At 35.8% G+C, this 1,132,997-nt stretch overlaps 129 protein-coding genes, 4 long non-coding RNA genes and 3 pseudogenes across 208 annotated transcripts in view; 60 read left to right on the forward strand and 76 right to left on the reverse strand.

Annotated features, from left to right (window-relative positions):
• Nucleotides 1-9,775: 9,775 nt before the first annotated feature.
• LOC114521413 lies at nt 9,776-13,629 on the reverse strand. The gene is made up of 2 exons (XM_028541860.1): nt 13,375-13,629; nt 9,776-12,009 (listed from the first exon to the last, which is right to left on the reverse strand). The coding sequence occupies exon 2, from the start codon at nt 11,977-11,979 to the stop codon at nt 9,928-9,930; it is 2,052 nt and encodes a 683-aa protein (XP_028397661.1). The 5' UTR covers nt 11,980-12,009; nt 13,375-13,629; the 3' UTR covers nt 9,776-9,927.
• A 231-nt stretch (nt 13,630-13,860) lies between these two features.
• On the reverse strand, nt 13,861-20,738 carry LOC114521378 (aldehyde dehydrogenase, dimeric NADP-preferring-like). The gene is made up of 15 exons (XM_028541803.1): nt 20,362-20,738; nt 19,730-19,873; nt 19,194-19,251; nt 18,179-18,352; nt 17,379-17,464; nt 17,144-17,307; nt 16,825-16,906; nt 16,453-16,548; nt 16,274-16,326; nt 16,059-16,185; nt 15,718-15,788; nt 15,530-15,645; nt 15,223-15,352; nt 14,533-14,671; nt 13,861-14,187 (listed from the first exon to the last, which is right to left on the reverse strand). Exons 1-15 carry the CDS (start codon nt 20,374-20,376, stop codon nt 14,155-14,157), a joined length of 1,488 nt encoding a protein of 495 aa, XP_028397604.1. The 5' UTR covers nt 20,377-20,738; the 3' UTR covers nt 13,861-14,154.
• A 117-nt stretch (nt 20,739-20,855) lies between these two features.
• Nucleotides 20,856-25,536, forward strand: LOC114521379 (dehydrogenase/reductase SDR family member on chromosome X-like). Of its 2 annotated transcripts, none has more exons than XM_028541804.1 (8): nt 20,856-21,595; nt 22,412-22,519; nt 22,623-22,691; nt 22,800-22,901; nt 23,004-23,118; nt 23,199-23,291; nt 23,599-23,806; nt 24,033-25,536. In XM_028541804.1, exons 1-8 carry the CDS (start codon nt 21,469-21,471, stop codon nt 24,210-24,212), a joined length of 1,002 nt encoding a protein of 333 aa, XP_028397605.1. In that variant the 5' UTR covers nt 20,856-21,468; the 3' UTR covers nt 24,213-25,536. The 2 variants fall into 2 exon arrangements, with proteins under 2 accessions (XP_028397605.1, XP_028397606.1); XM_028541805.1 differs by lacking the exon at nt 20,856-21,595 and adding an exon at nt 21,602-22,034.
• Nucleotides 25,537-26,013: 477 nt separating this feature from the next.
• LOC114521596 (protein inturned-like) lies at nt 26,014-42,321 on the reverse strand. 4 transcript variants are annotated; one of them, XM_028542084.1, is made up of 21 exons: nt 42,239-42,321; nt 40,987-41,245; nt 33,847-33,990; nt 32,046-32,551; nt 31,474-31,559; nt 31,123-31,320; nt 30,804-30,919; nt 30,634-30,723; nt 30,441-30,518; nt 29,976-30,153; nt 29,699-29,749; nt 29,522-29,581; nt 29,153-29,278; nt 28,988-29,077; nt 28,727-28,776; nt 28,337-28,438; nt 28,059-28,198; nt 27,596-27,812; nt 27,203-27,371; nt 26,903-27,045; nt 26,014-26,590 (listed from the first exon to the last, which is right to left on the reverse strand). In XM_028542084.1, exons 3-21 carry the CDS (start codon nt 33,948-33,950, stop codon nt 26,479-26,481), a joined length of 2,616 nt encoding a protein of 871 aa, XP_028397885.1. In that variant the 5' UTR covers nt 33,951-33,990; nt 40,987-41,245; nt 42,239-42,321; the 3' UTR covers nt 26,014-26,478. The 4 variants fall into 4 exon arrangements, with proteins under 4 accessions (XP_028397885.1, XP_028397886.1, XP_028397887.1 ...); XM_028542085.1 differs by lacking the exons at nt 40,987-41,245; nt 42,239-42,321 and adding an exon at nt 37,672-37,859; XM_028542086.1 differs by lacking the exons at nt 40,987-41,245; nt 42,239-42,321 and adding an exon at nt 37,240-37,256.
• Nucleotides 42,322-45,870: 3,549 nt separating this feature from the next.
• LOC114521586 (serine/threonine-protein kinase PLK4-like) lies at nt 45,871-53,653 on the reverse strand. Its single transcript, XM_028542070.1, has 19 exons — nt 53,427-53,653; nt 52,770-52,868; nt 52,280-52,375; nt 52,079-52,193; nt 51,840-51,952; nt 51,650-51,738; nt 50,904-51,000; nt 50,737-50,795; nt 50,566-50,614; nt 50,263-50,290; nt 50,088-50,182; nt 49,769-49,980; nt 49,201-49,344; nt 48,057-48,844; nt 47,651-47,933; nt 47,146-47,300; nt 46,921-47,057; nt 46,446-46,552; nt 45,871-46,053 (listed from the first exon to the last, which is right to left on the reverse strand). The coding sequence occupies exons 1-19, from the start codon at nt 53,481-53,483 to the stop codon at nt 45,957-45,959; spliced, it is 2,820 nt and encodes a 939-aa protein (XP_028397871.1). The 5' UTR covers nt 53,484-53,653; the 3' UTR covers nt 45,871-45,956.
• Nucleotides 53,654-59,615: 5,962 nt separating this feature from the next.
• On the forward strand, nt 59,616-63,277 carry LOC114521371 (RYamide receptor-like). Of its 2 annotated transcripts, XM_028541798.1 has the most exons (3): nt 59,616-59,785; nt 60,081-60,144; nt 61,717-63,277. In XM_028541798.1, the coding sequence occupies exon 3, from the start codon at nt 61,755-61,757 to the stop codon at nt 62,763-62,765; it is 1,011 nt and encodes a 336-aa protein (XP_028397599.1). In that variant the 5' UTR covers nt 59,616-59,785; nt 60,081-60,144; nt 61,717-61,754; the 3' UTR covers nt 62,766-63,277. The 2 variants fall into 2 exon arrangements, with proteins under 2 accessions (XP_028397599.1, XP_028397598.1); XM_028541797.1 differs by having other exon boundaries at nt 59,616-60,311.
• A 680-nt stretch (nt 63,278-63,957) lies between these two features.
• LOC114521369 (neuropeptide FF receptor 2-like) lies at nt 63,958-82,877 on the reverse strand. 3 transcript variants are annotated; one of them, XM_028541787.1, is made up of 3 exons: nt 82,704-82,877; nt 81,291-81,414; nt 63,958-65,178 (listed from the first exon to the last, which is right to left on the reverse strand). In XM_028541787.1, exon 3 carries the CDS (start codon nt 65,166-65,168, stop codon nt 64,056-64,058), a length of 1,113 nt encoding a protein of 370 aa, XP_028397588.1. In that variant the 5' UTR covers nt 65,169-65,178; nt 81,291-81,414; nt 82,704-82,877; the 3' UTR covers nt 63,958-64,055. The 3 variants fall into 3 exon arrangements, with proteins under 3 accessions (XP_028397588.1, XP_028397589.1, XP_028397590.1); XM_028541788.1 differs by lacking the exon at nt 82,704-82,877 and having other exon boundaries at nt 81,291-81,462; XM_028541789.1 differs by lacking the exons at nt 81,291-81,414; nt 82,704-82,877 and adding an exon at nt 65,540-65,614.
• Nucleotides 82,878-85,772: 2,895 nt separating this feature from the next.
• On the reverse strand, nt 85,773-113,421 carry LOC114521370 (neuropeptide FF receptor 2-like). 6 transcript variants are annotated; one of them, XM_028541792.1, is made up of 3 exons: nt 113,355-113,421; nt 93,178-93,235; nt 85,773-88,243 (listed from the first exon to the last, which is right to left on the reverse strand). In XM_028541792.1, the coding sequence occupies exon 3, from the start codon at nt 88,126-88,128 to the stop codon at nt 87,046-87,048; it is 1,083 nt and encodes a 360-aa protein (XP_028397593.1). In that variant the 5' UTR covers nt 88,129-88,243; nt 93,178-93,235; nt 113,355-113,421; the 3' UTR covers nt 85,773-87,045. The 6 variants fall into 6 exon arrangements, with proteins under 6 accessions (XP_028397593.1, XP_028397596.1, XP_028397595.1 ...); XM_028541795.1 differs by lacking the exon at nt 113,355-113,421 and adding an exon at nt 110,866-111,049; XM_028541794.1 differs by lacking the exon at nt 113,355-113,421 and adding an exon at nt 105,527-105,589.
• Nucleotides 106,516-107,699, forward strand: LOC114521373. Of its 2 annotated transcripts, XR_003686801.1 has the most exons (4): nt 106,516-106,681; nt 107,103-107,183; nt 107,327-107,420; nt 107,633-107,699. It is a non-coding gene; the product is annotated as an uncharacterized LOC114521373 (long non-coding RNA). The 2 variants fall into 2 exon arrangements; XR_003686800.1 differs by having other exon boundaries at nt 106,516-107,183.
• Nucleotides 113,422-115,614: 2,193 nt separating the features above from the next.
• LOC114521372 (nuclear receptor subfamily 2 group E member 1-like) lies at nt 115,615-137,387 on the reverse strand. The gene is made up of 5 exons (XM_028541799.1): nt 137,303-137,387; nt 118,968-119,204; nt 117,670-117,971; nt 116,214-116,439; nt 115,615-116,001 (listed from the first exon to the last, which is right to left on the reverse strand). The coding sequence occupies exons 2-5, from the start codon at nt 119,065-119,067 to the stop codon at nt 115,739-115,741; spliced, it is 891 nt and encodes a 296-aa protein (XP_028397600.1). The 5' UTR covers nt 119,068-119,204; nt 137,303-137,387; the 3' UTR covers nt 115,615-115,738.
• Nucleotides 120,380-128,677, forward strand: LOC114521368 (allene oxide synthase-lipoxygenase protein-like). Of its 2 annotated transcripts, none has more exons than XM_028541785.1 (8): nt 120,380-120,641; nt 124,173-124,261; nt 124,766-125,029; nt 125,303-125,796; nt 125,875-126,132; nt 126,786-127,190; nt 127,706-128,053; nt 128,264-128,677. In XM_028541785.1, the coding sequence occupies exons 2-8, from the start codon at nt 124,183-124,185 to the stop codon at nt 128,441-128,443; spliced, it is 2,028 nt and encodes a 675-aa protein (XP_028397586.1). In that variant the 5' UTR covers nt 120,380-120,641; nt 124,173-124,182; the 3' UTR covers nt 128,444-128,677. The 2 variants fall into 2 exon arrangements, with proteins under 2 accessions (XP_028397586.1, XP_028397587.1); XM_028541786.1 differs by lacking the exon at nt 120,380-120,641 and adding an exon at nt 122,435-122,452.
• Nucleotides 130,115-136,255, forward strand: LOC114521367 (allene oxide synthase-lipoxygenase protein-like). The gene is made up of 8 exons (XM_028541784.1): nt 130,115-130,223; nt 132,584-132,672; nt 132,854-133,117; nt 133,306-133,799; nt 133,882-134,139; nt 134,518-134,922; nt 135,194-135,541; nt 135,886-136,255. The coding sequence occupies exons 2-8, from the start codon at nt 132,594-132,596 to the stop codon at nt 136,063-136,065; spliced, it is 2,028 nt and encodes a 675-aa protein (XP_028397585.1). The 5' UTR covers nt 130,115-130,223; nt 132,584-132,593; the 3' UTR covers nt 136,066-136,255.
• Nucleotides 137,388-139,246: 1,859 nt separating the features above from the next.
• Nucleotides 139,247-148,717, forward strand: LOC114521569 (protein inturned-like). 2 transcript variants are annotated; one of them, XM_028542043.1, is made up of 5 exons: nt 139,247-139,395; nt 145,582-145,742; nt 146,449-146,954; nt 148,029-148,114; nt 148,328-148,717. In XM_028542043.1, the coding sequence occupies exons 2-5, from the start codon at nt 145,639-145,641 to the stop codon at nt 148,385-148,387; spliced, it is 756 nt and encodes a 251-aa protein (XP_028397844.1). In that variant the 5' UTR covers nt 139,247-139,395; nt 145,582-145,638; the 3' UTR covers nt 148,388-148,717. The 2 variants fall into 2 exon arrangements, with proteins under 2 accessions (XP_028397844.1, XP_028397843.1); XM_028542042.1 differs by having other exon boundaries at nt 139,247-139,387.
• Nucleotides 148,718-149,464: 747 nt separating this feature from the next.
• On the forward strand, nt 149,465-159,197 carry LOC114521443 (very long-chain specific acyl-CoA dehydrogenase, mitochondrial-like). The gene is made up of 27 exons (XM_028541897.1): nt 149,465-149,631; nt 149,796-149,856; nt 151,737-151,809; nt 152,116-152,180; nt 152,286-152,378; nt 152,464-152,505; nt 152,870-152,977; nt 153,378-153,404; nt 153,487-153,552; nt 153,715-153,782; nt 153,904-153,949; nt 154,159-154,244; nt 154,337-154,385; nt 154,605-154,650; nt 154,804-154,907; nt 154,986-155,090; nt 155,284-155,370; nt 155,443-155,478; nt 155,577-155,603; nt 155,686-155,787; nt 155,902-155,999; nt 156,164-156,236; nt 156,347-156,419; nt 156,500-156,572; nt 156,843-156,918; nt 157,251-157,397; nt 158,884-159,197. The coding sequence occupies exons 1-26, from the start codon at nt 149,564-149,566 to the stop codon at nt 157,386-157,388; spliced, it is 1,890 nt and encodes a 629-aa protein (XP_028397698.1). The 5' UTR covers nt 149,465-149,563; the 3' UTR covers nt 157,389-157,397; nt 158,884-159,197.
• Nucleotides 159,198-159,585: 388 nt separating this feature from the next.
• Nucleotides 159,586-168,073, reverse strand: LOC114521299 (sterol regulatory element-binding protein 1-like). The gene is made up of 16 exons (XM_028541684.1): nt 167,912-168,073; nt 166,140-166,632; nt 165,753-165,816; nt 165,356-165,583; nt 164,923-165,037; nt 164,544-164,798; nt 163,966-164,219; nt 163,422-163,695; nt 163,083-163,249; nt 162,807-162,969; nt 162,461-162,668; nt 162,138-162,314; nt 161,655-161,832; nt 161,320-161,493; nt 160,944-161,064; nt 159,586-160,834 (listed from the first exon to the last, which is right to left on the reverse strand). The coding sequence occupies exons 1-16, from the start codon at nt 167,997-167,999 to the stop codon at nt 160,635-160,637; spliced, it is 3,159 nt and encodes a 1,052-aa protein (XP_028397485.1). The 5' UTR covers nt 168,000-168,073; the 3' UTR covers nt 159,586-160,634.
• On the forward strand, nt 167,211-174,703 carry LOC114521300 (tetratricopeptide repeat protein 29-like). 2 transcript variants are annotated; one of them, XM_028541686.1, is made up of 10 exons: nt 167,211-167,608; nt 170,295-170,508; nt 170,869-171,092; nt 171,569-171,754; nt 172,019-172,164; nt 172,435-172,501; nt 172,844-172,929; nt 173,019-173,110; nt 173,333-173,456; nt 173,685-174,703. In XM_028541686.1, exons 2-10 carry the CDS (start codon nt 170,321-170,323, stop codon nt 174,066-174,068), a joined length of 1,497 nt encoding a protein of 498 aa, XP_028397487.1. In that variant the 5' UTR covers nt 167,211-167,608; nt 170,295-170,320; the 3' UTR covers nt 174,069-174,703. The 2 variants fall into 2 exon arrangements, with proteins under 2 accessions (XP_028397487.1, XP_028397486.1); XM_028541685.1 differs by lacking the exon at nt 167,211-167,608 and adding an exon at nt 168,255-168,357.
• Nucleotides 174,704-175,717: 1,014 nt separating this feature from the next.
• LOC114521360 (sequestosome-1-like) lies at nt 175,718-178,355 on the forward strand. Its single transcript, XM_028541776.1, has 5 exons — nt 175,718-176,086; nt 176,192-176,287; nt 176,498-177,037; nt 177,170-177,261; nt 177,471-178,355. The coding sequence occupies exons 1-5, from the start codon at nt 175,918-175,920 to the stop codon at nt 177,705-177,707; spliced, it is 1,134 nt and encodes a 377-aa protein (XP_028397577.1). The 5' UTR covers nt 175,718-175,917; the 3' UTR covers nt 177,708-178,355.
• Nucleotides 178,356-178,742: 387 nt separating this feature from the next.
• Nucleotides 178,743-185,302, reverse strand: LOC114521361. The gene is made up of 2 exons (XM_028541777.1): nt 184,203-185,302; nt 178,743-180,271 (listed from the first exon to the last, which is right to left on the reverse strand). Exons 1-2 carry the CDS (start codon nt 184,537-184,539, stop codon nt 179,289-179,291), a joined length of 1,320 nt encoding a protein of 439 aa, XP_028397578.1. The 5' UTR covers nt 184,540-185,302; the 3' UTR covers nt 178,743-179,288.
• Nucleotides 185,303-186,792: 1,490 nt separating this feature from the next.
• LOC114521644 (putative Ras-related protein Rab-33) lies at nt 186,793-189,248 on the forward strand. The gene is made up of 3 exons (XM_028542144.1): nt 186,793-187,315; nt 188,056-188,159; nt 188,800-189,248. The coding sequence occupies exons 1-3, from the start codon at nt 187,142-187,144 to the stop codon at nt 189,212-189,214; spliced, it is 693 nt and encodes a 230-aa protein (XP_028397945.1). The 5' UTR covers nt 186,793-187,141; the 3' UTR covers nt 189,215-189,248.
• A 1,311-nt stretch (nt 189,249-190,559) lies between these two features.
• LOC114521469 (WD repeat-containing protein 64-like) lies at nt 190,560-201,246 on the reverse strand. Its single transcript, XM_028541932.1, has 37 exons — nt 200,864-201,246; nt 200,074-200,127; nt 199,715-199,798; nt 199,554-199,619; nt 199,227-199,295; nt 199,037-199,138; nt 198,839-198,892; nt 198,649-198,731; nt 198,472-198,564; nt 198,270-198,315; nt 197,937-197,983; nt 197,747-197,833; nt 197,500-197,530; nt 197,253-197,322; nt 196,961-197,167; nt 196,707-196,749; nt 196,505-196,610; nt 196,277-196,352; nt 196,042-196,120; nt 195,776-195,875; nt 195,042-195,148; nt 194,668-194,747; nt 194,515-194,569; nt 194,387-194,432; nt 194,109-194,168; nt 193,600-193,680; nt 193,422-193,497; nt 193,198-193,290; nt 193,051-193,109; nt 192,903-192,972; nt 192,744-192,809; nt 192,627-192,666; nt 192,394-192,482; nt 192,112-192,317; nt 191,841-191,890; nt 191,700-191,765; nt 190,560-191,486 (listed from the first exon to the last, which is right to left on the reverse strand). Exons 1-37 carry the CDS (start codon nt 201,191-201,193, stop codon nt 191,333-191,335), a joined length of 3,225 nt encoding a protein of 1,074 aa, XP_028397733.1. The 5' UTR covers nt 201,194-201,246; the 3' UTR covers nt 190,560-191,332.
• Nucleotides 201,247-201,638: 392 nt separating this feature from the next.
• LOC114521526 (influenza virus NS1A-binding protein homolog A-like) lies at nt 201,639-202,418 on the reverse strand. The gene has a single exon (XM_028541995.1). The coding sequence runs from the start codon at nt 202,416-202,418 to the stop codon at nt 201,639-201,641; it is 780 nt and encodes a 259-aa protein (XP_028397796.1).
• A 2,678-nt stretch (nt 202,419-205,096) lies between these two features.
• On the forward strand, nt 205,097-216,516 carry LOC114521587. 2 transcript variants are annotated; one of them, XM_028542071.1, is made up of 6 exons: nt 205,097-205,215; nt 211,170-211,273; nt 212,166-213,116; nt 213,711-213,905; nt 214,649-215,014; nt 215,386-216,516. In XM_028542071.1, the coding sequence occupies exons 2-6, from the start codon at nt 211,219-211,221 to the stop codon at nt 216,000-216,002; spliced, it is 2,184 nt and encodes a 727-aa protein (XP_028397872.1). In that variant the 5' UTR covers nt 205,097-205,215; nt 211,170-211,218; the 3' UTR covers nt 216,003-216,516. The 2 variants fall into 2 exon arrangements, with proteins under 2 accessions (XP_028397872.1, XP_028397873.1); XM_028542072.1 differs by lacking the exon at nt 205,097-205,215 and adding an exon at nt 208,356-208,394.
• Nucleotides 216,517-225,469: 8,953 nt separating this feature from the next.
• On the reverse strand, nt 225,470-227,701 carry LOC114521498. Its single transcript, XR_003686808.1, has 2 exons — nt 227,554-227,701; nt 225,470-225,995 (listed from the first exon to the last, which is right to left on the reverse strand). It is a non-coding gene; the product is annotated as an uncharacterized LOC114521498 (long non-coding RNA).
• A 16,047-nt stretch (nt 227,702-243,748) lies between these two features.
• LOC114521527 (collagen alpha-1(XXIII) chain-like) lies at nt 243,749-245,028 on the reverse strand. Its single transcript, XM_028541996.1, has 6 exons — nt 244,883-245,028; nt 244,722-244,742; nt 244,510-244,554; nt 244,307-244,426; nt 243,987-244,226; nt 243,749-243,822 (listed from the first exon to the last, which is right to left on the reverse strand). Exons 1-6 carry the CDS (start codon nt 244,929-244,931, stop codon nt 243,749-243,751), a joined length of 549 nt encoding a protein of 182 aa, XP_028397797.1. The 5' UTR covers nt 244,932-245,028.
• Nucleotides 245,029-252,781: 7,753 nt separating this feature from the next.
• Nucleotides 252,782-254,862, reverse strand: LOC114521607 (collagen alpha-2(VI) chain-like). The gene is made up of 6 exons (XM_028542098.1): nt 254,718-254,862; nt 254,558-254,578; nt 254,346-254,390; nt 254,142-254,261; nt 253,819-254,061; nt 252,782-253,078 (listed from the first exon to the last, which is right to left on the reverse strand). Exons 1-6 carry the CDS (start codon nt 254,764-254,766, stop codon nt 252,864-252,866), a joined length of 693 nt encoding a protein of 230 aa, XP_028397899.1. The 5' UTR covers nt 254,767-254,862; the 3' UTR covers nt 252,782-252,863.
• Nucleotides 254,863-279,799: 24,937 nt separating this feature from the next.
• On the forward strand, nt 279,800-290,800 carry LOC114521405 (mitochondrial ornithine transporter 1-like). Of its 5 annotated transcripts, XR_003686804.1 has the most exons (8): nt 279,800-280,428; nt 281,366-281,538; nt 282,176-282,267; nt 282,611-282,680; nt 282,894-283,027; nt 289,079-289,097; nt 289,238-289,339; nt 290,361-290,800. XR_003686804.1 is itself a non-coding variant. In XM_028541850.1 (6 exons), the coding sequence occupies exons 1-5, from the start codon at nt 279,905-279,907 to the stop codon at nt 283,013-283,015; spliced, it is 981 nt and encodes a 326-aa protein (XP_028397651.1). In that variant the 5' UTR covers nt 279,800-279,904; the 3' UTR covers nt 283,016-283,027; nt 289,079-289,152. The 5 variants fall into 5 exon arrangements, 2 of the variants coding, with proteins under 2 accessions (XP_028397651.1, XP_028397650.1); XR_003686803.1 differs by lacking the exon at nt 289,079-289,097 and having other exon boundaries at nt 289,143-289,339; XR_003686805.1 differs by lacking the exon at nt 289,079-289,097.
• Nucleotides 290,801-301,706: 10,906 nt separating this feature from the next.
• Nucleotides 301,707-303,682, reverse strand: LOC114521450 (regulator of microtubule dynamics protein 1-like). The gene is made up of 2 exons (XM_028541906.1): nt 303,581-303,682; nt 301,707-302,739 (listed from the first exon to the last, which is right to left on the reverse strand). The coding sequence occupies exons 1-2, from the start codon at nt 303,680-303,682 to the stop codon at nt 301,897-301,899; spliced, it is 945 nt and encodes a 314-aa protein (XP_028397707.1). The 3' UTR covers nt 301,707-301,896.
• A 3,605-nt stretch (nt 303,683-307,287) lies between these two features.
• Nucleotides 307,288-312,939, forward strand: LOC114521568 (methylthioribulose-1-phosphate dehydratase-like). Its single transcript, XM_028542041.1, has 9 exons — nt 307,288-307,475; nt 309,207-309,307; nt 309,578-309,626; nt 310,163-310,221; nt 310,869-310,927; nt 311,443-311,578; nt 311,695-311,755; nt 312,086-312,192; nt 312,589-312,939. The coding sequence occupies exons 1-9, from the start codon at nt 307,434-307,436 to the stop codon at nt 312,689-312,691; spliced, it is 717 nt and encodes a 238-aa protein (XP_028397842.1). The 5' UTR covers nt 307,288-307,433; the 3' UTR covers nt 312,692-312,939.
• A 47-nt stretch (nt 312,940-312,986) lies between these two features.
• On the reverse strand, nt 312,987-322,826 carry LOC114521528 (restin homolog). Its single transcript, XM_028541997.1, has 14 exons — nt 322,643-322,826; nt 318,924-320,768; nt 317,728-317,848; nt 317,053-317,465; nt 316,312-316,399; nt 316,070-316,228; nt 315,762-315,817; nt 315,355-315,460; nt 315,145-315,218; nt 314,899-314,997; nt 314,543-314,662; nt 313,877-313,974; nt 313,405-313,654; nt 312,987-313,297 (listed from the first exon to the last, which is right to left on the reverse strand). The coding sequence occupies exons 1-14, from the start codon at nt 322,643-322,645 to the stop codon at nt 313,283-313,285; spliced, it is 3,447 nt and encodes a 1,148-aa protein (XP_028397798.1). The 5' UTR covers nt 322,646-322,826; the 3' UTR covers nt 312,987-313,282.
• A 3,599-nt stretch (nt 322,827-326,425) lies between these two features.
• Nucleotides 326,426-335,302, reverse strand: LOC114521457 (ankyrin repeat and SOCS box protein 13-like). Its single transcript, XM_028541915.1, has 3 exons — nt 334,604-335,302; nt 329,248-329,414; nt 326,426-329,087 (listed from the first exon to the last, which is right to left on the reverse strand). Exons 1-3 carry the CDS (start codon nt 335,165-335,167, stop codon nt 328,733-328,735), a joined length of 1,086 nt encoding a protein of 361 aa, XP_028397716.1. The 5' UTR covers nt 335,168-335,302; the 3' UTR covers nt 326,426-328,732.
• A 398-nt stretch (nt 335,303-335,700) lies between these two features.
• LOC114521306 (transcription factor SPT20 homolog) lies at nt 335,701-349,460 on the forward strand. Of its 5 annotated transcripts, none has more exons than XM_028541696.1 (21): nt 335,701-335,770; nt 341,213-341,277; nt 341,655-341,716; nt 342,987-343,053; nt 343,427-343,553; nt 343,642-343,670; nt 343,868-343,903; nt 344,084-344,122; nt 344,357-344,467; nt 344,583-344,773; nt 344,878-345,085; nt 345,253-345,479; nt 345,844-345,876; nt 346,021-346,406; nt 346,752-346,864; nt 346,989-347,177; nt 347,469-347,543; nt 347,754-347,819; nt 348,088-348,250; nt 348,355-348,479; nt 348,802-349,460. In XM_028541696.1, the coding sequence occupies exons 2-21, from the start codon at nt 341,245-341,247 to the stop codon at nt 348,955-348,957; spliced, it is 2,436 nt and encodes an 811-aa protein (XP_028397497.1). In that variant the 5' UTR covers nt 335,701-335,770; nt 341,213-341,244; the 3' UTR covers nt 348,958-349,460. The 5 variants fall into 5 exon arrangements, with proteins under 5 accessions (XP_028397497.1, XP_028397496.1, XP_028397494.1 ...); XM_028541695.1 differs by lacking the exon at nt 335,701-335,770 and adding an exon at nt 335,909-336,141; XM_028541693.1 differs by lacking the exon at nt 335,701-335,770 and adding an exon at nt 335,909-336,102.
• Nucleotides 349,461-349,534: 74 nt separating this feature from the next.
• On the reverse strand, nt 349,535-353,609 carry LOC114521307 (exosome complex component RRP43-like). Its single transcript, XM_028541698.1, has 11 exons — nt 353,587-353,609; nt 353,463-353,499; nt 353,024-353,087; nt 352,546-352,619; nt 352,416-352,461; nt 351,960-352,065; nt 351,695-351,740; nt 351,346-351,442; nt 350,904-351,024; nt 350,644-350,747; nt 349,535-350,258 (listed from the first exon to the last, which is right to left on the reverse strand). The coding sequence occupies exons 1-11, from the start codon at nt 353,601-353,603 to the stop codon at nt 350,146-350,148; spliced, it is 825 nt and encodes a 274-aa protein (XP_028397499.1). The 5' UTR covers nt 353,604-353,609; the 3' UTR covers nt 349,535-350,145.
• Nucleotides 353,610-353,672: 63 nt separating this feature from the next.
• LOC114521454 (transcriptional adapter 2-alpha-like) lies at nt 353,673-355,120 on the forward strand. The gene has a single exon (XM_028541910.1). The coding sequence runs from the start codon at nt 353,778-353,780 to the stop codon at nt 355,077-355,079; it is 1,302 nt and encodes a 433-aa protein (XP_028397711.1). The 5' UTR covers nt 353,673-353,777; the 3' UTR covers nt 355,080-355,120.
• Nucleotides 355,121-355,659: 539 nt separating this feature from the next.
• LOC114521275 (mothers against decapentaplegic homolog 1-like) lies at nt 355,660-360,196 on the reverse strand. The gene is made up of 5 exons (XM_028541647.1): nt 360,060-360,196; nt 359,416-359,866; nt 358,984-359,172; nt 357,092-357,208; nt 355,660-356,938 (listed from the first exon to the last, which is right to left on the reverse strand). The coding sequence occupies exons 2-5, from the start codon at nt 359,807-359,809 to the stop codon at nt 356,310-356,312; spliced, it is 1,329 nt and encodes a 442-aa protein (XP_028397448.1). The 5' UTR covers nt 359,810-359,866; nt 360,060-360,196; the 3' UTR covers nt 355,660-356,309.
• A 1,169-nt stretch (nt 360,197-361,365) lies between these two features.
• On the reverse strand, nt 361,366-365,673 carry LOC114521278 (dolichyl-phosphate beta-glucosyltransferase-like). Of its 2 annotated transcripts, none has more exons than XM_028541650.1 (11): nt 365,565-365,673; nt 365,306-365,486; nt 364,794-364,840; nt 364,636-364,704; nt 364,410-364,502; nt 364,208-364,309; nt 363,828-363,890; nt 363,657-363,740; nt 362,959-363,026; nt 362,500-362,585; nt 361,366-361,714 (listed from the first exon to the last, which is right to left on the reverse strand). In XM_028541650.1, the coding sequence occupies exons 1-11, from the start codon at nt 365,625-365,627 to the stop codon at nt 361,605-361,607; spliced, it is 966 nt and encodes a 321-aa protein (XP_028397451.1). In that variant the 5' UTR covers nt 365,628-365,673; the 3' UTR covers nt 361,366-361,604. The 2 variants fall into 2 exon arrangements, with proteins under 2 accessions (XP_028397451.1, XP_028397450.1); XM_028541649.1 differs by having other exon boundaries at nt 361,368-361,714; nt 364,196-364,309.
• Nucleotides 365,674-365,984: 311 nt separating this feature from the next.
• Nucleotides 365,985-369,196, reverse strand: LOC114521276. The gene is made up of 3 exons (XM_028541648.1): nt 369,009-369,196; nt 367,199-367,513; nt 365,985-367,102 (listed from the first exon to the last, which is right to left on the reverse strand). Exons 1-3 carry the CDS (start codon nt 369,108-369,110, stop codon nt 366,485-366,487), a joined length of 1,035 nt encoding a protein of 344 aa, XP_028397449.1. The 5' UTR covers nt 369,111-369,196; the 3' UTR covers nt 365,985-366,484.
• Nucleotides 369,197-369,296: 100 nt separating this feature from the next.
• Nucleotides 369,297-386,432, forward strand: LOC114521280. The gene is given in 8 exon segments (XM_028541652.1): nt 369,297-369,416; nt 370,653-371,181; nt 371,363-373,056; nt 373,176-373,315; nt 373,414-375,110; nt 375,112-383,541; nt 383,544-385,346; nt 385,748-386,432. Coding segments are annotated over 7 exon segments (14,400 nt in total). The 5' UTR covers nt 369,297-369,416; nt 370,653-370,677; the 3' UTR covers nt 385,880-386,432.
• Nucleotides 386,433-387,906: 1,474 nt separating this feature from the next.
• LOC114521279 (cannabinoid receptor type 1A-like) lies at nt 387,907-389,580 on the forward strand. The gene has a single exon (XM_028541651.1). The coding sequence runs from the start codon at nt 388,013-388,015 to the stop codon at nt 388,880-388,882; it is 870 nt and encodes a 289-aa protein (XP_028397452.1). The 5' UTR covers nt 387,907-388,012; the 3' UTR covers nt 388,883-389,580.
• A 728-nt stretch (nt 389,581-390,308) lies between these two features.
• LOC114521529 (zinc finger protein 91-like) lies at nt 390,309-397,478 on the reverse strand. Its single transcript, XM_028541998.1, has 2 exons — nt 394,831-397,478; nt 390,309-393,763 (listed from the first exon to the last, which is right to left on the reverse strand). Exons 1-2 carry the CDS (start codon nt 397,360-397,362, stop codon nt 391,157-391,159), a joined length of 5,139 nt encoding a protein of 1,712 aa, XP_028397799.1. The 5' UTR covers nt 397,363-397,478; the 3' UTR covers nt 390,309-391,156.
• Nucleotides 397,479-398,540: 1,062 nt separating this feature from the next.
• Nucleotides 398,541-405,492, reverse strand: LOC114521554. 2 transcript variants are annotated; one of them, XM_028542019.1, is made up of 10 exons: nt 405,432-405,492; nt 405,237-405,349; nt 403,881-404,173; nt 401,055-402,614; nt 400,186-400,637; nt 399,804-399,834; nt 399,673-399,719; nt 399,509-399,562; nt 398,972-399,144; nt 398,541-398,552 (listed from the first exon to the last, which is right to left on the reverse strand). In XM_028542019.1, the coding sequence occupies exons 3-10, from the start codon at nt 404,170-404,172 to the stop codon at nt 398,546-398,548; spliced, it is 2,616 nt and encodes an 871-aa protein (XP_028397820.1). In that variant the 5' UTR covers nt 404,173; nt 405,237-405,349; nt 405,432-405,492; the 3' UTR covers nt 398,541-398,545. The 2 variants fall into 2 exon arrangements, with proteins under 2 accessions (XP_028397820.1, XP_028397819.1); XM_028542018.1 differs by lacking the exons at nt 405,237-405,349; nt 405,432-405,492 and adding an exon at nt 404,499-404,651.
• Nucleotides 405,493-405,832: 340 nt separating this feature from the next.
• On the forward strand, nt 405,833-406,613 carry LOC114521488 (thioredoxin domain-containing protein 9-like). Its single transcript, XM_028541956.1, has one exon. The coding sequence runs from the start codon at nt 405,850-405,852 to the stop codon at nt 406,519-406,521; it is 672 nt and encodes a 223-aa protein (XP_028397757.1). The 5' UTR covers nt 405,833-405,849; the 3' UTR covers nt 406,522-406,613.
• Nucleotides 406,614-406,756: 143 nt separating this feature from the next.
• LOC114521583 (lysosomal Pro-X carboxypeptidase-like) lies at nt 406,757-412,750 on the reverse strand. 2 transcript variants are annotated; one of them, XM_028542066.1, is made up of 14 exons: nt 412,391-412,750; nt 411,742-411,879; nt 411,544-411,645; nt 411,372-411,446; nt 411,030-411,087; nt 410,726-410,774; nt 410,408-410,462; nt 409,978-410,080; nt 409,363-409,479; nt 409,123-409,178; nt 408,710-408,874; nt 408,518-408,583; nt 408,080-408,201; nt 406,757-407,437 (listed from the first exon to the last, which is right to left on the reverse strand). In XM_028542066.1, the coding sequence occupies exons 1-14, from the start codon at nt 412,574-412,576 to the stop codon at nt 407,212-407,214; spliced, it is 1,518 nt and encodes a 505-aa protein (XP_028397867.1). In that variant the 5' UTR covers nt 412,577-412,750; the 3' UTR covers nt 406,757-407,211. The 2 variants fall into 2 exon arrangements, with proteins under 2 accessions (XP_028397867.1, XP_028397868.1); XM_028542067.1 differs by lacking the exon at nt 412,391-412,750 and adding an exon at nt 412,008-412,068.
• Nucleotides 412,751-412,918: 168 nt separating this feature from the next.
• LOC114521592 lies at nt 412,919-419,381 on the reverse strand. Of its 2 annotated transcripts, XM_028542076.1 has the most exons (10): nt 419,292-419,381; nt 417,506-417,629; nt 417,274-417,333; nt 416,712-416,975; nt 416,278-416,441; nt 415,900-416,073; nt 415,342-415,588; nt 414,980-415,137; nt 413,379-414,509; nt 412,919-413,154 (listed from the first exon to the last, which is right to left on the reverse strand). In XM_028542076.1, exons 2-10 carry the CDS (start codon nt 417,624-417,626, stop codon nt 413,122-413,124), a joined length of 2,352 nt encoding a protein of 783 aa, XP_028397877.1. In that variant the 5' UTR covers nt 417,627-417,629; nt 419,292-419,381; the 3' UTR covers nt 412,919-413,121. The 2 variants fall into 2 exon arrangements, with proteins under 2 accessions (XP_028397877.1, XP_028397879.1); XM_028542078.1 differs by lacking the exon at nt 419,292-419,381 and having other exon boundaries at nt 417,506-418,499.
• Nucleotides 419,382-421,147: 1,766 nt separating this feature from the next.
• Nucleotides 421,148-424,491, forward strand: LOC114521322 (calmodulin-alpha-like). Its single transcript, XM_028541724.1, has 5 exons — nt 421,148-421,776; nt 422,938-422,965; nt 423,463-423,606; nt 423,765-424,007; nt 424,159-424,491. Exons 1-5 carry the CDS (start codon nt 421,771-421,773, stop codon nt 424,182-424,184), a joined length of 447 nt encoding a protein of 148 aa, XP_028397525.1. The 5' UTR covers nt 421,148-421,770; the 3' UTR covers nt 424,185-424,491.
• LOC114521319 lies at nt 424,488-427,431 on the reverse strand (annotated as a pseudogene).
• Nucleotides 427,432-427,590: 159 nt separating this feature from the next.
• LOC114521320 (ras association domain-containing protein 1-like) lies at nt 427,591-431,655 on the reverse strand. Its single transcript, XM_028541723.1, has 9 exons — nt 431,087-431,655; nt 430,237-430,367; nt 430,034-430,147; nt 429,766-429,921; nt 429,457-429,534; nt 429,284-429,371; nt 428,962-429,077; nt 428,726-428,803; nt 427,591-428,592 (listed from the first exon to the last, which is right to left on the reverse strand). Exons 1-9 carry the CDS (start codon nt 431,469-431,471, stop codon nt 428,524-428,526), a joined length of 1,215 nt encoding a protein of 404 aa, XP_028397524.1. The 5' UTR covers nt 431,472-431,655; the 3' UTR covers nt 427,591-428,523.
• Nucleotides 431,656-432,147: 492 nt separating this feature from the next.
• LOC114521401 (inverted formin-2-like) lies at nt 432,148-444,746 on the reverse strand. 4 transcript variants are annotated; one of them, XM_028541840.1, is made up of 17 exons: nt 444,656-444,746; nt 444,176-444,578; nt 437,707-437,822; nt 437,260-437,419; nt 437,150-437,183; nt 436,825-436,963; nt 435,487-436,494; nt 435,318-435,379; nt 435,141-435,243; nt 434,821-435,007; nt 434,536-434,606; nt 434,246-434,353; nt 433,936-434,006; nt 433,638-433,758; nt 433,227-433,391; nt 432,814-433,075; nt 432,148-432,541 (listed from the first exon to the last, which is right to left on the reverse strand). In XM_028541840.1, exons 2-17 carry the CDS (start codon nt 444,573-444,575, stop codon nt 432,507-432,509), a joined length of 3,042 nt encoding a protein of 1,013 aa, XP_028397641.1. In that variant the 5' UTR covers nt 444,576-444,578; nt 444,656-444,746; the 3' UTR covers nt 432,148-432,506. The 4 variants fall into 4 exon arrangements, with proteins under 4 accessions (XP_028397641.1, XP_028397644.1, XP_028397643.1 ...); XM_028541843.1 differs by lacking the exons at nt 444,176-444,578; nt 444,656-444,746 and adding an exon at nt 441,810-442,548; XM_028541842.1 differs by lacking the exons at nt 444,176-444,578; nt 444,656-444,746 and adding an exon at nt 440,180-440,694.
• A 661-nt stretch (nt 444,747-445,407) lies between these two features.
• LOC114521490 lies at nt 445,408-447,382 on the reverse strand. The gene is made up of 2 exons (XM_028541958.1): nt 447,251-447,382; nt 445,408-446,573 (listed from the first exon to the last, which is right to left on the reverse strand). Exon 2 carries the CDS (start codon nt 446,552-446,554, stop codon nt 445,634-445,636), a length of 921 nt encoding a protein of 306 aa, XP_028397759.1. The 5' UTR covers nt 446,555-446,573; nt 447,251-447,382; the 3' UTR covers nt 445,408-445,633.
• A 3,121-nt stretch (nt 447,383-450,503) lies between these two features.
• On the reverse strand, nt 450,504-452,304 carry LOC114521426 (guanine deaminase-like). The gene is given in 2 exon segments (XM_028541877.1): nt 450,504-451,594; nt 451,597-452,304. Coding segments are annotated over 2 exon segments (1,344 nt in total). The 5' UTR covers nt 452,179-452,304; the 3' UTR covers nt 450,504-450,832.
• Nucleotides 452,305-453,971: 1,667 nt separating this feature from the next.
• On the forward strand, nt 453,972-464,225 carry LOC114521531. The gene is made up of 21 exons (XM_028541999.1): nt 453,972-454,091; nt 454,732-455,024; nt 455,326-455,360; nt 455,685-455,957; nt 456,272-456,313; nt 456,409-456,538; nt 456,965-457,066; nt 457,184-457,499; nt 457,789-458,088; nt 458,336-458,614; nt 458,903-459,178; nt 460,151-460,428; nt 460,824-460,858; nt 460,955-461,221; nt 461,547-461,582; nt 461,964-462,096; nt 462,194-462,295; nt 462,576-462,891; nt 463,017-463,310; nt 463,390-463,674; nt 463,922-464,225. Exons 1-21 carry the CDS (start codon nt 454,081-454,083, stop codon nt 464,202-464,204), a joined length of 4,086 nt encoding a protein of 1,361 aa, XP_028397800.1. The 5' UTR covers nt 453,972-454,080; the 3' UTR covers nt 464,205-464,225.
• A 23-nt stretch (nt 464,226-464,248) lies between these two features.
• LOC114521383 (ruvB-like 1) lies at nt 464,249-468,383 on the reverse strand. Its single transcript, XM_028541812.1, has 15 exons — nt 468,243-468,383; nt 467,603-467,689; nt 467,347-467,479; nt 467,074-467,157; nt 466,886-466,953; nt 466,705-466,794; nt 466,570-466,614; nt 466,387-466,491; nt 466,117-466,180; nt 466,026-466,051; nt 465,840-465,905; nt 465,488-465,594; nt 465,142-465,333; nt 464,927-464,976; nt 464,249-464,645 (listed from the first exon to the last, which is right to left on the reverse strand). The coding sequence occupies exons 1-15, from the start codon at nt 468,381-468,383 to the stop codon at nt 464,536-464,538; spliced, it is 1,368 nt and encodes a 455-aa protein (XP_028397613.1). The 3' UTR covers nt 464,249-464,535.
• A 302-nt stretch (nt 468,384-468,685) lies between these two features.
• On the reverse strand, nt 468,686-474,227 carry LOC114521264 (arginine--tRNA ligase, cytoplasmic-like). Its single transcript, XM_028541633.1, has 14 exons — nt 473,973-474,227; nt 472,944-473,078; nt 472,501-472,686; nt 472,265-472,354; nt 471,877-472,118; nt 471,553-471,673; nt 471,070-471,199; nt 470,869-470,973; nt 470,320-470,498; nt 469,991-470,100; nt 469,806-469,911; nt 469,520-469,633; nt 469,302-469,360; nt 468,686-469,166 (listed from the first exon to the last, which is right to left on the reverse strand). Exons 1-14 carry the CDS (start codon nt 474,135-474,137, stop codon nt 468,809-468,811), a joined length of 2,100 nt encoding a protein of 699 aa, XP_028397434.1. The 5' UTR covers nt 474,138-474,227; the 3' UTR covers nt 468,686-468,808.
• A 67-nt stretch (nt 474,228-474,294) lies between these two features.
• On the forward strand, nt 474,295-497,795 carry LOC114521263 (TBC domain-containing protein kinase-like protein). The gene is made up of 30 exons (XM_028541632.1): nt 474,295-474,615; nt 475,004-475,073; nt 475,229-475,346; nt 475,946-476,019; nt 476,557-476,635; nt 477,013-477,057; nt 477,139-477,226; nt 477,298-477,359; nt 477,461-477,522; nt 477,623-477,683; nt 477,802-477,895; nt 478,336-478,357; nt 478,542-478,652; nt 478,965-479,064; nt 479,589-479,641; nt 479,823-479,895; nt 480,327-480,362; nt 480,659-480,757; nt 481,669-481,731; nt 481,916-482,042; nt 482,200-482,250; nt 482,611-482,694; nt 482,929-483,014; nt 483,966-484,002; nt 493,014-493,175; nt 495,560-495,690; nt 496,066-496,168; nt 496,319-496,388; nt 496,794-496,953; nt 497,497-497,795. Exons 1-30 carry the CDS (start codon nt 474,423-474,425, stop codon nt 497,599-497,601), a joined length of 2,619 nt encoding a protein of 872 aa, XP_028397433.1. The 5' UTR covers nt 474,295-474,422; the 3' UTR covers nt 497,602-497,795.
• On the reverse strand, nt 488,398-490,749 carry LOC114521265 (cytochrome P450 1A1-like). The gene has a single exon (XM_028541635.1). The coding sequence runs from the start codon at nt 490,398-490,400 to the stop codon at nt 488,898-488,900; it is 1,503 nt and encodes a 500-aa protein (XP_028397436.1). The 5' UTR covers nt 490,401-490,749; the 3' UTR covers nt 488,398-488,897.
• A 1,634-nt stretch (nt 497,796-499,429) lies between the features above and the next one.
• On the reverse strand, nt 499,430-501,070 carry LOC114521532 (cytochrome P450 1A1-like). Its single transcript, XM_028542000.1, has one exon. It carries the CDS (start codon nt 501,068-501,070, stop codon nt 499,430-499,432), a length of 1,641 nt encoding a protein of 546 aa, XP_028397801.1.
• Nucleotides 501,071-507,163: 6,093 nt separating this feature from the next.
• LOC114521459 (cytochrome P450 1A1-like) lies at nt 507,164-509,180 on the forward strand. The gene has a single exon (XM_028541919.1). It carries the CDS (start codon nt 507,171-507,173, stop codon nt 508,668-508,670), a length of 1,500 nt encoding a protein of 499 aa, XP_028397720.1. The 5' UTR covers nt 507,164-507,170; the 3' UTR covers nt 508,671-509,180.
• Nucleotides 509,181-510,859: 1,679 nt separating this feature from the next.
• LOC114521456 lies at nt 510,860-516,246 on the reverse strand. 2 transcript variants are annotated; one of them, XM_028541914.1, is made up of 6 exons: nt 516,131-516,246; nt 514,389-515,391; nt 513,835-514,143; nt 513,283-513,490; nt 512,757-512,950; nt 510,860-512,379 (listed from the first exon to the last, which is right to left on the reverse strand). In XM_028541914.1, exons 2-6 carry the CDS (start codon nt 515,387-515,389, stop codon nt 511,536-511,538), a joined length of 2,556 nt encoding a protein of 851 aa, XP_028397715.1. In that variant the 5' UTR covers nt 515,390-515,391; nt 516,131-516,246; the 3' UTR covers nt 510,860-511,535. The 2 variants fall into 2 exon arrangements, with proteins under 2 accessions (XP_028397715.1, XP_028397714.1); XM_028541913.1 differs by lacking the exon at nt 516,131-516,246 and having other exon boundaries at nt 514,389-515,682.
• Nucleotides 516,247-517,329: 1,083 nt separating this feature from the next.
• On the forward strand, nt 517,330-521,345 carry LOC114521595 (zeta-sarcoglycan-like). Of its 3 annotated transcripts, none has more exons than XM_028542081.1 (7): nt 517,330-517,455; nt 518,414-518,479; nt 519,125-519,348; nt 519,759-519,860; nt 520,009-520,216; nt 520,635-520,828; nt 521,006-521,345. In XM_028542081.1, the coding sequence occupies exons 3-7, from the start codon at nt 519,148-519,150 to the stop codon at nt 521,171-521,173; spliced, it is 873 nt and encodes a 290-aa protein (XP_028397882.1). In that variant the 5' UTR covers nt 517,330-517,455; nt 518,414-518,479; nt 519,125-519,147; the 3' UTR covers nt 521,174-521,345. The 3 variants fall into 3 exon arrangements, with proteins under 3 accessions (XP_028397882.1, XP_028397883.1, XP_028397884.1); XM_028542082.1 differs by having other exon boundaries at nt 518,414-518,474; XM_028542083.1 differs by lacking the exon at nt 518,414-518,479.
• Nucleotides 521,346-521,735: 390 nt separating this feature from the next.
• On the forward strand, nt 521,736-525,167 carry LOC114521439 (tumor suppressor candidate 3-like). The gene is made up of 11 exons (XM_028541894.1): nt 521,736-521,830; nt 521,911-522,080; nt 522,649-522,766; nt 522,970-523,052; nt 523,205-523,262; nt 523,637-523,777; nt 524,122-524,211; nt 524,418-524,481; nt 524,621-524,695; nt 524,799-524,889; nt 525,042-525,167. The coding sequence occupies exons 1-11, from the start codon at nt 521,750-521,752 to the stop codon at nt 525,055-525,057; spliced, it is 987 nt and encodes a 328-aa protein (XP_028397695.1). The 5' UTR covers nt 521,736-521,749; the 3' UTR covers nt 525,058-525,167.
• A 698-nt stretch (nt 525,168-525,865) lies between these two features.
• Nucleotides 525,866-541,093, forward strand: LOC114521420 (C2 domain-containing protein 3-like). Of its 2 annotated transcripts, XM_028541870.1 has the most exons (39): nt 525,866-526,012; nt 526,326-526,518; nt 526,877-526,977; nt 527,148-527,256; nt 527,785-527,867; nt 528,033-528,115; nt 528,568-528,628; nt 528,942-529,089; nt 529,186-529,387; nt 529,560-529,688; nt 529,841-529,967; nt 530,089-530,221; nt 530,420-530,535; nt 530,718-530,836; nt 530,912-531,082; nt 531,163-531,412; nt 531,584-531,795; nt 532,030-532,131; nt 532,211-532,297; nt 532,461-532,565; nt 532,804-532,868; nt 532,967-533,016; nt 533,160-533,312; nt 533,411-533,643; nt 533,821-534,090; nt 534,177-534,454; nt 534,655-534,803; nt 535,161-535,541; nt 535,708-535,822; nt 536,031-536,189; nt 536,459-536,555; nt 536,906-537,156; nt 537,498-537,639; nt 537,870-537,909; nt 538,011-538,147; nt 538,450-538,509; nt 538,597-538,766; nt 539,036-540,418; nt 540,619-541,093. In XM_028541870.1, exons 1-39 carry the CDS (start codon nt 525,979-525,981, stop codon nt 540,932-540,934), a joined length of 7,014 nt encoding a protein of 2,337 aa, XP_028397671.1. In that variant the 5' UTR covers nt 525,866-525,978; the 3' UTR covers nt 540,935-541,093. The 2 variants fall into 2 exon arrangements, with proteins under 2 accessions (XP_028397671.1, XP_028397672.1); XM_028541871.1 differs by lacking the exons at nt 525,866-526,012; nt 526,326-526,518; nt 526,877-526,977 and having other exon boundaries at nt 527,248-527,335.
• A 4,384-nt stretch (nt 541,094-545,477) lies between these two features.
• LOC114521342 (plasma membrane calcium-transporting ATPase 1-like) lies at nt 545,478-555,418 on the forward strand. 2 transcript variants are annotated; one of them, XM_028541750.1, is made up of 9 exons: nt 545,478-545,823; nt 546,126-547,585; nt 550,993-551,484; nt 551,663-551,845; nt 552,264-552,458; nt 552,643-552,834; nt 552,963-553,382; nt 553,555-553,788; nt 554,007-555,418. In XM_028541750.1, the coding sequence occupies exons 2-9, from the start codon at nt 546,134-546,136 to the stop codon at nt 554,205-554,207; spliced, it is 3,369 nt and encodes a 1,122-aa protein (XP_028397551.1). In that variant the 5' UTR covers nt 545,478-545,823; nt 546,126-546,133; the 3' UTR covers nt 554,208-555,418. The 2 variants fall into 2 exon arrangements, with proteins under 2 accessions (XP_028397551.1, XP_028397552.1); XM_028541751.1 differs by lacking the exon at nt 545,478-545,823 and adding an exon at nt 545,951-546,020.
• A 2,591-nt stretch (nt 555,419-558,009) lies between these two features.
• LOC114521460 (probable thiopurine S-methyltransferase) lies at nt 558,010-562,486 on the forward strand. Its single transcript, XM_028541921.1, has 8 exons — nt 558,010-558,194; nt 559,436-559,528; nt 559,966-560,092; nt 560,659-560,711; nt 560,850-560,927; nt 561,621-561,709; nt 562,127-562,171; nt 562,284-562,486. The coding sequence occupies exons 1-8, from the start codon at nt 558,100-558,102 to the stop codon at nt 562,394-562,396; spliced, it is 693 nt and encodes a 230-aa protein (XP_028397722.1). The 5' UTR covers nt 558,010-558,099; the 3' UTR covers nt 562,397-562,486.
• A 437-nt stretch (nt 562,487-562,923) lies between these two features.
• LOC114521629 (TPR and ankyrin repeat-containing protein 1-like) lies at nt 562,924-578,995 on the forward strand. Its single transcript, XM_028542128.1, is given in 13 exon segments — nt 562,924-563,161; nt 565,617-565,885; nt 566,148-566,363; nt 566,711-566,959; nt 567,490-567,720; nt 568,152-568,305; nt 568,824-569,267; nt 569,649-570,151; nt 570,153-571,553; nt 571,555-572,931; nt 573,212-573,850; nt 574,216-577,414; nt 578,349-578,995. Coding segments are annotated over 12 exon segments (8,811 nt in total). The 5' UTR covers nt 562,924-563,161; nt 565,617-565,633; the 3' UTR covers nt 578,495-578,995.
• A 93-nt stretch (nt 578,996-579,088) lies between these two features.
• Nucleotides 579,089-583,787, forward strand: LOC114521628 (protein PIH1D3-like). 3 transcript variants are annotated; one of them, XR_003686816.1, is made up of 7 exons: nt 579,089-579,375; nt 579,460-579,544; nt 579,760-579,850; nt 579,979-580,075; nt 580,163-580,248; nt 580,369-580,636; nt 583,769-583,787. XR_003686816.1 is itself a non-coding variant. In XM_028542127.1 (6 exons), exons 1-6 carry the CDS (start codon nt 579,307-579,309, stop codon nt 580,502-580,504), a joined length of 564 nt encoding a protein of 187 aa, XP_028397928.1. In that variant the 5' UTR covers nt 579,089-579,306; the 3' UTR covers nt 580,505-580,916. The 3 variants fall into 3 exon arrangements, 1 of the variants encoding a protein (XP_028397928.1); XR_003686815.1 differs by lacking the exon at nt 583,769-583,787 and adding an exon at nt 580,848-580,925; XM_028542127.1 differs by lacking the exon at nt 583,769-583,787 and having other exon boundaries at nt 580,369-580,916.
• On the reverse strand, nt 581,017-587,120 carry LOC114521627 (N(4)-(Beta-N-acetylglucosaminyl)-L-asparaginase-like). The gene is made up of 12 exons (XM_028542126.1): nt 586,983-587,120; nt 585,562-585,670; nt 584,973-585,020; nt 583,869-583,981; nt 583,538-583,598; nt 583,188-583,239; nt 582,734-582,789; nt 582,580-582,638; nt 582,207-582,282; nt 582,020-582,127; nt 581,682-581,815; nt 581,017-581,202 (listed from the first exon to the last, which is right to left on the reverse strand). Exons 1-12 carry the CDS (start codon nt 587,116-587,118, stop codon nt 581,087-581,089), a joined length of 1,068 nt encoding a protein of 355 aa, XP_028397927.1. The 5' UTR covers nt 587,119-587,120; the 3' UTR covers nt 581,017-581,086.
• A 3,986-nt stretch (nt 587,121-591,106) lies between these two features.
• LOC114521396 lies at nt 591,107-616,420 on the reverse strand. 7 transcript variants are annotated; one of them, XM_028541829.1, is made up of 6 exons: nt 616,339-616,420; nt 599,652-599,734; nt 595,840-596,023; nt 595,100-595,345; nt 593,676-593,882; nt 591,107-593,189 (listed from the first exon to the last, which is right to left on the reverse strand). In XM_028541829.1, exons 1-6 carry the CDS (start codon nt 616,384-616,386, stop codon nt 591,537-591,539), a joined length of 2,421 nt encoding a protein of 806 aa, XP_028397630.1. In that variant the 5' UTR covers nt 616,387-616,420; the 3' UTR covers nt 591,107-591,536. The 7 variants fall into 7 exon arrangements, with proteins under 7 accessions (XP_028397630.1, XP_028397636.1, XP_028397634.1 ...); XM_028541835.1 differs by lacking the exon at nt 616,339-616,420 and adding an exon at nt 614,261-615,309; XM_028541833.1 differs by lacking the exon at nt 616,339-616,420 and adding an exon at nt 612,238-614,210.
• A 924-nt stretch (nt 616,421-617,344) lies between these two features.
• On the reverse strand, nt 617,345-621,008 carry LOC114521399 (four and a half LIM domains protein 2-like). Its single transcript, XM_028541838.1, has 3 exons — nt 620,900-621,008; nt 618,203-618,406; nt 617,345-617,832 (listed from the first exon to the last, which is right to left on the reverse strand). The coding sequence occupies exons 1-3, from the start codon at nt 620,909-620,911 to the stop codon at nt 617,485-617,487; spliced, it is 564 nt and encodes a 187-aa protein (XP_028397639.1). The 5' UTR covers nt 620,912-621,008; the 3' UTR covers nt 617,345-617,484.
• Nucleotides 621,009-621,818: 810 nt separating this feature from the next.
• On the reverse strand, nt 621,819-629,560 carry LOC114521397 (four and a half LIM domains protein 2-like). Of its 2 annotated transcripts, XM_028541836.1 has the most exons (8): nt 629,413-629,560; nt 626,244-626,332; nt 625,597-625,765; nt 624,801-625,002; nt 624,447-624,694; nt 623,798-624,067; nt 622,747-623,001; nt 621,819-622,544 (listed from the first exon to the last, which is right to left on the reverse strand). In XM_028541836.1, the coding sequence occupies exons 1-8, from the start codon at nt 629,470-629,472 to the stop codon at nt 622,197-622,199; spliced, it is 1,641 nt and encodes a 546-aa protein (XP_028397637.1). In that variant the 5' UTR covers nt 629,473-629,560; the 3' UTR covers nt 621,819-622,196. The 2 variants fall into 2 exon arrangements, with proteins under 2 accessions (XP_028397637.1, XP_028397638.1); XM_028541837.1 differs by lacking the exon at nt 629,413-629,560 and having other exon boundaries at nt 625,597-625,788; nt 626,244-626,325.
• A 1,201-nt stretch (nt 629,561-630,761) lies between these two features.
• Nucleotides 630,762-639,458, reverse strand: LOC114521533 (protein PFC0760c-like). The gene is made up of 3 exons (XM_028542001.1): nt 631,347-639,458; nt 631,123-631,270; nt 630,762-630,882 (listed from the first exon to the last, which is right to left on the reverse strand). Exons 1-3 carry the CDS (start codon nt 639,340-639,342, stop codon nt 630,762-630,764), a joined length of 8,265 nt encoding a protein of 2,754 aa, XP_028397802.1. The 5' UTR covers nt 639,343-639,458.
• A 1,909-nt stretch (nt 639,459-641,367) lies between these two features.
• On the forward strand, nt 641,368-646,533 carry LOC114521388 (probable serine/threonine-protein kinase DDB_G0291350). 2 transcript variants are annotated; one of them, XM_028541821.1, is made up of 10 exons: nt 641,368-641,502; nt 642,102-642,154; nt 642,332-642,367; nt 642,527-642,652; nt 642,896-643,042; nt 643,142-643,230; nt 643,803-643,859; nt 645,438-645,532; nt 645,697-645,763; nt 646,358-646,533. In XM_028541821.1, exons 1-10 carry the CDS (start codon nt 641,412-641,414, stop codon nt 646,374-646,376), a joined length of 780 nt encoding a protein of 259 aa, XP_028397622.1. In that variant the 5' UTR covers nt 641,368-641,411; the 3' UTR covers nt 646,377-646,533. The 2 variants fall into 2 exon arrangements, with proteins under 2 accessions (XP_028397622.1, XP_028397621.1); XM_028541820.1 differs by having other exon boundaries at nt 646,090-646,527.
• A 143-nt stretch (nt 646,534-646,676) lies between these two features.
• LOC114521390 (ubiquitin-conjugating enzyme E2 T-like) lies at nt 646,677-649,387 on the forward strand. The gene is made up of 6 exons (XM_028541823.1): nt 646,677-647,151; nt 647,442-647,511; nt 647,626-647,731; nt 647,818-647,916; nt 648,559-648,663; nt 649,003-649,387. The coding sequence occupies exons 1-6, from the start codon at nt 647,043-647,045 to the stop codon at nt 649,180-649,182; spliced, it is 669 nt and encodes a 222-aa protein (XP_028397624.1). The 5' UTR covers nt 646,677-647,042; the 3' UTR covers nt 649,183-649,387.
• Nucleotides 649,388-649,903: 516 nt separating this feature from the next.
• LOC114521389 (protein unc-50 homolog) lies at nt 649,904-652,460 on the reverse strand. The gene is made up of 7 exons (XM_028541822.1): nt 652,203-652,460; nt 651,613-651,638; nt 651,434-651,499; nt 651,116-651,236; nt 650,864-651,009; nt 650,598-650,696; nt 649,904-650,386 (listed from the first exon to the last, which is right to left on the reverse strand). Exons 1-7 carry the CDS (start codon nt 652,454-652,456, stop codon nt 650,250-650,252), a joined length of 849 nt encoding a protein of 282 aa, XP_028397623.1. The 5' UTR covers nt 652,457-652,460; the 3' UTR covers nt 649,904-650,249.
• Nucleotides 652,461-652,950: 490 nt separating this feature from the next.
• Nucleotides 652,951-658,874, reverse strand: LOC114521465 (substance-K receptor-like). 3 transcript variants are annotated; one of them, XM_028541928.1, is made up of 3 exons: nt 658,784-658,874; nt 657,898-658,032; nt 652,951-654,130 (listed from the first exon to the last, which is right to left on the reverse strand). In XM_028541928.1, the coding sequence occupies exon 3, from the start codon at nt 654,106-654,108 to the stop codon at nt 652,993-652,995; it is 1,116 nt and encodes a 371-aa protein (XP_028397729.1). In that variant the 5' UTR covers nt 654,109-654,130; nt 657,898-658,032; nt 658,784-658,874; the 3' UTR covers nt 652,951-652,992. The 3 variants fall into 3 exon arrangements, with proteins under 3 accessions (XP_028397729.1, XP_028397728.1, XP_028397727.1); XM_028541927.1 differs by having other exon boundaries at nt 657,898-658,647; nt 658,784-658,871; XM_028541926.1 differs by lacking the exon at nt 658,784-658,874 and having other exon boundaries at nt 657,898-658,664.
• A 451-nt stretch (nt 658,875-659,325) lies between these two features.
• LOC114521358 (leucine-rich repeat-containing protein 74B-like) lies at nt 659,326-663,740 on the reverse strand. The gene is made up of 5 exons (XM_028541773.1): nt 663,510-663,740; nt 662,576-662,774; nt 662,069-662,500; nt 661,271-661,753; nt 659,326-660,708 (listed from the first exon to the last, which is right to left on the reverse strand). Exons 2-5 carry the CDS (start codon nt 662,751-662,753, stop codon nt 660,395-660,397), a joined length of 1,407 nt encoding a protein of 468 aa, XP_028397574.1. The 5' UTR covers nt 662,754-662,774; nt 663,510-663,740; the 3' UTR covers nt 659,326-660,394.
• A 1,865-nt stretch (nt 663,741-665,605) lies between these two features.
• LOC114521359 lies at nt 665,606-672,663 on the forward strand. 2 transcript variants are annotated; one of them, XM_028541774.1, is made up of 4 exons: nt 665,606-665,735; nt 667,954-669,429; nt 669,674-669,815; nt 670,459-672,663. In XM_028541774.1, exons 3-4 carry the CDS (start codon nt 669,790-669,792, stop codon nt 671,747-671,749), a joined length of 1,317 nt encoding a protein of 438 aa, XP_028397575.1. In that variant the 5' UTR covers nt 665,606-665,735; nt 667,954-669,429; nt 669,674-669,789; the 3' UTR covers nt 671,750-672,663. The 2 variants fall into 2 exon arrangements, with proteins under 2 accessions (XP_028397575.1, XP_028397576.1); XM_028541775.1 differs by having other exon boundaries at nt 667,954-669,419.
• Nucleotides 672,664-673,029: 366 nt separating this feature from the next.
• LOC114521484 lies at nt 673,030-684,957 on the forward strand. 2 transcript variants are annotated; one of them, XM_028541950.1, is made up of 15 exons: nt 673,030-673,432; nt 673,911-674,090; nt 674,697-674,870; nt 674,952-675,356; nt 675,658-675,912; nt 676,379-676,587; nt 680,090-680,129; nt 680,300-680,508; nt 680,808-680,856; nt 681,190-681,270; nt 681,504-681,658; nt 681,961-682,093; nt 682,191-682,331; nt 682,884-683,416; nt 683,511-684,957. In XM_028541950.1, exons 1-15 carry the CDS (start codon nt 673,369-673,371, stop codon nt 684,711-684,713), a joined length of 3,831 nt encoding a protein of 1,276 aa, XP_028397751.1. In that variant the 5' UTR covers nt 673,030-673,368; the 3' UTR covers nt 684,714-684,957. The 2 variants fall into 2 exon arrangements, with proteins under 2 accessions (XP_028397751.1, XP_028397752.1); XM_028541951.1 differs by having other exon boundaries at nt 676,382-676,587.
• A 748-nt stretch (nt 684,958-685,705) lies between these two features.
• On the reverse strand, nt 685,706-692,047 carry LOC114521417. The gene is made up of 11 exons (XM_028541867.1): nt 691,839-692,047; nt 689,617-689,701; nt 689,347-689,490; nt 688,906-689,012; nt 688,735-688,793; nt 688,392-688,543; nt 687,327-688,055; nt 687,135-687,244; nt 686,936-686,994; nt 686,379-686,524; nt 685,706-685,891 (listed from the first exon to the last, which is right to left on the reverse strand). Exons 2-11 carry the CDS (start codon nt 689,678-689,680, stop codon nt 685,851-685,853), a joined length of 1,611 nt encoding a protein of 536 aa, XP_028397668.1. The 5' UTR covers nt 689,681-689,701; nt 691,839-692,047; the 3' UTR covers nt 685,706-685,850.
• A 1,128-nt stretch (nt 692,048-693,175) lies between these two features.
• On the forward strand, nt 693,176-697,457 carry LOC114521514 (cathepsin O-like). 2 transcript variants are annotated; one of them, XM_028541983.1, is made up of 12 exons: nt 693,176-693,933; nt 694,261-694,369; nt 694,483-694,582; nt 694,701-694,757; nt 695,034-695,211; nt 695,445-695,530; nt 695,838-695,876; nt 695,988-696,085; nt 696,358-696,432; nt 696,572-696,664; nt 696,966-697,017; nt 697,366-697,457. In XM_028541983.1, the coding sequence occupies exons 1-11, from the start codon at nt 693,745-693,747 to the stop codon at nt 696,998-697,000; spliced, it is 1,059 nt and encodes a 352-aa protein (XP_028397784.1). In that variant the 5' UTR covers nt 693,176-693,744; the 3' UTR covers nt 697,001-697,017; nt 697,366-697,457. The 2 variants fall into 2 exon arrangements, with proteins under 2 accessions (XP_028397784.1, XP_028397783.1); XM_028541982.1 differs by lacking the exon at nt 697,366-697,457 and having other exon boundaries at nt 693,179-693,933; nt 696,966-697,057.
• Nucleotides 697,458-697,985: 528 nt separating this feature from the next.
• LOC114521513 (dihydrolipoyl dehydrogenase, mitochondrial-like) lies at nt 697,986-707,175 on the forward strand. The gene is made up of 21 exons (XM_028541981.1): nt 697,986-698,055; nt 701,060-701,243; nt 701,316-701,400; nt 701,908-701,987; nt 702,099-702,167; nt 702,340-702,409; nt 702,795-702,895; nt 703,260-703,304; nt 703,746-703,844; nt 703,979-704,080; nt 704,341-704,429; nt 704,734-704,798; nt 704,873-704,906; nt 705,086-705,122; nt 705,331-705,396; nt 705,481-705,551; nt 705,812-705,873; nt 705,954-706,036; nt 706,148-706,192; nt 706,461-706,688; nt 706,900-707,175. The coding sequence occupies exons 2-21, from the start codon at nt 701,094-701,096 to the stop codon at nt 706,963-706,965; spliced, it is 1,647 nt and encodes a 548-aa protein (XP_028397782.1). The 5' UTR covers nt 697,986-698,055; nt 701,060-701,093; the 3' UTR covers nt 706,966-707,175.
• An 18-nt stretch (nt 707,176-707,193) lies between these two features.
• Nucleotides 707,194-717,899, reverse strand: LOC114521512. Its single transcript, XM_028541980.1, has 27 exons — nt 717,311-717,899; nt 716,631-716,689; nt 716,437-716,494; nt 716,155-716,208; nt 715,109-715,297; nt 714,654-714,976; nt 714,464-714,503; nt 714,208-714,343; nt 713,795-713,887; nt 713,626-713,675; nt 713,278-713,463; nt 712,963-713,032; nt 712,667-712,849; nt 712,276-712,521; nt 711,855-712,081; nt 710,794-711,639; nt 710,392-710,690; nt 710,014-710,179; nt 709,668-709,766; nt 709,330-709,562; nt 708,976-709,063; nt 708,752-708,891; nt 708,556-708,613; nt 708,423-708,450; nt 708,151-708,346; nt 707,914-707,990; nt 707,194-707,775 (listed from the first exon to the last, which is right to left on the reverse strand). The coding sequence occupies exons 1-27, from the start codon at nt 717,716-717,718 to the stop codon at nt 707,564-707,566; spliced, it is 4,764 nt and encodes a 1,587-aa protein (XP_028397781.1). The 5' UTR covers nt 717,719-717,899; the 3' UTR covers nt 707,194-707,563.
• A 236-nt stretch (nt 717,900-718,135) lies between these two features.
• LOC114521516 (mitochondrial carnitine/acylcarnitine carrier protein-like) lies at nt 718,136-722,220 on the forward strand. Its single transcript, XM_028541985.1, has 11 exons — nt 718,136-718,341; nt 719,155-719,247; nt 719,372-719,499; nt 719,712-719,802; nt 720,053-720,173; nt 720,540-720,612; nt 720,796-720,836; nt 721,225-721,293; nt 721,392-721,441; nt 721,752-721,826; nt 721,998-722,220. Exons 1-11 carry the CDS (start codon nt 718,222-718,224, stop codon nt 722,058-722,060), a joined length of 924 nt encoding a protein of 307 aa, XP_028397786.1. The 5' UTR covers nt 718,136-718,221; the 3' UTR covers nt 722,061-722,220.
• A 514-nt stretch (nt 722,221-722,734) lies between these two features.
• Nucleotides 722,735-729,625, forward strand: LOC114521515 (mitochondrial carnitine/acylcarnitine carrier protein-like). The gene is made up of 11 exons (XM_028541984.1): nt 722,735-722,996; nt 724,037-724,129; nt 725,906-726,036; nt 726,406-726,496; nt 726,642-726,762; nt 726,930-727,002; nt 727,710-727,750; nt 728,409-728,477; nt 728,827-728,876; nt 728,971-729,045; nt 729,456-729,625. Exons 1-11 carry the CDS (start codon nt 722,877-722,879, stop codon nt 729,516-729,518), a joined length of 927 nt encoding a protein of 308 aa, XP_028397785.1. The 5' UTR covers nt 722,735-722,876; the 3' UTR covers nt 729,519-729,625.
• A 1,041-nt stretch (nt 729,626-730,666) lies between these two features.
• Nucleotides 730,667-731,645, forward strand: LOC114521517. Its single transcript, XM_028541986.1, has one exon. It carries the CDS (start codon nt 730,679-730,681, stop codon nt 731,258-731,260), a length of 582 nt encoding a protein of 193 aa, XP_028397787.1. The 5' UTR covers nt 730,667-730,678; the 3' UTR covers nt 731,261-731,645.
• Nucleotides 731,646-737,171: 5,526 nt separating this feature from the next.
• On the forward strand, nt 737,172-738,919 carry LOC114521318 (neuropeptide FF receptor 1-like). Its single transcript, XM_028541722.1, has 2 exons — nt 737,172-737,258; nt 737,363-738,919. The coding sequence occupies exon 2, from the start codon at nt 737,445-737,447 to the stop codon at nt 738,591-738,593; it is 1,149 nt and encodes a 382-aa protein (XP_028397523.1). The 5' UTR covers nt 737,172-737,258; nt 737,363-737,444; the 3' UTR covers nt 738,594-738,919.
• Nucleotides 738,920-748,682: 9,763 nt separating this feature from the next.
• On the forward strand, nt 748,683-750,350 carry LOC114521296 (hydroxylysine kinase-like). Its single transcript, XM_028541681.1, has 2 exons — nt 748,683-749,319; nt 749,667-750,350. Exons 1-2 carry the CDS (start codon nt 748,816-748,818, stop codon nt 750,279-750,281), a joined length of 1,119 nt encoding a protein of 372 aa, XP_028397482.1. The 5' UTR covers nt 748,683-748,815; the 3' UTR covers nt 750,282-750,350.
• A 58-nt stretch (nt 750,351-750,408) lies between these two features.
• On the reverse strand, nt 750,409-758,999 carry LOC114521295 (amiloride-sensitive sodium channel subunit gamma-like). The gene is made up of 13 exons (XM_028541680.1): nt 758,829-758,999; nt 756,630-756,971; nt 755,632-755,749; nt 755,246-755,414; nt 754,910-755,037; nt 754,350-754,513; nt 753,882-753,992; nt 753,404-753,521; nt 753,022-753,086; nt 752,552-752,609; nt 752,173-752,237; nt 751,495-751,570; nt 750,409-750,728 (listed from the first exon to the last, which is right to left on the reverse strand). Exons 2-10 carry the CDS (start codon nt 756,939-756,941, stop codon nt 752,562-752,564), a joined length of 1,233 nt encoding a protein of 410 aa, XP_028397481.1. The 5' UTR covers nt 756,942-756,971; nt 758,829-758,999; the 3' UTR covers nt 750,409-750,728; nt 751,495-751,570; nt 752,173-752,237; nt 752,552-752,561.
• A 135-nt stretch (nt 759,000-759,134) lies between these two features.
• On the reverse strand, nt 759,135-782,682 carry LOC114521293 (adhesion G protein-coupled receptor E1-like). 9 transcript variants are annotated; one of them, XM_028541670.1, is made up of 40 exons: nt 782,588-782,682; nt 778,440-778,531; nt 776,745-776,864; nt 776,063-776,185; nt 774,770-774,892; nt 774,491-774,613; nt 774,120-774,242; nt 773,881-774,003; nt 773,510-773,632; nt 773,271-773,393; nt 772,900-773,022; nt 772,657-772,779; nt 772,401-772,523; nt 772,167-772,289; nt 771,755-771,877; nt 771,497-771,619; nt 771,058-771,177; nt 770,749-770,808; nt 770,428-770,550; nt 770,081-770,185; nt 769,531-769,625; nt 769,141-769,338; nt 768,831-768,899; nt 768,396-768,540; nt 768,175-768,297; nt 767,680-767,749; nt 767,190-767,328; nt 767,057-767,106; nt 766,678-766,801; nt 766,307-766,416; nt 766,063-766,162; nt 765,826-765,982; nt 765,509-765,575; nt 762,948-763,014; nt 762,359-762,450; nt 761,900-762,026; nt 761,772-761,813; nt 761,150-761,272; nt 760,724-760,828; nt 759,135-760,090 (listed from the first exon to the last, which is right to left on the reverse strand). In XM_028541670.1, exons 2-40 carry the CDS (start codon nt 778,501-778,503, stop codon nt 760,052-760,054), a joined length of 4,233 nt encoding a protein of 1,410 aa, XP_028397471.1. In that variant the 5' UTR covers nt 778,504-778,531; nt 782,588-782,682; the 3' UTR covers nt 759,135-760,051. The 9 variants fall into 9 exon arrangements, with proteins under 9 accessions (XP_028397471.1, XP_028397473.1, XP_028397472.1 ...); XM_028541672.1 differs by having other exon boundaries at nt 773,881-773,997; nt 782,588-782,665; XM_028541671.1 differs by having other exon boundaries at nt 773,271-773,387; nt 782,588-782,665.
• Nucleotides 762,975-764,918, reverse strand: LOC114521297. Its single transcript, XM_028541682.1, has one exon. It carries the CDS (start codon nt 764,276-764,278, stop codon nt 763,352-763,354), a length of 927 nt encoding a protein of 308 aa, XP_028397483.1. The 5' UTR covers nt 764,279-764,918; the 3' UTR covers nt 762,975-763,351.
• LOC114521298 (translation initiation factor IF-3-like) lies at nt 782,631-784,457 on the reverse strand. Its single transcript, XM_028541683.1, has 2 exons — nt 783,718-784,457; nt 782,631-782,698 (listed from the first exon to the last, which is right to left on the reverse strand). Exon 1 carries the CDS (start codon nt 784,444-784,446, stop codon nt 783,727-783,729), a length of 720 nt encoding a protein of 239 aa, XP_028397484.1. The 5' UTR covers nt 784,447-784,457; the 3' UTR covers nt 782,631-782,698; nt 783,718-783,726.
• A 726-nt stretch (nt 784,458-785,183) lies between these two features.
• On the reverse strand, nt 785,184-786,724 carry LOC114521509 (bone morphogenetic protein 7-like). Its single transcript, XM_028541976.1, has 2 exons — nt 786,444-786,724; nt 785,184-786,321 (listed from the first exon to the last, which is right to left on the reverse strand). The coding sequence occupies exons 1-2, from the start codon at nt 786,703-786,705 to the stop codon at nt 785,504-785,506; spliced, it is 1,080 nt and encodes a 359-aa protein (XP_028397777.1). The 5' UTR covers nt 786,706-786,724; the 3' UTR covers nt 785,184-785,503.
• Nucleotides 786,725-786,845: 121 nt separating this feature from the next.
• LOC114521507 (nucleoporin p54-like) lies at nt 786,846-792,381 on the reverse strand. Its single transcript, XM_028541975.1, has 13 exons — nt 792,078-792,381; nt 791,242-791,463; nt 790,785-791,002; nt 790,478-790,665; nt 789,944-790,046; nt 789,305-789,398; nt 788,779-788,833; nt 788,600-788,693; nt 788,300-788,407; nt 788,131-788,198; nt 787,989-788,040; nt 787,580-787,690; nt 786,846-787,383 (listed from the first exon to the last, which is right to left on the reverse strand). Exons 1-13 carry the CDS (start codon nt 792,217-792,219, stop codon nt 787,270-787,272), a joined length of 1,569 nt encoding a protein of 522 aa, XP_028397776.1. The 5' UTR covers nt 792,220-792,381; the 3' UTR covers nt 786,846-787,269.
• Nucleotides 792,382-792,499: 118 nt separating this feature from the next.
• Nucleotides 792,500-794,224, forward strand: LOC114521271 (protein POLR1D-like). The gene is made up of 4 exons (XM_028541645.1): nt 792,500-792,603; nt 792,932-793,006; nt 793,232-793,326; nt 793,472-794,224. The coding sequence occupies exons 1-4, from the start codon at nt 792,563-792,565 to the stop codon at nt 793,816-793,818; spliced, it is 558 nt and encodes a 185-aa protein (XP_028397446.1). The 5' UTR covers nt 792,500-792,562; the 3' UTR covers nt 793,819-794,224.
• Nucleotides 794,225-794,472: 248 nt separating this feature from the next.
• On the reverse strand, nt 794,473-796,327 carry LOC114521273 (cytidine deaminase-like). Its single transcript, XM_028541646.1, has 2 exons — nt 795,891-796,327; nt 794,473-794,779 (listed from the first exon to the last, which is right to left on the reverse strand). The coding sequence occupies exons 1-2, from the start codon at nt 796,239-796,241 to the stop codon at nt 794,771-794,773; spliced, it is 360 nt and encodes a 119-aa protein (XP_028397447.1). The 5' UTR covers nt 796,242-796,327; the 3' UTR covers nt 794,473-794,770.
• Nucleotides 796,328-796,415: 88 nt separating this feature from the next.
• LOC114521272 lies at nt 796,416-797,865 on the reverse strand (annotated as a pseudogene).
• Nucleotides 797,855-800,252, forward strand: LOC114521270 (nudix hydrolase 24, chloroplastic-like). The gene is made up of 8 exons (XM_028541644.1): nt 797,855-798,115; nt 798,209-798,447; nt 798,517-798,580; nt 798,683-798,813; nt 799,194-799,312; nt 799,383-799,515; nt 799,607-799,703; nt 799,873-800,252. Exons 1-8 carry the CDS (start codon nt 798,046-798,048, stop codon nt 799,938-799,940), a joined length of 921 nt encoding a protein of 306 aa, XP_028397445.1. The 5' UTR covers nt 797,855-798,045; the 3' UTR covers nt 799,941-800,252.
• A 1,736-nt stretch (nt 800,253-801,988) lies between these two features.
• On the forward strand, nt 801,989-807,133 carry LOC114521269 (glutaredoxin domain-containing cysteine-rich protein CG12206-like). The gene is made up of 4 exons (XM_028541642.1): nt 801,989-802,756; nt 802,834-803,061; nt 805,623-805,688; nt 805,960-807,133. Exons 1-4 carry the CDS (start codon nt 802,094-802,096, stop codon nt 806,152-806,154), a joined length of 1,152 nt encoding a protein of 383 aa, XP_028397443.1. The 5' UTR covers nt 801,989-802,093; the 3' UTR covers nt 806,155-807,133.
• Nucleotides 807,134-807,580: 447 nt separating this feature from the next.
• On the reverse strand, nt 807,581-816,219 carry LOC114521334 (calponin homology domain-containing protein DDB_G0272472-like). Of its 2 annotated transcripts, XM_028541740.1 has the most exons (6): nt 815,939-816,219; nt 815,445-815,516; nt 812,292-812,743; nt 811,919-811,997; nt 809,511-811,657; nt 807,581-809,199 (listed from the first exon to the last, which is right to left on the reverse strand). In XM_028541740.1, the coding sequence occupies exons 2-6, from the start codon at nt 815,485-815,487 to the stop codon at nt 808,774-808,776; spliced, it is 3,147 nt and encodes a 1,048-aa protein (XP_028397541.1). In that variant the 5' UTR covers nt 815,488-815,516; nt 815,939-816,219; the 3' UTR covers nt 807,581-808,773. The 2 variants fall into 2 exon arrangements, with proteins under 2 accessions (XP_028397541.1, XP_028397542.1); XM_028541741.1 differs by lacking the exons at nt 815,445-815,516; nt 815,939-816,219 and adding an exon at nt 814,388-815,431.
• Nucleotides 816,220-816,816: 597 nt separating this feature from the next.
• LOC114521338 lies at nt 816,817-817,766 on the forward strand. The gene is made up of 3 exons (XR_003686797.1): nt 816,817-817,037; nt 817,120-817,211; nt 817,671-817,766. It is a non-coding gene; the product is annotated as an uncharacterized LOC114521338 (long non-coding RNA).
• Nucleotides 817,767-817,939: 173 nt separating this feature from the next.
• On the reverse strand, nt 817,940-825,097 carry LOC114521336 (tryptophan 2,3-dioxygenase-like). Its single transcript, XM_028541743.1, has 16 exons — nt 824,465-825,097; nt 823,016-823,082; nt 822,461-822,554; nt 822,125-822,192; nt 821,851-821,916; nt 821,525-821,586; nt 821,245-821,320; nt 821,115-821,149; nt 820,772-820,853; nt 820,367-820,474; nt 820,032-820,088; nt 819,824-819,878; nt 819,323-819,380; nt 819,075-819,154; nt 818,426-818,516; nt 817,940-818,325 (listed from the first exon to the last, which is right to left on the reverse strand). The coding sequence occupies exons 1-16, from the start codon at nt 824,482-824,484 to the stop codon at nt 818,154-818,156; spliced, it is 1,191 nt and encodes a 396-aa protein (XP_028397544.1). The 5' UTR covers nt 824,485-825,097; the 3' UTR covers nt 817,940-818,153.
• Nucleotides 825,098-825,833: 736 nt separating this feature from the next.
• Nucleotides 825,834-836,794, reverse strand: LOC114521332 (protein Shroom4-like). 3 transcript variants are annotated; one of them, XM_028541735.1, is made up of 9 exons: nt 836,468-836,794; nt 834,192-834,340; nt 833,783-834,097; nt 830,981-831,139; nt 830,452-830,661; nt 829,089-830,255; nt 827,360-828,308; nt 826,739-827,017; nt 825,834-826,617 (listed from the first exon to the last, which is right to left on the reverse strand). In XM_028541735.1, exons 1-9 carry the CDS (start codon nt 836,603-836,605, stop codon nt 826,336-826,338), a joined length of 3,648 nt encoding a protein of 1,215 aa, XP_028397536.1. In that variant the 5' UTR covers nt 836,606-836,794; the 3' UTR covers nt 825,834-826,335. The 3 variants fall into 3 exon arrangements, with proteins under 3 accessions (XP_028397536.1, XP_028397538.1, XP_028397537.1); XM_028541737.1 differs by lacking the exon at nt 836,468-836,794 and adding an exon at nt 835,302-835,699; XM_028541736.1 differs by lacking the exon at nt 836,468-836,794 and adding an exon at nt 834,554-834,829.
• Nucleotides 836,795-836,846: 52 nt separating this feature from the next.
• LOC114521337 (deoxycytidylate deaminase-like) lies at nt 836,847-838,138 on the forward strand. Its single transcript, XM_028541744.1, has 3 exons — nt 836,847-837,235; nt 837,468-837,681; nt 838,018-838,138. The coding sequence occupies exons 1-3, from the start codon at nt 836,914-836,916 to the stop codon at nt 838,118-838,120; spliced, it is 639 nt and encodes a 212-aa protein (XP_028397545.1). The 5' UTR covers nt 836,847-836,913; the 3' UTR covers nt 838,121-838,138.
• On the reverse strand, nt 838,110-845,906 carry LOC114521335 (protein Red-like). The gene is made up of 22 exons (XM_028541742.1): nt 845,817-845,906; nt 845,667-845,739; nt 845,110-845,211; nt 844,865-844,924; nt 844,623-844,692; nt 844,331-844,434; nt 843,974-844,085; nt 843,669-843,748; nt 843,327-843,403; nt 843,063-843,136; nt 842,856-842,945; nt 842,430-842,538; nt 841,872-841,941; nt 841,482-841,602; nt 841,140-841,161; nt 840,701-840,753; nt 840,310-840,395; nt 840,119-840,182; nt 839,728-839,816; nt 839,242-839,350; nt 838,910-838,950; nt 838,110-838,508 (listed from the first exon to the last, which is right to left on the reverse strand). The coding sequence occupies exons 1-22, from the start codon at nt 845,824-845,826 to the stop codon at nt 838,466-838,468; spliced, it is 1,659 nt and encodes a 552-aa protein (XP_028397543.1). The 5' UTR covers nt 845,827-845,906; the 3' UTR covers nt 838,110-838,465.
• Nucleotides 845,907-845,985: 79 nt separating this feature from the next.
• On the forward strand, nt 845,986-846,447 carry LOC114521534 (annotated as a pseudogene).
• A 508-nt stretch (nt 846,448-846,955) lies between these two features.
• On the reverse strand, nt 846,956-853,884 carry LOC114521333 (ankyrin repeat domain-containing protein 50-like). Its single transcript, XM_028541738.1, is given in 8 exon segments — nt 846,956-847,522; nt 847,869-848,264; nt 848,584-848,880; nt 848,961-849,044; nt 849,111-849,341; nt 849,526-849,729; nt 851,633-852,346; nt 852,349-853,884. Coding segments are annotated over 8 exon segments (3,582 nt in total). The 5' UTR covers nt 853,478-853,884; the 3' UTR covers nt 846,956-846,995.
• Nucleotides 853,885-854,014: 130 nt separating this feature from the next.
• LOC114521497 lies at nt 854,015-855,517 on the forward strand. Its single transcript, XM_028541967.1, has 4 exons — nt 854,015-854,200; nt 854,644-854,709; nt 854,867-854,992; nt 855,077-855,517. The coding sequence occupies exons 1-4, from the start codon at nt 854,072-854,074 to the stop codon at nt 855,140-855,142; spliced, it is 387 nt and encodes a 128-aa protein (XP_028397768.1). The 5' UTR covers nt 854,015-854,071; the 3' UTR covers nt 855,143-855,517.
• Nucleotides 855,518-855,961: 444 nt separating this feature from the next.
• LOC114521366 (late histone H2A.2.2) lies at nt 855,962-856,768 on the reverse strand. Its single transcript, XM_028541783.1, has one exon. The coding sequence runs from the start codon at nt 856,707-856,709 to the stop codon at nt 856,299-856,301; it is 411 nt and encodes a 136-aa protein (XP_028397584.1). The 5' UTR covers nt 856,710-856,768; the 3' UTR covers nt 855,962-856,298.
• A 1,184-nt stretch (nt 856,769-857,952) lies between these two features.
• LOC114521348 (transcription initiation factor TFIID subunit 1-like) lies at nt 857,953-875,097 on the reverse strand. The gene is given in 48 exon segments (XM_028541760.1): nt 857,953-858,538; nt 858,801-859,059; nt 859,190-859,257; nt 859,370-859,454; nt 859,583-859,675; nt 859,771-859,827; nt 859,958-860,020; nt 860,185-860,252; nt 860,523-860,607; nt 860,748-860,840; nt 860,912-860,968; nt 861,083-861,124; nt 861,281-861,327; nt 861,532-861,584; nt 861,718-861,923; nt 862,024-862,120; nt 862,351-862,410; nt 862,679-862,812; nt 863,025-863,056; nt 863,059-863,070; nt 865,614-865,635; nt 865,739-865,810; nt 866,054-866,177; nt 866,511-866,607; nt 866,999-867,077; nt 867,161-867,292; nt 867,518-867,667; nt 867,935-868,012; nt 868,300-868,430; nt 868,570-868,711; nt 868,962-869,076; nt 869,192-869,277; nt 869,571-869,678; nt 869,909-870,082; nt 870,218-870,391; nt 870,467-870,516; nt 870,682-870,757; nt 870,834-870,893; nt 871,197-871,322; nt 871,573-871,751; nt 871,836-872,058; nt 872,464-872,658; nt 873,347-873,591; nt 873,834-873,926; nt 874,075-874,125; nt 874,211-874,324; nt 874,664-874,781; nt 874,891-875,097. Coding segments are annotated over 48 exon segments (5,277 nt in total). The 5' UTR covers nt 875,014-875,097; the 3' UTR covers nt 857,953-858,209.
• Nucleotides 863,327-865,642, forward strand: LOC114521347. Its single transcript, XM_028541759.1, has 2 exons — nt 863,327-863,779; nt 864,958-865,642. Exons 1-2 carry the CDS (start codon nt 863,533-863,535, stop codon nt 865,488-865,490), a joined length of 780 nt encoding a protein of 259 aa, XP_028397560.1. The 5' UTR covers nt 863,327-863,532; the 3' UTR covers nt 865,491-865,642.
• Nucleotides 875,098-875,598: 501 nt separating the features above from the next.
• Nucleotides 875,599-891,035, reverse strand: LOC114521424 (protocadherin Fat 4-like). The gene is made up of 5 exons (XM_028541874.1): nt 878,551-891,035; nt 878,331-878,392; nt 877,907-878,205; nt 877,443-877,660; nt 875,599-877,332 (listed from the first exon to the last, which is right to left on the reverse strand). Exons 1-5 carry the CDS (start codon nt 890,563-890,565, stop codon nt 875,770-875,772), a joined length of 14,157 nt encoding a protein of 4,718 aa, XP_028397675.1. The 5' UTR covers nt 890,566-891,035; the 3' UTR covers nt 875,599-875,769.
• Nucleotides 891,036-891,226: 191 nt separating this feature from the next.
• On the reverse strand, nt 891,227-894,536 carry LOC114521472 (putative glycerol-3-phosphate transporter 5). Its single transcript, XM_028541936.1, has 4 exons — nt 894,233-894,536; nt 893,078-893,664; nt 892,776-893,005; nt 891,227-892,594 (listed from the first exon to the last, which is right to left on the reverse strand). Exons 1-4 carry the CDS (start codon nt 894,500-894,502, stop codon nt 892,443-892,445), a joined length of 1,239 nt encoding a protein of 412 aa, XP_028397737.1. The 5' UTR covers nt 894,503-894,536; the 3' UTR covers nt 891,227-892,442.
• A 763-nt stretch (nt 894,537-895,299) lies between these two features.
• On the reverse strand, nt 895,300-898,571 carry LOC114521471 (sugar phosphate exchanger 3-like). Of its 2 annotated transcripts, none has more exons than XM_028541934.1 (4): nt 898,181-898,571; nt 896,773-897,362; nt 896,468-896,697; nt 895,300-896,098 (listed from the first exon to the last, which is right to left on the reverse strand). In XM_028541934.1, exons 1-4 carry the CDS (start codon nt 898,448-898,450, stop codon nt 895,947-895,949), a joined length of 1,242 nt encoding a protein of 413 aa, XP_028397735.1. In that variant the 5' UTR covers nt 898,451-898,571; the 3' UTR covers nt 895,300-895,946. The 2 variants fall into 2 exon arrangements, with proteins under 2 accessions (XP_028397735.1, XP_028397736.1); XM_028541935.1 differs by lacking the exon at nt 898,181-898,571 and adding an exon at nt 897,508-897,671.
• Nucleotides 898,572-899,194: 623 nt separating this feature from the next.
• Nucleotides 899,195-901,835, reverse strand: LOC114521357 (fibroblast growth factor 1-like). Its single transcript, XM_028541772.1, has 5 exons — nt 901,056-901,835; nt 900,626-900,704; nt 900,112-900,203; nt 899,883-899,986; nt 899,195-899,684 (listed from the first exon to the last, which is right to left on the reverse strand). Exons 1-5 carry the CDS (start codon nt 901,072-901,074, stop codon nt 899,310-899,312), a joined length of 669 nt encoding a protein of 222 aa, XP_028397573.1. The 5' UTR covers nt 901,075-901,835; the 3' UTR covers nt 899,195-899,309.
• A 909-nt stretch (nt 901,836-902,744) lies between these two features.
• On the reverse strand, nt 902,745-917,827 carry LOC114521355 (THO complex subunit 2-like). The gene is made up of 45 exons (XM_028541771.1): nt 917,753-917,827; nt 917,606-917,673; nt 917,429-917,520; nt 916,734-916,782; nt 916,533-916,600; nt 916,145-916,272; nt 915,847-915,977; nt 915,600-915,766; nt 914,946-915,041; nt 914,490-914,588; nt 914,275-914,328; nt 913,884-914,059; nt 913,141-913,330; nt 912,943-912,984; nt 912,411-912,541; nt 911,925-912,026; nt 911,704-911,788; nt 911,506-911,599; nt 911,140-911,220; nt 910,686-910,900; nt 910,067-910,249; nt 909,781-909,945; nt 909,387-909,440; nt 909,215-909,315; nt 908,663-908,789; nt 908,157-908,301; nt 907,773-907,930; nt 907,556-907,616; nt 907,352-907,419; nt 906,900-907,022; nt 906,367-906,435; nt 906,167-906,282; nt 905,850-905,934; nt 905,671-905,742; nt 905,551-905,599; nt 905,390-905,417; nt 905,204-905,305; nt 904,845-904,955; nt 904,406-904,563; nt 904,092-904,150; nt 903,981-904,013; nt 903,821-903,895; nt 903,520-903,577; nt 903,273-903,334; nt 902,745-903,079 (listed from the first exon to the last, which is right to left on the reverse strand). The coding sequence occupies exons 1-45, from the start codon at nt 917,812-917,814 to the stop codon at nt 902,948-902,950; spliced, it is 4,524 nt and encodes a 1,507-aa protein (XP_028397572.1). The 5' UTR covers nt 917,815-917,827; the 3' UTR covers nt 902,745-902,947.
• Nucleotides 917,828-917,905: 78 nt separating this feature from the next.
• LOC114521407 (GPI mannosyltransferase 4-like) lies at nt 917,906-920,273 on the forward strand. 3 transcript variants are annotated; one of them, XM_028541852.1, is made up of 3 exons: nt 918,082-918,162; nt 918,317-919,449; nt 919,773-920,273. In XM_028541852.1, exons 2-3 carry the CDS (start codon nt 918,454-918,456, stop codon nt 920,049-920,051), a joined length of 1,275 nt encoding a protein of 424 aa, XP_028397653.1. In that variant the 5' UTR covers nt 918,082-918,162; nt 918,317-918,453; the 3' UTR covers nt 920,052-920,273. The 3 variants fall into 3 exon arrangements, with proteins under 3 accessions (XP_028397652.1, XP_028397653.1, XP_028397655.1); XM_028541854.1 differs by lacking the exon at nt 918,082-918,162 and having other exon boundaries at nt 918,565-918,630; nt 918,708-919,449; nt 919,773-920,272; XM_028541851.1 differs by having other exon boundaries at nt 917,906-919,449; nt 919,773-920,272.
• Nucleotides 920,274-922,811: 2,538 nt separating this feature from the next.
• Nucleotides 922,812-926,617, forward strand: LOC114521579 (fibroblast growth factor 10-like). Its single transcript, XM_028542059.1, has 3 exons — nt 922,812-923,171; nt 925,579-925,682; nt 925,920-926,617. Exons 1-3 carry the CDS (start codon nt 922,943-922,945, stop codon nt 926,139-926,141), a joined length of 555 nt encoding a protein of 184 aa, XP_028397860.1. The 5' UTR covers nt 922,812-922,942; the 3' UTR covers nt 926,142-926,617.
• A 5,624-nt stretch (nt 926,618-932,241) lies between these two features.
• On the reverse strand, nt 932,242-938,688 carry LOC114521617. Its single transcript, XM_028542114.1, has 9 exons — nt 938,462-938,688; nt 936,657-936,942; nt 935,865-936,192; nt 935,488-935,542; nt 934,806-934,909; nt 934,472-934,564; nt 933,678-933,791; nt 932,745-932,930; nt 932,242-932,505 (listed from the first exon to the last, which is right to left on the reverse strand). Exons 1-9 carry the CDS (start codon nt 938,511-938,513, stop codon nt 932,422-932,424), a joined length of 1,302 nt encoding a protein of 433 aa, XP_028397915.1. The 5' UTR covers nt 938,514-938,688; the 3' UTR covers nt 932,242-932,421.
• Nucleotides 938,689-939,710: 1,022 nt separating this feature from the next.
• On the reverse strand, nt 939,711-941,648 carry LOC114521394 (putative uncharacterized protein DDB_G0271606). Its single transcript, XM_028541826.1, has 3 exons — nt 941,316-941,648; nt 940,822-940,990; nt 939,711-940,572 (listed from the first exon to the last, which is right to left on the reverse strand). The coding sequence occupies exons 1-3, from the start codon at nt 941,556-941,558 to the stop codon at nt 940,424-940,426; spliced, it is 561 nt and encodes a 186-aa protein (XP_028397627.1). The 5' UTR covers nt 941,559-941,648; the 3' UTR covers nt 939,711-940,423.
• Nucleotides 941,649-941,813: 165 nt separating this feature from the next.
• On the reverse strand, nt 941,814-953,721 carry LOC114521393 (neuronal PAS domain-containing protein 2-like). Its single transcript, XM_028541825.1, has 15 exons — nt 953,518-953,721; nt 953,265-953,420; nt 949,697-949,772; nt 948,759-948,916; nt 948,199-948,275; nt 948,009-948,098; nt 947,787-947,877; nt 947,430-947,546; nt 946,803-946,980; nt 946,528-946,634; nt 945,692-945,839; nt 945,273-945,398; nt 943,167-944,995; nt 942,489-942,526; nt 941,814-942,222 (listed from the first exon to the last, which is right to left on the reverse strand). Exons 3-15 carry the CDS (start codon nt 949,741-949,743, stop codon nt 941,908-941,910), a joined length of 3,321 nt encoding a protein of 1,106 aa, XP_028397626.1. The 5' UTR covers nt 949,744-949,772; nt 953,265-953,420; nt 953,518-953,721; the 3' UTR covers nt 941,814-941,907.
• A 1,692-nt stretch (nt 953,722-955,413) lies between these two features.
• LOC114521317 lies at nt 955,414-959,661 on the forward strand. Its single transcript, XM_028541721.1, has 7 exons — nt 955,414-955,616; nt 956,875-957,037; nt 957,340-957,496; nt 957,769-957,922; nt 958,323-958,387; nt 958,479-958,544; nt 958,755-959,661. Exons 1-7 carry the CDS (start codon nt 955,529-955,531, stop codon nt 959,049-959,051), a joined length of 990 nt encoding a protein of 329 aa, XP_028397522.1. The 5' UTR covers nt 955,414-955,528; the 3' UTR covers nt 959,052-959,661.
• A 293-nt stretch (nt 959,662-959,954) lies between these two features.
• Nucleotides 959,955-969,909, reverse strand: LOC114521315. 3 transcript variants are annotated; one of them, XM_028541715.1, is made up of 27 exons: nt 969,485-969,909; nt 969,239-969,269; nt 968,899-969,015; nt 968,593-968,710; nt 968,408-968,473; nt 967,908-967,973; nt 966,743-966,884; nt 966,636-966,675; nt 966,483-966,559; nt 966,277-966,350; nt 965,871-965,981; nt 965,668-965,714; nt 965,337-965,541; nt 965,096-965,157; nt 964,717-964,776; nt 964,309-964,420; nt 964,178-964,225; nt 963,840-963,953; nt 963,550-963,600; nt 962,931-963,425; nt 962,501-962,623; nt 962,290-962,407; nt 961,984-962,134; nt 961,605-961,667; nt 961,344-961,416; nt 960,809-960,862; nt 959,955-960,644 (listed from the first exon to the last, which is right to left on the reverse strand). In XM_028541715.1, exons 1-27 carry the CDS (start codon nt 969,789-969,791, stop codon nt 960,483-960,485), a joined length of 3,087 nt encoding a protein of 1,028 aa, XP_028397516.1. In that variant the 5' UTR covers nt 969,792-969,909; the 3' UTR covers nt 959,955-960,482. The 3 variants fall into 3 exon arrangements, with proteins under 3 accessions (XP_028397516.1, XP_028397517.1, XP_028397518.1); XM_028541716.1 differs by lacking the exons at nt 959,955-960,644; nt 960,809-960,862; nt 961,344-961,416; nt 961,605-961,667 and having other exon boundaries at nt 961,987-962,134; nt 962,276-962,407; XM_028541717.1 differs by lacking the exons at nt 959,955-960,644; nt 960,809-960,862; nt 961,344-961,416; nt 961,605-961,667; nt 961,984-962,134 and having other exon boundaries at nt 962,315-962,407; nt 962,501-962,565.
• Nucleotides 969,910-969,974: 65 nt separating this feature from the next.
• LOC114521316 lies at nt 969,975-976,663 on the reverse strand. Of its 2 annotated transcripts, XM_028541718.1 has the most exons (12): nt 976,506-976,663; nt 975,459-975,498; nt 974,668-974,898; nt 973,698-973,943; nt 972,890-973,380; nt 972,647-972,775; nt 972,000-972,142; nt 971,651-971,836; nt 971,408-971,515; nt 971,157-971,242; nt 970,994-971,082; nt 969,975-970,645 (listed from the first exon to the last, which is right to left on the reverse strand). In XM_028541718.1, exons 2-8 carry the CDS (start codon nt 975,475-975,477, stop codon nt 971,752-971,754), a joined length of 1,344 nt encoding a protein of 447 aa, XP_028397519.1. In that variant the 5' UTR covers nt 975,478-975,498; nt 976,506-976,663; the 3' UTR covers nt 969,975-970,645; nt 970,994-971,082; nt 971,157-971,242; nt 971,408-971,515; nt 971,651-971,751. The 2 variants fall into 2 exon arrangements, with proteins under 2 accessions (XP_028397519.1, XP_028397520.1); XM_028541719.1 differs by lacking the exons at nt 969,975-970,645; nt 970,994-971,082; nt 971,157-971,242; nt 971,408-971,515; nt 971,651-971,836 and adding an exon at nt 972,271-972,417 and having other exon boundaries at nt 972,056-972,142.
• Nucleotides 976,664-976,732: 69 nt separating this feature from the next.
• Nucleotides 976,733-998,958, forward strand: LOC114521633 (calponin homology domain-containing protein DDB_G0272472-like). Its single transcript, XM_028542131.1, has 16 exons — nt 976,733-976,852; nt 992,813-992,865; nt 993,503-993,534; nt 993,730-994,069; nt 994,215-994,297; nt 994,561-994,701; nt 994,849-994,921; nt 995,019-995,092; nt 995,198-995,298; nt 995,756-995,849; nt 996,401-996,562; nt 996,634-996,702; nt 996,832-996,880; nt 997,100-997,860; nt 998,021-998,092; nt 998,325-998,958. Coding segments are annotated over exons 1-16 (2,175 nt in total). The 5' UTR covers nt 976,733-976,850; the 3' UTR covers nt 998,394-998,958.
• Nucleotides 998,959-1,000,672: 1,714 nt separating this feature from the next.
• LOC114521625 lies at nt 1,000,673-1,006,502 on the forward strand. 2 transcript variants are annotated; one of them, XM_028542122.1, is made up of 6 exons: nt 1,000,673-1,000,816; nt 1,000,932-1,001,010; nt 1,002,603-1,002,655; nt 1,003,109-1,003,200; nt 1,004,321-1,005,142; nt 1,005,343-1,006,502. In XM_028542122.1, the coding sequence occupies exons 1-6, from the start codon at nt 1,000,791-1,000,793 to the stop codon at nt 1,005,852-1,005,854; spliced, it is 1,584 nt and encodes a 527-aa protein (XP_028397923.1). In that variant the 5' UTR covers nt 1,000,673-1,000,790; the 3' UTR covers nt 1,005,855-1,006,502. The 2 variants fall into 2 exon arrangements, with proteins under 2 accessions (XP_028397923.1, XP_028397924.1); XM_028542123.1 differs by having other exon boundaries at nt 1,005,346-1,006,502.
• A 286-nt stretch (nt 1,006,503-1,006,788) lies between these two features.
• On the forward strand, nt 1,006,789-1,014,771 carry LOC114521545 (ELKS/Rab6-interacting/CAST family member 1-like). Its single transcript, XM_028542010.1, has 14 exons — nt 1,006,789-1,007,219; nt 1,007,306-1,007,694; nt 1,008,222-1,008,791; nt 1,009,081-1,009,248; nt 1,009,564-1,009,731; nt 1,010,230-1,010,487; nt 1,010,665-1,010,805; nt 1,011,069-1,011,235; nt 1,011,471-1,011,606; nt 1,011,880-1,012,151; nt 1,012,525-1,012,666; nt 1,012,901-1,012,981; nt 1,013,211-1,013,384; nt 1,013,812-1,014,771. Exons 2-14 carry the CDS (start codon nt 1,007,395-1,007,397, stop codon nt 1,013,938-1,013,940), a joined length of 2,706 nt encoding a protein of 901 aa, XP_028397811.1. The 5' UTR covers nt 1,006,789-1,007,219; nt 1,007,306-1,007,394; the 3' UTR covers nt 1,013,941-1,014,771.
• A 1,957-nt stretch (nt 1,014,772-1,016,728) lies between these two features.
• On the reverse strand, nt 1,016,729-1,029,409 carry LOC114521380 (protein KIBRA-like). The gene is made up of 19 exons (XM_028541806.1): nt 1,029,205-1,029,409; nt 1,027,912-1,027,952; nt 1,027,028-1,027,099; nt 1,026,156-1,026,250; nt 1,025,728-1,025,784; nt 1,025,417-1,025,605; nt 1,024,845-1,025,117; nt 1,023,364-1,023,630; nt 1,021,804-1,021,976; nt 1,020,639-1,021,557; nt 1,020,440-1,020,511; nt 1,020,286-1,020,372; nt 1,020,117-1,020,197; nt 1,019,702-1,020,001; nt 1,019,371-1,019,538; nt 1,019,087-1,019,233; nt 1,018,841-1,018,981; nt 1,018,644-1,018,747; nt 1,016,729-1,018,316 (listed from the first exon to the last, which is right to left on the reverse strand). Exons 1-19 carry the CDS (start codon nt 1,029,333-1,029,335, stop codon nt 1,018,235-1,018,237), a joined length of 3,399 nt encoding a protein of 1,132 aa, XP_028397607.1. The 5' UTR covers nt 1,029,336-1,029,409; the 3' UTR covers nt 1,016,729-1,018,234.
• A 28,044-nt stretch (nt 1,029,410-1,057,453) lies between these two features.
• LOC114521467 (protein Wnt-5-like) lies at nt 1,057,454-1,064,083 on the forward strand. Its single transcript, XM_028541929.1, has 5 exons — nt 1,057,454-1,057,709; nt 1,059,481-1,059,553; nt 1,060,971-1,061,239; nt 1,061,744-1,062,039; nt 1,062,282-1,064,083. Exons 2-5 carry the CDS (start codon nt 1,059,483-1,059,485, stop codon nt 1,062,753-1,062,755), a joined length of 1,110 nt encoding a protein of 369 aa, XP_028397730.1. The 5' UTR covers nt 1,057,454-1,057,709; nt 1,059,481-1,059,482; the 3' UTR covers nt 1,062,756-1,064,083.
• Nucleotides 1,064,084-1,066,261: 2,178 nt separating this feature from the next.
• On the reverse strand, nt 1,066,262-1,077,503 carry LOC114521580 (protein Wnt-7b-like). Of its 3 annotated transcripts, none has more exons than XM_028542060.1 (5): nt 1,077,262-1,077,503; nt 1,073,435-1,073,479; nt 1,070,420-1,070,649; nt 1,069,450-1,069,724; nt 1,066,262-1,067,626 (listed from the first exon to the last, which is right to left on the reverse strand). In XM_028542060.1, the coding sequence occupies exons 1-5, from the start codon at nt 1,077,309-1,077,311 to the stop codon at nt 1,067,141-1,067,143; spliced, it is 1,086 nt and encodes a 361-aa protein (XP_028397861.1). In that variant the 5' UTR covers nt 1,077,312-1,077,503; the 3' UTR covers nt 1,066,262-1,067,140. The 3 variants fall into 3 exon arrangements, with proteins under 3 accessions (XP_028397861.1, XP_028397863.1, XP_028397862.1); XM_028542062.1 differs by lacking the exon at nt 1,077,262-1,077,503 and adding an exon at nt 1,073,617-1,073,691; XM_028542061.1 differs by lacking the exons at nt 1,073,435-1,073,479; nt 1,077,262-1,077,503 and adding an exon at nt 1,070,749-1,070,859.
• A 5,292-nt stretch (nt 1,077,504-1,082,795) lies between these two features.
• On the forward strand, nt 1,082,796-1,084,875 carry LOC114521618 (F-box/LRR-repeat protein 14-like). Its single transcript, XM_028542115.1, has one exon. The coding sequence runs from the start codon at nt 1,082,953-1,082,955 to the stop codon at nt 1,084,273-1,084,275; it is 1,323 nt and encodes a 440-aa protein (XP_028397916.1). The 5' UTR covers nt 1,082,796-1,082,952; the 3' UTR covers nt 1,084,276-1,084,875.
• A 393-nt stretch (nt 1,084,876-1,085,268) lies between these two features.
• Nucleotides 1,085,269-1,090,293, forward strand: LOC114521620 (ubiquitin carboxyl-terminal hydrolase 35-like). The gene is made up of 7 exons (XM_028542116.1): nt 1,085,269-1,086,267; nt 1,086,580-1,086,681; nt 1,086,945-1,087,106; nt 1,087,267-1,087,481; nt 1,087,978-1,088,074; nt 1,088,223-1,089,392; nt 1,089,644-1,090,293. The coding sequence occupies exons 1-7, from the start codon at nt 1,085,302-1,085,304 to the stop codon at nt 1,089,785-1,089,787; spliced, it is 2,856 nt and encodes a 951-aa protein (XP_028397917.1). The 5' UTR covers nt 1,085,269-1,085,301; the 3' UTR covers nt 1,089,788-1,090,293.
• On the reverse strand, nt 1,090,288-1,094,053 carry LOC114521623 (malignant T-cell-amplified sequence 1-like). The gene is made up of 6 exons (XM_028542121.1): nt 1,093,972-1,094,053; nt 1,092,270-1,092,422; nt 1,091,619-1,091,716; nt 1,091,108-1,091,241; nt 1,090,822-1,090,889; nt 1,090,288-1,090,435 (listed from the first exon to the last, which is right to left on the reverse strand). Exons 1-6 carry the CDS (start codon nt 1,093,980-1,093,982, stop codon nt 1,090,351-1,090,353), a joined length of 549 nt encoding a protein of 182 aa, XP_028397922.1. The 5' UTR covers nt 1,093,983-1,094,053; the 3' UTR covers nt 1,090,288-1,090,350.
• A 37-nt stretch (nt 1,094,054-1,094,090) lies between these two features.
• On the forward strand, nt 1,094,091-1,100,188 carry LOC114521535 (protein MRG2-like). Its single transcript, XM_028542003.1, has 11 exons — nt 1,094,091-1,094,192; nt 1,095,455-1,095,537; nt 1,095,966-1,096,058; nt 1,096,593-1,096,689; nt 1,097,130-1,097,240; nt 1,097,391-1,097,500; nt 1,097,682-1,097,983; nt 1,098,382-1,098,551; nt 1,098,856-1,098,985; nt 1,099,135-1,099,219; nt 1,099,796-1,100,188. The coding sequence occupies exons 1-11, from the start codon at nt 1,094,091-1,094,093 to the stop codon at nt 1,099,860-1,099,862; spliced, it is 1,350 nt and encodes a 449-aa protein (XP_028397804.1). The 3' UTR covers nt 1,099,863-1,100,188.
• Nucleotides 1,100,189-1,102,177: 1,989 nt separating this feature from the next.
• Nucleotides 1,102,178-1,113,719, reverse strand: LOC114521624. The gene is made up of 3 exons (XR_003686814.1): nt 1,113,520-1,113,719; nt 1,102,816-1,102,918; nt 1,102,178-1,102,472 (listed from the first exon to the last, which is right to left on the reverse strand). It is a non-coding gene; the product is annotated as an uncharacterized LOC114521624 (long non-coding RNA).
• LOC114521621 (signal peptide, CUB and EGF-like domain-containing protein 2) lies at nt 1,103,121-1,120,967 on the forward strand. Of its 4 annotated transcripts, none has more exons than XM_028542117.1 (11): nt 1,103,121-1,104,062; nt 1,112,439-1,113,103; nt 1,116,812-1,116,940; nt 1,117,028-1,117,162; nt 1,117,562-1,117,678; nt 1,117,918-1,118,052; nt 1,118,259-1,118,381; nt 1,118,639-1,118,761; nt 1,118,847-1,118,972; nt 1,119,478-1,119,600; nt 1,119,793-1,120,967. In XM_028542117.1, exons 2-11 carry the CDS (start codon nt 1,112,563-1,112,565, stop codon nt 1,119,915-1,119,917), a joined length of 1,677 nt encoding a protein of 558 aa, XP_028397918.1. In that variant the 5' UTR covers nt 1,103,121-1,104,062; nt 1,112,439-1,112,562; the 3' UTR covers nt 1,119,918-1,120,967. The 4 variants fall into 4 exon arrangements, with proteins under 4 accessions (XP_028397918.1, XP_028397919.1, XP_028397920.1 ...); XM_028542118.1 differs by lacking the exon at nt 1,103,121-1,104,062 and adding an exon at nt 1,104,101-1,104,174; XM_028542119.1 differs by lacking the exon at nt 1,103,121-1,104,062 and adding an exon at nt 1,107,799-1,107,892.
• A 136-nt stretch (nt 1,120,968-1,121,103) lies between these two features.
• On the reverse strand, nt 1,121,104-1,124,621 carry LOC114521577 (palmitoyltransferase ZDHHC15B-like). Its single transcript, XM_028542058.1, has 10 exons — nt 1,124,374-1,124,621; nt 1,124,071-1,124,097; nt 1,123,862-1,123,956; nt 1,123,739-1,123,780; nt 1,123,597-1,123,666; nt 1,123,431-1,123,500; nt 1,122,968-1,123,121; nt 1,122,374-1,122,506; nt 1,121,860-1,121,989; nt 1,121,104-1,121,651 (listed from the first exon to the last, which is right to left on the reverse strand). Exons 1-10 carry the CDS (start codon nt 1,124,489-1,124,491, stop codon nt 1,121,444-1,121,446), a joined length of 1,047 nt encoding a protein of 348 aa, XP_028397859.1. The 5' UTR covers nt 1,124,492-1,124,621; the 3' UTR covers nt 1,121,104-1,121,443.
• Nucleotides 1,124,622-1,124,671: 50 nt separating this feature from the next.
• LOC114521403 (CCR4-NOT transcription complex subunit 7-like) lies at nt 1,124,672-1,127,760 on the forward strand. The gene is made up of 7 exons (XM_028541846.1): nt 1,124,672-1,124,794; nt 1,125,205-1,125,374; nt 1,125,600-1,125,793; nt 1,125,879-1,126,040; nt 1,126,480-1,126,657; nt 1,127,018-1,127,095; nt 1,127,457-1,127,760. The coding sequence occupies exons 2-7, from the start codon at nt 1,125,264-1,125,266 to the stop codon at nt 1,127,580-1,127,582; spliced, it is 849 nt and encodes a 282-aa protein (XP_028397647.1). The 5' UTR covers nt 1,124,672-1,124,794; nt 1,125,205-1,125,263; the 3' UTR covers nt 1,127,583-1,127,760.
• Nucleotides 1,127,761-1,131,546: 3,786 nt separating this feature from the next.
• The window catches only part of LOC114521402 (progesterone-induced-blocking factor 1-like), a 7,510-nt gene continuing 6,059 nt past the window's right edge, over nt 1,131,547-1,132,997 (reverse strand). The window contains exons 12-15 of the mRNA XM_028541845.1: nt 1,132,953-1,132,997; nt 1,132,304-1,132,388; nt 1,132,083-1,132,220; nt 1,131,547-1,131,711 (exon numbers count right to left, since the gene is read on the reverse strand). The exon at nt 1,132,953-1,132,997 is cut by the window's right edge and continues 86 nt beyond it. Of these exons, the coding sequence (XP_028397646.1) occupies nt 1,131,655-1,131,711; nt 1,132,083-1,132,220; nt 1,132,304-1,132,388; nt 1,132,953-1,132,997 (325 nt within the window). The 3' untranslated portion in view covers nt 1,131,547-1,131,654. The remainder of the gene's footprint in view (nt 1,131,712-1,132,082; nt 1,132,221-1,132,303; nt 1,132,389-1,132,952) is intronic.

Below are 1,132,997 nucleotides of genomic sequence, written 5' to 3' on the forward strand. Positions count from 1 at the left end.
ATTTTGGCAAGAGATAAAACGGCTTTTGTTCATGTGCTGCGGTTCTCTTCTTAGCGGTCAGATTTTCTAATCTTATAGTTAGGGTATTGAAGCAATCAAAAATTATTTTAAACTATTTCAGCGTGACTCAGTTCAATGAACCTTATGGAAACGAAGTATGTTTCAATATTCATTATTTATATGACGTCATACACGTGATAACGAGTCATTCAATATTCGACTTACAGTTTGTTAACTGTTCAATTATTTAAACTCTTGATAGTTTGATTGTTATTTTCACGCATGACCGTTTCTAGAAGCCCAAGGTAAAAATTCCCATATGCTCATGTTCATACCGGCCATGAGGCGAATAATATATAATTATGCACCGCCCCGAATAAAACTTTTTCGAAATCGCAGGTTGAGATTACAATTAAATTAGAAACAATTCTGGAACTGCTACAATCTACTGGTATATTATTAATTGTGGTGTAGGCAACTTGATGGATTTAAACCCGCTGTGCCAATTTGAAGCTGTAATCAAGATTTATTTCTTCAGTTCAGAAATTGGTTTTCTTAATACTTTAATGAACACCCAAATATTAGCATAGAGCTGAACTAATGAGTAGGCATAGACAGATTGCGCTGGTATTGGGAGGTTTTTCAAAAATTGAAAAATTTACTAAAATCGATGAAAATCGTAAAGGGCGAAAGGGTACCCTTACTATATTGGCCAAAATTGACGATTTTCGAAAATTTTAAAAAATATCTAAATATGCTGATGTTCTTGAGCACATTTGGTAGTTTTTTCGAATATCAAAAAATTTATTAAAATCGCGAAAATCATGAAGGGGAAGGATTCCAAAACTAGCATTTTGTTAAAAATTGACGATTTTCGAATATTTTCAAAAATGTCTTAATATGCTGAAAATGACTTAAAATATTTACTAAGACAAATTTATTTCGTTCTTGTGCATATTTGGTAGGTTTTTCCAAAATTGAAAAATTGATCAAATTAAGGGCCAAAAGTTAGCGATTTTTTGCTCGAAATTGACGATTTTCAAAATTTTCAAAAACGTCTTAATATGCTGAAAATGACTTCAAATATTTACTAAGACAAATTTATTTCGTTCTTAAGCATATTTGGACAGTTTTTCGAAAATTGAAAAATCATCAAAATAGGCCGAAATGGTAAAGGCCAAAGGTACTAACCATTTCGGCCAAAATTGACGATTTTCGAAAATATTAAAAAGTCTAATGTGCTGAAAATGGCTTCAAATATTTACTAAGAAAAATTTATTTCGTTCTTGTGCATATTTGGTAGGTTTTTCGAAAATTGAAAAATTGATCAAATTAAGGGCCAAAAGTTAGCTTTAGCATTTTGCTCGAAATTGACGATTTTCAAAAATTTTCAAAAACGTCTTAATATGCTGAAAATGACTTCAAATATTTACTAAGACAAATTTATTTCGTTCTTAAGCATATTTGGACAATTTTTCGAAAATTGAAAAATTCATCAAAATAGGCCGAAATGGTAAAGGGCCAAAGGTACTAATTTCGGCCAAAATTGACGATTTTCGAAAATATTCAAAAATGTCTTAATGTGCTGAAAATGGCTTCAAATATTTACTAAGACAAATTTATTTCGTTTTTGTGCATATTTGGTGGGTTTTTCGAAAATTGAAAAATTGATCAAATTAAGGGCCAAAAGTTAGCTTTAGCATTTTGCTCGAAATTGACGATTTTCAAAAATTTTCAAAAACGTCTTAATATGCTGAAAATGACTTCAAATATTTATTAAGACAAATTTATTTCGTTCTTAAGCATATTTGGACAGTTTTTCGAAAATTGAAAAATTCATCAAAATAGGCCGAAATGGTAAAGGGCCAAAGGTACACTTACCATTTCAGCCAAAATTGACGATTTTCGAAAATATTCAAAAATGTCTTAATGTGCCCAAAATGGCTTCAAATATTTACCTTAACAAATTTATTTCTTCCTTGAGCATAATTGGTCGGTTTTTCGAAAATTGAAAAATTCATAAAAATAGGCAAAATCGTAGAGGGCCAAAAGGTACCCTAAGCATTTTGGCGAAAATTGACGTGCTCTCCGAGTTTAAAGGCGGAAAACTTTTCGAAAAGGGTTAGGTCAAATAAAGAACAATAGGCTTTCGACAAATGACGCGGTGGTCTAGTGGTTAAGACCGTGATCTCTCAATCCCGGGACAAGGGTTCAAGTCCTGGCAATGCAAAAAAATTAGCCTTGAAAATTTCGGTATGATTTGTAAGCTTGAAAAAGCTAAGACTCTCAGCTTTCAGGAAGGCTGTAAATTTGAAAGAAATTGGAAGTAAAAAAAAATGAGAAACATTTGAACAATTATCGCTTCATAAAAGTACGTGAAAATTGACAAAAAAACGCAAGTCAAAAAATATTTAAAAACATTTGTCCCTTGAAAAGACTCAAAATTAGAAAATGTCCGACTAAAACTTTAAAAAAGTCTAAAAATTTCCCGTCTTTAATGCTAATGTTTACTTACCTGAATAATTTTTTTTTCACGAAAATTTGACAGGGTGATTTTCTCGAGACTGAAAAAATTTACTTTTTTTCACTTTTTTTAAATTCTCTTAGATTATTTTTTTTTCACGAAGAAGTATTTTGTCTTGGGCTACCTGTGTTGGTCTTGGGCTACCTGTGTCAAGACCAACACAGGTAGCCCAAGACAAAATACTTCTTCGTGAAAAAAAAAAATCTAAGAGAATTTCAAAAAAGTGAAAAAAAGTAAATTTTTTCAGTCTCGAGAAAATCACCCTGTCAAATTTTCGTGAAAAAAATTAAGGTAAGTAAACATTAGCATTAAAGGCGGGAAGTTTTTAAACTTTTTTTAAAGTTTTGGGTCGGACATTTTCTAATTTTGAGTCTTTTCAAGAGACACATGTTTTTAAATATTTTTGACTTGCGTTTTTTTTGTCAATTTCCACGCACTTTTATGAAGCGAAAATTGTTCAAATGTTTCTCAATTTTTTTTTACTTCCAATTTCTTTCAAATTTACAGCCTTCCTGAAAGGCTGAGAGTCTTAACTTTTTCAAGCTTACAAGTCATGCCGAAATTTTCAAGGCTATTTTTTTTGCATTGCCAGGACTTGAACTCTTGTCCCGGGATTCAGAGATCACGGTCTTAACCACTAGACCACCGCGTCATTTGTCGAAAGCCTATTGTTCTTTATTTGACCTAACCCTTTTCGAAAAGTTTTCCGCCTTTAAACTCGGAAAGCACTGCTTTAACCAGAAGAACACAACCTGCGGTGAAAGGCCACACTTTTTTATATTACTTAATGTGCTGAAAATGGCTTCAAATATTTACTAAGACAAATTTATTTCTTCCTTGAGCATAATTGGTCGGTTTTTCGAAAATTGAAAAATTCATAAAAATAGGCAAAATCATAGAGGGCCAAAAGGTACCCTAAGCATTTTGGCGAAAAGTGACGTGCTCTCCGAGTTTAAAGGCGGAAAACTTTTCGAAAAGGGTTAGGTCAAATAAAGAACAATAGACTTTCGACAAATGACGCGGTGGTCTAGTGGTTAAGACCGTGATCTCTCAATCCCGGGACAAGGGTTCAAGTCCTGGCAATGCAAAAAAATTAGCCTTGAAAATTTCGGTATGATTTGTAAGCTTGAAAAAGCTAAGACTCTCAGCTTTCAGGAAGGCTGTAAATTTGAAAGAAATTGGAAGTAAAAAAAATTGAGAAACATTTGAACAATTATCGCTTCATAAAAGTACGTGAAAATTGACAAAAAAACGCAAGTCAAAAAATATTTAAAAACATTTGTCTCTTGAAAAGACTCAAAATTAGAAAATGTCCGACTAAAACTTTAAAAAAGTCTAAAAATTTCCCGTCTTTAATGCTAATGTTTACTTACCTGAATAATTTTTTTTTCACGAAAATTTGACAGGGTGATTTTCTCGAGACTGAAAAAATTTACTTTTTTTCACTTTTTTGAAATTCTCTTAGATTTTTTTTTCACGAAGAAGTATTTTGTCTTGGGCTACCTGTGTTGGTCTGACACAGGTGCCAGACAACACAGGTAGCCCAAGACAAAATACTTCTTCGTCAAAAAAAAAATCTAAGAGAATTTCAAAAAAGTGAAAAAAAGTAAATTTTTTCAGTCTCGAGAAAATCACCCTGTCAAATTTTCGTGAAAAAAAAATTATTAAGGTAAGTAAACATTAGCATTAGAGACGAGAAATTTTTTGACTTTTTTCAAAGTTTTAGTCGGACGTTTTTTAATTTTGAGTCTTTTCAAGAGACACTTGTTTTTAAATATTTTTTGACTTGCGTTTTTTTGTCAATTTCCACGTACTTTTATGAAGCGAAAATTCTTCAAATGTTTCTCAACTTTTTCTTACTTCCAATTTCTTTCAAATTTACAGCCTTCCTGAAAGCTGAGAGTCTTACCTTTTTCAAGCTTACAAATCATACCGAAATTTTCAAGACTAATTTTTTTGCATTGCCAGGACTTGAACTCTTGTCCCGGGATTGAGAGATCACGGTCTTAACCACTAGACCACCGCGTCATTTGTCGAAAGCCTATTGTTCTTTATTTGACCTAACCCTTTTCGAAAAGTTTTCCGCCTTTAAACTCGGAAAGCACTGCTTTAACCAAAAGACCACAACCTGCGGTGAAAGGCCACACTTTTTTATATTACTTAATGTGCTGAAAATGGCTTCAAATATTTACCTTAACAAATTTATTTCTTCCTTGAGCATAATTGGTCGGTTTTTCGAAAATTGAAAAATTCATAAAAATAGGCAAAATCGTAGAGGGCCAAAAGGTACCCTAAGCATTTTGGCGAAAAGTGACGTGCTCTCCGAGTTTAAAGGCGGAAAACTTTTCGAAAAGGGTTAGGTCAAATAAAGAACAATAGGCTTTCGACAAATGACGCGGTGGTCTAGTGGCTAAGACCGTGATCTTCCAATCCCGGGACAAGGGTTCAAGTCCTGGCAATGCAAAAAAATTAGCCTTGAAAATTTCGGTAGGATTTGTAAGCTTGAAAAAGCTAAGACTCTCAGCTTTTCAGGAAGGCTGTAAATTTGTAAGAAATTGGAAGTAAAAAAAAATTGGAAGTAAAAAAAAATTGAGAAACATTTGAACCATTTTCACTTCATAAAAGTACGTGGAAGTTGAGAAAAAAACGCAAGTCAAAAATATTTAAAAACAAGTGTCTCTTGAAAAGACTCAAAATTAGAAAATGTCCGACTAAAACTTTGAAAAAAGTAAAAAAATTTCCCGTCTCTACTGCTAATGTTTACTTACCTTAATAATTTTTTTTTCACGAAAATTTGACCTGGTGATTTTCTCGAGACTGAAAAAATTTACTTTTTTTCACTTTTTTGAAATTCTCTTAGATTTTTTTTTCACGAAGAAGTATTTTGTCTTGGGCTACCTGTGTTGGTCCTGACACAGGTAGCCCAAGACCAACACAGGTAGCCCAAGACACAATACTTCTTCGTCAAAAAAAAATCTAAGAGATTTTCAAAAAAGTGAAAAAAAGTAAATTTTTTCAGTCTCAAGAAAATCACCCTGTCAAATTTTCGTGAAAAAAATTAAGGTAAGTAAACATAATTAAAGGCGGGAAGTTTTTAAACTTTTTTTAAAGTTTTAGGTCGGACATTTTCTAATTTTGAGTCTTTTCAAGAGACACATGTTTTTAAATATTTTTGACTTGCGTTTTTTTTGTCAATTTCCACGCACTTTTATGAAGCGAAAATTGTTCAAATGTTTCTCAACTTTTTCTTACTTCCAATTTCTTTCAAATTTACAGCCTTCTTGAAAGGCTGAGAGTCTTAACTTTTTCAAGCTTACAAATCATACCGAAATTTTCAAGACTAATTTTTTTGCATTGCCAGGACTTGAACTCTTGTCCCGGGATTGAGAGATCACGGTCCTAACCACTAGACCACCGCGTCATTTGTCGAAAGCCTATTGTTCTTTATTTGACCTAACCCTTTTCGAAAAGTTTTCCGCCTTTAAACTCGGAAAGCACTGCTTTAACCAAAAGACCACAACCTGCGGTGAAAGGCTACACTTTTTTATATTACTTAATGTGCTGAAAATGGCTTCAAATATTTACTAAGACAAATTTATTTCTTCCTTGAAGCATATTTGGTAGGTTTTTCGAAAATCGAAAAATTCATCAAAATTGGCAAAATCGTAAAGGGCCAAAAGGTACCCTTACTATTTTGGCCAAAATTGACGATTTTCGAAAATTTTCAAAAATGTCTTAATGTGCTGAAAATGGCTTCAAATATTTACTAAGACAAATTTATTTCGTCCTTGAGCATATTTGGTAGGTTTTTCGAAAATTGAAAAATTCATCAAAATTGGCAAAATCGTAATGGGCCAAAGGTACCCTTACCATTTTTGCCAAAATTGATGATTTTTGAAAATTTTCAAAAATGTCTTAATATGCTGAAAATGACTTCAAATATTTACTAAGACAAATTTATTTTGTTCTTGAGCATATTTGGGTAATTTTTCCAAAGATGAAAATATCATCAAAATCGCAATGGGCCAAGGGTACCCTTATCATTTTGGCCAAAATTTACGATTTTCGAAAATTTCCAAAAATGTCTTATTATGTTGAAACTGGCTTTGAATATTTTCTAAGACAAATTAATTTTGCTCTTGATCAGATTTGGACAGTTTTTCGAAAATTGCAAAATTCATCAAAATCGGCCAAAATCGTAAAGGGCCAGAGGTACTCTTACCATTTTGTCAAAATTGATGATTTTCGAAAATATTCAAAAATGTCTTAATATGCTGAAAATGGCTTCAAATATTTACTAAGACAAATTTATTTTGTTGCGTATTTGAAAATTTAAAAGTTGATCAAAATTGTAATGAACCAAGGGTACCCTTAGCATTTTGGCCAAAATTGACGATTTTCGAAAATTTTCAAAAACGTCTTAATATGCTGAAAATGACTTCAAATATTTACTAAGACAAATTTATTTCGTTCTTAAGCATATTTGGACAGTTTTTCGAAAATTGAAAAATTCATCAAAATAGGCCGAAATGGTAAAAGGCCAAAGGTACACTTACCATTTCGGCCAAAATTGACGATTTTCGAAAATATTCAAAAATGTCTTAATGTGCTGAAAATGGCTTCAAATATTTACTAAGAAAAATTTATTTCGTTTTTGTGCATATTTGGTGGGTTTTTCGAAAATTGAAAAATTGATCAAATTAAGGGCCAAAAGTTAGGTTTAGCATTTTGCTCGAAATTGACGATTTTCAAAAATTTTCAAAAACGTCTTAATATGCTGAAAATGACTTCAAATATTTACTAAGACAAATTTATTTCGTTCTTAAGCATATTTGGACAGTTTTTCGAAAATTGAAAAATTCATTAAAATAGGCCGAAATGGTAAAAGGTCAAAGGTACACTTACCATTTCATCCAAAATTGCGTTTCGATTAAAAAATGTCTAAATATGCTGAAAATGGCTTCAAATATTTACTAAGAAAAATTTATTTCGTTCTTGTGCATATTTGGTCGGTTTTTCGAAAATTCAAAAATTGATCAAATTAAGGGCCAAAAGTTAGCTTCACCATTTTGCTCGAAATTGACGATTTTCAAAAATTTCCAAAAATGTCTTATTATGTTGAAACTGGCTTTAAATATTTACTAAGACAAATTAATTTTGCTCTTGATCATATTTGGTAGGTTTTTCGAAAATTGAAAAATTTATCAAAATCGGCCAAAATCGTAAAGTGCCAAAGGTACCCTTACCATTTTATCAAAATTGATGATTTTTGAAAATATTGAAAAATGTCTTAATGTGCTCAAAATGGCTTCAAATATTTACTAGGACAAATTTTTTTCTTCCTTGAGCATATTTGGTTGGTTTTTCGAAAATTTACCTGTTTAATTGTACCCTTAGCATTTTTGCCAAAATTGACGATTTTCGAAAATTTTCAAAAATTTCTTAATATGTTGAAAATGGCTTCAAATATTTACTAAGACAAATTTATGTCGTTCTAGAGCATATTTAGTTCTTTTTTCGAAAATTGAAAAATTCATCAAAATCTGCCAAAATTGTAAATGGCCAAAGGGTACACCTTTACATTTTTGCCAAAAGTGATGATTTTCGAAATTTTTAAAAATGCTTTAATATGCTGAAAATTGCTTCAAATATTTGCTAAGACAAATTTATTTTGATCTCGAGCATATTTGGTTCGCTTTCCGAAAGTTGAAAAATTCATCAAAAATTGGCAAAATCGTAAAGGGCCAAAGGTACCGTTACCATTTTGGCCAGAATTGACGAATTTCGAAGATTTTCAGATTTGACACGAAACAAAATTTTGAAACGAAAAAAATTTTTTTAACACAACAAAAATAAGTGAAACGAAAAAATTTGGATTGAAAAAAATTTGGACAAAATAAAAAATTTTGACACAAAAATTTTTGACAAATCAATCAAAGTTGCTGACGTTCTCGTTACCCATGTGGGTTCATTATAAACACACGAGCTAAAAATGCAGTCTACACGTGAGAAAATCAGGAGGGGAGTTACTAAAATCGCAATTTAAATCACCCAAAAGTAACGATTCTTTGTCTTCTAAGTCCCGTCTACTTAGAAAAGATTCGAAATCATCAACAAGCGAACATCTGAATGATGAGGTCAATACCATGTAGTCACTAGCAATGGACTACTGCACGGTCTATTATTTTCTATACATATCATTTGCAAGGGCCGTGTAAGTCATTTCGTTTGCTAAACGGAATATAGACTCCCGAATATACATTAATAATACGCCGCCTCCATATGTTTTACGATCCTTTCGAACAAGGTTAAAACCATGAAAACTTATTTCATCATCCGAGACCAACCCGTTAATTTTGGTTTCGTCGATGGCTAAGATATCTATAGGGTTGTTTAATATAAATACTCGAAGTTCGTCAATGTGTTTTAGCAGAGTATTAATATTTAAGCATGCGATTTTTAACCCTTTAAATTTATTAAAATCAGCGGAGAAGAATTGATGATTATCGTCATTACTTATCTCAATTGGGTCATTCCATATCCCAAGTCAGTCATGTCCTCCTTGGGCGGTTGTTGGGTGTTTGAAGGCTCAGTATTACACTCAAAATATCTTCCAGGAGGCTCAGCCGAGCCAACACGTTAAGAAAATCCTAGCTGTGACCTTGTCTTTGCTGAACTAGGACCAGGGGCGACATTTCCACGTAAGAATCGAATGAATTTGGCTGCTAAGTATGCAGTACTTTATTTAATGTTATAGACTACCATTTACATGAACTATCCTGGTTCCGTTTGTTGGTGAAATTAAACTCATAGTTCTTGCAAATTTCTTCTAGCGCGTCCGGTTGACTTTCACAACATGCTCATCCACTTTTAAATCAAGCCTTAACGTGATACTGCATGGAAATGCCAATTGTAGAATTAGGAAACTTTTTGCCAATATTTTTTAACACAAACACTATGCGATTCCGGCCAGAATTCCCGACATGCACTATGCACGAGCTACTAATTGTTTCTTTGGTGCGGGTTCCTGCTGCATGGTGAGGATTTCATTGCTCGTGCAAAGTTTCAGTGAGAATAGAATGTTCTGCAACGTTTGTGTTGAAAAGAAAACCAGAATACTAGAAATCCTTTTTTATGTTATGTAATACATTTATTGATAAGATGTACATTATACATTCACGGTCAATTCTTGCATCTTATTCACGAAGACCGGCAAGATGTATTATTGGTTGTATAATAACAGCGTTTTGGTAAACTTGATGACTATAGGACTAAACTAGATACATATCAGGTTCAGTTTACATTTATAATTCGTGATTATTTTAATTCATACAAGTTGTAACAATAGAAATATAGCAATCAAGAAAAAAACATTACTAATTTCTTTAAAATCATTTTCGCTACTAAACCTCTCCATTCATATTTTTCATTTGACCTCTTTCTACACGTTTTGGGAATGACAATGCGATGCTCACCTTGATCATAATTTCTGTAATTTTTCCGAGACGAATGTTTGCATAATTATACAGCTCGTCAAAACAACTGTTTTTAGACAACTCTCTTGCCTGGGAAGCGAGATCATACGCTTCTTTTAAAAGATTCGGAATTTCTTCCGGGATAGGAAACCCGACACGCTGAAAATGTGGTTGTCGTTGATTCATATGTTCCTGATACCACTGAGCTAAATGCAAATCACATCTAGCAAAAAGACTGTACGTCTTCCTGTACTTTGACGGAAAAAAGCCGTCAAGGACCAGACTTTCGTAGCAAGAGAGATCATCTTTGGCTCCTTGAATTTTCGCTGGCGTCACGTGGTGCAAATCTGTACCTTCGTCAAAACGTCCCAAAATGGTAATGGCGCGAAATATATGAATCCTTTGTTCCAGATCAGCGATCATAGCAACGAACTCATTTTCAACCTCTGAGGCTTTTACGTGTTGCAGAGCTTTTATGTAGTGATTTAACGCTGAGTTCTCCATTTCGAAATTCTCATCGTTTTGTTGTTGTGAAAGAACCTTTTCAAGAATGGCTACATGGTTGAAGAATGAAGCAGTAAGGACACCGGGGGGAATAAGAAGAGCCACTTGTTGAGCTTTCAAGGCAAAATTATAGCTCGATTTGTATTCACCTTTGGCGCGTTGGATTGCACTTCGGGCATACAACATTCGAAACAAAGTAATGTTATGGTCTTCACTATATCCAGGACCTTTCCATTTTTGTTCCATTTCAGCGACAATTTCTTCAGCCTTTTTCATCATTCCACGTTTATACGCAACAACACTCTCGATGGCCATGACGAACAACTCTGTTGCTGTTCCTCGAACATTGGGTTGATTCTTGGTTGACTTTGCGAGTTCAGTACACTTCTGATACATCGCATGGTTGTGCAAATCATTAAGCTGAAAAATAATACTAATATTGTGTCTTTGAGATGTTGCGGAACTCCACTGGATACGTGTAACGTTTTTTGGAAAATTTACTGGTTTCAAAGGTCTGACGCTATATATGGCCCTACTACACCAATCCTCAAAAGACATTTGCTCTACATTGTTATTTGAACCAATATGATAACTCTCAGGTGGCTGAACAAACACTCCACCAGGCAATGCTTTAACCCAAATCCTGATGATAAAGAGCGAAGCTACCTCGTTATTTTCATCATCTTTTACTGGCACAAATTCAATATTCCACTTTTCATTCTTCTTTATTGCGCCTTCCCGCCAAATCATTTTGCCAATCACTGTTGAAACTTTCGCATTAATTTCTCTCTTGTCTTTTTCAGTTAACCATTGTCCTTTAATTATACCATCATTTGTTATGCCGTACAACAATGTACCTCCTTCATGGTTGGCAAACGCAGATATAGTCATTGTAAGTTTATTGGTTTTATTAATGATTCGATTTGCAATTCTTGTCTTCTTCGTCTTCTCTTCTTTTAAATACTTAAACTGGATTGAATCTGATTCTGTCACTGGTATTGATTTGTCCAGAATAAACTGATTCACTGTGGGAAGATGGCTTCGACCGTCCCCAGGGAGATTGGACATATCCCGAACTTTTTCCAGAGCTTCAGGTGGTGGAATTTCCTCAACTTGCTTAAGTTGTGGAAGATAAAGGTGACTTTTCATGCAAAATACTCTATCAGAACTACTTATCTCATATATAAATTGCTTGCTTGGTAGTTTTGGTAATTTTATCAATTTTTTGAACCAGGAGAATGACATAAATCCTCTTAACCGTTGCTCTAGAGCGCGTAAAACGTTATCAAGTCTAACTTCAGAATCAGTCACGTCTTGATTTTCGATTATGATACACAACTTGCCACCAAAGCTGTTAAGGAGTGCACATGAGCATTTTGCGATTTCGTCGCATTTCGATTTCCAGTATTTTTCGTTTGTTTTTTTGCACATTTTCTTTAAGTCAACAGTGACCTTTAAAAATTCGCCTGGTTCCATGTCGAGATTTTAACCAAGATTAGTCAGTGTCTATCAATAAGAATTGAAAAATTGTTTGAAAAGAAATTCAATCAAAGACAAAGAAAATGTTTGAAAGAAATTTATCAAACTTATCTACTCAGCAATGACACAGCTAGACTCTATTTCATTAATCATATCATCATCAAAGATGCAGATCATCATCAATATACAAAATCTTTGTTTACATTTTCAATTTGTTTTATTTTTTGAAATACGACGAACTGTCTGCGTACCTCACAAATTATTGCTTCGCTATGGTTTTAATAAATGCATGAATACGAGCTAGACTATATAGAGTCTGTGTAAACACGCGAAACCTTTATTCGCAAGACTGTAATCCCTGAAATGCAAAAACCTTTATTAGTTCGCGAGTTACAGTGGGAAAATCCCTAATCACTCTTTTTAAATTTATAAAGAAACCATTTTTTGTTTAATCATATATTTACGAGTTACAGCGGGTAAATCCCTAATAATTTATTTATGTAATGATCGTTTGTTATTATAATATATTCTATAGTTACATGTTTCAAGAGCTTATAAACAGTTCACTTGACATTGATAAACTGTTGTTTTCCACGGCAAACTAAAACCTTGACTGCATTGTAAATAACAATAGTTCTTGTCAATTGCTATATATCATGTAATCATCCCATCACGATATACTTGGAAAGTGTATCAAAAGATTTCTAAGAGAGATTCCTTGTATAGTCAGGTCATGTTTCTTTGATCGTCACATGCGATTGCGCAGATAATAAATTCCAACAATACCCAGGCATATTTAGTTGTTTTAATCTTTTAAGCAGTTTTACTGCAGCATGTGTCAGCGAGATGCGTAAGCAGAAAGCGCGATCAGTCTTCGCTTTAAGAAAATGAAACAAATTAGAGACATCCTTTGCAACACTATTACTAAATAGTAAATATATTAATACCAGGTAGATCAATCACGTAAGCCTTAAAACGCAGCAAAAGCCTTTCATCAAATTACAAGCGTAAGATAATTTCGAAGTAGTTAACTTTGACTTTATGAAACAAAACCATCACATGCTATATATTGTCGGGATGACTACACCACTTCCTTGAGGTCATATTACGCTTCGTTGCATCTCGAAGAGGCCATGCAACAGGCTCTAAATACAGCAAATAGATGGCTTATTTAACTTTATATGGCCTGACGATTTCACTTAGAATGTGACGAAGCTAAGCGTTACTCAATGAAACTTTAATTTATACCTTTTTTGGCGTATTAGCTACTTTTTAGGTATTGATATTGTTAACTTATAGTCTTAGAATGTTGGGTTCTCTACAATTCTCTGCACTATGTAAAAGTGAAAAGCAAAAAGATGTTAATAACGGGTTAGACCATGCAAGGCTCACCTGGCTTTCGTTAATTCCTATTCAAAACTCTGATATACATGCACGTATATTCTGACCAAGATAACCCAAGATACAAACTATGATCTTTCCAAGATGACAACTGTGATTTTGAGCTGGATGACCCGACGATTCTGCTACAAAGGACTTCCAATGCTGACTATTAATAATGCACGCGATAAGGGAAATCCCGGCATGCACCTGATCACAAACATCCAATCACAGCACAGCCGGGAGAATTTACAAAATTAATGATACAAACATTATAGCAAACGCTCTTTATAAAGGCCTGGCACGATTCTTAGGACAAACTGAGAACCAGTCCTGATGCTCGTGGGTGTGCAGGAATTTAACATTTATATTCGTTGAATAAAATTAAAAGCGTTCGTTCTGAAGTTCATTCTGAGATCAAAGTAGTATTTTGGTATGCAGATTCCGTGGTTGCGTTATATATACATATATATAATTATATATAGAATTAAAATTATGAATCGTTCAATGTTATTTAATCCGAAAAAGAATTACATAATTATATCGATACCATTTATGACCATGCGGTCTTATGCCCAGACCCGTTAAAAGTGGCCATTTTGGCAATTAAGTTCGAATATCTTTCCTACAAGCCTATAGTAATTATAGTTAATAGTTATCACTATAGTATGTACTCGATATCCCTCGTTAATTCTTTGGCAATACATCTATTTATACAAGAAGATAAACAGCCGTAGTTACATATCAATTTCCCCTAAAACAATACGGTTATTATATAAACCTGGAGATTTTTTAACTTAAAAAGTACCGTGGTAGTCCCAAAATCTAAAAGGAATTAATTATAAAAAATCATTAATAAAATCAACTTAACTGCTATAACACCATGATAACAGTTAACTCTCTTAGCCAAGATTCAATGAATCGTGAGATAGGCTACCTTTGAGGTATTGAAATGAATATAGGTATAACATAAACATGGCAGTGCTGTAGTAATTCCGACACTAGTATGTCTTGTTTGGTCTCATAAAGACTTATTTCAATACTTCACAATCATATCGTGCTTTATTGATATTAAATTTAACGGCTGATCTATTGCTATAATGTGGGATAAACTGATAATCTACTGAGCGAAATTATTGAAAACTAACAACAGAATTTATGAAGCTATACCTTCATTGCTATATTGCCAAGAAAACCAAATACTAAACTTGGGATATACAGAAGGCCACTTGGTGTTTTCTTCAAAGTTTTACCCAAAAGCCAAGTCATTCTGTTTACACTTGTATCATTATATGGTGGGTAGCGCATCCTGATGAGAAAAAATACACTTTTTTTAATCTAAAAGCTTGGAGTCTCTCAGGTTGAGACCAAAGTATCAACCTCGTATCGTACCTAGGGTCCATGGGCGTCGATCAAACGTTAATTGAGGGGCACCATATTCAAATATTTTTATTCTAGGCTGATTTCTATTGAAAGTGATATTGTTTTCAAAAGAAATCAGCCGGTCAGGTTAGGCAGAGCAGAATATATGAATATGGTCCCTCTCAATTAATGTTAGCATGACGCCAATGCTAGGGGCCATATGAAAAATATAGAATACTAATGTAAAATAGATGAAAACTGCCTATGTGCCCTTGGCCAAAAAGAGCTCCAGCCAAATATAGAAATATAGATATTTAATAGAGCCTGGCAAGTTGTATAGGTAAATTTGTAGGTAGTTGTATAGGCAAAGGGTTTATTCTAGCTATGAGTTCGGTATACGTATGATGAATTGTACTAAAAGTTTATACTACGATAAATACTGAAGAATCTTGGCGTGATAAATATTTTGTATGTAAAAATTGAGTGATCAAAACGTACGAATTTAAACTTTCCAACATTTGTGCAGTGACAAAGACAGGTTTCTTATGAGAGAATTCCTCGAATCCAGCCTTCCCATGGTACGACCCAGCGCCGCTGTGACCAACGCCACCAAAAGGTAAGTGGTCAGCTAAAAAGAATAATTGAAATGTTATAGAGATTCATATATCAAGGCGGCTTTTGAAAAGGGTAAACTTTAATTTCGGTCCAGAGTTATAGTTGAAGACCAATTACAATGTTAATGTGAATAGATTATGTGTGTAATTGCATTAAAAATTAAACTCCAGTATAGAACAAGTGACGATACCTGACGCATGTAGGAGTGTATCATTACCACACACACCACCACTGGACGTGTTTGCTATGAACTTTTCGATTATCTTTTTATCATTTGCAAAAACGTAAAGAGCTAGCGGCTTTTCGCTGTCGAAGAAAATAAGAAGTTTCTTTATACACCCGATATAGAAGTGATGGTAAACAAAATATAAAATATACCGAGAATTAACAAAGGCAATGGCTTCATCTTCGTCTTCTACATTGATGATTGGTAAAACTGGTCCAAAGATCTAAAAACACACATTGAACCCTATCACAAACTAGTCTTAGCCACACTTATTCGTGAGAAACATGTGACCATTGTATAATATAATGAAAACAGAGCAAGGTTTTTACTAGACGGCGAGTGGAGGTTATATATATATTCTTCCTGCAGCTTGCTTCCATGAACTTTCAGACGTTTCAATTTAATAAATGTAGCGGGAAATATCTCTGTTGGACTTTGGATTCAACGAGGTATAGCTGTTGTAATTATTGAAGAGAGCTGCTATTTTTTTTACCTCTTCTTGCATGATTGTATCCGATGGAACAACATCCACAAGAATCGTGGGCGCAATATATCTGTCGTCTTCATCCGTTTCTCCTCCGATCGCGATTTCGCCACTTTCCATTAACTTTTTCAGTCGACTGAAAGTGATTAATGTTTAGATCTAAGTTTTAATAATGTGTGTTGGAGTAAATAATGCAAAAATAAATAATCTGACGACTGACGTACTTGAAATGTCTACTATTGATAATTCTCCCAAAATGCTCAGATTTCTTGGGGTCCTATAAGTTCATGAATAAACATACGGTTAGCATTATTTGTCATCAATACATGTAGTACGACGTAGAACAATATAATGCAGAAAATCTTTAACGATTTGCCTGTATTACTCAGTTTCGAAAGCATACCTCGCCAAAAAATTCTTTTATCGTGTCCTTCATGTTCTTGACAAGTTCATCTTGGACGCTGGGGTGACACATGACGTAGTCTGGTGAAACGCAAGTCTGCATGGCAACATATCATGTCACATGTGGAAGAACACGTACATGCAGTAATAAGTAGTTATTTTACGTATGCATATGGTAGCCATGCAGTGGGATAGACGAGGACGACACGAAAAACAATGAATATTTAAATTGTTTAGATTAGCACTTTTTGGGGAGGGAGGAAACTGAGAGGCGGAAACATTCCATGCAGAAATGTACATGCTCTGTCCCGTGTCTAGCTTTATATAGTTTCATATGAGAGCCAATATTTTTAACAATACTGCATGTAAATACCTGTCCAGCATTAGCAAATCTTCCCCAGAGCACGCGTCGGGACACAAGTTTAAGGTCGCTATCTTTATTTATGTACACTGGACTGTAAAGAAAGATTATTGTGAAAACACTAACTCTTCAGGTCTGTTCACACGATCCAATTTTGTTGGATCCAATTCACTTCTGATGAATGTTTTATAGTCTATTGTCTTGTAATGTATATCAGCAGCGAATCCACTAAAGCCAATGCACTATTGCATATTGGATCCAACAAAATTAGATCGTGTGAACCGACTTTTAGATTAGGTTATCAGGAGCGACAATGACAGGTTAACGTCACCTTTTCCCGCCAAGTTCAAGGGTAATCTTTGATAAATTTTCAGCTGCAGCTTTCACAATGATTTTCCCAACAGCAGAGCCACCAGTGTAAAAAATATGATCAAATTTGCACTTTAATATTTCAGTTGTTTCTTCCACCCCACCTTGCATGACCGCATAACAAGCCTTTAAGATAAAGTCAACCTTTTGTAAAGTGATCATACTGCTACCGCGGTAAGGAAAAATAAGTCTCGTACCTTGTCCAGGTACTTTGAGATCAAAGATTCAGCCAAAGCTCCCGTTTTTGGAGCAAGTTCAGAAGGCTTAATTAGTACACAATTCCCTGATACAGAAAGAAAATAGTTGCATATTTATATTATAAGCAAAACTAATTGTGCATGATTTTATAAAAGGCCCGCTTGTTGTTCAGCTCCTTCGCTGCTGATAGAAACTTCTCGTAAATGCTTTACACAGCTATGAATATACATAAAGATGACAAAACAATATAAATTGTATAGCTATGCTTTAGAAGATCAATTACATAGAAGATTTCTACAGTAATTGCAATTCTCTTGATGAAAAAAAATATTAAAAATTACCTTTAAAGTGTATTCTTTACACGCGAAAAAAGATCAGGTTGCTGCAATATTAGTTAATTAGCTGTTGCATACTATGCTGCAGGAATGAGGTTTAAAAGTCGAAACAACGTTAGATGTTCAGCCGGCAAACGTTAATGGAACATAACCGTTACGACACTGGCATTGCTGTTTACATAAAGTACATAATTTTTGCAAGTTGTTTGCAAAAAACATGTCATGAATGATATGTTGATTTGTCCCGTCTAAACAATGTTGTTCAGCATTGTTCATTTATCAACCGACAACAACATTGTTCGAACAATCACGAACAACAATGCTGCAAGTGGGCCGCACAATATTGCAGCATCCTGCTTAGAACACAGTTAACGCAAGTTAATGCAAGTGTTGAGAGCTCGCATCAACCCGAGGCTCGGCGATTTGCGCGTGCATTTAATTCGTGTCCAGTTAATGTCTCCTACCTGCAGCGATGGCGGCTACGAGGGGCATAAAAATGATCATTATTGGATAATTCCATGGCGTGATGATCAATGAGACTCCAAGTGGTTCATAAATGTTGTAGATTGTGTTCATTTTGTTAAGTATATCTTTAGGAACATAAACAGGTTTCACCCAATCATCAATATTGTTTAGAGCTAAAATAATGTTTTTAAAATTTATATATTTATCACAATTACTACAATTCTTTGAGTGTAGTCACCGCGTAGTGGACACCTCGAAAATGTACATATTTTAAAATATGATGTGCGCAATAATGAAATAAGAGGTGGATAATTAATAATAAGTCCACGTAATTCACATTTCTGTGCCTGACCTCAGCAAAACGCACGAAAGAAAGGTATTTTCACATTGCCATTGGATAATTTGGTTGTATGATTTACCCATTCTTATTTGAAAGCTTGGCAGCATCGTGTGCTTTTTGACCACATGGTCTGGACGTTACGGAAAGATTTTTTGTTGATTAATGTGAAGAAAGACTACCATTGTGCAGAAATTGTGCAGAAATTACTTCTGCTCAGAAATTTTGCAATTAAGCAATAGGTTTTTTAATGGCTGCATAAAGTGCATCTCTTACTGGCTATTTAGGCATTGACAATATACCTGTATAAAAAATCTGCAAGTATATGGTTCGTCATCGGTGTATTTAGGATGGAAAAGCCTAGCTGTCAATAATGATTTTATATTTGTCATTGTTTTTGACCATGCAATAACACTATAAACCTCATATCTTCATATCTCAATGTTATGAAGATTGTGGATGAAGATCAGTGATACAACGCCTCATCCAGCATAACCGATATAGCATCGTGATGCTTGGTCTATGGTCGTGTTATTTTGTTTTTCAACTGAACTGTTGGGTCATGCTTCTTGTGCATTATTATACGCATATATCGCTAGTAAGGCAGTGAGTGATATAATATATCAATCTCATTGCCCAAGTAAGATCAGGTCAAATGTAGAACTGACACCACTTACCATCGCATGTTTCACTAAGTGCAAACTGGACTTCAAATAAAATGGACTCTGCCAATGGCTAAACAGAAAACAATCGGACAATCAGAAAATGTTTCCAGAGATTGCATAATATACATAATTCTGAAGCTATAGTCTACAAACTCCTTAACAATATCATTCTTACCCATTCTTACTTTGACCAAATAGCATATGGGCTGAATGATTTTTTATAGTAAATTTTACGGCTTATTTATGCAGTAACTTCCATCATATTCAGAAGAATTAATTAGCACAAAAGCAATGCAAAGGGATAGGGCAAAGGTGGAATTTGCTGGTGTATATATAATATTTTCCTCTTTATATGGTTTAAACCAAAACAAGAGGGTTAAGCACATTTAATTATTAACCATTCAACTTTAAATATACATGAAAATCTTACAAATTATTATGGACAAGAAAGATGGTGTACAGCAAAGATATTCAATTGTACACAGATTTAACAATCACGTCAACTCCCAGAGGGTATTGTCTTGACTTAATTTAGTTTCAGGTCCTACCTTCCGTAGATCTTCTTGTAAAGCATCTAAAAGTTCATCTTTATTTTCACTCAATAGTTTATGCAACTGGTGCAGCTGCTGCTTACGAAATTCCAAAGATCTTGTCTTACCACTAAGAAATGCTGCATGCAGCTTTCCCACCACCTAAAAACAACATTAGCTAGTATATTATCATATGGCTGTAAAAAAGGCTGATTGCCTAATTATTCTTTATTTGAGATAGGTATACAAAAAATGTTCTTGGCGGTAAAAATTTGAAATAAAAGTATTGAAGTTTCAGTGCAAATGGTTTATTGAAGAATGCACTATTAAATAAATGACATATGATATGTGTCAATTTCATCAAAGTAGCAATCTGCATTTTTATTTTAAATAAACCATTCGCCATTTGGTGGCTGCCCATGCCCAAAGCAATTTTAGGGCCTGTTCACATGGAACGGGTTATCCCGGTTTGCAAGGTGAAAACTGCGTATAATATTAATGAACGCGAGGTTAAGCCTTTGATGTGGTGCGCTTTTTACTTCGCCTTAGTAGCCGGGATAACTCGCTTGTTGACCACTGAACCGAACGATAGCAAAGTTTGCAGAAGAACATTTTACGATTCTGATATAAATAACCTCAAAAAACCTCACCGTCTTTGGATCCATGCTCTGATATCACAAGAACTCTTTATTCTATTTTATAGGGTCGAGAATTCTTTGACACCATACTCCAAAATATGGCGACCGAACAGAGGGGCCGAAGAATAATACAATAGGGCTTTATTTAATTCCAGAGCAAATAATACAGGTTTCGATCAGTGGTTTCGATACTTTCTTTAAAACCTCAGTATTGATAATCGATAATTTTGAATATTTCAGTTCGGTAATTGAAGAGAGATCAGCAAATTAGCCGAAGAAAACCTAATAATTCGTGATCTGATAAGTCGCGCAAATTTGTTCGGATTAAAAATAAAACCAGATGATCGCACAGCTTTTTTGCGACTAGGATCTGTGCTGGGATAGGCGCGGACGCGCGCGCCTGATTTTCCAGGTTATGTCATAATGATGCTTAAGGAGGCTTATCATCTCATTATCTATTGTTTGAATTGCATTCGACCATTCGACGCGACCAAAATGCGACGTATAACCTAGGCCTCAGTCTAATTTACACACCGGTGCGTTAATCGTGCATTCAAATCCAACTAAAAGCTTCATTTCAATAGTATAATTACAAGAGTAATTATTGAAAATTCTGGCCTCTGATTGGTCGAGCGACTTCGTGTTATTACGCGATCGATAATAGCCTTAAAACTACTTTGCAGGATGCTTTCAATTTTATTTTACCAAAACATTGTTTTATTTGAATCGTCATGAAAAGTGTCGAAACATTTGTTTATGTTTGTAAAACATGCATTTTCTACAACAGATTTGAAAACCACTTTTTGTAATAATACTAAAAACAATTATTCACCTCAGGCTCAGTGAATATCCCTGATATTCATCTCACCTTCGGCGGATAATTGTTACATATTCGCTTCTTTTCAAATAACAAAATATCGTTGGCCACTAGGAATTATCAAAGTTGCGTGTTTTTACATCTGTATAGTGTATACAGGGAAGCGTGTTTCGATCAATGGTTTCGATTGTTTTCGAAGATTTTCTTACATGAAGTTCTTCTAATTAACAACTAATAGTTTTAATTTTTATAAATTATATAATGTTTCTAATTATTACACAGGAATGAAGAGATTATGAGTTATGAATATGGCGAATGTCAACAATCAAGGAAGATCGACTGCTCTACAATCTGGAGTATATACCACATATTTTGGAGGTGTTAAAAAATTACTATCAGAATATTTTAGTACACTGGTCATTCCTCAAGGTACGGGTGAATAAATTTTGCTCTGGTTACTGGCTCGTATCTTTGATTTGCCGACAGTTCGTAGTTCGTACATCAGTCAGATTTTTGTTGTTAAACTCAGAAAAGTGAAAAACAATACTAATATAAATGAGACTTTCTATAATGTAACTGTAGAGGAGAAAAAAGGTGAATATGTTCTATAGAAATAATGAGCTAATTTCGAGCTAGCTCATTGAATTCAATTCAATACAATAATTTATAATTGAGCTACAGCGATAATTTATAATTGAGCAAGAACGATAATATGAATGATAACATAGCTGATAGCAAACATGGCTTCACCTGGTTATCTGTTAGCTCATAAATATCTCTCTCTATATATATGATTGCTAAATATTTTAGTAAGTTTATCCCCTGATCTTTGATGTCAGCATGGTTGTGATTTTATGTACAATACATGGTATGTAGTGTCTCATTTTTTCTCTGCCCTAATAGGAATACCAGATTCCACCCCCACCCCTCCTGCTAAAATGTAATTGCTAAAGTAAAGCCTTTTTATGTTCTAGCCCATGCAATTCTTTTTTGACAACAGTAGGAACAATATTATTTGTAGATGATTTTCAATGATCAGTTGTGCCGGAACCACAGGGGCAGCCCGGTAAGCAAAGTGCCCTTTGCTTACGGGGGTGAGCGGGGGTAGCCCTGTGGCGTTTGGGAAAATTGGAAACTGAATTTGCTCTGCTCATTGTCTATCATAGTCTTTTTGTCTCATTTAGTAATTAGTTTTACCTTGATACCTTGATAGTTTTATATGAAAGAACAAAATCTCTTTCATAGATCTTCCAGATCAACATGAAAAGGTTGCAATAGTTACAGGCTCAAATAAAGGGATTGGATACGAAACTGCCAAATCGTTATGCAAACTAGGAGCGCATGTTATCATGGGTAAGGCAAGGCTGAAACCATAACTCATGTATAAAATAGCCAAAACTTTAGAACATCCCTCAATAGTGTAACATGGTTTTGAATGAAGTTATTTCATTATCAGCTTGCAGGTCAAGTGTGTCAGCAAATTTAGCAATAGAGAAAATCAAGAAAGAAATACCAAATGCTCAAGGTACTCACAATCAATTTTGTGTTGAAAAAAATATCAATTAATCTATTCAGATGTTTGTGACCACAACCATATGGTACATAATAAATAGAATATTATTTTGATTTGCAGTTGAATTTATTAAACTGGACTTATCAAGGTTATCATCAGTCAGGGAATTTGTTACACTGTTTAAAAAAAGGAAACTTCCACTACATATATTAATCAACAATGGTAAGAACTAATGAAATAATCACCATATAGAATCACGAGTAAAGAACCAAAAACGTAAATTTTCTACAAAAAGCAGATGACATGATATGCTAAATATTTTAGCGGGCGTTATGATCACACCTTATGAAAAAACAGAAGATGGTTATGAACTACAATTTGCCATAAACCATCTTGGTCATTTTGCTTTGACACTACAACTTTTGGATATTTTAAATGAGTACGTATATAAATGAAATTAAAAACGAATGTTGTTATTACCTGTATATTAAATTAGTAATCTGATATTCTCTTTTCCAGTACTGGATGTCCCGATAGTTTTGCACGAATTGTTAATGTATCCTCAGACGTTCATCGTTATGGAACATTGAATTTTGAAACTCTCAACAGCAGGTGTGAATTACGCACTCGTTAGTCTCGTTTTGTTCGAACTTTATTCACTGACTTTGCTTGATGAACTGACAGCCTGAGTGACAGGGCCGCCCTGAGAATTTTAGGCCCAGGGCAAGTTGCCCCTTATGACCCCCCTCTGCGTGGCCGTGCTGCACAAGTGACATTCCTCTGTTTCCAACGGGTTTTCAGGCTTTTCAGCGCACATTCATGGTCACTATTTTTTTACAAACATTCTGCTTATCGGTTAATTACATTTAAACTAAACATTAAATTTGTTTGCTATAAATAATAAATTGTACTTTTGTAGCTGTGGATATTGTCCTTACACTGCTTATCAACAAAGTAAACTGGCGAACATTCTCTTCACGTACGAACTACAAAGGCGGTTATCAGCTGAAGGTTGCCAGGTTACCGCAAATGCGCTACATCCAGGGATTGGTGATACAGAGTTGTTTCAAAATGTTCCACCGTTAGTCCTAACTATGCAAAAATATTTGGTATCTTGGATGTTTAAGGTAATAAATAATCAATAGTTTTGTAATCCGTGTGGTCAGTTATATCGTAGAAAATATTGTAGTTAAACATTTGAAGGAAACAGCTCGGTCAGGTACCCCGTGCCCTGGATAAGTTACAGGTAACTTTTACAAGTAAGATTAGCTTAGTTTATGAATTAATGCAGTGGTTGACTCTGAATTATTAGCGAAGGTAAACTAAATTCGATAATTTTGATTTATACTGCAGCCGCCGTCAGAATGTGCTTATACAACATTATATGTGGCAACCTCCTCCTGTCTTGAAGGTCTTGGTGGACGTTACTATGATAACAGTGAAGAAGTTCAGTCAAGTGAAGAGTCTTACAATCAGGAAGTACAGCGGCGTTTGTGGGATATTAGTTGTGACATGACAAAAATCAGCCATTAGTAGTATTATTAAGGGAATACAATAAATGTACAGTGGCAGTGCGAACTATGCGGCGGCGGGTCCCAATACAGATTGTCGGGAAACGTGCTTGAATTTGCGAATGCATGATGACTCATGACTTGTTTTTCATTGAATCAGGACGTTTCTCATCATTTGATTAATCATCTTTTTGTTAATCATCTTTTTATTAATCATCTTTTGATTGATCATCTTTTGGTGCAAAAAGACTGCATGCTGCATGATTCCAAGACTCTATAAAGAGATCTTGTTTCCAACAATATCAGCGTCTTCTTATGTCGTTCTTATGTTAAGATTAAGTCTATACGACTAAGCTAACCAAGGACCCTGTTTAAATCACTGAAAGAAATCATATTTCCAACAGCTGGTTGTTTATTGGGCGGCGACGCCGATACATTTCAGGGATGTGAGAGAGGCACTCAAATTTAATTTAAGATTATATGCATGCATAGTGAATGTACAGTAAACTTGCATATATACAACATGCAGGACTTCACAGGAGGCCTTTATGTAGTTATAAACATCGTTTTATTAACGTTTCGAAATCGAAACTATCAACACTTTGTCATAAAAAACAGCTGCTGTATGTTTGGCGAAAAACAGAAAGTCAATATATATATATCGTCATAAATAATATCTTATATAATAATACTATAGCATAGATATATATCTTATATAATAATACTATAGACAATGTATTCGTATATATATATCAATGCAAACGTCTGAAGACTAAATAAAATTGGAGATATATTGAGAAAAATGAGAATTATTTACATGCAGAAAACATTCAAATTTTAAGTTTATAACAGGTATAATTGTATTTATATAGTCTTATAGAGCTATCGTATAGACTGCTGTCTGCTGTTGTAATTATTAATAAACAATTATTGAATTCGGTTCTCGCAGGATATGAGGAATTATTAAGGCCGAGGTTTGTGTTATCTGCCGAAGCCGAAGGCTGAGGCGGATAACACAAACCGAGGCCTTGATAATTCCTCATATCCTGCGAGAACCGAATTCAATAATTGTTTTATTATTTATTTGCAAAAATTTACCTTTCCTTTGATTTAGCCATTCGTATTTTCCCGCTTTTAGGTTTTGGCACAAGCCGCATAAATTAGCGTGACGTCATACCGTGCAATAATTTTTTTCATATCTGACGAAGTGACGTCAAACGTGCAATAATTTTTTTCATATCCGACGAAGTGACGTCACTGTCCAAATTTGGGCAGCTGCCGAGCGGATATGACGATTTCGCCAACAGCTGCTGGCCAATCAAAACTCTTGACTCATTTTCAATAAATAATAAATTCTTTTATTATATAATATCGTATAATATGCAGTGTTTTATTGACGAATCCGCCATTTTGAGAAGCGATAATAACACATGTGCGATTATTCATGATAATACGGTGAAAAATTGTGTTTACGTGATTTTAATAAATGTCCATAAAAAATATCTCTTGCAGTCTCGTATTATTCTAACGATCAAAAACACATGTTCGTTTTATTATCAAGTGTATTTTTAAATTTTTTCCTCCCTGACGTTGTGTTTGTCTAAACCTGCATACCTTTACGTTTGTATAATCACAGTTATAAAAACCTTTTCGGGTATTTCCTATATACTCAATTGTATTTTTTTAAAACTATCCTATAAGGCTCAACACGACCGGCGATTACCGAGAAGACATGCGTGATGAATCGATCCTCCTGCTCTTCAATACCGTTGTGCAGCTAGGCAAAAAGCGCGCTCTATACTATAGTTAAATATACTATAGGCTACCATCGCTCCACAGGCACAGTAATCACCATGCACCATTTATTAATTCATGTCTACATAATATCGCATAAAAATATATTCTACATTTGTGTACAAGATTAAGGTTTTTAAAAATATAAATCTTTAACTTTGCCTAATTCACACTAGTTAATGCATGTTTACAAAATATATATTTATATTGTATAGACAACTATATACTATAATATATATTAATATACAAACTCTATACGATGTTAAGCTTATATATATGTACATAATATGAGGATATTCTTCTGTATCATTTAATGTGCGATGAACAGCTTTGGTATTCAGGTACTTCATTGCTTCCACTTAGTATCCGCAAAGAATAGCGGACTCACACAGTTTCATTGGTTTTTTTATGCGTTACAATAAAAAAACATCGAGATCCTGTATATTCACAAGGTGCGTTCCTCCAGGATTCCTTTCGAAAATAAATTCTCTGAATCAAAGTGGGGAACCAAATCCTAGTTTAAAAGCAAGTTCAACCGAATTTTGAGAAGCAGAATCTTGATAGCATACATAAAATTCTTTTGGGCCACCGCTGAATATTAACCTCCTGGGAACAAAGGAATAAAAAAACTTTAGTTTCGTTTTGGCTACGAAATCTAGAATTACAAGATTTTTTGACTGAATATCTGCTAATTATGTGCAAAATGTGCGATAATCACATTACTTGAGATGCTGAAAACGTAAAAAGGTGCATTTCCTTTACGAAGTAATTTTGCAAAATTTTTAGCGACGCCAGAAATAAAAAGAAGAGAAAATTAGTATAAGGTGCACATGTGATTTTATCACAATCATTCAATTTACTATGTGTATACATCTATAACTCTTCATATAATTCCAGTAAAAAGGGAAACGAACTTACCCTTTGACCCAATACTTCAATAATGGTCCTTGTCGTTTGGTATCTGGAACGCAAAACTGTATTCCCATCTCAGCAATTGTATCTGAGGATGTCGAAGAAAACTTCTCTTGGGGTGAGCATGACTTATTTTTGTTCAACATGGACTAAAATAATGACATTTAACTTTCAGAAGTGGTCATGGTATAGTTTGTTATATAAAAAAATAGTTATTCAAAACATTCAATATTGGTATGCGTATGGCTTATAGCTAACAAAGTTGTTATTCCGTAGAATTCGATCTTCACGTCAAAATGCACTTACATTGCGACGGAAATGTCTTTTAATTTTTAGACAGGCTTTGTTAAAATTTTCCAATACAGCATCATGTAGCTTTCCTCTTGACGCAGTCACGAATGGTGACATGATTATTCCATGAAATATATTGTGTATGACGTAATGAAATACAGTATTCTCTTCACCCGAGTTTAATCTAAAAAATATTCATATTTATAGAAACATATTCCAAACTCGATTTGAAAAACTTTAAATTGAAATGCATAGAACAAAAATTTCATGCAAAAATTACACTCACATTAGTCAATTACACAGCCTTATTTTCCACCGTGATCGTTCTGACCCCAAATCATAAATAAGTTAATATTTCCTACTCTCCTCTTAAATACCATCTCTGACGGTCACTAAAAATACACGTACTTGTTCAGATAATTGAATTTTAGATCTCCAGTATTCTCGGTATCTTTCCTCAATTTTGCCAAAGTCAGTGGGACAGCGGTTGCACTTCTTGATGTCTTAATGCTACCTGTACTTTCTTTAGAAGCATCTGAGACATTCGAGCTTTGTCTTCTACGACGGTAAGGCGATAATGGACCTCCACTCATCCCAGAATGAACCGATTCAGTTTCTTCCACACCTAGCAAAGGTTTGTTTGAAGAACATTGAACTAAAGCAGTTCTGTCCAAAATATTACAACGTCAACGGTTCCACGACGTGCTGTATTACACTTGAACACTTCGGAGGTAATATTATTACAACTCTAGCACACAGCACTGTACGCACAACTTCGCTATTCAGTACACTACCTTCTACTGTACTTACAGTAGACACAACTCTGCGTTAATACACAAATACAGTATATTAAAACAAGCAAGTTACATACCTGATGACTTTATATTTTCGACTGAACCAGTACTCGCCCTGGCTTTACCATCATGACTCATTTTCTCCACAGAAACTGACTTACTGCGCAAAACACTCTGGTCAGCGGTTACAGTCGGGGGACCACTGGGGTTTTCAAATCTGAAACAAATAAATATAAAATCAATTTTTTAATTTAAATTAATTTAAAAAATTTAAAACATTTCGAGTTTTAAAAGGTAATGTTGTATATTTGGAAATGCAGGCAGTTTATAGAGTATATAGCTATATTTACTGTACCTTTCATCACATACTGCAGGAATATCTAAACTCTCTAATTCATATAAGATATTCTTAGCTTGATCGATATAATATGGGTCTGGACCAGGATTACCGTTCGCTCTGGAAAATATAATACAAAAAATCATTTATTTTTTACAACGCAAAGTCATTTCTTTATTTGTATAAAAACTGGTAGCAACCATGCGGGGTCTCACAATCATGTTCCATGTACCTCATGTACAATAGCAAACCTCGTGAAATAAATGGCGTGACACGCCCTTAAATAGGCAGATAACGCCATTCACTTGTCATTTTACGTCGTCTTTGCCGTGTTCCGCACTTAATGTCTAATTTTCCTTATATAAACATTTCTTTTCAGCTCTGTATAAAATTGATATTTTAACGTACCTTTGTGAAATGACACCAGCTTCGAGAATGATACAAAACAAGAAATGTTTCTGAACAGAAAATTAAAACAATGTTAGCAAGTGAAGAAAAACATCCGTCGTTTATCTTAGAACAATGAACAAAACAACAGTATCATCATGGATTTACGCAACAATCGACTGTGAATACATGCTCATATGCTACATCTAAACGTTCTTCCACAGTCAGTATGTACTTCATTAAGTTCATTTATTCTTTAGTACATCATGCATTTATACATACCAATCCCACTACCAGCAAAAATGTTCTAGACTGGAAGTTTGCTTTCAAAGGAGCATCCGAGCATTCTTTTCTCTCTTTCGTTAAAAATATCTGTGTATATTAAAAAGGAAAATTATTAAAAAAAAATTTGAAATGAATGAAACTACTTTCGACGCAAAAAATTACCTCTCTCCAGATGACTAACTGCGCCAAACGTTGCTGCTTTGAAGTTGTGAACAAACAATGAAATCGACAGTAGTGAACAAGATCTTGCAAATCTTCAATAGGAAGATGATTTCCAATCAAAACTCCCTGCAAATAGTTTAGTTAGAACTATGGTAAAATATAATATCTCTAGGATTATGTTGTATAAATTTGGAACGTGGTGTATAGGGAGAGAATATTTAAATATTGAACAACAAAGAATCACATGTATGATGCATTTTTCTGCAAGCTTGTGGGCTAGGAGGTGATCTTTGGAAGCATTCGCTCTCCAATTTCCATTATTGTAAGGAACGCAGTTATAATAGTGTCAAAGGGTAAACATAAACATACTTTGTAAAATAAACATGATCCCAGGACTAAATATTGCCTTCTCATTGTAAGCAATTCAGCCTGTAAAACATTTTGTTAAGAAAACAGGTTTGTTGGAGTGAACTATCATTAAAATATTGCCAATAATAGTATGCAGGCAATAATCAACAGCCATAAATCAACTTGTTTTAAACTCACCCATTCACAGTCATTAGCTTCTAATTCGTTTAAACACGTATCAATGTGAACCTTTAGTAGAAACAAGAAAAATACACAATTCTTCAATACAACTACAGGGTATCTATATATCGCTAGCGTATTAGCTCATTTTTTCCCATAAAGTAGAGAATGTTATTCAACAGCAATAAGCCTTTATTCAATTATTAAAAACTGCCCTAGTTGATCAAGTTATCTAGGCATTCCAAATTCGCTTGTTCAAGTTACAATAACAATTTGATAACCCTGTATACTGTACCTTTGACTCAGAGGGAAGATCAAGCCATCTTGCTCCCTCAATACAGTTTAAAAACCCATCCAATGGATCTACACTTTTACTTGAAGTAGCAAATATCGATCTTGTGCCAAGAATGTATTCAAATATCAAAGAAAAGAAATGTTCCAAACGTAAAGTGTTGCAATCATCACAGAAAGCCCTGAGAAAAGAACAGATTTTACAATAATTACTTTTCATATCCAAATACACAATCCAATCTTTGTTTTTCATTGCATATTCCATACAGGCACATACTATACTGTACGTACTCTTCCTTTTTGAATTAAGCCCACAACATGGAGTTTGACTCAGACAATTTAGACTATTCATGATAAACTACAAGGGTTCCTTATATAAAATAAAATTATTATGGAATGACAGATACAGTAATGGATTGAGACCTCAAGTTATATTTAGAAAATTGACATAAACCTGCAAAGTACTCACCTATGAAGGGATCCAAACATCAAACAAAGAAGCTGATTCAGATTCTGCATCAAGATTTCCATGTGAAAAAGGCAAGCCCTGAGATATTTACAAATACCACAAAGTCAGGTATAGAAAATTCAAAACAACCTCAAACATCAACAGAACTCGAATGGATGGGAGAGATATGTAAAGAATGTCTTATATGTCATACCGTTTTGCTGGTAAAGCCAATACGAGGATTTCTTGTTTGAATTTTTGGTACCCGATATGAATTAATTCTCCATCAATAACAACACTTGTGCTGTAAATTAAATTTCCCAGATGATGAATAGGAATACGCCTTCATTTTGAAGCTTACAAGATTTTGATTTATTTTCTTACCTACGTGGAGACGAGCCAGTCACAGATGTTAACAAATCACCCAATGTTAAAAATATTCCACGCAATGAGACAACTTTATTTGTCACAGAATCTTTCGGGAATTGGAATATGATATCCTATAATAAAATAAATTAAATGTCTTCAGCATATGATTATAATACTATATTATCATACTAGCCCAAAAAGTAGTTACACTGCAAGACTTGTGTGCCAATAAAATGTACTACTGTATATCAAAAATATGGGCATTTCTTGTTTTGGTTACTTAATTTTACCCCCATCAGAGAAAATCTGAGAACAACAAATAAACTTTTCAAACCTTTTCAACCTCATCTTCACTGGATATATCAAGGGAAAGAAACATAGCAGCATGAGGAGTATTTTGAAGTTCATCAAGATGATCACTCTTCTTTTTTCCATTGATTATTCTCAATAAATGATTGTCATTGGGAATAAACCCATTTACAAAAGGAGACTGAGCTGGTGGGGGAGAATGTTTCTGGATTTTTAGTGTAACCTAATAACAAATGAAGAACATAATTAAAAATACTGTATAAAATACTGTAGGATACTGAAGTTGCATTATATGTACCATTTTTATTCACCCTATGTGCACTAGTGAAAAAAGAGCTCAACGACTATGGTATTGTGTTAATTAAATGCAGCGTACCTCTACAGATCCAGGAATTGCTCCCAAAATAGCATTAACATTGTTTATATTTATCTCCAAGCCATTCAAGGCTAAAATACTATCACCTAAAAGAAAAAAATGTTTGTGTTCCAATTTATTCAAAATCTGATTTTATCATTTATCCACTATAGCTTATCTCTATACATAAAAGTTAGGCTAGCTTAATGATCCTTCAGTAAGAACAGTGATGTAACATGTACGTGATATACTGTGTATAGTTCATATATAATATGTACACATATATTCAGCTCTGTTCAACTGGTTTCTATTGCATGCACTTCCAAAAAATCTGTTGCATAAAACTGAATATATATCTAAAAATATTTATAAATGCACACTCATCAATTAAATAGTGCTAGTTAGTAGTTACTGTACATCTCTGAGTAGTAATCACAATACTAATTATCAATTAAAGCCAACTGGTATTTCTCATCCAAGAAGCATTTATAAAAAAATTACATTAGTGTAATCTTCTGGCTCATCCTCAACTGAAATTGGATTTAACAAACTATAACAGCATAAATCTTTATGGTACCATAAATTGTACTTACCAATCTCCAGTTGGTGAGATCTGATAGCAGGTCCAGTGGGTGTAAAACCAGCGATTACAATCCTTGAATCTCGTCCGTATTCATGAGTAAAACTAAGTTCATCTCTGTCATTTGCGGTTACAGACTTGAGTGGAATAATGCCCAGCACACTTTCCAAATCATCTCTTTTATAGGGACCAATCCTCGGTGGATGAACACGTAATTTTACCTCAAACTTCATGTCTTTTTCTTTACCAGCTCTATCTTGATCTTGATTAGGATTATCTTTTTGTGATATACCAATATCCGTCTTCTTTGTCTTCTTCATTTGCGATATAAAATCCAGCAATTTATTTCCAGTAAGTCGCTTATCTTTTATCACTTGACCGCCATTTTGTTGATATTGTTCAGATGTTTGTTTTTGTTGAGCAGTTGAATGTCCTGTATTTGGATCATCAACGTACTGTTCAACGTAAAATAAGTCTCCCTTGTCTTGTATTTCGGATACCCATGGAGCCTTTTCATAGCTAGAGAAAATTACATTGTAATTTATCATCAAATAAAGCGAACATTAATATCAGTAAATAATTTCATGTTTGATATTCCAAACACAGCCTGTCAGTTGATTATTATTGCTCTATTAAAATACCATCATACAGTTTGTTAATATTTGTTATGAATCAATCGAAAACGTTTTACAGTCTCACAGTTGGTGGGTGTTTCTTGGACTATGATTTAAAAGGTAAAATAGAAGTTAAGTTACAACAAAAACACCGAAAAGTATTGGCATTCCAAGACAGGACATAAAATATTTAAATACACGTATCGGCCATACCTCGCATGACGCCTTGGCGCGTGAGTTGACATCGTCAAAATTTTACGGTAACTTTACGGTTAGAAAAATTGAAATAAGTCGGAGCAGAATCAAATTCATGATTTTGCCTTTTTAATAGACTTGACCTTGCTTTTTCGAGTTCTGCAAAGGTGAAGGCTATGAATTCGTGCGTGCAGGTATTGTTGGTATCTTGGTTGGTATTGGTGATTGCTGAGCTGTGGCTGGGGTTAGAGAAAGGTCAGTATCGCGTGGTAGCCCGCGGGATATACACGCATTGATGCCGACAGAATGTATTTTAGAGAGTAAATTTTTACTGAGTAAAAATATCAATCACGAAAAAAAAGCTGAATTATCATTTCCTTCATTTCATATGACTTTGAGACTTGAACATTTTGAGAAATGCTATTATTTCCATGCGGGCTGAGCCAACGGCCACGCGTGGTCATGAATGAGGTCATCAGCTCAGCCGAACGTGTTCACCGCACACAATGAGGAAATTTCATACTGCGAAAATTGATGAAAAACAACTTTTATTTTGCTCTACTTTTTATTTTGCTTACGCGACGAAATGCCGAATTTTTATTGGTTAATTCTTTCAAAAAGCTGAGCATTTAGCTCTTACTGCGCACAGACTTTGAGGCTTAGCCTTACGTTATGATCTCAGATCAGCTCGACGTGATTTCACGTGACACGTAAATGAGCTAACGTTTTTACGTGATCGGGGATAGCCGTATATGGGACCCTCTAGAATGTTTTCAAATACTCAAACACTTTACAATGAACTTTCGTTTAATGCTCAAGTTTGTAGAGCAAGGAATGATAAATACGTTAATGACGATCACCACGGCGCATTTGTTTACCAACCACCGGGAAAGTGCCTCCCTCGGTGAATTCAGCCAGCGGAACGTAGGTCTGTGTTCAAACTGGCGTATCTAGGGTGTTTTATTTAAAGCGTCTCGTAGTTAACATTGAACTTTATTTATTTACCTTCGTAAAAGATTATTTTTTACTTGACGAAATTCTTTTCTCCTTAAACGTTTCTTTGGTGTTGGCCAACGAGAGACGTCGCTCTTGCATATTCTTTCAGGCATACTTGCATTTGCTCTGACTTTTCAACTTTGTCTTAGGATTCTTTAAAAAAGGAGTTGAAATAAACTTAAGAATTGCGCTAATCGTTTATTCAGTATCTTCTTATAGTAGTGAGACAAAGCGGTGCTTTTAGGTCAAGCAAGTAAACAAAAAAATCAAAGAAACAAAAATCTTTTGATAACTTTTTCCAGCCTGTGTGTCGACATCGTCTCTGATAAAAATTTACACCGACCATAAAAAACAAAAATTTTATCACGAGCCAAAGCTTACCAATTAAGGTATACATCGTTTTTATATCGTCTTACAGAGTCTGAGTTCACAATTCAATTGGTGCTGAAGACTATGATGAAGTGTGACAATTTATTCCTGCAGATCGATTTTAAATGTACAAATCAAATCAGGGTAATATAATTTGCATTTGCGTACGTTATAATAGTGTATATACGTGTTATTTTCAACTTTCCAGTAAAACAAACATGCAACCACGTAAAACCGAAACGCAGAATATAAAGAAAATAGTTTGAATCCCCACACTTATCGCATTATATAGCCATGTAGGCGTCATCGCCCGCGCCATAATTCTTGCCATGCAGTCGATGACATATTAATGAAGTTTTTTAGCTATAATGAGCACGCCGTAAACCTGATTGTCCAGCGCAGCGCTTAATTACGTTGCCCAGTCGATTGCAAAAATATCCCTAATACTGGGAGAAAAGGGACTTATATAAGATAGTCTTAAAATGAAGTACCCGTTCAGCTTCAACAAAGCAAGAATGAAATAAACAAAAAACTTCTCATTTTCATGTAGGCGTAAAACTTACGCCATATATTTCCGCAATTAAGGTAAAATTGAATAGACATATAGGATAATATCTTCATCAATTCATTCCTGAGTAAACTCGGTCAAATACTATTCATGTTAGAGAATATAGCATGTTGTCTTAAGGTTTAGCATCTTGGAATTCTTTTTAATCCCACCCTATTACGATGGACCAAAATATTAGTGCATGATTGGCGTGTCCTGTCTATTGGCATGTTCCAAATGTACTAAGAATACGTCGAGGCATTGTTCCCCAGCCTCCGTGTCTAAAGTGATGTTAGAAAAACACATAATCAATTTAAACGTGCGTCAATATTTTCCCTAGTTCGACGACTATTTGACCATGCAGTCCACTAGCGTGAGGTGTTTTCAAACAATGGAGCATGTTTTGTTGTGTGGTTATTTGTTGTACTGGCTGTGGTGTGTTGTTCCAGTATATGGACGTGCTGTATTGTGCAGTTGAGTATTGTTTAAGGGTGTTTTGTAAAGTTCTCCTATGGCAACGGTCGTGCTCTGGCATTTAATGCTCAAATAGATAGAGAATATTCTTTTTATGCAATTATTTAAAGACCCTGCAATAGTATACACTATACACGGTATATACTTTTAATGCAATTCTACTTTTGAGAGATATGAATTTGGAAATTACCAAATTTTGTTGTTTTTACCACAGAATAGAAACCTTTCAGAAAGTCATCTCTATTGTTTTCTGCGTAGGTGTGACTTGCGTCATCGATTCGTCACACAGCAAGTGACTTTCTATTTTAAGTCACTCGCTGCGTGACGAATTAATGACGAATGTCTACTGATACGGGTTCCTATTCTGTGTTAGTACACTCCATGGATGTTTCGTACACTTACATGTTGAAGACTCTTCGATAATTTACATCTCTTAAAAGTATAATTGGATTGCAAGTTGCGAGGAAAGTTCGAGAGAAAGGTGAAAACGAGAACTACATTCCAAAGTCCTCAGTTGAAAAAAAGGTTTTTTTACAACCGTTCGTGTCAGTCAGTCCTCTCATCAACTTAGGGTCATCTACTATTGGCAAATAACCAAATCAATTTTTCATCGAATTTGCGCTCTGGATAACATAAACTTTCCAGTTTCACTTTGATAGGTGTCATTCAATGCAAACGAATTACTTAATTGCCTTCCTAACATGTTGTTCTCCATTATAACAACCTCAAATAATCTTGAGCTTATAACCTCATGCAAAGACATAAAATTAATAAGTCAGTGCCTCAAATTTCAGTTCGACTCTCAGTGCAAAACCCATAGTAAATACATTTCTGACTGCAATAGCCTGTTAAAAAACGTGCAAAAATATTACATGGACGTTGTTAACAATGTTATCACGTGGACAGCACGATAACATGTGAAAAGATTTCTCTAATTACACATGACCTATTAAATGTTATAAGAACCGAAATAGATTCATGTCAAAACATAGGAAGTTGTTTGAAGTGAAAAAATTAAGTATATAATAGATGAAGTAGTATTGACGAAATTAAGCGATGGTCTGTTCGTGAGTGTTTCTTGCCGACGCCAGTCACCACCCCATGTTGGGTAGCTGGGGGTTAATCTGGGAGCATGAGAGATTAATAGTAAATACAGAACTTTTATAAAAACCGAATTCTAGTCTTTCTTTCTTTTGACAAAAACAATATAGACATATAGAAGAAAAAGGTCATGATATAAAATATATCTAGGAAAGATGTTCAATCTTTTACGAAACCAAAGTTTTCAAATGAATCTTTCAGCATCAATATATATGGAATATAAGAGGAAAATATTTGCATGTATTAAATAAATCAGATTAAAACACCTGAGAGGCATCACGCAGAGTTTCAGTAAAGTTAGTTAGTCAAATATGCCATATATTTTGCCCTGTCAACCGTACTGATATTTTATACCCTATATGCTTTATCATAATAACTATATCTATCTATTATAGTCTATGTTACAGAACGCTGTATGTTGATATGGTATAGCATGTGTATGCGAGTCATGAGACACATTTCTCAATCTCAATAATACGATATACTATTCCGTAAAGTTCATGACACACATTTTTTTCGGCGATGTCAATAATATTCTCTACAGTTTTTATCTGACACACATTCACACTTCCAAAATAAGAAAAAATATAGAGTCTGCAGCACAAATCAGAATTGCATGCATCTAAACGCGGAAACTTTCTAATGACAAGGCAATACCTGTAAGTGTTTTCTGATGAAACTTGGTCATTCGAATTCATTTTCCTAGATCCAGACTGCGCAATGCATTATTGTCAAGAATAGTTTAAGGAAATGAGCTAAATTTTGTTGAAAAAGTTGCTACTAATTACGCTAGTTTTCTATATATGCACACTAAATCATACCAATGTGGGTCGACCAATGTCACGAGCCACATATATACCGAACACATTTGACTTTACGGCTTTACGATTTGCACTATAAAAATCACTCACATAATATCACCAGTTGACATCCAAGCGGAAGAAATACTGACTTACTGTGAATACTGAAGTAAATTAGATATGGAGGTATCATACATTGAAGTTTCTAGTCTTGTCTCAACGATACTATGGCAGTTTTAGATAGATGAGGGGCACAAGACGAAGTTAAGTGTCACTCCAAATTTCTGGGTGTTAAAAGACAAGGAAGTTCATGTGGATGGAAAATTTCTGGTCCTCGTCAGCAAAATGTAACAATTATGTAACATAATGGCGGATACGTGATGCAGGTGATTTGAATTTACCAGTCCATGTGAAGTGGAATACAACTCACTACAAATCAGTATTACGATACTTCGTGTATTTGTTAATCGATATGAATTCGTTTTATTATAAACGTAAAGTGACTTCATCAACAACATGCAAACAAATATTGCCAAAACATACCCTTTGGTAGAAACAATAGCCGTTCCATCATAGAATGAGATAAAATCCCGAGCGAAAAAATATAACAAATTACTGCGTGGTGAACAATTCTACTTGTCGCTATCTTGATTCTTTTGGTGCTTGTATCCTCAGTCAAACCAATGTTTTGAGGCAATTATATCATTTTAGCCAGACTGCGTGACATTAACGGGAGTGTTGATAGATTAGAGTAGAGAAAAGCCGGCCACCTCGCGAGAAATAAATCAATGCAAAAACAGTAAATATAACAATGCTTAGTTCTACATCAAATAACTTTCATTGTGACCAGTGCCTTGCCTTGGGATCATAGAGAGAGCTTTACGAGTAATTACAAGGTATTAACTGAGATCTCAGTGTTTATTTTACCCAGTTGTTTTTTCAATCAATCGGAAGAAATTTGATAGTTATATGGACAAACTTGTCTCCTAGAGCGCCAACATCAGATAAATAATATAAAACAAAGATTTTTTTTTAAAGTTCGAAGTATTAACTATCATTCTAAACACATTTTTACTTTTTAGTCCGGTATTAATCAGCGTATAAAACGACATTAAAGGATTGCACATGTTATCTCTGCGTTACTGCGTATAACTAAGTTTCAAAATGTAGGGAGGGTTATATACAGCTTGCCGCAAACAATTAAATCCACCTGGAAAACATTGACGTTCTTCGCCTGAATGTTTATATAAGATGTTTCCGGCAAAAGAGCTTTTGTTAATACGATCTCCCACCAATGACCGTGCTTCCTAGATCATTATGAAGCTTCACGAGGTCCCGTATAACGCCAGAGTAATCATAATTTAATTTTTTTTCTCATTCATTCTTGGTGAGATCAAACATTAGCGAGACTCATCAACATATTTTCGAATCAAGTCATTATCTCACACATGACAACCTTGCAGTTGCATACTTAGCGACACGTGGACTCTATGATAACATCGACATTTTTTTCACCGGAGTTTTGCATGAATATTCGGCCATGTTTGACCGTCGCTGCACTGGGGCGTAAAGAAGAAGCTCGTTAACTGGACGTTATCTGAGAATGAGTATATTCGGATTTCAACTTTCAATGTGAACTTAGCTACTGTCATAAGACGATCTGACATGAACAATGTTGTCAATGTTGTTTGTATGTTATAAAAGTGTATACAGATCTACATCATCTACATGCGTATTAAAACCAAAATGTACATCACATTCATTCAGAAGAGATTCAAGCAACATGATATTTAATATTTTGTAGGCCTTCGTGATGTTACTATAGCCTGTCTTTCTGACATCAAACTTTAGTTTTATGCCTATATGAAAGACAATCAGTTCACCTTTCCGTACCGCAACTATCGCAACTATATAAGACTCTTGACCTTGTCTGTTTTAGCCAGTTTTTATACAAATTTGACTAATGATAAATGGTGTAAAAAGTCGTTAGTAAGTACTTAAAGTTGTTGTCGGCTACCGGCTACGTGGAGAAGACAAACTGTGTTTAAAAATTTTTTCGATAAAATAGGATGTTCCTCGCATAGGCGTTAGGGAGTGGGCGTGGCATAGGCGTAAGGAAGTGGGCGTGGCACTGGGGAGAATGAACAGCGTCCATTTCTCGTGAAGACTCCAACTCATTCTGTTGGAGAGTTATCACCAGTGCCGGCAGTGAAATAACTCTTGCCAATGCATGTCTAAGGACTGTTTTCCATGCACTGTTGCGTTTTTTGTGCGTACGTACACGCACGTAAAAGTTTTAAATCATTTAACTGAATCAATTATACTTATATGAAATCAACGATCGAATAGATGCATAGGGTTGCATTCTGATGATTTGATGGGTTTTTCTGGCATAAAATTAATTATACAACAACTTCGAAGGTTTTAAGCTTTTACGTACGTGCAAAAAACGTTACAGTGCGTGGTAGACAGTGCATGGAAAACAGCCCCAACTGACAGTCAAAGTGACAACGCGACGTCGAGTGAAATGCACCGCATACGCAACTGGTAATATCCGATTTTTAAACCCGGAAAAACTCCCCCAACTCGATAAACTTATTACATTACCAACGTTGACTTTCTATAATTAATCCCCGAATATTTTCCCCAAAATATAGGCGCTTCGAATACACTGCATACCCGGAAACTCGCGAAAAACTTAAAGTCGAGGCGGAAATAATATGGTGGGATTCGATCGACGTTGCGACCATTGCATGATGGTTGAAGGCAGCTCTGTATTACAGCTTCCAAGATAAATCTTTGTAATGTGAATATTAATTAACTGAGGATTTTAGACAACTGAGGACAACGTTTGGTTATTAGTAATGACTAATGAGCTATAGTCATATTTTGAAATATGTTTGAAATGATTAACCCTTGCGTTACCGCAAATGAAAAGGATTGTCTATTTGTAAGCCCTTTGAGCATAAGCTTCTTGTCAGTTTAAGACCCTTTGTGGGCTTATCATTAACGTGATCTAAGGCCTCAAAAAACTATCCATAAATATTTCAGAGCACGTTCGTTAAAAGAGGGCCGTGTATTTAAGTGTTTTCAAAAGTGAGGGCACCTGCACCATGCCCCGCTAGTGGTGCATGGCTACCCTAGTCTTGCGGCCCTGTAGGGTTAGACATTTTTAGCATGGCGATCAATATCCAGTTTAAACACGAAACAGTCGCGTCTAACACTTTATTTTTTTCTGAACGTTTCAGGTCGACCTTTTGATCAAAACACACTTTATTCCATGAAAATCAGGAAAATTAACCTGACATAATTAATTATCACGTCCACGCTAGCATTAACTACATAGTACATTATTGTTATATCAGAGAGTTTTTTATATTTATTATGGCATCACCAGAGCATGGGGACAGGCGACTGGGGCTTTAATGGTCGCTGAATGGTCGCTCAACTAGATGAGTATAATATATTCCGGCACTTCAAAAAATGACATAACAATGAACGTTTAGACTGTCGTAATAATAATGCGTGTCATGTTCCAGCGTGTCACAACTGCATCAAGAAACTAGTTGACGAAAGCATATTAGGATTTAGGAAAGAAATATTGGTGATGCAAGGGAAGACGGGCAAGTAGTACTGAACCAATGATCAGCGTGCAGCCAGCGTCTTCCAACAACTTCGCATCAGTATAATGTCGTTTAACAACTCACTAAAATAGACAAAAACACTTTTGACGTTTTGACCCAAGAGCATATATACTAACTCTCCTATTGCAAGTGTTTTTGTATAGTTTATGGAATTGCTATACCACATTTGATGCGAATATCTGCATATTTCAATACAATGCATATACAATAATACCTCTTTCCTGTCAAAATAGCTGTTAACATCTCAAAGCACCGTACGAGTTCCTATACTTTAAGGTTCTTCAGCTTCGTACGTGTCTTTGTAAGACAAACTTCAGACGAACAAAACAAATGTTGAATTCAACAAGCAAAATATGTGTTTTTTAAGTAAAAATCCGATTTGTTTTTCAGGTTTATTCACACATTCTGAATACATGAGGCTTGGTTGGCAGAAATCCGCAGGATATGACGATTGTGAAAAAGCTGTGATAATTCTGTAAAGGAAGAATTAATGAATTTCTTAACACATTAGTCATTACAAGGAATAATTCTTTCAAATTTTCATGCAATGAAACATGCCACCAGCGTTTTGTTCATTGTAGTCCACCTTTCGCTCCACATTCCACCTCATATGACATGCAGACCTCACAAGATGATAATAGTTGGGCGGGTCGAACATTTTGAGCATTTCGTTTGCTTTTATCGCCTTCTGATATAAACCAGACAATCGGTCGTGTAACTACGAAAATCAGTGTCTTATCATCTGTTATTTTCTCTTTTTCTCATATTCCTATCATGCAGGCTATCGCGTAATTCAATTCAATGGATCATCTAAAATTTCCCCGTGAACGTATTAACTAAAAGGCAGCAGACATTTCTAAATATTTGCAGAAAAATGTTCAAATTTTTGTTTATATATATTCTATCAGCTTCCAATGTTTATACTTCATCGACTTTTTAAGAAGCCTGATTTTTGGATTTCGTGATGAACGCTGCATATTATAATATAATCACTAACACTGTAGAACGGCAGTTAACTCAGGCTTCAAACTATATATGCATTAACTAGATATATACATGCAATGACGGTCTAATATCGCAAAAAAATTGCGAGCCGCCTAGACTCTAGTCTAGATATTATTACAATAGCTATCCTTAATACTGTATCATAATGTGCGACTGTCATGTGCTTTTAACTCTTCTTTCGTGACTTTGACAACAAGAAATGTACATTACAATTTATAAATTTAACAAGTAACTGAGAAAGGTTGAGACTTTTCAGGCGCCGGTTAATCAAACCAACAAGACTGTTCACTTACAGTTAAAAATTATTGTTTTAATGAACTTGAAGCACTAACGTCGACAAGATCAAATTACGGAAATCTTCACAACATATTTGTAAACTGGAAGAATTTTCATGTTTCAAGGAAGATTATATACATATTACTGAAATAAGATAAAAAGAATATTTTCTATAGTTAACTTACAGTTTATGATACTCGAGCTGACGTGAAGACTGTCGTCAAGTCTTCAGAGCAGTACACGAATTCACATATGAAGAAATATCAAGAAGAACGACTGGAGCATGCAGGAAGCGAGACATGTATTATGTATATATAAGACTATAAGTGCAGTGTATATATATAGTACAAGAGTGTCAAATATGGTTTCAAATTTCCATATACCGCGCAATGATTCGTCGTGTTTTTATTATTTATTCAATCAAACTATGGTCAACTGCCAATTCTTTTCATATCTTCATAGATGTTTATCAATAGAAAATTAATAGCATTGTTCAATTCTTTCACAACAAGAATAGCACCTTCTCTGCATACATGACGTGTTCAAGGCAGTTGTTGATATTTATGATTTATGGAGTTTTTTTTTGGAAAATACATTTCAGATATTGTTCTTTTAAGATGGAAAGAAAGATCAGTGAAACAGACATACGACATGGCTTAATCCTAAATAGAATTTCAATAACTTTCATCCTCATCGACTTTGCAAAATTGATGTCATTGTGCAATAAATAATGCATATATGCACAGCATGAATATACGACATTTCGGCAAATTTCTCTAGCCAAAAATCGATGCACTGTATACGAATGGGAGCTATTTAGCTTAAAATTCGTTAGCTGGGAATGGCTCTGTTTTAATCTAATCTAGTAGCAGTGTCCAAAATGCAAAACAGATTCAAACGATCTTGGCAACTTAAATCATTCCTATGTAAAACATGCAATGTCAATGAATATAGATTTAACTCAACCCTTAAGTCAATATCGATATTGAAAGATGCGTTGTGTGATTAGGAAGACTACTTGAAAAATATCACTGTGAGAAAGCATTTTTAGAAAAGATTGTATTACTCAGTAGTAAAGTATACCATTCTGAAAATCACTTTATTTTCCGCGAATATCTTACATTACAAAGACCTCAGCAGGACATCGCTTTAAAAAAACTGGGTAAGCGAAAATCTTTATATACGTTTTACAATACTTGGTCTTCGGGCTCTTACAGTGCACTTGGTCTCTCCGTGTATGTCACTGTCAGAATTCAATTGTTGGTTCGGAATTTGCCTAGCAGTTGCATTATTGCATGTGATGTATGAGTGTTGTTTTAATCAGTTGACCATCCCAAACATGTGTGTGATGTCATGCCTCCTACAACTTTTTCAATACTAAAATTATGTCAAAGGTTTTCCACTCAAGGCTAAGACTATAAGATTAATGAATCCCCAAACAGCTCTCTGGCCTCCGAATATTCTTTGATTAATGGGCGATATCCTTGGCATGGTGACATGCATGCAAAAGCATTGAGCTTTTCATGCATGACATATAAACTAGAAACTACATAAAAACAAGAATATGTAGATAGTATCTTTCTGTGTTCTGTGTTATCTTTTTGGGATAATGTTTTAATGAGTTACAGCTGAACATATGCAGCCTATATATACCATGATTACAGTACTTTATCAAATTGTCTTTACTTGCCTTCGAAATTGTCAATTATTTAATCGTATACGCGGTATACATACATATTTATAAACTATAATGACTAATGTTCTAGAATAAGTCTATATATAGAGAAAGACTTAGTTTTCACCTTATCGTAATATTGTTATCGACGTTAATGCATACTTTGCAGTGCATAACAAAAGATGAATACAAGGCAAACATGTCGATAACATTGTTTATGTAAGTTGAGTGGGGAGGCGTTGCATGCAGACGCACTATATACCAATGAACACACATGTTTTTGTATGATCACCACTTAATTCACTCTTTCACTGTCTGCCCACGGGTCTGACTTATTCTATAGAACATCACGTTTGCAAATAGTTTCCATTTCGTCTTAATTGACTTAATTATTGGAAAAAGCGAATGCTGAGCAGTACAGAGCAGTTGTCCCACTCATCCAGAACCATTATACAAACCTTGCGTGTTGTTATTAATTAAATATTTCAACATATATATCACACAATTGATGAGGTCATTAGATTCATATTATTTTTACATTGCGAAAGCGGTTTGCAGATGTCATGCAGGTTCTGTTTGTTCTATACAAGTTGCAAGTTATGTTTACTGATCGAGGATCTCAGGACCCTATACATGCAGGATTGGCCCAAAACGAACCCCGATCAAGTTTCCAGGAACCCGAAAAAAAAATCATTTTGCAGTCGTGAACCCAACTTAACACCGCTGGACCTGATCCAATTTTGAAGCAGGAATGGTTTTTAAAAAACTGTATCAATTCCTGAACAAGGGTAAATTCTTTTGATTTTCAAGCCGGAATGATTTTAGGTGGGGTGGGATGAAATGTAATAAAATGTCAAGCATTGTCATTGGACGAAGTTACACGTAGCAAGCTTGCGAGTTGCTTTCTGCGTCGAGTGCGTGGGAACCGTTGTTATTGAATTTAGTCTTGTTCATACGGCGGCAGTGTCGGTGGAAGTTGAACTCGTATACGTTTCGTTTTCCCTGTTTTATCTTGTTTCGCTCTGCTTTGTTTTGTCTCATTTCGTTGTTTCGTTCTGTCTTGTTGTATTGCATGTGTGTATGGCTGCGTTTCGTGGTAAATGTACTCTGTTTTATTGTAAGGGCCCAGTGTAATTGTTGTACACAGTACACTGTTGTGGTGTCCCTGCTAATTGTTTTTACAATAGACGAAGTTCAATAAATTGATAAATTCAATTAAATTCCCAGCTTGATGAAAACAATGTTAGCCGATGCCGATGGTTGATCGGATTAATCGTAAAACGAAAGCAATAATAATTGACAATGTCAATGGACCGCGTTATTAATCGATTGCAAGAGAGCACTTAATTTAATAATACTTTCCATGTTTAGGAGTGAAATTTGATGAAATATAACGAAGTGGGATAAAAATATTTAAATAGTTTGCAATTAAGTCGGGAGTGGACACAGGAATTTGAAATATAGCAGATTGTCACGTCCCACGACTCAACACACCAAGAACAATTTTAAATGCTCTGATACAGCCTTAGTGCATGTGTTTACAGCTCCCTTCTGGGGATGTTTGTGAAATTGGGAGATAATTTACAAAAGCTTTAACGTTTAGAACCATAGCCTATACAGAGTATGCTGTAGTAATTCAATATATGCTACTTATATTCATCACAGACACAGTGCTTTTGAAGTTTCTTTTTTCATCGCCTTATTGGCTCAAATTATGGGCAGATCCTATCAGCGGAATTTTTTTAAAAACCAAATGATAAATTAGCTTCAATTTATAGTCACGTTTACCACAGGCATGTGGAATTCGGCCAATTCAAAAAATTGTTCTTTTTTAAGAACGCTAAACTTTAAAAATTATACCGTTTCGGATGCAGAATTACAGACATGCAAGTGTAATGCAACTGATGCAATAGGTGCATGTCATTATTTTATAAGTATATGTTTATTACAAGTTGTCATGCAGCAATCTTCTCTAATAACAAACACATATAAATTGATTATAGAAATAACACTTGCCACTTTTCTAAAACTAACTATATATTTTTTATATATTTATCAGTGTTTAAAGAAATCGTACATGAAAATATAGACTATATATTACAAAATGTAAAACTAAAAGCTATAAATAAAAATTTACGAGATTAAAATCTATAGTAGCTATTAAATATTCGGCTATGACCTCTGCATATCATGTATATCATGTTATATATTATATACAATATCAATAATTAACAGATTGCTGGGGATATAAACAACTCAATTATATCAGGCAGGCCTGCAAGTTTGGTTTTAATGTTATTTGGTATTCTGTCCTTTTTAGCAAATCTAAACAAATAAAATAATGAATTTAAAAAAAACACGTAAGCAACACTGCATGGACTATTTCTGAATAAATTGATTTATCCATGCTCAAAATATGCAGTTTTTATAGATGCAGAGGCTTGGAAATTTTTCCGCTCAAACATGGTGGTGCCTCTCAAAGCATCACCCCATGCCATTGGCTATAATGTTGACTATCTTAATCCTACACGTGTATACCGTTGTCTGACTCGTTAGTCACGCCCTGCCACTAAAAAGTAAGGCAATGTTTTTGGGAGAAAGAGTGGGGCAGTCTTTCGAAAAAGCTGTTGCATTATATATTAAACCTATTAGCGTGGCTTTAACCTTTTTTCTATTTCAGAGAACAAACTTTGTACATCATATGCATGCATACATACTTTGTTATTGCGCCATATTCATCCGTATATTTTACAAGACCAGCTTCAGGGTTGACAAGTAGTTGTGAACCATCGTTATATTGCATCCAGATTTCACCATTTGAAAGCTGAATAAATAGGAAATGCATGTGAAATGACGACTATATATACATATACACGCGCGTTTTTACGCAATGTCTTGTGCAAATGCAGTTTAAATGTTTATGCATGAGGTGATTTATATGCATTGCATTCTAATGAGAAATAGGTATTATCCTGGATGTTTAGCCGTAAATATGTTAAAAACCTGGAGCCGGTGGTATAGAAAGGTAACATTGGCAAATCATGCAGAATCATGTAATTCTGATTTAGTTATATGACTTATAACTGCACCGTTTTGTACTGTTTACGTGCTGTGCTTTAAGATCAGTCTCATTTTCACAATTTAGTAAAACACAATTTAGGTATGAAAATATTTTCAGGTGTTAATTTGTACCTGTGAAGACCATCCAACATCAGCAACGAAAACGCTTTTGAGGACTTTCGCTTCGGGTTCAGATATTTTACTCCTCGATTCCCACGTTGATGAATTTGCTATCAAATGGTTTTTTCGTTGAGGCGACACTTCAACCTCTAAAAGTTCAAAGGATTGCTTTTGCTTCTCTACCTGTTCGTGCAAAAAGAAAAGTCTCCTCGTAGATAATAGGCTAGCTTAACTTACCATTGTTATGAGACATGGTGGGACTGGACTTCGTAATTGACATCGTGCTGAAATCATGAGTCGTCCCAATCTTGCCATTAAATGATTTCATTGTAGATAATTGTGCCACAGTGCATGGTGATGTCGGCGTGCTCGGACCGTTTGCTGATGAACGACTATAGGAAATACAATACTGGTTTAGTTAAAATTCGATCATTGCATTCAAAACATTGCAGGCTTTGGTCGGCGAGGCGTTGTAATCAATTGAAGGCCATGCAGAGTCCATTGCTACATATGTTGTACCATAACAAACATTCAACGTTTTGTGTTGAGTTGTTGTATTTCCACTAACATTATCTAATACTCTGCTTCTCAAGTAGGTTCGCTGATGTTAAATATGAATCATGCATGGGAGGTTATGGAAATTTTTTCCATGAAGTTAAACTTCAGAATATTGTACGCAACAATGGTATTGTTCACTTGATGCATATTATCTCAAAGAAATGCCAACTGGTGACATGCATACCTGTTGCTGTTTCGTTGTGAATGACCACCTGGAGTTGCCTGTGAAGATACTGCTCGTCTGCAAAGAATGACTGGGAAGAACTGAGCTTCCTGACATTCTTCTTCTGCTGCTGTTAACACGCGATCTAGATGCAAACACTGTTCATAAACAGACTGCATGTGTTCAACTGAAGATCTCATATCGTGAGGAATGCCATCTTTTCCTCCTATCGATTCCAAGGTATACGACACTCCGCTAGGATTAATAATTCGAGTGCATTCCCGTGATTGGTGGATCTTAGCTCCTAAAAAAGGTGAATGCATGTAGATCAATATTAAGCTTCTGCAACCACCATTACAAGACGATTTGGTTAAAATACTATTCAAAGAACTATCATTACTTTATCGAAAAATCTAACATAGCTCACCGTCATAAAAGCAAGCTTCGAAATCAGCGTTCGGCGAGTTTTCCATGAGCATAGATTTGGCAAGCTTAGTATATATTGTAATTTTTGGAGTCTTTTTACGAACAAGATCGACAAACCGTGCCGCATATTGGTATTTTTTCCAGTACTTGAAAGGCAGTGAACAGTAGAGATACGTAGCTGCTGATTTAGAATGTGATTGAGGAGGTTCTGATGTTAATAAAACGCCTTTCTTGCCATTCGGGAAGAATGTTGTGATCTTCATTCCATTACTTGATATTCTGATCACTTCTATAACATAACATTGTTGATCTCTTTGTTGAAGAAACTCCAAACAAACATCATTTGTTTCAGTAATGCTTACAACAGCATTTCTTGCTTTTTGCCTGATCGGCTTTAAACGTTGTGCGTTTAATGGTTCAACAATATCACTAATAGATTTTGTTTTCTTTTGTTTTTCTTCATGTTGATCACTAACACGACGACTGTAACTATCACATGACCTATTCATAGCATTCTTGCTGGTCGAAACTGCTTCTCCATGATTCGATCTTGAATGATGATTTTCATGTCTCTGTTTCTCTGTTTCATGATCATATCTGTAGCTATCAATATCATCCTTGCGTGAACTACTCCATTGATTACTTCTTCTTGATAAATCGTTATTATTTGAGCGAGGAGCGTGTTTATTTGCAGAAAATGTTTTTGACCAATGCGAAGACGACGCTCCTTCATCGTGTGAAACATGCTGTAGTTCAGGTGCTGAGGAATGGTTGTGTGACGATGTTACCCTTGCAAAAAAGCAACGAAATACAGTGTAATGAAATGGAAACACAATCATTGATGAAGATAAATTTTATTTATAGCTATTAACAATCAGGGACACTATACTATTGCCAATGCAGTACAGTCACAGGTGTAGTGTTGTGCAGAAGTGTATGATTCAGTTGACCCAAACAGCTGATGCAAATAATTACCATTATCAAATCTTAAAACCCTGTATAGCAAGGTCACTGCATGTTATATAATATAACTATACGTAATTATAATTTGTGTGGCAAGGAAGGGACTTAATACAGTACTAAAAAACTAAAAACACGATAAAGAACCGATAACTGCATGACAATGTCCCTAACAGCAAACTTACTTATTTTCTGTTGATGGTTTACATTGTTTTTTCAATTTTTGAGAGATATCACTGAGCCATGAAGTTGAGTGCAGAGGTTGTTTGCACGTAGGAGCCGTGTCACAATCATATGAGAAATGACTGGCAGATGTGCTGGAGTTATGGCTGAAAGAGGTGAAATGTTCTACCGTTATCAATAGTTACGAAAAACTACGACTATTACGATACTTCCACATGGCAATGCAGTGTATAATTAAGTTAATTCTGTTTGAATAATTGTATATTGCTCGCTCTATTTTGTTGTAAAAGTAATATAATATTCGCTATGCAGTCAGACTGTGAAATCTCACCAGTTTTTCAAGGTCTGAATATTACAAATGAAATGCATACCATTAATGAAATAGGCATATACAGGTAGATCATTTCCATGAAAATCTGTTACGGTATGTTTTTAATAGGGTTATGAATTGAAGAATAAATGCACAACCCCAGTGTCCTTTACACGTCCCTATGTAATTCACTATGCAGAGGTAAATTTGTAATAATGCGAATGTTTTACATAACATCCTACAACTGAACCTTACTGTACCTTGATCGTTCTCTTACAGGGGGTGACGAGGGATGAAAAGGGTTACGTCGTGGCCAGTCCTCCTCACTTCTAGCACGAGGTAAAATATACACTGGTTTAGTGTTTGAATGAAGGCTTCCTCTTGACTGATTAGGGTTGGTAATACCAGTTGGTATGCCATACATGGTCGCCATTGTACTGTTGCCACTATCAATGGAACTATCAAATCGTTTCTAACATAAGAACAAGAACAAAGTAAGTGGCACTGTTATACAGTATAAACACCTATAATGACCTCCAAGAGCCGTATCTGCGTGTCTAAAAATTTACTATATCTTACTTTTCCGTTGCTTGACTGCGATTTCAGTATTTCCGCACTTAGATTTTTCTCCATTAAATTACGTTTTCCAAGTATAAATGGATGATCCAGTATACCTGAATAAGTTTGTTTACATCATTCAGTAGAAGGCAAGAAACAAGCGTCTGGAGAAGGGCTAAACAAAGAATGAACTCACCTGACAGAGGCAGCCTATCGCCAGGATTCTGAAAGATAAAAAATTTAGACAACTTCAGGTAGAGCTGAATCAAGAGTTATATTGCTGGTATAAATTCAAACGAGCTCGTTTTTAAATCATTCGAAAAAGAAGATGTAAAAAACACGTAAATCGACTGGATTCATAGCATATCGTTCAGCATTTGATTTTGAGCCAGGTATTGTTTTACCATAATACCATATATACATTATGCACGAAACCAGCATTCCACAAGCTTAGATGGATTTAAAAGGTCGTAAATCTATTTAATAAGGATAAAAATACCTTCTTCAGTAACTTGGTAATCAAATCACGTGCTTCGGGAGAGATATTACTACATATAATAACAAATTACAATTTTGTTTATCACCACCAACGGAAAGTACTGCTCCAGCTATATAATTATAGCCAGTTATCGCGATATGATGTTTAGAAATGAAGGTTACTATGACTTACTCTGGAATGCTGTAGTCGCCCAGGACAACCTTGTTGAGGGTTCTTTTTACTGCCTCTGTCTGAAAAACATGTTTGTTTCGAAATCAGGGAGTCGCAAACATCGTTCACGATATGATTCATGCACTGCTTATAAACTACACATAACTGATAATGAAACTATGTCGAACCTCAAAGGGAGGTTTTCCCACCAGCAATGTATACAACATGCATCCAACGGACCATACATCAGACTCCATACCATGCGGACCTCGTGTTGCAACCTCTCTACAAGAAGCAAGTGCACACGCATAATAATAATTTAATATTATGTCTTAAACACAGGAAGTCAAAGCTGTGTTGTTGTATCTATAATCCTACACTACCTAGAAAAGATAACGAAAACTTCACGAGGAAAGCTCTTTGCCTGAAAAATGTAGTTTCAGACGGCTACTATTTCTCACAACATTGCTCACTTCGATCGATGACAACACCCGAAGAAAGAATTCAAGACCTAGTTCAAACAACATCGTCATATGTCGAACACATCAACGATAATAGATAATGCATGGGAGCATCTCATCTACATTAATCTATCCTTTCCAATATTTTCGGCATAAAATATTAGATTTTCAAAGAATTAGTCCCTCGTATTCCAAAACTATGTTAACTTCAATACATAGAACACGATAGTAAACATTACACAAGTACAAATTCTCCTTGGGCCGGTTTATCTACTGCCCGTATAGTAACTGAAAACGCACAGTAAAGCGAAGAATAAGAACCTTAATTTAATAATATACTAACTCATTAATAAGCCTAAGGTTTTATCTGAAATTACAGTCAGTACAAGCAATTTCATAGCGTTTTTTAAAAAACGTTATCCCTGATCTACAGCAAACTTGGTTTATATACAGTACATAACACGGGAACTTACGGAGAAATAAAATTCGGTGTTCCGCACATAGTATAGTGTTTCTCATTCGGCAATTGCAGCTGGGTAGCCAAACCAAAATCTCCAATTTTCTAAACAAAAATTCAATTAATTTTTGGACAAAATGAAATTTATGGCATCTTCACGTTGATGCCATATATGGTTCTTCCACATTACATTGGAATAAACTTACGACACTCATATCTTTGGTGAGTAACAAGTTTGCCAACGTAAGATCACGATGTAAGATACCATGAGAATGAAGGTAGAGCAATCCATTTACTACTTGCGACATGATCTTACGAACTAAAAATGAAATGGTCATTGAAGAGAGTGGAACGTATCGAATAGAGTGGGTTTGAACTGGCCTGATCATCGCTCACGTCAATTGCACAGCAGTTCTGGAATCAACGACAATACAACGTATTTTACCTTGTGATTCAGAGAAGGGTTTCCCAGTTTTTTTCATAAATCTGTTCACCTCGCCATTTTCACAAAGCTCAACAACCAAATACACATAATTTGGGTCTTCAAAAAAACTGAAAAGCTGGAAAACGATAATCAATTTTTTAATGTCTGTTTGAAGATATTCACACTCAAATGTGACAAGTTTCATATTATGAAGTGAGTTACCTCTAGTATGGAAGGATGCTTCAGTTGACAATGAATCTCAACTTCATTTTTCACTCTTTTTACTAATCCGCTATCTTTCATGTGCTTCTTATCAATCTAGACAATGAATTGTTTTACAACTTACAAGTACAGTACATATGAGGCAGATGTCAGGAAACAAAGCCCTGTATGTATACCAAGTATAGCTGATAGTTTTTTATTGATTGCTTTAACATTTTCAGTCATTTACTCTCATTATCTTCTAAAATATTCCTGCAAAGACCTAATAACTTTGTGTATTACAAAAATATTTTTGCTCTGGTCACAGAAAATTTTTATTATATCCCAATTAATGTTTACTAAATAATATTTTTATTATATCCCAATTGATGTTTACTAAATAATACGGTATGCTAAAAATATATTTAACAATTTTCTGCTGACTATCCTTTATTTTCTAAATCCTGCATATTTGAAACTGCTATGTGAATTGCTAGAAAGCAAACATTACCATTTTGATGGCCACTTCCCCTTGTGATGTTGAAAGACATCTTGCCCTGTAAACACATGCAAATCCTCCCCGACCTAACAGATCCAATACCTCATAATTCTAAATAATACAAAAACATAAAAAATACACATTTAAATAATAAAATTCAAACGCAGGCAATATTATCCAAATCAGATTAACAGAATCAGAGGGGAATCTAATAATTAATATTATATTTAATAATTTTACATATGGTCAATATTAGAGATATTGGATTGTGAGGTTTCCCCTCCAAACTTTTATCAGTTCCACAGCATTATATAAATTCCATGATGATCTAGAGCTGTTTCTACTATAGTACTATCCAGAAAAATACCACTGTGAGAGGCCATCAGTCATGCATTATCCACTAAATTGTGCTTTCATGTATGTCATTTATTGGGGGGAACATCGACTTATACACGGTAGAAATCATTATATACTAGGAATATTCAATATATGATTATATGTATACTACAGCAGAAATTCATGGACAACAGGTCAAATATGTATCATAATATTAACAATGTTTTATTTGAATACGACATTTTTTGTTTATTTACCATGAAAACGTAAGATACGTTAGGTACAAAATATATGTATACTATAAAATCCTCAAATATTATATATAAAACTTGCCTCAATGGAATCACGGTCACCAGAAGTATCTGAACCAGAACGAGAACAAGGGTTCATTTCTTAAATCGTTTGACTATTTTACTCCTCGGCAACTATATTTCCGTATTTTGCTTTCCATATTACAAAACTAGTATTGCAGTGAGCGAGTAGTTCATCCAAGTTGTAAAATATTGTGTATAAAACTCGTGTAAACATTTCACTCTGATCAATCTTTGATTCTTTGAATCATCGCGCCATTAACGGAAACAAATTAAAAAGCAAAGCATTTTGGGCCATGCCACTGATCTCAAAGTAATCTGATTATGCTATTATGGTTTCGTTTGGTTTGGTAACACTGGGTATTACCACAGTACACTCCATGGTATGACTGACTCTGTTTTTGTCGAGGTTTTAGCTTCTGACTGGCATTTTACAAATCGTTCTATACATACACACCTGTATACATGCATGGGTATTGTACTTCCTTCGCAGTACTCGAAGATAAATTAAAGCCAGTTTCCAACTTTCTACCAGCGAATTTTTTCAGCGGTCTCTCCAAAAGCAAATTTATTCTTTCGTATTTGAGCAATTTCTTCCAGGTCTTCCTGAATGTCGCTTCGCGTGAAAATGATCACTAGTGGATTTGTGGATAGTGGTTTTGGGAAAGGCAGAGCAGCATGGTTGAAGTTTTTCACTGTGTATAACAAATGCGTTATCACGGGTGGAATTCGACAATTCGTCAAGTGTATATAAGATCTATACGTGGATTAAATAGATAGCACGAGGATTTTCCAATGATAGCTAATATCTTTGGGGGTTATCTTGGTGTTCATGACAAGAGTCGGATTTGGAGAACCGTACTGATCGCGGTGGTGACGTAAAAATTCAGGCCCCAAAATTATATGATCGTATTTTTATGGTACCGAAATCCCTAGATCTGATTTCTAAATTGATTTGCAAATTCACGACAGCGTTAGAATATGTAAAATTAAATTAATATTTCTTATGAATTCGAGGTCTATTTGTTTTCTCCATCAACTGTCGGTGTAAAATGTCCTGCCAACTTTCAATGAAGAACTATATCGGCTATACTGATCGAATTTAATTATGTGCCTTTTTGCCGGCAAATAAAATGCAGATTTTGTTTGAATAATATATATACACATGTATATATATAGTAATTTCAATCTACAGCCTAATAAACGATTGATTGCTGCATGCAAATTGTTGAGCCGTCGAAATAGCTGAAAAGTAGTCAAACTGAGTAGTATAGGCTGCCATTTTCAAATGCTCGTGATGGCGTGAATGAACCGGCATTACTATATATAAAGCCTAATTGCATGATATACAGCTAGTCAGCAATCTATAGGTCTCCTCTATCAATATATAGGTGCATTCATAATGCATGAAGTTTCCTTAAACTGCAAGCAGACATTGGCGGTCAACCAGCCCAAGACAATCGATGCCAATTTAAAAAAGACATAAAATAATCATGTTTCTTGTCGCCAAGAACAAAAGAAATAATAAGCAGAAAAGGGATTTTCAAAACTTTAATATAAAACTTCACAACCACAGTGTTCCAATAAATGCCGACAACTTGTGTTGTTTGTGCGGCATATCTGCACAAATTTCATATTCAGTCATATTTTTTTTAAATACGCAATGCCATGCAATATGGCTTAAATATGACGTCGGTGGTGGACAAGAATGTATTTATATATACATTCAGAAAAAAATGCTTTATGTTATTGAAATGAGTATAAATTAAACTAATGAGATTTAGGAAAATTTCTTGTCTAGCAATCTGGCACAGTACTAATACTCCTTTATATATTATATATATACACTTATTCCTATATATATATATATACATATACACTTATTCCTATATATATATATATACACTTATTCCTATATATATATATATATATATATATATATATATATATATATATATATATATATATATATATACACTTATTCCTATATATATACACTTATATATACACTTTATAAAGCGATGGCAAGGCAATTATACTAATTAGGAATTAATTATTCCCAACAATTTGGAGTGCTTTGATAAAACATGTAGTTCCTCTTCAGAATTTTTTATACTGAATACGTTTGAAAAATAATAGACCCAAATGTGTATGAAGATACTTTAAATCTTGCTCTAACTTTTGTGTATGCAGTTCGTTAAGGCTGTATTTTGTCCTAATATTTTACACTTTACGCATGACATTGCGTTAAAAATTGATGTGTTTGAATGTCAAATACCCATCGCTAATACAAATCAAAGGCGTCGAACAATAGTCAGAGTTAATTAAACTGCTGTTGCTGGCGATAAGTTTTAAACAACTCACGTATTGTTGTTAACTAGCACTATATATACAGAAACATCGCGGTTCTATATACCAAATGGGTAAAAGATTTCTATATTTGAAGATATGTATATTTGATATCTGAAGTGTTATTAACAGAATGATGCACTGTGATCTTATTATGCAAAAAATGCATTTCTAGTGGTTTTTCTCTTTTCTTTTGCCCTTTGGAGAAACCCGTTGTATATTGAAGTAAGTATAATAATGTAGATATATCTGCAGTGATATTTTGTTGCAAAGAGGTAATCTTATTACCAGCATTCTAGATCAATTTATGTGCATTATATTATTTAAAAAACGTTTGAGAGTATACATTCAGTGTACATAGCTGTGTTTTTAAATTTTTTTTTCACTGCCGTCTATACTATTTACGACATGCATGTCTATCACTCGTACTGTACATGCAGGTCTAGACTGTACCGTCTGTTGTACATAGCAATGGATGCATTTGCACTGTACCAATTTTATGAGCATTTAAATATGTCAATATAGTGCATGTGAATGATGTGATCAGTGTATGTATGTATGTATGCTATGGTATTTCGCCGTCATTTTCAGTCATGCGTGCATGTAAGCAGCATATTGCTACATTAAACAACGAAGCGAAATGTTTCAATCTGCATCACGGTATAAAAAGTTATAGTACAACCACAGACACCAAGCGTTTTATTTGTGGATTTTTCGGATAAATTATAGTGTTTTTGAGAAACGGCAACCGTCATTAAAAGACCTGTCTATTGATGTCGGCAATTGAGTCAGACAGGAGCCTATTTACATGATTATAGTTGTAGACATTATACAATTGCTTTCCAACATCCCAAACATGTCTGATGTAATGATGGTGATGCCACATTTTTTTTGTTAAATTCTAAACCGAAAGTAAAGGTGAAATTTATAAACAGACTTTTATTTTACGAAAGTTTTTAAAGAATAATTTTGCTACCACGCGGTGAATCCACGCGGTGAGAGCCGTTAAATATCGTGAATGGCCATAATTTATAATTATTATCATAATATTATATTTTACGATTCCTCGAATTCGCGTTCATGTCTTCAAGCCATATATTGATATACTGCATAGTCATATATAAGGCAATGCCCATACTGCATGTGTTGTGTTGTGTTGTTTTTTGATTGCGTGATTTTGATCAATAAGAACACATACTAAATCTCATAAATATATACATAAAGAGTTGCCACAAATCACTGATATTGGCGAGAAACCGACTAAACCCGCCCCGTTTTGCATTAGGACGAACCACAGTTACCGGGCGCGACACGAACAATTTTGAATTTTGCCGAATTTTGAAAACAATCAAAGAATTTTGCCGATCCTCAAAAGTATTAATTACTTCTCCGAGACAAAGGCTTGTCTTCCATGTTCTCCAAAAAATGTCGGGAATATCTTATGAAAAATTAGCTAAGCCTTTGCGAGCACATGCATGATATTGATAATATAAAATATAGAATACGTTAATCCTATACGCAATAGATTAGTGCCGGAGAAGAAACAGTTTTATGGCACCAAAGTTTAAACATGCATCACTAGAACTATTATTTTTAGAGGCTATACCCAGCTAATTACGCTAAGGACGTAGAGTATAAATTGTTATAGCAATATCATCCATTTTCTCTCTCTATATAAATATCATCACTGTGTGTCTGATATTTTTTTTGATATTTGCATAACCACTGAGACCACCGACCATATGATCATATCAAGACTGATATTCAGTAAAGTCATTATTGAAAATTTTTTGACACGAATCAACATTTGTTGAACTGATTAACGAGACGCAAATGTGTTTTTAGAATAATGCATTAGTTATGTGCATCTTCACTTTAATATAGAATTTCAATCTAATTGCAAAGTTTGATATACTGAATAATATGGTTCATTATTAAACGAGACACTATTAATTGTCTAGAAGTTATAGTAAGGCTTATTACTCCATGAATAGAACAAACTATACTATAGTTCATCGCCACACTCTGTATGTCACACTTGCATGGCTATATAAAGGCTATATAAAATTATAATTCCTGGTTATATACATGCATTTATCAGGTTGGTCATACGTTATCGGTGGTTATATAGGAGATTATTGCAAGATTTTCTGGAGTGAACTACTTTTTATGTGAATTGTTTGCATGCATGCATGAATGCATGATTTAAGAGCAATTTGCCTATATATATACGTGCATGGTAAAATTGGTATACGGTGTGGCTATATTTTCAAAAATTTAGCAGGTCTCTGCAATATTATATGCATGGCCTGATATCGTAGATTACTAGCTAGAGTAAGAAGAAACTGCATGGATTGAGCTTCACCAGAAAATTCAATTGTTCCAATTTTATTTCTATAAGAAACAACGATCGTGTCACGCGCCATGAAGCTTTAGTTATACTTTATCTCTGTAATGCTGTCAGCAGTCATCAGTTTAGGTAAAAATCACGACTATAGATGTTTACAAGGTGTATGAAAAAGTTAAAAAATGTAAATTAATCGTAGAAGAGATGTAAATGTACTGCATTATCTTCTGATTACTGCGGGGGGAGATTGTTTCAGTTGCATGCTTGTTGACAAAAAATAAAGACTGAAAACAACAGCTTCCACACTATAATTCTTTTTTAACGAAAGCTTCATTTTCTTAATTTTATTATTTCTATCAGCGGAAAGGCGATACAAGATATTTCCTTGGCGGCTTGGACAAGATATTCAGCTTTACTTTGAGTTGACTTACACGAAAGACCAGCCATATCCTGGCATTAATCATGAATAAATTATGCATGAATTGGAGGCTATGCTCGGCAAAGAGCAACTGAGAACTTTGACTTTGTTCGTGTCTTCCCTATCAAGCCGTTTCGGTTCGACTTCGCTCCGGTTCAATTTTCCCAACTGCTTCTTGTTAGGTCTTTTTATTGCGTTTTATCGTTGTTTAATTATTTCAGTGTTTGTCAGTGTTATATTCAGATGAGAATGCTTCGATCATTGACTCGCTGCCAAGTACAAGTTAAAATATATATGATTGCCACTCTTCACACAGTAAAAAATCATGTCTGGTCTGCCGATCATATACCAGCATTTAATTAATATTTTCTACTCGAACTGTAAATATGCATGAGTTATTGAGTTTCTTATCCTTTTCGGAAAATAAATAAAACAGATAAGAGTCGCATGCTTGCATGGGAGTGAATTAATTGCCTCAAGACTAAGACGAGAGATTATACAGATTTATTGCTTCCCGTCGGTTTAAAGATCTATATTTTACAGTACAGTTTAACTGTAACATAACAGCACTTGCCATCAATCAATCCAATCGTTTGTCATGCATCGTTTGCGTTAGGCTGGATACACATACAACAAGGTAAACTAGAAATTAAATAATACGTTGTGTGGGTATAAAAAAATGACTTTTTAATGAACGATTTTAATGAGCTAGTTGTATTATATACATAATTCATGTCGAAAGTTTGACTGAAACAGAGACAATATCGTTTTGCCGCGTCAATAATTTATTTATTCTTTCCTGATTAATAACAGATATTTAGCACATATCATATAAGTTTTTACAGCTTTACTTCCAAGATGTGTTTTAATGAAGCGCCAGCTATAGCTTGATATATATCCACAATGTTCAATCTCTCCCGGCCACCATTTCATTTTCGTTTCATGAGAATAAATGCTAATACAGAAAATACCTTTCACAAGTTATAAGAAAACGTTTCTAGAACAGTCTCATGCACCTTTTTTACACATGCATGCATGTGGCAATTTATGCATGATGTTCTTCGACAGAAACGTTATTATCGCCTACGGCATACGTCATTGGTTTAGATCGTGCGCTTTAGCGGCTTTCGCTTCTTCCATAGTTAACGGTCGTTCATGAAATCATTTACATATATTGTTCGCACAGGAATTAAATGATATCAAGCTAAGCAGATAGCCACTGTATATTTCTTCACCATCAAATAGAAACCAGACGAGACCAGACCAGGTTAGCGCGGTATTTGTAAGGGCAAGATGATAAATTATTCAACGATTATGAATTCAGAAGATCGGATGCTAAATTATTAAAACAGTGAAAAATAAATGAACAGTATAGAGATAAGATATTAATGCGTGAATATACATATCATATCGTTCGTAGTTAAAAAATAATTATGCATTTCTAATGAGAGATATATACAGCAGGTGCTTTTCCACTTGAGCCTTCGCATCATATAACATCGTGTTTTATTGTTTCATTTTTCATATTTAGCCATACTGACGGCAAGCTAGTATTCTTTCAGATACCTCAAAACGCGAGATGCGTACCTGATTGCTGACGATTGGAAAAAGAGAATCCGTATACGCGTAAGTTCATACTTCATTTACCAACTTATTCTTATGGAAATCCTCTAAAGCTGAAGAGCGAGCGGATAACAATAAAAAAAAACATATATGCATGTATTGAACATTCATGCATGTACCGGCTTTTTAGCCTTTCAAAGTTTCAGTAGTCATATAGACATGATAAAAAGGTACGTAAATGCGAAATTTTGAGGGATGACTATAATTAATGTCTATAAATGTATTGTAGATCAATCTGAGGGAACCAAAACAGTACCGAGCGCATTTTCAATTAATCACTCACTCCTTATACAAATCCTTCACAAAGTAGCTTAAAAAAACTTATCTTTATCTACTATATGTCTTTATGATTTAAACCATGCAGTATTGACAGTATTGTAAACCATGCTTTATCGAATGCATACAATGTGCACGATGCCGGATACTGATCTGAACACTGAAGTCCGCGGTTATAAGGCTGTGCAAACTAACCGATCCGGGATGTAATTCAGTTTTTTTATGTGCAAACACGCTTCAATTTCACCCCGGCAAGACTAACCGAAGTCTTAAAGAGAGATTGAAACTAAGCCAAAAAAATCATACTTGAAACAAAGTGATACAAGTTGGTTTGTGTAATGCAGAAGGGGCTGTATATGTATTCTGACTGTTGATAAAAAACTTTCTATTTTGACAAAACTCGAGTAAAAAGCAACAGGGGTCGTTATATTAAGCCCGTTTAGCTTAAACGGTGGTTAAGATGAAAATAGCAATTCTGTCGTTTTATTCAACAAGGTAACTAAAAGCTTTTGATTTTAATACAACCATACTGTTTACAACTACATATTCGGTGCATAATATTCAAGTTGACTCATTCAAGAGAGATGTAAGAGTGTTATATATTTAATTTTGACTTATTCACCGTTTAAGCTAAACGGGCTTGATACAACTGGTCCCAGTGCCATAAAGGTGATAGTGTGGTTTAAATTCTTGAGCGTTCCGGAAAATTAAAACGAGACCGGCCGGACGTTTAAGGCAAAGGTTTTCCTTTAAAGGTTATACTATATAAGTCGGAGAAAAAATACATACCTTGCATGGTTGTTAATACATAGAGACAATGACTTTAAAAAAAATCACACCAGGTGGATTTAATCAAAACAAATTACGCAGAATAAACAAGAGTGGAAAATATGTTGTTAGAAAATAATTGCGTCTAATAGAAAAATGCAAAAGCAATAAAAAGTGACAAAGAATGCATGTATAGAATATTACCGACAACAGTTCAACATTTAAAACTCAAACCAAACTGACTTCAAAGCTGAGAGAAACTCAGTCAGTAATTATACACCACGGTATATGCTCTGAACTCCGGAAATGAGATGTCGCATCTCCCATCCGCGGCTATCATTCATTTCTAGCAATTTAATAGGAAAATTTGATAAAAAATAATTAAGAGCATTAAATTTAGCTTCGGTTTCAGTTCATGAGGCTCTTTCCCAATATCGTTTCGATAATTCGTTACCTCAAGTAGAAATATAAAATATGACGTATATAATCTACTCACAATCACAAGATTAATATGAATAATCTCCTTTATAGGTTAGACGCCGTTCGCTTTTCAAGTGAGGAACGACACGATGAATTTGACAGGCAACGATACATTTCCAAAATCAACACATCGAAATGCAGACATACCATTGCAAGATCAAGTCTGGTTTAGCGTCATTGGATACATTCTTTTTGGGGCAGCTTTCATTATTAGTATTTGTGGAAACTCTCTGTGTGCCTATATCATATCAACCCGATTTAGAATGAAAAGTGTCACAAATCTTTTTATTCTTAATCTAGCAATTGGAGATCTAATTTATACTTTTTCAATACCATTTGATTTGGCCATTACAGAAAATAACCAGAAGTGGATATTTCACCGGTATTTTTGCCATATTTTATCACCAGTTCAAACTATCTCCATGTTCTCTTCGCTTTTGACGCTAACAATATTGAGTTTAACAAGATACAGGGCAATCATCCACCCATTGAAAAGACAAATTGAGGCAAACACTGCGAAATTTTGCATTGTTCTAATTTGGGTGGTTTCTGCGCTTACAGCCCTACCTCAGGTTTACTATCAAAGAGTTAATGATGATGGTAAATGTGAAGAAGAATGGGAAAGTCATCAATCGGCAAAGAAAGTTTACACTGCAGTTTTGTTTGGTGTACAGTATGTTATACCTTTGACCATCATGTTAATAGCATATGGACGTATTGGGGTGGAACTCTCGAAACCATCGCCGGGTGAGAATACTTTGATACAAGAAGAAAGAGGAAAGGAGGCTAAGAAAGTTGTTTCTATGCTTATTACAGTGACGGCAACGTTTGCTATTTGTACTTTACCGACTTCGATTATGTGGCTTTGGTTGGACTTTGGAAATGCTGACGACACATTTGCTGATTTTTGGAATGTCTTGCAGATCTTGTACTTCTTCGATTTCGTGAATCTGGCGGCTCATCCAATTATTTATGTGTATTTCAGCAAAAATTTCAGAAGTGAAATGAAGGCGACGTTTCAAAGAAAAAAGCACCAAGCAGAACATGTCGGAACAATAGGACATTTAACAAAACATTCGCTGATGTCAACCAATGTTTAACCTAAACTCCGAACAAAGAGAACAAATTTGAACCATATGAGGGCAATGCATGCATGTTATCTGCCATGCAGGCAGTATAGAAGTATAGAACCAGAAGATCGAGACAATCAACTAATTAATGTTACTTCGTGTCACAAGATCTATGCAAATGGTAATTTAACTTGTGCTGCCATATGCCATGTTATTGTCAGGTCAGCGTAACAATCTCCGAGTTGAACAGTTTAAACTAGCGATATTGGCGGTGGACGCTGTAGCTGCCTTAAGACTGAGATAATAGCTTTGGACACTAGTTAATAGTTTTTGCTTACCGATTACGGATTATATCCACTCCTTATTCATGCATTTAATATTAATACGAACATTCTGTTCGAGTTTCCCACACACATTTATTAGGAAAAAAAATAGTTTAGAATTGCGTGCTTCTGTAGTTCACCAGGGGCAAATACCGCATATTGTACGCACCAAAACTAGTGTAATGTTGTGTCGATCAAGTGAAATAATGTAAATATAAATTTGCGTACATTGTTGTATGAATAAAGGATATGAACATTGGTTTTGTGAAATTTTACAAATGATTATCAGCAAATCAAGAGAAAAGAGCGATATGTTCACCTAAAGTGTTAGCATGCATGTATAGGAAAGTGTCAAGTCTTCCTAAATGAGCTGAAACTAGAATAAATTAGACCGTTCAAACAATAAAAAAACCCCGCGAATTAATAAGGACTTTTGGCGGTATTATTTAACAACAAAGGCTGAGAGCGTTTATTCTCCAAATTTTGTTAATTGATCTCAAAATTTTTGCCGTCGCTTTTGGCTTTATTTTAACACAAGCTGCGACATGAAAGGAGTTGTAATGATTTAAAATGTTCTTCTCGCGGTAGCGTTAATCGGTCAAAAACAATGAAGAACTGAGAACTATCAAAACGACGCGTGAATTTCTCCGGCTGTGCCGACGTGAACGTGAATGGGTTGTTGACTTGTTGTGCGCGGCTCCGACGTAAACACAACCGTTACATATATACTAATAGCCAGCTATACATTTATCATTTTTCTTCAACACATGCATGCAGCTCTAGTCTTGTTATTTAATTATCTTTTGAGTTTCTTAACTTCGTAGAAACTATTCTTTGGCCCAGAAAGATCTTTTCCTGTCACCAAGCAAGAAAACATAAACAAAAATTAAAGAGCTCAATACTTGATTTGTGAATATAATTAAGATTAATTATTTTCATTCCAGGAGGTCTGAACAGATCATTGAATATACACAGTTTTTAAACGGTGAAAATATGTTTACATACACGATTCATGTTTTAAAAGTATCGAGGAAGATGGATCAACTGTTGTTTTCTCAAGACATGGTTCTTCACCCGTCTCATGCCCTTCATGACTCGGGGCTGAATCTGCGGAGAAAGTCCTGTCTGATGTCCAAAATAGTTTTATTTTCATTTTGCTGAGATAACGGCAAAATTCTCGTCGAAAATCTTCGTTACATGAAAGGTATATACACGGGTTTACGGCTGCGTTTCCAAAATCCAAAATATTGAAAAATACAATAATATCGTCGAATTGCGATGATTTTGCGGAACCGAAGTCTTTAATCAGCCACAAAATTGATGTAGGCAAGTTACAAAACGCAAATGCTGCTGTTATGACAATCAACATTCGGATTACTTTAGTTGATTCCTCGTTTCTTGTTCGTTCCAAGATGCGATTTTCACTTCTGTGACTTCCTTTCTTTAATTCAATTCCAACCATTGTGTACGCGAGAGTAATTGCAGTAAGTGGAAGGACGAATTGTGCGAAAAACAAGACCAAGGTGTATGTTTTCCGTGCATTTTCAGTTGGCCAGGTTTCATTACAAATATGATCCTTTGTGATTCTAAGATATATTGCATAGGGCAGCACCACAACTATCCCTAACAACCAAATAACTACAAGTGATACTTTAACTTGAGCAATAGATAGTTGACGACGTAAAGGAAAAACCACGGCCCAAAAACGAGACAAGGCCAGTGCCATTAATGTGAAAGCAGACACACAAATAGACAATGTCATAAGTGGATACAATAGGTTACAAAAGAAATGTGCAAACGGCCATGTTGTTGTTTCAGTTATGACAATATCCAAAGGAACGTATAACGTATATAAAACATCGGAAATAGCTAGGTTTAGGATGAGAAAATTTGTGATAGTCTTCATTTTCCTTCGGCGAGTTATTATTAAACAGACCATAATATTTCCTGGCATACTTATGAGGAATATTAATCCATACAATGTATATTTCAACGCTCGAAACCACGCCACATCTGCTATGCTACTTGGTTCAATGGTGGTTAATGTTCCACTGATGGTGGTTGATGTTTGGTTATTCAGATCTCCATCCATGGTACTTGTAATATTCATCAAAAAGTTTCTGTGAAGAAACGAAATAGAGCATGGAATTACATGTTATCGTGAAATTGTGCAATATACGAGTATACTGTTTAAAACAAATCTTGCGTTACGACGGTTACGTCGGGCCCAGCATGCATTCCAGCTAAAAATGCATATATATACGGCAATTATGTTCGTTATTAGACTAAGTATAAGAAAAGATACAACAAGATAATGAGTATATTGTTAATAAAAATTTTAGCCAAAAGCATTCGGATATATTAGTAGTTGTGGCAGTCAATTGCATAGCCTATATACATGCAAGATGGAGATCTTTTTATAACCGAACATTATTTAACTTGAAAAAATGAACAGCAGATCGAAGGAATATTTTTACTCACCATGCAACATTTCACTCTAAATTTTCATGACATTTATATTATGATTTTTTAGAATCCCATTGACATTGTTTCTGGTTTTTTCTGCATGGCAAAACCAGACTGAATATTGAATATATATCCGTTCTCTACTCACTCTAGCTCACCGAGCTTAACAAACACGAAAAACACATTTCAGTCTATATATCGTCATGCAGATATATACGTTAAAAGGTCATTTTAAATGACGTCAAAAACCTGACAATTGTATATAATTGTACACTATTTGCGGTTTTAAAAGCGGTGGTATATATACTGAGTTAATTTAATGATTTGTTTGACGCAATATTGACCGTTTTTAACTGTATAGTCTATTAGGATATTGATAAATAATATCGCACTGGCCACGATTTCATTAAGAATATATACCTTAAATTGAAAATAAACACTAAAGCTAGCTAAATAGTTATATAGCTATGATATATATGGTTAAACCACAAAAATAAACGGTTATAGCAATAAACAAACTACGATTTGTCCAACAGCCTACGGTGCAGTAATTGACAACACTGATCGTCCATTATCTTACATGGCTCAAAAATCCATATGGTCACAACAGGGTGTGGAAACTGTTTGTTTTTTATATATGTTTGGAAATGTAGAACGATTTTTTTTTCTCGTTTCGGCATGATTATAAAACATTGTTTATGTATATCATGATAAGAATTTTTTTTTTGAAACTGTATCTTGAAAACATGCACACAAACATCTATATTAGAATATTAAGTGTTATAATACAATGATGTGAGACGTGACTTATTTATTTATAACAAGGAATTTTTGTTTGAAATTTGTTATAGCAAGCATGCATTCAGTGTATAGTGCATGAGACATGCAATTAAGCGACTGCTTAATTGTTACTTATCCAACCCTTTACTATAAGTATAAGCTCTATATTTATAGGGTCCAGAAGTGTATATACCAAAATATATTGAACCGCAGATATCTATATCTGTATGTCATACATGCATGCATGCAATAAACCTTCAAATTGGAAAAGAGGTCTATAGACAATCCATATGCTTTTTGTCTTTCAGTGCCAGCAAATTGACTTATATGATAGATATGAATGTTTCCATATATGCACATGCCGGAAATCGAAGCGCGGAATATTGAGTTAGTAATATTTGTTTCTTCGAAAATAAAAGACCAATTTTCATTTTTATTCTTAGACGGCTCAATATATATAGGCTACAGCAACAGTATAGTGCATGACACTTGTTTTTTATATTGAGACGCATTTCTTCACAAAGTTGTATATACAGGCATGTTGTTATCAATAGTGTTTACGCCAGCGTGCATTAGACACTTGTAAGATTTTGATGCGATTCCAGTAAAGACAAGACTGTAAAATTCCATCATGCGTAAAAAAACTACTGAGAACATGAGAAAGAACGCGTAGCCGGGGTGCGATTATGCGGGTTAGTCAAACTGAACTCGATAGTTTTGTTTCTTTTACTCATGCAGCCTATATTACAATATATAACACCGGTCAGCCATGGAGTGTTATATTGCAATTCAATCTGCGTGTTCCGGTCGATTTGAATATTCTAAAAAACAACGGGTCGAATACCGGCTTGTCTATCAAGGACAAGGTTGACATAAAGTAAAACGGAATATACTTACAATTTTCTTTGAAACATGAATTCGTTTGTAAATATATTTGAATGTAATATACTCAGCTCCGTTCTTAGATAAACGAAAGTATAAATTTCTACAATCAACTTGATTCAAACGAGGTGAACGACTTCACATGCACACATGTGTCTGTTAATTACAGTACACATACATGAGTGAATTTAAATTTAGGATAAAAAGTGTTTCCGGTGTCACTAGAACTTCCTTTCGTCTCGTCTAGATGAATATTAACAGCATGCAAATAAGGATTGATACGCTTCGATCGTGGCCATCTTGCTCTCGCTTTCCAGTTTACAATAAAAACAAAACAAGTAAAAAAGTGCATAAATAATTATTGCATGTATAGCCCCTATGGCTATGGCTCCACGCGACAATTGATTGACAATAAGGTGCATGCTATTCAATTTTATCCATGGCCATCAGTTATTTCTATGCAAGCGACTGCTTTGTAATTAATTAAATTCTAAAATTTTTGTTGGAAATTTAATAAATAAATGAATGATAAAATTAATAACTGCATGTCGCAGAAAGGCGTCGAAAATAATAAAGTAATAATAAGCATCGAATGCTACGAAAATCCGCAAACCACTTTCTGTCGTGATCGTGGAGAATAAATGTAGTAAGTGAATGAAAGCAGTGGAGATTGAACTTATCCCGACCAGATTCCCTGACAGAATTTAAAAACAACGAAGTGAATATATTTTTAAAACAATTTTCAGAATAAATTAAAAAGTTGTTTGTTATATATTGAAAAAGTCAGTTTAGGTTGCTATTCTATTTTGTTTCGAGGAATATGTCATTCTCGTTCATCTGTTTTGCCCGATAATTTGGGTAATTATTGCTTTCATAGCAGGCGTTTGTCATGTTGCACTCACCACGTCTCACCTTTTGGCTGTGACGGCGCATGTTTACGCATGCATTAAGCTCCTCTGAGTCAACTTTGTGAAATTACGTTGCCCTGAAGCTATACGAAAATGTAACCTAACTTATACCATAGGCTTCGTCTTTGAAAAGCGATAATACACGCGTCAACACACCTAATTTCATTTTTCAAGACAATTTTATCTAGATCTTGTATACGTAAAATAATTAGTATTTGCACCTGCATGCATGGCAAAAAAAAGAAATGTTTTTTGTGGACCCCAAAGGGATGTCATTAGTATATTTGCATTGAATATAGATAAATTGAAAAGCATCAGCGTTTTCCCAATTTACTAATGGAAAACCTGCAGTAGTTGACAATATACTATATGTAGTTGCATGTAAACATAGCTATATACCTGCTATAAAATGAATGGATACTTTTTAGGTAGAAATCAAATTGAAGACTTGAGAAGATTGAGACTAGAGAAATTAAAAATATTTTAGCATTTAGACAAGATGCGTGTTCTATTGTTTATGGCTATATATACTATTGCAATGATTCAGGTCTCTAAACAGTTCATACGCTGGAGCCTACAGTAATTGAAGAGTTTAATATATGCCCATAGGCATAGCTGGAAAGGTCGAGCTATTAAAAGTTGTAGCAAAATGTAGCTAACCAAATAAATATATGTCAACTACTTATGGCGTCTCAACTACCGGGGCTAAACGGATAAAGCGAAAGCCCGGGTGAATATAGAAACACTAATTTTCGAACCCTGAATAAAAAAAATATCGCATGGCATATACCATGTAACATTAAAGTCAGCATTGTTTCGAATAAATATCATTTACAGAAAACGGTTGTGGGTTCCCGCATAAGTTGAACTGTGGTTTAAATTGAAATTAAATGCGACTCTTATACGCAAACAAATTTAATGTTTTTAAATGTTTTTTTTTACCATTTCTTTATAGTTTGCAGTTTAAAAGACCTATAGTCTACATGGAATTGCTTTTTATGAGCCAATCGCTCCACGAAAACATATCTATACATGTATTTAAGTAAAACGGCAGTAGATTTGTGGCGTCTAATTTTTTAAGTTTGCATGATTTAGTATAGATTTATGTATCGTAATTAAACGCGCACGGCGCACGCATAAATCCATTTAGCTTATGTCGTATACACTCCTCGAGAAAATCATTTAACTAAAGCGTACTTACATAAAAACTCGAAAAGCCCAACGCAGATTTTCAAATTGGCTGCCTTCAGTATAATATTCGAAGTGTGTCAGATAGTTTAAATAACATGAACGTACGGTGTTATGAAAAGCAAATAATACCAAAGAAGACAATTTAAACTTGGAATTATACGGGTAACATGCTTAGAATGTTCCACCTGATAGGTGGAAAATTAATAAAATTAATGAAATTAAACTCTTACGTTTGACGTCAGAAAACTAGAAATATCCGTATATTCTGACTGGGGATGGGGTGGGGAGTTACATGGAGTGTATTTGTGATAACCGGAATTATAGGGCTTGCAAGGTGAAAAGATAGAAGATTCGAAAATTCGCAATAACCTTCTTTAATAACCGCAAGTCGTCAGGATAGGAAGCCGGGAGGGAAGGAAGAAGAGGATGCTCTAGGTTTCCGATTAAAGGTTGAAATTTGAGGTTGAGAGAAATACTCATATTACACGCATAGGTAGACGTCTTTTCCATGCAGTAGTGACGTACGTGTCACTGGAATTATGCATAAATTGTATGAGCGAATCCGGAAGATGTTGTTTATGAGCACATTTTTTTAAATGCAGGAATTTAAAACCAATTCATGATTGTGTCGTAAATCAAGTGCACAATATTCACAAATATAGGAAGGTGAAAGTGTCAGTATATACTTATACTATTTGCTATGTAGGAAGATGAAAAAAATGAAAGCTGAATAGTTGCAGGAAAGCTAGCGGTGAGCTAGACATCTATAATCTCACCTAAGGTTGGTTTTCTGTTGAAATTTGCACGTGGAGCCGTCGCTATAACGCATGTATAGACAGTGGCGTAACTAGAACAATAATTGGGTGGGTGGGTGGGTGGCTGGGGGTTTTGGGGGTTGGTAAATATTTATATATCCACTTCTGCCCGATGGATTTCTTTTGTAAGTGCAATAGCTTAAAATAGAAATCCGTCAGGCAGAACTGAATATATGAATATTAACCCCCCCCCCCAATTATCTTTCTAGTTTCACCCCTGTGTTTATAGGTCCTAATCTGCATGTTTACATAAAACGTGCTTTGATCCTGCCAAAACACAAGGATTTTCATGTCGAATGTGAGCTGATAGTAATTTTAGGGAAGCAAAACTGCCAGAACTAAAGAATATTTGTAAAGGATAAAAAAAGCAGCTTTTATAAGATAAGTATGAGACAGTAACATGCATGTGATATATATGCTATACGTTTTAAACGGCTCCTCATTACTACCGATTCAACAATTATTTTATTAAATGGGACGTTTTGTACATTCAATTAGGAACATCAACCAAACATTTGAGTCTCCGCGTAAATTAATTAACATAACAAACGCCAAAACATTTATCAATAAGATGCGGTAAAAACAGTGTAAGATAAGAATACACATCCTATATTTTTGATATTTTGTCTACATCAGAAGTCATAGATAATGAATCAGCTGGTGCAAAAATTAACAATCTATGAAGCAGGCTTTCTGGCTAGCATAAATCGAGTAGATGCATTTTTTCTTGGACTGAAAACTGAAAAATTGCCGCTATTAGATCTGGGATGACAAATATCTTTGTTGTCCATATACTTCTCAGTTTTTGAAAAGAGAACAAGGCGTGATCCCCAACTTTCAAACGGACACTTCATTTTTTTGCCAATTTTTTAAGATTCAAAGATTTTACCCCTTTTAAAAGAGTCGAGAACCTCTTGCCCAGGCTAATAAAAATTGTTCACATGCATGCAAGCTCTTTTTTGTGCATATCAAACTCTGTGTAGACAAAAGGTATATCGTGTTTCAAGTTAGCGCGCTTCCAGCTGCGCGGCTATATTATTTGACTCAAAATTCGTGGTTTTTTCCTGCTCGTGCGTTGTGCGTAAAAAATACATCTTAGTTACCAGCGGGATTTAAAAATTTCACCTTCGGCACGTCTGGTAATGCAATTTTCATACAGATTCATCACGTTCTAGACCTGGACTTTGGGGTTTTTTAGTACGCCGCTATTATAGAATTTCACCGCTGAGTGACCTACTCACGGCGGAAGTGAGAGGGAAACTGGAGCTAGCGCTGTTGCAATACATTGTGACGTCTAGTTACTTCCATTTTTGGAATCTACATGATTTGGCGCAAATTTTGATACCAAATTCATACATATTCAAAGCGAATTAAGAGTGGACCAATGGCTCTATATCTTCGGTTTTTCGGGGTTTCTTTCTCGATTTTGGTTTTGTTTACCTCATAAATTCATTCCGTCGAAGGGATAGAGCATGAATACGAACAAAGTACGCCTTTTCTACGGACTACAGTTCCTTCTTTTAATTACGAAATAAGCAAGTAAGTATTAAAATTATAAATTTTTGATGATTGTCCATATTAAAAGTTTAAAATATCTTTGTTCGGAGTTGATAAACACTCTGTGTCTATATTTCAGCTTACTCATATATACTTTATCAAAAGAGAGGCACTGAGCAAAAGAACGGAGAAACCTATGGCTATGAATCTTCTTTTAGTTGACGTGTTTGCGGACGAAAACTCATTATTATTAATGTATTCATCGGCAAAACGCCGAGATGGGCCGGCTTCAAAATTCGCTTCATGAATTCGCTTCGATCTCAACGCCATCTTTGTTTATGGCCGCGCGGTATTGCTCTCAAAAGAGACTAGACTCTAGCTAGGGCAAATGTCCCAATTTGTACTACAAGAGTTTGATATGTAAGTTCTTTCTCTAACAGAAATTTTCTGTTTTATATAGCTAGCCATCAATCATCAGTCGTCGAATACGCCATTTTCTGGCGGACTCAACCATGGTCGAATACTCCATTTTCTGGCAGACTCAACCATACTCCATTTTTTGGCGGCTCGACCATGGTCGAACAAGCCGTTTTCCGCCGGACTCGACCATGGTCGAATTACTCGAATACGCCGTTTTCTGGCGGACTCGACCAAAAACGCCGAAAAACGGTGTATAGGCACTATTGAGAAGGCACTAACGAGAATGCAAAGTTGACTGTCTGAATGTCTTTTTTGCTGTTTTACTGCTGTAATGTTTATGAAAATGCTGATAATAAATGTTTGATGTTTATGAATGATCTCTGTTATTGTTTATTTTAGAGATTCGGCCATGCAGAGACTGGGGAGAGTATTCAGGGATAATTAAGGTAGTTTTTAGTCGATATACATTTTTTTTTCGAACCATATCCGGTCCATATATGTTTAATAGCAGTATTTTTTTGTATGTAAAAGAAAAGTTTGGAAAGCACGCCAAAAAAAAAAATTTGGAAAGAACGTAAAGACGCCCAAAAGAGATCATCCAGCTCTATGCCACAATCTAACCGGTGATATTACAACCAGCTGCGATATTCAGCATAGATTACAACTACGAAAGGTGCAAGGACAGTTGCTATAGGAAGAACTCCCCCCCATAACTCACATCTTAACGGCCGTCTAAGGGGGAGATGCACTACGGCCCCCAGACCATGATGTATGTGCACCTAACCGTTACGTCTCAGTGAGAAACAGAGTGGGCTGTATGCCACAAGCCTAGCGTCATAGACGAATCAGCTACAGTGGCAAGCCTTGAGAGCGAAGATAAATTTAACGTATTTAAACTTTTCCTGGTCTTGGGAGGCGGTCCCTAACAAGTATATGCACAGAAAACGACAAATGATGCACACGCTTGGAAATGTCAAGACTTAAACGCCTAAACGTTTTTTAAGTGATTTTAGCGGGAAATTTTAGTGTTTTGATATTCTTTTAGAAATTTTAGTGTTTTTGAAACAATCCTTGCTGGTTTTAAACGTCAAAATAGTAATTTTCTCGAAAGGAAACTCACTATAAATGACTGAACGACTTAGTTTACTAAAAAGTTTTGTTTATTTTGTGTTTAGTATACGACCATGGTCGAGTCCGCCGGAAAACGGCTTATTCGACCATGGTCGAGTCCGCCGAAAATGGCCGACTCGACCGTGGTCGAATACGCCGTTTTCTGGCGGACTAGACCATGGTCGAAATCAGAATCATAAAGCGAGAATGAATTTTGTGGTTGTTTTTACGTAGCTATGAACACAAAGTCGTAAAACCTTTGTAAGTACATCTCAAACTGTACGATTCGTAACGTCCTATAGCCAGTGAACAAATCAATAGTCAATAAACTTCAACTGTTATTGTGTCAAATTAATACTTCGTAGCTGTGCGAAATAAACTTATTTCCTGTTTTTTCTTCGGTCACTAGAATAATGTTAAATTTGGTAGCTCAAACGCTTAATGCATGTATACAAGTTGAAGTAAATGCTCTTGAATTATTATAGATAAATGAGAAATACTTCTCAAGCTTTGCTCTATATTTATGTTTGTCACTTCACGCAGATTTTTATTAGCGCGTTCTAGGTCAGATTGTGAATGAAATTGAATGACTTTGAAGTCATGTCTATATATACTAAAAATTAATTACGACATGGGTATATATATAAATATATGTATATATACATAAAATGAATTTTTAGCTAATTGATTCTATGCATCTGTGTCGTGATGGTGTAGAGGGGGGGTCAAATTAAATTGATTAAGAAGTAATACAGAGAAATTGCACGTTTGTTTAATATATTAATTGCTGCATGTTCATGCATGCAGTATAATCTGCACATAACATCGTCATGTCAAGAAGGGAAGTGACATTGAAAGCTGATGATCGATTATAGTTGATAAAATACTTAAAGCATACCTTATTTCCCTATTTATTTACTATTATTTATGCACCGTGTTGCCAGTGTGATTCCTCAACATCTTGCAATGACTATATAACTTTGAACAATATGGTTCGACTTTAGCTAGTTCCGGCAAGAAATGGCTGAATCGAGCTGCATTATAGTGTAAGGTATGCATGCATGTATATTAATTATGTATTGATATACCAAGTTTAAAAGCCAATATAACCGGACGCCTTTTCATAAAAGAAAAAGATAAATTATAATAGAGACATGTAGTGTGTCTGGTGAAGAAATCTGAAGTAGCTTGCAGTAGCACGAAACGTTTCAACCTTTTCCAAGTGAAGGCTAAAATCATTAAAACCTTCATTAAAATATTTCAACACGCTCCAGCACTGCCCTAATAGTTTCCTGTTGACGGTTACGTGGATGGTACACGGCTTGCATGATGTCAGATCACGTTGCTAACTTTTACCAATATAGAAATTGGCCTGGAATTTGAAACAATAGACACGTGACTGACATCATTGATTTGAAGCCCGCGAACCAACTGTTAGCAAAGAAAATTCTGTTAAATCTTATAAATTTGGTGTAAGGATTGGAATTGTAGGGAATGTATAGTTGTTCCTTTTTCCGCTCTAAAATTAACGCAAATATGATCATGCAAGTAGGAATAACTAATAAGCATACGTTAAGATGTCTGCATCAAACTGTATCTGCATAACTCTCATACTCCACAACTAAGGCTAGTTCTATATTTTTATGAAAATTGGCTCGAAAATTGGCATAAGACATGAAACAAGATGGCAAAACAGTGTAATATACACGTCTAGCTAATATACCTGTCTACTAGATCTTTCGTGTACTAAATTTCACTTTAAATAAACTAGCACCGAAACTGATCCCGCGCATTTAGCGTAAATAAATTGTAACAAAATTACCCCCCGCCTGTAACACGTGAATTGAATTTCTGCAGGGGGTAACAGGGGAAAAGAGGGAAATTTGAATGTGACAGGTGGCAGGAAACACCTGCACAGTGTAGTCAGAGAGTTTAAAAAAATCTATCATGGAATACATAGGGCGATCTGAACACAGTTTTGCCTCACTTGGCCTCACCATACAACATAAATTGCTATTCGTTGGTTTAAAATTAGTGAATTTGCAAGGAATATACGACATATTTCTTTAATGTTATTGCTTATAGCTAGCTTACGCAATGAAATTTGTATCAAGTGCAAATAGTGCGACATGTAAGTCAAACTCAACAGATTAATGGATGAGACAGACACATTTGTATATATACAGCACTACCACTCTGTATGGAATGGTTGACATGCAGAATTTGGTCTAAGCCTATAAATAAACAAGTCTACTTTAGAATTCTGAGTCTCACAAAGTTACATCTTCCCTTAATTTCAATAATTTGGGGCATATACATCTATATCCATTATATAACTAAGGAGAATTAAAAGATATACCTCATTATTACTTTCTATATATAATCCAAAATGAACACTGTTGTTACAGCTTCATGTTTTATGCTTCTTCTCTGGCTGATTACGCTCCTCCGATTCAATCTAGTCAACTATCTTCTCTTTATACTATGTATATAATAAAACTAATAATTTATTCTAAGTATATAGCAATAACGCCACCCGTCGTGACAATGATAACTTGGACTCTATTTATATTAGAACACATGCATGCATGGGCAGTAATTGAGTTACCAGTTATTCATAATTATCGTGTCTAAGTTTAGAGTCCCTCACATGCATCTGCAGTAAAGAGTCTATTATTGTCGGTCCTTTCACGCTACTACAGATAAAGGCTAGTTTCCACTCCGGAAAAATCTCCTTTAGATCGGAACGGACAGGAAAATTTCCTTTGTCGGTGAGTTCTCAGGCGGTGTTTATACAAAGGAAACTTTCCTGTCCTGTCCGATCCTTAAAATGCCATTTTGCGACGACATGACTTTATACAAAACATGCATTTCCCGCCGACATGGCACTTCGGAGGGGAGGCTGCGCATGCATGGGTCTCCATGTAACGTGTTTAAAATCGAACCTGCTACCTAGCCACATAAGCTCGTGTGCAGCTTAACAACAAAAATAAATACTGGCTTATAAAAGTTATAAGCAAATAGCGTATGTAATTAATGGTTAATTTTTCATCTCAGTTCAGCTAGTTCAAGGCCTATATAATTATATATATGCATATATAATAATGCAATAAACAACAGCAAAAAATAATTGAAGAATATTAATATTGCGCAGCAACGGATGATTTTTTTAGGTGCAGTAATATATAAACAATTAGTTTCTACACATAAATGATTTAGTCGCTCTATTGTGACGACTGCATGGGGCATGCAAACATCCGACAATGCATGCATGGTCAACCAATATATTTTTATTTGAAAGTGCAAATATTTATACCAAAACGCGAGATATAAACGTTTATTAGCCGCAACATAACCTAACATCAGTTAGTGATGCCGTACGAATGTCTACGTCGGACTACGATTAAAAAGTTCCTTTAGTTTATATGCATGAAATCAAAAACTACGAAATTAAAGATGAAAGTTAAAAATGGCCGATGAATTACTGCATGCATGAGCAATAAATTAATTAATTATTGTCTTTCAACTTATAAATGCATGCAGATTTCAGTTTTCTACAAAATGCTGCATGTATACATAACAAATATATGCAGTATACTGCCATCATGCATATACGATATTGTCATAATCGACGTTGTAAAATAATGTTGAATTTCCTTCTTTTCCTTCCTTCTTTAACGCTGCATGCATGCATGCTAGGAAAATAAATCACATCTCAGCTTCAGGTATAATATATATATACGTATATGCATCTTTGGTTGAAATTTTTTTTATTTCGAGAATGTTCTCACAAAAGAAGGAGTTATTTCAGTTTCAGAAATGACATGCCGCTTTTAGTTCATGAAATATATTTTGACAAAAAGCGACTAGCTGTCCGCTAGCTCTCTTGGATAAACCTCTACCCTTATTAATTACAATTTTGATGATGCATGTCATTATTATCATGTACCTATGCATAGTTTGTTCAATCCTCGAGAGAAAATTAGTGTTGAATCAAAAATCACAGGTGTCAAAAAGTCTTCGAGATGTTCACAGAAATGTGACGTATCGTGCATTAATCCAAGATGGCGGAGTCTCAATTTCCTTCAAATGACATATTTAATGAACCAATTAAGTCGTAATTCTCGAAAAAAAAATTAATGCGGGCTCATTATGTCATGATTACAGCAGAAAGATTCCTAGTTCAACCGCCTTTCTAATACAATAACCTTATGATAAGAAATTAAAGAAAACTGAAATTACAATCCGACACACAATTTGGCTGCATGCATGATTCAGTTGATTTTGTGAGTGATTCAATAAACTGTCGTTTATGAAGTTTACTATATAGACAGCTAGGACAGGACTTCCAAGAAAGGAAATTCATTCCTGTTATATGGTTATATTAATTGGTACGTTATGTAATCGTTAATATGATGCCACATCTTGAGCCTGGATTTCTATACTTGCATGCAACGATATTTGCACTGTCTTGCAGAGATATATATAATAGGAGAAAAAGTTGGCTAGCGAAATATTTGCATATTTCTCTGATTGTGCGCCCAAAGTGTGTGCAACCATTATTGAATATCGCAATAAATTTTAAAATATAAATTGTTTTTAAAGATTTCTCTAAAGGTATACCCGACCATGCATGCAAGAAGGCCATGCAGTGCCAAGCCTCTTTAAGAGTAAAGCCAGCAATGGTGTAAAAGCGGTATGTTTATTTTTTTTGTCAAATATTTTGATTCAGTTTTGAAAAGAAGATGCCATGCGTAATTTTACTTATAGAATCTTGTAATCCAACCCGCAGGATGTATTACAGCGTGTAAAATAGAAAAGTGTGTAGTATATGTTGATACGAACAAGTATATGAAGCATAGAAATTCAGATAATACGTAGCAACTCGGGGGGTGCTGAAATACTTTTACCTCCCCAAATATTGGCAATTTGAATCAGTAAATATTTTACTGAAATATCTGTGTTGGATATCGTAATAGCGCACAACGAACATTTTTCTTAATGTTTTCACCTCGTTGCCTTGGCGGTTACCTTGAAAATCGGAATATGTTACGTTGTTGGTTGTTACAGCCTTGTGTGTGACTATTATATAATATATATTATATATATTATATTATATATATATATATATATATATATATATATATGAAAAATCATTCATGTAATATTTATATATAAGATTGTTTACTTGGATAAGGTAGTAAAGAGCATCAACAACATCTGCTTTGCTACTTACTAAAAAGTAATTACATATTTATGTAATTAATTAGAGGTTTATATACCTTAACGAACTTAGCTGTTGTGGATTATCTTTATTCAATTCAGATGCTCGTGAAAGACAGTGAAGCAAATCAGAATGTTCCAAGGACTGATATGAAATTGTATCTGTTTACTTATATTTATTTGGTAAATCAGTTTTTCAAGCAAGTTAATTATTTCCAATTTTCAAACCGATAGATATACTAATAATGTTGGCAGGTTTTCCACTAATTAAAATCAGCGGTAAATGACCGTGACATGCATTAATAATTTTTGTTTACTCGTAAAAGCACATGCGATTTTAGAGACCTGTGGCAGGTTGTTCGAAAGGCGTTTAGCTTAAACGGTAGATGAGCCAAAACTAAAAATTGTTCAATATATATAAGTGGATAATTTTGTTTTCCATTCTTAACTAATCTTGCACCGTTTAAACTAAACGCCTTTCGAACAATCGACCCCTGTCATATGTTGCAGGTTACAAGAAAACGTCGGACACTATACTGGGCATATTATAGCGATATATTTATCTCGTGAAATATGTAGTTTCACGTCTTAAAATTTCGATGTTTTAATTGTTATATGAAATCATAAATATGAAAGTCAGAAAGACTTTGACCTAGCCGATTTGACGAAGGTGATTATCACTCCAAAGAAGCCGTTCAGACATCTCGACTGAGCCCTAAAAATCTATATTAAATGCCCTTAGATAACATTAAAATGAATACCAATTATTTCACGTCGGTGAAAGATATTGTTAATTATTGAAACTCGGAGTACGATTATAAACGATACTTTCTTTCTATAGTACCGTTGTTAAAGACATTTACTTTGCATATATTGAAGTATTGCATGAGTACCATGCATTATGAAAAGCATCAAGAGAAGTAGCCGAGCTGTGAAGGACATGCGCTTTTTTAGTTGAGCATCATTGAGCACCACATGAAAGACATTTATTTACCTTCTATTTTTATAAGCATATAGAGTATCGTAATGAAAGACATTAACTTCGAATTCAAAACAAAGAGTACCGTTGTGAGAAAACTGAAACACATACAATTGTACAGTTGTACTTAAAATGTATCCGCATGCATGAGGATAACATAATAATATCAAAGATTTTGCATCATTGCATGCACATTCCATATATGTCGCCGTATATACTACAACCACAACAAGTCTAATTTAAAAAAAGTTCTTATCTCTGACGTTGAATCTTTGAATTAATGTTTTTTTTTTCTTTCCAGCATACGACAAACACGCGAACTTAATACGACATACGACGAACACGCGTAATATGAAAGTGAGTTTTTCAATTTCCATTTATCACGGAGATGGATGGTCGGTTGGTTAACTTGGACCTTATGGCTATAGTATATATAAAGTAATGAAAAAGGTCTATAAGACTATATTCATACCGTACGATTGACCAAGTATATAAACATTTAGCTTTTGGCATTTATTTATTTTGGCATTATATAGGGAAGAATAATAATTCTTTTCATGGCAAGATGCTTTTGAGTGTTTTACATATTTGGCTGACGACGTAATTCAGACCTCGAATCAATTCAGACATCTTATCAGTGCAGATCTGTCTTGCGAGATTTCATTGAAAAAACCATGAAGACTGCAGTCTGCAAGGTAGACTAATTGTGCAGCCGTAGTTCTTTTCGAACGACTATAATACCGATTAACAACAGTGAAAACCCATAAGCCAATACGAGCGCAAAGATTTATTGGGAATATAACTAAAATGCATGGAAATAATTACGGTTCAGTACACTGGAAATTGGAAAATATCACATTATCACATGGTCACCTTAAGCTAGAGTATGCTTGAGTCTAGACCTATTATTTTATTTTACAACCCTCATGTACATGCATAATAATACGTTTCACATTTATTTTGTGGCAAGCATTTCTGAAGTAAATGACTTTATCTCTTGCTAACACTCTCGAGACTGACAAAATAAATTATGTGGAATTAACTTATTCGAATTAACACTTGCATTGAAATGAAGACCGCCCACTTAAATGACTTTAATTTAGGAAACCACTATTAATTCAATCATGGTCTCCTGGTAGGTGCTTAATTGAAAATGTTGAACTTGATTTACCCGTAGCCACTAGTCAGGCGTTCACACGAAATACACGGAAAAAATAATCGAAAAAACGGTTGGATATTATAAGATAAGGAACTACAAATATTCACGCTTAGCACAGCCACAGGTAATCACACTTGCGCCACTTAGTGATAAGAATGAAAGGTTAACTGAATTATAAATAAAATTACAAAAATTTAACCCTTTGGCTATATATGCATGAGAAAGTTCATCCGTCTTTTTTATATATAAAATCATGGCTGTATTGCGTTCCTTAAACAATCCTCGCAATGTAAATCATGCATGCATGGATGTAAAATTACTAAAATACGTCTTCCTGACAATTCTACATCTAATATACGTACGAGATTATATCACAAATTTTGGCTAATTAATTTAAAGGGCATGACATGCATTGTCATTGGTTGTACAGGCCAGACGTAATTCAGGCAAAATGTTTGTTGTACTTGCATGTGTCTGGTAATTTCTACGTGATTCATTGTGCTTGCTTGCAGCCGTTTTGACGTGCGTTTGCGCGTAAACATTAAATAAAAAAAATGTTGCCTAATATTTTCCAGCTGTGACATTGCATTGGAATTGCATTTAAACATATCTTGGCTCTTCCTGCTTACCACCGGATCCCGCAATTGGCCGAACGAGGACCGAGCTTAATTCATGCAGTGGCTAGCTGTTATTAAAACGATTGCTATCGGATTTTAAATACTTTGTAAACATTCGTGACTAATATTACTGAGATGCAATCGAGGAAAGTCTATCATATTTAAATAATTAATGCTCAACATACCAGGGAATTTGGAAATAGAGCTCTTCAGCACAAGATTCACATCTCAGATTCGCCTTTGATTTTCGTCGTGAAATTGAACAGGTGAACTTTGTATGACAATTGATTTAATCCAAACCTATATATCCTAAAAGGAAAGCATTTACTGAACTCTTCTTCCCATGCACTTGACGCAATCAAGACAAATGTCTTTCTACTCAAGTGTCAGTGATTGCTCACAGATGTATAGCTACGCGTGATTTTTTCCGGATATGACGATTAACAAAAATATCAAAACCACGATCCAATAGCAGGATGTTTATTTTGATCTTTTAAATTGTTATTTCATAATCATTCTGGCTAGAGTTGGTTTGCTTAAAATATTTTCAGTTTTAGTTTTTCTTTCAGCAATTTAATTAACTTTTATTTATTCAAATATCAGCGTGCAAGTATAAGTAAAAACTTTGAAGAGAAACAAATTTGGAAAAACAGAGTCATTGTCAATGAAGATTTGGATTAAAACGATTACTGATGAGAAAGGCGATTTCGGGATTGCTTTATTCTTCGTAATTCAATAGTAATTCCTGTATAAAATTGTCACCTCACTCGAATGCTGTATACCAGAGCGATTTTAAGGCAGTTCAATATTGGCAGTAATATAGATTTTAGTCATCATTTTAAGACATATTTGATTCCGACGGAAACGACAGTGATTACAGGTTGTAGGCACGTAGCTGGGCTTTCGATTGGTATTTTAAGCGAGACTTCATGACTGCTTGAGAACAGCTCTTAAGATCACGTTTATTAGCTGGGATTTACGTGGAATGCAGTTCCCAATTCTGCACATGCAGACTGCATGTTGTTCTGATTGTTGTTTGTTTACAAGATACAATAGCAACCGGTTAACAACACTGGAAAGTAAGTGAAGTATTTGTTGCTTTTTTCTCTGAATATAATTAAGTTGGTTTTTATCATTATTATTTGAATAATTCCTTAAAGTTGTTATCTATGACCAAATTACTCATGCACCACCGAAGGAGTTCAATAGTGGCATTAATTTATGCACTATATAGATAAACAGACATCAGGAAGACTGGTTTTTGTTCTAGTGTAAAAAGTTTATGATATCTTAGTAATGTTTATATATAAAAGAAAAGAAAACCTTTTTACAGAAAATCTTTCTCAAATCATAACAACAAGAAATGGCTATATTCTGAAATCATCATTCCATATTCAAATTTTGTTATAGTTCTTGTTATTATGATTGAATATAGCTATATATAAAGAGAGATATCTTGGAAAGTCAGCTTAAAAACGGTTCTTTCTACTGAAATTACAGGATGTTAAATAGACTATATACTATAGATTATGAATTATGTTCCAGTCGTGTACGTATTATTAACACAGTCTCATCAGAATCAGATAACAATGATTTACCTCAACCTCGATAATTCCTGATACCGGCATATCAGTATTACAAACACGTCATCCTCCAAAATTCGTTGAATAAAACCAATTTAGCAATTTAATTTTTATCGCCCCGTCTGTATGATAACTCAACTGTCAGAATTTTGCGAGAATACATGGTATTAAACTTCTTCAACATATTTTTTCACGAATTCCAGTCTAATAGTGCGTTTAAACCTCATGTCAATAAGCACTCAATCAAGTACCTTAATTGTTACGCATATTTACTTTCGCTTATTATCATACCATCGGTATTAACTTTGGCCATAGATGGGAAAAAATGGCAGTATTTGTTAACAGCCGGTAGTATTATTAGCGTATATAAAGGTGTAAAAAGTGTGTTTTCAGATCAGATTAATCAAATTCCCCAGGGCAGAAGCTCTGCGCTCGGCTCTGCGTGTTTGAGGGCTTTGAGCGTAGGCTTGCTTGACCGCCATTCACAGCTGGACCGAGCTGGTTGTATAACACATTTTGCATAGTTAAATCCGATCTGTCCTTAACTACAGTGAAAAGTGAACAAGTCTTTTATACAATTGGCCCCTGATCTGCATTTTAATGATTTTGTACGTTACAGTCGGTAGCCGTCGGCATATGTCGACAAGTGTTCGCCGGTTTGTCATTGTATGAGGACATTATGTTTTTGAACTGGTGTTCAGTTCAATTTCGTGAGGCTCATGGTTTTTCTTATTACGTTTCTAGAATTCACACCCTTCATTATAATTGGAAAGTTCATTTCGAATAATAGTGCGTAACATAATAATATTAATTGTCAATGCCGTAATGTGCTTGCTTAGATTACCGTGTTTGAGTGTTACCCACCACTGTACTAACCACTGTGTGATGCCCGTTTCAAGAAAAAAAATAATCATGTTAAGGGACGAGGGCAGTGGAAAAACGAAAAGGCGCGACAATGAATGTTTTTATGACCACCTAACGACGAAACCATCGACTGTTCTCGAATGATAATTATGAAAGAAATAACGTACGAACGCCAACAGTAGCCGCCCAGACCTAAGATTCATTTGATCATCATTGACACCCGAACTGGTTTTCGTAAAGCTTTTATGGAACTGTAAATTGGGATGAATAATCCTGAGAAAGATTAGATTAGTTCAGGACAAAGAATAGGTACGTTATGCGAACTTGTTACTGCGCATGTTTCCAGTTCCCCTTTGTTCCATTGACGACAAATTGACACACGCGCCGTAAAAACGCAAGCTTGAACTACGTCTATAAGCAAATCTGTGCATAACAAAGAAGCTGGTTTTCTTAGGAAGGCTTGTTCCAAGTTGTAGCAAATTTTAAACAAGCTGTCGGCTATACCCCTGTTACAAGTCAGCCATGATATACTAGTGAGCATAAAATTGCCATTTCGACACGCGTCGAAACTCAAATTTGAACGAAGTCTACAAGAAAGTCTGTGTATAAGAAAAGAATGAAGTCCGAGATGAAGTTTAGTCTTGCAAACTTCAAAGAACTCAAGCTGTTGACTATAACCTGATGCCATCGAACGTTAATCGAGGGAGATCATATTCATATATATTCTGTTATGCCAGGCTGATTTCTATTGAAAGTGAAATTGGATTCAAAAGAAATTAGCCAGGTATAGTAGTATTATGAATATGGTCCCCCTCAATTAACGTTCGATTGATGCATGTCGCCATGATATAATATCATACATGTATAATTATAGGATTATAGGCCATCATCTACGTATTTTCTAAAACTGAATGGTATATTTGTTGGAAATTCTTATGTTGCTGTAAAAAATATTGAAGAAAATATGATTTAGGATCGCACACTTACACATCATGGAAACGGTTCATTTGGTGAACATGCAATAACGCGTGTGTACCGCTGTAGTTACTCTGGTTTTCATCATGTCCGTATATACCGTGCAAATAATATGCCATACAACGTTTGAAGGGAAAGGCGGAGGAATATTAATTTATTATATTTTATCAAATTCTAATGCTCCAATGAAAAAACAGTTTTTGCACCACATGACCGGTCAGTCGATTTTCATAAATGTTTCGTCGTATCCCCTAAGAGTTTTTAATGAAACGTGAAGAGGAGTCAAATTCTGTCAAAGCCAAGTTCAGTTTAAGCTCACTGCAGCTTTGGAGGGTAAAAAACGTTATAGTAAAACACTTATTGCAGGAGTAAAATCTGAGATGCAGTGCAGGTGAAAATAAACGCAAGCTGCACTTCTTCACATATTAATTAATTGAAGACTTTAATTAGAACATATGCATGGACACGCTAATCTTCCGCGTTGTTTACTGTCTTTTGTGTAATCTGTGCAGCTAAAAGGAGAAGGTAAATGAGGAGGAGTTCTCAGAGCTTTAGAGATAATATTTTCAATTGACATCTCAGTGATGTTTTTCATTATATTATCTCGTTTAAATCACCAAGCATGATGTTGATAAAGATCATTAATAACGAATAAAGAAGCACGGTTTGTTATGTATAATAATGAAAAATCGATCGTGCTACCCGCACTTGTTTGGCGAAACATTCATATACGAATAACAAGTGCAATTTTCTTTTATATCATCTTCGTCGAGTGGAAGCTAATGCGAATAAAACATAATAATGCAAAGAAAGACGCTGGTCCACGTACGCGAGATTTGGTGACGAATTTTAAACATCTTCATTGTGTTTAAATACTGATCTCAGTCTGATCTTCATTGTAAATTATATTCATTTACTATTCATGCATGTAAAAACTGTAAAAACATCTTCATTGTAATATATCTTCATGCGTGCATGCATTTCATCAGTTTAGACGTCGTTAGTCGTTGAAATATATAGAATTCGTACATATGCCTGGATGACAGTGTCATCACGACACAAGCTATAGACTTTTGTAGCTATAGACTGTAGCATTCTTTGCCGTAAACCCAGCAGCAGAACCGTGATCGTCGAAGGTTTGTTCATGCAAATTATCACGGCACGATTTGAGCTAAATAGAAACTATTATAGTATTTTATTTAAATATGAAAATACATCCGTAAACACTATTTGACTTATCAACATCTTAGTTATCTATAATTTATTAAAATTTCCATAGCGTGACTTCACATAAGTACGTTTACTAATGTTGGTATCTTTTTTCAATAGTCAAGACTGTAATTACTGATTTTTTTTTCAATAGCCGGAACTGGAATGTTACAATTAATATTCAAGTGAATACAAATATATACGCTTAATATCTCAACACATGAAATTGTCCACCATTATATATATGTCTCTGCCTCTCTGGGTCAATCGAAGAAACTGCAGCTTGTCCGCCCATGCATTACTCTGCATGTCCATGCAGTCGAATGCATAGAAAAATTGGAGCCACGTTGTATGTATGGCTGTGTGATCCTATTGTATGTAATATAGTTCCTTCAATACTGTCATGGCAGCCATTGATTCACCCACGGTTAATTTAATATCTAAAATAACAGTCTGATTAACTTTGTAGGTGGATCATTATATATAGATCAATACGCATGCGTCGTTTTATGCAATAGCGAAGCGGCTTTTTGGCAAAGTTCGCCCCGATATTAACCGTTTTGCCTATGCAGATAATGTATGACTAGGAAGCGCTTGTAATTGGTTAAAGCTTTGAAAATACACGTACCAAATGCGTAACTTGGAGCAATACATCAATTCCCTCCCAAGTTTACCATGGGAAGGATGACTACCTCTAATAGTGAAATTCTTTCAAGAAGTATATATATATGAATACGAATAGGTTTATTTTTCTGTAACCATCATGCAATTACACATGCATGACCTTGGATATAGGATAAAATTATAGAATGCGAGTTCAAATCTCGCTCGAGGCAAGGAATTATTTGTTGGCATTGTTGCCTTATATGGCAATACCAGTTTATTGAAAAACCATGCAGTTTAATTGTTTCACTTATAGCCAGCTAAATTTAGTTAGATATTCCAATTCACAAGTAGGCAATCACCTCAATTTTTCTCATCCTACAGGCCTCGTTATGCTCGTATAATCCACCACTGGTGAAACGTCATCTATCAATATCTTACCAGCCAGATTAAATTATTTCTACTGAATATTATGTTCATATTTTAGGAAGTGTAGTCTGTGTGCATCATTAGAGTCTTTTTGCCACGAGGGGCGAAGAGCACGTACTTATTATTGTACAGATAATGTAGGTAAAAAATTAAAAGAGTATTGCTAGGAAATATTGATATATTTCAAAACTGAAAAAAAGCCATTTTCTTGTTCTCAGCCATTGTACTTGATAACTGGACCCAGGTATCAAAAATCCAGTATGCATGGAAACCCAGTTCACAAAAGAGTCGCACGATCTGCATTCTGTTCCGTGTTTCCATCTTTTGATAAACTTTCTCGAAGTGGCGTTGCATGTCCGTTGCCAGGCGACGATGATCCAAATGCTGTGGTAACTTTACCTGACTCGAAACTATTATTAGACGTTGTGCTCGGAACTGAAACAACGCATCCCAACTGTCGTCGAAACTCTCGACTAAAACTTTCGTTGCAAAACGAGTAAATGATTGGATTAGACGCACAATTCAAAAAATCCAAAACATTTAAAACATCCATAACATCCCAAAAATTAGGAAATTTATCGACGACAGCGTTACCGAAATCTAACCACATCCACATAATAGATGAAGGTAATGTTAAAAAAGCGAATACTAGAGTCACTATAACCAACATCTTAATAACTTTTCTTGCTTCTTTTCCTCGAGCTTTTGCTAAAGTCCGATTAGCTGTTTTTGCTTGTCCCTTAGTTAACTCAAGTGCAATTGAAATATAACATACTGTTATGATAAATAATGGTACTGCATATTGGATAACGAAGAGTGAAGCGGTATAAATCCTTCTTTGTTCGTGATGTGGCCATTCCTCTTCACAAGTTCCTTCTAATTTGAGGTAAATAATGTAAGGAATTACCGTGCTTGTAGCCAATACCCATAAAAGAGCGATCACTGAACTAGCCTGTTTTACAGATAGTTGTCTCCGTAACGGCTTTAAAACAGCCCAAAATCTTGTCACACTCAATGCAGTCAATGTAAATCCTGACACAGTAATTGTCGCAGTCTGTGCAGGATATAAAACACGACACATGATTGCTCCGTAGGGCCAAGCGTCATTAACTGTTGCATATACGTCAAATGGAATACACAATGTGTATAAGAGGTCACTAACCGCCAGGTTCATTATGAAGTAATTTGTGACAGTTTTTACTTTCATTCTTCGGCATATAACGAAACAAACCATCGTGTTTCCAATTAAACTTATCAGGAATATAATGCAGTATATAGAATACTTAAAGATAATAAACCATTTACGATCTCCCAATCGAAGGTCCTCTCCTTCGGTACCATTACTAGCATTTGCCGTCATAGTTGTGTGAAGATTTTCAGTTGAGATAATACTATCCACGTTGTGACAATCTTTATCAGTATCACGCTTTCACTTTGCCAATTCTTCTAGAAAAGATCTTGCTTTAGATACACACCTGAAAGATATTTATGACTTGGTGAAGACACGAATTGAAATGTCGTTGTTTTGACAACTAAGTAGACACACACAATATTTATTCGGGTATATATAAACTAAGCACTCTTATTCCATTTCAATGAAGAATCTTGAAATGACAGCTGCATAAATATCAACATACGAGGCATATCCATCTTTGCTGTGAATGGACAGTTGTAAATCAAATTTACTATGGCAGGAAGACTATACATGCATGTGGCATGTCGACTTGTTTTTAAGTCTGTTCTGATATTTACATGAGAACAACTCACATTACTACTGCTACCAACAACATTCGTTACATTCGTATATACATGTCATGATACTGATGAAATACTCGCTATGATAAAAACAGGCTGTGTTTTTAATATTTGAATGCTCGGTATCCTATCAAACAAAATATTTTTAATAACAAAACAACACATTAACAGGTGAAATTCAAAACATAAACAAATATTATTAAACTTATTGCCGCTGTATTGCCGCTGTTCTTCTTGCCGCCTCAGTTACAATTAAAAAATCCGAACTAATGGCCGACGTGAATGAAGTCTACAATCGTCAAATTTCAACACAGCTATATAGAAGATACAATGATGTTGACCAAAATTCTACTTTGTCAATACCAAAAATTTGAATGTGCAATACAATTTATTTAAAAGCACACTATCATAAGGAAGTAATTCATGTATGCCTCCCTACCCCTGTAATCTCTAATGACATGAATACATTCTGGCCTGGCCTTAAGCTGAGACAAAGGCAATGCACACAATTGAACGTACATTATATATATGATATTATTTCTGTAATTTAATCAACTTTCTCTAATATTTTCATGAGTTTAATTCATGGATTTGCATGATTCAACAAAAGTAAAGCCTATATAAATAAATATATATACTTAATATGTACAAATAAAAGCCAACAATAAATTATATAAGGTTATTGATCTATGAAAATAATTTTTCTACATTGACATGCATGGAGATGCTACGCCTGAAGCAGCTAGTATATGTAGACCTCGCATGATACTGTGACTGTGTGCATGTGAACATCTTAGGCGGCGGCCGTAATTAAATAAACGTCCCAGCTGGAAAACTCAACATGGGCGTATCAATTCTTTGACATAAGGTTGTAAATCTTATCTACTGAAGTCATATTTTATAGCTATTTTATTATATAACAATAAATGCTTGAATGACAAAACATTTCTAACGAAATAACTTGGTGTCCCGCAGAGGTCTGTTGTGCGTCATAAGTGCTTGTGTTATGGCCACGAATTTATAACCGCAAACTTATTGTTTAAAACCGAAAAGTCGGTGTTTATATCAGTATCGGCAGCGTTGGCAAAATATTTATAATATTGCATTTCACGTAACTAGGTAATATATATATTTATTATATAATATGCAGTGTTTTATTGACAAATCCGCCATTTTGAAAAGCGATACTGAATAACACATTCATGATAATAACACATGTGCGATTATCGTGTTTGATCCACCAATTTTGAATCAGGCAGGGGGATAAAAAACGTTTCAAAAAACAGTTTTTTATTATTACATAATAAACATGCGCTCACTCGTTCGATATCATTCTCAAGTTTCGGAAATAAATTCCATATTTCCAAGCATCCATGTATATTCTAAAATTCCAGAATTCGGTTGAAACTGCATGACGTCATTGTGGTTCACTCAGTTAACTCACTGCATTCAATGACATCGATAAAGATTTTTACAACGACGACGTGCATGCATGCGTGTATTAAACTTTTACAGGTAAAATTCTATATTCCTTGGCGTGATGGACAATTCGTCTCAGCCAATCACAGGACTCTATTTTACCGAACGTGATGATGCTTTCCTTATCAATAGTAAATTGGTTTTGAAATTTGTGCCTGACTCATTACAGGAAATTTTTATTTGCATATAGATAGATACATGCATGTTTTATAGATGTAGGCCGTTTCATAGTATTCTAATGCAATCTAAATTAATAACAGTTGGCTTGTTTGTATTCATTTTATATTTCTATCCATAGCTATATATAGTGTATACCGCTGAATTTGACGAAGAAAACGTTTTCTTAGTGCAATATATATGATCATTTCAGTAGCTACTCAACATACAAAAACATAATTTTTCATCAAACCCATGCTCGAGTATTACAGCACATAGCAGAAACAGAATGGCAGTAATTACACCATATGGCATGAATTCTTATAGAAATCATGAAGGCCCTTACAGATGGAGACGTCGAGAATTTTTTTGCTTTTTTTCAGACTGCATGATAATTCTTTCTTTGATGAGAATTTCTTTGAAGGGTTTCACACGCTGTTCCCTGGTATTTTAAAACGCGCGCGTCTTTACCTAGTAACTGTCTCGCCGGTAGGTGTTTATCATGCAGTACGTCTTGTAATGTGGCACTCGAAAATTACTTCTATTCCGAAAGTTTATTCTAATGATATTATACAGCTATGAATTATATATAGAACCAGGGATTTATCACCACAGGTTACCCCAATTACGGTCACCCCAAACAACAATAAAATTAAAACAACACTATATACAACACTACAAAAGACCCTATCACTACAAAATGGGAAAGTCCAATTGATTTACAACTTCAATTTCCGATGTTGCATCCGCCATCGAATTTTCGCCCAATGTTTAAAGCTCAGTTATATAGGGTCTTTGAGGAACGTGAAACCGATTGAATACATTATACTCAAGTCTATAGCTATGTAGAATCATGGGTAGAATCACGTTAGAATGGCAGTCAAACAAGACTGGTTTTAATATCATTAAATATATGTGAAACGAATAATGAAGCAACAGCGAAGTTTTGGCATCGCGATAGCGCGCTGGTCTCGAATTAACAAGAATAATAATTAAACTTTTGCAATAATAGCGACAGCAGCATCCAGACTTTTTACATAACATATGTTATGTTGGCAACAATATAAAGACAATAGTATTCAAATTTTCTAACTTACCGATAATCTCAGGACCCGAAATATATACATGTGCATCAGTGATTGTCAGTTGTCACTCGATTTCCATGCAACAAATGAAGGTTTTAATTCAAATGAAATGTTTTTGATTACTTATGGAATTGGAATATCTAAATATAAATTACTTGTAAAATTGAAAAACGCGTATGAAATGTTCGATAAAATCAACTATATGTGACGATTTTCTAGTGAAGATTATAATTAATTAATTTTCCACCCACATGCAAACAGCCCAACAGTTATCACACGCCGAGAATAGAAATGCATGCATGCATAGTCTTTCACGTCGACATTGCATGTTCTTCCTAGCTTTCCGCAGCGCACGCTAATTTCAATAGTTTTTCATTTTGAGAGATTTTGCGTCTGCGAATAAAGTGGGCAGTCTTTCATCGAAATATATTTAACCATGCAAGTATGCACGTGGAAAAATACGTCTTTTTCAGTATTGCCTATATACTCATTGCTGTACCTATAGCCGATATACATCAGTATATAAGTGAGATTTCTAGCACGGACATACAAAAGAGAATCAAACACAGTCACAATGAAAATTTCGCTCACGGCAACGCGTGCCTAATTCAGATGCAGGTATAGTTGTACAAGTCCATCCCCCACTAAACGCGACAGCAGTTTGATTCTATATTAGATGCCGATATTTTAGAGCCAATGAGGAATAAGGCTTTTTGCCACGGGCACTGGGTATAAGATAAATGCATTAATTCTCTAACCAATTGTGTAATCAGCTGGTCAGGTGGACCAGCTAAAAAGTATAGCAAGAAATTAGAAAGCAATAAATATACCATAAACATATCCGCAGTCGCAAACATCTTATATATGAGCAAGTGTTATTTTGTATAATAGAAAATAAGAACTGAATATTATATATATTATATATATAATCCTTGCATTAATCTATGTCATGGACATAAGAATAAAATCGATATTCGGCGTCGTTCAAAGTATTTGGTGTAAAAATTTATAATCGTTCATATATAGACCTATATAAGCAGAAAGAGACTTCTATAAAATTCTGAAATGATTAAATCACTCTAATATTATTATATTATCGCGGATTCCATTAGGCCTATAATCGTCAGGAATTCTGTGACAATTTTTTCATCAATTGTCGCCTTTTTGCGTTTGGTTTGGTTCTCACTGCATGTAGATTTGTGAGAAATCATGATTTTAACCTGCCTGAAATTCATCAATAACTACAGCAAACAGAAGATTAAAAAATTTACAAAATAAAACAAACACCGAAAATAAACATCTTGCATGTGTTCTTCAAAATAAAACAATTAGCTATAAGAGTGCAAAGATAGAGTCGGTGAGGCTTCATCTTTATCCCAAAGACCAATACCGGCTATGGAAATAAAGACGAAATGTGACTCTGATTTACACTCTCAGTTTTTATGTTCAATATCAAGAATCCAAGATGTCTATTTTCGGAATTTGTTTTACTTTCAAATTAATCAAACACAGCGTTAACTCTACTTTGAATATAATTAAAATCCTAACACACGAACCATGCATATTAAGCCGGACAAAGTGTAAATAATTTCTAGATGCAAAAAAATATTTCGCAATAAACTTGAGTTTACCGTCGATATTTTATTGCCGGTGCAATATAATTCTTATTTTATACCTGCGATATACAAAATATTCTGCGCTTTAATTTAAGAAATGCATGCATACATAGGCACAAGTGATGACATTGATTCTCTATAACATCACGTAGCTCGCTATAATCAGGATAGAATAATACCGCCACGCATGCAGTCCTTTACGAGATTCAATGCCAAGCTATATGCCGGTATACATATAGTATTTTTTTTTAAAAGAGAAGCGGCTATACTAGCCGTACGCCCTCGCTCAATTGCTCGTTCATGTTTCGTTCAACTTACTTGATATTTTTCGTTGATTTGTATTGAATTTTCCTCTTGCAAATTCACAGTTTCAATCCTGAAAATAGAAACACTGGTTAATAATTATCCAGTCCACTAAGGTAGAAGATAAACATTCATTTGTTTAAATTCTATATAGCTATATTATAGAGAACCACCTCGTCAAGTATACAGCTCACGTATAGTGCTGTTATTTGCATGATTAACGCGAAATAATCACACGGAATTAGGACAATAAATATTCTTACTGATCGAGCTGCCTGCTATATGCAATTATATATTGACGTTTCTTCAGTCCAGTCGGTAAGGCAACTGTTCAAACAATTCTATTTCTCAGCCTAATCATTATGCCAAAAATATTGCAGTTATAGTATCAAATTTTGATTGTATGTAAAACTTACGCAAATATCGGTCTATAAGACACATAAATGGCAATGACAACGAAATTAACCCCAGTAAACTGATGAACCACAAAGTAATGAACTGATCTCTTGTTTCGTTTGCAACTTTATCTAATATTAATTTTGTTTTTGTTTTTTTCCCTCGCCTACCTTCACCTACATTCATGCATGATTATATAAAGTTTGACATTTCAATATTTAAAACCTGCAGCTGGATTCGCTATCATCACTAATTTTCTTCACTAAAAGCTCATGCAACGTAAGATATCTTCCAGACAACATACGCAAACGTGACGTCATTCCCCTCATCTACCTCTCCACCACTGCATGTCTTCGTACAATATCGTGTTTGATGCCATTATATTCGGCCTGGGCAACCCATGAATGCAACCTGCATGATTGTTTCCGATGCAAAAGATGATATATAATCAAACATTCTTCCTTTTTTGACTGTATAGATGTGAAGTCTGACGTTATCGATATATTATGGCTAACGATCGACATTTTGCATGTTTTGTATGTTTGTGGGATGAATGACGTTTATGAGGCGTTATAAATTAATCAATCACTTACAATAACTTGAATTTTGTGTCAAACTCGGCAAGTGCCTGATCTAAAATTCATGCCATACTATTTTGTATATATATGATAGTGTAAGGAAATATTTTTTGCCAGATTGGTCTGTCAGACCTCTTTAATTACATCGGCTTTACGCATCTTCAATTTCGGATTCTGAACTGCAATTCAATTTGCAATTATTTCATTTACAGTATATGATAAACTTGATCAAGAAACAATATTTCTAATCTCATTAATAGACTATTGGCTAGTCACACACTTAATAGTCATACCAAACCGCTCTCAATTATCTTAATTATTTTACTGCCCAACCGAACAACAATCTGTTGGGTATTCACGTTTAAAACACAGGAAAGAAAAGACGAAAAATTATCTTTCTTCTATTTCAATCTATGTTCTTTTGAAAATAAAAGAGAAATAAATGATAATGCATTGCCTTTCTTGTATGATTGCGACAGCTGTCTGAGAACCGAAACGAAAAATTATAGGTTGCATGGGAACATGCTTGCATTAAGCTAAGAATTTAAACCACATGCAAGATGGCGGCATGCAGCAATCATCCGGTTCTCTATATCTCTAGTCAAACATATATAGATCAGTGAACACAGCTGGTTTTACTATGAGTGTTGTTCAATTATCGTTATATTATATTTTGTCTGTAACAAGTAACAACGCGGTATTCCCTCATCATATCGGTGACATATACAATGTAAGTCAGCAACATTGACTTCATTACCTTTGTATGATGGAAAAGATTAAGAGTTCAACAGTACTCAGGCAAAAATATAAATTTTAACGCTTTTTAACGTCATGTAACGTTTAAAACGTTGTACGTTGTTTAACGTTGTAAAAAGCAAATATAACCTTCGTAGTTTACATGTAGAAGAAACCTCAAAGATCGTAAACAATGTGTAATATACAGTTTTGTTATATTCAACAGATAAAGCACAACATGTGTGTGAAATGAGCTCAATGACGTCACCGGGGAGAGAAGTGACGACCGGGAAAGTTACCCTTGTACGTTATCGCAAAATAAGTATTGTTCTAAAACAGTCGATCTCACTTCTTTTTTAAATTTAATTGTTTGCTGCACTTGAAGGCATTTTATTACGCGATGTATATTTGCGTGACGAAATTTCAGGAACGGGCAAAATCAGTTGGTATACTTCTCTCCCTCCGTGGACCTATTTTACTTCTTATTTCATCTATTGTGCCATACTTAGACCCTTTAGGCCTGAGAATTTTCCATTTTACTACTCTCCCAGGGAAGCTGTGCAAATATTCAAACTATGATGAGAAGACGTGTTGTTATGACGCCTGACATTAGACATGCGTGAATATGAAACATGCCGCTAAAACGGCACACGATCAAACACACTGATGAACATGAAAACTTGTATTTGAAGAAAAAAACTGAATAAATCTCAGTATATACGAGTTTAGGTTTCAAAATCTGATAAGGATTACTTATCACCAATTGCCCCAACTGCAAAGAAAGCCTTCAAAAGCAATCATGATTATGACGAGCCGAACAACGCATTTTTGCTTAGTTATTAGGTGGAATTATTAGGATGCGAATGAAATCAAGTTTGGAAACAGATTCTGTCAGTCTAAAGATGTAAAAGAAATATGTTTTGACGTAAATCTCTTTCAACATATTCAAATGAAATGAAATTGTTTCCATACGACAAACATTTACGCTTGGTAACTAACAAATTCATCGTCACTAATATTTCGTGAATGGCGATCAGGATCATACAAGGCTTTGTTGAGATAATTATCTATTGTCAATTAATTTTAGGCGTCTAAAAAGAAGTTTTATAAAATTGAGTTAACTGAAGTGTACTTACATGAATAAAGTCTTAATTTCAGCCATATTTTTCTCATTATAAGAGACAAAAATAATATTTTACTATGATATAAATCCAATCCATATATATACTGCTGAATAATGCTACCAAGAAACGTCTAGAGAAAACTTAGCAGTGTGAGCCTCATAAAAGATGTCAACCCAAGCAGGGGCACATTGGAATTATTTATACGAAAAGGGGATAAGCGCGATCAAAAGGACCGACTAATGCCCAACCAGAAGCGAGTGGTCGATTGTTGGGTAAGCCACGTACGTAAGCCTCATTTGCACCTCGCAACTTCACATCAATCAAAACAGATTATAGGATAACTTCAGGTAAAGGATACAGGTTCGTTTTTGCTGTTCCACAGCTGGCGCAGAACCTTATGGAAACTTTAAATTCCTTCGTTCCAGCTTGAGAATTCAAGAGCATGGCCTAGGTGAATTTTAAAACTTGGAGAGAGAAGTGTTTCGCCGTTTTTTGTATGGGCCATTTTTTTTACATATTAAATCTATTTTAGCAAAAATTTCCCCATCCTCAAGTACAATTGCATGGCTTATGGCTATAGTCTTATCATGCATCAACTCTGTACTCAGCCCTCGGAGGTTTACACACTTTACATCCAGATCCCTCAAGTAAGAAGGAGCTTTCAACAGTGTGAAAGATAATATTATTTCGTTGCCAGGGAAACGTCTGTCGCGGCTGGTATGAGGAATCAAAACAACTTAATAAATGTTTTGTTGTGGAGGAAATGCCTGATCTCAGCGGCTACTGAAGTGGAATAAAAACAACATAACAATGTTGCGTTGTCGAAGGAATGCTTAATTAACGTGGCGGGTTAGTGGGAGGAAGCCAAATATAATCTTTAAACCAGAAAAGCTGCTATGGCATGAAAAACGTTGCCTATGTCGTATAGCAGGATAAGCAGACCCTTCACCGGTCACCGTTTTCATTAGAATAAAAGACAAGATCGTTAACATTTTGGAGCATCGATATTTCTTCAGCAGTTTCGGTTGTTTAGGGAAGTAACAAGGTGTGCGGCAAAACTGAAAGTGATGATAAAATTTGTCAAGTAGCCTTGTCAGAACGACAGGAATTAACCATGAAAAATGGTAAAATAAAAAACTCATCATCAAATTAGAATTAAGTTCTATATAAAGCCGATCATGGAAAAATTTTAAACCCGACCTCCTCTTCTAAAAGTACTGAAAATATTGTAAAAATACATGCATGCTCATCGAGTCAGAAAATTCGCAAAGATATCACAACTGATTATAGCTAACCTCGTTCCCAGGGTCTCGATTAGCTAAACATGTTTACTAACGTAGCAACTAGCAATGATTAGACAAAAGACATATTGGATCATGGTGTCTTTTGGATTGCCTAGAAATTTAACTTACGCAAGCGATCGTTGGTACGGTGCTTCACTTGTTTCGAACCGCATAAACCTTTCACAAAACCTAATGACTTTACTATAAACGAAATATAATACATTACAATTTAGTAATCCATGTGTTTGCGCATGCACGCTTCCATACCACACCTCCAGTATGGAGAGCCAAGTTTTCAAACTTTGGAAAACAAGTCATGATTACATTCCCTTTCGTCTTTACGAAAACACGCTGGTTTTTTTACCGAGGGTTAATTGCAAGTACATTTACGAATCAGCCATCTGCGAAAGTAAAGTGCTTGCGTAATGACTGATTAGAATTGTTATCAAACAAGTATTTTTGCTTGACAGATTCATACTATTATAATAATAGGGTTTTACCAAAAGAATCATGTCACCTATAATAGTGTTTTAAAATGAACCTCAGGCGTGATATCTACGACTTCATATGTCTCATTGCTATTTACTTAAAATTGTAAGTTCAAAGTGTTTATATTTGAATTTCCCTAAGGTTTTTTCCCCAAAATGACGACCACTTCGACACAATCTTTTGCACTTTCAGAAGATCATCTGGTGAAGTCGCTCGGATCCGCTTAGCTTACGACGGTGTTTTTGAAAGGAAATATAATACTAATCCACCTTTCTGAGTTGTTAAAAGGTAATAACCATATGAACATACACATTTGGCTTGGGCTTGTTTTAATTCATCATCAAATCAATATACTGAAAACAATTCCACAATACTTAGTCATGCACTTACCCTGATTGATGTCACTTATATTTCACGACACAAATTGAACACTTTCCCTTTGAGATTTAGAGTGCATTTTTGACAGCGTTGATACAGCGCTAGCCTATGTCACAAACTATTTTTTTAAATATGCTGCGGCCGAAAAATTCCAAAAAACGTCATTGTGTAAAAGTAAACGATTAGGGCTAATCTTAAATAGTCTTGGATCCTTAGTTGTAAATATAGTACTATATATTATCGCTGTACTATATATTAATTGTATTGCTTAGTAATGTTTTCAAATTTCAGAATTTCAGGAATAAATGCATGGATACAATGTCCATGCCCAAAGTAGCCTAAAAATTTGACAAGATCAACCGGATGCATCATTGGAAACAGATCAAAGGAAATCTCTTTAGAAAATCTCTAGCGGCAATCTGGCATAATCTGGCGTAGAATGGAAACTAACAGATATTAGGGAGTTTTAGTTTGACGTTTACAGCAAACCGCAAACCGCAGTTTCACGTTGCCGTTGTTACAAATTTGACTTTTAGTTCGCAGTCATTTACCTATACCTTATATTAGTTATATATGTTCGAACGATACAAAATTGGCATTCAATAAACAGTTTCGATGTTAGATTGCTTTTAGCTATTTCTAATGCTTCGATTTTTTTTAAATCAAATGCAATATGTCTACTAGCAGTGTTCATATGTGAAACGAGACATTATTGCAATGACAATTCGCTGAGGTAAATGAGCTACGTGAAAATACACCTCCAGCGATCGAAAACGTGAACCGCAAGCGTCAAACGGCAAAATTTTAACGTCAACTCGTCAAGCCGCCGTTTGCGGTTCGCGGTTGAAAAAAACACGTCAAACTAAAGCTCTCTAACATAATTCCCAAATTCCTAACCGAAAAAATGGTTAGATTACGTCAATAATAATTTGATAATAAAATTAAAAATGTCGTCATTGTTCTGTGTTTAATACGATGTAAATAATTGTACTTTTACCACATGATGCGGTACCAGGCAGGCCGAACGACATGCTTCCAACCATGCAGTGTAAATGAAAATATTGAATATTATGTCATGGAGCCTTATTTGTTTTCATCGCACATCAGAAGAACTTCAGAAGAACAAAATATTATTTCCATATGCACTAATATATATGTTACAACAGATATGATGGTATCAAATTTGCGTGACAATTAATTATTGCGCCAATTATTTCTTAAACATTCAATACGACAAACCAGGGTGAGAATATTTTGGGAGAACGACCTGGCTAAAATATCCATAACATGCATATGCATAGTACTAAGAATTTCTTTCTCGGTGGCCCAATCACTTTATATAAATCGTGTTCAGTTCCCCTACACCGCAGTCTGATGATTGCTATTTTCACACCATGCTGCAATCACAGGAAATCTAAAATTATATCACACTTCTCCGACACTACGAAAAAACTAAATTTAAACCGATTTATAAGAAAAAAATATTAAGGGGATTGAAGACAGGCATGCAGGATCATGTTTATTATAAGATTGACTGGCCAATAAAATTCTCTCCACACCTTTGCTCATGCTATTGTTGGTTCACATGGTTTTCAAATAAATAACATCATCATTTATACTATTACGAAGATAATTTGTCGTCAGCTTTGGGATCGCACCAAATAAGAGAACAAACAGAGATTAAAGAGAGCAAACGCTGACGCATGCAAGTGATCTTTAGCACTTTAGAGTTGCCGGTAATAAATAAATTACATTATTATTTTAAACCCAACATTTTGTCCATAAATCGGCATCTGTAAGAGGAAGTACTCATGCACAGATAATAACAGCCTCTGCTCTACATCATATGATATGAAATATATATAGACAAAAAATTCGGATGTACTATTATTGCATGTTATTGCTATTAAACCATTCAATTTGCGGCCGAGATTTACCGTGTTGATACGTTATCTGTTGATTTTACAGCATTCTTTCCGGCAGGCGAAGGTGTAAACACATTGCGTGCATGCGAATGAATTATTGAACACAGGAGTATAATTAAGTTAGAAGACCTATAGAAGGCCTATGGAGTTACACAATTACATGCACTGATTGATGAAATCAAGCCAGTGAATTTCAAAAGACTGAGATGAAAATAAGGATCGATATTAATATATTGATGTGGTTTGAGAAAACACAACACGTTTACACAATATTAATCATGTTTTCTTTATGTGGTGTAATAGCCACCATATAAACACTCAAGGTAATTAACCTATACAAACTAATGAATGTCTGTTTTCGACATTTTCGAGTGGTATGGGCAAAGACGTGTCTCATCATAAACTTTCATGTTTCATCATGGAGAATGAAAAACATAAAACTATTGATACAAAAGATAAAATCATAAACCCACACAGAACGAAGTTGATCTTCGATGTTCAAAAAACCTTTGATCTGTTGTTCATTGGATAATTGATATAAAAACAATAGCGACTTAAGGACTTAGGCACAATTTAGTGAATTCCTATTAGGCCAAAATTATTATAATGTCGTGCGCTTTACTCAATAAACAGTTTGTCAATATTTATTTAGTAAGTTTGTCTTACCTCGAGTGTTGTCGAGTATATTTTGTAGAAATCTTCTTTCGAGACCGACTAGGATGAAATGTTCACACATTGCTTCTTACTGGCAACTATACTGATCTATTATATTGCGGCAAATCTATATCTTTCAACAACAATGTTCCCGCCTCCAATAATGTATGCGCTGCCAAACATCAAATGTATAATACTAAATCATTTAAGTAAATGATGCCAAACAGTTCAGGTATATAGTGTATAGTAAGTAAAAACTGGGTAAAAGACTAGTCACTAACTCTGCATTTCTTATTTTTATTCATAATGGGTTAGGAGGAAACGATTTTCCTGTGTCCGAACTATATATGGATACATGATCACGCGATTAATTTTAATGTCATCCTATCTCGACACCACAGCTACGTTGCATATAATCGAGACACCAGACCCTAGAGAAACTCGCCCAATTATATCACAGGACGCTTCCTGATCAACATCCTATAATTGTACCATGAATAGTTTACATAAATTAATTCTATACTGGGTATCTGGATTGTACTTTTCATTATATTTCAATCATTTTTAATACCATATGGTTTCTCCAAACATTTTTTACAATAATTTACGACTTGTTCTATAACTCAAATTTATGGAAAATTTAAAGAAGAGTTTTAACATCGGACAAAAAATTCTTTGAATGAAACTTTATACGGTATCCATCGGCTAACCCGTAACGACCCAAATGTTCACACGATAGATATAGCTACTTTTCACAGTTGTCGCTAGGAATCCCGTTTTCCATTTGTGCAGTCACTGCAGTGGCAAGTGCAACAAGGAATATGTTTACTGCGTTAGAAAGACAGTTTATTTTTGCTATATTTCATTGGCTGAGAATATCACATGACAAACGACCACCAAACCTATTGTCCGCGGCATCGTATGATTTTCTAAATTTTGGTGGATTCCTCGACTACACAAAGCAACCTCAATTTACGCCACCTTAATTTAAAGTCATGCATCCTTCCAGTTTTGATGAAATTATGCAGAGTTAGGAAACTATTAGTGCGCGGAGCCTGGAGATGGGCAATATGCCAGCTCATTGTGTCTAGTAGCACGCCAGACCTCTCAGAAGGATATTGCGCACCAGTTTACATGAAACGCGAGAATCCTACCATTTCTCCTTCTGGATTAGGTCGGTACTGGAACTTGTTAATTCTTTAATTTAAAATCCAAGTGACTACAAATTTTGGTAACCAGGCAGCTATAGGCCCTACAATCTTTGCGCGCATGGTCATCCATATGGCTGGTACGTTATTTTACTGGAAACTTTAATTCCATTTTATTGATGGACTATAAAAGTGAACCACAAGGAAGCCACTCGACTGACTCCAGACACCGCCGCGGAAGACAATCAGACGAAATTAATCCGGTTTTCAATATGTTAAGCATTGCGAAATCATATGGCAATTTATTTACAATCATGAAATATCTTTTCAACCAATGTGTTGAAAAATTGTGTCTCGCCGAAGATCATTCCAGAGTGAAAAAAAAATTAATTTCATTTCTTTTCGTGGCAACCTCTAGTGGCAACCTAAAAACAACCTGGAAGTTTTTCTGATAGTGATGGGTCCATACTGGCGGTTTAGATCGATTTCAATGCAGGCTACATGCATATGAACCATCGTAAAAATTTGAAATCATGATTAGTCAGCCAGCTTCGGAAGGTGGCCTGAGATCTATCTGAGGTTTATGTCTAAACGCTGATGATTGGATATCAATCTATCACAGCCTCGCTCTCACGTTCTTCCCACCAATCACACTGCTATTGAAGGAACTTTTATTACTACTGAAACAGAGAGGAATTCATGACTGTAGTTAGTAGGTGTCCAGGTCACTAGGATTTACTATTTTACAAGGATTTGTTAGGTTACTAGGGTTTATTGGATGACCAGGGTTTACTAATATAATGAATTTGCTAGATTACCATTTGCAGGATTTACTATAAGTTATTATAGGGTTTACTATTATAAGTTACTAGGGATTACTAGGTTAACTGCTAGGGTTTACCAAATAACCACGGTTTACTATAGTCATCAGAGCTTACTGAATTACTAGAATTACAAGATTAATTTCATATAAAGAGCTTTAGATCTTTACTAATTGTGATCGTAACACGAAAGGTCAATTATCAACCTAGATTTCCAGCCGCAATTCAGTGCATGGCAATAATTTGGAAACAAGACTTACAATATATAGAAATTACGCAATTAATGCACGCGATATTGTGATTATGACGTGAACGCCTGCGATAATAAATAAGGTGTCACCGAAAATAAAATCTCTGCTAGATCTTGACTCATGGCTGCCAGACCGATCCGTTAGCGAGCTAAGTGTAAACAAGCCCCAAAGATGGACTCGGGTCGATCTGGGTGACACGGATTTTGTCTTTTTTTTAATGTGAAGTTAGATCCTTTGCAATGTCATAATGCATGCATGCAGTCGCTAAACAGTCAGAAAAATCGAAAAAATAGCAAAGTAAATGGATCTAAAGTAAAAGGATGGAATGTATAAAATTTTGTGATGTTAAAAAATATACACCCTCTGGATTTTAAGAATTTTCAGACATTTTCAAAAATTATTCTTTCTTTGACAGTAATACTACATATCAGTTCAGTATATCTAGAGTATCTTAACAACATGAGTCATGAAGGCACACTGGAAAACACCAGAATGGCCAAAAATAATTAAGCTCCTCAGAAAGGTACTCAATAAGATTAATCTCAATTTACAGCTGATTCCAAAAAAAGTGATCGAATTTTTCCAATTAGGGCTGTGAGCCTGACGGTATAATTGGGGTTATATGAGTGAACGAAGCGAGAAATATATGGGAATACAAGCCGTATGGCATACCTATTTGTGCTTCGGATCACCTTTCAACACTTTGAGGTACCCCACAAAGCAAAGAAAAAGTCAATAGCATACCCCCTGAACCCCTACGTCCCATAATCCTCCAGTGGGTATTTCACCTTGTGCTTCGCTCACCAATAGGTAGGTTTTTTAAGCGTGATAGGAATGATGGTTATCCATCATACCTTGCACGATCAATCAGTGTCTAAAATTTTCAATAGCCAGGACTATACCTTTTTTATAATTATATATAGCTGTATACCACGATAAAGTGATTATCTATATAGCGCGATAAGAATTAGAGCATGCACAAAATGAAGTCAAGCATAGACAAAATTGTTATCTAGATCAAGTAGGAGAAATGTATAGAAGCAATAGTTACATAATTACATTGCTGAATTCAATTCGGTATTCTTATGCCTGACATTTTGTGAAGTACGCGCATGCAGAGCACTGTATATAGTGGGGACTCTGGGGATTTTAAGCGCTATACTGCCCTTATAACATACACAGGTATAGCTGCATAAAAAGTTGTGAAAGATAAAGCTTTGTGAGTGGATCAAATAATTATATAAGCACCAGTATGGAAGATTCTGTACATAGTGTTCGAGATAAAAATAAAAAGGCGTCCAAGATGAAATGGGTAAAACAACTGCCTCAAATATACAAGAAAAGTTAGAAAACTACGTTTCAATCTCATGCAGATCCTGGGCAAATATATGAGAAGTCGCCACCCATGCATGCACGTCGCCATTCATTCCAGTTATGGACTTATGGTTATCTTAGCATGTATCTATACATATTTCTCTATATAGATAGTGACAATGGTCTCTCTTAATCCAGGGTACTTACGTTTAACCTTTGCAGAGAAATGTTAAGTTATGTTATTCTCGGTTCATACACTAAATTGCTTTCCTTGGCTTTCCTTCATATTTCGACCATGTCCTCTCAAAAATTGCGCATTTTCTCTATAGTCACACGGTTTAAAAGTCATTCCGTGACTGGCTGTCTGCAGGATATTTTTTTATATGACATGAGACGCAAATTCCCAGTAAATCTGCCCCAATTTGTACATTATGGAGAAAGATTAATAAACACGTGCAGCGTTCATGCAAATGTGGTAAGTGGATGCATCATGCAACGATGCAAATGATACGCTGTCATTTCAACGCTTGCTATTGCGGTTTTTCTCCCTTCGCATTGATTTGACGGAAAAAACTGGGAATGGCGAACATGATCACGTACAAAACGCGACCTTGTAACATGTTTGTCTGCAACATGTTTCTCCCATTATTATTTATTGCGGTCATTTTTTATGGTTTATTGATGCATGATTTTCATCATTAATTAACTTTATAGCTTCATTTAAATTGTCGGCCAACGCGCAGTTTAAATATATGTCTGGCTATATATACCAATTGCCATGACGAAGGCTTTTTAATACAATAATAATTATTATCGTACTTTGTGACCAAGAAGGCAAGATGTCACTGCACGAATAATGGCTTTGCAAAGATTTCATGATGCCCGAATGGCTGCTGGACAATCGATTTCATTTTCGTGCAGTAAGAAAATCACATTTTAAGTTACGCAAGCATGAAGCAACCTAACAAATATTTTGAACGATTTTGCAATATGCATAAGAGAAAACGTGAAGAATAAATAGCTACATCATCGACAGGAGCGGACATCATCGACAAAACGTTGATGGCACTAAAAACAAAAGCTATTCTTTCTAATATATATACTGATATATACACGCTTTGATTCATTAATATCAAATATCCTGCATTTGGTTTGAACACACAAAGCGTCAGTATTATAGTTTAAACTCTTTGCATGCATCAATAACTTATCACATTATCAAATCTATAAACCGTTTATAGAAACAATCAAGATCCTGTTGAACTAACCTTACTTATTTTGTACCAATACTGACTTTGGTCATTTGGAACTGGAATCCTGTATTTTGTAATTTGCCCTTGATCGATAAATTGGCAATAAAATAATTATAGAGCTTTACAAAGCAGTGTCATTTTACATGGTTTTATTAAGAGCTTACTATTATAATAATATTCTAAGAATGTTTCCTGCAGCGAAAGTATTAAAAGGTCATGATAGGTTTTATGATGATGCATAAATATGTATTATAACATGCAGTCTTCTTTCCATTCAGTAATCTATAGAGGACAGGCGTAGAGTTATTCAAACCATTGGGATGGCAGAAACCTCAGGGGCCAGTTGTATAAAGCACTATAGTTAACTTTTAACGGTACACTCTAAATTTCGAAGTGTCCGACAAACACCAAATAAGTGTAAATACACACAATTTTGGTGTAAATCAGTATGTTACATCCACAAAGTGCAAATTTACCCTTCGAGGTGTATTATTACACCAATATTGTGTTTCCTCAACACCGATTAAGTGTATAGCTAAAGTTTACCTTCTTTGGCGTAAATTTACGCCAAAAGTCGGTAAATAAACACCGTTCTTGTGTAATAAAGCACCACTTTGGTGTAAACATTATCGCTATAATTTTGTGTTGAGTGAGAGCTTGGGCGTGCATGCATTGGAAGCTTTTGTCGGAAAAAAATTGCAAATGGATTATCATTTTTTATATTCCTAAATAACTGGGCAAAGAGTCCCAAGTCAGGAGCAAAAAGCAATTGTTTTCTTAAAATAAGCAAAGCTAATTCCAAAGTCTTGTTCAAAGAAAAATGATTTGTTCTTTGTTTATATCTTTCTTTTCATATTCAGAAGAGATGACGGTTTTGATGCAAACGCGACGGTTTTGACGGTTTTATTTCAACATTCTGAATAAATCCCGTAACGCCGTAACTCGCGCAGAGAAATGTTGATAGGATTGCACCACGCTCTCGATGCATGCCGGGATAGCGTCGCTTCGCAGTTCGCACGACGCACGTTGTTGTTTGTTCCTTTGCAAAGTATAAATCGAGAAGTATTTTGAATGTATATTAAATTTTACTGGACATTATGATACAAGATTGCCTGGAGAAGATCGAGGATATTGTTTTAAAAGTGACTGGGAATCTCAGTCATCTCAGAGGTAAGGTTTTAAAATTATACGCGCAAACAGACGAAAGCTATATATTTTGAATTTCGAATTTGCCGCGTAAACAGTGTACGTATTTAACAGAAATATTCACAGTTTTGCTACTCATTCCCACCAAAAAAAATGAATGATTTATAGAAATATGTTATGCCGTGGTTATACTATAGGTACTATGCCATATTAAGTGTGATATTGATGTAATGATGTTGGCTAAACCATGGTCAAATACATGAATTTATGTTATATATTAAAATATGAACATGAAACTGATTGAAACATCTGCCATAACAGACTTACTCAATCTTAGGATTATGATGTACGGAATCTTAGGATCTACATTAATTTTGATTAAGAATTTGAATGACATAGCTGTTATATTGCCTTTTAAATAATTTTTATATGCATCCTTTATTAGATGGTGGATTAACAAGTGCCAAGTGGTGATGTTTATAAGTCTAAGTCATCTAAGTCTGTAATGAACGAGCAGGAAAGTATGGTAAGTAATGCATTATAAGGAATTGTGCAATGCTGTTGGATTATTCACCAACCATATGGCTCAGTTTTAATTGTATAATAATATAATAATAGCACCAATATGATATATGCCTAAAATACCTGTGTTGTATTTGTATTTTTAAGGTGCCAAGGTCTTTCATTTGATGAAAAATATCAACTTGATATTAGTTCAGTGAAACAAGAAAAGAAGCCATTTGACTTGGTTTAAGGAAATAAGGTAAGGAAAAGATCAGTTCAATGTTCATGTGTCATACAAATTGCAAATTCATTGTGTATTAATTTCACCTCCATTATTTGCTTCTTATTTATAAACAATTGGTTATATAGTTAGTTATCATGTAATAGATATATCAAAAATCATTGACAGCTTACCAGATGAACATTTGCTATCTAAATTTTCTAATATGCTTGCTTTTTGTTTTTTTTTAGGAACATGGATTAATTGAGGTAGTACTAGTGTGCGAGAAACTCAGTGGATGAGTGGAAAGTCTCCTCTTTAATGGTTAATTGGATTCACAGTGTTGCAGAACTTAATTTTCCAGGACAAAAATACTCCAGGTGATCTTATAAATATGCTCATATTTGGGAGGACATATACCAACTTTACAAACAACTAGTCAGTAATCAAAGAGGAACATTGCTCAGGAGTTAATTACTTTAGCTTACGGTATGTGTTAATAACAATAATTGAAGACATGCAGTGAGTTTGCATAGTTCTAGATGCACTTGTCTTCTTTCATAAATATTTTTATTCAATTACCTCTGGGTTCATTATACAGGGGCTTAATTTCAATAATTTGAGTTGTTTCAGCTAGTTTCATAAACTTGCCAATTGGCAATTTTTAATTAAGTCCTTGAAATACTTGTTTTTTTGAGCAAGGTATGCACAAACCTAGCAGTACTTTGAACTATTTCTACATGTAAATATTTAGAATTTATTCATTCATTCATATGGGCACTAAGTAAATAGTTTTAATATTTTGGACTGATAAGGAATAAGAATAATGTATAATTTTGCCTATGTGATATTTCAAAGCCTACTAATAACTTAATTTCATTGCTAGAAATGAAAGAAATGTATAAGTAGGTTAGAGGGCATATTTGTCCATTCAATTTTGTAATTTTTTATGCTTTATTATGTTCCTGCTTATTGTGCTCATAGGTTTTTAAACAAATACATAATTTATTTATCTTTAATAAAATTGTTTGTTCAATATAGAAGTTCACGTCTGTTCATCATGTAACGATCATTACATCAGTGAATGCAGTGGTTATCAAATACACCTTATGGTGTATATTGACCCCATAAAGTATAAATATACACTTTTCGGGGTAAATATACACTTATAGTGTTCCCCCCAACTTGGTGTATAAATACACTCATGGTGTATATTGATACTGTAAAGTGTAAATATACTCCTTACAGTGTAACTATACACTATTCGGTGTACATACAGAGGCAAGAGCATTTACACCAAAATTGGTGTAAATATACCCGGTTGAGTGTATATTGACCTTTAAGAAGGTGTATATTTGCACCTCTTTGGGTGTTTGCAGGGAGGCAGGAATTTACACCTTTTTTGGTGTTTGTACAACACTTGGAGATTTAGAGTGTATAGTTAAGGGCAGAATTGGCCAATCAGAGTCGTGTATTTCGGCGTTAACTAGGATTTAACTATGCAAAATGTAGATAAAGAGTTTTATACAACCGGCCCCATATGCTCTAAGCGCCCAAAGGCATGTGCGTTATAGTTATAGTGACTGCATGTATTGCGTCACTCTTTTGACGGGGTTGCATGCATGGGTATACGAAACTGCCATCTTACACATGAGGGTTATCACTCACAAGTGCAGTTTCTCTAAAATAAGAACTTCGGTGATTTTCGGATTACCTGAAAATTGTAACGAAAACTTTGAAGTTTCGAGCAAATGCATTTCGTCTTTATTGAAGTTATGGGAACTGCAGGAATATTCAAATTTACTTTTAATGACGTTTATATGCCCACTGAAAAAAGTAATTCAATTGAATTTTACTATTGGTTTTACTTTGAAAGTATTTAGAGTGAAACCAGGGGGCGAACATAAAGAAAATAACTTGGGGGTGTCCTACATTCTGGGACTCGACTTTTGTAGTGTTTGTAATCGGCGGTTTTTAAAACTAATTTCACGAAAGCTGGCGGGATGTCACCCCCTCCCCCTCCCTCAGCGCAGTCTTGTCTAAGACATTTAATTATGCGTCACCCCCTCCCCCAGCGCAGTCTTGTCTAAAACATTTAATTAGTATGCAAAATATAAATATGAGTAGAAAGAGTGTCATCGCGGCCACATCGATTAACACGAGAGAGTAAAAGTGATATGATCTGATAGTTGATCTAAACGTTATAATAACTTACTCCTGCATGAATAATTATCATTATATTTGTAAGCAAATTATTTGAAAGCGTCACCCGGAAGAGCTAAACACTGATCCATATTTCGCCACCTTAATTTTCTGCCGCAGACCAATAAATTCCCTTCTAATTTTGTCGATATCTGTGTAATCAAAATATATCCTGATGTTTTTTTATATTATGTTTTTTTTTAAGGCCCTCATTTATTTCATCCGGAAACCATAAGCAGCAGGTGACCTGAAATCGCACAAGTTGTCAAATAAAATCCATTTCTTGGAAATGAAATATACCTTAATTTGGTTTCAAATTTGTCAGAGATATTATTACCAATAATTACAAAATTTTGACTATAGTACTTTTGACTATACTCCGGGTACTGTAACTCTGTAACTACCGGAGTCTGAAAATGCGCATTCTTTTTTCTTGGGCGACGCAAGTGTTGCCCATTCATAAAAAACAACAAATATAACAAAACATAATTTACGAAATAGCTTTGTAGGTCGAAGCAAGTAGTTTTTTCACAACTATATGTATTTGCTTTCAATTATTACTGAATGGATTGGTTTTCGGGCTAGATCAATATTAACGAAGGCAAGGGGCAAATATAAACGACAAAATGCAAACATTTCACTGATTTCAGGCTATTGTAAATTTGTGTTAAGCATATCTACGGCATACAATGAAAGCGCAGATATACTAGGAAGGAATGACAAGTCAATAGTAAGTGAGCCTTATAGGTTAGAGCAAGCGATGTGTTTACAACATATTTGTTTCATTATTATTATTTTTAAACTCTGGGCAAACCATCCAGAAATACTGACATGTAGTTGTACTGTACTGTACATCTGATTTCAAACCAAATGTCATTAAATATTTCTTTCAGTGACTGTCATATTAGTGCCATTGTTAAATATTATATCTTTACTGAAAGGTATACCTTTCCATTTTGTTTAACGCTATCGTACCTGCGGAGTGAACGCCTGACGCGGCACCTTGTTTTATAAAGAAGGCAAATATAAAAATGGTTCATTTTCGACAACCCTTAATTTTGAGCACTGATTGAGGGCTAAAATATAAGCGCGAGATCACCTTGCAGGGTCTCTTAAAATAGTTTATGCCTCTGAAGCCGGCCGTATATAAACTTTTCGTTTCGTAAAATCAATCACTTAATCTATAAACCATAGCTGCCAAAGTTTCCTCAGCACTCGTAAACACATGATAAGTAACATGCATGACTTGCCTGAAAGATTGAATTATATAACTGAATTATACCCTTTGTCTCCGGTTGTAAAGTCTTTAAATTCCTTCCTTATACAATAATACAAGTGTTAGGTTTTGTGTCATCTTTGCTATGATTGGCGTGGATGCATGAAGCGGGGATCTCTTTCGGTCTTTCACAAATCTTCTCTTGGCAGCAGGTAATTAATCATTTACATACGTACAAGAATGATCGAGTATTTTAGCATCCAATTTCCTCACATATAAAATAATGGAAACTACATGGCTATTACAAAATATTAGACACCTTGATCAAATGATCTTGATACTGAAGGATTTGCCATCCGTCGGTTAAAAAAAGTGCATGTTTATAAAAAGCGTTATTAGTCCAAATATTCATTTCAACTGACAGTATACTCGTGACATATTAAAAAATGCCGTTTAATTCTCGGATATCAGCATGAGAATGTTTGATATATTCAACTGGTATTGACCCATCTCTGCATCTCTATCTATGCGACGATTGAGTTCTACGTTATGTTTTAACTAAACGGCGTATATTTTTAGGTTGCGTTCATCATATATTTAATGAGATGATGTGATTGATATAATACATGAGGCTTATCATCTGATCTTTTTTAGGAATTTTTACCGTATGCGAAATGCACTTTATAAGGGTTTTGATCGAGCCTTATGCTTGAGAAGAGATTTTGAACGAAAATCCTGATTAAAGAATTAATCTTTATCATGCAGTCACGTTAGAAATAGAAATAGATCTCACACACAGACGAAGAACTTTTTATGTGCCGAATGGAAAATAAATTAATCTAAACAAAGACTTCGTGGTCATTAGCATAAGGCTCGGCACATGAAAAGTTCGATGTCTGAGACGGGCCTTAGCAGTGGCAATTAAGGCTAACGCAATTAAAGTTACTACAGCTCTAACTTTTTCTCATGCAGATAAATATGGTTAGAGAAACGTAACCACTGAATTTCCCAAGAAATCCACTTTTTTCTTAAAGCACGAAAGATATAAAACTGGCCTGGGAAACACAACAAATGTCGAGTTGCTAATTTATGCATTTTTTTATCACATAAATTATATCTATAAGCTCTGAAATGCCACTGAAACGCCGCTAAAACGATCATTTACAAGCTATTATTAAAAAATAATAAGCCTACTAAAACATTCTTGCTTCATGCACAAAGTGGATTTCTTTGGGAGAAGAAATTTTTTTATCGTTTTTTTCTGTATAACCTATATCCTTTAATAGAATAAAGCTAATAGATTACTTTACACCAATTGCCCGAGTTGGTCTAGGTTGCATTGGAAATATTTACATTTTGGGCAGATCAGAAACAGTCAAACGGAAATAGTTTATTCATGCGATCAAAATTCAAGGAAAACATGCAAATATTTTGTCGGACAACCATTTCCTGGAGGGGGAAATTCAGCCTTTATAGCCGGAGTATTTCACACAAGCAGCTGGAACAAACAATTACATATTTGACTGACTTTGTACGACAATATTATTGCTTGACAGATCGCCAGTTTTGGTCATAGTTAAGGGCCTGTTTACATGGAGCAAGTTATCTCTGCTAGGCGAGGTAAAAAGCGCATCACATCAAAGGCTTAACCTGATTAGTCTTTCATTATATGCAGTTTTCACCTCGCCTAGCCGGGATAACTCGCTCCATGTAAACAGGCCCTTAATCAGAAAAATAATTTGAATTATCCTGGTTGGGTTATTTCAGTTACCGTGGTTACAATATATATTATAGGAAATCAATCCTTCAAACACTGAAGATTTGAAATAAATATCCCGAGAACGTTTATAAACCTAACTAAATCCATGCATGGTGATTTGCAGTCTATATGCAATTATTTACCTCTACTCTAGATACACTTTAATGAATAATATTTCTATCAAATATTATCGTTCCTCAACGCAATATAATTAAAAAAGGTATGATCGAGGGATGGTTTTTGATTGCAGCCTCGCAATAACTCATATATAATATCCAAGTTGGACTGAATACATGCATGATTTATGGATTATTTAATTAAAAGTAATTAAAAATCGAAAATATTTGATGAAAATATGATGTTCTATTAAACCAGGTTCATGTCAGAACTTGCACAAATTCGAGTTCCGCTTGTTTCAGTCAACACTACAGTCTAGTTTATCATCTGGACTTCGTAATGAATAACATGAAATGCAACAATCGCGCGTCATGTTTAAGTGTTTATCTCATTATTATATAATTTTAGTTTATCGTCTCTGATTCAAGATGAACAAACTACCGCTGTACTGTAGAGTCGAAAATTCCCGAAAAACTTACGTGGGTTTTGTCATATAAATGGTGAGGTATCATTACGCATACCTGCGGCTATTTGAATGGGGCATAAAATTTGAAAATATTATGCTATACTATAGCCTATAAATATGTATTTTATTTGTACTTTTCATAGTTCCAGTAATTTTAGTACATAATTCAATTATATTTTGACAAATCCGAGACGGATATTAGTGTTAACTAACCTGCTAACGATTCATTGATAAGTTGATAACCAGCGACAACCAAATTTCCTCACTGCATGCATGCATGCCAAAACGCATTTGATTCGTTCTGTCTCCTCCTGAACAATCGAACGATGTTGGGGTCTTGCCTACTCAAATTACACGTTTAAAAAGTACACTTAATTAACTTACACACGTAATTTTTGTATAAACATGTTATAAATTCTAATCAAGCTTATAAAAGTAGAAATGTTTGCGAAAAATAGTCTCTTTCGAAGCCTTGCACATTTTAAGAATGTTTAAACATATATATTAGCAAGTCATTGACCTGGTTAATAATTTTGTTCATCGTGCTTGCACAAACATAGATTTCAGTACACAGTGTCACCCTGCAGATCCATTAAAATACCACGAAAGAGAAAGAATTTCAAATTAAAGTTAAAGAATCTTAATTCCGCAATTTAAAGCCTGAGTAAACGTCAAATCCTTCTTAATTTAAACTAATCCTGATTAATGCAAACAGCTCTTTTAAAACAGAGAGTATATATGTCTTAGTGTTATTTAGGAAACGTAATATGACACCTATATAGACAGGGCCTTAGCCTTATGTATTTACCTTTGTTTAATCGGATATTTTTTATTTTTTCTAAAACATCAAAGCAGGAGTAAATGTTTTTTGTCGTTCCGATATCATGTAATAAAGAGAAATATATACTTTTACTTTGGTATATTTATAAACACGAGGGATATGTGTGGGCTAAAATATGAGAAGGAATGATTAAGATTAGAAAGCTATCATAATGTTTTCTTTATATTAACCAAAATAAGATATTGATTATACTGATAAAACATCTGTGCTCTATCTGGGTGCTTTTCAGGTAAACGTTTTTCGTGAGAATAGATGCATTTCTTTCTTTTATAATTAATATTGTTCTCCGGTGATTAATCATTGACACGCGATGAAATATTAGTTTAATCAGTTTTCAAGTGTAACCTATAGCTATGCGTGGTCGATCCACACCGGCATCGGTTTGGTTTTCAACAAATCACATCAACATTTATTGTCAAATGCCGTCAGAGTTCAAGAAATATTACCACGCGTTATTTCAGTCGGTGAATACAAGTCTACGCGCTGCCTTGGATTGGCTTGGGGGCGTTCAGGGTGTCTCTTGATTTATTTATATAAATTTGTATAATGCAATAATTTCCTATTGCTAATTAACGTTGTTCAACAGCTGGATAAAGGAAATTTGCATGACATTGATCCAAGGATTATTTCTACGTTTGGATAAGCCGATTCAAATACAGCCGATTTCAGGGGCGGATCCAGCACTTTGGCTGACCAATGTGACGTTTTGAACGATACTTTAACACCTCTGTGGGGTCTATATTTCAGTATAGTCGACAATGCAAAATACCAAGGTGTAATATACCATGTTTCGATGTATTGGACAGTACCAAGATCAATGTCAAATATACCATGTTGCGGTATATTCAACCATGCAAAATTCGAATATACCATATTCCGATATATTCGACCATACCAAGGTTGAAAATACCATATATCTCGCTATATTGGGCCATGCCAAGGTCGAATATACCATATTCCGGTATATTCGACCATCACCAAAACCGAATATACCATATTCCGGTACATTCGACCATACCAAAGTCAAATATACCATATTCCGGTATATTCGCCCGTCACCAAAATCGAATATACCATATTCCGGTACATTCGACCATACCAAAGTCAAATATACCATATTCCGGTATATTCGCCCGTCACCAAAATCGAATATACCATATTCCGGTACAATCGACCATACCAAGTTCGAATATACCATATTCCGGTATAATGGACCATACCAAGGTCGAATATACCATATTCCGGTATAATGGACCATACCAAGGTCGAATATACCATATTCCGGTATAATGGACCATACCAAGGTCTATACCATATTCCGGTATAATGGACCATACCAAGGTCGAATATACCATATTCCGGTATAATGGACCATACCAAGGTCGAATATACCATATTCCGGTATAATGGACCATACCAAGGTCGAATATACCATATTCCGGTATAATGGACCATACCAAGGTCGAATATACCATATTCCGGTATAATGGACCATACCAAGGTCGAAAAAAGTTTTTCATTTTGTCTTACTCAACTGCACGTGTCACTTTCAAAATGTAGCTATATTATGTTTTCAAAAATGCAAACTATTAATTGCTTTTAGAACTATTTGACGTCCCTCAGTAAATATATAGAAATATTGCGTAAACTACGGTATTGGTTTCTGTGGACATTTCCTATGCATGAAGTTGTGATGTCCTGAGTTTGATCCAACAATCTGGTATCTGATAACCTAGCTTGTAGACCCGTGGGTAAACTAAAAACATTCCATGGTTCCATAAACGTCGGATAAATGCAAATTGTTGAGAATGTTTGCAACAGGAACACAATCGATATCTGGCTTAAAGAAAAGATCTTCTATAATTTTCTTTTGCACACGACCAATGCCCGCACCAGCGAGAAGAATTCTACCAAAACGATCACCATCGCCATGTTGTCTTTCCTCGTACTCATGTAACATTTCTTGCATTCTGTCTTGTAATGATTCGATTTTCATAACATCCTGCAATCCACGAACAACTACGAATATTAAAAAACATTTCGTCTTATTTTTGACAAAATATTCTTCTCATTTGTCCAGTTGTCCTAGCTAAAGGATTAAAATGTTGCTAAATCATTTAAGAGGTCAGAACGGGCACACTTTGTCGGAATACGAAGAGTGTTCAACCCTCTTCTACCCTGACTTTAAATATAATTATGTAGCTAGTAAACATCAATTATTTTATTCTTACCAGGTTTCAAAAAGTATATGATTTTGAGGAAGAGACATTCAACGTGATCCAGATCGAGTGATTGAAGACGATCTAATGGTGCTTTCAAAGTTCTGACGTGGAGATTTCTGATGTCATCACTATCACGTGATTGTTCTATGAACACGAGAAGACTCTCAAGAAGCTGAGGATTCTGGGAGATGTTCAGGATATACAGTTCACTCCATGATTGCTCCAACAACAAAACCTATAAATCATGCATTATTATTTTAATATTTCTTACAGACATGATGGTCCAGTTGGATTGGACCAATAATGTAGTTTCCAGAACTGCAAATCAAATATCAGTAAGCACCCTTCCGATACTACCTGCTCCAAATTCTTTTGACTGGAACGAACCACCGTCCACCAGACCTCAATCCACATCAAAACTAAAGGCGAAATGGAGGACAATCCTCGCAATGAAACTCACCGCTGAAAGTCCCGAAATTCAGAAGAACTTTCAACATCTCCAGTCGCATCGTCAACAACCCGATGTCCAGCTTAGGGACTTGAAACTCGGTGACGTCGAATATATTTAAAATTACATTTTACATTACAACTATTTTACATCATTATTTTCTAAACTCAAAAATAGTTTAAACAGTGCTAAATTATTGCACTCCTCAGCTATATTTTTCCTGTTTTTGCCAGCATCAAATAATTTCATAAACTAGTTCCTAGCTCAGAAGATCCACTTCATCCATCTTTTTAAAAATTTTAAATCAAGTGGGACACTAAAGTTACTAAAGGTTTTGTTTAAATCAGCATTTGTTTATCATCGATTTTTCTATCGATATACTTGCCATGCAAGTTACGCATGCGCACATTGGGCAAAAAAACGTGAGACCCAATTGGGTTCAGTTTCATATCTGTATATATCTCATCTGTGTTTAACAGTGCACTGATAAATTTTATTACGGCACTGCCGTGGCGTTGTTGCTATACAAAATTCACTCACGTGGTGCAAAAAGTGAATATATGGCAAGCGTCGCTTCCCGTGAAATGGAGCTCAGTGATTGACTGAGAAGAATTTTCAGCGGCCATTACTTTCCCGTAATGGACCGGCACTTTCCTGTAATGGACTGGCATTAGCGGCAATCCATTACGAGATGAAATTAATTGCTTTTAAAATTAATAAGACGTCTCCAGACAGTTTAGGTAAAGTAAATAATTCAATATTTTGTTTTGTTTTTGTCAAATGCGTGACAGGCTAATAATATGAATTCATGCATTTCTTTTTTGTTTCAAGTGCAAATACATGACTTAGGCCATATAATAAACTTTTTATTAACCTCGCTTGCTCGGTCTTTACCGAGAAATATCGGACCTCGATCTTTTTGTACAAACCTCGATCTTGATCTCGGTCTGATATTTCACGGTAAAGACCTCGCGCTCGGTTATTAAGAAGTTATTAAATTTCTCCAAGCTCTATTACCTGATCGTTAAAACAAATACCAAGATAACTGGAGAGGTTTTTTATCCATCCAACACCTTTAAACAACAATCTGGCAACGATTTCGCTGAATATTTCTGGATCAGACAAGTGGTAAGAGTCACCATCTTCGTGTAAAGTTGACAATATGGTTATATCTGGTTCTGCTGAACGTAATTTAATAATAATCATTTCCAAACACACATCACCAGGTTTGAATGAAGAGGAACCTTGAATGATCTTCGGGTGAGGTAGTTTTTGTTTTTGGATCGCTGAATTTCTTGGACCACGTTCATGTTGAACGGCTATCAAGATATAAAATTAAAAAAATTATTTGTCTGAAAATAGTAAAATTAAACGAGAATTGAGTTTGAACCAGACTTCTGTCAAAAAGCGACCATGCATGCTGGCAAGTTTTTCTATTTAGTTAACATTTGCCGCCCTGCTAAAATTTCACTATGTAGACGTACTCCCCTACTTACAGCTTTTTTTTCGTTTCATATATTTCGATGATTACCTTCATTTAATTGGCATTATTCAATATTCAATATCAACCATTTCGTACAGAAATATAGCTACTATTTTGTTTGAAGACATACATATCTGCTGGCGCTAATAAGTCAGCTGTTAAACGAAATTATAAATTTAAATGTGAAATATATTTTGTTTATTTCCAAATTATGTACACCTGCATGCACGTGATCATACAAATACGTTATCTCAATAATACAATACATGTTACACTTTTAATGAGTTTCATTGTTAAATTTGTGCCATACATAAATCATCAATTTTTTAATTGTTTTAATTTCGGACTCACTTTTGACTTATACATCATTGAATGGAATAAAAAATAATCCTAATGGAAGGTATAGAATTAGTATAGAATACCGGTTACATATAATATAAAAAAAATCAAATTTTTGAATGTCATAAAAATACAGACAATCAATTAACGAAGAATATTCTACATTGTTTTATTTTCAAAAACTGATAAGAATTGTGATCGAGTTTTTATCGATTTTAACTCAGAGAGAAGGAAAATGATACACGCAATGTTTTTTCTATAGATATACTCATATTTTTGGCTTGAACCAACCCGCTATGGTAAGCATGAGGCAAACTATATGATGTATTAACTTTCATAAGATATTTTAGGTTTATTATTTTGATCATGCATGTAACATCACTCATCAGTGATGAGGAACGAAATAAACGGCCTTGACCTTGTTCTCAGTTAACAAAAGCAAAGCGAGTTCGCCGGGTAACTAACTGAATACATCTCCAGTTATACTACTTACCATCTTTATTCATATTGACCTGAAAACAGCGTTTCAGCCTGCAAGCTCGACACTGATTTCTATGTAATTTATCAACTGGACAGTTTCCTTTGTTGACCATTGCTTGGCAAGTGTATCTTCGCTTACGACGAATGCTGCGCTTGAAGAAACCGCTGCAACCATCGCAGGCGTATATACCATAATGTTTACCAGTCGAAAAATCTTTGCAAACTTCGCATAAAACGTCTAATGTGCGACCTGAAGCGGAGAACAAAAATTAACACAAAAGAGGGACAATTGAAATTAGCTTTAAAAGTCAATAAATTACTTCCTTGCATGCAAACACACATTAGCTACCATTTTGCTTTTGTGGCATGCCATTTTCGTTCATTTTCTTTACGTTTTGCTCTGTATCGCTGCGTAAACCCGTATTATCTTGCTTTCGAAAAATACTAACCGTATACAATGTCTGAATATGTATAAAGACCCCTGAGCGTCATCGCTTGAGATTATTTTTCAATTGGCTGGTGAAATCAGATAAATACGTCTTGATTGTTATTGTCATTTAGTTGCTAAATATAGGCATCCTCCCACCAAATTTTGTTCTTTTTACATTTTAGCTGCTGTAAAAATATCTAATCTAGCAATCTCGTCATTTAAATATAGTCAAATATAATAAATAAATATAATCAGTACTAGATCTTCAAAATAGCTTTAGCTATACTAATAAATGAATTTAATACATAAACCTAAACACCAGAATAAACGAGTTATATTCAGAATGAATGTTTTTGTCTTTCTGTCAATATAACTGAAAGCTAACTCCGCAGCCAGGGAAAGCTGAGGTGAATGATTTTGCGAGTTTTGACTTGACCCAGAGCGCTCTAAAATGCGTGATACAAACACGCGCAGCCTCGAGATGAGAACACGCGTCTCGCGTGACTTTTAATTCATTTGAGTCCAAAATTGGGCGTTATTGCAAACAAATTACAATATACCTTATAGAGATGCTCACGTCAGAAATGAGGTTAATTTTTCCTACATGTTTCCCACATTGCATTGCAATTTATTGTTTGACAGTCCCGTGACGTATGCACCTCTGAGGTCTATTAGTAATGAGCGTTGTATCCATTTCAACGGCCTCGGTCTGATATTTCACTGTACAAACCTCACGCACGGTCAATAATCAGTTAATATAGCTTGTATCACAGTGAAGAAATTAAAATAATATAGGCTGTCGGAACTGTTTACAAAGTCCATGGCGCCGTTTTTGACATTTTCTGAAGTGTTACGATCACCAACATACCTCTTAAGCGTTACGTCACACTGAATCATACTTATTGCATCAAATAGTGTAACGTATAAAAGATGTCAGGATTTCAGCCTTTTTTGACGAGTGGTATACTGTAGGATTGCAACTTAACTGCATGTTCAACTTTATGTTCACACCAGAATGCATGTATTCGTGATGCATGCTTGAAGGGTTTGTTGAGGATCTGTCTATACCATGATCTGTCATTGACTGGAAATACTCCAGAAAGTCGTAAAAAGCCGCGGCGTCAGGAAAGGATTTATGAAAGATGTTTCCGAGCATATTTATGCCATTGCCGTTGTACATTCAAATCAGTGTTTACTGATTGTCCACAAAACTAGCAGTAACATATAAACGACGAAACTCGCTGTGAATATTTCCAGGTAAGTATAATAAATTTAATATGAATGCTTTTATTTAGGTAAATAACGAAGTAATACATATGCCAGTTTTTTAATGGCTCCATTTGCATAAAATGATAAAGAGAGCCGTGTTGATTAAACGATTCTTAATACATTCGCTCGATTCGTGTATCGTTCGATTCTTATACAGATCGATATATAAGAGATATATATGTTTATAATGAGAACATGCAGTTAGATTGGTAGGCACTGCAAAAAAATCGCAGGTTATAGCTTTTAAAATAAACGACGTCTATCTGTAAGTACAGTAGTTAGTTTTGATCGAATACACAAAAAATGTGTACATTCGTTTAGCTTAATCAAATACACAGGATATGTGTACAGTCGTTTAGCTCAAACATCCCAAGAGATAATCCTATACACCTCTGACTGCTTAATCCGTGATTGTTTGATAATCACTCCCTCTCCAAATGGAAGTTTATAAGACACCATTAAATTATTTTGAAATATGGCTACTCATATAACGATAACTATATCTTATATTCTTTATTTAACATATCACTGGATGTGTATCGTGTCCTTTTTAACTCAGTGACCTTGCATGCATGCATGGCACAAAGTTGTTTCTGTTGTTAATAAAACTTCCCACACGGAAGTTGTTATTGCGTTATTGGTTTTTTAACAAAACTTCCCATATCCACGCTCTTCACTGTTCTGTATTCTTAAACTGTACAAAAATTGCGTTGCTGTCGAGAATGCTTGATGTACTTAGTGGTGACCTGATTAGAGGTTGCTGCGTCATCAATGAATGCAAGAACTAGATGAATACGATGATAGTATACGATGTTAATTTACCAATAATTACAAGCTCTTTAAGGAAAAGTACATAAACCAGTCTTTGAGAAGATATTTTTACTACAGTCACGAAGTACCCATTACTTGGTTTGAACACTATTTATCAAAACAAACTTTTAAAACTTTGAAATGGAGCGTTTGAAGGTTTGGGGGAAAAACTCGATTACGATTTACGATGACGTGTTATTCAGTGCAGACGTGACCTATTATGACATATTCAGGATGTTATCATTATAGCATGATTAACATCCTTTCAAAAAATACCAAAACTTCTCCTGCATGTGATTTTACGGCTTTAAAACTGAATTAATTTAATACTCATTTATATTGCATGGAAGCGAGGTGCGTAAAAGCTGCATGTGTTTGTTCGTTTCCCAGTTCTTTCGATCTGGAATTTCTTTTCATCGCAAAGCACTACATATGGAATTGGCCTAACACACCAACATTATCGAAGCCTTTATACAATATGAGTATGAAAAATAATAAGGGGTCTCTGCCCCTATTCTTGATCGAATGACTCTAGACTTTGCATGAGTCCCCTCCCAAAATTCTTTTATATTGGGTGTATACGTCAATATTGAGCCGAACAAATAACGTCCATAATATCATTACAAGCTTTTGAGATCTGGGAAGAAATCAAAACATTCTCTTTATAGGCTTACAGTTTTGGATGTATACGTGATAGGATTTTTTTGACCCTTCGCCTTTTATCTGGCATTGATTAAGCTGACAGAAATTAAAATCACCCACTTAAGTTTAACCCACTTAAAGTTTATATTACAAAGAACTTGCGTAGTTGCATGCGTCAGTATTCCGGAGCCGCGCGAGTATATAAAAATGCGACAATAAGCCTATTCGCTTATTTCAGTGTTTTTGGCTTGAGGTTCAAAAATATTTGATAAAAGTTCAAAAATACGCAGAATTGGCAGCCTAGACTACAAGACTTCTGATTATCCGGAAATATAAACTACGTACATGTAAGTATGAGCACTCTTTACATAAAATAGGGCAGATGGATTAAGAGCGCTTTTCGTATTTGAATCAGCTTAAATATTTTCCAACCAGCCGAACCAGGACACTTTTAATTACGATATATTTGCCCAAAAGGATATTCTAAAGACTAAAGAATACTCTGCAATATCTACTTCAGGAAAATAGCTAATTTGCTATAGTATAAATATATGCAATAACGCAAATACCTTATACCCTAAAGCGCAAGTCGTCCATTGAACTCATGCTTAGAGTCTGAAGTGCTAATCATTACACCACAGAACCGAAACATCTATCAAAGTTACCGACTGGAAATGCCTGGGTGCATAGTATAGTTTAATACGCGCAAATTAATAAAATAATTATAATCGCGGTAGCTTGCACATGCGCCTTATTAGCTCATGCAGTGATTACAACACTGGGCTTGTAAACCAGGGGTCCAGAGTTCAACTCTCTTATGAACCTTTTTTTCATATTTTTTATATAATAGGCAACTATGGCTATTAACTATGGCAACTATTATGTAGGCTATTCAGAGTCCGAAGTGCTAAACACTACACCACAGAATCTAAACACGAAGAAAAGTTACTGAGAAATGTCTGGCTTTACACGCACATTATTTATAAGATAAAGTAATTATATTCCCTGAGTTACACTCCCTGCTGTTCATACCTTTGTGACGCTATTCTCTTAGATACATGTAAGAACATTTCCGCTGTTCTTAACGTATTCGGAATAGCACAAGTGAAAAGATAATATATATCAAAGTATATATTTATGGCATAAGAGCAGTGTGTAGCAAGCAGGGTGGCGCATTGGAAGCGTGTTGGGCCATAACCCAGAGGTCAATGGATCAAAACCATTTCCTGTTAAAGTTCTCATTTCAATAAAAAAGATCCCTTCAATGGACATTCCAGTTGGAATTAAATTAAATTATTTTTTCTTACATGCATGGAGTATAACTGGAAAAACCTGATCTCAAAAACTTACATAAAGACATATAATGAGTGGTTTAAGCGAGGTTCTACCGAGAATTGAACTCGGATTCTCGGATTCAGAGTCCGAAGTGGTAACCATTACATCACAGAACCTAAATATGTACAAAAATTTACTGAGAAATGCCTGCCTGCCTAGTCGATACACGTACATTTTTAAGATAAAGTAATATCTCAAAACAAGATAGAGACCTTTGAATTTCCTGAAAAAAAGGCATTGTTATGAGAATTCAAGTGTTGAATTGTATATATAAAAGCCAAGGCTATATATACTCTTTATTTGCATAAGAGCCAATATAATATATCCAGGATATTATATCATTATAACATCCTCTTCTTGATAATAGTGAACTATACATAGCATGCATCGAAAAGTATAAACAAAGTATCTGTATAACCAACTAAATATTCAGTGCATAATATTCAAGTTGACTCATTCAAGAGAGATGTAAGAGTGTTATTTAATTTTGACTTATCCGCCGTTTAAGCTAAACAGGCTTGATACAACCGGCCCTTGTAACCGTGTTTTTACTAACGAATCAAATATTTCCTTTATCATTGAGCATATCTTATTCGGGGTGAATAAATAAAGGAGTTGTCTACTAAATTGACCCATCAAATTTGAATTTGTGTCTTAAGCTATATAGCCATAAGCCATCTAACAAACCTCTGCAACCAATTGTCGAAAATTAATAATATTTGTATATTTTAGTAAATCCACAATGAAATACAAGATTACAGTCGAAACCGGGGATCTCCGTGGCTCAGGAACTAACGCAAGTGTTTCAATCAAACTGATTGGTAATAATGGCTAAAACATTTTCCACTTACAGCCACGCTGAGGCTGAGGTGGTGTCGGACCTTTCGCCAACTTTCGTTCAGATAAAAACTGAAGAAAGAATGTTGGGGGTCCCATCACCTTGTCTAACCTCACCCTTTTAGTTCAGCACTAGCCTACATGTATACTGTGTATTTAAAGATTGAACTGACTCATTTTAGGCTTGCCATGGCTGTGCAGAATTATACTTTGTAATTATTATGACCGCAATATGGATGATAGGATAATTAGGGTTGTTCATTTCTAATGAGTGTATTTGAAAGAAACACTGCATATTGATCTATAAGCTGCCGGACGACATAATGATATTGTCTAGTTTGTGCAAGAAAGAAAAATTCACAACGATTGAATCAGAAAATTGACTGCATGATTGAGCGCAATGAACAATGGATAAAGTATAGAAAATCTCCGGCTTGAAACGAGGCTCGTCTGTTACTGGATGTAAGACATGCCAAAAATATTTTTAGGTAATGATGGAAGTGAAACATCCAAATTTACTTTGGACAAGTTTTTTCACAACGACTTCGAACAAGGTGAAACCGATACCTATGACGTAAGTGGCGATGACGTTGGTGACATTATCATGGTCTCTTTGAATAACAATGGAATGGGCTTTAAGAGTAACTGGTATGTGGCTAAGGTTGTCATAGAGAAAGAGACAGAGGAAAAGAAGTACATATTCCCTTGTTATCGCTGGGTTATTGATCAATTAGTTGTTTATGAAGGAAAAGGTACAGTATATACAAAATATGTACAAATATTAGTTCACTCGACTGAAGAAACATTTGCGGATTTTTAATGCATTTTTAATGAATGTGTCTATTTATACTGCACGTTTGCCATTCCTTTAACGTCCTTTTTAATTCGTCTGACGTTCATCGTTACAAAAACGTCTTTGTTAAACATATTTATTTGTTTGAGGCCTTTCGTCCTTCGTGTACAATTTAAGTATGACGTGCGTAGTCTTAGTAACATTTATTTTGTTCTCTCAACACATAATTTAGCGATTGTGCCAAATTCTGAAGACGATATAAAACCAATAGCTGAACAGAGAAAGAAAGAAGTGAGTGAAAATCGAGAGTTGTACAAGTGGGGAACCGATTCAAGATACAGTCAAGATCTTCCTGGATTCATTGAAGCCGAAGAACCCAAGACACTTCCAAAGGACGTACAATTCACCGATGAAGCCACGTTATCTCTTTTCAAAGTTGGCTTGGTAGATTTTAAAAACCTTGGATTGAGTCATATCTGGGGTTTGTGGGACTCTTGGGATACTCTTGATGACTTCCGCAGCTTGATCACCAAAGCTATCGATTCTGGCCTTCCCCATGCTGCTGAGTATTGGAGAGATGACGTGTGGTTTGGTAAACAATTTCTCAACGCCTCAAGTCCTGAAGTGATCAAAAAATGTAAAAAACTCCCAAAAAATTTCCCTGTGAAGAATGAAATGGTGGACAAGCTGCTGGATCGGGGTTATACTTTGGATAAGGCCATCAAGGTAATGTCAGTCATAATTTCATAAACTAATGAAATAGTGTCGTGCGTAGAGTTTGAGGTGGATTTTGTTACTTTACAGGAAGGCCTCGTTTACATTGTTGACTACGAAATTCTTGAAGGAGTGGCAACAATGGACACAGACGAAGATAAACGATACATCACACCAGCTATGGGGTTGTTCTACTTGAAGAATAATGATGACTTGATACCTATAGCTATTCAACTGGGTCAAAAGCCTAGCAAGGAAGTTCCAATATGGACACCTTTGCAAGACACCGATTGGGACTGGATTTTTGCAAAACTCTGGCTTCGATGCGCTGATACCCAATATCACCAGGTTATTACCACGTTTTCTACAAACTGATGACAGCATTGCATCTCTCTCCTCCGCAGAGCTGCATGGATTGGATTGCGAAAAGTTATTAGCATACTAATATGTTTGAGCATAAATAAAGTATTGCTGTTAATAGAAAGAAGTGGCTGTGCTTAAATAGTGCAAGCGTCGTCCCCTCCTCTTTCCGCGCCTGAACTACTTTAGTATATTAATAACTTTTCACAATCTAAAATAACCTCTGCGGAGGAGAGAGGCATTACATTACGTAACTAGTATTTGATAATCAGATTATCAGCTTCAGGTTTCTAAAGATGTTAGCAACATACAGCACATAGCATAAAAGTTAAAAAGTTAAAGACGAATAATAGGAGGAGTAGGAGGAAAATTTTCCAAACGTTTTGAACATCGCGACGAGAGAACAGGACCGTGACTAGACAGCTCTATTTGGTGGGGTGTATATTCATATATATTACTGTTTACATATCGTAGAAACAAGCGCGTCCTAGATACGGCACTACGAGAGAGATTATCCGTCTATCTATCTAGCTACACACCCAGAACTGACCATTCAAAAAAGAACAACTTCAAAAGTAATTTTAAAACTGCGATTCATATAATGCAAAAAGCTAATACATAAAATTTGATTGTAACTTTAGATGATAACACATCTTCTTCGTTGTCATTTAATGATGGAACCAACTGCTGTATCTTCTTGGCGAAATCTTCCATCAGTTCACCCAGTGTGGAAGCTTCTGTATCCTCACACAAAGGGAATTTTGGCCATCAACACGCTTGGACGAAACGAATTGATTCCTCCAGGTGGTGTTGCTGATAAAGTGCTTAGTATTGGTGGTGGTGGTCACGTTACCTTGATGCAGAAGCACTACAGAAGGGTTACATTTGATAGCTATGATCTGGTCAAGAATCTTACTGAGCGAGGTGTAAAAGATCTACCAAAATTCTACTACAAAGATGATGCTTTGCTTCTCTGGGAAGCTATCCGCCAATTCGTGCAAGAAATCATTCAAATTTACTACAAAGATGACAAATCTGTGAAAAATGTGAGTATATTATGCATAATAATAGAGTAATATGCATTATTATATATAATAATAATACATATTACTCTATTAAAATATTATACATTTCGTGTGTAAATATTCTGAATCATATGTCGACTCGTAATGACGTAATCACACAAAAATTGTTTGTTTTTCGGATTATGAAACGCTAACAGCAAGTGCTTTCGTTCACTACATCCCCGAAGGCAAAAATCGAAATATGAAATTGTACAGATCCTACATATGACCCAGTGGCAATGACCCGTGGCTATGAATGATAGGCTAGTGCAGTTAGTGCGTGTACGCTGTTACCTTGGTTTATAGTAATGTATTGCATCTTATAATATTTATTGAAGGGTTGATTGTTGGCCTTTACTAACAAAAAATATGACATGGCTTACGTATATTTTATTTCATACATTTATTTTTAGCATGCACTCATGACTCATAGCTAGCTAATAAATGGAAAAAAGACATTAGATAAGTATATTTATCGTAGTTGTTCGTGTTTACAGGACAACGAAATTCAAGACTGGATTCATGATCTTCGTGAGAACGGATACCAACCTGGAAGCGACAACGTGGATAAGAAAGTCCCCAAATCTTTCAACAAGCGTGATGAATTAATTCATTTTCTGACAATGGTGATCTTCACTTGTTCCTGTCAACATGCAGCCGTCAATTTCTCTCAAATGGCCACCTATGGTTACCATCCTAACTCTCCTAGTTTAATGAGACAACCACCACCAACAAAGAAAGGAAAGACTGACCTTGCTATTGTTATGGCTTCCCTTGCCAATAAACACCAGGCTGGTCAGTTGGTTTCCATTGTCAATGCTTTGGTTACAATTTACCCCACTGAGGTATTTTAATTAAATCAATATTATTAGCGCCGCTTTATTAAATTTAACTCATTATTTACATCTGTCTCGCCTTGTGTCGAAACCTTTCGTCACTGATTGTACAACTTTACGTATATAAATTTTTAGGCCACCTAATGGTGCTTCATCTAATTCTTTACACTTCTGCATTTCACTTCACACTATAATGATCAATTAATACTTTGAACCTAGAAATTTCTTGGAGATTATTCTGATAATCTGTTTGGTGACGCTTCAGCACAAGCAGCGTTGGCGAAGTTCAAGAGTGAGCTTGCAAATATTACAGAAAAAATCAATAAAAGAAACGAAGGCATGGTCACACCGTATGAATGGCTTTTACCTGGTCGTATTCCTAACAGCATTGCTATTTGAGTTTCATAAAACTATACATGCATGTATAACATAATGGGTTAACTCGCTCATGGAGGAAACCTGCATTTCAAATTTAAAACCTTAGCTTTCGGCAAGGTGAAGATAATTAAAATATGATTTATGCAAGACAAAACTTCTTATTGGTTTTTATAGTTGACTAACTTCTATATTGCATTATTAATTCTGATTTGTAGGCGAATGTGTTTACTGTCGCTGATCGATTAGTATTTTTCCTGGGTTATAAATAAAATTATCTTACATTTCTACTTAAGCGGTCCAACATGCGCATCTATAGTAAAAATGTAATGACCTTCGAGAGTTCAAGGACTGGCTTGCATGCAGACTCGGAGGTTCACAATGTTCTTCAGTCGTTTCACTCAGATCTCGACTTCAACAAATGTTCCTCGTAATCCTGGGTCCCACTTCTTCCAGTGAACAGAAGCTGCCTGGGCGCCATGCACGTCAAACTCAGTTTAATTAATGAGGGCGTGTCTACACAAACAGGCGAATAAGAGTTTCTGAATAAACGTGACGTCACGGCTAAATGCTATCACGTTTTCGATGCTAACATGCTTTAGGGCCTTAAGATAGGAATGTTGGAGTTTGGTGAGTCATATTCAGTATATGGCATGCAACGATGCACAGTGTAACAAAAAAGCTTCAAGTACAACATCTCCAGCAATGCTTGTGCAACTAATAAGCATTGTTGCATAAGGTTTTTGAGATCAGACATAATCAAAACCTGCAGGAAACTGAGTTCTGGCCATGCGCAAAGCAAATGCTGTAGTGAGCAGTGTGGGTCCCAGACACATGCTGTGCTATGGAGTAAACTTAATAAGCATTTATGTCTGTCATCTTGCGCGAGTAATCTTTGTACTATTTCCACTAATGTCGCCCTAAAGATATTGCATTTCCGCAGCTCGTTACTGGCCATTTTCCTGCGGTCTTAAATATTGATTACAATTGAAAGAGCCAAACACGAGTTTCGGATATTTTTAGCTAGGGATTACAATTACCCCTAGTCATTTAATTTTTATTAATACAATAACGTTATATTTATTATTTTAACAGAACTGATTGACTATATCACTTTTACATCTGTATCAATATTGTTTTGCTACATAACTTTCACAGCTGTATCAACATTATAGGTGAGGGTAAAATTTACGATTAAACCACCCTCCCCCCCCCCCGAACCCCCAAAATGAAATTGCTTCAGAACAGTTTGACTTGTCTTGCCAGCTCACTTTAGGCGACTAACTTGAAATGTTTGAGTGTGTCTTATACAGCACCCTGTAAATTATCTAATTGTTCCATCTGTTCAATTATTGGCCTACAGCTAAAGTTTTATCTCTTCAGAGCAGAGTTCCTTCACCCCTTTGGCAGAGTTGCCCATTATGAAAAAAGAAAACAAGATGACAGACATAAAATTCCTATTCGGAAGCAAATATTACATTTTTCAACTTGTACGTATCGAGGTACGTGTAATAAAAATGTGATTCACGTCATACCAGCCAGGAAATGACGAATGGAAGTTGATTTACATACAAAACACAAAGAGGGGTGCGTGATATTACTGAAGGTGCTGTTTGAAAAAACCCGATATACCAATATCATTAACATTCCATTTATCATGTGACTTTCAGCCGTAAACAATATATAATACACATTTCCGTCACACACAACCACTGAGTTGTTGACACGCAAGGTATAAGAGAGAAGAGTTGAGTCAATATCTCTAGTGTAGTCGCCCTGAGAGACGCTTGGAAAAGTTCAACATGTAAGTACCAATTAAGTAAAAACTTTAGTACCATTGACAGTAGATGCAAGAACCAAGATACTTGTTGTTCGTAGCCATTACATAAATTTCGTAATAAAACGGTCAAATTAACATATCCATAATCCATATATACGGCGGAATTAACGTCAGTGATTTTCTCTGTCAGTCATTTTGCAAATTGCTTTTGCTGCATTTGTGTGTGTGCAGCATATGCCAATAATATAATAAATCTTTTCGATGCTGCATGAGACAACGATCCATATATTTCACAGCTGGAGAGCTACGCCACGTAGCAATTTTCTTGCCAGACGAATATTAATATTAGTTATATTACGATTATTAAACGTGTTATTTAGCAATGATTTCATACATATACCGGGCGTATCAAAAGAACGCAACACTAATCAAAGCGGATATTCATGAATATTAAGCGAAAATAATTTAAACACCCTGTATATTACTACCTTACTTTGCCGCTAGTGTTAGTTTGCATCACGTAGTCATTGAAATGCATTGGCGGGGAGCGATGAATAATTGGATATAACTAAGCAAAAAAAACGCTGGGTGTGTTAATTCCGTGCAGTGAAATGGTTTGAAACATCTAAGTTCAATTGTAATCACTGAATGCAGAGGGCGTTACTGGACGTGGAATGTCTTTGTCTCATCTCATCTCACGTCCGACTAATTTCTTTTCAAATATGGACTTCAAAGTAACACCGAAAGATGTAAGGCTGGATCATAAAATATGGTGAGCACAGTATTTTGTTGAGTACTAAATCTGGAGATAGTGCTCTGGAGGTAGTGTCTTGGGCACCGCGCTCAATTTCATTTGGAAGCATCATGAACACAGCCTAAGTAGAAAGTCACAAGTACTTCCCTGACATGGCGTTGTGAACTTGAGTGTTGTTTTTAAATATCTCGTGTTTCCTGAGAGAAACATTCGCCGATCATTAACGCAATTAACGCGTTTTCTGTCGAGGGTCAGATCGAGGGTCGATTTTATGATTTTTATCGCAATTTTTGATCGGCAAAGTCTTGGGTAAAGTCGGTGTGTGTGTGTAACAATTCCTCTCGTCCAGTTGCTTATGCGTCGCGCTCTCTGATAATTTCGATCACTACTTAAGGTTGCAACAATCACGATGTCTTAACCAAACGCCTGTACTCTCAACCTCGTACCCAGGGTTTTGTACCCTCGACTCGAGGAAGTACAACGCGCGACAACAAACGATAAAATCATACAAGCTCCCTCTTTCCCTTACCGCACTCCAGACCGGTGATTGGGAAACACATCTACTGACCTGTCCTTCTGTCATCGCAGCATGAGCACATTCCTCACATGCTGCATTGCCTCTGGCAAAACGGTCGCACTGTGATCCAGCATCGAGTGCTGACGCTCGCACACCAGGGCCATCAGGGTCCAGGGAGGGCATTGCCAAAACAAAAGCTCACGTATGAAGTGGCCCGGGATGTCAACACAATTTACGCAAGCAGATTGTCAAGACGTCTATAATTGCCACTCTTGCTCGCTAGCTACAGAGACACCTGCACCTCGTTTCATCCCACCAAAACCCACCTGCCTGCACGGACGTTTTAGCCGCCCGTTTACCCACAGGTTGTTTTGAAGGCCATCACTGATTGGCTGCTAGCCTTTACACCCAGCGGACGTGACGTTTGCAGGCCTTGTCAATGACAAGCTTCCATCCCTCTGTTCATCATCCCCCATTGTCGTTCATTTAAAAAACTGGGAGTTTACGATCTACACGCGGTTTGCTCAATGTCGCTAGTCAAATATTTTGCTTGAAATAAACTGCTGCAAAGTATAATTATGCTGCCAGGCCTTTGAAATAATCATACAAATGTTTCAATTGTGCTAAAAACCACCGATATCTGACTGATATTGCAAGTTCAGTATAAGCTATCCGTGAAACCGCAGCTATCACTTTGCAGCTGCTTTCAATGTCGTCGAGAAGCCGTGAAAAGCCTCATTTGAAGGCGTCGTAAGAATGACAACGCTGTCAGCGGGACCACAAATTATGCATACCTATTGGCTCGCGTGTGGCGTTTCTTTGTTTTGCAAGCTTTGGAGGCATAAGAAAAGTATAAAGTACCATTGTACCAACAATAACCAAAGATGCATCGACCAGACTATTATGGCTTTTAACTTAATTTGCAAAGAGAAAAACGAACACGTTTTGAAAAATCTAGTGACTAGCGATACAGCTGATTCAATGACTCGTAGGGGGGGGGTTCTTTTACGGTTTTTGATTCATTGTGTGAAAAAAAGTAAAAAACACACGCAGTATATTATTGCGAGAGTAAATTTACACGTTCTATATACATAAATATATTTGTTATTTTAGAAAATCCACAATGAAATACAAGATTACTGTCGAAACCGGGGATCTCCGTGGCTCAGGAACCAACGCAAGTGTTTCAATCAAACTGATTGGTAATAATGGCTAGTAAAATGTTCCATATCTACTAATCATTATCGCCACGTTATTTGAGGGAGACCATGCATGCGCTATGTCAGTTTTGATAAAATAAGATAAACCAACACAAGAGCGAATCTCTTTTAAACATTCATATTTAACTAAAATTAAATTAAAATAAAATCAAAATATTTTTAGGTAATGATGGAAGTGAAACATCCAAATTTACTTTGGACAAGTTTTTTCACAACGACTTCGAACAAGGTGAAACCGATACCTATGACGTAAGTGGCGATGACGTTGGTGACATTATCATGGTCTCTTTGAATAACAATGGAATGGGCTTTAAGAGTAACTGGTATGTGGCTAAGGTTGTCATAGAGAAAGAGACAGAGGAAAAGAAGTACATATTCCCTTGTTATCGCTGGGTTATTGATCAATTAGTTGTTTATGCAGGAAAAGGTACAGTATATACATAATATGTACAAATGTTAGTTCCCTCGACTGAAGAAACATTGGTTTTGAAATTATAACGTCATTTTATAATGTATCAGATTAGACATACATAAATGATGACACACACATTAGCTTGAGGATACTTTCGTCGTCTAGAACATTTCACTTCACTTTGTTGTCAACACGTATTTTAGCGATTGTGCCGAATTCTGAAGACGATGTAAAAGCAATAGCTGAACAGAGAAAGAAAGAAGTGAGTGAAAATCGGGAGTTGTACAAGTGGGGATCAGATTCAAGATACAATCAAGATCTTCCTGGATTCATTGAAGCCAAAGAACCCAAGACACTTCCAAAAGACGTGCAATTCACCGATGAAGCCACGTTCTCTCTTTTCAAAGTTGGTTTGATAGATTTTGAAAACCTTGGATTGAGTCATATTTGGGAGATGTGGGACTCTTGGGATACTCTTGATGACTTCCGCAGCTTGATCACCAAAGCTATCGATTCTGGGCTTCCCCATGCTGCTGAGTATTGGAGAGATGACGTGTGGTTTGGTAAACAATTTCTCAACGCTTCAAGTCCTGAAGTGATCAAAAAATGTAAAAAACTCCCAAAAAATTTCCCTGTGAAGAATGAAATGGTGGACAAGCTGCTGGATCGGGGTTATACTTTGGATAAGGCCATCAAGGTAATGTCAGTTATAATTTAATAAACTAATGAAATAGTGAATGTCGTGCGTAGAGTTTGAGGTGCATTTTGTTACTTTACAGGAAGGCCTCGTTTACATTGTTGACTACGAAATTCTTGAAGGAGTGGCAACAATGGATACACCCAAAGATAAACGATATATCACACCAGCTATGGGGTTGTTCTACTTGAAGAATAATGATGACTTGATACCTATAGCTATTCAACTGGGTCAACAGCCCAGCAAGGAAGTTCCAATATGGACACCTTTGCAAGACACCGATTGGGACTGGATTTTTGCAAAACTCTGGCTTCGATGCGCTGATACCCAATATCACCAGGTTATTACCACGTTATCTACAAACTGATCGTTGCATTGCATTACGTAACTAGTATTTAATAATCAGATTATGAGCTTGCATGAGGTTTCTATAAGATGTTAGCTTAGCATAAAAGTTAAAAAGTTAAAGATGAATATAATTGTTTTAGATAAATACTGGAAGGAGGAAAATTTTCATATTAGTCTTGTCTTTTATTCTTGTTTAAATATATTAAAGACTTAGTTAAGACTTAAAAATAATAATTTTATTACGTTCCAGGGCCACGCTCCTTATATATAAACACATATATCATGTGATCGATGTATATTTAAGAGTGATTGAAAACCACGATTCAGATAAATCCAAAAGCTAATTCATAAAATTTAATTGTAACTTTAGATGATAACACATCTTCTTCGTTGTCATTTAATGATGGAACCAACTGCTGTATCTTCTTGGCGAAATCTTCCATCAGTTCACCCAGTGTGGAAGCTTCTGTATCCCCACACAAAGGGAATTTTGGCCATCAACACGCTTGGACGAAACGAATTGATTCCTCCAGGTGGTGTTGCTGATAAAGTGCTTAGTATTGGTGGTGGTGGTCACGTTACCTTGATGCAGAAGCACTACAGAAGGGTTACATTTGATAGTTATGATCTGGTCAAGAATCTTACTGAGCGAGGTGTTAAAGATCTACCAAAATTCTACTACAAAGATGATGCTTTGCTTCTCTGGGAAGCTATCCGCCAATTGGTGGAAGACATCATTCATATTTATTATAAAGATGACAAATCCGTGAAAAATGTGAGTATGATTATACATGATAATAAATAAAATGTATTATTCAAGTCTTTGCGATGGCCTCTATAACGTTTTCCAATTTTAAATATCAATATTATTTAATTTATGAATGATAATAACATATTTGTTGACTTACAGACTTACAGTTAAAAACTTAAAATCTTATTACCAACAAGAAACAGAATTCTTCATATTTTTGCATGCACTCATAACTCATAATCTATACTTAATTTGTGGAAAAAAGTATATTTATCGTAGTTGTTCGTGTTTACAGGACAACGAGATTCAAGACTGGATTCATGATCTTCGTGAGAACGGATACAAACCTGGAACAGACAACGTGGATAAGAAAGTCCCAAAATCTTTCAACAAGCGTGATGAGTTAATTCATTTTCTGACAATGGTGATCTTCACTTGTTCCTGTCAACATGCAGCCGTCAATTTCTCTCAAATGTCCACCTATGGTTACCATCCTAACTCTCCTAGTTTAATGAGACAACCACCACCAACAAAGAAAGGAAAGACTGACCTTGCTATTGTTATGGCTTCCCTTGCCAATAAACACCAGGCTGGTCAGTTGGTTTCCATTGTCAATGCTTTGGTTACAATTTATCCCACTGAGGTATTTTAAATCATTATTTTCTTTGTTTTGAACCTGATTTTCTGAAATGACGCATACTGGCATGTTTGTTGTTAAACTTTGAATCATCGTTTTTCTCTTTGTTTCCTGATTTCAATGTTTCCAGGGGTTTTTCCATGGGACGATGTGCTGTTGGCTGTATTTTTGCTATTTGCCATTTGCCTCTTGCTCCTGCCAGTAGAAGGCAAGGGAAGCAGATGCCCCTACCTCCCCCTATACAGTCTCTGACAACGCCGACCTTATTCCGAAATCTTTATGTGACGTTTACTTCTAATTTCTTCTATTTTTCACTTCTTACTAATGATCAATCAATACTTTGAACCTAGAAATTTCTTGGAGATTATTCTGATAATCTGTTTGGTGACGCTTCAGCACAAGCAGCGTTGGCGAAGTTCAAGAGTGAGCTTGCAAATATTACAGAAAAAATCAATAAAAGAAACGAAGGCATGGTCACACCGTATGAATGGCTTTTACCTGGTCGTATTCCTAACAGCATCGCTATTTGAGTTCTATGAACTATACATGTTCACGAAAATGTTTCAGTAGTTTTAAAGTACTTTGTAGTTACTAGTGTTAGTGTGTTTCATGAACACAATAACAAAATAATAACATAGTTTTAATAACCAAAAATGGAATTTCACATATTTTCGCATGTATTGAAGAATCTGAATGATCGTCATGCAAATATATGCCACTCCTTACTAAAGAACGAGTTTCCAGTTTTGTCTATTAATTGATTACCTCCCATTTCTTTCAGTCCCTCCGTTGAAAATATTATACATCTATAGGTAGAATGACCTTCATATTGTTCCCTAACTAGGGTCATGGGGAGAATGATGAGAGTTGATTTTAATTTGTCATCATTATATTTCACAACCTCGTACCCAGGGTCTTTCTCTGTGCTCACTCGGGGGGGGGGGAAGTGCAGTCTATATAGCCGTTATACCCATTTTGTTGGGTAAAACAACTCTTTGACACAATTAAGTGTAAGAGCCAGGGGCTGGTTGTACGAAAGCTGCGGATAGCGCTAACTGACCGGATAATCGTTGTTCAGTATAATCCGGAATAAACTCTCGTATTTTTAAATTCCGCGGTTTTCTTAAGTGACTGTTATTTCCAAATCTGTAATCTTATTGCCTTTCAGGCGTGTTTACATCGGTTGCAGAAATCACTATACGCCGTGGACATAGCGCTATATCCAGCATTCGTACAATAGGTCACGCACTTGAAAGTTTTTTACAGTTCAGCTATATAGTAGTCCATCTGAGTCAGCTGACTATACCTTCAAACCTTTTGGTTTACGTCTAGCGCCGACATCCCTGTTCCCTTCTATTTGTATATTCTGATTTAGTTTCTTATATGTGTGTATGTTTGGTTTGAAACGCTTTTTATTTCGATGGGTTAAAAGCTAATTCGTTGAAAACACTGATAAGCCAAGTGCAGCACTTTTCGCTCATACTTAATTAGTCGTTTTTAAATATTCTTTGAGAGAAATTAAACGCAAAAAAAAATTAAAAGGAAAAAAAACCCCAAAATATTTGGAAAATTTTAACTTTAAAAGCTCTCGGTCGGTCACAATCGACATTTAATACGCACAATGACGTGGATCACGTTTTTTATAACAATTAAAAGCCATTTTAGGTATAAGGTATCGTCATTGACTTTCAACACCATAGCAATAGCATTCAGTAACAAAGCTCTTTTGTCTGTCTATGAATAAACTTACAACAATTGTGTACTCACCGCCAAGGGACAGTTAGGCAACCCAGAATGCTATTTAGAAAGATGATCCAATATAGTCATTTGGAAATTGACCATTATTGTCAATGTTTACCTAATCAAGAAGGAAACAAAAGTATAATTCAATACCTGGCAATGTACTTTTTTACTACTGTTTTTTACTGATATCAGTATCTGTTCAGGGTACCTATAAGTCGCAACGTCGCGACGTTTAATTTTCTCGTGTTTTTTTCAGCAGCTTCTTAACCAAAAGACCTCCATGACTATTTATTCACATCTCACGCAATGGCCTCGTTTTCGTGTCAAGTACTCATATGACTCATGTCAGTTTCTGTTAAGGTGCTTGAAGCTACTTTTCAGGCAAGCATAAAATAGCAAAACTATTTTCGACCGATAGGTTAAAATAAAAATATTAACCGAAGTAATCGCTAAGGTCTATAAGTTTTATCGTATTTTGGTTGATTTTTTTTTCTTCACTTTTACCGAGTACAGTTTAAGTAGCAAGAAAAAACATCAACCTATTCCAACTATAAAAGGCACGCAAAGTTAAAAGAGTTCTGATGCGGTAGTTTTTGCGACGTTTTATTACACGAAATATTCCCTCTGTCGTTGAATATCGTAAGCGAATGAGTTCTGAAGAGCCTCCTTCAGGCGACAAAATCATTGTTTGAAAGATTTTGCTTTAAATCCTGTCGCTTACGTAAGCAAATGGATGAGGTAATGAAAACAAGTGTTGACAGCTTTGCAGAAGGCAATGCGCAAGGCTCTTTTTTACGCGTTTTTGGGGCTAATTGGCAGGTGGGGAAAAATTTTATTGTGAATGTTCGATTTTTGATCCAACCTCAATGAAAACAGGTTCTTTTCTCGCGTGGTTACATTAAATCATTGCATGTGTATTTCAGCTGAGCCAAAGTATCTCCCCAGCGGGAAACATATCGATCTAAGTTGAGTGCGTTTGTACGTTCATGACTTCATGTCCTTCATTTTCAAACCACCTCTGATCTCATCAGTCATCATTCTTAAGAAAAGACTCTACCACTCCCAACCCAGAGGGGCAAATCAATTCTATTAAAGTTTCTCTCATTTAATAATTGAGGTATACGCGGGGATAATTGAACTTTAGATAGCACTAGTGCATCCACGTCCCCTTCTTCCTATCCAGGTGGCAGCCAACCGCCTCACAGCTATAAGGCCCTAAAATTTAACGCAACAGTATTTCTGCTTCTCGTTTAAGGTTTGGGAATTCAGAATTCGCACTTTTTATTTAAAAGTTTTGCTGCATCCCTAACAATTCCATATAATGTGTTTCCTTGATTGTAGGTTACTTTTCTAAATATATGCGCGCCATGGACATTTTTTGTCCCTGCTTAAATTCTATTTTTTTTAATAGAACGGCCATAAGGAAGCCGGGTCACTGACTAAATCGTCTGTAATTGTAATTGTTCAAACTGAAGTACATCTAATGTTTAACGTGTCAACATAATTTATGGATTGCTTGAGGGTAGTAAAGCTGTTCTTAATTTAAGTCAGCAATAATGCGCTAATAATAGAGCGTGATCACTGGTCACGTATTTTTCCAATATTTCAGTTACATTATCACTTTTCTAAGACAAACTGCATATTGTACAATAACGTTTTAGCACAAATCACTCAATTTTAAAGCATACAAAATAGGAAAAAACCCTTTTGATTGAACAGCGCGAAGTGCCACGCATGTCATAAGTACAGGCATGCATGTTGTGGTAATTTTGCGTATGTCGGTTTCAACCAAATTTCCAAAATGTATACGTGGTGCATCACGAGTGACGATCGCCAGTTAATCTGTCATTAAGCTGTCGGAAATACGTCAGTTATTTATTGAAAGCAAGGTGTGAGTCAGTTGTTCTCGCAATACCTATGAACCTGTGAACGATCATATTCATTTCAGTGCTATTAGCGCCATGACATCAGCCTCATATGGAATGGTTTACATACAGGCGGAAATAACATTCGACCATCTATAACCTGCTGAACAAGGAATGGAAGGTTTTGAACACTTTTCTCTCTTCTTCCAGCAATAGCCTTTAATAGACAGAAATCTCGAAGCAGGTAATTAGGTAATTCTACTTTCAAAATATTCGTTGAATTATATTTTAGTTCCCACCCATGCATCCAACTTCAAATTTTATTCTTTTCATAATGTTTTCATCACATTTGTCTATAAACAACGTTTTAAAAAGGAGGATGGAGTCATGGAAACAACATGTTCTAGGCATAAATTGCAATTGTTAGTACCTGGATAGACTTAGTTTTTCATTCTGCGATTGCAACAAATTCCAAACAGCCTCTTATTGTCAAGAAATATTGCTGTTTACTTCATTACTTAACGTTTACATAGAAGTCATTTCTTAAAAATCGACATACAAATTGGGATGTAGATAAAAAATGTTTGTGAGTTGTGACTTCTTACCGTGTGATCATTTAGTGAGAAGGTATATGTGTCATAAATCTGCTAGACAATTCTCCAATTTCCTTTACAGTTAGCTAAGTAAAGCTAGAGCATGCATAAGAGTTGATCAGAGATGAACACGAATATATATCAACATTTTAGCAATAATTTCTTTTATCCTTGCAAACAACTATCATGCATGCAAAATAGTCTCACTCAGGAGTTATTCTTACTGAGGAACATACTGAGGAACATACTGAGGAACACACTGAGGAACATACTGAGTACAATACTGAGGAACATACGGCTCCCCTAATGCGCATGGAATGAGTAAAAATTTCAAGAATCAGAGAATTTAACAAGGTCAGATTGTATTCATCATTCGTTCGTTGGGGTTGCTGCGACGACATATAACATCCCACGGTGGCAGGCAATATTCTCCAAGTCTGATCGTGAATTAAGCCCTCTTTATTTAATTCACATCGAAGGACAATTAGACAGCTAATGCATCATGCATGCATTTTCGAGAGTCGAGATGATAAGTATAGAATAGTATTTGGACATTCCGATCGAATGAGAATAGAAAAATTCTGCATCTTGGTTCTGTTTTAAGGATAATCTTTTTTCATGCTCATACACCAAAACAGTCCTATCATTCTGTTATTTTATAGTCATTATTAACGCTATGTTAATGAATCTCGCGTTTTTGTAACCCAAACGCATACTACATGGTAACCAAATTTGAGATCTATATATATAACTGAAGCTTAATCTTTCAGGATTTTGGCAAGTTGGGATAAGATCTGACGGAGGTCATTATTCATTATCTCCCCATATCATCACTGTCATTCTTTACACTTTTCAACAAGAGAAACAAGACTCATGTTTTTAAAGTGTTGGATCTTCACATTGCCTGACCATGCACCACATGCAATTTCATGTTAGAAACTACAAAAGCTATATAGGTCATTGTGGTATTGTTTGAGTAGCCATGCTACTGAGAATCTTTTTACTTTAGACAGTACTAGACACGTCAGTTAGCCGTCAGAAGTTTCTCGGCAAGTTCAGATAATAGTGCTTTTCGAAGCAGTTTGGTATGTACGGCTGCACTGCCGTAAAAAGCAAATACAGTTTTAACAATTCAGTATTCAGTGGCAGTTTTAACAATTCAGTATGTGCTTGCATGAGCTCGGTTACCCGAGATTCAACAAAGCCTGGAATGATTTTGAGATATTGAAATAAGACTTTATGAATTATGAAACCAAACAAGCACATTTTATGGTGTATGTCGGGATAACTTTATGACGACTGCTTTACTAATTTCACGCTTCGTTAAATTCCTGGCTAAGCAGGATCATGCATGTAAACAGCTCGATCTTCTTAATTGTTTGATTAATTGATTTGATCATTTTCATGTACGAAATTCTAACTCCTATAATGTAGATCGAATGTATGGATCTAAAGAACCAGACAGCTTCAGTCTTAGAAATAAGATTTTCCACTCTCGCCAAAAAGGCTTATTATCGAGCTTCGAAGCTTATATTATCCGAAGAGTGACGCACTCTGGATTATTTTTCAGACAGACTCTTCTAGAAATTTTATTGTAATGGAGAGAATGGTTTGTCCGCTATAGTCCAAAATGCTTAATTGATTTTACAATCTTTTACCGAATCTTCCGCTCTTGCCAGTGCATATTCAAGAGGCACTGTTCACTGATAGTCCTCACAGCATCTGGTTGTGGCTAATTAAGATGGCTTTTGAGAGGGTCGCATCTTCGAGTCCGGTTATTGCTATATTTGTACAGATCGATTATCCTTTCTAATACGTTAGACTGAGACAAGTGTATAACAATTTGACTTCTTCAAATAATGCTTTATAGTATATAGATTATACCAGGCTTAACTTTAGTCTAGAGCACTTACGAGCGGTAAGGTAATATTTGGAAATTAATTAATGATTAAGATATGTTACCTGTTGAATTATGATTTTGCAGCACTTGATGAGAAATAATTTCTAGATGGATACCAGTCTTAATTTCGAGTTGAACTACTTGTTTATGCGCAATTCGATTTCGAGACAGGAACCCGTTGATTATTTTTCTCAACTGTTCTGTTCCTGAATGAAATTTGAAGAAAATTCCACTCAAATTAAGACCTCACCTGTTGAATGATACGTTTTAACGAGTTCCATCAAAAATAATTGTGAAAATTAATCGCATATGTTCACCTCAACGAATTCTGTTAAAAACTATTGTTAAAGCCTATATGGCGCGTGCAGGAGACAAGAATTTCAAAGCTAGCTTCACGTCGCAAAGTCAGAGCACCTGCTATGAAACTAATTTACCAATCTTTGCTGACACACGACTACGGTTCACTGAATGTAGTGAACTAAATCAGAATTAGTATAGCTAGGTCCTTTTGCACCAAAATATCTCAATTTTTTCCTAGTTAAATTTCTGTGTTTTTCGTCCTTTAACGACATGTTTGTCCTTTTAGATTCTTTCTTATTTTTTCATCACTTGACAGGAATTTCACTATTTTTAGTATTAATACCATTTATGCAAAAGAATGCAAAAATTATGTTTGCTGTCAATAGGGTATAACCTCATTCTGTAGGTGTATCAAAAAAGTAGACAGTCTTTAATAGCCATGAAATTGAATTTTCGTGTTAATACATGCATGGGAATTTAAAAGGGTTTTTTTACAAGATTAACTAATTACTTTACTAAGATTAACTTTTGGTTAAGAACTTTCCATTGGTAATCGTACGTTGGATTGTATTTATAAGACGGGGAAAAGTCAATCATATCTAATATGAATTGCAAAAATGCGCACTTACATAAATCACATAAAGGCGATGCCGCAGAAGTAGATGAGTTTGGTGCCACCGTGTGAGAGACCTATAACCTCGATTAAGTTTTAAGAAGTTTTTGACAGTTGATAAAGAGAATAACAAACTATAACGTCATGCATTTATGGAGATTGCCGATTAGGCTTCGTGATTTTGTACGCGAGCCAATTTTACGTCGCTCCGCCCTGGAAGAATATATTTCTAGAATAATTATTTTAACGGATTGGGAAAAGCTCAATTCACCTATATTTTTCAGTGTACGTAAAAAAGATAAAGTCATGCTCAAAGATCTATACATGCTTGCATTATATATGTACAGCTAATAATATATTTATGGGAAATTTATAGCTATATTCTTTAAAAATCGCTTTGTTTTTTTAATTTATCCTTGGTCTCAAATTTGATGTATTCCTTATAAGATGTACACGCGTTTCTTAACTTTCTTGCACGTCATGTAAGGTCATATATAGCTGTTATCCAGCGGATGGTTTTTGTCAGGTACATTTCTTAAGAAGCCGACGATCACATTTCTCAAAGAATGTAAAGATTAAAACAAATTTCTGAAATATCAAAATTTACTCATGCATATACCATCTGTTATTGATCGATTTTATAAATCCCTGGACAAAAGTGGGTCTGTTTCTATGAGCCAGGCTATCCCAGCAGACCCAGCTAACCCAGGCTGATTTCACGAAATTTTCATATGCACGCCGTGTGGCAAAAGACCCTATAGCCATCTGGTCGTTTGGTAATCTATGATATTGATATGCTCAGATGTTCTCCTAATTGATCATTTAATCCCGATTCACTTAGAAACACATTGAAAAGGTACAGACCACTGACACCTCTGAATTTTCCTTCGTTCTACCTTCACACGTTGTTATTGCTATAAAAAATAACTTGCTAGCTGTCTGACTTCTCCTCTGCAAGAAGCTCACATAACAACAGAATATCAACGTGATGTGAGACTTATAAAGGTTTCAGTTTTCCACCAAGCAGTAATGCTTCACGTTTTCGAATGTTTCTGAGGGTATTTACACGACATTTGCATTTAAATTGTAAAACGTTTAAATAATTCTCCAAAATTTTCTTATTCAACGCTTTTTTCAAATGTTCGTGCAACAGCACGAGTTGCATTAATACCTCTAAAAACAGGGTGTCGTGCTGAGATGAGTTTAGCAAGTGTTTGATGATATCAGTCGCGTTGGCCGATACTGACGAGAGACATATTCCATACAATCTTACAATATTCCAATACAATATTTTTTTTATATCAATATAGGATTCCTGGTGCATGGCAGTGTGAAAACTGAAGAATGAAATTAAGTGCATGTACCCCGGCATAGTAAATCACTTTGATTTATTGCTGTCTCATTTTTAATTGTCATATAATTATGCCTCGGTATACACCAGTAAATTAAATAAAATTTTCGTTGCAAAAAAAAAGCACAATAGGACAGTATCGACGGCTTAACTGTAACCAAGACACATCTTAGAGGGTCCTTCAGTCGAAACAGCCCATGCACTGATGGAAAAAAAGAATGAATTTGCATGATGGATAGGTATGGGATGCATGAGATAAAACACTTCAAAATTTGTTTTACAAAAAAAAATATTGCTTTAAAAGGTCAGAGGGTGGGATCTTTTAAGATCTCAAAGGTTGTCTTTAATATCTTAATTGAATAGATCTTTAAACACCTTGACTGAAAAACTTACGACAGTCTTTATATTTAGGTTAAAATTGACAGCTTCAGATTTTTTCTATATTTTGCAATACAATGAAACATTTTTAAAATGTCTCGAAATAGAATTGTTTATAACGTCTAGAGAGATTCATAGTCATACTAGAAATGATCTAGGCTTTGTAACCAATATATTATATTCTCTTGTGACTTGTGAACACGAATGCTGTGCATGCTTGCCGAGTGCATATCAGTAGTGGCGTGCGTGATTTTGGCCGCAGTCCAAAAACGCTCAATTTTGTGCAATAACATACACATAGGATATAAATTATGAATGAAATACTGTAGATAGGTTTATACGTATATTACGTTTATACGGTATTACACCGACATTGCGTGACATTCATACAACTATAGTTGATGTGGAGCTCGATACAGAACGATTGATTGAGTTTAACGTATTGTATTGCAATAACAGGATTTCAGTAGAAGGTCGAAAGAGGGCGTCTACATAACAAAATACTCTCAAACAAACGATTAAAACTGGCTTAATTCTACTGACTGCGCTGTAGCAATCAATTATCATAAGGTGGTCACTTTATGGCAACTAAAATAAACAACGATTTGCCTTATATACCGCTGGATTTTTCCCGTCATAGTTGCATACCTCTGTTTCGTTCATGCCCCAATTACAATATCCACAATTCTGCCTTTGTCTACACTGATTAAATTATTTTCATTTTAATCAAAAATACGATGGCGATTAGTGAGACGCTCTTTCATTTCAGTTACATCGATCCTTGAGTTGAGTATTTTATTTTGGCCCCAATCGAGAGGAAAAGAAATTAATGAGGGCTCTTTTTTTTAGACACGCGGTATAGAAAGTCCAAAATATCCCTAAGGGTGGATTTCCACTTGCAGAGAAAGAGTTTGCTAGTGAAATATTTCATATTTTCTTTTCAAATTAGTTCGGCTTGATTGCTCTCATATCAAAGAAAATATGCAAATATTTCGCTAGCAAATCATTTCTTAGAAAGTGGAAATCCAGCGTAATTAACTAAAAACGTGAACAAGCTATAGAAAATTCTATAACAAAAATGGTTTCATTCTTGTGTCGCTTTGCTTATTGAAAGACTAACCAAACAACTTTTCAGAGAATTGACCACACTAGTTACTTCTCACGAGCAAGTACACTTATTAATTACTGACAATTAAGATAAAAAATACGTATACTAGCTGAAAACAGATGCAGCTACTGAGGCAGGAAATATCTTGATGCTAATGAAATGAAACCTAGCTCACTAAAATTTTTATCATTTAAGAATCCGGAGACAAGCCGAAGCAAGCCGAAGCAAGCCGAAGCAAGTGAGCTTTGAAGTATGTCTGAGAGAATATGCAAGAGTGACGTTTCTCGTTGGCCACCACCAAAGAAACGTTTACGAAAAAAAGAGCTTCACCAAATAAAAAATCACCTTTCAAGAAGGTAAATAAATCAACCTTCAGAGATGCCAATTTGTCATCCACCAACATTTCATCATGAGGAATGTGAAGCATGCATGAGACTGAGAGGATCATTACATGTTCTCTGCAGAACGCTCTGGCTCCACTGGAAGATCTGCAGTATGACTTATACAAACACTAACTCTCCTGCAGGGAGCATCAGTTTACAACCATTTTGACTATTCGCGGAAAGTAGTGTTACAGGACGTTTAGATGCAACAACACGAGGGGCAGTGTGTCTTTCCTGCCCGCCTTTTACGAGCAGTGGCAAGGGGGCAAAGATACCCTTCCATTTTAGATGGACTTCCATTTAACATTCCATAAGACCATATCGATCGTAATTGACGTGTAACCGAAAAAATCTTTGAAAGAGAAAATACGATGAAGCAAAGTTCAACTGAAGATGTTTTGCAAACATGCATTCTCTTGCATGCATCGCTGCGGAAGTGTTCTTTCATAAAACCTGCCTGCCTTTGAACATGACCGTAAAACATTGTCGATTAATTTATAACAAATATTATTAAACTCGATGGTTATTTTCATGGAACTCTAGTCTATAATATAGTGAACATTGTTATCAACAGGTCCGTGTTTGAGATATTAGGATAATTAAACCTGAAATAATTTACTGATTGTTTTTATATTTTCTTTATTTGATAATAAATTACCATGCATGTAATTTTCTCTAGCTATGAAAAGGCTCCATGGGTATCCGAAATACAAGACAAGGGAGACTTATTTTACGTTGAACAGTACGTTGATGATCCAAATACAGGACATTTAACTGCTCAACAAAAACAAACATCTGAACAATATCAACAAAATGGCGGTCAAGTGATAAAAGATAAGCGACTTACTGGAAATAAATTGCTGGATTTTATATCACAAATGAAGAAGACAAAGAAGACGGATATTGGTATATCACAAAGAGATAATCCTAATCAAGATCAAGATAGAGCTGGTAAAGAAAAAGACATGAAGTTTGAGGTAAAATTACGTGTTCATCCACCGAGGATTGGTCCCTATAAAAGAGATGATTTGGAAAGTGTGCTGGGCATTATTCCACTCAAGTCTGTAACCGCAAATGACAGAGATGAACTTAGTTTTACTCATGAATACGGACGAGATTCAAGAATTGTTATTGCTGGTTTTACACCCACTGGACCTGCTATCAGATCTCACCAACTGAAGATTGGTAAGTATTCAGACTGTACATTTCTACAGCATGTATGTATGCTATTTAAATCTTAATTGTTTGAAGATACCATCTCTTATACGGGGGAAAATTGTACCCCAATTATTATAATATATATTGACCAAATAATAGCCTGTTCGATAAAATTGTTTACAAAAAGATTTTAGCGGTGTTTTATGGCCATTTATACTTTTACTGCGTTTTTACTCTAAGTAAGATTAAGTAAGGCACCTCAAACTTAGTCTAATAAAATCACTGTTTACCTTATTTCGATAGCCACCTATAACCTATTCAGTTAAGCCGAATTTGCATTAAAAAGTTCTTTATCTAACCCATGAAGAAACTACTACTAATGTATACAAAAGCGGTAGCTTTAGCTATCGCTTACTGCAAATGCGTACTTTTGGTATATAGGTACATGCAAGGACACCGCGGAAATTGGTATAGGCTTAGCCGCAATTCTCGATACTTAGACTTCAAACTTGGTGAGGAAAAAGATTTATAAATATTCAAGAAAATATGTCTTGCACAAAAGATTTGAAGCTTGCTCACGGTAAAAACGAATCGTCTGAATTAATAACCTTGTGTATACTTTAAGCCTCAAAATGGCCATTTCACAGCGGTCAGATGTGTATGATAAGCTGTCAAAAGATTGCAGAATGCGTATTCAGAAGAAAAATTGAACTTTTTTAAGATATTCAAAAGGTTTCTCTTTGATAGGGCGATACAGAAATGCACAATTGTGAACCAGCGATTAGATTTTCGGGTTGAAACGTCTTAAACACCAATTTCTGCGGTGTCACATGCAAGTAGGTATTTTTACTAGGTACTTCCCGTATGATGCCTGCTGGCTGCTGTGTGCATGTTTTACATTATTTATGGCAGTCCTCTAACTCGTTGAAGCATGCAGTCCAAACTGTGCAATGTGATGGACTATCCATATACAGTATATGTCAATAAACACCCCGTATCGCCCATGCAATACGTTAATTTTTGCCAATTCCTTCGAAAGCATGCTGTAGTATAGCTAAAGATTTATGGAATCATAAAGTTATAATGAGGTTTTTCTTTTAGGTGATAGTATTTTAGCATTGAATGGCTTGGAGATAAATACAGACAATGTTAATGTTATATTGGGAGCAATTCCTGGATCTGTAGAGGTATACAATGCTCTAGAGAATTGTGAATACTTAGTAAACCAGCGAATTTTTTTATGATCGTCCTAATTTTGTTGTCCTATGTTTGGCTAAGGCTTATATGCTACATTTGATTAAAAAATAGTTAGAAAGGACTCTGTTGCTGCCTGCTGCTGAAACACTAAGGTCCTATCTAAAAAGTGTGAAGTCTCTTACGTTCTTTATTTTTCATTATAGGTTACACTGAAGATCCAGAAACATTCACCCCCACCTGCTTATATTAGTCTCCTATTGTGAATGGTTTTAATCCCGATGGCAACCATTTGTTAGGAATAATCAGTGGAAAAAGAGTGCGATGAAATAGATTATCGTCAAAATACTCCTCATGTTGGAATGTTTCTCTTGTTGTCTCCAGTGAAGGCGAATTCAAAGTTGACTGAGAAAGTTGGAGAGACGTCCTCAGATTTTCCACCCAGTGTAGCAAATGTTGTACACACTATAAATGGCACATTTCTAAGACTATATACCAGTATCAAATGCTATCTAGTGTAAGCCGGCGCACGCCATCCTAACAATGTACAAAAGCGCATTTGGTTTTTGCAAAATGAATTTACAATGCTGCATATTTGCTGGAATATAGAATAATGAAATAAAGATTTGTAATAATAAACGCCATATTAGTCTAACAAGCTTGTAGATTCAGAGAGATTACCATGCAAGGTAACAGGGCCAAAATTTGAAATAGGGGACAAAATCTTAATTTTTTTTGCATAGGGTGTCTTAATTCCTTGCCTAAATCCCATTCATTCACCGATTATGTGTTTTCGATATTCCCACGGATAATAACAATGCCCTGGAAATGAGGTTGGGATAATATCTATCTAAAGTAGTTTGATTAGGAACCATTTTAGCAGAATGACTGGTCAACCATTTTTCCTGGCAGTTGTGTACCCTGACCAACCATGCACTGTGACAGGGTAAGTAATATTAAGCTTTTCCATTTCGCTTGCCTTAATTTTGACGAAGTGCAGACGCTTTCGCAGTAGGCAAGAGAAATGTAAATCTGGAGGCTGAAACATGTACAGATCATTAAAAATTTTGAAAAGCTGGGGTGTCAACCCTCCCTCGCATTCACCCTATTATGTCCATGTCCATGGTTATATTTATTGTTCTCGTTTTTGCTATTCTGATCTCGTATTAAAATACGAGACAGCGTCTTAGGATAATCAGAATTCTCCCCTCAAAACTGAAGTCAAATTGAAAACAGGAGCAACGTTGCTGCGTGGGATGAAAGTAGGCAGGTCTCACTCCCAACTCCCCGTCGTCAAAGCTTGTCTCACATTAATGTTATGACGTAATCAATGTTATGATCGCAGCCAATGTTATGTCAGCCATTCACTTCTGGAAATACTCTTCACTATCAACTCGTTGAGTTTATTTAATTGTTTATTTTATACTGTAAGAAAGAAAACCATGTTTTCACGGACAATTTATAGAATTTCAATGAACCATGTTAAAAAGGCGAGAATTCCTATAACGAGGTAAAATATGTATATATCTTTATCGACTATTTTGGATTTGGTTTGAATTTGATACAAATTACAAAATGATGATACAAGATGACTTTCATAGGCTCATAACACTTGGGCTTGGCAACATCATAGCGTAGGGAAGTCTGATTGAATAATTTATTTCTCCTGAGTAGATTTCCTGCGATAGCAGTAACAAATCAAGAGAGACGACGACACATTGCCACATCACAACGTGTGAGTACAGAGTACTTATAAAATATAGCCAAGGTTTCTGAAATAGAGCGTTACATACATATGTGTAGCTCTCATTTCATATCTTTATTCTTAAATACTAATATTAAGCTAACTTTGGTTAATTAGACACAAAAACCTCTCTAATGTTAGTATATATAACAATCTTTCAAAGTGTAAACTCTTTGAGTATTGACCTTTGGACTTTGAATAAAACATAACAGTAACACAATGTCATATTCAGGATTTGTGCTTACTGCACAAAAATGTTTTATATTTGGATGGTCTTCATAGCTGACAATGAGCCCAGGGTGATCTTGCTAAATAGTACCATAATATTGTTATCATATATAGACCATGTATCGTATATAGACTATAGAAGTACATTGGAGCTAGGTCTTGAATTTATATAAAAAGGTTATAAAATTAAAAAAGTAAATGTTGTCAATTCATATTAAAATTTAGTATAAGACACAAATTTCAAATTAGCAAACTGTAGCCTATTATTAAGATGAATTCAATAGACCTTTCCCCTTTTAGCTTTTGAGCATGCAATGCGTGACGGTAGTTGATTATCAAGCGACTTTGAGTTGCGATATTGCTCTGCTTAGAAGCGATTTTGTTTGTAAGAAAACCTTGCCGATTCCTTTTGCTTCTTTGTTAAACTAAATTGCTCCTGAACATGGTGAATATCCCAGCATATGTAGGATAATGCTATCTGAGGGTATTATATATTAATAAATCGAGAGTTTATGTTTAAATTAAAGCTACAACGCAATTTGCTAAATGCAATATTCTAAAAATTCCTGGAATGAGCAGAATTGATCAGAGTTGAGCCCAAAATACAAATTCCTCTAGGGTTTTGCCAGAAACGCAGAGGCACTACATAATAGTCATCCAGAGAACTGCCTACACAGAGATTCCATCTAACTCATTACATACAAACTGCATTGACCAAAAAATATTTAGTGATTTTTTCTCAGCTTGTCATTGACAATTATGAATGACAATTGTTACCTACATAATTAATTGAGGTGAATCATTAAATCTTCAAATTTTACATTAGATAAAGTACATCCTATTGTTATATTATCTAGTTGTTCCAACTTTTAAAGAGTACAAAACTAAGAAGAAATTCCAACTCCTAAAAACTCCTAAAATCTCAACACAGCTTACGCAAAAAGCGACTCACAGACACAGAGTCATTCAGTTCTAGACTTCGTTTACCGGTCACCCATAAATCAAAAGTTGTATTCACGCTTTCGAAATTTAAACCTTTCCATCACAGCAATCGCCAATTTGATCTTCATGGGTAAAGCAGTGACGGGTTTCCACTTAGTAGGCAGATTCTTCGATCGAACGAAATTTTTCACTTGAATTTCCATTGTGGGCATTGATTTGACGTCCCGTACGTAGCGTTTTTAGCTACTTGAATAACCCCAAATGGAAAAAAAAAACAAGCGAAAGATTTCCCTCTGCATACTGTATCTCTCAGCAAACATTTCACAATGCCTCATGATTTAAAAACCTTCCTAAAGGCTAGAGCCTCCTTCATCATTCATTGAAATCTTTCACTTTCCCGCTGATCTAAATGATCTTCGATCATGACGTCAGATCATTTGTCCCCGTTCTTAGAGACGCGCGAAATTATAATTCTAAGTTCTGCATAAAATAAGAGAATTACTCAAAATTTTATATGAAATGAGAGAAATGATCATTCTTGAAATATTTATGATTTATTTTGTGCGCGACTTTTATGTACTTAATACAACATGATCAATATAGATGATTGGTTCACCAAATAGGTTGTTATAGCTTTTGTGGTATACGAAATACACTGTCAATATTTTAATAATAATTAATAATGGTAATATTTTATACAGGACTCGCAATCCTTCGCCATGGGATTGTTTAGTGGTGAGGCACGAACTGACGAAGTATTTCCCTATCCAGAAGGTAACACTTAGCCTTAGGCCCAATTTAGTTATACGTCGCATATTGGTTGCGTCGAATGCAATTCGAACAATAGATAACGAGATGCTAATGAGGCTTAATGAGGTTTACCACCTCATTATCTATTGTTTGAATTGCATTCGACGCGAACAAAATGATGCGACGTATAACCTGGGCCTTGTTGTCTGACTCAACATTTCATGCGAGGGCTGGTATATTCTCATGATATTTAAACATGCTAAGTTTTAATTAATACACCGCAGAATTACATGCTTTCATGTTGAAGCAAATGTTATAATTTCATTCTAGTTTTGACAGAAGAACAACGTGAAACTCTGGAAGGTTTGGTTGACCCTACTAGAAAGTTCTTTGAGGTAAATATACAATCATATTATTCATATATACTCATGCACGCTGTTGAATATGTTTATGGATCTTTGATTCGAAGAGTATTACAGTAAATGCCGTATTCGTTACAGGAATGCAATGATCCAGCAAAGAATGATGCGATTGAGAAAGTGGATGATGAAACAATGGCGGGACTTAAGGAAATGGGCGCATTTGGATTACAGGTCTGTAATTCATGCTCTTATATTACACATGTATGTATTATTTTCTTACTTAGAAAATTAAAGTTAAGTTTTCATGTTGTTTTAGGTTCCTGAAGAACTTGGTGGTTTAGGTCTCAGTAATACCTCAGTAAGCAAAAATTAGGATGTGTAGTTTCAGCCGGTTGAAAAATTCCTTGATGACATGCAGCGTTTGTTATGTATTTATGGGTATTTCCTGTTAGCGACATATGGATACCCCCTATATTGACTCTTTTGTGGTTTCTATTACACTGTGAAGAAATAGTTTTGATTTTTCCTCGGAATAATACATAAGTGTCCATCTTATAACCTCGTGAATCATCTGAAAGTATTTGAACATGCATGAATTCTAAAAACTGAACTACTCATTTGGGGAACATACATATCGCACGAGCATAAAACATTGCTACCTACTATGAATCTATGATCCCCACTGGACTTCAATGGTGCTCATATGATGTTCGTTTCTTTAGTATTCCCGGTTAGTTGAAATTGTTGGTTCTCATGATCTCGGCGTTGGTATAACGCTTGGTGCTCATCAATCCATCGGTTTTAAAGGGATTCTTTTAGTTGGCAATGAGGTAATGAACTTTAGAGATATACATGCATCACATTACTTTCTACTTTTAGAACATTAACTTTTTGGCATTAAAGTTATCCATTACGGTTGCTTTACTAATATTGAATTGATATATAGTTTTCTAAATAACAGCCTAGTCATGCTAGTTTCTGTCTCCATACATACATGCATCAGCTTTTAAGTAGTGAAAACTGGTTCTATATAGTTTAAGTAACTTAGCTAAGCTATCAGTGCAATTGATGAAGGCCCCGGTTAACGGACCGAAAGCTTTGCAGTATTAAATACTTACGTGCATGGTGTACCTACAAGCTAAGTTACTTATTGATGTCACTATGCAAACATTCAAGAATATTATTAGTTCTAGTTTATTACGACTGTATCTTCTGTACTTTTTCTTTAAGGAGCAAAAGAAGAAATATCTACCCAAAGTGAGTGCAAAGTGTGTCACATGCGTCATGACATCCATAAAACGTCTTGAAATAAGAATGAATCGATCTTTTATTTTTATAGTTGGCTTCTGGTGAAACCATTGCAGCATTTTGCTTAACGGAACCAACAAGTGGATCAGATGCTGCGGTAAGTTCATTTTGATTGAGCGATATTTGTCGAGAGCCATTCATGTAGCCATCATTTGACGAGAAATGAATGAGTAAGTTTTTAATGTTGGCCGTATAGAATGTCATCAGTTGTAACTTTGTAGAGCCAAATTACATGTAGTAAACTTATTTTATCATTTAGTCCATAAGAAGTCAAGCAGTGTTGTCTGAAGATGGGAAATATTGGACTCTGAATGGTGGAAAACTTTGGTAAGAGTCAACATTATTAGGAAGTATGAAATTTAAAAACTGAATAAATCTGTTACTTTAATAAGAAACTATACACATGCATGCATGCAGGTGAAATTTAATATTGTTCCTTCTTTTTTAGGATCAGTAATGGTGGGATTGCAGATATATTTACTGTTTTTGCAAAGGTGTAGTAGGCTATATGCATGCTTGGGTTCCAGCTAGCTGATTGTAGTCACTTCAGTGAAGAAATGCATGAATACGTTATATTTGAAATACTACAAAAATACGCAAAATGATCTTATATATAGAATCATTGCTGTACAAGTCATGCATTGATGCGCACAGCGATGGTCTTTCTAGTTTGCTATACAACGTTTCCCAATATTGTTTGTAGACAATGGTGGCAGATGGAAAAACGGGAGAAATGAAGGAAAAAATCACCAGCTTTATCGTGGAGAGAAATTTTGAAGGAGTTACAAGGTATGTTGACTTTGAGATAAGTTATTTAAGTTACGGTATTTATCACTCTGTCTTTGAAATGGTTCTGAAATAATAATACTGTATTCTTAAAGTGGACCTCCTGAAACGAAGATGGGGATCAAAGCATCTAACACAGCTGAGGTACGATATACTGTGATGATGACGTATTCCATAATCAGTTTTTGCTTTCGTGCAATTCAACTGAATTTGTCTTATTGTTTACTCTGCATATGTGCATGTTGAGGATGATTTTTATACATTCGAACCAGTGAAACTGACTAGTTAATGACTGGTATTATAGAAAGTTGTCAACTTCTAACTATAGCTGCAAAATTGGTCAACGTCTTGTTTCCGTTTTAGGTCCACTTCGATGAAGTAAAAATTCCTGCTGAAAACGTTCTTGGAGGTACAGTAAAAATAGTTTAAAATCGAGGAGGATACTATTTTTTCTACAGTCTTACAGTCAGTTTAGTAGGGAACTTTCAGTTGTGGTGATTTGATATACAGTATGGCATATATATGCATGCATTTAGGTTATTTAATATCTCGTTATTTTAAGAAATTGGAGAGGGATTCAAAGTGGCGATGCATATTCTTAACAATGGTCGTTTTGGAATGGCTGCAGCATTATCCGGAACAATGAAAGCTTTAATCGCAAAAGCTGTAAGATTAATACTTTATTATCGTAGCTACGAGTCAAACTGCAAATTGCTATAAACATAAATATGTTTTCCTTGGTAGACTGATTTTGCAGTGAACAGAACTCAATTTGGGGACAAAATATCTCAATATGGAACAATTCAAGAAAAGATTGCGAGAATGAGTGTCCTTCAATACGTCACTGAGGTACTTTTTCTATTCACTCATGTGCAGCCCGAAATTATTTCTTATTATTATTCTGTTTCAAGTAATATTACCCGAAAACCTGTCTGCCTAAGGTTTCGAGCCAATTCCCTTCGTTTTGTTGTTATACTTATTACGTATATGCCCCGTTCTAAGCCATCCCGAGAAACAACGTGTTAATCAAGAATGTTTTTAGTCGATGGCGTATATGCTCAGTGCAAATATGGATCGTGGCGCTCCTGAATTTCAAATCGAGGCTGCTATAAGTAAAGTGTTTGCTTCGGTAAGGAATCATTTTGGTTTCAGGGAGGGGCTCCTTGAGCTTTTTTTAAATTTAAAATATTTTTTATTTCAGGAAGCATGTTGGTGGGTGGCTGATGAATGCATTCAGGTTCGTGTAAAGTGTATGAGATCTCATTTGCCACGCGATTTTCATCTTTGATGTCAACATTTGATGCTAATGATCTCTCGTTTTCTGTTATTTTGTAGATATACGGTGGAATGGGTTATATGAAGGTATTTTAGTGTTTTCGATCAACTAAAGCGAAGCTGCAGTAAATTTTATCATTTATGTTGTTTTCTTTGTAATCGTTTGTAGGATTGTGGGATTGAAAGAGTCATGCGTGATTTAAGAATATTCCGTATTTTTGAAGGCACAAATGATATTTTAAGGTTGTTTGTTTGTTTGACAGGAATGCAAGTGAGTGAATGTGGATGATATTCCATTGTAAAATTTCTAATTTTGCGTGAGTTATATTTCGATAGTAGTTGAGCTGATATTCTGCTAATTGCGTGCAATGGTTTATAACGTTAGGACGCAGGAAAAAATCTTAAAGAGCTTCAAAAATCATTACAAAATCCATTTGGTAATCTCAATGTTGTGCTGTCTGAGGGGATGAAAAGAACGCAGAGGTTGGTTGTGGTAATGAAGCCACGAGTCAGTAGATCTTGCTCAAACTTTCTCTTTAAATTGTGCATGTTATTAATTGATATACTTCTTAAAATGGTGTTAAATATACTGCATGTGCCCTTCGTGATAACAAGGTAATGCATGTGTATGTATTTTTATGCTTTAGAGCGATGGGGGTTGATTCAGGACCGTCAATAAATGATCATGTTCATTCTGAATTAGGCGAATGTGCGCGACAGGTATTTCAGTTATTTAAAGTACGACGTTATTACACATTTTATAATTGGACACGCACACGATATTCCTTGTTCCCGAATACTTGCATGAAACGCGCAATATTTTTCTTCAGTGTTCAAAATGCATTGGTGATTTTGGGGCAGCTGTAGAAAATCTTCTTGTCAAACATGGAAAGAAAATAGTTGGTGGGTCATAAATGTCGTCTCTATTAAATTTGTTTTTCTCCTTTCTGTCTATATAAGACGCATTTGTTTATTCTTTGTAGACGAACAGTTTAAACTAAAACGTCTCGCAGATGCTGCAATTGATCTCTATGGCATGGCTGCAGTTATTTCCAGGTGTGCGATTGCTTTTTGTGTATACCATGCAGTCTGACTGTAATGACGTGCATTGTGACGCAAGAAAGCGTTTGTCATGCATGTACTCTATATTGTTTTCGGAAAGAGAACATGCCGGATTTACGTGACTTCCGTCAAAATTACTCCCGCTATGGCAGCGGCAGTTTGCATAAAAAAGTCGCCAGTTTTTACTTACCATAGATTCTATTCTTTCATAAATATGCTTTTTCGGAGTATGACATCTCTCGAAAATTCTCTCACTTTATTTAGAGCATCGCGATCGTTATCGAAGAATATACCAAATGCTCAACACGAGGCTACCATGACGAAATTCTTCTGTGACGAGGTTAGCGCGAACAGGGCTATATAAACATATTTGTTTTAAGACCTTTTTAATAACACCCTTGGCTGTATTAAACACTTCACACTCAAATATATCATCCCGATTCATCCGTCAATATTAAAATATTAATCAGACACAATGTTTTATATGCGTTTTCATAAATGCTGTACATCAATCAGTACATGTCCTGTTCTAAACTTCGAAATATATTCAAGTATCGTGAGATAGGTTCGTCAGTTATTCAATATTGAAGTTGCTCACGTTTAATATAATCTCTACCTTTCTTTAATGGCTAGTGTTCTTGTGCTAAACTCTTCTGCTAAAATCTCTTGCAGGCATCTCGCAGAGTGAGCAGAACTTTACGAACATTAAACAACGCAACAGACCTGACAAACGACCAAAGAATGTTGTCGATTGCTAAAGCAGTTTACGAAAATGATGGTGTAATCCAGGAACATCCTCTGCAATTGTGAACAAGAAAGGCTAGTTTTAAAATCTTTGTTTAATATGAAGTTGCTGCTTCGATATAATCGTACTCAACACGCTGTTACATGCATGATCATGGACTGGTACATATATTATCTTTTTATACGCCTCTAAGCCTTTGTGACGACATCTTAAACGCATTGTCTTTGTTTTTGGCCCTTTGCAAATATTAACCTCAATGAAATTCTTTTTACTCATGATCCATTATTGCGCTGTTCAAAATACGCTTTGGCTTCGCACCTTTCTTTGTGATCAATTCGCCCTGACCATATGCTGTCAGTACTGTAGCAGTGCGTTTTAGTTTTCTCATGCTTAATTTTTACCTTGCCTATATCCTCAAGTGGTTCCATATTCCTTATCTTTGCGTATGGCCTCTTGGTGGATCCGCGAAATTCCGATATATCTTTGCATAATATGCCATCGCTCTTTGTCTTCGTTTGTGAGTTTACAACACAATATACAGGGTGTATCAAAAAAAACTAGAAGATTTTAAAATGTTCAGAAAACTATCATTTTATCAAGATATCTCAAAAATATATTTACGTTTAAGTATTTTAGCATCTTCTGGCTTATCTAAGAGTAAAAACTAGCAGAAAAATTGGCCTCGAAAAGCGGGAGAACGGTTTGTAAAAGCCTCATTTTTAACCGCTTGTGCAAAGAAAATGAGATGTTGAAAATCCAAGTTCAGTTAAAGAGGTGAAAGTTTGGAATCTTTTGTGCAATGTATCGCAATTTCAAAAAAATTGATAAACATTAGGTCCGCCGCGAAACGTTTCAACATTGGATTTTTTTCCCCGTTTACTCCGCTCTCTCGTAACTTTTTACACGCAAGAATGATTACATGCATGAGTGATAGTTGGAATGACGTAATTACGAGCACTCTTTGTTAAATGAAAACAATAAAACAAGAGTATTCATTGTTAGTTATGTTTAAGCACGTCATTCCAACTATCACTCATGCATGTAATCATTCTTGCGTGTAAAAAGTTACGAGAGAGCGGAGTAAACGGGGGAAAAATCCAATTTTGAAACGTTTCGCGGCGGACCTAATGTTTATCAAATTTTTTAAAATTGCGATACATTGCACAAAAGATTCCAAACTTTCACCTCTTTAACTAAACTTGGATTTTCAAAGTCTCATTTTCTTTGCACAAGCGGTTAAAAATGAGGCTTTTACAAACCGTTCCCCCGCTTTTCGAGGTTAATTTTTCTGCTAGTTTTTACTCTTAGATAAGCCAGAAGATGCTAAAATACTTAGACGTAAATATATTTTTGAGATATCCTGATAAAATGATAGTTTTCTGAACAGTTTTAAAATCTTCTAGTTTTTTCTGATACACCCTGTATAGGCAATTTGGTAAAAAGCGGCAATCTAAGTGAACGTTATCATTTAAAACAGTTCATCCTCATGGCGTACAATAATGTAGTTGATGCATGAAACTATATTAATCCATTATTCTCACTGTGGTTTCGATGTTTTAGGTAACTGCAGAAAATGTGGATGAAAACAAAAGCCGTATGAAAACAAAAGCACCTCACAATAGAACAACGATCTTTATAATGCTCTTCTCTTAACTTCTGGAGTAGAAAGGACAGATCAGATGTCCAAATAAACTGGCTTTTATCATGCAACGGTGTAAATAGATTAAATTTGGACACGAGTGGTTACGCACAAAGAAGCACTTCTGCGTATAAACTGACATTTCGATGTCTGTAATCATATTTATAGTGGTTTATAAATGCTTTGCCTTCAATAAAGAATATTTGCAGCTCTCATTCCAGTAGATATATCATTTTAAAACACATTTGAAACTTTCGTATGTTCAGATATTAATTACAACCTTAAAACTGTCAGTAATAGGCCCGTATTTCATGTTATATCTACTCTTTGAATTCCACTCACTTGCAAGCAATTCATCACATTCAGTATAAGTATTCCACCACTCTCTGCCGAAATATTTGAGTGATGACTTGGAAAACGTCCAAAGGAGCACTGGCCATATCTCTCCAAATTATTAAAATGAACACAATTTACAAATGTTTTACTTGGCCTCCCTTGATTAAACGCTGTCAACTATATGCGTCAGGTGGTTTTCGTCCATTGCGAGTTCGGAGTCTCATAGCTTACATTGCCTCTTACCACCATTGTAAATAACATAAAGAATAAGCGAGTTTTTGATGGAACGTTTTAAACGCACATTTATTTCAACGATGTGTAATCTGAACAATACACTATGATTTTCAATTTTAATATTTTTACTCGGTCACAAAAACGCCGTTTTTGAGACCTAGGGAAATATTTTCCTTCCTATATACGGACCTCCAATCCGGTAAATAACATATATAGACATATCATTCCGCAGATTTACAATACAAAGATATTGTCTGCATGAGTTTGTGTTTCAGAAACTTACCATGTTGAACCATGCATGCTATGTGATGTGATATACCATTAGTTTATATATTCCAAGTTACTATTTACAACCAATAATAATACATGCACAACTTTCTATAAAATTAAATTCTGGTACAGACAAACGAGTTTTGTCAATCTATTAAAATACGGTCCTTCAATATACATGCATACACAAATACGACTTTCTACCTGAACATGCAGACAACAAACGACAGCTGTTAACACAAAAATATAAAGGCCGATCTACACGATGCGATTAGTCGTATACGATTCTTATCCTGACGTATGAAAAAGATTGGTAACGTCACTCTGTCTGTTCATCAGTTTATAAGGAAATTTAAAATGTGACATCTTTACACGCATTTATTCGAATACATACGCCAGCATACGAATCGTATGCGACTAATCGCATCGTGTAGATCGGCCTTAAAGAAACTCGTCGGTGAAGTGTTCAGACAAATCAAATTGCCTTCAACCCACCACAAATGTTAGCCATTGTTTTTCTAAACTTCTTACAGTATATGTAAACAACAAGTTTTCTGGAAAATTCTTTTAAATTTAAAGAGGCGTGTTTAAGCAGTCGTTGTGCCGTCCATATTCATTAGCTAAATACAGCCTGTTCTTCACTAGAATAATTTATTAGCGCGATGCATCTGGTTCGTGAAAAATTGTCCATGCAATGAAAATAATTCACGCTACCTCGACGGTAATTTTCGCGTCGCGCATATAAATTCGCCTAGTGGAAACAGACGTAAAATTCCCACTTTATGATATCGGACCTCTAATAGTAGCCCACTATGAGCTTTATTTTACATTATCAAAAACTCGTGACAAGTTTTCGACATCGCGCGATGCGATCTTTTTCTCCAAATTTCTGAAAAACCTCGACTGCTTCCAAGAGCATACCTTTACGTTCAGCGTTGCTTGAATATAATGACTTAGGAAGGTGACTGCTGGCCAACATCAACGCATTTCCTCGATCTTTCTCTGCTGAAAAACTGCATTCTGAATCAGTTTCTAAAATGTGATAAATAATCGAGTAAATACGAGAGATGCAAATTAAGATTATTGCAACTGTGCGCAATAGTATTTTCATTACAAGACGCACGCAGCTGTGTGTACGTACTTTGTGGTTTTTCTCCAACGCTTCCACATGGTTGCTGCATGATACTTCTCTGTAATAATCTTTGTGTTTCCATAGGATTTGCTTCAGCCATCAGTCTACATGCTGCTTGGTACATGAACACCTGAAATATGAGGATAATTATTGCATTTACTCAAATGAGCGAAAGAAATGAGCTTGCCGAATTTAAATTCGAAGAGTTTCGTTTCCGATACTCCAAGATTGGAAAACTGGTTTGGTAGCTACATACTATATGCACTTTTGAACTTTAACAATATCACTTGATTGGCATTCTTATTGTCACATTGAAAAATTCCACAGATGAACTGCTGTCGTAAATGAGAACTCCTAGTAGGAAAAACTTTCTAGAATTACAAACCTTGGAAATAGCGTCCGGGATATAGGAAGAAACGTTCTGTAAACTTCTCAAATCTTTGTTAAAACCATTCAATCTGCTAACCACAGGTGAAATTTGGTTGCCAGCGAGTTTTTCTTTCTCCCAAATTTCAGCGCGGGTCGAAAGAAGCCAATCACAACAAAGCAAGTGCATCAACTAAAAATAAAAAAAAAACAGTATTGAACGTTACGCTGCTTGTCACCTTGAACGCCTTGTGCTGCTTGAAAATACTGTCAAGAGAATATTTTTAACTAAATTCACTTATCGGGTTCCTGAGGTCTTACAACATCTAAAACGCCAGTTTCTAATTTACTTACTTTGAGTAAATCATTCTGAGGATAAAGAGATGAAAACGCGAGACTTTCTTTTAAAAGAGCTCCACCTTTGTCACAATACTCGACAATCTCATGAATACCATCAAGACCCTTGCCAGTATTCTCTAACATGCGTGATCGCGCACGAAATGCCATCAACAGAGCTGCACCAAGTGGATCACTACATTTAAAATATTAAAACTAAAAGTAAATCACCATCCATAGACCTATTCAGGCACTGGATGGATAGGTCGAGAACATCTAAGCAATGAGTATTTGCATACAAGCATCTCTTTATCAATGCGAGCTCAATTAGAAAGCAAGACTACGGTTTATTACGCCAGTCATTATAGAACTTGCGAAGGAGAAACACAAGAAAAATATCTTTATATCATGTACATATGATTCCTAAGAACAATTATTGTAAGATGCAATCATCTGGCTGTTGTATTCTTTTCTAAGGAATATAATATTCTGTATACTTACTCATTATTTTCAATTTCATCTGGGATATTTTCAATAATCTTGTATTGTTGTTGGGCATTATCAATGTCTCCCAGCAACCAATACGCAGCAACTTTACCCAATGCAGCCCACCAACATCCGACAAGGTCAGGTTCTTCAGACGGCCATGTTTTTATGTCACCAAACACTTTCACGTTTCTAAATGGATTATCAAAATTATTATATATGACATATTATACACGTCACAAAGATAAGAATATATAGAAAATTTTGAAAATTTTCGGGGAGGAATATTTCAACGTTTTAACTTCGTAAAACTTTCAAGTGTACTAACTTAAGCTCACCTGTTGATACCAGATTTTCTGGAGTTACTAACGCATTCTGTCATTGTATGTAATAAATCAAGCGCACGATTACTGCCTGAATTTCCCTCAGGATTCCAAGTATTGGCAATATACTCATTGTGATCTTTTGACAACAGCAAAGCTGACATCGCTTGTTCCAGTAAAAATTCACAAAACTTTTGAGTAACAGTCGCTAGTGGTTTGTTATCTAACAGAGAGAAAATAAATACTGAACAATTATTAAAGAAAGAATATAGTACGCGTGAATAAGATGCGAAAAAGGCAGGCCTGCATAATACAGCGAGGGATAGTATAGCTATATACTGATTTTGAAGAATCAGCTAACCGTTGATTCTTGAACTACTCCAGATGTGCGTCTCTCTCTTGCAACTCCACTCTCCACTGACAAAGAAACGATGACCAACAGGAGTGAACAACCACCAGCATGAATACGGTAATGTCAAACTTCGACCATGACACAATTTGCGAGCGCGACTTAGGAAATATCGCTGAAATGTGAAAAAAAAGTTGATATAATTCTAATTCGTTCTACAAATATTTTGCGATAGTCCAGTACACTGAATGGTCTTAAAATGCCACAAATAAATAAGTCGATACGTACTGCAATGAACTTCAAATTCTTAGGAAATGTTGACCTAAACTGTATTGCACAATCGATGTATATATCAACTCGGATTTCTTCATCCAGACTGCTATCAGCCATATCCGCCATATTAACAGCACTAAGAGCAACAACTGCAGCCAAACATGAATTGCTGGGAACATGCCCTGTTAAAAAATAATCAACAAGTTAACGTATTGAATAATTAGGTAAAATAAACGGTTATGATAGCAGAATTATGTGCACTTGTGTGTGAAGATAATGTGATATGCTTTAATAGTGGCATTAAGGTGGTTATTTGGGTACAAAAACTACAAGAAATATGTACATGCATGATACCTGTGACATGGAGCTGATGAAGTTGATGGTAAACCAAAGCAGCTTGTTTGGCGGATTCCTGGCGATAATCTAAATCTTTTTTATCAATGCTTCGTAATGAAAACCATTGTGCAGTTTTAGCCGTCAACCATCTTGTGACTAACAGACGGTGAACAATTTGTCTGAAAGTATTCCATAACAGACTAGATGTCATATCTAAGCGAGATGTAGGAAGTGGTCGACCCAATATTTCAAGACATCTTCCAAGAACTTTGCTACTCTCAATATATTCACCCTAGAAGAAATATAATCTTTGTTTAAACTACGACCTAAACCAGGGCATCCGTTGTGAGAAACCCTTGATCCATGCAAGGCCTCACGCCACAGTGTCTAATTTCGCCTGAAGAATCCGTTTCTTTTAGCAACCTAAAACCTGACACTGCACGCTGGCCATTTTAAACTGTCGGGACTAATATAGTATACGATATTCATCGGTAATCATTTGCCTGCATGATGATCGCTTTGCATTCGCCTAGTGGAGAACAAAAACTTAAGATGCACCTACCTTTTGTAGAGTCAGGTCTGCTCGTCGTCTGAAGGCCCAGTATTTTCCTGCAATCTTAGAATCGGGTCGTAACGATGGTTCGCCGAAAACAAACAACTTCAGAAATATAAATAAGATTGCAAATAATCTGAAAAACAGACAAAGCAAGTAGGTAAAATACGAAAACTTCGACTGGTATGGCATCTCCAATGAATCTGCCGCCAAAAGAAGACGTCCATTATGTTCAGTTGATCCGCTACTTCGTGTCATGAAATCTGCAAGAGATGGAGAAGAATGCATCTTCTGTCACACACATTAAGAAGTTCATTGAAAACACTCTTCATGCACACCCCTCATGAGTAACAACTTATGGCAGAGAATATTCTGGTTGGCTAATAGGCCCTAACAACTAGAAATAACATGGGTAACAAGAAAATTGGAACAAAATACAGTTCAAATTCATTGTCAGAATAATTATCAAATAATTAGTTCACATTAGTTCGTGCAAAGCTTTTTGGTCACGGCTACGTATTAGAAACATCATTCTGGTTAGGGGAATGGATGGAGTAAAAACTAAAAAGCAATACAAAACATCTTACCTTGCTGCCATGAGAAAATGAAGTTGAAGGGATCAAAAATGAAGAAGGACATCATGAAAACGCACATGGCGAGGCGAGTTCTATCAAACATCGGAACATTTTCTGTCCGCAATGAATCGTCAGGCGACGAGGGGCAACTAGAGCTGCTGCCTGGAGACGTCAGATCCATTAAACTTTCAGGTGTTAGAGGATCGGGAAGCCCTTCAACTGAGCTAACAGACTCTGTATCATCTCCCTTCATACAGTTCAACATACCTTAAGAAATGTCAAAGATGTTATAGACAATGATTATTTATTGTTTAATATTGGCAAGATCAGGGAACATGATCTTGAACAACTTGAGATATAAAAAAGTGTAGTTTAGAAATATGCTACAAACCCATTTGTTGCAGTTTTATTTTGAATGATGCATTTTCTTGTCTCAGACGACTGTTGCTATTTCGTAACTGTCGAATATGGTCAATGGCCTTTTTTAATACACCAGATTTTTGAATCTAAATGTCCATGTAATAGAATTGTTTCAATTATATTGTATAGCAACTATCTTCACAATATTTATAATGTTTAAAACATATTAAAAGTTTTAGCCAATGAAGCGGATGTGTTAGGTGGCTGAGAAGCATGGTGGAAACTTGTGGTACCATGGCCAAAACCATACAGTTTTTAAATTTGTTGTTGAGGTAACTACATCATCTTAATGTGATATTGGACACCTGGGAATTGGCTGGCAAAACTCAACACAGAGAGAGACCTTTCCGGCCAGACGTCAGACGGCATAATTATGGCTTCTTAGGATTAATGAAACACTTTACCTTGGCATCTGAACCAAAAAGAAGGTTTTTTAGATCTTTAATCTTGTCATTGATACTAGTTCTGTACTTCTTTTCAATAGCATTATGTGCCCGGTGTCTTTCAACTCTTGGTGCTCCAACAGTACCATTGCTCACTGCCGAGACCACTGGTTGCAGATGCTGAGGATCAATCACTAGTTTGATTTGAGGTTGGGCAGAAGTTGTCTGGGGATTCAATATTACAGGTATCTACAAGTTTAGATTATAGTTTCACTATGTAAAAACATTACACAAATATACACATAGCATGGAGAGTGTAATATGGGGATAGATGGGGATACCACAATATGAGAAACATGATCCACTGCACTGGAATGTGAATTTTTGACAAATGAGTTTCATTGTGAAGATCACATACCTGAGGTTGTGCAATTGTATACTGTTGTGATACAGGAGGTGATATGACTTGGGTAGTTGAATGGCTAAAAAAAAGTCAATACTAATTATTAATACCCCAAGAGCATCTACTTTTAACTGCTAGGGTGAGTATGAAGCATCTATATAGTGTTGGCTACAAGGAGTATGGTTGCCAAAAAGCATTTACGACCACCTTGCTGTCCGACAAATGGTGGTGTAATGGCATATAGTGTGGATAAGGGTTAATTATATAATTATACACTGGAATTTATAAACTTTCTTATATGTTCATCTTTAGAAGCTTGCTCTGCAGTGCACCTGAATCACATGACTAGCTTCAATTATTTCTCTTATAATTACAAGAAGAAAGAAAAAATTGTATCAGTACCTAGGTATCATCAAAAGATTTGGAGGATTTAGGCTCGACTCTTCAGCAGATGTTGGATAAATTGGATAAATTTGCAAAGTAGGTGCAGGTTGAGGTGAAATAACAAGCTTTTGGGATGGTGCAGAAATTGCAGGTTGAATTGGGACAGTCTGTGAGATGGGATTAGGAACAACAAACTGGGTTTGTTCTGGTAACTGGGAATTGCTTGTTTTAGGTGGACAACTTGAAGGCTTGATCACACTTGGAAGTGGATTTATGGGTCTTTTTAATAATTCTCTTAGTGTTGATTTTCCTCCTGGTTCTTCTTTGACATTTGATATTGAAGAGACATCACGAATCAGCAAATTTGGCACACTCTGGGAGCTTGTAGATGGATTGGATGGTAGGATTAGAGGTGCTGCTGGCGGCAAATTTTCAAAAGAACTGGGATTTTCAAAAGGTGTAATGTTGATATCCATAAACATATTTTCCAAATCTGGTGGAAAATCAATTCCTATAATAAAAAATAAAAAGGTATTAATGAAAAATATTAGTTGAAAATCATAAAACGAGACAATAATATAGACATGTTATAATTTGTCCAAAACTACATGACTAATTCATAAGTTATTTTATGAAAACAGGACTGAGGAATATTGTTATGCAAAAAATTTTTTTTTTCAACTTGGGCTTGTTATGTATTTAGTACATGACATTTACAATTAGTTTGTTGTTGGTATGGCATAGTTCTACTAGGCATATACACTATCCCAAATTACATTCTGAAAGGATCTATATGATACTGCATGACAGGAAACACAGGTGACAATTTCACGGCTCAAACATTATTCAAATACATATATGCTTAACTATGTATTTGCCTGATTAATCATAGAAAACAAGGCAAATCCACAGGATCCTAATTTGTGTGGGTGTATTTTGAACCTACAGAAACTAATTATCTATTGTTTTGATTTCGGCTCCAAAAATATCCAAAATAAGTAGAGAAAAAGTTCAACATTGACTGACTATGACTAAAAAGTAAAAAATCTTCCATAATATATAACAAACTTACTAAAATTGGTTCACAATGTTCATATTGCACCTCTTAGTGCAAATTAGCTGAGAAGGTGTTTTCCCTAATTAGTATTTACAAATGTGCTAAGACATCGCAACACACTGAACTACTAGCAATATATAAATCGGAGGGGAATATTTGTGGTTGTTGATTTCATCTTCATGAACATTAATATTCTGTTTTAGACCCAGTATTACAGCCTACTACAGCTCCATGGCCCAACATGGATAAAACCTCATAACAATTGGAATATGATTCTCATGCAGCTGCATATTGTAAATGATGATTCTGCCTTTGCCAGAAATGAAAAATTTGTATTGGAATTTTATTCTTCTACTTTATATTAACAATTATATTTTGGTATATCCAGTTCATAGCACTTTTCAAGTGTCAGTTGGAATTGCAGTATACGGTATGTACTATACAGTAGCCATAATTGTTCAAACTGTTCAATGCAAGTACTGTACAGTAGTGTACGTACGGTATGACAGATGTACCTATGCAATAAACTAGGAAACGAGCGGATTGCTCTTTTACGTCAGTCTTAAAAAGTAAACTATTAAAATAAAACAAACATTACAGTAACAAAAAATATAACCTGAAAATATCAATTATGGTAACATATTAAAATATTTGAAAGAGCTGTAAATTTAATATACTGACTTTATATTGCAAAAGGTTCCTGTTTGTAGTCGATTATATAGTCTGTACTTACCATCAAGTCCAAAAAAACCATCAAGTCCAAATTCATTGTCGTTTGGTAAGCTCGAACGTTCACCAATTTCATCTTTTACGCTTTCCATTTTGAAAGGGAATTAACCAAGTTTGAGAAAGCAACAACAAATTTATATCAACTGGCAGCCATGTTCAATGATATTTTTACTACATCAGGAAAAAAATCCACCAATCAGAGAGCTATATTCTCTCGTATGATGTGACGTGTTCGAAGAACGTAAAATATCGTAAAATGTCGTAAAATATCGTAAAAAATTCGGTCTACTATCGTAAAATATCGTAAGGTTGTTGTCATAACAACGAAATGGCACATCAAAATGGCGAAAGTTTCCTTTTATAACAACCTGATTTATAGACAAATTTCTTTGCTCTATGTTAAAAATCGTATTGTAGCAAGAATATAGAGTAAAAGTAGAATTCTTAAAGGTACAGTATTATATTCAGTGGTATTGCTAATACATGATTTTCCCAAGGTATTTTACCCCACAAGGCCCACATGAAATGGTGGTAGTGAGTAGTCTAGTGGAAAAATTATCAATATATTATTATAGACAAGTAGATTATTATACAGAATTGACAAGTAGTGGGTGATATGCAACACCTTAATTCTTCAATTCACTTATGCCCACTTTCTGCACAGTACATGATATTGAGTTAATTCACATAAATAAAGTATTATATATAAATTATGATTTTGAAATTCTCTACCCTTTACAAACTTAAGAGGATATCTTATTCTAGCACTTGGAACTTATTTACTGTACATTAGGTGAGTGACTGAAGAGTAGCAAGACATTTGAATACTTGGAAAATCGTAAAGAATTTATAATTACATCGCACACCATAACTGTGATAATTAAATATACTTCAAAAACGAGATATAACGGTTGCAAAGCCTTTTGGTACAATTAAGTCAGGCAATGCTAATAGAATATTCTATGTTTGCATGACTATAGCTCTATTCTCCCCTGGCTTCCAAAATGCACAGTAGGAGCCATAGTAAAAATAATAATCATATTAATGAATGCTATTTTTGTGAGTATATAAGTACTGTGAACAAAACTTGAAGCAGTTTAAATAGAGCATGCTGGTCAATGCATATTGTCTCGTGTGCCGCCTACATGTGAGTGCATCATTGCAAAGGCCTCGCAAATTTGGATTATTTTTTTATCACGCGCGGAAATGTTTTTTGCCACATTTTGGCCTAGAATAGTACTGAACAACTTCTGCTCGCACACAACAAAATTTTCTTCAAAACTGATTAACTTAACTTAAGTCAATTAACCAGAACTCTGTATTTCACCCTTTACAACCTTTTTCTACAACTGACTTGTGAACTGCATCCTCCTGGCACTGCCTGAGATGAAATGAAACGCTGCGTGCGCAGTTTCGATCGCACAAAGTCGTTAAAGGTGAACTATATCCGATCCAAGCACCTAACATTTTGCAACCTTTCAAATTTGATCATTTAAATCAAAGCTCTTTTCTCTTCTTATTGCATGTGGCTCATTGCCTAGTCCTCGATGAAAAGATAGTCAACACTTCATGCGGGGTTTTCCTTGATTGGTATCAGCGATGTACCGCTGTGCACTTACTGTTTCTTTGGTTTCCTGTGGAAGTGTGATGTAATAGTGTGATAATAGTGGTTTCGGAAAGGATAATTTATATATTGAGAATTTAAAGTGCGTCACAAAGGCGTTAAAAAACCAAGTTGTCTGCGAGGTGTACCTCACTCCAAGCACATATTTCACCGTGCACATATGTGAAGCATTTAGCAATAATGATAGAACTACATTGATTGACAAAGTCATATAAAATAAGTGGTTTTAAGTTACTCGCCGTAATTATAACATGACGAATTAAAATGACGCCACGGTATTTCGAGAACACTGCATCTCATTAATGCTGGGAAGCAGAGCGAATACCCTGGAAACGAGGTTGGTTCAGTATCTTCCTGAAATATAAATAAAACCAACTTATCGATGTTCCAAACTCGGCCTTTGCAAATTGTCACGAGTGTATAATTTATTTGATGAAATAAAGGAAGAAACATTCTCGAAAAAACAACATCTTATAAACTCATGATATATATGAGTTTTATAAAATAACACAATTTGCGGTGATATTTCGACTTTATTTAAAAGTCACTCCCAAACAAATCTTTGATAAAGTTGAAATAACACCGCAAATTGTTTTTTTTTATTTTTTTAGTTTACAAGATCAGATGTTGATGGAGCATGTTTCTTCCTGTAGTTAAACAATATAGCATAATAAATAACATATTTGTGTTTTTCTTCATACAAAAACATGCAGCACGCACTCTGTTTGTCATACTGAGGTTAAGTATTTCTTTGCACTTCTAGGTTAATTCAGGTATACTGTAAATAACATGGCGTCTGTGGCTCGTCTACCATCTCTGTCAGGTGTGGGTGGTCATGTGACACAACAAGTTTTAAATCAACTGCCATCGCCACCTAAACTTGGTGTCATGGTAACCAAGAAAAGATCAAACACCAAAGGAAAACGGGATTTAGCAAAGGATGAAAACTCCACTAACGCAAAAATAGATACGGAAAGGTATTTTGACTGCGTTGACATAGCGGAGTGGTGAACGAGTCGATCAGGATTAGCGGGGTGTCGTGTAATTTTAAAAGTTTTTTTCAGTGCTTAACTGACCGCGCACAGAATATTCTAAGATTAATACAACATTACTTCTCTATCCATACCGCTACAATCGCATTCTTAACCTAAATATACTTCTATATAGTTCATGCATATTCATTTAGAATTAAGCAAAGTAAACCAATATTGTTTTACATTGATGTGCAGATAATGCATGATTTGATTACAGTTCTTCAGATCATGCATGCAACATCTAAACATTATACTCAATGGCAATGATTTTTAATAGCTGCGATTTCTCTCAATATAATACAGATACCGAAATTCCTACATGCATAACCTGTGCTTGGATATGTTGAAAGATGGCTTTCATCATTCGTTCTGTGAATTATTTAATTTATTGAAAAAAGAGAAAGAAGAACAAGAGAGGTTAGGCCCAGACTCTGGTTTGCAGGATCAACCTTTAGTTCAAGATCAACCACAGAAACTTGAACAAATGAAAGTGCATTTGACGGAAGCTGAGGCTGCAAAACGCAGAGGTAGGTTTGTTTTTATCTGGTATACAACTTGTGAAATTATTGGAAAGATAGATTGATTGTCAAGCTATGGACTCAATTGAGAAACCGCGCGTTATTTACACTTTGTTAGTTATCGCCATCGTGAAATATTAAGGTATAGGTCATTTTTGCCTCTATTTTACGCCTAGCTGATTCACTTTATTCTCCTGAGGCCAATGTGACTCGAGGAACACGCCCAGTTTTCAATACGTTCCAGGTTTTAATAAAATTATTTCAACCTGTATATTTACCATTAGATTTTAACCAAATCTGCCCTAAGTTTGCAAACCTGCATGAATGCTCATCATTTCTGTATTTGCGCTGGACCATGCATTAGGTGAATATGCGAACTTCTGAATGAACTTTAGAGCATTTGCATGGCAAGGGCCCTGAAAAACGAAAACTTCTTGGAAAACGTCTATTTCCAAGTAAAGGAACTTACCATCGTCATATTCTAGGTAAAATGGACGCAGTTTACAGTTGTTATCTGAAGCTAGCAACGTATTTTGAAAAGCATGATGACATTTCATTTTCCAATCATTTTTACAAACTGTGTTTGGAGGCAAGTATTAAAGTTCGAGGTGATGGAAGACGAAAGGAAGCCGAGGCTAACTTCAATATGGGTGTGGCTTTTGAGAAACAAGGTTTGCTTCTAATTTCTTGTTTCCCTTTTCCAAACCTCTCTTCATGTGTGCGTGCATGGAACTAGAGTGTTGGATGGGTTGATAATTGTCATCACTACGGACTGTGCACATAGAAAGTAGATGCCATTGACGATTATTTTATGCGCTGTATTTAAATTTAACAGTTCGTTTTTAGTCTGTATCGGATAATTATCACTGTTTATCATAAAAAATTGTGCAACATTAGGCCGGGATACCGATTATATTGATTTTTACTTTTGATAGGATATTACGTTAAAGCAATGGAGTGCTTTGAGAATTTCTATTCTTTGACTAATGGCCGTTTATGGAAAATGGAAGACAGTGACAGGACTCTCTTTTCATTGGCGTGTGAAAGTCTTCAAAGTGTCTACACTACATTATCAACAAAGGTATAGTATAAGAATATAAGAATATAGGTATTTTTCCTTATGTGCTTCCATGCACGTCCCGTGAAAACAAGGCTAGTCAGTTTTTCTACTTGAAGAATTTAAAAATCCTCTTATTTTCGTGTAATCAAATTAAACAAAATTATTTGAAATTCGGTGGGAAAAAATCTGTCTAGCCTCGTTTTTGCGTAAACTATGGCAGGCCTCCAATTGGCCCGTGCAGTGTTACAGTATAGGTCTTATATTTTTTATTGATGTATTACAAAATTTTAGGTAAAAGACTTAGATTCTTCGGAAAGTATCGATTACCTTTTGAAAGCTTACAAAGTTTCCAAAGAAGGTACGTTTGAATCCAATCTTTCAGTATTGCGTGTAACACAAGTGAATACTAAACTTTCGTATTCAAGCATGCGCAGCGTCTTTGATTGTCTACATGATTCTCTGCCAAAATTTATATTCATAAGATTCTTCATAAGGCCTCATTTACAATTGGTCAGCGTTTGAACGATTTCTTACATTGTTAGTAATATGCCGGTGCATGACGCTTCATCCAAGTCAAAATTACCCATTCGTCATAAATTTTACAGTGAAAACCGAATGGTGGATTGATTGATCTTAGATGTAGTGCAACAGTTCATAGTGTTAGTGTTCACTCACGTGATGTAGTTTTGCCTCTCCATAGGTGATAATATTCAGAAACGGGGTGACGCAAGTTACATACTTGGCTGTGCCTATCTGGACAACGCTGACCCCAAAACCGCTTTACTGGTATATATTTTTGTCTTGCTATAGTAATTGCAAGGTCATCATAAAACACTGAAGCATTTATTAAAACATCTCCTTATTATTCTGTTCAGTATTACAACGAATATTTAAATCTATGTCAAGAAAGTGATGATCTAACTGGAATGGGTAAAGCACACCGAGCATTGGCTAAATCTTATGAAAAGCAAGTATAAATTAAATGTTCATCCTCCACAGTATCTTCGGCCATGCACGATAGTATAACAAGAGCAGATTAATGACACATGAGAAAAAACTAAACTTGCAAAACTAAGAATGAAGTAATTTAGAATAAACTGAATTGATGAATCCAGTGTATTTGCAAAGTGTTCACTATTAACGTTTGTCATTCCTCCAAATGATCAAAACCGTCTTTTTCATCTTTCAGACAAATGGACATCGATTCTGCCGTAAAAAATTTGGAATCTTTTGTGGAACTGTCTGAGAAATCTGGTGATTTTAGAGAACAACAGAGAGCATGTTCCGCCATTGGCGAAATGCTAAACACCTTGGTAAAACTATGTCTTTACTAAACTAAACTTTTTTGCATATTATTGTAAAGCGTCCAGAGGCACTCCGGTTAGATTCCAGTGTACATTTACCCTTCCTCCGTCACTCTCCGAATAGTCGTTATTACCTAATGTTTAAAAACAGGCAAAGTTTCAAGTAATTTTATCTTTAGTTAGTTTTATTAATTTTATTAGATCTGAGTTCCTTATCCTTATTGTCGAAATTTTTAGGGCAAATACGAAGAATCATCAAGGTACATTGAAAAAGCTTATAAGCTAACCAAGAAAATACAGGAAGAAGAAAACAAGGAGTTGGTTCGTACAGAGTATGGCATTGTTATTGCCAACTTAGTCATGTTTGGTCATAGTCAAGCAATGAACACTACCAGTCCGCAGTATATTGATCAACTGTTAAATTGGAAACAAACCCGGAAAAATGTCTTTGCTGCATCTGTATCGATTCCGAGGAACTTTTCTTTGGAGAAGGTGGTTGACTATCATGGAAGTGACGAAGATATTAATATTCAACAAGATTCTCAACAGAAGCGCAATGAAAACGAGACAGGTGATGACGTCATAGAGAACGAACATACAAGAGCTGAAATCACCGAGTAAAACTTTCTCTACAGTCGGTTATTGCTTCCTCATCTTTTGATTTTATTAAATTATATTTATGTTGGGTAGAAGTGAACTTTGTAAATATAAAAACATCTAAACCAAGCTGAATTATGTATGACATGCTTTTACATATAATTATAAAGAAATTATGTTAAATCGCTAAAGAAGATCGAACTACTTGTAAAACTGCATGCCTTGTAAATGCTGCGTCATTCTCCCCCGCGTATAAACTATTAACTGTGGTATAAACTATATCAAATTTCTGAATAATAACTATGTGTACTATTTACAAATCCTCGTATGCCTTTCGAATGGCGGACTGTCAACGGTCTTTTCCACAAGGAAGAGTACTGGGACCGATACTTTTCCTTTTAGTTTTAATGATTGATTTACTGTCATAGTGTCATACGGAGGTCAAGTGGTTAAGATTACAATATTTGCCGTACAACGCTCTTGGTCCTGTTTATCTGCTAAACAAATCACTAAAAATGTCAATCGATTTCACTGAATCAGCAAGTAAACTCGCTGAAAATATTATTTTTGTAAGCAGTTACAGTCAGCCGAGTTTGATTTTGGTGGTCTGATTTATGTTCAGTTGCGTTAATAATGCAAATAATTGTGACCTACCCTCGGCCACAGACTGAATGAATGGCCTTGGTTCCTCCTTGACAATTCGTGACCACCGTCGTATCCATGATCTCAAAGACAAAAAGAGTAGTGCGATTAATTTAACTTTACGGTTGGAGTAATCGAGTTGGTCTTCTTATATTATTTTTACTGTCAATCTGGTAAATTCTAAAACCTTTAGCAGCGATGAGCTGGTCGCCACTAAATCACGCGCATGACTCGGCATTTACACGCAGTTATGATGATGCAAAATTTCGTGACAAATATAGTATCATGATGCAGAGAAATGACAGAGATGCACCATCATTGCAACGCTTGCATTTCCCTGCTTATAAGAATTTTCTTTGCTTTATTGGCTGGTACCGTTTTTTGGGATCACGAACAATTCAGTAAAATGCGTAATCTGTAAACTTCTTTCTTATTCTCCATTTAGTGAACGATTAGTGAAAAACATATTATTTTAAATATTACAGGGGTATAAATTATGATATGCAAAACGTTATTGCGCACTTTTCATATTTTTGCTGTGTCATTTTCAGAATGCTAACGTCATGCTACTCACTTACCCCCGTTTGGTGGTGTGGGACAATGCGAGTGGCCGTTTTTAGCAAATAATTTGTTAATAATATTGCAGTTCTGCTGTGTATTACATTGTTAATATGCAATACGCCAATTTTGAAATTGGAAAATCTTCGTTTTGGACTTGCTTTTCTTGGTTTTCTACGCTGGACGTAACTGAATATCAAAAGCTCTTTGCCTCTCTCCCCTAGTTGTTTCAGTTTTTGTCACCATGACCACAGAATACCTTACAGAAGTGGAACTCCTGTACTTTTTTCGTAAGTGTGATTCGTCATGATTCGTCACTTAGCAAGTGCATTTTTTTTAGGTAGTCACCCCCCTGCCAATACTAAAAATGCGCTAATTTTAGACATTGGCAGGGGGGTGACTGCCTCAAAAAAATGCACTTGCTAAGTGACGAATCATGACGAATCACACTTACGAAAAAATAGTATAGAGTTCCACTTCTGGTAGGTATTCTGTGCCATGACGCAGGAAAATTTGCAGTCATCCTGAAGACGACAACAATGACACTGCAAAATTTAGGAGCATGACACAGTGAAAATGTAGAATAACCAGTGGCCCCCTATATAAAGAGCTGTGCTGGGTTTGTTGTTTTATTCGTTTGAAACGAGAGCAAGAGAAGAGAGAAGGAATTAAAATGTCTGTGACAGTGAAGACGTATTTCAATTTTAGTAAATGCAGTGACCCCGAGATTCGTCGTTTCTCTATCGATACAGACGCATCGACCAGCTACGATTATTTAGTCGAGAAGATAAAGTCTGTGTATCCTAATTTGAAGAGAGAAGACCTTCAACTATTTTGGAAAGGTAGGCACTAGACGATTGTTAGTTACGAATCGTATCATATTTCGAATTATGTGATTATTATGTTTTGTTGTGTGGAGTGTGTTTAAAGTTGTTAATATTTTCCAGACGAGGAAAATGAATACGTTTTGTTCTCAAGTGATGATGAACTAATCGACGCATTGACACACCATGATGGGGGATTTTTCAGAGTTTATATCAAAGGTAAAAAAATTAATAATTTGCAAAGTTCTGACTATTTGGTACAATCATTTAAAGCTGGAAGGAAAGGCGGGCCAATGCATTTGAGGCACTCTATAGTTTCAGTTGGCTATGCCAAATCCTAATTATTGTTAAATATAGTAACGTCATGACAATTTCTGGGTCTGTTAAATATGAAAATTAAAATTTCATCTTGTCTATATCATATTATAGTGGTGTCAAAGAGTAGGCCAGATCCAGATGTGAGCAGTGGTGATCAGGTTCATGCACTGGTTACTTGTGATGGCTGTGAGGGTAAAGTTGTTGGATCAAGATTCAAATGTTCAGTTTGTCCAGATTATGACCTCTGTGGTACTTGTGAAAGTAAAGGTCTTCATGCTCATCATCGCATGATAAGAATACGCAATCCTGACCCATCCTGTTTCATTCCACCTTGTCCCCCATGGTTCATGCCATGGATGCATCGTGGTAGAGGAGGTATGGGTCCCAGAGGAGGTATGGGTCCCAGAGGAGGTATGGGTCCCAGAGGAGGTATGGGTCCAAGAGGTGGATGTGGACCAAGACCTGGTAGTCCTTCCCGTGGAGGTCGTGGTGGATGGGGTTGCCCTAGATTCCCTGGAAATTCAGGCACTGGGCAGAGACCAGGTCAATCTGGAGAAGGCCAAGCATTTTTCCATCAGTTTGGTGAGGCACTCAACTCTTTCCTTGGCCCATTTGGTGTTGACGTTCATACATATGTTGAAAACAGTGAAGGTAAGTCAACTGCCTTACATAACTGATTGTTGTTATTTTGGTGAATTATTTGTCTTGGACTGGTTAACCAAAGTGTGCTATAGGAGTTAAACAATTTCAACTGGCTATTACAAGGTTATTTCCTCATTTTAGGTGGTTGTGGACAACATGAAGGTGGCAAATCACCAGCTACTGGACAAGGAGAAACATCAAAAACAAGAGACAAGGATGGTGATGAACCAATGGTAAATAGTTATATTCAGCTTATCTTAGATGCCAAAAATCCTTGAGGTTTCAAAAGCCCCTAGCTTTGAAACATCAAGATGCTTTTTGTCTCTTTCAGGAAATTCTTATACAATACAATATTGGAGTCTAGTTATTTAAAAATGCTATCACACATTGATTCCTGCTAACAATCTTTCCAGTTGTAATAACTTTATGCATTTGTTCTTAGGATGAAGCAGCTGGTTCACCGCATGATGGTGACCATACTTACGTTGTTGTGGATGATGAAACAGCTCATGATGGTGAAAACCCTGAGCCTCAAGATCGCTTAGCGAACGCGCTTTCCTATATGAAAAGTATGGGTTTTGACGATGAAGGTGGATGGCTCACTCAACTGCTGAAGGCCAAAGATTTTGATATTAATAAAGTCCTTGATGCCATTCAACACCCAGAAAAGAAAGCATAACCGATGAGCTAATGGAACTTTTTATTTCAAAATTATTTCAAAAGTTAGTGGGTACAGTGCTAGATTTTTAGTATTAATGTAATAAATAATATTCAAGCAATGTTTGAAACAAATATTAATATTGGTAGCAGCAGATGATGGATAGAAGAAAATATGTTGGTGTCATAATTATATGGTGCTGGTAAAATGGGGATTCTAGTCTGATTGCAGAGGTTTAAAATAAGCAAAACACTTCTTTAACGTTTCGACCTAAGGCCTTCCTTAGGGGAGTTTATAGAACGTTCTTACACAAACTCTCATGACAAAGACCCTTAGATTGAAACGTCAAAAAATGTTTTTGTTTTAGGCAGTCGTTATACCACATTTGATGCTAGTTGTACCTGCAACATACCAAACATAGGTTATATGTTATAACTAAAGTATAAGTTATATGTGCAACATACGGAACATAGGTGATGTTCTAGTAGCCTACAGCTAGTGTACATCCACCAGCTTTTTAATAATCGTGGATTACAATGCGTATTTAGGATGTCTCATCATCGTAATGCTTGCTGCATGTATATGTAATCAGTGTGTTGCAAAAAAATTTAAAAATGTAGAAAAAAATAATTGTAATTTGTATTATTTGGAGAATTATATAAATATATTTGAAAATCGTAGTCATGTGTATTTCATACAAGTTTAATTATCAAAGACAAAGTAACTGTTAAAGTATGCCACATCTTTTTAATAGATGAACTGGATTAACTAAAGTCCTACTCATGCAAAAAACATGCAAGACTCTCCGGAGACCCGGTCCATGAGATGTGAGAAATATCGTAGTAACGACCTTATCATCTGTAGGGTTGCGTATACACGTAATTGTCATTTTTGAAAACAAACTGACATGTACAACAGTTATTCGTAATAAATATATTTATTGAAACACAATGTAATCACAAAATTCCAATGAATTGGACAAGATTACCGCCATTTAAGTTATTTCGTTGCGGGCAAATATTATGATCTGAAGTTTTATTTCCGTCAATGCTGTTGTTACTGAATGGTTTTCAACGCATTTTGTTGAGTCCGATGAAGATGAAGTTTTATCGCTTTGGTTTATTGAGAGAGTATTCATTTCCAGGTCCCCGCAAATTGCTCGAGTTGAACTGAATTTCGAGGAACAGTCCTCCCAGGTTCCTAGGTGTGATTCGTCATCCGTCGTGTCTTCTTCAGAATAATGAAATGATTTTCTTTTCAAATTAACGCTGCTATCTGAACTCAAAGAATAGTCTGAATCACTTTCGAAAGAATAGTTTGAGTCTGAAAAAGATGATAAGGAACCCTTCCTAGGTGGCGTTTGTTGCTTTTTCTTCCTCCTCGCTTCGTTCTCGTTGCTCTGAGAAGGCTTGCATTTTGTATTTTGCTCTACGACTACGGTACTTTGATTATCGCGCGAAAAGTTTGCGTTTAACCAATCAGGAGAGCGCGATTGTGAGCTGGCGTTGTTAGACGTTTTACTTGATCGTGAGGAACATTTCCTACTGCATCCTTGGAGACGGCTTTCGTCTTCATTAACATTGGTATTCTTGTGTTTCGCCGTTAGTTTCGCCGAACTCTCGGAATATCTTTTCTTGTCCAAAGGTTTGCCACTACTAATACCTCTCTCCTTTTTTTTTTCACTTTCACTCCATTCTTGCTCTCTTTTACAAATGCATTTTGCTGCTTCATTTCAATTTTGCTGGAAAGCAATTTCGCTTGTTCATTAGTCGTAATTTTATCCCATTCTTTATGACTAATATTATGGTCAAAATTATCTTCTGTTTCATCATTGCTTGTTAGTTTCCCATCCTCCGTCTTAAACAGGCGGGAAAGTTTACCAATAAAAGAATTACGTTTCTTATTTGGCTTTTTTACTTCCGTTTCATCCTGTACTGCATGTGAAGGTAACTCCTCGTAGGAATACTGTCTACGAGGTATGCAGTGATTTGGTCTGCGAATTTTTAAACTATTTGACTTTACAACTTCATTCCTTCTACCATTCCTAGTAGTTTTTCCTGAAAAACTTCGATTGTTATCTAATCTTGCTTCTCTTTTTCCTGTACACTTTCCTGCATAATTCATTTTTTTCGTTTTCAATGCTCTCTCCTTTTCCTTCCCGTTTTGATTTCTTAAATTCTGTCTTTTCGATGAATATTCTCTTGATGAGATGTAACGTTTCTCTTCCGTCGCTCTCTTCTTTGAAGAATAAGCACTTTTGGGGGGGCCCTGTGGCTCTTTATCCTGAGGAAGTGGTTTAAGAGTTGACAACTCTTTTCTAAGCTTTAAAGGGACGACGTAATTATACAAACCATTAATAAAGGTAAGTCTTTGCTCTTCGACTAAAAGATCCAAACTTTTCTTTATGGCTGTCATTGGCGGTATAACAACGCTATCAAAACTACTGCACAATCTGCTTACAATGCATTCAAAGTTAGAAGCGATTTGACATTCGTTGAGTCCTTTCACTATCTCGCATAATGTATCAGAAATAGATAAAAATTGCGACTGCAATATCTGCTTCATCTTCACCTCTGAGATTTCACCTATAAAAATAGGATGTCAATGACAATGTAAGACTATATTAAAGGCAGAGTAAATATTTTCATGTGTGTATTTTCATTTATTTAACTGGCCGGAAAGTATTTGATTGTTATAATGACCTTCTAGAATGTTAACCAACATTCTATGTTGTTACTGAGCTCTTGAAAGAAATACTTCGTACTATTCTTTTTTTCTTTTGATATGCTGGGAGGCAAATTAAAAATGCTGTTATTCGTTAATCAGTATAAAAAGCGAACAAACATAAAATGAAATTGCAGTACTGCGGCTTACATTACCGCCTACGATTCCAGAGGGGTTTTAGAGTTCCAATTAAGGATTTTTAATATAGGAATAGGAATAAGGAATAGAGACTCGTGTAACCCAAGACAGCGGGCTACAGTTGCAAGAGCCCAACATTTTGCGTCATCGAAACTCATAGACATAGATATGATATTTGTTTTCTCTACGACAGTGCAACTTGTAAACTATTTTATTTGATGAATCATCTGTTTATAATCTTCGAGATTGTTGCTGCTATTTAGGATATCTTACATAACTTTAAACATGATATAACCCAAGCTATATTTATAAAACTGGGATGAATGCTAATAAACAGACGATATAGACTGCGTGTTTACAATCGATATATATATCCGGTCATTTAGACTAAGAAGGAAGTCATTATACGTACAGCTATTCTAGCGTGATTATATTTGTGTCAATTCACTCATGGGGTAAAAGAACCTTACGATCGCAGATATAAAACGTGTAGTTTTGGTCAATAAACCTACTGCATGCATGCACTGTAGAAATCTGTATGAAAATATATGCCAATAATATGGTAAGCAACCCGTGCGTCGAATTCATTTCAAACAAACGAAGAATTTCTCTTCTTTATTGATATTGGTCTACTAATTTATTAAAATCAGATAATTTAAGAAGCTGATTTATTCGGATGCAAAAAGCAGAACGTGCTGCACACGGCGACAAATACTTGGTCGGTTCACCTCGAAATATTAAGTACCATTGAATCACTGTGAGGAATAAAATCCTACATCCGGCGCGGCGGCGCCCAATCATGCATTATATACGAGTATAACTCGTGATATAGTAGAATTTTTTTCATAGACGCATTCTATCGTTGACCTCGGTCAATATTTTTTAAAGCGCGTCGACGTGGTTGCTGGTAACAAGAACGCTATACTGATCTATAAACATGGGATGGAAGAAGATTGAAAACATGATTCAAACGTCAGGTGATTGGAGCAATTTTGTGAGAAAAATTCCCAACACAACTCCTGAAGATGCAATGCGTTTCGTTTTCGCGCACCCGAAGGAAGAGATAACTTTCTTTTTCTATGTTCGAAATACAGTCAATTTAGAAACACCACTAGCAAACGAACACGGTCCTTTTGAAACAGGAATGGCAGTATTCTTTAAAGGCCAGCCGTCTATTACCAGTTCTTGGCAATGTGATATATACGAGAAAAAGCCGATTGCTACAATCTATATCAATCCCTTGAGCAATCAGCAATTTCTTGATATCAAAAATTACGTGCTAGCAAAGATGACTCCATCCCCAGCGATTGATGTGGTTTGTATCTTTGCTGGTAATTTTGTCACCGACACTCGTCCAATGCTCCGAGCCCACAACAATCCGCACGCCACAGCCCAGTTCAACTCGAACATTCAGATGGTACTTGATTCAGGATACATAAAACAACTTCAGAACCAAGGTAAGCTTTCCACTGTCCATACACTGATGATGGTTGTCGTGCCGTGATTATATAAAAAGGATCTATTGAAACATTCCAAAACATTCTGTTTTTTAAGGTATAACTGTTTTACTGACCATCATGGCTGGTCACACTCAAACAGGTTGGTCGCAATTCGCAGATCAATCTACAGCCCAAAGTTTCGTGGATTATCTCAAAACGGAAGTTGTCACACTCTATGGTTTGGATGGAATTGATATTGATGACGAATATAGCATCGGCACCATTCATAATGATTCGTTGGCCATGGTTACAACCCTAATGAAACAAGCCATGCCTAACAAACTGATCACAAAAGCGTTGTATGATGATCATGTTTACTTCAACACCGATTGGAATGGCCATCATCTGGGTCTAAATCTGGATTACGGTTGGGAAATGACTTATTACGACGGCGATATCAATTCTCGACTACATTTACACTGGCAAAGGAATGAGTAAATCGCAGTTGTGTATCGGTTTTTCTGCTGAAGACCAATTTTCAAAGAAGTGGCAGTATACTTCCTCACAGGCATCAGAGGTGATTCGTGAGAAGTATGGAGGTGGAATGATGTTCAACTTTGAACACCAGCCCAGGAGCATCAAGTTGATGAAAACAGTGGTTAATGCTATGTGTGGACCTGGTAGCTGGAAAACTATTGGTTCTATACGTCGACGTCGATGTTCTATACTTTAACTATACAAATTATATGACTTTAAGCAATGAAAGTAGAGCTGAATGTAATTTCGTTAACTATAGTCTATATTCATATTCTTTGCTAATCACAAGATTTAAATCCAATGTAATCATAGGCTATACGTATAGTGTAGCTCAGTTGCTGGTTGACTTTTCTTTGAAGAAATTAATCCTGCACGGAACGGCTTTGAACGGCTTCTCCGTATATAAGGGAAACTATACATGCTTATACCGCCTGCTCACCTGCTTCTGTAAGTTATAACTTATAAGTGTACGATCCTTGTACGTAAACCCCCGAGGGGGAGGTTTATTTATACTTTAGTCATTATACCTCTGCGTGTTCTAGTCATTATACCTCCTCTGTGTGTATCTAGTTGCAATTCGACTTACAAAGTCGTTTGACGTAAACGGACGTAGTAAAGATTAAATGTATTTAATAGATGGCTAATGATGCCTCAGTTTAGGACGGAATAAAACTGGACCAATTAAGTGATCGACGTACAGCTAACATGAGCAATGTATATCATGGTCAGATGATGGCTACCATTGCGATTCCATGAGAAAAATGTGTATATAGTTCACTCGAGTAGTTTGTATAAGAGTTACCTGGTCAAGAGCGAGGTCAAGAGACTATACCTATAACCATGAAGAAAAACCTTAAATCTTCTATTTCGTATGTATAGTGTATGCAGCCCTCTCCCAGTTACATGATTTCGTGACATGAGTTTGAACTTGCCTGACATAATGTCCGTCACTGGTACTATGCAATGTGCTATAAAGATGTATAGTCATTTCGATATACAGTATACATGTCATGTATGGTTGCGCGGTTTTTTCTACCAAACTATGCAGGTTTTGATTTCCGTCGACAGAAAAATTAATTGTGAAAACATAAATCACAATTTATACACGAATAATTACAAAATTATAATCAGAAGAGAAAATTTGCACATCAATATTTGCGAATTATGCACCTGGCTTGCTTTGAATGTAAAACATGCAAACTGCCTAAGCTGGTCGCTAGATGAGCCTAGATTCGAATTTCTATGCTACATTTAATCATTTAAGCCTGTGCCTAACGGCAACAACTGGCAACGTCCCACTTGATCACAAAATAAGTCTTTTTATGAATACTACCTGAGCACGGCCAGTTGAAAACACTGTTTATAGTTTAGTAATATAATACACTATATGTTGACATACAGTGAAAAATTGTGTTGATGTAAGTGATGCACAAATACGAGGTGAGCTAGTGCATGTGCACCTTCTCGTTTGCCTGTTTACTGTTTTTAAAATATTTATGATCAAAATAGATGCATGTCATCGCTAATCTTATTCTTACCCCTTTTCCGTTTATCAAACCTGATGCACTTTAAATCGGCGTTTGACAGTATTTACTAACAGGGATTAGTCTAGCCATGCTCTCAAATTTTTTCTATTTCTGTTTTTATGTTAGAAATGAAGTAAAATACGCTGACTTACCAAAATCTTTGATAAGGAAGCCAGAGGGCGGTTTTAACATCCTTCCGACCCAGGCATGTTCTATTGTATCCATATCTTCCGTTGATCCATGAATTAACAATGTGAAAGGAGAAAGACAACCAACAAATTGTATATCGTCAACAGCATCTTGTAATTGTACACTGATACTCTGTTTATTACACTGCTTGAAATCTTCAAACACCTTTTCAAACTTCTTGCTGCTAAAGCGACGAAGGTTTGTTGTGGGAACATCGGATATGGGACTCAGGATGACCACCAAGGTTCGGGGCAGCATTGAACGAGGTTTTGACGGAGAGGCTTGATTTTCTGATGCCATTATCACTTGTTAAAAACATTTATTATCAAAACACGCTGTCACAACATTCCAACCAAGGCTTCTTCTAATATAAGTGGACCGTCTTTGCATAAAAACTGAAGTCATTCCATGTATCTTGTATAATGCTACTCTTCCGTTACGTGTATTGCTACTAGCCAAATAAATCGTTCCGAAATCATTAACAAACAATATAGCATAGAAACGGTGTTGTTCGTCATTTAAATATGTAATGATATGCAGGAGAGGTTTTACATGATAAGGGAAAGGGTAGCTCAAGGATTAGCAAGATAATAAGGTAATAAGTGCCACATAATTATTTAAGACAGCTCAACGCACCAGCCGATATTTCACATAAAATCATCTTTCCAGCATCCACAATGTGTATTATAATTACAGAATGCACGTTCCTACTATGAGGATATTAAACCAATTGCGTAACTATATTAAATTTGCTCCTATTTCACTTGACCCAAAGAACACTATCGATTAATTAACATGACGTCGTCGGCGGTTCCTCAATATAGTCTGTGCATGTAAGTAGTTCACGCATCGAGGTATATTCCCATAACTTTATTGGCTTAGAAATCTTGTCTTAATATAAATACGACTTACGTAAGTCAGAATGGAAACGGTGCGTCTACCAGCCGAGAACTGAAATTAGGATTTTCAGCAAGGAATGCATTTTTATATTGGGACGATTGAAATCAAATATAATGCAGTCTACTAGTTATCATCACTAGCTAATTGTATAAACACGATTGACATAATGCAATTAAATATAAAGCCAGTTTTCAAATAACGAATTTTTCGCTTGAATCAATTTGATTCAGTTTAATCTCGTCCAGTTTGCAGTAATTCCGAGTATTAAAAGCAATCAGAATCAGTGCTAATATTCAGACCATCCTATAGTTATATTATTTTTAGCAGTTTGCTAAATCCTTGGTCTGTATTTGTCTTAATCAGGGCTTCTGCTTAATCTGGAGCTTAATAGCAGTTATGATCACAATAGTTCATGAAAAAACTTGAGTGGTGCATAAAATACTTGTTTGCATTGATTTATCCCACTGCAAAGATATTTTAAAACCACACCACAAGAGCACAGCTGTTTAAGAAATTTTAGAAACTTTGTGGTTTAGAAAAGTGAAGCCAACTAGCAGAAATTAAAGCCCCGCACAGACGAGCAAGTTTTCCTTGACAAGTTTTCCTTGACAAGTTTTATTTGCCCGTGTGTACGCACGAAAATTGACAATTTTTCCTTGACAAGGAGCCTTGTTCAAAAGCTAGTCATGCCAGCTTTTCAACAAGGAAAAATGTTCGTGTGTACGGCCGTCAAGGAAAACTTGACAAGGAAATGCGCAGTAGGCTACTGCGCATCAATATATTCATCAATATATTTACGTACTTCAGTAATGCGGACTCGTAAAACTTGCCAAGAAAAATTTTTTTACGTACACACGAACAAATAAAACTTGTCAAGGAAAACTTGTCAAGGAAAACTTGTTCGTCGTACACACGAGCAAGTGAACGTGTCAAAAAACTTGTCAAGGAAAACTTGCTCGTCTGTGCGGGGCTTAAAGGAGCTATTGCCTGTTGGAGGCCATCTTTAGTCTTAATGTTTTCTCATTCAGTTTTGACCTTTCGTACCAAAATACAGTGTGTTCCCCGAAAAAAATACCCTTAACAACAAAAGAATTGTTTCAGTTGAGGCCTGAGGGTACTTTTTTGGGACACACGGACACGGTAGAGAAAAAATGAGTTCATACAGGATCGTTGAAAAATCTTGGTGAAAATCAACATATTTCATTTTCACCTCAAACAAAAGAAAAAGCCATTAATCGTGAATACGTCGAGGGTGATTCTTGTTTCTAAACGGTGCGTGGTCAATCACAATGCATATGTCACAACAGGCGTGGGTGGTAATGATGTTCAATTTCTATAGCGTCTTTACAGGATCAGGTGAAATTTTCACCACGATTTTTGATCGAGCTTACATTTCCTTACCTTTTCTTTACATATTACTATTAAAATAGGGTAGTGTCGCAGCTCCTCGCCAGAATGATTTTCATTGTCTGAACTTTACAATTCATTTCTGTTTCAACCAATAGCATAGCTTCGTTCTTTAGAAAGCATAGAAAAGCGTTATCCAATTGGGCGAAAGCTTCCGAGCACTGCGACATGTCCCTCAGTAAAATATATTGAAAAATGATCAACAACGAAAAACCTGATCTATCAAACTGTAAAAAATTGCACTTGTTGCTCAAGTAATTTACGCACAATAGCACATTGAAGTTAGGTTACCATTTTTTATTAGATACACCCAGACCCACACCAGCCAAGTTCCAACCAGTGAAAGTGACCATGTAGAGCTCACTGGTTACTGGTTCCATTCCGTTCCAACATTTTTATGAGCCTGCATTCGAAGTGTCAGTGGAAGAATTTCAACGAGTCAGAATAAAAGGATTCATAAAAGGAAGAGGATTGTTTACTGTTTTCTTACCAGGATTGTCCTGGAAAGTTCACGATGATTCTTCAATCCTCGTTAGTAGTGTTTCAATTTCTTGAGTTAGATAGGTAGACTAGTTTTTTATGATCTAGTGCCACGATGAATAACACACAACTTCAGACATTCAAGATCGTTATTATAGGAGACAGCTTTACTGGCAAGACTAGTCTTGCTTGTCGATTATGTACTGGCAAGTTCTACGAAAAACTTGAAACAACGATTGGTGTTGATTTCTTTGATAAAACTATCGACGTTAAAGGCGAACAAGTCAAGGTAAATGAGAATAGTTTCGTGCTAGAAATGTTGTTGAATATATTTGTGATCATTAAAGCATTAAGATGAAGCTAGATTACGACAGTAATTAGCCATCAAGATAATCCATGATACTCTTGACGTTCATATAATTCTGATTCATTTTATCGAGGTTAGGTTACATTATTGGATTGACTGTGCAATATTAATCAAAATTAGTCAAAAATTTTTATTCATTTCACTGAAAACGTAATATTACACCTGGTTATACAACTTACAACACTGATAAATGTTTAGCATGTTAGAACTCATATAAGCCTGGTCTATGAAGCAAATCAGTTTGCTTAATTTACACGCAATAAGCCATGTTTATACTACAAGGCTTAGCTTTCAACTCAATTATCTGCAAGGTAAACACACTTTGGCAATGATGATGATGGCAAATAACCATGGTGATTAATTGTCTTCAAAATGGTAGTGCATAAGGACTCAGGGGCTGGTTGTATCAAGCCCATTTAGCTTAAACAGTGGATAAGTCAATGATGGTGCTTCCCTGAGTTAATAACTATAGGCAAGCTGAAACATGAGCTTAACTCTGGTGAGAATTAAACCCTCAACCTCTTGTTTGCCAGTCCAATACTCTTCCAACTGTGAAGCTATACTATGTAGGTCGATTAGGATGGTTCAAATAGGTGATATTCAGAACCCAATGTATCCAGCATATTTTCACTCGCTAATAAACTCCTTAAATTGTCTTCTAGCTTCAAGTGTGGGATTCTGCTGGTCAGGAAAGATTTCGAAAAAGTATGACGATTCATTACTACCGGAATGTTGATGCCATTGTATTTGTTTATGACATCACAAGGTTTGTATCATTTGAAGGTTGCTATCGTAACTTATGTTTTTCTTTTCATTCATTCACATTGTCTTTACCCATCATTTAATAAAGGAAGCTGCACACTCAAATATTCCATAATATTTTGTACATGTAAAACTTTAAAACTGTTTGTATAGCTTTAGCTTGCATATTGCTTTCCAACACTTTCTAGTTGTGATTTTGACAATCTGCGGGGCATTAATTGAAAGTATATTTTCACATGAAATCTGTTATTTTGCCACAACTTACTACAACATTAGTTGCGGTGTGGAATCATAAATGAAAAAGAATACACCTTTCACCTCATAATAGAGTGGAGAGGCTGGAAGGTGACTATTACATGTGTGAGATACTGATATTAGCAATCTCATTGTTTATATAGTTTAATTATTACTGCTGGGATATTAACAATGCATATAAACCTATAATATACTGAGTATAGGTCAGTGTTCTAGATATACTGTATCTGAATTTTTCAGACACTTCATTTATTCTACTCACGAGGTTTCAATGCATATACATGTAGATAGTAAACTTCTGTTTTTTAACACATGGTCTAATAGATTAATTGCTTTGAGAAATTCAGTTTAAAGATCAAGATCCAAAAATAATGGTTTTCCTTCTTTAGTGAACCATCATTTCAGAGTTTAACATTGTGGGTTGAGGAATATAAACATTATACCATTCCAGACAAAGTTGTCAAAATTTTGATTGGAAATAAAAGTGATTTAGTAACATCAAAAAGAGTGCAATCCAAAGTTGCTAAAGAATTTGCAGAACAATATAGCATGGCGTTTCATGAGGTATCAAGCAAAGATGATGATGATAAACAAAATATTGAGGCAATATTCACATCTCTTGCTGAAAAATTATACGAAGAGAAACCTGTTGTTTTAAAGCCGAAAGATTTAAGTCCGCAGACAAGTGCTGAAAGCAGAACAGGAAGTCTTCAATCAAGAGAATCTGAAAGGAATGTGGACCTTATGAAGGACAAAGAAAAATCAGGAAAGGAAAAGAAGAAATGTTGTGGTTCAGGTTCCTAGAGTATAATTTGGGACTTGTCTAGCTAATTAATACGTTTATGTCATAAAAGCAGATGCATCAATAACACCTCAAAACCACACTATAGAAAAATAACACAAGGTACAAAATAGGGAAAGTACAATTTTTGCCATAGACCGCCTACAGGAATTTGATCTACGTTATACAGTTTGTCGTTCAAACATCACAGCCGTGAAATTGGAGCAGTACTGTAGTAGGTTTTATCAACGAGGGAAACGAGGGTCATATGAACCCAAGACTTAAACTTACTGACAAGATTTAATAAAACTTTGTTTCCCGTCGTTTTCAAATACGTTTATGGTAGGAAAAACGTTCTCATGACGTCATTGTGCACTAAAAGATTATCCTCAACATTTTACAACACTGAATGCAATCGTTAAATTTAAGAAAACGTGTTTATAATTAGGGATTGGGATAGGTAATGTTAATTTGAATAGACTGTGAATATAAAAATACCAATATTGGAATAGAATTTTATTAATTTTGTATTTAATTTATACCTAGAATTTATCGTACGTAAAATTGTGTATTATGGATTTATTTAAAATTGCAATATGTTGCACGTGAGCAAAATTTTTACCTCGTCTGTTTTAGATAAAAAAAATTAGGGTTTTCTTGGTGCATATTATAACTAAAGACCATGCAAAGTGTAATTTCTTTATACCGACAAGCTGATATCCGTATCTCTATCAAAGAGAAAACTATTGAAAAACTTTAAAAAGTTCAATTTTTCTTCTGAGTACACATTCTGCAATCTTTTGACAGCTAGTCATACACTATGCCAGCTGTGAAAGTGCGCGTCATGACGTCACTGGTTCGTAAATTACCATGGTTTGCGTATAATCATGATAAACGCTTTTTTAAGAACTTTAGGCTCTCTTTTCGCACGTCTCTAAAGATATATGCCGTCATCCAATTGTGGTACTACGAAACCATCATTCAGCCGATGACCAGAAATGAAGGTCTGTAAGGAGCCCTTGAACGAAGATGAAGAGACAAAATTCCAAGCCGCTTGGAAATGACTCAAACATAAAATTTGGAATTTATTAAAACACAAGAATGAAATCGGGCTGTTTGAAAAAATTAATCGTCATACATTTTATAAGCTTGTGCACAGTCACAGTTTTAGGATTGTTATTGCATACATGGTGTGTAGTTTTTAGTTTCTCATGTTTCCAACACCTCCAACTTCGTACCCAGGGTTTGAGCTGTGGAACGGAGGTAATAAGTTACTGAAATAAGAGGAGCACGTCCTCCAGGAGTTATTATATAGTTCAGTACCATGAGCACAGTGACAGTCAAAGTTTTAGGATTGTTACTACATGGTCTAAAGTTTTTTTAGTCCCTTATCTCTCCAACCTCCAATGAACTTTTACAACTGGACTATTGAACAATAAATAGCCGATGTATCTATAATTTACATTTTTTTATATACATACACATATACATTTTTATATTTATAGCAATTAAATTAATAACGTTACCAGTTTTACTGTATGCATGGTAAGTTACCATATGTCCATATTTCTACAGAATGCATAACACTCGTGGGGTTTTTTCCTATTTTTTATAATTTTTTCCGTGCAGTAGGTTCACTATTTTGCTTGTTACCAAACAGAAATTACTTGCTGTTTTCTTGTTGACATTTATTGGTATTTCATATTTTACACTCTTTCACCAACGCAACAAAAGCCCTACTCTATAGGTTTTTTGTTGCCTTGATCAAAGTCGGAGAGAATTAAGGATAAAAGTTAAATAATCGTCATCAACTAAAGCGCCAGCAAAATAAAAAAAAAAACACGCAAACAGCGGAGAGTAACATGGTGCGTACTAATCATTGCCTATAGCAAAATGACTAACATTGCAATGCAAAATAAACGTACAATAAGTATGTAGTTCAACCCATTGTAAGATTACTTGCAGATGAGATCCATCTGCTGTATAAATAAGGGTTATATATCTAAAATATAGGGGAAGCGAGACTTAGTGTAAAAGATGTTTAATGCCCTGGCTGTGTAATTATAATAAATAATCTATTGTTTTTTGTACACTACTAATTGTTATCTCTTTTTGATTCATATTTGCTGGTACATTTTGATTTAAAATTTGATATCAAAAGGATCGTTAATAAAGGATGTATCGGGTGGTGGGGGGATAGGAGGGGTTACTTCCAGGTCATAACAGGTAAGCGATTGGTAAGCATTTGGACCGTCTGAAGCTTGAGGCTTTCTTCGTAATCTTTCGTGACGAAGTCTGTTGAAAATAAAAGGTTTTGAGAATTATAGAGTCATTAGTAAGATGAAGTTTCCCATGCATTGTAACGTCAATAAGATAGGCATTTCTGGTTGTTTTTTCAATCGAAACTCAGAACCTCATAAGCGAATAGAACCTAATAAGATACATTCCAAGGTCAGAGAACCTCTCTGAGATTCTAAAGCACTCCTACAAAATTACTACCAAACCAACCTTTTTCCCATTCCACTCTTCCAAACTCTATCTTTCAATTCCTTAGCGATTTCGTGATCATCAGGACTGCGAATTTATATGAAAAACTGTTTCAGGATTTACCGGCAAGATTAAGAAATTTGATCATAGTATATACCATACCTCTGAGCTGGATAATCACTGTTCATAGAACCTCGCCCCTGCATGTTCGCCTGAGATTTGAGAATATCATAAAATATTATAATTCATGCTTGGAAACAAATCAAAGATTCAGTATGAGTAATGATTTACGCCATTATTAGCATTGTACACATGAAGCGTTTTGTTCGATATTGAAACGAACTTATTGGTAATCAAGGCAAGCAGAACGCGTGTAGCGCAAAATTTAGAGGAATTTTAATCGATCTTCATGGTTCATACAACAAAATCTTACCTCTCTTCCAATGCCTACAGTCTCCATTTCATGTTCACCATCAAGATCTTCATTATCCTCAATGATATCGATGGACTCTTCATCACTTTCAAATATGGGTAGTTTAGGAATACTTTTAGGATCCACAAGAACATCATAGGGTACCATGGGGTGTTGATATGATATTTCTTGATGAATATCCCACATTTTAGGCTGACCAAACGTTCCTTCGCAAAACAATCACACGATTATATTCTTGTTAAAGGAATTTTGTAGATGGAACAAATAGTTTTAATTTCCTACCAATAAAATGTCCATTTAACGTCCACATTCGAACCGTGCAATCCACTGATGACGTCAGTAAAACATGGTACTCTTCTGAAATATCCAAACTGTAAAAAAATTTAGTGAAGTGAATCAACAAACTTTTCATCACTTTTAAACATCAATTTAACCATGCAATATTACACATTAAGTATTGCTACTAGCTGACACAATTTCATACGACACTTAACCTTGATAACTCGATTAAATACCTCGTGATTTCTTGGACATGGGCCCTCCAAGATTGTGTTCCTTAATTAGAAAAAGTTATTTCTACAATATATATCAAACACGTTATGATGAACTATGAAATATGTGCTGACACTTACGTTTAGGAGAATCGTCAGATTTTTCATACAAACAATAATTTTCTATGTCCCAAACAGTCACAAATCCTGCAATGAGAACACAAAAGTTGTGATACAGAACACTGCAGTTAACATGAGCGATATTAACTACAGTCTTTTCACAATGTGCAATATGCTTACCTCCATGGTCAGACGTGACTAATATCGTGTTAGCTTTATCGGTAACCATCGCAGTGACTTCAAAATTTGTCTGGAACGACAGAATGAAGAAAAGACTGAGTCAACGCACTTCATAATATAATTCGAAGTGTACTTAGGAAAGAATTACCGGTGATATCGTGCCGTAAAGTGACCCTCCATTGTAAACATTCCAGAAATGAACTATTCCTGAATAAGGCAACAAAATGATTTATATTTAACAGAATCCGGACAGATGGTTTTATTTGCGTTTGCCCTTGATGTTAATTAAGCTCACCTTGAGGTCCACTGGTAACAAGTATTGCTGACGACTTATTCCCAGCTCTGCACCTTAGGAACACCAATGAACTGACAGCATTCGCTCCACTACCTGAAAAGAACGACAACTTATAAAGTCGTCTGATATTTAATCCTCAAGCATTCAATAGTGTTTTTTTCTCATAAAAAAAACATATTAATTGGTAATTGTGACGAGCACTTTAAACCCTAAAATGTTCTTACCTTGAGGTTTATCCATTTGAAACGGAGAACGGATATGGCAAAATATATGCCCTGAAACCATATTCCAAACTATAACCTACAAGACAGTTGGTGTTGAGTTTTGTGGGTGGTAAATTTCACAAAATAATAAATCATATTAAAATTTCTGAAAAGTTAAATATAAGCTTGGACTATCAACCTCGCCATCAAAACTGGATGTTGCTAGCAAATTAGGAGGACACGACACTACAGATAAAATATCTTCTTGATGCCCATTTGTCTACGAAATTAGAAAAAAACACAGGGAAAGTAGCTATATTATTATCACTATAAGAGGAAACACAAGAGAAGACACTGGGTCTATTATAACAAACGCATTGGTACATGCATGGGAGATATCATACAGTATAACGCAGAGGAAAAGAATGCGAATGCAATGTTATTATCATTCAACAATAAAACTCAATGAAAGAGACTGCTTCTGACATGCAGAAACATTCATCTTAGAATTAAAGTCCTTTATTGAAATTCTTACTTTGCAAGACTATATTGTATACAGAAATTCAACTATGATAGAAAAAATATTGTATACATGCAGTACCCAGGTGGTTATAAATATATGATATATCATCTTATAACCACCCTGACAGCTAGCAGATTATATGAAACTATATGAAAGCTGCATGACTGTTTTTAAATTGAACTCACCAAGTCATCATCCCATCTTATATATGGTCGTTGAACATGATGAAAATCTGATGTGTCATCCTATATGTGCAATATAAGAACAAAGTTCCGATATAAATAAATTAGACAGCAGGTACATCACGCAGGTATTTAATATTGCAAAGCTTTCGGTCCGTTAACCTTCTTCACCAGTGCGGCTATACTTGTGAACACATTTTTTAAAGTTCTTTCAGTATTGCTCATCATGCACTACAAGCATGCCTGAATTAGGCTAATAAAGTATAATTATGAAGACTTACAAGAAAAACGTTTATTGTTCTGTCCCATCCTACGGATATGATATATCTAGAGCAAGTGATAAATCGACAAAAGTCTTATAAAGAAGCATCGCTTCAAAAGAATGTTCATCGGGGTCAAAAAACTTTACCTATTTCTATTCATTACAACATATGTTAATGATGCTACTTCATCAATATCTTCATCTGAAATATACCAGAGTTTGACATTTAATTTTGCAACACTTTTGCATGATTATCCATGCATGTATACGGCTGTCGGTTCTTGTTCATAATGTACTAACCTTTTTCCAATGTCCGCAGACAATGGCCATTGTTATAATTCCAAATTTTTAACCGCCCATCCCTCCCTCCGGTAATTAACCTGCATAGAAAATATTGAAAGTTTAGGACTGGGGTAATCTAGATTTTAATCAAATAAAAACAATATTTCTGGACGGCTGACGAAACGCAGTATTTAACGGAGGAGGCGTAATTTCAAAGATGAATATAAAATAAACTGATTAACTTTCTCTTGCAACTTCTTGTAAGAATTTATTATTATTGTTTTTAAAAAAACAATATTCTGAATGATCGTTAGGATTTCACGTATCTTCGCGGCTACTTTGTTCATGACCTAATTATATGGTGTTAGTGATTACATTTTATATTTTCTAACCTTCTTTCACTTGAATCAAAAGCTAAACACGTGACACCGCTACTTCCATGAGCTTCACTAAATTCAAACACTTGGTTGCCTGTTCCAATGTCCCAAACTTTAATCACCTATAACAAGGAACAGCAGCTCAATACTGTACCATCACAGTGCATGCATGTTAAATACAGTACCATCACAGTGCATGCATGTTAAATACAGTACCATCACAGTGCATGCATGTTAAATACAGTACCATCACAGTGCATGCATGTTAAATACTGTACCATCACAGTGCATGCATGTTAAATACTGTAACATCACAGTGCATGCATGTTAAATACTGTACCATCACAGTGCATGCATGTTAAATACTGCACCATCACAGTGCATGCATGTTAAATACTGTACCATCACAGTGCATGCATGTTAAATACTGTACAATCACATTGCATGCATGTTAAATACTGTACCATCACAGTGCATGCATGTTAAATACTGTACCATCACAGTGCATGCATGTTAAATACTGCACCATCACAGTGCATGCATGTTAAATACTGTACCATCACATTGCATGCATGTTAAATACTGTACCATCACAGTGCATGCATGTTAAATACTGTACCACCATCACATTGCATGCATGTTAAGAAAAGCTAAAAGATTACAACATATACAATAATTCGTATATACTATATTTTACTGATTTGTATATCCGGTACAAAATTAACATACAATATTTTGTAATGGCTTACCGATCCCTCAGAGGCAGTCACAACATGTTTAAAACTTTTGTTGAATTTTGCACAGTAAACGGGTTCTTTGTGTGTCATGGTCAAGTCCGATGACGTTAGTCTAATTAAAAAAGCAGAATAGTAATAATGCTTTTACTCTTTCTCAGGCATTGTTATTCTTTTTTAAAAATGCTTGTCAATCATTGGAATTAGGCCTATATACTAGCTATATCTAGGTAAATAGTAATTTTAACAGTTAACTGACGTAAATTTAACAGGTAACATACCTACTCTTCAGCATTAGCAATCCAACATGGTCAGAAGTTGCTATAGCAACTGTCTTATTGAAAAAATTATAATGAACAGCTATGAAACCAAATTAAGTATTTGTATTAGCAATCTTACACAGTCTAAATTATAAAACCAATTATGAACAAATTTCACTACTTTATGAATGTCGCACACCTGGGGCTGGTTGTTCGAAGTCAAAGGGAATAATAATAACAACAATTATATTCAGACCTGCTAAATCTCCCCGTATTTTATGAGCTTTTCCACCAACACTGTACAACACACTCTGATCGTTAAGATCCCACACCTAAAACAAGATCATAAACTTTCATTTTCCAGACGCTGTCATACACTCAAATTCACACTGCATGAGTTCACTACAGTCTTATCAAGCTAAACTAAACCTACTATGAGCGAAAATATCTATAGAAATAACACTGTTTATTTATAGAATAATACCTTAACGGTCTTGTCCGTAGATACACTGAAAATACGACTGTCTTCAGTTGAAACATACAGATAGCAAATGGGAGCTGTATGTCCGCGAAGTATTCCTGTTGGTTTGCTGGAATGAAAGAAAATATTATGGTTATCTAGAGTCGGTTAAATTTTATATGATATATCTTATCATTTCCTTTTTATACTCGAAGATGAAACTCACCTTGGAACATATGGATTCCACAAGCGAATAAGACGATCCATACCTACAAAAAATTAGGATATCATCAACAGAGTATAATAATAAAAACTGAAGTCGGGCAGGGCTGTAAAAGAGACTTTTCATGAGTTTAAATCTTTGAACACGCACATTCATCCATCAATTTAGATACGTTGGATATTTTAAATATTCTCATCTTTTCCTTATACGATTTTTTACAGGTTTTTACCAATTAGAGTATACATTAATTATCTCACCACCAGTAACAATGACATTCTTTTCTCGTGAAAAATCGAACGTCTTAACTCCCTTATAGATTCTAAAGACGGTTTGATCAGCATCTTGACGTCGTCTCGGTTGATTATCTCTTCCTGCTGCGCCATGAAATACTTTCTTCTGTCCTCCAACATGTCCCTGTTGATCTCGCACAGCTGACTCCACGTATGTGCTTCCGATTGTTTGGCCTGCGTGAAAGATGCACAATTGAGTGTTTCAATTCCGCTATAATGTCTCCAATAAATGACGTGACGTGTATGATTGCATACCCACCAATAACCAAAGCAGTATTTGGATCATTAGAGCAGGAAATGACAGCGCGAAGTGACTCATAGTACCTTAACTAAAGAAAAGACCGTGAACGCTATGCGTCTACCACCCTGTAGCTACAGAAACAACTACCTTTGCTAGTAGGCAGGATTACATGACCTTATATACTACTTAATGCTGTACATGCATTGCAACAGAACTTGCTCATGCATAGTGCAACATGAACCATATACTCAATCCATGCATGTACCTGGGAAACCCAATCGTCGTGAACTTTCCATCTGCAACAAATATTTACATATAACTTTATTGTGCATTCAGATCGACTGTTTCAAACCGATTATCTTTTATAGGTAGTTTATGCTGGATATAAAAGCAAGCAATAAAATTGTGGGGTTATTAAACAGCGCGGTAGTAGCAAAACCACTTTAGTTGATTAAAAAGCTTCAGTATGTACATGGTTGGCAGATTGACTCGAGACATACTATATAACCCACCTCACAAATTTTATATTTTCAGAACTAATGACACTATCAACATTAACATTCGCCATTCCATCCACCTTTGGCATCTTTTTCCACGTTCTATAATAATTCAACAGATATATATTACAATTTAAACTCCATAATTACAGGTTGATTAATGAGGAACGTAATTTTACAAACTAGTATTTTATATCTGAGTTACCTTAATGATTCACCGGTTGATGAAAGAATAAATATACTAATGCAGCCCTGCAAGGAAAGAAATCCTTGAAACTTTGAGTAACGAAACTTTATGTAAATGCAACAATGAAGTGACGGCATTGCATGGTTCGAATCATGATAAAAAATCTTTATCATTGAGATATCGAGCAGATCAGCAGAATATTATTTCACACAACAAGTATGCCTCTGTGTTTTCCCTGCGTCTTGCGTAACGAAAAAAGTGTTCATTCATTTGGACGGCATGTCTCATTCTTTTCCTTTGAAAATCAAAGGCGTGAGCTACCAGAGAAAAGATAACATTCTGTATTCCTACCTGACTATCACCATACATAATGACACATTCATCCTGGCCAGTCGAACTAAATGGAGTAATACTTAAAAATATATACGAAACACATTGCATACCGTAAGCGGTACCCATGATGCCTACACTTTTGACTTTCACTTTTTTTGTCGGAACTATACTCATTTCTCTTTAAGGATAAGTCTTATTTCATCGTTATTTGACAACTCACCAATATTCTAATTTTAGTGGAGTTGTTTCTAAACCACTTATTTGACAGTAGGGCTCAAATGTTGACAACTCGTGAAACTGTATCTCCCGGTCACTGAAGGAATAAAAAAATTAAGATGAACACGTCACAAATCAAAGGATGGTGGGGACAGATAGGAGTATATAAATATGATCCTACCCAGTGGAAATGATGAGTTTGTTATATTGAGGCATTAAAACGAAATCTGTGATCCATTTCGCTTTTTTAGAAGATGTTTCGATCTAAAGCAATGCAAGAAAACATTTTTATAGCATTAAAATTTACAATTATATTTTAAAATTTATACCGTACCATAAATTAAAATTGTATGATTTATAAAAAGACTTACATGTTTTGATCTTTTAAAATCTAGAGAAGGTGACCAAAAAGACACCATTCCATCCTGAGGAGTGAAAAAGTCACTTAATTATAAATTTATTTTATTAATCATGGCAAGAACAGCTATAACAAAACCTGATTATCTTCTGGGAAAATGTTTGGTGAACAGATGAAAAATTTCAAGAAATTATACATATCTGCTCCTAACCTGACTAACACAAAGTGAGGTGTTATCTGAAGTGTGACATATTGTCAGTACTTGCTCACGATGTGGTGAGTTCTCAGTGGTTGCCGGGATGTGAAATGCCGTCTGCCATAAAAAAAAGTAGTTAATACTACTAAGACAAAGTTAATGAAATGGCATTCCGAATATCTATATCGAAATTAGTTCAATTAACCTCTTTAGATCGAAGATATGATTCCTCTTTCTCAGCATACTCTAACTGCATATAAGTACAAAATTCATCCTAAAAAATATGTGGTTTATTATGTTTTTATTTGGTTTATACATACTTTTATACCTCATTAGTGGAATATATGATAGGGAATTGACTGTGTTGCCATTGTATTTTTTATACTATCGCCTGAATATTCAAATGACAAATGAATGCATGCTGTCTGACACATACAGTCCGCATTTTCTTAACTAGTTTATGTAGATCGCCAGCTGGCATGGCGCGGTCTGCAAGAGAATTTTATTGCAAGGTTTGATTATTTAACTGTACCCAGTTGATTTCACCATCTGATGAAGAATCAATTTTCATAAATAATTCTGTAACCTGGTCTTCGCTCTGGAAAAAGTGGACGAAATTTTCAATGACTATGAAGTCACTACTCAACCTGTAATGATTATATCACACAGTTTCTACATCCATATCAAGTATACCTTTCCCTTTAAGCCAAGAAATTGTTGGAATATAACTTTAAATTCCTCAAGGTCAAGTGTTCCGCTATTATCAACATCGCCTTCCTAATGTGGACAAAGAAAAGAGATTAAATGTGAAAACATTTGGGGATAGGGCTGAATAACACGTCACACGTTTGGCCATTGATCCAATTTGGCAGTTTTTGATACCCAAGCTTGCATGCTTGTCAAACTCTATGCTAGCTATACTCATATGTACTACGGCTCATTTGCCAGCTAGGCCTCAGGTTGAGATCTGCAGTGCATATGAGACCTAGCTCACATACATATATAGTATTTCTCCCTAATAATCACAAATACAATAAATTATAAATATTCACCTCGAATGCTTTCCTCATTTTATTCAACTGTTCAAGTGTTATTTGGTCTTCCAACTAAAATGGTGTAATTTTAATACCATACTGAATGAGTCATTGTATTATATATATATTATTGAACTCTAAAACCATGAAAATAATATTAATGTTAAATTTTCTCTTCTATGGAAGATTAACAGGTTGAATATAATAGCAGTATCACACTGACAAGGCACTATGCTCTAACTATGTAGAGTGTAGACCCAGTCTAGGAGACCACAATTTACAACATCATTTCATTTAATTGACACTTGTGATCGATTAATATGTTTGAAACTGATTTGGAGAATGTTCTATGTGCTGGCTATTTTTTTTGATAGCAGAAAACTAGCAGACTTATTGAGGAACAAGTACATATTCAACAGCCCCTGCAACCACCCCCTACCTTTGTAGTATGTATTCATGAACAACAATTAACAATCTATCAACAAGCCCAGCTAGCATGACCACCATTTGCATTTCGAACATGCAAAAATTTTATAGTGACATACTTTGTTTATTCTAATTTCCAGCTGCATGCACTCACTGCCACATCTGCTACAATCATGGATGTTATGGATATATTGTATTGTCTAATTGTCATGGATTAAATATATTCCATAACGATCGAGAACCATAACAAAGATATCTTAATGTCGTGATAACATATCAGACAAAATTATGTTTAAAATTTAGTTGAAATTACTATGAAGTAGTATTCTATGTTTGGAAACAATATGCAATGTTATATAATGCAATAGAAATAATGAAATACCTTTTGCGTTAATTTCTGACCAGCTGCTGTCAAAGGACGTTTAATTTTGTCATGATCTAGCTCAGAAAACGTTGCCCTTCTTCCAAGAACTCCTTTTAAATCATGATCTGGTATTCCACCGTGTACTTGTCGCCCTCTAACTGAGGATGAAGTCAATGTCCCAGGAACGTGATGGCGTGATGTGAGAAATGTAGGATCAAAACCAACTTCTGTTTTTACCGGTGCTGTCGTTGGACGTAACTCATCAACCACATGACTCACTTCTTTAGATTGCAATAGACCTGAAGCCGTCGAAGGACGAACTTTTTTTGTGTGTTTCATCGACGGCATTGCGATACAATCCCTATCAATAAGCAGTCATGCATTCTTCGACTTCAAGAGTCAGAAATTTCTTTCCTAATTGATAGTAATTATAGAAACAAACAAATAACTAGTTCTGATTGGTCGGGTGTTGCCAAGGCAACAGTTCTAAATTTCCCGCCATCCGCCATTTTAAATACACGATTCAATTTTGTTGATTCATTACTACATTTTATAACATTTTATGGATTTTATATAATTTTACAGTTTACTTGCCGATCTATATATATAAATATAATGGTTTGCGAAATACTAAAGAGTGTTCAATACCATATAGCCTGTTATAGCCTGTTATAGGCTTATAGCTCTGTCTCATCCTTACAGGAGTCTTCACTATATAGCTAGCTACTTGATGCGTGTAATACTGTTTCTGACAAATTCAAAAGTTTAAACTTTAAGATCCAAAGCATGGTTACTAGAAGGCAACTGCCACACCTCGTTCTCTTGCTGTAATCATGGCTGGAATATTCTGCCATGAGTAACTGTTGAAGTTGAAACATTCAACAGAGCGAAGACAAGTATTGTTCTGAGTTCGTCCTCCCATGACGAAAATCTTATTCTGAACAACAACTGCAGAACACGCTTTTCTCTTCTCATTCATTGGTGGTAAAATATGCCATCTCTCTGTAATGACATTGTAAATAACAACAGTGGATAAAGGCTTCCCATTTTGGTCTGCACCGCCAATAAGAATGACATTATCACCCCAACGTACAGTTGCCATCTCACTCATGGGGTAAGGGAGGGATGCCAGCTGTGTAACTTCATCTTTAAAATCATATGAAATAACGCTATCAAGGCTCCGTTCATATGAGCTACGTCCTCCAAATACAAATACCTTGTTATCAAATGCTTGAGCTCCGTGGAAGCATCTAGGATCTGGCATAAACGGAGTGGGTAACCAAGACTGAAACCCAGTCGGCGATATTCTGTGTTGATGAATGTTCCTTGATATATTTTTGTTTTTGTTGCATCCACCGATATGAGCAACAATTCCATCACACAGAACACTGCTGTGACCATACAATTTTTCAGGAAGTCGCGTCGAGAGCTCAGACCAAGACGAGCTTTTCATATCTGGGCTGATAGAAAGCTTCGTGAGAGTTTCAGTTGGACCATGATTGGTATTACCACCTACGATTGTGATTTCATTATTAAACACGAATGCAGATGATCCAACGCGACTCTCCCTCATTTGCTGCAGTGGCGACCACGAGTCCACGACATTCCATACAAATTGAAAAGTTCCACGTGTTTCATCTCGCCGAAGTCCGTTCTACGTCCTCCAGCCACAAGAATATTTTGAGCTTGGTACGTCTCACCAACTGTAGTCAATCTTTCTGCTTCTCTCATTGCTTCTTGCATCTCTTTTGTAGCTCGAACTTGCTCCTCTAAAGCTTCCAAACGATGTAACACTTGAACTGTATCTTTCCTTGTTTTGAAGACTTCCTCTTTAACCATGACTAAGCTTTCATTTATAGCTTTTAAATTGTTGAGATCTTTCATTTGATTGTTCACAGAAATCGTATTCACATTGATTTCATGAACAACATGCTGTAATTCAGAACAATTATAACACTTTCGAAACTCGCATAATCCTTGTTGATGACCAATTAAATCTTTTCTTTGAACTTCAGCGAAGCATCCTTCATTCGAGCAAGAAACTGGTGCAAAACCACATTCGTCGACATGGTTTTGAAGCTGAGCTAGCTGAACTATTTCTTGACAACCTTTATCAGCATAATCACAACGAATTTGTAACTCATCTAAACAGTTTCGCAAGATCTGCGGTGCTTGACTGATAGTTTCTTGCGAGATCTCCTCCTGGCATGTCGGACACGTCGACGAATTTTCCAAATGTTTACAGATGCAGCAACGACAAAAGTAATGCTCGTTTCTCCGACAGGTTACTGGTTCTTTTAATACGTTCTGGCAAATACCACAGTGGAAATGTGTGCTAACGGCGTGACGAAATCTTTCATCTTTGTACCCGTGAACATCGTTTGCCATCATGCATACTGTAACATCGGGAGTCTGTTTATTAGACGCCTGTTCTAGACTTTGATGACACATACTTGTTATTGGATCCCCGCAGTCAATATTAACTCCTTAAATAATTGCATAAATTTTACTTGTCACACGTCGGGTTTCAGATAACTTCTGAAGTCTGAACGGGCTTTCCAAAAATCTTAATGCATGAGTCACCCCGGGCTATCAGCAATTGAAGGAACGAACATTAAGGATCGATGATTAATTTTTTACAACTATTTTCGGACATGCACTAGTTTTGTGATTGTAAACTTCATCCTTCAACTTTATTTTAACACCTATACTTTCTATTCTAAACGACGCAAATTCCTTTCTTCGTCGGATCAATAGGTAACTTGCAAGATGTTATTAACATCCCCATCTTTGGATTGACATACTCCAGATTGGAGGTTTTTTGCACTGTTAAATGATGGTTCTGTGTCAAAATCTAAGATCGTTCCAACCTCGTACCCAGGGTCTTTACTCTACTCGTGGGAAGATCGTTGATGAGCATGGTGGGATTTGCGGGTGATGATTGTGATTCTTTTTTTGCAATATTCCGGCATGATATAACTTCACTGTCGTTCTCCCCGGGCCATGCAAGATTCTTTCATTCCATTATGGTAACAACAGCAGCCCCTTGCAAGTGGGTGCATGCTTTGATATGGTTATAAGGTTTTGACCATAATTAAATGATTCTTTTTTATCATGCGAAGACTGAATTTTGTAATTCTATAAATAAGAGATATTAAAAGATTTATAAAATATTGAAGACCAAATATTAAAACATACTATGATTATGTACAACCGAGACATCACATTTTTGTTGCGCGCGGTCACGTGTACCGCGCACGCGCCCTGCGTGCAAACTATTGCGCAAAGCGGATTGAAATATTGGTAGTTTAGTACATCTTGGTCTCCCACATAGATTGTATTATAATATGCCCTGGTTAAAAGGAGCTTTACAAAGCTACATAGAAAAGTGATTGACGTCATATCAACAATTGGGTGAGGCCTAGAATGTTGTGACACTTCTCATCACGACTTTGAATTATAAGAATGTCTTTACGGTTCCCTAATTCCCTTATAAGAAATATTCTTTATTTATATTGAACGAAGCAATTGATATTATCTCTTTACTACATAGTCTGCTATCACAAAGAATACAAATTATTTTAACGTTATTTAGTTGCGATAATAACATTGTTATTCTTTATAATCCATTCATGAAATTCACACCAGCACATTTGCAACATTCCTTTTTTTTACATTCCCACCTCAGTCTAAGATTGACAGCAAAAATCAAAATATCTTTTAGTTTTTATAGTTTATATAAACAAAACAGGTTCATGTATTCTTAATGTAAGAATTACTGTTTCTTTTAACATGTATATCCATCCTTGGTTTCATATTGCAATACGAATTATGAAACCAAAGATGCAGGCTTTGTTTAGGAAAAAGCGACAGTCTTTAACTCCGAATAAACTCAGCTTTTTTATGATTTTTTTCAAATAGTTGTCTGGCCTAAATTACTACAGTGTCGAAAGTTTGACATGCACCTTAAAAATTATCTGTATAACCCATGCATATGGTATGATTAGCATTCGGATTTGCCGTTAGTGTATATAGAACGCGTTCCTGTTCTTGCATGATTTGAAACATTATCGTTAATTTAAAAACATTTAGCCGGAAAATGAGCCATAAAGGTTGAAAGATTAATGGGTATTAGATAAAAACAAAGATTTTAAAAGGCTTCGTTCAAGTGGTTATGTCTGCCTTGTTTCCTATATCTCCCTGACGGACACGCAAACATGAGATAAAATTACGGACACAGTTCATCCAAGCAATGACTTGACTAAAAGCGCGACAAGTTCACACATTTTCACTCAGGAAAGTTCTCTTCCCACACTTGCCAATATAAATGTGAAAACCCATTTTGAGCAAGTTCAAGGCCATTCTTTCAGGTTAGTCTTAATAGCTCTTTTTAAAATCTCTAAGTTATAATTGAAGTGTTACTTAATATAGGCTGACTGACTTATATATCAATAATAATTTTATGCTTTCGCCATCCCAATTATCAAATACTACCGATGACGCATTCATCTATACATAATATGATCTTACTTCTTTGCCTACTTACTTCTTTACTTTATATTTGCTTAGAACTATATAATATATTATATGCAATTTATATATGTATTTATAATTCAACATTTTGTAATCTTAACTGCCGCTTCCAGTTTGTCCTGTAGCATAAAATCGTAGCCGTAGGAGACTAGAAGAGTATAAATTAAATATGTGACAGACTACTGATATTATGTTAAGATAATCTTTGTCACTGATTAATTTCCGCATCAAATATTAGATGAATCCCAGAATATACAATGTTAACTTGTTTATGATCACAAATTCATCATGCACATTCCTCGCTAAAGGCATGTAACTAGGAATAAAAATGGACATATTGTACGGTAAAAGTCGGCATATATTGAATACTTTCTTCGTGGTATTTAATAACTTTAATAATATATGAATGTGATGTCTGCGCCCTGTCTAGAAATGAAGATGTCGGATATAGTTTCGGTTAAGCTTTCGACATGATAAGTGGGTTTTAGAAATCCTGTTTTGTCCAGCTGACAAACAAATTTTCCTCGTAATTAGAATAATCACACATTTAGTATATATACACGCCATGCACGCGGGTACTTGAAATAATGAATTATCTTGTTCTTGTAGTTGTACAGTACATATGCATGGTATGGCGTGCAATACCGGATTTCATATCTTATCGGTATGCGACAAAAACATTATAGGTTGCACTAAACAATTCGTTTAGACCCTTTAAATGAAGACGTTTTTCAAAATGGAGCACTTAAAAATTTAAAAATAAGTTGCATGTCTGAACGCATCGCGTGACATTTTATTGTTTGAGTGACTTTTAGAACAAAAGAATATCAAATTTATCAGAATTGGCGAAACATGCATGCATGCACCGATTTTTATTTAATGTTTAGTCACCATAAAGAATCCTCTCGTGCAGATCATAATTTTCACCCAATCTTCCATCCAATGGAAGATTTTGAAAATCAATATATTTATTTTATAATATATATATATATGTATATATATATATATATATATATATATATATATATATATATATATATATATATATATATAGAGAATTGGTCAGTATATTTCCGTTTCAAAACAGACAAAACTTTTACATATTTAAAAAAATATTTCTGAGAAACATTAACCCCACCCCTATTTAGGGGGGATAATTTCCTGAAATTGCAGTGAACAATGTAGTCGTAAATCATGATAGACATACGCCTATGATCTATATGATATAGGTTTGCATAGGGAATTCATAAATGCAAGGTATACATGCATCTTCATTTTGATTGTCTGTCTTTCACTCATACATATACGTCTTGCTACATGCCACCATAATGCACGAATTGAAAGAGAAAAGTGATTGTCACATGTATTTTTGAAAAAAAACATTGGCATATTGGAGACTGTTAATGTACGGTTAAATCAGATAATCGTGAGCGACTTTTAGCGATTAATCATAATTATAAGGAACTTCAGTGAAGTGAATTAAATAGTGTCTAAAACTCAGAGCAGACAACGGACGCCATAAAATTTCAGAGCCAATATATGACGGAGAAGAATCATGAATAAATATATATGCGCTGCATGAGGTCAAAAAACACAGTCTCGACATACTATTCCTGAGTCGTACTAACTCTATTGACGACGAAACATCGAAAAGTTTTGGCTTTTACCGAATTGCTTCATTTCCGCAATCCATCTGTTTTTAACCAGGCAATCCTTTCGGTCGGTGCTGAATCATATAGAGCGTTATCTTTTCTATAAGATAGGAGGCTAGGAGCTGAAGCCATGCATGCATGGTGGCTGTGATGGTAGTTTCAAGCGTGATATTATAAATGAATACTGAATTGAAAATAATTGAGCGAAATTAAAAAAAAAGAAAATTTGCGAAGGACAGCAACAATTATTCCTTTTGAGAAACGAAATATTGATTTCAATTCTTTTCAAGTGTGTTGCACCGCTAGAAATTTTCGATTTTGAATTCTGATGAATCATGAATATTCTGATGATCCAACGCCGACCATTCCTCTCGACTTAAATCTTCGATGATTTGCACCTCAGGGATCCCTGTCCTATATAATAGTCTGTAAATGAATGTTTTTTAATAGTGTGGTGCGAAAAATATAATAAATCACGTTTTAAATGCATGTTTCCTGCTTTGCCTGCCTGATGGCGTTATTTGACTTTTTTAAACCGCTATCACTGTTTATATCATGCCATCGTTGAGACTTGAGAGAACCAAGATACAAGATTCTGTCGCGTGTATGAGTGAAATGTCAATCCAGCAACTCCGAGCCCGAGGTATATATATATATATATATATAATCCTGTCGTCTGTGCCTGCATGATTTGTGAATATATAAAACTACAGTTAGTTGCATCAGAACTGTCGTACATTGGTAACTTTCTAATATTCATTAATGTCATTCATCTTAATTTTTTGCTTCTATGAAATTCTAGAACTGACTTTTTCTTTGTGAGAAGAAAAGAAAATACCCGCCAAATGTCTGCTTTTTATAGCAGTCATATTCTGTCCACCAGCATACAATCACGGCATGTGAAGTGTTGGAAAGGTCGATATTTTTTCCTTTCTTTCCTTTATGCAAGAAACGGGAAATTGCTTGGCGTTTTTTTACATATTTCACAACTAAATATTTCTACGGATTACCCGCGCATTAGGTTCAGAATGTAATCGGATAAATTTATTATAACTAAGGCTTGGAGGATACTTAATATGACGCACAAAAGTACTCAAGAGGGAAGATTATAAAGTCATATATCAGACACTATGTAAACAATATTAAGTCTAAAATTCAATGATCTTAATTGTTTTGATGTTCCTCACACTGCATGCAACATTGTGTTGTTGTTTGTGAATGTTGGTAGAGTTAATCATGGATCAGTAAAGATTCAGATTTTCTCGTCAGTGACAGAATCAATCAAGCGAATGAAAACCGCTTGAGTATTAGCCATATACGTAATATACCTGATTGCCGCTGTCGACTGAGTGCAGTTTGACCAAGTAAGTATATATTTGCGATGTGTGTCGTTGATACTTTTATAGTTAGCATGCAGGGGGATTGAAATTTTGATTCAAATTAGTGATAAGTCATCTATATACGTGTTATTATCAATTTGCAAGACATGCCAAGCATGCAGTGATGGCCACATTTAATCCAAAAGCTGACCTTCATGGACATCATCTGTTCTTTATAAATAGACAAAGGTCTGGCTTAATAATATTACTTTCATGTTTCCCTCTTTATGATCTGAGATAAGATATATATGTATGTAGAATATCAGTAAATTGCCAGACAAATGTATGGTAAACTGTTATTATCTTACAATCTTCTCTGTACCATGCTATCAGTCACGCCACATCATAATGCCAGACAGAGAACTATATTTAAGGGATGACGAGATAAGCCCGGAAATCAATAAGAATGGGTCGTTTTCTGAAAAAATGATAAAATTCGCGACAGTGTTTGCAAACGTTAACCAAATAGTATATAAATGCGACTATTTTTGGACTGCATGTCATAAACGAAAGGACCCAAGGCCATGCAAGGAGCATATTCAAGCAACTTTACTCCCGAACTTATAATCCCACGAATCACGAGATATCCGTTTTTTTAAGTTAACTGCTAGGTAACCACTATTTTTTGCTTTCATATATCAAGTGTCTGTAGTGTTGGGTTTTTTGAAATTAGGGCTGCTTTCCGCTGTTGCGTTTTTCATACGCACGTACACGCACGTAAAAGTCTAAATGCTTAAGGTGGCTCCCTACAATTTTTAAAAATATTGAAAACTTGTGGTTTTGATTTAAAATTTTAGCACGAGATTTCTTGCTAAGGAAAAGAAATTTCCCAGATATATTAACCAACATTCTAACAGTCAGAAATTGCCCATAAGCATGACGTCATTATCGTTGTTATGGTAACAATGGCGATTCAATATGGCCGACATTTTACCTATTCACGCATTTTACTCGAAAACAAGTTCGGTTACCCCAATTTTTTATTTTATAAAAAGTTTTCTTACAAAAAAATGGAAAATTTGAACGAGTTAAAAAAAATTCTATGGAGCCAAAAAATTTCTATAACGAAAAATCACGTTTTTTAATTTTTAATAATTTTGGCTCCACAGAATTTTTTTTAACTCGTTCAAATTTTCCATTTTTTTGTAAGAAAACGTTTTATGAAATAAAAAATTGGGGTAACCGAACTTGTTTTCGAGTAAAATGCGTGAATAGGTAAAATGTCGGCCATATTGAATCGCCATTGTTACCATAACAACGCTAATGACGTGATACTCAAAGACAATTTTCGACTGTTAGAATGTTGGTTAATATATCTGGAAAATTTCATTTCGTTTAGCAAGAAATTTCCTGCCAAAAATTTCAATCTAAATCATTAGTTTTCAATATTCTTAAAACTGTAGGGAGCCACCTTAAATAAGTGAATAATTCGAAAGAACTTAGTTTCCCGCGTAGTTCAGTATGCATTTGTCGACCTAGATGTTATCATGTTAAATAAGAAAAATTTAATAGCATGAATTTAAACTTTTGCGTGCGTGTACGCGTAAGTGCTAAAAAAGCCATATACTCAAAGTGGAAAGCAGGCCTTAATTATATCAACTATACATGCATATAGAGGTCATCACGTTAACAAGTTAACAAGCCATGCTCATAGTCTATAGTTTTAATTTTTCCTCTCTGAATATACATATTATGTACACATGAATATAGTCATATGAGATAATTTGTTTGTACTCAGTGCCGTAAATTGGTACGCTGAGCAAATTAATATTTGTTTTTCGTTTAAATTTAAATATAGTCTATAGACTAAATATTGAATAGACGCATAGCAACAGTGAACTGCATGTGAATGTTTTATTATAGAATCCTGCATGCATACTTCCAAATTTTAATTTCATGAGACAGTGTACAACTTATAAAAAGTGGGCAGTCTATACGTACTGGTTACTGCAATTGGCAGGCAACTGCTGTTCCTTTCTTTTCATTGTCATTGGCTGCATGGGTAAATTCGGAAAGTGTCTACTTTTCTTTCATTAGGAATATCAAAAGCCCAAAAGGTAATATCATTTGAAATGTTTTGAATTATGGAGAACTCAGTTGCCGATTTTTCAATTATGGCATCTAGCTATTTGATAATATTGATAGGTATATACTGTCACTGATAAATCAAACTGTTTGTCTGAAGTCTGAACAAATACCAATTATTGTGTTATAGGCATAGTATATATAGTGAAATATGCAAGCTATATAAGACAGTCAAAGTGATAGTCAACTTTTTGATAGACAAATCCGTTTGAATGAATTTTGAACCTGGTGTGAAGATTATCCCGCATCGCGCGATGGCAAGACTACACGCCACAATATTGTTTCACTGCATGAGTGTAAGCATATTGTCCCAAGCTTTTGTTCAATATTTACGAAGTCGTAATATAAAACTAGCTAATGACATATTATAGCATATATGACCTTTTACTTAACAGGAAACAGGGAATATAATTGCTCGTATTCTTTATAACAAGTCTTTTGTCGCAAGCCAGCTAAAGGTGAATTGGAGGCGTGGAGTGATAATTGCACTTTGTCATCACCTTAATTGTACCTGATTAATTCAGCTCGGAAATTGTGAAAAGATCTTACAATAGCCTGATATTAATGCTCGTTCATTCATGTATGACTTTCGTATGATTATTATGTTAGCGTTTCTATTGGAAAGACAAACTATATAACCTTCATGCAAGTATCTTATCTTTATTTGTCTTATAGTTTATATCCGTGGTTTGCTGAACGACAGATATACTGATGATTCTATACGATGGACCCTCATAACATATACATTGTCATTGTTATTGGTTTGCTTCAAATATCAGGTATGCTAGACAAGGATATTTTAAGGTCGCTTGAGTTGTTATTATAAACTGGCTGCAATTCACAAGGCATACATTTAACAAAAATAACGTATATATAAACTGCATTAAGGTTTGTGCAATGTATAGTCCGTATACTATCGGCAGTTAATTTGCTATTTGCGATTCCGCAGGGCTTCAATGTGTAGTTGTGCATGCTTGTTTGTAACTTGTGTTCTCGTTTAATCTTCATATCAAGATTGGTCGAGAATTTCTTTGATAACCAAAATTGAGATATATTTACGTTGTTTAGAATAGAATTCTTGTCTCATTGCAAACATGCACATTATTAGCACGATTTTAGTTCATATCGCTATAAACTCGCGTAATAAAAACAGGAATTAATATTTATGCAACTATTTTGGCAATTATATAAACTGCAGATGTTTGCAGTCATCACATACAACAGTATATACCCAGGGCCGTACATAGCGGGGGGGGGATCAGGTTGGCAGCTCCCCCTAGAAAAAAAATGTAACTTACAATTTTCAGAAGTTGTATGTAATGTCCTGTTTATAAAAACACACCGTTCCCTATACAAGATCACTGTCCCCCAAGCTCAAAAATTCTGCGACGGCCTTGCATATACTGTGTATATACGCGACGCTTTATTTTTCGTTAATTCGTATCTTTCCATTTTCCATGCACACGCATGTTTATATAAAAGTAATTTATAATTCACTGTTTACAATACCAATTAATAATAATAATCCTCTGGCTGTCTTGCTCTGCCTCTGGCTCTGGCTGTGTTTGAAATTCATGTCTAAATTGAGCATCGTCGAAGAGAAATTATTTGAGCTTTCTATCGTGACAGAATCTGCTGCCTTTTTATCATATTAAACCCTTTTCATTTTAGGCTGTACTAGCAACAAGCGACTTCCTTCAAGATCCTTTAGGGTGTCGTACACTCCTTCGGTTAGGAGATTTCGTAGTTTCGAAACTTCAATAAAACTGACATTTCGGTTTGGTAAAGAACAGAGCCAGCACAACATTTCAAATCAAGTTATTAAACTGAGGCTTTTGAACAGAAATAAGCTGGTAAAGACTATCAATAAGAGTTCGCGTGAAAATCAAACACAATTGGAAATCTCGTGTGAGATATTTTCCAAGCCAGGTCGATACTTTATTGAATACTTTATACAAGGTATTACAAAGAAATTCAGGTTGTTGACATCAAAACCATTCATCGTCCGAAGCGAAAAAGTTCATATTGAAGTAAAGAAGAACCACACGGCATTTGGTGGCTCGTTATCAGCATGGTTGAACAGCAAACAAGGACGTTGCAAACCCTTTAGAGGAAACTTAAAATTGTTTTGGATAAAGAGCAGTAATGAGCATGTTTTAGTCGCCACAAAGAAAATCAAGAAAGAGAAACTTGAAAGCAGATCACGAGTGCAATTTCGCTGTGATATGTTTGACACACCTGGAATATTTTACTTGGTATATATTTCAGAGTACACCAACAAAACAATAGCGAGAAGTCATAACATAAGCGTCATCTGGGGAAAGTATGAGATTACAGCTCAATCAAAAAGTATATTCCCTTGCTCTAATTCCTTTGTGATCAAATTTTCTTCACCTGGTTATTGCGACAGAACCGAAGACAAGATTGAAATGAGATCCAAGGTTTATAATAACGTCATTGACTCTCAAAGAGCTTTCCATGGTTTCAGATCCGCATTTTTCTCATGTGCAATATTTAAAAAGCAAATTCGTGATTATTGCTTTTACTACACCACAAAGTCTTCTTTGACCAATGAAAGAAAGGTCCAAGCAACTCTGTGCGTGCCTTCAAAAAAACGAACGGGTATGTATAAATGATTGATTTGATTTTGATATATACTGACGCATTTAAAACACGTTGGTCTAAGGACATGACAATCTATTTTATCGCTAAACAAATCTCAGTCGGTAAAGTTTCGACCAATCTTGTTGTTTGACAGCGAGGAAGAGAGATATTCGCTTTTGAAGATCATGACAACACCAGATCATTATCTCACAATTACGTTCCAAGTTCATTTACAACTCATTTTTCTCCTCCTTGTCTTTGTTTCTTACATTCAGGAAACCATTTATTTAGTTGATATTACAGTAGGGTGAGAAATTTCCGCAATCTATAGAGTTTATAAAGAAGTATGCAAATGCTTCACTTCATACCCTATACATTCGATTGCCGTCAGGAACTGAGAAACGCCTCAAGTAGCAAATGCTTATTATTTAAAATGAATACGTTTTACTGTAATTAGAATTTTACAGTTTCCAGTACCCACACTTCCACCTGCTCGGTCTACTCAATGGTCTAAAATCGGGGAATGAATACCGAAATGAACGACCATTAAATCCACTGCCTAAATCCGAGAATAAATTAAGATTTTAATCGTAAAACATTTTCATGTTATAGGACCTCAATGGACTGAGTGGTCGAAATGGTCAGCTTGGAGTTCTTGTACTGCGTTTGGTGGCTGTGGCAAAGGAAAGAAATACAGACTGAGATATTGTCCTTTAGAAAGTTATCGCTTTCAAAAATCAGACGATACCTCACTTTGCGCCGGAAAGGGCATAGAGTCAAAGTCATGTTCGCTGTCGCCATGTGAAGGTAAGGTCTTGGCTTAGGGACGCAACGATCTAAACGTCCAAGACCAAGCGATCAGCCAAATGTTGAAATATAAACATAAAACCCAGATGTAGAAAGTGTAAATGGCGCCACCATGGTTGTTCGATCAAGGAAAATTCCGGAAACGCCCGTCTTAGAGTGTTTGCATTGTTCAATTTGCTGCTCTAAGATCTGTAGCACGATATCATTAGATAAGAAAAGTCTATTCTATTCAAAAGTTTTGCCAACTAAATATGAAGTTTTCAGACTCGCTGACGAGTGGGTGTTCTAGCAATGCACCGCCTTAGTCCGCCCCTGATCTTGTGAGATTATTGAGAAGACGTGATGACGTCAGGTGTGAGGTCACGTGAAATACATTTTTAAATAAGGACATTTTTTAATACATACAATAGGAACATAAAACGAATTTCTTGCTGGGTAATTTAACGAAAATCACTCGTTAAGTATAAAAGTCTAGTTAAAGGATAATTCATGACAACCTAACAAAATGAATGAAAATTATGCGACTATTTTGAGCTAGTTCTCTATGACTAATATGTTTGTCTAATGTACCGGGTATATGGAAGACCTTTAACCACCAATGCTCAACGAAACTCGTCACGCTTAATGTTTCATTCATAACTATTTAGTAATTGTTATAACTTTTTACACACCCTTTTTGTTTGTTAATTATTTAAGTTAAATTAAGGGCATACATACAATTTTTGTATAATATTTTCCTGTAGAGTGCAAATCATGTGGCTGCGTGTTCTCTATGCCTGCTGGTACTATCATATCCCCGAAGTCTCGTGTGTCTTTCATAACTAAAGAACGGTCAAATTGTCACTGGTTCATTGAGATAGCGAAACAAAAGACAATAAAAATATGGTTTGATTCCTTAAACCTTGAAAAAAACGCATCAGTGGTGATAAGAGATGGAAATAGTTCTAACTCGGAAATATTGAAGAGAATAACACATCAAAGTCAAACTCAAGTTGACGATATTTACAGTACATCTAACATAGTTTCAATATGGTATGAGAATAATGGCACTAATGGAAATTTCCAGCTGCAAAACAGTTTTGGTTTCCAGCTTTCATATTCTAGCGTCGGTAGGTAATCTGATATTTAAATAATGTGCGCATTCGGTGAAATACGAATAATACAGATTAAGTATACATGTCATATTACCTAAACCTATTATATACAGTCGCCTGAGATCGCCATTCTCCATATTAAGCACTCCTTTTTGCAGTACGGTGCACTTCGGTGTAAAAATACACAGCCTCACAGTTGATCATTGAGGCAGCGTAAAAACGAATCATACTTTTGAGGCAGACTGCAGTGTTATATTGTAGTATAATATACAAAGTTTCCAGTTAAATGTTCATTTAATAGGTTTATTTCTTTAATATTTACACATCGGCATGCAATTGTCTGTAAACGCATATTTGTATACTTGACTAAATCTTTGATTTTCTAGACGGATCAAAAACTCCTGTCTCTGCATCATCAACAAGGTCTCAGTTAAGATCAAGGCGACTTGCCAAAATGACATTTATTGGTATTCTCGTAATTTTGATTGTTATAACATTTTCCATTGTTGCAATCATTATTATAAGAATAAGACGTCAAAGGTTACATGAAAATGCAACAAAGACAACTTTAAGTCAACATCCATCTTCTCACACCAGCCATCGACCATCTTCGTCTCGTACGAGCACAGCCTGTATGTCAGAGTCAACCAACAGATCATTTTATGAGCATCCATTTTCTGCTGATGAAAGTGTAAATAACAACCCAAATGTTCCCGGAGTGAGTTCTAATCACCGAGCGGGGATGTTAACACGTATGGAACAAAGGACACCGGTGCATGTCTGTCCAAAATGTTGTTCATATGCTGAACAGCACTTTTGTGAATGTTGCCATGCAGATAGCAGAAGGATTTTGAGCACCCACCATGGGTCAAATGTAGAAAATAGACCTGGCGTTTGTCGCTCTCAACGTGTACATTCAATAATTGAACGACGAGTTAGCCTTAGTGGGGCAAGTAACGTCTCACAAGATTTTCCAGAAAGAAATTATCCATCATATTTATAAAATAGTATATGTGAAAGTAGATTAATTTATTTTAGTGGATTTTATATTTAGCTAATGAATTGTGAGGATATATATATTATCGAATGAAAGCCCATAGAATAAAATAAAAATTATAAAAGACTGTTTCCAATATGTATTAAAATTAACATTACCATTAACATTATTGTGAATACAAATCAAGTGCCTTATTCATACTAAATTGTCGTATATGTAAATATATATTTCATTCTTTCCTGTTATATACAGCCTAGTCATAGATTTTTTTTTAACGAAACATCGATAGATTATAAAACATTCCTCAATAGCAAATTAAACGTTTTTAAGTATAGTCTGACGATTAAAATTTTTAAAATATTAAATAACCTCCAATGACTTTATAATAAGCCCTCCTATAACTGCATGCGTTCATGTCAAAAAAATCTATGTCAGAAAAATTAAAACCAGGCACATTATTACGGACGGGGCCTAATTAAGAGGGGGGCTTATTTAGTTGTGCGTAAAATCTCTTGCAAAATGTAATGTATTTAACTATACGTTCATAGTATTATATATACAAAAACAAAATACAAATTTGTAAATGGTCTGCAAGTTCAACAGTTTGAATAGAGCGAGGGGCTTAATAGAGAGGCGGGCCTTAATAGAGAAAGGGATTTATTAGAGAGATGGGCTTAATGGAGAGGCGGGGCTTGATAGAGAGAGGGGCTTAATAGAGAGAGGGGCCTAATAGAGAGAGGGGCTTAATGGAGAGGCGGGGCTTGATAGAGAGAGGGGCTTAATAGAGAGAGGGGCCTAATAGAGAGAGGGGCTTAATGGAGAGGCAGGGCTTGATAGAGAGAGGGGCTTAATAGAGAGAGGGGCCTAATAGAGAGAGGGGCTTAATGGAGAGATGGGCGTAATGGAGAGAGGGGCTTAATAGAGAGAGGGGCCAAATAGAGAGAGAGGCTTAATGGAGAGATGGGCTCTCGCCATGTAATTGATATATAAACCATCAAAAATCAAGCAGTAAGATTTCCATTTTCATCTTTATTCTGAATTTGTAAGAAACGGTAACGAGCGATTTCTTTGCTATATCTCTTTAATTATACTTTCTTAACCAATCAACATTCATGTTTTAAATTTATTTGTTATGTTGGATACAATTATAAACAGGAATTAGCTAAATTATGTCGTATGACATTTTTTAAACATTTTTTTACTTCAAATGCAAATAATTCTTTTCATTCCTTAACTTCTTAAGCTTGTTTACTTCTACAGACATACACGAGTTAACAGTATTTTGACATTGAAAAAATAAATATATGTATATATATATGACAACCATTTGCAGTCCAAAATAATTAGCAATTCATTTTACAGGCATTGTTTTTCTTTGCACATTCTGGGAGACAACCTTCTTCGAAATTACAATCCTGGAAGCATCGTGCATAAGCAGTCTCACAATCAGCCCAACAATCAGCTGCACAACTTGTGATGGCGAACAACGCTAACAGCAAGATCATCAAATATACTCTTGATGACATTCCTGATATCGATCTGAAAAGATAACGAAATCCATTCGAAATTTATAGTTTCGCATGCAGAACAGAGCACTCTATAGCGAGTTCCTGTAACCTGCATTCTAATATTAGTTAAACATTATACTTATTGCTCAAAATTACGGATTATACTGCCAATATTTAAGCAGTAACGACCAATGATAATGCTTCATCGATGGATATCATCTCTAATATATATATATATATATATATATATATATATATATATATACGCGCCGCTGTCGAAAAAATAACTTTATATAAATTATCAAATAGACTTGAAGTATGCAGAAACTGCCAGAAAGATGTATAAAAACATATTCAACGGCTAATAAATACGACGTTTATATCTCCCAGACGGACCAATATTTCGGATGTTTTGACAAAAAAATGGGCAAACTTAAATGCAACGGGGGCAGATAATTTGAACTGATCATATTGTTCTGTTGTTATAGCAATTAATATTATCGTTGAGTTATGTAAACAGATTATCATGCATGTTTTAACTTTTAATCGAATTTATAAAAAGAAATTTTGAGAATTGAGTTTCAGTTTGTTTTTAGCCCAATAATATTCCGACTGTACATGTACATATATAAAGTTTGAAGCGTTGTATATGCACTCATGGTTAATATGCAGTGTAGAACGATTCGCTACAAAAATTATACCTTCTTTAAGCTTTTTAATATAATCTTATTTATAGTAACTTACCTATAAAAATTTTCAAGTAAAGCCGGTGAATTTAATGCAGAACCATGCATAGTACGTAACTAATGGTATAAATTTTCAACATGAATAATTTTTTCCTGGTATATACATGGCCTGTCATGGCAAAGAAGAGTTTTGTGTATTGTCTTGCCACTTCCAATAAGCTATACACCATCACTACGCAACATTTTTCAATTTTTCATATGATATCTATTATATTATATGTAATATGATTTATTTAGCTATATGGAAAGCCATACACTAAATTCTTTTCTATATATCTTTTGAGTATGATAATTGCTATAATCGCAATAGAGTTTTGGCGATTTTGACATATTTGTGATTTGTCAGTTGAATTAGCGATTTGGTTCAACATGTATTACACTTGTTTTATAATGGTAATTCTTTTGAAAATGAAAATGTTCACTGACAATTGTATCCCACTATTAATGTAAGGCAAATATTCCAATGTCAATTCAACTATAATCATTATAGGATATAACTACAATATATATAATAATTGGATGTCGGAAACACAATTAAAACTACTATATCGGTTAGATTATGAGCTTAACTTGTCTTTGCTTTAGCTTTAGGAATTTTTGGGAGTGACTGAAGGCTGAGATAAATCTATATACGATTGGATATATACATACATACCTTGAACTTTAGTTATATTGTCTCTTTCGTGCACTTTCTGTCTTCGTGTGAAGAAGAACGCTAGAGTGTCTTGTTATTTATACAAGAGGTGGAAAACAATTGATGCCAGAAATCGTGTCCACCAATGACTGGTTTGTTATGATTGTTTGAGCAAACATTTGCATAATTATCAGTTTGACGCTATTGTTTGAATTTATTAAACTCCGTGTGATCATAAAATTGCCGTCGCATTGTTAAAAGATGTTTCATCGTTTATGGTGAAATGAAGCCAGAGATTTACTAATCTTCTTTAATTGAAAACTATTTATTCAATTATGTTGTTGAACATCTCTTTTGATTTGGTCCAACTTCACTCTGATATCTAGAATTACGTCGAAAGATGTTTGAATAATTAATGATTAATTTTGAATGAATTGAATTTGAAAAATTGCCATCCCATGCCACAGTTGTTTTTTCTATTATCATGATTTAATCATGGTTAATATTGATATTCACGAAAGAAATACGAGATTACGCCGCTATAGTCTATACAATTTTTTACAATATCACGTTAGAATATTGATGAAAGCGTTGTCCGGCCCGGTAATTATTTTCCTCGGCATATATTGAGTTGTAACATTATAATTGGCATGTTGTAAAACACGGACTGGACTGCATTTGTAAAACACGGACTGGACTGCATTTGTAAAACACGGACTGGACTGGACTGGACTCAAAATCTGTAAAACACGGACTCAAAATCTGTAAAACACGGACTCAAAATCTGTAAAACACGGACTCAAAATCTGTAAAACGCGGACTCGACAATCAGTTGTACAACATGATGATCATTTGTTATATTTAATTTAATAGCAATCTAAATGTTTTTACGTTAATTTACTTTCCCATTGTTGAAAGGTAAATTAAATGTTACACGAAAACGTTTTCAACATCAACTCGCAACGCCGCGATAACTGATGTTTTTGAAAAAGGTTTATGCGTTGAATATGGTATATAGCTATATGAGCAGTTTTTATGAAACGTTTTTATGTTCAAATTTTTGTTTATTACTGCGTTGCGAGTTGATGTTGAAAATTGTTACATGTAACATCGCCTTAAATTCCGGTGCTGTAAACGCAGAAAACAGTTCATTATTACATACAAAATAAATTTGTTCTACTTAGAAAAGCAACTACTGAAATAGTTTGGTTACTGGCTTGCTGTACCAGCATAATCCATTGCTTCAAATGATTGCTCGGTTTAAGATCACGATGAACAATGTTGTTGTTGTTCAAATAGTCTTGCCCAGTAACTATATCCTTTACGCAAATCGGCAACAACTCCGAAAATGATGAAAACTCGAATTCAGTCTCAACAAACTGTAGAAAGTCGGCAAGAGAACTCACCATTTTCTCTAAACCAAAATAGCCAAAGTTGAAACTTGAGTATTGCATCATAATGGCATACGGCTCACTGCAAAATCCTATAAACGAACTTACGTTACGGTGGCCCTTAACGCTGTTCAGGATTTTTGCTTCTTTTACGAAGCGCGTCTGGGAGTCGATGTTAAGACTTTTAAGTTTCTTGACAACGACATTTTGTTGCGAAGTGCTACCATATGTAGCCAAATATACCGACCCAAAACTGCCAGATCCAAGTTTTTTTTCTTTGGAAATGCTTTTCCAGGCAAATCTCGGAAGCTCTAAATCCTTTTGTTTTAAAACAACTTTCGGAAGCTTAAAGCTCCCTGCCATTTTAAAGTATACCACTGAAGTAACTTGGTTTTCAGTCCAGACTATACACGACAGACTATCATACACAATCGTCGCATGAATGCAGCTGTTTGACAGTTTGTATTTCCGGATACGAAATAATATAAGCTGTTACAATTTAAGGTTACAGCCTGTACGAAACTGGTGATAGCTACTTAAAAACAAAATTTTTAAAATTGAAATAACTTGTCTATGGGTTAGAACGCATTATATAATATTTATGAATTTGGTGTAGTTACTTGGGAATCTTGCTAACACTCTGAACTGAAGTAATAGTATAGCCGACAGAAAGGTGTGAAAACTGCCAAATGAAATATGAAGACCCTGCAGTTAATTTCCTTTCAAATCAATTAACCATGCAAGCCAGACCCGCTTGTAGTTCAAACTTAGCGTTTTACAGATTTTGAGTCCGTGTTTTACAGATTTTGAGTCCGTGTTTTACAGATTTTGAGTCCGCGTTTTACAGATTTTAAATCCAGTCCAGTCCAGTCCGTGTTTTACAAATGCAGTCCAGTCCGTGTTTTACAACATGCCATTATAATTTAATATTGTAGATAAAACTCATGCATTAACGCTATACGTTTATCAAATCCTAACAGAGTTTGGCGTTCCCCAAACAACACAAATACATTATTGGGTGGCTTGACTGATATTTTCTTTTCTCAATGAGCGCATATGTGAAAAATTATCTCCGGAATCCCTCTTCATCGGTTTAACTCGTTATACCCACTCAGCACTAAGCAGCCTCTTCCTATACATGTTTATGAAGTATTCGTAGCCGTTTACACTAATATATGCATGTCTTCAATGGAATCACTAATATTCAAGATGTCAGACTCCGGAATTTAAACATTGAATTGCATGTATATTCGCGAAATTTTTGCTGTTTGCTATCACGCGCCCGACCTTAACCTTTCGAGATTCTGCAGCACTGCAGATTGGGACAATAAAACGATCATAAATATAATTCGAACGTCTACGAACAATTAATGGGTGAAGTCTAGTGAAGTCTAGTAGTCTTCTATGGAAAATATGCAATTCAAATATAAAACACATAACATGTCGTCAATTTAAGGGCACTAATATTTACACAGTAGAATCTTGAAATATCGCCGCGTCAAGAAATGAATTCGAAATTCTTCTTCCCCGCCCCTTCTCTTTGGTAATTTTCAAACATGCAGAAATGGTTTTTCTACAATTTGCGTATATATAACCAGGGATCAGAGAACTAATGTTGTGTAATGCTGGTAGATCTACCGTAGGTGTATATCAGCTTATTTATATTCACGAGTCACGACAACTAGTTATATATAAGCCGTTATAGTTCTTAAGTTCAGTTAACAACATCATCGATCTCTTGTATGTACCTCGACCACCGTGAGGTTAGAAAAGTGAAGGTGAAAGTCGCAAGTTTAGTCCCATTCTAATTTCTAACAAACAGCCCCTTTAGCTACTACTGTTTTGTGAGATAATGATGCAAAAAGCCAATTGTTATGTTAATAATTTTTACTGTTTACGATTATCGATTAATACTTCAGTGTGGTACGATGTTAACGTTATTAATAAAGGTAGTCTCGTTAAAGTTTTATAGCGTTCTGTACTCTTACGCCGACATACAATTTTTAACGCATGGCATTCTGTACATGATACATTCATCCATGCGATGTAAACATGCCCTGGTGTTGCCACACATAATATTGTTAACGCATCTTGTCACTTCTGCTTGACACATCCACCCACATTTTTTAACTCTGCTTGCAGCGCTGGTGGGAATATTGTTATGAAGAAAACACGCAATGATCAACGTCAATCCTACGATTTTCATCTAAAAGATACAAATATTCACGTGTTACTGAATTTTTACTGTTTGATGGCATAATAAGACCATGGTTGAGATTTTGTTATGGATAAGCAGGGACACTGGAACGATGCAAGGCAATAGGGGGGGGGGGGGGCAGATTGTCTTGATTGAACACTTCTGTATTGACGCACATCTTAGCACACCAACAGTAATTGGACGATTTCGATGTCTGAGAGTATTCGTGAAGTTTATAACAAATTGCAGTTTAATCATTCAAATGGAAAGAGCCGCGTCCGCTGCCTCTTGCTCCTGGCACCTACCCGTCCTCCCCCCTAGTTTTGCCGTCCCAGTAAATAGAACTAAAGGTTTTGGTATAACCAGCGGCTAAAGCCTTAACTAAACGTGTTTAATTTGACGACAAATTCTAGACTGAACTTTCGACATCAACTCAACGCACGGTCAGGGGCGTGACGAACGAGTCAGAATTAGGAGAGTGTCATGTGATTTTGACCAACTTTTACAACAATTTTCTATCCAGACTGGGCCTACGTTTTTACCGCAATTTTTTACTGAATATAAATCATCATTTTCAATTCCGCGTATAAGAACTATATACGAAAAGTCATTTCACCGGGCTTAATATACTGATGCATGGATGGCAAGTTAAGCACAATAAATAACCTGTGTAGAACTAGACATATATAGCTAAGAGCCACATGCACGAATGGCGGCATATTAAACCAATTACTCATTATTACACATTACGAATATTCTTTTTGAACTAACTAAACATTTGCCTTTGTGTGCATGTGGTACCTTGTTTAAAAGACACTGCATGCTCAGTGGTGCATGCTCAGCTGAATAATCGTCCTAACGTTTTACCGTCGGCGGTGTTTAATTACTTTAACTCATTCAATATCTACATGCTTTCCGGGAAATTAATATCACAGGATGAAGTTCTCTTCTGTTTAAACCGTTCAATCTGAAGGATTCCGGTCATTTAGCGGCTAGCGGATCATGTATGTAGTCATGCGGATATATTGAAAATAAAAATTGCACTGAACTTAGTAGCTGTATATTCAAATACCAGTGACCGAGTTGCATTATGAAATCATGTACTCACCATTTTAGAATTTTAATTTTTGATTTTTCAATTGCTCTTTCTTCCAAGATTTCCACCGTGAATTATAAAATAGCGTTCTTCCTTGCCTTTTTATAAATGCTTTTTACGAAGAACGTTGGTTTGTGGTCGTCACGCAAACTAATTATTAATTGCAATTATTTGCTATCATTATGTTGTAACATCTGCAGATATTGTACACAATCTTCTCCTCCATTTTATCAAAATTAATGAAGCGCTAAAAACAACAAATGAAACGTCATATACCCCAATAAGAGATTTAATGAGTACGCTGCATTTTGGAAATACTGGCAGACAAAATTGATAAACGTTTGTCGTCCGCTTACAAGCAACAGTTGTTTGAATCAATTTTCTTCTTTTGTCTCGATTTATTTAATAATAAAACAGTAATATCCTTCAATTTCCCTGCATCAGTTTTTTGACTCTCAATAATCTCTCGGCAATCTCATTATCAGGACTATCTCTAATTCTAATCTTTCGAGCGCTAATAATTTATAGAAGCCGCAAATTTTACAAAATCTACCGCCGTTGTCATATGCATAATCAAAATTGTTATGTTGATCTGCAGGAAAGTGTCAATCTTACATTCTAATTTGATACAATATCCCGTATTGTTCATAAGGTCCAAGTGCGTGGACGTATAACTAATGAAACTCAGAACATAAAAATGATTGTGCACTTTATTCAATCAAACTCATAATATGCATATGTATATAAATGGATGATTAGAATTTATCACAATTCGAGACAATTTGAGCTGGATCAGTATTCTGCCAGGACATTGCAACGAGGTTGCCGAACATAGCAGATTTTTTTCTCCACTTTCTTTTATCAATTATTCGAATGAAAAAAATCGATGAGAAACTTCTCAATGTTTCGAGTTTACTTCGACGAAGGGCAAAGGCGGGCCAAGCCTTGGTCGAGACATCGAGAGGAATCAGTTTATGTTTGTGCATGATGTATGTCGTGTTTCGGCCACAATGAAACTAAGTAAATTAGTTTGTAGATCACTCACGTGAGTATTTAATACTGCAAAGCTTTCGGTCCGTTAACCCGAGCCTTCAGCTTTGCAGTATTATAAATACTCGCGTTGTGTACCTACAAACTAATTTACTTATTGATGTCACCATGCAAACTTACAAGAATATTATCACAACGAAACCGTTGTCCACTCTGTGCCACCTTAAACTGAATTGCTTTTCAAGGGTTTTCTCCTTGGCTTTGGAAAAAAGAGAGACTCGAACATCTTCAAATTATCATCGAAGATATTTTTCTGATAAATATAACAACGCAGGGGGAACGGAGCCGACTACCACTCGTGCAGGTTATGCGCAGTTACTGGGTAAAATACTTTCACGCATATCAGTTTCATTGTTTTTCTGTTTTATCTTTCTTATTATTTGTAGGGAAAACTTGAAAGTCCGTTTCGGCTATCAAAACACCAGTTTAACCGCAGTATTGTATATACCTGGAAACGATTTTGGCCATTAAGTTTTCTGTTATATGTGTTAATGTATGTGGTCAAACATTTTAATTAATAAATAAAATTCAGATTAGATTTTAAAATAGATTCAAAAATTCAGATTAGAAAATAGATTAATTTTCTTTCAAAGTGTAAATGACCGTAAACGAGATAAGTGGTTAAACGTGGACTTTATAATTTTGGTTTTAGCAATTTGATCTCCTTTTGTTCGTTAAGGTTGTTAAGCATTATCAATATATCCATCAATATATTTGTCATTTTAACTGATGAGAAATACTCCAATGGTCTTTATTTCATTGGTGAAATACACATACTTGGAATTAATATTCTAATGGGACAACGTGATTGCTCAACGAGAAATCGGCTGTAAAAATTAGGATCGCTCAAGAAGTTTTGAAGATATGATTATCGATTACTTTACTATTAAAACTTCGTTATAAACAAATAATTCATTAGGCAATAACTATACAGCATCCATTTAAATATTCTTTTAATTCTAAGTTGTTCTTTTCTTCAAAAAGCCACTGGCTATGAAATTTCTAGAGAAGATCATTAGACGCAGAATATTACAAAATATCCACCGCTGCACATATATCAAGAAGAATTGTCCAAAAAACTTAATATTGTTCATTTCAAAGTGTGTTCATTTCAATTCTTTGTATATTGGTTGACATACTGGAACAGTCGTTCGTGGAGCAAATTTCGTTTTCTGGCTTGATTTTGGTTGGCACATTTGTCGAAACAAATCCGTTGACTGGAAACACAATCATCGCATTGTAATATGCATCCACGAAAACAGTCGATATGAACAATTGCACATCTTGTGTAGCAATCTGCATTCACCCCGGTTATGATCAGGAACATTATTACGATCAAGCCGGACGATAAGAAATTTCTGAATGGCGTCATTTTACCTAATAAAAAAAGCAGATAACCAGCTTAGCTAGAAATAAATGTCATATACGTTTGAAAAGAGGGCTACTCCAGTGAGTTTTGAGCGGTTACATCAGATTTCTGATATAATCATAATTGAACTTACATTCTCCCTAGTAACCAGGGCTTTAGTAGAGACGGTATAAAAGTTTCTTTCTATATAGAGATCAGTGGCTAAAAAGAGGAAGCGCCCAGAATATATATAGCAAACCACAGGAAGTCTAGATTGTTGTCTCTTATATAGCGATAAAATGTCCCTGGTTGCCAGGACAACTTTAGTAACAAAGTTTGTTCTAGACTAACAGAGTTTATTCATAGAATTAATGTGGTGTAACCGTGAGTTATAACACTGAAGCATTTGGCTAATTTTAATGTCTCATCATACACGATCATTTCGTTAGGCTTTTAGCCCTTGCAGCAATCATATCGAATAGAAACCTAAGCTATGTATGAGTCAGCAATTTAGAACCTCCAAAATCCATGTGCAGGTGTCCTGCCCACGTTCATAAACGATTCGATATGTCTGACGTAATCTTATATTTTCCAAAAAAGCATCTGGGTGAAAGACTGGCCTTTGCTCTTTATCAAAACTAGTAAACATTCAAGTCATTAAAGTTTATTGATTCACCCTATTCCTCAAAATCTATTCCCTCTGCATTTATCTGTAAGCCTTTTGTAAATGTTGTGGGCGACTAAATGTTGTAAGTTGGCGGATCGTTTCCGATCATGAAGTGAAACGTCCTTTAATTAGCATCAAGAACCGTTGCATTTTCTTTGTTTAAAAGTCATTAGTTCTCTCATGAATGATCGAGTCATAAAGAAACAAACATCGTTCCGCTAGGATACAGTTGGTAAAAGACTGAAGCCAAGGTTGAGAATATATAATCAGATGTATATTGGGCCACTAATTATTAACGGACAAAACCGCGTTGTTGCGCTTTTAGGGGTTGTTCGCTTGAGACCCGGTTACCCGAGACTTAACTAAGCGTGAGATGATTTTGAGGGATTAAAATATGTCTTTTTGAAACAAAACAAGCACATGCATCTACCAAGCACTACCAGGATCATGTCATTTACTCATTTCAATACCTCAAAATCATTTTACGCTTCGTTAAATCTTGGCTATAAATGCGGATCATGTGCACAGCCCTCAGACTTGCTTAGCAGTTAAGTTCAATTCTATCAAACATGGTAATCTTAAACCATCATTACTATTTACTACTGAAATGAATAAAATACGCACTCAATATTTATTAAATGTAGTCGTAGTCAGGCGTAAAGGATCCACTATAGTTAAATAAATACATGCTTGACCGTTTAAATGGTTCAACTGTTTTAACTTTGCATGCGTCATGAGAGATAAATACTTGATACTTTTAAAAACTTTCATATCCCAGGGCGTTCCTTCTTCGGACTGACTAGCATTGAACATAGTTGCATTTTAGCCATGCTCGCGGCTCATGGGCGAGCCGATGAACTGTATAGGAAATTTATTTATTGCTGTTTAAAAGAAATAAAATATATTCATTTACCACTTACCCGCTTTCAAGTTTTCAAGATTTGGTGTAAAAACCTTTATGAAGTGCCCTACTGTGTTCAGGGTTGCACGTCTATCTTCCACAACGCTCAACTAACGACTACCTGATAAGCTATTCAAGCATACAACATTTGAATTAGGTTATGTGCAGTCAAGTTTAACGGAGTCAAATTATTCACATGACAAACAAAATTTGAAAACACGTAGCTAAATTATGTAAATTAGCGAGAACACGAAGGAAGGCCTAGGCTTTAAACTCAGTTTGTGTGTGCGGGCCCTTACTCTGTACCAAGGGGGCTGCATGTTACTTGATTTAATCATCGTTGCTGACAGAAATACGACAGCCGGTTTATGCGTTCACAGCCTAAAAATCCACTATGTAAATTGTAATAGGATACACAGGTGTAACAATAGTCAATACTGACCAATTTTTGATCCTGTTTGTTTATATTAATGTTGCAACTAAATGATTTTTTTGTTGTAAAGAAACTAAAGCCCCGAAATTTGTCACAACTTTAAATTTGTGTGAATACACATCAGGGGCGCCGTGGCCGGGGGGGCCAGGGGGGGCCATGGCCCCCCCCAGGATTCAAACCTGTCGGAAATTTACGAACATTGCATGTTGTCGGAGTTTATCAATCATAACAGAGACTAAGCTATTTTTGCATTTGTGGCTGTGTTATGCTGAACAACCCAAAAGTATTTGAACTATCAGAAAATAGACGCGGTTATTTCTAATATTATACGGTACGACACTACCCCAAGTTTTTATTATACTGTTGTCGCGCAGGCTAAACTAGCTGTTTCTTCCGAACGTTTCCAGTTTCCGATAAACATGCATAGTTTCTATTAATATAACATTACGCAAGGAATGTAATTTTCGAAATGTCGGAGATTGGCGCGATAAAATCGCGATGAATGGCCATGTATCTTTGACCGCATTTATTGTTCAGTGAGTTTTTACAGTTTATTGCGTTGATATGGTGACCGTCCAAAGAAACACCAGCATGTCCCGTATCAGAATGCTGGAGCTACAGCAAATCCTTTTCAAGTTTATAGTACTTTTAGTCAAACGGTTCCTGAAGTTTATAAAAGATAAGGTACCACGATAGTACAGCGGAAGAAGTAAACTGATGAGAGGATGGAAGCATTTGCGAATATGTTTATATTTTGGTTACAAACAAATGTTGCGTATAGAATACGCTGTATGCTCATCCACTAAGATTACAAAGCTATAATAGAGTATCGTGAAATAACGTATCGCGTTATTTGTTAATGCATGTGGATTAGAATCTCTGTAATACAGTTTTCCCACAAACAGTTAACTGTATCAAAAATTATTCAACTACTCAATTGAAAAGCGTATGTAAAACGTGAATATTTATCGGTCATATTCATTGTGCATGAAGCGTCAATTTAAATTAGTAGACGTAGCTCGTGATCTTTGTCATAGCAAATGCCTGCGCGTCCTTACCCAAAACCCCCTGTCAGTTTTGTCAATATTCGTTACTTTTTTATTATAAAGATGTCGGAAAAAAAATGTGCTTGTCGGAATAATGTTGCCTTTGGCCATCCCTACATTAGCACACCCACGGCGCCCCTGATACACATTAAACTCTCTAACGGCTTATTATTTAACGGCTAAACCCTTCCCTGAAAAGGGTGACTTAATAGTTATGCCTCAAAAAACCCGCCCCAATATTTTCAACGTAACGGGTTTTTAGCTTCAGTGATCAACGTACTTGCTGTGCAATTTGATGTCGAGTGTGCCAAGAAACATGCAATTAAAAACAATTATGTGCATATTAACCGTGATCTTACTGTTAGGAAATAAAAAACATTTTAAGAGACTTCACAGAAACGCGGAAACTGTGACGGAGAGATGCCTGATATTTATAGTAGAATAGAAAAAACAAAATTCGTACAAACTTATGAATTTAGTGTCTCTGAAACAGTGTTTCCATTCATGTGGGTGCATGGGTGAATGGAAAGTCTATGCAAGCTTGATCACCTGTCATATCTTGAGTGTTTAGCTGTGTTTGTTATACGCGTTGTAAACTGCATGCGTCAGCCCTCCCATCATTTCAAAACTCTTAATTAATAACGCGGTTGATGATTTAAATCATCTAATCATGAATCTGTGGCTATTGTCCGCATGAATATAGACCTGTATGGGGGTTCTTCTGCTGTCTTGATGAAATAAAAGCGCACTTTTTAAATGAGGTTTTTCCATGAAGGTTTATATCTCAAGCAAATCAGTATAATTGGAAAGCACATTTTGTGTTTTGTGATCTGTTCCTTTCAGAAAAGATACTCAACCAACTAAAAAATATTTCGGCTGAGAGTTCTTTTCAGTTTAATTTTTCATGTAATTTAGCTGAAAAATAGCTTTAGGTTCAAAATGCCAAACTTGACAAATGACAGACCTGGCAAGTATTTAATAGTTATCGGTACAACTACAAAAGTGAATATCGGAAATTGTGGTTATTGATTGGTTAATACGCCTAAAATTAGTATGTGATAATCATCTTTATGGTTTTTTAAACTAGCGATAAATGACTTTGTCAAAAAGACAAATAAAGGTAATTTAGTCCTTCTCGACCTCGCCATGGTTGCATGTTGTTTAAAGATGATATAAAATTGTTTAGATTTACTCACCTCTCGTTATTCGAAACACGAATGAAAAGCAAGACATTGTGCATGTGCATTGCCAGGGGGAACTTGCATGATAAGAAATTAATTAACACCCAAAGTAAAACGGGTACCCCCCCCCCCCCCTTAAATGCAGATACACTTTCTAATGGCAATCCAACTTGTCGCTTCACTGGATGCAGGATCGAATATCATTTATAACAATGCATTCATTTCAAACTAAGTATTTACTTTTAGAAGAAGCTTCACGATTCTCGAACTCATGGCAATAAACTATAAACTATATGTTTTCGAGGGGCCAAATTTTCTAGGACACCGGCGCCCAAATTCCCATTTTCAACGGTTTCCTATCTCACCACAAGTCGATTTTAGCTCATGACTATAAGGGTGGATTTTCATTTTTCACTTGCAAACAAAAAGTTCGCTAGCGAAATATTTGCATATTTTCTTTTGAATTTTGGCAGAATAAATAAATTAGTTCAGCTTGACTGTTCTCACTTCAAAAGAAAATATGCAAATATTTTGCAAGCGAACTCACTTTTGGTTTAGCTTTCCATGCGACTTGGACAATCAGCTCGCGAACATTTATGTTTTAGCCGACTTGATATATCTTTTGGCAGTTTTGCGGGACAATCTATATTGACATTTCCCGGTTGGTGTTTTCCGTGAGCTGCTAAGTTGCTAACGTTGACCAAACCAACGAGGCAACAGTCCTTCCTGGACTACAGCAAACTCGACCATAAATGACCATGAGACCATCCGACAAACAATTCATCATGTTTCCAGATCAGTTCCAATCTCCAACAATCACAGTGGAATTTGAATCAAGCACAAGTCACCCTTGCAACAATCAGACCACAACGCATACCTTATGAGTTTTCTCATGGCGGAAATTACTAATATAAAGTGCAATATAACATATAGAAAGTGCTCTTTGCTGATGAAATAAAATAAGACGTGAGAGGCCACTTTAGCCGGTGCCAGAGGAAATAGTATCACTTATCAAAGTGCCCACATCCGTAAGTGTTGATCTACAATAATATAGCAGGTATTTGCGAACATTTTACTATATCTATAGTTCACTATTTCTAGAACAATATTTATAGTTCAACACTTCAACTGTGGGGAAAATGCAGGTCCAAGGCCAAGGGTGGGCGCAGACCTGCAGTTATTTAAGTCCCTAATACTCATTAACTAAATGCATGTCAATGTTGCTGTTAATTTATTGGTTTTAATGCCTAAACACTCCAATCGTGATTCGACTGGTATCTCACTAGCTATATATAGTAATTTTCTTTCTAGTAATTGCCTTATATTCCCGCAACGTTACTATATTTGTTTCAGTTATGTCAAATCTACGCTCAAAGCGTTGCCACAAATCATCATTCCCTGTCGGCTGTCGCTCTCTGAAATGTTTGTGATTTTCGTATATAACACTAATAATAGCCTTTTATAATATTGGACTGTATACAACAGTCTTTAATAATGTAACTTCATTTTATTCACAAAGACGTTAAATGCTTTCATCTTGCAATTTTCAATAGAATATGGAATAGAATAGAATATGTAGCAACGAGTGCATGTAGTAATTTTTAACGGGTTTGTTGCACAAATTATATCTTCCAGTGTATTTTTCCCGGCGAATGCCCTGGATACGAGTTGTTATTTTGCAGACAGCAAATTCACAACTTGCTAGACCGAAAGAAATTTCCGCAAATTTCGAAAAAAAATTAAAAATTACGATTAAAAAATCCGGCCCCATTGTTAATTACGACGAGAAAAACTCTCTAAAATTACTAAATTTAATAATAATGCAGTAATGGCCCGATCATTACCTATATCAATGCCCTCTTTCTTTCTTATATTGAAAGTTGAAACACTATAGGCAAGGATCTATACGTGTTGAAGAATTTCAACATTATATTTTGGGATAAAACTGTTATTTTTGTAATGTCTACTAATGATTTTCTTTATTATAATCGAAATAAAGAAAATTGTTGAGTGCTGCATGTGATAACTAATGGTGTGATAGTGCACTCAGGAAATGCTGTTCGAATACTCGAGAAGCGTGTAAATCACTCAGCTAGCCTTGTGTTTCACTTAGAAATACTAATTGCATTGGCAGTGCAGAAGAGCATGATTCTTGCACGCAGGAACTTTTTCGCTTCGGAATTTGTTGCATGCATTTTGCTCAGAGTTTTGGATTTAAATTCCTTAATCTAAAATCTTCAGTTCCGCCATCCATGCAAGGACATCTATTTTTTTAATTGGCCGTATTAACCTGAACTGATTTTTAACTCCTTGTCTTGGTATTGGACCTTGGCTATCATTGTTCATCTATAAAACAGACTTTATAAAAATGCCACATAAAGTAATTGCATAATTACCTAATAATTACCTAATTCCTAACATTATTTTAAGAGCTGTTAAATTAGAAATAAAAGGTAAATTAATATAGCTACCACCACCAATTGCAATAACAAAATATTTTAGGAAATTTAGGTTTTTTATATCTTATATTGGCTTTTGGTTGATATTCTATAATAAGACTTTAGTCTTTACTCTTTAGAATATATTTAATCGAAGTTAAATGACTACACTCTCATGCATCGCGAATGTTTAGTGGTCGGAATTCAGGCGAGGTTGTTAGATGTTTGTAGAATATTGTAGTGTTGTTGAAAGTTGTTTCTCGTCGAGTTTTACAGGTTTGATGACCATTCTGAAATCGGCCGCAATCTTTAAAGACTTTAAGATTAAAGCCTCAATCCAAACTGAGCAATCTTGAATTATTCATGATTTGGTGATCGACTTGAGTAACGCAATCTTTCTTAGTTTTTCTATACCATTATAGTGATCGATATATGGACCTGAATCGTGTGTTTAATTGCCATTTGGAATTCGTCTAAAAATATTATGGCAGTTAAACTATACATTTGTTTCATAAAGACAAAACACTTCTCGACGTTTCGACCTGAGGGCCTTCGTCAGGAGAGCTAGTAAGAGTTAGTAAGGGAGTTACTAACTCTCCTGACGAAGGCCCTCAGGTCGAAACGTCGAGAAGTGTTTTGTCTATTTTAGACAGTTTTTATACCACATTTGATGCTAAGTTGTTTGAAGACGCTGCCACGCTGCTCCCTGGTTATATTGGAACGTATCTATATACATTTATTCCAGTTCTGTAATAACGAATTTTGAAATATTATTTTGTTGCTATATATAGCCTGGAGTGTATAGATTTTATATTAAAACAATTGAACTGACATGAAAAAAAAACACAAAAGATGTGTAGTCTATGACTATAGATTTTTATAATGTTTATTTGAAACAGACGATAAACATTTGGTCGCACCTTCAAATTAAAAAACATCAGTATAGTGGCCGTTTACGTGACAATTGGACTGACATATATATAGGCTTTGACCACATAAAATATATTTCTTTCAAAACTCTCGAAGAGGCAGCAGGCTTATATTTTAGATTTACATAACTTTGTATAAATAGATAAGGAAAAATTTCTAATTTTGTGATTTCCGAAGTGTTTGTACAAGAAGAAACTAAGAATGTCCTTGCCTTTAAAAACAAGACTGTTAAATTATATACGAGATATTTTCTCAGTCTTGTTGTTGTATTGTATATGCGACGTAATATAGCCATATTATAGGTGTCTTTTTCTAATATTGAATTGGTAGATTTATAGATTGTAAATGTGCATGCATGCACGGCTCTCGGGAATAGCATTACTTATCGTGTAATGATGAGATTTTTTCGTGTTAAAATAAAATTTATACATTGATTATATATACATTCACGCATATCAGTACAAGCTGTCATGCATATGTCTCGCATCTCCAATGACAATGTATCTGATTCTAGGAACAATGCCTCTTATATTTCTAACCCAGACGTTTTCTGTAACTGAGGAACTATCTTGTAAACTTTAGTTTTGTCTAACTTTTTTAGACATCACAAATGATTGGCAAATTTTCGGATACACTATATAATACTGTATCAATGATAAACCTTATCAAACTGATAGGATAATCTTAGGTATAAAAATAGTTGACCTGAGAACTATATTTTGCGCTGTCATCATATATACTGATAAGGGTGAGTAACTACGTGCATTATGACTAAGAAACAATCAAATGAGGGAAAGACAAATAGAGAAAAGGATTTTTCATATGTTGTATTATATTCACCTCTTTCTTTACTTGGATAAACTAATTTTCACTAACATGCACGTCAGCAAGATAATTGTTTGATTGTCATGATACACCTAATATTTTGCGATGTCTCCCATGTGGCGCCGAATCAGCCAATTGTGCTAAAGATTTGGCAAACACTCATAAAACAGTCTTTGTTCTTTCACTGTTTCATGCGTCAGCAGTATATAATATAAGATCATAAAAGTCTTCCCAAATCTCGTAATGTGCTATTTTCACTGCATGAACATGCGTGATGAAGGCAATTGAATATTTGAACCATTGAATCTAAATACAGCTTCAGTAATAAGGATTATATTAGAACAATGAATATGTCGATAAGAATGTAACTCATGCATGGGCGAAAATTATTTATAGGCTACAGATCGTGTAGGTTGCTTGTTTCCGCAATACATTTTCTCGTGTGAATCAGTTATAACCTGGCAAAGCCCTAGCTGCGCCGACCTAGAGACGGGATAAATAAATATTTTCAGGCGTATATAATTATTTTAGCAATCAAGTCTCCGATCGTCATATCATTTTTTTATCCCTTCAGGTCATCCCATGATGATTTTACGGCATATTTTAATTAAATAATCAACATGCACATGTCTATTTTATTCTTACACCGGATCCGATATATTTCAGGCTCTCGTTACATGCGTTGTGTTTGTTGTGACAAAAACAAAAACTTAAACTTTCACTCGTTCTCCAGATAACATTTTTGTTAGTTACGATACGATGCATGGTGTTTATGGTAACAAGGTCAAGGTTGCCAACGATATATCAATATAAACGTAGATTTAATTCTATATCGTGAATACCAAGCATGCTGTGTGCATCTGAAAAAGTTCCTCAACGCGAGCAATTTCTCCATCACAATTTCTATTTCCTCTCATGTTTGGTAAAAGATGGACAAGTCTATCTACAGGGTCGGGGGGGGGGGGCTAGTTCAATGACGACAAAATCTGTCTATGACTGCTTATCGTGCAACACCAAGAAATGACGGTTTGTGTAGAGCGACAAGAGCGTCGACAATTAATGCATGCATGAAATATAGCTAAGTCGTCCGGTGAAATAATAATACCACTGAACTTATATACAAATATTTATTGGAAGAACCATTTTAGTAAAACCACTGTAAAAACAACGCATCATCCTTTCTTTCTTCTAATTAATCAGTTTATTTTCTTTATTTTCTTAAAGCATTTCATTTAAATATGTGGAAATAAATAAATTGATATATTAATATATTATTTAGATACAATATAAATATGTAACTTTTTCCCGTATAGTATCTGATTAGTTCTTAATAAATATTTTAATAAAATTTTACGTTTGTCTTTTGACAATTACAGTCTGTATTATACATTGTATAATTTCTTTCGCATAAAATTTATGCTTAACTGAAAACCTAAGAGTAAAGTATAACATGTGCCCATCGACATGGTTACTACAGTCATATAGTTATTTACAATGTGACATTTGTAAAGTTTTTGCCATGCCTATATATAATTTCTGTACAAATGTTTAAATAAGGCCTTAATTAAATACTTTTTAAATATACAGGATTTAAATATCATAACTACAATATATTGCTATGTATAGTATAATAACGTCATTCTTCAATCGGTGTATGTTTTTTATCTTCGCAGGATCACTATCACTATCACGGCGTTTACGCTTCGAACCGTTGCTTGCTTGGCCGCATATATTAAAACAATCCAGTTTATATTGAATACATGCGTTGCAGGTTTTTGGAGTGTCACAATCACGAAAGCATTGATAAAAGTCTGTTTTGCAGGCGTTTTGACAGAGTGCTTTGTTTGCGTATGTAGAAGCCACCAGGGATACAAAAACAAACACGAAAATTTTGATTAGGTGATTCATTCTAAAAGAAAAAGTAAAATATTTTGAGTACATTTACATGAACCATATTAGCAAAGACCTTTTGTTTGGACGTTTACAAAAATGTCCTTTTTTCTCGCGTTTATTAACCGGCTCCCAGACGGTGGATCTTTGCTAACTTGAAACGTCAAAGTTTCTTTGTATTTTTTTATTTCAACTTACAATCGTTTCTGATTTAATTGTTTATTATGTCTAATTTAGGTTTTTGTTTCACTCATCACGTTCAATCGTCTGATTCAAACGGCCCTTTCCATACCTTGCGCTCCGAGTCCACAGAGCCAGAGGTATTAAACGACGTTGTCGTTGTCGTAGCCGTAAGGACATTGAACACAGAAAAACAGAAGAAAAACAATGAAATTGTTTGTGTGTTAAATAGTTTGTAATGTTTAACCTCAAAAAACCCTTTTGCATGATGAAATGAATTACCAAGAGGAGGAGGGAAGAGAGAGCAAGACTGTTGGAAGGCCATTTTTTATGACACAGCTATAGAGAGTAATGCATGGTCGGCACAAAAAATGCAAATTCGAAGCAAAAATATCCTTAATCGTATGAAGGCTGTATATTTAGTCACAATGAACATGCACTTTTAGTCTGTCATTCAAGAGCGCGTACCATGCATTGCGTGGACGAATAGCAATCGCAAGTTATAGCAGCTGCTGACCTTTGAATTGAACAGAAACTTAAATTAGACGAAATGGACAATAAAATGAAGAAACTGTTAGTTCTGATGAAACGTAAAATACATATTCTCAACAGGTTTCCCTAAAATATTAATCGTCTAGCATGTATATTATCACCTATATATATATATATGTATTACGTCACAAGTATTAATTCGTATCACGTATGACTGTTCAATATAATAGTTGGACAAAATCAGATCATATAAACCTTTCATTATAATAATTATATCAAATGAAATCAATGAATATTTCCATATAATTGCTAGGAGCTCAAATTCCATGATCACCGTTATTAAAACTGAATCTCACTTTTGCGTATCATGAATTAGGATTGATATTCATTAACTTAACTTACCTTTATTTTAGTTATCGACGATTGAGACCTCTCTCTCTGTTGCGTAGCAAGCTGTCTATGTCAGGATGATATGTGAGTCACCAGCTGAGTCTGTTTTTATATGCATGGCATCACTGTAACAATTAAATTCTAACAATAAATAACCACTCAGAAGCTCCCACGGCTCCACAATAGCTTTCATTTACTCTTTTATATTTCCGCTCATTGAAACAAAGCGAAAGGAAGCGTGTCGTTAAAAAACCTTATATAGATTACCGATCAAATAACCAATTATGAATGAAGGGAAAATATTCTCTAGAAGACATAAACTTGATTATCGTGACCTCTTTGCCGTCAGATGTCCTGGCTCCAATGGCAATGATGTACATAAGACAAAATAAACAACACACCTCGGTATAATTGTTTACATTTGGCTCATTTGTTTGTTTTGTTTCTATAGGAATATTTAGCTATATATATCCTACATATGTGTAAACAATATATCCCTGATTATTTTGAAGAAACATTATTCTTTATCGTAAAATATGACTAATATGTAAGATTTATGCATGTTCGCAAGGACGTTTGAAATTGTGAGAAAAGTTCAAATAAACTCGCCTACATTTTATTGAATACTGACTCGAGTGGGCGAGGTAAAAAAGCTAAATACTATAGTGCGTAGGTGTAAAACAGTATGGCATTTGCATGAGGGACAATAAAATAACCATCATTTTAGGAATGTAGTCTTAAATCTAAAGCCATTTATATATGAACCAGGAATTTAAACATGCTAGAATTTAAACTGCTTTCAACACACTGAAGGGAGCGGCTTCGGCAAGCGACATCGGAAATGCACGGTTTGGGTCGTGCATTCTGGTAACACTATATACAGGAAACACGAGAATGTTCCGGAATACAAATGTTGCATTGTATATAGTCATAACAAAGAACTAAAAAAAACTTGCAGACTCATCTACTGTGGTCGGTTAAAGTTTCATTTTAACTTTTCATTTCAAACTCCTCTGATTGAAGGCCCTTAAGGTCGATGTCACACTAATAATATATTTAAAAATATGAAGTAAATGATACTTGATATAGAACGAGATAAATAATTATCTCTCATCAAATCAGTGCCTGGTTTTCCATCTATTTATATATGCATGTTTTGTTCAAGCTAACCTAATGTTGCTATGTAGTAGAAAGAAAGTGATTTCGCATATATGCATGCAGAAATATAAGTGAAAAAGTTGCTACTTTGTCATCAAATTTGACCTATAACATGTCTTCTAGGACAGTCATTATCAAGACGTGCAAAACAACGCATAGCCATAGGGAACTCTTAGGTTCTCAATTCCGTTCAACTCATCGTACTTATTAGGGATATAATATTAGCATCAACTATCGTCACGAAATAAATTGTATATTTCCTGCCGGAGGATGCAATGGGATATAAGTGTTCCACTTTTGAAAGCATCCTGGAAGTTGAATAGTGCTAAATTGCGCTTCTATACTGCAATATAGATAGAATTTCAAATGCATGACGTCTGTCATGTAACTTCAATTCTAAAAGATTGGGCCGGAATAGACTGAATAGTTGTCAAAAAAATTTAATAACACAACTTCGTCGTAGTAACTCCTGAAATATCCTTTTTTCAAAGTTCATATAACCGAACATAATAAAATCGACTACACCTACGGAAGAAATAAGCGATTGGATATAGAGCTAAATCAATGACCATGAATCTTTATTCGATCGTTTGTCCATTCGCAGCCGTGATTCACTTTCTTAAGCTGGTAATAAAAACCGTAATATATTAAAAGATAATCTGATTAAATATACCCGCTTAATTTTATATCTTACAGGTATAATTTTATAGTCTTTTTTGCAACGTGTGCATGATGAAACGATCATTTAATTTGGTATATCTGTATCAGGCATTCTCAAATTAACTTATTTCAACTTATTCAGTTTTGAAATGCATGCAACTTTGAAAATGTCTGAGCGAAATATTTGTTTATAATCTATATTTTGGCATGCGATCATATAGTGTTTTATTTTCCAAACATAATTTAAATACATTGATTAATTTAGTTCTTTATTTAGTGTTTTGACATGAAAATTGGCCTGACGACTATCGCACGAAAAGAACCATTTTTGTCAGAGTATCCTCAAAATAGATTTTTTTCCAAAACAGAAATTGAGAACATATATCATGGCAACATCACAACTGCATGTAATCCAATAAAAAATACAATAATAAAAAGGGGAATGGAACTAAAATAATCGTTTCTATATGCATGCCTCTTGTTTCGATACAAATTTCTGTTGGTCACGCACGATTTCTGTCTGGCTTTCCCACATGCATGCTGTGTATTCATGCACAATTCATAGACATGAGTCATAAACCAAGAAAAGCTTACACGTAAATAAAATATGCATGAACTATCTTACATACAGTTGCAAGAAAGTTTTGGAAAACGGTTATATACTGAAATATGAATAGTATTTTCCCCGAAAGTTCACCGCGAGAAAACACACATAAATGCATCTAATGCCGCAACACTGGCAAAGGAAATCATTGAATGATGATCGAGTGATTTTTGTGCGCGTCTTTCTATATTATGTAAATGACGTAATGCATATATGCAAGTATGATAGATATTTTCATCCCAATATTTGCGGTCGTTAGAGTATAATATGATACAATAATAGCTCAACTGGCAACAGGAAAGCTTGTTATTCGTGTTCGTTGCAAGAGGAAATAACACGCTGCTCGCACCGTCGTACATTGACGCCAATATAAAATGAACTCCTTTTAAAGTTAAAAAAATGCTATTCAAAATATGTGAGAATATTATGGAAATAATGCATGGAATACATCAAATATTTGAGAAATTTGTAAACTCATCGTAATTGAATATTTTAAAACATTTTTCTACAAACAGGCGATGTTCCCATGCAGTGGCAGCTAGTGCATGCATGAAAACATTAATGGTATAGCTAATACTATATTAATATATATCATAGTAATAATAATAAATAATAATAATAGTTAACTAACATTATATTATTAGGGCTATTATGACAAAAGTGAGTATACTGTATACTGTATTGGCTGCTTTAAATGATGTCGTGACCTAAATCTCGTTTTCCCGCCCTTAATCGGATCTAGCCTAAATTCATGTAAACCCACGCATACGACATGTTGAAAACATTATACTGGGTGTGGGCTAAGGTCAAAGTGAAAGAAATCTTTCGTATATTGCTAATTAACTCATACCTCGTGAGTTATGACTCAGCCAGTCAGAAACTGGCAACAAAAACCAATCTGGCATGCGAAATGCAAGCGGCAAATTAATGTACGGATTCGGAACTGACCAGAAGTATATAATATGCCCACAAATCTCATATATCCTTGTTTATAAAGAGTCTGTTCTGCAAGATTTCGCGGCAAATATAAGGCACCCGCGCAGGAGAAGCGCTTTGTTCTTCAAGCCCGTCACAGACGCATGGCAGGCAGATTTTCGGCCTTGATTTTCATTTCAATGAGGAATGATTTATTCATAATTATTGCATGGCAACGCATGCGTATATTGCGTTTATGTAAAAAGATTTGAAAAACCTTTCACGTTTATATTAAACTCACAGTAATTACGATTCAGGAATATTTTCAGGAATATTTCACGAATAAATATTTCTATTTCGCATTTTCCAGGATCTATGCGACAAATTCGGGCAGCCGGTACGTGTATCGTTCCAGGCATCTGGTTCGAGGCCATTTTGTGGAGAAGAGATTTTTTGTTGATGACGATCGAGTCATTCGAGTGACTAATGAAAGCTACTTTCATTACTTTGCATGACCTTTCCTTGCGAAGATTATCTATAGATAACCTTGCATGTGCAAGGTTACCCTTTGGATTCGCACTACGGAAAGCCCAGAATAATCCGCCCAAAATAAAAGCGCAGAAAAAGTGGGTAACTAATCACACAAAATTCTAGACGTCGTCTAGAACCTCTCGATCACGTATCTCAGATTAACTGATAAATTCGAAAATTACGTTTCACGGGCAAAACAACACCTTATATATATAGACTAGGTCTTCATGGCTCACAGGAAGCAAATATGCGTCTCAAATCACGACGGGATACTTTTAAGTCACACGTTTCAGGAGAAATTTCAAATGATTCCAGGGGCGCCGGAACCACGGGGGCAGCTGCCCCCTGCCCTTTGCTTACGGGGGCGAGCGGGGGCAGCCCTGTGCTCAATCACGTCTTATGAAAATAGTCAAAATACTTCTGCACGTTCCTTATAGTTAACAGTAAAATGACAATTTGTCGTGGTCATGACTATCCAACACAGACTATCCAACACAGACTGCTTATGACTAAAAAATCTTCTTGACTACGGCGAAATAGTACTCTTCTAGCTATAATATCTGAAGGCATGGCGGATCAAGACTGATGCATCAGTAAAAATTTCACAAGCACAAAAAATTACCTTACAGCCCTAAGGCTGAATTAATATTTACAAGATTTGAAATTACCTATACAACTGATTTTAAATTTTAGTCTAACTATTTATTAAATATAATTACGTTTTAGCTGTTATCTTAAATATAAAAGAATTCTTGGCACGATCAGTATGAAAGTGTGGTATTTCTAAGGTCATGATGCGATTGATGTAACGGTGGGAGCAAATTATGAAGTTTATGCTTCGGATCTTTGACTATATTTTTGAAGAAAGTTGTGATGTTCTTCCGTTAGTCTTACATTCAAATTTTCACAAGCTGAAGCATAATCCAATTCTGGCTTTATAATTGCTAACGTTCTTTTTTCCAAACGTACAAGGACATTCTTTAAATATTTCGGAAGGGAGTGATAAAAGGCTGGTATAGCATAATTATAGCTAATTGACCGAATACACGGTGTATAAAATAATATCAAATCTGCAGTTGGTACCTTAGCCCTCTTTAAATGAACCAAAAAGTATTTCAGAGTCTCTTATTGGCTTTTTTGATGACTCCTTCGATATGAGCGTTCCATATATGTTTATTACTTACATTTAATGCCGGGTTCTATAGTGTTACTGGATTCTGCGAGAATGTAATGCCAAGTTCTTTACACAATTCCGGTATATTGGACCTTACCAACGGTTATAACATAACGAAATATGGTATACGATATACCATATTCCGGTATATTCGACTATGGTCGAATATAATGTTCCGCGGGTATACATTCGACCTTATACCTTAAGGAATATAGTATACTCGACCATGGACATGGTCGAATATTACATAATAAATGATAGTTCAAAATATCATATCAGTCAGAATCTGAACTTGAATGCTTTTGCTATTTTTGGGATCCTAAAGAATCCATGCAATATTTGAAGCATTGAGAAATGTTTGGCATTTGAATATGAACACTAAATTATCATGCCTCTGTTGGTTTCACTGTTGATCGATGACAAAATGATCAACGCACATTATATTCTGTAAGCTTAAAGAGAAGAAGGAGGGGAGTGTCAATTCTCAATTAAAATTGACTTGAATGAAATTATACTGGTGGAAAAATTTTAGTTTTTGCTATGACATCATGTATTCGTTTTCAAATTTTATTCAGTATAGCTATAATAAATGATATTGACTATTCTAGTTCAAAGTGAGTTGCATAACAGCACGTAATGGAAGAACTTTGATTAAACTTTGCAGCAAACAGCGTAAGTCTCTTGCAGTAGTCGTTTGTAATATTTACACGGTGATATACATTTTGAATTCCCGTACATTTTTTCTGTCCACAAGGTCCCCAGCAACGAACTATGACGTAACCAACATCACAAATCAATGTTGCATTCTGGCTTCTCACGATCTTGCAGTCAGCTCGACCTGGAGGGCCAGGTGGTCCAGTCACACCTGAAATATATAGAGAACATCACGTGAAGATGACAATCGATATTTTCCTAGCGTGCGCGCAGACGTGAAGAAAGTATACGAAAAATATATGAATTAGCGCGTCCTACTCTCCAAACATGAGCTGTGCGAAATTGTGTTTACAAAATTGTAATTCTTAGCCCATCAAAATGGACTATTTAAATCAACAACTGATCAAATGACCCAGGTCATTACATTTTACACTAATATACAAGCGTATATTACCAGTGAATTTACGTCTGCATGCAGACTATAGTTTTCCAAACCGTTGTCAAGAAGAAACCGCTGTACAGAATATGCCAAATACATGTGTGCGGATGAGTGTGTTTTGAAAGGTGCATCCAATTGAGATGTGCATCTGGTTGATCGAAAGCTGATATTTATTGTGACAAAATCAAACCTAAGTTGTGAGTGACTTTTCCGATAGTAATATCTGAGTCATTTTTTGATAATCTCAATAATATCAAAAGACAAAAGTTGATGTTTAATTCGATTCTTCAGATCCGCGTTCCCCCTTCTCGCCATCTCTCCCTGGTTCACCTTGCAATCCAATCTCACCTGGTATTAGGTATAAAATTTATAAATTGTATAAACACCCGTTTTGGGAAACCCTCGCAGCGAGCTTCCGAGTTGGTCGTTGCGATTAGTAGAAAAGAGTCTAAATGAATGCGCTTTGAACATACATTGGGCTTAAACTTGAATTACTATAACTTTGTATATACCTCTATCTCCTTTCTCTCCTCTTTCGCCTTTTTCGCCGTGTTTTCCTGGATAGCCAGGCTCACCAAACTCTTTTTGTCCTGGTTTTCCAGGGAGTCCCATTACGCCAGTTTTGCCTTGTAAACCAGGTTCACCTTTATCACCTCGGGCTCCTTGAGATCCTGCAGGCCCTTGGATTCCCTCAGGTCCAGTTGCTCCCGTGTCACCTTTCATACCTTGTTCTCCTCTTTGTCCCGGCTCACCTTCGAAAGAATCAAACCGATTTAGTCGTCAAGCTATTTCTGCTAGAATTTTAAACCCGGATTTGACTGCAGGAGTATACCTTTTTGTCCCGGTGGTCCCGCAGATCCTTTTCTTCCTTGTGGTCCTTGTGGTCCTGGAGATCCTTTCTCTCCTTTCATCCCATGTCTCCTCTGTTGTTTTCGTCGACGCCTAAATAAACCTTTTACATGCACATGCCATTTTTTAACATATTGTTATAATATAATCTATCCGGCTTATTTACGAGCATTTTGATTTCCTCACCTTTCAATCTTGACCAACCAGGATCCGACATCCGCATTTCATTGTCTGCAATTGCAATTTATATCAAACTTTCTTACTGAACACGCATGCGTGAATGAGTGAGGTTAAATTTATACACAGATGTCACTGTTTTTTGGTATATAGCCTAGGTTTAAATGTATAAGTGAAATTATAAAGTACGGGAATGAATAAATTGATCGAATTGCAATTACCTTCCTCAAATGTCTCTGCAACTGTAAAATAAAAATTTAAAATCAATAAAGTATACTTCTCCGCGCGTGCCGTGCAAGCTCAACGCCAGGATTGAAATTTCATCTTATAGCTTCAGGAATATTGGAATAGTAAACATATTGAAATTTGTTTAAAAACTTACAATTCAATGCAATCATTGCTACAAAAGCTAGCGGCAAAATCAGCTTCATCTTTTCGATAGAACGATACCGTTTTGTCTAACTCCTGAACGACAATGCTACCACCTTAGCAAGGACAGCAAGTTTTATTCTCTCTTAACGGGCAAAGGAAGTGAAAATAATACTCAGCTAGAACAATATCAAATATAAAAAGGAAGTCTCGTGGAAAGTATAAAGGCTTGATATAATATTCTCATCTCTGCATGAAGTGTTAGGAAAACTGACGGAAAACGAAAGCCGAAACATGCATGAGATGGACTTTAATTAAAATGTTTTTTGTCATACTGTTCAGATCACAGAAGAGCCCGAAAACCACAAAGAGACTATTTGAAAAAACGGAACAAAAGCTTTATAGGCTATTTTAAGAGACGGAGAAAATACATCACATGCACGCTATTGTAAGAGACGAAAAATATACATCTTCACTGAATGAAAAAGAATTTGGATATTTGACAAATGCAGGTTAAATGCGTCGTTTCTTTTAGGATATACATCAGTCTGTTCTAGTCATTCCAAGGGCATGCAGGAGGGTCTTTGGTAAAAGAGGTCCTGCCAGGGTAGAGATTAGAGATTAGCGGTTTTTTAGCTACTGGCGTTATAAACAAAAGGATATTATATATCAGTAGCGATACAGTACACTGGCGTGTTTCCTACAGAGATCTGTCTCGGTCACTGTTATGGAAAATATGAAATTACTTTTAATTATTTGGTTTTTTAATTGACAAACAATCAATTATACATTGTATAATTTCTTTCGCATAAAATTTATGCTTAACTGAAAACCTAAGAGTAAAGTATAACATGTGCCCATCGACATGGTTACTACAGTCATATAGTTATTTACAATGTGACATTTGTAAAGTTTTTGCCATGCCTATATATAATTTCTGTACAAATGTTTAAATAAGGCTTTAATTAAATACTTTTTAAATATACAGGATTTAAATATCATAACTACAATATATTGCTATGTATAGTATAATAACGTCATTCTTCAATCGGTGTATGTTTTTTATCTTCGCAGGATCACTATCACTATCACGGCGTTTACGCTTCGAACCGTTGCTTGCTTGGCCGCATATATTAAAACAATCCAGTTTATATTGAATACATGCGTTGCAGGTTTTTGGAGTGTCACAATCACGAAAGCATTGATAAAAGTCTGTTTTGCAGGCGTTTTGACAGAGTGCTTTGTTTGCGTATGTAGAAGCCACCAGGGATACAAAAACAAACACAAAAATTTTGATTAGGTGATTCATTCTAAAAGAAAAAGTAAAATATTTTGAGTATATTTACATGAACCATATTAGCAAAGACCTTTTGTTTGGACGTTTACAAAAATGTCCTTTTTTCTCGCGTTTATTAACCGGCTCCCAGACGGTGGATCTTTGCTAGCTTGAAACGTCAAAGTTTCTTTGTATTTTTTTATTTCAACTTACAATCATTTCTGATTTAATTGTTTATTATGTCTAATTTAGGTTTTTGTTTCACTCATCACGTTCAATCGATCTGATTCAAACGGCCCTTTCCATCCCTCGCGCTCCGAGTCCACAGAGCCAGAGGTATTAAACGAGGTTGTCGTTGTCGTAGCCGTAAGGACATTGAGCACAGAAAAATAATAGAAAAACAATGAAATTGTTTGTGTTTTAAATAGTTTGTAATGTTTAACCTCAAAAAAACCCTGCTGCATGATGAAATGAATTACCAAGAGGAGGACTAGGAGGGAAGAGAGAGCAAGACTGTTGGAAGGCCATTTTTTATGACACAGTTACATACAGACAGTAATGCATGGTTGGCACAAAAAATGCAAATTCGAAGCAAAAATATCCTTAATCGTATGAAGGCTGTATACTTAGTCACAATGAACATGCACTTTTAGTCTGTCATTCAAGAGCGCGTACCATGCATTGCGTGGACGAATAGCAATCGCAAGTAAACAGCTGCTGACCTTTGAATTGAACAGAAACTTAAATTAGACGAAATGGACAATAAAATGAAGAAACTGTTAGTTCTGATCAAAAGTAAAATACATATTCTCAACAGGTTTCCCTAAAATATTAATCGTCTAGCATGTATATTATCACCTATATATATATATATGTATTACGTCACAAGTATTAATTCGTATCACGTATGACTGTTCAATATAATAGTTGGACAAAGTCAAGTCATATAAACCTTTCATTATAATAATTATATCAAATTAAATCAATGAATATTTCTATATAATTGCTAGGAGTTCATATTCCATGATCACCGTTATTAAAACTGAATCTCACTTTTGCGTACTATGAATTAGGATTGTTATTCATTAACTTAACTTACCTTTATTTTAGTTATCGACGATTGAGACCTCTCTCTCTGTTGCGTAGCAAGCTGTCTATGTCAGGATGATATGTGAGTCACCAGCTGAGTCTGTTTTTATATGCATGGCATCACTGTAACAATTAAATTCTAACAATAAATAACCACTCAGAGGCTCCCACGGCTCCACAATAGCTTTCATTTACTCTTTTATATTTCCGCTCATTGAAACAAAGCGAAAGGAAGCGTGTCGTTAAAAAACCTTATATAGATTACCGATCAAATAACCAATTATGAATGAAGGGAAAATATTCTCTAGAAGACATAAACTTGATTATCGTGACCTCTTTGCCGTCAGATGTCCTGGCTCCAATGGCAATGATGTACATAAGACAAAATAAACAACACACCTCGGTATAATTGTTTACATTTGGCTCATTTGTTTGTTTTGTTTCTATAGGAATATTTAGCTATATATATCCTACATATGTGTAAACAATATATCCCTGATTATTTTGAAGAAACATTATTCTTTATCGTAAAATATGACTAATATGTAAGATTTATGCATGTTCGCAAGGACGTTTGAAATTGTGAGAAAAGTTCAAATAAACTCGCCTACATTTTATTGAATACTGACTCGAGTGGGCGAGGTAAAAAAGCTAAATACTATAGTGCGTAGGTGTAAAACAGTATGGCATTTGCATGAGGGACAATAAAATAACCATCATTTTAGGAATGTAGTCTTAAATCTAAAGCCATTTATATATGAACCAGGAATTTAAACATGCTAGAATTTAAACTGCTTTCAACACACTGAAGGGAGCGGCTTCGGCAAGCGACATCGGAATGCACGGTTTGGGTCGTGCATTCTGGTAACACTATATACAGGAAACACGAGAATGTTCCGGAATACAAATGTTGCATTGTATAGTCATAACAAAGAACTAAAAAAACTTGCAGACTCATCTACTGTGGTCGGTTAAAGTTTCATTTTAACTTTTCATTCAAACTCCTCTGATTGAAGGCCCTTAAGGTCGATGTCACACTAATAATATATTTAAAAATATGAAGTAAATGATACTTGATATAGAACGAGATAATAATTATCTCTCATCAATCAGTGCCTGGTTTCCATCTATTTATATTGCATGTTTTGTTCAAGCTAACCTAATGTTGCTATGTAGTAGAAGAAAGTGATTTCGCATATATGCATGCAGAAATATAAGTGAAAAGTTGCTACTTTGTCATCAAATTTGACCTATAACATGTCTTCTAGGACAGTCATTATCAAGACGTGCAAAACAACGCATAGCCATAGGGAACTCTTAGGTTCTCAATTCCGTTCAACTCATCGTACTTATTAGGGATATAATATTAGCATCAACTATCGTCACGAAATAAATTGTATATTTCCTGCCGGAGGATGCAATGGGATATAAGTGTTCCACTTTTGAAAGCATCCTGGAAGTTGAATAGTGCTAAATTGCGCTTCTATACTGCAATATAGATAGAATTTCAAATGCATGACGTCTGTCATGTAACTTCAATTCTAAAAGATTGGGCCGGAATAGACTGAATAGTTGTCAAAAAAATTTAATAACACAACTTCGTCGTAGTAACTCCTGAAATATCCTTTTTTCAAAGTTCATATAACCGAACATAATAAATCGACTACACCTACGGAAGAAATAAGCGATTGGATATAGAGCTAAATCAATGACCATGAATCTTTATTCGATCGTTTGTCCATTCGCAGCCGTGATTCACTTTCTTAAGCTGGTAATAAAACCGTAATATATTAAAAGATAATCTGATTAAATATACCCGCTTAATTTTATATCTTACAGGTATTTTATAGTCTTTTTTGCAACGTGTGCATGATGAAACGATCATTTAATTTGGTTATCTGTATCAGGCATTCTCAAATTAACTTATTTCAACTTATTCAGTTTTGAAATGCATGCAACTTTGAAAATGTCTGAGCGAATATTTGTTTATAATCTATATTTTGGCATGCGATCATATAGTGTTTTATTTTCCAAACATAATTTAAATACATTGATTAATTTAGTTCTTTATTTAGTGTTTTGACATGAAAATTGGCCTGACGACTATCGCACGAAAGAACCATTTTTGTCAGAGTATCCTCAAATAGATTTTTTCCAAAACAGAAATTGAGAACATATATCATGGCAACATCACAACTGCATGTAATCCAATAAAAAATACAATAATAAAAAGGGGAATGGAACTAAATAATCGTTTCTATATGCATGCCTCTTGTTTCGATACAAATTTCTGTTGGTCACGCACGATTTCTGTCTGGCTTTCCCACATGCATGCTGTGTATTCATGCACAATTCATAGACATGAGTCATAAACCAAGAAAAGCTTACACGTAAATAAAATATGCATGAACTATCTTACATACAGTTGCAAGAAAGTTTTGGAAAACGGTTATACTGAATATGAATAGTATTTTCCCCGAAAGTTCACCGCGAAGAAAACACACATAAATGCATCTAATGCCGCAACACTGGCAAAGGAATCATTGAATGATGATCGAGTGATTTTTGTGCGCGTCTTTCTATATTATGTAAATGACGTAATGCATATATGCAAGTATGATAGATATTTTCATCCCAATATTTGCGGTCGTTAGAGTATAATTGATACAATAATAGCTCAACTGGCAACGGAAAGCTTGTTATTCGTGTTCGTTGCAAGAGGAAATAACACGCTGCTCGCACCGTCGTACATTGACGCCAATAAATGAACTCCTTTAAAGTTAAAAAAATGCTATTCAAAATATGTGAGAATATTATGGAAATAATGCATGGAATACATCAAATATTTGAGAAATTTGTAAACTCATCGTAATTGAATTTTAAAACATTTTTCTACAAACAGGCGATGTTCCCATGCAGTGGCAGCTAGTGCATGCATGAAAACATTAATGGTATAGCTAATACTATATTAATATATCATAGTATAATATAATAATAATAGTTAACTAACATTATATTATTAGGGCTATTATGACAAAAGTGAGTATACTGTATACTGTATTGGCTGCTTTAAATGATGTCGTGACCTAAATCTCGTTTTCCCGCCCTTAATCGGATCTAGCCTAAATTCATGTAAACCACGCATACGACATGTTGAAAACATTATACTGGGTGTGGGCTAAGGTCAAAGTGAAAGAAATCTTTCGTATATTGCTAATTAACTCATACCTCGTGAGTTATGACTCAGCCAGTCAGAAACTGGCAACAAAAACCAATCTGGCATGCGAAATGCAAGCGGCAAATTAATGTACGGATTCGGAACTGACCAGAAGTATATAATATGCCCACAAATCTCATATATCCTTGTTTATAAAGAGTCTGTTCTGCAAGATTTCGCGGCAAATATAAGGCACCCGCGCAGGAGAAGCGCTTTGTTCTTCAAGCCCGTCACAGACGCATGGCAGGCAGATTTTCGGCCTTGATTTTCATTTCAATGAGGAATGATTTATTCATAATTATTGCATGGCAACGCATGCGTATATTGCGTTTATGTAAAAAGATTTGAAAAACCTTTCACGTTTATATTAAACTCACAGTAATTACGATTCAGGAATTTTCAGGAATATTTCACGAATAAATATTTCTATTTCGCATTTTCCAGGATCTATGCGACAAATTCGGGCCGGTACGTGTATCGTTCCAGCATCTGGTTCGAGGCCATTTTGTGGAAGAGATTTTTGTTGATGACGATCGAGTCATTCGAGTGACTAATGAAAGCTACTTTCATTACTTTGCATGACCTTTCCTTGCGAAGATTATCTATAGATAACCTTGCATGTGCAAGGTTACCCTTTGGATTCGCACTACGGAAAGCCCAGAATAATCCGCCCAAAATAAAAGCGCAGAAAAAGTGGGTAACTAATCACACAAAATTCTAGACGTCGTCTAGAACCTCTCGATCACGTATCTCAGTTAACTGATAAATTCGAAAATTACGTTTCACGGGCAAAACAACACCTTATATATTAGACTAGGTCTTCATGCTCACAGGAAGCAAATATGCGTCTCAAATCACGACGGGATACTTTTAAGTCACACGTTTCAGGAGAATTTCAAATGATTCCAGGGGCGCCGGAACCACGGGGCAGCTGCCCCCTGCCCTTTGCTTACGGGGGCGAGCGGGGGCAGCCCTGTGCTCAATCACGTCTTATGAAAATAGTCAAATACTTCTGCACGTTCCTTATAGTTAACAGTAAAATGACAATTTGTCGTGGTCATGACTATCCAACACAGACTATCCAACACAGACTGCTTATGACTATAAAAAATCTTCTTGACTACGGCGAAATAGTACTCTTCTAGCTATATATCTGAAGGCATGGCGGATCAAGACTGATGCATCAGTAAAATTTCACAGCACAAAAATTACCTTACAGCCTAAGGCTGAATTAATATTTACAAGATTTGAAATTACCTATACAACTGATTTTAAATTTTAGTCTAACTATTTATTAAATATAATTACGTTTTAGCTGTTATCTTAAATAAAAAGAATTCTTGGCACGATCAGTATGAAAGTGTGGTATTTCTAAGGTCATGATGCGATTGATGTAACGGTGGGAGCAAATTATGAAGTTTATGCTTCGGATCTTTGACTATATTTTTGAAGAAAGTTGTGATGTTCTTCCGTTAGTCTTACATTCAAATTTTCACAAGCTGAAGCATAATCCAATTCTGGCTTTATAATTGCTAACGTTCTTTTTTCCAAACGTACAAGGACATTCTTTAAATATTTCGGAAGGGAGTGATAAAAGGCTGGTATAGCATAATTATAGCTAATTGACCGAATACACGGTGTATAAAATAATATCAAATCTGCAGTTGGTACCTTAGCCCTCTTTAAATGAACCAAAAAGTATTTCAGAGTCTCTTATTGGCTTTTTTGATGACTCCTTCGATATGAGCGTTCCATATATGTTTATTACTTACATTTAATGCCGGGTTCTATAGTGTTACTGGATTCTGCGAGAATGTAATGCCAAGTTCTTTACACAATTCCGGTATATTGGACCTTACCAACGGTTATAACATAACGAAATATGGTATACGATATACCATATTCCGGTATATTCGACTATGGTCGAATATAATGTTCCGCGGGTATACATTCGACCTTATACCTTAAGGAATATAGTATACTCGACCATGGACATGGTCGAATATTACATAATAAATGATAGTTCAAAATATCATATCAGTCAGAATCTGAACTTGAATGCTTTTGCTATTTTTGGGATCCTAAAGAATCCATGCAATATTTGAAGCATTGAGAAATGTTTGGCATTTGAATATGAACACTAAATTATCATGCCTCTGTTGGTTTCACTGTTGATCGATGACAAAATGATCAACGCACATTATATTCTGTAAGCTTAAAGAGAAGAAGGAGGGGAGTGTCAATTCTCAATTAAAATTGACTTGAATGAAATTATACTGGTGGAAAATTTTAGTTTTTGCTATGACATCATGTATTCGTTTTCAAATTTTATTCAGTATAGCTATAATAAATGATATTGACTATTCTAGTTCAAAGTGAGTTGCATAACAGCACGTAATGGAAGAACTTTGATTAAACTTTGCAGCAAACAGCGTAAGTCTCTTGCAGTAGTCGTTTGTAATATTTACACGGTGATATACATTTTGAATTCCCGTACATTTTTTCTGTCCCACAAGGTCCCCAGCAACGAACTATGACGTAACCAACATCACAAATCAATGTTGCATTCTGGCTTCTCACGATCTTGCAGTCAGCTCGACCTGGAGGGCCAGGTGGTCCAGTCACACCTGAAATATATAGAGAACATCACGTGAAGATGACAATCGATATTTTCCTAGCGTGCGCGCAGACGTGAAGAAAGTATACGAAAAATATATGAATTAGCGCGTCCTACTCTCCAAACATGAGCTGTGCGAAATTGTGTTTACAAAATTGTAATTCTTAGCCCATCAAAATGGACTATTTAAATCAACAACTGATCAAATGACCCAGGTCATTACATTTTACACTAATATACAAGCGTATATTACCAGTGAATTTACGTCTGCATGCAGACTATAGTTTTCCAAACCGTTGTCAAGAAGAAACCGCTGTACAGAATATGCCAAATACATGTGTGCGGATGAGTGTGTTTTGAAAGGTGCATCCAATTGAGATGTGCATCTGGTTGATCGAAAGCTGATATTTATTGTGACAAAATCAAACCTAAGTTGTGAGTGACTTTTCCGATAGTAATATCTGAGTCATTTTTTGATAATCTCAATAATATCAAAAGACAAAAGTTGATGTTTAATTCGATTCTTCAGATCCGCGTTCCCCCTTCTCGCCATCTCTCCCTGGTTCACCTTGCAATCCAATCTCACCTGGTATTAGGTATAAAATTTATAAATTGTATAAACACCCGTTTTGGGAAACCCTCGCAGCGAGCTTCCGAGTTGGTCGTTGCGATTAGTAGAAAAGAGTCTAAATGAATGCGCTTTGAACATACATTGGGCTTAAACTTGAATTACTATAACTTTGTATATACCTCTATCTCCTTTCTCTCCTCTTTCGCCTTTTTCGCCGTGTTTTCCTGGATAGCCAGGCTCACCAACATCTCCTTTTTGTCCTGGTTTTCCAGGGAGTCCCATTACGCCAGTTTTGCCTTGTAAACCAGGTTCACCTTTATCACCTCGGGCTCCTTGAGATCCTGCAGGCCCTTGGATTCCCTCAGGTCCAGTTGCTCCCGTGTCACCTTTCATACCTTGTTCTCCTCTTTGTCCCGGCTCACCTTCGAAAGAATCAAACCGATTTAGTCGTCAAGCTATTTCTGCTAGAATTTTAAACCCGGATTTGACTGCAGGAGTATACCTTTTTGTCCCGGTGGTCCCGCAGATCCTTTTCTTCCTTGTGGTCCTTGTGGTCCTGGAGATCCTTTCTCTCCTTTCATCCCATGTCTCCTCTGTTGTTTTCGTCGACGCCTAAATAAACCTTTTACATGCACATGCCATTTTTTAACATATTGTTATAATATAAATCTATCCGGCTTATTTACGAGCATTTTGATTTCCTCACCTTTCAATCTTGACCAACCAGGATCCGACATCCGCATTTCATTGTCTGCAATTGCAATTTATATCAAACTTTCTTACTGAACACGCATGCGTGAATGAGTGAGGTTAAATTTATACACAGATGTCACTGTTTTTTGGTATATAGCCTAGGTTTAAATGTATAAGTGAAATTATAAAGTACGGGAATGAATAAATTGATCGAATTGCAATTACCTTCCTCAAATGTCTCTGCAACTGTAAAATAAAAATTTAAAATCAATAAAGTATACTTCTCCGCGCGTGCCGTGCAAGCTCAACGCCAGGATTGAAATTTCATCTTATAGCTTCAGGAATATTGGAATAGTAAACATATTGAAATTTGTTTAAAACTTACAATTCAATGCAATCATTGCTACAAAAGCTAGCGGCAAAATCAGCTTCATCTTTTCGATAGAACGATACCGTTTTGTCTAACTCCTGAACGACAATGCTACCACCTTAGCAAGGACAGCAAGTTTTATTCTCTCTTAACGGGCAAAGGAAGTGAAAATAATACTCAGCTAGAACAATATCAAATATAAAAAGGAAGTCTCGTGGAAAGTATAAAGGCTTGATATAATATTCTCATCTCTGCATGAAGTGTTAGGAAAACTGACGGAAAACGAAAGCCGAAACATGCATGAGATGGACTTTAATTAAAATGTTTTTTGTCATACTGTTCAGATCACAGAAGAGCCCGAAAACCACAAAGAGACTATTTGAAAAAACGGAACAAAAGCTTTATAGGCTATTTTAAGAGACGGAGAAAATACATCACATGCACGCTATTGTAAGAGACGAAAAATATACATCTTCACTGAATGAAAAAGAATTTGGATATTTGACAAATGCAGGTTAAATGCGTCGTTTCTTTTAGGATATACATCAGTCTGTTCTAGTCATTCCAAGGGCATGCAGGAGGGTCTTTGGTAAAAGAGGTCCTGCCAGGGTAGAGATTAGAGATTAGCGGTTTTTTAGCTACTGGCGTTATAAACAAAAGGATATTATATATCAGTAGCGATACAGTACACTGGCGTGTTTCCTACAGAGATCTGTCTCGGTCACTGTTATGGAAAATATGAAATTACTTTTAATTATTTGGTTTTTTAATTGACAAACAATCAGGCTCGAAGTTGCTATTTACTAATGTCAATGCTGGAACTGAACATCTAATTCATGTCTACCGAATTAAATTCCAATATTTACGCAATGTTCATTTAAATAACCATCAATTCGTTTGAAAAAAACTTAAAATTGGTTTTGCCCTGGTGAATACAAATTTTAGTTCGCCGGTGTTTCTTTCTTTTTATATTGGCCATATTTTTTTGCATACAATACTTTTCATTCATAAACCATGTGTCTCGACAGGAAATATAGTCATATTGTTCGTTTGTTTCTTATTCTTTTTTCCGAATTTCCCCTTTTGATATCACAGACAATTGCGAGCTTTAGTTCCTCGATTCTTGACACAACATTGACACGCATTTTACCAGCGAGTATATCTTTTTGAAGCGATCTTTTTTGTGGTCATGCACAATCTGGAACTTATGATGTCACTGCGTAGTATACAATAAATCAGTATTTACCAAAAAATACTTTTAAAAATAGGCACGCAGCTACGTACACTTTGGGTGAGTGAACTAATTCCTCCTGGAGAGAAACGATATAAACTTTTATTATTAATATAAACATAGTGCATGGATTTCAGGTCTTTGCAGTACTTTTCAAAGTTTTTAGATTCAAGTAGGCAAAAGAAATATTGCTAACTAGCGACGTCCTTATTATCTAAGACAAAAGACAATGCATTTTATGTTGATCCTGAAAAGGTCGCGCTTCCTAAGAATCTGTGTCGGTTTCGCAAAATTCACACCTCCCCTAAAACAAAAAGGCCCGTTCGCCTACTACACAGACACACAGTACTTAAGATCTTGATGAAGACAAATGCTTCTAACAGACGCCGCGTCTATGAGAGAACAGCCGGTGTTTATTCAACGAAATCTGCTCACTTCGGCTATTTTTGCGCATGGAGCTATTGACTAAAGTCAAGCACTCCAACAAGTCAAGACTACTGGTCAAGACAGGAAGTCCAAAGTCCAACATGACGGGTCTATAATTCGAACGGCGTTATGGTTTCTGTCGAACGTTTTACAATTTAAATAAATTATGTTTCTGTAATTTCTTTGCAAGTTACACGGCTCAACTCGCAAGGAAAGTCAGTGTGTGAACCGCATTCACTTTTATTGGTTTTGTGATCACCTTACGCCAATCGCACTCTTAAATAATGCGTCAACTTCAAGCAACGTTTTCCTCCCAATTTTAAACGGAGTGAGTTTTCTTTCGAGAATGACGACTATTTCGACGTTAAAAACCAACAAGGATTGTTTCAAAACACTAAAAGAATATCAAAACTCTAAAATTTCTCGCTACTGAACATTTAAAAAACCTTTAGACGTTTAATTCAGAGACTCAGCCATGCCGAGACTGGGGAGAGCATTCAGGGGTTAATTAAGGTGGTTTTTAGTCGATATAAATATTTTTGCGAACCATATCCGTTCCATATTATGTTTAATAACAGTATTTTTTTGTATGTAAAACAAAAATTTGGAAAGCGTGCCAAAAAAAAAATTTGGGGAAAAACACCCAAAAGAGATCATCCAGCCTATGCCACAATCTAACCTGGTTATACAACCGGCTGCAATATTCAGCATAGTTACAACTACGAAAGGTGCAAGGCGGTTGCTATAGGAAGAACTCCCCCCCATAACTCACATCTTAACGGCCGTCTAAGGGGGAGATGCACTACGGCCCCCAGACCATGATGTATGTGCACCTAACCGTTACGTCTCAGTGAGAAACAGAGTATGCATCGCCACAAGCCTAGCGTCATAGACGAATCAGCTACAGTGGCTAGCCCTGAGAGCGAAGATAAATTTAACGTATTTAAGCTTTTCCTGGTCTCGGGGGGCGGTCCCTAACAAGTATATGCACAGAAAACGACTAATAAGGCACACGCTTGGAAATGTCAAGATTTAAACGCCTAAACGTTTTTTAATTGTTTCTAGCGAGAAATTTTAGTGTTTTTATATTCTTTTAGTGTTTTGAAACAATCCTTGTTGGTTTTTAACGTCAAAATAATCGTCATTCTCGAAAGGAAACTCAATATAAATGACTGAACGGCTTAGTTTGCTAAAATGTTTTGTCTATTTTGTGTTTTTAGTAGTATAGCCGCATGACTCGCTGGTACACGTTGGGCCTAAATTGTATAAATTTATTTCACAAGTTTTTATTTCACAAATTTTTAAATCGAAGTAAAGCCGCAGACATGCACTTAGCCGTTAAAGCCACAACCAATTTTGATGATTTGTTAGCGTTGAATCTATGTTTCTTTGGCGAGCTTTAGAAACGGAGGAGCATTTGAGATCACGTCATGAATTGAAGTTGTCGTTTTGTGGAATACTTGAGCAAGAACCGAGCTCAGAGAGCAGGGGGACAGGGTCAACGGTAAACATCGATAGTAGATCTGTACGATTGATCTTTAATCGGTTATGTTAGCGCTCTTTTAATATATCTTCTTAAATTAATATAAACACGAGTTGCCGTATAAATGGATCTGAGCGTAAAAGATCAACAAATCCTCAAAACTGTTATCCAGTTTCTTGTAGCCTTGGGTATTTGTCCCAACCTTTTTGAAGGAGTAGGTGCAGCCTTTAAACAAAGAACTAGTTTTGGTGATGCTTTGTGTGCTGAGCAAGACATCAAGTGTCCATGCAAAATGTTTGTATAAGTGTCTGGGTTCAGCTTATGTTACCTGCGTGGTTCGATTCATTGTGGCGAGGATTCGAATGGTCGCAGTTAGGTTTTTGTTGTCCACTTTCTCTACAAGTGCCGTCCCAAACTTCGAAGTTATGTATTTGAATATATATCAAAGTTGGGAATATATAACATTGAATGTGCTCTTAAAATGCCATGAACATGCCGTGTTGCTTGTTGTGGAATGAAATTAGCTACAGAAGATAATTCAGGCTGATTCATCAGATTATGGTCTATCATTGGATATTACCTGTATTACCATACTGCACTGGTCCTATACCCAACAATGGTGGAGTCTTCGTTCAAACTATCTCATGGATCAGTATTAATGAATAAGCTAAATCCAATTAGGAAAATCTTGAGTTGTTTTTCAATGTCAGATACTTGAATATGATTTGAAAACTCGCAGGGAAAGCCAGGGGATTTATCCAGACTTTTGATTGAAATTTCTCGGGCTGAAGGCACTAACGAGAACGCAGAGTTGACTGTCTGAATGTCTTTGTCGCTGTTTTACTGCTGTAAGGTTGATGAAGATGTTTGCTGTTTACGAATGATTTCTGGTATTGTACTATTGTTTAATTCATTGCCTCCTATATCATGCAGAGACTGGGGAGAGTATTCAGGGGTTAATTAAGGTGGTTTTTAGTCGATATAAATTTTTTTTCGAACCATATCCGTTCCATAATATGTTTAATAACAGTATTTTTTTGTATGTAAAACAGAAATTTGGAAAGCGTGCCAAAAAAAAAATTTGGGGAAAAACACCCAAAAGAGATCATCCAGCCTATGCCACAATCTAACCTGGTTATACAACCGGCTGCAATATTCAGCATAGTTACAACTACGAAAGGTGCAAGGCGGTTGCTATAGAAAGAACTCCCCCCCATAACTCACATCATAACGGCCGTCTAAGGGGGAGATGCACTACGGCCCCCAGACCATGATGTATGTGCACCTAACCGTTACGTCTCAGTGAGAAACAGAGTATGCATCGCCACAAGCCTAGCGTCATAGACGAATCAGCTACAGTGGCTAGCCCTGAGAGCGAAGATAAATTTAACGTATTTAAGCTTTTCCTGGTCTCGGGGGGCGGTCCCTAACAAGTATATGCACAGAAAACGACTAATAAGGCACACGCTTGGAAATGTCAAGATTTAAACGCCTAAACGTTTTTTAAGTGTTTCTAGCGAGAAATTTTAGTGTTTTTATATTCTTTTATGTTTTGAAACAATCCTTGTTGGTTTTTAACGTCAAAATAATCGTCATTCTCGAAAGGAAACTCAATATAAATGACTGAACGGCTTAGTTTGCTAAAATGTTTTGTCTATTTTGTGTTTTTAGTAGTATAGCCGCTTGACTCGCTGGTACACGTTGGGCCTAAATTGTATAAATTTATTTCACAAGTTTTTATTTCACAAGTTTTTAAATCGAAGTAAAGCTGCAGACATGCACTTAGCCGTTAAAGCCACAACCAATTTTGATGATTTGTTAGCGTTGAATCTATGTTTCTTTGGCGAGCTTTAGAAACGGAGGAGCATTTGAGATCACGTCATGAATTGAAGTTGTCGTTTTGTGGAATACTTGAGCAAGAACCGAGCTCAGAGAGCAGGGGACAGGGTCAACGGTAAACATCGATAGTAGATCTGTACGATTGATCTTTAATCGGTTATGTTAGCGCTCTTTTAATATATCTTCTTAAATTAATATAAACACGAGTTGCCGTATAAATGGATCTGAGCGTAAAAGATCAACAAATCCTCAAAACTGTTATCCAGTTTCTTGTAGCCTTGGGTATTTGTCCCAACCTTTTTGAAGGAGTAGGTGCAGCCTTTAAACAAAGAACTGGTTTTGGTGATGCTTTGTGTGCTGAGCAAGACATCAAGTGTCCATGCAAAATGTTTGTATAAGTGTCTGGGTTCAGCTTATGTTACCTGCGTGGTTCGATTCATTGTGGCGAGGATTCGAATGGTCGCAGTAGGTTTTGTTTGTCCACTTTCTCTACAAGTGCCGTCCCAAACTTCGAAGTTATGTATTTGAAATTATATCAAAGTTGGGAATATATAACAATTGAATGTGCTCTTAAAATGGCCATGAACATGCCGTGTTGCTTGTTGTGGAATGAAATTTAGCTACAAAGAATTCAGGCTGATTCATCGAGATTATGGTCTATCATTGGGATAACCTATTACCATACTGCACTGGTATACCCAACAATGGTGAGTCTTTGTTCAAAGTATCTCATGGAGTATTAATGAATAAGCTAAAGTCCAAATTATTAGAAAATTCGATTGTTTCAATGTCAGATATTTTGAAATATGAATTTAAAAAATCGCAAAGAAAGCCAGGGATTTATCCAGACTTTTGATCGACAGTTCTGGGCTGAAGGCACTAACGAGAATGCAGAGTTGACTGTCTGAATGTCTTTGTGCTGTTTTACTGCTGTAAGGTTGATGAAGATGTTTGCTGTTTATGAATGATTTCTGCTATTGTACTATTGTTTAATTCAGACTCAGCCATGCAGAGACTGGGGAGAGTATTCAGGGGTTAATTAAGGTTTTTTAGTCGATATAAATTTTTTTTCGAACCATATCCGTTCCATAATATGTTTAATAACAGTATTTTTTGTATGTAAAACAAATTTGGAAAGCGTGCCAAAAAAAAAATTTGGGGAAAAACACCCAAAAGAGATCATCCAGCCTATGCCACAATCTAACCTGGTTATACAACCGGCTGCAATATTCAGCATAGTTACAACTACGAAAGGTGCAAGGCGGTTGCTATAGGAAGAACTCCCCCCCATAACTCACATCTTAACGGCCGTCTAAGGGGGAGATGCACTACGGCCCCCAGACCATGATGTATGTGCACCTAACCGTTACGTCTCAGTGAGAAACAGAGTATGCATCGCCACAAGCCTAGCGTCATAGACGAATCAGCTACAGTGGCTAGCCCTGAGAGCGAAGATAAATTTAACGTATTTAAGCTTTTCCTGGTCTCGGGGGCGGTCCCTAACAAGTATATGTACAGAAAACGACTAATAAGGCACACGCTTGGAAATGTCAAGATTTAAACGCCTAAACGTTTTTTAAGTGTTTCTAGCGAGAAATTTTAGTGTTTTTATATTCTTTTATGGTTTTGAAACAATCCTTGTTGGTTTTTAACGTCAAAATAATCGTCATTCTCGAAAGGAAACTCAATATAAATGACTGAACGGCTTAGTTTGCTAAAATGTTTTGTTAATTTTGTGTTTTTAGTAGTATAGCCGCTTGACTCGCTGGTACACGTTGGGCCTAAATTGTATATTATTTCACAAATTTTTATTTCACAAGTTTTTAAATCGAAGTAAAGCTACAGACATGCACTTAGCCGTTAAAGCCACAACCAATTTTGATGATTTGTTAGCGTTGAATCTATGTTTCTTTGGCGAGCTTTAGAAACGGAGGAGCATTTGAGATCACGTCATGAATTGAAGTTGTCGTTTTGTGGAATACTTGAGCAAGAACCGAGCTCAGAGAGCAGGGGAACAGGGTCAACGGTAAACATCGATAGTAGATCTGTACGATCGATCTTTAATCGGTTATGTTAGCGCTCTTTTAATATATCTTCTTAAATTAATATAAACACGAGTTGCCGTATAAATGGATCTGAGCGTAAAAGATCAACAAATCCTCAAAACTGTTATCCAGTTTCTTGTAGCCTTGGGTATTTGTCCCAACCTTTTTGAAGGAGTAGGTGCAGCCTTTAAACAAAGAACTGGTTTTGGTGATGCTTTGTGTGCTGAGCAAGACATCAAGTGTCCATGCAAAATGTTTGTATAAGTGTCTGGGTTCAGCTTATGTTACCTGCGTGGTTCGATTCATTGTGGCGAGGATTCGAATGGTCGCAGTAGGTTTTGTTTGTCCACTTTCTCTACAAGTGCCGTCCCAAACTTCGAAGTTATGTATTTGAAATTATATCAAAGTTGGGAATATATAACAATTGAATGTGCTCTTAAAATGGCCATGAACATGCCGTGTTGCTTGTTGTGGAATGAAAATTTAGCTACAAGAATTCAGGCTGATTCATCGATGGTCTATCATTGGATATTACCTGATTACCATACTGCACTGGTATACCCAACAATGGTGAAGTCTTTGTTCAAAGTATCTCATGGATCAGTATTAATGATAAAGCTAAATCCAAATTAGTAGAAAATCTCGATTGTTTCTCAATGTCAGATATTTTGAAATATGAATTTAAAAATCGCAGAAAGCCAGGTGATTTATCCAGACTTTTGATCGACAGTTCTTGGGCTGAAGGCACTAACGAATGCAGAGTTGACTGTCTGAATGTCTTTGTTGCTGTTTTACTGCTGTAAGGTTGATGAAGATGTTTGCTGTTTACGAATGATTTCTGTATTGTACTATTGTTTAATTCAGACTCATATCATGCAGAGACTGGGGAGAGTATTCAGGGGTTAATTAAGGTGTTTTTAGTCGATATAAATTTTTTTTCGAACCATATCCGTTCCATAATATGTTTAATAACAGTATTTTTTTGTATGTAAAACAAAAATTTGGAAAGCGTGCCAAAAAAAAAATTTGGGGAAAAACACCCAAAAGAGATCATCCAGCCTATGCCACAATCTAACCTGGTTATACAACCGGCTGCAATATTCAGCATAGTTACAACTACGAAAGGTGCAAGGCGGTTGCTATAGGAAGAACTCCCCCCCATAACTCACATCTTAACGGCCGTCTAAGGGGGAGATGCACTACGGCCCCCAGACCATGATGTATGTGCACCTAACCGTTACGTCTCAGTGAGAAACAGAGTATGCATCGCCACAAGCCTAGCGTCATAGACGAATCAGCTACAGTGGCTAGCCCTGAGAGCGAAGATAAATTTAACGTATTTAAGCTTTTCCTGGTCTCGGGGGGCGGTCCCTAACAAGTATATGTACAGAAAACGACTAATAAGGCACACGCTTGGAAATGTCAAGATTTAAACGCCTAAACGTTTTTTAAGTGTTTCTAGCGAGAAATTTTAGTGTTTTTATATTCTTTTATGTTTTGAAACAATCCTTGTTGGTTTTTAACGTCAAAATAATCGTCATTCTCGAAAGGAAACTCAATGTAAATGACTGAACGGCTTAGTTTGCTAAAATGTTTTGTTAATTTTGTGTTTTTAGTAGTATAGCCGCTTGACTCGCTGGTACACTTTGGGCCTAGATTGTATGTATCTATTTCACAATTTTTATTTCACAGGTTTTTAAATCGAAGTAAGGCTACCGGCATGCACTTAGCCGTTAAAGCCACAACCAATTTTGATGATTTGTTAGCGTTGAATCTATGTTTCTTTGGCGAGCTTTAGAAACGGAGGAGCATTTGAGATCACGTCATGAATTGAAGTTGTCGTTTTGTGGAATACTTGAGCAAGAACCGAGCTCAGAGAGCAGGGGAACAGGGTCAACGGTAAACATCGATAGTAGATCTGTACGATCGATCTTTAATCGGTTATGTTAGCGCTCTTTTAATATATCTTCTTAAATAATATAAACACGAGTTGCCGTATAAATGGATCTGAGCGTAAAAGATCAACAAATCCTCAAAACTGTTATCCAGTTTCTTGTAGCCTTGGGTATTTGTCCCAACCTTTTTGAAGGAGTAGGTGCAGCCTTTAAACAAAGAACTGGTTTTGGTGATGCTTTGTGTGCTGAGCAAGACATCAAGTGTCCATGCAAAATGTTTGTATAAGTGTCTGGGTTCAGCTTATGTTACCTGCGTGGTTCGATTCATTGTGGCGAGGATTCGAATGGTCGCAGTAGGTTTTGTTTGTCCACTTTCTCTACAAGTGCCGTCCCAAACTTCGAAGTTATGTATTTGAAATTATATCAAAGTTGGGAATATATAACAATTGAATGTGCTCTTAAAATGGCCATGAACATGCCGTGTGCTTGTTGTGGAATGAAAATTTAGCTACAAAAGAATTCAGGTGATTCGATACCTGGATATTACCTGTTACCATACTGCACTGGTATACCCAACAATGGTGAAGTCTTTGTTCAAAGTATCTCATGGAGTATTAATGAAAAGCTAAATCCAAAATTATTAGAAAATCTCGATATGTTCTCAATGTCAGATATTTTGAAATATGAATTTAAAAAATCGCAGAAAGCCAGGTGATTTATCCAGACTTTTGATCGACAGTTCTTGGGCTGAAGGCACTAACGGAATGCAGAGTTGACTGTCTGAATGTCTTTGTTGCTGTTTTACTGCTGTAAGGTTGATGAAGATGTTTGCTGTTTATGAATGATTTCTGCTATTGTACTATTGTTTAATTCAGACTCCATCATGCAGAGACTGGGGAGAGTATTCAGGGTTAATTAAGGTGGTTTTTAGTCGATATAAATTTTTTTTCGAACCATATCCGTTCCATAATATGTTTAATAACAGTATTTTTTTGTATGTAAAACAAAAATTTGGAAAGCGTGCCAAAAAAAAAATTTGGGGAAAAACACCCAAAAGAGATCATCCAGCCTATGCCACAATCTAACCTGGTTATACAACCGGCTGCAATATTCAGCATAGTTACAACTACGAAAGGTGCAAGGCGGTTGCTATAGGAAGAACTCCCCCCCATAACTCACATCTTAACGGCCGTCTAAGGGGGAGATGCACTACGGCCCCCAGACCATGATGTATGTGCACCTAACCGTTACGTCTCAGTGAGAAACAGAGTATGCATCGCCACAAGCCTAGCGTCATAGACGAATCAGCTACAGTGGCTAGCCCTGAGAGCGAAGATAAATTTAACGTATTTAAGCTTTTCCTGGTCTCGGGGGGCGGTCCCTAACAAGTATATGTAAGAAAACGACTAATAAGGCACACGCTTGGAAATGTCAAGATTTAAACGCCTAAACGTTTTTTAAGTGTTTCTAGCGAGAAATTTTAGTGTTTTTATATTCTTTTATGTTTTGAAACAATCCTTGTTGGTTTTTAACGTCAAAATAATCGTCATTCTCGAAAGGAAACTCAATATAAATGACTGAACGGCTTAGTTTGCTAAAATGTTTTGTTAATTTTGTGTTTTTAGTAGTATAGCCGCTTGACTCGCTGGTACACGTTGGGCCTAAATTGTATATGTATTTATTTCACAATTTTTATTTCACAAGTTTTTAAATCGAAGTAAAGCTACAGACATGCACTTAGCCGTTAAAGCCACAACCAATTTTGATGATTTGTTAGCGTTGAATCTATGTTTCTTTGGCGAGCTTTAGAAACGGAGGAGCATTTGAGATCACGTCATGAATTGAAGTTGTCGTTTTGTGGAATACTTGAGCAAGAACCGAGCTCAGAGAGCAGGGGAACAGGGTCAACGGTAAACATCGATAGTAGATCTGTACGATGATCTTTAATCGGTTATGTTAGCGCTCTTTTAATATATCTTCTTAAATTAATATAAACACGAGTTGCCGTATAAATGGATCTGAGCGTAAAAGATCAACAAATCCTCAAAACTGTTATCCAGTTTCTTGTAGCCTTGGGTATTTGTCCCAACCTTTTTGAAGGAGTAGGTGCAGCCTTTAAACAAAGAACTGGTTTTGGTGATGCTTTGTGTGCTGAGCAAGACATCAAGTGTCCATGCAAAATGTTTGTATAAGTGTCTGGGTTCAGCTTATGTTACCTGCGTGGTTCGATTCATTGTGGCGAGGATTCGAATGGTCGCAGTAGGTTTTGTTTGTCCACTTTCTCTACAAGTGCCGTCCCAAACTTCGAAGTTATGTATTTGAAATTATATCAAAGTTGGGAATATATAACAATTGAATGTGCTCTTAAAATGGCCATGAACATGCCGTGTTGCTTGTTGTGGAATGAAAATTTAGCTACAAAGAATTCAGGCTGATCATCGAGATATGGTCTATCTGGATATTACCTGTATTACCATACTGCACTGGTATACCCAACAATGGTGAGTCTTGTTCAAAGTATCTCATGGATCAGTATTAATGAATAAGCTAAAGTCCAAATTATTAGAAAATCTGATTGTTTCAATGTCAGATATTTTGAAATATGAATTTGAAAACTCGCAGGGAAAGCCAGGTGATTTATCCAGACTTTTGATCGACAGTTCTTGGGCTGAAGGCACTAACGGGAATGCAGAGTTGACTGTCTGAATGTCTTTGTCGCTGTTTTACTGCTGTAAGGTTGATGAAGATGTTTGCTGTTTATGAATGATTTCTGTATTGTACTATTGTTTAATTCAGCCTCCCATGCAGAGACTGGGGAGAGTATTCAGGGGTTAATTAAGGTGTTTTTAGTCGATATAAATTTTTTTTCGAACCATATCCGTTCCATAATATGTTTAATAACAGTATTTTTTTGTATGTAAAACAAAAATTTGGAAAGCGTGCCAAAAAAAAAATTTGGGGAAAAACACCCAAAAGAGATCATCCAGCCTATGCCACAATCTAACCTGGTTATACAACCGGCTGCAATATTCAGCATAGTTACAACTACGAAAGGTGCAAGGCGGTTGCTATAGGAAGAACTCCCCCCCATAACTCACATCTTAACGGCCGTCTAAGGGGGAGATGCACTACGGCCCCCAGACCATGATGTATGTGCACCTAACCGTTACGTCTCAGTGAGAAACAGAGTATGCATCGCCACAAGCCTAGCGTCATAGACGAATCAGCTACAGTGGCTAGCCCTGTGAGCGAAGATAAATTTAACGTATTTAAGCTTTTCCTGGTCTCCGGGGCGGTCCCTAACAAGTATATGTACAGAAAACGACTAATAAGGCACACGCTTGGAAATGTCAAGATTTAAACGCCTAAACGTTTTTTAAGTGTTTCTAGCGAGAAATTTTAGTGTTTTTATATTCTTTTATGTTTTGAAACAATCCTTGTTGGTTTTTAACGTCAAAATAATCGTCATTCTCGAAAGGAAACTCAATATAAATGACTGAACGGCTTAGTTTGCTAAAATGTTTTGTTATTTTGTGTTTTAGTAGTATAGCCGCTTGACTCGCTGGTACACGTTGGGCCTAAATTGTATATTTATTTCACAATTTTTATTTCACAAGTTTTTAAATCGAAGTAAAGCTGCAGACATGCACTTAGCCGTTAAAGCCACAACCAATTTTGATGATTTGTTAGCGTTGAATCTATGTTTCTTTGGCGAGCTTTAGAAACGGAGGAGCATTTGAGATCACGTCATGAATTGAAGTTGTCGTTTTGTGGAATACTTGAGCAAGAACCGAGCTCAGAGAGCAGGGGACAGGGTCAACGGTAAACATCGATAGTAGATCTGTACGATGATCTTTAATCGGTTATGTTAGCGCTCTTTTAATATATCTTCTTAAATTAATATAAACACGAGTTGCCGTATAAATGGATCTGAGCGTAAAAGATCAACAAATCCTCAAAACTGTTATCCAGTTTCTTGTAGCCTTGGGTATTTGTCCCAACCTTTTTGAAGGAGTAGGTGCAGCCTTTAAACAAAGAACTGGTTTTGGTGATGCTTTGTGTGCTGAGCAAGACATCAAGTGTCCATGCAAAATGTTTGTATAAGTGTCTGGGTTCAGCTTATGTTACCTGCGTGGTTCGATTCATTGTGGCGAGGATTCGAATGGTCGCAGTAGGTTTTGTTTGTCCACTTTCTCTACAAGTGCCGTCCCAAACTTCGAAGTTATGTATTTGAAATTATATCAAAGTTGGGAATATATAACAATTGAATGTGCTCTTAAAATGGCCATGAACATGCCGTGTTGCTTGTTGTGGAATGAGAATTTAGCTACAGAAGAATTCAGGCTGATTCATCGAGATTATGGTCTATCATTGGGATATTACCTGTATTACCATACTGCACTGGTATACCCAACAATGGTGGAGTCTTCGTTCAAACTATCTCATGGATCAGTATTAATGAATAAGCTAAATCCAATATTAGTAGAAAATCTGATGTTTCAATGTCAGATATTTTGAAATATGAATTTGAAAACTCGCAGAAAGCCAGGTGATTTATCCAGACTTTTGATGACAGTTCTTGGGCTGAAGGCACTAACGGGAATGCAGAGTTGACTGTCTGAATGTCTTTGTCGCTGTTTTACTGCTGTAAGGTTGATGAAGATGTTTGCTGTTTATGAATGATTTCTGTATTGTACTATTGTTTAATTCATTGCCTCCATCATGCAGAGACTGGGGAGAGTATTCAGGGGTTAATTAAGGTGTTTTTAGTCGATATAAATTTTTTTTCGAACCATATCCGTTCCATAATATGTTTAATAACAGTATTTTTTTGTATGTAAAACAAAAATTTGGAAAGCGTGCCAAAAAAAAAATTTGGGGAAAAACACCCAAAAGAGATCATCCAGCCTATGCCACAATCTAACCTGGTTATACAACCGGCTGCAATATTCAGCATAGTTACAACTACGAAAGGTGCAAGGCGGTTGCTATAGGAAGAACTCCCCCCCATAACTCACATCTTAACGGCCGTCTAAGGGGGAGATGCACTACGGCCCCCAGACCATGATGTATGTGCACCTAACCGTTACGTCTCAGTGAGAAACAGAGTATGCATCGCCACAAGCCTAGCGTCATAGACGAATCAGCTACAGTGGCTAGCCCTGAGAGCGAAGATAAATTTAACGTATTTAAGCTTTTCCTGGTCTCGGGGGGCGGTCCCTAACAAGTATATGTACAGAAAACGACTAATAAGGCACACGCTTGGAAATGTCAAGATTTAAACGCCTAAACGTTTTTTAAGTGTTTCTAGCGAGAAATTTTAGTGTTTTTATATTCTTTTAGTTTGAAACAATCCTTGTTGGTTTTTAACGTCAAAATAATCGTCATTCTCGAAAGGAAACTCAATATAAATGACTGAACGGCTTAGTTTGCTAAAATGTTTTGTTAATTTTGTGTTTTTAGTAGTATAGCCGCTTGACTCGCTGGTACACGTTGGGCCTAAATTGTATATTTATTTCACAAATTTTTATTTCACAAGTTTTTAAATCGAAGTAAAGCTACAGACATGCACTTAGCCGTTAAAGCCACAACCAATTTTGATGATTTGTTAGCGTTGAATCTATGTTTCTTTGGCGAGCTTTAGAAACGGAGGAGCATTTGAGATCACGTCATGAATTGAAGTTGTCGTTTTGTGGAATACTTGAGCAAGAACCGAGCTCAGAGAGCAGGGGAACAGGGTCAACGGTAAACATCGATAGTAGATCTGTACGATCGATCTTTAATCGGTTATGTTAGCGCTCTTTTAATATATCTTCTTAAATTAATATAAACACGAGTTGCCGTATAAATGGATCTGAGCGTAAAAGATCAACAAATCCTCAAAACTGTTATCCAGTTTCTTGTAGCCTTGGGTATTTGTCCCAACCTTTTTGAAGGAGTAGGTGCAGCCTTTAAACAAAGAACTGGTTTTGGTGATGCTTTGTGTGCTGAGCAAGACATCAAGTGTCCATGCAAAATGTTTGTATAAGTGTCTGGGTTCAGCTTATGTTACCTGCGTGGTTCGATTCATTGTGGCGAGGATTCGAATGGTCGCAGTAGGTTTTGTTTGTCCACTTTCTCTACAAGTGCCGTCCCAAACTTCGAAGTTATGTATTTGAAATTATATCAAAGTTGGGAATATATAACAATTGAATGTGCTCTTAAAATGGCCATGAACATGCCGTGTTGCTTGTTGTGGAATGAAAATTTAGCTACAGAATTCAGGCTGATCATCGAGATTATGGCATTGGATATTACCTGATTACCATACTGCACTGGTATACCCAACAATGGTGAAGTCTTTGTTCAAAGTATCTCATGGAGTAGTTAATGAATAACCAAGTCCAAAATTATATAGAAAATCTCGATATGTTCTCAATGTCAGATATTTTGAAATATGAATTTAAAAAATCGCAAAGAAAGCCAGGGATTTATCCAGACTTTTGATCGACAGTTCTTGGGCTGAAGGCACTAACGAATGCAGAGTTGACTGTCTGAATGTCTTTGTTGCTGTTTTACTGCTGTAAGGTTGATGAAGATGTTTGCTGTTTATGAATGATTTCTGTATTGTACTATTGTTTAATTCAGACTCAGCCATGCAGAGACTGGGGAGAGTATTCAGGGGTTAATTAAGGTGTTTTTAGTCGATATAAATTTTTTTTCGAACCATATCCGTTCCATAATATGTTTAATAACAGTATTTTTTTGTATGTAAAACAAAAATTTGGAAAGCGTGCCAAAAAAAAAATTTGGGGAAAAACACCCAAAAGAGATCATCCAGCCTATGCCACAATCTAACCTGGTTATACAACCGGCTGCAATATTCAGCATAGTTACAACTACGAAAGGTGCAAGGCGGTTGCTATAGGAAGAACTCCCCCCCATAACTCACATCTTAACGGCCGTCTAAGGGGGAGATGCACTACGGCCCCCAGACCATGATGTATGTGCACCTAACCGTTACGTCTCAGTGAGAAACAGAGTATGCATCGCCACAAGCCTAGCGTCATAGACGAATCAGCTACAGTGGCTAGCCCTGAGAGCGAAGATAAATTTAACGTATTTAAGCTTTTCCTGGTCTCGGGGGGCGGTCCCTAACAAGTATATGTACAGAAAACGACTAATAAGGCACACGCTTGGAAATGTCAAGATTTAAACGCCTAAACGTTTTTTAAGTGTTTCTAGCGAGAAATTTTAGTGTTTTTATATTCTTTTATGGTTTTGAAACAATCCTTGTTGGTTTTTAACGTCAAAATAATCGTCATTCTCGAAAGGAAACTCAATATAAATGACTGAACGGCTTAGTTTGCTAAAATGTTTTGTTAATTTTGTGTTTTTAGTAGTATAGCCGCTTGACTCGCTGGTACACGTTGGGCCTAAATTGTATGTATTTATTTCACAATTTTTATTTCACAAGTTTTTAAATCGAAGTAAAGCTACAGACATGCACTTAGCCGTTAAAGCCACAACCAATTTTGATGATTTGTTAGCGTTGAATCTATGTTTCTTTGGCGAGCTTTAGAAACGGAGGAGCATTTGAGATCACGTCATGAATTGAAGTTGTCGTTTTGTGGAATACTTGAGCAAGAACCGAGCTCAGAGAGCAGGGGAACAGGGTCAACGGTAAACATCGATAGTAGATCTGTACGATCGATCTTTAATCGGTTATGTTAGCGCTCTTTTAATATATCTTCTTAAATTAATATAAACACGAGTTGCCGTATAAATGGATCTGAGCGTAAAAGATCAACAAATCCTCAAAACTGTTATCCAGTTTCTTGTAGCCTTGGGTATTTGTCCCAACCTTTTTGAAGGAGTAGGTGCAGCCTTTAAACAAAGAACTGGTTTTGGTGATGCTTTGTGTGCTGAGCAAGACATCAAGTGTCCATGCAAAATGTTTGTATAAGTGTCTGGGTTCAGCTTATGTTACCTGCGTGGTTCGATTCATTGTGGCGAGGATTCGAATGGTCGCAGTAGGTTTTGTTTGTCCACTTTCTCTACAAGTGCCGTCCCAAACTTCGAAGTTATGTATTTGAAATTATATCAAAGTTGGGAATATATAACAATTGAATGTGCTCTTAAAATGGCCATGAACATGCCGTGTTGCTTGTTGTGGAATGAGAATTTAGCTACAGAAGAATTCAGGCTGATTCATCGATATCATTGGATATTACCTGATTACCATACTGCACTGGTATACCCAACAATGGTGAAGTCTTGTTCAAAGTATCTCATGGAGTATTAATGAATAACCAAGTCCAAATTATTAGAAAATCTCGATATGTTTCTCAATGTCAGATATTTTGAAATATGAATTTAAAAAATCGCAGAAAGCCAGGTGATTTATCCAGACTTTTGATCGACAGTTCTCGGGCTGAAGGCACTAACGAGAACGCAGAGTTGACTGTCTGAATGTCTTTGTCGCTGTTTTACTGCTGTAAGGTTGATGAAGATGTTTGCTGTTTACGAATGATTTCTGGTATTGTACTATTGTTTAATTCATTGCCTCCATCATGCAGAGACTGGGGAGAGTATTCAGGGGTTAATTAAGGTGTTTTTAGTCGATATAAATTTTTTTTCGAACCATATCCGTTCCATAATATGTTTAATAACAGTATTTTTTGTATGTAAAACAAAAATTTGGAAAGCGTGCCAAAAAAAAAATTGGGGAAAAACACCCAAAAGAGATCATCCAGCCTATGCCACAATCTAACCTGGTTATACAACCGGCTGCAATATTCAGCATAGTTACAACTACGAAAGGTGCAAGGCGGTTGCTATAGGAAGAACTCCCCCCCATAACTCACATCTTAACGGCCGTCTAAGGGGGAGATGCACTACGGCCCCCAGACCATGATGTATGTGCACCTAACCGTTACGTCTCAGTGAGAAACAGAGTATGCATCGCCACAAGCCTAGCGTCATAGACGAATCAGCTACAGTGGCTAGCCCTGAGAGCGAAGATAAATTTAACGTATTTAAGCTTTTCCTGGTCTCGGGGGGCGGTCCCTAACAAGTATATGTACAGAAAACGACTAATAAGGCACACGCTTGGAAATGTCAAGATTTAAACGCCTAAACGTTTTTTAAGTGTTTCTAGCGAGAAATTTTAGTGTTTTTATATTCTTTATGGTTTTGAAACAATCCTTGTTGGTTTTTAACGTCAAAATAATCGTCATTCTCGAAAGGAAACTCAATATAAATGACTGAACGGCTTAGTTTGCTAAAATGTTTTGTTATTTTGTGTTTTTAGTAGTATAGCCGCTTGACTCGCTGGTACACGTTGGGCCTAAATTGTATATTTATTTCACAAATTTTTATTTCACAAGTTTTTAAATCGAAGTAAAGCTACAGACATGCACTTAGCCGTTAAAGCCACAACCAATTTTGATGATTTGTTAGCGTTGAATCTATGTTTCTTTGGCGAGCTTTAGAAACGGAGGAGCATTTGAGATCACGTCATGAATTGAAGTTGTCGTTTTGTGGAATACTTGAGCAAGAACCGAGCTCAGAGAGCAGGGGAACAGGGTCAACGGTAAACATCGATAGTAGATCTGTACGATCGATCTTTAATCGGTTATGTTAGCGCTCTTTTAATATATCTTCTTAAATTAATATAAACACGAGTTGCCGTATAAATGGATCTGAGCGTAAAAGATCAACAAATCCTCAAAACTGTTATCCAGTTTCTTGTAGCCTTGGGTATTTGTCCCAACCTTTTTGAAGGAGTAGGTGCAGCCTTTAAACAAAGAACTGGTTTTGGTGATGCTTTGTGTGCTGAGCAAGACATCAAGTGTCCATGCAAAATGTTTGTATAAGTGTCTGGGTTCAGCTTATGTTACCTGCGTGGTTCGATTCATTGTGGCGAGGATTCGAATGGTCGCAGTAGGTTTTGTTTGTCCACTTTCTCTACAAGTGCCGTCCCAAACTTCGAAGTTATGTATTTGAAATTATATCAAAGTTGGGAATATATAACAATTGAATGTGCTCTTAAAATGGCCATGAACATGCCGTGTTGCTTGTTGTGGAATGAAAATTTAGCTACAAAGAATTCAGGGGTCGATTATATCGGATAACCTATTACCATACTGCACTGGTATACCCAACAATGGTGAAGTCTTCGTTCAAAGTATCTCATGGAGTATTAATGAATAAGCTAAAGTCCAATTATTAGAAAATCTCGATGTTCTCAATGTCAGATATTTTGAAATATGAATTTAAAAATCGCAGAAAGCCAGGTGATTTATCCAGACTTTTGATCGACAGTTCTTGGGCTGAAGGCACTAACGAGAATGCAGAGTTGACTGTCTGAATGTCTTTGTGCTGTTTTACTGCTGTAAGGTTGATGAAGATGTTTGCTGTTTATGAATGATTTCTGCTATTGTACTATTGTTTAATTCAGACTCAGCCATGCAGAGACTGGGGAGAGTATTCAGGGGTTAATTAAGGTGTTTTTAGTCGATATAAATTTTTTTTCGAACCATATCCGTTCCATAATATGTTTAATAACAGTATTTTTTTGTATGTAAAACAAAAATTTGGAAAGCGTGCCAAAAAAAAAATTTGGGGAAAAACACCCAAAAGAGATCATCCAGCCTATGCCACAATCTAACCTGGTTATACAACCGGCTGCAATATTCAGCATAGTTACAACTACGAAAGGTGCAAGGCGGTTGCTATAGGAAGAACTCCCCCCCATAACTCACATCTTAACGGCCGTCTAAGGGGGAGATGCACTACGGCCCCCAGACCATGATGTATGTGCACCTAACCGTTACGTCTCAGTGAGAAACAGAGTATGCATCGCCACAAGCCTAGCGTCATAGACGAATCAGCTACAGTGGCTAGCCCTGAGAGCGAAGATAAATTTAACGTATTTAAGCTTTTCCTGGTCTCGGGGGGCGGTCCCTAACAAGTATATGTACAGAAAACGACTAATAAGGCACACGCTTGGAAATGTCAAGATTTAAACGCCTAAACGTTTTTTAAGTGTTTCTAGCGAGAAATTTTAGTGTTTTTATATTCTTTATGTTTTGAAACAATCCTTGTTGGTTTTTAACGTCAAAATAATCGTCATTCTCGAAAGGAAACTCAATATAAATGACTGAACGGCTTAGTTTGCTAAAATGTTTTGTTAATTTTGTGTTTTTAGTAGTATAGCCGCTTGACTCGCTGGTACACGTTGGGCCTAAATTGTATGTTTATTTCACAAATTTTTATTTCACAAGTTTTTAAATCGAAGTAAAGCTACAGACATGCACTTAGCCGTTAAAGCCACAACCAATTTTGATGATTTGTTAGCGTTGAATCTATGTTTCTTTGGCGAGCTTTAGAAACGGAGGAGCATTTGAGATCACGTCATGAATTGAAGTTGTCGTTTTGTGGAATACTTGAGCAAGAACCGAGCTCAGAGAGCAGGGGAACAGGGTCAACGGTAAACATCGATAGTAGATCTGTACGATCGATCTTTAATCGGTTATGTTAGCGCTCTTTTAATATATCTTCTTAAATTAATATAAACACGAGTTGCCGTATAAATGGATCTGAGCGTAAAAGATCAACAAATCCTCAAAACTGTTATCCAGTTTCTTGTAGCCTTGGGTATTTGTCCCAACCTTTTTGAAGGAGTAGGTGCAGCCTTTAAACAAAGAACTGGTTTTGGTGATGCTTTGTGTGCTGAGCAAGACATCAAGTGTCCATGCAAAATGTTTGTATAAGTGTCTGGGTTCAGCTTATGTTACCTGCGTGGTTCGATTCATTGTGGCGAGGATTCGAATGGTCGCAGTAGGTTTTGTTTGTCCACTTTCTCTACAAGTGCCGTCCCAAACTTCGAAGTTATGTATTTGAAATTATATCAAAGTTGGGAATATATAACAATTGAATGTGCTCTTAAAATGGCCATGAACATGCCGTGTTGCTTGTTGTGGAATGAAAATTTAGCTACAAAGAATTCAGGCTGATTCATCGAGATTACCTGGATTACCTATTACCATACTGCACTGGTATACCCAACAATGGTGAAGTCTTGTTCAAAGTATCTCATGGATCAGTATTAATGAATAACCAATCCAAATTATTAGAAAATCTGATTGTTCTCAATGTCAGATATTTTGAAATATGAATTTAAAAAATCGCAGAAAGCCAGGTGATTTATCCAGACTTTTGATCGACAGTTCTTGGGCTGAAGGCACTAACGGAATGCAGAGTTGACTGTCTGAATGTCTTTGTTGCTGTTTTACTGCTGTAAGGTTGATGAAGATGTTTGCTGTTTATGAATGATTTCTGCTATTGTACTATTGTTTAATTCAGCCTCATCATGCAGAGACTGGGAGAGTATTCAGGGGTTAATTAAGGTGTTTTTAGTCGATATAAATTTTTTTCGAACCATATCCGTTCCATAATATGTTTAATAACAGTATTTTTTTGTATGTAAAACAAAAATTTGGAAAGCGTGCCAAAAAAAAAATTTGGGGAAAAACACCCAAAAGAGATCATCCAGCCTATGCCACAATCTAACCTGGTTATACAACCGGCTGCAATATTCAGCATAGTTACAACTACGAAAGGTGCAAGGCGGTTGCTATAGGAAGAACTCCCCCCCATAACTCACATCTTAACGGCCGTCTAAGGGGGAGATGCACTACGGCCCCCAGACCATGATGTATGTGCACCTAACCGTTACGTCTCAGTGAGAAACAGAGTATGCATCGCCACAAGCCTAGCGTCATAGACGAATCAGCTACAGTGGCTAGCCCTGAGAGCGAAGATAAATTTAACGTATTTAAGCTTTTCCTGGTCTCGGGGGGCGGTCCCTAACAAGTATATGTACAGAAAACGACTAATAAGGCACACGCTTGGAAATGTCAAGATTTAAACGCCTAAACGTTTTTTAAGTGTTTCTAGCGAGAAATTTTAGTGTTTTTATATTCTTTTATGGTTTTGAAACAATCCTTGTTGGTTTTTAACGTCAAAATAATCGTCATTCTCGAAAGGAAACTCAATATAAATGACTGAACGGCTTAGTTTGCTAAAATGTTTTGTTAATTTGTGTTTTTAGTAGTATAGCCGCTTGACTCGCTGGTACACGTTGGGCCTAAATTGTATATTTATTTCACAAATTTTTATTTCACAAGTTTTTAAATCGAAGTAAAGCTACAGACATGCACTTAGCCGTTAAAGCCACAACCAATTTTGATGATTTGTTAGCGTTGAATCTATGTTTCTTTGGCGAGCTTTAGAAACGGAGGAGCATTTGAGATCACGTCATGAATTGAAGTTGTCGTTTTGTGGAATACTTGAGCAAGAACCGAGCTCAGAGAGCAGGGGAACAGGGTCAACGGTAAACATCGATAGTAGATCTGTACGATCGATCTTTAATCGGTTATGTTAGCGCTCTTTTAATATATCTTCTTAAATTAATATAAACACGAGTTGCCGTATAAATGGATCTGAGCGTAAAAGATCAACAAATCCTCAAAACTGTTATCCAGTTTCTTGTAGCCTTGGGTATTTGTCCCAACCTTTTTGAAGGAGTAGGTGCAGCCTTTAAACAAAGAACTGGTTTTGGTGATGCTTTGTGTGCTGAGCAAGACATCAAGTGTCCATGCAAAATGTTTGTATAAGTGTCTGGGTTCAGCTTATGTTACCTGCGTGGTTCGATTCATTGTGGCGAGGATTCGAATGGTCGCAGTAGGTTTTGTTTGTCCACTTTCTCTACAAGTGCCGTCCCAAACTTCGAAGTTATGTATTTGAAATTATATCAAAGTTGGGAATATATAACAATTGAATGTGCTCTTAAAATGGCCATGAACATGCCGTGTTGCTTGTTGTGGAATGAAATTTAGCTACAAAGAATTCAGGCTGATTCATCGAGATATCTGGGATATTACCTATTACCATACTGCACTGGTATACCCAACAATGGTGGGAGTCTTCGTTCAAACTATCTCATGGAGTATTAATGAATAAGCTAAATCCACAATTATTAGAAAATCTGAGTTGTTTCAATGTCAGATATTTTGAAATATGAATTTGAAAATCGCAGAAAGCCAGGGATTTATCCAGACTTTTGATGACAGTTCTGGGCTGAAGGCACTAACGGAATGCAGAGTTGACTGTCTGAATGTCTTTGTGCTGTTTTACTGCTGTAAGGTTGATGAAGATGTTTGCTGTTTATGAATGATTTCTGGTATTGTACTATTGTTTAATTCATTGCCTCCTATATCATGCAGAGACTGGGGAGAGTATTCAGGGGTTAATTAAGGTGTTTTTAGTCGATATAAATTTTTTTTCGAACCATATCCGTTCCATAATATGTTTAATAACAGTATTTTTTTGTATGTAAAACAAAATTTGGAAAGCGTGCCAAAAAAAAAATTTGGGGAAAAACACCCAAAAGAGATCATCCAGCCTATGCCACAATCTAACCTGGTTATACAACCGGCTGCAATATTCAGCATAGTTACAACTACGAAAGGTGCAAGGCGGTTGCTATAGGAAGAACTCCCCCCCATAACTCACATCTTAACGGCCGTCTAAGGGGGAGATGCACTACGGCCCCCAGACCATGATGTATGTGCACCTAACCGTTACGTCTCAGTGAGAAACAGAGTATGCATCGCCACAAGCCTAGCGTCATAGACGAATCAGCTACAGTGGCTAGCCCTGAGAGCGAAGATAAATTTAACGTATTTAAGCTTTTCCTGGTCTCGGGGGGCGGTCCCTAACAAGTATATGCACAGAAAACGACTAATAAGGCACACGCTTGGAAATGTCAAGATTTAAACGCCTAAACGTTTTTTAAGTGTTTCTAGCGAGAAATTTTAGTGTTTTTATATTCTTTTAGTGTTTTGAAACAATCCTTGTTGGTTTTTAACGTCAAAATAATCGTCATTCTCGAAAGGAAACTCAATATAAATGACTGAACGGCTTAGTTTGCTAAAATGTTTTGTTATTTTGTGTTTTTAGTAGTATAGCCGCTTGACTCGCTGGTACACGTTGGGCCTAAATTGTATAAATTTATTTCACAAGTTTTTATTTCACAAGTTTTTAAATCGAAGTAAAGCTGCAGACATGCACTTAGCCGTTAAAGCCACAACCAATTTTGATGATTTGTTAGCGTTGAATCTATGTTTCTTTGGCGAGCTTTAGAAACGGAGGAGCATTTGAGATCACGTCATGAATTGAAGTTGTCGTTTTGTGGAATACTTGAGCAAGAACCGAGCTCAGAGAGCAGGGGGACAGGGTCAACGGTAAACATCGATAGTAGATCTGTACGATTGATCTTTAATCGGTTATGTTAGCGCTCTTTTAATATATCTTCTTAAATTAATATAAACACGAGTTGCCGTATAAATGGATCTGAGCGTAAAAGATCAACAAATCCTCAAAACTGTTATCCAGTTTCTTGTAGCCTTGGGTATTTGTCCCAACCTTTTTGAAGGAGTAGGTGCAGCCTTTAAACAAAGAACTGGTTTTGGTGATGCTTTGTGTGCTGAGCAAGACATCAAGTGTCCATGCAAAATGTTTGTATAAGTGTCTGGGTTCAGCTTATGTTACCTGCGTGGTTCGATTCATTGTGGCGAGGATTCGAATGGTCGCAGTAGGTTTTGTTTGTCCACTTTCTCTACAAGTGCCGTCCCAAACTTCGAAGTTATGTATTTGAAATTATATCAAAGTTGGGAATATATAACAATTGAATGTGCTCTTAAAATGGCCATAAACATGCTGTGTTTCTTGTTGTGGAATGAAAATTTAGCTACAGAAGAATTCAGGCTGATTCATCGAGATTATGGTCTATCATTGGGATATTACCTTTATTACCATACTGCACTGGTATACCCAACAATGGTGGAGTCTTCGTTCAAACTATCTCATGGATCAGTATTAATGAATAAGCTAAATCCACAATTAGTAGAAAATCTTGAGTTGTTTTCGCGCGAAGCGACTTTACTACTTTGTATTTCAGCAACTTGTTTCAGATGGTTGCAGTTAAGAGCTCGGGAACAAAAGTAAAATGTCGCTTCGCGCGAAAAATATCGCTAGTGGATCGCGTCAATCCCACACCCTAGTACTCCAGTTATGCTCATTTATATGTTATAGCTCAGTGTCAAATGTCAACGTGTTGTTTTGTTCTTGACTTCTTGCATAATAAGAAAAGAGAATGATGAAACATAACGGGGTTTGAATCACCATCATTTGTGCTCTGGTGGTGTAAAGACTGAATTAACATCAAGTCTGATAAGATGAATGAAAGCGGTATTGAGGGGCGTGAAACAGCGTCACTAGAACTCAATCAGGAAGAAATGTCTGAAGTAAAAGTTTTAGATTATCGTGCAATGATAGTTGATACTATTGCTGGAGCCAATGCTGGGACAGCCTGTGTCTTTGCTGGTCAACCTTTTGATACAGTAAAGGTTAAGATGCAAGTGTTTCCTAATCTTTATAAAAATGCGTTTGAATGCTTTAAACGAACATTAAAGGAAGAAAGGTTTCGTGGTCTATATGCAGGGACTGGACCAGCACTTGTCACTCAGATAGCTGAGAATTCCATCCTTTTTCTTTGTTATGGTCGATGTCAAACAATTATTCAAAGTATTTTTCAAGTTCCACATGTTGATGACCTTAGTGTATTTCAAAATGCATGTGCCGGTAGTGTTGCTGCTTTTATTACATCATTTGCATTGTGTCCAACTGAATTGATCAAATGTAAATTACAAGCTCAACATCAAATGAGGCAGAGGGGTGGTGATAATGGCAAGAAACCTCTGTAAGTATAAGATTTGTTCTATGTAATGAATTTAGACATACTGTGACATTTATATGACAATAGAAAAACACTTTAAATAAGCATGACTAGAACAGGTAGTCTTATTATATTTAGCAATCCAAAATTCAGCAATTAAACAATTAATTAATATTTCATTGTGTCATGGCGCACAGGTTGCACCCTAGGAAATTTTAGCATTCCTAATAAGATGCAGAACTGAAGCACAAAATTCATACCACAGAATGAATTGGCCATTGACATCAATTTGGCCATAGTGCAATCTCATTGATATTTAATAGCAGCTAGATAATATATCTAAATGATTTCCTATTCATGTCTCCCTCAGTAACACAATTTTGTTCTTTTTGTGGCTTTACATTTATAAATTTCATTGCATTGCTAATCACAATACCAATGTACAGCACACACAAAAGTTTTCATTGTGGTTTAGGCATTGGTAGAGAATAGCCATACTAATGTTAAAGAATACCTTCCCTATTAGGTTGAAGATCTGCAGTGCTAAGAGGCGCTCTTAACAGAGAATTATCTACGGCAGATCCGTAAGGAAGGGGGGGGTGCAGATCAATTTTGGCCTTTTTGGGGGTGTGGTACAAGCACCAGCTGTCAAGAATGTTACAATGTAGTGAGAGATTATAAAGATGAGATAATATGGTGCTAGAATAATATTATACAAATTAAAGTATATTCACTTCAGTTTATCTTCACTTATTATTATTGATTATTCATGGGCACAACCAAACAGATCACCATAGCCTAGAATTTACTCAGAACAAAGATAACAGACATATGGATCTATTTATCTATTTAATTTAATCTGGTATAAAATGTAATATGCAAGCTTATTCTTAATATATATTACTGTAATCAACATGCAGCAAAATCTGAAACAGAACTCTTTCAACAATAATCTACATAGAGGTGGTCTTGCACTAACAGCCCAAATCATTAGAAATGAAGGACCCCTGGGCTTATATCGTGGTTTTGTGAGTACGTGTACGCGAGAAGTGGGCGGATATTTCTTCTTTTTTGGTGGTTATCAATTAAGCAAACGTCTTCTAACACCGGAGGGAAAAACAGTTGATGACTTAGGTATAAAGCGTTTTATTGTTCTTAAATTTTACTTTATAAATATTTATGACAAACAAATTGTCTTTAAAACGGCCATAACACTTTGGTAAAATTATTTTACCTCCATGCATTCGTGATGCCACGGGTGAGTAAAAGTGTTTGTTGTGGACTAATTGTCCACCTTGCGTGGACTAATTGTTCCTGAATTGAAGAAAACGTTTTTAAGATGTTGCCCCCCTCAAATTTCCTCCCTTTCTAATAAGCCCTTCTTTTGAAGAAATGTTTTAATTCCCCTCTCTATTGGCCCATCTCTTGTATAATCATTAAACAACTACGGCATGCATCTACACTATCTTCCTCGTATATTGTAATAAGACATCCCTTACCTTGTATTACATGAGGTCGATGAAATACGTACGGTACTTGACATTCAAGTGAAACTATTCGAACTGTCGAACTTGCTGAACATTTTAAAACTTGCTGTAATATTGATATGTATTTTGTCTTTTTTTTTCTTATACTATGAACGTTATAGTTTGCATTTTGCGGGAAATTACTGTGGTCGTGGTTAAGAGCAGAGAAACCGACACAACAAATGTAGTTTCAACAATGTTTGTGGTTATCATATTTAACTTTGTTTATATTTCATTCCATCAAGGTCCTCTAGAAGTTGCTATATCAGGAGGAATCGCAGGAGCATGTTTCTGGGCGTCTGTTTTTCCTACAGACGTCGTAAAATCTAGAGTTCAGGTCGGTGTAGTGTTTGAATGCTTTCATTGATACCTTGGAATTTTTCTCCCCATTTTAAAAAAGAATAAATTTCTCGTCTTAAGTCATTATATATATATATATATATATATATATATGGTTGCTATATTTACCGATTTTTTCTCCACATGCGCATTACCTTGGTGGCTGTCCAATGACATAAACTTGATTAGCAGAGAGATGATTTTGTGTTTTTTGTTTTTCCTGCCGCATGTAATTAGCCGGTCCTCAAAAATCGCAAGCTTGTAATCTGATTGTTACGTATTTTAGTCTATGTATTATTTTGTTGGTAATTTTTTTGTCAGTAATTTGGTCATAATTTTAGACTGGTAGCAATGACAGTGGTTATCCAAAAGGATTTTTGAGTCTAACCTACTCTATTTTTAAAAAGGAAGGTGAGTATTCTAAGAGTGCAGAAGTGCACACCAGCTTAACTACTTTTGTTCGCGTTAAACAGAAGACCGCTATATTCTGGCAGCACTTTCACAACAGTCGGAACTGTATAATAACAGAACCAATTGGTTTTTACAGTGTAGCAGTCTTAGTATTTTTATATTGTTATTTCAGTGGCTTCGTTGTTACAGTATTTCATTTGTCTAAAATTTAAGGTATTCGAGCATTATATAAAGGTCTTGGCCCGGCTATTGTACGATGTTTCCCAGCGAATGCAGCTTTATTCTTAGCATATGAAGGAACAGAACGGTTACTAAAGCCAAACAAATCTGCGTGAAGATTATTAATTGTAAGTAAAGCTCTTAGCTTATTTTTTAGTATCTTTACAACAAAAAAACTTGCATGATTATAATATATATATATATACACTAAACATGCATGATTATAATATATATACACTTGACATACTAGCAATACACATGCATCTATCAAAGTTTGTTTGTTTTCCGTTTTTGTAGGCTTGCGATTAATTCCTATAACTGAAATATATAGTCATCAATTATACTAATAGAAAATATTACTAATTTAACAAATACTACTTTTCCAAGAATGTATTTAGAGTGCTTTTAAATCGTGAAAATTTAAATATACAGTATATTCTGGACTATAGGTTGTACAGAAAAGGTAACCTTTAACTTTAGCGCGATATTCCACGCGTGATTGGAATAATTTGATCAATTAAGATATAGATATAGGCTTTTTTCAATTTTTCTGTTGAATGCCTGTTTTTGTTTTTTTTCATATACTGATATGAAGAAAATTTGAGCTATTTAATACGAGTTTGTTGAAAAATGTATATTGGCAAAGTAATTTACGCACAAGAGCGCGCAAGGCCTGGTTACCAGCTTTAGGTACTGCATGTAGACGTGCCATAATGTCTTAGCTTTATAAATGGTATGCTTACTTTACTGACTGGGCGAACCAGAAATGCAATAAAATCTCCGAAAATTACCCTAAACAAGATCCCTATCCGGACTATCCTAACGCATGTTTTTCACTAGGAACATGCCATAAATTGTTCTATGTAATATAGATATGCTGCATGCATGTATCTGACCGCATGCAGAATACGAATTTCTGAGATTGTTAAATGTCAGATAATAGTCTCGCGTTCTTATTTCCGCTTGCAATATTACGATATTAAATCTGCATTTGCTTACGATATTAAATCTGCATCAAGGTTTACAATTCCGTAACTTTTCCGCTAAAGTATATTTAGGGTGTTTGTTTAAAAACAGAATTTGTAGGCATTATTTAATAATATCGTTGTCATGGGCGTCGTTTGATTAGATTAGATATTGGTCGTGTGAGCGTCAAAATGCCGACATTTCGAGGAAAGACTTGCCGTCTGAGAAATAACAATGAATAATAATGAACACTGAATAAGCGACCAAGTTGCTTCACCAAGTTTGATCAATCACAACGCAGAAAATCAAACGTTACCTGGAAATTGATACTAGAAGGATAAAGAAGAACAGTTTGTCTTCTAAGTCCTAAAACGTCCAGTGTTTTATACTTTTTTAAACTTAGTCATGCAAGAGCAGTTATACTCCGTATATATATTATTATATGTGGTCAAACTTCTTAGTACACTGTACGAACCAAATGAACTATACGTTAAAGGTGCTAATTCTGTAATGTTTAAAAAACACAAACTTGCATCGTGCATGCATTACCCATGGTGATGTGGAGGTTATCCTTTTTCACTTTTTCTTCTGCATGAATGTTAAGTCTTATAAAGTGCAAACTTTGAATGTTAAATATAAATCTTAATTGATTTATCCTCTCTTGTAAAAGCGTATAAAAGTTTCCGTTCTAATTTTCATCCACAAACACCCTCTATAACTATGAGTTCAATTTAAGCTGTATGTATACCATGCAGTTAAAACTCACGTAGCTTTATGTAAACCAATATTTAAGAGTCACGTAGCTTTATGTAAACCAATATTTAACACGAAATCTTTTATTACGATAGTGAACTATATAATTTAATTTTTATATAATATATATTATGTATTAGGTTTCATTTGACGAAATAAAATAAGGCCCATTATATTATATGAATGTTAATTGGTAGAGTGTTTTCTTCAATGTTTATCTCAAGACCTGTGGTATGGGTTAGGATTCCTAGCTGTGTTTTTGTCAGTGCTGAATAACATGATTGTTTTTCATATACAAATCGTTCTTATAAAGGAACTCATAAATAGAGCGGCTATATAAACGGAAGTACTTGTGAAATTATTAAATAGGTGAAAGTCTGGCGACCATGGTCCAATTTTAGGCAAAATTTAAACATCACTCGTGTGATGGATGACGGATCTTGTATATTTTTCTTGTATATAAGTATATAGAGTTATTTAATAAGGAGGCAATCCGTGAATATCCCTGACATAATGGCATGAGACATAATCATTGCGAAGTTACAAAATAACGGTCTTAGTTTGAAACGTCTTGTTTATCTTATAACGTGCGGCATCTCAGGAAGTTTCTCAAGTGCATGTGAACTTATTTGATAAAACCATATAAAATTCTATAGGTTGAAAGAACATCGTCTCTATAAATTATGTAATAGATGTTGAAAGTATAGGACTATGAATCCGCTTGCTCTTTCATATATTTCACTACACGAACGATTCGTTTTATACCAATTAAAACAGGTGTAAACTTCCTGTTTATTTTTGGATTTCCTCAAATGTAAAAATTTCTCTCTCTAAGCGGAATACCGTTTATAATTAAGCTCTTCTGAGCCAGATAGCCTTGCCAATATTGACTTTATGCTGTCTGTAATGTCAGTTTCCAAATAAAAGGCCGGAAAATCCTTCTCATCAGGTGATGCACGATAATTGATATGTTCGGGTGTGACTTCGTTACCGCTGTTAGCATGAACAAAGAAAATAATTCAAACACTTCAAAATGTTTCAAAATCTGCACGTGCCTGCAGGAAGTTTGCATGGCCGACAAATCGAATCCTGCATGACAAGGTCAAGTTGTTGCTGGTATTAATGCTATTCTTAAATTTTGCCGAGGGCCCATGAGTCTCACACTATCAAACAATATCACTCGACCTAACACCCATATAGGTCGAAGTAGCCTAATATTTGGATATTAGAAAAGTATTTCAAATTTTTATGTTATGATGATTCGGTTTGTGTGATCCTCAAAAATCCCACAAATAACTGGGAGAAACGTGTAGAGCAGCTAGGAACCACCGGCATCTTCTGGAAGTTATCGAATACACATTACGCTATGGCCTGGTTTATAAGTTGTTTGAGTGGGTCCGGGAGTGATTTGTATAAAATCTATAAATTATGGTATGCGGCAATGTTTCTTAGCGCGCGTGTATGTATTTCCCCATGTATGTCATACATGCTTAAATTTGACCAAAAATTGAATTGTGCTCATAGGTAAATTGTGTTCATAGAAATATCATGTAACTATATAGGTACACTCAAATATATATATTTATAAGCAGTTCTGTATGTACCAAGGTCACACCAAATATATCGTTCAGTATATGATTTTTTGATGTTCAATATATATCAAATTTCAAAATGGCGGCTAGCCGTTTTCTGAAAGTTTCTTACAAAGATAAGCGAACAAATGCAGTTCTTGTGTCAATTCAGTTGTGCAAAAATTTCGTGAATATAACAAGTAGTGTTATTTAAGGTATTTAGAATTTGAAATTAGGCAGTGTAAATTATTCTCAGTGACTTACCCTAAATTTTATTTTTATTAACTTAACAATCTTATGATTGATGGTAAGGGCAACAGAACGTTAGTTCCTATTTAAGTCCCACCGAAAATTACATTGTCATTATTACATATTTACTATAGTTATTACGTTATTAACATATAGATAGAAAGTTACAAACAAAGTTATATAGAAATGCATTCACGAACAACAGTTTGACTCTTATTAAAGAACGACATACACTTACTACACCATGTTTTCCAAGTTCTAGGGCGGTCTACATCGAAGGTATTGATCAGTTTGTTCGAATAATGAATATATAGTTTAGATTTCAATAATTTCAATGAATCCGCGCCATTGCCACTGCCCATGTTCATTTTATTTTGCACTGATATTTGTTTATATTTAATTTTACTGTATCTATAAAGAATATTGATTTTCTTTCAAACTGATCTCGCAATTCTGCCGTTTCGAAATTTTGCGGCCGGTATAATATTAATTTACTGGGTCGATGAACACAGTACGTCCTTTATAATGCTGTTACTGAAGTAACTAAACAGTTGATTGAAATTGATCATTTAGATGTCAAACACAGCAATTGATAGAAATCTTATCCATCAAAATATTCTAGAAAAGTTGGTAGATCCCATGCGGCCTTTTTTCCTGTACAGAAATAGTTTTATCCGCCTGATCAATACAGTCGTGATCAGTAATTTCTCTATACATGACATGCAGAGAAACATCTCATTATCTTATAATGTGTTTTACGGTAGTTTTAAGACGTGTAGTTGAATGAACTACTGCAAAAATTATCAAACTCTAAAAATAATTTAAATACTTTGTACCATGAGAAGATCTGTCGTAACTAGCGGGTCATTCATCAGGATCATTCTTTGATATCAACTATTTAGCGCCCCGCCGTACGATAGATTGTTTGAGTGTTGTCAGTGTTTATAGTTTGAACATGTCTCGTGTCTCACAATCAAACGTGCTGAGCTATCATGTTGGGTCGCTCACAATGTAACGGAACAAATGGTCTTAACTCATTACAAAATATTTAAAATTTTTAGAACACTAAGCATAGTATTCATATAATCGTATTAATCCTCCTTTCCGTTCGGTGTCACCGCATATACAAAACCAGTAAACGCATTTTTTGTTCAAACATCATTTCATTTAAATCACTATAAGTATAATACAAGAAGGGATGCCATGCATGCATGGAATGTAGCTTTGCGTCCATCTGAAATCCCTCTTAGACTCTAATCTTTTTGCTTTGTATGAAACAATGGTTGAAACCAACTTTCTTAGTATGAAGTGGCATTCAGTAAAGTGTAAAATTGTCGCATGATGTAAGTAGTTTTTGGATAAGCGTGGGAATATGTTTTGAGTATTTGAGTAAAGACGGTTATTAGCCTAATGGTATTGATATTCTCTCCATATGTTCAAACCAAACAGTGTTTTTGATTATAGAAGCTACTGTTCCTTATCTATAACGAGAAATCCGTTGACCACTTATGGACATCCGTTGTTTACACGCGTTCTTGTTTTAGACACCTTCCTGTTATTAAATATTGTTAGTCATCTATATTATACTGTCTTATAATAAGTTATATGAGTTTTACCAGTTTTTTCTTTTACTTACTTCTTCGTCCTTTCGGCGTTCATATCTTATAATTTGGTTAGAATTCCTCATCAGAAAAGATCTCTAGACTCTACTCACTACAACACTGCGGCACTATAGATTCAATTATTTGGCAGACAAAATCAAAGACAAAGAAAATAAAAAGAATGCAGCCGACCAATATTAATGTATGACGTATTATATGTTCTGCATGCATGTCTATAATATTTTCCATAAGTTCATATATAACGGATGCTTCTGCTTTGGTAGTTGGTACAAGTGATATCCGGATTACTTTGCATTGCCAGTGTAACAATGGCTTGCTTCAGATGTATAAAAATTGAAACTTATATAATTGGCGGAAACTCAATGTATCACATTTCGCCAAACACTGCAATTTTTTCTGTAAAGCCTTTATGCAAAGCTGAAGGATCGCAAGTAACGGTTAATTATCATATAACCACCTTTGTCTTTTGTCTAAAATTTTGTCTAAAATCCATTATTTCACATAGAACAGGAAATGTTTCATTTAGAAGGTTTTAAAAGTCTAACACTTTAATAATGGGACCAGCCTTGCGGCAAAATTCTTTCTTGCTACCACAGTAATACTATCTTGTCCACGAGCACGATGTCAATACAATTTATGTCGTTATCGCCACGCCATCTAGTTTACATTTTGAAAGATTTCCAATTTCCCTTTCCGCGACCATTATTCAAATAACCAACAACAACAAAGATAGTTATCGTGCCTCATAGTAATTACTGTATAGCTTTGTAGCTATCATCATTTAGTAAAGAAGGGTTATGATTATATGATAGACAACGAATACGATAATGACGTGAAATGAGATCTTGTCTGCGAAGCAATACAAAAACAGAATTTTTTATCTATACTATCTTCGGGACTGTATATCGTCAACCACTCAGGTCAAACATAAGTGTTAAAGATTATGAGATATGATTTTTTGAATTATATGTTCCAACTTATAAACCTGATAAAAAATAATTCTATTTATTACAAACAGGCCTGAAAAGTCAAGTGCAGTAAGTATTACTTGAGATACAAAGTAAAATATTCGATATTGTTAGTGTCGCTATGTGGGTGTCATACACTCCCTGCTGCATTCCGGATGTGGCAATTTATTCGCACTATGGTGAAAAGATAAAAGGACAATTTACTACAGATCAAGCCATTCGCCAGAAGATAGTTGTGCTTGAGTCATCCTTCAAGGATCAAAAAGTTGCACATAACAGACTGGAAGAAATCGGACAGTAAACATTTTAATGTAAGTAATCGTAACTTGGGTCATTTTTTATATCCCTCGCGACTTATACTTGGTTTGCATGCCAATAACTTAAGAACAATTAATTCCTGATTGCAAATATGTTCAGGTGATCTAACAAGATTTCATAATTACTATTGACTTGCTTCATAGTACCGCTCTTTATGTTTCATAGCTACAAGTGCATGTGTAACTTTTAAATTTATGTTGTGTGAATACATGTAAATATCAATATCAACTAAATTGTCTCGTTTCATTGCGACATAGTTTCTCGTATGAGTGATAATTTTAGCGTGGGTTGTAAGTAACTGCAAGGCGACGCCGATCTTTCAGGAATTCTTTTGCGCTGTAACATATGCAATACAAGCCAATAGGGAAATATAGTGTTATCATTTAGGCTCTATAAGCGCCAAAAATCATATATGTGGGTTATATAGTCACCACATTATGCATGCTAGTATATATAGCTATTAACCTTTAAAAGTTGTAAAACTGTAAACCTGTTAACCTTTGTCAACTTTAAGCGCGACAGGGATAGTAAGTTGTAACGTATATTTTGCTATATTCAAGTAGCTAAGAAAATTACCTTATGAGCAAATATATTCTCTGACTGTAGCGAAATTAATAAGTATACTTCATCCCTCGAGCGTTTAAAGTTTAAGATCGTTTTGGAAGACGACCTTCATTGAATTTTTTGGTTAAGACGTCTAAAACCTCTTTATTTTAATCAAAGGTAATGACTTCTAAATCAAATCCCAAGAAATTAAAGAGTTAAACATTTTAAACTTGTTTTTGTTATATACGCATTGGCGCAAAAACGGAGAAGTGAGCTCATGCATGCAGTTGCATGAAGTTATTTTACAAATGCAGGACATGCAAATATACCTGCGGCTAAAGCGTATATACTATATGTAAGCTGATTTCTGAAACCATAACTAAGAAAACTGAATCCTTCGGTAATATTCTTTGGATTTTATTGTGTTACATAATACAAAACTGATCTATATCCGTTTGACATTTATAGAATGAAGAAAATTCACGTACAGACGACTTTCTTTCTTATTCTTATCCTCGTCACCGTTGCCTCGCCAGCAAGTACGAGCTGTCAACAAAAAAAGTTACGCTGTCAAACGGATTCGTTAGCTTGCCTCAAGGTCTGCACACAGTTAGCACAATGCGAGGCATGCCAGAAAACCTATAAGCAATGTTCAACAATGTGCAAGACCACGAAAAAGCATTCGAAGAAACAGAATATAAAAAAGATCAAGCGTAAAATAAAAAAGTTATTGAAACTGTTGTGACTTGTTCATTGACTTCACTAGTGAAAATAGTGCTGAAAATATTATATGGTAGTAGAAAATCACATGCAACAGCAGGCAAGAGTATATTTATTTTAGTTAATTTAATATATTTGAAAAACCTTTTGTAAATATATTTCAAAATTTTGTAATGTATATTTTCTTGTGAGTCACAAAATTAAATCTGTTGAATAAACAGAAACTATGAATTAACTTACAAAGGCGTGTTTGAAACCTCCCAGTATAAATACTATATATTCTGACCCATGCACAGCTAAAGTTATATATTCAACTGATCAAAGGTGCATTGACCACAATAAATAAACCGCCAGGCCTGGACTAATATTGCGTTTATATTATAACCATGCACGTCGAAATATTTCCATTTTCTTGTCGCATTTTCCACTCCATACTGATATACAACCATTTTAGGAAGTTCTATAGTTAACAATTATTACAATACTCGTACAATACTATTTGACCTTCACATATTTTTCTCACACTTTATTTTATCCGCTGTAAATAATAGTGAGGCTCCTAACTTAAGAAAATGGAGACGCCGATGGCCTCGATGCAGTGCACAGTAATTGTAGGTTGTTTACTTCTTTTTACCCCAAACGCGCGGTACTGTTGTCCGCGATGCATGTTATGATCGTTTTATCAAAGTGCATTAAATCTGAAGAAAGAACTCACTATAATACTGCAAATAAATTCAAAGAGAACCAAATATCTGTTGTTGTTTAACATGTTTCCAAAAGTTGCCTTTGAATTTTTTTCTCGCTAGTGTGTACAAAATGTCAGCAGCTTCGCGATTTCCTGCATGCTTTAAGGAAATACCGACTATTACAATTAAATTTAATAAATATATATTGAGTGTGAATTGCCTGTGAGAAGCGTGCCTTGTGCCATAAACCCCTGGTAAACCACGTGACGCGTTACTTTTCTCAGTGAATATTCGAGCCCGGTTGAAAAAAAGATATAATAGAGTATTTTCCAACCTTACCTACCCACAGAAGGAAGAGACATGGTAAATAACGCAGTTTGCGAACGTACCTTGCATTGCATTATTTTATCATTGAACTGAACTTGCATGATCATGGACGTACGTGGACGGAAAATTTTGGAAGGATTCCATGGTTTGTAACTTCATGAATTGCGACATTTTTTACGCTGAAATCACCTACGGCTACGCAGCTTTATTGGGCGGAAGGCCAATTCAGCCAATCGAATTGAAACTCGAAACGACGAGATTTACTAAGAGTAAATACGTTTACTATGTTTACGACAATGTTTAAGGTAAAGGAAAAGAAAGTCCCGACCCGAAAGAAAAAATGCGGATATTTACTGGTTTTAAGTGCTATAAGCCGGAATTAAGCGTGTTCACATCCACGCTAAGAATTGAACACGCTACAAGCCAGACTAATCACTATTCACTACTTATCTGGCTCCCCTCACCTTAGGGGAAATTTTACTTCGCTTTTTTAAATTGTCTAACTTGTTTACTAACAGGTTGGAACAATTAGAACCTATTACTCACGATAACACAGGCCAGCCTGCCATTGTTAAAATTGTTGTAAAAAAACAGCAGTGAATTAGCGACAGCTTGTCTAGTGACGTAGGCTTTTGTTTAACTATTGACAGTCTTGCAGATTTAAGATGCGTGTTGCCAGTTTGAATCTCATCTAAAGTAGAACACATGCATGCATATAGCATCGCTATATAAGAGCTTAGCGACCTTAACCAGCCTGATAATTTAGTCCTGCAAAGTTTTTTTTTTGAATGTCGGGACTATATAATCTCATGAACATTCATCATGACTTGAATTTTTTTTAAATTCCCATGCAGCATGCAATTTCAAACTAGTATATGTAGCTAATAGCTAGAATGACACAAAGTTACCAAACATCTATATCTTGCTAGATTGTTTTGTTGAAGTGTTTCATCCCACATTTCTAGTATGCATTTTTAATACCGCAATATACGTATACATAAAAGGCCAAAAACGCGAAAGGCAAAGGCATTATAAGGTCTATATATTATGCATAGAGCGTGTTTGTGAATATCCAGGAGAGTCTATCCTAAATACAGTTGATAAAGACCAGTAGAATATTACCAAGTGCATATATAAATACGTTTCCAATCCATAAATCGCCGCTAGTAAATTCTACGATGCCAAGGGGGCGTGATGGTCATTTATCTATGAGTTGCTGAGCAGTAAGAAGTCGTGGTTTTGATGATGGATGCCGAGATGGATGATAGCGATTATAAGGAGTTTAAGCTTGAATTTCATATATTGAACAGGAAACGTCAGGCACGCAAGATTTTTACGATATAGGAAAACATTAAAGAAGAAAATGTTTAATCTTAATTTCCTAAATCCCGTGATGATCGATTTGGCAAAACGCCTTGCGTTTGCGGACACTCTTTTTTACCTCAATTTCACTAACTCACCTAACATTTTTCGCACGTCTCAATCATATATAACAAAGTACGGAAAAAGGAAATCAATAGCACTGTTATATAGTGTCAATGTCTTATATATCAATACTATTAATAATTCACCATGGAGCAATTCAAACTACCCAATTTTTCTCCATTTTTCGTGCTAAAACTGAATTGGGGGAGTGTAAGACAGTAGGAAGGAATTGTTCATATTATACAAAAAGGAAACCAGAACAAAAGAGCACATAATTTGTGTACAAAAACAATACACAATACAGTTGTTTTTAAATTGAGATCAAAATCTGATCTGCAGGAAATGGCTCATCACTTGGAATATGCGTAATTATGTGGGCACAAATGAATTCCTGAATGCAACATTTTGAGATATTTAATTGCCCAGAAAACGCGATAAGCGACTATATTGCGATACCTCAAGCTGGATGCCTTATGATAAAAAGATTTTTCGAATCACTTCCATGCAGTCTAATACAATAATAAGGATACACCTCTCTTTCCTCTTTACATTTCACTAATAAGACAACTGATCTCGATCTCTTTTTTCATTCAACAAATATTTTCAGGAAAGGATGTTATGTGAATTACTTTCAAGTGCTGAGCCTACGTTTCACCTGCAATTACGCACGTACTAGCTTAATTCACTAATTCACATACTCACAGATATCACGTCAACCCACGCTCTAAGAAGAATTCCCACGAAACTTTAGTCTTGTCAAAATGAGAAGAAAAGCCGTCATCTGATTAAAGAAATTTTCATGATAAATTTTCTGCAATATGTTTAACTTTCAATTCATTTCTATCATTGTATCCTAGGTCATGTCGAGACTCGTGTTACTGAAGCTTTGGCTCATCACTTTTGTTCTTCTAATTTTAGTGTTCCCACGTTTAAACAGTAAACAACTTAACTCGTGTTTTTATGTAAATCATGTCTGGTCATAATGTTTGGTCATAATGTAAAAACAGATTGATGCTTCACTACCACCTCTTCAATTTAAATGCACTATTATGAAAACAACATTTGCATTCAGTTTCAACATTTGCATACCGGCGAATAAATATATAAATAATAGCACAAGACGTAGGATGTTTTACCCGGAGGGTAATTATATATACTTATTTAAATTGCCAGCTTTGAAAACGCCGCACAGAGTGGGTTCTATAGATCATCATGACATGAAAAATATTTCGTCATGACAGTCATGCCATGCAACAACCCCCAAACTAGTCTACATGGCAGGCTGTCCCTAAAATCGGGCAAGGACACGACGGCGAAAGACCGCCTGCCGGGTTTGGCTATGTATTTTAGAATCCTATTATTGATTGGCTGCGAGTCTAATCCGCTGTCAATCAAAAGTAAATATTATTAATATGTAACATTTAAATATATCAAATTACTTTACATATTCCACGCATCTGGTCCCGGCTGAATTTATTGACGATTGCGTTCGCTCCGCTGTTTCAAAACTGAACAATTCTCGAAAATCGAAACGAGAACTGGTTCTTAAGTGAGCAGAAGATAGCGGTTAGCTAGGGCGGAACGTGCAATCAATAAGCATTTTTTGATTCATGAAGAAAATTTGTATGATTATAAACGCAATGCAGAAAATCGTACATTATAACATGTTGACAAACTAGCAAAAAATTTCTGATGTTAAAATTATCAGGATGACCAACTATATCTTTGAATTAGAATAATTTAAGTCCGAATATTTTAAAATTGGTGGTTAATATCGATCATGAAAGAATATACATCAATGTATTAAAATTAAATTACGTTTATAATCTTAGAGAAATTGTATATATATTAAAATATCAAAGTTGTTGTATCTTTTGCTTCCAGAGCAGCTGTAATTCTGTTAAAATCCCTTATGAAAATTTCAAAAAAAAGAAAAATATAAATTTTTTCAGTTTTGTTTTTCTTTCAATTTACTCCAAATTTTTTTGAAAAATTTTTTACTTCCCCTTATCATTTTGTTCAAAATTGACAATTTTTGAAAATGTTCTAAAAATGTGTTAACATGCTGGGGCCGGTTGTTCCAAAGTGTTGTATCAAAATTGTTTTTCCAGACAAAATTTTTTTTCGTTTCAAAATTTTTTCCTTGTCCAGATTTTTTTTCTTGTGACCAATTTTGGGTTCTTGTAATTTTTTTTGTGTCCAATTTTTTTTCAGATCAAAATTTTTTTCCGCCAAATTTTTTTCTCCGGTCAATTTTTTTTCTTGTTTTAAATTTTTTATAGGGTCAAAATTATATTTTGTGACAATTTTTTTCCAGCTAAATTTTTTTTTCGTCTCAAAAATTTTTTTACTTTTCAATTTTTTTTCTTGTGCAAACATTTTTTTAGAGCAAGCAATTTGAACTTCTTTGGAACGATGCAGACGTTATTCATCATGGGTCATGGAGCTCTTCCGACATGAATTTTGGTGTATTTTCGATTGACAAAGAAAGGCAGTATGGTGTTTGATCATTGAATATGGAGCACTTCCGACTGGAATTTTGGAGTATTTTCAATTGTGATTTATAAGAAAGATGCAAACATTTTTTCAGAGCAAGCAATTTGAACTTCTTTGGAACGATGCAGACGTTATTCATCATAGGTTATGGAACTCTTCCGACATGAATTTTGGTGCATTTTCGATTGACAAAGAAAGGCAGTATGGTGTTTGATCATTGAATATGGAGCACTTCCGACTGGAATTTTGGAGTATTTTCAATTGTGAATTATAGGAAGGATATAAATTTTTTCCAGAGCAAGCAATTTGAACTTCTTTGGAACGATGCAGACGTTATTCATCATGGGTTATGGAGCTTTTCCGACATGAATTTTGGTGTATTTTCGATTGACAAAGATAGGCAGTATGGTGTTTCATCATTGATTGTAGAGTACTTCCGACTGGAATTTTGGAGTATTTTCAATTGTGAGTTATAGGGAAGATGCAAACATTTTTCCAGAGCAAGCAATTTGAACTTCTTTGGAATGATGCAGACGTTATTCATCATGGGTTATGGAACTCTTCCGACATGAATTTTGGTGCATTTTCGATTGACAAAGAAAGGCAGTATGGTGTTTGATCATTGAATATGGAGCACTTCCGACTGGAATTTTGGAGTATTTTCAATTGTGAATTATAGGAAAGATATAAATATTTTTCCAGAGCAAGCAATTTGAACTTCTTTGGAACGATGCAGACGTTATTCATCATGGGTTATGGAGCTTTTCCGACATGAATTTTGGTGTATTTTCGATTGACAAAGATAGATAGTATGGTGTTTCATCATTGTTTGTAGAGTACTTCCGACTGGAATTTTGGAGTATTTTCAATTGTGAGTTATAGGGAAGATGCAAACATTTTTCCAGAGCAAGCAATTTGAACTTCTTTGGAATGATGCAGACGTTATTCATCATGGGTTATGGAATTCTTCCGACATGAATTTTGGTGCATTTTCGATTGACAAAGAAAGGCAGTATGGTGTTTGATCATTGAATATGGAGCACTTCCGACTGGAATTTTGGAGTATTTGCAATTGTGAATTATAGGAAAGATATAAATATTTTTCCAGAGCAAGCAATTTGAACTTCTTTGGAACGATGCAGACGTTATTCATCATAGGTTATGGAACTCTTCCGACATGAATTTTGGTGCATTTTCGATTGACAAAGAAAGGCAGTATGGTGTTTGATCATTGAATATGGAGCACTTCCGACTGGAATTTTGGAGTATTTTCAATTGTGAATTATAGGAAAGATATAAATATTTTTCCAGAGCAAGCAATTTGAACTTCTTTGGAACGATGCAGACGTTATTCATCATGGGTTATGGAGCTCTTCCGACATGAATTTTGGTGTATTTTCGATTGACAAAGATAGGCAGTATGGTGTTTGATCCAATTACCCTATATAAAAATATAAAATAAGCATTTTTTTTCCTTTTGTCCAGAATTTTTTCAAGTCAAAATTTTTTTCTTGTGTCCAAATTTTTTCCTCTCAAAATTTTTCCAGCCAATATTTTTTTTCTTGGGTCCACATATTTTCTTGTTTTTTTTTCTTGTGTCAAATTTTTTTCTTCTGTTAATTTTTTTTCTTGTGCCAAATTTTTTTCCAGTCAAAATTGTTTTTCGTTTCAAAATATTTTGCCTGTAATTTTTTTTTTGGGTCCAAATGTTTTTTCTTGTCAATGTTTTTTGTTGTGTCAAATTTTTTTTCAAATTCCTGTCAAATTCTTTCCTTTTGCCAAATTTTTTTCCAGCCAAAATTGTTTTTCGTTTCAAATTTTTTTTCTGTAATCTTTTTTCTTCTGTCAAAATGTTTTCTTTTGTTTAAAATTTCTTTTCAAGTCAATATTTTTTCTTCTGTCCAAAATATTTTTTTCCAGTGAAAGTCTTGTTTCTTCGGTCCAATTTTTTTTTAAGTCAAAATGTTTTTCTTGTGTTCAAAGTGTTTTTTCTTCTGCCAAATTTTTTTTCCAGTCGAAATTGTTTTTCGTTTCAAAATATTTTGCCTGTAATTTTTTTCTTGGGTCCCAATTTTTTTTTCTTGTCAATGTTTTTTGTTGTGTCAAATTTTTTTTTTTCATGTCAAAATTTTTTTTCCTATCAAATTTTTTCCTTGTGCCAAATTTATTTTCCAGCCAAAAATTTTTTTTCGCTTCAAATTTTTTTTCTGTCATTTTTTTTCTTGTGTCAAAATGTTTTCTTCTGTTTAAAATTTCTTTTCCAGTCAATATTTTTTCCTCTGTCCAAAATATTCTTTCCAGTAAAAATTTTATTTCTTCGGTCCAAATTTTTTTTCCAGTCAAAATGTTTTTCTTGTGTTCAAATTGTTTTTTCTTCTGCCAAATTTTTTTTCCAGTCGAAATTGTTTTTCATTTCAAAATATTTTGCCTGTAATTTTTTTCTTGGGTCCAAATTTTTTTCTTGTCAATGTTTTTTGTTGTGTCAATTTTTTTTTTAATCAAATTTTTTTCTTGTGCCAAATTTTTTTGCTTCAAACATTCACGAACATTGAAATAGCGTCAAGCATTTACGAAGACTATTACTCTCTGTTTTTTAGCATATTTGATTTGTTATTGGAACATTGAAAAAATTGTCAATTCTGGCATGGTATGTGAGGGCTCACGTAAGGAATGATATATATATTGTAAGGTTGGTAACAACATACGATCTGGTGGCCGAGTGGTTAAGGCTACGGCCTACCAGGTTGTAAGCGTAGGTTCGAATCCTGCAACGGAAGGGTTCGATTTTTCCACCCGAAATTATTATTTAATTTATAATTCGTCGAAAAGAATTAGGTCAAATAAAGAACAATAGCTTTCGGCAAATGATGCGGTGGTCTAATGGTTAAGACATTCGTTTCTCACTCCGAGGACAAACGTTTCAATTCCTTGCAATGCAAAAAAATTAGCCTGAAAAATTTCGGTGTGATTTGGAAGCCTTTAAAACAGTTAAAAGACTTCTCGGCCTTTGCGAAAGACTGTAAATTGAAAAAAATTTGAAATAAAAAAAATGAAAACAAATTCTTGCGTTCAAAAGTACTTGAAATTTGAAAGAAAAGCACAATTAAAAAAAGTTTTAAAAACACGTGTCTTCTAAAAAGCCTGAACTTGAATGAAGAAAGTTAGACGGAAAAAAATTTAACAATTTCCCGCTTTTAAAAAACTCATGTTTACTTACCTTAATTTTTTTTTCACGAAAATTTGACAGGGGGATTTTCTCGAGACTGAAAAAATTTAATTTTTTTCACTTTTTTGAAATTCTCTTAGATTTTTTTTTCGACGCGAAAGTATTTTGTCTTGGGCTACCTGTGTCAAGCCAGACACAGGTAGCCCAAGACAGACACAGGTAGCCCAAGACAAAATACTTTCGCGTCGAAAAAAAATCTAAGAGAATTTCAAAAAAGTGAAAAAAATTAAATTTTTTCAGTCTCGAGAAAATCACCCTGTCAAATTTTCGTGAAAAAAAAAATTAAGGTAAGTAAACATGAGTTTTTTAAAAGCGGGAAATTAATTTTTTAATTTTTTTTTCCGTCTGACTTTCTTCATTCAGTTCAGGCTTTTTAGAAGACATGTGTTTTTAAAACTTTTTTTAATTTTGCTTTTCTTTCAATTTTCAAGTACTTTTGAACGCGAGAATTTGTGTTCATCTTTTTTATTTCAATTTTTTTCAATTTACAAGTCTTTCGCAAAGGCCGAGAAGTCTTTTAACTGTTTTAAAGCTTCCAAATCACACCGAAAATTTTCAGGCTAATTTTTTTGCATTGCCAGGAATTGAAACGTTTGTCCTCGGAGTGAGAAACGAATGTCTTAACCATTAGACCACCGCATCATTTGTCGAAAGCTATTGTTCTTTATTTGACCTAATTCTTTTCGACGAATTTTAAATTAAATAGTAATTTCGAGTGGAAAAATCGAACCCTTCCCTTGCAGGATTCGAACCTACGCTAACAACCTGGTAGGCCATAGCCTTAACCACTCGGCCACTAGATCGTATGTTGTTACCAACCTTACAATATATATTTATATATACAATATATATATATATATATATATATATATATATATATATATATATATATACCAAAATTGACAGTTTTTTCAATGTTCCAATAACAAACCAAATATGCTAAAAAACAAAGAGTAATAGTCTTCGTGAATGTTTGAAACTACAGGGTGTCCCAAAAAAAACGAAAACTATTGAAATCACCCATAACAATGCAATTGTTAGAGTTTGAATGCCTAAGCACTCTGTTGGGACCCACAGGGGTATAAATGTTTACCATACTCATTTTTATGCATGCATATGATGCAGTAAATTTGCTTGTTCGCACAAATGATATTTACTAACAATATTTACAATTTACAAATATGGATAACATTATTTAAATGTGCATCTCAAGGAGCATGACCTTCGATACGTCCCCTTTCTCTAGCAACACAAAGCATTTAGCATTTTATAAGTTGCATTAAATCCCCACGGGCTGAAATTCGTGAACACGGCATTCAAATTTTAACAATGAGTGATTTCAATAGTTTTCGTTTTTTTGGGACACCCTGTATTTCAATGTTCGTGAATGTTTGAAGCAAAAAAAATTTGGCACAAGAAAAAAAATTGATTAGAAAAAAAATTTTGACACAACAAAAAACATTGACAAGAAAAAAAATTTGGACCAAGGAAAAACAATTTGAACACAAGAAAAACATTTTGACTGGAAAAAATAGTTTGGACAGAAGAAATAAAATTTTTACTGGAAAAAAAATATTTTGGACAGAAGAAAAAGTATTGACTGGAAAAGAAATTTTGAACAGAAGAAAACATTTTGACACAAGAAAAAAAAAATTGACAGAAAAAAAATTTAAAACGAAAAAAAAATTTGGGCTGGAAAAGAACTTTGGCACAAGGAAAAAATTTGATAGGAAAAAAAATTTTGACACGAAAAAAAATTTTGACACAACAAAAAACATTGACTAGAAAAAAATTTTACCCCCAAGAAAAATTCTTCACAAGAAAAAAAAATTAACAAAAAAAATTTGACTTGAAGAAAATTCGAATACAAGAAGAGGTGTGTGACACAAGAAAAAATTTATATTCAAGGAAAAATTGGCGCAAGAAAAAAAATTGACAGCAAAAAAACATTTGGACAAAAGAAAAAGAATTTGGTCACAAGAAAAAAAATTGGACACAAGAAAAAAAAATTTAAAAAAAATTGACACCATCCTCGTCCCCAGGGCCTAGCCCTGTTGCTCTCCACACATAGGGAGCTAGCCCTGGGGACGAGGATGATTGGACACAAGAAAAAATTATGACAGGAAAAAGGATTTGTACACCAGAAAAAAAATTTGACTGAAAAAAAAACAGTACTTCACAGTCTTTCCTAAAGACCTAGGAGTCTTTTTACTTTTTTAAGCTTCCAGATCATACCGAATTTTTTCAGGCTAATTCTTTTTTGCATTGCCAGGGCTTGAAACATTTGTCCTTGGATTGAGGGACCGTGGTTTTAAACATTTGTCCTTGGATTGAGAGACTAAGGTCTTAACCACTAAACCACCACATCATTTGTCGAAAGCTATTTTCGATCTAATCCTTTTCGACGAGTTTTACATTAAATAGTAATCTCGAAGGGAAAATATCACCTTTGCCATGCAAGATTCGAACCTCCGTAGCCTTACCACTAGGCCACCGGCCGTGTGTTGATAACTTGTGAAAATTTTCTGAAACTGTGTTAACATGTTAAAATGTGTTAACATTCGACTCTTGAAGTCATACACACTTTTTTGGTTTCTCTGTACTTCGTGCAACCTTAAACGGGCGCTTGAGTATTTGTATAATAATATACATAATAATATACGGCTACGGCCCTACCAGGTTGTAAGCGTAGGTTCGAATCCTCCATGACAATTTAAATATGATATTATTTGAAAGCTTAAAAAGTTAAAAGACTCCCAGGTCTTTACGAAAGACTGTAAAATTGATATAAGTTTGGAAGTTGAAAAAACTGGAAAAAAAATTTAAAAAATTCTCATTTCCGACATACATATACTAGTGCTTTTTGAATTTTTTTTAATTTAATCAATTTTCATCGTGACTGATCACAAAAAATGAAATATGAGAAATGGCAAAACAACAAGCTATCTTTAATATCAGTGACTAGGTTTTGTTACAAATTGCAGGAGTCTATTTTTGGCAAAACATGAATTTAATTTTCATAAATTGAGCCATAGTTAGCAGTAATAGTTAGTAATAATAGTTCGAAAAACTAGCCAATGTCAGTATAGGTACAAAAATTTGTACAGTAAATGAATCAATGTTTTCAACAACTCTTGCGCAGTTCTTTTGCTTCTTCAACCGTTTTTGTATCTTCTTCCGTCTTTGGATTAAATATAAGAAGCTTTTCCAACCATGATCGAGCTTCTGTTTTCTTATTTAGACGAAGATAGCATTTTACAATCATCAGTTGATTCATGGTGTAAAAATTTGGCTCAAGACGCTCTGCTCGCTCAAAATAATCAAGAGCCTCCTCGTATGACGATGAAGGTGGTGTATCAAATATAGCACTAGCAATTTTTCTTTGATACCAGGGAACATCAGCAACAGTAAAACACCATCTTCCAAGCAAATGATAACATGTTGGATCTAAGGGATTAAGCTCAATTGCTCTCTTGAAATGATTTTGAATTATATAAGCATTTGAGATTTTCTGTTTTGTTCCCTCATAATCTCCTATTCTGCTCAGTGTGATGGCATACCACTTATGACAAGCGAAGTTTTCTTCATCACAGGCCAACGCCCGCTTTGCATACTCATGTGCCTCATAAGTTAAAGATTTTTTACTTGTTTCATCAGTGACAGAAAGAGTGGCAAGATCTCGAGCAGCTCTTGCTAATCTCCACAATAACCCAGCATTACTACAATCTTTATACTGGGAAAGGTAGGCGAATAGATTTTTTACAACTTCAACTTCATTGCTTTCTTTATCTTCTTTTGATTGGTATAGCTTATCAGCATGTTTTATAGCCTCCTCCTCAATATGGCCAGATTCCAAATTTGTTGCCTCCATCTTATCTTCACTTTTCCAGCCAAATAAAGACAAAGCCAATAGTGGAGGTACTGGGGTTAAAAAATGCCGAGCAAACCTTTGCAACCTTGGTACAACCTATCAACAGAACAAATAATCAGTAGGAAGCTCGTTTTTTCTGCACTTTAGCATCATGTAACACATGAATGAAGAACAATACCACATATATAGAGGAAATACAGAACTTAAAACTAATGCAGAACTTCGCTACAGGTACTCTGAAATTAATGCTGAATCCTAGATTTAAAACCCTCTGCTGTGAAAAAGCAAACAATATTTGCATTGGGGGAAGTAGTGTAATTTGATTTGATATTTTGATTTCATGTGAAATTGTAAAGTTGAAAGTTCTATTAGCAATTAACTACATTTTAACATATAATTGTCAATTTCTTATCTTTTCAAGGATGTATAACTACTAAGACACTAAGGCATAGGTCAAAAATCACACTTTTCATATGCTGAAAAACAATAATAGAAAATAAAGTGTCACACCTTGATATTTTACGATTTTTCTGTTACTTTAAAAAATCCATATTTTCCGAAGTAATGCTTTTATCAATAACCTCTCCTGATATAAGTGATATTACCCAGCCCATCCCTACTTAAGTTCTTCAATAAATTTTACCAAGCTTGCAACTACGAATTATTATTGCTATTTTTTTCCATCATTTCAATCAACTTCTATAAACATATTCACAATCACGGAATTTGTAGTTTAGCGTATAAGCTAGACGTTTGGCTAAACGTTTCTGTTCAAATAAAAGCCGTCTTTTCATCGTATAAAAAATGTAAAAATACCTAAAAGTTTATCTAAATTTTCGTTGTAACATTAAAACGATGTTTACACATAGTGGTAGCCTTTGACAAACGTTTTTGCACGACAATCGATCTTAGACGCAATAGAAATAAAATTTCATACCTGTCGAAATTTCCAATATTTCAAATATCTTGTACCTAAAACAGTGTTGTATATTAAACGAGAAGAGAAAACCACACGTTTTACTTTGTTCATCCAACTCATTTTGATTTGTCGATCACGTGTCATAATCACATAAGTTGACATAACGCCAGCATAATAACTCCAGTTTATCGCCAGTCAGGAGCATGACCACTGACCTCTAAAAACCAGTTTACCCAGTGAACCCAGTGCGTCTTTTTACCAGTTAAGTGTCTGGTTGGTTTTACCACAGTTAATAAAATATACATGGTTTGGAGACCATATAATACTACAATACAACTCATTAACTATGTTGAGGCACATTTATGCAAAAAATTGTTCCTTTCGCATCACATGTCTATTGTATTTTGCACAGATAAACCAAAAGCAATCTTATAATTAACATATTTTTAAGTCAAGGTTGATGAGCTTAGCAAGACGAATGCCATTGGTACGTTTGGCTAAAATACAATAGACACGTGACGAGAAAGAAACCATTTTTTGCATAAACGTGGACAATAACATAGTTAATGAGTTGTATTGTACTTTTATTTAGTCTCCAAACCATGTACATTCTATTAACCGTGGTTTTACTGACTATGGGCCTGCCGCCTGTTCATATGAGCCGGGCCAGCCCGGTTGAGCCGGGCTAGCTCGCTTTTGCTGTTTTCATATGAGCCCGTTAAAGGCGAGATCTCGCTTTGTTCAGGCGAGATCTCGCCAAAGCCGGGCTGGCCTGGTTCCATATGAATGCAATTTTACAAATAAAGTAAAATAATATGTGAGGCGAGATCCCGCCACTGCCGTACTAGCCCGGCTAAACCGGGCTGGCCCGTCTCATATGAACAGGCCCTATAATACTGATCCTAGGCCAACCGTCACGCGCAGTAAATTATATACATATACTAGTAATCACAGATTAGTGATGTGCGTTCGGAATGTGTTGATTTCGGTTAACGATCATTAACAAAAATGTTAACATTATAACGTCACAGGCTCACAGCGTATGTGATTCAAAAGGTTTCTCGCCAAATGAGTAATTTTGATGGCTCATATGCTTTAATAACAAAATGTCAAAATACAGTAAGCACATGGTCTCCAGTTACTATGACGACACATCAGAACGAGGGAAATCTGACATCGCAAATCTCGATATGACACGGCTAGGAAACGATCTCCTTCGTCGAACGCATTAATTATATTTCATAAAATCAGACAAGGATCTATCTATACCTTCGCTAGAAATAAGAATCGCTAGAAATTTAGATCAACAAGTAAATATCGGAAGGCTATTTCGATATTCGTCCACCCATGCACTCCAAAACCTGGAGGCACGTTCCCCTATCTCCTCAGGATTCCAGGATGGACCTCTTGTTAATAAGAGAGGAGGGTAGGAAATAAAATGCAGATAGATAAAATGTAAATCCCAAACTACCACAAGTGTTTCTATAACTGTCTAAAAACACAGGAAAAAATGGTTTCTATTTCTTTTATATATGTTATATAATATAACTCAATAAAAAGATTTTGTGTAAGGGACTGGTCATAATTTAGCAGGGGGGGTGGGGAGGTGTAATTCAATATTTTAAGGAATGATATTTTGCAACCCTGTCTTGCCTTATCCACAAAAAATCATGCCCCCTCCCCTTGTTCGAGACGGTAAAAATGCCCCCCCCCCATCCGTCAACGTTTTGATAAACACTGCTTCAAAATGAGAAACTACTGTAATCTGCACCGTCAATTCAAAATAGTAATTACACCTTCAAAAATTTTTCTGACAACGTTTATATAAAGTAATAAAATTAATTTATATACGTCCACTTATATATATTCCAAGGGTGGGTAGACTACAAGTTTTGTGTAGTTCGCTACAACTACTGCTATTTTAAAATAATGTAGTCACCTACAACTACTGCTATTGTCAAAAATATGTAGTTTGGTTCTTTTGACTACGTGTACAGCTATATCGCTAGAAAAATGTAGCGAAGTATTCGCTACTTCGCTACAACAAAATTCCTGGTATCCGTGTTTGTAATTTATATTGATTTCACATGTTTTAAACATATGAAATGTTAAGCATAATATGCTCATATATTCTGATACTATGGATTAATGGCGGATGAGCCAAAGAATTCTAGAACAAAATGTGGGTCCAAACGAGATTTGACATGGTATATTAAATGACTAGTTTTGTATTATAGTGTATGAACTATAGAGTATATAGTCGAGGGATATTAAAAAATCGAAAAGTGGCGAATAGCGATTGTTGTTGAAAAAGTAATCAACTACTTCGCTACTTTTAATATAGAAAATATAGTTCGCGACAACTTCAAACTACCAGTTTTAAAAAGTAGTCTATACAGTTACTCGCAAATTGTAGTTCGCTACAGTTGCAAACTCCAACAACTCCGATACTACCCACCCTTGACATATTCATATGTTAAAATTTGGTTTTAAACATAATATGTTAGTTATTTCTAGTGAAAGACCCTGCTATTTAAAATATAAATATTTTAACACAGTGACTTATATAACTTTTCATTTTAAATTCTATAACTAATTTTGTTTAATGTTCTAAGCAAAGCTTATGCAGTGCAACTCAAAGTCTAAGCATGTATAAAAGAAATAATTACAACCAGAAATAAGCAACCCCCCCCCCTTATAACTGTCTAACATTTTATGAACCCCCCTTTTTTCTGGCTAAAAAATATGTGACCCCCCCACTATTTCCACCTCCCCACCCCCCCTGCTAAATTATGACCAGTCCCTAAATACTGATAATTCGATTCAATCTCAAATTCACATCAGTTACATCGTGGCGAAATGGCAGCGAAATATAAAACCATATAGGTAGCCCAACAGTCAGCTGTATAGTATGAATGTACGATACATATAGTATAAAGTATATATTATAGTATATATGCATTTACCATAATTAATATTTGGCACTCGCCTAGTTAATCAATATAACATTAACAACTTTTGGCGTTGTTTTCCTCACTTGCACTTTTTAGAGATTTCAACACGGCAAACAGTTGAAATAAATTTATTTATATGACTTTATAGTTGCCTCCAAAACGACAATGAAGGATGTTGTTGTAGTCAAAACAAGTATTTGATTGACGGCATTCTTTATTTCTGATCAAAAGTTTGTTTGTCCCCCTCCCCAATTCTTGGATAGTTTGACATTCGTGTGCGCATATGACGAGAAAAAAGCAATGGGCCTCGGTATGCAGAAGCACGATGAATGTTCTCTACTCTTTTTTTAAAACAACAAGTTGTCTTCCTTTTTCAAGTGACCCTCCATTTTTTTTTCATTCGTACATGTCTAATGATATTTTTTGATTTCCTTCAATCTGATTGCCGCTGCATCCTGCAGCAACAGGCGCCGGGCTTTTTACGATATCGTACCACAAAAAAAAATAAAACCGGTTGTAGGTGGGTCCCATTGGTCGGTCCGCACTGAAAAAATATTTTCTCTCGGTTAGTTATTAGATCTTGTTGAAGACAGACTGAACCTACTAAGAAAGAAATGTACAACTCATATTCCGGCGTCTACCTTATAAGCCTGGTTTTCATATGACACCGACCTGTTGCCGACTCGTTTTCTGTAATCATCCAAGGAGAAAATGATTTCAGAAAGACAAAAGATTTCACTCATCAATAATCACCAACACTTTGCGCACGTCCTCGTCGTATGGGAACCAGGCTTTATACTGTTTGGGGTGTTCTCATATAATCTAGTCGGTAAACGTACGGTAGCCAGACGCCAGTCGGGTAAAAGAAAAACATACCCTAGCTCCCTGCTCCCTTTCTAGGTGACTTATAATTGGCCATGGCGCAATCATTATCAAGTTTATGTTCTGAATATTCTAAGGTAAGTCAGTACTCGTTTTACGTCTTCATGAAGTATAGCTGTGCTATTATTTTAGTATTACTTTAATATTTTAATCAATATTTCAGTATATACCACCGCTTTAGAGTATAATTTTAGGCCCCATTCAGGAATCCTGCTTGGGTTATGACAACATTTACGGTGTTATGTGTTATGGTGGGTTTAGTATACCTATATGAGATTATCATGTATGTAGTGATCAATGATGATATATCGGACTTGCATGTGCTTTATTTTTAGTCCACAATTTTTTTTCGCCTCGTAACTGTTCTACACGTCTTACCCGACTTAGAACTTATCGTAATAATCGTATATATGGAACGTTAATTCAAGCTGATCAGGCTAACCTTAATTGCGTGCTATGGATTAAAAACAGGCAGCTCTTTCGTTCATCTACAAAGAATAATGTAGTTTTTATGCTAATTTCTATATTTAGTGTTGGTATGAGCATTTTTCATTCTTAATAGAACGTATAGTATAAATCATCAATCATCAAACAATCATTATGTATCTCCTAATCATATAGCTCCCAAAATGTAAGACAAACAGATTGAAAAAGTTTTATCCCATACGTGTATCTCATCTTGTTCCGCAAGAATGTATACATAATTTTTAGTGTAACATATAATTATATACTTTTTAATGTAAAGGTTATTATAATTCAGCCTTCTATAAAGCTGTAAGTCATAACTTTAATAAACTATCTATCTATCTATCTATCTCATCGCATACAAGGCAAAAAACGCTCAAAAATAATGTTGTGCTACAACCCATGAACAATACTGCAACATGCATGTTGTTGACAACATTGTTCATGGGTTGTAACACAACATTGTTGAGGCCTGCTCTCATCAACCGGGAACAACTTGAGCGTTTTTTGCCGTGTATATAATGAAAAGTGAAGATATTAAGAGTGAACTTATTAATATTTTCTACATTTTTCTCGAGGAATAATTTATCAGCGTGTTGTCATATGGGTGAATACTTGTAAGACTGATTTGGAGAATTGTGTTTGTTTTAGTATAGTTCAGACTTGGAACTCTGCCAAGTATCGAGCTAAGTATATAAATTCTGCTCGATTTCCATCAACCATGAACCCTCTGAAATAATAACGTATATTTCATATACCTGCTCAAACCATTTTAACAACCAGAGTCAAAAGCGCTGCTGAACGATCAATTAATGTGGGATTTAACCTCCAATTTTAAACACATGCATACATGGCTGATTGGGTGCATGGTTTAAGATCTTTGTTTAAAACTGAGAACATACGTACGTACCAAACATCGGAATCGATGCTTTTATAGGCCTTTATACTGATGAGTAATCCCGGTGATGAATGAATAGATATCATAAACCTCGAATAAAACATTCAAGATACCCAGAGTAACCGAAACCCCGGCCCTGTCCAGGCCTAAATGATACAATCAATACAATTATTGAGTGTATACTACGCCATTCCTTCGTTAATCTGGTCGTAAAACCTTTCAAACAACGAGAAAACTCTTTATTACAACTTTTCTATATAAAAAAATTTACAGCCGTTGATCATTTTTGCATCGCACATTTTTGGTTGGTGAAAATAGAGACTCACGCACGAGTCATAGGGGGCCATAACAGCCTTGCAGTCAAATCAGCATGCCGATTAATTGGTTTCTAGTGTTTGTACTTTGTACTATAGCCGAGAAAGCTTTATTGTCTACCGATCTTTAGGATCCTGAACATCCTAGAAATCTTATTCCTGAGCTGATGCGTCAATTTTATCACATGGAATGGGTGACAGGAACAGGTGGAGGCATTAGCATTAAACATGGGTAAGCATCTGATTTGAAAAATTTTGCTTTAGTAGAATTTTTGTACAATTTGCGAAACGATATTCAAACGAATTTGGGTAAATGGAAACAATAAGTACAACAACTTACTTAATATAATGGTCCACTTTGAGTTTGGGTTTAAGTAACTGATTAGCTTGTAGGTTTGCCTTTGCGTTTATTTACCTGATTGAATATTTGTTACTTGCCATTTTAGGTATCGAGGGTATAACCATGCACTAAAATATCTTTTCAATATCTTTCTCACGATAGGGATGAAATATTCATTGCTCCTTCTGCCGTTCAGAAGGAAAGATTGAAGGTCAGTATAGCGCATGTTTAAGCCCCGTTTACACTACTCAGTCTACACTGGATTTATTGGCACGGCACGGTTAAAATGGGTACCCGTACCCATTTCATCCTTGCCCGGCCTTTTTTTAGGCAAATGCTTATAAATTCGATAGATTTAGGATATTTGTATTTTGAGAGTAAGCATGTGCATGTATGTTCTTTCTAAAACGTGATGTCTTTGAGTGTTGTTCTTATATAAGAGTATTGTGTTAAGTGCATGTATAGACGTGCACTACTTGTGCGACAAAGTTTTATGTTATAAAAAATACACTCTCAAGTTTTGACATTCGTTGAATTTGGTGCCAGTAGGCCGATATGTTACGGCTGGTAAGTTGCGTGACAACTATCAAGACGAATATTTATATTTAACCCTCTAACTTGTAAACTGATCTCCATTCAATATATACTGCATGATAGCATTCCTATGCTCCGACTTCATCGGCTTTCAATTTCCGTTCGCGTATATAAAGTGAAAATTCTCCTTTTTTCTAATGTGCTCGTGTACAGCCAGATGACTTGTTCGTGTGCGACATCACCGGAAAAGACCTCAGTTTTCCTAGTCCAGCGTAAGTTGGTTTCGTTAGAATTCAACTTGGCTTTCTTTTTAAAAAAATACCATACCGGCATACGTGATATAAAAAATATCATCGTCTTGACTTCGGTCAAGCAGGCGAAACCTTTTCAGTTCTGAGATATTGAACATGTTCTACCATGCATGCAGCGGTAATTATATATATATATATAGCCTATATATATATAGCCTATATCTATCTATATATATATATATATATATATATATATATATATATATATATATATATATATATATATATATATATATATATATATAAATAAATAAATATATATATATATATATTAATTTACAATCTTAAAAATATCGCTATATACACGGTGTTTCATGCACATGCGACGATAATCAGGCGATGTATATTTACACTGAATTAAACTAACGGTTTATTACGAGCGCGAAGACATAAGCGACACATATATATGGTATATATATATATATGTATGTATGGTATACATATCTGATGTCGCGAGGACAAAAGCGATACATATATGGTCACAGCTCACGGAAGTAGCCGTAACAAGACTATATATAGCTACATAATTATATATTAATTCTCACATGCACGCGCAGTTAGTGATTATAGGTTTAAAATAAAAAGCATACTATTTTTCCTTATATCAGGAAGAAGCTAAAGAAAAGTCAGTGCACACCATTGTTTATGAATGCTTATACTCTGACAGGTTATATAATGTCCATTTCTTTAACTGTACGTGACTGTGACATGCATGAGATACATGCACCCCTCCCCCCCCCCAATTTCAGGATAGGGACCCTTACTAAAGGCTAATTTCCACTCCGGAAAACGAACAGCGCATCGGATCGGAACGAAAGATAATCCGCGCGTGCGCCGTCTGTTGAAATTTTTGGCTTATATTGATCCGAAAGCGTCCGCGAGACCGGATAAAAAAAGTTCAAACAGTTTTAACTTTTTTTGATCCGATTCGAAATCACTTCATAGATCGGACCAGCTCGGAAAAAAATCCGATCCGATCCGCTGCTCGTTTTCCGGAGTGGAAATTAGCCTTAAGGGGGAACAAATTCGGTTTCAATCATTTTTATAGAATAAGCATATATTAGTTTTTTTCTTCTATACTAATTCACTTTTATTGCGCCACAGTGCGTACCAATATATCATGAACATCTGTAAGCCTGTAATTATCTTGCGAAGTCGTTAATAATCTTAACATTATTTCAGGAGCAGGAGCTGTGATTCACACACACTCCAAGCATTGCGTTCTGGCCACGATGTTATGCTCTGGAAAGGAATTTCGTATTACTCATCAGGAGATGATCAAAGGGATGAAGAAAGCAACAACAGATGTTAATTATAGGTTGGTAATGAGCGTATTATAGGAATGAATCTCTTTTACTAGCTGTTGAAACTTTAATTTTTTTATATTAAATCAAAGTATACACGTCTTATATTTATATACTTAATTCCCTTCAGATATGACGAAGAGCTGGTTATACCCATCATAGAAAATACACCACAAGAACAGGACTTAAAGGTGCACATGCATGCCTAAAAAACTATTTGTGTCTCTGTTTCCTTTTGGACTATCGGTGACGAAGTTCAGATAATTCAGTTCACTTCCACTGCACCTGTACCATCAAGGGAGCATGAACCAATTAAATGCGACAGGTCTATTAGATTAACCAATTCTCGAGCGTAATAGGTCAGCCAGAAGTATCGGCACTCGCGAAGTTAAATATGAAACTCGCTGTTTTCTGGTCCCTTGTAGAGAGTGACTTGTCTTCATGAATATAGTTGAAGTTAGTGGAGTCTGTTACATGAATCGAACTAAAGGTTGTCTTTTCCATTATAATTTCTTATGAAGGAGACCATGATGAAAGCCATGCTACAGTATCCAGATTCCTGTGCGGTTCTTGTTCGACGGCATGGAGTCTACGTGTGGGGAGAAACTTGGCAAAAGGCTAAAGTCATGTGAGTTCATGGCTACGTCATTTGCTTTTAAGCCGAAATCTTCATTTCTTTACTTATCTAGTTCGTAATGTCTCCGTTCATGTTTTGACTGCATGGATGCCACGAAACTATCGCTATTTTACTAAATCTTTCCATTCATGAGCCTCGCTCATGCAAGGAATAATTATAGGTGCAAGGTGCCCAGGGCGTTCCGTGAGACACCCTCCTCGAGAAAACTTTAAATTAGGGCTCTCTGAAACCCATCAATTTTAGCGGTTTGTATTTATTTTACGGCGCTGTTTATTTCGCAAAATTGGGCGATTTCATGGAGTAATTTCACAAAAGATAAGGGCAACGCCCTGAAAATATTTACCCATCAATAACTTTGAATTTACTCTCATCTTTTATCGCCTTCAGGTGCGAATGTTTAGATTACCTGTGCGACATTGCTGTGAAGATGAAACTTCTTGGTTTAGATCCAAAAGCGAAACCAAGCGAGAATATGCTCACAGGATTTTAACATGAAGTGGCAGTATTCCCATTGTAAACACCATATGCATATATTCATATCTACGCGTATGCGTACGTATCTTTTAATGTGTACGTGTCATTTTTTAGAGATTATCTTTACCACCTTTGAAGTTCGGTTTGAATTCCCGACTTTTCCGACTCCGACTATTCCCATGCAGCGACTTCAAATTTTTTTAATACATGCAATTCATTCAATAAAGCAACAAGCGTTCGCTAAAACCAGAAATAAACCTTTATTTATATAACATGTAATATGAAAATACAATTTTACTAGCGCACTATTATCATAACTCCAGTATATGAAGACATGCACACTTATTTTACTTTGAATGTGAAATGAATGAATAGTCTTTAATTTTTTCAAATAGAATATGGAGTTCTTACAGCCTACTAAACATTATACGCTTCATAAGAACTATAACTGCTTCTTTCAAGTTTCAAGATATAAAATTTATGTATTTTATTTTATTTTTTAATACGTTAATTGACAAAATATCATCTTCAACCAAAGCATTACACTTTGTAAAACACCAAAATCCTCAAAAGAGCCAGGCTTGATCAAGATGCTGACATATATTGATCAATTTTCAATTTCCTATAAATTATTGCAAAAAAAATTTAATGAGTTTCGAAGGTGATTGGTAATTATATATTCATCTTAAACTGCATGCATGGGACAACAGAGATCTAAATATATCGAACCTTCGTGTCGTTAATTTGATATTCAAAATCAGATTCCTCGATCCTCTGCGAGTAAACAGCACTATCAGGACTATTGAAGCCAGACAATCTCCAGTTGAAACGATCTGTACCCGTGGTTGGTGATGTCGGTGAATTCTGATAAGAATTTAAACGCCACGCTAACTCCTCTTTTTCTAAAGAAAGTCTTTTTGACGTCGCAACCTCTCGATCCAGGCTCAAACGCAGTTTATCTCGCTCCAAAGAAAGTTGTCTAAAAACAGATTTCTTTTATTTTTAAAATACAGTCTTTCGAAAATATTTTATAAAATAAATTAATTCATGTACGAAAACGCAAGCTTGTATAAATAGTTGACTGTTCCAATAATGGGCGGCTTAATTACACTACGTTAAATTGGAAAAGACAAACATGAATATATATATATAATATATATATAATTATATATATATATATATATATATATATATATTTTACCTCTCAAAATAAGCTTTATTCTCAACAACGAAATTCAAGGATTCCTTTTCACGTTCCAGTAAAGCTGCACGTTCCTTGATTTGTTGCAGTTCGTCAATCTGCAAAAGTCAATTACTTTTCAAACTTTCCATTCATCGAAATCCCAAATGGCAAGGCAGGTAACAGTTTAATGCATACAACGCAGTACTATATATAGTCATGAGTATGCATGAAAATGACGAAAAAGCAACTATGGATGCAATAATATAGGAGGGGTTTACAATAACCACACTGGTTTTCTAAAAGAAAATTTAAGCTCGTGAAGTTTTTTTAATTCTCTGGGGGCGGTTGTAGCTACAAAGTAGTCATAACGTTGAACTACAATTAAAGTAAACTATAGTGACAGAACATGGCTAATCAGAATCGGGGATTTTGAAGCCATGCATGCAACTACGATTTTATACTACTCAAAACGTAGTTACGTTTTCTACACCTGGCCCCCGGTGATCTTGTGTAAATGCAGCCGAAATCGTGCAAATATATTAATTCGGTGCATGCATCGATATATGAATAAACCTGGATTATGTATTTATGTATTTGGATTATGTATGTATAGGAGTGAATTTTTTATACTCCATGCACAGATCCTGTGTTGTTATAATATTAGTCAATATATACACCAGTCACCTTATGCTGAAGCTCAGCATTACATCTTCGTAAATTTTTTACTTCGGAATTTTTCATCTCCAAAACAAACTTCATACTCTCAAGTTCATCCGGAAGACTCTTGTATTTGGCAATTGCGTCCTGTAACAAAACTAAACTTATTGAGGCTGACCAAGGATGTATTTTTTCCAAATGCATGATGTCGGATTTATTCCACCGCAAATATTTTTCAAGAAAGACTTATATAGCCTGGTTCAAACACTTCAGATTTCAAAGTTTTACAATTTCCATTAACAGGAGTTTTAACGACTTAAAAAGGAAGTATGCCAGCAGGCGAAGTATATAATGAATATAGGCCACCATAATTCTTTCTTAACCTGAATTCGTAGTTCAATATCTCTCTTTGCTTCGTCCTCGGTAACTCTCAATTTCTCCTCCAGTTCATTACAAGCCTTTTCTGATTGTGATAAACTTTCCTGAAAAAAAATTTAATAATCAAACATCGCACTTCTCATGCATTGCATTCACGCATCAAAAACGCTCCGGTTCATTTTCAATTCTTAAAACAACACACTCTGGTTCAAGAGGAGGTTGGATCTACCTCATACAACATTCATCTATACCTGGATTCGTTCAAATTGTTCGTCGTAATCAGCCTTGATTATTTCAATCTCTGCATGACGTTCTTCCACAAGATCTGCATGAAGAAGATTACAAAACGTTTACTCCTATATTACCTGTTACCCAACCCATCCCCCCCCCCACGTCCAATCTCCCTTGTGAGGTCACTGGATGAGTGGATGACCAATTTCACCTGGTTATATAAAACCTACCATCGACGTGTTTTGAATGTTGGGATTCCAATTCAGCGATTACATCTTTGTGTGTTTCATTGATCTGAGCGATATCTTCCACATACGTTTCTTCAATCCTTTTCAACTAAGAAGAAAACCTCGAATATTGGTATCACCAACAAAATTTTAACAATACCAATATACAGATTAACTCGTAAACTTTATACAAAAATTTCTCGCCCACATTCATGACCGGATGGTACAATTTACAGCCCATGCAGTGATATGACGAATTCACTTAATTAAGGTTATCTTTACAGGTAAAATCTCTGCAAAACTCAAAACTCTGGCGTATTCCAAGCGAGAATTAAGGGGAAAATGCTGAAAAAAGCTTTAGATATCAAGATATGAGAGATAAATGCATCTCATGAAATGATTTATTTTACCTTTAGGTCACAACTATGTTTGACATCCTCCATTGACTTCATATGTTGTTTTCGTACTAAATACGTAATAGTTAAGAAAGTAATGATAGTTATATAGTAAATCATTATTTATTTATAACATAAATATTCTACAATACTTCTCTTTTATAAGCTTTTACGTCTTTTTATAAAATTAAATATTATATCGTGTGCATAAATGGCAGTTGTTGTTGCATATTTTGACTTCACTTGAAAAACTTTCCTATTGCACACATTCGTATAACTAGCTATAGAAATTGCTGGTAACATTATTTATTTGATATTCCCACCTTTTTCTAGATCTTTCTTATGACTTTCTTTCAGTTTAGCCTGGATTATCTCTTGCTTACGTTCATATGCTGCTCTTAATAAAGCAACTTCAACAACGCTGTCACTTTTTGCTGACAACATTTCCTCCTCAAGACGAGCTCGTTGGTTGCTTTCTTTCACTGAAAATTACAAGGCAAACAAGAGAATTATCAATGCATGCACACATCATAGGATTTCATCATGCATTTTATCATTAACTTACCCAACATATTTTCAGTCGAGTGATATCTTTCTTTCGTAAACTTTAGATTCTTTCTTAATACTGATATGCTTTCTCGTTCTACATCAACCTACACAAAAACGATGGATATAAATGGCACATTGCACAGTCAATGGGGTAATTAAAGTCAGGGATTTTGTTTGTTGTTTTATGGTATCACGAGTTTTCTGATACATTCATTGATGTAATACTGAAGCATTAATTCTATTTGAAAAAATATGATGTGCTGTGAACATTCTCACTTTATCTGACCATTTACTTTATATTAGCAAAGCAGTTATGTGTATTCATTAAAATGTCTTACTTATTCTTATGTGACCGTCTCAGTTAAATTGTTTTTGTAGTCAAAACTGAAGTAAGGCATTTTAATAAATACACAAACTGCTTTGCTAATATAAAATAAAGCGTTTTGATGTTTAAAGTGTACAATATACATTGACGTTGAAAAAACATGATTGAAACGCCCTACTTCATCTAAATATCAAAACTACGTGATGTGAACGTATAGTTGTCATGCATGTGTAATCAAAACATTAAAACGCCCTAATCATGTCAATGACCTTGTTAGGATATTGTGCATTCAAAACTTCTTAATTTATACCAACAACGCATGCAGTTAATATAATTAAGTGCATTCAAAACATTAAACGCCAAATATTGTGTCTTTTTACTATATTGTGAAACCTAGTTATAATATGCATCAACACATGCAGCGAAACTTACTTTCTGGGCATAAACTTGTAGAGCAACAAGACAAGATTCAAACTCTCGATTTCTTTTAACCAAAGATGATAACAACAAATCCTCTTTTCTTTTTTCTTCTCTCGTCTTCTGTAGTTTCTCTTCTTCATCGTGTTGCAAAGTGTCAACTTGAATTGCTATAGAATGCCTGGTAACTTCTGGAGTTTGTTTTAATATGTCAGGTGTAGCAGCTGAACTGAGACAACTTTTCAGCCCAGTGCTTGTATTTTCGATTTTTTCTTTAACAGGTCTCTTCTTAACAGATTCATCTGAGTTTTGTCTCTCTTTCACGGACAACTGTTCGCCTGGTTTTATTTTCCGTGGCTGAAGAATTGATTTACTGTTTGTTGAAATATTCTCGCTCACACTACTAACTGATAGTGGTCTTCTCAAACCTAAGAATTGTATAAAAATGCTGCCATTAAAACCCGCAGGTCAACTGCAATGTAGAGGCTAAAAAGTCAATATTTATCTAGTTTTATAAACTGGATTTTTGTATATGCATGTAAACGCTCCGGCGACATAATCGGGCTTTTGCCACCAGGTAACCAAAGCCCTGGTTACCTACACCTCCTCGGCAAGGCCACATCAAAGTATAAAATCTAGTAGTTGAAAGCTACGCCTAGGCTCGTAAACACAAATGAAATGTCCACACACGGTGTGGATTGTGAATACTCGTTCTTACTGACGAAAAGCTTTGATCATGATTCACATTTTCGCTCTGTTGTAACACTTTGAGTTGCTCTTGCCCGCCTAACCCGACTATAGCTACATATGCCTACGAGAAAGGCAGCACTTTGTAACCTTATGACATCCTAGAACGTATAGAGGATTATACATGTCCATGCTGTGTGAATGGCTACAGATCCTGATTATGCCTCGTGTGATCAAAGTATAAAACAGTCCACATTAAAAAAATTAGGAGACCTTCGACGTTTTAGACAAATACATATTTCACGAAACTGAAGAAATCCGGTTGAAACGTCGAAATTTTGTCATATATTTAAGAAAGATTATCAATCACACAATGCGTAAGACTCGCCGGGATAAACAATAACATCTGCATGTTGTACGCCACACAACCCTCGACACAACCTCCTATTTCAGATGACTACAGAAATACACATGCAGCTATATAGCCTTAGTAGCCGACTTTATCACATCCATACATAGTTTATCCTACACATAAATTCAATATTTCAACCTACGCAAAGTTCCCTCCATCTTATTAGAAAAATGAATCTCAAACGATCTTGCGTCTCATTAGTCGCTTTTAAACCATAATTGCATACACTGAATTCTCTTCTAAAGCCAGCAAAGACGTGCCGTGCTATGTCTGAAATGATGGTTACGGCAAATACGCCAATTTTTTTTTCAGTAAACGTCACAAAAATGATCAAATAAACTTTTTTGACGTTCTGATTGGACAGTAATAAAACAATTAATGAAATAAAATAACCACCGATCAATATTATGATTATCGTCGCAGTAGGTGAGAGCACAAACATTGCAGGCAACATGAAATAAGAAATATTCCATCATGAATCAAATGTTATCCAATGGTACAAAATAAACAATCTCAAAAATATATTTATTCCATCAGCTTGCAGAAAATCTACAATCTAATCTACAATCAAATGGATTCTTCTAAATATAAAACGGAATATTTTACTGTGTTAAACGCTGTAATGAATATCATGTTAATTATATAATGAATACAGCGATTGAAACAAAATATCCTAATTAACGGGTACAATCTATGGTCGACGCACACGCGCCGTATGTCCTCCTCTTAGGGTCAGAGGAAAACGTGAAGAGCAATTATATCAAAGTTATTATATCAAAGTACTTACCGTTTGGTGTTCAGCCTTTGATGTTGAAACGTTTCTTAATTTGCTCGTGCGAGGTTTTATTTCTTCTTTAATAGTGGAAGGTGTAGAAAGATTTTTTGTGGATATAGATTCATGTCCAGCTAATTTTGACACTGCTGATACCGACAAAGTCCTTGCTTTAGCAGAAAGTGATTTATTTGATGCCGATGAGGTTGACAGGTTTCTTGATTTACTCACATTTTGTTTTGTTTCACTTTCTTTCTGATAATTCTTCCGAGACGGCAACGAGGACACTGTACTTCCAACGTCACTTTGTTTATCAACACAGTTACTACCAGATAATGGACTTAATCTGCTTCTTCCACTGGTACCATTGAGTCGGGATTTTTTCTCGAGACCAACAGTTCTCTTGGTAATCGGTGTGCTGGTGAGCCGTTTGGCGGGTGCTGCGGATATTTTTGATGAGAGTGGTGTTGCAAATTTAGACGGATTCAATTTGCTTTTACCCAATAGTTGAACGTCTTTAACATCTGTTGACACACTCTTTGACTTCGATCTCATGGTGGACTTGGTCGCAGTGGCACTAGCCAGTACAGACCGTGGTGCGACGACACTGGTTGATTTTGTCCTACCCTTTTTGTCGATCACATTATTTACGCCAGGTTTATTGGTAGATTTTGAAGTTTGTTTTTCATGCGTAGTGGTTTCTGTTTCTCTTTCAATTATTTTCGGTTTTTCTTTCTTATTGCCAGATATTTTTACCAACTTTGACTTAGAACATTCAGTAGGACATGGTAATTTTCTTGGAGTTTTTGTCCCATTCAAACGACTTCTTTCCCGGTTTGATTTGACAGAACCTACAGACGAAAGACTTTCCACAGAAGACCAAGATGATTTAGATCCCGTTCTAGGTCTTGTATTTTCACCGTCACTTTCATTCATACTTGCGGAGGAAGCATTCAGATTTTGCAGATCAGTGCATGAAGGAGTCGGTTTTGTCTGCAAGTCGTCACTTTTAACTGTTTTTTCATTCAAGTCGTTTCCTGACGTTTCACAAAGTTGTTCACACTCATTCCCTGCCCCAGGACTCTTCGCACGTACCAGAAATGTCTTATTGAGGTTAGTGTCTTTATCTTTGTCTAAATTTGCTGGTGCTGGAAATCGAGCACTGTTTATGCTATCCAACTTGATAGATTGCTTGACTTCGAATTTAGGAGACAAATCACTACGAAGGTGCGAAACGTTAGGCATTTTAAATGCGATGTCCTCGTTCTTTCTCTCATCATTGAGTGTTTCATCACACACACTCCTTCGATCATTATCCTTTAAAACTGGTGAAGGACATATATATGTTACATTGTTCAGTTTTGAAAGTGATGATGATTTTGTATTTCGAATGTTACATTTAAATGGACTGCTACTAAATATACCAGGATCAGCTTTCTTTTCGTTAATTACAAGATCTGATTTTGATCTTGGTCGATACTGATCTTCAAAACAATCACTCGCGCCGTATTCCTCCCAGGCTGGAGGTGACAGCTCTTCTGTCATAGCTGATTTCGATGTAATTTCATGTAAATCCTGTTCATATTCATTCTTAACAGGAAAAACATTTTTAGGATTTACAAATATTCCATGAAGTTCTTCACATTGAAAATACCTAACTCCAGCCACAGATCCATCATTCTTACCACAAGGATCACGTAACGCTATTCCACACCAAACACCTGAACTAAATTTTGTTTCACCAATAAACTTTAATACTCCTGGTTTTCTCTGCTTATTTAATATACATATTACAGGTTCTTCTATTGCATCTTTGTAATTATGCTTTCCTGTAGCCATCTGAGTTAGGTACGCAACGCTCTAAAAAGATAAAAGTCCGTTTCAGAAACTGTAAATTTAACGTGCATGAATATATGCTTTGGTAATGAAACTGAAATAACTGTTACCATAATAAGTGAACATCGTTACAAATTCTCATGCAAATTAATTATGTTGTACTTGCACCTTATGTAAAATGTCACGAAAAATGATGTAACATAGAAGATTATGGTTGAATCTTTGCTTGATATTAATTGAAATAACTTCTCTAGAAACTTGTATCTCTGGTTACCACACAATTAATATTAAAACCTGCATGTTTTGAATAAGTAAAACATTTGATAACAGAAAATTTTCCTCTTAATAAGAAAAATTTGTGTAAAATATTGTGATCCCAATTTACTATTACTTCTCCAGAGCTATAGATTATCACACTACATGCTTAAAGACAGGCATGCAATTTACTTAAAGCCCAAAAATAAACTTAGGTTATCATACAAGACCTGCTTTTGTTAACATGTTTGGTTACAATGTAACAATATGTTGCATCTTTACATAACTAGATGTTTTTTATGATGAACATTGGTGCTGCAAAACTGCTTTCTACTTCCAAACTGCAACTATGTAAAATTGAATAAATTTGGAGCTTTTCCAATTAATTAGCTATAAAAAGTGAAACAGATTGGTTACCACTACATCCGGGGACAGGCTGATAATTAGTGAAAATAGGGAAGATACCTAGGGAGTACGTTTAGGACCACAAAACTACCTTTAATTGGGCTTTGTTGCTGTTGAGCAAGAAAATGTTTGAGATTTGATAAGATATTCAGAGATATTCAGAAATCACCATTTCATTTCAGAGTTTCACTAAAGTTAAAGCACCTAAGCACAAATATTCCAGCCCTATATAATATCTGAGATGGCAGCTGTAATAGCAAGAATTGATCAACCACTGATGTAGAAATACTAAACAGGATGTCTTAACTGTTAGAAATTTAGCGCTATACTGTTGTATTTAGGAATAGCACATTATTGAAGTCAAAAGCTTGACATAAATAATGCCTTTCAGATCTTTAGCTAGACCAACCTTTTTTTTACCAATCATGCTTTTAGACTGACTTTCTTCATCCCAAAAAGGTTTCAGACCAACAAGAAAAGATGGGGGTGTGCCCCTGTACATAAATCATATTTCTTAATTTTGAAAAGGGTTTAATACGCTATATACAAAATAAGCTTTAATACAAAAGCAAGGTCATGACCCAAGTGTATTGTTTTCCTAACTAAGCTTATTCTCTCATAGGATAGCATTATATAAGTTAAAATTAAGGAATTTCTATCATGTATGTTTTGAAGATTGTTCTTTTCATCTTTCCATGGCTTGTATGAAAGATCTAGGATGACAATTTCTTGGTATTCTTAACTATAAACCAGTATTTTAGCTGCCATCTTTGTAAAAACTATCTATAGCTAGATCTTGCATGTTCGACGTACATAATTTATGATTAGAACAAATGTATTAGCAAGTACACTTTATCTCTAGCTCATGTGATATTCAAAACGCTTCTTCCTCACATTGTTTGCACAACAGCAATATAAAAACAGTGAAATTATCCACAGTTAATAAAGATCCTAAAACATATTTTATTGTTGACAGAGATAAGCTGGGGAGCATATATTGTATATCGACCGTGTGTAATATCCTGTCCGGATATTTCATGTTGTGTTAGAAATAAATAAGTCAGTCCAATATTGAACGTCGATTGCATATAAAACGATTAAACACTTGTAATATGGACTTTTTATTTCCCACTAAACAGCAATGTTATAAATTACAACGTGAACTGCAGTTTTACGAACTTGTAATATTTTTCTCTTGCCTGTCGGCACTTCAAGGTTATTAAAAAGTGTTTGCTTACCATTTCCTGTGTTCTTTGTACCTCTGTATTATCAGAAATCTCAAGAATGATATGCAAGAAATGTAAATATTTTACTCGGCTTGTTTAATAAAAGAGAAAAACTGTGAATAAATACACTTCTTTCTTCGTATCAACGACCTGCACCAGTCACTGCATAGCACTGCTCGCGAAATACACGGTTGTTTATATATTTTCGTGCGTGGCGCGTGGGTTCACGATGTAACCTTAACTAAGACATTTAGAGCCGTCGCCAAAATCCGATTGGAAGAACGTTAACTGCAATCGTTGGCTGCCACCATAATTGAACTAAATTCACATTGTTTGCCACAATTAATTAATTTTGCTACAATTAATTATAGAGACATTCCTTGCAAACCTTTTGCCCCATGTTATTGTCGATTGGGAAATTTTCATCCGTACCAATTTTCCCCTTACCGTACCAAGCAGGGCTTTGGTTTCAAAATAGCCTTTGTATCTAGACTGACTGGACATCCAGCTTTCATCAGACACACTCACTAGCCTGCTTTTACAGACTTAAAAATAAACACTTTCTGTTTCATGCAACAGCAACACTATACGGAAATTCAAAAAAGATAACTGACCCTATATTTCCAAGCTTTGATTATGCTTTCATAGACGATAAAAAGTTGTTCCAAACCGTTTCTCACAACATTGACACAAGGCACACGCTGCGACATCTATAGCCGCAGCATAATGTTTCCACTGAGAGTATTTCTCATGTTATCAGTACATCGAACAACAATATCACACTTGGTTCTCGAATCTTGATCAACCGCAGAATACTGAGCAACAAAAAAAGCGTGCTTATTCTAGGATATGCCCAAATAAGAGTTATTACACATGATTTTGTAAAATAAAATTCATCAGTCAAAAACTCTCCCGGAATGGATGGGTGTGGGAATTTCAAATGTCCGCAATGTGTTGTTCGCCGGAGACCTGGGTGGTGGGTATAGCGCTTTTCCAGTCTAGTAAATAGTATGGTTACCGTGGTGAAAAAGCGGCGTGTTTTAAGGTGTTATATATTATATTGTATTATAGGTTATATTGAATGAAGGGAAGGATAATTTCACACGAAAATTGAAGGTTAGAAAATTGAAAATCTAAAAGTTGTCGTAAAAAAACCTGAAACACTCTAGAGGGCCGAGGATGACAGGGTCTTGGGTGGATATTGGGTGGATACATGCTTCTATGTTTTATATAACATTGCTTGTATTTTAAAACAGGGGGTTGATGACTCTGAATGACAAGGCCGATTCCTTAAAAAAAGACCCTGATAGATCAGTTCGTCGAACTTTTAAAGATAGAAATTTGGGCAACATTTTCTTTCATCCGATCGTATTGAGCTGTTCCAGTTGCAATGACATGTTGCAATGATACCAAATATTACGAGTGCAATGACATGGATTGCATTTTTTTATATACGTCGAGTAATATACATCGAATAATAATACAATAGTTAATGTTCATCATATTGCATGGATATAATGTAGATAATGGTATCAAAGACCTGCTGATATGTTTACATAACTGCGTGTAGTGATTTAAAGATGACTATATATTCACCTGACGGTCACCAATGACCATGTCACGATGCATGATAAATGATATAGAGATATACGAGGTCAGTGACAGTGAACTAACCTGAAGAATTAATCCAACGTTGAATGTATCAGATGCAAGAGGATGTGAGAATCTTTTCTCATTCATTTATTTAATTTGGAGTTCGACACGATAAGAATCTTGCTTTTTTTAATTGAAGCCACACGATAATTTATTAAATGCATTTATGCTCTGAAAACTATTAAACGCTGCCGATGGAATTGCGTGTTTAATAGCTAAAAAAACCAGTATATTCTTTCAAGGACCTCCACTCGACGTATTATTGAGTTCCGAAATTCCACTTATCAAAAAGTCAAAACTATAATCTTCTTTGACTTCATGCAGCCTGATTTAATAGAAAATCCAATCCAAAAACTCCCAGGCAAGTGCTTTTTTTTAATCGTAAAATTGATTCCATGCAGCTCAATTAGGCCCATCTTGCTAATTATTTGCCCTACCCCACTGACATTCCTTTACTGATATCTGTGGCAGCGTTAGCCAACGTCATTGACCACTCAGGAATATGGTCTACGACGTACGTTAGGACAGCGTTTACACCACACCGGTTGCCTCGTCACGATATTTTCGTGTTAAACATTAAAACAACGCGTATAGACTATAGTTGCAAATGTTTAATAATACAAATCTACAAGTCCTGCATGTGTTCATTAACTTCTAACATTAAATTTCTTACATTAAAAACTTCCTTTTTTAATAGTAGCTACAGAATTTGACCCGTTCCGATGGCAACTGGTGTAGTGTGAACAGGCCATATAACCCAGTTCCAATAATAAAAAATATTGAACACACCTTTAAAACGCTTTACGTATGAAGCAAGCACTTGCTCGTATTATCACCAAATGGGGTAAATACAAAATATATTATAATACACTGATGTTTCCATATGCTATATACCTCCTTGCATAACCCCCACAGAAAAACATTTATAGTTTATTATTCACGCTACTACATGTCTTCAGCTGAAGATTTAAGCAGAGTGTCTCAAAAGTATATAGCTTTTGAAACGTATCAAACGAAAATTGTAGTTTCATGTCAATTTCGTTTCAATTTCTTTGTATCTTCTTCTTTCTATGATTTTAATTAGAGCTTGGCAGGAGTTGGGGGTACGTTTTGGGGTTGCTAGTGCATCTTAGAGACTGTATAGGGTCAGATTGAATGTTTAATCTTCTATGTTAAATGTTAAATGTTCCAGAAATTCCAGTGGTGATGCTACAGAGCAGTGGGTGGGTGAAATTACCAGCGGCAAATTCCACATTTTCAAAATTTTAGCCGCTTTATCGATAACGTACATGATTGACCTTCAAATACCTGTCATTATGATAAATGTTCAACTTAAGATACCTGCGATTATTAATGAACACATGCATGCGACTTACCTTGAAAATACAAATAATGCTTTGAGCAATTTCGTTTATGTTCAGATTATAAACTGTTTCAGATGAATGATGATTTTGACCAAAATAACACATGCAATAACAATAATAAAGTTAACAATACTAAAGCGTTTCAAGAGAATATTCATTCTCTTATAAATCATCATTGCAAGCGTCGAATCAATGAAAGCGTTGTTTCTCCACCAGTTTGATATATAGCAAATTATACAGCACGGATTCGGAAATAGGGTGCAGCTGCGAATGACATTTAAGATTTACGAAGTGCAAATGCTAGCAGCATATTGTCATTTTCCACGCATAGTAAACATGATAAACATGCAATGTTTCTGAAACTAATTTAGTAGCAGCTGTCTTAACAAGACCCTCCCTTCCTACACCACCTTCATTTTGGCAAATCGTACAAAGCAAATAACTACTTCAATTAAGGCGGAGTATAGGAGTTAAACGTTCAAAATTTCTATACTTAAAAATAAAGAATCGCGGGGCATCTTTTGGGCTAGGGGTTAAATACCTCTGGTGGCACAGTAATTGCGTGCTAAAGGCGACATATAAGATGGATGATGACAAGACACAGCACAGTAATATATGCAGAGTCCAGTCCGTCTCCGACTGTTGGCATGCACTAATCACTTCATGCAGTTATTGAAACGAGTGCCAAGAACAAATACCATGCCATGCACATTCTGCTGAAGAATACCATGAAAAACGTTTTTTAACTCTGAGTTTGAGTCGTTGTTGGCAAAAATTATAATTTAAAATATATCTCATATTATATGAAGACAGTACGTCAACTGTACATTTAATGTCCTTTGTTTTTACAAGATTTTTGTACATATGTAGTTATGGATGGGTTAAAATTTTTGAATACATTTCTTTCATTAAACTAACCACTCATATAACAATGTCATATAACAACACAGACAATTTGCAACCCAGACGACTTCTGAATTGTGTATTGGCAAAACAGGTATTCCGAAAGACCACATATATATTCAATCCTGCCAACTCTTTTACAATCGATAGAGGAATGATTACATCACCACTTGACTTAACTGACCTCAATGAAACGCTGGCCTTAGAAGTTTGGACAATTTTCGCAGGAAGCGATCATTTTAACTGAATTATTTATGCCTCGATGTCGTCTCCAAAATATTTCTATATATAATGATATAATGAATAAGATATAATATTGAACAGTCCAGCGATTCGCGATTCATTGAGGCCAGTAGATGGGTGTCACACCTTGATGACTGACAAAAATACCGGTTTAAAATTTTATAGATATGTAAAATTACTTCTTTCATTTTATATACGCATAAAAATTGGCAGACTCTTCATACACCAACCGGAATTTGATAAATCAAACGATGTGACGATGTTGAAATGCCAAATGAGTTAAAATAATATTATAACATCAGTATAGATTTGCGGTTGAATGAAAATGAATGGTAATGACTGTAGCGTGATCATGTGATATTATAAAACATCCTAAACACGGAAATTATAGAATGAAAAATGATTTTAGACTAAATTCACTTCTTCAAGAAGTTCACATTGCGTGACATTATTGTGCCAAATATCAAATACCTGCGCAATATAAACTTTCCCTCGCGTAAAATCAGAAAGAGCCTAGCATCAAAATCAAGTGGTGAACCGGAATTTCTCTTGCACAACAAGTATAAAATGATTTTCGCATATTCAAAATGAAACCAAAGCCACGGATATTTTTAGAAGGTCAAAAATTTCAGCTAGGTAATTGTAATTATACTTCATATTTTCATAATATTTCTGAAAGATTGATATAAAAACACAAAGACACGACAAATTATATCTTTATGAAAAAATTTGTTCTTTGGCAGTACAATTTACTGCAATATAGTGAAAGAATTTAGATCAGACAAGCGTTTATCAGTGATTTTAACAACTTTTAGTATGACCATGGCACTGATGGCAGGCATATAAAGAATTTTTTAAGGATTTTAACACGCGTAAACCTCTTAAAAAGTCCTAGAAATTTTTTCTAAAGAGGCACTCCATTGTCGCCACCAAGACGACTAAACACTTTGTTGCACCTCAACAGAGGTTCAACTTATGCTTTTAAGAAGAGCCACAACGTTCATTTACTCGTAAATGGTAAAAATACACTGAACATACAGTGCTAGAGCGCGGAGTACTGAGAAATATATTGTATTGTATTGAAATATAATACATATCTTGAATAACTTTTAACTCCTTGTTTGTATTGAAAAAGACAGACAAGCAAAAGCACTCCGATATTATGGCTAGTTTCTGAAATTGTATACACAAAAAATATCGTAACAGCGTTATAATAAGAATTGTTTTGCTTTTTTGCTATTTTGTATTGTAGTTCTGCCAAGTGCCGTAGCCAGCGAGACGATTTAGGATATTTTATGTTGTTATAATTATTCGAAATCCAATTCAGAAATTGATAATTTCATCAATCAGTGATTTAACAGAGCGAGTATCACCGGTGTGTACTTATTTTCGAACAACGAAATATCATGTCACACTAAACAAAATCGCAATTACTAAAATAGTTAAGGCTCATTTTACACTTGCGGGGCTCGACTAATGGGTTCACCACTTGATTATGGTATTATTTCCACACGTATTCGGTTACTTGAAGCATTGAAGGTGATTTAAATGGAACACAAGCAAATGAGATAAGAGTTGTAAGGATGAACTACAATAGCAAACGAAATTAGTTTATTGTGTACTTCGTACTGTATTAATATTATCCATACTGAATGTCGACTGTTCCTTGCCTTTACAGTCTATGTGGTAGCTCCTGCATTTTGCCAATAAATTAGGTGGTTTCACTTGCGGTTGCGGATACACGGTGTTGGGATATAATGTCCAAGGGATACATGATGTGTATCTACACTGTGGAGTAACATTGAAATGAATGATTTTGTCGATCCTTTTTAAAGCTGCTACAATGCAGCTATTAGCGATGATGGTATCATATTCAAGTTGGAAATGGGATTCCAAACTTGGCACAGAACATTGCTCCATATTTCATTTTTCCCTCCTTTCATTCCTTTAGTATAGGAAATTTTGGATAAAGGATCTCCTTCTCCATTTCTGGTGGAATTGATAATTTTTTTACCCTCGTAACAACGTCTGGTTTGAGACTCTGACGAATCAGAGAGCAACATTGACTTTTAAGAGTCGGTGGAGTCCGTGAAATACTTTCCATATGTTTATAAATTCTTAATTGGCGCTTTCTCGCTAGGTCAATAGGAGTTTCACCATTTTGTTCGTTCCGACATTTTAACTTAGCATTAGCTTGTATAAGTCTTAATGCAGAGTCTTGAAAACAATAAAATGCAGCGATATGTAAAGGAGTGTCTTTAAAGGATGTAACCGCATTCACATCTGCACCATACCTACAACAAAATAGAGAAAGTATATAACAACATGAACCAGTTAAGCTGTATTCAAAAATATAATAAAATTATTTTATAAAAGGGATTAGCGATCCAGCCGTCTGTACGTTTGACCAGGATTACAATTTACACGTCTGCAAAAGAGAAAAATCATCCATACCTAATCAATGTTTCCACATTATGTAACCTTCCTTTAGAGACTGCAAAATGCAATGGCGTCCATCCTTTCTCATCTGTACTATTTACATTACTTCCAGCATTTAGCAAAAGTTCAATGCACGACGACTCACCAAATGCTGCGGCATGTTGCAATGGAGAACCAATACACTGAAAACAACAAAATCAATCGATGATTATATTACGATGTTTCAAATAATAACAAAATTAGCTTTTGTGACATCACATCCACTAGCATTCACTTTTTATGCATCTTACACTCGTACACAGTCTCGTTAACAAATGCATGCCACACACATACACGCACATACTTTAATAGGTTATATCGTTCACGTATGCTTCATTTTCTTTCTAATAGTTGCATTCACTTTGTTGATAATATTTTGTAGGATGATATTATATACTCTCGACGTATTTAAAAAATTCTAAACACGATGCTAACATTATATACATGTATATGACAACACGCGCATGATTTTAAAATGGTCATTCCTAAAAATAACAAGCGTGATGCAGATGAACAATCATAATAGGTGAACAAGTAACTCAATCTTAGTGGTTCTATCATAAACGATTGTGGCATAAGAATAAATAAAGGCTTGTAATAATAATAATAATAATGATAATAATAATAATAAGGGCTTTTTAAACAATAAACTATTACTTTGCGCAATGCAGGATGGAAATAAAGGTTAATTTGCAACGCTTCCAATGGACCTCTGCTAAGCAACCAAGTTAGAGAAGATGCAAAGGGATTGCCATGAACTCCATTTGCATTTGATACAGAAATTTGATAAACAGTCAGTCACTACGTTCTCGATTAGATAAAATCCCTAAAGGGAGTAAAAATTGGGGCAACGAAAGAGGAAAAAAGAAGATGAAGAGGAAAAATGTACACATATAGAATCCTGGAAAATGACAACTCTAGGACAGATCCGACAAAAAGCACTTGATATATGTGTCAGAAGGAAAATGTAAATCAATTACACACGGTAATTTGCACTGTTGCCAAATCATAGTTGTCGTCGTTCACTTGAGTGTCATATAATCATAGAGACACAAGTTCACAAATTCAAATTCTAATATATTCTGCGAGAGTGCCGCTACGAATTCAATTTCTAAAGTGTCCATTTATATGATCCAAACTGGAATATATCCAGGAAAAACTTTTCGCGTTCGGACGAAATAGCGTGCTTTTAACGAACCGAGATGAAACCATTAAGTGTTTGACGTCATATTCACTTGTGAAAACGCTATTTGCACATGGCCAGATGTTCAACGAAAATGACCTCACATGCTGAGGAAATGTGGTTATATACGCATGAAAGCGATTCTGACTATGGGGAATAATGACTGGTGATCTTCCCTTGTAATATTATACTTTTATTATATACTCTTCAAAGTGTGGTCCATTGCAAAACTGAGCATTTCAACACGAGATCAAAAAATTGCTAAATATATAATCGTTTGACCTCAACTGATTCTAAAGTAGGGGAGGAAAAACTCCTGTAAAAGACAAGAAACATAATAAAATTTTCTCTGTAATGAAGTCTGATTGAAAAAAGAGAAGATGGGAGTGAGACTGAAGTCTGGAGTAGAAATGTTCATATTGCTTATTTCACTAAGTACTGTATCTCAAGGTTTTTGCCTGAACTTTAACGAAGATTTTCTCTCTAAGACATGCAGGTGTTGATATTCATAAAACAAAAATTGGGTATTTCAAAAAAATTAGGATGAAACCACTTCCTTTTTAAGAACCACAGTAGGTATACAATAGGATAAAAGCAATTGGGTATTTAAAAAAAAAGGTGAAATTACTTTTTTTTAAAACAAGGTATACAATAGAATAATGGTAATTAGGTATTATTTAAGATCTAGGTATACAAAGGAAAATGGCCAATGTGGTTGGTAATCATGTGGTTTGGAGTTGGACACCCAGCAAAGCAAGTTTGCCAAATTCCCATCCAAATTAAATAAAAACAAATAATACAGCAATAATTTCCTAAAATAGACATCTGTAGCAATGTGAGACTATCATAGAAACACAAAGGAGAGAGCTTCTAAACACACTAATAATACTAGGCATTTTGTAATCTGAATATATAAGGAGTGATATATTATCAGCAATTGCTTATTTGCCATTATACATACTATATGTTTGGTGTTCGGGTTTGTATTATCCATAAGATTATACACAAATAAAAAACAAGACTATACCATGTGCATTCGCTCTGCTTGCAATCATGGAAGGTTTTGTTTGAATTATACATGGGGACAAGTACAATATATATTAGTACAATATATAAAACAACTACGTACTAATTGTATATAAGAGCAATATATGCTGCCTATTCATACTGTACAGCACAGAACTAATTGTTCAGATAATGTAATCCATATTGAGCAGAGGTTCTGTGACATTTGTTTCTAATATGGTAAAATAAAACTTTATGAATTTAATGTTAAATGTGGCAATGAAAGATAGATTCCCCTGCTGTTTTGACACAGCCTCATATCTCAATGGATATGAATTGTTTTAAATTGTAAATATAATTTTGACCCTGTTGTTAAACTTGGTGACATAGGGATGGTAACTATTACATAATTATTTCCAAAAAGCTGCTGCAATATGCTTACTGTCAAATTTTGGTCCTACATAATTCAGTAATCAACAACTGATGTCCATGCTTGTGACATTGTTTATACTGGTTATATTGCATGCACTAGGGTGTACAAAATATTGTTAGTCACATCTCTTATACTTTTAGTAAACACATATATTGTTGTATTCATGTGTAGAACATTATTGAAGAAGCGCTTGGGATCTAGTCTCTACTGTTCACAGCGCGTTGTTGAAACATGAACACATTTTGTATTACCTGAGAAAGGAATTCAACCCATTTTTAATTTGCATCTTGACCCTAATATTTGATTTGCTGTAATCAAACCCACAAATTTATCTAAACCAAAGTTAACTTAGGAAATTCAAAAATATGGTACAACTAACAAAACGGGATCCTAAAATAATTGTACTCTTCTTAGCCTTTGGAAATGTCTATAGTTTCTTCAAGAAGATGCATGTGTGCGTGTAGACGTCTGTTTTAACAGCGAAACATTGCTGTCAAAAATGTAAACAAAATTCCTTTTTTGATATATTGTTTGTTGAACACAAAGAGTTAGTACATATAACATAACGCTTCATTTTCATCTACGTCTCTTATTTCTTCTCCACATGAACAGGCCATTTAGACCACAGGAGAAGAGACTTGAAAATATTCAAAATTTGATATGAAAGACAAGAGAAATGTAAATAGCATTCATTATTTGATCTGGTTTAATTTAATAACTTTGCTATGCTCAACCAAATTCAGCAAGTTCATGTAATAAAGTGGCAAGGTTGGGCGTATACGCAAACAAACTATAACACAGCTCCTTTATATAACATCATTGCAATCAATAAGACATATTGATTACATAAATTTGAACGACATTGCACACATTTGAAAAGTGTCAATTCTCAACGGCTAAGCTGAGGTATTATCTGATCAAACTCACAACGGAAATGATTATGCGAAAGGTCTAGATTACTAATTTGATCGAACTGCAGGAAAAATCTTGAAAAATCCTAGACGACCATCATTCGTTTCAGATATAAACTTAAGAATGATGTACATAATCAGGTATTTTTTTGAACTTAAATGATTGGCAAGCGTGGTTTATAAAAGACAAGTGAAGATAAATATCTCGCGTGTTTAAAGAGATATTCGGAAGGATTACGGACAAACGGGCGCCAAACTTTCGCAACATAGGAAAGTAAAGCGTCCTGCACCAAAACAAATGTTTTTCACTTAAAACATATTTAAATACTTACAAAACAATTCAAGTGCGGAAAACTTTAAATTGAGTGTCTTTGTACATGCTAACATAACCATTATTACATATTGCACGAATAATAATCTATACAAGCGAGGAATGTAATGTGAACAATATATAGCACGAGCTTGCTTGTTGTTACTTTGCAATAAAATATAAATTAAATTTCTGCTAGATTGAGCTAGTTTGAGCGAATTCAGCTGGTTTATTTCGTCTTCATACTAAGTTATTTACAAACATACACACAGGGAACTTGCTGTTGTAGGCTTTACCACCAAGTGAGTAATATACGAGCAAATCTGTGTTCGATGCACGATTTGTAGCGAACGCAGCCGTCAATTCTCAGCATTTACTTCGAGATAAAACGATAAATAATGATCGCTTTGTAGCGACACACATTAGAAAACATGTTCAGCTCAGTGTGAAAGGAAAATTACATGCTTTCTATAAAAATACATGCATTCCGATAACCTGTTCTTTTCGCGACGAATCTCAAGTGCCTTGTCAAAAGAGAAATGCAAACAGAGCGAGGTCAATACTATCGTATGAAAAAACATTGAAACGTAGCTGAATGCGATTATCATGATGATAGAGATGAAGTAAAATCAATGTTTCGAATGTTTGCTTTCGGTACATTGCCAAATGTGAACGTTTCTAGTTACCTAATATGATAGGAAATGCCTTAAAAAATCACAATGAACAATTTAACCTTTCGTTCTAGTTCACAACGCGCTATTTCAACCATGCATATTACACTAGCTAGACTTGCTGTCTCGTTTGCCGTTAAAGACGTTTCTTAATAATACGAAACTGGGAAGTTGTGCGGGTAAGATAGTGAGATAAATACTCAATTATAACAAAATATGAAATGTCGCGGACATTATGGCGTCAAGCAAGATGCAGTGGGTTGGCTAAGTATTCAGATCTCATGGCGGGTGCTTAGATATAAACAAATTGGAACAAAAATAACACGCTGAAATCAAATACAATCGGCAAGACAAATCTTACATATGTTTTCCTTCGCCAATTTCCCAACTTTAGTTGAAAATAATAAGTAAGGTGTCACTATAGTATAAAGGTGCGATTTTCCACATAGGTATTATATCTATATCTGTGATTGTTCGTCGCGAATTATAAAGATTTAAGAGTAATTATTCCAATCATGTACGGCTCAAGCTATCCCTACATTTAGCGTTATTCAAACGTATTCGATGAAACACTGAGGCAGTTTAAACGTGCAGACGAGTAGATAAGTACAAAGCAAACGGCGGTGTGTAAAATGCACAAAAGATGCGAAGAATGCGACCATCTGGGTTCAAATAAGAAATGATCGACACTTGAATCGCAACAACAAGCTCCTTCAAACATTTTCCTCTTACTGTGGAAGCATTCTCACGCGCAGCATACAAACTAACATTGAATGACATAAACTTGTAAAAGTAAACATAAACGACATATGAACTTACTCTAAAAGCGCCAGTTGTCGGCGGCTCAACTTGAGCGTTGTATTGAAGCAGTAACTTGACACAAGTTGAATGTGCATGTTTCGCAGCAAAATGCAAAGGCGACCATCCTCCCGAAGCAATAGCATTTACATTACTACCACTTTGTAACAGTTTCTCAACACAATCCGAATGACCGTTTCTCGCGGCAAAATGTAGTGCAGTCATTTGATCTGTTGATACTGTATTTGGATCAGCACCGTAGTTTAAAAGCATTATCAAACACTCAGTATATCCACGCTCTGCCGCTTCCATTAGCGGTGTTCGGCGATCATACGAGGCTATATTCACATAAGCATTATGTTCAAGTAAGATTTTAACACACGAACATTGTCCACTTCTTGCGGCGTTATGTAATGCTGACTTGCCATGCATTGTAAATTCATTTATAAATTTAAAAGCGCCTGCTTTCAATAAATTCTTCAAATCCCTTTCACAACCTTTATAAGCGGCGGTAGCCAAACGAGCCAGTAAATCTTCGTCGCTCATGTTTCTTTTTTCCCAATGTCGACTATGGCTCGTTCCCATAGCTCATTCACACAACAGAAGAGAAACTGTGCTGAGAAGAGTTGAAGCGACATCTACGACATCTTGGCTCCTTGTTTCGAGTACCAGAGCCAGAAGTCTAGACAATCTTCGTGAACACTAGGCCCTGCGGCTCCATCCGTGCAGATAACAACATGGCACCCAGGGAGGGGACCCTGAGTAGCTTAATTATGATATGCACGCAACAAGTGCAAAATAAAAGGCGAATAATAAGAAACTTTAAAAAAGTACCCCGTTATAAGATTATAACTGCTTAGATACTAGAATTAAGCGATTCCTAAAATATTCAAATTCATATTTCTTAACTTGAACAACGTGTTTCCCTTGGCAAGTTAATTTAGCTGAAAAAATTTTCAAACTAAATTAATTTCACAATAAGAGGGCAGCGCGGCATTACTGAATGACTCAATAATTTTTTTTGTGCTAATATTTACTTTCTCTTATCGCTGTTGTTTTTGTCAAAATTTAGAAATATGATCCGTTTCCGGTGACAAATTGTGAATGAACGATAGCTCGGAGATCTAATTTCTTCCCTGTATTCTGAAGAAACGAAATGAATGGCGATGTTTGGAAAAATTTAGGAAGGTAAAGAATCAAAATAAAGTTTTTAAACGTAAATATTACACGACACAAAGCTTGCCGTTTCCTTTTATATGCAAAGTTTACCGTCGCAGAGACGCCAGGAAGTAATGTTGACTCCCAGCCGCTGCCATGCTTCTTTTATGTAACGTAGGCTCGCTTTGTTCGAATCTTAAATCATAAATAGTCAACTTTTTATGTCATCTTATGGCATTTATGGGCCTCGTTTTATGTTTATAATAGAGAAGTGGTCTTTTATATTACACGTAGAGACTTATTACGTACAACATGGAAATGTAGACAGTAGACTTTTTACTCAAAAACAAAATTTGATGCAAGTAAGGAACATTTCATTGTCGTTAATGTAGACTGTAGAGGTCAGTAAATTTTAATAACATATTTACATCTACATTATTTGCCGCTGAAAATCTGGTACATAAAGAGTTGTGACTGCAGTGTACGCATCAATACATCTTCGAATAATTATCTGTACTTGGGCAAAAATGATTTGCAAAGTCCATGTAGAACTTCACATGCAATTTGAATAAATTTCCACACAATATTAATAAAAGTGTTCGGTTCTCATAAATCATAATTGCCCATTAGTGGGATGTTTATTCGTACAGCTTTACTCATAATTGTTTAAAATATAATGTTAGTTCATCCCACATTACCGGCTAGACAGCATGTTTCCAGTTGTTTGTAGATAATATTCCACTTCATGCCACCTGGCACAGTGGCACCAAATTAAATTTGCTATATCATGCCCCTCCCCAAGGGAACTTCAAGCAGCAGTTGTAGAAATTCACATGGAGTACTGTTGTTTCTAGAAATCTCTAGGTACAGGACACTCCTGAGATTCAGATTCCTCCTAGTGGTTCTAGTTTATAATAAACTTTATCCTTCAGACATAGTCTCTTTTAAAAATGCAAATTCTTTAGTTCTCAACAAGGGTTGTATGTTTTCAAAATAACACCTCTGGTGTATGTTCATATAGCAGTTGTTTTCCAGTCACATTTCAAATCAGGCTTTTCTACCTTGCATGTTAGTTGCCTATTGAAGCACCAAAGTTAAGAAAAATCACATTGTTCAGAAATGAAATCTGATAAAACAACTTGGAGACCAATTGCTTTAAATATGAGATGAAACCAACAATAATATCAGGTAGTTGCTGTTAGATCAGAAAATGTCTAAGAAGGAACTGTGCATATAGAAATCCTATTAATAAAATTCCTCTGACATTTTTGGTCAAAAGCAAGATGATAAGCTGTAGTGGTTTATGTCTATCTAGGTACGGTACCTAAAAAGGTTACAAACACTTTTACCTTTTTAGAGAATGATCTTTATCAGGAGTTTTCAATGTGCACGAATGAGACTGACCAAAAATATACTTAATAATTTTAAAAATGTGCTTAAAAATCTCTTTACATAAGAAAAGGCAAAGTGGTTCCCATTTGGAACATGTGATTTTTAGTGAAGTTTGCATAAGTTACCATTGTCCTTTTGCCTAGCTAGTCAGTTTTTAGCACTACCTAATAATATATTTATATTTATACTACAGAGTTCTAATAGATGTTGCTACAATGTTTGAACACTTTGATCTATACAAATTATGATGGTCCTTAGACTCATTGGAATGCATAATTCCAATGTGGATAGTGACTAGAGTACTACATCTCTTCACATATAGACTTCCTTGAGGTTGTCAACGACTTTTAATAGGCCTCCTTCACTTGTATATGCCAGGCTAACTAAGTCAGGAAAAATGAATTTTAGTCACAGAAACATCAAACCCAAGGCACTTGTCCAATTGAAAAGTATACTTTTGCCTTTGTTTATTCTGATGAAAGACATTCTTTCATATCTGGTACTCTAGCTGTATTGTTTTCACAAAACCGCATTAAATGTACTCAACTGTCCTAAATATTTATGCACAAAATGTGCTAACAAAAGTGCTCCTAGTACTGTACCTCCACTCTTCAATTACTATAAATGAACCACTGAATTAGATCTATGAAGCTCAATTCATAACCTTCAACTAAACCTCTAAAAGAGCTTTTCTCTTTGGGGGACCAGTCTTTGAAAATCACTAGACATGGTAAAGCTAAATAATAATACGTAGGTCATGTTAGTTTCTCAACGTTCTTAAATTGATATTTACTGGAAATTTGTCTATCTATGAATTAAAACTAAACTACATACTGTGCATCCAATATCAAGTACACAAAACAGCCAATGCCACAAAGGGCTACACTTAGGCTATATGCCTGTATAGGCAAACGAAGTAGATATGGTGGTGAGTACCTTTGTAGTGAGTTGGAGAAATACCTCCTTGTTGCACCCACACTAAATCACCTTTTTCATTCCAATTACTATATAAAGCCATCATGTATTTCTAATATGACTGTAGAACTGATATGAATAATTTTATCAGCATATTGATAATGGTGTGTCAATATAGTGATTGTTTAAGTTGCCAGACATCTAGTGCCATCCAATTCCCGTCTGGTCAACATCCAGTGTCAATGAGTATTTGAGACTCTCAGGTGGCGCTCATGTGATTGTCTTAGTATCATTCCTTTTATAATATCAAAACATAAATTTAATCTAATCTGATGATTACTGGTATGCTTTGCAACCCGGAGCTCTTCCGTGTGCCTGAAAACTAGGATACATTCTTTTCGGACATTGTAGTCTGTAAACAAACCTGCATTTTTTGAAAAAAGTTGTGTCATAACATACTAATTTGCGATATATCGTAGGAGGAACATGTAGACGGTAGAACTTCAGATAACAAGATCTAGGTGCTTTGGTAAAAGTATACGTCCTGTCTGATAGTCCCGACGGCACCAGAAGAGGTTTATGGATAAAAGAATAAAACAATAAAAGAGCTGGCATTGCCATTGCCCAAGTGTTCACGTCATATCCGCGTGTACCCGCAGTTTGCACATTATTAGCCAAAGTTCTGTATATTCTGTTTGTCATTTCACAATTCTGAAATACCCATATTTGTATGCGTTGCCAGTTTACTATGTAACATTAAACATGGAGATGATCATGTTTCACGAGGCTTGTATGCATTATATATTGGGTAATGGGTATATCTTGAGTTATGTGGATTATGGAAGTCATCCAGGTTTTAGAAGTATTTTATCGACATTGAAATCTGAAATATCTAATGCGATATAATAAAAATAGAAAATGATGTTAAGCAGACAATGTTTGGTATGAAGGTAGGCAGAAGGTTAGAACATTAAGACATTTACAGTGCAACTGACGGCATTAAGTATTTCTGTTTATATTTTAATACAAAATGCTTCTATCTTTGTGTAAATAGGAATGTTTACTCTTTCCAATGTTGACAATTTGAATTATATTTTCTATATCATTATATACGTCAAAATATAGTCATTTCACAGACTAGCCTTCGATTCATCTTACTTTGGGAAATAAAGTCAAGTTAATAGAAGCAGCAACTGTTTTATAGCATATCAACCCCAGTCCTCCAGTGCCAGTGCAGAGATTGTGATACACACTGTAATGTGTTGTTTTTCCCGCTGCTAAGGCCTCTAATGAGCTCCTATATCATCAGCTTTTTTCAAGAACGTGTTGCCATAAATATCTTCGTAAAGTTTTCACCGACCTTTAATTTAATAAATTATTTGACCATGGAATTTGAAATATCTTATGATAGTCATAATTAATAAGTTCTGTTAAGTGGATTATTCTTCCCATGTTCACTCTACTTGACTGTAGACAGAACGTCTTGCGCGGAGTGATATTTCCTTCAATTGGAATGAATTAGTTCCGCTTGCACACAAAGAGGTTTATAGACCCGATGCCACCGAGCCAGGGATATAATAATAGGCATGCTCCAACTCTCGCTTCTGTTTATTTTTTTGTAGAGATCCGCTATATTGTATAGTTTCGTTAAAATTGCAAAAAATCTCTAAAAAACGTTTCTCTTCAAATTTTATTATTTTAGTCTACTAATAGCACTATAGTAAAATGATAAATTAAAGAATTAATAGTAAAAAATTAAAACACGTAAAAGGAAAATCATTTATCCAGACTAAAAGTCTCGGTTTAATTCTTTTAGCCGACCAAGAATTTCCGAAGTTGACAACCACGTTCCTTTCATTAAAGTCTTTAAATAATTTCTAATAATAAACATGGCGAGAACAATACCCGCCGTAGTAGATACATGAATGTTTCTCATCACGACTACGTGACAGCCTCGTCTAAATAAGACATGCATCAGAATGTATTTCTTAGATTCTTTTAGTTATACTCGCCCTACATACAAAACCAATCACTCTTTTCCTTATGAGGAACGAGGTCACGTTATCTGCAACGTCATAAATCGTCGCACTTGATTACAGGAAGCTAACTTACTCAATACACATTGTACATTATTTTTTCCCCATTCCTTATCTAACCAAATGGTATCGTCGAGGTTGAATTTTAGAATTTGACTTGAATATAATTTATTAGAAAATACGAAATTAAAAACTTGGTGTGGGCTGGGATCGAACATGTGGTGTGGCATACTCGACGACTTCGCCACTGAGTTCTCGCCATATTTACTTCGGCAAAGATTTAATGACAATGTTATTCAAATTGGCAAATATAGTTGTTTTCAAGAACTGTAATATTAGCGCTAAAGAAATGATTGGAATATTGGATATTTATGCCTCAAAGAGTTAAATAAATCAATGGGATTGTACAATACAATTCCTTCAAGTTCCCACATGGCTACCGATGTGTTAAACTTTTTTAATCCCCATCATTCTTTTAACGCTCATGGTACAATAGGTGTTAGCTGTATATCCTGGTAATATAAGCAATGATAAACTCATGACGTCATGCTTTAATAGTTCATTCGATGTGAGTTGAGCTCCGATTTTGATAATAGACTTATATTAGATTTAGCGAATAACAATATTTTTTCTTGTATTAAAAATACTTTTTACCTCTTAGTCATAAAATATTTTTATTTCCAGCAATTAAGAATTTTTTCACTATTCCTGACACTCAGACCAGTGAATTCCATAGCTATAGTCAGCTATAGAGCTGCATGTGCGAAAGATTGTGTTTGCAAGCAGGTTACATACTTGAGTCAGCTTCACCAACCTCTCACACTATCAATCCCAAATGGTAAAATCATCGATTTTATTTACAACTTCATTCAATTTAGAGTCTTAGACCACATCCGCTTTGAATTGCATAATTCAAAAATGAAGACAAGAGTCGTGTTGTTAGGGGCCTTGTAGCCTGAGCCAGTAAAGAGTATTAACAATGGGGTGATGTGAGAACAATCTCGGCCAACCGTAAATTAAAAACTCCACCTGGCTTGCAGTTGCATGGGGGAAGTGTTTGTCAGGATAAAAGAACGTTACAATAGACCACGTGATTTTTTTGTTAAACTATCTTTTGTATTGTTTTCAGGTTAGAACTGTATATAAGTATGTGTGATCATCATGTCTGAATGGGATAGTTCCATCAGCACCTGGGTAGGTTTATCTTAACTATATTGTACACATAATATGCACGGGCAACGTCCTCCTAGCATAGCACAGTTTCCCGTTGTAATTATACCATTATCTTTACTGGTTACGTCATGATACAATTGACATTTATGATGAAATGACATCGCCTCGTGCATAAACATTTTTCTTATTTCACCATTACTATTCAATCCAATACGATGATGGGATAATTGTTTGTTATGCCAAATCATTGTCAACATGCAGTCTTAATAGTTTGCATATTTGCACAAACATGAACAGAAATATGAAATAAATCTACGAAAATCTGATCATATAGTTCGGCTGGTATCATTCAAATTTCTAATAACGTAATGTGAAAACAAAATTAATTTGTTTTGAAGGATCTTATTGAAAAAGCCTGCAAGGAAGCTGGTAAAAGAAAGAGGGACCACCCAGAAAAAAGGTATTTTTAATAAGAACGAATTATCAGCTTATATTGTAGTTGTTGATAAATTAAAGTCGGCCAGAAAATGGATTATAGTGAATCATCATTGGCAAATAATTTTTATCATGATTTTCACAGTTTAATATCCTCCAAAGCTTTTCCTTTTTTTTGCGCAAAAATGCATTTTCTCCAAAAGTTGGACAAACTGATCTTCCTTATACAGTATAGTAGAAATCAGATATAGATCAGTGGTAGAACAAGAATTTCGCCTATACGTTTCGCGTGAAGCATGATTTGGTATTTTTTACCCGTGAAACGTGCTAATCTGTGATACATGATCATGGGTTACGTGAGTAACGTGACCGTGAATATAACTCCATATTTATGGTTGACGCATAAACTCAGTCTAGAAGCTATTGTCTTTTAGTTTTTCTAAATTAAGAGCAGAAAAACATGACTGACCTTAAATGCTGCACCATAATGTTACAAACCACTATTGCACTTAAATACGCCGGATGAAACGTTTTAAGTGAAACATGCAGCACTGAGATATTTTAGGCTAAATATAAGAATGTGTAACTAGGAGAAGGTAATTCTTGTACTTTTAATTAAAAGACGTATATTTAGTTTTTGCGTTGCACGAGTGCTGGATCTTTCGCCATAAAGAGTGTTCAAATCTTTGTCTATTCCATATTTGGCAGTAATAAATTAATGCTAATGATATAAAACGTGATGAAATTAAACCTAAGTACCAAAGGAACAAGGCCACAGACAATGAACGCTGGGTGTGATTCTAAAAAAATTGCCAATTAAGATATGTATAATTTGGATTTATCGCCTATATATGCAAGTGATGAAAACGGCATAAAAGTTATAATGCAAGACGAAAACAAACTGTTTCTATCTTCGTGCAATTGTGGAAAATTGTATTTATTCCTCAAAAAAATTGTCCGTCTGTCAGTATAATGAGCTTGTTTTAGCAGTGTGTCCCTGTAATGCAATTTTTTCTACTTGTTTGAACTTCGTATTTTGAAGCAACGAATTTGTATGCTGAGTTTTGAAGTGTTCCGCTCGCAATGCTGACATTCTTTGCAAACCCTGTTAAGGCATATTCAATATGCTGCTGATCCACACTGTCATTCTCATCTTGAGAAAGCGGAAATACTTCACATGGAATTTTGTGACTTCAAAGTATTTTGCGCGACCTTGGAAGGCATTTTAGGAATATCTCTTATTTTTGTACTTTACACACTTACATTGAAGAATAATGTACCACATTTTATTTCAGGCAAAGCTTGCTGGAACGGTTGTTAGATTGTTTTGTTGATTCAGTTGAAGGGGCCCCAAGTGACAAGGTAATATTTGTCATCAGCACCTCGCAGTGGGTCAATGTACTTATAAATCCGCTTTGACAGTAATTAATGACAGTATAAAATAACTAGCGTCGGACTAGTGTGTTGTTCAACACTAAAATTTGTCTCTAGAACAATTCAGTGTAGAAAATAAACTTAGAAGTAGGCATTTCAAACTTAAATGAATTGAACTCAAAATTATTCGTAGTTCAAAATCAGGACGCTAACAGCCTCTAAACCGTCCATTGTCCACATCCCTTCAACGACCACTCTTTGTTCATGCACAACTAGGCTCGTAAAAAGGAAACGACCCGTCCAAATTTTACTTGGAATGAAGAACACTCCCTTAACAGCTTAAACATTTGTTCTTTTGCAGCGTTTTCGTCATGGTGTTCACCTTCTTGACAAAGTTGTTTTACAAGATAATCTTTCAACATTGATCGTAAACTTTTATCCAGTTAACGAAGGGTATTCACTTATATTGAAAAGCCCTAGTGGAACAGGTACGATGAATCATTCCAGATGTAAAATGTAAAATGTAAAAGAAGACTTGATATTATAATGTTAAATTTAAAATTTATTTAATTCCAGAATCCGAAACTATTCGACTTCCATACGAAGTAAGATAATATCTCACAACCTCCTTTATTAATGGCGTTTTTTACACGCTGTACGATATAGGCGACTTATAATCCAGATTAGTAAATAATATAGGATAGAAAATATAGCAAATCTGGTTAAGAATGCTTATTAACATCCAAATTCGTCTGGATTGCAACAAATCGTTTTAAGATAGGAACTTAATTTCTTTTTCAAGGAAACAGAATTTCTTGATTATCTTGATGCTCAGCAGGTATCCATCAAAACGAAAAATATTTTTGTCAGATTCATTGATTGTTATCATAGAGATAATAGACATTTTTTCTATCATTGTTATGTATACATTTTTTACTGAACGGTGGTTGCTGAAAATGCTGAAGTGTATCTGATACGTATATGTGCAAAATACCTTTAAATAATGTTTCTTATTTAGCTTCCTCCGATGCTGGTTGATTTGCTGGAAAAATCCAAGGTAAGCACCTTTCCCATGCACGAGGCTTAAAGGTTAGAACGGGTGACTGGTGCCAGGAAATACGATCAGAAATATTAGCCCATTTCGCAATTCTTTTTAAAATGCATCAACTGAAGGCTTTGTTGAAATTTTTTTACATTCGTGATAATTTTAGTCTGAATAGGTGTTGATCTGCCGCTATAAGTAATTGTTGATATCTCGAAGCAATAATCGCTCATGGTTTTTTTCCATCAGGCGAATGTTTTCTACAATGGATGTGTGATTGTTGAAGTTCGTGATTATCGTTGTTCTGTTAATCCTAGCAGTTACGATACTTCATACGTACTATTACGTCCAACATGCCAGGTTGGTGAAGTGTTTTTAACATTAAAGTGTAATTTACACTATAGTTATCTTAACGAATACTATAGTATTAATATATACGTGTATATGAGCTGACTAATTTTCATTTCCTCTTCAGACTCTTATTGCTGATGTTAATGCCCTAACGTGTGATGGAGAATGGCTTGATGAGGATAAGATTAATTTGGAAGCAGAACTATTATTAAAAACACAAAGTCCATTATGTCTAGATCCTTCACCGGAGATCTTCAATATTGTCAACCAAATGCATTTTCACAAACACAAATATAGAAGTCAGTTATTACAAAGGTTATTTTCTAGTTTGTTTCAAACCAGTATATTAGTTTAGATAATCGTACTTTTCCCCCGATATTTCGACCGTTTCGACAATTCTATGGTTTCATATTTTTCAGAAGTCACAAACGTCGTTTTCGCGCATATATTTCTCAAAACCGGCCATCTATATCGGCTCCTTCATGTCTAAAATTGGTTGATTTCTTGGCTCATCACAAACATGCCCAACCTCCTGTTAATTTACGACTGTCAAAGTCATCGTACAGTGGAGTTGACACATGGAAACAACGTACATTATCGTTAGCACCACCAATTGAACCAGTACAGGTAAACAAAATTAAGATAAGGCGGGTAGGCATACATTACATTCACATGCTTCAGTGGTAAAATTAACTTTAATTTTGCAAATAATTTCTCTTTATTCTCATTCATTACTCTATGCACTATAAGGAATGAATTGTCTGGAAAATGATGATATATATTCTCATGCACAGGTGATGAAATTTTCTAAGAAAATAGAAGCGAGTAAACTGGATCCGAATAGCGCTCCCGAAACAGTGCAAGAGATAGTTTTAGAAGCTGAGAAAACAGAGAATCGTAATTGCCATTGTCGTGTGATGATTCAGCGTCGTCCTGCGGATCTACAGTATTTAGGTGAATTATATTTACATGAAGATGCAAGCAGTAAGGAAATCACTCAAGATAAAGGGAAATGCTGCAAGTAAGTCAACCTTGATGTATTCCCCGATTGTTTCCGCCCAACTGTGCTGACATGAAAAATTTCAATTTTAGGAATTTCGTTGTCTATTTTTATTAATGTCTTAATTGCCATCGTCCATCAGCCATCTGGCCGATGACATCCTTCATAATTGCAAGGATTTTTCACGAACGAAATTCCCAATAGCCTGTTCAGGCATCTGTTATAAATCAACCATCGCCCTTCTATATTTCAAGAGACCTCTCGATGAAGAAGTATCATATTTACAAACATGCAATTATGCCCTCGCTAATGATGAAACTATTATCCAAATAACATGAATGTGAATTACTAGAACCTAAAATAATTTTAATTCGTTTTATTTTAGGTTCTTCCTTGGCAGTAAACTGAGTGCACAGAGGTTTGTTCTATGTAATAATCATCTTCACCCATATGGAACCTTACAACCATTTTACCATAATTTTTAACCTCAAATATTCGTATACAAGTGTCCCTGGCCTATCTTTTATAAACCGCATCATAAATATCGTGATTTTTTTGCCAGATATCTTCAGCAGTTTCAAGATCTGTACACAGAGGAAGGCAGGAAGCATGTGAAAATTGCCAATTTCATCCCGAGCCAACAACAAGCTCGAATGCAAGCACAAAACAAAAACAAAGTAAAATCTGAACCAAATAGAACACCGAGTCCATGTCAAGGCCAAAAAACCGAAAATAAAACAGTAAATGGAAACGCAATCCCAAATCATCAGGGTCATCCTAATCCCGGAAACAAAATAACAGTGAATTCGGTTGTGAAGAATAATGGTAATAATGTCACTAGTCAATCGATTTCTGGCAAGATTCCAATATATAATACATCAAGTCTTGCAGGAAATAGTATGGTTATGACTGGGACGAACGCTAATCTCGCTGGAATGACAGTGCAAGGTATAATCTTTTAACCATTTGTATAATTATGGTGGCGGATATCCCCATAAAATATGTTTGCAATTATGAGGTTTATTCTAGCATTTACTATCCTTTCGTTCCTTAAACATGTACTTCAGTTAGTTTCTCGAACCGAAACTTGTAGAGTCTTGCCAAAAGAAAAGCATAAACAATCCAACTAATTTCAACGGCATGTTTTCGAGTGGCTTTCACAGGTGTTCCTTTCTTTGCAAATTAGCAATAGCAAGCAAAAGCCTTTTTGTCTTTAGTCCATGCATATATCTATATTGTAGTCCCGGCCTTTCTCTTCTCAAATTTTAATATTTTGCAATGTGTATTTCGCAGGTAAGCAATATGTCACGGCAATTCCTGTCGCGTCCTCATCAGTACAAAATCAACATGATGCAATACAGCCAGGCGCCTCATATCAACAGAATGTTGTTGGAGCATATGTTCAGGTAATCAGTGAAATGTTCATTATTGTTTCTAGGAATTATTTCTTTAGTAATACGCATATGCCTAGAATTTAGATAAAAAATCTTAAAATTTAAAGCTAATCTTTTCTTGTCTGTAAAATTCCAGCCCAAGGTTGTAGCGTTAGGAAACACAGCAATACCTGTAGTGACCACGCCTATCGCCCCAATCACCAGTAAACCAAGCTCTGGTGCCAGACCTTCCCTTCTCCAACCGAAGTTTATAACGACAACAAATATAAAAAACGTTGCTCAACCGATACAGCCTGCTGGTCCAGGATCTATTACCTTGATACAGGTATGGTGACATATCAGGTCTTATTTCAAAAGACACCAATGGAGGCCCAATGGAGAGATGAAGTCCACATCATGAAATTGCTTTAAATATAAATATAATTAGACGTATAGTTGTGATGTTTTCTTCTTCAATTTCTTCTGTTTTTTTTATCTCCATTCTGTTGATTAATCATGATAGGCAAAGGCATTGACTTTTGTGAAATATATCCAGCTGTTATCAAGATTTTCATCAAACATTTCACGTGGATTAGCCTCTCTCTAAATCTTTCTTCTTTTATTTTTTATTTTTTAGTCTGCAGGAGGTGACCAAACGCGACGTTTGTTACCAAGCTCCATCGCGTCTCGAATACTCAAAAAACAGGCCCACGTAAGACCCGATTTAAAAAACGATCATTTTAGGTTCCACATTCATGTGTTCCACACACTTTTAAATAAGGGTTTCGAAATATTACCTTGAACAACAAGATGTGTCTTGTGCATCTCGCTATAATATGACGTATATACATAGATCTATATTAAAAACATCTTGTTGAAAATATTCTCCAAAATATTGTTTGTTTCTTTTATTTTTTATTAGAACAACGTGACAATACAAGGACAACAAGTTCAGATTGCTCAAAGATCAAATAACGCTACAATTGCGGTACGTTTACACTGGTAAAAACAGAGACTATTAATAATCTCTACGAGTGTAAACTAGTTTTGTCCTTCTAGCATAACTAAACAGTTATCTTTTTCTCAAACTGTAACTTACGTTTGTTCGACGCATTGCTCAACACCAGTCTCGCAGCTGGGAATGAAATGTGAACTAGCAATTTGAACATTTTTTCGCATAATAACCTGCGTAGCGGTGCGCAGGTTAAAAATTATTTGTTTTTCAAAATTAACCTTATTTACGTTCTCCTTCACAGCAGTTGAGTGGTGCAGGTATTTTACCTCTGACACAACTTGGTATCAATGTTGCCAGTCCTCAACTATCTGGTAAGAAAGTTTCTCAACAAGCAGTAACGTTGTCATCGTCGCTAACACAGCCAATACTTCAACAACAATCTCAGGCCAGGCAACTCACAGCTGGTTAGTCTTTATTGTTTTTCCTAAAAAAAATTGTTTGATCTGCCGAACCCGAGGGCCAATCGCGAATGCCTAAATTGAAAAATATTTATTCCGTTTCAATTCAGCTCCAGTAAACACGTCAACGGTAGTAACTATGGTAACTATTGGCAATGCAGCAACACCCATTGCAACCATGACTCCAGCTGGTAATAGATCTACGTCAAATCTTGCTCCTATCGTCCCTCTTCAGGTAAAATATTTCTTAGTATTAGATATTTGTTAGGTTAACAAAAAAGCAAAAAGGCTTTCACAAAAAAGCTTAATTCCAGCGACCTTCGCGACATTGTATAGCAGTGTCGTCATTGCTTCGCCGATCTGTATTATTCTACGTTCTTCAATCTATCGATAATAGACCTTATGCATAATGACGTAACAAGCTGTGACACCTGCAGGGAATTCTGGTCTTTGTAGAATTCCCCGTAGACGTCACGGCTTGATACGTCATTATGCATAAGGTCTATTACATTGCGATGAATGTAAATCCAAAGTAAACATAATTTAATTTTTTTTAGGTTCGCATGGTACAGTTTCCACAAAGAGCCCAGACGTTGCAACCACGGCAGATCGCTCTACAACCTCAAGTGAATCCTACAAACACAGGCAGAGCGCCTGGAAGACCAAACTTAAGACGACGATCATCACATCAAAATAACACTTCACAAAAGTAAATATTTATTTCAAGGCATGGATGTGCATGGTGAAAAACACATTTCTATGAAAATTGAAATATGTATATCTCAATGGAAAAATAACCTAGAAACTTCTTGTGGTAAATCGGTATGATAATAGGAGAAGAAAATACGACAACATGTGTACTGATTTCAAAGGCTTCTAAACTCGTAGTATTTTCAATACCATAAAAAAAACAATAGAAGACAGCTTGAGATGCACCCGTGATGTACAACCGTTTACAACAAGTGTGACGGCGAGAGTGTATATACAGCCACGTCTTAGACCAATTATTGTGATCCAAGTGTTTTCTTAATGCTGACATTTTGTTAAACTTATGACATCTTTAGACAAAGTTGATAAAGTTACATGTACAACATGTCGGTCGAAACAAATGTAACTGTCCATTTGTTGGACTCAATAATCCTTAAACGTTTCTTGCAATTGAGTACTTGATTGTAATTATATAAAACTGGTCCTTTTATTTGTACAAAAAATTCTTCGCCTAATTTTTATAACAATAATATCATAAAATATTTTAGTATTTGAAAATGCATCAAAGCATTCAATTTAATACTAAACAAACTTTATGCTTGTATATATTGTTGTTATATTTCTATATTGTTCTATACTCGTTGGAAACAATAAAACGTGTTTGTAGGTAGAAGAATTAGCTACCAGACGATATCCAATGAATTAGATATTTTCACCAATTTTCTCTCAAGAAATGAGAATTGAGACATATTTCCTTGTTACTGTAAGTTGCGTTATGAGTGTTCACGTTCAATAAACAAACTCAGTAGATCCAGACACATCAATTTTGGTAAAAGTTTGGCGTTATAACCTCAAGCCGCGGTTTGCGTGTCAAAATGTTTCAGCTTGGCACCGCGGAGGATTCTGTTGTTTTTTTTTGGGAGGCAGTGGTTCATGTTTTGTGCTTGATCCTTAGCTTCATTAAATATTGGCATGTAGTTCCAGTCTTCCAGAGAAGTTCGTTCGACAGAAACACGTGAAAACTATGTGTAATTTACTCACCTCAATAAATAAATCCAAAAAATTACAGCCCTACAACACGAACAGCAACCAGAACCAGAAGACGTTGGTGACTTGATTTTCAGAGGTTATCAAGTAACGCCAATAAAAAAACCAAATGATTTCTGTAAATCCACGACTGTGCGTATCAGACATCATGATATTTCCTGCAAAGCTGTGTTAACAAGCTTCTGAACACTTTTTGCCCTTTTTTTCGCTTCGTTCGTACATTTTTTTACAAGAACATCAGATGGTAACGGAGTGCCGCCTAAACAACGCGTAAGATTCTTCATTACGACTTCACATTTTGCACTAATTCATGACGAATAGTCATTCTGGGGTGGACTATAGGATACAACCGATAGAGCTAGTATGGGCGTTTACCCACAATTAGAATAAAACGCTGAAAAAAATGGGAAACTCTGTTGCAAAAGTAGTATAGGAGAGTAAGTTTCCATCCAAGGGATGATCATATATGCGAAAGATAATCTTTTTAAAAGAAAAACATTCTCTTTAAAATGAGACCCAACTCAAACTATAACTACACAGCTCCTAGACTATCATGTTTGCTTTCTTTGGTAAAAGCGCAAGATTACTTCACTTTCGTTACTACACACGAATGACATGATTAAACTTTTAACTACTGTACCTACCTGGTTTATGAACAGAACAAACGTTTCCTTCAGATGTAACAACAATAGTCATCACTCCAGTTGCTAAACTTTCTTCATCATCCGTAGGATCAGAAATAACTGAACTACAAATGCATAAATGTAAGATCTGTGGTAAGATATACCATAACTCGAATGGCATTACAATTAAAGGCCCATACACACCGGACGCCGATAATATTATTAATATATTGCTATATATATAAAAAGGACTGCAGAGGATTGCGGAAAAGAACACTTACTTGTCAATGATAGCAAACGTTGAAGCTATTGGTTGTTGTTTCACATTCAATGGTATCTCGTTTGTTTCACTTGGTTCTGGGGTATTTGTTTCTTCGTTGATTGTAATCTCATATAATCTCGCTAGATGATGGAATATTATATTACCAACATGTTAGTTGAAAGTTTAGTTGGAACAATTACTTTTAGACCACAAAATTGTGTCGCTCCTGCACGAACCAATTGCGAAGTCATGCAGATGAAAAGTAGTCACAAAAACATTCTTTCACATGAACTAAGATTCGTAATAAAAACCATTGAAGACAACGAATATTTTATTGTTCTCTGTAGTGCCATATCACTTGAATGAAATATCTTTATGGTTGGTTTTGAAATCAACTTACAATCACACATGAAACATTTGAACAAAATGAACTTTAATATACAAAGTTAAATGTCACTTACTGTTTGAAATACCACCAAGAAACGCAATCATACTGGCATCGGCTATATTTCCGTCGTAATTTAGACACACAAGATCAACGTACAAACACCAAACAAGCTAAAAAAAACCAACTAAGTTGTCACTGTGAAGACAATGTAAAAATCAGTGTTTAAGGTCCTTTTCTTCTCTCGTTTACTGTAAAAGAAAGAAGATGACAGACTACCAAAGCGATATATTTTTGTGATAAAGTTCCTTCAAGCGCGAATGAATATATAACTGCTCGTTTTACGCCATTACTTGTCTTGTGTCACAAGCAGAAACAACTTGTTTTTAAGTGAATACATGCCACGTTTCTGCAAATTTCATTACCTGACCCTCCAGAATACATAATTCTTCCAGGTCGATCATCTCTGAACTGCAAAAAAGGATAAGCTGACGTTAATGGACAAAGAATTTATACAGACGGAGGAAGTAAAGCAAAAAAAGCCTCGTTCTTATGTTATTTGTTTCCTAGATTTGCTTGACCAGTTGAAAACGATCGAGATATGTTCATTTATGAACTGTAGCTTCGTTTAAGGTTGACGTAAGTACAATCTAGTCTTCATCCCTCATCTTAATGAAGAAGTTAACTTACTTTAATACAGTATCGGCAATAAACTGACTTAAAACTTGGGCTTGTTCACTCGGAGGTCCAGGACGAAAACGAGGACAACACAATGGAGGTAGATCAATATTAGGAACTGAAAAAGAAATTAAAGCCCAAAGTTAATGCAGTGAGCTGATCATTGAAATTTTACTGACAGCATACACATTTTTGTTTTAGTACAATTTTACTGTGATAGCAATATAATACTCATGTCTTCAGCTTATGCATAATAAGATAGAGACACACACTAGTTTAAACACTGATAAACAAAAAAAGCAGTAGTTAAACTCCCTTTATAGGCTACATGTCCCATTAAACATTGCATATCTATAACTCATCTTTTTAACAGGCATTGCTTCAATGAATAATGCTATAATGATATTCATTATAGACATATTGAAGATGTAGGGCTATTTTGCAGTATTACTTGATAATTATTATTACCTATGAAACCTTTCTTTGGGTGTTCGGGATTTGGATTAGCCAATTCCTATCAATAAAAATTACGGTCAAACTAAACAAAAATTAAATGCTTTTTGTTTCTTATATTATTATTGTTCATGATCATTCTTACTGCCTTAATTCCACAAACTATGGTTGTATTCCCCAACTTTACAATAGACGATCCTTCCGCAGTTGCAATTGATCCTAGGGTGAGACAAATTCTCTCTTATTTGTGATGCATTTCACTAGTAATTATTGGGGGGGGGAGTGTTATATATGCTTCAGTGATGAAAATGTCCAATTTATTTATCCACATACAGGGACTATGTTTTTGGTGAAAGCATAAAGGAATTTGGCTTACATTGGGGAGGCTATATCTACTAAGCACCACCACATCTTTTAAATTCAAAGCCTCTAGACCTTTGGAAACTGCCTATTATTAATATGACTAACCAATGATAATATTTAGTTTGTGTTGCATATTTGCTAAATTTCATGCTTTATTTTTCTGGCCAATAACAAAACAACTTCAGTGTTACATGCCCCACACTGCCTGTTGCCCTTGTAAGTATTCCTGCAAATTTCTGCAATATAAAAAATATTCCTACCAATATTGATGACAGTATTTCGAAACTGAAGCAAATTTCTGCCATCAGGTCGAATATCTTCCTCCTGAATCATTCATAAATAAACAGCATTATATAATAATATATCACATGTGGTAACAAGGGCTAAAAATTATACCCTTTATGTGCTAATGTGCAAATAAAGTACGGTACCATGATATTAATAAGTTGATATCTATTGATAATCTGTTTGGCAAATGTCAATTGACTGATTTATGTGTTCAGTATTCAAGTCCTTATTCATTAGACGACCTTATATCATAATGCAAAAGATGTATTAATTTGTTGTATTTTTTATACAATACGCTTAACATGCCTCGAGCAAAACCTATTCTTTGACTTTTAATTCCGATCTTAATATCCCAAATTCTAACTTCTAAAATACTAATTTGTGGATAATTTAAAAGAATAAAGACCATACCAAAAACCTTCTGTAATATTCCAAAGGCTGTGCGGCCCTATAAAATAGAAGTCATTGTCAGTAAGGAAAAAATTAGGCAGCGCAAAGAGAGGTGAAATTGAAAATACTAAACGCAAATTCATACTTAAAATCTGCCGCCATTTTGAAAATGATTGCAGACCACAAAACACAGCGGTTTCATGCATGAAATATCTTCCTGACTTCCTCAAATGATTCACTTTTTCAGTGGAAAATTGACAACCTTGTTCCTAAGGTTTTTTTGGTATTTGTCTCTATTCTCAGCGTTATTTTCTAGTCTGCGATATTGATATTCATATGGCTTGTAAAGAAAAGTCAGTCTGCTTTGGCTGCAAAATGCATCTTCAAGCTCCTTTTATAAAATGTGTAGAATGTTCAAAATCAACATTGATATGTTTACATTGCTTTGCTCAGGGTTATGAGACTTCAACTCACCATAACGACCATTCGTATGAAGTGATCTCCTTAGACTTCTGCCTCATTGAACGTACATGGACAGCATTGGAAGAGATGGCATTGCTCGACTCTATTGCTGAGTGTGGTCTTGGCAATTGGAATGATATTGCATGCCGCATAAGAACAAAATCTCCTGAAGAATGTGAAAGTCATTATTTAGATAACTATATAAATTACCCACAACAACAACTTCAAAGAATTATGCAGCATACAAGTCCAGAAGTTAATAATTGTTATCGCATGATACCATATGAGCCAAGTGAGGATCCACCACGACCAAAGGATGACCCTGGACAAGCTACAGATATGGCTAATTATATGCCATGCCGGGGTGATTTTAATGTTGAGTATGATAATTTTGCTGAATGTGATATCAAAGATGTTGAATTTGATTGTGAAGCTAGAGAAGATGAACAACTGAAAGTTGGTGCAGTTGAAATTTATCTCTCTCGTGTAAAGGAACGATGTTATCGTAAAAGAATTATCAAGGATTATGGTTTAATAAATGTACACAAGACAGAGCTTATTGAACGAAGCTTCTCAAAAGTAGAAAAAGATTTGCGTGATAAGCTGAGGCCTTTTGCAAAACTGCATAGTGCAGAGAAGCATGAGCAATTTATTCAAGGTTTGTTATTAGAACATTACTTGAAACAAGAAATACATGAATTGCAACTTTACCGAGCTGGAGGACTAACTTTGAAAGATAGTGCAAATTTGTATCAAGTATCTCAACAAGAAAGATTGAAGCATATCAGCAAAGGTAGCATGGTGAATGATATATTAAGTTTGTTTGAAGATAAATTTGCCTGTCAGAACTGGCTGCAAAAGCAGGCAATATCACAGAGTACAGCCGCAGTTGTTCCAATGCCCTTATTAGGGCGTAAACCTGCAACAAGGCTGGACATTAGTGGAACCCCAGGTATAGAAAGATTAACAGAAGAAGAGCGTGACTTATGTGCAAAGCTAAGATTTTTACCTCATGCTTATCTTCAGTATAAGCAAATGTTGATTAAAGAAAATCAGTTATTAGGCTGTCTAAAGTTAGCTCAGGCAAGAGCTCTTATCAAAATTGATGTGAATAAAACCCGAAAGCTGTATGACTTTTGTGTCAGGCATAACTGGATTAACCAATGTGAGAATTAACTTATATCATTGTGATCTGTTGCTTCATAAATTTTAATAAATGACCATAACCTAAAATGATATAGCCTATTTCCTACATATGTCTTTATTGAGCTGTTAAAAACTCCAGTTGGGGTTGTGGTACCTCTTCAATGTTTTCTGCTCCTAACCATAGCATGAACCTCAATACACTTCTAGGTATGCTCCACCTATTTAAACAAAGGTATTCCAGGGTAGGTAGCACATAAGTAACCTAAAAACAATTTTCTAGAAGAGGGCAATGTGCCAAGTAATTCAGACCAGTAGTGTCTGTCAAGTCAAAAGGAAGCAGGGCTTATTGGCAAGTTAATAGACTGAGGAAATGTGCGTTCGTATTCATCAAATGTTCATAAAAAACGTTTGACATGAAGTAAGGTCCATTTTTGCCCGTTCCGCAAATCAAAGATTTCCATGGTTTATATTAAAACACTCCAGTGAAGTCGGGAGATCCGAGTCACACATCGCAACGTTCCATGATTTGGTGCCTCTATAACGTACCATCTCATCATGATTATACAGTATATTCAGTTGAAGAAGAGCACGCAATCAAAGAATCCATAAGTAAAATATACTGGTATATATATTTCAACTAAAACTAGGCTAAATAAAAGATACATTATCTTGAACTAAAAAATGAATTTTGGTACACATTAGTCGTAAATGTTTCGAGTTTCTAGCCCTGTTTACACTACACTCGACTTATAGGCACGGCATGGCTAAAATCGGTACCCGTGCCCATTTCATATGTGCTCGGCCTTTGTTTTGGTAGCCTGAACACTTATAAAATTGGGTACGGGTACCAATTTTAGCCGTGCCGTGCCGATAAATTGAGTGTAGTGTAAACGGGGCTTCTATATATGTACATCTCATATACTTAACATGCTCTCTCTCATCTCTAATGCTCAATAGAAGAGCTTCAAAGGATTTCAGGTCCTATGATAATACATCATAGATTATACAACACATTCAGAAACTAATTTTTAAAACCGTTGAACAACTTCAACCGCAGAAGCGATAAATTAAATCACTACAAACAACCTACAATGAAAAGGTATAGCGATGTCGGGATACCATATGCTACTATTTTTTACAAAGTTGCTTCATTGTTTCTAGTTAAAATGACAACGTCATTGTCCAATTTGTTAGTCTAAAACGCTTATCGACTCTTTAGATAATGGAAACAACACAATATGCACGTTTATGAAGTGAGGTTCATGACACTGACGAGATGACATTACCAGGGGAACCCATTTCACTGAGAACTTTATCCAACCACTGCAAAGGACCATGCAGATGGATCTCAATCCACGATGGCGTGCTCGTAACATCTTGACGATGATATTCTGCTCCCCAACCTTTAACAAAACTCATTCGGATTGTACACATTTTAGTGAGTTCATAAACCGCCTCAAATCCATGATGCACGGACTGCGAGAGTAGTTGAGCAAACTCTTGATTGTTGAAGATTTTTAAGGAACAATTTGAGGGAATTTTGCACACTGTAGTTGGATGAAAACCATGATGATGGTTACAATTACGACTTTGCACGAATATTGCACTTTCACTCAGGCACTCGGCAAATACTTCACCACCGACATAGTACAGATGAACACCTTTCCCAATGTGTTTTCTCGTATTTTCAATGGTTGAATTACGATTCACGTTTGACAATAAACCCAGACAGAATCTTTCTGAGTGGTTTGTGTTCGGGTCAGTGAAACCATCAACAACAACGCTTGTTGTGTGGCAATGAAATGGCTCACCAACTCTTGTGTTGAGCTCATAATATGCAATAGTTGCCCAATTACGTGGTTCTTGGTAATTCACAGCAGCCATATCACCTACACAGATATTTTTTAAGTAAATAACTCGCATCAAAAAGAGATTTTTGCCCGACGCAAAATGTTTACCAAAAAAACAGAGCAGAACAAGTCGCAAATTACTGGAAAGTAATTTGTAACGAAAAAGTTGTATACACATAAAGCAATCCTTACTATTTGTAGATGGTACGGGAGAAACTGGTGCAATAGGCCCAGGAATAGTTCCTAATTCCACATCCATTTGTTCTGGAGGACGAGGTGAGCCGCCATCTTCTGACATACAACAACGATCTGAAGAAAACACCATAAAAATTACATGTAAAAACATTTTGTTGGATGATGGATGAGAGTCGAAATAATTGAAGCCATGGCTAAATTTGTGACCAACGGATTACATTGTAGATCTATTTTTAAACTCTCGTTTTTTTAACTTTCGTTTCCTTTATTATTAAGGTAAAAAAGAAACTTTTGTGTTTACTTTACAAACATCAAGGACGTAGCCAGTGGCAGTAGGGAGCCGTAAGAGGAATTTGTAGTGTCAATTTATGCTTCACTTCGAAATAACTGCAGTAAAATTATTTTGCACCGTCTCTTACATGCTGTTCTTCTATATACTATACCTGGGGCCGGTTGTATAAAACTCTTTACATTTTGAATAGTTGAATCCCAGTTAACTCTGAAATACACAACTTTGATCTGCCAATTCTGTCCTTAACTACAGTTAACGGGCCCCTGTAGTCTCGCTTCATGATGCCCCTTCGTGAAGGCGTTGTCATTTTTAATGCACTGATACATCTAAAGTATTCCCTTGTGATTGGATTCAGAAAAAAATAAATCCAATATTGGAGCAAGTCTGAGCCCCACCAGAGACCTGCACTTTTTAATCATCTTTTATATCAGAGGATTTCAGATTTGAAAATTGTTTGTAATCTTGCATATGACACTGCATAATAACTCTCTGGAAAATATTTTCCTTACCAATATTCAGTACCTGTAGGAACTAAACTTATTACGAGAAATTATATCTATTATTTAACAGTTTTAAGATTATGTATTTCATAAAAATTTGTCTTCTCTGACCACACCGAAGATTTTTTGCATGACACCTCAAAGAGGACATTTTTAACTACCAAAAGAGCAAACTTTGAATACTTGTATGGTGTATGTAAAATCAAATTTTGATTGATTTAAAAAAATCCTTACGAACATCATACAAGGAGACTAAATGCAGTCAAAATGAAAGTCAACAAAAAACATCAAAAAGGGAGAAAGGAATAAAAAAACAACAACTTGTTTTTACTGGATTGTCAATTGTGTGATGTTGTGATTCAGTGCGATACTCCCACAATTATGGTATTATGTCTTTCACCACTATCAATCTTGTGACAAATTTGAAATAGTTTTACCAACTTCCCACGAGGGTTCCACGAGGGAATATAAAACATTTTAAAAGAAGTCAAAACAATCTAACGTTAATTAACTCTGTCTTTAGGTACTTAATTGTAAGTTTGAAAAAAATAGTACTCAGTTGTTTTGACTCTTGATAGTGCACTGCAGAGCCTCCAAGACAACTAAATTTAATCACAAATTCTTAAAGTGATTTCCCTGTAAGCCGGACAACTCTTTCAATTTTTAAATCAAATGGAACAACAGCTTAAAGTGACAATAAACAGCTTTGTGCCGCAGGCAATTAAGGAAAAATACACAAAGACGCAGACAACTGTCTCGCCGTGAATTTAACTTCAAAATCACCTTGCCATATGTATTTCCGTGACTTATTTGTTATCTGACAAGTAATATCTTGTTCCATTATAACCTGTTATACTATTGATACAATTCCCATTCAGATTTTCCAACAATATAGCGCCAAATACTATCTATACTTCAGTAAATCTCTCATAACATTTAAAGCATGGGATTTGAACTTGATATTAAGAAATGAAAGTAGACTAGAAGCCTGGCAGTATTAACAGAGGGAGAGAACATATAATAGAAAAAGGAAATAAAACTTGTAGAATGTGTAAAAGCGCAAATATTAGTTTCCAACAATCAGTATATATCATTACCTGGCATTTCATAATGACTGCGAAAAGGACTTGGAATATCATCGCCGGGCGTTTGTCTGAAATTTGCTGGGAATGAAGCATTGCCAGGCATACTTGGACTTTCTTGAGGAGTTGAGTGATACGGTGGTGGCAATCTTGGGTGCATTGGAGGCCATTCGCTGTGTCTCGGAACCAACACTGGAGGCAAAACTGAAGATAAAATAATATAGCTTCGTTCTAAAAAGGAACTTTATCATATTTCACTGTATTGAGAAAGGCAAATATTAGTACGATACAGTGAAACGTGGCATGAATTACTTTATGTTTAAGTTAGGCGTACAGCTCAAAAAACAATAGACAGCTTTAAATATAAAGCCGCCAAACACAATCGCAAAATAAAAACAAAGAAAATTAAAAGTGTCAAATCAGCTATGTCTCCTTGCGTTTTAATACCTGGGCTTTCAACTCTTCTGTAATGGTACGGATTAACACACACTTCTTTTTGTTTCTTGCCAAAAGCATATTCGCAAATATCCAGTGGTTTCAGCTCATGATGGCTCTGTAAATCTGGCCAACGCCACACACGACAATATATAACATGCGGAAGGCCTTTCCTGTGGGACACTTGAAGTCTTCCATCTAAACTACGTGCTATTGTTACGCATTTTGCCGGCACGTTAGGGTTAGATAACGCTTTTTCCAGTTCTTCAAGAGCCCCCTTGTTCTTCTTTAGTTTCTTGACAAGTGATTCAATGGCTTTCTCTGCCCATTTTTCCTCTTCGTCGCCTTGCTTCCAACCCAAAAGGCGTTTTACAGCTGGTGATGCAAACGCAAACAATGAAGCCATTTTGAAACGTCGTCAATATTATAGATCGTAAGTTATATCGCAAATAATCAAAGCAATCTGATAAAGAAACGAAGAAATATTGAATGAGATATGGCAATTTAATAATATAAAGAAACATAAAGCGTTTGTTGTTAAAATTTCAATGTTGTAAAATGGTGTGTTTACGTTCTATGAAGCACGCGTCTCACAAACAAAGTTTGCCTTCGGAAATCGCATGATTTTCGTAAATACGAATCAAAATATTTCATACCGTTCAATCTAAAATCCTTATTAGTTATTCAAGATTATCCAAGAAATAGTCAGTAATTTCACCAGATCTCTGGTAAACCAGCTAATATTGTAGTCTTGCCTTTCTCATGAGCGATGTGAGAGCTTCTCCCTTAGCTTGGGCATGCATGACGTCATCAAGATGGCGCCGTAATGTCTAGTGAGGTATAAATTGCTGGCTGTATGTCTCACTAGGGGGTTAACTCAATATCCTGTAATGACAAAAAAGAGCTTGAATAAAATATTCTGCCAACGGACTGTCATGGACCTACTCATTGTAGAAAGAAAAATAACATAATTAACATTCTAAGTGCGTCATTTCTTTTGCTACACAATATTAGTAATCAACGTTTTTAAACATGAAAATGTTTATAGCACAATTCGAGTATTTTTGGTGCCTCTTCAGGAAATCATCAATACTGCGGCAAAGCTTCCTATATACAGTCAAGGCTTTGCGACATCAGACCAGAAGGTGTATACATATTATTATACAAAATTAAAACAAATTAAAATAGGGGTTACAATAAACAATGCTTACAGCAGCCTTAGACTTTGTAACTCTAATGTCACTTAGCCCAATTAGCACACAAAACATTTGAGAAATGAAAGGAGTGAGGTCGGAGGATGCTCTGTATACTTCCGGAAATACACATGCCTCTTTTAGTTTCCCAATATCTATCAATGAGTAATGACGTGTGAACAATATATGTTAGTAATGGCAACGAAAAGCACGTCAAACACCGAAGTATACATGAAAAATGGCTTTTTGTATTCATGCTAAACAATTGGTAATCAATCGATCAGATTTTGGATATATACTGTGGAGTGACGCAAACATTTAGGCGATTCTGATTTTGGGGGCCCCAGAGGGCCTTATCAGCTGCCCCCCATCGCGACCGGATAGCTAAAGGAAAACGGTGCGCCAGAGCAGTGGTGACTTAAAAAATGCAGGAAAAAATTGATTGCGACAAATCTTGATATTTATTGCTCTTAAATTATTTCTCGATCGAAGCATGACAATAGAACGCCTGACTTGCAAGGTTGGACAAACAGGGCTCCAACACGAAATACATCGTAAATGCATCAGTTCGTTACGACACAGGGATACACACATTCAGGACAAACTTTCCTCACAAGGAACTTTCCAACAAAAATCTTCGGTACGAGGCTGCAGTAAATGGCCTGTACGACTGTACATACTGTATAAGAACAATATACACTGTCACGCACGCAAAACCACTAAGTTTTAGGACTGTGCGAGAAAATAGGAAAAAGAGGTACACGTGCAAGATTGATTTATTTTAGAAACTATGGAATGTCTTATTAAATATACCGACAGTTGTTTTCACAAAAATTTCCACAAGCCTGGAGTTGCTTATCCTTCTCTATTTATCGCCACTTACCTGCCAGGAGACGATTGCAATTAATTACAGTTATGATGTGTACAAATATACGCTACATGACTGTATGGCTATACCACTTTGTCACGTTATGAGTTTATTAGTGAATATTACAGTTTTATCGACCGTCAATTATTAGTGCTAGAAATTTTCCAAACTCCTAAAATATATCTAAGACGAATTAAGAGAAGATCTTTGCCCATTTGAAGCCAACTCCAGATAGGAACCATTTTTGATCCTAAAGTAAAAATATAGCTGTTCTTGCTATAAATCTTTATGAATCAGGTTAAACGGTTATAATCTCGTTCCCAAAGTAAATTTATACCCCCCCCATCAACCTTGAACTGTGAATATGACTTGCATGGTTCTCCTATTTTTGGCAAGTTCAAGATGTGCCCTCTTTTCAGCAAAGATGCGCTTTTTGTGGCGTTACGTGGCGTAGTTATTGTACTGAAATTTGTAATTATGAAAATGTTACAATGCAGTGGCAATGGAAAAGTGCACAAAACTGCGAAATCCAACCATTTTCGTGCATAATGAATTTTGAGTAGTATTTGCACGCTTTGGTAAATTTCTTAATAAATTACTCAGGCGAAAGTGATCAGTTTTGTTAGTGCAGGAAATGTCGTATCTGAATCCGCGGGGTTGACGTTGTTAAATTTTGCCTTGTCATGAATATTCGACTGCGCTCAATTGCTCCAAATATGAGCCTTATCTCGTTAGTTAAAATTATCTGAATTTGGCAGAAAAAAATTTCGCTTGGCTATTTACTCTAGCCATAACAACGTTTCACGACTCAGTATTATCGTACAACTCAAACACTATTCTGAAAAAGCATCATGAATCATCACCATTGCTAAGATCTATTATCTTAACGGTAGATACCAACTAAGAGAGGAGAAACTCGCAAGAAAAAAGGAGATATTGAAAGAAAACTGTTAAGAACAAAGGAAGACGAAAAGAGTCTTAAATTCACGAGTTTCGAAAGTTGACGCACACGAGCAGATATCAATGAGGTCATACCATCAATTTCCTGCCAATTTACTGCCACTTCAGTGATTGGAATGTTTAATCTTTGTGCAATGTAGAGTAACTCAACATCAAAGGCCCTATTTAAATAAAACAAAAACGTTTGAAAAGTCCCAATCAAACGCAGTTTTTTTTACGTTGTATTTAACCTTTGTAAAAAACCTCTGCTGGGGTTTCGAGTTTTGAAATACCGTAAAGTGTGAGAAGGAAAGATTTATAAGTTTTACTCCAATGCATCCTGGAGTGAACGGATCAAGCAGACAACACTGGTATTGTATGATCTGATCAATTGCTAAATGTGGCTCTGTCTGTATAATTTTGGTTTTATGGCTATATGTAGGCTTGCGTAATAATCTATTTCTGAACATCAAATGATGCAATTACTTCTCTAAAAATATCCATACGCCAAGGATCAAGAGTCTAAAAAAGGTGCTAGCTATATAATCAACTTACCATCTTTCAACGTGTAGAGACGTGAATGTCAAAAGAGCAGCAGGTCTTGTGAAAAGTTTGAAACCACACTAAAATACAATTTATCATCTTAACGGAATCATCTGCGGTACTTTTTGTTAAAAGGCATTTGAGATGAAGTAGAAAGAGACGTAATGTAGTGGGCCTTCATGGAGGATTTATTTGAGCCTGTTTCAACATAAGAACAATTATCTTGCGTAATGAATTCAAATATAGTCAAAATACTAACATTGGTTCTTACATCAAGCGCAAGCCCCCGTGGTCAGAATTAACTGCTGTGATTTTGTGACCATGGTAAACTATAAACTTGGTTGTTTTAAGTGTGGGCAAATTGAATACTCTGGGATTGGGAATGAGGTTTATATTGGCTGAAAACAAATACTGTACTGCTTAAGTTACTGAAAAGTCAGTAACTACGGTAAGATGAGGAAACTCAGTGAGTCAAAAAGGAGAAATTAGGTAACATATAATCTACAGATATGGAAGGGACTAGACTGAGTTCCGAAATATCAACTACTCGAACCATCTTGACCTTGTAGCTCAGTTGGAAAAGCATTGGACTAGCAAACCAAAGGTCGCGGGTTCGATTACCACCCCTGGTCAAGCTAATTTTTCAGCTTGACCAGTTGGTGACTCAGAGTAGCAACATCACATTTACATTTAACATATAATCCATTTACCTGCGTGTCTCTGATGCCTCTGACACAGAGAAACCAAACAAGAAAGTGAAAACCATACATCAACAGATTTCGAAGAAGTGTTCGCTAAATTAGTGAAACAAAACAAATCCAGCAAATTAAATTGCATTTAAAAAATGAAATGAAATTTTATTATGAACATTGTTTACAAACCTGAGCTACAGCTTCATCTTGAAGATGTGCTCTTGATCCAACTGATATGGCAGGATCACATTCCTAAATGTAAGAAAATGATAAAACTAAAGTGGGTTCAACAGTCTTTTAATGCATAGTCTTTGTCATGATTGTAGGGGTTTAGTATTTCATTATTAGATACTGGTACAACTACCAAAATACAACACAAGAGCTTTCAAAAATTCATATCAATTAAATTTATGATGATAAAAGAATCATGCTAAATGTTTAAGTCCTTTTTCTTTAAATGAACTCATGCAACATTACAAAATTAATGAACTACATTTTCCATTTACCAAACTACAGTGCAAAATCAACATGCTCAAGGCTTACTGCTCAAAACAAACCTTTCCATTTACAATTTTTTGAAGAGCATTTTGTACTTTAGTAAGATCTGAGAATTTGGTCGCTCCATCAGCATCAACCATAAGAAGTTGTTTGCCACGTGAACTAAACATCCCCTATAAACGAAAAGACATTAGTACTATGGCCATAGGAATGCTAAATTTGAAGGTTATATCAGTACAAACTGGATGAGTAAAAAGAAAAAACATTATTTACCAAACGAACAGCTCCACCTTTTCCTCTATTTTTTGTAAGGGTCAACACTCGAATCAATTCAACCCCATATTTCCTCACATACTTCAAAGCAACCTTCAGTAGGAACAGATTTGAACAAATTGACAATTTTGTAATATTATTTACTTTCATATTGAATTAGTAACTAGTAACCCGCCCTTATCAAATTTAACAACATAAGCAAACTCAATACTGCAATACATTGTACCTGGGTGGTTCTATCCTTGCTTCCATCATCAACAATAATAATTTCATATGTAAATGAAGGTTCATGTTTCTAAGACACAAAAAATAAAGAACTTAATATTTAATAATATTGATAATTACAATAATTTCATAATTTATTATCCTATTAGCTCTTCTTACTTTTCTTTCCTCCAAGTATTCAAATGCCTCATCTAGCATAACAGGTACTATCCAAAAAGATAGAAAATAAAAGTATGAAATAATTCGAAAATTTGCAAGTGACTGTGGCTTTATAGTAGTCTTTTAAATAATGCTAAAGGAAATGAATGAATAATCTTGATATGGAAGCCTTTTAAGCTACAAATCTTAAACACCATTGTTTAACCCACTTAATAAAGGACGGAGAACCTGACAAGCTGGTCATAATCACGTGACAATTAATTAAAATTTATGAAACCAGAGTTATGAAAGTGAAACCACACAAGACTTTAGATCAATGACAATATGTACAAAAACATTGTGATTTCTATCTTTAGGGATGACATTGTATGGGTGAGCTATGCTATTGATTTGCCATAGCTATTTTCACCACCACCACTTCCCCCAGCAAAAAAAATCCCCTTACGACAAACTAAATACGTGGCAATTGTAGTGGCGCCCACCTCCCTATGTAGATAGACTACTCTACTTACACCTTTCCTCTTCATTGTAAGAAGGCACAATTACAGACAATTCAACACTTGACTCTCGTTCCAGATAAGGAAACGGAATTTTAGCATTCTCTTTTGAAGGATCAATAAAATATTCTTCATCTGGATATCGTTTTATCGTTGCGAACGTATCACTAGTTGTTGCATATATAAATACCACCACCTAAGAAAGGTTTAACGAATATACTGAATATATATGAAAACAGCACATACACAGAAGAGTTAAACCGAAATAACATACCACTAAAATTCCAAGAACTACTAAAAGAACGAAAGCGCAAAACAAACTAAGAAAAAAGTCCATTAGATATCACTAGGAGATATAAAATACTATTTCATGGTTTCATTTCATCAGCAAGTTTTTGATAACGAGCCCGCCATATTTACTACTCTCTGTTGAATACTTCATGTCTTCACAACAGACTGAAAAGAGAATGTATGGAAATCAGGGTGCCAGGTTTGACGGTAGCCTACAGTCGTAGGTAATTTGGCCTCAAATATTCACAAATCTAGCAACCCTGTTTGCCTCTGACTGAAATGGCTTTTCAGCATTCTTGCGGTTGGCCGTGATATTTAACAATTTTTCTCGAAAACCTAATATTTGTAACTGTCCATTTTAATTAAGTTTTAGACGTAACTAGTAACTACACAGCTTCGAATTAGAACTCTGTTTACACGATCCAATACATTTGTCTAACTGTGATTTGTCGAATCCAATTCAGATCAAACTGTGATCCAATTCATTTCTCATGGTCATGTGAGATCGATGTTTTACGATTGGTTGACTTACAATGTATATGGGTAGCAAAAACTAAAGCCAATTAATGCAGACTATGCAGTACTACTTTACCAATAACAGACTAAACTCCAAAGCCAAAGGAGGAATACTAAATTTAATAAATTTGCACTTGATAATTAATTTTGGTTTTCACCTTTTCCACGAATACTGTCACCTTTCAAGGTTGTTTCGTATTATGACATTCCTTATTAAGTCAGAATCTTTGTTCGATTTATAGATGTATATACGGTTAAATCTAAGATTATAAGATTTATATATTATGCTATGCAATTCTAAACGAGAAATCGGCAATGGCTGATGCATTAGGCAGATGTGTTGAGTAATCAGTAATTAAAATCTCAAATCAGTCATAAAACTCATAATCATATGTAACCTTTTTCAATAAGTTTTACAACTTGTTTTTGTAGTGGGGCATAATTCATTGTATTTCCATCGGAGGGATGTTTTACACTGAAAACTTGCCATCCATTTCCTCTGTTAGTCAAACAACACATAATGATGGCTCGAGAATCAGCAGCTTGACTCATTTCATCGCTGCACAATTGCCTGTCAGGGAATTTCGCATCGAAGAACTTAAGGTTTGGATTGGGGTATTCGGAGATATTGTGAGCATTCCAAGCACTTAGTATAAACACCAATTTGTTTACGTGTGCTGGGATTGATTTCATTGATACATTGATGGTATGATGGCCACATCGCTTTATGTTATCCATGACATCACCAGAATGCTTGACTGCCGAGGATGTACTTGATGATCTATTATTATAGTCAACAAATTCTACAAAATCTGAGCCACTATAAAGCAATACAGAAGCATCTAGATAATCTTTTCCATGTTTTGGATATCCCCATTCGAGATCAAAAATGACATCCTCAAATTCCTCTGGTAAAGCATACAATAAAACCAGCAGGTATATTGTGCTATTCGGCATTACATGGTAGTCTTTTAACTTGCGCTGTTGGTCATTTTGGCTTTTTACCTAATGAAAATCAATAAAAGAGAAAAGTGTATGAATAGTAACTGGCAGCAATGACGGTGACGTAGCTTACTACAGACAACAAAAAAGTACACCTACTTTAAGTTCGACGTCATTATATAAAAGATACTGCTTGTTAAATGGTACGTTTAGTTTGCCCTCGATTTTATCTTTTAGACTCATAATTGTTTGATCAGGATTGAAAACGAAAGTAGCACGCTCTCCAGATAGCGTAGTAATGACAATGTGAGATGACGCTTCATCAACGGCTTCACCAACGGCTTCACCTCCCTGCACTGTAGGAAAAAGGAACTCTAAAGTCTCGATATGGTTTTTGTATTGGACATTTTCCTCTTGAACTTCAACATCACATTGTGAACACTTTTGTCTGTTTTCAACTGACGATGTTACACACTATAAACACGAAAATATCACAGTACTCCACTATAATATATATAGTATATATATACAATGTATACTATAAGTCAGTATGTCTACAGGGCAGAATTGATTGGGCCTGGGTGATTATTGACCAACATTGGCAATGAGGATTCAATTCATTGGCTTCATGCAACGAAACAAAATAATGACCACTCGACAGGGTCCAGGGTAAAAATGGACTCAGTAAAAAAGTGTTTCGGTTTGAAAGAGGTGCCAGGTGGAGTAAGACACTGTGGGGGCTGTTTGCGACTACTGTATCTATAGGAATAAAAGTTAACTTCAAAACTTAGAATCTTTGCACCAATTAAACTAAGCACCCACGCTTCTGTTTTTAACCTGCTTTGCCTGACTCACAGGCTCGGAAATTGTCAGGGACAACTGTCCTCCCAATGGTGGCACCACTCAAATTTTATGCCATCATGATCAATATACCAATGAGGTGGAAGTAATTCAACGTTTTAGGTTGTTACCACCGTGAATAATCTGACAATATGCACCCAGGGCCATACCTTGGTAGGGGCATACTGTGAAAAATATTCCCAACCACTTACTGCGATTTCCAGTTGGGCCTGGAAGGCTGGGATTGCAAAAGTTTGATGTCTGTTTTGTAGTTTGAAAGCAATGTTTGTGAGTTGCAAGTTGTCACCAAGTACTTTGTCAACTGAAAACTGTGACTTAAAACTATAAATAGACTACAGTGGAAATGGCAGCTGTTCATCACTTTCACATTTTCCATTTATATATAGTCACAACATTGATAATTTAAACTTGACAACTTGGTAAGCCTTGATTATAACAACATTATATTTAGATGATGTCACAAACATTGCTTTCAAACTGCAGAACTTAATAAACAAACTTTTGCAATTTCACACTTAATTGGAAATAGCAGTATCAAAGTATTTATTTTATAAAAGTAAAAAAAGAGCTCAAAAGTCCAGATAAACCCTTCACTGCACCCTGAACACCACCTAGCTGATATATTATATTCATATGTATTGGATAACAACTTCATTACTTCATCAACTTGACTCACAGATTGATCTAATTTGAGATTCTTTAAATTAACTTTTGACAATTAAAGCTAGAGCATATATTCCTTCCAAACAAGTAAAATTTTGGACTAAGGGTACCTTCCTCCCCAATTAGCTAGCATTACATCTAGCACAGCAAAATTTGAATGCACTGATAGACACAAAATAAAACTGATATACAAAAATCTCCGTGATGTATTGTCCATCTTCCTATTACCAACTGGTTTGACTATATATATGCGTGTAATAATTAATTCCTTCTGTCCCAAGATCTTGAGAGGATGAATACACATCATTATATGTTGTGGGCACACTGAATTTCAATCCATATGCAATTTGCATTGTACAATAATTTATATATAATATATTGAAATGAACTGAACAAACCTGGAACCGATATATTACTCAACTATTTGAGCTACATATATACTTACTCTCAGGCAATGAAGTAAAGCGTGTTCCAAACAAGCTTCTGTCAGGTGTTCATGTGGGAACTCTTTAGAAAGCTTGTCTTCACCGCAAAGTTTGCAGATCATGACTGCTGGAGCTAGGAGTCACTTCGATAATCACTTCCACGAAATTTCTTTCAGTAAATTGCTGCTTGCATAACTCTGGTGCGACCGACAAAACGAAAGTAAAATCGGATCAAATGTCTTAAATGATCACGTGAACACCAATGATTCCATAGTGATTCCAGGAAGAACGGAAGAAGGGAACGCGACTTCCGACGAGGTCGCAGTAAAGGAATCAAGAAACGAAAGTCTGGATATTGTTGGTTTATGTTTATCCTGAATGATACGACGGACTGTCGAACTTTTGGGTTTAGGATTAATTCCAACTGAGTATGTATCAACAATCAAGAAATCTTATAAAACTGTTCTTAAAATTAGTATATGTAATTGAATCATGAATCTCCAGATCTTGTTATTTTTGTACAATATCAAATAGATATGTTCACTGTTCTCTTTTTTCGTACAACGCTTTTTACGAAAGCTATTTAGGTGTAGAAACTACATGAGAGGACACAGTTAAAAACTGATAACACGTTTTCCTTGCCCTGCAAAAAGAAAAATATTCACCGGAAGCGTCGCTTCATAGCATGATAATGCATGATGATACTCTCAGGCAAGTGGCAACCCTGGTAGTAGCACTGCACTGGAGGTGGCAGCTAAAATATGAAAACTAATATTGCTTTTGAATATTATATATAATTTCATTAGTGTCAGTCTTAAACAAAATCATATTCAATAGATCTTATAGCATTTGCCGCATCCTAAATCTGCCAGATCTTAATTAGCAGATCACATGATCAGCCCCTGTATATATATTATTCCATTTAGTGGCCAATGTTTATATGTTTGTGATGTTGCATAGTCCTTACTAGAGAGACTGCCTACTAATATAAACAGTACATAGGAAGGTTAATTGTTTCAATAAACATTAAACAATTAGTGGGATATATAGCTCTCAACATCCTTGTCGTTCTGAAGGTGTGCATTCATTGTTTGGTATACCAAAATGCCATGTTTGTCATTTTGGAGGTACTAATTATAGTTATGGTACATTAAGGTGTGTATATTAAATATATTTACAGTCATGTCAGAAATCCACAAAAAATGTAATGATATCATTGTTGAACATGTTCAAATACAAGCACCATAAATTAAATATTTTCCCTTTTGGAATTAGTTTTGTTTCTCTTCATCATGCAGCAGAAGGATGAAAATATAAAGATTATGAGATCCATGTTAGTCACATCAAAACACAATATATTACTCAGGTTCGAGCAGTAAACTGGTGCCTTTTTTAACCACTTCTCATCAAACATGATTAAGATAAATTTCCTGTTCAGTTGATATTCATTTTTAGAATTTGCTTTCTCCTAACCATACCCCCATGGGTACATCTAATATGTTTTCGGTTATTCACTGTTTGCTGATAGTTAGTCTTAGCTGTCAGGCAGTCAGTGCTGTAGAAAATGTAGAAAAATGATTGACATCCAAAACAATCAACTTTCATCTTATCATCATTGTCTCTTTTTATTAATTTTATAATCTCCTTTTATTTGTGATCACCAGGTAATATTGCTTGTTATGAAATGAAATGAGTGCTAATATTAACGACAACAATTCTCCTGCACAAGAGCAAGAAGATAAAGGATCTCAGAAGAATGATTCACCAGAAGAAAAAGCAGCCCAGAATGATGCAGGTGCAAGGCAGCCAGAGGAAACTCGAAACACCTCATCAAATCAAGGCGAAAACAATCAACACCAAACGAGAAAAGACGAAGATACTTCAAGTCAACAAGAAAGCGATGGTCGGCGTGATATGAAGCATAACGAGACAGTTGATACATCGCCATTGGAGGAACATCAAAAGGAAGATTCGATAGTGAAACACAAAACTGGCTACACTAAGAATGAGCAAGTTAAAGTCGACCAAACCCGCCGTGACAATGATGAGAGGGAAAGTCCTCCTTCAACTACGAATGAAGAGCCTAAGCATGCTGCAGAAAGTAGCAAGCGTCAAGGAGGTGCTAGCATAAGAAACCACCCATCACTTCCGCACAACTTACGATTAAAGCCAAGTGATTCCCACAATATCTCGGTGAGACTGTTTGCTTAAAAATTCCGTTCAATAATATTCTTCAGATTTTGCATCATCTAAATCATCAATTTGTAAGAACGCAACGTGTATACACAAGGTGTTCCTAGAAATTGATGATTTAATTCAGTTCATTTAAGTTTGTAAGACATTTTTCCGTTACTGATGCGGAATTTATTTTTAGGTGGATTTTTATGTGTATGTTCACGGCAATAAACCTGTGGATAAGGTTTACCTTTTGTTTAACAATGGAAGCCATGTATTACTTCATAAGATAGATGATGATAGAAAACTGTGGCATTACCAGTTGTTTTCAAGTGATGACTTAAAGAGAGAGCGCATTGAATACCGGTATCGTGCTGTCATCAAACGTGACTCGCATTTTCCATTAGTCGGGAAATATTTCAGCAAAGATGATTTAAATATAGAAGAACTTGGTAAACGAAAAATTGACTCAAATTTGCATTATGACGTATTTCATTCCCCTCATGACCAACGTTACTATATGGAAAGCGTTGCGCAGTCCATTATATTTTACACGAAATGGCTTCTACCATCACTACACATATCAAATATTTCACGGATCCTCCAGCAAATTGAGAAAATGCGTTTTATGTATTTGGATGGGAAGAATGTGAAAGACTTTATCTCGTGGATAATAAATCACGTTATCCAACTATCAATCAATGATGTACAGCGTTTATATTTATGTGTTCTTCTCGCTCATCTTTGCGATTCTCATCATTTCAGTTTGCCAAACAAAAAAGAAACAAAGGCCGCCTGTGATCGTTTACTTGCGTGTTTTAGTGCTGATGTCAATTCTGTCTTTAAATCTCCTCCAAGTGTCAAGATTTGGGAAAAGCTTGCAATTGAACTGGTTAAACACAGCAGCTGTCCTGGTTGGCTTAATCTTGCTGCAACATTTTACTCTTATTTAGGCGTAGATTACATACTTCAGAAGAGATACTTTTTTTCTACGGCGTATAATTACAGTGCCAGGGAATATCAGAATTTGATGGACTTACTGTTGAGGAATATTGATGTGGATAGCAAAAACTACTCGTACAAACGTTTGTTGAAGGCGTTAATGGAAATGGCGCCAAATAATGACATTGTGGTGAAACTTTACGATCGACCTGATATTGATAAATTCTTCGCAAGCGAAACTGAGAAAAAAGACTTCTTTGTCGAATTTTACCAAAATATACATCATAAAAGTAGTACAAGGAAAGATGTCGGAGCGTCATTGATTGAATTAGTAAAAATTCCTCAGGAGTTACTAAGAAAAATGTATCGCCCAGTTCATTCGTCTATGTTAAACTTCTTGAGATCTGATGATGAAATGGAAGAGCAGCATATTAAAGCTTTCCTCGACCTTATGGTTCTAGATTATTGTTTGCAGAAATCTGATGTGAATGACTTGCTTATTGAAATAGCAAAATCAAAGTTGACTTCCCGACACAATCTACTATTAAATATTCTTAATATGTCATTGTTTGAGGATAATTGGCGTGACACAAGTATGGTAGAAAAGGTTAAGATCTGTTGTACCTGGATTACTACGAAAGTGGTAAATGAAAAGGGAATGAACGATGGAATGGACACAACGACTGCGGTGTATCATGGTATAGACGTGGTGATGCGTTGCTCTCTTAATAAATCCAACAACAAACTTGCTGAAGAAGTTTCAAAGACGCTGATTCACGACATTCTCAGGAATGAGCCAAGTCTTTCTATTCTTAAGGCTTTTGTTAGCATTGAGAAATATTCGACCGTTGTTCAGAATTGCTACAAAGCCAACGTGAAAAATATCTTCAGCCGAGAGCCACGACTAACAAAAAAATCAATCAAGGTGTTGGAGGAGTTTACAAACTCCAGGTAATCACCAGGTTTATCATCCCAGACATTTATCTGTATATTAGAAAGTTACATAGACAACACTAATCGTTTTTAACTTTGTAAAAAATTCACGCAAGAAAAATCACATTTATTTTCAGCTTGGGTCATGAGCTTCTATTTTACGTGCTGGATGTAATAGATATCCCGACTATTCCAAAGAGTAATGTGGTCGATGAAACCGCTTTCAGAAGCGTTTTAGAATGGAGTGATGTTTGGGCAATTTTGTTTAAAACAACTGGTAGGACTAAATTAATTTGTACTTCGTCTAGCAAAGAAGGACTATGTATAAAGATTAGATATAAACAGTGCTCACACGTCACATTTTATTTATTTCAGGATCTTTCGAGCGATATCAGAAGTTTAGAGATGGAAAACTTGTTTGTCAACAGTTGAAGACGTGCATTGAAAAAGGCAATGTATCTATACAATTTCTTCAAGAAATCGAGAGTAACATTGATAAAGTTACAATGCTATGTGCAGGTGAGAGGTTCTGCAAGTCAACCTTCTCTATGGAAGGAAGTAAGGCGGGTATGGTTGCAAGAATTTCTGAATTGAAACAAATCGTACAGGATTGTTCCGAGAAGTTCAAGTTGCTAGGGTCTGTGATGAACTACGGCAGGAAAATATTAGATGATATTCATTCCATTGACGGATTTCAAACGCTTATTAAGGAATTCAATGAGCGAAACTCTAGTTGGCAAACGAAAAAGATTAATGATCTGCAAGATGATGCGTTTTGGGGGCCATTATTTCATCTCATCCAACCTGCGAAGACGCTTCAACCATTAATGAACTCCTTGTCTTTTATGACCATTGCCAAAAAGGGTTTGGAGGAAAGCAGCTTTGATTCGCACGAAAATAAAGCAGCAGCCAGAATTAGAGATTTCTATTCGTTTATAAGATTTCTTACAAACAATGCTATTGAGAAACTTCAAGTACAATGGAATCCAGTGTTGCATGATCCTGGATCTCTCAGTGTGGAAACAATGAAGAAATTACTTGGTACCTTGAAGAATCAAAACAAGCTGGATGAGGAGCTCGAACTGCTAGCAAAATACTTTAAGCGATCCTTCTCTCCTGATGTTAAAATTTACATGGAAGACTACATGAAGTATCCTCGTGTATTGAAGCAAGTGCGACACGTTATTGGCATTTTGGGAATATTTGGATTCGCGGATTCATTAAACGAAACGTCTTCTCTTTCAGATTTCGAAACGACTTTGGTTAATATTAACAAACTCACTTTGACCGCACTACACAAAACAATCCAGGAGGTGACAAACATAGTTTCACCTTTTTCTGGAGAAGTTATAGATCACGTGATTGAGGAGCTCTCAAGATCTAGTGTACTCCTTGATTTCATACAAGAAATTGTTGACGAAGACATTCGTTTTCTTATTGATGCAGTTGAAGAGCATTCGGATCAGTTTGTATCCGAATCATTAGTTTCCGATCTCATCGATGTCCACAGGTTTTTAGCACCTTTGATTAAGACGAAAATGCAAGAGAACTGTAATGCCGAGGACTTTCTGAAAATGTTAAAAACATCATGTCTTGAACATAAAGATATAGCGTTTAAAATTCATCAGAGCAGCACGAATGTGAACAGTCTTCGTGGGTTGTATACGAGTATCGCGAACCGTGGTGAAATTACTAAGGAAATTATCGGTAATTGCCTCAGGAGAGGACTCTATCATGTCTCGATAAAAGAAGGTAAATGTGAAGCAACAATGAGTTACGAGAGTGAAGGCAAATCAGTTCCCAGCAATTATATTCTGCCAGATCTGCACGACCTTCGGAGCCGTGCCCATCTTATTGTTAGCTCTCACAAGAACTCTTTCAAGTTTCCTTCCAGCGATTCAAAAGTCAGTAGCGTGGATATTGATTTTGAAGAATTTATAAATCAAATTAATCTCTTGACGGAAATATTTACCCTGCTCTCAAAGTTGCGATCATCGGGATATGTTAAGTATCGCGATTTCGAGACGGAGATGAAAAGCACCGAGGATCTTCGAAACTATCGAGACGGTTTCCAGCGTTGATCTGGAAAAATGGGAGAATAGTTTAGCAAAATGGCGTGAAAAATGCTATTTACTCAATTACTACAGTTCTGATCAACTCTGCATTCTTTACGATTTCCTCATGAACAGATCCAACGTTAACTGCGATGAAGCACTTTCCTTAATTCATTTCGTGAACAAAAAAATCACTAAATCACAATTGGAACAACGCAGAGAGAAACCAAAGACGTTGGGGGAGTCTCATTCAGACGACGATCCTTCCTTATTTCTATCGACTATTTGCCAAGCTTTAGAAGATATCCAAATCAATTCGGAACATATCAGATGGATACCTGGGAATGATGAAACCCAGTCGTATGTTCGACTCCAGGCCACGGTTACTCCAGGGGAAATTTTTGTCGCCAGTTTGGAGCCACACAGTCCATTGACAGCCAACGTCGTGCTCACATTATATGAAAATACTTCAAATGCGTTCCCAGAACCGCATCAAATCGTTTTCTGCCGTCCCGACACGTCATGGGAAGAAATCCATCTTTTACTTCGAAGATGCTTTACTCTGTCACAATACCTCAATCACCACAGTTTGTTCTGTATCGCGAACGTTGAATTACTACCAAATGAATTGCAGTTCAAGCTTGTTAATGAAATCAAAGAAAAGCAGAATTTTTGCCAAAGCTCAAAGGATACAAAATCTAATGTTAAGTATCAACTTGCCTTGATTTGCCGCGGTGGTGCCCACCATCACATCGTGGAACAGTTTTCCGAATGTTCCCACCACATTGCTGGAATGAGTGATCATATTCTTTCTCGTCGTCTCAAATCTGGTTGGCCCAATGTCAAAATGATCACGTCCACACTTCCAGGTCTTGGCAAAACAGAACACATTAAACGGGAAGTCCAGGAAATGGACAAGAACATCGTTACCTTTTCCATCAGCGGCCCGTTTGAACCAACTCAACTCATACAACGTTTAAAAGAACTCAATCTTAAGGACTATAATTGTTTACACCTTAACATTGGCGAAGTAAGTGATCCGTTGCTATTGGATACGTTCCTATTTCAACTGGTTGTGACTGAAATGGTTTCAGCGGGAATGCAATTTTATCACATCCCGACAATTCCTGTCTACATTGAAATAGCAAATACACTAAAGGATCGCCTGAGGGAGTCGTTGGTCATTTCAAAGTTTTTCACTCGGATTCACTTGGATTGGCAGAAATACAAGGATCTTTTGGTCAGTTCTGAAATTACAAGTAACGTCCAAGTTGTTTGCCAGTATTTGGATATCTACGATCGGGGATGCATCGAAAAGGAAGAAGTTCATTTCAGTGGACCAGATAAACCAAAGCCATTGCCAGCACGTCGTTGTCAAGAACTGTTAGCCAAACATTTTTCGTCCAGTGTGGATGTCACGTTCACTGTATTGAACACTTTTCTCGGAGTCTTTGCGGACCAGTTGTTGAAGTTTTCCAAGAGTGCGTATTTCAAGATCGCAAATCTGAAATCTGTGTTAGGAGAAGGAGCTAAAGGTGTGCGCGCAAATCTTTTTGTCGCTCTTCTAGAAGTATCAAAACAGTTTGCATCGCGTGCCATAACAACGAACCGTTCGTATAATGTACAAAAACTCTCCCATGAACAATCTCTGAAAGTTTTGGACAAGGCAGTGCCTTTCTCTGCCACATCTTCGCATGATATGGTGAAACGAGTGGAAGGAATGATACAATGGCAAGACGACAATCATTTGTTGGTCGTGTTCCATGCCCAGAACTCGCAATCAATAACTGCTGTTTATCGGAACAAATCTCTCGTTCCCTCGAGTGTTAGAGAACTACTCAACAGCCAAAAAGTAGGAGAAAACAAGGAACTTGACGACTTTAAGCTATTATCTCAAGAACAACTGCAAGAAAAGTTGGAAAAAATAGCATCCACTAAGCTGCTAGTCAACCAAGACAACCTGTTTGCAACATACGCATTAACTCCAGATAATATGCTGAAGATGATATTGATCGTATTACGAGTCCGTGCAAATGTACCCGTTATCATCATGGGGGAGACGGGTTGTGGAAAGACCAGTCTTGTTCGTTACCTAGCAAACACATGCGGGGTGCAGTTCTTTGCATTTAATTTTCACGCTGGAATTTCTGAATCCGAGATCATCTCGTTTATAAGGAAAAAAGAAAGCTCAGCTAGGGATAAAGGTGGTCAAACGTGGATTTTTCTTGATGAAATAAACACCTGTGATCATCTTGGATTGATCGCTGATATCATGTGTCATCATTCTCTACTGGGACGACCTTTGTCCAAAAACCTGGTCTTCCTTGCAGCTTGTAACCCGTACAAGTTACGTCCTGAAGAACATATTACGACAGCTGGCCTTGAAGGCAAAAATGTGACTGATGAATTCTCTGGGCTTGTGTATCGTGTTCACCCACTACCTGAGGCTATGATAGATTATGTTTGGGATTATGGTTCCTTATCCCCGAAAGACGAACACGACTATATTGAGAGAATGGTGAGTGTTTTGCCGAACAAACGATATGAAGGTATGTTGGTTGATTTGCTCGCTACATCGCAAAAGTTGATCCGCGAGGCAGAGAAGAATAACTTTTGTGTCAGCTTGCGTGATGTACACCGTTGCATTCTTTTGATCAGTTGGTTCGAGGAAATGCAAGAAAAACGGAACAAAATAAGTAATTCAATGGAAGTTAACAGCAAGCCATTCACGACGGCTCACCACCTTAGAAAATACTTTATAATGTCAGAACGGTACAATAAGAAACCGATGATTAAGAGCATCGTCCTTGCCCTTGCTCATTGCTACCTGTCCAGACTACCAACTGCTGAGTTGCGGGAAAACTATCGGGATCACATGATAAAGTTGTTCTCTAAAAGTGGAGTCGTGATGAATAAAAGTAATGAAAACATCGATAGTTTCTCCGCCATTGTACGTATAGAAGAAGAAGATTATTTGGATCGCATGGAACTTCCATCGGGCACAGCAAGAAATGCGGCTCTTCGTGAGAATGTTTTTGTTATGCTGGTTAGCATTCTGAACCACATTCCCGTTTTCGTTGTTGGAAAACCTGGCTGCAGCAAATCTTTATCAATTCAGTTAATCCGAAGCAATCTGCGCGGACGTGATTCTCGAGATCCTCTGTTCAGAGAGTTGCCACAACTTTACGTCGTCTCATATCAGGGTTCAGAATCATCCACCTCCGAAGGAATCATCAAAGTCTTCGAAAAAGCACGAAAATATAAATCCCACAACCGAGATGGAAACGTTTTGCCGGTTGTCTTGCTAGACGAAGTTGGATTGGCTGAAAATTCGAAGTACAATCCTCTCAAAGTCCTACACAGCTTGCTTGAACCCGGGGAAGGAAAAATGCCTGACATTGCAGTCGTGGGTATTTCAAATTGGTCGTTAGATGCTGCTAAGATGAACAGAGCGATTCACCTCTCAAGGCCAGAACCAACAGTGGACGATTTATACGAGACTGGATATTCACTTCATTGGGCTGATGGTGGATGTGATACTCAATGCCTCAGCAAGAAAGAGTTAAAGTGCTTAGCTGAAGCCTATGTTGAATATCAGGCGAAGCAGATTCACGCTAATTTCCATGGTCTTCGAGATTATTATTCCCTTATTAAGAGTTTGACTGGCCGTAGCTCCTCTCAGCAAGTCAATGTTGCATTACAGCGTAATTTTGGCGGACTTCGTGGTGGAGTAAACGATGTTTTAAAGCTTTTCCTCGACAAGTTAAAGACGTTAATGACAACGAATGGTGAAGACATAATTCCAGTAACGAAATTGATTGAAGAGAATCTTACCGATCCCCATGCACGTCACCTTATGCTCATAACAAGCGGAGATTCAGCCATTGGTATTTTGAAGCAAAGCTTAGCTCAGTTGGAGAGGGAGACTATCACAATCTATGGTAGTCGTTTCGAAGAAGACCTCTCCGAAGAATATAACTACAGAATCCTCAGTCGTATCATTCTTTGCATGGAGCGTGATTGTATCTTGATTCTAAGAGATCTTGAAAGCATTTACGGAAGTCTGTATGATATGTTAAACCAAAATTACGCCGTGGTTGGTAACAGGAAAAATTGCCGCGTGGCCCTTGGGGCATATAGCAACCCTATGTGTCAAGTAAACGACGGTTTTCGGTGTATCGTTCTCGTTGATCAACACAAAGTAGATTTTTCGGATCCACCATTCCTCAACAGGTTCGAGAAACAGCTCTTGGGTTTCTCCGACGTTCTAACCGTCGACCAAAAGAAAATTATCACCGATCTTGATAACTGGATTAAAGATATTTCCACTGTGGAAGCTTTGGAATCACAGTTCTATGAATCAGATATGTTTATTGGTTTTCACGAAGACACTCTCCCATCGCTTGTCTTACTACACGGAAGCGACACAGATAGCTCGCCCGACGAGATTTTAAAGAGATGTAAAGATGATTTAATGTGGATTGCTTCTCCCGACGGCGTGCTTCGGACTGAGAGATGCGAACTTCTAAAAAAAGATTCAAAAGAAGTACAGGATTTAAGAGATGAGTATTTTAAGAAGCCAGTACACCAAGGCTTGGCTGCTTTAATGGAGCACATTATGGTAACCAACAATCAGGATTCATCTTTCTTTGCTAGTGATGAAATTGGCTCTAAAACTGTCGTCGTGACATTTTCCAACATTCACACCGATATTGGTCAGTGTTTAGGCGATAGTGTGCAAAGTCAGGTGGAACGGCTGAGTGCGTACAAGTCGGAAAAGCAGTTAGCTTTGAGAATTGATGAATTTTGGAATCACCCAGAAAGGCAGTTGTTAGTTTTGCAATGTAAGCCAGAGCTCGATGGCGCACATTTACTGCACGCCCGTTCAATCATCGAAGAAAAGCGAAATTCATACAAGCGGTGTTCATCAGAAAATAGTACACAAAGTCCCAAGCATGTTTGTATTGTAGTGCATCTTCAACGTGGTGAAGACACAAATAACATTCCCTGGCAATTCAGTTTCCTGTGCGGTTGGAAACAAGTATTCCTTGACGTTCTTGAATCCCCTCGAGTACCACTGAATGAATTACTTGGAAACAGTATTCAGAAACTGACATCTGATATTTGGCCTATTCGTAAGATTGTGCAAAATGATCTTTTATGGTGCTTCTCCCGCATCAAGTACACTCGTTGCCAACGGCCTCTCGATAGTGTTTTACACATTGCCAAAAGTCTTTTCAGTTCCGATGAAGTGTACAATGTCATTGAGCAACTTATCTTGAAGTCGATTGATTTTAATGTCTTTGAAGAAGCTTGTGGTGGTCGTTTCGGAGAAAGTTGGCAAGTAAAAGTTGCTTCTGACCGACAATCATTAATTAATTCATCCACTCTTTACTGTGCAATGGAACAATTCGTCTCTCGTTTGGTCCAAATTCCTCTCGCAAAGATTGTTTACTTCTTAGAAAAGGAGAATGCTTGGCCACCTCATCTAGCCAATGATAAAAATCTATCTAAATTTGAACACATTTGGTGTAAACACGTTTTGAATGAAGCCATCGTAAGGATTTCAGAAATTCCAGAGCCACGTGGAGCTGAATCATATGTTCTGGAAAGCCCAAGGCTTGATCTTTGCTTACCTTTCAGTCAAATAACTATCAGAAAAGTTGACAGCATCAAGAAGTTGTTTTTAGAAGAGTATGCAACACTCGTAGGCAACGAAGATAATTTGAATGAGAGTGGTCAATTAATGGAGACCATCCGAATGGAACAGTTAAAGCGGTTTTCTGAGATTATATCAAACTTGGCTCCAGAAATTCATAACTTTACCTCCATCAGTTGCAATTCGTATATGGAAGATCTATTTGATTTGTTGACTGCTGACTTCTGTCTTGAATTGGATCGTTCTCGTAGAGTATCTGTAGCACAAGCGGTTTTTGTATCCGAGATTAAACAGAACCTTCCAACGAACGACATGCTTGAGTTTTTTACACTGCTTCATTCGTTTGCATGGATTCATCGGGAAGAGATTTTCGCCATACTGAGAATGATTGATTGTTGTCAGTCTTTCATACGGCTTGATGTTCTTTCAAATGTAATTGATAACACCAGTTTAGAAGAAGTTGTTTTTGTGAAAACTGAACAAGAGAATATAAGCGATGCATTTGGGAATAAGCAGGTTGTTGGGTCTATGACACATTACAACAAGAAAGAAAGCGGCCATTACACGTACGATGAACAGGAGACAAACAAAATAGACGAGAAACACGAGAACTCCCTAGAAAGTGATATAAATCATGTGACCTATTACGAGACGGATGAAGCTAGCGAAGCTACCCTTACCAATATGGCCGCTGATGTGTTGGAATTTGAAGAGTCGTTGCAAAGTGCTCAAGTGAAAGACGATGACGTGAAAGACGATGACGTGAAAGACGATGACGTGAAAGACGATGACGTGAAAGACGATGACGGGAAAGACGATGACGTCATTTCTGATGGAGATTTGAACGAACCTGCAGAAATCTTTAGGGACATCTTAACCACGGTATATTGTGAAGAAATGTTTCCAACACGAGAAACTGTCGAGAAGAATAATGGCGGCCTTGACCAATGGATGCGAAATGCAATGTTGCTGATTTCTTTAGCGTCTAAGATCAGCAGCTGTTCTCCTGCCTTTTTTTACCTACGTCTGTGTATTGATTTTTCACGAATTATCCTTACTCCTGCCACTTTAATAACAAGGATTCCTTCATTGTTTACTTTGGGGAATATTGGTATTGCTCTGAAACCCGAATACCTAAATCATGATGAATCGTTTGAAAAGATAACTGATCAACTGATTACACCTTTGGAACAGGAAATGGGAGATAAACTGGTTGCACAAGAAGCTCTACATGAGTTCTCCGCCTTGTTTTATGGTCGTTGTCTTGAAACAAATGTTGATAACCCTTGTGCTGGTCTAATAGTGGAACGCGTGCTATCATTGAAACGACCGGAGTTGGTAATAACTATGCGTCTGGTTGTCCTGCGACTACTTACGGCAGAGGAAGAATATAGCCCTGGAATATTTGTCAACATCATCATCAATCCGAGTGTCATTAAGACTTGTTCTTGTCTTCAGATTATTGACGAAGTATTCAAGGATAGGTTTTCAAGTGGTTTCATGCATAATGACTCATATCCTGCTGTAATGATCTGCGATACAATTCAAACTTTGTTGCATTTTGAAGAGCGGTACAGCATCGAGGACATCAACAGCTCCGATTGCGAACTTCTCATGCTCACTAAATCTGCAACAACACTGTTGGCGGAATGCGGGGAGGATAGTTGTGGTCTAACTGTGCTCTCATCAGTCGCATTTCTTCGAAAATTCTTCACAATGTTAGCACTATTTATTGCTAAAAATCCCAATGCTCTTCAAGACGATAGCGCTCATGTCGTAACAGAAGTCAACTTGCTGTTAAATAATTCAATATCATCGCTCAAGCTATTCTTTCTCAAACAACTTTCAACGCATGCAAATCTATTTGATGTGCAGAAATGGTTTGCTGGAAATAAACATATTCCCACAATGGAGCCGAAACTCTGGTGCAACAAAGAATGTTCGTACAAAGCTGTGTTTTCATCTGTGCTAAAATACCCAGAGTATAATGAAGCAGAGGAAGCGTACAGGGAACTGGTTTCTAATGAAGCGCCTATGCAGAATTTTTTGACAGAATGCCAAAGCTCTCCTAAACATGCTTACGTCCTTCTCGGAGTCCTTGTTAACATGGTTTACTTGAAACGAGCTGTACGAAAGCTTTCTGATAAAGAAGAACAAGTAGTTAATTGGTTTGTAGGAAAACTTACACCCTTTCCGCTGTTATATCAACAACTTTTGTTGAATGTTCTAGGACGTCGTGATTTCCGGTGCTCGCAACTGCAACTGTCACCTGAATCATCAGTGGATGACGTAGAAATGGCCTTATTAATTCTTCACATCGCCTGCGTTGTTACAACAAGTGCTTTAAATGAACGTTTACCAATGTATCGATACTTCACGAACCCTCTCGAATCTGATAATCCTTATGTTCTAGCTCATGGAAATGAGTTGCATTCCGTGTTTGAACTCTTACCATCGATTAAGGGATTATTTCCCGTCACATGTACGTGTGGTTTAAGAGTGGCTTTGAAAGATGTCGTCGTTGACCAAATATGTCCACATTGTAATCAAGACTTGAGAACACCTCAGCAACACCCCAGCAACACCTCTCCGACTGACAAAGTGCAAAAACCAAGCAAGAGGGATAGAAATGAATGGGATGCCTGTCCAAAACACATGAACCCAGCCGCCTATCGTGCATTACGCATCATTGTCTACTCATCCTACTACGCCGGCAACGCTTTTTCGGAACGTCTGAAGACGCCAAACTGTCCGCTGTCTTGCGTGCGCTATGCGGAGACGATACTCAATGTTTAAACCCTGGCCATTTGTGTTTTGAAACTGTTAAATCTGATATGTCACATCTGATGACCATTCTTTGTTGCAAGAAGGAGGTTGCTATCAGAATCATGCATATGGTGGTTGACAGATGTTCAAATCTTATAAGAAGAGGCGACGCATCAACCAATAGAATGTGTCAACAATGGGAAACAACATTTACTAAGCTCACGAAACCAGTTTTTCTAAACGCGCGTGCATCTTCCAAAGAATTAAAACAAATGAAAAAGCTACAGTATGGGGAAGTTGATTCAAATCATTTTACCATTGAAGACCGTATTCTAGAACTGGACGATTACCCTTCCGAGTCAGAGGAACAAAATCAGCGACTAAAGAGACTGTATCGCCTTACGAAACAACCAAGCTTTGAAGATTTTCGTTCAGCGTTCCTACATGCTCCAAAAGCACTTCAAAGAAAACACGGTTTCTTGGCCTTCTTCTTTGCAACGTATGAGAAACTTCCGATGATCGGTCACTTGTATCACTTATTGCAATGGTGTCGGCTCGTAACCTCAGCATTAACCCATCGCATTAGCAGAAAAGAAGCACAATCGAAATCCATTGCTGATTTCATTAGCGGTCAACTTCTAGAGATACATCGAAGTCAACAAGAGATTGGCATTTTAAAGGAATCGTTCACAGGTTTCAAGAAAGCGTGGAACGAAATGCGACAGCTTGTAAATGAAGAGCTCTTGGGTGAAAAAGTAGACGAGATGCCGAGACTAAGAGAGTATGATTGTGTGGCTTACTGTTTGACAGAAAGTGATTATGGTATCTACCTGCTGACAGCTATTAGAATTCTCGTTTCCTCTCAGAATTTTATTCTGGATGAGATAAACTCCCTTTCGTCCTCGCATAAATATCCAGCTCTGAGTTTTCTTGAAAGGTACAATGGAAGTTGTATTATGGCGACCCCTATTCAAGATGTTAAAGAAAATGAAATAATAAGTTTCCAATGGTCAGATGATTTTTTTATGTACGCGCACAACAGTCCTGTGTATGGCGAGGGCGAGAGTGTCAAGTATGATTTTGAGCGCATGGAAATATCAATTTCTACTAAAGTCGCGCTGGGAAAACGTTTCTTGACAGGAACACTGAACAAGTTTATATTCGCCAAAGAACTGTTTCATTCCTGTGGCCCTATACTGGACGAGATTCGTTCACTCGTAACGCAGAGCTCAAGCTTGCCGGACGAGGTACGTAATGGTTTGTCCTATCTAAAAGAACAGACGATCAAGGCCCAAGTTCTCCTACAACATATGGAAGTGCTCATCTTCGTTCTTAAGCCCAAACTGGCAGAATTGGATGTGGATTTAACCTTGGAAGAACTCGTTGAAAAACGGTTACCAATGCTACCAAGTCCTTTTCCGGTCATACTTCTACCACAACCTAGAAGTTCCATCAAGATCAAACACATTGCAGCACTTTACGAAGCTCTTGAGGATATGTTGGCTGACGGTGCTATAGAAGGACTTGCTAAAAGATTTAGTATGACATTACCAACCGACATCAAACAGAAATTAAACACAATTCTGGACGAAAAAACTGGGCAAATGAAACCGCCTAATTTTTTGAGAGCTCTTCGTCGCTTTGTGTTCCGTTATCTCTCGTCTGAAACAGAAAGATACTGGCCTGGAGAGACAACTGCATTACAATCCTGGTTGAAAGAACCTTCTCTGTGGTCCCCATTCCAACAACCAAACTTGGATATAATCCCGAAAGAAATTACTCTTGAATATGTCTACTCGATTGTAAAATATCTTGAAGAAATAGAGATGGTAAGAATCTGTTTTGACATGTTAAAATAGTATATCCCCCCTGCATACAAAGTGTACATGATCTGGTTATGGTAATTTGAACGCCTGAAGACTATGAACCGTTTGTACAGCACATTCATGTGTGAAGTGATTATTCACTCTGTTTTTACAATATCTAACCCATGCGTTTGGGGTAGCCTTAGCGAAAAAAACTATTCATTTATGTATATGTTAGGAAATTCTCACAAGAGCCACTGACACTGCGAAGCAAACCATGCCAGCCTACATATCAAACTAATTTTTTCTCACATGCATATTCATTCTTTTAGCGCTCATATATAATATAATCGTGAGTGGGCGGTTGTTGCCTGCGGATCTTTTTTTATTTACCTAGTTAATATCGTCAAATTTTCATTATACAGAAGAGGAAAGGCGATAATAGAAGATTACAAGTAGGAAAACCTCCCGGACAGACTAAAATAGTCAGCCAACATGGTCGCACCCGAAACACGAAGGCGAAACGACAGAGAAATCTAGGGAAATCTTTAGCTTGATTTATTTTAAGCTCTTAGTTAAAGCAATGCCTTCACGTGATTTAAAATAATAACATATCATTGGAATTATTAAAACTTCGCATAATTATATGAAAAAACTATTCTGATAAGGAATTGGTAATTGAAGAATTTTGATAAGAATTGGGAGACGTGTTCATAATTATGTAATATTGGTGTTTATTGTCAGTTTAATATTGCTTTAATACAATGGTCACTAGTTTAATTTCAGCAGGAAACTCCAAAAATCTGCAATATACTGTTAAAATATTGCATATGAGAGCAGTATTTGGCGGCGTTACTAGTTTATATATAAATCATGTAATTGAAGTGCCTCAGCTGACATTGCTTAAATCGTAAGCCGCGATTTGCATTTCAATTGTCCATTTATTTCGAGAAATTGTATAACGTTCTCCTGAATTATATTAGGTTGTCTTTATCTAGACAAGTTATTGACGTTTTTGCTATCTATTCTTATTAAAATTACGCACTAGAGGCAGTCAGGGGAATGATGTTTAATTAAAACTCATAAAAATATCCTAATAGGAGTAATGCGTGTGGAACTGTGGGATGCTCCTGAAGAACTTGCGCGAATCAAGCAAATGTTTGCCAATCACACGCTAAAATACTCAATTTTCAATTAGAGTTTCCATGGTTTATATAACGCAAAAACTGTTGAAAGCCTTTTTCAGGAAATTGCAAGTGAATAGTGTATTTCATCTTTAGTTAATAATGTTGCCTTGCAATGGTATAAAATCGATACTCTTATCTTCAATGTTTAGAACGAAATTAATTGATTGGTTTCATGAAGAATTTTAATCAGTGATTTGTCTGGGGTCAGTTGAAATGTTTTGACGCTTGTGCAACACAGGAGTGAGCTATTGATATAAAATTACACATATGTATTGCGGCTAAGCACAAAGTCAACATGCGCATACAGTGAAAAACTCTGCGATGATCAAGCTAGCGGTCTCGACTTCGAGTTGACCCTCCACTAAAACTGTATATGACTTCACATGAAACCCAAGACATTGCCAAATGAATTACTGAACAATGCAGCATTTTTTAGTTCCAACTCTGTTCAACTAAAACTATATTTTTTAGTTCTACTCTAGGCATTTCATCTAATCGTTTTGTATAGAAAGTATCGACGGAAGTCAATTGAGTACAATTTAAGATCGCGCAACGAGTGACCAATTTTTCAACTCCTAGCCTGTGGGAATAGTGGGATAATAACATGTGAAGGATAATTCTGAATAATAGAATTCAATTTAGGTTACTAAATTATTTGTGACATCAATAATGTCACAATACATCGATTATGATGACATTAAATGACTTAGAAGTTATGACTTTGGCCGAAATAATTGTTAAATTGAAAATGCATACCCCCCACCAACTCACAATGAATCGCGCGTAGTCCTACTGGGGAAGTCAGACCAAGTTTTACAGTAAATTCTCAACGAAACAAAAAATGAGCATTAATGGAACTAATTTGTGATGGGAGAATACAGAAAAAATCTGAAAACAGTTCTTTTTCGATCCATTTAAAATGATCACCACATTTTATCAGTTCATTGTGTCAGAGTAGACACCGCGACGTTCTTTTTAAAATTTAATGAAACTCGCTGTGATGCGCTGTGTTCTATGAAAATAAAACGAGTAAGTTTTAATAAATTAGGATAAATTTCTTTATTTGTTTTAGCCTTATTGCACACGTTAATCCTGTCATGACAACCATGTATAAAATATGCTGGAAAGAAGATTGATAATGATATCTTGACTGGGCTTTCCAGATATGGCTGTTTTTATCAATTATATTATACAATCAATAATTTTCTCTTGTTCTCTATAAGCTAGGAAATTTTCTTTAGAAATTGTAACGCCAGGCTAATTGTTTTTATAATTAAACATTACTCATCTTATGAGAATGGAAATTAGCTAATCACTAACATATGCTAAGTAATTGTGATATTACATTTTGGGCTTTTCACTTATTTATAGCGGAACATTAACACCGGCCACAGCCTTCGACAGAGCGGTTGCTAAAAAGGCGTGATTCTATTTCTTATGTACCTGAGGCTGACATATACTTAATAACTCAGTATCTATAGTCAAAAAGAAAGCGGTTTAGAAATGGATCTGTTAAATATCATCATCGTTTCAATTGGAGTGTTGGGAACAGCGAGTAACGGTGCTTTACTACTTATCTTTTTAATCAACCCGCTAAAAACATTTAACTCCACTTCAACTTATTTCATCAAAAGCCTGACAGTTGCAGACTTTGTGACCTGCTTGATGACAATCATATGGGGATTTGAAAGTGCACCATCTGAAGGTTTTCTGCGCACATACTATTTTATCTTTTGGATGTCCATTCAAATATCTTTTTATCTCATATTTTTTATGTCGGTAGAAAGGTATATCGCTGTTCATTATCCTTTGAAGAAGCAACTAATCGTAACAAAACCAAGAACGTTGGCTTGCATTTTCATTGTATGTTCTTTCGCAGCGATTTTAGCAGGCATCTCAGAAATCAAGACAATTCGGAACTATGTACGTTTCAGCGTATTCTCTCTGTTTGATGTCATTGTCATTTGTATCTTCATCGTGTACATAAGAATTATTTTGAGCCTGAGAAAGATATCCAGAGAAACAAGAAGCAATCTTTCTATCAGCACACGAGGTTTAAGGCTGGAGAGGATAAGGGACGAGCGACAATTATTAATTGTTGTATTTGTTATGTTGACCATATTGGCTGTAACTGTCCTTCCTTACACATTTGCTTCGCAACTTCTTCTGGTCGATCGTTTGTTTTTCAAAGGCTGGTCAATCGACAAAAAAGTGTTAGTAAAATTTCTCAAATATTTTTTTCCCGTCGAAGTTGTCAATTTTGCCGTCAATCCAATAATTTATGCAATAAGGTTACCAAATTATCGGAGATCTTTGCTAGCATTGGTTTGCTCATCTAGACGTGAAACAAATCAAGAGACAACACAACCGTAATCCTGTCAGCATACTGGTATTAGTGGTATATATACATAAAAGTAGTCGCTGACAAATAATTTCTAGAACGATGAAAATTGAAATCTTAATTACTGTCTTAGAATGTAAGCGTAAAATCTAGTACCAAGGCTTTTACTTTAAATATAATAGGTTCCTTTGTGAAGTGCAAAAACCAGAAAATGACCTCAAGGTAAATAACATCAGTGATTGCTGTGTCGGGAAAATTGTGGTATACGGTAATTGCAACTTTGGAGTTGAGACTTTGGAGTTGAGAGTTGACGAAATTTGCATATCTCATTATCTCCCTATATTTTCCCTATGCTATATAATATATATAGCTCACGATATTTCGAGTATAGACCTTCAGGCTTTGCAACTCTTTGGAAGAGTTTCTGTTCAAAACGTCAAAGTTCTCATTATATTATTGAGTATGCTCTCTGTGTCTGAGAGATACTTTTGGGGAGATTGCCGTTGTTGCTTTAATCAGTTTAATCATATATAGATATGACTTGATAGAAAATAACTAAATTTCCACCAAAACCTAGCAACGATGCTCGTGATTGCATGCTAATTTTTCAATATGATAATTGCTGTAAAGTGAACGTCATAATGAATTGAGAAAATCAAATTTGCAATGTCAACGGCGAATATGTAATAAAGTTTATGTGCAACAGAAAGAAATTATTTGCACACTTAATATCCTGGTAATTCTGCATGAACAAACACATGTAATTATATAGTTGATAATCAATATAAAATTATTAGGTTGGGATTCGAACTCTGGGCCTTGTTATGTTATTATGCAAGTCACCGTTTAGACCTTTTTAGGCACATTAGCGATCGTATAGTCCATTGGCCTGGTTCGAACCTATTCAAATCACACATGCCGAGTGTTCAAATGTCGAACACGCATAACATGGTCATCTAATTGATGGTGACGCCACAATTTTGCCCCACCTCTCAACTAAACTCCCCTCCTTCTTGGATTAAGCGCCCTTTTTCGCCTTTGAAAAAGCCTTCAGAGAGGAAAGACTTGTAAGAGAAAAAACGATACAAATTAACACCTTATCGTACCTTCATTCGTAAAGTATAAAGTATGAGCAGTGGAGAATAACAAACCATTCGTGTTAGGCTATATTGTCCTTTTTAGTCGCTTGGTGTCTTACAGTATTAAAGTGCAATAGCTTACAATAGAAATCCGTCGGGCAGAACTGAATATATAAATTTCAATCCCCCCCCCCAATGATCGTTCTAGTTACACCCCTGAGGAGAAGGTATTAAATCTGAAAGTATTCCGAATTCTGAAAGTATCCTCTTGTAACGGCATCAACCCTGCCCTGGGCTGCAATAACTACACATGACAAATAAATGCACTTTCAAAATGTACTCTCAAATTAGACGTTATAATCAATATGTAATAACAGTTACACACAAAATATAATATAATGTAATATGATCAAAATGATATTAAGGCAGCTCGATACATACGATGAATCACGAACGACGGAACAAGTCCTTGTGGGTCGCTTGTTTACAACTTTCTTCTTTTCAAATAAAGTTCTCCTACTACTCACAATCCAATTAAACAATTGTGTTTTAAAAAACAAACACAAAGCTTTTGTGTTTTGTGCAGAATGATATTAACACTTATTTTGTGAATAAAAAATAAAACTACAATTTGATGCCAACGAGCTACCTTAAGTCAAAACACAATCTCTACAGACATTCATGCAGTTACACTTACGTTTTGGTATTGCAAGTTTTCAAAATAAATTCACAGTCTAAATACATGAACCTTCCCACCTACTTTGGCCTACTGTAATTTGTTGTTTTCTGGATGTGCCAAGTGTATCCTACTTTTCTTTTTACGGAAGATTGATGGATTTTTAAACCATGGATAATGAAATAGATTTATTATACTATCCATGCTACAACCGACTATATCCTAAACTGTGCCATCCTTTTCCCCACCATTTCAAGACGAATGTCAAAAAACTTTCTGTTTCATGTTATATCATCTGAATTTGGTTATACTTTGAATACGTAAATAATAAATAACCACTAACTGAATGCTTATCACACTTACAACATAATGGGTTAAAAACATGCCCATACTAAATCATGATGGCAAAGAAATGTCACTGAAAAAGTAGAGGAAATTGTATCATCAAAATCCAAAAGTTTTTATAAAAATTCTAACACATTCATCCTATGTTTGAATCTTGTTTGCATATAAATCACTTTTCTTGTATCACTATTGCAAAGATCCACATCTTAGTTTGTCATATTTGAATCATTCTGATTCGGTGTAACAATCACCTTGCTTGAATGAGTTGCATCTTCATTTTGCATATTTTGTCCCTTGGTGGAACCACCAACATCTGATGTATTAAATGGTTCACTTAGGGCAGCTTGATCTGGCACATTGATTGGCTTGTTTGGATCAGCTTGACTGGGCTCATTAGTTGCCTGGATGATATCCGCTTGATTTGGTTCTTTGGTTGGCTCAACAGAACTGCTTTGATTTGAAGCATTAGCTGCCTTGGTGACATCCTTTTGATCAGATTCATTAGTTGGCTGGCTTGAAGAAGCTTGATCTGATTCATCAGTTGGCTTGCTGAGATTGGCTTGATAAGGCTTGTTAGTTGACTTGCTTGAAGCAGCTTCATTTAATTCATTAGTTGGCTTGCTGATATCTGCTTGATCTGGCTTGCTTGAAGCAGCTTGATCTAATGCATTAGTTGACTTGCTGAGATCCCCTTGATTTGATCCATTAGTTGGCTTGGGGAGATCAGATTGATCTGCCTCATTAGCTGGCTTGCTTGAAGCAACTTGATCCAATTCATTGGTTGGCTTGCTGGGATCTGCTTGATCTGGCTTGTTAGTTGACTTGCTTGAAACAGCTTGATCTGATTCATCAGTTGGCTTGCTGAGATCAACCGGATCTGGCTCGTTAGCTTGGTTGGTCGGAGAAGATTGATCAGAGGCATTAGCTGGTTTACTTGAATCATTTTCTTCTAGTTCATTAGTTGAGTCAGGTAACTTTCGTTTTCGTGCAGGTTTCTTCTTTTTGGTAGTTTTGGTTGAATCATCAGTTGAATCATCATTTTCAACATTCTTTTCACCAGCATGTTTGCTCATGATATGACGATTAAGGTAACCTGTTTGAGCAAATGTTCTACCACAAGTCTCACAAGGATATGGTTTATCTCCCATGTGTCGTTGTCGCTTGTGATGTCCCAGGGCACTGGACCATGCAAAGGTTTTCGGGCAGAATTCACATTTAAAAGGTTTGTCTTCAACATGTTGCTTTCGATGCTCACGCAGGTTCACAGACCAATAAAATGCCTTGTCACAAATGTCACACTTATAATGTTTATATCCAGTGTGGGTATTTATGTGTCGCTTTAAGTCATATGATTGGGAATATGCTTTAGGACACTGATCACATTGGTATGGCTTTTCACCTGTGTGTGTTCTTCTATGGCAGATCAGACTTGAGAGATGGGAAAGTGTTTTATTACAAACCTCACATTGAACAGCCTTGTATGCTTTATCACAAGTATGTGTTGACTTATGGCATTTCAAACCAGGTGCTGAACCATACTTCTTATCACACATGTCACATCCAAAAGGTTTTTCTCTTGAATGTGTTGCTTTGTGCAGCTTTAATGAACTTGACTGGCTAAATTTCTTTTGACAAATGTCACACTCGTAAGGTTTTTCTCCAGTATGGGTACGTGAGTGGTATCTCAATGTAGTTAACCCTGTGAATGATTTGTCACAAACTGGACATTTATAAGGCTTTTCTCCTGTATGTTTTCTTTTGTGATATTTCAAGTCCGCTGATTTGAAATATGCTTTGTCACAGAGGTCACATTTATATGGGCGTTCACCAGTATGTTTACGTTTGTGACGGACTAAGTCACCTTTCTGAGAACAACCTTTGCCACAAATGTCACAAATATATGGCTTTTCTCCTGTATGCATGCGTTCATGGCGGACAAGCTGGTGCGGCTGTGAAAAGCTTTTGACACAGAAGTTGCAAGAATATACTTTTGAATCTTTTCTATTTGAGGAAGGCAATAGGTTTAGAGTATTCACCATCACATTACCAAAATCCGAACTAATTTCCATGTTTTGGGGAGGATTTTCAGTACTAATGTCCACATACTGGGTGGTTTGCTCAGGTATTTCATTGTTGGCTAATCCTGTCAAAAGACTTGCTTCCTCCACTCCTTGCTGACTAACAACCAAACTAGGATGTAGTTCTATTGATGTATTATTTTCATCGTTTATCCCTTGATTCAATGCAACTATTCCTTCCTGAGCTATCACTGTAAAACTCTCCCCAGTTGACTCATCAACACTCATGGCTTGGCCAACTGCCTGAACACTCTCCCCTTGTAACCTGTGATCCCCTGCTAAAGCCTCTTGTACTGCATTAACAATGTCTGTCAACCCTATATGTACTATGGTTGACCCAGCATTATTAAGTTCGCCGCTTGAATTATCTTGCTCTATCAAATGAGCGTTAGTATCAGCCTCAAGCGGCTGACTAATTTCCTCGGGCATTATACAACTTTCTACGGCTATCTCTTTATTAGGCAAAGTTTCATTTGCCATCTGTTGAAAACGAATCTCCTGTAACTTATTTAATCCTTCGTGAGAGCTGTCTCCTTCAGTTATATACATAGTTTGTGCAGTTACCTCGACATTGTCTAATACCATGTTTTCATCTGTACTTGCCTGTTCTTCAGCCACATTCTGAGTTTCTGTGAAGCCAGTATCTTCGCCGCCTGCAGGATTTCTTGTTTCACCACCACTCATATTTCGCTCAATTTTTTTGTAAAGAACTGAAAAACCGGACTTCAAAAATACTCAGATTAACGATTGATGCTTTAGGGAAATAATCAAGGACTTATACGTAAATTTTCAATGATATTTCAGCATAAAGTCAGAGTTAATTTAAAGCAATCAAACAACGGCCTTCTCGCAGAAAACCGCCATTTATGTTTGAGCGTGCGTGGCGCATCGAGATCAGTGGCGTGGCATTGGACTCACTGATCTAAAGGTGTGCAGCTGGATAGTGAGGTGTAAAAATGTGCTGTAATGAATAATAATATTGATACTAATTACTATAAAATGCTACGAAATATTCATTTTTTGGTAGCATCAAATGGTACGAAAAATACGATCAACATCACAAGTTGGTTTGTTTTAAAATAGGAAATATTTTCTCTTCCTTGACTACCGAGATATTCTATTAAATAAGCACGATAGCGTTGTTACTTTGCAGTCTCAGTTTGTTCTCTTTATACAGAGGTGAATGTACCCTGAATTAAATTGCTAGGAGGTAGTTGAGGGAACTAATCATGAGGTTTAAAATTTTGAAGATGCAAGTCAGGCTTGGGTTTGGCTTATCAAACCTTACCAACCTATTAACACAGGTGAGATGTGCAACTTAATTTAACTTGCATCAACTCACATTCTCATGTGACCACTGCCCATTTACACTGAAAAATGAAAATAAAACAATTGTTTCTTTCTATTTACATGTAAGCATATTAAACATGTGGATATGGGATTATCATATAGTAAAACAACCTAATAAATGTACCATTCTACAAACAAACTTCTGACATTACACCACCTCTAATTGCTAATATGGAATCCTTACATCAATCATACCACCAAGCCTCAACAACCAAGGAAGGAAAGTGCAAAGGCATGCAAAACTCCCCAAGTGTCAATCAGTTATCATCCTACTACAATATATAATACATTGTACTTATTCAATTCAAGCATATTGATGGTCCTTTGTTTATAGTTCTACAGTTTGTCATTAGAACTGCTTATGTTTGTCCTTTTTATCCCTGTTATATACATGAAGAATTGCCATGTCCTGCAACTGATGTATACTATTCCAGGAAAGTGAACAGCTAGACTTGTTCGGGATGGTGCTGTTTCACATGTTTACGTAAACTTTTTCGCCAAGCAAATTCCTTGTTACAAACATCACATTTGTGACTTTTGATACCATTGTGGGTCTCCTTGTGTCGTTTCAAATCGTATGACTGAGAATAAGCTTTTTCACACTGGTCACATTGATAAGGTTTTTGTTTGGTATGTGTTCTCATGTGGGCCAGAAGCTTGGATGGTGAGGCAAATGCATTCTTACAAATTTCACAGTTATGTAAATTTTCGCCACCCTTGCTAACTTCGGCTTTTTCAGTTGTAGGATTATCACCATTTTCTGAAATAGGCTGTTCTGTTGTTTCATCATCATCATTACTTTTGTTTTCATTTTGGTTAGCTAGTGCAGCTAACGTTTGTCCACACTCAAGTAGAAGTTCAGCAGCATGTTGTTTTTTATGTTGACGCAAACTGCCTGACCAGAAAAATGCTTTGTCACACATATCACACTGGTAGCTCTTTACCCCACTGTGGGTCTGCTTGTGCCGTTTCAAATCAAATGATTGAGCATAGCTCTTAGGACACTGGTCACATTGGTATGGTTTCTCTCCTGTATGTGTTCTCTTGTGGGTCTTGAGCTTAGAAGCAGTGGAAAATTTCATGTCACAAGCATCACATTCATGTGATTGTCCTGCCAAATGTTGTTTCTTGTGTTTGCGTAAACTGAATGCGTATAGAAATGTTTTGTTACATTGATCACAACTGAAATTTTTTTCTCCACCATGACTTTCCTGATGTCTCTTTAAATCAAATGACTGGGCATAGGCTTTCGGACATTGATCACATTGGTATGGCTTTTCACCAGTGTGTGTTCTTAAATGGCATTTCAATTTATACATGGTTACAAAGCTTTTCTTGCAAACATCACATTGATTTTTCGTAGGGCTAACAGCTTTATCTTGAACATCATTATCACAATTAGGACCAGCATTTTGTCCATTGCAAGTGCTTTTATGAGTATTCAGGTACCCTAATGCAGCAAATGTCTTTCCACAATCACATTTAAAAGGCTTCTCAATTCCATGAGTAGTCTTGTGTTCTCCTAATGCACTTGACCATGCAAAACTTTTGTCACAAATGTCACACTTAAATGGTTTGTCTTCAACATGCTGTCGTTTGTGTTGTCGCAAACTGCCTGACCAAAAGAATGCTTTTTCACACAAGTCACACTTGTAACTTTTGACGCCACTATGGGTCTGCTTGTGTCGTTTTAAATCAAATGACTGAGAGTAAGCTTTAGGACACTGGTCACATTGGTATGGTTTTTCTCCTGTATGTGTCCTCATATGACACTTTAGTCTTGAGGATGTTGTAAATGTTTTTTGGCAAACATCACAGGTGTGTAGTCGTCCATTGCATGATGGATTGGTACTGGGTGGTATTACTCCGTTGACTTCATCTTCTGTGTGCTTATTTTTATGTCTGTTTAGGTACCCCAAAGCGTTGAATGTCTTTCCACAAACATCACATTGATGAGGTTTATCAGCATTAGCTTCAGCATGACTTTTCTTGTGATCTCCAAGTGCACTTGACCAAGTGAAAGATTTCTGACAAATATCACATTTGAATGGTTTGTCCTCAAGATGCTGCTTCTTGTGTTCACGTAAACTGCCAGACCAGAAAAATGCTTTGGAACACAAGTCACACTGGAAAGAACGGACACCACTGTGTGTTTTTTTGTGACGTTTCAGATCAAAAGACTGGGCATATGCCTTGTCACACAAATTGCATTTATATGGCTTAGCACCAGTATGTGTTCGTTTATGACAGATTAGTTTTGATGATGTAGCAAATGCTTTGCTACACTGGTCACACTTATGAGGTCTGAGACCTGTATGTGTAGTTTCATGATAACGTAAACCAGGCAAAGTAAAAAATTTCTTATCACATTTGTCGCACTTATAAGGGGTAACTCCTGTGTGTGTTCGTATATGATTCTGTAAAGAGACAAGGTTGGAGTATGCTTTCTCACAAGTACCACATTTGTAGGGACGTTCTCCAGTATGTTTCCTCTTATGAATAACTAAATATCCTGCATCAGCAAAAGACCTTTGGCAAACATCACAGGTGTAGGGCTTGATGCCTGAATGTGTACGCTTATGACGAGCAAGGGACTTGGACTGTGAAAATGATTTTTTACAGACACCACAGGTATAAGGTTTTTCTCCAGTATGTATCCTTCGATGACGTATCAGATCACCTGACTGAGAGCAGCGTTGTCCACAGATGTCGCAAATATATTGTTCATTAGAATGAACTTTTTTGTGTCGATCTAAAGCACTTGCCTGTGAAAATGACTTCTTGCAAACATCACAGGCATACGGTTTGTCGAGGGAATCAATACTTCCATGTTGTGTTAGCAGGCTGGTAAACAGATTTCCGATATCAAAGTTGTATACTTCGTTGTCCTGAGGATGAGGCGTCGGATTCATACTGGAGTTTATAGGAACAGGGTTAAAATAGGGAACATTTCCAGGGATGTTAGCGCCATAATATTCATTCATTTTCACCTCCTTACTCCAGGTTTACGCTGAAATAATCTTTGATTTAAGGTTTTCAATATTTTAGCAAATACAACAGAATGAAATAAAGACAGAACAATTATTTTCCACAACGCGCTATTGCTATTCAGGATATTTTGAGCTATCCATCAAATATTGATCACGTGACAGGATATCACACCCAGTCACACAGTCCAATCACAGTCCGCGTTGGAAATATATGAAGTATGACGCAAGGTCGAGTATTTACGGATTGCGGAGCATGTACACGTAATTGCGGACATCTAACACTGCAACTCGTAAACATTGGACTAGAATGCGATGATTTATGACTTGAGAGATTTTAGTTTCTCACAGAGATAATTTAGCCAGCGTGGCAACCGTGATTTAAAAAACGTTTGATTCACTTGACTGATTATAATTGAAAAAGAAATCAACAACCTTGTTCCCAGGGCATTTCCCTTTTTGTAAATCAAGCGAAGAATTCTGTTCCATTAAAAAATCCTGCTCAATGAAGTAATAATGTTGTCTTGCGATGCGGACTAACAGAGCATGCCACCTTTTCACAATCATCCCAGTGGCCTGATCCAGGCGCAAAATAGCTCTCCACCTCAGCACTTTGTTTTAAAAAAAAATTTACGGTGGCCAAAGAAGATTTCGGCCATACTGGCAGGACTAACTACAAGTCATTTACTCATTTTAGTTTTGCACATGTAAGTCTTATGTCCTAAATAATTTATAACAAACATCTGGGTTAAGTAACACAAGTTGCCTTTCAGTTACACACTGTTTTATTTTAGTTCTCTGAAACTATCCTAACAAAATCCGTTAAAAGTAGTTCACAGTTCAAAATTTCAAGAACAACCCAATTAAAATGTGACGTCTTACTCGTGTACAGAAGTGGTATAGATAGTTAACGCAATACAACAGGGTGCATTATTACGCTATAACCTAATATTTAATGGTTTGCATTTTGTATCATATATGTTTTTAGCTCTGATAAAATTATATATATTATTTACAATTACAACAAAAGTCCGCCTAAAGTCAAAGGCACATATCAAGAAAACATGTGATCAGTAATTAAACAAAACTCCTTATTAGTCATATAACTATATTATAAGTTAAATATATCTTACAATATCCAGCATCTTGTGCAGCGACATCATGTCAACTTTTTCTATAATTAATCTCTAAAATATTAAGAACAAAGAGACAAACTGTAAAACACGTGAAGCCTGTGTATCACATTTGTTAAGTGGTTTTCAACGAGTCTTTAATCTTTAGTTTTGTATCATTTTTGTTAACCGAGGATGATGGAGCCTGGGCCCGTGCCCCATTCAGAATTAAATGTGAAGTCATGCTACATCTGTTTTTATTTTAGTAATTTTGCATGCACCTAAGCTGTGTAAGGCAATTTCTCCCAGACCCTACTGGCTTAAAGAGAGAAATCAGCTTCCACTCCAGGCCCCTAAACTCCTCTGTAAGGCTCTGGACGTAATCGACAGTACTCGACGAGTCAGACGCCAAGAGATTCTTTTCATATGCCCAGCATAATTTGTAATACCATGGATAATAAAAACACTATAACTATTCATGTACGAGCACTTACTTCGAAGATTCTGATAGAAGCGATTTGAAACTGATTGTACTAGAAGGTAACGAGTCAACATTATCCGAAGAACTCGATTCGTGATCATTTCCCATCTTTTTGGCCAGATCACGAAATTTCTTCACATAATCTACGCTATTTTCATCCATTATATCGCAGAACATTGGAGCAGCCTAAAACAAGTTATATATTTAGCTAGTGAAGATGTTTAATGCGAATAATTACAGTTAACATTTACAATTAACCCGCTTACACTGGAGATGTGTCACAATTTCTAATCTAGGTTAATGCCAGGTACCATGATACTCTGACATTCCTATAAGGTTTTGAATAATTCGACTCTTTGAATATTCTCCAAAGACGTGCAGCCTAACCAAATAACTACCCTTATCAAAGAAAACCACTATATATACATGTGAAATTAGGGTGCAATCAACTTTCAAACAGACTGGTGCCATGAACTCTGTACCTACATAACAACATCGCGGTCTGCAGACAAGGTTCGCAGTGAACAATAACACAGTGAAGATTACACACCTGATTGTATTTCGAGTCAGAATCACTTGCAGCTCCAGCCTTTTTAGGAGTATCCTGGAGAAAACATGATATTTACTTTTAGTACGAAATACGTGCATTTACTGTAAATATTTGCTTACGCTTTTAGCCGTTATTTTAATAGAATGTATGATTAATTCACTCACAAGAACACTGCTTGGCTTTTGTTTTACAGGTGAGGTTTCCAACTGGGCTAAAAAATACAAGACATTAAGACTTAGAGACTATTCTCGACAAAAAGATTAATAATGCTCCAGAAAAAATTGAATCAACTTACAGAAAAGTGTACCAAGCGAAAAATCAGTACTCTGAAATAGTAGAAAAAGATTTAGAAGGTTAATCTAATTATACTTTTACTTTTTATATTCTATATGCTTATAAATGTTTTTTACTTGCAGTTACTTGGCAACAAACTCAATAAGGAAACAAATATGAGCTGTCAATGTCTGCGTGATTGAAATCCAGCTAAGCATTTTTATATTTACAAACTATTGCCCCACAGGGCTTATTTACGAAACTAATCCATATAGAGGGTAAGGTCTGGCTAGCTCAGAAAATGTTTTTCTTCGTTTAAAATAGCGAGGGCATGCTGCATATGCATGTATTTCTAGTCCATATAAATTTAATACTGTGCAATGATGCGAGTTGATTCAACATACCTCTTCATTTAACCAACCCTCTGGCGGAAAATTTGATAAATGCGAAGGAGACAAAAATGTGAGCGGATCTTCATCCTCAGAAGACTTCAAGTTATCGAGCAAGTCGTCGGTTGGTTGAACATGATCTTGCTTTGTACACTCAAGATGTTTAATGGCGTCGTTCAAGTTTTGAACATCTTTAACAGTTTTCTGAGCATGTCCTGAAGCTACCCCACGGTCAATTTCCTCGGTACGAACATGACTTATGTCTGACGAACTCTTATCAAGATTTAACGAGTTCGGTAAAATTAAGCTTTCTAAATTTTCGGGTATATCTTGGCCCATAGCAAGTTTAATCAAGGAGTCGACAGACAGATGCTCAGTAGAGGATATTGTGGCTGCACTGGAACATGATTCTCCATTGGAAATATTGGTTTCTTTTGGAAGAATTCTTCGTGGTTTATTTTTCACCTCTGTAAATATTCATAAAGACAATGATAGTGCAAGAACATAGGTGAATTCATAGTTTAATGGTACTACTTTGAGTTACCAACACAACAGGGTAAAATGAAAAAATAGCTTGACCATCGTGGGAGCAAATTTTTCAGCATGCCGATTGGTGGCACCACCAGAGTGGCACCACAAGAATATTCATAGCGGGGCGTTTAACATTACGGTATTTTTGTCCATTTTTAATATTGAGTTTGTAAAAATAAATTGGCGACTATAGTCTTATTTTTAGTTTAAAGGTTCGTCACCGTAGCCATATATATATATTGCTGCAAAGCTTTCAGTCGTCTGTAAAAGCGGCATAAATTGAAAACAACCAATTTAAAAACTTCTATTTAACTGCGAAAAAAGAAGTAATACGGTAAATGCATGTACTTTACCTGGATTTGTTAAACAATTCTGATTTACCAGTCCTGTTGGAGAAGGCACAGATGGTAGGGGAGATATGGTTTTAGCAGACGGACCCACAACAGGAGCATATGGTCGTGGTAATAACGTCCTTTGAATAACAACACGAGATGATTGTCTCTTCCTTGATTTTGGCAAAATCGGCGAAGGACGTTGAAATGAGTTGATAGGAGTGAAACTAAAAGCACGATGATTGCCAGACTTTGATGAAGAGTTCGTTGAAACTTGATTAATAATTGGACTTACAACAGTTGGAATGATCACTTCTTGCGGTGGTTTTGGAGCGAGTGGTTTCTGAGTTTTAGCCGTCGACCTTGGTTTACTGACCTTTGTTGCTTTGCTTTCAATCACAGTGGTGTCTTTTGGTTTAGATGATGCCATGTTTACAGTTTCCTTTTTGTTGTTAAAACGATATTCTCCTGTGGCAAGCTTCACTAATTGCTCTAAAGCATAATTTGTTTCTTTCTTAGGTTCACATTGACACATACTGTAGCCTAACAATATCTTTCGGGGATTGTTCATTTTACGATAGATGTCAGCAATCATTAGACTGCCACTGTTTGATCTACTCCATGTTTCCTGATTAAGAGCGTCGTGTTTATCTTCGCCATTATGCTTTGCATCTGCCACATTTTCAGTTTGTGGTGGGCTGTTACTGGTGGTTTTGACAGACGATATGACGACGTCAGACTTCCCAGATGCCTTGCAGACTTTATCCTTAGATGTTTCAGTTGATCGAGAAACTTCATCAGTATTCGAAGACACTTCATTAGCTTCATTGCCTTGTTTTCCTTTGGGGATTGCTTCGCTATTATTTGTTTTACTTGCAACATTCTTAGAACACGACTGGTTAACATGGGCTGATAATGAAATATCAATGTTATCTTGTAGCTTCCACTTGCAAAGTAAAAATGACATGAGACTGGACAAAGTTTTTCGGGCGGAAACAACGGTCCGCAATCGAGGGTTATGGGCTAAGCTTTGAACCATACTCCAAGTTTGATTATCACGTGGTACTAGTTCGATCATAATTTTTTGCGGAACTTGTTCCTGATCCTCTGTTGCGTTAGTATTCAGTTTCTTCAAAACTCGACACGTGGGAGCACGGATATTAACATTTCTGCCATGATACCTAATCGTTGTTTTTCCTGATGAAATCAACTCTGTAAGCTTCTTGCCATCTTTTTCTTTCCAACTACGAAATTTTTTACGCAATTCACCATAACAGATCAAACTACGAACTTCGTGATGAGTTTTCTTCGCGTCAGATGGATCTTGAGGTTCAGGAATATACTTTGAAATTTTATTCAAAGTTCTATAATAAAAATGACGTACTTGATCTTTATTTCTAACGGCAGCTGATAAATCACCACGACGTTTTTTAAGATAGGTTTGAATTTTATCAAAATCTTTGCTGTGTTCAATCAATGCTTCAAAGAAACAATCTTTTTCTTTTGAAGCCCAGGACTCCCATTGCCGCTTTTTACGAGTACAGCCAGTTTCCAATTGTTTGTTTCCTGATTTAGAAGATTCTAAAAGTAACATGCAAATTATTGTCAATGAAGAGTGCACTGATATAAGAGCCAGTATGATAATGCAGTATGAGACAGGCAAGTTGAGACAGGCAGTGCAGACAGGCAATATGAGATATGCAGTACAAGGCAGACAGTATATGAAAAAGACAGTAAAAAACAGCTTGAGAAAGACAGTAAAAAAAGTATGAGAGAGACAGTATTAGGCAAACAGTTAACAGTATGAGACAGGAAATAAAACACACCCTGCATACAATAGGTAGTATGAGACAGGTAGTATGAGACAGGCAGTATGAGATTGGTAGTATAAGACATGCCATACAAGACTGGAATGTATGAGAAAGGCAATATGAATCAGCATGAGACCAGAAGAACAAGTCTGACCATATAATACATGAAGTACAAGGAAATAGTGCAAGAGGGGACAATCTTGCCAGTTGCATCCCATAACAGTATATTGTTAACAATGTTGTTGAACCTTGTTGAATCATCAATGTTAACACAATATTGTTAACACAACAGTATTGATGGTTCAACAAGGTTCAACAATGTAACAGTACTGTTCACAACATTGTTTACTCCTATTTTTAACAACTTCCATCAAAACTGATGATTTTTGTCCATGTACAAGTAGAAGTTTGTGTTACTATGTAGTTTGTCACAGTGCAACATGAGACATGCAATATGAATCTCACAGTAACAAGCATACAGTATAAGATAGGAAGTTTAGTATGAATGCACAATATGAAACATGCAACATGTTTTATGAATGAAGCAATGCCAAGCATACAGTATGATACAGGAAGTATAATTAAGACATACAGCACCAGAAATGTAGTATGAACACACAATATGAAACAATATGCAACATATATTATGAATCGGGCAGTAACAAGCATATATAGGGCAGGAAGTATGCGAAAGGGCAGTATAGGGAATGCAGTATGAAAATACAGAAATACAGAATGAAACGGTCAGTACGAAGAAAGCAGAATGCCCCATAATCCTGTTACCAATAGAAAATGATTGATTGCACATCTCAATTTATTAAAGATGACATTGTCATTAATGCAAGTGCAGTTCATTTGGGTTTAAACAAGTATTGGTGAAAAATGTTAAGAAAAATCCTGCCACTAACAAGGTGCTGGATATACTTTAGCATGGACTTCACAAGTTAATACTTTAACCCCTCTTGCATTCCACTCCAAATTCAACATGGCGCTTGTGAAATTACTATACAGACAGAAGTGAACTCCAGTATCATACCTGGTGTTACGCTAGGCGATCTTTCTGGAGTTTGAGTCCTTGTTCGTTTTCCTGGTCTTAAATTACTTCGTGTAATAACTCCACAAGACAAATCTTTACCATCAAAGTTTTTATCCTGTCGTGCAATCTTTTTTTTCGGTTCACCTTCGTCAACACCGTCTACACGAGGCTTCCTCTTTGAATCATTTTCAACCTTCGAGATCTCTTTGCCCTTGGCATCTTTCTGCTTTGCTTGACGACCAGACACGATGGAATGATTTTCTGGACGTTGGGAGGAACAATCTACGGTCATCCTGAAAGATAATAACAAAATATAGCTTATTCAAAATGGGTTTGTAAAAGACAACAAACTCACAAGCCTTTCAGATTTCGATGCATGCAATCAGTTTGTTTTTGGCCATATTCTTAGCTATTTTATTTCCTATTATCACTAATAAAATCATTTAATTGACAGTAGAAGCTCTAAAGAGTACGTTGAAAGCTAGGAAATAAAATAAAAGACTATAAAAATTTGTCATGTATTATTTCTGTTTCGAAGCAGAGGTGGAGTCGCTTTTGATTTCTGCATTTCGCTGGCGTCATAAAATTCTGCCACAAAAAATAAATACTACCACTTACGGACATTTTTTACTAGCAGTTGAAGACCGGGTGTTCATCAGTTTCGTGCAAGAAAGGAAAAATACTGATCTCCAATAGCTTTGCGTCTAGCAAAACCATGATCCAAAGGCAAGCAAGTAGCCTGTCAGTTGACGCAAGCGTAGAGCGAATAAATGATTAGTTCACACACCGCTGGGAGTTGAGTTACGATGAGGAATTATTTTACGAAAAAACTACCTCAAGCAAAGTAAAATGTTTAATCTTCAATGAAAATGCATTTTACTTTATACAAAACTGGTAAATCTGTGTTGCAGTAGCGCTACAATCCTAAAACCTTACCATAAAACCAATACACCAGTTTGACTAGTTGATCTCAGTCAGAATATATTATCGTTTGGTTACTATTGGTGTTTACTATTTCTGTTCACTATTTCTGTCCACATAGTTTGTTAAATGTCAGACTCAGTCATCTATTAAATAAGTGTGAACCTTTAAATATAATAAATATAATATTGCAATACAATGAAATACTAATTACGGAAGATATTAGTTAATGTAAAAAAATAAAAATATGAATAGTGAATACATCAATGAAAATAATTGATGTTCCAACTTCCAAGGTGGGTGATAACTTCGTAATTTATTTTTCTACATTTATATCTAAGAAGTAGACCAGTTTTCCTGCAAGTTATATTAATTTACAGTTATATTTCATGAAAAGGCATGTAATTTAAAATAAAGTAAGAAATGTATACGTACACAACCTCCAGTTTTCTTCCATGACCATGAAGGCTTGAGCAATACTGTGAAAGACGTTGATCAATGATATTAACATTGATTTCTTGGGTTAGGATTGACTAAATTCATTTATGCTACACAGAGAGAACATTTATTAAATAAAGCCTTTGAAAATAATATTACAAGCAAATGAAGCAATAAATCCATAGCTATTACCTATCAATAAAAATACACTTTAGGTTTCCCGCGATATTTTGTTTATACGCGCTTAAAACCTTCGAACGGAAGTCAGTGACTGACGGAAGTAGACACAAACATTACCTCGCTCCCCCCTCCCTAGCAAACTCCAGTGCCTCCTCTCCTCACAACAAACAACGAAGGATTTACTGGTAGTATAGTTCAAATGCTGTTGCTTATATCGAACTATTTGAAACATTAAGGTAATTTATTATACGTACAATACTACACAAAATTTTCAGGTTTTTGTTTCGTGAGAAGTTCAAGGCCCCGTCCACACGATGCCGGAAAATTTGAAAACGTCTCCTTAAACTTCTCCACCCTCCCGGCCCATGAAGACATTTTGTCGCTAGGTGACAGAACAATGCGAGTGATTTTGTATTTCGACAGTTTCAAAATGGCTGCTCAAGGCAACATTGAATCTCTGATAGAACAAAAAGTTTTAGAAGCTGCAAGCATTGTAGAAGAGCAGATAGATTCAGAATTAAACCGGCTTGAAAACCTAAAAGAAGACGACATCGATGTAGTTCGAGAAAGACGTCTTCAACAGCTTAAAAAGCAACAAGTGTTAAAACAAGAACTCCGAAGAAAAGGTCATGGTGAATACAGGGAAATTGCCGATGAAAAAGATTTCTTCGCTGTTTGTAAAGAAAGTGATAAGGTGATCTGTCATTTTTATCGCGAAAGTACATGGAGGTGCAAAATTGTAGATAAACATCTTACTACGCTGGCTCCTAAGCATATCGAGGCAAAATTTATAAAAATTGATGCTGAAAAGAGTCCGTTTCTTGTGAAGCGTCTTCGAGTTGTGGTTTTGCCGACAATTGCCCTTATTAAAGATTCAAAAACTGTTGATTTTATTGTTGGCTTCGATGATCTTGGAGGCAGTGACGATTTTCCTTGTGAAATGTTAGAGTGGCGAATTGCTTGTGCTGGTGTGATTGACTATAATGGGGACATTAGTCAACCACCTGACCCAAAGAACAATCAAAACTCCACGAAGAAGTTATTTCAACAACAAAAAAAGATTATACGTGGTGGAGGTGACTCTGACGAAGATTCTGACTAGCTATTAAAATATGTACTTATATACATACAGTTATGCCTTATAACATTATTTATCTTAGTTCTCTTGATAAGCAATTTAAATAAATTTTTCAATGCTTCAGCTGGTATTATTTGATGTGTTCCAATATAACCAAGCCGGAGCAGTGTTTTAGCATCTTCTAATAACTTCACATCTTTTGATGTAAGCCTGGCAAGTGGCAACTCATCTTGCATGAATGTTGGACATTTTTTAAAAATGGTTGCACTTATCAAGATTCAAAAAACAAAAGATTGCATTTATTTGATGGGTGGCAAAAAGTGAGGATGTTTGAAGAGGATGTATTAATCTCTCATAGCCACTAATATAATGTAAAATTTGTTGATGTTTTACAACAAACAACCCTCAGTACCTCACTATAGAAAACTGCATACAATTGTTCTTTAGTGGTTTGGAAATTGCATGGTACCGTATCAGGCTTTATCAATGCTTCTTTCTACTTCTAATTTACTATCAAAAATTTTAAAAAGAAAAAACTCATTTCTACTATTAAAATTCTGCAGGTCAACTGCAATTTAAAAGATTTTGCCCATGTAATTACAATAAAATGAACCTCATCGGTAGTCAAATTTAAAGCTACAAATTTTACCTAATCTTGTTACCCAAGTAATTTAAATTCTACCTTTAATAATTGGAGGGAGGAATATATATCAACTATGCTCTAACAATTGTATTGGATTTTGTTTTCTTCCACTGTACAATCCATTTTTTCATATATTTCTTCTCTAGGTTCCTGGCATCAATCACAGACTGAGGATCATCCTTATTTTTGTGACGTAAATCAAGATGATGAGCACCACCTTTAATCATAACAGCAACTAATGATTCTGAGATACTTTTAGTCACTCCTCCACCAGACCAAGGATCTAGATCACCGTTGCTGTAATAAAATAAAGAAGCCAATTCATGCTAGACTTTATCATTCTACCAAACTTTTTCTGCAAACGCAGATAGAGTGTAAGCAGTACAATCTCATACTTTATAATAGTGAACAGCTCCGCAGTGGCCGAAACACTCTGGTGGCCGCAATGTTTCAGTCAACATGGAAAAAAATCCTCTTTTGCCTCATGAATATCCTGGATCTAGTTACTAAATTATGCATTTTTATTCACAACGTTCAACACTGAACTTTCCATAACTACAAGTCTACACCTTCATAAAAAGCAGGGTGATACGTGACTATCTGGGGGTGGGGAGGTGGTGTAACATCCACGTTTCACGGACTAACATGCGTCGCTAGAGTAGTACTTTGAAAGAAATGTGCCGAAAAAAGGCCCGAAAGACCAGTGAGAAAACATGTCTGAATATCGAAAACAACTAAGCAAGTTCACCAAAATTATACCTAAACTTTTTACCTACACTCGTGAGGAGATAGCGACCAACTTCGCTTTAACCAAACACATTCCCAAAACCTGGGTTGCAGCAACCCATATCTCCCCGCACAGTGAGAAGTAATTAGTCTTATAAAGACCATGCTCAAAATAGCAGTTATCCATTTTTTAGGTTTGAAAATCATTTGTACCTGAAAACAATATTACTGTGGGACGAGATCTTCCTTCCACCATATTGTACTTCAGCCCAAAATTGTCTTGGCATCACACCCCACCACTGGTCGCATCCTTTGGCATAAGCTGAAAAATCCCACTACAAAACACGGTATACTAATTATTCTAGGACTTTTTAACCTCTAAGGAGAACATTTACGTAGGCGGCATTTGCATCTAAGCCACCGCTACTGACAATTATTACGTTTTACAACATTTCGAAACTAAAATTTTTTACTTTTCATAAGATAAGGCCTTTGCTTGCTGTGATGTTGTATTTCATGAGGCAGTTCATTCCTCCGGTTTGTACTCCTTTTTATAAACATTGTTCGACAGATATTCTTTCCATCCATAGACCATAGATTGTGTACAATATATTAACTTTAATTAAAATAGAATGCAGAAAATTTTCTTACTTTGAAAGGATAAAACATGTCGTCTTTTCCATCAGCACAAAGTGGCATAACCATCTCAGTACAAGCCTTGAAATAGGAATCATAATTATAGACAAAAGAACGAGAAATGCAGGAAAAACAACTAGAGCTAAAATTTTTTAAATAAAGAATGCCCTATTTTGGGAAAAAACAAAGAGATGAATTAATACATACTTGAAAACTCCATCCTTTATCTCCCAAATCTTTAGTAGCTTGTTGTTCAATATCAAAACACTTGGCGCCACCGGTGTAATTGTAGTAAACAGAAACAGCATCGAACACTGCTTTTAGTAATGCGTCCCCCGTGAGTTTATCATCTGTTAGTTTTTTGCAAACAGCCTAAGTACATAGAACAATTAAATAGACTATTGTAGCTATACTAGATTGTAAAGAATAAACTGTAAGTTTATTTTATCTAAAATAGATGCATAATTTCTCAATATGATTATGCATGCTTAGTTAAGACGTCAGTGCGTGTCTTGTGTCAACTCTGTCGTTGCAATCTCCGACGTTGAATATGGTTTTTACCATATGTGGTAAATGTGGTTTTTAAATTTAATATAATGTCTTAATGATGACAGAGTTACCTTAATAGGCCAAGCTGGAAGTGGTTCAAGGAAGGAGGCTGGGTATGGATAGTTAACTATAATAGAAATAAAACGTAATGGATAATTTGTTGTACTTGTAAACCCTAACTCATCCCACATTTAGAGATACAATTTTTCCATATGATATAAGTAAGCCGATGTTTATAAGACATAAATCGACTATCACCTGGGTGTGTGCATATACCTGACATATTAATTCTTCAGTTAATAATAGCTTACCCATGGCTAAGTTCACCCACGTCTCGCTCAACCAATCACGAAATTTATAAACATCCTTCTGGGTTTTTAATGGTTTGCACAAGTTAAAAATATCGCTCAACTTTTCTCTACCGGAGCCTGAAAAAGAGAAAACGTATAAACCTTGCGTGGTCTAATTTGGAATATTACCCCTATTTTAAAACATACGACTAGGTCCTAACAATAAATACACGCTGCTCTCCTTGATAATTCTGCCACAAAAACGTCCGGATCCTGAGAGCCTCGCTTTCGCAAAACAAACCAGGAAATGCAAACATTCACATTTTACTGCAGCATATTTATACATGTAATTCAGCAACAAAGGTTGACACATTTTATAAACCCAAAACTTGGTAAACATTGAAAGAGTAAGGAATGACTAACTTAACTTTATATACTTAAATACCTAAATGAAGAAAATGACTTGCAAGCGCGTATGAGTGTGACCATGGATGGGGGATAAATGTAGATTTCACGTCACCACTCAATGCATCCTTATATGCGGGTCAATACAATTGAAAGAGAATAGCAATTTCGAACAGCAGCAAAGAGAGCAAAAACTAGATAATTTTGTAGATTGAAATATCGAAAGCTTACTTGATTCACCATCATCAAAAACGATACTCCAAGATTTCTTAATCAAGTTAAAACATGTTTCACCCTCTCTTGCAAAATCATCCGAAACAATTTTATAAAAAGTCTAAAAAAAGTTATTATTGAACATGACTTACAGCCGTAGAACTTTGTGGTGCTACGATATAAAATGTTTTCATCCTTAATTCAGTGGCATGCGATCGTTTCTAATGCTTACTCGTCAAGAGTTTTTAACCGAACATATATAGAGGGATTTATATAGAAAACTAAAAAAATAGAACATACACTGCAACACAATTTATTACTCTGTTCTATATATGCAACACATGCAGTTTATCAGATGTGACCCGTATACCGACCTTCACAAATTCCTCAATATGGCAATGCGCAACAATAGCTAGTTTATAACAATGCGAGTCAATTGTTGCCATACCTCACAAGGAGTGATATTCTGGAACTGAAGAATTGGAGCTGATGACGCAATTGCACTGGAAAGTGAAACATGCATTTGAAGTTATAAGACGAAGATATATATGTTTGACACTAGCAAGCAAGATCTCGCCTTAGGTTGAACAGTATTCGTATCATTTACAAATCAAAAGCAGTTATACATCCCGGCGCGAATTTCCGATATAGAAAACAGCGGTTATTTAGCCGCCTCGCCTCGTACAGTTAATTTCGTCAGTTGACTTCGTAGGACTAAAAGTCTGAACCTGTGTCCACACAAAAAAGATCTTTAATTTTTACGAACCCAGCTATGACATTTGGAAATTTCATCCTAAACCAAGCAGCCAACATGCCTGTTAAAAAACGAATATATTATGGGGAGCTGTGACTGTGTCGTACAGTATTTTTCCACGAAGCAAAGTCTGCATGCGACTTTTCTATATTAATAAAACATGAAGTTCCCTGACCTTGGCTTGGGTTCACGTGCGCAATAACGCAATATTTAGCCTTTAGGCACATGCCTAACTGTAGAAACTTTCATTTCTTGCAAAAGGACGAGACTCTCTCCCCACTCACCCCTTGACCCCAGAAATGCTAGAATACATTACCTCCATATGATCCACCTAACGCAATTACAGGACTTTTCTTTGTACCATCACGTGTTTTCTAAAAACGGATATACATATAGATATTTATAATCATGTGAAAACCATGCCATAAATACTGTACAGCTAATGCTTTCCTTTGTTTGACAATTCATGTCATTTATTTGCTACACAAAATTTTTTTGATATTTGTACCCATTAAAACCGTATTACATGTAACATCTTTAGGGAGCCCCAAAATGTAGCTCTATGCAACCGGCCCCTGGTCTTCTGGTCAATCCTTGCCTGAATTGTTTGTAAATTTGTAATGCTGTAATTCCAATGTGTTTAGGTTGTTTAGATTACCTTGATATGCTGTATCATTGTGGCAAAGTCAGCAAGGGCCTGTTCTGATGACAAGAATCCCAAATGACTGGGACTCTATAGAAACCAAATGCATTATTAGCAACCTTGAAAGTGATAATCAAATAATTTGGTTCTAAATACCAAATTGGATAAAAGACAAAAACTGCTTTACCTTGTATGATGTATCACCAAATGGAAGTGACTCCCCATAGAATCTGTGTTCACCAAAAACTAACATTGCATTAAATTCCTCAGCAATATCCCACATGAAACCCTAAATGAGAGTGACTTCTCTAAACTCTTGTTTTCTACCCTAACTTCAACTCTATATAAGGTCTATTCTAGTGAAATGAATACATAATATACTTACTGTATTATTACAAAACCATGTGATATCCCCTTCATTGCCACAATAAAATAATATTGGTCCTCCTGGTTCCCAGTATTTATCACTTACAAGATATCTTTGCTTAAATGTTTCTTTTCTCTCATAACTAAAGTGGTCCAGCTGCAAAATTAACAAATCTATGAGTGCTCATGCAATATTCTTGGTAATGAGATGAACCCCATTTTTTTGGCTTGTCATGCACCCACTCAGATATACCCTACTTATTATTACAGTATTTTATGGTCTACCTAGGTCAATCATGACACAAACTTTACTCATTAGTGAAATAGTGAACCCAGTCAAGTGATAAGGTGTGCAGAGATTGGGAGCCTGGAAACCAAAGCACTGGATATGTCTGGAAGCACCCATATGGTTAATCATGGTTTTAAAATCACAAATCAATTATCTATGACAAATATGACAAATGATAACAATATTAGAGTAAAATGAAATTACACTGCGTCTATTTCAGTGTAAACTTCAATCAAAATTGAAAGTTTTTTCGGGTTCACTAATTCAAAGGCAATATACTTAGAAATTAGAATATTAAATTTAGTTTAGACACTTCCATAAGCTCGTGACAAGCCATTTCCTGGCAAATTTATTCTATTCAACATAAATAATGGCTGACCTTTTGATCAAAATACTTGGTTTCATATGTACAATATTTACATTCTGATTTCTTCGCGGTCCGGCTTGTCGTCGATACGGGCTGTCGAGGGAAATGAGCTTTGGGATTAAAATATCCAAATACTTCGTTTATAGATAAGGCAAGAAGGAATACACAACAAAAATATTGATAAGAAGCTGAACCCATGTCGTGAAAAGTGAAAAACAGGTACCAGCAGAACGCAATTTATTCCTGTTTGACAGAAACTGTACGCTCACAATCACAGTCACAGAACCACTGTGATTTTACCCATCCTCGGTCACCTGTTGCAATATTGTCATTTGTCATATGCACATCACGTGCGTGCGCCACTCTCTCAATCCTTTGTCAGGTGGTCATTGCATAGTAATCTGGGGATAGTAGGGAGTTTCAGTGTCGCATGCACAATGTCGTACGGGTATTTCCGCCTTCCCGTCAAAACTAGCACGTTCTACACCATTGTATTTTTTAAACACGATGGAAAATAGTCAAAATACTTAAACACTGGTTTATTTAATTTGTATTATCCCAACTTTATCGAATACGTTTTATATGATATAATATGAAAAAGAACTGTTCTCAAAAAGATTTAAAAAGATTGAAAAGTTTTACACAGTAGTCGTTCTTTGTACAATACCGCGCATCTAAAAATAACGAAACTAGCAAATATTGATACAAAATTAATTTCTCCTTCAAAGTACCATTGACTCTGTTTAAACGCCATTTTTCAAGTAATCGTCACAAGTCTAGAGAGGAAAAGAAAAATAATTATATAGTCTCGTTTTAAAACGTTGCTGCTATAAATGGGCAAGGAGCTGCGACACTACCCGGGAGGGGGAGGGGGGATATAAATTAATGTCTTATCTCTATTCTATGCGAATTAATAGATCATGCATGTGAACTACTGCCACATCCCATAGTAGTTAGAAGCTACAATAAAATAGACGTAAAAACTACGTTTTTTGCTTACCTTTGATTTAATAATACTTTCAACATCCTGCAACGAAAGCTCCACATATTTCACTATACGACCGGCAGAAAAATTATGCGAGCAATGTAGAAGGAAAACGAAGCGCTTTTCTGCATCATCAATTGCTGCTGTACAATCTTTTACAATGGTGTCGCATTGCGGTTTCAATTCTTCAATGGTTGCTAGAGGAAACTTTAGGGAACTGGCTATTGTCTTGCTGTCGTATTTTTTACACTTCAATTGTTGACACACTTCTTGCTTCTCCGAATCCTTCAAAATACACTTCTGAACACAATTCTTGATAACATCAATTACAGTCGGTAAAGGTATTTCAACCATTATCTCAATGTCACTCGCAGTCATTCCGCTGCAGAAATGCGAATAACATATCTGTGTCTTCTCGCTCTCCTTTACACTGCATATTCCACAAGATGGTATAATTTCCAAAACTTGATTCTCATTCAGTCCAACAAAGGTCGCAATTTGTTGTGTTGTTTTATAAAAGCAGTAAAAAAGACATGTACTTGCTTGGTTTTTGGGTGTAATCTTGGGTGGTGGACATCGTGTTAAGAAGTTAGAAACCATATCTTCACTTAGATCAGTTCTGTTAACATTTGCAACGATTTGAGATGGATTTACAAATCCCTTTTCTTTCTCCGAACAAACACGGTAAAGTAAATCTTCATTGTTTAGAAGACAGTTTCCATGCCAGCCTTTTTCTAAAGCTGTCGCCGTGATGATTTTCCCAAGGTCTTCTAGTGTTGTATGTAGCACAATCTTCATGTCAACACATGTCTGAGTGTTTAAATCATACATCGAACCTGCTTCATCATAAAGTACTTTGAGTGTATCTCGACCTGACTTGCAGTCATTTATTACAACTGCTATCGCGTGTTGTTTATCGGCTATACATCTGAACCATTTCTCAATTGTGTCTAACGCAATTATCAACTTTTCTTGCAAGTATAAGATGCCTGAGGTCGTTGCTGTGTTGATGTTTGCCAGAAAAGCTTCAATTGCGTTAACAGGGGAGGTGTCCGTAAAATTTGCTTCAGTTGTGAGGTTTTTAATTCCTTCCAACATGTCTAATATTGTTTCGTTTGTTAATAAATCTCGTGCTGGTTTCCAGGTCTGCATGAAAGTGAAGGGTCTATTTAGTGCCATAGAAGGAAAGTGGTAAAAGCATATTTATCTTTTTAGTATGTGATGTCTCACTACAAAAACACCGACAATAGTATATTGATGTATATCAGTACCGACTAAAATAACCAAAATGTATTTTTGAATCAATTGAATAACTCAGATTGGTGTCCAAAGTCCATAGTGAATTGAAGTAAAGGTTGATAACGCGAGAATCACATGCAGGAACTAGCTGCTGCAACTTATAGTACGTTAGTCGATCAATTTTTTATCAATGAATTTTGCCAGGTATTGAATAACAGTATAGCTCAGAATCAGATAAAGCCCGGTAAACGATATCTTATTATATTTTGCATGTTATACGCGACAATGTATGACTTATGTCTTCGAGCAAAATAACTGTTGAAAGGAGGACTTTCCGTAAATTATAGTTGTCTTGGAAATATAATTAACAACAATACCTGGTCATAAATATCCTGAAATAGTGGGTTAACCTCCGTAACGATGATTTTCTCAATTTCGTCTCTTGTACCAGTTACATTTAATGCTGTTTCTTGCATATCATCTGTTATCTTCTGGCAATCAGATATTTGCTTATAAACAGACCACACAGACAAAGCTAGAAAACAAGAGAATTTAACGTCTGTTAATTCACACTGGTCCACGTTTGTTGGATGCAATTCATTTCTGATGCCGGATGTTTTATAGCCTGCTGGCTTGCGATGTATATAGATTGGCAATTAAATCAGCTGACTCAAATGACTATTGCATGGTAAACTAGAAATGGACGTTCCTTCCATTGATGTTCGTAGTCACTTCGTACCTGTGTATAACCCATTTACCACTGGCCCAATTAATTTCGATACAAATGTTTGACTTTTGGCTGCTTGGTTAGACTTATGTACCGCTTTTGCAGCAGTTTTGATTTGAGCTTGAATCTGTTTGGTCGACAAGCCTTGAACATACGCGAATTTGTTGTGGATTCTTGGTTGATTAAGACCGTTTGGATTGGCGGCGGTTCGTTGGCCCACAAACTTGTTTTCAAAATCAACCTTCATCTCTTGATAAATCTACAATCATAACATAAGATGGGTCACTTACATGCAGAACTGACTCCAACTTTCAATAATATTCCTCAAGTTGTGCATGGCCAATTTTGACTCAAAGTTGCGTCTATTTTTGCAATCTGTTTTTACAAGTTGGCTCTTTCTTATATCCTATGGACTATAGGTTGCCTGATCTGCAGGGTGTATAATAGATTAGGCTTTTCGCTGAGTAACTATAGCTTTCTGCATGTGTAGCTAATATGCAGATCAAAATTATTAGCAAACATGCAGTAGTTCTGATAAAAAAAATCTTGGTGAGAATCTCTCACTCATACCTTATTAACGGCAAATCTTTCTTTCAGCGGTACATAAATTCCATAACCAATAGTCAATGCCAGGGAAAAAACAAAACGACCTGTACCATCCCACGTCCACTTATCAAAAATCCCTTGGATTGTTGGACTTGATACAATCTGATCCACTGTTGTCCTTTTGTCATTTACCATTGCCTGTGCGACGAAAGACATGCACAATTATTTCTACAAACGTTTGTATATATATATATATATATATATATATATATATATATATATATATATATCGTATATATATACGACGTCTAAAACACATTATAATAAAAACATTGATGACTAAAAAAATGGAAAAACATTAACATTTTAAAATTCTCTATAGATCTGCGATGAAAGACTCACCTGAATTGTAGATGACCTCTCTTGGAATTTGGCAGAAATCTGAACGTCCACGCTCTCAATCCCCTTTATGAATCTATCCACATTCCCATAGATTGTATTTATGTCATTCAGTATTCGTTCATTGTTAATGTTTGCAGATTTTCCGTCGACTTCATATTTGAAGGCTGAAAAAAACCGGATGATTGAGAAGGAACATGTTCAGTAAGAAAACGTTGAGAATTTCTGGTATACTGTACGTGGAACTTCGCTATAAGCCTACGCATAAGAATAAATAACAAAGGTCGTAGTAAATTGACGTCAATTATGATTTATGACTATAATAATTTATTGCATATTATTCAAGACGTGCGCGGTCGATCGGTCTGAAATGGTGACTGGTACTGTCATAATCAATTACAAAATATAGATTGTATTCCCATGCAATATTCATTTACCTCGCAATAATGAGGCGTCTATTTCATCTAACTGTTTCTTCATCTTCACTTTTTCTTGATCCACATAATTCTTATTATTTTCAGAACTTTGACAGAGAAAATCAGGACAAGGAGTCAAATAAAGACATCTTGGGTGTTTACATGGCTTAGGACGATAATCTTCACATCTTCGAATAGCATGGTATACGGTGACACCCATACTCGCACCATAACTGCTCCAAGATGCAAGTGTTAATCCTTTGCTGATGCCAGAGAATAGACCACCTAAATTGTAGAGTTTATTTGTTAATTTGCTGAGCGGTAGTAGCTCAAGTCTTTGCTCAAGGGTTCAGAAGTACTTTTAGTGCGCTCTTCTTCACACGGTGGAAAACAACCAGACCGGCGCTGTTGTACTTCAGTACGTACAGACAGCTACCTGGTATTTCAGGTTGGAATGGTGGTTCAATTGAATAACATTGAAGATGTACAGTTTTTAGGCTTTCTACAATGTATATATTTTAACAAAAGTCATTGCATTTGTAACTGTACTGTGAAATTGCGTCAGGCCTGTATCAATACTTACGTTTCTGTCTGCTATGAGGATTATGTAAGGCAAGTTTCCCTGTTTTTTGGGCTTGTATTTCTAGAAACAGAAATAACCAATAGTTAATATGAAGGTGTTTTGTCAACATGATCAACAAAAATTCAGACCATGTTTCTCATAAGACTTATCTTCGTGACATACATTAAGGTTGACGTACTTCTACTACGAAAAATGAATATTATATACAATATAGTCGACACCCGACACTGACCTTTATCTTTGTCCAGGCGAGGAGATTTAATTTCAATACCTCGGGCTGAACATGAGTCATAATAAAATAAAGCAACAAACGTCATGGCAAGTGCAAGTGATGTGGCCTGAAATTTTCCCATCTCCTATTAAAAAAGTATAAAATTGTAATTGGTGGGCTGTTTATTAATTATAGAAGAAATATTTTTAAAAGTTGTTGAATAATAATTCACTTTCAATATCGTTAACTGAAGACATTTAACGGGTAAAAACGCTGGTCGTAGCCGCAGGGACGCCGGACGATGCGAGACGGGGAAATATTTTCGTGAAAGGGTACAACTGTTGCTGCTTTCCTCCCTGTTCCGGCGTCTCTGTCGGTTGATGAAAACAAGAGCGAAAACTGATGTTGTGCAACTGCAGCATCCCACGAACATGGTTGTTATCATGCGATAATTATTATTTGCTATACATGGTGACTCTCTCAACATCACTGTAGCGTGACCATGAAGAAAAACATGTCTAAAACAACCATGGCTCTACAAATATTCTTCATCCAGAATTGAAATGTTCCTCCTACCAGGCAACTACAAATGCTGTGAAAACGCGCAAAACAAAGAGGATGTCCTTATTCCGTCATTTCCGTGTAAACACAACTAACACTACATTCACGACTCTCCTGTACCGTTTCAGTTAAAGTAATTATCGACATTGTGCCACGCTCTTGAACTCCTTGGAGGGGATGTGAAGCAAGAATTCTTATGGAAATACACACATGCACATATATGTAAATTATGCCGTATAGCAGCATACAATAGTGAGTTTGGGAAATACAACGGCAACGGCAACGTCCTTATCAACAATGGCATTAATCCTTTTAGAAAACAGAAAATGTTAATTACGTGGCCTTCAACGTTGCACACTGCCGTAGTTGCTGAAGCGGCATCGTGACTTACCAATTTCACGGTGCATGACAACGCGGCAACATGCAGTTAATGTGTTCGATGTTGTTTGGAGTGTTCGACCATATTTATAGATTTATAATAGTTAATAACTGTTTCAGAGAAAGAGGAAACTTGAAGGGGCAGTCCATTCTAACTCGTATTTTCTTTGAATACCACAATATTTGGTGAAAAATTTTGCTATTGCGGTTGCCGTTATCATTTCCCAAACTCACTAATGGTGACTTCGCTATACGAAGTATTGGAATAGCCTTTATCGTATTCAATAATGGGCTTATACCTCGAAATACACGTTTTTTACGGAATCATTATGCCATGTCACTTTCCCGCCGTGTTTAAAGAGGACTACAAAGCTTCATATTGTACCCGTTAGGCCCATCAGAACTGCGGTGACCCAACTAATTTTCGAGGCAAGCAAGAGTTCGCCTGTGCGTTTGCAAATGAAAATCAAGTCCTTTCCAAAGCTAGGCCTAGATCATTCCTACAAGCTTGTAGTGTAAACACAGATATAGTGACTTAGTGAATAGTTAACTCTCTACACTCGGATGTCAATTATCATTATGGCAGAGGCACGAGGTTGGGCACAGGCAACTTGGCCGTGCCAGTCGAACTGATCAATTTGAAGCGACTTGCGATGTAAGTCACCAACTTTAAAAATTTCCAATTTAAAAATATAGTTTTGTTCTACAGATTTACGTTTCTGTGTTGGCTCAGTGATTTGAATATTGAAATACAGATCAATAAAATACAGCGGTATCAATTTCCATTAACAAACGTTAACAAACGCCATCAATCTTTGCTAGCTAAATCACTGTGTTATCAGATCGCAGGTAGACAGCAGGCACATACCTTTAAGTGATTTTCTTCGACGATGAAATGTTGTAGTTAACTGCGCCAAGCTTGACGTTCTATTAGATAATGATCAATACTGACCATAGTCCATAGCTTCATTGACGTCACACGCCCCAAATACTGTAGTCATGTTAAGAGGGGAAATAAAGAAGTCGTGGGCATCCTCCTACAAAAACCAGAACCGGAAATCCCATTTCTTGCACCTTCTGACGCACTTAATTACATTGCAACTTTGGTATTATACACCTTCTGTCTATGGTTCTTACGATAATGAATGGAAGAAACGGATTGTTAGCATTCGGTTTAGCTTCTCACTCATGCCTGAGGCAAAATTTAAAAACTTGTGAGTTGCGTGAGGATCGAACTATGACCATCGACGATATTGACGTCAGCATGTGTGACAAACATGACGTAAAGCAATTGACGACAAATACCATTGTGACGCGAATTTATGATTTAAAATTTGAGACTTCTTGATATTCCGCGCTGGTGGCATGCTCAAATACAGAGCGCTCTTCGCCTCGTGTGCGGCGAGGATGTAATTAGAAATTGCCTTTACGCATGTGCGCATATTAGCTCAGTTCTGTCGTACTTGGAGATTCATTTGGTTTTTCTCATGCAGGTTTGATTACTGACAGTAGGCCTAAACCTCATCCCAAATGCTAGTCATGTGTTGGTCTTCATTTGCAAACAAACAAGGAATAAGGAATCCTTAATATAAATACGTTCTAATTTTCTATTGTCTATATCGATATGATGCGGCTCATAATCTTGAACGAAAAACTGAACAGAATTATAGCGACTTGCGGGCACTTACAATCATTTTTTTTAATTTAAAAATAAATATAGCTACATGTACATACAGTAGCGTAGCCAGCCTGCCGATTTTTTCATTTTTCCCGCTATGCTAATATTTTGGTGTCCAGTGACTGTGAAAACAATAGATTTCTAAAGACATGAATAATAATAATACCTCGAAATTTACATAGCGGGACAAAAATCGTCAGGCTGGCTACGCCACTGTGTACATATGTAATATATGTTTTTTTGACAGTCAAAGATAACTCAGAACGACCATCAATCACAAACAATGTCTAAGCGGTCGGTAATTTATATACAGCTAATCACGTCACGGTTTACAGTTGAAGTATATCAACGCTATATTGTATCTCTTATATACAATAATTATACGTACAGTAAATTCAAAATGCGTGCATGCCCAGATCCACTATGACGGCGTGGTGGTTCATATTCAATGGTTAATTGTACTAGTATATGCTTGATAACCATATGTATATATTTGAAAAAGTGTTTTGTATAAAGGTGCGCAGACGATTCTTTTTATCGTAATCTCAGATCAAAAATCGCCACTCGACGCAGCTGCGTGCATGCATGATCAGTAAATAACACAAAAGCTTCAAGTTATATATTTCATGCATATCTTGATTTATCGATGAATGATCAACTGCTAGAAATCATGATACACGTTCAGGTTCAATGACAGAATTTTATCCATCGTTTTCTTTTGATCTGCTCTGGGCAAGGAAGTTAGTTAAAGAAATTTTAAAAAAAGTTCTCGGTTAGCATTAAATGAATATTTCATAAGAAAAAAAATATTCATTTTGTCATTGACATTGTAAATTCTGCTGCCACAAAACATGCGATATTCTGCATTGAAAGGAATAATGTATCATTCATTATTAGAGAGAGAGAGTAGTTTGTATATTTTCTTGTCTTTTGTTCTTAAATCTCCTTTCGTTTTGTTGAATTCGTTGTTTTTCATATTAATCACACTCTGCAAAGACGATTGTACTAATTTCAAGACGATTTTCTTGCGGTTTCATCGTAAAAACAGTTCAATCAATACACATCACGAATGTAAACTTGAAGTATTGGCAGGCAGCTATAGTTTGAATATAGTAGGGTTTTATGATGCCAAGCAACGCCAAAGTTCTGTTTTCAGTATGTAATATAGACAATATTGTTAATCAAGTACGTTCAGACTCAAATATAACGATATTCAATTACAGTTGCAACACTCAGCCATCAGCGGTTGCCATATAGAATAAATAATGTAATAAATAGTTTATCCCCGCCAATAATCTTTATATGTCTCTTGAAAGCGTTTTAAGGCCCACTGTATATATATTCATGAGGATAAAAATTAGAAAAAAAATTAAACTGGATTATGGAGTGAATTTGAAAAGATCACATGCAAGTTCGGCAGTCATCTAACTCAGCTAAACGGTTTTGATTGCTGCTGGTTCGAAATAAAATTATTAAAATACAGTAGAAACAGCTGGCCTTTCACGACAGTGCTTTATAAATAAGACATTATTTTGGGAACAATAAATATCAGGCATATTATATTGACATAATAATACATATGGATTGCTGACTAAACCGTGTGGACACCTAGGCAATATATTCTAGTTTAATACTTCAAGAAACGGCGAACATCAGGCTTTTGTTTTCTATGGAGGTACGTCACTTTACTTTATTCTGTAATATGCCATGTTGAATTGTTGACCATGTGTAGATTATGTCATGTATCTATCTCTAAACATCTGCTTAACTCCCGAATTTCGTATTGAGTCGATCAGAGCAAAAGAATACATGTTAAACGAATTGAAAATATAGCACTGTACACGATGATTTCAAGTCAACAGGCATAGCTTATCTCTGCTCTGCCAGACTGTCATAATTATTTGAAAAACTATTTTATTTGTTGTAGAAAGTCTGCTAGATTTTATTCCTTGATGATTTGCATACGTTAAGCGTGCGTTTTACTCTTAACGGCTATATATAGGAAATATATTTTTCATGCCGACACAGGTTCTAAAAATTTTCATTTTTTTGAAAGAATTTCATCGTTGATTTGCACGTCCAACGTGCTTCACAAGTATTCTCATGATACCGCTTTTATTTCCTATACGAGACTGCATGCATGGAAAATACGAACGGAAATATATTATAACAACTTTTATGTAAAGGAGTCGCCGACACAAGTATAATTCCCTAAAATTAATTAAAGAATATAGAAAAGAAATCGTCTCGCAAGCTTTCGTTTCACAACATTTGCTTCTACTTGTCGATATATATTGACTATTGTAGTTGTACGCAACCAGATCAAAATTAAACAATAAATCTACACTGTCGCTTATTAAACAAATTTAAATATTTTCAAAGTAAGAAGCGTCAGTCACAACATTTCAAGTACGCGTCCTGATCTGAATGAATGTTTGGTCTTTGCATGTAAATGAAAAACTATATTTAAGCACAAGGCCGCAAACAGCCCGAGGTCAGAGGAATCATCAGTATATACTGATATAATACCGCATAACGGCATCAAAGTATACCGAGAATGAAAATGATTAGTGCATGATCGGTTACACGATTGTTCTGTGGGAGTCTACAAAGTAAATAGCAGTATAGTACATTACATGTATGCAGTGGGAGTCCACAGCAGTACAGTAAATAGCCAGTCCTCGTAGCCTATTGGGACGGCAATATAGGCCCGAAAAGGTAAAGCATCGTTTCCCTAAAATTGGTTTTGTGACTGTTTGATTGTATTTGTCAATTAGTTATATATATTTACCTTGCATGCAATAGTCACTGATATCATATGCTTTTACTTTTTAAGGACAAGCTCACAGAGGAGCAAGTGGAAGGTATTCAGTTACTCCCTAGGTTAACGTCTCCCGAGACTCCCCTCATCTAAGCGCTCGAGTTCAAAATTTGCTGAAATCAAAAATATTTAAACATATCAATTAGGACGTATTCTATTAGTTGAAAAGTTGCCCGTGTTTCAATTTCCGGGAACTTGCTTATAATGTTTGTGCACAGCTTTTGATTAGAGAGCTTGCATTTTTGACGCGTGGGCCTCCAAATGCGTTGCCATATCATATGCCAGTTCTGATTAGCTCTAAAACAGCACATTTTGCATTTATCAACACTGACACGTGGCGAGTTCTAATCACATCGCACTTCGACGAGCTGCCAGAAACGAGAATGTTCTCAGATACAACATTGATTCATGCGAGGTTTCATCGCCAAAGCTATAAAAACGTGAACGATGGAAATGCATGCACAGAGTAGAACTTGGTTTTCTGCGATATTCGGTATGCACTAGAGCTTAATGAGACTTACAGAACTTTATACTTCGTAGAATATCGTGATGCATTTCGATTTTTTGACAAAGATGAAAGTGGATATATTACAACAAAAGAACTTGGTTCGATCATGCGCAGTCTTGGTCAAAATCCCACGGAAGTTGAACTACAAGATATTATGAACACAGTTGATTTTGACGGTAAAAAAGACAAAGATATCTCATGAAAGAATCGTTTAAACATTCCTATTTTGCATCACACCATTATTACTCTGAGCACCATGCAATCTCGTTAGATCCATCCTCAAAAAATGCGTGGTACGTGATACTATTTTAAGCTATATTTATTGATTTTACAGGAAATGGCACAATTGATTTCAACGAATTTGTGAACATGATGATAAACATCAATAACAATACTTTGGATGAAGGAGAACTAGTTGAGGCATTTAGAACATTTGATAATGACGACAAAGGATATATATTTTCTTCAGAATTACGTTCTGTATTACGCTATATTGGAGACAATATCCCAGATGAAGAAATTAATGATATAGTTAAAGATGCAAGACATGGCTATAATAGAAAAATCCTATTTGAAGGTATTTTACTGACCATTCCCTGTCAACAAATAGTATAAGGAAGATATACTATAAGGTACCAGGTTTTATGAACCAAAGCTGCTTTTTATAGATTTTACTTTCTATATTTTTACTTTAGACGTTAAAAAACTCACTCTATATTAATTTTTAGAATTTAAGCAAATGGTTAAACCGTGACCACAGCAGTTTGGAAATCCATTCAGTTATCGTGCACTTGTATTCAAGATTGAGATTGGAAATACTGGAAATTCAATAGCTTTTTATTCCACTGAAAATGACGCGGAAGCACGTTTTATCATATCTAGCTTTGTTTCAGTAGAATATTTAACTGAGAGCAAGGAACTGCATGTCCGCCATCTTTGATTAGTTTTTAGCAGTTTATGAAATTCCTTGTAGCTCTCAGGGGTCAGTTGTATAAAAGACTATACAATAGTTAACTTTTAACTGTAGTTAAGGGCAGAACTAATTGGCCAATCAGAGTCGTGTATTTCGGAGTTAACTACGCTTTAACTATGCAAAATATAGTTAAAGAGTTTTATACAACCGGCCCCAGATTGATTTATTTCAAGCGTAAATTCAAGCATAGTTGCCTATATATATGTATAGTAGATAAAGTATTTTTGTCATATTAATCCTTTATGTATAATGCCTTTAACCCATCACAAGTGACATACATGCACTGACCCGCATCAATTCAAGATAGTGGAAATCTTAATGATTGTTTTCAGACAATATGGTATACAGGGCGTCCCAAAGAAAGTCCCCTCTATTGAAATCAAACCTTTATTAGAATCTGATTGCCTTGTGATAAACCCATGCAATTGAAAACAAGACGCTTTACTTGAATGCCTCAACCTAATAACAATGCTATTTACACAATACTGCGTTGATCATGCATTCGAATTCCAACAAAAGCTTCATTTCAATAGGGAAGATAAAAGAATGATACGACAACTCTGAAGAAGAACATGTTTCTTTCCATAGAAGTCATTCTCGCAGTAAGACCAACTCAATCTCAGTTTGGCCACATCCTAGAGGCGTAGCCAGTAGGCTGCCCATTGTATTGAAATTCTAAGCCCTATGCACCTCAGCAAAAATTAGGCAGCGTATGCGTATCCTACAAGTGTACATGCAGGTCCCTTCTTAACAAAAATTTTGACTCCGCACGTGATCCTCTCGGCGCATTAATGTAGTTGGATATTAGAAAGTTTCACCGCGCATTTGAGAGATAAAGATAGCATCTCAATTACTTCTCCTGTTAATTTAAAATTTACTCAACATGTGCGGCCGCCTGCTGCTTGGTATTACACGAATGCAACCGTATTTTAGAATAACAACTATTACAATATATTGTTTACAAATATAACACCTATGCATGCGAACAAATATGTTATGATATATACTAAATACTCAACAGTCAACACATTATAAACCGTCAACTTACAACTCTTCATTGTTAGCTATTAATAATCAGTTTTCAAAAGATAATTCAATGACGCCTATTAAATCATAACACACTTTCTATTCTTAATCCCTGAACACAACATGACGAAACATATTTTCCAAAAGCAGAATAAAAACCCTAACAAAACATTAAATCTAAAGTCACACGTATCCCAGTTCGCCTGTGGGTTCAAGCACAAGTAATTCTTCCTTTGCACCTTCTTTCGCTGAATCCCTGTCAACTGACGGCATCTCCCAATAACTTTCATCATCAAACATTTGTACTGGCCGTGGTGGATAAAATATTTTCTGCCTGACAATGAATCCAGTAATCAAACCAGAAGCAGTGGCTATACCAAGAGTGACCGCAACAGCTGCCAACTGATACAGCGATTGCTTGGCCGCTGTACGATGACTTCGGGCCTCAAATACGGTGTTTAAGCTATCGTTGTAGGTATCTCTCGATGCTAATCTTGCGCAGATAATTCCTGCAACCCCAGCTAACAGCGCAGGCATGCCATGTAAGTTGTTCACCCCACAGGTATCATGAATCTTCAAGGTGCCATTCAGGAATGGAGAAACATAGTTATAACCAAGAACACTGAGTATACCAGCCAATGTGCCTATGAGGAGGGCACCCCATGGTTGAACGACCATGTTAGCTACAGTACCAATTGCAACACCTCCAGCTATTGTAGCATTTTGTACATGAACCATGCTCAACTTTCTTTTTTTGTTGACCAAAGGTGAAAATGCAAAAGTAGTGACACAGCAGGCGACAAGGGACAAATACGTATTGATCACAGTTCGTTGTTGATCGTTAACGTTGGGTGCCAAAGCGCTGTTGAAACTTGGCCAATACATCCAGAGAAAGAGTGTTCCAATTGTTGCAAATATATCTGAATGATAGACCGAGGCTTCCTTAGGATTATTGTCAACATTGTTGCTCCTTAACATGAAGCTGACAGCCAGACCAAAGTAACATCCAAATGCATGTATTATCAACGAACCACCAATGTCTGCAATCTTTAGTTTTTCTTCAAGAACGAAAGCGTTTACGGAGTACATCAGGATCTCGAGAATACAAATAATGAAGAGCTGGAAACGACTAACTTTACCGAGGACGACACCAAACGTTATTAAAACCGCAGCAGCCGAGAAATCTGCCCCAATAAGCTTGGAAATATTAAGATCGATTGTAAATCCTGTCGTTCCACCATGTTCAATACAACCTGCTATGATTATATACCACTGTATCGCCAGAGCTGAGAGAAAGAAGTTATAACCAATTGCGCCATATCCATATTTCTTTAGAAATGTCATAAGAAAACCAAAGCCAACAAATATCATAACATGAACATCCTGAAATACTGGATAGCGGTCTATGTTAGATATAGATACACCTTTAATATCTTTTTCTGCCTGATTCGTGTCATATCTAACTAATACTCCGAATAAAATAACGAGAAGAACTTGGAAAGAGAGAGTCAGCAGAGAAACCTTCATTTTGCTAAGCCAGTTGTTTGGATATGCACCAGAGAACAGACAGTCTTAACAAAATAAGATTAGCATTATCACAAAAAGATGCAAATTGAGTTATAATTGCAGAAATTTTTTTAACCTGACATGCAACAAGGTTCTTCATTTTAACCATACTTACCAGATTGAGTTCGGTCACGATATCAAATTCAATACTTCCCAAACACATTCAAAAGTGAATTTGTTTAAGGGAAGAAAATACAAAATTCCTAATGGGAAAAATGTGAGAACGGACGCAGACCTGGTCGGGAAACGTCGGTAATTTCGTGCTGTTTCTAAACCGGAATCCCTTTACTCGACATGACAGCTCAAACGGAACAACAGAACGTTCTACATCACAAAGAAAATTCTTCTCACAGAATGCTGGATAACAAAACATGGCCTGTCGGAAAGCGTACACGAACATCGCCGGTGAGTTACGACATAACTGGCATGACTTCAAGGAACAAATAGAAAATGGAACCAGATCATTATTATGTCTTTCTTCTTTCATCTCAAAAACATGATTTCTGTTTTATTGTGATCACGAGGGTGGTAGGTCACGCGTGACGATCAAAATATCGTATCAAGGAATTTTAAAAAATAAGGAATTAAAAAAAACAATCTGCATAGCATAGTCTATAGTCTATACCTTATTTATTTATTATTATTAAAAACAACATTATTTTTGCACATTCAACCTATATATAGAGTTATACAAGTTTATCAATAATTACACATTACAGACTGTCCTCCCGTCAAGATAAAACAAAATATTTTTAAATGCCGATATATACATGACACATGTAAAATACATATAAAATGGGATATAAATGTTCTGAAGACTTCAAATATCTGCATGTCATAGTATTATACAATGATTTTAATTGTATTTTCAAAAACTTCCGCAAGAGACTGCTTTTACGAAGCCCGTTACATTTAAACGGCAAAATATTAAAATTTAGATAACCTCTCGCGTACACAAGTTAAACGTAAATATTTTGGATTAAATAATAATAAACACGTAGCTAGTTTATACATGTATAAAAACTCCATCCTTGTATGACTTGATGGTATACGAATTTTATTTTATTTTATGCTTAATAACAGCTTAAACGGATTTCATAAAACCAGCCCCTACATATATAGGATGAATGCAATCAGAAAACAGCGCGAAATATTTTGACATTTTATGAACCAAGACATGTTTCCAAAACATAGCTTGAACTGAAGCACTCTTATGTATAGCCATATATGTAGTCTGGCACAGATCTTTTCTAGCCATATATGTAGTCTGGCACAGATTTATAGAGTTGTTTAATTGAACAAAAGAAAAAGGAAACTGCACTGAAAGTCTATGAACACTGAAAAACAGTCGCGACATCTTAATTCATTAAAATTTATATGATAAATGTCTATGACTATGGTACATAAAACACAATAAATGACGTGCTCTAGGAGGTATATAGTCACCATTATACAACGGGGAAATACAACGTGGTCTAGCAAACACCTTTTCAACATGATAATTTATTGATATACATACGAACTAACTTCACTTTCCTTTTCTTTCAGCCATTATTTCCTCAAGCTGATCGCGATACATGCGATATTTCGTCAATACCTAAAACATACACATTTTAAAGCATACAAAAACTAAAAGAAGTATTGTAGAAGCTACGAGAGAGCAGTTCACACTTTTAACATGTACAGTCTTGAGGAAACAAGAAAGGGACGTACAGTATATTTATACTCACCCGTTTAACATATTCTTTTTCCTCCATTTCTAAGATCTTAATAAAGTTTTGTAGTTCAGGTATGGAGAAGGCCTCCCACTGAAAAACATATAAATAACAATTTTACAATACTAATAGGTAGAAGTAAAACTTACTCTTACATATGTAATTGCATCTAGGACAACACTAGTAGGTAGACATCAGAATTTCATAGCCATAAACTATATTATTATAAAATTAACCACCACTTAACATACCATGATATCCCCAGTTTCATTTTCTTGTAAACAGAATGAGTGACTTCTGTCAGAGCCTCCCCAAATTAAACGTAACACCAACGGTCTTTCTTCATCAGAAATCCTGCGCAATATCACTGTAGGAAAACAAGTCAAATAGCTCATTTCGCTGCTCACAACCAGGTATAGTATAGTGCATGTGGCTAACATATGGGTGTGTTGGAGAGGAGAAGGCTTTAGGGTCAAGCTTGTAGCTACCATTAAGAGCAACATTCTTAGCTACAGTATATAGTAGAATAAGATATCATATTTATAAGAGTACAGTACAAAGCTAAGACCTTACCATTATCATCATCTTGGTATCTTTCATAAAGGGCAAATTTCCTGGGATGATCAGAAATCTTGTATTTCTTCAGAAGAGCAACAATTACCTTGAAGTTTAATAATGAGGATTATAATGATTGAATCAACACTGTACTATACAAAACCATAGTGTACAATAAGCAATTAACTTACCTGTTGAGCTGTTGTATCACTAGTAATGTGCAAGGCCTTCATAGTGTTCGGAGGAAGGAAAAATGATGTTTTTGTTCGCTAGAGTGATATGATTTTCAAATTAAATACACATTGATTAAAATAATTTTATCTAATATTTATGTTGCTTTACTGCACCATGCGAAACATAAATCATATGTCATATCATTGTTGTACACGTGTATACGTAAGAAAACAAAATGTGCTGTAAAAAGCACTAATTTGAAACTTCTGGAAAATGATTACACTACAATAGAGTTGACTTAAGAGTTGACTAAAGTCTTATGGCACCTTTGATGATGAAGTAGAAGACCCTTCTCTCCTCCAAGATACAGTTTCAAAAATTGACAGTGGTCTTTCACCAGCGACAATATTGATTGGACGTAAAAGATTCATAGCAACACGTATAAAACCTTGGAAAATGACATCGTTTGTTGAGTTGTAGCTCTAAGTAAAAAACAATGTAATATAAATCCTTCTGTTTGAAATCACAGTTATAAGGTTCTGCACAGTCTGCTGCTTATGTATATGCAGATCAACCAGAATGTCAAATACATACCAGTGTCATAATCAGGCCAAGACTTGTCTTGTTAAATTCCTCAATCATTGCTAGTAAACCACTAGGTGATAAATCACTAGGTAATACAGCAGGGGCATTTTTCTTCACATTCCCCTAGAAATATCAATAGGTTTTTAACAGAAGAAGTATAGAAAACAGAAAGGGTTTAATTAATGAATACATATGCATTTCACAGTTTCTACCTGACTTAGTATTTCAAGGGTCTTCAATGTAATCTCCTCTCTGCTCATCTCTTTTGCATCATGAATGAGACCTCCGTCACACTCTAATAATACCTCATCTTTGCACCGTAAATGGCAAGTGTATTTACATCCTGAAAAAAATGGTATGTAAGTCCACAAATAAGTCTTAGTGTTTAGAAGGAATAGAGACAGGGGCACCTCTTATGCTGTATTACTATTTAACTCATTAATTTGGCTGCTATAGTAAAAATCTGACATGACACTGGAAGAGGAAGTAATTACCTAGCAGGAGGTCAGTAAAAGTATGTTATTACTATAATAGTAAATTCATTAACCATAATATTCTCTTCTTGAAACTATACCTAACACACACAGTAGGGATAGAAGAGAGTTGGGAGAAATAGGTACCTGATATAACTACCATAATAATAGGTTGGGTTATGACTTTACACTGTATAATAATTGACCCAATAATCACAATATTCTCTCTTTAAAAACACAGTAAAATAATCTTGGGGGGGAGGATAAGTTAGTACATCTCATAAGTTAGACTTGGAAATTGGAATGTATAAACGCTGTTTTATTACGATATTAAATACAGGAAGTACAAACATGTGTATATAATGTGTTAATATATAATTTCATTAATTAATTATATCTACAATTGGTATGTACAGCTGAGTGCTGTATATTGAGAAGTAAAATACTTATTACTACTTATACTCAGTAAAATATCACAAATAAGGGATAAAAAAAAAGAATTTCGCGAATTTGTGGCATAGTCGATCAATATTAACGGCACAATATTAAAACACTTGTATTTTCTAAACAGCGTACATACTATACTTACTTTGACAACGAACACCTCTCTTTACAAAACCCCACATCGTTTCACCACATAAATCACACCATGTTATATAATGATCGGTATGTGCTACAAACACATGACCACCGCCTTCAAGCCGTTTATGTGCATCTTTGACTCTCTTCACATCATGCAAGTCAAATTCGCCACTATCATTCTCAGCGATGCTTCGTTTACTCGCTAATTTTCTTCTCTGCTTGTTCGCCCGCCAGTTACCAATGTTTGATAGGAAATCTTTGATGACATTAAAAGATTGTTTTGATGCATGATCGCCAGAAATATTTTCTGGAACAGAACGAGATCGATATAAAGCCGCGGTGTTATAAACCTCTCCTGCTTTCAAAGTCGCCATTTTCATATCCTCTTCCATCTCGCAAGCATGTCCATATACAAAGACCCTTTACTTTATATCCGCTTACGAATTTCCTCTATTAATGCGAGCTTGTCTTAAATATAGAAAACAAGCGTGACAAATGCGTTATCTCTATTTATCTGTTTCTTTTCTACAGCAAATATTCTTTTCTTGAAACCTTGGAATGCAAACATTCATAATTTTCAATGTTTACGTATAAGTTGATAACGAGGCTTTCTATATTAGCCACTTGATGTCACCGCCTCAGCTCCTCCCCCAGCCACTGGGTGCTGGGACGCATATTATTCATATATTGTTCATGTTTGTTATATTATGTTCGTTAATTGTCATATGAAGAGCAGTCCTATAATAGCAAATTCAATAGTGGTGTTACCTACAATAACATCTACATTGTCATCATGTGTTCTCCTGTCTGTAACGTACAAACCGATTTGATGGGGACGAAAAATGTGTAAGTAAATGAGAAAAGCAGAACAGCGCCCATAGGGAAAGCCTTTCAAAATTCTTTTGCAGGGCCTTTGCAAGACTCTGACTTCGTGCACGTTAATACAATTGCAAACATCTTTTAGCGTCTACAATGAGATGGTCTGATGGTGCTATTGAAAACTTAAAAGCAATACTCGCTGACAATAGATCCGAAAACTGTTTTTGCACGTCATACGTGTTTTCTGATTTTTATAAAAATATTACATTACAGTTTACAATACGAACATCCTTGTCTGGCTTTATCCTTTATCTACTACATTACTAGAGTTAAATATACATGAAGAATACAGGTGTATCTTTGCAATTCTCTATACTTTTTGCAAGCTACTTTTAATAATTGTTCATTTAATTATGCATTTGATTTCTATTTATTTAGCTGCATGGTATCTTCATACAATGCAAATGCTCATTATTGGGTACTGCGGTTCCAGGCATCAAATTTAATCATGAAATATATGAAATACTCGATCAACGATGTTTATGTATAAAGTACACATTGTACAAAATCTGCCTGTCATGAAACGGCGAAACCATTTGGTTTAACCATTACGAACTGGTCATCTCAATTCCAGAACCATGTTCTAAAACGTAAAACAGCAGAATTAGCATATAGCACGCAACGCACGCACGTATGCACAAGTCTAATCGACATTCGTCGTGCCTGTATAAACCTATCAGCGACGTCCGTTGTGAAAAACTAGATTTGATACTCAAATGAATAATTTACAGTTTTTCAAAAGTGACTCAAATAATAGATCTAGCGAGACAGGAAGGAATGGTATAAATAGGACTTTACTTTATATCATGCATGGATTGCCATGCATCAACATTTAATAGTTTATTCTCACCATACCTTCAGTTGTGGCATCCGTCGACTCCATATTCTCTATCTGAGGTGAAGAATTTTCTGGATCTTCTTTATTATCAACACTCGTTCTCCTTCGTTTCTTCAAAGGAAATCCTTGACGTATCTCACTAAGAAGTTTATCAACAATACATTCGTCTTCTTGAAATTTTAATGTACTTCTTACATCATCTTTACGTTTTTTCTTGTTGTTCTTTTCGCTCTCTGCTTTTGCCCGTTTTGCCTCTTGTGCTCGTCGTTTCTCATTATCCTTCAGATGATTAAAAAAATCTTGATCATGCACGATTATTTCGTATTAGCTATTTACTATACCATTGCTTCATTCTCGCGCTACAAACACCTGCATGCATCGCATGGGTGTATAAAAAACCATGCTCGGGAACTAGAATTTGCTAACTTACCTCTACTGCTTTAGTTAAATTTAGACAAAACGTCTTGAAAGTATTTAAGATATCATCAAGTTTTAGCTTGTTTTCATCTTCACAGAGATAATGCGTTAATTCTTTTGTAAGTTTATGAACAGATTTTATTTGTCCTTGAATTTCTTCAATTTCCTTTGCACATTCCTCGGAAACAAAAAGAATTAAATGTCGGTAAACATGGCTGGGGACCTGGGGTATTAATACCGCATGCATGATAAACTCGAGATGATGTCCTCACTACATTATATTTCGCGCGTAAACTGACATGTCTCACATGCGTGCACTACTTGAGCTACTGCAATGCATCTGGTTTACATGCATCTGGTTTACATGCATCTGGTTTACATGCATCTGGTTTACATGCATGTGAATTTTCATTTGAAATAATACCTTCAAGAAGGTGTTCATCAGGTTCTTGAGGTCGCCGTCGGCTTTTTTCACATTTTTGCGAATATTATTGATTTTTTCGTTCCATTCCCGAACATCAGCAGATAAAGAATCGATAGATACTCTAATAAAAAATAAACTGGGGGTAAAAAACATGCATGTCGTAAAACCTCTGTCATGCATGTGAGGGTGACACTATCAGATGAAATTGATAGCTTTGTCAGAAGCAAATAAATACAACGAATTTATGATAGCATTGTTGTGATACCATTCTGGTTGTTAAAAAATAAAAACTACGTACTTTGAAGCCATATCTAAATGCGTCATTGCTGCTGGGAAGGAAAGGATTTGGGCACGTTTCGCTTCTGCCACCTGGAAATATAATACACATGAAAATATATCAGGCAGAAAAATATGTTCATACGAAGCAATATTCTTTTACCCAGAGAGGTTTTTCGCCAGCAGACGTAACAGGGAAGGTTGGTCCAGGAGGACAATCATCAAATATTACATCATTCGTGTCACTGATCTGACCATGATCTGACTCAGATACTCCTTATTAAATTCATATAATTAATCAATGCCCAAAAAGCTGATCTTCACCAACTTACCTCAACTAAAAAGTGCATGAGATTCATTCTTGGTTTATTTGCTTTAGTGTCTGTAAGCTTCAACAACGAAGTGATCTTGAACGCTATTGCATTTCCAGCATGCCCGTCCTGAGATAGTATATAAAAAGTTTACGATCATTTAAGGTGGTGCACATGCAGTCCGTAATGTATAAACAAACGCTTTGTTTGCAATTTAAATTGTTATATCTCTAAACTATGACGAATTTAGAATATTTAACACCATCTTCATTCGCAATGCAAATCATTCCTCTCACATAATCATGACTTACTCCATTTAAAAAGTTTCCTATCGTCAATATAAGTTGTAGCACTTCAGGTAGAACTTCGCTTTCCAAAATATCTAAATGCCATGAAATATATTTAAACCAAGTGCTAGTTAGTCATCGTTTGACTGTACACCAGGAGTCATCGGGTAAAAACTTCAGTTAGAATTGTAGTAAGTTAAATATGGCATTGAGGGTTTGCCAGTCTAATAATTGCCTAATGACATAGCTATATGTATAATATCCCAGTTCAAATGCAGAACAATGATACAAAAAATCACATAAGTATACCTGATGTAGCTTTTACTAATGCATTGAGACCAGGTTTAATAATTTGCATTGCCTCAGCGAACTCATTCTTCAGTAACATACTATTAATACGAGTCTGGTAGAATGGAACTGATATTAATCCAAAAAGGAACCTTTCTGCTGATCCTAACTTCTCTTTATCATCATTAAAATCTTTCAATGTTTGAACCTGTATCAAATAACAAACGGTTTAAAAGTGGGCAATACTCTTCCTTGTGCAAAACATTGACGACAGAAGATCACGTAAACAGCAAAATGTATTAAATTAAACACAACGGGTTGAAGTCGATTTCATTACTTACGATTGTTTTGTCTGGAACAAACTTCAACAAGCTTTTGAGGTCTTCCACATCAAATTTTTCAACGTCACATTGTCTAATAGCTTGCACTATTGTGCCAATAGGCCTGGAATACATTTATGCTTTCATTAGCAACCACCCTCTGATAGTGAAGAAATTCTACAGAAATAGGACACTCACATTTTAAAATGCCTCAGAAAAATATTAATATTCAAACTCTGTTTTGAGTCTAGGAATGTGATCTAAAAAAGATATACGGTAAGATATAATTCATTGAAATATAAAATGAAGTACAAGTATTTTTTCAGTGAAACAAAAGCTATTTGGTTTTCTTCTTCTACATTTTCACCTCAGTCTTTGCTTTCTTGTTTTCAGCTTTCGCTTTCTTTTCCACTTGTTTTTGCTTAAATAGTTCCTCCTCAAGTTGAAAATCCGCCTGTAATGGCGGGAAATTCCAAACACTAACCCACACACAGTCTTTATTTTTCGATACAATAGTTGGAGGTATTTTAACCCACTGAAATTTTCTCATTTTGGATTTAGCTTTAATTAAGGGAATAACTGAAGTATATGGGGACACGGGTGTCGCTGGACTTTGTCCTAAAGGAGTGCTAACCGATGGTGAAAGAAAAAATCGTGGTATTGGAGTGCAAATACATGGTCCCGACGATCCAGGCAATGGTGGAGGGGGAGGTGGCCCAGTTGATCCAGGTAAAGGGGGAGGGGGTGGAATTGCTGATCCAGGGAATGGTGGAGGAGGGGGTGGACCAGCAGATCCTGGCAAAGGGGGAGGAGGAGGAATCACTGATCCCAGAAAGGGAGGAGGAGGTGGTACAGGAGGACCTGCAGATCCAGGCAAAGGTGGTGGAGGCGGGACCGTTGGTGGTACAGAGCCTGGAAAGGGTGATGGAGGGATGCCTGAGCCAGGTAACGCAGGAGGAGGAGGGGGGAATGGTGGGGCAGGAGTTCCAGGAAATGGAGAAAGGAAAGAACTCGATCCTCCCACAGGTGGTGGTGGAGGAGGAGGCGGAGGAACAGTTGATGATGATGCTCCAGGTGCTGGAGTGTTCAATCCCGTTCCTGGAGGTGGCATGGGTGGGAGTGGAGTTGACGATATTGTTGTAGTGGATGCCTCCATATTCTCTACCTTTGACTGTTTTGAAATCATTGATTTGAGCATTTCTAGTTCAGAATTTAACAAAAAGCCTCCTTGTTCCTGTCTTTTCATGTTGGAACATCGCTTGATAAACTTTTCAATTGTTTCCCAAACCACATCAACCAAGTTATCTTCTTCAGTTAGTGCCAAAAGACTTTGTAAAATGTGCAAAAAGTTCGTCGCGTAAGGTTTGTTGCTGATCTAAAGAATAAGAAATTCAGTAAATTGTCACATGTTCTGAACGAGGCAACAGCTTGCTCGTTGTCGTTTTTGAACACTGCATTTTTCACAAATCTAAATTGCGTATTTGGTATATATAGTTTTGTTGCGCAGCATCTGAATCGGTGCGTTGCAAGTTCTCAATTCTTGCCATACCTGCTTTCTGTTTAAAAAAATATATAAACCATTGAAATTTCATTTCCATGCAACATTGCAAATGTTTAGTGAAATTTCCGTCAGATCGGGCATCGAAGTGAACTCTAAAACCCCAAAATTACAAAATGGAAATCATGGGACTTGGGCAAGCTGTACCTGTTTCAACAAAGCATGGAAGATATCCACGTGACTGTTTAGATCAACGCCCTCTGGTGTGGTATAGTCATCTTCATCCTTCAGACGTTCATCTTCAAATACATCCAGCTGAATTCTTAATTCGTTGTCATCAGTATGTCTTAAGTATAAATCATCATAAATCAACGCTTTTATACCTAAGGTGGACAATTTACTAAATATCCATTGGCGGTGACCAATAAAGTAAATATCTTCCCACTGACATTTTATGGGTCAATTACGGCTGACTAAAGAGCAGGCATTAGTCCATGATAGAATATAACAACTATATAACTATATCACTTACCGAATTTCACCTAATATATCCAGAAGCTGAAGACCTAAAAAGAGATTAAGATATTCCATGAGACACTAATCGTATTATGATAACTAACTAATCAGCAAAACGGAACTCACCAATAAATTCATTTCTTATCCGAACTCTCTCGTCAAATTGATCACTAGCGATAATAATTGAGTTGACAAATGCAAGACAAGTGGCTTTATACGAACTACTTTCTGCATTCTTTAACTCGTTCACGATGACACTAAAGCGATAACGTTGACCTTTTGTTGACTGTAACGAAAAACAAAGATAGATCAATATCTATACTCCTTATATCACGGTTTGTACTCAATGTTTTGTACATAAATGAGAGAGCCATATATATTATATATATACCAACCAACTGGAGTGAGATCTCCAGCTTGTTCACTGAAATATTGCGTATTTCGAGTTTGTCATGATGTCATATCAGACGAACATTTTTTCATACGACCGCCGGGACATTGAACGAAAAAGGCGCAGTCACATGATTACAAAGTATTTCATACCCCAGCTTGTATGATGTGTGGTATAATTACCTTATAGTGCGACAGAGCATCAACGGCCATCTTGTATCCCATTTCAGAATAAACACAAAGAGCAGAAAGAAGTTCAAATACTTGTTTCTTCAGCATCACATTATCTGTATCCAAAGCTAAAGAATCGACAAAAATAAAGTTCACAGTAAATGGGAAGATTTCAGTTCTAACAACTGTATAGTACCTTGAGAGCCATCGTTTGTAAATAAGTTCGAAAAATAATTAAAGTATATAGAATTTAGAGAAGGGCATGCAATTTGCACGTTAAATATATAGTCTGTAAAATGCTTATTTTTAATATTTCGTATAAAAATAATTTTGCCTAAAGCAATAGCCTTGTCTAAAGAACGAAAGTGTTCTGTAATCATATCACGCATTGAGTGTGGCAATAGCTAAAAAACAAGGAATCTTGTGGCTTTTATCCGGCATTTCGTAAATATTTGAGTAGGTTAAAAAAAATATGAAACAGACGTGATTACAATGGAACAGACGTGATTATATGCACCCTTTAATTAAGCTTCTAGCGACAGCCCTGCCAGGTAAGTTAACGATCTTAGCACATGCATGAACGCGATTTGTTTTTTTTAATAACAGTTTTTTATGGTAGGATATCAGGACAATACTAAAGATGTTACTTGTCATCAACTGTTTTCATAATTAATATGAATATATTGTTTAAACCTTGCATGAGGAGACGAGATAATTCCTTATTTTTTAAAATAAAATCCATGCCAGTTTTTGTATTCATAACACTTCGAATACAAAACATGCATTCAAGCTGCAAGAATGCATTTACAACACTGGAAATGTTTTGTCTTTTTCCAAGATTCTCAAGTGCCAAAAATAACGAGTCTAGTCCGCCATGATCTAGAAACGTTTGCACCCACACGGCAGAAGCTCCGCGAAGCGTCGTTCTCAAACCAAAATAATTTGACACACATGGCTTTTGTAAGGAACGGGCAAGGTACTTTGGATCCTTTCCACAATCGATGTTATATCCTCTGTTACGATTTGATTCAATTTCTTTAGTTTTATTGATAACAGCAGTCCATTTACTGCGATATACCGGATCACGGGAAAACATGGTAGCCACTTTTAATGTCTCACCAACTGCATGTTTATTATATTCGCTAGTTAGTAAGTTGTGACTTTATAAAATCACGTTTAGATGTGATGAAGGAATGAACTCAATTCATAGCCGTTCATGCATCAATTTGACCCACATTCAGTCACACACATGCACATGCATCATGTCCTTTATTCAAAAACGTTCGCAACATCTGTTTAAACTTACATCCTGTGGGCATATTATGCTTGTTATTTGAGCTGAAAATAGCATATTACTGTATCCATCATTTTTGAAACTAGTCGAGGCAGAAATAACAAATAAAACTTATTTCTTCACTTCACCAAGTGATGACAGACTGAAAAAAATTTCATGCAGGAGACAGTATATAGTAGTTCAAGCAGACTCTAAAATGACAATTAAAATCTGCAATATTTTTAATATAAAGTGATTGCTTTTACAGAAATAATTTCTGAATCAATAAGTTTTTCTAAAGTTTTCATCGAAAACAGCGGAAAAAATCAAGTGCAATCCATATGTAAACTAGACATGCATGCTCAGACGAACTACAGTATAAGATGAAGTTTTTCTGTTTGGCCGCGTTTGAATTTATCTTTTTTTCCAATGGCAATGTAAGTCCAGGTGAATGATCATCTCTGGTATAAAACAGAGCTAACTTCACACAGAGATCGCAGAACAGCCACATACAGACCAGGGGCGGATCTAGGATTTTTCAAACATAAGTCCAAATTATGAAATTTTGAGAAAATTTTTCAAATCGGCAGATCGGAATTTTGATTATTTCGGCTCATTTTAGGGTTCATCACAATGCCCAGGAAAGACATACTCGATTCCGCTTATTAACAGAGCTGGCGAGGGTCATATTTCAAAACACGCAACTTCGTACTCCCATATATTATCCCCTTATGATAGCAATAGTTGATTTAACACAAATTAAACAATATCCTCAAATAATAAAAACAGAAATATTTCCATTGCTTCGCGTAAGATGCATTAGGCGTACAAGAACTTTACAAAACCATGCTAATCATAACAAACATAATATGCTATAAATAGACGCGAATATTATAATATGCATCGCAAACTTGAGTATAATGCAAATTCTCAAACACTCTAGCGAGTGTTGAGTAAGTAGGCTTTATCCATTCTAGTGCATTTTACGACAGGATAAGTTTTATAACCATAATATTATGAGCATAGGAACTACTAGGAAGATTATGATATATAAACTATGTATTGATAATTGATCAGGTTACACAACAAAGCGGCATGAAATCAATAACTGTGAACGAACTTGTCACATGCATGGAACACTCCTAAATCACTATATTTTTAGGTATATTGCTATATTTGTTATATTATATCCATGTTAAACGTTTCTCTTACCAACACAGTCTTTCATGTTCAGCAGGGATATCGTGATTAACAAATTCCCTCGTCTATTGAAGTCTAACATCAACACAGTTGCTCGCATAAAATCGCTGCTCCACGATAAAGTTTATCAAGAGCCAGTTATCTTGAAAAGTCCTGCTTCGAATGTCCGCGTATCAAAATAATTTTCAACGATAAAGTTGTAATCGTTTGTATAACAGAATATTAGAAGTGGAGAGCCTGGCTTCGTTTAATAATAAATTTTGTAATGTTATCATTCTGAAGACAGAGCGATCGAACCCCGTTTAAAGTTCAAGTCAGTCCGGCCACCCCGCAAATCAGTCGAGATAAGTCCGGTAAATTCAAACTGACCAATCGCAATGCAAGAAATGGACTGATTTGGCCCCGTTAAGGTTCAAATCAGTCCGGCCACCCCACAAATCAGTCGAGATAAGTCCAAATGGCTTATCGACCAATCAAATGAGCCGGCTGACCCACCCGATTCTGCGAGTTTTTTGCGTTTTACCGCTGCTCTGAATAAAAGAATATTGCTTTTTTGAAACTGAACCCTTTAAACTGGACTATGACTTTAATTCTTATTACAATCATGAAGGGGTTAATTATTCATATTTCAAGATAAATTTGAATATTTAATTATCATTTTTACTGCCAAAAATACGTAAGTCGCGCGACTGACTGGACTTACCCTAGATCCGCCCCTGATACAGACTCTGGGAACGATTTTGCCAGGTTGTCTCACGTTTTGAATGCATGCAACAACTCTCGGGGGGCAGTCTTGGAAACACGCAGAAGTAAAAAATGTTCATTCTCGGCAGCTTCTTCCGCAGCATCGTTAAGGCTAGCTTCCACTCAGGAAAATTCTACTTTGGATCGGACAGGACAGGAAAGTTTCCTTTGTATAAACGCCGCCTGAGAACTCACCGACAAAGGAAATTTTCCTGTCCTCTCCGATCCAAAGGAGATTTTTCCTGAGTGAAAACTAGCCTTTATACGAGACAAAATTCCATGATTAAGTATTCTTGTACCGCACAGATACCCATGAGGTGCCGGTATTATGGAATGGGATGATAATGAATTATCAACTGGATAGCGTTTACTGGATGACAAACGTTAATTACATTCGCAGCCAGTGAACAATGTGGACAACCCCGGCCAGTTGATGCTGAGTTGCTTATGTCTTTATATACTGTGGCTGAAACATGTATTGACATGTTTGCAATAACTCCTTCTTGTAAGAGAGAGACGCAAAATACTTAATTCACGTTATAAATAAACTGTTGTGTACGAGTTTATACCTGTGCTTATGGCAATCCTAGTACTGCATCTTCTGAGTTTTTCACACCCATCAATTATATAAAAACTTTCCCCGAGCCACCAAAACCCTGTGCCGGCAATGACACGAAACTGTTATCTATAGACATACAGTATACCTAAGACCTGTATAAGGAATGCATGACCGTATGAGCTACTTATGTCTTGTACATAACCATAGATATTTTATTAATCTGTGGCTACGCATCCCCTGGAAGGCTAAAATGTTTAAGCAACAACAAACGTCTATATGTAAATATCAGAAATTGACAACAACAAAAAATAAACATAGAAATTAGGGTCAATATCTAACCGTTAAGTAAACTCGACAGAGTTCCTCGTTCACTGAGCACGTTATCCAGTTCAAATGAATGAATCATGGAAGTAAAACTAGAAATAAACTTTTCACTTCCATGGCTGTCAAGAATTGATTTAACTTTCCCTGAACCAAGAGTTTCTAATATAGACACAAGTATGCCCAAGCCACGCAGCCTGAGAAAATTTGTCTTCCATATTTGCGGACCCTCAGAGCAATATCGTGTATCTTTGGCAGAAGGAGCCAGCTTGACTGATTCTTAGATCAATTCTGATTATTTATAACACAAGTTAGTGAAGTTACAATCATAGGTTTCAACAAGACGAGATTTAGCTTCCAATGCCGCCTAAATCTTCCCGACAAACGTCGCTCTCAATATGGTGTACCGCAAAACAGTTAATCATTTCGAAATGCAGACAAACTTATTAGGTATGCAGTAGATTTTCGGAAACAACAAAAAAGTCCCCTTTGGGAATCAGAAAACATTTAAATTATTTCATCATGCGTGCAAACAATTAAAAGTGTGTGATTATAATTTCAATAATTTCTATAGTCAAAAGTTAAACATATTGATTGCAAGAACTAAAGTGCAAATTAACTAGGAGAAAGACCTAATATAAAAAATTTAAGCATTGCAAGTAGGGTATCTTCACAAAACGGAAGAATGTTTCGCAATATTTACTAGAGCTATGCCGGGGTTACAAGAACCGCAGTATATGGAATTAATGTAAAGAACTACGCGCAATTACGACCTCGCAAAAGGCAACCCGGCTTACTGGTGTACTTGATCTGAATCTAACCAGACCAAAACAAGTGTAACCGGCCAACTATTCAATCCTTGAGACGTTTTTAATGCGTCGGGAGGGGGGGTTTCTATAATAAAGCGTTAACCAGGCGTACATTTGCCTGGCGTATCATTGTTGAGTAATCTACGTATTTCATATTGCAACTTATTTTCCACTTTTATAAATTGATTTCAACAATATCATGGTCATGGGTGGGCTGTACAGTACGTATTTAATGGAAAATCAATATGCGTTAAGATTTCACATGTTGACCTGGCTTGTCTGCAATGAATTGTAAAGATGCCTGGTTTAAGGTTACTTTTCATGCAAAAACCAGGTGTGCATCTCATAAAAAATAACTTACTGCAAAGGTCGACATACTGCTGCACACACTATAGTCATTAACTGTGATTTAAATTATATGCAAGAATTCTATGGGCCTTGAAAATTTTAAGTGTTCTATAAACAAAAAAAGTGTGCTCCTTTTGGCTACTCAGCATTGTCAATTGAACTTAATTATGGGGTACCATATTCATATATTCGGCTATGCCTGGGTAAATTCTTTTAAAAACAATTTCACTTTCAAAACAATAGAAATCAGCCAGTCAGCCTGGCATAATAAATCAGCTAGCCCATGCTACTCAGCTATATGTTTCATGTGATCATTGGTAAATTTGGTAGTATGGTAATATGTTTTTAACTTTCATCCACTGTGTATGAATAAGTCAAGAATTCCGTTCTTGTGTGGCATGCAATTACACATGCAATACCTAAATAAAACCTTAGTTAGATACAAGATAAACAATTGATCTTCCTTAAAAATATATATATATTTATATTTCTTATGTACTAGCCCAGAATGTGAATTTCACTATTAAAACACACAAGAGAAACCCTAACACACAATCTTAGCATATCTAATACAGCAAACAATACACAAGTAAATAACAAGAAGTATTTTACTCATGCAGCTAGCTGTCACATTTCTCATGTATACTGTTAACATGGCAATTCATGTATTCATGTATACTGTTAACTTTCAGATGAACATCATGTGTAGGAGCTGCCTCCTCAAGATAGCACATTGAAGGTAATTAGCTACATACAATCATACAATGGGAGTAAAGAATTGGTTCACATCTGTACAAGGGGTGTATGCATCCAAGAGGTTCATGTACAACAGGTGTACTAGCTTGCCGACTTAGAACAAAAGCACTGTGCTTCTTCGAGGTGTGCGTACGTGGGAGCATGGAGGGGGATGTACATCCATGGTCTATTAGTTAGAAGAGTGTGAAATGTAAAACTGGTGTACAAACAAGGGTATATTTCCATTAGGTTGTAGGTGTGTACATCCTGACAGAACAATCAAATTACTTAATTACTTTCTTACATTAGTTGTGCTTGTTGTCATGTTGCCATTTTCTGGTTGATTTGGACAATTAGAACCCGGCCTGTACAAGTTTTTTTTTAATTAAATTAATTAGAATCATAATAATAAAAAATACCCTTCATTAAGCCCTGATTGGTTCTAAACGAAATGATTCTAATTGACACCCAACATTTATAAACTTTTCTCACCTTTGGCCAATTTTTGAGCACATTCCTTTCTTTCCACCATTGCCTCAAGACCATTTTTTGAGTTCATTACGGCTTTTATACACGAAACACATTCAAGAATTTCGTACGTTTCGCGAATATCATAACTATGTTTACTTGTGAGGTCTTCTAAAGCGTCAAGTAGGTAACCTAAACCTCCTTGCCTTATAAATTCTTTCATCCATTTTTTAGAACAGTCCAAAATCTTATGTTTAACGGCGAGAAATATCTCGATTCTTGTACCAATTTGAAGAAGATCGATGCATTCGTCTGGGTCGAGATCATCATCTTTTAACGATTCGTGAATGCTGGACCTGGCGAGCTTGATTAATCTCAACCATAAATATTTAAATTTGTACGTCTGTGAATGCACTTCAGCCATATCCTGCCAATACGATTATATTGCTTTTTAAGGGTTTACTTAACTTAACTAACGCTGTTATATGTTTACCTTGTACTTACCTTATACCATTTTGTCTGTTTCAAAGTAATAACAAGGTATTGACTAGTTATTGTAACTTTCTGAGTATGAAATTCTGACAACTATTGTAAGTATTTTGTTGTTAATTAATGACAAATTTTTCATAATATCTATCAATCAGGCATGACCACTGGGCGTGACGCGCACGGAAGCAATGTCGGGGGTGGGTTTGCCCTGTTAATCATTAAGATCAATGAGTTAATATTGACCTAATAGAGAGGGCACTGTTTATATGATCTCGGATACCAGGGACACCATACTCCCCGAGATACCCTGGTAAAGATGAAAGATCATCATTTTCATATTATAGCGGCTGAAACGTAGGTGTTTTATGAAAGGTTTTAAACTCGCCTCGGCTGTTAGGATCAAACTGGGGGTAGGGACACCCCCAGAAAAGAGGGTAACCCTAGTGGTAGGAACTTTTATCCATGTAAACATTTTGTCTCGGCCTCCAGGGGTAACTTTTCTAAGTGTGAACGCTGGACACTGGTGAAATTTGAGATCGTTCTTAGTCAGCGCACTTCGGATTTCGGAAGGTGGTCTGAGATCGATCTGAGCATAGACAATACGAAAGACCACTTTGAAAAGTACGTTTACAAAAGATATCTTCATATCAAACTGATGTCGGGGGGGGGGGGGTAACTCGTTTTGAAAATAATAATACACCAGATAATTATTGAACTTTATTAATATTATTATAATCACATGTTATTTGGTAAATCATGATGAGAATGTGTAAATTGCAATGCAGCATTTTACATATTTAAAGTATTGTCGGAAATTGAATGTCTACAGTGTTCACTGTTCAATGATTACATTAGATTATCATTGATCATATTTTCGCCTGGAAAATCGCTCGTGAATATACTGAATAATCGTTATATTATACAACATTAAGCTTTCTAGTTGTAGGAAAGGGTCATCCATGTGGAAAGGGGGTGGTTGGGGGGTGTACGGTTTCATGACTCGGCCACACGATGCCATTCTGCCAAAGCACGTTGTACTGTTTCTTGCTTTAGTTGGGGAAAATGGACTTTATAAGCCTTTAAAATTTCTTCATCATTTTCCAATACGGTTGTCAGCAATTTTCCATCCTCATTCTCGATCATCAACTTATTGTTAGTAATGGCCACAGCATGTTTTCTTGGAAACCAAATAGCACGTGGGGACGACGTAAACGGAGAAAGGCCAGCAACTACCGTTCGATAAGCATCTTCTCCAGGCTGTTGGGGATCGTGCGGGTTTTGGGAGGGGTCGAAAGAATAGAAACGTCGCCAATGGCCTATGAAGAAATCAAGGCCTTCTTTTGGTGGGTTATTAGTTCTAAACCTGTCACCCTCTCCGTGCATGCGTAAAATCAGTCCATTATTAAGACGAATATATTTGTATTCCAAAAAGCTATCTCTGAATATTGGAGATTCTTTGGAAAAATTTATTGAAATTGCACGAAAAGTTGGAAAGCCAGTACCACAATCAATGAGATGAATATCAGTCTGATTCTCAAGGCCAAATATTAACACTAATGCATGATTGTTTGGTGTAGTCATCGTGGATGTCACTCTTGAGTTGAGCATTTTGACAGAGAACCCCAGAGCCTTAAATAAACCCCATGTGAAAGGTGCCAACTCACAGCATAAACCACCCACACCCAAAACACATCTTTCTTTTATTTCCTTATTTGATGGTCGTTTATTTCTGTCTGAGGTACTGAGCATTGAAATACTTTGAAAAGCAACATTCTCATGGATAACTTGAACTATTTCATCCACAAGATTCTTTCTGTCATTCTTCAAACGTTCTTCAAAGTTTTTTATTCTCCATGATTCCTTAAGAAGGTCCTTTGCCTCATTATATGTGAACATTTCCTTCTCTTGGTCCATTTTTCACAAAAACCCTATGCTGTACATAGAGAAATGGTACTATATTAAGTTGTTATTCCTAGCTGTAGTTAATTCCTAGCTTTAAAAGTAAAAAAATAAACTGAAATGCAGAATCCTGGAATGCTTATTGTCCTGTCTAAATTAGCATGATATGCAAACAAGGAGGCATTTTGTTTTAAATTAATCGGTATATTTCTTTACATTTTTCAGGCAAAGCCAATCAGAATGCCTCATTTTGTAATGCTTCATGTAAAATGGTATATAATGTACCTTTTTATCGGAAGTAGTCAAATTTTATGCATTCTGATTGGGTTACTGAAAATGTAAACAAACTTGCTGATTAGCCTAAAACAAAATTCCCCCTTGTGTAATATGCATTAACCCAGGGCCCATTTTAATGTGCCGTCACAATTGGCTTTATTTCATGTGTTAGAGAGAGGTAATTTAAAGTTCTGTCAACACAAAAGGATGCCTGAAAATGCCTGAATGTTTTTGTTTTAGTGAAGGTGGTGGTGTGGTGGTGGTGGTTAAATGCATTATTATTTACTTGTTAAAAGTGATTTTATGGGCCATGCAATTGCCTATAATATAATAGGTTTTGCCATAGTGCTCAATGGATATAAATATACCAATATATATATTTATATATTGAAATATATTATGCTTGATATGGAGAACTTACAGTTTGATACTTACCGGACGAAAAGTTTTTCTCAAAGTCACAGTATATGAACGACGCCAAATGAATGCCCCTCGCTTCTGTCGGTTTCTGCTGGTGCGCTTACGGCTTATACAACACCACAACACCACCGGTACAACATCTGTCATCTGGGGCCTTTTGCGGTTTTGATTTACATCTTTTTGTCTCGACTTTTTTGTCGCGTCCTTTTTCAGCAAAATAGCTCTGTGTCATGCGTACCATAGGTCGTGTGCTAGTCAACTCGAAATCGAGACTGATCGATCATCGGAGAGAACTCTTTACTGTATGTGTTAGCTTTGTTGAAAATTCGTACCAATGGTAATCATCCCTACACTCAAATCACTGATCACGTTATGGTTTTCTTTTATTGTTATTGTATATCTTCTTAAAGTGAAGATCAAATCATTCAAATGGTGAATGTATGGTAATATCATATGATGGTTACAAATGTCACAGCTGGGAGCTGCCCTCGCTCGCCTCCGTGAGCAAAGGGCACTGGGGGCAGCAGTCCCTGCTGACCCCGTGGTTCCGGCGCCCTTAATTGCATGATGATAATAACTTAAAACTTGCCTAGAAGGTTGAAAGGTTGAGTGTTATGTGTCTGCTAAAATATATATTCATGCACCTTTTAACTTTAAGGTCAACCCTTCAGGCCAAACATGGTTTACACGAGCAAGTCGAAAAAACTGAAGTTAAGATTTGAAAAAAACATTCCATTTCAAGTTTTTTTTGGACCACCTAAACGAGAAGGTACACTGATGCACGAGCTATGAGCTAAATAGAGAGAAAAGAATACCTAGTATTCGGTATTTGTGACACTATTTGTGAATGATTTGGTACAGGTCTAGACATGCAAATAAGTCTGCGATGTTTCTTCCTTCTTTTAGTAGGGGTATAACTTCAGAAATCGTCCATAAGTCGGGGAATGTGGCCTTGTCATTAGAGAGCGATTTATTAAATGCGTAAGAGGACCAGATATGATTGGGAGACTGTCTTTGAATTTAGACGTTTGGCTATAAAAAAACAACTACATCGCCCTTGTCTTGGACTATTTTTCACACTGCAAAGTTTTCAAACCGATGCTTATGCGCGACTATTATGACCAAACACGGGCCTTTTTAGTAGAGCTCTGAAGACAAAAAATAAAGATATGGCCAATATTCTTTAAGAATTTATTCCATAAATAGCCATAGGTAGCGCGGATTTTTTAAAAAGCAATTTTTCGTCTTAAAAACGGCGTTTTACTCATTAAATTCCCTAATGACACCTGCCAAGCTCGCCGGAAGTCATCACGCGCAGCCGGCAGCCGGCGCGTATTTGTATAATTGAAGCTCATCTGCCGAAAAATTTCTCGCATTCAAATTAACACGCATATTTGGGCTGCCTATATGATCTTATTAGTGAGTTTAAGATGCACCAAATCTACGACGCGGACGTGAAGTAATACTTCTATAATTTCCACAGTTTCCCAACAGGGATGGAATCTATAGGCTCTTTTTGATAAAGAAATAGCTCAGTGTACGCCACACATTGAACTACGACACCACACATGCGACAATGACCTTTGAACCTCAACTGAATTCAGTTTGTCTTGGAATGTCTGTTAGTTTTGCCGTACAGAAGCTAGCAAATTACTACAAAAACGGCAGAAATAGTAAAAAATTCACAGGAGTGTGCATGACGTGTACATTTCGGGGAAATTTGAGCACTCAAAAATAATCCCTAGTTACACTTCTTATATTGGTTTTGCCCACGTTTTTGCCGCGTATTTTCACCCGTTGTTGCCTTTGAAACTTGATATATGAAGTAGTAGTTAAATGTTCTTTGGAGCAGTTTTATAGAAAGGAATGTCCAAGAGGTCATGATTTCTTGTCGAACGATCGTGTATGTCGGAAACTACTTCGAGTTGTGAGAGAGGCTGATTGTTTGAGGCTCTCGTGGTCTCCTTCTTCTAGTAGGGGTATAACTTCAGAAGTCTTCCATAGGTCGGGGAATGTGCTTGTCATTAGAAAGCAATTTATTATATGCGTAAGAGGACCGAGTATGATTGGAAGACAGTCTTTAATCACACGCATGCCGATTTTAACTGGTCCTGGTGACTTATTACTTGGCATGGCCATGAAAATACGTTTAACCTCTGTACAAGTAACGGATTTAAAATTGAACTGTTGATCAGATGGATAAGTTGAAATTGAACTGTTGATCAGATTGAAGTCGAACTGTCGAAGTGATTGTATTTGGAGTTTTAATGATCTGCGTAAGATTTAATTCAGTACGAAAATTTATTGCCAGATTTGCATGCATGTCCGTATTTAATATCCAATGGAGCCTCATTGTTTAACTAACGCGATTCTATTGTTGGGAAGTCATGTCTTGGGCAAGTTGCATCAGTGTTACGGTAAGATTGGCGGTGTTGCACTCCGGCGTTAGATTCGAAAGTGCTGCAGCCTTGCAAAGAATTGGTTACTGGTGTTCAGAGCCGTAACTATAAGGCTTGCCTGATGATCGTCTTCGACTAACACTATTTCATTATTTTTGCTGTTGTTTTGTTCCATACAAATTTGGTCATTAGGCTTCGGTATTTTGTAGTTAAACAGATGGCAGCGACTAATGACAGGTGATTTGCTAAGTTCAGTATTGTCGTTCATGCAGATGAACCATTTCGATATGAATGAAATATCTCAATTTCTTGTCGAAGGCATCGAACTTTCCGCTCTAGACATGAATTTCTGAATTTTTTTTCTTCAAGATCAATTCTTAACAGCGCTATTTCATTCTGCACTCTGCAGATTGGATGCAGTCGGTGTTGATACGTTTCCCTGAAACTTCATTGAGCTTTGTATACAATCCACTCTGTTTTTCAGAATTTTAATCTCCAAACTTAAATTGTTCTCACTAAGGTTAGCACTAGTGCTTTGATAATCTTCAATGATATCGTTATTACCCGAAGTAGAGGCAGCACAAAGTTATATTAAACAATTTTTCGCCTGTGTACCGACATTCCCACTAAAGGTTAGGGTGTTAAGCTTACCAGGGTATATACCATATGATTGCAAATTCAGACGAGGAAGAATCGAACCTTCTAGCACGGCCACCCATTTCATACATATTTCACATGTTTATCAAAAACAGATTTGATAAATTCTTGCAATTGTCGTGCAATTTTACTCTTTCTCTCCATCATAGGTAACACATTAAAATCTAGACACTCATTGAGATTATTGACACAAACATCAATACGACCTTGAACGTGACTATCCGCTTTCTTGTTAACGACTTAAGTAGCCCTATATGAGGGGCTATGACCTATATATCCCTAACTAATTGTCATTTTGACTATTAATTGAGGTAAAAGGAGTATGGTATGAAATAGGTTTTTGAGACTTTATATTTCATACAAACACAGCGTAATGATTACATTCATATTTCAATCCCTGTAAGAATCTCAAATTGATTGTGAAAATTGTTGATTGGAACTGTAAAAAAATACATAGGCTATATATAGCCGCGATATACTTTAGATAATAAAAAACTATTGTTCCATGTAATATATTTATATGCATTATAGTTATCTATTATCAGTTATATTGCGTTTCGGCGAATAAAAGATTCTTGACACACTTCCCCTTAACAAAAACTTGAACCAAATTTCGCTCATCTCCAAGAAAGACAAATTTATGAATCATATCTTCGACGGTTTCAAAGCCAAAGAGCCGTGTATCGTTGGAGACACTCATGCGAATTCGAAGCGCGTCAAATTGGAAGCCAATATCGAAACCCCCGACTTTATCTTCTACGCCACAAACTTTCGCCGAACCACGAGTTGCTAACGATATTACGTCGTTGTAATGGAAAGACGTTTCGCATTCTTTGGCCATGTACATGTTATTGGAGGTAGAAATGGCAAATCTCATTGCATTTATCATCGAAGGAGAGTAACCACCACTGCAATCAGTTCCAAGACCAACTTTAACGCCTTGAAGGTTAGCAGCTGCCATACTACCTGAGCGGATTGAATTATTGGAATTTGGACAGTGTGCGATTCCGGCGCCAACACTCTTAATAACAGACAACTCCGCGTGGTCTAGGAAAATTCCATGTGCTAAAATAGTTTTATCCGTAAGAATACCGGTTGCATTGTAGACATCGGTGTAGTTCTTGGACCATGGAAAACATTTGCGTACCCATTCCACTTCAGATGGACATTCGCTAAGATGTGTCTGGATTCTCAAGCCCTTCTCCTTGGCGAGTGTTCCAAGCTCTTCAAGCAGTACTCTTGTGCATGTCGGTGCGAACCGTGGTGTGATAATTGGCTCAACCAAATCGCTTTTCATCTCGAACTGTCGAACACGCGGTTGACAAACGACTTGGTAGCAGCGATATATTCTCGAGTCCCCTCACGGTAATAATCTGGCGAATTTTGATCCATATTGACTTTTCCAACGAAAGCTCTCTGACCCAAACGCGACGCTGTTTCGGCAAGTATTACCGAAGCTTCTTCTTGAATTGTTGCGAAATACACAGCTGTGGTTGTGCCATGACTTAGAGTGGACGAAACCACAGATTCGTAAACTTTTCTAGCAAAGTTAAGATCTTGCCCTATTTTAGCTTCTAAAGGATAGGTGTAATTCTCAAGCCATTTTAATAGGGATAGGTCAAGTGCAAGTCCACAATTAGGATATTGTGAGGCGTGAATATGAGTGTCAATAAAGCCCGGTAAAAGAAATTCGTCATGATCTCGCAATTCAATTACTTCGGTCACATCAAATTCCTCTTTTGCCTTGTTTAAATCATCTAAAACACCACGATAGACTATAGTTCCTTGACGGTTGATCACAAGTAACGCTTGCTGGTTAATTCTCAAATTCCTTGATTCATCAGAAGAGCAATCGACAATCGTCCCAGTGATTGCGAATGGCTCCATTTTTATGTATCGGATAAGCGTAACTTCTAGCCCTTGTTTATATGCAGGGTCGCCACATTTAGCTCTATATATATAGATATGGAGTAGTAAATTCGTTCATTTGGCTACTGTTTAAGTGAAGCCAAAGATAGGGGAAATGACCTTATGCCATAATGACGTTACACGCCGTGACACCTGCAGGGAATTCTGGTCTTACTAGTCAGTAGTCACGGCGGGAAATTTTGAAGTTTGAATTTTTGGCCGTGACTACAGCCTCACGCCGCATTTTCTTGTGGTACCAGGAGCTATCAAAAGACTCGATTTTGTAGTTTACATAACAAATTCTTTATTTAATATCAACCACAATATAATAATATATCAGCTGCCTATTCAGAAAGCTAGTCAGATCACCGAGTCGAATATATAGGTATATTGAACGTATATTTGTCCTTTTATCGCTCTCGACTCTAGTACTTCATGTCAGTGGGTGCCACACCTTGCCGACGTCACGGCTTGATACGTCATTATGCATAAGGTCTATTGAAAGAGCTGCTGTAGCAGAATTTGTGTTGTCAAGAGGTGGATAAAAGTGATGAAAAAAATGACGATAGACACATTCTCAAATAAGAACTCCAAAACATGGATATAATTCATAATGTCAACAATTCATTGGCTACCATACAATTGTCTATGTTCAGTCCATAAAGATATTATATTCTATTTGAATATTCTATTCTATTCATTATGTTAAAATAGACTTGTTAGCACACTAAAGTTGACCGCCATGTTGAGGAATAATTGTTGATCATGCAACAAAAATCCCATGATAAGCTCAATGTAGTATAAGTTCTAAAAAACATTAAAACAACTTGTAACTCTCTGCAATAATATTATAAAAGCAATTTGATACTTCAAGAAAAATATTGAAAATAGCACAAACTAGACGGGCAATTTTTCTCAAAATTATTGACACCATTCTCGCGAACGTGGATTTGAAAGCAGTCAATTCAACGGCCAATATCTCGGAAAATACCTGGGGATCACCGGGATCATTCCAGCAGATTTGAAGCTTATATGATTGTCTTTCGAATTACCAAGAATGAAAAAAATCGAACCACCGGAATTCTAGATATTTCACTTTAAACCTTGTAAACAGATTTACACCTAAGTCGTCAACCATTCATGGGGAGTCGACCAAGTTTCAAGCCTCAAAATGTTTAAAAAATAGACTGATATAACATTTACCTCTGAGATTTTTGCAGAAACCGCTCGATCTTTACTTCTTCTGTACTGCACTCAAAAATTCGCTCGAAAATATAAATATTTATATTTCGCGACGAATGAAGAAATTATAGCCAAAAGTTTTCTAAAACGCGATGAGAAAATAGGGCGATCTCGGAATGAACGATGATAATAACTTAAAAAATTGCCTAGAAGGTTTAAATTAAGGTTGAGTATTATGTGTGTTGCTAAAATATATACTCATGTACCCTTCAAGGTCAACTATTTAGGCCAAAAATGGTTTACACATGCAGGAACTACCGGCTGCCTGGGAAACTATGTACTGAGCAAGACGAAAAAATTTCAAGTTTTTTGGACCACCTAAACGAAAAGGTACAATGCACGAGCTATGAGCTAAATAGAGAGAAAAGAATATCCTAGTATTCCGTATTTGTGACAGTATTTGTCAATAAGTACAGGTCTAGACATGCAAATAAGTCTGCGATGTTATTGAGTTTCGAACCCCACGCAAAAAATAAAATAATTCTTAACTTCCTTAACAGGTTTCAGTAGGAAGTTGATTTCGTGCCTACTGTGCGCAACTTATGTTTATTTAGTTGTCTGCCATAGACATATAACCAGTTGCTTCACCAGTCGTATTCAGATCATTGAGACTGAAATTTAGTTCTCGCAAACCTTAGCATGCCTTTAAGGTGAGTTCAAGTTAATAAGTTTGAATGAGTTAGATTACATATCGATAGTTTCTGTGATTATATATTCATATTCATACCATACAAGCATTATTTCATTGTGCTTTATCAATATACATTTGCTCTAGCATGTAGATAATCTTGAGCAGTACGTCTTAACTAATCAGTTGTCCAGGAATACTTTAAGTAAATGTGCGCTTCATAAATTAATTTTTCTCCGTCTATAAACTTTGACTTGGTGGTGATTTTGTGATCTTAGGGCGAATAACTTGTAAAATAGACGATTGTTTATTTGATTCAAGACTTTGCTGATGGGAAGGAACAATCCATTAACACTTATAGTATACGGAGGAGTCTGAATGACTAATAGTTCTAAAATAGCAATATAGAAGACGTTTAGTTTTAAAGTTTCAGGTTACCGCGGTGAAATATCTTTACATGCAGGCGCATCCCTATATATACGTACATATACACTGCAATTATTGCAGCCAAAAATAGTTGAAATAGTCAAAATACTTATCCACACAGCTAAGTGTAAAGAATATTTCACTTATTTTCTAAAATATACTCGACAAAATTTTACATAAATACTGGTACTCAGATATTGCTATATCCCCTAGTTCACTTTTCATTTTTTATATAGCGCGAGAGAATTTTTTATCGTGTTGCTCTTAGTTCAGCAATCTTTCTCAATATTTCAAAGAAAATGCATGGTTGTGGATGATAAGAAAGATCATCCTGAAAGAGCTCGGATGCCGTCACAAGTTACCGAGAATGATGTGTGGGAGGACGTGTCTCCCAGAGACGTGATACCTTACCTCATATCCTGTGTAGAGAAGTACGATGTCCCTATCGCATGGCATGTTATTGTCAGTACGAATGGTATTGGTAATGTCTCAGATGCCAAAGTGCGGGAGGCTATGAAAGTTCTTAACGGTTCGTGTTGTTCTTTTCCATACAGGGAACGCTAATATGCATGGCTGCAATGCACATTATCACAATATTTATAGCATAAAACCTAAATTTTACATTTCACGCACTGCGCTAAGTTTAAACAACACTAAGATTGGTTTTCATCGTAAACTTACTAAACTACTCCCATTTTCTGTGCCAAAAAGTTTACCATACAAAAAACTGTTTCATGTGCTTTTCAGCCTACTCATGCCACATATATTATATTATGGTATAGCTATTTAATAACTTGCATGCTCGTAATATTTGGTAAATAAATTTATAGATGGATTCAAGGACAGTCGTTTACATTTTCGTCTGGTATGTTTTTCTTATTTGTCATTAAATTTTTGTTTATATACACAACCATGCATTGCTTATCATTTTCTTCATCGAGAAAAATATGTTCGTCAACCCCACATGTCAAGTCACTACATCTTATTAATCACATGATTTACGCAAAAGGGTAAGTTTGACCCCTGCCGGGAACCTTAGCTTGTTGGTATTTCTTGCAACGTTCCCAGAATGGTTTTAGAGACGAAATAGAAAGTGCATGAGATTCTATTCTTTCCTGCCCTAACAAACTATATCCACAATCCTGACATACTAATAGACGTTATCGTACTTTACTTGAATCATCCATAGCACTCCATTCAAAGAATTACTAATGATGACTGGAACAACGCATGTGTTCGTGAAAAATCATCATATATGGAAAAGCATGCTATAACACCCGCTACAGTTTTGAATTTGTACACATGCACATTTGATCTAATTAAAGATCAAATTGTGGGAAATGCTGCATTACCATGGTCTTATGATCCTGACAGTGTTTACAATGGTGTAGTTATACATCCGGAAACACTGCCTGGTGGAAGTATACAAGACTTGAATCATGGCAAAAATCTTGTTCACGAAGTAAGAACATAATATGTCATCACTATACCTTTGTCTTAATCATTTTTATTTTTTTGTAATGCGAACATGCAATGTATACAGCCATTACAAGTGAAAACAACGTTAGCCGTTGGAAATTCCATCTTAATACAGGAATAAATCGATTTAATTGAGCATTTTTTCATGTATCAAATAAACGGGAAAGATTCATGGAAGTAGTACAGCAAAGGACTCTGATTTCTGACAGACGTTTTCCCTAAAACTGGAAAAACGACTTTTTCCCCGCCTAAATATAATCACGAACAATTGTTAATTTATGTCAAATTGTACCTCAGGTTGGTCATTACTTTGGTTTGCTGCATTACTTTGAAAATCGGGTATGTTGTATCATGTTAGTTCGCCTTAGCAACTACTTCACTACCCCGGCCATGCATACTGAATTGGCTATGCAATCTTTTTTATTTTAAATGAGAAATGTGATGGGGCTGGTGATATGGTAGACGACACTCCAATTTCAAGCCGAATTTCTTACACTTGTTCTGAGGAGGAAGATTCTTGTCCAGATCAGCCTGGTTTGGATCCGGTACATAACTTCATGGGATGTAAGTATTTTGACTTATTCAACTAGCTGTCAGAAGAAAGCACTTTCAGGAAAAGACAAAGGTATCAATTAGGTTTGTCTAGTAAAAAATGAATGTCTTCAATGACATGTATAGTTAGGGTGGTCTATTTGAAACAACCATATATACGTTTGCAACCCTGCATGTATATAGCGATAAGATAAATCTAAATATGATGTATATTTGTCATATATGATGTCCATGCAATTATGTCTTTATCCGCGCCTGTGAATAGTTGTATGATGCTGGACTAAATGTTTGTATAGCCATGTCATAGTTATTTTCTATTCATCTTGCAATGCGGCAAAAACGGACATATAGCCGGACATGAAAAACTTCGATTCCATTCTGGTGCTTCATGATTAATTGACTAAAAATAAACTAAATATTGAAATATTCATTGGTTAGATGCAAAGGATGTTTGCTTGGTCAACTTTACAAAAGGGCAGTTGGAAAGAATGAGCTGGATCGTGGATATGTATAAAAAAGACTTGAAGACCATCGTATACAGTAAGTAAACTTATCATAAATTGCAAATACATGTATATGTGTTTTATTTTGTTGGTTTTCTTTCACTGAACTCCTGCCTTAAGTAACCACTAACAGCCTCACGTTTATTTATCTCAGGACCCTGCAGTATAGACTCGGTATTTCGATGGAGTGACGGCTGGATATATTTCTTCTCTGGTACCAGATATTATCGTTACAATGAAGTGACTAACAGCATTGATTCCGACTATCCACGAGCAATCCGCGATTATTGGCGAGGTGTTCCGGACAATATCGATGGGGTATTTCGCTACTCCGATGATATTACGTATTTCTTCAAGGGTTCAGAGTATTACAAATTTGACGACGTCACACTCAAAGTTGAATCAGATTATCCAAAGAAAATTAAGGACTTTTGGAAAGGAATACCGAATGATATCGGTGACGTCATAAAGTAAGTGCTATCATCCAACTATACTAAATCACCACTTCTATGACTATGACTTTTGAATAGGGAAAACTCTATACTGAGGGCATTAAATTTAGATACATTTATTTAAGATAAAACTACAAAGTAATGAAAGTATTGTCTTACATTTGTAGACAGAGACAGTTTCAGGCTGATTTGTGATAACTTTTTTTTTTAAAATGACGCTGGGGTCAATTTCACATAAATTCTGTCAAGTATGAATTTGGAAGTTTGAAATGCGATTGTGAACGTTAAATTGCGTTGTTCGTTTTAGAAACAGCAATGGTTTCACGTATTTCTTCAAGAAGGGCGAGTATTATCGCTTCAATCCAATACGTCAAAGTGTTGATGTCGATTTTCCAAAATCAATGGACGATTACTGGAAAGGAATTCCTGGAGATATAAACGCAGCATTTACATGGTATAATGGCGGGGTATACTTCTTTAAAGATGAAAAATTCTGGCTTTTTAAAATGAAGAATGGTGGTCACAATGCGATCAAGCCCTCTTATCCTAAATCAATCAAGGTTTGGTGGAATGATTTACAGGATTTTACTGGTTATTCAGTATTCAGGTAAGTCAGAAAATTTGCAAATCTTATTAAATTTTATACTAAGGAACCTATACGTCTTTATAGTCCTGATTTTAAGATTAAAAAAAGAGAAAAAACGATAGCCCAAAGTTTGAGGCGATCAATGGGAACATATTCTTTTTCTAAAAATCATTAAACGTGTCCAAGTACTATCACGTATGTACGTACACTAACATATACATCAGAGACTGAGTGATTGACTATAGATTTTGTGTTCTCCTATCTTTAGTGAATGCAAACAACGAACATATTTCGTTTCCGGTGATCAGTATTGGGAATACAATTACTATCAAGGCAATGTTGATTTGTTTTCTCCTCTTCCGATATGGAGTGGCATTCCTAGGAAGGTTGACGGGATGTTTGTATGGAGCGATAAATATCTCTATGTTTTCAGTGGAAAAGATTATTATCTCTTTGATCAAAAAACAAAAGCATTAGTGCAAGGTTATCCTCAAAAGATTGCTTCATTTTGGAAAGGAATTCCAGACAACATTGATGCAGTTTTCAGGTATTTTATCTTGCATTATTTGCAAGCTAACATTAGTTAGTTTCTTTATTACTTCATGTTAGACCATGGTGAGGTCAGGTTAGCAATCAATGAGATACGACCTTGCCGTCTTCCAAATTGGTGGTGAAAATATATTCCCGTTCCGGTTTAACACTAACATTTTGATGACGCTAAGTTAATTTTTCTCCCGGCGTCCCCCGCTATGCCCCAGAACATTTCCTATCCCATTTACGAGCATGTGATAAACAAATGCATTTATTTTCACTAATTTTGTCTTTATATTCGTAGGTCAAGCAATGATCAAACATATTTCTTTAAAGGATCTCATTATTACCGTTTCAATGACACTGTAATGCAAGTGGACTCAGGTTATCCAAGATTAATCACGGAATATTGGCATGGTGTTCCCAACGACCTGGACACCGTGTTTCATTCTTCAAACGATCAGGTGTATTTCTTTAAAGGAAACAATTATTATCGTTTTAACTTTACAAAAGAAGCAGTTGATGATGAATATCCGCGACATATTGCAGAGGGCTGGAAAGGAATGCTGTATAATCCATGACAAGTCACTAATGGCAATTTTTATACAGGCTACCTTTTTTATGACATAGCCACATAGGCTATATACCTTTTATTTCAACTAAATTTCAACTAGTTATAGAAAGTAATGATAGTAATGATAAAAGTAATAATATATCACGCAGGTGTAAACGTGTATAAGCATAATTGGCTAAAAGATGGGAACATGTGAAATGATGACACATGCAGGCTCTGTATCTGAATCATTGTAATTAATGAAAACGAAATATTTAATTATATCGCAGTCAGCTAGTAGTTGACCCTAATCACACAAACATGATCTATACTAGTAAACAAAATCTGATAATAGTTCACATCAAACTTTATACGTACTGTCATTTTTTCCTTCTATATATTTTAAACATTGTTTGTACAAAAGAGATTAAAATTTCATTTTGGGCTCGTTGTGTTTGAACAGATGGGAATTGTCAATTGATGAAGGAAAAAATTCTCTAGAAAATTTTGTTACGTTCCCATTAGGAATAACCTTTTTCTAGTTAACAGGGTGAGTACAAATTACGTCTTACATTTACTTTTACTAAATAAGTGTTGTAATACTTATTTTCAGTATACTGAAACCATTCAGAGGTGTCAGATAAAGGATTTTGAACGTAGGATATTTGAAATGTTTATCTCGATGTTGATATAATAAAACACCTGACAATATTAATTCTAATAAAGCTAAAGATGTTTGTTTCTTCTAGGTAAATACTGTAGTTCTTTTAATGATGATGAAAACATATTTTTTGACTATCTGCGTGCATAGATACTAACCGTATACACGATGAAACTCGTTATAAGGTAAGTAACATATAATTTATAATGGAACTGAATTCTCACATATGACTGCCATGTCTTTCTCTTGTAACTATTTAAAACTTCTTGCTAACTTGAAAGTATTTTAATTAATAAAGATCATTTTTAAAAAGTATGGATTAAAAAATGTGTTTTTAGGTTTGTTGGTCTTGTTCTGTCGATAATCTCAATCTCTGGACTTGAGATAAATCTGTCAAAACGACGATGTTTATTCTCTCACAATCTTAACAACCTGCCACCATCTGTGAGGGTCTCAGATCGACAAAGCCATAACTTGGTTTCGGCTCACGATCAACCAAAAGGATCTTGTCAACAAAGATACATTGTCCCTGTCGTTTGGCACGTCATTATTGATTCAAACAAACTTGGTGATGTCTCTGATGTTTTATTACAGACACAAGTCGACATTTTAAATGGTATACTTCAGATTAAATGATTTCATGGGTATATATTACACATGCAGTTTGGCTGAATATTTGCAACAGTGCTACAGCTATAACTTGCTTGAAAAAACGCTATAAATAGTTTCTATAGCAATCTTTTCTAGTTAAGAATTTAGTTGCAAAGTGTAATGCACTGCCACTGTTTTTACGCAAAAAATGCGCGAGTCCTCAGGACAACTTGCATGACTTCTTTGGAAAACTCGCGAGTGCAAACTTTTGAAATTGCATGCACAAGAAGTTATGGACGGCAATCAAACCGTTCATATCAACGACGACACATCTGAACCTAATCGTTTTCTAATGTTAAACCCACTATACATCATGCAATTATTTAAACTTTATTCTTATTATCGCTATTTTTTCAACAGGAGCATTCGAAAATACTTCTCTCATATTTAAAATGGTAAATGACGCCTTAATGAAAATCATCCAGTTATACATGTATAGGATGCAGAAAAAGACGGATCCATAACATATATTCATATTCTATATTACACAGGATTCAGTAAAACGAGTCATAAACGACACTTGGACGATGGATTGTCTTGGATATATCACACAGTTCCAAGAGATCTTAGCCGAATCAACGGATGTAAAATTGAATCTTTATACATGTCTATTAAAAGATCCTAATGTGCTTGGTCATTCCTCATATCCTTGGTCACATGATGAAGACAGTGTTTATAACGGGGTGATCATTCACCCGGGTACACTGCCCGGCGGGGACATATCACCGATAAACGAGGGAGACAATCTCGTTCACGAGGTTGGTTGTTAATTTTTTAGAGCAAAATAAGCCATTGATACGGGAAAGGTGATAAACAATTCTAAATGTCTAATCTATGTGGTATACTATCCTAATTCTTAAGTTTTCATACCTGCCCTATGCCACGACACTCTGCCGTTTTCGTACAGTTGTAATTGGTGATTTTCATAAAAACAAATGAAAATCGAGACTTATTGTGAATGTACAAGGGTTGTGTAAACAGGGTCTCAAAACAATGAAAACAACATTTAGAAACACCCCTGAATGAATGCCACAACGAACACAACATTGTCTCTGATTTTCTCTCATCGTATATATTCATTAGGTTGGACATTACTTTGGTTTACTTCACACTTTCGAGGTAATGTTTCAGTTAAAGCCTGGTTCGTATATAGGTCACTGACCGTCGGCGATGGCCATTGTCGATGATCACTGCAGAATAAAGTGCTTTGTTATTTTGTATAAATTTTCTTTATCACAAATTAACCTCACTGTCGGTGGTTAATGCGGAGAATCAGGCTTAAAGCCTGTAGCTAAAAACCTGATATATTACGACATAGGAGAACTAGATGCAATATTTCATCGTTTATTGTGTAAATAATGAATGCATGTCCGTCACAAAAAGCCAGAAAGGCTTCGTGATTTTGGGCGCATCATGAAGTGAATAAGAAAGACACTCAATAGCAAATTTTTTTCCTATAAACGATTGCCTCGTATATTCTATCATGATTGATGGCTGTAGGGTGGTTGTGAAGGAGGTGATAGTGTAGCAGACACTCCAGCAACAGGATATCCAACGTATAATTGTCCGGATACACCAGTTGATAGTTGTCCAGACATACCTGGTTATGATCCTATTCATAACTACATGGGATGTAAGTATGAACTAAAGGATGTATAAGGATATGCATGTACATAATTATACACTTTACAGGAAGCGATAGGATAATAAAACAAAACTATATTTTTCAGATAATCCAGATTCATGTATTAATCACTTTACCCCTGGTCAGGTGAAGAGACTCGAACAACTTCTTGGGCAGTACCGCGAAAATTTAAAGGGACTTAAAGAAAGTAATACGAATTCCTAGAATCGATTATTCTTTATATGTACATATGAGATTCGGTTTAGACGCCGTGTTTCTGATGAGCCACACAACTTATGTTACTTTGTTTAAAGTCATTTGAATTAAGTTCGGCTCATGACAAATGAGGTAACTAAACCAAGCCTGATTATCCAATGAACTAAGATGTCTGTAATAGGCACATTTTGCCGGCCATGAGATCCTCTCACAAGACCATAGCCAGAAAGAATGTTCCAATAAACTCGTTAATTACTTATTGAATATTACAGAACCATGTGCGGTTGACTCCGTTTTTCGCTGGAGTGATGGTTATGTTTACCTCTTTGCTGGAGCAGGCTATTATCGTTACAACGAAATATCACGTGGTATTGATTCCGGCTATCCGCGAAGAATCAGCGACAACTGGCACGGTGTTCCGAACAACATCGATGGTGTATTCCGTTATGCTAACGGTTACACGTATTTCTTTAAAGGTTCAGATTACTACAGATTTAATGACGTCACACGTAAAGTTGATGCAGGATATCCGAAGAAAATTAAATCATTTTGGAAAGGAATACCCAATAATATTGACGATGTAATAAGGTAATTCATTGATTGGATCCAAACACTAATGCAAACGCATGCACGACAAGGCTGTAAAGAAAATAGACGTGAAAAAATTATCCGCACTCTATTCATATTCCTCCACAATTTTCTCTATGATACAGATATAGCAATGGTCTCACATATTTCTTCAAAAATGGTCTGTACTATCGTTTCAACTCAACCACAGCAGCAGTAGACATAGGTTACCCAAAGAAAATCGAGCAATATTGGATTGGTGTTCCCAAGAAGGTTCAGGCAGCATTTACTTGGTACAATGGTGGAGTATACTTTTTTAAAGACTCAGAATTCTGGCTGTTTGTTCCTGGACAAAATTCGACAGAGGGTGTTTATCCAAAGTCATTGAAACATTGGTGGACCGGAGATCAACATAAATATCAAAATTATAACGCATTCAGGTAGTTTTTCCATTTTTTTTTAACAAATATACGAATGGTTTAACCTTCATCAGTGAAAATATTGTTTCTTCTTTTCCAGGCATCTGAATGCCTACACATATTTTGTTTCTAACAAACAATATTGGCGTTACAATGATTTCAAAAATCACATCGATTATACCTATCCGCATCCTTTAACGAATTGGTTAAAGTTACCAGCGACGATAGACGACTTGTTTGTTTGGTCCGATGGTCAACTTTATGCTTTTAGTGGACAGTACTATTATCAAGTTATATTCCATGTAAATTCGAGCCAATCAATCATTGTTAGAAATATTTCGTCGTTCTGGCATGGAGTCCCAAACAACATTGATGCTGTGTTTAGGTGGGTATTATGATGCATTGCTCAATACTGGCGAATATACTAGCATTTTAAATACTGGATTATGCTGTGATTTCAGATTATTTGCTACAATATGAACTTGGATCTTGTCATACGTGATGTTGGCAACAAATCTAAATTTACAAAATCAATCGACTTAATGAAATCCAACCTTTTCGAAAAAGGGGCTTTCAAAGTTTGTTGCAGATCAACACAATCATAACTTACTCTCTATATTTCTATATTTCAGGGCGAATGATGGTTTGACATATTTCTTTAAAGATTCACAATATTATCGTTTTAACGACAGCAAACGTCAAGTCGATACAGGATATCCTAAACCAATCTCTTCCTTCTGGAAAGGTATCCCAAATGATATCGACACAGTATTCCGCTGGTCAAATGGTCAGACGTATTTCTTCAGAAAAAACAACTACTACAGGTTTAATTCAACGTATGGAGCAGTGGATGATGGGTATCCTCGCAAGATAGCAGGGGCATGGAGAGGAGTTATGTACACTACAAACTCTTAATTTCGTTTCAATACAAGATGTAATAATATTACAATAATAAATGAAATTAGAAACGGCGGGAAAATGTCATCTCTGTGATTGTTTTAAAAGCTCGCGATTTTTATTATGGTGATGTTCTGAGCTACATATAAGGAAAACTAATTGTAGTCTTCTCTGTTTAAAGTACAACTAAAGCAATAATTGTCATAAGCGTAACGTTAGGGAAGAGAAATACAACTACTTGCTTCGACAAAATTTATCGAGGTCCGGTAACGATTTACGGGATTATGGTTTACAAAACAAGTAGAAAACTAGACGGAAATGATTGGCAAATAAGCAGAAAATACATCGTTTATTTCATGTACTTATCTCCTTGTTCAGCGAGAAGTTTTGCTGATGACTTCGCATCGAAAAATAGTTCATTTGTCTCATCAATATCACTCTTGTTTATTATTTCTCTTCCTAAAAGAAAATTCGACAAGTCAGATGATAGTCTGTGTGTTGGTTCTCATGAGACTTAAGGCAAGGTTACATAGTTTGTGAACAATTCTTCATTTCAAGACATGAATGAGAGATGGTTTTAGTGAGATGAAAAAGGGATTTTATTTAATGAATATTGCGATGAAGCTGCTCTGAGTCACCAACCGAGTAAGCTAGGATTTATTTACTTCAAGGGAGGGCGGGAGTACATTAACATGAATTATTACTTTGTGGAAAAAACTTTCAAGTAAGTTATGGTTTACCGTTAATTCTTGCAAGAAAATGTGCTGGTGTTAACAATTGAACAGCATATCTAAAATAACAAAGTACCTTAATTAACAGGCGCATCAGAACCCCCCTCCATAAATTATTACCTCGCTATTTGGTAATGATGTAAACAGTTGGGTTGTCAACTATACGGTTTACTTGTATCAGACATTTGTCGAACAAAAATATTTTGGAGAAGACTAAACAATACCTCAATGTTGTTTTAGTCCCAGTATCTCCCAATGATTGTAAAGATTCCTCATCAATCTGTATTCCCTCAATTTGAGCACGTATTCTAAGAATTTGTACAGTTTCTTCCAGAGCATATGGCATTGTACGAATTATCATGACGCGATCAAGTAGATCCAATGGAATACCATGTGGTGAGACTATTTCAGTGCCTCTGGAAAAAGACATATAATGTATTTAATACTGTACAACATCTTGTGAAGACTAATCGTAGATATCTGATCAATATCATTAAATATAAACAGGATTACGAGATCGCATGATTTAACAAAGGAGATCTTGTGAATCAATTGAAAAGATGGCCGTACCTTACTGTACATGAACCACGGTTGGTTGCGAATATGACAATTGGTGCAAGAGTTGATTCCAAAGCTCGATGAAGGTAAGTAAAACACTCAATATCTAACATATGAACCTAACAAAAAACCCAGAAAAGGTCAATATCCGGCATTGGCATTCTATTTCCGGCAATGGCGAACCGTTACACGACGATACATATTCTTTCAAAAATATAATCGGTTCAAAAACTAGAACTTGAATGCAGGTTCTGACCAATACTTAAACTCATCCAGTTGCGACTGACAATTTAATATTTGATCATCACAATAAATGGTGATCTACGACTGTAATGAATTATGATTATCTTATTACTGTACTTACTTCGTCAATAAAAAGGACTCCAGGTACAAGTTCTGCAACTCCCTGATCTATGTATTTATTCACAACCTGAAATATGAATAATTAGAACAAACATGATCCCCCAGCTGCGGTATTGATATTAAAGCTAGTTTGCAGTCTATCGCATTCGTTAAGTACTGTTATATGATTAAAGACTCTGGCTTTTACCTTGTTTATCTCCTTCCGTAATTTATCTACCAGTAAAAAAATGGTAGTTATTATAAATTTGAACAAATCGAAAATGCAGAAAATTTCAAACCTGTTATTTCAGTTTTCTTAGGCTTCATGAGTTGACCCATCATGGACATTATATCTGAACCACCCTAAATCATCAATATTCATTTATCACAATTAGTTCTCAACCAACCAAACAATTTATATCTTTATCTGCAAAATCATTGTAATGAAATAAGTTTATCATAAAATGCTTAATGCTATCATTGAACTGTACAATTGCAAGTACACAAAAAGTATACCATACTATTAGTGAGGCCATTTTGCTAGGACAAAAGAGAGTACTTATAAAAACCTGAGGTCTTGCATTTGCCACATCAAGATCATGTAAAGTTACATCTTGAACTAACTCTTTCTTTTTGTGAACATCTCCTTTTGGTAAAGGTACATACTCTTCAGCCTGAAAGCATCAACAGTAACATCAAAATAGGTACATATAAGAATGATTTATAAACGAGTTTAAATTTTATAATATTACCTCAAGGTCAAACTCTGTTGCAAATGTGTCTGAACGTCCTTGGCGCTAAAGAAAAGAAGATATTCAAGGTAACAGGAGACAAAACTCAAGCACACAGTGGTACATACAAAATACATACATATGGAAAATATTTACCTTCACTGCTCCACTATTGGCTTCTATATAAATGACATCACCAACTTCTACCTTTTCCTTTTGCAGCGTTTCATATATCGAAGGGTCTAACTGTAGTTAACAGAATTGCCAAAAATTTCAGTACAAAAGTACAAAATTATTAATGCATCTGAATTGCTATTAATTTCTACTATTAACAAACCTTAAGCTGTTTGGTTCCTTTGGCAGTTTTTAATCCAATAACAACATGACTGACTGTCTTGCCATATCCTAACAAAGGAGGTGTTTTTGTAAAATTGAATTTTCAAAATTTATCATTAACTTTTTTACTTTTTCTTTAATCTCCTATGGAAAACAATTTTTTTTCTCCTTGATCACTCAGATCCTAACCTCCTAAAGGATTTTCCGTCTCGCATGGAGTAAGCTCAGTCACCTCCCCCTCATAAACTTCCTTGGTCTCTTTGATTCGTAAACCTATAAAATACAATGAAGTTGACTTGATGTTTGCTAGAGATTTATTAGCAGAGGTTCTGGTAACATATTAACCAGAGGTTCTGGTAACTTATTATCTTATAGCCTACTATTCTTGTGATGAAATTAAGATGCATGAACCTCCACAATGATGGTCATCTAATTAATACTTTATAATAACTCCACAATTACCAATTGCTCGTCTGAAATTTTCCATTAAAACTTCAGTTTTCTTTATTTCTGCTGAATAGACTTCACTGCCAACCATAGGACAAAATGGAACTTTGGGTCCCAACTCTTGAGCAATAGCTAGCGCAAGGGCCGTCTATAGAAACATTTACAGTTTCTTTATGGATATTGTTAAGATTGTTTTAAATGGGTTAAAATGGCACACAAATGCAGATACATCAAATGTACAGGAAGAAATGAAGGAATACAACATTAGTACCTTGCCAGTACCAGGAGGTCCAGCAAGGAGAATTGCACGACCAGCCATTTTCTTGGATTTAATCAATTCAACGACCACACCACAAGCCTAAATAAATTTCATTTATTCTTTTTCTTCAAAATATTTTATTTCATTATGAGCTGCATGAGATAATCAGCTCTCCGTGTATGGCAATATCAAATAAACTGATAACCGTCAGAGTGATCAAATTAATATACCGAAAAAGTCAAATGACTTGAAATTTTTGCAGAAAAAAATATGACTGGTCTGATTTCTAGGTAAGGTAACACACAGTGACCTCAGATTGCTCTTTTAATAACATGTTGAACCTTGCTTTCCAAAAACCTTTTTTAACCCAACAGGCAGAACCCTTATTAGAGAAATGGCTTCAGGATCACGCTTTAAAACTCATTCACGGGGGTTAGGGAAAAAGTGGAATGACCTACAAATAGTCACCTTACAGTGTACAGAGCTATATGGAACATTGAAATATCTCCAGGAATAATAGAAAACAGAGCAATATAGCAAATACTCATTATTCACAAGTGCATTATTGAGATCACGACAATAATATACATGCAAAACAGCCGAACAGTGGTTGAGAACAAAATAGCATTAAAATATTCAAATTTTAACTTACTTCACGTGCAGTTTCTTGTCCAACTAAACCCGATCCAGTTTGATGTGCAACACCCTCATCATCTAAACCAAGACCTTTCACATGACTATGTGCAGCTATTCTTTGTGTCTTGGTTGTACTTTTTACCTCTTCGATCATCATTTTGAAATATGTAAGTGTTAAATAAATCTAAAAGAACTTTTTTTACAAACTTTCTAGGCCTTGTTTCGCTGTTGTCAAGAAATTGTCAAGATGTCCCGCGCGTTTGGTGGGTTTGGTCACATGGTTTGGTACAACCTATCACATCGCTGGCTCGTCACTCAAGGAGGGCATTCGATACTTCATCTTGCAACTGGCAGTGGGATGCAAGTTGCAACTTTTGATTTTTGAACTTGATTAAACCACACCAACGTTTTGACCAATGTTTTTCTTTTTTAACGATTTCGCAGGAAACTTAGACTTTCCACTGAGATACCAATGTATTTATTGCGCAAAAAGACAGAACTAACTTGCATTAGTTGCATATGATCGGTCGCATATAGCACATAACAGTAACTATATTTAATATTCTTCTAAAATTCTTTTGGTTACATCTTAGAAACAGGATCAATTCCTAGAATGTAGAATGCTTTTTCCATGACTCGTGCTGTGGCCTCTAGTAATAAAAGCCTGTTAATATCAACTGTCACAATCTCTCCTGTGGTTCTGTCTTTTTCCACGCAGTAACAAGCATCGTAAAACTCGGTCAAAGTCGTAGCCAACTCGTATAAATATTCACAAAGTAAATGTAAATATAAGTCATCGAGAAGCCGCAGGATAATTTCGGGGAAACGAACGAGACATTTTGCCAACTTTAATTCTTTAGGATGAAGAAGTTGAATGGACGTATTGGCAGCAAGCTCTGCAAGTTTCTCTCTCTCTATATTCGCCGTTCTTTGAATGGATCTGTAATATATAATTACAATAGTCATATTTAACAGAAGAACTTAGATTGTATGCACAAAAATGTTGACAAAGTCAAGCAAAGCAGGCCGAAAATATATATTGCTTCATCAGCATCTACCCAAACTGGTTAGTTACCTTATTCTTGTGAAAGCATACAAAAGGTAAACAGCTGTGTTTCCTTTGTCATCCAACATCTAAATATTCAGAGGTATAACTTTCTTAATTTTAACCATAAACAAAAGATAGTTTTCATTTCAACGAAATTCCGGAGTGTTAACACGCAAAGACTTTCTTAGGATCTTTTTTGTTTTTTCTAGAGTTACGTTGGCGTAACATGTGTCATGTATTCTAACCTTATCGAAAGAAAAGACATAGTCATTAACTCTGTTATGGGAAAGATCAGCATATTTGACACAGCCATACGCCACAGAAGACTGAGCAGCATTTAATTCTTCTTTCGTGAGAACCTAAAAGTTAAACACAATTTACATGAAGATTGTGTGTTAAATCACTCACTAGCTTATATTCCATTGACGTACAGATTAAAATTTTGGTTATGATTACAAAATTAGGAATCGGAATACATAAAAACAGTTTGATATTTGGCGTTTTAAATCGACCGAGTAGTCATAACAGTACCTTTTCTCTTTCTTTTTCTTTCAATTTTTCCAAAGCACGTTTCAAACCTTCATCTAACAGATCACCCAAACGAACCGTATCACCAGATCGGGTCTTGAATTTCTTCCTAAAAAAGTAAAAGAGACAAGTGAAAGATGTTTAAATAACAACAGAAGATATATAATCAAGTTTCGTTCACTCCTTACTTGTCTTCTCCGAGAACAACACCAAATCCCACATGATCAACTCTGGTATTCTGCGGATTATACCATCCTGCTTCACGAGCGACAGAAAATATTGACTGGAAATGAACCCCCTCAATAGAGCAGAAGAACCGTATATAACACAATATACAGAAAAATATCAGATGGTGCACTGGGTATAAAATTCATTTAATTTTTGTGTTCACAGAGGTTCTGAAAAATATTATCAAAATGGCTGGGAAAGAGGTCGGCATTCGACACATTCTTTTTTTTCTCTTTTGGCATAGAAAATTGGCATCCGCGGTACTGTAAAACAAGAGTCTTAGAATCACCTGTCCAGCATCAACCACATAAATCAACCAGTCTCCTTTCTCGTCAAAAAGTCGTTGTTTTATGGCTGCCAAATCTGAAGTGTCGTAGGTAAAACCGCCATCTGATTTAACGACTGTTAGTGGAAGTTTGCCATCGGCAGGGAAAACAAGTTTACGTCCTTCTTCTTCTCGAATCATTTCTGAAATAATGGATACCAAACGTGGGTAGTTACATTGTATATAACTTAATACGACTATAAGTGCAGAAACAATGTGACATCGAGATAGATTGTGCATTTAAAGCACTGGTCGGGTGTGTAAAGCAACTTTACCCTTTGAAGTACACCACATAGTAAAGAAATAATAATTCAAATCCCATTTGAAACGATGACAGAAAAACATATAAACAACGTTTATTCTACGTGCGTTCTTGCTATATCGCTATACCACACAAATACCACACTACACCACACAAACGATTTAGCGCGGAACTGTTTGTCTCACTTTGAATGAATTAAAGGGCATTGTTTAAATAAAGCATCGTATATAGCATGTTCCAAAGAAAGTCACCTCGTTTTTCCAAGTCTTCAACTACGAGCGCCATTAGTTCCTGATAAAACGATTCCCCGCGTTCTATCAATGTTACACCAAGTTTTTCGTAGATTTTAGCAAACTCTGTAAAATAAATTGATGAAAATATAAAATATGGTTATCTCAGGAGCACATGCACATACACTCTTGCAACTCTTCACGATCGACATAAAGAATGACCTTTTCTTGAGACATCACATATCATCATCCAGGCTTTTCTAACATCAGGATCTCCATTTTGTAACAAAACAACACGCTCGTAGGCACGTTTCTTAAACACCTCGTCGTTATCAAATCGTGTTTTAGAAGCCTGTAAATACATAGCTATATGTAATTAAAAATTAAATTTTGTAATGTAATAATAAACGTATATACAATGCAATTAGCCATTCCGAAACTGCTGTGGGCCCCATTAATTAGCCTTGAACATTCTGCAAATACTGTAAACTTTCTGCAAATTCTGTAAAATTCATAACTGCGTCAATGCGAATAATAAAACAGTTCGCTTCACATCCATTTTACCATTTTATGAATTTTGCCTTAAGGGACACTCTGCAGTACTTGAGAGTGCAATATGAGATTTTACTTTTAACATTTGACTTTCTTATTTCCTCTATCCTTTCCACAGTGTTCTAATATTACGACAGTATATACGACATATACCTTATAAAACGCCTGCAAATCTTGAATTGGTGGTGATTCTTTCAAGTAGTTGGGAAATTCATCTTGTAAATGTGCAATAAGCATGCCAAACTGCGTGCCCCAATCACCAACGTGATTTAATCTGAAAATAAAATGCATAAAAATAGACGTAACTATATGTACAAATATATTTATTATTTAACTGAACAGATTTATGAAAAATATCATATGACAACCTACAAACATCTTTTGGTGGAAGAGTATTGATTGCCTTCGTCACGTACGTTGCATTACAAAGTGGGGATTTATTTAAATTCAGGGACTACCTTTAAGTTTCTTGCATACCTCAAAACATCATATCCGACATATTCTAACAGCCGGCTTAAACTCTCGCCAATGATCGTGGAACGTAAATGTCCGACGTGCATTTCTTTAGCAATATTTGGAGATGAAAAGTCGATCACAACTCTCTTTTTTCCACCAACACCAGGAGGTTTAACTCCGTTTTTCAAAACATTGTCAACAAAGGAAGAGACATACGATGTTTTCACGTGAATATTGATAAAACCTGGACCAGCAACCTCGACCTAGCAATATATAACATGATTTAATAATCAATTGTGCGAGATTTATAAAATTGAAACCTTCAGTTGTCAAAAACAATAATCAGTGCAACCAAAACAATAACATAATTAACCCCACTAATTCCACAAAATAAATCAACAATAAATACCTTATCAATGATGTCATTTTCTGGGAGATTCTTCAGAATCAGCTCTGCAATATTTCTAGGAACTGCTGATTGACCTTGTGATTTTAAAACCTACAAATATTGTTCAAGGGTCAACAAGAAATGCCACCATGCACAGATCATAGGTATAGTAGCAAGACTGCCATTGCCACATGTGTTGCAGTAATAATGCAACATTATAAGAATGGACCAAGTTTATGCTGGCATCATAAAATCACCTGTGATATGGCCATAGCATTGTTACATTGATAGTCACCAAACTTTTCAGAAGTTGATTTACTTAGAGCAGCCACAGTATCAACATCTGGAAATGAATGAGATATCGCTGATGTGAAGATATTCTTGAGTTCACCAAGAAGATTTGCTGTGTATTTGCTCGATTGACTTGTCTCATTTGAAATACTCTAAAAGGAAGATTAGAAAAATGGATTAGAAAAAACATTATTTCTAATCAAATGTCAAGAGCACATATATGTAAAATAAAAAGTTCAAGATTGCAAAAAATCTCACTTCTCTGGATTATGCTTATTGATTGACTTCCTCATAGCTCATTCATTTAACAGTCACAAAGATTGTGATTTTGGTAATTTTCAATTGACTATATATATGAATATGTGCTTGCATATGTAGTCAGCTTTACTGACTTATACTTTAATTATACCTTTTCTAAATGACCAATTTGATATTTCAATTTTGAGTTCTCTGTTTTTAACTTTGTCAATTCTTTATCTTCTTTTTCAGCAATGGTTTCTTTCAAGTTTTCCATTTTCCTTTTTAAATTTACAATTTCATCCTCCTGTTGAACGACATAATTATTATTTACTTATATCTGATTTTACTTAATGGCATAGAACACTACAGAACACATAGTGCCTGATTATGACAAGATGTTGCTTTACAAAACAGGTAAAGAAGTTTGTTTCCCTTTGGGCATTCCCTTTAGAAAATGTTGATATTCAGAGACCAGACCAGACGTGATGGGATTACTTGCATTTGGGAAATAATTTATCTAAACTTTTAATATTGTATTACTATTGCATAAACAATAATTAGTTTTGATGAATAACTTAATTACCATGGAATTTGGAATTTGTCATAGAAATATACCCCTCTCTGGACACCCAGCCCTGGCCTCTAGCCAGTACTTTCTATTGCATAACTAAAAATTCTCAACTCATTGGGCTGCACCCAGTGAAGATAATTGTTATCAAGTTGCGCAGCAAGTTGATATAAGGCTTCAACAATAGGTTACTGAAATTTGATAACAATGTTTGTGGGGTTCATCACAATGATTACATTGTTTCATCAACCAGAAACAACTTGAGTGTTTTCTGTTTTCAGTCTTGTTTAAAAAGAGTCAGCATTTAAATATATTATATATAAACTGTTAATGTAGTGTGACTCATTTAATAAGCGAGTGGATGAATTTGGGACGTTCCCAAATTCGTCGCGATTCTTCATTTCTACCGTGTGAACATCTAACCGGACATGTTCCAGCACGGTCCCAAATTCGCCCAGTCCATAATTTAACAATGAAATGTGAATGTAGCCATTAACTGATCAACTGAGTACTGTACTAATATCAAATATTTTAATATTCCAATAATACATGATAGATTACACTGATGCACATTAACAGAAAGTACAAATTCAAAAACAAATAATTTAACAACACGTCACAAAGATTTACCGATAACTTTGCCTTCTTTCTGTATTCATCAATTATGTTCTCTTGAGCAGCCATTGATGTTCGTACTCCACGTGTAAGCGTTACAACTGAACAAAAATTTAAATTCGGTTTCAAAATAAACTTTACTCTTCTAAAAACACAGCTCTGCAGAATTAAACTTAGCATAAAATGTTCAATGTAAACCAACGATCAGACGTTTACCAAGAAAGGAAAAAAAGAAAGTTCAAGGGGTGATTTGGAAACAAAAGTCGTCAAGTTTATTTACATCTCCCCCCTGATATAGCTTTGTTTTTCAATATATACCGGGAGTGTTGAAAATGTTTGATGGATCACGGAAAACACTGAAACACTGACAGGAAATGATCACTATCACGTACACACTGACAGTACATTTCATTATTTTGATTTGCTGTATATATAAATAAATGAAATGAATACTACTTAAACTAAATGGCTAAGTTAAGAAAATCAGATATTGGTATATCAACATTTTTGGCCTCCGTGCATCCAGCTAACACATGTGGAACGAATGGACTCCCTCTTACACCAAACTCAATTGTTATCTATGGAAGATTTCAGAGACTGAAAACTTTACATCATCCAAATCTGTGTGAATATCTGGATATTGTCCGTGGCAAGCATGGTATAGCATAGTGGTTGTAAAGTAGATTTTTTTTCGCTGTGACATTTTGAAAATATATCATGACATTGACAGCTAGGTGCAATGGCTTGAAATATTCAGTGTGTAACTTTTAAATTTGAAAACCATAAGCATACAGGATGGGGGGGGGGGGGAGGTTGAAGCTGCCCTACCAAAAACAATTGAATTGGCAGGTTGGGCTAATTTTTAATGAACTCTACCAAAATTTGGGCAATTTTTGCAGAAATCAAAGATCAGTTAAGCAATTTTTACTTTTGAGTGGGATCATTTTTTGCTGAAATTATTTGTCAGCCTCCCCAAAATCTTTAGCCCCATAAACCTATGTGAAAATCAAAAGTACACTTACACAGAAATATGCTTATGCTTTTAGAACGTTTAGTTGTGGTGGCTGAACATCATAAAGTCTGCTTACATGATGTTCTAGAGAAAAACAGATTTAGGTATTTTCAGATTTCACTCTTTTGGTAACCTAAAACATTGCATGTCTTGGTGGACTTAATAATCCATCTAATATTTTCATATGCATCTTAAATTTTAAATAAATTTGCTATAATTGATTGTCAAACTACTTACAATAACTCTCTTTTATCTCCAGAGATTTTGACATAATTAAAGGAATTGCATGTGACATCATCATGGGGTTGGCGTTTCTGAATAAACAGAATATAGTTCATAGATCATTAACTTTAGACAACATCTTACTAGACATTAAGGTTAGTTAAATGGAAACAGCCCAAAACTTGTTAAACAAGTTATTATTTACTGTTTTTATAAATTGGATTTCAAGACCTGAAAAAATAGGTGAAAGTGACTGTTTCAAAAAAGTGCACTTCAAGATGAAGACCAATTGTTATAGCCTACAGAATGACTATAATGTCTTTAGGACTTTGCTGCAATAAATTATGAACCTCATTCTAGTTTTTTAGGGCATTTAATTAAGGCCCTGTTTGGCTGGATTGTTTACTAGCTACCACTGGACTTAATTCACCAATGCATACTAGTATCCCACAGTTAATCAAAACTGTTACTCAGCTATAGCACGGCAAAAGTTGGCGTACCAGTCAAAACGGCTCCACTCCAGCTCAATTTGAATACTGCGATAATAATGTGATAATAACGTGATATTTATGCTTCATAATGCAGTCGTTTTGAGCGTTGCTGACCCTGACGATTTTTAGTCTGTTTGTGTTTTCCAGACATCAATATGACTACGAGGGTGCACTATATTTCGCAGCTAATTTGCGAAGTTCAATCTGAACGTTTGAGGCAAAAGTTTTATAAAAAACCTGTTTAACCTGCTTTGTATTTACAGGGAAATGTCAAATTGTCTAAATTCGGACGTTTCTTTATGACTAACAATGGCACTGCTGTGGATTTTCCAATTGGGTAAAATATTATAATTTTTTTCTCTAAATCCGCAATTAGCCTTTCTCACGATGACGAATCACCATTTTTGGGGTCTTTTAAATTTTTTAAATGGGCTTAAACGATTATGACAATTAATATATGAAAAGCATTTAAAGAGTAAATTCAGCTCGCGCTCATGAAGGGCTAAACACATTACTTATTTCCATTTACAAGGGCTTGTACTTTACTTATTTCCAATCCCTCGATGTTCCACCCTGACTCAGACTGATCTCGTGAAAACCACGTTGTTCAAAACGGGAAACGTGTTATATTTACTTGACGCCATAAATTAGGGTGCATCGTGATCAGGCTGAGTTCGCGAATAAGTAAGAGAATAATCTGTAATAAGAATTGTTTGCAATCGGAATATCATGTGAGATGAACCAATTTCTTTAACACAACATGTTTTACTTCTCCTTATCTTATATAATATGCATTGTTTATCTGCACGAAATATCCACACCAGTACATGTAGCTCTTTGGTTACAGGTTTGGTTGATTATTGGTTTATTTTAGATCACCAAGATATCTTGCACCAGAAATCTTGCTACGAGGTCCGCAGTCTTCAAACCTGTCAGGTGCATGCAGCGCAAAGGTATACATGTTGCTTGTAAACTGATAGTGTTTGTTCGTTGAAAAAAACTTCATTTTCACCAACTTTGGTATGAACTTTCTACTGCTGGCGCTGTCCTCTTTTGATAAGAATCGAATTGAAATCCAAATGGCCATGCATGCAAATAAAATCGTCAATTTGATCCAGTGATTTGATCTAGTTTGACGACCAGATGCGAACCTTCTTCTATTTGTTTCTTTGCTAAATATCGTGTGAATTGTCTGACACTCTATAAACCTAATTCCCTGGTATGTAGACATAAAGAACTACGTGTCTTAAACGCGAGTTTATGCATTTTACCAAACGATATTTTCAGTATAGCAAAGAACCAACGTGCTGCCTTTAATTTCCACTAATAGGCGGACGTTTGGTCTCTAGGAATCATTTTAACTGAGCTTGTTATGGTAAGAAGTTTTATACTTCATATTTCCCGCACGTGTGGAAAAAATTATAATAATGAAGATATTGATCTCCAACTGTTTTAGGGCAAACTAATTTGGGGCAATCTGACCAAGAAATCAGACATTAAGAAAATATTAGAAAGAACACTGTCATTATTAATAAAGGAAAAGGGTATGTTGACTGGTATTTAAATTACTCAACAATTGTAAGTCACATACATGCATGGCGATTTTTTTATATAGAAACTGGCGAAAGTCCATTTTGTTTACTGCTGAAAGAGCACGATGCAGCAGATATACTAAAGGTATTTACAAATATTTATGAATATATTTAGTATACTAGTTTACAGTATATATGATAATAAGGCTAACCAACTATGGGCTAACATATTGAATGCATATTCAGGGAATTCCAGCAAACTTACGTTCTTTTATTGAATGTTGTCTTACCATTAAGCATTCCAAAAGGTACAGAATATCATTTACATAGTGTTCAATTTTTACTTGTGCATGCGTAGTATGTTACTGTAGTATACTGATTTTCACGCCTATATATCATATTTTTCAGGCAAAGTCCAATGGATCTTCTTAACCACCAGCTTTTTTCAGACTTAAATACAATTAATAAGGTAAATTAAGTCTTCAATTTTTTTTCAATCATAAGGTAAAGTTTGGTATTCTAGAATTCTAGAATAGAATAATCAGCGATGCATTGTATAGCTGTAATTCAATTATTCAATTTTTTAGGCTAGTGATGAAATTCATATGGAAGTATTTCCTGCGATATTTAGGTCTGGAGATCTTGAGCTACCTGTGGATTCTCCGAAAAAGAGCATACCTGGTAAGTAGGAAATTCACCTTTGAAAAGTCTAAAGTATTGTATGAAACAACGCATTCAGTAGACCTTTCTCATAATGACGTGACTAGTCTACTTTTTTCACGTAATTTATTATGACGTAATTTATCATTTAGTCTGAAGATGTCTTAAGTTAAGACGAAACGTTACTACCAAATATATTTTTATTATTCTCAAATGGTTTGATTGTCTCTTATGGCTTTACTGAAAGCACTATGTTGGGCTTTAATATTTATACTTCGAATACGCTTCCCGCCCGGCACGTCTCTGGCAACAGTATTGAATGACGTGAAACGTTTAGTTTGATTGGTTCCGTAAAACTTACGGTCACAGACAAAATATCTTTCCCGCGTCCGCAATATTGAATGCAGTCATCCAAACTAATTTTGCTTAATAATTTTCAATTATACGTTTCTTATCTTTAGGAGAAGATCGACTGCAGGAAAGGTATCAGTGAATAAGATTACTTCAAATATCTTTTTCCTGTGGAGTTCTATAGACGTCTTCGCTGTGACGTAGATTGCAAACAAAGCTTGCTTGCTTCTGATTAGTCAAGAAGCAAGTCATTAGTCGTGCGTATAGTACTATAAGCCCTATATCTTTCTTACTATGGTGGGATTTTGTCTTTTAGATATATTAGAGAAGTATATCATTTGTGGACGCTAGCTGGTGGGGATGTTTTTGCTGAGCTGAAAAAACACGACTTGATCAAGACATTTCCCCCTGTTTGTAATTTGCCCAAGTAAGTATGGCAAATTTCATAAATCTTAGATAAATTATGTGAAAAGGTACAGTCCTTTCTTGCTAAAAAATACATGATTAACACATGCATAGTTCTCGATTTACGGTCTGTTATAGTATTTTTAGTATTACTCTACCTAATACTTGTATTAATGTGCACGACCGACCAACAATATCCTGCTTTCTATAAAGTATATTCTCGTTTCGTGAAAACAAATGCATTCGCACATACATGCACCCACATTCATTCTCAATACATTCTTTATGACTTGTGGATATCGTGGATAACACTCCTTGTTTTTATTTTTGACAGTGTTATATTACAAGGTGGTGATACCCTTGGCGTTGCGAAAGACAGAAATCTGTTGCTTGATGATAGTGTTGTTTGCTTGTCTTTGGAAAGAGTTAGAGAGGTGATGCACCAATTGATTCTTCTCTCAAAGATACCTTGTCATAACGTACTCAATCTAACTTCATGTAACATCTTGCTTTCGGTGTTTGTCATGATAAGTAAAATCTATTCAACATTTCATTTGAAATGTTCGAGTAAAACTGTTTGATAAGAACTTGATCCAGAATATTTACACATCCATCATACAGGGGCCATCCACCGAATAGTGATTTTTTCAACCTTTCTTGAAAAGCAATGAAATTTCAGCTTTGGAACTAAAAATTACTCAAGACGATCCCCGATATAGGAATACAAAGATTTAATCAAAATTATGATAAAAAAGGGCGATTTTGAAGCGATTGAAAAAACCACTATCCGTTGGATAGCGCTAACCGGCTTTCATACAACCGACCCTTGATGTATCCTAACATACTAAACATAGGCAACGCGGTTTTAATCTTTTCTACTATTGGCAATTACATATGCATGTACGATTTCAGTTTAGGATATCTTGAGCATATAAGCTAAACTATTTTTCCGTTGTAGCGATTATCTCATGTGGAACCTAGTGCGTATTATCCACTACTAGCTCAAAAAGAGTAAGTTACTGGGAATTTTTTGTATTGATAATGTTTGCGAATAATTCATAAAGAAACCACATTCAAGAATTGTTATTATACATAAGAAGCGTTTCACTTCACTATACAAAATTGTACCTGTTATTCCAATTACATCGTACATGATAATTAAATTGTTTTTAAAGTTAAATATTTGTTTTAGTCCCTGTCCTTTTGAATTAAGTGAAATGGAGAGTTTACCAGTTGTTATCCGGGAACGTGATGTAGAATATCAGGTGATAAACAAAGACTTCTTCAACGTTGTTTACTTACAGTATCACATAAAGTGCCTCGCCTCTGCACACTAGAATTTTTCTAGACTCCTAATGGACAAGAGATCCACGCGTAGCGAGCCTAAAATCTCCACCTGTGAGCGTGATCAACACGAGCAGCCATCAAATTTCATCATTTTTCCTGGGAAAATATGCAACCTCGTACCCAGGGTCTTTGGAAAATATGATTCCTGTTGCTATGCTTTCCCTAGCAATGCGAATCTGAAAAGTTCGAAGTAGTAATTTTGTTTCTAAATGATTTTGGTTTTGTTAAATCAATATAATAACTTCGATCATATATAAGGAAATTTATCTCTTAACTTCCCTTACGTAAAATAGGAGAAAAATTCTGAACTAAATGTCTAATATCTAATGTTGTTTCATAATTTCTATAGTTTCGTCGAATTGTCATTTTCCAGAGATTGCTTGAAGTAAGTGCATTCTTAAAGCTTTGTTCTACGGAATGCCATTGTTCTGAAAGATTTAGTCCTGTGCTGGGTGTAGAAAGCAACTTCGGACGTCCAAAACACTAATGAGTATGCAGTGTCGGTAGCTAGTAAGAAGCTGTTCGTTGGTGTCATTGAATTTAACTTCCGAAACAAATTATGTTGCTGCCATACGCTCTATGATACAAATTACCGTCTCGATCAATCGTTTACCAATGAAATGAATTCTGTTTTGTGCGTTTTTAACGTTGTTAAAGTGTCGACATTGTGTTTTTATCTAGGGTTATCCTTTCACAAGAGATAAAATCATTAAAGAGGCTCGTGTTGATATCCCTCCTCTGTTACGCGCTCAGGTCTGGGCAGCGTTGCTTAATGTTACGGTAAACACATCATAATTTTATCCTTTATAGCTTATTTTTTGCCTAGGTAAGATAAGCTCTGTCCCTTGTAATAACTAGCACAGGCTTTAGTATCTCGGTCTATCGCATGTAGTCATACTGCTGATCTCCTTGAAGGCTCACGGAAGTCTGCACTATATTGTTATACATACTGTCTAAAAGAAATTTTGGAAGTCATCAATTGTACGAATTTCATTCGCCAAGCAATAGCTAAACCACAGATTAACACCCAGATGTCTCACTTCTGACTCAAAAGCGTAAGCGATTCGTCACTGCGCATCGCTTTCTGCGCACGCTTAGCAAGTGACTAGAGGCATTCACCCCCCCGAAATAAAATTTCAAAATGGAGACGAACTGAATTGAAGTGAAAAACTGCACGATGTGTCAAATGAGTCGGAATATATGTACATTTATTGATTTGTACAGGAAGTTCCATTCAATGTAAAGATATTCAAACACTTTTTAAAAGAAATATGTTTGAAATTATGGAGATTTCTACTGCTTATAATTTTCCGCTCCTATGACAATCGAAAAAAGATAAAACACTCGAACAATATTGAAAACGAGGTACTCTAAACTCACTTTTCCAAAGCGGGTATAGATGATGATGGATTCAGACACAAACTTAACTACACAGTCGCCTTTTCTAGCAAATGAGAGGAGGTTTTTTTCCATGTATAAAATAGTTCGGCTCCATTTTGAAATTTCGGGGGGGTGAATGCCTCTAGTCACTTGCTGAGCAAGCGCTTACGCTTTTTTAATCAGAAGTGAGACATCTGGGTAATCTGTGGCTAAACGCTTTGCTGTTTTTGTCTTTACCAGTTTTAAAACTTGTTTTAAAGTATTAAGTATTTGGATTGATGTAATAACTTAGGCTACATTATTTTATTAAGGGTAATGTTCCCCTTACCTATGATGACATTGACAAGGATTCTGTTACTCCAACAGATAGACAGGTAACCATAATTAGAGACATATATGACGTTATCATCCTCATTACGATATATGGATCAGCCAATATTATATTTCGCTGTGCTACTAGTATATCTTGGTTTTTCTACAGAATATACAGAAACAAAAATTAATTTCCTAAAAATAATTTTCGTGCAAAAACAACAAAGCATAATTATTTTCGTGTAGATTGAAGTCGACATTCCTCGTTGTCATCAATATCACCAGCTTCTTGCTTCACCAACGGCCCACGAGAAATTTAAGAGATTGCTGAAAGCTTGGGTTGTCTCCCATCCTGGCTTAGTTTATTGGCAAGGTTAGATCAGAACAATTCCTGTCCCATGTGTCAAAAGTCCCATGTACATGCATGTTGGTGCTTATCCTTCTGTAAACGCCCAGCCGGCCCAGGTTCTCTCTTTATCGTTTTTCGTGCTTTTTTCAGTGTATTTTGTTCAACTAAATGTTTATTCTAGGCTTAGATTCATTGTGTGCTCCATTTCTGTCACTCAATTTCAATAATGAAGGTAAGATGTTAAATATGATTTTATACTGATTTAAACTGATTTTATAACGTTGAATAAATATTTAAGACATTCCTGAATGACGAATTAATCAAGAATAAGACAATAAGAAACAAATTCTGGCATGTTTTACATACCTTATAACCGTAGAAGAAGGCAATATCACAGGATGATCTAAGGCGTGAATTCATTCATGCAAACTCGATTAGTTTGGAATAGGTGTTTTCTCATAATAACGTATGCAACAGGCGGAACGCCTGATATCATACACGAGGAATTGAATTGCACTCAAATTATTTTTGGAAAACTGATTCAGTTCTATTTAGTTATATTCTGTAAAATGAATGTCTCCTTTCCTTTTAGCTTTGGCGTTCAGTTGTCTCAAATCTTTTATTCCGAAGTATCTTTATAATTTTTTCCTCAAAGATAACTCTCACATAATTCAAGGTAAAAACATTGAATGAATGTTCATTATATATCGTGATTTAATCAATTATTGTTTTTTCCCATGACTTTTGGTATTGTTCTTGTGCTGTTGTTACGTTTATATGTTCTTAATGTACTGAGACGATTTTTGTTTTAAAGACACCAAACGCGCAAATTAGCATTCTGTGCGTCTATATAGATTCTAAAAGCTATGATTGGAAAATGATTATAAATTTTATAATGTTTCATATTTAGAATATCTCGCTGTATTTTGTCATTTGATTGCGTTCCATGATCCTGAATTGTTTAGTCACTTAGACGAAACGGGGTTTCAACCAGAGGTAATTAAATGAATTCATAATATAGGAAACTCATCTTAGACGAAAAAGTTGATAGTAAAAACCCGTGGATAAAGGCTGCTTTCCAGTTACGCGTTTTTTATACGCACGTACACGCACGTAAAAGTCTAAATCCTTATACATGTTACCTTTGAAAAAACTAAGTGAATAAATCGAAGGAACTTAGTTTTCCGCATATTTTAGTATGCACTTGTAGACCTGGATGTTAAATAATAAAAATTTAGAAGCATTTCAAATTTTCCGGGCGTGTACGTGCGTATAAAAAACGTGTAAGTGGAAAGCAGCCCTAAGTTTCTATACGTATGGTGGGTCGGATAATGCTAAAATAGATCTCGTTGCTAATTATTGCGATCATCATTTTGCATATCTTTTTCTTTCCTTGTTCCGTCCTTGACCGTGTTGATATTTTAGAATGATTGATATTTTTATGATTTATCCGTTTAAGAGTTTCTCTTCCAGACGGGCGGATTCTCGTGCAACTTACCCGTCTGTTTAGATGGGAAAGTTAAACGGGAAAATTCGGATGAGAGACCCCGCGGATGTGAATCAGACGAGTTTTCCGTTTTCGATGAGTTTCCCGTCTATCGAAGCAATACATATGTAGATATATCCTCATACTGCTCTTCTGAATGCACGTAAACCTGTTTTTGCAATTGTTAAAGACACACACAACTAAGGTCACAAGATTTGATATAGGACACCTGGGTCCGGTTCCAGGAAGCCGAACAGCGCTATATATACGTGCCTGCATGCCTGCACCGGATTGTTATGTTTTAGGTTGTCTGGTATAACCTAGATTAAACCCAAGAATTTTAACGTTGAGTTTAATTGTTTGGACCATATATGCATGTATAGTTTTATTTTTACCAAGGTTGTGCATGATCGCGATATCTGCATGGTCTTTGCTCATTCAATATACGATTTTCATTTCAGCTTTACGCCATTCCCTGGTTCCTGACAATGTTCACACGTGAGTTTATATATTTATTTATTATATGTTTATTTATAGCTGAGAATTTTTCGGTTTACGGAACTGCACGCCTTTACTATTAGTGCGGAAAAAGTCTCAGGTTGCTTAGGGCCATTTTTACTGGGATTGAGAAAACTTTTTATTCAAAACAGAAGAAACAGAGTGCACGGATTGCAATGCAGAGCGTAATGCTGCATGGTTACGACTTTCACTTTTGGTTCAACTGAATATACTGATATTCGTAGTTAGAATTTCAATGAAATAACGACCTGAGCTACAAGACTGCATGTATGCCTTTTTAGATTTGGAGTGCTATACGTTTAAAGTGTCTTTGCATGTATATACATACAATTACGAAACCATTTTAGTAGAGTTAGCCGGTTTTGCAGACATTCAATATAATAACAATGAGGAAATCCGGTGATGAAGTCGCGTGAATATGCCGTGGTCGAAGAAAAGGCTACGTTGCGTTATGTGCATGTATATATAGTGTAAAATGCACGTAGCTATAGAATGTATAACTGAGCTAAACACTATCTAACATATTATTCCCACAAACAGAAATGCATCAGGTATTATCAGAATAATCTTGACAGTAGCTGAATAATTAGTTATATATTCATTGAAAATTGCGGAAGATTTAATTTTAGTCGCCGCCAAAAAAAAGCTCTAAAGTCCGAAAAATATTTATATCCTAATTTTGTCGTGATGCACATTATGCAATCATTCGATTCCAATCGCCATATGATAGATATCATAAACATCGATGAAAAACTAAAAACATCGTTCTTGTGATGATAAATATGAATTTTTTTCATATTTCCTGTTTATCATATATATTGGATTCCACGCATGTCCTATTTTTAACCGTTATGGACTTTGCTTAGAGGACACTTGCTTGAAGCTCGTTTACACTGCACTCAATTTATTGGCACGACACGGCTAAAATGGGTATCCGTTCGTGCTCAATTTTATTAGTGTTTAGGCTACCGAAACAAAGGCCGGGCACTAATGAAATGGACATGGGTACTCATTTTAGCCGTGCCGTGCCAATAAATCGAGTGTAGTGTAAACGGGGCTTGAATTAAGCTGAAAATATTAAGCCTTACTTAGGTAGACTCTATATAAGGACACCATTGACAAAAGTCATGACTAGATGAAGATGTATCTCCAGTATACGTGAAGATGTAGTAAAAATCGGTTGTTCAAATGATTAATACTACATTAAAATTGAATTTGCTTCAGAAATGCAGCTTCAATTTTGTTTTTCAGTTTTTGAATATTTTGTAAATAATATTTAAAGTATTGATTTCTTCCTATACTGCTGTACTTCTGATATATTTATTCTCGTCAAGCTATTATTAAATTTCTGTTTACAGAATTCTGCCGCAAACAGGTTAAACCGGAATAACCAGTTAGTTCACAACTAGGCCAGGGCTCAATACTATCAGACAAAGAGCAAAAATTATTTAAGAAATTTTCGTTAGAGACGTTTTAGTGGTGCTGCATGGTGTATTTCAACCGTATTTGCAATAACACTTATGTATACGATGTCTGTATTGATGATATTTTGAAGAAGATACAGTTCATGGTTATACGTTTGTTGTTTTAGCGCTAAGTAGCAACAAGGAAATATTTACTAAAGCGACAAGGTCATTTTTTACAAATATAATACAACAATGGTCGTATGCCCAAGAGCCTCTTGTACTTAACGATCATACACTTATATACTCCTCATGTGTTGCACTTAAACACTTGTAATTGAAATACATTGGTGGTTTCCCTGCCGGTTTTAGCATAAAAGAATCTTCCGACCTACGTGTTATCGTGCTGTGAGGTCGAACCCACAATTTTGTATTGATTTTTTTTATAAGATTGTTTTCGTAAGCACAATGATGAACTTGGTCTTTGTGAACGGTTTGAAGTATCAAAGAACAAAACGGTTCACACTGGATTTGCATTGACGTATTTGCAATTTAAGATCAACCAAGTGTGAGATGATTCTCAGTAATTTATCAAAGTCTCCGTGTATTACGGCGCCAACAAATTCAAATAAAAAAACGTCACTATTGTATGTTAATCTAAGCGAGACATCTGAAAGAACAAAGTGAAGTTTATAGACACTGCAGCTTAAAATGTTGTCTAAACCATAGCAAGAGTTGGCTTAATCACGGATTAATTGAATGTCACCTATACGACACGTAATTGTGTGAAAATTGATATCTCGAAATGAGGGAGGGACAATAGTCTTCGTCCATTCGCTCCTCCCTAAATATTTTGGCACCAGTATTAGACATGGTTGGTGCGCTGCACCCACAGAATATTTACTATATTAAGTCATTTTAGTTAAACAAAGAAAACCTTCTAAAAGACATGAATGAAATAAAGCCTAGTTAATCCTTTGGCATTGAGCTGATGGTAATTTGGCGGTTAGACAACGCTCTTTGAAACAATGGAGACAATTTTGCGACTTTATTTTGTGTTTGATTCCCAGCATAGACAATTGTGTGGCGCTGTGCAGAGTTGGAGTATTGTTTAAATTATTAGTGATATATTACATGACATCTGGAAATCCATATATTTCGTAGTTAATATATAAGATCTTGTTTGATTTATTTACAGTAGCATTTTAGCTAATACATTCACTTAAAATTAGTGGTTTCTAATATATCAAGAAAATTCACATTGGCGAGGAATGTGCTTGTTCTCAGAAGCTACTAGAATATGCTTTTCATTAACACAGCTATGTAGTGTGAACTATTTTCTTATGCATCGCTGTGTGCATGTTAATCATTTGTTATTTGGGGGGGGGGACTTCATTCACATCAACCGCACGTTTCTATGACCATATGATCAATCTCTGTAAGTCAAGTGATCGATTGTAGTAAATGTCACGACAAATTTTACATGAAGACTTGTGCTGGTTAAATAGCTATAATTCAATTTATACTGTGTATATATATACGTATACATATATATATACCTAATAAGAGGATATTTTGTGATGATTGCTTAATCAGTTTTTATGATTATTGTTCATGATATTTCTTCAAAAAAATCTATGGATGTCATTGTTAGAACAAACCATGCATTGATAGAACTGTGCGTTTATAGACACGTAACGAACCTAAAGAAAAACATTTCATAACTTCCATTAGCATCGCTATGTCATTATGTCGAAAACTATGCTGACCCTATTGCTTCAGTAATATTAATCTTAAAACAGCATGAGATATTTGAACCGGGTATATACAGTCACAGCTGGTTTTGAACACAATCACCTGGAAATTATTATATCTTTAGAAATAGTTAGCTTGGAAACAATTGATATTATCACAGCAGAGACTATCAGGTGACAAATTTGGGATGAAAATTTAACACTTGCTATCAGTTCCTGATCTACCTCTGCAGGCAGAGTAGATTCGCCACATTTTCATCAAAACGAATTTCAACGATCTTGATTGTGACATCTCTATACTTGTAGCATGCTCTTCGAGAAGTCACTGGCTGTGTGCATGCATTTACCCTATATGACTTGTATGTAATAATATGGATTCATTATTATATAATTGTTTAGGCTCCCAACTAGGGCAACATCTAACATTCCAAACACCGTGTGATACAATTTTGAAAAAATTAATATGCAATGCTGGCTATATGCTTGCTATAAAACCCTAATGTTCGGCTTTTCAAATTTGCTTTTATCTGCAGCGAAATGCATAATATGTCAATACACCTTAGGAAGACTGTGAAATGTAAAATCAAAGGATATGTTTCAGTTTGTTTTGTTTCTAGTTCAATGTGGATACAATGAAGCAAAATATTCGCACGGACCTGCATGTTTGTTGCACAATGAGATTATAATATTTTCCCACAACAATAGAATGCAAGTCCACCGACCTTGTGTTTTGCACGAAAACAAAACGGCTTGGGCTAAAAATATCTTTGTTTTCTTCTCTCCAATAGGGACATGAACTATTGACATTGGAAAATTAAACTTTGCAAGCTAATTACATTTGAACTTTAGTGCACTGTAGGGTGACGTAGGTCTCATGAATGCTAGTGTTGGAATGTTGCTTGACTCGTAAAAACTAAAATCCTTCGACATTATTCAATAACTAAGATGAAATTTTTTTGAAACTCCATCCTGTCACAGTTAGTTCCTTATTTTAACCTTTAGATGATTTGGAGTTTGTAAATAGTCTTAGCCAACGTCATGTTTAACCCAAATAGAACTGACAGAAAAAAAGATTAAGCAAATCCTGTACAAATTGACGTATACGAACTCCATGGCCTTCTGTCGCTATGAAGGGATCCTCCCCCGTAAATAATGATAAAACAAAGAGGTTATCATTCAATCTCTTTGCAAACAAATATACTACAAAAATAGTCTTAGAATAATTCTCAGCGCTGTCGGAAGAGAGATTACTGGATAAAAACTTAGACTAAGTATATATTTATTACTAACAACAGAAAGCCTCTCTTCACATATGTCGCCATTGTTTACAATTTTATAGAACTTCTTGAAAAAGGTTTTATATGTGTGCATTTATGATCATTTTGACTATATTCTTTTGCTGACGTAATTCTTTGTATAAGGTCAAGGTAAATTATAGCCTAAATGTCAAGGTCCATTTGTTAGTGAAATATATGCAAACAATATACACACTATAACAGGTAATATTTGTTAAATTAATCATGTCTTCAATTCCTTTGAAGCGCAAGGCGCTTTCTCTATGATAGCTTATAGTATCATTGCGAAATGCAGGCAGTTACTATATCAAGTTGATTTAAGTTTGCATCATGAGGAGTTTTTCCCTTAACGACATTCAAAGCCTGCTGTCCACATCTTGCAACATTAGTAGACGTTTGTTATTTCAGCTGACAAACAAGCCCTATTGTCTCGGGTACACATTAATTTTAAAAGACTGTGGTCGTAGAATAAAACCAAATTCAGGTGCAAGACTTGGACAACCCGACAGTTCAATTCTATACTTGTGTACAATACCACCAAGAAGTAAAAACAACTGCAGTTGAGCAAGCAAGTGACCAAGACATTTACGAGTGCCAGTTGAGAATGGTATAGAAGAAAAACGAGCTCTGTTTACTTCACCATTTTCATCGATAAAACGACCAGGATCAAATTTTAAGGCATCTTTGAAAACTCTTTCGTCGTGGTTAACAGCCCATAAGTTCACGAAAACGATAGTGTCTTCAGGGACTCTGTAAGGTCCGACACTTGTCTCGCGTTCTGCATAATGTGGTACAGCTAGAGGAAGAACTGTGCTATATCGTAGAGTTTCTAAAACAGTTGCCTCTAAGAACGGCAAGCGATTTTTATCGTTCACGCTTAAACAGTTAACTCCAACGACATCCTTTAGTTCCTGGTACAGGCGATCTTGAATGTTTGGGTGACAAGCGAGATAAAGAACCGCCCAAATAAGACTTGTACTGGTTGTATCAACACTTGCACCATACAAATCTGTTAACAATGTAGCAACATTCTCTTCATTCAAGTCAAGTTCTTCACCAAGAGCAACCAATCTTTCATTAGTACCATTCTCATAACATCGCACTAATGCATCACCAATGCAACCAATTTTGTTTTTCTTGTTGAATTTTTCTTTCTTCTCAAAGTAAATGTGGCGGACAAAGTTCAAAAGATGAGCAATAATTTCCTTTATTCTTTTGAATGATCTTTCGAACAATGGACTTAACCATGGTAAAAAATCCGGTAAACCGCTGACGTTGAATTCGCTAAACTCTTTCAATATTTCGTTCAGTTTCTCTTTATTCTTCGGTTCAATATCCTCGCCAAAAGTATAGTTAAAATTCATTTCAGCGACTGCATGTTTTATGTCATGAATTGGATCAAATTCTTCGTTATGGTCTGAAAATCGTTTGCAAAGATTTTCCAAACCATTGTTAATTTGAGAGTCCAGTCGTTCGTGATCTGACATAAAGCTATGCATGCAAAGGTGGGCTAACCGTCGTTTCTTGACGTACATTTCATCGTAAGGTCCAAACGTTAGACTTCCTTCGCATGCTTGCAGACTGTTCAACGGCGGTCGGCTGGAAAAATCGCTAGATTTCTTCACTAATGTTTCCTTAACACAGTCCAGAGAATTCAAGACAATAACACGGCGAGATCCTAATTGTAATCTATACACATCACCAAACGTCTTGGCCAACTCTGTAAGTCGTTCATGAGGTTTGCTGCCGAGCAAATGAAGATTACCAATAATTGGCCATGAGAATGGACCCGGAGGAAGACCAGTGTTCTCTTGCAGTCGTTGATATACCAGGAGTATGCATGTTGTTGCAAACAGAACGATAAGCACCGGGCATAGATACTTGGACAGAAGCATTGCTAGAAAGCTACCAGTGAAAACATGCATCTTTATTCTTGATAAACTACACACCGTCTTATATATTTGCAAGTTAAATCTTTCTTGTTCGTCTTTACCTGACGTGTATGTTGCACTAAGCCACAAGCTAGCTCCTGCAAGCTTTTTAATCCATAGTCATTAATATTAAACAGTATCTAGCGACTCACTTCCGGTGGACTTGAAGTTGAGCACTACATAACTGTTTTGTTGAGCATTTTCATGCCCATATTTTGTAAACCATTTCAATTAAGGTTATCTTTTAATTTGGGATCTCAAGATTCCAACGATTGGGAGACAGACGGCGAAAACCTTTCTCCTGACTTGGTATTTGTCTTTCAGATTTCCAATTGTAATATGATTGGGAAGGTCAAGGCAGAGATAAAGAAAGTTTGTTAAAGATTCAAAATTTGCATTACAAAGAACACTGGGGTTTAAGACACCAGTAATTGACACACGAAAATGTTTGTCTGTAAGCAAGCAGGAATTGCGAATCATTTTAATATTCTGTAGTTTCAAGTCCTTTCTGTTACCTAGTCCAAAGAAATGATTAACAGAATTTTCTAAAATGTCACGATTGCTTTGTTTGCAGTCAAAACAGATAAGAAGCGCCATATGTTAACAATATATGCATTTAGATAGAACTTAACAGACTTGAAACATTGTATCCAACTGAATTATTTGGCAATCCCGTTGCGTAGGTGGTAAATTTAGATTTTTGGGGGGGATACCTGAACTTGACCGAACTTAAAGTTTCAAATGAACTTGACCTTTCTTGGGAACTTTGCATAATATTACAAACGAAATCTCGCACGTTCAATGAGAAAGAAGAGTATGGTAAAAGAACCATCTCAATCCTCCTAAGCTGCACTTGACTGCAAAGATTGTTAATTGTTCTACATGTACTCAGATATAGCTACATAACAATGAAATTACTCGTTGAATATTTTCCGAGGCCAAAAGAAGAACAAACGATTTTGAATTGGAACAGTATGGTATTCTCTCTCCTATAATAGCCAAAACTCAGTTTCGCATACTTACGACACAAAGTTTAAATATTGTATTGTAAAGTGTCATGGACGTTTAAATATAGTTGTTGGTCTATTGTCTAAGTTTATATTATATTTGCTATGTCGACCAGGCCTATCATCCGTCTATAGCAACGCAGTGCCCTTGCAGACTAATATTAATATCAACCCGATTTCAGATTTCGTAATTGATATTGCTATCGATCAGTAAACTCAAAATCTGTCTGACAAAGCAATATGAGTTTTACGTTGTGTAAATGAATTATGTTTGAACAACGTGCTTCTAATCATTACTAATACAAAATACTTGACAAATTACGCCACAGAGTTCAATTTTAATAACACGTACAAAAAGCCACTTCCTTTGGGTCATGACTGTGGCGACCTTGTCTAGGTGGCCAAATGATGTAACATCCTAACCATGAGCCCGCAATGGGGCTTAAGCAGTAACTAAAGGCGCGTAGACTAGACTATTCGGCAAATTACCAATTACAACATACCAAGTATACACTATAGCTGGACCTTCTGAAAAATAAGATTTTAGGAAGTTGGAATTCTTTGAATTAAGGATGTGAGTAAGCAGTTCACGCAGTCCTCGTGTACGTCATCACACAAATAAGGCGTGTAACACACTTACACGCCTAAAAACGCTCAGGTTGATGCAAGTTGATATAAACAGGATGGAGCAATGTTGTGCTGCCCACATTGTTCAGAGTTGTTATCAACATTGAACAATATTGTTGAAACTGAATCGGGTGTAAGAATAATGTTCAATATTACGCGTGTAGTTGGAATTTATTCAGCTGAGCAAGCGGTATATTCTCGCATATCTAAAGTCATTTTCCAAATACAAATCATGAAATACTTTATCAAATTGTAGCCGTAGAATTCAGAGTTGGGAAATGTTGTTACTTGTGCCACTATAGTAATGCTATAACTCCCACTTTGTTTTCCGGCGTTAACCTTGACGTCATGCAATAAGTGTTTTCACTGGAAGAGAATTTTAATATGTTGTAGAGGCTTTCTTAGTTGGGATCTTGGGGAGTGGTCTGAACGTCGGTATAGCGGAAGATGATTAATCTAGCAGATTAGACATTTGTCATCATTGAAATGTTATCCTATCCCTAAGTCTCTATTGCATGAATGGTGACTTGAGATAAATCATGGAGGTTAACTCACTGATTGTGTCAAAGTTGCTGATTGCTTCCCTATATGACATGTTCGTTATGATGTTATTAGTATTGATACAACTGCCTAAAATATGTGAAGGGTAACACTTGCATATCTACCGTCTTGTTTTTTGCTAGTTATCTAAGCATTCCTCTCATTTGTTATCTCTGAGTCAGGAATTTTGTCAGCATTAACAATTAAAATATCTTGAATGCAATGAACGTTTTGCAGCCTATATAAATATCAAGGTGTGGTTGTATATGTGCGTTCTGCCGAAAAAAGTTTTACTGAAGAAGACCAGCTCTGCTTTATACACACAATTTCGTTTAACATCCTCTGCTCAGAAGTATATTTCCAAGCAGAAAGCCGATTTATGAAATGGGACCTAATCTCTGTTCTAATCATTGTTTTTTTTATGTTCATACAGACGTGTTCCCGCTTCAGAAAATCTACCATTTATGGGATACCTTACTTCTTGGTAATTCTTCCTTTCCGCTGTATATCGGTGTGGCAATTTTGCAACAGTTGCGTGCTCAGCTTCTGACTTATGGCTTTAATGAATGTATTCTTCTCTTCTCTGATATGCCAGGTTAGTTGTGTTTATCTTGCTTTTTCTAAATAATATGATATGCCATTTTTTTTTATGGATTCATGAAGCATAAATGGAAGACTTTATTATTGTCACACGCGGGCAGAAACACCTAGTTGTTACTGGTTGAAAACAATGGCCCATGCACAAATACGATTGTCAAGAATATTGTTGTAATTTAATAAGCACAGGTTTTAACAATGTTGTTCCTAGGTATATACAATACAACAGAACATGCAAGGCAGTCCACGTCGTGCTATTTATTTTTTTGCTGGAAAAATCTGCATGAGCGTCTTTCGACTGAGTGTGTTGCTGGGTAAAAAATATCCTAAGGATATTTGGGTCCCATGCAGTCACCCTGTTTTTGCACGTGTCCTATGCGGACGGCGCGACTGCCAGGATTCAATACTATAAAAAATTCTTCAGGTATTTTTGAGGTACTCAAGAGTCTTCAGGTATTTTTGAGGTACAGGCGAAAGATGCTCTAAAATTTATGCGTAACTCAAACAACTCTAGAGTTACTGGTTAGTTCCAAAGCTCGTTTTATATATTTGATCCTATAGTCCTAGCCTAGTTTTAGTCACGCAGGTCGCACTGCATCAGTGGTTTATCCCAACTGATCATAAAACGAAGGTGATTATAAAGAAAAGACAAATATGATAGATAAGTAAGGATGACTGGATTGAAGTGGAGGAATAATTGGAATCTGTATCACCTAAAAATACATTCTATATTATTTATATACTGCACACAGACATGCTTTGTCTCGTAGTTCAATATGTGATAAAAAATGTTTGTAGTTGAAACAAGAAAACTTGAACTTGAACTGAGAATATCTATTTTTAGGTTATCGAATGTTTGTATAGTTTATATTGTCAAGCTGCAGGCTAAATAGATTGTTTTGAATGCGGAATGTTTTTCTGCCACGTGTAAAGGGGAGCTCCCACCTGTACACTGTCTAGACACAACAATCATTCTAATTAGTCCTATAGTATACACTTTTAATTTATATCAAAATTATGACCGCCTTTCAAGTTCATTGTTAATCTGCATAGTTTCATCTTCCTCGTAAACAAGTGCAGCTGATTTACCCCCAATAGATTTACCCAAACACCCTACTTCTGACATACTTCATGTTATACAGATATATACTCTTGTCTAATTTACTTATTTTAGGGTTCGTTTTATACATTGTGCCAGTTGAAGTTTGGCAAAACACGTTGAGAACTATACTGCTGTTGATTACTAGCTCTAGTTGTAGTACTCGTTTTTAACCAACATGACCATATTTGAAGCGTCGTGTTGAAAGAGAACTCCAAAACAATTACCCAGTCTGAACCCAATGCAAGTCAGCCGGATAATACTCGGCGTGGCTTATGTTGATAAACACCCTATCAAATTAAATAATAAACTATTTTTATTTATTACGATTTTTTGTGAAGGCACCGCGAAACACCCTCCAATGGGCAGGACAGGTTTTTTTGCCATGTTTTATTTGTCATTTATTATAATATCGACGAATGCTCACGTATAGTTTCTTTTCCACCGCATGCATGATATATCAGTTTTATCTTGCAAAATTGATCAGACTATAATTCACTAGGATAAATACTAGCAGTCTTTATCAGGGCAATTTAACACGGCTAGACATTGGAATGATATCTGCGTCATGATATTGATGTGTTAGCAGGGTATCTAGACAGATTGAAGAATTATTACACCCGTAATTATAGCACAACCATCATCGGAAGTTTTATGTATAGAACTCTCAACTTGTTGTTCATTGATCGAGAGATGTTATAATATGAAAATGATCAATTCCACAATTTCTGGTGGTATCATTCTGTTGCATGTTTTCCACGCTTTAGCTACTACAGACAGTGCATATAAAACAAAATCATGAATCCATCTCATTTGTCTGATTGAAGATGATGTGTCTTGATCTTGCCTATGTGATATTACGTGCCACGAAAAAACTCGAAAGACCAGGCTATAAACGAGATTGGCCTAACCTTGACTTTCTCTTTAATTCCATTTATTTATTGGTTTTAATGTAAATATCGTAAACTACTTGGGTCATTACATAAACACAACAAAAGCTATTTCTAGTCTGATTTAAGCCTTTTCTCATTTTTTTACTCTGTCACCTGATACTTCAGCGCATACGCCCAATAGTTTGTTGCCGTGAGGAGGTGATTAGAGTGAGTCATATACATAAATCACTTTCTTCAACTACAAGTTCTATTAATAACGATAAGCAAACTGCATGACGACTTCATGCTGTGGCTTGGAAGTAAACTACACTTGATGCATGCAAACAAAAGGAAGCAAGAATGATTAATCCACAACTTCTATCACTAACTCTCGATGTTTTTATTGTGTAGAGATTGACATTGAACGTTGTGTTCAAGATTCAATCAAGATTTTTCAATCCACCCCCAAGAGTATCGCGGCACGTCAACATGATAACATAACTACCAATGATATGTCTGAGGGAAAAGCCAAAGCAAAAACGGTAACGGTACACCGCAAGATATAATATTGCATGTCCCTTCGCCATCTCACATATTTAAAAACAGAATTATAATTCAGTATAGCTCTTCTTCCTTGTATTTCCTTAACACAGGCAAAATTTTGGTGTCAGGTCACAATTAGGTCAAACTGAGCTATTTTAATTTGACTATTTGCACGATTTTCAGACTACCTGCACAACAGTAACAGCTACGTTTTCGTCGAAAAATAGGGCTATCAATTGCAAAAGGTCAAATTGCCTCAGAACAGATAATATTTTTCCGCTCAACGCTTTGCAATAGTTATTAAAAATTAAATAACCACGAAAGGAGTTTTGATTTCCTAATTTAATTGATATAAATTATTATGAAACTTTTAGGAGAAGGAATTTCTCTCAGTGGAGCAGTTAAAATCGGAAAAATGTCCTCGACTCTCGTTGCAAGATATGCTTCAGATATTGGATATAAGAAATGATCAGACGGGTAAGTCCTGCATGATAGACTTAACCAGAGGCGATGCTTTAATGTGATTGAAATATTTATATTTGTGAGTGGTGGTTAATATTTGCTTGATATATTTAATGTGTAGAAAGCAACAGCTGTTAACCGTTCTTGCATAAACCGTTTTCCTAGTTTCTCCAAGTGTTCTAACATCGAAATCAAAATCGTGGGGTATTGTTGTTGATATAAGACCACCAGAAGAGTATCCTTTGCCCTAAATCTTGGAACGTAACGAATTCTAATAATGCGCTAATCCACCAAATTTTGACGAGAATGAACGACTCCAACTAAAAGTTTGTTAAAACCTTGTTTTCAAAGCAATCCGCTGAGGAATTTGTTTTATTTTTGGAATATTAGTTTGAATTTAAATTTTCATATAATTGTTTTCAAGCTTAACTAGTATAATTTGAAAAACAAATTCAGTTTAGGACATGTGGGAGAGGCCATGCATGCAACTGTTAATTTATAAAACAATTCCCAACAAAGTACATACAACTAGCGCGATGGCCTCACATGGATTTGTCTGCTTGTAAAATTGTCTACAATTGAATTTAGTCAGTATTTTTCGAATACGAGTGTCAGGAAAAATCCCTAACTCTTCATGTAGTTATAACCGTGGCCATCTTCCAGGAAGTATCAACATGCCATCGAATCAAACATTTTCTGAAGATAATAAACTAGTGCCTTGTGAGAGTGCAACAATTTTGCAAGCTTCGAAAGGGAAAATAATTATTATTCTTGGTGGGCGGTCAAACAATTCTCCCAAGGTTTGCAGCATTTGGCGCTTTCTGTGGTTATATAGTTATCACTCAGTGAATGACTCATTAAATTTTTCTTGCTTCCACTTCAAAACTCGGGAAGGTCATTAAGCAGAATTCTTCCTGGTTATAAGGCTATATAACCTAGCCCCAGTAGATTCAGAGACGTTTAAAACTATAATGTGAAGATAAACAGACCATACATTGAAGGAAAACAGTTTGAAGGAAAGCATTTCTGTAGGGGAATATCCCTGGAAGGAAGCATTCATTTAGGGGGATATTCCTGGAAAGGAAGCATGCATGTCTGTATGGGGAATATGGATGTCTGTTGGGTGGAATTTCCATAGAAGGCTTCCATGTGTGTAGGTAAAGCATGCCTGGAGGATGTGAGCATGCGTGAGTATATGCCTGCTGGGATACAAAGGGAGGGTATTCGCAGATGGAAACATGTTTAAAAGGAGAGCATGCTTCCTACTTAGTAGATTCTCTGTCCTACCTTGTGGATAGTCAAGTGTGGTATTTTTTATATTCTTATTTCCGTTTTCTGATTAGTTTGCAGAAGAACTTGTTAAGAAGCATTTTCCAAGAGTATGCGTTCTGGATGCTGGTTTGAACGCCATGCGAACTATTGGGCTAATGTCCGTCGTCCCTGTTTAGACTCCGACCGAAAAAGAATTTCATTAAAGACAATGTGTCTGAGGGAGACCAAACTATCCGTTCATTTTTTTAATGATATTTGAATAATATATATGGTTTACAATGAATACGACGATCACCCAAACAAACGATTGGATAAAAATCATTATTTTATGATTTTTTACATTGACTTTTAAATATATCTTTGCAAGTTGCGTGAATTCTTTTTGCCACAACTAATTTGCCAGCAATATTTTGTGATTTGAATCATCACAAATTGGTATAATCCTTATACACAGACGTAGTTATATAGATCAGGGGTAAAGTCAAGCAAGCGCGCAGGTAGAATATCATAATTGGAATATAAATACAAAGAACTATAGTGAAAACATCATTGTTACCACATCAACAACCATAAAAGGCAGACAGAGAATGCTCTTTCATTTACCTGACAAAATTTCAAAAACCGGTCACCTAAAAAATTATTTGGTCCAATATAACAAAGATGAAGAAATAAGAGTGCTTTATACCCATGTACTTGCAACTAAAGCACAATATTATTGTTTTGTTTGCAAGTACTCTTATAATAACTCTTGTGTTGGGCAGAATTTAGCTGAATTTTTGTGTTTCTTCAGTCAATATCATACTTAATAAAGAAGTGTGATTTCCTGGGTAAGTATGTTACCATATTTGGATGTTTAATGCTTTAGTACTGTAAAAAAACGAGCGAAAGTGTTTCATCAGCCTTTAGACCTGACAAAACACGTCTTGCGGTACTCAAGTCACGAGCGCACCTGAGATGTTGTAATATTCTTTATGTATAGAATTGTTAAGTAGGAACAGTCTTTATTTATGGATACTAAAAGAGGCCAGCTTTATCAGGTTTACAAAGACATGTGAGCACTGCACGTGACACGTGTGTGACACTTGTCGAATAGCATATGAATTGATGTAGTAGCTACTGTTGTTTTATTTTGAAATTTGTAGTCATTATACAACTCAAGACTCATTTTAGCATCATGGGACGAATCACACGAAACTACACACGTTTTCACTAGAACACTGTCTTCTTCTGAAAACAAGACTCACTCAATATTTAAGGGTACCAAAAGCACGATAACATTCCAATTTAACAAATAAAAAGAAAACTAACAACCGGTGGACAGAATTTGACACGAACTTCCTGGGTACAGAATTTCACGTTATTAGCCAATACCTGGGTGGGGTACGTAGAAAGTGCTTGGCACAATGACCATGCATGACAAAAAATATACATGACAATAACTGATATACACTTGTGCTTCTTTATTGCCTTCGTTCTTGTAACATAAATCATGAGTAACATAATGTAGATAAGCTTTTAACAGCTATGATTGTAAATGAAATTTCATCTAGCAAGTTAAGGCAAGTAGTTTAAAGACAATTTATATTTGACTCTATGAGAAATGCCCTTTTAAAGGCTTGCATTAATTAACACTTCACATCAGTCTTAAGAATTAAACTATACAAGGTAACGAGTAACGACAGTTAAATGCGCTAGCTTCGCATGTATAAACAACCACATAGAACTATAACATTTAACGTTTTAATATGCTACAAGTCTACATGCAGTAAAGTCGGTACATAGGGCAAATACATTATTAGTTTAATACTACATGACATTTTGTATTTAGTATGATAACGAATTGTGTATATGCCATTAATTAAACGCATTGGATTGCTTGCAGATGTATGTACATACATTTACACTACAACTTGCATGTTTTCATTTATAAAGTTTTATAGCGTTTCATCTTATGATTCTAATTCAGATGAAATGTTAATTCTTCCGTAACTGTAAATTCTAATTCTACTGTCTTGGATACACATTAATTTTGAAAGGTTGTGGTCGAAGAATAAAACCAAATTCAGGTGCAAGACTTGGACAACCCGACAGTTCAATTCTATATTTGTGTACAATACCACCAAGAAGTAAGAACAACTGCAGTTGAGCAAGCAAGTGACCAAGACATTTACGAGTGCCAGTTGAGAATGGTATAGAAGAAAAACGAGCTCTGTTTACTTCACCATTTTCATCGATAAAACGACCAGGATCAAATTTGAAAGCATCTTTGAAAACTCTTTCATCGTGGTTAACAGCCCATAAGTTCACGAAAACGATAGTGTCTTCAGGGATTCTGTAAGGTCCGACAGTTGTCTCGCGTTCTGCATAATGTGGTATAGCTAGAGGAAGAACTGTGCTATATCGTAGAGTTTCTAAAACAGTTGCCTCTAAGAACGGCAAGCGATTTTTATCGTTCACGCTTATGCAGTTCAGTCCAACAACATCCTTTAGTTCCTGGTACAGGCGATCTTGAATGTTTGGGTGGCAAGCGAGACAGTAAATCGCCCATAGCATCGTTGCAGTAGTTGTTTCAACACTTGCACCAAAGATGTCAGTCAATAAAGAAACTATTGTATCTTCATTCAAGTCAAGCTCTTCACCGAGGGCAACTAACCTTTCATTGGTTCCACTTTCAAAGCATCGAGCCAAAGCATCACTGACACAGCGAACTTCGACGACATTGTCATTGATGTAATTTTTCTTCTTTTCAAGGTAGATCGCTTTGACAAAATCGGCAAGTTTTTGTATAAGTCCTGCCAGGTCATCAAAACTATGTTGAAGAAATGGAGTGAACCACGGCAGAAAATCAGCAAGGTTATTGATATTATTGTTTTTGATAAATTCACTTGACGATTTCAATAATAGACGTAGTTCTTCGGTACGTTTCTCGTTCACTGATTCAACTCCGAAGATATTAATCATGTTTAGTTCGGCTATTCCCTGCGCGACATCGAACGCTGGATCGAAGTGTTGATTGTGTTTTTGAAATTGCTCGCAAAGACATTTTACGCATTCCTTAGTATGAGAGGATAATTGTTCATGTTTTAACATATAGCTGTGTAGTGCTAGAAGAGCCAATCGTCGATTTCTTTCGTACCTTTGGCTATAAGGTCCGAATGCGATGCTTCGTCCATCCATGTCAAAGGCTCGTAAAGTGTTCAAAGGTGGACGGTTCGAAAAGTCACTAGATTTTTTTACCAATGCTTCCTTAACACAGTCCAGAGAGTTCAAGACAATAACACGGCGAGATCCTAACTGTAATCTATACACATCACCAAAAGTCTTGGCCAACTCTGTAAGTCGTTCATGAGGTTTGCTGCCGAGCAAATGGAGATTACCAATAATTGGCCAAGAGAATGGACCCGGAGGAAGACCAGTGTTCTCTTGCAGTCGTTGATAAAGCAGGAGTATGCATGTTGTTGCAAACAGAAGAATGAATATTGAAGAATGTTGCAAAAACAACTCCATGAAGTTTTCTAAAGAAATATGCATCTTGTAATTCAGTTTGATGTTTACAACGTTGTTGTCTCGTTCATGCAATCTGGAAAACTGATCTGAACTTTTCAGTGTGAAGTCTCTTAAACCAGTTTCTAGCTGTTCATGCATTGTTCTTCCGGTTTAGTTTGCAAGGTCATGATTTTGAAAGCTTTTTCCAATTGGTATTGGGTCGCGTATTGATTGACTTACAAATTATCAAAGTAGATACAAAGAATTTTCCCCCTTTGATTGATGGCATTGCAAGCTAATATTATTCTTAAAGAAAGGTCAAGGTAAGTAAATAACAGTCATTCATTGTTTTTGGAATATGCATGGTTACCCCAGACATCTGGGAAGAACCAGGAATTGATATATTTAGTAATGATATTATGCATGCAAAGTTTATACTAACTTGTCAGTAACATGCAGTATATATATATATACAAAACTAATATTTTTCCAAGATAAAGTGCATGAGGATATATGATATAAGACTTTAAGTTCATTAAGTTGATTCATTAACTGTGAGTTTAATTACCCCCTTTCATGCATGTATTTCAGTTCTCCTGAACTTGGCCTATGTCAACCTGGAAAGAGCGTAGGCTGTGAACTTGGCCTTATCATCAAAGACAGGGCAAAGTTTAAATTCTTAGTAAAAGGCTTGGTACTCCAAGTCAAGGTCAGTAAGAGACAAGTCATTGTTATTCTGGCCATTTCCCACTCACGTTAGTTCTGCCCGAGTGCTCAGGAAATATAGAAATTCATCATCCACTAAGCACTACGTTTTATAACGATATGATAAAAGTAATGCAACATTATTTATGATAACATTTGTTTGTGTAGGTTATAGAATGGATGTGCATGCTTTGCATCTGGACGTAATTTATGGGTATTTGACTGAATATATATAGCGTTGAATGAAGGTTCATAATTCCTCGTATATAATCGATAATAATGAACGGTACGCGATTACGAAATATTAATTTTCCTCTATAAATTTCCGCACTTGCAGAAATCGAAGATTTCTATAAACCATATCCAGCTTAAACAAACCCGTATCACTATATGTTGTAACAGGCTTTTATGTAAAATTATGCTTATGAAAGTTAGTTTTCTGTCAGTCTCACTGCTATCACATATGGAATGTAACTAACACTGGTCAGGACTTCCACTGATATCGACTTCCGGCACTGCATGTACCGTGATGTACGACCATGCAGTCGACCACAAAACTATAAGTATCCTGTGTGCTGTAATTATTACATGGATTGCCCGAAAAATATAATAGATATTTTCTGTTTCGTGAAAATGGCTTAAAATTACTACCACGGCTATTGCTATATAGTTGCATGGAAGTGCAAACAACTTTGACAGGCTAAAAAATCTGCCTGATCCGGAATACGCGGTCTTCGGGTAAAATTGCGGTACGTCAATGAATGAATTTCTCTTTCATTTACAAAACTACATTAATAAGACTTTAGTTTAGACCACTGTAGAAAAGGATTGTCGAAGTTTGAATGAGGAGAAATACAATTCACAAAAATCGATAGAAATCAGTTTTTGATATAATTAATATAGCCGCGATATCTATAGTCATGGGCCGGAAATGGGTATCGAAACCTTGCATCATACTCCTCCCTGTTTTTTTCAGGCAATCAATCTCTTATCAAGAAACGTAACTTCAAAGAAAGTACCCGCTCTAACATTCCTAGGTGCGACATTAAATACAATTCCATGAATCATATATATCAGTTTATCATCTCGCATATCAAAGATCGCAACTGGCAAAAGAAGAAATCGTTTAAAAAATTCGGGGTTTACTTTAGTATATTCAAAGATATATGTACTAATCTGTAATCTGCAGGTTTAACCTAGTAACCCCGGTCCAGCATCACAATATTCACATGGCTATTACAATATACATTTCCTTAAAATAACCCACCCTGGCTTTATGACTGTTAATGTGTTGAAGTGATGTCAAGGTCAACACGATGTTGTTTCCCGCGAGGATTGATAAACATGATGAACTTGGCAATGTAATTGCTTTTTGAATACAGTGAAGTGCATAACATCGCCCATGACCTTGTTTTTCGGCAACTGAACAGAATTCCTTTGAGGAAGTATGACTCATTAGGTGCATGGCAAGTGAAACTTTAATGAATTTGTAAACAAACATAAAAAATCCAGCAGATCTTTTGAAGTAAAAAATGCTTAAGTTGTAATTATTGGGAAAAGTTCAGGTTCTTTTATGTCCAAGTTTTAGAGTTAGCATTTACAGAAAGCAGGACAAGTAGAGCAGTTCCTGGACACTAATCCAAATCGGAAAGAGACTAGTTATATATAGCAGGGATTCATTAGTAGGAATTTAGTTCAATTGAAGGAGTGGCCAATCTCACGAGGCGCCATGCACTATACAGCATTTTTTATAAATCAGTGTTCTTTTTTAGAAGGAAATGGCTTTCCTCGCCCCTGCCTAAAGTAGACTGAAAAGGGCATTATAAAACATTTTACTTTCCCCCAGCCCCCTCAATGTTGATGATAACTGTACACCAGATTGAAAGGACTATATTTTATTTATCCAACAAAAAAGCGGTGATAGTTTAATTACGGATATAATTATAGTTAATTAGTTGTGATATATGTTTAGTTGCAATGTTAGATGTAGCTGCACCCATTTACTACTGCTGCTCTTCAAATTCACAAGTTCAATCCTGAGTTCTCTTGTTTCACATGTGAGCTTTATTTATAATCTTCATGTTCCTGAGATATCTCATTTCGTAGTTCTAAATATTTCAAACCAGGACATTCTTGTAATATTTTACTTGTCACTTTATCACGAAAAACAGACCCAGTACAGTCGTTCGTTGGTTCACTGTAAGGCTTGGTTGCCATGTTTATCGGCTGTTTATTTATGGTTATAGCCCGGCTAACCGGGCTGATTCAAGACCTTTCGTTGATTCGTTCCAAGAGTTTCTATATGCACTTCTCAATCTGGTATCAACATGGAAATATGTCGTTCGCACCACATGATGAAAGACTCGAGGAGTTAAATGGGTTTATCAGTCACAAGTTCCTCAGATGTTGCATAATGCATATATCATGCAAGAATTTTGATTGTCGTCTATGGATATTGTTGCACTCTCCTGTTGGTCATGACTGATAAAATTACACTAATGGTCTACCTATTTTATTTCAACTTCCAAGTATTATTATTAGTCAGCATTTGTTGGCAATGAGGACCGCGTGTGTCAAACCATCCATCATCACATATAAACGAATGGAATTGTCCGGGAGATCGATCGATGCACCAGCCAGGTTCAATTTTTGGCTGCCAACTGCTCCACATGCTTAGTTGGTCCAGCAATTTGATCACAATAGTTGCAATATGGTTTTATAATATTGATCTTATCTAAGTATTTTTTTAGAAACGCCTCTATGTCTCCAAACTCAATTAAGAAGCAAAGTGCAGTGTTCCAATACAGACATATCTCTGACCCTTCACACGACTTAGAAAACAATATCAGCCATGCAAAGTGGCAAAGAAAAGACCCTTTTGACGAGCTAACCCCCTGAAAATTGGACTTGTTCAGTGCTTAGGTACACCTATACCATTCTGCGACGTATCAGTTTACTTTTTAAGTTGTTTTCCATTGGTAGTTGCAATAATTGGAATGTCGAGGGGAGGGTTTAAACTTCAGGTAAATTTAACCTTGGAAGCCGTCCGTTACACCTTCAGTTTACGTCAGTGCATTAACTGTATTTTTGTGTTTATAATTAAAACGATGCACGGCATCTGTAATATGTATTATTTGCTCTGTTGTCAATTTTTTTCTGAGAATGCCGACAAAAATATTTTGGTTAATTATCCAAACATTTTCATTATTTAGGTACAGTATTCATTACTTTGACGTAATAGAGAAATAATCGATGTTTAGTTCAATTTTGATGACTAATTAAATGTGCTTTGTTTTGAGAACTTTTGAATAATTTCCTGCTTATAGAAATTAAGATAACCAGGTTGGGCCATTTTCTCACGAAATAGTTTTACCTAAAATATCATGCAGGAAAAATTCTCGACATTTAGTGCTATCGGGTCATGAGAAATACTTACAAGAAAGCAATTTTGCCATAGTTACTTGAGTACGCTGATAGCGTCAGCTGATCACACGTTCTGCAGGCGAAAACAAAACTACGGAGAATTTGCGCGTGCAAGGAAAGCCATGTCATAAATGTATTCAAATGTGTTGAAATTCAAATTAGATAAATATTTTTATATTTCTTGACATTCAATTTGAATTTTATAGATGATACTGTGTAATAAGTTTGCAGATATTCTCACGGGACCAACTTAGCAAAAGGTGGCGCCGTATTGGATCCGATAACAAAATGGTTTAATTGAATTTTTTTTACATTACATCTCCAACATGGCAACGCCATTACTATATCTTCTGTTATCTACGTTCTAGAGCATAGTAATTTTTTCTGTTTCCATACAAGTGTTCTGCAGAAACAATACCTGGCGCCGATAATATCTCAATCACGTAACCCTAAATTTCCAATGATAATACAGAACGTGGGAAGTTTTCATTTCTGCCGTTTTTCTATGATAAGCCACGTAGAGGAGATTATCTCCGCTGTATCTATAGCCTTATCTTCACAGCGCCTATGTTCATTGTTTCATATGACGCAAGTCTTCTTTTACATTGTCTGTCAAAATTTCTGATCAACAGTTGCATATAGTAATTTCTACATTTTGAAGAATTTCTGCAATTTTTAGAAGAATCTAAATCAATTATTGTTACTGACTGGGGCGATAATTGGGGGGGATATTCATATATTCAGTTCTGCCCGATGGATTTCTATTGTAAGCCATTGCACTTACAAAAGAAATCCGTCGGTTAGTGCTAGGTTTCCCCCCCCCCCTCAATTATCGTTCTAGTTACGCCACTGGCCACTGTGTTATTTCATCCACATAATTGTTGCAAATTAATTGTTGCACAAGACTTAGCGATGCAAAATTCTAACTCCGATGACAGAAATGCTGACAGTGTAACCGATCATCCCATTTATTAATCTATACGTGCGTTACGTACTATGCGACAGCATTATTTATTATCGATGACCAAAAACGATGAAGTGACAATAAAGGTCATCGGCATGACACTCATTTTGTATTTGAGCTAAGTATGTCATTCTCGACTGGTATGCAAAGAGAAATCCAAGAATACTTAAATATCATCCGATCTTAGCTTGCACAATCTTTGTCGTTTTTTATTTTACATGCTTGAGATAATTGCCTGCGCGTTCCTCCTCCAGGATGTTTTGTGATTTCGTGTTATTTTGTGCCCACACATTCTGCAACGAAACGAGAAAACGATGAAGGAAATATATAAAAATTCTTAGTTGTTTAAGAGCCCAACCATTTCCTGGCCGGCATGATTGTTTGGTCTTCGAGAGAGGAACTCATTTGCAGCCCAAAATTTAACATGCTGTCAGAAGTTGAAGGTCAAGTTCAACACTAACAATCACCCACATATATCTTTGCATAGCTACACTGTCACGCATACACGCTGTGGGGTTAACAGACAAAAGGATAGTATTTGGTGATAATTTAATAAAAAATCACTTATTTTATTGTCTTAATACGCCACGATTCGAATTCGTGTTCAAACTGCCTACAGATTCATATCATTTAATGCAATTATGAATACACATCATAATGTCCAACACCAAGAATATTATTATATTTTAGAAAGTATTTTAAATTTCTGTCTCTGCTTGATAATAAATATCCAAACAGCGAGAAATGTTGTCAAACCATCCTTTCTTTGTTGTGTGTAAGTAATTACGGGTAGTTAAATTTTTCAACAAACACGAATTACGGTTGCCTTGACCTTAGATTTTTCAAATTCATGGAGACAATTAGGAATGTTTAATTTTCCGAAATATAGCACTGACAAAGGGTCTTCTTTCAAATTATCTGATCAACCATTTAGTTAACACCTCGGTATCTACAATATATCAGAAATCGTGAGACAAAATACTGTAAGTTTGACCTTGCATGCATCGAGCGGAAGTGATTTAAAATAAGATGGTTAAATATTAGTCACTCAGTGTATAAAACTGACGCGGGTTACCACACGAAACAGTTTAACAAACTCTTATCAAGTGATCGCAGCTCAGCAAAATTACGGCGGTAAATTCTGCTGTATTAGTGTCGACGAAAGAAATGCATATTTTCACTGGTAGCTTTCTAGCAATGCTTCTGTCCCAGTATCTATGCCCGGTGCTTATCGTTCTGTTTGCAACAACGTGCATACTCCTGGTATATCAACGAATTCAAGAGAACACTGGTCTTCCTCCGGGTCCATTCTCTTTGCCAATTATTGGTAATCTTCATTTACTCGGCAGCAAACCTCATGAACGACTTACAGAGTTGGCCAAGACGTTTGGTGATGTGTATAGATTACAATTAGGATCTCGCCGTGTTATTGTCTTGAATTCTCTGGACTGTGTTAAGGAAACATTAGTGAAGAAATCTAGCGATTTTTCCAGCCGACCGCCGTTGAACAGTCTGCAAGCATGCGAAGGAAGTCTAACATTTGGACCTTACGATGAAATGTACGTCAAGAAACGACGGTTAGCCCACCTTTGCATGCATAGCTTTATGTCAGATCACGAACGACTGGACTCTCAAATTAACAATGGTTTGGAAAATCTTTGCAAACGATTTTCAGACCATAACGAAGAATTTGATCCAATTCATGACATAAAACATGCAGTCGCTGAAATGAATTTTAACTATACTTTTGGCGAGGATATTGAACCTAAGAATAAAGAGAAACTGAACGGAATATTGAAAGAGTTTAGCGAATTCAACGTCAGCGGTTTACCGGATTTTTTACCATGGTTAAGTCCATTGTTCGAAAGATCATTCAAAAGAATAAAGGAAATTATTGCTCATCTTTTGAACTTTGTCCGCCACATTTACTTTGAGAAGAAAGAAAAATTCAACAAGAAAAACAAAATCGGTTGCATCGGTGATGCATTAGTGCGATGTTATGAGAATGGTACTAATGAAAGATTGGTTGCTCTTGGTGAAGAACTTGACTTGAATGAAGAGAATGTTGCTACATTGTTAACAGATTTGTATGGTGCAAGTGTTGATACAACCAGTACAAGTCTTATTTGGGCGGTTCTTTATCTCGCTTGTCACCCAAACATTCAAGATCGCCTGTACCAGGAACTAAAGGATGTTGTTGGACTGAACTGCATAAGCGTGAACGATAAAAATCGCTTGCCGTTCTTAGAGGCAACTGTTTTAGAAACTCTACGATATAGCACAGTTCTTCCTCTAGCTGTACCACATTATGCAGAACGCGAGACAAGTGTCGGACCTTACAGAGTCCCTGAAGACACTATCGTTTTCGTGAACTTATGGGCTGTTAACCACGACGAAAGAGTTTTCAAAGATGCCTTAAAATTTGATCCTGGTCGTTTTATCGATGAAAATGGTGAAGTAAACAGAGCTCGTTTTTCTTCTATACCATTCTCAACTGGCACTCGTAAATGTCTTGGTCACTTGCTTGCTCAACTGCAGTTGTTCTTACTTCTTGGTGGTATTGTACACAAGTATAGAATTGAACTGTCGGGTTGTCCAAGTCTTGCACCTGAATTTGGTTTTATTCTACGACCACAGTCTTTTAAAATTAAGGTTTCTGCAAGATAAAAGACTGAAACATTCCAGTTCTAAATCATTTTGATTAGTCATATTGGAAGAATTGAAATTAGCTTATAGTGGCAAACAGCACAAAAGACATATTTTGTTATTTTTGCGAATATAGTTGTATTGAATTTGACATCAGGGGCGCTGTATGAAAACCGGATAGCGCTATCCACCGGATAGTGATTTTTTTAACCGTTCTTTAAAAATGCTTGAAAAGCGAATAAAATTTCATCTTTGGAACCAACAGTTATTAAAGACGATTCTCGATTTATGAATGCTAAGAATTAAGTTATAGAAAACAATAAGGGAACTTAAGGTGAAACTATCCGGTGGATAGCACTATCCGGCATACAACCGGCCCCAGAGTTATATGGTTACCAAAAATTATATGCTACAGAATGCGCTTTTCTTTTAAGTGCACTCTTCCACAATAAAATTTGATATCTTGCCTATTTTACAAACTGCATTTGCTTACCTGCATGTTTCCACTGAACCATGTTGTGATTTATTTTTCAAAACCGAGTTTTGTCTTCCTAGCGATAGCTACGACGAAAACCGACTGCAGAAAACAAGTGTTTTGTCAAGATGAACAATAAATAAAGTATCTGTTGCAACGAATTCACGATGTGCTTTGTAATGTCGTTCTTTTCTCATTTGAAAGAACTTTTAAACATAGGAAATAACTTTTCATCAGGGTCGTAGGAACCGGGAACAAAAATTTTTCAAGGGACTAAATTAAGTGCCCTTTTTCTAATAAAAAATGCCTTTTGGAGAAGTGGAGAAGTTAATGTATTTGTTAATGCTATTTTAAAATCAAAGGTCCCCTTTTTGTTTTCTACTTATGCCCACTTACAGGCGTGTCCAAATCTTTTTGTTGAGCATAAATAGTAAAGCACTCTAGTTCAGACGTACATGTAGCGGGGAATAAGGGCCCGGATTATTCTCCAAACCAAGGCCCGAAAATTGTCAGTCCGTCCCTGCAGCAGTTCTCCACTATAGACAAAAATATTGCGTGACTCCTAATGTGACGTAACAACCAGGCATATCTTCAAAAATCCAAGCCACGACGGAAATTTGATAAAAATGATAAAAACGCATAATATACAGATTTAAATTCTTTCAAACGAGAAAAAAGGGATAATTGCCCTTTCCCATTGAAGGTTATCATACAGGCATTTTGCAATACGACGTTGCATGAATAACAAATGCAAGCCACCCCCTTAAGTCGAGATTATACATGAGTCATAGGTTAGTTTCTTTTTCTCGTATGGTTTATCTTGAGTGAATTATCATGCAGTGTAAACGATTGTATAAATTTAACGAAGTAGTATAAAGTAATCCACTCTGTTATATAGCAATACACTAGAGAAAGGAAAATTGCTGTAAAAAAATTGCCAGTGTATAGAAGGCCTTTCTATTAGGAGCTGCTTCATTGTAAAAAAATAAAAAAGTTAACGATTACGAATGACATAAAGTGCGTGGCCTCTCCTTGAACTGCAGCCTGACCTACTGATCTAGGGATTCAAAACTTATCAGTCTTAGGTATAGAGATAGTATCAGATATCCTGAGTGTTTTTGTGAGCTCTCTGTAATAGCCTTAATAGCGCTAGCGAGCTTTAGAAGTGACTACGCGTGAGTACGAGATTCGGCATTTTCAGCCCAAACTCGGTGTTTTCGCCTATATATATCTTCTGAAGAAACTCGTAGGCTTTTGAATACGAAATTAATCAACAAACTCGAACTCAAACGCTCGACGACTGCACGTTTGGGAAAATGGCGTAAGCAGTATGACAACTACGAGGAGTATATAGTGGACGCTTGTCAACCTGGGGCCGGTTGTATCAAGCCCGTTTAGCTTAAACGGTGGATAAGTTCAAAATAGAAATCAAGTCTATCGTTTTATTCAACAAGCAAACAAAATGTTTTTAGCCATAATACAAAGATACTGTTTACAACTACATATTCAGTGCATGATATTCAAGTTGACTCATTCAACAGAGTTGTAAGAGTGTTATTTACTTTTGACTTATCCACCGTTTAAGCTAAACGGGCTTGATACAACCGGCCCCTGACCTGTTTCTCGTTATATCAGGAAAATATTCTTATACCAAATGCAGTTTCTGTTGGTGTAGTTGTCTTTTTTGCTAAATGCCTTAGCCCAAAAATTTTCAAGGAATATGTTTTTATTTCACGGTGCTTCTCTAAGGTCAGCTGGTTTTATTGGCTATATTCACGCCGATGCTTTAAAACATTTCAAGTAATCCTTGAAGTTTTGAACTAGTTGTACAGTCTAGCAATACAAAACTCCCAGGAACACTGCCTGTGATTTGTTAGAATTGTAGTTTTTCGACGAGTTCCATAGCAGAAATTACCCACTCTTGTAACACATAAGACACGCTCTGTAATACATAAGATTGTGTTAACCTTGTGTACTTTGTTTGACTCTGGTTTCCGGTGAGGGTTTCTCTCCAGGTTCTCTGGTTTCCTATAGTAATCCGAACAGTGTCCGTTTTCTGAAACTGCGTTTCATGGCTGGTTTTCCATTCAAAAAACGTTTTCGCGAACGAAATTTTCTTTATTGAAAGCTAAGGTCATGCATAGCCTTTATCTTCTTTATCTATACAATATTATCCGTACATGAAATCAGGTCAAAAGTCTTGACATGCATTTTCACCTTGCGGCATAGACGCTCTTAAACGCATGCAGAAAATTCTAAAACAAACTTAATGGAATCTGACTGTACACACGGTTACTGGGTTAAATTCCCAATGCACAACTGTTCTCTTTCGGCAGCAATTAAACCAAAAGTTCGATTTAGCCTTTACAGCTAGAACCTGAATAAAAGGTTGCTAAATTTGTTAGTCCCAGTTAATCTATATCACTCGTAGAAAAGCTACTATCCTTACATTCAAATTCATTAAGTCTTTGTATTAGTATCGTATTGTCTCTTGGCCATCTTATGTTTGGATCCAGGAAACATTCAACGGTGCCATCAAGACTTGCCTTGTACCCTTCTCTATGATATACACTGAACATTTCAGGTGTGAAAAATTGATGGCTTGTAAAATGAAATGGAAATGTACCAAAGCACACAGCGGAACATCTTCGACATGACAAATCATGACAGCATTCACAGCAACCAAATGTCAATCTGTCAGTTTCATCTGCACTTAGGTCGGGTCCAGATCCCCACATCTCGGGGTCTAGATGTTGATTAGTATCATTATTGTATTCTTCCCATGAGGATATGTACTGATTGGGAGTTCCTTTAAAAGGATGACGTGGTGATAGAATTTGAATTTCACCTTCTCCTATTTTAACGTCATCTACATAACCATACGGCCTTGTAAAGTATTCAACTTTAAAACTGTAGGTGCGAGGTTGTATGCCTGGGGCCTTTAAGACGTAGTGGTCTTTTATATCTTCAATGACGTCTCGACCATTCTTGCCAGAGAAAGAACAACGTAGCCATTTTCGTGCGAGATTCAAAGCAATTATTAAATCATTTGCAATGGCTGTATCTGAGGAGGAATATCCCCCATTGACCACTAGTATTCTTTTGCATCTTCTCTTGAGCAGCGGTAATATTCCCAAGTTCTCCACATGTCCCCCGTCACTAAGACTAAGGATTGTGGGAGGGACAGGTCCATAGTTCACAACTCCGCTAATTTCTCGAATCAGACGAATTTGTTGAATATTTAGTATGCACCATCTAAGAAAAAAATATCATTTGGTAAAAAATGATTTGGATTTTGTTCGGATGATGAAAGCTTTTACTCGTATATTTCTCCACGGCATTCACTTCAAAATCTTCACACTTAAGGTTTTTGAAAAGCGAACATATATAATTTTAGTAACGACGGAAGAATAGAGCGGCTGAACGGCCTGAACCTCATATCAACCGCGTTCCCAGGGGTCCTCGTTATAGCTTTGAGGAGAGATCCGTGTCCGAACATATATTTTCTAATCAACCGGATCTTATATATTTTGGTGAACCGGTTACGACTGACATGAAAATGTTCCAAATATCCACAAACAAAGAATATCTATATCCTGTCAGCATTTTTCAAGCAAATAAAGTGAATTTACCTGATGATTTTTTCAACTACGCCAGAATTTTCCCCTCCAGTTGGGGCCAGTGCGATTAAAAATAGACACGAAACTGTAAACAAAATCAAAGCTACCAGAATGTGTTCGTACATTTCATCATAACCCATCTTCTCGATGATTGGTAGAAGAATAACTGGGGCTACAATAACACTTTGGATTACAAGTGGTAAAATCTAAAAAGAATAATTCAGTTCTTTACAAACTGTTTCTTAACAATGGAGTACAATCATTCACTCTGATTATAGGATATATCATGCATGCACTAAACCTATAATAAAACTAGTTTTTCTTGAGACTGGTCTCGTCTCAAATAGTGTTTAACTACTTTCTTTACTATTTTCATCGTATTACTATAGCAAAAACGTATTACTTTGACTGATACAGCGAAATTCTTCACCTCATTTTCTTTCTCATATAAAATTTCATATAACTTTTTTTCCGCTAGTTTGTCGTCTGTCATTTGACGTATATTTCCTTAAAGGATCACAACATGAATATAACTTACGTAATGGGACAAAAAATATGTTACACTTAGAGACGTATTCCCTCTTTTCACTGATTGGGCAACCAATGATCTTCCCATGTTAATTCCAAGAATCATCTGAATATCACGAATAGTGTCCATGTTTATTTGATACAGTCCCATGTTTCCCGACAATACAGCTGCAGATGATGCCATCATGTCAGAAACTTTAAGATCCTCTGGATGGAGTCTATAAATGGAGTTACATCAGTATTCTTTATTATAGTTAAACCTATACATAAACGATTATCATATCTACATGATCATTAAAATAACCAGACGGAGTTCCATGACAGCTTCAAGTAACTTTCCATCAAATTTTGACTATCATGTAAATACATGCAATGCAAATGTTTCGAATAAACTATAGTCATCATTCGTCTCCTGGTGATATTGTTTTACATTATTTTATCTTATATTTAATCTTGTGGATTTTTTTAATCTCCCCAGTGAACGTGGTGTTTTTGATGGTTAGATGATTAGAAGACTTTATGTAATACATTGGCCAATAGCACCATTAACGTCCACCTGTACCTGCCATAGAATAGATCTTCACCAGGTTTAGAATCGATTCTCTCAATGGTGTTTGGTGTTACTGACAGCAGGGAATAACTTTCATGCTCTTCTTTGAGAGGATCTTTCACCCAGTTGCCAACCAGCAAATTACAGATATATGCTGGATTCACTTCTTTTAAGTCGCCCATGTACAAAGCTCTGTTTTGCAAATGATGTGAAGAACTAGTACAGCAGTCGAAACTTGGGAAACAATCGGTTAACGAGATGCCAGCACATCCAAATGCCCCAATGTTGTTTGACTCGAAGAAAGCTCGCTGAAATTTCCACCTAATACGTAATAAGAAAATAATATAGCTTAGTAGTATGACAACTATAAATAATTTTCATTGCTGGTTCCGTTGCTACCCTGTTGGAGATCATCGGTCGTAAATTTAGGCCTATTTCAGTTTAACAAAGGCGGCCACAACGTTTGTGTCACGCCGTTCTCAAAATCAATTAAACTTGCAAAGTTGCATGCAAACAACTCGCACCATATCGAAATTAGTGTACCCACAGTTAATAGTGTACCTTACCTGGAAAACGTCTGCACTGAAACACGCTGTATGGCGTATACATAAGGTGTGATCCACAACAAAATAGCACTTAGCCACAGCATGACATTAAATGAATGTTCGTGATATTCAATTCCAACTATATTAGTCTTATACACTCTCCATTTGATGACGTAACTGTAGACGTAAATTAGTATTGCCCAGAATATTTTGTCTCTCATATATGGTATACATACCCAGAGAAGAATGGCAAACACCAGTAAACCAATACTAACCGATCGTGGTATCACAGAAATATACTCTTCTATCAACCATGGTGTGAAAGTAAATGCAAACGAGATTAAAAAAGCAAAGAATATAAACTTCACTTTACTGTACAAAAATCCATTGGGATCAAGCATGGTCGTGAAGATATAGAAGAAAGCTGTTGCAAGTAGAAGAACGGTGAACAAAATATAAGTGAAGTACATCCCCTCGTTTACGAACGGGACACATTCGTTACTACCTGACATGTTGGAAATTTTTATTACAGTTTCATTTAAACCTGGATTCCTCTCGAATGTTTTAGAAGAGTTAAACAATTTCGTTTCTGAATCGGGACAGATAAAACCTTGCCTAAGGATCTCACCGACTAAAAAATCAACCACAAACGCAATGGGTAAACATGGAGCAGCAACATTCAATACTGGAACTACAGCGACTACGAAAAACAAGAGCGATATTAAAACCACTGTATCCAAAATTCCTCGGAATGGATTTGTCCAGTCACATACTATTCCACAACGTTTTCTCATATTTTTAAAGAATTGTTCATGCCATTTGGGGTCATCAATGCCGTCATGACGAAATTTCCAATCCAAATAAGAGGCGCCACAAAACCCTCCGCCAGAAACACAACTCAGATAATCAATATTGACAGATTTTTCAAGTAAACGACGTAAGACTCCGGAACAAAGGGCAGCAGACCTGATACCTCCACCTGAGAAAGCAACGCCAACTGTCGTTTTGTCTTCCGAAGCCATGCCTAGAAAAATATATGGATAATTTTGCCTGGGTTGTCGCTGCAAAATAACATCATATTGTCGTAGCCATATCGGCATAGATATATTGTTGGTTTGATTCGAGAAGAAGCTAGGTAAAACCACTCGGTGAAACACACGACAAATTTAACTGAAATGGGTTGATGGATATGAAAGAACGAATAATATCGAAATCGTGCGAGTTTTCTGTCTTTTTATCAGCCCTTCGACCTTCGTCTGTGTATAAAAACTTATTAAGGTTTAGTTGAAGAGTTATGACCCAACGCGGAATCAACGCAGAAATGTTTTTTTTAATGCCACCATTATACACCTGCAGCTCATACAAATATTTTCCTAAATTCAACCGACTACATGAGAGAAAGCAATCTGACAATAATAACAATTTGTTGTTACAACTTTTACATCAAAGTACATATTCCAATCTCTATGACTATGATGAAGTTGCGTCTTTTTATTGTTCACTCATCCATATTTGACTTGAGTTGAAAATTTATTATCTTTCCCTCAAAGGGGCTTTTCAAAGATAATTACAAGAATCAATACTATAATATATACAAACTTACAAATAAATAAATACTAACAATTATTTAAGATATATATTTCTATAAATGGTCACAATTTTCTTTTTATTCAAAAACGTCAGCTTGTTTTGATAGGTTGATCAAATAAACCAGGGTAATATAGAACTTTAAAAAGGGCGGAAACGATACTACATCAACTTACCAGAAAAGCCCCAGGATAAAAGCCAGAACAGAACAAGGATAAAAAGTTGTCTTTACTCCGAAACTTCTTCAGGAAATAAAAGTTCAATAATAGGCCACACTAATTTGTTTATGAAATTGTTCCAAGGCACCTGTCAGAACATTTTAATTATTTTGCCGGTTGTGTAAGCAATATGTTGTTTTGTTGTAATAACCATTTTTTTAACCGAATGTATGTAAGAACTAAGAATTATTATTACACAGAATATAAAATTTGAAAATGCTGATCTATAATCAATCTATATAGGTTTGTTTTTTCCATGATAGAGCCTAGGGATGTGGAGTAACATAGTGCCAGGTTTGCAGGCGTACTTGACGTTACAGTTGTCAATTGTAAGACAAATTAATTGTGCAAATAACGGTGGATTTTTGGTAAAATACAGTAGTATTGTAACTAACGCTATTTGCGCGTGAAGTTGAAATTTTTAACCACCAAAGTACAGAACAAATATTCCGCCAGAATCAATGATTAACCTTCAAGACTTCTTGACCCATACTTCTTCGGTCCGCGCGTACCTTTTAATATTGCGCATGACAAAATAGTGTTTTAGCGCCTAAAATGCTGCTTGCGGGCGTCTCGATGGTAGAAAAGTACAGGGTCTTTTTTTTTCAGAACACCGTGCTAACGTTTTCAGTAAGAAAGTTAGATATAATTCATATAAAGCGAGAAAGAAGAAGCATGTTTTTATCGCGCGAAATATTGAAAATCCAGCATGACTCACTTTCAATGCGTGTTTTACTAGGCTCTAAAATTGCCAGCGGCCAGCCTGCTACTACCAGCATCCTGGAAAAGCAAAATTGCCTGTTGGACGGTCACTTGATTGGGCCTTAGATGTAACTTTGATTAAAGCTTATTCTTTACTTGTGGATCTTCTTTGGTAATTCGTAACTTCAAAGCTGTAATTTTAATGCTTTTACAGCATTTTCACTGTAAAAATCACAGTCACGTCGTCACAGGAGTAACAGGACTATTCAGCCTTCGTACAAATTATCTATCAAGGCAGTTGGTTTAGCCCAGTGAACTGGTTTAGCCATAGACAATCCAGAAGACATATGTCTTCTGGATTGTCTATGGTTTAGCCTACAAGCAGGCTGCTTGGAGCTGTGGTTGGGGTGTTAGAGTTGTTGGGTGTTGTTTATGTTAATGAAGAGTGTAAAAATCTTTGTAATCGGATTCGATCTGCTGATCGTGAGTGGCTTTGAAGAATTTTTGTGGTGAACACTGTTTAACGTTCTCACTTCTCATATCATACCTTTAGCTGAGTGCAGGACGTTTTTGTCAGTCAGGTAAGATTTGAGTTAAATTGTATCAGTATATTGTTATTTTGCAAATTCTGAAGCTCGCAAACTGATACATTGCCTGTCAGAAGATGAGAGTGTAGGATTGTTAGAATAATTGCTGTTTGCGTTATTGTTGTTAGGAATGCCGTTAAAGAACGGTATTTCTAACTTTAGTCTTGCAATAGTCAGATTTTAAACTGTCTATGTGAATAAAAGTGGGACATACACTTCTGACGCAGGGAATGCACTTGATAATTTTGACATATGGCACACTATGTTCAGTTATCGAAGAGTCTGCATGTTGGGTCAATATACCGTTCCCTGCTGTCTTTTTCTAAAGCGTTGTTGGTCGATAAAATACAAGTAAAGTCACTATGTGAAAGAAGTACGTCAGAAGTGTGGTTTTAGTTAAGAATTTTGGCACTCACTTATTCTTGTACATGCTACAGTATGCAGCGTTCAAATTATAATTCAGCAGTGGTCATATTGTGAAGTCGTGAGCGAGTGTAATAAAGCTTGGGCATATTGCAATATCGTGTTTGCAATATATCCAATTGTTCGGCATACTGTTAACATATAATTATTTCCTTTCTCATGGATTATTCTATAAAGGTATATAGCATGTTTTGATCACAGACTGGATATTTATCAGCTAATGTTAATCTGACCAAAGCTGAAACCTGTCAATAGTAATAAGCAACTCTTGGGTGATCTTTGTTCCCCTCCTGAATTAAATCATACTACACTATTTTTATGATCATTTTCATGGTGTGAACCATACAATATGGTCAAATATCAGAATTAAATTAAACTCGATTTAAAATACAATATATCAATATCAAGCCATTTCAACAGGAAAGTCATGCTTGCATTACAAAGACTGTGAGAAGAAAGTTAAGTGTTCATTCTAAGCTTACACTTAACAGGCTTAGTTTAGCTTATTCACACTCTTTTCACCTTCCAGAGATAAGCGGCAGAACATCAACTGAAAGCAGTTTAACTGGATAATAGTACTTTACAAAGCAGTTACGTATGTAGTATATGGATTTACATTTATATATTTTTAGATTATTTTACTTGGAATATTTTAACCTATTCATGATTATTAGATCACTGTTTTACCAAACTTGAGAATCTAGTAATTTATTTAAACATAGCATAAGACATTTTGTTTATTGGCCAGGGTAAAAACTTTGTACATACATATTTTTTAGTATGCAGAAGATAGTATCAAGATCAAACATTTATGCTTGAATAATATATTGGAGTATTACTTAATAGTAATCACTGGATACAGTATATAGTGGATATAATTTCCATGCTATTTTTTTTTAGTTGAATTCTCAGTGTCTAATTTTACTTACTAGTACATTAGTTTGTGTGGGGCTATATTATCCTTTTAAGAGACATTTTAAAAATGATTGACCAACCTACAATTTCAGTGGGAATAAAATATTGGTCAATCAAGCATATCATCTTGTTTAAACTGTATTTTAACTGAAATTTGTCTCATTTTTAAAATAGTTCTGATGATTAATGAGTTATCATATCTCTTGTGGTGTATATTAGTCATTCATACTGTATAGTGTGCAACGTACATGTCTTGTGTTACATTTACAGTTGTATTACATTGGTGCCTGTATTCACTGCTAATAATTGTCTTTGTTTTAATTAGGTACTCAGTAGATTGACAAAAATATGTCAAGGCGGCAAGACACAAACCAATCAAATGATGATATTGACTATACACGCCATGATCCTGTAAATATTATCTATAAAATTGGCATATATGGCTGGAGAAAGAGATGCCTTTATCTGCTCATTCTTATAATAACTGTCATTACAATAATAAATTTGGCACTTACAATTTGGATTATGCATGTGATGAATTTCAATCTGGTAAGCAATAATATAGCTATTTGATATTACAGAATAGACTGTGGTGGGAGTGAAAGTATTTTTGAGTGGCTTATTTAAAAATTTATATCCTAAGAAAAGAGGAACAGTTATTGAGAATGGTCTGCGGCTAGTTGTATTAAGCTATGAATACATTTTGATTTTTGGATAATTAATTGAATCATAGTTATAACTCCAATATGATAGCCAATAAAAATGTAAGCATAGTTACAAAATGACAGGTTTGTGCACCTAAGTACTACTTTTTTTCTAAACCTACCCTAGATTATCAATATATCTTGATTTCTATTTTTCAAGTTTTGGAAGTTGTTCTGCAGTAACATCTTATATACATAACATTTATGGAATTATAGTCTAAGCTGTAACAGCTGTGTTAATTTTTTGTTTAATAGGATGGTATGGGGAAACTAAAAATAACAAATAAAGGAGTTTTGTTGCAAGGGAATGCAGAATTTGTCAAACCATTGTATGCTGAATCAATTGAAACAAGAAAGGTATTGCATTAAACGTATTCGAAAGTACTCTAAAGTATTTTATTATATTGTATTTTATTATATTGGACATTGTTGGCTGTTGGTTGAGGCAAAAAATATGCAAGTTGTGATGCAAAGGGTCCAGGCTTATCCCTTTATTATTGTTTAGGATAAACCAATTGTTGTACAGTCAACGGCCAATGTTACAATCAATGCTAGAAACGAGAGCGGTGCAACCGTCTCTCAATTTTTTGTTGGAAATGATGAAATTGTTGCTAAACAAAAGGTTTTCAAAGTTCAATCCAATAGCGGAAAAGAGCTTTTATACGCTGATAAAAATGTGGTTCGTTTTGGATACAATCAATTGAGATTTGCAAGTACGTTTTACGATATCTTTATGTAGGAAGTGTACTGTAAGATGTTGTTGTAATTTTTACCCTTCCTATTTCCAATGACTCTGCCATGCTTCAGGGAAGGAGGGGGGGGGGGCACAAGCTTTCGAGAGCACTTTTAATTTGAATAATAAAAAGGCAGGTAAAATGTGTATTTTAAAGGGTGGTCGAAACTGCGAGGTCATCATTAATGCGGCCTTTGCCGCGTGGGCTTGTCTTCTCGTGAATGGTTCGGAAATTTAAAGGTTGAGACAATGCAATTTCTTTCTTTTCAACGCCAGTGAGAATGGTTCTGGTTTTGGTTCTGGTTCATGCACTTTGTAAAAGTCTAAATAATGATTGCAGTATTGGCAAACTTAAATCCTTCCCCTGGCGTTGTATGTGTTTTTCGTTTATACCCTAGGTGCTGAAAGCACAGTTAATTTCACTGGTGCGTTGCAAACTGAAAAAGTGCGATCGCCTCCATCGAAACATCTTGAACTTCATTCTCCAACAAGATCTGTCCGACTCGAAGCTCCTGAAATGATCGAAATTACCACAAAAGCTGGTGACATATCTGTGAAAAGCAAGTATTCCGCATCATTCACTTCAAATGAGGTATGTAGGAAAAGCAGTTGTTGTTTAAAACTAGTGGTACTATTAATGCTTATAAAAAACACAATCCAGGACTTTTTGCATTCTAGTAAAATGAGAGAAAAGAGAAAAAAAAATTTTGCATTCTGGTAAAATGAACATTACCATGTTTTATTGTCATTTCCTTCACCTATGTTTTAGTTTATTTTTGATGGGAAGAAGATTGTATTCAAAGATTTGCCAGTGATGAAAGCTGGTGGCAAAATTAACAATTCGGATGCCAAGGAAGTGTGTTTGTGTCCAAATGGACGTATGTTTGCTGCCTGGTCGGGAACAAACTGCTCAACTGCAGTGGATATTTGCAAGTGAAATATCGTCAAATTTGCGTCGTAAATGCTGCAGGTTATGAAGTTCACAAGTAGAAAACCAGCGATATTCCATGCATTATCAACTCGTGTATATTTTTTTGCATGTAACTAGAAGGTGCATGGGTCATTTAAAACATTTGTATCTATGGAATATATTAAATTTTAGTCTAGGTTTTTAGCATTATTTTATGTAATATGTTATTTTATTATATTATATTATTTTCTGCGTATTAAATATTTTGTTTTCTATCTATTTGTCGTATTCTATGTGCTTAGAAGAACCGTTAGGACTAAAGTGGTTGAAGAATGATTTGTCACACGGCACCGTACGTATGACATGCATCATTCTTCAACCACTTATGGTCACACACGTTTGCATTTATTGAACAATAATAGTGATTAGTAAGCTGATAAGTTATAATCTAATTCACCACTGATGTAGGTAAATTCCTAATTTTTATAACCTTTTCACCCGCGACCCCACCCGTTTGAGCACTCATTGATTGAACTGGACCACTTCACTTCCACTGGTTTCCGCTGAGGTGTATGTTCATGGGCGAAGAATTAGTGATACAAGATGGCGCGCGTGGTGTACTTTTTTTGTGTTCTTTTCATACTTTCCTTTCTTGCAGATGCCAAGAAAAAAGTCACTAAAGAGGTAAATTATATTGAAGATTATAATTTTATGTGCAACAATCATATTTTAAAACAAAATTTAAGACAGTATTTATACTGTAGGCGCAACTTGAGGTGAAAGTTAAGCAGCTGATGGACTGGAGTAGCAGACGGCCTGTAATACGAATGAATGGAGATAAATACAGACAATATGTGAAAGGAATACCTAGAAATTATTCTATTATATTGATGTTGACAGCCTTAGCTCCACAAAGGCAGTGTGCAGTTTGTAGGTAGGTACTGTAGTACTATATAGTTTTTATTTTCCTCTTTTAATACAAATATAATCCTGTTACAATGCACACCGTGGACTTTGTCCGCGATGATGAGGCGACGATAATGGAGTTGAATCCATGATTACAAAATATTTGGGATGAAAACTTAGTTTAGAAATACAAAAGACGTTGGAAGAAAACGTAGCACATTTTAAATAATACCTATGAATAATACACACAATGATACATCAATGTTTACATTATTTTTTGTTTATGCTATTTGAATCAATGATATAATACCATCGTAATTATCGCTACTCTGGTTTTGATAATAGCAATAATTACAATGGATTATATACCTGGTTGCGGTGAACTCATTAACTTCAATTCGTTGATATAATACCAATCTCAAATTCTCATAGACATTGGAACCAGTTATGTAAAAGAGTAGTTGATATTTAAATTTTGGTTGTTGGTCTGTGTTGGGTTAGAGGCTGGGGTTCAAACAATTGCCCCTCCCATCTTTCCCCAAAATCCTGGCTATGCCTCTGATTGCTAAATGTGCGAGTATTGTCTATATTTGCAGAGAAGCGAATGCTGAATATCAAATTCTTGCAAATTCCTGGCATTACTCACCAGGTTACTCAAATCAACTGTTTTTTGCCATGGTTGATTTTGATGAAGGATCAGATGTCTTTCAAGCGGTATGCTTTATATACTTGTTCATATGATAGGTTTACACAATGATATTGATCCATTTGTGACACTAATAAACTAAAGTACCATAAAAGTACAGTAACCAAAGTACCATACTAAAGGTATGCTCTAGTGACTTGGATGAATAATACATTGGTTAGTTCATCAAAAGATATGACTGGCATGCTTGAACTCTTTTGTGTGTTTTTAGTTGAAGTTGAATTCTGCCCCAGTGTTTATGCACATTCCTGCAAAAGGAAAGACAAAGCGTGGTGATAATTATGATATCCAAAGGTACAATAGAACTTTCTAGTGTTGTGACATAATTATTGAAATGGTTTATACACATACTTTGTGTTACTGTGATGTTACCCTAAGTTAGTTTAATCTCAATTTTGTATAAAATTTAATCTTTAAAATATGATCACAGTGTTGTTGCTTTGCAGAATGGGCTTTTCAGCTGACAACCTGGGACGTTGGGTTGCTGAACGGACAGATATTCATGTAAGTTAAATAATATTATAACAAAAAGTTCAATATTCTCATAATTTTGCATGGAAACAAGGTTATATACATGGTGTGCCTACAAACTAAAAATTCAATATTAATAAATAATCTTGAACAAATTAAAAACCTAAGAAAGTTCAGTGAAAGATTATAGACAATTTTTAAACAACCATGATAAAGGTTTTCAAGATAGTTTTGTAACATGGCATGGCTCTATTTGGATGAATTATGAATTATGTTGTTCCATGCAAGCAGTATCAACTATCTAACATCTTAGATATACCTCATTTTCCATTCACATATATAATTTATATTGACTAGTAAAACCACGTAATATGACAATTTGCTCATTTTTTCTAAAATTATATTAGATCCGCATTCTCCGTCCTCCAAACTACATGGGTGCACTTGCTTTAGGTGCTCTTGTTATTATCATTGGTGGTCTACTCTATGTAAAGAGAAAGAGTCTTGAATTCCTTTATAACAAAACATACTGGGCTATTGGTGCTTTGGTAAGGTGTTTCTTTCTGTCCTGCTCATCATCCTAGCCAACAAGGGTGCATATCTGTCTTGATTGGGGAGGGGTTAAACTGGATGGACCAAGTTGTAGCACTTGATAATTTTTTTAACAAAAAGGGGGGGGGGGCCCCATCCCCACAGGATTTGCACCCTTGTACATTAAACACACTATTAGGAATTAGTGTTTAGGGATTAGCCCACTTGCTCACAGAATTTTTTTTTCATCAGTTCTCAAAAGAATTGTCGCACTTCTTCCTTTTATCAAAAACTTGACTTTGCCCTCTTCTTTTTCACATCAGTGAGTTGCAAGATACGAGTAACCAAGTTTTGTTTTTAGACCATTGTTTTCTGTATGTTGTCTGGTCAAATGTGGAATCATATTCGTGGTCCAGCGTATGCCCATAGGAACCCTGAGAATGGTCAAGTAGTAAGTCCTGTTTTACCGTTGTTTGAAACTAAATCTCTGGTCATTTTGTTACTGCATGGCAACTGAAAGCTATTATTCCCAGTACACTGTCACTGTAATTTCATTATGAATCTTCGTTGGCCTATCAATTTACTGTCAGTCCTAAAAATAGCATCGCCAGATCTAGAAAGCGATATATAAACGAATTATTTTTTATTATCTTTTAGAACTATATCCATGGAAGCAGTCAGTATCAATTCATTGCAGAAACTCATATCATTCTTGGTCTTTGTATCTTTTGTAACAAGTGTTATACATAAAATATAAAGCTGCCTGAAATGTTTGACCGCCCTGGGGTATAAAACACGCGACTCTTAGTTTCTAGCTCTCAAAGTAGGATGTTTTTTATTCCTTGACGTATTGTGTGAAGATGCTGCCTATACTGTTGGTCTCATTCTCTTGAATGAAAAAGCAATTGAAGCTTCTGACGCTAATAAAAAGAAAAGTAGGTTATATATCCTGTCAAACTTCTTGGGATTGGCGGAACATTTTTGTCACTTTTGTCACTATGATACAAAATGTAAATAATACCGCCGGTATTTTTCTAGTTTTCACAATTGCTGGTTTGGCTTGTGTTGTGCTTTTCTTCAGTTTGCTTCTCTCGATATTCCGCTCCAAATACCATGGTTACCCCTACAGGTATTCCATCAGTTTCATATGATATTCAATCTATGTTTTTATGTGCCCTTTTTGTGTTCTTTTTTTCTAATTGATCTTAAAAAGTATTTTGTGCGGTGAAGTTATTAGTCGTAAGAGTAAACTATTATTCAATTCAATTTTCTCTTTTTAAGCTTTCTCATCAAATAGAAACCTGTTTGGATCATTATTGTTTTAACTGTGGCATTGTGTAGGTCTTAGAAATAAAAGATAGTACATTCGATCTTATTTGTTAAGGTTATATATGTTTTTGTATAGGTTTTTCATGTAGAATAAATGAAAAATGATTCTACGAGGTTGTCTCAGCGTCTTGTCATTGTAGTGCTCTCATTTTTTCTATAGGATTGCATGGTGCAACCGTAAAGAAGTGTCTTAGATTGTTAGATTCATATTTAAAATCTTGGACGTAGTATGTTAGCATATATTAAGTAGAGTATATTTAAGGCTTGTGTTTCGTGTCATGTGTTTTGGCAGTCGATAAAATAGATGATGCATTTCAAGCGTCGCTTGTGAAAAGCCTTGGCTGTGGTGTAAAGATGTAGAAAATAATTCGTGTGGGTTTCCCTTGCAAACTTTTAATTTAGCACATCTTTGACTATATGCATTTTTAGGAATTACAGCCCTCTTGGAAGTGCATTAATAGTGCTGAATCCCCGTAACTCTCGGGCCCACTCTAAAATTTACTAAAAAGCTAGGGTTTACTGGATTACTATTATTGTTTGCTGGATAACCAGGTTTACACTAGATTACTAGGGTTACAAAATTGCTATCATATAAAAAAACAAAATCATTTTTACTAGATCTATATTCGTGATTGAAACACGAAAGGTAAACCAACAGTGGTTTGGTTAACCAATGGTTATTGGTTAGATGTAGTCTGTGACAGTGATGGTGGTATACAGCCACTGCGACTGTATATATAGCTCAGTGGTTTGCGCGGTAAAAATTAAAATTCAATATGGCCGACAGTTATATAGTGGTTATATGGAAATCTAATGGAAAACCAAGGGGATTTAGCTGCTAGATTTTGTACGTTTCTATTGAATTTCTATTAATTTAAAGGCTACACAAATGCACAAAAAAATCCAAGCCGAACAGAAACAAGGTAGGTTATTTTTTGATATACTGTGGTAAATTTTTATAAAATATTAAAAACAGAAGGCAGTTTATGCTAGTTTGTAATTTAGTACATAACCTAAGGCATGAAAATTAAATAAAGTTGTTGTATGTCGTATGTATATTGTGCACAGTCATTCATTTGTTTGCATTTAAATTTAGTTTAAATTTATATATATAAGTTAATATAACCGTACAATTTTGATCGTGGCAGTTACTTCATAGACCCCTGCTGGCCCTGCAATAAGGTTGTAAAATAATATAACCATCACAAAAGAATACAAACTTTGAATTTTTTATAGAATATAAAGATCTTTGGATTAAAGATGGTAACCTTCGAATACAGAGTAGTTTACCACCGGCTGTTAAGGGCCAGATGCGATGTTTTCTTGCGGTAACAGTGGATCAAATAATATGGCAGGTGGACAATCATCCAAGAGATATTCAAGTATGTTTACAATGGTGGGGAGAAACTGGAGAAGGCACCATGTTTTGGTATGGTTATTTATTTTTCTTTGGTTATTTACAAAATATTACTGTAGGTATTTTGAAAAAGTTGTTGGCTTCATTTGCAACAACTTTGTCAAGACACAAGAGTGCAATCGCCAAAATTAACAATGCCCTCCCAAAAACAGAATGTAAAAACAGTGAAATACCAGAATATGGCATAGTAAATGATTTAGGGTCAGCAATCTGCAATCTTGATTGCCAGGCAACATTCGCTCACATACAGTGTTGGTTGATGAATGATGTGTGAACATACTTGCAGGGTTCTACTTTTGCTTCTTCCAATCTTCCAAACACTTTTCATCTGAAAACTGCATTTTGATAGCAATATATATATCTTTAACAGGCCTTTCCCTGGAAGAAAAAAGTCAAATTCGTGCACATCAGGCAACACAGTCTTGTATCCAATTTGCAGTGGGCCAAAGCAGTTTGTTTCTTATCTTAAAGGTAAATCTGCTGCATGGCTCAGCTTCTAATAGCTCATTGCTCAGGTCTTTAACCTGAGAAAACAACTTTAAATCTGTTTGGGCTTTTAAAAGTATTTTGTCATTGTTCTTTGTGGTCTAAAAAATAAGATGAAAATGCTTTTATATTTTTTTCTTCCTTATTTTGTGAAGATATGAATGTCCTTGTGTTGGATGTTTTACACTCCAAATCATTAAAAGCATTTGGCAGAGCTGAGATTCATGATATTGTCAAGTTGAATGGCACTAAACCAATTGACAAGTATGTCATTACCAACGCTGTTTCCTTACTGAAACTTTTATAGTCAGAGGTCTGCTTTCCACTTTCGCGTTTTTTGCAGGTACGTACAAGCATGTAAAAGTTTAAAATAAATTCAACGATATAACAGATGCCTAGGGTTGGATTATGTTGAAAATTTGGTGCCTTTTTGCTGCAATAAAATAAATTATGTAAAAACTTAAAAGGTTTTTAAACTTTCACCTATGTACGTGCGAAAAAGACGACAGTGCCAGTGGAAAGCCCTAAGGGACAATTAAGCCCTGCATGATATATCTGAAACATGGTGTTGCTGGTGTTAGTAGTGTCTCGCAATGTCTCACTCACAATATATCTTAAAGTGATGAATAGTCTACCTGCAAGGAGGTAGAGAACTTCAAAGTTTCGAGCAAATTAAAACGAAATATATTCTTTGTACTTTTTACGATTATATAACATTGAACAATGTGACCAAAATGGTTTCTCTGTAGTGTACATAGCTAAGGATGATCCGGTCTGATATACATTTTGTAGATGGTATCCAGTGAGTTCTCGTTCTGTACAACCTGTGGTATTTGCGAAACTTCATGTTCTTTTAAAGTTTGAACCTGTTAATGGTAAGGATTGGCGATGTATTTGCGCACATATTTTCTGATGAATTGTCGTACCAAAGGAGGTTAAATTTTGCAATCATCATGCATTATAATTTCAATGTAACCTCAGTACACCAATTCCACCGGCATTGCATAACTATTTTTACAGTATTCGGTTTTATTAAATAGTGGTCGATCAAGATTTATCCACAATTGCTCCTGAGATTGATCATGATTTTAATCATTCTGTTGCAAAAGAGATGATCAGTGAAGTAAGTTAATTAAACAGCTAAACAGTACTTCAGACATGCATATCCTCTTTTTATCAAATTTCCAGGCTGCATGGTTGGCAGATGAGTTTCGCCAGGAGGCTCTTTCATGGGTGCAAATAAGTAGAAAATAAGTAGTTAAGATGGTGCATATAAATATAACAAAGTTCTATCAGGTTCTAGTAAACTATACGTCTCATTGTGGAACAGCACAATATCTCTTTGTTGCTAGTAGAATTCAACCACTTACTGTATACTCATATTTTCGCGTCTTATACGAGATTCGTCTCGAGTGTCGCTTTTTTTCTGGTACTGTAAATGAGTCTAATGTTTGGAAAGGGGAAATGACACGATCATTTCTGATGGAGCGGGTTTATTGCCAAAATGAACAAGCAACAATTCCTCGACTGACTAAGATGATAATCACGACAGCTTCTTTACATGTTATTCTTTAGCATCGAGACACTGAAGAGAAATACGATACAAATAAATCTGGTGATTTAAAAGAAAGCAAAGGTACGTACATGTACTTCTCGAGCAAAAGTTAGAAAGTTTGGAAATTTCAGATGAAAGTGATTGGAATTGTTTAACGACACTGTATAGTCACATGTTCGTTGTAACTTCATCTTTATATGAAGTGGGAGATCTTGTGAGGCATGGTAAGGTGGGATAGGGGGTAAGGTGGGATAGGGGTTAAGATAAGGTGAGCAGATATGGTGGGATAATCTGAGATGGTGAGATATACATACTGTAATAAGGGGGGAAGATATGGTTTGATAATCTGATTGCAGTATGGTATTTGATCACCAATTACATTTTAATTTTAAAGATGTAACTAAAGATGATGTCATAGTCTCGTTGATAAAAAGAGGAAAAACACTCAGAAATTCCATTATGGAATCAAGAGCGAATGTTGAGGCCAACGCAGAAACATCTTGTGTTGTTGATCATGATGAAGAGGAACATCTGGAGGAAAGGTATGCTCCGTATAGACTTCATTGTTTATGCAATAAATGATCGCAAGTATTGAAGAGAGACGAATTGAAACCGTGTGATTTCGTTTATTTCAACAGGAGTGCTTCTGGTAGTTTGTTCAGAGAGATCCTTGGATTAGAAGAAGCAGAAGATACTGAATTAAAGACGGAAATAAGTCTACCTGTTGACCTAGTAGTCGCTGGATCAAGTGATGATGACACTAGAAGTAGTATAGGAAGTGAATCTGACGATCCCATGCATGATGAAACATTACTTCAAGATTTGTTTTATGTGAATAAGGTATGCATGCATTTTTCTAAAATTATTGTTCTTCCTAATCATTGGGAATTTATTATGGCATGTGCATGCCTGGACCTCTCCTAGTTGGTCGGTAAAAATCATTACGTTTAACATAATACTTTCAATAATGAATGTGGTAAGGTGGGATGGAATGGTACCGACTATATTTTAGGATGATTCGGCTGTTATTCCAACGTTAAATGAGCCAGCAACGTTTGATGATGTTGAAGACGATGCAAAGGAAAGAAATACAAAACATGTGTTTGATAAAGAACAAGGTGAAAAAGATCCACTTAGTGAGGTGATATATTTGTTACTACTTTAAATACTTAAAAAAATACCGGAGCGAGCTTCGTTAGAACCACGTCAGAGAAACTGTGTTTTGACCCAGATTTTCTTAATTCAGATTTAGTTCGGGATGTTACTCTTACAGCTTCGGATGTATTTATTTAGAGAAAACCAATTTTTGATTTGAAAGCTGCCTCAGTCAGAGAAGAAAAGGAGTCGCTTCCCGAGACGATTGCTGATAATAATAATTGGGATCATGTTTTTTCGACTGAAAAAAAGCCTCGCTCACCAGGTATGGTCAAAAAGATGAACGGGCAAGTGCAGATGTTGTCTACGCTGTGAAATATTTCATACAGATTTGCGTTGAAGGATCTCATATTTAGACTACATGTATGTTGCCTAAAATTCTTCAGATAACACACAGAACAAGGATATTCTTAGCTGCCTTGGTGTTAATAAATTAACAGCACTGGGAAGAGTCACTGCAGCGAAAATACATATTAACAAACTAAATCTCCTGAATGAATCAAATACCAGTGATAAAAGGTAGCTAGTAATTTGTTATAGAATGAGAAGCTATTCTCTGTATTCCTGGAACTAAATAATGCAAGCATGAAAAGTTAGACGCCAGCACTTTGTAGCTTAAAAAACACAAATAACGAAAAATATTGCTAGTTTTTCTTCTATACTAACGAACTCTATTTAATGTTATATAATCAGAACAGTATTTTTGGTATTATTTAGAACATATTTTATTGAATACGAGTTTCCTGTTGCTGCTGACCATGGTCAGGTAGGACAGAAAAATGACGTTGGTTTGGAAATCACGAGAATTGCCACAAACAAAACAACAACACACAGTATGTTTACTAATTTTCATTTATATTCCGCGTAAGACATGACATATCGAAGTGTTTATAGAAGGAATGATAGACCTAACCTTGAACTGTCCAATTTTCATTTATTGTGTGCATATAATTACCGTATTTCCCAGCACGAATCTTCTGCGGCTGCGAGTCATTTCATATCTTTGATTTTCTAGGTATCGTATTTAACCATCATTCCGTCTTTCCTATCCACTTCAATTTACCCGTCATCAGATTTTGGTGCGAGTGTGAACTAAAAATAAATATATTTAAAAGAAAATCAGGTCAAAAATCTGTAAGTATAACTTATTTATGTTTAAACGCGACCAGCTTTTATTGTTGATGATAACGTAAATTATTGCTTTTATAGCCTGTCATAATTGGACGTGGAAAGATAGCCCTTCGCAATGTGTTTGCATCTGATCATCTGCACTATGAGGGTTTAGTTCAAATTAAAGTTTACAGTAAACAAGATGGCCTATCAAGTCAATCCTCGCCAACATCATCTTCTAAAGAAGGTCCATTGTTGGGTGAACTGGAGGTGATTAACAAAGTTTCTTCTTCCTACATATATTACACTGTACAGTATACTGACTGTATTTTGCTATTCTTGTACAACAGATTAAAATCAATTTGATGAGCAATGGCAAAGACCTGGATTATTTTTCACCTGCTAAGAATCACGAAAATGTGTCATCTGAAATCCGAAGCGATGTTGGTAATAGAAAAGAACATTTCTCTTCTGGTGTTAAAGGCACTGAAAGAGTTTCAACAGAACAAATCCCCCGACAAGCTCACGTCAATGAGAAAGAAAGAGGCCAGTTAGGAAAGGAAGGTTTTGTCTTCACTCCAGCGTCCTCGTCCAATAAAAGTGAGTATAAATCAGTGATATAGATCAGTGCAGTGTAGGCTATGTCACACAGTCTATAGTACCGGCAGAATAAGGTTGAGCTCATATTTCACAAATTATTAATGATCATCTTCCACCCCTGCCATCTGAGGAATGTTCATCAAAGGTGCGTTATATTGTTCTATTGTTTAGCTGCTCAATACCATTCTGTTCCATTGACAACATTGCTCTGGGTTTCTGAAGGACGAAACATATTAAGGGATGGTCATGGTGTTGCAGTGTCTGTTCCTGAAACTATGACACGCAGTAATTATTATCTCATATCGCGCATGTTTTGGACTAGTGATATAACGCGATCATCCGTCTCTTGGGGACAAAATCATCCTAAGTTCAATTTTCGGCAGGTATGGTCAAGATATACTCAAAATAATAATCAAATTTCTCTTAAAACTGTGCCTTGGATAACGAAAAATACCTTCAAGTTGACGGGTTTTCTCAATCGCAGAGATTTAATTTTAATTAACGGCATTTATGGTTCTATAGAGAAGAGGCCTTGTGTTTAAAATTATATATTTAGTAGAATTTCTGACGAATATTTTGTTTATCAGTGCTCATGCATGCCATTCGTATACATTTAGATATTTCCAGTGTTATTAACATCAGCACTTCTCGATCGAATGCATAATAACTTCCTGACTTTGGAAGTTTGGAGTAAATCTGGTGGAACACAAGAAGATGAGGTTTGAAAATTCACTAATGTGATAACTTTATTATATGTTATCTTAATGTTTAATGTTTTTTTGTCTATTTTAACATCAGCTTGTAGGGATTGCCAAGATCCCTTTGCAGCAGCTTTATCTATCTTATAAAGAAAAACAAACCGCGAAAGCTTTACTCAAGTCCAAGGTTAGCTCATTGCACACTTTTGCTTTGCGTTGACCAATGATATTTGAGTAAATCGTACATATTACTCAAAGTTTGAGTGGACAGCTTTATACAACTTCTTCGAAAACTTTTATTGATTCGCTTTCAATAAAACATGCTTTTTATCTCTAACTCGTATATGTAGTTCCCAGTCGTTGGAGTGGATTGCTGGTTGAACATTGGCAATCCTTTCCAAGGTTCGTCTCATGGAGAAGTGCATGTATTACTCGCTATGGGAAGCGAAAATCAGGTATATTTTGTTTCTCTTAACGTATATCTTTTAAAATGTTTTCAATCGTGCAAAGATACTTTATGACCGTGCGTCCACATGCACTTGCAAGGTGACAGGCATGCACCGGTAGCCAAAGTCAAAACGAGTTCTATAAAACAGGTTGAGGAGGTAAAACCTTTTCTTAGGCACCTTTCGTTTGGAAGCTGTGTCGTGTTTAAACCGTAAGCTTAACATCCTGAATGTTTCCACATTTCAGATAAACAAACTGCTAGACATTAAGCAATGCTCTAATCAACATGATTATTTTAAACCGAAAGACAGGTATATATTCTGTTTTTCATATTTGTAGAAGATTTTCTATATATTGACTGAGACTTGGTTAATATTATACTGATTATACTTATTTAATATTCTTTCAGATTAGGAGGTGATTTTAACATTTCACCCAAATATTCAGGAGAGACTAACGGTTAGTTGACAAAATATTGTTTTTTCTCTTTGATTTTTTTTTGCCGTATTATAGTGAAAGAAATTATATCTTGCCATTTATTTAGCGGCTTTTATAATTAGAACCATGCAGTGTTTGACTAAATTTTTTTCAATTTTCTTCAGTTGAACACTGGTTCGAAATTTCGGTGCAAAATGTGAAGAAACTTTCAGCATTTGAGACAACGTCGCTTGGTGAAACAGATTGTTTTGTTCAATACAATTTTCCTTATCAAAAACCTGATTTTGACGCGGTTACGAGTGCAGGTCTATGTGAAGGTATGCAAGTTTCAGTCGTAGAATGATAGTATACTGTGGTTTTATGTTTTGATTTTAAAAACATCAATACTAATAAGAATATGCTTTTAAAAATGCAGACCTTCCTGGCTTACAAAGTCATCGCACAGCGACGACAGCTTGTGTCCCGAATACAAACTTTAATGACGTGGCACGATATCGTATTGTTTTACCTCCATCACTGCCAGTTCAGCGGTATTTACTAGCTGCATATCATGGTTCATGGTCAGGCAGTGGTATGTCTGCTGTTGTCACCTTTGAATTATGGAAAAGATATTATTATCCTAATATTAGAGACCAACTTGTTGCTAAGGTAATCTACTGTAATATGGATGGTTTTATTGTACGTCGCAAGTTCACGATAATAAATGAGAAAAATTTATGAAAAGAATCCATGATAAATTTTATGATCTGATAAAAAGCAAAGCTTTAACTCTAGAGCTGCTCTGACAACTATCCACAGTTTCTACATAATTATATTTTTCAATAGTCCTCACTTCCATTGTCCAAGCTGTGCGGTATGGTCACCATGCACAAACCAGGTGAAACCAATACTCAGAGTTTTTCCTTACCTCTTACGACATTGTCTAATTCTGCTGAGGACTGGAAGTCTGAACCTGGAGGAGTTCTCGACGTAATTATAAAATATCGTCAATCTAAAGTGGCAAATCCTAACATACATCAATTTAAAGAAAACTCTGCTGGTGCGAATACGCAAGTTTGCCTGGCGATTGAAATCGTTCGGGCTTGCGGACTCAAGGTATTTATCTCGTAAATAGGAATTTTTGATAAAATTTTGAAAAGCGTAAAGTGTATTGTTTTATACGTATCTCTCTTTTTTTCTAGTGTGCCTTGACCGAACAGGCAAAGAAGGACTCCAGCTTGACATACGCCTCAGAGGTCGGTGGCAATCCTTTTGTAAAAATCAAACTGCCGTTCAATATCAAAATGAATGAGCGAACAACAAGAACCATCGCCAAAACATTTACGCCAGAATTTGGATATAGAATGGAATTTATTTTACCCCTTGTTCTGAAACACAACCTCGTTGGTCGAGATAGTCAGGAATTCTCAGGAACGTTGGCAGAATGTCTTGAGTTTGGAGAAGCTGTGTTTGAAATATGGTGAGTTCCATGGTTGGTATTCAAAGTTGTCCTCGAAATATAACCATTCCGAATAAATTGAAATGGTTAGTTTTCAGTATACCATAAAATATCACTAGTGAAAAATTTATGGAGGCAGTATACTGTCTTCTAAGAAGACTGGGTATTGAAAGGGTTAGCGAGTTCTTAGTGAAACAATTTTGTGATGTCCCATGTTCTAGGCATCAGAGACCGCGAGAGGATTACGAAAACTGGGGTGAAGAGATTCCAATGGGCCAATCTTTTTCTCGACGTCAACTTCCGCCAACCTCTGATGTTTTGTTGGGTGTAGTTAAAATCCCTTTACAACAGCTCTTATTCAGCCATACAGGTAAATACGATTTTAAGAAGAGAAGTTTTTCCATAAAGTCTGCTTCCATTATACCCCCGCATTCCTGAGTTTTTCTTTCGTCATTTTATCACCACGCGAAGAGTTTCAAGTTTTGAGTGAAGAAATTTTAAATCCTCTGATCTTTGTGAAGAATACAGCGATGTGTTCTAGCAATTTCCGCTCTGTCAACAAGCTGCAAATGCTTCTTTGTACTGTTGGTGGGTTCATAGTTGCTCGCTATTCTCAATGGGCTGTGCAATCGAAGGTTTGAGAGAAGACCATGCATGCAGTGTTATACAAATAACAATAATTTGACATTATCAATCTTTATTCATGTGTAGTAAAATTCTTTTCCAGGTGTCAGAGGTTGGTTTCCACTTAGTTTATCCACAATGGGCTGGTCGAACGAAGATGATGCCAGAAACGGTTTGAATAAAACTGTCGGAGGGCTTGAACTAATAATAAACTTTAGTGAAAATACAACCAGAGAAGAAATTATTGAAAGTGGCCGAGCGGTAGGCTGGTGTCCACCACTATGGTATGAACTGGAAGATGGTCAATGGTTGAATGATACAGATGATAATGGTATTATGAATGTTGGTCAAGGACTTGCATTTCTTGTTAACATAAAGAAAGTCTGGGTACCAAGAGCAGTGGTTACTGCTGAACAAGCAAGAAAAGGAGTTAAAGGAATTAAACAGATTGGATGTTATATTCGATACAAATTTTATGACTCGAGTACGTAGATAGAAACATTTAGATATTCTTCCTGCGGCTATGCGAATATTCAAAAGTGCAATTAGTGTCATAAAATACTAAATGAAACTTATTTGTCAGTGACTAGGTTAATGAGGGGTAATCATCTAAATTATGTGTGGTAATTTTCACCCAATATTGATTTTAGAAGCAGTGTTTTCTCCCATCTGTGGTGTTAAGAAGGTGAAGGAGTCTGATAGTATTTTATGTGATCTCAAGCATCGTCATTCATACATAGTCAAGACAACATCTCCATTCATTTGGTTAGTGATATGTAACCTTTCGCTACTTTGCATGCATGGGTAGCAAATTCGAAAACATGCATGATGTCGTAGTTTAATATTTTATTTAGCCTACTGGGAAATATTCGCAATGTTTGCGTTTCAAAAAAACACAAAGAATGATTATAAAATGAGGCTATGATTGATTAGTCTCAAAATAGAAGGTATGATTGATTTAAAATTATTGTAGGTATATCAGAGAGGAACGCTTGGAAATTCAAGTTTGGTTAACAACAAGACAACACGATGAAAAAACGACTTTACCTCATAAAAGAGATAAACTTGTTGGCTCAGCTTTTGTTGCATTATTTCCTTTATTGGATGGAAACAAGAATTCTTCGCAAATAAGGTAAACGTTCAACACATTCATTTGACGGTACATCTTCAAACCTGGCGTACAAGTATTGCACGTACGTGTGATATATTTAAGTTTTCTCGTCTTCGACTGTATAATATGTATATGCAATCGTATGGCTGCTCTAGAATTCATATACTGTCTTTTCCCACAATTTCTAATTACCATAGCGTCATCAGTATCAAACTGAAGTTTGAGAGTGCGTGGTGTGCAGGATCATTTATAAATGACGTTAATGAAACGACAATTTCTGTATATTTCAGCGGGTTGTATCCATTATTTCGAAGCAGTGCTATAGATCTACGTGGTGCTGGTTTACATGTCCAGTTAGTACTTCAAAAACCAATAAACTCTCAACAGGTGAGAATTCGGGCATTTTTATTTTCATTTCTAAATCAGATCAGTAATATACTATTGTGAGCATCGTATACAACATACACATTGGACGATTATAATTTACAGATCTAGATAACCATAGTGAATAGAGCTATACGGCCAAAGAGTTCTCTATTCTTTTATTCATGTTTATCCAGCCACAAGCACGGTAAAGACAATGGAATTCTTGCATGGGCCATCTCCTAATAGCTTACTGCATCAAATCTCGCAACACACATTTATAGAATATTTACAGCAAGGATTGGCATGCAGGGAAAAGCCGCGGCTTGAAACAGGCGTGTCTTAGCATTATAGCTATCTTAATTCTTATGCAGACGTTGGGAGGTGAAATAGATGAGGATATTGCATCAACAGAGCCTAGTGAAAGTGTACTTCTTGAAAAAGAGAGTTTTACCTTAGTAAGTAGTGATGAAGCTGATGAACAGAAAGAAGCTGGAAAACACATGTGTATGGGAAAAACAGAAGAAATTTCCTCAACAGAAGATGATAATAATGTTATCACAGCTCATGTTGTTATAGAGCGAGCTTTGCATATTCCTCTCCTGAGAACAGATGAAAATAAAAGGTTTGTGATTATTGTGAAATATTAATCAAGCTGAGCTTTGAATTCGCGCATGACCACGAAATTATTATTGTGCGTAACACTGATTATTGCATGATGCTTTGGATCAAAGGTTGTTCTTCAAACTGAACCCAAAACCTTGAACAGGAAATATATTCAAAAAAATATAGTGTAAAATATATATGCTGTATGAAAGCCATATGTGTACTTAATGAGATTATCTATTTTCCTTAATTTGGGGCGCCTTACAATTGGTACTATGGTACAACGCGTGCAGGAACATGCCCTACCCCCATATCTTATTTTATACACATTTGGCATTATTTTTCTTTCACTTTTTTCAGTGTTCAACCTAATGTGTACGTTACCTACCAACCCAGACCTGAGGTCAAAGTGATAAAAACAAAAACAATTCGCTTATCCTCATCTCCCGTCTGGGATCATGAGAAAATCGTTAAATTTGATAAATCCAAAATAGGAAAGAAGGTACAGTAATATACGTACACAAAATTCAGTGTTATGACGCCCAAAAAACAATTGCTATATTTCTCGCATCGTTTTTTCCACTCGAAAATTTTTCATAACCATGCTGGATCAAATAGACAGAAACACTTCTCGACGTTTCAAACCATGGGCATGGACCTTTGCCTGTCAATAACTACTTTACGGTCTTCAAAATTTCTAACATTGCGTGTGGTTTCTTTCTTAATTCTCAGGTGTTAACTTTCAAAGTTTGGCACAACCAAGGAGACACTGGTATATAGTACAAAATTTTCAAATATTTTTTATTAAATATTAGTTTCTATCAAACAGTCACCTGATTAATCATGTGTCGAGTTACATGCTGTATGTTTTAGGGCAGTCAACAGCTGATGAAGATCTGCTCCTGGGATTGGCTTCAGTAGATCTGTCTCCCCTGGCCTCAGGACTTCGACAGGTTATGGGATGGTATAATATTGTCGATTTCAGTGGGCAGTGTCAAGGGCAAGTCAAGGTTGGTACTTTTTTGTTTTTTTTATATGTTTTTTCACATTTATAAGCTGCATGTGTTTGTCGAAGTAAACATACGCCAATAAAATTTTAGATTACGTGTTTTAACGGGAATTGAATCCTATTGAATGCATGGTTATAGCGGACAAACGACTTCCTTCTACATCTGATTAAGACTAAGAATTAAAATGTTTTATGATTGATCCGTGGGAAACACCACTTAATTTCTATGACTAGACCATGTAGACTGCAACACTTCTACTTAACTATAGTTCATTAAATTCTATGACCTTCTCTTAATTAAAGGTTGGTGTCGTGCCTTTGTTATCTGTTTCACCTGAAAGGCTGTTGCTTCGTCCAGTTAATGTAAGTTATACTGAAACTCTACTACGATACGTATGACGGCTCCATTCTTAAAGGTGCTTTGAGGTGTACCCTTTTTACTCTCCCAAGGCGCATTTATCTACTGCGAGTACAAGTGATGTGTTTGCGAAACGAGCTAATGGTCTATCATCAAGGCAACCCAGTGGAACAACCGCTGATACTGGAAATTATTCAGTCTCCTCGCCGCCTTTAAACGAGGCAGCGGATAGCACAAAGTCATTTCTTCTACGACAACTACGGTATGTTTGGAACAACAGAGTATTATGTATCGGTAACACTAGATGAGCAGAAACCTGTTTATCTTTTTTTATTTTATAAAAAATTTTTTTAACAATTTTCCTTGTATATAAGAGTGTTTTTGTTTTAGCAATAATCTGTCCAGCTCGCATTTGTAGGTGTAGATGGTCTCTTTCATCATAGGTCATGCTTTTTTATACTAACCTACCTCTAAACAACTCAACTATTATTTTGTGAAAGGCGACTGATTCCTTTATCCTATCTGACTCAGGCAAAACTTGAACGACCTCGAAGTGATTAAAGATAAACTGAGTCAACGATTAGTGGCTGATAATGGTGCGTTGTCTTCATGTGTGAAGAATAAATCATCTGGTTCCATGAATAACACAGATATGGTAGATAAGTGTGATGAACTTGTCAAGACTTATCCAGTAGGCGATGGTTTGACGCTCTTAACAACTGCGAGTAATCACGAGAAACCTTTAATGACACGCGTTTCCGTAGTTCAGGATCACACCACTATGAAGCCGTCCCGGCTTTTGGAAGGTGAAGACCATCAAGTTCCTCCTATTTATCAAATAGATGCCAGCAGGACTGGTTCGCCTGTGCCTCAAACAATCAGTCAACGTTGTGACAGTAACAATGACAGCGAGAACGATTATAAAGAGTTTGATTGCAGCCGTTCCCGAGATACAAATGATTATTGCGGAAATATCAAAGAACTGAACTCCGAAACCAATTATTACACTAATGATAAAGATGTTGAAGAAGAAAACAAAGTCGGCCTTAGTTATCGTGATAACGATTATGATGATGGTATTCAGGGTGATAATTATGAAGAGGATATTGATGATTGCAATGACAGTAATCATATCGATAATCGTAAACATGGTGGTGGTGATGATGATAATGAGGATGACCATTACGATGACCATGACGATGATATACATGGTGGTAATGATGATAATGGCGGAAATTATGGTGGTGATGATGATAATGATAACGACGGAAATTATGTTGGTGATGATGATAATGATGATGATGGTGGTGGTGACGATTATATTAGTGAGACTGTACCTGATCCTAAACAATATATAAATGATATAATTAACGATCGTATCAATGGTTATGGACAGAATGAAGATGCATCAGCTGTTGTTGACACTGGGCCAACTAATGTTGTGACTAAACCACCAGAGAAAACCAGCAGATTTAATGTTGTGCAAGAGAATATTGAGCAGCTTGACAATAGTAATATTGGTGATTCTGGCGATGAATCATTAGATAGTTTCTTTGATTGCATTCCTTTAAAACAGAAATTTGAGCCGAGGCATCCTGTAAATGCTACCAATGAGACTTTCGACCTTTCTGTCGAACCAGAGTTTGTTGTGTCTAGAGCAAATCTTTCAAAATTGAGAAACGTTCTGAATGAAAAAACAAAGGAAGAGACACACACGAACAAACTTGAACAGCAGACTAAAAGTAATCAACAATTATTAGGTAGCGATAAATTATCAACTCTGGAAACTAACGAGAATAAAAAGGACAGCAGACGACCAAGCGAGTTGATTCTCGACGAATTTAAAATTACGGAACAAGACCAAAACCATGTTGACAGAGAAAGCTTTCATGAACAGAGTAAACATGAAACATCGTATCCTTTTTTGAAATTTTACATCCTCTAAGTCATTTTGTTTAATTATTAAAGTTATGTTTATCGGAAAGTTTATAAATATAAAACGAATTTTGTGCACGCTATCACAAAACTTTCGTTACTAATGTCTTTATTTGGGTAGATAACGAAGCCCGCAAATCCAAATTATTTCCTTAACGCCACTGTTTAACTATAACAAGACGAATGAATGCATTAATTCCAAATTTCTTCATGTCATCGAAAGATTTGGAACAATCCATGCGATCATTAAGACTGGCAGCAACCTTCAGTAGGAAAGAACTAAGACACGATGAATCAAATGGTTTCAGAGAACAAAAGCAAGATACTGAAAATAGTGAAGATCAAGAAACATCCCAGAAAAAAATCCTCACGAAGTCTTTCATTAACTGGAAGAAAATTCAGGAAATCAGAGATACGGGCGAAATACCTCTATCATCACTTGAAACCTCTAGGTTATCCAGAATATTTTCTTCGAATTATGTCACTAAGAAATAACTGTAACATGTACATATTTGTATAGCTTATTGAAAAATTACTGTATATTTTCATGATTCCCTCCCCCCACACTGTTTGTCGTGCGAGAGATATTCATCTTTGCTGTAACCTCTCCCCATGTAAATATAATAAACGCCAGTGAAATGAAAATAAATAGGCCCAGGGTTAAAGATAATAGAGATGACTGTAGATATCTGGGTATAGGTGTGGTGCGCTACACTGTTTCTCCCCAGGAGAAACAACAACGTAGACAACCCCTCGAAGCTTGACAAATGACAACCACCACTGACCATAGATATTTTTGTCGCGCCCGCGTACACCGCAGCGGTTTTGTTGTCTGGGAAACAAAATGGCGAACGCTTCATCAGAAATAGTGAACGAAGTGCTGCCAAAGAATGGCCTGCTTTTCACTGAACAAAGACCGATGCCAGTTCTATGTAAACCTAAAATAATGCCGTTAAAATCAGTGACTTTAGAGAAGTTGGAAAAGATGCAAAAAGACGCACAAGAGACGATAAAACGTCAAGAAGAACAAGAGAAATCAGCGCAAGATATCAACAATTCAGAAAATATTGACGAACCTTCATCATATTAAATATGAAATTTATTAGGTAATCTATCTCTATTGCTTTTGTAGACAGTTGAAATTTGACATTTGGTTTATTGTCCTGTTAGTGCATGCATGTGTTTCTAGTTTAAAAATGTATATTTGTATTTGATATCCTGAAGATTATTGGAAATTGCCTTTTCAGACCTTACATATTTAACTCCTATTTCAAAGTATAAACTTATCACATCCCCAAGTTGTGGTAGTGGATGAGAGGTTAATTAATTTTATATACATGTGTTGATATTACATTTCAATTTCAGATTTGTTCACATTAAAGGCAAGAATAAATTCAAATAAGAATATACTGCAAAGAAGAAATTGATTGTCTTGTCCATCAGCCCGTAAATGGAGGGCAGCATGTGTTCTGTAGTCAAATGGCTAAACTCTATTGTATCCATCACCTACATATTGTGGTAGCTAGGTCTGCTAGCTCTAATGTGCCAAGGACCGTAACTAGATGCAATGATTGTGAAGGTGTCATTACTGGAATACTAAAAGTTAACTCCTAGCAATGGCACTTTGCCATTGAATTAAAATGTAAGATGTTTCTTGTATATTTTAGACTGTTGCTGAGAACCAATTTGCCCATATATTCAGTTTTGCTAATGATGTGTAAAGTGAATACAAACTTATATGTATGTTAGAGTTCAAAATGTTCGTCTTACAGAATTTTGGATACATAACATATTACATAATACATACACTATTGTTAATGTTATGAATTGGAAAGTATTCAATTACACACTGTAAAGACAGTAACGAATTTATAACATTGGTTACTTCTGTCTCATTGAACACAATTTTTATTCTTTGAATAACTAGAATCATTTTTAGTTCGTGTTTGTGCCAGATAAAATTGATCAAAAAGAGATGAATCTGAGAAAGACAAGTAACAAAAATGACTTCGGACTATATAGGTACAAATATAGTATATATAGGTACGATTATAGTACTGCGAACTGGGATAGTGAGGAGTTAAAGCACAGTGACAAAAACAATGTTCGTCTAATTTTGCATGGCAAACAATATCCAAGCAATATCCGTTAGTCAAAGCTTCATAAGCAATTGACCCTTTCAAAAGAAACATATATTTTTTCCAACATTGAAAGTTAATACGTGGGGCATAACTGTACCTATACAGACTGAGACTGTAATTCCAAAAAAATATTGAGTCAAAATATTGAAGAGAAGTAAAGCTGCCTTGAGAAAAGACTTGAGTATACACATGATGCAGCTCTCGTATCTCTTAAGGGTCAAATCAAAATAGCAGGATTTAGAGGTCATCAAAAAACAACTAACCGGTGCCAGGGGGCTTTCTCATCAGAGAAAACACTAGACATAACACTGGTGACAATGCTGAAGTCACGTGTGCAAGCACTACGGACTGTGCAGAATGAAATCGGCACCCGAGGGCCCGCTCATGAGCCTTATGTCATACCACCAAGTTAGTTAACGACAATTTTCTAACCTTTGCCTTTTGCATGCGTAAATTGGCGTAAATACAACTTCCTACAAAAAAAACATGACGTCATCACTTGGCATCATTCCCGCATTGCATCATTGCATTTGCCAACTATGGCATTCTTTGGACGGGAACATTCTGATCTGGAAGGCCGTGCATAGCTGACCTGTTTTATTCATATTCGTACGTTACGGTACTTTGCACGTGTTTCATCTAACCACCGTCATATGACTCATATTGTTACCTTTTGGTTTCAATATCAAGAATTGCCTGGGAAGGACGTTACTGAGATATTGCTGTTGAGAATGTATGGCAAATATATAATAAATATGAAAGTATACCGGTAGACTGAAGACAGTAGGAAAAAGGATGGAAAGCCTTCTTGGTGAAATAGTGTGACCATAGACGATCCAGATGTTTTCTGGACTGTCTTTGGTGTGACTATTCCTAATGCAGGGCAACATCATTCGTGAGTTTCACGAGTCTCACTAAGTTTCTGATTATCATTAGGAAACCTAAGCCATGGTTCAGTGCTTCAAATGCGGGGGAAAGCCCCCCGAAATTGATTTTCGCCCAGGGCTCCCAAATTCCTGGATTCAAATTACTTTACCTGTAAAAAACTAATAAGTCATACCAATATGATTGTTCCGAGTCTCAAAACATTCCAACAGCGATGTGAAAAGCATTCACATCCCTAACCAGTCGTAATGTTTACAAGATATATTTTAAAAGGATTTAAATTTGTCTGTTCATAATTTTTTTCACTGCAATTAGCCTAATCAGTTCTGCTTTTCTGCAAAGACAAGCTCATTCAATTCTATTTTAGATCAGTGCTAGCTAAATGTTAAATTCTGCACGAGTCAGCATGACCAACGCCGAATAATTTTCGCAGTATAACGCAGTATAATTTTCCAAAAAAAAATACGTCACAGACCGTTCTTGATATTGAACAAATTGCCCTATATGGTTAAATACGATCCAAGGACCATCCAAGGACCATCGATTAATAAAAAGGAAGCGGAAATTGTGGTTTTCAAATCTGTTCCAAGTATGCTTTAAGTATTTACTTTGTCCAATTTTGTTAATTTTGTTTTAGCTTTTGCATTAATTAGATCAGGGGACAAAGAACAAATGGTTGCGAAACGCCAGTTGTCGGCGGTTTTGGAAGGATGGGCATGGCTTCATTTTGCTCGTTGGGCGCAGTTGCCGCCCCTGCCCCCTGCCTCCTACGCCTATGAATATCCTTTTAGTGTGATTAGACTAATGAAATATGGTCGAAAAGTCATGCAATTTGGGCATGTTTGCCCAAAATCTGGGCGTGTTTGTGCTCACCTGCAATGCAAAAGAACACAAAAATATTGATGTCATAATATCTCATCACTGATTTTGGTTAATTACTGCACGGGTAATAAGCAAGTTGCTGATTGGTTCAACCTCGTACCCAGGTGGATTGGATTTAGGTTTGTGTACACGAGAGCACGAGAGCCGGTGTTGAGAGCCGACTAGTTGAACCAATGACCTAGGCGAAGGGGTCTCGTGAGGCAGTTTCCTCAGCAGGTTTCTTCGTAGTGTAAATAGACGAACTCTTAATAACTGGGTGATTGGAAATCTCCCGGTTCGAAGACGTAGCGTAAACGCCTCTCAATCTGAATAGTTGAAATTTGAAAAACGATGAATCTGGATAGTTTTACAAATCCTTCTGCTCTGGTGTGAACGAGGTCACCCTAGGAGACATTTTATCCCATTTATACCACCAGAATAAATATCGTGTATGCAGTATAATTATCACTAGGCGTCGTTTGATATTAACATTATTTCAGTTGGAGACATTGAGGTCAAAAACATATGACACATTTGTTTTCTGGTACGGCGAAATAAAAAATGATATCAAATTAAAAAGCGTTGTTCTTAGGAACGTTTAAGATGTTCTATTATTATCATTCCTTATATATCTTTTAACTTTATTCACAATTTATATTTTTTAAACACTTGCTAAATACACTTTCAAGGCAGAATAAGAAATCAACAGAACGCAACTGACGTCGGAGCCTTTGAAGTAGTTTCGCGCATGCATACATTTTAACAGTGGTCTGTCCAGTAAATTGCGTGTTTTGGCGAAAGAATACGCCAAAGTAGCTGTCCTCTTTTGTTTTTTTCGGTCAATTGGATAAAATATAGGGGGACACGTCTTTTCAAATAATTTTGTGCCCAAATGCAAATTATAATCAAAATATAGGGATCAAATGCAGATAAGCAATCAATTTCATAATAACATCTGGTCCAATAGTGCAGATGCCGGCAAATATATTGATGAAAATTAAGAATTTTAACCAAAATAGTTTAGCTAAACGAAGCTGTAATTCCGAAGTAATTTACCCTTCCCACGCATTGATGAGAGAGCCAATAGAATGATCAGATTTTGGGAATATTAGCCAATCACAAGTAGTAAAACGATCACGGGGTCCCTGGACAAAAACAGCTTCGCTGCAAGCGCGGACATATAATTTCAATAAAGCCTATGTCAGGTTATATTTCGACATAAAAGTGGAGGAAACCTATCTCTAGCAAAAAAAGATATTCGCATGTAGGGCAAAGGGAACTAGAGGAGTCCCATCAGCAATATTACAACGGCTGTAAAGGATTGTTTTGCAATATATGAATTTAATTCATTCGTGCTATTCGTTTATGTAAACATATATTTCCCCGTTGCAGCGAAAGGTCTGCTTAGCTTAGCACTTTATATAACCGGTGCACGTCCAATGAAGAAGTAAAAGTGAATCTTGAATTTGACGTCAAGGCAAAAAGAAGGCACTGCAGGTTAGTCTGAATACCGTAGCTTTAGATATGATTGTTGTTTTTATATTCATTTGTTCAATATAATATAACGTCGAAGGCGTTGTCGGTTGCCCGTCATTTGCATATTAAATTGATCTAGAATTGTATGTTCTTTGATGTTGGGAGATTTAGGTTTATCTCAAAAGAAATAGCTGTAAAATATTTTATCATTTAATAGGGTACTTTTCTTTATATTCCTGTTATTTTATTTGTAATCGTAAGAAATATACAGAGAATATTAACTTGTAATCATGCAACATACATCTTTTTTTTGTTTTATACAGCTTTAAAAATGGCTACTGGATCGCGAACGGGCAGTGTTAGTATGGATGAATCTGATGCCGGTCAAGTGGATTTCGATATTTCTAAAGAAGATTTGATAACATTAATGAAAGGAGGCGAGGATGGTCTGACGTTTCTTCGAGAAACGTTTGGCAGTGTAAACGAAATCGTTCGACGTCTACATAGCTCCGTTGCCCATGGTATTGAAGGACACGACAATGATATTGCACATCGCGTGAATGTATATGGTTCAAATTACATCCCTCCCAAGCCACCAAAAACGTTTTTGGAATTCTTATTCGATGCATTTAAAGATACACTTCTTATAATTCTCATGGTTGCTGGTTTGGTTTCTCTAATACTCGGAGTTACGGTAGAGGAAGACAAGAGTACTGCATGGATTGAAGGTTTTGCCATATTTGTTGCTGTAATTATTGTTGCTTTCGTTACTGCTATAAATGATTACACGAAAGAGCAGCAATTTCGTGGTTTACAAAACAAGATTGAGGGTGAACATACTTTTACTGTGATCAGACGTGGCAACTCGTCCTCAATTTTCAATGGTTCTATAGTTGTTGGTGATATTTGTCAGCTAAAATATGGAGATATGATTCCTGCAGATGGAATTCTGGTTCAAAATAATGATCTTAAAATTGATGAAAGTTCCCTCACTGGAGAGTCAGATTTGGTGAAGAAAGGGGATGCAAATCCATTTATATTATCTGGTACAAGAGTAATGGAGGGCAGTGGTAAAATGATAGTGACAGCAGTTGGTATTAACTCAAGGTCAGGACAAATATTAAAACTTTTAGTTTCTGGTGTTAATGAAGCTAATGGTGATGCCAATGCAGCACAACCACGAAAAACACAAGCAACAGATGGTGATACAGAGGATGGTGGATTGTTAGAGCCAGAAACTGACCAAACTGATAATCAAGAAGATAAAGGAGAGAAGTCTATCCTTCAAGCAAAGCTGACAAGGTTGGCTGTCCTTATTGGTTGGTTTGGTCTTGGTGCTGGTATATTGACTGTTGTTGTTATCTGGATAAGGTTCTCAATTGAAACGTACCATATTGACGGTGAATCATTTCAAAAGAAGCATATCTCTGCATATCTGCGGGCATTCATCACTGGTGTCACTGTGCTAGTTGTTGCTGTTCCTGAAGGACTTCCATTAGCTGTGACAATATCTCTTGCTTTCTCTGTGAAGAAAATGTTACATGACCATAACCTTGTCCGACATTTAGATGCATGTGAAACAATGGGTAATGCAACAGCAATTTGTTCTGACAAGACAGGAACACTAACTACAAACCGCATGACTGTTGTGCAGAGTTATTTGGCAAAACGAATAGATTATGTTTTAACTCCAGAGTTCAATCATGAGGCGATTCCTGAATATTTGCGCCGGACTTTAGTGGAAGGGATTGCATACAACAGTAGTTATGCGTCAAGAATTGAGGTAAGACTTCATCTAAATGTACCTTATTTTATTCTGTTATCAAAAGAGAGATTTAGGCATTACCTATGGTTTGTTTTTGTTGGACCAGAAATTTACATAAACTTACAATTTTGCACCAGAAATACTGATAACCTATTGTAAAACAATTCATTTTCTTCAATTGCTGCATTATGCCTCGCCAGAGATCTCCACAAACTCTCCATGATTGAGGAGGGAACAATTATTAAGACTACAAGTTTGCGATTTGTCTTTTTGAATGATATGTTGTTTGCTTATACATGTACTAATATGCAGTATCATAGAGATTAAGCTATAAGTGCAAGGATTTTGATAAATTTGATTCCTAGAAACCATATGTATATACAAACAACTACATTTGGCAGGAACAGGATGAATCCCATAGTTGAAATGATAAATTATTTTGAAGGGGGGTGCTCTAGCTTCCTCAATTGTGGTGTTTAATTACTTGTTGCCATTTTACCATGCTTAGAAATTGAAAATAATAACCAGCACACTATTTGCATGAACATTTCAGGTTGTGAGATATAAACTGGCTACAGAATTATTTTCTTCTGCTTTTTGCATTAACTGCAAACTCATTTTATTTCTGATAATACAGTGGACAAAAGCTGTACACCATTTGTGGTGATAGAGGCTCCCTGCATCATTACTTGTGCTTAAGATATATTCATAGATGCATTTGAAATCTATTTACTAAATAATATAATTATAATATATATCACACTTGCAGTAACATCAGTTTTGGTGCTATCCCACCCCAATGCACTTTGTAAACAATAAGTATATTATTTAACATAAATAAGGGAATGATAAATATAGTCCAACCAAAAACATTACGTTTAAAAATGTTTTATTCAACTATTCTCACATGTTTCTATAATTCTATTTCGTATAAAGATCTTATTTAACAAAGGGTGTCCATCATGTATGACAACACTTGAATGCACACTTTTGGAGTGTATACCATACGTATCTTCAAAAATATATACCTTTGTATAAGAATATAGGAATATCTACTTGTGACTGAGTTGTATAAGCCTGTTGAGAAGTAATCACTGACAGTTTTATCACTACTGATGCTATCAATGTCATTTTATCACATCTTTCATAGTAGAATATTGAAAAATTTATAATGTGCTGTTACCCTGTTGCTACCTAGTTTAAAGGAACACTGTATTGGTAGAAATCTTTCGCAGTTAGTTAACGCAATTGTCGTTTTAATTGTAACTTGGAACTCATCTCACTTTGTTCACCTTCATATATCCAAAGATCCTGAACGGCTTTGGACAATACGTTACAGTTGTTACCGTTCTGTTTATTGTGTGGCTGCTTGAAATAGTCGGAAGATACTTCCTTTTTTCCCCCTCAATATTTAAATGATATACAATGCCTTGTTCTCCTACGTGTATATGTCTGATTAAAAAAAGCTTGCGTTGGAGGAAGAATTCAAGTCTTGCATGTAATGTCATAACTTATATGAAATAAATTGTTGCCAAATGAAATAACGTTAGTTAAAGCTAAAAAAGATATAATTGCTTAGATATTTCCAGAGTTTTGAGGCAAGCAGTTGAATAAGCTCATGCTGTCTCGTGATCGTTATTTTTTATCAAAAGCCCAATAATGTGAACACGTGAACAAGCAGCTTTCGTTTTGAACTTTTGTCCTTAAACGGGAATGTTTTATTTATAATATGCGGCGTTTGTATCTGAAGCGGTCCAATAATTACGGTATTAATCCACGTATCATGCACCGCGCAGCATGTCAGGCCAAGCGCTTTTGTCTTCGTTTAAAAAAAAAGCTAATTTATTTTCGAGTTCTAAAATTACACGGCGATACACGGCATTCACTATCGGATACATAGACTAGCTTTGTTCAGAGTGAGTTTATTTTTAGCGTGTGAGTGACTGACCTGACCGTTGATATTATACGACTCGCTAGTTAGAGAAAGTTTCATGCAAATTTATAATCATGCAGGGCTTTGGGATGCACGTCATTTTAGACAATATTGTGGCCCATGTCTTCTTTATGTCCTTCTTTATATCTATTAAGATCCGCTATGGTTTAATTAACATGACGTAGTTAAGCGAAACCGAGGCTACTGTGAGTAAGTGTGGTTTTATATTTTCAATGCCACGTACATAAGCGTTGGCGATCAAATCAAGGACAAAGTTAATTACAGTAATGAGTGAAATTTGCTTAAAACTTATCAATTGAATGTCATTGTGGTTGTCAGATGTTTGAGCATTAAAAATTTATACTTATAGAAAAATCAGTAATTGATATTATCATTGTGAAAATAGCGAGATGTGAAAATGTTTTTGCAATATTTACTTTACAGTTTTAGCAGCTGCATGATCAGAATTTTGTCGTTCTTTTTATTGAATGTAGTTCTCTGTTTTATTGAATACGCTTTGTGTATAGTAAAAGAATTATGAAAAGCATGTTTGCCAAAAATTCAAGAAAGTAAGATTCACTGAATCTTCCCATTTGCCGTCTTGTATAATATTGACTACTGCGTAGGTTATTTGTATTTCAGTCTGTGGTTTTAAAGTGCTTATCGTCTTTGGGATGATTGCAGGCATACTCTTTCTGCATTCTTCAAGATGTAATGAATGAGGAAGATATAGACCTTTACATTCTTCAACAAACTTCGTCAATATATAATGCAATAAGAACTAGGAACTTATGTCGTTGTGGTTGCCTATTAAGTCCCCTCTTTACACGATCAAATTTCCTTGGCAAATTTGGCATGGCGATCTTTCATCCAAGATAATTTGCCGTAAAACATTCCTCACAAATTCCACAGTCACAATGGAAAAATAATTTCACATAAAATCTGTCAAAAAATATTTGCCTGTGTAAGCTACCGGTCGACTTTTATTTAATACGTGATACACATTGTTTAAATATTCATGTATTTGAAATGCTTAGTACTCCCACTGCCTCCGAAAATAATTAGTTTTCTCTGCCATATGCTGTGGCCTTCACAAATGTCGACTGTTGCAAGAGATAGTATGTGGTGTTCAATCACAAGAGTTTGCTTCTTGGGATTAGTGATGTATACATTAAAACGTCATTTTTTTACTCTGATTGTATATATACTTTTATACCGCTATATTTCTAATTAATGAGCTTTACGGTGTAGATGTGGGAGTGTTTCTGTAATGCGCTTATTAATGATTTAAACTACACGCGTGCCGTGTCAACCAAACCAAACCAAAATGAAAATATATTGGAAATGTAAGCGGGGAGAGGGGTGGCGGAGGGAGGGGTGGCGGAGGGAGGGGTGGCGGAGTGGCGGAGGGAGGGGAACACTAGACAAGAAACTGTGACGTAGAAGTAGCATTGAGAAAAGGCATGAATTTTGTAATGTTTTTCTTTTATAGCCGAGTGATACCGAAGGAGGATTGGATCGTCAAATGGGGAATAAAACTGATTGTGCATTGCTGGGTTTCGTCGGTACGCTACATGACCATTACAATTTCTACCGGGGGAAAATGCCTGAAGAACGTTTCGTGAAGGTTTTTACATTCAACTCATCCAGAAAATCGATGTCCACTGTTGTTCCGTTGACTGACGAGAAGGAACAGGTGACTGGTTATAGAGTTCATTGCAAGGGTGCGTCAGAAATAGTTCTGTCAAAATGCACGTCTATCCTTGGTCAAGATGGTCAGGTGACGCCGTTGAGTAGTGAAGAACGTCGTGGTATTGTGAAGACAGTGGTTGAACCAATGGCTGACAATGGACTGAGAACGATATGTTTGGCGTATAAAGATTTCCCAAAGGATACCAAGCAAGATTGGGAAGATGAAATGGCTGTGGTTTCTGAGTTGACAGCTCTTGGTGTTGTTGGCATTGAAGATCCAGTTAGACCAGAGGTCAGTAGGTATTCACACAGCTTCTTTTCCCTTGGTTGTGTGTGGTTGTTGTTTCCCTCACTTGTGTTTTTTCTACGTTCTCCTTTTGAAATGTGTTTCATTTTAATATCTCACGAGTTTCAAGTTAAGAGCTTGAGTCGTTTGAGTCTTGTATGATTTACTGTTGATTTTCTTTTAGGTTCCTGATGCAATCAAAAGCGTGCAACGTGCTGGTGTGACAGTGCGCATGGTCACTGGTGATAATGTCGCTACTGCTCGATCTATTGCGACGAAATGTGGAATATTGGATAGCAACGAGGATTTCTTAGTTTTGGAAGGAAAACAGTTCAATAAGAGGATACGAGATAAAGATACAGGAAGGGTATAGTTGAATCTGTCTTCTTTTAACACCATCGTTACATCTTAAAACATCTAGACAGAACAAGTGTGGATTTTTTTGCAATTAAAATCAAACAGAATGAAGAATTACTATCATGCATCTAAATTAATACGGTGAATGAATGAGGCTAAACATTAAATCAAACCTTACTGTGCAATGGTTTGTACTCATTGAGCTTTGAGCAGCCATCGATGTAGTGTTGAACCCAGTTAAGACAATTTATTTTACAACTTCCTTCAAACAAGTTTTATTTCATCAATTATTAAGAAAAACTATTGTGTATATAAAAGTAACTTTCCAACAAGACCAAATTTAAAAAAGTACCTGGTATAAATTATTGCCTTCCAACGGGGCATTTTCAAGCCATTGACGTTAGAGCACGTGTGATTTTAATTATTAGGTAAATCAAGCAAAAATAGATGAAATCTGGCCCAAACTGAGGGTGTTAGCTCGCTCCTCGCCTGAAGATAAATATATACTAGTGAAAGGAATTATTGACAGTAAACTGAGCAAGAGTCGTGAGATTGTTGCTGTAACTGGCGACGGAACAAATGATGCTCCTGCATTAAAAATAGCCGATGTTGGATTTGCCATGGTAAGAAAGCATATGTACGTTACTAATGTCTTGTTGAGCCAATCAAATTTCGTGTAACATAAGACTTTTCGCGTTTGACGTCATTATAAGAAAGGTCTATTTCTTCCAGATTCACTTCTTGACATATTTACGTGGTCGTTTTGTGGTGTTTATTTTTAATTGACAAGAAATTTGTTTCAAACAGGGCATTGCTGGAACAGATGTGGCAAAAGAAGCATCGGACATTATTTTGACAGATGATAACTTCACCAGTATTGTAAAAGCTGTTAAATGGGGTCGTAATGTTTACGATAGTATCTCAAAGTTTCTGCAGTTTCAACTTACAGTAAACATGGTTGCTATTTTCATTGCGGTCATTGGTGCTTTAGTGCACACGGTAAGTTTTGGAAACACTGAATGTGAAAGTGTTTGTAGAAAAATGAGACTGAATTAATGTTTGTAGGTTTTATTGTGTACTATAACTGCGCTATTGTTAATAAGTATTCTACAAATTTTTGCGTATAGGAGAGTCCGCTAAGTGCAACTCAACTGTTGTGGGTTAATCTTATAATGGATTCTTTCGCGTCTCTGGCCTTAGCAACAGAACCTCCAACTGATGATCTTCTTACTCGCAAACCGTATGGCAGAACAAAACCTTTGATATCTCGTACTATGGCGAAGAATATCTTACTGCATAGTCTTTATCAAATCATTGTGTTGCTTGTATTAATGGAAGCAGGTCCTGATTTGTTCGATATATCATCGGGTTTTAAGAAGCACGGTCAACCCTCAGTTCATCTTACTATCATGTTCAATACCTTCGTCTTCATGCAACTGTTTAACGAGATCAATTCCCGAAAAGTGCATGGTCAGAGAAATGTGTTCTCAGGAATTTTTGATAACTATATATTTGTGATTATCTGGGTTGGAACTGTTGTTGTTCAAGTAAGTACTTGGTTTAGTAGCCAATAATGTCCGTTAACAGTCTATTAACCTACTCTCGCATTTGCAATGTCACATTTGTTTGCATTTAAGACATAACAGACACAATGATTTTCTAGGGTTCATCAACCTCACCTTTTGTACTTTTGAGCAGGTTGAAATATTTCTCTTTTAGATCATTTTGGTTGAACTTTCTGGGTTTGCTTTTCGCTGTAAAAGTTTGACCGCTCAACAATGGATGTGGTGTGTATTTTTGGGTTTCACCGAGCTACTTATTGGCCAGGTTGTAGCTACTGTTCCTAAAGCTATTTTCTCGAAAGAGTTGTGCAGAATTGGTCGTGGAAGTATTCCACAAACAAGTAATGCTCGCTTATTGTGGATACGAAGTGTGACCAGATTGCGACACCAGGTTAGTAATATACAGAAATATTTTCAACTATAGTTTGTTCCAACTGAAAATTATAACCTTTCCTGGTCGTGAAGGGTGATGGAGTTAGCCCTTAAAATTTAACAATATATATAACCGACACCGCAAAGTTTCTGCTGAGCTTACCTCCGTAAAGTTAGTTCTATAGTGGGGCCGGGTCGTCATTGAATGATTGCATTCTGATCTATTGTATTATTTAGATTCGTGTGGTTAACGCTTTTCGTAGCAGTGTAGATAATCAAAGTCAACGAGCCCTGACGTCGCCCGTAGTATTTAATTCTCTCTTGGCTCCAGTGCGCACCGTCATGATTCCGGCCAATAACTCCACGGAAGGTTCGCGGCTTGATAGTATGTCAGACGATGAAACAACTAAAACAGGAAACGCGGAGACTCCTATGTAACTCACCAATCATGGTACTTATAGATGATTTACGATATACTACAGTATATAGTTAAGAAATAATTAACATAATTCCCGTGTTAGGTGGATATTTATTTTTAAGCACGATTTCTGCCTATAACTATTAGTTTATTTTAAGCTTTAACAAGTATATATATATATATAACTAATTATGATAAACGCCAAGCATATATACTACCTAGCTCACAGCGTCGTTTGCGTCATCATCAAGGTAGTATTACTTAGATTGGGCCTTTTACTAAATATAGCATGGTGTGAAACTAACAATTATTAGGGTGAAATGTATATGCTTCGACTTTTGTGTGGAATTAACTAGTTGCTGCTTTAGTTTTTCCCACAGATTTTCGTACTCGGGATCACAAACACTGATGACGTTGCTTTTAGTCTTGAAAACTATCTATCTAACTTAATATTGATTAATTTTCTCTGTGTATATTGATTTTTCCCTGGCAGTTCACATCACACAAGCAGTCTTCCTGGTTCAAAAGTCGGTAAGAGCAGCTTTTGAACTAGACCCACTGTATATAACTGATACGATATAAATTGTATCTATATATCACTGTCCAAGATAATTCTCAGTTTCCATTACTTTCAACTCTATTTAGTTGACTTAATACCATACAATACCATACTTTAGTAGATATTAATACCATACACGGTAAACAAATCTCTTGCTCTTGAGATAGTATAGGTATATCTTGCACCTAGGAGTTATACATTCAAGTTCTTTAGGATATATTTTTTGTCATGTTTATGTGCAGTTTCGGTTGTTGCTGAACGGTTGAAGGCTGAGCGTTGTATTTCGTAAATTTGGACGAAAATATTTCTTCTTTCCATTCGATTGTAGAATCAAATTTTAAGTAATTCTCATATACATATACTTAACATCTTATATTAAACAAGTCTGATTGGTTAGATATTTCAGTTTGAATCGAAAGTGTCATCAGTAGAAAGTAATTTTTACGATATCAGACAATATGGAAAAACAGCTCCAGGTTTAGTAATGTAGTTTCTAGATAAATATAGAATCCACAGATAACCCTTGTATGCATGGGCCCAATTGTTCTCAGCTAAACGCATTGTTGTAATCCAAGATTCTTATTTGTTATGAGTGATATTTTCATGATTACTACAGTTGTTGTGTAAGATTATTTCGATATTAAATAAATTATGTACATTGTGGAGTTTTAATCGTTATATTTGATTGATATGTGTATGGTTGATCACTAACTTTATCCTTGCCGCATATATACGGTATCTATGGCGTAGGCTACAAGTGCATTAACATTGACAAGGCCAATGTTTTTCATAAAGATCACGACGAAAAGTTAGTCTCGCTTAAAACCACTTATTCAGTTTGGTCTTATCATCTTGGTCTTATATTGTATGAGCAAACCATCATGTGTTCTGGACAGTTTGTCCTTTTTTGCCGCGCACTTCTTTACTAGAACTTTTAATTGGCTGTACTTCTAGCAGGCTCAGAATTCAACTTTGAACAGTGGTAAATACTATGGCAAATAGGAAACAAGAGAAAGATACAAGTGCTCCAGGAATTATAGTAACTGACCATAACTGACTCCTCCCCAGTCGCTTTGGTAATTTGAGTAATTTTAAATTAAAATGGCGCGCCAGCCTCGTACCCAGGCGCTTTATTGGAAAACATAAAGGCTGCACTCAGCGTAATATAGAGATCTGTGGCTGAGATGTGCAAGCGCGCAGGGGTGCTTGGGGAGGACGCGACGGGAGAACGAAGCGCCTGGCAGAATATGCAGATTTCCGGCTCCCATTTTTGCAAAAAGTGAGAAATGCGTGAAATCTACAATATGTAGATATATTTTGAAGAAGAATTGAACCTGCGATCAAAATTATGGATGATTTGGAACGATCGTTTCAAGAACTATCATTTGAAGGTAGCTTTATACTGAATTTTTTTATTTTAATACGACTATTTTGACAAATCTCGTTTCGTAAACAGTGTATGGGTATACTCCTAACTCCTCTGTGTTACTATGCAGTCGCGCAGTATTTAACACTATTTAAATTCATCTTAATTTCCTTACAAAAGTATCATCAAGCTTGGAGGAGGAAAGGTATACGTTTGGTATCGAAGAATTGAGTGTTAGAGGTGAGTGCTTACTGCTTAGCCTTAGTTGCCTTGGGATTTAAATATTTCCTCTATTGATATTAATTAAACAATAATATATTTTATTTTCATTCTATATCAAATATGCTATCAAGTTGCAATTTATATGCGTGTTACTAGTAATATACAATGACAAACTCCAGGTCAGATTGTTACGAGCACCCCACAGAAAGAGGGAGGAAAAGAATCATTTCAGCAGGGAAACATGCTTTAACCCCAATGCTTGGAGTTTGTGTGAATTTAAGAATAAACATAAGTACATATTATATATCAAGACTCAATTGTCAGAGATTGGGGCTGTTATTCATAAATTATACATATTTGTGCTTTTCATAGGTAGTGGAAGATATAAATCACCAAATTTATGCTCTGAATTAGAAAGGTTGTTGGACTATTGTGAAGACTCCAATGTCCATGAAAAACAGACATTATTAATGAGTTTACATGGCATTCTGATAATAAAAAGAATACTTTGACTCGGGGAATTAAAGAAATTTTCCCACATTCTACAAAAAAGAAAATAGATGTTGGATGTGAAAATATGTATCTTCTTTTGAGAGTATAATGTAGTAAATAGGACTATGGAACAATATAATTTATACATGTTATAGTAATTTCTTGGAATACTGTACACAACCTTCATCTACATTGTGTGATGTATATAAGTATATTGCTGTAGGGATGAATTAAGTCTAATGTTTGCTTTGTGGTACACCAGTTGAATTTCATGTACAGTACAGTGTACCAAAGAGTGTTGGTGTTATAAAGGAATATTAATGAATTACTCTCTACATAGGTTTCAATAGTTAATTTTTCTTAACATTTAATACAGTTATTTACACTAATTTGTTAATGAAACCACATGGTAGTAAACCATAATATTTCTGTAATGCAGAATGATAATATTTCTGTAATGCAGAATGAACTTAATGTAATGGAAAATGGCTTAGATGAACAGAATCAACTGCTGCTATTACTGCATTAGATGATGGAAACATTGAACTGGCTAATGAGCTTAACAAACATAGATTCAAATTAAACTCAGCATTGACAAAAACGTACCAGGTCAAAGTCAAAATTCTTAGTGTTTCTGGAGGTGTTAAAATAACAGATTCCCAAGAAAACCAAATTAATAAAGAAGTCAAGCAGATGGAAGAAATGTGCAACCTAAATCTGATGTAAATCATTGCATATTCGAGTAGATACTCTTCTTTCAGCGCTCGTAAATAACTGTTTGCGCCTTAATATTCGAAAATGATGAATAATACAACGCAGTGATAATTTTTGCACAAAATCTTTCCCAAATGTACCGCCCGGTGATAGGGTGTACGGCAATTTGCTCATTTGCATCTATGAAATATATGAATAAATCGTCCGCCGGCGCCATATTTGTTGCATATTCTGCCAGGCGCTTCATTTGTCGCGTCCTCCCCAAGCACCCCTGCGCGCTCGCACATCTCAGCCACAGATCTCTATATTACGCTGAATGCAACCTTTATGTTTTCCAATAAAGCGCCTGGGTACGAGGCTGATGGCGCGCGGAGAGTAATGGGAAGCGAAGGTATTTTTATTATTTACGCATTCCCAAGATGCAATTAGTGATTAGATATTTTCCCTAGCCACTGATCTATAGTCTATACATTAGTGCACCTCAGTTGTGCATGGCTACTGGCTACTGAGTGTACAGGGCTGCCAGAAAGAACGCTGATAGTCTGATAAGTCAAAAGTCATGGCAGAGGCAGAGCCACAAGAAAAAACACTCGAGGATTGGGCAAAGTCATGGGACGATAATAGAACAGGATGGCATTTGGATCATGTCAACAGGTATATTTGAACAATACTAGCGACCGATGAAGAATATAAATCATTTTTAAAATTTATTCCAGTGATCCAGTGTAGAGTGTTTATGAATATCAAACGTCGTTTATCGTTATCGATTTTACGACAGATAAATTGACTTTGTTTCATGATAGCCATTCAACCCCAGGTCCCCAGCTGTTTACAGCATTTTAGAGCCGGTTCAGATGAGACGGGGCAGTCCAGTTTAGCCGGGCTAAATTGTGCTGGGATTTCGCTTCACGTGTTATTTCACTATATTTGTAAACTTGCATTCATGTGGAACCGGGCCAGCCCGTCTCTGGCGAGATCCCGCCTGAACGAAGCGAGATCTCGCCTTTAACGGGCTCATATGAAAACATTAAGTGGGCCAGCAAAAGCGTCTCATATGAACAGGCCCTTTAGAGGCCTTAGTCACTGCAGTTATGTAGCTATTTTTATACTCTGCACAAATTATAATGAAATATTTTTCACTGATTTGAAAACGAATATTTCGCAATCGTCAATGGGTGGGAATAAAACGCGGACTGTGGTTGTGAAACCAGAAGTGATGAAATGCGGAAAAGGATATAACCGCGCCCTAATTTCTCCCCAAGAAAGAAGCCCCGGGTACAAGGTTGACACCATGGTGACAGTGTGACCATATCTGAATATTTTGTAACCAAAACTGCTCAAATCTAGGTAGGAAATACCCCTCCTGGAATTAATTTGGTAACTATTAAAATCAGTTTGCTGTTTTATGTGCATCATGTGCAAAAATCAGATCTGATCATAAGGGAAACTGATAAGGGAAATTATTATTGGGAATACTGACATTGCTGGAATATAGTTTCTAGAAGTTTGGACTGTTAAACTCAAATTTTGCAGACCTGAGGTTGTTTTTAGGTTATACAAGTATATTCAGCTATCCAAAAAATAAACAAATAAATATCACAATGGATAGGTCAAGCCGACTTCAATTCTAAATCAATGCTAGAAAAGATGGTAGCCCCCCCAACCAGCCAACGCAATGAAATATTATGTTTCATGTGGTAATTCTGCATGGTGGCACATCAGATGGGAATCACAATTTCCTAATGACCTGCACCCCAAAGGAATTTTTTGGAGCTTTGCCCCTCCACCTGCTGAGCTGAATATCAGCTGCCACTCTAGATTTAGCCTGCCTATCTTCACTATACAGTGCAATACTAATGAAAAGCATTCACTTTTTATTCTTGAAATTATTTTAGCAACCTAACTGAGAACATTGAGTTTTTAACTGATGGCAAACAAAACCTCAGGATATTTGTTCCACTCTGTGGAAAAACATTAGATCTATTATGGTAAGCCATTTACTTATTCTAAATAGTAATAAATATTGTGAGATTCAGGGCCTCTCCTACCCCCTACGAGAAGGCCCTGGGTACGAGCATACATGTGTTTTAAATAAACCTTATGCATATGACGCATCAAGCCGTGACGCCTGCCGGGAATTCAAACTTCAAAATTTCCCGCCGTGACTACTAAGACCAGAATTCCCTGCAGGTGTCACGGCTTAGTACGTCATTATGCATAAGGTCGATTGCCGTAATGATTGCTTTTTATCTAAAGAAATTATTTACTTCATTGGTCACTGATGGATTGTAGAACATCACCGAAGAATTACGACATGAAAACCAGGCTTAACTCTTAAGGAGTATTCTCCTGAAGTTTTTGAAAATTGATTGACGAACAAAATCGATGTGAAACGGAAATATTCTAAAAATGAAATGATTCGCAGGTTGGTGAGACAAGGACATACAGTGATAGGAGTTGAGGCTGTACCAAAAGCAATTGAAGATTTCTTTAAAGAAAACGACATTTCGTACGAGAAAAAGACACTTGATGGATATGGTCACTGTTTTATGGTAAACACATTTAGTTGAAACAGGCAATTCATTTTTTTTTTCAATTAGCTGAAAGAGAATAATTTGATAAGTAAAAGAAGCTTCGCTACACGTGGAGTTGCGAGAACTCTGGAGAAAACTAGATTAAAATCAAGAGAACGTGTGACGGTTCCAGCAAACTGATTATCACAATTCAGAGTCATTGAATTGAAAAGCATATTTTTCAAACGCTACTTCCTGTCGTTACAGTTATTCCAAAAATTTTACACTTTCTACTATGAAAATGTTTTAGGTCTTTAGGTTTTAGGTCACATCCAGTATTCATCATGACTTTCTTGGCTTTGTTGAGTACAAAAATTATCCTAAAGGTCAATACACAATGCCGGTGCACATGGGAAGCACAATTCCAATATCTATAATTAATTTGCATATATCCCAAACGTGAAAATTCTGGCTGGTTATAAAACACAACCGATTTTCACAAACTTGAGATCGAAATCATGAGATAATCAGATAAAATCATGTTTGCGAATTGCACTTGCTAGTATAAACTAAGTGACTTTATTGAACTATCATATATTCCATAGGCTTTTGGTGGAAAACTGAAAATTTTTAATTGTGATTACTTCAAGTTCAACAGGTAATGTCATCACTCTTTGGCTTTATACTTTGCAACATTCGTGTGTCGATGTACCACATTTATGTGCGGTGCAGGCGCTTCAAGTCTAAGCTTTTTCCGTAGCTCACTGGCTAAGTCAAGTTTATGCTTTTTCCGTAGCTCACTGGCAGGCGGGAAAGTTGACTGTATCTGGGATTGCAATTCATTAGGTGCAATCCCTCCTAATGATTGGACACAGTAAGTCTGATGAAAATTGAAATTTTTTAGTCAGCATCATTTTGACTTCCATCATTATATTATTAGTGCCCTAATAATTATGCGGTTCGTGACTCGTAACATGGACTTATAACCTTAATTGGCTACAATATATCTGAGGAATTGTCTCCTAAGCCTAAGAATTGGCCTAAGCCTTGTCCACACTAATGCGTTTTGATATCTCGTTTTTCCTCCGTTCAAAAACGCATCAATTTCTGTGCTTCAACGTTTTCGTGGCGTTTTTTTAAAGAGATTTAAAGTAGCTGCAAGCACGCAACTAAGTTGACAAGCAATAACATTCTAGGTTTCGCCATTTTGATTTTAGCAATTTAAGGAAATATTACGGTATATATAACTTCGTTTACGTGGCGTTTTTGACCGTCCACACTAAAACGATACGTATGCGTTTTCATTTGGCTCCACTTTCAACAGCGTTTTCCAATCGATAAAATTCCTTCACCATTCATATCCTTAACACCATGCCACTACATATTTTTTTTGGTCCGGGAACTATAGAAGAAGATATAATATACACTCGTTTGATTTTGGTTGCCCTAAATTTAATTATCAATGCTCAGACCAGAATTTTACCTCTGCTATGAAAAAGATCTGACTGATCCATCTTGCGGCTAAAAGGTATCTCGTATTCACTCACTAAAAATTATACTATTTCAGATATCTACAAATTTCATTGGAACTTCTCAACCGTTCTCATGGTCGTATTTTATTTCAAGCATTTCTTTATGATCAAGATGAATATGCCGGTATTTATTTATTTATTTATTTATAATTATCCAGGATACCCACATCATCTGAAGAGTTTTTCAGTAGAGTCCCTGCATGATCCTATTATAATTGTGTCGCATAGCACAGCACTGTGTGAAATTCTCTTTGTGCATGCATGATGTTGTTCTTGACCATTCAATTCAAGATACGATGGAAGACTTCATCTTCGTCTTGACGTTTTGACCTTAATTAGGACCTTCGCCAGGAGAGTTAGTATGGTTACATTTGAACACTACACAGTCCATACTCCACACAAACTACAAACTACACTACATACCTTGTGGACAACTTTCTTTCGAAGGAAGCTCTTTGAGCAGTTGTTCAAAAGATATCTACAACGACTTTCACTTGCATGCATAATACTGGTCGAATGGACATGTTTAATTTTTTTATAGGCCCTCCATATTCAGTTCCAATAGAAAAACTAAGCAGTTTACTTGGTGAGTTTTTAAATGTCAACAATTATCGAGAGGTAGCAGAGTAGCAGGCGTGATTTCTTTCGCACAACATTGTAGAGTTAAAAACTGTAGCTATAACCATCTATATTTGCAGGTGATTCTTACGAGTTACAGTTAGTGAACAAAAAACCAGCCGAGGAGGCTCGGTCACGTTTTGGTCAATCTTGGCTTTACAACACAGTTATCAGTGTAAAATATAAGAAGTGACGTTTTAATAGAATACACTTTACAGTTAAATTTGTTTTATCCAAATGTAAAATGACAAAAATTTACTTTAGGATTACATTTATAAGTACACAACTGAGTTATTTCCATGGCATCAACTTACTTCGGAAGAATTGGACGATGAAATTGGTTTTTAAAACTCGCGTGATGCTACTACTACTGAAAAAAACACAGTCAACAAAACCCACAAGAGAAAAGGCCCCATTGGGCTAGCAAAGCCATGTTACTATGAGTTAAAGCTCACGTCATTTATGGTGATGAAAGTTTTTCTGGAAGATGTTTTAACGACTTTAAACTCCTCAAGTAAAACGTAATTTTAAAAGCAGGATTTGCAAGAAAGTAAACAGAAGTGGCGAAGGCAAGTTATAAAGATGAAGTTACCCACTAAAATAATTAAATAAATATAAGAAAGTTAACTCAGTGCTCTCCGGATTCTCCCCTAGGTATTTTAAAAAGCCTGGGAACGAGAGGTCAGGAAACACAGAACATTACACATGTCACTCTACAGGAAGTTAGGAGTTTTTTGAATTATCGAAGGAGTTTTCTAAAATTTGCGATGAATATTTATAAATAACTCATTTACGAATTATAATATGGCTGCTCCAATTTCTTGGAATAAAGGAAGTCCAGCAGTTTCATCTTAACACTGCCTTATGGTGATGCAATATGGTTCCTTTAATAAATTATAATTGGTCGGTTTTATTTTACATCTGACGTTGAAAGAAGCTGAAGAGTGCAGTTGTCAAGGTATTGGAATTGTGTTCGTGTACTTTGTGTGGTTTTAACTTTTAAGATCTTCAAAAGAAGACACTTGGACTGATAAAACTAAATGTTTTCCTTTCGTTTTGCACACCCGGCGAATTTATATACTCATACTGCATATATATTTTGCACTCAATTCACCGATTAGATTTAGTATAAAATATAGACCTGCTACAATTACTAAATTATCTTACATGAGGCCTTAACTCTTATGAGGGATAAACTTTTATAATGACATAAACACCTGGAATTTACCCAAAACAATGCGTTATTTCTTTGTCATATTGTTATTGTTCACCAAAACGTTTCCTAACTAAAACCTTTCAGGCTTTTAGTGTGTCCCCGACAGTTAAACCGTACAGCTTAGCAAATTGTATAGCAATGTGGGAAATTGTAGCTGAGCTGGATATATTTTACCTAGCAACTATAAATTCATATTTTCACTTCCCTAAAATAGTAAAACCACTTTAAATGTCTAAGTTAACTCTATAGTAAGTAACCTTATTTTAACAATATAACATTAATATTTTGATGTTAATGAGTTCATGGCAACCAGGTATATAATCCATCATAATTATCTCTACTCTGGTTTTAATAAATGAAAGTAATCACCACACAAAGATAACCTTTCACTAATTTTTGTGTGGTGATTACTTTCATTTATTAAAACCAGAGTAGCGATAATGAGGATGGATAACAATATTTGTTGCTGCTGTCAGCCCTAATAGGACCTCCAAGTGCAGCACTTTTCTGCATGGAATAGTTAGATGTGGTAGCTACATTTCCTACAATTTTTTCTCTTCAGTTAAGTGAGAATTAACTGCATTGAAACTTGTGAAAGGAAGTATAAACATCCTGCATAGCTGATTTGATGTTGTAGTCCTAGCTACCATGCTAATATTCTGGTGTTCATTGACTGTGAATAATGCATTGATAATGTTTATAGTTTTATGCCATTATACTCATTTACTGTATGTAAAGAACCATAGAACTTGGAACCACGGAAGTGAATTTAGAACCATAGTTGAACATAGAACCATGGAGCTACAGAACCTGAACAATTCGAACTACAGAACCTTTAAGAATTATATGCAGAACTACAGAACTTTAGAACCATATGTGTTGCACTACAGAACCTAGAACCAATAGAGAAATATAGAAACTATGGCTAGAACCATAGAACTACAGAACCTAGAACCAATAGAGAAATATAGAAACTATGGCTACAACCATAGAACTACAGAACCTAGAACCAATAGAGAAATATAGAAACTATGGCTAGAACCATAGAACTAGAACCTAGAACCATATAGAGCTTGTACATCCATAGAACCACAGAACTATTATAAAACATAGAACCATAGAACTAAAATCCCTGGTCTGTTTGCCACTGGCAAAACATATTGGAAGAAGAAATGGCCCAAAAATATAAATGGGCCAAAAATTCAAATGGGCCCTGTGTGGTGTGAAGTCTCCATTACCCAATGCCAATGGTATATATTAGCCTCATGATAGCCAGCTTGATAACTGAGTTCATAATGGAATTACCTAGGACCTCAATGCTAAGTAGACTGTGCACTGGACTGCCTGGAGGCTAGTAGTGGTTTCTGTTGTTTAGTATTCTGTCACCAAAATGGCATTTTAAAATATGCAAATTATGGGAAATAGAATAATTGGTTTTGTATATCAAAATTCATGTGGTAGTCGTTTTTGTCCATCTTCAAATTCGCGTGATTTATTTTTTTCGCTGCACAAATTATTTCTTGTTTACTTTACCATTTATATTTCCTGCTGTGCTAAAATGCGTGCCCCCAACGCTTCGCGAATTCAAACATAATTCTACCAATGCATGAATCAAGATATTTTCGGGCTATGTGCACACGAGGGCCGTTTTCGAGCGTTTTCAAAATCGTTTTTGTCTATTTTATTGTTTAGACACCCTGTCCATAGGATCCAAGGAAAAATATGCTTTATATGTTATTAAATTAGCTTCAACTTCTATTGCAAATTGACGGTGTTTGAATGCGTTTTGGCATGGAAAACGAATGTGAAAACACTCGAAAGAAAACGTTACCGTGTGCACATAGCCAAGTAATATTAGCGTCCGATCGTGTCTGGCCAGAACATGATTTGATCTGACAAGTCATATCACGTCGGTCCTTAGAATTGTATCGAACTGTGGCTACCCGTCGGTAGGAAACCAGAGTCCAGATACCAAATATTCAAGACACGATATCCAACACGACAACAAGATATTGCTCAAGATTCGGGTTATTTATTTTGCTTGATAGCAATAAAACTACATTTTGAAAGTTACGTTTATTTATTATGCTTGACATTGATCACGGTTGATTCCAAATGGTAAATTTTTCACATGTATAATCACATATACTGTATTGTCGTAGCTAGCCATGCCAGTTAATTCCTTTCTTTTTACCAGGATTCAACGTACGAGTGATGGAGTATATTTTACCCATTTTTCAACATGGTCAGTTAGAAGTAGCTCATGGTCGACCTGATCATGCAATCCCCTACTTTACCAGAGCCTTAGATTTTTTCCACGGTGTTGGTCGTCATCATAATCCCACTTTTTGGTCAGACATTTTGTTATCTCGTGCTGATTGTTATTTGAGACTTCAACAATATGGTCCGGCAATAAGAGATATACAACAGGCTTTAAATGACTGTCCGAACGAACTTTATAAAGGTGTAAGTTTTAGCAATTATTATATTATTTTGGCCAGATAAATGTAATCTCTTAAAGTCAGCCAGGTAGAACTCTTTTGGGAAACAGTAAAATTTATTCGTCTTTTTCATCCATCAACAAAATTGTATTGCTTTATGACTTGTTTTAATAATAAACAAGGGTTTAGGGGCAGGGTAAGTCTAAATATTTTTGCCTTATGAAATATTCTGTTGTCCATGCTGATGCACGATTCCCGTTTTACAGCAAATAAATTTTGCCTTGCAGGATCATGCTCGTCTATGGTTTAACAATGGAAGGACTGCTCCATCGGTTGTAGCAGTATGGTGTTTTTCAGTAGCTTTGCATTTTTCAGCTGGAGATCAAATGTTCCAAAGTGAGATTTATTCTGAAAGAGCACTGTCTCACTATAATAATAAAAATCACGAAGAATGTGAAAGGGATATTGAAAAGTCGAAAAGCTTGAACAGAGGCCCGTCCGTGGTGAGTTGGCTTCGTTTGAAATATTCATTATATAAATGCAAGGTGTCCCTAAAAAAATTTCCTTTTAACATAAAAAATTTTCTCTTTTCCTAAAGTAAGGAAGATAACGACAGTAGAGTGACTTCGATAAACACGTTTATTCTTTATCGAATTTCTAAGTTCTCACTGAAAATACCATTTCTTTATGGTGTTCTAATCGGCAGCTTAGAAACGAGGCTGGCAATGTAATCTATTGTTATTGGGTTGACTTTCATTGCTTGATAACAAATTTGAAAAGTGTCTATTGGCAATGATTTAATAAGGTGTTATATAATTCTTACAGTAGCTTTTTATCTCTATATGTTTAGGGAGTAGGCAGAAACCTGCTGAATCAGGGAACGCAAATGATTCAAACAAAAAATTATGATCAAGCTGTTCATCATCTTCAACTTGCTGAAAATTATCTTCGGCCACTCAATCAAGCTGATCATTCAACGAAACGTCTTTGGCAAGAGAGCTGTAAAGGCGTCATTTATGCTGCTTGGTGTGGCAAAATGTATATGAAAGCTATACAATCAGGAAAGAAGAGACGTCGTATGGAGGAGATTACCAATGAGGTTTGTGAATTACGATTGTTATTTATTTGCACTGAAATACTAAAGTCTAAAAAACATCCTTGAAAATAAACAATGGTGGTCAATATGCAACGTAAGAAATATGGAATAAGGTAATCGTAGTTAGGAAAAATATCATTTAATTTCGGACGTCACAGATGTTGATGTGGACCGCGACTCTGGCTGTATGAGTAATAAGTTACTTGAATTCAGGTCCCCACCTAAAACTTCTGCACCTTATAAAACTAAACCGCAACTGTTCAATGGAAGACGACCGAGCTTTGCGTAAACACGAAGGGAACTCAACCACAAGAGACTACAGTACCTCTCTTACTAAACACACTTGCGTGATGTTCCTTATCTATATCCGTTCCCTACAGGGGCTACGAGCCTCGTCCCAGGCACATAGATTACCGTCTCTTCGTGCCTAGTCCGCGCGCATTTCTTACGATATTATCCATGGTTACTGCCTAACCTCATTAAGAGATCTCGATGTTGTTGTTGAATAATTTAACATACTGATTTAAAAACAGAAGGAAGCTCGTGATTGGAAGGAGAGAGGAAACGAAATGATAAGAGACAAAAAATTTACTCTTGCTATTGATTGTTACACTCTGTCCATACAATATATTCCTGACAATGATGATGAACTACGAGGAACACTTTACAGCAATCGTTCACAAGCGTATTTAAAGAACAATCTGTTTAAAAAATCTAAAGAAGATGCAGAGAAGTGCGTAAAATATCGTCCTGATTGGTGTAAGGTATGATTAAACATAAATTGGAAACTGGAATCTCTTGAGGGGCGAAGTATAGGAAGACGCACAATTTTCACCCCGTTACCTTAGTAAAATTTGTAGCTCTCCCTTCTGCTTGAATTAAAAAAAATCTAGAACTCGATTCTAAAATTGAATGGGGGCCCGTCGCGCCTGCTTGACTCCTCCCTTACCTGCGTAATTATTGGCGGTAGACTGCAGACTGTCAATACTGTGGATATGCGTGGATATTTTGTTGAGGACGAAGGATAATAATACTATGAAATATCGAAGTAAAATTTCTATGATATCTGTTTATTTATATCTATTTATATCTACTGTAGTTATATTTTTCCCATGTTTTCAAGATCCACAATACTATAATTCTGATGTAATTCTTCAGCGTGTTTGATTTTGTTGTGTTTTATTATTACTTTCAGAGTTACTACCGATTAGGCTCAGCCCTTAGTGAACTCAAAGAATATGATCGCGCCTTGGATATGTTTAGAAAATGGCTAAGTCTCGAAGATATTTTAGAAAATGACAAATACGAAGTGGTTGAAAAAATCATGAAAATTGCTTTACATTGTAAGGGTACGTATCAGCACATTAATTTCACGTGATGTGCACAGGGATATCACAGGGCTCTCGTGATTTCACAGACACGAGAATGACGTTTAGATTGGGTCATTCTTAAAGATATTTAAACACTATAACAATATCATTTTGTATCAGCCTGGTTTTCAAATATCATGTCGCCGACCATAAGCGATTTCCTCGCATTATATTTCATGATTGAATAGTTAAAATCTTTGTTCACATTGAAAACACACCATAATCTGCTTCTTGTTGATCGGCTTTGCCCTTGGATTCATTGCATGGGATCATTAAAGAAAAAACTTTCCTTCAATCAAAACTTACTTTAATCATACATGTAAATGATCATTGACAAACAACATTGAGCGATCACTTGAAAATCAGTGTTAGTTAAAGAGACTATGGAACTAGGTGCTTGGATGATCCCTAGTTAATCCTTGGTTAAATCCTTGTGTTTATGGTATCCAGGATTTTCTAAACAGACTGATTGTAATGAGTGATATATTTCAATTTAGATGGACCAATGAAGGTGAATTTTGAACTTCCTCGTGACTGTGTGAGTCGATATTTAAAAGAATGTGTTGAAAGAAATGACTGGAAGTCTTTAGAAGTTTTCCTACTTGGTGGCGGTGGTAAACGGTCGTATGGAAAAGGTGAAGGTGGAATAGCAACGGGTAATTGCGATCTGAGTGAGATATCGTTGTGTGGCATTGTAAAATCAGAACCTAAACCAAGCAGTTATTATCAACTGATCACTGTGATGATAGATCACGGTGTTTTCGTAAATGGACGGAATGAACAGGATATTCCATTAGCTCTTGCAGTGAATCACAATGATCATGATTTAGCTGTCGTTTTGTTGGAGAAAAGCGCAAATCCTGACGGTCTTACAAAAAGTAAATTTGGAAAACACGATGATATGCCTATTCACTCTGCATTCAGAATTGGTCTTAATTCAGGTTTGTTCAATATTTTACGGCACGCAACCATTAATTATATCTACATTGTAGTCTCGTTCCAATATAACCAGGAAGCAGCGTGGCAGCGTTTTCAAACAACTTAGCATCAAATGTGGTATAACAACTGCCTAAAATATACAAAACACTTCTCGACGTTTCCACCTGAGGGCCTTCGTCAGGAGAGTTAGTATGAAGTCTGCTAAGTTACATTGTAGTCTGTACTAGTTTGCCTTGCCATCAAAAAACCTACATTCCATATAAACTGAAAATTTTATACTTTTATGCTGAATCACATGGTTTGAATCAAACTCTGAACGCTATGGTGTATTATTTTAAACACGTAAACATCTCAATACTTTTTTATTATATTAAATTTCCTAGGACATTGGAAAGTTTTCACCCACTTAATGGAAAACTCTGCAACCGCAAAGCCATGTCTTGAAATTTTGGACAGAAAAGGAAACAGTCTGTATCATATAGTGGCGTCTGGTGACAGAGCTTGGCATCACGTAATTGAAGGGGTAGAATTCCTAAGGAGATACAGAATTGATCCGAGAACAAAAAATAAAGATGGAAAGACTCCGTTAATGATGATACGTCAAAACAATGACCTTAGATATCGTCTTATTGAAGAAAGTATCAAAAGCCTCGCGCCTGAAAATACGAAAAAGAAAAAGCGGAAAAAAAAGAATAGAATCAAGGAAGAAACTGCTGAGGTTTCAAAGAAATGCGATGAAGTGAAAGATACAAAGAAAGTAGTTACGCCAATCGTCGTCGAGATAGAGCCAGTGGTTACAACAGCTCATCGCCCCACAGAGATAGAAAAATTGCGTGAAAAGATTTGCTCAAGCTATCGAAGATCTTCCAGAGGATATCAAATGTGAAAATGAAACGAAAGAGTCAAAGTGTAACGACTTGAAAGAAACGGAAGAAGTTGATCAAAATATTGCTTGTGGCAGCAACGAGACTATTTCAAATCAAGAGCTCAGTGACAACACAATAACAAACGAGAACGAAATGATTCAAGGTAAAGCACCAATTCCTGCGCTAGATTTAAATCTTGAAGATAAAGATAATGAAGAGATTGATGATCAAGACTATCTATTTGATGATGCCAGCGAGGAGACATTTGACAAGTTAACTTGGGAAGTGGAATGTACATCTGACGTATGGAAAAAACTTAAAGACAAGAAATTACCACGTGACAAAAAGAAGAAAATTGTAAGAATCATCAGACAGTTGGCTAATGGAATTATGCGGGGAAACCTTGCCAAACCTTTGGTTGGAATTGCAAAGGAATCAGATATTCGTTTGTTCGAAGCTAAGCTGGATAAATCAGCTCGCATTTTATGGGAACGAGCTATTGCTTTCTCTCCGCGTTGTAGCGCGTTGTCGGATAACAAGAATGAAAACAAAGGAGAAATTTATACTGAAGTCATAAGAATTTGGGACATCGTTTTCGATCATGACACTGTGCCCAGGAAGATCAAGAGAATAGTTCGTTCATATAATCGCGGAACAAGCTGTTTTATTAAGAAGAATTTGAAAGGTACTCCAGTCGATAATTCATCATCAGCAATAGACGATCAAAAATCGGTTCCCAAATTATACGTCCTTAGAGATGATCCCAAGCAGACGGCAATCGAATACGTAGCGCCGGTTGAAAAATCACGTTCCTCTAATGAAACCTCTAAGATATTCTTTCCACCTGGCAGCCCTGAGGAAACGGAGTATCACATACTTAAGTTTTATGCCTTCTCAAATGCAATGGTTAATGCTATGCTTGATGGTCAAATTACCAGCCATTTTGATTTTCCTTTTCGCGTTTCGGAACTGGAACATTCGGTTATAAATCTGGCTCCAAAACAAACGACTTCAATTCTTCTGCTTGGCCGCAGTGGAACTGGAAAGACCACATGTTGTTTGTATCGCTTGTGGAACAATTATCAAAAATATTGGCAATCAAACACGATCAGTGAACCTAGTATTCCAAATGTCGCACAATTTATTCCTCGACAAACCGATGACGACGTTGATAACGCCGGAAACGAAGGAGAAAAAGAGAATGAAACGTCCACGTTTGAAGAGACAAGTTGTTCTTCCCTTCACCGTGCCAGTCATGCCACACAAGATGATCAAGGATGCTCAAGCTCTTCTTTACAGCAGGAAGCCTGGTTATCGATGGACGAAACGCGTGAACAAACTGAAATTATAGAATGTACTAGCCATGAATCCTCTTGTCAGAACGACAGTAATGCAGATTCGCTAACCATTGAGAAGAAAAAAAACTTTCGAACATCTTCACCAGGCATTTATCACGAAGAACGCGGTGTTGTGCAAGGAAGTCCAGAAAAATTTCACCGAGTTAAGTCACGCATGCTTTTCAACGCCGGATGATGTTACCCATCAACAATCTTCGGCATCTTTAGCATACAAATTTGATCAGGTTGAAGAGCAAGCATGGCCTTTATTTATTTGTTCTCGAGATTGGCTGTTAATGTTAGATGCATCCTTGCCTGGTGAACCATTCTTCCAAAGAAACGAAGACGGGAAGCTGGAAAGAAACGTGAAAGGCTGGGCTGAAGAGGATAACAACTTACAGGAAATACCAGAGGAGTATTCTGATGATGAAGATGAAAGCGATGATGAAATTGAAAGCAAGCCTGCAGCAGCAGCAGAAGGCGAACATAATGAACAACAAAGTGAAGGAAAACTGGATCTTAGGCGAGAAATCACGTACCAAGTGTTCAAGAACGAGTTGTGGCGGAAAATGACAAAGAGAAAGAAAGTAGATTATCATTCAAGCCTTGTGTGGACAGAGATAATATCATTCATTAAAGGGTCTGTCGAAGCACTTCATAATGAGCTTGGTTACATAACGTTGGAAGAATATCAGACCATAGGAAATAAAAGAGCGCCTAGTTTCACCGCGGACCGGGAAACGGTCTATGAATTGTTCTTGGCTTATCAACGCATAAGACGCAGTCTAGGAATGTTTGATGAAGCCGACGTGGTCCATCATATTTATCATCGTCTTGAACATCACGTACCAACCTGGTCAATTCATGAGATTTATGTTGACGAAACACAAGACTTCACCCAAGCCGAACTTTCTGTAATTATTCGCTCATGTCGTAATCCTAACAGATTATTCTTCACTGGAGACACAGCTCAGAGTATTATGAGAGGGATTGCCTTCCGGTTTAGTGATCTTAGATCACTTTTCTACTACATGAAGGAATCTGTTAAAGCTATTGGGCAAGAAGCAGACGTCGTTGTTCCTGACAGAGTTTACGAACTTACGCACAATTATCGATCTCACGCTGGTATCTTAAACTTAGCTTCGAGTGTCACTGATTTGTTATCTCACTTTTTCCCCGAATCGTTTGATCGATTAGCGCGTGATCAGGGGCTGTTTGATGGGCCTAAACCAGTTCTCTTGGAATCATGCAGTTTTAGTGATTTGGCTGTCATTCTTCGTGGTCACAAGCGAAAGACGTCACCCATAGAATTTGGCGCACATCAAGTCATTCTTGTTGCTTCTGACGAAGTTCGAAATTCGCTCCCAGAAGAACTGAGTCTTGCTCTGGTCATGACTATTTACGAAGCAAAGGGTCTCGAATTTGATGACGTTTTGATATACAACTTTTTCAAAGATTCTCAGGTAAGATACCTTTCTTTCTTTTTTCAGTACTCTTTTCTGTTTGGCGAGGGAATTTTTTTTAGAGATTTTTTGGAAATAGGACCAATAAAACGGTTGGTATATGTTGGTGTATTACTGCAAACGAGATATTGAAAGAAAATATCTCGTAAAAATGTCTTTTGCATATTCTCATAGTTCATTTGTCTGTGTAATGATTGGACAAGTCTGAATAGCACGGTTCAGTTACCAGCAGTTAATTGGAAAGGTTCTGTTTTACTTTAAACAATGTTGATTTCTTCAGGCGCTAAAGGAATGGCGTGTGGTGGGAACATACAAAGAGAATCTAGATGATGATACAAACGTTAGTGCAACTGGTATCGCTGAAATCATGGCTGACAACGTGGAATACAAGGCAAGACCACTGGAGTTTAATCCTGACCAGCACAAGATCCTCATTTCAGAATTCAAATATTTGTACACAGCTCTCACAAGAGCTAGAGTCAATGTTTGGTTATTCGATGAAAGTGAAGAAGCAAGGACACCGATGTTTGAATATTTTCAGAAACGAGGCGTGGTTGACGTGAAACACGTTCAGAAAACCGAAGATGATACAGCCTCCCTTGAAGGAATGTTTGCTCAGAAATCCGGGAAAGATGAGTGGAGGAAACAAGGTATCTTTTTTTACGGAAAAGGCTTGTGGAAGGTTGCCTCAAAATGTTTTGCAATGGCTGATGAGGAGATGTGGATGAAAAGGTGTAATGCCCATGAACATGCTGCTGAAGCTGCTACAATGACGAGTGAACCTCGGAAGCTAAGATTTGAGTTCATGAAAGCAGCCGATCTTTTTCTCGAGTGTGATATGAAAATTGAAGCAGAGAAATGCTTGTTCAATGCACGGGAACGTATTCTTTTGGCCAAATTACATGAAAAATCTAAAAACGTAAGTTCTGATTGTAACAAAAAAGGGCTTATCTCAAAATTTGAATGACCATAATGAAAAATAGCAGCATATACAGTTTATACGAACATCGATCATGCTGTCTAAAGAAAGGTGAGAAGAAAAACACCTTTGTCACAACAAAAAATCAACTTATGTCTGCCCTTGATTGAAAACACATTCATTCGTTTTTTATTGAATGATTTTGACAATATTGCATTGTGATAATATATGCATCCGCTATTTTTCTCGTTATGGTCGAGTGTGCATTTTTTTTAAGAGCACTAAAAAATTAAGGAATATTTGGAAATTAGTGATAATTTAAGCCATTTTTTTCTGATTTTTGCCATCTCTCTTTTTACCTGTAGTTCTCTAAAGCTGCCAAGATTTTTTACAAAGAGGGGAAGTTTCGCGATGCCGCGAGAAACTTCGAAAGTGCCCGCAATTTTGAAGGAGCCGTGGATTCTTTGCTCAAAATCAATCAATATAATGAAGTCCTAAACATCATTTCCCGATATAATGATTTGGTTCAGCGTGGAGAAGAAAACAGCATCGTAAAACATCTTCGCTTTGATCAAAGAGATGAGAGCATTTGCTATCAGGCTGCAAAGTTCTATCAACGTCGTGGAGACCATGGTCTAATGGAGGATGCCTTAGAAAGATTGCCGAAAGTTAAAGATCGTATCACCTTTCTTCAGAGGAATGGTTTCTTTGAAAAAGCTGCTAAGTTACTATTGAAAGAAGGAAAGGCACAAGAGGCAGCGAAGTTGATGAGATCAAAAGGAAGATTTTTAGAAGCAGCTCGTTATAGTGATGATGACAAGTTTATTGCCGAATGTTATTTGTTGGCCGCCCGTTCAACGATTCTTTCCATGAAAAGCGAAGGTCAGGTCCTCACTAAGGAGAACGAAGAACTAGTAGAAGGACTTCTGGAACGTGCTGCTGAGATGTATAAGAGATGTAATGATCTCAATGGTCAAGCTGAAACCAAGTTCGCTCGCGGACGATTCTACAAAAATGCACAAGATGTTGAAGAAGCTGGAAATTTATTTTACCAAGCCACAAATTATGCCGCTCTTACTGATTGCTTTCTTTTGTTGATGAAAACCAATCCCGAAAAGTTTTTCCGTCCCAAAGCAAGAGATACTTTAAAAGGTCTTCTTCATCTTATTTGTGCCTTTCACAAGCAGAATAAGGGAAACAATGAACATACGGTTATCTCAATGTGTTATGAATATTTTGGTCTTAAAGATACAGATGAAACTCATTCAAAGAAAGTACCGCACCTGGAAATGGTCAGGTTTGCTACCCTTTACAGTGCCGAAATGAAGTTTACCCAGGACGAAATGATACCAGTCATTGAAGTGGATAAGTTGATTAAAGATCGCCTTTACAAAATGGCGCAAGCTTTTATTGAAAAAGTTTGGGACAAACAACAACAAATAGTTGACAAATGTACACCATGCCCTCGATTCATAGCTGAAATTACGTGTGATGTTAATACATGCAAACACCACCATGGTGAAGTGACAAGACAGTATTTTGCTGACAGGTTTCATGCATTACTGTTTTTGGTTAACTTGGAGGAGATTGTCGCCAACTTCCTTAAAGAAATGAAACGCGAGTCAGCAAAGGTGAAAAATCAACTTCAAAAGACTCTGTTCATTCACCCAGAATTTACAGCTTGTGATCGTCTCTACGAACTCTTGTTTCCACGCGAAGGAAACTTTGTTGCATCGTATTTCCTATCAGAACGTGATGTCCACTTCTTACGTCGCAAAGTTTCTGGCCGTATTATGGAGTTTGCGAGAGAAATATGGTATGTTCGTTGTACTGAAGACGAAAGATGGACCAGTTCTGATCTTTCTATTGAAGTATCAAACCTGATGCGTCTTGCTGGTGGATCTGTTGATGGAATGCTTAGTGCGGAAGAAAGAAAATTTGAAGAAAGAAAATTTAAAGATCGAAAGCTCAAGGATCATCCTGGCATGTTTGTTGGCAGATATGCTGGACGTTACGATATCTTTAGCAGATCGCTTGAACGCTCTAAATATCTGTTATATTACAGAGGCGATATTCTTAATTCTCTTCAGGCTGCGGTAAAGCAATTCCTATTTTCTCCAGCTAAACGTAAAGCTTTACCTTATCCGTCCATTGCTAATGCTGTGATGATTTTGGAGCGACAACTGACCACATGCCTCATGTTATACGCTCGCTTAGTGATGAACGAGCGTATCGTCTGTCTGCCAGAAAGTTACCTTTCAATGGTTAAATTCTGGGATTTTGTTGACCGACCTCAACCAAGCCGTAAAACCATCACCTTTTACACAGCAATTCAAAACGCTCCGCAATTTTTTCCTCCAGGCCCCGAAGGACAACGCAACTTCAATCGCTTACAAGAACTAACGTGGGACGTCGTAAATCTTACCTTCGGTAAAATTATTTCGAAATATAACATCGTAAACGATGCCCTTTGTGCCACAAAAGTGGATTGCGTCGACGCAGAAAGAGTTCTGGTGCTTGTTCTTACAATGCTGTGTAACTGTGGCCAAGGTATCCCTCAGGAATGTGAAAAACTCATCCGCGAGCATCTTCTTACGTTGCAGCTTCACCAGGAACTTTCGCAAAAGCTAAAAAAGTGTATCGAAGATGCACGTAATGCAAATGGTTTCCAAGATGTTGTTCTGTGTTTACGAGAAATCTTGTCACAAAAACCTCGTCAGGAAAGGCTTGTTGACGTGAAGTGGGATGAAGTTAGGTCGAAGGACAGTCGCATAAACTGTAGGATTGACATGTACTCCAAGCAATTTCGCTATGAAATTGATGCAAGTACCGTCACAAGAGATGCAGATTCAAGACCAAGTGAGGAACCAGAAACGACAGAAGATGAAACCGACTATAATTATTCACAAGAGTTCAATGAGGAAGAAACTCACAGTCAACGTCAGGAACCCAGTGAAGAACGTAAAGAAGATGCTTGTTTAGTTCTTCAAAGAGCATATTTCAAATGGAAAGATCGTAAAGAGGCGAAAGAAAAATTTGAGGCGGAAATAAAGAACGATGTGGTCGAATCTCATTTTCAGTCATTTAAACTGGACAAATCTGGCTGCACCATTTGCGGTCGTATTCAGTTTGTTGATCTTAAACCAAAAGTCGCTGATCCATCTTCATCTGAGCCATCGTCGACACCCGACCAAGATGAGGAAGGAACATGGAAAATACACATTCTTCAGCGAAATACTTTCAAAACCCATTGCTGTGGACGAAGCCCCCACTGGAAAAAAGAGAAATCCTTTGCTCGTTTTAAAGACTTTTACAGAAAACGTGTTTGGCCAACCACAAAAAAAGCCACTCAGCTAATTGACGAAATGACAAAATCACAAGAAGAGACCGAAGTGAATTATTCCCTTGATTTAGATCGACTTAATGATGCTTTGAGCAGGCTACAAACAACGATCAAAAAGGTCGAAGATGAGTACTCGTGGGACTCAGTCAGACTGATAGAGAGTGCAGTTGAAACAGTAAACAAATTGACTCTAGAAATAAAGAGCACGACGAGCAGAAAAGGTATCAATTATTCTTGTTTATGTTTTATGATGTACCATGCTAAATAACTCTAATATTATTGTCTGACGATCTACTTTAGTATTAAAAAATTGTTCTCGTCCTTGCGAAAGTACAACCATGCAATACATATGTATTATGATTTTGTGGCACTTCACACGATGTAGGTAAACTCTAAAGGTTTTTTGAAGAGTCTTAATTTCGAGTGGAATCATACATAACTCAATTCAAGCCTTACTCAAGCCAGGAACAGTTGAGAAAAATTAGTCAAGTATCGGGCCTTCTGCAGCTCCACCCTTCAAAAAAACCTTTAGAATTTACCTACATCGAGTGAAGTGCCACAAAATCAAAAATCAAAAACCCTGACCTATTCTCGGCTTTACCATCTTAAATACACATTAACCACGCTTGCTCTTGTCAGCTACCTCTGTAGGTCAGTGGTAAGAGCACTGCACCGGCATCTCATGAGCGTAGGTGCGATTCCTGCCGGAGGACCGATAGTTAACCTTGCAATATTAGGGAGATTTAGCATGGGGACGTGAACGTCAAAGACGACGTGAAAATGGGGGGTAAATGGCGTGGCATGTCTATATTTGGGCGCATCACGCCATTTACTCGCCATTTTCACGTTGCCTTTGACGTTCACGTCCTTGTGCTAAATCACTCTCATACAAAACAAATCAAAAACGTTAGTCAACAACCAACCTTCGTCAATTACATCCAAGTAATTAATCACATATTAATAATGACTACGGTCATGCATGCTTGACCTTATTACTGATCAGATTCAGACACCAATAATCCGGAACTTAGAATAAAATTTAAGGCTGATTTTAATTATGAAAGCAGGTTTTAAGGAGATATGGTCAACCTTTTACTAATGTAGACTATGATCGAGCACTATTGTTGTTTCAATAACAGTGCATGACGTTTTTAGGCGGTGTCCAACCAAACAAGCGTGGGGTAAACGAAGATTCAGGGGAAGAATATGATCATTTGGATGAGGATGCTGTGGGCCCTTTGAAACCAGTGAATACCGTACGTCGGAAGAGAGGGGGTAATAGAAAAGGAAAAAGAAAGTGATTAATCGTTTCACGGGATCGTATATATTTGAAAAACGTTAAACTGAAAAATGCAGTATTTTAAATTCAATTGGATGCTTACGGTATTTTTAACTTCTTTTAAATTACTAAGAAAAACGGCACAAACATAATGTTCATGTCCATACAAACATAGCGAATATGCGGTGGTATTAGTTACCAATTAAATAACCATAAAGGAACAAAAACAATCCAGTATTATGGCATTTAACGGCCGGTTTTTTTTTAATTTAACAGAAGGTTTTTTTTTTAATTTCGGAGGTCACTATTGAGTACAAAACGCGTACTAGGAAAATGTTATGTTTGTGCATTTTATCAAACGCAATTTTAATAGCAATTTAGATGTTGCAAAAAACTTTAGCTATCATCATTGTTGTCATAAATTTCTTATTGGTTGGGGTTTCTGTTATCTAGGTTAGAATACTTGTTTTCAGGTTTTATTTTTTTAGTGTACTTGTTGTTAAAATATAACGCATTTGAGGTACTAATCGCAACCACTTTTGAAAAATCTGGCGATACTTTTCGACAGTGAAAAATATCGGGAAATATAATACCATCGGGTGTGAGATTGTTACCATCCGCAACAAAAATGCGCCAACCTCGTGAGAGTGGGCTCTTATGCGATTGAACGTTCAAACTTGATTACGACAACAAGGCCGCAAATTTTTCTTGCCGTCCCTCTCTTTTGTCTTTGGATCACTTGCTGCTTTCACTGCTTTGGTTTTGAAGGTAGTATATTTAGGGATAATAAGGGATAACGCATTTTGGTTGCTTGGTTTCAAAGTGCAAAACAATATGGCGAACATTTCTCAACTTTCTGCTTTACAAGAATTACTTAAACCACCGGATAACGAACCAGAAGATGTGAGTAAAATTTCCTTAAATATGTATAATATATTATGGTATAGTTTTAAGTTGGAATTTTTTTCCCTTTTCGTTTCACACTAGATTAGTTCCTGTGAATTGAAGCCAAACACTCAGACACCTGGCCATATTGGGACGGCTAAGAAAATATCGCAGGGAAGAGATAAAGGTACTGGTCGTCTTACGTAGTTTGACTATTAGTTATTTTAATCAAATTGATAAAAGCTGTCCTTTATATTTTGAACAGTATTTAGGACACACCAAAGTAGACTTTAAGTTCTCGTCCACCGCTCGCATGAGTCACATCCTTAGGAAGGGTTGCAACTCCTCCTCCAGTCTTTCAACAGTTTTTAATTCAATTTTAATCTAATGCTGGTACTTTAGATGAAAAACATTCAAATAATATCTGGGGTGAAGAGGAAATTCCAGAAGGTGAATTACCAAGTGATGACCTGGGTGGCAGAATTGTTCCTGTGTATGTTTTATGTATATAATACTGTACTAACTTTAGTCAACTTTAAAAAACTTTAGTTTCTTTGTAACAAAACTGTAGTACCTGAATACACTACATCATTTTGAAATTTTTTTTTTTTTCTCTTCTAGATATGAAATGTTATTCAAACAGAGAGTAACATCTGAAGATATTTTCCTGGGAATGGGGAATAAGAACCCATCAACAGCCTGTTGTGAGGATTTAATTGTATGTATATAATAATAGTATGTATGTACTTCTATTTATTCCTAGAATTTTTTTATGTCTTCCATTCATAAACATTACTGTTCTCAGGTTAAAATTGATTTACCAGAAACAGAATATGCTGATGTAAATTTAAATGTCACAGATACTTTTTTGGATTGTCAAACACCAAAATAGTAAGCATAACTGTTGTTGTAATAATTTAATGTAACCAAATTGTCCCATTTTCATAACCTTCCATAGTTCCGGTAACATTCTGTAACCAAATATCCTGAATTAGCATCTTCTTTTCTTAGCAAACTTGGAGTACACTTTCCTAAACATGTAGAAAGCAAAAATGGCAAGGCACAGTGGTATTCAGAAAAATGTCTATTAACAGTGAGTGTACCATTATGGAGAGAATATGACTTTCTTAATATGGATTCAAGATAACGAAATATATCCACACATAAGCTACAGTATGTAATGCTTTGTGGAACCTGGCTCACAGAGTCTTCTCACTGGTAAAAGGAAGAGACTGTGACTAAAAATGTGGCTGTGTTTAGTTCGGTGTGGTTTGGCATGGTATGTTTGTAATTTTAAAATTGTAAAACTTACTTTGCGTCATTGCAACTATTATGATATCGCTCCTTGTTTCGGGTTGTGTTAAAAAACAGCCACAACACACACATTTCTATTTCTTCACCTTTCCGCTCAGAAATATCTTGAATGAAAACGGAATACTTATCCGAATACTTAAAATCCTACTTATTCTCTTACATTTTATTATTTTAAGTGATAACTTACAAGAATATACAGCAGGGCAAAGAAACCATTTATCCTAATTCTAACTAGAACATGGCATTGATTCAACCCATATTATAGAATGATCCTTTTGAAAATCTTCAAAATCACTGACTCCTTGAATATTCAACTTAATTTCATACTTATCAATAAAGCTTGACACAATAATCAATATTGATCAATAATAATTTATCCATGATTATCATAGCCTGTATTGTCAGTGATCATATGTCATACTGTAAAGTTGCGGTGTAATACAGGTTTGACTGGAAAATGTTGACAATGAGGATTGAGTGTTGGACTGCACACTGAATACTGGAACGTTGTCCACTTGTGCGCTGCTGCACCTGGTGAAAGATATTTATCAAAGATATTAGATTACTATTCAACCACTTTTTGAACTGGTTATTCAACCCTTAATTAATTTAGTAACGAAAATGAAAGTTATATTATTATTTTTTATTTCATGTATCCGAGGGTGTAACCAGCCCCAAATAAAAATACGCAGCGCTACACATAAAAATTAGAACTATCACTAATTTGAAATTTTGTATGGACGAAAACAGTGGAAAGCGATCTCTGAGGCATACACTCAGCTGTCCTCCACACCCCCTCCCTGCCTCCGCCCTAAATTAGTGTTCAGACCTGAGGTGTTCAGAGGAAAGCTCTTGCAGGATTCAGGTGAAATGCAAATTGCAAACACAAATTGTCACACCCCTCGCCTTGTTCCCACACCTTGCTACTCTACTTGACTGCGCTAATGCGGCAATTACGCTGGCGAACTAAGTGTATTTGATATTTCTTTCTCTCTTTAATGAGTACTCACCATATTCTCCATGTATATTTGCAGCAACAATAGCTCCACTGTAACTCGGATAGTATTTGGCAATTCGTATTACTGCATCTTCAGCTGCTTTCGTTGGACTCATTCCATTGCGCATGTTTTCAACTGCTTGATAGCTACATAACAGGATACGCTAAGTCATGAAGAATTGTTCTGTTGTATCCCTGCCTATCAATAACCACCACATATCATTCCCCATTGCTTGTACAACCAGGTCACTCTTATATATGTATACTTTACTGAATGTGCAGAAATATGGTAACTTTACATATCCGTCTAAATATCGATATAGTGCAAGGAAAACTTGACTACAGTCTTGCCTTGGTAAAAATCTCATCATGATGTCCCCATCACCAGTGGCTGCCGCTCCTCCAACCTCACTATCAGCATAAGATCCAGCACCAACAATTGGCGAGTCACCTACCCGCCTATGAGATTTCATCTTGCATTAAAACAATAAAATAATAGCAAAGAAATTGATAGTTAAAACACTGCCAGTACATATACCCAGGAATTTTATGGTTTGCTCCATTTGTGCTCGTTCCAGCTGCTACCCGTCCCTCTTGATTTATCACAATCATACCTATTAAAACGGGTGTATAAACGGTTGTGGCGACTAACAAAGAGATAACTCGCACTCGTAACATTAGAAAATTCATGATTATAGCCATTTCTTTAGTTCTAGTTTTTGTTGAGGTTTCGTTACAACCTATTTAATTCTGCATGGGATGTGGCATGATTTCACAAGACGTGTACATGCGAGTGAAAAATTTAGCGTGTATCTTCTAAACTAAATCTCGAAGGCTTAACAGTGTGCATGCCCATCACTGCATGGCTACCCAATGCTGTGGTTTTCATTTTCTCTAAAAATGAAAAATACCTATTGTGTCATGATTACTCTTGGTAGCAAATGAAGCATCTTTAATCTCCTCATTTAACCTAATAAAAAGATGAAATTCTATCACTTAAACAAACGTTGCGAGATGTCAATAACTCGTGGTTAAATGCATGTAAAAAGGATTTTGGCATTATACCTTGTCTTGACAGGTTTATACGGACCACACGATTTTTTTGGATCCGGCTCTACCATCTGGATTAAGATTAATTTATTAAAGTTTATTAAATTTTTTTTCACAAGTATACCAACAGATATACCATACAATAAATAGGTCTTGTTGAAAGGGTTGACGCGTGTGTAATCCAACCGGATATTTCATGATTATCGTACGTATTTTTCGCACGAGGAACAAGTAAGTGCCAAGCTGGTTTACACGTCAAACCTTAATAAGGTTTTTATAATATGATTCTCAACCGCCATTTTGACCACAAGAAAGTCGGATTTTTCTTTGTCTAAACCGGAAAAACCGGTCAAAAGGTGCAATACCCGTTTTTTTTGTGTGGGTGCAATACTGACTCAGATTTTTCCTTTTTTCATGACATTATATAGTTTGCAAAATCATCATAAAATGATTACTGCCTTATTTATACCTTCCAAAAGTTTGGCTGACAATTATTTTCTTTCCATGACTTCCAGATATTTCTAAAAATATCCACAGCAATACAGCACTGTATTTTGTGTTCAATACGTTAACTGACTGCATTCATATCATCCTGTTCTGTTGACTTGACTACACTATACGTCGATGGCAAATACACTACACTATCCTATGACTACACTATAACTTGATTGCAAACCACTAACTTTAGTCATTACTGAATTTATTTCCTTAAATTGTTTGCAGATTCTAAATCTACCTTATAATAACGCGAGGTATAAAAAGGCCTAGACTTCGTGTTGTTGGAACTATATCTAATACTTTACTTTTATCATCACTTACAATGATCGATTAGTTTGCATTTTTTGCTCTTCAAATCCCATTTGTTTAGCAAACTGTGTGGCTGACAATAGAAACATTTTGTTTTTTATTCAGCTAGAATTAAAACACAACCAACCAACACGACATTGTCAATAACAATTGCCTTCATTATACCAACGACCTCATTAACAACTAGGTATACAAATTCTAAAGGCTTCTTCAAAATACTGCAGGAAATTATCTCATTTGTAGAGACACTTGCTTCAAAACGACCCTGTATTGAATATTTGAAAGAGGCGTCGAAACATCAGTGTTGTTTTAACGGAATGAAATCTGTCTGTCTGTAACTTACCATCCTCACCAACAAGTAATGTATGATCTGTATGTACCATAACACTACGAGCAACAGATATTGCACCACGAATATTCTTTAAACATCCTACTGAACCAACATCGAGTGAATCTCTATATGACAAAGAGAATTTACCAAGCGATAGATGGCATTCAGTATCTTTTAAAAAGCTTATGTTCAGAATTCAGGGGTGGATCCAGCACTAGTGCACTAATTTGCATTACAATACAAAATCGCTATTTTGAGCAGTTTTCTTGTGTCATGCAAATTAGTGCACTAGTGCTGGATCCACCCCTGTCAGAATTCATTCTCAATGTTATAAACTTAGCATCACTTAAATTTAGATTTTATAAGGCGTGATCAATTAACCCGCGCGCCTTCTCATCCGCGCAAGCTTGTGACTTGCTTGAAATCAAGAAAGGAAGGAAGGAAAGATTGCGACCAAAATAGCATAATTATATCACACGAAATTAAAATACATTTTTTTAAGAATCAATCGATACCCTTTTCAAGAATGATAACGTTCAACGGCCAAGTCGACAACCAGAAGTTACACTCCAAAAAATGCATTTTTTGTGTTTTAGAGTTTCACGCCATTTCCACGCGATCTTAATTAGTGTGTGCGGATCTCTTTGATGAGGTACACAACACACACGAGAATTGCCTTGTGGTAAACACGCACGCAGCCTCGGCAGCTTTTGAAATTAATACGACATTTGGATTCCTCAGTCAAATCTGAACTGGAGTAAAACCGTGTTTTAAACCTCGCACCAGTAATGGTGATTTAGAAAATATTTAGAGACATCTATCTTAGTTTCAGTTTTCTGCGCTTATTTTTTTCATAGTGTTTTTTTTGTAACCTCGATTGATTAGCGAAACTGAGCTGTATTGCAAATCCATTTCGGGAGGGACAAAAAATATAGCAACAAAAAATAATTTAAATGCTTATCCAATCTTTCATACATTTGACGCCCATCAGTTCCCTCCCCAAACTATCCCAGGATGCACTGTGATCTCTCATAGGAAAGGCTAATAAAGGATTATGACACAAATCCTCCCAGCTTTATTGTTTTCAGCTATTAACTGCAGGAAAAGCATCATTACCCATCCATAATCATAGCATCCAACGTTGTGTTACCATTTTCGTCTGGGCTAAAAATAACAATATATTTGTATATACTTATCGTAGGTAAATGATTACAGAATATTGAGATATTACGCGGAGACGTCAAATTGTCTTTGAAAACTCAATCATGGATTCAAATTTTAAAATTCTGCTAGAGCTGGCCATATTTTTACCCATACTGAGAGCAAAATTACTGTCATAATTGTTGTTATAAGATAGGCGTTAAAATTTGGAATTGAAACATAAGCTAATTGATAAATCGAATCTGATGTGTCACGCACAGTGTCTTAATTTATACCAAATAAAGTTCACTCCCACTTAGTATTCTTTATATAAAATCTCTTCCTACTTAGTATTCATAACACCAGGAACACTGATAAAGCGACATGTTTAAAGTTTAAACTCGCGAAACGTGTTGTAAAGCTGATGAAACACTTTGCTCGTTTATTAAACAGTACCAAAGACGTGCAAGGCTGACATGTCCTTGACAATCCTTTTTTTTTAATAAAAGGTAAAGAGAATTTTCGTGTATCCTCAAAAACATACAATTTGACACAAAATACCCACCTTCCTCCATACCCAACTGTACCATCGCACTGCTGAACTTCACAAAGGCTGCATCCTTGCTCAACAGCATCAAGTGAGGTTGATACACCATCATCTATTACACTCCATGCTGTAGAAGAGGGATTTGTTAAAAAGAGGTGTTTTAATCGAAACTGAAAGATGCTTTATTCTAGAGTAGACCTTTTTAAGACTCATGCAGGAGGCCTAATGTAGAGATTACGGTATTAATGTTGTTGTCACGAAATGATTATTTGATTATTGGAACAGGCCTGAAGCTTGCTCGGACATGTCATAGAAGTCGCTGTGCATTCGTTGACTTTGTTCGAGAAACGTGTCCCGACGTAGGATTGCCACCCTAGTCCGCTTTGCTAGAATTTTGTTTCATTCATTCGCGAGCCTCCATATCGATGTGTTATATCACCGTATATCCACGTTTTCCAAAAAACCGTCTTATTTTAAGGTGGCCTGATATGTATTTATTCCCGTATATAACTCATAATATAAGTATGCCATGTACCTTCACATATATCAACACTATATAACAAGGCCCACATAGCATATTGCAAATGCTGGAGCTAACTATAATACACAAATGACAGGAATTTTTTAAAGGTATACTGATACATCTTGTAGAGCCAAAAAATGGGGTGGGGGGCAGACTCTTTAGCCCTTGTCTTTGTGGTCTCTGCAATAATGGTATTAATCGTATTATTATATTTTGATTTTTTCAACAGGTTTTCTGCTGTAGTGCTTATTATTAATGTATTTGTTAAAAAATATAAGTATATTGAGCATCATGACTGTCCTCATTTTGCACTGACCCAAATTTTTGGCATGGTTGTTGTTAATACTTTCATATCATTCATATATGTACACTTGTAGTATAACATCAGGAATTTTTTAGAATAAGCTAAATTACCACACCAGATTTTTACATGTACCAAATGTATTAACATACATAAAATGAACCCTGAAGAGAAATTAGTCAAAGGCAGCAAAATTATATAAATAAGTAAGAATCATTAATTACATAGTGAGTGACAATTAATTGATAATTTTTACTATTAAATCAATACTATTGAATTCTCAAATTCCCATAGCAGAAATAAAATTTCAACTGCTTATACTACTGCTAATTTCTTTAAAATCAGTTCTGTATGCTTTAGAAATGTTGCTTTGGCTATTAATATCATCATCTAAATGATTAGGAACTTTTCCAATAGAAATCCGCAGATTTTGAGGGGAGCATCATTATAAACACGTCTAGTTTTGCCAGATTTCAAAGGCAAAGATATTTCGCGCGAAAAAATATTTCAACAACTGGAAAGAGTGTGCGAAGTCTGGGTGCCTCGATGGCTGATCAAGGCTCGATACAGTATTGTATAAATAGAATTCCAACTTTATTCGAATCTTGGAAGTACCTTTTTTGGTTGCGTCAAAAAATGGTGGTCCCCATGTACTTACGACGAGAGGGAGTTGGGCTGGCTGCGCAAAAACAATGAGTCGAAACAAAACAATTTTTATGAATACTCTTGAAACGTCGCGTCTGGACGCCATCTTTAAAATACAGCGTACCCAAGATTAAATAGATTTCGGCATCAGTCACTTGTTGCAATGGTGTTCACTACCAAAATACCACTACCAGTTGCGATAATTAAAATGTTTTGGCAGTTTTGCGACACCATCTAGATATTGTATTTGAGGTTCTCAATGGGAACTTGCAGTGAAAGGAATGTGAATTTGAATCCCTCGAAATACATCTAAGACTATGGGCCATGCATTCATTTAGAGCGCTCTTTCCACACAAAAATGCTACATATTGTGAAGTCTGAACGGTGACTGAAATGCTTATTTTTAATAACGAGTATTTCTGCAGAATACCAAAACCAAAGCAAACCCGATATTTGACGTGTTTGCGTGTTGCTTGTGTTGCTTAGCAAAGAAGTATAGTATTTTCTCAACTGTAGTGGTTGTGTAATCCCCTGCGATAAGCCTTGGTGTCTGAGATGAGAAGTAGATACTTTTTATACAACAAGAGTATTAAGTATTTGTATAAGTCATTTATCACCATCAAATATATTGATTCAGTTTGTCTGGATAGGGTTGACTAAACATCGCTGACCTCCAGAATTGATTCCGTGTTGATTGAAAATGCATTCCAGTGGAGTGTTCAGTTAGAGGCAGTATAACTGCTTGATATCGAAATCATATTATAGCTGTTGTTAAAGGCCATTAAAAAAGGCGTAGTTGTGTAATTGTAGTTCATTACTTCGACGCAGGTGAGTTAATTTATCACTTCCATACACCCCCGTATAAGGAAAGGAGGCAATGAATTTGCTGGGAGCTAGTATAGAACGAAAGTGGATTATTACACTTACTTAGAGTAATCGCATTTCCTTACCTGCTTACATTTCCTGTTCACAGTGTATTCCAGAGGAGTCAAAGGCCATATAGCACGGAAAGATGATGCATGGTCTACGTAATATTCCAACCTAAATTACGTAAAAGATTTCGACTTAATTTCATAATCCGAAATCCAAACAGATGTGGTTGGCACGTGTGTTTTTTGTGGAGGATACCCTATTTGCGGGGCCAAAAATCGAACTTGAAACCAGGCATCACGTGGATTATAATTTTAAATTACCAACGGCCTTAGCCTGGCATTTTTAGCCTACAAACTCCTTATCATTGCATATGATATCTACACGCAGACTAAAAAATTTCAGTAGGTTTTGCCAGAACCACATGATCTGTGTTATCTGTCTGTGCGTTGGCCTGCAACCTGAATTAACCCGCAAAATGCCTGGCGTTTGGCCATTTTGGACTGAAGCTATCGAAATGTGTTATCACTAAAATAATTAATGCTCGTCTGTCTGGGTGGGCTTTTTAAATGAGCTTCATTTCTCGAGAAATTCTTCGTTTTTTTGCATGTGCATATCTATCAGCAAATATGCTTTACAACTACGACTGAGATCTGGCGAATCATAATAATTCATTTCAAATTGCCTTTATAGAAAATACTCTGGGTTCGAGGTTATGTTATGACAAAAATGTCTAAAGTACCTTTATTAATCTAACCACATGATAATTTAAAACATCGATCAATTTAGAAGATCCGCCTGCCCTGAATGTAATTAGACCTAACTTAAAACTAACAAATTATCGATCGCAAACATCTCGAATTTAGAAATTGTTTATTTCGTACATGTTACAAAATTTGTACACGTAACTATATGCCGGTTGAAACTAAAACCCCGTTTACACTACACTCAATTTATTGGCACGGCACGGCTAAAATTGGTACTCGTGCCCATTTCATCTTTGCTCGGCCTTTGTTTTGGTAGCCTGAATACTAATAAAATGGGGTACAGGTACCAATCTTAGTCGTGCCGTGCCGATAAATCAATTGTAGTGTAAACGGGGCTTAAATTACTTAGTAACGATATTTACTGAGCGATAGCCAACTCGATCGTGCCCTCTTTCGTACTAAATATAACATGATCTGTAAGTTAATACTCGATACCATAATTATAAATGGATTTAGTGTAGTGGCCGGCCGCTAGATGCCCAGATCTGTATAAGCATATCCGTTTATTGTCATATTTATATGTTTTTTATTCCACCGAAAAAAACATATAAGGCTAACTTTGAAACTTATTCCTTAAATCCCACAGGGGGTAAAATTTGATAATAATATGGAGGGTTTTTATTTTTACTTTTAGCAATTACTTTGAAACTTTATTTTTACTTTCAGCAATTACTTTAAAACTTTTTTTTTACTTTTAGTAATTAGCAATTACTGACAAAACTTTAGTTTCTCTATAGTTTTGTGTTGCAAACATTTTTCACAAATATCATCGGTCTCATTAACAAGATTCGGCTAATCAATCGAAGATAATAGAATGCATTTTGAAGCCGGTTCTTAGCCTCAACATAATCAGGGCTTCAACCAGACGTTTGAATTAAAAGCGGAGTGAATATCCAAAACAATTGTACCATTTTAAAGATGAAAAGGCTTAATTATTATTCAGTTTTGTCAACCAATTTTTTTTTGTCATATGCTGCTAATTAAATTGTTTCTGATGAGTTGATATTGATAAAATGAGCTTTAGACAGGAAACAATCACATTAAATGCACATTTCATCCAAAGCTTTTCTCTGATTTACTTATATTACTTAGAGAAAAAATATCGCTGTGTTCAGTTAATTGACAGATCTACTGTAAAATTCCCCAAGTTTGTTTAATATTCTAAACGTGAGATGCTCTTCCCTGTGTCCCAGAGTTTCGTATGAAACTCTTGTTACTTACAGACCCGACTGCACACTGCATTATCGCTGTATTAACTGAATTATGCACGATTGAAAAAAGGCGATGATTCAACTTTCTCTTTCACCAAATATAGTATTATTCATTCTCGAAATTCATTTTCAGAATTTTTTTAGATACAAAATACATGTATCTTAATAAGCCTTTAAGCCATTTATCAGTCATATCAGTAAATATTGTTATTTAAGCATTGCTGCTTCGCAACATGCATTGATGACTTATTGTTAACACATATTGTTTGCAAAGAACAGATTATAGAGGTGGTAAAATTAAAATAGACATCATCCTACTTGAAACCATGCAATACTCATATTAGCAATTTTTTGAACTACTCCAAGTTGGACAACAATAATCAGATCGAAAAATACTATAAGTTTAATATTTGCCGTAAAAATTGTCATTAAAGCCGCCGAATTTTAATTTCATCTATGATTGAAAGGCTGGCTAGAATTACTCAAAGTCAATGGTTCAGGCATGCCTCACATTAATACTTCCGTTATTACTACTATCTGTAGAGTGGCTGTGAATTCCAACGCTAACATATATATCAATTGATTTATGAATAAGTTTATTACTTGGTTTCCTTGGGGCAATTCTGACTTAATTAATATAATTATCAAATTAGAGTATAATAATGATTTATGGTAACACGACGTATAAAGACTGGTTTACCATACTCGTAATTCATCGCTGATATTCCACGATCCATTGTCATTGACAATAAGGCTGAACTCTTCCTGCACATGAAAACATTTATGAATCAATAACCATCGACAATGGAGATCGCCCCAAGGGATTGCCTTTTCCATATGTCATAATTCCTCGTATTTAAAAGTAATTTGTTATAATTCGTTTTTCATTTGTCGGATTATGCAAAACAGCGAATTACAACATGTGAAAAACGACAAATTATGGCTTATGATAAAAGCAAACCTTTTAGGTCTTGATTCCTTCGAGTTTGGTACATAAAATACTTTGTAATTTGGGAGGAGAAAATCGGCTGAATTACGGCATATGAAAGTCTGGTTTAATTAACAAAGGTTGCTTTTTGAATGAAACAAGTGCAAATCCTGTGATAATCACAGCATGTTTAATTAAAGTATTTTAGGAATAGTTGTCAAATATGGGCAATACTGGAGAATATTGTTCTGAAAATGATCCAAAAGCCCGAGGGGAAATCTGGGAGGTCACAAAAAACACCGTCACACATTTGTTTTTGATCATTTATTTACTGTGATTAAATACGACCTTCATATAGCTATGAGAAAAAAACATTTCTTGAACAGCTGGACTCCCGATTGAATACGGTAAAACAACTTACATTAATCCTGTTAGGATATTCAAGATATCCTTTGTCTATCTTAAAACCATATTAGTCAGTCAAATCTTGTTATGAGCAATATAAATATATTAAAGTGTGCGAAACCTTTAGAAGAATTTCCTAAAAAAATCCTTTCTAGAGTATTTCAATCATGCACTTACCACGCACACATGTTAGTGTATGCTATATAAATTATATTTAATATTATTGTCCTTTTAAAACGAGTTCTATTTCATGAGAAATAACGTACTCAACAGAATATGTTCATCTTTCACAAGTTATATTTATATATAATTTATACACAATATTTACAAATTATTTATTATTTCATTGTACACGACATTCTTTCTTCGATTTATTCTTGCGTTCGGTCTTAGGTGTCCTGTTTCCAGACGGGCTAAACACCCGCTGTTCAGGTGAAAAGCCAACTTCGTCTACATAACGGATCCTGCGCAGGTTGGGATCTGCGAGATTAGGGTAACGGACTGGGTTTGAGAATGGATCTTCCCAAGGGAGTGTCTTTTTACCATTTGATCCTTTCCGTTCCCTTGTGCTGGATTCTGAATTAATATTTCGACTCGTTCTCCTCATAGGACCTCGGGCGTTCTCAGATGTACGAGTATATTGTCCAACATTACCATCAAGCATTTCCATCGAATGAGAGTTTATCTTATTCACTTCGACATTATATTCTCTAGGCCGTGTTTTGTGACTTGCCTCGCGAACACTACTGTACATCCGTGATGACAAAGAACCCATGGAACGACCATTTTGTTTCGCAGAATTGTTTGTGTAAACAACTTGTAACGGAGCATCACGATTAAACTCGTGGTCCTCAGGACCTCCAAGTAAATCATAATAAATAACAGTTTGGGTATTATTGTTCTTTTTTGATCGAATCAGTCTATCTTTATGTACTCTGGATGTACAAGTGTCAGTCTCATAACCTCTGCTTTCTTGTTTTCTTGATCTATATCCTCGCCTCTGGGCCCCGTCAGTTTCATAACCACGTTCGACGACATCATTATACACCCGACTTCGACCACCGTCCGTGTCGTACCCGGAACGCGATGATTGTCTCGGACGGTTAAATTTTGACTCATAACTACGAACAACTCTCTTGTCCGCACTTCGTATGGGTCTCATAGCACCATCAGTCTCGTAACCACGATCAGTACTACGTTCACTTGACTTTCGTGACACACAAGTTGTACTAGGACAATCAGTATCATACCCTCGATCACGCCCACGTCTTGTGTGCCTGTCAACACCATAGCTAGAAGACAAGAATCTATTTCTTTGGATATCTTCTTCCATGAGAGATGACGTTTCGGTTCCATAGTTACTGTCTTTGCTGTCTCCGTCCTCGACAGGAATGGCTAAAATTACGTCATCGTCACGTGATTTTTGTTTTCTTGGAGTACTGCGTGACGAATTGTTCAACTTCAAGTCACGATTACGACAAGTTTCGATAAGTTTCACATCACTTCGTACATTGTTGAACTCATCAAAAGTTGTTTCTTTCACTTTTCTCAATTTCGGAGCTACACTGATAACTTCACGCTCGCGAGCAAGGTCATCTTCCAAAAGTTTATTTTGTAATGATTGGGGTACTTTGGGTTTCGTGAGAACATGTGGGGAAGCTCGACTACACGACGCTGAACAGTATATTTCATCATCTTTAGGCATGAATGGACTGCCAACCAATGAAATACCACATGTAAAACAACTGAAGCACTTATCATTTGCATGCCAATGGAGATCACCTTTACTGAGTTGATCATCATCCACACCAATGACATCTCCACAGGAATGACAGTATTGAGCAAAACGTTGCTCGTAACAAGAACAACAATAAGGACGATCTTGTTTCATAATATATCTCTGCCCTCCTAATACACTTTCACATTCGAAACAACAAAAATGCTTTTTGTGCCAACTACGACCTTCAGCTTCTGTGAACTCCCTTGCGAAGATAAGCTGTAAACAAAACAAAAAAAGGAGTTTACAACATGACTAATTCTCCACGGGTGTCATTGAGATATTCAGTACGTTAAAATGATTAAGACGACTAGTTCGGATAAGGGGATTAAAGACAAGTTATGTATGGAGTTTAAATCTTGTAATGCAAGTATGAATGTGTCTATGTATGACATGTAGGTATTGCGTTTATGCAATGATACGTTTAACATCAAAGTACTGCAATGATGTTTGTTAAACCGCTTAGGTTTTGAATTGACGAACATCCTTATCAATTATGTCTTTATTTCTAAATAAACACATTTTTCATTGGAAAAATGTTTTTGCTTTTTTTTTGTATAGTGCAAATATTTACAGTACGATAATAAACAAACCATCCACCTGGTCTCGAGAGAGGTTAAATAATATGAAGAGTATTAACAGATTCCTCCAAAAATAAGAATTGTAATTTGTAAATATATACTGTAAGTGTCTCGATGATCTTACCTCATCACAAGCACAACAACGCGGTCGATATTTCTCAGCGTGGTGACGGCCACAATAAACCATCTCGTCTTTATAAAAGTAAACTAAATCAACCAATAACTCCTTGCAATCATTACAACAAAAACAACCCGGATGCCAGAGAGCGTTGCTGTTCTTCATTCGACTAGCGTAAACTGCGATATCGCCATGGTAGACCTCTTCATCACACTGAAAATAAAATATTTAACCTTAGTTGCATTAACCTTTGTCAGTTTTGTTTCTTAAGTTGAATAGGAAGTGAAGAAGGGGTTTCTTTCCAGCATAATTACCCTGGCGGGCCCGCCCTAACATGAACTGGAAACAGGTGTCAAAAACAGTGAATACGTAATACAAGAGTAAAAAAAGACATCTTCGTTGCCATTTAAAAACTACGTTCCTCATATTACAAAATTTGAAAAGTTTTCTCTGATAGCAAAGATGGGATCTTAGGGCTAATGCACTATAATTCTGACCCCCCATCCAAAGGGCAAACGTAAGTATGTATATGTAGCTCAGAGACGGTAGATTGGTGACAACTCTGACAAGTCACATAATATTATTACGATTTTTTTCGCAATCGACTTCAGCACGTTCCTCAAAAGGGACATAATGCTCCGTTCACACGATCCAATTTTGATGGATCCAATTAACGTCTGATGGATATTTTATAGTCTGTTAACTTGCAATATGTATATATGGTGTCTACAGTGGAGGGGGGGGGGAGGTGTATGCTCAGTGGGTGTATGCGACATATTTGGCTAAAAGCATCCAATATGGCGGACGTATTGCAATCAATGATTGCAGCCTAGCAGATGGTTTAATACATGTACGTAAGTATATTCCTATTAGTGTTTCCTCTTTCAACAATGCAATATACACTTAATTTAATGAATGTTTAAAAAGTCAAACAAAAAAAGCTGACCCACAAATAAAAAAGTTATTGTGGGGTTTGAATGAATTGACTTTTTATAGTTGTGCTTTATTTTATTAAGAATAGAATTTTTTATCAATATTATCTTGGACAGTGTAATGGTCATGGACAATAATCTGTGTTAATTAAACTACATAGTGGGGGTATCTTTTCCTCATTGTAATCCATACCATGCCTTGGGGGTAGGGAATCAGGATTTACTTCAACTGAAACACTTGTGGGAGTGAACACAATATTTGTCCAGAAATATAAAAATATTATATGAATTTGCTATCCTTTAGTCTTCAGGCTTGTATTGTAGTTAGATGTCTGGAACTTTGCAGCAAGGTTTGCTGATGATCCTATTCAGTTTCCTTTGAAATTGAACCATGGCAGTGCTGGGTTATATATGGTACAAGTACAGTAATTATATCAACAGATATTTAATTACTTTCACAGTACTACTGTGTTTATGGACTGAAAATGAACAAATTACCTCTTCGCATAGTAGCCCTTCTGATGTAACTTGTTTCACTAATCCTCGAGCAAGAGCTTCTCTTTTTCTTTGGGAATTGAAGAGCTTCAGTTCACGTTTCTCTGATTCACTCAGCTTGTTACAGTACTGTGACTCACTATCGTGGGCTGGTAGTTGGAATATGAGCTGACGATTTCTGTATTTTTCTCCAGGGCTACTGACGTATGGAATTTTGTCTTCAGGTAAGGCACTCATATAAGCAAACACCTGCATGCAAAACAATATGGGTTAAAATATGAGTTGAAGTTCAGTAGTTGAAGTGATTGTCAAGTCAAAATATAAACATTTGCTATCAGTTTTCTAACAATGTATATATACAGGATGTACTTGTTAAAAGTCCTTAAATTATACCATTGAGTATTAAAATTCTAAACTATTTGGTCCAATAAATGTAGTCTTAAATCTCATTGTTAGGGAATTCCTAGCATTTCCTGAATTACTTTCCCACCATCCATACCAGCTTGGCTATTTATTTCATCACTAACAATTGCCATCACCATAAATATCTTAGAAAAAGACAATCATGAAATCCATGTCAACACCAACAAGTGTATATAGTGACAACATGGTGTAACAAGGTCATTAAAAGCATGCGCATATTCATTAGTTACTTGGCTGAAAAGTGTATGGATATACATGCAGTTTTCATCTTGTTTGTATTATTGTAAGAGGCATTCAACACTACATAATGTATATTCTACCTGTTCTGGAGATAAGCCAACAGGAACCCAACAATATTCTTCCAATGCGCAACCGCTATCATCATCACTGACAAAACTATTCCGGTTGAATTCTACCATAAACTGACTGGTTGGTATTTGGTCTAGCTCGTCCAGAAATATGTTGTGCGCTTCTCTGGGACACTTGCAGTGACTGCAGATTTTCCTGCAAAATAGTGAAATAATTTTAATCCTGGTATCTCGGTTTATAAGATAAGAACTGATGATAAAAACAGTGCAGGTGTCGTTTTCTCGTGATCAATCGCTTTACTATCGTTTTCAAAAACAAGTGATATAAAAACCAAAAGGCATATTATTCCTGACCGGGATAAAGTTACGCTATTAAGAAACTGTCTAGTGTATACTGCATGTGTCTAGTGTATATTTGAAAGTCGATAAATACTAGTCAAAATTTATTTCTTCCGAAATATTAACAGCAGTGATAGACCGCGGTTCATCGATTACCGGCTGCTATAGTTCTTAAAGTGATTATAAAGACAGTATCTACATTCATTTATTCGTTTAACGTTTTTGGTAGGGATACGTTTTTAAAGTAAACAAGACGCCGTTCTGGCGTTAACTCCGGCGCACGTGCCAGTCTTCAATATAGAGCTTCTGAACATAAACAATACAGTTCGCGTATTGTTTCGCATACATATTCGCATTTAGATGCCTTGCGAACCTAAATGTTCGATCGCAAAATTCAGAAGCACATCGCAGTATAGAAGTTCAATTGTTCAAAAATGTAAATAAACCGCATGATACATTCGCTTCGTCTTACACTTTGCCTTTGGAATTCGCGCTTATATATAGTTGTATTAAATCTTCGATCCTGTGCAAACTACGCGACGTGTCAACGCGCCCATACACGACCACATCATCTTGTTAAACGGCGAAATAGCAGCGATATTATTAAAATAGGACCGAGTCTACATGTATTAAATATATTCTTACCCCAATTCAATCTAAACTTAATCGAACAGCATAAAAAGAACGGTTTATTTGTTCCTCTTGGAGGAATTGCCATATCATGCGAGCGAAATCGAATCGCGCATTGGAAAATTAGCCAAAGCTGTGCACCACAACTCTTGGGAGATAAGACTGGGACGTAGATAAATACGATCACATACACTATTCAAATACTAGTATATTTCGCGCCATTACAGACTTGCGACGACGAAAAATAATAAAAAAAAAAAATAAAAAAAAAAAAAACAAAAACAAAACAAAACCGGGGCGAATTTTCAACTCCGTCGCTGACGCCGGAGTAATGAAAATCTATTGAATTCGAAATTGAATTGATTTGGAACGAACTGATGTTTATCTCTGTATCTCTGACGTCTGAAAGACACGAAAGGTCGTCTCCAGTATCACACGAAGGATAGTAAGCAAAGTCAAAGACTCAAAGACAAAGTACGCGCGCGCTGTTTGTCCTATCACATCGTCGTCGTTAGAAAACATATTCGAAATGCTAGCATCTGAAATAGAACAAGCTGTTTTTCAAAATTAATCTAGTATAAAAAGCAAAATTCAATTTCATACTCAGTGTGCCTAGTATGAGTCAGCTGGAGCTATTTACACAGCTTAAAACTTCATAAGCCGTCGGATATGTAGAATAAAATATGCAAGGCAAACTTGATAACTACAAGTATACAACTACTATATAACTTCCGTGTCTTTATACTATAGTTATACTTTTATACGTTACAGACCTTCTTCATATAATCTGATCTCTGTTGTGCAAGAAAAAGTTCTGTCGTTTGACACTAATACAAAACATCAAATAATTAAGCTTTGAAAAATGAATTCTCACTTTCCATTAATCTACCACAATTTAATAACATTTTTGTGTTCACACCGGACTTTAACGAGAACTTAATAAATCTGTATATGCAAACACAAACGTGTCAAACTAATCCTCAAAAGCTGCTTGTGAAAGCAGAGTGACGGAATCAAATAATTACGTTGCTGGGCCCCACTAAAAATATGCCAGCCTTTTTGATCATTTCGATGCACTATTTACTGCATGTGTTTGCTCCGGTTAATCAGCACTAAAATATATTACGACTATCATATCACAAACATTTGGATTAAGCCATATATACAGTATTAATACGGAGCTATCTATCGTAGGGACGCGGTCCTAACCGCGTTCTTAATCAATATTGTAAACAGTGAATAAGAAAAACTGCCACTGTTGCCCAATAGTCAAGGCCAAAAGTCCATCTTCGATGGCTATGGCGATGAGAAGAGATATATTTTCTAAGGTTTGACGGTTTTATTTCATTGCTTCACTAGCGTTGAAATAAAATATAATCCAATTAGCATTCGTTTTCTTTAGAGCGAACAGATGAGATTCAGACACAGTAATACATTGAGATAGGCCAATAAATTAATCCTCTATGTCTAATACTTCATGACCCAGCAGGACTGTTTTGACGGCCACAAGAAAAGTAAATACCCAAATCAACTTAGGATGGGCAGAGAATATTCAATCTGTAACGTGGCTGTTTGAATTAAACAGTGTGTATATATATATGAGTAATCCTGCAATCTGATACACTTACAAAATAACAACTGGCCCATCACGTTCGCTCATATTAACTGCAATACGTACTTACCTAACAGAAAATATGGCCAGAAAAACTCACTTAATGCACTCGAAGTGTTGACGTTGATTTACCAGTAATGCAAAACAAGTGTATTCAGAGAGTCCCAAAATACCAAGGTGTTATTTAGGTTGTTATGAATGTTATAGCATGAATAATCAACAACTGTATGTTATTGTTTCGAAATATTGTCCATCTGCTTATTCTGCGCTTTCTTACACAGTCTTAGAAGTAGGAGAGTATTACTAAATCGAAACGAACAATCTTTTTAACATTTTTTGTTTGAACATCGGGCGATAAAGTAATGTTTGCCTGACGTGCAGTCATGTTGGTTAAGAGACGCAATATAGACGTAAAGCAAACACAGTATGGTTACCCTAGACAACACTTTATGATGATTTTTCAAGTTTCTAACAGAATTCTTACCAGACAAAGTGATGCAGTGAAGTGTCCTAATTATATTATCACCTTACGAACCACCAGGCTCCAGACATTTCACTAGCAGTGTTACATGTTAACGCTATGGTTTCTTGTAACTGCTTGACAATTAATTCTACAGGCCATCAATTTTTTGTCAATCATGCACGAATGGCAGCACATAATCTAACGTCTCTTTCGCCGAAGTGAGGAGCAAAACGCAAATAGGATCAAATACACAAGCAGCTCAAACTGTAAATAGATTAATCATATTACTACGGGAAATTTGGGAATGCGACAGCCTGCTTCGGCTACTTGCTGAATATATTAGTAAAATCGTCCCTAACTATCCTTTTTAATTAAATAGCGTAAAATCATATATATGAGTCTCAATCAAGTTATTATTTAGAAAAGAAAAGATGAGTGAGAAAACATGGTGTCTTTGTTCGTATCGTGATTTTGAAAGCATTCCTGTGAACGCGCACTTGGTGGTCATAGTATTTGAAGGTAAAACATTTGCAAGTTATGTTATTCAATATGTTAGGCTGTAGTGCTTCAAGCCGACGGGAAACCACAGAGCTCGCTGTTTCAGGAAGTCGTAAAACTTCAAATAGAAGCATTGAAAAAGTGTAAATTTTCTAATTCATTTTAGCCATAGTGAATCGATTGTGTTATAGCCATGTCTATTTCATTTACCCACACATCTAAGCCACCTGTGACAGACGCACTACTATATTTAAATAATATATGTCATAATTTCTCACTTACCTCCAATAATGCATCGAGAAACCGGGGCATCCATCGCCACAATTCGTACACGCTTTTTCTCTATCGTCACAAGCCATTACGCTCTATAGACACGAATGAAGAGAGGAAAACATTACATACCTATATTATCTCTTGAGAGATGTTTTGTTAATATCGTCAGAAGAAACGTCTGTGAGAGCACGGTTTATAAATGGCACTCGTGGAATGATATGTAACCTTACCCTGGTCTCTTTAGACCGATGATCTAGTGCCATTTTCACACACGATCAGTAAAGAAGGTTGAACGCCGAGTGCAGTGAAACACGGCTGTTTCCACGTCAAGTTATCCGACTTAAAAATACTCTTACGCTTTTGTAACACACACTAGCCTAGTCTTCTTACTCGCTTGTCCATTGTCAAACAGCTTCCGATTAAAACTGCTTGATTGACAATTATGACATTAATTAAGCGCAATAACCAATGAAGTGGCCACTTCGAAATTCCTAGCTATCATCACTATAAATCAGTTTCCCAATGAACACAGTCGAGGCTGAAATTCGTAAGTTCGCAAATACCAGCGTGGGGTACAGCCACTTGCAGGTTAACAACAATAAGTAATCATCGCATAGTGCGTTGCGATTTACTAAAGTACTCATCACCAACGCTAACTTCATCCTGAGAAATGTTTGCCTACACTCAGCAAGATACGCCTTGTCGGAAACATGACAAATCATGAGAAATTCATTTAAAATTACACGCCGTACTTATTATTTTGCTTTCCGAGTTGAAACCGGATACCGAGACCGTATCAACCATATCACATTATTTATTTTGGTAGGAAATGCCTGAGATAATTATGGAATATGGGCACTTTGCCTCTCTCGGAGAGCGCTTTGTCGGACGGAAACAAACAGTCAGACTGATATCAAACTGTGTAATACTAATATTCATTTAAAGTTAGAAATTATTCAGGACGAGAAAGAAATTTTCTAGGTATATAAAGCACTTTAAGGACAATAATATGATTTTAAACGTTTTTTTAAAAACTTGATTCATCATTGAAAGTAAGCCAAGTGACTCTCCCTAGCGGCTAGCACCATAAATTTATAGGTCGTGCACTTTACACACCGCTGAACCCGAGCATGCATGCCGATGCCAAATTCTTCTGAGACATTAGATCTAATTAGGTAGAAAGAGGTTTAAAGAAATAAATTATCTGCGTCGTCGATATGGGGAGGAACAACTCAGTGACTTTTAATTGTTTCATTATAAAGACATGAGTGTAAGAAGATTGTACGACTTCGAATACCCTCTTAAAAAACACGCCTGTAACCTGATTAATGAGTATTATATAGATTACCCCCAGCCATTTGACCCAGCAAGTGAGAAAGTCGTGCAAAATACAGGCATCATTGCCGCATGCGGGAAATTAATTACTTTCGTTGTGAATCTCAAGGTGAATCTCTCTGGATCACTTTAAAATATCTCTTATAGGCCTACGTAAAGATATTTCTGATATGGCTTACGACGTTATGATAATTATAGTCAAGCTCTCGAACTATTTGTGCCACGCAAGGCAAATTATTCAACTATTATCGGATACAGATAATTCTATTTCGGTGGCAATCAATTCATTTTTGTAAGGTGAATTTCATAAAATGGCTGAATAGCGAAGGAGGGATAGCCATGATTATGAAATTTCATGCGTGACAAAACTAAAATATGTTAATATTTAAATCGAAGTCATGATACAAATATTAACTTTTTATTGTGATTATTATTCCACTTGACATCGCATATTAACACCGTACACTGTAGAGTAGTATAGATATATAATATGCGTTGAAGCCATGGTCTTTATCGTATTTATTATTAATTGATGACATAAGACAAAATTGAGATAAATGCAAGTTTAAAGAAACTATATAGTTGTTACCTAGTTTAGCTCCGAGTGATGAAGTAAAGATGAAAATGTGCAGCAACTTTAGGGGGATATCTTGGGATGAACAAAGCTGTCGTAAAACAATACGTTGCTATCGACGTTTCTGTGTTTGAAAATAATTCAGACACGTTTCTTCGTTGTTGTCGGCAGGCAGCAACATGCTTAAGATAGAGTCGCCATGCAGTATAACCATTCACAGCTTGATCACATGCGCTCAAAAATTTGTTGTAGTTACTTTTATTCAAAGAATCCTCGCTAGGAATGTCGGCAAATCCTTTCCCAGAGAAATTTTAGTCTCAAATTCCGTGGGAAAATTGTACTTGACAACTGATGCTTTTAAATGATTTCATATTTCATAATTTCACCCAATACCGGTAATTCTGTCCGCACGGTGATGACACGACATCATTAGATTTCATCATTCGTATGTAGACAAATACGAGTGTATGCACGTTAGCGATACTGACGTCGTTTATAGTTTTTAATTAATGAATCAATTACCCTTAATTAGGAAAAACTGGATTAAGACTTTCAGTCCATATATTGCTGCTTTGGGACGAAATGAATATTACTGTTGAGACCATGTGACTCATCAAGTAGATCTTTGCATGCATGGATTTCATGGACGAAAGATCGCAGGTAGACAAACCAGTAAAGTATCTTATACCACGCAAAGCTCTACTTACTAAATTATATTCGCCTCAATATGGAAGTTAAATCTTTTAGATCGAATAATCTTTGTTATTTATGTCCATAGCTGTTCGCATTCTGCGTATATCATCACTATCGCGTTCAATGAATATGCATGCAGGTTATGAACGACACGAGAAGAGCTGAACGTTTCGGTCCACGTTATTACTGTTTGAACTTCCGTGGTTGCTCGGTATATTCCAATTATTGAAGTAAATAATTTCTCACATTAACGGACATTTAACATTTTTCATTTCTAATGAGAGAACCTTTCCCTCGCAAAGCAGTAATCATATGTAGCTAGGGTTCACTAACTTCACTGATATATAACTAATATAAGTATTTAAGTCATCAAATGCGTATAAGAAAACCTTCCGACGTTTCGACCTAAGGGCCTTTGTCTGAAGAGATAAATTTAATTCAATGTTTTTTAACTTTGGCTTCAAACTTATACAAAACATGGAACAGATCAGTTAAAATCATTATATTAGTTTGATACATCATTATTTATTATACAATATTGATTTATATTAGTTTTTTCATCAGGGTCTCACTTTTACATTTTCCGATTGTATCAGAAAAAAAAGGTAGGAATACCTTTTGAATTAGTAATTCAACTAAATACTAACTTTACATGAGAGTCAAAGGATGAATATACATCGATATGTTCGCATCAGATTCAGATCCGAACATGAAACATCATAATGCAACTGTCTGATGTTTGTGACAAACTGATAGGTAGATTTAGGCAGATAATATTTTGACATAAATGTTGAGAGCGCACACTTACGGCTGATCTAAATATTATAATCTAGTCACGAAAAGACAATACCTATATAATAATAATTAAATTGTTATTTTCTGTTGTGTAGTACTTAGTACATTATTGTTGCGTGCATTGAGGAAGATTTATCTATTCTTACAATAGAATGCTTTCTTGTAATAAGCAGAATACTAGATTTGGGGTTACTAATATGTCACATGTGTAAATCTATAATTATGACCTAATATAAGCCATTCATTAATTTCTTGTTGAGTATCAGGCAAAGGCGCGATAGGCGTGTTTAGCAACAGGTATAAAAGATGGCAAAGTAACACCCCTCTCCTGACAAAAATTCTTATCAAGATTTTACACAAGAATTATGAATGAAATTTTACCTTTGATGAAATCTTCATTACCGCTGCAATTTTGTGATGTTCTTCTTAGCTGATTATTCCTATGTGGTTCACCCAGGGCTGTTACATATTAACAACACACGGTCTAAGTGGCAGTTTTAGGTTTATTCAACATGAATGATTAATATGTTTAGATTTTAAACATCTTTGCCTTTGTCCTCGGTCCAAATTAGGTACCGCCCCCTGTATAAATTATTAATTTTCTTCATATAAAACTTCAGTTTTGCAATCTGTTTTTCTCTCAAAATTAGGAGGGAAAGTGCAACTTAGTATGAGCAATAAGATTATGCCATATTGCAATCAAACATGAGTGTTTAATCTATGAGCATGCAGTCAATTTCAGTGTTTGAACTGATATTGCTGTATAGTCCTAGATATCGAGTTTCAATTTCCCTGCATTTAAGTCAACTCCTAAAATATAATTATTATGTAAACACGAAATTACTGTAACACGAGCGTAATATAAACAGAAAATCCACAATTGGAAGAAATGCATACAATGAAATAATATGAATCCACTGATTTGCTTTTTGCTCTCGTATGTGGGCATCAGTGTTCTGACTAATTTATTCAAATGAAGTAAAGTTAAACAGTTATTCCTAGCATGGTATCTGCTTCTTATGGCCACCGACACTATTCCTGTGAGACACTGGATACTGATGAGATTGCGACGTGAAAATAAAACAACTTAACCACATCAGAGTCGAAATACCGACGGTACATACGTATATATATATGTGTATGTCAATATTTTGATCTACATCTAGCTAAGAAATGGTCTTTGCATGCAAGCAATGTTGTCTATTCCATATTTTGTCATTAAACCCCCTCAACACAACCATCCACTTGTAGTATCCGTTTCATGTTTTCTGAGACTATAAGATCTTTTAGAATAGTACAGATATAAATACTTTAATTAAGCTCGCATGGATTAAGTTGGGTGGGATAACTTATCGCAAGCATTCTTCATTTCAAACAGTATCAAAGGCAGGAAAAGAATAATGTTGTCTTTTACAACAAAACTGACTAACTTTTCAAAGCTCAACCGCTGTGAATTGGGTTCTTTGATGTTTACCGCCACTCTGTGGCAGGTCGAACCTCAAAAGCGTTAGTAAAGCAACGCTGCTTGTATGCTTTGATGACATCATTTTCGGTATGAAAGTGAAATTTTTATTACTCAGCATTCAGGAATTCATAATATAGATATAAAGTTTAGATTTTCTTCAAAATAAGCTTTGTTTTCTATAATCGTCTTAATCAACATATCTTTTCAACGTAAATTGGTAATAAAGCATTAAGGGCTCGTAATTATCGCATCTGCGGACAAATGGGTTTGTTTGGCTGACTTGCCCTATTTCTGTTTTGGCGTCAGAGACGTGACTATATTTATTATGAACATTATAAGATTTCCTGCATAGCACTTCAAACCTGAGCCCAATAAAAATAAAACGAAAAGCAACGTCGATATTTCCAATTAATTGCGAGCGTTAATTGTGCCAAAATTAAGTTGATTGTCATGGTAAAGTTATAAATCATTGAAAAAGAACGGCGGAAAATAGACTTAAATAGTTATTAGCTCCATATATATATACCTTGTTGTGAATTCCATTGAGTGATCTCGTATGTCATCAAGAATTACTAACTGACGCAGTTCATTATACACTTGTCTAAAACCAGAGAGCTTTTTGTGCACTGATATTGTTTCCCCAGTCATTATATTGGCTATATGTATGTCGGATACTTGTGATCAACACGCATGTTAATATTATAATATATATATACACATATATATTTGCCATACCTCTCAGTACTGTGTCGAAAGTTTTTCGGAAAATAAAATTTATTTATAGAATAGAAAACCTCGAAAAATTCAACTCAACCCAAGTCGAAAATATTATTAATTTTTACAAATAAGAAGTATTTCCCTAATCTCAAAAGGGGTATAAAAGTGGTAATTAATGAGTGATTGTTTTAGTTCGATTAAAAAAATGCTATATATATCTTTTGTATGCCGGACAAACCAAGGTTTCACCGGCATATTCATGTTATCTATCCTCTTATAAGGAGTATCAAACACGCTTGCATATACAAAGTTCAGACTGCAGAGGAAATTCACGTCGAGTTTCCGGCACGGCACAAAGACGAAGCTTTGCTTATAGCTTCTTATTCATGTATAGGAGATTTAAAAAGAAAGCCCAGAAAATCCCACACTTTTTGGTAAAGGTTGTCAATCCTTTACAACAATACCGCAATAATAAATCATTATCAATGAATAAAGACATTTTTCATAGCGTGGTGTTTAGTAATAGCTACATCTCGTGCTTGCATGCCATGCACCTGAAATGTATAGACGACCAATGCAGGTGGTCAAATGCTATTGAATAAATAATGATTACTTGAACCTTGGAGAGTGATACTTAACAGTGTCTAGCTGAAAGAAAAACAAAAGACCAACGTGCATGCATAAAACTTTAAATGTTTTATCTTTTAAGCTAATTTAGGTGATGAATTCAGTCACGCGTTGAAACTATAAAACATACAGACATTCAGTTTACCGTTTCTCTGTGTTCTTAATATCCCACTCAGTAAACAATCCATCATTACTCACGATCCGGCCTAATTGAGCCAATGCGCATGCACGGGCATAAATCATGCCGTTGGTCCGCGTCGGGTTGAGAAACGGACGGAAGCGTTCCCAGGAGGCCCAAAACGCCAAAACGTTTAACTGTATTATTATTAAAATATACCAAAATAATTTTTTAATCGTAAACATAAAAAGTTAAAATAAAAAAGGTATGATATTATAATGCTATAAACTGATTTTAATTCCATAGAATTATCTGGTACAAAAGGCTTCTGGTATACAAAGTTTTTACAGACGTAATGGCTTCAGATTCACTGTTTCCCGTTTACCGTTTTATACTTCATTTACGAGTAATATAGATAATAGCCCATAAAGTGGAGATAATAGCACATAATTTTTACCACGGCACCGCAAATATCTCCGAAGGGGTTCCAAACAAAAATACCATGCCTTTTATGCAAGATGCATGCATGCGCAAAAAATTAACCAACTTTGCCGGATTAACATCTTCTTCTCAAAGGTATAGTTGCAGCTGTATTCATATAGATGACTTAAAAAACATTCCTTTTGTAAGAAAAAAAATCCTTTTAAGGAGATTGTAAAAGTGCCCCTTTTCACCCAATGAGCACATCGCCTGCTTGCTTGATATTGCATGCGACAATAAGCGCGCGAATATATTCGTCATTAAATAGCTCTAAAATGCGAAGAATAATAAATTTGGCGAGGAATTATCTCACGCATGCAGTATGTTATGCACGGCAAAGTATTCTCTGCGTTTAATTTTTATAATATTAAATGGTAGTATAAAGAATATTTTACCTAACCAGCGCATGAGTGATTCAATGAATACGAAGATGAATTAATGAACATGCACAAATAATGAACCTGATATTTATCAATATATATAATAATCTGATGTTTTATAGTGAGAAACCTTCCGATACTCAAAACAACGTGGTCTTTTGTCCTTTATATCCTTTCCACGTGTTCCGAAAACTCGAACGACAAAGATTCCGGTAAACAGGTATACACTAATGTAATATATTAATTGTTTTGATATTTAGTCAGTATAACCGTACAGGCAACCGAACGTTCCCTTGCGTGTTTTCATCCATATATTGTACAATTATCTTTTATCTTGTGTCATGTGAAAAAAAAACTTTGTTTTTGCGTGTCTGAAATGAGGGTCACCGTATTCAAAAGTTCACAGTATTCAAATATACTGCATGTATAGACGTATAGCTGACCATGCGGAAAATATGTCCAATATGAGTCACGCGAGTTTTTAACTTTAGAAAAATGAATTTCAACAACTTGGATAAAATTTATAATCTATAGGTAAAGTTCATTATAACCCGAACTCGGGGAAGGAATTTATTATAGCCATTCTTTTAACTAAACCTTGACCATGTGCATAGCACTCATATAGTACCGGTACTTCTCTAAGTGAAATGCCTGTAGGCTTTCTTGTAACGGAAATTCAATGTATTATTGAAACATTTGCATGGTTTTAATAATTCGTATTAATTTCGACATTTTTCACTTAAAAAATTATACTCTTGATCAAGACAAAAAGGCAGTGACCAATCAATGGTGAGAAATTGAGTCATGCACTAATCATTTCAGAACCATTTGTTTTTGCTCGTTCACGATTCATTGTGGTTTGAATGCAAACCCTAACTAGCGTGATGTTTCTCTACTTCGTCAACACAAACCACTCCAGTAACTTTTGCGTGCATTCATGAATGCATTATTATCATACTGTTCGATATAGGACTACTGCACCCGGCCAATATTTACTCCGCTTTCATTTCATTTCAACCGCATGCATAAATAAGCATAATATAACTTAGCAGCTATTGCTATTTTTTTTAACTTTTACTGGTTCACATTCTTCAAACTTCGCTGCAATTTGTATTCATTATCTTTAGTCGTGTGTAAATTTTTTAATAGCTCATAGTAAACAATTCTATATGATGTTCATTGTCGCTCATGTAATTTAAATACTGTATTGTCATGCACATGCTCATTAGTAAAATCAATGATTCCATTTAGCGATTATATACACTAAGAAAATACGCTGAACTTCGATAGAAACAAATACCTTGGACTGAGCTATTTTGTATCATTAATTCTAACAGAGCCAGGCAAGTCTTTTTTCCGTTACATGTTTCGTAGTCTATTTTGTTTCAAAATAGACAATATTAAATGCACCCGATTGATTGGCGCCAAATATAAACTGTTTTTAATTCCGTGCACCCAAATCTACATGCAGATGAATACCTTCAGGCAAATAATGATGGTTACCGACTTACCTTCCTCCCTGTATTATTGATTTTGCTCAATATTCTCGTTCTCATTATGAACTGTTTGCGTGTTATCGTCTATTGTGTGTCGGTTGATTGTGTTTTATATTTCGTGCTTTTTAAGCTGTCCTCACGACTGACCATTAATTATGACGTAAAAGCACCAGAAATAAATGTATTTGACTAAACAAAATAACCTTGCATGAACCTGCATAGATTGACTGTTTAATCACCTAATTATGAATTATATATTGTTATTCCAAGAGCTGAAGCTAAGAGTCTTTATGTATCGTTGACGGAGTATTGGAGCAATTCTTGAGATTTATATAGCAACAGTATGTGACTATAGTGGGTAAGATTATTTATCTTTACAATTCCTATTAGTTCCTTGCTAAGCCTAAGCTGTTCCATTATACGGTTCTTTGTGGGAACAGTGTATCTGTAGAATCTGTAGAATATAGTGTCGTCTGCATAAAAGCAATTTCAGGTTGAATGAAGCCGGTAACTTGTTGACTTGTTGCATGCACAGATGAATAAAATATATGTATTGGACACTAGCTGACGTAAGCATAACCACTCGTCATCATGTTTTTTGCGAATATGACGACACGGCATTATACGTTTGTTGCGAATATGTTTCTGAGTATTTTGTTTATTTCACTATATTTTCCACACTTAAAATCAGTATAAATTGAAGCCTAGACGGTCTTGCTAGGCCAAAGTTGTTTTACAAACATTCCTCTGCTACAACATTGTTGACGACTGAATTAAGGATACATATTTTAGAGTTTGTACATTTATAGCACCGAAAAACTTTGCTAGAATTATAGGGAATATGTCTTACTATCTGGTTTAAGGGTGTGGGGTTAATAGAGGAAAATTACAGAGATTATAGAGAAATTATAGAGAAAAAATATGTCGTAATTAAAGATGTCACGAGTTACTATAGAAATATTCTGATTTAAAAAGTATTCATTGAAATTTTGACAATGCATGCAATACTGCGGGAGAGAAAAAAATTCCTCAAATTTCATGTTTTGCTTCTATCTCCGGCAAACCTCATTTTTAATAATATAATTTTATACATATAATGTGCGCGTATATAAAAAGAAGTTTTTATTAAGGACTATATGCGTGCTCTGCTATACATAGGAAGTTTTCTTGGTTTTCAAAAGATTTTTTAATTCACGTTCTTGATGTATAGATATACAAATATTCAGCTCTTTGACTTTCCTAACTATATGCATAATTAGTCTCTAACATGCAATAAATAAGTATATCAACTTACCTTCATGTATGTACGTAAGCCACTGATGTATATGCTGCATGCATGCAGTAATTACCATTGATATGTTGAGACTTGAGACTAAAATAAAACTGACTATAATTTGAAAAATTGTTGACATATATATATCTGCAGTTGTCATGCATGCGGAACTAAACCTTCTTTATCATTAAAATGAATCATAGTTCATTTGATCACACCTTTGATAATTTTTCACGAAGGCGGGAAATATGGAAAGAAAGCAACTCAGCATGCGACCGAATTATAATTTCAGTTATTTTTCTTTGATTAAGATGCAAGACAATTAAGGATATTAAACAAAATGACACTATAATTTTGTGGATGTTTCACTTTTGATTAAGAGCTTTATCTTGCAAAGGTGTAATTTATAAAACTTGATTGCGCTTATGTTATTTTGTAGGCGTTTGAAATGTTTTGGGTGTACGAAATCCGGTGCATCTTGACAACCGCTTGCACAATATTCCACAGCGCGATTGAAAGGAGCAAAGACATCTTTGTAATGTTGGATAAGTACTTTTAAAAGTAGAAACTACTATGAAACAAACTCTTTTTCTGTGTTAAAATTCCGTTGTTTACAGCTCATTCTAGAAAGCGACAAAGAGCACGCAGCTATTGGCTCATAAGAGCCAATCATCTAAAGATAACTATATTTAGCAGTTAGACAACAATTTCTTCTTTGTTTAATATCAGGATAGGCATCGTACTATACAGTGATGCTATGATGTTGAACTTCCTTCGTTTTTCCGGCTAAAATATTTATAGATGCCAGTTGCATGGTTAGGGCTAAAAGAGACAGTTTTCGTAGCTTTTTCAAATTATCAGTACCAATCTTTCATTCTGCTTCAGTCCATAGTGTATTACACTGTATACGTTTAGTCTTTAAAACCAAATTACGAACTGTACTCTACAGTCTGTACTCTGCTGAAAGCTTCAATCACTGCAAAAATGTAATGTTTCTGACAACTGGTATTCCCACGTGGATATCAAATATGTGCAAATTTTAATGAAAATCGAATGAATTTTAAGTGTATCTATAGGAGTTTTTATCGCCTAACCAGAATATATTGATGCAAAATATTTCCCTCGCCTGCTGAATACTTGTTTAAATTAAGCAATTATATTCCCACACATTCTTTTAAATTAAGTATAAAATGAGCTGATCTTGTAAGAACCATAGCAACATGAATCATTTTTGTACCAAAATAAAAGATTTTTATCTGGCATATATAAACCAGCTGTTGTATCATGTGAACTCTAATTGCGATAATTTACACTGTGAGGTCTTTAGTTTAGGTCCGTTATTTGCTTCGAGTACTATACCAAATGGTGTTGTCATAGCAAAGTTCTGGTACAGCCCAGCGCCGCCTACTTTAAAGTTAGGGTAAAACAATTATGCCTTTGGCATTTCACTCGATGCAGGAATATTCTAGAGGTTTTTTAAAAGGTCTTAATTTTTAGTGGTATTATACACACTTCAAATTCAAGCCAGGAACAGTTTTAGAGTTCGTTTAACTAAGTGTTCAACTTCGTACCCAGGCCATACGCATTTTGGAAAACATATCGGTTTTGTACTTTGTTACAATATTGAGATCAGTGCGCGTTCTCGCTTTTCCACTGATCTACTAAGTTCTAAGTAGCTGAATGCAACATGTGTTTCCAACAAAAGGCCTGGGACGGAGGCTGGGAATAGTCTCCATAAAAAATTCGAAATACGCGTATATATAGGATAATTTTGGCATGCAAAAATTCTCGCGGGAAAAGTGGCAAATTCCATGCATGCATGTCGGGATTTTTGAAGAAATTGTCTTCGTACTGTCAGTGTTCAATAATAACTAGGTCATTTATATATAACTGTTATTCAAAAATACTAAAGATTTATTTACTCTGAAGTGAAGTAGCAGAGTCATAAATCTTGGCAAAACAACCGCAAATTGATTGAAAGTGAATTGTTATGACGATTGTAAGGTGTATACTTTCTCAGCCACATACAAAGTATATAAGTACCCTTGACATTGATATTGTTTACTGATTACTAAGTTTATCCATGAGATATATGATTCATAAAACTGGTATCCATGCAAATCCAAACAAAACAACGGTTTTTAAGATAGACATTTCCGTTATAATGTGTCTGGAACATTTCCTTATGTAGTGAAAACATATTAACTTATTCTCGGCCCAGTCATACTCATGCAATTTAGCATGTCAGATGCTAACGTGATAGGCATATAAGCATAATATTATATGGAAAGAGAAAGGAACTTAAATATCCCAAAATAACAAGGAGCAGCGTGGCAACGCCAAATCGAATAAGGTCTTGTCAAATGTGGGTTATACAAACAAGCTTCGCATCATTTCTACTTGAGGGCCTTCGTTACGAGAATTGCCTACGTTGTTAGTCATACTATATATATACTCCTCAGTCTCAGACAAAATTCTTAGGTCAGAAACGTCAAGAAGTTTCAATTGTTTGTCTAGTTGTTGAATGTTGTGTTTGTTGTAAAAGTAAAAGATTGTTAGCAGGGATAATTAAGGTTGTACTATTTGTATGCTATGTATATAGATGAGTTATATACAACTTTCAATCCCATGCATGTACTTACCTTTAGGATCGAAGCATAAAATCAAGACTGTTTCTGAAAAAAATTCTGAAAGCTCTTTCTTTGTCGTTTTATTTTATCCCGACGTGTTACTTTGCTGAGTTAACTGAATGAATATTTTAAGTTTTTCTATTAAATTCACAGGCTATTGACAGCTGTTCAAAAACTATTTTATCTTGCATTTGTTTTGATTCTTTGTTAGTCAGTATAAGCTGATAATTACCTGTTTGGTCTAATCAACAAAACCATATTGCCTTTTTAACAATGCATGGAGCTTTGCTAAAACAAATAACCGAGAACAGCGTTTCATTTAATTCAATGTGAAAGTCATTAAAATCTTCAAATCACGAATGAATAATTCAGTTGAAGGCGTGGAGTTCGATTACATTAGGTATTGACTTTTCCGAAATTTTAAAAATTAATAAACTGCCAACTGTTTAGAGTATGAACTCTGTTTTCTTTCTATAAATTTTACCACATTTGAGTTTCTAGAACATACTTCAATGCGAATGAAGAAATATCGAAATTCGTGATTTAGAAAGGATGGACTCATCACTGACATATTGTATTTTATATGTATTTTACATTACAAGAAACATGATCACTAAGTTAATTTTCTCTATCACACTTAAATTATTTAAAACACATAGATTTGCCTATAGTTTTATCTTAATGCAAACTTAAAGAAAGATGCGTGTACGTTAAGGCAAACATGGACAAAAACTCAAAATGATTTCACGACTGAGTTTATGTCAATTGTTATTTCATCTTGGGTTAAATGCTGATGTGGGTTGGGAAACATTTAAAAGTGATATCCAGTCATGCATTTAGATGGTAACAATGTTTATTATGCTCCTCGTTTCTGCTCCTAACAATGCAAAGCCGGCAGATATGAAAATTGCGCATGTTTCAGATCTTTCTGGACACAGACTCTAGACTCTATAGCTCATATTCATTTAAAAGTTAAAACCATAGAGAACCAATAATCAATGTGTGAGATACTCAGACATGCAGTTGTCGTATGTAAAAAATATAACAGTTAAAAATGTAAACAAAACGTTTGTTTTCATTACGACTGGAGATCAGATCCTACAAGAGTCATATCTTTGTTGTCAATCCCGGATATGGGACATCCTTCCTTTGCGGGCTGTTTTTGAAGTCTCTCAGAAACAACTTCGTGCATGCTTTGGTCACGGCGTATCAAGATACGATTTGTGGAGGAAAATATTTTGAATCTTTTACAATTCGTCACAGGAATTGCTCCTTGCGTTACAGATGGCAATAATGTTTATTATGGCATCTTTACTCTATTTATTGATAGATCGCGACTTCACAAGCCAGGATTCTTTCCGTGACACTAAGAATCTACCCAACCTCGAACCTAGGGCCCTTCGAACGCGCCCTTTATTCTTTTATATTTCCAAGGGTATGAATAATTTAAATATCTTGCCGCAGTAAAGATCTTTACTGGGACAATTTACGCAGTAAAGATTCAGTCAAGTTACATTTTTGAGTCGCAAGACGAAGTGTGTATTGCAAAAATGATGAAATTTGAAGCATTACTTATTCCTGCTATAAGCGCGTATATGATATTCAACAATTAGGAAAGTCTGTGACATTGATATAAACGAAGACTGATTATTTCAGTGTGGATTGCATGTATGCTTGAGAAAAGAGTCAGCTGCAGTTATAAAAGCATTGTCTATATGATATTAGACTTCCATTACTTTTACATCATAGTAAATCAACCATTAATAGAGAGTCATGACTCCTGATAACACTAGCAATTTTTTCTGCGATTTTATTGCGAGCTATATATACTAGCAATATTTTCTGCGAGCTATTTTCATCAGTTGCAAACGAGTGAGGAATTTTTAGACGCTAAAAAGAGTCTAAGTAGGGTTAAAAAAAGAAAAACTGTGCCAGGGAAACATATGCCATCATCGTGCGAGAACAAGCGTATACTTTGACATGAACTAAGAAACATTAAATAATTTATTATCATTAAAAGTAGTATATTGCTTACCTGGACAGTTAAACTTAATGATATGAACAAAGTCGATGTAAAGACTATGTACAGGTCATGTCTACGTCGTAACAACAAGTAAATAATTAGGAATACGTCTGACCAAAAGTCCAAAATGACTGGAACCTCTAGCTATAAGCTACGTTCACTATAGTGCGTTGTGTTTTCCTGTAAACACAATTTCAAAGAAGAACAGCATGGTTAAAGAATGATGACTGGACTGTATTTACTCACATATATGTCCGTAGTTATTTTAATGTAGACACATTATCTAAAGCTTTCAAATCGTAATATCCTTGACGTAAGCGTTGGACCTTGGCCAATCATGGCCTCGTTTTCGCGGTGGCAAATATTCACTTATATGTTATGTGATATAGTTATATTGTGGAAAATCACTTTGTTATTAGTTGATACGTTTTGTCGAGAACATACAAACCAGTGCTGAATTTAGCGTAAGTCATATAAATTACAGCATTATGGCAAATATAATGCCTGACTCCTGGAAGCTCGAGTTGCTAAATCGGTTCTTTTGTAGATTTATAACCTTCGCATTGTTATTAATGCAGGTGCACTGAATTGAAAATTTGCCACAGTATCATTAATTTACATTTACATTATATACGCCATTGATGAAAAGGCAAAAAACTTTTTTCCGTGACTGGTTCAAGTTAATATATATATACGCTATAGAAACAAGGCGAAAATAAATACACGGTTCCATCATGCATATATAGCATAAAATCAATAAAAAATTATTATCAAAAGCTGTCTCATGCAAATATCGATTGTTGTCATTAAAATAAACACATGCAATATCACTTCTTAGAACGTGTTTCTATATAGAGATTCACTTTGCATGGGTTTGGTAATAAATATGAGGAATCATGACATATATCATAATATTAATTCATCGATGTCTATTGCATGCATGGTATCAAATGGATTGTAATTATTTAATTTATAAAGAAAATGTAGAACAAAAAGTAAACTTAGTGACAGCTTTGGAGATTTATGGACAGATTATATGATCATGGACGAGATATAGCTATACGACATCCGTTTTAGGGGATTTTTCATTCGCCCCGAAATTTTCATTCTTTCGTTACCTTTCACATGCACATAAATTGATATGAAAATGAAATATTTGTGGGCAACATTTTTTTCAGCTAAATATATAGAATTCTTTGCGCTAGATTCTAGTCTAATGTATTACGAGATCGTTTTACTTTCTTATAAGTCATGGACTATAAATTCTATGGCAAACCGGCCCATTTGGCTATTTCATGCATGCGGCCATTTATGTCGTATCGTTTTATGTCGACGATTTATCTTTGTTACTTGCTAGAGAGCTCCGAATATGATTCAATTCGTCGTTGGTAAGACTGAATAATATAGATAAAAAATGCACAGCAGTTGATATTAAGATATTATAACGTAACTTGTCTTATAGGCCGCAGTTTGTATTTTATCACTGTGTAACCATGGTTATATATGAGCTGGAATATTGTGACAACATCTTCATCATTTTACTCTTAGATGGATCGTTCTCGATTTTCTGAAGTATACACAAAGTATACATTCTGATTCACTTTGTTAGCCATAGCGAGTCCTTTGAAAAATGTTATCAATTAAAACTATACATGCGAAGTTTGGTCATATAACTGGCAACAAGCTTGTTTTGTATATCGGTCCACTCGAGGTAACGAATAAGATAGTATTAAGAAGAATATGGCGGCGTTGACATATTGCTTTGGGACAAGCACCGGTGAGACTATGTTAAATGGCGTGTCATGCAATCTTACATATTTTTTCGCACACGTAAAACCTTCCAAATTTTCAGTTCTAAACCAAATGCATGATGTTATCGTTGCTAATTATTTTGCTGCATGGTAAAAGCAACCAGAAAATGAATAAAACAAACTCATCGCAAATTTTCACTTTTATCATTGTTTCCTACTTTAGTGTGAATGTTTTCACTATATTCACCTTATGAAGCTAAAATTTATAAGAGTTGATCGCAAAAGTGTGGAAAAGACAAATAATCTATATTCCGAAATACAATGAAATGATCTACTCACGAAATGTGTACGTCCCCTTTTTGGCGTCCCTCCAGTAGAGGATACCATTCTTTCTTGGCTCCCGCGGTCCTCTCTGGCATGGGACAAGTCTTTGAGTAGTGACTCATACGTTCCTGCATGCGTGAAGTTAAAATTTCCACAAGAATTGTATAATTTATCATAGTACATAATGATTTACAGCCACTTCTGTTGTGCATGACAGACGGCGAATATTGTTAATTTATTGAATGTTAATTAACATTAGTTGTAATATAGTGAAATATGCAAGTAGTGTAACTTAATTCATTTCAGGAATATTATGTACTGGTTCCATATATATGAATTTTAATAGAACACCATATTTGTCCATGTAAAAAAAGTAGCTTATATCTAGGTGTATAGAAAACAAGAATTACTTCTTTTAATAAACTAAACTCACTCCAGTCAATCTCTCGTCATTGAATTGAATTATAGTGCTCGTAATACTGGTTCATTTAGGGCTATTTTTATATTTAAGATCTCAGCACACATGCATAAGTACAGTATGTTTACATCATTCTTTGCATGCGCATTCAAAGTTAACCTTAAGAAGAAATAACAATTAAAACGTTGAAAAAGAAAAGCAGTAACGCCGGTACAAGCTTATGAACAAAGGACTGGGAAGAGAATAGGAAAGCAGGATCTTCTAAAACTTCTAAAAAAATTCAGACGAAGATAGCAGTCAGAGCAACCACGTCAAAACTCCGGAATTAATGATTTGATTGTCAGTAGATTAGATAAGATTTGAGAATTCGTTGTGCTTGCCCATCCTCAGACATGTGATCTGATCAGATCAGCACAAGAGCTATATTAAGCATTTGAAATAATTTTTTTATTGTAAACCTGCTTCAACTTAACTGTAAGTCATTTTCAGTGCCAATGAAAGACTAATGACTTTGAATTAGCAAATTTGATTCTATGCAGATTCTATGTAATGTTACATTACAATGAATATTTGGACACACCACGCAAAAACACTGGTCAGTTATCAGAAACATTGCTTTTAATTTTACTAATTTTTGAGACGTAAATTAACAACAAATTTGTAAACAATTTAAACCTGTTGGATACAAGAAATCTTTACACAAAGATAAAAAGATACAAATCGAGTTGTTCCTTTGTAATATCCTATGCGGGACACTTCAAACAAATACGTTTGTCTCCCTTGACGTTGTATTTCTCCCCATCAATAGGTCGACTACACTTGCTGCAAGTGAAACACTCACGATGATAGGTTTTCTCATCATCCACAACAAACTTGATGTTTGCTTCGATCACTTGTTTGCAGTAATCACAAATTTTGGCGTACTTATCACGGTAACATGCTTTACAAACCAGCTTTCTTCCCATCTTATGGAACTTCTTCCCAGCCAAAGCATTGCGGCATTCACTGCATACAAAACAATCACTGTGGTACGCGTTACCTTCATAATCAACCGAAGCGGTTTTTATGGTGTCACCACATGCATTGCAAGTCTAAAAAGAGACAATTATTAGTTTGATAATGATAGTTAAAGAAGTAATATTTATTCCCTAGTGCGAAATTATGCCTGCTGTGCTTTTTCTAGCTGATCCACATGCGTAACGTCTTGTTACGGTTGTCGTGACATTGTCTGAATAATGCGTTTTGTAAGTCTCATGCGGTCTCGTACACTGTCGCTTTATTAGAAACATTGCATTCAGATACTATATAAAGATCTGTGGCGGGGAGGAGCAAACCTGGAGCAAGAGAGTGGGAAAGGGTGGTTGACTGGGGTGAACTTATTCACAAAAGTCATTCACAAAAAATTGTCAGGTTTTAGATATCTCCTAACTAACTATGTCCTAACTAACTTTAAAACTTTACCTTGGCAAAGAGGCGTTCAAAACATTTTTGGCAATAGCGTTTTTCATCTCTTTTCACGAAACTTTCAGTTCCAAGAGGATTACGGCAGTGTTCGCAAACAAAACAATCCGAATGAAAAGGTTGGTCTTGATAATTCAACTTCTTTTCTTCGGGTTGAATTTGACGACGACAGTGTGTACAACGGCTTGTAGAACCGGCACTGCTCTATTCACAGGAAAACAATTACAAGAAATAAGTATATATACACTTAAAAGTTATAACAGATTTTACGCTAAAAGTTATAACAGATTTTACGCTGTTTACATGTTGTTTGATTAGAAATATACTATGATTAATCTTATTAATCCTAAATCATGCATTTACACCGAACTTTACTGTCTTTACATCCGAACAAACAATCGCCTAGTACTGGCCGGTTTGAATGTACGAGGGTTTTTAAATTTGGGGGCGTGTTTCTGTAGTTATAATATACAGAAATGTGTTAGGTTAATTCTGAATATCTAGAGCAACTGGGGCGGGAATCAGATAAGGTGTCTTTATCGCACAACGTTTGTCTATTGCATTTCCAGTTACTTACAGTGTTTTTATTTACCACATGTTTTGCTATTTAACACGGCAGTGCATTTGGTAACACTATGCAGATGTAAGGTGTAAACAGGCGAATTATAATAAGATTTGATAAACAGGTCACATAACAAGTCTCAAGCAGACAGACAATTTATATACAACCTATTAAGGTAAAAATTCCACTGTAAACGAGTCACCATATTTCTGCCTGTCGTTTGGTTTCTTTTGAGCTGGTTTAGCAGACATATAGTGGTGGTTCGGACGTCATGAATAAAAATATTGACATTCCTCTTATATTTGCATGTTGAAAGGCCGAAATGATCATTTTACTGGTTTAGTCATGACGACATGTGTTTAAAATTCCAATCATTTCAAATACACCAAACAGGAATCTGTTATTGAGAAAAGATCATTTGTGCCTTGAACGCTGGATATTGGCCGAGCATCCGCATTTCCGTCTCCTAATAGTTTATTTCCGTCATCTAAATGACGATATTTTGTCTTGATTGCTGAGATGCGTGAAATTATATGAATTTTGGGCTATATCAATTATTAGACACGTACTCTATGCGTAATTTATAATCATGCGAAGGCTGTAAGTAACGTTTGAAATGCTAAAAATCACGTAAAGCGGTAGCATCAGCGGTAAAAATGATTTGAAGGAGTGAAGACAGCAAGGTGGAGATTACGCTGATCGCATGCCGATAATATGCATGTAATAATTTATTTATTGAAAAGGGTAACCTGCATGAAACCCTTACAAGAATAAGCTTATTTTAGAATTCTCATTGTGAACCAACATGCCAGTGATGCATGTCTCGGTATGGTTGCAATATACTGATGAATTTTATTGTTGTATAATTAAATATATTGAGCATGATCCGTGATCCTACAATAGGATAATAGCAAGGAATGCTCAGCTATTATCCTGAATTGAAAATCAGTTGCACATCTCATCAAAATATAACAATCACATTTTCATTCACAATTAATGATCTCTCTCCTTTTGTGGTTATGGAATGTTAATGAGGTTTGGAGACAGTTTCCGTATATTATTTTATGACGTTACAAGTCCAGCCTAATTGTGACACCAGAAACTAACTTTTGAATAATCGTGCTGAGATGACAACTGTCTAATTCATTTTCCCAATTGCAATGGGATACTTCAGAAGTATTTATTATTTATTACAACATAAGGAACAATACAAACTTTAAAACATATCGTGCAGAACTATGTACACAAATATGACCTCACCCATGACCTCACGCATGACCTTTAAGTTTACGTTTCGCGCCGACACTGTCTCATGTCTCCCAAACAAATGTTTTCCACATCTTTTGCTCCTTTATACAAGCCAACACCCATATCATGCGGTCTGAATAAAATTTTCCTTAATGCAAGTGAAGGTGTCGCGAAAACTGCTGAAATGCAGCATAACAAGCAAGCACGTCCATATATACCAAGAGACAGGCAAATAATCGGTGGGGGTGTTGTCATATTTACCTGATTGAGCATACGCAAGACGTGAAATACAATAACCGAGCGATATTTAGTTACTACGCATGCACTTCACACACGCACTCTACATTAATGGCCTAACATGTACATTCTCATTTTCTATTACTAAAAAGTACATTTTAAAGCACAACGGTTCGACATCCCAATACCAGATGCATATGGGAAATTTATTATGGTTGATGTAAAACTGCTATAACTGCTTCAACTGCACTAATTTATATCAAAGCCCTATTTGTTTTTATGTTCCATTCATTGTATCTGGAATGGTATAATGTCTGAATGCGCATTTACAGACTTGTCCCGAGCTTGTTATCAATGTATACGAACCGTACGACTCTCAGAACACCACCAGAGAAAGTTGACTTCTAATTTATAGAGTATTTGCACTTCTGTCCGTTATTCTATCATCATTACATCAGTATTTAAGACAAATGTTGTAGTATCCACACTTTATCAAAAACAGAACTTATGAACTGTCATGACATCACAGAAGAAAACTTTTCTCGCATTCCAATCTTTCGTAGATTAAAAAGTAGATTTTGAAGATTCTATGTGTATTGCTAAGACATAGCCTATAGGAAATAATTGAATACAACTGATAATAAACTTACTCTGTGAGACATGGTATACAGCTTTCAATGTAGTAACGTCTCTGTGTCCAGACCAATGTTGTCTTAACTCTCAAACCTCTTGCCAACTTGATACTAAATATTTACATTTCCAAGTGTCATTGGATTTCATTATTTTGCGAGACCGTAAGCGATTCTGGGTAAATTAATCACAAATATTTCAAATAGACGGAAAAGTGGGGAAGTGAATATATCGCGTACATGGGATCATCAATTATGGGGGGTGAGGAACCTTACAATTGGGTAAAGACTGCTTATATCATAGTGCCTGTATAACCAAGATAAATCATCAATGAGCGTAAAACAAAGCAGGTTGAAGTACAATTTACAAAATACCGTTAATAATTGTACAGCTCACATTAGTCTTATAATCACAATTTTTAGTCATATTCAATTCATGGACATAGAAAATACTTAACCTTACACTTAATTAAGTTACTATCTATTGCATCACAGTGTGATTGCATGAAGCAGACTGGTCAGTTGAGAACACCGGGAAAGTCCTGACAGAGTCTTTTCTTTGGAAGATATTTCTAATTCTGCTAACGAAGGCTAACAGTAAAAACTGTAAAAGTAAGGGTTGATGTTGCAACAATCCTTTAACGAGGAACTGAAATACGCCATCAACCACGTGATTTATGCAAGACTTGCATGCGCTTTCGTCGGGGCCTTGGGAAAGGTAGAACTGGTGCGTCGGGGCTCTTTTCCCCCCGATAACTAGTTCACCTATTATTAGAGCAGATGATTTGCAATACTCGACTGCATCTTTCTCTGCAGGACTCTATCAATTCAGGTTATATTATGTACATCGCAAAACCAGAGTAATTTCTGTTTGGGAGATGAAGTTATGATTAATGACCAGAAAAACAATATATTTATACATATAATTCAAATACTACGTTGAGAAAAAAATAGATAAAAGCAAATTAAACAAAAATATTGATAAAATTCCTAATTACTAGACATCAACTTATTTAGCTGACAAATTGAGTCCTGGAACTAAAATATGCTTCTATGAATTTGTCTTGTAAAACAGTCGATTATATATTCTTTTAAACTATAACGCTTATTAGCCTAAATTGGTGAAAAGCTGTTCATTGCCTAGCATGGTGACTTTTACACAGCAAAATCTTTTAATGAATATTTAACAATGGTGCATCCACACTACAAATTAATTTCCTCAAGGGGCAAGTTCCATCTTGGGATACACATTTCACAAAGAAATCAATAAAATCGGGTTTTTTTAATGTTTTTCTTCCAATAAGATGACCATTTCTGTTCATGCACATTCCATACAGATCCGCTCATTTTCATTGCGAAGACGAAACTTTTCTCCTGCCATTGGCTTCTTGCAACTATCGCACGTGAAACACTGTCGATGATAGTGATCATTATCATACACAATATATCTTTCCTGACCTTCAATTGCTTTTAAACAACCAGCGCACGTCTTGGCATGATTTGATAAATAGCAATCGTGGCATACTCGTTGATCCTCCATGCGGCAAAAAGCTTTTCCTGCCAATGGCTTACCGCACTCGGCACACACAAAGCACTCGCTGTGAAATGAATTACCTTCGTAGGTTACAGATGTCGTCTTGATCACTTCGTTGCATTGGAAGCAAACCTAAATGGAATGTAAAAGGGTGTGCTGTTCAATATGAACGCTCACTGTACAGGTCTTTAGTTGCTGCCTAAAAATTTGACTTTGCCCTGACAGCTCACAAATGAAGAGTGCAGAATTAAAACAAAGATGTATACAAAGCATATGCACTGACTGAAACAAACTTAAGTTTGAACCTATGTATAAACGTATATATATAATATACCTTAGCAACGAATTTGTTAAAGCATGGCTGGCAGTAACGCTTGTCTTCCTTGTTGATAAACTGCTCTGCACCGATCGGTTCATCGCATCGGCAACACGTGAAACAAGACTCGTGATAAGTCGCATTTTGATAGCCAACTTTCTTTTCACCTGGAAGCAGCTCTTGCTTACACTGAGCACAATTTTTTGCAGGATCAATTCCTCTACACTTATGGCAAATCAAGTCGTCTCCTTGGAAAGTGAATCCCTCATTCAACTGGAAAATGTTATGTTAAAACTGACATTACCAACTGACTTGCATGGATTGGACTGGATTTGTACAGTATAACAACAGTAATAATTAAATTCTTCAGTTTTTTAGGCCTGGTTCACACTTGTCGTAAGAATCAGGGATTACCTTTGTCTGAGGTCACTAGTGCGCTAAATGCTATCGGAAAGTAATACAGTGGATCCCATATTCTTCTGAGCTAGTGTGAACCAGACCTTACAAAGTAACATGCAGTCTTTCACACGCTTTACAAATATGTGAAATCCAACCTGTGAGTCTGTGACATTAAGAAGGTCATTTCTTGGCGCGAAGCATGCAAATAGGGATTTGCATTGCTAACTTTAAATAACAGCTGTGGCCCGTGAGGCCAAAACAAATTAACGATGTTTTTTTATGCTACGCGCTTCTTTTTCAATGTTAAATATTCGAAATATCTCAAATCACAAAATCCTAACACACTTCCTGTGCACTTTAAAACATCTGCTTTTTACCGCAATCTTTAACCCACCTTACTTTTTGCTGTTTGGGTGGGAAACCGCAATGCCCGCAAAAATTCCACGAATTTTGGCAAAGGCTGAAGCATTAAAATCGTTTCGCAAAACTCGTTTCGAGTAATGTAAAGACATGAGCACACGATGAATATCATCCCATGACATGCCCCTCAAAACTGAAACTATTGACAAACGATTGAGATTCACTATTTTTATATACGAAGCTGGTAAATTCATCTTTAAGTTTAAATGTGACTAAAAGGCGTGTTTTACAATCGGGTGGTCGCACTCACCAATTGTTTGCTACAAGAAGAACAAACAAAACAACTTTCGTGCCAATGACGATCACGAACTATAATATCTTTAGACCCAGGACCGATAGCTTGGCCACATTCATCACAGACATTGGCAACAGCTTTGTTATAACATTGGGTACAGCATGGTCTGCCATCGACCGAAACAAACTTTTCACGTTTCAAAGGCTTTTCGCAATTCACACACGTGAAGTGATCTTCGTGCCAATCCTTGTCCATCGCGTGTGAGTACTCCGAGACAAAAATCAACTAAAATACAATCATAATTTTATTACTGTACAGCAAACACGATAAGACAGATGTTTATAAAGAATCATTCATCCGAGTCACTTTAATATTCCTACGAAAGCAGTCAAGGCACTTGACTACGTGCACAAGGTAACGTTTTTTAGCATTCCCTGTCATGCAAAAACGGATGCAATCACTATCAATTAACGAGAGATGTTCAAACTTCTTTTTGGACCGTGTGAACAAGTCGTTGAAACGAGAAGAGTGAAGAAATTATTTTTTTAAACGCTCGAACACGACGCTTGTGTTCAAAAGACTATATATTTTAAGCGAAAAATACATCCCAAAATAAAAGGAAATGTGAGTGAACAAACGATCTCGAAGTTAGAGAAATACTTACTTCATCGCAGCCACTACAACGATGACCATCCAGTTCTGCATAGTGACGTCCACAGTACACGTTGCCACCACTGAAAAAGTAAATCAGGTCAACAAGAACTTCCTTGCATTTATGACAGCAGAAACATTGTGGATGCCAGGCAGCAGATGATCCAGCACTTTCAGCAAAGACGGCCATTGATCCGTTTCCAATCTCATTCCTACATTCACAACAATCACGGTCACGGCTAATACTTGGATTTACAACTCCTGAAAATGGAAAAGGTCATAGCTGAAACTTCTGACACTCAAATAGCTTCTTTCTTGAAACATGTTAAACAAAAACGTTTAATTGTGTGCAATACAGGTTGCTTACCTCGACCTAATGATTCGTTAATGGTTGATGTGACTGCATCCTCAAAGTAACCTTTCTGATCCGCCGGTAGAAATTTTGTGTAATTGTCAGAGTAATCATGCAAAGGAAGTTGAAAAGCAAGTTGTTGAGCACGATACGTAAGACCATCGGAACCAAGCCTGGGAACTTTCGAGCTTGGTAGAAACATCATGTACTGTTCAACCTTAAAACGAGAATAATAGTTTGATAAATTATATATAACTATATATATTTTTGCCTACAAAACGACATTCATATACGAAGCCTATATTAATAGTATACTGAACTATTTAAGGGTTTGGACAGCCCCCATTCCTTAGTAAGGAGCAACTTCATTACTTCTATATGTATAACAAAAATAAAAAGTGAAAGGCAAGAGGGATTAGAGTACAGTGATTTAGCAACATTTCAGAAAAAGTGCATTTACATTAATCGTATTGCTTATCTTGAGTTGTAATATTAGATCATAATGGTCGTTTGGAGGAAAGTAGGCGTATCACCAATAGGGGTTATTATTATCACGCTTAGCTTTGCCCCTCCCCCCCCAGCCAAGACTGTATCACCAATAGAGGTTATCAACCAGGGCGCTTATATATAAAATATATATATATATAAGCGCCCTGTTATCAACTATCATTGGCACGCGCTTGGCCTCACTCCTCCCCCCAGCCAAGACCTTTAATCAGGGGTGCCGAGATTTCGCAAACTGGTTAAACTAGTTTACTTCCGGTAATCCGCGAAATACACCATTTTAAAAACAACGTAGTCGTAGATTAACCTCCAAATCAGACAACCCATGCGGAACCCAAGCATATCCTTTATCTCTTGCTTCATCAATTGCTGATAATGCGTCTTCTTCTACACACATTCTGTCCACTGGATTATTGTATGGGTTGTACATCGCAGCATGATGGTAGGTTTCACAGTTACAGGAGGAACAGTTTCGTCTAAACATGAAAATAGAAACAACCTACAAAGCTTAACGAACACCTCACTACGTTGCCTTTAACATAATTTTGGTAAATACAACCAGGGATTTGGAATATTAAAGAGGTTGTTGACACATACGATAAAAAATTATGTCAGTTAGTGCCTCACGAGGTGTCTAGAATTTTTTTAGCTAATTTTTGCGCGTTCGTAGACCAAGTAGTTACTAAATACGAAGTGTTTGGCCCCACAATGCACTCCAAAAATGCTGACGTAAGGAATTATTTATTGTCTTCTGCTAATACTTAATATTACAAAGACAGTAAAAAAGACAATATTAGTTGATAGATAATTTATTTGGGTTTTCATTCGTGTGGACGCTTGACGAGACATCCAACTGGCCTTAGATTGGTTAAAGATTTAATCTAATTTAGATTGCTAAGAGAGTTTTATAAGGTGCCCCAACCACAGCATAATGAAGAAAATCCATTAGACTACCTCCATGGATGATGCTTGAAGCCAGTTAGACAGTTTGAGCAGTGTAAACAATCATCTCCAGAAGACACATCCTCTATGTCAGGGCTAAACTACAGACAACAAAGAAGAATAAAATAGTATAATGGAATTTAGTCACATTTTGTATGGGTCATTCCAAAGTGGCAGTAGAGAGTGGTGGTAATAAAGTTGACAATTCCTGGTCCCCAAAACAGCACCAAAATGCTTTGTCACTACCAGTCTTATTAATACCCACTCTGCTGCATTTCAGGAATAGCTAATTCATATGCATAGTACTTTATTGAGAAGGAAAAATGTTGAAAATATTCAATATGTCAGTTAGGTGGATGCACAATTAGGTATTTGTCGGGCGTTAAATGAATGCCCTACAATTACATAATACAAGCACCTGTCACTGATGCTTAGGTCTCAGGGCATTTTTTAACTGTATAACTACTGGGGCATTTACCCCAGTAGGCCCTGTGCCTGCCCCAGTAGTGAACCTTGATTCCCTGATAGAATGGGCCCTTTTGTCACTGTAAAGGGTTGGTAATTTATCAGTTGTAACATATGGGTCTTGAAATTTGTTCGAAGAAATAAATACCTATGTAATTACGTGTGACATCTGTATGTATAATGGACGATTTCCTTTATTGAGATTTAGTAGCGCTTTGCATCATGGTTATAGTGGTATCTTTGATTGTCAAGCCACATGTAATTTTTTTGTCTACACCTGTGCAAGAGCGTTTGGGAAAGTTAGGGCACAGGGCCGTAGCTAGAAGCTTAATTGGGGGGTGCATATTCATATATTCGTCTTATGCCCGAATGATTTCTTTTGTATGCTATTCTTCCTATGGTATATAAACATGAATATATGAAATATACACCCCCCCAATTAAGCGGTCTAGCTACGGCACTGTTAGGGCAGGTGTATAAGGAATGACCAACAACAAAATCGTGAGGAAAACATTGAAACATTCAATATTTTCATTCAAAACTGTCTTGAATGTCAGTGATAACACCATAACCATAATGCAAAGCGCTTCTAATTCTTAATAAGGGGAATCGTCTATTACATATTTGTCTTGCGCATGGGCCCTAATACACACTTTACCCCACTAGTCAAAATTCCTTAAAAAATGCCCTGTTAGGTCTTGAAAATGCATGCATATGTACTACTCTAGTTTGGATGTGATCCACAGGATGTGATCTTTCAGTGGTAATCACAGGGGTATATGCCAAGGTATAGGCTACAAATGTTTAAAGCTGTATACCTTAGTCATATATGTGTACCCATAATAAAAAGTTAAATAAGCATGAGTCAAGTAGATGTCATTCTAATGTTTACATATTTTGTTTGAAATAATTGGATAATTTATTCCAGTCTAAAAGCCTCTAGTTTTTATTCAGAATATGTCAACTGTTAAAGCAAACATTTAGCTCCAACATGGCAAAGATAAAACAGCGAACTTTATGAAGCATTACTTCCTATAGTATGGTACCCATGAAATTTGTTTTAATGTTGAAAATTTTCTGTTGCATTTTGCTGTCAGGATATTCCTAATACCTTTCCCATGACTCCACCTTTAGTATGTGCCTCTTAATTAAATACACCCACACATGGTATTTTGTAGTGTTAAGTTAATCTGACACTGTAACAGGAGGTTCATCTCATAATGATCATATTTGATGACAATTAGTAACAATTAATATTTCTGTTACTAAAATTATGAGAAATTCTAAGATACTTTTTATGCAAAACAAAAATTAAAATAATTAAGTGTAAATTACTTGAACCTGTGAAGATTATTAAAACAACAATACTATGCTAATGTTGTTGTAAGCAACACCTGTTTTGTAATGTGATATCAGTTAAGCTTCATGTAGAAGATATATGATTTGCTGAAAAGTATTTAGACTACATTCCTCTACTATGTGGGAAGCAAAAATATTTTAAAATAGAGGCTATATGACTTCAAGTCACGGTTCAAGAAGCGAGAAAGCAATTAAAATTGTTCACAGGAGGAATCAATTTTGATCTACAATGAGATAAATTAAGCGTATCAGCAGACGAAAATATTCAAACTTCATGTCAATAACCAATCACATCCAAACGCCCCAAACAACATTCCCTTCCATATAAGGTTAGGTTCTCAGCTAAAATACTCACAAAACTTAACTATTTTTGTTGATATATAACATTGGAACTAACAGAATGAAGTGACTCGGCCCTCGGGTCTTATGTTTGTTTAAATAAACAAAACATAGCTCGCACAATTTTTAGGGAATTTTGTACATCGCAAAAAATATTAATGCATAATTCCGCTTAAATTTAGCGATCCCCGTAAAAATGCTTATTTACTTATAATTAAAAGTGTAAAATATAGTCGCTTTGGCTCGAGGGGTCGAACTGATGTTTAATTAAATAACTGATGTAAAGGCCCGACAATTCATAATGTTGCAACAGCCTTTATAACCTTGACTAAAGCAAATTAGCGCCGTTATAATCCGTAGACATAATACACTCTTTCGGGAACTAACATATTTTATTTTGCATTTTAGACAATGCTGGCAAACTGAGTAGGGGTACCAAAAAAAAAGTAATATACTTTGAACAAAACACCTCAGCCTAATTAAAATTTTCATTTTATAAACATCTTTGTCGAATACTCTGGTTATGGACTTGTGGAATGCGCGTACACACGACGTGATTCCGTAGAAAACTATATTATGCCATACTGCGAATTTGATCTATTGACTAATTGCGACATATCTTTGTTACATTCGACATAAAATGCCGAATACACATCACTCCATTAAACTGAATATAACAATACAGTAAATTATTTCGGTATACACAAAACAGCAGACGAACAGATTAAAAGATAATAAATTGTTAACTCTATTCCCCACAGGGCGATAGGCATGAATTGTGACTAGAGTTTACAAATAATTTTATTAGTGTATATGAACTTCAACAATGAAATGAAGAAGAAATAAACTTAAGAACGTGTCGCGTTTTGTCCTGAGATACTACAACACAATATCATCCTGAATATTTAAAATGAAATGAGCTTTACAGTCTCAAAGCCTCATCAAGCACCTATCATCTCAGGTTCACTAGGCTTTAAATTCTGTGTTTTAACGATTTTGTAAACCATATATTACTCACTGTCTCATTTCGTTTCTTCAACTTGAACGTTGGAAAGATCAAAGTGTCAAAGTCAGTCATATCTGCACCATCAACAGTGCTTGGCCTCGATGTTCGACAATCAAGAACCGTGCCTCGTTAATGCCTAACACTGTCGGAATAGGGGGGGTGGGCTCCTTAAAGGCCAGTTGGCCCGACAGGAAACCAAAGGTCAAAGGAGCAATATTTGGTAGGATTATAACTGTCGTAATATATTCAAAATATTTCCTGAATGTAGGAATGACCAACAGACACATTGGTGTGATTAAAGCTGCGTTTACACTTCTGGCCTAGGTCAGGTCTAGGCCAAGACCGCCAAGTCTAAGTAATACGTGCTACGTTGACACTGTCTTCCTTGTTGATGATATCCGATAGCCATTAGCCAAAGTAATTGACAAAATACTTGGAAAAAGACCCAAAACACGCGGAAAAGTGGTAATACTATATGTATCCTAAACAAATCACATGCACTATGAAAGTTCAAATTTGTCAGGACTAGGTAAAGCCTGTTCACATTAACAAAATCGTGCTTCGGGTCAGGTCCAGGCCGGGTCCAGGCCACCTTCTGCTGTCGGCCCGGATTTTGTGGCCTAGTGAGCCGACGTGAAGTGAAGTTATAAGAAATAGGTTCAGATTGGTCGAGAATGACGATGACCATCGAGATGAAATCATGGATGAAATAGCAGAAATACGCCTGCAAATACCCGCCTCGTATTGACGTATTCCCACTAATATTTCTGCTTTGCAGCTATTGTAGTCATAAATAATGTCTAAAAGTAAGAGACTTACGCCTGTATTCTAAAAGCTCACTCAAACTCATCATTGAGGAAGAACTCAATCTTTTCATAGCAATTCAATGACGGTATTTGCACTCAAATAAGAGCTTGATTTTAATTGGTTTGCCAATTGTTCAATAGTATCAGAATTTCTATGTGACACTAAATGAGTGTTACAGTGTGAGTGAGCTTTTCGAGGCGTTACAGAGGAAAGCTAATCCTTAATTGTTTAGAATAAAAACAAAAGTTTCTCAGTCTTATTCATGAATGCATTTATTGATCAATTTTCTCACACACATACGGAGTACTAATGATTGTCAAATATACAGAATTTGGTTGAATTTTGTTTTGTTTTATACTTTATACTTTTTTGATTTTTTTTATAATTTTCTACTTTTTTTTGTTCTTGTTTTCGCAGTTTTCTTTGTGTTTTTGTAATTTTTTCAATTTTATGTTTTTTTTAAACTTTTTTTCACTGTCTTCTGGAGTGATTATGTAAAATATTAGTAGGAATGAATTAAGTATTTTCTTCGGTATTATAATATTGTGCGAGTTTCAGGGTATATCCACTATGGTCATGTCCTTCTTCAAGTTTTCTTCTTTCTGCTGTCGACTTGGTCCCGATACCACAATCTCAGTTAAGACAGGTTCAGCCGTGTTATTTGGATTTAGATACCTAAAAAATTAGCAGGTAAACTGATGTGTTAATGCAAAAGATTTTCCTTGAATGAAGTCATACTCATTCAATAGACTGGAGAAGGCCGGTAAACTTTGAAGACTTCCCTAGCTAGAGCTCAACCCAAACGCGATAAAGAGGGGCTCTATTTATAGGCGTCTAGGAAAAAGTTCGATACTCGGACTATCAATTTTCAGCATGTTGGGTTAATGTACTGTTGGTTAATGCAGTGATACGTACTGTTTTGCTTTCTTGTATGTGATACAAAATACAATGATTGCTATGACAGTCAACACCAAGCAAAATAGGGATCCTTTGTTTTTTATCAAAACTCTTGCTGTCGTTTTTCCTGTTGTCACAACTTTATCTTTTTTCTCAATAATTGCATCTATATAACGACAAACAAATATTGTTAATAATTATGATGATGATTATAAAAAATGAAGATGGAGATGTTTACTCACCAACATCCACAGATCGTCTTGGTCGTTTAGAAAAGTTAATTCCTTCGTCATAATTAAATTTCTCCAATAGATTTCTCTTATTCGCAGTTGCATCGTCATGTTTGTGAATATCAATATCGTTTTCTTCGATCCAATCCTCAGTCTTCTCGACATTGTTATCCTCTTGAAACTCATCAATGACTTTGTTTTCATCGCTTCCATTCGCAATTTCATCGCTATTCCCAAATTCATATCCATCTTCAAATGTATCATATTTATCTTCAAATGCATCATCCTCATTTTGCAATTGTTCGTATGGAGTCAAGTTCTTGGCATCTCCGTCAATGGAATACTTTTTGCTCCTCCGATCCGCAATTTCGTCGTTATTTTCGAATTCATCTTCATCTTCGAATACATCATCTTCATCTCCAAATGCATCATCATCATCTGTAGATTGTTTAAATGAATCGAAACCGGTGTCATCGTCGCTGTCATATTCATCCATAAAATCGTTATCATTGCTCTCATCCACAGTCTCATCGTCAATTTCGTCACCGTTTTCGAAATCAACTTCATCTTCGAATGCGACATCCTCAGTTTCATCGACAATGTTGTCCTCTTGAATGAATTTATTTTCATTGCTTTCATCCACAATTTCATTGTCATTCTGGAAATTATCTTCATCTTCGAATGCCTGATTCTCTTTTTCAAGTAGTTCATGTGAATTCAAATTGTCATCATTGTCGTCTTCGTGCATGAGATTGTTTTCTTTGCTCACATCCGCAGTCCAATTGTCATTGTCATCCTTTTGAAGTTCATCAATGAATTCGTTTTCATCGTTTTCATCAGCAATTTCGTCAATTTCATCATCCTTATTTTGCAATTGTTCGTATGGAATCAAGTTTTTGGAATCTTTGTCAATGAAATAATTTTTGATCCTCTGATCCACAATTCCGTTGCTATTTTCGAATTCATCTCCACCTTCAAACACGTCACCTTCATCTCGAAATGCATCATCATTATCTGCAGATTGTTTGGATAGATCAAAACTGGTGTCATCATCGCTGTCATATTCATTAATGAAATCGCTATCATTGCTCTCATCTGCAGTCTCATCGCCAATTTCGCCACCATTTTCGAAATCATATTCATCTTCGAATGCATTATCCTCTTTTTCAAGTAGTTCATGTGAATTCAAATTGTCATCATTGTCGTCTTCGTCCACAAGATTGTTTCCTTTGCTCTCACCCGCAGTCCAATTGTCATTGTCGTCCTTTAGAAGTTCATCAATGAATTCGTTTTCATCAGCAATTTCGTCGCTCTTCCTAAATTCATATCCATCTTCAAATGTATCATATTCATCTTCAAATGTATCATCCTCATTTTGCAATTCTTCGTTTGGAATCAAGTTTTTGGAATCTTCGTCAATGAAATAATTTTTGATCCTCTGATCCACAATTCCGTTGCTATTTTTGAATTCATCTCTACCTTCAAACACGTCACCTTCATCTCGAAATGCATCATCATCATCTGCAGATTGTTTGAATAGATCAAAACTGGTGTCATCATCGCTGTCATATTCATTAACGAAATCGTTATCATTGCTCTCATCTGCAGTCTCATCGCCAATTTCGTCACCATTTTCGAAATCATATTCATCTTCGAATGCATTATCCTCTTTTTCAAGTTGTTCATGTGAATTCAAATTGTCATCATTGTCGTTTTCGTCCATAAGATTGTTTTCTTTGCTCTCACCCGCAGTCCAATTGTCATTGTCGTCCTTTAAAAGTTCATCAATGAATTCATTTTCATCGTCTTCATCAGCAATTTCATCGCTCTTCCCAAATTCATATCCATCTTCAAATGTATCATATTCATCTTCAAATGCATCATCCTCATTTTGCAATTGTTCGTTTGGAATCAAGTTTTTGGAATCTTTGTCAATGAAATAATTTTTGATCCTCTGATCCACAATTCCGTTGCTATTTTCGAATTCATCTCCACCTTCAAATACATCATCTTCATCTCGAAATGCATCATCATCATTTGCAGATTGTTTAAATAGATCGAAACTGGTGTCATCATCGCTGTCATATTCATCGATGAAATCGTTATCATTGATTTCATCCGCATTCTCATCGTCAATTTCATCGTCATTCTCGAAATCATCTTCACCTTCAAATACGTCATCTTCATCTCCAAATGCATCATCATCATCTGAAGATTGTTTGGATAAATCGAAACCGGTCTCATCGTCGCTGTCATATTCATCCTTGAAATCGTTATCATTGCTCTCATCCACAGTCTCATCGTCAATTTCATCGTCATTCTCGAAATCATCTTCATTTTCGAATACTTCATTTTCATCTCGAAATGCATCATCATCATCTGCAGATTGTTTGAATGAATCGAAACCGGTCTCATCATCGCTGTCATATTCATCGATGAAATCGTTATCATTGATTTCATCCCCATTCTCATCGTCAATTTCATCACCATTTTCGAAATCATCTTCATCTTCGAATACATCATCCTCTTTTTCAAGTTGATCAAGTGAATTCAAATTGTCCTGATCATTGTAATCTCCGTCGATAAGATCGTCTTCTTCGCTGTCACCCGCAGTCCAATTGTCATTGTCGTCCTTTTGAAGTTCATCAATGAATTTGTTTTCATCGTTTTCATCCCCAATTTCATCGCTATTCCCAAATTCATATCCATCTTCAAATGTATCATCTTCAAATGCATCATCCTCATTTTGCAATTGTTCGTATGGAATCATGTTTTTAGAATCTTCGTCAATGAAATAATTTTTGATCCTCTGATCCGAAATTTCGTCGCTATTTTTGAATTCATCTCCACCTTCAAATACATCATCTTCATCTCGAAATGCATCATCATCATCTGCAGATTGTTTGAATAAATCAAAACTGGTGTCATCGTCGCTGTCATATTCATCCATAAAATCGTTATCATTGCTCTCATCCACAGTCTCATCGTCAATTTCGTCACCATTTTCGAATTCATCTTCGAATGCATTATCCTCTTTTTCAAGTTGTTCAAGTGAATTCAAATTGTCATCATTGTCGTCTTCGTCGATAAGATTGTTTCCTTTGCTCTCACCCGCAGTCCATTTGTCATTGTCATCCTTTTGAAGTTCATCATTGAATTCGTTTTTATCCGCTATTTCGTCGCTATTCCCAAATTCATATCCATCTTTAAATGTATCATCTTCATCTTCAAATGCATCATCCTCGTGTTGCAATTGTTCGTATGGAATCAAGTTTTTGGAATCTTCGTCAATGAAATAATTTTTGATCCTCTGATCCGAAATTTTGTCGCTATTTTTGAATTCATCTCCACCTTCAAATACGTTATCTTCATCTCCAAATGCATCATTATCATCTGCAGATTGTTTGAATAAATCAAAACTGGTGTCATCATCGCTGTCATATTCATCCATAAAATCGTTATCATTGCTCTCATCCACAGTCTCATCGTCAAATTCATCGTCATTTTCGAAATCATCTTCATCTTCGAATACATCATCTTCATCTCCAAATGTATCATCATCATCTGCAGATTGTTTGAATGAATCGAAACCGGTGTCATCGTCGCTGTCATATTCATCCATGAAATCGTTATCATTGCTCTCATCCATAGTCTCATCGTCAAATTCGTCACCATTTTCGAAATCATCTTCATCTTCGAATGCGACATCCTCAGTCTCATCGGCATTTTTGTCCTCTTGAATATCATCAATGAATTTATTTTTATTGCTTTCATCCACAATTTCATTGCCATTCTGGAAATCATCTTCATTATGGAATACATTATTCTCTTTTGCAAGTTGTTCAAGTGAGTTCAAACTGTTGTCATCATTGTCGTCTTCGTCGATAAGATCGTTTTCTTTGCTCTCATCCTCAGTCCCATCATCACCACGATTTTCGAAATGTTTGAGTGAATTCAGATTGTTGTCATCGTATTCGTCGATAAGATCGTTTTCTTTGCTCTTATCCTCAGTTCCATCAACATTGCCATCGTCTTCCAGTTCATCGATGGAATTATTTTCTTTGCTTCTATCCGTGATTTCGTCGCTATTTTCGAGTTCATCTGCATCCTTAAATGCATTATTATCTTCATGTGGAAATTGTTCGAGTGAATTTAAACCGGTGTCATCGCTGTCATATTCATCCTTGAAATCGTTATCATTGCTCTCATCCACAGTCTCATCGTCAATTTCATCGTCATTCTCGAAATCATCTTCATCTTCGAATACTTCATTTTCATCTCGAAATGCATCATCATCATCTGCAGATTGTTTGAATGAATCGAAACCGGTCTCATCATCGCTGTCATATTCATCGATGAAATCGTTATCATTGATTTCATCCGCATTCTCATCGTCAATTTCATCACCATTTTCGAAATCATCTTCATCTTCGAATAGGGCATCCTGAATCCCATCGACATTGTTGTCTTCTTGAATATCATCAATGAATTCGTTTTCATCGCTTTTGTCCACAATTTCGTTGCCATTCTGGAAATTATCTTCTTCTTGCAATGCATGATTCTCTTTTTCAAGTTTTTCAAGTGAATTCAGATTGTTGTCATCATTGTCGTCTTCGTCGATAAGATCGTTTTCTTCGCTCTCACCCTCAGTCCCATCGACATTGTCATCCTTTTGAAGTTCATCTTCATATTCATCAACTGCATAATCCTCTTGATTGAGTTGTTTGTTTGGTGCGGATTTTTTGTGCACTTGGCCATTGTCATATTTGATGATAAAATCGTTTTCTTTGCCCTCATCCTCAGTCCCATCGACATTGTCATCTTCTTCTAGTTCATCAATGGGATTATTTTCGTTGCTTCTATCCGTGATTTTGTCGCTATTTTCTAGTTCATCTTCTTCTTCAAACGCTGCATCCTTAAATGCATTATTATCTTCGTGTGGAAATTGTTCAAGTAAATTTGAAGCGGTGTCATCGCTGTCAAATTTATGGTTAAACTCGTTTTCATTGCTCTCATCTGCAGTCTCATTGTCAATTTCGTCACCATTCTCGAAATCATCTTCATCTTCCAATGCATCATCCTCTTTTTCAAGTTGTTCAAGTGAGTTCAAATTGTTGTTGTCATCGTTGTCATCTTCGTTGAAATCATCTTCAATTACATCATCTTCATCTCGAAATGCATCATCATCATCTGCAGATTGTTTGTATAGATCGAAACCGGTGTCATCATTGCTCTTATATTCATCGATAAAATCGTTATCATTGCTTTCATCCGCAGTCTCATCGTCCATTTCATTGTCATTCTTGAAATCATCTTCATCTTCGAATACATCGTCATCATTTTCGAATACATCATCTTCATCTTGAAATGCATCATCATCATCTGCAGATTGTTGGAATAGATCGAAACCGGTGTCATCATCGCTTTTATATTCATCGATGAGATCATTATCATTGCTTTCATCCGCAGTCTCATCGTCAATTCCATCGTCATTCTCGAAATCATCTTCGAATGCATGATTCTCTTTTTCAAGTGAATTCAAATTGTTGTCATCATTGTCATCTTCGTCGATAAGATCGTTTTCTTCGCTCTCACCCGCAGTCCAATCGTCACTGCCATACTTTTGAAGTTCATCAATGAGTTCGTTTTCATCGTTTTCATCCTCAGTCTCATCGACATTGTCATCCTTACGAAGTTCATCTTCATCTTGAAATGCATCATATTCATCAACTGCAAATTCCTCTTGATTAAATTGTTGTCCCGATTTGAAATCGGTGTCATCATCGTTTCCATATTTTTCGAGGAGATCGTTATCATTGCTCTCATCTGTAGTCTCATCGTCAATTTCATCTTCATTCTGGAAATCATCTTCATCTTCCAATGCATCATCCTCTTTTTCAAGTTGTTCAAGTGAGTTCAAATTGTTGTTGTCATCGTTGTCATCTTCGTTGAAATCATCTTCAATTACATCATCTTCATCTCGAAATGCATCATCATCATCTGCAGATTGTTTGTATAGATCGAAACCGGTGTCATCATTGCTCTTATATTCATCGATAAAATCGTTATCATTGCTTTCATCCGCAGTCTCATCGTCCATTTCATTGTCATTCTTGAAATCATCTTCATCTTCGAATACATCGTCATCATTTTCGAATACATCATCTTCATCTTGAAATGCATCATCATCATCTGCAGATTGTTTGAATAGATCGAAACCGGTGTCATCATCGCTTTTATATTCATCGATGAGATCATTATCATTGCTTTCATCCGCAGTCTCATCGTCAATTCCATCGTCATTCTGGAAATCATCTTCGAATGCATGATTCTCTTTTTCAAGTGAATTCAAATTGTTGTCATCATTGTCATCTTCGTGGATAAGATCATTTTCTTCGCTCTCACCTGCAGTCCAATCGTCACTGCCATACTTTTGAAGTTCATCAATGAGTTCGTTTTCATCGTTTTCATCCTCAGTCTCATCGACATTGTCATCCTTACGAAGTTCATCTTCATCTTGAAATGCATCATATTCATCAACTGCAAATTCCTCTTGATTAAATTGTTGTCCCGATTTGAAACCGGTGTCATCATCGTTTCCATATTTTTCGAGGAGATCGTTATCATTGCTCTCATCTGTAGTCTCATCGTCAATTTCATCTTCATTCTCGAAATCATCTTCGAATGTATGATTCTCTTTTTCAAGTGAATTCAAATTGTTGTCATCATTGTCGTCTTCGTCGATAAGATCGTTTTCTTCGCTCTCACCCGCAGTCCAATCGTCACTGCCATACTTTTGAAGTTTATCAATGAATTCGTTTTCATCGTTTTCATCCTCAGTCTCATCGACATTGTCATCCTTACGAAGTTCATCTTCATCTTGAAATGCATCATATTCATCAACTGCAAATTCCTCTTGATTAAATTGTTGTCCCGATTTGAAACCGGTGTCATCATCGTTTCCATATTTTTCGAGGAGATCGTTATCATTGCTCTCATCTGTAGTCTCATCGTCAATTTCATCTTCATTCTCGAAATCATCTTCGAATGTATGATTCTCTTTTTCAAGTGAATTCAAATTGTTGTCATCATTGTCGTCTTCGTCGATAAGATCATTTTCTTCGCTCTCACCTGCAGTCCAATCGTCACTGCCATACTTTTGAAGTTCATCAATGAGTTCGTTTTCATCGTTTTCATCCTCAGTCTCATCGACATTGTCATCCTTACGAAGTTCATCTTCATCTTGAAATGCATCATATTCATCAACTGCAAATTCCTCTTGATTAAATTGTTGTCCCGATTTGAAACCGGTGTCATCATCGTTTCCATATTTTTCGAGGAGATCGTTATCATTGCTCTCATCTGTAGTCTCATCGTCAATTTCATCTTCATTCTCGAAATCATCTTCATCTTCGAATGCGTCATCATCATGTGAAAACTGTTTGTAATTATCGCTAAATTCATCGATAGAATCTTGTTTGTTGTTCTGATCCGCAATGTCATCGTTATCATCGCGTGAATAATCATCATCTTCAAAGTTTTCGGAAGGCCGCACGTCATCGTCCTTTTCAGGCACACTCATGTAACTCTTTTTGCTCCTTCCAATTTCAATATCTTCATCGAAATTATTTTCAACTTTGAATGCATCATCTGTACTTTTGTGTTGCTTGAGGGATTTCATATTGTTGTAATCATTGTCAAATTCATCGATGAAATCATTTGCGTGGTTCTTATACACAATTTTATGATCGTCCTTTTCAATTTCATCACTGACATCGTTTGCAACACCATCCTCATCATACGCTGCTTCAAATTTATTGAATAAATTGTTTTCGTTGCTCTCATCATTATTCTCAAATGCGTGATCTTCGTTTGCATTTTTTTCATAAGAATCGCTGATGCCATCCGCAACGTCATCGGTAAGTAAGTCGTCTTCCTTACGCTCACCGAAGAAAGGGTTTTTACTGCTTTGCGCATTGTGACTCTCAAATGCAAGGTCATCATGCATCGTCAAGCCTATCTCATTGCTTTCGTCTGAAAGGTCTTTCCAATATTCAAACTTATCTTTGAAAGCTTTATGAGACAAATTTATTTTTTTGTGATCTTTTTTTCGAAATTTATCGCCAAACTTCAAACGTCGGCTTTTTTCAGAATTATGATCTTCATTCTTTAAATGTTTTCCAACAAGGTTTACGTCTGTCCAAATATTCCGTTCGTTGATATTTGGAAGGGTGTCATTCAAATCCAAACGGTTGAAATCTGTTTTAAAAAACATTACTTACATAAAATTCTACTTTTATAACTTTTTCAATACACGGTATACACCACCAGCATGCAAAAGGGTTGTTTCGATAATTCCACTGTCGCGTTTTTCATAACACACGTAAAAGTCTAAATGCTTATATAAGTTATGTTTAAAGAAATAAGTGAATTCGAATAAATCGAAATAACTTAGTCAGTTTCCGCGGAGTTTAGTTGCACTTGTTGACAGGTGTTAAAAAGTAAAAATTTAAAAGCATTTAAACTTTTACGCGCGTGTTGCTTATGATAATATAGACCTCAATGTGGTAATATAGGTGAAACGTTTCTAGCGATTTGAAATAAAAACAATTTATGTTTGAAAAAAAGGTAATTAAAATGAAAGTATAAAAAGATCAACTAGTTAACATATCACGCAAATTATATTTCATGAGAAGCCATATACAATTCCAAAACATTCAATGATTCAAGGGCCCTGAATGAAGAAACGTTTTCTTGCGCACGTGCAGCAAATTTCTCAGTTATTGGAAAATCATATTTTTACTCTACCATTAGAAATTTCTGCTTCAACTATAATGAACTTTGATGTAATGAACTGATTGATTTCCTTTGAAATTCATTTTTCAGTGTGTTTTGATTGAACTTACCAAGGTTTTTTTCACTGCTGAAAGGTCTTGTCAGCGGTTTGGAACCGACCAAAACAATGATCAGTCCCAATAAAGGTAATCCATACATTTTGAAACTTACAAAGAAGGTTCAAAACGAAACTTTTTACGAGCTCGGTAAAACATGTCTACATATCTTGACATTCGCCCCGAGAAATGATAATTTGCAATTACAATGACGTATGAATCGATTTCTCAGTTCTCGCTCAATTATTACATCATAAATCAATTCTAATTTGCATTCGAATTAAATGGGAATTAGGGAATTCACGAGTATACCGGATTACTGGTGAAATCAGGTCGGGGAAAGGGGTTGGGTTACCATTGCTTAATTCATAGTAACCTCCCTGGTTTTAAAAATTGTTTATAATTTCACAAAGGCGATTTCAAATTCTCCCCATAAATCTGCCGAAGAGGGAAAAATATTATTATGATTACGCGAAACTACCCATTGGCGGAGGAGTCTCAGCAATTGTCTCAGCTGACTCAGAATCAGCAAGCACTTTAAACTACAGATAATAGAATATACATGGTTTGGAGACCACATAAAACTACAATACAATCATTAACTATGTTGTGGTAGATTTATGCAAAAAATTGTTCCTTTCTCACCACATGTCTATTGTATTTTGCACAGATAAACCAATAGCAATCTTTTAATTAACATATTATTCAGGTAAAGGTTGATGAGATTAGCACGACGACTGTCATTGGTAAATTTGGCTAAAATTTACATGTGACATGTGACGAGAAACGAACCATTTTTTGCATAAACCTGGACAATAACATAGTTAGTGAGTTATATTGTACTTTTATTTAGTCTCCAAACCATGTATATTATATTCTATTAACTGTGTTTAAACAGAGGGTTAAAGGTTAATCCTACCCAACCTTGCACCCAGTGTCTTTTGAATTCTACCCTCCCTCTGAGGCTCTGACACTAGTCTTTAAAAAATTTATACAACTGGCTCCAGGGGGGTGGTTGTTCTGTGGGAGTTGCATACGTACTTGCTTAGACTTGCTTGCATGAGTTGTATAACTTCCGGTCCGACGTCTGAATTAGATGGCTGTATTTTAACTTTTTTGTTTTACAGACTTTGTGGGATAACCGTGGCAAAACCAAAGTAAAATGCATTTGACATAAATTTCGTTGATGGGTAATCTGTGTACTTCATATTTTATCCATTCGTCTATAACAATCAATGGGAAAAGGTACACGATTGTGAAAGATATTGGTGAAGGAGGTACGTTAGTTGTGAACTTTTGATTCATTCAAATTGCGAGAGATTTTCTTATAATGAATTGAATTATATATAGACTCTGATCATATATAGATTATATATGATAAATATCTCAATTCTGTTGTGGTATCTAGCAACATTTGCTGACACAAATGCTGGAAACATACATACAATTTTCACCATATTTTCTTGCCAGTATTTGTGGGCAAAATTTACAAGCCACAACAGTGTAACTTATTGGGTTTCATCTTCTCAACCTTTATAAAGTTCATATGATTTAATTTAGCGCACAACAAGTTTTTACTTTTCAACAGTCAATACTTACCATTCGCTTATATTTTTGGTTATAATTTGCTAAAAATGAAGTCAACCTTGTATACTTCATTCTGATAATCTATTCTATGCTATGCTGTACCTTTCTGCAGCTGACAGGTCTAAAGCAGAAGCTCTTGGGAATGTACGTTCTAGACACCTATGTTGTGTTTGAATTAATTTTAAAAGTATTCTCAGAACTGCAAATATTTTTGCTCACTTTTCATAGCATACATAAATTAAAGCATGAATGCTGCTATTATTTAGGCTGCTATTACTCTTATTTGTAGCATTTTCCTATGTGCAATGTTTGCGTGATAACAGGAGAAAGCTGTATGCTCTGGTAAGCTTCATCTAATAAATGTATTACAAACTTGTCATGCACCAAATTGAATACAAATGAACTTAAACAATTAAAGACTTTAAATGTGCTCATGCATTGATAACATTAGGTTAATTTATTAATTTTGTAAAGTGAAAAATCAAATTTTAATTTTAATTTTATTTGGATTATGTCCAGAAAAGAGTTCGACTTCAACTTCCTGAACAAGAAGAGGTTTGTATGTAGATTGAATATTTAGTTGGCTAAATTATATATTGGCTTTTAGTGAATTTTTTTCTCTGTAACTGCATGAGCTGTCAGGGCTTCAGTTAAAAGTGTTAGGTATGTTTCATGATGTGTTGTAATTCAGTGCTGGTTGTTATATCCTGGTAGGCTTTTACAAGAGAAGTTAATGCTCATAATTCAGTCAGTCATCCAAATGTGTTGCAACTTATCGAGTCAGAGGTGTTGCATCATAAAGGAGAGAAAGAAGGAAGAATGCTTTTTCCGTATTACAAGGTACAGTACCATATAAGTCTTTATGTTCTCTTTAAAGAATAGAGTCTATTTCATAGTTATTATAGTTTGAATTTGGCTATATACTCATCTATTTCAATTAGGGTTGTCTGTGACTATTAACTGTAGTTGAATGTTTTTTAATGTAACCAACCTTTGAAGTATATACTTTATTTAATAGTGTATATATTGTTTTATGTTTTGCATGGAAATATTTCCAAAAAGCCATTTTTCTCTTAACACCAGGAGGGAAGTGTTCAAGATATGATCGAAAATGCTTTTGGACGATACTATCTTCCTGAACTTGATATTTTACATTTGTTCAAATCATTATGTGATGCCGTTCTTGCATTTCATGAATGTGAACCACCTTTAGCACATAGAGACATCAAGGTAAAATTAATTAATGCTTTCTCAAATAATTATGACAGCATACGTAATCTCTCAACATGACATTCTATATAATTATATTGAATCTATGTGGATTTTTAGCCTCATAACTTGCTGGTATTGTCAAAAACTTCGGTTATATTAATGGATCTTGGCAGTGTTGATAGAGCAAAACATATCATCACATCAAGGTTTGTAAGGCATTCATTATGTTTATACCTGATGATGATACGCAGGTCAGCATAGCTAGGTGTAGAGAAAAGACAGTTTTCGAACAACACAAAAAACCCTATAAAATAACTTAGAGATTAAAGTTAGTATAGATAAGGACCAATCTAAATCTAGCAACAGTTAAAATTATTACACGGTTTTGTTGGCGAAAGTCCACTATTCTTTCCCCTGTAAACTACAGGGCCCTTAAGTCAGGGAAGACCTGGGTTCGCCCGGTCTGAACCCTTACTCGGTAGTTACGTCACTGGTAGCGAGAATTAGATTCGACTTCCAGTACCACTACCGTTATCATTGGAGAAACGTGGATCAATCAAATGCGATAAGTCAATCCAAAAGAGATTAACTAATCACGAGAGCAACAGATTAGCGAGAGATACAGTGTGTAGCGGTACCAGAGTCGCTGCCGTCTTATTCTACACCATTTTGTAATAAAGGGAATTAGAGAAATATGCTGATCAATGATATACGTAGCTCAGTGATATTAGCTATGTTTGTGTTTGAATTTTGATAACTTATACAAATTATCTCCAAGGCAAGAAGCCCTCGCTCTTCAAGATAAATGTGCACAGGAATGCACTGCTGCGTACAGGTGAGGTTTACTAAACTAAAAACATACTTCAGTTACTTATTGTACTTGAAATTGTACTCAAAAACGTCAAAGACTGTAAAATGTTTTTTCATGCCAGTAAAAGTTGGTGACCATAACGAAAGATTTAGGAAGGGAACAGCCATAGGCGTACGGGCCTAGAAATTTTGGGGGGGCGGGGGATATTCTGCCCGACGAGCGCCGAGACCGAGAAAAACAAGGATGGTCCAGAGGTCTGCTCCCCCGGTATTTTGGAACGTATAAACGCTGAAATACAATTTTCTGCTTGGGTACTATGACGAAACTTTAACAGCCTTCACATTATTTAGGAAATTTGATAAGTTGATTTCCACTCATAGCGAAGCGCGTAGTCGGAAAGGGAAATCGTTTTGCCGAGTTTAGGCAGCGGCGTAGCCAGAGTCAGTGTTTTGGAGAGCCGAGATGCGAAAGCCGAAAGCGTGTGGCATACTAGGGGGTCCGGGGCATGCCCCCCGAAAATTTTTGAAAATTAGCGACCTGCAAATGTGATTTCCTGCATTTTCCGCGTGAGATTTTGCAGAATAAAGTCAGGATTCTGAGGTCTATCAACTTCGATTAAATCTCGGATTAAATTTTGCACAGTTGCTATAAAAGTTAGTAAAGTTACAAACTTACAGAACGATAGATTTGTTTCGTAACTACATGGTGAGTTTTGCTGCGCCAATCAGTTGTGGCACATAGGTTAGCCAGTGGCACAAACGGAAAAGCATGTTTATTTCAATTATTTTCGTTTCCTTTAATTCGGGTTTACGCAAGCTGCAAGCATATATATTCTACCATTTTCTACCATATTTGAGGATTCTTAAAAATTTTTATGTAGTGTGGAGACCAAATTCACTTAGGGCCTGTTTATATGATCCCGTCTAGCCGGGACGGGATGTTTTCATCCCGCTTAGCCGGGAAACTCGCCTAGGCGGGATGGCGTGTTTATATGGAGTTCATTTTGTAGTGCAGGTTCCTTCGACGGCATGTTTTATTGTAGAAAACGAATATGCCAATATATACACATGCTCCTAATGTATGTTAATCGCGAATCATCCCGGCCAAGCGGGATGGAGTGTTTATATGGCAATTTCTCGTCCCGTCTAAGCGGGATCCCGGCAAGAAGTGCCGGGATCCCGCCTAGGCGGGATGGAAAAGTGGTCATATAAACACTAATTAGTGTTTGTATTACAAGCGGGATCTCGGAAACTGTCCCGTCCCGGCTAGGCGGGATCATATAAACAGGCCCTTAGGTATAAATTGCCCGACTCGTAAATACAAATTGCCCGACTAATTAATATTTCTGACTAAACTGGGGGGGCTGCAGCCCCCCAGCCCCCCCGCCTCGTACGCCTATGGCCGAACAGCTTCTCTGATGACATGAAATTCTACAAAATAAGAAAATGACCTTACGTTTGCACGTTCTTCACGAAGAGCTCAATTCTTTTTAGCGTTTCCTGAGACTGTATTGTGGAAAAATTTTACTTTGGTATCTTTTTCGATACTGAAAGTCGTTGTTGTCTCAAATGTTGCAACAGACGTGTTTTGTTTTGTTTTTAGGGCCCCAGAGTTATTTGACGTGCAATCTGACTGTGTGATTGATGTAAAAACAGATGTTTGGTCTCTTGGGTGTACATTATACGCGATGGCATATGGTACGTTACAAACTTACAGATATAGATATGATCGTTTTTTTATCATCCGATGTTACCAGTTTATGGCAACTAGACGAAACTAATGGGCGAGGAGGGGGGGGGGGGGGTTGAGAAGGGGGAAGACAGCTCGCAAAGCAAATGTTTACTATTGAATGTTATGTCAGGAAGCAGTCCTTTCAACGGCACAGCAACGGCAGCTTTAAGTGGACAAATCAAAATTCCTTCAGACAGGTAAGGATTAAATTATTGCATTTCTTGGGAAAATACGTTACCGAGATCGTTATGATCAAATGCGTTATCAAGTACGTTGGAATAAGAACACTTATTTGTTTGGAAGGCACAAGGAAATTGGATGATAATTAGGTCTATTATTTAGCCCATTAACTGTGTATCTAACCATTATTATAATATTGTAACTGGTAGAAATTAGTAAAACTAAAGACACTAATTATTAGTAATCACGACAAGTTTTGCTTGTGTATGACTTCCTGACAAACACATAGTATACTCAACTAAAAAACCCAGCAACAGCTAACCGTGCCAGCTTTTTATTTTAGTTACTACTCAATGGATTTAAATAATTTGATTGTAAGCATGATAAAAGTTGAACCGAAGGAGAGACCAACAGTGCGAGGAATTTTACAACGTTTAGAAAACCTTGCCCCGTCATCTACGGAAATCACAGACTTAATCGACGATAATCAATTTCAAATGACGAGGACTTAATTAATAATTAAATACAATGATACAACAAAGTACGTACTAATTAGTTAACTATTGACATTGCATTATACATACAGTCATAACATCGAATCTTCTTTGCAGCCTGTTTCGGGGGCGATGATTCTCGGACAGGTAATTTCGCCAAATTTTATCCAATAATTACGAAAGAATTTGTAATATAGTGAACACATTAATAATGTTAACACTGATTCAGGTTTCATGCTAATATATTCAGTATTTACAACCCAAACCATAAAAAAGGTGTGAGATCTAATTGTTATATTTGTAATCAGGGATAGATTTACTAGGGGGTGCAAATTTGAATATCAATTCAAATTATATAAAGAAATTGGTACCAAAATGTTTTGGTTTATATGAGCCTCTCACAATCGAAAAAGCAGTGTCCGTATAGAGGGTTTTTAACCAAAATTTATTCTTATGATCCCTTACATATTTTGCTTGTACCGTTCTACCTCAACCTATGGCCGGTTGCAGTGGCTGGCTAAGCTTAAGAAGCGCGCACGCCACCCCCCAAGTTATGGTTATGAGAAAACCTCGTAACCTGGTCATTTTGCCTCCACAGTCCACATTGGGGACGTCGGGTTATCAGAGCCAATTATTATTATTGAAAATCCTTATATGACGTTTGGACGACTTCGTACATACCTTACCGTGGATTCGTAATTTCTCGTATTGGCGCCTTGGCCCGGGAAATATTTGAACCTCGTGAGTTGATATTTATTTGTGTGATATTTTGAGCAATAAAAGGACGTAGAAATAGAAAACTATGCAGCGTGAAACAAGAATAAAGAAGGAGTTAAAAATACTGGGGAGTGATCCTCCTCCAGGAATATCTTGTTGGATGGTGGATGATCGCATTGATCATTTACATGGGAGTGAGTATTATCTTAATAGAAATTAGTGGTGTTGATAGTCAGAGGCACCAGGGCCCATGCAGAAGTGAGAAGTGCATTTGTTATTTAATAGATATCTAATTTATGTCTGAGTCACGTTCTTTCATCAAAAAAATGGTTGCATATTTTAGGCGAAAGGGGTATCATACTTTAATAATTAAGCATTCTAGTAATTTGAGCATGAAAACCCACAAGTATATAAAAATTGCTCTTAGAAATGGCAGTGCTTTGACAAAAGACGTATTGTTTCACAGCCCTATTATTCATTGTAGACATAATTGGAAGTGAAGACACACCTTACTGTGATGGGATTTTTAAACTGGACTTGAATATTCCAGAAAGGTATGCAATACCAAAGGAAAATACACAAAACAAATTGATCAATGGTGAACCTATATGTACACCTGAAAAATCTTAAGTACTATCTAAAAATGCCTCTTAAATATTTTTTCACAGATATCCTTTTCAGCCACCAAAAGTACAATTCCTTACACCAATTTACCATCCAAATATTGATAATGCTGGGCGTATTTGCCTTGACATATTAAAGATGCCACCAAAGGTATGTTGCATTAATATTGTGTATCTAAATGCCGTTCTGCTCTAAATCACTGTAAAAATATTCATGTAATTAATGTAATTTCTTAGGGTGGATGGAAACCCTCATGGAATGTATCAACAGTGTTGAAATCAATCCAATCTCTTATGGCAGAACCAAATCCAGAAGATCCATTAATGGCGGAAATAGTAAGTACACATGAATGTTTAACAATTATCCCGGTTTTGGAGTGCGAGTATCACAACTTCAATAATATTCTTGTATGTTTGCATGGTGACAGTCTATAAGTAATTTAGCTTGTAGGTACACCACGTAAAACAGACCAAAAGCTTTGCAGTATTAACTTAAATTACTTGTCACAATTTTGTTCACAAATAGACCATTCCCCTTGTTAAGCATGGATGTACAGCTGCAATGAGCATCCTAAAATTAGTAAGATTGAAAAATTTGGTAGCTAAATGTTGAGAAATGTTAAAAAATATAGCTCTGCAAAAAGTTAGCAGTTTTTGTATGAATTACTATTACCGGTTAGAAGAGGTTTTTTATTAATTTTTAATTTAGTTGAATTAGATCATTGCCCATTCATGCTTCTTGATCATTGTGTTACTGCTGGGTCTTAGCATCTGATCCTGCATGTTATAGCTATGCACCCTGAAGATTTCCTTAGACTTCTAAACTCTCTGCCCTTCTAAATTCTCTGCTCTTCAAAAGATGATTTCTTGAATGAAGGTTACTTCAAAGAAATTCCACTTTGTAAGCATACATACAGTAGAGCATTGCATTTCTATCTATTGCTAGTGTATCCTAAGTTTTATAAAATAACTTTGTAGTCTGAACAATACAAATATCAGAGACATGAATTTAATAAAACGGCTGAGCAATGGACAAAAAAGCACGCCATCTCAAATGTTGCAAAACCAACAACTGAATGTCAGGTAAATACGTTTACTTCTTATTAACCGTAGTAGCCCCAGTAAGGTTTACAGTCAACTCAGGCCAAGTTGACCAGCTTTCCCCCAGTACCCCAGACGTATATGTGTCCTGTTTCATATTGCGGTCAGTGACGCACGCTCGCAAGCCCACTGAGCTATATTAAAATTTCTGGAGGTAGTGCTAGGCTCAAACTAGGAAATAACTAAGGAGCAGCGTTGCAACGTCTTATAACTATTCGTCAAATGTGGTAGAATTTATATTGATCGTTACTCTTCGACTTCATCATATCTGCTGAGATATATTAATAGCTTCAAAATATGGCGTTCCCTATTTTATTAAAGGATCAGTTTAAATCAGAGATGAAAGATCCTGGTTGCAGTAGTTGGTCGACATTAAGAGAAATACCTTTAGTCGACAGAACAAACAATGAAAGAAATGCCCCTTTGTCAAAATGTCCAAGTAAAAGACTGGCGGAAAATGATGAATCTGTTCGACCTCTTAAAATTACTAAGTACAAGTAAAAAATATTTACTTGTACTTTAAATAATAGAAAAGTATATGATAAAGTGGGTGCGTACGGACTATGCGTGCATACATTGATTCGCCAAATATCTCAAATTCAAATCTAGCCTTGACGCTATAATCTCTGCTTTATATGATATATGGACAATACTAAAATACTATGTAAAAGTTAGGACTTACAATTAAATGCATGTGCCCACGTTTCTCAAACTTGTTGTTTCTAAGAAACGTCTGGGAAGATCGAGCAGGGGCATGGTGAACAAGTCCGGATTGGGGGCGTCATGTGATTTTGACCAACTTTTATAATGAAATACCCACTTTTCATTGGTACGGGACCAACTTTTTTATTATAGCCAGACAAATTCGAATAGTTATGCTCTGGTAACATTCTGTTATCTAAATGGTTTCGGTATAGAAAGTTGATAAACATTGAACAAGGGGCATGTTTTGCGAGGTACCATTATGGTATACATATAAAAAACTTTATACATATAAAAAACTTTTTTTAAATGTATCGTCAATCCGACCTGTAGTAAACATCGAATGCATGGTTATACTTCACATGCCATAGCGATATTTTATCGTTCAAAGTGGACTTTTTGTTTTTGCACCAACATAAGAAATCTAGGAAATCTGGCAATGCCATTGGCCAGAAATGCTTTTAGCTTCGATTTTTCTCAACCAATATTGCATCGCCGAATTTCGGCCATCACTTGCTCAAACAAATAAGGACTTGTGGGTATAAAACAAGTTTCATAAGGATTAAGTTGGAAACCAACATGATTCAGCAAGTCTGTTATCTTATTCAGTTTTAAAACGATGATTCTAATTACAGTATTTAATTTTCTCTCATGCATGGGCATGGTAGTTATAAATTATTGTTTTCTTTGAAAAACTGAAGAAACCATTTCTATCAGATCACCTTGAGTGTTTGTGGTTTCTCAGTTTCACTGTGAAGTTCTTGGTTAGTCAGACCATATATTTGTATGGTTAACTTGAATCTTTATACACCAACATACCGCTAACAGCGTTCAGTTGCTCTTCAACATGCAACATATATGAATTACTACCGTATCACATTTTTGTAAAAGTCTAGTACTTCGTGACCAATGTTACATGAGTACACAAATGCCAAAATATATAGAATCAGCAACAAGGGCACTGGGTATAGCATTACAACTGTCCTGCGGAGGAATGGCAAAGCTATGGAAAGAAATTAATGTCAACATTTGTATATAAGCCTGATAAACATACTGTATGGGGGATGTAGGGGGAACTTTTTATCATAACTAATAATAATATTTTTCCATATTATTGTCCCAAAACATTCTAAATATGATAGTATCTTTTTCAACACCACATGTACGTATAAATATGGTTTCACATAATTCTAACAATGTGGCTATATTCTTACCACTGTATCCTAAAAATGTTATATAGCCATAGTAAATAAAAGCAATCAACCATAATGTGTTGCACAGAAGTATTGTGAACCCATGGTGATGATCCAGAACTGTAAAGGAAAAAGAAGCTCAAGTTATTTAATATATAAAGGTGGTATGGGCCACATGGCTAATTGGGGATTCATGGAAGCTTTATTTATCGATTAGGGTATAAGAAGACATAAACAATAATTATGACATAAATAATAATACAAACATAAAATGTTATTCCACTTACACTTGACAAAAAAGAGCTGAATAACATGAAGGATTACCAAAAGTGGGAAGAAAGCATTCAGGTGCACATCAAATGCATATCCCCACTCAACAAGTTGTTTTGTTCCCTCTGCATTACGTGTTCGTAAATACTTGTTTGAAATGAACCTGAAGTAAGACAGAGTGATGTAAGACTAATATTTCATCTCTGATAATTCTATAATTAACATTTATTCAAATCTTTGTATGCAAGCTAATATAGTGGTACATTTACCATAACAAAGTGGCAATGAGTAAACCAACTCCAACAAACTCCATTAACACAACCCATAAAGTGAAACGGATGAATGCGAAAAAGCTTAGATGAAGAACAAGTGAAAAGCCAATGCAGGAAACTGGTGAAAATAAAACAATGTTATGCAATCATTAAACATTGACAACAAGCAATACATCAGTTACGGTTATCTGATGCTAAATTTGAATCCAGTACAGTAAATATACAGCAAAAGAAAATGAATACTGATTTGGCAAACAGTATAAAACTTCATGTGTATAAGTACATAGTTTGAACACTGTTGCCTGTAGTAAATACCTGAGAGCCAAATGCTCAAAAGAACAAGAAATGCAGGATCATCCCTTGCCCATTGATGTTTTGTATCTGGATAATGGACATTGAAAACCACTATTAGGATTTTCTATCTTTAGCGAGTAACTGAGAAACTGGTATTGAATAAGGTAGATTGCTTAATACTTCTATATATATACACTTACGTTTATGATATTCAAAATTTCTGTACCTGTAAATTACAACATACTAAATATGAACAACATATGAGACACTTCATAGTACAGTAATGTGTACGGTTTCAACAAGGAAGAAATCCTAAGTTTGTTACCAGCAGTCAAGCTTTGCATTTTTTCCCATCTTTGCAATATTTGCAATATTTCACTAGTGGTAGGGAAGGCTTACAACTTTAGGTTTATATTGATACAATTTATATTGTTACAATAAAGTAACATGACAAAGTTAGATACACACTAATTACTACAGTAGGCAGTAGCTATAGATATAAGATAGCACTGTAAGAATATCTTGAAGCTGCATTTTAACGATTTATGATAAAGATTGTATAGTCACACAGGTGCTAACAGTATATAGAAACATCTTCAAGTCAAAATATATATGGGAGCACATTTAAAGCAGCTTTCATAAAAGGTTAAATTAGGCGCAAGACTTGCACTGTTGCACACTGTGCAGTCTGAGAGCAGCCGTATTTGATGATTTCATGCTGAATTATTTTGCAATGGCTCATGTATCAAAATGATTACTACTGTGAGTAGAAAGACAATGATTCGCTTACACTTTACTAGGGGATATAAAAAGGTATAACATTTGCCATAAAGCGAATTCAAAATCCATTTGACGATATTTCAATATTCTTCTGAAGTACTTCCATCGTTTGCTGACGGATAAGTTTGGACACAGTTTTGATACAGCTTGATCTGAATCCGATGAAATCGTCACTTTCATGGTTATATAATAGCAAAGGTACAACTTCTCAATTACTTCTTCCAGAAAATATGTCTTCGTAAAGAATAGCCATTTTGTTGACATGTCATCGTTTTGACCGCGTGATGCGTGAAGGAATCTGAGACGAGGTTTTCAAAAACTGAACGCAAATGTTAGAGGAAAATGTCTGGAGTGCGATTGTAAATTTGTTACATTGAAGGGAAGCATACTACTTTTGTATATATTGATTTTATTTTGTTAGCATTAACACCCATTGTTTTAAAATTTAAAGCACTAAAACTGGTGTAGTCATGCATCAGCATGATTATTAAGAAGAACTTTCCTCATTGAACTAGGCTGCTTGCAGGCTGGAATTACTGCCTTTAAAAACTGTTTGAATGATATCTTTTCATTTTTTATCTCCCACTATTCGGACAATACACAGAAAATTTGACGCGGGAAATCGAATAAACTTAAAGCAAATTTCACTACAAGATAAAATATTCACTAAATCATAATATTAACGATAATATAATAAATAACCGTTTGAAATATTCACTATAATTATAATATTCACTGTTCAATATATTATTAATCGAATATTATCGAGATATTATAGTATTTATAACTTATAATTGTTATTAAACGCATTCATTTGCTTGCTGGTTTTCAACAATATAATTGTCTTCATACGAAGTTGATTTAGTTTTTTTGGACGCCTTGTCCATGTCGAAGCTTCCTTTGCTGCAGCTTATTATATTTATATGCTGACAAGGTATGCGGTTCCCACACGTTGACAAAATAACCTTCAATGATTTTCTATATAACGGTAATCGCCAGGCATAAACGACGCTATTGAACGTTACTCGAATGCTTGATATTAATGGATAATATTTCCAAAATGATTGAAAGGTGTCATTTAAAAAACATCTATCACAATTGGAAACATGAAAACAAAATGCCACGAAATATGGAATCGTGAAAGTAATCCAACAAATCGACACCACTAAAACAGTTGTTGCCAAAACTCTGGCCACCTTTAGATTTTCTTCCAACAGTTGCCTATGATTCGCGCTTGATTTTCGCAAATCTTTTATTCTCCGAAGGAACACCCAATATGTATACGGGTGTAAAGTTACGGTGGCCAATGACAGCGCAATAAAATCAACAGCAAGAATTAACGTAAATAACCAATGTACATCTTTGGTAACTGATGTGAAATACATAACTGGTAGGGCGATGACTGAAAAGCACCATGGCAGAATTAGTATCGTGACTATAACTTGCTTCTTTTCCGTTATATTTTTGTAGGTATAAGCGCGTGCAATAGCCATATAGCGATCTAATGAAAATAGCATGATCACTAGTAGGGAACATTGTATACCAATAGCATTTATACATAATGGGATGTTTTGAACAGTCGTGTTCTGTGGATGCAACTTGAAGACTTCGTCAGTAATTCCACCTGCTGCAGACAACATGTCGGCCAGACAAAGATTGATAATGAAATATGAAGTCGCATTACGAAAACGTTTTAACGGATCTTTAAACATGACAGCAAGAAGTAGAAAATTACCAATGCTAGCTGTGCAATAAAACAAGAACAAAAATACTGTTTTCACTGTCTTGTTCCCGGAAACGTTCGGATCACCTGAGGCTGAGATGTTGTCGAATGTGCAGTTTTCAAATATCGAGAAGTCGAACGTAGGTGTAAAATTAAACTTGGTATTAGCAAAGTCACACGGATCATTCGTCATCTTTGCATCAATGACAGTATTCCTGTTAAATAGATGAGAAAATGTTAACCGGAAAAAAGGAGCCGGTTTATATTCGATTTCAGAAACTACAAATGACAAGCAGTTGGGTGTGCATGGTTTTTATAAACTTAAGTGAAGACAATAGGGCCATTTATACGAGGAAAAAAAGGCGCGACTTATTTTGCCTCGTATAAATAGCCTAATATGACATGATGTTAACTTAAAAAATAAAAACTATTCAAAGACAGGTGATATCTGCAGAAAGTCATCTTTAAATGAAATGGATCGTAAAGTGTATGAAATTCGTTAAATAGTTTCTCGATATTGCCAATCAATAGATTGATCGTTTGCATAAGAATATTTTTATCGTTTGTTCCGGCTCTATATAATTCTGTATAGTTTTCAAATTAATGATGATAAGATGCCATGCGTAATAAATATTAGTCACATGAATTCGTATGTATAAAATACAAAAGTTCGAACAAAGTCTATAACCAAAAACTTTCCAATGTTTTAGTGTTTTCCAACATGTTCGCATAAAACAGAAAGTAAAACTGAGACTTATATCCATCTGTGATCTGTCAGATGTTCGACCTAAAACCTTATTGAAGCAAATTAATACGTTTGAACTGGCATGCATGAAATACAAGAATTTGCCAACACACAGACACAGTTATGATTCTATTATAACTAATTTTATTTTATACGCAGTTATTCAGTTAAAAGTATAGTATACAATTTGAAACCCACGATTGGCATATAACTGTGATTACTGCACGTTAATATAAAAATTTCAGTGTAATATTGTTCTTTTAGTCTTAAAGTTATTCTCAACATATCACCATGCGAGCGAGAATTCCCATAAATGCATCATAGCATAGATATATATACCTGGCCTAATTGTATCATCTGTGGCGATCCAAATAACTGGAGCCTCCCAATTTATATAACTGTACGCCTTTGCAGTAAAGAACTCTAGCCTTTTAATATTCTTGGAAGTGATATATTGCTCCAATCATATTTTAACGAGACAATAAACGAGTTTTCTTTGAAATGTTTACTCAGTCGATGTACTTGTATCAACATGTCACTTTCGTCAGACATTTATACCGCGTAACATTTAAATTACTGCCATATATACTGGATGGATGTACAAGAAAATAAGTGTGTAAGAAATTTCACACTTAAATCCAAGTGATATAGTTATTGCCTTATTATACCAAATATTGTGTATGGCACTAATGCATATCATAAATGTTATATTTTAAATATTCTTCTCTCTTCTATATTCTTAATAACTGCATGTACAAGAGATGCTACTCGTAGACGGCGAAGTATATTAGCATAAATAGTTGTAGGATTCTAGGACGTTGCCATGCATGCATGCAGGGATAAAAATAACACGGCTAACTCTTTAATTACGATACTTGTCAATGTGCATAGTTCAAAATTAATTACACTTAAGTAGGCCAACGCAGACCTCATTTCCACGTCAAATAGAGTCAACCCGCGTTCATATCCGAACAAATTGTTGGATACCTCTCTGCTGTATTAATAATCCAGCTATATGCACAGATCATGCAAGTTGCGATCAAGAAATTTTAATGTGCTCTTATTTTGTTCCGATGATGAGCGGTAACAACAGATATATTTATATAATTGTTTCTATAATTGCTATATGCCATGGGAACCAAACTGTTATTGTAAACAGACAGTGGCGCGTAGCCAGCCTGACGATATTTAGTCCAGCTATGCAAATTTTAAGTTTATAACTATTATATATATAGTTGATTGATTGCATATCACAGTCAATGGTCTGGCTGGCTGGCAACGCTACTTGAATCTTGATGTCTGTAAAAAAAATTTTTTTCCAGCTGAAAACATACAAATGAAAAGGAAAATATTACATGCTTAATAGCCAATTATACTTTTATAGTAACTGCGTCCACGGAATAGAAATATAATCATCTATGCACATAACTAATTGGCCCCTTTTTTTACATTTTATAGGCTAAGCCAATCAGAATGCCTAAATTTTAAATACTTCATATATGTAATACGATAATTATGTCCCTTTTTACCGAAATATTTATGCATTCAATATTGCAGACAATATTTTTGCATTCTGCATGATTACATTCTACTGAACATATAAACAAATTTTCTGATTGGTCTAAAGCGAAATTCCTCCTTGTTACTTTAACCACAAACATTTAAGTTTCACTATTACAATTGTGCAGTTCGTTTTGTCGGAAATAGAGGGACCATTTATTCTAAAACCTAAGAAGCGTCAAACAAATAACCGTCGGCGTTTTCGCCTCCTTCATATAGATTTCCTTTTGTCGCGTATACCATCACGTGAAGTAAAATTGTATCAATTTACCAACGATTATAGAAAAATAGTGGTATATCACCCCTCTTCCGTGCAACGCGTTATACGCCCCCCTGGCAGAACATCCCTTACGCGTTAAAACGTTTCTATTCTAGTTTTTATGCAGAGGCACAAGAATGAACTTTTTAATGCATGTAAATCTTCATAATCCGAGCGAAAGTTTTCAATGAAACGGACGACCTTAAACGGACGACTATTAATCCGTGAATAAGTAGTTCTATTGAAACTAATAGAATGTGAATAGTAGTTAATGCAGTAATCTACAGATCTTGGCATGCGTATGGAAGTACTGTTCATGTACTCATGACTCATCAATTCTCTCTTGCGTGGGGTAGATATGTATATCAAATTTCTTCTGAACGCTGCTGTCACAGATGGTATTCATTAAAGTTACCATTACTGAAAAGATTAATGTTAGGTGACAAAAGTCTGATTAAAGTAAATCCCATGTAAATATTTGATTATGCTAGATTCTTTCTTAAATAATAATGAAATAAAAGAAAAGTATTCGTTTCAAATCCGTTGATTGTTTTCAGGAATATATAGGGCAAAAATCAGCTGATATATAGTATAACCAATATACCCACGGCATACTATTCAGCAATATATATGCATGCATGTGTAATCACTAATGTCTGACACAGAATCTGCATGCATGTGTTCGCAACGGTTAGGTCTTCAACTTTGTAATATCCTTTTCTCTCATGCAACGAACCATTTCAAGTAATTCAGACGAAACGAAGAATTACGAATGTAGCCAAACCAATGCTCAAAAAACAACAAATTCACGGAATTAACACAGAAATTTCTTAGGACATTTCTGTTTCAGCCCAATTCCTTTTGTAAACGTTGAATTTTACTAGTACTTCAAATTAAGATGCAGTATATATGCATGCATGCAGCAAAGCACTTATAATACGTTTTCGTAACTTTATAAAAACATTTTTGAAACACACAATTTGAGAATTATTAAGAGTTCAACTGATTTATGTCGTCATCATATTGTATTCCTTTAGTATTACTCACACTCTCTGCTTTACAAATATATAAATATATATATACATGCATTCTTTCTTATATTAGTTGAGTTTACTTAAATGTGTGTGTGTGTGTGAATTTTTAGAACACAGGCGTTGGTCTGTACACTGACAATCCTTGCTCGACAGGTTCAAGTCACGACTGTCTCGTCTTTATGAGTTTCTTTAGGTACTACTATTTCATTCGACGCTCACTTTTATTTATTGTGACAAATATTGACCGCTGATTTCGGGTTTACTCTTTATAATACGACTATAATTCACCCTTATAATACGACATGCAATTTGTGAATAACATGCATTTTTAATATATATGCTAAAATTGAGATATAAAATCACAAAAATATGAAAATAGATTACCTGAATTTGTTCTGAGGTAAAACTATATTTCTTGACCTTTCTGAGATTTAATCAAACGAGATGAACAGGACCACAACAACGAGTCAAAAGCGATATTGCTTATTTCCTTGAACATTTATATCACACGAGACCTTCCTGAAAGCGAGAGTAATATGAAACCAATGATTAAACCAACGTAGTCCATTGTTTATATTTCTCGTTCCAGTCGCTTCTATATTTTCAGTTGAGAGAACTTCCACTTGCGCAGATTTTCAACCGAAGATACTTACTATACTGATATTACTATTGTATTATACTGACGATGTTCTAAAGTTTGGGTATTTTCTAGCTGCGTGGAATAGCATTCCAGCCCTCCGAGATCATGCATACACCTTAGGACATCATTAAAGCATAGTTACACTCTTAGTTGAATATGCATGCCGCTGATTGTAAAACTAGAAAATGATAACAATCAGATAATCTCAACTTCCTTTCCTCCGTATGGAATAAACTCGCCAATAAACAACAAGGTGCAATGATACACTAAATTTTCTAAACAGTAAATACTTAGCTTTGTATAGGCGTACAGCGTGGGACACATCAACATGATACATCATGCACATAGAACACTTTCCTCATGTTGCATCAGCATGCATGCAGAGATTGCGAAATAAGTCATGTCTTGGAAACTCAAGATATGGACTGATACAAGACCAACTTCGACAACAACCATGCTTAATTATACACCACAAAACACACTAATATCTCGTGCTAAATGAAATATGAAAAGTGCTCGTGAGCGTGATGACGTTTTCGATAAGGTTTTCATTTCAGTTTAGCGAATAAATTGCGTGACGACAATTACATATGTATGCGATTTGAAGCTCTACACTTTCTATAGCTACACCTGAAAAAACACCATATTCTTGTAATCCATATATATGAGGAAAACATCATATTCTTCTAGTGCTTCTTTGCGTGTTTTTTTAAAGCTGATCTGCGACGTCTGTATAGACACTGTTGACAGACCGTTAAAACATTTATAATGAATTTTTAGAACAGATGCTCTTGCGTTTAAAAGAATTATTCCAGCATGCAGCACTCATTAATTCATTATCCTTGACTTGCAACTACGCTAAATTGGGAACACCAGACGATGCAATGTCTCTACTGAAAAACAAAAAAATTGGTTTTGTTTTAATTAATTATATTTTTAGTTTAACCAATAAATATTTGCAATATAACCAGGGAGCAGCGTGGCAGCGTCTTCAAACAACTTAGTATCAAATGTAGTATAACAACTGCCTAAAATAGACAAAAAACTTCTCCACGTTTCGACCTGAGGGCCTTCGTCAGGAGAGTTATAGTATCATACTAACTCACCTGACGAAGGCCCTCAGGTCGAAACGTCGAGAAGTGTTTTGTCTATTTCAGGCAGTTGTTATGCCACATTTGATGCCAATAAATATTTGGTCCTATAAATGAATGTGGATAACCAATAACCAATTTTAAATTGGTACTGTTTTTACAGCGTGCAACCCTATGCATTAAAAAGCATGAATTGATTAATGCCAGATGCCGAGACGTCTTTCACCCCCCTTACTAAAATGTGTTAACGAGGTTACCGCTTGTTATTCACGTCCTTTTGGTAATTTGCCAATTTTGCGAATTAGCCATTTTCGCTGACCTATATATATATAGTGAAGTATACGTTTACTTTAGCTAGGATCCCCCGCCTTTTTGCATATGACCATCTCCTCATAGAGGAACAGCAGTGACAAAAATCTATATCCTATAATATCCTATCAACACAGTCATATATATCCTAATCCTATCAACACAGATCCCTCCGTCACTTTAGCATATGCATATCAGTGGCAGCTTCCCAAAGGCAAATTAAGTCGATCTGAGTATTGCCACGATAAATGCGTTGAACGGCCGGACAAAAGCATATGACACACCAATCGACAGATCAGCCTTTTTTGATCGCACATGATAGTTGAAACTTCGTATCGTACTTTCCTCCCCAAAACGATCCCAGAATGCACTTTGACCTTACCTGAAATGAGTAAGTATCATGCAGGCTCGCAATTTGGAAGAATTTTTCAGTTACGACGTCCATCTTGCTTCGCACCAGTCCCTTTGCGACTGTATTTGCGACTGTATTTGCGACTGTATTTGCGACTCTTCTTGGACTGTATTTGGAAAATTCTTCCAAATATTTTCAATGTATTTGGTACGTAGTGTACTGAAAGTATTTCTCGCAATATTATTTGCTTATTCTATTTGCCCATTACAGTCAGCAGCAGTCGCGTTACAAAATGCATATAGTGGAAACAATTATTTTGATTACTAAAATAATGCAATAGTCGTACTAAATCTTCTTACACACTCGGTTTTAAGAGAAAAAAGAAACTTTTCGAAATATCTAATGTGTATGTTCTTTATACGAACAGCGAAAGCCGTTCTTTCTTTATATGAACAAGGTGAAACATGAAAACTCGTGTCTGACAAATATTTAACTGGCGTCGTTGATCCATGTAAACTCGCTGTAATCGATTTCTCCATCTCCATCAATATCCATTTCACGTAGAAAGTTATCGAGTTGTTTATCTGACAGAGGGACATCAATAGACTTGAATCCACGTTTAAGTTCCTCTCGAGATACTGATTGACTTTTGTCTTTGTCAAACTGATTAAATAGGTCAAGTAAACGAAGATTTTTCGACTTGACATATGCTTTCAGTACCTGTATGGTGTATTCAGCGCTGTATTTTTTTGGCCGATGTCGTCTATTGTACACGTCTTGCAAATCCTGCCCAAGTTGGCCGCCTTAATATAAAGTAAATGACAAAGTAAAATGCGTTGACTTTTTATAGTCATTCAAAGGGTGTGAAATTGACACACTATAGAACTGAGGCCAAATGAATGGTAGGAGCAGCATTGAACAGAAAAGATTTCTCCCTACAACTGCATGAGTGTCAGTGTAGTAACATGCAGATTTGGCTGACAATACACCAGTCTTAGGATATTCTTCTGTAGCATTATTATTAATTTAATAGATCTCCCAAACAGGCATTTCAGATCAATTTCATGATTATGATAGCGAGAACAACAGCGATGTCAAATCGATGAATAGTATTATATATGAATAGTATTATATTTAGCAGTAAAAAACAAATACATATTTAAACATTCTAATAGTGGTTTAGTGGTTTTAAGAAGTGCATGTGGTACACTTATTACAGATACCACCTTATCACAGGATACCAGACAGAAAGTCATCTCCATTGTTTACGTAAGGACTTTTCATCATGATTTGACACTCACTGATTTGACATCGCTATTGTTCTCGCTATCATAATCATCAATAGAAACCACTTTATAATCATACCTGATTTACTGAAGCCGCAAGAGATATCAAAATGTGGTTTGCATTTCAGGAGTTTACTCAGCACTGACTGTGTTTGCTGCTCTATCACCACACCATCCATATCAACCAGCTCAATACTTGTCTCTGCATTGCCTTGTATTGCAGAAAGGAGTGCATGAGCTCCATCGCCGCCTATTTGATTTCTGCCAATTTTCAAGATCTTCAAAGATGAATTGACTTTCAAAGCGTCTGCCAAAGCAAAACAACCTTGTCGGGTGATTCTATTGTTTGAAAGATCAAGTTCTTGAAGTGTGTTGTTTTCCATTAGCGCCTTTGCTACCGCACATGCGCCGTCATCACCAAATCCATTCCAAGCCAGCAAAAGCGAATGTAAGCTGCAGTTATTCTCCAGACCCTTCGCTATGGCAATTGCACCAGAGCCTCTAAGATGATTCCAACTAAGATCCAGTGTTTTTAGACTAGTATTGACATCAATAACATTTCCTGTTATAAATGAATGCATATATAATAGAAGACTAACTTCACTTTGCAAGCCGGTGACTGATATCAATCACACCATTCTGATACAATGCAGTATGGAGTGTAGACGTTATTGTTCAACTTAAAAACTGCTATAACCAGGCTGTTTTTAACGCGTAGTACGTATAGGGTTCTAGCAACGCTCGCGCGGTGTCGCCTACTAAACAAGTACTAGCTAAGCAACGTCGTTCCCATGCAGAGAAATGACCCTGGAATATTGGCAAATGAGATATTCATACAACCAGGGGTGTGGAGAAAAAATAAACTGATATAGCTTACCTAAAGATATCCCGGCTTCTTTAGAGAACTTGTTACGACTCAAATTAAGATGACGTAATCCACCGTTACGCTTTAATGCTTGTGCTAAAACGCTGGCGTCGGTATCCTTAAAGAGGTTTTCTGCTAAGTTGATACTAAGCAAGCTATTATTCTCTTGAAATACCCGAGCGACACTATTTGCCCCAGCGCTGCCAATCTCGTTTTCGCTGATGTCTAGTTTTGTGATATTTAGGTTCTCTCGTAATAATTTTGCCAAGTAAACACTTCCTTCTGATTGTATGGCATTATCGCCGAGAATTAACTCCGTGATATAATTGTTTTGAATGAGTGCTCTAGCTACTGCTTGCATTCCTTTTGGTCCAAGTCTGTTGTGTTTTAAGTCGCACGACGCATTTTTGAGATTTGCCAGAAAATTCGATACCGGAACAACTCCTGTAAAATATTTTAAAACGTCATATATAAACCGACCAATAAAATAGGTAAAAATGAAAATGTTCAAATACTTACCTAATTCATCACATTTCCGTAAATATCGTGTCCTTCCAGTTGGATCAAACCCCTCTTTACATTCATCTTCAATTTCTATATCAGTCTCGTACTCACTCTCCTGCTCGACTTCCACTGTATTGACGTCATGATTTCCTTCGTCATCGCTCAGGCTATTACTTAGGTCTGACGCAGACATTCTGTTCAGTCAGCACATGTCCTACATTTGAAATCAATTATGTCTAGTGTAATACTGTTGGTAGTAAACACGGGCCCGTTCCGATCAACATTTCATTTGGGGATCCTTTGGAAATTTTGGCCCACTTCAAAAACAATTTATCGATTCTTGACCACCAGTGTATGTGGTCAAGCCATAGAGATCAAGCCAGGTGCAAACTACAAACTCGCCATTTAAAGAGTCTCGAGAGTCAACTCTATATCGCAATATTTTTGCTAAGCGATTTTACTCTTTTGTATATTTTAGAAATTTGTAACCTTAAATTCCTTACCTGTGCGAAAGTACCTTGGGTCAAAGGCCGCATGCATGCAGACCCGAGAAAATGTTTTTCGTTATTGGAGGATAAGCTGAGGATATCATTCAGTATTTGTTTAGATTTATCTTTGCAAGTTTCTCGCTTAAAAACGTTATGCGTTGCAATGAGTCGACCAACTGATAATTTGTAATCAACTTTTAGCGTTGAAATTTTTCATGCTCGTCCTATTAATATTTTACTTCTCAGATTAGCTGAAGATCTTGGGAGGAGAACCTGCCGGCTCTATAGCGCTGTATTATGATTAAAACGTGTCTGACCCTCTCTAAAATCTCATGATTCAAAAGACTTTCAGGATATAGAAATATATCGTATACATTAACTGATCATGCACGTATTTTCCTGCTAAATTTTCATTAGTATAGCTATATTTTATGCAATATTTATAGTGTAACTATATCTACCTTCCCAATTAACGAAGCGAAATTGCCGGAATCATCAGTAACAAAGGCAAAGCTCCGTCTACACTCAATAATATCTATTGAGCAGTTAAAATACTGGCGCGAGTCTTCAGTGTTATAAAAACCACAGATGTTGCAAACGCCATTATCAATCTTCCTTTTCACGTTGTTCGATAAACCTAACGCAGTCTTATGAGTTTCCTACCAGAATACAATATGAAGCATCTGCTCTTTGAAAGTCGTTATGACTGTGTTGCCATGGTAGAAACTAATTTGTTCTTATGAGACCTGCCCGATTACAAAGCTAATTACCTGTACAAATCTTCATTCAAAAATGCAATCGCTGTTTTAAAATGCAAGGAATCTTTTAGCGTTTGTTATGAACTTTCTAAGGGCGCTGTTAGTTCGAAAACCGGTGTAATTTTAATACTCTTCGAGTGTCGGTCAAAGTGGTGATCAAATCAAAAATTCAGGGGAAGGGAGCTAGGGCTCAAATATATTATCATATATTATATTCATGCTCACGAAATACATGCAGAATTAAAGAAAGTCTGTATTTCGTTAGCATATATATATGTGATAATATATGTGATAATATATGTGATAATATATGTGATAATATTATTAATATATGTGATAATATATGTGAGCCCTAGCTCCCCTCCCCCCCAATTTTAATAGTTGATCACCACTGAAGCACCACTGAAACAGCATCGACACTCGAAGAGTGTTAAAATTACACCGGTTTTCGAACTAACTGCGCCCTTAATTAATGAGTGTTTCCATTAGGCTGAATATTTCTATCAAACAAAATTTTCGCCTTGACTTCCTTTCCGCCTTGGAACTTGAAAAAATGGATAACTCACAAGAACGACGGCAATTCTGGTTCTTTTACAGAATTACAGCTGGTTCAATTAGGTTGCTTTTTAAAACCTCAGTAAACAGTTATCAAGCAAGGAGTGATGCATGGGCTGTCAAGACTGCTATCCGAAGAGAGATAATGACGCTTGTTCCTGGACGCATTAAAGGTTAGTTTCCGCTCAGGAAAAATCTCCTTTGGATCGGAAAGGACAGGAAAATTTCCTTTGTCGGTGAGTTCTCAGGTGGCGTTTATACAAAAGAAACTTTCCTGTCCTGTCCGATCCAAAGGAGAATTTTCCTAATGGAAACTAGCTTTAATTGATGGTTTTATATCCGCATTTCATAAAGCCTTAGCCCTGCCGACAGCCATTGTTTTCCTGCCAAAGAAACTCACAAAGAAGGGAAAATCTATGGATATTCGTCCAGTTTCACAGCCATGCATATATAACACGTGTTGTTATTGATTTAACTATCCGCGCGAAACCGGCGTTGAAGCTTGTATTTTAGCGCACTTCCAGTTTTAAAAAGCATAGTTGTTTAACCGGGATTCATAATGGTTTAAAATTGGCACTTAGGTCTGTAGTTAGACATGGTTCTCAAGAACAAAAATATTTTTTACTTTTTGTTCTAAAATTATCTTATCTTTACAATTTTGCCTAATTTTGCTGAGAAAACGATTATTGGGAGTCCCCGCTGACTGCGACGTCACGCGCCTCACGTAAACACAACGGAGAACAAAACGCCTGGGTACGAGGCTGTCGAGGCAGCCCGTCTATCAGCACTAATTTCATTTTGTGTGGTCACAAATACACGAATGGACTATAATTGCACCAAATATGACCAACTATAGTTAAAGGTTATACAACCAACCCTGGACACACTCAGCTTAAAAAGCTATTATTATACATTTCGTGTGTATTGTTTCGCTTTGGCAGATAACATTGACCTTGATCTGAATAATTCTTGATATCATGCTCAGCCTCATCCAATAATTATTTAATATAGAATCCGTTATAAAAACATCTGTAACACATCATTGTCGCTACTGCATGACTTCCTTAAATGTTTCATTTGAATGGTCAGATTCCGCATGAATATACAGGCTTTTACTTTTATTAGCGACAGTACCTTTAAATGCTAGCTCTTTGATCCTTCCACCCCCCGTATATACTGCATGATTGTCACGAGGAAGGAGTTTCCATAGATTGAGGAAACCCTGTCAGTTGAATTGGACGCATCACGCATCAGCACTTGCATGTCCATTTTTGAATTTTAGTGCCGCGGTGTGCGCCGGCTGTGTTTTGATCTGAAAGATATAGTCGATTCCTACTGCTGTGGAAAGAACGAAATAGTGAAGATTGACAAAAGGTGACTATAAATATATATATTTAGACGATATGAGGAACATATATTTAGGTCTTTCATGTTTGCATGCTGAAGACTTAAACCATATAATTATAGTGCAACCTATATTATACCACTGAGGTAGCTATAAGATATGAATGAAAAATAGCAAGTGTCTGGTGTCTTGATGCTTTCTTAGTCTACAAAAAAAGGGATTGTTGCCTCTGCATGCATTGGGCTGTTTTTATATGCAGGGAGTTGTATGCATGAGCTCGCCTGGGACGCTACATACAACATTAAGTTCGATATATATATGTAATTATATATATTATATACATTATATATATATTAAATATACATTATATATATAGTTACGTCCTTTCGAGATCTTATATGCTCGTGTTATATATTTTAGGCGGAATGATGTAGTTCTGCACAATTAAATTAATATTTTTTAGCAAATTATATTGAGGATATTTAGTAAGTCATCGTCGGCGAAGTACAAACATGTAACTCTTATTACCTGAGATGCGGCCGCATGTTGATGTCCACTTTAAATGCAGACAAGCCATTATCGGCCCTAAAATGGGAAAAGAAAGGTAGAGAGATAGTATATATACCTAGCATATCAGATTCAGTTCGAAGATAGAACAAATGAAACGGGAGATGACCGCTTTGTCATCCGGAAACTCCGACACTGCAGACTTATTTTCATAGAGCGAGGTCTTTCGAATTCTGTGCGTCAAGTGCAATGACGAGTATTTGTCTAAAAATAATATATAGGGCATTAAATATAGTGTTTTAAATCCAATTTAGTTTTACTGCACCAGCTTCAGTCTTTTAAACTTATTCAAAAAATATCTTTTTGCCATAAAACAATCTTTGTGTTGACTGTTATATTAGACATTAGGCTTTTTGTTTTCACCAAAGCGGAAAACACTCTTTGAGTTGTCCGGTAGCTACTTGAATAAGGATCCGGACTAGAAAAAGACTGTTCTTTAACGCGGTTGTCTCTTAGATTGTTAGGAATGATTAACACTATGCACGTCCTAACCTACGTAGGCCTGCAAGCCTTCTTTATAGATTGAAAAAGACCCAGGCTGGTCAGGCTAACACAGTTCCACAATATAACTTGGAAAATGGTATCTGCATGTACATCGCAACAATAAAAAAAACTGTCTCGTGCCGGTACAATATATTGCGACGGCTTTTCATCTATAGCTGCCATTCTTTGAAGAGTTTCACTGTCACCGTACCAGCAATATTGACCACCACTAGTCTATCGTCAAGTGACCCTTTCTCCCTCTTTCCTGTTTACAGACAACCCATGTCTAAATCGGGGCCAACCGAAAAGTAGATTTAACAAATTATACGTACGGTTTTGCTTCAAACATTCATCATTAGTTTAAATACGAGAACCATTTCCAAATGGAAATCAAGGTAATTTTCAGTAAGCGATTCAGCTGCAAATATTCCTAAATCTTATTTGTGAAATCAATGAAGCGGGTTTCAAATTAAGCCCCTCTAGATCTCGACATTGTATTATACAAATATGAATATGATTATTAAGAATTAAAATTACAGTAAAATTTCAACATTTCATGAGATAATACAGTCAATAGACATAGTACGTCACCGTAGGTTTGAGTATTGAGTATATAGAATTGTTCGATTGTTTCCACTATATATAGCCGAGTGGCGTAACTGCATATTCATATATTCAGCCGTCCCACCGACTTCTATTGTAAGCTGTTGCACTTACGAAAAAACCCCGAAAAAAACCGTAAAAAAAAAACATTTAGACCGAATTCGAGCCGAAGCCGCAGAACTGCATGAATATATGAATAAGCTCCCCGCCAATTATCGTTCCAGTTAAGTCAATGGCACTCAATGTATAAATTATTTAAGGAACGGCGACCGCCCCAATTTTTTCATATTTTTAGTGTATTTTTTAGTCTATTTTTTAGTGTAAAGCTGTGATTGTGAATTTCAATAAAATCGCTGTTGCAATTGTAGATTTTCAAAAACATTTATATAATACTGCATCTGCCAATCATAAAAGTTCAATCACCATATACACGATTGACAGAATCGTTATAATTTGAATGTATTCTGAGTTAAGATATTTTCACATATGATTCAGTTAAATTAGTCGATGCAATTTTAGTGTCTTTGCGACAGTTTTACTCTTACGTTTTTGTTGTAATCCATACACGTGACCACATACTTTCCGGCATACTAGGTACCAAGCTCTAGGTGAATGACAAAACTAAGTGGAGGACGACGTACAATAATGGAGTCATAATTCAGTCTGAAACTAACGATGCGTCCAACAGAAGAAGAGATTGGCAACAAAGATGTTCCTAATTTTCAGTTATATAAAATTGCAAACGGTTCCAGAATATCACCACACCGAAATCCAATATACGACCTGAAACAGTGTTATGATATGCCTATTATCGTTAATGTGTTTTCACTGTCTCAGGCATCTTATTCAAATAGTGAAGAGTTGTATAGAAAGAATATATATCAGGAAAATAACGACCAGGGAAAACCACTACGTTCACCTTCTTTTACTGAATATAGACGATATGAGAGGAACTGTTCGTCTTCATTTTATCATATGACCACTGGCTCGATTAACCCTATAAAAAATATTCATGCTTTACATGATCACCAGATAGACCGTTCCGTTGAAAATAATACTAGAGAATCTATTGAACAATGTCAGGAATCTCACAGAAAAAATCATCAAATTGAATGTCAGCAGAAGGTTAAAACAATTCAGCCTAGATTCAACGACGGAGAGAGCATCGATTATTTACCTCACCTGAAAAAGAGTTCCCCACACTGGGGGAGAACTGGTCCAATGGTTTATTCAGGTACACATTTAACCCACACAGTCACGGGAAGACGCGTATCCGCTGCTGGAAAGCATAAAAAGCCGTCAAAACCCGTGATGACTGCCCGACGACGATATGTCTTAAAAAGACTAATTGAACATATACAAAGGAATCGAAATGCACTGAAAGTAAATCATGAAAAAATGTTTATGAAAAGAAATTGATTCATGATTGCAATCCTATATATGCCGACAAACGCTAAAATATAAAGTGAATGCCCCAGGCGATTACTTATACATTGTCGGGCTAGCTACGCCTCTGAAATTTATACTAGTTCAACATCATATGAATAGTGGGACGTTTTTTGGTGTGCCATTCGGTGTTGAGCGATTAACATCGAAATTAGTTGCAAGACATGAGATATTCCCCTCCCGAAATGGTTATTTTAAAAACTTTTATCACCTCGGCGATTTTGTGACGTCAAAAAACGACTGTGTTCATAACTGTTTGTTGTTATTAAATGTTCTAATTAGGTGTATACTTTTTGGGTTAACTGAAATGCCTCTGGCATCATAATATAATAAAAATGTTCGTTTAACTTGGAGCACATCCTTGCTGCGTCAACAAACAAAGAAAATCTTTTTTTTCTTTGAACCACATGGCAACAATTATCATGCTAATTTAACGTGTTATTATCATTCCAGTCACAATGGGGTGGTGAGGCGTTTGTCAATCAAATGACCATATATGGACAAACCTCATACGTACAAGCGGATAAACTATAATTTAATTGTGCGTAGGTGTACGGCGATAAATCTAGAGCGCGACTCGTAAAAACAAAATCTTTAGGCAAAGAATCGAAAAGGTGAGGGCAGGTGAGATTTGTGTTTTGTCTTATAATATGCCGACAGGGGAAACGAGATATAACTATTTAGTACAGTATTTGAACGTGCTTCCAAACATGTGACACTCAAACTTTTGTTGTATAATAAAGACGGTTGTCGACACTTGTAATGACGTCGTTTGAATGCTTAGAGTTGCCCAAGTTTGGCGTTGTCATTGTTCACGTTATTTACGTTTTTATATGACTGTCTTGTCCACTGTCTCATCATCTCATAGAATCGGGTAAATTGACGTTCGTAGCTGTGATTGTGACATCGTCGTCTGTGTAAGTAACCCACCGAATTCATGCAACGCATTTGAAGATCATCAGATTCTATTTCATTTGGTGAAATATGAAACGTAAACAAAAAGTGCCAAGGTAAGAGCACCTAAGAGCAACGTTTAATTGTATAAACGTATATATATTGACCATATACACACACAGAGAACAATCTGGTGCAAAAATACTCGTGCTCTGGTGGATGATAAATGAAAATTGATTTAAATGTATACAAAATTTAATGAATTGTGATTAAAGTTTTCAGAAGGTACCACTAATAATGACTAACATTAATGAGAAATGGGAATGAAATTTAAATTGTACGAAGTATTGTACGGTTTCATTTATATGGCAATATGCAATCGTGAAAAAGATATAATCCACCGTTGCTAAGAGCAGGGAAAGTATATGCATTGAAGAGCATACCTATATGCTCATTAAACTCATTGTTGTGGAGATTACGAGTAAAAATTCGTAAACATTATACAAATCAGGTCTTAATTCTTTATCCAAAACTTGCGAGGACTATACAGGCAACGCTGTCAATCCAGGAGGCTATATAGAGACCCTACCCCCACCTACCTTTTGGTGATTTGTGATATGAACTGTTGTGGAATAGACAATAAATCGACAGTGAAATTCTTCCACTAGTACGGAACGTTCTTCCAAATATTCTTCCGCTAGTACGGAACGTTTAATAAAGGATTATTCAACGTTTCACTCTTTGATTCTTCAATTGTAGACGAACACGGCGACGGACCACACAGAATCCTGACGTTGAAGAACTAACGATATTTAAGACTGATAGTGTGTACGAAAATCGATGCGACACTGAAAAAGACTCAAAAAAAGAAATAGACGACCTTAAAGATAATAAAGAGAAAAGAAAATCATCTCCCAATCACAGGAGCGAATTGGAAAACATCGAATCGTCGAAAAACACAAAAACTATCGATAAAAGTCTTATTGATAAGAAGCCCCAGGCAGTCGAGTCTACCGGATGCAATCACTCTCAGACGCCTTCACGAGAACTCGATGAATCTTTAAAGGATTGTACCAAGTCTAATCGCAATTTAAAACGACCTCTGGAAGATGATACTTTAACGAAAGATGTTTTAAGGACACCTAAAGCGTTCATAAATTTCGGTGATGAATCAGGAGATAGCAACATGCCTGTTATTCTTAATGTATTTACCTTCGCCGCGCCAAATATTAGGCAGAAGAAAGCAAACAGAATTGTCGAAAACAATTTTCCGGTCACACCCCCGTGTTCGCCTCCTCTTCTAAGATATGAACACACGAACCACACAGGAATTTCCAAAAATGAAATGGTATCCTCTTTGGACCATGGTTTCAGTAAACCCAAGTTCACCAAATCTACAGTGGTGCCAAAACTGTTTGGTATAAATGATCGCATCAGACATGAGCAACCTAATGTAGTTCATCCGATGTCTGCCGCTACAGTTGGTCAGAAGATCTGTCAAAGAGATATTACAATTGAAAATGAAGCAGCAAGATTTCAAAGAAACGGGGACAATATCCGATTATCCGAAGCCAAAGTGGAGAATAATTTCATTCCTTTTTCCTCGAGATCAGTAACGACAGGGAACTTGATAATACAAGAAAACCAACTATCTACAATACCTACTAGTGGCGAAATTACAGTTGGATCAGGGTATCCTGATCAAAAGATTTTTTCAGAGTTGCTACAAGAAAGACAACGTTTTGGCAGAAGTGAAAGATCAAGCCGGACGAGCTTGGAACCAAAAAATATTGAAAATGGTAGATTGGGCCCTTTGTCAACTTGTAACAACAAACTGACATTCTATGTTAATCTTGAGTCCCCATTAGTAGAGCGTCCAATACAGAATGTCCATAAACCAAGATTTAATTCCCCAGCGACATCGTGTGACAGGGATAACGTAACAGAAGACCATTTTTACTTATCCCCCCGCGATATCAAGGTTATAGAGTTAAAGAAAAAATTGCAAGAGCAAGAAGCTGTATTAAAGAAACTAAGAAAATGTCACTGAACACTTCCGTTTGAAATGAGGGGAAGAACTGTCGATTTGGAAAAGGAATTCTAGCTAACTTGCTTTTTGATTTGTTTGTAATATAGATGTAAATATAAAAGATTTAACAAATGTTTTTTTCTTTATTTACCTCAAAATACATAAAATAACTATAACATATATATACAAGTATCTATTTCTTCTTTACAAACACGTCGTTAAAACTGCATTTAGATATTATTTTTTCACAATCTAAACTTAATTCTGTATCTATATATTTGTACAAATGTGAGCTAGAATTAATATTTAACGATAAGGAAAAAGAATATGAAATTCGCACAAATTACCAAACGTTCGCTGCATTGTAATCAACAACATTCACCATCAGCTTCCGTGCAACAAGGAACCAAGGACACAAAATACTTTAATATATTTTAGAAAATATTTGATCGAATGTTGGCCGAGGTTGGGTTTGTGTTTTCCGTTTAATATTTTGTTTTCAACTATTTCATCATAAATTGCTAAATATCTGGTGTTCCAGGAGGCAAGAGGGAAAAAAATAAACGGTTCAACGGAGGAAATAGATCTATGCCGAGGCCGTGGACGCGGTATAGCCAACTACCGCAAAGAAAGAAGAGCGGAACAACCTCGAATGAGTGGAGACGAAAGTCACAAAGATGCCAAAGAGGCAAACGATCAAAATGCTGAACATGTTGAACAAAAACAAAATATGTTTCCACAAAGAGTGTCAATGAGCCAAATCAACCTCCTCATGAATCAATGGTTCAAACAAAAAGTAAACAAGAATCAACTCAACTAAGCACTTCTGGAAAACCTGAACAAGTGCAGGGTATATTGCTGCTGGTCCAGTTGATCATTTTGCAATTTACACTATGCAATTTTCCTTGCAATCCAATTGTAATTTTGAGGGATGTTAAATAAGTAACAGAGTGTAATAAATGTTGTTCTGCCAACTTTTAAGTGCAGAATTGCATTGCAAGTTGCACGGACCCTTGGTCCAACCGTTGGTCAAAGGACCAAGTTGTGTATAGGAGCGGGGGCACAGCTAGGAGCTCTGAGAACTGAAATTCTGGATTTAATTCAAGATTAATTGTTGATGCTTTAAAAAATCTTCTGACACTATACAGCTCTACTTCCATTCTCAATAAACGAAATAGGAAACGTCAAGAAACGTCAAACGGAATTAAACATCTATTACAGGGCATCAGCGACCAATCCGAATTCCGAATTTGGCTGACTTCCTTCGATTCGTTTTCTCGCCGTAGATGTTCAACAAGCCGGCGATTCTCCCCCCCTGGCTAAACTTTGCGCAGACGTTCTGTGCAAATTGATACTTTTTATGTCTTGATTACATAAATGCGCGAAATTGTGCGCAGGGATTATCCTGAATCATAACTACCAACGATGGTTTATACAAAGATGTTCAACGAGAAGACAATTTCCTAAATCTCTTCTGTTCATTTTATATTCTACGGTCTTTCCGTAGCGCTTGGAAACATCCTGCAACGCGGTTGCTTGAATTTATGGTTTGCAGTATTGAGCAATTACACATTCTTATTAGACCGGCTAATGGAGTTATGGTTTTGAGGCAATCTTACTAAGGAAGGTTTATATGTAATATGGATATTAGATGGTTAATCTGTATGTTTTGGGTTCTTCTTCACAAACAGATAAATGCTACTGGTAGGTGTAAAAATACTTTTATATGTTTATATTTCAATAATATTTAGTTTGGTATGAAAGCATTATTGCGTCTACTTCCGTGTCTTTGTTTATATTTCCGAAACGGGAAGACGCAAAACGCGGACGGCCAAAGCGGAACTTAGAACTTAATATATATGTTCGCGGCGAAAATACATACAGCTGCTTACTTACTAATCACATTTAATCACTAATCGAGCTCGTACTGTACCATTACTATCAGACGGATTTTTTTGTACAAAACACTGAGGCCTGATATTTCTCTGCAGTTACTGGATTACTGCACAGACTTAGCAAGTGAAGTTAAAAAAAAGATAAAAAAATATATTGTATAATTTAAAAATAGTATACGATTTGCTAGTGTCTTAATTCGTTTCACGGAAACGCAGAGTAAATATAATTCACTTTAGTATCAAACAGAATTGTGAGCCTTACGTTGCTTGTTTATTTTTCTTAATAGTAAGCATACCACTAGAATCATCCTTACCAAGTGTACCTAGTGCACAGCTCTCTCACACTGATCAACTTGCCACAACTTCTTATCTACATGGAACGGTCAAAGAAAAAGTAAGAACTACACCACAAATCACTGATCAAGAAACGCGAACACAATCTCTGTTTGCCACACAGAAAATGACAGGTAACAATTCGAAATAACTGCTTAATACTTGCATGTGTGTTCTTTTTTACCACGAAGTCACAAACCAACAAATTGTATTCCTTTAAGCGAGAGATATTCAAAACCACTCCCCTCCGATTACCAGTTAAGGCCGTTTTCCACTTCAATCGTAGCAAAACGTAGCGTATCTCATTGTTTTAAAGTCCTTAGTTCTGGTCGAATATTCCGGAATCAACGAAATACGCTACGATACGGTTGAAGTGGAAAACAGGCCTTAGTCGAATGAACGTAACAGAGCTGGTAAAGCCACATTCAGCGACTATATGGAGATCAGTGTCTGAGAAGAGGTAGTGCGGAAGTGCAAGAGCATTGCGCAAGTTCCCAACTTCCAATCTTTATAAATGTATTCCTTTTGCAAGATCCGATAATCATGAATATCAAACGAGAGACAAATGTTTCAACTGTGGTGAACGATAGCTTTGCCTACACGTTGTCAGCTCGATCTTCAATTGACGGAACCACATCTGACTAACAGCTTTTTTTCTGGCTAGCTTTTTTTTAGAGCCTTTTCAATGTTCGGATAGATTTTACATGATTCTGAAGTTAATGAATTTTCTTTCATTTTAGAATTTTCAACGCTGCAAGTTACCTCTGCAATAGCAATGAAAACAAAACTATCAACCATTTACATGTCAACTCCTAGCGTTCACAGAATGACTTCTACTACAAGAATTACTACTACTACTACAAGAATTACTTTTACTAGATCATTCAACAGCACATATGTTCCAGTTATTAACGGTAGGATTTTGGTGAAGTACCGAAATTCAAGCTGTTAATTTCGTGATTTCTTTTCAATTGTCAATTATTAATTTTTTTTAGATACAGAATCAAATTCAAATGGAATACCCTTAATCATCCTTGTTCCGTCAGCGGCAGGAGGTGGCGCTTTATTAATACTTATTGTCTTGTTATGCTGTTGCTGTCATCGAATGTATAAACGGAGAAAGAATGCAAGAATATTTCAGAAATACTATCGTCCTACAATGCCAGTAAATTTAGAAAATTATCTCGAAGCTGATTTAAAAGATTCACAAATAAAACTTACACTTCAAAACAAAGAAGAGCATTTTATTGAGTCAAAACAAAGTGAAGGAGTGTCAAACGAAGCATTCTCAACATCCCATTTCCTTCCTGAAATAAACATGAATCCGAAGGCAAATTCTGATCAGTCTGCTGAAAGTCAAAATGATACAGAGCATTCTACTTCGCACAACAACGTACAAGGTTTATGCATCATGTATATTTTCTTTAAGGCGGTGTTACACTATGCAACTTTCCTTGCAACTTGCAATGCAATTCTACTCCTGAGGCATCTAAAGTTGTCAAATACGAACATTTCTATAACGATCTGCTAACGTTTACTAACATTTCGAACACTCTTTACAAATTAACATCCCTCAAAATTATAATTGCATTGCAAGTTGCAAGGAAAATTGCATAGTGTAACATGCAGCGCCTTTATGAATATGAAAGTGCATGAGAAATTCTTTAAAAGAATGCATTCTTAATGCTGCTATATTTACAGATATTCCGTCTTCTGAAGTAACAAATGATTGTGGTCCAAGTTCTCTCAATGCAGAGGAGACCATAGCAATGGAAACCATATCTTCTCTTGCTTCAGTTGGCGAGAGTTCTCCTTCCGATGATCAGCGAGCAAGTTTACTTATATTGCAAAATCTTGACGACGTGCTCGACAATGAGTGTGCTGATGATGAAAAAAAACACGAAAAAGAGACAACTGACAATGTTACAAATTTGAAAGTTAATCAGGATGACGCCGGTAATTAAGTTAGTTTCAATTAGGTCATCTCAAACCATACTTTCGCTGTCAAAATTTGACTTAAACTATGATTGCATGCAATTCTGAATTCATTTATTTATGCATATCCATGGACAGATCTCGTACTGCTCACAGCAAGTTTGTTGATGCTGAGTTTAACCAAAATTTCCTGAGGAAATTACGATGAACGAGTCTTGCTTGCATTCCTCTTGAAAATATTATTGAATTTATTATTTCCATTTTTTTATATGCCAATTTCTCGAATTTTGTTTTTTAACAAATTTCCCACCTGCTTCCTTATATATGCCAAAATTTGTCCAGTGGAAAACGGCCAGCAGGGTTTGTCAGACATATGTAGGTCGCTTTATTGGGTCTATTATTTCCGCAGTATTCTTAGTATATTAGGTTAGTACATTTTAGAATGAAGCTTTCGATTCTCATCATCTTTATTCTATATGTTTTCTAGAAGGTGACGGTGAATATTTTGTTGTCATATATCCTTTCGAATCGTCCAATGCGGATGAACTATACTTGGATGTTGGTACAACAGTATCGGTCATTTCTGGTAAACCATCTGCTTGGTCTTGGGTGGAAAATAAGGATGGTGTTACTGGGTGGTTCCCAACTCGATATTTGGTTCAAATTGATTCAGATGAAACCTCTGAAGGATCCCAGGTATGTTGTAGTAATATTATTGTAATTTTAGAGGAACTGCACTACGTTTTTAAATGTGACGTGTTGATTACACTGATGATGAAGACCCAGGCTAACGAATGAAAAGCTTAAAGCTTTGCGGAAAAAAATACGTGGTGAATTGTCAAACAAATGATCATGTATCTTGTAGTAATCATTAAAAACTCTTTATCCGGCATTTTGATGCATGACAACAACGACGACATACAAGAACGAAATATATACCAAACTAGCTCGTACTCCATCATCAAGGATATATGTGTATAGATCATAGCACTGAAGAGTGTTCGCCATTTTCGGCTGCTCTATAACTGCCTTTTTTGAAGGATGCTTCGTTTCTTCATATTTTTCGTTAAATTTGGTTATATCTCATGTTCTCTTGTCGTATAATGGGGCGATTACATGCATTACCATATTTTTAAGTGTGACATAACCAAAGATATACAAATAAAAGACAGCAAACGAGATAGTAAGCCCCCGTTTTTTTTATTTAATTCCTGGATGACCATGCATGTAACCACACGGTACGATGCATGTGAACGCTAGCTGCCACAGTCCGATATCCATCGTATTAACTTGGCGAGCAACTTCCTTTTGGTCCAAGCATGGGAATTTATACCAGTGAAATATCATGACGCCAAGTGGATTGACTAAGGACTATAACTGTATATGGCATTAACAGGTAAAAAAGGTGGTGTTGTTTTAGAAAGAATTTAACATCAATTCCAAATTCCTCTTGCATGTACCGTGAAAACGTGGGATGATTTTTTTTTTATTTTCTGTATTCCTTTCGAAATATCGTCTTTTTATACGTCGTAGATTTTATAAATATAAAATACCATTTTTGGGGACGGGAAAAAGTTCAAGTAAAGTGGGCGAGCCTGTAATTATGATGGTTTCTATATAAACCACTGATATAAACAAGATAATATATATTTGCATATTCATACGTTGTGTGTAAGTGCTCATATATAGAGACTTCCTATAGATTATTTCACTGGCTCTAAAGCTGTACACTTGTCAAATATTGAGCCAGCCCTCGCATGGTTTAACGTCGACTCGGGAGTCACCATAACCGCAATGTTTGTATGTTCTTCATTTATTTGTTATATATCGTGTAATATAGTGTTTTTCTCAAATATATTATTCTGTGCTATAATCACTGAAGTATGATGATTACCAATGTATAAGTATTACCTACTTCAACATCGGGACTATTTACATATCTGAACGGTGGCACCATTAATCAAGAGTTTTAGACTTTTCTTTATCATATGCATCTAGACAAAGGTACTTATTATATAGACACATTCACAGGAAAAGATTTGTCTTCATTGCTCTCATCATAGACGATGATCATTTTGTATAAACAAAGAAACCGAGGATTCCGAGGAAGTAAATCTTAACTCAATTTTAAGTTAAAATTTTAAATGTCCGAGTTTTCTTCTAATCTAACAAATTAATTTCTCTCAGGTTAGTCATTAATGAAGATCTTTGCTTCGTATCAACATTAAAAATTACAGTGAACGGGGCACGACACGGCGCTCAGGGATTCTATACTATACTGTATAGTGTTACAAATAAATTAACATGTCTTCGTTCGTGCATGTTCTGTATATAACATACCAATAATAATCATACAATTACGATATTTATATAATTTCAATTTCAATTAATAAATTACATTAGCTATTTAAATATAGCTATCTTTCATACTCTTAACCAACCAGCCAGCTACAATTATCATTACCGATAGCTGCATGTTTACAACCTGTTGGCTGTTGTTCCGTGTAGGTATATATATATCGGTATAGCAATGAGCAATCGTCAAGGAAGGTAAACAGTAAGCTTACATCATGGATTTGCCATTAATCCGGATCTTGTTTGTTTAAATTAAATGCGATACTGTATACAACTGGTATCATATTTTGCCTAATATTAGCCGATGCTATATAGTTGTTATGTTTGGTGTGTGTCTGTGGTTCCGCTCTATATAGCTACATCAGCATTAAACAAATCTTGACCTTTCGTCCTTCCCTACTATAGACTCTAGTTACTTTTAAATTCAGTTAAACTGTTGTACACGTATATACCGCAAAAGAATGAAATGTTTTCAAATGAGCTTGTGGTATTTTTTACTCGAAAACCTTTTACACAAATTCTGACTATATATAAACCGGGGTTGACTATTATCATATGCAATAATATATTATTTCAAGTATAAAACAAATAGGTCTTTATGTTAAAATATAGTTGTTTGACTGATTACACACAGTTCCAAGTAAATATAAGTAAGGGCCTCCACAGACTAGGGATTTAGTTGTCTACAATTATATTCGTGATTGACAACTAAAAGTTATCGACAACTAAAAAACGTAGTCTGTCGCGCAAGTTGTCGGCACCTAAACTCTAAATTATTATATAGTTGTCGACAATTAAGCAGTTTCCCTTTTTGAAAAGGGTAACGGCGTAGTTGTTGACAACTAATAGTTGTCGAAGGCCTCATTTTTTGGTGTTTTCTAGTGTGTGAAAACTTTTGTTTCAGTTGTCGACTACTTTTAATCTCCGCGCTGTTTCGGTTGCTAAATCAGTATTTGAGCGCCAGTGTGTGGAATCCTTTATCAGACTTATTTAGTTGTCGATAACTTTTAGTTGTCACAAATAGTTGTCGGCAACTAAATCCCGGTTTGTGGAGGCCCAAAGACCTTTTAGAACACCTCTCCTTTTGTATGGTCGTTAAACATTTCTTAGGGCTGTATCACACATATATATTTTTCGTATATTCCATTTGATTATATATAACTATTCAAAGACAAAAGGTTTAAACTTCAAAAGGGGCGACAGTGCAAATCGGCCCTTATACTTAGTAACACGAGGCAGTGCATGGATGGTAACTTCTGTTGCCATGTTACGCAATACGACTCTTCAATGTAGCGAAAGATCTAGATCAATGTCGAACACACAAGCGTGGTGATTTGTTTCCTGGAAACGTTATTCATGATGCAATATAGCCGCCAGCCTCAACAAAATTTTCCAAATTGGGCATTAAAATATAGGGGCCGTTTACAAAATACGTGACGTTCTGTGAGGAGGAGGCTGTCGAATAATGTCCAAAACAAGTTAATATTAACCCACTAGGAAAAAAATCTATATAAATTAAGTATAACAACTTAGCTTCATCAAATGTGGTATAACGACTGCCTAAATAGACAAAACACTTCTCAACGTTTCGACCTGAGGGCCTTCGTCAGGAGAGTTAGTATGTTTTACTTATAGAAGGTTTTACACGCGTTTAAGTACGTGCAAAAAACGCGACAGTGGAATCAGCCGTAATTCTGTTCCTGTGGTATTTTAGCTTATTTTGGGGGTACAAACCCGCTTGGGGCTCAGGGCAGATTGCCTTGGTAGCTACATATATATGATGGTAATATGATATAATAATGCATTTATGATTGTCTAAAATATTTTTTTAAATATCTTACAGGATTTGCATTCTAGCAGTGAAACCGACTATTCAATTCCAGGTATATGACAAAACTGGCTAATACAATTATTCTATTATGTATGCGTGCGTAAGCATTCCTGATAATACCATGCATATACGACCATATTGTCAAGATGACAATATAAGCTTTTGTGTTATACCATTCTGTAGACTATCGAATAACAAAATTACTCTTCTCTTTATATATAGATAAGCGACGACTTCCATTTGCAGTTTTGCAATCATTTTCTGGTTCAAACCCGGATCAAATAAGTCTTGCCCAATACGACATTGTTTCCGTGATTCAAAATAGTTCAACAGGATGGTCATGGGTATACGAGCCAGATGCTGGTTCGGGATGGTTTCCTACTAACTACTTAGAACCACTAGTCTTTTCAAAGAAGGAGTCTACAGGGCAGGTAGGTAGATCTGTATGTCGTTTGATCTGAAATTCCTCACAATTATATTATGTATACAATGATGAAATGAAACCTCATTTGATTTATACATAAATATTAGAAGAAAACCAGAGTGCGGTTAAACCGACGTTAATGTGTTTTTTGGCGTTACTAAGAACAATCGCCAAAATACAACACGTGGTGTACCCACAAGCTAATTGATGTCACTATGCAAACATACAAGAATATTATGTGCATATATTGATATGGTTATTATAATAGAGATCTTATCATGCTGTATTTTTTCCCTTGCAATTCAGAAGTCATCCAGTAATAGCGGATCAGATTACTTGGATGTCATTGACGAAGGTTGGTTGTTGATTTACGTCCTTGATTTGTTTTGTATTGTGTCCTGTGTTGTGCGCGCGCATGTCCTACGTAGTCACTACGCGATAAAAGTAAAAAAATTCGGATCAATTCATTTATGACGATCAATACAGCATTGACTTCATGAGGATCAGTCTTGCATCGGAAGAAGACTCGATCCCTTAATTAGGTGACTGAGAGATGCGAGAACTTCTGGATTTGTGTACATCTAGATCTGTTGTTATAATTTTTCAAACCCATTTAAGAAAATTGAAAGTACCCCAAAAACGTCATCGTGAGAAAGGCCATAATTGGAAACAATTTTATTTAATAAAGGTACTCAATATGTCTACGCAACTTCTGAAGAAATCCAAAAAGTGAAAAAAGAGGGCCATTACCAGGAATATGAAGCAAAAGGTTTGTGGGAATGCACTTGAAAATGAGAAACTTTGGAGTTTGGTTTGCAAAGTGAATATGTTGATAGATTGGGGTTTATGAATGTAATATAAGACCCGCTGAAGAAAGAAAACGAATCAGGAAAATGAGGCAATTTAGATTTCCAAAAACGCCACTTCCATTTCAAATTATGTGTGGCGCAAACGCATACAAAAATAGCTGGCGACCTGACAACAGGAATTTTTTTATTTCAGCATATCGGGCATCTCACGCATATACTAGATCTAATGAAGACGAGCTAACGTTTGAAGAGAATGAAACAATTCTGGTTTTACAAGAAACAGACACTGGTTGGTGGAGGGGAAGTACATATCTTGGAGAGGGATGGTTTCCTGCCACGTTTGTTGAGGTAAAAACACATGTAAGACTCCAAACATTCAAATATTGTAGTAATTTTTAGTACAGCGTAGAATTCTGTTTAGGGGGGGGTGTTTAAATCCATCGAGCAGAACTGAATATATGAATACACCCCCCTCCCAATTACCGTTCTAGTTACGGCCCTGCCAGCAAATCTGTAGTGTTTACTTTATGTTTACACACGGAAGGTTATGTCAGTAGCGGGTAAGGAATAAGTCTATAATAGTTTCTTCTTCCAAGGAATTCTCAACAATGTTCTTTTCAACAAGTCTATATTTTCTTTTTCTTTCGAAGGACCCATTGATAAATGAAGATAATACAATAACTGAAGATGTGACAAACGTAAATGCAAATCCAACCAGTCGTAACACAACTGATGACAGCTACGAATTTGTTAATCCAGGGCGCCTAAAAGATGGTAGAAATTGTAGGTAGCATAAGATGGTTTTGGACATCATCAATTTATATAAGCAAATAGAGTTGGGTCGATGAATATTGTACGAAATTTGTATGTTCACTTGCAGATTCTAAAAGTGTGTCGCCTTATAAAGTCACAGAAATAGTTCCACAGAGAAATCAGTCGAAACAAAAAAATGAGCGAGAAACTGTTCACCAGGTTCCAAAACCGATATCGATGCAGGCAGCTAAAGATCACAGATCCAGAGGTGATTAACACTGAATCTTGTTTCATAAAATATCTGGTACCGAGTATGGTCAGTCTACGGTCAAATATTCAAACAATCATCACATCAATCCATCATTAGGAAGGTTTTCATCGGTATTTCATGAAAGTCTTCAACAGGGCTAGAGCATTTGCTTGAAACGACGACGTTCTTTGTGGCTCTATTACACGTTTTAGATATTTTTACAGCTAATACAATAAAAATCGCGCGTTAGGGATGACGAGTTATAAGCTAATAGGCAGTGGTGGATCCAGGGAAGGTAGAATAAATTACTACAACTCTAAGTCGTTGGAAATCCATAACCAATAAAATAAATCCAAAGAGGATCCGCCACTACTATTATGCTCCCTTCAAGTGAGAAAATTGTCTGTGAGTAAATTTGCTATGGCGATTTGTAAGTCATTTCTTTCACTGTCTAAAGTATCCTTGCGAAGCGAAATTTTGAAGTTAACGTGTTTATAAATAAACAGTAATGTCATTCCTTAGTTTTTGAAGGGATAAACTTAGCAATGTATAAAATTTACTTCACGTTAGGCAAAGGAAGAACTATCAAACCATGTCGACCAGCGCCCTCTCCTCCGTCTGTAACACGTTCCACAGTTTCGCCCCTTCCTCCGTCTGTAATACGTTCCACAGTTTCGCCCCCTCCTCCATCTGGTTCACGTTCCACAGTTTCGCCCCCTCCTCCATCTGGTTCACGTTCCACGGCTTCGCCCCTTCCTCCGTCTGTAATACGTTCCACAGTTTCGCCCACTTCTCCCTCTGGTTTACGTTCCACAGTTTCGCCCCCTCCTTCCTCTGGTTCACATTCCACAGTTTCGCCCTCTTCTTCCACTGTTCTGCATTCCACAGTTTCGCCCCCTCCTCCCGCTAGGTCGCTATCCACAGCAGTTCAAGTTCCTAATATTTCCCAAGAGTTCCAAATCACTCCACTCACCACTAACTTTTCAAATGTTGAAACTCGTCCATTTGCTGAAACACTCCAAGCTGATTCCGCTTCCTCAATGACATGTTCAAAACCTTCTTCGATTGCTCAAACATCGCAGGACACAAGTACACATATACAGGTAACAGGCGTGAATTTCAAAATGACTTTTAGTTATATAAATAATTCAAAGACTCGAGTTTTGAAATCTTATTCTTGTTCTTATATAACACTAGGAAAATGAAATGGTCAATGAATCTGAAAACGTCGAAGGTGTTGTAATTGTCCGTCCCCAGGAGCAATCAAGCGATGCTAAATCAAAACTAATTAAAGTTACAAAGAGACGAAGTGTGATTAATCCAAACATTTGTGAACCTCCTCCTAGCAGACCTGTCCCCATACCACCTCCGCGGAAAGCTAGAGATCAAACGTCAAAATCCGTTGACAACCACCAGCGTACTCGTCCAACAAAAAGGCCCCGGAATATAGGTAATAAAAAAACAGATATACGAGACATCGGTAACTCACCGAAACATGGCCCTGAACGACCACCGCCTCCTTTGCCTCAAAATATAAACGAGTTTCGCCAAAAGCGTTTATCCAGCTGCAAAGAATCTTCCACTAAGCAAAATATGAATAAGGAAAATATGCTTTCAAAACAAGCTCATAATGAAAAAAACATTTCTCCAGAAGAAAGCGGAACCGAGCAAAATGATGGGACGATTTCAGATGTCAAGAGTGCAGCATTAACGTGTTCTCAACCGATATCAAAACAACAAAATTCTAAATCTGGTAACGATGATGAAGTACAAACTCCAGGAAATAAAACAAAAGGAACGGTATCAGCCGACACTGGGAAAGTTAGTCCAAAGCCAAAACCACGAAGACGTAGCCGTGATAATCCACAAGAATCACCAATGTCAATAACAGAAGCTGAAAGTTTGTTCAATTGTCCGCCAACAGAATGTGAAATACCCGAGAATGGAGAAAAGCAAAATATTAAAGAGGATGAACAAGAAGATACACTAACTTATCAGACACAAACCTCACAACCTTCTAGAAAATCAACTTCCCTAGATACCACGCCAGATGTGACTGCAAGATCTCGTTCCCTGTCTCAAGAAGATTCCGATGCTCACGCTAAAAGTCGTCCCGAGGCCCCCAAAATCAAACCAAGATCAAAATCGTTAGCTACTCTTTTTTCTTCTACCAGCAGTAAAGAGCAGAATAGCGAAAGTCACGCGTCTTCGAATTCCCAATTATCGCGCTCACAGGGGGATATTCCTGTAATGAGAGACACACAAGATCATGTTCAATTTGATCACAATGGAAACTTTAACAATCTTGAACCTGCTAAACGAGCATTTCCAACCCCAGTGAGGCCAAAACCAAAAACAAGAGCAAAGGCAAAACAAGATGATCATGAAATTCACACATAAATACAAAGTTACCGTTCAATTACCGTTCAAAGTTACCGTTTTAACGAGTTTTTTTTTCATTTTACCATGGAGTCCAAAGCCATATCAACACGCACGCGAGTTTTTTCTCTCATACACTTATCTAAATTTAAAAAATTGTGGTATCTAATTTATTACAATCATATTTCATGAAGAATGATTATTGTAAATAATTGTAAAGATTTTTGCGATAGAATATATCATAATATAACATCATATAAGAAACAAATAATTATACCTTTCACGAAAATAATAATTATAATAATAATAATTAATTAATAATTATAATAATAAAATAATTATAATAATAATGATTATACCTTACTCTGTCTTGATGCCAATTAATTTATACACTTAGTGATATAGTTGTTTAATCATGCAACCTTTAGTGACGGTGCTGCTAAGATGTGTGGAATATCACGTCATGAAAAAGTCGTGTTCATCCGTACGTATGGTCTCATTGGCAACGCAGAGATCGTAACGAACTGTTGATGGCAAAATAATCGTAAGATAAATAACCATATCTTTGACTACGTTGCCATACCATACAACTTTCATGCCATTTCCCTGATATGCAAATTTTATAGACCGGCGGACAAGCTACGATGAACAAAGCGACGGTACATCGACACCACGGCAAATTAATAAAGTCGACACAAGAAGTGCGTGCTAACGAAGGAATCTTGCGTCAACACGTTACTGTTACACATGATGTGGAAATTGCGCAACAAAAACTGCATACCGCAATATCACGTGACTACATCCGTGATAATGCCGTGAACATCACATCTGATCAAAAGATTCCCAGTAATCAACGAGATTTTATTCGCGCAGATTTTATTCCCACTTGTCCGCAAATGCCCTTCAGAAACATTGTGTTAAAACTGTGTGTATCTGAGTCTTGAATCCAAAGGATTAAGCGGGCAATTTTTTTCACTTCGACATAATGACAACACTCACTGATTACAATTTTCTTATATTTCAAAAACATTTAATTTTCATTAATAAATTATTTAATATGTTTGTCAAAAGTTAACAGTTCCTGAGAGAAATCAAGGTACATGACCTCATCAGATAAAACCAAATCAACACATGAGAACAGGTTTTTGCTTCTTGCTTTTACGATTGCGAGTTATCACTCACGGCCGGTTTCTTGTTATCTAAAATAAAATCAAAAGAATGATCATGAACTTTATTTAGCCGGAGGCGGGTTGGGAACGATCTAATCAAAATTCTCAGGCAACAATGCGGGAGTAATTCTGCAACCACTGGTTTTGTCATTCTCGTACCCAGAGCCCTTCTTACGCGCGGTCTGCTTTCGTGCGCCATAAATCTAATTAGCATTGTTTAGATTTTTCATGATGTTATCCAGACCTTTCTTAGCTGAAAAACTACTGGGGAATTTACCCTCTTTTGTCACTGTGAAAATCAGTCTCATCATATCGTTTGCCTACCTAAAATTCTAAAATTGGTTGTAACGTCATTCTTGATTCTTGAAATATATAGCTGTATTTAATCTGCTCGCCCGCTAATTCTTGCACATACAAGAAGCCTAATACTAACTTTACCCCAGTGGTCAAAATTTGTGGAAAAAACTGCCTGATTAGTAATTAATAGTTCATTGACTATTTAGACACGATTGTTTACCTTTTATTTCGAAAAAGTCTGAGTCAACAGAAATTCCGGCAATATCTCCGGTTTTGACAATCTTTCGTAATTTTTCGGTTGAATCTTTCTGGCCGCCATTGAACTGAAGAAGAAATTCCACTGTTGTGTGTCCTTCATCAGCTTGTCTGGAATGAAAATCAGTATCAAGGAATAGAAACGTGTTAGGAAAATGTTATTTAAAAACTTGTGATTTGTGTTGGATGTGAAATAGTGGTAGATTTTTTATTTTGATTCGTCTTGATCTTGCTTGCAGCCAGCCTGACGACTTAGTTCCGCCATGCTAATACTTTAGTGTTCATTGGCTGTGAAAAATATTATGATACTCTTAGTTTACATCCGTCATTTGTCAAAGTAAAGATAAGCAGCGACTGGATGAATACTAGGTTTCACAATGATTCGGATAAAATGTGAAAGAGGAAAATGCCCCAATGTGTGTACGGCGCAGACTACAGTGCACGAACGTCACAATATGATGCAATATCTCGCGTATGGATTAACAGTACCGGATCCAGGCAATGGTGATAATTTGTACTTACGATAAGTCCTTTACTTTGATATCTTTGATATTTTTGTCATCTTCCAACACTGATTTCAGCTAACATTACAGAAATTGCTTTAAAATGTCGTTCATTTATTATGCAACGTAGGAAAACTAATCCTATATATAGTTATCCTTAGTTTTAAGGTAGAACCTATTGCTTGCTATTACAGATTAATCAGATTATTTATACTTACTCCTTTCTCTAAGTTCCCCGCTAACATTTTATATTGTGGAGTATCGTGATTGCTAAGGAAAGGAAACCAAGCTTGATTCATTTTGATCGATATATCCCCTTCATCAGAATCTAAATCAAGTTAGAATTTTACATTATAATTAAGATCATCGTAATACTTCTACTAATTTATTCTGAACCATAATATTCTTACCCAGCAGTTGTGGTGACGTGTTTTCGACAGGTTTTGGGCTAATTTGTTCATTCTGTTTGCCATCGTTCAATTGACCATTTTGGTTTTGAGCACCATTGGCAGCAGTGGCAGACGGGTAAGGTATGTTCTGTGTTGACTGGGATGTGGATTGTTGTGCTTCTGGCAGATACGCTGGATTCTGATCTTGAGGATAATTTTGGTATTCCGTGTTTGTTGCCTCAGTTTGATATGGGCTTTGTGGTTGAGCAGACGTAGATTGGTTATCCAAATCTTGAGCATTGTCCTTATTCTGATTCTGTACTTTATCTTCTGCTTGTTGTTGCTGCTGCTGTTGTTTCTGTACTTGAGATGTTCTTTGATCGTTGGATTGCGGAGATTGTTTATTATCCTGCGCGCTTTGGATTTGCTGTTGGTTGCCCTGGCGTTGTGTAGAACCTTGAGTTTGACTTGAAGCCGGAGGTTTCGCCTCATTTTGAGGTTGATTTGAATTTCCCGTCAAAGCCGATGGTTGATTTTGAGTTTGGTAAATATCATTCGGCAGATTTTTAGGTTGATCTTTATTTTGACTGCTAACTGTCAGTGGGGTTTCATTTTCCTGTTGTTTTGTTGCAGGGTTCGGATTAGACTGTTGTGCTACGCTGGGATTATTTTTTAGGATATTTTCTACATTAGTAGTTTGCTGGTGTTGAGTTTGTGCTTTCTTGTCCTCATGTTCCTTAAATAAGGTCGCTAAAAACAACGATATTAGTATTAAATCATTCATGAAGAGACGTAGAGGACGGTACCCGCAAATCGTATCCGTACAGTCTGCAACGCTATTAACGATTCGTGAATGAAGAACATCAGCGTCACTAATTCAGTGAACGAACACTTTCAGGTTCAAAGAGCTCACAGGCACAGAATCGTGATCCCCCCCCCCCCCCCCCTTCTCGTTGGCTATGACCATTCTGTCAAGTCGCAATATTTCAAAATTTCAAAATTACTTTTATGGTGCGAGATTAGAACAATAATATAAAAAACATTGATTTGTGAATCACTGAACATATCATAAGAAACTTCTTTTACCTGGGGTTTTCATGATTTTGAAATAGTTTTTATCGACCTTCAGACTCGATACGTGACCACGTGAAACAACAAAGCGTATGTGTGATATTGGATTGTGTTCGCTCTTTCTGAAGTGGAAGCCAACTTTTGCAAGAATACCATCAGGTGTTTGCCTAAAAAGAAAATACACCGGTTTTATAACTTTAAAAAACGGATAGATCCAGCCGAAGAATTGTACAATAACTGAGTAATTATCATGCGTGCATAAATAGACGAACCTACCTAGGTCTAAAGTATCAAACAGCATCATTTTATTTACCAAGACGTTTCCCCGACCCATTTTTTAAATCTATAAAGTACTTACTTCAGATCAAGTACACGAGAATTGATAAATCGTCGATCTGCATTCATTTGCTCTAAAATCTGTTGAAGAAAAAGAATCACTACTACATGAACAAAATGTCACCAAGTCAATTAACAAACAGTGCTTGTTTGTTTTCTAGGTGAAAATCTGATAACACTTAATCACACTTACTGAATCAAGAACATTGCCCTGAAATAAACGATATGCACTTCCGTCTTTTTGGCTCATAGCAGGATTCCATTTTTGAAGAAATTTTATTTCCGCGGTGAATATATCGCCTATTAAAAAATTTAAACTTTTCAGTATAGTTTGCTGGTAGCATAATATTAAGATTGCAATAAAGAAGTGCGGTTGCCATTAAAGCATCTTCTTTCTATTGATTACAATACGCAATAGCGTCCTTTACTATCCGATTGAGTGATTGGTCAATTATTAGTAGATTACTGATAGGTCTAAAGGGTCTTCACGATCCAAATTAATTTATGTGGACTGGAGCAGTAAGATTAAGCATTATGCGCGGTCATCGGCAGACAACTGGCTAATGCGCATGCTCATTTTTCATTTAAGTGGACGGGTGGAAGCAGCACTGAAAAATGGGAACAAAAAACGTACTTTCAATCTCCTCGTCGTTAGCGTCTCTTTTTCGTCGAAATATTTTTCTTAGTCCGGCTTTATGGCGGTTGTTTATATCGTCGGACGATATGGCTAGTTTTAGACTTCTTTTTAGTTTCGCGGCATTTTTCCCCCGGCATTTTGCTGAAATAAAAAAAAATAGTAGCGTGAAGCATCAGCATCACGGCACAAAAATCGGACAAACGTGACGAGGATGTAAAATTTGAATTTTTTTTAATCAGAAAAATATTACCATGTGATAGAACGTACCTTCACAAGCACTTAAATATAAAACTCCAGTAAACAAAAATAATATGGCATTGAAATTCCTCATTTTGAGCGACTGAAGATTTTTCTGTAAAGATAAAAAACAAATGATATTGCTTTTATTCAGTACTAGTGAATTGTTTAAAGGAATGCGCATGCTCTATAGTTGCAAAGTATTGTTGGAATAAATTGTTGTAATATTGAAATAAAGTTAACTTAATAAGGGCAGTAGCGAACCCGTGCAGAAAGTTACGATATTTATTTAAACATAGTCCCCAAGTTGATTTGAGTCGTATCATAACCATAGGACTTGCATGGTGCATGTTAGTAAATTAAGATGGGTTTGTTTATAGTTTACGTTCATTTTACCAACATGTCCACTAAAGTCGCCGGCCGGTAATTAATAAAAGAAGACATATGAGGTGTATGGCTGCTCCAGCATTGTATACAAATAGATCAAAACTCACTAAAAATACGCTCTATACTTAGTCTATACACAGTGAAACAAGACAATCTTTGAATGTGACTTAGAAATTTTGTTATTATACTAATCAATGAGAAAGAAGCTACAACATTGAAAATCAAGCTATTGTTTCACTGAAAATACCGCCATGGAAAACTTATGAGAAGATTGAGATTTCCTACTCAAGGAATTTGGGTGTGAGATGAGCTTTTACAGGTGTAAGTCAGAAATTAAATTTATTCCTGTACATTCCTGTGAATGTATACGAACTATTGAATGATTTTATTATTATTTGTTATGACTTTATTATCTCTTGGATCGTGCATTTACTAATGTAGCTAGCAATAGTTTTCAATTAGACTTGTTTCGGAGAGCTCTTTTGTCAGTTGACAAAAAAAGTTTAACTGTTAATTAGGACATGTTTTCTTCAAAGAGCAAGTACTAGTAAAAAAGTGAGAATGGATAATTGCAATTGAATGTAACAAATATGAGACAAGAACGTATTCCAAGTACAAGTAATAAAGGTTCCACATGACTGCTCGGGGACAAAAGGCGTTTTTAACGGTCGATGTGGAAGCCAGCTGAAACTAAATTATACGAAAAAGATCAGGTAGTACACCCAGGGCTAAATAAATTGGTGACAGGCGAGGACATCAGCCATGCATGCATATTCGGTCATTAATGCAACTGCCTACTTGCTGTTTCCGAGCAATTTTGATTTTGCATATATTAGTATACTATGTGCCTAAATACATAATTCAGTACTACTTTTACAAATATATTCAAGTGCTGCATTCTGATTTATTGATTGGCTATATATAAGCTAAATTTATTATATATCTTCAGTGCTTGTTAGTGCGTGTACTAAATCTCAACTATTTAGCGACATTTACAGTTTACATTTACGATTACTCATAGTCTATGACTATGTATCATAATCCACACGAAGCACAACTGATGCACGGGAAGATGTACAAGAGGATCGTGCAATTTTATAATAATTGGTTTTTGGTGTTGACGTTCTCATTTTGGCAATTTTTACACCTATATGCTATATATTTTTATGCACATGCAAAAGTGCAAGCAACAGTGCCAGTAAAAAGCAGTCTTTATAGATATCAGTTCACACGCTCTGCCTCTGACTCTGGGAAATTCACTGGCAACACGGATCTTCACTTTGATTTGATTGGTGATTCTACCCGTGCCAGTGCAGCTCGGACATTAATTACATTTGACTGCTGGCATGGTCAGGAAATTCTGGATTTACCCGACTCGTATAGTTCAGTTGTATGTATTAATCAAAAACTCGATTATAACTGTTACTGTATATAGTACAACTCCTGCAGCCACTAATATAATTGCCATTGCCATTGGCATTGCTTAACAACTGCATCATTTGCTTTAGCAAGGTTTTAACGTATAATTTGTAATATGAAGTAAAATATTTTAATTGTTCACCTAAAGTATATATTAAATAATTTCCTCCGAATTTCTTCCAATAAAGTTGACGTAAATATTGACTTTGTATGTCAGGTTATATCGACACTGTTGTCAGTCCTATTTAGATAAACGATCCGTCTTAAAGTTGACAGACTTACTCATAAGTTAGTTAGATTGTTATAATAAGAAAAACGAAGCTACGAATACGGTATTATTAATTTGATTCAATATTATTCAATACAGTATTCTAATTCCTTATTACCAAACAAGAACTATTTAGGAGCTGAGGTCACAAATAAAAACATTTGAATATGATGCTTACCAATGATCCAAACTATCTACTTTGCTGTCATGCTGTATACCACATCACCAGATTTCTAACTCAGTTTAAGGAGGAACCGGTTTTGACGTACAAAATCAACTACCGAGGATAATTTCACTTAAGTTGTAATAACTGAACGCGCAGCCAAAACCAAAAGATGTCAGGAGTAATTTTGCTTGTTAAAATTTCATGTCGCAAAGAACAATGGCTAGGCAAGCAAAATCTATTTGGGTACTTGTTAGAAGACAGGTTGCGACTGGTACAATAGTAAATACAGATATTTTTGATAAGTGAACATTTAATCCCTGTTATTTCTAAATGGTCAACATATTGCATCATCCTGACGTTTCTGTTAGTGTTATATTATCTTGGTAAAAAAGACAGGATGCAACAAGGTTCTCATCTGTAAAATTTGAAGATTTCCCGAGCAATATTCTTTCTGTTTTATATAAACTTGAATTGATTGTTGTTTTGTAACCTGCTGTGGTTCAAATACTTGTTTGTTCGGGAAAAATTGCGAGAGAGTAGATTAATTGAGTTTTTGCTCTTCTGCTCTCACCACAAATGTCACAGGAAAGTCCTTATAGACAACCGTACGAAAAACATACTCAGCCAAAAAAGTTTAGACAGTTTAAGGATGCTTTCCAGTCTTGTTTTTCTCGTACCTGCCGGGCCGAGATTTCCGGCTCACCGGCTGCGTTTTCACTGGGTTAGCGTTGGACTAGGATTATAACTAGGCCATTAGGGTCAGAGTTAATGAATATGATGCGACAAATATAGCGAATAAGACCCTGGGAACAAAGGACTTTTCGCGAACAATCAGGCCTGACCAGGGCCTGACGAATGACATGACGTTTTGTAATCCCCGCCGGCGAAAACAATGCTTATTAACAGTAATGTAAACTTTAATTGTAAGACGATATTGTATGAAACTCTTTACTAGTTTTTAAAATCTCCATCTGTGAATGGTTTTTTGAACCAAAGCAGTCCTTGAAATCCGTGATGGCAAGAGGGTGTAGTCAACTTACCGAATCAACCTCGTACCCAGTCCCAGGGTATTTTCACGCCTTTGTCGAAAAGCAACAGGATCCCGGTAGATCAATAAGAAGATCCACTGGGTAGATCCACTGGGTAGATCCACGTATACTACACCTGATAAACACTTTGACATGGGAGACAATCCTTGGGTTAGGGTCGACAACTTGACAATACCTTGAAATCAAAGTGAAGGGTGACATTGCTGACATTCATAATGTTTATCAGGTGTAGAATATAATGTGCTAACAAATATGATATTATAATCATAATTGAGAAATATAATATATTAGTCTCCATGACTGGGGCAGCTATATATGACAATCAACCAGAATGCTGCAAACACAGCTGCAACTAAAGATATGCTTGTCAGGTTTCATGAGTACAGAGTTCCGTGACACAGACACAGACCGTATGCACGTATCTTTCTGTAGGAAAAATCAATTTGAATTAATTGTTTTCCTGTCTTCATTATGCTGAGAGCATATACCACATCTAAACTTAGCCGTTCTCTCCTTTCCAGGAGTTCCAGGCTGTGCGATTTCCGTCTTTTAATAGATGTGATTGAGTGGAAAAGTTACGGATGTGGAAATAGAGTTCATCAGTGATAAACACAGGACATTCATAACTACTCGATTGCATCTGCCAAAAGAAGTAAATCGCAGAAAAAATGCAACTGAGATCCGGCTTTAGGTTGTATTTCTGAGAGAGAAGTCTTCTATGACGTACTATTTAGTGCAATATTCAGTGCGTGTACCTGGTACTAGTTTTGTAGTCTGGTGTCTTTGGTCTGGTAGTGGTGACAGTTCAACTGGTATTGTTCACTCAGTGGTATTGTTCCACTGCAAAATGCATTGAGACTGAGTTAAAGATGTCGAATAACATCTGTTTGTTTTTCTGTTTTACAACATTCTTTATATTTCAAATCGGTCTTCATGTCACTGGAATCACGATCGACCAGGATGACTTGACTTTCCGATTTAAAGATTTTGTCACTCGATACAATCGATCATACATCAATAATCCAGCTGAATATCGATATAGAATGTCTGTATTTGAGGTAAGATTATTTGTTAGACACCATTGGGTAACCATTAATTCATTAGCTTTGAATTTGGACGACTAGCTAGCCTGGCTTCAAAATGTGCTCAACTCAAAAAAATGAGTCTCAGCTTGTCATGACAACATTTTTGAGATTTGGTATTATATTGGCATTGAGTGTGAGATATATTATGTGAGACAGAAGTGTGGCAATTAATGGCAGAAATTATGGGTGATGCATGTCATTGTATTTATCCATGATGAATAATATGCCAACCTGGAATGGTTCCACCATAGGATTTTGGTATATATTAGTAATGTAATTTTTAATGTGACTTGAATTCAGGCCAGTCTTAAAAGACAGGAGATGCTAAACAAGAGAGAAAAAGAGTTAAAAGGGAAAGCTGTGTATGGGATTAATAAATTTTCTGACTGGACAGAAGAAGAATTTGTAGGTGTGCCAGACAATTTGTTTTTAAATCTTCAATATATCAATATATTAATTCACAGTTAAAGATATCATGTTATCTCTGACTAACTGTTTGCTGACTTTCTCAATTATTTTCAGGCCATCTTTCAAAGTTCAATAACGGCTCATTATTATTGGATTCTGATCTACCATGTTGCTATGTAGTTGAACATGAACCATCACTTTTATCTTGGGATTGGTAAGTATAAATGATATTTCATTCAGTCTATTAAATTTTACTAATTTATAATGTTTACTGCATGTTGGTGCCTTGGAAGTGTATGCATTGTAATTTGATATTGAGTTCTAATTTTTAGGAGAAAGCATAGCAAGGTTACCTCAGTAAAAAACCAGGGGAATTGTGGAAGTTGCTGGTATGGATTTTTTTGTTCAGTTGTAAATGTAAACCAGGTTAGGGCAGGGATGGATCCAGCCTGATTTTGTAGAGGGATGCTCTAGCTTGGAGTACATGTCAGTCGGTCAATGTTTGACGGTTCTCAATTCAAAAGAAGATATATGAAAATATTTGCTTGCAAACCATTTCCTAGCAAGTGGGAATTCAGTCCTAAGGAATTTGGGGTTGTACTTGCCGTTATTCATCCAATTTGCTTTTTCCTACAATGAATTGTGACTAACCATTACATTTTTAGGGCATTTGCGGCAACAGGTGTTGTTGAAACTCAGTGGGCAATCGAAAAGAATCTCGCTTCTCCATTACAATTAAGTGTTCAAGAGTTTGTGTCTTGTTCTGGTAATGCTGGTTGTCTAGGAGGTTCAACAGAAAAGACTTTAGAGTGGCTTATGATTAGTAGATACAACAGTACTGGGGTTAGTAATTTATGAAGCCTAAGAGACAAGCTAATTAAAAGGTTCATATATTCATGTTAGCTGACCATGAAAACAATCAATTTCAAAAGAAACTAATAATACTGAACATGAATATTATATGAATAATTCAATATTTGCCCTCACTACTTGATTAAAGGCAATTTTAATTTTTATGTGAATAGGGCGAAATGTAATCTCTTTTGTGGGACAACTTTTATTGGATCTCATTACAGGATAAACCTGAGAAATACTACTTACTTCCTGCTTCAGAATATCCCTATGAAGAAGAAGAAAGTCCTTGCAGTTATGGTCATATTGAGTAAGTTAAATAATTAAGAGGTACCCTTCAATTTAATTTTCGTTTGGAACTATCACTACTATTTAGAACTACATTATGCAACTCTATTTGAAGCCCAAAAAAAATTCAACCACACAAGTAATGATCCAACTGTTTGTTGTTGCCTGGAAATACAAAATGAAAAAAATGTGCATTTGATTCAATCAATAACATATATATTATTTACATTGGTACCAATTATATACCTGTGTGCCTGTTACAATACAAACCTTATTATTGGAAAATATCTTCCTATGCATTTCCTCACTAATCTGGTATTTTATTTTAGACCAAAGACTGGGGCTCAGATCAAATGTGCATGCTATAGGTATGTATATATCTGTATTTCAAACAGTTATGCACCAATTTACGTAAAACTATTTGATTACTCGTAATGATTGATAATTACAACAAAACCCTGCATGTTTTTTTTCTACAGAGATTTTAAGGGAAAAGAACATTTTCTCGCAAACTACGTTCGTACGAATGGCTCTGTTGCTGTGGGCGTTAACGCAGTCTTGTGGCATGACTATATTGGTAGGTTGAGTCTAATGTGAATAAAATGAAAGAAAATTCAACACAAATTGCTGATTACGAAGGTATTGCACTTACAAAAGAAATTCATCGAGCAGAACTGAATATATGAATAACCCTCCACCCTCCAATTATCTTACTACTTACGGCCCTGTATTTTGCTCTCTGAAAAAGTTCACATTTGTTGAAACTGTTTCATAATTAAAAAATGATCCTAATTTGAATTCAAATCACGTGTATATTTACACTAACTCACTTTATAACATTGATCGCAGGTGGAATAATCCAGCATCATTGTACAGATCACGTTATAGATCATGCTGTTATAGTTGAAGGTTTTGATATGTCAGGTATAAATTAGCAAAATGTGTTTTATATTCTCACTGAAATTAATCTGGTATAATTCACTCCCAACCAAATAAAGTGTTTCACGATATCTGCAGTCGCTTATACAAATAATACAATATACAAATATGTTCTGATATTAAGGTGGAACTCCATACTGGATAGTTCGTAACTCGTGGGGAACAGACTTCGGGATTGATGGATATTTATACATAAAAATGTTTGAAAATATTTGTGGTAAGTAAAGTTTCGTTTCATATCTTAGGGAAAACAGTGTGTTTATTTGAATTCAAATTACATGGTGAATGGTCAGAGTAAAGCTCAAATATATTGCATCCATGGCATGTGATTAAGTTTTTTTTGGTGTAAAAACTATGACGTAAGATACCCGAAATACGAAGCCTAATTCCCAGGCCTTTCAATATGGAGTTATATTCCAATTAAGGCCATCAACAGTGAGCGAAAGAAATGATGTGATATAAAGTTCATTTTACTTGTATCTGTATTATCTATTAATATCATAAATTTGTTGTTTCAGGAATCGCTGAATTTGTTTCCTTTGTGAGAATATAACTGTGTATCCTTCGTGGGTACGTGAGTATACGTACGTGGGTACAATATAAAAGAACTTAAAAAATAGTTTATTAAATACGAAATCAAAGATTAGATCAGTATACTAATATAATATACACATCAAATTTCATTTCCATTACCACATTGCTAAAAGCAATAATCGTGACTTATACGACGTCATAGTGCCAGGGGCGTGGCGGACAAGCTAGGATTGGGGGTGTCATATGATATTGACCGACTTTTCTGATGAAAAATACTAACTTTTCCATTTGTGCAGGAGCTACGTTTTATTGACCCCCTTCCATACAGGTTTTTAGTGTTTTAGTGACCCTACCTATACTTGATTTTTCTTTATTTGGATATAGCCTGATCAATATGAATAATTAGGCTCCAGAAATCTAAAGATATCTGAACAATAAATGTGTAGGAAATTGGTCAACCAACATGACTAGCCTCGTAAATACTCCAGCACTTGTGTATTTGGTCAATTCAGTTCTTAAATATGGTGCTGTATTTTTCGTAACCAATAACAAAGCAATATGACCAACTTTATCATGGTGAATTATTGAGGGATGTGTCACATCCCTCACAACCCCCGGTCGCCGCGCACCTGCATGCTACCATCATCCCTAGTTAACTAAAGGAATGTAAATTTTACATAATTTAAACTATTGTAAATTCAGTGTTCATATGAATAATTTGGAGAGATAATGGCAGTGCTTTTTTTGGACATTTTTCAAGTCAAGTATTTCGGTAGAGAGTTGTGGAATACTTGTGAACAGTATTCTAATTGAGGTCAAATACAGGCACCGTTTCTGCCGTTTTCCGGTATACTCGGCCATGGTCGAACATGCCGGAAAACGACCGCTATATTCGACCATATATTCGACCATATATTCGACCATAGTCGAGTATACCGGAATCCTCCGTTCCCCAGTTTTCCCGCTCCCTAGTTCCCCGGTTCTCCTGTTCTCTGGTTCCCCGATTCTCCATTTCTTTTGTTTCACTGTTTTCCCGTTCCTCCGTTCCTGGCCATTTGAAGACGGTGTCTGAAGGCTATCTTTAAAATAGGGAATGGGGAATGCGGGAATGGGGGAATGGGGGAATGCGGGAATGGGGGAATGCGGGAATGGGGGAATGCGGGAATGGGGGAATGCGGGAATGGGGGAATGCGGGAATGGGGAATGCGGGAATGGGGGAATGGGGAATGGGGGAATGCGGGAATGGGGAATGCGGGAATGGGGGAATGCGGGAATGGGGGAATGCGGGAATGGGGGAATGCGGGAATGGGGGAATAGGGGAATGCGGGAATGGGGGAATGCGGGAACGGGGAATGCGGGAATGGGGGAATAAGGGAATGGGGGAATGCGGGAAGGGGGAATAAGGGAAGGGGTATAGGGGAATGGGGGAATAAGGGAATGGGGAATAAGGGAATGGGGGAATAAGGGAAGGGAATAAGGGAATGAAGGAATGGGGAATAAGGGAATGGGGAATAAGGGAATGGGGAATAAGGGAATGAAGGAATGGGGAATGGGGAATAAGGAATGGGGAATAAGGGAATGGGGAATAAGGGAATGGGGAAATAAGGGAATAAGGAATGGGGAATAAGGGAATGGGGGAATAAGGGAATGGGGGAATAAGGGAATGGGGGAATAAGGGAATGGGGCGAACAGTGAAACCGGTGAACGAGTGAGCGGGGGAACCAGGGAATGGGGGAACAGAGGGATGGGGGGAACCAGGGAACAGGGTAAAGGTATAACTATGGACTCATTGAGCAGTTAAGCTAATAGTAACAGTCTTGAGCCTGAAAGGAACAATTTTTAGTATATATTAGGCGTGTATACAGTATTATGGCTCTCTACAAATATATTTATTGTTATTAATGCCAACCTGGCAAGTGTTAATTGTTATTGTGAAACTCAGGCACTCTTGTATTAGATTTTACCAAAGTGAAAAATCAAAATATACTTGCCTTTCAGTAAAAATTAAAACTATAAATAAGATAATGGTATTGTTGTGTGCTAGTGTGTTTTCAATAGTGATATCTATTCAAAATATAATGACAAATGCAACAGCTAGAACATATGTTATATGGGAATAGCATTGCTCAAGAAACTGTTCTGTGTATATAATTTTCATGCATGTTTGCATTTGCTTTCAACAAAATCTATGAATGAACCCACTGACCCTTAACTAATTAAGGACAGTCATCCTTTATTAGTGGGTTTGGGGCTGAAGAGAAAAGGGTATAGGGTAACTGCATGAAAATGAAGTGTTATTAACAATAAAATCCTTTCATCATTAAAATCTGAAACCAGGCATGAATCAACTACTGTACAATCCTAAATCATTATGCATCAAGTGACTGACATCAGCAATATATAGTCAACATATTGGCTCTTTCCCAATCAGCATACAAAGCTTAAAATCTTATAAAATCTTTAATGAATCTCAGTCATTCCTTGGTAGGAAGTCTCAGGCCTATAGCTAGTTATATGAAAACATTATATCAGAAAACATATATAATCAAGTATATAATCAAGTAGGGCATTTAGATATTTATTGTAGTACAGGAAGTATTTATGTATTCCAATAAATGTCATAAAAAGGTAATATACATACATAGTATTTAGTATTGCAATGTTTGCATGCCAATTATAAAGTGCAAACATTGCTTATTACATGCATAATTACCAAGTCATTCACAGTAGAGTTAAATAGTATATATAGGGAAAATACTTTCTGATATAATGTTTTCATATAACTAGCTATAGGCCTGAGACATCCTACCAAGGACTGACTGAGACTCATTAATTAAGATTTTATAAGATTTAAAGCTTTGTATGCTGATTGGGAAAGAGCCAATATGTTGACTATATATTGCTGATGTCAGTCACTTGATGTATAATGATTTAGGATTGTACAGCTAGTTCACGCCTGGTTTCAGATTTTAATGATGAAAGGATTTATATTGTTAATTAATAACACTTCATCATTTTCATGCAGTTACCCTACCCTTTTCTCTTCAGCCCCCAACCTGCTAATAAAGGATGACGGTCCTTAGTTAAGGGTCATTGGGTTCATTTATAGATTTTGTTGAAAGCAAATGCAAACATGCATGGAAATTATATACACAGAACAGTTTCTTGCCAACTAAATGAACACACTAGCACACAACAATACCATTATCTTATTTATAGTTTTAATTTTTACTGAAAGGCAAGTATATTTTGATTTTTCACTTTGGTAAAATCTAATACAAGAGTGCCTGAGTTTCACAATAACAATTAACACTTGCCAGGTTGGCATTTAATAATAACAATAAATATATTTGTAAGTAGTCCTAGATGCAGAGAGCCATAATACTGTATACATGCCTAATATATACTAACAATTGTTCCTTTCAGGCTCAAGACTGTTACTATTAGTTTAGCTGCTCAATGAGTCCATAGTTCCACCTTTATCCTGTTCCCCCATTCCCCGGTTCCCCTGCTCACTTGTTCACCGGTTACCCCATTCCCTTATTGCCTCATTCCTGCGTTCCCTTATTCCCCCATTCCCTTATTCCCCCATTCCCTTATCCCCCCATTCCCTTATCCCCCCATTCCCTTATTCCCCCATTCCCTTATTCCCCCATTCCCTTATTCCCCCATTCCCTTATTCCCCCATTCTCTAATCCCCTCATTCCCTTATTCCCTCATTCCCTTATTCCCCCATTCCCTTATTCCCTTATTCCCCCATTCCCTCATTCCCCCATTCCCTTACTCCCGCATTACCTCATTCCCCCATTCCCGCATTTCCCCATTCCCGCATTCCCGCATTCCCCCATTCCCGCATTCCCGCATTCCCCCATTCCCGCATTCCCCCATTCCCGCATTCCCCCATTCCCGCATTCCCGCATTCCCCCATTCCCGCATTCCCGCATTCCCGCATTCCCCCATTCCCGCATTCCCGCATTCCCCCATTCCCGCATTCCCCCATTCCCGCATTCCCCCATTCCCGCATTCCCCCATTCCCGCATTCCCCATTCCCTATTTTAAAGATAGCCGGTGTCTGAAGACTGCCGAAATGCGGACGTTTCCGAGGATAGCCGATGTTATACCGAAGCACGAAACCTCGTAGGTCGTCAGTCGTGCCCACAATTCTATCAAGAAGTACTGCACTTTTATATCTCAAAACATATATCGTAGGTTACATAACTATGCTGGGCTTTAGGAGAATTATTTTAGCTGAATCTTTGAAGGTAAAGTTATATTTTTGGTGTATTTTATTGTTTTACATCCTGTCTCTTCATTCTGTATTTGGTCTTCCACAGCAAAATGGCTGTCGATTTCCTAAACATTGGAAAACTGTGTCTGGTCTTTGCTCTGCAGCAGTGAGAAAATTCTCTGATTCGGGTGGTAAGTATTTTTAAGTTGATGAAAGTACTCTGCATACTATCTGTTGTATTTCCTTCTCAGTTAAGACTGCACGTAGTGAAATTGAACAAACAAGTGTTTTGTAAAGAAATGTTTTAATTCTCGATGATATTACTACCATTGCACCTTTACATGCACCCAAGGTGCGAGTGTACAAACTCCTAAAAAATTTAATAGTAAAATTTTTATGAGTTTGCCACACCTGAGATCAACAATCACCTTTGAGTGACTATCAGTTTGATGTGTGCAAGGACCTAAGGAATTATCCCCTTATCATTAGAATAACCTATTCAACTCTTAACTAGACTGTTTTATAGCCAAATTTAGTTTTGTATTGCTAAGAAAATAAATTCAAAATAAAATGATGTTATACTTGTGCCACCCTCATCAAATTTGGCAAGTCCTCTCTAAAAAGAACTTGTGGCTGAGGTACACTATTGACCTTAAGAGTTAAGACTACTGTCAACCCTACAAATTTTTTTTCATCAGGTAATGTTGACTTGGTTGTGATTGGCTCAGGACCTGGTGGCTATGTTGCTGCAATAAAGGCTGCTCAACTTGGAATGAAGGTGCAAATAACGCTTTGTTTAATCATACTATTGTTAGTGTCTAACCATTCATTGTTTTGTTTATTGTAATCATTTATCAGACTGACTAAATATACTATAATCCTATTTTAGACAGTTTGTGTGGAAAAAGATAAAACACTTGGAGGAACATGTTTAAATGTTGGGTGTATTCCTTCAAAGGTAGTGTTTAATTTGTATTCAATTTCTTGGTCTCTGCAAATACATGAAAATCATTTTATTGATTGTTTAATTGTATAAAAAATGTTTGCTGCTACTGCAGCTTATATTTTTTCATTTTAATTTTAATTCATGTTGTATTTTCAATTCACATCATATCGCTATTATGTTTTAGGCCTTACTTAACAACTCACACTTGTATCATCAAGCTGTCACTAATGACTTTAAAGACAGAGGGATAGAAGGTATTTTTTGTATCTTTCATAGTGACATAACTTCATTTCCATACAAAGAATTAGCATGAGATTGCTTGTACCAAAGGTATCAAAGCTCATGCACATATTCAAGATTGGCATTTGAGTACCCTTTACCAAAATAGTTATCTGTGTTTATGAAGATGGTCTCCAGGTTGCTCTTCAACAATTGATTGATCTTCAGTGTATTAGTTCATGGTCATCAAGTTTTTGCATGTGAAGTTGATGTTCATTTTATTAGGAAACAGCTAGCTACAGAAATACAAACATGACCCTCCTATTCTACTAAGCTATCTCACTTGCCTTGGCAGATATCATTACATCATGCAACCGTACAACCACAAACTGCAAGCTAATGTTTTCTTGTGACATTTAGTTGGAGATCTAAAGCTAAATTTGGATCAGATGATGAAACAGAAAGAAACTGCTGTTAAGTCACTGACTGGAGGAATAGCACATCTATTTAAACAGAATAAAGTATGTATATTTTGCATTTGTTTCTTTTTTTATATTTTAATGTCTCTTTGTTCCTATGCCAGGTTTTTAATTGGACCAGGCCAGTCCTTCATCTCTTCATTTATAAAGAAAATTAATAATAAATAACAATGAGGTTACAATTTTCAGAGACTACATAAATTACTAATATGGATTTTAGAAGAAGAAAAGAAAAAGAAATTTAGAAGCAAAAAAAGCACTTGTTATATATTTTGTCTACTATAACTATCGTAGCCATCACGTTCCAACAAAATTATAAAAAAATAAATATTTGCTAACAAAGAGGCTGATCTATCTATATTTAATGCCTCACTCACCCGTCATATTAATATTATTCAAACACTAGGTTACAGAAATTCATGGACATGGCAAAATAACATCACCAAATGAAGTAAGTTCTACGTGACTATCTTGTTCATTAAGAGTAATAAGGCAGAATAATTTAAACTCAGTTACGCTTTCGCAGTAAATTCTTTCTTTCGCGCATGCGTACGTCAGTCTTTATCAGAGGTTTTTTCTCAAACATGACTCCCACAAGTTTTGTGTTTCCTTTTAAACTAAATAAGTGGAAATTCCGTTCAATTCCATGTTGTGGAAGATGATGACATAAAAGGCCGAGTTTTAGCAATGTTTCTCATTTTGAGATGCTTGCGATGAACGCACGACCGAAGCGATTTTTGTCTGATTCCACGCTTTTAATAAGGTTTAGTTTCCGTGGTCAATCTTACACCTGAGAATGTATTCGTGGATGGGGTTCGTTTATATACATATATAATCTTATTGACGGCACCTGTTCTACCTTAACAAACGGTCACTATTTCTGTTAAATTAGGTTACAGTGTTAAAAGATGACGGAAGTCAGGAAATAATAACAACAAAGAATATACTTATAGCCACAGGCTCGGTCGTCACTCCCTTCCCTGGTATTGAGGTAAATTACGAATTCATAATCTTGGACAAAAGCTACAGACTTAAGACTTTGACAAAGCATGTTAATGTATAGAAAAGTCACTTTCCCTCACCTCAGCATTGTTTACTATTGTTTATTATTTTATTATTATGTAGATAGATGAAGACACAATAGTATCCTCAACCGGGGCTTTATCTCTAAAGAAAGTTCCAGAAAACATGATCCTTATTGGGGCTGGTGTTATTGGTCTAGAACTGGTAACGTTTCTTTTTCATTTGACCATATCTTCACGACATTTTTCGCAAACCAATAACATCACCGGATTTCAGATATCGCTTCGCATCGTGCGAATAAATTCGCCAAGTGGAAAACGAGCTTTATAGCCCTGTTTCATATTTCCCCCGCCTTCGTACTGCCAGCCTGAGCACGATGGGATACTTAAAATGTTGGCAAATTTGCCGATTGGTCCAAAACAAAATTCCCGCTTGTTCCAATTTTTGGCTTTTGTAAACTTTAGGGTTCTGTATGGGAGAGACTTGGTGCAAAGGTCACTGCTGTGGAGTTCTTAGGCCACGTCGGGGGAATGGGCATAGATATGGAGATATCGTGAGTTTAACTCGATTTTATGTCTCTTTGACGTTTAACAAGAAAAAGTGGCTTTATCCTATTCAACCATCTATGAGGAACTGAGTTATCAAAGTTATTAAACTAAGCAATAAATATTTAAATTGAATGGTTGAAGAAGCATAAATATTCTATCAAATTTGATATCCAGTACAAATGTTCTTGTTTTGTATCATATTTAATTTTTTTTTATTCAGAATAGTACCATCACGAGAAATTCGAAACATCGATTGTTTTTTTGTCGATAGAGACCACACTATGACACTGACAGTTGTTTTTATTGTAGAAAGAATTTTCAGAGAATACTAAAAAAGCAAGGCATGAATTTCAAACTAAATACAAAAGTGACAGGTATTTGTTAACTAAGTTGTTTTGGTTCATGCATTCCTGAAATAGGAAACATAATCATACAATTTTTTTCCTAGGTGCTACTAAATCTGGTGATGTTGTAAATGTAGAGTGAGTATTGTAAACAATTCATTTTTCACTGGAAAAAGTACATGCATGGAAAACCTGATGCTATTAGTAATTTTATCGCTTTATCTGCACTTCTTGCCTTTTCTCTCTTGTTTAACTTTTTAAACGCTCCAGACCGAGGAATACACCGCATTGAAAAAAAAATTGTTTAATATTTTCAGCATCGAGTCAGTGAAAGATAGTTCTAAAAAAGAAACGGTGAGATAGGTTTTCTTGGAAAACTGAATGCATTATTAAATGACTATAAAAAATACAGTATAATGATAAATCGATTAAGACGACGATCCGCTCATGGTTATAGATTATCTCCCGACTCTCTCTTATTGTATTCTCTCAATATATTAACTATAATAAACCGAAGACTGTTGTTATATGTAATCTATCTAAATTTACAACCCCTATTTAGCTTGAATGTGATACGCTATTAGTTTGTATTGGACGGCGGCCATTTTCAGATAACTTGGGTTTACAGGTAATCTCATTTAGTGACTAGGGTAACTTTATGTATAAATTTATAGCTTTGGTTCAATTAACATGCATGTTGCGTTTTCTCCAGGAACTCGGCATTGAGCTGGATAAGGCTGGACGTATCCCCGTTGATTCTAGATTTGCGACTAAAATCCCCAGGTATATCTCATCTGCATGGGATTTCTGTCAAGATTTTACATGCTCTACTATAATTTTCATTTGAATTTAAACCGGGAAAATGAATTTCGTAATGTTCATTTACGCAATCTTCAAAGTGCGTTAATTTGAAAAGGGGACTCCATGCATATTATTGAATTGTATACCAGATTTTAACAAGATTTTCATTTGTTTATAATCTTAATATGTACAGCATTGTAGTTTTTGCATAACTAATATTTTTATAAAATCATTAACGACAGTATCTATGCAATCGGGGATGTTGTAGAAGGCCCTATGTTGGCTCATAAAGCTGAAGACGAAGGTTTGTGCATTATTTATTTTTGTGTGTTTTATCGAGCTTTGCAGGGTAGCAGACTATATGGTCCCCATATCTGGGTTTAGGTATTGTCTGCGTCGAGGGGATTGCTGGTGGTCCAGTCCACATAGATTATAACTGTGTTCCTTCTGTTATATATACACACCCGGTAAGTGAATGTCTTTGACAGGGCAATAAAACTACTTGAGTAATTTACTGTTTAGCGGAATTAACGTTTTGTATAAAACGGTCTACTTATACTTCATCTTATTAACACTAGGAAGTCGCATGGGTGGGCAAGACTGAGGAAATGCTCAAAGAAGAGGTAAACCATTATTGCATCCACTCTTAATTCTCCGATTATACTTTGCATGCAATATGTAAACTGTGTGAATAGTTATATCGTAGGCAAGATAGAATTGTAATGATTATTGGCTATCTATATAGCCGGCTGAACGCTTAAGATATTGAGAGTGTGAAGTCAACCAACTGAAAGAGTATCCCGAGAACAAAATAGCACCTGTCTGGTCGGTTTTAGCTCTTGTATGCATGTAGCTCTTATAATTACACAAAATAAAAAAAATCATTTCTAGGGTGTGAAGTACAAGGTTGGTAAATTTCCTATCGCAGCGAACAGCCGAGCACGGACTAATGCAGATTCAGATGGATTAATGAAAGTTTTAGGGGATAAGGAAACTGATAGATTACTTGGTGTACATATGATATCACCGTCAGCTGGAGAAATTATTAATGAAGCTGCTCTAGCTATGGAATATGGAGCATCTTGTGAAGATATTGCTCGAGTCTGTCATGCACATCCGGTAAATCTTTATATTATTTTGTGATAGCTTTAATACGAGATAGAGAGGTTTAGTCTTCAGTTGGGAAACTGTAGAAAAACAACAGGAAAAACAATAAACAACAATAAACAACAATAACAGACCCTCGTTGAGGCCGGGAATGCGAGTTAAGTTGACCTATATTTGGTTTGACCGCTGGTTGATTCATCTCATTCTTTTTACTTAATTTCAGACGGTTTCGGAGGCGTTCAGAGAAGCCAATACAGCAGCGTACGCCGGGAAGGCTATCAATATTTAGACAAAAGTATTGTCAAAACTGCAAGTAGAGCATTTTGAATATTCACCATCAAAAAGTTCATATGCTAAGATGTTTTGATTTGAATAGGTATTTTACTATCAAGTTATGATATTATTACCACAAGTTTTTGAATAAATATATAGTAACAAGAATTAACAGAGATATATAATTCGAATTCTTTATGAATACATTTTATCAAAATACCGTTACATTTTAATGACAGTACATTAAACATCCTATTTTAAGATCTCGGATACCGTTATTTAAAAACGAATTTAGAAAATTGTTTGAAATTTTATTGGATAACTATACCAGCTCACTTGTATGAGCCACAAATATTGACTGTTTCACAAACCATCAATATTTATTCTGATTAGAAAATATTGCAGCCAGCTGATTTAGGCGAAAGGCAACGCGTTTATCAAACGTAAGAGTGCATGGTATCACTATCAGATATAAAATAAATTATTTACGTCTTTGTAGCCAGTAAGTCGCAAAGAGCAATACCTGACACTTCAAGAATTTGTACAAATTTTATGTCTAGAAAATGTCGGACAATGCATGCACAGTCAGCAGAATAATTGATTCTTCGAAGCGATCATTTAACAGTCTCTGGTTGAACGTATGATCGCGAGGGGATAAAATATTTCTGCGCAGATCGTAAAGTTAAAAGTTCATGATGTTGAAAACTTTCGTAGATCTTTTCATCATTTTTCGCAGGAAAGGGATTTAATGTGATTGTCTTTAGACGTAATGCAATGTTGTTTACTATAATAGACGTCTGCTGGTGGATTGGTGGTAATCTAAATCCTAAAAAAATTATTGAATGATTAAATGGTATATAAAAGGATATATATTTTGTTGGATGTTCTATCATCCTTAGGAATGCTGCCGAGGTGAATATCTGAGAAATTTTTAGGATGTGACTAACATATAGATAGTTCATACCATAGGACAGCGCAGTCTCCCTTTCTGGGTGACAGTGACTGCAATGTGTTTCACCTAATCGGGCAAGACTTGGCTTCCTGAAAGAATAGAGAAAATCTTTTATCGCGAGGTCATTTGGCTGGTTTTCCAGAAAAGATAGTGTACCTTCTAGATGTATTCGGACAAAACAAAAAAATCCCAGGCACAGTTGTGAAAAATGTATTGGCTTTCTAGGAGAAGTTGGAAAAGTTGACTTACGTATGAATGGAAGGTAATATAAGTACAGTATTTCTTGCTTTTTCGTCCTCTCCGTCGGGTCGTTTCAAGGAATATCTTCTGGCTTTTGCGTTTTCTATTTCAGATTGAAGTTGCATTTCCGAGAAATAATTGATTGCGTCAATAGCATGTGCCTTGTCTGCTGCTGCGTCGCCCATTGTTTGGAAATTCCAGGAAACTAAAGATAAAGAACGCGTATGGTATGAAATGAGAGAATCATTATGGTACGGCTATATCAACAAAAAATATCCTACCTCCCGTTTGTTTTTCCTTCGTCTTTGACTAAAAGAAATCGCAACAAGATTTAACAAAAAAACACCCTTCTTTGACCAGAATACTTGGGCATACAAGTGGTTATTTTTTACTGCGAGTTTTTTCAAAATTTACCTCTCTTCCCTTTAAAATTCCTTTGACCTGTGGAGGTGTCTTCGGATTTTTAGTGCCCCTAAAATAACCGATACAAATAATTTCATCCAATAAATAATTGCATCCGATAAATGATAAATAATTGCATTCAAGAAATAATTGCATCTGAAGTGTTTATTTCCATAATAATACTCTGAGTCGAGTAATGCATGTATACCTCACAACTTGCCCACTGCGTGCACGGTTGATCTTTCCTGCCAATGATCGTATGTGTTCTTTAAATTGTGTTAACCATTTATCTAACCAGTTAAGACATTGTCTGTGAATATGAGACTTCACTGTATTTTCTGGCACTCCCTGAATATATTTGATCAAAGAATCAAGTTCAATGAGGAAATAATTTTTGCCTAATTTATTTAATAATAATGCAAGTAAACTTACCCAGGTGTCAAACTCGTCCAACTCTCGAAAGAAATAGCGGTCTGCCTCTTGAACTCCAATCTCATGGAAAATATCGGCAACGAATGCCCTAAAATGCAACAGATATGCATGATATAGCTACCCTTATCTTGGCCAGTAAATTATGTACGCACTCATGGCATTAAAGGCTGTGCAAGTAAAACTTTGAGAAAATGCATTCATAAACTAACAGTAACTATACAGTTAGTCGACCAATGGTGTTCATAATACTTTTAATATGTATTTTAAAAATTACGTTTAGCAATGCATGCATGATAGATTCCTAGCTCTTTCTTCACTCATTGTTGTATCAGTCTCAGTATAACCATAATGTACCTTATTTCTTTATCACCCAAGATAAAGTGTGACATGAACTCTGCAACAACTTCGAGTGTATATTTATTCATCATTTTTAACAGTTGTAGAGCTGATCGAACAAATTGTTTTGTTTCCAAGTTCCAGGTCGTTAGAGAACCACTTGATATGTTCAATTCTTCTATTAAAGCTTTCAAAATCTGTTTCACACACCCGTCGTCAAATGACTCTTGACCACGAAGTAAAATTATTGCCTAGAAATAAAGAGAGTATTGTCTCTATTAAATTCTATTCAATGTCCATGGGGTATTATAGCACTCTTGTAATCCATGAAAATATAAGCGATAAATAGTGCTTACAGCGCAAATATGGTGTTTCATATCGTAATCTGGAGTCTTTGATAGAAAAATGAGCAGCAGTTCAACAAACGCGTCAATTGTCCATGGTTTAGGAAACGTCTGAAAAGCATTTAGAAGGCATTTTTAGCAAAGTACTAGTCTTGTTTTCCTTCAAGTATAGAGTGTTTAAAAATTGGAAAATTCTCGGGAAAACTATTATTTGGGTTCTCATATAATCGCATTTTCTTGTACAGTAACAATTAATCGTAATGATGAATTTTGATGAATTATCAAAGTATAGATAAAGGTCGATAAGCACTAACGGTCGCCTAAACGTATACCATGCAGTATGTTTAACAAAACCCACCGATGGATTAGCATTGGGAAATAATTTATCGAACCATTTAAGCCCTTTAAACTGTGATATAAAATCTGGCAGTTGAGCTTGCTCGATAGGTAATGGTGTTGTCGCTCGGCTCACTCTGACCGCTGGCTCAGGAGCCTGTGCAAGTGGTGGCACGTCGAAACTATTGCTATGAGAAATGAAAGATATAGAACAATCATAAAGTTGAAATAAGTTGGTGCGCTTGTGTCGCGCATTGCAATACACCAGGAGGAGATTCAGGACAAAATAAGTGCAAGAAGACGCCGTAGAGAAAAGATTGCATGGGCAAAGAAATGAAAGTTTGCATCTTTTCAATCTGAGAAAAATTTCATTCTAATTCTATTTCAAGCTGTCATTTACCTTGCAATTGGTTCATCTTTGGTTTCACTCAAGAGTGAAGTACTTTTCCTTAAAACAGGCAAGGGACTTCTTATTAAAGGACTTCTGGTGGCAAAATATTCTGTTGCAGATTTTAACAGCGGTTTCTTCGTGTTCGTAGTTTCTGCTGGTGGCGATTCTGGAGGCATTATAAATTCTTCATCAGACAGTATTTCAGGTGATGGACTATCTCGCAAGACACGTCGTAACTGTTCTTCATAATCGATCTTGTTTACTGTCGGTAAAATACCATCTTCCGTACTAAACTCAGAATTTGCTTCCTGGAGAACAAAATTATATAAACTTTTCATTCTTATTGGACGATTATTGTAAATTATGGAGTCACGTATCGTTCATATTAGATATAGATAGTGCAACACGTACCGATACCGTTATCTTTGCACCTGCTTTTATTTCCAACAATTGAGCCATTGTCAACTGTGGCGGCCTGTACGGTATAATTTCCTCTTGTACTTCTGGTTCTTTCTTATTTCTCATGTCATCAAATAAAGCCGCGACAACCGAGTTAGGAATATATCCATCAGGTGCAATCAATATTGCCTCGTATTGTTTACCATTTTCGTCTTCAACCATTGCAAGCTCAGTACACTCACGAGAGACGTCTTGTAATGCGTCAACAGGAACTGGATAACTTCCTGGAGATTTTCCTACAACGATTTCCTTTTGTACACGATTTTTATATTTCTTGTCTGCGGATTTACTTTTACGTTTTGTCTTTTGTTTGTTCTTATCAATTGGTGATGGGAATGATTCAGTTCTGTCCCCTGACAACTCAACACTAGTGTCTTCCAATACAAAATTCTTCTCATATTCTAAGCACGGTGGTTCTTCATTTATGATAGGCAGGGATTGTGATCTTGACCTGTTCTCAGGTAAGTCTGTATCAGCAGACTGTGAAACGCTAGAATCGTCCTCATTCTCTATAGTATTTCTGTATTTAAATGAAGACTGATGATCAATGCAGAAAAATCCATTAGGTTTCGCATCTGGAATATAAACATCTTTATCTTGGTATAAGGGAATGTCACTCCCATTATCAGAGTTTTCTGGTAAGGTAATTGATGTTCTATTATAAAACAAAGATAGATATCTTTCAAAGGCTTCATTTTGTAAATTTTCGTCCAATTTTGGTTTCTTTTTCGAGCTATGAAGTTCTCCATCTCGTAATTTCTTTAGGTCATTTTCTCGTTCCTGGATTTTCTCCATTTCCTAAAAAACATGAAAATGCAAAAAGCCCTTCATGATATCATAACACAACAATATAGTTTAGGACATCAATATTATTTCGTCCGACTCATAACTCATTTCTAATACCTTATCTATAATATTTTCGTTCCTTATAAAATGAATGTTTGCACACTACAGTTTCTCTGCACATGCACTTGGCCGCAACTATCTTAAGCTGTATTTCAATCAGGACCTACCAATGCACGATGTTTTGCTTCTTGTTTTTTTTCTTCATTCTCACGATCTGTCAGTGGATCTGGTTCATATGCATTCCCAGAAGAATATACACGGGCTTTTGTTAAACGTTGCTGGTCCACAGTACTAAGACTTTTCAATATTGTCTCGTCGATTGAAATGACTGAATCAGCAGAAAAATCTCTGAATTCCATCCCAACCATTCTGTAGACATACGATTGAGGAAGATCTGAAAAAACAATTTCTAGTCATTAAATTGTCCTCCTAATTATAATCCATGTTATATGTAATTAGAAATGGACAATCAGAGGCAAAGCTGCCTTAAGTTTGTTTTGATTATTTTACTGAGAACCAGATAACAAAAGGAATATACACAGGCGAAGTAATGAAATCTGATAATAAGGAGTGATATTAGCGGCTCACATTTTGCATATTTGATTCGATGAAGAGAATTTCCAATAGCGACCATAATATCACCACGTTCGCTGCAAAAACACAACGCTGAAGGAGTAGCATTCAATTTTATGACTCGCTTTAAACGATTGCTTTCATCCCAAATGCGAACGGTTGCGTCTAAACTAACAGTCGCAAACAACCTCATTTTTAAACAACTGCTCACGGCTATCACTTCATCGTTGTGGTCGTCCTCAGTGGGATGGTCGAACCGCTCTAACAAACAAATAAAAAATAATAAAACTATGTACAGGAATATGTAACGGTTGAAGTGTTCCTTTCGGCTCCACCATTTCGTAGAGAAGATATAAATAGAATATAACTGATTAGGCCGAAGTCTACATGGACTCTTCAGTTGTACCTTTATGTGTTGTCTTATAAACTGTGACGGCATAATTAGCTCGTGATCTTTCATAAAGAGCTACCAGTAATCTATGATGTGATGCACAGAGATGACGTGGCAGCTCATCAAAATATAGAGTCATCAATGGAGCTAACGCCTCTTCAGCAAAAGGGAAAAGACGCCAAATTTTTACAACGTTGTCTGCAAAAAATATACAAAAAATATTCTTAATTACGATATTTTGTTCCTGTTGTATATATGTATGGAGTACGCATACGTCAATTCTCATTAGTAAACGTAGTTAACACGCTCACCCAGGCCAGATGACACAACACGATCAATTTTCGGATTCGATATCATGCCAACTATCTCATCACGATGACCCTGAAAACATTAGAAATATTGTTTGTTGAAAGAAACAAAAACACTGAATTTCACTCTTACAATAAAAAAACAAGGATCTTTGACATTTTTAACAAACTTTCACGCATGAACATGCAGTTATCTTGTACTATAGCCTACGTAATGTTTTACCCTACAAGGCATATATCTCCTGCATTTCACATTTTATTTTACAAAAAAAACTGCACATACGTTCCACTATTTCACTTGTATCTGCACATACGTACCTCAATTTTGAATATTACTTTTCCTGGGTTTCTCTTATCTTTCCAGTCAAACACGACGATGTTACCATCGACACACCCGCCCAACAACAGTGTTCGATCATCAATGTCGTTTGCTAAAGATGCACCGGCTTTCTTAACTTTAGCAGCTTGGACGACATTTTGCCACGTTGTGTCTGCCAACAGATCCTACACGTTTATAATATAAAAATTGTTTATTGTTTCGAACATTCTCATTGTTTTTGTACCAAGTGTACTTTAGTAATTATTCAGTTAATTGTACATCACATTTCATGCATGCAATGACATCGTTATATTCTTGGATGTCTTCCTTTATAGCTCTTTCTGTACCTCGATAATGTACTCATAGAGACACAAGCACGTGCAAGGACTCGTCAAGTCTAGAGAATTACACACAGCATAATAGTCAGTACAGTTTGATATCACAAAAATGTTATCGGAGTAACTTGTATATAAAGATGATATGCTTCTATTGGCTGATGTGAATCATCAGGCATACCTTTGCATTCCCAGACTTCCAGCAACGAACTAGGATTTGTGTCTGTTGAACCTTTTAATATCTTTCCATTGATAAGTAACGTAAACAGTAAATCTGAAAAAGGATTTTTTCAATTGTATGAAACTCTGACTATGGAATAGGTTACAATGCCCCGCCCTTGAAGTCTCTTTATTAAGCATAATTTATAAAAATAAATAATGCTGCATAATATGAGCTCGAATTACCAAACTTTATATTTTTTGGCATCAGGATCTCACGCGCAGATATCTTTTAAATCTACAGATAAAATAGCGCTTTTTATCCTGTCTTCTTACCCCGTCTCCATATATCCATGGAACCTGGAGTGCTATTGCGAGGTATATTAAGGTAGAGCTGCGTGCAAGCAAGTGCAAAAATTTCAACAATTCTTTTACCTTCTCCCGCCGAGTAAACTGCATCAGTTACTGTAGTAAGATCAGGAACCAGAAATGTGGTTATTATATCACCAGTTTTACCAGAAATAAGGCGAACAGCAGCATCCGCACAAACACATACAATGCGTAGTGGAAACTGTGGATTAAGAGAAATTATTGGCTAGGGCCTAGGAGGATATGAAGGGATAGGAAGGCGTATTCACCCACAGCATCTGCAGTATTGTTATATAGTCACATAGTAAAACATTGGTCGAACCTTAGGATGTGTCGTTTGTTTTAAACTCTTTATTTTGCAACTAAAACAGAACAAAGTCATATGATGGGGTTTAATGTCCATCTTTACATTGCTTCATGACATCGGCGCCAACAGGAAAAAAAATAAGGAACACCGACTGTCAATGATTAATTACCAGGCTCAAATAGCCAAAGATTAGTTAGAAAATTACCCAATTAATGTCTGCTCAGTGTGAATGTGTTTGATTTTCCACAAATCAATTCCTTGTGGCGTAAATGAATACAGATTATCTTTTCCAATGACAGTTTCAATGCCTTTTACCGGATAGTCACATTGCATTCGATCTACTTCATCTTTTGCTTCTAAACTCCAAACACGCAATGTCATATCACTCGATGCTGAGAGAATAAATTGACCAAATGGATAGATTGCTAAACTGTTCACACAACCATGATGTCCTACGAACGCAATTCCTAAACTCCCGTCATCGTTCCAGACTTTAATAGACCCGTCTCTGGCTGCTGATATTAGGAACTATCAAGAAATGAGACAACATTACATTACTATTAGTTGTTTCTAGTTGGGAATTTGGTAACATCAAGCACTTTCTGCGCAAAATCCTGCCTAATTTATAATCCGTTGAAAGAGAACTAAGACTCTGTTTACCTTGCGTGGGTTGAAATAGACCAAACAGGTTATTTCTTGAGCATGTCTATTTTTTAAAAAAGATAGACATTTTCCTTCAAGAATATTGAATGACGCGATATTTGTGCCAGTAGATATAAAGCAACGTTGACTCTTGCTTAAAGAGTCTTCTAAACATATCCCAGAAACTGAAGAGTTCTCCAAGTTCTCCTGAAAATAAACACAATTTATTAATGTATTGTATGTACAATAGTGTTAAAAGTATATATCCAACTTTATCAAGGACTGATGTTTACTCATTCTGTCATTCATATTGCATTTTACACATCAATATGCCATTTTCATAGTTTTCTTTTTGCCAGGCATTAAGGACAAAACGCGTGCAAAGTCATTCGTTGTCGCCAATGGCCGTTTTCACACTAGAGACGCATAATGCGTCTTCAATATTTTTTGTCCAGTATAAAGGCGGGACAACTAATCAGACGAATAAGTCGATGGAAACACGCGCGAATAGATTACATTAGAATTTCTGGTTTCTTTTATCACTGTCTCATTTTCCGGAATTATTCGTCTATGTGCCGTCTTCACACGGGCAGACGCATTATCCGTCTAGACGAACTATCGTTGGTTTTGCGTCTCTGAGACGAAAAACTGAACATTAATCGTCTGGACGTATTATGCGTCTGTTGTCCGTCTTTATACTGAAGACGAATAACCAGAGAAGATCGACGCATTATGCGTCTTTAGTGTGAAAACGGCCAATTATGGGTTACTATCCAGAAAACGAAAGGACGTGATTCTCGATGGAAGACGAAGCATGTTTTTTATTTCAGGCATAACAAGGAACATATTGCTTTGTCCTAAACCACATTTTTTAATAACAGTCTATGACCATAGCATTCATGCTCGAGGTCATGCTGGATCTATTTCTGGATTTTCAAAGTGCTGTTTAATTTATACAACAATTTTATTAGCGAGAATTATGATAATTAAATGCAGTCTCTAGAAATATTTTTGCCAAATTTGTGTAATTGAACTGTGTATAGATTAGGAAAATAGATTCTTACCGTTACAATTTTACGAGGCATTAGAAACTTTCCGCCATAACGGAAACTCCAACACTAAAAAAATAATTACAGTATCTAGAATTCAATGTTCTGGGCATATGTCAATCTTTCTTTAAAACATCCGCACTATACACTTAATATTATAGGCCATGGAAGAAATAAGAAAAGCTATTAATTTTATCAAAACACTATAACAAGAAATAATTTAGGAGAAATATAAAATAATAATCATCCACAGCACAACTGGAATAATTGTACAACATACAATTTCAATAAACTTACAGTAATATTACCATCTCCTGCTGTTATAACTTCATGTGTTGACTTGTTGTACACAGCACTAGACAAATAATTTTTTTTTAAAGTATATGGGTACACTGCACAATGCATTTCCCTTATTATATGCATGTGCAATTATTTGAACAATTAAAATGCAGCAACTACAGTTGTACATGAGATCATAAAAATTGACATACCAATGTATAATTGCAACTGATTGAGATGTACTGACAGGTTTAAATGATTCATTCATCAACTACACATACAAAAAAAAAGCTGAATAAATTTGATCCAGAGGAAAAAGATTACTACTGCAATAACTTCTACAACTATCCACATTTCTACAATCCTTCAATCTCTGAAAATCTAAATCCATTTATTATCTGCCATGATACCCAAGCGCCCTTATTTGGCATGAGTGCCAGCCAATTATCATCCCGCCGATGCCTGTCGCTTTTTCTGACGCCTAAGTTGAATATGACACTTCCAAATGAATTTAAGCACTGCACCCAGGAACGGGCACTACCTCCAGATGTAGTACCTCAACAAGGGCACTGTGCCCAGGAACAGGCACTACCTCCAGATGTACATAGTACCTCAACAAGGGCACTACCTCCAGACGTAGTACCTCAACAAGGGCACTGTGCTTAGCATGTTTTATGAGCACCGGGTCCGGGTGCTTTGGCACACCAGTGCTGGGCACTGATCAGTCTGAACACAGCCTTAGTGTACTGTATCCATATAGCTAATATATTTCCATTGATTGAACCCTTATTTTCTTTGGCATTAATTAATTTGAAAAAGCTCCACAAAACATAATCCACTTCCTATCAACCATATATATGCTAGCATAACATTAATTAGAACAAAATACTACCTTTAACTTGTCACTATCACCCCAGCAGATACATTGTTTTGATTTTGTCGAAAATACTATCCCTTTGAAGCATTCATCAGACTTGATTCGCTTGGTCTTTCCACTTGGAGAAACAACTGTAATCTTGCCTTCATTGTTCAAAGTAGCATAACAATCCAACAAAGACGCCACAAACTCTAACGTCTGCTCTTTTGAACTTTTTATGTTTATTTTTCCTCGATGGTGAATACCATGACTAATTATTTTTGGATATTTATCAACATCTATGCCTTTAACGTGTTTCCCATTGTCTTCATCAGTATTTATCAAGGACTTTAAGAGTTTCCAATGTGAACTAACTTTCCCAACAGCTAGAGATGGTTTATTTGCCGACGGCTCCTTCAATAGCGATGTCAAAGTGTCTGTCATGGTTGACTATGGATTTCCACCTAGAAATCTAACCACCGCAATCGCCTGTCCACATATTTATTGACAATATATTGTACCATTGTACCCTCGTGCAGATATTAGTCATGTAGTTTTCAGAAGCAAGCAAAATGCCCTAGATATGAATCCCTCCATGTCAGATCATGTTGCATTTGCCAGACATAAAAACAAAAACAACTTTGTTGTCATGGTGATCAGAACGGCAAGGAACCACAAGGAACCAAAGGGAATGTTTCTAAAACATCAACAATGTGCTTTAGGATGAAAACAGTTGAAATATGAAGAAATAATATGCAAGATATTAACTGGTTTTAAAATACACAAGTTTTTAAAAATATTTTTTAAAAACATTCAATGAATTCAATGATCCAGCAAGATTGATGACGTTTTTCTGCAGTACTTCATGTAAATTTGGTATAGTACTTTCAAAGTACATCCCCATCATTGAACACAATCGTGATATCAATTTTGACACGTAGAAAAGTATGGCAGAAGAAAAGAAAGCAGAAAGTGGCGGTAGTTCCTCCGCTTTGAAAAATTTCCTGGCTGGTGGAGTTGGTGGAGTATGTCTTGTGGCAGCAGGCCATCCCTTGGACACCATCAAGGTTTGCTTAATTCTTAAAATGTTTACTATTTCTTTACTGCATTCAGACGTAGCGCCTTGATTTGTTGACGTAAATAAATAAAAATAGTGTTTTTAAAGATTTAATTCACTGTTTTAACTTTTGTTTTTTTCCCATGTTTCTGTTATAATATTGATATATTTGATTTGTGAACGTTTTCATGCTTTGTAACATTTTGATAATATTAAAACTATGTGACTAATGTGAGTCCAAAGTCCAAAATTCTACAGTTTGCCAAATCACGTATTTATATGATTTTTCAGTAAAGTAGTTGTTTTATGAAATGAGAAAATTCGGGATTTTTAGGGCATATTTGTATTAATTGTATGTATGTTTCTGTGACCAGGGCCGTAGCTAGGCCTTTTTGGAGGGGTATATACTCAAATGTATAAATATTTGAATATGCACCCCATAATAAATAGCAGAGCAGAATAGAGCAATAGAGCACTAGAAGACTCCTAAATCTTTTTGGGTCTAGTGAAAAAAAGAGGGAATGTGGACTACATGTATGTGCCCTGAGGCCTGGGGGAACAGAAAATTCTGATCAGTTGACCTCATGAATTGACCTAGATGACTATATATGTAGGTCAGTGTTAAGGATGTCTACTTTCATCTTACTCCCTAGCTCAGTCCCTAAACAACACATTTTTGCACAAAACAGAATAAGAAAATGAGTACCAGACTATGTGGCCATATGAAAGTTGGGCTGCTATAGCAATAGCTAGCTAGTATAGCATGGCCCAATAGACCATGGACAAGTAATATATTAATCTAATCAACCTTATTACCATGCAGGTCCGTCTTCAAACCCAGCCAAAAGTTGGACCTGGAGAAACTCCACTTTTCACTGGAACACTTGACTGTTTCAGGAAGACTATTTCAAAGGAGGTGGGACTTGCATACCTCTATCTTCTCTACCATAAATAAAAACTAAAAGCTCCAATTCCATGTACACAGAGTTATAATTGATGAAGGATCATGCAGGATATTTATTATACCTACCATTATATAGGGATTCCTTGGTCTGTATAAAGGCATGGCTACACCTATAGTTGGAGTTACTCCTCTTTATGCATTTTGTTTTCTTGGATTTTCTGTTGGAAAGAAACTTCAAGAAAAGTATCCTAATGAAGAGATGAGGTATGTACATTTATAGCTGGATTACCCAGGGTGTTTCTATTAGCAATTTTCCTCCATTCATGAAAAATTTGTGAACCATGCACCTGGGCTAAAGAGAAGACATTTTGTGTGATGAAAACTTAATTTGTTCAGTGCCAACCTTTTAATTACCACTTGAATAACCTCTTTCTGGAAATATGTTATTAAATTGAAGTTTACTTAATTAATTTTAGTAATCTGCAGATATTCAATGCTGGTATGGTATCTGGTGTTTTTACAACTGGTATAATGACTCCAGGAGAAAGAATAAAGTGTTTATTACAGGTTTGAACATTACATGAAAGGATTTTCTAAATAATATCTGAATGCACTGACACATACAGTATGTATTAATTATAATTATATGTAAAGTATATATAATAATTACGTACAGTATATATAATAATTCTAATTCATGCCCTTTTATGTAAACTTTCCTCAAACATACTGTTAGTTTCACAGTGCCACTTCACATTACAGTCACTGACACCTGATTATCACTGACTGACTGACTGAAGTTAAATTTTGATCATAGATTCAACAGGCATCACCTGAGAAAGCAAAGTACAGTGGTCCTTTAGATTGTGCGAAGAAAATATTCAAAGAAAGTGGAATAAGAGGACTTTATAAAGGAACTTGTGCCACACTGTTAAGAGGTAGCTACTGTATATAAAACATTGTGTGTCTTCAAATGAGCAGGAGGTCCGCAATAGAAATACCAGACCAAAATGTTTTTATAAAAACGTTTTTTACTAAAAGGCATATTTATTGCCAGAATGGTAGAATTCTCCCTGACAAATATTCAATTTTCTTGTTTAGATATAATTTATTATTTTCCATTTCTGCTTGAGCAGTTCAACATGCGTATTTAAAAAGCATGTTCTTGACTTTCATGTGATGTGCAGTGTGCAGTGAATTATAATTTTAGAATCATTATTAATTGGCTTAAATTATCTCTGCAAAATCATTACTGCTATCACAGAATCTTTGATGGTGTTAACCCATCCTAAAATTCTGTCTAGATTTACCAGGCAGTGGAATGTACTTTATGACATATGAAGCATTATTAAAATGGTTGACCCCAGAAGGAAAAACGTAAGTTCAAATGGAGACTATGAAAACTATTGCTATGTACAGTATGTACAGTACGTATGTAGTACAAAGCGTGATGTACACGAAACTTAAATAAAAGTTTGCATTGTTACAAGGATAGGTAAGGTTAATCATGGTTTAATCGATTTATTTTTCACATGCATTATTTCTTTCTCTTTCTCACAGACGTAATGACATTAGTCCTTTAAGGATTCTCACTGCCGGAGGTATGATTATTCATGTAAATATTTACTTGTTTCTGTCAATTGCATGTGTTTCAATTGCATCATTTGCATGCCTTTTCAAGTGCACACGAGCGTCGTTTTCGAGCGTTTTCAAAATCTTTTTTATCTAGTTTATCGCTTTGACGTCTTGTCCAAACGATGTAAGGGAAAATATTAAATATGCTCAATATTTTTAATTAATTTCAATTTCTATTGTAAATTGACCGTGTTTTAAAACCGTTTTGGCATGAAAACGAAAATGAAAACGAAAATGAAAACGCTCGACAACGTTACCGTGTGCACGAAGGCATGCATAGTCAACTGTCTGTTACACTTCGCAACTTGATTATTCCAACACTGTTTCCTGATCTCTATATGACGTAATGTTTAGGTTTTGCCGGCATGGCAAATTGGACAGTCTCAATCGCTCCAGATACACTCAAGTCCAGACTTCAAACAGGTATTGGGTGTTGACAGAGAAGATATTTTCTTGACTGTAGCTAAGGTATCTATGACTGCGTTGACAGCGTACAAATCTATATGCTACTTCTTTTATAGCACCAGATGGGACCTATCCAAATGGCGTTCGCGACGTTTTTACACAATTAGTAAGTAACAAGCATAACCCGTGAAAGTCAGGTTGAAGCCATTTCACCTCCAAACTTTTCAAAGATGTCACTTTAGATCGCCGAATATCTATGCATCTATAGTCAGATCATTCAAAGTAAAACTGTACAATATAAGATTTTCCAGTCTTTTACCATACCATGGCCAAATGGCAAAACAATACTAAAATTCTACTAGATTTTCTTTGACTTTCTCCTAGCTATATATAAACGATCTTTCTACCATTTGAGGGAAAAGCCTGGAGACAAGGTTTTGTTTTTCAACAAACGTCTTGTTTTACACTTTATGTAGATGCGCGAAGAAGGACCAAAAGGTTTATTTAAGGGATTGACACCGATTATGTTAAGAGCATTTCCTGCTAATGCGGTAAGATATTTTAAAATTAACCATTAAAGAGGTTGTGGTGAACGAGCAGCTTTATGCCTAGGCTATGGTGCTGCATGTTACCTAAATGCCATGTCTGCATTTCCTGGGTTCGCCTGCAAACGACGTTGAAGACCCCCTAGTTAGATGTGTTCTTATTGAATATCATTGTAGGCATGTTTCCTTGGTTATGAAATGGCAATGAAACTGCTGAACTGGATCGCACCAAATTGGTAGCTGCAGTCAGTGAATTATTTACACCGTCATTAAACGATTGTAGGAATTATTGAATTGTGAAAGTTGAGTATTGTATAAATTTTTACTTTTTATTTAATGAATTTCTTCTATGTCAATAAATATTGTTTCATATTCTATATACAATAGCAAACTCCTAGGAATTTTCTTGAGGGTTTTTGAATCGGTTAAGTTTAACCACCCTTTCAAGTCTCAACTGGGTGTATAGAAAACTGAAATCATTCCTAACTTCACGGAGTAGTTTCAGGAACGAGTTGTGGTATTGATATAAATGGTTTAGGTGCTTATATTATGAAATAAACAAAAGAATTGGTAGGCCCTTCGGTCAATTTTCTAGACACAAGGCTAGTGACAAGCCGCGGGTACGCATGTCGCTTCCAAGGGACAGCTCAAAAATCTAAAATCCCGAATGACATGTGCAAGAGAGGTGCGCATGTTTAATGCAGCCTACAAATTGAGTGAGTTGACTTATCACAAAATGTTTCTCGTTGCATCTGGCTAGTAGCCGCCCGCCCTCACTCACTGCAGGGTTGACCATATATGAAAATCTTTTAACCTAAGCTGCTCAAATCTAGACTCCCCCTTCAGGCCCTCCTGGTGTAAATTTGGTAATTATTAAAGTCAGGTGGGAATGTTTTTGTGCATCCGACCGAGTCTGGTAATAAATCTGGTCAGTGGTCATCCTACCAGCAGTGGGGTACCTTCTTTAAAGTGACATTCCAGTAATATTTTGGTCACGGTCGAGTGATTGGTAATTAATAATTGCGCAAGGTCGATACGATCGGTTTGTTGTGTAAAATGGCGGAAGATATGGAGAGCAAAGATCACGTCAGTTCTTCAGCCTTGAAGAACTTTTTAGCTGGCGGTGTTGGTGGAATTGCTTTAGTTTTTGCAGGTCATCCTCTAGATACTATTAAGGTAAGGTAATATTCAAAATTTCTTTTTTGATGTGTTGTGTTTTATTACATATTTAATATAAATACTTTCGACAGACGACAGTAAGTCAGTACCGCAAGAACAGTTTATTTCTCAAATCCACTGCCGTTAATTTACATTTCAATTACGTCTATGAATGTTTCAGGCACTATATAAACTCTATTTGAATAACCATGTCCTTTTTAGGAGTGAAATGTTGCATATTTATTCTCGGGGTATATTGCAGCATCATTCTACAGTGTAACATTGCCTGAGGGAATAAACTGTAAAATATTCTTGTAAAATGATAAAACATTTACAGGCAGTTCCCTTGACAGTGAAAGAAACTTATTTAAATTTTCCTTAAATCAACTTTCCTTAAATAAAACTGTGACTTAAAAAACCATCATGTTTTGCATACCTATGTCATAATAATGGTAAAAACAGGGTGTGGCAATTGTTATCTCCATAGAGTGGAGCAATTGTTATTTGCAGTGATAATGTATTAGTATGCAATTTCAGCTATACCACTGTAGAGTTTGCTAAATTTTGATTGCCTTGGAAAGAGGCTTTGGCAAAAGGTTCTTGCAATTAAATTGTGTATAATCACTGACAAAATAGGCAAACCTATGGGATTAGGTTATAAAAATACAGTTATGAAAATAACATGTTATCACATATTAAAATTAAAATATACCAAATTGAACATTGACATTTACTAGGCTTTGTGCGAGGCTTCTCAAAGAAATTTAATCAAAATTAAACTGGTTAAAAGTGTCAAATTGAACAATTTCTCCACCTTCACACAAGAGTTTTAAAACTACTAAAATACAACAAAATTGATAAAGTTCTCAATAACGGAGTGATGATTATTCTTTAGAATACCTTTAAAAACTAACCTCAAAATGCTGATTCAGGCTCTCTTAGATAGGGCGGTGTTTGTTTAGGATGTTGTTTGATTGTACTATAAGATGTATTTTCTTTCCCTGACATAGCACGAGTGTTATGCAGTTTGTGTAATTTACTTTTCTGTCATTGTCCAGGTTCGTCTACAAACTCAGCCAAAAGTGGCACCTGGTGAATTGCCACAGTTTGCAGGAACCTTAGATTGTGCTAAGAAAACTGTTGTCAAAGAGGTGCTGTTACTAATACTCTACAATAACATGTCCATATGACATATAATAGCTATGTCTTATGGGGGTAATATTTTTTTTTAAATCGATCTTGATATCAGACTTTTTATTATCAGGATTTAATGTCATATCCAGATGTTATCACTTTTCTTCCCTCTTATATGGGAATACCATCTCTTGTGATACTGTAACAAGATAAAAATTAGCATGTCCATTGTCAGCTAAATGCTCTGTGCATCAAGCATTTACTAAAGGTGTAAATGAAGACTGTAATCTTAAATCATGTACATTATTTATCTGAATATGATATATGTACTTAATTAAGCAATTTTTCTAACATTATTTCCTACCCCCAGTGACAATGACGTCATGTTTAAGTCGTTAGTGTCAAAGGGGGAAGAAAATATTGTTTTATATGTCAAGGGATTAATGGACTACAGTCATTGTTGATTGTATTGAGTTGTGGTGACTTGATGGGAATCAGGAGCCAGAGTGGCTCTGGTATACAACTTGGGATGTACTTAACTTTTAAAACTAACAGTGGGAAAATCTCAGATTTGCAATTTTATTTTATCCCATGTTCACAATGCATTAAATGGTTCCCAATATTCTCCATTGCGCATTGTGTGAGTATATTATCGCCTCATCCAGCTTCAGATATTTGAAGTCTGTACTATGATAAATCATCATGATCTTATGGAAAAACTGTGATTTGTAGTCATCGTAGAGTCTGTTAACCTGACAAACAACATATTAATGAACAAGGAGCTGACATACGTAGGAGACGAATTCAGCGAAGACTTGAGAAATTTCTGATGGGTTTCAGAAATCTGTGCTGTTGCTATTCACAGGATTTTATTATTTTCATCCATCTGTCAGTATATTGTCTACCTAGCTAAAACAATCTGTTCGTTCTAACATTATTTTATACCTCCCATGACAATGACATTGCATTTCTCTGATCATTGACATTGTATGAGGGGGAAGAAAGTATTGTTTTGATTGACAAAACTACATGACATCCACACGTGCCATGGTGAAGACGAAGAATAGGATGTCTTGGCCCTTGTACAATAATGAGCTTGCGAAAGAAATGAAAGGAAAAGTTTTGAAACAAGATGATCACGCTGAGATCTAGTTGACTGAAGTACAAGGACATGATGTCATTTTGAATCATCATAAACCTTTAACATACGACTGGTGCAAGTAATGCTTTCCATAGAATCCAAATGCTGATTGATATTGGCTTGCATTGAACACCTCGACCTAGCTTGTGTTCGCACTTTAACTCAACAGTAAAGCTCGGTCTCTTTAGTTTTATGACGCCAGTGGCAGTGCTTTCGAGGTATACTGAAGATGAGATGGTCAAAAGCTTTTTATCAAGTCAATAACTACATATTTTTAATAATACTTCTAATAGTGGAATAATTATATAGGGAATGGCCGAAATTAATCCATAATAGATGCTCACTAGTCACTACTCCCACTGAGTCCCACAAGTGTATGAGCGATTCCTGAATCAATCCAATGGTATCCCTGATAATGGAAATGTTCTAACTGTGCATAGAATACCAGATATAGATGTCTAGTTCTGTAGTTCAGGCAGCATTTGCGGCCACAGTCCTCTTTACTTTACTGTCGTACCTAATATGATATTAGTCATATTACACCAAGTTAGACTGGTCATCAGTTTTAGTGCGTAGCTAATGAAATTTGGGTGATATTGCATCTCGCGTTTAGCGACATTATGAGAAATTATTATTACGAATTTTCCACTAGGGATTTCGAGGGTTGTATAAAGGAATGGCGACGCCAATTTTTCTTGCGACTCCAATGTGTGCGATGTTTTTTCTTGGATCTTCTATTGGTAAACGTCTTCAACAACCTCAAAACCCTAATGGCGAATTAAGGTACCAAATGTTATGCAGTTTTTGATAACGAGAAAAAATATGTTTCTTTATCGAAAACCTAGGGTAGTATATCCACATGACTCTCACTGCCAGACACGTATGACGAAACATTTGGTGTTGAAAAGCGAACTAAAATATAACGATTAACAATCCGTCAAAGGAGGTGCATTTTGGTTTTGAGTGATTAATTCGTGAACACGTCAAAGTTTCCGACATATTTTTGCAGAATTGCATGAAGTCACTGTATATATACTGTCACCGTTCACATGCAGATAACAACGAGAATAATTGGACTTTGTCGAACACAACTTTTTTACAACAGTTGCGGCTAAAGAAAACTATATAGCTTAATTCTCTTTGCTGTTTTAGCAATATCCAACATTTTAAGGCTGGTATGGTGGCTGCTGTTTTTGCAACTACTGTCATGGTGCCTGCTGATAGAATCAAGTGTTTACTACAGGTATAGATACGAGATATCCTGGACATCTCATACTGCATGAATTTCAAAATTTGCCAATGGAGGCAGGGCCTATGCAATGAACCTTTCCCTGCTTATTTTATGACAATTATCGCGTATATATAAATTTATAATTCATGCATTTTAGATTCAACAAACGTCACCAGAGAAAGCAAAATATAAAGGTCCTCTTGATTGTGCATGGAAAATCTTCAAAGAAACTGGGATAAAAGGACTTTATAAAGGAACTGCTGCGACATTATTGAGAGGTATACAGGATATACTCATGTACACATATATGCATTTTCTATAAACCGTTATAAGAACATGTAACGGCACTAATGCTGAGGGAATCTCTACAAAGAGTTGGCCCATGGTAAACACGTGGACATGCATGCATATAGGTAATATTAAGTTTGAGAGTTTTTGCATTTAGATATACCCGGGAATGGCGTATACTTTATGACATATGAAATATTTTTGAAATTAATGACTTCGGAAGGGGAAAGGTAAGTTGACTGGATAGGAAAATATACCAATACCAAACGAGGTCAATAAAAACTAAAAAGTTAAATATGTATTCTCATAGTATGCATTCTCATTAAAATCCGATAATAAATTGGACTCTAATTCTTATGTGAGGTAATTCAATCCAATTATTTTTACTGGGTGATAATAAAACTACTGAATAATGCAGAATATCATGATGATCATTGAGTTGCGTTTATACAATTTTCGTGCGGATAGCACAGATGACCCAAAGCATGATGACGTGTTTATTGGACACCAGTCTTCCTACCACTGAATTAAACGTGTAACGACTATCAAACCATCGACGCTTGGCTCTAATGCTAACCAAAAACAACCCTATATTAAGGTACTCGTGCTCATTATTTTCTTAGCGACTAATCCGGTAACCATAACGACCAACATTGTGTACCATCACCAAACAATAAGAATAAGACCGATGTCTTGTCCATGTCTACTCCTGGCCCTGCTATAGAATATTAGGTAACGCCACTCACTGCATGTAGTGCTTTATTTGTCCTGCAGAGAACGGACATGAAAATTTGTGTCTCAAGTTTTGCTATTTTTGCTTTCATCATTTCATGCCTTTTGATAACGGATTATGGCATAAAAAGAATGTATCATCAAATAAAGAATTCTGTCTCCGCATGAACGCCTTTACAACAAGCTTTTCTTCTTTTTGTATTAGTCGAGCAGACATTGGACCATTGAGAATTTTTGTAGCTGGAGGTAAATAACGTATATGGCTTTATCTGAAAAACTAATACTTCCTACCATCGCTATTATAATTGCTACTCTGGTTTTAAATGATGACAGTAATCATCACCCAAAATTACATTCACGAGCCAACGTTTCAACACTTCTGTCTAGTGTCTTCGTTAGGACTCAGGGATGATCTGATGTTGAAACTTTGATCCTTTTTTCTCTCAACATGACGTCATTTGCAAATGAGATGTAAATTTTTTTGGCAAGTAGCGATCGTCATTCCTATTTATAGGGCACAAAAAAAACACAACAACGCGTGGAATGATTCTGAAGTCATTACCACTGTATATACCACTTTATATCGTTTTGAACAAAGGCGTTGTTAGGAAACCTGGCATATTAATGCGAGTCCTTGACTACATGAGCCCTATATTTGGATACTAGGAATCTAGGATCTATTTTCCAAAAGAATATTTACATATTTCATTGGCAGATGACGTCATGTTGAGACGAGATCGGAGTGTCGAAACGTTGGGTCATGAATGTAATTTTGGGTGATTCTTACACTCATTATTCAAAACCAAGAGAGTAGCAATAATAGCAATGGTTATATACCTGGTGGCCGCGTAGCCTATTATATCCCAGATATTTGTTAATACTGTTTCAAATTACATTCATTTAGGATTTGCTGGGATGATGGGATGGATACCAGGAATTGCACCAGACAGCCTTAAATCCAGACTTCAGACAGGTATAAGGTTATTTTCTCTTACTCTACTATGTTCTGTATCCAGTTTCATAAAATTTCTTTCAAAGTCCATATCTTATAAAACGTCTGTGACATATAACGTATTTACGGACAAAGCATGTTTCTGATTGGACAATGCAGCCAGGTGGCCAATCAGGACTTTGCAGTGTTGACTCGTTTTTGGAACACAGAGCGAAATATAATGATATACACAGAACGAAATATAAAGATATATGCATGATTAACATAAAAATTTAACAAAATGGACTTCATTCAAACAGAATTCTAAAATTGTAATTGAAGAAAACGCCTAAATCAAGTGAGCTGAAAGAAGCATAATTTTTATTTCTAGCTCCCGAAGGAACTTATCCTAAAGGCTTGCGCGATGTTTTTAGATACACGGTAGATATTCTTGTCGTGTTTTATGAATATGTTAAGTTTTGATATTTTCGAGCATTTTCCACATGTTGTATTTTATCTTAATCACATCAATTAGATCAGAGAAGAAGGTCCAAAGGCTTTGTTTAAAGGTTTGACGCCAGTTATGCTACGAGCCTTTCCTGCGAATGCGGTATAGTCTTTTAATTACTTCAATAAAGATTGTTTTATATCAGCTTTTACTACATATTATACTGTGCAATCGCGTATATCCATGACAATTTCTTTTTTCATTTTTACAAAATACAGAACATTTAATAAGTTAGGATGCATAGTAGTTCACGATAAACTTCATGTAGTATAGCAACGTCAATTAGTATCATATCAAATAGACATACAGAATTAGGGTAGAATTTGGTCGTCTTTACGATGGGTATAGCTGCATATACGAACATCCCTGGGTGGGTGAAAAAGATGTTGTCTGTTTATCTATATTAGATAGTGTTTTATATAAATTTTATATAATATTCTTACTGTTATAATTGTTTAAACTTTCATTCTACTTGGGATAAATCTAGAGACATCATCTTTCTGTTCTTACAGGCGTGTTTTCTTGGATTTGAGATGGCGTTGAGGTTCTTTAATTGGATTTCCCCAAGTTGGTAGAGTTTCATATGCGCAAGCCTTAAGGTCTAAACAAACCTTATTGGCGCTCGTCAACACAATAAAGCGAAGGTATTGGTGACCTGTCTGTTTATAGAAAAAATGATATCAATATATATATATATATATATATATATATATATATATATATATATATATATATATATATATATATATTCAATATATAGCTAAAAAATTATACGCCTGTTCCATGTTAGGAGCAGTAGAATTATATGGGTTCTATACAACAAATGACGTTTATATTAATGAGCATTGTCAATTTTATTAAATGAAAATGAGGAAAATAAATTTTTCTTCGTCGTGATCTCTTGAACGTGGGCTGTATGCTTGCGTTGCGGTAGATTACTGAAAGTGTCAACACTTCTTGTACAAACTCATGTTCGTACAAAATGCTAAATGAAAAATAAGGTCTTATTGTTTGTGGGGATTTGGCAGGCATTAACGCTATTCAAATAAAGAAAAGAAGGAAGCCTAGTTAATCCATTTGATTTATGTTGTGTTAAAATCGTATTGGGCAAAGCGATTGATACAGCAGTTATTATAGTAAAAAATACTGTGACATTAGTCGTCTGCTGCAGTATATGTGCATGGTATCTGCAGGCATGATCGTTTGATTTTTTTATTTCTTAAAGTCAGATATTTCTATAGTTGTCCGCATTCCTAAAACACAATCAATATTGCATCAATAACACAAATTATAATAAACATGTTTTTTGCGATCTTAAATTACCTGTGATGTTTTGAAGCCTATATATACATGGTTGAGTAACAGAAAAAAAATTAGGCAGTTCAATTGAATAACATTGACCTTAAACAGTATTTGAAAACCAAGCAACTGAGTCTCAAATGTTTTATTGCAATATATATAGTGTGCGTTCATAATTATTTCATGTTTTATTTTGCACCTGCGCTCTCCATGATCATTGATGCGCTTCGAATAATGTTTACGCGACTTAGTCGGTTATACCAATCATTTGTGTAATAATTTAAGTCTTATAAGATTACTGGATTTTCACTCTTTGTGGCCACGGCAAGCTGCCGTAATCTTGTGTTGTGTAAAGGATTTTGTTCTTGGATGCACCACATGCATGTACGTAGCTATATATATATGATCTGCTGTGAATTATACTAAGTAAGGGTCCATGTACAGTCATTTCAATTACATCGACAGACAACACTCTCATGAGGCAACTGGGAACTCTGAAAAGTCTCATAAAGTGCATTGTGCGAATTGGAAGGAAGAAGTTCACTTACGTAAAGAGTTGGATGCATTGGGGAGACAAGAAAATGGCACAATAAAACGCATATATTTAGATCAGAGAATAGTGGCCAACAAATTTCGTCGCTGTGTTTCTAGGAGTATCGACATTATCAAAACTCACGACGATCTAAAAGCCAATATAAGCTACAACAGAATTTCAAAACGTAATTCACCTGGACTGCAATCATCGATGGCAAATGCTGGTAAAACGTCAGCAAAGTCTCAGCAAGTAATAACACGACCTGTCACAGCAAGTGAACTACGTGTAAGAGCATGGGAACGAAAGATAAAGACAGTCAGTGGTAAGTTGCAACGAGCACAAAGCGCTCCCACGTTAAGGACGAATGTTCATTCCGCCAAACATAAACGTTTTGAACAGTCGAACATTGCGAAAATATCTAACAAAAAGCAGTACATGGCCGTCAAATGTCATGCAGGACGTGGATATGATGAGCAGAGATAAGAATGTAGCTAAACAGCTGTGGTGAACTTCAATGACAAAATGAAAGAAATGTGCTCATGTTCATGCACCACGCCTACGGAACGGGGTGGGCCTCATCCTCTCCTGCATGCAGGTTAGGTAATATTGGTGATAACGTCATGCGGGCAATTTTGTTAAAATATTATTAGTGATAGTATCATAGTCGGACATTTTTGCGATAATCGTTAATTCATGCAGTCATCCATTAGAAAGACAAGAATAAATTAAACCAACGTCGTCCGGCTTCTCTAAATCCTCATGCATTGGTTATTGCATGGTTATAATTACATCTGTCACACAGATAGCATTTCTGATTTTTCTCATGTTCAGTTGAAGTTGTTTTCATTATATGGGGAGTTCCCTGTATACGGTGTGTCTTCTTTGCGAAAACAATGTTTTTGTTATGTTCAATTTGGCGAGGGCTGGCTTTATCAGTTCTCCGTATCCTTTTTTTGTCAACAAAGACAATTCGTTGCCAAGCGAAAAATAACATTTTAAGTTAACGTATGATATCCACCAACTCACACAAAAATTTGGCCAATTTTTGAACGACATACATTCCGCCACGATGAAGCTTTCAGCATATCTACCAACCTTGCTACCGTACTCGACAAAGGCGACGAGTTACTGAGTCAATTTTAAACTCAACAGGGTGGGGTTGTCTGGGTTGAGTCCCCCGCTAAATCCCTCTCCAGGATTGACGCTCGTAGCTCCATTAAGAAAACCACAGCACATTAATTAAGGGTGGTGTGCTGCCACATGCATGCCATCAACAAACAACAAAATCGCTCTCAGAAATGCCCCTTCACGAGAAAGGGGGAAGCAATGTATTAATTTAAAAGTTATTTGACCTCAGGCGTAGGTTTAACTTTTCTGTGTTTTCTCACACTGGAATTGCACGCATCTCAAAATTGTGAGACAAAATCAAACAATGGCGAAAGTCTATACTGTTTATCGACCCGTTTTATACTGATAACGAATAACATTTCCCGGAAAAAATCTTTTATTTTTGAAATTGCGCTCAAAAACATTCGTATGAAGAAGACTATTAAGTATTGTCGTGACCCAAAACGAAATAAACATAAATCATAATTGATAGTGAGGCGTGTAATCAGTGATGAAACTTCATTATAATACATCTGTCTGCACTTGAACTAAAATAATACTTATTTATTTGCATATTTGCTCTGACATGAGGGTGACTTTTTGAAGATAAAGTTTCAGATTTCATAAAGATTTATATTTCATAAAGTTTTATTCCGAAATAGCGCAATTATATTTTAGACAATTATATTTTGGACCGGTTTATATGTGCCGACAAAGGTACTGCTGAGGGAAATGTGAAGTGTTTTTAAAATCCGTGATTATCTGTTATGACAAGTATTTAAATATTGATGTTTTCCGCATTGTAAATATACAAGGAGATCGTTTCAAGACAACCGTCCTGTCTTGCTTGTTATTTTATATAATGATCTTGTGTAAATCTACAAATTAAGTGTCATTGTTTAATAATCTTCGTGAAGCTGATTCATGGAGTAGCGGCAGGTGCATCTCCATATCGGCATATGTCATTTCACCCAAACTGCTGTTTTTAATCAAGATACGTTTCTTTGAATATAATTGAAGCATTTCAAACAAGGTGTAATGTGGAGTAAAGGTAAGTAACTCGCTTGTATAACTGAATGTTTGCCTTGCTCTTGGCTTGGCTTTTATAAAAAATGTATCACTCGTAAATTATATATATGTTATAATAGTTTATCGAGAAACTCTTGCATAAACCGGCGTCCCCTCCTTCCATCTTTTTACTGATCCTGCGGTCGTATCGCTGATCTAGTTATATATCTTTTGTTAACTAATGAGTAATGGTTTCTTGAGCTTAGTGTTCTTGTGAATGTATCACTTGCCGTCGATCTTTATATAGCCGGTGATAGTCACCGGTATGGTAGGTTGCATATACCGGAATAAAAACAGAAAAACATGTGTACATTTGCTAGTTTAATTGCTGCTGCATTCTGAGGTTTCAAAACTCGAGAGCAAAGCAATCAGAGATTTTTAAACTGCTTTAGCCGTTAAATGGTCAACGCATACGTCCTAATTCACAGCGTGTGGCAGCTCAGCGTTTAAGGTATATTTATATTCACGCGTGGACTGCATGAGCGATGCACCGTGCACGAACTTCGCTTTTGAACAAATGTACGCGTAAATCTTGGCTTAAAAATATATTATACAAGAAAAAGTAAATGAAATGTAAACTTGTTTTAAAAAAGTGCCCAATGCTATAATGGTAACTTACGGGGCATTAGAGGAGCGAGTTAATTCTGTTTAGTTTTGTACAGAACAGTAAACTTTACAAGGGCTATATATATTCTAAGGCTAAGGATTTTTCATTGACGATAATTAAGAGTCCCTAACGCATGGGAGATATACTCTAGTGCATGAGTATATATATATACATATATATGCTTAAATTAGAAGGCACAAGTAGGCATGCACAAGTTGTATAATCCTTTAAAATATGTCAATTGCGGGTATTTTAATCCCATGATCTGAGTTGATTGGATTTTTTTGTGTTCATTTTTTAAATGCTGTTCCCTTCAGACAGTTTTGGCGGCCGGGGTGCATTTCAATCTGTGATTAGGTATATATCCCTACTTTAGCTGGTTTGACGCAAATATTACGAAATTGTACATTTGTGAATTGTGATGACCCCACCCGAACGTATGAGCCTTTCCCATGAAGACGACCATCGTACATTTTTCAAGCTTGAGAGCAAAAGACAAGTAATATAGCGTCTATTTATGATGTAAGGGTGAATTTACTCTGGAAATTGTTATTTTATTTGGAAAATTTTTTTACTTATATTTATATTTAATATATTATATTTGTGTAACCGTGCCTTCAAAATGGTGGATATATTCTTTATCGTGGTTAGGCCTTTTGAGCGTATTCTTCATGTTTCTCCCGAGTTTCGTGCAGGCAAAACTCGGTCTAATCCAAGTCGAATCAAATTACATGCGCGAGTACGTCAGAAAACACTCAACTATTCGTGGCTTGAGCAGCAGCTGAACAATGCATGCGTAAATGCCAAATTCTTTCCTAAACCACTTTTCTAATGTAAAGGACTTTGGACTACACATAATTGAAATCATTGTCCGTTTTCTGTAAATAAAATAAGGGAAAACGGATTCTAAAATCCGGGGTTATGTTTACTCTCTCAGAGAATGAGTAATCATGCAAGGACATACCATATACCCTAACGAGAAAGCACGTATATATATATATATATATATATATATATATATATATATATATATATATATATATATATATATATATATATATATATATATATATGCGACACCTTAATATACCAGCTCGTGTCAATATTTCAAAGATGCATGATTAATGAAGATTGATTACCATTCCTAGCCACAACATTGCATTTCGACAATCTCCACCTGCATTCTTTTGCCTGACTGAAATATGACCTTCTATTGAGATTGAGAAGATCGATCGTGAAACTATAAGAAATGGACTTGGACATACGTCTCTAGTCCCCATTCTTGTCCCTGAACCTTTTTTCTCGCTCCGTATCTCATGTTCCTTGTTTACATATGAACGCATGCAATCAAATATAATTAATCCTATAATTAATTATTCAGTGGGCACGTAATTTTTAATATTCCTATTTGTCCTAATATACTTTGCCTTTTAATTCGGTATTTCAGAGTTCCGAATTATAGGATTATAGAACATTTCTTTCAGGATGCATGAAATCCACAATTCAAGAATCCTTCAGATAAGACAATCCTCCAGATCTCTTCAGTAATTAACAACGTTCCATTTGACTGTTATCAACTTAGCTCGGATCCAAATCTCTGTAAATAGAATGTATTTTACATTTTCATGCACGCACTGTTGTTTAGAAGCTTGATCGAGTTTCGGTATGGTTTTTCCGAAACAGCAAAACATCTTTTTTCATGAAATAAGCCAACACGCGGAAACGATCTCGTGAAATTAAACCTTATTTACTGGCACATTTATCACCAATGAAAAATTTTTTTCTATACATAGCATGCATGCATGTGCAATAAAAGTTGTATTGTATCGTGCATATATATGGCCGCGGTGAGACTATTATCATGGGTATGGGGATATATTATTATCATGTTTATGGACGTTTTTATGCATGTTTCCTCGTGAGTCATATATAATATTACTTGTTAGCCCAAGGCTAGCCAGGGCTTTAATATATATATATTTATTCAGTTATATTTTCAGTTATAATAAGTGTGGAAGACTGAACCAGGCACGTAATCGCACTTAGTCGAATTTTTTGTTATTTTCACAACAGTTTATCCATATTTTCCTGCCCACTCAGTCATTTGACTCATTTCCTCGCATGCAACTGATCAAAAGATATTGCTTTCCCGTTGCGTCTCAGTATAACGCGCATGGTCTCATTATAGCTGCTTTCAGTGATATATTGTTAAATTCTTCCGTCGACTATAGTTTGCTGGAATATATTTTATAGATTACACTTTATTATATTTCAAAGAATAACTAAAGTAGTTCCTTACCTAAATTGTCAGGCCAATATCTCCTAAGTTTACTTTTAAAACTAATAAAATATTATTCATGCATGGTAGCGCTACTGAGAAATGTAAAAAACCCCTCGGTTTTCATGCTTTTTATGCCGACCTTTTTATGCACCAGGACTAACAAGTTATCATTGACGTGCAGTACTAGACAGTTCGTAGGAATTTGGGCAAGTGAAGCGTCCGTGTCAATGGAACGAATTGGCAACGGCTTGTCCGATAATATTCCTTAAAAAATGATAAAGTATAATCCTAAATCAAGCGTTGCAAAATGGTTTAGATGGGTATTCAATGATGAATATGAATTATATAAGATTATTCGTTAATACAAGTGAGCGTTTGGCCAGAAATAGTTGAATTTTAAAGAAAAATCATTTTAATCTCCAATTGTGATCAACAATGTTGCGTCATCACACGTGTTATGTACACACAGCAGTTATTCATAATGAATTTTTAAATTTGATTTTCTTCCGAAAAGAGGTATTATTAATTTAAAACAACGGGAAATGTAAAAACTGATCTGTGCATGCATAATAACAAGCAATTGGATGAGATTTAGGAACATGCATGAAAACAGAATTTTTTATCAGATTATCATCAACGGTTTTGAGGTTTTTTATATATATAGTAATTTTAGATTGCTGTCTGACTGCTATATACCACTCTGCATGCATGGGGATTAAACATAGCTCACGGTGATCTGTTCAAATCCCCATGCAAGCTGATTGATTTCCCACATGCCTTACGTTATCCGGGTATGTTGCCCGCGTGTTTACAAAAAGGCTAAGACTGGAACTTTCGACTATCCTATATATGCATGTATGCTAATGATTTCGAAACAATCAATTACAGGATGTTTATCTTCCATTCGTCAGTTACTCCAATTAATGAGGACGAAGCAAACATTTAAATGGCGGGAGCTATTAGAGAAAAACGTGGGTGTGAATAGAAGTTTAATTTATGAAGACATTATCTTATTTTAGGCGTCATGCAGAGTATTCCTCTTAGTTTTGGGGAGAGCATTATTATATATTTCATTTAGCTTACAAACCGCTTGAACTCGGATTACTGGAGAAATTGTCGTGATCGAAAACTCTGGGTTCTTATGTTGAACAAATTAGAAACGATTGAAGTGGAATTATTTTTTCTGGTAGTCGGTGTTACCTTAATTAGCTTCTAATTTAATTCAAAATATAATGGATTTCTGTGCATATGCAAACGCTAGCTGACTCTTATCAAATGTGATGCCATATAAAGGCCATTAACGGACAGAAGATTATAAAAGCTGTACTATATGACACGGTAGATTTGTTTCGGTAAACGTGATCAATATAATATTACAGAAAGACCTTTGTGTTAACGAAAGTGAATCAAAAGAAATGGTAATACATCCGGTTTGTTGTAAACAAGAAGTTGTTTACTATTTTTTACGAACAGAACTACTTCAGTTTAAATTAATAATCTATTTGCTTCCTCTCTTGTTTAGTTGTCCAAGGTTCAGCTGAATGAGGGATGATCGATCACCGAAGAACTTGTAAAATCTAGTGTACTTCATCCTCCCACATATAATGACACCTTCATGGACACCTTCATTGACACCTTCAGCTGCGATCGCATTTAACACTACTGAGGCAGCACCAATGCAATATCGACCATGGCTTAAAATACTACTCTGGACATTTTATAGCCTCATATTTCTTCTTGGAGTTGGTGGAAACTCTGCTGTTTGTTTCATCTTAAATCGAAGAAAATCTCTACGAACAGTAACCAATCTATTTATTCTCAACCTCGCAATTTCCGACCTAATATTCTCCTGCACAATCCCGCTCGAGTTTCCAATTATTGTGAACAATTATAAATGGCCATATGCTCCGTTCTTTTGCAATATTTACGCTCCAGTTCAAACCATAGCTTTAACCGTCTCTATTTTTACACTAGCGGTTGTAAGTGTTGTGCGACATCGGGCAATCATTCATCCGCTCAAGAGTCAGATAACTCGGACCCAGGCTCGATATATTCTCCTCGGAATATGGTTGTTTTCTGCCATACTTATGATACCTCATTCAATCACACTCAGAAGTGATGGTACAGAGTGCTATGAAAAATGGCCGGATCCGAAGTACAGAAAGATGTATACAACATCACTTTGTGTATTATTTTATGTCATCCCTTTGTCCATAATTTCGTTTGCATACGTGAAGATTGTTAAGGAATTAATCAGAAAACAAAATTGCCGCTTCACTAGTGATAACTCTGCGTTGAATAAAGCCTGGAATACAGAAGCAACGAAAGTCATTCGTATGTTTTTCAAGGCTACTATAGTTTTTGCAGTTTGTAATTTACCAAGTCAGATAATGTGGCTGTGGTTGGATTATGGAAAGGCCGATGAAACATTCAAGTATTTTTGGGATCTACTGGCGGCAATGAACATATTAATATTTGCCAATAGTGCAGCCAATCCTTTTATTTACTATATATTTCATGATAAGTTTCGAAATGAAGCCATAAAATACTTGTCTCAGTATAAATGGTTCGTTCAACTAAGAAAATCGTGTTACAGCACTTGCCGAGATAGTAACGATCGTTCATTGGTTCTTGATAAGAAAGAAGTGGCTGCAGGTAATGGAATTGGAAATGAGATGGAGAATTCTGGACATGGAATGCCATCTAAAGCATCGTCGAACTTGTTAGATAAAACATACGAGAGTTGCGTTTAAATATTTATGTAGCCTAAGCGTACTATATAAGCACGTGCATTGAATATAGAATATAGTGCATGCATGTAAGATATCATAGTCTACATTTGACGCATACCTTGCAACTGAAACAAGGCGACGATACGGAGACATGATTTGGTTTGTTTACGTTTAAGCATGTTCGATTTGCTGACAACTGTTAATCGTTTCGGTGGGAATTCTACCCTCCAATATGAAATATTCACCCGTAAGATATATTCGGAATAAGAGTCACCACTGAGCTCTGTATTATATACAATTGTGAAGTGAGTGAAATTACCATGGGCATGGACCATGAAGTGAGCTGTATATGAAAGATAAGTTAGAATATTCCGCGAACTATACTGTGAAGAAAAAATAACATAAAAATGTTTGCTGAATCGCATATTTTTACTCTGCTCGACGCCAAACAAAGGAAATAATTCAAACATAAATCAGTCACGGCTACCTTTTGAATTTTGTTGAACGTCGCCGAAAAAGAATGCTTAATAAGCATCCGGAGTCCGGAGACGAAAGACAATGAATTTCAATAGTTTCTCTCAACCAATCTGCGGGTAAAAAAATGCCATTTTGTCAAGATTTTTGGACAAACTTTTGATTCATCTATATTGAAATTTGAAGATTTCGCTTGTTGTGCAAGTCAGTTTGGCACAATTGCGTTCTGAAGTTTGATTACTTACTTGTTGAAATTGGATTATTTCTATACACCCTGTACGATGTGTCCTGACTGTCCTCCAAAAACTATTGAATTGATCTATTGTTAGAATTCTATCATCCCCACACTGGGTTAAACGTTTATATATAGTCAGACATGAGTATCCATATTTTTAATTCATAAAATTGAACACCATTTCACACAAATGGAAACACGCTTGTGAATAAACCGCTTATCTAAATTCAAGCATAGAGTCTAGTTGATAAGCAGCATCAGCTCGATTAATTTGAACCACTTTACGACCCTCTATTCGGTTGCTCAGCTGGATTCCATTTTTAACGTATGAAAAATCCTTAAGCATTGAAAAGAATCCATTTGATTAGTATAAATTAGTATCACACAACCAAATCTGTAGATATATAACATAATTGAAAACGTTTACATTTAAAAACGTTGGTCGAGAAATGCCCAATATAACTTACGGAAATGAGGCCAATCACAAATGACACATAATTCTAGGCCCGTGCGTGTGTTCACACTAATAAATCTAAATTAAAAATCACGATTCATGGCCATGGATAAGAAAATTAAAAACATCGCAGAATAAAATTTCTACATAAGTCAACAAATATTTCCATAGTTTTAATATATACATAAACTATTGCGATTGCTTTGTAGGTCATTCATAAGCTGTAGCGTTTCATTTTCTTCCGCGGTCGCTAAATGTCTATTTGCCGAGCCCGAGGGTAACATATCTCGGTATGAGTGTATAGATTATATATTTAAGGGCAATTCATATAGGTTGATCTGATCATCTTAGAGCATTTCCTAGTTACATGTTTGCTGTTCTCATATATATTTATCTTCGGACAGTCTCGATAGATTGATATCTGAATTCTAGAACATGCGCCGATGCGGTACATTTCGGGATGGTTATTTAAAAATTACGTATTTACGTATAAAACAAGCTAAATTTTGTAGGTTATCGTGACCTGCAAGAATATATTGTTGCTTAGCAACCGCGACCGGACGACAGTGTGTTGTTTGCAAAAACTTGTCATATGAAGGTTTTTAAAGATTCTAATTTTGATCACCTAACGTTCGTATAGTTCCTCACGCTTCCTTGTTGTAACATGAGAGGCACTTTTTGTCCTCTGAATGTTTTTAGCCATTAAACTTATTCTTCTTTCCCAAGCTCTTCCTTGCATCTCGCTAGCAGTAACTGGTCGAATTTTCATACGCTCCCTTTTGTATACCTTTCCACTTAGTCCAGATATCGGTCGTTCTGTTATTGAAGCTAGTCTGGGCAAGTTTGATGTTGTCGTGGAAGAATCGTTCTTCTTTTGGTCATAATTTTGGCTTCTTTGATATTTTGACTCTTTTATTTCTTCTTTCACCTTCTCAATGGCCTTTATATGCTCAATACTTTGCAAAATACGATATAGAAATTTATTAGTAATCATTCTTTGATCATACCGGACTCTTTTTATCGCTTCACTCTCTTGTCGTTTGAGTAACTCTAGTTCCTTCTTCAAATGAATTTGCTCTTTCCAATTGGCAGAGTGAACAACTTGAGACTTTTCTGAGCTGCCAACATTTGACTTTTGTCGATCAACGTAACAGAACGAAATCATACTTGTATAAAAAATTCATACATGAAAGAGTGTAATTGCTCGATGTACTGCCTGCACATAACTCTGCTGTGATACATATACGATGACAAAGGGTTGTATTAACGACGGCAAGAAGACCATAGCACGTAGTCTTACGTAATAGTGGGTTGTCATTTTTTCATCTCGCTCTCTCTCATTAGCATGTCGCCTTATTAATTACGGTAAGTCTCACTCAAGGTTCATACATACAAGAGGGAAAGTTTCGTCTGAGAACAGCTGATCGTGTAGGGAAACGTTTTTACAACAGAAGACTGTCATTTTCCTGAAATATAGATTTCTATTTGACTATAACTATATTCATATATCCCACCACATCCAGTATCAAACTTGGTATTGGTTTTTATAGTTTTGCTAAAATGTTTACTTAAATATCCTTATAAGTTTAAAGTAAAGCGCATTACCGCCCACAGAGTTTATTAATGAAAATAGACTAATCCGCAGGATTAGGAGTTATGCAATCTCAATTTTTAAAAGTAATGTAATAATTTACTGGCAACCGCCTCGAAAAACATAGGTCAGTGGCTAAACCCCTGCGCACTCACTCAGTTTTGCAAAAAAGGTTATCGTTGATTTTTTTAGCACGTATAGAACTTCACTGCTTTACATCCAGTAAGTAAAAAACCCATCAAACTAACTAACCATGCTCGTTGGCTGCTCAGCTATTTTACAAGCCTTTCTGTCCTGTCAGTTTCTCAGCTGCATTTTACTTTTAAAAAAGTGAAAAGCTCTTATGAAAAACGGTCTATCAGTTGAGCAGTAATGATTAAACCATTATACAAACAGCTTTTTCTATTGCACAGCAATGAAAACATATGGCAACCTTTGTAAATTTTAACTTTTAAATAAAATTTTAAGTGAAATTTTGAAAAATTTTTAACAATAATTCATCCAACATTTTCCCAACCTTTTCCCAACCTTTTCCTAACATTTTCCCAGCATTTTTCCCAACATTTTCCCAACATTTTTCCAACATTTTCCCACATTTTTTCCAACATTTTCCCAATATTTTCTCAACCTTTTCCCAACCTTTTCCCAACCTTTTCCCAACCTTATCCCAACTTTCTTCCAACTTTTTCCCAACCTTTTTCCAACTATCTCCCAACTTTCTCCCAACCTTTTTACAACCTTTTTACAACTTTTTACAACTTTTCCCAAATTTTTCCCAACTTTCTCCAAACTTTTTCCAAACTTTTACCAAACTTTTTCCTAATTTTTTAAAAGACTTCTCGGCCTTTGCGAAAGACTGTAAATTGAAAAAAAGTTGAAATAAAAAAGGCTGAAAACAAATTCTCGCGTTCAAAAGTACTTGAAAATTGAAAGAAAAGCACAATTAAAAAAAGTTTTAAAAACGTGTGTCTTCTAAAAAGACTGAAAATTTAAAAAGTCAAAAAAAAATTTAAAAATTTCCCGCTTTTAAAAAGCTCATGTTTACTTACCTTAATTTTTTTTCACGAAAATTTGACAGGGTGATTTTCTCGAGAGTGAAAAAATTTAATTTTTTCACTTTTTTGAAATTCTCTTAGATTTTTTTTTTGATGCGGAAGTATTTTGTCTTGGGCTACTTTTGTGTCTGTCTTGGGCTACCTGTGTCTGGCTTGACACAGGTAGCCCAAGACAAAATACTTTCGCGTCGAAAAAAAAATCTAAGAGAATTTCAAAAAAGTGAAAAAAATTAAATTTTTTCAGTCTCGAGAAAATCACCCTGTCAAATTTTCGTGAAAAAAAATTAAGGTAAGTAAACATGAGTTTTTTAAAAGCGGGAAATTTTTCAATTTTTTTCTGACTTTTTAAATTTTCAGTCTTTTTAGAAGACACACGTTTTTAAAACTTTTTTTAATTGTGCTTTTCTTTCAATTTTCAAGTACTTTTGAACGCGAGAATTTGTTTTCAGCTTTTTTTATTTCAACTTTTTTTAAATTTACAGTCTTTCGCAAAGACCGAGAAGTCTTTTAACCGTTTTAAAGCTTCCAAATCACACCGAAATTTTTCAGGCTAATTTTTTGCATTGCCTGGTGTTGAAACGTTTGTCCTCGGAGTGAGAAACGGATGTCTTAACCACTAGACCACCGCATCATTTGTCGAAAGCTATTGTTCTTTATTTGACCTAATTCTTTTCGATGAATTTCAGTTAAATTAAATAGTAATTTCGGTGGGAAAAATCGAACCTTTCCCATGCAGGACTCGAACCTACGCTTACAACCAGGTAGGCCGTAGCCTTAACCACTCGGCCATCGGATTATATGTTAATAAAAGCCTTAATAAATACGTAATTGCGGTAGCCCAGTGGTTAAGGTCACGGCCCCCAGGCTGTAAGTGTAGGTACGAATCCTGCATGGGAACGGTTCGATTTTTTCCACCGAAATTACTATTTAATTTAAAATTCATCGAAAAGAATTAGGTCAAATAAAGAACAATAGCTTTCGACAAATGATGCGGTGGTCTAGTGGTTAAGACATCCGTTTCTCACTCCGAGGACAAACGTTTCAACTCCTGGCAATGCAAAAAAATTAGCCTGAATAATTTCGGTGTGATTTGGAAGCTTTAAAATCGTTTAAAACTTCTCGAACTTTGGGAAAGACTGTAAATTTAAAAAAAGTTGAAATAAAAAAGGCTGAAAACAAATTCTCGCGTTCAAAAGTACTTGAAAATTGAAAGTAAAGCACAATTAAAAAAGTTTTAAAAACGTGTGTCTTCTAAAAAGACTGAAAATTTAAAAAGTCAGAAAAAAAATTAAAAAATTTCCCGCTTTTAAAAAACTCATGTTTACTTACCTTAATTTTTTTTCACGAAAATTTGACAGGGTGATTTTCTCGAGACTGAAAAAATTTAATTTTTTTCACTTTTTTGAAATTCTCTTAGATTTTTTTTTCGACGCGAAAGTATTTTGTCTTGGGCTACCTGTGTCAAGCCAGACACAGGTAGCCCAAGACAGACACAGGTAGCCCAAGACAAAATACTTTCGCGTCGAAAAAAAAATCTAAGAGAATTTCAAAAAAGTGAAAAAAATTAAATTTTTTCACTCTCGAGAAAATCACCCTGTCAAATTTTCGTGAAAAAAAATTTAGTTAAGTAAACATGAGTTTTCTAAAAGCGGGAAATTTTTAGATTTTTTTTCCGTCTGACTTTCTTCATCCAGTTCAGGCTTTTTAGAAGACACGTGTTTTTAAAACTTTTTTTAATTGTGCTTTTCTTTCAATTTTCAAGTACTTTTGAACGCGAGAATTTGTTTTCATTTTTTTTATTTCAAATTTTTTTCAATTTACAGTCTTTCGCAAAGGCCGAGAAGTCTTTTACATTTTTAAGGATTCCAAAATCACACCGAATTTTTTCAGGCCATTTTTTTTGCATTGCCAGGAGATGAAACGTTTGTCCTCGGAGTGAGAAACGAATGTCTTAACCACTAGACCACCGCATCATTTGTCGAAATCTATTGTTCTTTATTTGACCAAATTCTTTTCGATGAATTTTAAATTAAATAGTAATTTCGGTGGGAAAAATCGAACCTTTCCAATGCAGGACTCGAACCTACGCTTACAACCTGGTAGGCCGTAGCCTTAACCACTCGGCCATCGGATTACATATCAAACTCTCGCTATACAAATAGTCTATATCGCGTTACAAGCGATGATACCCCCAGCAGTGCGCAATACAAACTTGTCCAAAATAAGCGCTTTTTCTGTTCGTGTGCCTTAGAAACTGAAGCTATCTTTCACTTACACGCGGATTATCAAATTTAGACCTATGCCACACATTATTTATTGTTTTTGGTAAAGATTCGTCGTATCCCGGAGTCGGACTTTGGGGGTTGAATGTTGCGGGCTATATAAGAAAATTGGTCAAAAATCGCCGTTTAGAGCGGAAGTTGCGGGAAAACTCCTCGTACTGCTTCCACTATACAATATTTCTTTTCCTTACATTCGGAATTGAAATCTACATGTTTTGGCGCGTATTTTGATATGAATTTCGTACATATTCAACGTGAATTAGCTTCGGACCGATGGCCATGAACTGTAGGTATTTTGCGACATTGGTCGGCATTTACATATGTTGTTCACACATTGATTAATGCAGTCTCTGCTGTTGGTGATGTGAACACAATCGGAATGGAGGCCCGCCGTTTACTTACGAGATAAGCAGGCAAGGGAATTTTATATTTTCACCTTGTATGCTTTAATATAGTACTGTATAATACCACAGTTGTGTATATTTTGACAAATTTTAAGCCTGACAAATGCTGTCTAAATATACACTGTAAATAGCGTTGGCAATAGCCTACGCTGCTACAGTGATTTTCTTATTGATATATTGTGTATATATATATAATATGCTGGAATAAGGGACATTAATATCGTTCACATCGGCTATACCTGCGCGTGTAAGAGCGAATTTCAATCAAAAGGTTTTATTGTTGTTTATATTATCGACTCTATCGTCTATGTTGAAGCGGCGGCCAAAACACGAGGCTTTTCATGCTGAAGAAACGGGAAATATATTATCTTTGCCATAGCCTATAGGGTCGCCATTCATCAAAACGCGAATCGTATCCTTTAAAATGCGTACGAACACGTTTAGTTTTTTGATCAACCTCTTTAATCTCAACCTCGTAGAGGTTATTGTCTTTCGCCTCCCGTTTAAATGATTTTTTCCACATCGAACCGCAAATTCGTGGACAAAACGTTGAGGTTTGCATAATGTGCGCTTTGGTCTAGACACCATATTGTTTTACAAGGCGCGCATTTTGTAACAGAAAAAAACTGGACACTAGTTTGAGCAAATGTTCATCTCAATAGGGAAAGAGTTTGATATGTATGTTGAAAGCAGCCTTAATATATACGTCATTGCGGTAGCCTAGTGGTTAAGGCTACGGCCCACCAGGCTGTAAAGGTAGGTTCGAATCCTGCATGGGAAAGGTTCGATTTTTCCACCGAAATTACTATTTAATTTAAAATTCATCGAAAAGAATTAGGTCAAATAAAGAACAATAGCTTTCGACAAATGATGCGGTGGTCTAGTGGTTAAGACATTCGTTTCTCACTCCGAGAACAAACGTTTCAACTCCTGGCAATGCAAAAAAATTGTCTGAAAAATTTCGGTATGATTTGGAAACCTTAAAACAGTTAAAAGTCTTCTCGGCCTTTGCGAAAGACTGTAAATTTAAAAAAATTTGAAAAAAAAAAAATGATAACAAATTCTCGCGTTCAAAAGTACCTAAAAATTGAAAGGAAAGCACAATCAAAAAAAGTTTCAAAAACGTGTGTCTTCTAAAAAGACTGAAAATTTAAAAAGTCAGAAAAAAAATTAGAAAATTTCCCGCTTTTAAAAAATTCATGTTTACTTACCAAAATTTTTTTTCACGAAAATTTGACAGGGTGATTTTCTCGAGACTGAAAAAATTTAATTTTTTTCACTTTTTTGAAATTCTCTTAGATTTTTTTTTCGACGCGAAAGTATTTTGTCTTGGGCTACCTGTGTCTGGCTTGACACAGGTAGCCCAAGACAGACACAGTAGCCCAAGACAAAATACTTTCGCGTCGAAAAAAAAATCTAAGAGAATTTCAAAAAAGTGAAAAAAATTAAATTTTTTCACTCTCGAGAAAATCACCCTGTCAAATTTTCGTGAAAAAAAATTTAGTTAAGTAAACATGAGTTTTCTAAAAGCGGGAAATTTTTAGATTTTTTTTCCGTCTGACTTTCTTCATCCAGTTCAGGCTTTTTAGAAGACACGTGTTTTTAAAACTTTTTTTAATTGTGCTTTTCTTTCAATTTTCAAGTACTTTTGAACGCGAGAATTTGTTTTCATTTTTTTTATTTCAAATTTTTTTCAATTTACAGTCTTTCGCAAAGGCCGAGAAGTCCTTTAACTGTTTTAAGGCTTCCAAATCACACCGAATTTTTTCAGGCCATTTTTTTTGCATTGCCAGGAGTTGAAACGTTTGTCCTCGGAGTGAGAAACGAATGTCTTAACCATTAGACCACCGCATCATTTGTCGAAATCTATTGTTCTTTATTTGACCTAATTCTTTTCGATGAATTTTAAATTAAATAGTAATTTCGGTGGGAAAAATCGAACCTTTCCAATGCAGGACTCGAACCTACGCTTACAACCTGGTAGGCCGTAGCCTTAACCACTCGGCCATCGGATTATATGTTGAAAGCAGCCTTAATATATACGTCATTGCGGTAGCCTAGTGGTTAAGGCTACGGCCCACCAGGCTGTAAGGGTAGGTTCGAATCCTGCATGGGAAAGGTTCGATTTTTCCACCGAAATTACTATTTAATTTAAAATTCATCGAAAAGAATTAGGTCAAATAAAGAACAATAGCTTTCGACAAATGATGCGGTGGTCTAGTGGTTAAGACATTCGTTTCTCACTCCGAGAACAAACGTTTCAACTCCTGGCAATGCAAAAAAATTGTCTGAAAAATTTCGGTATGATTTGGAAACCTTAAAACAGTTAAAAGTCTTCTCGGCCTTTGCGAAAGACTGTAAATTTAAAAAAATTTGAAAAAAAAAAAATGATAACAAATTCTCGCGTTCAAAAGTACCTAAAAATTGAAAGGAAAGCACAATCAAAAAAAGTTTCAAAAACGTGTGTCTTCTAAAAAGACTGAAAATTTAAAAAGTCAGAAAAAAAATTAGAAAATTTCCCGCTTTTAAAAAACTCATGTTTACTTACCAAAATTTTTTTTCACGAAAATTTGACAGGGTGATTTTCTCGAAACTGAAAAAATTTAATTTTTTTCACTTTTTTGAAATTCTCTTAGATTTTTTTTTCGACGCGAAAGTATTTTGTCTTGGGCTACCTGTGTCAAGCCAGATACAGGTAGCCCAAGACAGACACAGGTAGCCCAAGACAAAACACTTTCGCGTCGAAAAAAAAATCTAAGAGAATTTCAAAAAAGTGAAAAAAATTAAATTTTTTCACTCTCGAGAAAATCACCCTGTCAAATTTTCGTGAAAAAAAATTAAGGTAAGTAAACATGAGTTTTTTAAACGCGGGAATTTTTTTAATTTTTTTTCTGACTTTTTAAATTTTCAGTCTTTTTAGAAAGACACACGTTTTTAAAACTTTTTTTAATTGTGCTTTTCTTTCAATTTTCAAGTACTTTTGGACGCGAGAATTTGTTTTCAGCTTTTTTATTTCAATTTTTTTTCAATTTACAGTCTTTCGCAAAGGCCGAGAAGTCTTTTAACGGTTTTAAAGCTTCCAAATCACACCGAAATTTTTCAGGCTAATTTTTTGCATTGCCTGGTGTTGAAACGTTTGTCCTCGGAGTGAGAAACGGATGTCTTAACCACTAGACCACCGCATCATTTGTCGAAAGCTATTGTTCTTTATTTGACCTAATTCTTTTCGATGAATTTTAAATTAAATAGTAATTTCGGTGGAAAAAATCGCACCGTTCCCATGTAGGATTCGAACCTACCCTTACAGCCTGGTGGGCCGTAGCCTTAACCACTGGGCTACCGCAATTACGTAGTGTGGTAGTTTTTCAGTTTTTATAGAAGTTTTACATGTATGTATGTGATATATTATTGATAATTGGTGATAAAGTTGGCAACCTTAGGATAAATTAATATATGCTAATCACTGAGTGGCGTGTACGCGCGCGGAACACGAGTGTTGGGCTACCAATGTTGGACCGTTACTACGGCAACGGTCTAATACTGGGGATTCCAGACCGGCAAAGAACCAATCAGTGCATGCCATTTAGTCACAAGAACGTGTGCCATATAGTGCCATATAATAACATAAATCATTAACCGGCGAGCACTCAAATGATATTTACAAATGTGATCAGCAAATGTTCTTCTGCCCGCTTTCGCAGTCTATTTTTGCCATAGTTTCCCCTGTGATATTGCAGTATCGCTCGCTATGGAACGTCCACTTGTAACACGAGTAAAAGCTATCCAATTGGCAAATGAAATATTTGGTCTTGAAGTTGACTCAAACTCGGAACAAAGTGCTAAAGAACTAGACAGCTATGATGATCGAAATTTTTACCTAAGTGGTGTGAAAGATGGCAAGGCAGGTGAATTTTTACTGAAAGTTTACAACAAATGTTATGACGAAAGGGATCTCGTAGATGCTGTGCACAAGATTATATTTTGCCTGTTAGACGCTGGGATCGCTTGCCCTGTGCCACAAAAGACCTTGAGTGGCGATTATTTAGAAGTACACAATTTATCATCAACACCAATTGCAGATGGAGCAAAAAAGCCAAAACTTGATGATAATTTATATCCTTGTATTGTGTGTTTGTTCACCTTCATACCTGGCAAGACGATGAATGAATATAAAAAGCATGGTCACTCATTCAAATACCAGCTCTTCCTTCAACTTGGTCAAGTTGTGGCCAAAGTTTCTAATGCATTAAAGGTATTATACAAAACCTGTGATAGTCAATTTGAGAGTCTCACTTGGCAGCAATCATGGTGGTGCCTCATGGGCATCACTACCTTTGGAATTGTATTGTAAATAGATTACAGGGTGTATTGAATAATTGAAAGAAAGGAGACCACTAAGCGCACAAATTCTATATAGTGGATAAAATAGCCTTTACATTGTTGGTGATTATTTAATCCACATTATTATCAACTCTATCATACTGTAGCTAAACTAGGTATACGTGAATCATTTGTGTTTATAGACCTTATATTATATATCTGCAAATTGTTACAATTGAAAAGGAAACCACCTTAATTCATTGTATTTGTTTGTTTTAGGATTTGAATTGTCCTGTCTTGACGAAATTAAAATTCCGTTGGGATCTGTATTACTTTGACACAATGTTAAGTGGTCTTGATTTTATTACATCAAAACAAAAAGAGTTAGTAAAAGATGTGCAGAATTCATTCAAAAGGTTTGTGAAGCCTCAATTGGATGTTCTCCCAAAGCAATGCATCCATGGTGATATCAATGGTGGAAATATAATTATCAGAGAAAACCCTGATTCTAAGAATTTAGAAGTTTCTGGTTTCATTGATTTTGGAGATGTCAATTACAGTTGCAGAGTTTTTGAAATTGCTATAGCCGCTGCATACATGATGAGTGTAGTTACTGTAGGCATTGCATCTGCAGATGACATAATCAAAGCTGGTGCATGCACAGTCTCTGGCTTTCATAAGAACTGTCCCCTATCTCAGGAGGAAAGTGATGTAATATTTTATTGTATTCAAGCGAGGTTGTGTCAGAGTGGTTGTTTTTCTGCCGAAACAAGCGCAATGTATCCTGATAATGCTGAGTATTTGCTAATAGAAGCAAGAGAAGTTTGGGCTATCTTGGAAACCCTAGCAAGCATTAATAAAAAAACATTTGATAAAATGTGGAGAGAACTTTAAAACTATAAATAAATATCAATATAAAAAATATAAAACCATCGAACGTCTTAGCTTGTAAAGTGAATGTACTGATCAGGTCAATAAAGGACAATATACATTTTTATTAAATATATGCATGTGTAACTATTACTATGAATTCTGTATTCGTGATTATGGACGCCATTATTATAAATTGTTGATTTGTGTCGAAGAGAAGTTAAACTTTGTAGAACTTTACTCTTTACTTTTAACACTAGACAAAATAGTCTATAAGTATATTAAAGTAAAGTTTAAATACGATGCACGTATACTAATCGTAATCTTCAGTGAAAGTTGTCAACGATTCCGTCTTTGAAAAAAGTTTCGAAAAAGTAGAACCACAAGCTCAAGCAGTTCACACATGGATATAACGCTGAGGCCAGCCCAAAGACCAACTTGACCACCAATATCAGCCAGCAAATTTGCTGTCTAAAATATACGAAAAGCAGCGGTGATGCACTATTAATGCTACACACCAGTGGCGCGTGCGAGAGACGATTTGGGGGCCGGCATATATTCATGTTGTGCAAGATTGATTTATTTTCAAATCTATTGTCTTTACAGGTCTGTTAACATCCCCCCCAATTATCGTGTCTCGTACGCCACTGCTACACCCCCTCCCTCCAATTATCGTGTCTCGCACGCCACTGCTACACCCCCTCCCTCCAATTATCGTGTCTCGTACGCCACTGCTGCGCTACACCCCCTCCCCCCAATTATCGTGTCTCGCACGCCACTGCTACACCCCCTCCCTCCAATTATCGTGTCTCGCACGCCACTGCTACACCCCCTCCCTCCAATTATCGTGTCTCGTACGCCACTGCTACACCCCCTCCCCCCAATTATCGTGTCTCGTACGCCACTGCTACACCCCCTCCCTCCAATTATCGTGTCTCGTTTGCCACTGCTACACCCCCTCCCTCAATTATCGTATCTCACACGCCACTGCTACACCCCCTCTCCAATTATCGTTATATAGTTTCCATTTTCACCAAACAGTTCATGCATACGAGATGATGGCAACAGGCGACATTCTATATCTTGTCATTGCATGTCTAATCTTTGTTAACGTTGCACAGTTAGAAGTACTATTTTACTATTGTGCTAAACTTGATACACACTGTATATAAAACTAATGATAAAACTAATTTTATCCGATGATTTTATCATCGTTCATTTGCACGCAAATACCGACCTGGTAGCTGAGACTTTCCTCAATCTTCGTTTCTCTAAATCGTTTGAAAAATATATTTGCAGCCAAAAAATTGCCTCTATAAAAATGCCATAATAAAACAAATCGTCAAAAGAAAAAACTTGCTGTTATGAGGCGTGTGAAGCCATGAAATAAAGGGGGAGAAATGGCACCCAATCAGTCGTCAACCCAGGAACTTTGTGGTCAAAGTGGCAAATTATTGATAAAGAGTGATGTCGGTCCCAAAAATAACAATGCATCATGGGGCTGTTTTTGGGATGAACCTTTTGTTTACGTCTCAAAAACAGTTAACAGTCCCTTTAATTAATGCGTTGTTAGCCTCACTATCACCAGTCCTCTACTACTACAACTTCAGAATGGCCAATTGAAAGGTAATACAGACAATAATCAAATGTCTCCGGCAATGAAACGACTCGCGGATGCACGAATAGCCGATTAGCTGTTGGCTAGTAGATAACCAGATAAACAAGTTTAGTTAATACTAAGCGCGCAAAGCAGGTTGGTCGAGTTAATTGCAGTAAAGAATGCGAGGCCGTTAGCAATGACTCCCTGATACTCCTACGGAGCTTTCGTCAAAAATAAGGCATGAAGCAGTGTTTTCACATTTTCTCACTTGGCGGCCAACTAGGCAAACTGAAAAGCACACCAGGCTATGGCTACCTTATTTCATTGATATTCCTGCCATAGTCTGAATAATTGAAACCAAGCGATTCCAAAACAGTTTCCTAAAGTAGTATAAAATTCTTCTATAAATATGGGGCTATGTGCAAGAACTTACGCACAAACTGAACATACATAGTTAATATGATGGATGTAAATTCACTAAGATCGTTGGAAAACAATTTATGCAGGAAATGTGGGCACTGATAAAAAGAACAAATTCTTTAAATTTGACTATATCCTATTTCCTGATGCGTCTCATGCAAGTCATACAATATGCTTAATGTATATATGCTACGAATCTCACTAGTTTTCCAATGAAGATTTATCTGGCTAATAGCTATCAGAGACAAAAATTTGTATGACACGTTTTTCTTACCACCGATTTTTCATACGGCCATTTCGTAAACGTCAAACTGCTTTCGTAAATTGTTTCCCTATATATGGAGTGAGTGAAATGGATCATATTAGCATGCATAGTTATAGGTAATTGTCAAATGCAACTACATTAGTCTTACTGACATCAGTCCCTACATTACTGACATTAGTCTTTATAATTATGTAGTTTCCACTTCTCCTAGCTAGGATAAACCGTTCCATACAAAATGATGACATTTCACTCAGTATTCTTTGCGATATCTAAAATATTCTTCCTAATCGGTTTCTTTCATCTCGTCGCAGAATTGCGATTCCTAAATTTTGTACATATTAACAACTCCTATAATTTGCAATTTGCTCTACTTTCGATACTACAAATCTATTAAACAAGACATTGAATCTGCATTCTTGTTAAAACTTTACGTTTTATGTGAAATTCTAATTTATCTACACAAAAAATGTCCAACTTACGAACATGAATCTCGAATCATTTTCACAAGTACTATCTGCATCTTTCCACTTATCAATGCAGGCATCTGAAATAGCAAATACGCTTCGTTGATTACTTTTCCTATATTTCCTATATTTCCTATATTATTTGTTAAGTGCATTAAATAATATCTTTTCACACGGTTTTCTATAATGAGAAAATGCACATAATGTTTGTTCTGTTGAACATGGTAGGCAGTGGGAACTAGGAAGAAATGATCCAATTTAAAGACAGATCATCTCACACTGTTTGAGTGTCACTTGTTACAATAGTAATGCTAAAAAACATAACCAACGAAAGTAGGAAGAGAGCTAGAATACGCAACTACGATCATAAATCTTGCCTAACGTATGGAATCCTTACCACTTGTCTCATCATTTTCATTACAAATTTTTCCCTTTGCAGCAGCGCCAGAGAAGGAATATTCAGCACAACCACACTTTTGGATTTGGCTTTGCGCATAACAATATTGAAGACACGCCTGTGAAAAAATAAAGACAAGGGGAATTTGAATAAAGAGAACGTGAAGTTTAAACCTATATACCAATAAAATATTACAGTAGAATTATTTCACTGCATGCAGGCAGCCGTCAATATTTAGCGATAATTCTATATGTGATATATCCAGTTCTATTTTTTACTGATAGCCAGGGACCGGTTGTATATAAAGCTCTTTAACTACATTTTGCATGGTTAAATCCTAGCTAACTTAGAAATACATGACTCTGATTGGCCAATTTCGTCTTTTAACTACAGTTAAAAGTTAACTAGTTTTTTTTTATACAACTGGCCCCAGATGCTCACATGTGACATTTTCCTTGCTTTGACATATATATTATACCTGGACACTATAGCCTGCACCATACTTTATCCTGTAAGGGTTCTTTTCCCCTAATGCCCGACTTGCTTGACAACTACCGTTTTCAAATCTGTCAATCCGTTCAATTTTTGTCTATATAGTGAAACAAAAATAAAAGATCAAAAAACTGTTTTGCTTCCAGCTTTCGTATATTTCTGTGGCGTAGCCAGCATTGACAACGGGAGGGGGGGGGTGTCAGGCGTTATTCTAAGCTGGAGTTGCTACCACTTTTTCGAATTGTAAGAAAAATTCTTGAGAAGGAAATTAGTAACATTTGTGTATCTACAGCTACTCATATAATAATTTCGTGCATATCCAGAAATTTTCTTACCATTTCAAAAAGTGGTAGCAACTCCAGCTTAGAATAACCTCTGGGGGGTGTAATCATATTCATTTTAACCGAGAGAGGGTCAATATTCCTGAAATACAGTTATATCCTCATATAGTTACCCTTTTCATTGCAATCTCGTTATTAAATCCTGGTGCGAGGCTTAGACTGTTATAGATAGGAAATGGCATCTCATCACGTTCAGTAATAGATACTTTAATACCAGCATCTTTTGTCAACTGAGGGATATACTCATCCAACTGAAGATTGAAAACCAATTTTAACCCTGAAAATTAAAAAGATTACACTAGTGAAATCAGCTGACTTAGTCCTGATATGCTAATATTTTAGTGTCGATTGACTGTGAAAACAATCAGTTTCTGAATCGTCAGGACGGCTACGGCATTGAAAAATTATACACTAACACTTTTACTGAATGTGTAATATCTCGACTTTGTGGTTACCTGGAAAATATATGCTGCGAAAGTCTGTCTGATCGAAGTTCTCATTTTTCAAATATAACAATTTTACTGCCATATGGCTATCATAATTCAGGTAAAATTGAAGTGCAAATTTCATTATGAGTACGGTAGCTAAAAAACTGCATGCAGTATTAATACTGGTACTGAGGAGTAACATTCCAGGTTTAACTAGATCAGTACTTTTAGTTTTGGCTGCTTACCGTACGAACTCCCTGGTTTATTGGCTTTAAATGACGGTATGTTGGGGTCTCTTCCAAGAAAAAGACTGTTTAATGTGAAACAATTGCCATAATAAGGATCCCAAAATCGCACCCAGTACTTCTCATTTCTATTATAGAATTGAAACAAAAATTAATTGTTTGGTGGATTGTTTATTCGATGCGATTCTTTGATTGCCAGTATTTGTGCTCTGATCTATATTTCATGTTTATCAAATCATTATAAGATCGCATAGACAAAGTCTTGATTTTTTCTTATCCGCTGTGTCTTTTTTAATAGCTATTGTGGAAACGACTTTCTAAATTATTTTTCCTCACCTGCAACGTTTTCCATTAAAGCGACAACTAACAATAAACTGACCCAGTTGATGACCACTTTTTACCAACGTCTCTTCGTCAATTGCAGATAAAATATGATCTATCTCGTTTTCAAATTCTTCTTCCTCATCATTATCTTCCTCGCATTTGCTGTTTTTACCTCGTAAATCTACATTGGTTTGACAAAAAGATGAAGCCTACGAGTATTCTGATAGTGTTTGGTTATTTGAAAAATTGATAGGAGAGCTGTAAAACTTTATTATTCGTAATATCTTTTGAAGCCAGTAAGAGGCTAGATGGCTCGATGTTAAAGAGGGCCTGGAAAAGGATTATATTCAAGAAATTCAACTTCTCAAGCTCCTGCTGAATCAGTAGAAAATGTTTACCTTCGCGGAAGCAGGTGTTGTTATCCCGTTCCTCAATTTTTTCTTTAAGCTTCGCACTGACTTCACTCTTTCTTATTGGATTTACATTACAAAAAGTGACAGCAGGAAATTCCATACCCTATGAATCATTAAAGGTCAGTCAAGTCCGAAATTGGCTGTTCTCAAAAACTTGGGGCTACATTGCAAAAGATCAATTCAATAACAGTTTTAGGTTTTAGTGTTCATTCAAAAATTTAGGAGAGAAGTGAAAACATGGGCAGCCCAATACGATTGTAACTTTATTAAACACCCATTAATCAATTTCAGTGCAAAATCGCCATCTTAGGCCCTGTATACAATACGTATTGTCACGACATCAAAATTAGCCATGTCAAAGTGAGTCTTATTTCTAAAACTTAAAAGTATGATAGCATTATTCCTTTAACATTATCTGCCATGCAAATGAAAAAGTTCTGGGGACAGAGATACGGTAAAACAACTTAAACTGCTGTCGTGATCGGCCGCCCTAAGCAGAGAAAACCCATTTAATTATTAATTGTATTTTATTTGTATTAAGAAAAAAAGCAACTCGTCGTCATAACAATGACGTCAGCGACTCAGTATGATTATATGATTATGGCGCAAATATAAGCACGTTTTCCATAGTGATTTCTTGACGTCATTTTCCTAATATGGATTTCAACGGTGGTTGGGCCAGGCTGGGCTGTTGGCCTATCCACATAGAGGTTTTTTCGATAGAAATTACTATTCACTGCAAAAATGTGTGATAACATTGTAGTGTGGGATATCTCTGCGACAGATAACGAAACCTTGGCCTTGATAATTCCTTATATTACGCTCAACCATATTCTAAAAATGCCCAACATTATCTATATAGGTTTATCGCCTGAGGGACGATATGCGTCTTAAAGAGTGCTCACGGACACTGCCATAAAAAGCAGTAACGTTTTTACTTAACTTGCTACAGTACTTTTTGCCATATGCTACAATTTTCTTACCCTGAAATATTCAATTTTCGACACAACACTCACGGGACGTGAATAAAACTGTTGCACTAGATCATAAATATCTTTAGAAAACAATGCCGCAGCACCAAGAACAACTGCAATCCAAAATAAACGACCCAATATCGTACCAGCAGATGCCAAACGTTGAAGACCATTAATTGTCGTGTAATGAAAAAATCTATTGATTATCTTTCTGGGTCCTTTTGTTTCTGAATTTTTTTCATTTGAGTCATCTGCAAGGTTGTTTTGAGATGATGCGTGAACCTTTCTTTGGACTACAGGATCCATCGAGTATGATTCCATTATGACCAGATGGAGCTAAGATCATAACATCTTAAACACAAATAATTTGAATATTGTTAATAATATTGTGATGATAATGATAAGTATACCTGCAATATAAGTTTTATTTTGGCAAAACGTCCAATTTTTAAAATATTTTAATAGTGTTTACAAAGTGACAGTTTTGTTCTGTAGATTAAGTGGCGCCAAAACTTAGTGCGCTAAAAATTTGTTAAATGAGAATTACGAGATGCAAGATGTTAAAACAGGCTCGTTGACGCTTGACCCTTTTGAGCTGCATTGATCGCCGACATGCAGTCTGCGATATTTGTAATTTTAGCAACATTCTGACCGACCAATAGACGATGTCAAAGAATTACGACACATGAAAACCATATTTTGAAGCCTAAAGTTTCTGCATGCATGGGCATGGAATTATAATCAAATGTCTTTCAAAACTGTTAACTGAGCCGGCAAGACAGCTAGCCTCTGGCGAGATCACTTAACCGTCAAACTTATGGTTCGCTACCGAACATACCAAGCTCAGTTGATAGACAATGCCATTGCAATTGTCCAATCGACTGATTACGAACAAGTTGACAAATATTTCACAGTTTGAGGGTGAGGACAGAGACACCGGGGCTACAGGGAAACAGGTTCAGTTGCCCCTCTTGCATGTTCTCTAGCAGCAGGAACGGAGGGGGGAGGGAGATGCCCTTTCCATTTAAAGAATTGCACTGCAGTTTGTTAATAAATTTGCCTTACACACATCGCTAGAAACTGTGCAATCAGGTAGCGGAAACTGAACTCCCACTCTTTGCCAAACTTTTGTCTCTAATAATCTATGCAAATATATTAGTACTCTTTGTTGTTATTACACAGTCGCCGTGTAAATGTTTTGCGGTAACTACGCTGCAGTAAACACGCTTACAATAAACCATCGCTTACAGTGAATATTTTTTTGACAACGGTTTCAATAATTTCCTTAAGATGCCCTTATTATAGAAAATGGGTTTAACGGTTCAGTAAAAGGTCATCCAAAAAGATTGTATGTACACACTGAATATAAGATTGAAGTGATGGCCGAAATTTACCAATGCATTGATAGTCATTGGGTTATATATGATTCTAGTTATTGGGTATATGCCGGTTGTATGAACGCCGGATAGCGCTATATCCACCGGATAGTGAGTTTTTCAACCGTTGTATAAATGCTTGAAAAGCAATAAAATTTCAGCTTTGCCTTTGGAACCAACAATTGCTAAAGAGGATCCTCAATTTAGGAATACTAAGATATAATCAAAGTTATATCCCAAAAGGGCGATTTTAAAGCGATTGAAAACCACTATTCATCTTTCGAACAACCGGCCCCTGGTGATATAGTCATTGACGGAATCCGGCCATTTCGACGATCCTTTAAAATACACGCCGGTGTATATACAGCTATCAGAAACTATGTGAGCCCAGTTGTGAGCCAAGGTAATATCATATCATATGAGCAAGACTACATGCAGAAAACCTTTTTCTGTTATTATACTATAGTCTACAGAAGTTACCCCATTTCTTATATAAATGACATTGCCCAATGTTATTGAATTATTATTATACTATTAACTGCAGGTATCGAAATACGTATTTAGCTGTTGACAAGACGCTTAATACGAAACACTGCATGCCTCATACTTGCATCAACAAAGTTTACCAGGATAATTACAAGATTTACAAGTTCGCTTGATTTAGATGTGAACTGATTTAAATATCCAAAAAAAGATTTGGGAATGGTTAATGTTTTACAATAGTTGTCAATACATGCCTGTTGATGCACAGCTTAAAAATTCATAAGCGATTCAGTTATCATGCAGGTTCTATCTAATGACAATATTATTAAAACCTGCTATAGTTTCTTACCTTATTTATACTCTATATCTTCGCTCATAATCTACGGCAGGAGAATCATGTGGCTTATACATCGATTATTGATCAAACATTATCTTTAAAACGTTTTAAAATATCAAATTACTCATGGCGAATACGACATATCGGTCATGATGTATGCATGGATATCCTGGTGGAGGGCCTGCGCGTTATTCTCAGCTTTTATTGCATGTCAAGTATATTTTATCTCGCTTCAGTGATTCAAACATAATTTGCATACACATCACCCCGAATTATTTCCTATTTTGCATGAAAAACAAGCAAGCAGGCAATGGTAAGAATTTCTCTTAATATGTTACGTCGTGCAAACATTTTAAACTAGTACTCTTACCCCCAATTAATTCAACTGAAAAAATAAGAAAATCCCCCTGTAGATCTTCCTGTTAGATTAAAAGACCTTAAACATTATTAGATTGTCTTAGAGATTGTCTTAGAGTGTGCAAAGTTATTATCGTTGACAATACTCACTCGCGATGTTCAATATTGGGCGCACTTATTAAAAAAAAAGCAAAAAGAAGCAAAGGTCATTATTCTTGTGTTTAGCAAAGCTAAAATTTATTTAAATAATTGCAGGAAACTTGGGCATACGCACTAAACTTGGATTGACTGACATTTCCAAGTTCATGCATCAGTTGCAAAAAGAGTTCAAACTCTCTTCGGGAAGGATTTCAAAAATCTTCATGTGACGTCACCGCACACATCAGTCACATGACTCATCCTGCCTTCCTTGGTGCTAGTTGCATTGGTAACTAACAATATAACCTAAGTCAAATGCCAACCATCATAATGTAATATTGGTTTTTTGGTACATGCACCTTCCCCTAACGAACCTCATTCAAAGTGAACCCGCAGCTTTTTTGCAACTCTGCCATGCATGTTGTTCGATATCCATGCGTGCATGTATATCCAAATTTACAGCAAATATTTTTACAACTCTATATGTGCAGAAGCTTCGAGTTGTTCACTAACTATACAACTAGTTCACAACTATATACAGCTGCTCGACAACTAGTACCTCATGCATGCAGTGAAACAATCCAGCTATAGCTCACAGATTATGAAGCTAGTTCACCTACTAGAAACTCTTGAGTCTTATAGTGCAACTGGGTGGCTATAGTTCACAGATTAGATCAGTCGATGTTGAATATTGCTGTGACTTTTTGATGACAAGCAGCAATTTTGTACGAAGTGCATATCTAAATATTTGAAGAATTTCTTGGTTTGACCTCTTTAAGCTATAAGAAAAAAACACGTTGTTAAAAAAATACGTTGATATATCTGTTCCCAAAATGCATTCTTGCTTCAAACTGCCAGTAAATCGCGAGTGAATCAAGTCTTAACTAAATATCGCAGCACTTCAGTCTTTAAATCACATTTTAAATCTTCACTTCACATTTAAACTTGTTCTAAATATATTTGGAAATTTCTAGTTTATTGTTTATTTAATTATTAGAAACTACTATACTAAAAAACGAACAGCAGGACCGCCTATAATTAATAATATAAGAGAATCTTTTGTTTCCCTTCAAGTAAAATTAAAGGGTTCAGCTTATACTAACCGAGTTTGCAAGCCTTGCCATTCAGGCATGTGTTTTGATAGATGTGTTTTTTGAGTTTAGTGAAGTATAGACGTTATTTTTATACCGAAAGAACTGTTGATACAAAATACAAGTGGGAGCGATCGAAATACTAACAATATGAACAAACTAAAGGTCGTATATTTGCCCAATTTTGATAACATAAACTAATATTTAATTAGTTTAAAAGTGAAATAGCTGTGCGCCTAACGGCTGTATGCGCACACAACGAAACCTTAATTGGTATCAACTTTTATCGACAATTATCTTCAGGAAATTTTAAATACAGACCTGAACATTACTATTTTTCGATTTTCTCATCAAAACAGCATCATCAAAATCATTTGGACCAAAAATGTTACGGTAATGAATATTTTGCACACCACGATTCTCATCCTATACAACAAAATATGCAAGAAGTCTTACATTCACAGACAATTTATGATGATTAATATCACTATTGCCATGGAAACATCTCTTCAAGCTCATTTTTGATTTGAATATCTTGTGATTTGTGATAATGGAGGTAATTAAAACTGGAATCGTATAATGCAGTGAAAATATTGTATGAAAGTGATTTGGGTTAAACCAGCTAAGTGTTCAAACAATTGATAAATGCGGAGCAGGACCAGGCGTAATTTACTGTGGATATTTTGGGTATATTCTGTTAGCTTTCCAGTGATCTATAATGCCTATATTTCAATGCATTTTACTTACTGTGAATAATGAGAGAGAAGAAACATTTTGCAGTGGTAATGGAGGAATTGATGAAGAAGAATTTTGATCAGAATGAAATTCACTGAAGCGAAGTGGCGATCTTTTGGTCCACGCTGTTTTCACCTGAAATAGAAATTCTTGATAGAACTGCCGAGATATAACAAGAATATTATAACAACTGGAAGTTTGGCGTGTTGCTGGTTATATTATAGACTCGCGATTACCCAATAACAATAGCGCAAGTTGAGATTGGTAACTTAGTATGATATTTCTACTTCACCGGATAGTTTTAAAAACTTTCGTGCACCCGATGGAATGTTAATCAGGCGATAAAGCTTCAAAGTTGCCTTTAGGCGATATTGGCGAGTGCAAATCGTATGAAATTCTAACTTGGAATTTTATAACTAACGGTCTAAGGCCAGCCTCAGACGTCGAACTTTTCATGTGCCAAATCAAATGCAAATGAACTGAAACAAAGACTTATTAACCGTAGATTTGGTACACGAACGTTCGACGATTGAAACAGGCCGAAGTGAAATGATCAAAAATTCTATAATACAGAGTTTATAACGCTCCTTCCACAGTTCCACTGATTCCTGGACCCCAAAGTGTTCTTGCTTACCTCATTATTACGCAAGCAATGAAATACGAGGAAACAAAACCCCTAGAAATGAGAATGTTTGGATAAATTAAAAAGCGCTTATAAGCGGGATATTTTACGTTGTCTGTCTATGCACTGATCGAGGTTACCTGACTTCCATTTAAAATAACGAAGATGTAAGAGAAAACTATAGTATCTCGGTTGAGTTGAAGAAATCCAAATATCCAGCAAATCCCCAATAAAGGAAGCAAAGTAATCGACGCTTTCAAGCTTGATCTGCGAGAAAAACAAAATAACTATCATCTTTCTTTCACATGCAGTCGTTACACCCCCTCACAATCTCATATTAATCTTCTTCCATCGCTTCTTCCATCACTTGCTTATGAATTTTTTCAATAAATTCAGACCCTTCCCGCGTTATGTTATTTGACTACTTTTCAAATGTCCCAGTGTGACAAAATCGTCTCCAAAAGGATGCCAAAATTTTGACAAGCCAATCAGGGGTCAAATAAAGGGAGTTATGCCTTTGGGCCGGCGGGGAGGAATTGAATACACTAAATTTTCCGTGTCCTGCGCGATCGCTTTTTGCAAGATTGTTGCATTCATACCTGACATCTTTCACAACATTGCGTTTTGTGTTTCGTAGGCTTGAAGGATGGAGAAGAACGCGAATAACCATTCCTAAAATCACAGCATTCATCTATATGAAAAAACAATAAGATTTAGATATGAATATTGCCAAGAATTGCCATGTAGCTATAGCTTTAAACACATTTTATAGTTTTAGAGCTGCTTTCCACCGCAGCGTTTTCAGCACGGACGAGAACGTAAAAGTTTAAATGCTTTTAAATTTTTATTTCAGTTCTAAATCTAGGCCAACAAATGCGTACTAAAATACGCGGAAAACTAAGTTCTATAATTTCGATTTATTCACTTATATATAGTTTCTTTAAAGATATCATATATAAGCATTTAGACTTTTACGTGCGTGTCAGTGGAAAGCAGCCTTAAATGCTATTCTCCATTACGTCAAATGGGATTGTCCGCTCCGCCCGCGCGCGCGAAGCAGGCTTTGAAAATCTGCCCATGCGACCGTGACGGCCTGAAAACAAAGTGTGCTTTGCCTTATTAGTGCAATGAATTATGCAGGCCTTAAATAGGCCTTAGTGCACTTATATAGCAATGTCTAGTTCATACCAAAATAACGATACCAAGAGGGGGAACCAAAGCTGAAATGATTACTTGTTGCGTGATCCAACATGTCCTAAGAAAAAGTGTACCAAGATTATAATCCAAAATGAATCTCAACAACATGCAGAAATAAACGATTGCCAAAAAGCATGAATTAGCATATTGCCGAGAAGTGAGACCATAATATAGGCTATGTAGCAAAGTAGAAAAAGACATAATAAAATCAAATTTAACATCAAATCGCTATATTTTTACTAAAACTCTTGTACAGTCTGAAAACAACCGACCATTTCTTTGTCATTACACTATAGTGGTTTAAATATTTCAATCAGTGCGTTACCAAGTAGTCGCAACTCTCTCAAATATATAAATAATGTTTAGCAGCGCATATCTAAATAATTGCGAGTCTTTCAGCTACACATCTCAAAGTCGATATATGACCCCTCGTCCGTTGACTCTTGTTTAAAGTATTTTTTAATCCTGCGGTAGGATTTTCTAAACCATTTACCAAACTGAAATTCTGAACCATGCATATGTTCGAAGCGACTGTTCTCTTTTAGTTCAGTATCAATAAAACTTGCTTGTCGTTCTCTAAGCTCTATTGATCCTGTTGTAAATTCCAGAATGTCCTCATCTTGAATAGCTATAGTGGCCGTTCTCTCACTAGAAGAACACTGTTCACTTTCAAAACAACATCCAACTTTACTGATTTCATCTGATTGATATTCCTCAGACAACACATAATCATTCCCATCTGAATCATCATCTTGCAACGACCTTCTTCCCACACTGCGTCTCGTTATACTAGATTTAGCTCTGCCTTTTCCTCGAGATAAACGATTGCTTGATCCGCGGTGAAATTTTTCGAGCAATTTAAAGCCAAGTTGAAAAGCCAAATTTGCTAATTCATAAAATTCGTGTGCCATGTCGTCAGTCTGACAGTAAAATACGTACGCCTTGTACTGAGAAAAGAAATTTTCTCTCGCTACGAGGACGCATGTTCGAGAGTAAGGACCTTTGTTGAGACATAACGTTACGTCTTTAACCTGAGTCAAAGGAAAGTTGACCAAAACATGATCTTCTTCTCTACTGGATATGTCAATTCTTTGACTATCAATAAATACAACAACTTCTCGAGCATCTTTTAACTTCTTTTTTTCTTCTGCATATAGACAATGGATGTCATATATAACACGAGCTATTTCATAATCTGTTCCTCCACATTGAGAAATCGTTCCTGAACCTAAGTATTGAGTTGTTATCTCAACTCCAACCAAAATTTTGTCATTCAAATGTAAACCACGGTAAGATGAGGACCTTCGACGATCGAAACGCATTTTCCCAAACTGTTTTATGGCAGAATACAACAGAACATGTTATACGTACCTAACTGGCTTACATAATAATTGCTCAATGTCATTGCTCAATGCTACAATATCCTTAACGGCTTAACTAAATACTCTGGAGGCGTAACCAAGTAAAAAAAAACATAACATGCATCATATTATAATACTTCAAAAAACGCACGTACAAAGTTCTTAATGTTTATATATAAGTTATCGTTCAAAAAACTAAGTGAATAAATCGAAAGAATTTAGTTTTCCGTGTAGTTTAGTATGCATTTGTTGACCTATAGGTGTTAAATAATAAAAATTTAAAAGCATTTAAACTTTGACGTGCGTGTACGTACGTGCTCAGAACACACAGTGGGAATTAGGCAGCGCCCTTAAAGGCTTAAAATCCGACAGGAAACTCATCGCAACGGGAAACTCATCGCAAAGGGAAACTTATCGCAAGGGGAAACTCAACGCAACGGGAAACTCGTCTGGTGTGAAGCCGGTTAAGTCATATAACAAGTTATATAACAAGTTAGCATCAAATGTGGTATAACAATTGCCTAAAATAGACAAAACTCGACGTTTCGAACTGTGGGCCTTTCGACCGTCAGGAGAGTTATCGAAAGGTCGAAACGTCGAGAAGTATTTGGTCTATTTTAGGCAGTTGTTATACCACATTTGATGCTAAGTTGTTTGAAGACGCTGCCACGCTGCTCCCTGGTTATATTGGAACTTATATAACAAGTTATATAGGCTAACAGTTAAGAGCGGATGAAGAAATGCTGAGCGATTTTAGTAGAAAAACTAATCCTAACAGTACTGCATATGCAATTATTTCCGATGCTGTAATCTAAAAGCCTACTCATGCAGTACTCACACTCAAATTCATTAAGTGGAAGATCTGAATCACGTCGTAAGACAAGCTTGATTTCATCTGGAATATTTAATTAATTAAGAAAGGCTTTTCTGATCTGAGGGCGCATTTTGAATGCGCTTTTCGAGTGAGCTTTTTTGAATGAGATTTTTAAATGAGCTTTCTAAATACGTAATATAGCCCTGTTTCGAGAATCAATACACTATATGTTGTTTGTAGTGCAAGGGCAAAGTTGCATGTGTTCAGTTGGCGAAAATATGTAAATATAATTGTAACACGGGTCTCAAATTCAGGTTAAACAGATGTACACATGCACAAAAGTTCTATATATTTAATGCATATTTAATGAAACGTACTTTTCTCCAGTTCCATATTTTTCCCAATATAATCCACCTGATATCATCACAATAATAAGAGGAATTCCTGAAACACAATAATTATGCATTATGCATGCGAAGATATATCTTCATCGAAGCACCTTGCTGAAGATGTATGGAATAATATCTATTTATGACTCCAAATACTGGTTTGTAACATGATTGTACGTGATAAGTTATTTATATAGACCCATACGGTTTGAAATAATTACAAAAAGAGGTTAGTCGCAACTCGCAATTATTTGACAACTTTTTGACAACTGGAGGAAAAGAAGCAAAAGTATAAATTTACTCACCGTATGCTAAAATGTAATATTTCTTCACTGTTCCATGTGCTCTAGCACTGAATACTCTAATGAGAGCATTGTACAGGCAAATTCCTTCAACCAACATCCAGAAAAACAATGCCAAGAGGAAAAAATGGAGACAAAGAGCGACGGCTTTGCAAAGCCACTATTTAATTGAAAATATAATTTTTTTTTACTATCTTACTACTATTAATTATTAGCTGCTGAGTTATTCTATATACTTACTTGAATATTGGTACATTGTGGAGCAATAAGGAACACCAACTGTGTAAGAAATATGTTTAACGCGAGATGCTTGTGGATCAAGATTCGATCACTATTCAACCTATGTAAAAAACACTGGGGTTTCCGATATCCAGATATACATAATATATTACCTTGCAAGCTTATTAGCCTACGCAAGCGCATTACCTTGCGATCCTGTCTAATACGCAGTGATTTTGTTGTGGCTTACACTTTGTATACCTACCTTAAAACACAAAATATGAGAACAGCAACAAAAGCAGAGATCAAGGAAATACTGCAGGTTATGTAGGATAAAACTGTCAGATTTTGATCATGTTTTAAAGACATCGTACTCTAAAAAAATTGTTGAAATATTTTTAGTCATTTTTAGTCATTTGCTAAGCCTAAAGTAACAGAAGAGTTTTGGATAGAAATTTAAACTGTTCAAATATTCCTTTTTTTTCATCACGATTATAAACTAGCCTGGTATTAAAAAGATGTATTGGGGAAAAACTGAAAATTAACGTCGTAAATTTTGGAAACGAACCGAGAAAGATATTAGTTGTGATATATTCTTTAATTGCCATGTAATTTATTTTTCTACCAAGTACCAACCTGTCTTCCATGTATATCCATCAGCAAAGCAAAGTTTGTAAGATGAGAGCAATGGCACACAGTATGAGTAATGTTTTCAGAATGAACTGAACAACCATTATTAAGCCACATGTTCCACGACTCACTTAGAATTAAGAAGTTTAAATTGCACTTTAAATAAAATCGTATGAAAAAATACATTGTTTAAGCCATAACGGGATATGATGGCACTGATATGCAGTGACTGCGAAGTACATGAATTCACAGAAATCGTGATATGAGAGTTCAAGCTTATAAGCTCCGAACGTTGGCTCTAAAAGTTGGCTCTGAAAGTTGGTATAAAGATTTACATATTTTATAACTGAAAGTTATGTAGCGATAAATTTACACATGTTCTTACTTTGCGGAATTTGTATTTAAATATGAACACTGATGTCGAATGTCTGGTTGCTAGAAAAGAAATGGAAATAATGTTTACATTTTCAACACTCCCCTTAACCCATCCTCCAATGTCCATTCTTATGCTTCTTTACCTGATTTATGTGACTGAAAACGAGTATGACAGGATCCACAAGATTATTGAATGAAACGGATTTGTTAGAAACAGCCTTTGCCGTTATGATAACCGAGTTTATGATATCCGTATCACGAGAGCTATTCATTAATATTGAGCTAAAAATATTAAGAATCACTCGTTATCCTGACAATTCAAAATTCGGCCTCGGTTTGACGTTATGTGACTAAAATATTGCATGCATGCAGTAGCTACATTTAACCAAGAAAAAAATGTAAAATAAAGAAGATATTTTCCGCTCCAGATTGAGCAGAATTGGTGATAAATCTGGCAATTTATTTATACTCGAGTGCATGCATGAATATTGTTTCTGAATTAGCAGATGTATCGTCATATGCACTTTTCATGAAATGTTCAATTAAATGTAGTTTTCGTTAGCTGTCAACTTTCCCAAATTTAAAATAAAATTGCATAAGATGTTAAACAAATATAACGGTATTCAATATTACCTGTTTTCCATATCATTTAGGATGATGGCAAGGTTTCGATAAAGTGCGTTGAATATACCTGAGCTATGGGCTAGGAAAAAATTAGGATTATAAAATTAGGATTATATTATACAGCAACTATACATAGCTACTACATGCAGAATGTATTGTGTGCACAATGTATTATGTATTATCATCATATACTCATACAATGCCAGTACATGCAATTATACAATTAAAATAGGTCAAAATCAAATAGCTAGTGGCATAATAACACATGTATTGAGCTCTTCCTAGTGATATCTTCCAAGTTGTACTTATTTTCTCTTTCGGCTAATAGGGTTAGATAATAGCAAACAATCGTAGAATGAAACTGGCATTGTTACTTCACGAAAACTCTTGCAACAAAGAACCAACGAACCGCCTTTTTTGAAATGGCACTTAAAACGATGTAGAACAGCAACGGGATACGAGTAAAATATATGTAAAATGATATACTGTACTGAAAAAATATACCTTCTTTATCCTCTCCAAAAAAACTGCTTGGGAAACTTATAGCACTATAATCACCTTCCGAAGAAGATCTACCGAATGTAAAACCCCTAAAATTTTCCACGTCTATGACTTTTGATGAAAGTTCTGAAAGGCACAATATGAAATGTCAAAACAACGAAGACATATAAAACATCACATAATAACTACAGCACGAGTTTTTATTTAAAAAATCAAATTCTCACCAATATTCTCCAAATTAACAAATACTAAAGATGATGGTAAAGCTTTTACGTCGTCTTCAGGTTGAAGAATTTCAATCTGTCTGTTTAATAATATGTCGCCAAAATCTTCCACGTTAGTTACCAAAGTTAATGCAGTCAATTTACGCTACAAAAATAAAAACAGGTCACCTCTGTGTCTATAATTATATCGTAATAATTATTGTCCCTGAACAAGACGTCTTTCCTTTCATTTGTATTAATCCTAAGAAGAAACTTTTGAATAGCAATTTGAATTTGAAGAGTAATAATTGTAAAGTGGACCAATGCTTTCGGCCACGCCCAAATAGCAATTAGAGAGTTTAAACAAACTGGTAAAAATATGGACAGATGATTGGCTTTTATTGACGATTCTATGCGGGCAAACCTCAGACGCAAATATATTTCAATGAATTTCACCTTTTTCACACCTTCCCAAGCAGGAATATTTTCAGTTTCTAGTAAGTTGTTCACGGTTTGACTGTAGCTCTGAAAATAAAATGAGGGTTTTGACAACGTGCCTAATAAAATCTGAACTTTTATACCCCCTTCTCTTTTTCACTTTTTACTAATGGGCGATATATTTAGGTATAAAACAAATGATGTAATACCTATATAATAGAATTGAATATATATAGAAGGCCAACTGCAGATATTCACAAATAAACTTGTCTGAAATCCTAATATATCCACAAAACGTTTCGAAAATTCAAACGTCCACTATACTCACAGTGGCGAATTCTTTAATATCATTTTTGGTGAAGTTTGACAACCTTGAACGATTCTTGTTAAACACCAAATGCTTCAGGATCCTTACAGAGGTTATAATGTCACCACCATACAATTTCGTGCTATTTAGTCTTGTAAAGTTGGACAGTGCAAGACTTCCTTGTAAAATATTTTGTTTTGTCACAACTTCTTCTTCGAACTAAATCATAAAAGGATAAGTAATAAATATGCGCTACCGCTACACGAGGTAGAATACAGTACAACCTATATGTAACCTCTACAGTGGATAGCACTATCCAGTTTTCGTAGCATTTCGCAGCATTTAAACACCAATTACGATTACCAATTGCTGCGGTTCAAAATTCAAATCATCTTCAGTTATGAAGATTACCTGATTATCAAGTTCAACTAACTTTGGAGAAACACAATTACTCATATCAGGAAGCTCCCAAATTGCTTTAATTGAACATTTTCTTGAACAGTTTCCTATTAACCAAAGTGAAAATATATCTAGGCATATGTCACAGACATGTTGTGGTTACTACGGTATACTCATACATTATTTGTGAAATCATACCATGCAGTAAGCCAGTGACGCAATACTGACAATGATGAGTTCTAACAAATCATACACGACCTTTTTACATGTTACGTCTTTCCGCATATTGGTTTTTACTATTCATTAAAAACGGTTCACGGGAGACTTAATCATGAACTATATTCCTGTAGAAACCATTAATAATTAATTATATAATCAAGTGTAACTATTAACATTTTCGACTGTTGGTATCACCCTCAACGCCACCTAATCGTCGGAAGTTATTTTTCAATTTTGCTGACATATCATCTTGAGTCCATTTTAACAAAGTGAGACGTATCGATTTAGTATGATGTTCAACAGATTTGCTGATCGGCTCTAAACAACATCTAATTTTTCTCACCCAAATGATTACGAGGACAGGAATATGTTTGAACATCTCCGGCTTTTGTACGCTCCCAGGTTATATCTTGACTTTTGTCTTTTATACAATACGCATTATCATCAACTAAAAAATCAAAACAACTGAACATAGACACTCGTTTTATTTATCGCATGAATTCCCTTTTTCTTCTCTTGTTGCTTTGGCGACATCGCCGACTTTGGCAACACTATCCTTTTAATAAATAGATCCTCTATTTCTATTCATACTAACTCTCCTGACGAAAGCACATGAAACCATAAGTACCATAAATACAATAAAATTTCAAATTAAATCAAAGCGTCCGAACCTACTATGTCGTTTGTTACCTGTGCAACTGAACCCATTTCCCGTGTAGCCGTGATGACATTGACAACCATAGGATCCAATTGTATTCACACAGTCGGCATCAGGATGACAACTTTTTCTTGTTGTACAACATTCGTCATCATCTTTAAATCATCGTAATAAAAACAGAAATTAAATTTAATCAAAAATTTGAGAAAAATTTTTGAGAAAATTTGAAAAAGAGAATTTGAAAAACGGATTGTCAACTAGGATATAATCATGCATGGGACTGCATGATATCATGATTTTTATAAAAAAATTTAAAACGATTGAAATTTGACTAATGCATGGAGACATTTCACCTGAGCAATTCAATCCATCTCCAGTGTAGACAAATGAACAATGATTGCATTCGTCGAAATCTAAACATCGGGGAAGGTTTCTATATCTGTCTATATTGTAACTGCATTTATCCATCCAAGTTTTGAGCTTAATTTTTTTGCATTATAAAACAATTCATGCAATGTATTGGTCCAAATCCACATTCAATATCGTAAACATATTAATCAAATTCTTCCAATTCGTGCATGATGTTCTTACATTGACACGGTTATGAACATGGATATGTAAATCCTGATGACAGAATGATAAAACTGTTCTCTACATGTTACCTGTACAGTTAAATCCATCTCCAATAAATCCTGGCAAGCAACGACATTCAAAGGAACCAACAGTATTGTTACATTCACCATAATTAGGGTGACAAAGACCTTGACTACATTCATCCACATCTATAAGAAAACAAATTATTAGGGTAGAAAAGGGCAAATTTAGAGTTAGAACACTAAAATCAGGAAATTTCTGGTTCTCATTCCGCATTGTACAAAATTGGACCACATTATTTTGATACGAAACTATGTAGACAAAACGAAAGCTATTATAATAAAAACTAGAAAAATTGTTCTTAAGTCACGTTAAATTTCTTAATTTCTAAAAGCAATTTTTAGAGGGTGTCAATCCCGGACGCCACGTCCCTGTTTGTAAGTATTGGTACTATCTGATTTTAAACCCTCGACGTGGCTTCCAACCTATATGTGCGTCTATATATACCTTGACAATAAGTGCCATTGCCAGTGTAGTTCTCGAAGCATTTACAATAATAACTTCCCTCAGTGTCAACGCACTCGGCGTAAACATGGCAACGCGAACGGTTTGTCGTACATTCATCTATATCTGCAATAGGATTACATTCAAAATTGGATTATTTTGATACGAAAACACAGACACCAACGATTGCACGTAGTAAACTCATCATACGACGGAAAACATGCATGGGAGATGAGTGTTTAGTACAGAGAACTTATTCACCTGAGCAGTTATGTCCATCTCCAGTATAACCATGAACACAGTTACAAACATAGGAACCAGGAGTATTTTTGCATGTGGCGTTGTCGTGACAGTTTGAAGCATTGTAAAAGCATTCATCTATGTCTATAGTAAAAAATGGTATGGTCATTATGATAAAAAAAAAACTTTGGTTAGCGTGTTAAAGTATGATTTTAGACTCGTGCGTGCTTTAAATCAGACCTATGTGTGTATGTATATAAGCCATTTTTAGAGTTTGAACGTTAGGCAGCTCTTTATCTTTATACATTCGTTACATGCATTACCAATGATTGCACCTGGTAAACACATGATAATATACTATAAACAGTCATATTTTAACATACGACGGAAAATATGCATGGAAGATAGTGTATAGTACAAATAACTTATTCACCTGAGCAGTTATGTCCATCTCCAGTATAACCATGAACACAATTACAAACATAGGAACCAGGAATATTTTTGCACATGGCGTTGTCGTGACAGTTAGAAGTATTGGGAAAGCACTCATCTATGTCTGGTAAAAAATAGTCTGGTCATTATAATACAAAATAAACTTTGGTTAGCTTATTAAGGTATGATTTTAGAACCTGTACGTAACTTCCAACCTATGTGCGTATATATATACCTTGACAATAAGTGCCATTGCCAGTGAAATTTTTGAAGCATTTGCAATAATAACTTCCCTCAGTGTCAACGCACTCGGCGTAAACATGGCAACGCGAACGATTTGTCGTACATTCATCTATATCTGCAATGACATTCAAAATTGGATTATTTTGATACGAAAACACAGACACCAACGACTGCACCTATAGTAAACTCATCATACGACGGAAAACATGCATGGGAGATAATGTGTATAGTGCAGATAACTTATTCACCTGAGCAGTTATGTCCATCTCCAGTATAACCATGAACACAGTTACAAACATAGGAACCAAGAGTATTTTTGCACATGGCGTTGTTGTGACAGTTAGAAATATTGGAAAAGCATTCATCTATGTCTAATAAAAATATAGTCTGGTCATTATATATAATGAAAAATAAACTTTGGTTAGCTTATTAAGATATGATTTTAGACCCTGTAGCCACGTAACTTCCAACCTATGTGCGTCTATATATACCTTGACAATAAGTGCCATTGCCAGTGAAATTTTTGAAGCATTTGCAATAATAACTTCCCTCAGTGTCAACGCATTCGGCGTATACATGGCAACGCGAAAGATTTGTCGCACATTCATCTATATCTGCAACAGGATGACATTCAAAATTGTATTATTTTGATACGAAACCATGTAAACAGAACAAAAATTGTTCTTAAGTCAAGTTTACTTATGTTTTTTAATTTCTACAATGCTATAATGGCTTTTTATAGAGTTCGAACATCACCAATGATTGCACCTGGTAAACACATGATAATATACTACCGTAACTTTTTAACATACGACGGAAAACATACATGGAAGATAGTGTTTAGTGCAGATAACTTATTCACCTGAGCAGTTACGTCCATCACCAGTATAACCATGAACACAGTTACAAACATAGGAACCAGGAGTATTTTTGCACATGGCGTTGTCGTGACAGCTTGAAGTATTGGAAAAGCATTCATCTATGTCTAATAGAAATGTAGTCTGGTCATTATAATAAAAAATTAACTTTGGTTTGCTTATTAAGATATGATTTTAGACCCTGTAGCCACGTAACTTCCAACCTATGTGCGTCTATATATACCTTGACAATAAGTGCCATTGCCAGTGAAATTTTTGAAGCATTTGCAATAATAACTTCCCTCAGTGTCAACGCATTCGGCGTATACATGGCAACGCGAAAGATTTGTCGCACATTCATCTATATCTGCAACAGGATGACATTCAAAATTGTATTATTTTGATACGAAACCATGTAAACAGAACAAAAATTGTTCTTAAGTCAAGTTTACTTATGTTTTTTAATTTCTACAATGCTATAATGGCTTTTTATAGAGTTCGAACATCACCAATGATTGCACCTGGTAAACACATGATAATATACTACCGTAACTTTTTAACATACGACGGAAAACATACATGGAAGATAGTGTTTAGTGCAGATAACTTATTCACCTGAGCAGTTACGTCCATCACCAGTATAACCATGAACACAGTTACAAACATAGGAACCAGGAGTATTTTTGCACATGGCGTTGTCGTGACAGCTTGAAGTATTGGAAAAGCATTCATCTATGTCTAATAGAAATGTAGTCTGGTCATTATAATAAAAAATTAACTTTGGTTTGCTTATTAAGATATGATTTTAGACCCTGTAGCCACGTAACTTCCAACCTATGTGCGTCTATATATACCTTGACAATAAGTGCCATTGCCTGTGAAATTTTTGAAGCATTTGCAATAATAACTTCCCTCAGTGTCAACGCACTCGGCGTAAACATGGCAACGCGAACGATTTGTCGTACATTCATCTATATCTGCAACAGAATGACATTCAAAATTGGAATATTTTGAAACGAAAACATGTAAACAGAACAAAAATTGTTCTTAAGTCAAGTTTACTTATATTTTTTAATTTCTACAATGCTATAATGGCTTTTTAGAGTTCGAACATCACCAATGATTGCGCCTGGTAAACACATGATAATATACTACCGTCACTTTTTAACATACGACGGAAAACATGCATGGAAGATAGTGTATATAGTACAAATAACTTATTCACCTGAGCAGTTACGTCCATCTCCAGTATAACCATGAACACAGCTACAAACATAGGAACCAGGAGTATTTTTGCACGTGGCGTTGTCGTGACAGTTTGAAGCATTGGAAATGCACTCATCTATGTCTGGTAAAAAATAGTCTGGTCATTTTAATCATTGTAATAAAAAAATAACTTTGGCTAGCGTATTAACCTGGTAAACTGGCAAACTCGTGATAATAATACTGCATGATCAGGAAAACATGGATGGAAGATAGTGTATAGTACAGATAACTTATTCACCTGAGCAGTTATGTCCATCTCCAGTATAACCATGAACACAGTTACAAACATAGGAACCAGGAGTATTTTCGCATGTGGCGTTGTCGTGACAGTTTGAATCATTGTAAAAGCATTCATCTATGTCTAGATAATAACAAAGGCATATGTATTAATATGTAAATATTCAAAGAAAGACGCACATAATTCAGGTCTTGAAACTGATACATTGCATGATTATTATTATTTTCTTCATAATTCACCGTTACATAATTATAACCAATATTATTGAGACGTTTAGAATTTCTATGATAGCCGCTTGTATTTTGTTTTAGTGTTAAAACTGTATGGAATTAATATTATGTAACCTACTAACCTAAGTCACGTGTAAGTCACATGTAGTTACATTCATATAAGAACTAAATCTATAGAGGCATTTCGCATTTCTATGACAGCCATTTGTGTTAAGCACTGATTAATATCCCACTAGATAAAACTACTACATTATTGTAGGAAAATATACAACGTGTTTCTAAAGGCCATTATAAAGGTATTCAACAGTAAAGAGTCATTCCTTTACAGGGTATTAGAAAGCAAAAGTCGGTTTGGGGGACAATTGGAGTCTAAAACAATTAGCTTTACTTCAGCTAGCGGTTAATTACATCAGATACACGCGTAAAAACGCACAAGTTGTAACAAGTCTGCAGCAGAGTTGTTACAAGTCTATCCACGCCTGCAACAAGATTTATTCGCACCGCTTGCTCCAATTTGTTGTAACAAGTTTGGGACAAGCTGTTAACAACTTGTAGCAAGTCCGATGGCACTATCAGACTTGTTACAAGATTGTTCTGACAAGTCTTATCAGATATGATACAACAACGTTGCTACAAACTTGACAGAAAAGGATTGTAGCAAGATTGTCAGATCATGTTTGTACCAGACTTGTTGGAACAGACTTGTAGCAAGTTTTTTGATTCAACAAGTTTGTTACAACTTGTTAACAAGTTGTCCCATCTTGTCAACAGCTTGGGACAAGCAGTGCGAACAAATCTTGTTACAAGCTTGTGAACAACTTGCTACAAGATACGATATTTTTACGCGTGTAGATATCCATTGTACTTCGTTAAATGTGACGAAGTTAACATTCATAAAGTTACAAAAACGGTTTTTCGCTACAAATAAATATATACAAGAAAAAACATGACGGGACTATCATCACAAGTACGTATATCAAGTGTGGCATATTGTCGATACAGCCTAATGGATTATAATGGATGATGATGGTATTCTATAGATATGCAATTAAAGTCTATTTACCTGAACAGTTATGTCCATCACCAAAATAACCAGGAGGACAGATACAAAGGAAGGAACCATTTGTATTGTGGCATGTTGCGTTGTCGTGACATAAAGAGATATTTAATGAACACTCATCTATGTCTATAAATAACAAAAACATACAGAAACATTCAAAGATGAGATATTATATTCCTGCCGGGTAATGAAACCGTATACAAATATCTCAAATATGACAAACTTTGTTGGGAGGATATCACCCCCCCCCCCCCCCAACGGGTCCCCACGGCCTTTTTGTAAGTATTCGTATAACACACAAGGAAAAACAAGGAGCCTGTTATTAAATCGTCCTTAATAAATTTCCCCCTAAGACTTAACGATATTTGAGGAATGAATCTGAGATCTCAACAATCGGTCTAAAAGCCACAATACACTCTTTTGCAATTTTTTTCTGCGAATTTTCCGTACGATTTTCTCCTTTTAACTGATGTGACCGTGTAATTAGTCACAAATGCTTTGATATATAAGAGCTCTTATTGGAACATCAGTAACTAATTCACTTGTTCACATCTATCAAAAGAAAAAAATCGTACTCAAAATCATAGCAAAAAGTGTTTACGGGTTTTATTAGAATCTAGAATACTGAAAACAGGCAATTCTGACAAAAAATTATCACGACTCGAACTCGAATTATTCTACTTACCTGTACAATGCATTATTCCTTTGTATCCCTCGTTACAATCACACTTGTAGTCTTGCCCCCCCATATACGTGCATTTTGCATGTTCATCAGGACAAGGATTGTCTTGACATCTACCGATCTCTAATTCAAAAATAACACATTTTCTCGATGTACTCAATATTTTCCACAAATGTAACAAAAGCCGTGTTTACACTTCAGGCCTAGACCTGACCTGGACATAATCTAGGACAAGTCTAGGTAATATGTGCCACGTTCACACTGTCTTCCTTGTTGCTGATATCGGATAGCCAAAGTAATTGACAAAATACTTGCCGAAAAGTGCTAATACTATATGTATCCTATACAAATCACATGCAGTATTAAGTTCAAAATTTGTCAGGACTAGGTAAATCCTGTTTACATTACAAAAATCTTCCCCAGGCCAGGTCTAGGTCCGGTCCAGGCCACCTTCTGCTGTTGGCCTGTATTTCGAATAAACAACGTTCACATTTAGGCCTAGGCCTGGTCCAGGCCAGGTCAGTACTATTATTATCCCTGCTGCATGTTATCAAGAGTTTCTATTTTAGGGGGGCTTTATCGTCGTTGTGTTCTCGGTGTTGGTTCTTGTTCGTTAATTGCACTCTCTCGTTCGTTTCATTTCTTAGGTTTCCTCCAACGTTCCCTACGACTTTATGATTTTGTCATTTTGAGCTGTGCGAACATTTTTATAAAGAGAGGTAAGAGATTGACACGACAATGTGCATGCGGCCTGCTTGTTTTCAGGAATAATTATGTTGGCTTTACTTGGTCATGGGCTTTCAAGTCTGTCGAGGTCTGTAAACTTTAATGACCACGACGCGACCAAGTTTACTTAAAAACAACTGCATTTGGCGTCTCTAATTCCTCACTTATGCATAGAAAGCAAAGTAATTATACTTATAGCCATGCATTTTTCTGACAAAAATTGTATCTTATTCACTTGTCCTATACTGACTTTTCTATTTTTTTCAATTTTATCATGCGTGATATAACTATAAATACATGCAAAGTGTCTCGAAAAAAATATCATGCAAAAAGATCCATATTAAATGAAGACAGATGAATTCTGCATTCTGACAATATTTTTGATGAGAAAAAATGGTATTCTTAATGTATTTTATTGACAATTTTCGAATTTCATGACATGAGTCTCCCCTCCAGCCTATAGCTTGGTGGGTTGTCAAATCCTCGCTATCTTGGTCAATATTTCAAAACACAAATCATGTTTTTATCGTTGCTGTATTGAGAAGGCCACCTGCTATATACACAGTACGGCGGAAATAGGAAGCAGTTGCAAAGTAAATAAGGAAAAAGTAAATCTGTAAGTAACTGAGTTTGTTCCTTCGAAAAACAGAAGTAAATTTTGTGAAAGCCAACATGCCCACAATATGACAGATTCTATAATAATATGACGTCATATGGAAACCAAGAATGCATAAGCACCTAGGCAAAGGTCCAGTGCGTGAAAGAGATCTAAACACTATATGTGAATGAATTCACCGTCATGGTTCATTTGCTGTAGTGATTCCTAATCATTTATATAAATATAAGATTATTAGGAGTGAAAATATTATATAGAGAAAAAAGATAATAGCAATACCTATACAATAAAAATATTTTGTCGCATGCTCGACATCATTTGTCGTATTAACATTACGGTTTTGTTCAAGAACTAACCTCCGCCGGTTGAACTTGAGACAAGTAAGAGAAAAACATTGAAAGTGATTAACTTCATTCCCATTTTTGAAGAATTCCAAAGACACCAGCTTCTGAAAGTTAGCAAAAAACGAAAATTTAGACTAAAGTTGAACCGGGATTTTTGTGTAAACATTTTGTAAATGTTAATAAGCTAGGAAATAAGTTACAGCCGCAAAAAATTTGCATGCTGTTTCCATGTTTAGTATAACTTTAAATGATGGCAGCATGTAGTCTAGTTGATTATGAAATAACAGTCATGCAGATGGCTTGGTAAATGACGTTAATTGCAATTAATGAGCTCAAAGAGCTACAGCAAATTATTGTGTAATACATTAACACAAATGCATGCATGCAGTATTAATAGAAACTGGTGAGCTTTATTTAGGAAATTTCCAATACAGAATACTAAATTAGACGCGAATATTACGATAACTGCGAGTGCGATTTCATGCGATATATATATGTAAGCCTATATCACAAAATTATAGGGGAAACATTGTTCCCAACAGTAGCTACAGTATCTCGTTGATTCAGACAAATTTTGCCAACATATGGATAGATAGCTAGCTAGTTATGACACTTAAGTACTATACTGATGGCGCCGTTATTGTCTTCTTCTATCTCTTTGATCAATGCAATCGATGGATGATGAAAATGGTATTAAAATACAATCACAGATATATTCCAAATATTTCTAAAAGGCCGGGAAAGGGAGAGAAATTTCTAGTTCTCATGCAATCTTTAGTGTAAGTCAATTATTGTGGAGTAGAAACAGATTGATCGTCCTAATTTCAGAGGCCGCGTTTACGTCGCGCTTCTCTAATCAAGGATCTACCGTCTACGACGCTACGATTAACTCGACATCGCTAGTCAATTGCTACAGGACTTTGAAATAATCATACAAACGTTTCAATTGGGCTAAGAACCTCCGATGTCTGGCTGAAATTGCAGTTTCACTACCAATCAGCTATCACGTTGCCGTTGCTTTCATATCTTCAAGAAGACGTGAAAATGACTTGATCATTTACTTGAAGGCGTCGTAAGAACTGTCGTGGGCATAAATTATGCATACCTATTGTCTCGCGTGTGGAGCCGGCCGCGTCGTGAATCATAAACTTCCTATTTATATAACAACGTAACAACAACCCCGCCAAAACAATCGCTACAGCAAATGTTATTATTGTTATATACTAAAATGTTTTGAAACAACATGGCCGCTTAAGTTGAGCCAATGCCAATGGTACTGTGGGGATGGTGCGATTGAACCATTTGCCTTTTATATAGAATAAAAGAATAAAATACAGATTCAGATATTTTCAATTGAGTTACTGTAGTCTACATGCAAATGTGATTAGAACGGGACTAGCTCCTGTTAATTTCTATTGCAACAGTCGCTGATTTAGTCACGTTTAATTTCCCACTAATTTTTTTTCTTTCTTATTCCAAAACCATGCCGCATTATAAGTTCCTCTTCTCCCATACTTTGTGTACTTTATAATACCGTTGTTCGTGTCGTTCATTAATTTTCCAAATTTGGAGCAGCAAAAAGACATGTTATTTTAAGAAAAGCTCCATGTCTATAAAAAACAACGGGAAGCCACGCAAAAACCATATAATATAGCTAAATATATATATCAATGTGTCAATATTTAGCGCAAACGCGTTGGGAATGAACGATAAATTAACTATTAATATACGACATGGAGGGTTAAAGGGTGATATTTATGTAACTGGTCATTATAATTAAAATACTTGATATCGTTATTTTTCCTCTAACCTTAATATTGTTGTTTGTTGTTTCCCTTTAATGTTGAGTACAGAGAAAAATTGTCCCTTTATGTGGTTTAATTTGTTTAACACGTTAGCATGCAAGCCAACGATCGAATGATGCAAAATGAAAATTGAATTTACTTTATAAATTATTGCACCTGTTTTGTATGAACAATGCCTGTCATGTTTCAGGTAATAGTATTTTATCAACGGTTAATGGAAATTGAGTGTTTAAACACTGTTGGGGTCGACGATCCTGAAGATATAATGCTAACTACAATTGACAATTACACTCATACATTAGACCCACAGGATGTATAAAAAAACGCAACCTAAACAATCCCAAAGGCCTACGACCTTTTGTTATTGAAAAGAAGCGAATATTTATAAATATTTAGTGTTGGGTTTTGTCAATGAAATTAAAACTTTTCTTCGTTACTGGCGACATCGGCAACTGTCGGTGACGTGTCGTATGAGAACCGGGTTAATAAGGAGAGATGCGAAGTGCATGCATGCTACGAAATACATAATTATCTCTTGAGATCTGAAATAAATGAACTGCTTGCATGGGTTAGTGTTATTTTGCTTTTATTTATATTTCAGACCTTTTCTGCCTTAGTGGATCACTGTTTCGAAACTATGGTCTACTTTGTGACACACATGCATGAACCTTGTCGTTATTAGTTATAGCCTAAAAGCATCTTCATATATAAATAAACTGTGAGGAGAGTACGACGTGACTAACCCATTAGATGATTGCTTATTCGAAAATAATCCACTTTACAAATGCACTAACAACAATAAAGTGGTCATAATGGACTGAATGGTGTATAATTTTAATCTCGAATGCATTAGACTTTTAAACTTGTCTTTACTTTTATTCATTTTAAATGTAAATAAAGGTATAAATTGTTTAAAGTTTTAATTATTTAATGTTTTTTGTAAGGCCCAATACAAAGATCGACCACAGCATATTCACGAAGTTGTAGGCCTCTCTCTATACTCATTAATTAAGCTATCTGGCAAACGAAGGTTGCAGGAAAATGATATGGCACATAAAATACTTTTCCTGAGACCAACTGATGATTGTCATGCATAATTTTCACGATAGCAACACTTCCTACACTACCGTAAATATTTATTCAGCCATCAACAATTGCATTCAATTTTAGAAAATGGAAGTCTTTATTGCGAACAAATGTCGACGAGTTGGCTCATGAAAACAGCCCTTAATCCTGGTTTAAAATCCTTTATCTATCGAAGAAAATTATACACTTCATTGATCATTGCCAATAGGTCATTGAAGAACGCCGATGAATTACGACATATGAAAGCAGGCTTTAGAAGAGCATTTGGACTAGCAAACCAAAGGCTTAAGGTCTCTAGTTCAATTGCCACTCTGGTCAAGCTAATTTTTCAGCTTTCCTGGTTGGTAACTGAAAGTAGTACCATCCAAATATATAGAAGTTCAGCTGATTCTTGTACGAAGTATATACGCCATAATTTATGCAATAATTCTTAATGACAAATGTGGTGACGAATAGAATGCATAAGAACAGGTGCATTGCCATTGTCTAAGAAGCCATTAAACCATAAATATTTTTTCTAAGCAAAATAGATCAATTCTTAGACATGCAAGCGCTGTGAAAATTCTAGAATTGCCGCAACAACAAATTTAATTTGCGCTTGGCCTATGAATTAGCATTCAATCTATTTAACCAGTAGTTACCAGGAGTCTGGACTTCTTTTTTCCAACTTAATCAAGTAATAAGTATTAAGAAATAAGAAAATTAGCCTGGTCACTAATATCCTCCGAGTTCGCTTGCAAGTTTGCCAAAACATTTTTTTCACTTCACCTTGAAATGGTACGCTTATATACATACATAAGCACATTTTCTTCAGTATATTTTCTAGCATTCGATATTTTGTCTATAAATTCATTTGCTGTAACACATTTCCTTCGCATTTCTATTCACCTCCCATAAATTATGTTCGTCACACGTAAAGAAAGCAAACGCCTCGTAGTGAATTAAGGTATACGTTTTTCGCCAGCTTTATAAATTTAGGTTCCTTTAGGCTTTACAAGTTCACGCTGTTTTTTGAAACACTGACTACTGTATATACTGTATATAAACATGTATAACCATTGTACTGAAAGAACTTAAATGTACAGAAAGTTCTTTCAGAAAGAACTTAAATGTACAGAAAGTTCTTTCAGGTAAAGATAAGTTTTGTTGAGAGTTACCAGACTCTTCTGTCTCAGCTTATCTTTCCCGTAAAATTATCCCGACTCGGCCGACCGTATTTATCTATTGGACTTAGATCTCGTTAGACTAAACATACTCTGATAAACTCACTTTCTGTTGACGTTAGTAATTCAGCAATTACTGTATTGTAGTCGGCAAATAATCCACCAGGAACGAAATTTCGCTCGCATCTCCGACTTCTTCGGCTTTCAGACCGCTCTGCTAAAACAAAATTGAATTGCACGCACGAAATACACTCGTCACAACTTCATACTTGACAAGCATATTTTTGAACATAAATTATACATAGGCTTGACACTGACAAATATTATTTGTTAAAAATTACTCGTCTGTCTCAAGCAAATGATATAATGGTTTTTACTAATGCCAGCTATTTTGACACTCAAATGATTGAGCAGCCGACATCTAAGAAGAAACAAGTTTCTTGTTGACCAGGGGTTTAGAACAGCACCTTGGCAGGATCTCAAAGGATCAAATGTGTTTTACTGTGACGAAAAGCTCATTTATGATGCCTAAGCTCATTTACACATGCTAGTTATAATCATGCAAGATTCAAACAAGCATGAGATGATTTTGAGGTTTATATAATATATAGAAGCCTACAGCCCCAAACCACTCTTTCATTTATTGATATCCCCTTTATCTGAGCAATATTACACTCACATGCATAATTGGCCATTTTGAATTTGCAAAAGGAATAATGATGCTGTTAACAGGTTTGACAATCCCTAATGGGATTGTTTTGGGGGAGTTTGCACAAAAGTTGCCCAAATATTAATAGCCCTAAATGTGTCATTACCAGTCCTAAGAAAATCATATTGACTCTAAGATTTCTACCTGCATAAACAGGGACAAAATTGAAAAATTCCAAAATGACTGACCTAAGCAGCAGGGTTTCCACATTGCAAGGAAATTTCCTTGCAATTAGCAACCACAAGGGAGGGAGGGATCTGTTTTAATATAATATTTTATGCATTCTTTTCAAAAGCTCTTTGTTTCTCTCTTTTGTCATTGCCATCCCCCTAAGAGGACAGCTATATGCAAATAAGTTGTGGAAACCCTGCTAAGCAGTTGCTCAGAGTAATTATGCTAATTTTAAAGAGTTTTCCATTTTCAGGAAAATAATGCACTGAATTTGTTTACTCTCTACCATGCATGACCTATGTTGAATTGATTGGTATTAATATTAATAGGATGGATAATCCCAAATTCAAATGAACCTCATAAACTTATTTCCTTTGAAGTGGTATAAATGTTGCTCGTACACCATTACCAACAACTTTTACTTCTCCTTGCAAACAACCCACATCACTGACAAGTTCAGCTATCCTCTGAATCAAAGCCTTTTTATCATCCACATTTGTATTTTGTAATCTTCGATGGGCGACAAACACTTTAACACTATCTCGATCTTCCAAAAATTCAACAATTTTTTTCAGTTTAATGTCTAAATCATGCTTGCATATTTTTGCAGTAACTTTCACCTCCTTTATCTTTCTAGTTTTGACATTTTTCTTTTCTTCTTTCATTTTCTCGTAAAGTTGTTGTTGACTGACCAATTTGCAAACAGTTTCTGAGGGAGTTTCACGAACTTCCACTACCAGACAATTTTCTTTCTTTCCTTTTTCAAGGGCCTCCTTCAAAGTGATAATTCCAAGATTTTTCCCCTCTTGATCAATTAAGCGAACATTTTTTGCTTTAATATTACTGTTTAAACGATATTCTTTGCTTTTTTTACTGTGTGCAGTTTTTACTGAATTACGTCGAATAAGTTTACATTGCGTCAAGGAGTTAATAAGAAAGCTTTTTTCATTTCCCGTCAGGCTGTACACTTTATACCTCTGTAAGGATTGCACGCATTGACTTACTGTATAATTATAGGAAATATAGCATCTTGACAGCAATTTGCGATGCTCTAAAACGACACGAAAATGGCGCAGATTTACCATTCTACACAAAACTGCCGCCATATTGAAATATTATTACAATACTTCATATAATTTCACCATTATTAGTATTCTGCTCAGTGGTGATGGGTCCGTGGCGGATTGTCACCACCCGACCTACCAATGTGGTAGCGTGTCCAATCACTGCCATAAATTTATGGCTCTGGACAAAAGATTGGCTCTAGAGATTCCTAACCCTAGCCCCCAGTTTGAGGCCTACGAGGGCGTCTCTCACTTTATATCTAGCATTCAGGGGCCGGTTGTTCAAAAGCCGGTTAACGCTAACCCAGGTTAAATTTAACCCAGGTTAAATTTAACCTGTTCTTGAACAACCGGCCCCTGTAGCATGCTCGAGAACAGGATTAGCTTAGAATTGGCATGATGATGATTTGGAAAATGATGATTTGGGCACTTGCCGAGCACGCGGAGCTAATCATTTTCACGCCGCCCAAGCGGGCGCATGAAAAATTTATATTGCCAGATAAGTCATATGAATGAATTCTGTTCTGCGTCTATCATCGATCGATTGATTCGATTCTACTCCGTGTAACAAGCGAGGCGGCAAACTAAAATCGAAAAGATATTGAAAGTCAATCATGCCAACCAACCAACCATCATGCAATGTGGTTCTACTAACTAATATGTAGACAACAAACTTCTGGGATTTTAATTAGTTTTCAATAATGTAAATTGGATGTAAATAAACATATTTAAACTAGTATATACCAATGCGTATCGTAGAAAAATAATCAAGTTTTGTTTGGTTTCTTCCTATTCTAATAAAGATTGTCAGTAAATATCCACCTACTGGTTGGATTTTTGCAAACGTACATGGAATTTGCATAATATCGCTCTATCACAAACACCACTAATCTTTGTGTAAATTAACAGTGATATAATTACCATAGGAATTACACTCACAGTATATGACCACAAGTCACACAAGGCTGATACGCACCACAAACTTGAATATACTTTGTACTTACATCTTCAAAGAGCCTAAAAGCTTTCGAATTTGAATTAGCTGTTATGGTTTCTGGTTTCAAACATTTTCGTAAAGCTACCTACAGCCACACGATGATACTACCATTTCCCTAAAGTGATCGAGAATTATATTTCCTTTCGTGTTTATATACAGCAACTGTAGAGATTCGAGCTCGGTAGGAACACAGCAAGCTGCCGGGATCTTCTTTTTACTTTGTAGCCGGTAGCGGTTTCGAAGAAATGAATATATTGAACCTGACAGAATCGGACATTTTCCATCACAATAATAGGCCTCGTAGCTCTTAGGTGCAATAATATTGCTCATTCCGAAGCTTTGAAAGTTGATATGCAACGATTTGCGACGAGAACACAGCCCAGTCGGTCGACCGTTCGAACTCGAAGATCGTGTAATTCGCAACTTTCCGAACTGATATAGGTTTGAACTGCTAGGCGTTTTCATTTCGGATGTCGGTGAAACTTTCTTTTGAAAAATTACCAGCATAAATGGTTGCTTGCGACCAAACTTCGCTATCGATACTGGTTTAGACTTAGCTTGATCGTTGACTGCTTTTATCTGGAGCAAAAAGCTGGGTTTCGTGGTTGTAAGTACGATATCTTGTGAATTAAGCTCGGATATTACATCAAATACCAGCCATTCACCACGTGAATTACGAACAAACCGCGAACTAATTAAATGTTTGCTTTCGCGAGAAGCATTGTGTATAGCGTTATCAAAGATTTGGTATAAATGTATGTAATAGAACTCGCGTGAATCTCGTCGTTTCGATCTTCGTTTAAACACACGTAACTGTATTTGATTAGCCTCACGAAAATTTTCAATGTAGGATAAATCAAAGGAAAATAAAGATGTTCGTTTGTTTGAAAGCAAGCGATCTACACAAACAATAATAAACAATGTTACTGTTTGACTTTTGCCATTTTGGTACCTCAAAAATAGTTTTGGTAATTCGCAATTATCAGACTTTGGATAAGTCTTGACACAACTCAATTCTCACCTTCGCTGAATGTACAAAAGACCTGTGAGAATGTGGACCGACGAGACTGCATCTTGAACAATTTCTTTAGGAAGGAAGGCACTTCTCGACGCCGGCCGACATTTTTGGATGCATCTGGAATTTTTTGCAGAAACAAACGCATCAAATCCCTTTCTTCTTGGCTTTTCAAATCGTTTCTACTGTCGGTGCTCACCACGAAATTGAGAAGAGCAGCGGTTACAAACAAAACGAAATACATCGTTTTTCTGACGCGAAAACGCATCCTTTCCTTTGCTTGTAAGGGGAAGGACAGGTTACTGAAGGCTGAACTCAAATTGGCTGGAAAAAATTTGTTTTTAAATATTCATACTTTAATCTGATTCGTCATTACATCACACACCAATTAGATCACAAGTATGATCAATGGTAATGATAGACAATAGAATTAACATGCTGTCATGCAGAACCAAATAATACAGATGAAAAACAATAGTTTTTCTAAAACCTTTCTAAAATGACGTTTCGCATATTTGAGGCGGAATAAACCGTTTTCTGTCACCAGCCATCAATCATATGAATCCAATAGCTGCTTGCTCGTGCTCACAAAATAAAACCCGTCTATTCGCCAATAATCCTGTATGCTAGGATAGTCCCATGTTTATTAGCATAACTTTAATTATGTGTATCTATAGTAGTGCGTATGTATAAATTAAAATTAATGCCACTTTCCAGTTTTCTTTTTTGTTGCCATTTCACGTTTTAGATCGTGTTCCTCGTATCAGCAGCAGTCTTGCTAGTGGATGATAATTAGCACCATATTGTATGGGGAGTTGTACGTTATCAGTTATCACCTTCTTGGCGTAGGTTCTTCCAGTCCTTGTTGAATTAATTTTAAATCCTCGTGATCATTGCGAATGACATTTGTAAGATGCTTTAAACCTTCTTGTTGCTTTTCTAAATGCTGAGCATATAATATAAACAAGTCAAAATTTCGGTTAGTTGAAAGACTACATGATGTGGGATTTACACCAAACGAAGGCAAAAACTTGAGTTTCAGTTTCGTTGGAAGTTAAATTATACAAATTTGTTCAGTAAAATAAAAACTTTGTCTATTCATGCAATTTTTTTAATGAATATTCGGTGAAAACTTCACAAACCTGTTTCAAGTCTGAATGAATAGATTTCTCCATGGAGTAACGGACGTCTAGCGGATTGTTGGTCATCTGTTGTTGAAGACGAAGTTGTGCCACAAGCTCATTTAGACGACCCTGTAGATAAGGTCAATAATAAAGTGGTTACTGACTTTTTCCTAGAAACCTGTTATGACTGCACATTGATATGGTTAACATGCACTCGGTTCCTCAAATGTATACTCTATATAATAAGATAATTTAAACATCAGCAATAAAACGTCAGACTTTGATGCTACCTAATTTCGCTTCATTTCACAATCACTATTTTCATTACATTGAAGCATAAGCAAGGAACATACCAACTTGCCTGTATATATTGACTTAATTATGACTTATCTCGCCTTACAGAAACTGTATAATTTAATTATCTAACCTTAAACTGGGTTGGCGCATTTAATGCTGCCAAATTTGACTCAAGCTGTATCCTGAAAAAGACGACATACAGATTAAAGTATTTGCAGAAATTCAGAATATATTACACCCAACTTTTTATACGTTAATTACTTCAATAATACCTTAAATCTTCTTCATTAACTTGAATAGAGCAACCAGCTTTACGCTTTACTTCCTGTTTTGATATCACCTGCAGTGCAAAGCCAACGCTTTAAAATATATTCATACATGTATACCAAAACATAATCAATGACCTTCCATATTTTAACATACTATATGATGACCGTATACCTTGAGTACTCTGTGACTGAGATCAAGGAAACGTCTTTTGTACTCTGCTAATTTCGTTAAAGTTTCAGTATGTTTCTGTTGTAAGGTGGTAATATCATCAGACAAAATCTGAAAAAAAAGTCAGTTACGCACATTGTTACACAGTTCAATGCATGCACTGATGGAAACAAATAACTAGTTCTAAATGTGGTATAACATCTGCCTAAAGTAGACAAAACTTATTTTTTGAAGACGCTGTGAATTGAGTTGTTATTTTTGAATACTTTACAAACATGTCAAAGCATGAAATGATAATTTCACCTCAAGGGCATGTTGGTGTAAAGCAGTTTCTTGTTCTTGTTGCTTTATTCTACTCTGAAGTTGTTCAAAGCCCAAAATTGGCACTGGCACAAGTCTATGGAGTAAAACAATAAATAAAATATAAAAAGCCTGATACCTATCTGAAAACATATTAGGAAACAACAATATTTGTGGTTTACCTGTGGGGTTGAGGATTATCCTTTCTGGCCTGTTCCCATAATATGGGATGGATACCTAAACAAATTTTATTGTAATAGTTCAGATTCCCTTTGTACTTGCAAAATGGCAATTATAGAAAAAAAACAAAAAATAAATTGAATAACAGCACGTTGAGAAAGAAATCTCATGATGACTTACAATAGGCATGGGTCGAGATCATTTAGATGAACAGATATTAGAACGGAATGGTAATTGATTTAGTTAACCTTCAGAGATTTGAGGAGCTGTTATACTTCAGATTTTTTTGATAGATACGTTTTGGCGTTAGGTAAATACAGTATGTGTTCGTTTAGCTATTAGTAAGGTCCAGATTAAACACTCGCTAACTTTTGCACACGTTCTTCGTTAATCTTATCGCATTTCGCTGGCCGAAGGCAGCTATTTCTTTTGGTTAAACACGTGCAGTATATTCTTTGATTTCTTTCTTACTGTATCAGGTTATACTGAATGGAGTTTTCCTTGATCTAGCATGTTCATGCCTCTCACCTGCAGGAGGATTGCTGAGGTACATATTTAGTTGGTCTTCAGTTAGATCTGCTTTAGCAATCACTTTTAACACCCCAAGCGATTGTAACTGAGTCTAATTTGTATAACAGAAAAATACTATTAGAAACAACAAAAATAATCTCCCTTAAATGTGGTTCACTGTTACATGCCTAAACAACTTAAACCCCGGTCAAACGAGGATGAGAGTTGGGAAGCGAAAGTTAACTGGATATTATCGCGCGCCTAACAGGGAATACTGTATTTTGTACTGTATTTTGCATTTATTTTGCACTGTTTTGCTGAGCCTGCTACTACGAAATGCAAACCGCTAGCTGTTTTGCAACTCTCATCGACTCTCATCAAAATTTGAACGAGTTCAAAGTCGCATGCAAGAGTTGATGAGTGTGTACTATAGAGTGTATGAGAGTTCACTGGGAAACACTAGCGAAAGTCAGCAACTCTCATCAACTTTCATTCTCGTTTGACAGGTGCTGAATCTAAACCGCATGGACAGTAAGAAATATTCGTATCATGCAGAGCTATGGTTTCTCGTCAATATTACAGACATGCAGCGTACACATGTAATCATGCCAAGTCATGTATCAAAATGTTTGAACATTTCAATATTTTATTGCTTGCCTTCATGCTTGTTTGATTTAAATACTTTGACACTTCCGAAGCAGGAAAACGTCTGGAATTTCCGCTGGCATCTCTCTCCAGTAAATAAACCACAACTTCAGTCCTAGATGACATTTCAGTAAACACGTTAAGTATACGGTACAAAAATTATTCACAATGCTTTTACAGTATCCTATTGGAATAAAATCTCCATTCAAACTTTAACACAGCAGTTATTATAACAGCAGACATGAGTTTCTTTACAATAAAGTTCAATGAAGTTCATTAGCTTGCTCATGTAGAGTACACTGTGAGTAGGAAAAATGATGAGGAAGAACATCATCAAAAACCTCCGGAATTGAAGTTCCCAGTGATTGAAAAACATTGAGAAGTTACATTGCTTGTTATTATAGCATAGAATTTACCTACTGTATATTAAAAACAATTATATAAACGACTCTTGTAGTAAATTCGTGAAAATTCGCACTAGTAAAAACATGCTCACAAGATAATTCAGCATGCAGGTATGATTGGTAATCGTCATAATGCACTTACTTATCTTCTGGTAACGGTTTCAATCCTTCAACAAACACAACAATGTTTGGCTTATTACCAAACAACTTTTGAAGTGCTTCAACAAGTTGTTGTTGATGAGTTTTTACATCTTGCTGTTTCTTATTGATAGTTAGAGCTACTAAACCAGCAGAATCAGGTTCTGATGGCTTGCAGCTATATCCCACTGACTAAAATATATACATTGAGAGAGGTTTACACCAAGTAGATTATGACCAGAAAACTGGGATGTGTGACAACACAATGCAAATCTAATACTCTCTTTGCCATACAATCACATTGTTCTCACCTTGAATCTACAGAAAGGATTCTCCATGTTGAAGGTAACAGGTGGCATACTCTTGTTAAAGTATCCTTGACCAACACCAAGGAATCCTTGCATTTTATTGAACTTTGCCAAGATTGCATCCCGATCATCATCAAATATATTTGGTACTGAGATTGCGGATAATATTACTGACAAATCATTGGGATCAGGCTGTTGCGTATTATTCAATGTTGTCGTTCCTTTTCCAGAACATATAAGAAATACAAATGAATTTAAATATATACACAAATGTGAATACATCACTATAAAGGATGCAATGCAATTTTGAGTGGTTTTAGCACTCAAAAGAAGCACCATTATTCATGACAAGCAAGTTTTTCAGTTGATGCACTTCAAATAACTATATTCAATCCCCCAAATCTAACTTTTTTGCCATGCACAACCACCTATAGTGAGCAACATTGTATAAAAACTTAACCTCCCAATCCAGTTGTTCCAAATCCACCAAATCCTTTACTGGCGGTGGTTGTTGTTGTAGCTAACCCAAAGCCACCGAAACCTTTAGTGGCTGAAGCAGTTGTTGTAGCAAAACCGCCAAAACCTTTTGTGGCAGTGGAACCTAATCCTCCAGAAAAAAGAGAACTGGTTCCCCCTGTATTGAAAATACTTGAAGCTGTCGTCTTTGTGGCTAACCCAAACCCTAAGATGTGCAGGCATAAATCAAATATTTATATGAAACACAAATCATTTATAGGCCTTGAACATGGGAATAATAATTATATAGGGCCAGATCAGAAAATGAAAAGCATACTTAGACAAATTTCCTGAACAGAGGTTATAAAGGAACTTAATGAAATGATCAGATTAAATTTTTTAGAAAGCATCATACAACTTTACATGTACCTATCATGGCATTTGTGTTTCCAGGAAAGTGCTTATGGAAAAAATATAGGCATGAGTTTTATTCAGTACAATCCATGTAACATATAAGAGAGACTGCATGTAGATTTAACTGTAATATTGGTGAATTGTAAGTCGATTGCAAACTTATTATGTATGTTATTATAATTATTAATTATATGCTATTTTTGATATTAACACACAAAAGAGTTGTTCATGTTGTTATTAATGTTATGGGAATTCTGACAGGTCACAAGAGGAGCAATGAAATAAAAAGTGAAACGTGGCTGCAAATGTATAATCATTTGTTGCTAATGTTGGATGATCATGACAAGTCAGACAAGATTTAGCAACCATGTAACATGACATTTCACTCTATTGCATCTCTTAGGATAGTTTACACACCACTCATACCTGTTGTAGCCGTAGATTTCGGTGTTCCAAATGAAAATGCTGAAGATGTAGCGGTGACGGCTGGGGTACCAAAAGTCAGTGTGGATGCCGTAGTTTTGTTACCAAAAAAACTTCCTCCAAACGGTGTTGCTGCTGATGTCATCTTGCCAATATTTCACAACATGAGGAGACGGTATAAACTGTGGTATCCTGGAAAACGTCTATTTTAATATTAATACCATTGCTTTCATAGACTTTCCACCTCACATCATTTGAATCCCACCAATGTGTTGGTTCTGGTTGGTTTATTCCGGTTTTCCTTCTAATTCCGATGTTCCCGCTAATTCTGAGCCTGCAACGTGTCTTCAGCGGCGGCAGGATCACTTATAACTATACTAAATGAAGTATTGCAGTAGTCATCACAAATTTTCAAAAAAGAAAAAAAGTGAAAGAAAAAACAGCATGAAAGCTTTGGAAAAACTCCGAAGGATTGAAAGGTAGAGAAAATGGAAAAAAAGGATGGAGGAGAGGAAGGTGATCTTGAGAGGTATATACAAATATGTAGAATGTCAATGAAGTGTATTGGAATAATAATAATAGATAACTTAATACTTTTAATAATATAATATTTCTAAAATATGCGAAAAACTGTATCAAACAAATGAATCGGTCTGAACACCGTGATATAGAGTATTGAACCAGATTTCTCACATTCACATATCTTGCTGCCATAAGGGTTTGCAAAAGATTGAAGCTGTTTGTATTGGATTGGATCAATTGAAAGAAGCTGTAAGATAATGTATATGAAAAGAAGGCAGTTGTCAGTTTGTAAACTCTAGACCATATATATGTATATATAATATTGTTTTATCTAGCATGGCACTTGAAGAGATCATAAGAGAGACACAGAGAGGCAAAGAAAGAGCAAAAACAATGGGACCAATGGGATGGTAAGTAGAAAAACACTAAGTGATATTTACAGTACTAGGATAAAGTTTTTGCATAGACATATTCATTTATATACCTAGGCAGGCTGTTTTATATTCTTAGTTTTATCCAAAATTAATGTAGTACACCTATGTAGTCTCGATTACAAAAAACTATTTCTAGATAGATTCAGTGAACAAATATGTGTAGTTATTAGAAACCATTTGTAATAAAGATGTTTTATTTAGGATAAAGTGCCCTTTGATACCAACAAACAAAAGATTTTTACGTAATGTTGTTATGGGAACTCTGACAGATCACAAGAGAAGCAATAAAAGAAAAGGTGGAATGTCGCTTTAAATGTAGTATTTGCTAGTTGACAGTATCATTTACATCCTGTACATCCTAGACTTTCCAAATTTGAAATAGAAGTGGCTAGCACCTTTGTATAGAGATCACTTGGTTATAACAGAACTTTATTTTCATAGAAAGAAAACACCACAGAGAAAATTCACAGGAAGATAATCGTTCCTCTAGCTCATCACAAAGCCCTTTGAAAGATGGGAGGATTAAAGGAAAAACTAAAGTTAAATATGAACCAACAAGGAAGTCTTACTCATCTTCAAAGTATTCAAATGAGGCGAGTGTGCGGGCAGTTTCTAAAGACAAATGTTCACAAAGTACAAAAGACAATGTTGCAGATAAGGGGGCTAGTCATAGTAAGAACCATAATAATGAGAAACCTAGTAATGAAAGGAAACACAGTAGAAAACACAAGTCACCAGAAGAACATGTAAATAGACATGAAAAGCGCAAAAGAAACAGGAGGGAGTGAAGTATTTTAAACCTAACTGCAAATCACGAAATCTGTAACATAATGATATAACCTGCCTGAGTAGCATGGAAAGAAGGTATATTATGAAGGACAATACTCCAGGCCGCAGCTATACCACCTAAATGGAGGGGGACACTCGATTTTATTTTTCAACTGGGTGAATATAAATTTAACATGAATAAAAAAACCTTATACATAATTTTATTTAAATCATTTTGCAAATCTCTCTAGAGATCACCAGGGATTAAGCAAATCCTTCCAAGGTTTCCTAGGCCATGGAAAATTATTTTTCAATGACTCCGCAATTCGTTGTTGTCAATCACAGATGAAAAAAAATATCATATCTACTGAATTTATTGAGCAAATTATATAAGATTATACATAAGCTATATAGCATTAAATAACTATGCAGAAGTTCTGTACATGAAATTGAGAAGATACCTCTTCTGTTCTTTGGGTCCAGTTTTTGTAACCATAGCTGGATAAATAACATGTTATGATATGTTGCTAACATTGCTCTATACTATAGACATCTTCATGATGACAATTCAACCCAGCCCATAAATGCACTTCCAAATGCCATTCATTACATAGCTGCTAGGTGGACGGTGGTCGGTAGCCGCCTTTACACCCATACCTATACAACAAAGTGCTTTAGCTTTAAAAGCGAGAGATTCTAAATAGTATTCAAAATTATTTAAAATGTTTTACAATTTATTAAACCCTGCCATAAATTTAGTCATTTAAATTTGCCACAGTGTAAGTTGCTGCTTTTGCAAACTACTAATTGAAAGGCATGCACCTCATTTGCAACACAAGATGAAGAATGGATCATCTTGAACTACCAGCAGAGGAAAGTATTTACTTCTTGTTGCAAACTTAAAAGTATAGGAATCAATAAAAAATAATTGCCACATATTTTTGTCTTTATCTGATGATTGTCTTTATCTATTTACCAAATCTAGACAAAAGTAAAATTTCGATCTGAATGTATACAGCGTATGAATGTACAATTATGTTGAATATGTGATAGTATATTATATAAAGAAAAATGGAAACAGCAGACCATGAAACACCACATGTCACCATTAGGAATTTAAACTTTACAATAGGGTGCCATAAGGATTGGGCCAATAAACACAAAAAAAAAACAGTGAGAGGAGTATATTAGATTTACAAACTACTGAAACTACTGAACTGTCAAAACTACATTCAAGTTAAACAATCAATAATTGATGAATGTAAAGAAATTCTTTAGCATTAGTTTATTAACTAGTACTTTCCATTATTGGAATTTTCTATTAGATAAGAATATGTCATTGTCATTTGATAATTAATACTGATATATATCAATTCAAAATGTGCATCTTGTTCTTTTAACCTGTTAAAATATTACTACAATGATGTTGCACTAAGTTACAAATAGTTTTGGCAGATTTCTTGATACTATACACAATACACAAGTAAAAATGTAAATAATAATAAAGTGGCTAATCCTACAATCTTTGAAATATGGCACAAGTATGTCTCAGATTGGACATAATTAGGAATAAGTTGGGTAATTTATACCAGATTGTTGAGCTGAAATATCCAAAGGAAATTGAATCCCAAACTGTGAGAATTTCAGAGAGGATGCAATATAATACCCTTATTTGCCATTTTTAGACCCCTAAATTTTAAGACTACATGCCTATGTAATTTTGACAGCTTGACATTTAGTCATTTTCTGCTATTAATTAATATGCACAATGCACATATACTGGCAGCAAACTAAAAAGGTTATGGCCAACCCCCAACCCACCCCAATTAGTACACAAAAGTTAGGTGTGGTGCTGACCCATGGCAATCCTATGGAAAAACAAAATATTTCAGAAATTATAACATTAGAGAAACTTCTTTAACAACTAACTTAGAAATATAGCAAATTAACATTTTTCAATACATCTATCTACTTCAGTACTTATATTAAAATCTGTAGTACTCTATAAGTTAATAAACTATTCATTCTTTATTCTTGCCAAAGGTAGATCCTCGGGTAAAAATGGGTAAGGCATTAAATCTCGGACTGTTACCTTGGTATATGTAGAGTCTGGCTTCACCATATACACATCATAATCAGTTCCAAATTCTGCCATTACCTGGCGACAGGCACCACATGGAGTGATTGGCTTCTCAATAATATCACTAGTCACTGCGATTGCTTTAAATTTACGAAATCCGCGACTGACTGCAGATACGATAGCTGTTCTTTCTGCACACCAAGTAAGCGGATAAACAGCATTTTCAACATTGCATCCTTGAACTATTGTCCCATCTTCGCACAACAATGCAGCACCAACTCGGACATTGCTATAAGGAGAATATGCTTGTTCTTTTGCTGAGTGACATTCTCTTATTAATGTTTCGATAACAGTGGAAGTCATTCTTTTATTAGCAGTTTATTTCTTCGTTCTCGATCGCGACTTCGTTGTTTCACAACCTTTAAACTTTGCAATTGTCGTTCTGTTTGGGCGCATGCTCCGAGTTAAGACCCGTTAAAAAAAATTTGCATATATATAATAAAAATAAATAATACCAGCAATATAGAATATATTATTCTTTTATCTTTACATGATTATATCAAAACTTATGTGACATTAATATTCAAGTTAATGTATAATCTATTGTCCTTGCTGATCTGTGTGCCATTGTCTAGTTGGTCTAAAGGTTGGTCAGACTAGAGAACTGAGAACATACACAGTAGTAGCTGTGTTTATCCGCAGTATTAGAGTAGTATATGGTGTGTATGTGTCAAAATTTCAATATAGGCAAGTAAATATGGGCCCAGAAACGTTTGCATTTAGAAAAACAGTGATAGGTTAAAAAATCATTTGTCCTGACAAAGAAAAATGGGCCTGTACATGAAGGTAAATCCATAGGGTCAATGACTTCAAAAGTTTCTTGGAACACAATGGGATTCACATTTGATTAACAACTGACCTAACAAAAAACTATAAAACTGCTCACCCATAACTATTCTGTAGAATATCTTCTACAGGATGGCATATATACTTTGAGTCAATGTAATATATATTTTGAAATAAATGAACTAGCGCTGCAATTAAGAAATACAAAGGACTATGTTAGTGATTTGACAATTGAGTAATACATAGTAAATTTGATGAAGAAATATTTCCAAGGAGGAGGTATAGGCAGGGATTAATATTTGTTCTCAAAACAGATAACATTCTGGTCTTCATGAATAGACCTTTCACATTAAATGATGTCAAAGCCATTATACTAATGTCACACATAGTGTGACTTGCTCTGCAAAGCTAAGATCAGAGCCAATCAAACATTGTGTAACATTGACTTTCTGTGCAACACATAATTATTAGGTTTGTTTGAACATGCCAAAGGTAGTGCATTTTACCCTAACACGCACTCTCCCCTAGAATTTATATTGATAGAATTGAGAATTCTCTTCTTTTATTTAACCATTTTCTATTTTCTTCACTGCTTGAAATAAAATTTATGTGTGCTCACAAATTCTTTCTGGAAACTTGGTTTCTAGCATTGGGATAGGAAAGAATGTTGAAAGGCACATGGCAGCAAGTCTTTGATATTACATTTCGTGTATGTGGAGTCTGTTTTGACGAGATAGATATCCATATTTTCTCCAAATTCAATGATAAATTGACGGCAAGAACCACAAGGATATGCCCATCTATCGGTGACATCTGTTGTAACAGCAATTGCTTTAAACTTTCGATGTCCTAAACTCACAGCTTGCACCAATGCTGCTCTCTCAGCACACAATCCTTGTCCATGAGATGCATTTTCAACATTACAACCCTGTACAATTAAACCGTTCTCGCACAACACCGCTGCACCAACACGAAATTTGCTGTAAGGAGCGTACGCTTTTTCTTTAGCTTCATGGCATTCTTGAATAAGTTTTTCTAATTCAGAAGTATCCATTTCTATGTACGTTTTCTTGATAATTGATTGCGACACGTCTGTGATTCTGACACAGATTCTGATATGGACCTTGTTCCTGGTACTAGTGTCTAGTTACTCTAGTAATGTGTGACGTGTGTTCCTACAGCAAATTATAACCTTGAAACCTAAGTAATTCAATTGTGATTTTTTAACAATACTAAAAGTGAAAAATAAAAACATTGATGCAAATACTAGCTGAAGTGCAATATCATATTATTGTGGGTGTTTGACTATCTTGAATCTGTCATGGATCAGAATGAATGGTCCAGTAAAATGCTGAATATTGTCCAATCATTGAACTCTTTTCACCTCAAAGGTATATATGCCTTGTATAGCTTTTATTTGCAATTTAATGCCACACTTTTAGTTATTATAATATATTATATATGTATTATTGTATATTTTTTAGATTCATCTAAAAAGCATTGTAAACCATTCATTGTTGATGGTGACATAATTGGCAGTGTGCCACCATATGTTTTTCAACAACTTGAGACTTATGATAAAGTATTTAGAGTCACTTCAGACTCTGTCAGTTTAAACAATACTTTAAACTCATCTACTGAAAGAACTTATAAGATTAACAATGTTTTACAATCTTTACGGGAGAAAGACATCTTTTATGCATTGAAAGGATGGAGAAATGAGGTAAAGTTTATAGTCTGACTAGGTCTGTAATGAATTTATACAAACGACAAATATTTACATTCTTTTTAGATGTACAATGTGTGTAAGTCGTTTGGACAAAAACCATTATTTCAGATGGAGAGATCCGCAGTGTGTGAGTTCCTCAAAATCTAATAAAAATGAAGCTAGCCTTGTCTTGTACTAAATACTAGGCAATTAATAAAATGATCAAAACAGTGGCTTTCCTTTATAACAGCTCTGTTTGGCTTACAACAATATGGTGTTCACATAAATGGATATAAACAAGATAAAGATAAAAATCTGCATATGTGGATAGCACGACGCAGTTACAAGAAACCAACATATCCAGGAAAACTTGACCAAATAGTAAGACAGATTCCTAGTCAATTTCATGTCCTACTCACTGTGGTGTGGGAATAATAATTTGTAGCTGGCCAGGTGACAAATAATTACCTTTCCATGACATAAATCCACCTTAAAGCAAAGATGTCATGCATGGAAATAAGCTCCTGGTATCAACATGGCTGCATGTTGACTCTGTCATGTGGTCTTCATTCTAAAGTTCTTTGCTGGAAGAATGTAGCTTAGCCAATTAAACCAAAAAATGGTCTTCATCATATGAGATTAATGTGATGCGCTCTCTTTTGAACTGTATGTGCCTAAGTTTGGATATACACAAACATGCCTCTATCTGCAGGGTACTTATTTGTAATGCCATTCAAACTTTAAACCCAACACTGCTGCAGGCTGCTGGTGGTATCACTGCTGGTGATGATGTTCGTCATACAATGATAAAAGAATGTCAGGAAGAAGCATCTATTCCAGAGTTACTTGCGAGACATGCTGTGTCTGTTGGTGCTGTAAGGTCAGTAAGTTCATATATTAATTATTTAGTTGTTAAAAAAATACTCTCATTAAAAAAAAACCATATATAGTTACTGTTATGAGGATGAAAGAGGAATTTTTCCAGAAGTCGAGTTTGCTTTTGATCTTGAGCTACCCAATGACTTTCAACCTTGTGTTAGCGATGGAGAAGTCCATGAATTTTATTGTTGGCCGATCGAAAAGGTAAAAGACTTTAGTAAAACTGAAAATCAAAACCAAAACGTTTATGGAGACTTCTCAGGTATTCAGATGTAGTACTGCTCGTTTCGTTAAGGTGAGGGAGAAGCTTGTGTCAGGAGAGTTTAAAACGAACTGTGCTATCATAATTTTGGATTTCCTAATTAGACACGGCAACATACAGCCAGACACCGGTAAGTTACCCACCCAGGCCATGCAGTTTAATATTTCATTTGTGAATATATTGCAAAGACAAAGAGTCAGGGTGCGAGAAAGATAAGTGTCTAAAACGGCAGACGTCAACGACAACTTGGATTTTATTAATACGTTCGCCTCTGTACTTCCTTTTCTTTCTATTTTTAGAGCCTAATTTTGTTGAATTTATCACTGGAATTCATCAAGTCCCTGCGTCTATACGTACCCATAAATAATCCCGGATTTAGAGAAAATCACGCAGTGCCAGTTATTATTAATTTGATCAGATATGAACATGTAATTTATATATTGCATACATGTATACTACTTGTTGTTAAGCAGAAACAAACAAGCATAATATATATTTATAACTAAATTGTCAAGGCAAGTCGGGATTATATAAAAATGAAGTAAAAAACTCGAGCAAGTCATTTCAGCCATGCAACTCCCAGATTAGCCTGTGTAGTATTATATGGCTATGATAATTACACGTGAAACAAATTTTACGGTCTTCTTTTAAGTGAAGTTTGTCATTAACAATAAATGCAGTTATTTGATAGTAAACAGTGTAATAAAAGAAAGTAAAAATGTTTGTTTTTCTGTTTTATAAAGTTTGAATGAGATCGTGCACGCACTGCGGTCACATGCATATACGATAATTACAATTGTCGATTTTATAACGACCCGTTCACACGAGCCAACTTTGTCGAATCCAATTCACTTCTGACGTATGGAATGTAGTTTGTCATTGGTATATTTGGTAAAGCAGTACTGGATTGACTTTAATTTATTTGCCGCAAAATTGGATCCGGTGTGAACATGCAGTCCTTTATTTTGACATCTAGAATAGTACGTAACTCACTTACGTAAGTAAAAATAAAAATTCAATGATTTGAATGGAAATAACTGATTACCTTGAATTAATGGAGCTTGTTATTGAAAATTATCCATGCTCCACATGCAAGAAGGTGCCCCAGACAGGAATATGTCCAGCAATTAATTTTCCCATCAAACTTTCCAAGATAATTTTTTATTTTATTAAACTACGATAAATCTTCCTAATTATGCCGGAACAGTTTAGATAATTTCCATCTTGAATTTTATATCATTAGGATACGATCTCTGACGTCTGTATAGACTATATATACGTTTTCCATGCAGGTGGTGCATACTTACTCTAAAAAATACCGCATTTACGTGCGAATATAAATATTGGCCAATTTTTTTATTTTGGCAAAGCGTTTTACATATAGAGATATGTTTAAAACAGGCAACACGGAACCAAACACATTTACATGCAGTCATGTGTGAACGCTCAAAAAGTCGCCTAAGCCTTGCACCAGCCTGTGATGTGGGATCCCGCTAAAACGATATATAAAAGCACCTCCATCTTGCAGGACTCGTGCAAAATATATTGCAATAGCCATGCACGACGGCATGAGTCAAGAAAAAACAAGAAGCTCGTCTCGAAAGGAAAGACCCTGGACTAAACAAATTAACTTATGCATGTTTGTGAACCTGAAGTCCATAACCTGTAGTCAGTCGACCACCTTCGATATGCTGTATACCTTAACGAGATTGAATCAAGCTATGCACTGCGAGTTTTTACCTTATAGTCTAAAGCAGTTCCAGCCTGATCATATATCTAAATACTGAAAAAAGGGGGAGAAGAATGATGGTCGGTTATGTGCAAATCCATTAGAAACAGTCAATCGCTTATATTTATAAATATTCATCTCGGTAATCACATGAGCACATGACAAGGCCGACTTTGAACTGGGTCCATAAAAGACTGAGTTGCATTGTGGCTATTTTTCAACCAGCAAATAATAATTCAAAAAGGACGCACGAACTTTACCTTGGCTGTCTCATAATGCGTGACTGTGATCAAACTATATTTCAGTTTCATATATTGATGTTATGTATTGTGATACAAAATTATTCATTTCATGCATATCGCGTTTTTTATTCTTATCAAGATCTTTTCTATTTTATCGATGCAAGTAATTTCATTTATTGATTTATCTACCACAAGCATGCAGTTAAGCTAATGAATAATAATTCGCCCACCAAAGAGAAAATATCATTGCTTTAGTATCTCAACATTGGTTAAATCATACCTTAATGTATATTCTGTGGTCAACCTATATGCGGTATCAACCTGCTATCTCTAGCTGAAGTTGACCAAGATGTGGCAGGTCACTCACTTTGACTGCGTGATATCGCTTTACTCTTAATTTGCTTACGATTTGCATATTTATGTATGTTACTCAGTTTCCTCACATTTAAATGCTTTATTAATTGTTCCCCGTTAGTCTTGTGATGTCTACAGCTGCATGCTGACACTCGCTTTTACCTATAATACCGTTATATCGTCGCTGAAGAAGAAATGAGTTACTTTGAGAAGTCGTATCCTCGAGATGGCTTTATATTAATCCCCAATCAGAATAATTCCTCGCATTACGGAGAGCAACAGAACGTCGCTGATAAATGGAATCATTTCTTCCTGAATGGCTCTAATGTTGAGGTGGATATTGAATCCAGTAGCGACTCGAATAAATCCGCTAGAAACTCGTGTTCCTCAAGTATTGATTCATCGACAAGTTTTGATGGCTCTACTGGAGCAGAACGACGCCTGAATACGAACAATAGTTCATGTGTAAGCCCAACTGGGAAAAATATTTCATTCCGTAATGGTGTCTCAAAGCAAAAATCTGACGGATTATGTCAGATAACAATGTCAAATAAGCCTTCCACATTACAGCATTTTATAAACGACCCAGTAAAAGAGTTTGGTTGTAATAAAGAAATGGAAGGCTCACGTCTTGATGATGATAACGAAGAATTAGATCACTATGAAGCACTACCGACGCACATATCATCTAGGTTAAACATTGAGAACTTCGACAGAATGGAAAGACTTAAAATATCAAACGGTGAAAATGGGATGTTAAAGAGTGTTAAGGGAACGGTAAGAGGCTACAAGAATATGGTGCGACGTTATTCAGCTTCATTTAACTCAAAAGGACATGTTATTCCTCCTTCAGACCAGGTAAACATTTCAACTTTGTCTTAACTCACTACATGCCGCTATATGTGTAAACATTATTAATTTGTTTCGTCTTCTAGGCTTTGAACGAAAATGAAGAAAAAATTATAATTTATACGACCTCTATGACAGCCGTTCGTGCCACGACAGATGCATGTTCCTATGTAAAGAAAGTGTTTAAAAATAGAGGTCTTCCCTTTGAGGAACGTGATGTATTTATTCATAAGGAGCATCAGAAAGAAATGCAAAATCATTTGGGAAGAGGGCTGAGTTTACCTCAAGTTATAATCAATGGAATTCATATTGGGGTATGTGTTTATCTCTTTGATTATTATTTAATGCTTTATGTACCAGAGTTATGTCGCGAAAAGCTTAACTGATTTGTTGAAAACCAGGGAATCGTGAGAATTATTTTCGACTCATCTTGGCTTTATGCAAATGGTGGTGTAATTTTACAATCCAATTGCTTGAATATCATAACTCATTATCCCATGTGTTGTATTATTTCACAAACAAACTGAAATTCCTTTTCTCATTTTCTTTAAATTAACCACAAAGTATTTAACATTAACAAGTGGAGATTATATTTTATGATATATACACTGAATGATATATACACGGAAATAAAAAGGACTATACTGTTTTAGCCAATATACTATTCCTAAATAATTCGCTTTTCATATTACATTACCCAAGAAGCGAGGTCGAAGACAGCTGGTTTAATCTATTTATATGTATTCGCGCAGTTTAAAAAAAGGAAACGAAAGCGAACGTCTTTAAAACGAACGCGTTACTACATAATAACGCCTTAGTTGTCTGATACCAAAAGCAATTAAACAAACTCCTATAAAAAAACTGCCTAACTATGCCCAAAACTAAGTTGGCGATGACATATCTTTTGTGTCTAACATTCCTAAAACACCAGGCGTTTTGTATGCATTTGGAAACTCTTATATAAACTGCTGACTTTCCCATGACGACCATAAACATTGTCATGTTAGGAATTAATTTGAGTTTATAGTTAAATAGTTTACACGTCCAGGAACTATTGTCATTATTTTCTAAATCATCGAGATCTTCCTTTATATATAGAAACGTTATCTACACCATTATACGATGCACATAGTTCGAAACAATTTATTTAAATTACAAATAAGATTATTTTTGGTCACCTGGTAGTACTTATATAAGTTATATATATAGTATACGTCATTTGATATAGATATATAAATGCATGTACATGCACATGAAAAGGTGATTTCGGTACATATATAATAAGTTTACAAATTGAATCAACCCGAACGGCACTGTCTAGTGTCTAACGGCACTGTCTGTCTAACAGGTAGGAAATAGGAATTGCCTTGAAAGTTGTGACCAGAAACAAACAAAAAAGCTAAAATCACCCAATGGCTATAAATCTTTTTGAGACGTGGTAAGAATTGTGATTAACAAAGCCAGCAACATAAAAGTGTACATATATAAATACAACTTTTTGTTGTCCCTAGAAATTTAGCTTTAATCCAGAATTACCATGGAAACGATGAAAATAAATCATTAAGCTGAATAATGATTAATATAAGTGCATGTTGTTGGAGTAATACATGCATCTACATGCACAAGCTCGCACCGTGAAATATCTGGCTATATCAGTTATATTGAACTTGAAGATTATATATGAAGACTTTAAGTTACAACTTTTATATAGCTTTTCAGATAGCCTTGTCAAGCGTGCTCCATCGATGAACTAATCTAGAAAACTTTGCCTCAAATGTGGTATAACAATTAACTGCCTAAAATAGACAAAAAACGTCTCGATGTTTCGACCTGGGTAACTCGCTTCAACGCTGCTCCCTGCATAGTTATAGCCCTACTGGAATGCAATCTAGAAAACGATGACTCCGCTGTCTCCGGAATATATAAAAAACTCTACGCCCACAAGAAAGGCCTATGCGTCATGCAGTTCTGTTAAGAAATATACTCCCTATACCTATATAAGGCTAAGCCAAGTTTCCCTTGATCAACGCCGCTTCAGAAACAATACCCCCTGGATATTGGAGCTCGAAAATACCCGTAAAATGTTAAACGTCGATGTATAAAATTATCATATATAACCGTAGTTCTCGAGGAAAACAGAAAATGAAACATAGGAAGATAACAACTGGCAGCTGTTTTTAAAGCTACTGTTAAAAATAGAAAAAATAATAAAATGTCCTCAAGTTTTCAAAACATTTTGGGAAAGTTGCATAGTTGCTACGTTATAGATCTTACTCTTTTCTCATGATATTTTTATTATGAGTTACTTATTAATAGGCTAATGATACTCCTACGGTATATATGCATGCATGGACACAAAAAAATGGAAATTTATTTGAGGATGTTTCAGGTCTATCATTATATATATATATAGATATAGTAGGAAATTTTTTCACATTATCCTCAGTGAAAATTTTAATACTCGGACACTTGATCAATAGAACTGACCTAATATACCCATGCATGGATTGACCACGGATTGATTTCTCCAACATTTCTTGAGCTGTACTCACCCAGTCAGATTTCTCAGGGGCTACAGCCGCTTCCTCGTACCCAACACCTCTGAATACACTTCTACGGGTGTAGATTTGGTTACAGCCTATATAGTTTCCACTTTCGCCGTGAACAAGTCATTTTCACCGATGTAAAATATGTCCGGTTCGGATGCGAATTTGTCCCTATTCTCTGTGCCAAAACTGGTTACTGCACAAAAGTGCCAAAATTGGTTACTGCACAGACTTAGCATATTACTAGATGGAAACCAGTCTTATGTAATTTTATGCATGCAAGCGGTGGTAATCAGCAGTTGTGGGATAACTGTGAATTACTCTTATAGGGGCTAAAAGAAATAGAGGAATTAAACGAAAGTGGCAAAATATCATCTGTTACTGCAGGCTATCAGGTAAGAATGAAACTAACAACGTGACAGTACATGTAAATAAAGTCGTAAGAAAGAGAATTCAAAATTACTGGATCAATCAATCACATTTCAACATTTTAGAGACTAGTCACTGATTGTATACAAGTTTAAATTGAATCTGTCAAATTATGTATTATTGGCTGGGTGGCAAATTTTTTTTTGCATTAGACCCTTGTCTAAGACCCACAACCGGCTGTTGTCATACACGAGTATTGTATTTCATGTAATTTCTGTATTTTTCATCTTATCACAGCGTCGTTATGGAATGAAAGATTGCGAAAGATGTGGTGGACGAAGATTTATAAATTGTCTTTCATGTGGAGGAAGTAAAACAAGTCGTAAGCACAGAATTAACCGAGAAATCTGCTCGTTACGCTGTACAACATGCAATGAAAACGGTTTAGTACCTTGCCCTGATTGCGGTGCTTTACACGAAAACAAAGAATGACAAGATTCCTACTTCAAACTTGTGGATCATGATAGTCGTTCTTTATCACGAACGTATACGTAAATAACCAAGGCTGGTCCTTGCTCTTGGAAATGAACAATGATATCTGATGGATTTGACATTGAACTACAGATTCTATTAAGATTACTTTCGCATGATCATCATTTTCCAAACAGATTCCTACATTTTAGTCACGGTCAGATCATGCAACGTTCTACTAATTTATTTGAAAGAATGTTTTTAAGTTATTTATAATTAAATGATTAAGTATTTTTTAATATGCAGCGCTCAATGTTTATATAATAGTGGACAATACTCAACAGTTGAGCTAACTGCTTCCATTACTGAATGTTAGCAGTTTTATGTAAAGCAAAAATAGATGTACGTTTAATTTATAATTATGGATAATTTCTGTCCCAATATTCTATAGAAGTAAATAAAACATGTAACCTTAATTGATGAGGAATACTGAATCAGTAAAATGCCCTCGCAATATAGGTTTAAATCCATGATCCATGATGCATGCAGCAATCTACTGGTTACCTGGTTCAGTCTAGAATTTACCACTGACACGTGTACAACAGTGAACACACACAACAGTATATACAAGAGTCACTGTATGCATTATCTAAATTGTAGTACAAAATATTAGTACAACGCTGACGGTGCTCCAGCAGGCGCAGGCTATTCGGCTGCTCCTAAAGCGATGTGTATAAAAATATTTATAGTTATAAACGAAAAGAATGCAATCGATGAAATTGGTGGGAAGAGAAAGCTGACTTAAAGCCCTAACGTCCCTGCAAACATCCCAATTCTTGGTCAGTATTTTTTACTGCCGAGAGTGCTGCTAGCCGTTCCTACTTAAATCTTTTGACAAAGAATTGAAAGTAAAAGTAAAACTGAATGTAGTCACAGAGATGTAATACTGCTATATTCCATGACTAATTAATCGCCTTGGGCCTACACAAATGGTAGTATATCAATCCAGGTTATACGTGTACATTTGCAAATTAAATCTGGTTAATGCATTATATGATTGATTATTGTCAAGATGTTATACATCGTAAATAATTGGAGATGTGTTTTGTTCTGTTCCTGCATGCATGGTCATTAACGCATGATCGCGAGGGTGTTTTTCTTGCGGAAAAATCTTCATTTTCAAAAGCAACGAGAATACAGGTGAAAGAGGCTCTCTGAGATAGGGCGGCAACATTATAACTCAACAACCTCGTTCCCAGGGTCTTCTGTGTACAAGGCTTGTACCCAGAAGACCCTGGGACGAGGTTGACAACTCGATTGTCCAGCCATGCACTTTTCTGTCAGGTGTCGCTGGTGTTCTAGTATTAGCCGGAAGGTTCTCATGCAGTATGGAAGATATAAACAGAACATTAATCAAAATGTTTGTGAAAAAGGAATTATACTTTACTCTAACAATGAATTTAGTGGATGCAAATATTCTAAAAATTCATGCACTTTGGCATGCTGTGACAAAAACCTATGTTATTGCTATAAGTTATAATCATACAATTTCCACAAAAGTGTTCGTCAGATACACCAAGATGAATGTTCAATCGCCTTTGCAAAACGCGTACTAAATATATGCTAAATAACTATACTCTATTGACATATAGTAACCGCTACTATACAGCCGAAGAATTCTATACAGTATATCTATATAGGTTATAATATAACTTGTATATACTTATAAAATCAATCGATCGTTACTATATAATTATTGGACGAGGTATAGGGCAGATGGTTTCATTGCTTGGGCTTAGCCTTGGAATTTTTGAGACGAGCCCGAGAGCAAGCTGCAAAAGCGGGCCTGCGGTCGCCTCAAAACCCCCAGTGCATGTTTTCTGCATAAATTGCAGGTCTGCAGTTATATAATAATGCCTGTACATTAATTCTGGCTGCAGGTCTGTTTCAAACGTCAAGCTTTTCATTTGACGAAAACTATTAATAGATGATCAGTTTGAGTTTATGATATCGTTGTTGTAAATTGTGGCATGTTTGAAACAGGCATTTCTGCCCGCCAAAATATACGTTACACCTATAAAGTACAAGCATATTTAGAGGCCTGGGATCTTAGTATGCTATCTCTCTGGGAGCAATCTGGGTAAGAACTGAACGGACATTTAGCCTTTCTCACCATGCAGATGACAAATAGCCACTATTTTTGGTGTCAATTTTTCTTTTCTTTCAATTTTCTTAAACCAGTTTTGATTAAACAGGTTACGGTCACAATTTGCAAAAAAGTCCCCAAAAATGGCAGCATATCCGTCATCACATTGTGAACCTCATACTGGACTATATATAACCAACGCTATGTTGTATTATACTATGTTATAATAATATATTCAGTTTATTACAGCATGAGGGGGTTATTCTAAAACAATGTACATTTTAAGACTATAAATCCGGCATTTTTCCTAAAACCTGCATGCCAAACACAAGGTTAGCATTCAGAAGAGCTAATTATGAGAAAAGGACGCTTGTGATTGACTATATAGAATGCACCGCGCGCGTGTATGCACTTTTAACTTAAATTGTACTGACTAATTATATTCAAAAGATTTCATGAGCGTACCTTAATTGTCCCCCCGTGAACAGTAATGTTCAGACCGTGGCTAGCGAAATAGGTACGTTTGGTTCATGTGGTTTACAGTAAATCTTATTTTGCGAAAAAATAAAGTTTCCAACAGACAAAAGACGTTTACACACGGAACATTTGATGCAACTTCTATGAACGATGTTATCTTTCACTTTGAACTTTTCCATTTGATAAACCTTCGAACCACATACAGCACAAGTGTCTGTCTTCAGTTGGATGAATGGCGTGTGTTTTTCTTTTGATTTCTCTTCTTGTGAGGAAGTGGAGGCCGAGTTGCTTTTCTGTTCCGGAGAAAAAATATTTCTTCTTGCCCAGAATGATGGTAAATCACTTTCCGCATCTTTAGACTGACCTCCAGTATGGTGTTTACCCTCCGTCGAACCCGAACATTTTACACTGCCATTCGTTACTGATTGGGTACTGTGAGCTTTCTATCAATATACGCAAATATAAAGTCAAGTTCTTCATTCATGAAGACCAATCCTACCACTCGAAACAATGGTTAGAAGTGATTGAAGAGCCAATTAGCTTTGAAATATAGTGTGAAGCATAATTTTACTTGCTACAACTTTACATCCAGGGGCCGGTTGTATAAAACTCTTGATTGGTCAATTATGTCACTAACTATAGTTAAAAGTTAACTACGTTTTTATACAACCGGTCCCAGATGTCCAAAAGTTAAATGAAGAAGCACATGCAATGAATTTGTATATATAGAAGAAGTGTCCCATACGGTACATACCTTTCTTTGCTCATTGCCTTCTTCAACAGTTTTGGTCGTTACATTTTGTGTGTTTACCTTTGGTTTAGGTTGTGGTTTCGGCAATGGTTTTGGTTTCGGTACAGGTATTTTCTTTGTTGGACTCAACAAACCATCATTTTTACTGTGTACTTCATCAGAATTTATGACAACATTATTTTGTTTTGCAGCGTTGTTCTGTGTGGTATTTGCCGTAACAGGAAAACGATAGCTTCTGTCAAGCGTCTTCGATTTGTCTGGTTTTGATGCCACCTTTGGTTTCGGTAGGACGTCAGGTTTTGTTCTGTAAGAGATGGTTTGAGACCTAGATGAACGTTCAAACGCCTGCGTCAACCTCGAAACACCAATGTTTGAATCATCCTGTGACTGATTTTTTTCCTTTATTCCCGTTGTTATTCGATTATGCATGCTTTGTGACAGCTCAGGCTGGACACCCCTAGAGTCGTCCACAATTTCTGCTTCTTTGGTTGCTATGTCAGCCATAATAGGTTTTTGATAAACTTTTTCAGGTGTTTCAATGACAAGTCTTTTAGTTCGTACAGGAGACCTTGCAGATGGAGGGCTCACTGGAGGGCTCAGCGGCGGGCTCCCTGGATGGTTGTCTTTCTTCTCGAACGTTACGACTGCATCAATTTCACCTAATTTTTTATCAACTGCAGGCACTGATTCTGGTTGTTTACCAGTCGCAATTTCTGCACGAGCTTCCTCGTGAGTAATCAACATTGGCTGAGATTCTTTTGACTGTTCGACAACCTTCACTTTATCTGTCTCGTAAATACCTTCGTTAGACGATGCAGTTGGGTTATCCACTGATAAAAATGAAGAAACAGTAAAATCCCTTACGTCCTGTGAAGAATTCTCATCAATCTTTCGATCATCAGCCGTGTTTACTACTATACCGTCAACAGGTTTTGTGTTTAGCTGTTTGATTGAATAATTTTCTTTTGTATCAACATCAACATTAAGCTCTTCGCTATCGATATTCTGGTTCCAACGGACATCGCTAGGTTCAACTTCTGAGGTTTTATTTATTTCTCCTAATTTTTCAGGCTCAGAAACTGTTCCTTTATCTTCAGCTTCGGCTCTTTTTATTGTGTATATTTCTTTAGCACCATTAGATGGTTTCAGACTTTCTACTAAATCACTAAAGTCTGTTGTTTGTAGTTGCTTTTTTTTGTCTTCGCCAGACTTTTCCTCTTCCATCTTTTTTAGTTTTTCTTCTTCCAGCTTTTCCTGTCTGCGTTTCTCTTCCTCAAGTTTTAATTTTTCAAGTCTTTCCTGTTCAAGTCTTTCTTTTTCCAGCTTTTCCTGTTCAAGTCTTTCTTTTTCCAGCTTTTCCTGTTCAAGTCTTTCTTTTTCCAGCTTTTCCTGTTTACATTTTTCTTCTTCAAGTTTTAGTTCTTTCAGTTTTTCCTGCTCAAGTTTCTCCATTTCCAGCTTTTCCTTTTCACGTTTTTCCTCTTCGAGTTTTAGTTCTCTCAGTTTTTCCTGCTGAAGTCGTTCTTTTTCAAGGTTTTCCTGTCTACGTTTCTCTTCTTCAAGTTTTAGTTTTTCAAGTTTTTCCTGCTCAAGTCTTTCCTTTTCCAGCTTTTCCAGTTTTCGTTTCTCATCTTCAAGTTTTAGTTCTTTCAGTTTTTCCTGTTCAAGTCTTTCCTTTTCCTTTTTACGCTTCTCATCTTCCAATTTTTCCTTTTCAAATGTTTCCTGTTCAATTTTCTCTTGCTCGGTTCTTTCTCTCTCTAGTTTTTCCTGTTTCAACCTCTCGTCTTCAATCTTTTGTTTTTCTAGATTTTCGTGGTCCGATTTTTCTTGGCCACTTCTTTGTCGCCCGACTTTTTTCTTAAGATTTTTCCTTTCCTTTTCCTTTTCGAGTACGTTCTCCTTACCTTGTCCACTGATATTTTCATCAGTTTGTTCAACTATTAATTTGGTGCGCCCACCAACGGATTTACTCCGTGGCATAATTTCACCATCTACGATATCCTGTCCCCCAGCGCGGACGGAACTCGCGCCTTTGCGGGTTGGTGCTCTTCTGTGGCGTGGCGCAACTCTTATTTTATCATGAGACACATTGAGACCAGGAAGTAAATCATTTGCACTAGGACTTGGAGACGCCTGCCAATCAACAGCTACATAAAATATGAAATATGTTTATTAAACTGCCGGCTCATTACATGGACAATCGAACGCTGGCAAGTAACGTCAAGTTTATATCGTTACAATTCATATTTGTTATTTTAGGTGCCAAATAAAAATACAACTATTTAAAAACAAACACAGAACGCGACTGGGGTTGAAGAACTGCTGCTAAAGTGCTCATAATTCGTTTGCAGGTTTAGAAGAGTCGTGAAAAACATCAAAATTTTATACTATCTTGAGCAGAATCTCACCTGAAGGTTTAGATGACTCTTCGTTAATTTCAACATTGATCCTTTGCTTTGAACGGAGTTCTGATAACAAACTGTCGTGCTATACAAAACATAAGTAAGTTAGTCGGGCAGGTTAAAAAAGCTAATGGTTACAAAAGGCGGAGTAGGCTTTTTCTGCCGGTTTCTGTATCTTCGCTCTCCCAATCTCAACCGTTTAAATATGTTAAAATGATAATCGTAAAATCCAGATGGAAATAATGATTTGCGGTAATCATACCCTGCCAAATTATTAAAACAACATGGTTAATGGGAAAACCTACATAGCCGATTCAGTGCCTATAATGGGGAGGGCTAAAACATCAAAACCACCACCATTAATTGAAAGCTAACTTACACTCATAGCTTTCTTTGGCGCAGCGTCTGTTTCCATTGGTGCCTCACCAACTCGGGCACCCTGCTCCAATGGAGCTACATCTGGTCTCTCCCCGGATGTGTGCGCAAGGTTCGGATCTGAGTTACTTCTCTGTGGTTGACCTTGAGGGCTCAATGAGTCGCCGAATGAAAATGATTTTGAGCCTTTGCTACTTTTTCTGCTGAAAAATCTTTTCATAGCTTTCCAAACACCAACTTTTTTACGTTTTTTAGAAGTCGACTCTGTAGTGCTGTCGAGTATTGTATCGTCAGCATCCTCGTCGGACATTCCACGTGAAGAACCTGCTACGAAACGTCCTTCACCACTCTCGTCAAAGACATGTTCTTGCTCACTTTCTTCCATCTTTGTTCTTTTATTTGCACGTTTCCAACTTAAACTACGAAGCACTGATCGACGAGGCTTTTGGTTTGATGCTTCAAAGGAAATATCACAAATTTTCATATAGCAACTGAGCAACAGCTACACAATAATTCCCTGGTTCCATGGTAGGAAACAGATTCAAACAAGAGAAGATGTTCAGTAGGCACTACCTACAAGAATGCTTCATTATTTCGTTTAATAAAAATTCTTTAATGAAAGTTTATAGAAGCTTTTGACACTTTGACACAAAAAAGATCCTGGTCAACACAGCCTAGTTTTGCACCATAAAGTATACATATGTTTCTAATGAAAGATTTTACAATTACCAAAATTATTTCACTTGAACCTTTTTAGCAGTTTTGCAAAACAGACAACCCTCATTAATAAGAAAATCTTACCATCATACTGCTTAATCTATCATATATGAGCTTGTGGGTAAAACGTTTTTCATGCTTTTGGTTTGAGTGAACAGTACGTAATTAAATATTGCATCAAACATAATATATAGGACAAATCAGGTTTGAATTAATAATGGAAAATATATAACATGACAAGGGATTTACATACATATTCCTAAATTACACACAAATACAAATTATCTTCTGTTTTGTACTTAAAAATACACTTTTGCAGGTAATAATTTTTGTAGGCTGCATTTATAACACCATGTTGGGAGCTTAAGTACAGCTTGCTTGTTCCGTGATGCAAAGGCATATGGTATTTTTAATTAAAACCTCTAGTATAGACATGCAAGTAGGAGTGTTGCATCCAAACATTTCTAAATACCAATAAGCTTATACAATTTTTAATAATCATTAAAAATGCTGTAAGGTTTACTTTTTACTTAGTTTTTTGAGAATTGCTGTTGAGATTTCTACCAAATTTCACAGGTAATAAGTAAAATCATCAGGCATTGAATAAAGTAATAAGCAAAAATGTTGGGTGAATTAGTGCACTGTTTTGAAGTTAATAAACTAGATCATCAATGATTATAATATCATATAGCACTTTCCTTATATTGTAACTAATTATATTTATATGAATGTATTGCCAATTATACCTATTATAGAAAGCAAATAATTTATCCGTTTCGTACAACTCATATGAGAGTAAGCTTCCTATAGTTACCGCATAATCTAGATCATTCTTATACTATATCATATCTGCACTCATGCATACAAAATCATCTTAAATCACCTTATAAATAAACACAGTGTGAGAGAAATACATCGGTGCACCTATAAGCATTTGTATAGCCACTTTTTACGTTTTTTACAACGTTACTTGTAACGTTATCTTAGAAAGGCAAAAGAAAGCCAGTCCATAGATTAGTGTTTTGATCACATGTTCATATACACTGTATATAAAACCAATACAGAAAAAAATTGTTGGGCATTTAAAAATCATACAGCACCTCAAAGTACCATACCTATGTTACATGACAAGGTTAAAGACTAAGAGCAATCTTTATAGAAGAATTCTTTGTACGATTGCTTTAATAAGTCAAGCTTTGGTAAACATTTCTGATACATTTATATATGATTGGACTGATATTATGGAAGTGCAGGCTTAAGACTTTATTCTCAGATTAACATATACACTAAATGGCTTCAGCATTTAATATACTAAAATGACTGTTTTAAAACATGTACTGACATGAAACACAAGGTTTAATGTGTACAATTAATGGCACTTACCACAACAATAAAAATTCCAGCTACTATCTCAGTTGAATTTCTACACAGTGTATTAGTGTAAAAGTATATATTATATATTGATCCAATTACAAAATGTATACAATATATTGCAGTAAAGATGTCTCATGATGCAAAGCCAGGACGACCTTCACAATTCACATCACCCTCTGTGTCAATATATGTAGGAATGTGGTAGAATCATTTCCATAAGAAGACAAACTGGCTTCAAGCCGAGCTTTTGTTTCTGCTTGGGGAAACACATGATGAATAAAAAATTACAAGGCGAATCCTACGCAAGTACGAGTTGTTAGGCAACAGCAAACTTGCTAGAAATCTAATAGTGGGAAAATATAAAATACTATGCCAGTTCTTGTGTCTGAACGAGCGAGTGTGCCGGTAGCAATTGTATAATTTGCCACATAAAAAAATTGTTACGTAGAAACATTGGAACAACAATATTATACACAACGCACCAAAAGTCTATATATTCAGACTATAATAAAGGCTTGTTATGTTATTTGTTGTACTTAAAAACATGTCTAAATAATACAAAGATTGGTCGAAAGTAAATATACATTCCAATTCCTGCTTCGAACATGGACCGAGAAAAATAGACGATCAAATGCGACATGACCCTCTCTTCGTTCCTACAGAAACACTTAAACTTTTCTGAAACAAGGACTAATAAATATTCTCACCTTACAAATAGTTCATACTTTTCATTTGTTTTCTTGTTTTGTATTAGGATATTTTTACTTTATCGATGAAATATTTGGGAGTGCTTCGAATATTGATGAACATCCGTTTTAGTTTCGATAAACAATGCTAATAATACACGAATGCCTGAAGTATACTTATATTGCTGGTCTTCTCTAAATAAAGTATTTACACTGGGAGCACTGTTTAATTATTAGATATTTGTACACTTCTTCAAACCGAAGACAAAATGCGCAAAATATTAAGAGGTCTCCTTGAGTATAGTCAAGGCAATTGCTAAACTTATTTCCTGTAATAACAAACAAGGTTAATACTACAATAATTATATTTTCTTACTCACATATATCTTGCTGGTCAGATTGCTTGTTAGGTGCTCTTTCCATTAATAATATCTCTCGCAAAATCGTGCCACCTACAGAGTAAATGAGCAGGAAAGTTCTTATAGATTTTGTCTGCAGTTATCCAATTATGTATATATATATAGTGTCCGCCATGCGATGTCTGTAGGATATAGTATGCAACTATTTGCGATGCTTAAAATATTTTATACTAAGATAACATAGGTAGGGTCTACGAAATACTTTTTCTCTAGAATAGAAATGAATTATCAATAATGTGGAAAGCACAAAGTAATAAAAACTATTAGCGGCCTAATCCTGGACCAAATGAACAAGCAGCCTTGTACTATCTATACATCATGTAAATATGATGCGACTTCAAAATGAAGTTAAGATGCTGCTATTTTATACAGATCTCCAAATTAAAAAAAAGGTTGCGTATAGTACCACCAGTATTGGGATCTAATAAAAGACAAATTAAAACAGCTGTTGATACCTCAAATAGTACGCTTTGTGGTCTTCACGTCAAACAGTCATAGATTTCTTTCGTTTGCAATGTGTGATAGATCGATATTATATACCATCAAGTAGGAGTTAAATGTGTGTTACACGTGTTGTTCCAATGGATGTAAACCAAACAAGAACTGGAACATATCTTTATATTAAATTGGTTATACGAAATCGTACTCGTTGACACGCTTGTTGCCGAGTTTCGTCGGGTCAGTGTCCAGTGATCACAATCACAACTGGACAATGTACAGTCTTGATTTCAGCCAATCACAACACGCAAGAGCTGGTGTTTTTTGGGCGGTGTTGTCTGGTGTCTGGCCTTGCCTAGCTTGATAATTAGTGATTTTGATGATTTTTTAGGAAGCTATCAAATTCAAACGAATTTTTAATAGCACATTAATTAAACAACATTATAATATAGGGAGTAAAGTGTTATATTCCAGTAAGACACACCAGATTGGGTTACGTCAGTATATCACCTCCATCCCTGAAAGAACCAAGGTATGGATAGGCGCGGGGTATGATACGTACGGCCGTACCGGCAGGGGATAGACAAATGCTGAAATGCAGTAAAGGCGATCGTTGATTAAATATTAAGCGCGTAATACCCCAGAGCGTCTCAATAATGCATTAAAACTATTGTTTTCGAACCTAGTCCTAGGAAAGGTATAGATCATAATAATACACCTAAGATTGTACTGCATATACTTTGGCTACAAGTGAACGCTTTCGATGTCAGTTAATTGCTCGTCTCCCCACCCGACTATTCAAGAATGAAAATAGATTTTTGTTTCTGGCGTGGTTTCGTGTTTCCTTTTTATAGTATTGGTTAATAAATATTGAAATGTGGGTGAATTGCGTTCATAATTGATTGCTTTCCCGCTTAATGCTTATCAATAATTGGTGTAACCGAGCAACCAAACCCGAGACCAAACCTCCCAAATGAATGGAAACGCGACATGAGTTGAAAGCTCCTTTAATTGAACGAATTAGGACAAATTTCTTGTGAAAATGAATACTGATACCAATGGAATCGAAAGCGGAAACGTGAAGAAAATAATAACAAATGATTGCAGACAAAACTTGTAAGTTGTAATGTATTGTCGGTAGCACTGAGTGGTTTAGTGATAATCGGGACTTTGATGTTAGGAGTTAATTTTTTCCCAGGTGTACCTGACTTTGTACGAACTTTGTTCTCAACGACAAGGTGTTTCTGTGTCGCGCTCTCGACACCACGAGGTTGGGCCTGCCTAGCCAAGGTATTAAAGCATTTTTTTCTTTGGCCATACATACATATACCTCCCGCCGAATAACGTCTGAAGCTCCCGATCGACGTAAATTGCACAGGGTGTATAAAAAATCGCCGCACTAAATATTCAATAATACTCAATCTTTGTATTCGACTATAAAAAACGACCAAAGACAAAGCGAATATTCATGAATATTAAGTGTTTTCGTTTTTTTATACACCTTGTATAATGCCGCTTTCAATCTTCGGTCGTTTTCCACTTCAACCGTATCGAATTGAAACGTAGCGTATCTCATTGACATTGTTTGGAAGTCACATAGAAACACGCTTCGTTACGTATACGCTGCGGTTAGAAAATACTAGATAATGGCATCAACAGATGTAAACTACTGCACACTTTATAAAACTGTTGTATCTTGTATACACTGTTTCTAACCAGGGAATTCTGTCAAACGATTAAAACTCATAGGAAACCAGTTTATCCAGAAAGATGCGGCCTAAAAGCAGTTTAGTGTGAGAAAGCCATCATGCAGCTATTGCTACTTCAAAATCAAAAAGGCGATGTATGCAAGAAAAAGGCACTTCAACTTTTAAAGAGGGTACATTTTCCTCTTACTGAGAACGGTGTGCTGCAACTTCCAGACCCAGAACAGATTAAAAACGGCAACACTGCATGACGGTACAATAAACAGATAAATAAAATAAATTAAATAAACATTATTATTTATAAGTAATGATATTAGCGTTATTCATCTTGCTGAAATGGAGTATTATAGTATTTCAAATTGGTAGTGTATTCGTGATTATTCTCACAAAAAATCACTCTTATGAATATGGTTAATTTGAGTTCTTCTTAGTTGTATGAAACAAGAGTCTAAAAAGGATATTCTTCCATCGGCGTCCGAATATTCGTTCGTGGCGCTCAAGGATGCATGCAAGATTAGATAAAATCCTAATTGACTGTTTCATCATTATTACTATTCTCTTCTGCCCCATCAGAGGTCACTTGCAACTTAAAGACTGACAAACGTTTTTTCATGGAAGAGTCTAGCTTGGGCATAAATGTTTGAGGAATTATGTATGAAGACAAGTTGAATAAATCCAGAAAGACTTTGTAACGGTCACTACAGACAGAAAGATACGTAATTATATAGTTGTAGTAAAAAAAACTATACTGCATGGAAACAAAGGGGAATAACATGCAGCATGCACTGGATGGATTACCTGGCAGTCGCCAGAAGATACTGATAGCCAGATGATCCTCCTGTGCCAAGCCTCCCACCAATCATTCTTTGAACCAATATGGCGTGGTTATCTTAAAAACACACGAGAATGCACGAGGGATTGTTAAAATACTACATTAAACATGTGCCTGGATAATTTTATAACAAAAAAACACTTCCATTCACTCTCAATAACCATGCAAGATTCTTTCCAGTTAAAGTTTATACTGAAGAATATCATATGGCTTTAATAAGCATTTGATAAGTCCCACATGCAGCATTCACACTCTTGTTGGCAACCCTTCCCGCGGAAATGCTTATCACAAAACAAATTAAAATCTTTATTAGATATGTTAGCACTTAGCAGCCGGTCCCTATGTATAATGAATAATTTCAATGCATGCACGTGTTCGGCGTGGCGTAAAATCAATAAATTCAGAGAGACATAATATCTAGCTTAGAAGGCACGTTTTGTTGGCTGTTGTAATTGCACGTTTGTTTGAAATCTCACCCCTTGTTACATGCGTTCGCTATAACCTATTTACCCCCTATTACAAAGGCTATTTCTTGGAAAGACGACTTTAGCGTAATCTATAGAATATTGTCAAAAAATACACAAAAATGCAGGACAAATGATAATAAAGCCTTACATCTCCATTTGATAAAAAGCGAATCTATGTCCACTAATAATGAAATGATCTGATAAGGTTGATTAAACCTTGGTTCGTCTCTTTATAAGAAGAAAAATTATATACATATTAGTATTTTTCTCCTCAATAGCTAGCTACATTCGAGCCACAAAATTTTACAATACTGCGACTACACTGCTGCTGGCACAGTATTGTTCCGGACTAAAAAGGGCACTACAATACCTGATATGATTCACTTAGACACTTACCTAAAAAAGAATATGAACAATGCTCCTTGGAAAGCTTTGAACGACAATCGTCTGTCCCCTAAAACGTAGGAAATCAATAGGCAGATTAATTTAACCATTTGCATCTTGGTGAAGCATTTCATGCACGCAAGCAGGGTAAAATCATTTGTCTCGAGTACTTCAGATACTATATATATTTTATGCAAGTTAGTTATTTACTTATTCTTACAAATATATAGCGAGTACATGGTGTATAGGGAGATTATATAAATACATGCATCGTGCTCGCGCATGTTAACCATGAAAAACCCTTGGAACGAGGTTGATTAATGGCTGTCTTCAATTGCAATGACGAAGGCGCGGATTAACGGACGAAAAGTGTTGCGACAAAATATCAAAATATCAGTGCGATAATACAAACTATAACAGTTTGGTCCCAAAGACCCAAACACTTAACAATCTAGACTACATTTAACTGACAATTTAAAATCAACACTCTTCACGCATTCCACATGCATATACCTTTTATTTTGAGCTTGTTTTGTTTTTCTTCATCAAATAAATTATTGAAGTTCTCCTAATAAAAAAATCATGAACGCAAGTCGTATGCGGTGCTATATAGTATAGGTCTACACAAAATGAGAAGTGCATATTCAAACATCGCATCAAGAAACCCAACATTTATTGAGAATGTTACTGATAAAAACGACAATGTATGTAGCAGCCTTACTCTCTTCGACTCTATTTCACTCATCAACACTTCTTTGGTTTCGACACTTTCTTCATCCTTAAGGTAGAATGTACTTAAGAGGGCATGAAACGATGCGAGAGCTTGCCACATGCTCCATTACGGATAACCAGAGATAATGGAGGAACTATTTGCGTGACATTTTTTGCCTGTGTTTTCCCGATATATAATTTTATTATAAGATAAGTCATAATGCATGTGCTGTTTTTATTTCCACACCACGCGTGCATGATGGAGACAAAATCGTGGTTTAAGAAGCAGCCCATGCATTGTATATACGGAGGTTATCGCCCATATATATCCACAAGAGTACTCACATTTGCGTTAGCTTCCAAATCTTTCAACCACATATCCACAGCATCTCTTAATTTTCCTGTGAAATCAAAGCCATCCGGTTCAAGGCCAGGGGTACGACACAACCAACTCTAAAATGAAAATATCAAGTCATTAATATATCCCAACGGGTTTTCCACTAAAGCCGTTTTTGTGCGGGGCAAAGGAAAACCGAAATCCAGCAATGTGGTTGGTCAGTGAAAAAAAAGCAGTTGAAAAAACGGAAGAACAATTTTGCCAAGTGGAAAACGAATTAAGGGTTTTTTAGGGAACCTATAATTCAGCCGGTTTCAGGCCAAGTTTCGGAAGAAAGCAACATTCTTGCTGGCATCGGCTTTTTGACTCTGACATATGGCATGAATATCACTCTGTTTCAAGTAGTTTCTTACGTCAATAAGACCTAACAAGTTAGGTTCTCTTTCAGATATCTTAATACTTTCTCTTGCTTTAGAACTAAAACCTTCAGCTTCACTAAATAAAGAAAAAATATAGCGAGCTATATTAAATTATTCATATTTCAGATATATTTCATTTTATGTATAGAAGTACAGTTTGAGCTCATACGATTTCTCATGAAAAGTTTTTGTGTCGAATCCCTGATTTAGAGCTATAGATTTAGAGAATGTATGAGAGGGAAATGCAGCAGGCCTCACATTGGCTCATTACTCTCATGCACAATCTGCCACAGCCTCGTACCCATGCAGGGTCTTTACTCTACTGAATCAGCCATACCTATAATCAGTGTTATTGTGCCTGATTCTTCTTTCCTACAAAGCAAAAATATCGCGCGAATGGTTACAGACTTTTCAACGGACTATACATAAAAAACAGTCAAATGCGAAAAAGTGAAAAACAAACGAACCTTCGGTATTCCAAGTTTGTTTTCAATAAGGCGAAACTGCCAACTCTGAAAGCCTGAAGCTGGAGACAAATACCTCCTAAAAGAGATTGATCTGATCACCCGACCTGTACTATAGCCCAACGGGCCCACAATCATAGTATATATAGGCAATTTTAAACCGATAAAACTGCTGAGATAATAAGATTTTAATGCATAAGGCTTTTACACGTGTATCAAAACAATAAATTTTACTTGTTTCGCCTTGTATATGCGGTATATTAAATAGCTAATACTTAGATACCTGAATTTATCAAAGTCATGGGAAGTCATAGTTTCCAATATGCCAAGTTGCTCTACAAGAATCTGTCGCGAAAACAATCGAACAGGTACGTTTATTGCTTAAAGCTAAATGGTGTACTTAAGCAGGCAAAGACGCTATCTCTATTAATTTAGCTATCTCAGTATTTTTATGAACTGTTATATTAATTTGTGGATATTCAAACACTGGTTTCATGAGGTTTTATAATAAACATAATTGCATGGAGGTGAGTCCAGCCTCCCGAGGTGTGTAAATCCTGGACTCACCAAACCTGCATGCAAGTATCTCACGCTACGATACGTTTGTACCTTTTGTATTTTAACAATGCGTCCCAACCTCGATACGATAAGGAGATTATTTCCTTCGTCGAGTATCTACGAAGCACATGGCAGAAAAAGCTTGTTAACTAATGCGAAGATCAATCCAGCTTAGACACCGGACAGTGGCACCTGAGAGCCATGAATTAAATTAATGGCAGAGGAGAGGGTATGAATCTAGTAATCACTCTAATTAACATAATTCGCGGTACATCACACATGTTAAACCACAGAAAAACACAGCAAATCAGCAATAATAACTCACTGGCTGTGACAATAGCTCTCTGACGGAATCTATTTCGATAATTATCAATTTGAACCACAGTTCATATGCTATAAATGAATTCAATAAAAAGATTTTGAATAGATACAGACGATTTGGGAAAGAGAAGTATAGTAATTTTGTAAATACTAAAAATGAGCATATAACAAGAACGGTTGTTCTGCGTCATATACATCAGTGCATACTAAATAACAGTATTGGCAAATCGGAGCAGCATTTCAAAATCATCCAATGGTTATACATGCAGTTATATAAGGTATACGAGTATAGACATACATTCTTGACACATGGGCAAGAGATCGTAATGCAATAACTTACTTTGATGAATAGTGATGAATAAATATTCATCATGGACCAGATTGTTGCCAATTTTTTCACTCAATGGAATCTGATATTTTATAATTTCTGATATCTGAACAGAAATGAAAACAACAGGTGTGAAGTCCAAAAAGTTTAGATTATACACGATAACCATTTGCATAGAAAATAGCAAGTGTGGCCGGGAATGCTACGAAAATTTTCATTACATATTTATCACATGTCCGTGGCCGGTTGTACGAAAGCTTGATAGCGCTATTCATCACATCAAATAAATACTTTTTTAATCAGTGCGAAAGTTATTGAAAGGCATTGAAATTGTATGTAGTGACTCCAGAATGAATAAAGAGAAACATTGCTTCAAGAATAGAGAGGTTTGGCGTGACATGGGTATTCGGTTGATAGAGCTACCCAGCCCTCGTACAACAGGTCCCAGGAGCCGGTTGTATAAAACTCTTTAAATACATTTTGCGTAGTTAAATCCTACTGAGTTAACTCAGAAATACACGACTGTGATTGGTATACAACTGGCCCCAGATGTTTATAAACTACTACCTTGAGATAATCATCATAGCTAACTTGTCCTGGCTTTAAACCATTATCTGTGTTATGGTTATGATCACTACAGAAGCATAAAGAACTGAATAAAACAAATTGGTCTTTTTCATCTACCTTTACGCCATCTTACTGCTAAATCCATGCAAGCATGATGCAACCATTTTCGAGTGGCAAAACAATTTCTAATTTTGCACCAAAAAGCAAAATTTCTTGTTAAAGCTTGGTAACATGGTGTGTACATGAAAGGCCAATTATATACCCAGTATCCTGGCTCGCTTTTTATTTCAATGAACCCTAAATGACCATGCAGTTTCTTTCTCTACAATTGACCAGCTTTACTTGTAGTACTTTTGATTGTGAAAAATCACATATCTCCTATTGGCTCTGTAACATCACTTTTAACTGTAACATCAATTTTGGCTCTGTAACATCACCCAATAGAGGGCCAGTGCTAGAGCCATGGGGGCAGATTGGTCTAATGCCACCACTGCTCTTTGCACACACAGGCTTAATATTTGCTACAATATAATAGTAACATGATATAATAGTTCACCACTTCCTAATTTTCACTGTGAAGTTATGTAAGCGTAATGATGCATACTCCTTGCATGAAAACTAAGACATGCCACCCACACTCAGACTCAGTGGTGTAGCCAGGCTGAAGATTTTGTCCTGCTATGGAAATTTCTATGGAGTTATTATAATTATTCATGTCTTTAGAAATTATTGTTTTCACAGTCAGTGAACACCAAAAAATTAGCATAGCGGGACAAATAGACAGACTGGCTACGCTACGCCCACATTACAATAATCAAAATGAGGGCAAATTAAAGCAACATTGAAATCAAGGTTTTCTTATATAATACAACTTTTATATAATACTATCTCATTAATTTGATAAAAGTTGTGCACATTCTGGATATATTATAAAACAATTATACCATTCGCTTTTGTTGCTGAAGTATATGACTCCATTGATATACCGCGGATTTGCCTCCTTGGTTATCAATTACCCATATACCACACAATATCCCATATCACATGGTGTATTGTAACCATGTAATATACATGTAATAACATATAATATACATTTAAAAATGTAATATACACTCTAAAATCACATCACATGGTATCCTCACTCCAATGTTAATGCCCGTGTGGCTTCAAACAAGCGAGTTCGGAGACAAAAGATAAAAAAAATCCGCTTGGTAATATCAGAAATTATTTATTCTAGTCGACGTTATCTCAGTAATCTACTGAAAATGTTCTGTAAATTGCGAAAAATATTGTTGTAAATAATTATCTAACATTTATTAACCAACTGAAGAAGCGCGATGATTCTCTTCTCAAGAGTAAAACAAACTACGTACATGTAAATTTAATAGTTTGCGAGAAATATTAAGTTAATGCATGCGGTGTAAATACACACTCAATGCTACAACATACCTCTGAAATGGGCAACTCATTTCCGACAATTGAAGACAGGATACAAAGGTAGAATCTGATGGTTGTATCTTCGTTGTGTATACTTCTTGTTTTCAATAACGATTGAATTGTCTTCGAGAACATAATTTTTTGAAGTAAATAATATTCACTCCCACACGCACACCTACTTTGTCAGCGAATAAGAAGCCGGTTTTGGCCATAACGGAAATCCGGGAGGAAAGCACCAAAGCCATCTGACAATAGAGCATTTATATGAAATTGTTCGATTCCTAACAGATGTGCATTTTACGCCAGTATTGAAAATTACAGCTTCAAAGTTTCCTTTGGTATCCATACAGAATTCCTTATTAAGTAAATGTATTTGACTGAACTGACAAACACCATGGGTACTGATGCATACAGCGAAAAATATTACCATAATACTATTGTATGCCGTAAGTGAAACGGACCGTAAATGCATAAACATCTTCTTTGATACGTTTTTTTAACCAAACTAGTGACATCACTTAAGTATTGTTCGAGACTTACTTGGAGCATCAATCTGGAATGCAGCGTTTTCGCTGTGTTCTCACGAACCAATTTTGTCGGTCAATTCATTTATGAATGTAGTCTGTTATTACTGAAGCAGCACTTATTGGCTTGCGCATGCTAGTGGAAGTCAACAAACTATAAAACATCCATCAGAAGTAAATTGAATCCTACAAAATTGGATTGGGCGAACAGACCTTTAAAAAGTGGAATAAGGAGACACTAGAAGAGCCACTTGGGTCGGACCCTTTGATAACCGCTGGCTGGCACAGGTACTGGGTTGGCTGCCAAGCCTTCACCTACTGGTCATACTCATACATAAAGAAATTAGCACACTTCCCACCCATGGCCTTGTTTATACTATACCGGATTCGCATGGTCACGACATCAAAATTAACCATGTCAAAGCGAGTTTTACTCCAAAAGTATGGCAAAATACGTTGGCAGTTCAAAATTTACTCTTTCTAACGTCGGGTCAGAACTCACAAATGTTTCCAAAAGCAAGGGGCAGGCTGGCCTCCGTAACGCAGGCTGATTTAACGCATTATAGTTTTACAAAGTACACAACCCCGGGTACGAGTTTGGTTGGAACCAAGGAAAGCCGGCAAGGGTATTGATAGCCAAGGATAACAAACTTCAACGACATCCAGACTGAGATTCTTTCTGATATGCTAGTCTACGATTGATTTGCAGTTCCCCACAGCACCCTATGATTGACCTACAGTTCCCCCCAGTAGCCTAAAAATGGCTAAGTATTCTATTAATTGATCGTCGTTAATGTGAACTACTTTTTTTTATACAACCGACCCTGGGAGACTAGAGTAACTCGATAAATAGAAAACTTATTTGTATCTTACTATTCATAAAAATCTCATTCTTTATAATTTACAATACATGCACTAATTAATGAAGTTACCAATTTTTTAAAAAAATCACATTCCTAAGTATAGAAGTCACTAGCAATTAAAAGGTTAATTTCTACAAAGCACTGTAAATACGAAACTATACAACTTGGTAAACATCCTACTTTTACAGACTGAGGCCATCGACTTTATACTTTGAAGTTCAATACTTTTACATAAAAGTGGGTAGAACAGTGCGAAGAATCAGCATTACAGTTTTCCTGATGCAGGTTTCGCCCGCATGTTGAAATAAAATTATATGTTCGCATTGTTTCAACCCTCATCATCCCAACTAAGGAGCCGACTCTAAGAACTATCGTCCCAAGGTCACACACGTTTTCTTAAACAGCACACTCTCATCTAAAAACTTTAAAAGTTAGAATAATTTTTCGCCACACAACGACACACGCGAATTAAAAAGAACTGTTATAAACTTGTTAGCTATTTCATACTAAGATCAAGTGTAGACCAGTCAATATGCGCTGAGGTTAAAGCATTCAATTTCTCTTCACCAAGTTTGATTTTATCACGTATTTCAGCTCGAGTGAGAGCTAGCTGGGTCTTCATATCTACAAAATGTTGAAAATCGGCGAACTTTTCGTCAGAACAATAATCTTCAACAATTTTTGACACAGTTTCTCCTCGTTTATCATTGACTTCCTTAAGTCTACATGCTTCTTCATACTGCTCTTTAACCCCGTCAATTCTCTGAAGTAAAACATCCTAGAAAAGATAATAATATTGTAATTATTCGATGGTAATTCTTTCATTACAAACAGGTCGACTAGTAAAATACTATACACATAACTGTTGTACTGCAATTGTTATAATATGATACACTTACTCTTTTATCGCGTCCATTTTCATCAGCCAGATCTATGTCCTGTAATAATATTTCATAGCGATGCATGCGTTGAGTTAATGACAACAGTAAACCAATAATGTTGTTTAACTCGCCCACAAATAGTTCAAATTTGGAGTATTCCGTTCCACTTGTGCTACTTTTCACTTCCTCTGCCACTTGTTTTCCCAAATTATCATTTTGCTTCATTTCTTCCTGTATTTCGCTTTCCTGTTCTTGTAACAACTCAACTTTTTTCTTCATACTTGAAATGAGGATTTCCTTCAAAATGAAAAGATTAATTTAAACAACATGTAAGTACGTACTTCAAGTTAGGTAAGATGAAAAAAACGTTTGAAAGCCCCACACCAGCTTCGTTTATTGATGTGGCCGGCAAACCTAAGTATCAGGTAAACCTAAGTATCAGGTAAACTAATCGATTCGCGCGTTGGTTTATAACTTCTTTCTTTCCCACTGGAATATCGCAGTAAGAAAACATTTTGGATTGGATTTCGTAGAAAAAGACGTAGGATGCGATCATCCAGAGTCCCAAGAAGTACTTGACTTGTCAGGAAGAGAGCCACTTTTGATTTTAAACAAAACGTACACTACACAAATATTTACCTTCTGCTCTTCAAGAGCCTCCAACTTTGGGCTAAGTATTCCACTATCTGGACGACTTCCACTAGATGAGAGTGATCCTGTGGACCTGTTTCCAGCACTGTCATCATCTCCTTCATTTTGAACAGCAGGCACGCTCTTCGTCAATGATTGATCGGGACCTCGCGGTGGTGTGAATGTAGACAAATCAAGTTTAGGTCTACTTCGTACAGCACGTTTCGCCAACGATTGACGGCGCATCTCACTTGCCGTATAGAAGGAATCTTCCCCATCTGGACTGCGTGTTGGTCCTTCAACTGAATAAATACTTGCGATAATTTTAGCTGATTCTAAAGTTTCTTCAAGGAGAGAAGATGCAGAATTTTCACGACTGTGGATGCTTTTTAAAGGAATATCTGTTGGGGATAAGGTGTCTGCATACTTCGTTTCAACTCGTTTCTTCACTTTTTGGCAAGCTTGGATCTCAGTAGTCTCCAGATTGTTATTTTCTGCAATAATATCACTGTTATCAGACAAATGTGACGGATAACTTTCAAGAACTGCTTCCTGAATCTCTGCTTTCACAATCAACTCAGAAAATGGAGTAACAACATCACTTTCTTCATTCTTAATATCATCAATATCATCAATATTACTTTCAATAGGTTGCCCAGCAACCATACTGCCTTGCTCAACTGTATGTTCAACGAAGACACTGTCATCAACGGAATCCATCAGGTTTGGTGATGATGATTGGTCTTTGATTGGTTGACTGATTCTAGTCTTTACATCTAAATCGTGTTCTACGTTTGATTTGGAATCATTCGTTGTTGAATGTTGAATCATATTTTGTGATATTTCATATTCTTGATTCAGTGGTTTGCTGTTCATTTTGCTTTCTTTACTTTCTTGCCTTAATTCTTCAAGCTTTGTGTTTTGTTTTAGTTTTTGATCATTCGACGCGATTTCCGACCTGAAAAGAGCGAGATTAAGATAAAGTAACAAATTCAATTTGCCTAGATTTTTTACAATTATTGCCTATTTACTTTCATTAATGCAATTGCGAAATATTTTTCCATTCCTGTGTCAATAATATCTCACAATATAATAAAAAAAAATGCAGCCTAGCCATGTGTCTGAATTGATAGGCTGTCATCCTAGTTATTTTATTAGTAAGAAAGTCGAAGCGCCGCTACTTTTAAACGATGGATCTAACCGATGCGAATATAAAAATCAGCAAACAAAAACACGCAATTTCTTACATGACATCAACCACATTGTTAATACCAAACTATAGAATAATTTCAGCACGTAACAACATCAGAGACGCTTCTCTGCATCTCTGTTATGGCGTTCTTATGCAAACATCGTTTTTTAAGTCAATAGACTTGGCACATTTAATACTATTCGATGTCTTTTGATTGGTTTGTGAAACAGATGTCTTTGTCAAAAAAACAACTTTAGTTATACGATACTAGCAAAAAAAATACTGAATACATCGTGACCAAGCGATGTATAAATGATATTATGTGAAAAAAAACATCGGAAAAAATGCAATTGAGTAAATTTCTATTTTGCGACTCAAAACAATAGCTAGGTTGACATCATTGACGTAAATGGGGAAAGGCAGAGCGAGAAACATATCTCATTTTTCCTAGTAACTCTTGTTAATCAAACTTTGTAAACACATGGAAAAAGAGACACCGCGAGAGTGTAAAATTTCTTCTGCTGTTAAAAAAATTATATAACGAACCTTCGGTGCTGTTCAACAGTTGCAGTCTTTGGGACTTCGAAACTTGACTTGACGGTTATACTCGCTTTACCAGTGCGTTGATTTATTTCCTCTTCAATGGCAGCTGCTGTGGAACGTTCACTTGATCCACCTTGACCTTGAGACTCCTGTAACAATCTTTGCATCAAGGAGTTTTCTTTCAACAAAGGTGACTCTTTAGGTTCATCTCTTTTTGTTTCATGTTTCGACGTTTCACGTTTGAGGATTGATTTTGGTTGTACTATAGGCTTAGGCTTATAAATATCTGATTTTGAATGCACTTCGGCTTTAGATGAGTAAGTATCTGGTTTAGGATGCTCAGCCATGTATTGATCTTTTTTACCATCACCTTGTTTATTCCATCTATCATTGTTCTGTCCATCTTGTTTCGGAGATGTTTTCATTCGAGTGTCGCCACAATCCGAAGCGATTTCACCAGTTCTTAAAGCCTGAATGACTCCAGTTTGGCCTGGACTACGAGACATCACGTCAGGTTTTGCTGGATACACAGGAGCTTTTGTATCGTCCCTTTGCACTACAGTCTTAACAGTGGCATCATCGCTACGACGGGATAACCTGGTCTCAGGACGCACGGTTTGAACGCTACTTGTTTCAATAACATGGGCGCGGGAGAATGATGACGACCTTGGTAACCGCTCATTTCGTTCTTCATGATTGCTATCTTCTCCTTCGTTCTTCACCCAGGATTTTGAAGAAAGACGAGTTGCAATAATCTTGGATGACGGCTCACTCTGTGTTCTAGCATGATGATAGAGATCATTCTCTCCTTGATCATACACATGGGAAGGGGTACTTGCTTTGGCAATATGGCCAGGTTTTTTATTACTGCGGAAGGAACTTAAGACTGATGACTGGCTATAACGTTTAGGAGGCTGCGGTTTATCCAGATCATCTGCACTGCTTGCCTTACGTGTGGGTGTATGTACAGTATTCTGCGTACTACTGCCGTACGAGAAGCTGTTTTGCCTGGCACCGTTGGAAGTTTGTGTCTTTTCCGGAGAATCTGTGAAAACACTGGAGGAAGAAGAGAGACGGGAGCGGAAAGAGCTTGTTCTTGATGGCGGTTTTGGCGCCAAAGATGACGATGAGCTATAAGGTCTATCAATTACTTGTCGTTGTTCATCACTCCTGAAAAATTAATTGTGACAGCATTTTAATGCTTTGTTCAGGGAAGTTAAGTTAAAAGAATAATCATCAATAAATCGCTCAACTTTTCACGTCGGTTACCGAAGATAACACATCAAGCCAATCAGTCAGCACAATCGAGCTCGCAGCACTGCCGAGAGGCAATTGAATTAACAATTTAAAAATTTTCAATTTCTACCTAGTTTTAGACATCTGCTCAAAATGAGATTTTGCAGCTGAAACAGAAAATGCTGATCCAGGCGATACCAAATGAGAGTCTTTCGATGAGACATCAGAAATGGCTACAGAGGGCCATGTCCGATTAAGATCTTCCATTGCACTCGAGTTGAATGATTTGTGTGCACTCGTGTTATAACCACTCGGCGTAGATGAGCGACTACCATCTGAGCTGAAAGTGAAAATTTTCTGGATTAAAATGACTGCGTCCTGTAACACACTGAATAGCCAGTCTCGTTCCCAGGGTATTTGTGCCACACACTTGAGTAAGGTAGCGAATACCTGGCTACGATGCCCTTTGTCAGTTAAATACATCAAAAACTAAGACTAATACATACAATTAGATTAAACAAGGAGAATGAATTACAAACATGCATGCAACAGCAACTCAAACAACTTTGATGTGGCAGAACGTGAAAATTTCGGTAATAATAGTGACCGAGTTTAGTGTCAATAATTGATGGGAAAACTATAATACAAAAATAACTTACTGTCTAGGACCATCGTCAAATGAGGCAGAGGGCGATGAATTATCATTTTCTGAAGAATATTTATAATGTCCTGGACTGAGATTCGTGCTCACTATTCGTACACGTTGTACTTTGTCAGGACTTCCTGGAGGATTATTCTGGTTCTTCCAAGGAGGAGAACTAAAAAAGTAATTTTTAAAAACAGGTTTACAGGTTAGGCATGGAAACATATAAAAAACATAACTTGTCAATCTACAAAGTTTGGGCTATACATTATATTTTATTTTTTACCGTCTTTATTTATTTGTTGGTTAAAATTAAAATTTTAATATTATACCCTTTCCCACTCCAAGTATTTTGCCTCCGGAGTCGTGGATATTCATATTTTTCATCAATCTTTCGGTTAAACGAACTAAACTGCTTTCCCCTTTTAATACTGAAGAAATTATATTTAAACGGTTAGTTATTGTGATTTAGCTTTTAATACATATGATTTATATAATTATTTATTTATTTTGTTTATTTATTTAATATTTATTTATTTATTTAATTATTCGTTGATTTCTCATTTTTTGGGATGCACTTCAACTTGGGATGCACTTCAACTTGGGATGAGAGAACTTCAATACGTAGAGGTGCTGGTTTAATGACTGCTTACTAGTAATAGGGACTTTGCATCCACGACTACGGCACTCCTTGCAGGATTTATTTCAACCATTTACTGAAAAAAGCAGTGTTAAGCCAACTATGTTAAATGACACGCTAAAATACTGGATTGAAAAAACTGTTAAATCTACAGGTTCCTAACGTTCCTTATAATAAAACTTTGGTTTCGAATTTATGGAACCTTGAAATGTAACGTAGTTTACATTACAAATCTTTTCCGCATTGGTTATATATAATTATCATCCAGTCGATGGTTAATATATACTGAGCCATGGGAGTAATTTAAAGCAAAATTCCTTGTGCAGTTTTTGCGCTTTATCAAAACACAATTCCTTATGCAGTTTTTGCGCTTTATCCATATTGATCCATTGAAGGTATCCCTTGCTACCCGAACATAACATGGAAGATCACCGAGGATGTTCACATACAAAGGAATAATGTCAGGTATGCCAAGATTGCATATCATTATAATTGGTTTGTTATGATTACCACTGCAGACGTGCGAGATGTACCTCAAGCCCCGGGGGCATTTTTACTTACATGCCATGAACACGAAATATATAAAAATACAGACAGATTATTTTGAAATTTGCCAAATAAATTGAATCGAATACGCTCTGTCAAAATTAAACGTTTCTAAAAATTTTATTCTGGTAAAGTAAAAAAACCCGGATTATTTTATATCACAAAAAAAAGCTGTGACAAGTGGTTAGATAAATCACCTGTTAAGTGCTTTCGAAAATGACGTTGGCCAATAATTAATTGACGTAGTTATAGTTAATGAAAATAGTTTGCCAGACATTATCTAATTTTAGATTATGTAAAAAATAATGTCATCCATTCTTTGTACTCTTTAAATATAGTCAAATGAAACAATTCTTATGGTTTACACTTTCACAAATACTTGTTAGACCGAAGTGCAAAGTGTATCCATAGGTCACAATTCTAACAGAGGTAAGTTAAGTAATACTTTCAAACATTCGTGTGCAACAAGTCCGCTAGCTAGAATACAGTTTATTCCACTAGACCAAATGTGAACTGAAAATTCAGGAAGGATAGGAAACATGTTCTATTTAATGACAAACTGTGCTAACAATTAGGAAATTGAAATTCTATTTATATGACATTCCATGGTCATACATATGTTTTTAATCAAAACAAAAAAGCAATATCCTCCTCTCATATTCCCTCATGAAATCTAAAAATAATTCTTGCACTCTATGACCATCATTCAGTTATTATAGTTCTAAGTGTAAAAGGTGAAAAGCATATTTATATAATTTTTATAAACTATTTAGTGTACCTAATTTACTTTTTCATAAATGACCGAATATATTGTCTTGTTGAATGTAATGTGGAACTACAAACAAACAATAAGTGAAGAGCACCTCCTTGGGAATACACACTGTACTGAGCCATTCAAGGTTTTGCTATATCAATACATATTATGCATACTGATGAAGTAACTTTTGATTTAAACCTATAAAGCTCAAAAAACTTACAATTTACACATATCAAAATCTGATTATAGAAATCACAACAGTTTTACATTTAACTATGCTTTACAAATGCAAAATGGATTATTCTCTTTTAAATTTTGAGCAAGCATTTTCCTTAACTGTTTTTTAGTGCATGCTTTAACTTCCAATTTAATCATTCTGGTTTGAAAAGCCAGTATTAATATATGTGCATCTTTTTACAATTTTATGCCTAGCTTGTTACTCTGCTGAGTGCAGTGAAGGATAGGGATGTATAGACTTAAGGATGTAGATATGTATCAGTATCTTTTACAACATAAGCGGTATAGACATCTTTAAAACTAATTACTTTTATAAGATTTTCACCTTATCTGATTTTACATATTTATAGGAAACACAGATGTATCAACCAATTTTAACAAGAAATGTAATGAATCTATATAGGCCTAACTAAATTTAAGTTTAATTATTTTGATGCTGCTGTAACAGTTTACATATACAGAATTTACTTTTCAATTCTCTAAAATCCTTAAGCTCAAGTTTAAGCTTGCTCCATTTAATGTAGCAACCCAAAAGGTTTTCATGTATGATTACTGAAACTAGATTTTTATAGAATCCAATGACATTATAACTAAACTAATAAATTATATGTGAGGCTTGTTATTGATAAGATACCAACCTTGATACATTATCTTTAAAGAACATGTCTTTGGGTTGAGTGTATTCTGACAAATCAGCTGTAGACCTTGTTAGTCTTGTGACATTTATTTGTGAGTTCCTAGACTGACCACTTGGGTAATCTATTACTGCATTAACAGTGTTGCTTCCAAAACTGTAGCTGAGATCTTTTTCATATTCTTTGCTAGATCTCTTGTTATTCGAAACCATTTCAGTATTATGGTGAGTGTACACCTCCTTTTGAAGTGGCGACTCTAGTGCTTTGGCAAAATAGTTATCAGCAAGCCTGATATTCATTCTTCTTTTGTCCTGCCCTCTGTCAAAATAGAATGATTCAATATAACATTTGTCATCATTTTGAAAGCAAACAGTTTATAACATCAACAAGATATTTTTATTATCCAATATACCTTTTAACCTTGAGAATTAGTTCTTTCTTTGCATCCTTAACATACTTTGTTGCCTGTTGTTCATTCTCAAATTCCAACCCATTTACAGCAAGTATTTCATCACCAACATGAATGTTGCCAGAGCTGTCTGCTTTGCCACCTTGTACAACCTATATTTAAACACAATGTACATTTACATAACCTATCTACACATGTGAAAACAAGTTTAAAGATGTTCTTTGGTAAAGTGGGTTGACAATGTCGCAAATATTTTGTCATTTAAGCTTAGTAAACAACAGGAGTTATGATATCCAAATCTCACAACGATGAAACAAGCCAACAGATCTTGAAAATGTGTACAGTGTTTTCATATAATGTAGTACCTTAGTTATAGAAATGAGAGAGGATAAAGGTTACTTCCATTTTCTTTTGACACATACACGAAATGCGTGTGATTCAAAACACATACCCATATGCCAAAACGTATCAGGTTACTTTCACGTTAAACACAAAAGCAACAAATATCTAGCTAATTAATAACATCTAAAGTATGCATGTTTCCATGTTAACCAAACATGTGCGATATACACTTAAGATTTATCTAAATTTCGGACAATGTCGACTTCCCTATTTACTTTGTTAGAACAAGGTATCATAGACGCTGAGATTTGGAAAGATTTTTCTATACATAATAGAAAATTAAATCAGACGGGTTAGGCGCATTTGTTATGATTAATTGCATTTTAGAATTATAAAATCAAAATTAGAACTACACTAACTCGTAATTTCTTCAACAACCGTGAAATGTTACCATATTTTTTTATACTTAAACAGCCGACATATCGTTTGGATAGATCTATGCTATGGTCAAATCAGTGAAGAAAAAAAAATAGATCTTACGTTAAATTTCGCATATTGTATTCACAGAAAGTCGGAAAGACAGAATTCTAAGCAATATACTATAACTATAGAATATCAGTGTAGCATATACAGAAATTAGTTACTCTATAAATACATTAATGAAAGCTGATAATTGATAAATTGAATGATTAGACGGGTCAAGATAAGATTTCAAGTGCAAAATAGATCACATTTTAAGTAGAACAAAAATAATTTTGAAGATAGCCATACCACTATTATATTCTTGAAACCAAAACGATAACGAGTCCCAGTTCACCTTGTGTCAACAAACGTAAAAATTTCAACACATCACTTCGAATGTGTTGAATTGTCATCAAACATGCTCAAAATAGCTGCCGCATAAAAACTTGATTAGCATCGAAAGAATAGCTAAAATACTTGGACAATCTCTAAGACAATAGCCATTCCCATTTCGTTGTTAACGATTGCTAGTAAAATCAACGAAACAAGCATGTAATCGATAAACAATCGCAGCAAGTAGAACAGAGTTTTTGAGCCTAAATCTTGCGTTATCACTGAAAATTCTCATCATTCCTAAACCATCTAGAATGCCGTGATGTCTGCGAAATTTGATCATCTATATTAAAGCGATAACAGCAGTTTCCGTTGCAAAAGATTTGAAACACGATCGCAAATAATATACGAATGTCCTGCTGTTAATACTTTACAAACCACAAATTTATATAATTTATCAAACGACTGCTGCAAGATTAGGCTAAAATACATCCAATATAAGCTAAAAAATATATCCGAACTGCTCCATTGTCTGTATATATGTAATATATTTAAACTTTTTAATGTTTTGACGCTTTATTGAAACAGATGGGCTAATACACGACATGCCTTGGGTTGGCATATTGTAAGCACAATATCGTGATAAAATATTAAGGAAATCACATTGGCAAACTTAAACATGCGCGAGTGTTCAGCAAACGAAACGTGAGAGTTTCTTCATTTTGTGTACATATGGATTGGATTACCATGAAACAAAAGTACAATAATAAAATTTTCAGGATATTCTCATTGACAACTGGCAAAATTGGGTATCATTATGTGGACCTAAATAGAATATTGGCTTGAAGCGGAAGGGTTGTGACGAGGCACAAGCTTTCGGCAAAATAATAGGGAACCTAGGAAGGATTATGTAATACGAAACCTTCAAAATAACCAAGGAATAATATCCTTCGTTAAACTATGCATTATTGTAAGTATTCGTATAATGCAAGGAATTCTTCGTAGCAGAACGACGATTATAAAATACTGTAAAAGAATCGTTAATAGTAAACACAACTGCGGACTCCAGCTATAAGAAGAAACAGATCAGCCTGGCTAGTCTAAACATGTATAAGGATAATTTATGTGTTCAATGTACAAACCTTGGCAACGATGACTCTACCGCGATTGTATAGACCATTTCCTGATTGAGTTCTAATCATAAACCCCCAAGGTGAACCTCCAGTCAAAGAGACTTCAAATTCCCCTTCTTTTGCATACATCATGCCGGCAATGTCCATACAATATCATTTAAATTATTCCATAACGCTTCATCTGTAGTCCAGTCTGCATGTAACGACGGTTCAATTACTGAACATTTATACATGATTTGAAAACGTCCGTAAAAACATGTCTACCTAATAGTAAATTTGACTAAATTTTGAAATAAAAACAAGTTTACATAAACTTTCAAGCTGTCACTTCGTTCGTCTGGTATTCGGCATAACACAGCAGCTGCGCGTGCGCAAAGTTTGTTTCACATTCTAAATACATCCATCCATGACTGTGTAAGATCTGCGGGTGGAATCATTCCCGCCAAATTTAAACAATGGCGGCAAACGGGGTTGAACACGAACGTACAAAGGATAACTCAGGGAACGAGGACGATAATCCGAAACGTTACGCCCCGAAATGTGATCAAATTAAAAAACGAGACGATTACTTGGAATGGGAGGAATATTTTATGGCTGTCGCATTTTTGTCAGCTCAAAGAAGCAAAGATCCAAACTCCCAAGTGGGGGCTTGCATTGTTAATGAAGAAAAAAAGATAGTGGGTATAGGGTATAATGGCATGCCAAATGGTTGTAGTGATGATTTGTTGCCTTGGGCAAGGAAAGCAGATGATGATTTAGATACAAAATATCCCTATGGTATGTATGTTATGACCTGGTAATTTTTAATTGTATACCAGCATCTGAGAGTGTAAACAGTCTAATTTTTGAACACACCAGACTTCTGTTGTGATTCAAGCATCGACCTCAGCTGAAAATATAGTTATTTACAGAAATTCAAAATTACTCAATTTAGAATAAATGCTACTCCCTCAAATCTGGTGGAATCACCCATGACATGAAATCATTACCTCCTTTATTTAATTTATAGTGTGTCATGCAGAAATGAATGCAATATTGAATAAAAATTCATCAACTGTAAAAGGGTGTACTATCTTTGTGGCATTGTTCCCATGCAATGAATGTGCAAAATTGATAATTCAATCTGGTATCAACAAAATTGTCTACTTATCTGACAAATACCACAACCAACCAAATATGAAAGCCTCAAGAACACTCCTTAATATGGCTAAAGTTGAATATGTGTAAGTATAAATAATCCATTATGCCATTAAGTACTACAAACAAGTACTATCTATCTTAAGTAACTTGCATACAATGTTTAGCAAGTTAGTAATCATCTCTAAGAAAGAGTACTGCCAGTTTAATGAAGGCTTAATTAGTAAATATCTTAGGTATCATTGGCAGTATTGTTTTACATCACCATGTCAAAATGGCTAGTTTCTCTGTAAAACCATTTCCATCCATAAAATCTCAACATACAATAACGACTTTAGCTCAACATAACTGAATGTTAGAAAAATAACCCTTTTTTCAATCAGTAATGTATGTGCACTGAAAGATGTTTGCTTTACTTTTAGAAAATTTGAACCAAAGAGAAAGACAATATTAGTCGACTTTACATCAATGGATCAATCATTTTTGTTAGTTTCACCTCAGAAACAGTCAAAGCTAAACCAATAAAATTTGTATGTGTGAATAGATTGCATTATTATAACAATAGCTTTTAGTTTGTGCACTCATCTTTAATCACCTCTAAGATGGCTGTAGATGTAATGAGTGAATAGGTCAAGTTATTGTAACAATAATTATTTTTATAATTACCATTAATACAAAAAACTGCATTGTATTTAGAGTATTTGGTCAGCATTTTGAGTGGGGACAACAATATTTCAATGGTGAATTCAAACCTGAATCTAACCAGCAAGATGTCCACATTTCCTTAATTAATTAATATTAAGTTTAATAATATTTGGACAAAAGCTACACATGTATTACCCCAGTTGGTTTAATTACAATATATGCACATCAATACATTCTTGACTTCTTGCTCTCTTGTTTGCTTCGTGACCTTTATTAAAAAAGACAAACTTTCACTACAAGTAAGAGCAAAGAAAGCATTTCAATCGGGATGAACCTCAAGCTTTTGACTTTTGTCACTAAAGATGTAAAGGTTCAGCAAAGTTTTCATTAGGATAAATAACCATTCGAATGTCTCTATGAATGTTGTGTCCGTAATCAGTAGCATAGCCAGCCTGATATTTGAGGAAACACTTATGAAGCAGGTATAAGGTTTTAAGAGTATGATACTCCTTTGAGAGTTTGGCGTTTTTCCATATAATACTCATAGCAAGGTAAAAGTACAGTATTAGTTGCGTAAACGTACAGTTATTAGAACCCAGCTGTCGAGGTACCCTGCAGGATTCCCCCAAAACAACCCCCACTTCTTATTCAGAAGAAATTACCACTCACCTCTCGTGATCATCTCCATCACTTTTTCGTTTTGAGATTATCTTAAATAGGACAAAAATCATAAATGGTTAAAAACCAATACCAGCTGACAATTTCAAACCCCCCCCCCAAAAAAAAATAGTGAAACCTAAAATATATATAGGTTAATGTAAGACCACCATTGATATATTGCAACTTGTTTTATTGCAAAATCATCATCAGACTAACTGATGTTGTCATGTTGATGTTGTTTTAAATGGTTAAAATCAATCTTAATGAACCTTGAATTCCAGTTGAAGCTGAATTCATAATTGATATGGTCTCAGTCATTTGAGCACAAAAAGGATTGTTACCTGACTGATTTTGTTCCAATCTCTGTCCAATTTCGCCTTCTCATCTTTTGGACCTGTCCTTCTTGTCTTCCTTCCATCACTCATTTTTACTCCAAACTGGAAAGCAGCTCTATAATATACATTTTGAATGAAATTTATTATATTTTTTCGCTGGTGTGAATTAAAAACGATCTCTGGTAATTGAAGAGTGGACAGAAAGATCTAACCTGCAACAACAACGGTTTAAATAAATATAGACTACACAGTAAAACTAAAATCGTAAGTTTTAGTAATGAAAAGTACGGGATATTTTCCGTGCTTTACGTGCATGTAATCTTAATGAAAATTGCTTTGTGTTGACATAACAACAGATTGTACGATCAACTGTACGATTGTATGACGCTTGTACAACTTGGCCCCCGTCTACACGATGGAGGGGTTTACAACGCAAAATGTTGATGTATACAAGTACTTTACTCCACAATTGTACTTTCGTACACAACTTACTTTGGTAATGCTTCTCTGTGTTCCATGTAAGCATTATAATCTTCTTCAGTCTCAAAATCCCATCTTTTGATCGGACCCTTCTTGTTTCCCTGTGAGGTACAGCGTGTAGTAATACGAAAATTAGACATATTTGACTTGATTATTGTATGTAGGTTTACATGCCATGTGAAGCGAATATCCCATAGCAGAAACACAAAGATTTAAAATTCATGACATAATCAATAGGCAACGAGTGCGATAGAAATAAACTTTTAGATCTGATTCCTGACCTAACCCAATCATACGCATTTGAAATTTCCTTGTTTTGTCACTGGGTGCTAAGTTTCCCATGGCGTATGCGATAAGGTAACAATATAATAAACCTGGCTTGCTATATCCTTAGTGTACTTACCATATCCATTTTTGAATAATCCACTTCTTCTTCACTGTCATAGTTATAGTCTGCGTCCATTCCTCTGTAGAGGATTAAGGAGATCTTATTGAGCGGACACATAATTACGAGTGATTTTGCATGCTAAGTAAAAAATACTAAATGATTACCCAAACAAAACAATCATCTTTGATGGCACATGGAATACCTACCCTGGATAGCATTCACTGTAATGATCGTAATTTTCTTTTGATTTCTGTTTGCCAGATTTTTTCTTGTCTTTTTGCTCTGACACAACCTGGGAGATAAATCCAAATGACAGGCGCATCAGGAACTGTTACTAAACCTTGATCAATGCCAAACTTTGGCATATCGCTTTTACTTGATTATTTCGTTTTTAAACCCTCTATTGGACAATAAATATTTCTGGGTAAATACATTGAACTTTATAAAGCCTATCCACAAGCTGTCAAGAGGCTAATAAATGCCAGCTTTTACACATCGTTCAACGCAAAGCCTGTTTAGGAGGCACATTTACTGAAAACCCCCCAAGTACATTCTCTAATGATCAATACTCACTGAAATGGTCTGAGGTCGACTTACCTTGTCACTGAACTGCTTTGTGACGCTCTTTGCGAAATCTTTAGCCGAAATTTCTAAACATGAAAACATATCAAATAATTTATTTTTGTCAGGCTGGACGTGTATGCTTAATATTATTGTCTGGTCCTTGAGGCTGTTCTTTATATGAACAATTGTATTGGAACCGATCCATATTGGCATGCATATACAAACATGCTGCAACAGTGAGTGTTTCAAGTTTTCTAAGAGGGAAACACCCTGTCTCAATTCCCTAAATAAGTTATTGACCAGTTAAAATTAAGCATGCAGGAATGTATGGAACGAGGTGTTCGCCAGTGATCTAAAACAATTTTAATCAAGAACACAATAAGCTCATGAAGACAAGGTCTTAACAGCCTGCAGAATGAACACAGAAGTCTATTCGCTGAGGTCTATATCAATCTGTACACTTAGGCTTTACCTGGTTTTCTGGAATCGTCGACCTTTTATCAAAACAAAAAACAAACATTAGTTAAACAAAAGAAATGAGGAAAGTCATGTCCAGGGATGCCGGGACATTGCAAAGGCAATGGGGCAACAACACCGACAGCTGAGACTATTCCTGCTGCATTTCTATCGCATGTCTAAAGGCATTTCTTAACAAATTGCAGTGCATAAATCCTTTAATCCTAATCCATTAATCCTAAATGGAAAGGACGCCTTTCGCCCCCTTATTCCTGGATTTTCTTCTGGAGGCTCAAAATAATAACATACTTGCATAGTATACAATATCACTTCTAAAGAATGACAGTCATATACTCACATTTCTTTCTCCATGAATGGGCTTCTCAAAGTAGTTATGTTTATCTTTCTTCACATCTTTAGATTTCTTGATATCTCGGGAGTTGTGATCTGGGTTATACTCAGCAATATCTTCGTAAATACTATAAAATAAATAAATAACAAACGAAATCACGAAAGAGAGCTGAGTGTATGTAACATAAGACAATGTACGAGAAAGACGATCTTTAAAACGTCTTATTAAAATCTACAAATAAGCGAAAAATTTTTGAAACGAGAAAGAAAATCGAAGTTGAAGTTAATACAAACGTAGAGAAATTTTCTCTTCAAATATTACTTATTTAGACACTATTTATTTCTAAGTTGTGAGTGAGACTATAATCTTTGTCCATCCTTGCTTGTTTTAACTAACCTGTCTAAACCTTGAACTTTTCCTCGATATCTTTGATCATTCGGATCATCCATTCCAGACTTGTTTTTACCTTGACATGAAACACTCCATGTTAACACCTGATATTGTACAATTTATCCCAATACATTGCAATCTATTATCATGTTTCGAAAAGTATGTATAGGCAATGTTTTCCAATGTTATCATTAGCAGCCTAAAAATAAGTGTGTTCTACCAATGTTTATGGAATAATAAAGGTTGATAACGCATGCTTATTTTTGGGCTTCTATGGTTATCATTGGAAAGGTTCAAAGGTTGTTATACTTCATGAAACTACTCTTTACTCTTTCTATTCTTTATGAAATTTTGTGATTTTGCTATATAAGAACTATAGGCATAGCTCTGACAAAAATTTGCAACCGAAATAACGTATATTTCAAGAGATGTTAAGTTGTTTCAACTGTGAAATGGGTTTTTATTTGACAACTAGTTCCAGTCCAGTTTAGATTACGTGGGATCACTCGGATAGATTAGTTGTACGTAGAGTAAAACCATTTTACAACCCAGGCTTCCTAATACCTCTTTCCTTTTTCTTCATCTTCTTTCCCCGCATGCCTTGTCTGAGGTAAGACAGGATTTGTGTCAATTTATTGATAACAATGTCATTTGTTGTCAATGTCGTTTGAGCCTATTTAACACACAAAATGAGAAGTTGTAATTGGATAAGAATATCTTATATTCAGACGTCGACTGATGTGAATGGAAGACAAGTAAAAAGTGATGGGTAGCATAGCCTGGGATCCCTGAAGAATCACAAAAACAGAATAGTTTTCAAAAAAATTACGTTAATAATAATACATTGAAATTTTTTACGGAAATTCATGCTGCAACAGGAGAAGTAAAACACTTAGGAGACAGGAGAAGTAAAAGGAGAAGTTACAGGAGAAGTAAAACACTTAGGAGAGTAAAAGAGTTCACTTTTTCATTAATTGGCTTTCAATTTACCTCCATTCCAGGACAATCAGCTTTACTCCTTATTAAGGTGGTTGGGATGTCACTTTCAGCATATTCATCCTCCAGTTCGAACACGTAAGCCTAGAAGTTTAGATTTGATTTTTTACCTAATAAACTTTTTCATTTAAAATTCAAAAAAGCCCATGTTCTTGTTAATTCATAATATGGTAAATATTTGAAATATAATATACTACTTACCATTCTACCGGGTTGAAAAAGTTCGTTCTTGTCAGCTGGTCTGCTCTTAAAAATTGATTTGTAGATTTTTTGTCCTGTCAAGCAAGAGAAAGTAAATTCATTTCACCCTTACGCTTTCTTACTATTATATTGATTTCATTCAGCCAGCCTTAGTGATCCTTTAAACCCCTACAGGTCACCTATGGATGGCACCACCTCTGCAAACAATGTATATACAGTAGTCATGTATTTTTTGTTGGTTTTTTAGTTTCCCAATAATTGTACCCATCACTGTTGAAAATTCCATTTCATCATCTTCATCACTGTCGTCATCATCTTCAATTTCTTCAATTTGTTTACTTCTAATTTACAAAAATATCAAAGATCACTTGTGAGTTGTGATGCTAAGAAAAACATAATATCACAGCTGCATTAGAACCAAAAACTCTACTGATTATCATGTCTGGATTTGTAGGAGCTGAGAATTTAAGTGGAAATGGATGGAAAAGAGATTGAGTGATTCAATCATATAGCTGGTTCATGCATGCAGTGATACCAAGAAAATTTAATTTTGTCTTTTGGATAAAAAGTCCAAGTCTAGTTGAATAGATATATCTAAATACATACTTTTCATTCTTAGGTTTATGTTTTCCTTTTTTCATCAAATCCTCATCTGTGTATTCTTGTGCTGTAATTTCACTCCGCACCTGAATAGATTGCACTGCACGTCAGTAACTCAACTGTCAATCGTTTTCCTAAGGGTACAGGTAAGTAAGTGTGCATCCCTCTTAAAAAGGAGTTACGCAAGCAAATTTTAAAATTTCAGGAGTTAAGAATGAAAATTTAAAACTACCCAATTTTAAATATTTTGGTGTATGAGTTTGGTACCTCACCTGAGGTCTGACAATCTTTAAATAATATGTCTAAGGTACCTTTTGTAACAAGGCAAAATCAAGACCTTTCACCAAATGTGTATGTTCCATGTCACCTCCCAAAAATTTGCTTTCTTGAATTGCCCTTTTTCTCATTTCAGCTGCAGTATTTCTAAAATGATCATTTCAAGTAATTAACTAACATCTGCTCTATTCAATTTAATAAATGCCATATGGTCCTTTATTTAATACTATTTGAACCATTAATTGATGACCAATTGATTGATGCCAATACGTTGTTTATTTGTATCATGGAAAATATCCACATTTTTTTAAGTCGCTATTGCTAACAGTGAAACGCAATGGAGACCACACCCAATAGTAATGTATATGTTAGTTGAAACAATTCCAACTTACGTTGCCTCAACTGTTGGACCAACTGCTTTATAATCTCCTGATGCTTTAAGATTCACATCTGTTCCTTGATAATCTGGATTGAATCCATCTCGTCTTTCACGTGCCTATAAGAATAAAAAACATATACAAGGTTTATAATGTTTATATTTAAACAATATTATTCATGTAAGATATTCTGCTATTGAAGGTATACTTACTGCTATAATAGGTACATTTACCTAAAACTAATTCTGTCATGTTTCAATACTTTCGAAAGATTGTCATGTATATTATATGAACAATTATATTTTACCCTGTCCCTGTACTTTGCTGCTAGTTCTTTTTCTCTCTCTTCTTCAATTTTCTTCAATTTTGCATAATGGCTTGTGAAAATAAATAATTGACTTTCATCTCTGTGACTGGGTGTTATAATTCATGTTTTGCACCAATTATATGTCAAGTCATGATTAAACATTGCACCAAAGTATATACACATAAATTGATGTAAGGCACTACTGCAGTAAACTCTTGCAAGAGCTTGAGCAACACAAATACCTTTTCCTTTTTCTTCTTAGCGAAGCAGGATTTTCATGTTCATTATATACTTTGCTTTGTCTAGAAACACAATATTGTGTATTAGCTAAACCGAAAACCGTATTTCAAACAATATTTACTATTGTGGTTTAATTTTGTTACATAATTCTATAATTTCTGGGTTTTGATGCATGGGTCTAAATTAGTTGTTTGCTGCACATTCTCATACATGCATATCAATGTACAAAACGTTATTCCATACATACGCTTTTAATTTAGCAACACTTGCAGATGGTGGGGCAACATCAGGAGCAGCTGCTCTTGGTGTCATTAGCAGTTTTCTGAAGTCATCATTAGTAAGAGCAGGACTAAAATTCAAAAGAAACTCTATATGTTGTTTCACACAGGATAATCAATGACAATATATTAATAACATTTCTTGTATTTAGTATAATATAATAATCAAATTAAAATTTTTGTGTAACTTCATCACAAGTGATTATCATGCATTCTCCACTCCCTATGGCTTGAAAATAGCACAACTGTGTGCAACTCAAGATTCCATAATTATTTCAGTCATCCTAAATCAAGCAGGATAACTGTATCTCGAGTGGTTAATAGTGAAAATGATGTGAAATATATACTGTAACATCCATTGGCTAGCCACGTGTACGCAAGCGCACCTATTTTTGGCAAAATGACACTTTATGATTAGATTCGTTTAGAGTTGAATTTTTGTATGCGATTTATCTTTAAATGCCGTGTGTTTTTGAACTGACAATTTGGCAACAGCGCAATAAATATGAATATTCTTTATATATACCCCTCATCTTCCATCGAATCCATGCCCAATGTACTACCAGACGGGGCATAGGGATTTGAAAAGACTTCTGTACCTAGAATCAGACCAAACATTTCAATATTTAAAATAAATATTCCAAAACTACAATACAAGGAGGTTGAAATACGATACCTTCAGGCATCTTACAAGTAGCAGTTTATACGATAAGATAATAAAACTCCTCCACAACTGTAAAAATTTAGATCATTTTGTATTTTCTTCTGAAAACAAATCCCAGAATTCCACAGTTGTTCAGGAATACTTCATGTAAATGCATTATTGTTTTAGTATTTGGGAGAAAATGGCGGTGTTCATAGGAGTGACAGATGAAAAACAACATATTTTCCAAGTATTTGCTCACGTAGACCACGGAAACAAAGGATTTCTAACAAGAGATGAACTGAAGTTAGCCATCATTGAGTTGTTTGGTTATAAACCTTCTAAATACGAAGTGAATGAAATATTTTCAAAACAAACTAATGTATCCACAGGAATATCACGGGAACTGTTCTATGGCATAATCAAGTCGAAGTTGTCTGGCCAAGATCAAAATGATGGGATTAGACAATTATTTTTGGCATGCGATACAAGATGCCATGGGTTCATAACTTTTGAAGATGCTAAGGGTATTTTTGAAAAAAATGCACCATTTATAAAACATTTTGACTTACAAAGAATGTTTGAAGAGGTTGACAGAGACAATGATGGAAGAATAAGCTACAGAGATTTTGAGAATATGATAAAGTTTTCACTCAGTGAATGAAAAAAGGCTGTTGATTGTGGTGTGAATTAAGCCTGCAGCTTTTTTTAGTAACTGTAATGGTCTTCCAAATGTCAACACTCAGCAGGCAAAGCACTGGTCAGTCTTGTTACATACCCCAAGCCCTTGGTGCTAATTCACCACAATAATGACAGATGGTGACATGTTATAGTGACAACTAGATCTTGGACTTAGTCTCAGGACAGTACAAAAATTGTTGCAACCTTATACCATGCACAGACTATTGTGATTTGTGATCAATGACAATACCACATTAATGCACCTCTTTTTTGAATTATAAAGATGCATTTACACCTGCAATTTCTGCTGTGTACATACATACATACATAACAAATTCACTGGTTCAAATCCATCAAAGGAGAAAATCAGCAAAAATTGCAAGTGTAAACAGCCTTTAAAATATCAGAATGGAGTACTTATTTTGTTTTTTACAAAAAAATAATCAATGATAACTCTGACTTGTTTCATATTATAAAAGTATATATCAATATATTTTATTCGTTAACATTCTGCAATGATATATAGATAGTTCATAATGTTGTTTCGGTTGATGGCATTTCTAATGCTTTTCTTAAAGTAATTGGATCACAACCGTGGTATGCAATATTAAAGTCAAATGGTATTTTATGAACAGAATCTTTGGACATAGACCTTCCGAAAAATACATCATCGTCCATTGCAAGGGAAGAACTCAACACGGTAGTTTTACTCTGCTTTAAACTCGACATTGATGACATTGTCATTGACATTTCACCAAATGGACCACAATAAGAGTGAGTATATTCTTCTTCATAAGGTGTTGAAGGACCAGTAGAACTAATACTTGTGTTTGAGCTAGCCAGTTCACCGCTTCCTTCCTTTCCACGTGAACTGGTTGTGGATGTTGTTCGTGTTATGGATTTCTTGTTTTTCCCAGAGAGAACTGGTGATGAGTTGTCCACATTTGAAGTCGTTTTTGTAAGTTTGGGAAATTGTTTTTTCAGAGTGTTGGTAAAATTAGCATCACTCACTGATAAAGAACTAAAGGAATCTAATATCTTTACCACCACTCGATTCCCTGTAAATTATGAAAACAAAATGACTATTACATGGCATATTGCCCATCTTCCAATGGTAGTTTCCAAGGGCAATGCTTTATAATTTACTGGATAATTCATGACTACAACTAGTTTGGTTATAATTGGTAATAAATTCAATAGGAATATTCAAATATTCTTCCTAGGCCCTAGCCCCATTAGGAAGGTTCAAGTTTTCACTAAACTAAATGAAACAGAAGCAGAACATCTCAACATCAATTTTGCAACTGAACTTAGGTTTTTATCAGACATAACGTTCAAACCCCCCTCCCCAGGAAATATTTCTTTGAAACGTGGATACCATAAAAATGAGCTGAAACAATTTACCTGTTTGCTGGGCAACCTTCATAGGATCTCTTCCGTATTTATCTGGCAACAACGACGCATTATTGTTTAACAACAACCTGACAACATCTTCGTGACCTTCCTGAGCAGCGATGTTGAGAGCTGTCGCTTTATCATTGCTAGACACGACATCGACCTGTGCATTCTTCTTAAGAAGTAAGTTTAAAACAGAGGTATGACCTTTCCAGGCTGCTGTCATTAATGGTGTGTATCCCATCAACCCTGAATGATTTACATCTGCACCATATTCAATTAATTTCTCCGCCACACCATAAAACCCACTCCATGCTGCTGTATGAAGAGGAGTTCTTCCATTTGGATCCTGACAATTGACCTTCGCTCCACCTTTTAACAGCATTTCACACAATTTAGCATTACCTGAAGAAAAAAATAATAAAAAAAACTAACACACTGAGATAACACTAGACTAAGTATCCTACCCGCTGCCTCCTGTATAGCCCTACTTGAACTATAGCATTAGTTTTTTACGAAACAATTAGATTACTCTTGATAAGGTATTACGTTTTATGTATAGTTGATTCAGGCTTCACTCTCATCTGTAGAAATCACTCAAGCTCATAATCATATTTTCAATAGTTTTTTTCATCAACCTTCGCAGGCCAGGCTCTTCTACCTTCGCTCCACGATGAGTCTGGCCTGTGAGGTTGACATTTCATTAGCTAAATCTTATGCATACCTTCCTTGGCGGCGTAGTTCAATGGTGTTATACCATTACTATCATATACGTTTACGTCAGCTTCTTTTTCTAACAATTTTTCAACACACTCAATATGTCCAAATAATGTCGCGTAGTGAATTGCCGTGCGTCTCTCAAGAGATTTCGCATTCACAGATGATCCTGCACAAATAAGTTGTACAACTAACGCTGTATGGCCTTCATGTGCGGCAAGCATTAGGGCGGTTCGTTTGGAGTCATCAACTTCAGCCAAAGATGCGCCGTAAAAGAGAAGTAGCTGGACAATTGACTCAAAACCTGCAAATATGTTAAGAATTATATTTCATGCGCCGACAGTGCTAAGCAAAAATCAAGTTACATTATTAGAATTCACGTACCATTGAATGAGGCAACCAGCAATGGCGTCCAGCCAGAATTGTCCTTTTTAAAAAAATTCTCTGTCGGTATATCTCTCTGTTTACCTAATAACAGAAATTATCATCACTAAATAATTGCCGATTTTATGAAAACCCAAAGACAATCTCTACCTCTTTGATTTTCCAATAATAATTTAACAACTGCATGATGTCCATTAGCTGAAGCTAGCATCAGCGGCGTCCTGCCATGTCTATCCCAATGTCCAATATCTGCATTTTTCTCTAATAACAATTGTACAACACCTTTATGGCCCAGCGTACACGCCAAACATAAGGCAGTCATACCATCGAAATCTGGGTGATTTACATCTGAACCGTTTTCCAACAAAACGTTGATCACATCTGACATGAAAAATAAAAAACAATTTTTATATCGCTATTAACATTCATTGCAACTGCGTAATTCTAGAAATGGAACAGCATTAATCGGCGTTTTTCACATATGCAACTGTTTATTCCCCCTTTTTAACGTAGCTAACTATTTAACTCAATTATAAAACCATTATAAAAATTAAGAAATTCTTACCAAGTTGGTTCTTCGAGGCTTCTGATAGAATACATACTGCTAATGCTGTTCTTCCATCGCTATCTGCATGATTTACACTTGCTTTGTGATCTAACAGAACTTCAACAGTTTTAACACAACCAGTATGAGCAGCGGCTATTAATGCTGTGCGGCCTTCATGGTCCATATGATTGGGATCAGCACCTTTCTGCAGCAACTGAAGAACTAATACAGAGAAAATCCTCATAGCTACAAGCGTTTCTCCGTTATAAAGTGTGGTGTTTTAAGACCATTTTGCAGGTGTACAATAGCTTCAGGGGATAAATTGTTCGAAAACAGTTTATTTTAACATAGAGATTCTATTTTCTAAAGTCTTGAAAAGAACAACCATCCAGAAAGGCAAACAAAAACAGCATGTAAATTAAACTTAACCCAGGGTAGCTCTTCCTTGCTCCTATGCAAATGCTAGAGTGAGGCCTATGGGAATTTTTTTCCCCAATGTGTAGGTATTGGACTAAGATGGTCGGAGTTCTTGGGGATCTCTATTAAGAGCAGCTGAGAAAGATGCAACTTCGCCTCGAAATCTGCGTTTCAAGAGCGGTACTCTAACAACTATGTAGCTAAGTTGCTTAACTTTGCAACTACTCCGGGTAGTAGGAATTTGGGTAAATATTTACACCTCAGATACAGTATATATTACGCTGCATCTGAAAACGCATGTCCGTCTATTAGTTTGAACGCTCCTGGAATATCTCAATCAACACTTGGAGATCAAACTGAAGACACGACTATTGAAAATGAGCACGAATCCTGAAGGCTGTCAGGAAAATGGACTGTTGCGTGTTTTTAATTGTGCGGCATTTACGTAAATACCAAAGTCGATGAGAAACGACACGAAGAATGGCGTTTGTTCCAACTATTATTTACCGTCTTACACCATTTCAGCTTTCACTAAAATTAAAAGCACTAATCCATTACTCAAAGTATTAATCAAAATGCCTAACAGAAAACCTTAGACTAGTGATAGCAATGGATCACTCATATTATTATACATGACCATATGTTTATAATATTGCATTCTCTGACATTACTTGTCATCACTGGCCCTGTCATCTCAGTAACATGAGAACATTCTTCCAGGCCCAGTAAATATAGCAAACAGGTTTCTTTTAATTACATTCCTCAAAATCTGAAGTTAAGGAAATGAAAGGGTTGGCAGCAAGGTTTTGCAATGACAAAAATTTTTAAAAACTCATTTGGTGCCAGATTCTCATTGTGTGGCATTCAAATAAACATTTTTTTTTGGGGGGTAGAGTATACTACTACTATAAATACTCAGTCTATATCCATATCCAGAGTTGGTCATTACTTATTAGTATTTCTCACACACTGCTAGGAGCTGCCACAGCCATCTGCCGCTGCTGAACTTTATAAAACATAACAGCTAATACATCTTGTATAACAGAACATATGCACACATTAGTAATTGATCAATCAACTTGCTACTACAATGCCAACCCTAAATGCCCCTTAAGAAATTCCTTAAGAAAAAATGGTCACTATGTCAGCTTTGGTGGAAGAAACAACAAAATGTGCTTATGCAACCTATACCACCCGCCACACCCAATTCACAATTGGGCCCCCAGGAGTGTGTAAGAAAACATTTTCTGCTTCTTTCATACCTTAGCCAGCAGAAAATAACACTTTGAGCAATGACTTGGGGGTGGTCCATAAAAAAATATTAGGAGTGAAAAATTATAGTCTTTGAAGTGCCTATGTCATTAGCTCATGATCATATTTCAACGGTTTAGGATGTTGTGAATGCTGTTCAAATATTTTTTTATAATTACTAATTCATTTACATAAAATCTTGTAATTTTAGAATGTTTTTTTTTCTACTATGGTCATGCAAAAAACTCCTATGCACAGCTTGAAAACAAGATGTGAAATGCAATTTATTGTTCTTAGAGCAATTATTGTCAAGAAAGCCAAATTGGATTGTTTATGTGTAACTTTTTTGGGGAAAAACAAAAAAAAAATTAACATTTGTCCAGTGCAATATAAGGGAATATAGACACATAATTGGATTAAAATGCACTAATTGGGCTTAGGTATTTTAAGTACTTACCAATATCGGAATGTCCACCCCAAGCTGCAGCTCTCAAAGCAGTTCTTTGATTGTTATCAGCCAGATCAGGAATAGCACCATGCTTTAACAGTAAATTAACTGTATCTGATGAACCACATCTTGCTGCTGCTCTTAATGGTGTACATCCATTAGAATCACGAGTGTTTATTTCTGCACCACAGTTTATAAGATCATGAACTATCTTTACATGGCCTTGACTGCTTGCAACACTCAGTGCTGTCTTACCACTCCTATCAATGAAGTTAACATCTGCACCTTTTTGGAGCAGGGAATGAACTTCTTTACAGTTGCCATTGTACGCTGCCTTCAAAAGAGGTGTCCAGTCCTTATCTTCTTCTTCTCTATTGTTGTTCATTTGTGTGCAAGATTCCACGCCATCATTTCTGTTGGAATGAGATTCGCCCTCACAATTTGATTTTGTAATGTTTTGCATATCTCCAAGTTTATGTGCACTCTCACTTTTAATCTCCCCAAGTGAGCCAGCGTCTTCAGCACGTACACCACTCCACTTCAACCATTGCTCAACTTTGGTTGGATCACTCGAAGGATACTGGCTTTGTAATAAATGCCATAAAAACCTTTCATTCTCTTGTAATGTTAATGTTTTGCCTCCACACATGAAATAAACAGCCAACATTGCATGACCTTTAGCAACGTTACAGAGAAAGCGTCGTGTACAGTGCTTTACATCACAAGCCATTCACTAAATGAATTGTGAACAAAATGATAGGTACCATCCTCCAAGACTAACACAGGTGATAGAATTTCTAAATTGTCCTGAACCTCCTTCTCATTAACACCATCATTCACTAACTTGATAGTTAATAGTAAGTCATTAAAACTCAAGTTTTGTTTAGCTGCTAACATTGTTTCTAATATTGGTTTCAGATGAACGTTATAAACATCTTCAGCAAACAATCGTTGACACAACCATAAATACAGGCCATTTAATGTTCCAGGTATATCACTAACATCCTCAATGGTCAAAACGCCCTTGATAACATTATCTAGTATTTGCTCAAGATATAGAATACACCCATTACTTTTGACATGGAGTAAATTAAATTGCTCAGCTGTATTGCGTGTCAAGTGTTTTCTCAGGTCAGGCTCAGCATCTAGCCTGTCTAAAATGTACTGCTGTACATCTTTCACAACATACGATTTCTTTAAATCGTCTAAAGTGATCTTTCTCAAACCAGAAAACATTTTCATGACATCTCTAGACTGTCGTCGAGCGGTGATTATTAAACGTAGCCATGGGGGTAGCAAGCTCTGCTGTAGAGCGATAACGAATAAACTACAAATGGTAATAACATCAGTGTCTTGGCTCCCACCTTTAGATAATGATTCATCAATGGAATCAACAACCAAAAGCAATTTCTGATTTTCCACTACCAGTGACTTGAGCGGATCAATAATTATTTTCTTAAAAATATTCATAAGATCTTCATTTCTGTGTTCTTTCTTCAGGATATCTTGTATGTCACCCGAATTATACCGTTGTTTATAATTTGCTAGTTTTTCATGTTTACACAACTGTAACGCAATGTCTCGTATAAAATGATCAACATCTAAAGACTCTTGATTGTCACCCTCGCAAAAATGATACGCTATTATGTTCTTAGACAATTCGCTTTGGATGCTATCACCTTCATTTGGATGAAGCAATTGCAATAATACTGAAGTCTTACCAGAACCTGCTTGACCAAGTATAGCTACACCTCTATACTTTGGATCATCCAAATTTTTGTCTTTCTTCATCGTGTCTTGAATCTTTTCGAAGAGCCATTGGCGACCATAAAATTTCCTCTTCATTTTTTTCATTAACACCCATGAACTCCCGCCGTTGAATATGGATTGAGGTACAGCGTGCAGGAGTGACTGACTCGTACACCAAGAATACGAGACCCGATTAGATTATTCCCTGCTCACAACAAGGTATCCAATATCTACAAAATATCTTGACATTCGAAACTATGGAAATTTTAATAAACGACACTTATTAATCATTTGTAAAAGGAATAATTCGTAGTATTATCCTAGTAGAATAATTCGTTTGCTTCGCCTTAAAATGTGTTGACTGAATGTTGAACCCATATCACTACCGTGCGTCCGGTCTTCATGCTGATTGGTCAAACCGCGGTAAATAACACGCGTTATTTGAATTTTTTACATGTTTCTTTTCTAACAACAGGCTAAGCAAATTTCGCTCACATCATTTCCATACAAAATCTATAGGTTGTAAGCCAAGAAGCAATTGCCGCAGTGCAACTTAATTAAAAAAAAAGAGGAAGTTAATGTGCTAAATACGTACGAGTAAATATCACTAGCACCCCCCCCCTGGAAGAACGTGAAACAACCACAACTAGTTACTAGTGTCTAGTCTCCGCAGATTTGAGAAAGTGAGAGGATGAAAGGATGGCATTCCAATCAACCAAGTTTATGAATCCCTTGCCAAGATTATTTGATCACGATTGGTTTTCTCTGGATGAAAGGCTTGACGATGATGCTTTATTGGCACAAGAAGAAGATGAATACAAATTTATGGTACATAAAATGACATCCTCATCGTATTTCAATTTTTATGTAAAACTGCAATGGATGGGCTCATGGGCAAGCTACTGTATATAATTTGTTTGGTTTGCCATTGTATGAATGCAAGTACAGAGCATCTTTATAACTAGGTCTACACTCTGCAGAGAGGCTCAGCAGTATAAATTTTTAGGAACCCTTTAAAGATTGGCAAAGATGACCTCAGCATGCAGTACTGTGTTAATCTGTAATTGGGGTTTTTCAGATTGGAGAGATTAGAGGGTTGTGCATATTCTACATTTGTTTTATGGCTGACTGATGTATTTGGAAAGTAATTGTTCCTACAGTATGCAAACATGCATATATTTCTATCAATTACTTAATAACAGTATCAAATGAGAGAGAGAAGTTTATATTTGTAACAAAATTGCATAATTATTTTTCTATTTGAATGCTAGATGAAAGAAATTGCTGATAAAGGTTATGATCTTCTTTCAATTGGAGAAACTAAAGAAGCATCTGAGGTCTTAATTAAGTGAACTATGTACAGCAAGTGCTTCTACAAAATTGTTCATATGCTATAGTATGCATAGGTTTGGCAGTGTTAAAGTCTAAATGTTAGAGTTTGTTTAATATGACAAAGTGTTGTCTTTTCGCTGTACAAATATACATTTGTTCTAGGTTGCGGAAGAAGAAATAGAGGATGGTGAAGATGAAGAATCAGCTGGAGTACTTGATGATGAAACTGATGAATATGATGGAACAAGTCCTGAGCCTGGGGGAGCAGTTCTAAATCCTGGCCAAGAAGTATTTGAGCATTTTGTTATAGTCAATTTCATCAGTTTTTCACACCTAACTTGCAGCAACACTTGAATATGTTTATTTTTGAAGGTTGAGATGGAAGAGGATACTGACGCCAATCGCAGTGAACAAGAATCCACACCTGCATGGATTTAAATTAGGATATTAACTCCCAGACTTATGACAATCGAAAAGGCTAGTTCTGTTTTCAAGAATACATCAACAAATACAACTTTTTGGCAATGTTACTGCAAAAATACACATACAAGCAACAAAGTAACACCATCTGGTAGCACATCTTGTAATAAAGCACAACTTTAAAGTCAAAGGAGTTGAATACCAATGGTCTAATGGTTGTGTATTTCTAAAAAATATAGGGTTTTGAAATTTTTATAGTACCCAAATATAGGATGTTACCACTTATTTTGACTTATGGTAAATCTGCTGTTGATAATATTATGTAAATATTAATTTTTTTTATTTATGAAATAAGTCTTGTATATTAATCAAATGAGAATATATATGCAGGGGAAGTGCTCTCAATTTTTAAAATGTTTAGGGCTTGTTTCACATAAATAAGAATTGTTGCAAAGTTTGTACACATCTAGTAAGCATGAAAAGTTCAGACAAATTTTACAGCAGTCAACCTTTGCTTGCAATAGTGTCCTTAGGAATAACCTTATTTATAGAAATAGTATGTAATCAAGACTAAAAAGGATCTTTCATGGCTATTAAAAAGAGCATAGACCTAGGCTTTTACAGGACTTTGACAGTATAACTACCCAAGCCAAGGGCTTTAATTATAAAAAAACATGTGCATGGTACCCCAATAAAAAAAACTAATGAAATCACCCCATAACAATGCAATATTTGGAATTTGAATGACTAAGCACACTGTGGGGACCAAAAAGTGAATAAATCCATGTTTGCATATGACAATAAAAACATTTGTATGCATATGACAGTAAAATTTGATAGTACCCACAAATCAACTTTTTTTTACAAATATTTACACTTTACAAATGTGGATAGAAATTTACAACTGAAGCATGGCACCTTCAACATCCCCCCTTTCTCTAGCCTGGCCATTGTCAGCTCAAATTGAAATCACAAATTTCGCTTCTTAGCACAATATTTCAAAATCGTCAAGTCACATAAAACATTAAGTGCACTTGGTCAATATGCTCGCCCGTAATCAGTGATCACCATCTTAGGCAACTCATTTAACGAGAATCTCGTTTCGTATTCTTTTAGAGAATTGTTGGCTCTTAAAAGAGCCGTTGTTTTTTTTTGGTTGCTATTAAAACAATTTTTAATATTCTTGACTCTGTGAGTTCACTTTTTTGGTGGTTGGAGCTGCGCTACCGGACTTCTTGGGCAACAGAACAGCTTGGATGTTGGGTAGGACACCACCTTGTGCGATTGTCACACCAGAGAGCAATTTGTTCAGTTCTTCATCGTTTCTAACTGCCAGTTGCAGGTGCCGAGGAATGATCCGGGACTTCTTGTTGTCCCGAGCAGCATTCCCGGCTAACTCAAGGATTTCAGCCGAAAGATATTCAAGAACCGCTGCCAAATACACCGGAGCACCAGCACCAACACGCTGAGCATAATTTCCCTTTCGTAGCAAACGATGGATACGACCAACTGGAAATTGCAACCCCGCTCGACTCGAGCGGGACTTGGCTTTCGATTTAGCTTTTCCTTTACCGCGACCAGACATCTCTAATGATCTCTTGTTTAGTTGTTTAAATATTCTTGATGTTGTTTGTCACTAGGCGAAATTCGAAATTGAATTGTAATTTGTAAAATTATTTCAGGGTTTTATTCTTAGCGCCGGATCAAAGATAGCCAATCATTACCATGCATGATAGATTTACTATCTACGCAGACGTCCGCTAAGAACTCTGACCAATCAAATCCTTCACCTGTTTGATCCTCGAATCCAGGCCTTTAGCTAACTTGTTCGAACCCAGCTTAGTCCCAGGCCTCGTAAGCGCGCGCTGTTTCGAACCACAGGGCCAAGAGTGGCCAAGCCACTGAAATGAGTCAAATGACGGAAGCCAGTGAACTCTAATAGTTCAGTGGGCCAGGCCGCCTTGTATTGCATTGTATTCTTTTGTATTCTCAAATCTCTATTCTCAAGGTAGGAATCGGTAGGAATCTAAACCCTTAGAGGTCCTGGAAATTATTGGCTGGAAATGGAAATATCCATTTCCGCCTCGAGTTCCACCGGGAACAATCGCATTACGTGCTGAACAATCTCACATCTGAGCTCGGAATAGGATTACTCAGCCACGCCACACCCGCGACGAAAAGCCGGCATAATATCAGTATACAGTTGATGTTATTGCGCATAAATGTGTTTTTGGCCCGACTCTGAACTCATTTTACGCTCGGGTTAAAATGCGTTCTGAGGAGGGTCAAAACACATTTATGCCTAAAAACATCCACTGTAATACTATTACAATAAACTTCAGCCCGGCAAATTTATCATTTTAGCCCGAAAAATACACCGCAATGCCCGCCAAAGTTAATAGAATAAAGCCTTCAAAGGACATGTTTCCTCTTCATCATGCATGTAAAATATAGTTTAAGTTTAAAGTACATTAGATTTTTCAATTTTTGCAAAACTTCTAACTAAATTCCGAACGTCCCGTCCCTATCAATAAAAAATCCCAGAGAATGAAATGGTTCAAAACTGAGTAGAATTACATTCCTTCATGAAAAAAATCCGTTTGGGCACATAAAATCATACTTTCACGAATTTCAAAATTTCAGAAAATTCGGTAAAAAATCCAAATTAATTACTCGACCCAAATCCCAAGATCTCGACCGGTAAGAACGTCAGCGGTAGGCAATCCATGAAAATAGTGTCAGTGGTCCCAAATCATTCTCCGCACTGACTTAGGATTGATACAAACTGTCCTGAGCATTTAACACGAAGTTACTCAAAAACAGATGACTTAAAATTAAACGTTAATTTGCATCGCATAACGCAAGTCTAAGCCTAAGGCTAAGGTACATGTAAATACTGTGCGTAACTGCCCAAAGATGTAACTGCCTCACCAACCGCTGCATGTTGCATTTTTACTTTTAGCTAAGTTAAGTGTTCATGTCACGTAATTCAAAGTCGGGTTGTATATGTATTAAAGTTTGATGCCACGCCCATGCAATTATATTTACAAAAGGAAACTATATTACTATATAGACATAGTAAACTTCATTCCGTGGTATCTCTTGAGGTATCTTCACCGTTATCTTCCATATCCTCAATAGTTATGTCTTGTCCTTCATCATCCCCTTCGTCTTCTACGTCATCATCATCACCATCATCAAATGGAAAGTCATCATCACCGCTGTCATCACTTTCATCATGTTGAGGCGATGTTTCAAGATCTTGAAGTAACTTCTCCAATGTTAAGCTGTTTTCACCAAGAGCTAGAACATCTGCATCTACCTCATCATTAGTTACATTACTTTGATTTAACGACTCCTCCCCAGATCCCACTACATCAACGTCCATATCGTCATCAGCTGATTTTAGGTGAACTACATAATAATGAGAAATAATGAAAGTGAAGGTGATTTCAACGCCGATAAAGCGGGCTATGATCACCCCATGTTATCATGCACTCGCTGCACGAGTGAACTCAAGAGACAACCTGAGTAAGACCTTTAAAATTCACTTAAATACGAAAAATAATCCCCAAATCTTGGCCCTCCACATATTGACGACCTTCAGTTATTTGCAAGAAGCCAACATGCATGACACATTGTAAAAACGTTTTATTTCATCTCCACATGCTCTAACCTCGTTCCGACTTCTCTGTATTAAACACTTGATCAAGGCTCTGATTACTGTTTTCTTCATTCGTATAAACACTATCCATAGTTTCCTCTTCATTTTGACCAATGCTTGGAAATTCATCTAAACTGTTGTCGTTGAACATCTCTCCACTCTCTGAAGGAGGCTGACTTGCTATGTACGACGACCTGCTTTCACTGTCCATTTCGTCGTAAAAAGGGTTTGTTGCAATGTTTTCTTCTAGTTTCCCAAACTGATCCGCACTCTGCATGTGTTAAGAAGATGTAATTAAATCCAACATGTGTATATGTAAGGTTATATATGAAAGATAGTTTTAATACTCTGTATGCATAGTAAAAACCCCTTGCATAATCAGTGTATTAACACATAAATACCTCCTTTAACAATTCTTCACATTTCTTAACCATACTATGACATGTTAAGGAAAATGGATGTTCCTCCCCTAGGTTACAATGAGATATTTAGTGTTGGAAACAGTCATGTAGAACAGTTATATATAATTATGTGATCCTCGCTTACCCCATAATTTGATTTCTTTACTGCGAATGACTTACCATTATACAAAATACAGTTATTTAGAATAAGATTGACATCCGCCATGAATTCCTCTCTATTTCTATAGAAATGATCCAGCACTCTCTGGAAAATTACAGGGATGTCTATAATTACTGCAGAGAACTTTGTTACGTTAATAAAAAAGTCCATGAGCAAAATGAACATTTGGGTTATACATTGCTTCATGTCAGATTTGGAAATAATGAACGTACATTACGTAGCTTCTCCAAATCCATTGGTTGATTAACAATTTCGTAATAATCTGGAACATTTTTGGCATTCACTGCACGGTGGAACGGCCAAGTCTAAAAATACAAGTAAAAAATATTTGAACATTCACAACTTATGTGATATGATAATGAAAATTTGAAATCTCAGAAAAAACAGTTTCGAAGCTCACGTCAGCTGAAGCTTTGATATGCATTATGACGTTTTCCAGCATCCAAGAAAATCCAGTCTACGAAAACAAAGACAATAACGTTGAACAGTTGATTAAGATATACTGCGGTTTGATTATGATTAAAATAAACCTAGCAGACAATATTACATCACATAAACAACTGAAGAACCATGTCTCGTTTGGTTACCTGAGGATCGTCACTTAGTAACGGGTTGATATCTTTTTCAATTTGTGTTATTTCCTCCTCTTTCTAAAAAGAATTGTTAATGTTCATACATTCATTGTGCATAAACATAACTGAAAATAATTAACTATAATTTCGTTTTCTTGCTGTATAAAAGAATAAAGACTACAGGGATTTGGCAACGTTACGTCATGTCAGATGTCATTATAAGCATAAATTATGTCAAATACCTCATCAATCATTGTTTTTGCCATATCAGTGATTTTCTTTGCGACTTCTGTCAACGGATGTTTGTCTCCTAATGAAAATAGAGTTGCGCACTCACTGAGAGACCTGGGCTGGAAGTATGGAGTGATTTTCATGGAAGTTTTACACTAGGCCTTAGAAAACAAATATAACTTTATTGACAAACAATACACTATTCAGAAAAAAATTCGAAATTTAATATTAACATGTACATATAGAGGCATGTGAAGTATCAGATATACTTAATCGTTATACTTAGTCAAATATGTTCCAGTATAACTGAAGCTCAGTTCCTGGGCCTTGGATTTTACACAAGACTTACCATTGTATAAAACGCAATTTGAATACAGTAAGTTTGTATCCTGTAGAAATTCCTCACGAGATCGATAGAGCCCTTTACGTACATTCTAAAGATTGGAAGATATTTTCAACATTAAAGGCTATGATCTTAGAATATGTTCACAACTCAATAAGAATTTTATTGTTATGCAGTTTTGTCGAAAACCCAAATCAAAAAGCTCCTCTCCCTGAACTGTAATGAACTGACCTCTTTAATGGTTTGTAAATCCATTGGATTCTTAACAATTTTATAGTAATCTGGAACAGTACGAATTGAAACAGGCGCGTGGAAAGGACGGCTCTAAAATGAATATAATATTTATTAGTCACAAACTATAGTCACTTTTAATAGAAGTTTCTACGTTCATTCACCTCTTTTATCTCCTTCAGTTTTGTAGAAATGTTTTCCAGTATCAGTTGTAAAGCAACCTTTAAACACGAAGGAATACAGCATAAGCAAAAGTTTAAAACAGAGAACCTACACAACGCCAGAAGGCAACGCCGCCCTTGTGGGACAGGTTCGAGACAATCACTGGTACCTACCACAGGGTTGGTTCTTCTTCGGTTAGTTTGTTTATGTCGTTTCTAGAAATAGACCAGAATATAATTGATGAATGTATGAAAACTTGAAATTGAAAGTTGCCAATAAAGGCATGCTCAGACCAGGGAACTCTATGTAACTCGGACGACAACTCGGTCGCCATCTTCTGGGTCAATAAAAACTCGATCACACACTCGTACCATTAGGTAGTCACAATGCATTACACCAGATCTTCTCCGTTTCTTAACTAAAAACAAATATGGCATTTTGAAATGATGTACATCGTTGAATGATGCAAGGTCACATATGGTGTATTCTCTCTGGTCATATGTTATTGTCTTTGTGAATAATATTGATGTGTATATAAATAAAATAAAATGCACATGTATGATTTATACCACTGATTTGTATGAACTTTTTATATTTGAAAACAACAAGCTGACACACATACCTAATTCTTTAGGAAACCGCAAAACCATTGCTTTACGTTTCAAGTCGTTGGCACTAAACGAGCGACCAACGGGAATTAATTAAAAGACATTTTCGTTGCCCCAGTCCCCTACCAACTTCTTCTATTCAAAACTAATGAACAGCAGGATGCATATTTCACATATTTAACATAAAATTATAAACTTACTGATCAAGAAACGCCTTTCCTAAGGTAATTTTTGTTCCTTCAACTTTGACTAAATCATCTTGAGGCATATTCATTTCATGTTCCGCAACTTGTTCATCTGTCATTGCGACCTGGATCGGACCAGTTGCGCCTACGGCCTCTTGGTACAGCGGACAGTTTTTATTAGTTCTCATGTGACCAATTGCCCCACAAGCACCACATTTAAGCTGGTAAAAAAGTTTAATCAATTGTCAAACAATCGTGGTAGACCGACCAACAAAACAGTTTTCATGCATACAGCTATGAAATAAAATGATTTATAATTACATTATTGGGAGCCTTCTCTTTTTTTTTCTTCGGTTGAAGAGCCTTTTCTCTTTCTTTCTCCTGGTTCCTTTTTATTCTTCGAAGTTGTTCTTGGATTCTAAAAACAAAATATATTAAATTAATACCAGTATTCTAGCTTGCACAGACCAAACAATACCGCACCGTCGTCTTAGCCTCTTCACGGGGGAAGAAGAAAGGTTTAATTTATTATACAGAAACCATGCATGAACGTGAAAATAAATGTACATGCTATAATCTCCTAGTTTCTGTGAAATGCACAACTAAAAACTAATAAATAAGATATTATCGATCACTTCAAATACAAACCTTCGCCTCTCACGCCTAATTTCCTCTTTATGAACTTCATCTTGACTGGCAAAATTTTCCCTTGAAATGAAATATATTTTAGAATATTTGTAATATAACAGCGTACGGGGCTTCCGGCTATTGGAATCTTAACTGTTATCAGTCTTAAAAATTTAACTTTCTCCATTCTTTACTGTGTTGTCTCTTAACTCTCTTTAAGATTTACCTCTCCGTACCCATCTTAATTCCATTTGAAATATTGTTGTTTTCACTTATAATTTCCAAAAGTTTTTCAAACTCCTAAACCTGCCAAAAGTTGCATTGCATATAGAAGTGATTCTTTATATACCTGTAATTTTTATCTTTAGTTATATATTTTAGATATGCATCAATCACAGGTTGATTCTTAACAACTTCTGTACGTGTATACTGCCTCCCTTCTTCATCTTTGAATGTTCTCTGGATTAACAGCCGTCTTCCAGTCTTGAAAAAAACACAATTTTAACAGTTATTAATTGTGTTGAAGCTTGTCAAGATGTAAGCCAATTGAACGTTAGAATTCCTGAATGATTTATATACTCACAAAGTCAAAAAGTACATCATATACAAGTTGATTTAAATCACGGTACACATGCAAGCAGAACTGTGAAGTTTCAAAGCAACTTTACACAAAAAAGGCCATGTAACTTACTTACCACAGATGATTCAAAACTCATTACAGAAAATATTTCCCAGTTTTATCTACAAATTAAGACCAAAAAGTTGCTTATGCTAAAAAGAGACATTCGCTTAACAATAAACTTTATTTTAAGTTAACCCCCCCCCCCAAAATATAATATGTCCGCGCCCCATGTCGTTAGGCAAAGCCTTTGTACAATTAGCATGCAATGATGATTGAACGGCACGTGTTTTGCTAATGCATATAATATAATTCATAATGTAATTCATTTTCGAATTATCATATCTTTCTTTCATTTCACTTGTTTAAAGTACCTCTTTTTGTATCAAAGATATTTTTGCTATTGTAAGACGAGCCTTCCGGCAACAAAGTTTCTTTAACTGAATAAGTGCATATTTTAAGTTAATGATCACGCTGAATCAAGCCGTCGTGTTTGTTTATCGTGTGTGATAGTGTAAACACATGTTAGAGGAGCACTTTGATCAAAGAAGCTTTGATTCGATCGTGAACGTAAAGATATCACAATGTCAGATCACAAACGCATAGCAGATTCTGAAGATATAAAAATAAAAATGCCGTGTGTTGAGAATAAGTATAAATGGAGCGATAAACAAGTGGAATTACTGATATCAGAATGGGAAAGAGAACCTTGTTTATATGACGCCACTCATGAAGATTATTCAAAGTCTGATAAAAGATTAATTATTGAAAAAAGAATTGTGGCCACACTCAATGAGAATGTATCAGGCCCTGAAGAACGTTTGCTCTCTGGTAAGATCACAATGAATAAGGCATAATTTGGTTCATATCGGGTCATAGTAGCTAGTGTCTGTAACGTATCAAAATAAATGCATGTATACGTGTAATACCGCAGCAGAGATAAGAGGGCCTGTTTTAAGTTAATTACACGAAACTATCTTAAGAAGATCAAACAAAACATTATGAATTAAGAACGAAGTTAAGCGGAGTATGGCGACTGAATGACTGTTGCGTTTATGCTCACAAGATACAGCTGAATGAGCCTCTCTCACAGACTCGTCTAGCTTTCTTGCACCACTACCGATGATATATGTTCGTAAATTTAGATATTAATGTCTATTTTTTAAAAAGATTAAAGTTTGCAAGATTTAGGGTTGGTAATCTTATTGCTAGTTTGCTTTCTCTTGTTACATCCACTATATGGCAATAACATGATGTACCATACGAATCCGAAGAGAAGGAGCTATATTTTGTAATCTTATATATGAATAACCGCGCGCCCGCCAAGAAAAAGATTCCTAAATTGAAAGGAATGCATTGTAATTCGTTCTATGTAGAGAAATGCAGCCAACGAGCTTGAAGAATAGCACAATAGCCTTGCAAAACTCCCGAATATCGAAATCATGAAACATTAATAAAAGGAAACACAATGAAACGAAATTCAACCGCTGACGTTTTTGCACTCAGATCTCAACTACACGCGTAAAAACGCTCAGGTTGATAAAATGTTGATATGAACAGGATGGAACAATGTTGTGCTGCCCACATTGTTCAGAGTTGTTATCAATATTGAACAATATTGTTACATCCGATTCAGTTTCAACATGCAATATTGTTCAATGTTGATAACAACTCTGAACAATGTGGGCAGCACAACATTGTTCAATTCTGTTCACATCAACTTGCATCAAACTGAGCGTTTTTACGCGTGTATAGGCGTCACTTGCATTCACGGAAATCTGGCCCACCTGGACTTCGCATCGTTTAGGCGTCCGTTAGGTCTGCAAGGACCCAAAATTGAAAAAGCATTGCGGGCGGCATTTATTCCAATAAACACGCGTCCTTAACTAATTCATGGCACATATGCCATATAACTAACATGAAATATAAGCTATAGTACCATTGAAAATATTACCACTAGAGAAGAGAATGAGATATTGCGAATAACTTACAGCGTTTTCTCCATACAGTTACAGATTTAAAAAAGAAAATGAACGGTCTACGAACATACCATAGAACACTTTGGAAGAAAAGCAATTCGACTGGAACTATCGATGACAACACACATTCCTGGCAATATTATGACCGACTGATGTTTCTAAATGATCATTTTCAACCCAGAGAAACTATGGCTATAACTACAGCCAAACGAAGGTTCCATATAGATGAGACAACAGAAGATTATGTTAACAACAATGATGATGGCGAGCACGAGTGTGAATATACCTCCAGTGTAACCAGTCTAGCATCATTCCCCAAATCAATGAAATTAAGTAAACCAACTAGCCACAAGAATGAGGTTAGTGGGGAAGATGTGGAGAGTACATTAAATACATGCCCGACACAAGGAAAAAGTCCTGAAATGTTGTTTGGTGAATTAGTTGGACACAGTTTATCTAAAATCGAAGACGAACGCCGGAGGGAGTATGCAAAGTTGCAAATACAGCAGGTTTTGTTTAAGGCGCGTTATCCTGAAACGAACTTTGAGGAACTTCGTTTCTAGTTGCAACTTACATCATTTGTGGCTGCTTTGATGAATAAGGCGCGCGAATGCCGAAAACGTCGTTGCTTCAGAAAATGTAAAAACGGCCAACAATACGAAAAAATATCGATCAAAGAATCCTACCTGATGATCCCTTGGAGTCAATCTATAAAAGGACAAATTGTTATGAAAATCATCGAAATGTAACAATGAAATAAGATAAGAAAAAATCCTCATTTTTGAGAGATGTTTTGGTAAACAAAACTAACGTTATCTTTGCTATCTTCATTTAGTAATCGTTGTAGTTCCAGTCTTTCAGCTTCTTCCTGTTCATGGCTTAACTAAGACAAATACAAACACTTTTACGTTACTAGGAAACGCTGAGGTATACTGCATGGTAAGGATTTTGAACAATTTTGTTTGAAAAAAGCAGACACAAATCACACGATATATTTTCCCACTGTATTTACTCTGGAAAAAACTAATTGGGGGGGAAAGAAGAGCAATTTGCCGCGAGAGACAAATAAACAAATAAAACAAATCCACATTTATGGAGAAAAATACTTCTCATGAGGAAAAAATACCTGTGAAGATGACTTCTTATTAGATAACATGCTCTCCAGATTCTTTCCCAGTTCATCGTAATCACTATCTTCATCACTACTGCTTTCCTCATCGGTCGACAAAACTTCAGTTGATGATAACACCCTGAATAAAATTGTTTCAATTTCCCAATATCTCTTCACAAACTGAATTACTACTAAAAATTTTTCGAAAAGAAGTGGAAATATGAAATGGAAACAATGACAGTTCCTATCGAATAGCAGTAAATAGTCACGTGCTGGGTCGTTTTTTTGAGGCAATATACAACACATTTCCACATAGTCACATACAGATGTGATATTGTTTTAGTATTGTTTTTAGCAATATCATTTTATGAACTTCAATTTCATGCCATATAATATATTGACACAGTATCCCATTGAAGACTGCATCTAAATAAAACTCTGTATAAAAGTTTATTAATTGAATGTATTTTACCTGTTCTGAAGTTCAAATATCCTCTGACAATCTTCTTTATATCTTTCTTGATGTTCAGCGATTGAAAAACGCGATCCTCTCGCAAACTTACTCATGCCTAGTAGGAAAACAAGATTATTGACTTTTAGCGATTCTATACTAAGAAAAACTGCTTGAATGTTATGAAGCGCCTGCATACAGTTTGGTGCTCCATGTCTTATTATGCAGCAGCCGTTCATTGCGGTAATACAACACGATGAAAGAAATTCCCTTGAAGCCTAATTTAAACGATACGATTAGTCGACTGGGGAGTATAATTGTAGCTTATTCCAGTTTAAAATCTTCATTTCTTCTCCGTGTTTATTCAATCGGTATACCCCTCGGTACGAATCGTATACAGCTATACTCGTATCGTATAAATGAGCCTTCAGAAGCATCCACCAATGAACAAGATCCAAAGAGATTTATTTCAAGATGAATGCCTGTACATATGAAAATAAAAAACTAACGTTCTTCGCCAGACTTTGCAGCTTGGGTCGATCGGGTTCTTACAACATCAATAACTTCCCATCTTGATAGCTTCTTAATCTGCAATCACATAAACATGCATCATGTCTAAACTAATGATCTTGGTAACCGTTTCATTACACGAGGATAGACAATATTGCTACCTCTTCTTCTGGTATTCCAAAATTTCGTAAAACTTTTCTCGCGTCTTTTAACGACAATCGTCGCAAATCCGCATCTGTTCCCGTTACAGTCTTCTGTTTCCGAACTGATGCACTCTGAGCGCTGTTTTCATCCTGGATGGATAAGAAAATACGCACTTTTTGACCTACAGATATTCCTCTAAAAAATACCGTATATCTCGCAAGGGAAATGAAACTTCTTGCTTAAATTGTAAACCAGACATTAATGAAACTAAATGGCAGACTTTGGACAAATTTGGACAGTTCTTCAAGGTTTGTATTAACATTGACGAGAGGTGATGCTCTGTGGGCTCATAATGGAAGATTCTTGAAGATTACCTTTGATGCAATTGGTTTATTTGGAACTCGTACGTAAGAAAATCCTTCTCCACATCCAGTTGGATCAGCAGGACCACTGACCGCTAGCTGACATTTACCTCGCATTGCTGATATGAATGCACGTGTTGTATTCCATGGTGCAGTTCGAACCTAAACATTATCAAGCAAGAAGAAGAAATTCTTTTATTTTGCGCTTGGCTCTCCAAACTTCAGTCCAGTGTACGAAATAGTTCTCGTCTTACATTTCGGAAAATAATTTAATAGTGTAGCATATTCGTATTCATGTACATGACACATTGATATCACCGTTTTTAAGAAATCATATTTAAAGGGTAACCTATTATAGGAAATGATCCTAGATAAAATTCTACGCAAGCAACCGCTTTACTCTTATTTCAGTTTGAATACGATATTAACCTCATCATCGATTTTTTGATTTTCTTCTTCATTGTCATCGTCACTTGCACACATGTTCTTTTCACCATAACCAGCATCCTGACAATGAAACAAACAAATTATAGAAGTTCTAGCAAACGATATCAACACGCAAAGCAACAAGTCTGCGGTGTGTATTGGTCTTCATACATCTTTAGTATACGCTATCTAATAATTCTACATAATTTATATAAAATTTTCCTCGGTTTCTCGTTTCTTAAGATTAAGGAAAAAGCCAGACATTTTATGGTACATCACGAGTGCCACATTAAATTGTGTTAGACAATGTTTTAATTTTGAAAAAAAAATGCTTAATTTAAATGAAGAAGCTATAATCAAGAACCGACCTTCAAACGTTGTTCTGCTGCCTGCATGCTGAGATACGCACAACATTGCTCAGGTGTTACCAAAGCCCTCATTTCATCTTCAGATGGAAGTCGAAAATCATTTTTGAGAACCCACCAGTTACAATCAACACCTACATGTATATACACAACAAGTTAGTAACGTTTCATGGAAATCTCAAACACAGATCTCAACTAGTCTCAGACCAGTCTTAATATAGCCAGCCAATAATCTCATTTATAGAAGGAATAAAAACAAATTTATGTGATTACCAGTTCTTTTAAAATCAGCGCATAATTTAAGACGTTTTCTGATACTACTTTCAGAATGATGAGGAAACGCTTTCTTAATGTCATCCATTTTGATACGTCGTGGGTTATCAGGACTTTTCCAAAATAGTCTGTATATAAATACCTGAGGATTGAGGTACGAATATATTAAAAAAGCAATCCTAGCATTATATTCTCAAGTCCAAGACATTTTTGCAATGAGAAACTGAGTGGAAAATCGGTGCTTCTTCTCTGACACCTGAGTATCACATGCACTGCGTGGCCGCGTGCAATGAATGAGGTGAGTCAAGGCACTGGGGACAAGATTGATCAGGTAGTCCAACTAAAGAATAGTGACTGACGTCATAGATAAACCATACAGTATATACACTGACCTGTAGAAAGTCACGTGCATGGTTGTTTGCCTTCTTCGAGTTAGGACCTGGAACCTCAAACTTTGGACATTCTTGACCAACACAAAATAATGTTTTCACCTCTCGTATATAATAACTAAACGGCAAAAAAAAATAAAGTCACGAAAATAATAAAATTAAGTGGTTATTCCCTAGAACCAACATTGAATTAGATTTCATTTCCACGAACTCCATCAATCGGACACAAATACCTGTTGTTAGTCTTGATAATCACAAAATCTGTGCTGGGCATGGCATGTTCATAAATAGGTACACGATACAAGTTGTTTTCCAATGCCTACGAGAGTATTTTATGTCAGTGCAATTCGGTATATTATAAAAACTCTTTACTATGTAAGCAATCTCGCTTAGTGCCTTCGATAGTGTTTGTTCTCTCTACATATCATATTATATTATACAAATAATGTCGAACTAAATTATTGACAGAACACGTACTAAATAACGCCTCTATCGTTATGGATTACTAGCTGTTAATATTCACAGCCATGATAAAAATCGATCACCATCCTATAAACTGAACTTATTTCATTTTGACACGAAGTACAGTAACAAACAATCTGAAGAATTTACCTGTAACGATTCTCCGGGTTTAAGTTGTCCTAAGAATGGCGATGTTTGATGAATATATAGTGTTTCACCGTATTCAAAGTTAGGAGCGCCTTCATCTTTACCATGTTTCTATAAAGAAATCTAATCTCTTAGTTTGCCTTGGCCATTATAGGGCGATGAATTAGGTAAATAATCTTATGCATGACTTGCTTTAACCAAAACTTCACCAAATCTAAACTTCTATAATTACTTTGAGTAGCCTCAGTGAACCATGCAGGATATTAAAGAGGAAAATAAGATGTGTAGAAAAATGCCAAGAAAATATCGAATGTTGGTGAATTTCATAAGCACAAGTTTACCCTTTTATAGTAGTTGATAATTCTCGTATTCATGCCGACAGCCATTATCAGGGGGGGATATTCTTCACAATATTCAGCTAATATTAAATCACCATCCATCCCCGTTAGATCTGTGACGTCACGCATAAAGAAAACTTCCCCACCTCCTGAAGCAAGTCGCTCTTTTTGCCGCTCCTGGAAATAATGGAAATATATTATAAATTAAGTACGATGATTAGAAAACTGTATACATATTTGAAAGAAAAAGAACAAAATTCTCTCCACAGATAAGATCTTTCTATAGTCAGCAATATTCTATTCATAAAATACCTTGGCTTTTTTCTTGATGTGTTTCAACAGCCCAGACACAGGATGCGGGCCAGGAGCAGCAAGTTTTCCGTGGGTCACTCGTTTTAACAAAGGGCGATGAAAATGTCTTAAGCTCTCTTTTGAGTTAAATGTAGGGAAGAATGGACGCTGTAACTCCATTGCTGGCGTAGAATGCTGAGAATAGGATAGAATAGAAAAGAATTGATTTTCTTTTTCATTTACAATGTATCTCTGTTTTTTTGTGAATACCTGAATTCGATTGGTGCCCATTGTAGCCTGCAGACTACTCTCAGCAGTAGCTAATGGAAACGATATTAGAAAGAGATTAATAACCATCAAGATATTTAATCAAAGTCAGGCAACAATTAGCATACACGAGCTAGGGAGAGAAGAGAGCAGAAAACCGAAGCAATAAATTCGCGAGCGAGTTTTCCGCTTACAAATATAGAAAAATAAAAACTTACTATGTTTAGGATTATAATATTTATCATTCGATATATTGAATGGATCTTTCGGAGATTCGTCGAGAAATCGCACGTCCTAAAAATTAAAATATATGTAGTGGCAAAATATCCAATAAATAGATAAAAACAATTTAATCGAAACTAACGTGTACCTCATCCTCATCTTCTGTTTTAGATTTTCCAAGCAATAATTTTGATTTATTCTTTGGTTCCTAAATATAAATATGCATGTGCTTATTGACATAAAAATTAAAGAAATTTAGATATAAGAATAAGTATAGGGGCCTTTAATAAGGTAAAGGAAAGAGAATTGTGATGTTATATCTATAAAACAAATGCAGTAAGACGGGACAGAGGTAAATTCGGATAAACAAGCTTCTTATCAAGTTAAAACGGTTTATGGTTGAAAAATATGATGATTATTTCGCCATAAAACCACAGATCAGATCAAATATAGCTACCATTAAGTATAGTTATGTTTATATAAGCTCATGCATTTATTTAAAATATTTCACCCGTCGTCGAGTTGGTTCTTGTTCTTTTCCAGTATTTACAACAACATCTTCAGGAATTCCAAGAATTAGATTTTCATCATTGGGATCTAGTTCCATGATCTCTGGATCAGGAATGTTTGGCATAGCCTATGTGAAAATTTTGACATTAAATACATATGAAGATTGTTGTGAATTTTGAATCTATTTATACTGCAATACAGTATTTGTTTTATAAGCACAGATCACAAAGATTCTATCACATGCAACTGCCTGCCTCGTCCCCTAGCGCTTGATATATAGCGACTATTTATATATCTTTCTATTATGAAGCGTCAGGGGACAAAGCAGTGCAACGGCTTCAACAATTGATATTGCCAAGCGATTGATGAAAGTTCACCTCTGAATCCCATATAATTTTATCTTCCCATTTTCCATAAATCAGTTCTTGGTTATCAACCGGAAATATGGAATACCAAGGCTTGTTTTCTTTCACATTTTCTGCCAATGCGGCGTGGTTTGCTTTGATAGCTGCTTTCGTTTTATTTATACTTTCCTCTAATCCAGACAGTTTAGAGCCTGAATAAAACATTATAGAATTATTACCAAGCAAAATATATGTTAACATGAACACCAGGCGTTCAATTCTACAAATCAGCAGACCTGACGTATGTTGGTTCGCGTAAGCCAAGGTAGTTCTAATATTAGCTGAAGGTATCCATCCAGCGATGCCTTCAGACAGAGGGTTGAGTTTAACATCTTCAGGTGACCAAATTATATCATCCTCCCATCTCTTGATAGCAACCAAATGAAAACAATCATTTGATGGAAATTCTCTCTCTTCTTCAAGAATATCAACATTTCGCTCTTCCTCTTCAACCTTCATCTGCATTAAGGATGAAATGACACTTACCAACCCAAATCTTCAAGCATTGAATGCACCAACAAAAATTAAGTTTTGAATCATTAATTTTATCTCGTTCCTAATAAAGACCAGAACAGTCATGCAGGAATTGTTCATTTAAACAACAAGTTACATCGTTCAGGTCAGTAAATATCTTTCTAACAACTCACCCAACAAGGAGATTGAGGGTTGGAGCTGTGCATACAGTACATGTTTCAAACCTTAAAATCAACTTCGTACTTAATACTACATTCCTGTTAGGTGTTTTTTTCCCATTTGTATGCTTTTTCATGAAATAGTTACGAGTATAGAAAATAAATCCTACAGTATCTGTTGTATAGGTAATCACAGCGTACTAGGTAAAAGCAGCGAATGTTGTCGTAATACCTGATCTTTCAACTGAAAACCATAATCTAAATTAGTTCCATCTTCATTAACCCCAAGCAGCTCGTACCACAACGCCGCAGGGCCATGTCGCCAGGCACATATCTTTTTTTCGTCTTCTTTATTTAAACCATCGCGTGATTGCATTGATGATTTATCAGAGATGCCATCGTTCTCTATCGGTCGCATCAATTTATCCTAAGAGAAAAATATTAGTCATCAATACTTCAGGCAATTTATAAGTATCTCAATTTTACTCTTGAAAAAAAAAGGATAAAAAGAACACCCTTCAATTACTTTTTGTCTATTGTCCATTGTATTTTCATGAAAGGAATCCGTGGCCTAATCAGAGTTGCAAAAAGAGTTCAAACCTTGCTCCGGTAGGATTTCAAGTTTTGAAAACCTTCCTCAAAATGACGTTACGTCACTGCGTCAAGTGGCAACGAGCATAATTAAGAAATAAAGAAATCTTTGGTTTTTTGGTACATGCATGTAATCAATTAGAGTGTTCAACTTTAAACCTTCCTTACAATTCACAAACCTCATTCAAAGCAAACCTTCCTCGCGGGTGGTACCCGCGTACTCGCAGCTTTTTTGCAACTCTGAGCCTCATAAACCTGATTGGGGTGTTTTATCATCGTCAAGGACAACATGGAATGAAAAATTCGACGCGTGACCAGGATTAAAAAGACTGACGTTCTTTGCCTAAAATACTCTCCACATTTGATCTAGATCAAGCCTCTAGCAGATACTGAAACTGTAATTTTTCACAGTGACTTTTTTAAAGATCGGACGATGCATGATGACGTGATATCCGAAGGGCAGATTATTGCTATATTTCCGAATGTAAGTCATATTCCACAAGATAGAAAGATGACTACTCTACCTCATCATCTGACATATATTCATCATGAATCTTAAATGATGGTGTTACTGGTGTCGTTGGTTCATCTTTTTTCTTTTTCTTTCGTCTTTTCTTGGCATTTCTCCATAACTGCGGTAACGAGGATGGCTTCGCAGGCCAAAACAGACGAGAAAATCGCAACACCTTACCAGGCCGAAACTCAGGAAAGAGGTCAAGAACTGTTTTACCATTGGATGTTTGAGGTAGAAATGAAGTATCAGACATGCCTTTGGAAAAATAATGCAACAAAAAATTTACTTTAATGATTATAACCTGCTGCATTTTAGAAATAATTGCTGGCTGTGTCACATCTAAACATTAAAAATAACCTCAATTATAATCATCTCAAGATGTTATTAGTCATTTCTAGACTTTAGACTATGTGAAAACTGAACACAAAGTTTTATTGCATACAATCTGACCAAAAAATGTAAACAACATTTGGTAATCAACAATTCCAACTTCTTACCATCTTGTTTTGTTGTTCCAACACTTGAAACTTGGTCACTAACTATTGGTGGAGGCATTGCCAATCTATCTTGCTCAGCCTTTGTGAGTGCATCTGTGTGAAGACAGTTAACATTCATCTACATAGAGCAGTCTTTAAGGGGGGACTTTCTCCTTTGGAGATTACTGATTTAAATACATGTCTCACAAGTGGTTAATATGACACACAATAGTAACTAATAAAGAGCAACAGATGAATATACCTGCTTCATGGTCACTGTCTTCATCATAGTTATCATCTTTACTAGAACGTGCTGGAAATATACATTAAAACATTTACTGGTTCAAATATACTACATCAGTTCTCTTCAATCCTAAAACAATTTCACTCTAAAATACCTTCATTATCTCTTGAAACAAATTTCAACCCACGTCTATAATTTGCTTCTTCATCATCCGCCAACTCATTAATTTCACTAAAATCGGCTGCATTATAAGCCTTGGTAGTAGAATCTATAATGATGTGTAGCAATTCTAAGTGTTTTGAAAGTTTGCATGCATGCATGGTGATATATAATTTTGGAATACAGTGAACGAAAGGCTTTGGTGTAGCAGCCCCCTGCTTTTCAGAACCTTTACAGTGATTGATTGTTAACAGAAACCATTAATTATGTAATAATCAGGCAATCATGCTAGGTCAAGACTCAAGAATGCCAGAGTGGAATATCTCCCTCATTCTGAACAGCTTTAAAAAGCTCTCAAATTATATAAACAGAGCCATGGATATTTTAACCAGTAGCCAGGCATGTGCATCATCAAAGATGGATGACATTGGTTAAACTGTAAACAAACCTCCAACTGCATCAAAAACACCAACTCTCTCAGACCTTTCCTCTAAACTTGAAATATCCTTAACCAAATTTCCTAATCCACCGAGACTTTCTAAGCGAGACAAATGTCTTCGAGATTCCTATTATTGAAAAGACATGCTAGACATGAAATAGTGCCTTGTAATGCATAACATTGTCTGTAGATGGAACAAACAATTTGCAAAAAGAGCGACTAGCTTCAAAGCTGACCTCATCCAATATAGATTCATCTTCAAGTTCTCCCTTCTCATTAATATTTCCAAATAAGAATCCAGTTAAACTCCAGTCTGAATCTTTCTCAACTTCTTCCTGGGACATTCTTATACTATCCATTTTCAAGTGTGCGTAAAGAATGTGTATAATTTAGTGAACAAGGATAAGTATCAATCATGTTGTCCATTAAACTGAAGAATGAGAATTGAGAATGTGGAGTGTTATTATTAGAAATTCCGCTGACCTAATTTAAACTTTGACCTGAAATTAACTGGACTGTCTATACACCTCCACCAAGACTGACCAAGTGGAGGTGTGAAACTTCAAACTCGTGAAAGACACTTAATAAGTAAGTAAGTAATAAACACTTGACTAAATTGTATACACTAGCAAAATATTAGCTATCATCTCATCAAATATTACATCAATCATCACCTACAATTTATAGACATTCTGTATTTGAAAATGAATCTTCACTTGAGTGTAAGGTAGTCATAACGGCCATCATGGCATCACGTGAACGAAGTGGTAAAAAAATTCGAAAACGACTGTGGTCAAACGACTCAACTAACAGACACGAAGCAGCTGATGTAATGAAAATATCGTTAAAATAAAAAACCCCTGCAAAATCAGTCAGGTGATTAGGCGAATTACTTCTAGTAATCTCACAGTCAAATTCAACGTATGAAATATATTTCCTTCTAGAATTACTTTTACAAAACAAGAGGATATTCAAATAATATTATATATATATGTATTCTCAATAATTTCTGTATAAAAAGAAATCGTTATATGCATTAGATGCAAACAGTTACAACATTTCGACATTAACAACTGATTAGAAAATTAATTCTACACCTTCGTAATTTAATGCAGCTAAAGTTTGATATGTATTTCTCTACTTGTGTTTGGTTTTCTTCCGAAAATGTCGTTAAAATCAACAGGGTCATCAACGTTCATTTCACCGTCATATTGATCACTATCATCATCGTACGACTCTGATCTACTGCTCTGTAGATCTATTTGCGCGGGTTCTAAAATTATTCTGTTGTCTCTAGCTTCTTCGTCGTCTTCCTGTTGAACATAATCTTTCTCACTCGCAGTAAATTCGCCATCTGAACTTTCCCCGGAATTATCAAAATGTGCCGTTGGTTGAAATGTATCAGGCAAGTCGTTCAACTGTCTATCAACAGTTGAATCATCCGATTCTGAAAATCGCTCTAAAGAAGGTTTATAACGCATAGGATCGTCTGAATATCGTGATGGGTTATAACTTGGGTCGTTGAAGTCACTATAAGTGGCAAAACTTGCACCAATGCTATACTGTTCTGCATTCTCGAAATCATTGGAATAATTTTGCATTTCTATACTCTCTGGCTCATCAGTGGGTGAAGTTGATCTTGAAGGTTCATACATATCTTTTAAAAACCCTCGGTTGGTGAGGAAAGGGACTTTCTTGTCATATTTCATTGATGCATTCTTTGACGGTGGGCGTCTTCTATTAAACTGCCTGTTTTGTACACGAGAAGGTAAAGATGAAATGGTGAGATTAGTTTCTTGATTCGTCATACAATATTCACTTTCCGAGTCTGTAAATCCTTTGTCTCTATCATCAGACACACTGTCATTTTGTGACGCCACAATTGTGTAATCTTCAGGAGACCCAAGTGCAATCACATTTGTGCCAGTTGAAGCAGTTTGTTTCAAGTTTTCATGTGATAAAGAACTACTTCTGTTTCTTACATCAACTCCACTGTCACTGAGACTGTGTCGTGAAGGTGTCTTACGAGAGGGCAGGGATAGTGAACTTGAACTGCCAGAATGATCACGTTCAATTGCTACGTTAGTTCTGCCAGATATTCTTGCTGCAAACTCCTTTCTTATTCTTTTCTTCTTTATTGCAATCACAGCAACGATAATAGCAATCACCAGAATGCAGAAAAAAACAATGCCGGCAATGGCACCGATACTTAACCTGTCACTTCCGTCAAGAGATGCCACGCACGAAAACGAATGCCAGTTATTTACACACCTACCATCAGAACACGGACTGGAGGAACAATAATCAGGGGACTCACATCCGTCAATCAATTTTCCTTCTTCAAGCGTCAGTACACCGTACTGGTTGCTAACATTTAATGAAATTGTTTCTCCATTTATTTTTATCTTCGATAAACAGCCTTGAAAGTTATCAACTGAAACGTCTGGTGCTTTTGCACTACCAAATGTCCAGGTTCCACTAAGAAGTATGGTTGGTTCCTTAGATTGCGTATGATTCTGACTGCCGTTGACACTTAGCACGAGAGAGTTTCTCGATGGATCTCGTGTTACAGATACGTTAAACCAATAGCCATTATTCACGTATACGTTTGATATGATCACTTGTTTCCTTTTTTTTACACTGTTCCCAAATGATAAATGAACAAGCCCAGACTTTGTCTAAAACAAATTGGCAAAATATGAAAATCAGTACGCAGCAGTAACATACGAGGTCATATTATGACATCAAATCGTTTTCAAAGTACACCAATTTACAAATATTTACGCACATGTAACTGAGTAAAATCTCCTTGGTTATTTTTAGCACGCCAAAGAAACGCATCGTCATTTCTAACTCGAACATTCAATGAAAATACTTCAAAATTTTTCACATTTCTTCGTCGGCGACTTTTACCCTGCTTTTGTAAAAACTGGGTTTGGCGCTGAAAGCTTGGACTGAAGTGAAAACGCAGTAAAGTCCCACCTGACAATGTCAGAGGTTTCATTTCTAAAAGGCAAAGAGGAGATTATTATAGAAAGTATAATAAAAACATCTCGTAGGCTATTGCTATACGACAATGAGACACTTTTTAAAGCAGTCTAAATCCAGAAATATGTTATTAAGGTGGTGAACGTATAATATGCTAATTAATTTCTTCTTTTCATCTTGCGTGAATACCATGTTCCAAACCCGATAAAAAATTTTCTCTCTTTGACCAAACATATTTTACATTTCTTTTGTATGGTAACTCACTTTGATTGCATTTTGTTCCACCAAACTCGTCATTCGTACACTGACAAAGTGTATCAAACCATTTATCAATGCATCTACTGGTTCCGTGACACGAAATTTCCTGACACTTAGGTACTCGAGGACAGCTGTTGATAATTCCATACTTTGATATTGTCATAGTTACATTGAGCTCTATGCCATTCAAGTAAATATCTCGCATACAACCAACAAAGTCGTAAGATGATACATCATTAGAAAATAAAATATCCAAGGATGGAACTCCGCCAATATACAATGATGAGTTTCCCAGATGAAGTTCCCTAAACAAAGAACAAGCAGATAGTTTTATAAAAATACACAAAAGTGTACAAACCTAGCGTCCATCTTGAAAGTATAGTTACCGTGTGCACACCATTACTGCAGGAGCTCAACAGTCATGACCTACCTTTTCTTAGTTATTTTGTCGTTGGACGAAACGACCTCCGAATCAATGAAGAGATATCCACTCTAAAGATACAAAATATACAAATTCTTAGTGCGGTTTTATTGTTTTTTTTCGTTCAGTAGGGATTATTCATGGAAAACAATGAGTCAGTTGACCACAACCAATATTATACGACCGCGTATATGAGACTTTTCTGTAATTGGAGCTCGAGATTGCTCACCTGATTATTCCTAACAGCAGAAACAGTATGCCAAATACCATCAGAAACGATCGTATCGGAGGTAATTATGACAACTTCATCACCGAGATTGAACGAGTACTTCAACGTTTCATCAATTATTTCTAAAGCAGTGAAGCGAGATGTTCCATCGTTCTTTCCCACTTGATTGTAAAAAATTAAAGCATTCCTCTCTACTGTAGCAAACTGAAGTGATATGTTAGTCTTCGTGTTTTCATCAGTACTTGACAAGCTAGGAAACGTCATGTAGGACAGTGGTTTAAAGCCAATACTTGACAATTCACACCTTTTTCCTCTCCCTCCAAAATCGCACTGACACACAGGTCCTTCACGAGTACTCAGACATTTCGACGCTTTACTGCATGGGTTGGGATCACATAAATCCAATGCAGTTTCACAATACTTTCCGGTGAAATGAGATGGACAGTTACATGAAAAACCTTCATCCGTTGGAACACATTGACCAGAATTCTTACACTGTATTCCTTCGCAAACCTTGGTGGAGTACTGACAATATTCCCCAGAGTAACCCCGATCACAAATACAGTGGAATGCAGCCTCATGATGAGCGGATACAAATACTTCAGTTCCCGAACGCAAACTCGTGCGGTTCTCTGGTGACAGATATATGCGAGATTGACAGCTCCCGTGAATGCAAGGTTCTGACGTCGAGCATAAGTTATAGTTTGTATCAACAACTGTTGCGCCAATTGCACGTTCCAGGGCGTTTTTGCAGTTTGCGAGAATTTGCGATAGTTTATCTCTGGAAATATACGCTCCATTTTGCAAGTAAGCCATCAGGACATCCGTAATGCTCGAGTTAACTTTCTGTATACTGTAAATTTGTGCATCAGGGACACAAGGCAGATTATTCATAACAGTCAAAAACTGTTTTGCAGATATTCCAGAAAGCCTTAATATCACACTTCTTTCGCTCGTTACTTCAGAAATTCTGTTAAAGGAAATGTTTAAGGAATACGAGACGTGGTAAAGGGAATCGTCAGCAAGAACATTGAGGATGTAATTTCTTAACTGAGGTTTTTTCATGTCCAATATGCACGTTTTGGGCCGAAATTCAAAGATATCCTTAAAGCGGTCCCCTTCAACTTTGCATGTATACTCGTTGATCTCGTCAAGATCACGTGGAGAGACATCACCAATGATCCCGCCGAGAAAACCTGTCGCAAGAACAGAAACTTGCACATTTAGAGTATCTCCAAACGGTCTGTTGTCGTTCACATCATCCACAATCACATCACATGAACTTTCAGAAAACTTCTTTGGGTACCCGCTGTCCTCTATCCTTATTTCTAAAACATACAGATGCACTTTCTCCCTGTTCAATATTTCGGACGTTTTAAGTTCTGAAGTGAACTTATCAATAAAAAATGGAACGGACTCTTTGTTCACGATCTTAAAAGTGTACGGATCCTTGTTTGGGTCTACGTCTTTGTCAGTCGCATCAAAACGTAACACGACAGTTCCAACTTTAAGGCCTTCTTTGACATGGCCAGGGCAGATACCTCGTTTAAGAAATGGCGAGTTATCATTAACATCTTTTACTTCAACAAACAGGTACGCAAGGCTAGTCAAGGTTTGATCAAGTATGTCACTAGCAGCAATGGTCAAATTAAAGGATTCCTTAGCTTCACGATCGAGATGTTTACTTGTTTTAATGCTGACAGATTCGCCAAACGTTTCTAGCATAAATGAGTCGTTCATATTGCCATCTAAGATTGAGTACTTAAGAGATTGAGATACAAAATCCTTTTTGGTGTCTTCATCAATGGCAGTGAAATTACCAATCACACTACCGACTGCGATGTCTTCATACACTGAAACTTTCATAAAAGCTTTTAGAAATCTGGGAGGATCATTCCTATCTTGAATTTCTATCTTTACATTTGTTTTATCCGTGTTATCTGCATTCAAAATCCTTTGTACAGGGTTCTTGGCAAGAACAGTCAGCTCAACAGTATGAACTGTTTCAAAGTCAAGTCGACCGCACACATAAATATCTCCAGTATCTTTACCAATATCGAAATTATTGTGACGACCACTCGGGTCTACTAATATGAACTGAACAAGGCCATCGATTCCTTTGTCTCGGTCAATTGCTGAAACTTGACCAACAATTTCTCCAACATCTGCATCTTCAGGAACTGAGAAAACATACGTCTTCTTTTTAAAGTATGGTGTAAACTCGTTCATTCCCAGTATATTAACAACAACTTTAGTATCTGACGTTTTTCGTGGATCACCACTGTCCTTTGCAAGGGCAGTAAGGGTGAAATTGTTCCGTGATTCGTAATCAAATTTCACGTTCGCCGTTATTTTTCCAGTATTTTGATCAATTTTAAAGCTTTTATTTTCTTCATCGAAAGTGTACGTTATGGTGTTGCCAACTGTGTCACGATCAGTTGCGGATATCGTAACAACTTCAGAACCTACTTGGTTGTTTTCTACAATATTTACATCATACAACGATTTCTGAAATTCTGGTGGATTATCGTTGTAATCTAAAACTGTAATAGTTACTGTTGCTTGATCAGTCAGTGGGTTTTGAGCGTAATCTTCTGCTTGAACATCGAACACATAAACCTTTAAAAATTCATAATCTAGTTTCACATTCGCGATTGTGAGAGACCCAGTATGGCTATCGACATTAAAATACTTTCCCTGCTTGCCTGGGAGTATATTGTATTTCACTTTACCATTGATGCCACTGTCGCCGTCGATCGCATCCACACGGAGAAACTCCTTTCCAATTTCATAATTTTCTCTTAGTTTCACATTGTATTTCTCTTCAGTAAATATCGGAGGATGTTGATTTTTTATTGTTACCGTAATGAAAACTGCGATATTTTTTGGCGAGACTTGAGGCGGTGTTCCACGATCTACAGCTTGTATTTCAAGTAGAAACAACTTATCTATTTCAGAATTAATATTGCCCGCAACATTGACGTCGCCCGTGGTAGATTCAACTGAAAATAAACTTGTACCATTTCCACCAGTAGCTTTGTAAGACACCTCACTATTAAGTCCAACATCGTATCTGTCGACTGCACGAACTGTAGTAACTTTAGTACCAGTTGCCGAGACGCTGGCAATATACGCATATTTTTTATCACTTTCAAATACAGGATGGTGATCGTTTGCATCGGTTATTTCGACAACAACGGTAGCAGTAGGTTTAGCAAACGGATGGTTAGGATTATAAGCATAAACAGTTAGATTGTATAGATTTGACATGCGGTCACCTCCTGATGGTTTCTTGAACTGAAAACGAGCAGCAGAAGTAATTAATCCACTCGAATCAACGCGAAATATTTCACTAGTTGGCGTACGCTTGAAAGAATACACAACGTCAGCATTCCGACCGATGTCCTTATCTGATATGTTTAATTTTATTACCACACTTCCCACTGGTTGTAATTCCTTGAACTTAGCTGAATAAGACGATTCGGGAAATGTTGGAGGATTATCATCAACATCTTTTATAATTATTGTCAGCAAGGCACTTGTTGAAAATTTCCCATCGGAGGCTGATACCGTAAGCGGGTAGCGTTCCACAGTTTCTCGGTCTAACTTCTTGGTGAGAATGACTTCTCCTGTGGCTGGAGTGATCATGAAAGTATTCCTGAAGTTACCTTCTCGTTTGAGTGAATACGAAATTGTCGAAGTATCATCCTGGTCATAGGCAAAGACAGTTGTCACTAGTAAATTTGGTGATTCATCTTCAAATAGGTAAACTGGCGAAATTTTGTTTAAAATTGGAGGATTGTCATTAGCATCGCGAATATTAACATGCACTGAGACATTATTCGTCTTAGTAGGCAAGCCATGATCTCTTGCTTGAACGGTAAAACTAAAAGAAGAATTCTGTTCTCTGTCAATTCTGCGATTTGTATAGATGCAGCCAGTACTGTTATTAATATAGAACCACTCTAACGCAGATTCGTTAGAAATTTTGTATTCAACCTGACCATTTACCCCAGAATCGCTGTCTTCAGCCAAGATGCATATCACAAAAGCGTTTGTGTTGTTGGTTTCTGTCATGAATGCGTCATAATGAGGTTGCCGAAAGACCGGAATATTATCGTTAGAGTCAAGAACGAATATTTGCAAGTTGGTGTACGTTGAAAAGTGTACACTTAAGCTTGCCTTCAACCACAGGCTGTAGTTATTCCTTTTCTCATAATCTAGATTTTTATTCAGTGTCAGATTTTTCGAGATAATGTCTAGCGAAAACTGTTCGTCAGGGTCTCCACTTTCGATATTCAACGTTGCCTCACCAGCCTTTACATTAAGAATATAATATCCTGGTTTTGCGTCTTCAGAAATGGTATATGAAGAAACCGGAATGTTGAATGAAGGGAAATTCTTCCTTCTTTTTGTGGTGATATTTACGATCGCTACGTCCTGCATTACATCATTTTCCACACTGATAGCCTGGATTCTAAGACTGTGGGTGATAAACGACGATATGCTTCTGGTGGTCAAAACATGACCAGTGTGTGGTTCAACTAAGAATTCTTTTGAATTGTCCTCAAGTTTGTAAATTACTTGTCCATTTATTCCTTCATCTTTATCAAAGGCCGTAACTATAGTAACAAACGTCCCAATAGGAGCTCCCAATGGAATGTAAACTGAATGCGTCTTGGGTTCAAATTTAGCTTGGTTGTCATTGATATCAGCAATACGTCCAATTACAGTAACACAAGTTACTCGATTGGGATCGCCATTATCTACTGCTTTAACAGCAAGTTCGAATTCTGAGCCTTGTAATTCACGATCTAATTCAGCGATTGTAGAAATTCTACCAGTCTTAGGGTCAATTTGAAATCGACCATTGTTTTCAACTAACGCATACGAGATGTCTGCATTGACTCCGGAATCAGCATCAGTAGCATTCATGACACAAAGTTGTGAACCAATAGGAGAGCCCTCCGGGATACTTGGTTTAAGATCTGGATTGATGAACACCGGACTGTTGTCGTTCTCGTCCTGTACTGAAATACTAAACTTAGTTTGAATATGCTGCGCAGGGCTGCCGTTATCTTTAACTTCAATTATAACTGAATAACTTGACTGAGCTTCTCTGTCCAGTGACTCCACCAAGGAAATCACGCCTGTCGTATCATTAATGTGGAGAAATGGCGTTCGTTCAGGATGCAGGATACTGTAAACAACCTCGCCGTTTCTGCCCTCATCGTCATCAACAGCCACAAATTGGATTACGTTTTCGATAAATTGAAGGTTTTCTTTAATCGGTTTTGATGATGGAGATTTTTGAAACCGAGGTTTATTGTCATTGACGTCCAGCACGTGAATATGAACTACGGTGAAGTTTTTACGTTGAGGTGAACCCAAATCAAAAGCTGTTACTTGAATTTGGTAATTCTCGATGATTTCGCGGTCGAGTGGTCTTATCACGGTAATTACTCCATCAATTGGGTGGATGGAGAATGTATCATTTACATTGCCTGCAGATATAACAAACTCAACTTTTCCATTTACCCCTTGGTCTATATCGACGGCATTTACGCGCAATAGTTCACTACCAATTGAGATATTTTCGTAAACATTTAAAAACTTTACATGAGATTCAAACTTTGGCGTGTTATCGTTTACATCTTCAACGATGATCTGAATATACTGTTGATTATGTTTCGGAGGTTCTCCATGATCCTTAGCTTCCACCGTTATGTTAATCATTTTATTCACCAGTGTTTCTCTATCTAGGGCTTGTCTCAAGCTTAATTTACCCGAGTCCTGATCAATTTGAAAGAGAGACTTTGCCAAATATCCTTGAAGCTCATACGACACTTTACCATTCAAACCTGTATCTTCATCTTTTGCTGAAACAACGGCAAATGGTATCCCCAAAACGTGGTTTTCGTTTACACTAATAACACTGTTTGATACAAAATATGGTGTGCGGTCGTTGACGTCCTCAACATGAACAATCATCGTTGTTGTAGACGAACGCCTTTGAGAGGGAATTGCAGCAGAATCTCGTACTGTAATCTTAAGATTGTATCGAGCAATGTTCTCCCTATCGAGGATTGACGTAGTGAATAACGTTCCTCGGTTAGATATACGAAATGACTTTCTGCTATCTCCCCCCGTTATGGCGTAGTTAAGTGTCGAATTAAGACCGACATCCTTATCATTCGCATACATGGTGACTACAGATGTACCAACCTCCGAGTTTTCCTTTACCGTTGCTATGTATGGGGGACTTGAATTAAATTTTGGATTGTTGTCATTTTCATCCAAAATACTTATATAAACCAAGGCTACTGAAGAAAATGCTGTTGGGCTTCCTTTGTCCGTGGCCACTACCTTGAGTAGATAAAAATCAATCGATTCTCTATCAAAGGAGACCGCTGTCCTTAATATTCCACTCTTTTGATTTATCGTGAAAAAGCGTGCGTCGTCGCCAGTCAAACTATACCAAACAACACCATTGCCCCCAGAATCGGGATCGCAAGCAACTGTTTGTCCAATTATGGTCCCAGATGGATAATTTTCTACCACAGTGAATGAGTAATTACGCTTTTGAAACTCTGGCACATTATCGTTGACATCTATTATACTAATCAGTGCAATTGTCCAGGAACTTAAGCTAGGTATACCATTGTCGGATGCTGTTATATTCAGAGTATACGATGACTGAACTTCGTGGTCAAGATTTTTAGCCACAGAAATTTGTCCGGTGCTTTCGTTGATACGAAAAACCGCCTTTTGATCTCCACTAATAATTTCGTATGTTATTGAACCATTTCGTCCATCATCGCCGTCATCAGCCTCTAACAACAGTAAATCGCCGATCTTTGCATTTTCTGAAACAGAACTTGCGTAGACATAATCACTGAACGTTGGAATATTGTCATTTAAATCAAGTATCCTAAGGTGAACGCGTGCTGACGATGAGGTATTGCTGTTTACATCTATTGCACAAATGATGAGGTTTATTTTATGTCCATGTTTACCTTCTCTGTCAATACGTTTCTTCACACTGATTACTCCAGTTGCTGTATCAAGAGAAAGAGATCCTTCACTAGTATCATTTGTCATATAATATCTGACTTTTGTATCAACAGTTCTTGGTTTTGCCACTGCTGTTACTTTAATCACAAATGTCCCGACTGGTTGGTTTTCTATGATGTTAGCATTATAAACGTCCTGGGAAAATGACAGACCACCCTTTTTATACATAAAAACTGTTAGTTCCTGTTCTGATTTTCTTCGTTCTGCACCAGAATCAGTCACAGATACATTTTGTACGTACAAAATATTCCATGAAGGTTCAATCGCAAAGGTAACACGACCACTTTCGTCAACGTTGAAATATTTTGCGTCCCTATCCGTTCCTTTACTAAATGTGAATGTTCCGTTTGATCCTAAGTCTGGATCCCATGCTTTTAGCGTTGTTATGTAGTCGCCCTTTGAACGTGATACGTCAATGCTGACTGCTGGAGGTGATGTAAATCTCGGAGAATTGTCATTGACGTCTTCCAATTCGATTGTGATTGTTCTTGTGCTCGTCAATCGAGAGGTCTGGGGTAAAGCACTATCTTCCGCCTCAATGTCGATCTTGTAAATTGGAAACTGTTCTCGATCTAATGGTTTACTGACATATAGAGTACCATTGCTATCAATTCTGAAAAAATCACCTGTTGGTTTTTGTCTTGAAATACTGTAGCGAACGAGTCCGTTATCTCCAACGTCACTGTCAACCGCTGTACATTGCATAATTGCAGAACCAACATGGACACCTTCCGTGAGTTTTAGAACTGAAATACATTCCATAAAATGAGGAGCGTTATCGTTCACGTCGGTAATATTCACAATCAAGATTTGCGTTGTCGACAAAGGCACAACACCACTGTCTACTGCCGAAATTGTCAAAACAAAACTTTGCGTTCTCTCAAAATTAAGTTTTCTCACTAACTTCACTTCTCCAGATTCATGATCAATTTCAAAGTTTCTTTCTTGATTTCCTGATGTTATTGTATACGTCAACCGGCTATTTCTGCCTTTGTCATCATCGCTAGCCTTTGCACGATAAACCTCTCGACCAATAGGAGAATTTTCACTGATATTCTTCGTGATGAAGGATTCCGCAAATCGTGGTTCGTTGTTATTAACATCAAGAATGTTGGCCTCAACAAAGCAAGATGAGTTAAAATATGGTGGCGCGATATTCATAACTTGCACTGAGAAATTGAAATAGGATATAGTTCTTTCCTCCAGCTGTTTATTTAAAATAACCATACCGCGGCCATTAACAACAACTGCCCCTGCTAGAGATGAACTAACTATAGTGTAATTAACCTTGGCGTTATCACCTTCATCGTTATCATGAGTTCTTAATTCAAGGATGACTGTTCCAACCTTTTCAAGTTCCTCAATATTTATGACATAGTTTGATTGGCTGAACACCGGTACGTTGTCATTCTTGTCTTTTACTTGAACGACAATAGTTGAAAGATCAATGGTGTGTAATCCAAAATCATTTCTGCGGGATGCTTTAGCATAAAGTACAAGATCATTACTGCCTGTTGTAAGTTTAAACTTTTCCCGGTCAATACTCTTTTTAGTTTTAATTCCATTAGTCACATGATCAAAAGCAAAATATGAATTTTCTTCTACCAAACCCACGTTTAAATTTTGAAACTTCGCCACAAAGTCCAGCTTTCCAAAAACAGTACCAGAGTTTTCATTTTCAAAGACGTAGAACCTGAAAAGATCTGTCCGAAACAGCTTTTCATGCTGTTGCATTTGTAATACAGAGATGTGTATCTGGGAAGTTGAGTTCAACTTGGGTTCTCCTGCATCTGTCGCAATTATTCTTACTGAAAAATTTGATTGGCTGGTAAGGAACAACGACTTTTTGACATACAGGTTTCCTGCAGGAAATATCCCAAATAAGTCTAATACTTTATCATCATCAAACATACGAAAATATACTTTACCATAGGCATAACCATCACCGTCTGGATCTGACGCTGTTACATTGAAAAACTGTTGGTTAACACGCGTATCTCTTAGCAACGAAATTACACCATGATTTTTATGTACATACGGAGGTTGACTATTCTCTTTAATAATGTCAATTGTGAGATTTAGCACCGAGGATAGTTGTGGAAAACCAAAATCTGATACAATGATAGTTATCATAGCTGAATTATTTTGGCCTTGAGATAAATCTTTTGCAACCATTACATCTCCACTGTCAAGAATAGAAAATAACTGATGACTATCATGGAAAATTTCATACTTCAAAATACCCCCATTGCCAGAATCAGGATCTAATGCTGTTAATATACACACAACTGAACCAACAGGAGCAGTATTCTTCACTTTTATAACTTTTTGAGGGTTTTGAAACATTGGTGGATTATCATTCACATCCTCCACAACAATAACTACAGTTGCCCAACCAATTAACACTCTTCTTTTCTGTGTCCTTGCCATAACCTGTAGCTTAAACGAACTTTGTTTTTCATAATCAACATCACCCAATGTTCTGATTTCACCACGCTTGTCAATGAAAAATACGCCCTCCTGATCACCACCGTGAATACTGTATAAGATGTCATTACATGTTTTACATGTTGCTTTGACTTTTCCTATGTAAGTCTTGGCTTGGGTATTCTCCTTGACATCAAAATTATACAGTTCATTTTCAAATTGAGGTACATCATCTTGAGATGTTATGACTGTGATATATATAAATGAAAGATTTGAAACATGTCCTTGATTATCTCTGGCGATCAAATCCAAAGTAAACACATCATTTGCATCTAGACGAGGGATTTTTGCAAAAGTAACACTTCCTGTTTCCTTACTGATATTGAATAAGGCTTTTGATGGGTCTTTAATAATGATTTCATACAAGACATTATCATTTTTATCAACATCTTCAGCAGTAACATTGACTACAAATGCATCAGTTTGATTTCTTTGAATATTCACATAATACTCCTTAGGATAAAACACTGGGTGGTTGTCATTGATGTCTAAAATTCTCAATTCAACAGCTGCTGTTGATGATAATTTTGGATTTCCTTGATCTTGAACCAGAACTGTAAAGTGATAAAAGTCACAACTTTCTCTATCTAATGGCATTAGAGTGTGTATTGCTCCTGTGGCCCTATCTATATTCAATGTGTCTTCAACTATAGGTGATGGAGACAACATGCTAAATGTTAGCTCAGAATTCTTCTCTGCATCGGCATCAAAGGCAGTCAAGTTTGCCACGACAGAATAATTAGCAGCATTCTCATAAAGACTGAGGATAAAAGTGGTGTTTGTGAATAAAGGTTTGTTGTCATTTGCATCTGTTATATTGATGCTCAATAGACAAAATGATGACAGTTTTTCATCACCATTATCTTCAACATTCACTTGCAATGTAATTGATGTATGCATTTCATAATCCAGAAGGGCAGCTGTAGTAATCAATCCAGAACTACTGACAATGCTAAACAAAGAAGAGGTGCTATGATGAGCAAAACTGTATTTCAGTTCACTGTTCTTTCCTTTATCTCTATCTTCACCTTGCACAATAGTTACAAATGATCCAATTGGTAAAGCTTCAGAAAGAAAGATGGGATCTTTTAGGAATGAACAATTTGGGTAATTGTCATTTTCATCGTGAACAGGTATGACTACATTGATATAGGATGTTAGAGGTGGATTGCCATTGTCTGATCCTTGAATTGCGATATTGTATACAGCCACTTTCTCACGATCTAATGTTCCTCTTAATTTTAAATAGAACAACTTCTGATTATTAATTCTTTCCAAATAGAATTGATTATTTGGATTTCCATCGATGATTTTCAAACTTACATTTGCATTTTCACCAACATCGTCATCTGATGCTCCAAGTATACCCAGAAATGATACATTATGATTTTCAGAGACATTTCTTATACGATGAAAAGAAAGTACAGGAGTATGATCATTTACATCGACGACATCAATCCGGATGGAAGCATAACTATGTTGAACAGGAACACCTTTGTCTTCAGCTTTAATTACAATATCAATATATGGTTTATTTTTGTCATATACCAAGCATGTTGTTGATACAAGTTCATGGTTAGAGTTAATATCAAAGAGCTTACTATACTCTGGTGTACCAGACACAGACAATGTAAACTGCCCATTTTTTCCACTATCTTTATCTGAGACATTCAATGCTAAGATGAATTTGCCAGCACTACAGTTTTCTTTAATTGGCACTCTTGACTTTAAATTATGAAACATTGGTTTATTATCATTGAAGTCAGTCACTGTGATTTTTAATATTGTGGAGTTGCACTTTGATGGAATACCTTGATCACATGCTGTGATATTTAGAGTGTGCATTTCTCTCGATTCTCGATTAAGTCTTTTTTCCAAAATTATATGCAAGGATTCTTGGTTTGAAGATATTCGAAAACAATCTGAATTCAGTATTGTATATTTCACTGTCCCATTTACTCCGCAATCTTTATCTTGGGCAGTTGGAATTTGAACTATAAATCCTGGATCAACTTCTTCAGAAATTGCCCTTGTATAAAGATCTGAAGTAAACTGTGGCCAATTGTCATTTATATCATATACTAAAACCTTAGCAATAATATCATCTTCCCCACTCTTTGTTGAACGAAACTGAACTGTTTCAAGTTCAGTACCATTCAAACACTGATTTGACAACACATCTCTGTCAATAACCTTCTTCGTGTTTACATTGCCTGATGACTTGTTAAATACGAAATTCTCGCTTGAAATAGCCAATTCATAGTTTGTGAAATTCTTTGTATATCGACCTAAATTTGCAACAATCGTGCCACGTTTACTTTCTTCCAAAACTCGCCATGTATAAATACGTGCTGACACAGCAGTAAAAAAGTACAAGGTAAAATACCCTAATATTGCCCTCTTCCATACGCCACTTGTCCGTTTCCCTGACCACGGCGTCGAATATATTTTCATGGCAAGTATCTAGGTAGATCAAACCCCAAATAACACGTACTGTGTACAAACCATGTCGTTGAAACGTATCTACGATAGCCAGATACAATATACTATTCAATATCTGCAGATTTATTTCTGCTGATAACCAGCTGATTCACATTTCACAGTAGGCAATACTTCAAACATGATCTCTCGTGGCGTTTGCCCTTTGTCCGAAAACAAACATTCACATATTTAGTAATTTAGCCTATATACACCGCGTACATTATTCCCGAAAGTATTAGAAACCAAGTACGTAATGTATCTTGTCTTTAGAGTTCTCAACCTCGCAAAACTGCGCTTTCTTGGTGCTTTTTCAACGGCCGATTCTGTCCATTCACAGCCCCCCGCAGCGGATATCTTTGGTAACGTCACAAGAGCATGGATAATGTAATTAGAGGTAGAAGGCGCATTACAGGGAACCAAGGCAACCAAAACATTCCTCCGATGACTAAGTCATTGTTCCCCTCAGTGCAACCTGATCAATAAATTGATGTTTGAAATATTTAGTAAAGGCAATCACGCTATTAAAAACAATCTGTCTTGAGGTTTCGCATGATTACGAAAAAGCCGGAAATCACCCATACACGACATCATTCTTACATTGTTATAAATTGACTTCAAAATATTTATAGCATTTCATGTGTATTGTTGTCGTATTAAATATATTGCATGTACATTATTATGTTCTTCCAGACAAGCACATATTCCTATGATATGCGACACTATCATTGCTATAAAAAAGATTTAAATAGGATTTGCATCTTTTTTCTCACTTAAATTCTACTCTGAGAGTGCACAAGGTAGTGTCAACAATTATAAGCTTAGTATCACCGAAATGTTTGCACTTCTAATACTAACTGGCTAGCTACGTCTATTGGCAAACCGTATTTAATCCCTAGTAATAATTAAGGAATGTGCAGTTTATGTAAATTTTTTCCGACTGGTCATTCTCTTCTGTGACTACATTCACCAAAATGTTCCTAGGTCAAGATTATCCTGCAATTCATTGACGAATTAGAATTTGGTGTCGAATTTTGACGAAATTCGCTGTGAAAAATGCGTCCATGAAAAAAACAAAACAAAAAAACAAAAATGTTAAAAATTCTAACAATATTGATACAGTACTGGCTTCTCGTCTATTTCTTGGGGGAATCTTTTTGTGTCAAATTTATCTTTCGAGGATAAATACGGCACAGATGAGATATATAGCTCATCTGTGATTCGGTTGAGGTTCTATTCTGCATGGCAAATCTCGTCAAAATTCGACACCGGCAATTATTATTAATTAAACTGCGCAAAGAATTACCTCAATTTACACCGCTCATTTTCTAATTACTTGTTCTTTCTAGTTTCTACAGCTCCAAATATCTATTTCCACCAGCGTAATGAAATTTATGCCCATGCAAGTTATGTTGTGGCCAGTTTCAACACATGATATCAGATTTGTGTCATGACGACATCGCGTTCAACTGCTTATTAATAATCATAACCTTGATAGTTGATTCCACACTTGTAAAATTATGGTAATTACATACTGTAAATAGAGCAAACGGTACTCGTAGCCGTAGCCGTAGGGGAAGTTCGCAAAGACTGATTGCAAAACCCTGTCGTGAACTGCAAATTGTTGTCGTCAACCAACGATATACGACTCGAAATGTAAGAGTTTCCGAGTTTCGCTTGCTAACTTGGTTAACAAATGAAACTCAGATTTGCTAACTGCAGTGTTGAAGCCAAACTTCAAACGTGAGAAACAAACTCGCAACATTTGCAAACCATAGAGAAATAAAAAAGTTTTTGGTAGAGATTCGTACAAATCGTTGCAGGATCTTGTTCTAAACTAATTGAATCATCAATCATGTTGCTGTATTACGTGACGCCTTTAATATCGAAAAGGTTGCCAGAATTGATAGAAGAACCATGAAATAAAATGCTCCAGACCATCCATAATAATCAACTATCAAACCAATTAATGGACCTTCCACAATAGCTCCAGCACCACCAAAACCTGAAAGTGGTAAAAATTACAGGGCTTACTTCATCTGCAGTTATATTATGATAATTTGTTGCTAAACCAATAATGAGGGTTACAAATTATGCAAAGAATGGCGCACTTACTAGTTGTGGCATTCCTTTAACAAATGTAATGACCTAATAACTGAAAAAATGAGAAAATCAAAATAACTTACCATTAACAACACCTGCTACAGCAGCCTGAGCATTTACTTTCTCTCCAATTTTTGCTGGTATTGAACCAGTTAAAAGAGGATCAGGTCCACAGTTACATACACCAGCAATTAACATGGAGGTTATGTTGAAGATTATACCCCAAGTGCTTGTTATTTGAAAAGCAACAAGGGCCATAGCACTTAGGAACAAAGACAAAGAACATCCATACAGAACATGACCATTTAATACTCTAAAATGTAAAATAGTGAATTTACTTTAGGTTGCACAATATTTTGGTAAAACAAGATCAGGATTAACTTACTTATTGATAAAAACACCAATTAAGGCAGATCCTAAGACTCCACCAATTTCAAATGTTGTTGACAGCATTCCTGCTTGTGCTTTACTGTATTTCAGAGCCTCATGAAGATACATTGGTAGCCACATATATAGACAATACCGGACTAATTTAACACAAATAACAGTCACCACTAGTTCTGGAACAAGATTGAGACGTATAACTTCTGAAAAACCTAAAATTTTATCACTTTTTGAGGTTGAGCCAGTCAGTTCTTCTTTTCCTGGGATTGTAATATTTAGTTCAGAAGGCATTTTCATTGTTAAAAATACCAATATACCAATAGAAAGTAAAATCAAGGATGGTGTTATGAAAATCATTTTAAGATCAGGTGAATAAACAGATTGTAAATAAACAGCTAATGAAGTGCCAATAATTCCTCCTGCAAAGGTACATGTTCCCCATAAACCAAATATAGATGCTCGATGTTCATCTGAGTACCATGAACTAAGGCATTTCACACAGTTTGGCCAGGCATTTGCTTGAAATGTTCCATTTAAGAAAAGTAAAAGAGAAAGCATTAATACATGTTGCCAATAGCCAAATGTGATCTGAAACAAAGGGAATATGACAATTAATTAGTATTTATGACCAATTTGTGCACAGTTAACTATTTATTGTTACTTTTTTGCCCAGAAACACCTGGGGCAGTGTACTATCAAGGAACGTTGAAGTTACAGACACTGCAGAAATTGGTAGGACTTCAATTCTCAATACCTTAGCTTCAAACTTGGTGAGAAAAAGAGTTATAAATACTGAACAAAATATGTCTTGAACACAAACGTTTTCAAGCTCCACACAGAAAAACCAAATTGTCTGAATTAATAACCTTGTGTATGCTTTTAATAAGCCTCAAAATGGCCATTTCATAGCTGTCAGATGAGTATGATGAGCTGTCAAAAGATTGCAGAATGCGTATTGAGAAGCAAAATTGAACTTTTTATTCATAAACACCAAGTTTCTGCGGTGTTAAGTGTTAACATTTACTGATTTACCTGGAATATCTTAGGTGCAGGTGCATAGTGCATCGTGTCAAGTTCAGTAATTATGCATGAACATGAATTTGGATTTGACCATATAGTTTATGCGTATACAACCTTAACATATCTACGAACTTACCATTGAAAAGGCTGAACCAATTAAACAAATAGTCAAAGCTTTTCTTGCACCAATTTTATCTCCTAAACCTCCAAGCAGCATTTGCATGACAGCGTAAGGGAAGAGCAAGGAAGCATCAAGCCATCCCATTTCAGACTTCTTCAAATGAAGAGTTTTTTCTAAGTCTGGTTTGATAACACCAAGAGGCTTCCGAAGAAGATATGTAGAGGCGTAAGATAACCATGTCACAATGAAAGTGAATACTTGACGAGTTTTCAAAGCAGTCACCATGATTTTACAGAAATTATTGTCATTCGCAGAGAAAACTGAGAAATATTATTATTGCAATTTGCAATTTTAATTTCAAAATCATGTATGTACTACATGAAGTACTCCATACTCTCATCACTGAACTCTCCCCATTTTTTTATTGGTTCACACGGCTCAGCTAATCAGGTTTGCCCAATGGGTTTGCCGAGGATTCCAGGCTGGGTTATAGCGGCTTATACGGTATACCGGATAACCATAAACCGATATCTGCGAGGCTAATCAGGCTAGGTGATACCGCCTTAAGCTGGTTTTCCCGACAAGCGTTATTTTTCGCGCAAAGCGACTTTATTCTTTTGTATTTGGGCAAATTTGTTCCAGATGATTGCAGTTGGGAGCTCTGAAGGAACAAAAGTAGAGTATCGCTTCGCGCGAAATATATCGCTAGTGGAAAACCGGCTTTAAACCGGTAAAACCGAGTCTGATTAGAGTATACCATAAACCGGTATCATCGACCCTATAGGATTTCCATGGTCATGTTACGATAAACCAGTCTACCGAAACCTGACTAGCACGGTCGTGTAAGTACTAAAGTCGTAAAGATCCCGAATCACTAACAGTTCAGTCCACCCCTGAGCCCTGGGGCATGCTTAAACTAACATGTTTTTCAAGCTGTAAACATTTCGTAATAACTCGTAAAACTGAAGTTGCTGAACCGAACTTATTACTTTTGTAAGAAGCATTCAAACACTGGTAATTGAATGTCTGTGAATTCAGAATTGATATTAGATCATTTATACGACGTTCATGATTTTCTCAATGTCTGTGTTAGTGTATTACATTTGCAAATTTGTAATTTTACTTTACTGTTATGCTAAGCAATGAGCAACAAAGTAACATTTCACAAAACAGTGTAATTACTTAAGTTTTGCGCACACGTACAAAAGTAGTGACGTTGATGTACATGTAGTGCCTGTCTGCCTGAGCCTGAGGGTCCGGATTTTTCTCCAAACTGAGGCCCGAAAATTGTCAGTGCTCCCTTGCATGCCCCACACACAAAAAATATGCTCTTCTCTCAAGCGAACATGCAGCTGATACATACGAGAGTGGCCTTTTTTTGTCAATGCCCCACTTCCTGAATACTTTCGCGGCCCATGAAAACACGGGAAAAATAATTTCGTTCACATACCAATACATTTCCGCAGGGCGGCAAAGAAAGAACACCGGCTTCGCTGGGACGGAGAAAAATACAGATTCTTTCACGGTCAAATTTCACGGTCAAACAATGTTCGTGTATGACCAACCATATATGGACCAACCTATATACAGTACTGAGGGCCTAAACTAAGCTCATTGGTTCTAGGCCATCTTCAATATCGCCGTAGTTTTGTCTTTCGAAAAAATGAGATGATTGATCGTTGTTCTGGAACTGGATTGACATAATTTAAAGCCCAAAGTTTCCATATAGTTAGGTGTTAACATCTTGAGATCCTTTCAATAATGACAGAGAAGCAAGGATAGATAGAAGAACCATTAAATAAAATGCTCCAGACCATCCATAATAATCCACTATTAAACCAATTAATGGACCTTCCACAATAGCACCAGCACCACCAAAACCTTAAGAAAAATATCACTGTTGTTAAACGGCATGACTAAAATCTCTTGTCAGCATTCTTGTCTTCGCTTAACATTTTCTTTCTTATAGAAAAACATTGGTTGTGTCTGAAGAAAATTTTGAGTACATTTGCTTTTTATTATTTTTTAGCCTAAAATCGCCTGGCGAAACAAAAAGAAACCGCGTGTGCTAGATTCCTTGTGAGTTTATGGTTGATGATAATTCTGTGGAATTTATATATTTTGAAGTTTAGGCTATATATTCATTAATTTGAAGCAATTGTTCCACCTTCTGATATTTAGTTTTCAACGAGCGAAATGCCCAATTGTTTCTAAAAATTCTTTGAGTGAAATAGTCGACTCATAACGTACCATTTACTACTCCAGAGACAGTGGCCTGAGCATGCACCTTTTGTCCAATACGTGCTGGAATTGATCCAGTTAAGATGGATGTGGGACCACAGTTCAACATGCCTGTGACTAATGTAAAAATCAAGTTATATACCAGACCCCAGGTACTAGTTATCAGAAACAACGAAAGTGATATTGCGCTTAGAAATACCACATAGAAGCATCCGAGCATTTCACGACCATTAAGGATTCTTGAAGATAAAATCAATAATTAATTAGACGTAGGTAAATCTGTGTTCAAATAACTTTTACCAATAATTTTTTACCTATTAATAAAAACACCAATAAAGGCAGATCCTAAAACTCCGCCAATTTCAAATGTTGTTGACAGCATTCCTGCTTGTGCTTTACTGTATTTCAAAGCCTCGTGAAGATACATTGGAAGCCACATATACAGACAATACCGAACAAGTTTAATGCATATCACTGTTACAAGTAGTTCAGGGACACTTTCTAAACGGCAAACGTCAAAAACGCTTAGCAGCTCTGCATCTTCACCTACATTTGTTTCTGTCTCTTGACTTTTACCAGGAATTTCAATGTTTAATTCGGATGGTGTTTTGAGCGTGAGGAAGACAAGCAAACCAGTAACGAAAACAATCAATGAAGGAACTAAAAAGACTTTTTCCAACTCTGGAGAATATATAAATTGTAGATAAACTGTCAGTGATGTTCCCATGATCCCACCAGCAAAAATGCATGTTCCCCATAAACCAAATATAGATGCACGGTGCTCATCTGAGTACCAGGAACTGAGAGCTTTGACACAATTAGGCCAAGCTACTGCTTGGAATGTTCCATTTAGGAACAGGAGAATGACCAGAACTAGAAATCTTTTCCAATATCCAAATGATATCTGAATAAAAACTATTGAATGATTAGTATTTTGAATGATGGTCTTTTCATTTTATGTCATTATGAGATATGTTCAAGGAAGTGATGTAATTCCTTTACTCAGTTTACTCAGCAATTTTAAATAATGAGACCATAATGATATATACCTTATACATGCAGTCTTTTTTTAACTGTCATGAATACCCATTAGCCTCTCCCTCTAGCACAGGGGCATATAGCTCCAGGGGTTGCTGTAGCCTGCACCCCACAAGTACACCTGTCGGCAAAATTGGGTTATATTCCGAGTTGTCAATAGATACAATGCTAAAGTTGAAAAATGAATTCATAATTCGAATTTCAAACAGTGTTCCAAGCATTTTATTTACTTTAACAAAAATTTAACTACACATATTTGGTAAAAGGTTTGGCCAATTAGAATTAGATGTGTAAATTAACTATGATTTAACTACCCAAAATGTAGTTAAGAGATTCATACACAATTAATGTCCCCCGCAGCTTAGAGATTCCAATTGCCTTTCCATTAGAATAGAATAATTAAACTATTAATCAATTAATTAAATGGATAAAACTAGGACTTTTTCTTCAATTAGCCCGTTAATTAAGCAAGAGAAATTTCAAGTGCCTGGAAGAATCTTCTTCAAAATCTTCTCCCTATATGCTTTAAATTTACTATCTATTTGGTAAGAGAGGAAATATGAATAAATTTGTCTATTGATGTATTTTTACCTATTGAAAAGCTTCATTCATAATTCGACACCTTTTTTGTTTTGTCTTTGGTTTATAATTAATTAAAACAGCAAAGTAAATTACTTAACATACCATTGAAAAGGCTGAACCAATTAAACAAATAGTCAAAGCTTTTCTTGCACCAATTTTATCTCCTAAACCTCCAAGCAGCATTTGCATGACAGCGTAAGGGAAGAGTAAGGAAGCATCAAGCCATCCCATTTCAGACTTCTTCAAATGAAGAGTTTTTTCTAAGTCTGGTTTGATAACACCAAGAGGCTTCCGAAGAAGATATGTAGAGGCGTAAGATAACCATGTCACAATGAAAGTGAACACTTGACGAGTTTTTAAGGAAGTAAACATATGAATGTCGGTAGAGAAATATGTTGCAAATTCATAAAATATTTGTCGTATTTTGTTTTTATTTATGTGTTTGAATTCAGTCGTATATTTTTGGGACGTCAAATGAAATATAAACTATTTTAAAAATATTTATTTAGCAACACACGTCACACAATATAATTACGTAATAAATAATAAATAATTAATTATGAATCGCAAGATATAATCAATGGGACATAGTTCCCCACTTTATTATCACTTCTTTGGTAGTTCTGTGGTTCTATATGATCCATAGTTTATTCCAATATAACCAGAGAGCAGCGTGGCAGCGTCTTCAAACAACTTAGCATCGGTTGTTATACCACATTTGATGATAAGGTTCGGTAGTTTTATGTTCCGTGGTTCTGTAGATTCTGTTTACTGTAGTTTTGTCAGTCCCAGGTATTTAATATGATGTTGTCTATGGTTCCACGGAAATAGCCTTTTGTTTTACTACAAATTTAAATAACTTTATAAAACCGGGTAAAAATTAGGGCATAATTTGATATTCGTCCCCCACTCCAGTGAGTGTAACGTGTCCCTCTCAATCCCCCCAGGTATGACGCCCTTGGGTGGAAGTGCGCTACAAGATTTTCATTGCATGTTGATTTTTTGTTTCCAACCACGATTTTCATACAAAAGTGAGACGAATAATATATACTCCTGGTCCTGGATACGGCTATACCATCGAGTTGCATATTTTACAGTGTATTGCATGATCAAAGATATATTTAGTATAATGAACTGGTACAAAGAAAAAATTTTCATTAAACATGAAAACGTTAATAAAGTACAACACTTAACAATATTGTCTTTAATGAAATGATCTCATATTCATGATTCATTGTTTTTTAGTGTAATAATGTGCTGCTCGTAATTTACGTGTCTGTACAGGTTCCTGCCGTGTTACTGAGGCAACAACACGTTTTCTTGTCGTACTATAAATAAGAGGGCTATCTGTTTGGTCAGAAAGAATTTCTGTACACTTTTTTTGTGCGTGGTCTGCAGAGTAGGCAGAGCAATAGATGAGCTGTGAGATAAAACAAAATTCACTGAATTTTGCTTGTTTTTTCCCTCGATACAAAGTAGATTCAGCTTCTCCATTCTTGCAAAGACCCAACACAAAAGGAGGTCCTACGCTTCTTGGTCGTTTGAAGATATCGTAAAAATTGCTATTGTTTGTCTCCTCAAATACACATTCGCTGTCTGCATGTGGCTAGAAAATGAAATAAACAAAAAAAGTTTTTACAAAACTACGATTTTTACCCGACTATAGTGTTACGACAGCATGTCCTGAACTGCATAACTTGCAATGATTTGCATGATTGGTTGTGAAGTAGAATGACTCTCATAAGTCATAATAGTGATAATACTAATATATTGAACTTAATTCTTCATGGGACATTGAACTTACCTTAGTCATTATATCACCATTTTGGTCAATAGCAACATACAATCCACTTTTGACATTTTGGATTTTTATACTGTTTCCTCCTGCTGGTATCAGATCAAATACGACTAGAAGAGAAATATTTATCCCCTCAATTCTCAAAACTTGAACTAATGAACGCGTAAAACGGAGAAAACTGGCCTCAATGATCATTTTAACAGCCCAATGAATGAGATAGGATAGATTTTAATACCTGTAGGATCAAATGGATTGGTTGTACCAGCAACATGCTTGTCTGCGGTAACACGAAGATACACGCCATTACGGCAAAATAACCGACGACGTCTATTAAAATAAGACGATTAATTTTGATTTTAGAATTTTGATTCAATTGAACTTGCAGGGCTATAGACTATAGTCAGCTAGCAAAAACCTTTCCGCTGCTGATATATAAGATTAGGACTATAGAAAACAAAAATATAGTCGTTTTAACAACGTCACCTTAAAACGATATAGAAAAACAAAACATTGGCGACGAAAGATAATGAAACAAGTGCAAGAGTGCCAAGACAAACTTCATTCCCAATTGCCTGAAGGCTCGGCCGGCAATGGTTTAAAACAGTATAATTTTATATTGAAAATAGTGATCATGCGGTATAGTTGCTATGACCGACAGACAGTACCCAAACAATTGACTTTCGCTTATTTCAGTCAAAAAATGTACGCTAGTATATTTGGTTGAATGAGCACTTACGAGCACTCCTTACCTCCCGTTTTTTGATAAAGGTATTTTCATAGTCTGTTCGAAGTCTCTTGGCCACCAAAACTGCCGACGTCTTGCCTGGTCTACAACAGAAAAAATAGTTCTAAATCAGTTCCAGCGACTATTTCAATCAATGAACGTCTGATTTAGCAATGATTGCTATGAATTTCTGCGCAATTTTTTTCTGCTTTCGTACATGGCGTTTATCAATATCTCGTAGTGAAATGAAAAACTCATGGGCACAGAAAAAACGTCCAGACCATTCTGTTTTATTTCAGTACAATTTTAATCATTTCAGTAGTGATTTTAAAGGGGAATTTACAAGTGCTAATATTTGCCACTCATCACAGACAGAAGGTGTTAACCTCATTCTGGCAGGGAATTCGTCACTACACATACTATCATTCATTAAATATTTTAATTATATTACTTACCACGAATTATAACTTCCATTTTCAATTATGTTACAATCTTCGATTAAAACAACTTATTCTGTTTTTTCCTGGGCTTTTAATTTCACTGAATGCGATCTCTTCAACTGATGAATTGCAATGAGACGCTGATAGACATTGACACAGAGAAACAATACGTAATATATAGTTCACACGTTCATCTTTTATTGTGAATTGTATTTGCCCTAACTACACCGGAATTAAAATACAAAAGCTAATAGAATGAAATATACTATTTTGTAGATGATAAAAAGAATTCCACAAGCGTGTTGGATTAAAACTTTGGAATGTATTTTGAAAGTAAAATGTGTACAGTACAAAACACGCTTTTAGCGAATTGCTCTCCTAAAAGAAATTTTTATGCAGTATGTTGGTGTTAAGATATGTTTTCATGTTATATATACAATTTCACACTACCAAAGGTTTAAACTTCAGACTGCAGTAATAAATAATGTTCGTCTTATACAACTCAGGATGATGTTTCGTCATGTGCGGTCTGCTTATATTTCGCGGTATTTATCTATTTTGCCATTTCTCAATCTTAAAACCTGCAGAAATGTTACCATAGCAGCATTCTGTTCACCAGGAAACTCTAAAGCAGTCATAACATAGTATGAGTCGATATCCGCTATTTAACTTCACTTCAAGTAATTTCTTCACGAGAAACATAAAGCGTTTTTACATGAAAGGCATGCAGGATTGAGAATATTTTCTACAGACATTTTACAGAAAGAAAAACTAAAAATGAGGCACAGTGTCATCTAGATCTCCTTGATTCTGAATGCGAATGTCTAAGCAATTGAAATCAAGGAAAATCTGTAAAATAACATCATGATAACGTTGTCGGGCATTAATGAAATTTCTAATGTTCTAATTTCCAATTTCTTAAGTCTGGACGAGGGGGGTGCGTGTGATAAAAATCATGTGACTGTGTCTAGTTGGTTTAAAATATCACATACTGAAGTTATTTAACCATGCATTATTAATGAGAAATAAGAAAGCGAATATCAGTCAGCCACAGGCGCATGTTTTTCACGAATCGTGCATTGATAAGCGAACATCAACTCTATTGTTATATTAGATTAGCCTGTTCGTAGCGAAGATTAATTGTCAAGGTCAACGCGGTTAGTTTATATAAGGACATCGTTCCGGATCCAACAAAAGTGATCTATATCTCATGGTTCATATATAATCCGTTGGGGAATTCTTTTTCTTTGTAAGATATATATGCACGCACTGTCAATTGTACAAAACCAATATCAAATAAAAATATTTCTTAGAGAACAGCTTTATGCGCAAGATTCTCTTATGGAGTATGATATCGTAAATTTACATAAATACGGAAGTGAAACTTGTATAAAAGGATACTGTTTCTTTTGCGACTTTTCCTCATCTTTTGCTTCTTTATCTTTACTCTTGGGCTCTTTCTAAAAACGGGAAAAATTGTGAACTAATAGTATACCCCACGCAATATGCTACAGCATCGCCCAGACAGGCCCTGGTATGTATCAGGCTACCCAGTCAGCTGCACATGAATCTTTCAGCTATTGAAGTTTTGAAATTCATAGTTGCAAAAGGCTGAATCCAGCTGCCAACAAGACACGTACAGTGCATGTAAACAGTAAACTATGATTTAACAAACCTTATTACTTTGGGATTTCTCTTCTGATTTTTTCTTTTTTTCCTTTTCTTTATCTTTGTCCTTATCTTTTTCTTTCTCCTTGTCTTTATCTTTCACCTAAGTATACGTAACTTCAATCTGGCCAGTCATACAAAGCAGAAGGTATTGAGCTATCGAATACAATCTTTATACTAGTACTAGTACGGTGTGGAAATTCGAGAATACTTTCGCGCTTCTGCTATGACTGATCACTTCAATTCACCTTTGTTTTATCTTTGTGTTTATCCTTTTCTTTTTCTTTATTTTTATCCCTTTCCTTCTCTTTCTTCACTCCATCTTCTTCCGTCTTTCGAGACAACTTAATAATTGTTGTTTTTGTTTTTTCCTTCAAATAATTAAACGTTGTGAATGTAAACGGAGCAATGTCTATATTCGGCAAACCGGTTTTAAGCTGGTGTTGGTTTTTCAATTGTTCTGCGGTCGTTAGGCTAAAGGGTATTTTTTTATTAAAACGAAACCAAGTTCGCTTGCATGAACACATCAATTTGTCCGGCAGATTTTTGCTGATAATATTTTACCTCTTGTTTCTCTTTCTCTTTCGGTTTTTCATCTACCAACTGAACTGACTTTCTCATTGGACCTGGAGTAAAAACAATGAAGTAAAATATCTCAAAACGACAAAAGGTTTCCTGGGTGCCATATTAATCATAATTAAACAACTAGACATGCAGTGACTATAGTAAAATCACAAAGTTGATGTGAACACGCAACGCATGAAGGGCAGCGTTTTAGATGCCTCATATTTACGCAAGATATTTAACTTACTTGCATCGTCATCTTCTTTCCGTTTTTTAACCTCCTTGATTTCAACAACATCAGACGTCTGAATGAAAATTTAAAACTTTCTTTAAAACTAGCTTAAATCGCCGTTCGGTTTTAGGACTAATGAGTTATACATCACTTTTAAAGTACGACTTATGTTTACATCATATTCGATAATTTCAAGAAAAGCCAGTAAGGCAGTTTCGTTTCGGTGTTTTGGCTGTATCTTGTATAATGTATTTAAGTTATGCATTTTCATTCAATTGCTGACGAAATTTTGCCAGCCAAGTTACTGCAAACTTACTCTCTTGCGATCAGACTTGTGACTTTTCTCTTTATCTCTGTCTTTTTCTTTACTTTTCGATCGTTCTTCACGACTCTACATGGTGAAGAAATTATTTTTCACAAAAACAATCATACGAAGTAATGCTGATCCATCAAATTGAAAGGATACAATATCTTACCTTCGATAAAGATCCATCCACTGGTGTACTTTCCTGTATGGTTGAAAAACAAGTTTCATATCATTCAACTACCAATCCTCCTCAGATAATAGAAATTTACAAAATAAAGACCTTGGAAGATGGTGAGGAGTTACGACCATCACTTTTCTCCATTTTCCGCCTCTTGGTTTCTAAAAAGATACGATCAAGATTACATGATGATGCCTTGTTGAGATTTTTAAACTTTTTTGTCAGGGCAACCCTCACCCACTGATCTGCTAATTTATTTATAGGGATAAATGGTCTCTAATCAGAAATATTTTCACAACTACAAAAAGTGGTTGCAATTCTATATACCTATATAATGCCTATATGAACAAAGATTTTGATGTTAAAACAGCTTTGCATCATCGTGAACAAAAAGGATCGGCCATGAGTACTAATACCTTTATCGTAGTCATCTCGGGGAGAGTCGTTCGGTGACGGTCGCTTTGATTTCTCTGCCTTATCGTAGTTCCTCGCTTTATCACTCTCTTTCCCAGCTTGTTTTTCGCGATCAGTTTCTTTCAGTTCTTTGGATTTGTTAGAGGCCGACATGGATTTGCTAAAATAAAAAGTTAAAACATTATTTAAAAGTCAAAGAGATAATGTTTCTACAAAGCCTGCATGGGCTGACTCATGAAAAACAGAGAATGAATATTTCGATAAAAAACACACAATATACCCAACAATATATAATATACACAAAGTGTGGTGCGGTGATGGTATCAAATGAAGATTTGATGCCTATAACCTAATATGCAGGGGTTCGCTTTCACAGTTTGCGTTGTTCAATGTTAGGGTATTCAAAGTTACGATCGCCTTGTTGGTCCTCTAAATATTTACCTTGATTCGGTCTTTGGCTTTACACTGACGTCATTTGACGCAACATTTGATGAAGATTTTTTAGTTGTTAAACTTGTAGACACCTTAACACCATTACTCGAAGATGTTTTTCTAAAAGTTACAACATATTTAAATATAAAATGATGAATTATTCGGTGAATTTGTTGATAAAACATACAATTATTATCAGACTATATAAACGTCACATTTTTCATGCTTCTTCAAATAGAATCCATAATTGAGATTGATCGTCTGAAAACAAAGCTCGTATCCCTAGGAAATGCCCTCGGTTTGGGGCTGAATACAAATTTGTTTTAAGGCTAGTTTGCTCTTTCATTTCGAGATAGAGCGCGACTTACTTCACTGAGTTGGATGAAGTTTTTTCTGTTGCGATACTTTGTGAAGAAGATTGTTTAATTGTTGACTTGCTCTCTTCGACATCGTTAACTTCGGCTGTGTCGCTACAAATGTTGAAAAAACTCAATGTTGACTAATCTCGGATATTATAAAAGGAAAAATGTGTCACTGCAATAAATAATTCTTACCTTGTTTTGGTCTTGCCGTCATGGTTAACTATAAAACGTACGCATTTTCGTGAAACACTATATGCATGCACCATTACTATAATTACGATATTTCTATAGACTATACTCTCTACGACCTAATACACTACAAAAGAAGTATGGCCTTTTTCATTCAAACTGACCTTGTTTTTCATGTTTCTCTTGAGAATCTCCCCCATTCCCATCCACTTCCTTCGAAAATAAATCACAGTTACCACAATCTGTAAAACCTGTGAAAAGCTTCATGTATGAAAGGTATATACCTGTTTAATATCTGGTTGAGAATTAGCATTCGACGCGTTTTGAGGTGCATTCGGCGTAGCATTTGCATTTGCCTATATTTCAAAACAAAAAAACAACAGAGAAACAACCTTATAAATATGATATAATGGATCTTCCTCTACAAAACCGACATGTTTCTGTTCTTCGTGAAAATGCTAACCTTGTCTTTAGCATCTGGGGCTTTCTTATGGAACATTCCTTCAGGAATCATTTCTGATTTATGTGTTCTTAACTTTCCTGCATATCTGTAAACAATCAAATATTTCGTTAAACAAGTTAACGATGATATTTCGTACTTATGCATCAATGAAGCATTTTATAATGCTAAAATACGAAATTGTCAGATGCAGGAGATCTGTCCTTCATTGAATTAAGGTGGAAACTATAGTTTTTCGAGATTAAGATCAGAAACGTTTCACAGCTAAATTAAAAAAAGTTTCAGGTTTTATGACTTTCTATGATATTTAATGGACATACCCGATTGCCAAAGCATAAAGGTCTTTCCTCTTGTCTTTCTCTTCTTCACAAATTCTTTCTACTCTTCTCTCCAAGGCCAGACCAAGGTTAGAAACTTTCGGATAATGAGGAAGAATCTGGAGTGTAATCGACATAAAATATTGATAAAAGCTAATGTACGTCAGTTGTTAAATATTACGAGTGAAAACACCAATACTGACCTTGATTAAGACCATTATTGTGTTCCTAATTTGAGTGTAATCTTTTGATTCCAAACAAACGACTAGAGCCTATCGTAATGAGGACAAAAGAAGATATGTTCAGTGTAAATTGTACAGTACAAAGTGTTTACAATAATATAAGGACATGACGAAAACATCGCAGGAATTACAGGCGTTACTCTTACTCTGGTAAAGAGTCGATGACGGTATTGCCGTATTTTAAACCACTCTGGACCAGTATATGGTCATGTTTGGTTTTTTGTGAATTTAAAACAGAGCCTTCCAAATTCCAATCTGAAAAAATGCCTGCAACTACTGCAAGTCCTTACGCGTTTCCCGTCCGGAGTGATTTAGAACCTTTTCGATTCTAATACTATACAAGGTGAACAATCTTTGTTGTCATCCAAATAATCATATCTTTAACTAAATCCAATTGTGCATTATTCATGCAGTTCTTAGTAGTTATTAGTTTACTATTAGTTTATTATTATATTAGTTTACCATTACTGTCTCAAAAAATGAAGATAGTGTACCTTTGTTAGTTTATACTGCCATTTATGACAAACATGGCGAAAGTTTTCGTAATCCAAATGTTCTGCTTTATCAGTATTCGTTGTTCTTAAAACCGTCACAAATCCTGGGTAGCCTCCACATTCCTTTTAGGAAAAAATATGAAAGACTAATTGTACATCACAAAGCTAACGAAAACACAATCTTTACTGTAAGAATGGTGTAACCAAACTATATAATATAATAGTATATATTTCTAGCATATTTTTAAGTGTACAATAACCAGAATAAAAAAGGTGGTTGAGAAGGCACAAGGTCTGAACAAGAGAACTAAAACATTACAAATTATAAAATGTTAATTTGACAAAATGGATTCAAATGCATTCATTTTGTCCATCCATTTTGTCCGACACCAAAAATTAATTTGCTCACTTTATTCCACTGAATGCAACAAAAAATACAACTATAAATTTACCTTTTCATAAGTCTTTTTATCCTTGTGCCAACGTACAACAATTTCCAGCATTGATGACAGGAAGCGGCCTTAAAAATATAATACAAATAAAAGGCGGGCTTTCACCAGGAGCGCCATGCAAACGTCGATATAATGCACCAAATACTTCGCGCGCTTTAAATCTTAAAATGAATCTGTGTTATTAAACTCCTTATTAAAACATACCATATCTGCTAGCCTCGCTTTCAGTCAGCGTGGTCACAGTGTAAGATATATCAGAGAAGACCTGGGAAATAGAAATAAGACAATACAGCCTCTCGATGATTACGTCATTTGGCCTGGGAGCCACACTCTCATATATGCAAGTTACACTTTATAAGTTAACACATTTTGTTGGGTAGCTTTTACAGAATACTACCTGAATCACGTGGATATAACTCACCCGATCAAAACACAACAATGTTGAAAAATTCGGCGTCTTCAAATTATGAAGCATGTGTACAAATTTAGCGCAAAAAATAGCGTCACTGGCAGTAAAAACACATCTTGGAAAGATACACAGCTGCAAAAGTTGAGTAACTGACTCGTTCTTTGATGACTCTGAAATATAACAGAAAAATAGTTCACTAATTTGAATAACCTGACGCTAATTCTTCCACTTCTCGCAGGGGAGCTACGGACCAGAGGGTAAAATTCTTACACTTTCATGCAGTAACCCAGTTAAACAGAATGTTAAAGAGTCAGATACACTTCATCTCCACCGCTGCTCCAGCACAATTTTTACCACTTTCTACCCCCCACTCCCCCTCAATACCACTGTACTTACTTGAAGGTATCCAATTATCTTGTTCATGTTTCAACCATTCTTTTATTCTTTGTGTATGTTGTTCTTGCTCTTTTTGTTCCTCTTTAAGTTTATCAATAGCACCTAAACATCGATCTTTTTCTTTTTTCTTTTTGCTTGCAGAATTCTACATCAACAAAATTTTGCGATTAAATTAGGAAACACAGTTGTTTTATTCACATGCAGGAGAAATATCAGGGTTATTGCTGGAAAATTTAAGTGGTTCGATAAACGGTAAACCGTTTCGATAAACGGTAAACCGTTTTCTAACAGCAACCAAAAATTGTTTATTACAAGAAATCATTATCTTGAATCAGTTTATCTCAACGTCTTTTTCATCTAAAACTTAGGTCTTCCCTTAAAGATCGACGGCCCATACAATCTCCGAAACTTTATTTTCCTTGTTTATTGTTGTGTTCGTTGCCTGTTCATGATTCCAGGCTTTATAATGGAATATTATAATATATATAGCTAATACGCGATCATACCAGTTCTTTGTTTTCATCCAGATTATTTAGGAGATCATTCATTTTGTTTTTCTCTGCTTCGTAACGCTCGACAGGAACATGAAGGTCGTACATAGTGAGAGACCAGAAAGCAACGTACAAATGAGGACTACAAAATGAAAAAAATTGGAATCGTATGATGAAATACTATTCGTTTTTAAGCGACTAGAATTTTTAAAATAGTTTATAAATACTGTTCATTCGAACCAACAGCTATTCCTGTCCTTGACACACTAATACCATTTGCAAATATACAAAAATCGCATGAAATACATTTGTCGTTTCAAATACATGCATGTCTCTGCATTCATCAAATATATTTTATGTCTGGTAGTCAAGTGCGTGTTTGATCATGAGTACAAAGAACGTTGGTATATAAACCAGCCGGGGAGGGAGGGGGGGCAGGGGGAACTATGCTAGGTAGGAAAGCAGGCTATGGTATATTTCTGAGGTGACAAGTGCTATGAATTATACAAAACTATTTACTAAAATTTTCAAAGCAACAATACGAAGGGTACATACGTATATAATTACCTGATATTATTCCAAACTCTTAAAGGATGGAGGTCTATGACATTTCCTGTGACTGGTTCCAACACTGAATTCACAGCACTTATATATAATTTAAAAATTTGCTAAAAGAAAGGAAAACGTTGATCATATTTTGAAAGTTATGACTTTCTGGAATTGCACTTTTATTGCTCACTTTTTGTGATAAACTCCTGGATTTTTCATTCTTTTGAGTCTCTTCAAATGTTGCCTGAATTAAGCAAAATATTTTTTGAAGGAGCTGCTTATAACAACTATACAAATGTATATAAGATATGGTTAGCATTATGATGTAAACAGGTATTGATATAAATAGATATTTGATTTAACTGAAATTTGGATTTATTGCAGTGATCGTCTTAAACCCCTCAAATAAATTGCAATGAAAGTGTTTGTTTGAAAGATGCCCTCACGAGGCCTAAATTGATATAAAACCTCATCATATCGTCGTTTTCAACAGCTTGAATATATGCTATTATATGCTGCACTGTCCTTTATTCGTATAGCCAGAATGGGTTAAGGACCTATATCCAATATACATGAATCATTACCTGTATCTTGTTAGCAAACATTGGTCTTGCTAAAAAGAAAGCAGCATCTTGAGAGAGATAAAAGTTCTTCACAAGGTCTTCTAATGGCGGTAAATTGTTATCATAATCTTCGCTATTTAATTGATTTGCTAAAAATCCACCAAACTGAACCATCGTGTCATGACACTGAAAGTAATAAAATATGTGCCTTTAGTTCACTACTAACATCACAAATTAACCGTTGTTTTAATGCAGTTGTTTTTTGTTTAACAGTTAATTTGCAAGCAGGAGCATTTGTATAACTAACCTGGTCATAGAGTTTGCCAACCAGTTTCAAGTGTCTGTTTGAAGATTCATCAAAGAAGATGACGGAATTTCGCTGCTGTGCCATTAATATACAAAGAGGAAACGCTAAGTCGCCATCCATTAGAGTGTCTCGTAACCTTTGGGAGGATTTCTTTGTGTTTCGTATCTGCCCAAACCAACCGCCCTTAACAAAATTAAAGAAGAAAGTCTGGTGAGTTCACTAATGTAGTGACACTGGAGACCAACATTTTCATGCTTCTCGTCAAAAATTCTTTCCCACTCTTTCCACTTGTTGAAAATATAACTACTTACAGTGAAGGCTTGCAACTAACCATTCTCAACACAAAGACAATTAAATTCAAAGAAAAGACTTGCTTTAAGCTTGTCTTTGCTAAGCTAAGCTAATGCCAACTATTATACGTATAGTGTACCCTTTCGTCAGACCCATAGTCAGGATAAAGATGAACAGAAACGATTCTGTAAGTTTACTAAGTGCACAAGAATCTACTTCAGCAGCCCATGAAATTGTCGGATCGATACGATTGGACGTATCATATTAGCTGCCTTGAAAACTTGTTTGTGTAAATGGTGAACTTGCACAAACACTTAACGGGTCTCACCTCGGCACGGAGCATTTCTCCTCCCGACAAAGCTTCAATCTGATCCATGGTGACCTCTTCCGAAATCTCAATCCCTGACATTTTCTGCACAACCTCTCTCAAAACAAGTAAATCCGAACTTTTGCCAGCTTTCAGTTGGTTAGCCACGTATTGAAGAAGACCAGTTAGTTCGATGCTATACTTTTTAAAAACCGTTCCACAAAAAATGGCGAGACCTGCGAAAATATATATGGACTATGTGTGAATATTTTAGAAGGGTTTGTAGCGGTACATGCATGGTTCAAAACTGCATGTTTATAGTCTATTGCTGGGAATGGTTCATGCATTCAGCTCCCCATAACTTATAGACATGGTTGTCCGTATTAACATGGAATGGTTCATAGGGTGTTCATTACATCGATATACTTCATACATCTATAATATACATCATAAAAGACTAAACGTATAAACCTACTTTTAAGCCATTCTGAAATATTCGTATCGTCCAGTTTTAGTCTCTCCTTTTCAGGATTTGCCAATGCTTCAATGATACAGTCTGAATATTTAGTTAAGGAAACATTTACAAGCATGAATACAGTGAATAAGTTGAAATCATCAGCATTGTGCGACCACATACGACGTCCACGAGACATGGCTAGAAATTCAGACTGTGCATGGCTCTACAATTAATCCCTGCTCATTGCATCACTCGCACTTGTTTTTATTCCTAAATATAAATGACGGAAGTATGACACTTGCTTTATGCATGTTAGATCACTTTTTATATAATTAGTTTTCCCTGTACTACCCCATATTGTTATGACTGGTTTAATAAGGATACAAGCCAAGACGTCATATGACATTGGAGTTAAATATTTAAGAGAATCAACAACAGGTCCGATAAAATTGTCGTACTTTTGGATTTGACTAAGAATCTAAAAGAGAAAAGTGAATGAATTTTTCGAAACATGATCACAGAAGTACCTTTATATATAGCTGTCAGTGAATATAGCAGATTCTTGTGCAAAACAAAACTCACATATTCAAAAAGAACACCGGGATTGCTGTGGCTTAATTTTCCAATCTGTCTTCCGGATTGTTTCACATTCTCTTTTGATAAACGCCTAAAATCAAGCAAGAATTTTGGGAGCTTGTTAGAATACTTCATATCTCTACCTTACTAAACAAAACGTTGTATACCAGACTATATTGTCTATGACAGATGATTGAATCTACCCTCATTTGAACACCATTACTAACTTAGCGATATATTTTGCTTTTTTTATCGTCTTCGCTTTAACTTCAATAAGTCTTGGATGCATATTGTAGGATTGGTTTTTCCACCGTCCGTAAAGACAATACCTAAAAAATCATTATTTTATTCAGCAAAGAAAATGCATTAATGAGGTTCTTCAACGTGTTCCTGGAACCCAAGATGATAAATTGGTATACGTATAGGACATTAAACATTATACCAGATCATTTTCAGAGACTATACAATGTTGCAATTATACCAAAATAATTATTATTGGTAACTAGTATGAATAATAACGGGCAATTATAGCTAAATAAACAGGAACTACTCTCGAAGATAAGTTTCCAAAACCTGAAAGAGTATTTATTATTAACACTTTTAGCAAACTCTCGGCAAAATTAAATTATATACGCTATAGCAAGTTACAACCACTCTAATATCCTCTACATAAAGACGCAATGAAAAGCCTCAGAGACCTAACGTATCCCCACCTAATGTTATATGGAAATGCTTTGAGTAAAATCCAGACTTCTTCAGCAATACTTGGATTACATTCCAATAATGACAGAGAGGGAAATAACACTTGATCAACGAGCTCGGTAAGACTATTCCAAACCGCCAGCTAAACAACAAAATTAAGAAGCGTCAAGCGTGCAATTTTGTTTTCAATTTCAGGAAATGTTGTTGACATATATACGATGAAAACGATGATAAAATTGTAGTTGGTGAATATTAGTAGGTCAATGAACATTGCCAGATCATTGTCAGCGACTGCAATGTGGAAATTACCAACATATTTAATTTTGGAAGATTTCAGGTCAAAGAATGAACAATATACATTCTTTGATGCATCTCACTTCCAAGCAGCTAATTTTGACAGGATAAATGACGATGGATTTTCAATACGCGAGTTAAGTAGCTATAACAATTGTTTTTTAACGTATTCTTCACGGATATCACTAAAGCTTGGCTTTCACGTGCAGAAAAGAGTAACAATGGGAATAACTGTAGTCAAATACGCACCAGTTTGGTATCCCTATCTTGCCCAAGAACAACGTTGGGATTCTACAAAAAAATCGATAATTTCAAATTTAATTTAAAAATATTTGGTACATTTCAATTCACTCCAAAATGATATTAACTATAACAATTAGAAAAGTATTCGGAGGCACAAAACACAAAGAAATTACTTGCTTTTTCTGAGTTATAAACAAAACTTACTTCTTTTAAAAATGCTCGACCAACTCTTATAACCTTCGCCATTAAAATAGGATCAAAAGACAAGTTCGGTCCAAGATGAAAAAGTAATGGAAACACGCAGTCTGTGAGATCGCTAAATACTTTACACTGTGAGGGTCCCTTTGTTAGTTTGCAAGGATAAGGTCGACCACGAGCCGCCTTAGATGAACATCTACAATAAAGACAAAACAAGCTGAAATTATCCACTCAAAAACATACAGTAGTAACGTAGCTGGTACGATAGTGCTTATAGGCTATAAATCTTATAAGAGAGTGAATACTTTCTGGAATGTATCACGTGAGCCCTGCTGTTAAGATGTCGCAGGTCATTAACCGGCACGAGCAAGAGAAACAATGGCAATTAATGCAGGATGATCAATGCATGGGCGAACAAGTCCCTGACAGAAAATGTCCTGATATATGATTGGCTACTTCCATGATAATCAAATCAAAATGATAAACAAAGTCTCACCAAAAACCGGTCCAACACCCTCGTTACGACCAAAAAATAACTTACTTAACTCTAAACTGGAGTTCTTCATCTTAAAAGGAGTGAATTTTCAGGCTAAAACTACACTTAAATATTTCTTACTATAGAAACGTTCTGTTGACATGATCGTAATTCGTGAGGAAAATACCTTAATTGTCTTTTTGCTGAACGTATCGCTGTCAAATAGGTTACAAGATGCATTTTTTTGACAAAGGAATGATCAAATAATACTTACTGTCTGTAAATCGGCTCTATAAGGATATGTATAAGTTTACACATGGCCACTACAACAGGCTCCTCACTCACGGCTGCAAATTTTGGCAATTTGTCCATTGCATCTTTAGCCTGAGGCCAGGCACCCACCAGCAGTAGCGTGTGGCATAAACCAAACTTCTGATTAAATGTTCTATGCTGAAAATAACGATAAATCACAATGTTGATGTATAGAAAGCATTGCATCATGAATGGAGTTTGAGTAACAGTTGGTTAATCAGTTTCATAATAATTGAATAGCTGTAATTCAAAAGGTATTCTTATCCAATCAGGGAATACTTAGAATGACGTAAAAGCAATTCAAAGAAAGGTTTAATAAGGATAGATTGCCTTGCCTTGCAATGATTTTTTACCTCTACTTTAATTTCCTTGTCATTTTCTTTATTTTCATCATTATTTGTTGTGTCCTGTTACAAAAATTTTAATTGAAGTTCAACTCCGGAATATGGATTGACAAACATTTAAAAGAAGTAAGAAATAGGAGGTGACCGTACGTAAGGTACAATGATTTGGATTAAATTCCGCAGGATTTTTCTAATTATTTAGAAGTACAAAATGATGAACATACGGAGGTAAGGATAGCAGCATTCAATTTCTTGGCTTCTTGTTTTGCATCAAGCAATTCTTGCGTATTGTCCTCGTATATTTCACCATCACTGGGACTAAGCTGTATTTAGAAAAAGATACACAAATAAGTTCTAATCGAGGAAGGTTATTACCAGGAGAAATTCTGGTCGTGGATTTGTCATAAAAGGTCTAGATGCGAGAATGTAATATTAGGGTCATTCTCCAAACTTTTTAAAATCTGGTGGAAAAACGCCTTCCACGCTGCGTGGATAACTCATTCTTTATTCTTTTCTATAAAATATTTTCTAAACTTTTCTGGTCACATGCAGTTGCACGTGTTTTACGCATGTGGGAAAAGAGGAAGGTAAAGCTGCCCATCCTAACACTCTTGCACGTGCAAACCCATACAGAGGCTTTCATTCCAGATGGTCTATACATATACTCTGTGATTACTTACATGTAAATAGATGCTATCTAACTCTAGTAAGTCATGCTTAATAAGTAAAGCAGTGAGATACAACAGAGCATGTGGTGGACGAACATCTGGTTGATCCTAAAGAAGAAAACGAAGATATTATACGAGAACCAGAGAGACTACTGAAATTATAAATCAGGGAGGAAATGGAAAAAGCGCTGCCCTTTTTAACTTAACTATATAGAGAGAGAGAGAGTGATATATTTGCCATCCAGAGTGAGAAAATGTTTGTGGCTTTCTTCAAAGAGACAACTTGGCATGCAATCGATCTAACACTGCCATTAAGGCAATTTTCAAATACCACCTTTGTTTGTGAAGCACGATGTCATGACCGCGTAAGGAGATTTTCACTCGCAGACAAAGCGAGGGAAATAGAAAACAGTCTAAACTCAATTAGGAAAGCATGCAGAAAGTATAATTAGCCATTTCCCAATCAAGCAGGGTACTGGGTCTAGTTGTGAAACGCAAAGCATCTATGTACTTGGAGGGACAAATGATTTCAGTCTTTTTTTCTGTCCCTCCAAACAGTCCATAGATGCTTTGTGGTTACCGACTAGACCCAGTACCCTGTTCGATTGGGAAATGGCTAATTGGTTCATGAACCCCCAACGTGATTGTGAAATATAATAATCTCACCTTATAAAACTGGTATTTAAATCCTAAAATATGGCACACTGTAGATTTATCATAATTCGATGAATATTCTTTTAAAAGAGTTATAAAGAAGTCTTCTTCCTCCAAATGAAATTCAAAAGCATCTAACATAATATCAAGTACCCGGTTCGGATCCAGGTTGAATCGCCCTTAAATGATAGCAACATATTTCTTTTTTAACCATTAGTTACTTAAACATCAATTACAACATTTTTAAGATAGTTCCTACCAATTAATGACTTGATGTTTTCCAGAAAAGCTGCATGATTTGCAGTGTCCATTTCCTGTCCCAATTCAGTAATTAATTTACTGTATCCTTCAGACTCTTCCCTCAGTAGATTAAACTTCTGTTGTTTGTAACTATGAAACACAAAATCTAATAAGTTGTTTTCCCAGGGTTTTACAGTCTGCTGTACATGGTCTTTTAACAATTTAAATTCAACAGACAAGAAAACATTGCTGAATTATAACTTTATCAACACATTCCAATTCTTGATTCAGTTGGTAGTTGAATTCTTTATACTTACAAAAGTTTAGTTTTGATTTTCACAAATTTTGTGTTGAAGCCTTTCGCTGATTGGATCAATCCAAGTGAATCCAAGGATTCCACATCGATTCGCTCTTTAAGAAGGTCTTCAGAAACAACAGATGTATTCTAATAGAGTTTAAAGAGTGTAAGCATTGTGGAGAAAATAGTATGGTCTTTAAATGTGGACAAGATAATCAAATTGACTCACAAAGAATGCAAATTAAGCATTTTTAAGCAATTTTGGTACTGGAACCAGAACATGCAGTAGGGATAATGTCTTAATAAGTTAGTTGCCTTTTTATCTTGATTCATTGCCCAGCATTTCATTGCTTTATCATTTCAATAACTCTGTTTTAATAGCTTAGAAATTGTAAAAATCATCTTACCACCAAAGAAGAAACAAATGTTGTGAAGCGATCTTGCTTTAGTTTTTCAGTAAACTGGACATCGACATCTGTTGAGCGTGATAGATAGCAAGAGGAACATGCTGACACTTATAACAGATTCTACACTACCATTCTAAATATTATTGAAAATTTCACAAAATATACAAGGGAATAATGTTAACAGGATCAACTCTTCCGCACCCATGATGTTAATGACATCAACCAGTATTGATCTTTTGTCTTGATCATTCTAAAACGAGGAAAAAAAGGGTATGAAAAATTGGTCAGTAATATTTTAGGAAAAAACAATGGCAAAAGAACAGGAAGAGTGTAGATATACATCTAGGTATGATATTTGATATATGCCAGTTATTGACCAGTTATGTTATTTAATTCTTGAAATAATGTTTTAATGGAAAGTTCAATCTAAACAGGTAGTTTAAAAACTTCCTCAAGAAATTAATTAGACTGGGATTGGATTTCATTATACCTAAATTGTTTAGTTGAAAGAGAGGATGAAGATCCTCTCTTTCAATTATACAATTTAGGTATAAAACTATAAAACTATATAAACTATACAATTTTGCTATCATTATTATTAGACTTTTGTTACGGTATTTGTGAAAACACCCAGATATTATTAGTTAGTAGTTCAATTGTATATAAAGTTAGATTAGATGCAATTGAGCAAGAAAATGAGAAGTTGGTGCATATCTTGTACAGGTAATTATGGTATATATTTTGTACAGGTATATTTACTTTTGTGGAACTGATGGAACTGATGGCATTGTGGCAGAACAATCAAAAGTAAATATAAGCAAATATAAGGTTTTAAAAATTATTCTATTTCAGCATTCACGCAATGAAAATTTACTAAAAATTTACTAATTTCATACCACAATTTCAGTCAGCAGTGCAACGACTTCATCATGTCCAATCTGACCATGAACCACATATGATATAAGCTCGTAAAATACTTGGGTAAAATCTACAAGTGAGTGAACATTAATTGCTGTGAGACGATCGTAATTTGAAAAATATCAGAGTAAATAAATGTAGTGTAATAAACTCACTCGATTCCACGTCTGATCCATGTGTCTCTGCTGTTTCATCCGCTACGAATGTTTGGCAAAGTTTTAATCTACATAAAGACAAAGATGAGATCAGCTGAATATATTTTCTTTGACGATTTGTTTAAATGAACAAAATCTAATTCTTACATCGCTACTTTTCCCTTTTCCCAACTTTTTAAATGTGCTAGAGGAATGAGAACAGCCGCCATATTCCATCCAACGTTTGCTCACTTTGCTGCATTATATCCCTTTTTATCACCTAATGTCTTTATATTGCCCGCAAAGTCAGGTGGTAAAATTACCAGAAATTTCACTGCATATTTATATATTTCACTTACTGTTCTAAAAATCCTCCAGAAATGATGAATTGGTACGAAAGAGATGGATGTCAACGCATTGCTTACTTCATATTAATTCCACTACGATTTCTACTGCCGAGTTTTGTTCAAAATGGCTACTTGTATCCAGATGAATTTTTCCAATCCTCAGAAATAATGGCCAAAGACATTTTTCAGATAAACTCCACAGTGACTTGGGAGTGGAATAAAGAATTTCCAGTGAGAAGTCCAATATCTGCATTTATAACTTCAGGAATTCCCTTTTTAATTCTCAGCTTCTTGTCCAAATTCGTTGATATAACTCCTCATTTATTACTCATATTTCCAAGAATTCATATGACATTAATCTCTTTAATTTCATTTGATTTGCCAGTCTATGTTATCAGCCGACGACTAAACCTCAAGCCATTTAACTGTCTGCTGGTATTATCTACATCATATGTGACACATGTATTCGCAACACGGCCATTTTCAAACACGTTGGAAACTGGTATTTTTGGCATAATAATAATGTTGCTTATAAACCCTCGTGATAAACAAGTCTCTGTTAGTAATGAGGACAAGCAACATGAGATGCCAAGCTCTATTTGCATCCTGGTTGGTAGTTTAACTTCATTGGGGTTTTTTTGCAGACAAACATTTCTTGTGTTTGCACTGGTGCCTTACTTTGGTTTTCTTATAGATCAGGTAAAAAGGCAACAAAGCTATGTTGTTAAGACTGTAGCTAAATTGATATTAATGGCACTTGGTTTTCTCATTACCAGCATGGTATTTATTTTGCTGGACTCTTGGTACTTTGGATACTTACAAGAGGGTAATTTGGTTGTTACTCCAATGAATTTTATAAAGTACAATGCATTTCATTCTCATGCCCATGGATATCATCCTTTCTTTACTCATTTTCTTGTCAATATACCATTGCTATTTGGACCAATGGCATTTCTGCTGTACTTGGAGCTTGGAACACTGATATGGAAGTTTGGTGGTGAAAACCAGAATGAACAAACTAGAAGCCATGTTAGTTACAAAAAGTTTCACGACGTTCTCTTGGTTCTTAGTATTTCTGTACCTATATTCATCCTTTCACTTGTACCACATCAAGAACCTCGGTTTTTGATGCCAGTCTTCATTCCTATGGTATTGCTATTTTCTTCTAAAATAGCTGGACCAAAAAATTCCCCATCACTACTTTTGTCATGGTCTATTTGGAATGTAATTGGTTGTATATTTTTTGGGATTCTACACCAAGCTGGTATTGTGCCCTCATTATATCACCTTCATAAAAGTATCAATGAAAAAGTACATGTTTCTGCTGAGTCATATTGTCACCATGTGGTTTATTTTCATACGTATATGCCTCCAACACATCTACTAGCATGGCCAAATGATGCCCTAATCAATACACATAAACTATATGTCCATGATCTTGCTGGAAGTTCTAGAGAGACATTTAATCTAACAATGTCCAAATTAAAGTCAGACTATTGTAATGAAGATAAAAATATGGTAAGAATATACACATGATATGTTGATTTCTTAATTGACAAATTATATTATTGATCCCTAATTCAAGAAGAAGTATCTGAGGGTCCAACTGTCAGGTATTGCCACAACCCCCCACCCCCCTTTATTTCATACTTGCTAGAACACTGCAGGTGATTCTCTGCTCAAAAAAGCATTCTAGATATTCCGAACCTAGTACCTTAGTGAGGAGAGTTTTAAACTGAACTATAGGCTCAGCCACGTACATTTCGTTACAAAATGTTAATCATAGCTTGTGCTTTTTCATGATCATAATATCTATAAATATAATATTCTGTTTTCTCTAGGTGTACATTGTCTACCCAGCAACTGTCGAAGTTCCTGTTCAGTTTAACAACGATGCTAACATGATTAAATTCTTTCCTCATTTGTCAATGGAGGATCCTCCCAATTTTCATCAACATATCACGGATCTGTTTTTCAATACGAACTACCAATACCATGACTCTGGGATAACAACTATGAATATTATAGACATATCAAGAACAGTTTGGAATCATGTTTGTAGTCAACTACAAAAAATGAAGTGTGATCTTTCTTTAAATCTTCATACAACTCGATTTTAAAATATACTGATTGTTCTAGGATTGTTGTTGTTGAGACAATACAACGCCAATTTTGGCAATTGACGATTGTGCAATTAATTGAAAACAGATCTGGACTCAATAATATATAGATGATAGTATATTAAGGTATATTATTGTACTTAAGAATACTATTACAGAAGAAACACATTTTCCCGCTGTACAAATGATATCTGTTTCAAACGTAAAAATATTGAAAGCTTTGAAACGTCCGATGCTATTGCTTTACATTTACCACGAAATATTTTTGGAGGGCCAAAGGCAAAGGAGGGGCCATCTTGGTGGAGGGACCCGAACAGGGAAATTTTAGGTCCCGTGATGACGTCGTCGGTCTAAAACTAACTGAGTAGTTTTGCATCCAGTTTTCTACGCGACGTGAATTGCTCTTTCCCACCACAGAATAAATCCTCTTTCTTTATCCAAATATAATTCAGTTTTCAGCCGTTATCAAGTTGTTTTTAATAAACAAATTATTGCTTAAATATATTGTTGATGTCAATGCAATAAAGTAAATTTAAAAAAACTGCAAAACTTTATGTGTCCAAATAATGTGGGCCTCCACCCCGAGAGCAAAGCCAAGGGCATACCGATTTTGATACCGATTGGGGTGGGAAGCAATTTGCTTCACCGCAACGGAAATAACACCGTTTATTTTCACGTAAGTGCACGAAAAACATTCTCCCGAGTGTAAAACGAATATTTGATTTTAAATTACTGTCCCAAACTGTTTTTTTAACGTTCTACCTTTTTAATGATATTCATCTGCCTCGCTCACTGACATTGCTTCCAAAAAACATGCCAACTCAGTAGCCGAGTTATGTTTTCTACATTTTCAAATATTTCACAACCAAACGTTCCAGTCTTCAGATGCTCTTTTCAAAGCCGTACTGATGAAGTTTTCTACATTTAAATTTAGTTTAAAGCGGGAACGATCCGTTCGGGTGTTAAGAATTACCACTAATGCTTCGTTCAAAATGGCCTATACCCTCAAGACAAGGTCAAAAGGAACAATTCATATTCGCAGTTGGAAGCTCATACATGGAATGACTGCATATCTTGCCAAGTTCATCCTGAGATATTGATCTCTTGCGAAGCCATTGGGGGGACCGACTCATAAGGAAACAAGGTCCAAGAGAAGAGGAACAGCAGGAATTTGAGAAGCTGAAAGACTGATTCCAATTTCTGATAACGACGCGCAACGCCGCAATCGTATTTTTCAATCCTTGACTACCCACGATACTGAGAACAGAGACAGCTATAATAAGGGGCTTTCAGCTTGTTTTTTTTTCCAGAAAACTAAGAAATGATAGCAGCCTGTAAATTCATCAATCACACGTTGAGTGATACGAAAAACAATTTAAGTAATCGAGAAGGGTGTACTGTGCAGTTAATAAACTAAGTAAGGACAGTTTTATAGCATGTAATCTGTTTCAAAATTTTTGTTGGGGCTGGGTAACATTGCCTCTTATCAACTGGCTGCATGCCAGTGGTGAATGTTTCTATGGCAAACTCGTTTCAGGCGTTTTCTATCAACTGTGAAGAAGTAATTCTTCATAATTTTGACTATTTGTGTCAACGCTACTTGAGTAAGGAAGATCTATTACATTTTACTTGAACGATATAAACTACTAAATCTTAATGATAAAATAAAAAATGATTGTAGGAATTTAAAAACCTGCTATAGGAAGTGCATGTCCATTATGCAAGATTTGAAGATGCTTGTGCAAAATCTAAAGCCCAACTTATTCTTAAGCAAAATCCTTCTATTCTATGCTTTTTCATTTTATATTTAATGCTTTGTTAGCACTTATAGTAAATTTCTTCTTGTTATACAAATATTATCGTATGCCATGCCCCAGAAGTTGTGCATGGTATAGATGTAAACTGACCTGGACATTTTTACATTTGAAAGTGGTATCCGGAACGATATCCAGTGTTTTTTGTGCTTATTTAAAACTAAATGTTTGAATAAATGTTAAACTAGGAGGCGTTTACACCTAAAATAACTTAGATTGGATTTTTGAAGTATGACCTTCGAATGCTCTATAAGTTCAATTAGGAAATCTATGAATTGTTGATAAACTAGCTATAGTACGAAAAAAACGACGATTTTTAGATCCGGCGGATTCCCGGCAGCACTTTCCTTCTGATAAGAAGCCATCCTGTAGACAAACGACGCTTGCAAAATGCAAATTAAAGGTCGCATCCGCGGTTATATGACGACGTTGAACAAACTACTGACGTGCAGGATGTATCTTGGCATGAGGTATATTACAGAACGGATATATATATTTAATTCTCTCCAAACACACAGTCAAATAGAATTATTTCCAAAAACGGTGCACCTCGTGTGTCGGTGCACGTGTATTTAAACTGGGTGGATTAAAGAAAATACGAACTAGGCTAATATTAATGAAGAATATATAACAAGCTTTTTGATTCCGCCTGAAACTATTAATATTCTAATCTATTTAATATTTTCCTGTTTGTGCTTGCAACAATAGTGTGTTAACACGAACTAGTTGGTAGTTCTGAATTCTAATAAAAAAGAGATTCAATGAAATATGAATTAAATCTGTTTAACTGTTTTAAACATTTAATAAATCACATATAATTGATATAAATATGTGTGTTAATTAGACTGTAAGAAAAGACACACAACACCTCCAGGTCAAATAGGGTCATAAGAAACTTGAGACTTCTTGCCAATAAGGAAAGATTATTTAAACCTGGCAAGCTTTCCGTTTTAACATAATAATGTTATTTAAGAGCATACAAAGACACACTAAGTGTCTATTTCTGACATAAAGAAAATATTTTCATCAACAAACAGTTGGAAAGGTTTGACTGTGAAAAGTATCAAGCAAACTAAGATGAATAGATACACGAAGTGTCTAAATCACGAATTTTCACATCGTCAGGGTTGTATATTTACAGACTTCCATGTCCATGAAGAAGTACAGCAAGTACAAATGTTTATGGGACGTTTACCACCAAATCCAAATCGCAGGATTTGCAGACTACAAAATCGTAATGATTTTTTCCTAACCATCTCTAAATCTGGTGAAATTATGGGAACAAAGAATGTAACAGACGCCTTTAGTAAGTAAATGTCCTTTTAATTGTATAGTATATCTAACGCGCTATATCCACAAATCACGCAAACTATGCGCATTTAGTGCGGAATTTATTCAGATTGCGTGCGCACTGTTAATCGTCATCGCTGAAAATTATCTCCATATACATCGGCTGGTCTAACTAAACTTTTCATCGACCTCATAAGATCTAGATTTTTTTTACATTAATTTTTCTGTTTAATGAACAATTAATGGGCTTAGTCTCACTTATTATGCCGAGTCATGTACAAACTTTTAAAAGCGATTCTGTTTGAAAATTGATAAAAATCGTATTTCATCAGCTGTGACCACGTGTTATAGAGAATATTCAGCTGTTGCATTGTTTTTCCAGGATAATAATAATATTTACTATTAGTTGACCGATAAACTTATCTTTCCTCTGGTAATATACTGATGTGTCCGACGACAAACATCAAAACTCCGGGAAAATATTTTGTGTATAAATTTGGGAACGGATAAGCTTTCCCAAAAATATCGTTTGGCACCGATGAACTCTGGCTGTCTGTCAGAAAGAATAGGGTGATAAATAATATTTTATACCTCTTCCATTTCTACTGCACTTACTCGTATAAGTCGTATTGTCATGTACTGGGCAATGTCAGTATACTGACCCTGGTCACCCTGGTATCTTCACGATATTTATAAGAATAAAGTTTAAACCATAGAAAATATAGCCTGATTCATCCATGTTTTGTGAAATGTAATCTGACTCTTCGCTTTCGTTGACGCGTCACTATGTTTTTATTAAAAATAGTACAAGAATATCACGCTATGCAGTCAACATGTTGCTATTAACACAATGAATCAAAACAACTGTGGCCAACCGATTACCCATTACCCACTATATCTATAGATCGCTACACTACCTGTAATTAGTGTAATAGGTAGAGAAAAATGGTTAATATGGCAGGCCGAGCAGAAGTGTGATATTTTGTGCTGTATGTGCGATGTATCAATATTGTGTTACTTCAAAAAAACGGCTGTACTGTAGCAAGACTTGTGGCGAGACTGGCCCTTTTTATGCAAAATCTTTATTGATATTGTTGTCATCAAAAGTTGTTGGTCAAGAACAGCCAAGCTGTCAGCACTTATGGCAGTATTGCATTATTTCTGGTCTTTTTCTTCCTACACATATGTATGTTCCATTCCACAACGTCTAGCATGTTGATTCTCCGGCTGTTGCTCGTCAGTTCCAGAATTAGAATACAATGTTTTACAACAGAATAACTCCTCTTCAAACTTCAATCATTACAGCCTCCGCATAATAAAAAAAATTAAGCGAAAGTGGTGCGAAAATACTGTTTTGCTTCATGTAGGGAGCTTAGTCAGTGGTATTTTTGGAAAAGTACGATTCTCTTGCATGTTTTGTGCATATGTTCGTGATTCAAGTATATTGACTGAATAGTACTGGACAACATGAATATCCAATAACACGAATATAAGAAGATAATGTATTAAGACTTATGGTTAGAATAATAGAACTGAGATGATTAGATAAAACCTAAAAGGTCATATAGGCACGATATATGCTCCACTTCTCTTTTTATTGCCTTTACATCTCTGAAATTTACTCAAATCATTGCCACATACCGACCATGCATGATGCAGGCTTCATTTTCTATACAAAAAGGCTTAGGAATATTTTATGGGAAAAAAAATGATCCGACATGCAAGCAATTGTTAGCAGGTTTAACAAAATATTATACAATTCAGCAAATAACTAAATATACCGAGAGTTCCATGAAAAGAACTTGCACGACTGGACCAGCTAGTGAATATGGGCATCATGCATGGGCGTAATATTGTTTACTTTTTTTATATAACTTGATTAACCTAATGACAAAATTTTTTTATATGCATGGACAATGTGCCAACACGCCTCATCTGACTGTCCTTCAACTGCTTGATACAAGTCCAAATCCCAAAATAATATTTTTTTTAAATAAAAATATGTCTGGCAAAGTCGAATGATAACTAGACAAATGTTAATACCATCATTTTTATGCATGGTTTTGCCTTTGGTTGTCGGAACAAGTCAACAAGATGAATTAGGCGCAGATGGATTTAATAAAAGTTGGCAATATAGCTTATATAATACTATTCCCAAATTGTTGGCCGTTATAGATGCGTTATTCTGGAAAATGATGCGTGAATGCATACAATATCAGTCTTTTTGAATCAACTGCATTTGAGCATGCGTTGAGCTTTTTGTGTTGAATTACTGCATGTAATCCTTAAATATAGGAAGACTAAATTATTTTTTCAAAGTATTTGCGTACGGGGAATATAACCCTGCCCGAGATTAGCCTTTGCATAACAAGAAATTAATGAACGCATCATTAATAAAAGTTGTATACCTTCACTTCTTCCAGATAAAATTCAAATTATTTCCATGGGGGAAAATCTTATTTCATTCCGTCCAAAAGATAGCTCCAAGTATTTAGCTGTTGATAAAAATGGTAACATGTTTCTCACGGTAAGTGTACATAAAATAATATTCAGATGCAGTAGCGTAGCTGGTCAGACAATTTACTCCCGTTATTATAAATATTCATTTCCATAGAAATTGATTGTTTTAACATGCAGAATAAACCGCAAAATATTATCACCAGGCTAGCTACGCTGCTCTTCAGATCAAATTTATTGAAATGCAAAATTTTCTTCAAATTTTATCAACTGATAGCTATATCTGAACTTTTTAACCGCATTTTAGAGTAAAACTAAAGATGTGAAAATTGATCAATTTATATTTGAGGAGAAAATGGACGATAAATTTTATGTTTCATACAAACTAAAAGCATATCGCGGCAAGAGAGCCTGGTATTTATCTATTGATGAACAAGGGCACGTAAGAATGGTTAGATGTCTGCCAGGAACTTTACAAGCTGACTCACAGTTCTTTCTTATTCAACTTAAAAAGCGACATTCATTGTGATTATTTATTCATTGTGGCCGCGGGCAACTGTTTGGCGGTGAAATATGATATGACGGTGAAATCATTTATCTTTGCACTATAGAAAAATATTCTAATTCTTGAGAAAAATATCGGTCATAACTCACTTAAGACCTCAACCCCAAGCTTTAAATATCCAAATATGCCTTTTGGTGGTCCAAATATCAAAGTAACAGAGAAATTGCTTCATCAACGACGGAAGAAAGAAAAGTATGTTCTGCTTTGTATAATGTGAATTTTTGACATGACAACTAGTTGATCATGAAGTGACTGGTGGTGCCATGCAGTATGTTTTCCATCAAAGCAATGTTTGCCATCAAAAATCATGCATATGCATTAATTTGGGCATCAAATTTCCAAAATTTCTTTTGAACGAAAGTGCGTACTTATTATCGTTATTATCCAGTACATTAGCTAGCTTGCGTTAGCATAGTAATCGTAAAAAGTATATGTGGAAAAAAATTAATTTTACCGTGTAAAAGTTAGTTTTACCGTACATAAATTATAATTTATAGCTTTTTCCAATGTAAGATATATTTATTAATAATATTAGTTAGTTAGTACAGAACGTTATGTTTGTAATTCACGACTTCAAAGAATTGGCTTGGCCGGGTCAATAAAGCCCAGGATTGTTCAGCCTCGTACTAAGAGTATTTATGAATATTTTTTGCGTTTTGTTCATATACAATAAACTTTTTTTCAATAGTGAGCTCAATAAGGTTCTCAATAAGTCCGCACAAACCAATTCTTCGGAGTGATGTATCTCGTTATTAGAATAAAAAACGTTGAAACTACATGCACACGGCTATATACTTGCTTTCATCGTTCGGCGTGAACGTGTAATTAAGAAAATCTATTTAGGACCTTACCGCAGTATAGATTAGCTATATACGTCTACGAAGTCTGGTTTTTATTCAAGAAACGTATTCTTTGGAGCGGCATCATCGGATCCGCCAGAAAATCATTTGAATGTGTCTATGAGTTCTCATCTGGGACTTATCTATCTATGTATTTCTATACACTGGCAAACAAAGAAAACTCTTTTGAGGAGGATAATTTTCCTTAGTGGAACCCCCCTTTAAACCTATATATATATATATATATATATATATATATATATATATATATATATATATATATATATATATATAGTATAAAAATCACGGTCTATATTTAGTACGAACGTGATTATGTAGGAAGCAGCGATCCTATGTTTTTTAATGGTAAGGGATATTTGTATTACTATAGATAGTAGTCGTCATGCAGTGAAAGGCTTGAAATACGTTTGTTAAATCGATTTGATGCCCTGTCTCAGGAGCGGAGTGGCTCAGTTTCGTCTCCCAACACTGTAGATAGGGAAAATAAACCAGGGACGTATATAGCCAGACTCTATAGAGCGGGAGGGGGGGGGGGGCGTGAGGCAGGAGTTTCAACTTGTCTTACATCAGACATGACAACAACAGTAAACACTGAGTTTCAGCCCGGACTGAATAAACAAGCATACTTGAAAGACTGAGTAGATTTAATTCTTCTTAAATAATTTAATGCATTTCGAAGTATATGTATATATTAGCAATAAAAAGGGGGGGAACCGCCGCTCCCAAGACTCCCCCTGGCTACGTCCCTGAAATAAACAACGTCTCCATGCACGTGCAATGGTGTGAAATTTCACATATTTTCAAACTTCCAGAACCTGATTATAAATTTCTGAGCGATGATGTAATTTTTTCGGAATGCATTTCTGCTTTCGTTAGTCTGGTTTTCGTGAGCACTTAAAGGATCAAACACTTAGAAAACACTAATCATATATTAATCATATGATCCACACAACGCTATGGTGAAGTGTCAGACACATAGCTACATGCAGTGTAAAACAACTTGATATTGGTGTACAACCATGGATGTAGTCACTCCAGTTTATATTGATTAATTCCGGTCACTGATTATACACTCCCATATATTGCATCAACCTCGTACCCATGTTGACTCCAGTTACCGTAGGTCGGTTTTTCCTTTTGCGTAGCGAGTTTACGAATCTTCAAACGAATCGAAATCGTCCTATGATCGTTTCTCGCGCGGGTGTCACGAACATGCCCTGTTGCTACGAGATAACTGTAGCCCGCAGGAGTTAACGCCTGAGCAGGGACCTTGTTATTACTTCATTTCAGGCTTACGAAAAGTAAAATGGTTAAAATGACTCTCGAAAGATCCAGGGCCGTGCCTCCTGGGGGGGTGTGGGGGGGTGTATCACCCCCCCAAAATAAATCCTAAGGGGCCCTGCTTTTGGGGAAGAACTTGCCTTATTTCAGTTATTTGATTTAACAACAAAGCTAAAAATAATTATATTTATGAAGAAAATAACCAACATTTTTCGATTTTCAACTGGTTTTCTCCCCTAATGTCTTCTTAAACTAGCGTTTTCTTCTCGTTTTCTCCCCCTTTGAAGCACGACTTACATGAAGTTTTTGGGTCTTATTTTGATCACATCAACTGTGGGCTCAAATGTCTGTCATTTTCATCATATTGAAAGATTCTAAGCAGGATTAAAGACAAATTAAGCCGGGTATTTATTCATTTATTCAAAACTTAAGTTTTAGTAAGCTTAAGTTTGTCAAGTCCCGCTGTAGAAATTCAATGGACAATAAAAGACTTGATTCTCTTATGCTTTTGGCATGCGAAAAAGATTTGGCTGAGAAGGTTGATCTCCAAAACCTTGGCAAGGCGTGGTCTGGAATTAAACACAGGCGCATTATTTAAATTGATATGACTGTACATTCCTTCGTTTGGGCAAAATTAAACTTGCAATGGTTAGATTCTAATTATTTGTAACTGTAAAAGATTTACTGAAACATTAAATAGGTTGCGACTTTTAAGGGGGCCCAAAAGTCGATAAAGTGTTGAGGGGCCCAAAATTTTGTGACACCCCCCCAATAAAATATCGGTCGGCACGGCCCTGGAAAGATCTCTATAAGATTCTATATTAGCACCACCATAGACCATAGTAATAGCTGTAGTTTGTAATATCACTAATATGCGATGATTTCTAAAGAATTTTCAGCAAAAATGTAGTCTATATAGTACTATTGCAAATTTGGCATTCTAATGATTCTATATTAGGGTCGCCACTTGCTATATCTAATACGATTACTCGCTCTCGGACAGACTGTTTCGCCCACATCAAATCTCAAGCTTCTAAATCTGTTAAATATCCGTACATCTAGCTTCGTCAGTTCAGCAAATAATTCAGAGACAAGCGGCAACCGTTAGAACATTTCGTGACATTAACGCCCACACATTAAAGTGCTCTGAATATTGTATTGCAGCTGTCAGCCCGCTAGGTATGTCCATCATGTACTCACGTGTATTTCTTCAGAAAACCCCATGTTGATTAATAAAACTCTTTCACTTTCAATAACTTGTTGAATGATTTTTCCCGTCAAATATATTGTCAGGTTCATACCACACTGTACAACGGAATATGATAATATACTATATATAATGACGCAACAACGTCAACGACGCTCTACTCTATAGACAAAACTAATTTTTCGCAAAATGCGTTTTCCCACCTCATATTTGTCTTTAAATAAACAGTGCATTGTTCACATTGTTAACTATAATCAATATTTTATTATAGTCGTAATTATTTAATAACTCACGCCTTGTGCTTTTCAATTAACCTCTGAACGACAGTATCAGCGAGTAGCATGTACTTAATATAATTCCAATTTATATACAATAAACACCGTTTTATAATACAATACCCAACAAGTCGACACTAAAGCACGATTTTCCGGTACAGCACATGCCACTAGTAATTTATGTCAGCGTTTGTTATAGGATTGGTCTTCTAGGGTCCTTACTTGTGTTTTCTTATAATGAATTAATACACTAGAAGAGCTCTCAACATCGTTATCACAGCCAAGCCATATGTCTGAAGTCCAATCTATCTTCCAGTCTTGTTCCACAATAACGTTTGGTTTCATTGAATGACCCCATCGTTTAATATCTTCAATCTCTTCAATGAATCTATTTCTTCTTTTGAAAACCTCCGCACTACACGTTTTACTCCCCGCTAGTTTCTTACTAAACATGCTCATTATGAACACAGCTGAAATGATAATCACTTGGTAGATACATCTCCATATGTTATTTCCTGACATGCATATAGCAGTGTAAACAAAAGAATCATGCAGTAAAGTTTCATTCAAATCTTTTTCGGTTATCATTTTTCTGCTTGCTAATAGCGATGTTCTGTTTGGATTTCGTTGTTCATATATGGTTCGGTCTTCAGAGATCCGTTCTCGAATTCTTAAGCTCCAACGTAGTGTCACGTTGTCATCAGCGGAAACACAAATAGTAAATAGTACGGTGTAACACACTACACGTTGAAACAGAGCCTCGGTGATCATAACGTTTACTTAGAGTGTTATACTATTCACCAAATAACACAAATGCGTAATTCTCGATTTATAGAGTGATTTCGATCTTGTCTGAAATCTTGCATGTCATTTGGTGTCTGTCTTAATTTCTAAACAACAATTCGCTGACGTTTTCTGTATAAGCTTTTAATGATGCACTCAGGCAAATTTCCGCCTTCAAGCCGATCATTCTTTATATTATATTTAAAATACTTTATCTTCTAAAGACTAAACGTGGAACCTTTTTGCCACTAAATGAGTCGCTATATAGAGGCTATGTTTTTAATGAAACTCGATATAATATAAAATATTTATTAAAGGAATAAAATACAAATTAATCACCCGATAATATATAAGATATGCATATTAAACTGAATTAATGCATGACTCAATAGCTTTAAAATTGTAATTCGTACCATCATTACGACATCACTACCATCTGAAATTGCCCATTGATAATACTTTGCTTTAGAGGGATATTTTTTGCAATTTTTTGCAATGTAGCGTGTTTGTCTCTCCCTGGGGCATGATATTAATAACATGTAACAAACATCTCAGCATCCACCAAAAGCAATGGCATAAGTAGGGGGAGGTAAGGGCTAATTTATTGTATGCAAACTTGGCTGAAGACGAGAGAGGCGTGAAGGCATAAGAGATTAGTCTGATCATGCACTGTGGTCTGATGGATGAGATAGCATGGGAGATCAGAATAATGGTGAAAATATAAAAGAAATTTGCCTATTTCTACAAAATTACTAAGTGTATATTCTCGATTTTTGTTGATGTTACTGTAGGTTGCTAATTGTCAAATATCTGTTTAAAAACCTTCGTTTGTCTTCGCATCTCGCCATTTTAAGATGGAAAATATATCCGAATCTGACGGACTTTTGTCCACTGCATATGCTTTGCTGCTCAACGTAATATATTCAGCAGAAGTAGCGAAGCAGAATTGTGCCATGAGCTTTCTGTGAAGAATAGGGCGATTATGGGGCTTATAAAGACTATAAACGACTTATGAAGGATGATAACGCTGACAACAATCACACATGAATATTACTCCAAAAGCCAGTTGTGATTTTTCCTGAGGCCAGGACTCGAGAAAGATTTTTCCTAAGGCCAGATTTTTCCTCTGTCTCCTCCCTCATGCAGCAACTAGTATCTGTCTTTCCGCGTGTTTTTTTTCCTATCATTTCGTAATAAATGTGCCACATTTCATATAGTTTAGGGTCCCTAAGCCTCCCCTGTTAATCGACACCCTGACATCCATGCAACCTCTTTGCCTGACATCCCCTGGTTACACCACATGTGCCGGGATCGCAGGTCCGCATGCCGTAGTATCACAAACTTACGCATCAAATTACTCGTATTTAAATAACAAAAATATACAAAAAATAAACTAAATCTACGTCGGAACCGTGTTACCAAAAAATTGCCACGCATTTTTGTGTTCAGAAGCCGTCGCAAATATAAGAAATTTGCGAACGAAAGTTTTTTGTTAAATTTTTGTAAAAAAGCTGCCAGGATCCCATCCGAAAACGCAAGGTTGGATCCCATGCCCTGCTGCAACTACGGCGCGCGCTGAAGAAAGAATGGCGCCAAAATTACACCACTGCCAAACGATCAAAAAACAAATAACAAATTGGAAAGTAAATCTGCCAATGCTCATTAGAAAAAGATTTAATACCGCCCAATTTTAAACTTAGATACGAAATAACAAGTTCATTGATAATAAAAAAATTATACGAAATTTATATTAAAAGCATGCATACAATTATTTTATCTCTATATAATAACTATCAATTACAGGCAATCATATCCATATGCTAGCTCAAAATCTTACTCTAACAATATATGCCCTTGTAACAAGTGGGTTGCTTACCACTACTGCAAACACAAACATCACAATTAATAATGTATGATCCTGGCTGTAAAAAAAAACAATTGATAGTTAGAGAAATCTATATCCTTTTACCAAACAAACAAACAAACCAATTAATTTTCCTAAAATAACGATATTGACAACCAAAGTAAAAAATTACTTATATAAATTCAGTATTACTAAAAACATCGGTATTAACCCAGTTCTTTCAAGGATAATTTTGAATAAGTCATTCGTCCTATTCCTGAATGGTAAAATGACAATGATTAATTCAATCAAACTTACTTTATATTTTTGTCCATTAATCATACAAGGACAGGCAACTTCATCCTGGCATTTTCCGTCAAGCAGAACCATATTTTCGGGGCAATAACATCCATCTTTCGGATTTTCGCACACTTTCTTATCGCAGGTCAAGTCACAACTTTTTCGGTATGTTCTTGTCGTACTGCCACATCTTACGACACCATTCTGGGAAAAATAAACCCTTATAATAATTCTGTATTTAAATATGGCATTTTTGTGGTGTATATTTGCAGTACAGGTAAAATAGACACTTTAAACAAGCGCATTCTTAGATTTATATTACGTGACATTCTTAGATTTATATTTGGCAATGTAATGTATTCCAATGTATTTCTATTGGCCCATTTTTTATCACGTGTTTTCCCCCCAATAAAAACATGTATTCTCCCCAATTTATTTCCATACTAACTCTCCTGACGAAGGCCCTCAGGTTGAAACGTCGAGAAGTGTTTTCTCTATTTTAGGCAGTTGTTATACTACATTTGATACTTATAGTTTACATTCCTTTTCATACTTGGCAGCTAAATTATGAAATTCTCTTCCAGACTGCTACAGAGCGATCACCTTTCTTGAGTTTAAACGACATATTTCAAGTTGTAAAGCTTTACATTTAAATTTGTATATATAGTAGTACTAGTAGTATTATGCAGTATTATTAGTAATCCGATTATGTTTTATATAATTATATTATAGTTACTCGGAGAAATTAGCTATGTAAGCTACCCATAAGAGTTTAAATAAAGTTCATGTATATATGTATGCATGTGAATATTAGGTGTTCTCGATCGAGGAAAAAAAGAAAAATTTAACGGCTGCATGCAGAGTTTTTTTAATATGAAAACATGTAAAAAACATATAATCTAAAACGGCAATTTGCACAGAAAACTAATGAAATATAATCTGTATACTTACATCACATCTGCATTTGTCACAGTTTGAAGTATCATCCCACGTATCACCATCAGAGAACACTTTTCCCCCTTGAACACAGCGTCGAACTTGTTTTACGCAAAAAGTATTTCCTTTCTGTAAAAAAAAGCACATTAAAAAAACAGTGTAATTAGAGTATAGATGTTTTCGCTTTGTATCAATATTTGGAGATTAAATGAGGCGTGTCTTTTCCTAACATAAAATAGAAACTAGCACTGCCGGCTGCCGCTCTTTAAATCACGATTGATTTGGCTTTCTTTTCGTGTCATTTATCACGATTTTCTATCAGATTGCTCATACGGAGGAGTTTCTCCTTTTGTTACCACACCGTGTCTAACCGGGGTTTTGATTTGTATTTCCTTCCAATCGACGATGTTTAGTTTTCTCGTGGTTTCTATTTTTTTGTATTGCTAGCGTTTTATCTCACTATTCCATTTTAGGTGAAGTCCTGCTCTAACTTGTTGGGAGCATGCATGCGTGTCTCGTATAGACGTAGACTTAGATGTTGTCATGCATGCCTTGCCTAGCTCAGGGTAGTAATCGCGTTCATGACAGTCTTATTTTCGATCCAAAACTTGTCATGTTATCAAGGTCAGGCTATACCTTAGCGATCAACTCCTATCTTCACGGGAATGGTTATGAGGCTAGTACTACACATCGTTACATTAGTTTTAACCCTTGTTTTATGCGTGATTGAGGGCCCAGGCAACCGAGCTAAGCATCGCTTCTATATGCGTGTTGAGCACAAGATTCGTAAAAACGTCCCGTATACTAACCTTACATTCGCAATCACCATTTTTCCCATCATCCCACTTTTCACCATTTTGATGTTTCTTTCCATCCCCAGGACATGTGTCATCTTTCGCAGACTTTAAAAAAGTAACGTTGAGCAATGTCAAGAAATGATTTATAAAATTTAAAAACGATTTATCGAATTTGTGTGAAAACAAATCTTAAAAGTTCAATTAAATGAGAATATAAACGCGAGGGATTTTCAAACAAGTACAGTTCTGGATTTAAGCAGAAGATATAGATTGTTAATAATTTAGCTTTAGTACGAGTAAACCTTCCTTGATAAAGGTTGTATTCTGAAGTGTTGGACATACGTACTGTTGTTGGACACTGAACTGAAGTGGGAGCTGGAGTTGTTCGCTTCGTCGCCGTTGATTGTTGGATGGTCGGCTTTACAGTTGCAGGTACTTTGCTATCATCGACTAGATAAATATGAAAATATATAAAAATAAAATTAACGCAGCTTCAGTTATGATGAAAACAGCTTTTTATGGTGAAAAGAGTTTTGGGCACGATAACAGATTTGGACACATAACTCGCAACTATATAAAAATTATATATATATATATATATATATATATATTTATATATATATATATATATACACCCGTTTGCAAAAACGTTGGCCGCAGATAGATAGATAGATAGATACCCGAAATCTAATTAGAATTGCATATGTTGTGTAATATGATTGAAATCCCATGCAAATGTATTCATATGCAATTCTAATTATCTATCTATCTATCTGCGGCCAACGTTTTTGCAAATGGGTGTATATATATATATATATATATATATATATATATATATATATATATATATATATATATATATATATATATATATACAAAAAATCTGAATTCTTATATAAGTTATCTTTCAAAAAACTAAGTGAATTAAATCGAAATAACTTTAAATAATAAAAATTTAGAAGCATTCAAAATTTTCCGAGCGTGTACGTGCGTAAGAAAAACGTTCAAAACATAGCTAACATACTTACTTAAAATAGTGCAATTAGGATCTCCAAAACTTATGATAACATCCTGTAGATTCCCCTAAATTGCAGTTATTAAATGTATCATCAGCAAAATGCAAACTCTATAAACTTCCATTATTATGTTAGTCTCGTCAATGTTGATTCCTCACGGGGGTCGGTAAGCTCTTCAAGTACCGAGAGGGCGGGAGGAGAGGCGCCCGAGAAAACACACGATCTTTGAGCTTTAAAAGTGTTATTCTCAAGTTATTATTCAATGGGTTATCAATGAAAACTGCTCCACTGTTCATTCACAAATGTTTGGGGGTAAATATGTTTACTTTTACTAGATAAGCAAGAGGTAGAGTTACGAAATACGAAAGAATGTATCGAAGATCACTTACCACAAATTGTTCTGTGATAACCGGAAGGTGTTCTGACACTGGTAAGAATTTTTGTGCCATCCTCAACGTCCCATTTAGTGGAAATGGCTCGATCGGTTGATCGATTATAGCCACATTGTCTATAATGCTGTTGCGATAAAATATGTCACCTTTGGCTGTTTTAATTTCGCATCTCAGTAATTTCTCCAGTAGGTAGATACGAACGTCAAGGTGCAACCATTCATCCTTAGGGATTTTGCTCCCTATATTTTTAAATTTACAATCAACTGTTCTGCTGGTCTTAGCAACTCGAAAAACAGCATCCACCTCAATGCTGTCAGATTTCCGCCTGAAAGAGAATTATATTACATCTAAAAATTCCTTCAATTTACTACAAGTAGTTAATGTGAATGTTCAAATCACGCATTCACTAGATTCATGTAAAACTAACAACCACATTTATAGATACTGGAGATATAAAATTAATTGCAGTTAATTGCTAGTTTTCTCTAAAAACCTCCAACCGCAATTAACCGACTTTTTGTTTTTTCTGCAGGAATACAGACATCAGAAGTGTTTTACATAAAACTCGTTATTTTTTCAAGTTCTATGGTAACCTGAGATCGAAAACAGAGCTTCAGCCCCACCAGCCTGACATCTTTTATACACAAAGAACACAGCCATGGGGAATATAATAGTATTACAGATCAGAAATGATTTTTTAAAATCATGCTGTGCTGTTCCATGAAGGTTGGTAAAATTGCATCCAAACTTATAATTCTCCAACGTAAACAGTGATAGTGTATCAATTACGTGAATTCAAGGCTAAAAGCCTCATCCCCTTGACGATTAGAGAGAAATACAATGGTTCCACCATCTGAGTCTTTGGCCACCTGAAGATAAGTCTTTACAGAAAATTGTTTGATCAAAAATGATTCCCTGGCAAATGCATAAGAAATGTTTGCTGGGGCAATCAAATCGCCAGTTGTTTTTGTGAACACATATGCTTTTGAATTTGAATGACTTCCAGGAGCTTCAGTGAGAGCAGAAAGGTCTATTTCATCAAATAACTTTATATCTTCAACAACTCTCGCATCACCTAAATAGAAAAATTAAATGTGAAATAATGTCAGCTTTGAACCCACACTATCTTGCACAATTATTGAGATAAATTGCCTAAAAAATAACCATTGTCATTGGACAAAACTACTGTGCTTTTAAAGGCATATTAATAGCCATAAAAAAAATAAGTTTGCAAATTAATAATGAGAAACATGGAAATAAGAATATGCACCCAATTATGAAGTAGGTTAATCCATAATGTTTCTAAACAATGAATTCATTAGCTACAGCGGAATCTGTAGCAATGTGACAATAAACTCTCCTGGACATTCCTTCAAAAAAGTTTGATAAAAAAGTGCCACCACTCTGGTACTTAAAAAAATAATATACTACAATTAAATTTAAAATTTAATAGAATAGATAAGACATTTCCAATGGCAAAGGCCGCTGCATATATGAATGACAAGTTGGTATCCCGAGCCTTGTTTGAAAAAGATCCAAGAATCAGAATCCTTTGCTTTTTTGCCCAAACAAATTACAAAAAATATCAGTGGACAGGTTTAATTCTGAGTCCTACATTGTGACTGGAAGGGGAAGAAGTCTGGAGGTAAGATTATATATTGTCCCCTGCATCTTGGGAAGACTTGCTTGAAATGGAAGTAACAACCCAATGGTTCCCACAGGCAATTTGTGATTTTCTTAGTTCACTACCGCATAGACATGTATTGCACAACTCTGTACTAACTGTCCCACAACTGGGTTCAAAATCATTTTAAATTTTGCTCACAAGCCCTTTTTCTTACATTTTTTTCTCAGTGAAATTTGTATTTGATGAATATGATACATTATATTTCTGTTGATAAACTTCCTGAAAACAATATTTAAGGTGCGAAGTTCCTGTATGAAAACATTTCCAGATGTTAGTTACCTGTATCTTACAAAGACAACCTTGCATTTAAAGATAACAAAATTTATTTTTTTTAGGGCTAGTTTTCACTGTTGAAGCCTTTGTGATCAAAGTCAGGATACTACTGAGGTAATTCCTACTTTTTAAGAATTGGCTGGAATTATTTATGGCAACTAAAAGACAGTGATCAACACTTGACCATTTCACCCTATTATTTGTCACATAATCGTTAAATTAAACCATATAAACTTAGAATTTACCAATGACTATGTTGATTTTTATACCTCTAAATTATGCCAGAATGTATTGGGGGTTCCATTCACAATTTTAAAAACGTGATTGTTCGCAATATATTGCCAAGGTGATATTGAATATGTCCAAAATGTCAAAACGTCAAATTTCAACTTGGTTTCGAGATATTTTCATATTTCATGTGGGTATCAGTTTATCACGATCGTCAATTCAACAATTTTCAATAATACAAAATAAGCATAATAACAAACCAATACGTAAAATGATTTGGAAAAAATTGAAAACAACGTCAAAATATTGTCGCGGTTTGGTGCTAAACAAACTCATGTCACAAACGAAAGGCTATTCGCCACCACTTATAACCTGACAATAAACAATAATTATAGGAAATACTCACCCATCAACATACAGAATGACAGGATATTTGTAATAGTCAAAACCAGCAACATTTTGAAACGTTTTAAATTCTAACAACGTTTTAGAAATACGAAAACTGCGTCTTTACTTCGGTTGTGTTATCGGATATGATGGTATGTTCACACTTCAAGCATGGAACAACAATCCCATGCTTGGTTTCATGACGTCAATTCTGTGACTGGGCACCACCCACTGAGCTGGCAGGCGCTCCCTAAAGCGCTAGCTTTTTTCAGCGAGGTTGAGAACCGAGGTTGACAACAGTCTAAAATTGACAAAAACGCTTTTCGACGTTTGTCAATACCCCAACAAAGTTATCAGGAGACACTGCTACGCTGCATGAAACTTCATATGTATGCCTCACTCGCCTCTCTCTCAACCAGTGGGTTGGCTTCCTTTAGTTGGTGTCATATTAATCTTAAAACTTCCTCACCTGTGCCAGCCTCGCTCGTTCCCAGGGCATTTCCTTTTTGTCATTGCGCCTGGGGTGCGAACAAAATAGAAGAATGGTATATGCATGTGCGCAACTGTTGTTATAAAATCTTATCTCGGGTACGCTACTTCTATACTGCCGCATTGTAACATATGAAGATATAAATCTAACTCTTTTGTAAATTTTTGCTTTATTGATTCTACACTCTGTTGACGATAATACATTATACGTAGCTTTATATATACATGCTGGATAGTGATTTTTTCGAACGATGGAGAGGAAATTCTTGAAAGTTATAAACTGACTAGAAATATGAAAAAGAAAAAGTTTGCCTTTAGAATTTATTATCTGCATGGAATATTCAGACAAAAAATCTATTACAATCATCTGGGGGCGGTTATATAAAACACATAACCACATTTTAGGTAGTTTAATTGTAACTAAAAAACAGAGGCCGCAGAAGATCAGTAAATGGCAAATATTCATATATTCACTTTCGGCAATATCACCTTCTTAGTTTCTTTTGAATTTTATTGTTTTTACAGTTTTCTAACATGAATATATATTTGCCCCCCCTGCAATTCAACGATCTTCCGCGGCCCCTGCTCCAAAACACAAACTTCTGATTGGCTAATTCTATCGCTAACGATAGATATAGCTAAAAAAACCCCACTATTAATAAAATATACATGGTTTGGAGACCACATAAAACTACAATACAACTCATTCTCATCAACTATGTTGAGGTAGATTTATGCAAAAAATTGTTCCTTTCTCATCACATTTTTATTGTATTTTGCACAGATAAACCAATAGCAATCTTTTGATTAACATATTTCTCAAGTCAAGATTGAGGAGCTTAACAAAACGAATGCCATTGGTAAATTTGGCTAAAATACAATAGACACGTGACGAGAAAGAAACCATTTTTTTGCATAAACCTGGGACAATAACATAGTTAATGAGTTGTATTGTACCTTTATTTCGTCTCCAAGCCACATATATTCTATTTACTGTGAAAAAACTAACAAACTTTCTAAACAACCAGCTCCTGGCGGATAGTGCTATCCAGCTTTTAGAAATATCAAAATAAAAATCCAGGAGCCGGTTGTATGAAAGCCGTAAAGCACTATCCACCGGACAGTGTTTTTTTCAATCGCTTTAAAATTGCCTGTTGCAATTGTTTGCTATAATTTTGTCTTGATTAAATCGTAGTGTTCCTAAATCGAGGATCCTCTTCAATAATTCTCTGTCCCAGAGATGAAATTTTATCGCTTTTCGAGCATTTTTAGAACGGTTGAAAAAATCACTATCCGGTGGATAGCGCTATTCGACTTTCATACAACCGGCCCCTGGGATATATTTGCATGGCGATGCAGTCAGCAATTCACCCAGATAGACAAGAAGTGAAGATATATATTAATTATATATAAGCACTTTACATATGGTGTACTGAAATATAGTACAGAAGTCTGTGCTCTAAGAGTCAGTAGACAAAAGTAAAATGATTTACTAACTGGCTGATGTGGGCTGATCTAATATCTCATTTGTCCATAATCCAGTTCCTATATCCTCTGCGAGCAACATATTCACCACACTGAGATCTTCCTCGCTTAGTTCGTGAGGCGATAAGGAGTTAGGATGTTCAGCTACTACACCACCTGTACAACAAAACACACGCAGTCTGATTCAAAAAAAGAACGAGAGAAAACCTAACCTTGAGTCTTAACTACCCAAGTGCATGTCGAAGCAATGAACTTGAACTTATGAGAATTCCTACCATCTACCTTAACATTATTTCAGATGTAAAAACCACGACAGAAAGAAGAATGTGTACATGCAATATTATAAAATTTGGCCGATGGAATGCCGAAAATAATTTTTTATTCAAAATAAAATATTGAGATCACCTTCCGGCAATATTTGTCCTTCGTTGTCTTGTTCTGGGAATGTATTCTCTGGTGTACGTTGTAATTCAAGTATTATTTTTTGTTGTTGTTGCTGTTGTTGCTGCCGCTGTTGCTGCTGCAATAGCAATAATTGTTCCTGTTGTCGCTTCACTAGCTGATTTCTTTGTTCCTAAAATATACATATTGAATAAAAACGCATTAAAGAATAATGTATTACTCGTCGAATGTTCATTATCCTACGCCGGCAGCTAAAACGTACGGGTTTTTTGCGGTTGATGAACGTGGTGTTGAAACGTGGAGTGCAAAAATATGTTACTAAGTTGCAGTTGAAACGTATTATCAAATAGCAGCAACTTGTTCAAGCCCAATCGCAACTTGATAACAAAAATGTTCGTGGAGTGGATCATTAATGCATAGGTCGGTTATAACCACTGACCTATATTTGGTTAAGTCAGAGGTTAAAACCAATTAGGATGGAGAGGAATTGTTCCCACCTCTTGTAATTCTAATAATCTTTTTTGTTGAAGTAAAAGAGAATCATAAGTAGAAGGCGATTCTGTTTCTTCTTTCTCAACATTATCATCTGGAGTATTTTTGTCACTCTGTGTTAAAGGAACTGAGGAACTAGAGAGAAACGTTTCCATTTCGTTTGAAGTAAACTTGGAAAAATAGTCCTTCGCTTGGTTGCTGGATTGTTTGGAACTTTCGCCCCTGTTTAGAGAAGTGTCTTCATTCATTGACAATTCATTGGTTCTGGTTTGTGACGAAACGAAGCTAACTGACGTCTTATTGTGAGGATTGATGGAGCTTACAACGGGTGTGTAGCAGTGACGTGATGATTGCTCTCTATTAGGCAGTAAAACATCACTAAATATATCTCTTTCAAAACCTTCACGTTTGTTTTCACTACCAGGACTCTTACTAGGCAATCTTTGTGGAATATTCGAAGATATATTGCCAGTTGTATTAGATGGAGTCAAGGTTCTTGATGCATTGTTGCTACCTAAGCTATCGCTTGCCACCTTTTGCAACAGCGATGACGCCTCTCTTTGTTCAGTCGTTATTCTACTTGCATGCACTTGTTCATCATGTCCATGCGACGTAAGACCACCAAGTTTTTGTTAAAAACACAGTCTTTAGCTCCTTTTGTCTGACTTTGTGTTGCTCTCGTTCAACTTCCAGATTATTTATTTGTTGTTGGAATTCTTTAGTAGATTCCAGGCCACCTATTTCGTGTAACGAGAATTGAGCCTGCGCATTGAGAATAATTTGTTCCTGTATTCTAGCAAGTTGCTCTTTTTGCTTCAGGATGGTATCATGAAGATGATCTTGTTTCTCAAGTAGCTGGTTATGGAGGATTCTTTGGGCTTGAGTGTACGTGAAGCTTTTAGCTGGCGCCATCTAGAAGAGGGACAAAATTATTTATCAACCACGTACGGTGTGATACGAAACTTATAACGATCGTGAGGTGAGGTCGACAGTCATAAGGTCGACATCTTTCCGGCATTTGTTCAAAACGTGAAAGATATTCTTACATATAATCTCCAACAGCGATAACTACTTCACAGCGAATCGTTTAAGGCTTAAGTATACACTCATACAGCTGACACTTTGTGTGGTGCCGAGAACGCAAAGATAATTATTGTTAATACATTAAACACACTTACTGAATTTAAAGTAGAATTCTTCCCATCAATAACTTGCTCTATATTTTAAAGTAAAAAAGCAAGTGAAAAAGTAAGTCGCCAAAAGGAGGAGCATCTACACAGGAGCATAATAAATTACTGTGTTTGAAAACAAGCTGCAGCTTGAAATGCCAATCTACTTTACTATACAGAAGAACAACAAAATTGCTCCTTTTTTATTAAAATAATATTTTAATTACCGAAAAGATCTAGGCTTAAAGATTGCCTAACTATATTTCTTTCAAATAATTTTTTTCAAAATTACTGAATTAGCTGTCGAAGTAAAACTTTTGAGCCGACCCCATTTGACAAAATATTTTATATTTACTCTTATATATACGTTCCTTTAAATGAGAAAACGTTTAGGTTATTGCTACCAGTAGCGTCAAGAGATGTAGAGGACGGGGACATTTTCCATGTTCAAGGTACAAATGTAAAAAGAGATTATCAAATTACGAACTAACAGCCTACTGGAAATGAAAGATATAAGCCTCTGTTTGGTTTAAAAACTCTTTTTTATATGGCTCCAACTATATTGGCAACTTGTAAGTGTGCTTCGCGCATAAAGGACCTTTGATTTTGAATAGGAACGCATACATTGCACATGCATCGTATTTTACTATTAAAAAATGCACTTATAATATTGCAAATACCAAATACCATGGGTTACTGGACATGTTTCATCCCTTTGTTTCTCCGAGTATCGAGTGCATGTATTGTCTTGAAGTTCTATAGCTTGTCCTTGAGTTTGAATTCTATTGTCGTTTTCTGGTTCATGTTGAAAAGGGAATATACTAGATCGTGCTGGCGTGAAGACAGCCGTTGCTCGACCCTCTCTATTTATCCCGGTTGTAAACTGCTCCTGGTAATCTCGACCAAACGTCGTTATACCGGGCGACGTGGAAGTTGGTGATCTGCAAGGTGTGTCACTATTTATTTGGCATGGTTTTAACCCCTCAGCAGACTTTTTTAACTGTGTCTGATGGTATATACTAGGTAAATATACTTGATTTGATTGCACAGGAAACAGGTTCTGGTTATGAGAAGCCAGTTGACTCGATTTCATTGCAAATTGGTCATTGACCCTATCATGTTGACCAACATGCTGCAATACAGGAGACCTTAGCGAATTTGTTTCGGGTGATCTGGGATTATCGTTTGTATCTTGTGGTATCGAATGAAAAGGCGTATTTGATTGGAAAAATCGTTCCTTAGGTGTAGTAGACGCCTGTGGTGATCTATCTGGGTAATCATAAGATGACTGTGAATAACTAGGGCTTGACCGAGCAGATATTGGATAACCAGTTTGTGGAGAATACCTTTCGTCTACTGACGAAGCAGGATAAGGTGCTACAGATAAGTGAAATGCCTCATTTGTTCCTTTTACAATAAATTGCGAATTTGCAGGTGATAGGCGGAATAAGGGAGTTAAGGATTGACTGGAATTGTTAGGCGTTGGTGGGGATGTAAAAGGTGATGATGAGCGTGGTGACCCAGGGGTGAGTATTGGCGACTGGGGATATCTATCCTGCACATGAGGGGATTGTGCTAGATATGGCGTAGAATAACCTCGCATCATCCTATGATGGGGGGATGTTGGTGACAGCAATGATGGCGATGGACTAGGGATTGCATTGGTAGCAGAAAATACCACAGGGGACGGTGGTTGAAGACTACCAGTTTCAATGTGGGGAGACATAACATTGGTGGTGGTCGGGGATAAAGGATAATTCTCACTACCAGGACTGGATGGCGGAAGACTGGAAGATGAGAGAAAACTCGACGAACGTCTTCCAAGATGAAAGTTTCTCTCGGGGTTCACTGGCGATGATGGAAAATATCCATGGGACATTTGAGGACTCGGCGTTGTGAAATCGCGGTCCAAGGATTGTTGTGGATGTCCAGCGGTGGTTTGCAAGACGTTCGGGGCGTTTTCATTCGAAAAATGTGGGTACTGATTAGATATCTGATAACCTGCTCCCGTTAATCCCTGTGAAGTTCTGGGGGACTGTGCGTATCTGTTAGAGTTAGGAAGGGAGCAGGTATGCCATTCGGCATTCTGTTGGGATTGAGTTTTGGCAGCTAAAGGATTTTCAAATCGGCCATTCATTCCAGCATTTTCAGATGAACTTTGTCCTGACCAATACGTCGAAAGGGATTGTCGATTCTTATCTAAGGTACTTGACGCCACTTCATGCGAAAATTCGCAGGAATTAGGTGACATAGGAATTGAGTTTGGATCTATGTAAAATTCCGCGCGTTTCCGCTGTGAAATTTCATCTTTACTTTGTGACGAGGCTTGAGACGATGATTTCTTCTGCTGCGCGCTATTTTGTGAGTAGCCTTCATTATTCCTCTCCAGTGTGGCAGCTGTTTGTAATGTGGAGTAAAGACTCGTACGTGTGTTGGCCTGGGAACTACTTGCGAGTGTCGAGTTGGGCGTATTGTTGACGTCAGGTACTGTGTTGTTCTTTAACAATGCGTTCGACCTATAAAACAGGAGAAAAAGCTTATACATTGTATAATGGATATATTTTATAGAATACGAGATTGTAAAGATATATACACGCTGTTTGCAACATTTCGTGCCAGATTACATATTCAATAATCATTGTAAGGTTGGAGAGACACCGTCGCATTCACTGATCTGAACAGATGAACAGGTTTTTTTAGAAATCACTAGTTAAATTTAATCACTCCGTAGTCATTTCATGCAGGCTGTCCCATTCCTTTCATGTAAAGTTGTAAAACAGATATTAAACATACGTTGTTTGTTCTGAAGGAACACTACTTTGACGATGTTCAGGGGATTTAGTCCATGCCAAGTCACGATCTGATCCATCCGCACTTTCTTCAAAATTTGAATTTTCATCAATCTTCATTCTACCCCCGCTGTGTTGTTATAAGAATAAAAAATGCAACAAAAATCAAATAATTGCAACCAAAAGGACGATGGCACAAAAAAATTCATTGTCGTTCAAAAGAGCAACATAGAAACTATACGTTGTTCAAAATGTTCCTACTTATTTACAAATGTTGAAATTTTATTCTGGTTCCAGCTGGTCTGAGTAAAAAATAAACTAATCAGAAATCAAATCCTCGACAAAACTAAATCATCGTTTCCTTCGTTTTATATCATCAAATTCAGCAGGTTTTTAAGTTTGAATTACTGATGAAAATCTTACCTAACCAAATGGTGGGTGCTGCAAATAAATTCTGGTTTGGAATTCCAATGATTGTAAGAAATGTAACTGCTTGTCTTGACAACTATCCATTGAGAACCCTTGGTTAGAAGACGATAATCCTCAGTTTCACCTTCGCCATCTTCAAGCACTACAGACGAAAATAAATGGGAAAAAATTCAATGAGAGATCGGTGGAAGCATTAAAATATCAAATGATATCAAAATAATCTAATCAAGGTTATAATGATCGATGTATCATATTAAGCGCACTGGTCACTGCATGCCGAAAAAGAGGTCCTCGATCGGCAAGCACGAAAACAATGAATTACTAAATTTGCTAATTGCTTAATTTGCAGCTGGTTTAGTGATTTCCGTCTATCGCTATTGCGAATGCCGCGCTTGAAACACCGGGCTGCAAAAAGTTAGTGATTGCTTTGGTGTACATTTCCAGGTGATCGATTACGAAAAAAAAAACAACTCTATATCAAAATTCAGCTCAAATTTATTATTTAAGCCAATAGTTCGCTTTCATATTTCAAATCCCAGACAGCTCTTTATTGAAGCCGGCGTTGTGTAAAAAAATTATTATTTCATCTTGAAATATTTTCCGCTACACTTTGCAGCTTGTTCAATAGTTTCACCCCAAAATTTTAATTATGAGCTAATATAGAAATCTAAATCCAATAATTCCAATTGTTGAAAAAAATCCTAATTGGCGGTGAGTCAACGAAGTCGAAGGTTATATTAATATAGAATGAAATATGTTTTTGTATTTAGCGCTATAAGTTTTGGAATTGCAATGGCGGCAGAGCTGTACTTTATAATCAACTGACTCACGTGCTCCAAAACAGAGGCTAATATTTTCCAGATCATCAAAATGAATAAACTCATATATCATTGATCCAAGAATCTCGTACGGAAGATAACCTGTGATAGGTATGCACCTGAAAGAGTAAAAAATTAGTCCATCCAAAGAGCTGACGAAGAAATGTCCCTACCTAACATTGCTCAATCTCAATGCACAAGGCGATAAATAACTTTTAGCATTTTTTTGCTGCACGAGCATGAAAAATAGGAGGAAGGGGATAGGACAATATATTCACGTGACCCACCTTGGATCTAAATACAGGAACTTTCCATCAAGACTTTGCCTTGACGTGAATTCGACATCGACATTGAGCGAACTGGTGATATCAAGTTCGCTGTTTGTTTGAACGAGACTTGCCAAGGCCACAAAACATGTTTCATTTGAATTCACAACAGTGCTCCCATCGTTTTTTGATTTCACTTCTACAAACGATTAATATCAATAAATTCAGTGCAACGAATATATACATACAAGTAGTCATTTTCAAATTGAGTCGTACTCAAAAACCACTCTAAAACCCAGGCAAGTGTCCTCGGTGAATTGTTTCATGACTATTTAGAAAATTGCAGGGGAAAGAATCGATAAGTCAACAGACAATTATACCTTGTTTGTGAGCATGCATTAAAATTATTTCATGCAGAAATTTGTGATCATGTATATAGAAATATGTTTTTATTTTTAAATTTTGCTGATATGCACCGGACGAAATGATTAGGAAGACCGTTTTGATACACCCTGTATAACGTAGATATATTATCAATATCCAACTAAAATACCCTCTTAAACCCTCTTAGCCTTCTAAACTAAAGCAGTATACTAGACTAACCTTTACCGCTTCATAATATCGTAACCAATCCATAATGGAATTTACCTTCTTTAATTATTCTAAAATTTCCACAGCAATGCAAAGTCTCGAACAACGGTTTATCAGAATATTTTGTTTTAAATCGGATGAAGAATGATGACGTTCCCGAGTTTCTTGCAACTCCTATGGAAAATATTTGGAAACATTTGAGAGAATGTTTTGCGCTCAAATAGGTCATCATGACAGTGTCTGACGCAAAAAATGTTTAATTTAACTGAAATATTTACTTTATGACTGCTTATATACGACTAAATAAGGAACGTCTCAGCTGTTTTAAATCCACGTTTAATAATTTAATAAGGGTTACGAATTTAGCATGCATGCATTACTACTATACTATTATATAGTCGCGTGTTAGCCTACCTGTCTTACTGCCGCGGGAAATTTCCTTCAGCAAAATAAGCTTATCCTCAGGACATAGATAATCAAACATGTTCTTCTCAATTAGATCATCCTAAAACGATCCGTCAGGAAATAGATCGAGTAAGCGACACTGCGTGAGCTATATAGGATATAGGAGTATACACTAGCTGGAATTTCTCATATTATGAGAAACTGTTAGACAAAATGATGCCATTACCATACCTTCGTATAGCCCAGTAGATCATATACACTCTCAGACAAGAACGTGAAATTCCCAGAAAGTGATATTGCGAACAGAAAAGCACGACATCCCTAAATAAATAAATATATATAAAATTGCTTGGAGAATTATGCATGGAGAATTAGGACTTTACGAAGACGACTTGTATTCTATTCTGTAATTTGAACAAACCTCAAGCATTAATTGTCCAAGTTCATTGCTGTTAAGATAACATGTTGTGTCTTTACGCGTGATTGCCACCGTTAAATCTATAAATTAATTACAATTATTGGATTTAGTAATTGCATTTGCCATTTCAGAAATTATGAGAGATGAGGAAAATGTTATCTGCATGCATGCCAATGCAATCATGATGATGTTAAGATGACAGGGCAAATCATATGTCAAATACTTTCATATATTGCATATTTCTCGTATCATAGCGTTTTAATAAACGAAAGGATTCAGGTCAAATTTCATTTCATGTAATAAGTTTATCCGTTTTCTTGATCAGCTTAATTATTGTCTAAATATGTACTGCATGGCACGGAACACCGTTTGTATACAAAAGAACTGTTAGATATGTGAAGTAGGTGTCAAAACACACCTGCTGTTTCATGATCTGTAAAGGTAATATAATGCACAGATGCTCATGCAATGATTTTTTGTCAGTAGATAACAAAATAGGGGAATAAAATCATATCACGCAAACAGGAATTATATAAACATGGAGCCTCTATGATAACACTTACCATTATGAACTTTCATAAAATCAACTGTATTTTTGAGTATAGTTGCTTTATCTAGCTTTTTAGACTCTGGTAAGCATCCTGGGACCAAACTAGCCAGTTCACTGATGAACGCATTTACTTTGTCCCGCCGATCTTTCTCACTTTTGTTTCGACTCGCTCTAAACATGATCATATTTAATAGCATCATTGTATACGCAAATCAACTGATCATAGAACTGATGAAATCTAACTGAAACCTAGCTTGTGTTAGTCACACTGAGAGTTCCGAAATATCAATTACTCAAACCGTCTTGACCTAGCAGCTCAGTTCGAAGAGCATTGGACGAGCAAAGCAAAGGCCGTGGATTCGACTCCCACCGTGGTCAAGCGCGCAACATCACATGCAATATTATATCAACGCGTATATACACCTGAGTCTTTGCACTATTACTATATACGGATATGCCAACGCAGACATAATATTTTTTATCGACGCATGCATGCATTGTGGGTACCTTTGTTTAATTTTCCTACACGTAAGACGACTGAAATTAGTCCATATTATTATTAAGGCCATGCAACTATCACGAGAATTCAAGAAATCTGACATTTTTATATATTTCTTCCACAGGACAATATCTAGTTCTTAGATATCTGCGCCAGAGGTATTTTTTATGTTGTCGTTTCTGTTATCTATGGAGCTGGCGTAAAACATGTCAACATCGCAAGATTTAAACCGCCTGTCGTTCTTTACTAGGCGATTTTTTTTCAGCCGAGAAAAACAGGAAATGCATGTTTCTACTTTCTTGAGGCGAATTTTTTCGCAGACCAATCACGTGAACGGATTTCACTTTTCCCTTAGCTTTGCGAGTATTCATTTTCTTTAAGAAGAATAAGCTTTTAAAGCAATTAAAGTCTATTTTCTATTTTGAAATTTTAGATTATATTTAATTGAATACCTGTTTACGTTTACTTTATTCTCTTTTTCAGATTTCTCCGATGCCATATCAGTCCTTTGAATGTGTTTTGCAGTTTCTGAAGTATAAACAATAAAACTAAAAATGCAGAAGTTTATTACAAGATTTCGTACAGGGAAGAATGATTTGAAGATTTCGAATAAAATGCCGTCGCTTTAGGTTAAGGATTTTGCACACATTAGAACTCAAGATAATGCAAGTCAATTATCTTTTTGGGTTATCGATATAAATTATTATGGTCACATAACGTAACGTTTAAAGGACCTGCAAGGTCATTAATTAAAGAACTATAGGATCTACGAAGTGCAAAGTTAAGAATTAAAATGCATGCGTTCATAAGATACAGATAGTACATGAAAGATCATAAATATCAGTTTACCAACCCTAAATATTAATATTAAATAGTGTCGTTATCTTTTTATTTGCCAAGACAGATAAATTCCTATACATACATGCATGGGAATAATAAATTGTATTATTATATGGCTTTTCAAGATCCTCTATTCTGATTGGTTGACGAGCGGTCCGTGAAAACCCATATCCGGACAGTGCATGGTCCGTATATCCCGTATCTGGACCAGTGAACTTGACCGGTATCCCGGACGTCTTGTGCAGTTCAACCATATAATAGACCGATTATTGACCTCGCTTGTTCGGTCTGTACTGTGGAATATCAGACCGAGGTTTTTGCATATTACAAATCCTCGCTATTATACTTCACAGTACAGACTTCACGCTCGATCAATAATCAGTTAATATGAGGATAATATCCTCCTGAGTAAACGAAACAAAACATTTCCCTCTTTAATTTCTAAAACTGTACAAGCATCGGGCATTAAATTTGAATGATTTAAAAAACAGATCCTTGTGGACCAGTGAACAGGTTTTTTACTTGTCTGTATTAAAATTCTTAATGTATTTTAGCCCCTTAGCCCCCCCCCCCCCCTCGGTTTCGCTTCCAATGGTCTATTTATATGCTAACGCAAATATCCCACAAGTACATAACGGTTATCACATGCAGCATTCAATCTTGCACTGCATGATACTCTCAGATTTGATGAGATCAAGATATTTTGATTGGAATCGGATTAATCCCATACTATATATAACCTTACGTGTTTCGACTCTCAAAAAAATGCCTATTATCTATACTTCTTTATTTCATGCGTTTTTGCTATTGAATTAAAAATATGTCGATCGACATTGCTTCCCCCCGTTGCGTTTTTTATATGCATAGAAATTACCAAACAAGTGCCATTTGCTATTTTTTCCTTAAGTTTACTTGGAAGGTTTTTGTGAGAGTAATATTATCTCTATGCGCACACGCACGTAAAAAACGCGTGGAAAGCAGCCCTAAAGGTAGGAACAAAGCAATTTTAAATATTCGTTGAGAATAATGAATTAACTTGAGGCAAAAAATGAACGCCGAAGACGAAGGAAAGGGAGAATTTGACAGACATCCTAGCTTTTTTCTATGCCGCATAACTGCATAAGAATAAAGCTTACACGCATATATTGTGAGTAGTACAGTTTATTGTCAAGAAGTAGAAGGAGGAGAACATTGAAATGTCTCAAGTTTCACAAGTGTGTACATAGGAAATGGTTGTTACTCATCTAATTTTTTATAGTTCCTTTTCCACCAAGAGGAAATCATGCAGAATCACATGAACTCGATATTAATTTAAAATTAAAAATAAAGGATAAAATCGTTGTACTTAGGATATTTTTACACTATGCTTTAAATTTAATACGTGTTTTCATACAACAATCGTGGCCATATTAATTATCTGATTTATAGCCACAACAGGAAATTATTAAAGACTTTCCAATTAAAAGACAGGGGTCGGTTGTTCGAAAGGCGTTTATCTTAAACGGTGGATAAGCCAAGTTTTAAAATACTCTCATACATCTTGTGAATGACTGAAACTACATCTTATGAATTAAATATGTTCTTCCATTGAAAACTATTTACATTGAAATATGTCAGCTCATTTGTTCAATAACTAGATAATTTCGTTTTCCATTTTGGACTTATCCACGGTTGAAGCTAAACGTCTTTCGAACAACCGGCCCCAGATGTGGAATAAGAAACTTATACTCCAAAAGACGATACAGTTTTCATGTTGTATTGTGGGTTGTATCTAGGAGTACTGCATGTAAATTGTAATGTTTGTTAATAAAATCAAAATCAAAATCAATAACTTAATTTTTGTGCATATAATTAACATTAGGAGTCTGACGTGATATGAAAATGCGCTGGTCAACAAACAAACAAAGACTTATTTTCAGCTGCAATTATATAATTAACAAAGGAAATAACTGAACCTGATATCTTAGCCTAAAAAAACAACTAGTGCAAAGTAATATATGAATAAACTGTGTAATTTTAAATTTCATTTGTTTTTACACCAAATAATCCTCTTTTCAGTCAAAAGTACTGAGAGTTGTTAATGAGTAACTGTCTTAACTAAACTATTTGTTAGAGACTCTGGAATTTAGCACAGTTTCTAAGAGGGTGCAAATATTTTAATTGAACTAAAGAGCAACTTGTTTACTTAATTTGTGTTACCCTATGACATACAATGTATATCCTTTGCTGTACAGCAATTGGTTTAGCATTCAATTGTGATATAATAATTCACAATATAGAAAGAAAATACTAAAAACAACCAAAGCATGGTGTTTGATCAATACCCAACTTGGCTCTGATTCAAATGATAATCGAATAAATAGTATTCAATAATTTGGAGCCATCTACTTTTATAGACTTGCGTTAAGTGTAATAGTTAGGCTAGAGTGCTATATATACACATATGTATAAATTGCCAAAGTAATACAAGGGAAACCAGACCAACCATGGTGGGAAACCATGGAATTATTTTCCAATGCATAGAGAGTATTTTTTCATGTTTTAAAGTCCAACATGGACTTTGTCTCTTTAAATCTTTTTTTTGTTTCTATTCTTTCTTAAGTTGAACAGCTGCATGGTTTTTGCTGGCAGGAGTCCATTGTCTCAAAATATATATTCAGTGGAAGCCTTTTTAAATAATTTGTAGATTGCTTTATGTGTACCATGATAGTAACATGCATAAATCTTAAGTCTTATGCTAAGACTTAAGTCGAAACATGTTTGCTGTTAAAAATGTTGTCATTTATTTCAAATACTTGATTACTCTTGTGCTTTTCAGATCAAAGTATTAACCTAAGGTATTACTGATTTCAATGCAGAATATACAAGTCTAAATGGGGTTCATCGTAATATTTAATAAGCCAGTTTTGCACCATTTAAATGCAGGCTGAAAATTTCCATCCACTGTTATACCTTTCTTTGTAAATTTCTCAAAGGAAAGGCTTCAAAACTATACAATACACAATTTCATGTATACAACCTCTGACATGTCTGCACAATAGTAAATAGAAATACTCTACAGCATGCAAAATGACATGTCTAAAATGTTTAGCCTGAAGGTAAATGGCAATGAAACATGTCATCAAACACAACTTTCAAATACACAGTCACACAACAAGTAGAGTAAAAACACTATCTTACTTTCTCAATACAGATGAATGAATGTCACGGAGCTTCAAATAATTAATACTTGCTAAGGCGATCCATCCATCCACGTACTTTTAACACAGAATCGACTGAAGCTTTATATGTTATTCTTCGAAGTGAGTTTAAACGAATAGGCGAATTGATGTGACACTGGAATAACGAAGAAAAGGGAATATATATCAAGCAGCTGAAAATTTATCATAAAAACACATCACAAGATGCGAGAAGATATCATTTATGAACTCACCAAATTTTCTATCCTTATTATTTGTCATCTCCGGCGTGTCTCCAACGATAGATTATGTTCAGTAAATGCGAAATACAATCAATAAAACACACGACTACATAAAATAAATTAAAGATTTCAGCGTCTTCCCTCTCTTCGAGTTTTCTTCGTCCCAAAATACGAGCACAGAACACAATTTAGTACACTTTAGTGGTTTAGTTTACAACATCTCCAACTGAATGACGTCATAAGAACAATTGGTATTTGAAGGTAGTACTGCATCCGGCCGGAACAGTTTCGTGATTATTTTACTCACATTAGTAACATATATCCGGGCCATAACTGTGCTAATCTGAGCAGGGTTTGAGTACTGTTTATAGACTTTTATCGATATATGAAAGTGCATTCCCGTGTATCACACAGAATTTATTTTTGTTGAGAAACTTGAAACTTATGAGCTGATGATGATTACCATAGGCGTACGTGCCTATAAATTTTGGAGTGAAGGAGGGGGGGGAGAATATTCGCAAGCGATTTCCCACATTTTGGCACGAATGTCTTTCCATGTTTTTTGAGTACAGTAACAAACAGTAACACTGTTTGATCTTTTTCGTCTTCCAAAAAAAATTGCCCGATACACGTCTATTGATTTCAATATCCAAGAAACTGGATTTTGAAATTAACTCCTATGGGGCTCAACTTGTGCCCCTTAGCTTTGTTGGGCGAATGTTTGGTACAATTATACAGAATATCAGGCCAATAGTGCATTATGTTTAAGATCTGTTAGAGGGATCAATTTTAGTGTATAGAACTGTCCCGCCCTTCAGAACACAAAGGTGTCTTCACAGTTTTCATTTTGAAATAGACACTGCTAAGCATTACGCCTACAGAAGTCTGAAGTCATTACAACAGGTTTAAATGAATGCACATATAATTCATAAGATATCGACGTCTGAAACAGGCCTTAGTTTAATTAATGTGAGCCGGGTGCCCGACAGCCACCTCGAACGTGATACAACAACGCGAAGCGATTTTTCAGTTTTTAGGACATATAAATTAAATTTCGGAAGTAAAATTTGGAACCTATGGACGCCAGACCTACAAGAATAATGTGGTATGTTAGAATCTATCTTCTTTTGTCCAGCGCGCTGCGTCAGTCTGTGTGGGCTTAAAAAAATATGAAGTACAGTGACAAACATTATTTTTAGCTGAATTGCTTCCTCTTTTTTCATATTTCTGTTCTTGTAGATATCGTGTTCTTGTAGATATCGCATCAAGGCCCACACAGATCGGACGCGGTGCGGCAACGCGATGCGAATTTTCAGTTTTTACGAGCACATAAATTCATTTCTGGAAGCAAAAATTGGAATCTATGGATGCCAGAGCAGTCAAAATGTATTATTGTTAGGTAATCTACAAAAAATGAGTGCCCTTTTCCAACAGGACAGAGGTAGTTTTTTTAAAACAGAAAAATACACTTTTTGACGTCACGCAAATGGGATTGACCGTTAAAAGTACACTACTATTTATGAATTTTGGCCTCAGTACGGTTACATAATGTTGTGAAAGGTTAGGTCGATCCGTCCCTTGCAGACTGAGACTGAATATCTTTGATTGTTGGCGTAATCAATAACTGTAGGTCAATGACAATGCATGGCATGTTCATGGCCAAATACAGCATTAAGCACCCGAATAAATGTTGAGTTTAAACGTCATATTATTAACTTTAAGCATGGATAGTTCAAAGACTTTTTAAAACGTGATTTTTTTATCCATGCTTAAAGTAAAGGATACTAGGGCGGTGTGTAACACCATCCCAAGATCCCAATGCGCATGCATGTATCATAAAAGTAATGAATTCATGCACAACAACTCAAACAACGACGTATGGAAATTAGTTTTGCGGTTACAGGTAGTCCCTATCGAACTAGTTTCAGAAGCGTCGGTCTCTTCAGCATCTAAAGCCTACTGTAATTCACAAAAGACTGTGGTGAAAAGACATTGAGTACCGAAGAAAAAAACAAGTAACACAATGGGTGTATGCGAAAAGTATACCGTGAAGGGGATGGTGAAAGCTGGAGCAACAAAAGACCAGGTTATAAAATGTCGAAAGTGTAAAGGTACGTTTGTTTTACTCAACTAAGAACCAAATCCCATTTATGACAAAAAATAAAGAAAAATACTTATATGAGAATAATGAATAACTGATAGCTGACAGCATATAGCTAGTGTCATGCATGGAAATAAAGCAAACAAGCGCTATGTAAAATATAAAATTTTTGAATGACGCGGAAGATGTGAGAAAAATCTGAGTGAAAATTGTTGCATTTCTGTAAACATAATGAACACGAAAGCGTCATAATATTTTCAATTTCGGCAAGAGAAATTCTCAATCGCATATAAACGCTGATTCATATAGCACTTTAGTATAGATCGAGTTGGTGAAGAATAGTGTCATGTCGTGTCTAACTCCTCGAAGTTAAATATACTGGGGCCAGTTGTACGAAGGCTGGATAGCGCTATCCAACATATAGTGATTTTTCCAACCGTTCTAAAAATGCTCGAAAAGCGATAAAATATGATCTTCGGAACCGACAATTATTAAAGAGGATCCTCGATTCAGAAATACTGAGATTTAATCAAAGTTATAGTAAGAAACAAGCGATTCTAAAGCGATTGAAAAACACTGTCCGATGGATAGCGCTATCCCGGGCTTTCATACAACCGGCCCCCAGATAGATAAAATTGAGTGATTTGTTAATTGTTACAGTCAGTTGCATTCACTCCATCATAAATGGCATGATTCTTAGCCTTATTCAGGTATTGTAAAATGTAAATGATAAAAGAATGAGAGCGGGGACTAAACTCATTAAAGAGAGGTTTTAGCAGCAACTCATTTCTGTTCCTACTAATCTATTCGTTAATAAGTACTGGTGGTTATTAAAATAGATGACGATGTTGGTAATTAATAATTCACATTGCACAAAATACCTGCTTAAACTGTGTGATTGCAAAAACATATATACGATTTTATTATTTTAACTACAGTATCTTCTCATAAACCATACTGCATGACCACGAGGCTTTTAGTTGAAGAAAATTGTTAAATTAGAAAGTAATGCCGAAACTGACAAAACGTTTAGTATATAGGTATCTATCGTGTTAGCCTATGAACAAAATAATTCACGTCAAAGGTTTTAATTCTTAAAGGTATAAACCACCTTAATAAAAAATCGCATTTAAACGATTGGGTGCATACATTAAAAACATCTAATCCCTTAGACTTTTTACGAATCACAGGATTAGGATAGTTCTAATCCAGTCTCCTAGCACCTAAAATGTTTACATAAGTAAGCAATATAACTTTCTTTTACACAGCCTGCTGTTGTTCATGTTGGAAGATGTATTGTATTTGTCTATCCCGGGTACCCTGTGCATCATTGGTTTCTGGTATCATTGTCGGACTTGGATTCTTTCTGTTCAGCTTTGGTTTGGTGAAAGCTTTTACTTACCTCAACACTTGGTTGAAAATGGATGCGTTGTAAGTTATCACCCGAAATTAGAGACAATATGGCTTTAAAAATGTCGTGCTTCCCATCAATCCCATGTGCCGAACAAATTAACAAAATAGATACAGTCGAGGTATCTCAACAGATTAAAAAGTCAATATAAGCTGTCAAAGACCTAATCCGATGATTTGCATCTTGTGATATTTTAAAATTTTTCAAAATCATCATTAGACGGGATTATCAACGGATTGTATATATTAATCCGATATCTTTTAAGGGCTGCTTTCAAAGTACGTGTTTGATTCAATCATACATTTTATTCCTCTTTCTTTAGGGAAATGGCAGCCACGTTTGCAATGTACTTTGGAATACTTATGGGAACATTTTCAGGATTTGGTCTTCTCATTGGTTGCTTAGCAACTGGTCGTACAAGGTTCAACGTCTGTGGGGCATGGAAAACGCGTTTTTTTGGACGTTGTTGCATAATATTAGTGAGTATACTGAAATCAAAGCTGTAACGTTGAATCTATTAGTTTAATGAAAGCTATAGTATCACATTCTTTTTATGAATTGCTATCAACTGCGGTTCAATAGACATTTCTCATAATGAAGTCAAGCGCGGAAAGCCTGTTGTTTGATTGGCTCGTTAGTTTTGTGGAGCCAATCAAGCTTCGTGTAGCATTAAGCTTTCCGCGTTTGACGTCATTATTATTAGAAACTGGCAGATTAAGATAAAATGGCTCATCAAGTTTACTTCGTTTAGCTTATTGGATGGCATTATTTGATGTGGGTTATCTGGACATTCTTGATTCCAGTATTTATCATACCTGTCATTTTCATGGCGATTTTTTATGGAGTTTGTGCTATCAAAATAACTAAACAACTTGGAAAGACCTGCATTTTCTTTGAAGAATACGGTACGAAAAATTGATGATTTTTCTTTGCGAAATGCGAAATATTTCGCCTGTTTCTTTTGAATTGTTACTTGAATATGTTAATGATATATTAATATTCTACTTGATTGCTCACAATTCAAAAGGAGCAGGCGAAATATTTCGCACTTCGCTTGGAAATTTTGCCCGTGGAAGCAGGGCTTTATAATAGAAATCAACGAGTGGATACAGTGAAGTGATACAGTGATACTCATATATTGTCTGCCAGATGGTGCATAGCTATACTCCGCCGTCGTTAATTTACATTTATTAAGAGAAGAAAATAACACCGAAAATCGTAGTAAAGTTGCAATTTTGAGCGTTAACGGGCCTAAGAAGTTCCTATATCCTATAAATAAGTACGATAATTTAACTCTGTTTTTAGCTCTTGACGATGTTTTTGGCGTTAAAGAAGTTTGTGGCAATGAATTAATTGTATTCTGCAGTGCGGTAAGCTGGCAACATGCGTCTTGTCAATTAAATGCCAAATTAGCTAGAAAAAGAAAGAAAACTGACGTGAATTTCTTTACATGATTTTTAGATGAGTAATGCAACGCCATATTTCATCTTTTGTTTTGTTGGAACAATCTTTGTCGTTATTGGCGTGGTGCGTCTCCTGTTTTTTAGACTAGAATTTCACATTAGATCTCATGAAATTTCATGACACAGTATCTCTTAGTGAGATATTTAAGAAGTCAAAGAGTATGAGATATTAGTTAAAAAAATTGAGGAGAAAATGTACTCTTGCATTATCTCTGTCTGCATGACCTGTTGCGCTTGGACTCAGAAGAGTAATAAAGCATTATTTTTTATGTAGGTGAACATGATGCTGACACTGGCAGCAAATTACGCCCATATTAAAGATCATCGTACAAGACCAAAGCAATCTGAATTATCGGTAGCGAGAAAATGTTGCCTGGTTGAAGATCCTGAGGAATATTTCACTAGTGAAGATGATGAAGAAGCCATTGAAGAACTAATCACATTGGAAAGCAAGTTGAAGAAACATAACGAAGGGTTTGAAGTGAATGGGAAGGGGCGTATCGAACATGGTTGGAACTATATGAGTCACCATGCAAGTGATGAAAAACTCATCATTGGAAAGAAATATTAAGTAATTTACACGTTGATCATACATTTATCGCCGTAAAATATGTATTGACAATTATTTTGACCTAGTCCACTACATTTATTGGGAGGCTCGAAGTTTCACATACGCTGTGAAATCAATCGTCATTCTGCCATTCGTACTAAAATGTATATTGTTTTATTTGTTTTTCACGTGGGAATTGCCTGATTATCGGTTGAATTCGATAATAATCCCCAAACTTTTCTAGATTTAACTTGGTTTGCCCCCGTCGGCAAACGTCCATGGTTGCACTAATTAACACCTTGCCCATTTAGGTTCTGCTTTGTTCACAGTTGAATTGAATATTTGTAAAAATATGTTTACTTGACCCTATTAAAGTTGATAATAATAATATTATATTAAAAAACTGCAATTTTTTGTAAATTTGACCAGTCAAGTTATGCATTATGTATGGATTAAGTTTTTGGTATACAAAGATCTCACCTTGAGACTCGTTCAAAATATTGGCAGGAATCTCATTATCATAACAATATATAGACATATTTGTTGTATAATGGTACTATAGTATATTTACTGTACTATGCGTTTTCAAATAGTAATAAATGCTGTTGTGTAACATTTTACTCGAAACAAATGGCCCTCTAACATATGAATTATAATCTTTTGAAAATTATCACTTTGCACTAAGCACAAGTTAGCATTAAGTTATGCATTTTGTTTTGGACTGTCCAGTTGTTAACTTTATTATATATACTTCCTGCTACTGGGCAATTGTCGACGAATTTCCAACGCTCGGCCCGAAATGGCAACAAATAACTAAATTCGGATACGCATGCATTCATTTAATCGAACACACTGTTTTTATGTCTGTAAGGAAACTTCTTATCCAATTAATAATCGTTTGATGAACATATATTAGACAACTTCTGAGTCAAGGTGTGATCAATAAGATGGAATTTATGATTTTTCTAAATCTTAACTAAAAAACTCCCACTGCATGCTTTCCCAGTTTTGCCAGTTTCACAAAGTATATACGGTGCGATAAAGAATCTCGGACTGTTTTCTTCAATTCACCTACTGTATGATAGACCTGTTGTTAGACGCCGTCCACACGTATCTGGATTCGTTTGTGTTCGCAAATATTTTGTTGCGGTTACGCTTAGCGTACACATGTATCTGGCGTAAACGCAGACCCTACCCGCAAGCTTACCAAACGCTTATGTCGATTTAAACTGGAATATAATTGCATTTTTCCCTTTATTCAATTAAACATCGCAATCATGGTTTTGAATACGTTTTATGCATTGTTAAAATATAGACTTTTACTCATTTGAGTGACATTCCTAGACGAACAAGATCATATGGTTTTCATATTTTCATAAAAAACAAAATGGTTGCAGCTGTGTTCACATGCACCGAAGGCCTAACTGGCGTCATAATAGCTGAAAATTTTGATCATCTACATAGAAAAGATAGTTCATCTACAGAGGATTCTTTGCTTTCCAGTCGAGTTCTTTTTCTTGCTAATAAAGGCTTCATTGCAGACTGAATACTTTTAAATAAGTTTGGGAATAGAATTTCTTGATTTGCTAGTAATTGTTTAACTCGATGGCGTTCCTATAATGAATGAAGAAATATAATACGACATGATATAAGCCAGTTATTAAAAACTATTTTGTGATACCTCACAATACAACAATAAGGGATTTAACATTAGGCAAAAAACACAAAGGACATGTATAGGACTTTATAACTGCAGATAGGTTATAAAATATTCCAACCTTCGGCGCTTCAAAACAAGCCGGGCAGTTTTCAGTGATTACTGGCAGCTTAAACTAGAAAATATAAATAACCATTGTTTACAACGACGGTGTTTTCATAGCGCAGACACTTTTGAAATACAGAGTGTTCGCACTGTACGTATGCCTATAGTGTATTATTGCCTACAAAATGAATGGATTTATGAAAATATCCGGCTTGACAAGCAATGGTAATAAACGGAAGGTATTACGCGGAACAGGATGTTCATATAACTAAATAAACAAATATCTTTATTCCTTCGTGAGAAACAGTATGATTTTAAAACAATAAATAATCCAGTTACATATTTGGCGAATTCACTTAAATTTGATGCTGTGTTTGACCAACAACAACTCGTTTTAACCAACTTTTCGACATAGCAAATTACTGTGGGGCGTCATACTCCCCACCCCTCCGGTCGCCACGCCCTTGGCTATGTAACTCTACAATCCTTCCTTTTCGATAATACTTCATGTTAGTCTGCTATATTACAGTAAATATCTATTTGTTATGCACCTTTTCTGCAAAGTCACGTAAATCTTTCTCTCTTACGTATGTCATAGGACGAATAACTCTCAGATCATTCTCACTAAAAAGTGCAAGATTGACAAAAATACATTTATAACGGTTTTTAAACATTTCTGTAATTCTGTCCTGATAAACTATGCATGCATATTTTATCCAACATTTTTAACGGCGCTTTTCAATTCTTACATTGATATCGAGCCATATCTTGTCGGTTTTCGTTTGTAAATCAAGGAAGGAAATATTGGTTACCTTACAAAATAGTTTGCCTTCATTGTTCTCAGCAGTCCATTATGAAACACAGACATTAAGAAGCTGTTTAAATAGAAAATTCATTAATACCTGCTCAAATGGTAAAAACCCGCTAAAACAGGCGAAGGTCTCCCTAAATTGCACGCTGCAACCACCGCCCCCTCTCCCGCACTAGCTTCGCCTCCAACGAGTAAATTTTTTTGGCCCCTCGTTCAACTGAAGACTAAGTTAATATTCCTCAAAACGATCAGACGTGGGGAATGCAACATGAAGTTCCCGGGATGATATTTTTAGATCTGCACGCATAATAAATCTTTCCCGAAAGGGATTAAAATATGAATGCGTGGATGAAATCAGAAAATAATGAGACACTTCAAACCTTTCAGCGATATCATCCAGATGTTGACCAATAGCAAGTACATTATACCCGTGACGTCGTGCGCATGCGTACAGACGACCCCTCTTCATTCGGGAACAGAAGCTACAAATTGATTCACACACGGCCAGCTCCGAAGCTTGTTTAATAATTCCTAAATATACGAGTAGATGCTTTATCAAGATACAATGTTACCACGATATATAATAATAAATAAGGCTGGATATTCACTTGCAGAAAAATGGTTCGCTGGGGAAATATTTGCATAAATAGTTACAAGAACTTGGAAACGCGCCTTTGGCAACTTGCCTTGAACTTCATAAAAATATTCTATTCCAAGTTCTTTCATGTAACTCTTCAGTGGACTAGGATCGTAAGCTGCTGAACCTGGGTCAACCGTCGCCGCTCCTATATGGAAATTTACCCCCTAAAATAATCAAAAATAGAAACGTTTGAAATGTCATAAATTTGTTTATTTTAATGGATTTAATAACACTCTTTTGTGATCTCATTACTTTACCTTAGTTTTGGCATAAAACTGATATTGATGAAGAGTATGCAACATCGAAAGAGAATCTTTCCCGCCTGAAACGCAGACAAGTAGACGGTCACCATCTTCGATCATGTTAAATTCCTCAATTGCCTTGGAAGCAAAAAATGAACGATAATAAGCATGCTGTTGAACGGTGAAATTTTGTGTGGATATTTTGGGTCGGCTACAAAATCCATAATCTGAGGCAGTGCACTATAAGTAAGTAGTCGGAGGGGAGATGACAAATAAAAAGAGACATCAATCTAAAACAACCAGCATCCTCGCATCTGATAGCGACCATGATTTAGTTGGTATTAAGCTTCGCAGTTTGACTCTTTAGCCAGATCAGCTGGATCACAGAGTTAATTTCTGTTGGGGTTTCTGATTTGTCCAAAATCTTTATTTTGCCTGCACTGACCTTAACTGTGAGGTTGAACACGTGACGTGGAGGATTATAAAACTTCACTTGTAAATTATGAAAGCAATGTTCAGTCTTCTCATTTTCAGCTGAGTCGCTCACATCCTTATCATCATGACGACTTTCCAATATTTCACGATTATTCACCAATGAATTGCACGCGCTATTTTCTGGCGTTAAATTGCTTTCCTCCGACTTAACTCTCTCTTTGTCGTGTTTCCCTTTATATATGTCAACCACATTCTTACAATCTGAACAATTTTCACGTTCGCATTCCGTATTTTCCAATACTTCATCAATATGTTTTGATATGTTGTTTGAGGCTCCCATTTCCCCGTGATAACAGCGACGTCGTGGTGAAAATGGGGGTATCTTTGGATAGCCATGACGTGTTTCTTCCCGAAGAAATGCGTAAGCCTCACTGGGTAGCAAGAACCATCGTAACCTTTCAGCATCCCCTAATAACAACGATTGATCGTTCGGTGTATTCTGCCCCTGTAATAACAATGAACGAATATTTTAATAACATGAATACTCTATTTTGATGTCTTTTGAAATTTTTAAAAAATCTACAGTAAAATGGATCCTAGAGAATAATAAACAATTAAGTCGCACAAACCTTAACAACCGCGGCTTTCTTAAAAATTTCCATTGCAGTAGTCAAACATTCCTGTGAAGACAAATTGATTAGTACTATATACCTGGCCTTGGATTAGATTCCAATTTCCTTGCATATTTATGGAACAGGTAGGAACATCATTACAGAAACATTCACTAGAGATGACATTTACTGCATGACGAAGGGATTGAAAGTAAAATCAAGTGAAAGGAAGAACTACAATCATTCAGAAGCGTCGGGGTTCGGATGCACTTAGTTAAGAAGTTTGCAGTACGATATAAATAACGTACCTGGTAGTTTGGTGCATAGTTTTCATTTTCTGTAATAGTAGTAACGTTCTCGGGGTATTTCATTTCTCCTGATGAATATGAAATTGAGCCAAGCCATTTACGATCTTTGAAGATCTAGAACAACGGGTCAATCATCGATACAATGTTTACTTTAAGTTGCCGTACGTATCTTTGAAACTTTTATTTAAAACAGATTGGTTTTCTCAAAAGGTCATCTCAATTATTCGCTTGAAGCTCGGTGGATATCACTGAATAAACTCGACTTCTGTCCTCTTAGTTCTTATTCGGCGATATTCTTCGTGGCTTCAGCAAATAATTAGTAAACAGCGTTCACTTACCTGATGTTGACGATGGCGCCATTCGCCAGTTTCGGGGTTGAACGTGTACTGAAAATGGAAGTAAAAAAATATTACTATTTTAGCCTATGGTACTGGATTAATTGCAAGAACAGGCAGACAATCTAATGTACCTTAGGCAAGAGTTTCCAACCATGTTCTGCGACTAAAACAATACTCTCCAAGATAAATAAAGCTTCTTCTTTTTTCATAAAATAAGGAAGATTAATTCTGGTGAAACCTGGCCTGCAATTAAATATACGAGAATGTTTTAACATGAGTGAGAAAACTTTGTGAGAAGAATGGAAAAGCATCACAATTGATAAATAAAAATACCAAAATACCCGTGTATTTACACGATTGCAAAGATATGGAAGTCTTTGAGATGGCCTAAATCAAGCCCAGCCCCCCTCCCGCACTTCCACGTTTCCAGACGAGATACAAGAAAGTGCGAGAGCCTTGCTAGAGCAAACTTGGGTGGATATTGATATTTTTCTCTAAATACTGTGACCAGGTTACTGTAACCAGAATATTGTAGTTACCTGACTAATTCCCTCTCAGAGTATTCTCCGTATCTGCGTAAATGAACTCTGTCCAAGCGACTGTAAATAAACAACATGACAACAGACTAAGGTTCGTGCAGAATGTATTATTGGAAGGTTAACTAGAATAAGAAAAACTGCCGAGCTAAATTTCACCACGATTAACATGGAAGAACTGACGCAACATGATTGTAATTTTCAAATTACCGGCTGTAAGCTCACACCGTCATCACTGGTAAAACTATTAACCTTAATATTACATAATATATGTAGTCCTTCAGTAAAACTACTGGCTTAAATCACGATTGGTAACTAGTTCTTACACAATACATCTTGATACATTACATAGAGCCACTGGGCATCCTAGTTACAATTATACCTGTCTTCCAATAATGCCGATTCAATTTCATTCGCTAATTTCTCATCAATACCAAGCAGATCCTACAAAGACAATACATCACACTCCAATTTATATGAATGAATATATATTATTGTTGCATGTTTATCTCGGGAATCTTCGTTTTTTGCAGTAGTGTAAGATAATTAAAGGATGGTTTGACTGTACAAAGTCACAAACCATTTTAAACCAATAAAACTTACAAAGACAAAAATTAGAATACCTGAGCATACGGTCCAGCACAAGCACATCCTCCACGTGACTGAATTCCAAAAAGATCATTTAACAAAGATGACACAAAGTTGTGGTGTAGAAACAAACCACTTTCTTCATGTTTGATTAAAAACGAAAAAACAGGAAGTCGAGGGGTATCATAATTCCCAAGTATTATCAATTTATTGCATCTCGAGAACACATCATTTGCAAGCCTGAAAAAGTTATAAATTAAAGTAGCTATTCACGTGACGAGGTATTATTATACGAGATATTCACGTGAGCGATTTACGAAGTGGGGTTCATTGTCTTGATGTAAACACAGTACAAGAATTTCTTACTTTAGAAAGTCGTTTTCTATTTTCATGATATATTCATGACGAACAGCCTGAAACAAAATATCTAAAGTTGCAGGACATGATCGAATATCAGGAAGTTTTACAACTACAAAAAAATATTGGTCAAAGAAGATCGTGTATTTTAGAGCTAACTAGGATTTAACTATTTCGAGTCTCACAATCTGCCGAAGCGTGGCAGAAATTACCTCTTTTAACTGAAAAACTAATCCTGCACGGATAGATTCTACAATAGCTGGCGTTCCCCCTTCTTCGCGCATTTCAATTTCTTTTAAATAGCGATGAGAATTGTGCGTTACCTGTATGGAGACCAAATTATTATTATTTATCAAAAAGCATTAGTAATGAGTGAAAAAGGCTGCATCAGAGTGTGTGCCCAGCACGAGTGCCCAAAGTCAAAACTGGTTGGTAAAACACGCTTGTTTAATACTACGTCTGGAGGTAGAACCCGCGTTCTTGGGCACCGAGCTTAATTTTATTTGGAAGCGTCGTGTTCAACCTAGGCGCAAAAAGTGATAGGCTGGACACGAGTGCCGGGCACCCTAAGCCTTCCCGTAACAAAAATAAAAGCTCACAAGAAGTACTGGTACTTACGAAGAACACAGATCCACCGCCACAATTTGAGGGAACAGTATTCTGAAACAGGTTTTTCTTTGCTATAAGTATGCCTGGAAATAAAAACGTCTTTTTTCCAGAAAAAGAAAATTGGAACGTATACACCGCAATGTTGCGGTAAACAGCACATTTTTGAAAATTTGTATATGATGCTATGAAATTGTATAAATTTACGGCAGACAAACCTGGTGTACCTACTCCGCCAACAAATTTATGTGGTGAAAGAAATACTGCATCTTTGTACACAAGACTTGAATCCTCGCTAAAAATTTACATGGAAACAAACGAGATTTACGATACGAATGGATATTGAATACGTTCAACACAGATCTAGGTACCTGGTCACAACTGGATTCATGTTTATTTCGGTGTACGGTCCTAATTAACAAATTATAATCAGAGATTTAAATTATCCAAAATCTGCAGTGAATAATTATGAATATACCTGCAGTTGCGTAATCCCAAACAGCCAGTGCACCATAACGATGCAAACAAGCAGATACTTTATTTGTATCTGTAAGAATACCAGTGATATTAGAAGCAGCAGAGAAACAGCCAATTAACTGTTTATCATCCTTTGAGTGCAACTGCAAAATCAAGAAATAAAGGAAAAGAAAAACGTTAGCTCTCCTAAGATTAATTCCTAAACTACATTATTTCAAAAACTAGAAATCGTATACCCATAATGAATTTGGGCTAGTAGGGTACTTCGCACATGAAATCGCGTTAATTCTTCATGAAATATCACAATACCTTAAATCGCTTGTACAAATATATAATTGATGACAGATTGCACCAGCAAAAATCTAAGCGATTATTGCCGAGATTTTATGCGAGACTTTTTGGATTTGAGGGATGTGAACGAGTCGTGAATAGCAAACGTTCAGGGCCCGGTTGTTCAAAGCTAGGTTAGCGCTAACATTGGGTTAAATCTTATTCCGCTGTTTTAGTTTACGTGTTTCTACACCGCCGCTTGTTTCAAAACTTTACAAAATAAGATTTCTATTAAACCAGAAAATACCCATGGTAAAAATATTCAACTTTTATGAACAAGTGATGAAAAAAATTGATAAAAAATTGCGTTAACCCTGGGTTAAGTTAACCGGCTTTTGAACAACCGGCCCCAGAAGGTCACATTTATAAACTGTTTCTTTATTACACCTGTTACTGATTAACATCTATCATAATAAGAAAATCTCACTTGAATTCTCAACAAGAAACGCCTATGCGACGCGGCATATTTATTGTCTACATTTTATTATTTTTTTCATGCAGTGATAACAGTAAAAGAAAATAATAATTTTGAAATTCTGTTTAAGATATAACTGTTTCAAATGCGCACGAGTCTGGCTAAATTCTCCGAAATTACCAAACAGGTTTTAAGAAAGATATCAAATATGCTTAGCCCGGTAGATTACAGTATATTCCGAGTGTATCAAAGTATCTGACAAGAATTTTAGATAAATATGAACCGATATTCTTCAAGGTTATTGGATTAAAAATTGTTGCCAAGAGGAACATAACATCAAATGAAATAAGTTTCAAACTTTTTTTCAACCACAACCACAACCGTTTCTTGTTTATCATGGAACAGTCATTCTTAGAATTACCTTCAACATTTCTTCAAGATGGTCAACATCAACATTCCCATCTCTTGCTTCACGTATCCAGACGATCTGTTGAATCATTTCTGTTAACTAGGTTTATATCCCCTACATCTTGTTTGACATTCTATCACTTCTTAACATACGCTGTTTTCAACCTAAATCCCATTACTCTATACTTGCTGGTTTGAAGGGTTAGGAGCAAGATTAGGTTTTCAGAGGTGGGCAAAGAAATAGCAGTTAACCCAAGAAAGCACAGACTTGCCAAACATAAAGTTGCACGATCATATACAAGTGACACTTAACTTAGTTCGCTTAACAGTAGACAACACTTTAGTTAATTTGAACATGTTCATTACTGTAGATTGCAAATGTTACCAATTCTTGGGTGGAATGTTCAATATTCGTCCGTACATTTTTGGTCTTAAAGAATGTGATGACCGTGGTGATATGTATATAACTACAAGCTCATTGTATAGTACTGTACTAATACAAATAACTATTACCTCACTTCCAATTTCTTTCCAGGGTAAAATGTTAGAATGATGTTCAAATGGGCCAACAAACACGATCTACAGTATATAAAAGAAAGTTTTAACAAAAACTGCAAAACTGGAATATAGTCAAATACAAATATTTGGTAGACATCTTTGTTGCTATCAGGTTAGGCATTTTGCTTATTAGAACGTACAGGCGCTGTCTTTATCTTCAGAGCGTGAATAAATTTATGAACAGCTGCGGTTGTACCCGATCCAGCAAATATTACAGCATCATGTTCACTGGCATTCACTGCATTACGAATGATTGTTCTAAATAAAGACCATTCATCTCTTCAATCAGTTTGTCTATTTTAATTGCCTGAAAAATTTTATATTAACTATCGAATCTAACTGTTAAACATCCAAATGTAAAATTACTAACGGCCATCACACTCTAATTTCAAATATGTAGGTAACTTATAAATGTGATACTAAAGAATCATTGAAAATAACTTTACCTGGCTTCATGACGATATAAAGTTGTCTGCAGGGATGTAACAGTTGTTGTTGTGTGGGTATTACCATAACAATTCAAAACATTGTTTGTGATATAATCTTCAAGAAACTTTAAAGACCTTCAAAGCATCAAAATGAAAGCTTTTTTATGTGACATGCTTTACTGTATCATTTTCTAACATAGCATCTAAATCATATTTATCTAATGTAAGATCATTGAATTACATCAATATGGTCGGACACTATTGATTCATGATCAGTATGGACACCATTTAGTCATGATCAGGATGGACATTATTGAGTCATGATCAATGAGTAAAACTTTATCAAAAATTTACTTACTTGCTAGATGCCACATAATCAGAGTACACAACTAAACAAAATTAAATAGGTATAAGTGAGTAAGAGCAATGATATGCACACATTAAATATAAGTGCTATATTTACATCAGAATAACTGATGGATTGTAATAATGCATATGAAAGCACACTACTGACACACTTGTACTGTAAGTACATTAGATAAAATAATGTAATAAAAGTTAAAAAATTAGAAAACAATCAAAACATTACTAGTGCCTGAACAACCTTTACGTTTCCCAAATGGTGTTGTAAATTCAAATTCTCTGCCCAAGCAGTTTCTTTCTATGTAGTCACATAATTTTCCACATTCGTCCTGGCTTTGTACATTTGTAGTTGAGTTTATATAAGCCTTAGGAATATCACAGAACTTTCTATTACCCCAAGTACAAACTTCGTCCTTTGCATCCGCCATATTGGATTCTTCGTGATATACTTCATCTAAGCTAGTACTGTAGCCTGTGACAATTTGTTGCAGTCTGTTTACCAAAAGGAGTTTATAATTTTTATCCTTGACATCCCGGGCCTGTCGCATTCTGCTTTTGTCTTCCGAATTGTGTGTAAAGGGGATCGTGGTTTGATCGCCATGTACATCTATGCTTATAAAAGATAAAATTAGAACTAGACGAATTGAATCTTGATACTTTGCAAGAGTAGGTCTATTTGCCAAATAGACCAGTATTTGCCAGTAAAGACTCTTATATTCATTGTCCTTGGTTGCCATACCAAACACAAAGAGTCTTAAAACAACAATTTTTAATATTTTGACATAGTTTAGCACATAGTATATAAGTCTACGTTTGCAGAACTTTATTTCTTAATACAGTAGTTATTTACCTTGTAATTTGTGATTTTTATTATCTCCTTGTATGTATAAATTCTATCGCAATCAATGTAGCCCTCGGGCTACAATGGCTAATATCAGTTTTCATTTTAATAATATATAATATCGTTCTTAACTAAACGCACATATTTTTGATTTTATAACAAATATTTATTTCTTATATTTCATTATATGTATATATTAATGCTTACATAAGATGCTTATACAAGATTTGTTTCTCCCAACACCACGGCCAATCATACACTTAAAAACTAAATTATTCAAGACGTATTTAAGAAAATATGTTTAAAATAAAATTTGGTCAAATCGATGAGTTTCCGAAGTAAAAAAGGATACTGACCCATAATGTATATGTTGAAAATACCTTAATAAAGATATAAAAACTATATAGTTAGTTACTTTCCCAACGAGTATAAAATGTAGGGTAATGATCAAACATTCGTTTCCATCATTTAAACTTATGCATGTATTCGCTTCTGGAGCAATTCATATACAAATCACAATCGTCAGGTCGATTGCTTCGTTGCTTTGAATGCATCTGGAGTCTAAACAACAAACATAAATTGCCTTTATTATGAAAGAAAATATTATTTGCAAGAAATTTAGGTGATTGACCATGTTAATTAAAGATGGCTGCCACAAAAATGAATGGACTGAAAGTCTAAAACACAGAGAAGCTGAAACATTTTCTACAAAATATTTTTGTTGTAGGTTAACCGTAGGTTATCGATAAATATAATATAGGAAACTTTACTAAATTGTATAAAGAAAGATGTTTTTCTTCCCTGGTCCAAAAAACTCGCATGTATAGATATCAATTTGCATCGCAACTCGCGAGTGGCACGAATTAAAATTATATCGCATATGTAACATCACGTTAAGATGGAACTTACGCGTTCATTTGACGTTTCCTTCCTGAATGCAGGTACAGATCATCGTTCTGTAGTCCTTCTAAACTCTTTTTCATATCTTTGACGAGAAGCTATAGAATAAGGAGCATACGTTTAATAATAAGTTTTTTTATTTCATTATACCTTTATAGATTTTATGCCATACTTTGCAAAATTCGTCATCCTTCGTTAAAGACTCTTGAACTCTTTTGATTTCTTTTTCCAGACGCTCGCGTGCCGATTTTAAATCACCTGATTAACGGTAGAAATCGAGAAAATTGACATAACAACGAACATTTAGCTATAACTGGAAGTCAACTAAAGCACGAAACAATAAACGATACCTTTACTTTCATGCATGCAGAGAGTGTTCGCATGCAAAAAGGTTCAAAACTCAAACAAACTAAATTGTTTTACCAGTGTCAGCCAACTCGAGCGCTTCTCTTGTAGCTTTTGTAGTCAGAAGTCTATTTCGTTGCCGATCAACAGCCAAATTCGCAACTGCTGCAGAATATTCTGCCTCAGCTAGATTTTGAAATGATAACAAAACAAACTTCAAAAAGAAACAAACTGTAATAAAAAGGAAACTTGGAATCCGTTTTACAAAATAGACCAGCTTTGCTTATGATTTAAGGAAAATCATAATTACATACAACGAACCTGATCTGTCAACTGAAAAATCTGCTGCCGAATGCTTATAACAGGAGTCAATTAGACAGAAATATCTAATTGAACATTTCAGACAACTTGTTGTTGAAGAATCAGTGGCAGGCCCAAAAGTTTAGAGTAAGCAAAACGTCACGTTCCTCTTCGGATTCCATGTCACCAAGATGCACCTCCCATTTTCTATTAAGCAAAACATGAACTCATAAGATTTTTATCAACGTTGCTTACCATGCAGTTACTAGAGGTAAATTAAATCTTATTATTGCATGTTCTACTTTACAAAAAAAAAAGACAATTAATATTGTAATAAAGAAGAGAAGCCCGACAGAGCCAGTAGACGTACTGTTTCATAACATCACTCGTGTAACTTTGCTCAGTATGTATTTCATCAATGGTAACGCCGTCACATAGTTCCAAGTTCAATTTTATATTTTGACCAAGTGTGCTCACCAGTCCCCCGAAACAATGACCAAACGATTCCGAAATCTAAAACAAAACTTATCATTTAAAATAATTCTACAATGTAAATAAAACTGCATTGCGTGGCACAGGCACAAGCCTCCATGCAAACGTCAGCTGAAGAGATTTTCAGATTGTGAATAGAATTAAACCACCTGGCCGCAGGAAATTAGCCTTCCCCACGATGACGAATAAACCGCCATTTTGGGGGTACTTTTTAGCAAAACCGTAAGCGTATGACTTCGTAACGGCGACTGTCTTTGATTTTAGGATGGAGTTATTCTTCCAAAGGTCTGTTGATTCTAAAAAAATTGCTTTTCATGTTGATATATTTTTTTAAACACATTTAAGAAAATTGAAAGTACCCCAAAAACGTCATCGTGAGAAAGGCTCGCGCGAAGTTACACGAGAATTATGAATTGCTTGAATTATGACTATATGTAAAACAACACTTGAAAAGCACTCGTTTCTTAGTATAGTCAAGTGATGGAGAAGGTTTATTAGCCCAATTGAGAAGGGACTGAAGCTAACCTGTTCCTCGTTTTCAATGAAGTAATACATTCCATTTGCTGCATCACTGATGGCTTTCAACATGTCAGGATCATGATCTCGACCAAAGCCAAATGTGTACACTGAAGCATCAGTAATCTGCACCACATTCTATATGATAATATCAGCTGCTATGCGTCAAACATGTTATTGAAATGTCCTAACACTCTGAAATACAGCGCAGTGAAATGACTATAACTTGCAACCATTGTACAATAAATCTACCTTCTCCTTATTCTCTGCCTGATTGACTGCGCCTGTGGCTGTGGCAGGTTTTATTTTCTCTTCGGGCTGTTGCTCGGCGTTTTGCACCTGCAGTGGCTGTTGTAGGGCTTGTGCAGGTTGTTCCGAACTTTTATCGATTTCAGGTTGAACTTCGGTTTCCTCAGCTGGTTGAATATTTTGTGTATCCGGTGGTACAACATTTTGTTGTATATCAGATCGGTTTTGAACTTGTTGAACATTTGAAGTATTTGAAGATCTGAAAAGATTACGCATGTGGGAGAGGAAGGATCTTCTGGGTACATTAGGGACATTAGGCTGGTAAACATTTGGAATTGCTCTCGATGATGCTGAACCACGGGACGATACTGACGCGGTAACGTTACTCTGATATTGAATTAGAGTATCATGATCTTGCGTCTCACGGTCAGAGGCATTCAAATATTTCTTTGGATCTTTCATGGCTCGAATGATCCTGTCTTTAGCGGTGATTCCTTTAGTAGAAATATTAACAGAAGGTGAGAGTAAATTCAGCTTTTGTGTTATCGGTGTATTTTCAAAAGCAGATTTGAGGCGGAGAGAACGCGCGGTAGCAACAAAGTTGAAAAAAAAACGTTGCAGGAGAATGACTTAAAACTGGTTTAACACAAGCCAGGTTTGCAAGTTGCTGCAAAAGAAATAAATACATAAGAAAACGGACAACTTAAGACGATTCATCCGGATTCACACTTATCACTTATCCAGATTCGACTGTAAATATCCATTTTTATGTGACCGTCACTGACCAAACACTCGCTATTCCCGCACTTACCTTGATTAGCGAGGCCATCAGTAAACAACAGCACAGATGCCACATCATTTTTCACATTTCCTCTATCAAGAATTGAACAAAGCCCTTGTAATAAGCCACCACAGAGGTTAGTAGATGATGCAGATTGAATCGATTCGATTTTGTGCTTGGCATATGTCTTGTTGTTCTGGTTCATCGGCAGAAGATCAAAATCAACGGTAACATCAGTGTGATATGTAATTACACTTAACCGGTCTCTCTCCAATACTGTAATGATAAGAAAAAACAGATTAACTCAATCAATTCATCGTTTTTACAGACTAGTTTGTTAACGTTGGTGTGGAGCTAGGTTATTTTTTCTGATTTGAATAAGGTTAATGATAGCAGCCCAAGATAAGAGATAAGAGAATGACGTCAGTTACTGCAACAAACGCATATGAAGTACGTAATAGCGCTGGCGCAAAAGAAGAATATATTTAGTTTGTGGTGGTTTATAGTCAACGCGTCAAGGTTAAAGGATGAAACTGAATATCAGAAACGCGAAAATGAAATGATAAAAGATAAAATTCTAATAAGAATGAAACAATGAAAACACTTCAAAACAAAAACCAAAACAGAGATGAAGTGCTGAAATGGAGCAACCCTCTCGTTTGGTGTTTGGCCTGGGCGCGAGATTAACTCACGTAATTTATAAACGTAATTTATAAATTCAGAATAAAAATTCAGAATTCAGAAAACAACACATAAACATCATATTCATTGTTTACAATATGAAACATTATGTACAAGGTGTTTAGATTTAGAGATTCTGAAAATTGTCACTATATATTATTTGAATATAATTTTGTCGTACTTAGATCATGTCCAAAATTTATGGAAGCCTTTCAAACTGTACATGTTCTTTTCTGCTTAGATCAATATAAAACAGTCAAAGAGATAGGGAAGGTAAAATATATTTTTGTTTTTAAGAAAAACAAAATAGTGTACTTACAATTCTGAACTAAAAACTTAAGGGATTTCTTCACCAGAAATAATTTTTCACCTTGCATTGACCCACTTCTGTCAATCACAGCAACAATATCTAATGCAGGTCTTTTTGACTGCTCAGGCTCATAATTTGCAGCTTTTAAGGTTACCAAACCCCAACATTTTGACACACTGTCACATTTATAAGAAGGAAATTCTGCTGTACAAGATACAGTGATGTGGGACTGTTGAGTGTCTAATCAATGATGAAAAAGTTTGTTGTTAATTATAAAGCCGAAGGCTTCATGATGTTGATAATGACAAAAAGAGGTTTGATAATTCTTCATATCATGTGAAAACTTAATTCAATTATTGTTTTATCAATTACTTAAAAGAATGAACATTACAACTTTGTTCGCTTGAATTCATATTCCCGCTCCTTTGGGACGTCAATGCCATTGGTGTGACGTCAAACCTGGGATATGACTATTTATCACATGTTATGAATTAATAGCATGAAGAAAAAAGTCGTATCACACATTATGACGTCACATGTTGGACATGACAATTTCACACATGGGTATTATAGCCAATCAGAGGCTGTAAATTATTTTAAATAAATAATAATATCATTTATTCTCTCCTTCTACATACAAAACTTATAAATAAGTGTCAAGATGAGAAACTAAGTGTCCCAAATTAGGGCTCTTCAGAGGCAAATTCATGAAACATAATGATTGAACACTTGATTATAGTTTTTATATGATAGGAACATCATATAAACAAATAGCACAATGTCACGATGATAAATATTACCTTGTGTATTTGCAGCCATCAGTTTTGGACAAGATACCAACTGAATATAATCAATAATAAGTTAATAATAAATAATTGGGAGCAAATTGTTGAGACATGTTGTGGATGCAATCTCATATGATATGTATCAGAATGTATTAATTAGTTAGATATCCTGTATTAATTTTATTAAAAGGTAGCATATTGAAGTCTAAAATATTATCATACTGCACTTTATTTGGTAACATCTAATAGATGGGCACCACAAAGCGATCCCCAGGGTTGGCCATATTCAGGTGTTTACCACAAACACTAAACTACTGACAAGCTTTGTCTTTTATCTTTACTATCTTAGAGTGTTCTTCTTTTATCTTTACTATCTTAGAGTGTGCAACAATTTCAATAAAGCATAAAAGTTCGTCATAAAATTGTTTATATATTCAGCAGTGATTGCTCCTGGATTTAGTGATGTTTTTAGCAGTGGTTGCTCCTGGATTTAGTGGGAAAGTTAGCTTAGCAGTATGTATTTACATGGCAAACATAAACCGCGAAACACACCTACGGCAAAGCTAACTTTACTGGAAAGCTAAAAACATCAGCATTGCGTACAATCCAGGTTACAGTGATGAATATCGACGAGTTTGTGCAAATGCTTCGTGCGGTTTGGCGTTTGCTGTAAGTTCTCTAAAAACATGTAAACTACTATGATCTATATATTCTATGCCTATACTATTACGTATGACTCATAATGACTCCATCTTTATACTGTACTTTACAAAATGCCATTCAGCGATGAGCGATTTTCATGTTAATACGTAAGTTAAAATATTACTGTATAGTGCAACCAATTAGGACATGTTTAAAACTTTCTATCTAGATCGGAAAACGAAAACAAATTTTATACTGCATAGGCACAGCATAGTCATCCTGAAGATTTCTTGTAGTTGTCTGTTTTATAGTATCACCACCAGTACAAAATTTATACGTTTACTGTAAAAACTTAAACCGCACATGTGGTGTATAATTGTGGTGTAAAAATTGACACTACCTAAAAGTCCTGATACTTACCGGAATTTATTTTGTCAAAAACTTAAACATTTGGCAGCTTAATCCCGCGAGAAAATACGAAATGAATTTGCACTTGTGTTTTGTTTTTCTGAATATTTTAAATTGCGTAGATTCGTATAATTGTATTAGTTCAAATTGCGTAGGAGGCGGAAGAAGGAGGAGGCGGCAGCAGCTGAAAAGCAATTTTAGAACCTCACACTACATGAAGTACCATCTATTATAATACGATGTTTATTTTCACTTGGAGACACGCTTGGTAACGCCTCGACATCCGAGAAATTTGTCTATTTTTTGTGTTTTAAAGTCGAAGCTTTAATTTCACTACTCATGAATACACATTAAAACATGTGAGTTGCTTTCCGTTTTATAAAAGTAGAAGAGATATAAGAAATTTTCAGCTGACGCAAATCTTTTTCCCTGGTCCTAGATTGACTCATTGACAGACACTTTTTGCGTCCGCTGTCCATAAGGACTGCGGAACGCTTAGTCATCACGCAGAGGCTAGACGGGGTTTATGGCAAATTATAAATGCAAAATATCTGAGCATGCGCGAAACGGATGGGGGAACCGCAGGCGCCCTAAAAACGTCATATGCTCACGTGATGACCGCAATTTCCGGTACGATCTGATCTGCTAATTTTGTCGACAAGTTCTGAGCAAACTGCCAAAGACAAGTTCGCAAAATTCGATTTGATTTGGCCGTTTTTTGCTGGTAAACGTCGCCCTACTTCATCTCATTCAAGGTACGCTAACCAGTTTCACCTTAGGCTTAGCTGTATTTATCTATAAATGTGTTGACCTTGAGGGCCGAGGCTTGTCTCAAAGTCGACGAGGTGACATGCAGTTTGTTAAGCACGCTTTTTGTTTTGTCTTTTAGTGCGATTCTCGTCGAGTCATCGCAGCAACAAACTCACTGGGGCCTTGTGTCTGCACTGACTCGTTTGTCAGGCAATTGCGTGTTGTATCGCAATCGAAAAATCTATAAACTAAACGGGGCCTTGTGTCTGCACTGACTCGTTTGTCAGGCAATTGCGTGTTGTATCGCAATCGAAAAAGCCATAAACTGGGACCTTGTGTCCGCAAAAAAATTGCTAAAAACTTGCTAAAAACTTGCTAAAAACTTGCTAAAAACTTGCTACAAAATTGCCAAAAAGTATACAAAAATATTCATCTGAAACTGGATAACAAATCAAACAAAAGACAGTCTGCACAAAACTACTGACAGTCACGTGACATCATACTAGACATGGGAGTGTCAATTGAACAATATCGAGCAAGAGTTGGTTCTCATGCAAACTTTGTGAGACAAAGAGAAGTGTCCAGACGTCTGACAGGTACTTTCTGGAACACAATGTTGATGATGTTTTATTTAAATGTATTTTACTTCCCAACATTAAAGCAAATAAATGAACAATACAGTAGATCAAATGAACCAGTAATTTGGTTTATCAAAATGGTCTGTTATCACCAAGTGTATGTGCCTGGTTTACTAAGATTGTCAAATGATGTGGAAACAAACCCAGGACCTACAGTATATGACATTGTTGATGCAACAAAAACTGTGTGTGCTGATTTTAGCCAAGGTTGTGAAGTCAGATTTGGACAAAATGCAGGAAAGCAATGTGTTGCTATGTCCTTGACTGCAATAATCTTCAGCCAAATACAAGATGTTACAACCTGGGATACAGAATTATTAAACACAATTTTAATTAATGGCAATGACCTTTATACATGTATATCCAATTCAGTGAATAAAGACTTGTTGCTATTGACTGATGTGCCTGAAATGGTTTCTGTTAATGACATAATCTATAATTTACAATACAGTGAGTCATATGCTGGTGATGTATTCATGGCATGCAATAGTCGACCATATTTCACACTTCTAAGTGCATTAAATAACATATTCCTATTTTCTGAGCTAACATACAGTTTTGCCCTGCTTACTATTGGTTGCAATACTGTGGCAATATTGAAAGTTGCAGATGGGTCTTTTAGAATCTTTGATTCTCATGCTAGAAATTTGTTTGGTGTTCCTAATGAATTTGGAAAATGTATTTTAATCACAATTAACAATATTCAAGATCTAGTTGTATATTTTCAGACTCTTTCACCTGGAGGTGTTACACCATTTGAGGTCAAAGGTGTTCAGTTTACTTCAATGTGCTCACTTCATAGTGAACATGTAAGAAGGGGAAACCCCGGGTTAAACAACCCTGCAACAAATGATGAAATGTCAAAAAAACAAAAGTATGCTAAACATAAACAAGTAGGTGAAAGTAGTGAGGCAAGAGAAAAAAGGTTATCAAGCCAAAGGGCATATAATAAACGTAAAAGAGAAAATGAAACAAATGAACAGAGAGAGAAAAGATTAGCGGCAAAAAAAATGTACAGGGAATATAAACAGAAGAATGAAACTGTAGAAGAAAGAGAGAACAGGCTTGGAGCAAGAAGACAGTATCAAAAATGTAAAAAGAACAATGAAACTGTTGAACAAAGAGAGACTAGGCTTGCAGCACAGAGAGAACAACGAAGGAAACAGAAGCAGAAAAATAGGCGAAATAATAAAAAATGTCATCATGTTGACATTAGTGATTTGATAACACAATTCCACAAAACTGTGTCAGAAGGGCCATTATATATTTGTACATGTTGTGATCAATCATGGTACAAGCACAGTGTTCAACGTGCAAATAACCTGCGACTGAACAATATCAACATGTCTAATCATTTACAAGGAAAGTTAAGTGTTAATGGTGAAGAATGGATTTGTAGATCATGTAATGACTATCTACGTAGAAATAAAGTACCTCCATGCGCAGTGTCAAATGGGATGAAATTTCCTGCCATACCTGAGTTTTTTGATCTAAATGAATTAGAATGTAGACTTGTGGCTCCAAGGTTGGCATTTCAAAAAATTATGCAAGCACCAAGAGGTAAACAATTCAAGATTAATGGTAATGTGGTGAATGTGCCAGCTGATGTGACAAATACTGTCAATATGTTGCCTAGGTTACCTCATGACACAGGTACAATTAAAATTAATTTGAAAAGGCGTTTACAATACAAAAGTTCAGCATTATCTTTAAATGTGAGACCGCAAAAAGTTTTACAGGCAGCTGCGTGGCTTGCAAACAACAGCACCCTGTATAAGGAACAAGGCATAACTTTAGATTCTAATTGGGCAAAGCACTATGCAGATAGTCTACAAAATACTTGTCCAAGTGATGGCAGCCACAATACACAAGATAGTGACACTAATAAAACAAACAATGATAATTGGACTGAGGGAGAAGCAGAAATACCTGCTGGAGTAACTGATAGTATGCTTACTGCCACAGATTTTCTTAGTGACCATGAAAGGGAAGGTATTTATAGTATTGCACCTGGGGAAGGCAACAGACCAATGAGCATATTTAGAGACCAATATTGTGAAGAACTGGCATATCCTGGTATTTTCCTAGGCCAAAAACGACCAAGCGATAAAGACAGATTAGTCAGTGCATATTACAGTGAAATATGTAAATCTGAATTAAGACGGTCAGACCGCAGGGCTGCTATGTGTGTAGAAAATATATTCTTTAAAACCAAAAAGCTCCAAATGAAAATTCTGTTAGGAAAATCCCAAATTGCATTGAGAAAATGTAAATCTGGCAATCAAGCCATAACAGCAGGTCAATTGAAGCAAAGAGGAAGCCTAGAGAACCTTATCCACCATGATGAAGGTTACAAATTTTTGAGAGGATTACGAGGTTCACCACCCTATTTTGAAAAAGCAAAAAAAGATTTATTTGCAATGATTCGCCAACTGGGTCCCGCAACATTGTTTTGTAGCTTCTCGTCTGCTGAAACTAAGTGGAACCATTTATTAAGAATACTTGGCAAACTGGTTGACCACAAAAACTACAGTGATGATGAACTTGACAATTTAGAGTGGAATGATAAATGCAGGTTAATTCAAAGTGACCCTGTAACATGTGCTAGACACTTTGACTTCCAATTTAATACATTCTTAAGACAATTTCTGATTAGCAGCACTGCACCTTTAGGAAAAATCAAAGATTGGTTTTATAGAGTTGAATATCAACAACGGGGGTCACCTCATATACATATGTTGATATGGCTTGAAAATGCACCAGTGTTTGGAGTCAGTGAGGATAAGGATGTAGCTGCATTTATCGACCAAATTATCACATGCCGGAAACCTGATTATGACCCAGGACTGCTTGATTTAGTTAATCGACAGATGCATAGACACTCCCATACATGTAAGAAGAATAACAAAAATGTTTGTAGATTTAATTATCCTCAGCCACCTATGAGGTCAACTTCAATATTACACCCACTTGAAGACACATTTTCTGAAAATCACAAAAAATCTCTTAAGCAACAATGGAAGGATATTACGACAAAACTCAATGATTTGAAAGATGGACAAGATGTGACATTTGAGGAGTTTCTCCAAGAATTGAGTATCACAGAAGAAAATTACCTTTTGGCTTTACGTTCATCGCTGAATTGTCCCACAATATTTTTAAAAAGAGAACCAAATGAACTAAGGGTTAATAATTACAACCCAGCATGCCTTAAAGCATGGAGAGCCAATATGGACATCCAGTTTGTCCTTGATGTATATGCTTGTGCCATGTATATTGTGTCCTACATTTCTAAAGCACAGAAAGGTATGAGTGAGTTATTGCGCAAAGCATGTGAAGAAGCAAGAGAAGGCAATGCTAGTATAAAGCAACAAGTACGAGACATTGGTAACAAATTCCTTAACAGTGTTGAGATCAGTGCTCAAGAAGCAGTTTATGTCACCTTACAATTACCAATGAGAAAAGCTTCTCGTAGTGTGATATTTATTCCCACTTCACCTCCAGAAGAAAGAGTTCACCTGTTGAAACCATTGAGTGAAATTGAGCATATGGAGGATGACTCAGAAGAAATTCATGCAGGGGGTCTTTTAAAACGATATGTTGAACGACCACACTCAGTTGAAAATGTTACTCTAGCTGACTGGGCAGCTTGGTATGATTCTTGTGGCTCAAAACCATATAAACCAAAAAAATCATCTAAACTTGATATTGATTGTCTACCAGAAGAAACATTAGATGATGAGAATAATGATGATGAGTTATGTGATGATATTAACATAGAAGTATTGAAAGGCAGCAATAAACCTAAGAAAAGACAAACAGCTCGAATCATCAGAAGTGCATGGTTTAACAAAGAAGCTCACCCAGAGAAACATTATCGTGAATTAATTATGCTTTTCACCCACTGGCGAAATGAAGATACAGATTTAATGAGAAACTACTCTTCCTATGAAGATCATTATTTAGCCAGAGTTGATGAAATAGCTGAACAAATGAGTCAATATGCGGTCTGCGGGGATGATTTAAATGACATTCAAAGCAGGTTAAATGAAAATGATGATGATGATGAGTTTTGTAACATTGCACCAGTTACGCAGCATAATGAACTGCAAGATCAAAATGAAGGTGATGTTGATTTACACCCTGATCTAAATGAACAATATGATTTATCAGGTGATCTTGGTATTCCATCAACCTCAGTAACTAGTGAGCCACTTGTGTTGAATGAAATGCAGGATGATGAATACAGAACAATGGTACAATCATTGAATAAAGAGCAAAAAGAATTCTTTTATCATGCTTTAAATCTCATTAAAACATCAGATAAGCCATTTTATTGTTTCTTAAGTGGTGGAGGAGGAGTTGGAAAATCTCATCTAACAAGATCAGTTTATCAAGCTGCTCTCAAATTCTATAACACACGTGCTGGGCAAGATTTCCATCAAGTTAAAATACTTTTATTAGCTCCAACTGGTAAAGCTGCATACCTTATTAATGGCAACACAATACATAGCACCCTGGCAATACCAGCTAGCCAATCACTTAAACATTATAAACCATTGGATTCAAGCCGATTGAATACATTACGGACTCAATTAGGTGGAGTCAAACTAATATTACTTGATGAAATTTCAATGGTTGGAAATAACATGTTTACAGTGCAGATAAACAATCGCTTAAAAGACATCAAAGGTAGCAAGGAAGATTTCGGAGGCGTTTCCATAATTGCAATTGGCGACTTGTTTCAATTACCACCTGTATTTGACGGTTACATTTTTAATGATATCCAAAATTCAGAATATAGCATACTGTCACCTAATCTGTGGAATAAACACTTTAAAATGTTTGAATTAACTGAGATTATGAGACAAAGAGAAAGCAAAGCATTTGCAGAAATTTTAAACCGATTAAGGGAAGGGAATCATACAGAAGATGATATTGCAAAGATAAAAGAAAGATGTGTAACTGAGGCTGACTGTCCACCAGATGCTCCTCGACTGTATATCAGAAATGACAATGTTGATGAGTACAACCAAGAAGTTTATGACAGAGCTACTGGCAACAAATATAGCATAAAGGCACAAGATAGTGTTATTGGAGCAAACACTGCGGAATTAAGAGACAAAATTTTGAATCAAGTAATGAAAATGACTTTGCGAAACACTAAACAGCTTGCCAGAAACTTACAACTCGCTGAAGGTTTAAGAACAGAGATGGTCTTGAATGTAAGAACTGATGATGGTCTCACAAATGGAGCTGGTAATATTATTAAATTAATACAGTTGCATCAAGCTAACAGACCATCTGGTATAGTATGGGCTGAGTTTGATCATGAAGATGTTGGCAAAAAAACCAGACAGGAAAACAGACACCTTTATGTGCAAGGTATTGAACGTTCATGGACACCAATCAAACCTGTTACAGCTCAATTTGCTGTTGGTAGAAATAAGGCTGCTCAAGTTGTGAGGAAACAGTTTCCATTAAGATTAGCTGCTGCAAAAACTATACATAAAAGCCAAGGAAGTACTATGTCTGAAATTGTTGTTAATCTCGACACAAAGAGAGCATTCTCGCATATCCATTATGTTGCACTGAGTAGAGTAACCTCATTAGATGGTTTATATGTCACTGACCTGTGTGAGAATAAAATAGCAGTCGATGCCAAAGTTGTTGCTGAGATGACAAAATTACGAACAGATAAATCTTTGAAACTCTGTTACACCCCATTTTATAACCTTGACCAATCTGCCTTGAAGATCTGTCATTTAAACGCGCGTTCTCTGCATAAACACATTAATGATGTCCGTAAAGACTTTAATTACTGTAATGTTGATATAGCAGTATTTACAGAAACGCGATTTAGTCCATTTGATGAGGATGAAATGTACACAATAGATGGCTTCGAACTATTCCGAAATGACGCCATGTTTAATCAACGCACAAACACAAGAGGCTATGGAGCAGGGCTTCCACAATTGATTTGCCAAATTTCCTGTTCAGACTCCAAAAAATCCTTTTTTATGAAAAAATTTCCTTGCCAAAATTGCCTAATTTCCTTGCAAATTCCTTGCAAATTACCCTGATAAAAAAAACAATTTTTTCCCATGGTGACAAATTTACAACCTCAAACATCAATTTTATATTCTATATACAAAACAACTCCTTAAAAACATCCGGAAGTATTTTAATAGTCAAGAATAGACAGTTTGCTGGTGACTCGCTCGAATCTTAGTCAATTTAATTTCAAGCGTTCTCTTCAAATAATTCGTCAAGAAATTTCTTTCTAAGCTCTTTGGCTTGTTCATCAGTTGCATTAGCTTTCATTTTATCTGCAAGACCCAAAGCTCTTTGGCTTGGTTTCAAATTCGTAGATGTTAACTTGTCATTCTTCATTGCCATTCTACATTGAAGTAACGCCACTAACGATGAGGACTTGAGAGATGTGCGGTGCTCGCTCTTGACTCGCTTCAATATGCTAAAAACTCTCTCAACTGGTGCATTGGAGAATGGGAAAGAGGCGAGAATCTCAACAAATTTGGTGAGATTGGGTACTTGGACTCTCTTGTAGGGGTTTTAGCATCTTTAACAATCTTCCAATATTCATCCCAGTGAAGATCAGGTTTGAGGCCATCTTCGAAAACATGTTCTCTCCATTCCAGATCAAGTTTCGCAGTATCCAAGAATTCGTTTAAATAAGGTAACTTCTGAATAATGTGAATCAAAGACGGTGGGACACGAGCGGCAGCGTTCTCTGGTGCAATACAAGAAACAATGTCGTGTATTTCGGCTTCTAAATCAAATCTTTTCTTGATTTGCAAGATGCTCTCGATAAGAAAATTCTTGCAGTCGCTCAGAAATTTTTGTACATCCTCCTGTTTTGCACCTGCCTTGATCTCATGCATGGTAGTAGTTGCTGCAACACCGATATAGACTTGATGCAGTGGTAGATGATGTCCGACTCTGGTTGGATCAATATCTTTTGTCTTAGTTTGCTTGACATATGCAATGGACATAAAATCGCTTGCTATTGATTTTATCATCCTTCGACTTCTTTTCTGAGGTTTTGTAGAAGGGGCCTTTCACTTTGAAAGAGATTGAATGAATTAAAACGTTCAAGCTGGTGGCTAAGGAATTCGAGGTACGCGAGGGTGAACTTATTGTGAAGCGCCTTGAGAATGTGATCATTTGAATGAGTCGGGTCTTCGTTTGCAACAAGGACAAAGTAATGTTGTAAGGCAAGGTACTGTTCTAAAATGCGGTCCACGCACAATTGTAAAGAAAGCCAGCGAGTTTGCCCGGGCGAGAGCAGTTTGCGGGGTTCAGCATCATAGAATTTTTGGAACTGCTGGTAGACTTCTTGTCGCTTGGATGAGCGATGAAAGTGGTTATATACATCGCGAACCAAATCTTCTAATCCTTTTGGCAGTTTCAGTGCAGCATAAGATGAAACTAAATGGATTAGATGGCATGAACATTTAACTGAAAAGACGTTTGGGAACTCCGACATTAAAAGCTGAGAGACGGAGTTAAATTCGCCAAACATAACATTGGTCGTGTCGGACGAGTAGCCAATCATTCTTTCCATCGGAATGTGCAGTTCGGCAAACACGTGCTTCACAGTCGAATAAATCCCTTCTGCTGTTCCTTGTACAATTTCTGCCATGTCAAGCAAGAATGACTTGTACTCAAAACTTTCCATGTCAAAGAAAGTGGTTAATACAGCAAGTTGTTTAGCGGTGCTCATGTCCGTTGTCTCGTCAATGATCAAACTGTAACTATGGGATTGCAATGCTGAAATTGCTTCATGTAAGTAGTCGAAACCGATAACTTGCCGCACAATGTTAGTCGCTTTTTGTTTACCAAGCATTACGTTTCTTAAAGTCTGGTTGAGCGGGAAAAGCGATCGAAGCAGTTTCACTAAGTCTTCAGCAAGTGAAAGTGGCAGGTTGTGCTCTGCAATGAATGCACACAGTTTAATTTCAATTGAACTCGTTTCATGTCGGTTGGTGGCCTTATTGAACAGATTGGTAATAGTACTACAGCTAGCGGTACTCGTTGCATGTCTATTCTGGTGGGACTTGCTGATTAAGTGACGTTTCAAACCTGTTTTCGAGCAAGTTACGAATTTATTGCATGATTTGCAAAATGGTTGTGGCTTTGATCAGTTCCAAGTCGCTTTGTTAGCCAGCCGCTAAATTGTTGTTCTGTCAACCATCTGTCTACAAAAGATTGCGTTTGTTTCGGTCGCTTTCGTTTTTTAGGATTTGGACAAGACGTTGACGGTGAAGTTTCTTGATATTCACTGGTTTCACATTCAGACTCACTTTCTGAGGAAGAATAATCATCCGTGTTCATGCCAACAAGTTTAGTATTTGCATATACATTAGTGTATTTGCATTACAAGTAATAATTTTTGCAAATATATTACATATTTCAATTTTCGATTCAACTTTCTTTCTAATATACAAAAATTTTTAAATTTCCTTGCAAATTCCATGTTTAGACTAAAATTTCCTGGCCATTTCCTCGTAAGTATAATTTCCTTGTCTTTTTCCTTGAAAAAGCTCAAATTTCCTTTTGCAGGGAAATTTCCTTGCAAGTGGAAGCCCTGCTATGGAGGTACAGCAGTGTACAGCAAAGTACCATATGTTCCAGGATATCCCTATTGTCACAACATGAATGGTATCGAGTTCACAGTGATCAAGGTTGCCAGCAGAGCTGATACTACCATCATTGCAGTTTATCGTTCACCAAAAGTTCCTATCAGAGACTTATGCTTAGCTTTGACAACCATTTTGAATGAGCATGCATCACTACAGAATATTGTGATCGGAGATTTCAATGTCAACTGGTTAGTGGACACAGAACGACAACCGCTCTACAACGTCATGGTAAGAGACAATGCTCATAGACAGTTGATATGTGATGTTACAACAGACAATCAAACGCTAATTGATCAAATATTTACAAATATTTCCGAGTCTGAAACAGAATCAGGTATTCTTGAAACATATTTTAGTGACCATAAGGCAATCTGGGTTTCCCACAAACCAAGGTATTAGACTTTAGACAATTATAATTACTGTTATGTAATACGTCTAATATATTCAAGACATATTACTTTTGCAAAAAAAAATGCAAACAACTTAAAAGTGAACTTAGTTATGAAATCATACAAACTATGCTATGCTATGAGAATATACAGTATAATATGTTAATTGTTATTTGGAATAGAGATTTTGGATCATTTTGATCATTGCAGTTCATATAAACAAACATAACAGAAATAATATACACAGCTCTTACTAAATTTATTGTAGTTTCATGAGTTACTTGTATGTATGCGATAATTAATGCAAAACTGTGATAAGTGCAGCCATACAGCCATATACTACACCTTATATTACATGGTGGTGGTTAATGGAGGGGGGTTAGTTTTCAAAAAAGCCAATAACTTTCTATGTTGTTGGTTTCATTTGTAAAACAAACATGCTCTCCCCTTCCATTAGCCACCAAAACCTTGCATGCATGACTACAATAGGACTAGGCCCAATTCTTGAAAATGATGTAAAATATTGTACACTCTGATATGCCCCGTCATTTTCAAGAGTTAACAGTAACAATGATTTTAGTAATATAATTCTATCCCAATTCTGTTATATGATCATATCAATAGTAACAAAATAATAACTGAAAAGCTCCTGCCATGTCTGGTTGTTGCATGTATTCCAAGAAATAATTAAGGTTTGTATACTGTCCTATGGTATTACTTGCATTAATTTACCAAGTACATCATTATTCATTGTTACTATGTTGTAGTTCTTCCATCTAGCATGCCTATTATTAACAATAATCTGTAATTCTGTTGTTTTTTCAGGATTAAAATCATTGGCCATTGAAATCTTGCCTGAGAGTCGAATGAAAATATGTACAACCCATGTACTGCACATCCAAAATTGACCATACTGGTATAACTAGCTTCTGTACTGGAGAGTCAACATCAATTATTATACTGACATACAATTCAATAATGGGTCCCATGGAGAGAAGTTTGTTAAAGACATGCTACAGGGATTATTCTATCCATTGGTGAGACTAAAGTACATTATATGCTTGACAATATCATTATACTGTACTTATACTGGATTAGTCATCAACTGCTATGCACTATGGGTGTGGTGGACCAATACACAAAATCATTACAACTGGTACCTACTGTAGTCTGCAGTATATTGCTGGTTCATGCACCCTGGCCCAACTCCTTCACGCTAGGAACTCATGGTATGTGGGCACTGGTGTGCATGCAACTGAACCTCCAACAACAATGATTGTACCAGCTTTAGCAATCAGCACAGGAAAAGCCTGGATTGTCACACAACAATGACATTGGACATTTTATTGAATATATATAAGCACTTGGAAGCTTGACTTGGAATATGGGATTTTATTTCTGAATGGATTTCAAAATAATGAAGATAACCATGCCATTGGCTTATTCTACTTGATTATTTTCATTTATCTGATGATGGTCTTCTACTGGAAACATCACCTGTTTATAACATCACTCCTCTTTCACCTTTGGTTGGAACACTCTCCATGCACCACGATGTTTTGGACAAGTCAATGAAGTCATGTTCAAGCAACAGTGTGGAAGCTATAGTACTTTGAAATGTGTAATCCATCTTCGATCGATATCTTCAAATGGAAAACATTGACTCTCAAAGCAGATGGACGAAGAGTATAAATTCAAGACATATTACCACACACCAGACTGACACTCATGAGACTAATTATTTATTACCTCTAATATAGTACTCATGTAATATTTTAGCTTAAGTAATTCACAATGCATAGATCCCATAGCATTCATTTTCTTAAACAATGCATTCATTGCATCATTATGTGCATCCATAGATCATAAAACATTTTGCTACTGTCAAACAGAAACACATCAACAAAAAATATTATTTTCATCTTTATTTAATGTTTAATATCAACCATTCATTACCTTTATGTAACAATAACTATTAACAAATTGCAAAGTATAAGTTATTAGCTAACTAAAACTTATTGAATAACTAGTAATTTTAATATTTGTGACTACAAATTCCATGTGATGAATCAAGTTGTGCCTATACTGTATACAGTAATATTGTCATACCAAGTCAATATAGAAACGAAAACACAACTTACAGTACCTATTATTACTTTCCATGGTGCAACTCTTTTTCATGAACAAAAAACGTGTTTACATAATATTAACAAAACCGTCCCTACGCCAGGCAAATCTAAGACCCTAGGCTACCCTCATTGACAATACCACCTTTTCTTCTACAGAAACAGTGAATTTCACTCTATCAATTAACAACAGGGTTTCGGTTATCATATCTTCAGACAACTTTTTAACACTTTCTTTTACGTTGTAATCATCTTTCTCAGAGACTGACTTAAACATCTCATCTATGACTGCTTCAGAACAGAAAAATCTACCCTTGATTTCTCCTTCCTCTGCTATAATAACATTTGCTGTAACAACTGACACCAAACTTCCGCTAAGCATACTTAATTTACAACATTTACACTTTATGAACTTATCACTGCAATGAACCAACTTACTTTTACAATTTACGCATAAAAACGCTTTATTAACTTCTACGCCCACAATGTTGCCAACAAATAAACTGGTTTCTTTCTCATTCGGCACAAGCTCCATTGCTGCCTTCACGATCTCCTCCTCTATACTCATCTTTTCATCGGGCAATTCTACTATGGTAGAACCAGTGTTAGTATTCAGACATTTGCTTCTATACAAGGCAACTTTGACATCTTTGAACTTGTGCACTTTTTCCACGATAACATGGGCAATAAGATCTTCCCACACCGTCAATTCAATTGACCCAGACGCATCTGCCACTACCAGATCGCATTTTCTTAGCTTCTTTCCATACGCATTCGAGAAAATAGTTGTCACTTCTGACTTGTGCAGAACAACAGCTTTCAGTGAAACCACTTCTCCTTCTTTTCCTTCCTCCAAAATACTCGCAACGTCAAGAAACTTCGAATTATGGTCCTTCCACGGGAAGGAAACATTCTTGGCATCTTCGACTTTCGAATACTTTTCCAACTTGTACTCCGTTCCCTCTGCAAACTTTCGTTTTTGTGGACTGACTTGTACTAACCGCACTGGCGACTTGTCATCTTCCTTGCGTTTGAGGTTGTTTCTTTTTCGGGAGAAAAGCACACCACGCGTCGGCTTTCGTCCCTCTTGCACGACAAAATGGAAGTACCTTCCAGCAGTTTTAGCTGGCATTGCCAGATCGGAAACCCGATGGACGAAGCCTTCTACATCCACTTTTTTAGCTGCCATGTGATAAAGCACGTGCAATTTGCAAAAAAAACAGCCGAAGGCCGAATCGCGAAAAAATCGTCCCAGTGTCCTAACACGGCGCGCGGCCGGAAATAGGTCATGTTTCAGGGCCATAATATATCATCGCGCATGTGACGAAAACGTCTCATGTGGAACCAAATATTTCCACTAGGATTTCCACTAGGCGAAAATTTTCGACCGAAGTTGGTTTCTATTGTCAAAATTCAATAGATCATAAATTAGTTCCACTTGAATGCTTCTGAGACAAAGGAAATTTTCGTTTCGATCGAAAAATTTCGCCTAGTGGAAATCTGCCTTTATATAGGTCTCTCCGTTGTGCGCCCAACGTCTGAAATTGTATCCCTTTGATATTAACTCTACTTCTGCTCCTTATCCATTAGGCCGGCCTTACACGGTCCCACTTTTCGCTCAATATACAATTATAATAGAATATCCGAAAAAAAATTATAATCTATAGACACTCAACGGACTCAGCACCAGAAGGCCAAGAACCTTTAGCTCGACAAGCCTAACATTGCACGCCTCATCAAATATTGTAAACTAGAGGAACTTTCTCATTAAATATTCGATCTAGTTACGCAGGGACGTATCCAGCCCGAAATGAGTAGGGTACAACTGACTTTTAACAATAAACCAGACAAAGTAGTACAATGCGGTGCCCCTTGCTGAGGCCTGTTGCCTGATGGCTTCACTACAGTTTTAATATGCAGCTATGTTGCCCACAATGTGGTTGTGAACGTTCATATACCATGGGCTCACCATGAAAATCAAATTTTCCTATTAATTTGTCAGTTTTTCCTGTATCGCCAATAGACGGTTCATACATACTCTACTTGTGAAAAAGAAATGAAAAAGATGGCGATATTTATGGCACAGAAATAGCGACATTTAACCAGAATGCATTGCGAGCATCTGCCTGTATGCCTGTTGCTGTAGTTTAATAATCATTTATATTTAATAAAGGGAAAGGTCACTTTTTCTATTGGGAATTTAATAATTAAATATTACTGCATATAAAATTTGGTGTATTGATGACATGATCAGTACAAGAGTATGAGAAGCAAAAATTTTAATTTCATACAGTAAAACACATTTCAACTTTACTATAAGCCACGTCCTTAATTAGTGCGAATGCAGTAATTATTTACAATGAAAAAAATAGTTGATAAAAAATAATACCTGTAATATGAACTGCTGAAAATAACGGGCAGAATCAACCTATTATTAAATATTACCCTCATCAGATGATTTTACTCACTGCCAGGAAAACTGTCAGTGAAATGTGAACTATGTACAAACAATAGTAGACTATTAGTAACAGCATACATGATATGCATCACAGGTGGTTAATACATGTAGGAATTGATGATATGATTCCCCAAATTAAAGTCTACTATATGAGAAAACAATGATTATAGTGACTATTGTGGCTATACTAGGAGGTTTAAGTGCAGGGGTTTGTGCTTTGCCTCATAACTCCTACAATAAGGACCTGTGTACTGTATTTAAATCAGGATTTATACTTCTTGGGAATGTATAGTGTCACCATAATGATAATACAGTAGTATATAATAATTCATTTTAAATTAGAATCAGTATGATATGTATTCCTATTTCTAACAAAAAATTATTACAGTTTAACAGAAAACATTACCAGAATATTGGATGAAATTGTTAAAATGACATTATAAGTCTAGTACAAACAAAAATTTGTCGCATGAAATTCTTCATTTACTTGTCTATTTGTATAATCTTCAGCAATATCACTTTCATCATCATGCTTGTCGACGTTCAATGCACGATGCCGATGGACACTTCTGCAGCCGATCGCTGTAATCTGTAGGCGTACAAAACTTGATTGCCCAAAGACAAACTAATTGCATTACACATAAGCGAAATCAGAGCTTTTTTGGCCGCAAAAATGAACTTTCCAAAATAGTGGTTTGTTTACGTGCACTGGTTCAGAAGCATGTATTTCAGCACGAAAGCAACGATTCCATATCCCCGAGTGCTTCCTCTATCTCTTATTGTACATCTACGATCCTCCAGATTCCCCCCAAAATCCGAGCCCACGGTAACTGGTCTGATCAAAATCCGAGCCCACGGTAGACGTCTGATGCGTTGTAACTTATACAATTTTGCATGTGCAAGCGGTAAATACCTATCGAAGTTGGTCGGACGGACGGACGAACGAACGAACGAACAAAAACCGAGCAATTATAATGCGGTGCTAGGGCACCGCAATTACAGAAAAATCCGTAGATAATCTTTCATTGTGAATGCCTGATTCAAAACAGACTTTGCACGCGTGATTTAATAATTAAAATATCACTATGCATTCCTATAACTTCCCACTACTGAGAAACGTTTTATTTCCTTATTAATTTCTCGCCCAATTCACAACAAAATTCAACCAAAATCTAATCAACTCTTCACACAATGTTAACCATTTACTTACGAGAAAACGAATTCCTCGCGGAACAGCGGGCGCATGTACGCATTGCGGACCTATTTTTTTAAGATTCTGTTGTCTTTTGATTTAGGTTAAACGTTACTGAAAGCGTTAATGGAAAATTCAATATCGTCCTAACCGATGGTAAGTGTTTTCCCTGTGCGTCGGTAAATAAAATACGTCCTTTCAATTAAAGTCATGGTTGAGCAGCTAGTATGTGTTATAAAAATGCCCTCCTGCTGACCTGCTGTCTGACATCTTTGCAAATATAATTATTAATACGAAACGGTATGAGTATAAAGTGTGCGAAGCCATATTGTATCATTTTATTTTGTACATTATATGTACTGTAAATTGATGATTATAGCTTTGCACCAAATAAATAAAATTGATTGATATACATATGACCATGAAATCCAGTAAAAATCAATTGACTTTACAAGTCGTTGGTAAGAGATCAATATATGTATGATATATCATATCTAACTTACATCTGACTATTTCAAGGCATTCAGTGTGTCCACCTAAAGAACCTAAACAGCTAGAATGTATTAATTATCACAGTTTCACACTTTCACTTACCCTGTTACCATATCCAACAGTTTTGCTCTGACAGGTAAAATTAATCACACTGGCTGACAGCTGGCAAAAACTGGTTTGCATTGTTGCATGGTCAGATGTCCACAAAACTTAAAACGTTTTCTATTAGTGACAGAGTAAAATGATAAAGTGAATTAGGTCAAATAATATAAGCTGATAAATGTGTTAATTTTCTTTATAGGATATAAGAGTCAGCTGCATGACAGAGGAAAGGTATTTATTTCTATTTATGATTTATAGAAGCAATAAGGAAACCTAAAGGCTTGCTAAAGGGTTTTAACTGCATTGCTTTCATCCAAATTTTTCTATTTAGTAAGCTCGAGAACCTTTTTCCAAAAAGGTGTTCACTGTTCAAGTCGCTTGTCTGTTGCTTCACAGTCTTAACTTATTTTGGTTGTTATCTTTCAGGTAAAAACTAAAAGTGGTTCAGTGAATGAAAATGCAGCTGGTAGTAAAAGTTCAAAACCAAAATTAAAACAGCAAATTACAAAAGGAAAGTCAAAGCGGAGGGAAGAACGTTCTAATGATGGTAAAGTGACTAAACCATCAAGATTGGCTGCAAAATTTAATGGAAAGACCACACAAGCGCAGGAAATTTCTGGTGATGGTTCTGAAACAGCTGATAAAACTACTGCATATGTAACAAAAGATGATTTGGCAAAATTATTGGAATCTTTGACTGGAAAGAAAATAGAGAGTGATGCATCTGTAACAAGAATGGGTGAAGTACAACAACAGTCAATGCCAGGTAACTTATAGTAATTGTAATATATATTGCATGCTAGGCTTAAAATAATTGCTTATGAATTCTTACTTGAGGACTTAAAATGATGATGTATGAAATTATGAATCATTATGATCAACTGATCATTACATTACGTTTTACTGCTTAGATGAAAAGAAGATACCTCAATCGAGAAACACAAATGATGATCATATTAAAAGTGAGGAAGCTCTTACCAATGAAAATATCCAGGTATTTAAGTGTTTTCAGTCTATCACAATGAATCGAATCAAATTTGGGCATTTAATCATAAAGTTTGCACAATACATGCAATGCATAACTGAACCCTGTTTTTTTACTGTTCATTTATTCCTGTTTTTGCGTGCACCTAAGTAAACTGTATAGTATGTATACTCTGTGTACCGTATTCTTCCCTTGATGTATATAAATATATTGCACTGTGCTACCATGTTGGGTCATATTTATATTCACAGCAGCCATTTTTTATTGTACAGGCATCTGGAAAGCCTTTCAATGAACAGGAGAATATTGAAGCGGTTGCATTAAGCCAAAGTGATCCTGAACAAAATGTCGCATCTACTGTTGTGACAGAAACTTTAAAACCTACTGCAATGAGAAGTTCCTTTGCTATCGGGGTGCGCCTTTTTTAAATGTACCAGACATACAACAAGATATGGCTTTTTAAAACCAGTGATGAAGCAATCGAATTGCAAAAAGGATGATGATGGTGATGAAGCAATGAAATCGCAAAAATGAATTTTTATGTTTTCCTTGTTTTGTAGGCACCCGGATTAGTAACCAACAATCCGCACGATGATAAAGCTGACAAGCACAGGCAATGGGTTAGGGGACTGGGTAGGTGAAAAATACTGGGATTAATCGTTTGTCGGCATTCTACAATTCATATTCTGAAACATAACTATGTAAATTCTTATGTACTGCTAAATTACAGAGCAACAAATTCAAGAAAAGAAAGAAAGAGAAATGCAGTTTAAAAGAAATCAATCTGTTGGTGTTTCACTTCAGGTTAATTTTTCAAGAGCATTTATAGGTGGCATTAAAGTTAAAGTATATCCATTTTTACATGCATACTTTTACATACTCATGCATGCAAACACTGTTGTTTTTTAGATGGAAAGGAAAAGTGAAGGGGTTTCCCTAAATAAACCGACTAACCAGAATAATCCAGTGGGAAGTGCAATTAGCACGATCTCGCAACAAGAAACTGACAGGTATTATTGTGTAAATATTTGGCCGTTCAAGGTTATTTATAATTCTAATGCATCATGAGACTCATCATCATGATATTTTAATAAAACGTCTCGTAATTAACCTGGTGTAATAGGGTTACATTCCATTGTAATTGACAATAAGGATATAAGGTAGCAGCATGTTCATTTTACCAGGATGCTTTGTGAGTATTGTACAGAAGTCAGTGCATGAAAACAAATGAGAACAGGCCTCAAAGGCCGTCAATACATGAGATTTTAATGGTACAGCGAAGCCAATAATAACCTCAATTTTTCAAAAAAACCTTAGTTTGCTATTTTTGACGATCGCTGAAGAATCAGCTTGCTATATACAGTATAGTATTCCCACTGAATGAATGACACTGATAGAATGCTTTATCTGCTTTTTGAATTTTTTTATTCGATCGCGTCATTAATATATAGTCTTATTCTTCTATAGGTCCAGTACTGGGCATGCCCGAGGCCGTGCATTGATGAATATGCTTTCAGACAATGAGACTGATAAACAAAGGAAGAAAATATTTGAACATCAGGTGAGATTATCGTGTTGTTTACTTTTGTTCTCTGCATTATTACTTGGAGTACGTATAATGCAGCAATTACTGCATTATTACTCGAATAACCAGACAAATTGCGCATTATATAGTCTTTTTTTATGTGAAATTTAATTTATGCTTTTAGCACAACTTTATGCATGTTTACCATTAAATTCGTTTAGACAGGAAACCGTTTTTTTACCGGGTAATATACTGACATTTCCCCTTCGGGCTACACGTTTTTGTTATGTCCTCGTCCAAGGTTACGTGCGCTTGTTCAAGTCCAATTAGTGATAATGAAAGCCGGATAACGCTATCCACCGGATAGTGGGTTTTTCAATCGCTTTAAAATCGGTGTTGGTTATAACTTTGATTAAACCTTAGTTTTCCTAAATTGAGGATCCTCTTCAACAATTGATTCTAAAGCTGAAATTTTATTGCTTTTCAAGCATTTTTACAACGGTTGAAATAATCACTATCCGGTGGATGGCGCTATCCAGCCTTCGTATACAACCGGCTAAAATATCGCTTTCTGTTCTGAATTTTAGAAAGCGATTGAACTGCAGGTAGAAGACCGTAGGAGACAAAAAATGGAGGAACGAGAACGGCGTCTGAGAGAAGAAGCAATAGAGGATGAACGAGTTGCAAAGGAAAGAGAAAAATTGCAAAAACAATTTGAAGAAGAGATGATTAAAATGAAGGAAAAAGAGGTTTGAGTGAATCACTTGATTGTTGTAAAATTAATTTTATACCGCAATCTAAAATCTTGATATTCTTATAGGAGCAAGCGAAACGAAGAGCTCATGTTTTACAAGAAGGAATTTCCAAAGCTTTCGAGTCAGCTCAGCAGGTTGACCGTAATAAAAACATATGAATGATAATATTAGCAGCCAATTCTTTCAAGAATGACATTTAGTCCACGATTCGTTTTCAGTAATTGTTTGACAATGTTGCGTAACCTGGATTTTATTTTATTTAGTTAAAACGTGATAAAAGAAAGAATCGCATGCTGGAATCTACCACAAAAGGTACTTGAATTTGTCATTCTCTCATTCTCTGAATTTTTACCAATCAACGAAAGCCTCATATATTTACCTGGTTTACTGACACGAAGAAATTGCCGCATCATTACTCGATCTATCTTGTCTTATCATAGTCATGTCATCAATCTGCATGGTTCGTGATAGTATACACCTCAAATTTTGTGAAACTTTGGGTACGAGAATAATGACTTGCAGTTTTTATAGGCGCAGGGAATGTACAAGAAAGTCACGAGGATGACCGCATAAATGGAACAACAATTCGAGAACAAGTCATATTGCCTGACAATGCTCTTAGACGTCACCCTGTGGTTCCTCCTCTGAACTTGAGAACCTCAATCTCTCCAGTTGACAAACCTGATAAGTCAAATGAAAGAAGTCTTTCTGATTTTACAATGAATGTGAAGCGGCATTCCTTGTGTTTACCAGATACACATGAAAAAACATCATATGCAGAAGAAGAAACAGACAAAGACAAGTCTGGGACATTGATGAATAAATGGGTTGATGAAGATTTTGGCAGTTGTACAACAAACAGAGAGATGAATTATGATGGAGATTTTAGAGCACGTTCTTCTAGCGAATTTATAGTGCCATTTCATAGAACTGCGAGTGCTACATTGTTTAGGGAAAGTTTAATCTTGCGGGAAGCTCCTGAAAGAGGAAGTATTAATAAAATAGCAGAGACTAATAGTAATTTAACAGACCGTAAGATTGTTAAAAAAGGTCGTTCAGTTCCTGAAGTACATCCGACAAGAACTTCACGATTACGAGAAAAAAGGACAGATAACAAAAACGCTTCGCTCACAAGTCGGCGAAAAAAACGTGAAGCAGAAAGACCTCAACAAATTATTCAAAAGCCTAAGTCACAGATAAAATCACAAAACACGTCTGATGATTTAGTTACGAACAAATATAAAAATGCTGCATCAATTAGTGAAGACGATCAAATGACAAATATTCCTAGCGTAAGTACCAAATATAGTGTTGTTGAACTATATTGTTGTTGCATGCAAACTAATGAATCATGTATAAACTTTATAACATGTCACTGAATAGCAGCACTTATCATGTGAAATGCTGCGCGTGCTATATTTAAATGCAACATAATCATCTCTTTCCTTTCAGCATCTTTTAGCGACTTTCACTCCCACTGCTCACCAAGAAAAGATATTGGAGCAGCTTGCAGCCCTACGAAAGGTACATGCACGTTTCTAATAATCAACAGCTATGGACGCATTTTATTATACCCGGGCGGAACAGGCAGTTTTGAAACATACATGTTTAGCTTGCCTGCATGGGTGTTGCTTGAGAACGCATCGCTTTCGGACCCATGCATGCATGATTTTGAAAACTGAATTAAAAAGGGGAAACTGACGGTTCTCTGCGGGCAATTTCTTGCGTGACTTATCGTGCCCACTTTTTCTTTTAGGGACTTCTCATGAAAGATCAAGAAATAAAAACTAAAGTATTTCAAATTGAATATGAAATCCAAGCATAGAAGTAGCCTGACAGTTGTATGAGCCTGGATTTCCACTTGCAGAAAAATGGTTCGCTATAGCGAAATATTTGCACTGCCACATTTGCTTTTAAGTTGAACTATTTATTTATGCAATTACAAGTAAAATGCAAAGGAAAATTTGCAAATATTTCGTTACATATAAACGAACCATTCTTCTGCAAGTGGAAGTCCAGCCTAATATTTACTGCAGGAATGTACAGGGTGTATCAAGAAAATGGTAGCCTAATTTCAGCATGCTGTTGTGTGTAAATTACTTTATAAACAAGTGTAAGTTTTAGATATTATGCCAGATCAGGCTTTTCCGTTCGACTAATCAAGTAATTTTCTGCACACGCGCGCTTAAATTAGGTTACCATTTTTTCACACACCCTGCATGTATTAGTTTTGTACATATCTATGTATCGAATATATACTCGCCGATAAATTGATAATCTGTTATAGAGCAGTAGGTTTCTGAAGAGCTAGCTGTCATAGTATACCTGACGATTTTCTATTCAAGATGTTTTTAATATTTTCCTGAATAATAAAATCGTGTATATAATGTTTCATGTATGTTGTTATAATAACGTAATTTTACGTTATTTGAATAGTTTGAGGGCTATCATCCCCGAAAAATACAATTCTTATACGGAGGTACAGATTTATGATAAAGTTCATGGGCGTTTGGGTCGAAATGTTTTAAAAGGGGGACGGACGAATGTCTTGACCGACGAGTGCGAATCAGGCATTTATGCTTTCGAGGCCAGCGATTTTCCATTTTTGGGCCGATTTTTCTTTGTATTTTCTGATATTTTAGAAACTCTCGACTGAGTAAAACTTAAACCAATTGTGCTCAATCTTTAAAGAATTAGACACGTTAGATCAACATTGCAAGTTGCAACAGGTACAATTTGTAGCTGTTTCCGGTTTAACATCGTTTAACATAACTTCCTTCTAGATCTGTAATTGCGAATTTCGTTTATTTGTTAGTATTGTTTGATTAGTATACAATACTATACATGTTATAAATGGTTTTTTGGCCACATTTTGTCGCATTTATGCACAATTCAACTTCTATCAACACACGAAAAGCGCATCCAAGGGAATGTTTGGGATTACGTACACACCAGGGGTGCGCAATTCGGCAGCGTGTTGCATTACATGTCAAACAGTACCACGCCCAAATTCTGTGACAATTCAAATATTCAAACGTTTTCAGTGAAATAAATCAGTAAATCCCAATTTCTTAAAATGAAAATATAAATTAAATACGCATTTTTAAATTTTACTTTTCCGGCCGTTCGACGTGACATTTCTCATATTTCAACATAAAATGCGTACGCGCATGTATCTAAATAAGCATTGCAAAACAAACCGTCGAAAAACTGTGCCCAAATGCGTTAATCTCGCACAAGAGTTCACCCGGAGAAGGGGCATTCACCCCCCTTTGCCCCTTGATTTCCACTTGTTGTTATTAATTTTCACCCTAAAGTGCCCCTCAAGTCTCTTTTTCGACCTCCTAAAAAGTAAAAACGTGATCCTTCCGGCGTTCCTGCCTTGTCATAGTCGTTGTTCGAAGCAAAATCTATGAATGACTGGTTTTGCGTTGAAAATAGACTTTACGAAGTAGGGCAGCACCTACCCTGGCTACAGGTAACTTCTACCACGAAAACTATGTTGCGCGGTGAGGTGTATTTGCAAAATCTTCAATATAAACTCAAAACAAAGTTCAAGGGATTTGCGACACTACTTCCCTGTCGTGTCTTTCACTCAGCGTCATTCCGGAAGTTTACTCTGTTGCTGTTTTATACTTGAAGGCTTTTAGTTTCTTTATGTTCAATAAACACAAAATATTACCCAATATTTTCGTGTAGTACTATAATTTGTATTTGGCAGATATTTCTAACTCAGACTTCTTTGTCACAAGATTCCGCTGATTTCTTCACCAGGCAAGTTTCCAGTGGGCTGAATTTGTTATCGCGCGTTCTTTGAGATCACGGCCGCCGCTTAAATTAAAACTTCCGCACATTTCCAACTTAAACATCCGAACATTTTCCATCTATAAATTTGCTGTCAAATGATATTTTAAAGAAAAATTTCGCAATTGTTTGCAGTGAATGTGAAAACCGGAAAATGAGGAAAAGTAAAAGTATATCTCTTTGGTAATAAATAAGCCCACGTTGCAAGCCGCATGTCCTTGTCCTAACTCCTGTTGCACTATCTGCAAAGTCTTGTGGGTAGAATTATGTAAATTTTTGCTTGTTGAAGCGTAGCTGGCAAGTAGCGAAATATATTTTGTCCGCGGCGGCTGGGTTAAACACGTACGTTGTATTTCACATTTTACACACGGTTATCCTGCCGCGTGTTTCCAAAAAGTTGGAGTAAAACATTGATAAAATGGCTACGGAAACTGAGCGAAAACGGTAGGTTAAATACCGTGTAAATATTGCGTTTCTTTATAATGTATGTTCGAAGCGAACTCAACATGACCGCGCCGCTCGCTTCACCAACACAGGCATTTCTTTCTTTATGTTTTAGATTCCACCTTGAACAAATCATTGAGCATATCAGTGAAGAGACGACATTAGAGCATAGTGTTTCATCAGGACTGACTTTGGTAAGCTTGAGACGATTTCGCAAGTGAAACATAATATATTCAGTTCGCTTCAGACTGGCGCAGCCGCTATTTAAAATAACGTTTACCTCAAAAATTCGCCCAAGCCATTTTGCGTTTGGTTTGCCAAACTTTCCTTAAGCATGTAATATGATATTCAAGATAATTTGTGTGTATCCGTGTACAATTTCAAACCGCGCGAAATATATTGTGTTCAAGACTTGACTTGTAGTTGCTTGGGTCATATTTTCTCCGGCTCTAAGCTTCAGTTGCATAGCGTGGCTAAAGTTGTGGCGCACTCTCACGATTTTGCTCTTTGTGAAGGGATTTGTTTAGCTTCGTATAAAGGTATTGCGTTTTTTTTTTGTTTTGTTGTTTGCATCATTTCTCACTTGACTTGGGGGCATTTAAAGAATGGTAAATATACTTTGTACGTGGTCAAATTTTCGCGAGAGAAACGAAAAGCGGCGTTGGTTAATATGATTACAATTTATTCAAATATCCTGATATCGTATGCAAACTAGACATTGGCAAGAATTATAATCACTCTTGTTATGCAAATTTATTGCCTTTGAGATCGGAAACACACGCGTTTTGTACCTGTGTAAGTTTAAAGTGCAAATGCGTTTGGATCTGGTTTATTACATGCTACGGGCAGTCTCTACCCTTAAATATATCATATCTTTTGTTTATAAACATATTTTAAAGTATTTGTACTCGGTAATAGCGCGCAAAAGATGATTTTTGTGTCTTTCAGACCGCGAACGTAAGTCTTTCCTGCAGGTTGGCTGATACCATCCTGACAGCGCCTAGACTATGTATTCATTTATGCAAAATGTAAATTAAGACTAATTTAAATATTATAAAAATAAATAAAAAGAAAAATAAATAAAGTAATGAAGAAGAATTTAAAACGTTCTTGAAATCTACACAAGCAAGCCAGGAATTATGCTTTTGTACATGGACCTATGAGCTATGCATATATTTTAATATTTTATTTTGAACAATAATCATGGAATGAGCTATAACATGAAAACATGGCTATGGACAATACTGACCTGGACCTTGTTTATGTGTTAAAGCTTATTTCAACATTTATTGGTCAAAGTAAATAATTTCTTTTTCAATTACATATGTTAAAGAAAGATGTTTAAATATAGCTCACAAGAGTAAAACTTGCAATCAATTTCAGTTAATTTTGCAAGTATTTGATGCTAATGTCTGAACAATATCCATGTCAATCATCACTTTTAATAGAAAATTTTAGGTGAAACACTCTAGTGGGCTATAGGAATGCAACCAATGAATTATTGGTTCTAGAAATGAGACATGACTGTAAGCAGTGGTCTGTCTGAGACTTACTACTTAGCATACTACCTTGTTGTGAAAACAAATAGTTTATCTCTTGCAAATACTGATCTTGTATTATGCAACAAATCCACAGCTCAACTACTTGCTTATTTAGTTATGTGAAGCTACAGTTACCTAAACATGACCTATTCCAGTTATTTACAATCCACATATGGTGAGGTTCCCCAATGAACTATCAGATTCTTTCCACATTAAATTAATCTAAATCACACATTCCTGTTTAGGTGACTAGTGGTGGTGATAGAGAGGACCTAGATAACGTCCCACCAGAAAAAAGGTAGTGAGTGTTAAATAATTGTATTTTAGAGAAACCAAAGTAGGGAAGACAAGTTACCCAACCATCATTGCACATAGTAGAAGAGTACATTCAATTCATGTCTTCAAAATCTACAATGTGTGTTGTTACCTGGAAATGGTGTTATTTTTCCCTACTAATTTGCCAAATAAGAATGATTCATCTCTTATTCATTAATTGTAGATTGGTTTGAGTTCATTATTAATTCAAAAAGTCACATTAATACACTCTTAACTTACTCAAAAAGTCACTAATTACTACTTCTAAGTCCCTAAGTACTCTGCTGCTCCATATCTGGGTGGAAAACATGATTGGCTGCACCTTAGTCAGCCCAAGTAGCCCAACTAGGGACCTTCATGCCTAACCTGCTACTGCTTTTAGTGTGATTGACATGTGCTTGTGTGCAGTTGACAAAACTATTTCCTGCATGTACAGGGATTTTGGAGAAGATTCAGACGGGATCAAGTCAGTTGAATCTGAAAGTACAAGTGAAGAAGAAAGTGGTAATGACAAAGACAGCAGTGCAGGTTAATTCAAGCTTTCATCGTTTTTCTATAAGAGCCTTTTCCAGGCAATTTTAATTATTTTATGATTGTATACCAAAAACATGATAGTATGAAGTATAAATACTGTACAAGAACTACAATATCCAGTAAAAAATTAACAAAATATGTTGAAAACATAATCTCTTCTAAAAAAGTTAAACATGGATATCAAACCAGTCAAATTTATGTAGGCTTGTTAAGTACTTTTGTGAGCTAAAACCCGGTCTGTTCCAGTATTCCTGCCCAGGCTTGCAGATTATATCTTGCCCAGACATAGATAGTGGAGCTGTGCCGTTTAATACACTAAACCTGGTCGTTTAGTATTCTTACATACCATTGAAAGAAACTAACACGACAGTGCCGTTGTAACCGCAATGTCAGTCGTGAATCATCGCCAAGTCGAAAGGCGCGTACGTTGAGTGTATGCTGGATTAGGCGATCAAGCGATAGTTTACAACTTTTCTGGTAACACGCAATGTCCTGTTCTTAAATCTGATCCGACATCACTCAACACCATACTCGAACGAAGCCAACCTTCAACCCAAATTATGCTGTTACGAAAACCAATCAGCTTCGTTTAAACAGCCTCTGCCCTCTGGCACCCCTCCCAGAAGTTAAAGAGCGTAGCTAAACTGCTAAACTGCTAAAGAGTGCAAGCAATTAATGCGAAGACACCAGGCTCATTCGCAGTCTTTCGCATGCAAATTTCCAGAGCAGCTAGAGGACATAATAAGCTTGTAAGAACAGCATAGCGCGTGACCATGCACCAACATGTATCGCCTGCGTTTTGCCAACGAAAAATTTCCAGTGTTAAAATAGCAAAGACAAAGTGTATGTAATTTCGTTCAAATGTTGAAAAAGATTCGCAAGTATAAAAATTACATCAGAACGAACGGGTTTCGCTGTCCTTACAGACTGTAATATGAAACGAATTTAAAAAGTGAAATGATCAGTGAATACCTTGCGTTTAGCGAGTGTTCATTGATGAATGATGCGACAATAATATAATTTGATTTTTTGACAAGTAAAGTTGAAGTCCTTCCATTACTGTTCAACTTCTCTATTTGCTTTTAGTTAATTACCGTTTGCACTTTCCTTATAGATGATATTGTAGTTCCTGTTAAAATCTCACCAAGGTGTGACGTTTGTGGGTTACTACATTTCAAAAGCTATCGATGTGTAACGAGATTCTCAGCTCCACTTTATATTCGGGAAGCATTTGATGATAATTATCAGAAGATACGCGTGTGTCGTAAGTGTCTAACGTCGAAAGAAAACTGCGTTGAAAATGTAGCTATATCCAATCTGGCACGCTATTCGGATAAAATCCGCCAAATGAAAATTCCTCTTGGCATGACGAGTGATCGAAGAACAAAACCTTTTGAGTTCGTTGTTCGTGATTTACGACAGTTGAAAAACAATGAGAAACACAGTTCTGATGATACCTCTTGGTTAAATCTGCAAGCCTCATCCCCTCCCCATGATTCGTTACCTGAAACACCACGCAAGACGTTGCTCCAGAGATTTCAGGTGGATGATCCTGTGCAAAAGAATTTATTCTTGAGGGAATTGAATCTGTATTCTACGGATTTTCTTAATAATGTCGCTAGGAATAACGAAAATGGCGTACCTCAACAGAGCGATGGAACTGAAAATCAGCAGAGCAACGGCGAAGATATGGATATCACCCAATCAGAAGACCGTGAAAAGTCTCTGTATCACGTGGCTGCTAAAAATGTCCTGGGAACAAATGTTCCAGAAAGAAAAATTGGAGAGAGTTTTGGTGCACGAAAAGGATTGAGTCATGATCTGGTGATGAATACTAAGCGAGCTTGGAAGCCTAACAAGAAATATGATGATCTCAGAAAAGTCGGCAACCCCAGTTTGAAGAAAGGAATAAAGCAACGTGTACAAAAATCTGCCGGTGAGTTGAGACAAGATTATTTGCATTAGAATACACGTGCAAAAGTCGTGCATGGACTAATATACCCTTGTTCAAATGTTCAGTTGTTTTGATCAGTCAGATTCTCGACTAAACATGCACTTGAGAATCTCTCCTGCCCACAACAAAAACAGAAAAAATCAGGAAATATTGGAATGTGCATTTTATCTTCTTTTTTTTAGCAGTAAAAAAGGAAAATGCAGGCGAAAAGACGGGTGATTCCCCTGACAAGATCCGAACATGTGGCATAAATTGTGCAGTGTGCGGAAATCATGTTCAGAAATCGTATAGCTGTTGTACACTGCAAACTGCGCCAGAAAAGTTTAAGCATCTTTTCGTCCCCGGTGTTGTTCGCTTGAAGATTTGTCGGAAGTGTATACCCTATAAGAAAGTTATTAAACTGGATGAGCCTGTTGTGGTTAAAAAGAAAGTAAAAGTGAAACAAAAACGAGGCCGAAAGCCTACAAAGATTCTGAAACCGACAACCGTTGTCAAGGCAATCCCACGTGATGCCACCTTGGTCACGACAGCAAAGGATGACGTGAAAGTCCGCGTTAAAAATGAGCCTAGGATAGATGATCACAAGCCATTTACATCCATCCTAAATCCTGAACACGCGACTGTTTATCATGGCACCTACCCCAGCCAAAACATTATACAAGTTGTGAATGGCGAGGAAAGCATGAATAGATAATGCAACCACGAATGATTTAGTAATAGCTAGTTGAAGATTATGTACATTATACTGTGACTGTAGTGTTTATATTCTATAAACAATTTATAATTTCATTATTTTAGCATTATTCAAAAAGTGCATAATTATATTATATGCAGGTCCGTGTTCAAGGAACGCATCAAATGCATACGGACTGTCTTGAAAGTGAAAGCAATGTATTCTCATATTAACCGCGATACTGACGTATTTCTGACAGCTTCAGACATATCAAGTGATTCGGGCAACTGATTAGTCTGATTTGGTGTACATGAACACTCTGGGTGTATTATATTGGTAAAAATCGTAAAAGAGATAACATAAGATAAACACGTCGTGCATAAATATATTATAATGCTGGATAGAATCATAGAAACTTGTAGCAACGTGAATTCGGTTCGAAATCATCCAGCATTACTAGAACTTTTCTGAAACCAAAGATGTACACCAACCTTTGTTAGGTGATGTTTGGCTTTATTTGATCCTCCCGGAAGAAGTGAATAACTAAGGAGTGAAAGCAATTATGCGAAAACGGGTTCTTCGCTCTTTGAAAGGCAAATTTCCATACGTTTCATAGTTCATAGATGTGCGGGCACAAAAACATGTGATTACTGCGACCTAACCTGGGACGTTGCGAATAACTCAAAAAGTCTTCAGTCATCCCTTCAGTCATTAAGTCACCACTTCAGTTCTTCTGAGGAATCGAAACTGGGCTATTTTTCTAACGTTCCTTTACATATGTAGAAAATTAATCGGTGATTAGTTGTCATTTATTAGTACAAAAAAAAAGCTTTTTCTATGGGAAGAAAATATATTCCCTATTACATCGCCGATGATATCACGCGCGTCCTGTAGTTGACATAAGTATCGGACATATGATTTGCTGTCCTGAGAACTGCGTGTTCGTCCGCGCCAAAAATATTGTTTTGTTCTTTGTAAACAAATTGGAACAACAAAATTTCAAAGTTGTTTTGGATTTTAGAATTTCACGAATGCTAACCGACACCATGTGAAATGTTTTGTCAAGTTGATATATTCTGGAAATGATGAGAACATTAATAAATATGATATCAACGACGATTTATATGACTTCCTGAACAGGCATTTGGCATTATTATTAAACAATAATTCTCGTGTCAGATTACATTCAGCAAGAAATTTTATCTTAATAACTTCGATAGCAATTTAATGGAAACGGTATCTGTCTCCTGAGATGATTTAGGATGAAATACAATAGCTTTGGCTGCCTGCTATTTCGTGATAACTTCGGTTGCCTGGTGTTGCTCTATTTTGGATTTTATATTTGCTCAGCAAACGTGTGAAAATTGAGGATAAAACTATTGAAAGGTGTATAGTATCGTATTTCATTGAAATTCCTTACACCGCATATTTCCGAAATAACAATTTCTTAATTTTCTGTCGCTCACATTTAGGAAACGAAAACATTTTTTATGAAGGTTTGCCAGAATAGCGTGTGTTCTATAAAGTAACCAAAGAAAGGAGGAAGTGCCATCATTTAAATATGGAAGAATTTGACAATTTTCAAAATTCTGCGCGAAAAATCGGCGATGACCAAATCAAAATAGATGCTTTAAGCGACGGGGATAGCCTCAAATCAGTCGATATTGTCAAAATACGTCAGGAAAATAGTGAACTTAAGAAGGAAATGCAAGCGATGGAAAGTAGACTTAAATCAAACATGAAAAGTATCAAGACATTTTGGAGCCCCGAATTAAAGAAAGAAAAAGCTGCGAAAATTGAACAAGAAAATAAATTTCTTGCCCTTCATGAACAGTATACAGCTTTGTCGAAGGAAGCACAGGTATATGAAAGATTTTTAATGTTTTTAATAGTGAAAAATAATTATCAGTTTCATGTGTTGTATAAAGTTTCTGTCAATTATATGTAAAGCACATTGCCTATTTTGGAGAAATTTTATAGGTGATTTCTTATCTCCTTGATTGTTCAATGTGTTTACAACATGCCCTAAATTAGCTTTGTAATTTAAACTTAGTTTCATATAAATGCTGACCAGTTGCAAACTCACTGTTCATATTCATTGGAGAAGAAAATAATTTATGAGCGAAACATATGTTATTTACTTGTTCTTAGCTTTGGTTAGAATAACACCAGATCAAGGTTATTTCAGATCCAATTTCCCTCCATCTAGACCAATCAATACATTTCTGCAATTTTACAACAATTTCTTTCTCATTTATGGTAAAACAAGTGAAATCACTAAAAACACTAGTGATCCAGGTAGAAACTGGATGGCTAACCATTTGATTAGTTAAAGCATTGATACTGGACCAGAAACCAAAAGGCATAAAAATGTTTCTTTATTATTAGGAACTACAAAAGGAATTAGATGCAGAAAAGGCTAAGGTGAGGGAACTGGAAGATGGCAAACCTGCTCAATCTGAGCCAGTAACTCTGAATAATAAAGAAACAGTTAGTGTATTACTAGAAAGAATCAAAGAACTAGAAAATGAGGCTTTGGTCCTGCAACAGCTTGTTGACTCTAAAGAGGTCGCAATTGACAAGCTGCAGGATACTGTTCAGAGTATGGAGGCTGAGAAAGAGACATCTCAAATGCAAAGTTTACTTGATGCACTATCGAAGGTCACTTATTTGGAAGAGCACATTGCTCGCCGTGACCAAACAATACAAGATTTAGAAAATGAGCTAGAGTTGAACAAGTCTCAAATTATTCTCAGTAATGAACTTCAAGATATTCTTTCAATGAAAGACAATGAATTACAAAAAGTTTCTGAGAATTTTAAGAAGTTAGAAGATGAGTTGGCAGAAGCCAGGAAGTCATCTAATGAAAATGCTTCAAATGAAGAAAAGAAATATAAGGAGGAGTTGGCAAAGAAAGAGGAAGTATTTGAAAGCCATTCAAAGTTTATGAAGTCAAAGGTGTAGTATTTTCATGTTTAAAAGAATTACCAGTTTAAGGGTTCAAGATTGCATATATACTGACATATAATACCGGTGTGGACATTCTCCTTCTAAAATTGTTTTTAAAAAATTGGGGTACTTTTTGTCACATTTATCATAATGTTCATTCATATGTAAATCTCAGATTTAGAAGACCTAATTTTTATTGTGTCTGTGCTCCCTGTGCAAACCATAGGAGGTGGTATCCTACCCCCTCTGGTTCCTATGCCACTGTGTATGATTTTACATGTATCATATTCTTTTCAAGTTGGATTCAAGCAAGGGAGAATTAGCAAAAAAAGACACTGAGTTGGCTGCAGTTAGAACAAAACTGGAAACATTTGAGAAACATCAGTCTGATTTACAAGAACACATCAGTGTCTTACATAGCTCCAACAAGTCAAAGGAAACACACATTCAGAACTTACAGCAAGAAGTAAGTCACCCAGCTGACATTGTCATATGATGCCTTATGCACTGAAACCACATACATACACTGCATTGTTCTAGTTTTATGAATGTTTTGCTGCTTTCACAATGACACATGCACAGAACCATACAACAGAAGGTGTTTTATGGGAATTGCAGTATTACTGGTATATCAATTACAATTGAAGTTGTCAGTGCTTAACGAGCCTTGTGTATGGTTCTGTGTAGTTATACAATGTACTTATGTGGTTCATGTTGTAGTGACCAGGACTTGTACTGTGTCATTCACAGTACATAAATAACATTTGTGTTATTATCATAGCTGCGTAATGTAAGAGATCGTTTGGAAGAGAAAGAAAAAATTTTGGACTCAAAAGAAAAGGCAGTTGTATCTCTGACATCATTGCAATCTCAGAACAGTGGAGAGATGGATGTTCTTAATACTTTGATTTGTTCCAAGGAGAAGCAGATTGCTTCGTTGAAAGAGAAGGTTGGTAAATATATTCTATTCAACACTTAAATTCGACTATAATTATTTTATGATTCGGTAATTAATGTCCATCGTCTCACTTCTCATCACCTTCATTCAATAAGTGGTTAGAGAAATTTACAAGTATTTTAACACAATGTGTGTTGACTTGTTTTCCGTGAAAAATCACTAAAGTTACTTTAACGAAATTAAACAACGAGTCTTTTTTAAATTCCGAAATGAGTATTGTGCACGTGTATTTTCAGTGATTAGATATTAGAAAGACGAGGTGTATAGGAACGCTGAGAAGAACTCTGCTTGAACATTTTGTAATAACTTTTCCCGTTTCCATTGCGCGAGGAGGCTAAGATTCAATGGACACAATGAAGCTATAAATGCATGCATCAAACAAATGTTTCAAACAACTTCCCAGGTTCCCCAGTTTAGAATTATGCAGTCTGTGAAAATTCACGGGGGCAACAAACGTGATATGTAGCTGCTATTTTGAATGTTTTTCAGTGTACAGCTTTGGAGATTGAGGTATCAGAAAAAAGTGATCTTTTATCACACAGTAAAAGCCATGCGGCAAACGTTGAAGCAGAACACGACGAAATATCGACGACAGTGAAAACATTACAGAAATCTATAAAAGATAAAGAATTAAGGATTACTAGTTTAGAGGAGAAAAATGAAAGTTTGTTGGAAGAGCATGAAAGAGAGATGAATAACATGCATCAACAAATGAAATTGCTGCAGACGAAAGTTCTAGAAAAAGAGGTATTGAGTTGTGTTTTTTCTCCCGGCCATTGTTCTATATATCAGAATAAATACCAATGCATTGGCAATGGCAAGTTACACCGTTGTGATTGTTCCCCTCCGTTTTATATTTAATATATTATTTTGTTATACAATATTTGGTGCCTGGTTATACAGTTGTACATTACGCGTGTTTAGGTGGAACTTCAAGATAAGATTGAGGAGCTGGTGAAACAACGTAGCCAAAATTCTCAGGAAGAAAACAAAGCAAGTTCTTTACAAAAATCATTAAGAGATCGAGAGAGTGAACTAGATGATTTGAAGATGGATGTTAGTAGAGTAAGTCGTCCAAGAATAAACCGTTGATCTTTGTAACTATTTGAAATGACGAAGACCGCGTACGACTTCCCACGAAATGTCGGAATTTATTTTTTATACCAATCATGTTAATAAGTATCAACATCAATGATTTCCGATGTCAAATATAAATCGCGAGTTGTTTACCTCCCAAACTTCATATAATTCTTAACAAGCTATTGCTATTTGCATGTGCAGCAACGTTTTAAAATGGAAAAGGTTTATCTACGATTCTGATTTTTCAGAAACAAGAAGAAATAACAAAGTTGACATCCAATGTATCGAGCCTGGAAACGGAATTGGGAAATTCGAAAGACGAAGTTGAACGTTTAAAGAAAGAACAAAATGATAAAAATGAAAGTTTAGAGAATGAAATTAGAGCTAAAAACGAGAAAGCGGATGAACTGGACAAGTAAGTTTGTTGTGTGGTGTGACAGTCAATTTCTCCGCCTTGCATGGTTTATCGTTTTCTGAAGAAGACACAATGTGCTTAATATCATAAATTTATTCATTAATGTGTTATAGTTATATACGAAGGTATAAAAATTCCCTATTTCTTTTTGACATATAATAATGGTATACAGTACATCTTAAGGTTATCTATTTTACTAATAATCTGATGGTGCATCTAAATTTGCTTCCTTCAGGCAATTACGTGAACAAGCGAAGAAACTTGCAAACATAAAACGTAATCAACAAATAGAACGAGAGCATCACGCAGCTGCATTGAGTGAGATGAAAAAACAAATGGATGATTCTGATGGAAAGCAATCTGAAATAAAGGTACAGCATTGAGAAAACAAGTATAATTCAGTAATATCATACACGTACATAGATTCCAGCCATAGATAGGGTATATGTTACACTGTATGTATATGAAGTGCATGGATTGGTGGAACAAGAACTTTAAAGGTGTTCGATATTTCCCGCTGACCTATTGCGCTTGTGATTGGTTAATCTGATAGCCTTATTGCATTTGATTGGTTCATGATCCGTATTGCAGCTTAAACCCCGCTATCACTTTGTGTTTAAATATTTCAATCAATTTTTCACTAGGCGGAACTTGATGCAAAAACGGAACGAATTGCAATCTTGGAAGAAGCTCTTCAGGAGACTGTCAACAGTGTTTCTGAGAATGAACGATTACTTCATGAACAAACCAACAAGAATTATGAATTGGAAGTTGAGCTCGCAAATTTAAAGATAGAAAATTCAGTGACAAACACCAAGAACGCTTCGTTGATCTTATCATTGAGCGAGCGTGATATTGCTCTATCATATTATCGGAAGGAAAGGAAAAGGATGATGGCTGAAGTCTTAGAGATGAAGTATGTTTTTTAAAGGCGCTGTTACACAGTGCAATTTTTCCTGCAACTTGCAATGCAATTTACATCTCTTAAAAATAGAATTGCATTGCAAGTTGCAAGAAAAATTGCACCGTGTAACATGGCCTTAAGTAATCGTATTTTAAAGATTATAAATTACTCAACCTGAAGTATCAGTGCTCTAAAAGATCTTTAATTATAGCTACTCTATTTAACTTGTTGATGCATGTGAACGCTTTCAACGGCAATGATTACCCTCATTATTTTCCAACTTTCTTTTCCCAACAACGAATTGTTTCAAGTATTTTTGTCTCAATTTATGAATACATAAACATCGATAGTATTTATTGATAATTTGTTATTAAATGTTTTCCAGGCAAAATGCTCTTCTTGCAACAATATCAGAAAAAGATACAAACATTGCCATCTTGGAACAAAATCCAACAATTCCGGGAGAACAAGAAGTCAGAAAATTGAAAGGAGAAAAAGATCACTTGGTCGATCAGCTTAAACAACTGGTAAAGGTTTCTATTTTGTTTTATGCATGTATATACATGCAGTTAATTCAATAAACGTTTTCATTGAATGGGGCCAAAATACTACAAAAACAACTATATTTGGAAGGTATATATAGTCCTCACTTTAAAAAAGTAAAGATAATAAATTCCGAGGGTTTTGGTAATGACATATTATTATAAGATTTCGTATGGTTTGACATGTCGCTAATATTTTTCATGTTTTCGTGATTTTAGAATCAAAAACGTGTTCTTATCCTGAGTGATGATGACAACATGACAGAGTCGAATGAATTGTCACAAGGAACAAAGGAAACAGTAAATAATTTCTTCTATATCATTTTATTCTGTTGTATGTATTAATATCACATCTATAGTGCAAGTTACTTTATGTATGTGTACAGGATTCGCATGCTCACAACATCAAAATTATTTATGTCGAAGCGAGTTTGACCCAATTATAATTCCGTTAAAATCTTCAATCACTAAATTGTTGTATAGTCATTTTTTTGTTGTGTCATTTGGTATATTTCATTTCTCGCCCTAGATAATCGAGTCCTTGCTGCTATTAGATTCCAATACCGAGAAATTGTTTTGTTACATGGATAGTTTGGGAGATGTAATGAAGGAACACTATAAAGATATTTATAAAACGTTACCAAGATCACCATCGGCAAGAGAAGGAAAGTTGATGCTAAATGATGACGCTACGCATGCTGAGGTAGGTGCTTCGCCACGTTAAACACACGTAATTTTAACTCCTGATAGGTGATGATGCAATTTTTTTACCCCATAGGAGGAACAACGATTACGATTGTGGTTGCGCCCAGCGTATATATTTTAGAATTGGGAGGGTTCTGCAAGTCGAAACAGCCTCGTCTTTGTACTAACTCTCTTAGGCACACTGTTTACCATGTTTCTTAGAGTATCCAGTATTGCCATTGGTTTATGAATTGAATATTCATTTTCATAACATTCAACTTTTGGGACGGACTATATAGTATATATAACACCTTATAAGGGACCGACCGGTGGATTACTTTGGGGTACCCCACCCCCTCATTTGTGCCCTTGCTCTGGGTTACCCAGAGGTCTTCATTAGTAATCAGTCAATAAGAGAAACCAATATGTACTTTTTTGTTCTTTAGCTTGTGAAAGAAATGGAGTTCCAAGTGTCACTGATGCATTCCGTGCAGACCTATGTTGAAGTTATGGTCGATAGTTTGGAAGAAACAGAACATGAACACGAAAGTGATCATCAAAGTAGTCATAGTTAATGTGAAAATAAAAGACACACATAAACAACAGGGGGAATGGAATCTAGACTCTGGTTGTGATCAAAAGTCCTGTAGTAACAATACAGAACAGAGTGGCATTGTCATACCTGCAGTTCTTGTCTATAGCATCCATTGATGTCGTTTTGATTTGTCGTATTCATTTGACCGTTTTGTACAAATTGAATTTCTAGAAATAAATATATAGTATATATTTATATCAGGACAAAAATAGGCTTCTTTTAGTAATTTCTTTTCTGTACATGGTATGTTAGGTATGTTACAACATATTGGAGCAAGCTTTAGTTTTAGCATTTTTTTGGCTGTTGCTTGTTGGTGAAATACATGGAATGGTTTATTCCAGCATGCAGTCACCATGCTTTTAAAATAAACGTACGCAAATGCATTAGTTGTTCATTCGCTATTTGGCGACTTATCGTCATGTGCATGTGAACTAGGGTAGAATTGATATATCGAAATTATTGATTCACACTAGGCTCTTGTTTTCTCTTTTTTAGCTTTTTGTGTTTGTTTTTTTGTTCTCTTGACGGTTAACAACAAGACTATAATGGTAATTTGGCTAGTTATGCAGTATATAAACCAATCTTGATCGAGCAGCAACATGTGTTTCCTGAAGCAGTCAAAGGAAGGAAGAATCCGACGACCGACATTGCTGCCTTAAAGTATTCTGAAAGTGGAACTAGAAAACACAAGAATAAAAGTACAATACAAATGGAAATGCATTATGTGGAACTTAATGAACTATGTTATTGTCCAGGTTTATGCTTTTGCATGGTTCCTTTCTCGTCACGTGTCTATTGTATTTTAGCCAAATTTACCAATGGCATTCGTCTTGCTAAGCTCCTCAATCTTGACTTGAAAAATATGTTAATTAAAAGATTGCTATTGGTTTATCTGTGCAAAATACAATAGACATGTGATGAGAAAGGAACAATTTTTGCATAAATCTACCTCAACATAGTTAATGAGTTGTAATGTAGTTTTATCACTGGTTTTATGTGGTCTCAAAACCATGTATATTCTATTAACTGTGGTTAGTTGTAATTATTTTTATGTCGCATATATGTACTTCGATTGTGGGATTATCTCACTTCAAAATCATTGATCTTGAGGATCAATAAGTCATCAATGATTTGTTTGATTCTAAAGTTATTCTCTTGACGATACAGCAGCAGCGGGACATTTTAAATAACGACCGACTTTCTCTTTGACTTTGGCCGACAGCTTGGAATATTCAAGGTTACAGCCGGTTAGTTATTTCTCTCATAGAACATTTTACTTTGCTCAAGTGCCATATCTAATATTTTCTCGTGAAAGAGATGTCGAATTTGGAAAAAGTTTAGACTTCAGTGAAGTCCCCCACGTGCACAGCGCTCTTGTGGCTATATTTTACGTTGTCCAAGGCCAGGTTCTCGTTTGTGGTATTTGAATACAAGGTGTCTTGTATTATTTATATAGTACGAGTATTAAAGGCTGGAGCATTTGCTGATTTCACCTTACCATTTAAAGTTTAATGAGACGGGTTTTTCAGTTCCGTCCAGATCGAGGTACGAATAATTTTATTTTTGTGCAAACATCAACTGAGATCCAATTTAATCAAATTGTTTTTTGTCACAGACATCCTTATTGTAAAGTGCGAAATCATTTAGTATGAAATAGCCATAGAATCATTCTATATATATTTTTACTGGCAAAACGTTTCAGTCATTAACACCCAAATTATTTAATTTATATTAGTTTAAAAATATTTATGCCTGGTTTCGGATTATCCGACTATTTTTCATCGGTGAAAATGACTTGTTCTCGACAATTACGATTAAACGGAAACCAGACTTTAAGGGAACAATAGCCGCCCACTGAGACAGATTTTTTGTTGATCAAGTGGAATTGGGTGTGAATGAGGAATATTTTGCTTCTGCAATGTTCCTAAACTTGATATGAATACCCCCCAGAATTGCACGAATGTTCATCTGAAAAGCGTCGGAGAATGTAAGTATGAAGCTATAATAAGTGGAACACAAGTTATGTCAATCAGTCGGTAAATATAGAGAGGAGATTAGGGAACGAGACAAGAAATCTGTGATGTCTGAGAGCGATACTGAAGATTGATATAAAGAGACTTGCTGAGAAATGAAATGAAGATACACGGAGGAGATAGCTACGATCCACAAGTCAAAATTTTCAGCTAAAGAAATCGCTGATACCTTCTGAACTCTAGTTCTCGTTTTGCAACAATCGCCGATGGCCATCGCTGGTGATCGATCACTGACGAATGAAATGCTATTGCTCAGGCTGTATTTTTTTAATCAGTTTTTTCTTCATCGACTGCCGATAATCGCTTACTGTCAGTGATGTATGAGAACTATGCTTCAGGCGCAGTTCCCCCACAAGTACAACCAAATTCTCCATAAAATACCGTTCATTTTTAAGCCAAATCCATGTTTATTCTGCTTATGGGCGACTTTAGCTATAATCATGCATTCATGGTGATTTATGGAAAGAGTGAGTAATTAAGTCGACGGTATCTAGCTTAAAAGACTAAGTCGACAGATTTTTCCATACCTTTCTTTCCTTATCAGAGTCACCAAAATACATCCAGTTCTTTTTTTAACTGTATTATTATCCCTATTGTGCCCAAAAGTCAATTCGGCGGTGGGAAAGAATGGTTTGGCTGTCAATACAGGCAAACACTCGGTACAAACGTACATAGACAAAACTGATATGCCAGGCTTCCATAAACCAAAAATTGCGAAAATAAAAGAAAACAAGATGAAACATTTTGCGTATATGGTAGTTTATTGCAATGCGAGTACAAAATACCCTTCGTTAGAGAAGATTTTGGATTAACATAGAATATGTCTAGAATATAATATGTTTTGCACTACAACAATAAACCAGGAAAACAGAACACAATATTACCACATATGTATAATTATATGTCCACATATAAAAGCATATATATATAGTATTAAACCACAATCACTAGCATAACAAGTGCACAGGTTGTTGAATACAGTCACGACGTCAACGATGCATGAACATTACCCAAAACATATTGTGATATATAGCACTCACTGAAATTTATCCTAAGATGAAACCGCAGCTAGCTGGCGTAAACGGCTTTCAATTTAAATCGAGGTTCATTTACATTTACTGTTGTGGTTAATTCGTTAAAAATACCAAAAATTAAAACAATTTGTGAAGAATCATCTCCTTATCTTTTTGATAACACCGACGAACCACAATTTCAAAACAACTAAAATGTTGAAATTCAAGCATGCATGGCTAAGTGCTACATGTATCAAACATTTTTCTGTGTGTGGAAAACATATAATAGTCTTATATAAATCCACTTAATTAACTGCCTACACAACACAAAGAAATATTTTCGTGGGAAAATACTTTTTATGTAAAATATATGCTGAGGTTCAATGTCATGATAAATTTTTGTTATATATATATATCACATATATGTTTGCGTAACGTGGAACTGCTTCATAATATGACTACATTCTCAGTGTTATACACTCATTAAAACCTGTGGCAAGAAGTTAAATTTAAACCATCTTGCAATTGGGTATAAAGTTCTCCATAACCCTGGTAACAATCTCACATACAAAAACAACATAACATGCATGCATGTAAATGTGGCAATTCAATAACCTACACATTTCTAAAATAGCGAAATAAATCCTATGGTGATTATAGACATTCCAACCATGCACTCCGGGTCTTAGAACCCACGCTTTTTCCACATCTTTCAAAGTAAGTAGAGTCACAGGGTTATATAACAGAGGGGGGTCTACAAATTTAAAGATCAACCTATATTAACCATTAAGCATTGTAATTCCATTAAGCATTGTAATTCTGCAGTGCAACACCCGGAGATTAAACATCTCTGGCATGAATACTGCAACTATCTGTCGCATAGGATTATAAAGAAATGCCACATTTTCATGACAATTTTGCTTGATACATAAAACTGTATCAATATATTTATATAATTTACAATAGTAAATGTCATTTATATATAGTACATAATTCGCACGTTGATCCAACAAATATTTTAAATAAATATTATTTAGGTGAAGATGGTGTCCCATTTTATAAATTGTCCCATCGATAATACAAACGGTTAAGTTAAAGTGTGCCTTTTTCACCAGCATTTAAATGTTTTAACTATAATTATATAAAATAATAGATATTTGGGGTTAAATTTTTTGAATATATATCGACTTTGTCAACTACTGATAATATTATTATGTACATAACTATGCTAAACTAGACAAGGTTTTTCCATGTCTGACGGTGGTTGAGGCACGCGAAGACGTAGGCTCGTTATAAAGTCCATTTTATTTCTGGAAGAAAAATAGTCATTTTTTACTCCATGGCATATGCCGAGTAAAATTATTTCTTTATAGGCTACAGAGTTAGGACAATGTTGCTAAAAACAGTATGTAAACCACTGCATGAGTACCGTACAAAAAAGCGTAATCCATTTTGGGGTGTTGTTGTTCTGATCTGAGCTAGAGCTTAGACCGGGATTATCACCAGATATTAAGCGAGGCCACTGGTGGTAATCAAACAGTTAGATATATATAATTTAATACTTCCTCCATAATACCATCACGGCGTGGCTATAAAAGGATTAATAAAAGCAGACATGAGCACATTCATTTACTTACTTGAATTTCTTCATTTCGTCCTGTTTTGTTCCCCTTTGTGGATTCTGCCCAGGTGTCGCCTGAGGGACGGAAGAAACTACCGAATCTTTTGGTTGAACAGAATCCTAAAAAAAATTAAGTAAACGTTTGTATGAAAAAGGTTAATTTATAATAATATAGGAGAACTATAAGCCGCTGAACTTATAAAAATAGAGCACCTTTTCTACTTCTTTCAAGAATTTTCTAAAATCTCTATTTTCTACAAGCCAGGGAGGTAATTCAGTTGAACCGTTCAACTGTGCTGCTTCCATTATTCTTTTCATTTCTTGCAAGCGAGCATTTTCTTTGCCCAACTGGATCTAACAAATAAGTTCATAATAAAATAAATCACATGCATAACTGATCTCAGACAGCCTAAACTAAGGATTTGGACAATCCTAGATAAATGTAAAGATCATCCTCACCTGTTTGGCTTTCGATGCCTCCAGCTCTAGTTCAATATCCAAAGATGTTCTACTGCCACCAAGATAATCACTCCCTTGTGATGGTTGAACTGGGGCTGTTGGGTTGCCTTGGATCCAAGATGGTGGCTGTTGCCAAGATACAGGTCGCTATAGATGAAAGATATAGAAGATATTTTGGGTAAATTTTGGCAGTACTTGAATACTGTGAAATATACGGAAAGATTTAAAAATGTTGAAAGTGTAAATCGGGTTGTTTACGATAGATTTTGACTGTAAATACTCACCGATTTTCGTTTGAAGCTTGATCTATCAACAAAATGTCGAATAAAATGGTTTGTTGAGCTTCCTGTCATTCTTTTTGCTGTGCAATCTGAGTTACTGCGACTGACGGTGATTTGACGTCTCTGAAATTCAGTCATGGTTGGATTCCAGGGTACCGGACCTTCTTCACACTACGCAACAAAAGCATTTTATTATTATGACTGTTAAGCCTCACACTTCATGTCAGAAAAACAAAACCATAAAAAAACAAGTGATATGTTTTAGAGCTGTTAAACATATAGCTGTGGCGACACCTAGACTCAGTAGGTTGTTTCGTATCGAGCACATGCACACCTTAATTTCGTGAACGTCCGCTTTCGGATCTGAATTCTTCCTCCTGGCTATCGCCTGAGACATCTTCTCCAACAATGAACTGGAACTATGTGATCTGCTGTCCTTCTCCACACCACTCTCTTGACTTTGTGCGCTGCTCAAGGAATCGTTACTGCGCATGCGCGATTGTTGTTTACAATTCTTGTTCATGTCGAGGAAAGTTGTAGCGCCACAGGATCTGCTTAAACCATCTTCCTGACTTAATGATCCTTCGCAAAACATTTTGCCGCTTGATATTGCTGCGTTCAAAACATCCCCGCCCTGGAGATAAAATAACGGTCGTTTTTCAGCACACTTATGTTAAGAGAAACGGTTTGGAGGTTATGATTTGTTATATATTTTGTTATAAATCAAATACAATATGACTATGACATACCCATGAGTTTGGTCTGGATCTCAAGCTCTCGTAGGTCGAAGGGGTCTTGCCTTGATGTTTAGTCACTGCCGTCGAGAAATACTGAAATATTTTTAGAAGTTTTAAAGACCGTGTATATATAATTCTAGTTTAATTTGTCCGATACTGTGAAGTGTTTCAAAATACTTACAACTGAAGTTGAACTAAGAAGATTAAACCATCTGAATGTCACCGGCGAATGAATATTGAAATCTTCTAAACCAATCTGACAACCTCCCTGGGAATAAGATACATAAATTAGACACGTAGAGTGGAGCATAACATGAAGTAATACATTATCTTACCAGCATTGACTCGTTATTTCTCTCATCAACCACCCAAACATCAACTAGTAAAATCCTGCGCGACAGTGAGATCTAGCACAAGATAAAATTGATTTACGTTAAAGAAACGAGAAGGATAAATGAACGACATTTACTTTCGACACTCATTGTGTATCTTAATATTAGTTGAAGACAAATGAAGGCAAATGGAGGCATATACCTTTGGTAGAGAAACGAAGAACTGTTCGCTGAATACAGGACGACGAAGATCCTTGCAGACTGAAGTTGAATACACATCAGCGGCTGATGCAAGTGGAAGCACACAGACCTTAGTTCTCACACCCAGACATCCATCACAAGAACCAAGTAAACGTAAACTACTTGCTTCATCAATACACACTAATAATTGTTCCTTCTCTTCCACATAACCCAAACCTATTTTTATTTGTGGTGCCTCAATTCCATCATCATCACTGCATTGTCCACTAGATCTCATACTGTTCTGACGTCGCAGGTTTTCCATAGAGGAGACAAACACACCACTATCAGCCGCCACACTTTCATCAGAAACAGCTGCAGATACACCCTGTTTTGCAACATGACTTTTTGATGGAATACCTTCAGTTATTGGCGACAACGCGGTTGTTGTATCATTACCAAAACGAAAGCGATTTAACTGTAACATTAGTGCATCCGGATTTGCTGGAGTTCGTTCGTTCATTATACTGTCTGTGTAGGTCGGTGTCAACTCGGAAGATACTCTTATATTATTTAGAGCTAAGTCTGAATTCCTTGGAGACGGGTTATATGATCCTGGTGACGTTGGTGGAGACACAGACGACATTGAGAGCGAGTCTTTAGAAGATGACGATATTTGAGAAATTGTTCCTCGCGGAGTCGCCGTTTGTGATGATTGAGTTGAGGTGGACGATATTTCCTGCAAAATATCACTAACACGTTGATGCAGTTCTCGAAAGTTAGGTTCATATTGTCCAGCTCCGCTGTCTGTTTGATTGACAGAAGACATGGAACCTCGACTTGATGATAGGGATTCACGACTTTGAGCTCCACGGCTGGAGTTTAATGAGCCTCGACTAGAACTATTACATGACGACACAGAATGGCCACTGCCCATCATGCTAGATATAACGAGGTTAAGAAAAGGTTAAATAAACAAACTGGACATAAAAAATGGCAACGATATAAGAACGGTAAAATGGGATTTTATCGGAAACATATCAGGTGATTCTTTTTTCACTCTCCAGTCCTGAATTATTTTGTACAATCGAGTTTAATATTTAGTTTTGGCAAGACACTGTCCTACTTCTTCAGTGTTCAAAGACAATGCATGATGGTCTTTCTCTCATCAATCTTAAGCAACGTACTTGCGTAAATGAGCAGTCAATAGTTTACTCCTCTTCAATGTTTCTGCAAGAAGTTTAACCAACGATTTCTTATGATCTTCAAGCCGATATTTCTCCCTAACAACGGTTTCATAATCCATCTTCGCTAATTTTAACTCGTCAGAGACATTCCTCATTTCCATGTCCAAATGCATCTAAATGAAGAATAAGTAGAACTTCACAATAATGACAAGTGATTAAGATTATCTGCTGTATCAGTTAATGTCTGTCATCGAAATCCACTAAATTCACCTAATGTTCCAGCATAAAAAACTTAAATCCTGCTGTAAATCTTCAACCATAAAGACTATACTTACAAATGTTACTAAACTAAATAACTTTATCAAGTTTAAGCAAAAAGAACAGTATTTTAAATACCCATTCGATTTCAACAAAATCTTAGGAATTGTCCACCTTCTTAATGTCTTGTCACTTTGATGTGGAAAGATAAAGCCCGGAGGCAATAACAGCTTTATAAATTCACAACATTCAATGTGATTAAGAAGCATGTTGCCTAGCAATTAAGAGATGTAATGCCAAGTTCTCATTGGAAACGGAAATTCCATAAATTATATTTTTGTCGCCTTTGACGCAGTTGGACCCGTGATATAGACCAGAAAAACTTAATATTCATTTGTGAAATGATAAACAACTCCGCGGACAAATTCACCTTAATGAACTACATTTCAACACTAAATGAAATGTTTATTCTTTACGCCAAGAATGAAAATTATAATTATCTCAATTGCGGCTAAATTACAATTTTTCACATTCCACAAGCATTTTTCATATAACGATAGATAGCTAAGTGAAATCCCTTTTTTATACTTGAATTTTCTGTTAGTTTTTAGGAAACAGCAAAAATGAGGTTTTCATTAGGAATTTAGACCAACAATATCATACGAAAATTTTTTTTATCCGCCATTGTAACGCAATAAACCAGCCGCCTGCGTTCGGAGTCTTTACTGAAAAACATCAAGATGCTCATATATATTGTAGTCCTTCGTAAATAAGTAAATAGCTATACACGATTATTAAGAGTATAGTTTCCGAAAGGATTTCTCGCAAATATCAGGATGATATAAACAAAGGAAAGCATGCACACACAGCCAACTATTTCCCAACCATGCACTATCCATATATGACGACAAATGACTATACCAACAAAAATCGCTCTCTCTCCTTGTTTAAACGTCTATAGCGGTGGTCAAAATTCAAAAATGCAGCAAGAAATGCATGGCATTGACAAATGTACATACATGCATATAATAGCAATAAGACAACAGCGTAGTTTTACTTAAGTATCGTAGGAAGCTTTGGATTTCACTAAGGTATTTTTTCCGACTTGCATATAATACCAAATTGTTATCTCTCCCAAATTTGGCACACCAAATCTATAATTACCGTTAAGCCAAGCCATAGTACAACTATGTCTACCCGAGTTTGTAGTATAGCCAACGAGCAAGACATTGAGGAATTTAAGCTGTTTTTGATCGTCTCTATACACGCGACAACTGTACGTATATATAACTGCCCACATACCTTCTTTTGTAAATCAGGCTCGATACTCGATGATCTTTCTAGCTGTAGCAGAAACTCTTCTCTTTCGTTTATAAGAAGAATGTAATCTTGCATATTTACACTCATTAATTTCTGTTCAACACTATCGAGTTCATCTTGTAGTTGAGCGACTTTTGCCAGCACCTGCTCGGATTCAATCTCCAACTGACGTCGATTAAGATCCGAATATGAACGAGACAGTGATACATCTGAACCACCACATTCGCTGCTCAATTTTGACAAACTTCCCTGCCGTGAACAACGAAAAACCGACACTTAATGTCTATAACAGGAAACATACAGGCCTACGAAAAATTTCTCAAAAATATTTTGCATACTATCACGAGCTATTAAAAGACAAACGGTCTTTTATTGTAATCATACCCCCCCTTGAACGTGTCTCAATTTCAAGTATATTTACGTGCATACCATGAATATCTTAATTGAATTTTGTCCTCGTACTTCCAAGTTCAGTGTTTTTCAATAATGTTTTTTGTACCAATTTTCACGGGTACTTCAACAAAATCTTAAATTCCCGCCAGGAAATCTTTAGGTAAATGATTTAGTCTCGTTCAATGACTGTTTTTGCTCTCTTCAATTACGACGTTTGCACCATTAAATTATCAAATTCTTTCCCGAATTAGTAAAATATTTTTGGATCTTGTATAACAACTTTACAATTTTCCCCCGCTCAGACTACGCCAGATTTTTCCGTCACGGCACGCTGGCAATGACGGATCTTAAAAATTGTTGAAATTCCTCAATGTGTAGCGCCGTACGTCTTAGATTGCGAATTTGCGCGGTTATTTCCTTACTATCTCAAGGATAATGAAACAAAAATCTTTATCATGCACATATGCACAATATTGACCAATATCACATGCTCTCGGCGAGTATGATCACGTGATCGATTGTTTATATTAATTAGATGCAAGCGCTGACATTGGGTTTGCGAATTAGTTTTGCGATGAGTGGAACTGAAGATTATTTTATATACAGGCCTACTGTCCTAGAATAGTTTAATGAGAGCCTGTTTTTGCCTGTATTTCTGGGAGAATCGCAATGACGGCAGAAATGTGAGTTGTGAAAATCCACCGAAAATAATCTAATCCGGCTGTGATATTTAAACTCTCAACCTTTTGACGGGTATTTGCAGTCAACGTCAGCAGAATGCGCATGTTTTAAACAGCTAACCGAGAAATGTCTTCACTTCAGCGAAGTTAGCGGGGGTGGCATTCTCCCACGGATGACTGTAAAACACAAGTCGCAACGTTGAGATAAAATTATAATGATTTACGAAACGTTTATTGTTTTGTATTATAATTCACAGCATGCTCAACTTTCTTGCATGTTATAGACGGATTTCATGAAAACTGTATGTTTCCCAGCCGTTTTAATTGATAATTCTACGATATGAGACTCGTTATGGAACCATATAAACCACATATAAATATAAAACAAACCTTCTCTGATCCAGACTCCTCGCTCCCAGAGTGAAATGAAAACTTCTTCTTCAATACTATAAGATCTTGAATGAGTTTTTGATGTTGTTTTTCTTCGCTGTCTACACTTTGTTCGATATTTTTTAACTCGTTAACACGACCAATTTGTACTTCCTGGTGGTCAGTATTCTCAGTTCTTAGTTTTTCATCAAACATTTCCAGCGTTCTTACACCAGACTGTTGATATAGAATTTCTTCATTGAAATTTGCTATGTCTTGTTTCAGCTTCGCAACCTTGACATGATATAGAAGAAGAACAATATAAAAACGATAGGAAAGATCGAAATGACAATAATTAGGATGTATACCTGTATATCTATACTAAATGCACAAGACCACCATTATTTTTTAAACTTTCGTTACAAAAGATTGCATCACAGACGCCACGAATACTTTAAATTTCTCGCTTATAGTGGACTGGAAATCAAGCATTCACAGCTTTTGTCTGATGCACGCATGTAGGTATAAAAAAAATTGCATTGATCTTTCTGAGCCTTAAGCTTTAAAGGAAATATTATTAGATAGGAACTTACTCTTGATCGTGAGTTTGCAATTTGCTCGCTCAATTCGTCCTGATCACAATCATTTCTTTCTTCACAAGTACGAGCAGACTGAGTTACGACTGGACGTCCGGTTGCGATTGGTTTCACTGGTAGAACAGGCAGGTTTCCACGAATATGTTGCCCGTCTTTACACGCCAGTTTCGACATGAAATACATGTACTGTAGGAAAGACATAGGAAAATATTACATTCAGTACTAACTGGTGATTCATTGCTAATGTTGGTTAATTCAAGAGTCTGTTTATCAATACGTGTACGTTCTTTTTCTGCAACAATCAATACCTCTTCTTCCGCTAAATGAAGCCTTTTCTGTTTCATATTTAACACGTCTTGCTTAGCCTATGAAAATATAATGATATTATTGGTGAATCTGTCCCGCAATTGTTGTTAAAATACGAACAGTTGTTATAAAAACCAGTGAGAGTATAATATTACAGTAAGATTTTAGTACAATGTCAATGTAAAACTACACAGTAAGGGTATAGTTAATACAGTGATATATACAGTAAGTGTACTAGTACAGTGGAAGTGTAGTTATGGTACTCTAATATAGCACTGCACAGCAGATTACCATAACAGCACAGTCGTAAGTAGTGTTGAGTAAGTGGTGTTGAAAGAGTTGTACAGTTGTTGGAACATAATACATTAAAAGCAACATAAAATTCATAAGTTAAATTTGCAGGTCATTCTGACAATCTGACTTCAATTACCTGAAGATTGTGATGTGATACCATTAAGTAATCCTTTAACATTTTCTCCTGTTCTTTCCGCCACTGTTTTCTTGGGTCCTCCACTTGCATATTTTCTGAAGACAATAAAAAATGAGTCAAAATACACAAGTGTGTTTTGGTGCGAAATACACAAGAATTTTGTAGATTTTGAACATTGCTTTATGTACGAAATGAATATATGAAATATCAAAATTAAAATCATTTTCAAGTACATGCTAGGAAACCAATCAGTTTTTAAATGTTTAACTGTCTGAACACTTGAACAAACTCTTTTGTCTGAGAGGGAAATTGAATGAATTGATTAATCCATTAACTGGAAGTGTGGAACTAATGACAAGTGAAATATTATGTTGAGAGAGAGAGAGTAGAATACCAAACTAATAGAAGGGTGGACTTGTCCAAGGTGCAGCTGTTTTAAAACTGCTTATTAAATAAGAGCATGAAAAAATAATGCTGCTAGTCATTTAGTAAGCTTGGTGAATTTGATTCAACATGCAAGGTGTAATCTCTGCTTGGTATTGACTGATTAGACAATTGGTATGTTAATCTCATTAACATTAATCACTGAAGCCATCACAGCTATTCCCAAAAAATTAAAATTTTTGAGATATTACAGTATATATATATACATTTCACTCACTTACTTTGGTAGAATACATTAGCAGAATAAAAAAAAACGAAAGTGTGCATGAATTATATGCATAATATTCTATCTTTAATATGCAATAAGATGGCTTGTATTTTTCTACCAATGCTATATACCAAAGTAATCTGATCCTAACATGGATCCTAACACACTGCTGGGAGCTGCTGCAGTGTATTGTGTACCAATGAATACAAAGTTTCTATACCTGTGTTATGATCAATATAAATGCTTCTTCCATGATGTGGATCCTTAATCTCTTCCCAGCCATAAGGTAATTCTATAAAAAATAATTCATTCCTTATTTTCATTGCAAAGGAGTTCGAATGTGAATGCTAAAAGAGGCAGGCCTGCATTACTTGTGCCAGGACGTACAAGTGCTTAAAAGAGATTTTGGCATACAGTTTTTTAACACAATTAGCAGCTTATTTTTCTACCACTAATTGTTTAGAGATAATTTTTAAAGTTCATGCATTTGTGCATTGCCAATAAATGGGATAATTTATGTTGAAGTATTCTAAAGATTTAATTAGATCTAACTAATAAGGAAGTACTTCAATTATCGGTTTCTTTATTGTTCATTTCAGCTTTTTATAAAATGAAAAATATACATGAAGTATAATATTTAGTAATATGGAAATGAGTTATGTTTTGAAATATCGACAATCAGGAAGCAGCTGCTGAGGCCAAATGTGAAACAAAGGAATCAGTTAGGGTACTGCAAAAGTGGTGACAATAAACAGGCCACAGATATGGTTCAACAAAAGTATAAGATGAGGAAACTGATTTTGCATCACAGAAAGATATGACTGAAATACAATCCTCGTCAATAATATTTACTCATTCAGGGTATAATTTCCTTTAAACGTTACAACTATCACTCATATAATAAAACAAAATATTTGTTTGCATGAGAATTTTGAGTGTTTATATGCATAAATATTTTTAGAGTTTTGTGGTTAATTTTAGCACAAACAAAAGCCATGTGTGTGTTGTGGTTGTGATATGACCTGCTGAGAGCAAGCAGCTGGTGGTTTCATTTCAACTTCATAGCAAACATTTTGATTGAGAAGCTTTATTAATTATACTTACCATCTGCAACACAATCTGCAAATGTCAGCGGCTTTGTTAACCTATGAAAGAAGCATATTATAACTGAATATATGGGTTATAAAATACTGCTTTATAGAATATTTTGAAGAAACCTCATAAACGTACAATGTTTGAACAATTTGTAATGTTTATGATGTTCTTAATGTAGATTGTGTATTATATTTCTATATACACTATTTCCCTCAACCAAGTGTACAGTCTTGGTAGTCCCATTTTACACAATTTCTTTTACACAATTTCTTTTACACAATTTGCCATTTTACACAATTACGTTGATTATCTTTTCACATACAGCACAATGTTTTAAAACATCATTTTTTTATAGTACTTCATAGTATAATGAAATTTGAGTAAAATGCATGTAATAAAATGAAAAGATGCTATAATTTATTTTCCTCAAAGCATATATTATAAGCACAAAAAGTAATAATAAACACACACAGGGAAAATATCCTTGGCTATTGTTGTAATGGTTGTTTCTGAAATTGATGTTCTCATGATCAAAGCTCGGATATTTAATTTCACATTCTATATATCATTTAATACACTGCATTTTTTAACAAAACATTGATGTAATACTTTTAAAAGCGCTGATATACAGTCTAATACAGTGTGTATCTATATTGGAAAGTTATTCTAGTCTCGACGAGTATGCTGTAAATTTTAAAAGAATTACGATTTTAAAAACCATACTTCATATTGGTATAATAATTCTACAAATTATATTCTCTAACAAAAGGCCAGTTATCATATGGTTCGTTTTCGAAACAAGTCACGAGTTTAGAGTTTAGACACCATTTAAGTATCTAGCAGGAACAAACATCCTACCTTGAAACTCTCGAATAATATAATTCCTGAGATTCCTGATGAATAATATTTTTAAATAACAATGAACGACACTTCCTGTAGAATTCACTCACACAACTTTAATTCAATTCCAGTTTTGAACTAAACTTAGACTTCAAAACAGTGTTTTAGATAAATAATAATTGAGTTTCTGTTATCTTTCATTCTTGGTATACTTCCATATACGAACTTTAAATTAGGTAGAATATATTTTATAATACACGAGATATTATATCGAACAGCAGATTAAGTATTGTATAAAATCAACCACATAAGCAGTATTTCTCAAATTTTAACACTAGAGCTATGCCAGACCAAAATAAGAGCAAAGGAATATACTACAGTAGAGGAAAGCGAAGAAAACTCGTATTATTATGGCGATATTTCTACGCATTCCATTTAACATATGGTATTTCAGACGTGTACCTGTCGCGAGGATCTATCCATGTAGTTTTCTTGTTTACATGGTCTATAAAATACGTCCTACCAGCTGAATCTACACCTTTCTCCCATCCTTCAGGTAAAGGAACCTCGCCGTGTCTACTGTTTCTCCGCATTATATAATTTCCAATGATAAACAAAACTCTCACAAGTGTCCATACTTCGCCATATTCTTACAGATATCGCGTATGCTAACTACAGCGGTGAATACATTAACGTAATTTATGCAAGCCATATTTGGCACAGCTCGCCACAGAATGAGTGACATATAACAATTAGATTAAGCCATTTAAGGCAACTGGAATGCCATTGCAACATTCCAGCTCCTCCTATCAAAGTTGTAACTAGTGTTTATATAAATTGGCCGTAATCTCCCAAGCCATTATTTCTCAAATAGATACATATTATTGAAAACCATGCAATAAATATATGTTTCCTTCTTACTACTTTTCAAACTAGTTGTTCAATGATGTGACTAAATTCTCTATTCAGGATGGACATTGGCACATTCCATTGAGATCAACAATTTGTTTTTCGTAAATGATGTGTTATCACTTACTTGTGTGCAATTAACTAAGGAATTTCGCACGTTTTTGCTTCAATAGTCGGCATGATATTTTAAAAACGTTAAAAAATTTCCCAGCTACCAAATGTTGAAGGCTTGAAAGATCAAGCAATAATTATAATTTTAGATGCTAGCTGTGTAGTTTCTGTTACGGAATACTGCGGTTGAATGTTTCGTAAGATGACATTATGATCAATCTCAGTTTGATTCCAAATAAAATAATGTTGATAATCCGACGCTTTGACGATCGAATCAAGCCTTTCGTTTAGAAAAATTAAGTAGCCTAAGTAGAAATGTCGAAATTCCATTAAATACTTTGATATGTCAAAAGATATTGCCGAACTAAGATAGAGAAAGACTGGCTGATAACCAGTGTGACCAAGGAAACACGAGCTAACACAACAGCAACAGAATTTTGTATTGGCCACTGTAATCCGTGTTTAACAGAAATACGGAATTCATGTGGTAGTACCACAGCTTCGCATGGTGTTCCCCGCAATGACACTGGTTAAATTCAAAACAGTCATTTTCCTCTTCCTCGTACGACGCCGTACGTAGATTTCTTCCTTAACAAAAATGGTATAATCGACCCTTAATTTTCACTGCTCATATATGAGCAAGAAATGGTTGGTTTACTGTAGAACAAATTTCAAAAAGGACTTTGATCCTGGTTAGCCCATGCAATCACAGCTGTGTGACAGCTTGGGTACTTGACTGTTTCTCAGTCTATAAAAGTTGCAATTATGCAAGTTTACCATACCTCATATCTAAGTACTAAATAATGTGACTAAAAAGGACATAAAAGCATCTCTTCCTATTATGTCTGCCTACGACTTTTATATCCAGGTCTGATCACTTATATCCATCCCTTATTTAGTGTTCAGTGTTACAGGACAAGAACTTTCAATGAATTTTGAGTTCCGTGTGTTTTCTTTAAAAACAATTACGACGTTTTCCCATGCATGGAAACCACCGCTGAGAGATATTTCGCATGCCTCGCACTAAAATAATGTTTTGGCGAATATGTCATATGGTTAACGAAACGATATAAAACCAAAATTTAACTGAAGGCAAAGCGTTTTTGCATTGGAATGAATATCATCAAGAATATTGCTATCCTACGGAAGCTGATATGATATCTCACTCAATAGCAGTTTTTGTTTACAAAACCTGATGGACTGAACTATTTCATTGGTATTACCGCGTTTTTAATCCATATTCATCATGCAAATTTTTGCGATCTTTTGTGACCTTACAAATTCCTCATTAATGTAGAATTTTCTGGAGATGCCATCAGCTGAGGCATTCTGTGACGTTTTGTCTAATGTATGGCGTGCAATTTGTTTGCAAATGAAGCGACATTGCGGGTTAATTCCTGTCGGCCGGTTCACTGAGAGTATTAATATTCAAGCACTTAAATCAGTTGAATGAACGTGCTTTGCCAAAGTGAGTTATTTCGTAATTTTCATTAGAATTGTGGGTGGAATTGAGCACTTACTGGGGTATGTCATTTAATGTGTTGGCTAATCTTAGGCCCTCATATTCTAAGACTCTTTGTGATCATATTAATCATTAGATATTTACATGGGTATAGTGTAAACAGCTCGTTACCAGGGTGTAAGGTGGCCGGGTACTGCTTTTACGTGCGTGTGCTTTTACGCGCGTGCACGTGTACATGCAAAAAACGTGATAGTTTACCGCCATTAACGGGCGTGACTACGTGACTGGTCTCAAAAACGTAAAACGTCAATTATACAGGGCGATAATAGCCTTGCAAACAACACTTGAATGGTGGATGCCAAAAAAAACTGGTCTCCACTCCATTCAGGATCACGCAAGTTTTCTCACGAAGACCCACGAGCCTGGAATTATCGCGGTTTCCATTTTCCACCGTTTTGATAAAAACATACGCTCATCTGAGGTGGAGCGGTCAGAGTTTGATGTTGAGGTCGAAAAGTAATGTTGATGTTTGATAGAATTATGAATTTCACGGTGTCAAGGGTATCTCTCAACCACGTCTAAATTGATGCTTTCAATTGGCTGGAAATAGAAAACTATTTTATCTAAAGAATTTCATAATCTTGCATTAGTGAAACAATATTTTTTCGTTTAGTGGTTTTGCTCTATAGACAACCCTCTCACGTTGAACAAAACAATGACTAACCATATCTTACGGCGGGTGTTGTAATCTTTCTGGCGGGAATGATTTAGGTTGTCAGCTGTTCCAATGGCGAAGTTAGGTTGCCGTCGATGGGGGTCATTCAATACATGGGCACTATTTCGTCTCTTCGTCTTTTTGACTTTTTTCATTTAGTCTCATCACGCTATTGGACTCTTGGTAGTGGCAAGTTGAACTAAATGTCAGGCTTTTCCGTCTCTTTTTTTACATTTGAGAAGAAAGTATTCTTTTATGTATTCGCTGCCAAAATCAGCAATGGTTATTGAACTCAGTTTAACTGTGCTTTGCTCTGGCACTCTCGCGAAATAGCTGGGAACGGTCATTAAGGATAATAATTTATATATTCAACTTGAGCTTCATTGATAATATTATTTCTGAATATTTTGGGCAAACCAGGTGCAAATTTGAAAGTAGAAACATATTTCCCGTTCGCGAATGGAAACATTGGTCATTATCCATTATAGAAAAGTTGGTCAATATTGACATGAACATGCTCGTTCACCTCGCCCCTTAACTTATCAAGGAGAATTGGTTTATCATAATCGTGTATTTTCAAGTTAACGTCGATTTAACAAACTTAGATGTAGTTATCAGTTTTGTACAGCCGGCCTCTGATGGATATCGTTGATTGTCTAACACAAAACCAAAAGCGTTTTGTTTTACCCTGGTTGCCGAGTTGTGTATTTCTATTGGGCATTTCTATCTGATTTTCTTTCAGTCTGAAGCCATCCTCCCCGACGAGCTCGCACCTTTTGAGCAATGTCGCCTGCACCCCAGAGCCTGGCCAACCGGAGAAAATCGTGGCTAATCATGATCTTATCTCCCGAAACTGCTCTCTTAATGTGCCCTACACCAATGGCAATGGGTCATGTCCTCTCCGGTATAAATATATACGTCGTGTTCAGCTGTGGGTTCTACAATAGTGCTCTTTGTGATCATATTAATCACTAGATATTTGCCCATCATTTCAGATGCGTCAACCTGTATGGATTCTCCCCGCCAGATATCAGTTTGAGCAGGAATCCTTGAAGTTTTGACGGTGCTTCTATGATGTTTGGGGAGGCGCAAGTCTCGACTGAGGGTTCTAGCTTGCTATGTCGTCCTAAGCAATGGTCGAGGAGGCCAAACATGACTGGTGTGGCTAAAATAGCTACGCTTCTGCTTAAATAGTTAAATGATAACTTTTCTGAATGTAGCCTGACATTATTAACACGGCAGGCGCTGACCATGAGAGGAAGGCTTGGTCGCCCTCAGTGGACCCCGAGATAATAATTTTTTGGCCATTCCTGTGGAATTGAGTACAGTCTTTTAAGATGAATATATGAATATGCCCCCCACCCATGCAATTATCTACGCCAATGTACACACCTGATTAACAGGTTCAGTTCAATGTACCAGTATTTCTTTTGTATCCACAAGAAAAAAAAATTGTGGAGTGTTGCGTGGATCTCTTTTATAGCACTAGTCTGCGGATATTGTTATTTCGATCTTTTGGATCCAGGCAGAGCCTCGCTTTTCTCTTGCCGTCCGGGTTATTTCATGCTTCCATTGGCGCCGGAGCCACTGGGGTACATGGGATGGTTGTCCTCGCTGCCCTCTACCCACGGGGCAAACAGGAGCAGCCCTGTGCCCTTTCCCACCATATACTCGTATCATACGTTACCAATATCATTCTGACGCATGTTCTGCGCAAGATCAGAAAATCTGTGTGTACTTTAAATTTAAGCTCCCTCTGGTTGCTAACGTAAAATATGTTCCCCCTTCAAAACGAATTAACTCAGTACAATTAGTTTACTCAGTGTTTCGAGAATGCTTGCTTACTACCACGCACTTAGTCAACCTGATCATTTGCGTTCATAATACGCCTATGCACTTGTGGATAGGCAAACAATTTTCTGTTTCATTGTTAGCGTCGAACCCTCGAAATGCTATAAATAGAATACAGCATGCATTTCTTACTTCTAACACTACAATCTCGAAACTTGTAGCTGGTCCTCGTATTCGAACATTGCGGAAAATGGCGTATTCGACAATGGTCGAGTCCGCCGAAAAACGGCTAATTCGACCATGGTCGAGTCCGCCGGAAAATGGCGTATTCTACCATGGTCGAGTCCGCGGGAAAACGGCTAATTCTACCAAGGTCGAGTTCGCCGGAAAATGGCGTATTCTACCATGGTCGAGTCCGCGGGAAAATGGCGTATTCTACCATGGTCGAGTCCGCGGGAAAACGGCTAATTCTACCATGGTCGAGTCCGCCGTTCCATATACGTAATACCAGTATTTTTTTGTATGTAAGAGAAAAATTTGGAAACCATGCCAAAAAAAAAATTGGGGAGAAACACCCAAAAGAGATCATCCAGCCTATGCCACAATATAACCTGGTTATACAACCAGCTGCAATATACCAACATAGTTACAACTACGAAAGGTGCAAGGACAGTTGCTATAGGAAGAACCCCCCCCCTATAACTCACATCTTAACGGCCGTCTAAGGGGGAGATACACTACGGCCCCTAGACCATGATGTATGTGCACCTAACCGTTACATCTCAGCCTAGGTTAGGCACCTAACCGTTACCTTAGGCACCTAACCAGCCTAGGCACCTAACCGTTACGACTCAGATAGGTGCTGCCTTTAAAAAAAGAACTGGTTTCGGTGATGCTGTTTGTGCCTGAGCAAGAGATCAAGTGTCCACAATGTTTGTATAAGTGTGTATAATGGTCTTGGTTAATTGTCTTGACGAGCCTTCATTAAGCGGGGAGATGTTGAAAAGTACCCCCATCCGTGTGCTGATGTTAAGTTTGGCTAACTCTGGCTTCAGTGTATAATACCTGCATGGTTTGATTCATTGTGGCGAGGAATAGAATGGTCGCAGAAGGTTTGTCCACTTTCTCTACAAGTGCCGTCCAACACTTCGAACTTATGTATTTAAAATTAAATCAAAGTTGGATTTTATATGCAATCAATTGGGAATAACAATTGAATGTGCTTTTAAAATGGCCATAAACATGCCGTGTTTCTTGTTGTGGAATGAAAATTTAGCTACGGAAAAATTCAGGCTGATTCATCGAGATTATGGTCTACCATTGGGATATAACCTGGATTACCATACTGCATTGGTATACCCAACAATGGTGGAGTCTTCGTTCAAACTATCTCATGGATCAGTATTAATGAATAAACTAAGTCCACAATTAGTAGAAAATCTTGAGTTGTTTTCAATGTCAGATATTTTGAAATATGAATTTGAAAACTCGCAGGGAAAGTCAGGGGATTTATATAGACTTTTGATTGACAGTTCCCGGGCTGAAGGCACTAACGAGAACGCAGAGTTGACTGTCTGAATGTCTTTGTCGCTGTTTTACTGCTGTAAGGTTGATGAAGATGTTTGCTGTTTATGAATGATTTCTGGTGTTGTACTATTGTTTAATTCATTGCCTCCTATATCATGCAGAGACTGGGGAGAGTATTCAGGGGTTAATTAAGGTGGTTTTTAGTCGATATAAATTTTTTTTCGAACTATATCCGTTCCATAATATGTTTAATAACAGTATTTTTTTGTATGTAAAACAAAAATTTGGAAAGCGTGCAAAAAAAAAAATTTGGGGAAAAACACCCAAAAGAGATCATCCAGCCTATGCCACAATCTAACCTGGTTATACAACCGGCTGCAATATTCAGCATAGTTACAACTACGAAAGGTGCAAGGCGGTTGCTATAGGAAGAACTCCCCCCATAACTCACATCTTAACGGCCGTCTAAGGGGGAGATGCACTACGGCCCCCAGACCATGATGTATGTGCACCTAACCGTTACGTCTCAGTGAGAAACAGAGTATGCATCGCCACAAGCCTAGCGTCATAGACGAATCAGCTACAGTGGCTAGCCCTGAGAGCGAAGATAAATTTAACGTATTTAAGCTTTTCCTGGTCTCGGGGGGCGGTCCCTAACAAGTATATGCACAGAAAACGACTAATAAGGCACACGCTTGGAAATGTCAAGATTTAAACGCCTAAACGTTTTTTAAGTGTTTTTAGCGAGAAATTTATAGTGTTTTTATATTCTTTAGAAAATTTTAGTGTTTTGAAACAATCCTTGTTGGTTTTTAACGTCAAAATAGTCATCGTTCTCGAAAGGAAAGTCGATATAAATGAGTGAACGGCTTAGTTTTATACTAAAATGTTTTGTTAATTTTGTGTTTTGTATAACCGCTTGATTCGCCGGTACACTTTGGGCCTAAATTGTATGTATTTATTTCACAAGTTTTTATTGTTTATCTTCGCTGATTCTGTTCTATTTTCGGGGAATATTTAAGTCGATCTTTCTTCTTTATTTCTTTTACTAACTATCCATGATATGACGGTGTTGGTTTTGGTTGGATCCCTCCCTGGCCTGGCCTCCCCTCCCAGCCCCCCTTTCAAAGGAAAAGTGCTGACTCAGTTGTTCCAATTCAAGATGGCGGACAAAGTGCAATTCCATCTTCCAACAGCGAGTGTCAGGAATTGAAGTTGTCGTTTTGTGGAATATTTGAGCAAGAACCGACTTCAAAGAGCAGGGAAACAGGGTCAACAGTAAACATCGATAGTAGATCTGTTCGATTGATCTTTAATCGGTTATGTTTGCGCTCTTTATATCTTAAAAGAGATCTGAAAACTTAACACGAGTTCCCGTGTCAGATGGATCTGAGCGTGAAAGATCATAAAATCATCAAGACTGTTATCCAGTTTTTTGTAGCATGGGTATTTGTCCCAGCCTTTTCGAAGGAGTAGGTGCAGCCTTTAAACAAAGAACTGGTTTCGGTGATGCTTGTGTGCTGAGCAAGAGATCAAGTGTCCACAAGGTTTGTATAAGTGTGTATATTAAACGGTCTTGGTTAATTGTCTTGACGAGCCTTCATTAAGCGGAGAGATGTTGAAAAGCACCCCCGTGCGCTGATGTTAAGTTTGGCTAACTCTGGCTTCAGTGTATAATACCTGCGTGGTTTGATTCATTGTGGCGAGGAATAGAATGGTCGCAGTAGGTTTGTCCACTTTCTCTACAAGTGCCGTCCCACACCTCGAAGTTATGTATTTGAAATTAAATCAAAGTTGGATTTTATATGCAATCAATTGGGAATAACAATTAAATGTGCTCTTGAAATGGCAATAAACATGCTGTGTTTCTTGTTGTGGAATGAAAATTTAGCTACAAAATTCAGGCTGATTCATCGAGATTATGGTCTATCATTGGGATTACCTGTATTACCATACTGCACTGGTATACCCAACAATGGTGGAGTCTTCGTTCAAACTATCTCATGGATCAGTATTAATGAATAAGCTAAATCCACAATTAGTAGAAAATCTTGAGTTGTTTTCAATGTCAGATATTTTGAAATATGAATTTGAAAACTCGCAGGGAAAGTCAGGGGATTTATCCAGACTTTTGATTGACAGTTCTCGGGCTGAAGGCACTAACGAGAACGCAGAGTTGACTGTCTGAATGTCTTTGTCGCTGTTTTACTGCTGTAAGGTTGATGAAGATGTTTGCTGTTTATGAATGATTTCTGGTATTGTACTATTGTTTAATTCATTGCCTCCTATATAATGCAGAGACTGGGGAGAGTATTCAGGGGTTAATTAAGGTGGTTTTTAGTCGATATAAATTTTTTTTCGAACCATATCCGTTCCATAATATGTTTAATAACAGTATTTTTTTGTATGTAAAACAAAAATTTGGAAAGCGTGCCAAAAAAAAAATTTGGGGAAAAACACCCAAAAGAGATCATCCAGCCTATGCCACAATCTAACCTGGTTATACAACCGGCTGCAATATTCAGCATAGTTACAACTACGAAAGGTGCAAGGCGGTTGCTATAGGAAGAACTCCCCCCCATAACTCACATCTTAACGGCCGTCTAAGGGGGAGATGCACTACGGCCCCCAGACCATGATGTATGTGCACCTAACCGTTACGTCTCAGTGAGAAACAGAGTATGCATCGCCACAAGCCTAGCGCGTCATAGACGAATCAGCTACAGTGGCTAGCCCTGAGAGCGAAGATAAATTTAACGTATTTAAGCTTTTCCTGGTCTCGGGGGGCGGTCCCTAACAAGTATATGCACAGAAAACGACTAATAAGGCACACGCTTGGAAATGTCAAGATTTAAACGCCTAAACGTTTTTTAAGTGTTTTTAGCGAGAAATTTGAGTGTTTTTATATTCTTTTAGAAATTTTTATGTTTTTAAACAATCCGTGTTGTTTTTTAACTCCAAAAAAGTCATCATTCTTCTGGCGTATTCGACCATGGTCGAGTCAGGCGGAAAATGGCGATTTCGACTATGGTCGAGTTCGCCGGAAAATGGCAGTGTAGCGGTAAAATAATTTTAGGTTCTTTCTCAAGTTGGGGGCCCCTTCAGGTTTGGGGCCTGGGGCAAAATGCCCCCTGCCCCTCTCTCTCGGCGGCCCTGAAAGTAGTAGTATTTGATGTCCTAAGTTCAGGGCCTGTTTGTCGTCTTACTTGTCTTCGTCGTTTATCAAAATGCAGATGTCTGCCCAGGGTCGATTTTCATGTTGGTTGTGTCAGGTGAATTTTTTGACAATTTTACGGTTTACCCATGTTGATATTATTTATTCGCTCTATTTTTTGCATTCATGCAAATTTGCTGTTAAAAAGTGAACGTCCCACCGTAAAGTAGACATCTAGCATTTATGCTTCGTACTTGTTTTGCTTGCTGCTGCACTTGGTTTAAATATCTGTTAATTTTGTGTTCAAGTCAGCTTACCACAACTCAGAATAACCAGGATCTTAGTTAGGGGGGAGTCGTGGGAACTACAGCTCCGTTCCCCAACGAAATATTCATTCCTAAAAAATATTTAGCTCAATATGCTCAAGTGGTAGTACATTGGTATGTATGGTAGTGCATTGTGCTGAAGAGTGTAAGAGACCGATTTTCACCCCTTTCTATCAAACGAATTTAGTTTGGAATTATTCATTGAGTAATCATGACACTTAGGCCTAGTTCATCATACGCCGCATTTTGGTCGCGTCGACAATGGATAACAATGGATAACAAGATGGTAATGAGGCTAAATAAGGTTTACCAGGCATAACTTATTGTTTGAATTACAGTCAACGCGACCAAACTGCGACGTATGAACTGGGCCTCAGGCTATGTGCACACGAGCGTCGTTTTCGAGCGTTTTAAAGTCATTTTCGTTTAGTTTATCGTTTTGACACCCTGTCCGCACGATCCAAGGGAAAATATTCCCATCATGTTAAATATGTTGCAACTGCTGTCTATCTCGACTTCGCCAAAGCCTTCGATAAAGTTAATCATAGTCTTTTGCTGGGAGAGCTTCATAACTTTGGCTTGCGTGGAAACCTTCGCAGTTGGTTCAAAGACTACCTTTCTGGCCGATGCCAAAGAGTTACCCTGCATGGTGTTACATCACAACCACTTCCAGTGCTATCTGGTGTTCCTCAGGGATCAATCCTTCTTTTCCTAATCTACGTGAACGATCTTCCTCAGGCGGTTTCTCAAGATACTACCATGGTAATGATTGCTGATGATACTAAATGTCACCATACTATCCAAAACCCAGAAGATATCAACATTTTGCAATCTGATCTTGTTAATATAACCAACTGGTGTCGCGACTGGAGGATGGAATTAAACCAATCTAGGTGTGGAGTCCTGCACTTCACAAGATCTCGTGAACCAGCCGTCACGCAGTACGACCTACTTGGAATTCCAATCAAACAATCGAACAGTTAAAAAAATCTTGGCCTTTTCATAACCGATGACCTTAAGGTGAACAAGCAGGTACAGTATCGACCAATTCCAACAAAATGATGGGATATGTCAAGCGAACAGTTCAAGAAGTCCGCAACCAACCGGTCCGTAAGTCGCTTTACCTCACCTTAGTCCGTAGTCTGCTTATGGGAGTCAAATATGGGCTCCACAAACAGTAAAAAACATCTTAAGAACTGAACGAGTGCAACGACGAGCCACCATATAAAACTAATGTCTCGTACAGGGAGAGAATGATGACTGTTGGAATCATCCCTCTGTGCATGGCATGAGTATTTAGACATTGCTTACGTATTCAAAACTCAAAAGCGTCAAAAACAACTCGGGCAATCATGGCATTTTGTTAAATGTAGCCAAGAGTCGAACTGTCAGTTTTAAAAACAGCTTCTACATCAGAGCTGCCAACGTTTGAAACACCCTTCCATGTTCTGTGAGAGATATCTCTATACCCCTTGGGTCATTCAAAGCACTTTTAATGAAATACTATGCAGATCTGACGGGAACGAATTTATGGCACTTTCTCTGTTTCTCAGTATGATTTTCTTCTCTAACCAATTTAATTCAATTAACAGTTACGAATCTTGACTTCGTAACTGTTCGTAAGTTAGTTGTGGAACCCCGTTATTAGAGACATATCTCTGTGAGGTAATTCCAGCCATTGCATGTGTGTAGTTGATTTGTAGTTTATGTGTAGTTCATTGTAACTTTTTAACATGGCAAATTTATAAAACAAAACAAATAAAACTTGAACTTCGGTTGTATTATAGTTCCGAAACTCGCCCCAGTTCGTCGTAGCAAGTGCGCGGTCAAATTCAAAATGGCGGTTGTGTAAGTCAATTTTAAGAGGGCAGACAAAACCACCGATAATTCCTTCGCATTTGCAAATGATCCAAAGTGTTTCGTATAAAAGAGATGCATTATGCTATCCTGGAACCAAAGATGTGTTTAGATACACAAAGGTCTGTAAATTATAAAAAGTTGGAACTTGCAAGGATTTTGAAGTTATTAAATAGTTATCACAAAACCATCGATAATTCCTTTCAATCCTTTGCATTTCGAAATGACCCAAATTGCTTTGATTGAAAAAATCCAGTTTTATCATGCTTTATTTTTCTTTTATTTTAATTATCTACACGGCTAAAAACTCTGAGCCTGCGGTTGAACAGGGCCAGTGGAACAATTTTGTGCTGTCCACATTGTTAACAGTTGCTGTCAACATTAAACAATATTGTTGAAACTGTATCGGGGAAACAATATTGTGCAATGTTGATAACAACTCTGAACAATGTGGGCAGCACAGCATTGTTCAATCCTGTTCATATCAACTTGCATCAACCTGAGCGTTTTTACGTGTGTAGCAGAACTATAAGCCAGAAAGGTCAGTACGTAGTATAAAGAAGGATTTGCGTGGAACTCCAGTTCTATAGTTGGTATGAAGTCATAGATAATTACTTTTAATTACTTTGCAAGTCCAATGTGGGCAATGATTTAATCATGTGTTAAGATTCCCAACTTTTTCAATAGGAACAGATTAGTAATAGATTTTTAAGATTTGGGCTGGAAGGACTGAAATTTATAGGAAGTGGCGTAAAACTGACCAGTAAAATGACGCAGACGATCTCCGCCAACCCTTTGCCCCCTGTGAATAAAGGCAAGATTGCAGCTTCTCCCTGCTGCCCTTCCCCCTTTCTGGTTGTGGACCATGGATTTTTCGTCCTCATCTTCGGGACATACGAAATTATTCTGGATTATTATATGTAGGTTATATATAATTAGCTGCCGGTAGTTGCGTTCTCGCGTGAAAACCTGCCGGAAAATGCCGGTCATACATATTTCGGCAATTAGAGTCTAGACTATATAATTTCGTTAGTCAACTTGTGCCATAACTGTGCATCAGCTGATCATGCAGGAGCTTTATTTCCTTAGTGGATCATCACACCTTATGTGTAATAAATTGTATAAATAAATAATTAACAAATTTATAAGTCGCACTATACCGCACGCAATTCGCACGATCAAACCGCATAATTACGACGAAACATCTGTTAAGTACATAAAATCATAAACTATGAACTGATAAGTGTTTAGTTTATTGTCAGTAATTTTTATGTGTAAGATTGCTTACACGTAACTCTTAGTCTTAGAATGTGATTTTTTAGGCTATATCACATGTGGCAAATACAGACAATCCAGACAGCTGGAATGCTAATCAATTGTTTTTTATGTTTTGGCACGTGAAATTCCGCGTGTATAGAGGGCTGCTACAAAAATAGCATCCTCGATTTCCGGCTACGAAATCCACATTATTCCTCTGCGAATTACGACACACTGGACTCGCTCGTGTGAATGAAGCAAAGTTGAACGGAAATTTGTGCATTTATTTAATGGAAGTTGCATGACAATGACACTAAAATCACTTGTGCTTTTTGAACAAAGTGGATTTCTTTGGACATTAAATCCGACCAGCCCCATTTATAAACATTTCATAGGACAATCCGAAGTATCGTTTTTTATGAACTCTGTATATAACCTTATATGAATTAATTAGGCAATTGTAAGTCATTTTTAAAAGAATAAGATGGTATGTATCAATTCAGAAAGTTGATGTATATTAATGAAACTTTATTAATGTTTGATTCAAAATGCTAGATATATTCAAGTATATATTATCAGTATTGTAAATATGGATATACACAGAAAGTTCACTGAACTCTGCTAAAAAGCTAAGTTTCCTGCATTTCTTTATTTTCTATAATCAACCTTTGGCAAATGTCCAAAGAGATACAAAAACATTGTGGAATGAAGGTTTAAAGATTCGAGAAGCTGTAATGTGGCGCATACATCATCATCACCATGGCTATAATCGTCAGAAGCATCTCGAAGATTAATGTTAAAGCACTTCAAACTGATCACTTTATTGAACGTCTTCCCATGAATGTAACATACGTAAATTTACAACCTTGTGCGTACTTTTTGCAAAATAAATAAAACTAATACCGTCAATCCGTTAACACATCTTACGTCTGATATGAAGCACTATCTTTCAAGTAGTAATGTAGTATTTCACACCGTGATTAGTCCAAACTCCAAACAATTTGACAAGTCAGTGGGAGAACCGGAAGTAGTTGAAGGAAACGATGATGGACGAAGAGATTATTCAATTCTAAACTTAACGGATTAGTGGGAAAGTGAGACATAAAATTGTCAATATTTTTCACTCAGTTTGAGGTTTGAACGTCTGTTGTCTGTTGTTGAAGCTGAGTATTGTGTAGACAATGTGGTTTATCATGTGATGTGTATGCCTCAACATATTGACAGCCGGGAAGTACATCCTATTACAATGCATCTTGTGTAAAACGCTGAATGCATGCTTGATTATTAACTGTGTTGATATGAAACCGTGAATATCTCGTCTTGAAAAAACAAACTGAATACAACAAGTGGGTACACGCTTACTCTCTGTTTTTAGGCCACTGCAACCAGCGCAGTGTTTGAGGTGGTAAGAATTTGAAAGCCGTCTGGTTTTGTACTGGGTCGTTCGCTTCAAATATGTTGCAAAACTTTCGATTGACCACGAGTTCTACAAAACTCAGTATTCATAATACGAGTCTAAGAACAAATAACACGGTTCATCACGCACATAAACAACACGGGTTTATCGTATCCAAGGCAAAGTAGGGGAGAATGTTGTAATGCGTGCGTGCTAATGTGCGAAGGTCAAAATCCAAACTGTATTTTTCTTCTCTGTCATCATCACGAAGCAGATAATTGATGGACAAATACCTCTTGAGTTAAGCGCGCTTTGTCTTGAGAGAATATTGCGTTCTGTTGAAGAACAAGAATGTTAAATATTATTTTTGGGTGTTGATAGCATTGATTGCTTCCATATTGTGTGTGAGAGTTCCTTCTTTTTCCTAAAACTAAAATCGAGACACTCTCTACTTTACTCAATTAAAATTTCAGACATTAAAAAATAAAACAGGCGTGGCAGTTGAAAATGACACAGTTTGGATGGAGGCTTCATCTTGAAGGCTTCATGATAGATCTAAAAATGTTATATTTTATAACGGTCCCCAAATGACATATGGAGAATGACATACTTGAGCATACACCCTCTCAAGGACAATAATATCCATTTTCACAGGGAGATATATAAGATTTTTAGATATCTTATAAGATTTTTAGAATACCGGGGATTTGCATCGTCGCACGAAAAGAGATACAAGAGTACGTCATCTCCAGAAATGGTTACGTCGAGTTTTGTTCATATAATTATATCATCATGCAATCTTAGAAAAAGGGAGATGCATCTTGGCACGTTCACTTTTGATCATTTTAGTCCGTGTTTATTGTCCTCTCTATACTCTTAAAATTGAGTGCACATGATTTATGAGCTCATCTGACGCGACGTTATCAACTTCAAAACTGATCGTACCTCACCGTAAATTGCTTGTAAAATTTTCACGTCTTTTATCAGGGGGTGGGCATTGTCCATTTTAGTACATCAGATCGCTATACGGCGTCTACAAGATGTTATTAGAAATTCTTTGCATTAAAACCAGACGATCGATTAAGGCCGGCATACACGAAAACTCTTGGCTGTGCTTGACTCAAGAGGTGGTCAATTCAGGCGGAAAACTATCCACAGACGATAATAATGTGTGCTGCGGTAACCGGCTTTTGATGTCGTTAGTACAGCAAGTTGCTCTCATCAATGCGGCGATCTGTATTGCCGAACTGAAAGCTTATTAAGATTCATAATGAAATTTGAAATCCAACATATTTCAATTCATGCATGCAGGGTCTTGTTATAAGATTTCGTTTTTTCAGAATCTGAGCTTTGCTCTCAGCTGGGATGTATTGACCTTTTTATAAGATTTCGTTTTCGTATATTTTCGTATAGTTAGTTTGCTTGGCTGATACGGTGACGTTTTTGCAAAAAATAGCGCATGGATACAGAAAAACGCGTCGATTCATATCATTCTATAATTGCTATAAATCATCCGAGTTTCAAGCAAACGCGACTAATGTCTGTTCGTCGTACCAATCTCTACTTAATTAGCTAATATAGTAGCTAATACAGAAAAAAAGGGCCGACACACGGCTGAGAGACACAAGTGATTCAGCCGGGATCTTAATATTTGCATCGTTGCTTCGTGACGTCTGGATACAGACATCTGAGTCACAAATGTACTTGTACTTGTAGTCAGTCTCGATGAATTTTAGTAGAAACTGCAAAAGAAAAAGTGTGTACACATGCAGTAATCATGCATGATCTTTTTGTATGGTTTTGCTTTGATTGCCCAATTCTGAAACAAAAAGTTCATAAAGTATGGTTTAAAATTTAATTTCTAATACATTTTCAACGCTTTAATTAGAGTATTTTCCATGTAACTTGTTGCATATATTCCATCAATGCATGGTGAAAAATAATGAGATATAGCTAGACCTTCAATCACGGTCTTTTCACAATTAAATTTCTCATATTTTCATTTATAGTTCTAATTTCAACTTATACTTTGTCTTCTAAAAGATTATTTAATTTTTTTTAATGACAAAAATCAGAGTGTGGTCGCCTAATGCCATGTTAACACCGTAATTAGATTCTTTGGATTATTTGGTACCGCATAATCTGGCAGGGAGGATGAAAGTTGTTATTCTTATCCGCTTAGCTCAATGCAAGGTAATAATCTCCGACAAATGATGCATCTCATAAAATATTTTCTAAGCATGTCGCAGATCGATCAACAAGGAAATACAATTTTCGAGCAGTTGTATCATCAATATATATGTTTGGGTAAATCTTCAAAAAGATCATGGGATAAATTTGTTGGTCGATGAACATTAGATAAATAGTTGCATACGGGACGAAAGAATCGACTATCAGCTTGAGTTATCTCTCAGTGGTTACACAGAGGCTATCTTTACGCGACTGTTTTCAAATCCAAAGGTTATTCTCTGCCTGAAGGTCGCTAGTCGAAATATGTTGCTTGATCTGGACCGTGCCATTACTTTCACGACAAGACTGTTTTTAGTTTGGGTAACGCCAGAAGATGGAGGGGAGAAGTTGAAATGTCAAAAGTGACCCAACGAAGCTTGCTGGTGCAGGCAACTATCGTACATCTATATATTAGTACGTATATATACACAAAACAGTAAATATAACCCAACCTCGGAATTTCCCAAGAGATCTGCCTCCCGGAATGCAATTAAAAGCAATTAGCTCGAAAGAACCGAGGAACTAAACTCTTGTGTTTTTAGAAGATTGCGTTTCTCTCGATTCAACCTCAGTCGTTGTATTAGTCGATCTTTTTTCTATTTCCGCGCGGGATCCCAACTACAAGATTGACTGTGTAAATGTTAGCACTATGATACATGCTTATTATAGCTATATTCAGTCCGTTGACTTTTATTTCTGCCCTTCCTTTAAAACGGATTTCACTATCACTGAGCTGACAAGTAACAATGACTGCCGCGCGCTATAAAACTGAAGCGCATGCCGCACGAATTGCTAATCAGGAATCGGCTTCATGAATGGTTGTCAAAGATATTCCCCAGCCGGATATATTATTTATTTATATCTTATTTTCTGTTATTTATAGGCTTCAGGCGATAAAGTTTTAAGTAGCTTTTGATGTTCTCACATCGTGTGTGTTCTGAATTCTACAAGGGCTATTATATGTATACTAACAAACGTGTGCAAGTAATTAGTGAATTTAGTCAATTTTTCATTAGTTGGACGGATGATGCAAAAGCCGTGCTTACACAACAATTCCAGTCCAGGCCATTATTCCTAGCAATAAACTTGACTTTCGTGGCATAAACGCCCTCACAAGGCATGCCTAGATAATTCTGGTCACATCCCTAATGCATTTCTTGACTAAAGCCCTAAAAAAGTTTGTTTACGCATGAAAAGCCATAGTCTATATCTGGTCTAGTGTATACATGGAAGCTAGAGATTATCTGCATGGTTTAAGAGATCTACTGATTTCTTTCTTCCTCTTAAGTTAATAACTATATGAGATTATTTGCCATTCATGATCGGGGAATCCTACTCCGATGGGCGGCTCGGAAGTCTCAAAATCATCTCACTGCTCGTTTAAGTTAACAAACTGTCATGCTGCAACTAATCATAACTACGTACTGATATTGATTTTAAATTGTTTTGGGCAAAACATTATATATTCTGCCCCTTTGAATCCAGGGCGCTTGTAGGATAAGCACTGAGCTTAAGATGAACCAGTTAACATGCATAGTTAACATGCATAGTAGAACACGAATGAACCAGATGAACCAGTTAACATGCATAGTAGAACACGAATGCGTGAGGTTATAAAATCGTTATATTCTTTCAGTTTCGCTTTATTTTCATAACTAAAAGTCGTAGAAATTATTTCTTTGTCATATGATACTGATCCTCGAATTTTAAGAGAAGATAAATGATTTGCAATTTTGCCATAAAAACGTTTGTTGTCATAAACCATTTAGCCATAATTTTAAATGTCCTTTCGAAACAGCAAACGTTAACTCAGGGTGCGAAAAGGATGATGGGATTGGGTGGTAAGTGATTACCTATTAAAGTCAGTCAGAATAAGATAATAAAGACTGTCCTTTGGAGCATGCAGGTTTTCTGTTTCGAGTCATGCCGCTTTACATATTTTTTCTTGAAAAGTCCTGCGTGCGCTTACAGTTCAAGATTTAATAGTGTTCGGAATGACAGCCTTCATACTGCATCTGCTTATGGTGTTAGTTGTTCAATACGCCGACGATCTTACTCAATGTAGTATGTCTCACTGTGTATCACACCGTTATCATTAATCCACTGACCCATGTGCTGCCCAGTACGCAATATGTGACGGTAGTTGATTATCAGTCAGTTTGAGTTGTTATGGCGCTGTGTTCAGAAGCGATTTCTTTTAGTCAAGAAAAAAAAACCCGGTAAGGTTTTCTTACAAACAAATTTGCTTCTCAACACAGTGATATGACAACTCAAAGTGTCTTTGATAATCACTACCGTGACGCATTGCGCGCTTGCAAGATAAAGTAATTGACTGCCGGGCACTAATAGAACTTAGCCATGATCTTATATTTATGATCCTAAACATGTAAATAAAATAAGATATTTTTTTATTTCCGTTAAAATAAATTGTCAAGTGAAATGAAGTGAAACCCAAACTGCGATATTTTTTATTTCTCTTTGCATGTCTTTGTTAATATTAATACACTTCATCTATCATCAAGATTACAATAAGAGGATTAATTGCGTATTCAAAAAATTACATGCATAATACTTAGTTTGGATAAAATGATGATGATACTTAATTTTGATATAATGATTCTAGTTCTTGCTAAGAAGTGGGAAAACGTGATAAGCAGAGATTGTTCTAGTCATTTCGCATCGTTTTTTTCAGATAACACTTCGCGTGTGTCGCAGACCCAGAACTCACAGTCATGACATCCTCACGCAACCCAATAAATTTCTCCACCAAAGTTAGAAATTTTGAACTGATTGAAAAATAATATCTCTAATTCTATAACACGTAAAAAAGGTGACGTACGACGAATTCTTGGCAACTCGGAAATTCTTCTCTCGAGCCCATAAAGGCGATGAAACTCTCCATGCCAGAAAGGCGACGGACGTGTTACCAAAAAAGCCACCAGATTCCATTCCATACCTAATAAATACTTGTACTCGGAAAGCAATTTAACCACGTACTTGAATTGTTAGACAATTCGCGAAACGTTCCGGGTAAATTAACCTGGTGAATCTACATGAAGCTACAAAGACCAATTTATTAAGATTATTTGCTCTTCCCGAAAAACTTTGGAATCCTTAAACAAATTTAATCAAAACACTCTGAGTGTTCAAAGAACCACGTGGCACACTAGCATATCAGTGATCGGTATGGCTTTGACGGGTTGCCTCACTGGCCTGAACAGTCAAAATAGCATTAACATACATAAGCCTGTCGTGTATAACTCTAGCTCAATGGCGCAAATTAATCGGTTTATTCGTACCCCCATAACTCTTTGCGAACTTAGAGTTTGAGGTATGGGACTTGTGCAGTGACTTGTGTTTTGAGACTTGTTTTTTGAGACTTGTGTAGTGACTTGTTGTACTTGTTGACTTGACCACTTACAGTTGCACTCATGATGACTGGGGCATAAGATTCAAGAATCTTTTTAATTTAAGCTACAGACAGAGATGTTTGCGATTTATATGAAGCATCATGCTAAACCACTCTCAACTAATAATTTGTGTTGAATGAGATGAATGATGATGCATCTGGAGAATATCCAATTAATTCGTCGTGTGAAGTTCTTAAAAAATTTGAACAATAGTTTAAGTTAGAGTGATGGCGTAGAGCATGCCGGCAATATGTCTTCGTATAACAGCAATTTCTGGATATGGATAATTCATGAGTACTTCGTTGCACTTTATTTCTTACTTTTCATGTCATGCGGATATTGTCGAAACTGTAAATTATGCTTAGCAGGGCGTCCACTCTCCAGTCGGAATAAATGTAAAATGAATGCATAATTCTGTATCGGAACTCACTTATTTACATCAATAACTTAAAGAAAAAGAAACAAACCAGTTAAAATTAGTAAAAAGTAGGTACATGCACAAAAGACAATTTTGAGCTCCGAGATTTGTTAATAAGATTAAATTTCTTTCAATGAACGAGGTCAGAAAGCATACATTACAGCACACTTACTACTACTGATCATCGTCAACACAATCAACAAGACATACAGAAGATGTTCACACATTTACTTATTGATGTGGTCATTTTTTGCTTTCATTTAAACGTCTTGTGTATTGTTATTTCAAAAATATAATTGAGGGGGGAAAGAGTTTGGTTTTAATGAACCATTTCCTGCTGCATGAGTAGTCGACATGTGATTGGCTAAAATCTATGTATAGTCCATATAGGCTTTCCAGGCACTTTTAATGCAATATTGCGAGGTAATAATCCCTGTCGGAGCTTCTAAAAACACATTCCAGCTTACATAATGACACGTAAATATTAAAACCGCCAGTATGGCGATGATATACTACATGCAACTTGTCTTCCAACTTGTCTCACGATTTTTTGCGACGAAATTTGCACGGGAAATTGAAAGGTGTAACATACCTTGCAATCATCAAGTCACGTAACATTATCGCAGAAAGCAAAGATGAACTGCTTCTCATGATATGACGCGCGGACGATTCATGATTTGGGCTCCGAATTGTTGCGACGCAATGCTCTAATGAAACAATTTGCTTTGATGACTTTTTACATCAAGACGTATATAGCTACGTCTATGATACCATTTGTGTGTGTCACAGTATAAAATTGACTCACACTGAAGGCAGAATATTCGCAGTCATAGAGTCATACCATAATACTTTTATCGTATACAAAATGTATACTTTCATACTATATATTTTTGTTGAAAAGATTTTGTGTGTATGTAAATAATGTTTGAATGAATGAACAGTGGCGTAGCCAGCCTGACGATTTTGTCCCGCAATGTAAATTTCGAGTTCAGTATTATAATTGTTCATGTCTTTAGAAATCTATTGTTTTCTCAGTCAGTGAACATTAAAATATTAGCATAGCGGGACAAATCGACAGGTTGGCTACGGTACTGTGAATGAATGAATAGAATTTATGGAAACATTGACTTTCAGCAATGCATGCAGTTTCGGGTGCGAGCCGTACATACAAGTTGAGGACCACAAATTTATTGTAAGGTTGTTTTATGTTATCTTATTAAGTCGATCATTTGAACGTAACGTGCGCGCTTCAACCATGCAGATACAGCCGGGCAGTGCGTTGTCTCTGACTGAATAAGGGTATATAAAATTAACTCGAACTGTTAAAAGAACAATTCTTTAATATCCACTATGATCTGAATTAACCATATATAACTGTTCGCTCTACCCTCCCAAACCTGATGTTTAAAAATTTTAATCTGATGTCTTACGCCCTTCCTCAGGCCGCGACTGATTGCTCTCTAATGCGATATTAATTTGTCAAATATGAAATAAGTATGCGCGGCTGGAACAAATACGTGCATGGTCATGCAGAGTTGGGGTCTAGCTATGCGAGTATCACACCGTGAATAATTTTGGAGGAATTTGTGAGGAAGTTTTAATTGAGTTATCAAAAAATCTCAAGAGCAATTGTATCATATAGTTTTGGGAAAAGTTTTCGCCGTGATTGGAATCTCCTCAGAGAAAAGTAACAGACGTCTTGCGCTGGTGTGTAAATATAAGTGATCGCAAAAAGTTACAATCGCTGTACGATTCACTTTGAATTGAAATCAGTCCTGAAGGCACTGAATAAATCTGTTGTCGGTAATAAGTATTCTGCATCCACACTCAGCCTCAGGTATGCCGTGTTTTATTTCAATGGTTTGCATAGTTGCAATGTTTTCTTTTAAGTTGCGTAGAATATTCGTTACATGCAAGGCGACAATTCCTTTTAGAGTACAATGGATTTCCTTCGGGGACAATCAATTAACTTCGGCCCCTCAGGGAACATTCCCAAATTCATGAAACTTCAATACAATAATTTATAAAGTCTTGGTGACGGGTTATGTGAAAGTGTCGTCATGATGTTTGCTTCGGTTATTTCTCCAAATATACGTTTATTGTTAATATGACGAACAAAAGTTTGAAGTAACTAAACACGTGAGGATTTAATGACGTAACATTTTTCTTCCACTTTGGAACGTCGTCACTGGCATTGCAACGGATGCAAAGCATCAATCATAAATCCTAAAATGGTAATGGTCCGTCTTTTCGTTTTTCCTTTCCGCGCTAAAAGACTGTCATTATTAATTATGCCAATGGTTAATGATTCATTTTACGGCCAAGTGTTATATATAGAAAATACAAAAATAATCACGAGACGTACATACATGCATGTATATACCGGCGATTCATGGACTCATTTTTTATATCGGTTCCGGCAAAGGTTTTATTGTGTGGTCTTTTTAATTACACTTAGACTTTCAGATCTATGGGACAGAAGTGCATACATAAGGGTCAACACGACATATTCAGTTAAAATGAAATACAGATCGAGATCTGTCGATGTTTTTTTATCGGCTGGGGGGGCAATATAATATCCAATGACAAAATGATGTCTAGAGTTGCGTATATTAGGGCTTTGTAAGGCTAAGGCTTTATTTAAATAGCGGCTTCATACAGGTGAACTAACCATACCAAGATCATGCACACGTGATTGACTAATTTATCTCCCATTGATTTAGTGTTAAACATATTTTGGAAAAAACAACCACTACACTTGTTGTCTCAGACCCTCTTATAACAGCTTGAGTTTCAAAAGCATTCTTAGGAAATAATAATCTACTTAATAGAAGATTTTCAAAGTTTTCTGAAGAGCTACTGTCTGTATAATGAGCTGCTAAATTTCGCGAGGGCGCAAAATATTCACAGTATTTAGAGAGTAAAAGAAGCGAGATTCAACTATAATTTCAGTGGATTTAGGAACCATCTTTAAATGTATTCCTCTGCATGAGTCTGACCAGGAAACCGCTAACGTCTGTTTGGCTTCTTTTTTCACTAAACCAGTGGTATCAGTTGTCAGTCATCGTAATCCGCCAAATTCCCGGTACTTTATACCAGCTGGCTATAAAGAGGAATATAGGAAGTATAGTTAAGCTGACTATAATCATCCTCTTACCACTCCATGTTTCACCCGCAGGGTCGATAGGCTCAATGCTCATGATAAAACTCCATTCATTAGCTAGCTTGAAATAAGTGTGTCATTAGTTTGCATTACAATTACAACAGTCACTCTTCCTAGATCCAGCTTGATTTAACCAAGCTATATATATTCTTGGGAGGACTCTGAAGAATTGTTAAAATCTTTTCAAATGCTTGGTAGAAACCTTTCGAGTCTCGTTGACAAATATCTTACATTGTTGTCAGTACATGTGGCCTGCTAAACATTACTGTCAGATGCATTTGGCCTTGCTCCTTTTCTTACGTAGTTCTCATGACAAGCAGGCTGTTTGTTTGTTTGCCTCCCTGGTGACTATGTTAGATATTTGCTATAAATATATAGTTATCAAGCTATTTAACACCTATCATTATTATCATTCTCTTGAAATTAAAATATAAACGTGGGAGTTTTCTATATTTACTGCACGCGGCTTTAAAAGTCGTGTTTGTCTGGGACATTTTTGCTAATGATCGTTTAGGACAAGGATCAACAAGTTCAAATGTATTTGTCAATTTGGTAGGAAACTTCGGAAAATGACATAATGATTTAATATATGTGCATATTGAGTTTGCAACACAATTATTGATCGTTAACCTTTTGAGTCATTTCACTTAATTATCCGAAGAACTGATTAACTTTCGATAAAGTAAACTTTCTGATTTATTATCTCATCAGATCTTATGGTAGCTAGATTTGGCTGTACTCTCTGCTTTTCAATACTCTGTTATATCTTAATCATATGCTCTGATATTAAGAGGTTTTGTCAATCTCACGATTAATTACCCAGCGTATCACTATTAACCATCCGAATCGAGATCAGAATGACTCGACCCTCTTCTAAAATGGAGATTTATACCAACAAAAACTATTACCTGGTTATTTTTAGTTCATTTCTCGCTATTTATAGGGATAAAAACAAAAAATACGCTGTGTGTGTTGGGCATCTTAAACACTTTGTGAACTCAACTTCTTCCGGGTTTTCTCCATGTAATTTTTTTTGTTTTATTTATCATGCATATAGCCCAGCTTAAACCAGAAAAAAACTTTTACAGTTTTCCATACTTTCTCACCTCGAGGTAATAGAGGGGCAGAGGTGTGCTAGAGGTCTCCCAGAGGTGTTCTAGAGGTCTGCCAGAACTGCTTTAAGTATTTTCATACAATGCATTTGCTGCAACAGAAAATTCAACTTTGTTTTTCACGCTACCTCTAGTAGCAGAGTAAAGCAGAATAACACTGTTGGGTGTATAAACACGAATATAGAGGTGTTTAAACTCGGATAAGTCGCATTGTCGACGTTATCATCGACCCTGATTCAAACGTCATTTAAATTTCGAATTGATTAAAAATGTTAATAATTAGAGAATCTTCAAGTCAGGCAGTCTTTTATTTCATTTAAGCTCATTCTATGTCTGAGACCTTGTCATTCATTAAAAGATTTGAAACAATCAATGGAATGTCTACTCGGAAGCAAGGTCAGAGGGGCAATTTGTAATTGAGAGAATAATTATTCACTTGCGATTCACTTGCTTAAATATAATTATCGATTTACTGATTTAAATCTCCAACGTGGGGTTGCTATAGCATCAGCTTTTTTGTCGAAAGAGTTTTGTTTGATTAGATTGGACTGCCTAAAAAGGGCTTTTCTCGAAGCGTCGAAATTCTCTTACGGCTATATAGAATTACTAAACTATAATTCCTGAGGAACGAAGCCAAATATGAAACGGATACACAATTCCCGCTTGCTTGAAAATCTCAGGCTGTTCATACACTAAACATAAGCATTTGATTTGGTGTTATCTCCATAATGCTTGTTGAGAATATGTAATCCACTTATGAATAAATATCTCGATATACTATAAGATCACACGTGAGGTAAAAATAACTTCAGTGATATATACTAATATACTTGTGATTCATACTTTCTATAGCTACCTACAGATTATAGAGCAACATCTGTCCGTTTCTATGCACATAGTGATAAGAGGTGAACAGTGTTATCTATACGACACGATTTAAGTTATCGTAAATATTATGAGTTATTCTATATCTAGCTTATAAAGTTATAATTTAGAGGATCTTAATTAAGTCAGGCCAAATAGTCTAGCCGTTTGATATTTTGCTTAGATATAATACCATTAGTTGATGTCAACTTATGAAAACTAAATATTGTTCTGGTAACTTCGAAGTAAAGTGAAAATTCAAGTACCTCTCATCAGCTGAACCAGATAACAGCGCGTGGTAGAAGCCCTAGTGTAGCCCAAGTCTCTATTTCAGCTTTCTCATTCAATGATCTTGGTCCGGTTGAAAAATCTCCACAATAAAAGAGCGTCTGAATGTTGTGAAACTTTCCAGATTTTAAGTAAGATACAACATAACATTTCAAATGACACAGGTGGCAGGAAGGACAAACTGCAGAAGATTTGGGGAGACCGTCAAGTCAGGAAGGCGATGAATGTTGAAGGCGGAAGTTTCAATAGGTGTTACCTTTAATACCTTATTACCCTGTATATAGGCGCAACGTCTCAAAACTAATTTCCTGCAGTTTTGGAAAAAATTGAATTAAAATTTCCTTTGCCTATAGACGCTGGTTTTCGTATCCAGGCCTAAACTTCACACTCTTTATAGTATAAAAAATACTCTACAACTGTATTTGATTTGCTTAAAAGAATGTAAGGTGTATTGCAAAATAATTAAGTGAAATTGTTCTGCTATTTATCACTTTTCGACCAACAGCAACTGGGAGTCAAATGGTGTGTAACTTCATCTCATGAAGTACAACGTTGATGAGTTCATCCAATTATACCTCTTATTTCCAAATATTTGTTCTTCTAGAATGATATTTATTCGATTGTGTTTATGTAAGTTATGCTTGAAATTTCAATTTATTTTCTTAATATTTCCATTTCGTTTACTATGAGGGATTTGTAAAGAGATGACTACAGAACGTACACAACGAAAACAATGTACTAAAAAAAGTTAATGCTATTATTCCATTGGATTTTATTTATACCAAAGCCCTTTCCTTTATTGAATCTATTCCACCTTCATCTTTCTCAGGTAATTCATTATAATTACCTCATCGATATGTAGCTGGGTCGATTGAAACATTGTTCCAACTCAATTACAATCCCCTAATATAATCCCGTGATTTATAACTTCACCGTATAAATCCTATACCAATCACAAGTACTTTTCATGTTTTTCAAACTATATGCATGCATGTTAGGTATGAGGATAAGAACGGGGCTATTCCTCTCCACTTAAATTTGTTACGTAATGCGTCTCGCACATCAGCGAATGTGGTGAAAGACTCAAAAAATGAGTTTATATTTTGCTAAGCATACGACGATTTGGATCCGATCATATCTCCCCATTAATCATTTATCAGTTTCCCAAGATGACGTCATGATTCGTTTATTCCTCAAGAGCAACCTGGCGGTATCCAGAGAAACAAAAAAATAAACAATTACGCTTGGGAAAGATAACTCAAAGATATGGAAGGAAAAATAGTTACTAGGCTGCAAAATTACAAATATACATAGTAGACATTCCATGCAATAATAATTATCCAGATCAATACATTCGTGCCGCGTGAAACCGCTCTTTTTAATCGTGTTTTCCTGTGACTTGGCCACCCATATTCGTTGAATTAGTTTATTTAAATGAAAACGTTGGAATGCAACGAATGTCTAACAATGCAAACAAATTTATCAGCAATAATCACAGCTGGATGTAAATAGTCATTCATTAAAATGATATTAAATGCACTTTGACCATATAATGTGTTACTGACAACTTTCGTGGGAAACCAGTTTATTGAATTTAACGTTACCGATGTTCAAAATATGCTCCCTGAATTAAGTTTTGCGGCAAATGCACGATCACAACATTGCATGTTACTCGACTACCATATAAGTCAAAAGAAATTTCTGTCAAAGAACGAATTTTTTCAGCTTAAAAGAATGTCATTTCTGAGTTATGAGAGAACAAGTCATATTTATAATTCAAGCAATTCCATAAATGAAGATAAAAATACCTTTAGGTTTTGTCTGACCTTGATATTTCAGCTGCAGCTGTTATCGCTTCTCTTCGCTGACTCATTGCAATCAGGAAAAATTAATTGCAATTAAAACATGTGGGAATATATGTTCATTAACAAATGATTATCAAGTTTGCTTTGCATTACCATGTAATAGCTAACAATGTGTTCAATTGTTTATGTTCAACAACATACCATTTCTATCACGACTGACGCGTTTCCGCTCATAATCACGCAATATACTTGTACTTCTTTTTCAAATCTTAACTCTAGACTTCGGTGTATAAGACGCATCATCAATGTCATTCTCTCAAGCACATGCTTTATTCAAAGTACTTACACAAAAATGATGAAATATCGGTGAATTCATTTGAGATGGTGAAATTTTGAAGAATATAAGATCGGCTATTCTGTCTTCACATTTCAACTCTATAAGCGGGAGGCCATCTGATATGTTCACCATTTATGGAATTTATCTTACTCTGTTAGAAAAATATGACTTCTTAATTTTCACACCGCATGTAAATGATTGGAAACCAGTAATACACTCTTTAAACCTTCCGGAAATCTTCGTGTCTAAGGTGCATGAAAATCAGTGAACAACTTATAAAAAGTAATAATCCCTAGAAAATTGCGTGGAACTTTATTTGAGAAGCAATACAGTTAGCAGACAGATCAAGTGTGCTCTGACTGTTCAGTCTCACTCGACACGATAGGCACGAAATACTCAAAAGATTTATCAGTGTCTGGGAACACAATTATAAATCAAAATCACAGTGTTCATTATGAACCTATCAGTGGTCCAATGAGTGTTCAAATACAACAATTTTTTAAAAAGAAGCATTGGGGGAAACATCACGTTTATTGGAAGAAGCTATTTTAGCGTGTTCATTATTTATAGTCTTATCATATTCATCTGTAAGAAGTGATCTGGTAATTCGAGCTCCGTCAGTAAAATGGAAGGGATATTTCAACACATATAATTAATAAAAGCTCCCGACGGCTTTTAGCCAGGATATTTGCTCCAATAAAAGCGACCAACATTTGCTACTCGGCAAGTTCGCTGAAGAAGTTCAAGCCGTGCGAAGCAAGAAGGAACGGTCGTCGTCTTTTTAAGCCAAACAACTCGACTTTATTGAAGTGTATTCAGTCATCGTTTGCTATAAGGTGAGTAGTACTCGGTGTATTATTTCAATGATTTGGTGGGTTGTTATTGTGTGCGTTGGTGTTCCGGGGTTGACCGTTGAACCGCATATTAAGATTGAAATTTGTTTGTTTAGTTTTCATTATCTAAACAAAGTCAAAGTTATGTCAAATATTATTTCCTATTTGATACAAATCGATAGGCTTACTTTTCGCTATAGAAAATGAACATAGTAATATATACACTGGCACTGCAACTGGGCAATTGTATGTTACGTTGTGTCTCGGTGTAAACAGAAAGACAGTGAACATAATTTATAAACGTTGTTGGGATTGCATGACCTGAACAACGACGACTTGAACAATCCTCATTTCGGGGGGTATTTTGGTAGGCGAATAATGCTAGTAATTATGCCTTATATGTTGCTACTTGCACGTGTGAAAAGCATGTGTGAATACGATTTGTTATCGCACAAGGAGTTTTTGCATTTACCTGACGCAAATTATTCAAATGGTGAAGTGGCGTAAACCACGCGAAAACGCGATAGAAAACAATCCATATAAGTTGTTCGTAATCATGATGAAATACGCTATAGTATCGATCCTAATTTAACAACACACGTTTCTTATCAAATATTTCATAAATGGAAACTTTTCTTAAGATAACATGTTTTAGATGCAAAATATTGTTTTGCTTTAAGATAGATATGCTGCATTTGTTTAGAAATGCTATCTTGACTGCAATCTTAAGGTCTCAATGTATTCATGGGTATTACTTTACAGACGATTTCATTCGAACATATCGACGTTAATGTCGAAAGGTGAACTAAAGCGATTAATTTGCTTAGAATGAAATCAGTAATGCCTGAAACATCTTAGGTGAAAATAAGGAAACTTCAGGCCAGTGAATAGTGTCCTAAAAGGTTAGTAAGGGAGGATTAGTTTTCCTTGTTTACCTTTGAGCTTTAAGATAAATTTATCTTTGCTTAATATGGTAAAAACGTTTTACAAGGTGTTGGATTTGCTCAATTAAACCACGTTTTGAATTTTGAGATTGAAGTATCACTCGTATATGTACAAATACGTAAAATATGCTCTCTTTATAGACGTGTATAATCGCATTTGCACAGCATGGAATGTTATGACAATAGGAGGCCACCGGCACCATTTGAGAATTGTCACAATTAACCGGTTCCCTTTCGGGGTTTAGAAATCTGCATGTAATCGTGATTGTGAACAAATCAACTCGACCTTTTTTTACTCACACTCGCCAGTATATTATGTAACACTTTAAACGTTGATGTTGGGAACTGTGTTAGTATAAAGTCACTTACATGCAGTGCTGCTGTTTTATAATATTGCATGATATCTAACACGATTTAGAAGAGCTGGATAGATAAATTGCCGCGCCGTATACCCACGATAAGCTAAAATTTAATATACATTTGTACATTTACGAATCTATTTGCTAATCCGTCAATAGAGTAACGGATTTATTCAAGAGATATTCCAAATCTTAAAACACTAAGCTAAAATGGTTGGACCGTGTCTTTGTAGTCTTACATAAGTAACTTCAATCACTCCTTCATTTTAACACGTTAGAGAAAGAGTTGCCGCCGCACGATCGGTCGCAAACGGTTAATATCCGGTTTAACCAGACATTCCTGTTATGATCAAATGAAAAACTCCATTTTTTTACATCTTCTGAAGATTCTCGAATGCGATAGTTATCTCATATCATGCAAGACTCCAGCTTCAAGTCCAAATATATTTATTTTGTTGTTATCCGTTACAGATATGATGAAAGCCATGTGTCAATTCTTAATTCTAGTCGTTTTATTACATTTTGGCAAACAGATTGATTCCGCGTAAGTGTTTTAACTCAGAATTTGTATTGATAATAATCTAATAATCGTTTTGATGGAAACTAAACACTTCATAGGAACATAACTTTTACATCATGTGAATGAGGAAATCAAATACGACATGCTCTCATTTTTTCATCAAGGTTGTAATCGATATTTTCAGGTCAAGTAAATATTGCCCCCGCAAAGTTCGTTCTTATTTTGATGCATGTATTATGGTAAAAACAGCTCTGCAGTCCATCTTCACATAATATTCATTTCACAATCTGGGAAGGTACGTGCCCACAGCATGAGAACTGCCCTCGATTTTCCGAACAATTAAGATATATATTTTTCATAAGGTTCGATAGGGTTTCGAGGGAGTTTAATACTGAATTATTTCCGTAACAACATCACGGGATCCGCAGGTTTCTGAGGAGATCAGAAACAAGGATTGGAGAGATGAGGCAGCGAATGAGGAATCTGACATTATTGTAACAAGTCGCGCTAGGTCGAGAAGCAACGATAAGGGGGGGGGGGGTTAGAGAGTAGCGCTAGGGGTAGACGCAACTATAGGAGGGGTCGGATATTGTTGCTTCAAGTCGTGTTAAGAGAGACACTGCAGTAGGATGGGGTCAAACAGTGCTAGGAATCGTCCGATAGGAGTGAAACTGTGGTAAGAGGGGTCAGTGGGGACTAGGAGGGTTCAGAGAATGTTGCTGAAAATCATGTAAGGAATCAAACTATGGTAGGATGGGTCGAACAGTTCCAGGAGTTGCCAGACATTATAGCTTTAGGCAGCTAGAACGATAATTTTTTTTTGGGGGGGGGTTAATCCATATATTCACTGCCCGACAGATTTCTACTGTGAACTATTGAACCTACAAATGAAATCCGTCAGAACTGATCGGAAGAACTGAATATATGAACAAACACCCCCAATTAGCGTCGTGTTAAGAGAGAAACTAGCACAAACTACGGTGCAGGAGTTGCTGCAAAAAACATTATGAGAGGCCTAACTTCCGGGCTAAGGAATGGATGGTCTTTTATCCGTCCAGGTTCGCGTAATATCTTTCGGGTGATCAAACGAGGCGGCGTTGCTTCCCAACGCAACGGTCAAAGATAAAAGCGCATGCGTAACGTAAAGAGGAATGGAGGGGAAAATATTTGAGGAATGTCAATCGAAGGAATAGAGGGGAATGCCGAAACGATACAAATAAACGGGAGAAAAAAAGCGTTTATAATAACAAAGGCTAAGCAGGGATTTAATCCAGGCGTAAGTGGGAGTACTTTGACACCCCTGAAATAAGAAATTATTATTATGATCCATAAACGTCGAATTACACATGGCCGTATTTGAATGAAACGGCATTCAATCATAACATGTTAGTTCATAGGAAGTTTTCAGTGATGTTTACCATGTCTTTATCTTTATCTTTAGATCAGTGGATATGAAAAGAAGCATCATTGGTGGACAAGATGCGGCGTTCTTGCAAAGCGGTCTCAGACTCCGTTCAATCTGTGATACACACAGAGATTTAAGTTCAAGACAACGCGAAATCTGTCGAAAAGATGTGGCCCTCATGGGAAGCACTCTTGAGGGTGCTATGTTGGCAAGGAAAGAATGTAAAAAGCAATTCCAGAACGAACAATGGGATTGTTCGACCATTCCCGAAGACGAAGCGCTTGGCCAAATGCCAAGTAGATACGGTAAGTTATCATTATGAAAAGCTTCCCTGGTCAGTTAAGTTAAAAACACAAAAGCAAACAAAATTAACAATCTGCAAATAATGTAATCAGGGTCACAGATAGAATTATTGGGACCTGTGACAATAGTCTCATTTGGGGGTCCCAAAGAGGGACGATATACTTTCGACAATATATTTTTGTTTCTGCGTGTGTTTTTTTGGAGGGGCCTGCAAACCTTCAGTGGCCCAGGGCGAATCGTCTTTTTTTCGCACCCAACAATATGTGTAATATATATTGAATAGTTGAAATATTGTTTCCGTAGCAACGGCTTTCATAGTTAATCCATAGTTAACAGTTTCTCATCCCCAACGTTCTGTACAATATAACAAAAAACATTATTGATCTTTAGTCCACAATTTTGGTGTTTAATTCCGTAAATGCTCCGTTCATTGAAAATATAGGCCAAAGCCAGGTACTTTTTCATTATATACATGTGATACTTACAGAAGTAATTCTGTTCTTTAGCTACTAAGGAAGCTGCTTTTAACCACGCCTTGGTTGCTGCAGGTATTGTCCACGTAATAGCAAGGAATTGCATGAAAGGAGATTTATCTAGTTGTCATTGCAGTGCAGCAAGAAGACCACAAAATTTAAAAGCAGGATATAGATGGGGAGGATGTGGAGATAACATTCATTATGCCTCAGAGTTTTCCAGGAAGTTTTTGGATGACCCTAGGGTAGAGAAATTGAATGGTAGTACTGACATAAAACTGGCTAAAAAACTTCTCATGGATGATCATAATAACGAAGCTGGAAGACAGGTACTAAAAAGTTCCACTACAGTTCTCAAGCCTCATATGATATCGTCCTATATTCTCGCACACACTTGGTACTGGTATGGTACTGGTACTGGTACTGGTATGGTACTGGTATGGTACTGGTATTGGTACCATCAACATCCCAATTTCTAACAGTTCAACATATATATTAGGAGAAAGTCTTAAATTTTTATATCATCCACAATAATTCAGTATCAATTTATGCATTGCTTACCTATATATAGGCTGTGCTGAAGAACCGTCGACTAGTTTGTAAATGCCACGGCGCCACAAGTCAATGTCCAACTCAAACATGTTGGTATCAGGTATCCGAGTTCCACATAATTGGAGACTTTTTGAAATCGAAATATCTTTCAGCAATTAAAGCAAAACTTGCGAAAAAAAAAGGAAAGAAAGTTTTCTTAAAAGGAAAAAATGATAACGATTTGTCTAACGACAAACATAAACTTGTGTACATTGAAGATTCACCCCCATATTGTTCAATTACGTCACGAAGCTATTATTCAACAACCATTGCTCGTCGTCAATGTAACCCAAGAACATCCGGCGCAGGCAGCTGTAGACATCTTTGCTGTAGACCGGGCCACAACACTCAGAATATAACGAAGGAGAAAGAATGCAACTGCAAATTTGTGTGGTGTTGTGACGTTAAATGCCAAAAATGCAGAGAAAGGGTACAAGTGCACACATGTCGTTAAAAATCTTCGGATGTTTCCAGCAAAGACATTGTTCATCATGCGAATATATATAGGCGTATATATATACATTGAACTACGTACGTATGAGCGAAGTGTAAAAATGAATCGTAAAATGGATTTTATCGCCTCTATGTAGTCTAAACTTCACTGAACTTCACGTTAAAAACGAAAATCATTATACATGTAGACATGTTCCAAAGACAAACTTTTTGGTACTAGTTGCAGCATATAACAAACTCTATCCTCCAACCACGTTAGTTTTTTTGTTTCAATTCTTATACGGCAGTTAATTCAAGTCAGGTACTTTCGAAATCCGGCGTACAAGAAACTAGTGTACCCACCCCCCGTGCTCTCAGGTTTTAAGGTTGTTGATTTGTTCTGTAACGAGTCCAGAACCTTTTTCGTAAAACCAATTTTTCACAACACGATTTGCTGTTCCTCGTGCATCTTGCACGTTGGTAAACTTTTGCGACAACCCTCATTGAATTATTTTTAAAGAATTTGGTTCTCATCAATATTTTTTCAAAGAAAGGCTTTCATTTTTAACATGAATATTTTCTAAATTACTTGTCAGTACAATTGAGTCACAGTTTCATTCTGACCACTTACTAAGACTGATTATACTAATCAATATACATGCATAATTAGCTCTTTCCAACTTCAGGATAGATAACGTCTTTTAAAAGTTTTGTTATATTTACAACGCTTTGAGCTACTTTTGAAACACAACTTATAGAGATATCGCAATAGTATTATGCATGGTATGGCTAAAAAGAATGCACATAAATATCAAATAATGGCATGCAGCATTTGTGAAATTAGCCAATGTAAATATTATTGATAGATATACAAAAAATTATACAAAGCGTAATAATATATCACATTTACATAGGCTGACTATATTATATACAAAATTCCACCTTTCACAAATCCATAATGTTTTGCATCGTAATTATATACGGCTATATATTAGATACATTTCACGTTGGTAATTGTAAAAGCCTTGGAAACGAAAATATCTTAGAAGTTCTTATGTCACGCAGTTTTACACAGCCGGCTGTTTGAAATTGTATGACGCAAGATCATGTTGGGTGTAGATACAAAGTAGTGAGACGTCACAGAAACTCGATTGTCCATTCGTAAGTAAACTATTATACGAAATCGGATGCCATTCTTGGTGGCCACTTCCAAACTTTTTTTGAAAACAATTTGATGCCTTTCTTATTTTATTTCAATACTGATAGCTATTAAGATTCAAATAAGACTTTTAGTAATTGCTTATTTTAAACTATAGTTTGTATATTATTTACAATTATATTATATAAAAAATGTAACTTTATATAAATACTAGTAATAATAGTTGATGTATACAAATATGACAGTTGTGATGCGTTCAATTCAGTTCATAAGTTCGAAATTTAAGCCATCTAAAGGAGGCGGGAAATGCATGGTTCAGACTGGGTAGAAACATCTTTCAGTTTCAGTCAGATATATGGTCTTGTTTGGTATATTTGAGATCCTTCTCTATACCATAGGCGATTTTGATCTGTAGTCTGTATATCCTCAACCCGACCATAAATAAACTTACGTAGAATACTATTCGCACAATCAAAAATCATCGCTTTGCGATTTTCAGCAAGTTTTTCACCCGTCAGTACTTGAAATTCTTTGAAAATATTGTTGTTTCTTTTTTGTCAATTTTTCCTAAGAAGGCTATAGACGTCAGTTGACTTCGATGTCGAAGATCCTTCATCCTTGGGACAAAACGTCGAGAAGTTTTGAAAAATTTTTAATCATATATCAACTAACAAGAGAAATCTTTTTCAGTCTCATTTTTAAATTATCTGGATCACACATTTTCTTCAGGGAAAAAAGTTGCTAACAAATAGATACTTTTTGAATTTAGCTGGAATAACTGCATGCAATTAAAAATAATTGGTGGAATTATTAGTTAGTTGGTCTTGTCAGTTGAGTTCAACTCTTGCAATCATTTTGTAAAACTCTAGAGACTATATTTCAGTCATCCCTGGGGTAACCCCTCCCGCACTTTCACATTTCCCCCACTCATATCGTATATAAATTGGGTATGTTATTTTCTAATTCAAATGATATATAGTCAGGGATGTTATTTTTATTTACGCCTCGTTTTGATATATTTTGCTCGTATTTGCTGGTTGAATGACATGTTTATCATTATTGAGGTTTCTCCTTATCCTGACTGCTCGATAGAGAAGATAAATTAACACTAACACACACAGACAGCAAACAAAGAACATTGGTTTTAGAGTCATTTCCAGCAACCGACGACGATTATTATTTCTGTCACTTGAGTTCCAAAATGATTTAATTTGCATGAAACGTAGAAAGATCCCAGGCTTTGTATTGTTTTTCGCATGCTTCACCGATAGCTTGCTCTCGTGTAACTTCGATGAATTATCCGTGATATTCAAAACATTGGTATTTTTCGCCATATTTTGTCCTCCCTGCAGCGGCGGAGCCATCATTATAAAATCGATATTAGGAGCTCTGGAAAGAGAGTTGTATTTTCTGGTTTTAACAACAGGTTTTTCTTTCATTTCACTTGCGTAGCATAAAGACATCCACAATGATGAAACCAAGTAAAGTAGGGCGAGTAAAATCATATCTGTATTTTCTCAACAGAAACCATGTAAAATAAAACACAATTTTTATTTCAAAATGGGACTAAATGTCACATAGGAAGTCTTATTCCCGTTTCGTTATCATTAAATATACAGGGAATTCATGGCCTGGTCACAGACAATAGCCATGTTGACGACATCACTCATGTTTTGTTTCTACCAGTGATATGACAATATTGTTAGCGGGTAGTTAAATTCATTTGCTTGCTATATCTTCCATCGAACACAGGGACCGCGGAGGGGGGGGGGGCTGGGGGGCTTTAGCCCCCCCAATAATTTTCTAAATACATTTGATTCCTTTATAGCGATTTTTATATGGCCGTAATAATACGAATAAAAACTCCTCATAGTAAGTTGTGTAATCATAATTATGTGTTCACTATCCGTGTCGGTGAACAATGTTTTCATTGAAGTGTTTACAAGAAAAATCTAAATAGATAAGTATGGACCCGCCCCCGAGGGTTCACTCTTTCGGCTTCGCTAGCCCCCCCCAATCCAAAAACTGCTCCGCGGTCCCTGGAACAGCAGGTCAAGTTAGTTTAATCGACATTATACTTTTTGCTGGAATATTGTAGGCTAAAATTGATATATAATCGCTTGAGATAGGAAGTTTGTTATTTGAAAATAATATTTTTGTTTCAAATCGTCGTTTGTTTACGGGTTATTCCTCTGTAGAGCAAAAAAACTGAAAACGTATATTATATGTGCTTAAAACCGTAAGAGTAAGTTTTCATAGTTGCTTTGTCATCTTGAGGAGAGAGTGGAAAAGTTCGAGTCGACCTCACATACTCAATTTAATAAGGTTTGGACAACTGGTTATAAATCTGCTAAATACTATGTCTACGATTCCAAACTATAATCATTTATAAAATATAAAAATGTTGAATATATTTTAACACATTTACACAATTTAAAAAACCAATTTTTTGGCTCAACTATATATTTACAAATTAATATATTATAAAATAAACTACTTTATGCTCAGGAAGGTAAGAGTCAAGAGGAACATTCTGTTCATCTCGGCTGTTAACTAAAATGTTACCTCGGAACTGACGTTCTAATATTCTATTGGCTAGTATAGGTCAGTTCAGGTATGTCTTCACTTCTAATCCTGCGAATACTACTTTGAGTATAACAATAAAATGCTTTTAATAATCAGTGAATAAATAAGTTCTACGCTACTTCCCAATGCATGGCATTGTCGTAATTTAAAGTATACAAATACTGGATCATCATCTAGGCTAAAAAAGAGACATATTCACATGCATATACGAATTGCCGAGTATTGCTGATATTAGGAAGCCATCTTCAAATCGCATTAACGTCAGACTTAAAGCATATGGCCTATTTTTGGTGAAAACAATCCATTTTGGTGTGACTAAGGGGGGGGAGGGGGTGCAGTTTACCAGTACACCTATAAGTAACTCAGTTCAAAATTACAAGCCTAGCAACGAATTATTCGCACTAAAATATCCTTCAAATAAAAGTTTATGCAGACAACTAATTGTTTCGGACAAGTAGCCATATAGTTTAAAAAGGGACAGCCATGCATGAAGGGTATTGTTGCGAGGTTTTTTAGTCCTAAAATCCGGCTGCGACCTGCCCGATGTCAGAATTCATACTCGTTCGTGGACTGTTAATGCGCAAGACGCTACCTTTTTTGTACTGCCAAATAATCACCAAAATTTTTGCCTTACAAGCTATGACTTACACATAGGGTATTGTTTATTTACAAACAGTCTGTTCTTGCCTTGTTTTACAAGTTTGACACTTCACTTCACAACACCAATGAAATCGACATTTGCATTGTTTTTTGGCAATGAAAACAATCGTATTGTGGCCCCGACCACAACACAATTCGCCACAACCATGGGATTCGTTGGACGTCTCATCACAAACTCTTCCTCTTGTGCCTGCAACTCCTTTATCTTTTATCGGGTCACAGTATGTTGGGGATCTATCCAAATACACAAGCTTATCTATAGGTGGTTTAACAAAGCGAGTGTCAGGAAGAATTAGGGTCTTTGGAACGTTTCCTTCTTGGGAAAGGATATACGCTGGCTCAACTCGAATTACGTCTTTATATTTGTTTTTGAGAAGACGTCCAACTCGTTCAAACTTTGAGGAAAGTGTTTCCCAACATGTTTTTGAGGAACATGATCCGCTTGCTCCGTGGCAGTTGCAGCGCTGACCCACACTTCTAAGAACAGCCTAAAGCAATTTTTTTATATCATATTAAATTTTTTATACCATAGATATCATATGTAATTTTTTCTAACAATATATATTTTCGATTTTCACATGAAAAAAACGATGATCTGGGTGACACAAATTTCTCGGAGCAATGCTATACAACGTTCCCTGTATACAATACGTCTCTCGTTTGGACACCAAATGAAAGTACATTGTAATAATTTAAAACTAGTGATTCCAATTTCCAAAGAAATTTGAGATAAAGAAAAATTGGAAATGTTCATTATTGATCAACTTGTTTTATCATGCATGTATATTTATGCCTATAAATATTGCGGTATTGATTCTTTTATAGCTTGTGCATGTGCTTTCACAAGGCGGCAAAAGACCAACGCATTAGGTCGGTAACATTTTTTATTACCTGGTATGTGGCCACTATGATAAGACAAAGGCTTTTTTTATTAATTGTATCTCACCGCATGCACGATAACTACAGGCACTATGGTTTGCATCATATAAGCGACAATATGTCTACACTGCTTGAAAAGATCTGTCGGTTCATCAAAAAACGAACCATGGAGGATTACGTACGTCGTGATCTACATCTTTTTAAACAAACTGTCTTTTAAAATGTTTTTTCTTTGGAGATTTTTTTCAAACGAAAATACGTGTTTTCATACATAATACTTTCCTGAAAGGAATCAATGTAGTTCATTGGTACCATAGCAAGTGTTAATAAACAGCGCTGTATGATGCCCATATAATAAACAGCACTGTATGACTGCAATATTTGTTGCTTTACTTACACCAATCAGTACGAATAAACAAAGCCAACTTCTAATGTGTTTAATTATGGCAGAAATCGGTTAAATTCTATGAATTGACTACTTGAGTCTTGAGTGAAATTAACGTTAACTCGGCCAATTGCATGTGGTAATATATTTTCTTGGTAATTTTATATCTTATCATAGACTAGTTTTTGTTTCGTTTTTGCCCACAAGAAATTTACATGTAGCCAAGTTTAATGACGCAATTCCCTAACCTGTTAACCCATAACCCATTTATATCAATTGGGTTGCAAAGATTTTCTTTTTGTAAATTCATGGTAAATTTATTTTTCTCTTCAGTATTAAAAGATAAGTTGAAATTAATGATATAGATACCCATCAAGTATATCATGACTCAGACCTTGCTCATTGTTTGAATGGGAACTCAATTCATCTCTAGTCAAACATTCACCTTGCATGACATACTGAAGCCAAAGGCTATCAAAGCAGATTGCTGGCATGAATTAAGACATTTCATTAGTGAAAGGTAGGGCCTACGCTTGGAATTTCACAAAAAAAGGTAAATCTATAAAGCAAACGCTAGGAAGCTTTCGCAGTTTACCCTCCGAATTAAAATTGATCAGTAATTTTGAAACTTTTTAATCTTCGGTTAAACACGAGTCAGATATTATGCGAGACACGACTTAATTGCTATTATGTCGCTAACAATACTTTCCTGTCGGCAAAAAACATATTAAGCCTTTAAAGTTCAGCCTGTAAATAGCTATGATAGAAATATATATCTCTTAATACCTGTTCTTAAAAGCTCTAGATTACACATTGGCTTAACAGAAACCACCTTCAGACAACTTAATGAACAAGAAATTCTACGATATTCTATACAAGCAGTAAAAACAAATTTCTTAAACCTGGAGCAATGCTAAAGCCTCTCTTTGAACTTACTAAGACAATGGTCGGTGCTATGAAATTACTAATTATTATTTAGTCGGTATGCTTATGATTTTAAATTAATAACACTATATTATAAACACAATCGATGAGTATTCTTCATACCTGACGCCCTGCCTCTCTGTTGTGCTTCACTTGAAGTTCATATTTATTCCTAATCAAGCCACTGGGTCCATCTAAAAAGCGTTTGGAGACGTCAATGCCATGTGCGATGTTATTAGTACATCCTGCGCTGTCCCAAATTTCCTGAGTTGTTCTGCGTCTTTTACTCTCCGCACAAACACAACCTGTGATGTTATTTTTTGCGCAAGCTGATGTCACTGAGTGAGCAACTGCAGCAGACACGATTGCATTCAGGAATGCCGCTTCTTGCGTACCCTCTGGAGGAAACAAATAAATACACACATATTTAGAATATTCGGCAACTTTAACATCGATGAGTTTGAATCGTTATTTTTATACGGATCAGATTTCGGAATATAATTAGAAGCGAAATTTATACGAAAGGCCCGAACATGTTTTCAGTTAGCGCTCAACATTCGTGCACAAATTCTTCTCTATAAAAGAGTCATTCCATGAAAAAATATTTCCAACGTGAAAAATAATTGTAGTGCTTAACACTACAGGCAGCAATATGACGGTTTAGAATTTCAATGTTGAGCAATTGATGGTTGTGACTTGTGTCTTCATTTTTACTTGTTTATATGCGAAGTGAAGAAGCTTTTCCCTTATAATTGACCTTGGGTATATACAGTAAACTATATCTTTAATCTACGCACTTCTGTATACACTACCACGAAATGTTATTAATAACCGATCTCTGATTAGGGATAATTATATCCTAGATAATTGGTTTAAATTTCCTCGCGAGTTTGCCCACCACAGCACGATTAACAATTTCACATTAGGCTAAAATCTAAAGGTAATACGATTATTATGAAAAGCGGTTAACTGAGTACGTACGAAGATATTAGCACGGACAGTGATAGTGTGTGAACATGCACGATAAAGTGAAATCAAGGACTTGTTAATAGGATCAAGTTATTCTATTCCAAACAAATAATTGAAAACTTACGAACAGCTCTCTTTTGGCCAAAACTCGTAAATTCACGATAACTTGAAGTGCAGTTCCATCTGTGACCAGCAAACTGCCTTTCGCATTCTCGTAATCCTGTTTGAATGCCATTCACAATCTCAGCCGTAACACGCGGGTATTTCATACAAAAATTGGTTTGCTCCGGGGTAAAATCGTCGAACACTTTACACACCATCTCCGCACTGAAGGTTGGTGACGGTCGGCTTACACTTAAAAGAATGAAAACGTTATTAAAAAGTTATTTGTACATTACTATTAGATTTCATTGTAAAAATAGTTTTGTAACTCTTAACCAGGAAAAGACATACAACATGTCTGATTTAGCCTCCAATCCTGCATAAAGAGCAATGAAAGGGATGATAAATGAGAACATCATAATTTAGCTGACTCTTCAATGTTCCTGCAATTGTCCTGTCGGTATACAGTCCTACGCAGATTAACTGAACTTGATTATTTTTCAACAATGTGACTTGTTCAATGCCGCTCTGTTTGGTGTCGAATTCAATTAAGAAAGTTTTCAATATTCTTTTTGTTTAATTCATATACGTGATTGGCTCAATCGCTTTCTTAAATCAATCCTTTATCTCCTCGGTTAAAGCCATTCCCCCACGCTAAGTCACACAATGTACAAGCTTCTGGCGGTCTATTGCTTATATTCATTATTTCCTGACTCAATTTGAAAAACGTGTTGCTCAATTATGTGGTTAAAAAGAAACTGACAAACCCTTTCCCGTTTTCTTGTGGCTGTAAATGTCCCTCGACTTTCCCTTTTTAATTTTTATCTTTGATACAAGTTGTGAAAAATTAATTAGAAAAATAAACAAGAATTCAAACAAGTTTTTAGGATCGATTCTTTTCCTTTTCACGTCCAAGTATTAGAATAGAAATACTAATCATCATGCATGCTTTGTAAAGTCTGTCCTTTCTTGTTTAGTGTCAATTTAACATTTCTGGTTTGTTGAATCTTTTCATTCTAAAATCACGTTAGATTTAGATGCAGTTAGACAGACCTTTGTTACACACGCGTCTTATAGCCATGCATTATGCATTGTTTTTTAAAGTTTATAAAACATGATTTCGATATATTTTTATACAATTTATTTGATAAGAGGAACTTGGCAGCATGTATGATGTATATGAAAGGACCAAATTGATAGCCTTCCTCGTATTAACGAGTTTCCTCGGTATATATTCACGAGAAGTTAAAAAAGTTTATTAAATGACTAATTAAATTCTGATATTTAGGAAGTATAAATAATTTCTCTTTGGCCTGATTCATTTTAAATACAAGTAAAACAGCTGATGATTTTGTAGTCATCTCTGATATATGACACAAGTTCTCTACTTCGATTCTTATATCATTGCAAATATATAATACGTCAATTTAAATTGATATTGATAACGTAATCTGTGTGTATATAAATCAGCCACACCCTTTATACCTATTGTAAACACCAAGCACACTTTGCGATGAAAATATCACAAAAAATCCTGGGAAATAAGTTGAGAAGCCAACTTATGTTACATCAGTTGCCCGTTTTCAAGAGAGGATAATATGCAGCAAAGGAAACAATAAACTTAAAACATTATCACAATAAGTTGCGAGACATCGTGATAATTATAATCGATGGAGTTGAAGTGATTATGTCAATATCACAGTCAGTAGCTTCATAAATCTGACATCATATTTATTTTCCCCACCCATATTGGCGAGGAAAATATGTGTGGGCGATTTTTGCCAATATGTTTGCACAACCTCTTCCACAAATAAACAGTCACGCAAATGAAAGGGCATAGTCATATCACATGCTATCTTTAGACGAATCTAGAAAAATGTTGAATATAGTAAAAAGCTTCAATAGTAAGATTTACAAGTTTACAGCGCTTCATTAAAACATTTTACTGACACTTATAGACCATAGACGTCGCAGGATTTATACTGTTAAGTAACATAAGGACAAAATTTGCGAGAGTTCCTAATTTTATCAAAGTCTCCTGCTAGTGGTGACAATCTATCGGCTAATTTTCTGTCACATCTTGCCTGCATGGTAGGGAATAAATGTCCGTTGGCATAACCATTAATATGACATACGAATTCGTTTTTCAATTTTACGAATTATAATTTTCAACCATGGTGGTCATGTAGTAATGGGTTTACTAAAAAGCTTTCGTATGATATAGTAAACTATATATTATGAAAAGTTAATCATTTCGTAAAACTTCTTCTCTTTTCACGTATATTTGCAATTAATAAAAATGTGGTTATATTCGGGATAGATTATATATGAATAAATCGCTCTAATTATATCTCTAATCTGAAGAGGATTGCAAAGAGTACTGGTATTTAGAAGTATTTATAGCCTATTCATCAGATGCTTGAAGTGGTTATTTTGAATGTTCACATCAGCAAATGATTTGGCGGTATAATCTCAGGATCACAACATAAGGCTATAGAGAATTTCCTGTTAGATAAAATTAATTTGGGATCACCGCAATTATATAATTTAGGGAAAAGAAAAACCATATGTGTTTTCTACACACACGCATTACAAACCTGGCAAGTCAGCTGATTTCGTCCTGATCGAAAAATATTGAAATTTTGTGATATAAGTCCTGACTTTATTGTTTACGAGTTGTCCCGTCGCGTTTAGTTGCATGTTTATACAATTAAGGAAACGTGACTCATGCATGCGCAGATAATATAGTGCAAGTATACTTAAGCTGAAAGGCTGACCTGAGCCGCTGAGATGTAGTTTGCCAAGTTTATATGAGTAACAGCATGAACCCCGGTCAAGTTTATTGCTAGCTAGCAAATTTGATTGGTTTATAACGTTTATGGGTTTTGCAGTGCCCCTTCTCACGTCCACACGCGCCTTAATTCCCGGCGGTTTCAATTCCTTTTCCTTAAGTTTGATTTGATTATCCGCAACGCAAGTGCAAGAAAATTTAAGCATGATACTGCAAATACAAAGTACAAATGAAGCGTTTAATTACCTACTCACTTGCCTACTTCTGATATTCACTGCTTGGTCTTCTCCACTGTAAATATAAAAATACATAAGTAACATAACTGAGATATTTTCGTCCTACTGAACAACATGTTTGCCCAGAAATCGTTTGTGTAACACTGGATAGTTTGAATTTGGATAAGAAAATAACATAAGGCATATTTTTACAGAAGGAAATAAAATAAAGGATTTAAGAGTTTTGCAAAATCATTTCCGTCGTAACAGTAGTTGCTGCGTTTCTCTCTCAAATCTATCATTGATATGTTATTAAATTTATTATGCGGTTTCATCCAAAATGAGAAACAATCCCTGACCCTATTTCCGTAAACAACGCTAAAATCTCTTTGTTCATTTAAGAAATAATGAGTCAAAGAGCAATGTCGATTATTCATTTTTAGTGTCGATGATAGATGATGTTAGTAGTGTAACAATTAACTTGAAATTGTGTTTGCGAAATTTCCGCTCCCGTGAATTGCGTTCATGTTGTCTGGAAATTTCTTTTAGTTTTTACAACGTCAGGCGGGGACATGGGGAAAGACGGCGCCGTGCATGATCTCCTATTATTCATCTGTTTTGCTCTTCTCTTCCAACATGAGAAAATTCTACTTACTATAGCGCATGTTACTATATATTTTAAACAGAACATAATTGGATACATGGTTTGTGATGACTTGCAATTTTTTATTCGATCTCTTGTTTCGATCAATTTGAACGAGTGTCGAGCGAATTCGTTCCGAATACTACGATTTTTTAGTGCCCATAATACGATGCTCGCGACGCAATATCGCCATCAGATACATCAAAAGAAGAAAATCTCAAATAAACTGAAAACAGGATGCTTTATTTAGAAGCCCTTAGAAAAAACATTTATTTATAACTTGCTTCAAGATGGCATTCTCTTTAGCGATCATTAGATGCCTATAGCTTCAGGTGGCGACACTGATAATTGCAACTTGTTCCAAACACCCTTGTGTCAGTTGTGATAATTTGGTAACAACTTTGGCCTGGGGCTGAGTGCTTCGTTTCAAAAATAATAGACCTTGACGCAAGGTGACTGTCATAGCGAATATTGCCGAGAATTTACTCACAATGGAAATTCCTTTAGTACAAAAAACCCGAAAAATTCGATATGGAAAGTGAAGTGTTCAATGAATTCAAAAACTTTCATTTCAGTTTAGGAAATTTTTGAACACTGAAGTCATAAGAGTGTTTGTTTAAAATCATTAGAGAAAAAATCTCAATAGGCTATTATGTCTTGGCCAAGTTCTAGACAAAAAAAACTAAGTTGACTTGTGCGGTAAGTTTAGATAAGTTCTCGTTATATCTTTAGGATATTCTATTTACCAACGCCAACCATTTTACAAATAACCTCCTCTGCAGAGGATTCCTTATCAAAAACTATGGTTAGAAAAGAAATGAATAAGGAAACCGCTGTGTGGCGAGAAAATAATCAACCTACGCCCAACCAAAACCAAGTTTTGCCCACGCCTTACTACTAAACACACCCTTGTTTGGACAGTCATTCTGAGACTCCTATTAGAGCTAGTGTTGTAGAGTTGACAACAAACAGTAGGGGAACATTTGTGAGACACGTGAGAGGACATTATTTCGCCTTGTATGAAGTATCATTTCGTCAAAGCTCAATCACTCCTCAGTAACCACGACCATCTTGTGATAAGAACACTAATCTCCTTCTGACATTTGCGGTGGAAAATACGATAAAGAATAATTAATACAAGCATATGTTACAAAATACTAATTAAGTATATCACATGAAACAGTACCCAGCTGATTTTACTACATGTAGACTACGTCAAAAGGTGACTTTATTAAAACTTGGTGATATTCTATAATAATAAAAACATTATTTTTCATCGAAAGGATAGATTACAAATCCTATAGCCCTTACTGTAAAGTATTGGTGAAAGACAGTTATTATGTGTAATTTACTCAGTCTTCAATCTACATGCATTCAACATCAATGAACGCAAGCTTCATATCCTCACCAGAACACGGGGGGAACCGAACGGGTAGGAGGTATGATGTTACCCAAACCCTAGGTGTGTATGAGGCGAGTTTCGGCCCCAACTTCTGCATGATTATCGACATTTTCAGGAACATCAGAGTGCTCCTTATTCTCTTTACCTTTCGAATAAAGATAATGGTAGAAGCCGGGTAATTCACTAGTGGTGTAATGGTAGAAGGGAAAACTTCAACGGGAGAAGACCTAAGAGCATAATTGCCTATCAATAAATTAAGCTCGAGTACCTGTCCTTAGATGACGGTATTGCTATTATGAGGTTGTTTTTTTAGCCGGAGACATGCAGGATCAAACAACAAGATTATCTATATCTTTAATCCCACGAAACGAAAACATGAAAATAGTGTTGGCAGAGTGGTAAACATCCACGTAGCCTTGTACGGTTGATCTTTCTGTTTCTTAAAAGACTGAATTTGCTTGTTCACATCCATTAGGAAATATATATTCTATCATTTATATGTAACCCGAAGCAGACAAGTTCCATTTGCATATAAAGACAACATTTGATCAGAGGATTAGGAGCCTTCCCTAACTTCCCTCGCGGCTTGGCATGAAGTGGTTTTAATTTTAGAAACAAAATTAGTGTTTAATTATACAGTCCTTTTAGAAAGATCTAAATCAACAGATAATACTCAGGACTGAGCACAGCTGAAGTTTGAAAATTGACAAAATTATGCACCTCACGTAATTGTATCGTTCAATATGTTAAACATATTGATTAATAATCCGTTAATTTTAAGTGGTACGTTTTGCGCTTATTCACTGATGCAAGTGGTACTGTGTTTCCTTCATTTCGGCAGTGCGAGAAACAAGGCCAAGGAGACATTATGTTTCAAGCCAAGCATGTGAGATGTGAGAATACGGCAAATATAAAAAAGCAGTTAGCTATATATATAGCTAGCTATATGTGGGTAGGAAATATTAGGGCGTATCATACTTGATCTATCCCAGTTTTAATAAATACACCCGCCGCTGGAATACATCAAGTTTTAATATACGCTCGGCAAACACTGTAATCACCGCTAGGAGAAGGAAACAATTATAGCAAAATATAATGAATTTCTTGGACTGAGAAGTGTGCTAAATTGCCCAAGGGCAAGACAGCCTGTAGATCATGCGCAGATATAATTAGTTTTGACTATATCGTGGGTATTTGACTATAAATTTCTTTAATTTTGCATGCGCTGCATGACTTCCAGTATCACGTTCATGGAACGTTCGCAACAATACAACAGAAACACATGTACTCACAATACGAAAGATCTCGTTTTAATTAAACGAAATTGCGGAATTCGTAAAATTTTAGGCGTTTTCAAAATCTTTTCTATGTGGTCAGTCATGCAATCAAATTTAAACATTGCATGCTATATAAAATCAAAGCATGGTCATATCTCTGTCTGTGTATTACTCTACTGCTCTATAGCATATTTACACTGCGTTTTCAAAGTTATATGTCATTAGTCAAGTGATTGTTTCCTGTTCAAATTGTACGGCAAAACTAGGAATATCATCACTGCAAATTCAACATTGTATAAAGAGGATTTTTGATATTTTAAACTTTGATTATGGGAGAGTATATATAATACATTCCATATATTACACCTGCTTTTATTATTATCATTTATAAAACGCAATACATGGCATCAACTAAAATCGTAACTCACAGCAATTAAGATAACAATTTGTTAAATGTTTACCATACATCCGGAATATAATATATAATTCGGTACTTGAGCGAATTCAGTTGAGTAGCCTTTTCTTAATAAACTTACCAGACAAATAGGGCAATTACGATCCAAAATACTTGTCGAGTGGCCACCATACTTGGTTTTTGTCAATTCACGAACCCTTCGGATGTTTTCAAAGGCTGTTCTATTGCAAAGATGGTCACTCAAGAACGTTGTCCTAACGCTTTTCTGTTAATAACCCTGAGTAGTTGGTGTTAATGCTGTGAATTTTTACGTTCCGTCCTCTTAATTCAGCAACGTTCTAATGTGTCGCACATATGCGAGACTTTATAATATCCTCTGACTTTCCGTTGAAAAACAAAAATATATAATCAATTCCACATGGTAAATTCATTTAGACAAATCACAATCGCTCGAACAGAAGTTTTCCTGAATGACGCTTATCTCTCTTGAAAATGTGTGAATGAGGAAATAATTAGAAACCTCTTCCTCTCCACTTAAAGAACGCGAAATTCGTTAATGAATTCCGAGATCCATGGAAGGAAGAAGAAATTATGCCGTTGCGTTAATGCATTAAACATAAACACTTGTCAATTAAAACAGTTACAAAAAAATTCAGTTCATTATCCATACGTCGTAACAGAGCTTCGGTGAAAAAATCCAAAGGTGGCAACAGTCGTGTAGTGCGGATAAAATTTTCGGATGTATCAGCGGGTAATATATGATTTAATCCAAGATAATTAAACGTTTTTCATAGTAATGCAACACAATGGAAATACGATAGCAATGCAAAAAAAGATCTACTGTCTCAGTGCATGGTCATGCTGAAATAAGATTGGAAAAAAAATAACGAGATGAAACGCTGACCAATTAAATCTTCTTGTGAGTTGTGTAAACATTGTTGGAGGGGATGAACCTGGGGATGAGTAGCTACATACAGATTTTATACGTTGTTACCAAGGAAATATTGCCCGCATATATAGTAGGATGTTATTATATCTGTGATCTTGTATACTCAGTAATACGATGAATTAACAACCAAAAAAAAATTTCAAAATCGTCTTGTGTTCCCATGCAGATTAAATCCATAATAACCACTTTTTTTATGGCATGTTTTATTTCTCGGTTTTTCCCGTCTAAAGGATGATGCATTTCATGTTTTAACATGGCCCGGCATGCTCTTGCATGGCATCGAGCAAGTGGAGCAACCGGTTTATCCAGTTTGTATCACACATTTTCTAAACCCTCCGTTACTTGTGATCTTACCATTTTCAAGAATTTTGAAAAGAGTATATAATAAATAGTTATTTTGCTTCCTTTGTTTTACCGTGTTCTCTAAAACGATAGCAATAGAGAACCACTTCCATGAATCTCTCTATTCAACTTACAGTTATTTTTTATTTTCCTTGCTTACTGCATGTATACATGCTCTTTTTATGAGTCTTTTTATAAACGCCCCCCTCCGAGAAGATAATACCCTAAATCAGCATGCCATATTGCTTTCGTTTTATTCCATTAACATTCACTTATGATAAGATTAGGATTTCTCAGTGTAGAGCAACAACTGTTCGTATTCCAAAGAGTCTATTGGATGAACTGATTATGGGATAAAATTCCAATAAGACATGCATGATCAAGTTGATGGCGTTAACTCAACTATGGATGTATAAGGCCCCTTTTAGACGTATAACTACTCTCCATGTGCCATATATTGCTACATGTTTGTAGTCAACAATACATGATTTGAATAGAGAAAATAAAGAAAATTTACATCCGAACTATTGAACATTGACCAATTGGGACAAAATGAAAACTAGGGCTGTGAATATTCTCTTCAGCTCCACGTATTTAGTTTTTACAAATCACTATATTCGGCTGGCGAATTATCAAGGTCCTGTTAGCATTTACCGGCAGAGATTATATATTTCTTAATATTTCATACAGGATTTCAGATTATGTGATTTAAAAAAGAGGATTATGAATTATTTACATTGGAGTATGTTATAGGTTAAGGATATTGATTACTATACCATCGCGCCAGTTAATTTTAGTTAAATTTAAAATTACCAAAAATAGTAAAAAGTGAAACTGACACACATTTGTGACCGAGACATTTGTGACTGAGATCGTGTTTGCAAATCAAGAGACACATTATATAACCAATCATGAACAGTTTGGCCAAAATCGTCTATGCAAAAAAAAATTAGCCACAAACCGCAAACTAACAGTTGTGTTCTTTAATTTAATAAACTATCAGCTGATTGAAGCCAGGATAATTTGAGCATGAAAATGAAAGCATGAAATATTGAGCTGTCGAAGACTTGTATAGCGTTGTAGTTGTAGGATTGGATTTACTTTCAAATACACGCGATTTGAAGTTTGCCGGCGGATAGCTGTTAGTGGTTCGCGTCGATCGATCCTAAGGTCTCTAATAACAACGGCTCACATGCCAGGATAACGACTGCTATAGTATAAATCATATGTAGGCAGCGCATATCTGCGTGATAGAATTTGCGAGAAATATTTCGGAAATCTGTCGCCTTTAGATCTGAAAGAACGTCCAGGAAAAGAGACGACCTTGGTTATGTTTACTTTTGAAATAAATTCTAGTCAGTAGGTCACATTATAGTGAGTCTCATTTGTTCTATATCCTGTTTTAGGGGTACGTATACTTTGGACATTTACGTCAATGAAATACGGCATATTTTTGTTATGTACTTAGGATTATTTAAAATCCCCCCTAATATGCATGGTCTCAGTAATCTGCAGGCTGAACAATCCTTGTCTTTCCGTTTGGTGGCGATTACTAGAACTTATCATCGCAAGGGTAACGCTGCTGTTACCTGCAACAGCTGTGTACTGATGACGTGATGAATTCTTAATAAGCAAACATAAAATCAACTTAGATCTGAAGACTTTACTGGAAAGAGCCTCCCGTCATGCACAAAAGCATTGCAACACTATTTAACTAAGGTTCCAATTTGCTAATCTCTCAGAAATGACGACCATAGTAGTTCAGTTTGGGATCAGTGAACTTAAATTAATTTTTATACCAACTTATTGTGTTTGGGAAGGAAGGAGATTATCATTTTCAGGCGACATGTATCTGAGTGTTTTCTTCCCAAAAGGTCATCTGATATTTTTATAATTGTACATACCAATGATCTCATGCACCGTTGGGGACCTCCAACCTCTCGAGTCGAGTGAGATGTCACGTTTAATTTATTGATCATGAGATTAATGGTAAACACAACCTATGGATAGTAAATACAAACTATACAACGGTTATATTTACCATCTCTTAAACTTCTAAGTACCTGCTCAATATAAATAATGTGTCACTCATTTACTGCCTAGAAACATGGCCCCACCCTCTCATAACGAGGTTCGCCACTCGTCAGCTTAGATGTAAATGTGAAAGTAGGCTTGTTTATTATTTGTAATCCCTCTATGAGGCACATTAAAAAATCATTACCCTGTCACCTATCTACAGCCTTTCCAAAAAAACTCATTAACCGACTAATGTTAGCTGGAACGACAATTTAACAATACTGAACAGCTCAGTCTTAATTTTTATTACTGTATAATTATAAATCGCTGCAAATACCTGAGATGTGTGTGAAGCATTGTACTGACCTACCAAACTGTATGGAATTTATAGCAAAATGAAAACTATTGTTGGAAAATCATTTTATTCGATATTTAAAATTCTTAATTGTCACACTAAGAAATAATTATAAACAGACTGGCCAGTTATAGTTACCTTTTTCTTGAACCAGGGCTAATGAGGATTTGGGCCTACCTCAACCCGAGTAAAACCTTTGATGTTTGGACGTCCAAACTCTTCAAGGTTGTTCAAAGAAAATATTAGAACTGTCCATTTTTTTCTGCTTCGAGATCCGGGAAAATGTGTAGAAATTGAGATGCTTGAAATGACATTTTCAGCCTTCAAAGTAGACGTATTGAGAACATTTTTCACCAGCAATTGCGAATTTAACAATTTAACAATTTAAAAACTCAATTCTTACTACTGCCGGTAAATTTTAGGTTTTAGAACTATTAATTTTCCAATTAGAACCGCCTATTTTAGGAAAATTAAGGGCTTTACGCTAACTGGATAAAATGATTTCTATATAATGACTTCGAATTTGATGACTGAATTACGCTGCATTCCAGCTATGGTGAAATAATTTTATTAAGTCCATAGATTGAAAACAAGCTTGAAAACAGCTTAAAGCTTAACCGTGATTAACAGTGCGGTTTCGCCCCCTAAAACTTAATTCGACCCTGGCTAAGAAGTGGGTAATACGTAGTATACGAGATAGGCAGACAGCAAATAACAACTTTCGTTTAAGAAGAAAACAGCTAAACTGATTAGAATTGTTCGTGTCTTCGTGTAACTTGATAGCACGAGCAACAACAGTCCCCTACATTGTTAACCGGATGACATTGCCATTGGCCATATTTTCAATCCTCTGAACTTGAAGGACAGCTTTGCTGGCGTAGATTTTGTGCGTAATTAGCTACTTTCAGCTATGGTTAACCAAGACGATACTCAAGTAAGAACTCTGACTAAAACTACCACAGTAATGACAAATCACACAAGCAGTACGTTTGTGGTGGTCTTGCTGACCTCGCTTTAAAATGATATTTGCAATACAATGGGCAAAGTTTTTTTTACAATTTGCAGCATCATCATTTAGTTGTAAACAGACAATTCCGTTTGCGTAAAGTTCAGCAAAAATGAACCGATTTCCTTTAAATTTGTCCATACGAAGACGCATCAAATTCAGAACGGAAAGAGAATCCAAAGGAGCGCCACTCCACGGAAGAGACAAGGAAACGCAAGAAGCAAGAAACAACAGTCAATGGTATGAAGATCACACTCAATATTAGCACCATCATGATGTGTCAGTGTTTTGAAGAGAGCCAGTTTCAGCGGGAACAACATGTCTTTTTAGCATCCGTTGTCCGCCGACGGCCCGGGTCCAAGGTGAAACAACAGCTGTTTAAAAACGAAACTAAAATTCCTAAAACAACCCACGTCAGCTTTTAGGAACTTGTTTTCCCGCAAAAATAATAATATAACCGATACAAACTAAAAAAGTACCATAACAAACAGTTAGGTTTGGTTGCCTGACAGGAAATATTGGGATATTATATTTTCAATGTTCGATTCGAGAATTTTTGCTCGGCAGGTCTTTACCCATAATGAGGGAAGTTATGGCCGTACAATGGGTACAATGGAGTTAAGAATTGCAGTCCCACAGATTGAACAAAATTAATTTTAATAAGGTCTGGGCCGTCTATCAAATTTTACTCAAGAATAAGGGAATTTTTGTTGAAATCATCCCATTCATTCGTCCGCTCCCGCAAACGTTTTTCTCATGGCACAGGAGCCAAGGGAGGACTAGGACTACGTTTGGTGACCGCTGACGGTGATATTTAAAAGTTAAATTTTTGGTACTGGATCGAATCCAGAGAATTGTAGTTAAAGGCTAGTTTCCACTCAGGAAAATTCTCCTTTGGATCGGACAGGACAGCAAAGTTTTCTTTGTATAAACACCGCCTGAGAACTCACCGACAAAGGAAATTTTGCTGTCCGTTCCGATCCAAAGGAGATTTTTCCTGAGTGGAAACTAGCCTTAAAAGTAGTTGTAACGACGTGAGAACTAAACTGGGTATCTTGGCTTTATATGAAAGTATTTATTTATAAATCTAGTATGCTGGAATGATTGAATAATCCACTGATAAATCTTAACCACACAACCAACAATGAGGCTGCAAGAATACTATCACGTGATACATTCTACACGTGAAGTGGTTTTCGAAAATAACAAAGAATTTTGGCAATTGAATGTCGTCGAAATGGATGGGAAGCAGGCTTATAGAACTGTGATTTGTGGCAAAACAAAACCTAAAAGAACGTCAATTAATAGCTTATTCCCAGAGATTTTAACCATTATATTCTGCTACTTAGATTTACGTGATAAAGGACGCGTAGCACAAGTATGTCGAAGATGGCGTGATGCTGCCTATGCCAAGTGTGTATGGAGATCAACTCAAGCGAGATTACATTTTAGACGATCAACTCAATATTTATTTCCCTCATTAGCGGCCCGGGGAATTCGTAAAATACGGGTACTCAGTTTGAAAAACGATCTTAGTTACTTGGTACATAGCATGAGTAATCTGGAGTGTCTAAATTTGAAAGGATGTTACAACGTTACAGATAACAGTATAACCAAGGCTTTTGTGAAGACTATGTCGACTTTGACAGTTCTCGATCTAAGCCTTTGTAAACAAGTGACCGATACTAGTGTGGATCGAATTTCTCGTTTTCTATGTAACCTGGAGATACTAGATCTAGGTGGTTGTTGTAATATTACAAATGGTGCTTTGCTCTATTGCGCGAAAGGACTTGTTCATCTGAAACACCTCAACTTACGTAGTTGTCGTCATATTTCCGATCTTGGCATAGCCCACATTGCTGGTCTCACTGCTGCTACTTATGGGAATAAAAACCTTACCCATCTTTGTCTTCAAGACTGTCAGAAAATTACTGATAATGCTCTATGTAATATAGCCAAAGGTTTGCTGAACTTGGAGGAATTAAATTTAAGTTTTTGTTGTGGTATCCGAGATGTCGGTCTCGCAAATTTGGCTGGCCTCAAACATTTGAAAGAAATAAATCTGAGATCGTGTGATAATATTGGAGATGAAGGGATTTCAAGTTTAGCGGATGGATGCTCAAGTTTAACGAGTTTAGATTTAAGTTTTTGTGACAGGATTGGGGACGAAGCATTGAAGCACATCTCGCACAGTCTGTATAACCTAAGACATCTAGAATTAGGCTCGTGTAGAATTACAGACGAAGGATTATATGCTGTTGCCAGAAACTTACAAGATATTCGAGTTTTGAATATTGGACAGTGTAACATGATTACAGACAAAGGACTCGCATATATAGCGGAAAATCTACGAAATGTAACAAGTATTGACTTATATGGTTGTACGAAAGTCACAAAAATTGGTTTGAATCAAATTGTCCAGATGCCAGAACTGCGCATATTAAATCTTGGCCTTTGGCAAAGGTAATACAAGAACTCTATTGTTTGAGTGTGTTTCAATAAAGCAGCATGATGAAACGCACTGCCTTGAATGCCTTGCCAACAAGAGAAATTCAGTACGCTCCTTATAGGAGAAAAAGTATATTTTGAACTAAAATCAGGATTTTTACAGAAACATTTTTAAAAATCATGTACATAGCAGAATCTATAATTTTAACACAATGCATTGTAGGCTTTAATGCCACATTAGTATAAATATGGTGCTGTAAATAGATCTATAGAATGCTACCACCAAGTACTAAATTGTAAAAAGAAAAACTTTATGGGGAAGTATCACACATTATATGCTGTCTGGCCAATATAAACCTCATGTCCGAGGTTTTCTTTTGTAGTTTTGGCCCAGGGCACAAACAGAAACTCTAAAAGGAGAGGCTCTAGGTCTGCACTTGGATACTTGTCAGGTTTTGCCAGATTTTACTGCTTGGTGTCGTAGGTTTTTGCAGATAAAATTGCCTCTTCCTGTTTTATGAATGAAGTTTAATTTTTTAACAATAAATAGTGGGAAATTGAGTTGGAGACTCAATTTCTCAGGGTCATGTGAGATGTGAGAAAAATTCTTTTTGGATATTCTTCACGATCACCTCTGCTTCTCCACCATTCTTCTTGCTACCTAAAACACTTAGAAATATGTTGCCCCACTTTTATCGAATAAAAAATTTAGTAAGAAAATGAGCTGTCTTTCATTGCCTAATATGAATTGAAAAAATGAATGAAAGATTTTTTACCCACTAGCAATTTTCAAAAATTTACAATGCATGAATATTGCAAAAAAACCTTCAAGACAAGATGAGAACCATAGGCTAACACAGAGTCACCACCAGTGAACTGTAAATGAACTATATTATAGTTCACTCACTGGTCAACACCAACCACTCAAGCGTTTCAAAAATTAAAAGGTCAGCGGTATATAATAAAAAAAACAAAAAATCAAAATCCCAAAATCCCCTAAATTTTCCCAACTTTTGTCTCGCCATCGAGTTTGGCTGAGTTGATTATGGCTTCGGCTGAATCTCATGTTGACATAGAGCAACAAATTCTAAATATTATTGCTTCTACTGTTCCGAACGAAGCGAAGAAAACTTTAATAGAGTACTGTTGTAAGCAATCACTGGAATTATTGCAGCAAGACGCATGTCATAGTGTTTTAAAACACGCCATTGAATGGATCGTGCGTGAATCGGACGAGTTATTGATCGACAGTGGTCGAATGTTGTTGAAGACTTGTGCTCAAAATAAACCATCGGCTCTTGCTTCATTTTTTACAGAAACCGTTTTGTTAACATTGCTCAAAGCGAACGATGCTGAACCAAATCGCATACTAGACATTATAAATTGCGTGTTTCCATATTTGAAGACGTCATCCAAAATCTACCCACGACTATGTAAAATTGTGTGTCAAGAAGTTACAACATGGTTAACTCGAGATGAGATACAGTTTTGTGGTAGTGTGGCTATGTTTTTGGAGGAAAATTTTGAATATTTACTAGACATACAACATGAACTACTCAGAGTAAATATTCGAATGATTCAATGTCTTGGCAAAACAAAAATTCCAAATGTATCCAAAGATGCAATGATTGAATTTTTCGATAAAGTGGAATGTATCTGCAAATTTCTTCGCACTATTTGGGCCAAAGATACATCACAAAGCTTTATAATGATCTCGGTCAAAGAATGCTTTGAAATATTGTCAAACCCAAGCTATCAAAGTACTGTGGCTTTAGCAAGTCTTACTAATTACATACCAGAAGATGTCATTAACCCTATAATTGGTGATGTCACTGTTTCAAGCACCATAACTGATGATACTATTCTCTCTGGATTATCAAAAATGGTGCAGTGGCTTGTATGGCCAAAAAAAACAAAGGTTGCACTGTGGCTGTTGACATTTTTCAGGTGTTTAGGGAAAAGTGGGAGGAAAAAGGTCTTGCAACAACTCATTCTGGATAGAATATTACAGGTGAGGGAGAAAATGAAAATTGCAGGAAACATCAACATTCCATGTGCACATTATATTAGGTAGCATATTGTCATCTTGCCTTTAAGTGAAAACAATAGTTTAGGAAATAGATTTTCTAAACAATGCAATAGATTTTCTGGGTACCTTGCTATCTTAATTATATGGTCTGTTTAGAAACATCATACCCTTTACTCAACATTATTTAGGCACTTTATACTTAGGCACTTTATACTTATATAGGCACTACCATACTCAAGTAATGCCCTAATTTGATGGTACAATCATAGTAATATCTTGCTATTTTAATTTTAGGTCCTCAGCAGAGTATTTATGCCTGTAATCCGTGAAAGCAATTTTGTAGTTCTGGTCAACATGCTTATGAACTGTTTGGATTCACCTTTTGCATTTCATAAGGTACTGTAAAAATGTTTTTAAAAAGCTTCGTAACTACTTCTTACAATATCTGGTTAACCGGTTATGACCAATATTTAGAGTCATTAAATGAATGCAGTATCAAAGTGCAATGACAAAGTAAAATGCAATGCAAATGCACAGTCTGGAGGCATGGCCTCTTAGATCAGTTCTTATATTAACTGTGTACTACTGTATATGTAATGTTTTTCTTATGGCAGTGTCGTTAATACTAATTAATACTTGAAACCATTATTTTTCTTTAGATTATTCCATTTGTTCCAAATCTCATGGATCGTTTACGAAAAGAAAAAAAGGAGCAATCTAATCATTATTTAACTGCATTAGGAGAATTGATGTTTACACTAATGTACAGATTTCCTGATAATTCAGGAGTTATTTATGGACCTCTTTTACTTGCTTTAAAAGTAAGCAAAACGTAGACATTTCATAAATTAGTAACAGGAGAATGCATATACTTTGAATCTATGGCTGTCTGACATAAAGTAATGTTATTTTTGCCATTCCAAGGTATAAAACAATAATTTTCTTGAAAAACCAACAAATTCTTACTAAGTGATCTTGTAGGATATTTCCAAACCAACCATTGAAATGATGAACAAATGGATCCACTCTGCATCAAACATTGGACATGCAAGTGAGAATAGTGAACCTAAGACAAGTTTCATCTTCACAACAGAGATGTTGAACTTAGTCAAAAACAAAAGCAGGACTGGATTAGTGAATTTGGGAAATACATGTTACATGAACAGTATCTTGCAGTGTCTCTTCATGCTTGATGTGTAAGTACCCTACTAAAAACTAATCATATGAATATTTAACTTTTCATACCATATAACAACAATTTACTTCGCTAGTTAACTGGAATAACTGGTTGACGGAATAGGACTGATATTTAGAGTCATTAAGTACGTAATTGCAGTACATAGAGCAATGATTGACCAAAGAGATGATTTTCATCCAGTCTAGTCTGTTTCATTTCAGATGCATGCGTATCATTGGAATTAATTTGTTATATTATGATTACATTCAAAAGAATGAATAATCATCCAGTCATCAACATACGATGATGATACCAGTCATACCACAGAGATAGAAATGTGCTTTACATATACATTCAAATGATATATTGACTGTAAGATTAACAGGGAAGACTATTGTAACTCTTTGCACTGTTACAAGCACTGTTACAAAAAAATAACAATAAACCTTTTGGGAAAGGTGGTTGAAAGTACATATATCAGTGTTTCTGACATTTTACTTAATATTTTACTTTAGGTTTCGTAATCATTTGTTCGCAAGGCCTGCCTCACAAACTAGACACCCTGTTCTGTATAGTCTGCAAGATGTCATCACATTTTTACTTCTATCCAAGGTAAATTGTGGGAATTAATTGAGGCAATTCTTGTAATTTGTCCTGTAAATAAATTATGGTTGTGAAGTTGATACACTATAAAAGGTATGTACTGTAAAACAACAGTAATATTGAAATGAAACTCTAACGTGATCTTTTATTTTTTTAGCGAAATGCTGTAGCACCTGAAAATTTTGTTCGACATTCTCGTCCACCCTGGTTTCCTGCCAGGACTCAACAGGACTGTTGTGAATTTGTTCATTACTTGATGGATAAATTAGAGGAAGAAGATAAATCCCTGTTACAGGATAAGGTAGAAACAGCGACACCAGCAACAAATATTGTCGAAGAACATTTTAAAGGCGTTCTTTGTGTTACATATGAATGCATGACTTGTGGAAATGAGTCAAAACACAAGGAAGACTTCACAGATATACTTCTTGCATTTCCGGAAGTATTGCCTGTTAATGCTGAGACACCAAACTCCAGTAATCTTCCAACACAGGAAGAAAATCCTAAAAGTTTAAAGGGTGGAGATCAAGTTCGAAATTTACAAGACAGTAGATACAAGGAAGATTCGTTTGAAACATCCAAAGAAAAAGCGTCTAACGTCCAAACAAAACCAAAATCATCAACGGATAGTCCAACCACAGTGAAACAAGACGTCAGAAATCGCTGTACGTTTACCATTAACGAAATGCTTGATTATTTCATGAAACCCGAACAACTCACTGGCAATAATCAGTATTTTTGTGATGAATGTCGTGCTAATGTTGACGGGGAGCGCCGTGTACAAATAACAAAGTTACCGAAGTTTCTCGTTCTCTCTTTAAAACGCTTTAGTTTTGATGTGAAGAGTCAGACAAAACCAAAATTATTACATGTTGTAGACTATCCAGAAGAACTAACTTTCTGCAGTGTTGGTGAAAGTATTCTCTTACAGTCAAATAAAGAAGATGAGGAAATTGCGATGAAGATCGATGGTGAAGAAGATCAAGCCATGGACACATCATTTTCATTATATCCATATAAACTATGCTCTGTGGTCGTTCATTCCGGTCATACTTGTGAAGCTGGTCATTATTACAGTTACGCTTTAGATACTTCCAGAAACGGCAGTGATTCAAAACGAAATCAATGGTATTGCTTTAATGATGAAAATACTTATGAAACGTCGTATAAGGATTTCGTGGAAAGAGAGAGGAACAGCGTAACTGACACGACATATATTGTGATCTATATGATTGATAAACCAGGAATGAATGAAGCGTGTGAACAGACTGAAGCTCCAGCCGAGATGATAACCAGGGTTGAACAGGATAATCGCAAGTATCTACTGGTAAAAAAACAAACTTGAATCATTCAAATAAACCACTTCTTTCCACGTGTACATCGGAGACACAGTTCTGTGATCGTAGATTTCTAAAGATCATAGATTTCATAGATTTTCACTTTTCACGAAAATCAGTTTTTGGGTATATCAGGATAGGTTTGGGGTTTATCCAAATCCCAGGGGGGGGGTACCATTGTATCTCAGTTTTGTTTTGAAGTAAGATGGAAATATTCAGTGTTGCTTTTCTTTTTATGCAGGAAAGATCGACACGTTCTTCAGTTCAACAACAAAGTAAAGCGGTGGAAGGCCGCAATAAAGAAGACGACGACTCACCCCCACCTGGGAGTTGTGGCTCTAATGGTTCAAGCTTTTCCGTCCCTGGAAATAGGTTCATTTTTTAACAAATGAATCCTCGAGATTTGCGGGTATCCCACTCCAGTATATATAGAAAAGAATGCCGAAATCAATGTTATTGTAGTGACACGGATGCATTGTCTGTGTGGGGCAGGATCATGCAACACGTCCAGTGTGTTGTTACGTAGTTTGTTACTAATAATACCTTAAAATTATTAGATATAACTATATGTACGAGGTGTTTAAACGATTGTTTTTCACATATTGACTAGTGAGGATCTGGGATTTAAGAGTGTGAAGCCCTCGTAAACTTGTCATGGGAGCTGTTTTAAAATGCGTTGAGTTTCTACGAAAATAATAATTTTGAAATGACTATGATAAATTAGTTTGTTATCTTGGTGAAGCGTACCTCAAATTTGTAACAACAATATAAAAGGTTTATGTGCTGAAGGGTACCACAAACCCGCAATCAATGGTCTCAAATATCTAAAAATGGCTTTCAAAAAATGCGACAACTCAACAGAATTAGTGAACAACAAGAGGTTTTATTGTATTCGATAATTAAAAATATTTTCAGTTTAATTATTCAATTCCACATCGTGTTACAATGTCATCTGTCCAATTTCTTCATTTCCCATAAACCATCATTTAAATAATGAATATTCTCGACTCCAATTCCTTTGTTGACAGAAACTCTAAGAGTAAACATTTCTAGAGATGAGGTATTTGCTATCGTGCGGTGACGTATCTTTTGAGCACCCCCAGTTAGCCCACCACCTGATGCCTCGCCTAGTATAGTAATATTATGTAACTATAATTCGTGGAGAAAACCTAATCGCGTTTAAAGCTTTCATTTACAGTCATCCACAGTAAATGCAGTCCTGTTTCTCATGTGCAACACTCCTATGGGTACTTGAAAGAGTACATGTAAAATTTCGATTTCGATTTTTGTATGTATACACAGATGTGTACAAATCAGTGGTACACAAGACCAGAAAGAATCAGACCAGACTGTATTGATTCCAAAAGCTTTTTTGACTCAGTTTGATTTGATTGTAGTACGCCTGAATGAGTTACTCACATGTCTTGTGATGACATTGTCATCGTTCCAACAGCTAATGCATGTATTTTTCCTTCAGCGTGAATGGCCTAAGGAAGCAGGTCAAGGAACACATACACAGTAATGACTAGCGAAAGAATTCGGTGGAAACTACACATTTTCATTCCCCATAACACACGTCCCTTAACACGGGTTAACCCAGAGCTTCGTTATCGTTACATAGATATCTTCTATACCCAGGATTAGGAAGGCTTCCTGACCGATGTAAAATTAACTTTCGAAGGGTATATGTATATGAATAGGATACAATAATCGAATCCTTATCCGCATCAATAAGATTTGCACCAGGTGACGTAAGGCCAGGACACATAATGTTTGCTCCACTCAGGATAAATTTAATGGCACCTTTATCTACCTGTTGATGTGGCAATATAAATGGGTCTAAATAAAGATATTAAACTTTGATATTAATGACCATGCCATGAAGTATTGGCTGAGTCAGAAGGTGGGGAGCATTTAGCATTTTATAAGTTGCGTTAATCCCCACGAGCAAAAATTCGTGAACAAGTCATTCAAATTTTAACAATAGGTGATTTCAATAGTTTTGGGTTTTTTTGGGACACCCTAGACAAACGTAAACGTTGAAAATGAGATTCCATGTGTGCTAGATAAACTGACAACACTGTCAATAATTTTTTGGCTTATCTACTTTATCAAAGTTTACTCTATCACCGACTAACTACAGTGAATTTTCGCCGCTCATGATAAAACTGGAAAGAAATTGATGATGAAAATAAAAATATCATGTAATAACTCACACTGATGCAGCAATCTTAGTGTTGGGAAATATGGACTGTCTCTTTGTTTAAAAAACAACAGCTCTGAGTTGACAGCAATTATTTCAACATGATCATGGCTAAAAAAAGGACATAAACCATCACCACCGCACCAGATCAGAGTATAACCCGTATAGGGAGCAGCCAAGTTCGGGTTGTATGTCATTGCTGCGGTCTGTCAGTCTTAACAGAGTAGTTTCACTATTATTACTCTATTCTGTAGCTAAGTGACATTAAGTTACAACACACTATGTATAATGCGTTTCACCTAATTTTTCTCTCTGTCAAATGACCTAACCCAATTTACTTTATCGTCGGAAAGTGACTGTTGTTGATCTGCTGATGAGTGAAGAAGGCGACCAAAGCATGTCTCATTTATTTGATTGCGATGATCCGGTTAGCCTGCGCACAGACGTAATGTACACGTAAAATACGTATTTTACGTGTACATTACGTCTGTGCGCAGGCTATGATCCGGTTAGAAACAATACTGATAAAAGTCGAGAAGCCTTGTTGTATCTATCATCGTTAATGTATTCGGCTGCTGGCCAAGAATTTAAACTCGATTGCAATTGACGGACGCAATACATTACATAGGTAATGAATAAGTAATGAATGAAAACAGTATTTTACCATTTAATCAAAACCATCGACTCTTTTTTGGGGCAAATACCATCTATATAATCTTTAATGGCGGGAAACTGCTCTACTAGTTTAGCTCTTATGCTTCTTTGGACAGATGACTTGAGTTGAGTTACACCAGATATGTTTTCATCTGCCTGAAACCTATGGAAATATTGATCGTATTATTTTGTGCACTTGCGAAAGTTAGGACAACGTCCGTTTTTTCATGTGCTCAATATAGTATCTTATCATAATTTTGTTAGGCACCTTATTAAGGTCTCATGAACGGTCGTAGTCTCTATTAAGAAAGTGTTATGGTAGAAACGGGTCGTGGCGATCGTGCGTGTTCACAACATTTACTAGGCTCCAAAATATGTATCATAAATGAAATATCTTAAAAAGTATTTTTAGTTGATGTTGAGTGGTTGTGATGTTTTTTCACCTCGTATGTACAATACGTTCCAATATAGATTTTTATGATTTCAAAGATATACCAATATGAAAAAAACAACTTTAACCAATGCAAAAATTTACTTTTTATCCATTCATGTTAAAACAGCCCAATCTAGCCTGACTGACATTGTTTAGTCTTGTTATGAGCAAACGTTTTGGTTACTAAGTTGCTTCACTTAACAGCTAAACATTCCAGGAGCATAACCAATTTAACATAAAAAAGATTTAGAGCTCGAAGACAATCTCAACTGACAGGTCTAAATTAAGATCCCCCAAATGAAAATTGTAAAAAAACCTGTAAGATATTAAACCCATGAATAATAATTCTCAACATATTGATTCCTAAGAGTCAGAGAAAAGCACATATGTTACAATGTAGTAGGATATTGACTAGGATGAAAAAGTGAAAATTCAAGAAAGGAAGGAGTGAAATTGATGGATTGAAACAGAGTGGATGAAATTTTAGTTTATGAGAACAAAAAATTTGTTCAGAGGCCAGTAGTTTACTTTGTCTAATAGCAAATCTATCTTTCAAATCTTTCTAACCCAGGCTATAGAGTTTTAGCTTGGCTTCAGCAGTCATATTATCAGAAGAAATGCAATATTTTTTAATGGGGAGAAAATATGGGTATAGTGTAGCATTGCACCAACATTGCTACATGGCAAAAAATGCTCAAGTTGTTTTCCAGTTGATGAAAACAGAGCTGAACAATGTTGCACTGCACAGCAAGAACACTACTGTTATCAATTTGTAGCAACTTGTCAGGCAAAAAATTGCCACAATTTGTACAACAACCATGTTTGTTGGGTGCATCACAACAATGTTCAGTTCTGTTTCAGTTTCATGAATGGAGAACAACTTAATAAATTTTCACGTGTGTAACCTCCAGTGATAGCGAATTAAATTTCAGCATACTCTCATAGTCACAATAAAGCTAAACCAATAGTCTAGGGCAGTTTAATTAAACAATTGTAACCCAGTACAACCTGGTAAAATGTCATTTGCAGGTATGCTTTTCAGGGACCTTGTTAGGGAGTGTTTTGAAGCCTTCTGGCTAAAAATCAGCTATAAACCTTTCCCTCTTCACTGTCAGGGGGTTGCAAGGATGCTCGTGCATTTGTACCATACCATAATATGTCCTATTGACTTAACGAGAATCGCTAATTTAATACAAATCAATAGATATTGATAACTATATTTTCTCTCTATGTATATATATTTATATATTGATGATGAATTAAATATCAATAAACTCACTTCTTAAACATTTTGCTTTCTTGATATTTGAAATTTTTAAATTCTTGTATGAGACTATGAGCCCGCACTTTCACAGAATAATTTATTTACTACTACACTAAGTATTTGTGAAATCCAAAATGGTGTCCACACGACAGTGCACAACAAAGTTCTCTGTCGGAGAAACAGTTTTATGCTACGAACCAGATGAAAGCAAAGCAAAAGTTTTGTATGAATCTAAGGTATATCATGATATCGACTTTCTTAAAGACTTTCTTTTACAAAAAATGTAGATTCATCATTCATTCTGGTGACTCTCAGTTCAGCCTCTTTTTCTCTCTTTTGTCAATTGTCATTGCTATCCCCCTATGAGGACAGTCATATGCAAATAAGCTCTGGAAACCCTGGAGGCTGGAGCATGTGATGTCAGAACAACTGAACAAAAACTATCCAACAGGCAGCAAAGGAAGGCAACACAGAAAATTTGGTTTCCCTGGGCCACCCCATTTAGGTTACCTGAAATCAGGCAAACACAGAGAAAATGAACCCTGTTCAACTCCTGTCACAACAACCAGGGTGCATTACGAATGCATCAATATAATCGAATAAACCAAAACATGGTATATTTGAGTAATTTGACAATGGTAAGCTCGAATATACGGAATATGGTATATTCAACTATGGTCGAATATACTGGAGTACGGTATATTCAACCTTGTTAAGGTAAATACCATACCATAGTAAGGCATACCATTTCCATTTGAGCTTACCATGTTGAAATATACCATATTCTGGTATATTTAACCAGTGTAAGGTTGAAGATATTTTACATCCGATATATCAAAATATGGTATATTTGACATTGGCAAGGTTTAAGAAATTCTATATCTTTGATGCACAAAACAAATATGGTATATAATTGAACATACCGAAACATGGTATATTTAACCATGGTAAGGTCGAATATACTGGAATATGGTGTATTCAACCTTGGCAAGTCGAATATACTGGAATATGGTATATTCAACCATGGTAAGTTGAATATACTGGAATATGGTATATTCAACCATGGTAAGTCAAATATACTGGAATATGGTATATTCAAGGTTGAATATACTGAAACATGGTATATTCAATCATGGTAAGGTTGAATATACTGGAATATGGTATATTCAACCATGGTAAGGTCGAATATACTGGAATATGGTATATCCAACCTTGTTGTTGTCTTATACCATATGTTTTCTTCATGAATATAATCTTTTGTCTTTATCAACATTACGAAAATTAAGAACAAAAAGTACCATAACAATTTTATGGAATACAGAGGTCGATTTGTGCTTAGCAATCACAGTTCAATTTCTTTGAAGATCCCTTTTTTCTTGTCTGTTGTAGATAATACAACACACTACTCTCTTGCGGTCAAAAATCTTAGGAGAATGAAATATTTTGTACACTTTAGTATGTCTCCACAAACGTGATATGAGCTAATTTCTTATATTAGATTTTGGAAATTGATTTCACAAAAGATGAAAAAGGAAAGAAAGTCCCTGAATATTTTGTCCATTTTAGTGGATGGAATAAAAGGTAGGAGTTTGGATTAAAAGTATAAATCCTTAATCCATCGTTTTATAAAATCCGCGAATAAATAACCATGCTGGATTGCTAGCTAGAAATGTTAATGTAGGTTTATTAGCACACAATTATACATCCACACTGATCGTCCATGAACTTCCATCCATGAATCTATAAAGAAAAAGTTAATAAAACTTGAAGCTTTTAACGCCTGTATTTTAAAGCGTTATTCACACTCACGCATTGGGTGGGAGGTCGTAATCACCTTATTCCATGGAAATCTTCACGAACGTTACCCAACAGATAGCTGAATTCTGAGTATTTACTGAGAGAAAAAGACTTGCATGATCAGGCCTGTCAATCTCGGGCTTTAAGTATTAATTTCGAGAAATATATGCACGTCGTTTGTAATGTTTTTTTTTACCGAATATTTGTTTAAGCTGGGATCGCTGGGTTCTGGAAGATCAGATTGTCGCTGGGACTGAAGTGAACAGACAAAGAATGAAACGACTGCACGAGGAGGCCGTTAATCGGTAAATGTTTAGTAAAATATTGACTCTACAGACTACTGTAGTATTAACCTTCATTCATTGTAAAGATTTCGTCTACGTGCATATATACATCTACTATAGCTTCAATTTAACAAAGCATTTTTGACGTTCCAAGGCTCAAATATTGATATTGTACAGTAGTTCCAATATAACCAGGGAGCAGCGTGGCAGCCTCTTCAAACAACTTACTGTAGCATCAAATACTCTCCTGACAAAGGCCCTCAGGTCGAAACGTCGAGAAGTATTCTTGTACAGTATTTAATCCTGGTCGTGTGCCTTACACAAAATTTACAAAAAGCTAATCATTTTTGTTGGGGTTTTAAGTATTCTTTGAAAGCAGTTCGAATAATTATTAAATACCATCAACTCAATTATGCAAAATATACTCATGGTTGATTCTCGTTAATGTGCATGTGTTCGCTCCTTCTAATTATGAGCTTAATTTGAGTAGAACTAACTATATAATCCTCTTCCCACTCCTGTTAAAAATTGTTTATATTTTATTTCAATTTTAAGCCTTAAAAACAGAAAAAAACGGAAGTCTATAACTCCAAATGTTGACACGCCAAACACCAACGTAGAATCAGGTCTTGATGATGCTCCGTCTACACAGGTTTGAAAACTATTTATGATTTAAGAACGTTATGTAAAGGTCGGTTCACACGATCCAATTTTGTTGGATCCAATCCACTTCTGATGGATGTTTTATAGTCTTTTGTCTTGTAAGCAGCAAATCTACCGAAGCCAATGCACTACTGCTTCATCAATCAACGACTATATTCCATACGTCAAAAGTGAATTGGATCCAACAAAATTGGATCGTGTGAACAGACCTTAATAATACAGACATTCTGAACGTATGAACTCATCTGAATATGGGTGAGCTCAGACACAAAAGAGAACAGTGGCGTTGTTTTGTTGGGAGTTTACAATTACATACATACAATATATTATTAATTGCATCCAGACAGGAGATCGCCAGTTCTTATCGTTGTTGATATCATTAAGACATAATCTTGTTTTATTCCCATATAACCTGATGATCTCTTTCAGTCGGTACCGACTCCTAGCTCTCCGTCAGCACCAAGCATTGATATTGAAATTCCATGTGCATTGAAACTTAAACTTGAAGATGATTGTTACTTCATTAAACGAAAGAAAAAGGTGAGATGTTACTTCGATCACGGAGTTCTATTAAATAAGTTTCACCAGAAAGTTCAAACATGTCCAAGTTTTTATTTTTGGAAATTGAAACGGCTCAGTGTTGTCACATACATTGGTCATTCAAATTAAACCGTTATACTTGGTTTTTAGCTTGTTCGTCTGCCTCGTTCTCCTAATGTTATTGATATTTTAAAAGAATACATTAACCACGTGACACTCCAGGAAAGTCACCAGCAACCATCAAACGATGTTCAGTCCAGGTAATAAATTGTATTGTTGGATCATTTTCGGTCCCCAGCGAGTAAAGTGTCATGCATCTTATCCTGATCAGTTTAGAAATAATGTCTTGTCTACATGATTCCTTTTCCAGGACGTCCTTCATATATATACCAGATTTTGAAAGAATTATCACGAATTATAACTTGTCTAACTTGCATTTAGCGTGAAAATCGTAAAAGAAGTAATGGATGGTCTTCGTGTGTATTTTGATTTTACACTTCCCTCGCTTCTTCTCTACAACATCGAGCGTGATCAACACGAAAAAGCCATGAAGGAAGCTGCGATGAAACGTCAGAAAACAAATGATGTGAAAACAAATTATCCGTCTGATGTCAATACGACTCTTGAGAAATCAAGCATAAAAATTGAAAATATCGTCGAGGAAGGAAACGAAAAGAATGAAACAAAACCATCAATAAAATCAAAACGTACAACAGAAAAATGCGCTGATGAGCCCAGTAAAGGTAAAATTGTTGATTGCACGTTAAATAAAAATAATATAATACAAACCACTGTAGCACAGTCCTATAATTACGTCTGAATAATTAAACTGTTCGAGTGTTTCCTCTGTTGATACCTACTATCAATTCAGTTGTTCTTTCATGTTCACTACCATCCATACACAACACGCATTTTCCGCCATTCAAACAGGAGGGAGTGGGTTTGCCTGCATGGCAGGAGGGACCGCCTGCCATGCAGGATAGGAGTAGGTGAATAGAGGGAAACTGATGATATTCGGATGGGAAACTGACATTTAAAAAATGCAAAAAACATGGAATAAATGCTTAGCCACAACTTGCATGTTACATGTATTGAGGGGATAGAAAAAAGTTCAACAGTAAGGATTACATGTTTTTGACAGATGATGAATCCAATGGTCGTGTTTTACGACGAAGATCAAAACGTCAAAGTGTCTCATCTACTTCGTCATCAGCAAGTTCCAACACGCCAGGAAAGATACCCGGAACACCGAAAGCACCACAGGGAGTATCTTCTGACACGAAAACAACAACGAAAAAAGGAGTAAAACGAGTGAGTTATTTATTCACCGTCAGAAGTTAATTTAGTTCATGCTCAAGTCTGTCAATTTACACAAATCACAGTGTTATAACAACAAGTGCTTCACTTGAACACATTTATTTCTTCAGAACAAATAAAAGGTCTGTACCCTTAATTGTCAGATTCTTAACTCTACACAGGCTTGTTAAAACTACACTCTATACTAGGCAAGCTATATGCATGCACCTCTTTAGAAGCGGATTTACAGTTTAACTGGTATTCTCACTACACCTAGCATATCGTATATCTTTACAGTGTTATCACAATTTATGTCTAGAAGTTGCCAGCATCCACCATAGCAAAAGAAGAAGATGCAGTAGTAGACTTGAATACTGCAGAAACGTCAATTCCTCCGGTCATCAGCCCATCTCAAGTTTATGGAGTTGAACATCTCTTAAGACTTTTTGGTGAGTTTAATAACTCGTACCTAGTCCCCGAATGAAGAAAATAATGGTGTATGATGGGAATGATTAAGGCACCACACTTTCATGATGTACAATCCTGCTTGTTGATGACAAGTTTTTATTAATAATTGCGCTGTTTTATGTTCATATAGTAAGACTACCAAGCTTACTGGCAAAAACAAAAATTGAAGACAGCAGATTGCCTTTCTTATTACATCATTTAACTGATTTTTTAAGGTACATCTATGTTCTATTCAAGATTGCTTGGAAAGTTATCTTCACAATATATTTATAAAATGCTCCGTCCTATATTACAAAACACAAATAATTTATTTGTGTCGATTAGCCAGAAAAATATTTTAACTCAAAAAAACTGCCCGCACAACAGGGTTTTTTTTTCACTGACGAGTAAAATATTATATCTGGCATCGAATTGATAGGTTGAGACTGAGATATCGTGAAAATTGATGTAGGGAAAAATCACTCTAATATTACCACAGGTTTTTTTAACTAGAATATCTAGTCCTAATGTTATAACAATATAGTATATTGTGCAATATATTATATGTGCTATTATAACAGTATAGCAGCGTCTCCTTTGCTTGGACCATCCTTCTTTGTGAGCTGGTAACTGTATGTGACATAACGTCATAGTTTCTACAACCTGATTAAACCGACAAGTATAAGATACTAACCCGTGTCCTCCTGTGCACATCATGCATGTCGTCTTATTAATGATCATTAACGTGCATTAACTTTCCGCGATCTAATATTTCAATATGAAATCGTTGAACACTCTTTTTTATTCTATAGTTACCTTTCAACTCGAGTGAACACGTTAACTTCAGAAGATGCGTATGGTGATATCGCTGTTCTTTAGATACGACTCAGGTCAGGGATATTCTAATTTGAAGCATAAAAACATGCATCAACTGCTTGTATATATTAGGTACTGTATTCGAGAGAGGGAGAGAATCAGATACACCATCTTCGCGTTGACATGGTCAATCAATCATTCATTCAGCCAATGGAAGGCCTTCAGTGGAACACTCCACTCTTAAAATGGCGATCATCCTTTTTTTCTGAGAAATTTTTATGCAATACATTTTTCTGAGCAAATTTTTGTCTCGAACTTTTGTTGCGAGACAGGTTGCATGCAACAAGTTCCACTTTCTATGACGCTTAATGCAAATTGTCTCGCTACGATTTTGCTCATTGCAAGGCATGTTAGAGCAAATGACTCGTGCACGGCTGAGCAATGACTCTCGTCTCGGCATTGCGAGAAAAGTTGCACGAGAAATGCCCCGATGTAACAGCGCTTTTAGAGATGCTTGCATATGGGTTAGAATTTTTGTAAAACTATTACGTTCACAGTGTATATCGTAGATAGTTTCACAAGTACAAGTGTGGTACTAATACATAGTATTACATGGTCTCAAAGTTGCACAAAGTCGTACAACGTGACAGCCTTACATGTTGTTACAAAATATTACATCGTTGGTATATGATGTTACCCTGTACGGTCTCAAAGTGTTGCACGATACTACATAGTATTTGCATTACGACAATTCACTACTGAAAAACCAATCAATATCGGTATTAAAACTGGTACTGTCGAGATTAACCTAGAACAACTGATACCCACACGCATTCAAAAATAATTTCAACCGCAAAATTGCAGGTTATGTGTGGCCGACTAAATTGTAAAGAGGATAGAATGAGTTCGTGTATATAAAAATACGAAAATAGAGAAAGACAAAATGCAGTAACACCGTATTAAGGTTTGTGAGAACTACAAGTATAACATGCACCGAAGCAATGTATAGTTTTTCACTATACGTTTTTATTATGACGACGTTATTCAAAACCACTATTTACTAATATTGTAAAAGTTTGTTTTATGACTACATGCGTTTGAAAATCAGATTAGTCCCGAGTAAATATTTCAAACACGTTATATTTTAAAGTTTTTTAAATTTTTTAACAAATTTTCTATTCTGACCACTGGCTGAGTTTCTGTCAGGATTGCGTGACCTTGCAAGCTATCGCAGCTAATCTGTCTAAAAGTTTACTTATAAAAATATATTATTGTACATTATGTACACCCAGTATGACATCTTTCGGATATGTGGGCTGGAATTTATTCTATAACTTGTATGTCATAAAGCTATGAATCGTATCGTTTAGTTAAGAATTCTTGACATATTTGAAATGACGTGCATAGATGTAGCTAGTAAAAACGTATAAATATGTATTAAAACCACAAATGCAGTTATGTAGTCCTAAATTTAAGTTCTGCTCTTAACCACGAGCCGAGTAATAATATATAAGTGACCACAAGCTCAACCACTAGCAAGTAACATAAACGTGTTATATCATCATAAAAACTCTATGTGAAACTATCGCAGCTTAGACACAATCACTTTAATAACAAAAGCTTCCATTAAATGATTATCTGCATGATTTTAAAAAAATGCTTGCATGATATAGTGACACTTCGATCAGTTCATAAATATTTTTAGGCAAAATTTCAAGGCAAAATTATTTATATAATGATTTTGTACATCCTACAGGATTTTATATTAGCTCAGATCGCAAACGTGAAAACGCATTTGCGAAAAAATGTACCATATGAAATTCTATTCCAGTTTTTTTGTGGTTTGTGCAGTACGTCTGATTGAATTAGGGTTGTCATTCCTAAGCCTTTAACATTATATCTGAGCGCGCAAAGGTTGATGGTTGCAACCTTTAAAGGTTATTTCAGACGTGATTTTTCCTCCAATCAATAATTTTTATTTCTGCGATCAGGTACTAGAATAAACGAAGAATCCAGAACGTCATAATAGACACTTGCATGTATTTGAAAAATGTTGTTGAAGATGTTTTGAAAACCTGTCACATCTTCCGTGTCATACGATCTGCTATGTCTTGTTGAAAATGTTTTCGAATGTCAAACTTCTACTTTTTTATTTATTTTGACTGAAAATTACTCCCTGATTGATACCCAGTTTAATATTTCGCAATATTAGACATTTTCATCATGTTATGAATTTTGTGTTTGCATGGGTCTTAATTAATCTGAACTGCATACAAGTGATTACTTTATTGTTACTGAAATTAAGGCATTGTTTAGGTCACATTTCTAACAGAAATACGGACTTACCATTGCAATATTTTACAAATTTTTTAAATATTACAGTATATTATCTTGTGATGTATATAAAGGAATTATTTATGATCTATCGCTTTCATTATGATCCATATATTAACACAATTCTTAGGCAATTTGTCTTCATCTTAGAAATACAAATTACCGAAAACTTCATTAATTAGTTTCCCTGCATGCGACTTTCGTTTTACGTCATGCTGACTAACACAAAGTATTAAGATACATAACCACGCTTCTGCATGTGTGTCACTTGTGACTGACCACCGCGTTCAATTTTGAGTAGCAAGTATATTCGACTCCAGCATTCTTAGGCCAAAATTACTAAAAAAATCACATGTTTAATATGTTTATAAAAATAACAAATGTATTAATGAAAGACGTCTATCACTTTAGCAGATGACTGGCCTCGAAGTTGTCCTTAAATTGCGTAAACAAAACTTGTTTTTAAAATCTAATGATTGTTATCTTTGCAGTTGTTTGGAAACAGGATATCCTATCAATTCCCAGAGGGACATGCAATCCTCGTAATTCTGATGAAATTTCGCGCGTAATAACTAACCCTGCTAGGAGGGTATTAGACACTAAAGGGCTGTCCCATATGACTGGCGGTGGTGATTCCCTGATTAAGGAAATGCATGCTAGTATAACCTGTGTGGTAACCAACCTGTTTTATCTCATCGCGGCACCAGCAGCAAGAACTCGTTGAATGGCTAAATTTTTGTTCACCCTGGCCCCTGCATGCATGGCCATGTTCTTGTCATCAGGATCTAACAGAAGCGGAGTAAAAATCGTGATTAAGTCAGCGCTCTATATATCAATCGTTAAAACACCTGCTTGCATTTTATTGTGAAAAAAAGAAAGTATCATGTATGTCCGTGCTCTGACATATCGTTTATTAAAGTGAGTCAGATATAATTATCTATATTGGGTCTGTAAGTCTTCATGGGGAACGTACATAGATTCTAGCTGGGGCAAGATAAATCGCATGGCCATGGATCTGTTTTGCAACTAATCTAAAATATTTTTTCACACGGTAATTGCCAATGTTCCAGTTCATATCTGTGGTCTAGCCTCTCCGTTTCAGCGGTGTTAACGTTGAGGATATTTACGGTTAATCATATTGATGGCATTTGAATTATCATATTTTGTATTGTATATATAACAGCTGAACAAATTGCACACAAACACTACAGTGTTATGACTAAATAGAATTTAAAGTGTACAAAGCATTTTCTATTTCAACTGGTTGGACGCTTGGCACCCAACTATCAAGATTACGTTCCGTGTTTTAAAAATGAAATATCAGAAGACCACGCTGATAAATACTTATGACATCTTCTCAGCTTGTGGTACCAAAAACAAAACTCGACGATCAGTTCACATTCATTTCACTCAGCTGGTGAAGAAATGTAAACAGTTTATACACTGTAGCTGTCGTTTAACCTTTAAAAAATGCGAGATTTGTGATTTTTTAGTTAGAAATTTAATTATAATCCATTGAAATTTGTTGAAATGTAGTGAAATACTTAACTGAGTGTACTCAGAACAATTTCAGTATAGTTATACTTGAACATCAAAAACAACCACAAAATAACTGTTGCTATGGTAACTATATGTTGGAATGTCACTGGCCGAGATAAAAGGGGTTTTTTGCTAACGAGGTTTATAAAAGACAAGTGTTTTCTCTGAATTTTTGCTACTAAATTTGTACTTTGAAGTAAGTTGCACAGTATGGTGGTTGTCCATATATATCATGTCATGGTAAGATGATATTTCAGTCAATAACAGCTGCAGACATTAAGGAGGTATTATTAATAGCTTGATTAGAAATACCTCACCTCACATGTGGTGTAATTACTATGGACAACAACATGGAGCGATTGACATGAAAGACTCGAAATCTCGTATGAGGTATGTTTATAGATATCACTTTATATTAAAGAACGTCGTATATTTCTGTGGGATTTTTTTCTCAACGAATCAATATAGTTACACTTAAAGACAGATCATAAACTTGTTTGACGTAAGTTGATTTTAGAAAACTATTCCTTGTAGTTTACTTGTGTAGAAAATGCGTATGTCTCTTATGGGCGAACGTTGCTTCCAAAACTAAAATCGTATAAAAATCATAGTTCCTCGCTCATAAAGATGTTCTCGCAAATACCTTCACGTATCACATGTCTGCACGTGTATAAAAGGTCATGTATAATGGCTTGATGCATTGGTATCAAGTAATGCGTTTATGCTCTTGCTTTGTATACCGAATGACTATATGCCTTTACTGGTTCGTGAATAAAGTTTGCTCACCAACCTTCAAGCCCGCGTATTCAAGTAGCTACGAAGCCATTGAAGGAGTTTTAGGCTCGGTTATGTAATCATATTGGTGCAAAACTATATGCTTAGGAGAAATTGACTTTTTATATCGCAAAAATTTATAAGTACAATTTACCAGAACTTTTTATTGGCTTTTATCCACTATAAAAGAGCACATAAAATTAATGTTCATATATGGTCTGTTGTACAACTTGTACTAAGTATAATCCTTTTTTATTTACATATTAAATATGTTTTGGTAAACCCTTATATTACAATATCTACATCCAATCATCATCTGTGCTTGACGTCGATAATAGGGTTATGCTTAGTTTAGAAATCAAAGAAACATAAGATGATGATCTTGGTAATAATAACATTAATAAGTTTCCTATATTCTTTGCGACTGTAATTTTTTTGACGATGCGTTCATACTTGCTTCCACGCACGTTTCTTATTTTGACTTACTTGAACACGACGCTTTCAAATGAAACTGGGCACAGTGCCACAGAACACAGCCAAGGATAGCAAGTATTACACGACAGCACCGTGTTCAATATGTTTTGAGAACCAGGTCTTTCATTGCGCACCCGTGTCGGGCACTTGGTCTAAAAGCCGCCTAACTATTTTGTTGAGGTCTTAAAGAGGGTCGCAAACTTATGTCGATTGTACAATCCAGTAAAAAGTCCCGTTTTACGGTTGTGTGACATTAAATTATTTTGCTTACACTGCATGTTGAAACGTTTTATCTCGTTTTTATTGGTTCATCATCTCTCCTAAAACATGCTGCGATGGCCGCCCAACACCTTTAATTTATTGACAGTACGTTGGTCGTTAATTGGATTGATACAGATTATACTAATTAGTAATTATGTTATAAGTAATTATTAAATACTTCAGTAAATTGAAGTAATTAGATTAGTTTTATGCGCGCTTTCCAATTAAAGCCCAGACCGCGGCCGTACAGATTTCTACCTCCTTACTCAAAGACTATGTTTGCCCCAGATAATTTTTCTGCTTCGTAGAAATTGACGTACTTTGTCAAATCGAATTTACCTGTCCGGCTAAAGCCAGTATAGGTTTTCAAAGCTACGTGAATGTAGTGTGCATGTGAATTTGTTTACCTAGCATCATTCTTAATGGTTAAAAAAAGTTTGCTCGGAAACCACATTTTGACAAACGAAAACAATCTTTAAGAAATCGGAACCTCATAGGGACTGAAATTGTGGCTTCAAAAAACATTTGGTTTCTATAGTTTACACTGAGTAGGTGTGTGATCATAGGCAGCCTAATTGCTGTTTTGCTTATTTGAAATATAATGCTCTCTAAAATATTGATTCGTTACCTTGACGAAAATGACTTCAATACCTTATACAGAAGCTTGTTGTCAACGCCGGAGCAATCTTTAGCAATGTTATGATACAAACTTTTCACGCTTCCGAAAACAGGCCCAGCTCTGTTGACATTGTTCAAAACTCTTTTAGCCTAATATACATGCTGGCAACTGGCAAGAAGTTGTATAATTTATCACGAAGGATGCTATTTTTCTCCGTGAGATTTGCGTATGGACCGCGACAATTTTATTCTCGTGAGTTTCCGCTTCCTTTGTTCTTAGAACATCGGAATTTGATCAAATTACGGAGTGGGGCGTTCTCGAGACGTCCCTAATTTAGGGGGGTCTGTAACGTCCGAAGAATTATAGTTACCACTTTTAGCGCACTGTTCATCTACTGTTCATCGTATATGATTGTTGTGAATGAATGTTGTGGAAAGAAAAAGCATGCAGGAATCCATCATGTCATACATAGTCAGTCTTCACGCAACGGAAAACGTGCGGGTTTTGTAAAAATAGTATAAACATGCGCGCACTAAAAACAGAGAAAGTTTTTGCTGAGATCAACGATCGAAAACTGTATGTTTTCTTAAATTGTTCTCTGGAATACCCACTTAAATTTACCAGGTTACCTTGATTTCCACTATGTACAAATCTGATCCCTATAAGGATCGTTGATGAGTATAATTTCCCAGCATGCTGGTCGGACGTTTCATTAATTGAGATTTGTTAACTGTTAACTGTCATCAGTTAAAAATAACTTGTTTATTCTTTGAACTGAAACTCAAATGCTTTGTCTTATTTTGCTGCTAGATATTGTTAATACGCTGCTATCGGTATTTGACTTGAACCGACTGTAGCTATATGACTGAGATTTGATAGAAAGGACCGTTGTAGAAAAGATAGTTACCTTTAAATATATACTAGTTCGTGACAGAACTGGTCAATCAGAATTGTTTATGTTATGACATACGATTTGACTACGCAAAATGTATGTAGTACAGGTTTTCTCATGATCCGTCATGTTTTAATGCATTGCAATTTGCGTTTGAACTATAACCGGTAGAGCTTTGAAGATTCCAAGTGCGTGGCATGCCCCCGTAAAAACGTTGGTAAAATTATCTTTATAAACATGCTATATTTAATCTCATTATACATTGGAATTTCATCATTGGGGACGTGTCAAATGATGTTCCTGTGCCATATGTGATTTCGAGTTTTTCTCCCACGATGGTTCAAACTGCATGTCAAACGCTGCATGCCTGCATGTATCTATCAGGTATCTATCTACTTTTATCAACAATTTTCTATGCAGTTAAAATCTAGAAGCAGGAAAGTCAAAGAGTTTCAGGAAATTACTGCAGGTTGGCAAAACGTACCTGAAATATTTAGCGAAATACGTGATGAATTTAGACTGCATTGTGCATGCATTCATGCACAGGTATTCGTCTGCCTCCTTGCACGATAAAAATACAACTTCATTTTCAAACACATGCATGCTTGCATGATTCAGTTCGTTTTGATCAAAGGATCAGTCAAATGAAATCGATTATGGGAGAGGACTTGATGTAACAAAATTTTTTCTCCAAATATGGGCAGGCAAATGACTTCTTTGCCACTTTCTCACGCTCGTACGATCCTTACTTGCGGTTCACAAACACCATAGTTGAGTGACACCTTAACTCTGCTATCTACACTAGCATCAATAGCTATAAACCGTACATCATTCAGTACATTTGATGGCCTATTAAGTCTTTGTAGAAGAAATTCCAATTGTTTTCCAAAATCTTTGTCATATGGAAAACATGAGAATTTTGTCAAATGTTTTAAATAAGATTAGGTGCCAAGATAAAATTCATTTAGACATAAAAAATCTAGTCAATATGGCTGCGCAAAGCATGATGAAAATGCGTTCAGTCCAGAATACTTAATAGGCATTTCTTGTGAAATTGTCCAGTTATCAGACGAGACTAACAGGAGGATATTATCAGCTCATGCAGTATTCGCCATCGGTAGTGCTTATGGTCGCATCTTTTTCTGTTAGTCAGACACTAGGAGTGTGAAGACTGCGGCGTTCAGTGCCTGTTAGAGGTTGGTAAGTCACTAATTCATCTATCGAAATATATTAAAAGCATTGATAAGAACGTTTTACTAAAGCCTTGATAAATTTTGAATTGAATGGGCGGAATGATATAGTATAGAGCAAATCATCAGTAAACATATTCTTGTTAACTCAATATTTTTTTGATAAACGAGTCAACAAAACAAATTTCACCCGCAGCGGAGGGAGATAAAACCACGACTCCACGAGCCTGCGATAATGTTGTGCATGATGTTATAATATGAACTTTCTGAATCATGCGAACTCTCGTATATACTAATAAATTCTCTTTGTCATACCAGTGATAATAAAACGAACTATATAGTACAAACGAATCCTGGATATGGAATAAATGTATTGAAACGTTCAAAACGAAACACGTGAAGACGTGAATGATGAGACATTCATCATATCAGAGGGTTTATTGTTATGATCATGGAACCTTGCCACCTCAACGAATTGCAAGTGCATTTTTGTGACTGAGCTAATTATACTCGCCCACTTTTACTCATGTAGCTACTTGACTCGCGTTTACTCATAACTTCTCACGTCAGTCCTAAAATTTAGAAGAACTGCGTGGACGACTTGCTATGAAATACAACAATCAATTACTACTCTCTTATTCAGCTAGGAACCAACTACGGATCATGCATCAGTTTTTCAAAACAGCATGTATTTTTTTTAATTTTCAAGCCTTCCTGTTCTTTATCAGTTTTTTAGCGATTAACGCGATATTAATTTGTCCCTGTGTGTGGTTGTTGAGACGTTTTTTACAGTGGTTTCCTTTTCATGATTCATATACACTTTGGCTGCGTGGCAGAGAAAATGCCAGCCTAAGGTAACCTAAATAAAATGAACTATTGCAAAGCGATAGGATACCCATTCACATGTTCTTTGTAATAATGTCTCCTGTGGTCCATCAATTTTAACAAACCGACGAATATCCTGTCCATTCTACCATATTCGTGACAAACAATAAAAGCTTAACGGAAATTAATTCATCTCCAAGACGGGTTTCACACTGGCTTTCGTGCAGTACGAATTCGATTCACATTTATAAGTTCTTCCGTTATAAGTCCTTCCGATGTGACAAGTAAATTGTAGTGTTTTTATCTGCCCTTCAGGCACGAATACAAAGATACTGGCGTTGGAGTATAATTACAGGGCGTATGTATAACGCATTTGTTCCCTAGAGAAGAAAGACTGTGAGCCTGCGAAACAACCATATTATACAATTATTTCCAAGGTCGCCTTTTGCATTTTAGTTCACTCGGTTTCTTCCTATACACGGACATCAGAATGTTTTCGTGAGTATTATCTCATCCATATAGCAAGATCGCACTTAATCTGAAGTGGCTAATCTTTCCAGCATTATAGTTTTTATCACACGAATTTTCAAACCACGGACCACAGGCACGGTATTAAAGTTCTTCAAGGAGGAACAGTTCAGCCTTTGTTCATACAAGCAACATGCATATCGATTTATTTGCTAAACAAACCTATGCTGCACTTGTTTAATCGTTCATTTGTTAACTTTACATGCATTCACGTTATAAATATAGCTACCATCACAGGTTATAAATATAGCTACCATCACAGGTTATAAATATAGCTACCATGCATATGTTGCTTATAGAACACTTTAGTTTCTGTTCCGTGAGGTCTAAGGATATTGTTAATCGGGGATTTTTCCTCCTTGCCTTCTTGCAGCCTGGTTTGAGTTTGTTTACCAAATTGATTGACAAAGTTCACACTTCTGTTTGAACAAACAACCAAGTGGCCACTGCAGCTGTTTCCTGATGTCACCTTAAATTATGAGGCGGCGTTTTTACTCATATAGACCAGGGCGTACTGTATATGATGAAGAGGGAAATTATTTGATTGTTTTTTTAACTTGGATTTTTCTGAACTATGCTCATGGTAAAAACAAGTGTGCTGTGTGCAAAGTGTCACACATGACATGCAGCAGTGATAGTATTAGGGAAAGTTTTATTGAAAGTAGTATATATTTGACAGCATTCATCAAGCATGTTCAGACTATATTGCATCAGTCGGCATCATCATCTGATCATCATCATCATCATCACAAAAATTTGATTTTTTAATGTTTTCTTGTTCTCCTTATCTCAAGTTAACTGTGGAAACACAAGATTGATAAGCGTTCATCATCATCGGATTTTTAATATTCAGCGCAGTCCGCTAGCTAGAGGCAAAATATATATTATCAATCATGCTTTGCCAATTGCGAATATTGGGTGTCTGACTGACTAGGCCATATTGTATTATATGTATGTAATATAATAACCTGGTGACCTAATGACTTGTATCTTAGAGTTCTTAGTTACTTTAAAAAAGTATTTGTTTTTGTTCTATCTAAGGAGGAGGTCTGAAACTTTGGGAATTATAGGCGATAGTAACTGAAATTGGACAGGATTTTCCCCGATCGTCTACTGGGCACAAATTAAAGTTATAGACTAACGGAATATAGTATATATAGGGAAGGTTTTTCAGTATATAACGGTGAAAGTTGATGAAACCCTGTGGTTTGATTCATAATTCGCACCCTATTTATTTATATGCCCTAGACAGTTATTACAAAAACAAATTTTGTTGACAGAAAATATGCCAATTAGGGTGTGGGTTGATAATGCATTTTAATTACAGGTGTTTGGGTGTATCTCCTGTGTATCTCTCAAATATAAACCACGTCAATCTCGCTGGCACACATGCAGGCTATACTAGCCATAGGCATTGCCATGCCCAATCTGAGAGATTAAAACCTATAGCAATGATGTATTGCCTTCATATTGCCCTTATAGTGTAGTGTTAACAATAAGATTCATGATTAGGTCAAGATATCATACAGAACTGTATTTACTTACATTGCTTTAGAGTTAAATAAAGCGAGTTAGTGTTCTCATGCCGTATTATTTATAAGGCGATGTTGTACTTTTAATTGTGGTTACTCCAAACAAATTCAACATAATTAACAATGTAAATGAGCTTTCAAACCAATCAACTTGAATATAATCTAATTTGCATCGCAAGTTGCCGCGTTGAAAGTTGTTCCATGTAACTATTACCTTAAATGGTGACCAAATTCCCAACTTTCTTCGACCTCCTGATTTGTTAAAATCTCTTGCCATTTGGAATGTCAAATTACAAAATAAGTGTATTTTAAACACTGATAAAAGTCTAAAATTATACTTCAACTGACTGCATTAAATAGTTTCTAAATTTACAGAACTGCAAATGTAAACTGATTAAAACACTTCAACACGTAATTCAGTAAGAACGTAATTTCCTGACAGTCATCAGATTAGGTTTGCTATTTTTATGTTTTGTTGATATTGTCACTGTTTTTCTTTATATAAGTGTATAAAGAAAATTGCTCTTAAGAGATTCAACAAAGAATTATTGTTTGAAAGTTTGTTTTGAAAAAAACCTTCAATATTCTTGGATGAATCATGACTTTTTATATCAGTTGTGTCCACCCTTGAATATGATGGACGAGGTGAAGAAATAATCTGTGATCAAGATTTATAGACCATACCCATAGTATCGAGTGACTTGTAAATCACCGAGTTCTTTTGAGAAAGATTTCTTGGTACTCTGGTATAGGAAGGAAGGTGAGAAGTTAGATATAGGAACCTTTGTTTGATAAGTTGTTCAAAGTTTCTTACTGCTATCGTAAATACATATAATATAACATGCAATAGCTTCATGAAATCGCCGCATAGAGACAGTACGTGACCTTGCATGCGTATGGTGGTGAAGAAGACACTGGAACTACTTCAGACAAAAAAAATCCTACAAAAAACATTTAATCTGATCATCATGCTTGCTTGCTTTAGAAAAGAGAGGTAACAGACTTACAGTCATGCCCTGGTTCAGTATTTATATTGTTTGTAGTGAATGACGTTGATTGAGGAAATGTCCATGTTTTTGAGCTGGCTTAACGACTTTCGTCGTAACCGTCTGCAATTTAGTAAATGAACATTAAAATGCGCTACAATTAAGAAGATTTTAAAATGCATTATTTATTTTCTGATAATCGTCAGTTAAGTTTTGTTTTTATTTGAAAGCGCCATTCAACAACGTGTTCGTTCTCGTCGGCTTCCAACAAATTCCGCAGAAATTAGCGCAGCCGCTTGCGCGACAGATGATTGATGAGCGAGAATACCAAAGTCGAGGTTTGTGGAATTTGTTCCGACCGCGTGATGGTATTTACTCCAGCTTATCTATCTTGTTGTTCCCTAAACTATTTAAAAAATTACGAATAATGCTTTGGGAATGACTGGTTATTAGGAAGATGATATACTTGATAGTGGTTCAATATCACAGTAAACATCAGAATGCTATGTTTGGATTTGGCCTTGCAGTGACCTTCCCTATATGTTTCACCGCGCTCAGCTGGTGACGTCGTAATCTTATATCCCTATAATAAGCTATAAAATTGGTAGAAACATTGACAGTTGGCTTTCATCGGTATTGCTTCATTTTCGTCTCATGTACTCATCGTATTATTATTGAATTTTAGATCGTCTTCACATTGCAAACTAGTACGTATTTAACCCGAAATACTGACGTGCTGAAAAAGAACTCACTTCAATCATTAAAGGCACACGACTTCGATAAAGACAGTTTGTGCTGAAACAAACAAAATGAGATTGCTGTTTGTCACCTTTTTATTGGTTTTCTTGCCAGGAGCGATTGGGGCTCGAAAGAAACTGAATATTCCGTACGACTTATTATCAAAAAGCTCTAAAGGATGGGGGACTATCTCGAAAGCAACAAGCGTTTTAAAATCATCCAGAGTTTTTCCCTCCGATCGCAATTTAATGAAACGTATTGCTCTGGTCGAATCATCTCTGAACAGAACATTGTCTGAAGGTGGATTATGGAACGTTGGAACTTGTGCCTTCTGGGGAGTCACACAAAATCGACGAAAGTACGGTAAACGTTTGAAAAGAATTCAGAAAATGGTCGGACGAAAATTTGGTATAAACTGGAACCGGATGACATATGATCAACTTCAACGACCAATGTATTCGTTGATTGCTGCTCGAATGTACTTATATATAATGACAGATACTATCCCGCGAGGAGCGAATGCACAGAGCAAAGTATGGAGTAATTACTACCATAATTGTGGGGAATCTAAACTCTCAGTCAGGAAACGTTTGACGAAAATATTTAAGAAAGGTAAACACATTTTATTATATTGATTATATAAAAGTCCTGAGCAAAATATACACGAGTGCGTTGCAATAATGTCCGAAATGATTCATAGTTATCTCTTGGTCACCCTAATCCCGCAAGGTACTTGCTGAGATTACTTGTCAGAACAACAGCCAGCCTTGGTGGTCGCGTCCTGACTACGATTTATCTCACAGTCACGCATGGCTTGATAAGAATAACATTTCAGCCCTATTATGGTTTCTCGTGCGTACGTACGTATTTTCAACGTGGATACTTCTCGTATGCGCAAAGTCAGGCACATAATAACACAATTCACGCCGCTTATTCATGCTTTGCCGACGTATAGGCGCGTATAAGGTTGTATGAAGACATTATAATAGTACGATCATTATTATGCGTTTATTCATTCAAGGTCTCACCCGTAGACAATTTGGCTCCATATTCAGACTGTTTCATACTAAGATCTATATCAGCATCAAGTTTATCATTTGTGTTCACCTGACGTTCGTTATCTTAAGGTAGATATTTTATCATGCCGATTCACAGACATCGAGTTATCATCCACGCGGTGTAAAATAAACACGTCTGACGCTGTGCCAGCCTTTTCCTTTTCTACGCTCTTCAGTGCCGATTTAGTGGATCAAATATTCAAATTCTTATAACTATTTCACACTTGAGAGGATATTTCGTCAGTATTTAATCAATTTTTTGGGTATATTTAATTCTTGTGGTCACAGGTTTTTCGCAATATTCTTCGAGTGTTGACGTGTATTAATAAGGGCTTGCTTATTACTCGATTTATTGAGTTATCGCCATGTCGCCTTGTCCAGAAAAAATAATAAAAATAACAAAAGTCATCTTTTTAACCGATTTGGAAGTTTTTGCGAAGCTCGTATTTATAAGAATATTGTGCCTGAAAACGCAGCCGGTTTTTTTTCCAGCTTCAAATATTTTATCAGTGATATAGCGATTATAATCATTAACGACACACAGAGGAGGTGAAGTTACAGATGGAATCATATTTTGCTGCATCATCATTATTTAATGTGTTTTGTAACTTGCTTGCATGTGAAGGACCCTAATTTTTTTCCGCCAATTGAAAAAACAGAGTGGGTATAGTCTGGCTGTTTAATGGTTCGTGTAATTACTTAAGTTGTGTTTGTCGGCCGCACGCAATTATCCCGAACTTGCCCTTGAAGTTCCAGTCTTCCTGTTATCAGGGAATTAATGTTTAAAATTGCTAACTTGCAGAACTCAAACACTCAGGAAATTCTCTTATGACAATAAATATCGGAAACTGCTTTATACGTGTGCGTAAAAAAACAAAGTCAACAAATCAACAATCATTATATTTTTGTTAATAGTTAGTGCATAGCCTTTGCTACCACTCGTAAATCAAGAAAGTCTATAACCCCACTATAAATGGACTAACAGCAAAGTTGTTGAATGAATTGTTTTAATAAATTAAACAAATGTGTTGTTGTCTGAAATTTCTCATCTACATTTTCTTTGATTATCAGATTATATGTTTTATATTTATAATTAGGTTGAATTCTCGTTTTTTTTATCTCAAATACCCACCAAGGAGGGTGCAAAACGTTAAATGCGTGGATAATGTCAATACCAGGATTATAAACGAAGCGAGTGTTCATAATATTTCACATGGTTGAGTTATGACATAGTTAACTGTGGTTATTAATATCATAAAAAAGTATGGGTGGGGCTGTGTCAGGTTAGTGTCTACGAAATCGCTTTGAGAACTATTTTCCTTACTTGGTACCGCGTCCATCCTCGTTGGAGTCATCAATATTCTCTGGCAATTTCTACCAATTTCTATCTCGCAATTTCTACCAATTTCTATTTGGCAATTTCTACCTTTTTTAAACTTCATCTGTTCCATGCATCTATAATAATATATTTCCCACGTTGTTTTTATGTTCTCACTATCAAATATAATGGTGGGCGATACCATGCTGGATTCTTTACTCCAGATGGTACTAGTTCTGTTGGATATTTCCGTTGTTTATACCACCCAACTTCATCCAGATCGGCCATAGAAGCCATGAAAAGGCAATGTGTGGCAGCCTTGGGCTACAACACCATAACCATTATTGTGATATTACTTGTGTCTGGGCCTCTGGGGCTTAGAACACATTGGTGACGTACACGTCTTTGTGCGGGAACGCGACACGAAACGATAGAAGTAATGTATATATAAGGGTTCTTAGTCCTGAATCGTGTAATTCAACTGAGCATGATTCTTTTTTAAATGCGATGTTTAAAGAGAGGTATCAATCGTAATCGTCTGTTTTATGGTAAAACGCTCCTGCGCGCGTTGTCCCATGCAGTTGTTGAAGTTATGATTGAACTATGTTGCGCCACACCCACCTGATTGTCAAAAACAGTGTTGTTACAATTAGGAAGATATGAATCATTGTTCCTAACCATTTCATTATTTGGGGTTCAGTTGCTCTATCTTGTTTCTTTAATAACTTGAGCGTTTTTATCATGTAATTCGATAAAATCTTCAAAGTTAAAGTTTATATAAAACCGAGATATTCGTAGTTCTAAATTATCTATTACATCAGAATTATTGATCATTTTGCTCAGGTATTGTCATTGCTATCACAAAAGCACAATTCCCCAATCCATATACAGACTTTCAGACATGGGGTCCTATCTTGAGAAATGTCAAAGGTTTTTTTAATTTTTTTGTAGTCTAGCATTTAAAAGGATCATCAATTGATAAGTTCGATAAAAATGCCAATGTCTGACATTTTTTCCAAATTAATTAATGAAGTTTTATTTATTTTAAATTATCAGTATACTTGAACATCGAGTAATGAAAGTAATGAAAGTAACTGATGTTAATTAAACAGTTAAACTCGAGTGTTTTCCTCACCTCGAACGACTGACTCTATGCTCTCGACAATGCCTCAAGCTAAGATCGAGTCACGAATCATACAAAGAGCGATTCATTTAAAGTGATGTGATATCATGCATGATTATGACTGCGTTAGGTATATCGATTTTAAATCAATTTTATTTTAGTTTTTTAAGTATTGATAAAAAGAAAACCAATTAAACATTGCATTGAATCATATGTACACTCATTCTCTGTTGTAACCTAAAAAATCATCTTGTGAACGCATGTGTTTCATTTTATTTTAACAGCAGGATAACATTTAGTGTATTTTTTTAATGTCACACTGAGACATAACACATATTAAACCAATGCTTTTTACTTCAACACATGTCACCCTTCCACCTTGACTTTCAAAAGTACTTGATTCTTTTTTCAACAAGATATATATGACATGCAATATGATTATGCATGTTGATAGATATTGATTACGGTTTTAACATCACGAAGATTTTAAAAATATTTTCTCTGTTTGTACGCTATCACCGCCATGATAATTTCATAACTATAATAAGTTATAATTTAATAATTTATAATTCAATATTATCATATGAGTGTTGACTCCTTCCTTACATTACACGTAATAATTTAAGCTAGCCAATAATACTTAAAAACATTGTCCAGATCCACGTACGCTATTGGAGTGGATAGATCCAACGTTTGATCTTGATCATTTCTCTGAAACCTATCAAGTTTATGCGTACAATCTCGTTGGAGCTGTAGAAAATATAAGAACCGCGGGGCTTCTCTGGCTCGCTGTCTTGTCAACTATTTTGATCTTTTTATAGTTGTTCGTGGATCATGCCACAGCGGTTACAAGAAGTGTGATCATCACTGTGTTGAAGTTACCATCGGTCATGGTGAATGTCGTTGTAAACCGCAATTCAAATTAGAATCTGATGGAAGGTCTTGCAAAGGTATGAAATTTCCAAGTATATTATATATTATTATTAATGTTCAGTGCGAGAAAATTGCATGTCAATTAATGAGTTTTTTTATTTCAGCGCAAACCTACCGAAACCCATGCACATTGGATAATGGCAAAGTTTGTGAACATTCATGCCTTAGGGTTCCTAATACGATTATATGTACATGTCCTGATGGTCACTACCTACACAGTAATAGATACAAATGCATTGGTAAGCACGAAATACGTTATTATTTTAGAATAACGGAATATAGTGGTTGTGATTTTTGTCATTCTATACATCTTTCGTTAAGTGGCCACTCAGCGGTTTTTTATACCCGCATATTTATGAGAGGTGATATATTCATTGGCGGTTCTTTGAAAAACAAGGAGATGATACTACTATATATAATCCCATCCTAAACGTAGCTATTTAATAGATTTAATGCAAGGAAACACATATAGTCGACTCGCAGACTAAAAGTCGGAATTAAGGGGGGGGGAAGGGAGGATGGTGTATGGGGCGCACGTCACTACATGAAGAGGACAAAGTAGAAAAATGTTTTCAGTATTGCACCCAACCATTCAAATATTACCATATTGACCGTTTTGACCATATCTAATTTGATAGATGTGAATGAATGCTCAATGTCTCCTTGTCAACACGAGTGTCATAACACGCCTGGATCATATTATTGTTCATGTTTTCCTGGATATTCTCTGGCGTACGACCAGAAAACATGCAAAGGTGATTACGTTATTCAATACCTATTACAGTGTCCTATATTGCCTTTTATGGAAATTCAGTTTTGTTTTTTACCTAAGACTACCCATTCAAGTGTTTTTGAGGAAAGGAAAAAAAAGGAGATCTTAAACTATCTGTCTAATTAATATGTTCTTTTATTTTTGTTAGTTGCCGATATCAACTATATATATATAAACAATGTTTCATGAACAATTTTGAACCTTCAACACATTTATTTTCAGCTGATCGAAGCAGTGATTGCATTTCCTCGAATGATCCAAGCTGTGTCACTCGTTGTCTTCGTCGAGATAACATGCAGGGTGAATGTGTATGTCCTCCTGGCATGGCTTTACATCATGATAATGAAACTTGTATAGGTAATATTCAACATCAAATATAATGCACAGAATAAATAGCTCTTAGGTCTATTTCCACGTCACGGTGTAAGAACGCGCAAAGGATACCAAAAAAGAACTAGGCTGATCACAACCTGAGATTTTCCAGAAGCAGAGAGATAAGCTTTTCTGAGGACGTCACAAACAGAGGTTATGCTTTAATATATTCACTGAAATTGACATTTTAGAAAGCAATGGCTGTTTAACATCAGAAGGGTTTTGTCATCACAGTTGTTTGAGAACTGCCTCTGGCTTCTCCTGTGCCTGCAAAACAGGATTTATGTTGGACAGCAATTCTGTAACTTGCACAGGTAATATAAATATGTATTAGCTAATGTTCCACACACTTAAAGACGTAAACGATGCCTAATCTACTTTTGGAATGCGTTTACAACAATTCAAGATCTTATTTTTACAAAGAATTCTGGCGCCCCACGATGAGGTGTCCTGAGCTTTATAGCTACTCATAACATGCACCAGACCTGTTTTCACTTGAGTGTAAAATTTCGTCACAGTTACGTACAGTAATGAGGTTTTTCTGATGCATGTGCTCTGATGTATTTTGTAGACATAGATGAGTGTACAATTGGTGAACATAATTGCGAGAAAGGATGTTTGAATGTTCCTGGAAGTTACCATTGTTCATGTCCCCTTGGATTTAAGTTAAATAAAGACGGTCACACTTGTTCAGGTACGTGGTCATGAATTAGTTTTTGTCGCTAGGTGACAAATTCAGCATCACTGGTGTTTTAATCTTGCCATTTTTAATCGTTTAGATATCAATGAGTGTTTATTGAAAACAGACCTGTGTAAAGCCCCCGCTAGATGCCGAAATACTGAAGGAGACTATACATGCCAATGTCCGACAGGATATCAACTGAATTCAACTGATAACTGTGTTGGTGAGGATGAATTATACTCTTTTATTATCACATGGTAAACTAGGCGTTGAGATGTGTGATAGATGGATGATAAGTGACATCATCATGCATTTTATCACGTTAAAAGTCCATGCTCAGATGCTCTAAGGCTTAATTCTCTGGTGTGATAAATTTTCAAGTAAATATAGAAGGAGTGAATAAATAATTTTATCCTTGAGACTTGCGCATTTGCTACCGTCGGTCAATTTCACGCTCCCTAACCATGCACTATGAATCCATAGAGGTAAAGTAAGATATAGGAACAACATGGAAGTATTATGGAACCCGCCCCGTGATTTTTGTATAAGGCGTCACAACTGATTGGAAAATTTGTACTCAAATAAAAAAATTAAGGCCAAAGATATGAGAAGTCTTTCTGGGCCAGTATAGCTTTTAGATAATGGTTTAAAATAACTTTCAACCCAAGGAATGTTTGAGTATCGAAGTTAAAAACTTGAATTTTAACTCTGGTCGAACGTTTGTGTAGACATCAATGAATGCTCGGTGAATAACGGTGGATGTGAACAGACATGTCGTAATGTTCCTGGTAGTAGTCAATGTGGGTGCAATGCAGGATATCGTCTCAATGTTGATATGAAAACATGTCAGGGTAGGGTTAATGTTTTCTTGTTTAACCTGGATGCTAGATTTATGTTGATTGCTCGTTGATTGATCTGAAGTGTTTGTAATTGCAGATTAATGTTTACAATTTAGATTTGCATGTCTGTTGCAGACAAGTCCATGAGAGCTATCAACATTATCAAAATACCAGTTTACTGACACAGAACTTTTCTTTTCACAGACATCAATGAATGTTTAGAATTCACAGACATTTGTAGTCACAATTGCACTAATATCCCTGGAGGATACAAATGTTCCTGCCCCCCCGGAATGAAAAGCATCGATAATGGAGCACTGTGTTTGTGAAATATTGAAAGTATAGATGATAAATTATCCTATATTGTGTTCTTCGTTTAACGACACCCGCATAGTGGACTGGTACTCAAGCTTCTTATGGCCGATCTTGTTTCAAAGATGCTGTGATTGAATCCAGGATTATTGGTCATCGTAAGTGACTCATAGTGTAGCCTATTTCCTTAATGACATCGTATATAGTGTATATGATGTATCCATCGTTTACTTGAGTAAACATGCACGATTTGATTTGCAAAAAATGCTCAATTTTGTTTTGTAAATAGTTGTGACATATAATATTATATATATAAGAAAGCACCGACGGTTGCACGAAACAGTTTATCAGAAATAAATCAAATAATCAATGATTTCCATGAACTGTAATGATCCCTTATTCTATATGCCACAAGAAACGTAGAGGACCTGTGGAGCTACCGTATATTACAGGATATATATCATGTAAAAGCTCTGATGGTAACAATAGAAATATAGAAATGTACATTATAGGATAGGATATATATAAAAGCACTCATGGTTGCACAAAGCCATGGTAATTCAGAGGCTTTCCACAAGAGTGACAAGACCTATGATCGTGGACTCTTGATATATGTCAGTTGAAAGACTATATTCTCCGTATTTGTCGGTTGCACTTTCAGATGGAACATACACTAAAATGTTTACTATATAATGCATTATTATTCATAGTAATATTTGTTCTACTGGCAATAATCTATTTGTAATGTATGGAATCGTTTGAATGATTGAAAAAACATTTTTTAGAAAAAGGAACTTCATGGAACTGATCGCACATTGATCGAGGCACGTGTAATTACCATGTTATGAATTTAAAGTCAATAATATTGATTTATCAATTTAATTACGATATATAAGCATTAGTTCAATCAGATGATTGTAATTTAAATTGTGTGTTAATGATTATAATCTATTGTTAAGTCTAATGTGAGGCATTATTCAGATCAAAGAATTATAAGATCTTGATGAAATAGACACCGGAAAGCACTCGTTTAAAAGCGTCTACCCGCGCGCGCGTCCACAGAGGAACTTCGGAAGCAAGCGACTCTACGTTGCCACAAAAACACGACGAGAAACGCGAAAATAATTTTTTCAAACCTTTTCTTAGCAATGATCAGAGAACTCGTTGGGTTATAGCAAGAAGGTGCATAGACAGACAAAAATATTTTTAATTTTTTTTTCTATATTTCAATGATTTTACAACACTTGAAGATTCGATGTAAAGGTTGAATGTCAACCTGTTGGTCCTAGCGCACAGCACTTGGTACAAATATCCTATTGTTAAACCGGTAATAAAATACACAAAAAGCGTTTGTCATATATAACTGAAGAAGTACTAAACTGGAGTATTTACATTGATTTATCTGGCTGTTCACAAATATTTCATTTCGGCGAGAATGTCTAAATAAGTTTACCTCGGAGTGATGAAAGTCTGGATTAGCCCGGATTAAATATTTCACTATTCATTCTTTGCCGCATTCATTTAATTATTCTAAGAATAGGACCTAATTAAGAGTAAGTACATCTGGCGTCCGTACAATAGCTCTCTCTGAATCCGCAGTTTCATCAATATTCTCAACATAGGTATAGCGATCATTATCATCAACTTCACCATCGTCACTGTCATCCATCAATTTACTTCGTTCATTGAGTAAATCCAATCTTTCAGGGGACGACTCTTCACGCAGTGGGAACACAATGCCATCACCCATACTAAGATAATGAATATTTTGAAACATTGAATCAATTCCCACCTCGACTACATGGCAAATGATTGCATACAAATGACCACGTGATAACATATGCATGCGTTGCTCTTTACTAGCTCTTGATAAGCAAAATTGCTTGCGGTAGAAAATTATATCTTTTACAATTTACGACAAGTTTTCCTACACATCTCTAGGTGAAAGTGATACAGTACCTGGTGTAAACAGGAAAACACCACAACCAACGTCTTCTACCAAACACTTGTCGTATATTATTACGTGATCCCAGATTAAAACCATTTTTATCAGCACCTCCAACACGAAACACTGGAGGCCGCATTGATTCTGAAATACACATCAGGCAATAAAGCTTTAGAAATTACTTAATTAATTACACATAACACTGAAATTAATACAAATATTATACATTTTAACGCGACTTACAGCATTGGACTATTTTTAATATGCAGTGCCAGATGTAGCGAAATGGCACCAAATTACTCTCGAAGAGTTTGCATGATATCGGGACTCATTCCTAACGCGCTTATTCTTATCATAGGAGGATAACGTCTACATTGTATCCTAACAGTTCATTTTATTCCGCAGATTTTTATCTCATAAAAGCGGTCAACGAAGTTTTTATAGTGCAGAAACAACAGTGTTTCAATCCTCGATGGTTTCAATACAAATATAAATACGATAACTGCAGATATTGCTCGCATAACTAACCTAACGTGGTTCTATTGACGATTACAAGGTAGATATGATATCCAAGCAGAGTCCATAAACTGATACTAAACATTATTGAAACGAAAAAAAGGAACAAGATGTGTAGACGACCAGCTCCTCCTTTGCTTATATGCTTGAAAAAAAATCAATTAGGAAAAAAATTACAGTTGACACAAGGAAAATATACTGAAGAATCTACATCGTAAGACCCGGGGCGGACATATACCGCGGACAAGACCTTTCGGCATATGACGTCAGAATGAGCATCTGGGGGGGGGAATGCGTGTGTTGCATGAATTTTGCAAAAACGTAAGAAATATTAATTAACCACTCAGGAAAATTACTTTGTTGATACTTCATGTTAGCCATATGATCCTTTACTGCTCTTAACAATTTTGACGTCAGTGCACTACGTAGGTCTATATTATATTTATGAAGGCTCACTATCTGCCCAAGCACTTTAATTAATATATGCATACCATGCATATTATATGCATACCATGCATATTATAGATCAAATATTTTATTGGCTGAGCAATATGATTCTGTATGAGGGCCAGAGTAGTTAAGTGAAAAGAAAATAAGACAACTTACTGTCCAAATTTTAATAAAATATTGCAAACAGGTCATTGCAATAAAGAATGTATAAAGAATCGCATGGAATAGAAAGAGCAGGAAGAACTTATAATTTCGGAAACCAACACAATTATTAACCCATGGACAATGATGATCCATCTTTAGGCGACAACTGGAAGAGAACATTTAGAATATTAACAAAATGTACAAAATATCCTGAAACAGTATGATACATGACTACATGTATGTGATAAAATTTTCTTTTTGCTCCCAAATGCAGCACTTTATTATAGCTCTCCATGAGGTGGGAAAGGAAGGGGGATAAAACAAATAAAATAAATCCTACAATTTTTCAGTATAGATAAAGTGATTTGGCCTGCTTGCAAGTATCTGTTAAATATTTCCTGTTGTCAATGAATTTTAATAAACAAGTACCAGTGTGTATGATATATAACAAACATTTATCATTTTATTGACTCACGTCTTGCACATTGAACAGTGATGACTTCTGTCAGGTTTCACAGTATGGCATATCTCACAATAGCGAACAGCTAAATTGACATTGAATAAGTTCAGTAGTTAAATATTTATTTCTATATCTATATCTATAAGTATTATTTTCATTTTCAGTGAAGAAAAAAACTTACTATTTGAATGAGTTTGGGTTTTTACAGGTAACTTCCTTGCTATGTTTTCAAGAACAGAGTGCTGATTTTCCTTAAATAAACACCACATATTGGTACTCCTATTGGTTGCTTGCAATGACATAACTTAATTTAAACTACTTACAGCTTCTTCTAAATTTTGTTGCTCTGTTGGTGATAAGTGGAACTGGCAGAAAAATAGAGAACTAAACATTGAAAGGAGTGTATAATATAGACAATACATTGTACGATAATAAATTAAAATCACCTGTAATGGTATTCGGCCTGGGGATGTGAGAATTGTCTTCCAGTATGACCAAACAAACATCACAAAAAACAGATGATAAAACAATATGTATACCACTAAAAAGGAATGGATTTATGAATTACATATGCTCTGATATACGTTCTACAACAATGTCTATCACTATCAGTATCTAATATTCTACTGATGAAGAAGTAATAAACCCTTTTTACCTCTTTCTACATTGTTATCAACAGTTTCTAAGGGAAAACAATAATATTTGTCATGTTAGATGACTTAGATCAGAGCAGCTGCCTAAGGAACCACTCAAAACAGAACCAACATATTGACATATTGGATTTCAGTATAAATACCTATTACCTATCTGTTTTCTGTCATTATTCTGGTCATAAAAGGTTGGGGACAAATTATACGGTGAATGACCCTACCGTTTATTCCATGTTGTCTCAGACAGTCAGACGTACATGTAAAAATACACAAATTATGCCCGAATACCTCAAATCTTTGGCACTTACTGACACATAAGACGACAACATAAGCATAATAAGACCACAAAACGATAGAAAATATAACCAAAACTGGGAGCCACTGAACAGCCCTCAAAAGACAATCTATAATGTCCATAAACTTCATATTTTCTCTATGTTATAAACCATACATAAAATTTTCGTGGCGAGTGTCTTACTGTATACGTATCTGTCAAATAAAAACAAAAAGGAAAACAACAAAATGTTTGAGCAATCTCATTCGACTGATTCCAATGATTGTGATGGAGGACTGGGGATGAGTACAATGGAATTCTGGGAAGGCTTCTCTGAAAACAAACATTGTGAGTGTATCAGTAGTGACTTTATACTTTGATAGTTTGTATGAGGAATTTAACATATTTACTTTATCAAACTGTTTATCTCAACCTTCTGAAGCAATTTAGTAAAGGTTTGTGTATTTTCATCTGTTTCTGATGACAATGAAATTGCCTGATCTGCACCGTATCGTGATGACTGAAAGTAACAAATCAACCCATTCCTTTCATGGCTAGAATTATACAACTGTCCACACCAAACGTCATATCTTTACTATATATCAATTCCATGTATAACCTCACTTAATTGCAACATGCTTGGGGATTCCTTGTGTCACCATAGACTTTACCAAAGTCAGGTGCAAAAAAGCAATATGAATGTTCTATTATCTGTCCCACCAGTTCAGGCAACATTTGGTATTTTTTTTCTTGAAACTGAAATACTGCTGTACGCCTATCTAAATTGTCTAACGTATTATATCGTATCAATTTGCTAATTAAATTTCCCACACCAAAACACTTTAATGAAAGTAATATTTTTCAGACTTTGTTGAATGTCACATGGGTAATAAGATGAATGAAAGTAGACGGTAACAAATCAAGATGCCTGGAGCAACTGTTACTACTACCATTATTGAAGTATGGCAAGAAAACTTGGAGGAAGAGTTTGCAAAGATGAGAGAAACCGTTTTGAATTATCATTATATTGCCATGGTAGAGTGATTCATTACAATTTATGAATGCATCATGCATGTGACTGAATAGATAATGAGTAAGATGTGAAAAGTATTCCTAATGCACACAGCAATAGTAACATTCAATGGCATATTTAATACTATTTTCCAAAGTGATATTTAATATTAAGGTGTTCCTTTTATGCAAATTTTCATTTCTTGGTTATTTATATCTAACTTTTATTTTAACTATATTTCTTTATAGGATACTGAATTTCCTGGTGTAGTGGCCAGGCCTATTGGTGAATTTAAGAGTACTTCTGATTATCAATACCAACTATTAAGATGTAATGTTGATTTACTGAAGATCATTCAATTGGGGTTAACATTTTATGATGATCATGGTATTCAACCACCTGGTGGTGGAACTTGGCAATTCAATTTCAAGTTCAATCTAACGTATGCAATACAATTTATTCTGCTCTTATTTACTGCTACACATCATTTTAGCAAGTTGTTTTAAAGATTGTACATACTGTTATAGGGAAGATATGTATGCCCAAGAATCCATTGAACTTCTTGATCGATCAGGGATAAAATTCAAACAACATGAAGAACATGGAATAGATGTTGAAGATTTTGCAGAATTATTGATAACATCAGGCATTGTTTTAAGTGATGAGATCAAGTGGCTTTCCTTTCACAGGTATGAAACATATTGTCTGATTCCCAAACTATTACAAATCTTGATTTGTGTTTCCTAATTTTTCATCTGACTTTTAGATTCATGCATCCGTTTCCATCATTACAACCTTGTGCAAATTATAAACACTAACTGGGCTAAGACTGAGACTGTTTATTGCAGGCTCTCTAACAATAATCTTATAGTAAGACATAGTTGCAGTAAGCCCCCTACCAGCTGAATTTGAAAAAAGTTCGTCATTTTGTCTGCCTTTGTCATTTTGTCTGCAAACCAGTAATACAAATGTAGCCTCTATTTTCTAACTCCCAACTGAACAGATAGCACATTATGCACATACAATGTAAATATATTGCTACCTACTGAAGTTCTTCATATGGGACAAATATAATTTGGATTTGCCAGTAATGTGATTAGAGATTGTTTTAATGTTTTAACTTTACAGTGGCTATGACTTTGGCTATCTTCTTAAAGTTCTTAATAACACCAATCTCCCATCTGAAGAAGCGGAATTTTTCGAGTTGTTAAAAATTTTCTTTCCTCGTATATATGATGTGAAATATTTAATGAAAAGCTGTAAGAATCTCAAAGGCGGACTGCAAGAAGTCTCCGAGCTATTAGAGGTAAGAATAGATTAGAAAGATAATATCTTCCGTCAGAGACAAAAAGAGATCAATGTGGTTCTGTTTTTCTCCTTTTCATTGGACTCGTCTTCATTATCGCGCGCATCCGTTTTGTGTATATACGTGGATAATAAAATCACTTTGTCTTTTAACTATCCATGGTATATACGTGAACTCTTGGCTGAGGTTCTATCGGCATCAGGGGCCGTTGTTCGAAAGGATACATAACTTGAAACGGGTATTGAGCTCATCACATCGGTCGTCCCTTGGCGTTCAACTCCGGGCATTCCGCGACCTTAGACAAACTACTCCGGAAGTTTATTTGTTCGTTTGCTACACTTCATAATTTTTTTGTTTCAGCTTGAAAGAGTTGGTCCACAGCATCAAGCAGGCAGTGATAGCATGTTGACCGGAGCTTCGTTCTTCAAAATGAGAGAGGTATAAAAAGCACCTTGTATATGATACTGTAATATGATTACTTATTACATTTTAATATTTAGTTTGAAGCGCCTGGGTACGAGGCTGTTTATATTATATGATAATTGTCCACATGCTGTCATGCGCCAAATGAAGTTAGAAAAAATTCAATCCTGATGAAACTAGATTCATAGACAAATCACTAAAATAGTGACTGTTGCATGTCACATGCAGCATGGCAATTAGCAAGTAATAAATTATGTTGAGACAAGTAAATAACTATCAGGTCAAGTAGGAATTGCACCGTTGAAAGATAGAAGACATGGATTGTAAAATCGTTTTTTTTTAACGTTTTTTAATTTTTTTTTATTTTTTACTATAGATGTTTTTTGAAGACAATATAGATGATGCGAAGTACTGTGGTCATCTTTACGGTCTAGGAACATCTTATGCTAACAATGGTGGACAGGCTTACAGCGGGCCCAATTTGCAAGTTACCTCATCCTAACATATTGTAGACACAATCTTTTCATTAATTTTTAACTTTTACCTTTGTAACATTACATGTGACAAAGATGAACGGTTTTAGTTCGGAAAAAATGCTTATTGCATTATTAATATTATATAACAAATCTCAAATCTTTTTATCATTATTTTAATTATATACATCTTACATGCAACTGATTCTTTCTGGGATACGATTGGAATGAGTGTTTTGCTAAGAGTCTTTTGACAGGGAAATGGGAAATACACAGGGAATGGGAAGTATATATGCACACTACAGCTTTGCCGCTAACAATCATTAAAGAGAATCCCCGATTTAATCGCATTAAAACTTACAAGGTTTATTCAAACTTTTACACAGAACAAACCACCATCCAATGTATCGATAGCGCTATCCAGCTTTCGTACATCCGGCCCCAGGACTACATATACCCTTGCACTAAGATTATATCCACTGGCACTGATATGTAAAACTATGGTAAAACTGACACGGTAATTTTGCAAGGTCTATTCTAGAAGTAGGTATAATGCGTTCAAAAAAATAATCGAATGAACTTTTTGTATGTACCACATGCTTTATTTAGAGCACTCAATTGCACAAGTGATAACGCGCGAACATCTAGATAAGATTTCTGTGTGTCATATGATAGCTTCCGAAAAATTGATTCCCTCATATCACCTCGATTATGAGTGGAGAATCTAGCAATAGTTTTAAGGCGATTCTCATTACCGACTTTACTTCAGTTGTTTGCGCTTCATAGTTGATTACATACTTGCATTTGATTACATTTTTTAAGCGCAGACAAATTTCTTTATAATTTCTGATGCATCAACTTATCAAAGAGTCCGGTTACGCTCGTAAGAAAAAAAATATCTTTCTACGCCGCGGAAAGAATATGCAAAAACCGTAAAGCGTTGAAAAGTTTACGTAATTATACTATCCCTCTGGTGTAATTACATTGTACTTCGAGCTCGCGGGTACTCTGTTTTTGTCCCGTTTTCTGTCCCATTTTAATCAACGTATCATCGTCGACCAATCATAGGCAAGAAAGGATTTTGACGCCCTTCAAGTGAAACTGGTGAAACTCAACACCTACCACGTTGACCACTTTGGACCAAGTATTCAAACCATTCATTCCTAGTCTGTAATAAACCCTTAGAAGCAGAAGAACGATAGATATTAAAAAAATTTTCGAGTATGGAACAAGTAATCGAGGTAAGATCTTTTTTTTGCCGCGTAGTATTACTTTATAAATAGCGGACTTGCCATTTTAACCGCGGTAGACAAGCTGCTAAGTGACGCCATGTTATTTTTAGTTCTGCTTCAATGTTATAGTTCGGCATTTTAGAACTTAATTTCCTAACCTTTTTGAGTTTGATAGATTCTCCTTTTTATGCCGTTTAGTTTACATAAGGCTTTAAAGGTTTATTTAGATAGTCTGGCGATTGAATTAATCGTCCCTTCCGTAGGCTGTAGGTCAATAGGTCGAACACGTGCAACACACCAAACTAATAAATATAGCGTAAAAACAAAGGATTATCTTGTTTTAAGAAGTAAAATGACCAATAGAATGGTAGTGGTTTTGGTCGTTCCGAGGTATGAATGCTGTTTTATTCGGCAAAGAGCAATAGTATTTTGGCGGGCTTGCGTTTCTTGTTTGAGAAACGGCAATTTTGATGCAGCCAGGATTCAATATGGCGTTGACAGCAAATGCGCAGCCTTGAAAAAGATTTTCGCGATTTTTTAAATGGTAATATTGGTTTTTACTTCTATTATTCGAAAACTGTGAGAATGATGTGGTATTTTTTTTGGTTAAAAATGTGTTATGAATGAACTCTCTACCAGTGCTCCAGGTTAAGAAGTTCTTTTTTTGTAAAATTTAATGTTTAATTTTGCTTTTACACACTAAATACTACATGTATTCTGGCAAAACTTTTACTTCAATTGTCAGTCAATTGGTTCCTTAAGGGTGTGAAGTGAAAATTATCCTGCTAATAATGAACAGGTGTGTGCTTAAGAACAAAGATCCTTATGACCAAAATTAATGACTCAGTTAATAGCCCAGACTGTGTGCAATTTACTGCAGGAAGGAATACAGGTCATTATCCCAACTTTGAGAGAAAATCTATTAAAAATAATAAAAAATGCTTAAAAGTGTTTAAGTGATGACCAATCCATAGTTGATTTCTTAATTAATTGAAGTAGAATTGAAATGTGTTTTGTCAAATTACTGTCCAATTATTAAAAGGATACTCTCTGTTAAAATGTAGATGAATGTTAATCAAATTAAAGGACCACCAAAGACTGAAGTAGCAGAGGAATGCTTGTGTGCTACTGCACCAAGCAAGATTAAATGTTCATGGTGTGCATTTGAGATGTACGGACACGTGAGAAGAACATGCAAGAGGCATCCGAGAACCATACATTTGATGGATATTGTGGTTTGTCCAAAGTGCCGGGGTACCTTGCAACACTGACACAAATAATTCAACATGGACAAATATAATTGGACATTGTTTATTTTGTTGGCATGTCTGCATCTAAAATGTGGGTACCATATCCATCCAAAAACTACAATTAAAACTTAAAGTGGTTTGAAAGTAGGTTGCTTTCAGTAATGTGTATGGGTAGATTTCCATAAGGATGTGAATGTAGTATATCTGAAAACAATAGGATTGGTCACCATAGACCCATCCCATACCACTTCTTTGCAACTTATTTCATGCATTACCCATATATGGTGAAAACATAATGAATAGCAACCTATGCTTTGATATTATTAAATTATAAAATGTTGTCATTTTATACATAATTAATTTTTTTGTTTATCATGAGCATGGAGCAACTAAACAGAAAAGTTGTGGAACTATCATGTGGTATATATATATAATGTTGTGTTATTTAAACAAGGATTTTTTCTTTCAAGGATCTATTTTGTCTTTGACTTTGAATTCTAATCTATTGGGAAGACAATATTGGATGTAGGACATGGGAGGCATTTAAAAACTTGATCATTAAACTTGATTTGAAGCAATCTCTGCAAAAAAATGAGTCCACCCTCTTCCATTAGGCATTAGAAATGGATAACTACAACCCACCTTTGTCAGGTCATTTTCAAAAATTTCTAAACAAACTTAAGGAAATACCTGTTGAAAATACGCATTCTCACATGATGCATTTTCTTGGAGAATTTTTTTTTCTACCACGCAAAGCTGTACCTTATGTAAAGAAAGTTGTCGTTATTCTACAAGCCATTAAAAAACTACAGAATTACAGGTTGCTGTGGGTATGAACCTCGTTTCCAGGGTTTTATACTCTTCTGATTGATTAATTAAGGATGCCAATTCAAATAAAAAATATCGAGATATAAGGCTAGTGCCGGCCAGTGCAGTGCCCAGTAGTGCCCAGTCGATTATCTTAAACGTCATCTATACAAAGCACCGAATCATTTAAGAGTTCATACGAGAGAATACCAGAAAACATGGCTCCAGGCTACTTCTTCATGATTGGTCAATTGAAAAAGATAGAGATTCTTATGATGTTAGAATCTTAGGAATCAAAAGTGAGGCTATCAGGTCTCGTATAAGTCGTATTTCAGAGAAGAGTATCGTGATATTGTATCAACTGATCCCGTGTATTCGTATATATCTAAAATCTTCGCCAGGACCCGGAAATACGTAAAGGCCACACTGAGTTTCACACCGCAATCCAATGACCCCTTTTAGTCAAGGGCGTCCCCATGTTTGCTGTTACTTTATTTATTATTTCAGAGATTTTTTTTCTATCGCATTTGCATTTAAAAATGTGGCGCATTTAGGACCTGATTGGAAAGAAAAACTCTGATAATTTTTATAATACGTATAACTTCATCAATACAACAATGCAATTGAACATAAATTCTTTAAAACTGTATTTCAGGTTTAATGCTACTTACACATTAATAAAATAATTTGATAGAATAGAATGATAATCTTATATATTAATTAAATATGTGCAACCAAGCACAACTGTACATCATGATATATTACAAACAGTTAATTTATATTATCTGTGTCCCCCAACATAAACTTCGTTCTCATTTTGTGTATCGTTGTTTCAGTTTATTGTACCATAGTTGAGTGTCTTGCTTCGTCTAAAACAGAATATAGATCCATATTATTTAGACACATATATCTTCTTTTGTATATTTTTATATACATTTTAAGTACTCAAAGCTGCCTTGTGATCACTGAATTAACTCTTATCAGCTAGTCGAGATTTAAACTGTATATGGACCTTGAGACCACGCAGTTCCAACGAATATTCTTGCGGCATTTTTTTTAATGATGCGAGTGGAAATTTATGGAGGTATTCCTTTGGCAACCGCGATTCTTTTAACTCTATTATCAATGCACTGCGTTGTGATTTTGGGGCGTATGTCCCGAGTTGATCCTGTTACTCACACACATTTTTCAATTAGAACTGATTTATGATTTCAAAAAGTTCATGGACATGGATACTTACAAATTGTGTTGAAGGAGGTATGGAATGCGGGTGATGTTTTTTTGTCATGTTTCCTGAAGACGTTCCTGTGTCAGTGGTAGAAGGATCTTTACCACGAGATCTTAGATTCAATACAACATTTTTTATAACGCCCAATTCCTGAGATTTGATAAAAATAGAGTATATTGGTGAAAAAACCTTTGACTTACTTAATCTCGTACACGATATATGTATTTACATACTTCTCGCTGATTTAACAATCGTTCAAGGTCTGCCGTTATTTTGTTTTTATTTTCAGCGAGTTTATCTCGTTCCTCCTGCAACTTTCTACAAATCAAAAAATATATTCAATGCGCATGTGGTCAAACCACCTGGCGTAAATACCCAAAAGTACAGAAAACAGGAAGTAAAAGGCGCAATTGAAATAGTTATACGAATTCAATGTTTAAACAAGCAATTTATAGTCTTAAGTATTAGAAAGCCACTTCCGGGTGTTTTTTTGATATTCAGAATATTATATTGACTATTATAAACTAGTTAACTAATTGGTTTTGCTTTGAATAGAAAACATGAAATATCTATTGACGTCCGGCGTCGCTATATGACCACCCCCCTCCCTATAAATCCACAAAATGGAGTTCACGTGCACCAGTCATGCAGGTCGCTATGTGAAAAATACTATGGGATGCATTGAAATGTAATTTACCAACATTGCATGTCAGTCAATATGAAGTGATTCAGTTTTTCTTTAGATTATTCTAGTCGATTGTTATTTCGTTAGGATTCGGAGGTAAAACATAAACCATTTAAGTTAGTGAGACTGTAATTAAGTTAATATACATAAACATGCATATGCATAGGCCCAAATTAAAGTCTTCTCGAGGCTTATACCTCATATCTTTTTCGAGCAAATCATTATTTTCTTGTAATGATTTT

This window comes from Dendronephthya gigantea, unplaced genomic scaffold, assembly GCF_004324835.1.
Source record: "Dendronephthya gigantea isolate DGI-Jeju-01 unplaced genomic scaffold, DenGig_1.0 000020F, whole genome shotgun sequence".
Classification (NCBI taxonomy): domain Eukaryota; kingdom Metazoa; phylum Cnidaria; class Anthozoa; order Malacalcyonacea; family Nephtheidae; genus Dendronephthya; species Dendronephthya gigantea.

Excerpts from the sequence above, each read along its gene's own strand:
- LOC114521316 (XM_028541718.1), bottom strand. Across the intron at positions 973,944-974,667 it reads TAAGTTTTTAGTTCAGAATT|TATTGGAGAGAGACCGGTTA; the intron begins GTAAGTACACTA and ends TTATCATTACAG. Across the intron at positions 972,776-972,889 it reads AGGCAGAGAATAAGGAGAAG|AATGTGGTGCAGATTACTGA; the intron begins GTAGATTTATTG and ends ATTATCATATAG.
- LOC114521306 (XM_028541696.1), top strand. The coding sequence starts at position 341,245 with ATGTCTGAATGGGATAGTTCCATCAGCACCTGG. Across the intron at positions 347,178-347,468 it reads GATCTATTACCTTGATACAG|TCTGCAGGAGGTGACCAAAC; the intron begins GTATGGTGACAT and ends TTTATTTTTTAG. Across the intron at positions 348,480-348,801 it reads CTCCTATCGTCCCTCTTCAG|GTTCGCATGGTACAGTTTCC; the intron begins GTAAAATATTTC and ends AATTTTTTTTAG.
- LOC114521512 (XM_028541980.1), bottom strand. The coding sequence starts at position 717,718 with ATGACAGACACTTTGACATCGCTATTGAAGGAGCCGTCGGCAAATAAA. Across the intron at positions 711,640-711,854 it reads AAGCAAAACATCGTGCATTG|GAAATGGAGAAAATCCAGGA; the intron begins GTAGGTCCTGAT and ends CATGTTTTTTAG. Across the intron at positions 708,614-708,751 it reads CGCAGTGGGCAAGTTGTGAG|GGGCACTAAAAATCCGAAGA; the intron begins GTATACATGCAT and ends CGGTTATTTTAG.
- LOC114521357 (XM_028541772.1), bottom strand. Across the intron at positions 899,987-900,111 it reads CAATCCATTTGATCCTACAG|TCGTATTTGATCTGATACCA; the intron begins GTATTAAAATCT and ends TTTCTCTTCTAG. Across the intron at positions 899,685-899,882 it reads ATGGTGATATAATGACTAAG|CCACATGCAGACAGCGAATG; the intron begins GTAAGTTCAATG and ends TTCATTTTCTAG.
- LOC114521315 (XM_028541715.1), bottom strand. The coding sequence starts at position 969,791 with ATGCGACAGGCCCGGGATGTCAAGGATAAAAATTATAAACTCCTTTTG. Across the intron at positions 962,135-962,289 it reads ATATTTTTATGAAGTTCAAG|GAATTATTAAACAAGCTTCG; the intron begins GCAAGTTGCCAA and ends TCGTATATTTAG. Across the intron at positions 961,668-961,983 it reads CTGGATGATATCGCTGAAAG|CTTCTTAATGTCTGTGTTTC; the intron begins GTTTGAAGTGTC and ends CTATTTAAACAG.
- LOC114521371 (XM_028541797.1), top strand. The coding sequence starts at position 61,755 with ATGAATTTGACAGGCAACGATACATTTCCAAAATCAACACATCGAAAT.
- LOC114521369 (XM_028541787.1), bottom strand. The coding sequence starts at position 65,168 with ATGAATATTACAAGTACCATGGATGGAGATCTGAATAACCAAACATCA.
- LOC114521592 (XM_028542076.1), bottom strand. The coding sequence starts at position 417,626 with ATGGGAAAATTTCAGGCCACATCACTTGCACTTGCCATGACGTTTGTT. Across the intron at positions 417,334-417,505 it reads TCGCCTGGACAAAGATAAAG|AAATACAAGCCCAAAAAACA; the intron begins GTCAGTGTCGGG and ends TTCTGTTTCTAG. Across the intron at positions 415,138-415,341 it reads GGTAAATGGGTTATACACAG|CTTTGTCTGTGTGGTCTGTT; the intron begins GTACGAAGTGAC and ends CTTGTTTTCTAG.
- LOC114521276 (XM_028541648.1), bottom strand. The coding sequence starts at position 369,110 with ATGATCTGCAAACTTTGCGGTGAAGACAAGCTTTCTAAAGAGTTCCCA. Across the intron at positions 367,514-369,008 it reads CTTTACTTCATTGCCTGAGA|TGTGTAACATCGTCAGTTGA; the intron begins GTAAGTATATAT and ends TCGTGTTTATAG. Across the intron at positions 367,103-367,198 it reads ATAATGACGTCGAACTTAAA|GTAAAAAGCCAAAATGACCA; the intron begins GTAGGTGTACTT and ends GATTTTCATTAG.
- LOC114521293 (XM_028541670.1), bottom strand. The coding sequence starts at position 778,503 with ATGGGAATGAAGTTAATCACTTTCAATGTTTTTCTCTTACTTGTCTCA. Across the intron at positions 776,186-776,744 it reads AGGAATAATGCATTGTACAG|ACATAGATGAGTGTTCATTA; the intron begins GTAAGTAGAATA and ends TGTTATTTATAG. Across the intron at positions 761,273-761,771 it reads ATTGCTTGCGTAATAATGAG|GTGAAAACAGCGTGGACCAA; the intron begins GTAAGCAAGAAC and ends TTTCTATTTCAG.
- LOC114521580 (XM_028542060.1), bottom strand. The coding sequence starts at position 1,077,311 with ATGGTGGCCACTCGACAAGTATTTTGGATCGTAATTGCCCTATTTGTC. Across the intron at positions 1,073,480-1,077,261 it reads GTAATTGCCCTATTTGTCTG|TGGAGAAGACCAAGCAGTGA; the intron begins GTAAGTTTATTA and ends TTATATTTACAG. Across the intron at positions 1,067,627-1,069,449 it reads ACAGAGAGGCAGGGCGTCAG|GCTGTTCTTAGAAGTGTGGG; the intron begins GTATGAAGAATA and ends AAATTGCTTTAG.
- LOC114521275 (XM_028541647.1), bottom strand. The coding sequence starts at position 359,809 with ATGGCTTCATTGTTTGCGTTTGCATCACCAGCTGTAAAACGCCTTTTG. Across the intron at positions 357,209-358,983 it reads CAGTCATTATGAAATGCCAG|ATCGTTGTTGTATGTCAGAA; the intron begins GTAATGATATAT and ends TGTTTTCTTCAG. Across the intron at positions 356,939-357,091 it reads TCCCGTACCATCTACAAATA|GTGATATGGCTGCTGTGAAT; the intron begins GTAAGGATTGCT and ends ATATCTGTGTAG.
- LOC114521517 (XM_028541986.1), top strand. The coding sequence starts at position 730,679 with ATGTACAGTCATTTCAATTACATCGACAGACAACACTCTCATGAGGCA.
- LOC114521317 (XM_028541721.1), top strand. The coding sequence starts at position 955,529 with ATGGGTGTATGCGAAAAGTATACCGTGAAGGGGATGGTGAAAGCTGGA. Across the intron at positions 957,497-957,768 it reads GACGTTGTTGCATAATATTA|CTTATTGGATGGCATTATTT; the intron begins GTGAGTATACTG and ends TACTTCGTTTAG. Across the intron at positions 958,388-958,478 it reads TAATTGTATTCTGCAGTGCG|ATGAGTAATGCAACGCCATA; the intron begins GTAAGCTGGCAA and ends CATGATTTTTAG.
- LOC114521586 (XM_028542070.1), bottom strand. The coding sequence starts at position 53,483 with ATGAACCCTTGTTCTCGTTCTGGTTCAGATACTTCTGGTGACCGTGAT. Across the intron at positions 50,291-50,565 it reads TTACCAAGTTACTGAAGAAG|AATCCTGGCGATAGGCTGCC; the intron begins GTATTTTTATCC and ends TTTATCTTTCAG. Across the intron at positions 47,058-47,145 it reads CACCATGTCTCATAACAATG|AGGTTGAAGTGTCGCCTCAA; the intron begins GTAAGTTAAGCT and ends TTGAACTTTTAG.
- LOC114521295 (XM_028541680.1), bottom strand. The coding sequence starts at position 756,941 with ATGGAATCATACTCGATGGATCCTGTAGTCCAAAGAAAGGTTCACGCA. Across the intron at positions 753,993-754,349 it reads ACGAGATTGCAATGAAAAGG|ACAAAAATTGAACGGATTGA; the intron begins GTAACTATATGA and ends TTCACTATATAG. Across the intron at positions 752,610-753,021 it reads ATGATTCGAGATTCATGTTC|GGAAACAATTTACGAAAGCA; the intron begins GTAAGTTGGACA and ends CTCCATATATAG.
- LOC114521359 (XM_028541774.1), top strand. The coding sequence starts at position 669,790 with ATGAAACGTAAACAAAAAGTGCCAAG. Across the intron at positions 669,816-670,458 it reads CGTAAACAAAAAGTGCCAAG|ACGAACACGGCGACGGACCA; the intron begins GTAAGAGCACCT and ends CTTCAATTGTAG.
- LOC114521334 (XM_028541740.1), bottom strand. The coding sequence starts at position 815,487 with ATGGAAAGAGCACCTAACAAGCAATCTGACCAGCAAGATATAT. Across the intron at positions 811,998-812,291 it reads CGCCAAAGAAAGCTATGAGT|CACGACAGTTTGTTATCAGA; the intron begins GTAAGTTAGCTT and ends TGTTTTGTATAG. Across the intron at positions 809,200-809,510 it reads AAGGCAATGAGCAAAGAAAG|AAAGCTCACAGTACCCAATC; the intron begins GTATGTACCGTA and ends GTATATTGATAG.
- LOC114521450 (XM_028541906.1), bottom strand. The coding sequence starts at position 303,682 with ATGAGTTGGATGAACAAAGTAAAACGTGTGGTTTTCTCTTCTCGTTTA. Across the intron at positions 302,740-303,580 it reads AATATTGGAAATTTCGACAG|GTTGTACCAAGGTTGCAAAG; the intron begins GTATGAAATTTT and ends TTCTGTTGATAG.
- LOC114521587 (XM_028542071.1), top strand. The coding sequence starts at position 211,219 with ATGGACCCTCATAACATATACATTGTCATTGTTATTGGTTTGCTTCAA. Across the intron at positions 213,906-214,648 it reads TTCGCTGTCGCCATGTGAAG|AGTGCAAATCATGTGGCTGC; the intron begins GTAAGGTCTTGG and ends ATTTTCCTGTAG. Across the intron at positions 215,015-215,385 it reads GCTTTCATATTCTAGCGTCG|ACGGATCAAAAACTCCTGTC; the intron begins GTAGGTAATCTG and ends TTGATTTTCTAG.
- LOC114521342 (XM_028541750.1), top strand. The coding sequence starts at position 546,134 with ATGGCTACTGGATCGCGAACGGGCAGTGTTAGTATGGATGAATCTGAT. Across the intron at positions 547,586-550,992 it reads GTTATGCGTCAAGAATTGAG|CCGAGTGATACCGAAGGAGG; the intron begins GTAAGACTTCAT and ends TTTCTTTTATAG. Across the intron at positions 551,846-552,263 it reads GAGATAAAGATACAGGAAGG|GTAAATCAAGCAAAAATAGA; the intron begins GTATAGTTGAAT and ends TTTAATTATTAG.
- LOC114521273 (XM_028541646.1), bottom strand. The coding sequence starts at position 796,241 with ATGACTTCCACTGTTATCGAAACATTAATAAGAGAATGTCACTCAGCA.
- LOC114521320 (XM_028541723.1), bottom strand. The coding sequence starts at position 431,471 with ATGGAAGAGGATATGAAAATGGCGACTTTGAAAGCAGGAGAGGTTTAT. Across the intron at positions 430,368-431,086 it reads GAGAGGTGTTCGTTGTCAAA|GATGTAAATACACTTGCCAT; the intron begins GTAAGTATAGTA and ends CATTTTTTTCAG. Across the intron at positions 429,372-429,456 it reads GTGATACAACAGCTCAACAG|GTAATTGTTGCTCTTCTGAA; the intron begins GTAAGTTAATTG and ends TTAAACTTCAAG.
- LOC114521459 (XM_028541919.1), top strand. The coding sequence starts at position 507,171 with ATGCATATTTTCACTGGTAGCTTTCTAGCAATGCTTCTGTCCCAGTAT.
- LOC114521307 (XM_028541698.1), bottom strand. Across the intron at positions 352,620-353,023 it reads AAATACTGTCATCAATATTG|GATCAATTGCAACTGCGGAA; the intron begins GTAGGAATATTT and ends GTCTCACCCTAG. Across the intron at positions 351,443-351,694 it reads TATGTATTCTGGAGGGTCAG|CTTGTTTGGTGTTTGTACGT; the intron begins GTAATGAAATTT and ends GGTTTTTTTTAG.
- LOC114521465 (XM_028541928.1), bottom strand. The coding sequence starts at position 654,108 with ATGACGAATGATCCGTGTGACTTTGCTAATACCAAGTTTAATTTTACA.
- LOC114521388 (XM_028541820.1), top strand. The coding sequence starts at position 641,412 with ATGGGTAATCTGTGTACTTCATATTTTATCCATTCGTCTATAACAATC. Across the intron at positions 641,503-642,101 it reads GAAAGATATTGGTGAAGGAG|CATTTTCCTATGTGCAATGT; the intron begins GTACGTTAGTTG and ends TCTTATTTGTAG. Across the intron at positions 645,764-646,089 it reads ATCAAAATTCCTTCAGACAG|TTACTACTCAATGGATTTAA; the intron begins GTAAGGATTAAA and ends TTTTTATTTTAG.
- LOC114521332 (XM_028541735.1), bottom strand. The coding sequence starts at position 836,605 with ATGGACATTGCCGGCATGATGTATGCAAAAGAAGGGGAATTTGAAGTC. Across the intron at positions 834,098-834,191 it reads CTAATTCTCAAGGTTAAAAG|AGGGCAGGACAAAAGAAGAA; the intron begins GTATATTGGATA and ends CTATTTTGACAG. Across the intron at positions 828,309-829,088 it reads ACTGTTGAACAGCACCGAAG|GTCGGAAATCGCGTCGAATG; the intron begins GTTCGTTATATA and ends CGCTCTTTTCAG.
- LOC114521529 (XM_028541998.1), bottom strand. The coding sequence starts at position 397,362 with ATGAATGAATATTATGGCGCTAACATCCCTGGAAATGTTCCCTATTTT. Across the intron at positions 393,764-394,830 it reads AACAGCACCATCCCGAACAA|GTATTTTTGAAGTCCGGTTT; the intron begins GTCTAGCTGTTC and ends TCGTTAATCTGA.
- LOC114521526 (XM_028541995.1), bottom strand. The coding sequence starts at position 202,418 with ATGAGGGAGAGTCGCGTTGGATCATCTGCATTCGTGTTTAATAATGAA.
- LOC114521460 (XM_028541921.1), top strand. The coding sequence starts at position 558,100 with ATGGCAGAGGCAGAGCCACAAGAAAAAACACTCGAGGATTGGGCAAAG. Across the intron at positions 558,195-559,435 it reads CATTTGGATCATGTCAACAG|CAACCTAACTGAGAACATTG; the intron begins GTATATTTGAAC and ends AAATTATTTTAG. Across the intron at positions 560,928-561,620 it reads CCTCCTAATGATTGGACACA|ATATCTACAAATTTCATTGG; the intron begins GTAAGTCTGATG and ends ATACTATTTCAG.
- LOC114521514 (XM_028541983.1), top strand. The coding sequence starts at position 693,745 with ATGTCGAATAACATCTGTTTGTTTTTCTGTTTTACAACATTCTTTATA. Across the intron at positions 693,934-694,260 it reads ATAGAATGTCTGTATTTGAG|GCCAGTCTTAAAAGACAGGA; the intron begins GTAAGATTATTT and ends ACTTGAATTCAG. Across the intron at positions 696,433-696,571 it reads TGAAGGTTTTGATATGTCAG|GTGGAACTCCATACTGGATA; the intron begins GTATAAATTAGC and ends TCTGATATTAAG.
- LOC114521263 (XM_028541632.1), top strand. The coding sequence starts at position 474,423 with ATGGCTAAGTTAAGAAAATCAGATATTGGTATATCAACATTTTTGGCC. Across the intron at positions 478,653-478,964 it reads CCTGTTTGTAATTTGCCCAA|TGTTATATTACAAGGTGGTG; the intron begins GTAAGTATGGCA and ends TATTTTTGACAG. Across the intron at positions 493,176-495,559 it reads TCTCTTCTCTGATATGCCAG|AGATTGACATTGAACGTTGT; the intron begins GTTAGTTGTGTT and ends TTTATTGTGTAG.
- LOC114521439 (XM_028541894.1), top strand. The coding sequence starts at position 521,750 with ATGGCGCGCGTGGTGTACTTTTTTTGTGTTCTTTTCATACTTTCCTTT. Across the intron at positions 523,263-523,636 it reads CTGAACGGACAGATATTCAT|ATCCGCATTCTCCGTCCTCC; the intron begins GTAAGTTAAATA and ends AAATTATATTAG. Across the intron at positions 524,212-524,417 it reads ACCCTGAGAATGGTCAAGTA|AACTATATCCATGGAAGCAG; the intron begins GTAAGTCCTGTT and ends ATTATCTTTTAG.
- LOC114521368 (XM_028541785.1), top strand. The coding sequence starts at position 124,183 with ATGAAATACAAGATTACAGTCGAAACCGGGGATCTCCGTGGCTCAGGA. Across the intron at positions 125,030-125,302 it reads AGTTGTTTATGAAGGAAAAG|CGATTGTGCCAAATTCTGAA; the intron begins GTACAGTATATA and ends CACATAATTTAG. Across the intron at positions 127,191-127,705 it reads ATGACAAATCTGTGAAAAAT|GACAACGAAATTCAAGACTG; the intron begins GTGAGTATATTA and ends TCGTGTTTACAG.
- LOC114521355 (XM_028541771.1), bottom strand. The coding sequence starts at position 917,814 with ATGGCGGCTGTTCTCATTCCTCTAGCACATTTAAAAAGTTGGGAAAAG. Across the intron at positions 912,985-913,140 it reads GTCGAGCATTTTTAAAAGAA|AATCCCAACGTTGTTCTTGG; the intron begins GTAAGTTTTGTT and ends ATTTTTTTGTAG. Across the intron at positions 909,316-909,386 it reads CCAGGAGTTTATCACAAAAA|CAAATTTTTAAATTATATAT; the intron begins GTGAGCAATAAA and ends CCTTTCTTTTAG.
- LOC114521366 (XM_028541783.1), bottom strand. The coding sequence starts at position 856,709 with ATGTCTGGTCGCGGTAAAGGAAAAGCTAAATCGAAAGCCAAGTCCCGC.
- LOC114521378 (XM_028541803.1), bottom strand. Across the intron at positions 19,252-19,729 it reads TACAAGAAGATCTACGGAAG|CCATTGGCAGAGTCCATTTT; the intron begins GTAGGACCTGAA and ends TTTTCTGTTTAG. Across the intron at positions 16,549-16,824 it reads GATTTGCTAATGCTGGACAG|ACTTGCGTTTCACCAGACTA; the intron begins GTATTTACATGC and ends GTTGCCATGCAG.
- LOC114521380 (XM_028541806.1), bottom strand. The coding sequence starts at position 1,029,335 with ATGCGGAGAAACAGTAGACACGGCGAGGTTCCTTTACCTGAAGGATGG. Across the intron at positions 1,027,953-1,029,204 it reads TGGATAGATCCTCGCGACAG|GTTAACAAAGCCGCTGACAT; the intron begins GTACACGTCTGA and ends CTTCTTTCATAG. Across the intron at positions 1,020,373-1,020,439 it reads GAAATAACGAGTCAATGCTG|GGAGGTTGTCAGATTGGTTT; the intron begins GTAAGATAATGT and ends TCTTATTCCCAG.
- LOC114521509 (XM_028541976.1), bottom strand. The coding sequence starts at position 786,705 with ATGCGTTTTCGCGTCAGAAAAACGATGTATTTCGTTTTGTTTGTAACC. Across the intron at positions 786,322-786,443 it reads CTTTTGTACATTCAGCGAAG|ATCGCTTGCTTTCAAACAAA; the intron begins GTGAGAATTGAG and ends TTGTTTGTGTAG.
- LOC114521484 (XM_028541950.1), top strand. The coding sequence starts at position 673,369 with ATGGATATTAGATGGTTAATCTGTATGTTTTGGGTTCTTCTTCACAAA. Across the intron at positions 675,913-676,378 it reads AGTTAATCAGGATGACGCCG|AAGGTGACGGTGAATATTTT; the intron begins GTAATTAAGTTA and ends TATGTTTTCTAG. Across the intron at positions 680,509-680,807 it reads AGAAGGAGTCTACAGGGCAG|AAGTCATCCAGTAATAGCGG; the intron begins GTAGGTAGATCT and ends CTTGCAATTCAG.
- LOC114521623 (XM_028542121.1), bottom strand. Across the intron at positions 1,091,242-1,091,618 it reads ACTAAGATTGCTGCATCAGT|ACCCATTTATATTGCCACAT; the intron begins GTGAGTTATTAC and ends ATCTTTATTTAG. Across the intron at positions 1,090,436-1,090,821 it reads ACAATGTCATCACAAGACAT|AGTTTCTGTCAACAAAGGAA; the intron begins GTGAGTAACTCA and ends GTTTACTCTTAG.
- LOC114521265 (XM_028541635.1), bottom strand. The coding sequence starts at position 490,400 with ATGCATGTTTTCACTGGTAGCTTTCTAGCAATGCTTCTGTCCAAGTAT.
- LOC114521394 (XM_028541826.1), bottom strand. The coding sequence starts at position 941,558 with ATGAATGAAGACACTTCTCTAAACAGGGGCGAAAGTTCCAAACAATCC. Across the intron at positions 940,991-941,315 it reads GATTATTAGAATTACAAGAG|GAACAAAGAAATCAGCTAGT; the intron begins GTGGGAACAATT and ends TGTATATTTTAG. Across the intron at positions 940,573-940,821 it reads AGGACAAATATTGCCGGAAG|GTGGTGTAGTAGCTGAACAT; the intron begins GTGATCTCAATA and ends TTTGTTGTACAG.
- LOC114521467 (XM_028541929.1), top strand. The coding sequence starts at position 1,059,483 with ATGATGAAAGCCATGTGTCAATTCTTAATTCTAGTCGTTTTATTACAT. Across the intron at positions 1,059,554-1,060,970 it reads GGCAAACAGATTGATTCCGC|ATCAGTGGATATGAAAAGAA; the intron begins GTAAGTGTTTTA and ends CTTTATCTTTAG. Across the intron at positions 1,062,040-1,062,281 it reads ATAACGAAGCTGGAAGACAG|GCTGTGCTGAAGAACCGTCG; the intron begins GTACTAAAAAGT and ends ACCTATATATAG.
- LOC114521300 (XM_028541686.1), top strand. The coding sequence starts at position 170,321 with ATGGCGTCTGTGGCTCGTCTACCATCTCTGTCAGGTGTGGGTGGTCAT. Across the intron at positions 171,755-172,018 it reads TGTGGCTTTTGAGAAACAAG|GATATTACGTTAAAGCAATG; the intron begins GTTTGCTTCTAA and ends TACTTTTGATAG. Across the intron at positions 172,930-173,018 it reads ACCCCAAAACCGCTTTACTG|TATTACAACGAATATTTAAA; the intron begins GTATATATTTTT and ends TATTCTGTTCAG.
- LOC114521396 (XM_028541829.1), bottom strand. The coding sequence starts at position 616,386 with ATGGTATCCTCTACTGGAGGGACGCCAAAAAGGGGACGTACACATTTC. Across the intron at positions 596,024-599,651 it reads TTCTCGATGCATTATTGGAG|GAAAATCTGCAGTCACTGCA; the intron begins GTAAGTGAGAAA and ends ACTATTTTGCAG. Across the intron at positions 593,883-595,099 it reads AAGGGCTACTATGCGAAGAG|TGTGATGAAGAGGTCTACCA; the intron begins GTAATTTGTTCA and ends TTTTATTTTCAG.
- LOC114521618 (XM_028542115.1), top strand. The coding sequence starts at position 1,082,953 with ATGAGGCTGCAAGAATACTATCACGTGATACATTCTACACGTGAAGTG.
- LOC114521533 (XM_028542001.1), bottom strand. The coding sequence starts at position 639,342 with ATGCATGATGACCTTGCATTTGAGAGTCACAATGCGCAAAGCAGTAAA. Across the intron at positions 631,271-631,346 it reads AAGACGATCTGTGGATGTTG|ATGCAATTATTGAGAAAAAA; the intron begins GTGAGTAAACAT and ends GTCGTTATATAG. Across the intron at positions 630,883-631,122 it reads ACATACAAGAAAGCAAAACA|GTATCTAAATCCAAATAACA; the intron begins GTACGTATCACT and ends CTAATTTTTTAG.
- LOC114521531 (XM_028541999.1), top strand. Across the intron at positions 455,361-455,684 it reads GTCGTTTACATTTTCGTCTG|CACTCCATTCAAAGAATTAC; the intron begins GTATGTTTTTCT and ends AATCATCCATAG. Across the intron at positions 460,429-460,823 it reads ACAAGTCGACATTTTAAATG|GAGCATTCGAAAATACTTCT; the intron begins GTATACTTCAGA and ends TTTTTTCAACAG.
- LOC114521336 (XM_028541743.1), bottom strand. The coding sequence starts at position 824,484 with ATGAGTTGCCCATTTCAGAG. Across the intron at positions 821,321-821,524 it reads CATGACTTTGATAAATTCAG|GAGGTATTTGTCTCCAGCTT; the intron begins GTATCTAAGTAT and ends AATCTCTTTTAG. Across the intron at positions 819,155-819,322 it reads TTGTTCATATTCTTTTTTAG|AGACGAACCAAGGTTTAATC; the intron begins GTAAGTGTCTAA and ends CTTCTTATAAAG.
- LOC114521405 (XM_028541850.1), top strand. The coding sequence starts at position 279,905 with ATGAATGAAAGCGGTATTGAGGGGCGTGAAACAGCGTCACTAGAACTC. Across the intron at positions 280,429-281,365 it reads GATAATGGCAAGAAACCTCT|AGGTGGTCTTGCACTAACAG; the intron begins GTAAGTATAAGA and ends TAATCTACATAG. Across the intron at positions 281,539-282,175 it reads AAAAACAGTTGATGACTTAG|GTCCTCTAGAAGTTGCTATA; the intron begins GTATAAAGCGTT and ends CATTCCATCAAG.
- LOC114521644 (XM_028542144.1), top strand. The coding sequence starts at position 187,142 with ATGAATAACACACAACTTCAGACATTCAAGATCGTTATTATAGGAGAC. Across the intron at positions 187,316-188,055 it reads TTAAAGGCGAACAAGTCAAG|CTTCAAGTGTGGGATTCTGC; the intron begins GTAAATGAGAAT and ends ATTGTCTTCTAG. Across the intron at positions 188,160-188,799 it reads TTTGTTTATGACATCACAAG|TGAACCATCATTTCAGAGTT; the intron begins GTTTGTATCATT and ends TTCCTTCTTTAG.
- LOC114521596 (XM_028542084.1), bottom strand. The coding sequence starts at position 33,950 with ATGCCTGAAAGAATATGCAAGAGCGACGTCTCTCGTTGGCCAACACCA. Across the intron at positions 30,724-30,803 it reads ACTGGCTCGTCTCCACGTAG|CACAAGTGTTGTTATTGATG; the intron begins GTAAGAAAATAA and ends TTTAATTTACAG. Across the intron at positions 28,199-28,336 it reads CCTGCAGTATGTGATGAAAG|ATTTGAAAACCCCAGTGGTC; the intron begins GTACAGTAAATA and ends TATTTGTTTCAG.
- LOC114521413 (XM_028541860.1), bottom strand. The coding sequence starts at position 11,979 with ATGGAACCAGGCGAATTTTTAAAGGTCACTGTTGACTTAAAGAAAATG.
- LOC114521417 (XM_028541867.1), bottom strand. The coding sequence starts at position 689,680 with ATGAGGAATTTCAATGCCATATTATTTTTGTTTACTGGAGTTTTATAT. Across the intron at positions 689,491-689,616 it reads ATATTTAAGTGCTTGTGAAG|CAAAATGCCGGGGGAAAAAT; the intron begins GTACGTTCTATC and ends TTTTTATTTCAG. Across the intron at positions 686,525-686,935 it reads ATCAAAGTAAAGGACTTATC|ACAAGCTGATGAAGGACACA; the intron begins GTAAGTACAAAT and ends TTTTCATTCCAG.
- LOC114521298 (XM_028541683.1), bottom strand. The coding sequence starts at position 784,446 with ATGGTAAATCTGCGCCATTTTCGTGTCGTTTTAGAGCATCGCAAATTG.
- LOC114521443 (XM_028541897.1), top strand. The coding sequence starts at position 149,564 with ATGTTTTCACGGACAATTTATAGAATTTCAATGAACCATGTTAAAAAG. Across the intron at positions 153,553-153,714 it reads CAAGTGGATCAGATGCTGCG|TCCATAAGAAGTCAAGCAGT; the intron begins GTAAGTTCATTT and ends TTTATCATTTAG. Across the intron at positions 156,420-156,499 it reads ACATGGAAAGAAAATAGTTG|ACGAACAGTTTAAACTAAAA; the intron begins GTGGGTCATAAA and ends TATTCTTTGTAG.
- LOC114521469 (XM_028541932.1), bottom strand. The coding sequence starts at position 201,193 with ATGCCGTCGATGAAACACACAAAAAAAGTTCGTCCTTCGACGGCTTCA. Across the intron at positions 193,498-193,599 it reads CATCCAGTTTTGATGGCGAG|GTTATAGTTTGGAATATGGT; the intron begins GTTGATAGTCCA and ends ACTGTCTTGTAG. Across the intron at positions 192,973-193,050 it reads TTTACGGCACGATATCACCG|ACAAATTTTGAAGTCACTGC; the intron begins GTAATTCTTTCC and ends CTGTCGTTCCAG.
- LOC114521393 (XM_028541825.1), bottom strand. The coding sequence starts at position 949,743 with ATGGCATCGGAGAAATCTGAAAAAGAGAATAAAGTAAACGTAAACAG. Across the intron at positions 944,996-945,272 it reads GTTCCTTCAGAACAAACAAC|GTCGAACGCATTGTTAAAGA; the intron begins GTATGTTTAATA and ends CCTGTTTTATAG. Across the intron at positions 942,527-943,166 it reads AACATGTCCAGTAACCCATG|AGCAAGTTATTGATGGGAAG; the intron begins GTATTTGGTATT and ends TTTAAAATATAG.
- LOC114521407 (XM_028541851.1), top strand. The coding sequence starts at position 917,965 with ATGATGAATTGGTACGAAAGAGATGGATGTCAACGCATTGCTTACTTC. Across the intron at positions 919,450-919,772 it reads GTAATGAAGATAAAAATATG|GTGTACATTGTCTACCCAGC; the intron begins GTAAGAATATAC and ends TGTTTTCTCTAG.
- LOC114521379 (XM_028541804.1), top strand. The coding sequence starts at position 21,469 with ATGAATATGGCGAATGTCAACAATCAAGGAAGATCGACTGCTCTACAA. Across the intron at positions 22,692-22,799 it reads AGAAATACCAAATGCTCAAG|TTGAATTTATTAAACTGGAC; the intron begins GTACTCACAATC and ends TTTGATTTGCAG. Across the intron at positions 23,292-23,598 it reads TTTGAAACTCTCAACAGCAG|CTGTGGATATTGTCCTTACA; the intron begins GTGTGAATTACG and ends GTACTTTTGTAG.
- LOC114521278 (XM_028541649.1), bottom strand. The coding sequence starts at position 365,627 with ATGGACTTTTTTCTTAGTTTGTTTTGCGCTTTCGTTCTTTTAGTAGTT. Across the intron at positions 364,705-364,793 it reads AATACTTGGAGGAAAGAAAA|AAACATGAACCTTCATTTAC; the intron begins GTAAGAAGAGCT and ends TTTGTGTCTTAG. Across the intron at positions 363,027-363,656 it reads GAGGCATCAGAGACACGCAG|TGTGGTTTCAAACTTTTCAC; the intron begins GTAAATGGATTA and ends ATTGTATTTTAG.
- LOC114521528 (XM_028541997.1), bottom strand. Across the intron at positions 314,998-315,144 it reads AACAATTTGAACGAATCCAG|GAAAGTTTATCACAATCAGA; the intron begins GTATAGATGAAT and ends ATTTTTTTTCAG. Across the intron at positions 314,663-314,898 it reads ATATTGAACTACGAATTCAG|GACGCAATTGCCAAATACAA; the intron begins GTTAAGAAAGAA and ends GTTTTGTTACAG.
- LOC114521279 (XM_028541651.1), top strand. The coding sequence starts at position 388,013 with ATGGATCTGTTAAATATCATCATCGTTTCAATTGGAGTGTTGGGAACA.
- LOC114521297 (XM_028541682.1), bottom strand. The coding sequence starts at position 764,278 with ATGCGTTTCGATCGTCGAAGGTCCTCATCTTACCGTGGTTTACATTTG.
- LOC114521577 (XM_028542058.1), bottom strand. The coding sequence starts at position 1,124,491 with ATGAAGTTTATGGACATTATAGATTGTCTTTTGAGGGCTGTTCAGTGG. Across the intron at positions 1,123,781-1,123,861 it reads CAGGCCGAATACCATTACAG|TTCCACTTATCACCAACAGA; the intron begins GTGATTTTAATT and ends TTTTTCTGCCAG. Across the intron at positions 1,123,122-1,123,430 it reads CACTGTTCAATGTGCAAGAC|TTGTCGCCTAAAGATGGATC; the intron begins GTGAGTCAATAA and ends GTTCTCTTCCAG.
- LOC114521488 (XM_028541956.1), top strand. The coding sequence starts at position 405,850 with ATGGCTGCTCAAGGCAACATTGAATCTCTGATAGAACAAAAAGTTTTA.
- LOC114521270 (XM_028541644.1), top strand. The coding sequence starts at position 798,046 with ATGGATCAGAATGAATGGTCCAGTAAAATGCTGAATATTGTCCAATCA. Across the intron at positions 798,814-799,193 it reads CAGGAAAACTTGACCAAATA|GCTGCTGGTGGTATCACTGC; the intron begins GTAAGACAGATT and ends ACACTGCTGCAG. Across the intron at positions 799,313-799,382 it reads GTGTCTGTTGGTGCTGTAAG|TTACTGTTATGAGGATGAAA; the intron begins GTCAGTAAGTTC and ends AACCATATATAG.
- LOC114521454 (XM_028541910.1), top strand. The coding sequence starts at position 353,778 with ATGGCTTGTAAAGAAAAGTCAGTCTGCTTTGGCTGCAAAATGCATCTT.
- LOC114521399 (XM_028541838.1), bottom strand. Across the intron at positions 617,833-618,202 it reads TTGAACGCCTCTTTGCCAAG|ACTTGCAATGCATGTGGTGA; the intron begins GTAAAGTTTTAA and ends GTCTCTTTTTAG.
- LOC114521367 (XM_028541784.1), top strand. The coding sequence starts at position 132,594 with ATGAAATACAAGATTACTGTCGAAACCGGGGATCTCCGTGGCTCAGGA. Across the intron at positions 134,140-134,517 it reads CTGATACCCAATATCACCAG|ATGATAACACATCTTCTTCG; the intron begins GTTATTACCACG and ends TTGTAACTTTAG. Across the intron at positions 134,923-135,193 it reads ATGACAAATCCGTGAAAAAT|GACAACGAGATTCAAGACTG; the intron begins GTGAGTATGATT and ends TCGTGTTTACAG.
- LOC114521271 (XM_028541645.1), top strand. The coding sequence starts at position 792,563 with ATGGAAAAAAAGGATGGAGGAGAGGAAGGTGATCTTGAGAG. Across the intron at positions 792,604-792,931 it reads GAGGAAGGTGATCTTGAGAG|CATGGCACTTGAAGAGATCA; the intron begins GTATATACAAAT and ends TGTTTTATCTAG. Across the intron at positions 793,327-793,471 it reads GAGAAGCAATAAAAGAAAAG|AAAGAAAACACCACAGAGAA; the intron begins GTGGAATGTCGC and ends TTATTTTCATAG.
- LOC114521490 (XM_028541958.1), bottom strand. The coding sequence starts at position 446,554 with ATGGACCAAGAGAAGGAAATGTTCACATATAATGAGGCAAAGGACCTT.
- LOC114521360 (XM_028541776.1), top strand. The coding sequence starts at position 175,918 with ATGTCTGTGACAGTGAAGACGTATTTCAATTTTAGTAAATGCAGTGAC. Across the intron at positions 176,288-176,497 it reads TTTCAGAGTTTATATCAAAG|TGGTGTCAAAGAGTAGGCCA; the intron begins GTAAAAAAATTA and ends ATCATATTATAG. Across the intron at positions 177,262-177,470 it reads AGGATGGTGATGAACCAATG|GATGAAGCAGCTGGTTCACC; the intron begins GTAAATAGTTAT and ends ATTTGTTCTTAG.
- LOC114521569 (XM_028542043.1), top strand. The coding sequence starts at position 145,639 with ATGTCTGAGAGAATATGCAAGAGTGACGTTTCTCGTTGGCCACCACCA. Across the intron at positions 146,955-148,028 it reads ATCTCACCAACTGAAGATTG|GTGATAGTATTTTAGCATTG; the intron begins GTAAGTATTCAG and ends TTTTTCTTTTAG. Across the intron at positions 148,115-148,327 it reads CAATTCCTGGATCTGTAGAG|GTTACACTGAAGATCCAGAA; the intron begins GTATACAATGCT and ends TTTTCATTATAG.
- LOC114521264 (XM_028541633.1), bottom strand. The coding sequence starts at position 474,137 with ATGCTAAGTTTAATTCTGCAGAGCTGTGTTTTTAGAAGAGTAAAGTTT. Across the intron at positions 472,687-472,943 it reads AAATTGGTCATTTAGAAAAG|AGTATTTCAAATGAGACAAG; the intron begins GTATAATTAAAG and ends TCTTCCTTTTAG. Across the intron at positions 470,974-471,069 it reads ATGTGATGTCTCAAGAAAAG|AGTTTGCTAAAATCTACGAA; the intron begins GTCATTCTTTAT and ends TTTATTTTACAG.
- LOC114521372 (XM_028541799.1), bottom strand. The coding sequence starts at position 119,067 with ATGGTCAACAAAGGAAACTGTCCAGTTGATAAATTACATAGAAATCAG. Across the intron at positions 117,972-118,967 it reads GGTCAATATGAATAAAGATG|CCGTTCAACATGAACGTGGT; the intron begins GTAAGTAGTATA and ends ATATCTTGATAG. Across the intron at positions 116,002-116,213 it reads CATATACTTTTTGAAACCTG|TTGTTCGTGGATTGCAGGAT; the intron begins GTAAGAATAAAA and ends TAATATTCGTAG.
- LOC114521583 (XM_028542066.1), bottom strand. The coding sequence starts at position 412,576 with ATGGGTTCAGCTTCTTATCAATATTTTTGTTGTGTATTCCTTCTTGCC. Across the intron at positions 410,463-410,725 it reads TTTCCAAATGTCATAGCTGG|TGCAATTGCGTCATCAGCTC; the intron begins GTTCGTAAAAAT and ends TTCACTTTCCAG. Across the intron at positions 409,480-409,977 it reads TTTTGATGATGGTGAATCAA|GCTCCGGTAGAGAAAAGTTG; the intron begins GTAAGCTTTCGA and ends TCTCTTTTTCAG.
- LOC114521299 (XM_028541684.1), bottom strand. The coding sequence starts at position 167,999 with ATGGAAAGCGTAAAAGATGAAATTGGTGAACGTTCGAGCTTACCAAAC. Across the intron at positions 165,584-165,752 it reads ATACAATTGCACAACCTCAG|ATACCTGTAATATTGAATCC; the intron begins GTATGTGATCTT and ends CTAAACTTGTAG. Across the intron at positions 163,250-163,421 it reads TCATCAGCTCCATGTCACAG|GGCATGTTCCCAGCAATTCA; the intron begins GTATCATGCATG and ends ATTTTTTAACAG.
- LOC114521471 (XM_028541934.1), bottom strand. The coding sequence starts at position 898,450 with ATGTTTACTTCCTTAAAAACTCGTCAAGTGTTCACTTTCATTGTGACA. Across the intron at positions 897,363-898,180 it reads TTGGTTCAGCCTTTTCAATG|ATATCATTTGGATATTGGAA; the intron begins GTATGTTAAGTA and ends GTTTTTATTCAG. Across the intron at positions 896,698-896,772 it reads ATTGGTGTTTTTATTAATAG|AATCCTTAATGGTCGTGAAA; the intron begins GTAAAAAATTAT and ends TTTATCTTCAAG.
- LOC114521568 (XM_028542041.1), top strand. The coding sequence starts at position 307,434 with ATGGCGCAATCATTATCAAGTTTATGTTCTGAATATTCTAAG. Across the intron at positions 307,476-309,206 it reads TATGTTCTGAATATTCTAAG|GATCCTGAACATCCTAGAAA; the intron begins GTAAGTCAGTAC and ends ACCGATCTTTAG. Across the intron at positions 310,222-310,868 it reads CTCAGTTTTCCTAGTCCAGC|GAAGAAGCTAAAGAAAAGTC; the intron begins GTAAGTTGGTTT and ends TCCTTATATCAG.
- LOC114521457 (XM_028541915.1), bottom strand. The coding sequence starts at position 335,167 with ATGGGAACGAGCCATAGTCGACATTGGGAAAAAAGAAACATGAGCGAC. Across the intron at positions 329,415-334,603 it reads CGACAACTGGCGCTTTTAGA|TGTATTGGTTCTCCATTGCA; the intron begins GTAAGTTCATAT and ends TGTTGTTTTCAG. Across the intron at positions 329,088-329,247 it reads AATGTGGAAACATTGATTAG|GTATGGTGCAGATGTGAATG; the intron begins GTATGGATGATT and ends ATTTTGTTGTAG.
- LOC114521507 (XM_028541975.1), bottom strand. The coding sequence starts at position 792,219 with ATGACATCAGCAGCAACACCGTTTGGAGGAAGTTTTTTTGGTAACAAA. Across the intron at positions 790,047-790,477 it reads AAACCGTTACCAGAAGATAA|GACTGAAGTTGTGGTTTATT; the intron begins GTAAGTGCATTA and ends AATGTCATCTAG. Across the intron at positions 789,399-789,943 it reads TAAATCAAACAAGCATGAAG|ACTCAGTTACAATCGCTTGG; the intron begins GCAAGCAATAAA and ends TATACAAATTAG.
- LOC114521607 (XM_028542098.1), bottom strand. The coding sequence starts at position 254,766 with ATGAAGCTGATTTTGCCGCTAGCTTTTGTAGCAATGATTGCATTGAAT. Across the intron at positions 254,391-254,557 it reads TGCAGAGACATTTGAGGAAG|ACAATGAAATGCGGATGTCG; the intron begins GTAATTGCAATT and ends TTGCAATTGCAG. Across the intron at positions 254,062-254,141 it reads GGGACCACCGGGACAAAAAG|GTGAGCCGGGACAAAGAGGA; the intron begins GTATACTCCTGC and ends ATTCTTTCGAAG.
- LOC114521390 (XM_028541823.1), top strand. The coding sequence starts at position 647,043 with ATGCAGCGTGAAACAAGAATAAAGAAGGAGTTAAAAATACTGGGGAGT. Across the intron at positions 647,152-647,441 it reads CATTGATCATTTACATGGGA|ACATAATTGGAAGTGAAGAC; the intron begins GTGAGTATTATC and ends TATTCATTGTAG. Across the intron at positions 647,917-648,558 it reads ATCCATTAATGGCGGAAATA|TCTGAACAATACAAATATCA; the intron begins GTAAGTACACAT and ends ATAACTTTGTAG.
- LOC114521358 (XM_028541773.1), bottom strand. The coding sequence starts at position 662,753 with ATGTCTGCGTCAGACCTAAGTAATAGCCTGAGCGATGACGAAGGAAAT. Across the intron at positions 662,501-662,575 it reads ACGGAAATGTGATGAATTAG|GAGTTGTTCCGGTATCGAAT; the intron begins GTAAGTATTTGA and ends AATATTTTACAG. Across the intron at positions 661,754-662,068 it reads AGAAGCCGGGATATCTTTAG|GAAATGTTATTGATGTCAAT; the intron begins GTAAGCTATATC and ends CATTTATAACAG.
- LOC114521633 (XM_028542131.1), top strand. Across the intron at positions 994,298-994,560 it reads TTACCAATGAAAATATCCAG|GCATCTGGAAAGCCTTTCAA; the intron begins GTATTTAAGTGT and ends TTTATTGTACAG. Across the intron at positions 996,881-997,099 it reads GCTGGAATCTACCACAAAAG|GCGCAGGGAATGTACAAGAA; the intron begins GTACTTGAATTT and ends CAGTTTTTATAG.
- LOC114521516 (XM_028541985.1), top strand. The coding sequence starts at position 718,222 with ATGGCAGAAGAAAAGAAAGCAGAAAGTGGCGGTAGTTCCTCCGCTTTG. Across the intron at positions 720,837-721,224 it reads AAGGATTCTCACTGCCGGAG|GTTTTGCCGGCATGGCAAAT; the intron begins GTATGATTATTC and ends CGTAATGTTTAG. Across the intron at positions 721,294-721,391 it reads CAAGTCCAGACTTCAAACAG|CACCAGATGGGACCTATCCA; the intron begins GTATTGGGTGTT and ends CTTCTTTTATAG.
- LOC114521337 (XM_028541744.1), top strand. The coding sequence starts at position 836,914 with ATGGCGGCAAACGGGGTTGAACACGAACGTACAAAGGATAACTCAGGG. Across the intron at positions 837,236-837,467 it reads AGATACAAAATATCCCTATG|TGTGTCATGCAGAAATGAAT; the intron begins GTATGTATGTTA and ends TTTAATTTATAG. Across the intron at positions 837,682-838,017 it reads ATGGCTAAAGTTGAATATGT|AAAATTTGAACCAAAGAGAA; the intron begins GTAAGTATAAAT and ends CTTTACTTTTAG.
- LOC114521617 (XM_028542114.1), bottom strand. The coding sequence starts at position 938,513 with ATGTTGCTGGTTTTGACTATTACAAATATCCTGTCATTCTGTATGTTG. Across the intron at positions 936,193-936,656 it reads GCTTTTAGCCTTGAATTCAC|GCGGAAATCTGACAGCATTG; the intron begins GTAATTGATACA and ends ATTCTCTTTCAG. Across the intron at positions 932,931-933,677 it reads GTGACAAATGCAGATGTGAT|AATGGTGTCGTAAGATGTGG; the intron begins GTAAGTATACAG and ends TATTTTTCCCAG.
- LOC114521397 (XM_028541836.1), bottom strand. The coding sequence starts at position 629,472 with ATGACTGACTTTGACACTTTGATCTTTCCAACGTTCAAGTTGAAGAAA. Across the intron at positions 625,766-626,243 it reads TTCAAGCATCATCCATGGAG|ACGAAACTGTTCCTCCTGTA; the intron begins GTAGTCTAATGG and ends TTTCATGTTTAG. Across the intron at positions 624,068-624,446 it reads GTTGTAGTGGCTGCGATGAA|TTGATTTTTGTCTCGGAGTA; the intron begins GTAAGTATTTCT and ends ATTGTATTTTAG.
- LOC114521535 (XM_028542003.1), top strand. The coding sequence starts at position 1,094,091 with ATGGTGTCCACACGACAGTGCACAACAAAGTTCTCTGTCGGAGAAACA. Across the intron at positions 1,094,193-1,095,454 it reads AAGTTTTGTATGAATCTAAG|ATTTTGGAAATTGATTTCAC; the intron begins GTATATCATGAT and ends TTCTTATATTAG. Across the intron at positions 1,096,059-1,096,592 it reads CACGAGGAGGCCGTTAATCG|CCTTAAAAACAGAAAAAAAC; the intron begins GTAAATGTTTAG and ends TTCAATTTTAAG.
- LOC114521472 (XM_028541936.1), bottom strand. The coding sequence starts at position 894,502 with ATGGTGACTGCTTTGAAAACTCGTCAAGTATTCACTTTCATTGTGACA. Across the intron at positions 893,665-894,232 it reads TTGGTTCAGCCTTTTCAATG|ATCACATTTGGCTATTGGCA; the intron begins GTAAGTTCGTAG and ends CCTTTGTTTCAG. Across the intron at positions 892,595-892,775 it reads TGTAGCAGGTGTTGTTAATG|GTTTTGGTGGTGCTGGAGCT; the intron begins GTAAGTTATTTT and ends TACCACTTTCAG.
- LOC114521401 (XM_028541844.1), bottom strand. The coding sequence starts at position 438,790 with ATGTTTTCCCGTGATCCGGTATATCGCAGTAAATGGACTGCTGTTATC. Across the intron at positions 437,420-437,706 it reads ATGCTCTGTCGCACTATAAG|TCAACAAAAGGTCAACGTTA; the intron begins GTAATTATACCA and ends TTTTCGTTACAG. Across the intron at positions 434,607-434,820 it reads ATTAGTAAAAGCTACATCAG|ATATTTTGGAAAGCGAAGTT; the intron begins GTATACTTATGT and ends CATGGCATTTAG.
- LOC114521269 (XM_028541642.1), top strand. The coding sequence starts at position 802,094 with ATGAGTTACTTTGAGAAGTCGTATCCTCGAGATGGCTTTATATTAATC. Across the intron at positions 802,757-802,833 it reads TTATTCCTCCTTCAGACCAG|GCTTTGAACGAAAATGAAGA; the intron begins GTAAACATTTCA and ends TTCGTCTTCTAG. Across the intron at positions 805,689-805,959 it reads CTGTTACTGCAGGCTATCAG|CGTCGTTATGGAATGAAAGA; the intron begins GTAAGAATGAAA and ends ATCTTATCACAG.
- LOC114521456 (XM_028541913.1), bottom strand. The coding sequence starts at position 515,467 with ATGCCGATATGGCTACGACAATATGATGTTATTTTGCAGCGACAACCC. Across the intron at positions 514,144-514,388 it reads TCAGTGCAGACGTTTTCCAG|GTGGAAATTTCAGCGAGCTT; the intron begins GTAAGGTACACT and ends ATTACGTATTAG. Across the intron at positions 512,951-513,282 it reads CATATTTTTTGTCCCATTAC|ATTTTACCACTTGTAATCCA; the intron begins GTAAGTTATATT and ends TATTCTTTTTAG.
- LOC114521347 (XM_028541759.1), top strand. The coding sequence starts at position 863,533 with ATGTCAGATCACAAACGCATAGCAGATTCTGAAGATATAAAAATAAAA. Across the intron at positions 863,780-864,957 it reads TGAAGAACGTTTGCTCTCTG|TTACAGATTTAAAAAAGAAA; the intron begins GTAAGATCACAA and ends TTCTCCATACAG.
- LOC114521628 (XM_028542127.1), top strand. The coding sequence starts at position 579,307 with ATGGCGAACATTTCTCAACTTTCTGCTTTACAAGAATTACTTAAACCA. Across the intron at positions 579,376-579,459 it reads CGGATAACGAACCAGAAGAT|ATTAGTTCCTGTGAATTGAA; the intron begins GTGAGTAAAATT and ends GTTTCACACTAG. Across the intron at positions 580,076-580,162 it reads CCTGTTGTGAGGATTTAATT|GTTAAAATTGATTTACCAGA; the intron begins GTATGTATATAA and ends TACTGTTCTCAG.
- LOC114521515 (XM_028541984.1), top strand. The coding sequence starts at position 722,877 with ATGGCGGAAGATATGGAGAGCAAAGATCACGTCAGTTCTTCAGCCTTG. Across the intron at positions 726,497-726,641 it reads GAATCAAGTGTTTACTACAG|ATTCAACAAACGTCACCAGA; the intron begins GTATAGATACGA and ends CATGCATTTTAG. Across the intron at positions 727,751-728,408 it reads GAGAATTTTTGTAGCTGGAG|GATTTGCTGGGATGATGGGA; the intron begins GTAAATAACGTA and ends ACATTCATTTAG.
- LOC114521322 (XM_028541724.1), top strand. Across the intron at positions 422,966-423,462 it reads CACAGAGGAGCAAGTGGAAG|AATATCGTGATGCATTTCGA; the intron begins GTATTCAGTTAC and ends TATACTTCGTAG. Across the intron at positions 423,607-423,764 it reads GAACACAGTTGATTTTGACG|GAAATGGCACAATTGATTTC; the intron begins GTAAAAAAGACA and ends TTGATTTTACAG.
- LOC114521403 (XM_028541846.1), top strand. The coding sequence starts at position 1,125,264 with ATGCCTGGAGCAACTGTTACTACTACCATTATTGAAGTATGGCAAGAA. Across the intron at positions 1,125,375-1,125,599 it reads ATTATCATTATATTGCCATG|GATACTGAATTTCCTGGTGT; the intron begins GTAGAGTGATTC and ends ATTTCTTTATAG. Across the intron at positions 1,126,658-1,127,017 it reads AAGTCTCCGAGCTATTAGAG|CTTGAAAGAGTTGGTCCACA; the intron begins GTAAGAATAGAT and ends TTTTTGTTTCAG.
- LOC114521335 (XM_028541742.1), bottom strand. Across the intron at positions 844,086-844,330 it reads GGTCCAACAGTTGAGGCAAC|AAATACTGCAGCTGAAATGA; the intron begins GTAAGTTGGAAT and ends TGATCATTTTAG. Across the intron at positions 838,509-838,909 it reads GATGGAGATGATCACGAGAG|GTCACGAAGCAAACAAGAGA; the intron begins GTGAGTGGTAAT and ends TTTTTAATAAAG.
- LOC114521620 (XM_028542116.1), top strand. The coding sequence starts at position 1,085,302 with ATGGCTTCGGCTGAATCTCATGTTGACATAGAGCAACAAATTCTAAAT. Across the intron at positions 1,086,682-1,086,944 it reads CACCTTTTGCATTTCATAAG|ATTATTCCATTTGTTCCAAA; the intron begins GTACTGTAAAAA and ends ATTTTTCTTTAG. Across the intron at positions 1,087,482-1,087,977 it reads TGTCTCTTCATGCTTGATGT|GTTTCGTAATCATTTGTTCG; the intron begins GTAAGTACCCTA and ends ATTTTACTTTAG.
- LOC114521554 (XM_028542018.1), bottom strand. The coding sequence starts at position 404,536 with ATGAACACCCGGTCTTCAACTGCTAGTAAAAAATGTCC. Across the intron at positions 404,174-404,498 it reads ACTGCTAGTAAAAAATGTCC|GATGACCGTAGATTGTTCCT; the intron begins GTAAGTGGTAGT and ends ATTATCTTTCAG. Across the intron at positions 399,720-399,803 it reads TTCGCTTGGTACACTTTTCT|CCCAGTTGGAAACCTCACCT; the intron begins GTAAGTTGATTC and ends TGTATTTTTTAG.
- LOC114521424 (XM_028541874.1), bottom strand. The coding sequence starts at position 890,565 with ATGAAAATATATTCGACGCCGTGGTCAGGGAAACGGACAAGTGGCGTA. Across the intron at positions 878,393-878,550 it reads CTGCTGTTAGGAATAATCAG|AGTGGATATCTCTTCATTGA; the intron begins GTGAGCAATCTC and ends TTGTATCTTTAG. Across the intron at positions 877,333-877,442 it reads GAGATTTTACTCAGTTACAT|ACAAAGTCTGGGCTTGTTCA; the intron begins GTGCGTAAATAT and ends AATTTGTTTTAG.
- LOC114521318 (XM_028541722.1), top strand. The coding sequence starts at position 737,445 with ATGACACCTTCATGGACACCTTCATTGACACCTTCAGCTGCGATCGCA.
- LOC114521595 (XM_028542081.1), top strand. The coding sequence starts at position 519,148 with ATGTCAAGGCGGCAAGACACAAACCAATCAAATGATGATATTGACTAT. Across the intron at positions 519,861-520,008 it reads AATCAATTGAAACAAGAAAG|GATAAACCAATTGTTGTACA; the intron begins GTATTGCATTAA and ends ATTATTGTTTAG. Across the intron at positions 520,829-521,005 it reads CATCATTCACTTCAAATGAG|TTTATTTTTGATGGGAAGAA; the intron begins GTATGTAGGAAA and ends CCTATGTTTTAG.
- LOC114521627 (XM_028542126.1), bottom strand. The coding sequence starts at position 587,118 with ATGGCGTCCAGACGCGACGTTTCAAGAGTATTCATAAAAATTGTTTTG. Across the intron at positions 585,671-586,982 it reads TTTTGACGCAACCAAAAAAG|CATGGAGTGTAATAGATGAT; the intron begins GTACTTCCAAGA and ends CCTCTTCTACAG. Across the intron at positions 582,639-582,733 it reads TATAAACCTGTCAAGACAAG|GTTAAATGAGGAGATTAAAG; the intron begins GTATAATGCCAA and ends TCTTTTTATTAG.
- LOC114521532 (XM_028542000.1), bottom strand. The coding sequence starts at position 501,070 with ATGCATGAACAGCTAGAAACTGGTTTAAGAGACTTCACACTGAAAAGT.
- LOC114521497 (XM_028541967.1), top strand. The coding sequence starts at position 854,072 with ATGGCATTCCAATCAACCAAGTTTATGAATCCCTTGCCAAGATTATTT. Across the intron at positions 854,201-854,643 it reads AAGATGAATACAAATTTATG|ATGAAAGAAATTGCTGATAA; the intron begins GTACATAAAATG and ends TTTGAATGCTAG. Across the intron at positions 854,993-855,076 it reads TTCTAAATCCTGGCCAAGAA|GTTGAGATGGAAGAGGATAC; the intron begins GTATTTGAGCAT and ends TTATTTTTGAAG.
- LOC114521621 (XM_028542117.1), top strand. The coding sequence starts at position 1,112,563 with ATGAGATTGCTGTTTGTCACCTTTTTATTGGTTTTCTTGCCAGGAGCG. Across the intron at positions 1,116,941-1,117,027 it reads TGATGGAAGGTCTTGCAAAG|CGCAAACCTACCGAAACCCA; the intron begins GTATGAAATTTC and ends TTTTTATTTCAG. Across the intron at positions 1,119,601-1,119,792 it reads TGATATGAAAACATGTCAGG|ACATCAATGAATGTTTAGAA; the intron begins GTAGGGTTAATG and ends TTCTTTTCACAG.
- LOC114521389 (XM_028541822.1), bottom strand. The coding sequence starts at position 652,456 with ATGTCAACAAAATGGCTATTCTTTACGAAGACATATTTTCTGGAAGAA. Across the intron at positions 651,500-651,612 it reads AAATTTTGAATATCATAAAC|ATACAAAACATCAATGGGCA; the intron begins GTAAGTGTATAT and ends TCCATTATCCAG. Across the intron at positions 650,387-650,597 it reads AACATTTTTAGGATACAGTG|CTTTGCCATTCCTCCGCAGG; the intron begins GTAAGAATATAG and ends TTCTTTCCATAG.
- LOC114521361 (XM_028541777.1), bottom strand. The coding sequence starts at position 184,539 with ATGGCATCAGAAAATCAAGCCTCTCCGTCAAAACCTCGTTCAATGCTG. Across the intron at positions 180,272-184,202 it reads CTTCCTTATCAAAGATTTTG|GTGAAATCTCAGAGGTGAAG; the intron begins GTAAGTCAGCGT and ends CTATTTTTATAG.
- LOC114521370 (XM_028541792.1), bottom strand. The coding sequence starts at position 88,128 with ATGACGGCAAATGCTAGTAATGGTACCGAAGGAGAGGACCTTCGATTG.
- LOC114521527 (XM_028541996.1), bottom strand. The coding sequence starts at position 244,931 with ATGAAGCTGATTTTGCCGCTAGCTTTTGTAGCAATGATTGCATTGAAT. Across the intron at positions 244,743-244,882 it reads AGCAATGATTGCATTGAATT|TTGCAGAGACATTTGAGGAA; the intron begins GTAAGTTTTTAA and ends TTTATTTTACAG. Across the intron at positions 244,227-244,306 it reads GGGACCACCGGGACAAAAAG|GTGAGCCGGGACAAAGAGGA; the intron begins GTATACTCCTGC and ends ATTCTTTCGAAG.
- LOC114521625 (XM_028542122.1), top strand. The coding sequence starts at position 1,000,791 with ATGGCTACGGAAACTGAGCGAAAACG. Across the intron at positions 1,002,656-1,003,108 it reads AACGTCCCACCAGAAAAAAG|GGATTTTGGAGAAGATTCAG; the intron begins GTAGTGAGTGTT and ends CTGCATGTACAG. Across the intron at positions 1,003,201-1,004,320 it reads TGACAAAGACAGCAGTGCAG|ATGATATTGTAGTTCCTGTT; the intron begins GTTAATTCAAGC and ends CTTTCCTTATAG.
- LOC114521545 (XM_028542010.1), top strand. The coding sequence starts at position 1,007,395 with ATGGAAGAATTTGACAATTTTCAAAATTCTGCGCGAAAAATCGGCGAT. Across the intron at positions 1,008,792-1,009,080 it reads CAAAGTTTATGAAGTCAAAG|TTGGATTCAAGCAAGGGAGA; the intron begins GTGTAGTATTTT and ends ATTCTTTTCAAG. Across the intron at positions 1,011,236-1,011,470 it reads AAAGCGGATGAACTGGACAA|GCAATTACGTGAACAAGCGA; the intron begins GTAAGTTTGTTG and ends TGCTTCCTTCAG.
- LOC114521383 (XM_028541812.1), bottom strand. The coding sequence starts at position 468,383 with ATGATGATCGAAGAGGTAAAAAGTACAACCAAGACACAAAGAATAGCT. Across the intron at positions 467,690-468,242 it reads GACAAGAAACTGCACGTGAA|GCTTGTGGTGTGGTCGTTGA; the intron begins GTAAGTTAAAAT and ends AAATTTATTTAG. Across the intron at positions 467,158-467,346 it reads AAATTTCAGACGAGCAATTG|GTTTACGAATCAAAGAGACC; the intron begins GTAATTGTGGAG and ends TGTATTTTATAG.
- LOC114521296 (XM_028541681.1), top strand. The coding sequence starts at position 748,816 with ATGGAACGTCCACTTGTAACACGAGTAAAAGCTATCCAATTGGCAAAT. Across the intron at positions 749,320-749,666 it reads AAGTTTCTAATGCATTAAAG|GATTTGAATTGTCCTGTCTT; the intron begins GTATTATACAAA and ends TGTTTGTTTTAG.
- LOC114521513 (XM_028541981.1), top strand. The coding sequence starts at position 701,094 with ATGTTATACCGAAGCACGAAACCTCGTAGGTCGTCAGTCGTGCCCACA. Across the intron at positions 701,988-702,098 it reads CTGCTCAACTTGGAATGAAG|ACAGTTTGTGTGGAAAAAGA; the intron begins GTGCAAATAACG and ends ATCCTATTTTAG. Across the intron at positions 705,123-705,330 it reads ATAGTTCTAAAAAAGAAACG|CTTGAATGTGATACGCTATT; the intron begins GTGAGATAGGTT and ends ACCCCTATTTAG.
- LOC114521420 (XM_028541870.1), top strand. The coding sequence starts at position 525,979 with ATGCACAAAAAAATCCAAGCCGAACAGAAACAAG. Across the intron at positions 530,837-530,911 it reads GAAAATCAGGTCAAAAATCT|CCTGTCATAATTGGACGTGG; the intron begins GTAAGTATAACT and ends TTGCTTTTATAG. Across the intron at positions 538,767-539,035 it reads TTTCTTCTACGACAACTACG|GCAAAACTTGAACGACCTCG; the intron begins GTATGTTTGGAA and ends TATCTGACTCAG.
- LOC114521579 (XM_028542059.1), top strand. The coding sequence starts at position 922,943 with ATGAATAGATACACGAAGTGTCTAAATCACGAATTTTCACATCGTCAG. Across the intron at positions 923,172-925,578 it reads GAATGTAACAGACGCCTTTA|ATAAAATTCAAATTATTTCC; the intron begins GTAAGTAAATGT and ends CACTTCTTCCAG. Across the intron at positions 925,683-925,919 it reads ATGGTAACATGTTTCTCACG|AGTAAAACTAAAGATGTGAA; the intron begins GTAAGTGTACAT and ends ACCGCATTTTAG.